The 1,086,530-nt window shown below is 44.9% G+C and overlaps 15 protein-coding genes, 5 long non-coding RNA genes and 1 pseudogene across 47 annotated transcripts in view; 13 read left to right on the forward strand and 8 right to left on the reverse strand.

Annotated features, from left to right (window-relative positions):
• The first annotated feature begins 111,271 nt into the window (after positions 1–111,271).
• Positions 111,272–132,869, forward strand: TTC34 (tetratricopeptide repeat domain 34). 2 transcript variants are annotated; one of them, XM_079986825.1, is made up of 9 exons: positions 111,272–111,303; positions 112,761–112,875; positions 113,033–114,658; positions 116,161–116,386; positions 118,519–118,711; positions 121,023–121,189; positions 123,604–123,874; positions 125,005–125,219; positions 132,268–132,869. In XM_079986825.1, exons 2-9 carry the CDS (start codon positions 112,859–112,861, stop codon positions 132,787–132,789), a joined length of 3,237 nt encoding a protein of 1,078 aa, XP_079842951.1. In that variant the 5' UTR covers positions 111,272–111,303; positions 112,761–112,858; the 3' UTR covers positions 132,790–132,869. The 2 variants fall into 2 exon arrangements, with proteins under 2 accessions (XP_079842951.1, XP_079842952.1); XM_079986826.1 differs by lacking the exon at positions 112,761–112,875 and having other exon boundaries at positions 111,282–111,303.
• A 15,556-nt stretch (positions 132,870–148,425) lies between these two features.
• On the forward strand, positions 148,426–187,135 carry MMEL1 (membrane metalloendopeptidase like 1). Of its 4 annotated transcripts, none has more exons than XM_079986914.1 (23): positions 148,426–148,619; positions 154,995–155,158; positions 161,354–161,413; positions 163,178–163,339; positions 164,552–164,632; positions 165,707–165,802; positions 167,288–167,406; positions 168,589–168,654; positions 169,407–169,541; positions 169,993–170,082; positions 171,479–171,615; positions 173,187–173,280; positions 175,059–175,187; positions 176,953–177,051; positions 178,092–178,175; positions 179,412–179,515; positions 180,650–180,708; positions 181,332–181,451; positions 182,941–183,074; positions 183,632–183,697; positions 184,667–184,762; positions 185,199–185,275; positions 186,604–187,135. In XM_079986914.1, the coding sequence occupies exons 2-23, from the start codon at positions 155,005–155,007 to the stop codon at positions 186,701–186,703; spliced, it is 2,262 nt and encodes a 753-aa protein (XP_079843040.1). In that variant the 5' UTR covers positions 148,426–148,619; positions 154,995–155,004; the 3' UTR covers positions 186,704–187,135. The 4 variants fall into 4 exon arrangements, with proteins under 4 accessions (XP_079843040.1, XP_079843041.1, XP_079843038.1 ...); XM_079986915.1 differs by lacking the exon at positions 148,426–148,619 and adding an exon at positions 153,821–153,951; XM_079986912.1 differs by lacking the exon at positions 148,426–148,619 and adding an exon at positions 154,317–154,827.
• Positions 187,136–189,964: 2,829 nt separating this feature from the next.
• On the reverse strand, positions 189,965–204,628 carry PRXL2B (peroxiredoxin like 2B). Its single transcript, XM_079987332.1, has 7 exons — positions 204,477–204,628; positions 200,299–200,503; positions 198,444–198,495; positions 196,223–196,286; positions 195,487–195,562; positions 192,867–192,985; positions 189,965–190,162 (listed from the first exon to the last, which is right to left on the reverse strand). The coding sequence occupies exons 1-7, from the start codon at positions 204,534–204,536 to the stop codon at positions 190,136–190,138; spliced, it is 603 nt and encodes a 200-aa protein (XP_079843458.1). The 5' UTR covers positions 204,537–204,628; the 3' UTR covers positions 189,965–190,135.
• A 2,521-nt stretch (positions 204,629–207,149) lies between these two features.
• Positions 207,150–211,609, forward strand: LOC307222284. The gene is made up of 2 exons (XR_013841719.1): positions 207,150–210,955; positions 210,988–211,609. It is a non-coding gene; the product is annotated as an uncharacterized lncRNA (long non-coding RNA).
• A 1,449-nt stretch (positions 211,610–213,058) lies between these two features.
• TNFRSF14 (TNF receptor superfamily member 14) lies at positions 213,059–232,966 on the reverse strand. Of its 2 annotated transcripts, XM_079987259.1 has the most exons (8): positions 232,819–232,966; positions 222,236–222,344; positions 221,412–221,537; positions 219,257–219,412; positions 218,154–218,244; positions 216,401–216,588; positions 215,390–215,406; positions 213,059–213,698 (listed from the first exon to the last, which is right to left on the reverse strand). In XM_079987259.1, the coding sequence occupies exons 1-8, from the start codon at positions 232,864–232,866 to the stop codon at positions 213,588–213,590; spliced, it is 846 nt and encodes a 281-aa protein (XP_079843385.1). In that variant the 5' UTR covers positions 232,867–232,966; the 3' UTR covers positions 213,059–213,587. The 2 variants fall into 2 exon arrangements, with proteins under 2 accessions (XP_079843385.1, XP_079843386.1); XM_079987260.1 differs by lacking the exon at positions 221,412–221,537.
• On the forward strand, positions 229,614–233,410 carry LOC307222235. The gene is made up of 2 exons (XR_013841658.1): positions 229,614–230,136; positions 232,944–233,410. It is a non-coding gene; the product is annotated as an uncharacterized lncRNA (long non-coding RNA).
• Positions 233,411–249,300: 15,890 nt separating this feature from the next.
• On the reverse strand, positions 249,301–252,045 carry LOC307223304 (transcription factor HES-5-like). The gene is made up of 3 exons (XM_079989248.1): positions 251,892–252,045; positions 250,985–251,162; positions 249,301–250,486 (listed from the first exon to the last, which is right to left on the reverse strand). Exons 1-3 carry the CDS (start codon positions 251,955–251,957, stop codon positions 250,254–250,256), a joined length of 477 nt encoding a protein of 158 aa, XP_079845374.1. The 5' UTR covers positions 251,958–252,045; the 3' UTR covers positions 249,301–250,253.
• Positions 252,046–275,053: 23,008 nt separating this feature from the next.
• On the forward strand, positions 275,054–277,590 carry LOC307221857 (transcription factor HES-5-like). The gene is made up of 3 exons (XM_079986575.1): positions 275,054–275,173; positions 276,316–276,499; positions 277,306–277,590. Exons 1-3 carry the CDS (start codon positions 275,111–275,113, stop codon positions 277,578–277,580), a joined length of 522 nt encoding a protein of 173 aa, XP_079842701.1. The 5' UTR covers positions 275,054–275,110; the 3' UTR covers positions 277,581–277,590.
• Positions 277,591–287,758: 10,168 nt separating this feature from the next.
• On the forward strand, positions 287,759–289,226 carry LOC307222998 (transcription factor HES-5-like). The gene is made up of 3 exons (XM_079988655.1): positions 287,759–287,850; positions 288,148–288,313; positions 288,650–289,226. Exons 1-3 carry the CDS (start codon positions 287,797–287,799, stop codon positions 288,904–288,906), a joined length of 477 nt encoding a protein of 158 aa, XP_079844781.1. The 5' UTR covers positions 287,759–287,796; the 3' UTR covers positions 288,907–289,226.
• Positions 289,227–293,601: 4,375 nt separating this feature from the next.
• Positions 293,602–322,149, forward strand: PANK4 (pantothenate kinase 4 (inactive)). 2 transcript variants are annotated; one of them, XM_079986907.1, is made up of 19 exons: positions 293,602–293,752; positions 299,594–299,676; positions 300,703–300,911; positions 302,439–302,622; positions 303,124–303,216; positions 303,497–303,650; positions 304,548–304,729; positions 305,627–305,708; positions 306,861–306,961; positions 307,251–307,406; positions 309,259–309,371; positions 311,170–311,257; positions 312,184–312,335; positions 314,707–314,762; positions 315,994–316,043; positions 317,913–318,017; positions 318,368–318,468; positions 318,982–319,050; positions 321,432–322,149. In XM_079986907.1, the coding sequence occupies exons 1-19, from the start codon at positions 293,617–293,619 to the stop codon at positions 321,643–321,645; spliced, it is 2,328 nt and encodes a 775-aa protein (XP_079843033.1). In that variant the 5' UTR covers positions 293,602–293,616; the 3' UTR covers positions 321,646–322,149. The 2 variants fall into 2 exon arrangements, with proteins under 2 accessions (XP_079843033.1, XP_079843032.1); XM_079986906.1 differs by lacking the exon at positions 293,602–293,752 and adding an exon at positions 296,344–296,539.
• A 542-nt stretch (positions 322,150–322,691) lies between these two features.
• LOC307222041 (putative glutamate receptor) lies at positions 322,692–346,562 on the reverse strand. Its single transcript, XM_079987060.1, has 11 exons — positions 346,492–346,562; positions 343,930–344,037; positions 338,453–338,484; positions 337,543–337,605; positions 336,410–336,589; positions 334,516–334,742; positions 332,569–332,660; positions 332,175–332,392; positions 329,668–329,893; positions 325,907–326,154; positions 322,692–324,119 (listed from the first exon to the last, which is right to left on the reverse strand). Exons 2-11 carry the CDS (start codon positions 344,000–344,002, stop codon positions 324,024–324,026), a joined length of 1,455 nt encoding a protein of 484 aa, XP_079843186.1. The 5' UTR covers positions 344,003–344,037; positions 346,492–346,562; the 3' UTR covers positions 322,692–324,023.
• An 11,792-nt stretch (positions 346,563–358,354) lies between these two features.
• Positions 358,355–668,936, reverse strand: PLCH2 (phospholipase C eta 2). Of its 6 annotated transcripts, none has more exons than XM_079986749.1 (23): positions 668,494–668,932; positions 653,508–654,170; positions 467,806–467,952; positions 465,580–465,833; positions 464,303–464,422; positions 453,555–453,725; positions 448,878–448,971; positions 438,944–439,147; positions 438,209–438,329; positions 430,630–430,801; positions 424,055–424,162; positions 417,159–417,317; positions 401,695–401,787; positions 399,251–399,351; positions 396,623–396,720; positions 396,038–396,220; positions 394,243–394,350; positions 392,199–392,323; positions 389,313–389,397; positions 388,034–388,180; positions 383,716–383,795; positions 368,341–368,683; positions 358,355–363,059 (listed from the first exon to the last, which is right to left on the reverse strand). In XM_079986749.1, exons 2-23 carry the CDS (start codon positions 653,593–653,595, stop codon positions 361,429–361,431), a joined length of 4,632 nt encoding a protein of 1,543 aa, XP_079842875.1. In that variant the 5' UTR covers positions 653,596–654,170; positions 668,494–668,932; the 3' UTR covers positions 358,355–361,428. The 6 variants fall into 6 exon arrangements, with proteins under 6 accessions (XP_079842875.1, XP_079842876.1, XP_079842879.1 ...); XM_079986750.1 differs by lacking the exon at positions 668,494–668,932 and adding an exon at positions 668,047–668,438; XM_079986753.1 differs by lacking the exon at positions 401,695–401,787 and having other exon boundaries at positions 668,494–668,936.
• On the forward strand, positions 661,196–661,711 carry LOC307223438 (small ribosomal subunit protein uS19 pseudogene; annotated as a pseudogene). The gene has a single exon. The product of its transcript is annotated as a small ribosomal subunit protein uS19 pseudogene (transcript).
• A 15,996-nt stretch (positions 668,937–684,932) lies between the features above and the next one.
• Positions 684,933–690,289, forward strand: LOC307222229. Its single transcript, XR_013841649.1, has 3 exons — positions 684,933–685,224; positions 686,845–686,956; positions 689,640–690,289. It is a non-coding gene; the product is annotated as an uncharacterized lncRNA (long non-coding RNA).
• Positions 690,290–691,556: 1,267 nt separating this feature from the next.
• On the forward strand, positions 691,557–703,558 carry PEX10 (peroxisomal biogenesis factor 10). 2 transcript variants are annotated; one of them, XR_013841608.1, is made up of 7 exons: positions 691,557–691,748; positions 693,107–693,187; positions 693,327–693,733; positions 694,520–694,695; positions 696,891–697,026; positions 697,807–697,946; positions 703,324–703,558. XR_013841608.1 is itself a non-coding variant. In XM_079987198.1 (6 exons), the coding sequence occupies exons 1-6, from the start codon at positions 691,631–691,633 to the stop codon at positions 697,873–697,875; spliced, it is 987 nt and encodes a 328-aa protein (XP_079843324.1). In that variant the 5' UTR covers positions 691,558–691,630; the 3' UTR covers positions 697,876–697,996. The 2 variants fall into 2 exon arrangements, 1 of the variants encoding a protein (XP_079843324.1); XM_079987198.1 differs by lacking the exon at positions 703,324–703,558 and having other exon boundaries at positions 691,558–691,748; positions 697,807–697,996.
• RER1 (retention in endoplasmic reticulum sorting receptor 1) lies at positions 700,865–715,140 on the reverse strand. The gene is made up of 7 exons (XM_079987334.1): positions 714,964–715,140; positions 706,811–706,896; positions 706,142–706,246; positions 704,561–704,660; positions 703,183–703,261; positions 702,129–702,264; positions 700,865–701,022 (listed from the first exon to the last, which is right to left on the reverse strand). Exons 2-7 carry the CDS (start codon positions 706,889–706,891, stop codon positions 700,933–700,935), a joined length of 591 nt encoding a protein of 196 aa, XP_079843460.1. The 5' UTR covers positions 706,892–706,896; positions 714,964–715,140; the 3' UTR covers positions 700,865–700,932.
• Positions 715,141–720,076: 4,936 nt separating this feature from the next.
• MORN1 (MORN repeat containing 1) lies at positions 720,077–845,297 on the forward strand. Of its 5 annotated transcripts, none has more exons than XM_079987020.1 (15): positions 720,082–720,202; positions 723,146–723,217; positions 723,955–724,053; positions 727,270–727,380; positions 730,483–730,573; positions 731,247–731,334; positions 750,467–750,563; positions 752,082–752,192; positions 754,549–754,672; positions 757,549–757,739; positions 782,152–782,270; positions 783,387–783,463; positions 815,507–815,583; positions 825,276–825,470; positions 845,169–845,297. In XM_079987020.1, exons 1-14 carry the CDS (start codon positions 720,145–720,147, stop codon positions 825,419–825,421), a joined length of 1,461 nt encoding a protein of 486 aa, XP_079843146.1. In that variant the 5' UTR covers positions 720,082–720,144; the 3' UTR covers positions 825,422–825,470; positions 845,169–845,297. The 5 variants fall into 5 exon arrangements, with proteins under 5 accessions (XP_079843147.1, XP_079843146.1, XP_079843144.1 ...); XM_079987018.1 differs by lacking the exon at positions 845,169–845,297 and adding an exon at positions 830,207–830,509; XM_079987019.1 differs by lacking the exon at positions 845,169–845,297 and adding an exon at positions 830,321–830,509.
• On the reverse strand, positions 788,853–798,196 carry LOC307222240. 4 transcript variants are annotated; one of them, XR_013841664.1, is made up of 5 exons: positions 797,395–798,196; positions 795,937–796,282; positions 793,385–793,525; positions 793,183–793,223; positions 788,898–788,956 (listed from the first exon to the last, which is right to left on the reverse strand). It is a non-coding gene; the product is annotated as an uncharacterized lncRNA (long non-coding RNA). The 4 variants fall into 4 exon arrangements; XR_013841663.1 differs by lacking the exon at positions 793,183–793,223 and having other exon boundaries at positions 788,853–788,956; XR_013841666.1 differs by lacking the exon at positions 788,898–788,956 and having other exon boundaries at positions 790,818–793,223.
• LOC307222184 (uncharacterized protein) lies at positions 825,448–974,851 on the forward strand. 5 transcript variants are annotated; one of them, XR_013841622.1, is made up of 7 exons: positions 825,448–826,127; positions 904,608–904,642; positions 937,932–938,106; positions 943,896–944,049; positions 948,158–948,208; positions 949,696–949,806; positions 974,675–974,851. XR_013841622.1 is itself a non-coding variant. In XM_079987358.1 (6 exons), the coding sequence occupies exons 2-6, from the start codon at positions 889,166–889,168 to the stop codon at positions 974,803–974,805; spliced, it is 510 nt and encodes a 169-aa protein (XP_079843484.1). In that variant the 5' UTR covers positions 888,436–888,497; positions 889,062–889,165; the 3' UTR covers positions 974,806–974,851. The 5 variants fall into 5 exon arrangements, 4 of the variants coding, with proteins under 4 accessions (XP_079843483.1, XP_079843486.1, XP_079843484.1 ...); XM_079987358.1 differs by lacking the exons at positions 825,448–826,127; positions 948,158–948,208; positions 949,696–949,806 and adding exons at positions 888,436–888,497; positions 889,062–889,180; XM_079987357.1 differs by lacking the exons at positions 948,158–948,208; positions 949,696–949,806.
• A 24,424-nt stretch (positions 974,852–999,275) lies between these two features.
• Positions 999,276–1,006,196, forward strand: LOC307222236. The gene is made up of 3 exons (XR_013841659.1): positions 999,276–999,416; positions 1,002,265–1,002,383; positions 1,005,031–1,006,196. It is a non-coding gene; the product is annotated as an uncharacterized lncRNA (long non-coding RNA).
• SKI (SKI proto-oncogene) overlaps positions 1,000,610–1,086,530 on the reverse strand; it is a 149,034-nt gene continuing 63,113 nt past the window's right edge. Inside the window, exons 2-7 of one of the 4 annotated variants that reach the window (XM_079986928.1) lie at positions 1,011,309–1,011,431; positions 1,009,111–1,009,226; positions 1,007,615–1,007,913; positions 1,006,911–1,007,218; positions 1,004,213–1,004,443; positions 1,000,610–1,001,312 (exon numbers count right to left, since the gene is read on the reverse strand). In XM_079986928.1, the coding sequence (XP_079843054.1) occupies positions 1,001,124–1,001,312; positions 1,004,213–1,004,443; positions 1,006,911–1,007,218; positions 1,007,615–1,007,913; positions 1,009,111–1,009,226; positions 1,011,309–1,011,431 (1,266 nt within the window). In that variant the 3' untranslated portion in view covers positions 1,000,610–1,001,123. Of the gene's footprint in view, positions 1,001,313–1,004,212; positions 1,004,444–1,006,910; positions 1,007,219–1,007,614; positions 1,007,914–1,009,110; positions 1,009,230–1,011,308; positions 1,011,432–1,086,530 lie in introns of all 4 variants that reach the window. The other 3 variants (XM_079986930.1, XM_079986927.1, XM_079986929.1) reach the window with 3 other exon arrangements.

Genomic DNA, 1,086,530 nt, shown 5'->3' on the forward strand with positions numbered 1-1,086,530 from the left:
GCCGACTCTGGGGTTGCGGCACTCATCTCACTTTATTGGCCAAGGGTGCTGGCATACAACTTCCGGGTCATGTGGCCAGCATGACTAAACCGCTTCTGGCGAACCAGAGCAGCACATGGAAATGCTGTTTACCTTCCCGCCGCAGTGGTACCTATTTATCTACTTGCACTTTGATGTGCTTTCGAACTGCTAGGTTGGCAGGAGCAGGGACCGAGCAACGGGAGCTTACCCCGTCATGGGGATTCGAACCGCCGACCTTCTGATTGGCAAGCCCTAGGCTCTGTGGTTTAACCCACAGCGCCACCCGCGTCCCTCAAGCATCTGGGTAGGCTTGTCTAAACAAAAAAAAATGTCTTCGACAGGTCCTGAAAAGAGTACAGTGAAGGCCTGATATCAATAGACAGGGAGTTCCAAAGTATAGATGCTAAAAGACTGATCTTTTGCAAATGTGGAAAAGGGTATTTTGTGGCATATGAACAGTGTCAGTTCTGCCGATTGAAGCACCATGACTACTAAATGACACGCACACTGTAGAGGGAAGGGAGGGCAGATGCTGCAATAGACAAATGGAGAGAGAAAAGTGGGCGGAGCATCCTTGCCTACCAGGCTAGTCTGCCCCTCCCATGAGTCCCAGGTGTTACCAGGTCCTGTTGCAGAGGAGGAGGCCACCATGAGTTTCTTTTCCCGGGGGGGGGGAGTTGGAGGCAAATTTGTCCCCCGGGCAAAAGCAGGAATGCAACTGCGGAAAGGAGTCAAAGCTCTGTTCCATCACCCTATTTGGCATGCTCTCTTTCTCTCTCTCTCACACACACATACTGTTACCTTTACGCTTTCCATTTCCAAGGTGTTGAGAGGCTTCAAGTTCAAATCGATAGTTATTTGAGAGTTAGGGCCCAAGTTGGCACCGGCATGCATTTGACTCCATGCCATCAGCCTGACGGTAGCCACTCTGCATATGACACATTAAATATTTAGAGGATTTCTATTGTGGAATTAACTATTTATTGATTTATAATTTAAAAGATTTATGCTCCGCCATTTAAAAAAAGAAAAACCCAAACGGACTTTCACTTATAAGAGATGTCAGGTGCCATTTGGAAGTTGCAAATGTCTAACGTACCCTTTTCACCTCCATGTGGAGAAGAAAGGGCAATTATTCAAGGCCATATGGTTCAATAAATTCATGCTCGCTGCGTAGCGAGGGGGCTGTGTTTATTTGCTTTCCCATCCCCTACATATTAGGTTGTGCTCTGCAACTCCTTTCCAACCCCATAGTCTCCACAAACTGCCTTGCTAGCATTTTCCCCCCTTCCACGTTGCGATCTCGTGCATTCCGGGAAAACTTTGGGAGATTTTTGCATCTCAAGTGGTTATCGAATGCTCATAGCAAGAAGTGGCGCTGTCATCTGGGTGGAATGATTTGCTGACACAGCAACATATTTTAGCAAGACTGAGAGCACTGGACAGTGGACTGCTATAGAAATGATAAGAATTCTATTGGCTATATACGAAATTGTGTGCATGCAATCGTGGGCTTTTTGGTTTTTTGTTTCGCATTGTGAAATCTCTTTTGCTTCCCAGGAAGCAATTCATAAACACATTTAATAATTTTAATAATGATAATCATCTGCAATATATTTTGGAAAGTTGCTTGTTTGCTATGCCCTTAGATTCATATTGAATTATTACAGGCAAATTTTGCACAATGGTTTCTGATATCAAGGGAAAGGGTTTTTGTCCATGTTTGGACACCATTTTGAATCAAGATGGTGGACTGACTCTTTTGAAACAGATCTGATTTTAACTGATTTCAAAACTACACTGAGTTTAACCAAACATATCATGATGGTTCCTGATATCAAGGAAGATTTTTTTGTCTATGTTTAGATACAATTAGCTGATATTTCAAATCAAGATGGCAGACTTAACCTTTCAAAAGTGCACTGAATTTAACAACTGATTTCAAAACAACAACAATGGTGTGGAGGGCTTCTTAGAATTCCTAAGCAGCATCTGTTACGAGGCTGCTATAAAATAGACATTCTTAATTGGAAATTGATGCTTACAAAACTTTAGCTTATTGCCAATTTCTTATTTACGACGACTTCACTGTCATGCTTGCAGGTGTTTCATAGATATTTATGTATTCTATTTTAACTTGCTTTTCAGACAATTAATGTCATCAAAGCAGCTCATATCATTTTTTTCAAAAAAGAGAGCAGTCCCTCCTATAAGACATTCAAAACCAAACCAAACAAAAAACCTCAAAAGGAAAGGAGAATGGAAGCAAAAAAAGTAGAGGAGGAATATAAATTCTCCAAGGCCAAGGCAAAGAGATAAGCTTCATGTGGACAATGATACCCAGTTCAGACCAGGTTGGTTTTCCCTTCCTGAGACCCTTTGACTGGTGGTGGCTTATATTCATTTGACTATTGGGTGAGGCCAGAGCATCCTTTCCCAAGGCAATTGGCAGGTGCAACTAAGTGTTACTTCTGACTCAGAAGGAGGGCATCAAGTTCCCTTCAGCTGCTCTTGCTCTGGCCAATAGATGAGGCCATGCTGTTCTTCTCCTTGTTCTGGTGCTCTTCCAGAGCCAGTGTGGTGTAGTGGTTAAGAGCAGTAGACTCGTAATCTGGTGAACCGGGTTCACTTCCCCGCTCCTCCACATGCAGCTGCTGGGTGACCTTGGGCTAGTCACACTTCTTTGAAGTCTCTCAGCCCCACTCACCTCACAGAGTGTTTGTTGTGGGGGAGGAAGGGAAAGGAGAATGTTGCCCGCTTTGAGATACCTTCGGGTAGTGATAAAGCGGGATATCAACTTCTTCTTCTTCTTCTTCTTCTTCTTCTTCTTCTTCTTCTTCTTCTTCTTCTTCTTCTGGCTTGTCCATTTGGGCAAATGGGGGCACTGCCCCACCATCCTCAGTCTACACAGCTAGAAAGTCTCCCATAGGCAGCTGACCTAGTTATTTATTTATTTCCTTTCACTTTATTAATTCATTTTATTTAAGATAGTTACATACTGCCAGCTTACTGACATCCCTAAGTTGGTACATGCAGTGTATAGAATCAATTAAAACCAACAATGAATGCAGAAAACTCCCTTAAAATGCCATTTGAAAAAGAAAAGTATTTAAAGGTCAGATTTGGGTGCACAATGCATGGCTTCTGCCTTCTGGCAGATATGATTTTTGTATCTGAACTATGAGGGGGGCTGCTAATACAGTTTGCCTCAAAGATCTCAGCGACCGAACTGTGATACAAGAGATTCACCCATCCTTAAACGATCAGGAACACAAGAAGATCTCTTGTACCAGTTGAGCCCTTTGGTCCACCTCGTTCAGTATTGCCTGCACTGACTGACAGTGGCCTTTCAGGGTTTTGAGCCAGGATCCTTCCCAACCCTACTAGGAGATGACACAGATTGAACCAGGGACCTTCTGCATGCAAAACAGATGCTGTATCATTGAGCCACAGGCCTCCCCCAAACTGTTGATCTTTCCTGGTCCGCTCAACTGTGGGATTCACTTCTATGAGATGTGGTGAGGAGAACCGCCACAACTTTAGACAACTTTCTGGTTGGGTCAAAATGACTACTGGTTGTGATGGTTATATGCTATCTCCAGGAACAGTCAGTATGCCTCTCAATACCATTCAATGGGGAACAGCAATGGGAGATGCTTATCATGTTTATGTTCATGTTATGGGCTTCCTGTAGAAACTTGGTTGACATTGTGGGAACCAGGATGCTAAATATGGATCTGATCTGGCAGAAGTGCTGCTGTGTTCTTTCATTGGAGATGAACAGAATCCTCAGTCCCACCAGCAAGGGGAAATGTTGCCAAATGCAAATCTTTTCTTTTCTTTTCTTTCTCTTGATATTGCACAGATGCTTCTTCCAGGCAGGAATCTCCAAGTTAGTTCTTGGGATTTTGCTGAAGGAGAAGTTTGGTGGCAACTCCCCTTGATTTATTTAATAATAAAAAATGACCCCCTGCTTAGATGTCTATCAAAACCACAGAGTATAATTAGCAGGGTCCTATCAGACGGAAATGTAGAAGAGCCTAATGGATTATACTTGAAAATCACTGATCCGGCTTCTTCCCTCCATGAATTATAAATAACAATGGCTTGGGGTTGAAAGGAGGAACCTACTATAAATAATGACTATTTGAAGACTCCCATGTAGTGTTCCTGCGTTGCAGAAGGATTAGCCTCGGGAAGATAATTATCAGAATATCAGATGCTAAATGGTAAAAAGTTGTATTAAAAACTGACATGAAAGAAAGAGTCAGGGGGATTCTGGAGTAAGGAAACCGGGGAGCTTGTTCCTGATATGATATTACCGCAGGAGAATACTTGCCTTCAATAAACTGTTATATATAAATATTGTGTTACAAGTGGCTCAACAGAAAGTTGCTCTTCAGAAAACAATCTGCAACCAAGCTTTGGTGAAGCTAATACATCTATCCACAGCAAACCAGAGGTCCAATAAGAACATAAGAAGAGCCCATGTAAGTCCAGCACTTCTTGTCAACGCAATGCCCTAGTGGGAAACCCACTAGGAGGAGACCTGAGTGGAGGCAGAGCATAGTCACCATGGCCAGCAGCCACTGGTAGCCTTCTCCTCCATGAATTTGTCTAGCCTTCTTTTGAAGCTACCCAGGTTGGTGGCCATAACTACATCTTGCGTGGTGAGTTCCCACCTCCCCCCAGTGGAAATAAAGACACATGACACAGATATTTAAGGTTAATGGGCTAAATGTGGCCACAACTGTATTGGTTACAGGTGATGAGCGGTATTGGCTTAGGCATTGGTCCTAACCAACTACAGTGGTACCTTGCAAGACGAATGCCTCATAAGATGAAAAACTCGCAAGACAAAAGAGTTTTTCGTTTTTTGAGTTGCTTTGCAAGATGGATTTCCCTATGGGCTTGCTTCACAAGACGGAAACGTCTTGCAAGTTTGTTTCCTTTTTCTTGAAACCGTGCATTCAGGGGGTGCAGTTGCGACTTGACTTCGAGGAGCAACTCATAGCACGCGGTGTGGTAGCCTTTCTTGAGGTTTTTGAAGACTTTGGTGATTTTTGAAGCTTTTCCAAAATCTGTGCTTCGCAAGACGAAAAAAATCGCAAGACGAAAAAACTCGTAGAATGAATTAATTTCGTCTTGCGAGGTACCACTGTATCCGGCTTCAGCCTGTTTGCTTGAAGTCCGGGAAGGGTTAACCACCAGTAGGGGGAGTCCTGCTGATGCACATCAACTAGGAACTCCCCCGGGGTCACTGCTTGGGGGCGTGCCTTAGGCCCTCACCTCCATAGGCTTCGGACACGGCCACACCCCCGGAATCCTTTATCGGACTACCCTTCAATATGCTGGGGAGGTGATGGCGCTTCCTCCCCTCCTTCCATCTACATAACAATACCAATACCAATTCCTAACCGCCACTCGGCAAAGAGGGAGATCCCATGCCGCCCCTGCGTTAAATGGAGCAGGCCACGCCCCCCAGGCCAGCCGATTGGCTGGTCAGGGAATGACGCAATCAGGGATTTCCCTCAATTGCACGGGGGCTGAGAGTCAGCCCCTGCACGCATGGTGGGAGGGTGAAGCCCGCAACCCCACCTCCTTTCTACGTCGGAAGTGGCTTTGTGGGAGCAAATTCAATAGTTCAGGTCTTCGCTGTGTAAAGAAGGATTTTCTTTCACCTGTCCTGAATCTTCCAACATTCGTCTTCATTCGTCTCGTACCATTTCATACCTCCTTTGGAGAAACTATTCCACAAGGCCGCATCTGTAGAAACATCTCACCACAGTGGGTCATGCATGTTATCCTAAGAAAAGAAAGAAGAGATTTCAAATGCACTTGAGGGAATTGCCACAATGGATTCCTTGCTTAAATTAGGGATAGGGTTCTCCATTAAGGAAGAGTAAACAGGAAACCTACAAAAAGGCTCTGGAAATAGCTTGTATCCTAAAGCAGTTCTTTCTCTGGGTGCCAACAGGTTGTGGATATGCATTTTTAAATGGGTGTTGTTGTCTAGCCTGGATGGTTTCTTTTTCACTCTGCGAGTGTGAGAAAGGGCTCTCAGAGACAGGCGGATGTTCACAATTGTCTCTTTGTTGATGCTCCTTCAGTTTCCAGTCGATTAAAGATGACATCTGTGGTAGGCAGCATGTCTGTCACAACTGTCCCATGGGATAAACATCTTCCTCTGATGGACTTTTGAATTTTATCTACTCAGTAGCTTCTCTACACTTTGAGAATGCAGCTGAATCCCATGTTTCAATTTTAATGGCAGATCCCAGTCCTAAGCTCACGGAACGTATAGTCAATTCTGCACCGTAGTCACCAAAACCAGGTCACTATGATTAGAGGGAAGAGTCAAAATTGCCTATATTTTTGAACATGCCTGACTGTTCATGGAATTGCTTATGCTCTCATTTTAAAAGGCACAAGATGGGAGGAAATTTGATTCAGTTTGCATTTAAAGGCAAACCCACTCAATCTGCACTTCCTATAATAGTAGGAGAAATAAAACACAGCCGTCGTTCAAAATTTGCACTTCTCCGAATTTTGCAATTCAGTTCTCTAGCCAAGTAATGTGTGCAGAAATGCATATAGTGGAGAAAGTGCCCATAGAAATGGAGTAGGGAGAGGTCTTTGACCAGCAAGAATGAGGTGCTAAACAAGAGGTGGTGGAGGAGGAGCTGGAGGCACAGGGCAGACACAGTCTTCTCTCCAAAACCAGCTTCCACCTTCGTAGATGGGGACAGATGCACCTGCCTAGCTACAGCATGCAGCAGACCTGAAGCCAGCTCCCTAAGGAGCACGTTCTTGGGGAATTCTGCCATCTTCCATTCTGTAGACATGACCAAGCCAGTACAGGCGTCACTGAGACAGGAGTGTGAACTTCTGGTAGTTAGTAAAAGCGAAGGAGTCCATGAGGAAAGAATAGGATGTCTTTCTGAGTATCACACACACACCCCAACTCTGGAAACTTATTGCGAGCCTTTGCACTGTACTCCCTGCTGGTCCCCTGATCAGAGCCCCAAAACAGCATGATGGCAAAGACCAGTGGTAACTAGTGCCTACTGGGACTGGTAGAAAGGAAAACAGGGAGACCAACAGTAGGTGGAGCCAGAGCCAATGACAGGCAGCTTTCTCCCCAACCTCTTCTCCGCTGTGTTCTACAAGGGCAACTCTAGAACTGATGGTAAGAAGGCAGGTGGGGGGGCTGGCAGAGGGGCAGAGTGAGATTGGTAAGGCCGTGTCCCTTTCACCCCAACTGACCAGCCTTCACTGGGGAAGTCTCAGTATAACCTAATGTTAGAAAGCATGGGATGGAGGTTTGGTAGTTCTCCCTGGCATGCTGCCTTCTGACACATCAGAAGGTGGCCCATTATAAATCTCAACTCTGCACTCATTCCTCCGCCAAGCTGAGTTTAATACCAGAGGATTTTGTTTTATGGTGTATATTTTAAGTCAACTAATTTCATACCAAATTAAGGGTGATGTGGGCCTTGAGCATTTTGCCAAAATTAGAATTGCACCACCCAGGCAGAGAAGGTAAGACTGGTGAGAAAGCAACTTCAATTCAGCTGAAAGTCGTTTGAGGAGTGTGGAATGGTGAGGCCAGTGCAGTATTTTGCAGCAGCGGGAGGACTAAAGGCATTCACACACGTCTCTTGCTACGTAAGAGGTGGGGAAACTTTTTCAGCCCAAGGGCTACATTGACAACCTTTCAGGGGCCACACAGCAGTGGTGGGTGGAGTCAGAGAGACAAATGTGAATGTTACCTTTGCTGGGCTAGTTTCTACACACACACACACACACACTTCTAACCTCTTGAACACTGGGCTTTTTACACATATATATACATTTGAATCCCCGCGACGGAGTGAGCTCCTATTGCTCTGTCCCAGCTCCTGCCAACCTAGCAGTTTGAAAGCACGCCAGTGCAAGTGGATAAATAGATACCACTGCGGCGGGAAGGTAAACAGTGTTTCTGTGTGCTCTGGTTTCTGTCACGGTGTTAAATTGCGCCAGAAGCGGTTTAGTCATGCTGGCCACATGACCTGGAAAGCTGTCTGTGGACAAACGCAGGCTCCCTTGGCCTTAAAGTGAGATGAGTTCTGCAATCCCATAGTCACCTTTGACCAGACTTAACTGTCCAGGGGTCCTTTACCTTTACCTTTTTACCTTACATTTATCAGATTAAGAAGCTCCCCATATCTGATTGGCCCTCATGATATTCTGGAAAAATATATAAATGCATACATTAAAAAAAAAAAAGGCAGCACACCAAGGAAGAAGTGTTTGCTTGTTTATTTAAATTATCCTCACATACTGTCACATGGTTGCCTCGCTGACCTAATCACACAGTCTGATCTTAGTGGCATCATTAACTCGTTCCCTTATGTCTGTACCAATTCAGGTGGGGGAGAGGAGGCTTGGAGAAAGAATAAGAACATAAGGAAAGCTCTACTGTGCCTGACCGATAGCCCATTTAGTCCAGCATCCCGTTATCACACAGGCCGACCAGGTGCATGGGGGAAACCAGCAGGGAGGGCCTGATCACAGCAGCTGTCCCTGCCTGTAGTTCCTAGCAACTGGTTTTAATTTTTTTTAAATATAGAATTTTATTAGAGGTTTTTAACATGTTAAGCAATAAAACCCAAACTCTTTTATAGAAAGATAATAAAAGGCAACATATCACAAGAAAAGAATAATATAGAAAAAGAAAATATAAAATACAATATTCACAATCCTTATAAAATACAATTACTTATATCTATATTGCCCTCTATCATCGTTTTATCTCAGTTTCCCATCTGCACACTGGGAGTTAAATCCCACCTACCCACCCCCAATTTTCAGAGGCATTCAGTGGAGGTAGAACATAGCCATTGTGGCTGGTAGCTATTGGTCACCTTTCCTGCAATGCAAAATATGACCAAAGTTTGTGTCTGTGGATACTATCAGCACAGTCTTTTGTAGAGAAATTCCTGCCACATGCAAAACATTCATTTTGTTTTAAAAGGGGACAGCATGGAATTATACAGATTGCCGTCCAACTCTCAGTTGAGTTGGCAAAATAAATAAATGAACAGCTAGACTAATGCAGCAGAGACTTCTCATGTAATGCATGAGCAGCAATGGCTTTTCTTTCACCTCTCTAAGGAACCTCAGATGTCCCCGGGACTTGCACGAGCAAAGGCATATGGATCTGACATACAATCCCTCTGTCATTACAAATGTTTGTCTGCCTAATGTCATAAAAGGTTGAGTCGTCTGTGCTACCAGACATGCTCTCTGTTTCTCCAGAGGGCAGGGTGAGAAGCAACGAATGGAAACTTCAGGGGAGCGAATTTTGTCTTAAGCACCCTCATGGTGAGAACTGTGCCAGAAGGGAACTGACAACCTCAGGGTTCACCTTTGCTGAAGGCATTCGATAGCCGCCTGCACTGCAAGGATCACTGGCCTATTTGGGCCAGTGGGCATGCATGGAGTTTTGAAAGTGTGGGAGGGAGTATCATGGGTGCCAGTTCCAAAATGGCTGCTGCAGAGGGTGCAACAGAACCCAAAACGGATGCCTTGTGGCATGGCATAAATCAAAATGGTTGCAGTGGGGTTGCAGCATAACATAAAATGGCTGTCACAATGGAAAGAGCAGAGAAAAAGAGACAGGGCCACAAAGGTGTTGCCTCCATAATCCATCCCATAAATGCGGGGGGGGGGGCATTTACATCAATTCTATGAAGACTTACAACACCTTCTAGAAATGACACCAAAGAAGGATGTTCTTCTCATTATAGGGGATTGGAAGGCTACAGTAGGGAGTCAAGAGATAAAAGGAACAACTGGCAAGTTTGGCCTTGGAGTTCAAAACAAAGCAGGGCAAAGGCTAATAGAGTTCTGTCAAGAGAACAAGCTGGTCACCACAAACACTCTTTTCCAAAACACAAGAGATGACTCTACGCATAGACATCACCAGATGGGCAGCATCAAAATCAAATTAATTATATTCTCTGCAGCCAAAGATGGAGAAGCTCTATACAGTCAGCAAAAACAAGACCTGGAGCTGACTATGGCTCAGATCATCAGCTTCTTATAGCAAAATTCCAGCTTAAACTGAAGAAAGTAGGAAAAACCACTGGGCCAGTAAGACACAATCTAAATCAAATCCCTTATGAATACACAGTGGAAGTGAGGAACAGGTTTAAGGATTTAGATTTGGTGGACAGAGTGCCTGAAGAACTATGGGTGGAGGCTCATAACATTATGCAGGAAGCAGCAACAAAAACCATCCCAATGAAAAGGAAATGCAAGAAAGCAAAGTGGCTGTCCAGTGAGGCCTTACAAATAGCAGGGAAGAGAAGACAAGCAAAATGCGAGGGAGATAGTGAAAGATACAGGAAACTGAATGCAGATTTCCAAAAAATAGCAAGGAGAGACAAGAGGGCCTTCTTAAACGAGGAATGCAAAGCAATAGAGGGAAACAACAGAATGGGAAAAACCAGAGATCTGTTCAAGAAAATTGGAGATATGAAAGGAACATTTCGTACAAAGATTACCATAATAAAGGACAAAAGTGGAAAGGACCTAAGAGAAGCAGAAAACATCAAGAAGAGGTGGCAAGAATACACAGAGGAATTATACCAGAAAGAAATGGATGTCTCATATACCCCAGGTAGTGTGGTTGCTGACCTTGAGCCAGACATCCTGGAGAGTGAAGTCAAATGGGCTTTAGAAAGCACTGCTAATAACAAGGCCAGTGGAAGTAATGATATTCCAGCTGAACTGTTTAAAATATTAAAAGATGATGCTGTTAAGGTGCTACACTCAGTATGCCAGCAAGTTTGGAAAACTCAGCAGTGGCCAGAGGATTGGAGAAGATCAGTCTACATCCCAATCCCAAAGAAGGGCAGTGCCAAAGAATGCTCCAACTACCGCACAATTGCACTCATTTCACATGCTAACAAGGTTATGCTTAAAATTCTACAAGGAAGGCTCAAGCAGTATATGGACCGAGAACTCCCAGAAGTGCAAGCTGGATTCAGAAGAGGCAGAGGAACCAGAGACCAAATTGCAAACATGCGCTGGATTATGGATAATGCTAGAGAGTTCCAGAAAAACATCTACTTCTGCTTCATTGACTACGCAAAAGGATTTGACTGTGTCGACCACAGCAAACTATGGCAAGTTCTTAAAGAAATGGGAGTGCCTGAACACCTCATCTGTCTCCTGAGAAATCTCTATGTGGGACAAGAAGCTACAGTTAGAACTGGATATGGAACAACTGATTGGTTCAAAATTGGGAAAGGAGTACGGCAAGGCTGTATATTGTCTCCCTGCTTATTTAACTTATATGCAGAATTCATCATGCAAAAGGCTGGACTGGATGAATCGCAAGCCAGAATTAAGATTGCCAGAAGAAATATCAACAACCTCAGATATGCTGATGACACAACCTTGATGGCAGAAAGTGAGGAGGAATTAAAGAGCCTTTTAATGAGGGTGAAAGAGGAGAGTGCAAAATATGTCCTGAAGCTCAACATCAAAAAATTAAGATCATGGCCACTCGTCCCATCACCTCCTGGCAAATAGAAGGGAAAGAAATGGAGGCAGTGAGAGATTTTACTTTCTTGGGCTCCATGATCACTGCAGATGGTGACAGCAGGCACGAAATTAAAAGACGCCTGCTCCTTGGGAGAAAAGTGATGACAAACCTAGACAGCATCTTAAAAAGAAAAGACATCACCTTGCCAACAAAGGTCTGTATAGTTAAAGCTATGGTTTTTCCCAGTAGTGATGTATGGAAGTGAGAGCTGGACCATAAAGAAGGCTGATCGCCAAAGAATTGATGCTTTTGAATTATGGTGCTGGAGTTGACTCTTGAGAGTCCCATGGACTGCAAGAAGATCAAACCTATTCATTCTTAAGGAAATCAACCCTGAGTGCTCACTGGAAGGACAGATCCTGAAGCTGAGGCTCCAATACTTTGGCCAACTCATGATAAGAGAGGACTCCCTGGAAAAGACCCTGATGTTGGGAAAGATGGAGGGCACAAGGAGAAGGGGACGACAGAGGATGAGATGGTTGGACAGTGTTAACGAAGCTACCAACATGAGTCTGACCAAACTGCAGGAGGCAGTGGAAGACAGGAGTGTGCTCTGGTCCACGGGGTCACGAAGAGTCGGACACGACTAAATGACTAAACAACAACAACCGCTGCACTAGCTCACAGTTATCCAAGGCTATTGACTGCTAAGATGGAATCAATAGATTGGTCCAGGCTAATTTAGTTAGTCAGACCGTTGATCCATCTCACTCAGTATTCTATGGCAGCACCTCTCCAGAGTTTGAGATGGGGGTCTCTTCCAGCCCCACCTGGAGGTGCCAGGGATTTCAATATACAAAACCGATGTTCTAATACTCAGCTACAGCCCTTTTCCAATGGATGCACTTAGTTGCATTTAATTTCTCTTTAAATAAATGGAACTGAACCTAAGTCAAGATGAACTTGTGCCGTTGCTTTCAATGGCAGCTACATTCAGCTAACTTAGTCTGCATCTAACCCCCAGCCTCCATCTTGGCCCATCTCTGAAGGTTACTGTGCTGTCTTTATTTCCTGAAAAGCAAGCTCATTTTTTTCATCCATTGGATACGTGAAGCTCGCACAGAGAGAAATATGGTAGCAATTAGCTTAAGAGCTGTCTTTGGGGGAAATTCCCATAGAGACGGCGGACCCTGTATTTATGAAGCCAGTTGTATTGGGCCCTAATGAAACAATTAAGCAAAGGTCCTCTGCCTTTGATCTAAATGTGGTAATTTTTACAAAAACATCGCCGAGTGATAGATACCCATAACTCAGAGTCCTTAATTGTACTTAATTTGTTTGGAATACGAATGTGCATTTAATTAAGGCTGGGCTTCGGCCCGTATGTTTTAAGAACAGCTGTCAAGGAAAATTAAGACCCACTTTACTTTCAAAGTTACTGGATTTTATCAGACTGGGACAACCATCTTCGAACAGAAGGTTACCGATAATTAGGGAGACTTCTAGTGGGGGGCGGGGAAGGCTGTAATAAAGACACTATACAGCTGAGAGAGAAGGAAGGGAGTCAAGGAGAAAGGGCCAGGGAGGACCCAAGAATTTGCTGTTCACTTAGTTTAGGGCATGCACAGTTACAATACAGTATTTTTTGCAAGAAGCAGACTTATTTTCTGCAACCTCAACCATCTGCCCAGGCGGTTGTGCATTTGTTAACAACTTTATTCTCATGTCAATGATTACTACCTCTTTCCCTTGGTATACATAATTACTAACTGAAGGCTATCATCTGTTGCATTCATTCTGCAAAAGGCTACCCTTTGCTGGTATAAAAATGAAGAGGGCATTTGGCTTTGGGGTTCAAGATAAACTAGGGAGGAAAAATGTCAGGGATGTTGGGAGTTGATGTCCCCAATGGGGATATAAGAAACTACCCTTTTTGTTGTTGTTTTCTCTCAGTTTCTCCAGTCTTGAGTTCAGTGCCCCACATCTCCACATCAGCTGGTAAATAAAAATAAATGAATAATCACCCTTGTGAAAATTCACCAGCATTTTAGTGCTCATTTCTTCTTGCACGTGCAATTTGTATGCAATTTTCCCTAACGTAACACTTTTGCAAAACCAATTTCCCTAATGTACCACATTCTTATGTTTTCACAGGTTTATGCTTTCGTATGCACAATCTACCCTAGCACATGTTTTGTTGTACACCTTGCCTACCTGGGAAATGGTACTTCAAAATTCAAAGGATGAGTTGGTTTCAATGCACATGTTGTTTCAGGAAGAGTGAGTTAGGTAGGTTCACCTTTAAATGTGCACTGAAATATCAGTACCCTGTTCTGCTAATCTCATGTTTTTGGCCATAAAGATACACCTGGCATAACTTTAATCATTTTGGTCGGTTTTAGCTTCACTACCTGAAATTGCTTGGGAATTCTAAGAACCCTCTGCCCACCCCCAATAGTGCAGTGTTGAAATCATTGATTAAAATTAGTAAAGGTAAAGGTACCCCTGCCCGTATGGGCCAGTCGTGTCTGACTCTAGGGTTGCGTGCTCATCTCGCTCTAGAGGCCGTGAGCCGGCGCCGTCTGAAAACACTTCCGGGTCACGTGGCCAGCGTGATGAAGCTGCAGCTGGCGAGCCAGCACCAGCACAGCACACGGAAATGCCGTTTACCTTCCCGCTATAAAGCGGTCCCTATTTATCTACTTTCACTTAAGAGTGCTTTTGAACTGCTAGGTGGGCAGGAGCTGGGACCGAAAGACGGGAGCTCACCCCACCGCGGGGATTCGAACCACCGACCATACGATCAGCAAGTCCTAAGCACTGAGGTTTTACCCACAGAGCCACCCGTGTCCCTGCTGATTAAAATTGGTGCAGCCTTGAAAGTTTCAGTCCTCCATCTTGATTCAAAATGGTGCCCATTTCAATCCAAGCATACACAAAAACCTGTTCTTACATCTTGAGGACCGTAATGCACAATTTGGTGCATAATTGTATCTCCAAACAGGCAAATCTCCTGCTCCTTGATCTCATAAACCACCAAGCAAAATTTCTTAAGAAATGTCCAAATGCATAGCAAACAAACAACTTTCCAAAATATGTTACAGATTAGTGTGAGAGAGAAAGCGGTGGGGGGGGGGGAGGAAGAGCAATTTTTCTGCAGCAGCATTCCCTGTCCATTCTGCAGGTGGTACATTATTTCTTGATTGCTCAATTTCTCTCAAACATCCCACCACCACACACACACATCAATGTAACAAGTGGAAAGCATGAAAGGTAAGGAAACATGGACCTCTGTTTCCAAACTGTCCAGTTTCTGACAACAGAACCCATTTCCAAACTGACCCTTCGCTTTCCACTCTGGCCTTCATTAATGCCACCATCTCGCACATCTAGAAGGATGTCAGTCACCTATCAATCATTTCCCTCCTCTCCCTCCTGCCCAGCCCCACTCAATCCTATCTTAATGCCAGATCACTAGGTGAGGAAGCCAGGGTTTGAAACTTTTAATCTCCAGACCCTCAGGAGATGCAGAGGAAAACGTTTGACAGGGGTCTTAGGCTGGAAAATGTCATGCACACAGAGAGAGACATATTAGTGAAGCCAATGAAGTTTTTGAGCTGGAAAAAGAGTCTTCAGAACTCAAAACAAACACCGCTCTTTGGCGGTGGTGGTTGGTGACCAACTGAACAGGTGAGCTGAAAGGAGAGTAGGCCCAGAGTAGCATATGCTCCAACATTTATCCAATGAAAATAGGGACGTCCTATTTCATCATCATCATAATTTTATTATCTATACCCCACGCATTTGACTGGGTTGCTCTGACATATATAAAAACATATTAAAACTGCCTTCAGGTGTCTTCTAAAGGTTGTAAAGTTACTTATCTCCTTGGCTCGGGGGGGGGGGGGTGTCACATAATTCCATACCCTCCAACATTTCTCTGATGAAAATAGGGACATCCTAAGGAAAAGCAGGACATTCTGGGATCAAATCAGAAACTGGGACGGCTTCTGTAAATCCGGGACTGTCCCTGGAAAATAAGGACATTTTGAGGGTCTGCAGTAGGTGGATCCAGAGCCAATGGCAGGCTGAGAAGCTGATTCTACATTGCCTCCATCCTCCTCCTTCTCCCTGGTGAGTTCTAAAAGGATAAGGTAAAGGTAAAGGGACCCCTGTCCATTAGGTCCAGTTGTGGCCGACTCTGGGGTTGCGGTTCTCATCTCGCTTTATTGGCCGAGGGAGCCAGCGTACAGCTTCCAGGTCATGTGGCCAGCATGACTAAGCCACTTCTGGCGAACGAGAGCAGCGCACGGAAATGCTGTTTACCTTCCCACCAGAGCAGTACCTATTTATCTACTTGCACTTGACGTGCTTTCGAACTGCTAGGTTGGCAGGAGCAGAGACCGAGCAACGGGAGCTCACCCCATCACGGGGATTCGAACCGCCAACCTTCTGATCAGCAAGTCCTAGGCTCTGTGGTTTAACCCACAGTGCCACCCGCGTCCCTCTTCTTCAAGGGTAACACTAAGGAAGAGGAAGCTAATGGCTTGGGCTGGTTGTAAGTCATGCAGGTAGAGGTTGGCTGAGGACAGGCTGAGGTTGGTGGAGCAGTGTTCTATATGCCCTCATGGACCAGACTTCAGAGCTGCCTCTATTCAAATCCCAATGCATAGAATCAAAGTTTATTATAAGTTCTAAATCCACCAGTGAGTGTGAACTGCTCTTCTTTGGTGGAAAGGCAGTGTCTCAGTGGCAGAGCATCTGCCTTGCATGCAGAAGGTCCAAGCTTCAATCTCTGACATCTCCAGACAGAACTGGGAGAGACCCCTGCCTGATACCCTGGAGAGCCACTGCTTGTCAGTGTAGACCAGTGATGGCCAAACTTGGCCCTCCAGCTGTTTTGGGACTACAGTTCCCATAATCCCTGACCACTGGTCCTGTTAGCTAGGGATGATGGGCATTGTAGTCCAAAAACAGCTGGAGGGCCAAGTCTGGCCATCACTGGTGTAGACCATCCAAGCTAGATGACTCACCCAGTGGTCTGACTTGGGATAAGGCAACTTCTCACAACAGTTCCTCCTCACAACTCCCATGGGGGTTTGGAGGGCAGCCACATCAGCCTCACAGCTGTTTCCCTCTGTGAGAAGATATTACTGTGTGCATCTCTTAAGCTAGCCTACTGCCCTCAAGAGTGGTGTAGGATGCTATCCCATTGCCAGGGTGGAAGTAATATCCAGCTGCTTCTGTACATGGAATGGGGGAGCACCCTCTTGCACCTTGCCCCAGGCAGCGAAATGTCTTCGGCCAGCCCTAACTACAACATGCCATTCCCACTATCACCATCCTGGATGCTGCAGATGGGCAGTAATGGTCCTCAATGGGATGGGCAGGGCAGAAAGTAGAGGAAGGTCAACAGTAGGTGGAGCCAGAGCCAATGACAGGCAGAGTGAACTCATTCTACTTCTTGCCCACCAGTCCTCTTCCTCAATGAGTACTGCAAAAGCAGCACTGAGGATAAAGAGAAGGGAGCTGGCAACCACACACTGGAGTGTTTGTAAGAAAGGAGGCAAATTGAGGCTGGCTGACTGAGGTTGATGGGACAATGGCCCATTCCCCCACACAGACCAGCCTCCACTGCTGATGGGAGCTGTACCCTGGCAACCAATGAAGGGCTTCAGCAGAGGCAGTCAACACAATGCCCTCCAGATGCTGTTGGACAACTCCCTACTTTGCCTGCCCCATATTCTGCTCCCTTGGCCTTATGCAAGGGCCCATGAAAATTATTAGACCAACTTGCAGGGAAGTGACAGGAAGGGAGAGCACCACTGCGTTCGAATCCTGCTTGCAGACTTCCCATTGGGTTAGCTGGTTGGCCACTGTGAGAACCGGATGCTGGACTAGATGGGCCATGAGCTCAAGCCAGCAGGTTCTTCTTATGTTCTTAAACTGGAAACCTACTGGGCTGAATCATAGAACTGAAAAGTTGGGAGGGACCCAACTCATCTACCCGAACCCCCTGCAATGCAAGAATCACAGCTGAAGAATCCCAGACGAATGGAATCTCTGATCTCTGCTTAAAAACCTCCAATGAAGGAGAGTCCACCACCTTCTGAAGTAGCTACTACTGAGTTATTACTTTACGGTGTGAGCATAAAACAGAGAGCAGGGAGGAGAGGAAGAGTGAGCGCTCTCTCTGGAAGTGCCCATGTTGCAATTTCCTCCTAAATCAAGTGCGAGTTGTATTTCTTATTCATGCGGCAGGCCTGAACCGTTAGCTGCTTTCTAACCATGTCAACCATGTCTTTGTCTCCCCACCGTCGCTGCCGACACCACGCACACACGCACCCCCGCTACGAAGCCCTCGTATCTAAGAGAATCAAGAGAGACATCTCCTTTATCAAATCAGGCATGAAGCCATTAGATTGCCCCTGTAAACATTCTGCAATCTGGGGCGTTTTAAGGACCGCACAGACCGAGGACACGTATAAACGGGCGCTGGTGAAATGTGAAGATGACGAATAGCGCAGCGACGCTGGCGCCCCCTCGCTGCAATCATTACCTCCTGAGTGCTTTGTGTGGAGTGCACCTCTTATCTCACACTGACAACACTAATAGAATATGCATAGCCCTATTAGCATACCAGATAATAGCCCCCTGGAGGGGACACAGCCATAAAACTTTAAGTAGAAATCAAAACAGGGGGAGGTGGGAGGGGAGGGGGCGGGAAGGGAGAAAAAGGAACGTTGTCACAAGTAAAAAGAGCGCCCGAGGGCAAATTTTGCTGCAACGGGCAAACATAGTCATAATTCTTATGCTAGTCGCCATGCAAATGGTAATAGGCTGGAGTCCCATGAATACGATCAGGGCCGTGTTTGCCGTGAAACATTAATTGAGATAATGTGCCCCTTTCAGAGGCGGCGCGGAGCCGTATGTCAAAGTGTACCATAACAAAACCACGGCAACATCTTCTGGAAATATATGGCGGCTGTCGAGGATGCTGCATGGCGGTGCCAGAGACATGACAGGGAGCCTTCAATTGCAGCTGTGAAAATCTGGAGATGTGGAAGCACAGCCCGCTTTCGTCTATAGGCCCATTTGATGGATATTGAGACCCAACTGCATGTTCTCAGGACTCATCCTCCATGAACCCAAGTCAATGTCGTCGTGGAGGGCTGGGGAACTGCAAGCCCCATGGGGCAAATGGGGCTGCCTAGGCCTCTCCATCAGGTCCTTCAGATTCTCCTCACACCACAACCTTCACCCTGCTCCACACTCCAGGTGTGTGGTGCTTGTTTTGTTTTGTTTTGTTTTGTTTTAGTTTTAGGGTTGTTTTTTTTAGGCTGTGAGGCATCCATCCTTGATCTCTGATAGAACACCAGGCCTGAGCTTCCCCAGCACTGAGTTATGTGAGAGAGGAGTGGGAAACCACTAATAGAGGATGGCAGGGCCAGATTTAGAAGTTTCATGAGGCCCTAAGCTACTGAAGGTAATGGGGCCCTTTATATGACCAGCTGTCCTTTGTCAACAACAAATTGTTGCTGTTTTGTGTGTGTTGAAAATATGATATATGGTAATTTATAGGCCTAATAGGTGTCTAAAGCCATTTGTGCATAACAAAATATGTATTTTATCAAAGTAATTGTTGAACTGAAATACCACTAAAAAGAAGTATCCAGTTTTTTCCCCTTTATTTTTTGGGGGGCCCCCAAGAGAGTGGGGCTCTAAGCTACAGCTTGTTATACATAAATCTGGCACTGGAGGATGGTGAGACTAATGGCAGCAATAACCAAAAAAACCTTATTATTGAATAGTTATGCTATTATTATTATTATTATTATTATTATTATTATTATTATTATTATTATTATTAGGGATTCCATGCCTCTCCTTCTATAGAATTTTGGAAGTTTATTGGAACCCTTTTGAGTCCCCCTCACAAACATCTCCAAAATTTTGCCAGGGGGCCAAAATGTCATTTCAGCTGAAATTCTGCTTCCACTTCCCTCCCCCCCCTCTCCTCCTCTGTCAAATTAGCACCTTCGTCTCATTCAGGAACAAATTTATGGAGGGAAATCTGCGCCTGCCACTTCAGGACTGCGGAGCGAGCGAGATCGCGCAGGCAGGATGTTTAGATATTTATTAAGTTTGTTCAGGGTCCCATTTAATAGCCGCTCTGCCGTTTATCACCCAACTCTTGAATGCCAAAGAGGAGAGGTAAAGAAAATAGCGATATAAAAAATTTATCTTGGGATGGAAGGGGGGTGGGGAGAGGCAAAAAACGGCAGTGTGGAAGGCAAACCTTCCTTCAGCGCTAATGCCTCCCGTCCTTTTTGGCAATTGGCTCTGTGTGTGTGTGTGTGTGTGTGTGTGTGTGTGTGTGTACACAAATATGCCACGGATGAAGGAAGGAAAGGAGCCTTTGCTGATGTTTGTTGTTTGGAAAGCACATTCTGGCTGCTGGCTTAGGTCAGCGGGTGGCCAGTCTGAGGAAAATGAGTCCCCGGGGCTGTAATAATTGTAACTGTCAGGGAAAAAAGTCAAGGTCTTTTGATAGCACCGGGCTGACCTGACTTCTGACCACTGAGAAATATATATGAAAACTATTGCCTGAGGCCCTAGCTGGAGAATCCAAAGAGGATTTTTTATTTATTTTTTAAAGAGAAAAATCTCATAGTGGTGGATTATGCTTGCGAAGCTGAAAGCTCATTGGGGCACAATCCACTAAGCTCTGTTTGTGCTTGTTGAGCCAAACAAATGGGCCTCTCTCTTTCTGCTGAAGTAGCTCCTGGTGCATTGCATCGGTAATACTTTCGATGCTTATTCTTCTTTCTTTTATGCACAGGGGCACTTCTGAAATCTCTCCCTGAATATTGGGAGCCCAGGCTACCTGTCATCTTTGCAAAACTGGTGCATTAGAAATCTCTGCATCCATCTTCAGTTGTGTTTTTTTTAAGAACAAACAAAAATACAAGCATTATACAGGGTGTACTCTGTATCCATGGGGTCTCTTTTAAAGGACTCACCCTGTATTATGGTATATGAGTAGCATCCAATGTCAGATCTACTCTGAGTAGACCCATTGGAATTATTAGACAGGACTAAGGCCACATTCAGGGACACGGGTGGCGCTGTGGGTTAAACCACAGAGCCTAGGACTTGCCGATCAGAAGGTTGGTGATTCAAATCCTGAGACAGGGTGAGCTCCTGTTGCTCGGTCCCTGCTCCTGCCAATCTAGCAGTTCGAAAGCACGTTAAAAGTGCAAGTAGATAAATAGGTGCCACTCCAGCGGGATGGTAAACGGTGTTTCTGTGCACTGCTCTGGTTCGCCAGAAGCAGCTTAGTCATGCTGGCCACATGACCCAGAAGCTGTATGCTGGCTCCCTCAGCCAATAAAGCGAGAAGAGCGCTGCAACCCCAGAGTTGGTCACGACTGGACCTAATGGTCAGGGGTCCCTTTACCTTTAAGGCCACATTCACACTATAACATGATGCCACATCAAACAATCATGGCTTCCCCCAAAGAACCCTGGGAAGTGTAGCATCTTCAGGGTGCTGAGAGTTTTTAAGAGGCCCTTATTCCCTTCCCAGAGCTACAGTTCCCTCAGAGTGATTTAACTTCCAATCCCTTTTCACAAAGAACTCTGATTGTAGCTCAGCAACTTTAATAAATTACACCTCCCGGGATTCTTTGTCATTTTCACTAGCCCTCCTAGAAAATGGATCACTAGATATATTTCATGCGCTCTTTAATTAAATTTCATATTTTGTCTTAAAACAGAGTCGGGAGAAAAGTTGGCATTGTCCCATTTTGCCAAGACACATCTGAGACTGAGAAAAGAGTGGCTGCTTTGAACTGGCTTGGTAACTTCATGGATGGTCCGCGATACAATCACATTTCCTACTTTCAAATCCAGCACTCGCCCCCTGGAATAAGCTGTCCAATCACAATGAATGCAAGGGCCTTTTTAAAAAATCACAACAGCAGCCCACTCCCTGCAGCAAAATTTTGAGCACTGACCAACTCAAACTTTCTTGGACCATGTTACGTAGCACATGCGGGACATAGAAGGGATGTCACAAATGGTAAATAATTATTATACTTCCTTTCCTCCCACAACAAGCAAGGATGAATGAATTTGTCAATTTCCGTTTCTCCTTGGTTTTTAAGTGCAGTTCTTCACATTCCCCCCCCCACCACCACCATTTGTAGAGTACCGGTATTTATTTTAGAAAAGGTCCTCATGGTTAATCACTTTGAGGGAGCGTGTAGACATATTAGTTGAATTGTTTACCGTTCTAGCACTTCTGTCCCAGTTTCCAATGTTCCTTTCACACTGCAGTACCAGTGGTGTTATGGAAGGGCGTTTTTTTGACCAATCTGCCAGCATGTTGCACTAAATTTCATTCCTGCCTGTGGATGCGGTGCGACACATCCCCTGATGGAGGATTGGGGGGCAGGGGAGCACGCTGCCCCTGGCACCATCAGGGAGGGGGTACCATTGCGGTCACCCCCCGGCCACGTGCTGCACACCCCCCACCGTGCCGGGTGCCATGCCCCCGCAGGCGGTGCGCCATGCCCCCGGGACATGCACCACGCACCCCTGGATGTGTGCCAGCCACGCCCCCGCCTGCTCTTCGTCCCGGGTGCCATGCCCATTCTTCACATGCGTGCTTCTGTTTTCCCATGACTCTCCTGTGAAAGCAGCAGGAAAGACTGTACAGCGGCAGACCTTAGTGCAGAGGTTAGCAAACTTTTTCAGCAGGGGGCCGGTCCACTGTCCCTCAGACCTTGTGGGGGGCCGGACTATATTTTGAAGAGAGAGAAAATGAACGAATTCCTATGCCCCATAAATAACCGAGAGATGCATTTTAAATAAAAGCACACATTCTACTCATGTATAAACACCAGGCAGGCCCTACAAATAACCCAGAGATGCATTTTAAATAAAAGCACACATTCTACTCATGTAAAAACATGCTGATTCCTGGACCGTCCACGGGCAGGATTTAGAAGGCGATTGGGCCAGATCCGGCCCCTGGGCCTTAGTTTGCCTAACCATGCCTTAGTGTCTGAAATTTAAGTGGTGCCCTGTGTGACATGAAAATCTGCCTCCACAGCTCTCACCTTTCATTGGATGCCATAGTTATGGTGCCCACCATGGTGCCTCAGAAGCTCTGCACTGTAGCTCCACATTTGAACTTTAAGGGGGCTGCAAACAGATCCCCGCCCCCAGAATCAAATAACACAGAAATGACGGCTATATTCCATTAAGTTTCCAGAAGTGGCGTTTACACTGTGGAAAGCTCAAACACAACACAGAACATAACAGTTAGGGAAACATTGGCAAAATGGAATAAACTATCGTATGAATGCGGCCTGAGTGTACATTTCCCTCTATAAGCACCTTTGTGTATGTAATTTTTGCTGTCTCACACACATTTTTTTCCAGGTAATTTCCCTCCATATAATGAAATGCTTGTGTGTTGTTTTCACAAATATATGCACTTCCACGCACATTTTTAAGGTATGCATTTTCTTTTTTACCTGCTTTATTTGGCCATAGGCCTGCACCGCCAATTTCCTAGGAGTGCGGATTTTGGAGGATGGCTGCATTTTGGTTCACACATTTCCCCCCACCCCAGAAAGTGTTCATTACATAGGAGCAACTTCAGGGGCTGTGGGGTCTTTGTCACCCCAAATAAAATATTTGAGGGGGACGGACCTGCCCCCCCTGTTGATGGGCATTGCCATTGAAATGGTGTGCGTGCACCATGTCATGTGGTTATGTGGGGCAGGGCTCCCCCCCCCACACACAATATTTTGTTCAAGTTGCCATCCATGGGTTTTGAAGATGCTCAAACTCAGGACCAAAGGGAGAGGAAGGCACACTTGGCAAACCTTGACCATGATCATCTCCTGCCTGGAAACCTATGTCCCCACTGTGGAAGGACGTGTGGATCCAGAATTGGCCTCCACAGCCACTTACGGACTCACTGTTAAGACCCTGTTCATGGAAGGCAATCTTACTCAGCTACAAGTGATCCTCAAAGAAGAATAAGATTAGGTAGGTTCACATGAAAATGAAAACTGAACCGGATTTCTCTGGCATCCCTAACAACAACAACACCGCCACCTTCAAAAACAACCCAACAAAAATAGCACCCAGAATCTTATGAGAAACAAATTCCATAGACTACTAGGAAGGAGATGGTGAGATTCCTGGCTGTGTTCACAGACAGGGGGAGCATGTCTTGGAGTGTCCACTGTGAAATCACCCACCCACCACCCCCTTTCCCACACTGCAGACTGGCTGGGAGGTGGGGAAGTTGTGCTTCCTACCTGTGGCTTGCTAATGCAGCCTTGCGCTTTTGATTGTCCTAGCCAGCGGTTTTGCTATTTTAAGGCAAAGGTAGGTGCATGTGGAGAATCTCAATGTCACGGCATGGCAGGGGAGGAAAGAGAGAGCATGGGGCTGGGGGGGGGAGCGTTAGGGGGGGCGCAGGCCCAAACCCTTCACAAATAATGTCAATTTTCTGCATCAAATATTTTGATAATTAAACAAAGCTGATCAAGAGAGGAAAACAGCGTGTCTCCAGAGCTCAGGAAGCAGGCGCCCATTAAATAGAAGAGTCAGAAACTGCCAGAGGCTGCAGGCTCAGATTAATGACAGTCCTGTAATGGATTTTTCCCAAGCACGGTCACACAGGAGACAACTACCGCGTAGCATTCTGGTGATGCGGCTGTTAAAGGAACAGTAACATTAAATCACCGTGCTCCATAGGGGTGTGGGGATGGAAGGAGGGAAGCCAGGAGTCTGGTAAGGCAGAGAGCATAAAATAAAATAAAAATATCCCTGCAATGCGCCCATAAGCCACTGTCACTAAGGGGAAAGAAGCTGCCCAGAGTTACAGTGTAGGTATATAGATATAGATATATTAAAAAGGTAAATGATAGCACATAAGCCTTTGGAAAACATAGGTGTTTGGGGAACATCATTGCTAGCGCTGACCTATTGCTACTAAAATGGGATATAGCTTTTTCCTCTTGCTGCTCCCCCCCCCCTTCCCTAAGCAATCGTTGCCGTTCCCCCCAACCCCAAGGGAAGCATGATAGTACTGGAGGGAAGTTTTTAGTCTTTTCTTTGACAAAATAATCCATCCATTCCTCCCTCCTCTTTCTCTGGTTGGCCACTGTGAGAACAGGATGCTAGACTAGACTAGGCCATTGGCGTGATCCATCAGGCTTGTCTTATGTTCTTAATCTACGGATGGGGGAAGAAATCTTTTGACAAAATGCTTCTGGGGGATGGAGAGGCTTTTTCAGCCCAGGCGCCACATTGTCTCATAGGTCCAGGTCTCGGCACCCAGTGCAGGTGAACCAGTTATTCTCTCCTAAATCCTCCTCTGCCTGCCTGAAACCCCGAAGAGCCTCTGCCAGTCAGTGAGGACAGCAAGCGGGGAAAGGCTAATAATAGGCACCACCTTCAGCTCTTTGGAGAGAAAGGTGGGCTATAAATGCAATAGAACAGAAATGAATACAGTGGTACCTCGGGTTAAGTACTTAATTTGTTCCGGAGCTCCGTTCTTAACCTGAAACTGTTCTTAACCTGAAGCACCACTTTAGCTAATGGGGCCTCCTGCTGCCGCCGCACCGCCGGAGCACGATTTCTGTTCTCATCCTGAAGCAAAGCTCTTAACCCGAGGTAATATTTCTGGGTTAGTGGAGTCTGTAACCTGAAGCGTATGTAACCTAAAGCGTATGTAACCCCGAGGTACCACTGTAAAACCATGGGACAGGCCAATAACCAATATTGATTTGCACCTAACTAAGTTTCACCCAGCATGGATCCATTGAAATGAATGAATCTCACCTGGCAAATCCCAGACGTTTTCAGGCTACCGTTCCCTTGGTTCCATAAACTCATCCTTACTCATTAAGAAGCATAATGCAGAATAGCATTTTGCACTGCCCGCAAAGGAAGATAGCAACACAGTAAAATTCAAAACGGTCACAATCAATGGCAGATTTATTCAAAATCTAGTTAAAACTATTTAGTTTAATGAATTCAGCAGCTTGATCCAGCAATGCCAGCTTTTCATTTTTCAGATATATTTTATTACATTTCCAGAAATTCCACATATACATTCCAATACATAATATATTTTTGTTTTGTTTTGTCGACTTCCCATCCTATTTTCCATGGTGTGTTTTTTAAAAAAAATTCTCCCTCTTTCTGCACTCTATCTTCTCTCTCTTATATCATAACAATAATATAATATTCTCTAATACCATCTGCTGCTCATAGTTCAAATCCTGCTCGTGAATTCGTCATGCTATAATATTTATTTAAAGAGTCCAAAAAGGGCTTGCCTTCTTCCATAAAGCAATTATCATTAAGTTCTCTTATTTTAATTACTAGCTTTGCCAATTCTTCACAGTCCATCACTTTACTTATCCACTCTTCTTTGGTAAGAACTTCTTCCTTCCATTTTTGTGAATAAAGAATCCTAACTTCTTTAGGTACATACATAAACAGCTTCATCATCCTTATTGGAACTTCTGCCCCTATAATCCCTAAAAGAAAAGCTTCAGGGCTGTTGTTATTGTTGTATAATCACTTTAAACATTTTTTTTATCTCATCATATATCATTTCCCAAAATCCCCTCGCTTTATTACAAGTCCACACAGTGCCAGCTTTTCAAAGTCCGATAGTGATTGACACCTCCCCCTGCCAATCCCTTGCCTCTTACTGCCACCTCTAGGTAGCCCCACCACCTGTTACTGCTGGTCTAACCTAATGGCCTTTAATTTCAATAGGCCTCCTCTGAGTAGGAGTAACACGGGAGAAAATCCATTATCTCTGAATATAGATACATTTTCCCTCCCCTTCCTTAGAAAAGAGAGTTTTGTAACTTTTAATAAGTTCTTATCCATAGCATAATTTCTTCACCATCGATGGGGTTGAACCCGGAGTGAATTTGATTCAAAGGTAACCAAACTCTGTTCTCCTGTGTTCAATCTTCATGGTTATCTCCCTCCTCCCTGCCCTGCCTCTGCCGCCCGCCTTTCAGAAATGGCCACCTTGTCCGAATAACTCCTATCCGTTTCCCTAATACAGTAATTCAACAATAACAGCCACAGAGAGCGGCTCCTGCACGAGGCTGGCCCGGATTATAAAGGCCTTCCCGAATGCTCTCTGCGGACAGCTGGGGGCTGTATGGAAACCAGATGAATGCTCTGAAAATCGGAAACAACTTTTTAGATGTACTTGCGCTCTGATACGATCGCATCACCAGGATGGGTTGAATTTGCAATCTTTATCCAGGAGTTTCGCTCGTAATCAGCACCAGGTTGTCTGGCTGCTCCTCCGATGCCGCGCGAGATTTCTTTGTGCTATCTAGAAAAGGTTAGGGGACCAAGAAATAGGAAGCAACGGGATAAAAACTGACTTCGTTGTGGTGCACAAAGGTTCCCTTTTTAAAAAACCATCTCATTTCTTACATTCCCAGCCAATCGCTGCAGTCTGTAGGAGAGGGCATGCTGGAGGTACCATTCTGCACAATGATGGAATCAGGCCTTCACTGCCCTTTGGAGCTTTCTCCCACTATATATCAGACAGGAACCTTCCCTTCTATTCCTTTAGTACCCGCTAAATGCATTCCCCTTTCAATAAGCTTTCCAAATGGCGATCTTTATTCCAGCAGATAACCGTATTGGATCTCAATTGATTTTATATGTGAGCTGCTGCTGTTTTCATTTACATAACAAATTTAGTTATTATGCCTGCAAACAAAGAGGTGTGTGTGTGTGTGTGTGTGTGTGTGTGTGTGTGTATGTCAGGGAACTGCCATCAGAGCCAAGGGTGGAGGTAAGGCTCCCCAATGATGCTGGAGAGGGAACCAGCAAGGAGAGAGGGGGAGCTTCCGCTGGGGAAGGAGCTAGGCGTGACGCTAGGAAGAAAGGGGAGGCGGAGGGAGCTTCGGAGGGAGGGCTCCGAGACTGTTCCAGCGAGACCAGCGGGGAGAGCACAGAACCTCCGATTGGGACGCCCACTCTGCGCAGAAAGCTTCCGCGCAGGAAGGCTAGGCAGAGACTTGGTGTCAAAGAACTTTTATGCTGGAAAAAGTTCAGAAAACGCCCACTGACGGATTCTGCCAGTGATTGAGACAGCCACGGAGTAGAGGCTGTCCAGCTGGGGGAAAAGTTTTGACCAAACAACTCAGCTTGCAGCAGTTTGCAGGTTACACACAAGCAACCCCAACCCCCATTACAATATATATATATATATATATATATATATATATATATATATATGATTATTCTGTGTTTGTTATATTGTAAATCACTTTAAAGTGCCTCGTGGGAAGGGATTGATAAATGAAATAAGTAATGATAATTTACTATATATATTAAGGATAGCTGTTTGCCCATTTGGACATCTCTAAAGCATCTTAAAAAGCAGAGACATCACCTTGCTGACAAAGGTCCGTATATTTAAAGCTATGGTTTTCCCAGTAGTGATGTATGGAAGTGAGAGCTGGACCATAAAGAAGGCTGATCACCGAAGAATTGATGCTTTTGAATTATGGTGCTGGAGGAGACTCTTGAGAGTCCCATGGATTGCAAGAAGATCAAACCTATCCATTCTTAAGGAAATCAGCCCTCAGTGCTCACTGGAAGGACAGATCCTGAAGCTGAGGCTCCAGTACTTTGGCCACCTCATGAGAAGAGAAGACTCCCTGGAAAAGACCCTGATGTTGGGAAAGATGGAGGGCACAAGGAGAAGGGTACGACAGAGGACGAGATGGTTGGACAGTGTTCTCGAAGCTACCAACATGAGATTGACCAAACTGCAGGAGGCAGTGGAAGACAGGAGTGCCTGGCGTGCTCTGGTCCATGGGGTCACGAAGAGTCGGACACGACTAAACAACAACAACAACAAACGATGTTACAACCAAATGGTGCAGGGTGGTTCCTGTAATCAAGAAACGAGTTTTCATTTATGCTAGGATACAGTTAGATGCCAATTTGAATTAATGTGGCAGACGGAACCTTTCAAAACTGCACTGATTTTAATCACTGATTTCAAAACTACACTGATTTTGTTTGAAAGGGAGGTGCAGATATCTGTGGAATGGCTTAAATCTCCATCTGCACAATGTGCATCCATGCTTTTAAAAAGGCAGTGGCTTGAATGTGCAAGAAAATCCATTGGTTTAAGATTAGGCATAGCACGTAATTAAACTATGGAACTCACTGCCACAAGACATAGCCACAGTCCCCAAGTTGGACTCCTTTTTTAAAAAGGATTCATAGATGATGAGGCTATCAATGGCTACTAGCTATGTTGGCCATGTTTTACCTCCACTCTGAGAGGCTGTATGCCTTTGAATACCAGTTGCTGAGGAACATAGAATAACAGAATTGTAGATCATCTAGTCCAACCAACTGCAATGCAGGAATCTCAGCAAGATCATACATGGCAAGATCATACACCCAACCTGTAGCTCTAGGTTCCCTGGGTAGAACAGAGGTTGAACTTAAAGGGCTCAGGATCGCAATACTTCAAGGACTGCCTGTTTCTATATGAATCAACCAGGACCCTGAAATCATCTTCTATTTTAAGTGAGGACATTAATAGACAGAACATTAAACTGTTTTTATACACAACAACAGCGGCAAGAGTATTGTTGGCCCAGAAATGGAAGCAAGAAGAAATAGGGAAGAAAGAAGAATGGCAGACAAAATTAATGGACTACGCAGAACTGGACAAAATGACAGGAAGGATTCGAAACCTGCGGGATCAGAGATTCACAGAAAATTGGAAGAAATATACGAATTATTTGAAGAGCAACTGTAATCAACAAATCACGCTAGTAGGACTACAAGAGGAGGAATATATGAAATATTGCAAAGAAGAGAAAGAAGAGAGATATTAGTTATGATATATAAATGTAATAGTGAAAGTAAGAAATGGAAATTAAGTGGAAAAGATTGGAAAAAAATTCAGATGTGATTGAGGGAAGTAAAAAAATTGAATAAGATATAAAAGTATGTTTAATAATTGTTGAATATATATATATATATATATATATCTATATGATCATCTTCTGAGATCCTCCTTCATGTGCCTCCTCCTTGAGAGGTCTGGAGGGTGGCAACACGAGAACAGGCCTTCTCTGCAGTGGCTCCTCACCTGTGGAATGCTCTCCCCAGGGAAGTTCTCCTAAAGGTGTATAATGAAGGCACCAGGCAAAAAAGTTCCTTTTTAACCAGGCCTTTGGTTGAGCTGATTGACATCCTATAACCTTTTTAAATGTGGCTCTTTTTAGGGGGGGGTGTTATTGGGTTATTGCTCTTATTTTGATTTTATATATTGTCATCTTTTCTGTGAACCACCCTGAGACCTTCAGGTATAGGATGGTATATAAAATAAATTAATTAATTGAACTATGCCACCCTCAGGCTCAAGACGGTTTACCCACCTGAACCCTGAACATCCAATGAAACTTGACAAGCAAGTGAAGGGACTTCTTCACATAAAACATTGTTAGCCTATGGAATTCACCCCCCACAAGATGTGAGGATAAGACAAGCAAAGGTTACCAGCCACAATGACTATATTCCACCTCGACTGCTGGAGGCAGACTGACGCTGAATACCAGTTGTTGGGAATCACAAATGGGGAGCGTGGCTGTTGCACGCAGGCCCTGCTTATGGGCTTTTCTGTGAGAACAGAATTCTGGACCACATGGGCCATTGGGCTGACCCAGCAGGCTCTTCTTAAGTTCTTAGTGTTGCCTTCTGGCTTGCATCAGTCTCAACTATACCCATGTAATGAATCAGCAGGCTCACCGACTCGGGAAAGCTTTTTGCGGGGTGGGGGTGTTACAATAGTCCACCTTAACAGATATGTGGAATTGTTGTATGTCACATGCCTGTTTACATTCCAGCACAGCTTGCTGGAAACGTCCGTTGTATGTATATCTTTTGCTTATGCTGCTTGCTTGGACACGAAGGGGAGAAGGCATGTTTTTCCTTTGTCCTGATGCTGAATAAAATGCCTGTAAATACGCTTTACACAGCCTCTACCTGCCCTTCTGTTGCGAAGAGTTCTTATCTCTGCTTAAGGTTTCTGAAGCTCGAGTCGCAGTAACATGCTGATCCAAGGACCGGAAATCACCCGGCTGCCAGCCAGTGGGCTGAAGTTAGCTGGGGGCCTGCCAATTCCCCCCATTTCCTTGGACACATCCCAACAGGGGGTAGGGGTGCTGATGTCACGTGAGATGTCATGCCGGCATGTCTGGGCGTCATGAGTGACATCACAAGGTTGTGCATGATGCCTGGACACTGGACGCAACTCCCAGATTGTCAGGGACTGGACAGAGGAGGAATGGTGGAGACTGCCTCCCCAGCCTGACCCTTCCAGAGAAGAGGAAGACTGTATAGGTTTACAACAGTGGTTTGCGGGAGGTCACAGCTCAGAGGCAGAGGAAGGGGAATAGTTGGGAAATGATGGGAGAAGAGGAGGACAAGGAGGCAGAGCTGGCTGACAGGTTATCACTAGAAAGCATTCCACACACCCCTTCTCCCAGAACCCAGCAAGCATTGAAAGTAGGAGAGCAAAGGGCTCGGAGGTAGATGACTGTCATAGAACTGAACTCTCTGACAGGCAGAGACGAGACAGAGATAGTGGAAAAGTGGGGAGAAGCAGTCAGCCACATTGCTGGTTTGCTCTACAGCGTTGCATACAGGCATCATGTATGATGTCATGATGTCACATGTGACACCCAGATAAACATTGAGGGGGGCCACATTCACCCACTAACATATATTGCCCACAGGGGTTCAGCCCCTAGAAGTCGGTGCCCCTGCCCATCAGAGAAAGGAAGTGTTGCAACAATATCAAAAGCTTTGGGGTATTGCTTCATGATATGTGTTAAATATGAAGCAGGTCTTCACTGGGAGATACAAACCGAAACTTTTGTCAGAAACAGGTGTATGGTGAGCCTAAAAGATTTCACATACTGATAAAGTTTTAGAGGACAAATGGCTTTGGGTAGTAGCTATGCAATATTAAGTACAGAAACAAAAATCACATTGTTTATTATCAGTGGGTTGCAGCCAATTACATTTTACTCACAGTAGATCCACTGACATTAAAAGAGCTACATTTGTCATGTCGATTCATTTCAAAATGTCTTCTCTTGAATAGGCCTAGCATTGGATACAACTGAAGATCATGAGTGTTAAAGTTCAACACACACAACTTCCTAAGCACTTGAAGTGAAAGATATTTTGAAAAGGTTTCAAAAACACTGGGCAACAATTTTTTACTTTTTGAATTTTGTCTAGATTTCTACAACTGATTTAGGGTATTTTTGCACTGCTGAATCAGGAAATGGCATCCTTTTCTCTCCATCAGGTCAGGTTTACTGTAAACTGAATGGTGGGCATTGATAAAGGTAAGTACACATAAATTGCATGTTGCTTCACCATTTTTCAAACTTCAGGGCTTGAACTTCCGTTTCTTGGAACTCCTGGAATGCTCAGCGGCAGGGAGGTCTCTCTTCAGAGTCCAACAGTAGTCAGCCATCATGACTGCGTCCCAGCGACCCTGATACCTGGTCTCCATCTCTTTCATGTCCTGATGGAATCTCTCCCCCTGCTCGTCACTCATTGAACCCAGTTTCTCAGGAAACTGGTCCATATGTGAAAATAGGTAGTGCATCTTGACGCTCATGTTGCAGCCCAGGTTTCTGAAAGCAGTCAGCATGTTGTTGACAAGTTTCTGGCCTTATTGTTGCCAAGAAAGTTCTTCACTACCAGAACAAATGCCTTCCACACTTCCAGTTCCACTTCGTTCATTGAGTTTCCGAACTCTGGATCTCTGATGAGCTGACGGATCTGAGGACCGTCAAAGGTGCCAGCTTTCAACTTCTCCATGGTCAATCCTGGAAAAGCCTGGCACAAGTAAAGTGAAGCAGTCACCATCCTTGTCCAGAGCCTTGGTGAACTGCTTGATTAAGCCGAGCTTGATGTGCAGCGGTGGGAAGAGTATTCTGTCTCTGTCCACCAGAGGGTCGTTGATGATGTTCCTTTTTTTTTTTTTTGCAAGGCACCAATTCCTCCCACACAGGCTAGTCCTTCTTCGTGTAATGCTGAGCACGGTCCCTACTATCCCACATGCACAGAAAACATGGGTACTTGGTGAAGCCAGACTGTTGTCCCAACAAAAAGTTCACCATCTTCAGGTCAACACAAATAAACCACTTATACTGATCATAATCAATTTTCTCCAGCACATACTTCACCGCTTCATAGTTCTCCTTCAGTGTAGTCGAGTGAGCCAGGGGTATGGAGGCAAACTGGTTGCTGTTGTGTATCAGAACACATTTCAGTGATCGCTTGCTGCTGTCAATGAACAGCCTCCAATCTTTGGGTTCGTACTGTGACACTCCAAGCTTGAGCAGAAGCTGTGCAATATCTGCACAGTACACCAAGTCCTTCTCTTCCGAGAAAAAACGGAGGTACTCTTGATGCCTGTTGCGGAAGAAGCTGATGTGAGCACTGTCAGAGAGGAGGTTTTTTTCCTTCAATCTGGATGCCAATAGTTCAGCAGAGTCCTTTGACAAGCTGAGGCCGAGAACTAGATCATTCAACTCCTTTTGGGAAAATGGATGTGGAGCATCATCTTCAAGAACCACTTCTTCTTCATGTCCTTCAATACTGGAGGCATCTTCATCACTAATGTCAGGAAGTTCTCCGAAGATAGGCACTGGAATTTCATCACAATGAGCTACAGGATGACGTGCTGATTGAAGATCAGGATACTTGAGGCTGCTCCGGTTCTTTCTGTTGATCCCAGCCACACCAGTTTATGGAAGATTTCGAGGTTTTATGACTTCAAACTGATCCCTTTTCGACATAATCACCCAGAACTATCGGACCTGAATACTTCTGGTCATTAAAATAATCATTTCCAATCAAAACAATTATTCGACATGGCATTTTACCCCCCACCAACTTCTAAAATGCTCCACACAAGCATACATGTGAACAAAAACGTAAAAAAACCGACATGTGGCCATAACTCAAAAACTTGACCTAATTGAACAAAACCAATGTGATTTTTGGATTCAGCACATCAGATTCGTCCTAAATCAACTGAAAAAATGCAGACAACAAATCTGTTGTTGACCAGTGAAATTGAAAACCCTGTGTTAAAATTGGAGCTGTGTGCAAACGGCCTATCACAATTCTCTGCCCTTTTCATGACCTGAGAAATTGGGGGCATTTCACTGAACTTCACTAGGGGGAGGATATATTTTACAATAGTTTTGAGTGTGCGCAGGGTGTGTGTGTACGCTCATCATTATTGGCTGTATCATTGCTGGTCACACATTCACCCTGGGCAAACTTTGGGGAACATTTTTCAGCCTGAATATCTAACTAATCTTCCAGGAGACCACAGGATTCTATGAACTTTCTTTCAAAAGCTGGAGGACCAAAGCTTGGAGGTTGGCTGAAGCAGAAAAGTTAATGGGGTAGGAGAGATGTCTGAGGGACAGGCCTGGCCCATCTGTGCAACAAGGTGAGGCAACTGCCTCAGGTGGCAGAATTCACAGGGGCAGAAGATCTGGAATGCATCACTGGCTGCTACTGCTACGGTGGCAGAGACAGCTGCAGCGGGCTCCTTGGAGGCCAGATCTGTCTCCTCCTCAGCAGCCCTGCCTTTCAGCAAGATTTGGAGCACACACTCCAAGTGGTATTTGATTCCCACTTCAACAATCACTTTGATTCCCTCACCCCTTGTTTCCAATGTACGGTAGATTTTTACTCACTCGCTTGATCTGGATGGATATATTAATCCTTCCTTGTTTCTGATATAGATCTCAGATCCTCCAAGTGTCCCTGTTTTCCAGGGACATCCCTGATTTAGAGAAGCCATCCCAGTTTCTGATTTGATCCTGGAATGTCTCACTTTTCCTTAGGATGTCCCTATTTTCACTGGAAAAATGTTGGAGGATATATTCCGAATAGGATTCCTTGCAAGAAAAGGGAAAAGTTGACAGCTATGCATCTGAAGGCAATCCTGTATAGGGAAGGGTTTTGGTTTTTTTAATGTTGACTTATGTTTTTATAGTCAAACATCGGTTGTCGAACGTAATCCTTTCTGGAAGCCTGTTCAGCTTCCAAAACGTTTGACAACTGAGGTGCAGCTTCTGATTAGCTGCAAGAGCTTCTTGCACTCTAACGGAAACTGTGTCTGACGTTTGGCTTCCGAAAAAAGTTCAAAAACCAGAACACTTACTTCTGGATTTTTGGAGCCTAAACATATGATAACGGATGCATTTGGGAACTGAGGTTTGACTGTATATATATTGAAAGCTTCCCAGAGTGGCTGTAACCCAGTAAGATGTATGGGGTATGAATACTAAAATTGTCATTATGTAATGGGACTTCCCTATATTCATCAGAGAAATGTTGGAGGGTATGATATCTTCACTCACCCCTTCTACCCTGGCAGGGTGGGGGCACCGTTTTGTGGTTTGCCTCGGGTGCCACAATGTCTTGGGCTAGCCCTCTCCGGAGGAGTCAAATTGAAAAGTCTTTGCTACCTTCTCCCAATTTATGTAATCCAACAAGAGGCCCAGATTCCTCCACCTGCATATCAAAATTTTATGTGGCTGAATACAATTCCCATGCAGTATTGGTTGCTGGATTGAAACTACAGATGCTAAGACAAAAACAGCATATGAGGTTTATAAAGCCCTTTCCATTTTTATTGTGAATATGCAAAAATGATTCCCAACTCTCTTGCTTTCATTGTAATGATAGGGTTTGTGAATAAACACTCAGCTTATTTTTCCTTTTGGTGAGTCCCCTGTGTTGTTTGTATACTTTGCAAAAACACACTCAAACCCTTCTATAAATATGGGAGCGGGATCCTTCATTGGTGATCATTGCTGAGATGGGAGGTAGAGAAATATGCTTTGGATTTTATTCCTGATGAATACCCAAGCTCTGCTTTGCCTCCTCCACAATGAGTTCTACTTAAATTCTGGCAAGGTCAAATGCCGACCTTTTTAAAACTGGTCAGCCAAGTTGCCTGGCAATGAGCATTAGTACCACATCATTATGTTCTGATAAAACTCAGTTACTCTTCAGCAAAACCCCATAAATCATACGACTTCAGCCTATCAGGGTTCTGTCACTGTAACTAAACAATGACTCAAGAAACACCAGGTTTCTATTGGCTGTGACAGGGTGATATAAATTTCCCCCCGGCCAATCCACTGCAGGCAGCAGGGCATGTCAAGAAGAGTTGACAGCCGATCAAGGATTGTGTACCTCGGAGATCAGCAAACTCCCCCTTCTCCTGACTTGATGAAAGCGAAGCTCACGATGGTTTCAGTTTGTAGCGCCTGTCGTGCCACTAATTTTACAATATGGCGAAATGTTATTTCACTTATCACTATTGGGAAAGGTCAGAGTGGTTTGTACCAGAGAAAGGGGCTGAGCTTTTGTGTAGCAGGAGGAGACAAGGATAAGGCAAAGTGTTGCCTCTGTTTGAGAAGCTGAGCTGTTTAGCTTGTTTGTTTTGCGTAGGATTTGCGAAATACAAGTTAGTGAGCTGTTTGGAAGGCTGGATGGCTGTTTCAGTGAGGGAGTGATAGTTCTATCTTCCTGCTTATCTAAGCTGTGGCTTTCCAACACTACACTTGGCCATCTCCATCCTGAGTGTCTTGTTTATGGACTGATACCTCTTCTTTACCTGGTCAGTAGATAGGGCCTTTTCAGTCAGGGCCCCTAAACCAAAGAACTCTTTTTGGGGAAAACCAACAGCTCATCAGTTTGGCTTTCCTTCCTTCCTTCCTTCCTTCCTTCCTTCCTTCCTTCCTTCCTTCTTCTAAACTTTGGGAGGCAATGACTGAAGTCATTGTGTGCAGCAGCCATGAAAAAGGCAAATTCTGTGCTAGGGATCAATGGGAAAGGAATTGAAAATCAAAGTCCCAAATCATAGGCGCCAACTACTAGAGGCCAAGCGGTCTTTGTCCTGCCTCCACCCTCCAATGAAATACCAGTTGCTGGAAGCCACAGGTGAGGAGCGAGCTCTTGTGCTTGAATCCTGCTTTATGGTTTCCAGCAGGCATCTGGTTGGCCACGATGAGAACTTGATGATGGACCCAGAACCTGCAATTAATCCAGAATGCGGCAGCTAGACTGGTGACTGGGAGTGGCTGCTGGGACCACATAACACTGGTCCTGAGGGATCTGCATTGGCTCCCAGTATGTTTCCAAGCACAATTCAAAGTGTTGGTGCTGATCTTTAAAGCCCTAAAGAGCCTCAGTCCTGTATACCTGAAGGAGCATCTCCACCCCCATCGTTCAGCCCAGACACTGAGATCCAGCGCCGAGGGCCTTCTGGCGGTTTCCTCATTGCGAGAAGTGAGCTTACAGGGAACCAGACAGAAGGCCTTCTCGGTAGTGGAGTGCGCCCTGGGGACACCCTCCCATCAGATGTCAAGGAAATAAGCAGCTATCTTATCTTTAAAAGACATCTGAAGGCAGTCCTGTTTAGGGAAGTTTTTAATATTTAATGCTGTATTGTTTCTAACACTCAACTGGGAGCCACCCAGAGTGGCTGAGGAAACTCAGCCAGATGGGCGGGGTATTATTATTATTATTATTATTATTATTATTATTATTATTATTATTATTTAATGGGTCATTGACATGATCCAGTAGTGCTCTTCTTATATTCTTATTATTTGATAAATGGGTCAACCTCATGCCCTCCAGATGTATGAGACTATAACTCCCATCAGCATGACCAATGGCCAAGGATGATGGGAGTTGTAGTCCAAAACATCTGGAGGACACCAGCTGGGATGCTCCTGACCTTAAAAGTGTCCTGCTGCAACTAATATATATATTAAACTGTTTTATTTGTGACATTATGCACTGTTTGTTTAAGATCCTTTAGGATACTGGTGTTAGCCATTTCTGGATTATTTTTCTGCTTTATATATATATAACAACACTGTGTAATAACAATATCGGGAACAATTGATTATCGACCAGCCTAAGGGCACAAATTGGACATACCAATTTTTCACAGATTTAAAACAAGATATTAGCCCTAGCTTATATGAAATCCCTGTTCTGAGGCTTCTGGAAGGTACAGTTACATCAAGAGCCGTATGGCATCTCAGCTTTATTAAGAGCGGTGCAATTTAATCAGACTGGAGTAATATGAACTTGGAAATGCAACATCAGGGCAAAAATGCATGTCAAATTGGGTTGCTCCTCCAACCCTACCGCCCGCAGCCCGCTGCCTTTCTTGACCATAATTCACACAGTGCCTGTGATCAGAGTTGCTTGTTTACTTTCTCTGAAAGATCAAGAAAGGAGAGTCTTGCAATTCAGGTAGCATACCTCCTGGAAAACATGTCAGAAATCCAGCCGGCCCAATGGACACTGCTCTGTTAGAGAAAGTAGGTTTCTGCCCCACCAGCCTCAGTCTGCCCTCAGCCAGACCCTACTTGCCTGCCTGTAGTAGCAAATTCAGAAGTGCAGGGTCCCTCTATGATAGTCGTAGCCACACTCCCTTAATGACACACTCCTTGTGTAATCAGAATTCTATAATTTTAGAATAATTATGATGCACTGCAGTGATCAATGCAGAGCTCCGTGTGTTACCTTTCAGCTAGATGTTACTAGATGCACATACAGGAGGAAATGATTTTGAGAGCTCCAATACCTTCTTTCAAAGGAACTTAAGTTATGTTTTCTTTAAAGGTCCATTGTACGTAACAGAACTTGCAAGCCATTCTCTTGAAAGCTTGAAAGCTTGTGGTTTTTTCAGTGTTCCTAAACACTTAGCTTTAGAGCATGTAGAACAACTCCTTCATCTTCTCCCCTTGTTCTCCCCTTGCTCCTTCTCCAGAGTGACCCTAGGAGCCAATCCTCAGGGCCAGACTCACTTCCTTTCACTCTGATTGGCTCCAATCAATGCAAAGTGTGATAAGTCTTCTTCTTAGCTAGAAAAACCCTCCTTTCCTAGAGGAAATTGCATGTGCAAACTGAAAATTCCATCTGTTGGGGTGGGACCTTCACAGATGTTGCTGGACTACAACTCCCATCATCCCTGACCACTGGCCATGCTGCCTGGGGTTGATGGGAGTTGGAGTTGAACAACACCTCAAGAGGACCAGGTTGTGGTGGGCTTCTTCTTACTCAGAGGCAGGGAACCTGTGGTCCTCCAGATATTGCTGGACCTCAGCTCCCATCCTCTCCATCCATTGGCCATATTAGCTTGGACCAATGGAAGTTGGAGCCCAACATCTGGTGGCTCACAAGGTCCCCACCCTTGTCATAGGGCTTGGTCTCCAGGTCCTTCAACATCTTTGTTGCTTTCTCCGGACACAACCTGGTTTGTTGATATCTTTCTAGTTTGCCAAAGCACATTGATAAGCACTTGTGAAAAAAGAAAGAAAAGTCTCCTGTGATGTATCTGTACACATGGTTACATCAGCATCACATTTATGTATGGTGTTTTACCAGAGTGCAACAGGGATGGACAAATTTGTCATTGTCAGTTTCTCTTGGTTTTCCATTTTTTCCAACTCGAAGTTCAGGTCTTCACATTTGCACACCAGGTTGCAGTTTTGCTGCACCCGAAGTTTGTCAGTATTTCAGGGAAACTTTCTCCTAATATAAACATGCATTTTTGCCTTAAAATGTAGTTTTTGCAAGCAGTTTCCCTTAATATAATGCATTTTTGTTTGATTCAATTTATGAATGACTTCACGGTAAAAACATCAAGGTTAAAAGCAATTCCACAAGTACAACCATTTTCAAATGTGCTACAGATACAGAGTGGGGAAAAGTTCTCCACTTAAAGGGCTTGATGAAAAAAAGGAAGGTCTCCAGTAGTTAACAGAGACAGTACCTGCTTGATGTGGAAAAGGAAAGAGTTCCAAACACTGGGTGCCACCACACTAAAGGCCCAGTTATTGTATCATACAGAACTGACCTCCTTATAAGATGGTATTTGCAGGAGGCCTGCAGAGCACACTGATCAATTCGGTGTGTATTTTTGCACACAGTTTCCATGAATATATGCCTTTCTAGGCACACTTCCCCTTTAGGTATGCATTTTATGTACACTTTATTTGGCTGGAGAAGCTCCATCGTAAAATTTGAAAAAGTGCAAATTTCTGAGAAATCCAGTCCACATATTATTTCAAGAAGGGAATCTTACCATCTCACCTGTGAGTCCTGCAAGCCCTGTTGCTTAGTCTAACCTCACCTAGAGGCCTGTGTCTAGGCAGCACCATTTAAGAAGGATATTGACAAGCTGGAACATGTATAGAGAGATAATGACCAAGATAATCAAAGGTCTGGAAAGGGTCTGGAAAAGAAGCCTGATGAGGAATGGTTGAGGGAATTGGGTATGTTTAGTATAAATAAGAGGAAATGTGATGTGATAACTGTCTTCAAATATCTGAAGAGCTGTTCCGTGGAAGATGGAGCAAGCTTGTTTTCTGCTGCTCCAGAAGATAGCACCTGAACCAATGTTATTAATAAAAGGGTAAGATCTGAACCAATTGATTCAAAGGGCATGAAAGGTCATTGCGACTAAACATTAGGAAGAACTTTCTGACAGTAGGAACTGTTCAGTGGTGAAAAGGACTACTGTAGAAGGTGGCAGACTCTTCTTCCTTAAAGGTTTTAAAGCAGAGGTTGAGTGGCCATCTGTCAGGGATTCTTTAGCTGTGATTGCTGCATTGCAGGGAGTTGGACTGGATCACAATTCTATGATCCTGTGTCTCACTTGTCAAGGTGAAGCATAAGCAGTCAGGCAGTTTGGGCATTAACACATGACCTTTGAACCCAACCAGAGCATCTCTTTTAAGAAAGGAATGGTGTGTTGCCAGTAGCTGTCAACTACTGTCCTCAGAGGTTGGCTCCCAGGAGTTGTTGTTGTTGTTGTTGTTGTTGTTGTTGTTGTTAGACCCTTTCCATAGTATTCACCAGTGCAGACGTTATTGCTAGTACAGCACTGTCCAACAAACCAAAATCAAGCACAGGGAAATCAGTCTAGGTCAAAATGTATTTCAGAATCAAGGTCAACAAACAGTCCAAGGTCACTGTCACAGGGAGTTCATCAAGGGACAATACAGCAAGGAGGAGGGAACATTTATATCTTACCTTTCTTCCATGGCTGAACTCAAGACAATGTGCTTAGGGCATTCATAGATAAGCTGCTTCCTGACATCTGGATCTACTTTGGTAGGACTACATAGCATTGGACCTATGGTCTAAGGTGGCTGCACTGATGGACCCTTAGACCATAGGTCCATTGTTAGTCCTAGCCAGAGTACACACATTGCAACTAACTTGGGTCCATTAATTTTATTGGGACTAGTCTGAATCAGACTTCATTAGATGCAAACCCATACTTTCTTTTTAAAGGGAACTTTGATACTAATAAGATGCTCTGGTAAGGGAGGAAAGTCTTACTGAAATCTTTTTGTTAGCTCCCAGAAATCCTCATATAATTTGCTTGAGGAGGAACCCTCTGAATTCGTTTCTAGTTTTTATCTGGATTGAATTTTAGTGGCAAAATGAAAAGACATGGCTTCACCTTCTAAAAATGACTAGTAGTTTTGTTTATTGACTTGTAAATGATCTCCCACTTCTGAAACATGGCGGGAAAGAAATTTATATTCTGTTTTTTTGTACAATCCCAATTTACCCAGTTAAAGGATTGATTAACTACTTAAAAAGACATGTGATTAATAAACTGAAATCATTTTATCTGTTGACTGCCCTAGTTTTTGGTTTGCACTGTGTTCACAAATAAATTTCAAGAGAGTGGTAGAATTCTTTTTTCTGTCTCCAGCTCTGAAAGTAAAGGGGGAAAAGCATGCTGTTTGACCCAGACAGTAGACAGATAAGTGTCAATTTCAATATTGATTATGATCCTGGGATCTTTCTAACTCTCTCCATACATCCTTGATAGATAATGGTTTAATAAAGCACTCTGGTTTTTATTTAAAGGGTCGGTAGTAAAACCCAGATCACATTTCTCACTTGGTGGGTTAAAAAACCGCTTACGCTCATTTCTGCAATGTAAAACGACACTATATCAAATCAAACATTTCCAGATGTGGCCAGCTTGGGCATATTAGTGAGAGATGGGGAATCGGGAGCAAGAAACATGTAGGCGAGAAAAGGGGATTCCCAGGGTGTTTGGGTAAAATAGGACTGGAACCCCACCTACTGGCCAAGATGGTAATAGAACAAAATCAATGGGAAGACTGGAGGGACCTTCGTTTCATGGCACCTTTGAACTAGCAGACAAACATAGCTTGGAGATGAATGATGGCCGCAGCCCCTACCAGGCAGAGATAGCCTAGCCACAGTTGTTCCCCACAATTTGGTAACTGTGAGAGGCAGTGTGGTGTAGTGGTTAGAGTCCTGGACTGGGACAAGTGTTCCGATCCCCACTCAGCCCTGAGTATCATTGTGTGACCTTGTTCCAGTCACCACCTCTCTTCCTAACCTCCCTCACAGGGCTGTGGAGAAAACAGAGAAGGGAAAGATCCATCTATACCACTCGAGCTCCTTGGAGGGGAAAATGGGACAGAAATGGAATGGTGACAATAACTGAAATTAGAGGAATGCTGAATATTTCTTTTTCAATTATTGGAGGGAGCGAAATGAAAGGAAGAAGGGACGGAGATATTTTGCAGACGGTTTTCCCTTACCCTACTTAACCTTTTGAACATGGGTAGGCAAACTAAAGCCCAGGGGCTGGATCTGGCCCAATCACCTTCTAAATCCAGCCTGTGGATGGTCCGGGAATCAGTGTGTTTTTATATGAGTAGAATGTGTGCTTTGATTTAAAATGCATCTCTGGGTTATTTGTGGGGCATAGGAATTCGTTCATTTTTTTTTTTTCAAAATATAGTCCTGCCCCCCACAAGGTCTGAGGGACAGTGGCCCCCTGCTGAAAAAGTTTGCTGATTCCTGCTTTTGAGTCAGCCACTTTTTAAAATGAAAGCTCCACACAATTTACTGAGGTGTGGGGCTCTGTATATAACTGCCCATGAATTTTGGATTGCCGTAGCATTACGGATGGATCTGCCAATTTCGGTTCTCTCAGCTTCTCATACTTCCCAGTCCTGAATGCAATCTCCAATTTTTGCAGCAATTTGCATTTTTGTTTTTTGAAGTCCTCATGAAAATTTATCGGCATTTTAATGTGAATTTATCCCAATAAACACAACTTTATATGGAGTTTTGACTAATGTATGCATTTTTGCAAGCAACTCCCCCTAATATATTGCATTTTTGTATGTTTGTTTTCAAAAAGATCTTCATTTTAATTCATTTTTTGAGAAATGCGAATTTCAAAGGATAGTGGTGTTTAGGTTTGGATATAGTTTTGGAAACTGCAGATTTGATCGATTCGGCTTTAAATGCATCCCGGATCAAATTTATCATCCACCGCTGCCTGGGAGTGATGCTCCCAACACATTCTAAGAAGTATGTGTGGCAGACAGGAAGCATTCCCTGGAGAGACTCATTTTCTTTTTTATGGAGTGGGGAGAATATGCTAGGGAATTTAGGAAAGTGTATGTGAAATTTCAGCATAGCCTTATTAGTCTGGATATTGAGGGTGTGCTTGAAGCTGTCTTTGAAGGAGAACACTTTCTCAGGGCCACATTCCTGTCTGGGCAACCTTCCGGGGGCCGGTAGTAGGTGGAGCAGCAGCTAAAGTGGGAGGAGCAATGGGTGTGAATTATACCTTTGTACAGTAGGTGTCAGGGACTGGCTAGATCAGAAGGAATGGTGGGAAGCTACAGCCGGGGGAAATATAAGAAGGGGAAGGCTCCAAGCCAGGAGAAAGGTGGTGAGATTCAAAAGAGAGGTCAAGAGGAGGAATATGGGGCAGATGGGTTGGAGGCTGAGCAAGCAATAGGTTTAAGTGAGAGTGAGTTAGCTGAGGAGAAGGGGCCAGAGGCTGTGACAGATCTCCAGACGCCTGCCAATTCCACTGTCTCCTTCTCCCTTCCTCCTCTGTCCCCAAGAATGAGGAGTCTCCCCTCCATCTTCTGAGTGCTCCTCTCTCCCCAGAGCACTCTCTCCAAGGAATGCAAGTCTGTGCATAGGCTCATTTCTTCTCTGTTATCACCTCGCTGATGGCTGAACATTTGCTTGTGTGCGCAACTGCTGGCTTCCTGCGCCACTGTGCATTGGCACCTAGTCGCACACAATTTGCTGATGATTTACAGGTGCCTTTTGTTATGGAAACTGGTTCGCGATTCCCCCTGCTACTTCCTTCCACATGTTACAATTGAAATCATATGGGTGATTTCACACAACAACAGCCCCATCTGTTCAGATGTGGCTGTCAATAGGTACTAGCCACGATGGGCTATGGATCAGGCATGGGGGAACCTCTTTCAGCCCAAGGGCTGAATTTTTATCTGAGCAATCTCTTGAGGCACACATGCCTTTGGTGGACAGGACACAGTGAGCCGAACAGCAAATGTGAATTTTAGCTTTGTACAGTCAGCTAGCTTCTTCATCCTCACACATGCCTCTCTATCTGCCACCCAGACAAGCAAGAGGCACCATCAGAGTTCAGAGAATCAGTGGACTGGAAGCCATTTTGGAAAGTAAGTCATATATAGATGTGATGGTGATGGGTTACATCCAATGCCAGTGGCATATCATGGGTTGCTGGTGCCCAGGGTGGGGCAAAGGTTGAGCCCCTCCCCCCATAGACTGGGCAGCTGGGGTAGAGACATATACCCCAGCCCCGAAGGCCCAGCCTAGGCCCAACTTTCCTCCCCATGGCTCCAGAAGGCCGCAGGAGCTCAGACACGTGGCCCTGATGAGGGAGCCTGTCATGGGGGTGCCTGGTTGCACCCCTCTAAGGTGCCCGGGGCCACCTCTTCTCTGCCCTTCTCATGCTATGCCACTGTCCAATGGTAGTCCTACTCAGAGTAGAGTCATTAAAGTTAATGAACATGACTAACTTAAGTCCATGAATTTCATTGGGAGGATTTCAGTGTAGCACTATGGAAATGGTTGCGACAGTACAAGCACTTCAGTTTGGCAGACAGAATGACACCCCTCACCACCACCATGATAATGATGATGATATATACCCAACCCATCTGGCTGGGCCTCCCCAGCCACTCTGGGCAGCTCCCAACAGAATATTAAAAACACGATAAACATGAAATATTAAAAACTTCCCTAAGCAGGGCTGCCTTCAGATGTCTTCTAAAAGTCAGATAGTTGTTTATTTCCTTGACATCTGGTGGGAAGGCATTCTACAGGGCGGGCACCACAACCGAGAAGGCCCTCTGTCTGGTTCCCTGTAACCTCACTTCTCACAGTGAGGGAACCACCAGAAGGCCCTCAAAACTGGAGTTCAATGTGCGGGCCGGACAATGGGGGTAGAAACGTTCCTTCAGGTATACTGGGCCGAGGCCTTTTAGGGCTTTAAAGATCAGCACCAACAATTTGAATTGTGCTCAGAAATGTACTGGGAGCCAATGTAGGTCTTTTGGGACCATGTGCTGTTCTGGGGGTTCTCTGGACTGCCTGGGATCACACAAGGGGCATGAGGGCAGAGGTGAAGAAGAATAGCCCTGTCGGGTGAGCAGAAGTCCTTGCATAGGTTTCTGCTAGCAAAACGTCTTAGCTGAATCTGGACCAATAGGTCTGCTCTGAGTAGGACTTGGTAGGCTACAACCTAATGATTGATAACACATTCCAGCCAAGCAAAAATACAGGAGCTGTAAGAGGTGTGGCCTTGGGCAGAAGGGATGGAGAGTGTCCCAGAAAGTGTCCAGAAAAAGAAGACTGGTTGATTTTCTAGAGCAGAAGCCGGCAACTTGCAGCCAGTCAGGAGTCAAAAACCAGCCCTTGTCCCACCCAGAATTGCTTCCCCTATGCCTGCTTCAAAAATGACTTATTCTAGTTAATGAAATCAATGAAACAATTGTGTTTTTTATTTATTTTGAAAGGAAGAATAGAAATCTCTCTTTCTGTCCCGGCTGGTGGAACGCAAGCACCAAGGGGGCGTGTGCTGGGTTCTTGAGAGTTGTCAGCAAGCAGTGAGCAAATTGGCAGAAAAATAAATAAATGCAAAGAAAGAATTTGGCTCCATATCCCGGCACCAGCCAATAACCATATTTTTCCTGAGTGACCCTCTGGCAGTGTTGCTGGTTTCTATAACAACTCTGCATCACAGTAGGCAAATAAAACATAACACACTACTTATGCTATCTCTTGAAATCCCCGTAAAGTTGTAGGTTCAAGCCCCCAAAGGAAACTCTGAGCTCTCCACCTGTTAATTATATATTCAAACGGCAGTGTCTTAAAATTGCCTATTAAAAGCCATAAATATTGGAGGAGGGAGGGTGGGTGCAACATGTTCTGTTTCAAGCATGCTTTAACACACTCCCAATTTCGCCTTTTAACTACAGCCCGGCTCCTGAGGGACTGCAAAGCAGCTGAAAAAGTGAATGCTTAAAAATGAATCTCACGGAAGAAAATAAACTCCAGCTTGACTTTCTTAAGCCTTGCAGTGTTTTCATCCTGTGGATTTAGGGCAGCAGGAGGTGGGGGGGGTGGACAAGCAGGTTTTAGGAAAAGCCCTTTTGACAAGTGAGATCACCGTGGCCCTGATCCACAGGACTGTGCAGCCAGTTCTCCAGGCTCAGAGAAGGTCTTTGGGTGCATTCAGACGCAGGGAAGTCTCCACTGGTTTTCCTTGATTATAATGCCAGCTCTTATTTCCCATTTTCCAACATTTCTTTTCATGCTGCAGTACCTGTTACACTGTGGTTCTGTGGCTTTTTGAATGCTATACAGTGGTACCTCGGGTTAAGAACTTAATTCGTTCTGGAGGTCTGTTCTTAACCTGAAACTGCTCTTAACCTGAGGTACCACTTTAGCTAATGGGGCCTCCTGCTGCTGCCGCGCTGCCAGAGCACGATTTCTGTTCTCATCCTGAAGCAAAGTTCTTAACCCGAGGTACTATTTCTGGGTTAGCGAAAGGGCTTCTGGAACAGATTACGTTTGACAACCGAGGTTTGACTGTATAATAAAGGAATGAACAGTTAGGAAAGCATCAGGGAAATGGAATAAACTGCCATGTGAATGAAGCCTTGGTCTTTCAAGTCTTCAAGAGCCCATGCAGCATGGGAAATCGTTTTGGAAAACAAAGAGGTTTTCAAATAAAGATGGACAAATCTGTCAGTTTTAGGTGTACAAGCAAAGCATTTTATACCATTTTAAAAGGCATGGCTTCCCCCAAAGAACCCTGGGAACCGTAGTTTGTTCATAGTGGAAAACATGACTGTTAAAGCTTTAAATGTATGGCGTATGGATGTGGCCTCAGCTTCTCACTTTTTCTCCATTCTGACCTTTAGTTCACCATATTTACACAACACTTTGCAATTTTTTAAAAGTCCTTGTGAAAAATTAATAAGAATTCATTTTTGTGTTTTTGGCTTTTTTGGTTTTACTTTTTGTTTGACACTAGCGTAAATCGGCAAAAGCCTCTAAGCGGTTTTACGCAAGACCCTGTCCAATTTTCATTTTAAAAATAGTGATAAAATCAAATATTAAAAGCAGATTGACATAACATTCATCAAAATATCAATAAAATCAGTGGTCTTAAAACAAACAGACATAATAAAGTCCTATGCCAAAACTGCTTGCTAAAATTCCACATCTGGGTAAAAGGTAAAGGTAAAGGTACCCCTGCCCATACGGGCCAGTCTTGACAGACTCTGGGGTTGTGCGCCCATCTCACTTAAGAGGCCAGGGGCCAGCGCTGTCTGGAGACACTTCCGGGTCACGTGGCCAGCGTGACATCGCTGCTCTGGCGAGCCAGAGCCGCACATGGAAACGCCATTTACCTTCCCGCTGGTAAGCGGTCCCTATTTATCTACTTGCACCCGGAGGTGCTTTCGAACTGCTAGGTTGGCAGGCGCTGGGACCGAGCAGCGGGAGCGCACCCCGCCGCAGGGATTCGAACCGCCGACCTTTCGATCGGCAAGTCCTAGGCGCTGAGGCTTTAACCCACATCTGGGTAGGCATGCCTAAACAAAAATGTTTTAGTGGCAATAGATATCTTCAGGATGCAATGATATGTGGCCTACAAAGCCAGCTATCCCCTTTGCTTATTTTCCAGAAACAAAAGATCATTTTGGACCCACCACGCAGGTACCTGTTGACCTTTCCTCAATGGTCCTGATCAAAAGTTAGGGCATCACAAATGTTTAAACTGCAGAGACCATTCAAGACTGTTCATTATCCTTGACCCAATGTTCTACTCTCTCAGTTTGCCATCTAGATGCCTCCAGGAAGCCCACAATAGCACTTCTATGCTCACGAAGATCCCCATCAATTAGCATTCTCCTGCCTTTGATGCTGGAGGTACCATATTCTTCTGTGCATAAGACGATGTTTTTTTGCTGGAGGGGAGATAGCCAAAAATTGGGGGTTGTCTTATACATGGATGGTGAATGCACAAGGGTTCGGGCTCTGGCTTTGGCACAGGCATCAGGCCTCGGGCTCTTAAAATATGGGAACCCTAACTTTGGCAGACCTCAAAAAAAAAAAAGCTCAAACTTGTTCTGCTAGATGTTTAAAATATTGATTTCTTAATTTGGGGTTCAAAAATATAGGGGTCGTCTTATACTGGGGGCATCTTATACATGTTAAATACGGTAATCTCCAACAGGGTTGTGAGGAACAGCACCCCCTCCGTAGCACATCAGTAGGTACTTTGGGGTGGGTTACATCTACTCGCCATGATGGTTATGTTCAGGCGCACCCAGTGGCGTAGCGTGGGGGTGCAGGGGGGCCGGCCGCACCAGGCGCAACATCTGGGGGGGCGTGCTCGCTGCCTCTAGAGTCGCCGAAGAGCCTCGGGAGCAGGCTGTAGCAGAGCCCCATGTCTCGCGGAACCGACGAGCTGTGCACGCGTCCGGGCTGAAGGCGTCCGGCAGGCAGCGGCTCTCAGCGCTCGCTGCGGTCCCCACGCGTCAGGGCCGCGGAGGGCCCGCCAGGCAGCCCCTCCTCACAGCCCCGCCACCGCTGCCGCCGCCGTTGCAGCTGCTGGGCCATGTTGCATTTTCCTCGCCTCTCTGCCCTCCTCCTCCGGGCAAGCGGCGTCGTTTGGGCAGCAGCGCCAGCAGCAACTCGCCTCAGATCACCTGACACGGACCCACTGCCACCACCATGGCTACCTTACCGTAAATACCCCAGCCCAGGCAGCAGCAAGAAGAAGCTGGCAGCGGCGGCAGGTTAGGGGTTAGGGGTGCAAATTACTTGCCTTGCCCCAGGTTAGGGGGCGCAAATTACATGCCTCGCCCCGGGTTAGGGGGCACAAATTACTTGCCTTGCCCCGGGTGCTGACAACCCACGCTACGTCGCTGGGCGCACCAACTCCTAAGGACGGAGGAGTCTTCAGATCCCTCAATATTTGCCGGCAGGGAGCTGGGCCCCCTTGATATTGAGGGGGAAGAGGGGGCCAAGCATGGCATTGTTCAATGGCTGACTCCTTCTGAGCATGACTGAGGAAAACTGCACCATGCTGGGCTCCCTGCTTGGCCTTCTCTTGATGATGCGTGTTGCACAAACACCACATGCATGACATCATATTGTCAGAAGGAGGCTGAGCGGGGAGGCCAGTGCGGCGTGGCTTCTTCTCTCATGCACAGGAGGAGCCAGCCATTGAACTGTGCCACGCTGGGCTCTCTGCTTGGACACCTCCCATCAATGCAACATTGCGCATGCATCACACATACGATGTTGCACATGCATCGTGCATATGATGTCATGTGTGTGCAACACCCACTGCCCCCCGCAGCCCGGGGTGCAAGACGACTCCTCTGGCTCTGTTTCACCTCCACTGTCAGAGGAATCATGGCTCTGGATACAAGTTGCTGGAAATCGGAGGTAGGCTGAGTGCTTTTGCACTCACATCCAGCAAAAAGGCTTCCCACAGGTATCACTTCAACCTCTGTTAGAGCAGGATGCTGGGGTAGATGGCCATTGGCCTGATCCAGTCAACCAGGGTTTCCCAAACTTGGTTTTCCAGCTGTTTTTCGTCTACAATTCCCATCACCCCTGACCACTGGTGCTACTAGCTATGGATGATGGGAGTTGTAGTCCAAAACAGCTGGAGACCCACGTTTGGGAAACCCTGCAGTAGACTCGCCATACATTCTTATGTTTGAAATGTCTGATGTTCCTCGCTCAACAGCAAGGCTGGGGAACCTTTGGCCCTTCAGATACTGTTGGAGTCCAGTTCCCATGAGACAAACACCTAAGGAGGATGGGAGTTGTAGTCCAGCAACATCTACAGAGCCAAAGGCTCCTCAACCCTCTTCTTTAGGCTCATCGCTCCTTTCCAATAATTGGCTCTCTGACTGTTATTTGGTTTTTGTTTTGGAAGTTGGGTGCCCTTCTAAAGCCCCTGCCCCCACGCCACCCTCATCATGAAGAATCCACTTCCAAGCTCAGGGGTTTTTTTTACAGCTGTACCTTTAAATTGCTTCCATCTCTTTGTTGGCAATCCGCACGCCCGAGAGGCTGGCATCGCCTGTCAAAGCGTTTTTAGCATTTGTTTTGCATTTGGCGGGGGAAGGAGGGGCGGTGGGAGCACAACCAAAAACCCTGCGGTATGAGGGTGCACTAATCTTTAAAAAGGTTAATTTATTCATAGAGATTTTGACAGAGATGTATGGGTAGGCTGCAGTCCCTGGCATCTCTTCCCGAGGGGAAGAAGCAAGCGCAGGCTGCTTTTCCTCAGATGCAAAGAGGGAGACCTTAGAAAGAGGCCCAGACTGAATTAACTCTGGGTGGGTGGGTGGGATGAGAGGAGGTGTGTGTGTGTGTGTGTGTGTGTGTGTGGTTGGTGCACCAGGACCAGAAGTTTCATTAGCTACACTCGTCTTTAAAAGGGAAGGTCCATAGCTCAGTGGTAAAACAGCTACTTTGCATGCAGAAGGTCCCAAACTTAATCCCTGGCATTTCCACGTAGGACCTGGAGAAACCCCTGGACAGCCACTCAGCCATAGACAATAGTTGTGATTCCCACATTGCAGGGGGAAATGAGCCTTTGGGTCCCTTCTGACTCTACAGTCCTATGATTCTCTACTGAGAAAGATGGACCAAATACATGGTCATAGGGGAAGGGTTGTGTGACATGAGCACACCAGGTGACCCCAGCTGTTCTCTTCTGACCCTGCTTTCTGGTTAGGGTTGCCAGGTTAGGAGCATCCCAGAACCTGATATTTCAGGATCCAAACCTTGGGGCAGCCCCTGGTGATGTCACAGGGGGTTCTGGAGACGGAGGTTAATTGGGAGAGGGGAGCAGAGGAGGGCAATCCCCACCATGGGAACAGGTGAGATAATAACACAAGAAGAGCCTGCTGCGCTAGGCCAATGGTCCATCTAGCCTAGCATTTTGTTCTCATAGTGGCCAACCAGATGCCCATTGGAAGGCTGTGAGCAGAAACCAAGCACAAGATAACCCAGTTGCAATTCCCAGAAACTGGTATTCAGATGCTTTGCTGTCTTTGAGAGTGGATGGAGGGAGAGCATAGCCATTGTGCCTGCTAGCCATTGTTCTTGGTTTTGACCTTAAATAAATAAAAACTGTGCACATCTTTTAAAAAGCACAGCAGGGCTTTTCAGAACTTTTGATCCCTCTTTTTAACCTTCCTCGAGGAAAAGCTTTTTAGTCCCAAAGACATACCTCTGTGGAAAATGCAGGAAGTCTCTCAATCATTTCGTAATTGGCATTTCCATTGAATTACACCTCTCCACTTGGGGCTCCCCCTTTTCTCGGCTTTCTTTGTAGAAGTTCCTGTTTCCCTAGGATAGATCAAGGAAAGGTCAGCCTTCCTTCTGTGTCTGCAAGAAGTGGAGGCACTCCACTGATCTTTTCCAGGCGGTCCAACCAAGGGATGGCAAGGGTAGGTGGGTGTTTTAATTCCTCCCCCTCCACTGTTCCTTTCCGCAGACGAGCTGGAGAGCGGAAGCTGTCTGCTATTGGAGGAATTAGCCAAATTCCTTGTCAGATGAGCAATCCCATTAAAAATGCACTATCTGTTTTCAGAGCTTAAAGGCTGGTGTCGATGGAGAGTCTTTCAAATATTATTGTAAACTTTCACTGAGAAAAAGTATCCCCTGAGTCTTTCATGAAGGCTAATCCAACTTCAGCTACCTAAAACCACTCCACCTCTCGGGTGGCCTTTCCAAGCAATGTTGGATAGAAGTTGAAATCCTGGTTCAGGAAATGTTTCGGAGTTCGTTGTTGGGTACATACTGTATTGTATTGGATTCATTTATTATTACATTTTTATCACCTTTCCTCATGAAGGTGTACATGATTCTTTTCTTTTTTTAAATTTATTTAATCTTTTTTTTTGATACAAACAACAACCATAAAAGACACTACAACAAAAACCATAATAACAATAATAACACAATTTGACAATTCAGATTTAAATACACTGATATACCTATGACTGCATCCTTTTAACAATATTTCCCCACCTCTCTCTCCTCCCCCCACTTCCCACCACTATCCGCCTTATCGCTTAAATATTCATTCCAGATTTCTTCATATTTATCCATTCTTAATTTGCATCTACATGCAATCTGTCCATATCATCAATCTATGTGCTCAATGGAATCTTTTTGCGGCTCTTCCAATTCATCAAAACAAGTTTTTTTGCTTCTAATATAGCACGGTACATCCATTTTTTTTGACCCCTTGAAATCTCCCACATTCCCGGAATATAATTTAGAATTGAATTCAATTCCCCTAAATAACATTTTTTTTTTAATTACTCTTACTATAAATAGCCTCACCTCACACCAAAATGATTTTATCATCGGGCAGTTAATCATCATATGTACTAAGTTTGCATTTTTACTCCCACATCTCCAGCAGCTGGTGTACATGATTCTTTCCCCCTTTCCATTTTGCCCTCACAACAACCCTGTGAGGTAGGTTCGGCTGCAAGGTGTTGACTGGCCTAAAGTCACCTAGTGAGCTTCATGGCTGAGCAGGGATTTGAACTCTGGTCTCCAAGACCCCACCTCAACAATCTTAACTATTATGCCACCATGGCACTGGGTGCATTGATGACCATGCTAGAATTCACTGAGGGGTGACACAAGAACAATGGCTTCTTTGATTTCTACATATAGAAATTGTATATATGAATGTTCTCCCATCTGAAACCCAGGACAGCCACTGTCAGTCAGTATGGACAGTACTGAGCTATGAGCCAATGGGTCTGACTCAGTCAAAGGCAGGTTCCTATGTTCCTACAGTGCAGCACCAATACCACTGAATGATAGCTGGGAGGGAGATGCCACAGAACGTCCTTTAGGCAGAAGGTTAACGGTTCGAATCCCCGCGATGGGGTGAGCTCCCGTTGCTCGATCCCTGCTCCTGCCAACCTAGCAGTTTGAAAGCACATCAGTGAAGTAGATAAATAGGCACTGCTCTGGTGGGAAGGTAAACGGCGTTTCCGTGCACTGCTCTGGTTCGCCAGAAGCGGCTTAGTCATGCTGGCCACATGACCTGGAAGCTGTGCGCCGGCTCCCTCGCCAATAAAGCGAGATGAGCGCCACAACCCCAGAGTCAGCCACGACTGGACCTAATGGTCAGGGGTCCCTTTACCTTTACCCTAAGAGGGACCCCACTCGGTGCCTACACTCAGGGCCGGATTTAGGTTTGATGAGGCCCTAAGCTACTGAAGGTAATGGGGCCCTTTATATGTCCAGCTGTCCTTTGTCAACAACAAATTGTCACTTTTTTGTGTTGGATATATGCTATATGGTAATTTATGGGCCTAATAGGTATCTAAAGCCATAATGGGATCAAAATAAATAAATTATGTATTACATGAAATCAGTCAGTGGGCATAAGACTCATACCCCTAGTCTATGCTGCCTGATCATCAGTCTACAAGCACTCTTTAATATTAGATAACAGGTACAACAGCTTGACCTACATTCCACTGTGCTGTGCTGCAGTCTGCAGTTACACGCTACATGTTGCCATGAACCAGTCCATGCAGAATGTAGGCACCCTATATATAGAAATGAGCAAACCAGTGATATTTTAGGGAGCAAGCTACCAGGTGGGGCCCATTACTTACATCATAGGAGCCTACACAACACAAAACACTGTTACTGTATGTAGGTTTTATTTTATTTGTTTTTATCTTATATTTTGGAAATGTACATCCAGGTTTTTTTCCTTTAAATTTTTTGGGGGCTCCCAAGAGAGTAGAGCCCTAAGTTATAGCTCAGGCAGGCCCAATCGCCTTCTAAATCCAGCCCACAGACAGTCTGGGAATCAGTGTGTTTTTACATGAGTAGAATGTGTCCTTTTATTTAAAATGCATCTCTGGGTTATTTGTGGGGTCTGCCTGGTGTTTTTACATGAGCAGAATGTGTGCTTTTATTTAAAATGCATCTTTGGGTTATTTGTGGGGCATAGGCATTCGTTCATTCCCCCCCACACACACACACAAAAATATAGTCTGGCCCGCCATAAGGTCTGAGGGACAGTGGAGCGGCCCCCTGCTAAAAAAGTTTGCTGACCCCTGCTATAGCTTGTTTAGCTTATATGTAAATCCGGCACTGCCTACACTAGACACCTCTTTATTCCCTCCCTGCTTGACAGTCTGATCAGCACTGGACTGCTGGGTCTGTGAGCCACCATTTTATTTCCCCACAGTGTATAGGAGTGACATCCCATCAAGGGCATTGTGCGAAATTAGAACATCAACTCACAGCCACCAGCCAATGATTGGAGTGCTCCAGCTGCTAAAATCAGCTAAGTCCATCAAGACTCACCCATGCGGCGACATTTCAGTTGGAGTCAGCTCCAAATCTGAGCTGTTGAATCCCAAACCGATGGGTTGTATCCTATGTTCAGCCTACTCAGGGCTGAAATCAATGGACATGGCTAATTTAAGTCTATTGTTGTTATTGTTGCTTTACTGAGATCCAGCGCCGAGGGCCTTCTGGCTGTTCCCTCATTGTGAGAAGTGAGGTTACAGGGAACCACAGAGAGGGCCTTCTCGATAGTGGCGCCTGCCCTGTGGAACGCCCTCCCTTCAGAAGCAGCTATCCTATTTTGAAAAGACATCTGAAGGCAGCCCTATTTAGGGAAGTTTTTAATATTTAATGCTGTATTGTTTTTAACACTCGATTGGGCGCCGCCCAGAGTAGCTGGGGATACTCAGCCAGATGGGCGGGGTATAGATTAAAAATTATTATTATTATTATTATTATTATTATTATTATTATTATTACTGCATTTATATCCCATCCTTTCCTCCAAGGAGCTTGAGGTGGTTTACACCGTTCTCCTTCTCGTCATTTAACCCCCACAAAAAACCTGTGAGGTGGGTTAGGCTAAGAGGCTGTGACCGACCCAAGATTGTCCAGTGAGCTTCATGGCCAAGTGAGGTCTTGAACCCTACTCTCTCCCAGAACCTAATCCAACACACTAACCACTACACCACACTGGACTGCATTTGCTCCCTTAGACTGGTGTGGAAATCCACACAACTGACAAGAGTTGCTCTCGTCCATTAAACACACACATTTCACAAAGCAAGTAGAATGCTGCTGATGTGAGGGGCGGGGACAGAGGGAGGCTGACCCCCTTGTACCTAGAAGGGGCTCAGGGGCTCTGCAATGTCAGGTGGCTGTGGGGATGCCAGCATGGCTGCTCCATTGTGATTTGTTCCAGGTCCATGCAGTTAAAATCCAAAGGCAAAAAGTGAGGCAAGGAGCTCTCAGCTTGCATCCTGAATGGCCTTGAATATGCTACAGCAATTGCTCAATGTCACAAACACCTGCTTTGGCCAACTCCAGGATGCAGGACCATGAAGTATTGGAGCCACAACTATTTGGGGTCCCATTTTTTCCCCCTTCTTGCCTTCTCCAGGTATAGCCATCCAGTTCTGAAGGCTTTGGCTACCCAAGAGAGAAGAGTCTAAGTCACCAACCCCTTAATTTTTTCTCTTTTGGTGACACTTCCTGCCCAGGTTGGTCACTGGCAGAGGCGACGGAGACCTGTGCTGGGGTCCCTGCCCCTTTGTACGGGGGTCTTCTTCCTGCCCGGCCAGGGGCCCCAACTCTCTGTGTCCTGGGGGCTCCCAGGGGGCTGGTAGCGGGGGAACTCCTCATTGGTCCCATAGCAGGAGAAGTAGCCCGTGGAGGCGCCTGAGCCACTCAGGGGCGTTTCCTCATCATCATCACCCAGGTAATCCTTGTGATCTGCTGTGGCATTTTCCGGGTGCTCTGGCTTAGTAGTGTCAGAAGGGAGGGCCTTTAATTTTTCAGAAAAAGAAAGAAAACAGGGCATATGGAGAAATGAAAGAAACCTAGGAAGCTACATTATACCAGTTCAGACCATCGATCTATCTAGGTCAGTATTGTCTACACTGTCTGGCAGCAGCTGCCTGGGGTTTCAGGCAGGACTCCTTCCCAGCCCTACCTGGAGATGCTGAGGATTCAACCTGGTAGACCTTCTGCAGGCAAATTGGATGCTCTACCACTGATCTACAGCCCTTCCCCAAGGAAAGATCTACCACCTGATCCTACCAAAAGCATGTTTGGATTTAAAATTTCCTTTTATTTTAAAATAAATAAATGAATGAATGAAAATGACAATGACAATGATCAAACACAACAGCCAAACAAACAAACACCAACAAATATTGCACATGACAGGTCAAACTATTTTATTTTTTAATATCCACCTTCCAAAATGTATAGTAGCTATAATGTACTAAATAATATATATCCCAGCACCTCCATATGGGGGCTGTACATTATGTAAGTATGGGTGAAAACCAGGCTGGCATATGTCTCTGGGTGCTGTTCATTTAAACACACACACACACACACACACACACACACTTTTGGGGAGCTACAAGGGGCAGATGTTGTCACCAAGGCCGCCCGTGTAAACAAGACGTGGAGATGGTCTGGATTGGGTTACCTCCATAAAATATTTTAAAATAAATAAACTGGGGTGTTGGTCTCTTTCAGGTGAATTAACTTGATTGGAGCTGTCAGGTTTTCTCTCCCTCCCTCCTTTCTTCGTAGCCTAAATAAACAAAGTTTGTCATCCACCCGGAATGGAGTTAAGTGGCTAGGACTGCAATCCTATACTCACTTATCAGGGAGCCAGAGCTGTTGAAATCAATGGGACTTATTCCTGTGTAGACAAGATCTAAGGCCTTTTTTGGCTCTTGACCTACTGTTAAAATGCTGCAGGAAGGTTCATCTTCCACATCTCCTGAAATTTTCAGTGAACTTGAGACTGGTTTGAAGTTGTTGGGTTCCCCCCTACCCTCACATTTTCAACTTCCTCTACTAACAAAGCTACAATGGCTGCATGAAGTTCACCTGCAAACTTCTGAAGACAAAGATCATGTGCAAGACCACAGAAATGCTTTAGGATTATGGGAATATACATGACTACAATTGTGTTATCATGGAAGTAAATTATGTATAGGGACACTTTCAAAATTCCCTTCACCTGAATAATCCTTTGGGCTGCAGAGTTCTGACTTATTATCATCGGGGGGAATGGTGCATTAAGAACCTTCTGCTATTGTTTCCCCCCTCCAATTTTTTGTTTGATGGATTGTTATGCTGGGAGGTTTATTTTGTTGGTGCTTTCAGTGCTCTTCTGCTAAAAAAACAGCTTCTGCTTTCATATTAATGAGAAACTACCCAATTTACACCAATGTGCAAACCAAGATGCAGCTGTCCTCCAAAATTCGCACTACTCTGAATTTCACACTGCACTTCTCCACCCTAACAGAAACAATAAAGTAACATCCAAGAATGCATTAAGAGGACATTGCTTGCAAAAACATTTGGAGCGTTGCAGGTTCCCCACCGCTGCTCTAAATGTGTTGCCAGGCAGAAAGACAGGAAAACCACCAAGGAAGGGGGCAGGTTTCGAATGCATGAAGTGCTTACAGCGTTTGTTTTACAACACAGTAGCTCGCAATGCAATGCAGTGCAAAGAATTGCAATGCGAAGCTTCCAATGTGTGAGGCAAGAGAAGGCAGAGGTAGATAATGGGTAACCTAGGTCAGAAACAAGGCAAGATCTAAATGCATGGACATTAGCCTTCCTTCTATCGCACCCACAAGCCACACGTACCACCCGGAAGCTGATCTATACCATGCTGTGAAGTTTAACAGTGGATATACATAAAGACATAGGCAAACATCCTGATAGCTGGTACCCGCTGGGACCAATAGGGTGGAAGGCAGGAAGCCAAGACTCTCTTTTGGTCCCCACCTTCCCCCCTGCTGCATCATGGAATCATGGAACAGTAGAGTTGAGAGGGATTCAAAGGGTCATCCAATCTGAGCCCCTGAAGCTGGTTCTACAAAAGCTGAGACGGAGAGGGAAGGTGACAGCCAGGACCACCTTCAGGTCTTCCAGGAAGCAGGTGCAGATGGAGGTTGGGTGGGCGATGCCCCACTCACCCTTCCTGACCAGCCTCCCTCTGATCCTGAATCCTTGCAGACCATCACGGAGGAGAGAAGGATTACAGCCAATGCAGCAAAGACCAGAGAGTCCCTGGAATAACTGACGAGTCGAGTGGTTTACTTATGGTGGTAAGGCTTCTTAAAAAAAAAAAAAAAACCAAGGTAGTTGTCCAAACACCAAAATGGAGAGGTTTGCCAAGGAAAACACGGAGCAGGCTGAGTGTTGGGGGGGTGCCCTTACCAAGTACAGCCCAGACCTGCCTGTAAATTACATGGAGCCGGCATGAAGTGAGTCTTTGTTCCATTTGTGTGCTTAAAATCTGAGGAGGGCTTCAGCGTATCAATCACGCCTGTCAGATAGCACAAGGGCAGATCTGTTACACTTAAAGGGGCGTCAAATGAGAAATGATTTAATTTGTCATCTCTCTCTCTCCCTCTCTCTCTCATGCACGTGCTCTTCATTACTCTTCCATTGCTGGGAAAATGAGTATGGGTTTTGTAAATTTGACTCTTTCCCCTTTATTTCACAGGGTTAGTTTGTTTACCAGTTACCTAGCTCTTGTTAGGAGATGGCTACCAGCTGTTGCTCACATACCCATCTTGGCTGAGGCCCGGAACTGAATACTTGGGAGGATATACTGGCAGTGCTGAAAAACACATAGGCTGCATTCTTGAAAAGAGACAACAAATCCAAACGTTGTGTTGAAAATGTCAATGGATACAGATGGTATTTAGCAGGACAACGCCAAAACAATTCACTGTTGTTCATGGACATTTTCCACAGCGTAAAAAAAAAAAAAAACCCAACCCCCCACACAATAGGTTTCTATGTTTGTGTGTTTGTGGTTTGCTTCAGGTTTTACAAAAATGTCTTCGCATGTCAGCAGCAAGCCAGCAGTAAATCACATGAAGGAAGTGGAGTTAACTCTTTATTAGAAAAAGCAGGATCTGCACAGGAGTGAGCACAGCGACTCTTCTTCAGTAGGTCTTAGCCCTATAAAGCAGTTGCAAAGACTGAAGGCTCCTGCCCTCCCATAACTGCCTAAGTCCCCTCCTCTCCAGGGTTCTGAGACTGTGCTTGTGTGATGCTCATTTCTCCTCCACTCTCTTCATACCTCTCCTGGTTCTGGGAGACCAGCTGTGAGGGGAGCTTGTCACAGCAGAAGGGGGAGACACCTGTGACTCTTCACCAGCTGGACTCACCTCTTGGCCTTCCTTCTCTCCTGCTTCTGGACTTCTGTCTGCCACAGACTCTCTCAGCTCACAAAGTCCTGTTACCTCTTCAGCTTCTGACATCTCCTCCCAGTCTTCTCCCTCTTCTCCTTCTGACCACTCATCGTCATCCCACCACCACTCCCCAGGCTCTGAGCCTTCTTCTCTTGGGTGGTTCCCTATTGGTTCCTCTCACCATCCCTCTGTGTCTAATTAGTCCCTGACATTGCATTGTCATCCCTTGCTTTTGCTTTCTATTGCTTTCAGGGACACCATCGTGCAGCGATTTTTGATTGGTTGTGATTTTATTGGCAGGCATTTGATGGCATCATTGTGTCTAATTTCGTTCTGGGCCATTATCCAGGACTCAGCGATACAGCTGCAAATAAAGTGTGTTGTAAGGTGCCATATACAAATGTGACACTAGATGGTGATGGTGAGATATGGCAAATTCAATATATTTTTCAAAACATTTTGAAAGCATTTTTTAATAGGTATGTAGATTCCACCCCAGTTCACTGTGATCTTTGATAATGAAATCAGATTCCTCTTGTTGCAAGCTTGAGAGGAAACATGAGAAAACCCAGTCTCCTTTAACGTTCTAGCAGCTATTCCTGCAAAACAGAGTTGAACAGTCATTAGATGCGAAGACCCAACTGAAGACAATTCACTTGTCTTATCAAAAGGCCTGTTGCTTCACTCAAACAGGGGACTTTGAAATATTTTCAAACAGGGAACTGCCAGGCCCCATCTAGCAACATACACCTTTAAACAGTTATGACTTCCCAACCACCCAACAAATAATGGGAACTGTAGTTTCTTAAGGGCACTGAGACCTCCATTCCCCCTCCCACTGGAGAGCCAGTGTGGTGTAGTGGTTAAGAGCGGTAGACTTGTAATCTGGGGAACCGGGTTCGCTTCCCCGCTCCTCCACATGCAGCTGCTGGGTGACCTTGGGCTAGTCACACTTCTCTGAAGTCTCTCAGCCTCACTCACCTCACAGAGTGTTTGTTGTGGGGGAGGAAGGGAAAGGAGATTGTTAGCCGCTTTGAGACTCCTTAGGGTAGTGATAAAGCGGGATATCAAATCCAAACTCTTCTTCTTCTTGTTGTTCCTCACAGAACTACAGTTCCCTGGGAAGATTGATTGAATGTTAAATCACTTAACAGTAGCTCTTTAAGGGTCTCATAACAACTCTTGGCCCACTTCAAAAACTGCAGTTCCCAGGGTTCCTTGAGGGGAAACCACGGCTGTCAAAGTCCTGCCGTAGTGCTTTAAATGTATGGGGCACATGTGGCCTCAGAGTAGGGTTACCTGAACAAATAGGCATCTTCCTCTGTTCCCCTTTCTTTTAATACTTTGCATCTGTCAAGCTGTTTTCTCTACAAATCAGAGCTAAGTCAACTCAAGAAGTGCATGTCCTCTGGAGCATATCCCCAACATTCAAGAAGGGCTGTCCAGTTTTTCCTAAAAGCCAGTCTCAGGTTAACATTCAGCTTATATCTAGCATTTCCTATGGAAAGATTTTGTTTTTTTAACATGTCCCCAATGGGAATGATCTTGAATGAAGTACAGTGTGAACCTGCATGTTCCACCAGGATAAATTAGCTAAGCTCTGTGCTCTCTCGCTCTCTCTCTTCCCCTCCAACACGCCGCTTTTTAATTTAATGCCTTTAGCTTATGAGCCTAATGATACATCATTTTTGAAATTTGCAAAGTGGTAACTGTCAGCACATTTTCCCCGCATTTCGGTTGGCAACCCGGGTGGCTGGGAGCTCCGTGAAGAGGAGGTTGCCACCCCTAATTTAAACATGGAAGGGAGAGGATTTTGCACACACATGCCCATGTGGGTTCTATAAGGCCTGTTTGTTTGTCGATGTCCCTTGAACTTGTCTGGAAGCTCTTAGAGGAAGTTTTAATTCAGTTAAACTAAATAGCCAGCTATTGGAATAATTGGACTAAAGATTTAACAGGAAAAGTAGAGAGGGGCCAAAATTAATGGGAAATCCATGAAGAGGAATGTACCAAGGCAGACCCTTGATCCATCTAGCTCAGTATTGTTCACACTGACTGGCAGCAGCTCTCCAGGGTTTCGGATAGGGATCTTTCAGAGTCTGATCTGGACCTGCCGGGTTTTGACTTCCAAATGCAAAGCAGATGTTTTCTTGCTGAGCTACAGCCCTTCCCCTCCTGCAAGATCCAAGCTGGGTGTCACAGATTATACAAGATATTCTGGTAGATCCACTATATACAGTGGTACCTTGGGTTACATACGCTTCAGGTTACATATGCTTCAGGTTACAGACTCTGCTAACACAGAAATAGTACCTCGGGTTAAGAACTTTGCTTCAGGATGAGAACAGAAATCATGCTCCGGCGGCGCGGTGGCAGCAGGAGGCCCCATTAGCCAAAGTGGTACCTCAGGTGAAGAACAGTTTCAGGTTAAGAATGGACCTCCGGAACAAATTAAGTACTTAACCTGAGCTACCACTGTACTTTCTTTCTTTTCTTTTCTTTTTTGTCAAACATTTTTATTGATTTTTACATTGCAAATTTAAATTCAAACAGTAAACATCAACATCATCATTTAGGATTCGCTGAATCCTTCGACTCCCGTCCTCCCTTCCTTGGTTACCATTTTCAATCTTTTTTTTCAGCTGCTTCCCTTATTTTCTCCATAATCGATTTTTACCATCGTACATTACAAGCATTACTCAAATCCTGCCAAAGTTTTTAGTTGTTTGTAGTGTTCTCTTAAGTGCATTGTGAATTTTTCCCATTCCTTCTTAAAGTTCTTCTCTTCCTGGTTTCTGATTTCCCCAGTCAGTTTCATCATTTTGGCGTAGTCCATCATCTTTCTCAACCATTCATCTCTGGTTGGGACTTTGTCTTCTTTCCATCTCTGGGCCAGTAGTATCTGTGCTGCTGTTGTTGCATACATAAATAATCGTTTCTGCTCCTTCTGTATCTCTGCACCTAAAATACCTAATAAAAAAGCCTCTGGTTTTCCCCCACAAAGCGGGTTCTCCATAGCAGAGAACACGTGTTGCGGTTGGGAAAGAACAGGCCACCCTGTAGTGACTAGGCAAATTTGGATGAGGTACCCAAGCCTCTAAATGGTTAATTGGGTTGCTGGGGGAACTTTATTGTAACCAATTTGGAGGAGGGGTCAGAGGGTTTAAATACTAGGGACAGACGTGAGACGTTCTCTTGGCCATTTTGCACCGGATCAAGGAGCAGCTGTGCCTGGAGACAGTTGTATTGCTTGCTATATTCTCAATTCCTATGATTTAACCATCTTTTCCTACCCCCTTTTATTACCTAGCTTCTGTTACCCCCCTTTCTTTCCTTTTCTTCGGTTCCACCCCCTCCCCTTTTCTTTTCCCTATTCCCAAACTGTTTCATTTATCTTCGGTAATTTAATCAGGCAGTAGTTAAGGGGCTGTTGGCGCCCCCCCAGCCCGGGGGAGGCCTGGGAGCAACCTTGCGACATCGCGCCGCGTGGGCGCGGGCCCCCCCATCTTCCCTCTTGCACGGTTTTAAATCGCGGCTCCGCAGCTGCGGAGCTGCCGGGTCTCCTCCCCTACCCTACCTGCTCCCTTGGGCCGGGTCCGGCAGCAGAGTGGGCCCTGGTTTCCTGCGGGGCGCGAGCGGCGGCGGTTTGCTTGGGCCAGGAGCGGGCCAATCCTCTTTCTTGCTGCGCCGCGGCCTGTGGGCGCATGGCGCGCCGGGGCCCTTTCGCCTTCTGGCTCCGCTGGGCGCGTTCGCGGCCCAGCATCTGAGGATCGTTGCCGCTCCTCCCACCCCGTGGAGCGCCGCGGCCTATAGGCGCGCGGCGCGCCGGGGCCCTTTCGCCTTCCGGCTCTGCTGGGCGTGTTCGCGGCCCAGCATCGGAGGATCGTTGCCGCTCCTCCTGCCCCGTGGAGCGCCGCGGCCTGCAGGCGCGGGGCACACCGGGGCCCCTTTGGCTTTTTGGCTCCGCTGGGCGCGTTCGCGGCCCAGCATCTGGGGGTCGTTGCAGTTCCTCCCGCCCCATGGAGCACCTGGTGGGTGGGGAGGGGAGCGCGGGGGAGCGCAGGGGGCGCATTCGTTTCGCCCGGCTCCTAGGATCGTTGGCGGGGCAACGGCGTTTCCCGCCAACCTCGCCAACGTAATCGAGGCCTCAGTAGGCCTTTGAGGCCTTGTTGCGGCCTGTGTTAGTCAGCATAGAAGGTCTGATTCATTGGCCGCCATTTTGGATCAGCAATTTTGCTTTTGGTTCTAGCTGGCCCTCTTGTGTTCACTAATGGTTACTGTGGCTCGCTGGTGAGTGCTGCCCAGGGCCTTATTTAGTGGGGTGGTGATCTAGTGGTGCACGCGTTATTAATTCATAGTTTAATTTTCTTTCTAGCCTTAATCTGTTTACTGGTGGGTACTATCTGAGCCCTTGGACTTGCATTGTCTGCATCCACCGCCCCCGGCCTGAGGCTGGGAGGGCTTTGATTCTACAACAGGAAGGGAATCATTTAATTGAATTTGATTTGTTCCTTGATCCCAACCGAAGTGGTTTTGTTTTTTAGTTTGTTTTGTTTGACGCATTCTGATTTAATTTGGTTCTGCGGCAATCTGCTAGTTGGAATATTAGTGGCGCTTTGGAAAGGGTGTGTGCCAGACATTGTTATCCCTTTGGTGTTTTATATTTCTGGTTTGATTGGTGGAATTTATTGACTTTTCATTTGTTTTGAACTAGCAGGTATGGCTCCAAAGAAAGTCGCAGCTCGTCCTGCCTCTTCAACCACTGCAAAGTGGCCTATTAGAGGTCCATCACAGGCGTTGCGTTCACCAACCCCAAGCCAGCCGCTGGGGCGGGTTCAATCCTTGGTGGCAAGCATGGCCGGTGATCCAGCAGCCTTGTCTCGTTTCGCTGAGGATCTGGACAGCTTTCTTCCGCAACGCGCCAGTCAGCCTTCCACGTCTGCAAGCCATTTTCATCCAGTGGGGGCATCTTCCCCAGTGTCATCCGCATCTAGCGAAAATGAGAGAGAAGGGTTATTGGCTGGGGGTGTGGGAGTTGAGTCACAGGCAGCCCAGCCCCATTACTTACCTGTCGCTCGTGGCCGCTCGCAGAGGTCAAGCCTTGTGTCGAGAAGGACCTTGGCGAGGGGGAACCCCTCGATATCTTCCATCCGCCGGGGCAGGATTGCCCAACCTCCTGATGAGGTTGTGTCGGTTCCTGGCCCCTCATGTGTCGTTTCTTCTCCATCAGCTCCAGCTGCGGTTCTGCCGGATCCTGACTCTGAGTCTTCTATTGAGGACAGCTTACCTGTTCCTGCCAAGAGGTCCTAAGGCGGGAAGCGTCGCCGCAGGAGGTCTTCCCGAAAGCGCGCAAAGTGAAGGAGGGACGATACTTCTTCTTCATATACCGGTACGTCGTCTTCGGATTCTGACGATGAGTCAGGTAATTCGAATGAACTTTACTGGGGCTTTGGAGAAACAGCCTCTGGGCTCCCACGTTGGGCTTGGGAACGAAGGGCCAACACACACAGGGCTAGGTATGGTGCGGTACAGGAGTGCAGGGATGGTGTCTTGGTACCTGATGTCAAGGTATCTAATAATTCGGCTAGAGACATCATTCCAGGTACGCACTTGGCATCTAAACTACGGTCCAGGATACTGAACGGTTGTTACGTTGACATGTTTAAACTTGTCCCACCTTCTGAGGATCAGGAGAAAGGGAACTCTTCCAAGAAGCGTTCTGCCTCTTTCTCCATAGACAGGACATTCGAAAACTGGCTTGATGGTTTCCAAGTATTTGCTGGCGTAGTCACGGCAGCTTATCCTCGGAGATCTCTCCACTTGATCGTTTATCTATCTATTGTTCGCTCTGCCTTCACCAAAGCTGGTGAGAAGGCCGCGATCAAATACGATGAGAACTTCAGGTGCTGCGCGGCCAAGATCCCCTCAGCCCGTTGGGATCGTAAAGATCTTGATGTGTGGACCACTTACGTGGCCCCACTCATCGACAAAAAGACGCAGGAGCAGGCAAAGCCGAGTTCAGGAGGTTTTAAAACTGGGCGTCGCCTGTTTTGCTGGGATTTCAATAAAGGGTCCTGTCAGTGTCAAGGGTGCAAGTACGCGCACCGGTGTGAGAGGTGCAACGGTGTGCATGCTGCCTCCTCTTGTTTTAGCGGTCGGTGGCCCTTTCGAGGTGGAAGGGGGGTTCCCAGCAACCCCCCAAGTCAGCTCCTCCCATGCCTGCTCCAGGTGCAGGAAAATAGTGTACTCACTTCAATGGCACATACTCCTGTTAAGTTACAGGCCCTTCAATGGTGGTTGCAGTCTTACCCTGATAGGGTGGCTGCGGGTTATTTGAGTGATGGTTTTTCTTTTGGTTTTCGGATTCCGGTGGCCACGCCACCCGTGGCACGGAATCCGGCTAACCAAAAATCAGTTCGGGAGCTACCTTTGGTTGCTCGAAAGAAGATAGCGAAGGAAGTGGCTTTGCAGCGCATGGCTGGTCCGTTTGCTACTCCCCCATTTCCCAATTTGCATGTTTCCCCTTTGGGTATCGTGCCAAAGAAGGCCCCAGGTGAATTTCATTTGATTCATAATTTGTCCCATCCCAAGGGTACATCGGTCAATGATGTTATTCCTCCGGAGCTGTGCTCGGTACGATACGCCTCTCTTGATCAGGCGATCAAGATGATTCGGCACTTCGGCCGTGCGGCTTTATTGGCAAAATGTGATGTTGAATCGGCATTTCGCCTTTTGCCAATTCATCCCGATGATTTTTGGCTCTTAGGTTTTCAGTTTGAGGGCAAATACTATTTTGACAAAGCCATGCCTATGGGCTGTTCAATTGCGTGTGCCGCTTTCGAATCCTTTAGCACTTTTTTGGAATGGGCCCTCAAGTCCAAGACTGGACTGGGCAGAGTTACGCATTATTTGGATGATTTTTTATTGGCCTCGGCTTTTGACACTGGCAACTGCTCGGTGCTGTTGCAGGCCTTTGCTGACCTTACACAGGAGCTAGGAGTTCCGCTTGCCGCAGATAAGACGGAAGGGCCGTCTACCCAGCTCACATATCTGGGTATCCTTTTGGATACGGTTTCTCAAACTTCAAGCCTGCCAAGTGACAAGCTGGCGGCCCTCAAAGGGATAATAGAGGAAATTCTTCCTCTGAAAAAGGTGTCTCTTAGGCAGCTACAATCGCTTCTGGGACACCTGAACTTTGCGTGCAGGGTGGTGGCTCCTGGGCGCCCCTTTTGTTCGCGCTTGGCACGGCTCACGGCAGGGTTGAAGGCCCCTCATCATCGGGTGCGCCTCTCTAATGGGGTGAAGGGTGATCTCGGTGTCTGGCTGGAATTCCTGGAGGAATTCAACGGGGTGTCTTTGTGGCAAGATGCGTTGAACTTGCACAACGACTTCCAGGTGCAGTCAGATGCTGCAGGCTCCCTTGGCTTCGGCCTTTATTGGAAGGGCCGTTGGTGTGCACAGCGTTGGCCGAGGGAGTGGCAGGGAGCTGAGATTACGCGGGACCTAACTTTTCTCGAGTTTTTTCCCATTGCAGTGGCAGTGCATTTGTGGGTCGAGGAGTTCAGGAACTGTCGTGTCTGCTTCTGGACCGATAACCAGGCAGTGGTGACCGTGCTGGCCAAATTGTCGTCACGCTCCGCTAGGGTATCGGCCCTCTTGCGGTCCTTCGTATTGCATTGTTTACGTTATAATATAGTATTTTCGGCACGTTTTATTCCTGGGGTGTCTAACGAGATTGCTGATGCTCTGTCCCGTTTTCAGATGGAGCGGTTCAGACTTCTGGTTCCAGAGGCGCGGATACGTCCGGAATATTTCCCGGATCATCTCTGGAACCTTGGCAGCAATTAGTTTTTCAGGGAGTAGCGGCTTCAGTTTCCCCTTCTACCATGAGATCGTATTTGAAAGCCTGGGATGATTTTTTGGCTTTTATGCGGCAATCTGTTGAGGTGCTGAAGGGGGTCCCACCTTCTTCTTCACAGGTTTTAAGATACCTGGCGCACTTATTTCAGTTGGGACGGGCAGCTAAGACAATTAGGGTACAGGCAGCTGCTATAGCATTTTTCTGTAAAACATTTTACGATAAAGATCCTTGTGCAAAGTTTGTTGTTCACAAAGCCATAGAAGGATGGAGTAGGATTTGTCCCACCCAGCCAAAAAATAGGCATCCCATTTCATTTGATTTATTGAGCAAGATGCGCAACAAGTTGCGGGTGGTGTGTTGGTCGCGATATGAGGCTCGCCTTTTTACGGCGGCCTTTTCTATTGCATTTTTTGGAGCATTAAGGGTGGGTGAATTGATCGTGGAGGTCCACAGAGATGGCAATTTTAGAGGCCTCCTCATTCAGGATGTACAGCTATCCCCTATGGAATTGCGTATCACGATTCGACATTCTAAGACGGATCAGAGGGGTAAGGGGGCCCTCATTCGTCTCCCGGCCACGGGGGAAGCAGGCCCCTGCCCCGTGAAGGATCTTACTAAATACCTGGCGGTACGCACCCCAGGGGAGGGGCCGTTGCTAAGGCATGAGAATGGTTTGCCCATGTCAAGACATCAGTTTGCAAAGGTGATGCGTAAGGCGATTATGGCTTGTGGCGGCACAGCCCGAGATTTTGCCCCCCATTCTTTTAGGATAGGGACGGCCACGACAGCTGCCCATTGGGGCTTGTCAGCCGCCAGGATAAAGGATTTGGGTCGCTGGAAATCAAATGCGTTCAGAGGTTATGTTCGCTGAATTTGGTGCCTTACGCTCCTTTTGTTTTACATTTTCATTAGGTTTAGTGGTGGTCCGCATTTGGATGGTGGGGCACAGTATTGTCCATTGGGCCAGTGTCGCAGCACGGCAATCCGGATGGGGTCCAGATCTCGGCCTTCCTCCACATGTGCGACTGTCTTGGCTTTCCAGACGAGGAATGCGTTGGTCAGAGTTCTTGCCTAGTATCCGTAGGCAGTTGCTCCTGGAGGGGCCGCCAGCTGCTATTGTGGTACAGCTGGGCGAGAATGATGTGGTGACTATGGGCTGTTTGTCATTACGTGCTGCAATTTTGGGTGACCTGGAGACGCTGCGGGCAATGGTGCCCACAGCGAAGATCTTTTGGTCAAGCCTTTTGCCACGCTGCATCTGGAGGGGCAGTCGCTGCCCGGCCGCTACCGAAAGGGCCAAAAGACGCATTAATGCTGCTGTGGGCAAGAAGGTTTTGGAGCTTGGAGGTGAAGTGATTTCCCACCCTGAGATTCTTGTTCAGAGGCCATCCTTTTTTAGGGACGATGGCGTGCACCTTTCCGCCTCAGGGAATGAGGCTTGGATTGGTGCGGTGGTAACCAAGCTGAGGTCTTGGTTGGGTTTGTGAGTGGTTTGGCGGTGAGCTGAGGGCTCCATTGGTGGTTAGGCATTGGTTAAATTGGTGCTTGGAGGGGTAAGTGCCTATCCCTCCAAATGATGCGAAGGGAATTCCGTTAAAGGAATCCAGGGGCTTGCCATTCATTTCGTCCTTGTCCCCGGAGTCGGACTTGGGCCGTGCAAGCCCCACCGGAACATGAGGGTGAGAGGTGACGGACTGTTCCCCGGCCTCATTTTCTCACCCAATACTTGTTTCCCACGCTGGCTTCCGTTGGTGTCCGGAAGGGCCAGCTCTGTCCTTGAGGGCAAGGACATATAGTCATAACCAATGCCTAAGCAACCACTCACATTTTTTGTATTTGAATAAAGTTGTGGCCAAAATTATGCCAAAAACCTTAAACAAAAATTCATGTGTGATGTGTGATTTTGTGGGTGGCGCTGTGGGACTCAACACGCAAACGTTATTTTAAGCATTTTCTTCAACTCATTATAAATCATTTCCCAGAATGCTTTTGTTATCTTGCACATCTACCACATGTGGTAGAATGTGCGATCCACTATATACTTTCAATCTGTCTGTTCACTACAGGTTTGGACACCTCTCAAAATATCACCACCAGATTTGTCACAACGGATCCCAAGCTGCAGGAGGCAGATTTTTCTAGGGGTTGGAATGGCAGGCGCCATTTTGAATCAAGATGGCAGATTGAAACAGGAACTTGGCATGACTTCACCAGATTTTTGCCACGATAGCTCCAGACTAAAAAAAAGACACAATCCTTCTAAAAATCATCATATTTTGGGGCTTCTAAAAAATTCCCCAGGGCAGAATATTCACAGCCTGAAGTCATTGCAATTTTGGCTTTATTCACTGGTGGTAGGTATCATTGGATTGTTTTTTGCCACAGTACTGGAAATAAAAGAAAGGGTAATTTTACTGCCCCTTCCCTTCCCTTCCCTTCCCTTCCCTTCCCTTTCCCTGCCCTGAACAAATAGTCACCAATAAGAGTGTGTTTTATGGAGCCTCCCTATTGTTCCAGACAAGGTCCAGGGACTGCATTGATCTATATGCACAGGTTTTGTTTGCCTCCAGGTTTCCTTGAGGGGAGATGATCGATACCATTGAGTAAATCTCAAGCAGAGAATGTCAGATTGGCAATATCAATATGTGTTATATAATAAACTGAAATTGAAGCTGCCTTTCCTTCATCTCGGCATAGCTTTAAGGCACAAAACCGGGCTCGTTTCACACCTGGAAGAATGAGTGGAGAAGAGATGATTAAGAGGCAATATCACTGGAGGCCCTACCAGCTTTGGTCTGTCTTCAGCCAGCCCTCACCTGTCCAAGAGGTGGCACTGGCAGGCTGGTTCTTCCTTCTTAGTCTCAGTTCTGCCCTTGTGCCACTCAGCCAAGTGCACAAAAGTCAAATTGATCAGCTCTGCCTGTCATTGGCTCTGGCGCCACCTACTGTTGAGCTCCTTACCTTCCACCCTAGGTAAGGTAAAGGTACCCCTGCCCGTACGGGCCAGTCTTGACAGACTGTAGGGTTGTGCGCTCATCTCACTCTAGAGGCCGGGATCCGGTGCCGTCCGCAGACATTTCTGGGTCACATGGCCAGTGTGACATGACTGCTCTGGCGAGCCTGCACCAACACAGCACATGGAACGCCGTTTACCTTCCCGCTATAAAGCGGTACCTATTTATCTACTTGCACTTTAAGGGTGCTTTCGAACTGCTAGGTGGGCAGGAGCTGGGACCGAACGACGGGAGCTCACCCAGCCGTGGGGATTCGAACCGCCGACCATACGACTGACAAGTCCTAGGCACTGTGGTTTTACCCACAGCGCCACCCGCCTTCCACCCTACCACTTACCAATGGGCACTGGAGACCATTGGATGATATCATCACCATGTTCAGTTTGAAGGGGTCACTACAGAGTCAGACCCTCCAAGTGCCCCTGTCTTCCAGGGACAGCCCTGGATTTACAGAAACCACCCAACTTTCTGAATTGATCCTAGAATGTCTCGCTTTTCCTTGGGTTGTCCCTATGTTCATTGGAGAAATGTTGGAGGATGTGGAGTTATGCGACCCCTGAGCCAAGGAGATTAGTAACTATGTAACCTTTAGAAGACATCTGTATATGGAAGTTTTTAAAAAATGTTTTGTGTTTTATTATGTTTCTATATATGTTGGAAAGGGACGTGGGTGGCACTGTGGATTAAACCACAGAGCCTAGGACTTGCCAATCAGAAGGTTGGTGGTTCAAATCCCCGCGACGGGGTGAGCTCCCGTTGCTCAGTCCCTGCTCCTGCCAACCTAGCTGTTCCAAAGCACGTCAAAGTGCAAGTAGATAAATAGGTACCACTTCGGCGGGAAGGTAAACGGCATTTCTGTGCCCTGCTCTGGTTCACCAGAAATCATGCTGGCCACATGACCCAGAAGCTGTATGCTGGCTCCCTCAGCCAATAAAGCGAGATGAGTGCTGCAACCCCAGAGTCGGCCATGACTGGACCTAATGGTCAGGGGTCCCTTTACCTTTTCCTTTATATATGTTGGAAGCCACCCAAAGTGGCTGGGGCAACCCAGTCAGGTGGATGGAGTATAAATAATAAAACTATTATTATTATTATTATTATTATTATTATTATTATTATTATTATTATGATTAGACACCCCTATTTTCATCAGACAAATGTTGGAGGGTATGCATAGTTAAACTATGAAACTCACTGTCACAGGGAGCAGTTATGGTCCCCAACTCGGATGGCTTTAAAAGAAGACTTGACAAATTCATAGAGAAGGCTAACAATGTCTACTAGCTATGATGACTATGCTTTGCCTCCATGATCGAAGGCAGCAATGCTGCTGAATACCAGTTGCTGGAGACCACCAGATAGGAGAGTGCTTTTCTCTTTTCTACTTGTGGGCTTCCCATTAATGCGTCTGAATGACCAATCTGAGAACAGGATGCTGGACTAGATGGGCCATTGGCCTTATCCAGCAACAGAGCTCTTCTTACGTTCTTCAGTTCAGTAAGGCTGTTCCCTTCTGGTTCATTCCCAAGAGCGTGAAAGATGTGGCCTTGTAGTTAGCTTGATGGCCCGATCATTTTTCGCACCGCTCACGCCCCCTCCTGCTGGTGATGGATATTAGCTTAAATGCAAATGTTTGGGTCCACCGTAATCTATACAAGAGAACAGATTTTCTTCCCCACTGCAATGAGGAAATGAATTATTTTATCACATTTTCACAGCTCATGCTTCTGCCTGTTCGCTAAATACTTTACTGATGTTCCTCAGGAAAGAACATTCTCATAAAAGGGGGCGGGCAGGAGGGAGAAGGGGAGGGAGAAATCTGCTTGGGAATTCCTGTTGATGTGGTGGTTTTGATTAGTACTAATGTTTCTTTGGCCCTGCTGTGAAAACGCATTTAAGCGTAATTGACTCAGCATTGTTAATTCCTGTGCTTTTGCAATCTTCCGATGAAATCTGTAAAGGAAAGAAGGCAAATACAGAAGATTGATCTAATATGGATCAATTGGATGTATGTTTCCCGGCCATATTTCAGAGTTTTGACAGGGGAGGCAGGGAGCCCTGTGCAATGCAGCTCTGATCTGATTCGGGCCAGTGAGCCAACATTTCCCCCTGTCCATTGACCTCTCAGATAGTGACCTTCAGCCAAGATCATCTGGTGGATGGGGAGCAGGGATGGGGAGAGAGGACTCCCAGCCCCCAATCCCCAGACTAAGACCTGGAGAGACACAAGGGAAACACTCTCCTCCTGAACTTCTATCTGCCCTGAAAATATAGCCTCCAGGGGATACGTAGCAGTTTCAAAGCAATTTTGGGAGGGAAAATGGCACAAGTGGGAGAATACAACCCTGACTACGCACTCTGGGCCAAGTGTGGATGGAAGAGGCTCCTACCTGCAGCAGGTATATCTTCCTTCGAAAATCCAACAAGCCAAAGATAGATGATCAGATGGGAACAGTGCTGGATTTACGTACAGTGGTACCTCGGGTTAAGTACTTAATTCGTTCCGGAGGTCCGTTCTTAACCTGAAACTGTTCTTAACCTGAAGCACCACTTTAGCTAATGGGGCCTCCTGCTGCTGCTGCACCGCTGCTGCACAAGTTCTGTTCTCATCCTGAAGCAAAGTTCTTAACTCGAGGTACTATTTCTGGGTTAGCAGAGTCTGTAACCTGAAGCGTATGTACCACTGGATAAGCTAAACAAGCTATAGCTTAGGGCTCCACTCTCTTGGGGACCCCCCAAAAATTTCACTATTAATATACTTCTTAATTGTATTTCAGTTCAATAATTACTTTGATAAAATACATATTTTGTTATGTGCAAATGGCTTTAGATACCTGTTAGGTTCATAAATAGCATATATTCATATAGCATATATTCAACACACAAAAAACAGCGACAATTTGTTGTTGACAAAGGACAGCTGGACGTATAAAGTGCCCCATTACCTTCAGTAGCTTAGGGTCTCATCAAACCTAAATCCAGCCCTCGATGGGAAAACTATTATCTATTCTGAGGTTTTTTTCTAGAATGCAAAAGCAAATGAAAAGGTCCTCACTGCCCTTCCATCACTTACAACAGCTCAGACAAGTCCTCCCCCCCTCAAAAAAAATTCAACCCAACACTCCAAATTTCCCCTCAAAATGGGGTGGGGGTCCCATTAACTTCTTACTGTCCACTTCCTTAAACAGTTCCCCTTTTGAAGGTTAAGGGTGGTGAGAGTTGTTAAGAGACCCCCTTTCCTGTCATGGATGTATAATTCCCAGAATCCCCTGGGAAGAGGGGATTGGTTGTTAAAACTCATCTGAGAATTGTAACTCAGGGAGAACTGGAGCCTCCGAACAATTTTCAGCACCCTTAACAAACTACAGCTGTGAGTGAAGCTGTGACTGTTTAAAGTGGCATGATTCTGCTTTAAATGTATAGTGCAGATGGAAGAGTTTGGGGAGTTTTTGAGGCATAAAAGTCTCTGTGACTGATTGTAAGCCAAGTGCAATAGCACTGTGGCCAGCAGGTGGCAGTAACAAGGCCTTTCCTCTGGCTATGCAAAGCCACTGAAATCCACAAAGACTCTGTCGTGTCACTTATGAGATGGTGGATCACATTGTGTTGCGACAGCAGGGCATTGCCATTGCATCACCATTGTCCTTCCTGGAAGGAAAGAGCTAAGCTAAGCAGAAGCTCATGGCCGGATTGTAGGGAAAGTGAGAAAAAGGTCTCACAGGTAGGAAGTATTTTCTACTTGTCCATTTCTTGAAGGTTTTCAGATTTTTAATCAATGGGGATGGATGAAACACGTAGTTGAGGTGTAGGGTTTTGATAGGACAGTGTATACTCTGTGGGGTAATTTGTTTAAAGTTGGAAGGACTGCCACTCACCTTTGTGAAGTTTCTGGCATGGAGGAAACAGTGGACCGTGCAATATGGAGTTGTCTGAGATGCGGGCAGCGACTGTTTTAGACGTGTCTGATATGTGCAGTACCATGTGGGTGTGCACCACACTGAACCCATGTGGCCAAAAAGGTCACAGAAACGTCACAAAAAGGGACAGAACAGGGCAGGGTGTACATGGGCCCTACCAATGTGTGAGGGGGGTCTAAAATGTAACTCCCGTGCAAATTGGTTGCTGCCTGTACAGGGATCAAAAAGGAGCCTTTCCTCATGAGCTTGATGACTTGGGCATTATATACTTGTCTTCAGGGCCTGACTTTCAGAACAAAAAACTTTGCTGGTCAGTACTTTCGATTTTATATGAGTTCTGGTGGGATGCAAAATTTTATGAGCCTCTGCAATTGAGAAGTAATGGCATTGCAGATAGTAGGTGGTTTCGCTAGGGCCTCCTTATAGTTTTGCAACGCCATCGCAATCTGAGGAACAGACTCTGTTGAAGTAGTTGTCCTGGAGGTATCAATGGTTTGCTCTTCTAGCCTGACTCAACCGACCTGACTGAGACTCTCCTGAGAGGCCATTGTGCCATATAGAGTCTTGAGTGTGGTCATTATGCCAGGTGGTGATCAGAGAGAGTGGTGTCTTGGGTCTGTTGTCTTTTGAGCACCAGGTAAAGACATCATTTACTCCGGCCTTTGATTATGTCAGGAATTTTGTTTCCTGATATTGTTAAGTCACCTTGGGGAGGAAAATAAATGTAAAGGTAAAGATAAAGATAAAGGACGCCTGACAGTTAAGTCCAGTTGCAGACAAATCCAGGGTTGCGGCGCTCATCTCGCTTTACAAGCCGAAGGAGCCAGCGTTGGTCAGCAGACAGTTTTTCCGGGTCATGTGACCAGCATGATTAAGCCGCTTCTGGCGAAACCAGAGCAGCGCACGGAAACACCATTTACCTTCCCACCAGAGCAGTACCTATTTATCTACTTGCACTTTGGGGGCGTTCTTGGACAGCACTAATCATATCAATCACGTTTTTATTACGAATATTGCATTGTAATATTCACTTTGCTAGTGACTCTTTATCTGATGAGTGGTGCACACAGACATTTTGAAAATGAATGGATATCTTATGGGATACAGATTTTTCTGAACATGTATGCTGTGATCATAGTCGCACTGCATCATGGGCTTTGTAGTCAAAATTCAGGAGGATATTTGACAATGTCCTTACCACCATGATCATTATATATCATTCCTGCTTTTAAGTGTTAAAACTATCTGTTGAGAGATTGAAAAAAAATGTTTTGTCAATTTTTTATGCATATCCTGTTCCCAAGGGGCATGGCCGAGTCTAGTGATGGTTCACCTGAAAATATTTCTCCCCAAATTGGATATCTGCTACTTCCACACACCCCGTCAAAAGAAAAAACGAATCAAAAAACCCTGCCTAACCCTTCAATATGTTGGAAAGTCAATTTTTATATCACTGCTCATCCCTCCTGGACTGCTTGGGCAGATTTGTGTTTATGGGGAGAGTACAGCAATGGTATGTTTATAAGTGTTATAACAGCTGGAAGGAAAAGCTCCCATACTGTAGTTTTGTAAAGACCACAGTGGAACCAAATCCTAACTTAAGATCTCCTCGAAGGAAAACCAACCCGCTGGGACAGCTGCCCTCATAACATGTGAACAGGGGAGTTTAACTGTATGGTAGTAACAGTGACAGCATTGATTTAGTTCAGGATACTTGATGCAAAGCTGAAAGGTGACCATAAAAACTATGAGTTGTCCAGTCAACAATTGGATAGAACATAGAGAATTACCTTGTACTTATTCGGCCTGTTGGTCCATCTCACTCCGGATTGTCTGTGCCAGGAATAGTTTGGGTGTTGCCCTCCAGATGTTGTTGGACTACAACTCCCATCACCCTTAACCATTGGCCATGTTGGTTGGGGCCGATAAGAGTTGTAGTCCCACAGCATCTGGGGACACCACACCTGGTCTTTGCTGTCTGGCAGCAGCTATCCAGGATTTCCGGCAGATCTTGATAAGACTTCTATCTGCTGGGAATTGAACTTGGAACCTTTTTCAGGAAAATCAGGTTCAGCCCCTGTGCAGCAGCCCTACAGAAGCTATGCTAGCAGTCAGTTGGCCACCTTGCTGATTTGCATGATGGGTCCAATCCACCATCTGCAACTATTTCAAAGCAGCAAACTGCCTTTGGTAAGTAGCACATCTTGTGTGCAATATCCTGCGAATATTCCAGGCACCATATTTCCAATTTCCAAAAGGAGAGGGTTTATAAAATGCCAGGGGCACATATGGTTGGGGGAAGCTAAGTAACAAAATTGCAAAGTGGGTTAGGGGAGCAAAAAAAGGCAGTATCAAATCAATTAATGTGACTTCTTCCTAGCTTTTTGCCTTCAATTATCCGAATCTCAATGAACCCTCCTTTGCAGGCCCCAAGCGAAAGCTATGCAAACTTTCTCCCTCCTTGTTTTAATCTTTCACCAAGTCCTGACTTTCGCCTCCAGCCCATCTAATTGAAACTAATCTTCCCGGGCGAGGCCTGTCTCTTTCCTCTAATCCTTCTCTAAGGAGACTCACATGGTCCCAATTAGAACCACACCGGCCCTTTTTATTCCCTTCCCCATCTCCTTCTGCCAGTTTCATTTTTTTCAAAAGTTTGCGTTATTAACTCCATCCTTGCAAGTTCCTGCCTGTCACGGGGGCCTGGAGATCTTATCGCTGTCCGCTGATGTCTTGGGTTACCATGAAAGCATTTTATGGATTACATTTTGCAAAAAGGCGATAGAGGGCATGATAGCAAGCATAGTGGTGAGCTTTATGGGCGTTTAGATCAGCAATAAATGAGGGGGCTGAGGAAGTGTTTATCTTGGACTTAAGCATATACCTGAAGGCAGGAGACAATATAAGCTAAGAAGGCACAGCTACCATACCACAGAAGAGCTTCACAAAGAGGCCTCAGCAAGAGGAAGGATCTGGAGAAGTTGGAACATAAGCATCGCCTTTTGGATCAGACCCAGAGGAGAGCAATCTTCCCCCATTCCATTCCTTCAATTTTCTGTGGTCTCCCATTTGGGATGGTGGGATGAATTCATTTATTTCATTTAGCTTACTTCTCAAATTTTCACTTCCTGAAACAATATGTGAACCAAAACACCATTCTTGAAATTCTCCATTCTCCTGAATATTGCATTGTTATTGTCCAACCAAAGAATGCAAACCCATCCATTAGAAATTCAGTATTTCATAGACACGGGACATGCATAGGGTCTATGGGGAAGGGCCATAGCTCATTGGTAGAGAATCTTCCTTGCATGCATAAGGCCCCTGCTCCGATCCCCAACATCTCCAGGTAAGGCTGGAAAAGACCCTTGCCTGAAACCCTGGAGAGCTACTGCCAGTCAGAATAGGCAATACTGAACTAGATGAACTAATGGTCAGATATGGTATCAGGCAGCTTCCTACATCCAAAAGATTTATTCCATCTTCTGTAAAACAGCCCACCGAATATCTGAAAATGATGATCCCATCATCTCTTAATTTTCTCTTCTCCAGACTAAACATACCCAGACTCCTTCAACTTTTCATAATCATACCTTGGCTCCAGGTTTTTCACCATCTTTGCTGATATGTTCTAGCACCTCAATATCCATCTTAGACTGCATTGCACAGAACTGGACACAGGACTCCACAGGAGGTCAGCCCGAAACAGAACAGAGCACTACCATTATTTCTTGAACTCTGGACACAATGTTTCCACAGATGCAGCCAAGATCCCCTTAGAAATTCACAAGAAGGATGAGGGATCCTTAACCAACAACCCCATCTTAATGTTTCTGTTGAATTGTGGCTTCTGAATCATCTTATCAAGCATCCACAGTTGCATCAATGTGTCAGCATTTTGCCATTTTTTCTGTTTTGTTTTAATTTCTGGACTTTCTTCAGACCGCTGCACATGCACTATTGTCTGGAAAAAAAATGAACACCAGCTGCCCTGCAGCAGAAGTAGGAGGAAGTTACTGCATGCATCTCCTTCTTTGGAGCTTTCCAGAGGCATCTGCTATGACACTCTGTGGAACAAGATCAGAGGAAGGGAACCTTTTTCATGCCATTCTGGGCAATTTTCTGGGGGCCACATGTCAGTGCTGGAGAGGGCCAGATGCAAAAGTGAGGAGAGCAATGTATTTGAATGTTGCATTTGTACAGGAGGCCGAGGGGTGAGGGTTATTATGTGGTCCACCAAGACCCTCAGAAATTTTCAAGCAGTTTATGCGTGGAAAAGTTTGGGAGACACTGGCCTTGTTTCAGACACTGTGATATTCATCTTTATGATAATTTCCTGGACTTCTATCTTTTGGTGCTTTATGCATTTTAATTGTGCTTTTACAAAATATTTAATATACACATAGCACAAGCTTCTTTGGACAAAAAGGAGGAGCAGAAGCTCCTACACTAATCTGTCAAACCCTAAAATGAAGCGCAAAATGGAAACTCCATCTTAAGCACACATATTTGGGAATAATACTCATTGAATTAAGCAGTGATATATTAAGCAGTTTATAAATGTTTTAAATAAATATTAATGTGCAGGGTGTACTCTAAAGTCCTTTCAAGTAGCTGGCGATGCTACTTACCGTACTTTTCCATATATAAGACTAGGTCCCTGCCTTAAAAATCATTCTAAAAAGTGGGGGTTGTTTTATGCATGGGCAATTGGGCAGGCGATTGGCAGCTTCTGCTGGCGAGGGTACAGACGGGAGGTGAATTTTGCGACGTGTTCGGGTGATTTTCGGTATTCCCCCCCCCCTAAAAAAAGCTTGACAACTTTTTGCCATCTCCCCCCATTATCTGAAATTTCAGTCCCCCAAAATAGGGGGTGTCTTATACACGGAAAAGTACGGTATTTGTTTATTTAAATTTATATCCCGGTCTCAAAGGATACTGTTGGATGCTTGGAGAAGCATTCCAAGTTGTTAACTGATCCAGAAACTAGCAAACAGATTAATGCTCAGACATCCAGTGGGAAACGTCTGCAGCCTGCTTCTCACCGAGGTGGCAGACTTGAACAGTAGCACTTCAGAGAGAAAGTGAAGGTGCTCAGTGCTGAATCTTCTGCACAAGGAAAACTTGGTTGTATAGGAAGAAGGGTTCAAGCCTCTTCCTCTAACATGCTAGATGTCTATGTGTGGGGATTCTTAACTTTCTTCTTGGTGTATGCATAGGAGCATGCCACTGATAGCGGTCCTCATTTAAAGTACTGCAGCCCAGATACAGTTTTAGTCTAAACAAGGGCTGAATTAATCATTCCCCCCCCCCCACATCCCACGCCACCGATCAATTATGAATCAGAGAAATAGGTATGGTGGGGAGGGTTGCCCATTTCTAGTTAATTCAAAATAGACACTTTCCGCCTCTCTCTCTTTCTAAGTTTTTTTTCTTTCTTTTTTAAAAAAAAATCCTTTGAGTGCTTTGCTTAAACAAGTCTCGGGCAATCGTTTTGCCTTCTGCAAAGCCCGTGATTTATTGCTTGCTTATATCGTTTCTGCTCGAGAGCTGGGCGCATAAATCAATCAAGACGTCTGTTGCTCGGAATACATTCGGCTCTTCAACCTCACTCTTGCATGGCCCTGAGAAAAGCCACAAAACATTGCCACCCTCCCACCAACCCCTCCTGCCGAAAAACCCAGTCGAAATGAGTTCACGATGGATCTGACAATGCCCATCCCTCGTCTGAATATTTGCAAGATGGCAAAACCTAAAAATTAGGGAAGGCTTTTAAGGATCCCTTAAGGAATGTCCTTTAAGAACATGATGCCCCTGTCAGAGACGGAGATCCATCAGCTCTCTAGAAATACCCACTGCAAAACTCAGTAATGAGCTACCTAGAGTTGTGAGAACTGTTGCAGAGAGAAAACCCCCCACCCTGCATAGTGAAATTAAAATGGTCATGATAAGAGCAAAGCAAGCCCGGGGCAGGGGGTTGAATTGGTCTGGTTAGAAGAACCTTACACCCTGATTTTTATGGGTCAGCTTAAGCTGCGATGATCCAAGTGGTGACAGGACTCACTGCAGCTGAAGTGTGATTGTGTGCCTGGGAATTGGAACCCCTTTGGTCACAGGGGTGTGATAAATCTGCACAGCTGCTCTGCTCCCTACCTGCTCTGACTAGGAACACACACACCAGCAATTATATCAATCCATCAAACACAATGTTGTCATTGGCTTGCATTTTGTTGGGAACACCAGAAACATGGTGCTTGCTTGTGTGTGTGAATGTACACATTTATTTATTTCATGAAATTAACTTCCCACTTTATTGTTTTTTAAAAAAATGGGGGGAAACCATCTGAAATGCTTTACAAAAAGAATGTGCTGGACCATATTAGTTGTGTACAGAATCAGAGAACTGTACTGTTGGGAGGTACCCAAGCATCATCTAGTCCAACCCCTTACAATGAAGATATCACAGCTAAAGAATCCCAGGTAATCAGAGGCATGCCGGCTCTCATCCTGGAGATAGTTCGCCATTGACTATTAGCCATTGAAACCCCCATATTCCATGATTCTGCCTAAGACCCTTTTAAAGCAATCCACGGTGGTGCCCAACAACTCATCTTGTGACAGTCAATGCCACAGAACCAGAAGGCTGTACTCTTGGATTGGCCATCTGTTGGAATGCTCTCTCCTCCAACAAGACCATCCACTGCTCTGGGCCAGTGGGTCAGAAGCTTAACGTTCATTCCCAGACCATGGGTTGAAGAAGGATATTGACAAGTTGGAACACGGGCAGAGGAAGGTGACCAAGATGATCAAGGTTCTGGAAACCAAGCCTTATGAGGAATGGTTGAGGGAGTTGAGTGTGTTTAACCTGAAGAAGAGGAGACTAAGAGGAGATATGATAACCATCTTCAAGTATCTATAAAGGGCTGTCACAAGGAAAATGGAGCAAGCTGCTTTTCTCCGGCTCCGTAGGGAAGGGCCCGAACCAATGGATTTAAAATACAAGGAGATTCCAATGAAACATCAGGAAGAACTTTCTGACACTGAGCTGTTCGACAGTGGAATGGACTCCCTCGGAAGGTGGCAAACTCTCTTCCCTTGGAGGTTTCTAAGCAGAGGTTGGATGGCCATCTGTCATGGATGCTTTAGTTGTGATTCCTGCATTTCAGGGGGCTGGACTAGATGGGCCTCGGGATCCCTTCCAATTCTATGATTTTATTAGTCTAAGACAACTGTCCGAAACATGCTCTCTCCTTCAGCAAAGCCACCCAGCGCTTTGGTCCAGTGGTTCATAAGCTCTGTGTTACAACTTGTACAGAGGATCAGGACCTGGGCCCCTTTCCAGGTCATAGAAATGATAGTCATAGAAATGCTCTCTGCTTCAACACTGAAAGTTTCTGAAAGAGCTCCAAAGTGTGCCCCAGGAGAGGTGTGAGAACGATGAGATCAGAGATCCACAGAAGCCACAATAACACAGGCCTGAGATTGTATCAGGGAGGTATAATTACCCATGAGTTTCCCAAGCAGAAGTTTGAAATAGTCTTAGTTTTCATATCAGAGTCATAACTGAAACATAGCCCAAATAGACACAGGGTTTCTCTCCCCCCCCCAATCTTTCTGGGTGGAATGAATGCTTTGCTGCTTAAGAGAGACAATGCGCATGACGCCCGCCAGACCACTGGCACTCTGTGAAAATCCACACCAAGCCTTCAGGGAAATGAAGAATGATGCAGCCAAAACTCTAACCCCAGGTACTGGCTTCTAAAAAAGCTGCCCCATATTTTGACTTGAAGTGGACTTTCCCATAACAAACCTAATTGACGAAGCCTTGAAGCGGGAGGAAGACGATCATGGTAGCCCAAACTCCAGGTCTGTTGTGGTTCACTCTTAAATTCTGCATTAGATGTTGGCGAAGCAAACTGAAAACGAGATCAGCTTGGCTTGCCAAGAGAGACAAAGCATCAAGAGGAAGTTTTTCTCCTTCTCTCATAATACCAGAACTCAAGAACAGCCAATGAAGTTGAATATTGGAAGACTCAGGGACGGACAAAAGAAAATACTACTTCACACAGTACTTAGTGAAAACAGTGGAAGTTGCACCCACAAGAGATAGTGACGGCCACCAGCTTGGATGGCTTTAAAAGAGGATTACAAAAATGCATAGAGGATCAGGTCATCAATGGCTATGAGCCACAATGGCTATGTTCTGTCTCCACTGTCAAAGGCGGTATTACTTTGAATGCTGGTTGCTGGGAATCACAAGTGGGGAGCAGGTTGTTCCAATCAGGTCCTGCAGGTAGGTTCCCCAGAGGCACCTAGCTGACCACTTGTGAGAACAGGATGGTGGACTAGATGGGCACTTGGCTTCATCCAACAGGGTGCTTATTAAGTTCTAAGGGCCACAAGTGTCCTGTCAGCACCCATAACTGATTCTGCACTTGGAGTGTGTCTTCTTCGGTGATTACTCATAGCCAAGTAAGATTGTCTTCCATAAACAAGGTTTTAACAGTGAGTCCGTAAGTGACTGTGGAGGCCAATTCTGGATCCACACATCCTTCCACAGTGGGGACATTGGTTTCCGGGCAGGAGTTGATCACGGTGTAGATTTGCCAAGTGTGCCTTCCTCTTAGCATGTTTCTCCCTTGCATCCTGAGTTTGAGTGTCATCAAAGCCCATGACACCTTTGGTAAAGGCTGTTCTCCAACTCCAGTGTTTCCCATTTGTCAGTGTGTATACTACATTTTTTTAGATTTGCCTTGAGACAGAGTATGTATTCACCCACCCAAGGTCCATTTGATATTTATTGGACTGATACCTCACCTTTCACCATAAGGCCAGAGGGCACCTGAGTGATGCAAATACTTCTTAATTAGAAAATGAAGATCAGAACCTATTTTGTATGCTTCATATTTTAACTGGAATAGTATTTGCTGCATTCATTTAGGCTGCTGTCCTTCAGTCATTTAGGCTGCTTCATTCATTTAGGTTGCATGGCTCATCCAAGTGTTGGCAAACAACCAACTCCCATCAACTCCTGAAAACGTGGACTATGGGAGTTGTAGTTCACCAACATCTGGAGGACCACAGGCCCCCCTACCCCTGCTAAATGTACACTTACTTGGGAGTGAGACCCACTGAACTAAACAAGAGTGTCTTCTGAATAGACATGTTTAAGACTGAGGCAAGAGATTGAGTCCAGCAACATCTGGAGGGCCGTAGATCCCCCATCTCTGCTGTAGGGCATAAGGGCATTTTTCAGTCTCTTCTACTTTTCTCCTCCTGGATGCAAATACCTCAGATAAGCAGATCACCTTGACTGCCTCTGTAGGTAGCTGGGAAGAGGTCTGAATCTCCTAGCATGGCGTTACTTCCCCGGGCAAGCTGAGCTGAGGCCTTCCCTTGATTTATGTGAACTTGGTGAATGATTAACTGACAGGGATAAGGGAAATGAATCTGTCCGGCGTATGAGAGGTTGGATTCTCCAAACCAAACAAATGGCCCTCATTTCAGATTTATGCTCTTCATGAATTTCCACAATGGTGAGCGATGACCTATCTTTGGGTTATTACGACAACTTATCACCAAAGTAACATAACAAGACCAAGGGTGTGTGGGAGGAGATCTGGAATGAAAAGTGGAGAAACTATCTTTTATTTCTTCAGGAACTTTCCCCAAATCCATTTTTTTAAAAAAGTATCTGTATCTTCCGGTTCTCAAGTGGTGGCATTGAGGTACCTATAGCCAAAGGAAATTGATATGTGAGAGAATGAGGAATTGTAAATCCGGGGAAGGGATAATTCAGTGGCAGAGCATCTGCTTTGCATGCGGAAGGTCCCAAGTTCAATCCCGGGCATCTTCAGGTAGGGCTAGGCTGGGAGACACTCCTGTCTTCAGAAACCTGGACAGCCACTGCCACCCATTGCAGACAATACTGAGCTAGATGAACTAATGGTCCGACTCAGTATAATGATCTAAACAAAGCAAATCAAGAATGGAGCAATTTGTGCGTGCCTATGTTTGAGTACTTCTGCCCATGGAGAGGGAACAGGTTGGCACATTCTGACCCAGTGTAAGTCCACCTGTGCCAGAGCAGGGGGAACATCAACAACAAAACTGTCTTGAGTAGGGATGGAGGTCTGAAACAATACATGAACTTAAACGAGACCATCCTCTGAAATTCACATGTCTCCAAACTTTTGGATGCAGTTATCCAGCTAAACAGAAGTGCATATAATAGGGGAAAGTGTGCATTTATAAAGTACATAGATTAGTGCAGGTAACATGCAAGAATGCATTATCTTAAGGAAAATCACTTGCAAAAAAATGTGTACATTAGGAAAAATTGTTTCCAAGGAGTACACTAAAAGGCAGACCTTTTTGTGTGTGAGAGGTCTTCACAGGCAAGAGAGGCGTGGGGCCATCAGTGGGGCAGCAGTGAGTGAGGGTGGCACAGTCCCATTTTGCTTCCCATTTTGCCTCCAGTGGACAAATGAGACGTGCTACCCCTGTTCAATAGCACTCTTCCTTTCAAGACGGCTTGCCACCCTTTGAGCTGATTAGGTCTTACGCTAACTCATAATCATAGAACTGCCGAAGAATTGATGCTTTTGAATTATGGTGCTAGAGGAGACTCTTGAGAGTCCCATGGACTGCAAAAAGATCAGACCTCTCCATTCTTAAGGAAATCAGCCCTGAGTGCTCACTGGAAGGACACATCCTGAAGCTAAGGCTCCAAAACTTTGGCCACCTCATGAGAAGAGAAGACTCCCTGGAAAAGACCCTGATGTTGGGAAAGATGGAGGGTGCAAGGAGAAGGGTACAGCAAAGGATGAGATGGTTGGACAGTGTTCTTGAAGCTACCAACATGAGTCTGACCAAACTGTGGGAGGCAGTGGAAGACAGGAGTGCCTGGCATGCTCTGGTCCATGGGGTCACGAAGAGTCAGACACGACTAAACAACAACAATCACTGCACTAGCTCACAGTTATCCAAGGCTATTGACTGCTAAGATGGAATCAATGGATTGGTCCAGGCTAAATTAGTTAGTCAGACCATTGATCCATCTCACTCAGTATTCTATGGCAGCACCTCTCCAGAGTTTGAGATGGGAGTCTCTCCCAACCCCACCTGGAGGTGCCAGGGATTTCAACGTACAAAACCGATGTTCTTATATTCAGCTATAGCCCTTTCCCAACGGATGCACTTAGTTGAAGAGCTGAACATGACTAAATGACTAAACAACAACAACAAAGAGTTGGAAGGAACCCCAAAGTAATCTAGTGCAACCCCTTGCATTGCAGAAATCACAGCTTGAAAATCCCTGACAGATAGCCATCCAACCTTTGCTTATAAACCTCCAAGGAAGGGGAATCCACCACCTTCCAAGGGAGTCCATTCCACTGTCAAACAGATCTTACCATCAGAAAGTTTTTCCTAATGATTAGTTGGAATCTCATTTCTTGTAATTTGAATCCCTTGGTTCTATCCTCCATTCATGCAAGCAAGTAGCATTACCGGGGTCCAAGATAGAGAGACCCACATGATGACATTCAGCCTCCCAAGCATGAGTTTCCCTACCGGTAATATAGGAATGGAGCATGATTGAATGGCATTAGCAGATTGCGGCTCTCCCAATGCTGTTGGACTACATTTCCCATAATCCCTCACCATTGGCCCATGCTGACTGGGGCTGATGGGTGTTGTGTCCTCTCCAACTTCTGGAGGGTCACAGGTTCCCCATCCCTCTCTTGGTTCAACACATCAGGATTTTGGAGCACTGTCAGCACTGATCACAACTCCAGGGTGTTGCTTGATGTTTTCAACATAGTACTTTAGACAGTCACTTTTCTCAGAACAAGATGTAATTCCCCCCCCTAATAAACGTATCTAAGAAAAGTAGCACTTCTGGACAATTTTTTTCTTCTTTCCAGCATTCAAAAAGGTTTTGGCTACAGGGGTTAAATTATGGACTCCAAAATTCCCTGCTCTCCTGTTGCTCTTGCTCAGGGGTCAGCAAACTTTTTCAGCGGTGGGCTGGTCCACTGTCCCTTAGACCTTCTGGGGGGGTGGACTATATTTTGGAGGGGGGGAATGAACAAATTCCTATGCCCCATAAATAACCCAGAGATGCATTTTAAATAAAAGGTCACATCCTACCCATGTAAAAACACGCTGATTCCCGGACCGTACGCAGGCTGGATTTAGAAGGCAATTGGGCCTTAGTTTGCCTACCCATGCTCTAGCTCCATGCTTTCAAGAGTTTCCCTCCCTTGCTAAACCAAGGACAGTACTGTATTCAAATGCGAGCCCCAGCTTTTGTTCACTGCTCAAAGAGCAGGCAGGAAAAAGAAGTCGTGTGACTGTAACTTCTTCAGCTTGCTGCTGGAACCTCTGCATCTTGCTGAGAGCAGCTGCACTTAGGAGCTGGGCTGGCTCTGGCATTGACTAATGAGAAGGCATCTTAAAAGGAATTTGAAAAGGGTCAGGGGTATATCAGAAAGTGCACATCCCTTGAGGGCTCTGCATAGCCCATGGGGGCGGATGGAGTTTCCCAAAAGTTGGACTCTGCAACCTGCATAACGTATGCAAACTAGTGAGCTGAATTTGCATCATTATGTTTGCATTTGTAAAGGAAAACGGTTAAGAATTAAAGCCACCTCTTTTCCCAATCCTTCTGTTGCTCCACTATGCAGTGTCCAAGTGTCCACAGATTTTTAAGTAAGAAGAGCCCTGCTGGATCAAGTCAGAGGCCCATCTAGTCCAGCACCTAGTTCTCATAGTGGCCAAGCAAATGTAGGAAGCTGCCTGACATGACATCCATCTAGCTCAGTATTAGGAACAGGCAGTGGTTCTCCTGGCTCTCCCTACCTGGAGATGTTTGAGACTGAACCTAGGACCTTCTGCATACAAAGGAGAAGCTCTACCACTGCACTTTCCATACCTGCTATTCCCAGTATTATTGCCTCCAGCTGTCAGGGTACAGCATAGCTGCGGTGGCTAGCAGCCATCGATGGACTTCTCCTCCATGAGCTTGCCCAGTCCTCTTTTAAAGCCACCCAAGTCAGTGGCCATCACTACATGGAGCGAACTTGACAGAAAGTTACTCTGCAGACAATGCTCTGCAACAAAGCTTCTTGGAGTTTTTACATCAAGAGACCAATTAAGAAAGTAAGATGGGCTTGGGTGCTGGATCAGGCCAGTGGCCCACCGGGTCCAGCACACCCTCTTTTCATAGTGGCCAAGCCACATGCCCCTGAGAAGCCCACCAGCCAGACCTCAGTGCAATAGCCCTCTTCTCTCTTCTTCTTTTATATAATTTTTATTAAATTTTCTCTTTCACAATTTAGAATATTCATTTAAACAACCTTAAAATATCAATGACTTCCCTTCTTCTCTTTCCACGGTTCATTTTGCACAGCATAAATCCCTGCATATTTTATATAAACTAAACCATTCCATACTTCCTTCACAACTTATTTACGCTGTTGAATTTATCTTAATGCTGCCAACGTTTTCAAGTGTACACAATCCCCCCCCCATATATTCAATAAACATTTTCCAATCTTCTTTAAACGAATGTTCTTCTTGTTCTCATATTCTATAAATTAGATCCACAAGCTGCACATATTCTATCAGTTTAAGTTGCCATTCTTCTTTGGTTGGGACCTCGCTCGTTTTCCATTTTTGGGCTAAAAAAACACAGGCCACCGTCGTGGCATACATAAATAACCTTTTTTTGACACCTGGGAATTTCCATCTGAATTATTCCCAACAAAAAGGACTCTGTTTTGGGGTTGTTGTTTTTTTAAGAAAAGTGCTTTTAAACATTTTTTTTTCAATTCATTATAAATTATTTTCCAATACTCTTTTACCCTTTTACAGATCCACCACATATGAAAGAATGTACCCTGGACCTCATTGCATCTCCGGCACTTATCTGATTCAGTCTTACACATCTTCGCAAGCCTACTCCAACAGCCCTCTTCTCTCTTGCAGTTTCCAGCAAGTGGTATCGGTCTTTGGCTTGCTCCAGCAGGGCTCTTCTTACATTCAGAGGCATTCTTGAGAAATTGAGGTGGCAAAGACTGCAGCTACCTCGCCCTGTGTTTTCAGAGGTCTGGGCTGCTTGCTGCTGCTTGACCCCACTGGTGCTGAATCAGTCTGGTGCCAGCCACTGCCCACCCAGCTGTCCTGCCCTCTAGCAAGCACAGCCCTAACCCTTCCAATCAAACACCAGCTCTGCTCTCCCCGAACAAGCCCTTTCTGCTGCAAAGGAAGCTACTCTACCCCTGAGCTGCAGACCCCCCCCCTTGAGGATAAAGTAAGTTTCCAGACCTCATGGTTCTAAATGAACAGCTGTTTAAATGGGCTCCATTCATGAGACACAAACACAGCCATAAGAGCATAAGAAGGGTCCTCCTTGATCAGGCTTATAGGTCCAGTGTTCCCCAAACTTAGGTCTCCAGCTATCTTTGGACTACAATTCCCATTATCTCTGACCACTGGCTTTGAAGTCTAAAAACAACTGGGGACCCAAGTTTGGGAAACACTGATCTGGTCCAATCGAAGTTGGCGGCCATGCTTACCTCTTGTTAGAGCAAATCCTATAGTTTTATCTATGCACTATGTAAAGACTCCCTGGAAAAGACCCTGATGTTGGGAAAGATTGAGGGCACAAGGAGAAGGGGACGACAGAGGACGAGATGGTTGGACAGTGTTCTCGAAGCTACCAGCATGAGTTTGACCAAACTGCGGGAGGCAGTGGAAGACAGGAGTGCCTGGCGTTCTCTGGTCCATGGGGTCATGAAGAGTCGGACACAACTAAACAACTAAACAATGTAAAGATGTTCTTCCCGTGGTCTCTTCTGAATCTTCCAACATGCAACCATATCTGCCTCCATAAGGGCTAGAAACTTGTGAAGAAAACCAACAGCTGAATGCTGAGATTCTCAAGAGATTATATTGGGTTCTGTGCCTGAATTACTTTTGATAATGGGACTTGACCATTGCATCTATCAGCTGATAACAGGAAATGACAGTTGTTATCTATGTATTCAAGGGCATGGCATGAAACTTTAGGGAGTCATAGGAGATGAGCAATACTGGAGATGGAAAATGGGGATTTTGCAGATGCCCAGATGCCCTCCCTCAATCCTGGGCTGGGCATCCTTTATGAAAACATTTTGGCAATGAAGCATCAACAATGCATCTCATTGTCCTTTTTTTAAAAAAAACACTCCTCCTGCCCTGCCCAGACAATAGGTTTGTTGTAGTGCTGATAAGCCTGAGCATATCTCCTCCATGTTGCGCAGGGGATGAATGAGGTTAGGCTAAGGGTAAAAATAATTTGGCCTTCCCTGGTGCTGAAAGCCCTTTCACTGGGGCCTAATTTAAGGACGGGTGTGTGTGTGTGTGTGTGTGTGTGTGTGTGTGTGTGTGTGATCCATCACCTGGTTGGCAGTGGAGATATAGTTACACCATTGTGGTGTGTGTGCATTTGTGTCATTGCACCCACACCTCTGCAGGGGAGCTTGACGCATGCTGCTGACTGCAGGAGGAGTTAAAGGAAGCCTTTCCAAAGAGAGGTGAGATTATCCTTGATCTGCAGCTACAATCAGCAGCACAGAGGGGGCCCAAGACAGCCATCCATGGTGGCCCCATGCCAGGCAGCCTGCTCTTCCGCACGCACAGAGAGCACCTCAGGTGGAGAGCACCGTAGCGGCTTGGCAGTGACCCTCCATTCACCTTGGCCACTGGGACAGGAACACAGGGTTGGTTTTGTTCTGGCCTAAGAGTGGAGACGGGCTCTGACAGCCAACGTTTGCTGAGGGCAGAAAGAGCCTTTGAAGCAAATTCTTGGGGAAAGAACTGGAAATTTGCTTAACTTACCATGTCTCCTGCTCCCCCCCCCCCAGTCCTCCTATAAACTTCTTCCTTCTCTCTCTCTCTCCTCTGCCAAAATTGGGCTTTCTCTCCTTTCTGTCTCTCCTGCTCGAAATGCGATCCCTCCACGTTCTATGAGGTGATTCATGGCGAACAGTCTTCTTCAACCTGGTGCCCTCCAGCTGTCTTGGGCTACAGCTCCCATTAGTCCCTTCTGATGGGTGCCCCAGAATCCTCTATGTTGGTGGGGGTGTAAACATGCCCATGTTGAAAAGTCTTTCCTAAAGATAGGGAGCTTGCAGACTGTGGATTGGATGGTAGGCATGATGCCTTCCAGAGGTTTTAAACAATAAGCAGACAAGACTGATCTAGATTGGCTCAAACCTGTCACTCTGTAGATGGTAGTTCCCTATGTTCCCAGAGCAGCAGACCCTCCAAGTGTCCCTATTTTTCATGGACAGTCCCAGACACACAGACTCCATCTCAATTTCTGATTTGATCCCAGAATGTCCCACTTTTCCTTAGGCCATCCCTATTTTCAACGGAGAAATGTTGGAGGGTATGGTAGGACATCTCTATTTTCATTGGACAGAATGGAGTTATGTGACCCGCCCCCCAAAGCCAAGGAGATAAGTAACTATAAAGTGGTACCTCAGGTTAAGAACTTAATTCGTTCCAGAGGTCCGTTCTTAACCTGAAATGGTTCTTAGCTTTCGCTAATGGGGCCTCCTGCTACCACTGCGCCGCTGGCGCGCAATTTCTGTTCTTATCCTGGGGCAAAGTTCTTAACCTGGAGCGACCACTTCCTGGTTAATGGAGTTTGTAACCCGAAGTGTCTGTAACCCGAGGTACCACTGTACAACCTTTGGAAGACAATTTAAAGCAGCCTTGCATAGGGAAGTTTTGTTTTAATATATAATCCTTTTTTAAAATACAGTGGTACCTCAGGTTAAGAACTTAATTTGTTCTGGAGGTCCGTTCTTAACGTGAAACTGTTCTTAACCTGAGGTACCACTTTAGCTAATGGAGCCTCCCGCTGCTGCCGCCATGCCGCTGCCACATGATTTCTGTTCTCATCCTGAAGTAAAGTTCTTAACCCGAGGTACTACTTACGGGTTAGCGGAGTCTGTAACCTGAAACATCTGTAACCTGAAGTGTCTGTAACCCGAGGCACCACTGTATGTTAGAAGTCACCCAGAGTGGCTGCAGCAATACAGTCCGATGTGCAGGGTATGAATAGTAAAATTATTATTATTATTATTATTATTATTATTATTATTATTATTTGAATAAGATGTCCCTATTTTCATTGGAGAAATGTTGCAGCAGGAATGGGGAACCTTCAGCCCATCAATTTCCATCTATCTGCGGATGACAACTTCTATGAGCCCCATCTGGAGGGCACAAACAGCATCTGGATCAACAATTCTCAACCTGTGGGTTCCCAGATGTTGTTGAACTAAAACTCCCATCACCCCTAGCTAGCAAGGACAGAGCTCAGGTATGATGGGAGTTGTAGTCCAACAACATCTGGGGACCCACAGGTTGAGAACCGCTGATCTAGATGAACTAGTTAACACTTGCTGCCCCTTCCAACTCTACAATTCTGTGATTCAATCAGAGGCGGAGGAAGTGGGGTGTGGTGGGGGCGGACCGCCCAGGATGTCTTCACTGAAGGGAGTGACATTTGGCACGCCACCTGCCCGCGACTCCCAAGCCTACCCCGAGCTGTCAGGGAAAGGGGGCAGCCATGCTGCTCTGCTGGTGGTATATCCTTCTTCCGCCTTCGTTTTGACAGCTTGGAGGAGGCTTGGGAGTTGCAGGCGGGCGGTGTGCCAAATGTCTGCCATCAGCGGCCCATTCCACCCCTGTGGGTGGGTTGCTCTGCCCAGGCACCCTCTACATCCTGTGCTCCCCCCCCCCCAGAGCACACACACACACCCCCCGCCTGGGAAGCATGGGCATATACTCAGCCGCTGGATTCAATGATACTTTAAATCTCTGGAAAACATTGTTTGTCAGTACAGTTAGCAGGCTTCCTCTGATGGCCACCATTTTGCAGCCACCGTTCCCAGAATCCCCAGGAGCAGCATTGCAGTTAAAGTCCCATCACACTGCAAAGTGTTTGCTCCCCATTAACTCTCTCTGGGGTGTGCCCCCATTGTAGGGGAGTCCCTTTTCACCTAGCACCCCAAGATTGCAGCTGAAAGTATTCTGCAGAGAACGCTGAGCTCTACCTTAGACAAAGCATAAAGGTAAAGGGAACCCTGACCATTAGGTCCAGTCATGGCCAACTCTGGGGTTGCGGTGCTCATCTCACTTTATTGGCCGAGGGAGCCAGCGTGCAGCTTCCGGGTCATGTGGCCAGCATGACTAAGCCACTTCTGGTGAACCAGAGCAGCACACGGAAACGCCGTTTACCTTCCCGCCGGAGTGGTACCTATTGATCTACTTGCACTTTGACGTGCTTTCAAACTGCTAGGTTGGCAGGAGCAGGGACCGAACAACAGGAGCTCACCCCGCCACGGGGATTCGAACCACTGACCTTCTGATCAGCAAGTCCTAGGCTCTGTGGTTTAACCCACAGCGCCACCTGCGTCCCTAGACAAAGCATACCTGCATCCTAATACTGCTTGCCTCTGTACACTATTTTCAGATTTCTATTTATTGATGTTTGGTTCAACTTTGACTCCAAAGCTCACTCTGGGCAAAATCTAGTGGCAGCTAGAGATGGACAGATCCATTTATTCCAAATGTGTACATGTTTGTCCATAAATCCATTTCAACATTGACCTGAATTTTTTTTAAAGAGAAATCTGCACACAAAAACTGTATACTTCATCATGTATTGATTTTATCACAAAATATTTGCCTTGATTTTTCATAGCATCTTTTTTCCCTAATGTATGGAGGCTCCAACCCATTTTGATCCTTCTTTTTGAGCTGCAGACCATATCTAACATTTTGGAGACATGCGAAATCTGAACAACCATTACCTTCCAATCTGTTCATTGGCCTGGGAAGCTCAGATTGTGTCTGTGTGCTTTAGAATTTGCAGATATTAAATTCCTCAGACATCCCTAGTAACATGTCAGTGATTTGCAGATTATTCCCCTAGAAATGTCACCGGTCATTTAGTGGAGGGTAGAGTGATTCAGACCACATTTAAAGACAAATCTACCTTTTTTTTGCGCTTCCTGAAATTGTACGTGAACTGAAAGCACAGCTATCCTTCAAAATCTGCACTTCTCCAAATATTGTGATGTGGTTCTCAAACCAAATAATGTGTAAAGAAATGTACACATCAGGCTAAAGTATTATTGAAAATAACATACAAAAGATGCAATGTGAAATTTGTATATTAGGCAAAATTGCATACAGAAATGTGTGTATTAGAAGAACTATGCACTAAATTTCTGACAAATATTCATAAGGACTTAAATAAATAAAACTGAAGCTGATGTAAAAATGTGGAGACCTGAACTCAAGATCTGGGGGGGATGGGGACTGAAATTGACAGGTTCTTCCATCTCTTCTGCTTGTAATATAATCTTGATTTTGTTTCTTACACAAGAATTGCTTTGGGTTGCAGCCAATGCATGTTCTACTCAGAATAGACACACTGGACTTGGGTTAATGAACTTGGGTTTATAGATTCCAATGTGTCTATTCTGAGTAAGGATAGAGGAGAATTTCAGTATGCATTTAAAACTGAATCTATTATTATCTTCAATTTCTGAAACAATCTATGAACCAAAAAAGAGCTACCATTAAAATTATGCACTTATCAAAAATTCTCAGTGCAGTTCTTCTACCTATGTTTACAAAGACATGCACACATGAAGATATTAGTGAAAATAACATATAAAATGCATTATACTAAGGGAAATTGATTGCATAGATGGGTACAATTGTCAAAACAGTGCTAAAAAATGAGTTTGTTAGGAAGAAATCACACCAAAATGCTAATGAATCTTCATGCGGAATTTAAAAAATAATCAAAATATTGCAAATGGCTGCGAATTCTGGAGAACAGAATTTAAGATTGGAGAAATGAGAAACTGAGAGAACAGAAATTGGCAGATCCTTCCATCCCTTGCTCTGAGAAAGGACTTAGCCACATGCAGCCCTGTCCAGGCCACAGCCATGCCACACATTTGAAGCAGGATCATGCCACTTCAAACAATCATGGCTCCCTTGGGAAATTGTAGCCCTGGGAGCAGCGGGGACAGGGATCTTCTAACATCGTTTGACACCCTTAACTACATTTTGCAAAATTATTTGTGGGGCAGTCATGACCGCTTAAAGCAGCACCCTAGCACTTTAAAGACATGGTATGCATGTGGCCCTGTTCTCCTCCGGTTTCGCTACTGGCAAAATACTGGCTTGAATCCTGGGAAGAGAGGGGAGGTGAGGTTGGGGTTGGCCAAGGGAGGTCGGGTCCTCTGCCCCCCCCCCCCCCCGAATCTGGCGTTTTAACGACATCTTGTTAAAGTGAAAAGGGAATGTGCATCGCCTCCTGCCTTGCTCCACCTGTGCCTGCCTGTCATTATGTCAAACTTTTCTGGAGCTGTGCCGTGTTTCTTTTTATTATTATTATTTAATTTTCCAGCCAGCACGCTCTTTTATCATCCGGAACCGTGAAAGTAAATTAAGAAGAAATGGTTTTCTTTCAATTAGGCCCGCAGTTGCTTTGAGTAACTGCCTATAATTCTATTTAATGAAAAAATAAAATCATTATTTCAGTCTCGCTTCCCTCGACTCCTTTCCACCCAATGCAACACCCGCGCAACCCCCCCCCTCACCCGGTTGCAGGCTCACAAGCCTGGCTGCTGCTAATGTGGGTACCATACATTTATTTAATTAGAAAAATATTTTGTGCTCTCCTCTCTCTCTCTCTTTAAGAGTTAGTGGTGGGGCAGGGAGAGAAAGCAGGGTGTGCGTGTGAAGCAGGTGAAGAGAAAAACCTCCAGGCGTGAAATTGATCAGTCTGTTACCTGGTGATGAATAACTTATCAGCTGCCAACATACATCACTCCAATGGTGTGGTTTCCCCTTGAACTATATACATGTCAGCGTTGTGATTCTGTCAACGGACTCTTGTCTTTAACATTCTAATTTTCCTCCACGGTTCTAACCGGTGGCTTTTCTGGTGGTGGGAGAAGCAGTAGTGGCTGAAGTTCTCTCTCCTGGCTCCTGCAGGAGGAGGAACTCAAGACCAGGTTGCAATTTCTACAGATATCTTTAACGTTCGAATCAGCTCAGCCGGCTGTCAATGTTGTAACAACAACAACCCAGGGTTTCCTGCATTAATTAACTGACATGGACCTGAGTGAAAACTATACAGCGGTACATCGGGTTAAGAACTTAATTCATTCTGGAGGACCGTTCTTAACCTGAAACTGTTCTTAACCTGAGGTACCACTTTAGCTAATGGGGCCTCCCACTGCCGCCACGCGATTTCTGTTCTCATCCTGAAGCAAAGTTCTTACGTTCTGGTTGGCCACTGTGAGAACAGGATGGACTTGATAGGCCTTTTCCCTTCTCCAGCAGGACTTCTTATGTTCTTAAACTTGAGGGAATTGTAGGGCAGACTGGGCTTGCGAGGGGGTTGAGAGAGGCCCTTAAACTCCTTTTGTTGTGCCTCCAACCGTGCAGGAAAACAAAAACCTAGTTTCATTTTTTTTGCGTGAGAAAATGGTTCCGTTTTCTTTCATCACTTCTGAATCAGGTTGTGGGGAGTTTCCCCCTCACCAATTCACAGACCCCCCTGCTGCATCACTAACTTTTAATGGGGACTATAGCTTATGACAGGCATTCCCCCGCTTGCGCACGACCGCGTATATACATGGTGCTGGGAAATAATTCAATAATTTGATTCATAACAAGAAATGGAGGGGAGAGCTGGAGAGTTCTCATGGCTCACGATGAGACCTTCCCTGGTGCCTGAAGAGGACAGGGGAAGCCCCAAAGAGAACAGAAGTGCAACAGTGCTTTGTTTAGGCTGCTCAGCCTCCTGTCCTAACATCTGATGGGCATGGTAGCACAGAGGCAGATGCTGGGTTTCTGCACATCCTCCAGCATTCAGATGGCCCCAGAAAATCAGCTCCAGTTTTGGATAACTTTGGTACCATATTTTTGATTTGGATTGGAGAGCGCCTGGCAGAGAGGGCACTTGTGCAATTTTCACTCGTGCACACAGGACACAGGAATGTTAACTCCCATGTAAGTGGGGAGCTGCCTGTCTTTATTTTTTATTTTATTGTATTTCTATCCCACTTTTGCCCCAAGGAGCTCACGGTGGTATACTTGAGTTCTCCCCTCTCATTTATTGCCCACAACAACCCTGTGAGGTAGTTGAAACAGAATAAAAAAAAATTCCTTCCAGTAGCACCTTAGAGACCAGCTAAGTTTGTTATCGGTATGAGCTTTCGTGTGTATGAACACTTCTTCAGATACACTGGAAGTCACCAGACCTTTATATATAGTGAGAGGGTGGGGAGGGGTATTACTCAGAAGGGTGGTGGGAATCCATAGCTGTCAACTTTTCCCTTTTCTTGTGAGGAATCCTATTTGGAATAAGGGAATTTCCCTTAAGAAAATGGGAAAGTTGACAGCTATGTGGGAATGGGTGATTGGCTGATAGGTGTGGTAAACCTGTTAACGACTGTTAACAACTACCATTGGTCTTACAGAAAAAAGCAAGGGGTGAGATGGCTAAAAATAGCTTTATCATGTATAATGAGATAAGAATCCAATGTCTCTATTCGGACCAGGTCTCTTCATGGTTTTAAGTTTAATAATAAGTTGCAATTCAGCAACTTCTCTTTCCAATCTATTTCTGAAATGCTTTTGTAATAAGACAGCTACTTTGAGATCTTGTATAGAATGTCCTGGGAGACTGAAGTGTTCTATTACTGGTTTGTCTTGTGATTCCTGATGTCAGATTTATGTCCATTTATCCTTTGGCATAGGGTTTGGCCTGTTTGTCCAATATAGAGCACTGTTGGCATTTGATAGCATACACAATGTTAGAAGATGAGCAGTTCCTGGCCTATGGCAATTTTATAGAGGTTTAACTTTCGCCATCAGCCACAAGAGTCTTGCAAACTGTTGCCTGATGAGAGGGTTGAAAGTGCAGTTTAGCATTTCTTACACTCTGCATATGCTCGCATTAGGATTCTTTAGCTGGGATTTCTACAATTCCAGGGGTTGGACTAGATGATCCTTTCAAGTCTACAGTTCTATGATTCTATTTTTTAAAAAGCCCCACAAGAATAATCTGGGGAGAAAGAAGGACTTCTTAGAGCAGAATCCTATTGTGTGTTTACTCTGAAGCAAGCATCGCTTTGCTCCATGGGGTTTACTCCCAGGCAATTGTGCAGAGGACCCGTACCCTTAAGATGGCTGAGATCTGTAGTGAAAATACTAATGCCCTCTGTTAACGCTTCAAGGTCTTCCATCCTTTTTCCTTCTTCATACAGACAAGGGGTTTCTTGAAATGATGCACTGAATGGTCTCCCTCTTCTCTCCCTTCCCCATCACAATCCACCCGTTCCTCCCCTCCCCTCCCCTTTCTTTCTGCTTCTGGTTTCTGTTCAGCCCGAAAGAAGAGGAAGTTTAAATTAGGATGCTGAAATCCTGGGCTGTAATTTCTACGGCTTTACATTAACATATAGCAACTTGCTCCAGGTACTGTAACAAAGTCAATGTTCAGCAAGTCTGTCTCAGATTACCCAGGCTGATAAGAGATCTACTGACTATAGAGCAAAGGAAGTCTGCTTTCTCCTGTTCTCCCAATTTAAAATTGGATGCTGGACTAGAGGGTAGGCTGAGACTGTGAGAAAGCGTTTGGAGCCACTGAAATGGGAAGTGATGGATGTATTTTTGTTTAAAACGAAAACTGGTCGTATTGCATTGAACAAGTGCACCGTTAATTTTACAGGCTAAGGCAAGAATAACCAACACAATGCCCTCCAGTTGTTTCTGGACTGCAGCTCCCATCAGTCCTAGCAGCATGGACAATGGTCAGAGGATGATGGGAGTTGTAGTACAGTAACATGTGGAAGCCACTGCATGGGTTAGCCTTGGGCTAAGAGCCATGGGAGCAGGTTCAAGCCATGGAAGATTTGTAGCAGTTTCAAAGCTTCCAGTGGGTTGTGGCCAGAGTTAGCCCTACTCAGAGTAGACCCGTTGGAATTGATGGTCATGGCTAACTCAGAGCCAATCATTTCAATGGGCCTCCTCTGTGTAGAGCTTAGCTGCAGACAAGCTGCCACTTCTAGAGCCCTGCTTGCCGGCTTAGCCAAACAAGTGCAAAAGTGTTCCTCATAGACCTGAAGCTGGTTCACGCACTCCTTCATCACATGATAGCTTCAATGTCAAGTGATGGCTTTGATTTAATTCTATGTGTTGGAATATATACACCCCAACAAAAATCAGTATTTAGAAAACACAGTGCAAATTTCACAGTTGATACCGTTGCAGCTGATGATGGTAATCATTGCCACAACAATAGATTCTGCATTTTTAAGTAACACAACTAAGCAACAATCTATATTTCCAGACAATATGCCTAGGTACACAAATAAGTAAAATAGATAATAATAATAAAATTATAGACAGAACATCAACATGTAAAATAATTACAGCATATATCTAGAAAATCTAATAAATATTACCCAACAATTGCTACTACTACAAATAAAAATAATACTTGAATTTTTATCCTTCCCTTCCTTCCCAAGGAGCCCAGGGCAGCAACCAGATACATAATTTAAAAATGAATGCTGAGAAAAAACAATCTGAAAGAGTTAAAGCATTCTAAAAACTGTTACAGTTAAAAAAAAAAAAAAAAAACCCTTTGTCCATCCAGGATCTCAGGATTGTCAGAAACGGTATTCTCCAGTCATCAAGTGCCTGGGTAAACAGGAATGTTTTCAAATCCCTCCTGAAAGTTATGAATGATGGAGACAGGCACGCCTCATGGGCAGGGCATCCCACAACTGGGGAACCACCACAGAAAAGGCCCTTACGTGTAATACAATCATTAAATTTTATCAGTGTGGTGTCAAAATTCTTTTCTGATATGTGTTTGATTCAGCTCTGTGGTGAAGGAGCCAAATGTAAGACCACAAATGCAATATTCATCTCCCCTTAAATGCATACTGTTCAGTCAGCAATTCACACATTGGCTTGTTTTCATGTACTTTCATGTGGGCCTCTGGGTGTTGCTGAATTACACCCACCACCATCCCCAGCCATTGTTTGTGCTGACTAGGGTTGGTGGGAGCAGGATTTCAAGAACATCTAAGGGGCCATGGGTTCCCTATCTTCAGTTTAGTGGGATGTGAATTCAACACTCCCTTCTGCCTTTGCCTGGCAGACCCACAATGAAAGCTTCCACTTCCTAGTTTAAACTAACCACAGTTTGTTGTTATTTCCAAATCAGAAACCATGGCTAGTTTAAGCTCTTTTTGACACATTGGAAAGCACAGCTTCCATCTTGGCTTGTTTTAATAAACCATACTTTAATCAGTTTTCAGTTTGAATGTAACAACAAAGTGTGGTTAGGATTACAGTAGGAAGAGCATGCTAGAAAGCTCCTCTACATAGTTTTGTGGAGGGAGGAAGAGGAGAAGAGAGAAGGAGGTATTTAAACTTGAGGCCTGTTGATTCTCGTTCCCATTATGCTAAACTACAGGCCGCTGAGTTGCTAGTCTTCAAGGTCATTGTGAAATAGTAGATTAAGTAAACAAATTAACCCCTGGAGAAGGCATTTGGGATGACATTGCTAGCTCAACCCTTGACCTTTGCAGCTAGTCAATAGCTTTTTTCCAGCGCAAAGGGTCCAGAGTTAGTTTCTTGGGGAGAAGCCACACTACTGCCTCTCTCAAGGTAGCAGGCAGCATTAACCACATGTTAGACCCAACCAATCAAACCCCACTCTACTAGATTTAATAAGACAGGGGGGACAAGGGTCAAGAGGGCATATAGTCACTGTATAGCAGCAAGCACCTTGTCCACATCAGCTGACTACATCAGCTGAAATTGATCCCACAACACACCACCAACTCTGGCATTGGATACATCACCTGGAACTACAATAACTGAAGAGTCAAGGTCACTCCAAAGTCAAGTGACTTTATCCTCAAAATGTGTGGGTGGGTGGTTGCAGCAAGTTCCTCCCCTTCAGTTGGAGTCAGTAACTTCCGAACTGTCTGAAATAACACAGCTGGCCAGCTACTAGAGGAGGCAATGCAAGCTGTGGAATGGGCCTTCTTTGTAGCCTGCACTGCCACATGGAAGGCATGATTAGGTGCACTAACCAGACGTCTGAGCAGAACTTGCACCACTTTTGGTCTAGTCTTCATCTGGCTTGCTATGTAGACCAAAGCTTCCCAGAATACCAAGGACCCACTTGGGCCAAAGAGGACATTTGGGAGCAATTGTTTCAACAACCCCTTTCATATTGTCATTCCATAGCGAAACCAGGACTTTGACAGGATTCTCCACTGGAAAATCCCACCTACCATTCAGGAACCCTATCACCCTCTGGTGTGGTCCTTCCATATGGGCCCACCAGCCTTACAGGAGCAAATTGTCCATTCCTCATATTGCTTGGTTTAAGGCTACATCAAGGGTGTACCCTTTCCCGATGCATTGGACTGATGACTGTCTGAGACAGCCCCATGGTTGTCATGGTGGCCATGAAAAATGCGAAGAAGGAAGGAAGGAAGGAAGGAAGGAAGGAAGGAAGGAAGGAAAGTTCCAGTGCCAGCACAGAGGCAGCCTCCATGTGGATACTGAAGTCTTCTAACACAACACCAGAGACCCAAGTTTGGTCAGAGATGATACTGGGCTACAGGGTCCCCTGCATTCCCCTCAGCCCATCAAAACCCAGTATTTTGTGCCCCACTGATCTCTTTAAGCTATTCCCATCCTAGCTTTTTTCTAAAGTTGTTTAACACTTAAGCAAACCTTAGAGTCCTCACGATCCCACCACCAAGCATACAGGAGACAAGTTCTCAGCCTATGTAAATAGGAGTCTTTATGTTGGTTTAATTTTTTGAACACTTTAGATTATTGTTCTTAATTGTTTTTGCCAATCATTTTATTGTTTTACCTTTTTTTGTAAATTGCTTTGAGGGCTTTCCCCCCCACAATCAAGCAGTGTATACATTTTATGAAATAATAATAATAAGGGAGAAATGATCAGAACCATAAATACGAATGAATATTTCAATAACAAGGTTGATGAATTTGATTGCTGTTGTAGTTCTTAAACTATTTTTTGTTTTCTTCCCTATAAACTAGCCTAAAACAGGTGAATAGGTGCAAAGGTGAGTGGAGACCCTGAGGCTGAAGTGACATTTTAGAAAAGGATGGATATGCTTTGCTTCAAACAGTTCTTTTTGAGACCGGTCCAAGGAGCCCCTTAGATTTTTTCTTCTTGCTCTAAGCCACCCATTCAATGCAGATTTCTGGTTGCAGAAAAAGTAGCCAAGATCCCCTCCATCACACTTTCCTCTCATTAATTCTGCTTTTTCCAGCTCAAACAGGCTTCCTATGTTTGTTTGGAACTTTTAAGAACTACATACAGAATGCTGGCACCCTCTAATGGCTTTTCTTGAAATGACATGGGGGGGGGTGATTTTGCATCTAGAGTTTGCCCAGCTAAAAAAGCAGTGTTTCTCCCAAAGGCCAATGGTCAGAAGTAAGCATGGTGGAGAAACTTGATTCAGTTCACTTTCTGAAACAACGTGCAAAGCGAAACACAGCCACCCTTTGAAATTTGAAGACAAATGCATATATTATTGAAAATAACATACAAACATAGAATCATGGAATCATGGAACTGTGGAGCTGGAATGAACTTCCAAAGGTCACCTAGTGCAGGAACCTCAGCTAGAGTCCCTGACAGATGGCCACCCAACCTCTGTTTGAAAACTTCCAATGCATTCTGTTAGGCAAGATTACATATAAATTTCACTAAATTTTCACTAAATTGATAGTGAATTTTCATGACGACTTAAAAGAAACAACAACCATGAACTGATGTGTAAAGTGGAAAGCTGAACTTCAGATTGGGAAAATCAGGTTGCATTCTATCCAGCTAAACCCTACTTAGCATAGATCCATTGGAATCAATGAACCCAAGTTAGTGATGTCCATTAATTTCAATGGATCTACTCTGAGTCAGACTAGCATTGTATGCAAGTCATTATCTTTGTTTTTAAATATATATGTATTATGGGTGGGTGGATTCTCAATCAGATCAGATCCACAGTGAACAGAGAAGGGGAGGTTAACCCTTCCAAAACCACCCTTGCCATAGTCTCAATAAAAATCCCCTCTGAACCAGATGTGTGCCCTAGAAGAGTCTCCCTTCTGCAGAAAATCACTGAATCATGGAGACATAGACTTGCAGAGTTAGAAAGGATCCCGAGGGTCATCTAGTCCAACCCCCGGCAATGCAGGAATCGCAACTCCATGGATTTTCAGCAAGTGAGCCACTTGTGATGCAAGAGATCTGATTGCAGAACTCCTGGGTGCAAGGGGATCCAATATCCACTGCAAAAAGAAGGTAAGGGAAAGGAGTGTGTGAGCCATTTCTCCCTGTGTTGTTTTCTGGATATAAATCTCACCTACCGCAGCTTGCTATCAGCTCTTCAGGAGAGGGGCTTATAAGCACCTGCCTCAAATGCTGCCACCACAGCCACTAGCCCAGCCAGGTAAAAAAGGAGTGAAAGGAAAGCAGGAGGGTGTAATGGGGTGGGTGAACGTGAAATCAGGGGGTGATGCCCTTTGGGGTTGGTAGGGCAGAAGGCAGGGAACCCAACAGCAGGTGGAGCCAGAGCCAATGACAAAGTTGTTCCAACTAAGTTTTGTCCCCCTCTTCTTCCTTGCTGAGCTCTACAAGGGCAGCACAAAAATGAAGGAGGAGGAATCTTCACAGCCAATTCTGCTCCCCTTTAGAGTGGGGGTAAGGAAGAAGGCAGGCAGATGAGGTTCAGCAGAGGTTGGGTGGATTTCTGTCATGGATGCTTTAGCTGAGATTCCTGCACTGCATGAGGTTGGACTGGAGGACCCTCTATGATTCTATGAGTACTGAGAGAGGGAAAGTGGAAGCTGACATGCTCATTACCCATTTACCTGCATGGACCAGCTTCCACAGGGCTTGAGGGATGAAAGGACTACCAAATTTGGCTGGGTTCTATAATAAACCAGACTATTTTCTGATTCTGGGTGGGTGGGTGGGTGGGTGAGGGAGGGAGATAACTTGGCTTGCAGTCATACACTGGGATAGTGATGCCACCAAGTGTCTGGGATTGTTTCCTTAAAGCAAGGCTGAGGGACCTGTTGCTGGACTACAGCTTCCATCCTCCCTGACTATTGACCATGCTGACTAGGGCTGACAGGCATTGAAGAACAGCAACACCTTTTCCAGCATAGAAGAACAAGATGTTCTTAAGGAGTACATGATGAAGGAGACTATGATCTCCTGGTTCTTTGTCTCCAGCATCTGGTTCCCCACCTCTGAACGTGGATGCTCAATTCTTATTACAGTAGATAACATATTTATGTATTTAACACAATTTATATGCCTCTTGATTATAGCAAAACCTCTAAGCATCCTACAAAAAAATATAAAACTATCAAGTTAATGTGGATTTTCTTTGTGGGAAGGGGAGAATAAAACAAGCTCAGCTGTTACAGATATGAATTTGGTGGGGTTCTGGCTTTCCAAACATTTCATAGTATTGGGGCAGTTTATAAGATGTCTATGATAATAGTTCACAGATGGGGTTGGACCCAACTTGGATGGCTTTAAAAGAGGATTGGTCAAACCATACACGATAAAGCTAAGAATAACTATGAGCTCCAATGGCTATGTTCATCCCCCTCTGTTGGAGACAGTAGGTTGTCTCCAGCTCAATCCTACTCAGAGAAGACACATTTTAATCAATGGATCAAAATGAGTTATGTCCACCAGTGTCTGAGTAGGAGTAGCAATGGATACAGCCCAATGTTCTGAGCCTCCACATTCAGAAACAATACACCTCTTATTACTGAGCATTGTGGAATAACTGTCTGGATTTATCATGCTTCTAGAGGTATTGGCGTCATCAATTCCATGCCTGTGAGTGTAGTGGTGCCCTTGGGGTCTTTTCCTGGTGGCAATAAAGTCTCTGAAACCCACCCACACTGGTCACAAGGTGGAAAGTGAGAGCTGAGCTAGAGGAGGAACTTGGAAGAGTAATACTCTTCCGCACTTCATCCTCCAGCTCCATGACCTTCTCAAGGTTCAGATTACTGGACATGACCAGAGCAGGGGTGGCTGGCACCCATGGCATTCACTCAAAGATCCATATGTGGTGATGGGCCCAGAAAGGTTGGTGACTTAGCCAATGTTGCAGACTGAATGCTGGAATGGATTAATCATTTGTCTCAATCAGCCAGGTGGTTCTTATATGCACCAGAGGTGCTGGATTGAACTTCTACCCCTTTCTGTGATGGCCTGGGATTCAGACTCGGAGGCTGAACCTGAGGAATCCCAGCCTGCACAGGATTCCCTGCCTCCAGAACCAGCTGAGCCGGGGCTGGGGCTTGAGCCTGAAGGGTCCTCACCTGTGCTGGATCCTCAGATGCAGGCACCAGCTGAGTCTGCTCTGGTTCCTGAGGTAACGGAGGACCCATTGCCTGCAGGTGCTCCACTCTCAGCCCCGTCAGGGGAGGCTGAGGTTACCTCTGGGTCTGATAACCCTCCAGCCTCTCCTGAGCTGCAGAGGCTCAGGGCAGAGAGGCAGAGGGAACCAAGTTCCCGCAGGAGGAGTGCTTGCCTCCAGGCCAGGAGAGGCGAGTCACCTGAGGATCGGGGCCGGCCTGTGCCTTGGGGCAGATGAAAGCCAGCCAGCCCCAGTCCCAAGTTGTAGGAGCAACATTGCTGGTAGCCAGTTCCTGCCTGCACCCTGCCCTGCCGGATCTCCTGAACCCACCTGACTCCCTGCCTTGGATCCAGCTTCAGCTTTGACAGACGGCTTCAATACAGCACCCTCGACCTCGGACTGGACTCTGACCTCGCCTCTCGGTTAGCCCCCGGGACCAGCACACTTTCTCTTTAACAATGAACTCATGTGGTGTGTGCCAAAAGTATTGGAGCAAAATGAGGGCCTTGAGGAAGGAGAGAGTGACATCAGCATGCCTGAAGAAATTCTGCCAATTTTCAGAAACACCTATATATATATATTTAATAACCTATACCTCACAAAGCCTAATGATGGCTGGCTAAGCATGCATAGTAGCCATAGAATACTGGGTGCCATGGTTTTTTTGGGGGGTGGGGTGGAAAATGGAGATTGTAGAATGGAGTGTCCTGGATGAGGACATGGAGAGCAGGAACCATGAAATGGAGCATTCCTGGTATGAGGAAGGATAGATTGCAGCATTTTGTTTCAGGTCTCACCTGCTTGTTACTGCAATTGGGCTGCCAATTTTCTCTGCAAGTTCCTCTCCTCCCTACTTTTAAATCAAGAACAGAGAAAGCAGCATATTATTGTTAAACGGTAAGTTATTTGGTTACACTAGCGTACCCAACTTATATTGGTTTTTGAACTAAGTTTATCAGCCAAGCATAAAGACATTAATCACCTGGGGTTGGGGTTGGGGTGGGGGGGGGAAGAGAAACACAGAGCGAAAATGACTTTTCAAAATGTCGCTGGCATAATTATCAGCTTGCCCAGTACATTAAATGCCACCATTTATAACTGTAATGTTTAAGTATGCAAACAGTAATTAACTTCGTAATGAACTGAGGACCCCTGCGCCTCTCTTCCCTCAGCTAATTTGCATGTTAATTATCATTAGCAACCAGGGAAACAAGTTATAAACAGCTTAATTAGCAGCTTAATCATTTTTACAAGGAAATGCGCTACACTTTGATATATGAGCAAGAATTAGATTAATGAAGTCAGAAGGGAATGGAGGGTGTTTTTCCCTCCTAAGCACTCCTAAGTATTAAGAAATGGAAAACTTGTTTTTTCACACTCATGTTTGTGCCCCCTATTTCACAAAAAAAGACATTTTCTCCAACGGTTTTCTTCCAAATTCAGACGAGCTGACATTTAGCTTTAAGTAAAATGAAGTGAAAAACTTAAGTCAGTGGTGGCCATATTCAGCCCTGTAGCTGTTTTGGGACTACATTTCCCAGCATCCCTGACCACTGGTCCTGTTAGCTAGGGATGATGAGAGTTGTAGTCCCAAAACAGCTGGAGGGCCATGTTTGGCCACCACTGACTTAAGCCAGTCTTTCTAAACTTGGTTCCTTCTAGCTGCTTTGGACTACAACCTCCATGAGCCCCAACCAGCATGGCTATCCAGGCAGGGGCTGATGGGAATTGTAGTCCAAAACAGCTGGATGAACCCAGGTTGTGGAAAGGCTGACTTAAGTGCCAGCACTGTTTGATTAGAAAGTTTTCCCTCTTTCCAGAATATTGCTTCTAATGACAGTCAAGCATATACCTTTGGGAGCTTGGTATCAATAGATGTTGATGATTGCCCATCCCTGTTCATTCCCCTTAGTGTCTCATATTTAGAGCTATACTGCTGCAGTACATGCAGGTTCTATTTAGTTCAAAAGTAATAGTAGTTAATAAATCTGTCCTCCATACATTTCCCCCCGATATCTTTTGTTAAGAGCTATAAAGGCTACAGGATGGAGGACAGTTTCATCCAGGAAGCATTTTTAAGTGAATTGGCCTGATTTTCAGCTCTCAGAATAATGCATGGGTTGGAACCCAATGACCATTTAGACTCTGTACCTCCCCAATATTTTTGATGCAGTTTTGTTTTTAAAATGCATACAAAAAGTGAGTATTTTTTATGGGGGAGATGTGCACAATTTTGCCTATTTTAGCAGGGTGAAAGCATACAAAAATGTGTGTATTTGAGGGTGCAGGAGGGATGCCATAATTGCTCCAGACCAAGAATCCTTGAAGGTAGAGTCCTCTGACAATGGCAGTCCCGAAGTAGAGATGAACCCACTTCCTGGTTCATCCCATATGGAGTCATGGTCACTGGAACTGCATCTCCTTCCTTGAACCCTGAAGAAGCATCTCTGCTACCAGACTCCAATGACTGGTCCACAGATTCCCTTGGAGGCTCAAGAGAGCCCAGAAGAAACAGCCATATGAAAGGGGCTGAAAGAAGTCACTGGCTGCAGAAGAATTGGTCAGATGTGGTATTCAGAGGGGTGGGGGCTAGTTCAGTTGATATCTACCATAGCCTGCAAAGATTTGCCAGTTTCACCAAGTCACTGCTGAAACAACTTACATGTTCTGGCTCAGCATCAGGAACACAAAAAGAGGTCCTGAAACCTGCATCCAAGTCCCTCTCCAAGGTGCTGATCATACGTGACTTGCCTTCTTGAACCTACTGACCTTCCCTTTGCTTGGACTGTCATCTACCTGCAGTGGTGGGCATCTCTATATAGTAGGTAAAGGGACCATTAGGTCCAGTCGTGACCAACTCTAGGGTTGCGGCGCTCATCTCGCTTTATTGGCTGAGGGAGCCGGTGTACAGCTTCCGGGTCATGTGGCTAGCATGACTAAGCCGCTTCTGGCGAACCAGAGCAGCGCACAGAAACGCTGTTTACCTTCCCGCCGGAGTGGTACCTATTTGTCTACTTGCACTTTGACGAGCTTTCAAACTGCTAGGTTGGCAGGAGCTGGGACCGAGCAACGGGAGCTTATCCCGTTGCGGGGATTCGAACCGCCGACCTTCTGATATGCAAGTCCTAGGCTCTGTGGTTTAACCCACAGCGCCACCAGCACCCCTTCTCTATATAGTAAGACACATACAAAAATATGCCATTGTAGAGAAAAATGCACAAGACCATATACAAAGAGGCAAAGTCACACCAAATTCTAAGGTCCAGGTAGGTAGCCGTGTTGGTCTGAGGCAGTCAAAATAATAATAATAATAATAATAATAATAATAATAATAATAATAATAATAAATGTTCAGTAGTGTGCATGCACATGAAAGATTATACCCAGAACAAACTTAGTTGGTCTCTAAGGTGCTACTGGACAATTTATTATTATTATTATTTATTTCAAATTCTATGGGGAAATGCATACAAAGATCTGTATTTTATGTGAAAATGCACTTGGTTTTATTGTAAATAAAATATATATTTAAATCCACAGAGAATGTGTTGAAACAAATTCATGTTAGAACACATGCAAAGCTGGCCTTGGGGCAGCTGGTTGACCACTTTGAGCACAGGATGCTAGACTAGATGAGTAGTGGTCTGATTCAGCAGGGATGTTCTTATGTTCTTTATGTATTTAATGGGAAGAAGAAGAAGAAGAAGAAGAAGAAGAAGAAGAAGAAGAAGAAGGAGGAGGAGGAGGAGGAGGAGGAGGAGGAGGAGGAGGAGAAGAGTAGTTTGGATTTGATATCCCACTTTATCACTACCCTAAGGAGTCTCAAAGCAGCTAACAATCTCCTTTCCCTTCCTCTCCCACAACAAACACTCTGTGAGGTGAGTGAGGCTGAGAGACTTCAGAGAAGTGTGACTGGCCCAAGGTCACCCAGCAGCTGCATGTGGAGGAGCAGGGAAGCGAACCCAGTTCCCTAGATTATGTGTCTACTGCTCTTAACCACTACACCATGCTGGGTAGGGAAAGATTAGGAAAGTTCCATTTCTACTTTCTGACTGCTCAGTGTCCCGAGAGGAAGGCTTGGTGTGGTGAAATCCAAAGATGTCCTTAAAAAAATCCTGAGGTGGTTTGAGTGGTCAGGTGCCAGATACTGCTATGATGAAAGAGGACGGTGTCACAGTCATGTGCAGAAATAGATTGGAATAGCTTATTTGGTCCTTGATCTCTGATTGTGTTTCTTTCTTGCCCAGATGGAGGACAGAGAGGGATGAGCACACATGAATTGCTGTACATGTAAAATTCACATGCCTAGCCCTGTCCACTTTTGCTTCTGGCCATGCCTACCACTTGCAGGTAGCCCTGGCAGATAACCCAGAAGTCCACCCCTAGGATACACCACTTCTGCTTCCATCGAAGGGCGATAGCTCTCTTTCCTCTGTGTGACAATGGTCATACCACCTGGGTGCCTCCTCCTTTTAAAAAATTCATGGTCTGCGCAGTGACAAAAGAAATACCTTGTAGCATGCTTTAATATTTAACCAGGGTTCTGGAGAGCTGTATTCTCTTCCTCTCCCTCTCCCTCTCTCATTCTGTTTCTGATACAGTTTTGGAGATATTGTGAATACAAGAATCTCAAGCCATGTGGGAGAAGCACCTCATCACAATTACCTGACCATGGCAGATCATGTAGGAAATTCTGGTAAGTTGCATGCCTAATGTTGCTGTCGTTCCTCTGAGTTGTCTCCATACAGTAGACCCACTGAAAGTAACCTACATCATTTATTTGAATGGGTCTGCTCATTTCCACACTGTCTGCTTCCAGATCCATTTGCTAAGAATACAGAAATGATTGCCAAAACTTGAACTATATTCTGCTATAGTTCAGAACCAGCTGCTGCATCGCGTGAAAGTGCAAATATAACGTGGAACTTAACAGTTGGGGAGATGTTAGGAAAATGGAATAAACTGCCACACGAATGCAGCGTTAGCTGTAGACAACCTTTCACTTTCTGTAGTTAATAATAATAATAATAATAATAATAATAATAATAATAATAATATAATTTTATTATTTATCCCAGCCACTCTGGGTGGCTTACAGCATGATTTAATCCTCTTTCAGGCCACAGCGCTCTCATCAGGCTCAGGTCAATGGGAATGTTTTCAAGATGGGAAGAAGTCAGCAACTTGACCCTTCAGCCACCCACCATTTTTTCCCGACCTAGAAAATGAACCCCTCTTAAGTCATTTGAAATTAACTCTCCCCCTACCCCGCCACTCCCAGTCAAGTGTGAAAACCAGACACAAACTCAGCTAAGTGGAAACAGTGGTTTGGGACAGGAATTATAAGAAAATTGTCAAGTTGGCTCTGCCACTAAGCGCTCCCCATCCTGCATTCACATTCAAGGCAAACACAGTTTTTGGAAATTGCAAAATTCAGGGTAGTGCAAATTTCAAAGAATAATTTTGGAACATACCATTTGCCAAGAAAACATGTTGGTAATTTGTTTGAATTGTACACTGAGCTCACATATATGAATGGGCATAACTGTTGGGCATGGTTTTTCTGTTTGCTTGCTTTTTATCTGAAGCATAGGTGCCAACTCCCTGAGGCCCTGGGTACCCGAGCATCCACAAAATTCAACACCAGGGCCATGCATGCTGCATGGCACCCATGGCATCCATGGCCCTGGGCACCTATGGTCACAGGGCTAAGCTGGCACTCCTGATCTGAAGTGCAATTTTCTGCATTTATTCCACAATTTGGGGTTTTTTTTATTTAAATGCTCATTAAAATTTATCAGATTTTTCCTAATATACACCTTTTTGTATGCAATCTTGATTAATTTGAGGCATTTTCTGTGTGCTGCTTTAACTAAACTTCACACTTTCCTCTGATGTATTTTTGCTTGAAGAATGAAATTGGAAAATTCAGGGTAGTGCAAATTTCAAAGAATAATTGTGTCCTGGTTTGTATATTGATTCATCAGAATTAATGGACCACAGGTAGCATGTCCATTAGTGTTGAAGGGTCTGTTCTGAGTAGCACCCTCATTAGATACCACCCATTATCTGTGTACGTGGATCTGCATAGGAAGGCTATCTTCTACCAAATCAGACTATTGAATCCATGTAGCTCAGTATTGTCTACACTGACTGGGCTTTCAGACAGGGGACATTTCCAGCCCTACTTGGAGATGCTGGGGATTGAACCAGGTACCTCCTGCATGCAAAACATGTTCTCTGCCACTCAGCTACCGCCCACAGACACAAATTGCTTCTTTGGCTGAAGTCCCGGGGCCTTTCATGTGCGCTCTCTCTCTCTCTTTCTCGCTCTCTCTCTCCCTGCTGGGACCAAGCAGTCTGAGGCAGTGTTTACTGTCTCCTGGGAAACAGCTGAGCATGTGGTTGTCTGAGCTGCTCCTGCTTCTCTCCCCCCCCCCATGCCTTCCTGCTTATGGGAGACAAGTTCTACGGTGGTGGAAACATAGCCTGAAACAGGTATCCATTCTCTCCAGTGAAAGCAGGATGGGGGCCGCCAAGAATTAACGCAACCGCTTTTCTTACATGTGAGTCCCCACCCCTTTGACAGACTCTTGCTTTCTCTGTTCTGATTTTTTTCCACTGTCATCAGCAGATGGGGAAGGTGCCAGATAAATGGGAAGAGGATTCCCCCTCCCACTATAAAAACCCACACTTGCCCATTAGGGCTCAGAGGATATGCGAGTCCCTGCTTACAACCCCCACCCCCACCCGAAGATAGAAAATTGGGGGGGGTGCATAGGTGCATTATTCTAGCATAATTTCATGGAACTGGGTCCTCTTCCTCATAAACAAAAACAGGAGAGAGAGTTGTGCGTCCCTCTACCAATATTATCTTTAGATCTGTTGGCAACTGGGCTGTCAAAACTCTCTCATTTGCGGTAGAGGAATTGCATTTCTCCAAGGGAGGGACAAATTATCCAAAGATTCCTCAGAGCTGAAGCTCCAGCAAGAGCACAGCTTGTGTCTTCTTTTTTTCATGTGGTGCAATGGGTTGGAGTGCCTGGCTGCTAACCAGAAGGTTGGTGGTTTGAGCCCACCCAGGGATGACTGTGGGCAGGATCCTGCATTGCAGGGGTTGGACTAGATGGCTCTTGGGGTCCTTTCCAACTTTACAATTCTATGCTTCTAGACAGTGCTTTTTTCTTTTTTCTGGGGGGATGCTGTTAGTTTCTGTTTGCCACTGTGAAGTGTTTTGGAGTCACAAGACTCTGTTTTGCATTCCACACATTCCAGACTGTTGGAAGTCTCACAGGAGATGGGAGACGGATGTGACGTTACTGGTTTCCTGTTCCTTTGTTATTCAGTTGCTCTCTGCTCTCACAGAGAGAGGATGTATTTCTTTTCTACCTGCGTAGCTTAGTAATAAAACTTAGCAATGTAGCCCAAACTTCTCGTCTCTTCCCTGTGCTGGAAACTCTGCTGAATGGGGGATGTGCCTGGAGCCTTAACAGAGGCTCAGGTCGTTAATTATCATCGGAGGGCGATTCCAGAAGAGTCGCTCGGTTGAATGCAGATTCCGACAGATGCAGGGGTACGCATAACCCTAAACATTTTGTGAATCTAACGGAAGAAGAAACTTTTTTTAAAAATCATATTTTTTTGTTTCTTCTCTAGCATGGTGACCCATCAGTTCCGTTGCTACCCCCGATGGTGGCCTCATTTCCTGTCACGGTGTTTTCTGAGTCTCAGACAGAAGCGAGTGTTTAAGGTGTGGGGTAGGAGTTGGAATCTAGCTCGGTGATTGGTCAGTTTCATTGTTACCACCTCCGATGGCAGCTTCTAAACATTTTTTTAAAGAAAAAAAACACACTTCTTCTAGGAACCTCCAGCCTGTGGGTCAAATGTGACTCTCCAGACCTAGCTATGAACTGCCCTGAGACTTTTCTGTGAACTGCCCTGAGACCTCCAGGTATAGGGCGGTATATAAATCCAAGAAATAAAATAATAATAATATCTGTCTGCCCCTTGGAATTCTCCTCAGGCCACACCCTTCACCAACCTTGCTTCACACCCTCTTTGAGCATTTTTGCCTGGCTGGGATGTGTTCCTGGACTCTGATAATGCCTTTTGCTGGCTGGGATGGAGGATAGAAACAGGTGAGAGAGAGTGTTGTTGAAAACAGCCAGCAGTGCTCTTCTTATGACCCCTTATGACCCCTTCAGAAGTATTTTGATGGATTGCAGCCATGTAAACAAGCTAAGTCTTGACATTTTTCTATCTGTTTTTCTAAAAACATATATATTTAAAAACCAGGCCTGGAAGCGGAGTAAACATGGTTGCTGATAACAGAGAGGGCACCATGTCCTCTAAGGACCAGGCGATGCAGCTCTGTGATGTGGCGGAGCAACAACTGGCTGCAGATGACCCTTCACTTGCCACTGCCTTCTACACAGCTGCATTCAGCTGCAGCATCGCAACAGCTGTCGAAAAAGTGGCTTCCATGGGAGAAGAGTCACGTGCCAAAGTGACGGTCACTTTATCAAAGTGGTGTCGGGATGGCGGCCCCATACCAAAGATTCAGTATGGTGGCCTGAACTACACATCACTCAGCGTCGAAATGGCAGCCATTTTTCTCTCAACCCTCAACCCCAACAACACGGCCGCCTCTCTCTGCAAGATGGAGGCCCTGATCAAACTGGGCTGCTATGAGGAAGTGCTGCGGCGATGCAACTCTCTGCTGGACACCCAGCCTTGTGTGGAGCTGGTCCTCACCAGGGCGTTGGCCCAGGTGCTGTCACGGACCCACTTCCAAAATGGCGTCACAGGTTATCTGCGTGCTTTTGCGGAACGCCGGGGTGAGACGGTGAAGTTTGTGCGCAATCAGCAAAAGGAGCACCTTCAGCGGATAATCCAGGCATTTTTTGACTTCATCTCACTTCAGGAGAAGACTCACTGCGGCAAAGGGGGCTTGGAAAACTGGCAGAGCGACTGCTACGACTTCCTGGTTGCCATTTCCCCAGAAGACATCCACCCCTGCCAGGCCCAGCCAGCCCACCTCTTGGAGAAGCACAAATGCAAGGAAGGCATCTCTGCCTACAACGAGGCAGCCAGTGGTGCATTCTGGGATGAAAGAGCATCTGGACTCCTCATGGACAGGGCTGCTGTGTACTTCTCTCAGGGCGGGAGGGTGGCAGAGATGATACAGGACATGACAGCTGCCTTTGAGGCAAACCCCAGCCTGGCAGCAAGGCGCTTTGAGGCCCTTTTCACCACCGGGGATGCTGAGAGGATAGAAAAACATGCCAGAGCAGCTCTGGATCTGGAGTTTGCTGCTTACAGAGAAGCTGTGCGTGCCAGACCTGAGGTCCGGAGTGATAGTGGCAAGGAGCTTCTTTCCCCAGTGATCCGAACCCTTCGCTTCCTCATTCAGATTTCTCCAGGTGCCGGGCGCGAACTAAATGTCCGCCTGGCAGACTGTTCCCTCTTGGAGGGCAATGTCCAGAGTGCCTTGGAAATCTGCAACCACCTTCTGGATTCTGAGCAGGAGACTTATTACAACACCCTTCTTGCCCTCCGGGGGTTCTGCCACCTCCATGACAAACGCTGTGCAGAAGCCCTTCAGGATTTCCAGAAGATCATAGAGTACAGCTCTCCACACCCCAGCAGTTGCATCAAGGCTCTCTGTGGCCGTGGCTTAATCCGAGCTTGGGGCAGTAGTCCTTACCTGACCGCCCTGGATTATATCACTGCCTGTAGGTTTAGATTTGAGGAGGCCAGCTTTGTCATCAAGTCCTACATACCGTGGAACCAGAGGGGCTTCCTGTTAATCGTTCTACAAGAGGAAGCAAGGAAGATACTGGAAAAGAACCGAGACCCCAGGGGCACAGCTGCCCTTCAGAACGAACCAAGAGGGCTGGATGGATTCCAGGTGAAAGAAGGGTAAGCAAATCTCCCTGGACCAATGCTTTAAAAGACAAATGAGTTAATATTGTAGTGCAGGGGTGGGGAATCTCTGCCCTGTGGGCCAAATTAGACTCAGCAGGCCTCCCCAATTGGAAATGAACGCCATTTCTGCTCTGCCACACTCACCCAGACATCCATCTGGCATCATTATACCTATAGGGCAGGTTAAGATGCAGCTAGGCCTGGAAAAGTGTTTCAGGCACCTTTCAGCAGATTGGTGGCACCTGCAAAGTCCTGTGTTCGAATGGGGAAGCTTTTTGGCCCAGCAGGTCAAATCTTTATCTCCCCATCTGCCCACAGGCCAACTTCGACAGGTGGATGGGGCCAACCACCTCTCATGAGCACTTCTCCATTGCAAGCTCCCCTTGACTTTTTTTATTAAAAAAATATTTTATTTTGACAAAGTAATAACCAAAAATAAATAAGGATAAAAATGTGCACCCCACCACCAAGACCATTCCATTGTAACTATCCAACCTCCCAAAATTTCAACACCTCTTGAGATGGTTTGACCCCTTTCTGTTTATTATTATTATTATTTCTACCCCACCCAACAGTACAAATTCTACAAACACCTTCCATATCTCCTCAAAATCAACTCTCCTGCATATCCCCCGTTTTACCGTAATGGCACATGTTAATTCATCATTAATAGCTATATCCCACATCTGTTTATACCATTCTTCCATTTTACATTCTGCTGGCCCCTTCCACTTTCATGCATCTATCAGTAAATTTGTGAGCAAGTCCTTCATAGCCTGCGAACCTTTCACCCCATCGTAAATTGATAATAATGCTGCCTCTGGAGTTTCGGTCAGCTTTAACTCAATGATTTCTGTTATCTTTTTTTTATAATTATTTATTAAGATTTTCCAATTTTTTACACAAAGAAAAACAGTTAACAAAACAAAAAGCAAAAATACACATTTAAAGACAAAACAAAACAAATATAATTCCCAATTCTTATTTCCATTACCTTATATCCCGGACCTCCTCTCACCTCCCCCTTTTGTATTCCAGTTCAAATTCTTAATTCAGCAAAATCCTTGTTGCAGCATTGATGTAACTTATTTTAACTTATTATTCCACCTTTACATTACAGCTGGTAACCATTTAATTTCTGTCCAACATCATTCTAACTTTCATCTCAATGATTTCTGTTATCTCCTTAAACACCCTTTGCCGGAAAAATAGTACATATTTACACCCCCACCACATGTGAATATAATTCCCTGTTTCCTGGCATCCCCTCCAACATAACACTGAATATTCCTTGTTCTCCTTGCCTTTTAAGCCTCTCCTTGTGCTTTGCACAACCTGCAGAGACCTAAATAACACTGTCCATCTTTCTTGGGCTCCCTTCAGGGCTACTGTAGACATGTTGTTTGGATACTGGAAAGACCTAATATACAAGTGTTAGAGAACAAGAGAGAGATAATCTGTGGGAACACCCCTACTCCCCCCCCTCTTTTTTTCAGCGATGCATCTGGAGCTCACCAGCTGGCTTCTCTCCTGTTGGACCTGGATGCTTCAGATGAGACATCTCAGCTCCTCAGTGCTGATGCTCTGTACCAAATGGATCGATTAGATGAAGCTCACAAGGTCCTGTTGGTGGCTCTCTCCAAAACCTCCCAGAGATCTGCCTTCTTGGCCAGGCTGGCTCTGCTTCAGTTGAAGAAAGGCTTTCTATATGATTGCAACCAGGTAAGAGCAGTGGGATGGGGAAGGCATGCCAAAAGAAGGGGAAATCATCACTAAGGAAGCAACAAGGTAAAATGATAAAGGGTAACAAAGTGAAATGAATTTTTCAATATATAGACAGAAAACCAAATGACTTTGATACCCATAGATATGTTAACAACATTTATTACATGAAAATGGGGTTGAATCTTAAACAAAAACAAAAACACACACATGAAGAGACAAACGTACAGAAAACAAAAGGCAGTGGACAATCTTTCATTGGCGGTTTGTAAACAGAGTCAGGATGGCTGCAAGTCAGGGATTCTTTAGCTGTGATTATCAGGGGTTATATTAGATGACACTTGGGATTCCTTCCAATTCTATGATTCTATGAGACTACCAAATATAAAAGCTCTATAATACAACAACTGAAACAGATAAACATGCAAACTGAACGTATGCCAAAATAATATATCCACAGTGTGTGAACAACCATGGAATAATCTAAGTGAAAAAGAAACCCTCTAAGCTGTGTATGATATGTTCTTCTAGTTCCTCAGTCATATTGTTTAGATATGCTGAAATGCCACCAGAATATGTTCTTGGTCAGGTTTTCCAGTCCAGCCCACAACTGCTTCTTACCCTAGAAAGAGAGACACGTTCACTGTTTGAGTGACTGTACTCCAAACAATGCTGCACTATAATAACTAGCTTTTAACACACAACCATTGCATGGTAGCTGAAATAATCCACAATGGTAGTTCTTCTCTGCATAGGCCCATTGAAGTAAATGAGTGTGACCAACTTAGCTCCATTCACTTCAATGGGTCTACTCTGTGCAGGACTCAGTTGAATACAACCCAGTGCCTTTACGCTATCAGTTAAGACCTAAATTATGTGAACAGCTCATCACATGGGAAAGGGGAGCAGAGTATCTGCATTGCATTCAGCGGGTCACTGTTCAGTCGCTGACTTTGCCACTTAAAAGGGTCAAGTAGCAGACAAGGAAAAGGTCTTCATCCTGAGACCTTGGAGAGGGGCTGCCAGTCAGAGCAGACCAGAAGTAGCCAGTGTGGTACCCTACAGATGCTATGAACTCCAATTCCCTATTCCTGCTGTGTCCTAAATCCCCATTCTGAAATCCAGGTGTGCGGTGAACCATTGGCAGGGCAGGAATTTTTGCAAGGGTCATCCACAAAGTGCTTGTAGGCATAGTAAGCATTTTTATTTTTAAAAGAAATCAAAAATCAAACACACATCCTTTGGCCATGAATTAAGATTGTTGACTTTTGGAAAGCTAGTTCAGAACAACCTATAACTTAACAGCAGAGGGCACTCTTATCTTTGCTTAGGACTCGCAGAAACTCAGAGTGTCCGCATAGGAACCTATTTTAGCTGCTTTTTGTAGAGATGCTCCAAGACATATAGCCCTGGCTTACATGCAAGGGCATGGCTGTCTAGGCTTTGGAGAGCTAACAAAAACATCTTAATCCTGTGCTATTTTAAGACATCACAACTCTGAAAAAAGATCTTGTAATCTGTAAGGAATCTGCTTGATTGGATCTGCTTTTTCCAGGCATATTGGAAAGGGAAAGGAGTTAGAAGGGGCAATGAAATCTCTGCTCCCAGCTGCTGGAAATTTTACTCTATCTACCCCGCTTCCCAGAAACTACCTCTATGCACCCGATTTGATCTTTCCCAAACAATACCTGAACTGAAACACAGCTATCCTTCGAAATTTGCACTTCTCCACATTTTGCAATGCCTTTCTCCAATCCAAAAATGTGTATATTGGGGGAAAGTGTGAATAATAAATGTAGTGCATCTAAATATGTGATGTTGGGGAAAATTGCTTGCAAAAGTTGTATGTCAGGAGAAATTTGCACTAAAATGCTGACACATTTCAACAGAATTTTTTTTTTTAATTGCAAACTGACATGCAAATGTGGAGAACCGAACCTAAGACAGGAGGCGAGGGAATGAGAAATGTCCGAAACCCAGAATGGACAGATCCACCCATCTGCCCGGATTTCTTTAGTTGTGATTCCTGCACTATAGATGGCCCTTGGGGTTCCCTTCCGACTCGACAGTTCTGTGATTCATCCCTAAATCTTGGTCTGATCCCTCTTTTCTCTGTGTTTCCTTTACTGAAGCTGCTCAAGAAAATGACCCAAACTGGGGAGACCTCCTGCCTCCTGACGGTCGTGAAGATTTTAAAAGAGGAGGATCGAGCATTGATGCAAAGCCACTGTCACTCCAGGGCCATGACGATCCTAAAGAACAAGCAAGGGGGAGGTTACATCAAAGAAGCCATCCTCTACCTCTCCTTTGCCATCACCGCAGCAGGTGAGACACCCCACGGTAGCCGACTTTGCACAAAACCAGGCACGCAGGTCAATACTAATGGGCAAAACCTATCCCTCCTCCTTTATTTCTACAGGTTTTTTTAATTCCCCACACTCTTGAATATATATGGGGACTGGACTACTGTATTTTTCGCTCTATAAGACACACCAGACCACAAGACCCACCTAGTTTTTGGAGGAGGAAAACAAGAAAAAATATATTCTGAATCTCAGAAGCCAGAACAGCAAGAGGGATCGCTACGCAGTGAAAGCAGCAATCCCTCTTGCTGTTCTGGCTTCTGGGATAGCTGTGCAGCCTGCATTCGCTCCATAAGACGCACACACATTTCCCCTTACTTTTTAGGAGGGAAAAAGTGAGTCTTATAGAGCAAAAAATATGGTACTTCAATGCACTCTTTGTGGGGCTGCCCTTGAAGATAATAATATTAATAAAATAATAAAATTTTATTTATATCCTGCCCTCCCCAGCCGAAACCGGGCTCAGAGCGGCTAACAACAGTAAAATAATACAGCATACTAAAATCAATTCAAGATGGCAAGAGAACTTCAATGGCTTCCAGATCATAGCAGCCACATTACTGCCTGGGGTTGCATTCAGATCTCATATATGTCAGTTTGCATTTCTTAGTACAGAAAGCATTGATCTGATAGCGTAGCGATCTTTCCTATTCTATTTAATTCAAGAGGGTTCTGGAAGCTTCTCTACGTGAAAGAAAGAAGCAGAAGGTTCATGATGTTTGGGTTATTCGTTCAGAGAAGCTGAGTTCAGCTGGTTTAAACTGGTTCTGTTATCTCTTTCTGTCAAGGTCATGCTGACTATAATAGTGAGGCCAGAAGGAGCCTAGGTTTCATTCTTTCTCTTTCTCTCTCTTTTCCTTTTGGTGTGGTGTTCCATTTATAGTATTAAGGTTTAGTCTTCTTATAAGTAGAGTATTGTGAGTTTAAAGATAAGTCTGCTGCAACTGGATTTTTTACGGACAGTGCCAATCCTGAATGTATTGGATTTGTGACTATTATGCTCATTTGCCTTCAGTAGCAATAAAGCTCTACTGGATGAAATGCCTCTGGTCTATTTTGGGGGGGATCCTGCAACGTGTTTAAGTTGTTACTCTGCTAACTATACATTGGAACTATACAATACTGAGTAGAATTTAAATGTCAATGTAACCCCCCACCCCTACCCCCATTTTAAAACAGTTGCATTTGTTGGTTCTTTCTGGGCCCAGTTCAAGATACTCACATTAGTGCTTAAAGCCCTAAATGACTTGGGCCCCAAATATCTGAAAGATCTGCCTGCTATCTTTGCATATTTGAAAAGTCTGCCTGTTATTTCTCCAGATGCCAGGTTCAGAATTGGTTGTTTTCTGGGCCCTGGGCATATGGCACGAGTTCCTGCAAAAGAATAAAGCTCCATTTTGTTCAGGGAGATAAAAGGCACCCCTGTCTACCCAAATTGCTTGCAGCTAGAGCATATCACGGAAGAGACTTGTTGTACCTCGCAGGGAGGATTGCTGAGGCAACAAGTCTTTTCAAACTGGGTCGTGTGATAGTCAGTTGACAGTCATTGAGAAGCAGTCAAGAGCCCAGCGGAGGAACCAATGGGTGTTAGGTCTAGTTTCTACCAAAGTGGTGAACCTGTGTCTGGGCTACATCACTTCAAGATTAAGTTGGGGCTTAGCAGAGCCAGGGCACCTCTAATAATAATAATAATAATAATAATAATAATAATAATAATAATAATAATAATAATAATCCTGTCCATGCAGCAGTTAAAGCCTCGGGACTAGGACCTAGGAGACCAGGGTTACAAATCCTCCCTCACAAGGTTGTTGTGAAGATATAATGGAGAAAGGGAGAGAAGCCATGCACACCACCTTGAGCTGCTTGGAGGAACAGTGGGATCAAAATACAAAATTAATAACAATAACAGAAAAAAGCAGCTATTAAATACTAATCTTAGATAGATCCTAACAAGTACTAATCAGAATTAATTAGGATGATGGAAAAGGTTCTATCTCAGATTAGGCATGTAAGGATCTGTCAAATTCACTTCTCCAATCACTAATTTCCCCAGTCTTAAATTCACTTCTACACTTTTAGCAGCAACTTGCAAAAAAAAACCCCAAAAAACACACACCACCCTCTGATCCTCATGAAAATTCATAAGGATTTTAGTGCAAATTTCTCCTAATATGCAGCATTTTGACTGATGTAACATTTGTGCAAGCAATTTTCATTAATGTTTCACTGATAATGTTTCATTTTCATGCACGCTTTCTGTTTTGCTCCAGGGGGTTATGCTGTCGATTCGCTTCTTAGCCGGGCCCGCTGTTACGGGCATCTTGGGCTGAAGAAAACTGCCATATTTGATTTCAATGCCATCCTAAAAGAAGACCCTACAAATGCCCAGGCACTGAGTGGGAAAGGATTTGTTCATCTAGCTCTGAACCAGAAAAAGGCAAGAATGGAGTGGTTTTATTTTTCTATTTACTTAAAGGTAAAGGTACCCCTGACCATCAGGTCCAGTTGTGACCGACTCTGGGGTTGCGCGCTCATCTCACTCTATAGGCCAGGAGCCGGCGCTTGTCCGCAGACAGCTTCCGGGTCACGTGGCCAGCGTGACTAAGCCCCTTCTGGCGAGCCAGAGCAGCACACGGAAACGCTGTTTACCTTCCCACTGGGGAGCGGTCCCTATTTATCTACTTGCACTTTGCAGTGCTTTCGAACTGCTAGGTTGACAGAAGCTGGGACCGAACAATGGGTGCTCACCCCGTTGCGGGGATTCAAACAGCCGACCTTCCGATCGGCAAGTCCTAGGCTCCGTGGATTAACCCACAGCTCCACCCACGTCCCGTCTATTTACTTACTTACTTACTAAACAAGAATTTGAGCCAGAGGAAGAATCATAGCTCAGTTGGTTAGAGAATGGTGCTGATATTGCAAGGTTGCAAGTTGGACCTTCGTATATTCCTGCAGAGGGTTGGATTAGATATCTTCACCTGAAGTTAGGGAGAAGTGGGTAGACCAAGAAGTGTAAATCAGCATTTGATGACATAATCCAGCCAGGCAAAAACATTCGAGGAGGGTGCAGAACAAGGCTAGTGAGGGACATGGCTCAGAGGGGTGTGTGGCCTAGGGAAAGTATGAAGGACAAAACAGAGAGGCAAAAAGGGCTGCGTTTGGTCCATGGGCCTGAGGTTTTCCCCATCCTGGCCTAGTGGATACAAGGACAGTCCAAGACAAACCATAGGATCATAGAACTGTAGAGTTGGAAGGGACCCCAAGGGTTATCAAGCCCAACCGTGCTATTGCTGGCTGAGGCAAAGGACAAGACAGAGTCTGGGAGTCAGTCAGAGTCTGGGGGTCAGCTGGGCTGGTGGGGCTGACAGATCTCTGCCCTCCAACAGGACCCCAACCTCCGTTGCCCAATTATCCCAATTGGCGGTGCCAACTCTGATTTTTTTGGGGGGAAGGGGAAGTTGTGCAGGGCTGCTCTAACCACTGCACCACTCGTTGGCTCTCAGGTCATGCCAGGATAATGATGTGAAGAAAGAGGAGGGGAAGAATGAGAGGCCCCAGGGACAGCAAGAGAGAGAAGATCTGACTGAGCTATAAAGGCTTTCCTTTCTTTCTCTGCTAAATCCCGTAAAGGCCTGGAAGGGGACAAAAAGGGATATTTTGATAAAGGTTAAACAGGATTAACATTTTGAAAACCCTCCCCCCCCACTTCCCCCCTCCTTTTCAACCATTAAATGCAAACTGTGTCTGTATCTGCAGCCCCCAAGTGGCCCGTCTTAATAGGGAAGGTTGTGATGGCTAGCTTATCTGCCTTCCGAGATAGCAGGCGCATGACAGTGAAGAGGCTTTAATGTTCCCTGTCGCATGCATCTTGCATGCATCTTTAATACCTCGGGATTGAAAAGAAAGCCCTTTGTTTACCAAACTAATAGAAAAGGCAGATAATTAAATGTCATTTTGGCTTTGAGCAGGGCAGGCGGGCAGGGGAAGCATAGAAATTAGCTCACAATACTTTTGCTCCGGCTAATTAAACTCTTTTAGCGCCTCCTTTGGTTTTGAAGGGCATACAGGAGTGTCTTATAACACCTGGTAAGTGGCAGAAGCCAATCTAGGGGAGAGTGGCTGGTCTGTGCGCACTGTGCGCTGAGCCAAGAGGGTGTCGCAACAATGACTTAGAACGGAAGGCAAGAGGTGACCTTGAGTGAGTCGCTGCCTCTCAGCCGGACGTACCTCACAGAGTTGTTGTATGCCCTTGAGCTCCTTGAAGAAAATGGTGGAATATAAATGCAAATAATGCTGTTGTTGATAATGATGATCAGGGCTTTTTTTTCCCCCAGCCAGAGTGTGCTGGAGCACAGTTCCAGCACCTTTTTCTGGAGCCTCCAAACAGCAACTCATGGTTGTATGAACCAACTCCCGAACCAATGGCTCTTCTCTTCCTCCTTCCCCCTCACACACACAACCAACGCTGACATGACTGTGCTATTGCTCCTCCCCACAGGCAGAGGCTGCTGTGAGGCCGACCCGCAGGCTGCCGAGCTGTCCCTTCTCCCTCCTCATTCTGGCTGCTCTAGCAGGAGGCAGCGGGGAAGCCCATGGCGCTGGAGGAAGCAAGCGAGGAGAGAGGGGGGAGGGGAGGGGAAGCCAGGCTGTGGTGTGAGCAGATCACTTCAAGGAAGAGGAGGAAGAAGAAGAGGCAGCCTCCCCATTGTCCTGACCCAGGTGCCCAGGGATGACCACAAGCCTGTGGATGGGAGACAACTGATAATTATGACAACAGATGATATAAACCAACCAGAGCTGTGCAAACAAATAGCAGGTTTTTCAAAAACTACTCTTGTTTTATCCACATAGGAGGCTGTGCACGATCTGACCTCAGCCCTAAGAGCCAACCCAGCTGTAGCAGTTCAAGAAATTCTTTCATTAAAGGAGGAGGCGCAGATGTTGATCCATCAGTGGCTGTATGACCACTGCAGGGCTAGGCTGTCAGAGTTCATTGCTACCAAAGAGCCACCCGTTGGAGATACACTGAAGGACCTTGCTGTAGCTGGGGCATTGCTTGTGAAAATAAAGAGCAAGGACACAGAGAGTCACATGCTTTATGTGGACCTTTTAGCCGCCGATGGTAAGAGAACTTTCAAATATCCTGGAGTACCAGCTCATTATTTGGCATTACTGTCACCCACTGTTTCTTAGCAACAAATGGAACCTGGTTAGTCTTGCCAAGGTGTGATGATTATCAGCTCATGATAGGGCAGGAGCCCCAGTGTTGCAGGATGCGCTCCCTGCTGAAACATGGAAGAGGCACCATCAGCATTGGCATTCTGCCGGCTTTCAATAATGCAGCTGTTTACCCAGGTGTTCCCTTGATCTCTTCACCTGAGTCTCCTGTTTGAACTGCTGTGTCATTATTGTGCATTTTAATTGTGGGTGTTTAGATTGTAATGTTTCTGTAGCTTGTTTTTATACTTCGTAAATAGCTTCGAAGTCTATTCTGATATTAAGCAGAATGATGATGATGATCTAGGGGTGCTGTGTTTCAAAAAGTAAAAAGCAGAGCACCCCAAACGTTTTAACAAAAACGCCAAAAAAAAATGTGATTTTTCGATTGACTTGCCTAAAATCCAGGACAAAGCGCCACATGGAACACCATCAAATAAGCTCCAGGTGAGCTTCCCTGATGGGCAGAGAGAGACTGAGGAAATAATTTTCCCATTTTGCTTCTTCTTGTTGTTCTGATCACGAAGGGGTTCCAAAAGCTTCCTTATTTCATCAACAGCAGTTATGAACTGGTTTTCTAATGGAAAAATCCCTTCTGTCAGTGCACGGAATATTAAAATCACAGTTTGAAATGTGGGCGCACATTTCAATTTACTATGTTCAGAGTATGTTGCATGTGCATGTCTCATGTCAGTCAGCTTTACAACAGTTTTGTAAGGTAGGCTGATACCAATATTCCCATGGAGCCCTTCAGAGATCCATTGGGCAGGCAGCTGCCATTTACTGCACCAACAGAAGTATAGTGACCGGATCAAGAAAAGTAATAACACCACTCTATTCTGCTTTGGTTGTACAAAAATGTCCATGTTAGGAGAAAGTCATGCTAAGATTCTGATGAATTTTCGTGAGAATGTCATCTTCTTCCTTTTAAGTTCAAATTGATATGGAAATTTAAGAAGAGAAAATGAGAAACTGAGAGAAGAAAGAACTATATTAGCCTATCCCGGTAACCAGTTTATTGATGTTCATTGGCAGGGAGAGACAATGAGGCTCTGGCGCACCTCCAGGGAGAGTTTGGTCACTCTGCACCCAGTGATTCCATCAATGCTCGCTTTGGAATGCTCCAGACCAAAAAGAGCCACATGAATGTCGCAGCCCATATTTTGGCCAGTTTGGCCTCAAATGACTACAAAGACATAGGATACCTGATGAGCTTCCTGAACACCAAGCAACGGCAATGCCTTGCTCAGGTAAAGCTGCCTGCTTGATGCAAATGATGTCTGTTTTTCAGCTGAAGTTATCCCTGCTTCTCCATCAGTGAACATACCAACTCGTCTAATTGAACACTATCATATTAGGAGATACGCTGGAGAAACAAGAGAGCAGTTGAACAGATAGATCTGGGATGGAGAGCCTGTGGTCTTCCAGATGTTGTTGGGCTGCAGCTCCCATCATCCTTGACCATTGTCCAAGCTGGCTGGGGCTGATGGGACTTGGAGTTCCTATCATGCATGGAAGACCACAAGTTCCTTATCTCAAGATGTTGTTGGACACCACTTGCTCTTGTGTCTGATTCTGTTCCTACATTCTGTGTTCCTCAGTAGGATTGATGGGAGTTGGAGCCCAGAAACACCTGGAGGGTCACAGGTTCACAATCTCTTCTACAATGCAAGCTGGAGAACCTGTGGACCTCAATATAGTGCTGAACTGCAAATCCCATCATCCTTGACCATGGCTTCCCAGCTGTTTTGGACTACAACTCCCATCATCCCTAGCTAGCAGAATCAGTGATCAGGGATGATGGGCATTGTAGTCCAAAAACAGATGGAGACCCAAGTTTGGAAAACTCTGTCCTTGACCATGGCCCAGAGCAGCTGGGGCCAATGGAAAAGTCCCAACAATGTATAGAGTAGCCACAGGTTCCTCATCACCATATTTTTGGACTACAACTCCTATCATGTCTGTTCCTACATTCTGTATTCACCATGCTGTTCACCATGTTGGCTGGTAGAAGGGAGATGGGACCTCATCTGCATTCATTCTCTCTCTCTCTCTCTCTCTCTCTCTCTCTCTCTCTCTCTCTCACACACACACACACACACACACTCTGCTCAGGATTACACCAATATCAGTTTGGAGGTGAAAAAGAGATCCTGCATCCTGGTTTTCCCAGATGATACCTGTTCAGGTTACCCAGAATGTTGGCTTTGTTCCCCAGATCCTGTTTTCTCCAGTTGCAAGTGACACCCATCCCTTTTCAAAAACAAACAAACTGTTTGTGGATTCTGTGAATCAGGCTGGCCTGAACAAACACAAAACAGCTCCTCCCTATAAAAAAAACAAACAAACCACAAAAAACACCACCCTGTGTTGTGTGCTGATATGCTTAATAAATAAAGGGCCTGGAGAGGACTGTTTTGTATGCACCCCTCGCAAGCCAGCAGGAGGGTGTTAAGTAAGCAAGTATTAATTTATCAATCCCCGAGGCAAAGAACCTCTCTTCTCTAAATCAGGCAGGCAGTCGGAGGGGGCATATCTCTTCTGGGAGAAAGAAGCTGGGAGATTTTAAGAACTAATTGCCAATCACCGACTTAATGTGGGAGTTAAAAGGACGACCAAGAACATTACTCCAGGGGGGCAAAGTGACTCCTTACTTAGAAGTGAAATGTTTCTTAGCTACATGCATTTAGCTGCCTTTTCCCTAAGAGGTTTGCATTTCTAGCAAACTAGATTTGCAAGCCTTCCCCCTCCCAAGGTGTTAGGGAGCAACCCTAGCCTATTCCAAATAAGCCAAATTTTTTTGCCTATTCCAAATAAACAAAGGCACCGGGGGGGGGCGCACAAATGAGGGACACTTCCAAATTGACATGCATAAGTGGACTTGTATATATTCATAGAATCATAGAATTGTAGAGATGGAAGGGACCCTAAGGATATTCTAGTCCAACTCCCTGCAATGCAGAAATATGCAGTTGTCCCATACATTCCTTCCATGTTGAGATACATCAGCAGCTTCAGCATCAGTTACACTCAGGGCAATGTTCCCTTCTTGGGGACTACATGCCGGTGGTGGGTGAGGCCAGAGAAAAACATGGGAGGAGCAAGGAATGCAATATTATTATTATTTATTTTTTGGGACGGTAGGCGAGTTTCTAAACACCCCCACCCACCCTTCTCTGTCCTCCTCCAAGGCAGGTAAGAAGCATTCTCAGAATTCAAGGACACATTCCACACTCAAGGAGGATTCAAAACAGGGTTGGAGAGGCGAGTGGCTCAGAGACATGTGTGGCTTTGGGAGAGTCCCAGACAGTAAATTCAGGGACACCCAAGACATTTTCTTGCCTGGTGTCAGGGATTGGCTGGACGAAGTGGAGTGGTGGCAGGCACCATCCGGAAACCCAAGGGAAACTCCAGAGGAGGAAGGCTCAAAGCCTGGGGATTGGTGGTAGGACACCGAGGAAAGGTCAAAAGGAGAAGATTGGAAGGAGAGGCTGGGTGCTGAAGGGGCAACAGGGGTTAGTGAGCAGGAGGAAACTGTGACAGGGAGCAGTTCAGACTCTGAGGCTGCAGCAGAGGAGGGGGTCAAGAGATGGCTGAAGAATCCCTCTCCTGCTGTGACAAGCTCCCCCCCCCCCCCGGTCTGCAAGAACGCAGAGAATAATGAGGAGATTAGAACAGACCTGCATCTGACTCCAGCCCTGACACCTGTGCAGAAGTCCATTTTACTGGCAAGCCCTGCACACCTCTGTCCACCAACAGCTGCCCTGTTTTGTCTAGTGGTACTCCCAGGTCACACAGGACTGTTCTAAGCACTGTCTCTCTCAATGACTCTCAGGTCATGCCAGGAGGCACGAGCCAGGCTCAAAGACACATTCCAGCCAGGGAAAAACTATTGGGGAAGGGGTGAAGGGCAGCGAGTGAGGAGGTGTGCCCTAAGGAGCAGATAGAGAGGGCTGGAGGGCCGCCTTCAGTTTTCACCCCTGGTCTGGAACATTATGGGAAATTTGAACAGTGGGTCTGTTTCCCAGTCCCAGCCATTGCTCCATGGAAAAATGTGTGAGACCTTCAACCCCAGAGCCCCCTGCCTTGATCTCCTACAGTCATCAATCAGCAACCAACCAAAAAATCAGTATAACTATACAAGTTATTTTGGCATCCCTCCAGTTGCCCTGATATTTTGGGAGCTAAATTAGGCTGCCGTGTGCATTAGCAGTAATTTTAACAGAAGCAATTTTCTTTCCAGCTCGCGTTGCCAGCTGTAAGATGTGAGATGCAATAAAGGAACTTACTGGCAGCTGGTTTAAACATGAAGCATTTCCCTGGCCTTGGTCAAAGTCTTCAGCGATAGCTCTTTTCAAAATTCAGAGTTCCTGTTCCAGTGTGGAATGAAAAGAATGAGGCAGGTGGGTATGTTTAGTCTGGAAAAGAGAAAACTGAGAGGTGAGATAATAGCTGTCTTCAAATATCTGAAGGGCTGCCAAATGGAAGATGGAGCAAGCTTGTTTTCTCCTGCAGGACCTGAACCAGTGGATTCAAAGGACAAGAAAGGAGATTCCTTCTAAACATTAGGAAGAACTTTCTGACGGTAAGAGCTGTTCGACAGTTTAATAGAACCCCTCTGAAGGTGGTGGACTCCTTCATTTGAGGGGGTTTTTTAACAGATGTTGGATGGCCACCTGTAAGGGACTCCTTAGCTGTGATTCCTGCATCGCAGGCGGTTGGGCTACATGACCCTGAGGGTCCTTTCCAACTCTGCAGTTCTATGATTCTATTAATATAGCCAGTGATATAGTCACTTTAACCACAATGCCACACTCCTTCAAGAACACAAGGCATGGATGAGCTCCTTTTAGTAAAGAGTAGAATAAGGCAAGAAGATCAAACCGATCCATTCTTAAGGAAATCAGCCTTTAGTGCTCACTGGAAGGACAGATCCTGAAGCTGAGGCTCCAATACTTTGACCACCTCATGAGAAGAAAAGGGGACGACAGAGGATGAGATGGTTGGACAGTGTTCTCGAAGCTACCAGCATGAGTTTGACCAAACAGCGGGAGGCAGTGGAAGACAGGAGTGCCTGGCGTGCTCTGGTCCATGGGGTCACAAAGAGTCGGACACGACTAAACAACAACAAAACAAGGATTTTCAGCTAAGCCCCCCCTTTTTTTTTACTCAGAGGAGACCCACTGAAATTAATAGATCTAATCTAAGTCATGTCCATTAATTTCAATGGGTTCGTTATTTACTTCAGGATGGATGCATTCAGAGTAGACCCATTGGAGTTAATGGTCTTAAGCTAGAGGCAGAGCCAAACCATTCTAGTTGCATCCCCGTCCTTCTCCCTGCTGAGTTCTACTGGGACAAAGAAGGAAGAGGATGGGCAATGCCACCCTCTAGACTGGTTGTAAGTAAAAATGACCAGTTGAGAGAAGATTCAGAGTGGTGGGGCAATGCCCTATTTGCCCTGATAAAGCAGCCCTCTGCACTGCTTGCCAATGGCATTGCTTATTGCTTAAACATTTGCTCTGCAGCAGTGTGATGAAAAAGTTGTTTTCGTTTCTGAGTGCTATAAGAGCAGTAATGAGAAATCCATTAGAGCCACAGTGTCCTAATGAAGGTCTCCTGATTGTCCTTCATGAATTGAAATGGAAGGAAAGAGCTAACTCCTAGGGGCTGTGGGGGCTTCGGCCCCCATAATAAAATATTTAAGATATTTTTTCTCCATGTGATGTTATCTGAGTTATCAATATTCTTCCTTGTTCATCTTTAAATAGTTTCTTGGGGGTCCAACTCTGGCTTTATATACATTACAACTCCTCTCTTTTTTGTTAAATCAGAGGTTGCAAAGTCCTTTCCCAGACTTCAATTTTTCAAAATTCTTCTATGTTTCTTTGCAATGTGTGTTTCCTGGAGGCATATCACATCCAAATTTAGCTTCTTTACAACATGTTCAATTTTATTCCTCTTAGTCTTATTATTCAGTCCGTTTACATTCCAAGTTAGAATTTTCAAATCCATCTTGTTCCATATTTATTTCTCTTTCGCCTCCATTTCTGTTGAATCTTCCTTTTCCTGTCCAGCTTCCAGTCCCCTGTCTGGAATCCTAGAGATGTCCAACACTCAGTGGTAGAGCATCTGCCTTGCATGCAGAAGGTCTGTGTTCAGTTCCCAGCATCTACAAATAGAGCTGAAAAAGTCCATCTGAAACCCCGGAGAGCCAGTCTAGACCAGTGTTTCCCAAGCTTGGGTCTCCAGGTGTATTTGGACTACAACTCACATCATCCCTAGCTAGCAGGACCAGTGGTCAGGGAATTGTAGTCCAAAATAACTGGAGACCCAAGTTTGGGAAACACTGGTCTAGACATTACAGAGTTAGATGGACCAATGTTCTCACATGATAGAAGACAACGTCTTGTGTTTCTATGGCACTACAATGAGTCTTAAGGATGATGAGAGTTGTTAGGAGACTCTCTACTCCCCCCCCCAAGAGCTACAATTCCCAGAGCTCCCTGAGAAGAGGGATTGTCTCTCAAACCACTCTGGGAATTGTAGCTGCGTGTGAAGAATAGGGGTCTTTTACCAACTCTCAACATGTGTTGAGTGTTAAAGTGGTATGATACTGCTTTTAAATGTATAGTGCAGTTGGGGTCTTAGTATGGTGCAACTGGATTTTCTGTATCCGTTGCATGTTGTGATTGATCAGCTACAATGTGAGCCTTCCTCCATTTCCTCAGAATATTACTTGGAGCTTCTAGTTTGCACTGTGAGAGCAGGATGTTAGATCAGATGCTCCTTTGGCCAGATTCAGTAGGCGCTTATTATTTTAGCTTCACCCACTTCACAGAGAGCTTAATTCATCAGCCCCAGGATTCCTAAAAAGACATCCAAAACTGGTGAGAAGGAGAAAAAGCAACCAAATTACTGCCTTAATTTGCACTGGTACATGCTGACCTCCCCACCCACCACCCCTGGCAGAAATGTCGCTACGGCTACTTAAACCTCTTCTTGCATCGCTCACAAGTGTTTGGCGTGGAAAATCCAGATTGGTTTCAGATTGTCACTTCAGGCTGAATTCTGTGTTCCCTTTAGTAGATGACATAGAGTATACTATCCGAGAGCAACAGTGGTGTCATGCAAGCAACTTTAAAAGCACACGGTCCTCATTTATGTATTTTTCTTCAAATGAAAGCATCATGAGTTACTGGATCCTAAGCATGTGCGCTTGGGAAGTAAAGTCATGGTGAATTTACAGAAACATAGGATGCTATCTTAGGTCAAGTCAAACCATTGGTTCATCTAGCTCAGTATTGTCAACACCCACTGGCAGTGCCTCTCCAAGGTTTCAGATAGGGGGTATTCCCAGTCCCACTTGAAAATGTCAGGGATTGATCCTGGGGCAACATCCATGCAAAACAGACAGGGGGAATTCCCAGTGTTATCCAGAAAATCAAGAGTTTAAAATTATGGAATCATAGAATTGTAGAATAGGAATGGATGTCCAAGTTCCTCTAGTCCAGGGGTGGCCAACTCCCAAGATACTGCAATCTACTCAGAGGTAAAACTGGCAGTGACCTACCCCCCTTTTGGGGGTTCAGGTAAAAATTGTTGAGCTTTTCTTAGGGAGGAGGAAAGCCCCAGTTTTTTGGGGTTCAGGTGAAAGTTGTTAGCTGTTTTTAAGGAGAAGGAAAGCCCCATTTTTCTGGGGTTCAGATCAAACATGTTGATCTTTTTTTAGGGGAGCTGAAGTTGTTGAGCTTCTTTGGGGGGAGCCAGTGACCTACCAGTGATCTACCACAGATGTGCAGTGATCTACCAGTAGGTCACGATCTACCTGTTGGACATGCCTGATCTAGTCCAGTGCAGCAATCACAGCTAAAGAATCCCTGACAGATGGCCATCCAACCTCTGGTTACAAACTTCCAATGAAGAAAAGTCCACCATCTTCCAAGTGAGTCCATTCCACTATCGAACAGCTCCTACTGTGAGAAAGTTCTTCCTAATGGTTAGTCACAGTCTCCTTCCTTGTCATTTGAATCAATGGGTTTGGGTCCTACCCTCTGGAGCAGCAGAGGACAAACTTGCTCCATCCTCCATGTGACAGCCCTTCATATATTTGAAGATGGTTCTCATATCACAGTCTCCAGGCTAAACATACCCAAACCATTCATAGCCAACTTCTTGGGACTTTCAGCATACAAAGCAAATACTCCACCACTGAGCTACAGCTCTTTAGTCAGACTTACTTCTGAGAAAAGAACCTAATTTAGGACTGGGGGTAACCAATATTCTTCCTGTCTCTAGGTTGCTTCCAAAGAAGGAAATGTACTGGTGAAGGAGCAATTCTACACAAAGGCTGTTGGCTACTACTCACTGGCCGTCTTGGCAAGTAATGGCAATCCACGATATCTCCGCCAACGTGCTGCTTGCCTAGCCCACCTGAAGGACTACAATAAGGCTTTGACAGACATGGACAAGGTGATCTCCAACCACGGGAAAAACAGCCTGAAGACTCAGATTGAGGACTACTGCTTGCAGGGACATCTGCTCTTGTCCACCTCCAAGGAGGAACTGGCGGTCAAGCGGTACATCCAAGCTCTTCAGCTGGAACAGTCTTTGGCTCTGACCGTCATTGCTGCTGATCACGATGGGGATGCACTGTCCAAAGCATTCCTGCAAACTGCTCAGTCCTCCTTTGCAGCAAAACGTTATGAAGAATCCTGGAAGACTGCAGAGTATGGGCTAATGATCAACCAAAACAACGCTGAGCTTAAGAGACTTAAAATAAGACTTAAACGGGAGGCATCTGGATGCAGAGTACAATAATTTATTCAGTCTGGGTCACAGGAGGTTTTCTCATGACCTGCATTTTTAAATCAACCATCTCGATTTGCATTTCCCAAAGTAACATACAGTAGTACCTCGGGTTACAGACGCTTCAGATTACAGACTCCACTCACCCAGAAATGGTACCTCGGGTTAAGAACTTTGCTTCAGGATGAGAACAGAAATTGTGTGGCGGCGTGTTTCAGGTTAAGAACAGTTTCAGGTTAAGAACGGACCTCCAGAACAAATTTAAGTTCTTAACCCGAGGTACCACTGTATTTACTAGAACGTAGTTACTCACCAGTTTTCGCACATCGCCCAATGTTGTGATAATATAGCTCCCCAAAAATGTACCAGAGCACATATTTTAGAGACAAGACATACAAGTGTGTATTTTATGAAACAGTGTGTTGAAAATTAATGTGATTTTTGGTGCATTTTTTTAAATTGCAGAGTAGTGCAGAAATGGACTTAGGAATGAGCACATTCAAAGCAGACACAGACAGACAAATGAATGGATCCATCCTTCCTTATTATTCAGTGCTTTAATTCATCAAACCTCCACAAGCACACACTTTCTTCTTTCTTTTCTCTCTCTTTTGCTTGTAAAAACCAGAGAACATATATGGAGGTGCCTCTTATTCTGTAGAACCCTGTTTCTTGAATGCCCTCCATATAACAAAATCATACTGTCCAAGTTGTGAATTTTTTTTAATCAAACAAATATTTGAAAGGCAGGAAGAAGGTAAGTTTTTTCAGCCAACTAGTGAACACAGTATTTTTCAGAATCATTTACTGCTGCTGTTAGTGTACATATTTATTGGGGAGTAAAACTGATCTAACTCAATGGGGTTTACTTTTGAGCAATAGGATCAGTTGACATCATTATTTATCACCCTTGCTTTCCTCAGCCAAGGATTTTTGCTGGTCCCAGTTCATAGAAGATCTTCTCATAGAAAAAGCTGCTCCATACTACTTCACAGATGGCAGGAGGGTGGGCATTTAGCAAAATGGAGAATCTCAGTGAAATGGTCTCTCCAATTTCTCTGCCTGCACATGGAGTGAAGGATTTCAAGAGGCCATGTCCTAGTACAAGGCAGCTTTCATGTTAGCATGTATCAGCGATAGAGAACCTCAGGTCCAGAGGTCAAAATGTGGCCTGTGGCTTCTCTATATGGTCTCTGGAACTCTCCCCGGAACACCCCTCAGTGGTCTGCTTCATATCCTCCTTGAGTGTTTTTGCCTGGCTCGATTGTGTCGTTGAATTCTGGTAATGCCTCTTGATTGCTCAAATGGAAGAGGTGTGCTTGTAAACTATGTGAAAGATGAAGTTAATATTCGTTGCTCTGACCACCTTTGCCCCGTCCTCATCTGCTACTTGCATGTGGCACCTGGAAGGTTGTCCAGGTGGGAATGTGGCCTTCATATTGAAAAAGGTCCCCTTATAGAATCACAGGGTTGTAGAGTTGGAAGACACCCAAAGGGTCCTCTAGCCCATGGGTAGGCAAACTAAGACCCGGTGTGCAGATCCGGCCCAATTGCCTTCTAAATCTGGCCCGTGGATGGTCCTGGAATCAGTGTGTTTTTACATGAATAGAATGTGTCCTTTTATTTAAAATGCATCTCTGGGTTATTTGTGGGGCCTGCCTGGTGTTTTTACATGAGTAGAATGTGTGCCTTTATTTAAAATGCATCTCTGGGTTATTTATGGGGCATAGGAAGTCATTCATCTTTTTTCCCCAAAATATAGTCTGGCCCCCCCACAAGGTCTGAGGGACAGTGGACCGGCCCCCTGCTGAAAAAGTTTGCTGACCCCTGTCTAGCCCAACCTCCTGCAATGCAATGATCACAACCCTCATCCCTTTTGTGTATCATGCAACTGTCTTGCACTGTCTGTAGGAGTAAGCCATACTCAGCCTGGTAGGGAATGCCTCTGTGTAGGAATGAGCTGTGTAGCTTGAGTATCACTTCACCACCTCCCCACACCACCCCAGTTGCACCAGGTTCCCTGGCTGGTTGTACCAATTTCTCCTTCCAAAGCCAAGCAACTTTTCTGCAAAGACCTCATGGCAGGGGGGTCACTGGTGCATAATTGTTTCTCCTGATCAAAAAGAGGGGAGGGGGAAATCCGCAAAACACTTTCTTCCCAGGCACATGTTCTGACTTCCATTCCACCACGCCCACACACTTCAAGTGGCAGACATTCAATGAAAGAGTTTTACTGTTGAAGTTTTGGGGAAGGAAATGTGATTGACTCGTGTAATGAGACCCATCATATCCCCCCTCCCTGAAAAATGTCAGTGATTCCGCCATATCATCGCCTCCCTTTTAATTGCTTCTTCTGTTCCGAACAATTGGTGTCAAAAGGAACAGCTGACAGCCTTTTCTCCTTAGCAAACGTGCCTCCCTTTTCATCCATCGGAAGATGGATATGATACCCTCATTCCCACTTTGCCGGCGCTTTTGTTGTCGTACGGAGCCACTTCTGCGCTCTGACAGACAAATTGGAAGGCGTCTGGTTGCAATCAAGTCTTCCCAGGTATTTTGCAAGCAGAGTCTCCAGCTTACTGTGGCCTGGGGTTGCTGCAATTGACAGGCCTCTAATTTGGGAAACAGAAGCCCCCAGAGTTCTGCAGCTGAAGCAAATGATCGTAATTAGTTTACTTTCCAAATTTCTGCAAGAACCCATGTTTGTAATCGCTAATGTGATTTTCAGCCGTGTTAAAAGAGCTGTTGTTGCCAAGCAATGGGACATAATGGTTCTGCTTCATTCAGCGCTGGTTTAACGTCTTGTAGAGGACCGTGTCTAGTTCTGGGATGTCATGCTTTAAGGAGGGATAGAGAGAAACTGGGACAAGACTCAGTGTAGTGTTGTGGCAAGAGTTCAAGACTGAGACCTGGCAGGCCAGGGTTCAAATCCCCACTCAGCCAGGAAGCTTGCTGTATGACCTTGGGCCCAGGCACCATCTCTCAGCTTAACCTGCCTCTCACAGAGCAGTGGCATAGCATGGGGGGGGGGTGCCCTTGGCACAAAATTGTTAGGGGACACAAAATTTCAAAACCCAGAGCTGCATCAATACAGCTGAATGCTTCCGTCACTGGGCTCTGTTGAAAGTGGCTTCTCCCTGCAAACCAGGAAATGACCTCTCTAGAAAACGGAAAAACCCTTCTTTTCTTTCTTCTTTCTTTTTTAAAATAAAGTTTATTCTATAAAATATATGCACAATCAATATACCATCCTTTACAAAAACATAAAATAAAAATTCCACCACTATGACTTCCCTCCACCACAACTTGACATCTTTTGATAGTCTATGTTCTTATTTACTTTGTGTTTTTTATATTATTCAATATTCAACTATTATTAATTTTGTCATGATCCAGTTCAGCTTTATATACTTAATCCATGCATATCAACAGATTTTCTTTGAAACAGTGTTTTTTCATATAATCCTCAAAACACTTCCATTCCTTCCTTAATTTCTGGTTTGACTGGTGCCTTATGGCTGCTGTTAATTTAGCCAGTTCTATAAATTCACATAGTTTACCTAACCAATCTTCTTTGGTGGGGATGATGTCCACTTTCCAGTTTTTAGCAAGTAATAATCTGGCTGTGGCATATAAAAATAGCTTTTTCTTATTCTGTGGAATGTCCTTTCCTAAAATGCCCAGTAAGTATGTGTCAGGGAACTGCCATCAGTGCCAGAGGGAGAGAGCAAAATCCAGAGAGATTCCAGAGAGTGTCCCGGGATTGGGAGAGGCAGCCCATCTTCGGGGGGAAGAGAATCAGCGTAGCACCAGTGGAGAAGGGGGGCAGATGGGGGAAGCAGCGAGGCGGTCCCATGACTCCTTGCCGGGGACCAGCGGAGAGAGTAGGGGTCCTCCGCTGCCTACGCCCTCCTTGCGCAGAAGGCTTTCACGCAGAGAGAGTAGGAGGAGACTAGGCGTCAAAGAGCTTCTTTGCTGGAAGAAGTTTAAGAAACGCCCACTGACGGATTCTGCCAGCAATTGAGGCAGCCACGGTTGAGTGGCTCTCCGGACAGAAAAGGTTCACTCAGGCAACCCAGCCAGGTGTTTGCACCGGCTTACGCACGAGCAACCCCTAGAACCATTACAGTATGCCTCTGGATTTTTTTCTAAAGAGGCTTTGAGCAACGCTTCTTTTCTTATCTCTGTGGCTGTGACCTCTTGGGTGACACAGACTCCATTAGGCAGTTTAATGTACATGTGTACTGTGTCCGTGTTCTTTCCCTCCCACCCCTGCTCTGTGCAGCCCTGGGCACTAGTAATCCCCGCTACGCCACTGTCACAGAGTCATTGTAAAGACAACATGGGGAGGGAGAGGATGCCACCTCAACTTCTCAGAAGAGAAAGGTGGGATATAAATGTAATTTATACAATAAAACAGGTTCAGAGGAGGCATTCCACAGGAGGAAAGAAAGTAATCTGTGGGAAAGGTTGAAGGAACTGGGTATGTGTAGCCTAGAGAAGAAGAGAACTGAGTAAGAACATGAGAGCACTCTTCAAAAGTTGTGAAGAGTCGTCATATAAATGAAGACAAATCGTAAAATTGCAGAGTTGGAAGGGATCCCAAGGGTCATCTAGTCCAACCCCCGCAGTACAGGAATCACAGCTAATCACAGGAATGATTGTCATCCTTTCTGTGCATGCTGCCTTTTCAGAGTTAAAGCTGCTTGTGGCATCAAAGATTTACATAATTAAATGCAAACTAACAAAATCCAATTAGTCATAAAGAGTAAATGAAAACATCCCAGTAAATACACAGCAAAATTAAGCAATCCTCACATAATTCATAATAAGATCTAACAATAAAGATGCAAAACCATAATACGAAGAGCAGCAAAGTTAAACATTGACATCCCCCACCAACAGTAACTCCTACACAACACCCCATCCCTAGAGTCTCTAGGCATCCTGAGCAGCAGGTCCTGCAGGACTCACAGGTAGGATGATCATGGATCCCTGCAGAAGTAGCAGCAGACCATCTCCAGGCTAAATTAACAAAATTTGGGTCCCACGGACCCACTAAGCATGGTTAACTTAAGCTCCATTCATTTCAATGGGAACTAAGTGCAAGTAAGTGGTAAGTAAGAGGAGGGAGATCACAGTCCCTCCAAGTGTCCCTATTTTCCAGGGACGTCCCTGGTTTAGAGAAGCTTTCCCAGTTTCTGATTTGACCCCAGAATGCCCCACTTTTCCTCAGGATGTCCCTATTTTCATTGAAGAAATGTTGGTCTGTATGGAGTTATCTGACCCCTGAGCTATCTGAATGCAATCCTGTAGAGGGAAGGTAAAAAATAAAATTTATTATGTTTTTTATATATGTTGGAAGCTGCCCAGAGTGGCTGGGGCAATCCAGTAAAATGTGTGGGTTATAAATAGTAAAATGATCATTATGGAATGGGACGTCCCTATTTTCATCAGAGAAATGTTGGAGAGTATGAGCTCAAGAGGCAGAGATGAGTCCGGCTGGTGAAGAGTCATGGGTGTCGCCACCTCCTGCTGTGACAAGCTGCCCTCCCCCTTGTCTCCCAGAACCAGTGGAGGCATGAAATGGGCAGAGAAGAGATTGACTGCATGTAGGTGCAGTCTCCAGTTGCATGGGGGGAAGCCCTGGAAAGGAGGACACAAGCAACTATGGGAAGACAGGAACCTTTAGTCTTGGCAACTGGTTTCATGGAGTAAGACCCACAGGGAATGAGCTGCTGTGCTCAACAGGCCTGACACTCAGCCAAGTCTGTGGAGATCGTATTTTTGCTAATAAAGAGTTAACTCCAGCTTGAACTGTATACAGTGGTACCTCGGGTAAAGTATTTAATTCATTCCGGAGGTCTGTTCTTAACCTGAAACTCTTCTTAACCTGAAGCACCACTTTAGCTAATGGGGCCTCCTGCTGCCGCGCCACCGGAGCACGATTTCTGTTCTCATCCTGAAGCAAAGTTCTTAACCCAAGGTATTATTTCTGGGTTAGCGGAGTCTGTAACCTGAAGCGTCTGTAACCCAAGGTACCACTGTACTCTGTGACACTCTGCTTGTCATTGACTCTGGTACCACTTCCCATTGGCTTTCTGTCTTCTGTCCCACTAGTCCCAAAGGGTGCCAGCCACCACCGTGTCTATTTTGCCTTGCCAGACTTAGCTCTAAGCATGACTTCCAAACTCAGCCTTTTCCTCGCAGGGCAAAGATGTCCAGGGCTCTTGCCTTGCCCCACAGCCACCTATACCTTCCTTTTGATTTCTATTTCCCTGGGAGTATATAAGGACACCGTTCTGAAGCCGGGAGGCAGATGTTTCTGTTTTAATGACAGCTCATCTAAAAACCATTTTGTTTTACTACCATCGCCCCAGGCAAGATTGGAAGCTGCGTTATCGTTTGCATTGTCTGAGCCTTGAGCAATTTCCAATTTGCTGAGGTTCTGGGGAGCCGGCATCCTCATTAATTTAATGTGCTATGCAAAATTAGCGTTGGCATCCCAGCCCTGCCTTTGGAGACATGGTTCCTTAATCACATTTTGACTCAACCGGTCTGCATCAGAACCTGCCGGCCTGCAAAGCCATTTGTCAATGCCATCTCAAATAAAGGAACTTGTTGTTTTCGGGAGGCTCAACTCCCAGGGGTCCAAAGAAACCTCATCAGCCCACGAGCACCATAAAGAGAGAAGAGACCCTCGTTGCATCCTAAGCTTACAGAAAAGCTTCTGCATGCAAAGAGAACCACCCTCTAAAATGCCAGCAACTGAGGAGATTTCTGAGACATTTCTTTTTTCTCATTGCACTAGAAGAAGAAGAAATTTGCACAATTTTCTCGGAACGTTCGCCACCATTTCTTTGCTTTGTCTCTCATTAGCTGTGATTCCAGCAATGCAGAAGGTTGAACTCGAATGAACCTTTGGGCCCCTTCCAACTCTAAAGTTCTACGATTACCAAACAAATGTGCATGCACACTCACACAAAGAAACAAGCAGAGCCCCAGGAGTGGGAAATTATAGAGTTGAAAGGGACCGTGAAAACCGTCTAGTCCAGCCCCCTGCAACGCAGGACTATGCAGGTGTCTCATATGGGGATTGAACCTGCAACCAGTGTCGGATTTACGTATAAGCTGAACAAGCTATAGCTTAGGGCCCCACTCTCCTGGGGGCCCCCCAAAAAAAATTAAAGGAAAAAAACTGTATGCACATTTCCAAAATATAAGATAAAAAACAAATAAAATAAAACCTACATACAACAACAGTGTTTTGTGTTGTATAAGCTCCTATGATGTAAGTAATGCTTGCTTGCTCCCTAAAATATCACTGGTTTGCTCATTTCTATATATAGGGTGCCTACATTCTGCATGGACTAGGTGCATTGCAACATGTGCAAATGGCTTTAGATACCTATTAGGTCCATAAATTACCATACAGTGGTACCTAGGGTTATATACGCTTCAGGTTACATATGCTTCAGGTTACAGACTCCGCTAACCCAGAAATAGTATCTTGGGTTAAGAACTTTGCTTCAGGATGAGAACAGAAATCGTGCTCCTGCGACGCGGCAGCAGCAGGAGGCCCCATTAGCTAAAGTGGTGCTTCAGGTTAAGAACAGACCTCCGGAACGAATTAAGTACTTAACCTGAGGTACCACTGTATAGCATATATTCAACACAAAAAACAGTGACAATTTTTTGTTGACAAAGGACAGCTGAACATATAAAGGGCCCCATTACCTTCAGTAGCTTAGGGCCCCATCAAAGATAAATCTGGCCCTCCCTGTGACCTTGGTGTTATCAGCACCATACTTTAACCAGCTGAGCTATCCAGGCTGAACCAGGACCTCACTAATCTGGCCCTTGGGATTCTCCCAAGCTTCATTGGTTCCCCACACCCCTCACTGGCCCTGCTTCACACCCTCCTTGAGTGTTTTTTGTGCCTAGCTGGGAATGCACCATTGAACTCTGATCATGCCCCTTAGTTGCCTGGATGGAGTTTAGAGATCAGGGGACGGGTGAGCATAGAAACAAGCCTACAGTAAACTTTGTACCTCTCATAATACTTGAACTTATGGACAGACAAATGAAGCTGAATGTTGCAAAATTCAAGACAGATTAAAGAAAATATTTCCTCACACAGCATATAGTTGAACTATGGACCTCTCTCCCATGGGTGGCAGTGATGGCACACCAGCCTAGAATGGCTTTAAAAGAGTATTAGACAAATACATGGAGGAAAGGGGCTATTAGCCCTGATGGCTATTCTTTGTCCACACAGTCAGAGGCAGATCACTTCTGAATGCCAGTTGCTGGAAGCTGGAGGGGAAAGCCCTCTTGTACTCAAGTCTACAAAGTTCCCAGAATAACAATAAAACACAGAGACATGAAGTATTTGGGTTTATGGGTTCAAATGGGCCACAACTTTATTGGTTACAGATATGACTGGTTTTGAGGCATCTAATCATAAGCCTGCATTTTTATCAAAGCTTATATTTTTGATTAAGGCCTGTATCTTAAAAAGAGCTTAAAGATTTTCAAATGTTCATGCCAGGCAGAAGACCAGCTGCCTAAGAACCTTGGCAAGATGTTTATTCTCCTGGACAAGGGGCCCCCTGATTTATAGCAGAAAACAATTCTCAAAGTCGTAAAAAGGGAATTACAGGCTGAGAGCCAAGGTTACACTGACCCTACATATTACAGAAGATAAAAAAAAGAGATAAACATAATTAAGAGTGGGTAAATAGTAAAATAAAACCATGTGCCTTCCATTAAACTTGAGCCATATTTTCCTAAGGTTGAAAGGTCAAGAGCAGTGAAAAAGGCAACTGGCTTGGCTGGAGAAGATAGGTTTCTTCCTATCTTATTTTGAGGCTGGAAACTGTTCCTTCCTTTTTTACTTTGAAAAGGTTTATTCTTCTAAAAAGCTATCTATGTTATGTATTAAATATATTGGCTTAAATGTAATTATGCAAAGGAATTAGAAGCTAAGAAATGTTAAATCCTTATGCTAGATTCTTATTTCATATAGTTGGAAGAGATCACAGGGGCCATCAGCCATCAGCCCAGCCCCCCCTGCCAAGCAGGAAACATCATTAGAGCATACATATGGTTGTCAGGCCTTTGTTTAAAGACCTCCAAGAGAAGGAGATCTTTCAATGATGATGTGAACTCAAGATCCTTGACATCTGTTTAAGATAAAAATTTAAGATTAACCATTTGTTTTGGAGGGCAATAGGGCAAGGAGGGCAAGAGGTGAGCTGGTAATTAAGGTTCCTTGTTGAGACACATGAAAGATATATTACTACTTATTTGTCATTTATAGATAGAAGAATATATAGCTTTTTGTTTCCCATAAAAGGGCAAAAGGAAATGGGTGTATCTTTTGTGATTGGTTCTAGCAAACAGCCAATAGGAATTTCAACCAGGCTGATTGGACAGAGGCAGCCACAGGAGGAGCAAGGGGGCTGGATTAAGGAAATATAAGTGCTGGCCAGAATGGCAGGAGGGCAGGCCAGAGCTTGGTAACCATATACCACTGTGTCTCTCATTTATTTGTCTGACAAATAAATTATTATTTTAATTTCTCTATTGCTGCGTTGAATATTTCATTCCAGCTAAGCGTTAACCACAAGCAGGGTGCTACAGTTTGGCGTGGGCATTGGGGTGAAGCTGGCTATATCTTGACTCCTGCCTGTCTGCAAGGAGACCACTTAAGAGTAAACCCCCTGATAGAGGGTGTCCTATAACTTACATCAAATAAGGGCACCCCAAGCAGACCCTGTAGGAGTTGTGACATGGCCCTGGCCCACATCCAGGCTTTGGACAGAATTCACACCCCGGATCCCTTTAACAGGATACCTGTACTGAGGAGGGGCAGGTGAAGGCAACAACCTCCCCTCCAACCAAACAAAGGCTTAAAGGTAAAGGTAAAGGGACCACTGACCATTAGGTCCAGTCGTGACCGACTCTGGGGTTGCGGCGCTCATCTCGCTATATTGGCCGAGGGAGTTGGCGTACAGCTTCTGGGTCACGTGGCCAGCATGACTAAGCCGTTTCTGGCAAACCAGAGCAGCGCATGGAAATGCCGTTTACCTTCCTGCTAGAGTGGTACCTATTTATCTATTTGCACTTTGACGGGCTTTCGAACAGCTAGGTTGTCAGGAGCTGGGACTGAGCAACGGGAGCTCACCCCGTCACAGGGATTCGAACCACTGACCTTCTGATGGGCAAGTCCTAGGCTCTGTGGTTTAACCCACAGCGCCACCCACACCCCAAAAACAAAGGCTTACCCAATGCCTAACCTCACAAAAGTTGTGACGATTGTTACTAGGTAGGCAAAAACCCAATGGCCAGTGCCAATTTGCCAAGTACCCGGCCCCAACAAAATGGTGACCGACAATTGTCCATAGCAAGGTCATATCTGAGCAAAGCATGAAAAGAGGGTGGGTGGGGCGATCTGGTGATCTGGTTCTTAAGTTATTATCAGAGTCTGCCCCACCTCATTGAAATGAGTTGGGCTGTTTTAACCGAAGAGACATCTGCCACGTAAGGCAAAGCTTGCAGTTGAGACCAGAATGGCTGCTCCTATATGAGGCTCAGTTGCTGAAGCAACATTAGAGTTTTGCCCTCTATACAGGCAACCTGACCACTTGCCTTGCATGAGGTCAGTGATTGCATCATAAAAGGATGCTCCTTAAATCCTGACCCAGCCAAAAGGTGAGTTGGCAGTGTTTTGTGCCAGTGCGAGCTTCTGTGCTGTGTTATAAAAGGAAACCCCAGCCAGAATACATTCAATAACCAAGGGCTGCTTGAGGGGGTATTTAGCAAAGCACATCCTGATGCATGCCCTCGTTTGTCAGTGGGTTTTGATATGCTTCCTTGTAATAATTCTCCATGGTGCCCCAGGGTGGTGTCAATTTAGGACATTGTGGGAAATATAAATGGATGAGCACCTAGAGCTCATTGGAGGAAAGGCCAGGTATAAGCGTTTAATTCAGTAAGCAAGGGCCACTATCAGAGTTCAAAGACACATTCCAACCAGGCAAAAGTACTCAGGATACAAAGCAGAACCCAAGAGGTGTGTGGCCTGGGTAGAACTCCAAAGACCAGATGGAGAAGCTTGGAGGGCCACATTTGGTCCCCTAGGCCTGTGGTTCACCACCCTTGATCTTAGAAAAAGGCCATAGCTCAGTGGTAAGTGTTATTAAAATCATGGGGTTGTATCCAGTGGTAGAGGAACCCTCTCCGGCACCAGGGGCAGTGCAGCCCGTATGGACTGTGCATGTGCGGCATCCCACGTGTGCGCACTCCATACGGACTGCCACACTTGCGCAGTCTGTACGGGCTGCCACTTTCATGGCATCCATATGGGCTGCCGCTTGCATCGCAGCCTTACAGACTGCCATGCGAGCGGCATCCCATAAGGACAGCGTTTGAGTGGCTCCCATACGGACTGCACGCGCCCTTGACTGCTCTACAGCTGGGGGGAGGCAGGGACCATCTTGTCACCCCTCCCAGAGTGGCACCTGGGGTGGCCTGCCCCCTCCGCCCCCCTTCCTACACCCCTGGTTGTATCCAATGAAGTTCTAATCAAAATAGACCCATTGAAATGAATGGACTCAAGTTAGTCATGTCCATTAACATGGCTAACATGTTACTGCTTTGAGTAGAATTAGCATTAGATGTAACTCTTGATGTCCACCAACAGGAGCTATGTAAAAAGTTGTGGCAGTAAGGCAAAATGGTGGCTGTGGAATTTGGAGATAGAGTGCACACTTGTGCTCATGCGCTGGTTTGTGGGCTCCCAATTGGGGCATCTGGTTGTCCACAGTGGAGATAAGAAGTTGGGCTAGATGGGCCATGGACCTGATCCAGCAGGCTCTTCTTGTGCCCTTTCTGGTGCTAGCATTGGTTCAGTCAAAAAACATAGCTATGGGGTAGACCCTGCAAGTGAGGAGGCACAGGGCAGGCTGCAGTAGCAAAGCCAACCTGAGAGAAGTTCACTGGAGGGTTCCAGACCACTCCTTGAGAAATGCTCTTCTGCAGCCTTCACAGGTGCTAAATGCTTGCACTGAAATGTGATTGATTTTTTTTTCCCTGGGCAATTTCAGCACAAGGACGGAATGGGTAATTAGCATTTTGCAAATGTTGCACACAGCCTGGGCCCTTAATGGACTTGGAGTATGATTATTATTGTTATCTTAATTGACCACCTCCTCAACTGCCTGAGACTGACCTAAATGCCTGCTAATGCAATCCATTTTAGTTCCTCTTAATCAACCTTTTCTGGCAAACTGCAGTATAAAGCAACAGTTACTAAGGAGGCATGCAGCTGGTGTGCTGCCCCCCAGCGGCGAAAGAGGGGCAATGCTGTGATTCTCTAAGCTAAAATGCCCAGCTATGGGTTTGTGCAGTGCTCATTGGGAATCTCTCTGATAGTCTGTAAACTGAGACTTACCTGCTCACAAACAGACCTAGTGGAATCCCATCCAAAATGTATATAGCAAGGAGGGAGTTGAATAAGGATTTAACTCCAGTTCCCACCAGCCCAAGCCAGCATAGTCAATTATGGAAGTTGAAGCCCAATATCTGGAGGGCTAGAGGATTAGATGCCCCAGATGTGAACTCTCAGTTGCTGCTTGCAAGATCCCTGTCTAGTTACCTTATGGACAGCTCCCCTCCTGCTGGACAGCTCCCTTGCTTGGAAGGCTGAAATGGTGTGGCCAGCATGAGGTTTAGTGTCACCTTCCAGCTCCCATCAGTCAAGGGACCAGGGCTTGGGTCATGTACCCAAACCATGGGTTGTATTCAATGTTACTTCTTCTCAGAGTAGACTCGTTGATATGAATGGATATAACTAAGTTAAATGCATTTAATTTCAATGGGCTTACTCTGGTAGAACTTAGTTGGAGACAACTATCTGTTTTTTGCTCCATGGTTAACCAGCATACCAAATCAGTGGGACTGATTGGAGAATTGGAGGTTTTTTTCTCCTTCTTTGGAGGTTTGTAGACAGAGGTTGAATGGCCATCTGTCAGAGATTATTCAGCTGTGATTCCTGCATTGCAAGCAGTGGACAAGAGGACACTTGTGCTTCCTTCTGACTCTATAGTTCTATGGTTCTGTGACTGATACCTTGTGTTTTTGCTATTTTATTTTGTTGTGGTTCACTTATTGAGCTTTGAAGCTACATTACTTTTGAATCAGGAAGTGTTTTTATTTGTTAATGATGTGCCATGGTTGCAAACTACTTTGAACTCAGTTGGTGGGGGAAGCAGCATACAAAAATAAAATAAAATCTTCCAGAATGGTGTTTGACGGGACTGCAAGCATAGTTAGTGAGGTTCAGGCAGTGGCTGACCCTAGGCCACCAATGAGCTTTGCAGTTTATCAGGCAATATTTGTGGATATAGAAAAGTTCTTCTCCCTCTCTCATAACATGAGAACTCATGGACACCTAAAGGCTCTAAATATCAGAAGACTCAGTAAAGACAAAAGAATGTACTTCTTCACAAAGCGAATTGTTAAACTATGGAATTTGCTCGCACAAGAGCCAGTGATGGCCACCAATTTGGGTAGCTGTAAAGGGGGATCAGAACACTGATGGAGGATAAAGCTATCAGTAACTACCAACCCTGAAGGCTTTGTTCTACCTCCATTGCTGAAGAGAGTATGTCCCTAAATACCACATTCTGGAAGTGGATGGAGGAGAAATGGAAGCTGGACTAGATGGGTCACTGGCCAGATCCAGCCAATCTCTTTATATGTCCAACCCACAGCTGCCTACACTTGTATTTTAATTTCTGCACTGCCTTTTTGCCAAATGATCCTCCTGTTTCTCACAAAGGTTAACAAATAAACAAGTTTCAATCAATAAAATACAGTAAGGCAAAATAATCCCAACAACAGAACCTAATACCCAAATTGGGGACAGGCAAATCAATCGATTTCAGTTTCTCCTTTTCCCCTGTCTGAAGTTTGGATCTCCACATTTCTGAATCACTTTTATTAGGTTTAGTCCTCTTAAAAACCCATCAGCATTTTTGCTAAATGTTAACATTATTGCAAAGCAATTTCCCCTTAGATGGTGCATTTTTTTAATGTTACTTTCACCAATGTGTGAGTTTATATGGACACTTCTGACCCCATTGCATGCATTTCTATGCACATAACTTAATAATAATAGTAATAATAACTTGACAGGAGAACCACACTACAAAATCCAGAGAAGTGTGGCTTTCAAAAGATAGCAGTGTTGTAGTTCATATATTGTTTCAGTAAGTGCAGATTAGGGAGGTTCGCCTTTCAATGCAATCTGAATCAAATTTCTCCCCCTTCCCTAAAACACATACAGTCAGCCACTCACCTACCTAAATGCTAGAACCACAACTCCAAAAAAATACCTGGGAAAAACCACCTCCCATGCAGTAGCTCTTCCTTATGAAAAAGACCCGTGGCTAGGGGTGGGTGGGGCAGAACAGATAGGAAAGCTTGATCTTTGGTGGTCCATCATGGTCTCCCCATTGCAGCCATTTTTTGATTCTCATTAGGGGTGTAGCTCTGGGCATTGTGGGCATTGCAGGAGGTTGGGTAAGATGACCCTTTGGGTCCTTCCATTTCTATGATTCTATGTTTCTATGAGCCCTTGCACTTCAAAATTAAGCCTTGATTCACTTTCTGGATACAAGTCTCCATGAGAGCCAGTGTGATGTGGTGGTTAGGAGCAGTAGACTCGTAATCTGGGGAACCGGGTTCGCGTCTCCGCTCCTCCACATGCAGCTCCTGGGTGACCTTGGGCTAGTCACACTTCTCTGAAGTCTCTCAGCCTCACTCACCTCACTGGGCGTCTGTTGTGGGGGAGGAAGGGAAAAGGAGATTGTTAGCCGCCTTGAGACTCCTTAGGGTAGTGATAAAGCGGGATATCAAATCCAAACTCTTCTTCTTCTTCTACATCTGAAGTCCTACATGCCAGGGATTCTAATGGGTGATGGAATAGCCATTTTGTTGTAAACCCTGCTGATCTTCATAATCAGAAGCTGCCTTATACCAAGTCAGACAAATGGCCTATCAAACTCACTGACCAGCAGTGGTGCTATCTGGAATGATGGGGATTGAACTTGGGCCTTCCCACATGAAAACCAGCTGCGCTATAGTTCTTCCCTGAAGACATAGGAAGCTGTCTTATGTTGATCCAGATCATTGGTCCATGTAGCTCAGTATTTTCTACTGACAGCAGCTCCCCAGAGTTTCAGACAAGGAGTCTCTCCCAGACCAACCTGCAGATGCTGGGGATTGAACCTGGAACTCTTTGCATGCAAAGAAGATTCTCTGACACTGAGCTATTCTATGGGGGGGGGGATCTTCATATGGAAACATTTGAGGCGTAGATGGTCAGTTTAGTGTTTAGGTTGGCCAGGAAACATCCATGTACCGCTTTCCTGTAAGAAAGGCAAGAGAAGTCAAGAGAGTGCCAGGGAAATGTTACCTAATTTAAATAACACTTTGGTTCTTTTTGTACTGAATAAATAAACAAACCTGCTGAGGAATTGTGCTAGCAATGCAAATGGCCACACCCACTGCATCTGATTGGGTGGCCTGTGGTGGGAAGCAGTCAGCTTTTTATTCCATCTCTTTGCAGTGGACTTTCATTCTCTGGACATCCCAGGGCACCTGTGATCAGACGTGGAAGAACACCACAAGCCCAATGTAGCCTGCATGCATGCTTTCGACACCCAATGGGCAAATCTACAAAATAAATACACTTCCTACCAGAGGACATTAGGAGCAAACCAATATCCCAGTTATGTTGCTCGTTCTCGTTCCTGAAAAGAAAAGGAAAGCAGGTAAGAATGCTCCACATTTTAAATATGTTTGTGCTTGCATGAATCCTGGCGCATGGACAGCTGGCCACCTAGAATTTGTTAAGCTAAGAAGAGAGCTTTGAAAAATCATGCAGTCTGCTCCTGAATGTCAGTTGCTGGGAATCACAAGTGGGGATTGTGATTGCGGTTTCGCCCATGTTCTGCTTCAGAACTTCCAACAGGGGCATCTGATTAGCCACTGTGAAGACGTGATGCTCAAGTAGATGCAGGGTTTTTTTCCCAATGGGCTGCATCCAGTTAAGTCCTACTGAGAGTAAAGGTAAAGGTAAAGGTACCCCTGCCCGTACGGGCCAGTCTTGACAGACTCTGGGGTTGTGCGCCCATCTCACTTAAGAGGCCAGGGGCCAGCGCTGTCCGGAGACACTTCCGGGTCACGTGGCCAGCGTGACATCGCTGCTCTGGCGAGCCAGAGCCGCACACGGAAACGCCGTTTACCTTCCCGCTGGTAAGCGGTCCCTATTTATCTACTTGCACCCGGAGGTGCTTTCGAACTGCTCGGTTGGCAGGCGCTGGGACCGAGCAGCGGGAGCGCACCCCGCCGCAGGGATTCGAACCGCCGACCTTTCGATCGGCAAGCCCTAGGTGCTGAGGCTTTAACCCACAGCGCCACCTGCGTCCCCTGAGAGTAACCCCACTGAAATAAGTGGACATAAATTAGTCATGCCCATTAATTTCACTGGGTGTACTCTGAGAAGGACTAGGACTGTATGCAACACGTTTGGCAGGATTCCACTAGGTTTTTGCCTGTGTAGAAGGAGGGCTGCTTCTGAAACTAAACTCTCCACCCTTCCCCTCTTCCTGCAGCCCTCTAAATCCGTTCTGGAGTGTTGGAGCAAAATCCAGAACAGTCTTAGGAGGCCATGGAGAGGAAGGAGAGTGGGAGTAAGTCCCATTGCACAAGTGGTCCTCAATTCCCTGCACATCTATCCACTTAGTGCCATGTTAAATTCTGCACTGTGTTCTTAAAAACCTTTTGAGCTTTCTTTCTTTCTTTCTTTCTTTCTTTCTTTCTTTCTTTCTTTCTTTCTGCTTCATTGGAAAATTTTACCTTTGAGGATTGCATATCCCTATCTGATATACAGGCTGGGAGCCTTGAGTGTGACTCCTTATGCATCACACACAAGAGGGAGATATCTACAGGCTTAGAGAAAAACTGAAGTCTGCAGAAGTAAATATACAGATCTATCTATCCGAGGGCGGGGACCTAAAAAGGCAAGGTCCCCGAAAATCAATCAATTGAAGCTGAACACACTATTAAGGTGCTGTGGGTTAAACCACAGAGCCTAGGACTTGCCAATCAGAAGGTCGGCAGTTCGAATTCCCGTGATGGGGTGAGCTCCCATTGTTCGGTCCCTGCTCCTGCCAACCTAGCAGTTTGAAAGCACGTCAAAGTGCAAGTAGATAAATAGGTACCGCTCTGGCAGGAAGGTAAATGGCGTTTCCATGCGCTGCTCTGCTCTGCTGCTGGCCACATGACCCGGAAGCTGTATGCCAGCTCCCTCGGCCAATAAAGCGAGATGAGCGCTGCAACCCCAGAGTCAGCCACGACTGGACCTAATGAACAGGGGTCCCTTTACCTTTACCTATTTAGACACAGAAGGCTGGCTGACTGATTTTGTGGGTGAAGAGGACAGAAAACAAGAGTGACAGGGTACAGAATGGGGTGACCTAGGGAAAGGCCATGGCTGACTGGAAGCCTGAACTGGAGCACTCCAGGCCCCACTTACAAGGAAGAACGAATTTGTCAATGTGTCATGAACTGGCAGGGCAATGGAGAGGAGGAAGAGGATCCCAGTGAGGGGTGCAGCTGGGACTGGGACACAGCAGGGCAAGCTGGGAAAGGGGAAGGAGAGGTTGGTGTGGGAAGTACTCATGGGGTGATGGAGGATGACAAGAGGATGGGGGTCAGTGCATAGGAACCAGAGCAGCAGGACCCATCACCGGAGTCAGAGGGGCACCTGTCTCCATGAATACAGCAGTCTCTGAGGAGTAGGGAGCAGTGGGAGGGGTGCTCCAGTAGGCTGAGGCAGGCAAGGGCCCACAGCCCAGCTCTCTAGCTGGCCAGGTGGGGCTCGCTAGCTCTGGGAGGTAGTATGTGGTGCCTCAGATGGTGTGTGCTGGGGACAGGTGAGGGTCGCATGCCTCATCAAGCCCAGATGCTGCAATAAGCATACAAAATATAAAAGGGCAGCAGAGCTGAGGTGCTGTTTTCTCAACTGACCATGTTGATGGTGCCTCAACTTGGATGTGAAGCTTTGCTTCACTTTGGACACGTGGATTGACCCTGGACTGGGGACTTGACAAATGGACTTGCCGCCAGGTAGGCCAGGGGTTCAGGGAACAATGTTGGCTTGTCCCTCGGCTTCTGACAAAGTTGAAGGACACATTCTAACCAGGCAAAATGACTCAAGGAGGGTATGCAGTAGTAAGGCTAGTGAGGGATGTGAGCCTGTGGAGAGTTCAAAGAGCTGAATAGCGAGGCCTAGCAAACTGCATTTTGCCCTCAGGCTTCAGGCTCCTCATGCCTGCCAGTTGAGGAGCCCATTCCATTTGTTCACAAAGGTGTTTATCCATTCCTCTGCATTTCTAGGGAACCCATTTCCAACCAACAGCAAATTTGCTCCCCTGAAACCCTTGAGTCTTCATCTGCAAACCATTTTTCCATTTCCAAGTGTTCCTCTGAATGAAATATCTGTGGCAGTAAACTGCATTTGCTCCCAAGTCATGTGGACTCCCCATTAATCTGAGGCAGAGAAGTTCCCACCAGAAAATTGGTGAGAATGTGACGTCCTGGACATCTTCTGAGTCTGAGGGCATCACATGAAGCCTGGAGAGGGACGGAACTGCCTTTATAGCTGACGCTTATCTTGGTCCGTTTGAAAGGCAGACTGGCCTTAGGCCCCTGTTCCTGAAGGCTGTAGTGAAAACCGTCACATTGATCCGGGGACATTTGGTGCTGTGGTTAGCATTTGTCTGATGATCAGGGTGGAGAGAAGAAAATGTCTTTAAGAGAACCTGAGGCAGTTTTCCTCTTTCATGTTGGCCAGATGTCAAGAAGACCATGTGCAGGAGTGGGGAAGGACGGTGAGCATCTCAACACCACAGACTTGAACTGGCTTGAAGGAACTGTTCCTTCTCCTCAGAGCTCTCTGAAGACTGTAGGTCTGGGGGGACATAAGGCGCTTCCGGCCAGAGGCCCATCTACTCCAGCAACATATTCTCATCATAACCAATGAGGTACCAATTATTGGAAACCCTCAACCAGTTGCCTATTATGCTTCTCTCACATGATTCCCAGCAACTGAGATTCAAAGCCATACCATATGACAGTGGAGGGAGACATAGGTGTTGTGGTTAGTAACCACTGATAGCCTTCATGAGGGCAGATGCAGGATACTAGGGAATACTTGTGGAAGACAGAGAGGCCTAGTCTCAGCTGGCACCGCTGCCCTGAGGTCCCTTTTCTGCTGCTTCCCTAGGTGCCCTTATCATCACCCTGAGTATTTGTGAGCAAATACTCTGGGAGCCTCCTGACACCTATAAGAGCAGGAGTCACCAGTGTGCTTGCCAATAATAATAATTGCCAATAGTAATAATAATTTATTATTTATACCCTGCCCATCTGTCTGGGCTTCCCCAGCCACTCTGGGCAGCTTCCAATGATGTATTGAAATACACTAATGCATTAAAAATTAAAAGCTTCCCTAAACAGGGCTGCCTTCAGATGTCTTCTAAAAGTCTGGTAGTTGTTCTCTTTGACATCTGGTGGGAGGGCGTTCAACAGCGTGGGTGCCACTACCGAGAAGGCCCTCTGCCTGGTTCCCTGTAACTTAGCTTCTCACAGTGAGGGAATTGCCAAAAGGCCTTCGGTGCTGGACCTCAGTGTCCAGGTAGAACGATGGGGGTAGAGACACTCCTTCAGATGTACTAGACCAAGGCCGTTTACTTCCTACGAAACCCACAAAAGGTAAATATCCCCTCAGAAATTCACTCTAATTCAGGAACCCCCAAGGGCCACATATTACCTAAGAGAAGGAGGAGTTTGGACTTGATATCCCTCCTTTCACTCCCCTTAAGGAGTCTCACCTCACTCTGTGAGGTGAGTGAAGCTGAGAGATTTCAGAGAAGTGTGACTAGCCCAAGGTCACCCAGCAGCTGCATGTGGAGGAGCGGAGACGCGAACCCGGTTCACCAGATTATGAGTCCACTGCTCTTAACCACCACACCATGCTAGCTAGAGAAAACTTAGAGAAAACTTCCTGCAGCCACATACCAGTTGTGGGTGGTGCAAAGGTGGGGAAATCAAGGAATGTAAATATTACCTCTCGTATAGTACGCTAGAGGGACACGGGTGGTGCTGTGGTCTAAACCACTGAGCCTAAGGCTTGCCAATCAGAAGATCTGCAGTTTGAATCCCCACGATGGGGTGAGCCCCCATTGCTCGGTCCCAGCTCCTGCCAGTTCAACCTAGCAGTTCAAAAGCACATCAAAGTGCAAGTAGATAAATAGGTACTGCTCCGGCGGGAAGGGAAATGGCTTTTCCACGCACTGCTCTGGTTTTGCCAGAAGTGGCTTAGTCATGCTGGCCACATGACCTGGAAAAACTGTCTGCAGACAAACGGCGACTCCCTCAGCCAGTAAAGTGAGATGAGCACTGCAACCCCAGAGTCGTTCGTGGCTGGACTTAACTGTCAGGGGTCCTTTACCTTTACCTTTTACAGTACGCTAATACACACACTCCCACACCCATCTCTATCCTTCATGAAGATCAGAGTTCAGGGACACATCCCAGCCAGCCAAGGAGGGTGTGAATCAAGGCCAGTGAGGGGCATGGCCTGCAGAGAATCCCAAGGGCTAGACAGAAAGGCCTAGTGCAGGGGCAGAGGAAGGGTTGTGGTGGGTGTGGGTCACCCCACGTGTCAACACTGAGGTGGGTGACAAAATGCTGGGCAGCACTCACCACAGGGACTGCAGCCACACGTCTCTCCTGGGAGAGACGCGGTAGCTTGGGCGCACGCAGGCTCTGCGCTGCCCAAACTGTCTGCCCGTTGCCTCCACCCAGCTCTAGGGCAGCTGAGTGGGAGGAGGCAGACAGACTCAGGAGGCCCCGCAGTGCACCCCACCCCTATTGGCGGCTCGCCCTGCCCCTGGGCACCAGGTGTGAGGTTCCCCCATCCCTGCTCTTATCCTCCATTCCAAATGCCATTGCAGCCAGTTCCTCACTGCTGCCCACACAAGTCCTGAGCATCCCTCCTAGAATGGTGTTCCAAGGGAGGAGGAATAAACATGGCTGGTAATTTCAGCACTTGAAAGGGAAGGGAAGATAGAGGAATTTTTTTGTGGTGGTGGTGTTTTTCAATCCAAGGAGCATTTGCTGCTGCTCTCTCCTTTTGCAGCTGACAAGACCAAGGGAAATGATGTTCCTCCGCTTGCTAGCTTGCTCCCCAGCCCCCAGGTCTCTGTAGCATTGTAGCACACTCCTGCCATCAGCTGTCTGATTGACAGAACAGTCTGATCACCTGGAGAGGAGCAAAAGTGCATCCATTAGCTAGCGAGAGAGGGCTAGGTAAAATCTTATCTTCTACTGCTGGCTGTTTATGAGCTGTGTGGTTGCAAAAAGGCAAGCCTCCTCCTCTCTTCTCTTCTCGCTCTCCTCCTCCTCCTCCGGCTTATTTGCTGGAAGAAAGCAGCAGCAGCAGCAGGGCTGAGCTGAGAAGTTTTTGGCATGGACTTGAGAAGGCAGAGGGACTTAAGCTCACCAGCTCCAGCACCCCAGCAGCCAGACTGCTCATCCATAGCCTGGACAGGTTTCCAAGCTGCTCTGCTTTCTGCTAGGGAGAAACCAAGCACAGGCGTGTTTCTGGGACTTGGTTTGGAATCACAGCATTTTAGCCAAAGTTGATGGGACTATCTGAGGTTGTGGTTTTTTCCTCCCTCCTCCTTGTGGTGAGAAGATCCCAAGAAGTGTCAGCGGAGAAGTGGGGGTGTCTTTGAGTCCACCCCTTTTGGTGGGGTCCAGGAGGTTCTCCTTCCAAAGTACCAAAGAGGTCTCTGTTTGGATGTAAGCAAGATCACCAAGACATCCCTGCTGATCAAAGCTCGTTCTGCAGAAACTGGAGATGGAGAATGAGGTTGGGAAATCTGTGGATAAGCAAATGGATAAATACATGTAATTATTCTGGTCTTTTTTTAAAAGCTCACTTTCTTTCTCTGTTTTCTGCTTTTGCACCATTGCCCTCTCCATTCCCCCATCTTCTGTTCTTCTGGTGTGTGTGCATATCCCTTTAGAAAGTCAGAGGGACATGTGGTTAATCATTTTGTGCCCTTCTTCCACAGAGTGACCATAATGGGGAAATCAGAAAGCCAAATGGATATTGTGGAGAAAACGACCAGATCTGGACAGAGGTCCTGGAGCTTGGTTGCTCTCAGCTTGTCTGTCCTCCTAGTCCTCATGAGCTGTGCTGTGGTTTCCTTAGTAATCCTCTACTCAAAAAGCAGAGGTAAGAGAACAACTGTTACTTATGTGATTTCCTTCTCTCCTTAACTGCATATTTGGGTAAATTGTATACAGTGCTAAAAAAAAACTATATAGGAAAGAATTTGCTACCGTTGCTTGGGGGGGATTGGGGGGATAATTTGTGGGATCTCTTCTCCTAATGTGGTGTGTGTGTGTTTGTTTGTTTGTTTGTTTGTGTGTGTGTGTGAATATGAATAAACTCACCACAATCCCATCTGCAGTTTTCAAGGTAAATCTCAACTTGACAAGAATGAAAATCAAGAAAGGAGTCCCTGTATAATCACGGGCATTCTCCACCATACCTTACAAGGGGTGAATAGTAATCCCAGATCCCAGGCAAAAAAGATAGCTGCCATTACCCAGCATAATATAGCAGATTAAGTGTTGAGTTTCAACACAGAACACCAATATTTAAATACTCGCTGCTCCACAGAGTCTACTAACTAGGAAGCTCTGGAATTTGAGCAAATGAGAATATACAGAGTTTGTGTGTGTGTTTGTGTGTACACACACACACACAGAGAGAGAGAGAGAGAGAGAGAGAGAGAGAGAGAGAATTTAAGTGGAGAGAGAAAATTTAAGAGAGAGAAAAGCTGTATAAGTGAAATAGAGTGAAATAGAGGGGGGAAATTGAAATACTATCCTCAGTTAACAATATTGAAAAGCTTGGTTGAGTTAACAAGAGCCCAGATTCTCAACATTCAGCTGGTAGACATAAGAATGTATGTTTGCATCTGTCTCCTTGAGACAGTGTGCAGTGGAGAAAACGACTCCTTGTGCAGTGTGGATTTTAGGCAGAATGAGGAGAGGGACTTATTTAGATGTAGACAATTTGGGATCTGCTACGCTTATCATACTAGAGCAGGCGATGCAGTAAGCTTGTAAGAACTGAATAATTTTGTACCTTCTGCAGAAGCCCAAATGCAGTCTGTTGCTAGAAGAGTGAGTTTTAAAAGAACTCCCACACAGAACTGGGAAGGAGGGGGAGAGCGACATGCTGTATTTATTCTGCCTTTAAAAGCCTTTTTTCCCCCCCTTTTTTTAAGATTCTGATGGCAGCACTGATTTCCTCCTCACTGGCTTTCTCGCCACTGAAGTGTTGCCTGAATATTTTGTCCCCAGGTTCATAAAAATATACATGTTGTTGTGGAGGATAGAGTGGATACAGAGAAGCTTTCCCACCTCCATTCGTAGAACTAGAAATCAATCGTTCAGCAGAACCAGCTCCCAGTAGATTTAGGGAAGAGGAAAGGATTGTATTTCATTGATATCTCATTTTTAGCCTAAGAATCTTTAGAAGTAGTCCCTAAGAAGCCCACAGAGGACACATTCTCTTCTGGGCAGCATTCAGGGGAGGTACATGCCAATGGTAGGCAGGGCAAGAGGCAAAAGTAAACAGAGAAATGAATGCCTTTGTATGGTAGGTGAGTTTCTGAACACACACAAACAGCCTTATCCCCCAACCAGGCAAACAAGGGGCATTATCAGAGGGGTTTTTAAAAAAACTGTTTTTATTAAAAGATTTTCATGGGTAATTAATAATAATAATAAATAATTTAATATTAATACCCCACCCATCTGTCTGGGTTTCCCCAGCCACGCTGGGCAGCTTCCAACAAAAAATTAAAAATACATTAAAACAGCAGTCATTAAAAACTTCCCTAAACAGGGCTGCCTTCAGATGTCTTCTAAACATCAGATAGTTGTGTATTTCTTTGACATCGGATGGGAGGGCGTTCCACAAGGCGGGTGCCACTACCAGGAAGGTACATAAACGTCTCTGTTTTCAGTTCATAGATTCTTTTCTGCATGTCAGTTACGTTCAATGTGAGACATTGCTGTCATGTGCATTCTGAGGTTGGGGGGAGAAAGAAGTAGGTCCAAGGAAATATTCCAGCCAGATTGAAACACTCGGGAAGGGTGCAAAGAAGAGCTGGTCATGGGGTGTAAGAAAAGCCCTGCTGGAATCAGGCAAAAGGCCCATTTGCTCCAGCATCCTGTTCTCACAGAGGCCAACCAGACAGTGATGTAGCATGGGTTGCCAGTGCCCAGGGCAGAGTCAGTGTTGCACCCCCACAGACACAGTGGGCTGGGCAGCTGGGGTGGAGGTGCGCACCACAGCCCCGAAGGTTCAGCTTGGGTGCGCCTTGCAGGAGCTCACCCATATGGCCTTGGTGAGGGAACCTGTTGTGCAAGTGCCTGGTTGTGCCCCTCTCAGAATTTTGGGGCCCAGGGCCACTGTCAAAATTCCTGCTCCATGATTGCAGTCATGGGATTGTTGTCTATCACATGACGGTGTATGTTTTGACTCCACAGAGTGGGAAGTGACGGAGACAAGATGTTTGTGTTACTGTGTTCCATGAAGTGGAACTATTGTCCTTTGTTCTTTCTCTTTGCTGTCTGATGATAGAGAGAGAGAGAGGGAGCCATGTTGCAGTGCTCCATATGTGTTTATATGTAAATAAAGTAGATTAGCCAAAATGCTGAGTTGCTGAGGTCTGTTACGCAAGCTGCAAAGACTCTGTGGATCCCTAAGTGTGCCGGTGTCTGTTGGCATCAGTCACTGTGATGTTCGGGCTGAAGAAAGCTTTTGAAGCTCCCAAACGATCAACCAGGAGGGAGAGAACATTCCAGTCAGGCATGTGTCTTTGCCAGGGTCCTACTCGAGTGTAGGGCAAGCTCCTGACAGCCACTACCCCTCTGCCCCCCATGCTATGCCACTGCAACCAGATGCCTGCAAGTAGGACCTGAGTACAATTACCCTCTGTCCAGTGATTCCCAGCAATGGTTATTCAGAGACATATGGCCTATGATAGTGAAGGCAGAGCACAGCCACCATGGGCTTTCCTTCCAGGAATTTGTCCAATCCTCTTTTATAGCCACTGGAGCCAACTTCAGGGGGCTATGGGCAGTGTCAGAGGAAGCCAGTCGGGCGCCTGGGGCAGGGCGCCCAGGGGCAGGACGAGCCACCCATAGGGGCTCGGCGCACTATGGGGCCTCTGGAGTTTGCCTGCCTCCTCCCACTCAGCCGCCCTACAGCTGGGAGGGAGGCAGCGGGCAGACCGTTTGGGCAGCGTGGAGCCTGCCCATGCCCAAGCCATCACATCTCTCCCAGGAGGCCCCGCAGTGAGTGCCTCCTGGCATTTTGTCACCCCCCTCAATGGTGACACCTGGAGCGGCCCGCACCACCACACACCCCTTCCTCCACTCCAGCTATTGGTGCTTCAGCACCCACAATAATGTATTTGTGGATTGGGCCCCCAGAAATTCGACGGGCAAAGCTGAAGCCCTTCACTGCAGGCGCCCACAATCTTTGATAGCACCAATTTACAGCCTTCAAAGTAGGTGGCCATTGCCGCCTCTTATGTCAAATAAATCTTGGCTTTGGCCCTGTCTTAGAAAGGTATTCGGGGTGACAGGAGGATTAGGTCAGGATAAATCACTGTGAAATAGGCTCTGAGAAGGGGTGCTCTTTTGACAGATTCAGTAAAAATAGTAGCCCCCCCCCCACACACACACATAGACACACTCACAGAAGAAGAGCCCTGTTGGGTCAGGCAAATGACCTATCTAGCCCAGCATCCTGTTCTCACTGTGCCCAGTCACATGCCCATGGGAAACCTGCAAGCAGGATTTAAGCACAGAAGCCCTCTCCTCTTCTGTGGCTCCAGAAACTGGTACAGTGGTACCTCGGGTTAAGTACTTAATTTGTTCTGGAGGTCCGTTCTTAACCAGAAACTGTTCTTAACCTGAAGCACCACTTTAGCTAATGGGGCATCCTTCTGCCACCACACCGCCAGAGCACGATTTCTGTTCTCATCCTGAAGCAAAGATCTTAACCCGAGGTATTATTTCTGGGTTAGCAGAGTTTGTAACCTGAAGCGTATGTAACCTGAAGCGTATGTAACCTGAGGTACCACTGTATTTGGAAGCATTGCCCTTCAAGTGTGAAGACAGAGCATAACCATCCTGGCTAGTAGCTATTGATAGCCCTCTCCTCCACGAATTTGTCTAATCTTCTTGTAAAGCCATCCAAGCTGACCATCCCTGCCTCCTGGGGGAGTGAGTTCCATACTTTAACTGTGTGAAGAAGTGCTTTCTTTTCACCTGTCCAGAATCCTCAAACATTCAGATTCCTTGGATGCCCATGCGTTCTAGTGTCATGAGGGAGGAAGGAAACTGTTCCTCTACCCGCTTTCTCCATGCCAGGCATAATTTTATAAACTTCTATCATGTCACTTTTTACTCTTTTCTCTAAGCCGGTGTTTCCCAAACTTGGCTCTCCAGCTGTTTTTTGGACTACAACTCCCATCGCCCCCAGTAGTCAGGAATGATGGGAACTGTAGTCTGAAAACAGCTGGAGAGCCACGTTTGGGAAACACTGTTCTAAACCAAATGCTGCAGCCTTTTCTCATAGGGGAGTCCCTCCATCCCTTCGATAGTTTTGGTGGTCCTTTTCTGAGCCTTCTCCAAGTCAACTCTCTCTCTCTCTCTCTCTCTCTCTCTATATATATATATATTCTAACTATAAGAAAAAAACAAACTTCACACATTGGCATTTGTGTTATCGGTGTCGCCCAAATCCTCCAAGTTCAGGAACACTCTGCAGAAAGTTTGCACATTTATATCCATTCCCCATGGTGATGCAAATAAAAATATCCTGCTGGTTCTGGGTCTCGGTGATTTTCACACCTACATAAAAAACAAGGGCTACTGAAACCAAAGATGCCCATCAAGCTGGATTGGATTTCAGGAGTTCTTGGTGAGGAGAGCAGGAGGTTGGGAATCCTAAGGAGTTGTGTTATGTTTGCTGGGGAAAGAACGTGGTTGAGCTGGCTTGACAGGAGGCATTGCAAGATGGCCAAGCGTGTCACATATTTCTCAAGGTCTGAAGATACAAAGATGCCCACAAACTTGGCTCTAAAGGAGGGGAACCTCAGACCTGTGGCCCAAATGCTGCCCTCCAACTCATCTATTTGAACTGCAGGGCATTTCCTCAGGCTTCATTCCCTCTCAGAGGCAACATCATCCTTGAGTGCTTTTTCATGGTTGGAATGTGCCCTGAATCTGTGACGATGCCTCCTGGTTACCTGCAAGGAAGATGGAGAGATTGGGGGTAGGGGTGGGTGTCTTACTCCACATAGGTAAGAGTCACATCCATTGCCCATAGGCGCCAACTCCTAGGAACTGAGGTCCCTTTGCCCCCCCCCCTAAAATATTTGAGGAGACTGCTACCCCCAAAGTTGATGGGCATTGCCATTCAAATGGTGTGTGTGTGCATCTCGTGATAGATTATGCAGTGCTTACCTGCCCCTCCCCAATGTTTTATTCAAGTTGGCACCCTGATCTGGCCTAACCCAGCAGCTATATGTGGCACCTGGAATGGCACCCACAAAAGAAGAAAGAGTAGAGATGAATGGGATTCTGAACATCTTGGTCCATTGGCAATATCATGAGCACACTGCCTCTGAACCTAAAGGCTGGATATCTATTCATCCTTACTAGGTTAAGAGGTCCTGCTGACAATGTCCTGTCCAAACCCTGGAGCCGTCAGTGATGAAGCTCCTGGAATACACCATTGACACAATGCCAGAATAATCTATGGAGATGTCAATAAGCTTTTGGTGGAATTCTGAAGAGCAGATGCTGGGAATCACAAGTGGGGAGAGTGCTGTTGTGCTCAAGTCCTGCTTGTGGGTTTTCCATCATGGGCAACTGGTTGGACACTGTGAGAGCAGGGTAGTGTGCCTGATCCAGAAGGGCTCTTCTCATGTAGAACAGGAGACATGATAGCGGTGTATATAATTATGTATGGTGTTGAGCAGGTGGACAGAGGATAGTTTTTCCTCCCTCATAACACTAGAACTCAGGGCCATGCAATGAAGCTGAATGTTCAAAGATTCAGGACGAAAGAAAATACTTCTTCATGCAGCACATATTCGATCCCATGGGATGTAGTGATGACCACTAACCTGGAGAACTAGCCTCTTCCTCCAGGAATTTCTGTCAATGGTAGCTAGCCACAATGGCTATGTCCTGCCTCCACTGTCAGAGGCAGTATGTCTCTGAATACGAGTTGCTGGATATTTCAGGTAGGGAGAGGTTTGTTGGCATGTGGGTTTTTTTGTACAATCCTTGTGAATGGTCTGTGTTTTATTTGCTTTTCTTATATCCACAGATTTACAGAATGGTGCCAGTCCACAGAATGTATGTACCACCCGTGGGTGTGTAACAGCAGGTAAAAATGATATCATTTCCTGAACCATTCTTTTTTTTTCCTGCTGGGGTCCACTACAGGAAATGTGCTGGCACAGCAGACCAATGAAGTCAGCAGGATTGAACCCTCCACTCATCAGCTATGGGTAGTGCTCCACTATTGTGTTCTCTGCAGGGAATGTACTGAAAAAGCAGGTGTCTCCCAACTCCACCCACCAACCAACTTTGACAGTACCTCCCACCTTTGAGCCACTAGCTGCCAAAATGTCAAATGATTGTTGGCCCCACTTGGAATCCCTAAGACAGTTGGATGGTGCCTTGTACGCCTCCTTCCAGCAACTCCTGCAGCCAAGCTGGTGCCAAAAGTATTGCTTTGCTTTGCTTTGGACCACACTGACAAGACCAAGAGGGATGGGGTCTTGTCATCTGGGCAGCCCAAGACCTTGTTACACACTGCCAAGGTTTGTGCCCTGGGGAGGTTACATTGGTACTGCTAACGCAGCCGTCTGATTTTACCCCCAGAGGTGCACTTTGTATCTCAAAACAGACAGATGCCAACAAGGCTGACTCCACCCACTTATCAAAGTTGTGCCATGGTGGTGGGAGAGATAATGATCTGTCCCCCTGGGCCAAAAATGTTCCCCATAACCCTAGCTTAGGGGTAGCCCAGAAAAGGCAAATGATCAGGTAACTTAATCAGAATATTCTTCTGAATAAATTTTGGTTCTGTCCTCATTTTGATGTTTATTAGATGCAATAGGAGTGGTGGACTTTTTCAGTCTGAGGGCCACATGACCTTCTGGGCAACCTTCAGGGGGCCACATGCTAATGGTGGGTAGGGCCAGAGGCAAAACTGGGAAGAACCACTAATGTAAAGCAACTAATGTTATGTTTATACAGTAGGCTGGGTTCTAGACACACCCCTCTGTTTCCCATGTTCTAAAACAAACTGGTTGTCATTTTGTTTGCAGTCCCAGTTCAAGGGGCTTGCATTAGCATGGGGGGGGAGCTATTTAATTACAAGCATTATTGGGGGGGGGGTTGCAAACAGTTACCAAGCGTGTAGTGTTGTCTGCCAGAACAATTCCAGCTCTAGGTGAATTCTTTCTTCTTCTTCTTTCTTTTTTGCCAATTAATTTTATTGCTTTTCATTTTTTAATGAATTAACATCAAATTAATTCCTATTTAATACAAATTTAAAAGTTGACTTCTCATCCCGCTTCCTTGATGTTTCACTTCTCACCCTTAATTGCTGTTCAATATTACACACATTTCCAAATTTCATTTCAAAATATTTTGGCCTTTTAGCTTTAATTTTTTTCTATTTTCTTCTTTACTTCCCATCAGCTGCTCTTCTTCGATCCCTGCCAGACTTTTACTTAGCTATAACATATTCACAAATGTCGAGAAGAATTGCTCCTCACTTTGTCAGCCCACATGCATCCTTAATTTTAAAATCAACAAACCACAAATACAAAAAAAAGCTCTGGGGAAAATTCAAGCTCTAGGGCAGTGATGGCCAAACTTGGCCCTCCAGCTGTTTTGGGACTACAATTCCCATCATCCCTGACCACTGGTCCTGTTAGCTAGGGATGATGGGAGTTGTAGTCCCAAAACAGCTGGAGGGTCAAGTTTGGCCATCACTGCTCTAGGGGGATGTGCTGCCTCTAGGTACAAACAGGCACACAACCGCTGGGAATGGGCTCAATTATTGGACACCACAAGGGTACTTGCACGCATTCTGCTTCCCCAATAAGGGACACTTTTATGTTTTCATGACATGCAGCCGCCAGAATAATTCAGAACATGGACCCCACGGCAGAACCTTGCCAGAATTTTTACCAGTATGCCTGTGGAGGCTGGCTCAGTCGTCATGTCATCCCAGAGACCAGTTCCAGATACAACATCTTTGACACACTGAGGGATGAACTGGAGATTATTCTCAAAGGTGAGGATCTCTTTTCTGTACTTTCCCATTACCTGTCTACTTCCCCACTCAGTGCTAGATCTGTGCACAAGCTAAGTATGCTGCAGTTCATGGACTCAGATTATGACGTTCATATACATATATACATGTGTGTGTGTATGACGTTCATATACATATATACATGTGTGTGTGTGTAAGTTTTTTTAACATATCATTTTCAACACTTATTAAACATACTTTTATATCTTATACAATTTTTTTTGACTTCCATCAATCACATCTGAAAAATTTCCAATCTTTTTCACTTAATTTAGATGGTCCCACAGGTTTCGAATCCTTCTTGTCATCTTGTCCAATTCTGCGTAGTCCACAGATTATGACGTTCTAAATACCTCCCCCCAAAAGAAAATACCAGTTAGATTGTTAGCCACCTCCATCCAAGGTCTGGATATGTCAATGTAAAGTCTGTGTTCATTGGCATTATGCATGGTTAATTCAACAATACTGTCAAAGAGGTGGTGTCCTCTGCAAGTTGCACAAAGATGCAAAACCTTGGAGAGCGTCACAACAGAAAATGCTCCGGCAGATGGCAGTAGAGAACTTGAGTGCCTTGCTCACTATTAAGTTGTATTTCAACCAACAGTTGGCTGTAAACAGCTTCCAGTATAGCTTGTTTTGGTCCCTGCAACTTCAGCCCATAGAAAGCATAAGCAAGAACCCAGCAACTGGTGATTACAGCCAGGAAGAATAGGCCCAATTGTCAGTGATTTCAGCCAACAGATTAGCAAATCCCTGTTTCCAGCATTAAGAGCATAAGAAGAACTTGCTGGATCAGACCAAAAGTCCTTCTAATCCAGTGGTTCCCAAACTTTTTTTGGCCATGCCCCACCTAAGCATCTCTAAAATCCTGATCCCGCCCCCCATTACATATAATTATTATTATTCAAAAAGTCAACTCCTATTCACGTGGAGGAAGCCTAAAAAGTCATACATTGTTAATAACTCATTCTCAAATTGCCCCCCTTAAAAATCAAATTGCCCCACGCTGGGAACCATGGTTCTAATCCAACATTCTCTTCTCACAGCGGCCCAACCAGCAATTGCTATTCAGAGACAGTGGAGGCTGAAACCACAAGTGCTTTATCAGCTACTGCAGCCATGACCTCACCTGCACCCAAACAGAAAGAACAGATTGCAAGTCATTATGCTATCATGACCCTTTTCTTCCTCCAGGTGTGCTAGAGACACCAGAGCAGGAAGATCGGGAAGCCTTCCAGAAGGCGAAAATGCTTTATAGATCCTGTATGAATGAAAGTGAGTCTCCTCCTCCTCTTTATTCACCCATTTGCCCTATTTATCAAGCTGTTTTCCCTAGCGGCCACTTCTAGTGAATGGAGTAGGGTGGTGCTATAGTCTAAACCACAGAGCCCAGGGCTTGCAGATCAGAAGGTTGGCGGTTTGAATCCCCGCTATGGGGTGAGCTCCTGTTGCTCGGTCCCTGCTCCTACCAATCTAGCAGTTCAAAAGCACGTCAAAGTACAAGTAGATAAATAGATACTGCTCTGGCGGGAAGGTAAACAGTGTTTCTGTGCACTGCTCTGGTTCGCCAGAAGTGGCTTAGTCATGCTGGCCACATGACCCGGAAGCTGTACGCTCGGCCAGTAAAGCGAGATGAGCGCTGCAACCCCAGAGTCGTCCGTGACCCGACCTAATGGTCAAGGGCCCCTTTACCTATATATGGTTTACAATGTAGCTAAAGAAATTATGCATTGCATATTTTATTGGTTAGGGGAAGGGAAGCTCTTCATGTAGAAGGACCCAGGTTTGGACCAAATAGTCGGACAGTGTATGGTAGCTACCTATAGTCATTTCTTCTTTCAGATACCTGTTTTAGATGCACTTATTTTTATTGTCTCCAGTGTTGATTGGTGACATGCTACATGTTGCAAGTGTTGGGATGCAGCTTGTGCTGGAGGCTGATGTGCCTGCATGGGAAAGAGGAGAGAGAGGAACCTCCAGGCATATTCAGCCAGGTTTGGGAGGGAGCTGTCTGAGGTCCTGGACAGCAACTGCAAACCTAAGGAGATAATACTGAGCTCTGAGTCAGTATGACATCACTTCCTTTATCTTCACGGATCTGCCATAGCTCAGTGGCTGGAGCACTGGCTCTGCATATAGATTTTCCCAGGTTCAAACCACAGCATTTCCAGCTGCAGCTGCGAATCTCCCTTGTCCGAAACCCTTTAGTGCCTCTGCTAATCACTGTAGGTGACACTGAGCTTGATATTCCAATTCTTTGGTATAAGGCAGGATCCTACACCAGTGTGCCAGGATCCCTATTCTCATGCACTTTTTTTCTTTCCTGCTGCTTTCCTTTCCCATTTGTAGGCATCATAGAGCAACGCGACTCATTGCCTCTGCTCGAGGTCTTGCGCATGGTTGGTGGCTGGCCAGTGGCTTCTGCAGACTGGAATATTATAAATGGTAACAAGGAGGCCAGGGGAACTTTGATGTTGTTGTTGTTGTTGGCAACCAAGCAGTGTATACATTTTATGAAATAAATAAATAATAGTAAATAAAGGAGGGTGCCCATCTTTGAGCAGGGATGAGGCAAATCTAATGTGTGTGTGTGTGTGTGTGTGTGTGTGTGTGTGTGTAGTATAAACACTGACAGCTGGGAAACACTGGCCTGTGAACGCTCCAGTAGGAGAACAGCCTTTACCAAAGGTGTCATGGGCTTTGAAGACACTAGAACTCAGTACGCAAGAAAGAAACATGCTAAGAGGAAGGCACACTTGGCAAACCCTCACCATGATCAACTCCCACCTGGAAACCTAAGTCCCCACTGAGGAAGGACGTGTGGGTCCAGAATTGCCCTCCACAGTCACTTACGGACTCATTGTTAAAACCATGTTTATGGAAGACAATCTTACTCGGCTACTAGTGATCGCCAAAGAAGAAGAAGCTATAACACTTCAAATCCCAAACTCTGGCACTTGGGTGAGGACTGAGGATGATGCCCTATGGGGTGAAGCCCTGCCCTTCCAACTCTTATCATTCTATGTGGATTATATGGGTGGCCAGTTGGGGACAGCAGATTCAACCTGCAGGGGCAGCGTGCCCCATTTCTCCACTTGAGACAAAATGGGGAAGTGCTGCCCCACACTGCTGTGCCACCCACTGCAACACCACCTGCACCACTGCCACATCACCTACCTCCATTGGCACCACACCACCTCTGCTGCTGGAAGGGAAGCAGCACCGCCAGCAGTATACAGCGAGATCTTGCCAAGATCTCACAAGATCTTCCATGCTCCCTCAGATCTCATGAGTTTTCCACAAGATCTCACCGGGCATTGACGCAAGTGCCAGCTGGCTTTCAGTGGCACAGCGGTGGACCCTAATTCCCAATGTATCTGTTGACTGGTATAGGTCTACGGAGCCTATGCAGCTGAAGCTACCGTCCAACATTGGGCCTAGGGTGTTGAAGCTTCCATGCCATGTTAGTAGGGCCGGCCCACCCATGAGGCAGGGTGAAGCAGCCACCTCAGGTGGTGGAAGCCTCCAAGGCAGCACCCCACCCACCCTGCTGCCTCCAACCCTGGCATTGGCTTGGATTAACACCTGAGAAGAATTCAGGGGCCCAAATCAACATATCCATCTTCCTTATTTGGTGGAAGAACTCAAAGTATTATACAAATGTACACCGCAAATATATGTTACTCATTTATTTCCCACCTATTCCTGTGACTTGGAAAGGCTATAGGAATTTACGCTGGTGGCAACTTGTACATTTGATTTCAATTGGGTTTGGTCATAAGTTATGGCTTAGAGATAATTGTAATACATAAGTAGTTGAAATAAGAACATTATTATTATTATTATTATTATTATTATTATTATTATTATTATTTATCATTAAACTTTTTTAAAAATCTCATTTTCATTTCTTTAATCCTTTTGCCACAGAGCCAAACTGGAAAATAGAAGACAAGCTTGCCTTATTGAATTTCCAATATAACGCACGGGTCCTCATTGACATGTTTGTGTGGCACGATGACCGGGATTCCAGCAGAAATATAATTTATGTAAGAAAGCATCAAATCAGGGAATTGTGGTACTTTAGGTTGGTGGGCTGCTCTTCTTTTCCCATTACATGCATTTATACATTTCACTCTCCCATACCCAACATTTTATGGATATTGTCTTCTGCTAGTCCTCTTCCATCTGTTTAAGATTTCATCATCATCATCTTCACCACTTTTAATTTGTATACCGTCTTTCTTTCTTACAATACCCAAGGCAGTTTACAAGCTGAGGAAACAAAGAATGTACACCTTATAACAATCTAATGCAATACAAAAATGTGATGATAAAACATAACTTTAAAATAAAGTAACATTCAACAATCATTAGAATAGTACAGAATAATATTAAATATCAGCATATAAAAATTAAACAGAAATCTACTCATAACAATGACAATAAATAATTTCTAAACTATTTCACTTTCATTGAAACACAGATATATAGCATGTGGCACAGTCCTACGCTGGTGGAAATTTCATGTAGTCCTTGAAATAAACAGCAACTCCAAATAAAGAACTAGAACAGTAAGAAGGAAGCTGCTATGCTGTGCTTCGTGTGCTGTTTCCCCAAACAGAAAGGACTGGGATATAACCAATGCTTCCCAAGTATACGCATTGAAATTAATGAACCTGGCTAACTTAGATATAACCCACTGTATTGCAAGCTGTTTCTGCTCAGTATTGAAGGACAAGTCAACCAACAGCTGTAGCAAAAGACAATATTTTTGTGCAGGTGGAAGCCAGGTCATGGTGCCTTCCTGATGTTGCTGAACTATAGCTCCCATCATCTGAGACAATTGACCATGCTGTCTGGGGCTGATGGGAGTTGTAGTCCAACAATATCTGGAGGGTGCCTATCCCTGCTATATGTGGTGTGCCATTTGAGATCCTAAGGATGCTGTGGATTGAACCTTCACTTGGTTCCCTAAAGCTATTGTATGCTGAGTCACACGATTAGTCCATTAGCTCGGTATTGTATCTTCAAATTGGTTACAGCTCCTCTGCATCTTAATAAGAAATGTCCCAGAGCTAGACATTCTTTGAATTAGAAATGTCAGCAACTGAATCTGGGGCCTTCCATATGCAAACCATTTGGTCGTCTTCTAAGCAATGGGTTTTTGATAGTGACATCTTCTGTTGAATCCTTTCCTACACAATAAGAGAGATTCTTTTTTTTCCCAGATTGACCAGCCTGGGTTGGGAATGCCTTCAAGAGATTACTACTTTAGTGATGGCAACTACCAAAGAGTAAGTATTTTAACAGTTTCCAAACTTCACTTTCACCTTTTAAACATCACAATATTGAAAGATTCCAAGGAATCCCACACATCCTGTCAACAATCTACTAAAATAGCTGCTATTCTAGTTTCTGCTCCATTCATGGTTTATGTGCTGGTCTGAGGGAGATCTCCTAAAACATTGATGGGGATTATGACAATTTCTACACACCCCAGAATTTTTACTACTCTTGGCAAATACTTTCAGCTCTTATTTGAATCTGAGACAGAGAAGAGTTTGGGTGCTCATAGGAGGTCATCTCTTCTTCTTAGTTACAAGACCCCAAAGTTCATTTTCTGGCTTGAGCCTACTAAGCTTTTCTTGCATCTCTGCTGATTAAAATATCAACAGCCAAGCTCAACCCTAAGGTGGTCCTTCAGAGACACCAGTCCCAGATAATTTAGAACATGTTTGGGGGGGGGCGATGTTCTTTCAGATGTTGTTGGCCATCAACTCCCATCAGTTGCACCCCACACTGTTGATGGTCAAGCATGGTGGGAGTTGTAGTCCAACATCAACTGAAGGACCAGGCTCCCCATCTCTCGTTAAGAGATTTATACTTCAGATGTAGGACTATCAAACGAATTGGAAGCCACTGAACTATCCAGTGGTAGTCTCTCCCTTCAGTGTTTCTGACTGTTAACAACTTTGCCTGGTGAATTTATTGCCTCTGGACTGTGCTTAAATGCAAATTTCTAACATCTTCTCTTTGTTCTATTTAGGTGAGGGAAGCTTACTTCCAGTACATGGTCCTCATTACCAAGATGATTAGAGAAGATATGAATATGTCCAAAGATGACAACTTTGTCCAGGAAGAAATGAGAAAGGTTATGGAATTTGAAACAGATGTAGCAAACGTGGGTACAGCATATATATATATTTTTGGAAAGCTGAAGAGTAAATCCAAAGGGGAATGAGGACAGCAGTATATATAGTGTTATAGCCAATGTTAGTAAACTCAGATGTAGACCCATTGGGTTGTATCAAATGTAGCACTAATTTAAACTCACATAGTGGTGTACTTGTTCCAGTGGTGAAATGCTTTGTGCCAGTGGAACATTGTGGTGCATAAGAATGCATAAGCACATTGCTGGTGACTTTGTTGTGCAATAGCCGGAGCAATGAGTTTCTGTCAGCATAACTGTCCCATTGGATTCCTCCACTGCGCAATGTGACAACTCACAAAGAGCCCTTGAGCCAATGGACAGAGAACTTCCTGGGTGTCTCATTCAAGGAGTAACTTCCGAATTATCCTTGAAATTTCCATTTTGGCACAACATGAGGGCAACTCTGATCTTTGCTTTCTAGGCTACAGTGCCCACAGAGGAAAGGCATGATGTGACTTTGCTATACAACAAAATGACTGTTGCTGAACTGCAGGAAAAGTTTGAACTAAACGTAAGTGTTTGAAGACCTACTCCCTAATGTGTTCTTGGAATGACAATCTCAGATTCCAAAACATAAAATATTGTTTAGTAATAGCAGTTGGGTTGGGTGAATCTGACAATGTTGGTTTCTGTCCGTTTTGGGGTTTCACGCTCTTAAGTTCAGTTCTCCACATTTCTACAACAGTTTGCAATTTTTGTGTGCCTGGAGATCTGCTCTGCAAAATTCAGAGATGTGCAAATTTCAAAGGGTGATTGTGCTTCTGTCTGCAATTTGTTTGGGAAAGTACTAATTAGGTCTGTTCATCTTTACATGTGAAATGAATTGAAACCTCCCCCGCCCCTAGTTAGCTGTAGAGGAGGCCATGACTATGTTCGGAAGGAAGCCTCAGAACCTAGTCCTGCTCTGTCCAATCGAGGCACAGGCAAAATGAAGTGTACCAGTAGTAGCTGGTGGGGCAAATGGGGCTGTGTTGCCCTCCTGGCTTTCTAATGCCACGTAGCATTACCACTTGCTGAGAAGTGGAGGAGGGGCAAGGCAGTGGGGATCATGCTGTGGCTGCAATGGTGGAGCTAATCTGATCCTCCCAGGTGTGTCTGCACCTTGCTGAGCTCCCTGCTGCCTTGCTCCCCTTCCTCCGGTAAGCAACAATGATGTGCAGCATTAGGAAGTCAGGAGAGCAACACAGCCCCACTGGTCCCACCAACTACTACTGGTAAGCTTCATTTGGCCTGTGCCTTGATTGGACCCAGAGAGCAGGCCTAGCACCGATGGGTGGACATTACAGGGAAGCAGATTTCAGCTATACATTAAGTGACTTCAGAATGGTTAGAGCTGATCAGCGATGGAACAGACTGCCTCAGAAAATGGCATGGGGATGCTCAGGCAGGGGCTGAGTGGCCACCTGTCAGGGATGCTTCAATTGCATCCTACATTACAGGTTGTGCGTGGAGCGTGGAGGGCTCAGGGAAGATGTGAGCTGTGCTCCAACAGCATCTGGGCAAGGTTGAAGAGCACTGGACCAGGGTTCCTTAGAGCACTATGAATCCTTTTCTGCATGATGATAAATACCTTTGATTGGGACATGTTGAGGAATGCATTATCTAGGGATGCTTAAGGAATCCAGTCTTTGTGATTTGATATAAACTGAACTGGATCTCCTGAACTAGTGTATCCACCAGCTTTTGCACTTCCTGATCAAGTCCCCCCCCCCCGCTTTTTTTTAATACTGTCCATATATCGAGAATTAAATTCATTGAGCAAATCAATTTCGAGGAAAAACAATTTCAACAGGCCACGGAGGGATGAAAATGGAATTTCCCAATATCTTTTTTAAGGACTTGTTTTCATTTCCCCCTTCCCCCACTCACTCACTCTCTCTCTCTCTCTCTCTCTCTCTCTCATCTAGGGGTTCAATTGGACACTCTTCATCCAAAATGTAATGTCTTCGGTTAACATTGAGATCAGTCCCAATGAGGAGGTGGTCGTGCACGGAATGCCATATCTCCGGGAGCTAAAAGCTGTCACCGCCAGTTATTCAGCCAGGTAGGGATGCCAGATTTCTTGGACTGAGGCAGGAGATGGGAGGGAGAAGAAGGGAGCAAACATAAAAACATAAAGAGAGAGAAAATGAAACAGTAAAAGAGAAGCAGAAAGTAAAACAGAGAAACAAACAGGGAGAAGAGGAGTTGGGGAGAAATACAATTCAGTCCACATTTAGAGGTGAATTTACTTAATCTGCATTTCCCCAAGCAACACACAGATCAAAACACAGACATCTTTCAAAAATTCACACTTTTCTGAATTTTTCATTCCAGTTTTCCAGCCAGGTAATATGAACAAAAATGCATATGTTAGAGTGTGCCTATAAATGCACATATTAGTGAAACTAACGTACAAAAGTGCATTATTTTAGAGAAATCATCTTGCAAAAAACCCCAACACGGTTATTATTGGTGAAACAAACAAGCTAATATGCATTGTATTTATTTAGTTACATGGCTTTGCAAAAAATGTGTATATTAGGCAAAACATTATCATCATCATTATTATTATTTATTTGCAAACTGATGTTGAAATGTGAAGACATGAACTTAAAGCTGAAAAAAGAGAAACTGAGTTAAACTAAAACCTACAGAGCATGACTGAGTAAAAGAGAAACACAGAAAGAGGGAGAGAAAATGAATAGAAAGAGACACTGTGAGTGAGTGAGTGAGTGAGTGAGTGAGTGATTGAGTGAGTATGAGAGAGAGCGAGCGACCCATCTGCACTATACATTTAAAGCAGTATCATGGTGCTTCACAGTCATGGCTTCCCCCAAAGAATTCTGGGAGCTATAGTTCAAGTGCGATGAGAGTTGTTGGGAGACCCGTATTCTTTGAGGGAAGCCATGACTGCTTAAATTGGCATCATAGTGCTTTCAGTGTATGGGTTGAAAGTGATCTCAGTGTCACTCTTTAAATGATGACATTGGACTTATTATGGCTGCAGCGCTATGTGCACAGCTCCATTAAACATTGTTGTTGTTGTTGTTTAGTTGTTTAGTCATGTCCAACTGTTCATGACCCCATGGACCAGAGCACGCCAGGCACTCTTGTCTTCCACTGCCTCCCGCAGTTTGGTCAAACTCATGCTGGTAGCTTCGAGAACACTGTCCAACCATCTCGCCCTCTGTCATCCCCTTCTCCTTGTGCCCTCCATCTTTCCCAACATCAGGGTCTTTTCCAGGGAGTCTTCTCTTCTCATGAGGTGGCCAAAATATTGGAGCCTCAGCTTCAGGATCTGTCCTTCCAGTGAGCACTCATTAAACATAGCATTAAACATAGCAGGACTTAATGACTGAGTAAATAGGCTGAGGACTGCATTGCAAGTTATAGCAGAGCTTATGTATTCCATATGCTTCAGAGTGTCTTTTATTGAATGATGCAGTAATGGGGGCAGTGGGGAGGAAAGAGACAATCTAACCCCTTCCTTCCTAGATGTTTATCAGTTCAAAATCACCCTGAGGGGTTTTAAATTTCAAGAGGGTTTTAGTAATTGTAGCGAGCAACCCATTTAACAATTCCTCACTTCTGCTCTTCCTGTGCCCCCCCCCCCATGTATGCATACACCCCCAGCACAATCCAGAACTATCTGGTGTGGCGCCTGGTACTCGACAGAGTCAGCGGTTTGAGCCGGCGTTTCAAGGAGGCCAGGGCAAACTACCGAAAGGTAACACTCTCCCACTTTTTACTCACAGGTTTTACTGATATTATTTTGGGTGGAGCCATTTACTAGTTTTATAGGTACTTTTCACATTCTTTGGGAGAGGGGAATTTCTAGATGTATGTTGCAATTGGATTATCAAGATGGCCGCCGACCTCTGAGGCAAGGCGAGGCAGCTGCTCTCACCATTTTATTGTTTCATTGCCCTATTTTATTGTTTTCTTGTTTACTTCCTTGTTATTTCACTGGTAAGACTCTGATGGGATTTCTGCTGAGATACTAAAAAAATATACAGATTGGTGAGCATCACCACTTGCTAACCTTTTCACTCTTATAGACCAAAATGGAATTTTAACAAAATTATGGTTAACCTTTGTAATTATCCCAATTTATATATATATAAAAGGCTATCCTGAGTAGCCATGTAACTATTGCCTTATTAGTCTCCTGTTCACTATAAGCAGTGGTTTTTTTCTAAAAAAAATGTTTAGGGGTACAGTGGTACCTCGGGTTACATACGCTTCAGGTTACAGACTCCGCTAACGCAGAAATAGTACCTGAACTTAGCTTCAGGATGAGAACAGAAATCGTGCTCCGGCAGCGCAGCAGCAGTGGGAGGCCCCATTAGCTAAAGTGGTGCTTCAGGTTAAGAACAGTTTCAGGTTAAGAACGGACCTCCAGAACGAATTAAGTACTTAACCCGAGGTATCACTGTATTCTCATTTTGACTCAAGAAAATCACCATTTTTATAGCTCAAATCAGGAAAAATAAATACAGGAAATGGACAAAAGTACAAAGATTCACAAAATGTTTAGGGGTATGTGTACCCCCGCGTCTCCCCCCACCCCCAAAAAGCGCTGGCTATAAGTAAACTCTACTCTAAACATTTAGAGCACTATCTATTGGATTGGATTAAAATGAATAGAATCATTGGCCCTGAACAGATCACATTTACAAAACAGAAATCAAATGCCAGATATTGAACTGGGAACCATCTGCTTGCAAGGCACATGCTCTGCTACTGAGCTACAGCCTCTTAGTTCTGTATCTTGATGTTTTACATATTTCCTTTTGTGGCTTGTATTTATTTCACTTGTGTACATTTATTTACCTAATAGCATTGTTTTGAGATATGCCGAGAGCATAGCGCTTCACAGTACTCAGCAATCAGCTGATAGTCAGGTATTACGCAGCCCCAATCCAAGCACTCCGCAAGTTCCAAGGATATGCTGATGAAGGCTGCATCTTTGCCAGGATGGTTTGCTTTCAAACTATGCAGGCAAAAAAAAAAAAAAAAGGTTCATCTGACATCACTGCAATGGCAGGTGGTTGATGGGTGGATGACCTGTCAAACTTGGCCCATAGCAGGTGGAAGTGATAAACATTCTGGCTCCCCAGCCAGATCTAATTCTCCCCATCACCACCACCCTGCAGGAGGGCATTAAGATAATCTAGACCAGGGGTTGTCAACCTGGTTCCTATCACCCACTAGTGGGCATTTCAGGATTCTAGGTGGGCAGTAGTGGGTTCTATGGCACAAGCTGAATCCTCCTTCCATTGAGCACTGGTGGACAGTAAGGAAATTTTACCATCAAGAAAGATGCATTAGTGGGTGGTAGGTATAACGAAGTTGACTACCCCTGGGTCTAGACTGTGGTCAACCTTAGAGCAAAGAACAAGGAGCTTGTGCTGGGCAGATAAGGAAGCCAGCTGAAGGAATGTTGGGAGCAGGCCTTATGTGGTCTGGATAATGAGAGAAGTGTTGGGACTTCTTTTCTCCAAGGCACTTTATGGCATGATGCTAGAAGAAGCTCGATGGCGGGAATGCGTGAGCTACGTCAACACCAACATGGAGAATGCAGTAGGAGCTCTGTATGTTAGAGAGACTTTTGCTGGCAAGAGCAAAAGTATGGTATGTTGTTGTCTCTTGATATTCTAATTTTTCCATGTTCCTACCCCCCTCACCGTCCCAGCCACTGTGAATCATGCCTCCACCTAGGTACGCAGTCCTATCCATAAAGCTGGTTCCGGTGTAATGTTAACTCTAGTTTAGCATTACAATAATGAGAGAAGATGAGTCCTGGACCCTCACATAGGCCTCAAGCTTGGAAGGTTTCACTGCAATTTCTCATGGCATCAAACCCAAAAACCTAAAGCTTGATCCTGACTTGTTTGGTGAAGGAAGCCCACTTCAAACCACAGTTTATAAAGTTGTTGTTTTCCCCAAGAAACTATTGCTAGCTTTAACCTCAGTTTAGAGTTTGGGGGCAATGCTAAACTGTGGTTAATGTGAAACTGGAAGTGAAAATGACTGACCTCGTCATAGTCATATGAAAGTGCGAATTTCAGTGATGTCCAAACAAGCCCATGGTTCTGTCTTTTGATTATGCCGTGATATAGGATAGGAACTGACACAGATACATTTCTGCTAACAAAGAAACAACCTTAATGTGCCCAGCTTAGCCCACACCAACGGCACTGACTTGGGCCCCACACTGTAGGTGCCCGGCGTGCCCCAACCACACCGTAATATCATGACACAACACGCCGTGACATCATGACGCACGCTGTAGTGTCATGATGTCATAGGGCAGCGGTTCTCAACCTGTGGGTCCCCAGATGTTGTTGGACTACATCAGGGATGATGCGAGTTGTAGTCCAACAACATTGGGGACCCACAGGTTGAGAACCTCTGGCACAAGCCCCAGTGGCACAGCAGCAATTGCACCCTTCCCGTCTGTGCTGGTCCCGGGGGGAAGGTACCGTGATCGTAGTCAGAGTTCACAAGATGAGAGGCAAGGTCCGAAACTGGGAGCCGGGCAGGAACAGGAACGCTGGAAAGTCAGAAGCAGGAGGCCGGGCAGGGAACAGGAATGCTGGAAGGTCAGGAGCAGGAGGCCGGGCAGGGAACAGGAACATTGGAAGGTCAGGAGCAGGAGGCCAGGCAGGGAACAGGAACACTGGAAGATCTGAAGCCAACAACGACGTTGCTCCCGCAACCTGGGACCGGGCTGACTGACCTTTATCTTCTTCTAAGGCCAGGGGCGGTCCCGGCCCCCAGGAGCCCCGCCTCCTCTGGCCTTAAGGTGAGCACTCCTCCTGGGAGCAACCAGTTCCCTTCGCCTCTCTGCCCTAAGCCTCTGCAGTTCAGGAGAGGCCGAAGGGTTACTGGGCCCCGGAGGAGGATCACCTGTAGACACTGAGTCCTCAAGCACCTCTGGGGCCAGAATGGTTTCACCTGGTGCCTGCTCCTGAGGATCTGACACAGGTGCAGGCTCCTCAGAATCTAGGCCTTGCCCCAGTTCAGCCGGCCCTGGAGGCGGGGACTCCTGTGCAGGCCGGGATTCCTCTGGTTCAGCCTCTGAATCGGAATCCCAGGCCATCACACCGTCCAAATGTCACACTTTCTCTCTCCCCAACTCTGTGTTCTCTTCCACCTCCCCAAATCCATGCTCTCTCTTCCCCTCCTGCCAGATATCTGTACTCTTTGCACACCTGCCCCCACATTTTGCAGATGCACATCCCCTATATGGATAATTTTGTGGGGGCTCAGGCACCCAGAGCCCCGGGGAGATGGGGCCTATGGCCCACGCCTGATTGATCTGCACTCGGAGCTCTACATTCTGTTATTGGAAACGGCATGAGAATTATACCTCCCCCATCTATTTTTGCCTCAGGTCCGAGACCTCATTGAGAAAATTCGTGAAGTGTTTATCGAGACACTGGATGAATTGCAGTGGATGGATGAAGCATCGAAAGGGAAAGCTCGGGAGAAGGTCAGAAGAAATGTGTGTCTAAGAATAGTTTTCATTAATGAAATTTCATGATTTTTTTTTAATATTTAAAAAGATAAATATATCAGGCGTTCATATATCTTATGAAGACCATTTCTCTTTTCCTCTCAGATATGAAGCAATGGAGAATTTCCATACAAGATGCAGAATAGGGGTGAGCAAGCCCAGGTCAGGGGGGTGAATGTGGCCCTCCATACACCTCTGTCTGGCCCCCCCAAACTCTCCACAGATAGCATGCCCTCCCCAACCACACACACCCTCCTCAACCACACACCCCTCACCATCGCTTATTGCACCCTCCTTGAGTGCTGTTGCCTTGCTGGGATACATCCTTGAACTCTGATGATGCTTTTACAGAGAATAGAGTGGTGCGAGTCCACTTAGAAACTAGCCTACAGCACAAAGGGGGGAAATTGTACGTGTTGCTCCGCTCACTTTGCCTCTGGCCCTGCCCACCACTGACATGTTGTCTCCAAAGGGTTCCCCACAAGGCCATGTGCCCCTCTGGTTGAAAAAGAGGGGAAAACGGGTATACAGTAAGTTGCATTTCAGCTAGGCAAAAAATCAGAGGTTTCTGTACATGTTTGTTCCAGAGGATTACCTCAGTTCAAAGACGGGCAAAAGCACTTGAGAAGGATGGGGAACAGAACCAGTGCGAAGCCTGTCCTGAACAGGAGGAATGGCCTAGGGTGATGTCCAAGGGCCAGATGGAGAGGCCTGGAGGGCCAGATTTGAACCCCCAATCCTGAGGTTATCCCCCACCCCTAGTTTGCACCTTCATTGAAAAATAAATATTGGTGCACTTTGGATCTTCTGAAGTAGAAACCTGCCTCGCCCATGGCAAACAGTAGTGTAAAATAAATATTGTGGTGTTTTTAAAAAATAAATGAATGAGCAAGGTTGGAAAAATTGTATACAGACACTGTAAAATAAAATAAGCAAACCCAGTAGATGGGTATGATACTGCCTGGACCTGGACAAAGGCAGGAAGTAAGGGTTTGGTTTCTGCTGTCTTCTTCTAGGTGACTGCAATTAGAGAGCAGATAGGTTACCCGGACTACATTCTTGAAGGTCAGAATGAAAAGCTAGATCGGGAATACACAAATGTAAGTGTGAAGGCTGTACCTGGACATTTCCATTAAGGACAGTTTTGGGATTGTAGCCAATTGCTACTCCTACTCACAGTAGACCCAATGACTTTAAGGGATATGATTAACTTGGGTTTATCCATTTCGTTAGGTCTTCCCTGAGTAGAACTTAGGTAAAGGTAAAGGTACCCCTGCCCGTACGGGCCAGTCTTGACAGACTCTGGGGTTGTGCGCCCATCTCACTTAAGAGGCCAGGGGCCAGCGCTGTCCGGAGACACTTCCGGGTCACGTGGCCAGCGTGACATCGCTGCTCTGGCCAGAGCCAGAGCCAGAGCCAGAGCCGCACACGGAAACGCCGTTTACCTTCCCGCTGGTAAGCGGTCCCTATTTATCTACTTGCACCCGGAGGTGCTTTCGAACTGCTAGGTTGGCAGGCGCTGGGACCGAGCAGCGGGAGCGCACCCCGCCGCAGGGATTCGAACCGCCAACCTTTCGATTGGCAAGCCCTAGGCGCTGAGGCTTTAACCCACAGCGCCACCTGCGTCCCTTGAGTAGAACTTAGAGTCATTGAATTGTAGCGTTGGAATTGACCACAAGTCATCTAGTCCAACCCCATGCAATGCAGCAACCTTTTGCCCAACATGGGATTTGAACCCACAACACTGAGATTAAAAGTCTCATGCTCTACTGACTGAGCTATCCCTTCTGCATTGGATGCAACCTTTTGTCTATAATTACTGGTAAAGGTAAAGGTAAAGGGACCCCTGAACATTAGGTCCAGTCATGGCCGACTCTGGGGTTGCGGCACTCATCTCGCTTTATTGGCTGAGGGAGCCGGCATACAGCTTCTGGGTCATGTGTCCAGCATGACTAAGCCGCTTCTGGCGAACCAGAGCAGCACACGGAAACGCCGTTTACCTTCCCGCCAAAGCGGTACCTATTTATCTACTTGCACTTAATGCTTTTGAACTGCTAGGTTGGCAAGAGCAGGGACCGAGCAACAGGAGCTCAGCCCATCACGGGAATTCGAACCGCCGACCATCTGATCGGCAAGTCCTAGGCTCTGTGGTTTAACCCACAGTGCTACCCACAATAATTACTGGTAGACATGCTTTATAAGACAATTATTTTTACACAATCATGCTCCCTTTGGTTTTTCTATGTAACTGGGCATTGATGTCTACTTGGTAATAGGGGCAACAACTCAGCAAAAGGACCTTCAAGACAAATGCTTGTATTATTATTATTTTACAGCTGAACTTCAGTGAGCATGAGTACTTTCAAAACATCCTGCAAAACCTCCAACATGGAGCTCAGAAAAGCCTGAGGAAGCTCCGGGAGAAGGTTGACCAAGACCTGTGTGTATCTCTATGGAATGCAAAATGTCTTGCAACAGGACAGGGGAAGCACTTTCAGCCTGGGGGCCACAAGCCTTTCTGGGCAACAATCCAGGGGCCGCATGCTAGCGGGTGAATGGGAAGAGAAGCAAAAGTGGGCAAAACAACAAATGTAAATTCTACCTTTGTAGAATAGGCTGGGTTCTGCACATTCTCTCTGTCCTGCCTTCAGCCAGGCAAGAAGCATTTTCAGAGACCCAGGTCACATTCCAGCCAGACAAAAACATTCAAAAGAGGGTGAAGATCAGGGAGAGTAAAGGGGAGAGCCCCAGGGGTCAGACAGAAAGGCCTTGAGGGCCACATTTATTCATTTTGCCAAGATAATATGAGTATTCAGGGAGCAGAAGGCATCTATAGGGGAGACTCAGCAGCTCAGCAGCTCTTAAACCTCCAGTGCTGGCTGATTTTCCCCTATAAACCAGACTTTGGGGCAGAGATCCAGGGCCTCACTCAGCAGAATGAAGAGAGAAACCCAAAATGAGTGAAGCAATTCACATTTCCATCAAACGAGAGGGTGTGTGTAAGATCATGAAGTCCAAAATCTGAAACTAGGCCATGGAGCATCAGCTTTGTGATCAGAAGGTCCCAGGTAGGGATGGGAAAGACTCCCTGTCTAAAACTCTGGAGAGCTGCTGCCAGTCAGTGTAGACAATACTGAGTTAGATAGACCAATGGTCTAACTCTGTATGAGTTTCCTATGAACCTAACTGCACCACTGCTATGGGGTGGGACATGATTTGCTTAACATGGAGGGGAATCAGAGTGTGGTAGGCCCCCTCAAACTTTTTGCCCCAAATCCAAACATTGTTTCAGAATCTTGATGAAAATGAAATGATGGGGGAAGCTTGCAAATAAGAAATATTAAAGAATTCCCTGCCCTCTAATGCTTCTATGACATTTACCTAATGAGGGTCAGCACAGAGTTCAGAAGCTCAACCTTCCAATAATAGGATATTTGTACTGCTTTATGTTAGCAACTGTCCCATTGTTGTGCTGGGCCCCCTCCTCTATTTGTGTGGGTGTTTTCCTCCTTGCATCATGCTACACGAGTTAGCACTGATCCTGACAACGGCTTTCATCGCTGATCTCTTTCAGATGGTTAATTGGTGCTGCTGTGGTCAATGCCTTCTACTCCCCTAACCGGAACCAAATTGGTAAGTCCCAAAATATTCCAACAGATTTAGGTGGCAACCCTGAACATGCCTACTCAAAGTAAACCAGTGGGACTTACTCCGAGGTAAGTTAGCAGTGAAAAATGCATGTTTTAGTGACGAATCAAAAGAAAAAAATGCATTTCAATAGCTTTGCAGGAAAGTTGATATTAGGCAAAATGGCATGCAAAGAAGAAATTCAGACTGAAATGGTGCTGGATTTTCCTGAGAACTTTTTTTGGGTGGTGGTGGGGAACCCCACAAACGTGCGTGGAAATGTGGAGAACTGAACTTTCAAGTGGGACAATAAGAAACTGAAAGTGAGATTCACCCCTCCCTGGTGCACGCCTGTAGACCATGTGATACTCTTGGCAATGGAACACACTTGCTGGGCAGGGATATGTGGGACTAGGAAGACCCATAGGGAGCCAAGTTGCTCAGGGCTTTAAATGCTGAAAGAATAACCTTGAACTGCACCCAGTAGCATGCCAGCAGCCAATGTAGCTTCCACAGCAGAGGCTTAGCATCCAGGAAATCCATGCAGTTCCTCAGTCACCCTCAAAATCTATTACACTGAATTATTTTCCATTGCCATCATAATTTCCTTTGTCATCTAATTTCTGTAGTATTCCCAGCCGGGATCCTGCAGCCTCCCTTTTTCAGCAAGCACCAGCCGCAAGCCCTCAACTTTGGAGGTATTGGGATGGTAATCGGACATGAAATCACTCATGGGTTTGATGACAATGGTAAGGCAAGTCAGCAGAGCAGCTTGATCTGCCCCTTCCCTGGTAGCTCGCTGGGTTGGGAAGAAAAAGCAGGGAGAAAGGGGGTTCAGAAACAGAGAGAGAAGTGGGTGTCAACAAAAGAGAGGGGAGAAAGTCATAGGGATGTTTGGAGAAAGAGAGAGAAGGGGTGTTAGCAGTGCTATTTTTCTAGAAAAAGAGGTGCCAGAGCTCACAACGAACCCTTGTTGCGTGGCGAGTTTTCCCCCCAGTGGAAATAATGACACATGACACAATTATTAAGGTTAATGGGCTAAATAAGGCACAACTTTATTGGTTACAGGTGATGAGCGGTATTGGCTTAGGCATTGGTCCTAACCAACTACATCCAACTTCAGCCCATCCGCTTGAAGGCCAGGAAAGGTTAACCACCAGTAGGGGGAGTCCTGCTGATGCACATCAACTAGGAACTCCCCCAGGGTCACCAATTTGGGGTGTGCCTTAGGCCCTCACCTCCATAGGCTTCGGACAGGGCCATGCCCCCCGGAATCCTTTATCAGACTACCCTTCAATATACGGGGCAGGTGATGGCGTTATCTCTCCTCTTCCATCTACAGAGCAATACCAATGCCTAACCGCCAATACCAAGTAAATTGTGGCAATTTGTAGACGAAAACCAAGTGGCTGGTGCCAATTTGCTAAGTGGAAAAATTCCTACCAGGCCGCTCAACAGCAACCAACCAAGGTCCATAGCAAGGTCAAAGAACGAAAACCTTATAGGACGGGAGGGTGGGAAAAGCAGGAACAGCTGACAGGCGGCAAAGAGGGAACTCCCCGGCCGCGTCCTGGTTTAAATAGGGTAGGCCACACCCCCAGAGCCAGCCGATTGGCTGGCCAGGAGGTGACATGGCCGGGAATCCTCCCAATCACGTGATGGGGCCGTGAAGCCCACAACTCCACCTCCTCCGAAGGGCAGAAGTGGCTTTCTCTTAGAACGGCAATGGCGCCCACCTGAGAGGTGCCGGAACTGAGCTCTGGCTGCAAAAAAAAAAAGCCCTGGGAGTTAGAAAGAGTGAGGGAGAAACATGGGAGTGTAGGAGAAAGAAAGAGAGAAAGAGAAAGAGAGAGAGAGAGAGAGAGAGAGAGAGAGAGAGAAGAATAACATGGTGGATTGGAGAAAGAGAGAGAGAAATAAAACCCTAGGGGTGTCAGAGAGAGGCGTGTCATAGCAAGCCTATCCAGTCAAATAGCTTAGTTCTCTTTCTCAAATTTGGCAGATTTTGATATGTGTTTTTTTGGAGATATATATATATTTATATATCTGCTGTGGATTTTAGCTGTGTTTCATATATAATTTTAGAACTTAGAACTCTTTGTAAATGGTCTACAAATACTGTATTTCCACATAAATAAAAAGGATGTGGCCCTGCCTACCATCTCTGGCCTAGGGCCCCTGTGTTGTGATGTGGGTCCCTACCAAGTTGCTCATTTCTTTCTCCTCCTCCCCAAACAGGCAGGAATTTCGACAAAGAGGGCAACATGTTTGACTGGTGGAGCAACTTCTCTGCCACCCACTTCAAGGAGCAGTCGCGCTGCATGATCTACCAGTATGGCAACTACACCTGGGAGCTGGCAGGGGGACAAAATGTGAGTTGGGGCCATGGAGGCACTACCCCACCAACCTCAGTATGCTCTCAAGCAGCCCCCAACTTCATGCCTTCTTACTTACAATGAGTCTAGGGGGTGCCCGTGCCTGTTGCCTTCCTTCTTCTCAGTCTCCGTGTTGCCCCTGCAGAACTCAGCAGAGGAGGAGGATGGGGGCAAAACTAGAATTAGCTGGCTCTGACTCTGGCGCCACCTGCTGGTGGGCTCCCTGCTTTCTGCCCTACCAGTTCCAGTGGCCAGCCACCAAAGGCTCCACTTCCTAGCCCATCGTTCATTAAGACCAGATTGATGAGTATCTGGGAGAGGTCCTTTTTTGTGGGTGGTGCCACGTATTGTGGAATTCTCTCCACAGGGAAATCCACTAAGCTAAGAGTTGCCCGGGGGGGGGGGGGGAAGTGAGCACATCTGAAATTCTGAGGAAGTGCCACGATCACCCATCACAAAATGGCTGCTCTGTAGTGCAATGATTTCAAAAGTTCAAAATTATTTTGAGCTATAATACAACCATATGTGGAACTGAGGAGCATTTGTTGTCATAGGTCAGTGGAATCAACACACTGGGAGAAAACATTGCTGATAATGGAGGCGTCCGTCAGGCCTACAAGGTGATTTGAAACTGTTGTGTGTTTTCACTGAGACGTTCTGCAAGATTACTTATTCACGGCTGGAAACTGGGGGTTGAATTTTCTGCTTCTGGGTTGTATATTATTATAGATTTTGATGATGAGAATAGTGGGTGAGATTCTCCTAAGACGTCCCATCAGCACAATGATTTCTGCATGTGCAATGGGACTTTTGCTCCCTCTCTTCCCCCTTCACACACCCCACACCTCCCAAAATTCACTTGGGGGGCAGGAGAACACCCAGAACAGCACACAGGGAGGAAGAGAGCAGGTTGTTCTGCCTGACAAGCTGAAATGTTTGACCAGATGAAACTTTGTCAGGGTGTGGCATTGGCTTCCACCCAATGTACTGTAGCCAACTGAGTTTGCTCAGAGTAGAACCCTAGTAGTAGTATTTGTTGTTTAGTTGTGCCCGACTCTTCGTGACCCCATGGACCAGAGCACGTCAGGCACTCTTGTCTTCCACTGCCTCCCGCAGTTTGGTCAAACTCATGCTGGTAGCTTCGAGAACACTGTCCAACCATCTCGTCCTCTGTCGTCCCCTTCTCCTTGTGTCCTCCATCTTTCCCAATATCAGGGTCTTTTCCAGGGAGTCTTCTCTTCTCATGAGGAGGCCAAAGTATTGGAGCCTCAGCTTCACAATCTGTCCCTCCAGTGAGCACTCAGGGCTGATTTCCTTCAGAATGGATAGGTTTGATCTTCTTGCAGTCCATGGGATTCTCAAGAGTCTCCTCCAGCACCATAATTCAAAAGCATCAATTCTTTGGCGATCAGCCTTTTTTATGGTCCAGCTCTCACTTCCATACATCACTACTGGGAAAACCATAGCTTTAACCCTTGGAGTAATAGCGGGATATAAATGTAACACGTGGAATGGTGGAGGATATTGTGTTTTTCAAGCTACTCTTTCGGGTGTTGTTGTTGTTGTTGTTGTTGTTGTTGTTGTTACAGGCCTATTTAAAATGGGTGGCAAAAGAAGGACAGGAACCAAGATTGCCTGGGCTTGATCTAACCCACAACCAGCTCTTCTTCCTCAACTTTGCACAGGTGTTTTTGGTCGCGGGAAAAGAGGATATTTATTTGGGAGCAGGGAAGAGGGCTTATTTAATGTGGGAGAGGTATCGGTCAGAAGCTCAAAAAGTGAATGAGATTTAATACCCTGAGGTTGGTGTGCCTGGCCCCTTCTTCCTGCGAGGAATCCCTCTAAATATGCTGCGAGGGGTGGGAGCGAAATCCGCAGCAAATATGCCTTCCAAAAAAAATGTGGCATTTGAAGCCACTGTGCTCACCTCGTGTCTATTTGCATCAATTATCCTGCTGCTTTGCAGTCCCAGAGCTGTAGTTGCACCTAAATCCCAGATTTTAATATCCAGTGTTCAGCTGTCTTGGGCTTTGGGGTCAATGCTGATTTTGAATAGTTTTATCTGGGTATTCCGAGGCTTTCTAGACTCAGTTACAATCAAATTCATTGTCCATCTCCCAGGTATGGTGTGGTTCCTACAGGCCAGAATACGCCAGCCAGTCTATTAAGACTGATGTCCACAGTCCACTGAAATACAGGTAAAGTCCCCATGAAACCTTCTCCCACCTTCTGCTCATTCAAACACCACCGCTGATCCAGTGGACCAGTTCACTACCTTTGCAATACTGCCAAGCTCTCTCTTTCCCTGCTTCGCCATGATTCTCAGCGGGGGAAATGAACAATTGGAATGTTCATAAGCATTCCGTAGCAGCTCAGCAGCTACTCCAGTGTCATCCCTCTGGAGCTGAGCACACTCAGCCAAAAAAGCAAGAATGGTTGCCAAAACCCTGGTTTGCTTTCTATTGTGAGGTGTCATTTTGCCAGGTTTATTACATCCATTGATTGTCAGATTGCAGCCACAGAGTTACAATACCCAGAGTAGTTTAGCAATTGATCCCTCTTCCCGGGGAATTCTGGGTGGGGAATAGGGATCTCCAAGCAACTCAGCACCCTTAGCAAACTGTAGCCCACAGGATTATTTGTGGGAAGCCATGACTGTAGGAAGTGAGAAAAGAGTGCCTTCAATGTCTGATGTGGCTGACCAGACACATTGTGAGGGGTGTTTGTGCTCAGGCACACATTGTATGGAGAGGGGGAGTTTAAGGCTTCCTTCCCTAGAAGCAGTTTTAGTAAAAATCCTCCCTCCCTGGGCAGCAATTAGCATCCTGATAATGTTTGCCAAAGGGGACATGGGTGGCGCTGTGGGTTAAACCACAGAGCCTAGGGCTTGCTGATCAGAAAGTTGGCAGTTCGAATCCCCGTGACAGGGTGAGCTCCCATTGCCTGGTCCCTGCTCCTGCCAACCTAGCAGTTTGAAAGCACATCAATGTGCAAGTAGATAAATATGTACCGCTCTGGCGGGAAGGTAAACGGTGTTTCCGTGCACTGCTCTGGTTTGCCAGATGTGGCTTAGTCATGCTGGCCACATGACCCAGAAGCTGTACGCTGCCTCCCTCGGCCAATAAAGCGAGATGAGCACCACAACCCCAGAGTCGGCCATGACTGGACCTAACGGTCAGGGGTCGCTTTACCTTTAATGTTTGCCAAGGGGAGCATTATTACCTTCACAAAGGGGGCAGGGGGCTGAATTCTCTCACTACTGCGATCCTTCACATGTGTGCTCTGGCGTACATGACAACCACTCTTTAATTTTAGAAAAACTCACCACGTAATTAATGTCATGTGCAATTAAAGCCATAAGTGGCAGGTCAATTAGTGGTGAAGCTGCCATAAGGAAAGATCACTTTCAGCCATTCAAAGTTCTATGCATTTTGTAAAAGAAAAGGCCCTCTTGTGGTTCTCACCTAATCCCACACATTCCTTTCCAATCCTCAGCTTCTTTCCCTCTTCTATTCTTCCCTCCTAGGGTGATGGGCTCCTTGCAAAACTTTGAAGCCTTTTCTGAAGTGTTTCACTGCAAAAAGGGCACCACCATGCACCCCGCTGAGAAATGCCGGATCTGGTAGCCCAAGGACTTGGCCTCTACAGTCAGACCTCCGTTGTCCGAATTTGTTCGGGTTTCGCCAATGACGTGCCTGGTGGTCTATTTTGTCTCTTCCCCTTGCCTGCTCCAGTTCAATCACAGCCACGGTTTACGGTGCAACTATCACAGCAACGGTGGGTCAAACTACAGTTGTGAGTGCGGTGACTCAAAGTGGACTAAGCACTAGTGTTTTGACATGCCACCTGTGTTGCTTCAGGAAAGAAAAAAAGAAAAGACTCTCTCAAGACATTGACTGTTATTAAGATACATCAGGGTTCAAAAGATTAGCTACTTCAGAACAAAAGACAGTTCTATTTTTCAGCAAGGAGTATTACTTTTAATATGTCTTATGCCTTTTGGAAGTTTGGCAAAGTATCATTGAGGCTCCCTCACCCCATGCTGCTACTGTGTTAATCTTTGTGCAGCTAGGAGGGGCTGGTGGATCGATCCCATCCTCAGACAATCTCATTTCATTCCCAATTAATGCTGCTTTTTTGCACACAGCCTTGCTCTCAATCAGACAAGTATACATATAAGTCATAGAATAATGGGGATGTATCCTTGAGACCATCAAGTCCAACCTCCTTACTCAACACAGAATCTGCTGTGCAGGATGCGATTCCAGCATCCCTGACAGATTCCCTGCTTCAGTACCTCCAGTAAAAAATGATCGTAGCATTGTAGGGGTTTGGACTGGATGACCCTCAGGGCCCACTCCAACTCTACGACCCTGTGATTTTCTACAGCAGTCACTTCCACTGTTGATAGCCTGTTAAACCTAAGACCATCTGCCTATAAGCAGATGCTCTACCACTGCGCTGCAGCTTATTAACTTCATGGTGCTAGCCAGCCATGTCCTCTTCCAGGTACTCCATTCCGTCCCCCTTATCGGTTTCTTTTCCTTTCTTCCTATTTTCCTCTCTCTCTCTCTCTCTCTATGATCCCCAAACCTGCTCAGCCCTCATTGGGCTGGGGTTTTTGTTTTTTTTTGCAGCGTGTGTGAGGAGGGTTGCATCCATTAGGTTCCCACACACACACACACACACACACACACACACACACACACACACATATACACACTCTATTTCTGCAAACCATGAGTTTCAAGAATGCCAAGACCTCCTTCTCAGTGGCCCCATTTTTAATTTTATATACATTTATTAATTTTTTAACATCTCAGTTCCAACAGTCATACAACATATCTTCACATCTTATACAATATTTTTGACTTCCGTCAACACCTCTGATGATTTTCTGTTCTCAGTGACCCCATTTTGAGCTGCAATCCTGCTGGCACTCAGCCAAGGAGTTTGCCGATAGGGGGACTGGGATATCCCAGAGGTGCTTGCACAACAAGCCTGCCTGGCAAGTCTACATGCCTTTTTTTTTTCAGCCAGGAGGGGGTGTGGGGGTTAGGGTGTGCTACCCATGCAAGTCCAACCAAAACAGCTGGAGAGACTGCACAGCAGCAGGGGAGGTGCTGGGGAACGTCCATACCCTCTACCCAACAGTAGATTGAATGGCTCAGTACGCTGCCATGAAATTCCCCGCAGCTTGCATTGTGATGACCTCTTGTGAAAGGTAGCAACGTGTCTTGGCTTTCATATGGTGAACTGTCTCTTCAGCCTGTCAGCTTTTGCTGTAAAGTGATGCTAAAATCCATTGGTTCCCTGGCACATCTTTTCTTTTAAATGCTTTCCACTGGCTTATTGGAATACAGAAACTCCACGTCGTCCAGAGGACTGGGTAAGATTGAAGGCCCAGCAGCACAAATGCAACACGCCATATCTTTCTAGAGCATGGTCTGCACCAATTTGCAGCAGCCCTCGGAGGTTACAGATGAGGGGACAGGGTGGTCTTTCCTAGCCCTACCTAGAGAAGCTAGGGATTGAACCTGGGACTTTTTACAGGCAGAGTAGGTCCTCTACCACTTGCTGCATGCAGCCCCCAACCCAAACAAATGCCTAAGGAATGAACACCCCATTTTCACAAAGCCAGTTGTAACTATTATAGAACCATAGAATTCTTGAGTTGGAAGGGCCCCTAGTCCAAAGCCCTGTAATGTAGGTGGACATCTAACTTAGATTTTAAAACCTCCAATGAAGGTGAGTCATCCACCACCTTCCAAGGCAGTCCATTCCACTGTCAAAGAGCTCTTACCACCAGAAAGTTCTTCCTAATGTTTAGTTTCTCCTTCCTTGTCACTTGGATCCATTGTTTTGTATTCCATCCTCTGGAGCAGGAGAAAACAAGCTTGCTCCATCTTCCACATGGCAACCCTTCAGATACTTGTAGATGGTGATTATATCACATTTCCTCTTCTCCAGGCGAAACATAGCCATCTGAAGCATACACAGCCTTAGTGAGCACAAGGAGGCATATTTCCCAACACTCACTGTATTCCTCTTCCCCCGTAGCTTGTACTAACAGAGAAAGCTGCCTTATCCTGTGTCAGACCATTGGGTCCATCAAGCTCAGCACTATCCCCACTGAGGGCCAGCAGCTCTCCAGGGTTTGGGACATTCCCAGCCCTACCTCGAGATGGTGCGTTTTGAACCTAAGACCTTTCTGCACACAAAGCAGATCCTCTACCACTGAGCTGTGGCCCTCTCCCATAGAAGCACTCCACACATTCTAATTTGCAGTCTGCAGAGAAGATTGCAATGTCTGACGAGACTGGCCAACTTCTTCTTCAAACCTCCTCAGGCAGAAGTTGGAGGGGAAACCCCTTGCAAGATCGCTGGCCCATTTGTAGTATACAAGCAAGAGATCAAAGCAGGGGTGGGGCAGCTGTAGACCCTCCGCATGTTGCTAGACTACAACATCCATCATCCCTGCCCATCCTCTGGCTGGGGCTGATGGGAATGCGAGTCCAACAACATACAGTAGAAACAACCAAAGACTCCATATCCCAGTGTTATGGGGACTCAGATTATTATTTTTAACAACAAAAGGGCTGCTCTTGTTTCTTTTCTAAATTCGGATGCACAGAAAATGGGGGGGGGCAGGTGTGGGAAAAGAGAGAGAGAACCAGGAATGGATTTGCATGTGTGTTCCCTTAGAGAAGCAAGATCTCTCAGGAGCAGTGGTGGGGTGCCATTTCGCACAAGTATACCAATTGTCCCCAAAAATGACAGAGTCAAATTGGAAGCTCCACATCAAGTGCACACCATGTGTTGTTGAGATGGACACCACAGGACATCGTGCTTCCCTGCACCCGAAAGCAGTTGATTAACACCAGTAGCATGGTAACCAATTGGCAACAAGTTTATTCATTCTTCGTCAGGCAGATTTACAAAACGGGACAGAACATCATCACTCTACTATGACGAACAGCTTGGTCTTCATTTGAAATGTGAAAAGGGGAGACGGGGAGGAGAACAAGAGGCTCTTAGCAGTTTGGTCGCTTTCTTCTTCATCTGCTACAGGCCTCGCTGGTGCACTGCAGAACAGAGAAAGGGACTTGGTCCAATTGTTTACTGCAAAAGAAATACTCAGCCCCTTCCTCCCCCTCATCCCTGCACAATGCCTGGTATATTTAGCATCTTCAGATTTAAAACGCCATCTGTTTTTCTGTCTCAACTTCGCTAAAAATTGCTCTGTGACCTGCATTAAGTCAACACAAGGTTTCACCACCTAATTTTGAAGAGCCTAGTTTCCAATTGCACATTTGCTAGAGTCATCATCAGATTCAAGAAGCCCTCCTTTTACAAGGGAGTATAGGAAGTTGCCTTAGGGACGCGGGTGGTACTGTGGGTTAAACCACAGAGCCTAGGACTTGCCGATCAGAAGGTCGGCAGTTCGAATCCCTGCGACGGGGTGAGCTCCCGTTGCTCGGTCCCTGCTCCTGCCAACCTAGCAGTTTGAAAGCACTTCAAAGTGCAAGTAGATAAATAGGTACCGCTCCGGCGGGAAGGTAAACGGCGTTCCCATGCGCTGCTCTGGTTCACCAGAAGCGGTTAGTCATGCTGGCCACATGACCCGGAAGCTGTACGCCGGCTCCCTCGGCCAATAAAGCGACATGAGCGCCGCAACCCCAGAGTCGGTCACGACTGGACCTAATGATCACGGGTCCCTTTACCTTTACTATAGGAAGTTGCCTTAGGCTTAAACCAAGTTGGGACCATGGGGCCTACATAGCTCAGGACTGTCTGCAGCAGGGATGGGGTACGAATGTAAGAACCTTGCAGCTGGATCAGGCCAATGGCTCATCCAGTCCAGCATCCAATAGGAAGGGAAGCCTGCTGGCAGAACCCAAGGATAACAGCACTCTCCCCTTCTGTGCTTCATAGCAAGTGGTATTAAGAACTTTACTGCCTCTGACAGAGGAGACAGAATGTAGTCATTGCGGCTAGTGGCCTCATTCTCCAACTATTTATCCCCTTATCTTCTTAAAGCTGTCCAAGTTGGCAATCATCACTACACCTTGTAGGAGTGAGTTCCATAGTTTAACCAGGCACTGTGTGAAGAAGTATTTTCTTTTGTCTGAACCTTCCAACTTCATTGAATGTTTAAGTTCTAGTGTTAAGGGAGAGGGGGGGCTGTTTTGTACTTACTCTACACAATGCATCATTTTATTTATTATTTTTTCCATTAAGGTTTTATTAAAGCTTTTACATGATATAATAATATTTATTATTTCTACCCTGCCCATCTGGCTGGATTTCCCCAGCCAATCTGGGTGGTTTTCAACAGAACCTTAAAAACAGAATAAAACTTCCCTAAACAGGGCTGCCTTCAGATGTTTTCTAGAAGTCGGATAGTTATTTCCTTGACATCTGATGGGCGGGCCATACAATAAAATAAACTCATTTAAATAAAAACAAAACCAGAGAAAGAAAAAGCAAATGCAGAGCCCTCTCTCAAAGGTAGCTCTTAACCCTTGTCTCTGACAGAAAATGGTGGACCCTCCCAGCTCTCACCTGGGAGCTTTCCTTTCTTCTCACAGTCTCTCACACTGCGAAGTCTTCCCTGCCTACACCTTGCATCATTTTAAACACCTTTAAAACACACCTGGGCAGCTCAAGTCAGCAGAGCATAGGACTCTTAATCTTAGGGTTGTGGGTCCGAGTCCCGTGTTGGACAAAATATTCCTGCCTTGCAGGGGGTTGGACTAGATGACTCTTCTGGTCCCTTCCAACTCTACAGTAGTATGATTTCATGATCACATTGCCTCAGATTTGCCTTTTCCCTAACCTAAGAAGCCTATACTGTTCTACATTTTCCTCACGGGGGATTTACCCCATCCCTTTGAACAACTTGGTGGCCCTTTTTTGAACATTTCTCAGCTCTACAGCAGGCTTCCTCAAACTCGGCCCTCCAGATGTTTTTGGCCTACAACTCCCATGATCCCTAGCTAGCAGGCCAGTAGTCAGGGATGGTGGGAATTGTAGTCTCAAAACATCTGGAGGGCCAAGTTTGAGGAAGCCTGATCTACAGTATCCTTTCTGAGGTAAGGCAACCAGAACTGTACACAGTACTCCAAATGCATCCGTCCTGTAAATTTGTATGATGAAGTGCCAGTTCAGGACAAATGGATGTACTTCTTTCACACAGCACGTCGTTAAACTATGGAACTCCCTGCCACAAGATACATAGGGTTACCTTTTCCCAGTCCAAGGGGCACAATCCTGTGTGGGCAACCTTTCCAGGTCAACAAGCTCATGGTGGATGGAACCAGAGGCATGAGCATAGTTTGAGAAACCTTTCTGCCAGGCATATACAGTGGTACCTCGGGTTACATACGCTTCAGGTTACATAAGCTTCAGGTTACAGACTCCGCTAACCCAGAAATGGTACCTCAGGTTAAGAACTTTGCTTCAGGATGAGAACAGAAATTGTGCAGCAGTGGTGTGGCAGAAGTGGGAGGCCCCATTAGCTAAAGTGGTGCTTCAGGTTAAGAACAGTTTCAGGTTAAGAACGGACCTCCAGAATGAATTAAGTTCTTAACCCAAGGTACCACTGTACACTCTCGAGGAGAGTGTGTGGCAAGGCTGGTAATGGGTGGGGCCCAAGGGCCAAGGAATAGGTGCAAAGGGCCTCACATCTGGCTCCACCCCTGGACTACTGGTTTCATATGCTGTCCCCAAAGTCCTTGGAGGAAGGGTAGGAGTCAAGGGTGATCTCCAAGACAGAGAGCTGCTCACCTGAGGCTTTGCTCCCTCTTCTACATTTGCAGAGATGCCAAGGGCAGTGACGATAGACTCCAAGGGAAGGTAGTCACCAGGGGACTCCTGAGCAGAATACAAAAGCAGATTCTCCCCTCCTGGAATGAGAAGGGAAAGAGAGAGAAGAGGTAAACAGGTACTAGCTGTGGAACGCTGTGTTTCAGCCCCTGCTTTGCATGTAGAAGGTCGCAGGTTCAACGCCTGGCATCTCCAAGTAGGGCTGGGAGAACATCCCGTTTCTGAAGAGCCAGTCAGTGTGGGCCAGGCTTCCTCAACCTCAGCCCTCCAGATGTCTTGAGACTACAGTTCCCATCATTCCTGACCACTGGTCCTGCTAGCAAGGGACCATGGGAGTTGTAGGCCAAAAACATCTGAAGGGCCGAGTTTGAGGAAGCCTGGCTGTAGGCAATGCAAGGCTGGATGGATCATCAGGTCTCACCTCCCTTTAAATGTCATCTGGAGGCACCAGGCTTCCTCAGCAGGAGAGATAGGAAGCAAAAGGCTTGTTGCATTTGAACCACCTCCATCAGGCACCTCCTGCCCCTGAACTATGCCAACTGTTCAATAGAGGAACAACTGTCTAGAAACTGGTGTGTTTTGAGTTTTGTTTTCCTCTTCCCTCCTTGTCCCTTTTCCCTTGTGTGTCGTTTGTTTGTTTGTTTGTTTGAGGAAGTGTCTTGTTTTGATTTCGTGTATGCCACCCTGGGAGCCTTTTTGGCAGAAGAGCGGGGTACAAACGCTCTAAATAAATACACAAAAATAAGGCAGATTCCTGTGTTCCTGTGAAATGTTTTCTGCCCTCATCTTGCTCCTGGAAGAGAGAAATGGACATCTATTAAGAACCCTGCTGGGTCTGTCTGTGGTAGCATCTTCTATTACACAGCAGCCAGCCAGTAGCCCTCCCATCAGATGTCAAGGAAATAAACAACTATCTGACTTTTAGAAGACATCTGAAGGCAGCCCTGTTTAGGGAAATTTTTAATATTTGATGGATTATTGTATTTTAATATTTTGTTGTAAGCTGCCCAGAGTGGCTGGGGAAACCCAGCCAGATGGGCGGGGTATAAGTAATAATTATTGTATTATTATTTTATTAAAGAAGCTAAGAATTGTCTAGTATGGGTAGCAGTAGCTTTCCCATAAATTTTTATCGATTTTCATACAATTAAAAAAATTCTATTCAGTTTCAATACAATATTCCCTTCACATTTTGACCTCCCATCCTTATTTCCATGATGTTTCTGTTCAAATCCTTTATCTACTGCCTCAAATGTAATACTTATTTCTATAAGTATTACATCACATTCCTTTATCATTCTCATTCCTTTGCTTATATTTCCAGTCCTGCCTACAATTTTGTTTGACTATATTTTCTCAGATCGTCCGAAAAGGGTCTTAGCTCTTCCACAAATATTTCGTCTTTTTTGGTCTCTTATTTTTGCCATCCATTTTACCATCTCCATATAGTCCAATAGTTTTAGAGTCCCACTCTTTCATTGGAACTTCTTTCATTTCTGTGCATATGAAATTCTGGCTGCAGCAGCAGCATACATAAACAACTTTTGACCAACTTTTTTGAGGCCTACCCCATTATTCCCAAAAGAAATGCTTCAGGCTTTTTTTTGGGGGGGGTGACTATTTTAACCATCTTTTTCAATTCATTATGTATCACTTCCCAAAAGCCTGTTGCTTTTTTTACAAGTCCACCACATATGAAAAAAACGGCCCTTCAGACTTCTGCATTTCCAACATTTACTTTGATAGTGTCTTGTACATCTTGGCCAGTTTATTAGTTGTTAAATACCATCTGTATATCATTTTCCAATAGTTTTCCTTTAACATGTAACAGGCTAGACTGGTGACTGGGAGCAGCTGCCGAGACCACATAACTCCGGTCTTGAAAGACTTACATTGGCTCCCAATATGTTTCTGAGCACTATTCAAAGTGTTGGTGCTGACCTTTAAAGCCCTAAACGGCCTCAGTCCAGTATACCTGAAGAAGCGTCTCCACCCCCATCGTTCTGCCCGGATGCTGAGGTCCAGCATCGAGGGCCTTCTGGTGGTTCCCTCACTGCGAGAAGTGAAGCTACAGGGAACCAGGCCAAGGGCCTTCTCAGTAGTGGATTCCACCCTGTGGAATCCCTCCCATCGGATGTCAAAGGAATAAACAACTATCTGACGTTTAGAAGATATCTGAAGTTTTTTAATGACTGATGTTTTAATGCATTTTTAATCTCCTGTTGGAAGCTGCCCACAGTGGCTGGGGAAACCCAGCCAGATGGGCGGGGTATAAGTTGTTGTTGTTGTTGTTGTTTTGTTGTTGTTATATTTCATATCTACTCTCCACAACTTTTCCCTAGCAGCAGCTCTCCAGAGTTTCACGCAAAATTATTCTCCCAGCCCTACCTGCAGGCACTGAAGATTGAACCTGAAAACTTTTGCATGCAAATCAGATGCTCTACCACTGAGCTACATCCTTTCCCCAAAACAAGCTAATGTTATATATTTTCTAAGCCATTTATGTTGTCTTTGCAATGTGCAAAAAACCAATCCCCATTAACAGAAATTGGGCCAGGGCAGTGGAAGGTTGCCCCCTTACCTCGGCCAACTATCAGCGTCCCACCGCTCTGCAGAAGATCTCCAGAAAAGTTGCCTTGAATACCGGCAGCATTTGCCTGCAGGGGGGGGGGGGTGAGGAGGAAAATAAGATCAAAGCCCAGGCCCCAATCCCCATCCATTAAAGAGGCTCTTTCAGAAGTTACCCTGCATCTTCCAAGTCCCACTGGAGGCCAAGTCTAAGGACAAACCTTCAGATTTCTGGAGGGTCCCTAGCTCAACGGTGAGGCCAAATGCTGGGGAAGTATCAGCTGGAACATTTTCCAGTGCTTTTGGAGACCATTTAAATGCAATGTTTGAGGGGGCTCACAATGGAAATAGAAGCTGCTTGTTCCCCACCCCGAAATCTTTAAACATACTTTTTGCCAGCACAGCAAATCAGAAAAGTGACAAGCACACTTGGACTTCGTAGTTTGGGAATTGCCAATAAGGCTTTGAACAGGGATGCCAAGCCTCAAGCCCAGGAGTCCAATCTGGCCCTCCTGGCCTTTCCATCAGGCCCCTGGAGCTCTCCCAAGCTACACCCTTCACCCATCCTGCTTTGTATCCTCCTTGAGAGCTGTCTGGAGGGGATCACAAATTCACGGCAGCTAGTGCAAACAGTGCAGGCTAGGTGGACCATGGTCCTTCAATTTCATGTAGGGCATCATCCAATGTAACTAACAACACCCAAGGATGTCAAACTGTTCCTCTGCTGGCAACAGTCTTCACCAACTGACCTTTGTGATGACCTGTCGGACAGGCTTCCCCAGAGCTGCAGGGACTATACTTAAGGCATTGTACCTAAAAGGAGGAAGGCAAGTTAGAGTCAAAACATTAGGGGCACAGGTGGAACATTATTTTCAAGAGTGGTGGCAGAAGGTCCCAGGTTCGATCCTAAGAATCTCTAGATAGGGCTGGGAATGTCCTACACTGGGAATGTCCTAAACTGCCAGTCTGTGTAGATCAGTGTTTCTCAAGCTTGGGTCTCCAGCTGTTGTTGGACTACAACACCCATCATCCCTAGCTAGCAGGACCAGCGGTCAGGGATGATGGGAGTTGTAGTCCGGCAACAGCTAGAGACCCAAGTTTGAGAAACACTAGCATAGACCAGCAGTTCTCAACCTGTGGGTCCCCAGATGTTGTTGGACTACAACTCCCATCATCCCTAACCTCTGGCCTTGCTAGCTAGGGGTGATGGGAGTTGTAGTTCAACAACATCTGGGGACCCACAGGTTGAGAAAGGCTGGCATAGACAGTTTTGAGCTAGATGGACCGATGGCCTGACTCTGTCTAAGGTCACTTCCTATGTTCTTAAGACTGGTATGGAGGTTTGTGCAAATGGCATCCTGAAATTCTCTACCTGATTCAGCGGCTAGAGAAATTGAGAAGGGGTGGCATTTTGCCAAATGTCTCCAGGAGGAGGAGATGGTATCTAGGTTTCTAGGGGTGGGGCTCACCATTAGCAGTAGCAATAACAGTTTTATTTTCTGGTGCTGTTGCAAATGCAGAAACCGTGTTGAGAGCATGGCTATTATTTTGCAACCTCCACAATGCTCTGGACCTAGCATCATTCCAATATTCTTTGAGGAGGAGAACTAGCCCCGCTGTACATCGGGAAGGGCTGTGTGGAGAAAGTCTCTTCCTTTAAATTCCTAGGAGTTTATCTCAGTGAATACCTTACTTGGAAAATAAATACAACCCAGGTGGTTAAGAAAGCCCAACAGAGACTCCATCTCCTCAGAATATTGCAGAAGAATGATGTCAATCAACATTTGATGATCTCCTTCTACCAGTCAACAATAGAAAGTGTCCTTTCATACTGCATCACGGTATGGTACACTGGTTTGACATCAACTGATAGAAAGAGCCTACAGAGGGTGGTGAATACAGCACAAGATATTATGGGCTGTCCCTTGAATCTGCTGGATGAAATAGCAGAAGAAAGGTGCCTCAGAAGAGTGAGGAAAATTCTCAGGGATGATTCATACCCTGGCCGGCACTTTCTTGATCTCCTGCCCTCAGGCAGAAGATATAGAAGCATGATTAGTCGCACCAACAGGGTAAAGAACAGCTTCTGTCTGTGGGCTGTTAGGCTGCTGAATGAAAAGATAACAACAGGGCAACTGACTTTCGGGTTTGGTGGGTGTACGTCAGTAAACGAGGGGAATTAAGACTAAGAGAGCTGAGTGGGGGGTGCTCGTGTAATCTCACTGTATACAAGTTGTACAAGTGACAATAAAATATTTCAATTTCAATATGTTTATGGGGAGAGGGGAAGTAGCCGCCACATAAAAAAATATATATATTTTTGCGTGGGTGCAGGACGAAGTATGCAGTGTAAGTCTGCATAGAGACTAGCCTACTGTGCAAAGGCAAGCTTTGTATTAGTAGCTCCACCCACTTTGGCCTCTGGCCCCTCCCACCACTGCTGCACGGTCCCTTGAATGTTGCCCAGAAGGAATTGTGGCCCTCATTCTGAAAAAAGCTGCCTTACGTCATTAAGAAGAAAAGAGCCAGAGACATTTTTAAAACTCCAAAGCTCGTATTTCAGAAATATGGCCTGAGTTATCTGAGGGGCAAGGGGAAGAGCCACAGACCTTTGCCTAGGTTAAACTGTGCAGAATCTCTCGCCAAGGTCACAGCTTCGATCCCCGTGTGGGACAGCTGCATATTCCTGCATTACAGGCGGTTGGCCTAGATGATCCTCAGGTTCCCTTCGAAATCTACAATTCTATGGCACTGTGGCCATGATGCAAAGCATACTTAATAGGGAGACAAATGATCGATTCTTATGACCCACCTTATTTTAGTGGTTGTAAGATGTTCCAAACCATTTTCAATGTTGTGTTTTAATGTTGTAACCTGCCCTGGAACCTTACGGTGGGTAACTAATAAGAACAATAATGCTCAATGGGACTTTCCAAGTCCACAAACACACATGCTAAAAATGCAACAAACCTTTTGAATCCAAGATCTTGGTAGCACTGTTTGGTTTCATCCAGATAGAGTTCTGAAAGAAAACCAGAAGTTACTCAATGCAAAGACTAACATTTCCTGCCATCTAAAAGCCTGGAGGAGCATCCGTTGTTACTCCTACTCAGAGTAGACCCATGGGAATTAATGATGACTAACTGCTGCCAGGCTGCCTCAGTGGGAAAGAGATAATAAACAGGTCCATTCTATCTGCTTTCTTGAAAGTCCAGTTCCATCAGTCATCTCCTATCCCCTGAACTGTTTCTGTGTCAGCCGCTCATGACAAGAGCTGCTATTTAAGAACTGGTACCTGGGTTTGTTTGGTTTCCTCTTCCCTCCCTGTCCCTTTTTCCTTTTCTGTCATTTTTTTTCAGATTCCAAGCCTGTGGGCAAGGGCTATTTTGTTTTACTGGCAGTACGTAAGCCCCCCTGGCAGTCTTTTTCAGCTGAAGAATGAGGCATAAACGCTCTAAATAAAAATAAACAACTTAGGTCTATTAATTTCAAGGGGCCTACTCAAAGTTGAACTTAGCTGGATGCAAACCACTGCATTTGTTGGGCTCAATTTATACCCTATGCTTCTTTGCCTCAAAAGACAGGAGAGAGTCACGAAGGCATCCACCTTTCAAGAAATACAAAGCCAACACAATTTCACACAAGATGGGAAACCTGTGACCTTCCCAGATATTGTTAGACTCCCACTCCCACCATCCCCAGTTCGCAGAGGCTGATGGGAGCTGGAGTTCCAACAAGATCCGAAGGGCACCATTCTTACACATAAGTTAAGATTAAAAACAAACAAAACTGTTCCATACAATTTTAATGTGGGGTGGAGGTTTCCAGCAACCTTGCACAGGTCTAGCAAGGCAGATACTGCTCACATGCCAGGCACAGAGGATGATTGGCTGGACAGTCAATCTTCTGCATTCTTGCTTTGAGCCGAGGTGGGCAGGGGCGGCCAGCAGTTAGCTTGGTGGGTTGTAAGCCGAGCCTTCCCTATACGAGTAGCATGTCAGTAGAGGCATATGTAATCGAGCTGGAAAGGATATCTGCTGCCACAGCATCCCTGACTGGCTAGCCCACCAACCTCTGTTGACAACATCCCCAATTGGCTAGCCAGCCAACCTTTGCTTGCGACATTCCTGATTGGTTGTACTTCCAACGTCTGCTTCAACACATCTCAAAACAAAGGAGAGACCATGTGCTCAGCTGTCAAACAGCAGGTTCCCTTAAGTCTGGCATGGCCAAACTTGGCCCTCCAGCTGTTTTTTTTCTTTTGTTCAGTTTTATTTATTTTATTTAAATAAGTAGTTCAGAAAAACAACAACCAAAAAGAAAGAAAGACACTCCAAAAATATTGAAAGCAAATATTACATACTTATCATGTAATATTCCCCACCCACCCGCAGCTTCCCTCCACCACAATTCTACTTCTTTGAATCTCTATTTCCACTTTTATCTTTGCATCCTCCAAATGTATCATTCTTTGTGTTTCTTTTATCTTTTATCTTTTCCAAATCATAGATATACTTTACATTTTCATTCTAGGCATATTAGAACAATATTTTAACATATAATCTTCAAAACATTTCCATTCCTTTTTTAATTTTTGATTTGACTGATATCTTATGATTGATATCAATCGTAGGATATCGGCCCGCCAGCTGTTTTGGGACTACAACTCCCATCATCCCTAGCTAACAGGACCAGTGGTCAGGGATGATGGGAACTGTAGTCGCAAAACAGCTGGAGGGCCAAGTTTGGCCATGCCTGCCTTAAGCACCCCACAAAAGGTCTCTTTCCCGCTTCCTTCATGGGGCTCCTACAATCCAAGACCTACCTCCCGCAAAGTAATTTCCCTCCAGAAACTCCTGCAGGCCTAGGCTTTCTGGCGCAACACCTATTAAGCGGACACCGTTACTTTCCAGCACCTCTCTCAGCTTGCTGGTTTCCTTGGCAATCCAGCGGCACACCTGGCACCCGAGGCGGCGCAAGAACAGCACCACGCAAGGACAATCCCTCCAAATGCTCCTCAGCTCCACCACCTGGAAAAACCAGACAAGATCATAAAAATGGCTGTCCGCATTTGTGGAACATGATGAGGCTTGAATACCCAAGCGAGAGAGCTCTTGGATAATAAAGTGGGCATAACAGGGGCTTGATCCTTATTTTTTGCAGAGCCAGATTTCTCAGACACCTGAGAAATGTAGGAAGATGTCTTCCACCAAGTCCATCTAACACAGAATTGTTGGTTCTGGCTCCCTCCAGAAGTTTCTGGACTACAAATCCCATCACACTGGCTCTCTAGTTGTTTCTGGACTACAACTTCCATCATCCTGGCCATTGGCCATTCTTGCTGAGGATGATGAAAGTTGGACCCCAGTAACATCTGAAGAGCATCATGATTGCCCTACATTGACTAGTTGTGGCTCTTCAGAGCTTCAGTCTATCCCAGCCCTACCTGGAGCTGCCCGGCACTGAACCATACATGCAAAGCAGATATTCTTTCCCTTGAACCCTTGGCCTGAAGGTGCATAGGAAGCTGCCTTGTGCAGGGACGGACTTTGCCTCTCTTGCTCCATGCTGTCTACTCACTGACAAGACAGCAGATCAGCATGGACGGGAGTATTTCCCTGGAGATTTCAGGGACTGAACCTGGTACCTTCTGCATCCAAAGCATATACTAAGCTGTTGAGCCTCAGCCTCACAATTAAGGAGGAAAAACCCAAAGGCTTCATGTGGAAGGTGCCGCTTAAACCAAGGTTTATATGCAGAAGCTTTGGCTCTCCAAATATTGTTGGACTACAACTCCCATCAGCCCCAGCAAGCATGGCCAATGGTCAGGGATGATGGTAAATGTAGGCCGACATTTGGAAGGGAAAGGGTTCCCCACTTTGACATCACCTGTGACATAGGTAGTGTTACAGCATGGAAACAAGGACTTTGACAGGTGGGCAGGACAAACCACCTGTCCATCATCGGCTGGGGTCCTCACAACATCAGGTGGGTGACGTGTGGGTTCTCCCTGCCGCCTGCCAACGTTGGCCCACAGTGGTCAGGACAGAGAAGAATCAGGCTTGCAGAGCCAAAGAGATTCCCCAGTCCTGCTCTGCAGTATCCTTGTTTTGAAAGGGAGCCCAAGCTTTAGACTGAAAGAGTGGGAAGGTAATTGCTGGGATGCAGTGTTGACGAACTGTGAAATCCTGACAACGGCAGCTCAAGCAACAGCCTGGCAGATGGTCAAAGCACGACTCACAAGACTAGACCTACAAAACTCTGACGTAACAGGCAGGAGTGTCCCCAGATGGATTTCACATGCAATGTTTTATTTAGTGGTGACCAAGGAAGGCCAGGCTGAGGAATGCACAGGTCTTGGCACATGCAGGGCTTTACCCAGGCGCCAATCAGCTGATAGATGGTGCCTGCACGTCCCTTTCAGTCGATCCCCATCATCAGCTCCGCAGCTGGCATGTCAGGTATAAAGGTAAAGGGACCCCTGGCCATTAGGTCCAGTCATGACTGACTCTCGCTTTATTGGCCAAGGGAGCTGGCGTACAGCTTCCATGTCATGTGGCCAGCATGACTAAGCCGCTTCTGGTGAACTAGAGCAGCGCAAGGAAACACCGTTTACCCTCCTGCCGGAGCGGTACCTATTTATCTACTTGCACTTTGACATGCTTTCGAACTGCTAGGTTGGCAGCAGCAGGGACCGAGCAACAGGAGCTCACCCCGTTGCGGGGATTCGAACTGCCGACCTTCTGATCGGCAAGTTCTAGGCTCTGTGGTTTAACCCACAGTGACACCTGTGTCCCAGGTATTTCACGTATAGGGCAGGGATAATGGCTTGGCAAAACAACAACAACCAGCCAGGTGGACCAACTCAAGAGGCCTAGTGGGTCTAATTAAGCCAACAAGCCAGATGTTCTGCACCACTGGTTTATTGCATGATTGTGCCCTACAGATCTTGTTTTTCCAAATAGTATGTACCAAACAAGGTAAATACCATGTGTTTTATGTAAGTTGAAACTAGGAGCGGTGCTAATTAAGGCAGCTGCTTTCTCCCTATTGGGAAAGGGCATCTTTGCAAATCATGATTTAAGAAATCCGACCTTGGTAGTTTTACACCACCTGGGACTGTATTTGGCCTCTGTGCACCCAAGCAGGGTGTGAAAAGTATAGCCCACTTCCAATATCCATCTCCAAGACCAGCGGCTCAAGAGGACTGGGCATCATTAAGACAAGTGTTGAAAATAAAACTGCCAGGATCATAGATAGCTCTCTAGGAAGACCAGGGATAGCTCAGTCAGTAAAGCATGAGACTCTGGATCTCAGGGTTGTGGGTTCGAGTCCCACCTTGGGCAAAAGATTCCTGCATTGCAGGGGGTTGGGCTAGATGTCCCTTGGGGGTCTATTCCAACTTCACAATACTATGATTCATAATGCCTTTGTACAGATCTAGGGTACAACTGCACTTGGAATGCTGCATGCATATGTTTTAAGAGTCAGAAAAAAGTTTGGAAAGGACAGTAAAAGTGATCGAGGTAACTCTCATTTCAGATATTCCTCAAATGCATCCTTGGATAAATAAGCAATACTCTTAAGAAAATTGCATTTATAATTGTGGCAGCATCTACATCGCACTTGAGAAAACAAGTCTCTGTCTCCAAGGGGATACAATCTAGAAACAGACACAAAGGGAAACCACAGAAGAAAGGGTAAACCAGGGAATAATGGGCATTAATTTTACAGATTTTATAAATAATTTTAATTTTAATTAAATTATAATTATAATATTTAGACCCCTCTATTTGGTATACATAAAAATTGGACAGAACACAGCCAAAATTGGCAGAGCTATTTAAAAACCACACACAAATATAATAATTAAAATACAGATAAAATCTGTAAAACTTTCACAACAAATATAGGCAGCTAAATCATATGTTTGGGTAGTCTTGCTGAAATAATGAAGTTTCCAGCAGGAGTCAAACTCAGTATAGCATAAGCTTATACCAGCACGATATTGTGAATTAAGTGATAAAGTTATCTCAGTCTCTATTCCTTCTCTATGGCCCCTAGAGCAGGCAAGATGCTGCAATCCTACACACACTCATCTAGAGGTAAACCCCACTTAACTAGCAGGGCATAATCCTGAATCAAGACAGATATGGCTGCATTATTAACCAAGCACAACATGTCGTTTTGGAACTATCATTCACAAAGCCCAGAGTTCAGATCTCACCCATAACAAGGCAAGCTTCTCTCAGCCCTACAACCACTCACCAGAGAAGTTTCTGAAATATGGGAATAAAACTAATTGGCCCTTAGGACTGTTGGTGAGTCAGACCACACAGAGTGGTTTTCAACCCGCCATAGTGCAGAATAATGAGGATAGCAGGATGCTAGGTTTGCTAAAAATAAAATAAAACATGTCACGTCGTTCCAGTACAGCTAGCTAACCAGCAGATACAACGCACAGCTCCTTTCCTCTTCTGGAGGAAAGATCAGAAAGCAACCAAATTAAGCCACCCCTGCAGAGTGGACCAGCTTCAAACCCTCTCCCCGATCCGCTTCCATCACTGCTCCCCGCCCCTTAAAGCAAAGAGCATGTCAGTTCTGCGCTGAAGACGCCCAAAGACAACGCACAACAACCTCTTAGAAATGGGAGACGAATACCTCAGTTGGTTAGCTGGTTAAACCAGAGTTCAGCAGCAGAGCTCATGCCTTTTGCATGCAAAGGTTCTGGGTTCAGCCCCCAGGACCTCTCGTTAAAAAGGATCAAGCAGCAGCAGGAGTGGACGACGACAGCGTTTCTCCCAGGACTCTTGAGGGGCGAACAGGCTGGCTGAGCACAAGGCAAGAGCTCGGAATATCTAGGCAGTTACAAAACCACAACGCTTTTCCATGCAGGTAGCTGAGAATTTCAAGCGACTTGCCGGATCGCACCGTTTGCTATGCAGATGAGGAATTACAAAATCGCAACACACGCGCCCCGCCGTCTTATGTAAAGGGTCTCACCTCCCCACTGACTGCATGCTTCAGCGTGTTGGCTCCCACTTTGGCTAAATCCACCGCCATCTCTGCTCTTCTGAAACTGCACCCTTCTCCCTGGGTCTCGCGCTCCCTTTCCCTTTATGGGCTCTGCGTCAGCTGATAGAAAAGCCACGCCCCCTGGCTTCTGCAAGTCTCCCTCCTCCGGGACTCCTTATGCATATGCATAACCTGGGCGGAGCTAGCCAGCAGCTCCAGACAGGGAGGAGATATCTCCCCCCCCCCCGAAGAGGAACATAGATATTAAGAAGCATCAGCTCAACAAGAGCTGTTAGCTGCATGTTGAGAGCTGAGCAGGGGCAGAAGCGGGTTAGCAGGGCAAAGGACAGGCGGAGTGGCGGAGCTTCATGATCCGACACCTGGGGGCGGAGAGCAGGCGGGGGCGGGGCTGGCACGTATCCCAGGGGCGTGGCATGCCACCTGCGGGGTGTGGCTCCAGCGCAGGCTGGGGGGCAGCTAGGATGGCACCCCACCGGGATCGCGCTGCCGGGGGCGGTGCACTCCCCCTGCACCCCTCTTCCTCCACCAGTGCTCCCTTGCAGAACTACAATTCCCAGCACCCTTATCAAACTACAGTTCCCAGCGTTTTCTGGGGAAAGTACTGTAGAAGCATAGAACCGTAGACTTGGAAGGAATCCTGAGGGTCATCTAGTTCAGTGTTTCCCAACCTTTGGTCTCTAGCTGTTTTTGGACTACCCTTCCCATCATCCCTAACCACTGGTCTTGCTCGCTAAGTATGATGGGAGTTGTAGTCCCAAAACAGCTGGAGACCCAAGGTTGGGAAACACTGAATTCTAGTTCAACTCCCTGCAATGCAGGAATCTCATTCACACACGACAGCAAACTTTGCTTTAAAACTACCCAGGAAGGCGAGTCTTTAATGCTTTAATGGCATGGGGTGGATGTGACCAACAACAGTGGCAGTGGTGGCGACTTCTGGGTAGAAGCCCAGAAGCTGGGGCGTGCAGTCATAGAGGAGGTGCAATCCTCTAGATACAGCCCAATATATTTCAACCATCAAATGGCTGGGTAAAGGGGAATGTTATTAGGGTCACAGTTTAGTGCTGTATAGGGGACGCGGGTGGCGCTGTGGATTAAACCACAGAGCCTAGGACTTGCTGATCAGAAGGTCGGCGGTTTGAATCCCCGTGATGGGGTGAGCTCCCGTTGCTCGGTCCCTGCTCCTGCCAACCTAGCAGTTTGAAAGCACGTCAAAGTGCAAGTAGATAAATAGGTACTCCTCCAGCGGGAAGGTAAACGGCTCTGGTTCGCCAGAAGTGGCTTAGTCATGCTCCCCACATGACCTGGAAGCTGTACGCCGGCTCCCTCGGCCAATAAAGCGAGATTAGCGCCGCAGCCCCAGAGTCGGCCACGACTGGACCTAATGGTCAGGAGTCCCTTTACCTTTACCTTTTAGTGCTGTATGTTGAGTCAGACCATTGGCACCGCCTGGCAGCAGAGTTTCAGACAGGGTTCTCTGCCAGCCCAGTTTGTAGAAGCTGAAGATGGAGCTTCTAGGCTACTTCTCTTTTCTCTGGGATTGTGTGTTTGTGCGACAGGCCTGAAAGTTAATAATGTGGGTGACAGATGCACCTTAGCAGGGAGGGTATTCCACAAATGGGGAGCCACTACCAGGAAGGCCCTGTTGTGGGTCAATGCTAACCAGCTAGTCCTCACCAGCAGCACCAATAATGGGACACTGTCAATTCCCATGGTGTCTTGGCAGGAACTTTGTGTGTGAACAGTGCTGTAATATGCTCGAGGGGCGTTATTTAAAAGGTGCTTTTTTCTGGTCTATTTTAGTTTATGGGGAGCAATAAAGCACATTGATCTGCCAGATGCTCAGTACGAAACTCTGTTGCCTAGCAACAGCTTCGACTTTAGCAGGTACCTATGTATGACAGCCCCCGGGAGGGAGGAGGTCAGCTACTCTGTTACTTAGCCAGGGTTCTCCCATTTCTCCAATCTTAAATTCAGTTCTCCATATTTCTGCAGCAATTTGTGGTTGATTGGTTTTTAAATCCTCCTGAAAATTCATCAGCATTTCAGTGCAAATTTATTCTACTCTATTCTGCCTGAGTCAGACTCTGTCTGGACTAGATCACCTTTGAGGACTTTTCTGACTCTACAATTACGGTATATGATTCTCTTAATAAATGCATTTTTGTACATACTTTTGACTAAGGCAGATATTTTTGCCAGCAATTGCGCCTAATGTAATGCATTTTAGTATGTTACTTTCACTGATAGGTTATTTTTTCCCGCACTTTCCTCTGATGTACACATTCTTGTAAACATTGCAAGGCTGGAGAACTGCTTTGCAAAATTCAGATATGTGGAAATTTCAAAGGTTCTCATGATGTTTTGGAATGTGCAAATTTGATAGAATTTGCTTTACATGCAAATGAGTTGAATTTCTCCCCCAACCCTGTCTCCAACTCAGTCTCTTCATTACTGCTAATGGCTCTACTCTGAGTAAGTCTAACTTTGGATACAACCCAAGTGTTCTCATCCTGGTAGCTAAATAGGAATCTGGGCGATCAGAATGTTCAAGATTACCATTAAAAGAACATGAAGCTGTCTTTCCTGGGAGTATCGTAGCCACACAGAAAATATGAATCAAGTTGTTGTAGTTTTTTTTTTCGTTTTTTTAAAAAAGACTAGTTTACTTCAAATTACAAAATATTATTTACAAAATAAGAAGAAATGGTGTAAAAGCAAAAAACAGGCAAAAAAAGACACAATACAGTATTGGTAATTCCAATAAGTAAAGACACAGACTGTGCACCAACATACATTTAAACCATATTTAAAACACATCTGCCCCCCCGCAATCCTAGGAACTATAGTTTATCCTCACAGATCTACAATTTCCAGCACCCTTAACCACAGTAGACTCACAACTTACACTGTGATTACGTTCCGAGAATAGCTCGTAAAGCCATAATCGTGTATAGTCAAATTGCATTGGGTGCAATGACAGGGAGGATTGCCAAAGTTATTTTCCCGGGTGCTCACCCCCTTTCCAACCCTATTATATTATATTATATTAAAGGTAAAGGTACCCTGCCCGTACGGGCCAGTCGTGTCCGACTCTGGGGTTGCGCACCCATCTCACTTAAGAGGCCGGGGGCCAGCGCTGTCCGAAGAAACTTCCAGGTCACTTGGCCAGCGTGACAAGCTGCATCTGGCAAGCCAGCGCAGCACACGGAAACGCCGTTTACCTTCCCGCTAGTAAGCGGTCCCTATTTATCTACTTGCACCCGGGGGTGCTTTCGAACTGCTAGGTTGGCAGGTGCTGGGACCGAGCAACGGGAGCGCACCCCGCTGCGGGGATTTGAACCGCCGACCTGATGACCGGCAAGTCCTAGACGCTGAGGTTTTACCCACAGCGCCACCTGCGTCTATATTATATTATATTATATTATATTATATTATATTATATTATATTGCCAAGTGCATAAAACTCAATATGCACAAGTTAAACATGCGCAAGTTGCAGGTCTACTGTACAGTGTCCCAGGAATCTTTGTGCAGGGAGAAAAGTGCTTTAAACGCATGGCATGTTTGCAGCGATCATCACATTTCGAAAACATTCTTAGACTTCAAAGGAGCATGCTTTCCCTTACAAAATCTTGCCGACATGATTATTATTATTTTTAAGCTGTCCTCTTGGAGAAGAGGTGCCACCATTCTCAAGGAGCTTTCCTGGCACCCAGTGAGGGAGGTGCTAATGGAAGGAACCAAACGCTGTACAATTTATGTCATAGAACTTATACCCCCAGGCTCATATGTATCAGCAATAATTCACATTTCAAAAAGTCTTGACATCATTTCAACTCATCGTGGTTGATCATTAACAAGTGGCAATTGAAGCATTATGGATGGATAGATGGGAAGGACCCTTTAGAAGGCACTTTGATCTGTTGTCAGGATCTTTGCAGCCACTGTGCTTCCAGGAAAGGGCATAGTCCACCCTGAAGTGCTTTGCCTTAGGCCCATCCCAAAGGCTGGAGACTTCTTCGAACATAAGAAGAACCCGGCTGGATCAGACCAAAGGCCATCTAGATTCTGTCCTCAAAGTGGTCAACCATACGTTTATGGGCTACACCCCATACCTTCAAGATCAGATACAGTAGGCCTCTGAATATCAGTTCCTTGTTAGCAATAGGTAAGCAATAGGCATCCCGTCCTGAGTTTGTGCAGTGCTTACACATCTTCCCATGAATCAGTTGTTCATCCCACACTTTTCAATGCATTTCCTCATGGTTTCCTAACCACAAAAATCTCTCTCCATATTTTTCAAAAAAGTGGATTTGTTGCACCCGGGCAACTGAATGCTTGAATCCACTTTAACTGAGCAAGCCTAAATTTCAGGTTTACACCTGAACTCTTTCTGCAAAATAGTGATCATATGACAGCACCATGGGGAAAAGTGCCGAGATCTTGTGACCCCCTTAAAGCATTAGCTTCTGATCTGTAACTGAGGGCAATTCAAGGTGATGAGTATCTATTCTATAGTTTAGAAATTGTTGGTTTGCTCTGCATTTGGACATGCCTTAAGATATTGTCACCAAATTTTGCACAAAGGTTCCTGAGTTCCAACAGTAGGTTTTCCTCTACATCTGGATACAACTGGGCGCCGTTTGGATCAAGAAGGTGCTCTCAACCTTGCAGAACTGAACTGATTTTTTGTGCTTTCTTAGAATTTCCCAAGGAAAGCCCAAGGCACGAGGCTGCTATTTCACTATACAGTGGTACCTCTGGTTGTGAACGGGATCCGTTCCGGAGCCCCATTCGCAACCTGAAAGGAACGCAACCCGTATCTGTGCATGTGCAGGTCACGATTTGCCGCTTTTGCACATGTGCGTGACATCATTTTGCGCATCTGCACATGTGCGAGTGGCGAAACCCAGAAGTAACCCTTTCCGGTACTTCCGGGTCACTGAGCGATGCAACTGAAAAAATGTACCATGAAGCAAACGTAAAAAGAGGTATGACTGTAGTGTCCTAAACGCCTTGGGACCAAATTCCTTGAAGGACCGTCTTCCTCTCTTATGTGAATCTGCTCAGCTTTTCGGAATGGCACTTGTGTCCTTCTTGCATGTGCCATTGGCATGGCAAGACAGGAGAGGCCATCCCATGCAGTGGTGCCTCATATGGGGAAGGTCCATGGCTCAGTGGTAGAGCACCTGCTTTGCATGCCGAAGGTCCCAGGTTCAATCCCCAGCATCTCCAGGTAAGGCTAGGAGAGACCCATACCAGAAATCAATGCAGGCAACACTGAGTGAGCTAGATGGACCAATGGTCTGACTCAGTCCAAGGCATCTTTCTGCCTCAGGAACTTGAGTTCCCTTATTCCTTATTTGTGCTCTACAGTTAGTTGAAAACATGCCTTCTTAAACTTAATTGGGAAGGCCATTCTTTCATTTGATGTTTCATTTGCTTTGGCTGCTGTTTTCATAAAATCATATAATTGCAGAGTTGGAAGGGACCCCCGAAGCTCATCTACTCCAACCCCTTGCAATGCAGGAATCTCCACTAAATCCTACAAGATAGACGGCTATCCAACCTCTTCTTAAAGACCTCAAAGGGAGGAGAATCTACCAACTCTTGCAAGAGTCTGTTCCACTGTTGAACAGCTCTTTGTTTTTAGTTGGATCATTTCTGTTTTAATAGTTGGGTCACTGTTTTGGCTTTAAATATTTGATTTTTCTATTTACAAGCCACTATGAGCAACTCACTTGTGGAGGACGAAAGTAAGGTATAATTTTATACACACACACACACACACACACACACAAATAAATAAATAAATAAATAGAAAATTATTTACACACACTCACACCACCATTTAATTTATGTTAATATTAATTCTTATGCAAAGGATCTAAGCAACAATAGGCTAAGATAAGCAAGAACAGAACACCGGGTCAGTTATGCATAGGGTTGTGATGACATGTTTCAGCTGTACACTTTTATTTATGATTGCATTTATAATCCACTTTCCTCCAAGGAGCTCAAGGTGGCCTACATGGTTCTCCCTCTTTCCATATTATCCTTACAACAATGAAAAAGGTGTGGGATTTGAACTGTGGTTTCCCAGGTTCTAGTCCAGAACTCTAACCACTACACAACACAGCCTACAAAACACATGCAGATATAAATACAGAATCACTATGAAATTTTGTTAACTGCAGGTGGGGGCTGCAAGTCTGAGAGTTCTCATCCCATCCCTTGGCACATTTACCATATTTTTCGCCCCATAGGGCGCACGGGCCCATATGGCGCACCTAGTTTTTTGGGGGAGAAATAGAGAAAAAAACATTATTCCCCCCCCCCCAGGCGTGGGGCTGGGGCGGGGGAAGCCTGAGCTTCCCCCGACCCCAGCCCCCAGAACAGGCTGCTATCCGCAAGCCTTGGGAGCCCGGCGGGAACTCCCACCGGTCTCCCCAGGCTTGCGGATATCTGCCCAAAGCCCGGGGCGCGCTGCTCAGTGCGCCCCAGGCTTTGGGATGCAGGCTGCTATCCGCAAGCCTAGGGAGCCCGGCGGGAACTCCCGCGGGCTCCCAAGGCTTGCGGATAGCTTCCTGAAGCCTGGAGAGTGAAAGGGGTTGGTGCGCACCGACGCCTCTCGCTCTCCAGGCTTCAGCAAAAGCCTGCATTCGCCCCATAGGACACACACACATTTCCCCTTCATTTTTGGAGGGGAAAAGTGCATCCTATAGGGCGAAAAATATGGTAGTTGTTCTTTTTAATGCAAATCTCTCCCATAATATATATGTAGCTAGTCAACGGAAATTACTCTCTGCTTTTCCAGAGATCACCTTGTTCTTAGGAACTGAAGGTTTCACGTTATTCTGGACCAAACACCTACAAGGCATTCGGGTCTTCAGCTGGGGACTTTGCCAAAGATATGCACACCATTCACCCTCTGTGATAGTTTACCAAAGGAAGGAACTGCTGCCTTGCTGTTTCCTGTTCCACACTGCTATTGCTCCGCAGCACCACCACTGCAGCAGCTGGCCAGAGAGTAGAACTGCAGCTTCTAATTCAGCAGGTGCTCAAATTACTTACAAAGCCAGTTGGGTTCCAACCAATCAAATAACGCAGGAGTAAGAACCTTAGGCCCAGGGAACAAATGCCGGCCTCACCTGAGTTACCTGAAGTGGCAACTGCTTGTTTCCAGACAACCAGACTCACCTTTCCTCCAAATGATGTTGAAACGTTGAATGAAATCAGTCCCTTCTGGTCTCCATGGTCCAATTCATCCTAAGAAGGCCAATGTTGGAATGTCCAGCTGCTGTAGTATTCTAAGCCTCTCTGTCTAGACCTCTAAGCTCTGAAATTCAGATAATGGGTCTTGCCGGCTTGCATGAAGATAGAGACGGGTCATGCATAGAAACTAGCCTGCTGAATGAAGGCAAATGTGATTTTTGTTGCCCACCCTTCCACTGCTGCCTCTGGCCCCGTCCACAACTGGTATGTGGCCCCCAGAAGGTTGCCTGGAAGGGAATGTGGCCCTTGGGCTGTAAAAAGTTCCCCACCTCCCACTTAAGAGGCATGTGACTCTTGGGCTGAAAAGGTTTCCCAATTCCTGGTCTGTGGTTATCTTGATATCTACCTGCACTATGAATCCTGCAATGCTCTCAGATGCCTCTTGGCCTTGCTGTCTGTGACCTAACCTGGACTCCAGCCAAGCCTCGCCAGTAGCCCAGGATGTTGCAGTGCTCTCCCTTTCCCAATGTTGATCCAGCTTCAGATCCCATCTGGTAGGCCACACATGTCTCTGTCACACCCTAAGGCACCACAGACTTGGAAAGGCAAAGCTCCTATACTGCTGGCCTGGAGAACCTAAGGAGATGCCCTGTTAGATCAGGTCAAAGGCCTGTCTGGTCCAGCATCCTCTTCTCAGTGGCCTACCAGATGCCTCAATGAGAAGCCCACAAGCAGGACCTGAATGCAGCAGGGCTCTTCTCACTTGTGATTCCCAGCAGCTGGTATTCAGTATCATACTGCCTCTGATTATGGGTGCAGCCTGCTCTTTCCTGCTGCCTGGTTACTTGGACATTGGCTAGTCACTCAGTGCTTTGATGGTTGCTCTCCATTTTGTCCATGATCTGTTAGGGTTTAGCCCAAGTCTGTGAGCTGGGATTGGACCCTGGATACTGCCTCTGACAACACTCTTGCAAAGCAGAACTCATTGCATTCAGTATGGAGTAATGTTACACACAGACACACACACACACACACACACACACAGGTTTTTCATGCTCCTAGAGTATGATTTCATCCCCATCTAAAGAGCAGGTGGAAGTAAATTTGGGTTTCCCTGCCTCCACCATCTGAGAAATATTGAGTGAAGCTTATATCATTTCCTGGGAGAGTTTCCAGGCACAAGGCATCGCCCAACCATTCCCTGCACCATCTGATATTAGTGTCAGAACTCCCTATAAAGAAAGCACCAATCTCTGTGAAGGCCTGACTGGTGGAGGAGCAAAGGGACAGAGCAAAATCCACCCCTAATTCCAGCTTGGTTTCAGACCCTGGGAAATGCATTGTTTTTATTGATGTAGTGAACCTCCTGTGTCAGAAACACTCTACCTTCTTTCAGAATACCAAAAGAGCCCTGCTGGGGATCAGACCAAAGGCCAATATGCCCTGCCTACTGTTCTCACAATGGCCAACCAGATAGCTACAAGCAGGACCTGAATAGTGTCCATACAAATCCATTTCCTTCATGAATTTGTCTTTTAAAGTCATCCAAGTTGGTGGCCATCACTATATCTTCTGGTATGAATTTCGTAGTTTGATGGTCTTTTCCTTTTCCCCTAGATATGTTCTCTCTTCAGCCTTGATCTGCCCTTCAGTGAAAATTTCCACATCTCCCACTTTCATCACTGAAACTTGCTTCTTCAAGATGGAAGATGAGAAGCGCAGAGGGGAAAATAGCCACCTCCTGTTTTATATTGCATTTACTAATGTGTTTCCCCTCTCTAAAAGTTCATCCAGTGCATATGTCCACGGCCGTTGCTTGCAAGGGGCACCAAGGCTTTTCGAACCAAAAACTCTGGTCACTCATGCCATTGTGAATGCTGGTTCTCCAGGGTGTTGACCCGTTTCCTGCATAGGTGCCACCATATAGTCATTCTCTTGAACAGGGTGATAATTTCCATTTTGTTGTTCCTCCTAGAACAAGGCAGATTTGTTTTCAAATCAATACAATATATTGATGGATTCAGGCAATGCTGGATAAGTAGAAATGTGACTTTCCTCCAGCCCCCACTCTGATTCCACTTCTGATCACAACAGCACCACCAAGGGGTAAGGTAAAAAGGTAAAGGTAAAGGGACCCCTGACCATTAGGTCCAGTCATGGCCGACACTGGAGTTGTGGCGCTCATCTCGCTTTATTGGCCGAGGGAGCTGGTGTACAGCTTCCGGGTCATGTGGCCAGCATGACTAAGCCGCTTCTGGCGAACCAGAGCAGCACACGGAAACGCCGTTTACCTTCCCACCGGAGCGGTACCTATTTATCTACTTGCACTTTGATGTGCTTTCAAACTGCTAGGTTGGTAGGAGCAGGGACCGAGCAACGGGAGCTCACCCCCTCGCAGGGATTCGAACCACCAACCTTCTGATCGGCAAGTCCTAGGCTCTGTGGTTTAACCCACAGCGCCACCCGCGTCCCTGGGGTAAGGTGCTTTACTGAATAAACAATGGATATTTTTTACGCTATGTTGAAATCAATTTTATACCAATGTAACTGTCCTAGTTTTCCCACAAAGGATCTGGGCAGTTTGTTGGGAGGTGCAGAGAACTGCCCATTAAAGATCTCCAGTGTCTCTCACAAATGTACAGGGTTGTATGCAATGTTAGTCCTCTCATCTGTGGGGATCCATTGAAATTAATGGTCATGACTAACTTGGGGTCCTTAACTTTGGTGTGTCTACCCTGAGTAGAACTTGGTTCGATATTACCCACAGTTCCCAAGTTTTCCTGCATGGATGTAGACCCAGGTGGGGAGAGAATCTGGTGCCCCCCTAGATGTTGCATGACTACACTTCCCATAACTCCTGATCATTGACCATGCTAGTTGGGACTGACTGGGAGCTGGATTCAGCAACATCTGGAGAGCAGCAGCTTCATCATCCCTGGTGTAGACACCAACATTCCTGGTTTCTGGAGACTATTCTTCCCCCGCTATTGAAAAGAGGAGAAAACGAAAACAGGGATGGTTTTCCTGCTACTTCCTTGGGGAGGCGTGGAATTTCTCTGACACTTTCAGGAGAGGTTGCCCCACAACTTACTGATTCTCATCAGTACTTTATCCATTTGTTACATGTATCAGTCACTTTATGCAAAAGAAAACACCAGAAGGCAATTTAACAAGATAAAATACAACAAATTAAAGCCTGAGTTTCCCCATCCCTGTGGCAGATAATCCAGGAAGAAGTTGCAGGAAAAGTGGGCAGTGGGTAGCAGAGATGCCACACATGTAACTTTGCATCTTCATCAGCATCTATAGCCAGGGGCTCCTTCTCTCGTGCGCTCAGAAGGAGCCAGCAACTGAAGCTGTTCCACTCTTGGTTTCACACGCGGCCTCCCCTGCCCTCTCAACGTTGAGGGGGCCCAGCCCTCCACCAACAGTATTGAGGGGGGAGCAAAGGCAGCTCAGCTCCATAGAGTCGGCACCCCTGGTGGGTGGGGGTTAGTGGAAGTCTTTAAGAGAGCAGGACAGGAAGCTTAGAGGGGCAACACTGCAAGACGGAGAAAGAGATAGTGCAATAGCAACCCTTGATATATGCTGAAATTGCATTTTGAAAGGAATATGGGCAGAAGAAAAGGAGTTGTAAAAGGCTTATGTAAAAGAATACTCACCTGTACTCTGGCAGCACCTGTGAAGAAGAAGAGAAGAGCTTTTTTTTATTCAAAAACCCAGTAGAAGACATTTCTAGATGAGATTTTCTAAAATGCCTCCATCTGAGAATAGAAGGAGCAGCACTGACTAGGCAAACAGGCCCTCAATGTTTAGCTAAATAAAGGCAAAACCAAAAACCCCTTTCTCCTCATTTGAACCTGTTGGCTTGAGGTTGCAGCCAACTAAGTTCTACTCAGAGAAGACCCATAGAAATTAATGGATACGACAAACTTAGGTCCACTAACTTCAGTGGGTTTACTCTAATTTAGTTAGATACAACCCATACTAATCCACTGAGGTTAATAAGAGCCTCAGTGGTTCCTTATCCTCTGCACATCACAGGTGTGCCATAAAAGAACCAACTTGCATGCGTTAAGGAGACATCACTGATCAAGCAAGCTAGAGAGAAGTTGAATGACATCTGTCCATCAAAAGTACAGTATTTCACTTTGGACAGGGCTTGGTAAACCCTTTTTTCAGATCAAGGGCCGAATTCCCTTCCAGACAATTTTCCGAGAGTCACATGGCAGTAGTGGATGGAACCAGATAGATAAATGGGCTGAGGAATGAATGTAAAATTTACCTCTGTACACCTGGCAGTTTCTGCACTCCCTCCCCCTGTATCCTCCATCCAGGCATACAAAAAGCATCTTCAGATGTCATGGACATGTTCCAGAAAATGCAGAGCAGTGCCAATGATGGGTGTGGCCTGGAGAGAGCTCTGAGGGCCACTTAGAGAGGCTTGGAGGGCCACATTGGACTCCCCCAGGCCTGATGTCCCTCGTCTCTAGCTTAAAAGCCAAGTATAATTTCTTTGTCCTCTCCAATCAAGCAAAAGGCAAGCAGACCAAATGAACTGGGGTTGGGGGAGATTTTTGACTGCTCAAAGTAGAGCTCCACTTGCAAGACACAGGAATGCAGGTTCTGAATTTGTTTTTGCTTAACTACACATGCACTTGTTGCACACTTACGTTTTTTGATGCGCTTCCTCCATTGCCATATTATGAAGCCACATATTAAGGCAAGAACCAGCAGAACAAGACTGCCAGTAGTAGCTACAAATACTGGCACAGGCACCTGTTTCTGGCCGACACATGCGCAAACTGCATTGGAAACTGCTGTGCCTGCTCGTTCTTCTATCATGCCTGCCTTACTGCAACTGAAAATTGAACAGAAAGGGTTAAATCAGGGGTGAATGTTCAGAAGAAGGCTTGATATTTGTGGAGACTAACAGAAGGGCAGTAAAAATGGACCCTGCAACTGCTTGTGGCTGAAACGAGCTGAATGGACAATCTACTACTCGGTGATAGATTTCTCTGGCCTTTCTGTGTTTGTGCAGATTATAATTGTCAATTTCACTTAGATACTTATTTGGGAATACCCAGGCTGTCTTTATTAACTTACACATTTAAATAAGGTTCAGTAAGATATAGTTATTGTTAATGTTAGCTGACAATCTTGCTTGTTTGCTTCCTCCCTCCCCCTTCTAATTTGCAAGGAATTAGCGAATCAGTCAATTTCAGTTTCCCTCAGTTTCTCATTTTTCTTATCTTAAATCATGTGTGTGTGTATATGGGGGGGGGGGGGTTGCATCAAACTGCAATTTTAAAAAAAAAATCCTCATGAAAATTACATAGTCCGAGAAAGGAGGCTTATGAAAATGAGGTTAAGAACTTATATTTGTGTGTTTGTTTGTATTTGTCGATGTTTTTATGTTGTTGTGGTTGTTTTGTTTTAAAATTGGAAAACTAATAAAAATTATTATATAAAAAAAAGAAAATTACATAGTCATTTTAGTGCAAATTTCTCCTGATATACACATTTTTCTATGCTGTTTTGACTAATGCACAGATTGTTGAAAAGCATGCTCCCTAATGTAATGCATTTGTGTACATTATTTTCACCAATGTGTGCATTTTTATGCAAAGTTACCCGTAATATATACATTTTTTTTTTGTAGTAAACATTGGTTGTAGAATTTCATTGCAACATTCGTGGTACTGGGAATTTTGAAGGATAATTGTTTTCTGAATTAAGTATTGATTTGAGAAGCAGAAAATTGGTAGCTTTGTTTCAAAAAGCAAACAAAATTGAATTTCTTCCCCCATTCTCAATGTACTTTTATCTTTAAATATGTCTTTTAAGAGAAAACAATTGATACGTTATTTCAGCCGACAGCTGTATTGCAACATTCAGGAATTATGAAAAATGGCAAATAAACAAGAGTCAGTGTGGTGTAGTGGTTAAGAGTGGTAGACTCGTAATCTGGTGAACCGGGTTCGCGTCTCCGCTCCTCCACATGAAGGGTGACCTTGGGCCAGTCACACTTCTCTGAAGTCTCTCAGCCCCACTCACCTCACAAAGTGTTTGTTGTGGGGGAGGAAGGGAAAGGAGAATGTTAGCCGCTTTGAGACTCCTTCAGGTAGTGATAAAGCGGGATAGCAAATCCAAATCCAAACTCTTACACATTCGTCTGCCAAATGTGGACCTATTTGTCTTGCAGTTTTTCTGGACCTGTATATAATCTAACCTCTAAGCTTTGTACAAACCAAGATAACAGCTCACTAAGTATGTCATCTTCATGCTTACTTCTTTAACTTCCTAGCAGTAATGGGAAGGAAACAGCACTGAATGGAAAGAGGTGTATGTAGAATTAAGACTATGTGGCACCACACAGCCACAAACTGGAAATGCAGCTGTGAGAGAGTCTTTAGTGGCACCTACTTAGTCCAAGGTTCACAGGAGGTGGACATCTCGGTCTCTGAATAGGTCCCAGGAGGACAGGGTACGAACTGGGTGTCATTGGTTTCTGTGCCTGAAAAAGAACGAAATGAGCAGAATATTTTATATGCTGCTACAAAAGATAGAGCCCTTTGCACCTTCCATGCTTATGCCCTGCTTGTGTGTTGGGGCATCTGTTTAGTTGCTGTGAGATCAGGATGCTGAACCAGAAGAGGCCTTTGGCCTGGTCCAACAGGCCTCATCTTGTATCCTTATGTCTTATTGTACAATGGTACCTCAGGTTAAGTACTGAATTCATTCCGGAGGTCCATTCTTAACCTGAAACTGTTCTTAATCTGAAGCACCACTTTAGCTAATGGGGCTTCTTGCTGCCACGCCGCCGGAGCACGATTTCTGTTCTCATCCTAAAGCAATGTTCTTAACCCAAGGTAATATTTCTGGGTAAGTGGAGTCTGTAACCTGAAATGTATGTAACCCGAGGTACCACTGTAGTCCCTTGTTGCTTTTAGAGTCAATAATCTATTCACATAAGAACCATAAGAAGAGCCAAATGCCCATCTCATTCAACATCCTATTATACCAGTGATGATCCAACTGTGTTGATGTATTAAGCCGAGGGTGGGAAGCCTTTTGCAGCCTGAAGACAACATTCCCTTCTGGGCAGCCTTCCAAGGGACACATGTCAGTGGCTGGTGAAGCCAGAAGCAAAGGTGGGTGGGAAAATGGATGCAAATTTATACAGCAGACTAGTTTCTACACATAGACCATCCTCCATTCAGAGTGGCAAGAGGCCTGGTCAGAGTCCAAGGACATATTCTAGCCAGGCAAAACGGTCATGTGCAAAGGGGTGCAGCCTGGGGATAGTCCCAAGGTCCAATTAGAGTGGCTTAGAGGGCCGCGCATTTGGCTTCTGGCTCTCAGGTTCCCTACCCCCCTGTATGAAGCACATCTTAAGTCGGATGGTTTTACGGTTGAGTTTATGCTCACTGTGATAATTATTTTTCTTCTGAACATGGGATCTATAAATAAATTATTTTTTAAATTTGGCAGAAGAGTGATTGCACCAAATCTCTACTGAGACTTACCTGGCTGTGTCACCTTAAAACCAGGTGGAGAAATGGTGTGCTTTGAGCACTGTTCGCAATCTTGGTTGATGAACTGAGTGCAATAATAGCCAGGCTTGCAAGAGCAGACTGTGTTCTTCGTATACGTGCATTCTTCTTTAACTCTTAGATGGGCTCCTGCCAGGAACAATCACAGATATGAGGGTTTGTGGGGGCCACTGCTATGACTGTTATTATTTTTACATGCCACCCCAATCTCCAAGTGGTGGCAGAATCCATGAGTTCTAGATGCTTTCTCTGCTTCTGTTTCCTTGGCAGGAAGGTCAGTGGAGACTGTGGTGTCTTTAGGATATATGGTTTTATCTACACATATACACAACCTGAGCATGAGATGGATCACAGCATTAACCCCTACAGATATTGCTTCTCCATTAGCCACAGCTTTGGATTCAGCACAGATCAGGAATGTCTCTGTGTCCCCACCCTCCATTCTGCTTGCAGCTCAGTACACAAACACCTGGCTATTCTTCTCCTACCTAGCAGCTAGACATTAGCCTGGAGGGCGCCATCAGCTAGCTCTTAAACCTAGCTCATTCTTTTGTGATGCTGACAAGGACAGTTAAGTAGCCAGCTAAGGCCAGACACTAGTCTTACAATAAATCAATAAATGTCTGACCAGTTCAGCAACACTGACCAATTATATATGCATAATTTAAATAACCAGTAAGACAAGACATTGAAATATGAACACACTTAATTAAAGGATCCTAGTCTTTTTGATCAGCACCTTGGACAGGTCCCTAGATTCAAGAGCTCTCCTCGAGTACCTTCTAGTGATGACACATGTCCCCAGGGGCCCTGCCTGGTGGTGGCAGCCAGCCATTTTAATATATCACTATAACCCTGACATAGCCTTGAACAAGGGCATTGTGGGAAATGAAAACAGTCTCAGGCCACTTCTGCCACTCACATAACCTTGTGGCCAAAGACCCTAAACCATGGAGGTGGGGAGCAGCAAAGACATTCTGCGAAAAGATTCATCTTACATCCACTAAGAGCAAGGCCTTGACCCAAGTGTACAAATCTAGATCAAACATCTGTTGGAGATGCAGGAAGGCGGAAGGCACCATGATCCAAGTGTGGTGGAATTGCAAAAGAATCAGGGAATTTGGGGAAACAATATAATGAACTTTAAAAAAATGTTTACATGTTCCTTTCCAAAAAAAGCCTGAAGTCTTCCTGCTAGGCATAATGAGCAAATGAATTTCCAAAAAGGGTAAGGAAAATATTTATGTATGCAGTAACAGCAGCAAGAATTTTAATTGCTAAGGTATGGAAAGGAGATTCTACACTCTCAAAATTAGATTGGCAAAATAAAATGTTAGAATATGCAAGAGCTAGCAAGATTAACAGTGAGACTCTGAGACCATACAGTTCAAATATTTAACAAAGAGTGGAATATTTACAGAGGATACTTAAAAGAACATTGTAATAACATAAATTCTTTGGCAGGCCTGGATTGATTTCTGCATGAATTAAGAGATCACTACAGAATTAACATAACAGAATAATTTAGGGGAGATAAAATTAAGTGCACAGCTGTAATGACACTAAGGAATCACAATGGGGGTATCGGAAGTCATGTTAGAAATAGTGATGGATGAACTCAATCTTTTCTTTTTTGTGTACACAGGAGTGTTAATTTTGAATCACTTTTCACTGATCATTGTGTATTGCTTTGTTTTTGTTTTGTTTTTAAAACTAATAAAGCATTTTTTAAAAAGAGCAAGGCTTTGAGGGTTGCAACCAGTGCCAATCCCACTCAGAGTAGAGTCATTGCAGGTAATGGACATAACTGAGGTTCATTAAATTTTATACATATACTCTGAGGAGGGCTTAGCTGGTGGCTCAAAGGGTGGTGACAAGGGAGAGGGACTTTTCAGTTGTGGCTCCCCGCCTGCAGAATGCCCTTCTTAGTGAAGTCTGCCGAGAGCCTTTGCTGGCATTTTTTCAGCGCCAGCTAAAAACCTAACCTTTTCTTTCCCCCAGGTCTTTAGACAGACTGATATGGTGTTGTTTTCTTACCAGTGTGCTGCCTGTGTATAATGCATTCATATTCATGTTTTGAAATGTATTCTAAGTCATTTGGGTAACAAACAACAAGAAGAATTTTTACCTGATTCACATTCTTGACATGTAAAGCACTTTTTCAGCCCGTTTGACTGGTTCGTGTAGGTCCTCCAACCACAAGGAACACATGTTGTACTGGAATCAGATGTGCAGTCTCTCTCGACTCTGTATCCTGTGGACAAATGGGAAAATGGTGCCCCTCCTCTGAATCCTAATTTGTTAAACAGGCTCCTCAACGAGGTCTAGGTGGGGACAATGCCGGGAACTAGTGTGGCCAAGCCGGTGAATGAAGGGGGCAGTGGGGCAGTGGTTAGGACCCGTGTGCCCCACCCCCACCCCCTTCTCCACTGCTGCCTGAGGTGACGGGGCAGCCTGGGGAAGCCCCAGCATGCTGGAGACTACTGGGGAGAAGAAAGGGGACCAGAAGAAGAGTTTGGATTTGATATCCCACTTTATCACTACCCAAAGAAGTCTCAAAGCAGCTAACAATCTCCTTTCCCTTCCTCCCCCACAACAAGCACTCTGTGAGGTGAGTGAAGCTGAGAGACTTCAGAGAAGTGTGACTAGCCCAAGGTCACCCAGCAGCTGCATGTGGAGGAGCGGAGACACAAACCCGGTTCACCAGATTACGAGTCTACCGCTCTTAACCACTACACCACTCTAGCTCTCAGAGAAGAGTAGGTGGTCGCAGTTCCTATCTGTAGCTGAAGGAGAAACAGCAAAGTTGTGTGAAGATGCCCCTCTTCTTTCTTGATCTGACACCCTGCCCGGTTGTCCCCAGCCTGCCGCCTGAGGCAACTGCCTCTACAAGGCCAATGGCTGGCCAGCCCTGTTTACAGGGAGAAGAACAAGGGTGCCATGCCTTCTTACCTGGATTACACCTGGGGCAGCATTCGCCACGGTTATTGTACTCTGAATCAGTACAGGAGGAGACTTCCTGGTAGAGAAGCAGCTGTGTTGCGAGGAAGATGCAGAAGCTCTTTCAGGGAGAGAGAAAGGAGACTTTAGTCTCACTGTGCCCAGCTCAATGCATTCTTGGATTAATCCTATCGTTTTCCCCAGCCCACCCCAGGAAAAGCAAAGAAGGATATGAAACAGCAGCCTGAAATGTTTGGGCAGGAAACAGGGATGCTCTTGAACTTACGACTTTCTCCCCCAGATTTTTGGAGTTGTGAAGCAAGAAGATATGAACCTCCTGTCAGGTTGCTGCTTCATTGAGCCTGAGAGCTACATTCTAGGTAGCCTTCCATGCTAGTGGCAAGTTTGATCAGTGTGAATTTTACCTTTGTACAACATGCTTGTTTCTACGGGGTGAACCTTGGTAATATGCCATCTTGCGTGGAGGCATTTGGCGCTCACTCCCCAGCCTTTGCAGTACTGGCTTAAGCCAGGCTTTCGAAAGCAAGTTTCCTAGAGCCCTCCTACCTCATTCCCAAAGCCCGTTAAGTGCTTGCCCAGCTTGGGAAGGAGAAGGGTTGGCTCTAGGGCCCTGTCAGAGCCCTCATGCCTCCTTGCCGAAGCCAGACAAGTGCTTACATTTGCTCCAATTCAGGTTTAAAGATCAAGTAGGGTGGGGGTGGGCAGTGGCGAGACAAACAGAAGTCTGGATGAGAGCTTACTGTGGAGTAGCCTCAGCTGAACTGGGAAAGCCCAGCATCCACTGCATCCAAACTCTCTAATCCCAATAGATCTTAGGTTTGGATTGGTTGTTAAATATGTACAGTCATACCTCGGGTTACAGACACTTTGGGCTGCGTGATTTCGGGTTGCGCACTGCGCCAAACCCAGAATTACAGGAACTGGGTACTTCCGGGTTTTGGCGCTTGTGCATGCATAGAAGCGCCAATAGCAACCTGCATGTGTGCACACGCGGCGCTGCGGGTTGGGTGGTGAGTTCCCACCTCCCCCCGAGGAAATAAAGACACAGGACACAAGAATTCAGGTTAATGGGTCAAATTAGGCCACTATTGATTACAGGAATTGAGCGGTATTGGCTTAGGCATTGGTCCTAACTACTAACCGGCTAGAGGCCGGAAGGGTTAATCACCAGTGGGAGGAGTCCTTCTGAGGCACATCAACTAGGACCTTCCCCCGGTGTCACCGCGTGGGGGTGTGCCGTGGGCCCACACCTCCTTAGGCTTAGGACAAGGCCACGCCCCCCCGGAATCCTTTACCGGACTACCCTTGCTTGGGGGAAGGTGATGGCGCTCCTTCCCCCTTCATTTGCATAACAATAGGACTGTACCCCCACCAATGCCTAACCGCCAATACCGAAGAGTTGTGACGGTTTGCTACGAGGTAGGCGAAAACCAAATGGCTGGTGCCAATCTGCCATTTCAGAAAATTCCTACCAGGCCCCTTGACGGCGACCAACCGGAGTTCATAGCAACGTCAGAGAACCTAGCCTAAATAGGGTGGGATGGGCGGGAAAACCGGGTCAGCTGCAGCGAGGGAAAGAGGAGGAGCCTCGGCTGCAGCTGGTCTAAATAGCCGAGGCCCCGGCCCGGGGGTATGATGCGGCCGGGGATTCCCTTAGGTATGGGAAGGGGCGTGAAGCCCGCAACCCCACCTCCTCGTTATCGCGGAAGTGGCTTTGCGAACGCTGAGGGTTGCGAACATGCTTCCTATACGGATCACATTCACAACCCGAGTGTCCACTGTATTTGAATAGTTACAGAAATACGAATTTTCATGCTCATGTATTTCTTTTTAAATCAGTCCTTAATGCAGAAACGGTACTGAACAGACTTACGAATTAAGACATGCAAAACAAACACTGACCAGAAACTGACTAGCGTAGTAGCCAGGGACTTTCCTGAGGAGAATGTCAGCCTCTGGAACAGGAAGTGCCATAAAGCATTTCCTTTTGCACTCACAACCTAAGCAAGAACAACTTCCTCCTGGTTCTGATGTGCTTCAGTGTGCCTCTCTGAAGCCTGACTTGGATTCTCACCTCTTTCCCTCCAACACACACACACACACACACACACACACACATCAGCCACAGAGCCTTGCTGTCCTTTGACAGTTGCTCAGACCTGCCTGGCTGGGTAGGCCTGATCATGGCAGTGGCAGACTTTGGGCTCTCAAATTTCGGTGGCCTTCTGTGTGACACTAAAATTCAGGGGGAAGGCTGCCTCTCCTGTTGTGTTGTACAGTGTGGTTGCATCAGCCATGCTATTCTAAGACTGCCTCTGCTGATGGTGCCCTCAAAGCCTAGTTGATGACAAAAATGCTCTGTACACAAGTGGCTGGAATTAAATGCACACTGAATGTGGGACAAATTTAGTAGACCTATGTTAGTCATTAATTTCAATGGGTCTACTCTTAGGACTGGCCATGGATGCAACTCAGTGGATCTACTCTGAGCAGGACTTAAGATATCACCCAATGCATTTTTGCATCTTATTTACATAAACATGTGCCTTTCTATGCATCCATCCATATTGGAGAGCTGCACTGCAAAATTTGGAGCAGTGTACATTTCAAAGGAGGCTCATATTGTGTCGGAACAAGTGAATTAAGGCAATTTGCTTTTAAAACTGCACTGAGTTGACTTTTTCTCCCATCTGTACATCAAATGCATTCCTGTGCACATTTGTTTGGGAGAAAGCTCAATGAATACAGTGCCATTTACTTCTGAGTAAACATGCTGAGAATTGTGCTGCTAGAGAATGTTTTTAAAATGTTCGGGGGGGGGGGGCAAGGCAAGGAACAGGTCAAAAACATACTGTACTTCTTTTATTTATCCACAAGGTGGCAATCTGTGCCTGTCTATCAAAGTGGGTGGGGCGGAGGAAGTAAACAAAGAATCGACCTATGTACAGGGAAATTCCCAGAGCAAACAAACCTGGAGTTGTTTCGTGACCTGTAAAGGCGTTTTTCGGAATGCTCATTAGAAGTCACGGTGTTCAAACCTATATTGTTGTCAGCTGCGTGAAGATTTCTCATGCAAATAAATTCAATGGTAGGTATGAAGCAGGAGAGAACTTGAGCACTGTTGGACTCAAACTCTAATCAGCTCTGGCATGCATGCCCAATGACCCAGGATGATGGGAGTTGTAGTCCGACATCTGGGGGCTCATAGGGTCGCCATGCTTGACATAAAATTGGAGGGCTGTAATCCCAAACCTACTTAATAGGGAGTGATATGATAGGAAGAGTTTTTGTTGTTGTTGTTGTTAGTCACTTTTCTCACAGAATGGCCCAAAGTAACGTACAGTGGTACCTCGGGTTACAGACGCTTCAGGTTACAGACGCTTCAGGTTACAGACTCCGCTAACCCAGAAATAGTACCTCGGGTTAAGAACTTTGCTTCAGGATGAGAACAGAAATCGTGCTCCGGCAGTGCAGTGGCAGCGGGAGGCCCCATTAGCTAAAGTGGTGCTTCAGGTTAAGAACAGTTTCAGGTTAAGAACGGACCTCCGGAACGAATTAAGTACTTAACCTGAGGTACATTAAAACCAATTAAGAACATGCAATAAAAACACAGCTATCCAGACAAGAGGCAGGACTTACAGATCACACCCTGCTAAAAAGAAGAAAAGAAAAGAAAAAGAAGGCTGCAATCCCATCCATCATATCAAGGCCAGAAGCCCGGTTAATGAGAGAAGCCTTTCTAGGCATGGCTCCCTGGGAGAGCATTTCACCAGCAGGGAGCCATCACTAAAAATGCCCACCCAAAGAAGGGCTTCATATTGATCACAGGGTCTGGGTTCAGTCATGTGGGGTTACCAGCATTGTTGAGCAGATTTGTATTGAATTCTGCTGCAGACTGTATTATTATTATTATTATTATTATTATTATTATTATTATTATTATTTACTTATATCCTGCCCATCTGACTAGGCTGTGCGAGCCAGCCTGAGTGGCTTCCAGCAGAATATAAATAAAATAACGAAACAGTCTATGATCAAACATTAAAAACTTCCCAATACAGGGCTGTCTTCAGATGTCTTCTGAAAGTTGTATACTTGTTGATCTCTTTGACTTCTGATGGGAGGGAGTTCCACAGGGCGGGTGCCACTACCAAGAAAGCCCTCTGTGTGGTTCTCTGTAACGTCACTTGGCATAGAAGCCAACTCCTAGGGGGTGAGGTCCCTTCCCCTCCCCCCATAAAATATTTGAGGGAGTGCTCCTGCCCCAAATTGATGAGCATTCCCCTTCAAATGGTGTTCATGTGCCATGTCTTGTGATCAGTTATGTGGGACAGGGCTTACCTGCCCCCCAATACTTTATTCAAGTTTCACTGCTTCTCACAGTGAGGGAACCGCCAGAAGGCCCTCAGAGCTGGACCTCAGCGTTCAGGCTGAATGATAGAAGTGGAGGTGCTCCTTCAGGTATACTGGGCCAAGGCCATTTAGGGCATTAAAGGTCAGCACCAACACTTTGAATTGTGCTCGGAAATGTACTGGGAGCCAATGTAGATCTTTTAGGACCAGTGTTTATGGTCCAGGCAGCCGCTCCGAGTCGTCAGTCCAGCAGCCGCATTCTGGATTAGTTGCAGTTTCTGAGTCACCTTCAAAGGTAGCCCCACGTAGAGCGCGTTGCAGTAGTCCAAGCGAGAGATAACCAGACCCAGGGATGCAGAACCTACCACTCCCACCATCCCAAGCCAGCACAGATAATCAGTAAATATGGGTCTTGTAGTCCAACAACATCTGTAAGATTACACAGGTTCTCCTGGTCTGGCACTGAGGGAGAAATGCAAGCACGGGAGCGGGGGGGAAACTACAAAAATGTAGCCAAGTATATATTCTTATAAGAAGAAGGGCAGAGAAATCGCTGTGATGTGCTAACCAAATGTGGGTGGGGGGGGGAACCATGGTTACAAGTGAAGCCTGGAACTAATGGAATCACATTAGCTGGGAAATTCTGGTTTCACAACATTGCAGCCTCATGATGGAATCTTTTGAAATCTTTCTGCTGAAATCTGGTGACCAGGGGTCAGCAGCACTGCATTCACAGAAGGGGACGGATGCTTTCTTCTGCTGCTGCTGACTTTGTCAGAGACCAGCTCCAACAGGAAACCCTCAGCTATCTTGGATCCCACAGCTATTTTAGTCTACCCAGTGTGGTGTAGTGGTTAGAGTTCTGGACTAGGACCTAGGAGTCAAGGGTTCAAATCCTCACTCGGTCACGATGATGAATCGCTGAGAGACCTGGGGCAGTCGTTGCCTCTCATCCTGACCTACTCTCAAAGGGTTGTTGCAAGGATGAAATGGGGAGAGGGAGAACCAGTGTATGGTACCTCAAGCTCCTTGAAGGAAAAAAGGTGGGATATAAATACAATGGTACCTCAGGTTAAGTACTTAATTCGTTCCAGAGGTCCGTTCTTAACCTGAAACTGTTCTTAACCCAAAGCACCACTTTAGCTAATGGGGCCTCCTGCTGCCGCCGCGCCACCGAAGCACAATTTCTGTTCGCATCCCAAAGCAAAGTTCTTAACCCAAGGTACTATTTCAGGGTTAGTGGAGTCTGTAACCTGAAGCATCTGTAACCTGAAGCGTATGTAACCTGAGGTACCACTGTACAATAAATTAGCAGAATGGTGGAGGATGTTGCATTTTTCAAGCTATCAAGGATATTTGGGGGTTTTGTATCTTAAAGCTGATCTTGGTTATAACTTTAGTCCCTACTTTGGAAGTGCTTAAGAGATTTATTTTCACACCTCTACACATGTGGGCAGTGCTGGATTTACATATCAGCTAAACAAGCTATGGCTTAGGGCCCGACTCTCTTGGGGGCCTCCAAAAAATTCAAAGAAAAAAAACCCCTGGATGTACATTTCCAAAATATAAGATAAAAAACAAATTAAAAAACCCCTACATACAGCAACAGTGTTTGTGTTTGTGTAGGTTCCTATGATGTAAATAATGGGCCCCGCCAGCTAGCCTACTCCCTAAAATATCACTGGTTTGCTCATTTCTATATACAGATACCTACTGGGTCCATAAATTACCATATAGCATATAAAGGTAAAGGGAGCCCTGACCATTAGGTCTAGTCGTGGCTGACTCTGGGGTTGCAGCGCTCATCTTGCTTTATTGGCCAAGGGAGCCAGCGTACAGCTTCCATGTCATGTGGCCAGCATGACTAACTGCTTCTGGTGCACCAGAGCAGCGCATGGAAACGGCGTTTACCTTCCCGCCGGAGCAATACCTATTTATCTACTTGCACTTTGACATGCTTTCGAACTGCTAGGTTGGCAGGAGCTGGGACCGAGCAATGGGAGCTCACCCCATCGCGGGGACTCGAACCGCCGACCTTCTAATCGGCAAGTCCATTCAACAACAAAAACAGCGACAATTTGTTATTGACAAAGGCCAGCTGGACATATGAAGGGCCCCATTACCTTCAGTAGCTTAGGGTCTCATCAAACTGAAATCCGGCTCTGCATGTGAGTGTTCTATTATGTTTGTGTACACAAAGAGACATACATGGTGATATTATTTTATGTAGTTTGGTATTTGCATTTGATTTGTATTGTGCATCATCTGGAGTAGAAGAGGGGAAACATTCTTGGCTTGAGGGCCACATTTTATCTCCCATCCAGATAAGAAAGATGCAGGGTGTGAAGATATACTCCATCCAAGTTATTAAGCTGGGCCAGTGAGCAGTGTGGCCTGGGGACAGCCCCCAAGGCCTAATACAGAGGCCTGGACCTGATGTCCCCTACCCCTCAGGTAGAGAGCTCGGTTCATATTTGGCCTATGTGTGCCAGCAAACAAATGAATTCCAAATGGAATCCAGGGAATACTCAGCAAATTCCAAATAGAATCCAGTTTCATAGTTTCTGGTGAAGATGTGGTGGAGCAGTATTTCAATTATTTTGACCAACAAGATGGCATGATGGGAAACAGCTCCGTGGGGGGCTATAAGCAGGGCTCTTTTTCAGCAGGAACTCACTGGAACTCAGTTCCAGCACCTCTCAGGTAGGCGCCATTGCCATTGTAAGAGAACAAGGGAGGTGTTTGTGGCTACTTCTGGCACCTCTTTTTCTAGAAAAATAGAACTGGCTGTAAGGGACTCTGTCATCCAAGAAGTCATGCCAACAGACCCTGCGGAAGTGAAACACCACAAACCCACATTGTGACCCAACATGACTCAGGAACATTTCTTCCCCTTCGTGTGTAACATTCTCCAAAACATTAATCGTGCTACACAACGGGATGCAGAAGTGAACGATGCCTTGCCAGACAGGAAATAACCTTTGTAGTTAAGAGAACTTGTTGTTATGTTCAGGGCCACTTCTTCCTATCAGTTTTTTTTTTCTGTTTCTTCTGCTGTCAAAAACTGGGAAACTTGACAGTGTGTGGGGTCTTTTACTTAAGAGTAGAGGGAAGTGGGGTCATGAGCAGGGAGTTTGTGGGTTGTATAGTAGATTCTCTGACTGCCCATCTACAACAAAGCCAGGTTCATAGTCCTTGGGTTAATTTACAAAGCCCTGAATGACTTCGGTCCGAGGTACCCTAATATCCGAGCTCGATCACTGAGATAATCAGCAGGACCATTGTTGGTTGCACCCTGAGTTGGTGATGCTCACCTGCCCGCAGCAAGAAACCAAGCCTTTCATGTCATTGGCTCAGTCCTGTGGAATGCCCTACCAATAGAGATTCAGCCTCGACTTTAAAAGCTTGGTGGGATGGGCATGACAACTGTCAGGACATTTTCACGGGTTGAACCTTGGAATCCTGACTTCTGGGCTTTGTGCTTGCTGCTGAGCCTGTGCCACAATCAGTCTGAAAACAGATCTCCCCCTTGCTCTCAAGTAAGACTTTCTATCATGGTGTTTTGGGATGGGAGGCTGAAGGCGGGGCAGTGCCCCATTTGTTCTCATGCATCAGCCAAGGTGGAGATTCTGAGAAATTCCTGGAGGTTTGGAAGGCATTTGTTGCCATTAACATAGGGTTGCCAGACATCCCTGGTTCCTGGGGACAGTCCCCAGATTTGCATATCTGTCCCCGGGAAACGTGGCAGCGGCAGCCTCAGCAGCCCGGAGCCAGCCTGGTAGCACAGTCAGCTCTGGCTGGCTTCAGGAGCTGCTCACTGCCATGGCGCCCACCATTTTTCCTGCGCCACGGCAGCAAGCAGCGAGCAGCTCCTGAAGCCAGCCAGAGCCAACTGTACTACCAGGCTGGCCCCTCCAGGGCAACGCCCGCCTGCCCGTGACTCCCGAGCCTCCCCTGATCTGTCAAAACAAAGGGGGAAGGAGATTGGGGAAGGCTCAAGAGTCACAGGCGGGTGGCGCACTGTTGCCCAGTTTTTTTAAAAAAACCTCTGTGCATTTATGTTTCACAGGGTGCAAAAGAAGGGCTTTGCACCTTTATACAATATGCATGTGTGCTTGGGCCCAGGATCTTTTGCCTCACCACCCAGCACTACTGACTCCCTGTTGCTACTCAGCTTCAAAAAGAAAAAAGTATCCCCGGATTCATTGAAAAAAATCTGGTAACCATACATTAACGTCCTTCTCTCTTTATGTTTGATGCCCTTGCAATGAACAGAATGACTTAGTGAACATTCCTCAAGGCGGACACCTTTCAGAGTTCCCCTTGAAGACAGGTAGCTCACTGGGTACAGTTCAGGTAGCCACCATATTGCCATTGAACCTACCTCAAATGGTTATTGAGGAGATAAAGTGGGATAACACACCCACCCCACTATGTCATCCTCAGCCTCTCAAAGGAAGTTCAGGGTACCCTGCGATAGGTAGCTTGATGAGCACTCCTGTAACATACAGACTGGCCTGACAGGTGAGTGTTCACCTTTTGAGGTTTTATTTTTAAAAATAGTAATCATGCGGCTTTCTGAGTACAGAGAGCGACTCACCAGAAAGGTGAAGATTTGTCACTCATCGCACCAGACATCACAGGCACTAGCCAATAGGTGCCTGTGACACTTCTGCACCCACGCAACTGCTTGCAGCCGACACACACACCCTCCATCGTCCCACATTTATTTCCACCACAAAAAAGAAGGTCGCTGAGAGAGGATGTCTAGATCGTACTCAGTGCCTGAGTAATGACGGTGTTGTGGTTGTACTAAAAGTAGAAGTCAAAAAACCAAGAGGCCTGTCATATAATTATGTGCACTTGTGGGTTTCTTAAAAAATAGCATCAGTTCCCATGCCATTGGCAAACGCCAGTTTTGAAATGAAAGGTGACTTCAAAGGTAGCCCAGGCTTCGATCAGATGGGCCAGGAGGCTGGAGGACTCAGGACAGAAGTGGAACATGCAAGGTTTGGGATACACACAGATCTTGCCATGATCTAGGAAAGCCGAACAATAATTCCTCTCTTTGCGCAACCTTAAAGAAAAGGTTTCCTAGGGCAGTAAACAAAGGCTGTTAGGCTCAGATCCTGCAACCATCTACCTGGGAGAAAGTGCTACAGAGTGGGCCTTACTTAAATATGCACAGCCTTCATGGGAGATTTGTGACCCTTGAGTTGTTATTGGATACCATCTCCCATCAGCCCTACCCAGCACTGCTAGTTATCAGGGGTGATGGGATTTGAAGTCCAGGGATTTGCCTGCCCTAGTTGTTCAGGATCATTGCTGTTACGAAGGATGGGGGAGAAATCAGATTTTGTTTGCATTGAGAGGCAAACCTACCTAAAATTCACTTTCTGAAATGATACGCAAACTGAATCACAGCTGCCCTTCAAAATTCGCACTTTTCCATGCAGTTCTCCAGGCAAGTAATGTGTGCAAAAATAAATCTGTTAAAATGCAACCCATGGAGAATATAGCATACAAATATGCATTATATAAGAGGGAATGGTTTTGCAAAAAAAGGTATACATTGGGCAAAATTGCCTATGGAGATGTGTTCTGTCAAGAGAAATGTGCATTGAAATGCTCATGAAATCACAAACCAATGTGAAAATGTGGAGAACAGAACTTATGAGCGCAAAGATGAGAAACTGAAATGGACAAATTTCCCCGTCCCTCCTTTTGACCCAATAATCTTATGATCCCCAAATAAATTTGCAAATTACCAACAATTCCATTGTTTAAAATCCTAAGCCAAGTGTACCTTTTGACTTAGTGGAATAAGCACCAGCTAGCAGTTACTGCTCATAGGAAAAACCACCTTTCACTTTCAGTTACTGGAATACTGAAGTCTTAGAAACAAACAAGTGGGACCTGAATTCCCAGTCCGACCCATCACAATGGCTCCCAGCCAGGTAAACCAGCAAAAGCTTTAATTTCTAAAAGGCGATGTTTGCCATCTGCCAGGTGTATTCTCCCTGCTACCGTTCCTAGTGGAGACTGAGCCACACACTGGTCAGCTGAGAACAAGTGAGTTGGCAATATCCTCCGGCCCAACACCCACTCTCCTTGAAGCCCTCATTTTGTCAGGAGGAAGGAGGCAGATCTCTTTATTACACCCTTATAGCATGAAAGGATGACCCAGGGACAGGGTGCACAAAGTTTCAAAGTTTGCTTACCAGATGCATGGTGCTGAAAAAGGGGTTCCTGGAGGTTTCCAATTTCATCCAGTCACGAGGCAGACGAAGGTCATTACCCTGTAGTTAACTGCAGTCTTGTGTTTACCTCCCTTCGGTTCCTATAGATCCAGGATTTCTGGACTCCATATTCCCAGCACCGAGCACATTGCATTCTGAAGTTCCCACTGCTCCCACTGCCTTTGCCCTCTGGGCCTTCAGCCAAGCGAGACCAAACTTGCCAGGCTTGTCCCTGAATCTCCGAGTCCCGTCAAACGAAGCAGTCACAGCTCGACGATCGCTAGCTCCAAAAGTGAAAGTAAAATAAAAAAATAAAAATCTCTCTGGCTGTGGTTTCTTTCTTTTCCCCAGAGGCGGTTAAATAATCGCACTCAGTTCCAGATAAGTTCTCCCCAGCCACTTCATTTCTCGGCACTGAAGCTCGTCTGCCTTTCCTCCTTTTATGCAAACTCTGCTCTGGATCCTGTCTTCCCAGAACTGTTTACAGACGGGAAATAGCAGGCAGGAAGCAGGAGGTGGGTTCCACTCACAACAGAGGAGGGAATGGCCCAGTCCTTCTGATCATGTGTTTTTTTTTTAAAGTACCTGGCAGCAGGACGGTGAAAGGAAACGACTCCAAGTGAATCGGTCCACCGGAGCAGTGAAGAGTTGAGTGAACTTGAAGCTAGGCAAAAACACCACCTGGCTCTTGAACTCTGACCACCAGACAACTGCTGACATTGGCAAACCTTTCCATTTCAGTAACTTTCATTTCCCCCAATCTTAGATTCAGGTCTCCACACTTCCACAACAATTTGTGGGGTGTTCTTTTTTCTTTAAAAGCACTATTCCTGTCGTGAAAGTTCACTCGTGCAAATTTCTCCTGGCAGTTTCATACACAGTTTCAATTAACGTACTCATTTCTGCAAGCCATTTCCCATAATATAATGCACTTTTGTTTATTATATTGCATATTGTTTGCACCAAAGTGTGTCATTCTATGGTGCATTCCCACCACCGTCACCACCATAATGCATTTCTGTACACATTGGCTGGAGAACTGCAACTTTCGCAGAACTGCAAATTTCGAAGGGTATTTGTGGTTTCTGATTTACATGCCAGTTTGTGAAGTGTGAATTAGCTAGTTCCTCGTGTCAACAAAATGGAATCTCTCTCCTCACCCCCCCACCCCACCCCACAATCCCTACCTGTCCACCCTTGTATGATAATGGATCAGCCACAGGAGAAATAAATATTTCTGCTAGCCTCGGATGCAATTTGATCCTAAGAATACTAGGCTGTTCAAACAACCCTTTCCTTGCCCTTGCGGTTCAATGAGCATGTGAGGAAGAGAAAGAAGGAATGTGTTTAATAGTCTTCATTTGATTCATTTGAAGCATTTTCACTCTGGTCTTCCTTCCCTCCTCCCACCAAAAAACAAAAGGATTCCCAAGGGTCAGTGGCAGATGGTCCCAGTTGCACCTGGTGTGATGTAGGTCACATCAGTGAATGGTAGCTGTAGTCAAGAGTCACAGTGGGTGGAGCCAATGTTAGGCATAGCAGCTCCTCCCCCTGCCCATTTTTCCTCCCTTTTCTCACTCCAATATCTTTAATAGCAACCCGACATGCCAAAATCAAACATAATAAGAGCCTCTCTGGATCAGGGCAAAGGTCCATCTGCTCCAACATCCTGTTCTCACTTGGTGGACAACCAGATGCCTCAATGGGAAGCCTGGACGCAGAACTTGAGTGCAGCAGCAACTATTCCCACCTGGTTTTCAGAGGCATCCAGTCTCTACTGTGGAAGGTAGCTCATTCATTGCCATGATGGCTCATAGCTGCTGATAGCCTTGTTCTCCTGCAGGAATCTTTCTAACCTTCTTTCCAAGCTATCCAAGAAGGTGAGTGTCGCTGCCATTTTGGGGATAGAATTCCAAAGCTGAAAAAGTGCTGTGCAAAGAAGGACTTTCCTTTGTCTGTCCTGAACTTTCCAACTATGCATCATGGCAAGATGGCTTTATGAAAAGCTTCCAGCCTGAGGTTCTGCTTATAGATTCAAAAGCACAAATCTGGGGCAACTGATGTGACATGAAACATCTTTCTTTTAGACGGTCAAAGCTATGAAGACATAGGGTTGTAGCCAACTATGCTTTACTCCAAATAGACCCATAGAAACCAATGGACCTGTTCGTCATGGCTGTTCATACCAATGGACCTACTCTGAAGAAGACTAGCATTGGATACAACCCAACTAAGTCCTACTCAAAGTTAACCCATTGAAAGAAATGGAAATAAGTTAGTTATGGGCATTAATTTCAGTGGGTCTACTCTAACTACCATCTGCTAATTACCAGTACTGTCAACTATTGACAGGGTCTCTTTAGGGTTACAAGAGATTGGACTAGATGACCCTTGGGGTACCTACCCCCTCTACAATTATTGGATTCTATACTACCCATCTGATCACATGCTATCATTTCATACAGCCCATTTACTCCCAACACAAGAACAAGAGAAGCAACCATTTAGATTGGGGTGGGGAACCCCAATGCATCTGATGACACCAGGTGACCAGGTGATCTGTGGGGTGAGGGGAAGGGATTTGCTTTGCCGGCACATTCCTTGCCCAGAACACCCTGACAAAGCAGCACAAAGCAGGATTGAACCCTGTGTTAATAGAGATAACCCCAACCCCACTGAAATGGATACTGGATTTTGAGATGTGTAGGGCTGGAAGCTACATGTAAAAAAAAAACCCACCTCATTTTGTAATCTACCTATCTATTAGTATTATTTTGTAGATGTGCAGTTTCAATATGATCTATCGCTGGCAGGAAACTGACTCAGTCAATGACTTCTTTTCAAGAATGAGTGTGAAGAAAAAATCCCATAACTGAAATGAATACCTATGTGCTTCCAACATTTATTTACTTATTTGCACTTTGTGAACTGATACACAAGTGGAAACTTGCTAGTTGTTGTTTTTTCAAAGCTTGCACTGCTTCAGATTTTGCAGTGCAAAAAAAAAGTGCATGCTAGGCAAACAGGTGTGTAAAAAAGGTATATATTTGTGAAAATAATGCACCATATTAGGGGACATTGTTTCCCAAAAATGTGTATATTAGACAAAAGTCCACGGGGGACAGGAAGCATATTTTAGGAGACTTAACTTTTTTAAAAAATGCAAGCAGATGAATTCTATTTCAACATGCAATGGTGCCGTGTCACTCAAGGATTCTTGATTTTGAAACAGTCTTTCCTGGCAGCAGGTAGGCTTGGAACAGCTAACTTCCAATCTCTGATTTCAGAGTCACTCTCTCTTGGAGCTTGGTTGCCAAGGACGCCATCAATGTGGCAGGCTGGTATTCTTGTGTTCTTTAGGGGATTTCTTTCCACTGTGCGTGTGTATACAGTGGTACCTCGGGTTAAGAACTTAATTCGTTCTGTTCTTAACCTGAAACTGTTCTTAACCCGAGATACCACTTTAGCTAAAGGGGCCTCCTGTTGTCGCTGCTGCGCAATTTCTGTTCTCATCCTGAAGCAAAGTTCTTAACCCGAGGTACTATTTCTGGGTTAGCGGAGTCTGTAACCTGAAGTGTCTGTAACCCGAGGTACCACTGTATATCAAGGCCTCTCTATCTGGCTCTTGGAACTACAGTGGTACCTCAGGTTAAGTATTTAATTCGTTCCGGAGGTCCGTTCTTAACCTGAAACTGTTCTTAACCTGAAGCACCACTTTAGCTAATGGGGCCTCCTGCTGCTGCTGCTGCGCCGCCGGAGCATGATTTCTGTTCTCATCCTAAAGCAAAGTTCTTAACCCGAGGTACTATTTCTGGGTTAGAGGAGTCTGTAACCTGAAGCATATGTAACCTGAAGCATATGTAACCCGAGGTACCACTGTACTAGTTGCTAGAAACCACAGGAGGGGGTTCGCACTCATTTCCAGCATTCCTCCCTGGTTGGATAATGCCCTTACTCTCCAACAGGATCTCTTGCTAGCCGGGATGGAGGATAGAGCTTGTGAGCATGTGCAGAAACTCTGCAAGGGTAACATTCACACGTGTTGCTCCTCCTACTTTTACTTGTGACCCCACCCACACCTGGCATGTGACCCTTAGAGAGTTGCCCTTAGATGTGGCCCTCTGGCTGAAAAAGCTTTCCCACCCTGGTGTAAAAGGAGTCTTCTATGTACTTTGTAAACCACAGAAGCCTATTTTGGCATTAAGTGGCATTTACATTAATAAATAAACTGTGAATCTTAACAAAACGGTGTGTGCCTGACTCTTCTTGAACCTTACAGGCTGTATCATAGAACCATAGAGATGGAAGGGACCACAAGGGCCATCTCATCCAATCCCCTGCAATGCAGGAATCTTCTGCCCGATGTGGGGCTTGAACCCACGACCTTAAGATTAAGAGCCTCATGCTCTACCAACTGAGCTACCAAGGCAGCTGAGAACATAATATGAGCCTACTGGGTCAGGTCAGGCCATTCTACTCTGGCATCCTGTCCTCCCATGGCTTCCAGCAACTGGTGTGTTCCCTTGCAGGGAAGGAGCTAGGGAAGTCGCCCCCATCAGGAATGAACCAGGCCACCACCTGGTTCAATCCTGATCTCTGCAGTGTGGTTAGGAGGCGGAAGAGTCACAGGGCCTCCTTCTCCCATTGCTCCCTCCCAACTGCATGTTTAAATGGGGCTTTTAAACCCTTACGTAAACTAGCTCTGCCCCTGAATCCAATGGCTCTCCTCATTGTAGGTTTTTAAAGAGGTTGGATGGCCACCTGTCGGAGACTCTTTACCTGCGATTCAGGGGGTTGGACTAGATGATCCTTGGGGGGTCCATTCCAACTCTACAATTCTAAAATTCTGTGAGTACACTTCTGCAGCCAGATCACACCACCAGCTGCAGGCGCATTCATTCATTTATTTTAATTAACAAAATTTGTATACCACTGGTTTGTAAGAAAACCTCTAAGCAGTTAACAAAGCTATAAAATACAAAACATGGAAAGATTCAGTTTAAAAGTACAAGATAGCATGCACCATTTCATTGCCAGCATATCACACCTTGCAGTTGTTTCAAAACCTCGCTGACAGGAATTGGTCTTATCTGCCAAGGAAGGATTTGCTTAGTCTATTTTTCTACCAAGTTTGGCAGGGGTAGCGATGAGCAGAAGAGTTAAAAGGTGCTGACTCAGACTTAGATGATCCGCAAAATAAAAAAATGATTAAATCAGCTTTTGGCAGGAATGCTATTTCTATACGTGACCGAAGCTCATGTGTTTTGGGGTATTTCCCACCAAATTGCTGAGTGTGCAGGAGTCAGGTTGTACAACTCCGGCTGCACCCGAGATAAGCTCATGAGCTCAAGTCATCCTTTGCTCCATTGCATGGTTTTTGACGCATCGTATTCTAGTTTTATTATTATTCATTTCATTTCTGCCCTACTTTATTTTAAGCAGGGGGATCTCAAGTCCGTTTGCAACACGTGCAAACATCAAATGACACAATCTGGAACAAAACATTACTGACGAAAGCCAAATATAAAGCATGCATTTGATGCACCATAAGGAACAGGAAACTAAAATGTTATCTTAAAGATATCAAACTAAAACATTGCAAAGGAGGTCAACTACAGAATGCACATGCAACGCAGGACGAACGACCACAGCAACTCTTCCCAGTAGGTGTTGCTCCAATGAGGCAGTTGCGAGGACTGAAGGTCCCTGCCTTCCCACCGCTCTCTAAGGCTCCTCCCCCAGTTCCTTCCCCAGCAGTCTAAGGATAGTTTGCCTTGTCTCTCTTTGCTCCACCCTCTTCATCGCTCCACATGTTCTGGGAGACCAGACAGGAAGGGAGTTGGATACATCAGGAAAGGGAGACTCCCTGGCTTCTTCAGCAGCCTGCATCCACTCTGTCTCTTGAGCCCGCTCTGCTTCTGCCTCTGATGCTGGACTGCTCTCTGCCCCAGCCTCTCCCCTCTCACTAAATCCTGTTATGCCTTCAGCTTCTGACACCTGTTCCTCCCAGTTTGCTGCCTCTTCTTCCTCTGACCACTCATCATCGTCCCAACACCAATCCCCTCGTTTCGAAGCCTTCTTCCTCTGAGGGTTCCCTTCAGGGTTTCCCAGCTGGTGCCTCCCACAAGTCCTCTGCATCCAGCCCATCCATGACAACTGCATGCCTAGGACTTGCCAATCAGAAGGTCGGCGGTTCGAATCCCCATGACAGGGTGAGCTCCCGTTGCTCAGTCCCTGCTCCTGCCAACCTAGCAGTTCGAAAGCACATCAAAGTGCAAGTAGATAAATAGGTACCGCTCCGGCTGGAAGGTAAACGGCATTTCTGTGCACTGCTCTGGTTCGCCAGAAGCGGCTTAGTCATGCTGTCCACATGTACGCTGGCTCCCTCGGCCAATAAAGCAAGATGAGCGCCGCAACCCCAGAGTCGGCCACGACTGAACCTAATGGTCAGGGGTCCCTTTACCTTTTTAAGTGCCTATATTGCAGGAAAAGTGTTCACAAAGATGCATATACTGGCGTAAATGATATGCAAAACTGCATGACATTAGGGGCTATGACTTGCAAAAATGTGTATACTTGCAGAATTGCTGGCAAGAATGCTGACTAAAAACAATAAAACAATAAATCATGAACTGATGCGGAAATATGTCAAACTGAAAGGGATAGATTTCCCCAAATCTTCTGAGGATAGAGGAAGTTAAAAAGAAAACACTTCTTCATGTAGCACATGGTTAAACTATGGAACTCACTCACACAGGAGGTGTGATGGCCACAAACTTGGGTGGTTTCAAAAGATTAGACAAATTCATGGAGGAGAAGGCTATCCATGGCTGCTAGCCATGATGACTATGCGCTGCCTCCACTGTCAGAGACAGCAATACTTCTGAAACCACAGGAGGCGAGAAGGCTCTTGTGCTTAGGTCCTGCTTGCAGGTTTCCCACAGACATCTGGTTGGCCACAGTGTGAACAGGATACTGGACTAAATGGGCCACTGGCCTGACCCAGAAGACTCTTCTGATGTTCCTCTTCACTCACTTGTAACTTCCCCATATTTTGTGAAATGTGCTCCATCTGCTGGCCAAACTGACAAAGACACAATAGTGAGTTTCAGGTCGCAAGACCATGGGTAGGCAAACTAAGGCCCGGGGGCCGGATCCGGCCCAATCACCTCCTAAATCCGGCTCGTGGACGGTCCAGGAATCAGCGTGTTTTTACACGCTTGGTGAAGATTTGACATTTTCATCCCCCAAAAGTTTTTGATTTGAGTTTCCACTGAAATGAGGCTGCATCTTAATGTTGTGTTTTAATCTTGTTTTTAAGTTGTATTTTAATCAATTGTTTTTATATCTGGTGTTAGCCACCCTGAGCCCAGTCTTGGCTGGGGAGGGCGTGGTATAAATAAATATTATTATTATTATTATTATTATTATTATTATTATTATTATTATTATGACATGAATGGAATGTGTGCTTTTATTTAAAATGCATCTCTGGGTTATTTGTGGGGCATAGGAATTCATTTATTTCCCCCCCCCCCAAAAAAAAAATATAGTCCGACCCCTCACAAGGTCTGAGGGACACTGGACCGGCCCCCTGCTGAAAAAGTTTGCTGACCCCTGTTGTAGATCATTTAATCTAAATTGTAACTTTACCCAGTAGGCTAGTTCCTACATTCACTCACATGCCCTTTTCTATCCACCAGGTAAAAAGGAGGCAAGCTCAGAGCTCAAGCCCACATTCCAGCCAGGTGAAATCACTCCCGGAGGGTGCAAATTTGTGCTGATGAGGCGGTCCTGGTGCAGCCCAGGTTGTGCTGCTAAGAGGGCAATTGGTGTGTGGCTGTTGTTTTTTGACCTTTTGATTTTTTAAAAAATGGCTCCCCACTGGAGCTGAACCTACTGGGTGAGTTTTCAGGTTTGCTCATAGTTCTTAAAAGTGGCACAAAAAGTATTTTAGGGAAGGATGCATTCAGGGAGCGAGGCAGATGAAAGGTGACTGGGGAGCCAAGTCCAGTGTAGTGGTTAACATGCACTAGGTCAGGGGTCAGCAAACTTTTTCAGCAGGGGGGGCGGTCCACTGTCCCTCAGACCTTGTGGGGGGCTGGACTATATTTTGAAGCTGCTTACCTGTGTCTTGCGAGCAGCAGGGGCTGGTGGCGGTGGCGGCAGAGGAACGATAAGTGGCGCATGAAAGGGCTCTGGAGAGGGGCTGCTTAAAATGGCGGCCGCTCGAGCGCTGCTGCTGCTGCTGCTGCTGCTGCTGCTGCTGACACCAACAAAGCCCAGCTCCCTTCCTCCTCTGGGCAGGGCAGGGAGAAGCCAGGAGGAGGGAGGGAGGAGGTGCCAATGCCACCATGTGAGAGAGGGAGGGAGAGAAAGGGAAAGAACACACGCAATGGTGATCCACACGTTAATTCCTGGACTGTCTGTGGGCCCGATCCAGAAGGCAATTGGGTCTGATCTGGCCTGCAGACCTTAGTTTGACGACCCATACGCTAGGTGCTGGGAAATGTGATCTCAAATCCAAGAAGCTATGTATATAATCCACACTAAGCTACTGCACTGGGTTGAGTTATGAGAACCTTATCAGCTTCCCTGAACTGGGATAAATACACAGCGAATAAGGACCGGCGTCTGTTGGTGAGTCCCACACCGGGTTTGGAAAGTGAAGATGGGGAGGGGGAATCCCAGCATATGCCACAAGAGGGCAGCATTGGCTCTTCCTTACAGGAAGGGAGATCTTGCAACTTCCTTTGGGTCAGCTGTGAAGAAGGCAGGAAGTGTTGAACTATACAGGAGCAGGAGTGCAATGACCTTGCAGAGATCCCAATGTGACAGACTCATGGTTTACTACAATTGCAGCACTGACATTGTGGGATGAAAAGCTGAGAATAGAAGGAAAGCGGGTTGAGGGGTCACAACTCCTCCATCCCTACAGTACTGTCTGTTCTGACCGATATAAACCTTTGAAGGATCCAGGCAGACGTTTGCAGCCTAGCTCTCTAGATGGGGGTGGCAGGGGTGTGTGTCTATGGTGCTCTAAACAGCTGGCCCAAAGGAACGTCTCAGACCAGTGGCATAGCAGGGTCAGATGGTACCCGGTGCAGAATATTTCTTGTCACCCCCACTTGAAATTCTTAAAAGAAGGAGAAATAAAATACTTACAGTTGAAAGTGTTGCTTTCTGGTTTATTTACTTAACATTGTGAGCATAAGCACTTAAAACCTCCCCCCCCCCTAACTTTGTTCTCTGCAAATTTTGAAATCACATCATCAAAATCAATTCCTTTTGCTACTTTGTTTTCAATTGACAAGATGGCTAAGCTGGAGAGCTTTGCTGATCCCAACCTGGTGCCCTTTTTGATTCTGTTGCCAGTCTTTGTCTCCCTGCCTCCGCTCCCCGAAAACGTTTGCTAAGCATCTATGCCTGTGATATAGCGAAGGCCAAAGAAAGAGAGAAAGGGCTGGCCTTCCTGTTAGGCAGGGAGACGAGGCTGCTTCAGGTGCTAAAGTAGGGGGGCAACAGGAAAGGACTGGAGGACAGAGCCGTGTGGGGGCCATGCAGGCTGCACTGTAGCCCCCTAAGCTAGTCTCCAGCCCCCAGAGTTGGTGGAGCTAGAATAAAACCCAGCCACCCCTCCAGCTGGACTCCATACATGGAACCAGTGTATGTGTGTGCTGCCTTCTTCCATTTCAGGGGTATATGTGGGCTAGATGACCCTTGGGGTCCCTTCAAAGCCCTACAAATCTAGGATTCTCTGTCGCCACAGGCAGAAAAATGTCTCAGGCTCAACAAAATGTGTGGGCACCAAGCACATTGGCTTCATAAGAAGACAAGACACATTCATGGTTACCAATGGCTACCAGCCAGGATGTCTCTGCTCTGCCTCCACGGTCAGAAAAGATTTGCTTTCTTGCTTTTTTCATAAATCAGCAACGGAGGCTGCATTTCCTTATTTACAGGTGGGCTGTTGCTAAAGCACATAACATGCCCTTCACGCTTAGTTATGTGTTAGGAATACAGGCACAAATTATTGTGTGTGTATGTGTTTCTATTTGCAAACTACCCCGGTCTCTGAGCAGTGAGACTCCAGGGGTCTTTGATTTCCTTGGAATGAAAGTCAGCAGAGACTGTGGTGTCGTTATGCTATATGGTTTTAGGATGGAGAGTTTCACAGCATTGACAATCCCAGCAGATCTTGCTTCTCCGTTAGTCGCAGCTTTGACTTCAGCACAGAGCAACCCAGTCTCTGTGTCTCCCACAACTCTCTCTGGCTCTTGCTCTCCTACCTAGCAGCCTGGTGAGATTGGGGGGGGAGAGGACAGCCCCACTCCCTTTAGCCTGGGTTGCCCCATCCCTTTGGTGCAGCTTTTGCAGCCCAGCTCATTCTTTGGGGATGCTGAAGAGGACACTCAAGTGGCCAGCGAAGGCCCTTGTCTTGCCAAGAAACTTGTCTGTGGGAATCATGCATCCATAATGGTATGGAATGAGTTGATGTCATCTAGAATTCTCTGATGTCATCAGAAGAGTAGGCAGTTTTTCCCCGTTAGGTCTGTTATCAACTGCAAAGGATAAGTAGCTTTGGGAGCCTCTTGGGGAGATGGAAGGATTCAAAGGATTGAATCCATGAAGGAGAGCTACTTACTCTGAGATGGGGGGACCTTCGAGACCAGTGAAGAGATGCTGCTGGCCACCAGGTTTTTTTGGCTCCCCACTTTCCTCTAGGGCATAACATCGAAGGTCCTGCGGGAGGAAAGAGCATCTCAGGGTCAGGGGCCAGTCTGGGCCAAAGCGGCCCTCCATTGCCCCTACCACGGAGTCCCTGGCATCCCTTTATCATCTCCGATGCCATCAAGACACTTACGTTAAGCAGGAGGAGGAGGTGTGAAGCATTGGAGGTCTCTGTCAGAAGCCCCAGAGCAGATGATGGAAGTGCCACTTCAGTTCCTGTGTGTGATGCCCATGTTCAAGCCAGTAGGTCCACAAAGGGCAAGGAGGGAAAAGAGACAAGAGATTTTGAGTCCTGTGTGCAATTGTGGAAGTGTGTGAGGAGGAAGAAGAAGGAGCCATGTCAAGACCAACGACATGTCCTCCTCCTTTTCTTCCTCCAGGAGTGCCTCAATGTCCTGTGGACTATTGCACTGTAGAGGTCGGAGGAGAGGTTTGGCCTTGGTAGAGGTCGGAAGAGAAGTTTGGAGATGGTGGGGAGAGGCTTAGACGCTGCCTCCTCCGAGTCCCCTTGCCCCCTCCTCCCTACCCTGAACTTCTCCCCACCACAACCACGTCCATTCAAAAGACACAACTCACCTCCATTGGAAAAGGGCCTCCAGGGCCAAGTCAAGAATTAGGGGGTGCTCATCAAAGTCCCCCAGAATGTCCTGGAAGAAAGCAGAGGAGAAAAGTCAGGAAGACGGCCCCAACCCCAAACTCCAAGTTTGGCTTGCCCATCCCTGACCCTCCCACTCACCCAGCTCCCTGCGGGGGTCCCTCACACAACCGATCACTCACCAGAATGGCCTCTGCAGCCAGATGCTCGGATGTCCGAATGGTCCTGAAGCCTTTCAGCACAACTTCCTGGCAGCTCCCAATGACCTGGGAAAAGAAAAGTCAAGAGAAGTCAAGACTAAGTTCATACCTCCCTCTCCCCCTCATTCTTTTCTTCTAGGTGGCCTGGAAAGTTGTGTGGACGATTGCGCTGCCCATGTCCAAAGTGGAGACCCCTCAGCAGGCGCTGGAAGTGCCGCTTCAGTTCTTGCGGGAAAAGAGAGGTTAAGTCCTGGTTGGAATTCTGCAAGAGCCTCACAAAGACAAGTCCAGACAAAGGACAGACCTCTGTCTTCTGCCTGGAGGCACCTGCTGTTCCGCCTGCAGCTGGGCTGTATCTTAATTTCACATCCTTCTTCCTGAAGCCCCATTCCCAAAGGGAGACCATCCCCACTTCCTTCCAGGCAGGCTAGGGGTCTCCATAGCGCAGGATTGGACCATCTGCTTCGCATGCAGGTCTTCCGTGCTGGGTGGCATCTCCAGGGGGGGCTGGCAATGTTTTCCCCCCGTCCGAAACCCTGGAGAGTTGCTGCCGGTCAGTGCAGGCACTGTTGATGTAGGTGGGTCACAGGACTGACTGTGTCCACGGCAGCTTCCTAGGAATATTCCTCTTAAGTTCTTTAGCTGAAGAGGAGCAAGCTAATGTCTACACAAGACCGACCATCCTTTCATTTCTTTAAGAGACAATCTGCAAAAGTCCCTGTTTAATATACAACAATGCAAGGGCAGAAATCCTGAATGTGAGAGGGTGAGAGGAAGCAGAATTCTTCCCTCCCTCTGCAAGAAAGCCATAGGCCAAGAGACACCCCCCCGGTGGACTAGATGACCCCCAGGGTCCCTTTCCAGCTCTACCATTCTATGGTGTCAACTGCAGCAGACCCTTCAGATTTCAAAGGGGGCTGTTGGAGCGTCTGAAGGCAGTGGCACCTTCTTCTGAGTCCTTGCCCAAGCCTTGGCACACCCATTCAGGCTGCAGCCCCTCTCCTGTTGTCCATCCCCGTCCCCCCAAGATATTCAGAGGTACACACTCCCTGAATATGGAAGCTCTCCATTTTATTTTTATTTTTATTATATTTATATAAAAGGTGCTATACAAATTCTAAGCTCCCAAATCTATAAAATACATGTTCATACATGTACAAGGCAAACACATACATAAGTTCATATAAACCACGGGTCTGAAATAGTACAAGAGAACAATCCTGAAGCCATTCTGATTCTCCCAATTGAGGCATCTAATCATAAGCTTGCATTTTTATTAAAGCTTATATGTTTAATCAGGGCTTGTATTTTAAGAATGAGCTTAAAAATGTTCTGTTTCATGCCAGGCAGAAGACCAGTTGCCTAAAAACCTTGGCAAGATGTTTTACTCCTAGACAAGGGGCCCCCCTGATTTATAGCAGAAAACAATTCTCAAAGTCGTAAAAAGGGAATTACAGGCTGACAGCCAAGGTTACACTGACCCTACAAATTAAGGGTGGATAAATAGTAAAATGAGCCATATCTTCTTCCTAAGGTTAAGAAGGTCAAGAGCAGTGAAAAAGCATCTAGCTGGCAGAAAGAGAACATTTTTGGGAAGACTTTTCTAAAGCTGTTTCTTTCTTAAACTAAGATCCTTTTAAGATTTCTTTTCCTTTTAAAAGGTTGTTTATGTATTAAATATATTAGTTTAAATATAATTATGCAAAGGATTTAAGAAATGCTAGATTCTTATTTCATATAGTTGTAAGAGTTGTAACTATCCTGAAATTAAGTCAGCCACCAGCCCCCCTTGCCAGACAGAAGATGCCAATCGAGCACTCCTGATATATGGTTGTCAGGCCTTTTGTTTAGAAACCTTCAAATGAAGGAGATCTCTCAATGTTGATGTGAACTCAATCCTTGACATATGCATAAGATAAAAATTCAAGATTAATTATCTGTTTTGGAAGGCAATAGGGCAAGGAGGGCAAGAGGTGAGCTGGTAATTAAGATTCCTTGTTGAGACACATGTAAGATATATTACTACTTATTTGTCATTTATAGATAGAAGAATATATAGCTTTTTGATTTCCATAAAAGGCAAGAGGAAATGGGTGTATCTTTTGTGATTGGTTCTAGCAAACAGCCAATAGGAATTTTAACCAGGCTGATTGGACAGAGGCAGCCACAGGAGGAGCAAGGGGGCTGGATTAAGGAAATATAAGTGCTGGCCAGAATGGCAAGAGGCCAGGCCAGAGCTTGGTAACCATATACCACTGTGCCTCATATTTATTTGTCTGACAAATAAATTACTATTTTAATTTCTCTATTGCTGCGTTGAAAATTTCATTCCAGCTAAGCGTTAACCACAAGCAGGGTGCTACACAATGACCTCAGATATTCTTCTGCAGGAAGGGAGGCGAATGGGGAAAGCCTACCCATTGTCTTTGTGCTTGCAAATCCTGTCTGAAGGGCGTATTTGTGTATGAATAGGGTGAGCCTGTGACCTGGACTCAGGAACTGAAGTATTTACCATCACTAAAGAATGGCCAGGCTGCCCAGGTAATGCAGTCTGTGACCATGATCAGGTATCCTGGCAGGCAGGATTTCTGCTGTAGACTGCCTCCTTCTGTGATGTATGTATGATGTTTTTTGGGGGGTGGTCTTGAGCTACAGGCTGGGCAATTTCAAAAGTCTACATAAGGGCTTGCGCACTATTGTTCGGGGTTCCTTCTCCCTCCTGCGTGTGGTGAGTGGGGAACCTGCTGCAACACTTTAATAAAGATCAGGCTTACTAGCCGCTTTGTTTCTCAATATCCTCTGGTTGGCCTCTGTTATTTTCTCCTACCAACAGGGAACCTACTTAAGGACTCTATATGGACTCTTGGATACCCCATAAGGGAAAAAGGAGCAGTTTTTTTCTTGTAACAAAGGTAAAGAACCCCTGGACGGTTATGTCCAGTCAAAGGCGACTATGGGGTTGCAGTGCTCATCTTGCTTTCAGGCCGAGGGAGCCAGCATTTATCCACAGACAGCTTTCTGGGTCATGTGGCCAGCAGGACTGAACCGCTTCTGGAGCAACGGGACACTGTGATGGAAGCCAGAGTACACAGAAATGCTGTTTACCTTCCCGCCACAGAGATGCCTATTTATCTAATTGTGCTAGCCTGCTTTTGAACTGCTAGGTGGGCAGGAGCTGGGACAGAGCAACAGGAGCTCACCCCGTCGTGGGGATTTGAACCGCCGACCTTCTGATCAGCAAGCCCAAGAGGCTCAGTGGTTTAGACTACAGTGCCAACCGGCGTCACCTTACCTTATATTTATATACCACCTGGATCTTCCAATGATCTCACGGTGGTTACATGGTTTTCCTCCTCCCCATGTCCTCCTCACAACGACCCTGTGAGGTAGGTGAGGTTGACTCCAAAGGCACCCAGTGAGCTTCATGGCTGAGTGGGAGTGTGCCAGTGTGGTGTAGTGGTTAAGAGTGATAGTCTCGTAATCTGGGGAACCAGGTTTGCGTCTCCACTCCTCCACATGCAGCTGCTGGGTGACGTTGGGCTAGTCACACTTATCTGAAGTCTCTCAGCCCCACTTACCTCACAGAGTGTTTGTTGTGGGGAGGAAGGGAAAGGAGAATGTTAGCCGTTTTGAGACTCCTTCGGGTAGTGATAAAGTGGGATATCAAATCCAAACTCTCTTTCTTCTTCTTCTTTGAACCCAGAGGGCATCAGAGGGAAGAAAAGAGAGACAGAGGCCAGTGTTGCCCATGGCATCCCTGAGCATCATTCAAGGTACCCCAGGGTGCCATAGCACCCTGGGTGAAAACCACTGGCTTAGATAATTCTTGAACTAGAATCGGAAGGGACCTCAGGGTCATCTAGCCCAACCTCCTGCTACTGCACCTCCAACTTTGCTCCTATATTCTTTGCAGGGGGTTGGACTAGATGGCCCCGGGATCCCTTCTGACTCTACAATTCTATGAGTCTATGATCTTCCTTTGAGCCCTCCTCCTCTTTCTTTCTTTCTTTAGCACAGGGTTTCCCAAAACATGGGTCTCTGGCTTCTGTTGGACTACAACTCCCATCATCCTTAGCTAGCAGAACCAGTGCTCAGGGATCATGGGAGTTGTTGTTCAAAAAACAGCTGAGGACCCAAGTTTGGGAAACTCTGCTTGTTCCCATATCCCACTCTTGCTTAGTTTGCGTAAATGGCAACACTCGCATATCCATCCCTGCTATCCCATGCCTCCTCTACCTTTATTGCCTCCCCAGATTGTAGGTGCATCAGGGCAGGGGCCTATCCGCTTTGTACTCTGTGAAGTACCCTGCACATAAATGGGAAAGGGGTGCAGCTGAATGGTAGAACATCTGCTTTGTATGCGGAAGGGCCCAGGTCCAGCACTGAGCTTGATGGACCAGTGGTCTGATTTGGTATAAGGCAGCTTCCTGTGTTCCTGTGTCTTAAGGGGAGGGCTATAGCTCAGTGGGTAGAGCATCAGCTTTGCATGCAGAGAAGGTCCCAGGTTAAATTCTTGGCGTCTCCAGGTAGGTCTGTGCCTGAAATCCTGGAGAGCCTCTGCCAGTCAGACCAGGTGTGGGGAATGGTTGGTCCTTCAGACATTCCCAGACATTCCAGAACTACAACTATCATCAACCACAGCATGCATGTCATATGGCATGGGATGATAGGAGTTGTAGTTCAGCAACATCTGGTTCCTCATACTAGTCATACTCAGAGTAGGGTCACGGAAGTGAATAGACATCACTGCCATAGGATCATCAGTTTCACTGGGTGTACTCTGAACAGAACTTTATTGGATACTAAAGAAGAAGAAGAAGAAGAAGAAGAAGAAGAAGAAGAAGAAGAAGAAGAAGAAGAAGAAACAGCACTGAGTTGTTTTCAATGTGGCCATCGATTCCTCCCCACTTCCAAACAAAACAAGGCCCAGAAAATCACACGGTTTATTTTAATTTTTATTCTTTTGCTTTTGAATGGCGTATACAAAAGGCATACACAGTATGCACTCAATATATTGATCCTGGCATCAGGATAAAAAAACCAAAAAAACCATACACCACCCATGACACGGGTGGCAACATTCCCCATCCAAGAGGAAACACCATTATTTCAATGAAACAAAAACAACAACAACAACAACAACCACAATCGAGAACGAATCGTTCTTACTCTCAGAATGTATGACATTGAAAAATCAGAACCTCTCACTAGACTTTTTTCTTATTTAATAGAAAGGGAGAGAGTACCATTTCTCTAAGAAACAATCAGCGAAACATCACAGCATTCTTTTTGTCCAAAACAGAAGACCTGAAGTTTCTATCAACCAGACAAAAATTAATAATAATAATAATCCCACTAGGAAACCAGAAATCTGGTTTCTCAGAGCAGGAAGAGAGCAAAAGCCAGAAGCTTTTTACAGGCAAAGGGAGAATGATCTCCTACTGCAGGGATGGGGGACCTGTGAGCCCCCAGTTGCCAAAATGCTTAACCATTGGCTAGGCTGGCTGGGGTTTGACACCATGGAGAGGCTCTTTCAAGTCCCCATCCCTGTCCTGCTGCCACCTTTGGCAGCTTCAAGATTCTGAAAAATCTTTCTACACTTCGACAACATACAATTTGCTGTTCAAGACATAACACCCTCCCACGGAGCCTTCATTATGAAGATACATGTCCCCACCCTCTTCTCCAGAGTGTGTGGGATTTTGCCCATCGAAGATCGGCATTCAACAGACTACACAAGTCCAAATCATTCCGTTTCTCATTCCGAGAATAAATAATTTTAAAGGGGGGGGGGATAACATTCCCTACGAAGAAGAAGACCAGGGCTGGATGATTGGATGGAGTCCAGCCCTCCCTCTAGAAACAAAGTCCGCTGGCAGCTTTTGAGCAGCCTACCAGGGCCTCCAAAGAGCATGGATGTTCTTGGAGGAAGAGTGCTTCAGCCCGGATGTTGAGTGGACGGCTTCAGGCAGAGATAGCTGGTTCCTTTGGAAGTGGTTCACGAGCTTAGCCTGAGTTTCTGCGTGGACTTTGTGGCGAGACATGAACTGGAAGGCTTCCTGTATGCATCTGGAATACCCTTCGGTGAAGTCCACCTGTGTGTCTTTATGAACAGGCCCCAACGCTAGGGAAGGAAAAGGGAGAAGAAGAGAGAGATTTAATATTCATGCGCTGGCTTGGGGAAACACTTTTAAATCACATTCTCTAATGCCACTCCCTCTGGTGTCAAACTCAGGTGGTGAGTGCTGATGGGAATGCAGCCCAAATGGGGCCAATTGGGAAGGGAGAGTTTGGATGCTTGGGAAAATGCCAAGATTTGCAGAAGTGCAAACGAATCTTCACCAAAACATGTGAAATGCCCTTTACTGGAAGAGGGCATTTGAGGGAAAGGCTATATAGCTCAGTGGTAGAGCATCTGCTTTGCATGCAGAAGGTGGCAGGTTCATTCACCAGGCAGTGTAAGTTAGATGGGCCAATGGCTTAGCTCAGTAGAAGGCAGCTCCCTATGCTCATAAATGACGTTGCTCCAACGAGTGCAAGGCAGGGATATATTGCAACGTTTTGTTGCCACACCCCCCACTTGTCTCAAGTCTCTTTGAACAGGCCCTGTCGGTCTACTCACTTTTGGTTTGCTGGCTCTGCTGCCTCAAGTAGTCCACGGTCATCTCGAGGATGTCGGCTTTCTCCAGCTTGGAGTTGGGCTGGTGCCTCTGAAACTCCTTCTCCAGCAGAAGCTTCAACTGCTCGATGCTGCTGTTGATTCGGTCGCGGCGCATTTTCTCCACCACCGGCTTTCTAAGCTGCAAAGGAGGAGGGGGAAAAAACACAGATACACTTAGTGGAGACGTTCAAACGGAGCCCCATTCTTACTCCACACACTTGCTAGATTCCCCAGCAGGTGGCATGCAAAAAAATAAAATAAATACATTTTGCCATTCACAAACAGTGGCTTATTCTCCCTAACAACTCTGAAATCAACAGTTCGTGACTAGGAGCTTACTTTTGGGAGATTTTAAATTTGTTAGCAGGTTGCTTTAAACTGTGTTTTAGAAGTAATAACTGAATTGCTTTGGTATTGGCATGCGCTTTGGAGGAAGCTTAAGGATATCAATTTGACGTTAAATAAAAACGATCTCTTCCGGGGAAGAACACGTCGAGTTTCTACTCAGGGCTAGCCTTACTCAGAGCCGTAGCTGTCAACTTTTCCCTTTTCTTGCGAGGAATCCTATTCGGAATAAGGGAATTTCCCTTTAAAAAAGGGAAACGTTGACAGCTATGCTCAGAGCAGACTCATCAAAGCTAATAACTATGGCTAACTTCATTAATTTCAGCGGGTCTATGAGTTACCCCAAAGAATCAGACAGGTTTTAGTTTAAGTGCTGAGAATTCTCCATTAGGGACAGTTACTGTTCTTTGCCCAGAACTATGATTCCCAGTGTTCTCTGGGTCGAATGACTGTTAAACCCCGCTTTTACCCTTAAAGCAGTTGCACCCCGCTAGAGCACCCCCACACCCATCCATTTACTTACTTTATTTTTCTCTTTCGGGGTGAGCAGGCCATTTTGATCCATGAAGACAAGACTGGAAGGTGCCATCCTTTATTCTCTCTCTCTCTCTTTGCCAAGCTACGGAGGCAGGTGTTGCTTAGGAGGAGATCCTTGGGCGAATACGCTATGAGAGATGGCTTGCTCCTGCCTTCTATTTATACCAGCTGGGCTCCCTGAGATGCTGTGGGTCTGTGCTTCCCTTGAGTTTCCCACACTCGGGAGCCAATCAGACGGAGCCGGCGGAGACAATAGAGGAAGCAGCTCGCCTTGCATGCTCCGTTGGCAGTGAATAGCCTCAGGATAATGACCTTTTCCCAGATGAGCAGGTGGGAAGTCTGCGCTACGTGAAAGACTGGGATCAGGGATTACACACACGGGGAGCTGGGAACAGGCTGCCCCTCCACTCGCAAAGGCCACGGGACAGATTAATCACATTCCAGACCATCACAAGGTGCATCTCGCAGCCATTAGTGGGCACGGGGGTGCTGTCGGTGCATGTATGGCAAGCGATGGCAGGAGAGAGTCTTCGCTTGCCTAAAGAGGGGAAAAACACACACACACGTCCAAACGAGTGCCGCGCATAGGCTTCAGAATTGGCAAATCTGCCCATCTCAGTTTCTCTCTGCTCCAGGCTTGTTCATTCTTCCACTTTTTCAGCATCAGATTATTACAGTGGTACCTCGGGTTACATACGCTTCAGGTTACATACGCTTCAGGTTACAGACTCCGCTAACCCAAATAGTGCTTCAGGTTAAGAACTTTGTTTCAGGATGAGAACAGAAATCATGTTCCGGCAGCACAGCAGCAGCAGGAGGCCCCATTAGCTAAAGTGGTGCTTCGGGTTAAGAACAGTTTCAAGTTAAGAACGGACCTCCAGAACGAATTAAGTACTTAACCCGAGGTACCACTGTATTACTATTACTATTTATTGAAGGGCTGCTCAGCCTCAGGTCCCAGGGCAGGTGACAACAACTGAAGCACATTGCTATGCAATATTAACAACGGTTTGAATCAACTTTGAAATGCAGAAATAAGGTGGATGATAGGCCTCTGAAGTGTCGTCTCAAGAGCGATTGCATCATAAATCGCCTCACTTGCACGTCAGTTTGAGGTTCCTCATAGGCATCTGGTTGGCAACTATGAGAACAGGACATTGGACAGGATGGACGAGTGAGGCTATTCTTATTATATTCTTTTCTCTCTCTTTTTATTCCTCACGAAATTTGTCAGCACTTTAGTGCAGATTTCTCCTAACAGACACATTTTTACATGCAATTTTGGCTCACGTGCAAATTTTTAAACATGCGTTTTCCCTGCTGTAATGCATTTTTTTGTTTTTGTTTTTTTTGCTTTCACTAATTCATATTTATATGTAACTGCGCATGCTTCCCGCCGGTAAATTTGCATTTTCAGAGAAATCATTTGGTTGGAGAACTCATCGCAAAATTCAAAGCATGTTTCGGTTTTCCCAGGAAGTGGAAACGAGGTGGATTCACCTTTAAATGCAAACATAATCAAAATTCTCCATATCCCAGTCTCACACAAGTGATAAACTGGATGTACCTGCAATCAAAATAATAATAATAATAATAAAAATTCTGCACATAGAAAGCTTGCCCATCAGGGAGAAGATGCTACTTTCTGCATGCGGTGTGTGGAAGAAAGTTTTCCAAATGGAAGGTCACATGGTTGTGAAGCTCAGTTTTTGCGCCAGTCACTGACTCACAGCCTAATCTGCCTCATAGGGCTGTTGTGAGAATAAATTTAGATAGTGGGGGAGGATGGCTGATGTAGGCCATTTTGAGTCCTGCAATGAGATACAAAGGAAAAATGAATACAGTGCTCCCTCGGGTTACATATGCTTCAGGTTACATACGCTGCAGGTTACAGACTCCGCTAACCCAGAAATAGTGCTTCAGGTTAAGAACTTTGCTTCAGGATGAGAACAGAAATTGTGCTCTGTCGGTGCGGAGGCAGCAGGAGGCCCCATTAGCTAAAGTGGTGCTTCAGGTTAAGAACAGTTTCAGGTTAAGTATGGACCTCCGGAACGAATTAAGTACTTAACCCGAGGTACCACTGTAATCATCAGGGAATTGTGAGCTGTAACTTAATGATGTCTGGGTTGTGTTAGTTAGTTAGTTAGTTAGTTAGTTAGTTAGTTAGTTATGATCCCTGGATACCCAATAAATTTAATGGCTCTTGGTAGGGTTGAAATTACTTATCCTTATCCAAAACCAGCATGATCAAGTATTCCAAAACGACTGGAGTAAATTTATACGATATCTGAAAGATTACTGTAAGCAATGAACATCACTAGCAGGGTTGTCTGAAGATTTGTAACGAGAAATTTTCTACCTTTCTATATTTATTTAAATTTTGAGTTATTTTTCAAAGACTGTCATTAGAATTGGGAAACGTACAAAATGCAATGATATAAAGGTTAATTTTGAAAGCAATGAGGCGAGAGGGAAGGAAGTTGATAGGCTTTAAAGAGCCAAGGAGGTAAAGTGGATAATAATGATGTGAATGTATATTATTAAATGGAAAATAAATAAAAATTATATATTAACAAAAAGAAATTACTTATCCTTACCTCCAACACAAAAACACCCTGCCTGTGAGAGAACACTGAGACTGTCATTTTATATATATATATATAATAGCTTTTGCATATAATAATGAATAGCGGTAATAGCAGTTATATAAACAGGGCATTTAGAATGGTTTAGTAGCCTGGTATCAGAGTGACTATTTGAACATCGCAAATAACAGCCACAACATTTATCTATAGGTGTGAATTAATGCTTGCGCTGGGCTGGACCGAAGACCAAGAGAGTGAAACTTTGTTCCCATTGAAATCAATGGAATCCAGTATCTTGCCCTCGTGCTGCCTGTTTCATTTAGTGGACAGAGCCTAATTGCTAACAGTGCAATCCTGTGCATGTTTACTCAGCGTTAGGCCCCTTTATTTCAAGGGAGGGGGGGGGGCTTACTGTGAGATTAAGCATGCAGATCTCTGCAACAGCCCTTTCCCAACCTGGTGCATTCTAGATGTTTTGGCCTACAACTCCCATCAGCCCCAGCCAGCCTGGTCAATGGCCGAAACATCTGCAAGGCACCAGGTTAGAGAAGACTTCACAGATTGCTCTGAATTCAAGGGTACTTAATGCTGAACTAAGTCCTGCTGAAAGTCTGAGTAGGCATGCATATAATTTTACCACGCAATCACAACAGTATTTATATACCACTTAATTGCTGTAAGATTTATATATGGATAAGGGACGCAGGTGACGCTGTGGGTTAAACCACAGAGCCTAGGACTTGCAGATCAGAAGGTCGGCGGTTCGGATCCCCGCAACAGGGTGAGCTCCTGTTGCTCGGTCCCTGCTCCTGCCAACCTAGCAGTTCGAAAGGACGTCAAAGTGCAAGTAGATAAATAGGTACCGCTCCAGCGGGAAGGTAAACGGCGTTTCCGTGCGCTGCTCTGGTTCGCCAGAAGTGGCTTAGTCATGCTGGCCACATGACCCAGAAGCTGTACGCCGGCTCCCTCGGCCAATAAAGCGAGATGAGCGCCGTGACCCCAGAATCGGTCACGACTGAACCTAATGGTCAGGGGTCCCTTTACCTTTACCTTATATATGAATTGATTGCAAGCCTACCCAGATATTTAGAAAGCTGGTGCACGTTTTAATCTTTTTGTAATAGGCCTTTATTATTATTACTATTACTATTATTATTATTATTATTATTGAATATTTTAAATTGCTGTAGTTAATTCTCTTTATCAATAATGTCACTGTTTTGCTTTACAGTGGTACCTCGGGTTAAGAACTTAATTCGTTCCTGAGGTCCATTCTTAACCTGAAACTGCACTTTAGCTAATGGGGTCTCCTGCTGCTGCCGTGCCGCCGGAGCACGATTTCTGTTCTCATCCTGAAGCAAAGTTCTTAACCCAAGGTACTATTTCTGGGATAGCGGAGTCTGTAACCTGAAGCGTCTGTAACCTGAAGCATATGTAACCCGAGGTACCACTGTATTTACATATTTTGTAAACCACTTTGAGGTTTTCCCCAATAATGCGGTGTGTAAATTTTAGGAGCCAACTAAACAAGGCAAAACCTCAAAGCGGTTTACAGAGCAATTCTTCTCCCCCCCCCCCCCAACACTGCAAGTTCTTGTATGTTATTACCAGTAACATACACACACTTCTGTATACGATTGTTTGGACAGATTACCTGACATTGCAAAATTTAGAGAAGCGTGAATTCTGAAGGACCACTGACGCTTGGTTCAGATCTCGTTCGGGAAGGTGCAGATTGAGTAGGTTCGCCTTTACTGTAAATGCAAATAGGATGGAATTTCTCGCACTAAGCACATGTGCACAAGCCTTTCCCTCCTCCCTCAAGATCAGGTAAGGGGGGATGGTGACCTGTTTCTCTAGCACACGCTTCTTCTTCCTCCTTCTTCTCACCCCCCCCCCCACCCTACACACACCCAATTGTTCCAGCCTTGAAAAGCCTTGCCACCTTTTGTTTGGAATGGCAGCTGTTGAGCTCAAAACCTTTTATGTCAAGTGGTGGGAAAGTTTATATGACCTCATCTCCCATGTACTCCTCCAAAACCACACCGATAATCTCTCGGCACATGTGCTCTGTTTTGGAAGGGTATAATTTTTTGGGGGGAGGGGGGTGTTTGTTAGTTTAGAGGACACTTCAATCTACTTATTCCTTGATCTCCCCTGCCCCAGATACTAGGTTTACATTGTAAAAAAATAAAAAATAAAAAGGAAAAACCATCCTTTTCATTAGGGTGGGGTGTGAGTTAAAAAAAAAAGTTTGTTTGCTTGTTTGTTTGTTTGCATACCTTTCCTCCAAGGAGCTTGAGGTGGTGTATACTGCCGCCCCCCTGATTATTCTCACAGCAACCCTGCAAGGGGGTGTTCCTGGGTTGTTGTTGTTTTGGTTTTGATTATATATTTTGTGGTTTTGTGTTTTGGTTTTGTTCTGTGAACCACCCTGAGACCTCTGGGTATGGGGTGGTATATTATTATAAATAATAATAATAATAATAATAATAATAATACCAAGAAGAAGAAGAAGAAGAAGAAGAAGAAGAAGAAGAAGAAGAAGGTAGGCTGAGAATGACTGACTCGCCCAACATCACCCAAGGAACTTCATGAATGAGTGGGGATTTGAACCCAGGTCTCCTTGGTCCTAGTCAGGCACTCTAACCTGTACTACACACTGGCTCTGATGATGATAAGTGGAAGAAAAGGAGGAGGGAAGTGTGGCTGTTGCTTATTTGTACAACTGCCTTTAAGGTAGGCCGGTATTATTAACCTGTTGTTCCGGCTGGGAGGCCAGAGATGGACGTCAAACTAGGAGCCATCACTGCTGTTGGTTATAGAGCAGCCTCAGTGAGTGCAGGACTTGACTCACTGCCAGGCCCGTCCCGCCCATGAGGCAAGGTGAGGCAACCACCTCAGACAGCAGGATCCACAGAGACAGCAGATCCGGCCTACAAGGAATGCACCGCCTGCTGCCGCTGGCATGGTGGCATCCTGGCTTTCACTCACTCCTTCCATGGCAGGGCGGGGACGCCATCTTGTACTTCACCTCAGGTGCCCAAATGTCTTGCTCACTGCCCTGAGGAGCTCACAATCAAATCCAGAGGGGCAACAAGAAGAATATGGAGAGAAGTGTAACCAGTAAGCATAGACGTTCATTTCAGTTATCCATACTTAACGTTTAAAACTTCGGATGGTGGAGGCTAGTTTGTGGTTTCTGTCACTTTCGTTTTTTCTCAATGTTCATCCGGTATTTTTTGAAAATAAGCCACACTAAATTTTGTGCTTTTAAATGCACCTTTTAAAATATGTCTTCTCTCAGATTCTGCGTTTCGGTGTGTATAGGGATAGTAGAGGCCCTGGGTGGTAGTTTGGTGACCACCCCTCGTACATAGGACAGCCTGACTAGATAGTGACTGGAATGCAGTAATTCTGCGGCTTGCAGAAGTGGCTGCATTTCACTAAGACCTACTCAGAGCAGACCCACTGAAATGAAGGAACCTTTGTAAGCTTCCCACTGCACTATGCATTTAAAGCTATTTTGAACAAGCAAGGCTTCCCTCAAGGTATCTTGGGAAATGTAGTTTAGGGTGCAGGGAGTTGTTAGGGAACCCCTCACAGAGCTGCAATTCCCCCAGTAGTTTAATCATCAGCAATGCACAATGTCCAAACCAAGAAAGAAAGCCACCTTTCAAAATTCTCGCTTCTCTGAATTTTGAAGTCCAGTTCCCCAGCCATGGAATGTGTGCCATAATGCATATAGTAGGCTCAAGCATGCAGGAAAATCCCTCTATTCATGAAAATGATAGGCAAATCTGCATTGTATTAGGGGGAAACGGCTTGTGCAAAAAAAAAAAAAAAAAAAGTGTACATCAGGCAAAACTGCCTACCAAATGCATATATTAGTGCTAAATTGCTGATGAATTTTCATGACTTTAAAAAACAACGTATTATGGTGTGGGAAGCTGAATTTAAGATTGGAGGAAGGAGGATCGCGGAGGACAGATCTGCCCATCTTGAGCGTTGGCGTGTGGCTGCTGGCGCCTTGATTGCGAAACCCCGGCGATGGTGATAACAAGCCTTGAGAAAGCGCCGCTACAAAGTGCCCGTCCCTTCTGCAATCCCTGCCAGATGTTCCCCTCCTTTTTAAAAAGGAGATTTACCGCATAGTCAAACCTCCCCCAAACCCCCCGCAAAAAGAGAGAGAGAGAGAGTGAGTTGCTGTCTTGTTGGGAGCTACTTCCCAGATGGTCTTCTGGGACTCTGCTCTTTCCCACTGAACACAATGGCGAGTCAAGGACCATGGCTAATGTGCTTGTTGTGGACAGGCACACGTCCATGGTGGAGAGGATGAATGTCATTAAGAAAATGCGTGGGAAATGCAGGAGGTTTTGAACTTCCTCTGCCCAGAGAGGAATAAGCTCCTTAGCCAGGAGGCTAGGAAGCTTGAGAGCTAGGAAGCCAGGTTTTGAGAGAGGGAGCAGCAGAGGACGCTGCTTTATACTGAGTCGAACCATTCGCCTCTCAGTTGTTTTTGCCCTCTCTGGTGGCAGCTGTCCAGGGTTCCAGGCAAGGGTCCTTCTCAGTCCTACCTGGAGCTGTGAAGGGGTGATCCTGAAGCTTTCTATGTGTGCTCCAGAGCTAATCTATGGTCCTTCCTTGCCATCAGGGTGGCGAATTCCTTTTTTTTTTTCTTCAAATTTTTTTATTCATTTTATAACACAAATAATAAACACAAACAGAAAAGACAAACAATACGAACAAATTCTTCTCATATCCTTATTTTTCTAAACATTGTTAAGTGGGCTTCCCCAAGTCCCACCTATCTGATTTTCATTTTACTTCATCTTTAGCAGTTTACATGTATCATAATTTCTAACCATTTTTTTTATCACACTTAAAAAAACTTCACATTTTACCACTTACAAATAATACTATTTTAAAATACCCTATCTTCTACTTGTAACCCTACAGCCTATATCCACTTCCAAAGCTATTCTAAGGTTTAAATATTAACATATTTTTTCAAATATTCCTTAAACTTCTTCCAGTCTTCTTCCACCGTCTCTTCTCTCTGGTCTTGGAGTCTCAGTGGCGAATTCCAAGTCTGATCCCAGGTGACTTTAGGGAAGGCACTTGGCTTATTCCCAGAGGCCCTCTTTTTCTGTCAGCTGACCTACAAGAACAAAATGGCGTGCTCACAGCAAAGACCTCCACAAGAACATAGGAAGAGCCTTCTGGATCAGGCCAGCCAATGGCCCATCTAGTCCAGTATTCTGTTCTCACAGTAGCCAATCAGGCGCTCTTTGGCGAGCAGGATCAGAGCACGCAAGCACTTTCCCTGCTTGTGATTCATGGCGACTGATATTCAGAGACCTGCCACCTTCAATAGTGAGGGTATCACAGAATTCTGGAGTTGGAAGGAACCCTGATCATCATCTAGTCCTGTGTTTCCCAACCTTGCGTCTCCATCTGTTTTTGAACTACGGTTCCCACCATCCCTGACCACTGGTCTTGCTAGCTAGGGATGATGGGAACTGATGAGATACAGGAAAATTTCACTCAGAGTGGGGCTCAAACCCACAACCCTGAGATTACTAGCTGAGCTAATGGCTGCTGTTGACCTCCACCAAGTTGTCTACTCCTCTTTTAAAGCCTAATGTGATTGGGAAGAGGTAATAGAAGCCTAAAATTGTAGAGTTGAAAGGGACCCTCAGGATCATCTCGTCCAATCCCCCTGCAGTGTAGGAATATGCAGCTGTCCAGTATCCTTTTTGAGGTAAGGTGTCCAGAACTGATACCTCGGGTTAAGAACTTAATTCTTTCTGGAGGTCTGTTCTTAACCTGAAACTGTTCTTAACCTGAGGTACCACTTTAGCTAATGGGGCCTCCCGCTGCCGCTGCACCACCGCCGCACGATGTCTGTTCTCATCCTGAAGCAAAGTTTTTAACCTGAGGTACTACTTCCGGGTTAGCAGAGTCTGTAAGCTGAAGTGTCTGTAACCTGAGGTACCACTGTACTATTCCAAGTGTGGCCACACCATGGATTTGTATAATGGCATTAAGATATGGGCAGATTTAGTTGTGGCTCCTTTCCTAATGATTCCCAGCATGGAATTCGCCTTTTACACGGGCACGGGTAAATTCAACGGTAGTGCTCAGTAGAGACTATTACCAGTTCAGTCTGCCCTCTGCTTACTTCTCCCCCTCCCAGTCAGTGTTAATTGCCCTTGTACTACTCAGCAGGGGACAAAACTGGAATTTGTTGGCTCTGTCTGTCATTGACTCTGGAGCCCCCTACTGTTGGTCTCCCTGCTTTCTGCCCAAACAGTCCTCAATGAGAACCAGCCAGCACTGGCAGTGGCTAAAACCAGGGCTTTTTCTCTCTTTTTTGAGCCGGAACTCAGTTCCGGCATCTCTCAGGTGGGCGCCATTGCCATTATAAGAGAACAAGGGAGGCGTTCATAGTAAATTCCCGGATCTCTTTTTCTAGAGAAATAGCCCTGTCTAAAACCACTTGTGACCCCAACACCTAAAACATTGTCTTCCCCAGTGTCAATCATCTTGGGCCTTACACTTGTCAGCAGAGGTCTTGTTGAAGGGTGCAGGTTTGATATATTTGACATCGAAATGTGGTCTGAATTGCACTTCTTCCCCATCCCAGGCTCACAATTCTTAAAGGGAAGATGAGCTCTGAGTCAAAATCGCCTGCATTTTGAAACTATTTTTGATCGCTGGCTTTCTATTTCAAGAGGTACCTCCTCCGACCATGTACATTGTGGCGGCTGCTTTTCTCTCTGCAGCAGCTGCCATGAAAACCATCGATTCTATCCAGTTCTAATTCTTATCCAAGGAGAACCACTGGAATCAATGGGCTGGGCTAGGGTAGCCCCATTAGGCCTGCCCTGGGTGGTAGTAGGATTTAGCTGGAAACAGCCCCCATGCTGTATTTGGTGTTTATAACTTATGCCAAACCAAGTCCTACTCAGAGTAGACCCACAGGACACTAACGGGACTCAATGAACCATGCCCATTGGTTTCAATGGGCCTACTCTGAGTAGGACCAGCTTAAGAGACAAGCCACTGTATCTGATATTTGTGGCCTGTAGACCAAGCAAACAAAACTGGCGTTTAATAATAAAGATTAACAATAATTGTCCTTGTGAAATTCCTCCTGCGGTTTCGCCTCACTGTTATTACCCTTCCAGCCCCCTCCTCTTCCCCTCCTCAGCCAGTTTAATCTGATTCCCCATTCTCCCCACCCTCCTCATGCCTGACGGCCGCAGGCAGATGTGTAACTGGGGCCCTGGACTGTGAGTGTGGAGTGGATTTGAGTTTCCCACACTGCGTCCCTATTCAAGGCATTGAAGGCCTCCGTAAAAAGGAAGTGTGCCAAGCTACAAGCTGAATTAGAAATGCTGTTTGACTTTCCTTTGTGCTGGGGCGAAGGGAGCCTTGCTTTGGGTAGGCCATCTGCATAGCATTTACTATGTGGGGCTAGGGCCATTGATCAAGAGCTGTCAAGCCGGGCTGAGACATTTTGGGAAATCCCTGCCTTTATCTCTGGAGGGCTTAACATCTGGCAGGGGATGGGAACGGCGGCATAGGAGGAGGAGGAGAAGGAAGAGAAGGAGAGCATCTGACGGTTTAACACAGGACCTTCTACAGCCCAAGGGCCACATTGCCATCTAGGGAGCTTCTTGAGGGCCACACACACCAGCGATTGGAGTGGAGGGAACAGGGGTGGAGACGGGCAGAGCAATGGATGCAAATTTTGTCTTTGTGCAGTAGGCTCGTTCCCGCACACGCATGGACACCCATCTCTGTCTGCCCATCTAGACATGCAAGAGGAATGATCAGAGTTGACAGCCACATTCCACCCAGGCAGGATGCAGAGCAGGGCCAGCAAGAGGCGTGGCTTGAGAAAAGGGGTGTGGCCTGTGGAGAGTGACAAGGACCAAGTACATAACCCTCCAACATTTCTCTGATGAAAATAGGGAGACATCCTATATAATAATAATAATAATAATAATAATAATAATAATAATGATGTTATTACAGTGGTACCTCGGATTACATACGCTTCAGGTTACATACTGTCAGAGCTGCCCCTAGGTCCTAGCTCACAGAGGACCAACGCGAGGCTGTCGTTATATACAAAAGTCTTTATTGAGGTTCAGTTTCCATTTCAAAGCCGTAGCGCGCAGCTCTACATCTTAAACCTTAGACCGGCAAAGTCCTGTCTGAGTCTCCTCCCCTATGACACCAGTTTAAGATCCTAGCCCTGCTCCACCTTTTCCGCTGCTCTCTTCTCCTCTGGGTCCTCCTGCCCGCTGGGGCATTCCCCTTTCTGGACTCCTCAGACGCTGAGTCGCTTAGCTCCTCCCCCTGCCTCCGGCGGGCTTTAGGACCCGGTTCCCAATCCTCATTCTCTGCTGTTCCACGCTCCTGTACATTTGAACTTGCCTCTCGCGCCAACCCAGTGACCTTCCTCCTGACCGTTACACTACTTCTGTCACTGCTTCCCTCTTCCGGGATACTGGCCGGATCTGACCTCCCCTCCGTTGCCTGACTCTCCGATGGAGGCGTGGTCAGCCCTGACTCCTCTCCTCTCCCTGCTGGGGGAGACGCTACTCCCGATACCTGTGACTCTTCCCCCCCACTATGCTCCGGTGGGGAAGCTGGTCCTGATTTCCAACTGCTGCTCTGGGAGTCCCCGCTGGCCCCTTGCTTCTGGGGTGTCCCCCTTGGGACCCCCCTTGCCCTGGCCACCGGCGCCCCCTTCTGTGAATCTTCCAATTCGCTTGAGAGGCTCATGGAATCTCTCGGGCCACTGTCATCTTCTCCTACGCTGCCCTCAGATTCTTCCCCTTCGCTCTCCATCTCCCCTCTTCCCTGTGCTTCTGCTCCTGAACCCCTGACACATACGCTTCAGGTTACAGACTCCGCTAACCCAGAAATATTACCTCAGGTTAAGAACTTTGCTTCAAGATGTGAACAGAAATCCTGCAGCGGCGGTGCAGTGGCAGCAGGAAGCCCCATTAGCTAAAGTGGTGCTTCAGATTAAAAACAGTTTCAGTTTAAGAACAGACCTCCAGAACGAATTAAGTTCTTAACCCGAGGTACCACTGTATTTATACCCCACACATCTGACTGGGTTGCTTCCAATATATATAAAAACATAATGAAACAATAAACATTAAAAAAAGCCTTCCCTATGCAAGGCTGCCTTCAGGTGTCTTATATATCTCCTTTGCTCAGGGGTGGCATAACTCAATACCGTCCAACATTTCTGCAGTGAAAATAGGAATGTTCTAAAGAAAAGCGGGACATTTTGGGATCAGATCAGAAATTGGGGGGGGGGCGGAATCTAGACACATATAAAAAGTGCTGTGAAAATGCTTTTTTAAAAAAAAGTTTCGAAAAATAAATTGGATTTGCCATAGCTCACCATCGCCATCTAGTGTCACATTTGTATAATGCACTTTACAACACGTTTTATTTGCAGTTGTATTAGCTGAGTCCTTGGGGCATTTTTGGTAAATCCGGGACTGTCCCTGGAAAATAGCAACACTTGGAGGGTCTGCGGGTGGAGATGGCTACATTTGGCCCTCCATGTCTGAGGTCTTCCCCCCGCCCCTGGTTTTACAGATCCCTTTATATTTTTATTTTACATATTTCATTTCATTGCAATTACATATATTGCAGCCTTCTCCCAAGGAGTTCAAGGTGATGTGTGTGGTTCTCTGCCTCCTCATTTAATCTCCACAACATTGAGAGGCAGAGATGAGCCAAGGTTTCCCAACAAGGCTGCGCAAGATTTTGAATCCTTGTCTAGCCCTAGTGCCACATGCTAAGAACTGCAACACTGGCTTTCAGACTTCCGGTGTGATCAAAGAAACTCATCTCATGCTTGAATTCTTGGAAGAAGGTGAGGTTGTGGACTCTCCTTCCTTGGAGCTTTTAAAGCAGAGGTTTGATGGTTTAGCTGAGATTCCCGCAGGGCAGGGGGTTGGATTAGATGACCTTGAGGTCCCTTCCGACTCTACAATTCTATGATCTGCTGGTTTAGCAGCTCTATTTCGGTTACAAGAAACATAAACTCCAGGCCTGAGCACTGTTGGTTCCTGTGCAAAGGAATACAGGGGATGTGCAGATGTGTTTGAATGCACGTCCTCATTTGTAAACTCTTGACCATGCAGTGCTGTCCAAGAAAAGTGGGGTTCTCTTGAACCCCATGATGTGAAAGAACTTTCAACACCTGCCCCTCCTCCTTCACCACCATACAGGCTGGGTCATAGACCTCCTGCTTTCAAATATCAACACACACGCAGGTCTTGTGCATATAGCCCACTTAAAAACCGGGTTTTCTGGCTTCCCTCTCTTCTTCTCTCCTTACTGGAAGCTACCATCTGCCTTTCGTGGGAATCGCCCTGCCTTACTGCTCGCTGAGCACGTCCACAAATTCTTTGACATCCCTCCAAGACCCACCTGTCCAGCTACGCTGAAACCATCACTCCCCCCCCCCCCCACGACAGTTTCCCAAGACACACGTCCTTTGTTCTGGCTGCTGCATTGACTGACAGGCACACAGGCTGAGAAAGTGGAGGTAAAAAGGACCGCACTCTCTCTCTCTCTCTCTCTCTCTCTCTCTCTCTCTCGCACACACACACACACACAGGGAGGGAGGGAGGGAGGAAGGGATGCCAGCAAGTCCAAGGATGCCAGAGAGTAGCATAATGGGGAAAATCAGACAAATCAGATTTATTTATTTATTTTAAATACTTCTTATTAAATTTTACAATTTTATCAGTCACAATTGGCATTATTTCTAAAACAAAATACAATATCAACCCCAACCCCTTGGGACTTCCCTCAACTTCCTTTTCTGGTTCTTAAGTCTAGACAAATCAGATTTAGATTATTAATACACACATACACAGCTATCATTCTTTCCAATGGCAAAATTAGGAGGTGAGTGACACCAGGATTTGCAGCCAGATGGGGTTAAGCAATGCTTCTGAATATCAGTTGCTGGAAAGGTTTTTTTAAAAACGAGTAAAGGACCCCTGGACAGTTAAGTCCAGTCAAAGGCGACTATGGGGTTGCAGCACTCATCTCGCTTTCAGGCCGAGGTAGCCGTCGTTTGTCCACAGACAGCTTTCCAGGTCATGTGACCAGCATGACTAAACCACTTCGTGGTACCTATTTATCTACTTGCACTGGCATGCTTTCAAACTGCTAGGTTGGCAGGAGCTGGGGCAGAGCAACAGGAGCTCACCCCGTCATGGGGATTCGAACCGCTGACCTTCTGATCGGCAAGCCCAAGAGGCTCAGTGGTTTAGACCACAGCGCCACCCACATCCCCCTTACATAGTTGCTGGAAACCACAGGACGAGAGAGGGCTCTTGTGCTCAGATCCCGCTTGCAGGTTTCCCAGAGGCACCTGGCTGGCCAGTGTGAGAACAGGATGCTGGACTAGAAAGGCCATTGGCCATTCTTATCATCTTAATTCATCCCCTGCACTATCCCATAGATTTCTAGCAGGAGCTAAAGGAATAAGGAAGGTGGGAAAGTTGCAGGCAGTTCCCATTGGTCAGCTAACACAAATATATCCATATTGTCGATGATCTTAGAATCATAGAATCGTAGTGTTGGAAGAGACCATGAGGATCATCTGGTCCGACCTCCTGCAATGCAGGAATATGCTTCTGTCCCCTATGGGGATTGAACCTGCAACCTTGGCATCATCAGCACCACGCTCTAACCCACTGGAAGAAAAAGTTGGAGGAAAGTATTCTCCTATCTCCAAATGCAAACTGACCTTGTGCTTCAGAAGTGTTGCGGTTGCAGAAACCTCCCATGTGGCTTTGCCTTGTTTGGGAATTACCGGTAGTACCAACTTTGCTATGGGACGTGGGTGGCACTGTGGGTTAAACCACAGAGCCGGGCACTTGCCGATCAGAAAGTCGGCAGTTCGAATCCCCATGACGGGGTGAGCTCCCGGTGCTCGGTCCCAGCTCCTGCCAACCTAGCAGTTTGAAAGCACGTCAAAGTGCAAGTAGATAAATAGGTACCACTCTGGTGGGAAGGTAAACGGCGTTTCCGTGTGCTGCTCTGGTTCGCCAGAAGTGGCTTAGTCATGCTGGCCCTATGACCCAGAAGCTGTACGCCGGCTGCCTCGGCCAATAAAGCGAGATGAGCACCGCAACACCAGAGTCAGCCACGACTGGACCTAATGGCCAGGGGTCCCTTTAACTTTACCTTTACCAACTTTGCTAAATCTGAATTGTGTATAGCTCAGAGCTCTGGTTGTGCAAGCATGAAGAACATGTGAACATGAGAAGAGGCTACTGGATCAAGTCAATGGCCCATCTAAGTCCAGCATCCTGTTCTCACAGTGGCCAACCAGATGCCTGTGGGAACACTACAAGCAGGATCCAAGCATGAGAGCCCTCTCCCGTCCTGTGGTTTCCAGCAGAAACATCGCTGCCTCCAAGTGCTTTCCAGCTTCAGAAGCATCGCTGCCTCCAAGTGTTGAGGCAGGGCATAGCCATCATGACTAGTAGCTCTCGGTATCCCTCTCCTCCATGAATTTGTCCAATCCTCTTTTGAAGCCACCTAGGTTGGTGGCCCCCACTGCCTCCTGAGGGAGTTTAATAGTTGTAGGGGGCTGGGACCACAATTTTGCAACAGGGGGCATTTTATCTGCCCTTCAGGATACAGAGAGAGCTGTGCACCTTATATATCAGAGAGGGAGAGATTTAGCTTCAAAAGAAATTTCAAAGACAGCGGAGAGAGATCCGGAAACGTAATTTATATGTGCATGTAAATGCTTTCTTTTTTTGTCGTTACTGGGAGGGGAGGGGGTGGAAGGGGCTTGCAGGGATGGGGAGGGCTCCCTCTAATGTTGGCTCTCCCCCTGCTTATACCCCCAGAGCAATGTGTTCCTTTGAAACATAATTGATTCCTACCATCAGGCACCAGCCTGCTATCTCGGAGGGTCAGCTCTTTCCCACATCCAAATACATTATCCCACAGCCCCGGCCTTTTGTACAACACACTCCGGCGATTCATGTGCAAAGCAGCCGTAATCCCTGGGGCCTTTCAGAGTCAATAAACCAGGAAATAATAAATCCCTCTTGTACACCCAATAGACAGGGCTTGTGGGAATTTCTGCGAGTTAGAGGAAAGAGGGGGGTGGGCAGAGACGCATGCAGGGTGGGGGGGGGGGAGAGAATGAATGGCCCCGAGAGGTGCATTTAAACAGAAGCTTCCCACCCTCTTTTTCCTTGTTCAGGGCTTTGCTGCTAAGCCAGAAGTGTGGGAGACACACACCTTCAAAGCCTCATCAGCCCTCCGGAAAGGGCTGTGGGTTGCACCCAACGCTTGACCCTACGCTGAGCAGAAGCTCCATTGAATCTCCTTCCTTGGAGGTTCTTTTAAGCAGAGGTTGGATGGCCTTCTGTCATGGAAGCTTGAGCTGAGATTCCTGCATTGCAGGGGGCTGGACTAGATGACCCTTGGGGTTCCCTTTCAATTCTATGATTCTGTGCAATAGACATGGGTAACTTAGCTCCACTGATTTACATGGATTTTCTTTGCATACGGTAGAATCCAGTGTGTCACACAGTAAGTGCTGAACTAGTGAATGGAGCATTAATTAGGGACGTAGTCCATTTTATTTATAATGATAGATAGGTGATAGATAGATAGATAGATAGATAGATAGATAGATAGATAGATGATAGATAGATAATAGCTAGATTAAGAGAGAGAGAGAGATGATGGATTTGATATGGTTGTAGCCAATTAAATTCTACTCAGAGCAGATCCGTTGAAATTAACAAACCTAAGTTAGCCATGCCCATTAGCAACAATAGTGTAGGATTCATTTCAGCTGTAACACATAGTTTTTTTGGATCACTGAGGGGGCCTTGCAAGGCAGCCAGTTCAAGCTCAAGGAAAGAAATCAAATTTGTCACTTTTGATTCTTCTCGGTTTCTCGTTTTTCTACCCTTACTCAATTCCCCACATTTCTACATTAAGATTGCATTTTTTAAAAAGTCTTCATGAAAATGTCATACGCTCATAGAAGTGTGGAGTTGGAAGGAATTCCAGGAGTCATCTAGTCCGTCCCCCTGCAATGAAGGAACCACGGCTAAAGAATCCCTGATAGGTGACCATCCAACCTTCCTCCACTGAAGGGGAGCCCACCACCTTCTGAAGGAGTCCACTGTTGAACAGTCTTACCCTCCGAAAGCTCTTCTGAATTTTTGGTCAGAATCACCATTCTTGTAATACAAATCCACTGGTTCAGGTCATACCCTCTGGAGCGGCAGAATACAATTCTTGCTGCTGCATCTTCCAAGGGAAAGCCCTTCAAGACCTCATGGAGGAAATGAGGAACCACCACCCCTGACAAGGCCTTGCTGTCCCATGTTGCCACCTTCCAAACGTCACTCAGAGGCTGAACCTGGAGAAGGGCCTCCAAGGAAAACATCTAAGGGTCCTGGCAAGTTTACCCCGGGAGATACATTTTAGGAGATATTGGGGTCCTCCTGAGACACAAAGAGCTTGATGGGTCAAGATTTAAGAAGAATCTTCTGGAGAAGACGCATCTAGACCAGCTTCCTGTTCTCACAGTGGCCAACCAGATGCCCTGCACCAGCCCTCAAACCCCCTGCAACCATCACCATGAGGTCGGCTAAGGCAGCCATCTCAGGCAGAGGAACACCAAGAGTTAGCACCCCTGTGGGGATCCCGCCCACCCCACTGCCTCCACCAGCTTCCACCAGGAGGAGGAGGAGTTTGGATTTGATATCCCGCTTTATGACTACCTGAAGCAGTCTCAAAGCAGCTAACATTCTCCTTTCCCTTCCTCCCCCACAACAAACACTCTGTGAGGTGAGTGGGACTGAGAGACTTCAGAGAAGTGTGACTAGCCCAAGGTCACCCAGCAGCTGCATGTGGAGGAGCGGGGAAGCAAACCCGGTTCACCAGATTACGAGTCTACCGCTCTTAACCACTACACCACACCGGCCCTCCAGCAACTGGTATTCAGAAGCATAAAGGTAAAGGGACCCCTGACCATTAGGTCCAGTTGTGACCAACTCTGGGGTTACGACGCTCATCTCGCTTTATTGGCCAAGGGAGCTGGCGTACAGCTTCCGGGTCATGTGGCCAGCATGACTAAGCCGCTTCTGGCGAACCAGAGCAGCGCACAGAAACGCCGTTTACCTTCCTGCCGGAGCGGTACCTATTTCTCTACTTGCACTTTGACGTGCTTTCGAACTGCTAGGTTGGCATGAGCAGGGACCGAGCAATGGGAGCTCACCCCGTCGCAGGAATTCGAACCGCCGACCTTCTGATCGGCAAGTCCTAGGCTCTGCGGTTTAACCCACAGCGCCACCCGCATCCCCATTCAGAAGCATAGCTAGTCTCCATCTCCTCCATGGATTTGTCAAATCCTCTTTTCAGGCCATCCGATGTCGGCTGTCGCCGGCTCCTGTGGAAGCGAGTTCCGCAGTTCAACTTAATGCGCTTCAGTTTTGCAAATGCTTGCCATCGCGTGCCTCCCCTCCTTTAACTCCCCGGATCCCTCCTTGACAAATGAGAACCCTTGAGAAAAACTTATCCGAGTCCCTTGCCTTCCACCACCTTCCCCCCCCCCACCTCGCCCCCAGCCCTGGCTGAAAGAACCACGTGAGTTCATGGCACATTCATGCCCCACAAAGGAGTTATTAGCACCAGGCTGTGTGGGTTTGAGTTCCGCTGAGTTTCCCACACTTTCCCCCTCCTCGCTCAGACAATAGACGTGTGCCTCACCACTACGGGTGACATTAGTGATGGTGCTTGGGCCTGAATGCATTAGAGGAGGGGGGGGGACACCCAACTCCCAAAAGACCATCTGGTTAGTAGTTACAATCCGGCAATGAGGGTCAGGGGCTGTCACTTCCAAGGTGGGAGGGAAACACTCTTTGACACTGCCGCTGGCGCTTTAACCAGCTTTGTGAATGAGCTAGCTGTCAATCTTCGCCTTCCCTCTCAGAAAAGGGTCGGAGCCTGCTCAACACGGTTTGGCAGCGGCAGCCAATGTGGCCTGGTAGACTAGGCCCGGGAAAAGACCCGAGTTCAAATTCCTTCTCAGCCATCAGGCTCCATAAGGAAGCTCTGGCAAGTCGCCAGCTTTTTAGGCCTAACCTGCCTACTTCACAGGGTTGTTGTGAACACAAAATGAGACAGGCATTGGGTGTGCAGCCCCTTTGGATGAAGAGCAGGTTACAGTGGTACCTTGGTTCTCAAACGCCTTGGTACTCAAACAACTTGGAAACCAAACACTGCAAACCCGGAAGTAAGTGTTCCGGTTTGCGAACGTTTTTCAGAAGCCGAACCTGCTCCGTTTTGAGTGTTATGCTTCCGATTTGAGTGCCACACTTCCGTTTTGAGTGTTACGCTGAGGTCTGTCTGTTTTTGTGGCTCTTTGTCTGTCTCTCTGTGTGTGTGTGTGTGTGTGTGTGTGTGTGTGTGACTGTGTAGAACCCAGTTCAGATACTAATTGATTGTGTGACTGCAGTACATTGTTTATTGCTTTCATTTTATGGATCAATGGTCTCATTAGATAGTGAAATTCATGTTAAATTGCTGTTTTAGGGGTTGTTTTTAAAAGTCTGGAACAGATTAATCCATTTTGCACTACTTTCTATGGGAAAGCATGCCTTGGTTTTGGAACGCTTTGGTTTTGGAACAGACCTGGAACGGATTAAGTTTGATAACCAAGGTACCACTTTATAAATATGTGGGTGGGTGTATCATTGTCTTTGCATGATTGTGTTATATGATTGTATGATTATATTATTGTAGGAATTCAGGCAGGCAGGCAGATGGATAGATGACACACACAATGCTCAGATTAAAATTAGATAAAGCTGTTGCAAACTCCCATCTCCCACCCATTCAGAAGCCACCCTGTAAATTTCTGGGTAGGGTTTTCAAATTTGGAGTTTGGGGAAGGGTGAACCTCACCCATCCAGTGCTTCTCCCTTACATTCCCTCCCTTCATGAAATAACATCCTTCCAGAAGAATTATAGGTATTGGGGAGGAGACGGGAGTAACTGCTAGTCCACCCCACCACGGATCAGGCCCCTGCAAACCCAGGCGGAATGCCCGATGTAAAGAAAAGGAGGCATAGGTTTGTTTGTTTATTTCATAACATTTCTATGCAGCTTAATTGCTTTTAAAAATAAGTCAAAATGGTTTTGTGTATGTGTGTTCCCTTCTGGGCCACATTCCGGGGGCCACTTCCCAGGGGTGGTCAGGGCCAGAGGCAAAAGTACCAGGCTGAGCGATGGATGTAAGTTTTACCTTTGTTATGGTGCAATAGTTTCTACAACCTCCGTCTGGGCAAGCAAGAAAAAGCATTATTCAATGGCATATTCCAGCCAGGCAAAAACACTTAAGGAGAGGGTTGAAGCATGGCTGGTAAGAGTTTTGGCCTGGGGGATGTGACTAAGGAAGCGATGTAACCTGGGGAGAGACCCAAGGGGCAGATAGCAAGACTTGGAGGGTCACAATCATAATCCTAATAATTTATTATTTATACCCCGCCCATCTGGCTGAGATTCCTTGGACTGGATGGCTTGTTTTGTTTTATTTTGCCATAATCTGTCCCAGATCCTTGTGACAGGGTGGGCTATCCATCAAAACAATCATTTTATTTATTTATTTATTTATTTTTAATAAAAAGAAAAGAAAAGAAACCTCTTAAAATACCCATAACCCTCAGATACAGGTAGCGAATTCCCATGGTTTTTGCTCTGAAGATCTGACACACAATGTCACAGAGAGAGAGAGAGAGAGAGAGAGAGAGAGAGAGAGAGAGAGATGGGGCAGAGAGATGGTCAATGGTAGCGAACGTCTGCTGCCTGCCTCCACCTCGTATCATTTTGTTGTTATTGCATTTTCTTTTATATATATATATAAAAAATCCCCCTTGAAAGGCTCCAAGTGGTCTTGAGATGACTCAGCTCTCAGCTTTCCCACAAAATGTAGGGGATAGCAACACAGGCCTCTACTCAACATCTGTCTTGGACAAAGAGGTAAGCTCATTCAGACTCTGACAATGATTACGATGGAGCCGGCTCTTTCCCTCACTCTCTTTGCCTCTTTGACAATGACCTGTTATAAAACAGAGATCATTTTAGTCTTCCTCCCTGCTCTCTTCTTTTAAATTAGGAAGTGGTCCTGGGGCGTCTTTGAGTCTAACTTCAGAGTTCCTTCAGCTCTCAGCTCTTTTGTTGTTTTTTTTACCTCACAGAAACCTTGAATACATCTCAACGCTACAGTAAAAAAATGGTAGCTTATTATTGTTCTTTATTAATATTTAGTCACTTTTTTCCAGAAAGGAGAACTCAAAGCAACTTACAAGACAACATTAAAACAAAAACAATCATATATGCCAGGCACTGTTTTGAAACATAGCTTTTGTGTGGCTCCACCTGATTTCTTGGCGTTGCAGATCCAAACTCACAAATGACACTATCGATTTTTCAAACCACAGTATTCATGGGTTTCTAAAAAGTTCCAAGGTGGTGCCTAGCATTCCCTGCTAATATATGTATCTTATACTCGGTTTTATTTATCGATGATTTGCATTTACATCCCATCCTTTTCTCCAACAAACTCAAGGTGGTGTGTGTACATGGTTCTCCCCTTCCTCAATTAATCACTGCAACAGCCCTGTGAGGTAGGTTAGGCTGAGAAGCAGTGACTGGCCAAAGGTCAAAGGCCAAAGTCCTGGATTTACAGAAGCTGTCCTGGTTTCTGATTTGATCCCAGAATGTCCTGATTTTCCTTAGGTAAAGGTACCCCTGCCCGTACGGGCCAGTCGTGTCTGACTCTAGGGTTGTGCGCCCATCTCACTTAAGAGGCCGGGGGCCAGCGCTGTCCGGAGACACTTACGCCAGCGTGACGAAGCTGCTCTGGCGAGCCAGCACCAGCGCAGCACACAGAAACGCCGTTTACCTTCCCGCTATAAAGCAGTACCTATTTATCTACTTGCACTTAGGAGTGCTTTCGAACTGCTAGGTGGGCAGGAGCTGGGACCGAAAGACGGGAGCTCACCCTGCCATGGGGATTCGAACCGCTGACCATACGATCGGCAAGTCCTAGGCGCTGAGGTTTTACCCACAGCGCAACCCACGTCCCCTGATTTTCCCTAAGATGTCCCTATTTTCACCAGAGAAATGTTGAAGGGTATGGAATTATGCAACCCCTGAGCCAAGGAGGTAAGTAACTATACAAACATTAGAAGACATCTGAAGGAGATGTTGAGAATTGAATCTGGGACCTTCAGCACACAAAAGTCAATAGCCTGACTCAGTATAAAGTAGCTTTCTTATGTTTTGAATATATATATGCACCTTGACCAGGGACAGGAGACAGACAGCGGCATTTCATAGAATCATAAGATCATGGAATTGTACAGTTGGAAGACCACCTGAGGGCCATCTTAGTCCGACCCCCTGCAAGGCAGGAAAATGCAGCTGTCCCAAACATTGATCAAACCTGCAACCTTGGCATTATCAGCCCCACTCCCACAGCTCAGTCACTAAAGTCTGTGCACGCATCATAGATATCAAGCCCCTGGCTTCCGCCAAAGAATCATGGGAACCGTAGTTCACCGCCTTTCAGAGCTACAGTTCCCAGCACTCGTAGCAAGCTACCATTCCCAGGATTCATGTGGGAGAAGTCATGCGTATGCAGTCCAAGTGTCCTGATTCATACTACCTTGGATGGTGGCACACTCTCCTCCACTGGTGGTTTTTAAACAGAGGTTGGGCAGCCATTGGCCAGGAATTCTTTAGCCGTGATTCCTGGGGTTGGACTAGATGACCCTAGGGATCCCTTCCAACTGTACAATTATGTGATCACTGCTTTTGTTCCAACTCCGTTTATTGCTTTACTTCTGTAAATGCAAGGAATAAATATTTGCCTTTTTTATATTGCAATTTTAAGTTATGAACTACCCTGAGATCTACAAATGAAGGGCAGTATACAAATTCAATCAACCAGTTAATAAAATAATAATAATAATAATAATAATAATAATAATAATAATATCAACAACTAAGCCCACTTTAACTCTCCTTTTCCCACCTTCCTGATCTATATGCTTCTTCTTCTTTTTCCCTTCAGACTTTTACACTCAACAGCAAACTGTTTCCCCACCTATGGATGTGCATGGCATGGGACTGAAACTCTGGAATGCAATTGATCCTGGGTAAGGCAGCTGGGGGGTGGGGTGGGGCGGCGAGGTTTTCCCAGATCCTCTGGCAGCCCTGCCGCGCGGCTTTGCGTACCCTACCAGTTGGTACAGGCAGAAGGCTATTCTCTTCGGGGCTCATTGACGGTCAATGTAGCGTGCACTAAGGGGATGCCTCCTCTATTATCTGACCGCGTGCCGGGATTGGCTGCGTGACTGTGGGAAACGCCAAGGAGCCCAAAACTCACATCGCTGCTGAGCTGCTGGCAGATATAAATAGAGGCCCGCGGAGAGCTTTGGAGCAGAAGGGTTGCGTTTGGGTCAGACAGCTAATACCCAGAGCTGCCTGACTTCGGCTGACAGGGTCACGGATGGCTCCTAGCTGCATGGTCCACGTGGAGGAAGAGAGGGTGCTGGCGAAAGAGAAGAACAAGGTAGGCAAGGGTTTCAGCAGAGGTGTCATTACTCTAGAGCTGGTCCCCACATGCTGCCATCCCTCAGTGTCTTGTGTGTGCAGATGGAACGCCACAAGTTAGAACGTTTAGGATGTTCTCGCACTGCTTCAATGTTCTGCTTCTGCTTCTTCCGCAACACACCCCCAATGAAAAGGGAGCCAGTTCACACATTCAGCTGTCCATCATCAAGTGCAGATCAATCAAAGGACTGGCTTGTATGTGGGAACGGATGTTGGTGTGTGTGTGTCAGGCAGAAGGTAACACTGGCAGGAAGGAAGGCTGTAGGGAGGCTAGAGGGAAAGCTCGGGTTGAGCACATACAGTTATTTTAGAAAAGGGTAGGTAGAATATTAGACTGAAGGATGAATGGATAGATTATCTGGCTGGATCAACGAATGATTATTAAATGGGATGGATGGGGTATTAAATTGAGCTGTTCAGTGGGTGGGTGGTTAAACAGAATATTAAACGGATGGGTCAGTGGTTGCCAAACTTTTTTGTCTTCCTGGACCACTTGCAAGTTGCTGAGGGTCTCGACAGGCCACTTACTAAGTTTTCTGCCTGTAGTGGCAGCTGTAATGCACTGTGCTAAATTAAAAATGAATTTTAATACTTCTTTTATTTTCCTATGTTGCATTGGATGACAATTTGCATTCCATGGAATTCAAACTGTACTTCTATTTAATACAATATAAGAAACAAAAGAAGCAACGAAATTCAAAATCACTAGGAATATTTAATGTGGGCATGCAGTGAATTACCTAAATGATGCATGGAGACCATTAGTGGTCCATTCACCAGTTTGGTCCATTAGTGGTCCATTCACCAGTTTGGGAACCCCTAGTTTAGATAGATTAGATAAATCTAGCCTATAAAGCTAGGTATCTATTACCATCAAATGTGAGTTAAGATGTGCTAGATTAGAGGGGGGGGGAGAGAGACAGAATGGAGCTAGGAGATCAATTACCCCCTAATGCAAAGGTGGAAATTCTGCTATTCTGAAATCAAATGACAGGCACTGGAAAATTCTGCATGGCCAGCAGCCCCTGAATGCTGTTGCATAGGTTTTATTCATTGACTTCGTGAAGCTTAAAGGCCTTTTTCCTTCTTTCTCCTTTGCAGCTGAGGAAGCCAGTGGTTGAGAAAATGCGCCGCGATCGAATTAACAGCAGCATTGAGCAGCTGAAGGTCCTTCTTGAGAAAGAATTCCAGAGGCATCAGCCCAACTCCAAGCTGGAGAAAGCAGATATCTTGGAAGTGGCTGTCAGTTACCTGAAGCAACAGCAGCATCAAATTCAGGCTCCTGGTGAGTGTGGGATTTCCATCCTTAGGTACCCAAGCCTTGTCAGGCAAATGTTCCACAAGTCCCTGAGGCTACCCGTCTCAGGGGGTTTGAATGGCACCTGTGGCATCTTATTCATTTGACAAAATTTGCTTTCAAAAATAAAATAAAATTGTATACAAGGAGTAAGTGAGAATTGTGGAAAGCCAGAGCCTGCCGTGGGTTGTGGGGTCTTTTGTTTCCTAGCTAGTTTTCCCAGATCAAGGTCCCAGAAGCCAGTTTGCACAACACATTTTTAAGTGTAAAAATGTGGCACAGGGAAAATGTAGATATATTCTTCAGGGAGGGACAATTGGTTGACCTGTGGCAGATGCATGCTTCTCCTGCATTATATGTCCGAAGGTCCCTCTGTATGGTGTGGTAGTGCCGAGTGTTGGATTTAGACTAGGGCTGCAGAACCTGTGGTCTTCCAGAAGTTGTTGGACTACAACTCCCATCATCCTTGACCATTGTCCATGCTAACTGGATCTTAAGTAGTTGAACGACACCTAGGAAGCCACGGGTACCCCCACCCCCGGCCTAAATCCAACTCTCTTAACTACCGCACTATACTGAGAGCTTGCCCCGGCGAATCCTGGGAACCACAGCTTGTTAAGGGTGCTGGGAATTATAGCTTGGTGAGGGGCAAACTGCAGCTAGCATGATTTTCTTTTGGAGGGGGAACAATGCACATTAAATGTATAAATAGTCAAAGAAGCAGCCATAAGTTGTGCTCGCATCTGTGCATCTGATATAATAATTAAAAAAAAAAAATTATTTCATCTCTCTAGCACTGAGCCAGAAGAATCCAGAGCTTGATTTCAACACCGGCTACCTGCGTTGCTTGAAGGAAGCGCTGCATTTCCTCTCCTTCTGCGAGCCCAAGAGAGAAACGCAAGCCCGGCTGATTAAGCACTTCTGCAAAGTCCACGTGATCGCAGACAGGGTGCAGACAGGCACTCCTGCCATGGGCTGCCTGCCACCATCTCCTCATGCCCCACCCAGGAAACAAGCTGCCAACAAGAAGCCCCCAGCACCTGCCACGGTGCTCTGGAGACCTTGGTAGGAGGAGCTGGATGGACTTCCAGTAGAATAACCACCTACAAAGTAAAAGAAAGAAAAAGCTCAGATAAAACCTAAAGGAATCTTTACGATTCCTCTTTAAGAAGTAGGAAGCATTTGGTTTCCAAGGAGGGGAGAGTTGGGTTGTTTGTTGCCGCAAGAAATGTTCTTGCAAAGTCATTTCCCTTCACAATGAAGGAGCGTGAAGTTGTCTGCTCTTATGGGCTGCTGTGGCAGAGAGGAGGCGTCTTTTCCTTGGCAGTCTAGAAAAGGAAAGAAAGTGGCTTTAGCTTTCTGACAATAGAGATGCCTTGCCGAGGACTTCCAACAGCATCTGTTGGGAGACTGAAAGACTTCCTGACTCTCTGTTCATATTGTCCTTCAGAAGAAGGGGTGCTTTTGTTTCGACGCTGTAATTTGTATCAAAGTGCTTTAGTCTTTTCTTTCTTTTTCTACTTTCTGAGTGAACCTTCCAGGAACCTAGCTCCACTGACTGAGAATCCCCTGCTGTTCTGATAGTGTGTACCACACTCCAATCTTTGAGCGGGGAGAGATTTCAGAGGTTTCCCATACCATCGGCTATGCTGTCCGGGGCTGATGGGAGTTGGCATTCCAACAGCATCTAAAGGGCCTTGTGTTAGGTTTCACTCTCTGTGCCTTATGCGTCTCCCATTTGGGAGAGTTTTCTGCCTTTTGTGAAGGAAACACATGTTTATGTATCTTTAATAAGGAGAAAGTAATGTGCGTATGTACGTTTGTTGAACACGAACAAATTGGAATGCTTTTATAAAGCGATGTTGCATTCATCACCATGTGGTGTTGAATATAATTTGAATTTCTTTGATGGAAATGTTAATAAAGAAATCATTTTTTCTTCCACAATGAATGAATCCTTCCTTTCAGCTCTGGAGTAGTATACTTAATAACCTGCACAATAACAACAACAGCAACAAGAAAACAACACACACCTGTTCAAATCTTAAACGAGCCCATTAGGTATAAGCCACTATAAAATCATAGGGTTGTAATCCAACTACCGTAAGTTCTACTTGAGACAGACCAATTGAAATTAGTGAAATTACTGAAATTGACTATCTTGGATCCATTATTCTCAGTTCTATTCTGAGCAAAACTTAATTAGATATAATACATTGGCTGTGTTCACAAGGCAGTTTTCCATTTTCCTACAATCCACAATCTACTCAGAGTAGACCCACTGGCCTTCATCTGCATGACTAACCTAGCCCATTCATTTCAATGGGTCTACTCTGAGTAGGTCACAATCTGATACCTTCCTCCACTAGTCATTTGCTATTAAGCACCACGGCTATTCACTTGCTAGCCCTGCCTCCATACATATTTGCTTTATTTTTTCATGGCATTTATACTCACACACACATAATTTTATTTGCATGCTGCCTTTCCACAGTTCAAACCATGCTCAAGGCGGCTCACGGCATGACAAAGAATTCACAACCTAACAAAAGTAATCATAAACAATATCTAAAACATTAAAAGATATGCAACAGAATTGAACAATTTCCACATTAATAACAATATCTGAAATAAAGGTACAAAAAACCAACAGCAACAACAACTGCAAGAATGTCCCCCCAACAACAACAAAAACCCAGCAACACCCCAGCCCAGGAATCGCAGCTTTTGTAGCTGGAGTCCATCCATCCCTCCCAGGCCAGGTGGGGGAAAGCCTGCAAGGCAAGGGAGCAGATCTTGCAAGGCTCAGAGCCAAGATGACAGAGTGGAGTTACTTAGCTAAAGTATTAGAATAGTTCAATATGGGTGCAGAATTCAGCAGCTGGATTGCTATTAAGCACACTTGTGTCCAAAGGATCTGTCCAACATCAAACTGTCTAGAGAGGCTGGTTGTGCCATGCGGTCCTAACCATCCTTGCAGTGTACCAAAACTGAACTCTGTCTGCTACCTGAATAGCACCTGTCAAAACATGCTAGATAAGTTTGAGGGTTTGTTGCAATCAAAGCTTGCTCTATCTCACGGGGTGACTCTAGACTCGATAGCCAGTGGGATTTTTCTACATGAGGTGTCCTTCAGCTTTTTCAAGGATTTGTGCGTGGCATGAATATTATGAATATCTAGGGAAATCAGTTCAGCATTGGGAAAATCAGTTCGTCATCACTTTCATACCCTCCTCCAGTTGCCTGATTAGCTGCAGCATTAACACTGCGTCTTGTATCACATATAGTTCTGGATGGAGCCCATTACAATACTGGAATTCTGCATCGGGATCTGAAAGCAGAAACCTCCTTGTGATCATCATCTGTGGCAATGTATGGCACCACCAAGAGAGATGGATAAATGTCACACAGTGCATAATGTTCATTGACAAATAGTCTCCTCCATTGTTTGTTAGGCAGACCTTGTCTTCTGTATTCAGCCATGGGAATTAAAGACAGCCAGCCATTTTCAGAAAACTTATCTTCATTTGCGAATTCAAAAAAAAAATGAGTTATATGACCCTGGAAAAAGCACCTTTGGTCAGGACCTCAAATCCATCTCTTCTGCTGTGGCCATCTTGTTTCAATGCAAAGCGTAAATTTCTCCTGTCCTTACAAATAATGTCTAATCCATAGGAATTCTGTCCTTTGCTTGAAGCGCCTCCTATTTTCTCAGTCCTTTAAACTACAACCAAAGGAACATCTAATACCAATGGCCCCAAGTTATTGCTTCTCAAGTATGGTCTGTAGTAGTTTCTTCCTCCTTTAACAAGGCCATTAAATGGGCACATCCTTTATAAATTACTTCCTCGTCTGTGCCTTCGTTTTTCCCTGCTAGATGATGTATTTCTTCATTGCTTTCCCAGTTCATTCCATCTTTCACAGACTTTTTAACTGAGGAGCTTTCTAATGAATTTGAGTTACATCCCAGCATTGATTCGCAGGCGGTGGTTGTGGAAGAGGGGATAAGGGTGTCTATTGGGTGAAGGCACTTCCAGCTGAAGGCAGTGGCAGGAAAACCCTCCCTCCTCCTGTGACTCCAGTTCCTGCTATCCCATCAGCCACTTGGTTACAGGACACCCCCTGTCACTCATCCCCTGGGTCCCTCGTTAGCCCTACAAAAAGGCTCAATAATCAACCTTACAAGATATGGCACATGAGGAAAATTGAAGCTCAGGCACAACTTCTGAAAATTAACTTTCTTGTAACACACCTCAGCCATGCAGATTCTGGGTGTCTCGAAGAGCAACAACTCCTTACCAATGACAGTGGCTGTTCGCGCTGCCTTGCCCTCTCTGAAAGCACTGTCTCCTCCCAACCCCCACCGGAAAAAACCCCACATCAGATCCAGTAACAGTGTCCATCTAGAAGGCCACAGGTTTCCAACCCCAGTCTATCCTATTTGAGCACAGTAAGGAATTAATGTGCATAAAATTTGTGCCTGCTATTATTTATAAGAATACATATGACACGGTAATAGTAGTAGTAGTAGTAGTAGTAGTAGTAGTAGTAATTCCACCCTGCACTTTCCCCCCAAAGAGTCCCAGGCAGCAAACATATTGATACTTGATGCACAATTAGAAATAGCTGCTAAAATTGAAGCAGGCATGCAATCCATTTCATCAGAATGGGGGACATCAAGGTCAGTCGTCTTTAGCAGGTGGGTCGGTCCCACTGCTGGGTCTCGGCCTAACCTAAGTTGGGTCACAACAGCAGCATTACCAACATACATATACATGTCGGAAAATTAAGAAGTGGGTCCCCAAATGCATGTTTGGGCTAAAGGTGAGCCCTTGGTCTGAAAAGGTTGAATACAACTGGTCAAGGTGACCAGTCTAGTGTGCTGTCCAAGGTGCTTAACTACTGAAGGCTAGCTCTCCTGCTCTCCATTCTTAGGTTTCTTATATTTTAAGATGCATTTAGACCTGACAGCCCTTCTCCCATCGAGGGCAAGAATTTAATTCCCATCAGCCCTGACCACGCTGGGCAACAATAACCCGATAAGTTGCCAAACCTATGCCAAAAAAACCAGCAAAAAACCAGACACAGTCACACCAAAGTTACATTTCAGCCCACCATCTTCATTCAAAATGGTGCCCAGCTCCCAAATGTCAACATAGACCACCACCACCTCAGGAACACTCGAAAGGCAGCTGTACCGATGCCAAAAAGAGGAAGAAGCCATACCAAAGTCACACCAAGTTCCAGTCTGCCATCTTGTTTCAAAATGGCAGCTGGTGGCCCAGCATCGATGAAAACCCACCCACACACACACACCGGGAATCCTTATGTCAAGTTTGGCAATGGTCTATCGAGAGGCTTCTGAACGCAAGGAAAACAAAACTAGCAAACGGACGGACAAATCATTTTGCGAAATATAGAGTTGGCTGTTGCTGTTATTGCTGTTGTTGTTGTTGTTCCCTTTAACTTTGAATGGCTTTCTCCAATGCTGGCAGCTTTTCTCCTGGGAGACCCGGGTGGGGGTGATATTTATTATGTTGATCCTGCGGCTCAGGGGGACTCTTCCGACAATGCCCCTATTAACCTCCAGAGTGTGGGGCTGGGTTTCTCGGTGTTTCCCACACTTTCGAGCCCATTGATGACATTCATGGGGAGGACAAATGAAGTGTGCCTGGGCCACAGCGCCCATTAGTGCCGCTGTGCAGCTCACTATTGTGCTGGCCGGCAATTTCTGTCCTGATAGGCCATCTGGAGAGCTTCGCTTTCCCAGGGACCACATTGAGCGATCGGCATTATCCCCCAGACTCTCTCTATATATATCAACAACAACAACGCTGGGAACTTTATGCTCTCTGACACCAAATCGCTGGCATTGGGGAGGCTTTCCCAAACTCATTTCAAACCCTCTTTAAAAGGTCTAGAAATTGAGGGGGGGTTAGAAAGGGGGCTCAGAGAAGGGGAATAATAATGCTATTTTGTTTTATTACAGTTCAGCTTGCCCCATATTGGTACATTTGACAGAATCTATGGGAGGCATTTGGGACGCGGGTGGCGCTGTGGGTTAAACCACAGAGCCTAGGACTTACCGATCAGAAGGTCGGTGGTTCGAATCCTGCGATGGGGTGAGCTCCCGTTGCTTGGTCCCTGCTCCTGCCAACCTGGCAGTTCGAAAGCAAGTCAAAGTGCAAGTAGATAAATAGGTACCACTCCTGCGGGAAGGTAAATGGCGTTTCTGTGTGCTGCTCTGGTTCGCCAGAAGTGGCTTAGTCATGCTGGCCACATGACCTGGAAGCTGTACACCAGCTCCCTCAGCCAATAAAGCGAGATGAGCGCCGCAACCCCAGAGTCAGCCATGACTGGACCTAATGATCAGGGGTTCTTTATGGGAAGCATTGGGAAAACAAAATCCAGAGTGTGGTGTTGTAGTCAATGATAACCCTTCTCAGAGTAGACCCATTGAAATGAATGTCCATCATTAGCTTAGGTTTGATAAAGTCAGCGGGCCTACTCTGAGTTTGATGTAGCTCAGGGAAATTCTGGTTCAGACCAGGCTTAAAATACTTGGGGAAATATTGGGATTGAGGAATTGGATCAGGTTGAAGCCAGCTGAGCTGATTCCCCACTGAAATCAATGGGCCGGGAATGACTTTCCCCATTGACTTCAACAGGACTCAGTTAGACTGGATGAAGTCCTGTATGTTCTTACCTGGGAGCCAGTCCCACTGATGTCACTGCTTCTATCTGAGCAGACCTCTGCAACATCGCTCCATAAAGGACATGACAATTTGGGCAGGGGGGGGGGGATGGAGGTAAGCGGAGTTCTGTGTGCTTGAGTCAGAGCTCTCTCCCACCCCACAAATATCCAAACGATTAAAAATCGGCATCAGGTGACGTGGGAGGCCAGGGTTCAAAAGGAGGGAGTAGAGCCATGTGCAGCACTTTGAGTTCCTTGGGGAGGCAAATATGTACGTAAATTACTGTTTTCATGTAGAGCAGCTCAGGCATGTGGCTCTACAGACTACGACTGGTAGTAGTGTGGTGTAGTGGTTAGAGTGTTGGACTGTGGGAGGCCAGGATTCAAAGCCACCACTCAGTCACGAAGCTCACCGGGTGTCCTTGGAGCCACTTGCTGCCTCTCAGCCTAATCTACCTCACCGGGTTGTTGTGAAGATAAAATGGGGAGAGGATACCGTGAGCTGCTTGGAGGAAAAGGCAGCATTATTAAGAATAATTTTGTTTGTTTGCTTGCTTGCTTGCTTGCTTGTTTGTTACCCATCCTTCACTTCCTCTGTCCCCTAAGCATTACATATTGTATTTCTAAAAAGAAAAAGAAAAAAACCCAATACAGTGGTACCTCAGGTTACAGATGCTTCAGGTTACAGGCACTTCAGGTTACAGACTCTGCTAACCCAGAAATCGTACTTCAGGTTAAGAACTTTGCTTCAGGGTGAGAACAGAAATTGTGCGGCGCGGCGGCAGTGGGGGGCCCCATTAGCCAAAGTGTTACCTCAGGTTAAGAACAGTTTCAGGTTAAGAATGGACCTCCAGAACGAATTAAGTTCTTAACCCGAGGTACCCCTGTAAAGTCATCAAATAAATTATCTAACAAAATGAACAGTTGTGTTTGAAAATCTTCAAACTTAAAATGTTTATGTGTTTATTATGTAAATAAATAATTGGATATTTAATTATTTAAATAAATAGGATGCAGAGCAGGACTCATTCTACCAGTACTGCTGAAAGACCAGCTCCATCAGGTGCCTCCTACTCCTGAATTGCTGTTTTTAAGCCTTGGCACCTGAATTTGTGGGGGGTTTTTCTTCTTCCTCTTCCCTCCTTGTCCTTTTCCCCTTGGATATCGTGTCTTTCAGGTGCTAAGCCTGCAGGCAGCGACTCTCTTGTTTTAAAATGATTGTATGTAAAAGCCACCCAGGGTGCCTTTTTGGCTGAAGAGCAGGGTGTAAAAGCTCTAAATAAACAAATATAAATAAATAAAACCTTTACCCAACAAATTTATCTAAACTTCCACCAATGAGCTTAGTGGCTGAGGTGGGAATTCGAACCCACACTGTGTGTTTTTTGGCACGCCTACTAATAACTTAGGGAAGTTTACCCAGATATACAATGGGAACATCTATTTTAACATACCATTTTATTTTATAATGAATATTTTTAAACTACTGACCTTTTTTATGTCCTGCAAAATTGAGGTTAATTTGTTATTAACTCTTTTATCCATAATTTTTAATGTTTTTTATATTAGGTAAAAGCCCTTGGAGTTGTTGTTTTTTGCTTATTTTTACAAAAGGGTTGTATCCAACACCAGGCCTACTCTGAGTAGACCCATTGAACTGGGCATGTTACTTTCGAGGGGGTCCACTCTGAGAAGGGCTTCGTTGGATACAACCCAAATCCAGTCACACAAATTTAAAAGAAGGGTTGAGTTGATAATGACAGTGCCTCAGAGCATGGGAAGAGTGCAATCCCTCCAAGGGGAAAAGCAAAACAAAAAAAGATGGAAACGATGCACCACTCTTTTTTTACCCTGGGAATTAACCGCCAGCAGATGGAAGAGGAGAAAAGCTCATTGGTTTAATGGGCCTATAAAGTGAGTGTGGAAAGGAAGAGATTTTTGCAGTGGTGGGAGAATTGGGGGGGGGGTAGGTGGGAGTGTGTGCAGCCAACCCACCCACCCCCACCCGAAAAAGGGGGATGCTGTTTGGGGCATGACTGCCTGGTTCACCTCAGATGGTGTGAGCCCGCAAATCCCTGTTTCCCACACATTGATCCATTCATGCTGTTAAACTGCAGACAAAAGACGTGTGCCTCATGAGTCCTTTCATGCCATCTGGCCTGTACTCTGGAGGGGTGATTTGGAGAGGAGAAGGAGTTGGGGGGGGGAGAGATGATGGAGAGAAGGAAGGAGAGTTATTTCATGAAGAGGGGCGAACCCACCCACCCACCGCACCCTGCTCGGGAGTCCCTAGGGGTCTTTGTGACGCGGGTGGCAGTCGTTGCTGAAATCCACTCATTTCATATCCCCCCCCCCCAAAAAAAAAACTGTACATCCGATTTCTTATCCAAACCTCCCGCATCGCCACCAGACTTTGTGCAGCTGGTGTGCCCTCAGCGCCATGCCAAAGGCAGCGGTTTGTGTCCGAAGGTTGCAATCCTCACCCCACTTACGAGGGGAGTAAGGCACCTGCCTGGATTCGATAGGACTGGCTTCCGAATGGATAGAATTGCACTGGCAGAAGCAGTAAAACAATGTTATTGCAATGGCTTCTGCCGGTGCTGGCATATGCAAACTTTTGCATCACACAGGATTCTTCGTCAGGTGGCCTGGCGTTCAAATTGCATGTGTTAAGCTAGGGAAGTGTAGCCTTCTGTGTTGCACAGAACTCCGCCACCCTGCTTTGGTCAGATTTTGCTCCGTTTGGCAGGAGGGACGCACATTCTTTAAAACCAGCCAAGTCCCAGAGGTATACAGGTTTCCTAAACTCACAGGTTTGAAATAAAACTGGCGGCTTTAAGAGTTCACCGACTCTTGGGGTCGGCGGAAGCTGTGCGAGAATATACATCACCACTGCCTTCTCTTTAGAACCTGTCAGCTATAACTGGGGCTTTAGAAAGGTAAGGCAGGTGTGGTCTCTTTGCTCTTCAGAAGCAGAGAATCACAGAGCTGTTGAATTAGAAGGGATCCCGAGGGTCATCTAGTCCAACCCCAAGCAAAGGAGGGATGCAGTTCAGTGGCTGAGCACACAGAAGGCTGTAGGTTCAATTCCTGGCATCTCCAGGAATCTGAAAGCCTGGAGATCTGCTGCTAGTCATGGTAGACCTTTTATTTGCCAAAGTACTAGAGATAGTGAAGAAACATTGAAGGGTTTTAACATTGAAGGCTTTAACCAAGTGGAAACCAAGGGAGGAGAATTAACTGCCTCACTAACGACTACCTGCTTGAAGGGACATGGTACTTGCTAAGTGCTACTTGCTTAAAATATCATGATACAAATTATTTCACCTTTTTATCACTGGCAATGATCGCATTATACTCCCCCCCCCCGCCCCACCCCCGTCTCTCCCTCCCACTGCTTTTGTGAGTATTTTCCTCTCTTTTCTTTGATTTGGGAACTGAAAAAATATATGTATGTAACCTTTGTGGGCTTTTCTTTTTGTTTTGTTTTTAAGGTCAGGTGACTTTGCTTGCTTTGTGTTTAATTACACAGCAAGGCTACCTAAGCATGCAGTATGGCTGGGGATTCTTTTTGTGCTACAAAAATAAAAATGAAATTGTTGAATAATTCCGCAGAGGAAGGGTGGGGATTTAACACTATGTAAGTACCCATTGCATTGAGGCCTGGGGATGAAGGGAGGCACAGCTAAATACAAGAACTGGTATGTGTGATTTTGAGAGGGGGGCTGGGAGAGATGTATCCAACCAAGTCCTACTCACTCAGCCTAAACCCATCAGTGGACCTAAATTAGTCAAGTTCATTCATTGCAATGGTTCTACTCTGAGGAGGCCTATAATCCAGGCTGGACGCCAGCCAGATGCAAACAGAAAAAGAAAAAGTCACAGTCCTTGTGCACCTTTAATAGGAGATAATTTTTGCTGACCAACTTATGCTCCAGTACTCCCTGCACCCTCCCCAGAACATATGTTTTTCCTTTTACATTTTGGTTGCTATTCTCTGAAAATCGACCTCACTGTATTCATTCAAACACACTTTAATGTCAATGGAAAAGGTCTGGGTCTCCCAAATCCTGCTAGCCCCCCACTACAACCCCTTTCAAGGGAAGCTTTTGGAAACGGGAAAGTTGAAGGGGTGGGGGGGAAGGTGTGCATACACACAGAGTCTTCCTGAGCATCGCTCCCTGGCGCTTAATTTCGCTGCATCCTGGGGAAAAGGCAGCATATTGAGATGTTGACGTCTCTCCGGCTCCCAAGGCCGAAGATAATGGCCGTTCCCACATTCCCATCCTCCTCGAAGCTGGTCTCTGTTGTTACGCGCCCCCCACCCCAAGCTCCCCAGTCCACCTGCTCCTTGGGGAACAGTGGTATTATCCCAAAGTGATTCACAGTCAATTTACCATGCTGTAATAGATGCCTCCCCTATTGTCCCGGAGAAACTCCCCCATTGGCCAGGGAGTGTGGGAAACTCCAAGACACTCTGGACCCAGGCATTTGGAGGAGGCTGGTGGATATAAATAGAGGCCCCCACTCCCTTTCGCTTCCACACAGCAGACCTGAAGCCAAACAGTTTCCTCGCTTTCCTGGGTTAATCATGGCAACAGCCGGCACTTCGCTGGAAATCCAGGCAGCCAAAGCGAAAAACAGAGTAAGTGTTTTCTTCTGTTGTCCTGCTTGGAAATGGTCAGATCCTGCCCCGTCAAGAGAGAGGGGTTTGTGTGGAAGGCTAGCAAAGTGGACTTACTGTACTCAGCTTCCTTATACTGAGTCAGACCAATGGGCGCAAGAGTCTCCCCCAGACTTACCTGGCAATGTTTGGTGGGGTGGGGATGTTTAAACCTGGGTTAAATTTTGCACGCAAGCAGACGCTCTTATCGCTGAGCCATGGCCTTTCCCCACGTGCGATTTGCTAACTCTCTTTTCTCCTTTCCTTGTCCCCTCACAGTTGCAGAAGCCGCTGGTGGAGAAGTTGCGCCGCGACCGCATCAACGGCAGCATCGAGCAACTGAAACTGCTTCTGGAGAAGGAATTCCAGAGACACCAGCCCAGCTCCAAGCTGGAGAAGGCTGACGTTCTGGAGATGACCGTCAGCTACCTAAAATATAGCCAAAGTGAGTGCTGGTCTTGTTTATTTATGCTAGAAACCTGTATCGGTTTAATGCCACGTTCAGTGCATGGATATCTACCGCTACTGAATTCTGGGAGGGGTAGTTTGGTCAGGATTGCAGCGAAGATCCCATGTGCCACTCAGAGAATGACATTTCCTATGGCTGCCTAGGTACCTTGGCACAAAGACAAGTCCCCTAGGTTTCCTAGGGAGAAGCGGTGGCTGTTAAGCTAGGTTTAATGTGTTGGGTAGCTATGCCCTTTACATAGCTAGTGTGTGTTAGGTCAAAACACCACTGTGGGCACCCTCACCTCTAAATCCCATCTCTCTTTCTTCACAGCATTGGCGACATCGTCTGTAAGCAGAACCCAGGATTACAGCAAAGGCTATTCCTCCTGCCTGAAGGAAACTCTGCAATTCCTGGCCATCCACTCAACGAACTCCGAAACCCAGAGCAAGCTCTTAAGTCACTTCCAGAAGCCTTGGGAGGTGGCTAGCAATGACACCTCTCCACTTTCTACCCCCGCTCTGCTTCAGAAGGGGTCACCCCAAGGCGCCATCTCAAAACCAGCCTACAAATTGTGGAGGCCTTGGTAGGAGAGAGCTCTGATTCTCAACATGTGTTTAAGACATCCAGGAGGAGATGGCAATTTGCCATGCAAATCCTGCACCGCTCCTCGGGAGAATATGTGTGGTTTAATATGTATTGGTATCTGACTGACAAAAGCCTTCCGCATTCAAAAAGGCAAAGTGATCAGAAAGGAAAAACCGTTCTGAAAGAATGAACCAATGTCATCCTTTTATTGGGAGAATTCCGGGCAGCTGTCCCAAAGGGAACAACAAATCATTATAATCGTGCTGTGTTTGGATCTTGATGCTTATTATTAATTGATAGAAAGTGTGTGTGTGTGTGTGTGTGTGTGTGTGTGTGTGTGCGCGCGCATTTGAGGTTTGTTTTGTTTGCAAAAAAAAGAGTAACTTCTAAGAAGTTTTTGGGCCATTTTCTTTTTTCAAGAGTCTGTGCTTTGTGTGGCTTCCTTGCAGCCACAGCAACAGGCTGGCCAGATTTTGGTGGTCAGGGTGAATACCCATGAAGGCTAGGGAACTGAACAAATCCCTCAGCTTGCTTACTTCACTTACAATTCTCAGGGCCACCTTCCCTTTGTGGGAAGCCCTTGGGGGCCACAATTCAGTGAGAGGTGGGGCCAGAAGTGGGCAGAGTAATGAGGTGTGAATGTTGCCTTTGCATGGCAGGCTACATTCCAGCCCTGCAAATACTAGGTTTCGAAACACATACATAGCCCCACGCTTCATCCAAGAAGGGCTATTACAAGTTCATGGATATATTTCAGACAGACGAAAGAACTCAAGGAAAGTGTGATGCAGGGCTGCAATGAAGTTCTGTAACATTTGTAGATTTCCAACACACATGTAGTCTGTGAAACACCTGCTATTTAGATGCCCACAAATGCAAGAGGCTATTTTGAAAAAAGGAAAAAAGGCCTTTGAATGTTGCTACTGTGATGAAGTTCTATAACATTTGTAGACTGTACAGAGTGTGGCGAGAGAAAAGCGTTACCCTGTGACGATAACGTGTAGAGGATGTTCTTCAAATTGGTTGACTCTCCAAGGCAGAGTGTTTGTGTTCGAGAAGCTGAACGAATGCTTTTTATAAAGGCAGAAACATAGTTTTCTATCCTCATAGGAAGGAATGTAACAGCCCAGAGTGCTGAAATATGTATAACATGAATTGTTTAATGATGTCTTTTATGAAAGGCTAATTGTACAAATTGTATTTACTTCTCTTTCGGTACCATAACTGTTTTTATGGTAGGTTAATTTTTGCTGGCTACCGTCCTTGGAGGATGATGTAATGTTGTTGGGTGTGACGCACCGAATCTGTAATCCGTTGGAAACCACTTTTGCACAGTGAATGAGAAACAAATAAAACTAGCTTGCCTTACATGCATTTCAGTGTATCCAGTGAGTTATTCTGATTGAAGATGGGACACTCTGAGCAATCGGCCTCTAACATCAAGGGAGTGTGGAGTTTTCACTTTGCTTTACAGCCAGATTGTTACTCATGAGTTAAGGCTGCACTTACCTAATTGCACTTACCTGAGAGAAAGCCCAACCGAGTTCAATAGGATTTACTTCCCAGGAGACATGGTCACTAGGACCGAACTGTTAATCCAATTGTGTTCACTGGGGCAGACTCCCCAAATCTGCTTAGGAGAGCAGTTTTAGTGAACTGTACGCACACATAACAGAACATTTGTTAGTGGTGTTGAGAATTGTTTGGAAAGGCCCCTATCCCCCTCAGAGAGCTACAATATCCAGGGTTCCCTGCGAGAAGAGATTGACTGTTAAACCACTCGAAGAACTGTAGTGGGGGGAATAGGGGTCTCCTAACAACACTCAAGACTACAGCTCCCAGGAATCTTTGGGGGAAGCCATGACTGCTTAAAGGGTTAGGACACTGCTTTAAATGTACAGAGCAGATGTAGAGGAGCCCTTGTCTCCTAATCCCAAATGTGTGGAGGTGTTTGTGGTTCCCCAGGGGTGCAAAAACGACATTCTGCACATGCACGAAAGCTCTCCCTTCTTTCTTATTGCATTGCTTGTCTAGGCTAGGGCAAAGCCTGCTTATGACTCCAGGAAAGCCTGGCTCCAATTGCAACCTGAAAGAAGAAACCCGAAAGAAATAATCAATTAACCAAAAACCTCTCTTTCACTTATTATTTATTCAGTTTCTTACACATCCTTCACTAAAAGGTCCCAGGGCAGAATACAATATTTAAAATTCATTACTGAAAACTCTTTAAAACAAATTAAGAGTCACAGGACAGATGCATCTCTGCAAGGAGGGAATTCAATAACCTTGGAACTGCCACAAAGAATGCTCTCTCCTGGGCCACCCCCCCCCTCCAAAGACCACCCATCAGGTAGAGCGTGTTGCAATAATCCAATCTGGAAATCCAAACTTGTTAAAGGCCTTCCATGTTCACTCAAGGCATTCTCTGTGGCAGCCTTTATGTTGTGTAATTCCCTTCCCAAACACGTATGTCGAGCATCTTCATTGTGCTGAAGATTTACCCTGTCCTTTGAAACCTCAGGTGTGTATTTTTAGGACCCACCTTATTCCCGTGACTGTAATCTGTTTCAATTATCTATCTAGTCATTCATTCATTTATTGAATTCCTATACTACCTTCCATCTGAGGATCACAGGGAAGCTAATAATATAAAAACATAAAAATACATAACATAAAAAAACAAAACAATAAAATAAGAAACAAAACAATAACACCCCCTGCCCAACACCACTATGTTTTTATATGTGCTGTTAGCTGCCCAGAGTGGATAATAATGGTAGCCGCCCGCCCTGTAAGATTAAGAACATAAGAAAAGCTCCCACCAGCCACCCCCAGAAAGGAGGAACAGCAACACTGTCAAGCTACATTGCGCCATCTTGTGGGCATTTCCCCTTTAAAATAAAAACAACCCTGACAAGTGGGAGCTGCAATGAAATGTAAGGTCATTTGCTAGCAAGGTTGTCCAGCCAGTCATGACCTCCACCAGGATATTTATTCTACCCTCCCACCACTCATCTCTTCTCCTTTGTCAACAATTTGCGGCTATAGAGCATGCTTGACTCCAATTGTTGCTGTGGGTTTAATTGTGAACATCCAACTGTATATTTTAATGCATTTTACTCTGTATTGTTCACAGCCCAGGGAACATTACTTGCTGGACAAGCATTGTTAATAAATACATTCTACCTGGGGGGGGGGGGGGTTGCCCTTTATTATTATACTTCTGCAAACCTCAAACGCCTCATTTTTCAGAGGCCTGCTCAGCTAGTCCTTAGGGGAAGGGCCACATTGAGGTGGTTAAGACAGAACCGGCCCACCCGTGAGGCAGGGTGAAGCAGCTGCCTCAGGCGTTGCAAAAACAAGACACAGCACCCCACCTGCCACACTGCTTCAGGAGTGACAAAGCTCTCCGGAACATCTCCCTATCGCCAAGTCGTCATGAGATGTTCCAGACATCCTTGCAGTGTTTACCCCCTTCTCCACCCACTGGCAAGGATTTGCAAGGGGTTTTCCTTGAGGGAAAATACTTGCAGCGCCTCATGCCTGCCCCCCATATCACATGCATGGCCGTGAGACAGGTGCAGAAACGTTTCAGGCCGCCCCTGTGGCTAGAGCATCTGTTTTGCATGCAGAAGGTCCCAGGTTCAATCCCTGGCATCTCCAGGCAGGGCTGGGAATGTCCTGTCTGAAACCCTGAAGAAATGCTGCCACTCAGCAAGTACAATCATAAACCAGACGGATCTGTGGTTTAATTCAGTGTAAGGAAGCTTCCTACATTATTATTTTTTTTAATGCACTCTCCTCTGGATTTTGTAATGCATTTCTCCAGCCAAGAAATGTGGGCTAAAGTGCATATGCCATCATAAAGTCTCCATAAAAATTCAGAAGGGCTTTTTTTTCCAAATCCAAACTCTCCTCTGCAATGCATTTCTCCAACCACGTAGCGTCCACAGAACTGCATATGGTACTCTAAATTCTCCATTAAAATGCATGTCTGTGAAAACATACAAAACTGCCTTATGCTTTGCAAAATAAAAACAATAAGAAACGTGTATGCTAGGAATAACTGCATAGAAATATGTGCAGAACAGGACAAATTCACACTAAAATAGTGATGAATATTCAGGAGGCCCCCCCCTTTTTTCTTGTGAAAACTCCTCTCTGAATTTTGCAATGCAATTCTCCAGCCAAGTAACGTGCAGGGAAATGCAAATACTAGCGTGAAATCTCCATTAAAAACGCATACATCATACAAAAAATGCAACATGCTGCAGGAAAGTGCTTTGCAATATATATATAAAAATGTGTGCGTATGGAGAAAAAACTCGCTAAAAAGTTGAGTAGTATAATTTTCGGGAATGCTTTACAAATAGTAATGATGATAGTAGTGGATTTGCAAATCTAATGTAGAAACGTGGAGAACCGAACTGAAGGAATCTGGCAGATCCATCTGTCCCTACTCCCGAGTAAGCGCATTTCCAGTGGAGGCAGCCTAAATCGTTTTCATTCCCTGGGCACGAACGGCGAAAGGGAACAAGAGGCGTGGGCGGAGCTTCTGGAAAGCGCCGCCCACTCCCCCCCCCTTTAGATGTATGCGGAGCCTCTTTCTCCTCCTCCTCCTCCTCCCTGGCATTTAGCACGCAAAACATATGCGCATAAATTTGCATGCCTAAAGAGGCCGGGCACGCAGAGAGCGGGTCGATGCGTCCAAAATGGCGGAGCGGGGCGGGCGAGGCGGTGGTAGGAACAGCGGCGGCGTCAGCGGCAGCCTAGACAAGAGCATCACCCTCCCGCCGGACGAGATCTTCCGCAACCTGGAGAACGCCAAGCGCTTCGCCATCGACATCGGTGAGCCGGGGCTGGCGGGGAGGGACGCCGCTGAGGGCGGAGAGGCGGCGGCAGCCAGCACCGCTCCTCACGGCCACTTCACCATCTTCATTTGAGAGAGAAAAAGGGAGGCGAACGCGCGGAGGAGCTGAGGCGCCGCCGCCGTCGCCGCGCGAGGGACGCCGGGAACGGTAGTCCCGCTTCCCATAGCGGCCCGTGGCGGCTGAGGGAGAAGCGGACGGCAAGTCCCGGCGTGCCCCGGGGCCGAGCGGGCGGCGCGGCGCACGGCGGGAGGTGTAGTCCCCGCTCTCACCGCGGCCGGCGTTGGCTCGCGGCGAGGAAACTACGGAGCCCAGAGTGCCTTGCTCAGGGGCCGGGAGGGGGCGGGGGAGAGGTAGAGAAGAGAACGTATAAACAAGGTTGCCCGCTTTGGCTGTACCTTCCCTGCCATTAGGGGTGGGAAACACCGCCAGGGTTTGGGGCTGGGGGCTGCCTGGGTATCGCCCCCATACTTGGGGTGGGGGAATTGGAAAGGAGTTTGACCTTGTTTTCTCCCCAAGTGAGGGCTGGGAAATGTGCTACCCTTGGAGGAAAGGGAAATAGGATTGGGCAGGTTTTCAGAGGTGGCCCCCAGGGCCTTTCTCCCCGGCCCTCATGGCTCTCCTCAGGCTACACCAGCCCAGCATTGCACACATAGGAGCAGAGAGTTGGAATGGACCACGAGGGTCATTTAGTCCAACCCCCTGTGATGCAGGAATCTTGCCCAAGGTGGGGTTTCGAACCCACAACCCTGAGATGAAGAGGCTCGTGTGCTCTACTGACAGAGCTATCCTGAGTTCTGTTTTTTGCTTGGCTGGAAACGTGCCCTTGAAATGGACCTCTCGTTCATCTTGGATGGGTGTTTTGTGCGGCTAGTGTAGAAACTGACTTCTCGTGTCAAGTTAAAATTTGCATTTGCTTCTCTTCCACTTTCGCTCCCTGGGCCCGCACATTGCTTGCATGTGGCCCCCAGAAGGTTTCCTGGGAGGGAATGTGGCCCTCGACCTGGGGGGGGGGGGGAGTTCCCGACTGCTGATATGCAGGTGTATTATTACATGGTCATTTTATGTAACATGCTTTAAACACGTTCAAAGCCAGTGCACTGTGGTTGTGGTGTGTTGGAATAGTACCTAAAGGACCAAGGTTCAAATTCTCCCTCACCCATGAAGCTCGCTGGGTGACCTTGAGCCAGGTGCTAAATATCAGCCTAACCTAGCTCACAGGATTGTTGTGTGGATAAAACAGAGATTTTGCTATTTTAAGCTCCTTGGAGGAAAGATGGGATACAAATGAAATAAACAAAAAATAAACAAAAACTGAAAGTACTGTTTATTTGGTATAACATTATATCCTATCTATTTATTTTTAAATTTATATCCCACCCTTTCTCCCCATTAGACTTTGGTGTTTAAAGTGCTTTGCATATATTCATATATACTACAGTGTGGGATTAGGAATTTGTGGCTGAAATTGACAGATGATTCTTCCCTGGTTGAGGCAGGCCAGGAAATGGACAGTGGGCCTAGGTTTGGGAGAGTTAAGTAGTACTGACCTGCCTTTATCACTTGTCTTGCATTTGTCCCTGGTTTTTCATCCCTGAACGTTTGCGTGTGTGAGGAGAATAGGACAGATTGGAGATTTTGCTGCATCCCTGTCAATGAGGGACATCCAGCTAAATCACACTTAAAGCTGAGATTAATAGATTTAAACGTTGCTTGAGTCAATGGTTTCAGTGGTTCTGCTTTGAGATGCACTACTACTGGCTATCACTTGAACCTTTTACCTGTCTAAAAGAGAAAATTTTCATATTATGTGTGGGTGGGGATAAGCCATAAACCTCATTTCAAGAAGAGGTCCTTTGTCACATAATTATGCTGATTTATAAAGAACTAGACATCTCATGCCATTGCATGTTGTTCCTGGAACTGCTGCTTAGCAAGCATTGGTGCCTGTGCCTTACTTTTGCTCTTTTGTTCGGAGAATTATCTGAGTTGTGTTTCCTCAAAAGTCATTTAAAACCTGAGTCCTGCTGGAACAAGATGGTGTTTTCTGTTCTCATTTTTGTCTTACATTTTGAATCATCTGTAATCCAAGCCCCACAGTAGATAAAATTATACCATGCAATTAAAATCAAAGGATTGGGTTTGCATTAAGAGCTTGAGCTGGTATCCCCTGCCCCCTTGTGGAGTGTAACTTCTCCAAAAAAAGAGATGATGCTAGCTTTGTTTTTCACATTTAACCAAAAATGTGGGTTAAATGCTAGAGCTTGATTTCTTCCCACTAGGTCAGAGTGGAATTAAAGCAAGGAGATTAGCTGTAACCTCAGACACAAGAGCATCCCACAGTGGGTGTCCGAAACAGTGTTTGGACACCCGCTTAGCTCTGCCAATTAGACATAAATCAGGTATCACGTGTTGTTACACTCTAGAAAGCCCCCCCCCCCCCAGTTGCAGAACAGTGTCACAACGGACATCAATATAGTTCTTTGTTTTTAATAGAATCATATTCAGTGCTGCTTGTTGTGCATTTGTCACTTCAAACACAAAGACAAAATAAAAAACCACAAAAGCAAACTCCCTACAAAAAGTATGTATGTTAATTCAGCAGATGTCGTAAAACTGGGTTCAGATGCCCAGGCTGTCTTTCCTGGTGACATACTTGCAGAATTTTCTGTGGAATCTGGTATAAATAGGATGTTGGGAGATCTTCTGCCTTGCACAGCTTTCAGAATCAAGTGGTACAACTTTTTTCACCGACTCCAGGTTGCAGGTGGGAGTTTGTGGGAATGTTTCCCTGGTTGTTATTAAAAACAAACCTCTGTGTTTGGTGCAAGTCCTTGCATTCTCCCTCTCGTGTGACATTTCTACATGTAAGCCTTTTGCCTCCTTGGGGAACATTTAAAATGTACTTAACAACAACAACAACAACAACAACCTGAGAGCACATGCAGCTTGAACAGACTTAAGATGCATCCCTGTTCACCCCAACTCAAATTCTGGAGTGCATGCTGTTTCTTTTATTTTTAAATCTTTTAGGAAGGAACTATGTGCCAGCTTTAAAAGTGTAATGGAGCAGCATATTTCATAAAAATAGGGGAGAACCTAAGAAGAGACCTGCTGGAACCAAAGGCACATGTAATCCATCCAGTGGCAAGCCTGGCGATGCCCCTTATGGGAATCCACAAGCAAGACCTGAGTGTAGGATCACTCCTTCCCTTCTGTGGTTTCTAGCAACTGGCATGCAGAGGTACAATGCCTCTGACAGCAGAAGCTGAACACAGCCATCCTGCTGTGTTGGTCTAATCCTTTTCTAAAACCATCCAAGTTTGTGGCCACCGCTGGACCTGTGGGAGCGGATGCCACAGCCTTAACTATGTGCTGTGTGCAATATTAATTTCCTTTGTGTGTCGTGTTTCCTGCGGAAGGCTGCAACTCCCTTATCTCAATGGGGAAGAGGAAACACTTCAGTTCAGCATTTTCTGCAGCTTTCTAGAGATTAGTCCTGACAAAAGGAAATAACTACACGTTGGGCAATCTTGAATATTGTGGGTGGGAACTACCAAATAACCTGTGGCGAGGGTGGGCTTGGAACGCTCAGAGCGGATTAAGCACATCCTTTGATTGTAAAATAATTGTCGCTTTCCTGGTTCCTTTGCTGATTAGCTTAAATGTCAAGTTCAGCCTTTTGGGAACCTCTTCTGGTGCACACAGGAGAGAGAGAGGAGGGTGCAGCCGTAAAGTATTACTATTTAAAATTATTGCCTCTTGGTGTTTGTATTGGGTTTTTTTAAAAAAATCTGTTGCTACTTCCAGTGCATGTTTTATATTCATGTTTAGTTTTTCTGTATTGATACTTTATAATGTGAGCTGTTCGTAAATTAATGTCGGTCCAGCTCAGAGGAGACCTGCTGAAATTAATGCGACTAGTCTTTTTGGATTTAATTTTAGTAGGCCTACTCTGAGTAAAACGTTGTTGGATACACCCCAACATATTTTAGACGGAAAAGAACTCTCCAGTTACAGTGGTACCTCGGGTTACATATGCTTCAGGTTACATACACTTCAGGTTACAGACTCCGCTAACCCAGAAATAGTGCTTCAGGTTAAGCACTTTGCTTCAGGATGAGAACAGAAATCGTGCTCTAACAGCAGCAGGAGGCCTCATTAGCTAGTGGTGCTTCAGGTTAAGAACAGTTTCAGGTTAAGTACGGACCTCCGGAACGAATTAAGTACTTAACCTGAGGTACTACTGTATAACACATGGAATAGGCTTGCAACTTTTCACCATCTAGCTATAGTGTCTGAGTGAATATGGTCCTATAGCAGCAGTACCTCACTCTATGGTCAAGTTCAAAATTAGGTTGAACATGTTGGACTAACACATGGGAGGCCGGGGTCAGACCCCCCCACTTAATGCTGACCTGCCACTTGTGGGGGCATAGTAAAATTTATCATATGCACAGTGTCACTTTTGAAGGCAATGATTTGTGGGTGCTTTGCAGTGAATTGCCATGTTATGCTGGTGACATGTCATTTGCAAGAAAACCTTCCCCCCCCCCCAAGTTTCCAAAAAAACACATTACTGTAAATTTCAAACTTGCCCATGAACTATTAGCTCTGTGCATATTGCTGCAGATGGATTTCCCCACCGCCCTACTTCTAGAGAACACCATTATCGCAAGTTACGGGAAAATAATTGAGGTTGCCCAACAGTTACATTGCTCACAGCTCAATTAAAAGAAAGCACTTAAACTACTTGTGGCATGCTTCTTGATTGTTGTTGTAGGGAGGATCAAGCTGGTCAACAATCAGTTTACTGTTAATTGGAGTTCAAATGATATTAGCTAAAGCACAAAATATTACGTAAAGAAGCTTACAAATGTTACGTTGGTCACTAAGGCATTACCTCACAACTTAAAGGCTGTATAAAACCAAGCTGGCGTAACGTAGATTAAAAACAGGTCATATTGTAAGCAGTTGGTTCGCACCTTATGCAGGGGTTCCGTTCGTGTAAAGCCAGAATTGAGCATAGTCAATGCAAACCTTTAAAAAACTCTCCCAAAGCAACTGAAGACACTCTGATCACCTCTACAGTGGTACCTTGGTTTACGAACTTAACCCATTCCGGAAGTCCATTCTTAAACCGAAACTGTTCTTAAACTGAGGTGCGCTTTCCCTAATGAGGCCTCCTGCCGCTGGTGCCCTTCCACCGTTCGGCTTCCGTTCTTAGACCGATGTAAGGACACCACTTCCGGTTTTGTGGAGTTCGTAAACTGAATAGTTCGTAAACAGGGCTGCTCTTAAACCGAGGTACCACTGTACAGTCTCTCCCAAGGCTGATACAGTCTCTCTGATGAACCTCCAAATGCTCTCACAGGGTGAGTGGGGTGGGGGTGGGATAGCCAATATTTTTTTCCCATTCTGCCACCCCCTTGTGACGTTCCCCCCTTTCACTCCCCTCCCCCTTTTTTTGGCCAAGCATGTAAAACTGATTACACAAGTAAATAAGCTGCAAATCCATTGTATCTTCAAGCAATATAACTCTGTTTTCCTTATCACCTTAATTTTAAGGTGGGTCACCACCTAGGACGCATGCCACCTGAGGCTAGCTTGGTCTAACTTAACAGGTCTCTGCTATCCCTGCCCTGATCTTGTAGACCAGAGGTAGTCACTGCAGTCCTCTCCTGTTGTTGCTGGACTGCAGCTCCCATCATCCTTAGCTAGCTGAGGCTGATGGGATTTGTAGACAAAAAACTTCCGGAGAGGCCCCATTTCAGCTGCTCCAAATACTTATCTCGCTGCTATAATTTTATTTTGTCGGCAGGTGGATCGCTGGCCAAATTGGCTTATTATTCAACAGTACAGCATAAAGTGGCAAGAGTGCGATCTTTTGATCAATCAGGAAAGGTAAGGTTACTATTATTTTTATTACTGTGCAGCCAAAATCCTTACTGTTTTTGTTAATGTTCATTTGAAGATAGTGACAATAAAAACATACTCAAAATACTGTATATGAATGTGTGGATATTGCAATAGTTTTAAATCATGCTATAGTGGCATTTTGCGGCAGATTAAAGGGTAAAGGGACCCCTGATCGTTAGGTCCAGTCGTGGCCGACTCTGGGGTTGCGGCACTCATCTCACTTTATTGGCTGAGGGAGCCGGCGTACAGCTTCCGGGTCATGTGGCCAGCATAACTAAACCACTTCTGGTGAACCAGAGCAGCACACGGAAACACCGTTTACCTTCCCGCCAGAGCGGTACCTATTTATCTACTTGCACTTTGCCGTGCTTTCGAACTGCTAGGTTGGCAGGAGCTGGGACTGAGCAACAGGAGCTCACCCCATTGCAGGGATTCAAACCGCCGACCTTCTGATCAGCAAGTCCTAGGCTCTGTGGACCGCTAAATTTAGACTTTCTCAGTGGGAGAGATAGGAAGCGGAGCTTACTCCCTTCAGTTCTGCCGTGACAGGCCAGCTCCATCAAATCTCCTCTCCCCTTGACTGTCACTTGGGGGCAGCCATTGCGTCAGGCTTCCTCAGAGGGAGAGATAGGAGGTAGGGCTCATTTCATTAGCTTTGCTGGAGACCCCGCTGCATCAAGCACCTCCTGCCCCTGAACTGTGCCAGTGTTTCTTATAGGAACAACTATTTAGAAATTAGTGTCTGAGTTTTTGCTTTTCCTCTTCCCTCCGTATCCCTGTTTCCTTGTGTGTGACATTTTTTTTTAATTGCAAACCTGCAGGTAGGGACTGTCTTGTTTTACTTGATTATATGCAAGCAGCTCTGGGAGCCTTTTTGGCTGAAGTGTGGGGTACAAATGCTCCAAACAAGTAATAATAAAAAATAAAAAAGGAAAGCAACCTCTGAATTTGCTTTTCTTTTTAGAGTTGGGGCTGTTGTTTACTTTTTATTTTTGTTGCCGTTCCCCAAAGGACGTAGAACATGAATCGCCCTACGAAATCACGGTGCAGGAGGAGATAACGGCTCGGCTGCATTTCATTAAGTTTGAGAACGCCTATATTGAAACCTGTCTGGACTTCATCAAAGACCATCTTGTCAACACGGAAACGAAAGTGATCAAAGCCACAGGAGGTGGTGCGTACAAATTCAAAGACCTTATTGAGAAGAAGCTGGGACTAAAGTAAGTGGAAATGCAGAGGCTTCCTTTGTGTTGGAAATTATTATTATTGGCTTTGATGGGCTGCTGTATGCTTTGATCACTTGGCATTGGCGCAGGCCTTGCCATGAAGAAGAAGTAAACCACTTGCTTTGGGAGGCAGATTCTCTTGACTTGTTTTTACCCTGTTCTTCAGCCCCCAAACAAGCTTCTGTAGCAACATACAGATATATACATATACACATATACAGTGGTACCTTGGGTTAAGAACCTAATTCGTTCTGGAGGTCTGTTCTTAACCTGAAACTGTTCTTAACCCGAGGTACTATTTCTGGGTTAGCAGAGTCTGTAACCTGAAGCGTCTGTAACCTGAAGCATCTGTAACCTGAAGTACCACTGTATCTGATTATACAATTGTACCTTGGAAGTCGAACGGAATCTGTTCCGGAAGTCTGTTTGACTTCCAAAACGTTTGGAAACCAAGGTGCGGCTTCTGATTGGCTGCAATAAGCCCTGCAGAAGCTGCATTGGATGTTCAGGTTCCAAAGAACGTTCGCAAACCGGAACACTCACTTCCGGGTTTGCGGTGTTCAGGATCCAAGGTACGACTGTATTTCTAAATAAATCTGTTACAGTAAGCCTGCAACTCACATGCATTTAACTTGTGCACATCCAGCCTTACATGCTTGGCAAATAAATAAAAAGGGTGTCAGGAGGATAAAGGAACTCTGGCAATCCCACCTGCCATAGAACCCCAATTTGTTTTGACTATAAGCGATTTTTGCTTTAGGTGCAATCCCCGGAACGTAACCCCTGTGAAAGTTGTGGGCTAACTGTAGTTTACTTGCACATAAACTTGGGAACTGGCTGGCTCTGGGCTGCAGAATCGGACACTGCGTAGACTTCTCAATTTTTTTATTCTAACTTGATGGGCTGGGTGGAGGGAAGGCTGGTAGGTTTCACAGGGCGTGTAGAGGTGGTCTGTGAGCAAACAGAGACCAGCATAGCTGCAGAACGAGTAATGCCTCACCTAGACTTGAACACAGCCATTTCCTTGTTCACCTGTGGTGAGAGGAAGCAACAGAGCAACCTGCAATACAATTGTGTTGAATGTGTGTGAGGTCCCTTGAAAAGAATGAGATCTCGCTGAAAGTGGGGTGACCTACTCCCTGCTCTCAGAATGGCCAAACAAAATTAATGCTATCAGTGGAGCCCAAGGTAAGAGTCAGTTCTTTTTCACCAGCCGAAGAGAATTCTCTCTAAGTGATCAGACAGGGAGACTTCACAGCAGGAACTTTTTTTAGGATTATGGGTACTTCTGGAGTTTTGAGCAAGTTGCTGGCACCACCCGCTTCTGGTCACTTCCTTCCCCAAATTAATTCCCCACCAACACACATACAGACACAGAAATAGACAACACTTGCACACTTCAGTTTTCAAAGTCATTGGGGTAAAATTGACAATTAAACTGAACAGCAGAATTAATCTGAGTCTTGTAAAGCACATAGAGCTGAAAGTAACGGAACTTTACTTTTTTTATTCATGTTTTAGGTTAGATAAAGAAGATGTCATGACCTGCCTAATTAAAGGGTGCAACTTTGTGCTAAAGAACATCCCCCACGAGGCATTTACATACATGAAGGATGCAGACCCAGAGTTCCGGTTTCAGATGAACCACCCACATATTTTCCCTTATTTGCTAGTCAATATCGGCTCAGGAGTTTCCATAGTGAAGGTATGTAAAATCAGCTTAACAATTCAATTGATAATTTGTATGCAGATATTGAAAGTGTAGTTCAGATTGAGGAAAGAATGGCTGGTGGCTGGTGGCTGTCCATCCCAATGACACTTGTCACCTTTGCCTGTGGCCCTGCCCACCACTGACATGCTGCCCCCAGAAGGTTGTGCAAAAGGGAATGTGGTCCTCTGTCTGAAAAAGGTTCCTCACTCCTGATCTAAAAGGTACATCTAAAATATGGTTCCTTTTGTCTCCTTTTTGCCTTGCAATTGAAGATCTTCCTGCTGCTGCTCCACCTGGTTAAACCATTCATGGTTTGCATAGGTCACCTGTCTAGGCTGTTCATCCCGTACTGATCCCCACCTTTCTCTCTCTTCCTGGTTATTTGAAAGCTGGGTTTCCCAAGGGAAAAACATGTCCAGACAGGCATACACTGAGATATGTGTTCATGTTGATATTACAGCTGTAATCTCTGTGTGCTGTTGTTGCTCCTGATAGGTGGAAACGGAAGATAAATTTGAGTGGATTGGAGGGAGCTCGATCGGAGGGGGCACTTTCTGGGGTCTCGGAGCATTGCTTACACAAACAAAGGTAATACAAGAAGCTACAATTTTGTCATGACTTGGGTGTGTTGCTAATAAGGGAAGATCTCTTGGCCACCTTGGTTGCCCCTCTTGTCCTGCGTGAGAAGCACAAATTGGTGTTGGTGCTTCCTAGACCAAGGCCTCGTTCTTACTGCAGGTAGTCAATCTGTGTCTGCAGTGAACAGCTTCAGGTGGGGAGTCCACGGGACCTAAGAATTATCCATCATGTCAAGAGGTGCTCAAGTGACGTTTGCAGGGTGTTGTTTGTTTGGTTGTTGTTTTTTTAGAAATTTGATGAGTTGCTGCAGCTCGCTTCGAAGGGACGGCACACAAACGTCGATATGCTTGTGAAGGATGTTTATGGTGGGGCCTACCAGACGCTGGGGCTAAGTGGAAACCTGATTGCCAGTAGTTTTGGGAAATCTGCCACAGCAGACAAAGGTACCACTTGAAAATTCACTTCGTCGTGCTGGTGCGGTGATCAAACCTGTGAAAGAACCCATGGGTTTGTCTGCTGAGTTGCTGCCTTGCTCTGTCAGTCTTTTAAAACAAAGTGTATGTAGGGCTCTAGCCAACTAGGTTTTACTCAGAGTAGGCCCATGGACAGAGCTAACCATGTAACTTGATTCTGATGAGGCTACAGGTCTAGTGTTGAATTGACCAAACAAGCCCCAGAGTTGCTGCTGGCTTCATCCCTGATTCATTCCAGAAAACCACCTGAGTTCCCTCCAGAGTGAATTCTGACCCGTTCTTACTCATCTACAACTGGGATAGCCAATGGGGTGATCCTCTATCAGCTTTTCTCAACCTGTGAGTCCCCAGATGTTGTTGAACTACAACTCCCATCACCCCTAGCTAGCAAGGCCAGAGCTCAGGGATGATGGGAGTTGTAGTCCAACAACATCTGGGGACCCACAGGTTGAGAACCACTAGATCCTGTTGACCCACAACCCCCATCAGTCTCTGCCAGCATGCCCAAAAGATGGGGATGAAGGGAGTTGTAGTCCAACAACATCTAGAGACCACCGCGTTGGCTACTCCTGGACTCTAAGAGAGTCCTCTTGGGTATGTTTGCCTATCCCTGGATTAAAGGGACAGTCTTTTCTTTTCTTCTGGGTGCCATATGCTAGAGGTAGGGGCAGGGCCAGAGCCAAATTTTTAGGGGGCACACTTTTTTCTCTCTGTATCTTTCTTTCTCCTCACCCAGCAGGTTGTCTTCTCTTCCCAGAGACCTGAACTGATTGCTTGCAAATGACTTTTACAATTGTGCTGTGGGCCATGAGTTGTTTACCCATACTCTTATCTCTCCCCCCCCCCCCCCGTCCCCCTCCTTTTTAGAATTTTCCAAAGAAGACATGGCAAAAAGCTTGCTTCATATGATCAGCAACGATATTGGGCAGCTGGCTTGCCTCTACGCCAAACTCCACAACCTGAACAAAATTTATTTTGGAGGCTTTTTTATTCGAGGCCATCCAGTCACCATGCGCACAATTACTTACAGTATTAATTTCTTCTCCAAGGTAATGAATTATTATTATTTATTGGTTTTAGTTTTCAGGGAATGACTAAAGGTGTTTGTTTGGTTTGCAGCTGTGTGATTAAGTCAGGGGTGGGTAATCTGGTGCCCACTATATGTTGTTCAACTCCATCTCCCATCTCCCCTGGGCTTTGGTTATGCTTGCTGGGCTGATCGGAGTTTTGACTCCAGTAATATCTGCAGGGCCACAACCTCCCCATTCCTGGATTATGTACAGCACTGTGTGTGTGTGTCCAACCTTTTCCCTAGAACCGGGACTCAAGGCAGCTCACAAAAATTAAAACAAACACAGATAGCTGAGAACATAAAGGTTAAAAAGTAATTAAACTATAACAGAATTAATAGCTGCAGTCCACCCTTTCAGCTTTGTCACGCTTGATAATGCCTGTAAAGAAACAGGTAGTCACTGATCTAAGCCGTGCTAGTCTAGAGACATGGCTTTCTTTTTAATGTGTCATTTATTGGAAGCCCTAAATAATGTCCCTTAATTTCTGTGCATTTGAGTAGTACTAGCATGTGATACAATGCAGAAACGAGCGAGTCAGGCAAAATTAGTGACAGGGAAATTCGAGCCCTCTTCACTCCTCAGTGGCTGCCTGGTTTGTTCGTTTTTGCAAAATATCCACTGCAATATTTGCCCCCATTGTCTTTGTTTACCCCAGATGTGACTGGAGGCAGCAAAAAGCCCAATTCAAGCGCCATGTTTACGCTTGCAGAATTTCTGCGTTGAAATAGGTCTTGGAATTCCTGTGCAAAGTCAGGGTTGCAGCTTATGATCTGTGCTTGCTCTTTTGTTAAGAGCTGTAAACACAGTAATGCAAAAAGAGCTTTTCAAGCTATTGGAGGCCGTCCAAACACAAACATTTTCATGTTGTGGCAGGGAGAGGTTCAGGCCTTGTTCCTGAGGCACGAAGGATACCTGGGAGCCATCGGGGCATTTCTGAAGGGAGCCGAGCAAGACAGTAAGTACAGAACACCAATACAGCGCTCTGAAAAAAGTTCACAACTCTGAACCCCCTGCCGGGGGATATGAAGTCTCCTGCTCCAGCCATTCTTGGACTTCTGGGCATGGAGCTCCCAATTTCTCACTCCATTTACTGTGGTGGGTTTTAAAAGAAATTTGGCCTCCTCCTCAGCCCGCCTGTTTGTGCCAGAACATGGCACCGCCCCACCACCTCCTGCCTAGAAAAAGGGGGAAAGTTAAGCCTCCAACTGTGACTTCTCCCCTAACAAGACCCAGTTGTGACAAGGATAATCTGCCAACAGAACATAGGATTGTCAACTTGGTCGTCTGCCCATGAGAAGTCTCTCCCTTCTTCTCCCCCACCCCCCTTGCCGGGGTATTAAGAATGTTTACTCATGTTCCCACTGTTTTATTATTGGAGAGGGTAAAAGTCTTTCTTCTTTTCCCAAATTCTGCTTAATTGTTCTTGTGGTTTTCTAGCCAGATAAAACCACATAGGCATCGCTTGAAAGCTTCCAGGCACTCACCAGTAGGAATTCAGGTTTTCACACAGCTTAAAGCTTTACTGCTGGCAAAGAGTCAGGGGCATTTCATTTGGGCTGCATCCTTCTCAGAGTAGACCCAGTGAAATTAATTAACCTTGGTTGGTTCTATTCCCTGCATTGGGTTTACTCTGAGTAAGCCTAGCATCAGATGCAGCCCTTCGTGACCGTGACTATGGTCATTCACCATCAGAACATTGTAATAAGTAAATATGATTAACTTTCATTCGTTTCTTCCCTAACCTTTTTATTTTTTAAACCAGGGTTTCCCAGACTTGGGTCTCCAGCTGTTGTTGGACTACAACTCTTGCCATCCCTAGCTAGTAGGACCAGTGGTCAGGGAAGATGGGAATTATAGTAAAAAAAAACAGCTGGAGACCCAAGTTTGGGAAACCCTGTTTTAAACCCAATTATATGACCCAACAAAGTTCTATCGCATTCCCCAAACACCTGGCTTTATTTGCTGTTTGCTTTTATTCTTTGTACAAAAGATTGTAAATCTGTGGCATGTGTGGCAGAATCTCACTTTCTGCGTCTTCTTGTATGTTCTCGCCTTCAGCTAATCGTTCTGTTTCTCTCCTCCCCACCCCCACCCCACCATCTCCTAGATCCTAATCAGTACAGCTGGGGGGAAAACTACGCTGGCAGTTCTGGGCTCATGAGCACGTCGCCGGACATCTGCCCCATGCAGCGAGAAAGGAGCGGAACGGTGAGTCTCCTTAGGATGCAGCTGCGCAGGTGAGAAGAGGCTGGCTGCTAGACCAGGCCAAAGGCCCACCTGATCTCACAGTGGCCAACCGAATGCCCATTATGGGAAGCCTGGAAGCAGGACCTAGGACTTGAAAGATGTGTAGTTATGCTAGAGTGCCGCTAATGCACAGGTTCCCATTGCTTTTCTTTCCCCAAGTTTCTCCAGGCGTAAACCACGTAGGTTAGTGCAGGTCTCCTGTCTAATCTCATTCTATACTGATCACAACCTTTTCTCTCCTCTTCCCAAGTTTGACATGTTGGAAATGGATCGTTTGGAACGACCGCTTGTCAATCTTCCCTTGCTGAAGGATCCATCCACCTACATCCCGGACACAGTTGACCTCACCGATGATGCCATGGCTAGGAAGTACTGGCTCTCATGCTTCGAGGAGGCCTTGGACGGGGTGAGGGCCTTCTATTAAATGTGTTGCCACATATATTGCATGGTTTTGGAGGGTGGGTCACAGATTTCTTAATAGGAAAGTGAAGCCCATGGAAGTCCACCGATTCTACGGAGCGTCTGCGGAAACCCAGTGGGCTTAAATGGAGATCTTGTGCTTAAGCCCCCTTTTGTATTATTATAAAGAAGAAGAAGAAGAGTTTGGATTTGATATCCCGCTTTATCACTACCCGAAGGAGTCTCAAAGCAGCTAACATTCTCCTTTCCCTTCCTCCCCCACAACAAACACTCTGTCAGGTGAGTGGGGCTGAGAGACTTCAGAGAAGTGTGACTGGCCCAAGGTCACCCTTCATGTGGAGGAGCGGAGACGCGAACCCGGTTCCCCAGATTACGAGACTACCGCTCTTAACCACTACACCACACTTTTCTATGTACTGGCTTGAAGTTTGCATTTTGTGCCCTACACACTTCTGAAAGAGATCTCAAAAGGTAGCAGGGCAGTGAGAGAGCTCTTGCAGATTTGCTGTGATGGCACAAATCCACTTAGTCTTCTGGGACACCCAACAGCGCAGAGAGAGAGAGAGAGAGAGAGAGAGAGAGAGAGAGAGACGCACTCTTCTAAGATCCCCCTTGTTCTGCAGTTTGGAGAAGGATTTTTGAAAGGTCTGGCTGGCCCCTGTAGGGAAACAGGATGCTGAAGGAGGCCCCACATGAGCCTTATATTTAAAGCAGTATCATACTACTTTAAAGAGTCATGACTTCCCCCAAAGGCTCCTGGGAAGTGCTGTATGTTGGGGTGCTAAGAGTTGTTAGAAGACCCCTTCAATTCCTAGAGCAAGTTAACTGTCAGTCCCTCTTCTTGGGGAAACTCCATCTGGTGCTGATGGAACCCTAGTTAGACATTTGCTCCAATCCAGAAGGGCTCTTCGTATGAAGCTGCCATGTTCCAAATCGGACCACTGTTCAGAATTCCCTATATGAATTGGCAGCTGGTTTTCTCCTGCCCGGAGATGTGGGGGATTTGAATCTGGGACCTTTTGTAAGCAAAGCAGGTTCTCTGCCGCTGAGTGACAGGTCTCCTCTGCTTTTTTTCTACTCTAGACATTGGTGAAAGTGGGAGAGCACTCAAACGCTCTTTCAAACCATCTTTACACATCAGAGGGATTTGGTGGGTTGCAGAGATAGAGTTTAATTCAGGGAAGGGAGACATTTTTCAGCCAGGCAAGCAGGGTCAGAGCCAAAAACAGGTAGAACAGCTAACGTAATTTTTACCTTTTGTACATTAGTCTAGTTTCTACAGTCACACACTCACTCACCCCTCTGTATCCTCCCACCCAGGCATGATCACAGTCCAAGGACATATTCCACATTCCAGCCAAGCAAAACTACTCAAGGAGTCGATGAATCAGGGCTGGTGAGGGTGTGACCAGAAAGGGTCCAAGGGGCCAGAGAGACCTGAAGGGCCACATCCAACCCCAGGGCCTCATTTTCCCCATCTCTGGGTTAGCTGGTAAGCTAAGCCAGTGTTTGTGGACCCTTGGAGAAACTTGAGATTTCTTTAAATAAATAAATAAAAATATGTCAGGGGATTTTTTTTGCCCTCTTGCATCTTTGATGTGTGTTGCTGTTTTGTTTTGTTTTTTGGTCAGCTGCTTCCTTCAAACTAGAGCAACTATTTAGCCTAATCTAGAGGGTTTGCCGTTGCCAGGGCCCGGTTCTGACATTTATCTCTGCCTCCTGCTTCATCTGCTTTCGTTTTCTGTTGAACAGCAACAGAAGCCGCAAAGTCTTGGAGGTGCAAGTAATAATGCCCTTGGCACTGTCTCTCCCTCCGCTTTCCTTCCTTCCTTTGCCAGGTCGCGAAGCGAGCTGCAGCCAGCCAGCCAGAGTCTGTTGATGCAGCTGAGCGAGCCGAGAAGTTCCGGCAGAAGTACTGGGACAAACTTCAGACGCTCCGGCAGCAGCCTTTGTAAGTCGGTGCGTGCGGGACGGCAGTGGGTTGACTTAGCTGGAACCTAGTGCACATTTTAAACACTGCTGGGCGTCTTGATGAGCTGCTTGCTACTTTTGCATCCTGAGTAATTCCCACCAGTTTTGTAAATGGCTCTAAAAGACGGCTAGTCTTTATCCTCCGTAAATTTTGCCTGTTGATGGCCACTAGCCACGATGGGCATGTTCCAGCTCCAGAGGCAGAACACCTCTGAATGCCTGCTGCTGGGAATTGCAAGTTGGGAGAATTGTGTCTGTGGTTGTGTCCTGCATGCCAGAGGCCTCTGGTTGGCCACTGTGGCAACAGGATGCTGGACTGGATAGGCCTCATTTGGCCTGATCCAGCAGGGCTTTGAGGCTTTCTGCTGTGTCCAGCTAGATCAGAGAAAGGGAAGCTTTTTCAACCTTCTGGGGGCCACACTGGGCAAAAAGTCAGCAACGCCTTTGTGCAGTAAGCACACCTCTGTCCTCCAAACAAGCAGGAGGAATTATTGGAGTTCAAGGACACATTCAAGCCAGTGCGACTGGGGAAGGGGTGTGGCCTGGAGCAAGTCCCAAGGGCCAGATTCGGCCCCCAGGTCTGAGTTTCCACACTCCTGAACTGGATGTATTCAGGAAACCCACAAGCAGGGCACGAGGGCCATAGCATTCTCTCTCCTGTGATTTTCCAGCAACTATTAATTCAAAGGCTTTCTGAAGGGAAGCACACGGGGAACAGAACTTGTAGCCATTGATAAATTACCCTCCATGACTGTTGAATCAGTTAGTGGCTGTCAGTGCATTGCATGGTAATTACTTCCATAGTTGGGATATGCGCTGGAAATCTTCCCTTTTGAATGTCTGTCTGTCTGTCTTTTTTTCTTTTTTCTTTTTTTGTCTCCGTTCAGCTCCTATCCACTCCTTCGGTTTATTTCACTATATGTGTGTTTGAAACTCTCTATCCCTTGCTGTTTGAATAACTTCCTCCCCAAAGCAGCTGATGATCTCTTTAAAAAACAACCACCAGCAGCTCCGCCGTGGTGACATGTAAAAATAAGATACAACCGAACAGCAAGCTAGCGTAAAAAGTGAAGAATGGAATATAAAGCAGGATGCCAATCGTAAAACGCAGTATGAAGCTCTTAAAAACCCAGCAAGAAGTAAAAAGTGCAGAAGCAAACAGACTAATTTGGAAAGATTGGGGAGGGAGGAATGCTTTCAACCCGTGTTGAAAACATCAGTGCTGACTGCGTGCTTCACTCCTAAGGGAATTCCAGAGAACCATGGAATACCTTTTGAGAGCAAGCCACTTAATTATCTTGAGATGCATGAGAGATGCATATAACTAGCAGAGCAAAAGTTGCCCTTAATTACCCTGCACAGCTAGAAACGGGAAGGGCAAGAGCTTAGTGGCACACAGAAGATTCCAGGTTCAATCCCAGGCATCTCGCAAGTAGGACTGGGAACATCCCCTGTCTGAATTCCTGAAGAGCCTCTGCCAGTCAGTGTAGACCAGGGGTGGTCAACCTTTTTATATCTACCGCCCACTAATGCATCTTCCTTGATGGTCAAATTTCCTTACCGCCCACCAGTGCTCGATGGAAGGAGGATTCAGCTTGTGCCGTAGAACCCCCTACCGCCCACCTAGAATCCTGAAATGCCCACTAGTGGGCGGTAGGGACCAGGTTGACAACCCCTGATGTATACAGTACTGGGCTAGATAGATAGATTCAGTATAAGGTTTCTGTGTTCTCAGCTGACCTATGTCCTCCCTGTCCTTTCCTTTTCATCTTCCCCAGTGCCTATGGCACCTTAACTGTTAGAAGTCTGCTGGATACAAGGGAGCACTGTTTGAATGAGTTCAACTTCCCAGATCCCTACTCCAAGGTAAGTGTTTCCTCCTTAACCTTCTGGCTGTGCTCAGGTAAGCCTTAGCTTGCATCCAGCTAAGTCCTACTCAGAGTAGACCCATTGAAACTAATGAACCTCAGTCAGATGTATTAACATCACTGGGTTTACTCCGAGTACAACTAGCGTTGTATACAACCCATAGATTATCAAATCTTTTCTTTTCCATGAGCAGTGATAGACAAACTGCAGATTCGGGTCCCTGCCCTGAGGATTTTCCCTTCAGAGCAGTTGATAAAGAAGAGTCCAGAGTAATGGGGTAAATGTACATTTGTAAATGTACAAATGGATGCCCTGCATGTATGTAAGACTCTGGGAGTGAGAAAGTGCTGTGAGATACCTAAAAGAGGTGAGATGTTGCTAAAAGATGGAATTGTTTTGTTGAAAATTGGAACACAAGATGCAGGGATGTAAGACTAGAAAGGTACCTGTTTTTGTAAATAACATTTTTTTTAAAAAAAAAACCAGACAAAATAGGCAACCCTCCAAAAAACAGTCAGTCCAAAAAAAAAAGCATTTCCATTTGAAAGCCTGTACAGCAGGGGCCCAGGTATAATGCTTTTCATGATTTCTATAATTAGGGAGCCAACACCAAAAAGATCCCGTCTCTGAGTTCTGTCAAACTTATTGTTTTTCCCAGCACCAAACTCACATTGCTGCTTTGTAACGAAGAAGTTACTGCTGGGTTCTAGAAACATCCACTTCTGAGCATTTTTATCAATTTCTGTGAGAAATGGCTCTTTTTATATGCTCTTGTCAGCTGTGGTTATTCAACGATCCCATTAGAGGCTACAAAGCAGAGAACTTGGGGTGGAGGGAGGGAGGGAGGGATAAGGCTCTGCTAAAGGAATTGAGCCTTATCCTTCCTCCTTGTACATATCGCCTTGTGCCTTACTTTCTTGCAGGTAAAACAGAAAGAAAACGGCATCGCACTAAAGTGTTACCAGAGCGTTATCGACTCTTTGGATTCACTAGGCTGGGAGGAGCGGCAGTTCGCTCTGGTGAAAGGACTTCTTGCGGGGAATGTCTTTGACTGGGGAGCAAAAGCAGTCTCAGAGTAGGTGTTCTAACCGTCTTTGTACAGCTCTGCATTCCCCCCCCCCCGGATTTTGAATGCCCCTTGTATTTTATTTCTTCTTTTTCCAGCAAGTGCGCTAATGATTTCTACTTTGCCATCTGCAAATCGTTTTACGTTCCATTAATGGTATTTGGGTGTGGCTAATTCTCCCCATAGGGACGCAGGTGGCGCTGTGGGTTAAAGCCTCAGCGCCTAGGACTTGCCGATTGAAAGGTCGGCGGTTCAAATCCCTGCGGCGGGGTGCGCTCCCGCTGCTCGGTCCCAGCGCCTGCCAACCTAGCAGTTCGAAAGCACCTCCGGGTGCAAGTAGATAAATAGGGACCGCTTACCAGCGGGAAGGTAAACGGCGTTTCCGTGTGCGGCTCTGGCTCGCCAGATGCAGCTTTGTCACGCTGGCCACGTGACCCGGAAGTGTCTCCAGACAGCGCTGGCCCCTGGCCTCTTAAGTGAGATGGGCGCACAACCCCAGAGTCTGTCAAGACTGGCCCGTACGGGCAGGGGTACCTTTACCTTTACCTTTTAATTCTCCCCATGTGACTGAAGTGGGTAGATTAATTCCCTTAAAAAAACAACAACACACCTCATTGCATGAGAGATCACTTCATTAGCACTTAACCTGGTTGGTAACTTGCTGACATGATAAATACAGAACCTAGCTTAGGGCTGTCATACTGGGATTTCACTGGGGAGGGGGGTTTCCAAAAGGTGGCGCTTTGTGCTGGATCTTAGGCGAGTCAGTCAGAAAAATTTTTGGCTCAACAACTTTGGGCTTTCCAAAACAAAAACAAAAAACTCAAGAACTTTTGGGGTGTCCTGGTTTTTACTTGTTGAAATATGGCAATATGGCAACCCTGGTGTAGCTGTAAGACTAATCAAGCATTTGTTTCCCTAGCGTGATGATGATGATAGGGGCATGCTAGGAAGCCTCACCCGCTCCAACACATATGAGTCCCTGTTTTCTAAAGTCCTTGATGAACTGAAGGCATATTTCTGAAGTGGGGAGTTTCCTCCTCTTAGAGGTGGACTTCCTCTCCGATTTTTGAAATGTGTGTGTGCACATACACTGATACTTGATGAAATTAAGAATTGCAGTCCAGCCCTACTTCCTCTCAAACTGGTAACTATAAATAGGGCTGGATGGATTATATATTAGTGGAAATAACTCTGGTAGGGCGGGAAGCAGGAAGCCCAAACAGGAAGTGGAGCCAGTGCTGCCATCTGAACTGGATGTAAGCAAGAAGGCATGCTGGTGAAGGGCAGGCAGAGGTTGGCAGGGCACAGCCCTTTTCACAAGCTGGAAGGGACCTAAAGGTAAAGGGACCCCTGACCATTAGGTCCAGTCGTGACCGACTCTGGGGTTGTGGCGCTTATCTCACTTTGTTGGCCGAGGGAGCCAGCGTACAGCTTCCGGGTCATGTGGCCAGCATGACTAAGCCGCTTCTGGCGAACCAGAGCAGCACACGGAAACACTGTTTACCTTCTCGCCGGAGCGGTACCTATTTATCTACTTGCACTTTGACTTGCTTTCGAACTGCTAGGTTGGCAGGAGCAGGGACCGAGCAACGGGAGCTCACCGTGTTGCAGGGATTCAAACCACTGACCTTCTAATCGGCAAGCCCTAGGCTCTGTGGTTTAACCCACAACACCACCTGTGCTATTACCCACATTTAGGAATGGAGTGTATCTCAGTGGCTGGAGCCCCTGCTTCATATGCAGAAGGTCCCAGGTTCACTCCCTGGCATCTGCAGGTAGGGCTGGGAGGGACTCTTGACTGTAACCCTGGAGAGCCACTGTCACTCAGTGTAGACATTACTGAGCCAGGTGGACCCAATGCTCTGACTTGGTATAAGGGAGCCTCCTGTGTTCCTGTTTTGTGTCTGTTGTGTGGTCCAGTGGCAGAGGAAATAATCCTCTGCATGCAGTTTCAATTCCCATCAACTACAAAGAGCAAGTCATGGGAAAGAGCCCGAAACTGTGGAAAGCTGCTGCCAGTTGAGATTTAGGCCAAACTGGGCTAGGTGGTCTGATGGTCTGCTGCTGCTGCTGCAGGCGACTCTTTCATGTGCCTCCCTGCCAGTCTTCTTGCAGTGGGGCTCTCTTCTTCCTTCTCGAAATGTGACCTATTGTTCATTGTCTCTCTACACTTTTTTTTTTTTTTTAATTTGGACACAGTGCATCTGCTGTCCTCCAGGCTCACTACTGAGAGATGTTTATTTCTTAATAAGTAAATCCTGGAGGGGTAGCACATGCCTTGTTCAGCTGCAGAACTGTTTGGACCAAGCATCTCTGCAGAATCTCACCACCCCCAATGTTCACATTCTTCCTTCTCTTTCTCTTCCCTGATACCCAGCGTTCTTGAAACGGAGCCGCAGTTTGGATTCGAGGAAGCCAAGGAAAAACTGCAAGGTATTGGGCAGGAACTCTCCCTTTTGGTATCTTTCTGTGATACCTGCATGTATCAGGTAGGGGACATCCCTGTCATTGGGCAGGGGGAGGGCTCTACGGCTAGTTGCAAATTCGGAGCATCCTTAAGAGCAGATAGCTGTGTAAAAGCCTCTAGGCTAGAGATGGGGATGCTGCGGAACCCTATGAAACCAAGAAGTACTACTGCCAGACAGTGTTGGGACATTATTATTATTATTTCAATTTATATACTACCCTTTATCCAAAGATCCCAGGGCAGTGTACATTAAAATTTACATAGTGTAATAAAATATCAATAAAACAACCACTAAAAAAATCATAACAGCCCCTCCCTTTTTTAAAAAAAACAGGCCACAGATTGTTTAATGGCCGAAAGCCTGGGTAAAGAGGAACCCATTGAAATGAATGGATATAACTCACTCGGATTAGAGTAGAACCTTATTGAACAACAAACCATCGTCCGGAGTTTGCCTGAGCCAATGAAATCAGGCTCGTCTTGGGAAAGGTTAAACTGCACACCCAAGGAAGCTTTTTCCAATCATAGTTCTGCCATCAGAAGTGTTGTTTTGAGCAAGTGGCCTTTTCCCAGCTTGCAGGAGCTTCAGCATTCTCTGAATGTGCAGGTGTGGGCCTGAAGCATACACTATTATTTTATTTTCTATGAATATTAATACCCCTGTCTTTGGACTGATTGCTTCTCAAGGTGACTTGCAACAGGCTAAATTCCCCACCCTCCACCCCAGGCCAATCAAAATATGTTGTACACACCAGCAGCCCTTCAGATGAGCAATCTCTGTGCTGTTAACAGCTGCTGCTCTTAAACCCTTGTACATACATCCTTTTAGCTGCTCCTCTGGTTAAAAGATAAGGACAGGTTGGTCTCCCTCTTGCCCTGGCAAGTGCCGAGCACCTGCTTTGCATTCAAAAGTTCCCAGTTTCAGTCCCCAGCATCTCCAGGTGTGACTGGAGATGTCACCTGTCCGTAATCCTAGAGAGCTGCTGCCAGTTGCTGTAGTAGACAGCATTGAGCTAGATGGAGCAACATAGTTTTGGGCTGCTTCCTTTGTTCCTCAAGGACAGGGGTTGTAGCCTCCAGTGCTCCTTAGACCTCTGTCCAATAGAGGAGCCCAGAATGCTTCCCTTCAGATTTTCTTGAGCGATTGACCTGTCCATAACATTTTGATAACGTGTTGGTTTTTGTGCCATTGTACAGAACGCCCCTGGCTCGAAGATTCCTACAATGAATGGCTGGCACGACTCAAGGTATATTATTATTATTATTATTATTATTATTATTATTATTATTATTATTATTATTATTACTGCTGCTACCTACCAAGGTGCCAAGGCAGGTTACAACAAGCTACAAGCAGTCACTCTTAACTACTAAATATAATGCAGCTGGACAAAAGAAAGGGGGGTGTCCCCTTTTCAGCTGCCGATCATTGAAACTGATAGACTCTCTCTCCCTTTTAATATTCCTTATTTTAAGACAAGTTAATTTCATAAAAGAAGGATGCAGAAGAATACAGCATTCCGCAATAAACAAGAAGGCTGTTTTGCATGCAATCAGTAACTCAAGTACTAAAGTGAAACAAAATGGAGCAAAAGGGGTTTGGATGATAATACTTTGATGCGTGATTACCTCTAAATATAGAAGCAAAATGGTTTTGAACATGCATTTTATGAAGTAAGACCAAGTGTAAACCCAAACAATGTGATATGAGAAGAGGACGATAGACAAGATTCTCCCTAGATTTCTGATTTCCTCTCTGGAACAGCTGCTTTGTACAAGAAAGGAAGCCACTTTTTTTAAAAAGCCATTTGTACTTTACCTATGGCAGAATCTCTGGGTTTTGCTCTACATTAACAAAATCCAAAATCTTCTCAGTCATTGTCCCTTCTTAGCATCCGCTTTTTGTGAGATTCCTGTGTTGACATTTCAGCCACTTGGCCACCAGCCACAGAACTACGGAATCCCATAAAATAGCCTATTTAGAAAAGCCCAATGGAGACAGGACTTGGCCCAGACCATTACAAAGACTATCAAAACACTGTTTTGAAATGTGACTCCACAGAAAGAACTCTGGATTTTGCAATGTGCTGGTGTCCAAGGGGGCTCTGGCCCAAGTAGCTTGAGGGAAAAGTGGCCTACACCCTTAACCCCCCCCCAAAAAAAACCTAATTATTGTGACCTCTGCCCCACCCCCACAGATTTGGACTGGAGATCCTTCCATATAGAGCCGAAAGGAATGTGATGTGGGTGCCAACTGCCTTTCAGACTGTGCCATATCTTTGAGCTTGTTGAATTCGAGGAACAACACCACAACAACAAACCTATGGTTACATGAAACATACTCAATAAACACGCAAGACGTAACCGGCTGTACTTTTGAATAAATAAGGTATACTATTCATTGTACCCAATTGTAGATTTCAACGGACTGCAACCACTACCATGCTATAAGATCCACTATCCTGTAATATTACATATGAGCCTGTTCTACTGATGAAGCCTAGGATGGTGAAACAAGGCTAATATTCTGGAAATCCTTGTCTTAGACTCTGTGAAAGGATTCTGTGGAACTGTAACAACCCTTCATGTGTATTAATCGACTCTTTGAACAGACAGGTGGAATAGATACTTTTACATGTATGGACCTTATGCATGAACTGACTAGAGAATGAACTGATCCACTGGGTCTTCTTCTTTTTTCATTGAACTTTATGAGACTTTTGTTGAAATCTACAGTTTGATACAATGAATAGTATACCTTATTTATTCAAAAGTACAGCCGGTTATGTCTTGCGAATTTGAGGAACAGGCAAACTCAGAGCAGCCCAGGGACCTCTTCTGCTCTAGGGCAGACATACCGCATCTTCCTACAGAGGTCATTTTCTCAGGCAGAATCTGTTGAGCTAAAGAGTAGCCTATAGACTTTCCAGCAAAAGTGTTTGTTTGTTTTTGCTTACAGTCCTAACTCCACTTACCTGAGAGTAAGATCCATTGAATTCAAAGGAACTCACTTCTGAATAGACATGGTTTGGGTCACACTGTTAACTCCATGTACATATTTTAACCTGCAGCTTGTCTGTGCTTCTCTGAATGATACTTTTCTTTTTCTTTTACAGGCCTCCCCTCATAAATGTGCCTTAATTTTTGCAGATAACAGTGGAATAGACATCATATTAGGCGTCTTCCCCTTTGTCAGGGAGCTGCTCTCTAGGGGCACAGAGGTCAGTTGAATTACGGTGACAGCCTAAGGTAAACTGCCTCAAGCTAGCTCATCACTGTTGGTGTTCTTATTTGAGAAGATAATGGGATAAGTAACTGGGGGGAAAGATTATTTCAGCGAACTTGTCTTAGCTCCTCATGGATCGGATAGAAGAAACTATCCTATACTGAACCACTTTGTGACTGGAAAGCTCTAGTGGAGGATATATTATTGGGCTAGGAGGTTAATCCCACCTCCTGGTGCTCTCCTACTGTTTATTTCTTCACTTCAACTCACATACAGACGTGTACATTGAACTTTTCACACTTGGCCAATGTGACACTTGCCTTTCCTCTCTGTGTGTGTTCACAGGTTATATTGGCTTGCAATTCTGGGCCTGCGCTAAATGATGTCACTTACAGTGAGTCTCTGCTTGTTACAGAGAGGATAGCAGCTACAGATCCTGTCATACGGTGAGGACCAGTATGCTGCTGCTTCTCTTTGGGCCAGCACACTCTTAAAAGCGAAGGTTTGAGACTGTGCTAAGTTTGGATTGCTGGTGGTTTGTTGAGTGATCAGAAGCAAAGAGTTTAACGATACTCTGCTAAATAAAAGCTTAAGGTTTTGTGCTGTGATATTTGAGACCAGGGGCCCTCCAGATGTTGCTGAACTTCAGTTCCTATCATCCCCAGCTATGCTTCCTGGGACTGATGGGAGTTGTAGTTCAGCAACATCTTGCTGGGCCAAAGGTTCTCCACACCTGGTTAAGATCAAGGGTTGCTCCAAATCCTGGTTTTGTTCAGAGTAGACCCATTGAAATGGATGAAAGTGACTAACTTAGGTTCATAATTTCATCGGGTCTGCTCTATGTAGGGCTTCGTTGAGTACAACCCATAATTTTGCATAATATAAGCCCAAGACCTGGCATATTTGTAGCACATGAACATTGAAGCTGATCTTAAAATTATGCATCTGCCTCCTTTTAGAGATGCCTTGAAGGAAGAGAAATTGCTCTTGGTACAGACAGGCTCAAGTTCACCCTGCTTGGACCTCAGGTAAGAGGTCTCCCTCCTGTATATTGCGAGCACAGAAAGTTCAGATGGTGTTAACAGTCTGGGGGGCGGAGTCCTCCTCCTCACCACAAGGGGGCAGCAAGTGTTTGCTTTTTAGGGTCTGTAGAGCATTGTTGTTCTCAGTTTCCAGAAGCACATCAAAAGCAAAGCCTTTAGGTGATGCGTGTCAGTTTCCTGCCGCTTGCAAAGAAACCCTGAAGCAGAATGGGGCAGCCGTGAAACTGACATGCATTGCCCCAATCTGAAGTGTCACTGACATAAGAGCTGTGTGAATGGGACCATAATGCTGGGCATGCCCCTTAACCTAGGCAAACTGTGGGCGGCCTGTATAAAGTGCTGTTGTCTAGGACAGGGGCAGGGCCACAAACTTCACCGGCCTTCCTTTGTGTTGTTGTTTAGTCGTGTCTGGCTCTTTGTGACCCCATGGACACCAGGCACTCCTGTCTTCCACTGCCTCCTGCAAAAACTCCCTGCTTCGTAGCCTCCTTGCTTGTTTTTGCCTGGCTGGAATAGGCCCTTGAATTCTGATGATGCTGATGAACTAACCGACAGTAGAAAGGGTGACATTTGCATTTATTGCTCCGCCCAGTTTTGCCTCTGGCTCCACCCACCACTGACCTGCGGCCCCTCGGAAGGTTGCCAGGCACCATGGACTAGATGGATAGAGGGTGTCGGGAGGCACCAGCTGGGGAACCCCCAAGGGAAAAAGGCTCAGAGCCCAGGGATTGGTGGGGATTGGATAATGATGAGTAGCCAGAGGGAGAAGACTGGGAGGAGGAGGAGGTGTTGGAAGCTGAAGAGGCAACAGGGCTTAGTGAGCTGGGAGAGTCCATGGTATCAGTGGCGTAGCGTGGGTTGTCAGCACCCGGGGCAAGGCAAGTAATTTGCGCCCCCTAACCCGTGGATTTGCGCCCCGTAACCCTAACCCCCAGATGTTGCGCCCGGTGCGGCTGGCCCCCCCTGCACCCCCCACGCTACGCCACTGCGTGGTATAGAGCAGTCCAGAATTAGAGGCAGAAGCTGAAGCAGGCAAATGGGAAGCGAGAGGCGCAAATGAGTCGGGTTGGTGCACAGTCTCCTATTGCTTGGAAAAAGCCCTTGAGCAGAGGAGACTTGGGCAGCTGTGGGGACCTTCAGTCTCGGCAACTTCTTCATGGGAGCAATACAGTGGTTCCTCGCAAGACGAAATTAATTCGTTCCGTGAGTTTTTTCGTCTTGCGATTTTTTCGTCTTGCGAAGCACGGACTTTGGAAAAGCTTCAAAAATCACCAAAGTCTTCAAAAACCTCAAAAAAGGCTACCACACCCGTGCTATGAGTTGCTCCTCGAAGTGAATGCACGGTTTTAAGAAAAAGGAAACAAACTTGCAAGACAAAGGAAACAAACTTGCAAGACGGTTTCGTCTTGCGAAGCAAGCCCATAGGGAACTCAACTCAAAAAAACAAAAAACTCTTTCGTTTTGCGAGTTTTTCGTCTTACGAGGCATTCGTCTTGCGAGGTACCACTGTACTTAATGGGGATGAGCTGCTGTGCCCATTTGGCCTGGCACTCCTATGCAGATTGTGGTGGGGGTTTTTTTGCTAACAACTATTAGCTCCAACTGGCACAGTGTGATTTACTGCTGGCTCGCTGCTGACACCAGATGGGAATGGGGAAATAAGGTTCCCCATCCCTGGTATATAATCCGGTATTAGCTGTTCACCGTGGTGTACAGCACCTGTCTCCCCCTCAACCTGTCTTGGGAGTCATGTGATACAGTGAGTGGGGGAAAGTATTTGATCCCCCTGATAAATTTGCCCGTTTGCCCTCTGACAAAGAAATGACCAGTTCATAATTTTAATGGTAGGTTTATTCTAGCTGTGGGACACGGGTGGCGCTGTGGGTTAAACCACAGAGCTTAGGACTTGCTGATCAGAAGGTCGGCGGTTCAAATCCCTGTGATGGGGTGAGCTCATGTTACTCGGTCCCTGCTCCTGCCAACCTAGCAGTTTGAAAGCCCGTCAAAGTGCAAGTAGATAAATAGGTACCGCTCTGGCAGGAAGGTAAACGGCGTTTCCGTGCGCTGCTCTGGTTCACCAGAAGCGGCTTAGTCATGCTGGCCACATGATCCGGAAGCTGTCTGCGGACAAACGCCAGCTCCCTCAGCCTATAGAGCGAGATGAGCGCTGCAACCCCAGAGTCGGCCATGACTGAACCTAATGGTCAGGGGTCCCCTTACCTTTACCTTATTGTAGCTGTGAGAGACAGAATAACAACAGGTAAAACCCCAGAAACCCAGTTAGGTGTGAGAAGGCCTACCCAGGTTTTGTGGAATTCAGTGCTTTCCCGTCCCCCACTCACCAAGCTCTCTCCATCTTATTTCAGCCGTCTAGACAAAGGTTTGGCCAACCTGGTCCGGGAGCGGAAGACCGACCTGGTCATCATCGAAGGAATGGGCCGCGCCATCCACACCAACTACTATGCAGCCCTCAAATGCGAGAGCCTCAAGCTTGCCGTCATCAAGAACTCTTGGCTGGCCGATCGCCTCGGCGGGAAGATCTTCAGCGTCATTTTCAAGTATGAGGTGCCCCTCAAATGATCCGGGCGAGGAGAGACTCCAGGGGGTGAGCGACGGCTGGAAACAGGACTTGCACTAGTTTTACTTTAATTGTAAAGAATGTATTTTTATTACCACAGGGAAAATGAGTTCACACAATTCCGTATTTATATTGTGCTTTTATGATTTAAGGAAAGCGACAATATGATTCATTATTTATATATATATATATATAAACACACAAACACACACAATTGTTCATATATATATATATATCTTTATATAGATATATATGTGTTTGTGTGTGTAATGGATTATGTATCTCACTCATATTGTTCTGGGTTTTCTCTTCTTTTTTTTTTTTTTGTAAGTGCTTATCTTAATGCTGTGGTGTTTGCGATGGGAAAAGACTTGATTTTTTTCTTCTGTGAGACATTCATATTGAAATATTTAAATGCCAGTGAAGAATCTCTTTTTATATTTTGGCCTAAATATACACCAGCCATTTACTTGGCAGATACCAAATAGAGTTTTTAAAGAGCTGGAGGAGAAGTCTGTTTTTGCTTTTGATCCAAATCCTTTGCTCCCATTCCCCACCCTCACTCAGTAGTATTTTCTCAGAGGCTGCAGGCCTGGAAGAGTTGCTTTAGAAATGTGAAGCAGGAAGACTAGCTCCAAGGGACTGTGGCTCTCAAGCTTCCCCTACCGCTACCTCACTCTTTAAATCTGAAGCCCCACAGGTTAAAATAATCCACAAGGTCTGCAAAGCCAGCCTGAACCGGCAGACAAAATTGGCAGCTGCTCGTGAACCGATTGCGTATCACAACTAAAAATGAAACTTTGAAAGCTTCTAAGGAAGCTGACTTGAGTTGAAAGTATCTTGTCCCTTTTCCCTGTTCCCCAAAAAATCAATTTGCTTTCTCGTTTAATGCATTTATATCCCACTTTTTTCTCCTAGCAGCTCCCAGATTTGAATTTGGTCTCCCAGGTCCTAGTCAAACACACTTAACCACTGCCGGACATTGGCACTCTCTCACACTTGGCAAACTACAGACTTTGACGTGTAGATATACATACAAGGAGGCAGCTTGGTCATAACTTGCTTTTATTTAGATGACTTTTGTGATACATAAAAATGTTGCTAATTCTTTTGTTCCGTTTGTAAGGCAAGGTGGTTGGCTTGCAGAGAGGGTTTTAGAAGAGACTTCTACCAGGGAGAGAGAGAGAGACAGCTCTGTGTAGCGGTAGCTTGTATCCTAACTTAATCTGCCCTTTCGTTTTAAATCCCCAGCACATATTAAAAGATGTAACTTGTGGCAGACCTTTGTGCCCTCTGCTGTTACAACCTGGGCCAATGCTGCTGTCTCCCAGATGCTCATATGCTACTGCGGTTTGTGAGCAAGCTTGAACGCACACACAAAAAAGGAAAAGCTGTCAGAACTCTAGATCACACAACGCAACACAGACAGGGACACTGATCTCAGTGAGCTTAAGCGCATGCAAATCTGTGCTGCATTGAGGCATTTGGGAAAGTTGGTACTAGTCCTTAACTACAGCTGGGGGCACCTGCCAGCTCTTTTGCGATGGAAGCACTTCCTAGCTTCATCTGCAAAACCTAGGCTTCCGTTAAGCATTTGATTAAAAACACCACCTCCTTCTGAGCAACTTGTCAATAACACAGCTGAACAGGTCCACAGGAGTGCCATTTAAGGCTGCTTATACTCAGCACTAAATGCAAATAATGCTCTGGGCCAAGGAAAGGTCAAGAAACACTTTCTACCTGCCTCTGTTCTGCATGTTGAGCACACTTCCACGATTCATGTTTCTTGTAAGGGAGGAGATCTGCAGACACCTGAAACAACACATGCAACCCTTCCCCCCCAGTCTACAGCATTTCCTTCTTTCATTAGACTAGCAACTTGCTCTCAAAAAAAGCTTGCTATGGAGCTCAGAACTGCACTTTACTTGCCACTGTTTCTGCCCACCCACACAACTCCCTAGAAGCCCAATGGTGCTGCTGCTTCCCCTTAGACTTCCAAATGAATTATTTGCATAGCTTTCACTAAGGTTCTTCCAACAACTGCTATCAGCATTGGTCATCCTGCCAAGGCTGTGGTTTACAGACACCGGTAACATATACTCTGGAAGAGTGAAAATATTAAAACACCCAGGACCCAGGCGCTAGCAAGCCCCCGAACAAACTGGTTCAGTCGCCTGCGGTTTGCAACGTTACATATGGGGAGAGGGTTTAGGGTTTGTGTTATTACAGAGAACCTACGCTAGATTTTAGCCAGACACCCCCTCTATTGTTAGGAAGAGCTCTCAAGCGAGCACCACTAAGTAATGCATAGTAGAGTTGCTTTTAAAAAAGGGGAGAAGAAGTTCATTAAGGTTTGGCCTTTTGCTTTTCCTACGTCGACTCATGGCTTCGATTTCCCTGCGCTCTCTTGCGGCGTCCCTTCTCTCGGCCGGAAGCGTTGGCTCAGCTCCTTGGTGAACACGGCGCAGCAAGATTTCTAAACACAAGGAAAGGCAGAGAGAATGATAGTGCTGTGTTTATTTCCCCCTTCCCCTTAAGGATGGGGAAATACGTGCCCCTCCAGATATTGCTAGTCTCCCATCTTGCATCATCTCTGACCATTAGGCCTGGAAATCCAATGAGACCTTGGAGAGCCACAGACTCTCCACGCCAACCTTCAATGAAGCACCACCTCAAAGAGTTTAAATGTAAATCAGAAATTCCACACGTGCATTACTTTTTCTTTTCTTTTGGTAAGCCATTAAGTTTCTAGTACAAGAAAAGTGGGCTATGATATATTGCTGTGTCGCGATCAGCTAACTGAACATCTGTAAAGTTAGAGGGAAGGGCAGTGTGACAACAGGAGGCTGGGAGGCCTGTCAATTAGAAACTGCTGATTTCCTTTACAAACTCTCATTAAGGTTTGCTGAGCAGTTGGAGGTGATTGATGGTGGTACAAAAACGGTTCGTAATAAACATTTCGCAAGGGAACCCCCCAATTGGCAAAAGAGCGTCCTGCAGGAAATTTCTTTTTTTAAAAAAAAAGTAGAAGAAAAGTCGCAATGTTCCCTAATGAGCACCTTCATTGGAAATAAAAACGCAGCGGCAGGTCAGTTCACATGACCCTTAGCGTGTGATGGAATGTTGTTTTTCTGGGTATGTGGCAAGCACTGAAAGCCTCGCAGGAAACAGTGTGAGAGCAACAGATCAATGCACATCTTTGTGCATTGTGTGACTTAGCTGAAACACTGCGGGAATTCGGTAGCGTGGGGGGATGAGGAGGGGCAGTTAGCTCAGGGGTAAGATGACATGTTTTGCATGAGCAAGCCACCAGGTGCAGTCCCTGCCATCTTGTCAAAAGCAATATCAGGTAGGAAGGCTGGGAAATGCCCATGGGAGATCAGAGGGGTCACTCCTGAGCTGGAAGGTAGTCTTTCCCCCACATGTTGCTTGTGGCACAAAGCATCCTACTATGGATGTGAACCAAGCACCAGGAGCACTGGGAAATTCTGCTTTCCTAGTGGTAGGGAGTTATGGGGAAATCAGATTTACCAGTGCTCCCGGCACTTGTCTCATTGAGTCAGGTGATCTGCTCACAACAGCAGCAGTACTGCCATGCAAATATATGTTCTTAAAAAACAAAACCAAGTTGCATTTGGGAGTTAGAGGTGGAGCTTGTGTCTGAAAAAGTTGAAGATTTCCTGCCCTAAAACCTGCCCCCAAATGCTCGATGACACACAAGGACTTCTCACTTGTCCAGTTGAGGGGTTTCCTGAAGTTAAAATGAAATTTCTGGAAAATGTACTGGGAAGGACATTAGTAAAGGATCCAGTTTAAAAGCATCCTTTAAACCTTGTTTAAAGTAGAGGAAAACTACAGAAGACCCCCGGGGTCAATTCCAGCCCTCTGAGGCAGGTGTGCGGAACCTTTGGCCCTCCAGGCATTGCTGAACTGCAACTCCCATCATCCCTGCCCATGCTTGATGGGAGTTGTTGTTCAGGAACATCTCCTGCTCTGAGGGGTGCTATCAGCCCTCCCCATTGGCAAGAGGAAAGTGCAGAGAAATTGTTCCTACGCACAACAGAATATGCTGGAAGCCCCCCAGGGCTTTAAATTATTCAGTTTCTTTCAAGGCAAGGGGAAAACCTATTGGCCACCCACATTGCACAAGTAAAACACTTTCTCCCAGGTAACCCTGCAAATATACAGAGCCCCTGGCCACATCCTAATGGATGATAAGCATTGCACTGATATTCCGTGCAAGAAATCCAGCGTGCAACTCACCTTCTCCTGATCTGCAGTGTGCCGGCTTTTTTTGGATAGCTCAACCACAGCGATGACCATTCCCAAGGCAAGGCCCAGGGCAAGGAAGAGGAAGATCCCTCCCAGCGCTTGAGGCTTCAGCGGGCTCCACTTGTCGTGATCTTCATCGGAGCAGCTGCTCTCCCACCACTTGCTCTTGAGGTAGTCGAGATCGCCAGATTCTCCGAGCTTCAAGATGGCCACCGACAGTTCGTTAGTCCAGGGGGATCCTAGGAGTGGACACGGATTAGTAGAAGGGTCATCACTTCTTGGCTTAACCCAGGGGTAGGTCACCTGGTGCCCCCTCCAGACGCTTAATTCCCATCACCTCTGACCTGAATCTCATAGAATCCAGCAATGTCTGTAGGCACCATTTAGGCCAGCCCAGCCTTTAACAATTTACAGGCAAAGCTTGGAAGATGGCTACATGCACCCAAACATCAGGCTAGAAACTAGATAAGGTATACGTCCTATCGATCTGCTCTCCCACTCACACAAGGATTTTAGATGTAGCATCAACAACCACCGTTTCAAGAAAATCTCAAGCGCTTTGCTCGGCAAGCATAAAAAGATAACTGCTCCTTCTCAGAGTTTAAGGTACGGTTCTAGTCTAGCCATATGCAACCCTTGGTCCCAATTCTTGAACACAAGGTGGCTTTGCCACAGGATGTCTAGCTCTAAGGTGCTTCAAAACTGGCTCTGTTGAGCAGCTTTGCTTCCTTAACCATGCCTTGGCAGGCTGCTAGTCCTGAGCACTGTGGACATCTGCTTGAAAATGCCAACTGTGATGGCCATCACAAGCGCCATCACAAGGCTGAGCAACGTGGTCTGGGATTTTGCCTTCAGGTCATCTCCTAACGCTCCCATAGCTATTGCCCCGCAGCCGTTATAGCCCTATTACTCTCAGCTTCCACACTTTATGTTCCTTCCAGATCACATTTGATTTTCATGATACAAATTCCCCACTCTTTGAGATAGGGGGTGGGTGGGGCGGAAGAGAGCTTTTGGAAACAGAGTAGGCAATGCAAAGTCAATAATAAAATGCAACACTTGTTTAGTTTGCATTCATTACCCCAAACCCATTATTTCCCACCTACCCCTTAAGTTTCTGTTTATTTACCGCTCCAGCAAAAGACATCTTCAATGTTCAACTACTAGCCATAGACCTTTTGGCTGGTTTCCCCAGGTATAGCCCACAAACTTTTTCCAAATTATCCTCGCACTACTTTTATAAAAAGTGAAAGCAGAACCGGGATGAAGAACTCAGTGTCATTTTCTACGCAGTACTGGAAGTGCAAGACCCAAGTCCAGTGCCACAAAACAGAGAACAAGCCTTGGGTTTTATGTCAATTATTCATTTACGCTGGGTGATAAGCCAAAGGGTGGGGGCAAGAAGGGGAGAGAGAAAGATGGCAAAAAAGCCCAATTCTGTACTTAAGTGATTAGAAGGTGTCAAGCAGGCAACAAGCTAACTCTCCACACCCAATTCATCACTTTTGCCAAGCCTGCTTTGACATCCAGATGGTTGACTATAGCTCAGCAAAAAAAGAGGCCAGCCACCCTTAGAATATCTCCTGGTGTTCCATTAAGATTCCCATGTGTTCCAATTAGAGCTTGAAGCAGATACAAATAAGTGCTGGTGTTGACGTTTTTAGCATTTGATGGGCTTTGTCATCGATGGGCAAAGCAAAATTGCAGTTCTCCAGAGGGCAGGACCTGAACCAACAAATTCCAGTTACATGGAAGGGGTTTTTAGCTAAGCACCAAGAAGAACTTCCTGGCGGTACAAAAAGCGTTTGACTGTGGAACAGACTGCCATAAGAACATAAGAAAAGCCATGCTAGATCAAGCCAGTGGCCCAACTAGTCCAGCATCCTGTTCTCACAGATGCCAATGAGATGCCTGCAAACAGGACCTGAGTGCAATAGCAACTCTTCCCCACTTGAGATTCCCAGCATTCAGAGGGCTGTTGCCTCCAACAGTAGAAGCAGAGCATAGTCTTCAGGGTTAGCAGTCCAATCCTCCATGAATTTGCTTAACCCTCTTTTAAAGCCATCCAGGTTGGTGGCCACCAATCCTTGGAAGATGGAAGTGCCCTCTAGATATTGGTTGGGCTCCAGTTCCCATCAGTCCAGCCAGCAGGGTCAACAGTCAGGAATGGTAGAGGGTTGTAGTCCAACAACATCTAGAGGGCAGCCTGTGGTGGACACTCCTTCGCTACATATTTCCAAGTAAGGACTGGAAGGTCACCCATTGGGGATGCTGAAGCAGTAGGTTACCTGCATCAGCAAGGACTAGATGTCCTATGTCATTTGAACTATGAGGCTAAAGAAACAGCAGCCCCTGTGCTTCATAGGCCCTTAGAACAGTGTTTCCCAAACTTGGGTCTCCAGCTGTTTTTGGACTACAGTTCCCATCATCCCTGACCACTGGTCCTGCTAGCTAGGGATGATGGGAGTTGTGGTCCAAAAACAGCTGTAGACACAAGTTTGGGAAACACCACCTTAGAGCTTTTGGTGGAAACTGCATACAGATTTAAGGCTCCTATCTGCAATGGACATTTAAAACAGTATCCTACCACTGCAAGCAAACATGGTTCCCCCAAAGCATCCTGGGAAATGTAGTTTGTTAAAGGTTCTGAGAGTTGTAAGCAGAACCATATTCACAGAGTTGCCTGGGAAGAGCAATTGCTCTTTTAAACTACTCTGCAAATTGTAGCTCTGAGAGGGACTACTAATAACTCCCTGCACCCTTAATGAACTACATTTCCCAGGATTCTTTGGGAGAAGCCAGTAGTGGCATGATGCTGCTCTACATGTATCATGTATAATGCAGGTGGGGCCTAAGTCTGCATGATACCTCATCCTCTGTTCCATCTTAAGCTACTGACTTTTCCATCACAAATAAGTTTAATCCACCCTCCCCGCTCTCCTTTATTTTCCTTTTTTAGCTTCACATCCAGATTGAAGAAGATTCCAAGTGAATTCAAAGGGGTTGGAGCCAATGCCAGCCCTGCTCAGAGCAGACCTAATGAAGTTGATGGACATCACTAATTAGGGTCCGTTAATTTAAACTGATCTAACTCTGATGAGAACTTAGTTGGGTGCGCCCCCAAAAACCAACTTGCTACCTTTCAGTTGGCCCTAATACAAACCAACACAGCATTAAAAAATAAAATAATAATAATAATAATAATAATAATAATAATAATAATAATAATAAATAAAGAATCACCAAATTCTACCCAAAGACTGGGTAGGCAAGTGCCAAAGAAATGGAACACACTGCAAGAACAAAAGTCAGAATCGCTGCTGAAGATGGTTGAGGAACCCCTAGCACACAGGGCAAATGTGGCCCTCCAAGCCTTGCTATCAGGCCCTTGGATTCCCCCCCCCCAAGCTATACCTCCTTTTTAGCAATATCCTTTAACAGCCCTGACTCACACCCTTCTTGAGTGTTTTGGCCTGGCTGGAATGTGTCCTTGAACTCTGTGCCTCTTGCTTGCCTGGAAAGGGAACAGAAATGTGTGTGTGTGGGTAAAACTAGCCTACTCTAGAAAGGGAACATTTTGCTTTGCCCACTAAGGCCTCCGGCACCACTTGCCATTAATATGCGGCCCCTGGAAGGCTGCTCAGGAGTGTATGTGGCCCTCTGTCTGAAAAAGATTCCCTAGCCCTGGCTTAAGACAATCAGGTTGCGATCTGAAACATCTCAGGTCCAATTCTTGGTTCTTGTTGGCTTACCTTTTGGTGTGGCGATGCCAAACCCCCTTGCCCCTATGACCTCTGGAGAGCGGATCAGGTTGCAGTGCTGAGCAACAGCAAGGTCTTGAGAGATGGACTCTCCGATGAAAGCATAATTCGAATCTAGCACGCGCTGAACTGCCTCCTGGTAGCTCTTTGCGAAAGCGGTGTCCTTCTTCTTGTTCATGGACTCGTAGACCAGCTGCTGGATCGGGTTCTTGGAGTTCTACAGCCACAAGTGGATCACATTAGGAAGGGCTTCCTGGATAGCTCAGTTGGTAAGAGCATGGTGGTGATAACATCAAGGTCGCAGGTTTGATCCCCATATGGGACAGCTGCATATTCATTCCTGCATTGGAGGGGGTTGTACCAGACGTTCCCCAGGGCATCTTCCAAATCTACAATTCTATGTGTGATGGCCTGGGATTCGGAGTCGGAGGCTGAACCTGAGGGATCCCAGCCTGCACAGGATTCCCCGCCCCCAGAATCAGCTGAGCCGGGGCTGGGGCATGAGCCTGAAGGGTCCTCACCTGTCCTGGATCCTCAGGTGCAGGCACCAGCTGAGTCTGCTCTGGCTCCTGAGGTATTGGAGGACCCATTGCCTGCAGGTGCTCCACTCTCAGCCCCGTCAGAGGAAGCTGAGGTTGCCTCTGGGTCCAGTAACCCTCCAGCCTCTCCTGAGCTGCAGAGGCTCAGGGCAGAGAGGCGGAGGGAACGAAGTTCCGGCAGGAGGAATGCTCGCCTCCAGGTCAGGAGAGGCAAGTCACCTGTGGACCGGGGCCGCCCTATGCCTCGGGGCAGATAAAAGCCAGCCCCAGCCCCAAGTTACAGAAGCAACGTTGTTGGTCACCAGTTCCTCCTGAACCCTGCCCTGCACCCAGCCTCAGCTTTTACGGTCTGCCTCCATATTGCTCCTTCGACCTCGGACTGGACTTGGACCTCGCTTCTCAATCTACCCATGGGACCAGCACACTATGATTCTATGAAAAAGAGCTGCCATTTACACAAGTACGTGCTGAGCAGTTCGCACAAGCATGTGCAAACAAGCCTTTGTAATTCGAAGAAGCCACAGGGTATTCAATAATGTCAGGGGTCGCCAAGGCACACCCATGCATACAATGGTACCATTTAGGTGTTCCCCTGGCACCCACAGACCCCAATTCCTGCCCCACTTGATCACGAGGTGACGCAGAAAGTTACCTTCTTTTCTCTTGAAAACTACACAGAGCCAAAGGAGGACTTTGGAAGAGTATTTCCTACTTCCCCTTTCAGCTCTACATGCTTTTCAAGGCTACAATTATTTATACTTTTACCCAGATTCCCAGGGGAAAGCGAGCAGGTGCAAATTGGCACCCCAGTGCTATGAAGAGCATGCATGTGACTCACAACGACATGGAGCCTACCAGATGTCTGAGATTTTAATTCTGATGAATTGACCTGGATGGGCCAGTCCACTACAAGTGGTTTGCTGAGTCTAGGAGCGCCAACATGAATAAAATATATGGGGGAGGAGCAGGTGAGGCCCACCCTGCATAACCAATCACATGACACAGTGCATGCACACCATTTGAATGGCAATGCCAGTCAACTTTGGGGGGGGGAGGCCCAGCCCCCTCAAATATTTTATGGGGGGGGGCAGAAGGAGCTGAGCCTCTAGGAGTTGGCTCCTATGGCTGAGACCAACCATATGCCCTCCTCCTTCAAAATGACATTCAATCTTTCATTGTTCATTTGCTTAGTCCGTTTATATAGTGCTATAAATGAGCACGACTCTCCACAGAGTAAAATAAGGAGCCACAAAAGGTAAAGAAGAAAACAAGTAACAGCAACATGTTACCATGATAAATTGTTTCGGCGGATGCATAGACGGGTGGAAGGAGCCCTTCAAAGGAGCAGTGTGCATGGAGGGGGCAAAAAAGCAGCCCTCTAGATTCCCAAGTTTATTCCCATTTAGAATCTGTGAAGAGCATTGCTGGATGAGGCCAAAGGCCCATCTAGTCCAGCATACAGTTCTCATTTTGGCCAACCAGTTGCCCCACTGGGAAGCCTGTCACCAGGACCTGAGTCCTCTCAGAGGACCTGAGGACTCTCAGCACTCATGTTTTCCAGAAACTTGTATTCTATACCAAAGTTTCCTAAACTTGGGCCTCCAACTGTTTTTGGACTACAACTCCCATCATCCCTAGCTGGCAGGACCAGTAGTCAGGGATGATGCTGGAGACCCAAAAAGAGCTGGAGACCCAAGTTTGGGAAATCTTGTTCTATACCAGGCATAGGCAACCTCGGTCCTCCAGATGTTTTGGAACTACCATTCCTATCATCCCTGACCTGTTAGCTAGGGATGATGGGAGTTGTAGTCCTGAAACAACTGGAGGGCTGAGGTCGCCTATGCCTGTTCTGTACCAACCGCATTTGGTATAGAGTCCGCCAAGGTCTCCATACAACTGGTTTTTTGCTGTCTTACCCCAGGGTTGAAATCCCAGGCAGCCAAACATAGCCAAGCCCACCTTGAAATACTGGAGTGTCGAAGAGCTTTCCATGGTCCCAAACTCCAGATGGCCCTGCTTCACCAGGTCTTCAAAGGTCTGGATGGAGACCTGCTCAGAGCCCGACTCCAAAACAAAGCTGAAGCCAGCAATGTACGCGGTCAGTAGCACAATGCTGAACAGCCACCAGATGGCAGAAATTATCCGTACGGAGAGAGACTTGGGTTGGGGCACGGTACCTGCAGGGAGGAAGCAAGAGCATGGGAGCATCGGAAAGCACATCAGAAGTGCTTAAAAGTCCAATGGAAGTGAATGCTGGAAGATTTGGGACAGCCAAAAGAAAGGACTTCTTCATGCACAGTTGGAACTATGGGACTTTGGAGAATCTCCCAGTGCCTCTCTTGATATGGCCTACCTTGCAAGGTGAACGCCCCCACTCCAAACCACAGGCTGTTCATGAGCGTGAAGCTGGTCTCTTCATTTCCATCCCATTCGCAAGGGCTCATTCTGGAGTGGGGAGGCAGAAAGGTAAGGCAGTCATTCACCTGCCCCTGGTGGACACATGGCCTTCTGGCGGTTCCCTCATTGCAAGAAGTGAGGTTACAGGGAACCAGACAGAGGGCCTTCTCGGTAGTGGCGCCCACCCTGTAGAACGCCCTCCCTTCAGATGTGAAGGAAATAAGCAGCTATCTTATCTTTAAAAGACATCTGAAGGCAGCCCTGTTTAGGGAAGTTTTTAATATTTAATGCTGTATTGTTTTTAACACTCAATTGGGAGCTGCCCAGAGTGGCTGGGGAAACTCAGCCAGATGGGTGGGGTATAAATATTATATTATATTATATATTATTATATAATATAAATATAATATAATATAATATAATATAATATAATATAATATAATATAATAATAATAATAATAATATATTATTGTATTATATTATATTATATTATATTATATTATATTATATTATATTATATTATATTATATTATATTATATTATATTATATTATAATACAGGAGCACAGAAGCTGTGTGCAACTTGCAAAAGAGAACAGGTGGTTCCTTTTCTTTCCAGATGAAAAGTGGCTGTTCCTAGACTACAGTTTTATGCAGCATTCAGGAGCAAGAAAAGGGGAGGGGCTTCACCCCCCAACTCCACTCGAGCCCAGCAGTGACTGGCACCCACTGGATGTGATAGGGCAGAAGGCCCAGCAGTGGGTGGAGTCAGAATCAAGGACAGGTACAGCCGCAGCCAAAGGAACTAAACTATGGAACTCACCCCACAGTCACCAATTTGGGTGGCTTTATAAGAGGTGGGTGGAATGATCCAGCAGGCTTGATTTATTTCCTATATCTTTTGCCTCCATCCTACTCCTCCCTGTTAGGCAAAATTGAGACTAAGGAGGAAGCCAGGAAGCCTCTTTGGACTGGCTGTGAGTAAGAAGGGTCAGCTGGTGAGGGGCAGGCTGCAGTTGGTGGAGCAGGACCCCATGAGCCTGAATGGGCCATCTTCCTCTGTGCCAGCCATTTTTTCCATTGAAAATTGCCCTCTCTGTGGGCAACTGCAGGTGGTAAAGCACCCTTGGGGAGGGCAGTTGTTACCAGAGAAGGGAAAAACTTACCCACCCCAATAAAATGTATAACCTTCTGTGTCTGTATTTAATGAAACATGAAACATGCAACTCTTCACTAGAATACCGAAAGGTGGACCAAACAATAAATAAAACAAAGCTGTGAAGTCATTTCTGGCTCATCTTTTGGGATATAGACAATATATCCCAAAACTGGTTAGAAAAATACATAACCAGGTGGAGATGTGTGGTAAAAATCTGCCAATATGTTTGGGCTATGGTGTGCTTTAATACACATACTGTGGTAAAACATCCCAGCTGTTGTTACTTTTATTTAAGTTATATGCCTCTTCTGTCAACCTGAGAGGAGAATTTTACCACACATTCCTCAGATGAAGGAGTGTGGTAAAAAAATAAATCACTAATAATATTATTTTATGAATCCACTGATGTGTCTGGTCTTTGTGATGTGTTTACAGGCACATGAAGTAAATTATCAAGGCTGTAGGGTTGGGGAGGTCACCTGCTTCTATCAACCTGAGAAGAGAATTTTGCCACATTCCCCTCAGCTGAAGATGTGTGATAAAAAAACTGGTAATATTTTGTGTCTCTGCCCATATGTCTGGCTATCATGTCTTTACATATATGTACTGTGCTTAATAATAAGTCCCTTTACTCATAAAAATGTCTCAAAGCAACTTACAAGCACAACTATACCATTCTTTTTAAAAAAGGGGGGGCACCTGCTTCTTCCTTTCTATCATCTGGAAGAGAGAAGAGACATTTCACCTGGCAGCGAGGAACAAGCAAAGGCTAGAGAACAGGTAAGCCACCAGGATGCCACACCAGGTCTCCTTGCTGAAGGGGGTCAAGAAATGGAAGAGGGAAGCCTCCTCAAGGGACGTGTCCTTCTCAAGCAAGATCCCGATTCCTGTGTACAGGAAAGGTTGGGTGAAGTCAACGACATCCTCTCTCACCGATGTGATGGTCAACGGAGCAACCGCCAGGTCAGCTTCCTACCAAAAGGGTAGATAGAGGTGGCAGAGGACTGTTTCTCATACAATGTCATTAGATTCCACACACATGCACAGATCTCTGTTCCCCATCTTGGTTCCCAGTCAATAGCCGTGCATTTCACAGTTTCCCAAAGTAGAATCATGACACTGAGAACGGGGATCCAACAGATTGGGATTTTCAGCCCTCAGGGTTGGGGGGGATCTACTTCAGAAATCCAGGATCCACCCATGCATGTGTCATTCGATCCTAAATATTTGGGATACTTAAAAAATAATAATAGAACGGCATTCAATGCATTCCTTCCATCAGTGCAAAGTATTTTGCCTGCACAACAGAGCCTCCCCTCTGTTGAATGGTCTCTTTAAATTTGAAGGTTCATTATTGTTCCACAAGATGTGTATGTCTTGAAGGGCCAGAGCAAATAACGTGACCTAGTTTTACAGCTGTGAAGCAGTATAGCAGGTGCTGTTAAGGTGTGGTAATTAAGCTGTTGGATATAGTATATAAAGAGCAGCACCCAGCTCTCTCAGTACCTTGGGGGATGGGTTGGTGGTTGGGTCATGCTTATTGATATATTATAATTAATGTAAAAGGGGGTTTTGTTATTAAAAGCTAGCTAAAGTTATTTTTGCATTCCTTGTAATGTGTGGTCTCCCCAGCACGCCTTCTGCAGCGCAACTAATCTACAAATAGCCAACGCCCTCTCCATGCCTTTCCCTCCTCTCCTAAATTTGTTCAGGGTCCTCCCCCCCCCCAAACCTCCAGAGCAGATTTGGGGAGGGTGCGGGGAACACACAGGGAGAGGAGAGGGAGAGTAAGTTATGCAAATGGAAATCCTTGCACTAACCAAACGAGTGTATTAGAGACAGCCTGTATATTCCCAGAAGAAGATCTAGAACTTTTAACAAATCTGTTAATAGCAGCAAAAGTTTGCATTGCAAAGAAATTGTGGGGAGGGGGAATCAAGTAATACCCCGACAATATTAAGACCGGATTAACAAATTCTAGTTTATCATAACAGAAATGCAGAATTGCCATCCAAATAGCTTTATGGGAATACGGTCTCTGTTCGTTACATACTGGAATGACAAACTTCAAGAAAATATCCACTCGTGGAATGTTCTTAGCATTGCGGCAGTTATGTAAGCATAGTCTGCGTCTGTGGCAAAACTACAAATCTGTTTCTTTTAGTAAATGTTTTCTAATAAGAGAGACAGCAGATTGGCAGGGGGACAGAGCCAGTTGCAAGATTGCATGGCTCCCCAAGAGTTATACATGTAGAAGACACACATGTTCAAGTCCAAATCTGCAACTGTGGCGCTAGAGGTCAGAGAATCTAATGCAAAACGAATAGCTGGCAGAAGTAAACAACAGCCTTGTCAAAAACGACCCGTTCCTGGAGAAACGCTGCCCACCAGTATAGGCCATAGTTCTTCAACCAGTGGGTCAGGACCCATGGGCAGGTGGTGAGGCCATCCCAGGTGCTGGGAATATGCTGCTGCCATATTGGACTCCAGTTAAGACTGATCAAACCCAAGATGTCTGGGCTAGAACATGTTCTTCTGATTAGGTTTTCCTTTTATCAATTTCCACGAGTGCTGCAAAGTGGCAGTAGTCTTTTTCAACAGGAAAGATGCACAACACACATGCTCAGCAGAAAGCTTACCTTCCTCACAATCTCTCCGATCATCCCGGACCAGTTTCCTCCGGCACTCAGTGCTCCATACCTCCCGTCCTTAACGATGCCCACCTTGTATTTGAAGTGAAGCATTTTGGAGAGCTTCTCCAGCAGGTCGATACAGTAGCCCTCGAGCTCTGCGCCTTTGGCCATCACATAAGGCTTTTCCTATGGATGAGACAAGGGGAACCTAGCTAACAAGGCATGTCCGCACATGGTTGCGTTGACCAGGGCCCCAACATGTGAAAGAAAGAACCACCAAAGACCACAGGCAGAACTTCATGGGTCAACCTAACCTCAGCTGCCTGCGAGGTGCTGCCAAGTTTTCATCAGCTATAAGACAAGCTTGCTGGATCAAGCCAATGGCCCAACTTAGTCCAGCACCTTGTTCTTACAATGGCCAACCAGATGCCTGCAGGAAGCTCAAAAACCAGACATGTGAGAATCCTCCGGAAAAACAATCTCTCAAAGGACCTGTTGATGGCATTTTACCATTGCACTGTGGAGAGCGCACTAACTTATGGTCTGTGTGTGTGGTTTGGGAGCTGCACGGCCAGGGAAAAAACAATGCTATCCAGGGTTGTAAAGACTGCAGAGAGAATAATTGGGTGCACTCTTCCCACCTTAGATCAAATCTATGCTGCCAGGTGCCATAAGAAAGCGGCAGAGATAGCACAGGATAGTACGCACCCCGGAAATGATCTCTTTCAGTTTCTGCCTTCTGGAAGAAGGTATAGGGTTATAAAGGCCAGGACTATCCGCCTGAGAAACCGTTTCTATGCAAATGCAATTCTCGTTCTAAATGCAGCATAAGGGGTCTCTATAGTACAGTGTATTTTAAAATGGGGTTTTAGAGTTTTTAGGGGTTTTTGAATGTTTTATGTAGTTTTTATGTAGTTTTATGTAGTTTTTCAATTTCATTGTTCTGCATGGGACAATGACAATAAAGATATCGTGTGCAACAGCACTCTGCCAACCTGGGATTTCCAGCAACGGGTATTTGGGGGCAATCGAACTCAGCTACATTAGTAAAGAGAAGAAAAAAAAAACTTTTGATATGCTTTATAACACCACAACACTGTGGAGTCCCATCTTTTGCAAAAGTTGCCAAGCCGCCTTACCAGGATGGTTGTGACATAGAACATTGGGTAGTCCTTCCCGCCTTCCCCAGCAGAGGCGGAGTCCTGCAAACGAAATCATTTGTTTACTACTACTACTACTAATAATAATAAAATAATTTTTATTTATACCCCACACTTTCCGGTTCAAAAACTGGGCTCAGGGCGGCTAACAACAAATTTAAAACAATGGTAAAAGCAGTATAAAATACAGTATAAGAACATGAATAACAATAAAATTCAAAATTGAGAAATCAATTTAGAGGAAATCCATCTAATAAGCATTAGATAATCACCAGGGCTAGCTGGCTGAATTAGTCCTACTTGGGCCAGCGAGGAGGCCAGGGGAGAATTAGCTGTGGGGTCTCAGAGCGTGTAATCTTCATTAAAGGAGAGGGGGAAGGAAGAGAAGGGAAATAAAAGATCAGGCTGAATTCAAATTAAAGGCCAGGCAGAATAGCTCTGCCTTACAGGCCCGACGGAAGGAGGTTAAATCCTGAAGGGCCCTAGTCTCATGGGACAGAGCATTCCACCAGGTCGGAGCCATCACTGAAAAGGCCCTGGCCCTGGTGGAGGAGAGCCTGACTTCCTTAGAGCCCGGGACCTCTAAACTATGGTTATTCATGGACTATAAGGTCCTCTGCGGGGCAGACCAGGAGACGCGGTCCCTTAAATACGAGGATTTTAATAGGAATAGGCCATTGGAACAGTGCTGCACACACACATGCACGCACACAGCACTGTTCGAAACTCCAAGATCAGAAAGGTCAATTGGTTCTTCTCACATTAGACTTGGACAAGACTTGCATCTCTTTCTGTTAATACATGGGACCATCCCTCCTACCCCATAACCTGGCTAAGCATCTAACACTGGTGTTCAAATCCATTCCTGCCCCAGACAATCCACACGTACCCTGCTGACGGAATCCCCATCCTCTGCAGCGCCTGTGAATTAAAACAAAACAACAAAGGAACAGTGAACTTATCGCATTCTTGCAACCATCACTGGAGGTCCACAATCCTTCAAGCGGAAGGTCACTGAACTCTGATAATGCCCCTCGCTTGCCTGGACGGAGGACAGAAAGTGTGCATAAAAACTTCCCCATGGCACCAAGGTGAATGTTGCATTTGCTGCCCCACACATTTTCCCACCTGCGTGCCACTGGCATGTGGCCTCCAGAAGGCTGTCCACAGGGCAGGGCAGCCCCTGAGCTGGAAAAGCTTCCCCCAACTCTGGCCTGAGGAAATCAAAATACCAGCTTGCCTGGCAGAGAGCTGAGGACATTCCAGAATCCTGGGGACCAAATCTCCCTCTCTCTCTCTCTCTTTAAAGTGTTTATAGAAAAGGTTCATCAATTTTGCCTCCTCCGTCTTGGACTGAACTCTAAATTACGCCTCCTCAAAAGGGGCTTTTACTCACACCACGACAGCTCTCCATGGAGCTACAGAAAGGCTCAAAGGAACCCCCTTGTTCCCATTCAGCGCCCGCTCGTTTGAGCCAGCAGGAGTTCCTTCGGGCTCCTTTTTGGAGACCTGCGCAGGGGCCTTGGACGGGAACAAGTGGCCTCATTGAAGCCTTCAGTACCCCCCACTGTGGGAAGGGGGGGCGCTCAAAGCACCATTGTAAAGAAGAAGAAGAAGAATGCCTCCAAGCTTTTTATTATTTAGTTGTTGTTTTTTTAAAAAGAAAAAGGCAACGTCCTGAAAGAAGCCATAAATAATTGCATGGCAGCCATGGCCAAAGTTCGTGACAGGGACATTTGTACAGCGCCCAAATCCAAACGCTGATCTTTTCTGCTGGGATCCCAGAACAAGCACCGTGGAGAAAGGAGGCGCAAGGTGGCATGTGTGAGCGGAAACCTCACAAAGCAGGAGAAGCCGCAGAGCATAATGCCGTGTGGCTTTCTGGTGGGGGGCGGCGGGCTGATATGAAATTATGAGACTGTGCTGCAGGCCGTCCTGTGTGTCATATGTCCTGGCCAATTAGGGAGCTGTGTCTGAGAGATCGTAGCCTATCAGGGAGCTTTGCACGAGCAGGGAACGAAGGTGTGATTAATTCAGGGTTGGCCCCCTCCCATGTGTCCTGTTTTGCCGAGGACCGTCCTGGAAAAGGGAAGGGCTGCAGAACATCTGTGTCGTGTGACAAGTTCAAACCCTGGCATCTCCAGATCAGACTGAGAGATATGTTGGTCTGAAACCCCAGAGAGCCAGTTAGTGTGGATGATGCTGAGGTAGATGGACCAATGGTATAAGACCGTTTAAGGCGACTTCCTCATTATAAGCTTCCCGTGTCCTTATGCATTTGAGGGATCAAGGCTGATTTAAGGTAAATACGTAACTCTAAGGAGAGATCACAAGGCCCATCAACAGCAAGACTCAGCTGGTGCATAGGGTAACTTGCTCCCAGCCTAACCCACCAGGGTGAGATGTATTTAAATTATAGTCTGCTTCTAAATTTGCCAACTATACATAAGCGGTGAACATATGCAAATGCTATGCAAATCTGCGTTCTCCTTTCTTCTGATTTTTGGCAACGCCTAAATGGTCACCCTGTGTTCCTTCCCAGTTGAGAGCTACCTCCCTTGGCCGGGTGCCAAATACGAATCTTCCATATTATTCCAGGTCATACCATAGTAGACCCATCAATCTACATGGCTGGTAGCGTTTTTCCAGGGTTTGGGAATGGGAGATTCAAGATTTGAACCTGGGTCCTTTTGCATGCACAATGTGCGTTCCACCACTGAGCTAGTTATTGCCTACGGAATCTCAGGGAGGTTCGTTTATCCATCGGTACGGTTACAACTTATTAAAGAAGATGCAGGAGCAGAAAGTGCCCAGGCCAATATACTGCAACCAGCCTGGTCCAAGGAACATAGGAAGCAGACTTGTACTGAATCACACCATTTGTCCACATAGCTCAGCACTGTCTACACTGACTGGCAGCAGCTCTCCAGCATTTCAGGCAGAGGTCTCTCTCGCAGCCCTACCTGGAGATGCTGGGAATTGAACCCAGGACCATGCGAAGGCAAAGCAGGTGCCATAACAATGAGCTATGGCCCTCTCCCCATCTCCCAGTCTCCCTAGCCCCTTCCTGGCAGATCTCCCACCTCTGTTCAAATGTTTTTGGCAAATGCCATCCATCAAACAGCAAGAGGAGCTCCTCTGGGAAGTAAACTCTCGAGCCAAGCATCAAAAACGTATTTTGGCACACAGAGAAAAACAACAGAGCAGCCTTCTAATTCTGGGAGAATAGCAAACTAAGCTGGACTTTTACCTCTAGAATGGCAGCGTTGTAAATTCTTCAAAGTTCAAACTTCCCAGAGATCTGTGGAGCTGCCAATTATGAAAATTTCCCGCAGAACAACTAGATCAAAGTAAAACACTTTGTACCATTTTCACTGCAGCTGCGTGGAAATGAGCTTCGCAAAACCTGCCTCAATAAATCAAAACCTTCTCTCTTGGGGGTGGCAGGGAAGTTAATAAAGATAATTTTGTTAAGCCGATCTGCTCAAAACAGTTATTGAAATCAGATTTTCACTCCCCACCCCACCCCCAAGAAAAAAAACTTTGCTTTTGGCAAGATAAACAACACTTTATATTTGAATTTGCAAACAGAATATCTGAGTCAGTCTTCAAGGTAATTGCTGGGACTTTAAAGCACAGCATATTTTTGTTATTATTCATGTTGGTCATGCATAGGAGCAGGTGGCACTGTGGTCTAAACCACTGAGCCTCTTAGGCTTGCTTATTGGAAGGTTGGTGGTTCGAATCCCCTCGATGGGGTGAGCTCCTGTTGTTCGGTCCCAGCTCCTACCCACCTAGCAGTTTGAAAGCACATCAAAGTGCAAGTAGATAAATAGGTACCGCTCTGGCGGGAAGGTAAACGGCGTTTCCATGCGCTGCTCTGGTTCGCCAGAAGCGGCTTAGTCATGCTGGCCACATGTACTCCAGCTCCCTCGGCCAGTAAAGCAAGATGAGCTCCACAACCGCAGAGTTGGTCATGAGTGGACCTAATGGTCAGGGGTACCTTAACCATCCGGGAGTCCTTTACCTTTTACCTTTATGGTGAATAGGATCTGAATGATCCACATTTTAAAGCTTCCCTGATTGTGGAAGGTTTCTAACGCACCCTTCACCCTGAGGTGCTAATATTCTGCATGCAGGGAGGTACATTTTTTTCCTTCCTTTGTGCCACAGGGATGAGTATGCAGCCCTCCACCTGCCGTCTGAAATGGTATGGCCTCAGGTGTGCTGAGGATTTCCCAAAGACAGCTGGAAGTTCTAAGGAACCCCTTCCTGAATCAAACCATATGGTCCAACATTCTGCTTACAAGGTCAGATATAGAGGCTTCAGGAGCTCAGAAACATAGAAAGCTGCCTTATAGCGAGTCAGACCTTTAGTCTATCTAGTTCAGTGTTGTCTACATTGACGGGCAGCAGCTCTCTCCAAAATTTCAGATGGGACTTTGTCTCTCTCTCAGCCCTGCCTGGCAGGTTGAATCTAGGACCTTCTGCATGCAAAGCAGATGTGCTAACCACTGACTTACAGCCCATCTCTTAAGACGTAGGATGCTGAGTCAAGACAAGGATCTGTTGATGCATCTTGTGGCAGGGAGTTCCATATGTTTAGAGTGCATTGGAAGGTGGTGGGCTCTCCTTCATTGGGCATTTTTGGATGACCATTTGTCTGGGATTCTTTAGCTGCAATTGCCGCATTAAAGGTAAAGGGACCCATGACCATTAGGTCCAGTCGTGACCTACTCTGGGGTTGCGGCGTACATCTCGCTTTACTGGCTGAGGGAGCCGGCGTACAGCTTCTGGGTCATGTGGCCAGCATGACTAAGCCGCTTCTGGCAAACCAGAGCAGCACATGGAAACGCCGTTTACCTTCCCGCCAGAGTGGTACCTATTTATCTACTTGCACTTCATGCTTTCAAACTGCTAGGTTGGCAGGAGAATTGCCGCATTACTGGGGCTTAATAATAATAATAATAATAATAATAATAATAATAATAATTTATTTATATCCCGCCCTCCCCAGCCGAAGCCAGGCTCAGAGCGGCTAACAACAGTAAAATGATACAACATTCTAAAATCATTTCATTATAAAATCAGTTCAAATCAGATTAATGGCAACCATTGGGCTAGAGTTCTGTGAAGATTGCCAAAGGAGGGGGTCAGGCTGTGCCCTGGCCAAAGGCCTGGTGGAACAGCTCTGTCTTGCAGGCCCTGCAGAAAGATGTCAAGTCCCACAGGGCCCTAGTCTCTTGTGACAGAGTGTTTCACCAGATTGGAGCCACAGCCGAAAAGGCCCTGGCTCTGGTTGAGGCCAGCCTAACCTCTCTGTGGCCTGGGACCTTCAAGATGTTTTTGTTTGAAGACCGTAAGTTCCTCTGTGGGACATACCAGGAGAGGCGGTCCTGTAGGTACGAGGGTCCTCGGCCGTATAGGGCTTTAAAGGTTAAAACCAGCACCTTAAACCTGATCCTGTACTCCACCGGGAGCTAGTGCAGCTGGTATAGCACTAGGTGAATGTGATCCCGCTGCGAGGACCCTGTAAGGAGTCTCGCCGCAGCATTCTGCACCCGCTGGAGTTTCGGGGTTAGTCTCAAGGGCAGCCCCATGTAGAAGAAGAAGAAGAAGAAGAAGAAGAAGAAGAAGAAGAAGAAGAGTAGTTTTGATTTGATATCCCGCCTTTCACTCCCTTTAAGGAGTCTCAAAGCGGCTAACATTCTCCTTTCCCTTCCTCCCCCACAACAAACACTCTGTGAGGTGAGTGGGGCTGAGAGACTTCAGAGAAGTGTGACTGGCCCAAGGTCACCCAGCAGCTGCATGTCGAGGAGCGGAGACGCGAACCCTTTTCCCCAGATTACGAGACTACCGCTCTTAACCACTACACCACACTGTAGAATGAGTTACAATAATTAAGTCTGGAGGTGACCGTCAGGTGGATCACAGTGGCTAGGTCAGGGCGAGAGAGGTAAGGAGCCAACTGCTTAGATGGCAGAGATGAAAAAATGCCACCTTTGTTATAGCTGCAATCTGCACCTCCATGGAAAGGGAGGTGTCGAAGTTTACACACAAACTCTTAATCGACGGTGCTGGCACGAATTGCGCCCCCGCAAGAGATGGGAGTTGCCCCCCCAATCCCATATTGTCCTGACCCGTCCCGGCTTGGACTAGATGACCCTTAGGATCCCTTCCAACGCTACAATTCTATTATCCATCATGCCTGGCCCCTTCCTCTCCTGCACCTCCATTTCAGCTTCTGGCCTTAGCGTGCAACACACAGAGGAGAGGCTTCCGACTAAACCTGAGGCCTTCAGCATCACAAAGGAAGAGCTTTTGTAAACTGGGTCACAGAATTCAAGACGAGTTTTCTTTTCTCACCTATCCAGTTCGGTTTTCCCAGCAAAAGCAGAGTGGTGCACACGCCAAAGGCGACTCGGAGGGTTTTGTCCATCAGCTCAACTTCACCGCTACTGATCGGGGGAGCCTCTGTTGGCAGCAAAATGCAAATCAGGCTGTTGCAATTTATTGCACAGGTCTAGGGCATATCTGTTGCTGCAGGGAAAGATAAGCATTGGGGCGGAAGGGAATTAAATCTAGGATGCCTCTCCCCCCAAAATAATCCCCATGGAAATCAAGCACCAAGGATGATGGTTCTGGCCTTAGCATTCTCTCTCTCACTCACTCGTTTCCAAATGCGGGAAAGTTTTGCGTCTCTATGTTTTGTTAATATTCAGGGAGGGTATTCAGTCGTGAGTCTGAAAAGATCTCCAAAGCGATAAAGTCTCAGCAGCACTGTACTACAAGATTCTCCTGCACCCCCAGAATTATGCGAGTCCCTCTTGGGAAATGTCACAGTGGCACGAGGGGATCTGCTGGAAGAAGATTACTTTTGGGAGTTACACATCAGTCCTCTTCCAAAGGAGGGCATGCATTTCAAATGATTTGCACTTGTGTACATGGAGAGAGAGAGAGAGAGAGAGAGAGAGAGAGAGAGAGGGAGAGACTCGGGGAAGCAGGAGAGTTAGAGAAAGAGGCAAAGGTACGGATGGCCGAACCTGTCAATTTCTCTACAGTGGTACATTGGTTTAAGAACAGCCCAGTTTACAAACTATTCAGTTTACAAACTTCGCAAAACCAGAAGTAGAGTCCTGGGTTGCAAACTTTACATTGGTCTAAGAATAGAAGCCGAATGGTGGAAGGGCCCCGGCAGCAGGAGGCCTGATTAGGGAAAGCGCGCCTCGGTTTAAGAACGGTTTCGATTTAAGAACGGAATTCCGGAATGGATTAAGTTCGTAAACCAAGGTACCACTGTATTTCCCAGGGTTGTGTCCCATGCTAGTCCAACTTAGAGTTGACCCACTGACGTGTCAGAGGCAAAGTGATTTTGAATTACCAGTTTCTGGAAACTGCAAGGAGGGAGTTCTTGTGCTCAGTTCCCATTTGCAGGATTCTCACAGACACCCAGCTGGCCACTGTGAAAACAGGATACTGGCCTAGATGGGCCATGTTATTATAACATGGATCTGTTAATTTCAATGGGTCTACTCTGGAATTTAGTTGAACGCAGCCCTTTGTTTCTCATTTTCCAATCTTAAGGTTAGTTCTGCACATGTACACAGCAGTTTGCTATTTTTTAAATACATATAAAAAAGTCCTCTTGAAGATTCAAAAGCATTTTAGTGTGAATTTCTTCCGATGCACACATTTTTGTATGCAGTTTGCCTAAGACACAGATTTTTGCAAAGCAATTTTCTCCAGTACAGTGCATTTTTTGTACGCTACCATCACAAATAGATGTGTTTTTATGCAAAACTTTACTCAGTAACTTGCATTTGTGTACATGTTACATGGCTGGAAAACTATATCGCAGAATCTGGAGAAATTTTATTTTATTTTATTTTTAAAGAAAAGTATCTGTTTCACTTTTGCATTTCATTTTCCGTTAGGGAGGGTCACCTTAAAATGCAAACTCGATCAAATTTGCCCCTCCAGCCCTACTGTGTACAGGTGGAGGAAAAATGATATTCTACATGTGAAATCTCACAGAGCTTTAAATAATAAGATTGAGGCAATCGGACATGCGTAAAGTCCAGAAAAATGATCGTTCCCTGGGACACCCTGGAAAATGGGGAGGATCCAGGCTCTGCAAGAGATTCCATGAGCTTCAAACCGAACTCAACCCCTCTTTTGCAGATTTCAGCTTGACATTTTGCATTGGGTCACACTGGACGGCCACTTTGCTACCCTCAACTGATAACCTGGAGGCCAAATTAATTAGGCTTCCACAGTTCTGTCACACATCCGCCAACCCAATGTAGATTAAAGCACTTATAGGACAACCTGTGCAATGAAGGCACTTCAAGACAACTCCACTCCCCCCTTCATCCTGATCTGCTTGCGGCAAGATTAGGCACTGTTGGCTATATAGGAGGCACCCATTCTGAGCTGCTTCCAGGGAGGCTACCTTGCAATTTTCCACCCCTCTTTTTTTACCCAAAGTCCTCTCTGTCTTTTTTGAGCATAGCAGGTAAGTTGCACACTGAGAATTGTGCAACCTGCATTTACTAGCATGTGATCGAATCCTACCCGAATATTGTCACAGCCTCTAACTGAAAGTTTCCTGAGTGAGCATTGAGGCACATCCAAACTCCCTTCCAAGTTTGCATTGAAGATGGACATTTTTAAAATGGAAAATTAGCTGGAACGTGAAAGAGTGAAGACAAAACTCTAGCCCCCTACCAAGAGAAAAGAGATTGCATGGAATAGATACCGGCGGCGGGGGGGGGTGGGTTACCAGGCAGAAGAGATTATGTTATTGCTAAGTCCACAGCATCTGGTGCTGATTGTTTGCAAAAGGAAAAAAAAAATTGTGTCCAGGCAGGAAAGAAAAATGAAGGGGGGAATAGAAAAGGCAAGCTGACTTTGTTTCATCTCACTTACAGTTGGCGGCTCCTTTCGGCCTGGGACGGACAGCTCTTCAGCAACAGCAGCCCAGCAAGAAGGAACTGAGGAATGATTGCATAAATCAGCCACACCACAGACCCTCCTGCCCATTTCGGAGGAGGAGGAGCCCCAGTGGGGAGTGAAAAAGTCCCAAAGGAGGGAATGCTGTTTCAGTTCGCAGCTGGGAGAACACTTTGCACAGCGTTTAATTCCCCCATCACTCACACTCAGTTGAGGTCACCTCACTGCATGGTTTAGAAAGAGAGGAACCCCCTGCCCTAGCGACAGCTGTTCACCCCATAAAGAGGGAATCATAACACAGTCCTGTAAATCCCATCTATACCTGGGGATGGGGGTTTACCTGGGTTCAGTTTCTTAATTGCACCGCTTGTTTTCAGTTAATGCTTCTGTCCGACTCCTCCTGCTGCTCTTCAGTCAGTGTTAGAGATTCCAGGCTTTGTTAAGGTCAAATTTACAAGGAAGAAACAGCTAAAAGCGATGTCACTGCCTGCTGTTGTTGCTGAAAACATGATGTATTATCTTGGTGTAGATTGATCACTGGCATGTTAAGTTACTACATGCAAGGAGCATTTTTTTTTTTTAAGTGAGGCACGCATCCTTCTGTACCCATATGATTCTCCCACCTCCCCAACACTGATGTTTGGCTTTAATCAGTGATGGGAAAAGAGGGGCTTCCTTGTGCTTACACATTGCCTCATTACCCTAAAAATGCTGCCAAAACCCCTAACGGTTAGTTCAGAAAAGATACATGTGCAATATACAGTACAGGCACCTCTGTTGCTTCAAAGAGTGTGTTCATCCACACCAGCCTGGCCTCTGTGTCTCAGATAACCATGCTATGTTGAGGGCAATGTATTTTTCATTCACTGTGTTCAGGTGTTAATGGAGGTAGACTTTTGTACATGGTGTGTATTAGCTATGTGGGTAGCACTGAAACACCATGTTCCCCTTACAATTGTATCGTAATTTCTCCGGCCTCAACCACTGAAGCAATTAACTCCCAATTCTGTGAAAGGTTGCTTTCTAGAGTGCAAATGCCATGATCCCTGTTTTCTGCAAGTGCATTCAATGGTTGAACTAGAAAACTAGACCCAAAGTGATTATGTACTTGGAAAGGTATGTAGTTAACCACACTGGTCACGATTGCTCTAAGCCTCCTAGCCTGCAGCACAACTTGGTCCTGCTTTTAAACCAAACTAAACTTTGCACCAAAAATGGAGAACAATAAAGAAAAGGTGTTTTAAACAATGAAGGCCAGGCATAGGCAAACTCGGCCCACCAGATGTTTTTGGGACTACAATTCCCATCATCCCTGACCACTGGTCCTGTTAGCTAGGTATGATGGGAGTTGTAGTCCCAAAACATCTGGAGGGCCGAGTTTGCCTATGCCTGATGAAGGCAATACTTTTGTACTGGAAATGTTTGTGAGGATAGGACTTCCATCTTTAGACTGGCTGTCTTAAAGACATTTCATTTTATACAGCAAGACCAGCTGTTCAATGCTTTGGCTTTGGGGCTTATTGCAATACAAAGAATTCCCCCCCACCCAAACAAGGATATCCTCAATTTTGACTTATACCCACACTATTTCCAAGCAGTTCAACGATTTTTCTTTTAAAACATAACAGACTTCAGAAGAATCCTCCAACTATTGCTGCAATTCTACCAGCTATGTCTTGGTTTGCGACCAGTTTGTTATGATGATCTTCTAATAATTTTACATGACTCTCAAAGGTCAGTTGCTGAACTGCATGGGCTGGTTCAATACTTGGCAGTTATATATTTTTCAGGAATATGTGTGTGCAAAAACTGACATAATAATGCAAAGCATCAGCTGCTCACAGATGGGTGGCCAGTATGCATGTCTGCAATGATTTTTCATGAAATGAAAAGCTGAAAGGGGAAAGAAGGCAAATTTCTCAGCAAAAAAATGGGCCTGTAACGTTTTGTCTCATATTTCAGATTCTGCAAATGGACTATGCAACACCCACAAAATATAGTTCCTCTTGTTTATGTAATTGGATTATAAAACTGAATGGCCAAAGCTTTCTCTGATGAAGAGTGGTAATATCTATGTTTACACACGGTAGCTAATGACCTTAATATTCTTACTTTTAATGTCAAGAGGCTGAGGGACACAGTTAAGAGCTCTGATTTCTTATGAGCTCAGAGACAGTCATTTTTTTTTACATTATGGCTGGCCATAATGACAAACCTTTTAAGCATTCCTAGTTTGGTAATGAACAGTGCTGGATTTACGTATAAGCTAAACAAGCTATAGCTTAGGGCCCCACTTTCTTGGGGGGGCCCCAAAAAAATTAAAGGGAAAAAACTGGATGTACATTTCCAAAATATGATAAAAACAAATAAAATAAAACCTACATACAGCAACAGTGTTTTGTGTTGTGTAGGCTCCTATGATGTAAGTAATGGGCCCCGCCAGCTAGCCTGCTCCCTAAAATATCCCTGGTTTGCTCATTTCTACATATAAGGTGCTGAAATTAGGTCTATAAATTACCATATAGCATATATTCAACACAAAAAACAGCGACAATTTGTTGTTGACAAGGACAGCTGGACATATAAAGGGCCCCATTACCTTCAGTAGCTTAGGGCCTCATCAAACTTTAATCCGGCCCTGGTAATGAATATATTGCTGTGGGTTCAAGCCACACAAGAGCAGTAACCATAAATCTAAACTGTATAGTGGAACCTCCAAATTCATCAAGTGTAAACAAGACTCAGAACCTATGGATTACGATTTCTCCAAGCAGTGGGTCAGGACCTTGCCATGGCTGAGAGACAATCAATGACTGAAGCAGCCTATACTCCAATGATCTTCTGAACAAGAATTTCCTGAACCCTTAAAGCACATCCTCCAGCATGTTTTGGATCTTTGATTACAGTGGTACCTCGGGTTAAGAACTTAATTCGTTCTGGAGGTCCATTCTTAACCTGGAACTGTTCTTAACCTGAGGTACCACCTTAGCTAATGGGGCCTCCTGCTGCAGCCACTGCTGCTGCTGCCGCGCGATTTCTGTTCTCATCCTGAAGCAAAGTTCATAACCTGAGGTACTATTTCTGGGTTAGCGGAGTCTGTAACCTGAAGCGTATGTAACCTGAAGCATCTGTAACCCAAGGTACCACTGTACTGGCTGAGAGCAAAGCAAGCAGAAAGTTCTGAGATTAAGGATGGATTTATTCAAACAAGCTGTTGAGTTTCCAGGTACTAGTTCTGGTTTTTTTAAACATGTTTTAACTTTTCTTCTTTGCCTGCTCCATCTTCTGCTTGCTGCGATTGTTTCTGAACTACTGCTACGTATGTGAACCCTTTTGCCAGGCTGAGCAGCTCGTGAATTTTAATGCAACATCATTTTAAGTGCCCTACAAACAATACTTCCAGTACCATTGCTACATAATAAAAGATATCAAGGTCAATGATTTTACTGAATAGCATGTATCAACAAACTGAAAAAGGCAGCCGAGAAATGTCACATTATACACCAAAGTGAAACTTTTTAAACATTTGAAAATATCCAGAGGCAGAATGCCGTGTTTGAGATGTAATTAATGTGAACCTGGCATGATCCCCTCTACCTTCCATGCACATCTGGATAGGGGCAGTGGGGGGCGGCAATGGTGGTATTATATTTACTCAAACCAGACTCCTGTCACATCTGAACCTGGATCACAGCATCTTCAAAACATGATTAGCCTAAGGACATAATATTATTCCATAGCAACTTCAATCAGAGGCTCTCTTAGGACAAAATTGGCTCAAATCCTTGCCCAAGAATATGCCAGGAGGCCTAAAATATTAAATCGGGATGGGGACCATATGCTCAGTGTGGAAAATCTGGGAGAAGGTTAATGGAGATTAGGCAACACTAAAGCCATTTAAAAAGAAACTGGAGATAATTATCATCTCATCTTGTTTGTTTACATCTGTGGAATTTTTTTTAATGGCTAAAATATCAGCAATGGGTATTTCATCCAACTCAAATCTCCTTTTTAATTTTCTGTTACTACTAGCCAGAATATGAGGGTATGAGAGAAATCCCAGATGGTCTAATAAGGAACACTCAGAGGTAAATAGCTACTCCATTACTTGTTGCACACAAGTTGTATACTGGGATGTCCTGCATTTTTCAGTACAAATCTACGTATTAGAGGATTTTAATAGCCTAAGTTTAGGTTTGTTGTTGTTTAGTCGTTTAGTCGTGTCCGACTCTTCATGGCCCCATGGACCAGAGCACGCCAGGCACTCCTGTCTTCCACTGCCTCCCGCAGTTTGGTCAGACTCATGTTTGTAGCTTCGAGAACACTGTCCAACCATCTCGTCCTCTGTCGTCACCTTCTCCTTGTGCCCTCCATCTTTCCCAATATCAGGGTCTTTTCCAGGGAGTCTTCTCTTCTCATGAGGTGGCCAAAGTATTGGAGCCTCAGCTTCACAATCTGTCCTTCCAGTGAGCACTCAGGGCTGATTTCCTTAAGAATGGATACGTTTGATCTTCTTGCAGTCCATGGGACTCTCAAGAGTCTCCTCCAGCACCATAATTCAAAAGCATCAATTCTTCGGAGATCAGCCTTCTTTATGGTCCAGCTCTCACTTCCATACATCACTACTGGGAAAACCATAGCTTTTACTATACGGACCTTTGTTGGCAAGGTGATGTCTCTACTTTTTAAGATGCTGTCTAGGTTTGCCATCGCCTTTCTCCCAAGGAGCAGGCGTCTTTTAATTTCGTGACTGCTGTCACCATCTGAAGTGATCATGGAGCCCAAGAAAGTAAAGTCTCTCTTGGGCTCCATTTCTTCCCCTTCTATTTGCCAGGAGGTGATGGGTCCAGTGGCCATTATCTTCGTTTTTTGGATGTTGAGCTTCAGACCATATTTTGCGCTCTCCTCTTTCACCCTCATTAAAAGGTTCTTTAATTCCTCCTCACTTTCTGCCATCAAGGTTGTATCATCTGCATATCTGAGGTTGTTGATATTTCTTCCGGTGATCTTAATTCCAGCTTGGGATTCATCCAGCCCAGCCTTTCGCATGATGAATTCTGCATATAAGTTAAATAAGCAGGGAGACAATATACAGCCTTGCCGTACTCCTTTCCCAATTTCGAACCAATCAGTTGTTCCATATCCAGTTCTAACTGTAGCTTCTTGTCCCACATAGAGATTTCTCAGGAGACATATGAGATGATCAGGCACTCCCATTTCTTTAAGAACTTGCCATAGTTTGCTGTGGTCGACACAGTCAAAGGCTTTTGCATAGTCAATGAAGCAGAAGTAGATGTCTTTCTGGAACTCTCTAGCTTTCTCCATAATCCAGCGCATGTTTGCAATTTGGTCTCTGGTTCCTCTGCCTCTTCTAAATCCAGCTTGCACTTCTGGGAGTTCTCGGTCCACATACTGCTTAAGCCTGCCTTGTAGAATTTTAAGTATAACCTTGCTAGCATGTGAAATGAGTGCAATTGTGCGGTAGTTGGAGCATTCTTTGGCACTTCCCTTCTTTGGGATTGGGATGTAGACTGATCTTCTCCAATCCTCTGGCCACTGCTGAGTTTTCCAAACTTGCTGGCATATTGAGTGTAGCACCTTGACAGCATCATCTTTTAAAATTTTAAATTGTTCAGCTGGAATATCATCACTTCCACTGGCCTTGTTATTAGCAATGCTTTCTAAGGCCCATTTGACTTCACTCTCCAGGATGTCTGGCTCAAGGTCAGGAACCACACTACCTGGGGTATATGAGACATCCGTTTCTTTCTGGTATAATTCCTCTGTGTATTCTTGCCACCTCTTCTTGATGTCTTCTGCTTCTGTTAGGTCCTTTCTACTTTTGTCTTTTATTATGGAAATCTTTGTACGAAATGTTCCTTTCATATCTCCAATTTTCTTGAACAGATCTCTGGTTCTTCCCATTCTATTGTTTTCCTCTATTTCCTTGTGTTCCTCGTTTAAGAAGGCCTTCTTGTCTCTCCTTGCTATTTTTTGGAAATCTGCATTCAATTTTCTGTATCTTTCACTATCTCCCTTGCATTTTACTTGCCTTCTCTCCCCCGCTATTTGTAAGGCCTCGTTGGACAGCCACTTTGCTTTCTTGCATTTCCTTTTCATTGGGGTGGTTTTCGTTGCTGCCTCCTGTATAATGTTACGAGCCTCCATCCATAGTTCTTCAGGCACTCTGTCCACCAAATCTAAATCCTTAAACCTGTTTCTCACTTCCACTGTGTATTCATATGGGATTTGACTTAGATTGTATCTTACCGTCCCAATGGTTTTTCCTACTTTCTTCAGTTTAAGCTTGAATTTTGCTATAAGAAGCTGATAATCTGAGCCACAGTCAGCTCCAGGTCTTGTTTTTGCTGACTGTATAGAGCTTCTCCATCTTTGGCTGCAGAGAATATAATCAATCTGATTTCGATGCTGCCCATCTGGTGATGTCCATGTGTAGAGTCGTCTCTTGTGTTGTTTAAAAAGAGTGTTTGCAATGACCAGCTTGTTCTCTTGGCAGAACTCTATTAGCCTTTGCCCTGCTTCGTTTTGAACTCCAAGGCCAAACTTGCCAGTTGTTCCTTTTTATCTCTTGACTCCCTACTTTAGCATTCCAATCCCCTATAATGAGAAGAACATCCTTCTTTGGTGTCGTTTCTATAAGGTGTTGTAAGTCTTCATAGAATTGGTCAATTTCAGTTTCTTCAGCACCAGTGGTTGGTGCATAAACTTGAATTACTGTGATGTTTTGAGATTGCATCCCAGTACAGCTTTTGCCACTCTTTTGTTGACTATGAGGGCCACTCCATTTCTTTTACGGGATTCTTGCCCACAGTAGTAGATGTGATGGTCATCCAAACTGAATTCGCCCATTCCCGTCCATTTTAGTTCACTGATGCCCAGGATGTCAATATTTATTCTTGCCATCTCATTTTTGACCACATCCAACTTACCAAGGTTCATGGTTCTTACATTCCAGGTTCCTATGCAATATTTTTCTTTACAGCATTGGACTTTCCTTTCGCTTCCAGGCATATCCACAACTGAGCATCCCTTTGGCTTTGGCCCAGCCGCTTCATCAGCTCTGAATCTACTTGTCCTCCGCTCTTCCTCAGTAGCATGTTGGACTCCTTCTGACCAGAGGGGCTCATCTTCCAGCGTCATAACTTTTATACACCTGTTGTCTTTGTCCATGGAGTTTTCTTGGCAGGGCTACTGGAGTGGCTTGCCGGTTCCTGCTCCAGGTGGATCACGTTTGGTCAAAACTCTCCATTATGACCTGTCCATCTTGGGTGGCCCTGCACGGCATAGCTCATAGCTTCTCTGAGTTATTCAAACCCCTTCATCACGGCAAGGCAGTGATCCATGAAGGGTATCCATGAAGTTTAGGTAGCGGCAGGCTTTCTTCATTGTCACTATTGTTGAATTATAGGGAAGGATCCTGAAACACACACATGCCTACTGTGACCCACCAATCACCCAAAGATATGCCAGCAGACACCACTTGAATTTCTGCCCACCTCTGCTAATCTGTCACCAATGCTATGAAAATGCAAACAAAATTGAATTTCTCCCTCATCTCTAGTCCCACCAAGCATGGGTGATGGGAGCTGGTCCAACAACATATCCAGCTGCTGAAACAGTTTTGAGGAATCCCCAGGAGATTGACAGAAGAATAGGAGATATTTAAGAGTATCTATGTACACTGGTAGAAGATCACTAACGCTCCTGTGCTAATAACATCTGTGTCTTATTACAACAACCTCCCGCACCAGCCATCACCATCCAAAGCTAATTTAGCATTCAGGCTAATGCTAAATTGCAGTAGACTCTGAGCTGGTGCCTCGCGAATATTAATTAGAGCTGCTTTATTCCACTGACAATACAGGACAAGTTCCGGCACATCATACATTCAGTTTTGCCCATAGCAAGAGTATTCCAAGACTCGAGGGACATTTAGGGTCAGAGCAAAAGTTACCACAAATCCCCAAGTCCAGAAAATGAAACCCTTTCTTCTTCTTCTTCTTCTTCTTCTTCTTCTTCTTCTTCTTCTTCTTCTTCTTTTTTTTAAAGAGTACTGGGAAATATTTCTGGAAAACAACTGAACTGAAGAAATATTCTAATTCCGAGGCAATATTCGAGCTGATGCCCACTAGTGAGGGAGAAGTTCTGCATCTCCACTAGCTCCCCAAAACTCAGATGGCAAAGAGCTGGAGGCCTTAAGAATGTGGCAGCTAGCTAGACTGGTGACTGGAAGTGGCCGCCGAGACCATATAACACCAGTCCTGAAAGACCTACATTGGCTCCAGTATGTTTCCAGGCACAATTCAAAGTGTTGGTGCTGACCTTTAAAGCCCTAAATGGCCTTGGTCCAGTATACCCAAAAGAGCGTCTCCACCCCCATTGTTCTGCCCAGACACTGAGGTCCAGTACTGAGGGCCTTCTGGCGGTTTCCTCCCTGTGAGAAGTGAGGTTTCAGGGAACCAGGCAGAGGGCCTTCTCGGTAGTGGCACCCGCCCTGTGAAACATCCACCAGATGTCAAGGAAATAAACTACCTGACTTTTAGAAGACATCTGAAGGCAGCCCTGTTTAGGGATGTTTTTAATGTTTGATTGTATTTTTAATATTCCTTTGTGAGCCGTCCAGAGTGGCTGGGGAAACCCAGCCAGATGGACGGTGTATAAATAATAAATTATTATTAAGTTTGGTATTTTGAAAACCTCTCCTCAAAGATGGAACCACCCAGAGAAAAGGTGGCCCAGACAACCAGCTTGTTGTCAGCAATGCCTTGTTTCATAGAATCATAGAGTTGGACCCTGGGGGTCACCTGCTCCAAAGCCCTGCAATGTAGAAATCTCAACTAAAGCATCCATGACAGCTGGCCATCCAACCCCTGCTTGAAAACCTAGAATCATAGATTTGGAAGGGATCCCAAGGCTCATCTAGGCCCCCACCCCCCGCAATGCAGGCATCTCAGCTAGTATTTATTATTATTATTATTATTATTATTATTATTATTATTATTATTTCGGGATTTTTACATACATTATATTATCTCCTTCCAATTTTTTAATTTCCCATACAATTTTTCCTTCCCCTCTGTCCCCCCCACTCTCTATCCATTGGAAGGGTTCAAACAATTATCCTCAGCATAGCATCTTTAGTTTCCACCTAACGTCTTTTGTTTCAGTAGTTTCTATCCATTAAAGATAGGAGTTCCATCTGTTCCTTATCATGGTGGACTTGACCTTCCACGTTGTTTCCTGTGACGTTACTGCGACAATGTCCAACTGAATAAGTTCAAACAAATAACTATTCCATGCCTCTAATGTCCATTTTTCTCTATCTTTCCAACCTAAAGCTATTGTTGCCTTTCCCGCTAATATCATAGCTTTGAAAGTAAACTGGGGAAAAGGCATCTCAGCTAGTAAAAGAGAGTCCACCACCTCTCTTGGGATTCCATTCCACTGTCAGTTGTAGTATTTCTGCTCCTCTTCCCATGACTGTTATGGGGCAAGAGAAAGTTTAGTCCACTGAGTCGACTTTCAGCTAGCCATGGATGGTGCCTATTGGTGACTGGTAGGGTGAAAGGCAGGGAGACCAACAGTAGGTGGCGCCAGAGCCAATGAAAGGCAGGTGGTAATTGTCCCTATCCCCTTCCCAGCTGTGTTCTGCTAAGGCAACATGGAAGCTGCCAGAGCAGGTGCCACCCTCTGGGCTGGTTGTGAGAAGGCAGGCAGGCAGAGGCTGTTTGAGGCCAGACTGGGGGTCGGTGGGGCAGTGTCCCATTTGCCCAAACGGACCAGTTTCTATTGGTTTCAGCAAACAGCTACCCAGTGGGCCCTGATCATCACCTTTGTTTCCCTACAATGCAGTGCCCTGGAACTCCCGCCATTCTGTGGTGTTTAGCAGCCATTTTTGCTTACCCCCAATGACATGAAAATGTTATCTTGGGAGAAATTTGCATTAAAACGCCGACAAATTTTGTTGAGGATAAAAATAAATAAATCAGACATTTCTGCAGAAAGCACTGGATTTTAGATCTGAACAATGAACAATGGAGAGAAAGTGAATTAACAGATTCATCTATCCCTAATGATGGGACATGCCCACCACATGTGGAAGTAAGAACCATAATCCACACATCCCACATGGGAACCTGCAGTATACACCATAATTCCAGAGTTGTGATTTGCCAACTGTTCAGAGCATTTTCTCTCACATTAGCCATGATTTTTTAAGCCCATATTCCATCCCAATTTCACACCCCAGTGAAATTCACCACACTTCTGTGTGTGCCCTTCACCATCTTTTTTAATCCGTATCTTATACAAAGACTAACCCTTTAATGGGTATCCATAGGATTTTTTAATGTTGGGGGGGGGAGAGAGAGCAGGAAAATTTAAACACTAAAACAGGGACCACACTAGAATCCCACAAACACAGCATGAAAAGAATAGAGCCTGTAAAGTTGGCCATATAGTCTGACCCTCTGCCATATATCTCAGGTTCTACAAATGCTAGAAACTTAGTAGTACAAATGCTACTCTCTTTTTTAAAAAGGAAGAAACTAGGAAAGGTGGGGAACTTGCAACTGTGATTCACTCAGGAGGACAATTGCCTCCATCACCCACCTACCCATTAATCTTTTAATGGTCTGGCAGGAAATATTTACTAAATGATCAAAAGGTGTTAAGATCCCTTGGCAGTGGAAAGTAAAGGTAACCACCGACCACCTGATCGGCAAGTCCTAGGCTCTGTGGTTTAACCCACAGCGCCATCCACGTCCCAGTGGAAAGTAAGCCAAGATTTAATTTGAACCAAGACCTTCCCAGATTAAGCAGCTCATCTTGGGGTTTCTCACCTGTCATGGGACATCTCTCTTCCTCCCCGCCCCCAGGGAAATCCCGGAGTCTGTACATTTCTGCCACCTCTCCTTCCTTCAAGCCGAAGCCTGTCCTGGCAATCTGAAATCCCCGGCACATCGTAATCAGAATTATAGGTGACAAAAGCTGGGGAGAGCGTTCTGTACCGATGGCTTCAGAAAACAAGTTGTTCAATGTTGTTAAGGTTTCTAGGCTTCAGAAGTAAAACGGGACTGCCTGCTGAACACAATTGTATACGTTTCGCCCATTCCATAATTGCCAGAAATAGCAATCAAACTGGGGACGTGTCAAAAGTTTAGCTTTGAGCCACCCACCACCACTGTGGGCTCCTTCCGCATTAAGAACAGATTGCTGAAACACCAATTCACATAGTTAGTGATTCAGTACAGGGCACCATTGGTTGAACACCAGTAATATGGACACCTTAGGTTGTCTCCAGCTAAATCCTGCTTAGAGCAGACCAGATGTAACTCGTGTGCAAATTAACATTGACTTCAATGGGTTTATTCTGAGTAGGACTAAAAGTGGGGCTAACAGGGGTCCCATTCAGCTCAGCATCCTTATTCAACAAGTTGGTTTATAGGACCCTAATAGCTTTGTCTTTTCCTGGTTTGGGGATAACCACTATCCTGGATCTGTGCCAAGGGACAGGCACTGCTCCCCACCCCACTGAATGCTACCTTTGCTCAGGAAGGTAGTGAGGATTGGGTCCAGTGGGAGAGGCACAGAGTAGTATCAATAGCTGTGAGCAGGAGGTGGATACTTTGAAAGCACATTCTGCACCAAGAGATCTCCAGAACCTGGATCTGCCATTGGCGATGAGGAGAGAATAGGGAATCCTACACCTTCCACCAAACCTTGCTCGCTGCCCATCCTAGGACCCAGGAGACCTGGGTTCAAATCCCCGTTCAGCCTCGAAACTTCTTTAGTGGCGGATGAACCCCTCAGAAACAAATAGGTTAAATAATCTTTATTTTGAGTTGTGTCAGTTGGTTTTACAAATAGATTTTAAATTATTTGCAATATATATATTTATATATATATATTTATGTATATATAAGAAATATTACAAACAAACCGACAACAACAAAAAAACAACAACAACCCTTGACAAAAAAAAACCTCTCCCCCCCCCCCTTTTAGCCCTGTATAATAAGGGCTGGAAATTAAAATATGTTCTCTTTTTTATAAAATAAAAAAGGTGTCTTGATAAATTCTTCCCTTGTTTTCTTTCTCGATAAAATGTACATCCATTGTAATAAATGATAGTGTGTGTGTGTGTGTGTGTGTGTGTGTGTGTGTGTGTGTGTTTAAAGCAAGAATTTTAAAAGGGTGGGCTTTTTCTGTTTAACTCTGAACAGAGTTTATGTTCTCTAATTTTGTTTAAAACATATTTTTTAAAAAGTATTTTGCATGGCAGTGCAAAAACATACAGGCAAACAAACAAACAAAGGGGGTGGAAAGCAATAGGAAGCGGTCATTCCACAGGTGCTATGTACAGCTGACATTTGAAGCATCATAAAATTATTATTTTTAGCTGACATTTCTGGGGGAAATGACAACTCTCCCCCTGCCCCCCCCCCCGAGTTATTATGGAGCTATGCAAAGGCAATGAAAAACATTTTCCTGCCTGTTCTACGATTAGCTGCCTGAACCCCTTTTCCTAAATGAGTAGTTAAAACGGGAAAGAAAGAGAATTACTTGGACTTCCCTGAGGGTTCACGCTTCCGCTTGTCCTGTTCTGAAAAAGCACGAGCTTGAGCCATTTCTCGCTTGTACCGTTGCTTTCAGGGGTAAGGGGCAGCTTTTCCAAAGGGGTTGTGAAGTCCTCACCACTGAGAACAGCATCGGAAGTCGCTTTATACTGAGCCAGACCACTGGCACACTTCGCTCAGTGGTCCATGCTGACCGGCCAGGGTCTCAGGCAGCGTGTTCTCTCTCCAGACTTCATTGGAGATGCTTGGGATTGAACCCGGGACTTCTGCATGCCAGGCAGATGCTCTGCCACTGAGCTATGGCCCTTCCCTGAAGACGCAGGGTCATAATAAGCTGCTTTATACTGAGTCAAACCACCGGTCCACCCATTGCCTACTGCTGATTGGCAGTGGTCCTCCAGCGTTTCAGAAGGTCTCTGGTCTTGCCCCAGCCCTAACCACAGATGCTGGGGATTGACCCTGGAGCCTTCCTGCATGCAAAGCCACTGAGCTACAGCTCCTATAGCATCAAAAGTTCCACGACAGGGATGCTGGAGCCATCAGGTCTTCACAACTTCCAACACAGAAAGGAGACCTTACCTGCACCTACTGGACTAATGTGCAGATAGGAGTTCACTGAACTACTGGCTTTTGAACTTCACAGATGCTTCAAGAGGCTCAAAAAAACTTATCTCTTAAAAAAAAATGCATGCTGCAAATTGAATGCAAACTTTCCATGCTGATTTAAAAAATGTGTGTATATTATCAGAGGTTAACGTGAGACAGGCTTGTGAGTGGACACATGCAAAAGCGAGAGAGGCTGGAAGTTAGGTGGAGTCGCCCATCTCTACTCCAGTGGAGGCTGACACGTTCGGGCAATTGGGCACTGAACCACTAACCTCTGTCTGCACTCAGGCAGAACCTGTCTTTCTGCCTTCCTACTTACAGACAGCCCTGGGGATTTGAACCACCCGCCAGGCCAATGGGAGGTAGGGTCAGAGCCAACTCATACTATTTTTGCTCCCCTCCTCCTTCTTCCTGCTGAGATCTACCATGGGCATCACTGAAGAGGAGGAAGCTGACAGCTGGACCAGGTGGAAGTAAGAAGGCAATGCAGGCGAGAGCTGGCTGAGAGGCAGACTGAGGTTGACAGGGCAGTGCCCCGTTTGCCCCGATGGGCAGCCTCCACTGGAGAAGAGGCAGAAGATTCCCACAGGCAAGCAGTGCAGGGAACAGGAAGTGAGGAAGGCCAAAATGGCTGGGGAATATGTCCCAAAGGCTGGAGACAGGCCATTGCAGTCACATACAATGAAAAAGTGTTAAAGGTAACATGCTAAAGACATGGCTGCCCAGGGCGAGTGCATTTCCCCCAGCTCTGCCCCAGAAAAACAATCAATCAATCAATCAATCAATCAATTAAGCAGGTCTTTCACACCACTCTCAGCTATACAGAAAAACAAGGGCAGAACAAGCGCCGGAGCTTTTGCATGTTCCAAATGCTGCTTTGGCTTCCGCAACTGAAGTCAGGCTGTAGCACAATGGTGGGAAATCTCAGGCATTTCTATCTGGACCTCAGGATTTGCCCCAGGCCACACAGCCTTTACTCAGACCACATCCCTCACTTTGCTCTGCTTTGCGAACCAAATATTTTTGCCTGGCTGGAATGTGCCCTTTAACTTATGCTTCTTGCTTGGATGGAGAGACTGAGGTTAGTGTGTGTGTGTGTGTGTGTGTGTGTGTGTGTGTGTGTGTGTAGAAACTAGCTTCACCCACTTTTGCCTTTTGCTCCACCCACCACAAGAACGTGGCCCTCAAAAGGTTGCCCAGAAGGGAATGTGGCCCTTGGGTTGAATAGAGTTTCCCCAACCCTGTTGTAGTAGCTTCAGTGGGAAGATTAAGGCAGCAACTGGCATCAGCTTTAAGTCCAACGCATACTGAAGACTCGCCTTACCAAGAAAAGAAAAAAGGGGAACTCAGACAGGAAGAGAGAATGGTCATGCAGATCCACAGACATGTTTCCCAGGGGAAATGGGGGGGGGGCATCTTTGCAGGATCTATTCCCTTCCCCCAGGAACATTCTGGTTGCCCATTGCCCATATTGCATGCTACAAATTTGCATTATTAGTATTAGTATTAGTATAATTTTCCACACACATAAATTGTCCTTTGGAGGCTGGGAGCAGGAGGGGGAGAAGTGCTATCCTCGGACGAGGGCTCTTTGCGTCCTGTGCGTTTTATTAAAAATATATATATGTGTGTATGGTTTGTTTGTTTGTTTTGTTGGTTTTGCTCTTACAGGAATGTAAACATCAAGCTTGTTCAGCCCTTCCCAGCGTTAGAGTTTGAAAATAAAGACGACTTCGGTGTCACGGTTCAAGTCAGCTTGGTTCTTGAGTGGGGATGTAAACAGGCCGGCGGAGGCCGTGTCCATACAGGCCCCTTTGGTGAAGCAGCAGGCCCCTTCGGGGTTCCCTCGCTCCTCAATGGGGCTCCCCTTGTTCAGTGCCAGGCTCTTCAGCCTCTGCCTCTCCTGTGCCTGCTTGGCCCGGTTGGCGATGTACCTCACTCTGCTCTGGCTCCTGGATGAAGACCTTCGGAGGAGGCCCACCCCTTCCTCTTCCTCCTCGGACTCAATTGGCTCGAGGCTGGTAGGGGAAGTGATGTCGTTCTCCTGCTGGAAGGTGGTTAGCTTCTTCAGGCGCTCCGTGAGAGGGTCCAGGGGCTTTGCCGAGGACCTGGCTGCCGCACAGTGCCGCTGCTCCCTCATCGACCGGGTGATGAAGCTCCGGCTGATGCTGCGGTACTTGCCCTCAAAGACGGACGTGATGTCATCCGAGGTCAGGTCACCAAGGCTTTTCGACTTGGCCTGGTCGCTCTCCTGGCCTTTCGGCTTCAGGCAGGACTGCTTGAGGCTCTCCATATACAACCGGCTCCAGGTGTGCCTTCTGGGTAGGGACGGCAACCCTAGCTCAAGACCCTTGGCTAGTGGTCTAGGGCGCAGCTCATCCTCTGTGGGTTGGCCTGACCTCAAGTTGGGATTGGATTTGCTCTTGGTCACCATGGGCATTTCACGCCCGGAAGCGGCACTGGCAGACCACGGGCGTGCACCTCTCCTCTCGGGGATGACTTTGAAGTTCTCGTGCTGGATTCCAAGGTCTGGGAGGCTTTTGCGGGTGAGGTTGGGCATGGAGAGGTCTATGACCGTATCGTTGGAGGACATGCTAGAAGAGGAAGACATGCTGTCCCTGTGACTGCTGGAGTCCAGCTTGCTCCAGATACGGTCATTCACTGTGGCATCAGAGTACACTGCAGCTGTTGGTGAGAAGTCACCAGGAGACCTCATTGGAACTGAGCAGTCACAAAGGTTCTGCCCTTCGCTTTTCGACCTCCTCACTATCACACGAGACATGTAGGGGACTGCGGCACCTTGAGTTACCTGGGGAGAATCTCGAGGTGAAGCTAGCGTGGTGCTCTCCACGTTGCATTGTTGCGGTTGCCTAGCTGCATTGCTGGCCTTCTTGTCCACTCTCTCAACATCCATCAGTTCTTCAGCCATGTCATCTCTCTTATTCTGGCAACTATGGGTAGAATGAGGCCCAAGGTTGGCCAACGCTACATCATCCTGAGTTTGTGAACCAGCTTGACCTCCATCACCTTCTTGTTTCTCGTTTCTCCTAACATTTTTTGGTCCCAGAATACTTGTGATGGTTGGGCTGGGAGCAAGGAACCTTCTGTCCTCTGAAACCACCACCGTATGCTGTGGAAGAGGAACTCTCTGAAGCTGATCTGACGGGTCATGGGAATTATCAGGCACAGACCCTTCCTTGGGATCACTAGCAGGAGCAGTGGGCAGAGAAAGGCAAAAAGGAGCAGGCTGGTCCTCATTGGCAACAAAGGGCTCTTCACTGATGGTCTCCAGGCTACATAATGAAGTGACTGACCTCTGCATTGAGAATTGGCGGACATCTGTAGGAAGAAGGAAAGCAGTGAATGAGACTGATCAGTTACTGAATGAATTCTTTTGCAGCTACAACTCTAATACATCAGACACAATACGTATAAGGTTGTATCCAACTAAATTATACTTCAAGTAGACCCATGGAAATTAAGGAACCTAAGTTAGTCGTGTCCATTAACTTCAATAGGTCGGGCTAGCATTGGATTCAACCCATAATCCACAGAGAATAGATTCAAAACAGCTTGTCCATTGGAAGAATATCAGGTCGTTCTGGGCGATACTTGCCTCTCCCTCATCCCAAACTGTCTTAGAAAATGGAGGGTAGTAAAAGCTGTGACTCCTCCCTACTCTGCCTGGGGCACATACCTTTTAGGGATGGGGGATAATTTCTGTTCATTTTGCATTTAAAGGCAAACTTACATAATTCACACTTTCTGACAAAATACACAAACTGAACCCAGCCCTCCATTCCAAATGCTGCGGTGCAATTTTCCAGGTAAGTAATGTGCACGGAAATGAAAATAGGTGAAGTGTGCAGCTTGATGCATACACAGATGAAGATAACACACAAAAATGTGTTAAGGGAAATTGCTTTGCAAAATTGAGTGCATTAGAGAAAAAGGAAGGTGTCTCCCTTCATTCCCAGCTCCTCCTGCAGCGTAGTGCCCTACCAGAGGAGATAGGCGGTACATCTCTGTTTGCACATTGCATATAGAGACAGAACACTCCTACCACCTCTTGCTTGACCTGGCTTCTCTGGTAAACGTGCATGCTATAGGAAAGCACAAGAGGATAGGATTTCCCCTATCCCATTCCTTTATTGTCCTGTGTGGGTTTGGTCTGCTCTGATTTCCAATGCTCCAGAATTTTGAACAAGGATGACTTCTAAAATTAGTGCAGGAATTTGAGCATGCACAGCTTGCCATAGCTTGCAACTCCTTTAGTTCTCGATGCACTTGTGTGTACCAAATTAAAAACAACAACACTACAGGAAGGTAATTTTTGATGCATGATTGTATCAAGATTCTTTCTGTGCTGTGTTTTACCGACACGTGCATGCACTCCGACACATTGGCAAAACTCCCCACAAAAAAATAATATTTACTGATGCAATTGAGTACACGATCACTACAAATTGTCTTCTTGCAGTGTTTTACCAATGCACATATTGGGGGATACTGGGGAGAAGGCGGGTGGGGAGAGGGTAAGGGAGACCATGAATGAACTGAAGGTTGTGGCAAACTTTTCATCTGCAGTGTTCTGTACTATAAATCTGAAAAATTAATAAATAATAATAATAAAGTGGAACTGAGGGTTCCTAATGAACTCTGGAAGCTTGTAGGCTTGCCAGAGGCATCTGGTTGGCCACTCTGAGAAGAGGATGCTGAACTAGATGGGCCATTGGCCTGATGCAGCCGGGATCTTCTGATGTTCTTAAGCAAAGGCATGGAATTCAGAATTCCAAAATCCAGGTTTATAACATTAGGATGAAGAGAATGCTGGAGGGATCACTTCCCAAGTGCAAGACACGTGTGACCAAGTTTCCTTCCGTATGCCTAATTCCTTACAGGTCAAGGTGGTGATTCCGGAACTCTGGTTGCCAAAAAGCCACTCCCGACATAAGGAAGGGGGGGCATTGGGGGCTCACGCCCCATCTACATCCTTGCAGGGCTGGCTGCAGCCCCGCGGGACTTGGGGAATCCCGGGATTCATTAGTATTCATCATTCACTGCGCCAGCCAATCGGCTGGTGGCGGGGGCGGGCTTAGTGGGGGCATTTAAGGTTGGGGCAGCCCATGCTCGCCCCTTTCTTTTCTTTCAGCCAGCTGTGGTTTTCCACCCACCCACCCTCTAGGTTTTCATTTGGACTTTGCTATGGGCTTCAGTGGGACGCAGGTGGCGCTGTGGGTTAAAGCCTCAGCGCCTAGGACTTGCCGATCGAAAGGTCGGCGGTTCGAATCCCTGCGGCGGGGTGCGCTCCCGCTGCTCGGTCCCAGCGCCTGCCAACCTAGCAGTTCGAAAGCACCTCCGGGTGCAAGTAGATAAATAGGGACCGCTTACCAGCGGGAAGGTAAACGGCATTTCCGTGTGCGGCTCTGGCTCGCCAGAGCAGCGATGTCACGCTGGCCACGTGACCCGGAAGTGTCTCCGGACAGCGCTGGCCCCTGGCCTCTTAAGTGAGATGGGCACACAACCCCAGAGTCTGTCAAGACTGGCCCGTACGGGCAGGGGTACCTTTACCTTTACCTTTATGGGCTTCAGTTGGTCGCTGCAAGGGGCCTGGTAGGAGTTTTTCATTTGGCCAATTGGCAGTATTTTGGAAGCCACTTGGTTTTTTCGCCTACCTCGTAGCAAAATGTCACAACACCTTTGGTTTTGGTGGTTAGGCATTGGCAGGGGTATTATTATGCAAATGAGTTGGGGGGAGGAACGCCATCACCTCCCCCAAATGTTGAAGGGTAGTTCGTTAAAGGACTTCGGGGGGCGTCGCCTCGTCTGAAACCTATGGAGGCTAGGGCCTAAAGCGCGCTCCCGAGCGGTAACCCCTCGGGGAGCGCCTAGGGATGTGCATCTCGGGGGCTCCCCCTGTTGGTGCTTAACCCTTCCCGGTTTTATGCCGGTTAGTCTGATAGGGCCAATGCCTAAAGCCAATACCGCTCTTACCTGTAATCAATAAAGTTGTGGCCATTTTTCGCCCATTAACCTAAATTCTTGTGTCTGGTGTCTTTATTTATTCCATCTGTGGGAGGGGGCGGGAATCGCCACGCAACTCCACATTGGCTATCAAAGGTTGCTTCCCCCACCCTCCAAGAAATCTCACATCAGCTGAAGACACACACACACTCGCACATGCTTTGGGGAAACAGTGATAAGGGTGGCATCCAACCAACACATCTCGGCAGTGCAAGGAATTAAGTTTGCCCAATGGAACTTTCTCTCTTCTCCTGCCCTGCACACCCACTAAATGTGGAGTAGTGTTCTTTTGCGGGGGAGGGGGTACTGGGTGCACGTGAGCAGAGGAGAAAGGTGAAGTTCCTTTGTGCAAGGGTAACATTCCTTGTGTTGACAGGATATGTCAGTTGGATACCGCCCAGTGCCAGTAATATATTTCTTATGTAATCAGCATAACATAGGATTAAAAAAGGGGAGGTGAGTAAGGGCGAGGGGCTGAATCAAATCCATGCATGACATTTTTTCAAGAAATCATGCAGAAGTTGGAAAAGGGAAGCACAGAAAGATAAAGGAAGGAGGGGGAAATCAAGCAATACTGCACTTAAACCAGCGATGCTCAACAGTTACCTGTAATTTGCTCATCCTTTCAGTTCTTAACTACAGAGACAAGAGATTGCATGTGGAATAATAGGACAGAACACAGGAGAGAAAAAAACCACAGTTAGTTCAGGAAAGGGTGAACACAGGAGAAGGAATAAATTAGTAGGGATAAGTAAGGGGGAATAAAATCCATTTGGATAAGCTTCTGGTAGGATCCTGAGAATTCTTTTTTTTGACCAACCAGAGGTTTCCAGGCCAAATCGTTAATCAAGGACAGTAAATCATTTGCCCACCGTTCTAAAAACAAGAATAAGAAAGGTGGATGGTTTTAAGTTGTAAGAAAGAGAGATCCCTCACGTTTTAATGCTATGTTTCTCATTTGGATTTTGTACAGAAGGATGAGTCTGGGAATGTTGGGTGTCAAATCCATAACAGAAATAACTCAATTGCCTGGCCACTTGGGGCTACAAAAGGTGGCCCATTTTTTTTGTGGGCCACCTGGCTCCCAAAATCCACTGCTGTGTCAGGCCAACAGACTAGGTCATAGGAATCCACAAGCTGATGATCCCCAATTTACGGTGCAATGTTGTGCCTTCTCTACTCAGAAGCAGGACCCATTGAGTTCAATGAAACTTAGTCCCAGCTAACTGCAGCCAAAGGCTATAATCCTATACACACTGGCACTGGAGCAGCTGGTCCCACTGAACTTAATGGGGCTTACTTCTCTACATAGACACACATAGGATTACTCTGCATGCCGATTTGTGCTGCGACACCTGCAAAAGTATCACATTGAAACAAATAAAAAAAATTAATCAAATGAAACCTAAGATAAATTAGACTCCCAACCAAAGGGGATCTTTGTACCCATATTCAACATTTATACCAGGATCCTAGCATGTAATTGCTGTCAATACTGATAGAGAATTAGTTCCCTTGTTCCTTATTTCTGCATGATCCTCTGGTTGGACTGGAAAACAAATCTCAGAATCATACTTATGCATTACATGATTAAAACAAAGAGACAGAGATGCGCAGACAAACCACAAAAATATATAGAAGGATTTGCTACACCGGCAATGATTTTGTACGTCACAGAAACCAATGCACATCTAAAACTGAGCACATCTAGAAAGAACTGATGGCTGTGTGTGTGTGTGTTTTTACTCCCCTTGCCCACACTAAACGGAGAGCTACCACAGCAAAATTAAAACAAAGCGCGGGGACTTCTAAGGGGAAACTGAAATGACGACACGATCTAAAGCGGATGGGTGGGGTGAAGAAGATCTGGTCTTACCAGTAAAGAATATAGGGGATTTACTTCGAATTTCCTCCAGTTTCTCAGCAAACAAGGCATTCATTTCCCTCTGAAGGGTGCCCGCCTGTTTTCTGGAGGTCTCGGACAAACGTTTGGGGAAGTCGGGGCTTCCGAGGCTCTCTAAGCTGCTGGAGCTGGAGGACATGGAGCCATTGCTGGTGGTGACCAGGTTGACCGTGCTTCCATATTTGCCACCGGGCTGGGCCTGCCACCTCTGCCGGGAATGGCCTTTCGCCCCGTGACATTTGGAGTCCCCGTTTTTCTTCCCTGAGGTCGCAAAGGGCTGGCAGGTCCTGGGCAGGTTATCGGCGCCAGCCCTGCACAGGCGCAGGTCTGGCTGCTGCGGCCTGGGCTGCTGCTCCTGGACCCCCCAGCTTTTAAGCTCTAACCTCTCCTCGCCTCCAGCCAGGCTGCCGTACTCATTACAGTGCGAAGCGTCGTTGGGGGTGGGCCGAGCGTCGCTGTGGTCGCCCCACTTGCACTCTAAATCGGGGCTCTCGTTCAGGCCTATCATGCACTTCATGCAGTTGGTGGCCACGCCGATCCTACCCGATCCATTGATGGCGCAGCGGGCAAAGACGCCCTGCTTCTCGCTAGGAGGCTCCTGCAGGCGGACCCGGTTGGACCTCCGGACCGGCTCGCTGAAGGTCGCGTCCCTTTGCGCGCGGCTTTCGCCCTTGCCGAAACTCTGAGCCTTACCTTTCAACCCTTTGCCTTGAGCCTCCCTGGGGACACCGTCTCCGAGAGAGGGTGCCGGGGACCCGCATTCGGGCTCTTGGTCGAAACGAGGGAGGGAGGAGTCGTCCTCCAGTTCGCGGTCCTCGCCGTCCCCTTGGGAGCCGTGGTCTTTGGTGTCGATTGCAATCTCAGGGAAGCCCTTTTTGGTTTTCTTCTGGGTCTTGGTGGGCGCGCTGGCAGTCCGCCGTAAAATGTGGCTGCTAAAGGAGTGTTTGCGGTTGAGTTGGCCAGCAGCATGACTGTCTAGAGAGGCCTGCTTTGGATTTCTGAGAAACAGGCCTTTTAAGCCCAGAGCTTGCTTGGCCTGGAAAAGAGAATAAGAGGGAGAGAAGAAAAAAACACCCGTAACAGAAGATGTGCATTTCTCTCCCCCAGTGCACAAAGAAACAAAAGGTTAGTGATGTGCAACGTGGTGTTATTAACCTCATGGGTAGCATCACCTATCCAGGTTGGGCTGGAAGACAGAATGAGGAGGAAGGTATGAGTTGCAAGTTTGGGGTTTCACACTTCTGTCGTCCTGCTAATCCCCCTCCCCAATCGACCCACCAGCCACTTCATTCTGGTTCACTAATGACACTTGCGTGTTTACACATACAGCTTATATGCATGCTCACTGAGAAATGAAGCCCTGTTGGCGTCAGTGTTGCTTAATTCCAAGTACCTTTGGACTGGGCAACTTATTGAGGGGGGACAGGGAGTGGTGGCCCACCCATCGTTTTCCAAAGGGATCTTCTGCCTTAGCCGTAGCTATCACTCTCACAAACCACGTCTTTTGCCTCCTGGAGTGGAGGACCTGACCCTTGGGCTTCTCACAGTCAGTCTTGTCCATGGGCTTATGCTTACATCTTTTGATTACCAGGGTTTGACTTCTCCAAAAATGGTTTCCTTGAAATGGCACTGCAAGCTGCCATTTTGTTCAGAGGTAGTTGAAAAGGGCTAAGCCTGCCATTCCATGCAATCTTACCTGGGAGTAAGCCCCCTCTGAACTCAATGAGGATTACTTCTGAGCAGACATGCATAGGATCGCACGGGGGAGGGGGTACCCTCTCCAGTGGATTGGTAAGGAAGAGAACGAAGCATGTAATTAACTCTCATGTGATGAAAGTCTTTTTAGACACACCACACAACCTTTAGGCACTGGTGATGCATGGCTATTGCTGGGCATGTTCATAAGTTAGTGTATACACAGTAAACAAGCAAAGTCTTCATTTACACAGTCTAGTGCCCTTTACCCCTGAATGGCAAGGAATTTGTGGAGGTGAGCTCCCCATCTGTTCCACCCCGTTCAAGATTTAGAATTTGGTAACAATGAAGGTGGGCACGTCATAACTTTTCAGACACTTGATGCTGATTTGAGAAAGCCAAGGTCACCGCATGGTTCAGGTATTAATTTTCCACCTCTTCTCCACTCGTCCTACGGTGGTCTCCGGTCAATTGGTACGTTGCTGAATATTTGCGTCGCTTCAGAAATCTACAGCACCTTCCTGACCAGGAGTCAAAGTGAAGCAGGAGGCAAAACATTATAATACGTGCAACGTGAGCAACTGTGGCAATACCCAACTGCCTCCAAGTGTCTTAAAAGAAACACCTCCTACCTTCTGAACACAGTGTTCAACACCTCTACAGTCATTCCATGGACACTTGCCAATTTGCTGGTTAATGGCAGTTTCACTTGAAGCTTTCCACACACACCAAAAAAAGGAGTCTGCTTCAAGTGTAGGACGTTGAGCGACTGCTTGGAACAGAACGGAGCTGTTCCGTTGGACGAATTTTGAAGGATGGCAGTATTTTGGTTCTGATATTATTTAAGAAAGTGCAGATTAGGAAGGTTTGACTTTAAATGAGAACTTAGTCAAATTTCTCCCCCATTGCTGCTGTTGGAAGATGGGTATTTTTTGAGGAAGGTGGGAATAATTAATTCCTTGAGATTGTGCATTGATTAGTTATCTATGCGACTGTAGTTGGGCTTGAAAGGAAATGGCAAATAGCACTAAAGGGTTGATCTAACTAAGCTCTACTTAAAGTAGACCCAATGAAATCCATGGACCTATGATAGTCATGTGCATTCATTTTGATGGGGATACTCTGAGTAGGGCTAACATTGAATGCAACCTATAGAACTCAAAAGACAGGTCTGTTATTCCAACATGTTCTCACTGGGGCTTTTTGCTACCTATCCTTTATTCTCCTGCTCTGTAGGGATTCAACAGAATGGAAGCTACCAAATTTCAGACCGAACAGCTAGCTGCTAACGGAGCAGCCCAAAGAACCAAAAATTCAAAATACTGAGTCAAATTGGCAAGTGCATAGAATGACCATCCAAACAGTAATCATACTTTGCAAATAATTTTAAACCCCTTGGGGCACAAACTTCAAGGGAAGGCGGGGAAATCTCTGTACACATATACATAAATAATGTGAAGTCTCCCACCCACCCCACAAAGAAAGAAAAGTATCCCATTGATGTAATGAGGTGAAGTGTGCAGTGACGGCTCCCCCGGTTCAATCCATCTAGACCATTTGATGCATCCCAGTGAGGCTAGCTAGTGACGCTTGAATCAAAACAAGCGATTCAAGGCCCCAAATCCAGTGCAAATTTGGTTGGAAGAAAAGAAAAGTCATTTAAGAAGAAGATCCAGCATATTTGAAAAAAAGTAACAGTGGGGGAACTGGGTTCTCCAAACATAGCGGGGAAAGAAACAGCAACAGATTCCTGCTTCTGTCTGAAGGAGGATTTCCTCAAAAGATAGGAGGTATCTGGGTGGGGGAGGTAGAATTGGCTCAACCAGAACTTCATTTCCCCCTTTGAAATTAGTAGATGGTGTCTAGTCCACGAATGAGGGTAAGTGATGGATGAGGGTAAGTGATGGATAGGGAGAGGGCAATGGAGGGGTTTTTTCCCCTATAAAGGATATATTTTATCCTGGATCTGCTTCATAAATGTAGAGCACTCTGGCTGTTCAATGGCCCGGCAAACGTTCCAGGAAATGTTGCAATCCATGTAATGAGTGGAAGATTTAATTTATTTATTTTCAGGAAGTGGAAGAAATAATAAAAAAAGAGAGCTAAATAAGGGGGGAAGGGATAAGAAAACCACTGAATGTTAATGATGTTATCAGTTAGAGAAGCATGCAGAACGTGTCGCTAGGAGCGCACTACACCTTCCTGTGTTGGGAGGAGGAGGGGGGTACCTTCAAGGCGTCTAAATTTGCTCTGCTTCTAAAAGGAGACTTTTTTTGACACAGAGAAGTCCACTGAAATCACAAACAGACAGAAGTAAAAGGCAGAAAGTGAGACACCGAATAAGCTGAGGAGGCTACGCAAAGAGATAAAGGCAACATCAGGAGGGCGGTGGCAGTGGAAGGGGGCTGGAGAGAAGCCACACATGAGAAATTTGACGAGCAACACAGATAAGCTACGAGAGAGAGAGAGAGAGAGAGAGAGAGAGAGAGAGAGAGAGAGAGAGAAGCAACAGGAGGTAGTCATTTGGAGGTAAACATATGAAAAGCTTAAAAAGCAGAGTAGGAGGGCCCTGTGATTCCCTTGGAGTACAGAAAGTTATAATAATGGACCAAGAAGCAGTCAGCTTTCTGAGGACCACAGGGTTGTCTCCCACCGAGTTCTACTCAGAGCAAACCCACCGGAATTAATGTACACAAGTAAGCCATGCTCATTAATTTGAATGGGCCTACTCTGAGTAAGACAGACTTTGGATGCAACCCATAGCTTTCCTTTTATTTTTTTTAAGCACATTTTTAGAAAAGTGAATTACAACTAGGGATGGATGGAGCCATCAAAGTTCGGCTACTCGCAGTTATGCACAGGGGCAGGACCGAGTCCGTCCTGTTTCTGTGTGGATTTTCAAGAGGAAGGCCTTAAAAGTCTGCACAGAAACAGCAAGGTAAATAAAAAAATAATAATAGAAGTACTTACGAGATGGGCTGGGGGCTGCTGTACTGCCTCTGTTCTTCTAAAAGAGATTTCTGGCCTTTAAACTCTCAGGGAGAACTGTTCACACACACAAAATACCCTGGGCTGCTTACACATCAAGTTCTGCTCCCCTCACCAGGGATTTGCACTCTTGCATTTGAAACATGTGCCCAGAAGCAGCTCCGACTATGGCCTGTGTGTGCCTGGATTAACCATCTTTATTACGTTAAAGGGCAGAAATCTCTTTGGACCGCCCCGCAAAGGAGTCTGCAAGACTATGGGTTCTGAAGTGGACCCACAATTCAGCTGTGTGCAATATATATTAAGTGAATATATTCATGCACCATGAACTGGTTAGATTTAGTATGTGCTATTTTGTATATTCTTATTTTTTCCATAAAGTATAACTGCATTAGGCTGGGGGAACAGCCTCGCAACTGGCGAGGATCACACAAATTCGAAGAGGATCTGGACCTGCTGCTACGTCACATGGAGGATTCTGGGAGCAGGCTCACTAGCTGTAGGAACGGCAAATGCCCTCTGGCACAATCAAGCCAGACAGCCCAGGTTGTGCCCTGGAGCTACTTCACAAAGAGGGCAGGGCCTTATGCAACACTGGACCCAGCTAGCTCAAACCTTACATATTCTGCTTCTCATGACCCAGCCAAACCTAGTGGCAAAAATGAGATTGCACCCCAGAGATTGCCCGAGATGGCTACAGAGTTGGGAAGCAGGCCATGCAAACCCCAGCTGGGTTAAGAGAGCCCACGGCAAAGTTCCCATCTATGGTGTGTCTCCCCTATTAGCAGGCTCCTCTTCCACTGGAGAGCCATTAAAAAATAAAAATAAAATGAGAGAGAGATGGTAACCACCATGGCTTTTGGTGGTAGCCATCTTCCCCTTTGTGTGTCCCCCTCTCTCAAATATACACAATGCTCCAGAATGATTCAACTTACAGGGCCATTCAGGAACCAGTCCAAAATGGCACCTGAGAATCACTGAGTGCCAGAGGAAAACAGGTAATGCTTTTTTGTCTTCTTCTTCTTCCCCCCCAAAAAAAAAAATGGAGTTGAGGGTTAAGTGTCAGAGGCAGGCTATCCCAGGGCGCTCGGGCTCCAGCAGCTGCCTGAATATGCTTCATGGCTGATTTCTGCACATTGTACGGCTGCTAAAAATGAAGGAGCCGACTTGGCTGTTGTTGTTTTAGGTCAACTGGCAAGTCTAGCCTCCGAAGTTAGCAATGGGGAAAGAGGCAATTCAGCAGATAAAGCATACACAGTGAAACAGCTGCCCCTTAAAGCCCCCTCCCCTCTTCTATACCTTCAAAAGCTGCTTATCAGAAATCCAGTAGCTGTATACCCCAGACGTAACTCCGCAAACCTCTCCTCCCTGCCTCCTTTCACACTTAACTTCTAACCTCAGCCTACCTGAACTGTAAACTCTTCAAGACCGAGGCCTAATCTGTGAGAATCTTGCATAGCAACAAGCTTCTATATTTTCAGACTCCTAAAATCGGGTAGAAACCATTACCTAGCAACAGCAGAATAAGGAAATCCATTGACTAACATTGGCCAGAGAAGTGCCTTTTTAAGGAAAGCTACACACCTGTTACACAACTCTTGGGTAAAAGCACATATATTTTCTCCCCCAAATTCGGCATGGACTGCCTTCAGACTTGCCTCTCCTACACTGCCCACCTTTGCACCAGTCTGTTGAGCAATTTTCAAACTCTAGAAGCCAGGGCAGGGAACCAGCTGGGCCAGATCTTTATCTCCCCACAGCCAATGGGCCAACTTTGACAGATGAATGGGGCCCCCATCTGTCAATAATCTGATATCATAATTAAATCAGGCAATTGACAGAAGGGTGGTTCCGCCTGTGAGAATTTTTGCAGTCAAACATAATAATGCATATCTATGCTAGTTAGTGAATGAAAGGGTTAAGGGCCACAGAGCTGTAAATTTCTAGAGGTGACTCATCTTCGAGGAGGGATAGTTTCCTGTTCCTCTCTTTTCTTTTTTGAACCATGCAAGCTGACCACACACATGAGGCTGGAGCTCAGTAGCCCAGTCTCCACGTTTGAAGATACTTCCAGTATTCTGCTACCAAGAATACCTTGCCTGTGTTGTTTCTGCTGTAGCACTGAACAATGCATGAGAGAGAACAGTGACTACTGTAAGTAAAGCATTTAAACTTACTAAAGTTTGTGGTCTATTCAGTCTGAGAGGGGTAGAGACAGGGGAGCTCAATTGCAAGTGCTTAATAGTGGGACAATTAAAGGTCTAACAATGTATATTTCCTATGCTTTGCAAACACTACATAGATCTGTGTTTTAAACTCTGCTGTGGGCTGTTTTGGCTAAAGAGTGGGTCAAACCCCACACAGTTTTTTCAATTTAGGAAGTCAGCTGTTTTTTCTTTGTAGTTCCCCACACATGTGAGACTTAAGGATTAACTGGTATTCCCCAATTATTTCCCAACACTGCCAACAGGTCAACATTGGGCCTCAGGGTGTGTGTAAGGGAGAAGGTGGTGTCCAAGAAGGAATTAATTCCTCAGTTGATGGGCATGGAGTTCAATCACACTTTCTGCTGGGTTTGGAAGGTCAAAGCAATTTTCCATGGGGAACTGAATCAGTTTATGACATGAGCCACAGAACCTTCTGCCTCCTCACAATTTCTACTTTTTTAAAAATCACCCTAATAAAACATTATCCCTGCCGTGGGTTGGTCTCCAGTTGTCCCAGGGTGGGGTGGCCTGATAGAGGTCACAGGGTGGGATCAGTAGGCTGTACAGAGCCCTACTTCATATTTATATCCAGCAAAAGGGATGACACTTCCCCTTCTTTAACTTTGATGGAACACAGCAGGGAGGAAGATGGGGACAAAAACCAGAATTAGTTGGCTCTGCCTGTCATGGGTCCACTTCCTGTGAGCCTCTCCGCCTTCCACCCAACTAGTCCCAATAGGCATCAGCCATCAATCACTGCTTGAACATCAAGTTTGGTTTAAAATTCAGTGGGATGGATTTATGGTCTCATTAAGCCCCCCTCCCAAAAAAAGGTTTGTTCCATAGCAAGATTAGAGCTATGAATTAACATATTGACTTCGCTTCAATAAAAACTGAAGCAGACAGAAATAGTAATGAGAAGCAACAAGGGGCAGGTAATAGATTTGAGAACACTGAGACGAGAAATAAAGCAATCAGCTTTGGAAATTGGAAGAAATTGGAAAGATGGGGAGAGGCGCCAGGATGAGTCTGCAAGATACAATGGGGGTCTTTTGATGCTCTTAAAAGAGAGCGACACTCGGTGGATGGGGTTCGGATGGGAATCCAGCAAGGCCTCAAATTGCTGCCAGGGCTTAAAAAAAGAAGTGTCAGTCAGCTGTAAATTAAAACCATCCGTCAAGAAGCCACCCGGGCAGAAAGTGAGAAATCAAAGAGGGTCAGAATTATGTGGCACTGATCAAAGGAGGTTAAACAGGCTGAAAATTGCCTTCAGTCAAGAGGTGGGGAAGCCTAAGGTAAAATGGTGTGTGCGCCCACAAACATGCAAAGCTTGAAGGGTGTCCAAGTTGCTCAAGCTTCAAAGAAATTAAGTATGGACTGTGCCATTATGAAATGTCCTAGCTATCTTTTTCTCTTCTTCTTTGGCGATCACTCGTAGCCGAGTAACATCGTCTTTCATAAACACCGTTTTAACAGTGAGTCCGTAAGTGGCTGTGGAGGCCAATTCTGGATCCACACGCCCTTCCACCGTGGGGACATAGGTTTCCAGGCCAAGCGTGCCTTCCTCTTAGAAGAAGAAGAAGAAGTGTTTGGATTTGATATCCCGCTTTATCACTACCCGAAGGAGTCTCAAAGCGGCTAACATTCTCCTTTCCCTTCCTCCCCCCACAACAAACTGTGAGGTGAGTGGGGCTGAGAGACTTCAGTGTGACTAGCCCAAGGTCACCCAGCAGCTGTATGTGGAGAAGCGGAGACGCGAACCCGGTTCCCCAGATTACGAGTCTACCGCTCTTAACCACTACACCACACTGGCTCTTAGCACGTTTCTCCCTTTCGTCCTGAAGTCGAGCATCTTCAAAGCCCGTTACTTCCAGGTTGCCGCGGAGCACAACTCGAATGTGCTCATCCCAAAGCACATTCAACCCGAGGTATGACTGTACATAGTTTGCCAGGTGGAAAAATCAAAATTGGAAACAGAATTGTTAGATCCCAAAACTAAGAATTTGTCAAGAATGTATAATTTGCTGTTGAAATGGAACACTCAGGATGAAACGGTGAAATCTGCTATGATTAAATGGGCATAAGATGTTGGACATAACATTATGATGGCTGACTGGGAACAGTTATGGACCACAGGTATGAAATTTACGGCATGTAATGCCCTAAGAGAGAATTTAATGAAAATGATTTACAGGTGGTACATGACACCAGTCAAGCTTGCAAAAATTTACCATTTGCCTGAAAATAAATGTTGGAAATGTAAGGAGACTGAAGGTACATTCTATCACCTTTGGTGGACATGCCCAAGGATTAAGACATTCTGGGAGATGATTTACAATGAAATGAAAAAGGTATTTAAATATACCTTTCTGAAGAAACCAGAGGCCTTTCTCCTGGGCATGGTCAGCCAATTGGTGCCAAAGAAGGACCGAACTTTCTTTATGTATACAACAACAGCAGCAAGAATACTCATCGTGAAGTATTGGAAGACACAAGATTTACCCACCCGGGAAGAATGGCAAATGAAGTTGATGGACTATATGGAATTGGCGGAAATGACTGGCAGAATCCGAGACCAGGGAGAAGAGTCGATGGAAGAAGATTGGAAAAAATTTAAAGATTATTTACAGAAATATTGTAAAATTAATGAGCTATAGAAAAATGGTGGAAGGAAGTTATATGGCTTTGGCAGAAATGTTATAAGGAACTAGGTACAGATAGATTGTTAATGTATTAAAGGGGGAAAAACAAGGTTAGAATATGTTAAGATTAATTACAGGACAGAAAATAGATGAAGATGGAAAGGAATTGCTGAAACAGTTAATTGAAGTGGAATACAAAAAGGGAGGCGTGAGGAAGTCAATGAAACAAGTGAATGAAAGTTAAGATTGAAAATATTGGAAGTGTTTTTAATTGTTTTTGTTTTGTTTTGTTAATTCAATGTTTCATGTAGTGTTTTTGTTTTTGTTTTTGTATTTTATTATATTGATTTGTTTAATTCTTTTTCTTTCTTTTTGTAATCTTTAAACACTAATAAATATTATTATTATTATTTTAAAAAGACTGTACATGGTTTGAAACCTGCGTATCTGAAGATCAGCTGTTCCTGCATCAACTTGTCCAACTTTCCTCCATGAAAACCTCCCCTACAGCTACCACAGAAGTGTGAATTGTTCCGTAATTTGTTTTCTGTATAAGGAAGCTGCCTTGTTGCATCAGGACATTGCTTAGCATCATCTTCACCGTCTGTAACTGGGGTTTCTTGAAGTTGGGACCTAATTTGCACCTTAGCTATAGCCTTTCTCAATTATTACCTTTCCTGGTGTGCCACAAACACCCAAGCTGTGGAACAGCCATCCCAATATACTTATGCGGCGTCAATATTATTATGGACTTTTAGGTGGCCAGGTTAAGACACCATTCTATTATGCTTTCAGTGAATGAGGTCTTTTCTGTTACTGCTTATAAGAGACACATCAGACATGCCACATACACGCCAAAGACTTCTGGGGACAGAGGCAGAGTATGGGTGTTTATATGGATTTGAGAGCCAGTGTGGTGTAGTGGTTAAGAGCGGTGGACTCGTAATCTGGTGAACCGGGTTCGCATCCCTGGTCCTCCACAAGCAGCTGCTGGGTGACCTTGGGCTAGTCACACTTCTTTGAAGTCTCTCAGCCCCACTCACCTCACAGAGTGTTTGTTGTGGGGGAGGAAGGGAAGGGAGAATGTTAGCCGCTTTGAGACTCCTTCGGGTAGTGATAAAGCGGAATATCAAATCCAAACTACTACTACTCTTTCTCTTCTTCTTTTTCTTCTTCTTCTTCTTCAGACAAGTGACATTCCCAGCCCATTATGGAGATGCCAGGACTGGGCCTGTAACCTCCTTCTGAACAGCACATAGCTCATTGAGCACAGCCTGCCCTGGTGTAAGTTGTTGTTGAGCTAAGTGGGAGCCAAAGTGGTCACCAGGCTATCAAAACCAAACTCTATGTAAGTGGACAATTCTTAGGGAAGTCCAACACAGTCACATTTGATTTCAAAAGACGGAACTTCCCAAAAATAAAAAGATGAAGCGAATGGTAAAAAAGGAAGTCGAAAGGAAAATGCAAGAGGGTCAATTTATTCCAGAACGCTTATGGATTGTTTGACGCCCCACTAACAGAAGCTCATCTGCAATGAACGCACACCACCGATCAGTGAAGGCGGCGATGGGGCCAAGAAGATGCCAGCGTGGTCTAACAAGCAGAGTCAAGGAAGCTATTAAAGGCAGGAAGGCTCCCTTCAGAAAACAGAGGCCTTGTCCAAATGAAGAGAACAAAGAGGAACACGGATTTTGGCAACAGGAACGCAACGAGACAATAAAGGAAGCAAATAAAGAATTTGAGGATCACTCTGAGTGCTCCCCCTGGTTCTTTCGTTGCAGCTTTTGCAAAGCCAGTTTGAGTTCAGGTCATTTCTCCCAAGGAAAAATGTTCCTTTGCAGCACAGCTTGAGCTTCATCTGGGCTGCAAACGAAGATCTTAGTTGAAAGTGGGGCTTGGGTTCAGTCGGCCGATCAGCACCTACTGCAAGCCTTGCTTTCAGCAGGGTTCAGCTGTGCTCGGGAGCTCCTGATCAGACAACTCCCAAGTACTGTTGGTTCCACCAGGAACCAGCACCGGTCAACTCTGCTTTTGGAAGGGACCAGCTGCACTTAGGGTTAGGCAAACCTGCCAATTCTAGTTTCTCTCCATTTCCCATTTTCCCATTTAGATTTAGCTCTCTATGTTTCCGTATCAGTTTGCAATTTTTTTTAATATAGAAAAGGCTTCATAATTTCTCCTAATATACACATGCTTGTGGGCAATTTTGTCTGAGACCACACATATTTTTCATATATATATATATTTATGTGCACTTTGCCCATTATATACATTTTTGTACACATTGCTTGGCCAGAGAACTATGTTGCAAATTTTGAAAAAAGAGAGAGGTGAATTTTGAAGGATTGCTGTGTTTTGTGTATCGTTTCAGAAAGTGTGAATGTGTACAAAAATGCATGTACAAGGCTAAAAATGCATACAGTGCATACTTTAGCATGAAAGCAACATACAAAATTGTGTTATATTAGGGGAAATTGTGGACGATAGAGGTACATAGAAAACGGTGACGGTTAGAAGATCCCAATTAAATGCTAATGAATTCCCATGAGGACTTTAAAAATAAATAAATCACAAACTGATGTAGAAATGTGCAGAAATCAATGTAACATTGGGGAAACGAAAAACTAGATTCATCCATCCCCAGCCTTGACACAAACAGATAAAAGTCCCCTGCCTGCTGCACAGCTTGTAGGTAGCAGAAACCAGCTGAATGTTGTTTTTAACTTTGGAACTGGATGAAAGACCCACAGAGCTCTATAAGGAGAGAGAGAGAGACTCAAGTTGCTTTCAAGTCTTAACTTTTATCCTCCTGGCTTCCCTTCTTTTAAGATTGGTAGAGGTGAACCCTCCCCCCCCCCCGCCACTCTCTGTCTCTCTCTCTGCCTGACCGTCCTTTGCACACGTTGCCAAGCAACACTCGGACTCTTCCTTCTTCCCCTCAGGTTCCGGAGAATCTGGAATTGGATTCTCTTTGGCTCCTCCTGAGCTCCTTGAACCCAGACAGAGGCTTGCTTGTTCTTTTCAGTACATTTTCCTTGCCCTAATTACAGTCTCCTGTCACATTTTCCCTGCCTTTAATTAGGGCTATGCAACAACAGCAGCACGGTTGAGAAGCTGCATTTTGGAGAGGAGGTATATTTTTCTCTCCCCCCTCCCACCATCTCATTCCTGTCCCCTCTATCTACCTCCCAGTCTTTTATTAATTAGTTTCGAAGTCTGAGATGCTTTTTCAAGCGAGGCCGAATGTGTCAAAGAGATGGGCAGAGGGACAGCTAAGACGGGGCCGAACTACACATTACATTAAGTACACAGTGCAAGGTTTTTCTTTCAAAAATATCCAGGGCAAGCAGGGGTGGCAATGAGTTGAATCAGGATCTTGGTGCAGATAAGACCCCTGTTTCAATAAGATGTAGAACCCCAGCCCCACAACACAACATACTGATGTAGAAACATATGAAGAGGCTTGTCGAGGTAGACAAAAAAGACCTATCTTCTCAAGTATCCTGCTTTCAAAAGTGGCCAGCAGGATGGCTCTGGGAAGCTCACAAGTGGAACATGGAAGGCATTCCCCTGTTGTTTCTCCCTTTCCAACATCTGGTATCTTGCCCACACACATGGAAGTTCCATTTAATTCCTGCTTCTGCTGTTTGGATTTTGTAGGGTTTACATTTGCTGTTGCAGTGATGGTGGGGCATTGGCTGGCATTCTTTTCATAGCATGCTGCCTTGAGAGATTTTAATGAAGAGGGATGTAGGGGGGGAAATCCAAAATTTAAAGGGAATTGGGAGTCCAACAACATCTGGAGGCTCACTGGTTGTCCACTATCACCATATCTTATGGAAGAATATTCCATATATTAGTTATGGTCCAAGTGAATTCTAGTGTTGTATGTGGGAGAGGAGAGGAGAGGAGAAAGATCTAGCTACCATGCAAGGACAGACAGAACTGCAACTAGTCTTCTAGATGCAGGTCATATAGCCCAACCCTCTGCAATGCAGGAATCATAGCTAAAGATTCCCTGACAGGTGAGCACCTAACCTCTGTTTAAATAAATACCTCCAAGAAAGCAGAGTTTGCCTCCTTCTGAGGGAGCCTGTTCCATTTTGAACAGCTTTTACTGTCCAAAAGTTCTTCCTAACCTTTAGTCAGAATCTGCTTTCATGCAATTGGAATCCATTGGCTACCCTCTGCAGCAGCAGCAAACAAGCTTGTTCCATATCTTCCATGTGACAGCCCTTCAGATAATGGTCACATGCACAGAGGAGCAGTAAAACTTTACTGGGACACCCCTTTGTTTTGTTTTCTGGTGATGAATCTGGTGCCCCTCACCTGCTCTGGCTATAGGAATCCAATGCTTGTGAGGAAGCTTGGACTGAATCCCCAGCCTTGTTTGCAGCCCTGGGACCTTCTCCTCAAAGGGAATCATCATCTGCTCGTTTACATACCGCTCGCTTGCCAAAATGGCTTCTAAGAGATTGACAAGGATGAAATCAATTTTGGGAGTCTCCACGCAAAATTAAAAGTGTAAAATAAAACATGAAGCAGAAGGAGCATGAAGGAAAACAGGGGGTGATGTGCCCTTTTCTTGCTGAGGATGCTGGGATGAGCACTCCCAATCAAGATGTTCTACTAAGATATGGTGACAGGAGCGGGTCAGCAATAAATCACACAGAGCAAGTTAAGTTATCTCCATAGTGGAAGAAACAAGGAGTGACAGGCCTAATGAGCACAGGAACTCTTCTCAGTAGGTCTTGCCCCCTATGAGGCAGCTATGGAGACTAAAGGTCATTGTCTTCTCACAGCTGCCTAAGTCTCCTCCTTCCCTGGATTGTTTTCAAGCAATCTGAGACTGTGCCTGCATGCATATCTCTGTTCCTCCTTCTTCATGCCTCTCCTGGTCCTGGGACACCAGCGGTGAGGGAAGCTTGTTGCAGTAGGAGGGGGGCAGACAACCTGGCTTCCTCTCCAGCCTGACTCATCTCTGCATCTTGGCCTCCCTCCTCTCCTGCTTCTGGACTCCTATCTGCCACAGACTCTCCCAGCTCACTAAGCCCTGTTACCTCTTCAGCTTCCAGCACCTCCTCCTCCCAGTCTTCTTCCTCTGACCACTCATCGTCATCCCACCACCAATCCCCAGGCTCTGAGCCTTCTTCCCTTGGGGGAGGGAGAGGAAGGTTCCTCCAGCTCATAAGATGACATGTGAAAAACTCTGCTTATAAATACTACTCAATCACTCATGTCTCTGGTTTTCTATCTGCTATACCAGCGGTACATAGTGGCTGAAAAGGCTTAATTATTGAAAGCATCAGGCACAGGGCAAAGGGGAAGGCTCAAGAGTGAGATTCTGCCTTGCTTGCTGCCTTTACCTAGAAAACTAGTTACCTCTTCTTTTCATCTACCCCCTTGAAAATCTAGGGTTGTCTCCAACATTAGTCCTACTCAGAGCAGACCCATCAAAATTAACAAACATTATTATTTATTCTTATCAGTAGTATATCCTGCCTTTCTTTCGCCGAGTGGGACCCAAGGCGGCATTTGCAAATGAAAACAATGCAGATAAAATAAAAACTAAAAGGTAATTGTTAAAAAGTAATCAAACTCTAATAGAATTAAAGCAATTTTTAAAAATCTCTTAAAACACAGACAACAAAAACAGCATAGTACTATTAAAAGCTGCTTCCTTAAAAAACCAAACCAGCCAGTTCCCAAAGGCCTGTTGGAATAAAAGAGTCTTCATCTGCCGGCAAAAGAAAAAAAAAGGAGGGAGCTAGTCTGGCTTCTCTAGGAAGGAAGTTCCAGAGTCTGAGAGCAGCCACCGAGAAGGCCCTGTCACACCTCCCCACCAAGCATGCCTGTGAGGAGAGCAGGACTGAGAGAAGGGCATCTCCTGAGATATGATCTTCCCCACTGCATAGCCTGGGTCCAAGCTGTATGGGGCTTTACAGGCCATAACCAACACTTTGAACTGTGCCCGGAAACAGACCGGTAGCAAGTGGAGCTGTTGTAATAAGGGGTTCATACGGTAAACTTGGTTCCCTTAGGTCCCTTAGTTTCCATGGGTCTGATCTGAATAAAACTTAGTTGGATACAACCCATGACTTAATTACTCCGGACTGCAAATAAGACATTGCAGTCTTAACAATAACTATTGACCTATTGTGTGGTTTTTAAAAGCAAATTCTGCACGCTTGTATCTGGTTTGATCTGTGGGTAGGTGGCCCTACGACCACAGGAGTGAGCATGTTCAAGAGCACACGCGTGTGGACAGGCGAGAGACCTCTCACCCCAATTCAGTGGAGGGATTCCTAGCAGAGAGCATTCCCCATGAGGTTTAAGATGCAACCTCAATTTAGAGAAGTCTGATTTTAGCAAAATAGGTGAAATTTTCCTTTTTGCCGTTGCTCTGCCCGTCCCACAAAAAAGCAGTAAAGCAATGTGGTTTTAAAGAGTTCTCAAGTCACCAAATTAGAATCTTACCAAATGTTCCTCAATGGAAAGGGGCAAATTTCCCTGTCTCAAGGCCTGTGATTACTCACCTTACCACATATCTCATTGATAGCTACGTGAACAAAGATGGACGCCTCCTCCATGCCTTCCAGGTAGACATGCCGATAGCCTGAAAAGCAAGGGAAGTAGGTAAACCATACATCCAGCTAGTTTCTCCAGGGCCTGGATAGTGCAGTTAGTTAGAGCGTGGTGCTGGTAATGCCAAGTTTGCAGATTCAATTCCCACATGGGAATTCCTGCATTGTAGGGGGTTGGTTCAGATGACCATCAGGGTCTCTTCCAACTCTATGATTTTATGAAGTCTCAGAAGTCCAGAGAACTGTGAGTTGAGATCAGAATCTCCTCCCCTCATACACAACCCAGAAAAACAGGGGAAACCGTTGGAGAAATATGAAGGAAAATAGTCAATGGAAGCAATGAAGGTAGGAAGAGGATTCTGTGGAAAAGATCTCTCGAACTCACCGTGGATTTACCTGGAAATTACTATAGGTGAGCCAAAATTTTTCAGAAGATATTTTTTTCCCCCAAGAAAGTTTCTGGGATCTCTCTCTTTCTCACCCTCACCTCACACCTAGAGAAAGGCTGCTTTGAAGAATCTTCTCTGAATCTTTCCCACCTTTTGGGGTGGGGTGGTGGCTGCTGTCATTGGTCAAAATGCCCCAGAACAATGCCATGTCTGGGGTCATTGTGGAGGATGCAAAATGTAACGTCAATATGCAGTTTGCTGGTGTTGGTACTTGCAGCGGGAGCAAAAAAATAAAAATACTTTGCGAGTGAGCTCCCAACCCAAGAAACAGTTGGAGAATTTATTCTGCCCTAGAAAAAAATCAGTGAAATGGGACCTGCCCGTCCCCTGCCTGCATTTCTCTGCCCATAAATATTTATTAATTCACTTTAAAGCCTTTATAAACCATGTAATATTAAAAATAGCCTCTTAATACAATGAAGTGGTAGGTGCAAGATAGAGAAAATCTGTAATAATGGGGTCAGGGAAATCCTGGGTGGAGCATGTTAAGAGGCTACTGAGAGGCAGCAACAGAAATTATGAAAACTCCCCCCCCCCTCAATATTTTTTTCTCCTAAGAGGCTCAGCAAAATTACTGCTGCCCATCCTCACTCTCCCTCCTCTTCCCTAAAAGCCATTCTCATCAGCCCCCAACCTCCCAACAATATAATCCTCCTTTCCTTTTTCCTGCCTTCAAGCTGCAGCAGCTGTGGGAGCAACAGCAGGGATGGGCTGGCAGGATGTAGTGGATAACAGCATGCTAAAAGAAGTTTAGCCCCCCTCCACCTCCTATGGTCTCCCCAGGTGTGCTGTTTCCCAGAGTGAATGCAGAAAAGGAGAAATAAAACTCTCTTCTCTGCTTCTCTCTCCGCAACCTAAAGAAAGAGGAAACATGCTGGGAGCTCTAATGGTGATGGCTTTTGGGGACAGGGAAGAACGAAATGATCAAGGGAGCGGACTTGGAATTCTTCTCTGGTCCAGATCTGGATCTGAGCCAGAGAAGAATATAAAGGCATTAAAAGCTTGTGTCCTACCTGAAGCAAGGTTGTTTTTTTAAAAGCCCTTGCTTGGGTTCAAGCCTTGGCTCAGAACACCACCCCTGCTATTTCTAACTGGGGGTTCGGTGAGGAATATGAAGAGGCGAACAAAGGAAGACCAAGAAGGGCCCATAAGCTTACACACACACACACACACCCCTCACAGGGTCAGGTGCCAACAGGGAGCGAGGAGGAAGGAAATAAGTTGGCAAAGCAGTTTGGGTCTGCCAGAGGAGGGGTTGCTTCATGGGTAGCCTTGCACCCAGAAGGTGCAAGTCTCCACACCATTCTCCAACATTACTCCTGGCCATCCTACAATCAGGAACATAGAATGCAGAGACCTACTAGGGACAGTGGGGGACTGCAAATTGCTCCAAGACAGATCCCAGTGTAACCAGTCACTGAAACAAGCAGAGAGCGTTTTCTGAGAAAACTGTTGGGAGAATTTCACTTCTGGTCTCAGGTATTTTCAGCAAAATCTTTCCATGCCACCCCCCCATAAATTTCATGGAGTATTTAGAGGGGCTGTTTTTGCTGCACCCTACTTCCACTCACCCAAATGTTTATTTCGGCTCTTTAAAAAAACTCGCTACCACCTACAGCTTGCCTGGGAAGAGGCCCATTTGAGGAGTTCAGAGCCATACCCCAACCCCGGTCATCAAATAACACTATTCCTCTTTTATTATTGCAGCTGTCAATCCTGGAATTCCTAATTGATTTCCTGCTCCGCTGGGAACAATTATTAATGTCATAATCAGAAATGTCTCTCATTCATTCTCTCTTTTATTTTTCTCCTTTTTAAAAGCCAGATGGATTCCTTCCTCCTCCTCTCTCTCTCAAAAAAAAACCTTTTCCCTTGCCAAGTTTCCTCTGCTTTGAAGAAGATGGAGAACAAGAAGGGGGGGATCAGAACAACAACACAGGGTGCTTTTATCTGAATTGGGAAGGCAGAAAAAAGGAGACGAGGAGGGGGGAGAAATGGGTGAGGGTTTGAAGGAAGGGGGGAATGTGTTAAAAGCCTCTGAATTTTGCAGATACTCAGCCATCAGGCTGCTTTAACATTATAGTCGGTAATTGCAGCTACTGGTGCTCGGCCAACAAAAATGAGAGCAGAGAAAGAGACCCTGGTTTCTTTCAAGAAAGGCTTTGAAGTTTACCCCATTGACTAAGAAATCCCTCCTATCAAGCTGGAGTTGTACAAATTAGGAGCTGGCAGATATAACCACCAAGTCACAAACACATAATTGGGGTGGGGGGCTCAAAAGAAGCCAGTCCCCTCCCAGTATCTTCCAGTACCATGCTTTAATTCCTCCTCTCTCAAAGAAATGGCTGGGAGCTATTCAGGTATACGGTAGCTGAAGGTGTGTACTGGAGCTAACTCTGTCCCAGACTATTCCAGTTTATCAAAAGGAGCTGATTTTTTTTCTTTCTTTCTTTTCTCTTTACCCTAGCCCAAGGGCCACATTCCCTTGTGGATAGTCTTCTGAAGGCCGCATATGTCAGGGCTGGGTGTGGCCAAGGGGAAAAGTGGGAGAGACAACAGATCTAACTTTCTATCTTTATACAGTAGGCTATATTCTAAGAATGCACAAAAATCAGTAGTGCCTACACATGTGCAAAGGCGCGCACACACATGCACACACCCCAGCAAGCATAAGGCACTATTACCATTCAAGGCCAGTGAGGAATGTGCTCAGGACAGTGGGCATGGTCTTGGAGATAGTCCCGAGGAACAGACAGAGAGCCCTGGATGATGGCATTTGGCTCCCCAAACCTGAGGTTCCCTACCCCTGCTTGACCCAGCAAACTTGCCCAATGTCCTACAGACCTGAATGGGAGCTGCTGTGGACCAAGAATGTTCTTATTTCTATCACTTGTCACCTGTGCGACCACACAGTAGCCAAATTCTCAGGCTTGTGTCTCAAGTCCAGAATAAACCCCACAGAAATGAGTGGACCCAAGTTAGTCATGTCCATTTAACTTCAGCAGGTTGACGACTAGGGCTAACAATTGCATACAACCCCTGGGATCTGGATTTCACATGGAGGCATTGAAGATGCCAACCCTCTTCAGATGGGTTACTCTCTGTAGCAGAGGAATGGATTGGGCAACACACATAAGCACCACTGGGATAAAGAGGAGCCTCAGCTATTGATGGCTCTGGTGATGGCTGGTGCTAATTGAGACTGATGGGGTAGAAGGCAGGGATGTCAACAGTAGGTGGAGCCAGAGCCAACCATTTCTGCTTTGGTCCCCTTCCTTTTCCTCCCAGCTGAGTACTACAAGACTGAGGCACCTGACAGCCAGGACCACACTCTGGAATTATTGCAAAAAGGCAGACAGGTGGGGGCAGGCTGAAGTTAGCAAGGCAATGCACTGCTTGCCCTAATATAGTGTTTCCCAACCTTGGGCCTCCAGCTGTTTTTGAACTACAATTCCCATCATCCCTGACCACTGGTCTTGCTAGCTAGGGATGATGGGAGTTGTAGTCCAAAAACAGCTGGAGGCCCAAGGTTGGGAAACACTGATTTATAGACCAGCATCTACTAAATGGCTCATCAGTTCTCTTAAAGAAAAGAGCTGCCACCTTCTATGGAGAGCCAGTGTGGCTTAGGGGTTAGGGTATTGGACTAGCACCTGGGAGGCCAGGGTTCAAATCCCCACTCAGCCATGAAGTGACCTAGGGCCAGACACAATCTCTCAGCCTAATCTGCCTCAGAGGGTTGTTGAGAGGACCAAATGTAGACCACCTTGAGTTCCTTGGAAGAAAAGATGGTATATAGACGAAATAAATAAACAAGTAACCTGGCATCATGCTTGTAAACGATATTGTCCTCTGTCCGATGAAATCCCTCCCAATAGGGTCATGATCCCACACCAAGAACCGAATCAGGGCGATTTCTGGCATGCAAATAGGGAACACCAGAGTTTCTTCCCACATTGGATTGAAACCTGCAAAGGGAAATAAAGAGGTGGGGGACAGCAAGAGAGTTTCATTATGGCTGAATCCTGGATGAGAGCTGGTTCACAGTGGCCTATGGATGAAATAGTTTCCCTGTGCATGCTGCGAGTTCACCCATGATTTATGGCCCTTTGTGGACCAATCTAAGAGCCTTCCATTTACTAAGGTCTCTCTCAACTCTAAAAGGATGTTTGTCTAAAAGTATAACAGTCTGGTCCCTGCTGCAAGGAGCTTACAATCTCACTTTTGACAATAAGGAGAAGATAACAGAAAGTGGTTGTTGGAAGGAAGTTGCCTTTACTGGGGGATTTTTTCCCCTAGGCTTTGGCTTAAAGCTACAGGGCTGAACTGACGCTTCAGATAAATGTGGTATGTGAAATATGGTGGGAGATTAGCAGCCAAACCTAGTAATTGCATATTCTTGCTAGTTAGCACAAGAAGGGTCTATGTGTCCACAGAGCTGTACTGCTGACAGGCAGATACTCGGGCCATAGAAATACAATTGGTAGAGAGGGTTCTGTGTGATGTCATTTCCCCTCCCCTGAGCATATAGTGCTTCCAATTCCTCTCCCTTCTTCTGTTTGGCCAGCCATGAGGGCAGATGAGCCCTGTGCTTTCTCCAGTCCCAGACACATGCCTCTAAGACTGGTTATACGGAAAATATAAATATTCTGCCTCCATAGTTTTTGCGTCTACCATTGCTGTGAACCAATGCATGATTATAAACTAAATCAATCTTATTTTTAAACTTACTGTGCAAGCTGTTGCCTGGTTCTTTATTAAATGGGGTAAGAAGGGGGAAGCCAGTTTACTTCATAGCTGGGCTTGCTCAAAAGAAGGCTTGCAGCCTAATTCCTATGTTTTTAATTTTTTTGTGGCCAAGGGTGGGATTTTAAAACCATTCAACCACAAGTGGGTGCTTGAGAGATAAACTGCAATCAACATATCCTCTCCTACCTATTAAAACTCATCCCACAATGGTGACTTCACACCACACACACAAATAATTCTTGTTTCCAGTCACCCTTGTGGGTGCAAGCAACTTCAGCATAACTTTGCTCTCATGCGCTGAATATATCAGAGACCGTGGATCATGCAGGAGTGAGGAGAAGGCAGCCGTACCATTGTCATCCACGACTCTTGTCTGCTCTTTACAGCAGTCCACAGGCAATCCGATGACTTCCACTTCCACAAATGGATCTATTATCTGGGAAAAGGGGGAGAAGAGTAGGCAATTACCATCATCATGCTGGGATAAAACAGAAAAAGCCACCCTGAAAAGCTTGACTGCAATGTTCTACTCTGGAATCCTTGTTTCAATCTAGACATTGGAGATCCAGTGTTCTGTGCCACTGCGCTATGGTCCTTCCCTCAATTCAGGGGGACTTACTTCAGAGTAGACATAGTCACGATTGCAGCCTATGGTCCCAGCTGCACCATATATTTAAAGGAGCGCCATACTACTTTAAACCGCCATGGTTTCCTCCCACAGAATTCTGGAAATTGCCATTCGTTAAGGGTGCTAAACATTATAAGGAGGACCTCCCTTATTTTGTTGTGATTAAAAACAACATCGCAGAAAGTACAAACAGTTTTCAATGCTGAATTTTTATTGGTTGCGATCCAAACTCAGACCTACACCCTCAGGGTGAAGGGTGAATAAATAACAATAATGTCCCCACAGAGATACAATTCTTAAAAGTTCCCTGGGTAGAGGAATTGATTGCTAAAACACTCTGGGAACTATAGCTCTGTGAGGGGGTCTCCTAACAACTCCCAGCACCCTTAACAAACTACAGTTCCCAAGATTTTGGGGGGGCATGACAGTTTATGATACTGCTTTAGATGTATGTATGCAGATGGGGCCTTAGTTCCGATTTCAGCCAAAATTCAGATAAAGGCTTCCCTGTGAAACCTGTTCTACAGCTGTGGCGGTGCCCTGGGAACGGGGAAAGGCCGACCTTGAGCGCAAAACACAAGCATGCCTCATTCCAGATCTAAATAAATGTGAAGTATGTGCAGCTGAACTATCAAATACAAGGAAGTGGACACCATGAAGGAGTCAAAATTCAGAAAATACAGCATTGAGCCTGTATCTTGTACTCAAGCATCCTGCACCCAATGTCATGTCAAAGGCACCCAACCCTCTCAGAATGGATACTTGAAGTTGCTTTTTGACTGAGAAACCAACTAACAACCGGAGAGAGGGGGAAGAGGAGAGGACCCACGCAGTAGACTCCCCCCTCCCCCCTTTGCACCCAGTGAAAAAGTGTAAAGGCCAATACTGCCTCCCCGCCCCCCCCCCAAAACCCCTATACTGGGGGTTTGACACTATGCAAACAGATACCAAGAGGTGCACTAATAAAGCCCCATCCATCTTGGCTGACAAACCCAGCAGCTTTATAAATATTTACAGTGAGTTTCTGGGTTTAAACTTGGCTCTCCTTTGGAGGTGTTTCCCAACCCGTCCCCCCCCCAACCCCTTTTATTCCCTGTGAAGTGGCATGAATAGGGCTCCTGCCACATTGATTGAGCATCTTGGCAGCGCTCAGCCATCTCCCCAAAGGCACTCTGTGGACAAGAAAGCAAAGTCGGTCCCTCTTTGCACAAAGAGAAAAGGCTGAGCACCTGCTAGTCTCAGGGGGGAAGAAACGTGTTGCATAATTTGTCCCAAAAAAGTAAAGGAGGCCGCAGGAAGTATCCACCCCCCCACTCCGCCCCAGTCCAAACCCGTAATCAGAAAGGACTGCAAAGATAAAAGCCTGGGCCCATTTTAAGAACTCTGCAAGCAATTCATTACACACATGTGTATGCATAGAGAGTATACATACATACATACATACATACATACATACATACATACATGTTCTCGCAAAAAAAACAACCCATCAGTGTTTTAGTGTGAATTTCTCATAATACACACATTCTTTTCAAAGCGATTTCCCCTAATATAAGGCATTTTTTGTTTATCATTTCCACTAATGCATGCATTTATATGCACACTCTACTCTTGTGTGGGTTTGCACATTTTACTTGGCTGGAGAACTGCGTTGCAAAATTAGCAGAAGGGCAAACTCTGAAGGATGGTTGTGTTTCAGTCTGCGCATTGTTTCATAGAATCATAGAACTGTAGAGTTGGAAGGGACCCCCAGGGTCATCTGGTCTGATACTCTGCAACTAAAATATTTCTGACAAGTGGCCACCCCACCTCTGTTTAGAAACCTCCAATGAAGGAGAGCCCGCCCCTTTCGGAAGCAGTCCATACCACTGTCAAACAGCTCTTACCACCAGAAAGTTCTCCCCAGTGTTTCAAAACATGCCATTTATGTAAGTTTGCCTTTAAGTCTCAACTAGGGCCAGGGCCTTTTCAGTACTGGCCCCAACTTGGTGGAATGCTCTGTCACAAGAGACTAGAGCCCTATGGGACTTAACATCTTTCTGCAGGGCCTGCAAGACAGAGCTGTTCCACCAGGCCTTTGGTTTGGACTCAGTCTGACCCTTATGTTTTTCCTCCCCTTACGGTTTCGATCCATGGGCTACTTTTAAAATGAGGCTGCATTTTAAATTGCATTTTAACCTGTATTTTAAATTGTTTTGTTGTTGTTGTTTTTCCCCTCCCTATTATGTTTTTATTTTAATTTTACTGGTGTTAGAGCCCAGCTCTGGCCAGGGAGGGCGGGGTATAAATAAAATTTATTATTATTATTATTATTATTATTATTATTATTATTATTATTGGAATTGAAATTCTTGCCCATGGCCACCTGTGATTGTCTTTTCCCACTTAACAATTCCACTTAACTTAGCAGTACTGGAGGCTAGGCTTAAGTAAAGGTAAGTTGTAAAAGCGAGTGGAGCCGCGGCAGTCACTAGCACCAAGATTCTGCCTACAGCAATTGGTTCTGACAACTGCTGCCAGAGGGCTCTCAGCACACAGTGGCTGCGTTGCAAGCAGATGTCGCTGTGCTCTCCCCAGATCTCTCTGCACCTCTCTCTCCAGGTCCATACCTCTCCTCTGTCTCCCAGCATGGAGTCCTTGGGCTTGGGAAGCTGCTGCCCGCTGATGATTCGTAACACGAGCTGCTTCTTCATCTGGCCAAGCAGTGGGTCTTCGGAATTTGGGTTGAAGATCCCTGAGAAAGGTTTGCAGAACATACGCAGAGGTTTAAGGCAGAGCTAAGTTGTTTGCAAAATGCGCAATACGTGCATCAACTTCCAGACATGCCGTTCCATTGGCACAGGAAGCTCCCTTAATACTGAGCCAGACCGTTGTCTACTCTGCAAACAGAAGCTCTCCCAGCTGCGCTCATTTTGAAACGGCATTGATCTGTTTGGGTTTTGCTGGAATTCCCAAGCAGTGCTGCTGCAAATGAGGCTGTTAGTCTAGAATGTAAAAATCAAACAGATACGATTCCTTTTTCTGGGGAGTGGGCAGCGGAGAGAAAGAAAAAGTCAATCAATCAGTCTTTATTATTGCAATCACAGATTGGCTACTAAATTACAGTCAGACAAACACAAAATGCCGAGAAAGGCGAGAAAGACGCTGCCTTGTTAGGCAGTAAATTCGAAGTTAATGACACAGACTAATTCTTCCAAGCCTGTGATGAGATACTGGGATAACAAGAAGTGCACATCTCTCATTTTGTAGAAACACAGGCAGCAGCAGAGAGGACAAGAGGCTTGTCAGCAGAGCCAAGACAGCAAGATTTCATTAATTTAATCAGAGCCCAGTGGCTTGCAGACAACCAAGACAATGAAGCACAGTGTGAAGGCAATGCCAATGGCTCAGCCCTGTTCAAAATGCCTGCTTTGGCTGCCATGTGCAGGAGAGCAGATAACGGGTCTTAAGTAGGTAAAGAAAGACACAGATCCATCACAGGTGAGCCACAAAGCAAGGGAAGGCTCAGTGTGAACAAGGAACAGAGCACAATCCGAATTGAAGGGGTTTTGAAAGCCTGCAGGGTAGCGCATCTGCTCTGCATGCAGAAGCCCCCGGGTTCAATTCCTAGCATACCCAGCTAGACTGGGGAATGTCCCATGCCCAAAACCTTGGAGATCTGTTGCTGGCCAGGGGAAACTGCACAGGTATATATGAGCCAATGGTCTGACTCCATTAGTTAGCTTTAGGAACATGGGCATCTGCTCACATTTATCCTTCCTTATCTTTGTGGAAGGCCTGCAGCTCAGTGTTGGAGCTTCTGCATTGCATGCAGGAGGTCTCAGGTTCAGAACCTGGAATCTCCAGCTAGAGCTGGGAATTGGGTCTGAGACCTGGAAAAGCCTCTGCCAGTCAGTGCAGACAGTACTAAGGTAGATGGATCAATGGTCTGACTCTGTAGAAGGCAGATTCCTATCTTCCTATCTTATTAGGATGTGCCATTTCAGACAGTGAAACTTTATGTTTGCAAATTTCTTTTTGGAATCAATTTTTTTATAAAATTAAACTTTGAAATCTTTACATATATATTCCAGATTCCAAATTTGTTATACATTTTTCTTTAAACATTGACTTCTTGCCTTTGCCTCCATATTTTTTTTGCAAATTTCTTCAGTGAAGGGTCTTTAAAATGTGTTCCTTGGTGTGAGGAATCAAATCTGGACAACATTGAAGCTTGGTAAGCCTACGTTTGATGAAGAAGCATGTAAACTGCTTTTGGAAAACTAATGAATTTTAATTTTACCTTCTGAAAAGAATAATAACAAATAAGCAATATTAATATATAATGTAACAGGGGTCGGCAAACTACGGTCTGCGGGCCGGATCTGGCTCAATTGCCCTCAGGATCCGGCCCGTGGACGGTCTGTGGATCGGCGTGGGGATTCTGTTCTTTAAATTTTTTTGGCCACAGAATGCTAAATGTCAGTTGAGAAACTGAGGGTAGGGAAGGAAATGGGGGGGGGGTCCTTGCAGACAGCGTGGTTAACTAGCTACAACCCTGAGCAGGCACACTCCTGTTTAAAAGATGAAAATGCACTACAACATTTTGTTGCAGCGCACGCTTGTAATAACAGTACCACCATTAGTTAAATCTGAAATCTACATTCCCCTTACCTTGACACATACACTTGGGTTTGAGGACGTAGCCACAGTTTCCATTGGCACTGAACTTGGCGCGGTTCAACTGAAGCATTCTCCCCTCTGACTGGTAGTTTAGAGCAACTGCAATATTTGGAAGGGTGGAGAGAGAGAGATATATAGGTGATAAATTGCATTTCTAAAAGCAAAGCTGTCAGAGCAAAATGAGATAGAGCTACGTTTGAAGGCGAAAGTGACTGGACAGACTTCTTGATGCCACGGATCCAGGCAGAAGAAAGAAAACTGAGAGCGAGTAAATATATCTAGATATACATATATATTATTTTGTGCAATATCCCTGATGTGAAGAGCTGTGGCATTCAGCTACTTTTCTCACTTTTGAGAGATGGAGCTGAATCAGCACACTGCACAGAAAAGGGCAGAAGAAAGCATAGGAGACAGAATATGCTAAAGCATGCAAATTTGCAAAGGAGTGATAGGCCACCCAATTAATAAAGTTTGGGATTTGGCTGCAATGGTAAAATTAACATCTTATCTGAGAGCAAGAATTGCAAGCGAATATAGAAATAAACTCAGGGAGTACTTAATTCAATATTGCCAAGGAAATAATTACATCCCATGAAAGCAAGTTCAAGTAGGTTTTAACGGGTTCCTATTTTTAGCGGAAATGTTGTAATTTTATGCTAAGACCTATTTTCCTGCAGAAGGCTATGATTTGGGGGAATTCTGCACCAGACCCAAGGGCTGCCCCCGCATGCAGAGCAGTACAGTAATCCAGGCTTGAGGTTACAAATACATGGACTGCATGCTGTTTCTATTCAGGAATGACTGCAGTTGGTGAACTAGACAAAGCTGGCAAAAGGTACACACTACCCCACTTGGGCCTCTAGCGACAAAGATGTATCCAGGAGGACCCACAAGCTACACACTTGCTCCTTCAGAGGAGTGCAACTCCATCCAGAGCAGGTAACTTTTTTTGGTCAAAGGTAACTTGCCAGTTTCTCGACTTTTCCCTGATCATTTGTCTATGAAAAGCCAGTAGGGTGTTTTACTACCCCAATCTGCTAACATGGGGCTGCGGTAGCAAATGCAACCCAAAGGAAGAATTAAATGCATTCCAGGGTCAAACCGCAGAGCCTAGGGCTTGCCAATCAGAAGGTCGGCGGTTCGAATCCCCGCGACAGGGTGAGCTCCCGTTGCTCGGTCCCTGCTCCTGCCAACCTAGTAGTTCCAAAGCACATCAAAGTGCAAGTAGATAAATAGGTACCGCTCCGGCGGGAAGGTAAACGGCGTTTCCGTATGCTGCTCTGGTTCGCCAGAAGCGGCTTAGTCATGCTGGCCACATGACCCGGAAGCTGTACACCGGCTCCCTCGGCCAATAAAGCGAGATGAGCACCACAACCCCAGAGTCGGCCATGACTGGACCTAATGGTCAGGGGTCCCTTTACCTTTACCTAGGGTCATTTTATGCCACAGGCAATTTTGTCTTTGTTTCCAGAAGAAAAACTGTGCATGGCAACTGGCTGAAATTTGGGGACATAGTACAGGTGACCATTTGTGACCATGTCCTAGAAAGGCTACCATGCAGGTCCGTTTATGTGTTACTCGCACAATGAAAAGTGCACCGGGAGAAGTTTTGGCCCCACAAATTGGATGAAGGTTCCGTGGAAATAGAAGCTTCTTCAAAGCAAGTTTCCACTTTGTTTTAAACACAGCAGGCTTTGTAGGCAAAACGGCATCCAATTGACAGCGAAGTTTTTCTGCTTTCCCATCTACCTTCCTCAAAGCCTTGCCTCTGGCTCCTCCTTACCCAATTGGCACCCAGCATTCCAGAAGGGCTGAGGGTTGTAATTACTGGAGTCCACGCGATAGGAAGAAGGGTAGATTCGCGACAGCTGGTGTTGGTTGAAGCGCAGATACTGGGCCGGCTTTTGCTGGAGGATCTGGTGAGCTTTCGTTTCGCTGAAAGAGGAGACTTGCCAACTGGAAGAGACTGGAATGAAGGCAGGGAGAGTGCATTGCCTCTTTTAGTTATTTAACAAATACGACCGGCATTCACTGATTTTTCTGCTTTCAGATCATAAGGGACTACGTATTTGCATTGCATTTCCTTTACACTAAAATGAATGTGGTGGAGTAACATAACAACAATGTAAATTATACTTGTTACATAATTCTGCCACAGCAGACAGAGAAGAATAACATAATTTTGGGTAGAAGATGAGCTGCAGCAGAACAGAAACAGGGCTGCATGTGATGAATACAGAGTGGAACAGAAACTGAGGCCTTCTTCCCCGTCCCTGCTTCTAGACAAAGGTGCATGGGACTGCAGCGTATACCTGCAAAGTTACCCACAGTTTCCCTTCTTATTTTGTCCTTATAGCAGGCCACCTACCTTCAGATTCTACGTCATGGATCCCAACAGATTTAGTGTATTTCACCAGGTCGGAGAGCGCTCGGGATAATTTCATGGTTTTCTTCTGTCGGTTTGTTCTATGGGAACAAAGCACATTGTGCTCGTCAGTTCTGATCCAAGGGGTTTGGGGAATTAAGAGAACAGAAATACTCAGCAGCAACAAGAAACAAGCAAACAAAGGACTGGAGGAGAAGGCAACGTGTGTGGGAGTTGGTGAAACAATAGGTACCCATGGAAATAGAACACAAAATGCTGTCATTGTCAAATCAACTCTGAGCTGTTCTGATTAAACTTTAGCACCAAACAGCACCTGAGACTTTCTGCACACAAAATCATGTGCTCTATTGCTCAGCTACAGGCACTCATAATGGGTGTTTGATGAGCTACTATGCACCAATTCAGTTCATCTGGCTCAGTACGGTCTACTTTGACTGGGAATGACCACAAGCAGGTATACTCTGTGTCTGGAGTTTTGCAGATGAGGCAGTCTGTGTGCATTTGCACAAACCAGTCCACTTCAATCATGTCCTTAGGGATAGGATAGGGATGTTGGAGAAACAGGAATGGAAATTGCCAATATTTGTTCCTTCGCCCTAGGTCCAGAATGGAAATCAATCCCACAAATACAATCAGTATTTGCTGCTGCTGTTGCTTTCAATCTGCAAATGATATGTAATTGATTATGTCCCCCTGCCCTCCATTTGCGTTGTGTTTCCTTTGCACTGAAATTAATGGACTGGAACAAAATAATGGCGACGGGAGGAAATTTAACATCATGAAGCAATTGTTCTGTCATGGCTAGCATTTGCAGCTTGCTCGATGGATCGATTCCCCCCTCTTCCTGTTCCAGGAGTTCTCCCATTTGACACCCCAAGCCAATTTTCGGGTGCACATGGCTTCCACAAGTTGAATCCCAGTCAATGTAACTTGCATAACCACTCATATAATTCCACCACAGCAGACAGCAAGAGAAATGATGTGGTTTTGGGTGGGAGATGAAGTGCAGTGGAAGGGAAACTGTGCTCCGTGTGAGAAATGCAGGGCAGAAGGAGAAATAATACCTTCTCACATCTCTAGCCATGAAGCACATGCAGGGCCGGCCCTTACATGAGGTATTTTTCACTCTATAACACGCACCCGACCATAACACGCATGTAGTTTTTAGAGGAGGAAAATCCGTAGGCATGCCACCTGTAGGCATTCCCTCCATAATACGCACAGATATTTCCCCTTACTTTCTAGGAGGAAAAAAGTGAGTGTTATGATGCAAAAAATACGGTAGTTGGCAGATTCTGGGGGAAGGGAATGGTGGCGAGGTGACGCAGGATAGAGCTGTGTATGCCTAAATTAGCCTGGTGCTCTCCGGGATGGTGGAAGTCCATGTCCCACCACCAAGGCTGAAGTAAGAGTCAACTATCAATCTGGTCAGCTTCTGAATGAGGAACAGGGTGAGGTGGCCCCATGTTGTCTTTCACCAGAGGCAGCAAAACATCTTGGATCAGCCCTGAGTGAGTAGGTAGGTGGATGATCTGGACTCCGGAGATTTAATCACAGATTGGAATAAAGAAAAGCATGGTGGAACTCCATCTTGCCCAGATACTTTGTCTGGTTGCAGCTCAAGCGACAAAAACACCAACTTTGCATACAGAAAGTCCCAGGTTCAAACCCCCCCCCCCCAGCATCTTCAGGTAAGGCTAGGAGTGGGAAAGACCTCTGCCTGAACACTGGGAAGCCACTGACAGTTGGTGTAAACCAGGGCTTCCCGGACATGGGTCTCCAGCTGTTTCTGGACTACAACTCCCATCATCCCTAGCTAGCAAGACCAATGGTCAGGGGTGATGGGAATTGTAGTCCAAAAACAACTGGAGACCCAAGTTTGGGTAAACCTGGTGTAAGCAATAGAGAGCTAGATGGACCAATGGTCTGACTGGGGATAAGGCAGCATTCTGGAGCTCTGTGGTGGAACATTGGTTGTGTATGCAGAAGGTTCCAGGTCCAGGTCCAGCATCTCCAGGTGGAGCTGGGAAGCACCCTTTTCTTCAACCCTGCCAGTCAGTGTGGACAATGCTGAGTTAGATGAACCAATGGTCTTACTCAGTTTAAGGCAGCTTCAGATTTTCCTCCAGACCAGGCATAGGCAAACTTGGCCCTCCAGATGTTTTGGGACTATAATTCCCATCATCCCTGACCACTGGTCCTATCAGCTAGGGATGATGGGAGTTGTAGTCCCAAAACATCTGGAGAGCCGAGTTTGCCTATGCCTGCTCCAGACCATCTTCCACCCTTCAGGTATGGCAGGAGGATGTGGTTAGCTGGTAGTGAGTTAAATGCTTTTTGCTCATGTGGAAAGTCATGTTTTACTCTTGATGCTCCAGACTTGAGCTTTGGCTCAGAAAATCCTGAACTTCCCCCCCCCTAGGTCTGTATGTTTTAAAAATTATCTGCAATCACAAGGCCTACAAACATCACACACACACACACACGCCCTAAACCCATTCCATTTCACTGTCTCTGTCCCATCCGGTTAGACTTGATCAAGAAACCAGTCCATTTAGGCAAAGTTGTTCTGCACATGTATCTGTTCAAAGAAAGGGCATTGTCACTTACTTGCTGTAATGTACCGAGCCTCTGGCTAAGTTCCCTTGACAGTCAAGGTCATCCTCACCCTCTTCCAGACTTGATGCCCTTTTCAGTTTGCTTCCTTTTTTCTGCACCAATTGGGGAGACACATCCAGAGTTAAAGAAAGCCACAGGTGACATTTGCATATATCCTTGCAGGCCCAGGTGTGGATACAGAGGCCCATCTTATCAAATGGAAACATATCACAAGGCATAGGTAACTTCTCAGAGAGACTGTGCTTTGAGGAGAGAATCCTTCCAGTGTGAGTGTCATTTGCCTACACAGCCATATGGCAGCAACCATATATAAGAGAGAGGCACTGGAAAGCTTGAAGGAGCCCCAAAGTTTGCAGAGAGGAAGATCTCCACCCCACCCTCAAAGCCACCCAATGAGGACTGAGCGTCCTCAGTGGGCCTGGAATGCCAGCTGGCTGTTGTAGGGAGGGGGTTGGAATGGAGTATCCTGGAAATGGGCATGTCCCAAACCCTGTACAGCAGCACTCCCTCACTGCAACATTTTGTGGTAGGTTCCACTTGTTATTTGTAAGAGAGTTGGAAGGTAGCATGATGAAGGCACAATTTCCTCCTAGTGTACACCAGGGGAAGAAGCAGACTTCATGCCTGCGGTATCTACTTTCTGTTTTACTAGGCCAACATGAGTCACCAACTGGAGCAAGGTATAAAAGGCATTCGATTAGAATGAAAGAACAGGGTCCTTGCATTCTGATAGCAAGTTCAAACTAGTACTGGCAACATTGTGGTTCAACTTGAACTTGCAAAGAATTGATCTTTTGGTGTGTTGGAACTCTTTTCCCATTGATATAAGGAACTGTATTGTTTTCGGAGCCTGTTAAAAACCATTTTTTTCTTCCAGCGAGCCTATTCAGGCATATAATTTTAGTGTGGATTTTTGACATCTGATTTTAGTGCATCTATTATTATTATTATTATTATTATTATTATTATTATTATTATTATTTTCAAAAAGTAATAATAATAATTAGTTTATAATATAAATGTTGTCATGTAATTTGCTTTATTGGTATTTTAACTGAATGGCTTAGTGCAAACTATTTGGAGCTATTTTGTTCTGGTATATAAAATTGTGTTGAAGAAAAGAAAAAGAAAAAGGCTAGGGCAGAGATGTGTATTTTCTTCTTATGAAACACTCCAAAACACAGCGCACACTGAAACTGCTGTAACAACGAACAACAGATAACATTAACAATAACAGTATTTGTGGAGACAATTAACCTAACATTAGCCCTATTTGCATTTCACAGTATCATAGATCAGTCTTGAATCATAGAGTTGGAAGAGCCCTGAGGATCATCAAGTGCAGCCCCCCTTGTGATGCAGGAATATGCAGCTGTCCCTTACGGGAAGTGAATCTGCAAACTTGGTGTTATTGGCAGCACACTCTAACCAACTGCTTCCAAAGATTCCTGGCAACTGTGGTTTGATAATGTTGCTGAGAGTTGTTAGGAGCACCCTATTCTTCTCCAAGAGTGGTTTAACCCTCCCAGGAAACTGTCGGAATCAGAGCCAGCCCAAGACATTTCGGCACCTGAAGCGGATTCCCAAAATGCCCCCCCCCACCCACCAGGGAAGAAGAGCTGAGGTAATATCTACATCAGGAACAGGGTGGGAAGAAAGCTCAGCATTAGGCTGTGGTGTCTTGTAGATCTTGCTGTCTGAGGCAGTTGCCTCACCTTGCCCCATGAGTGGGCCAGCCCTACTAGTAACTGTAGCTCTCTAAGGGGGGGGGTAGGTGTCTCAACTCTCAGCGCCTTCAACAAACTACGGTTCCCAGGATTATTTGGGGGAAGATATGGCTGCTTAAAGTGATAGGGTACTACACTGCCGGTAGGGTCATAGTTTGTACAACCACTTTGGATGTTTTCATGCAGCTGCCCCCCAAGTTTCCCTGCTTTCATGTGGGGCAAATTTCAACAGGGAGCCCATCATGTTCCTTATGTGATCTCTGATTGCCTGGGGGCACTCTGGGAAGGAAAAAAAATGGCACCACAGCAGCACCGAAAAAAATGGCAACATTTGCGCCTCAAAACCTTTCCCATAAAAATGTAAGCGATTCTCAGGACTTTATCTCCCTTATGGGCAAAAATAAACATGGAGGGGGAAAACACTCAGCTCTGCTCTTAAATGTAGCTTTTGAGGTCCACATTGGTGTTACTTTAGAATGTGCATCAGTCTCATGTCAGTTTCAATCTAAATAAAAGGTGCTTAAGAGAAAATGAAGGGTGCAGCCTTGACAACCATGACTGGCTGTATAGCACTGTGACATCATATTTGCTACGTGATCCCTTACTGGTTGCCCCTTTCTGTTCTAAATTTTTTAATGGCTTGGATGTTTGAGCTTTTGCAGGGAAAGCAGAGCAATTTGTGTCTATTCCTATGAATAAATGAATAACCTTGCGCTTGGAAAAACTCCCCATCAGCGATCGGTTGTGGCGTTTGTTGATGACAGCATCCTCCCCGGATTCCACATCCTCCTCATGTTTGTTCTACAATAGCAAAGAAGGACAACATGCAAGACTGTCAATGACAAGACGGACTGACAGGAAGGCAGGTGGACAGCCTGACAGATGTACACAGAATACACTGTTTTAAACATCCTTGCACAGCATTTCGGACTTTCCGATGCTTCCTGGTACCAGAGTACGAAAGTGCCATTTCATTAGGTAGTATGTATCCTACATATGGGATGCGGGTGGTGCTGTGGGTTAAACCACAGAGCCTAGGACTTGCAGATCAGAAGGTCAGCGGTTCAAATCCCCGTGACGGGGTGAGCTCCCGTTGCTCGGTCCCTGCTCCTGCCAACCTAGCAGTTTGAAAGCACATCCAAGTGCAAGTAGATCAATAGATACCGCTCTGGCGGGAAGGTAAACGGCATTTCCGTGTGCTGCTCTGGTTCACTAGAAGTGGCTTAGTCATGCTGGCTACATGACCCAGAAGCTGTACGCCTGCTCCCTCGGCCAATAAAGTGAGATGAGCGCCGCAACCCCAGAGTTGGCCACGACTGGACCTAATGGTCAGGGGTCCCTTTACCTTTATCCTGCAGAAAGAATACCTCCCTAGTCATCTTTTTATATATATATATATATATATATATATATATATATATATATATATTGGGGGGGGAAGTAGAATGCTTTTTTATTCTGCCTTTCCTTTAGGAAGCTCAGGGCCGTTTATACCAGCTTTTTACCCTCACAACAACCCTGTATGGCAGCAAATGCCCAAAAGCTACAGCGCCTAGCAAGCACCAGAAATTGGTACAAGCACAAATCAGTAGCAAATCTGGATGCTTGCTAGGACAAGCACAAAAGAAGCAGAGACAAAAGCTAATAACATCACTAATAATATATATATCACTAATAATGATCAGTACAAACCGAGATTAACAACAATGTCTAAATACTGTTGTCTTTGCTGACATCTGTATAAAACTGTGGTGGGTTTTTTCGAGTTGCTAATGCAAAGATGGCATCCTTGCTTGTAACAGTTTTGTTGTGATCTGCCAAGAAATAGGAACTCACGAGGAACCCATGACGTTCCAGAAATTACTACAATTCCTTCAGTACCCAACTATTAGGCTATGTTTGCTGGTGGTGGTGATGGGAGTTGAAGTCCAGCAAAAGTTTCCAGAGGGCCACAGGTTCCCATAAGTCCTGTTTTAAATGTATGTCAGCAAAACCTCTGCAATGTATTTTGCATACAACAGCTTTCCTGAAGCCCTCGGCGGCTGGTTAAAAGCTCTGGGAAAGAGACCAGGAGCACTTATGAGTTGAGCTGTTCCGAGTGTGACAGGCTTAGTACATCTTTAGAAACAACACATTATGAAATTTACATATACGCGAGTCCAGGGGACAGGGGGTGTGGAATTAAAAAAGGAGAGATATTTTCATATGAAACCTCCTGGTTATTAAAAAGTGCTTCATTTTATTATGGAAAACAAGATCGCTGGCACTGTGTAAGGGAGGCAGAAATCACCTGTGTGCCTTTTATGCTCTAGTTGCCTCATGCAAGCAACCAATGGAAGCTCCGTGCCTCTCAGAAATCTCACTCACCTGGCCTCCTCATTAACTGTGCGCATTCGGCTATGGAAGCCAGAGTCATTAATAAACAATTTGGAAAGAAAGCTAATAAAAATCCAACAAAGTCAGCTACTAAAGACTGCGTTCTCAGCCCTCCCCATTTCCATTTCTAAAGCTTGCCACGTTGCATTATTCATTTTGGGTGACAGATTATCCCCTGGATGGAATGGGTGCCATTAAATGGGGGAGGGAGATAAACAACCTGGTGCTAATCAAAACATCGTTATTGAAGATACAGAGAGGAAAAGAGCTCTATCCTAAATGGACATCAGTGGGAAGAAATGTGTTCCTGCATCTTCACAAACAATGAAAAGAGCTAAGAGGAAATCAGTACGAGATGAGGCATTACTCAGCTGTTCTGCCTTGTTAACAATTGCCACCAAGAATCAGGTCAGGGAATAATACTAGCAAGCCTGCTTCAGATTGACCCAGGGAGCAGGCAGGGTCCATTCCTAGGAGGCCTAGCTGAAGGAAAGCCTACATGCAAGGACTACACAGCAAAAGGAGCTGTATTACGTAAAATGAAAAGAAGAAATCTGCTATGCAAGTAGCCACCCTCTTAAGGATGGTAGCCCAAATGCTTTAGCCTTCAGGGCCAGAATAGCTACTCATCCCTCCCTGTCTCTCAGAGTGGAAATTAACTGGAGGCCAGTTATTTATTTATGACATTTATTTCTCACCTTTCCCTCCAAGAAGTCCAGGGCAGCATACATAGTCTCTCTCCTCCCCTATTCTTATCCTAGTCAGGCAGAGAAACAGTGACTGTCCTAAGTACAGTGGTGCCTCGCAAGACGAAAAGAATCCGTTCCGTGAGTCTCTTCGTCTAGCGGTTTTTTCGTCTTGCGAAGCAAGCCCATTGACGGCTTAGTGGATTAGCACTATTAGCGGTTTAGCGGCTTTTAGCGGCTTAGCGGATAAGCGGCTTAGCGGCTTAGAAAAAGAGGGAGGGGGGGGGAAACCGCAGGAACTCGCAAGACATTTTCATCTTGTGAAGCAAGCCCATAGGAAATTCGTTTTGCGAAGCACCTCCAAAACGGAAAACTCTTTCGTCTAGCGGGTTTTCCATCTTGTGAGGCATTCGTCTTGCGGGGCACCACTGTATCATGTCTGAGTGGAGATTGGGACCTGGGTCCCCCCAATCCTAGCCAGACACTCTAACAACTATGCTTTCCAAGGCAAGGAGAAGGTATCCTCTTCTCTTGAATGTGGCCCATGACCCTAAGAGATTCAACCTCTCTCTTTCTGCTGGGGGCCTGGGGAGGCAGCTTAAACACTAATGCTTTGGATCCAACTCATGAGATGTGTCAGCTTTATTGGTCTCTGATCTAGTTACTACATACCGGTCCCCAACCTGCAACCTTACACCCAATTGCTTGGGAGCCCAGGCCATTTAAAAACAGCACTCAGTATCCCTAGGAAATGTTTCAGAAGATTTGCATCAATTAAGTTCATGTGATTGGGCAGAGGGGACACTCTAAAACAGGAATAGGGAACCAGTGACCTTCCAGATGTTTGCTGGACTGCAATGGCCACCATCATCCTTGAGCATCAGCCCCGCTGGCTGGAACTGATGGGAGCAAAAGCATCACCTGGAGGACTAGTTTTCGTAGCCCTGCTTTAAAAGGACAGCAAGTTTCCATCGTTATAACTGATAGACTAAGCAACCAGAGCTTTAGTTGATTCATAGGAAGGGGACAATTTTCATCACGGAGTGGAAATTTCTCATGTAAATTAAAGGCAGCAAATTAAGGGCATGTTTTGGGAGGGGGTTGGAATACTGAGTGCCAGTGCGGTGCTGTGCATAAGTCGGTAGAACAGCCTTTGGCAACCTGACAAGCCTTTTTGCACTACAACCAAATTAGTTTTCTGCTAAACATTTGTCTCCCGGCATTCCTTGGATGCAAAAGGTGAATATGACCTGGCTCCCTTTCACCAAGTCTGTGTGGAACTCTGCTGGCCAGTTGTAGTGTTAAGAGATGCAGTTCTTTTGCAACGCTAATGTAGATTTGTTTTTTGCATATGCAGGTCACCCCAGTGTGTGGCTCCTGGTATGCGGTAGGCAACTGCTACTGCACATGACACAATGGTAGGTTTCTTAACACTTCAGATGGAAGACTTCAGCTTCCATCCCCAGCATCTTCTGGTAAGGCTGGGAGTGTTCCCAAACTGAAACCGTGGAGGAGAGCAGCTGTCTACCAGGGTAGACAATCCTTAGCTGGATGGACCAATGGCCTGACCTGGTAAATGGCATTCTTTGTTCTACTTTAGCCATCAATTTGCACCTGAGCCATTATTTCAACCTAGAATCTTGGGGTTGTTTTCAAAAAGTTGCTCATATAAGCCTCGCAATCCCTGGTGTCATGAGCAGACTAGGGCTGGGAAGGCTAAGGTGCTGACCTTTAAAGCCCTAAACTGCCTCGGTCCAGTATATCTGAAGGAGTGTCTCCACCCCCATTGTTCTGCCCAGACACTGAGGTCCAGCGTCGAGGGCCTTCTGGTGGTTCCCTCGCTGCGAGAAGCCAAGTTACAGGGAACCAGGTAGAGGGCCTTCTCAGTAATGGCACCCACCCTGTGGATCGCCCTCCCATCAAAGAGAAAAACAACTACCAGATTTTTCGAAGACATCTGAAGGCAGCCCTGTTTAGGGAAGCTTTTAATGTTTAATAGGTTATTGTATTTTAATATTCCGTTGGAAGCTGCCCAGAGTGGCTGGAGAAACCAAGCCAGATGGGCGGGGTATAAATCATTTATTATTATTATTATTATTATTATTATTATTATTATTATTATTATTAGTGTTCATGCCCCCACAATGCTCACCAGATGACCCCTGGCATTTTGTTTATTTTTATTTATTGCATTTTGTACCCCACCTTTTTTTCCAAGGTTCTCCTCTTCCCCAGATTATCCTCACAACAACCCTGTGAGATAGGTTAGGTTGAGAGGCAATGACTGGCCCCAAGGCCACCCAGTGAGCTTCATGGCCAAGTTGGGATTTGAACCCTGGTCCTAGTCTGGCACTCCACCCACCGCACCACACCAGTTCTGCAGCAAGTGAGCCTAACCTACATCACAGGGATGTTGTGAGGATAAAAGGCAATTTATCTCACAATGAGCTCTGAAGAGAAAGCCTTATCTTGTTCTCCTGGGGCTCAGAGGGAAAGCAGACGCAGGTCAGGCGCAAGGGTCAGGTCAGGTCACGTAGAGCCAAGCAAAGCAAGACCCTGAGAGCTGAGAAAGGGAAGTTGTTGTCCCAGAACAGCTTAAGAAGGTTGACAGGGCCTTCCCCCCAGTGGCTCCAGCCCTGTTCCCCAGGGATGCTGTCTGACAAGGGCCTACAGCCAACTCTGCAGCCACATGGCCTTGCGTGGCTGTGTAGCTACAGGGAATCTGAGGATAATGGGAGGCTGCGGTGGTGGAAGAAGAGGTCTGAGAGCTATCTTCCCCCAATTGGATTTACAGAAGGGAACAAGGCAAGGATGTCCATTATCTCTGCTATTTTTCATTCTGGTCCTAGAAGTGTTGCTTAGAGATATTTGGCAAGATGAGAGGATTGTGGCAATAAAGATTAAAAAAGAAACTAAGAGCATATGCTGATGACAATGTTAACTCTGGAAAGGCCATTGCAGGGAGCAGGAACTCTTACGGACAAACTAAATGACTTCGGTACATTAGCAGGTTTTAAGACGAACCACCAGATATTGAAAATTTTAACAAAGAATATGACAACAGAAAACCAGAAGGTTTTGCTGGAGAAAACAGGGCTTCAAATTGGGGAAAAAAAAGTTAAATACTTGGGTATCACTATGGCAAATATGAATTGTACATTGTTTCAAAATAAATATGTAAAAACATGAACTAAAGGCAATTATAATAGGTAATCGAATAGATTATTCTCTCTCTCTTTCTCTCTCTCTCTCACACACACACAGACACACACACACACACACACACACACACACACACACACACACACCCTGAACAGGACTTGTTCACAATAACATGTTCCTGTGACATGTCACTGAATGTCATGGGTCCCATGGTGGCAACCTGGCTGGGAACTGGGACACAGAAGGCGTAGACTCATGTTGACTTCAATACATTTTTTTAAAAAAATAAAAAAATGAACAAATGCTGTGAATCAGCTCTACTGATGAAAAAAAACCCCACGCAGAATTAAATGAATGAGTGTCTTTAGGGCCCGTGAATCATAACTCCTCTAGAGGGCAGCACTCCATCACAGAGACAGCTGAGCCCCAGTGACAAAGGCAGCCAATCCTTCACCCTTTCTCTCTCCCTCGCTCTCTGTGAAATAAATCCATCAAGACTGCTGGGCTCTCCCAGAGCGGTTTGTTCACACAAGCACAAACTGCATTTGATTTGTCGTCACTCGATTACTTAGAACATGACGCCCTGCAGATGAATTGAGTGAAGTGAATCCACTGAAAAGCATGGCGTTTGTCTGTGCCGTTCAATTTGCAATGCTTCATACATGAAATTTAGAGCTGAGAGTGAAAACTCAAGTGTGGGAGGGGTAGAGAGAACAGATTATGTTTGCCAGTTTCAGGGACTGGAGCTTCTTCCGAGTCCATTCCAGGTGTCTGGTTGAAATGACTGGACAACTGGAAATGGCCCAAAATCAATATGGGGCTATGGCTGAGGTTTCCTTGAACCTGTCACTTACCTAAAAAAGTAGATTGGAGATACATTTCTTTCTTTCTTTCTTTCTTTCTTTCTTTCTTTCTTTCTTTCTTTCTTTCTTTCCCTCCCTCCCTCCCTCCCTCCCTCCCTCCCTCCCTTCCTTCCTTCCTTCCTTCCTTCCTTCCTTCCTTCCTTAAATGACTTATAATCATAGCACTGTGAAGTTGGAAGGAACCCCAAGGGACATCTAGTCCAACCCCTTTGCAATGCAGAAATCAACACTGAAGCATCCCTGACAGATGCCCATCCAGATGCTTTAAAACCTCTACTGAAGGAGAGTCCACCACCTTCTAAAGGAGCCGGTTCCACTGTCAAACAGCTTTTACCATCATGAAGTTCTTCCTAACGCTTAACCAGAATCTCCTTTCTTGTCATTTGAATCCATTGGTTCGGGTCTTACTCTCTCGAGTAGCAGAAAACAAGCTGGAGCCATCTTCCCTTTGACAGCCCTTCCGATATTTGAAGATGGCTATCATATCACCTCTCTGTACTCCAGGCCTAATCCACACCATGGGTGATAAAAGTCATGTCTTCCGCCTGCTAGAGGAGGCCTAGTGGGGCTTCTCGAAAACAGTAGTATCCTAATGTGGGCAGGGCATCTGGAAGCTGCCATTTTAATTTCCCACAATTCCCCAGGTACTGCACTGCTCCAAGGCATTGTGGGAAATGCAAATAGCAGCTCCCTCTAGAACTACCTGTCTGCCACTGACTGGAGTACAGAAAACTGATTAAAGGGGAGGCATAAGTTGGGGTCCAGACCAGTAATGCTGGAGCCCCCCAGTAACTGCCTGGGGGGAGGAATGGATGAGTCTGCCCATTTTTTGTTTCCCCCAGTTTCTCACTTCTCTGATCTTCAGTTCTCTGCATTACCACCTCAGTGTGCAATTTTTAAAAGTCCTCAGGGAAATTTATCGGGATTTTAGTGCAAATTTCTCCTAATATGCATTTTTCTGTGTGCAATTTTGCCCAGTATATATACATTTCTGCAAGATCTTTCCCTTAACGCAATGCATTTCCCTTAATGCAATGCATACAAATCACATTTGTATGGACACTTTACCCCAGTATATGCATTTCTGAACATATTGCAGGGCCAGATAACTGTACTGAAAAACTCTGAGCATTGCAATTTTTTTAGGGGTGGCTGTGTTTTTGTTTTTGTATTGTTTCAGAAAGCACAGATCATAGAGGCTCACCTTTAAATGTGAAATCAATCTAATCTATCCCCCTTCCCTACCTGAGTGTCTGAACGTAGACAAGCCTTTCAAGATCTCTCGAGGCAACAGCTGTTGGTAAACTCATATCTTAACAAGCCTATAAGGATTTTGATTGTGGGATTAGAAGCAATCTCCTCCAGCCCCCACCTTTCATCCAGAATTAGCTTCTTAACAGACTCAGGAAGGCTCCAGACCTCATCTCAACAGCTTATTAACTAACATCCAAGCAAATGGCAGGTGATCTTTATGCTTTGCCGCTCAGGTGCAGAGATTAAAAGCAAGGACTTGGATATGCCTGGATGTTTCTCTCCCTCCTGTGCAGGCCTCCGAGACGTCAGAGAGTTATACAACTCAACTCAAGAGGCATATGGAATGTAGGCTGGCCATCAAGGGAACAGCAGCAGAGAATATTCAGAAGCTGTAATCCACTGTGACATTCCGGGGCTTAAATTTGAGCACCAAAGCGAAAGTAATGAATGAACAAAGCCTGATTCTCACTCACACACACACACACACACACACACACACACACACACACACTTTTGTTTCTCGAGTGGTAGAATGACAGCAAGATGTAAGCATGTGCAAGACTGGGCTGATGTTCTACCAGTGGAACATCACAACAGGGAGAACTGCATCCAGGAATGTGAGTGAAGTGGTTCTGTTGGCAAAGGGGAACGCACTGTCCCTTCTTCAAGTGCTAAGAAATTCAGGGCTGTCTGTCAACATCCAGTTTGCTTGGGGGGGAGGAAGGATGGTGTCTTTGTTGTTGTTGCTGCTGCTGGCACCTGCCTATCTCGAGAGACAACAGAGTTTGCATCCAGGGTGAAGTCAAACCGCTGGAGAATCACAGCACCTGCTGTGGTTGCAGAGACAGGTAACTCATAACTGCTGCCTCCCACATTCTTTCTGCAGGGTTAGCTGCACCAAAGTGAGCTCTCTGGGATGCAAGCCTGGGCAGTGGCGTGTATGGAGGTCCTGGGCTGCCCAGACGACAAGACCCGCCTTGCAGCCTCAGTGGTCAAAAGGAAAAGGAAAGCAGAGCAATCTGTTTGGCACCAGCTTGGCTGCAGGAGTCGCTGGAAGGAGACCCGTCTAGTCCAGCATCCTGTTTTCACAGTAGCCAACCAGATGCCCATGGGAAGCCAGCAAGCAAGCAGGATTTGAGTGCAACCTCACTCTCTCCCCCCTGTACCATTTCCAGCAACGGGCATTCATGGGCACACTGCCTCTTGACAGTGAAAGTGGAACATAGCCTTCTCTTCTATGAATTTTTCTAATCCTCTAAGCCATCCAAATGATCTCATGCATAGATTCAGCATCCGTTCTGGCTGTGTAGAAACAAACACAATGAAAAAATGTACAGTCCCCCTCAGGGCAAGGGTAGCCAACATGCTACCTTGCAGATGTTGTTTGACTCCAGCTCCCATAAACCTCAGCCAGTATTGCTAATGGTCATGGATAATGGGAACTGTAGTGTGGCATACCTGGGTGGTTGCATAGCCTAAGGTTACCAGGTTTTTTCCAATGAATACAGGGACACTTTAATTAATTAACCGCCTTTCGGAGCAGCCCCATCCCAACTCCTACTTGTGTGCAAGCAGGAGGGGGCAAGGATCTCTCAAGCAGAGCAATGCCTCCCTTCCCATCGGAGCAGCCCCAATCCCATTCCTACTTGCGTGCAAGCAGGAGAGGGTGGGGATCCCTCAGCTGGGAAGGGAGGCTCCCCGTTGCCTAACTGAGAGATCCCTACCCCCTCCTGCTTGCACGCAAGCTCTGATAGGCAGCGTGAAGCCTCCCTTCACAGCTTAGTTGCTGGGGTCAGGGAAGGTGGAGGCAGCCTGGAAGCTGCATCTTAGAGCCCCTGCACCACCATCATATGGGGACTTCCTGAAGCCAGCCAGATCCAACTGCTCCGGGCTGCTGAGAGACTGCCGCTGCTGCATTTCCTGGGGACATTAGATGAAATCCGGGGACATTCTGGGGATGGAATTTGTCTGGGGACTTATTCACAAACCTGGGGACTGTCCCAGGAAATGGGGACATCTGGTAACCCTAGCCTAGACTACCTTTTGGATTTGGGAGGATCACTGCACTTTTCTGCTGCTGGGGATTGCTTTGCAGAGAAAGAAATATTGGGTCTGGCTCACCTTGTGTTCAAAAAGCCCTCTCAAAATTATCCACCTTGTTTGTGGGCATGGACATGGGGAGGGGAGCATTTCACTGGATTTCTCAGGGTGGGGGGAAAATTCTCCAACTATTTCTGAGGGGCGAAGCACAGGCTCCTCCTATTTCTTCTCTCTCTCTCTCTCTCTCTCTCTCTCTCCCTCCCTCCCTCCCTCCCTCCCTCTCCCTCTCTCTCTCTCTTATTTGCTGCTACTGCGGCAAACTGGCTTGGTAGCCAGGTCACTGCTTTGCATTCTCCACAATATCCTTTCTGGGTATTTGAGGGAGGGCAGTCACTATAAAAAAAAAATAGCATTTGAGAACATACAAAGATAATTCTGCAAAGTGGTTTTCATTTCCTATAGAGTGAGAAAAAGAAAAATGTCAGAAATTCTCGGAGGGGTCTTTATAGAAATTGTGGTTCACCTCTTGAACACGATGACAAAGACAGGGAGTCCCTGATTCAAATCCTCACCTCAGCTACAAGCTCATAATGACTAAAGCTCAGAGAGAGAGAGAGAGCATCCACTTTGCATGCAGAAGGTTCAATGTCCAGTATCTCTGGTTGGGTCTGAGAAGGACCCTTGAGTGAAATCCTGGAGAGCAGCTGCCAGCCAGTGTAGACAATACTGAGCTACATGGACCAAGAGTCTGGCTCAGTATAAGACAGTTTCCAATGTTCCTGTGTTGCCTTAGATAAAGCTGTCCTACTTATGTGATATATCAGTTGCAAATGCAGATACCTTAACAAAAATACAGTGGCAGCCTATAATAAAAAGCAACGAGCTCCATTCGCACTGCATGCCAATTTCACTGTTGTTTGTTTTTTAAGCCCTTCTGATAATTAAAGGGCAGATTATCAGAAGGTCAGCCCAGAGTTAAGCGTTAACCAAAACAGAGAACAGCGGTGGTGTGTATGAAAAATCGCTCTTCATTTCCCCTGCAGGAGCTACGGACCAAGAAAACAACATCATCTGAGATCAGATTAAACATGTTGTTTTCACAGGCAGATCCCGATTGAGACATGGGAGGCAGCAATTCATCCCCCTTCTCCTTTCATTCATGAGCAGAGAGCCAGAAATGCCCTCTGAATGAAAGGTGAGTTTAGAAGCAAAAGGAAGAGGAGATAGCCAGCACAAAAGGCAGAAGGGACTTGGCCCAATTAGCCAGAGCATCTGCTCACACCATGCTCTTCCTGTGCAAGTATCCAACCTGGCCCCACAGCCAGTCCTTGCTGGATAAACTATGGTGGACATTTGACCTCAATAGAACCAGAGGAAGGATTAGCACCAAGCCCCCCCCCCCCAAAAAAAAAAAATCAGGGCCTACGTGTTGTATCTGTTGGGGACTGCTCTCCTCCCAAGGAAGAATCATAGAATTGTAGACTTGGAAGGAACCACCGGGGTCTTCTAGTTCAACCGGCTGCAAGACATGAATGTTTTGCCCAACGCTGAGGCTTGAACCTGTGACCCTGAGATTAAAGGTCTCATGCTCTACTGATTTAGCTACCCCAGCATTAATGCCAGCTGCTTTCTCACGATGCTTCCTCAGGTTTGATTCAGAAGGCACAAAAGCCTTGCCAGTGAACTCTCTCGCACACATAGGAAGTTGCCTTCCCCAGAATCAGACCGCTGGTACATCTTGCTCAGTATTGCTTAAGTTGATGGGCGACAGCTCTCCTGAGTTTAAGACAAGGGAGCACCTGGAGATGCTACAGACTGAACCTGGCGTCTTTTGTATGCAAAGCAGATCCTCTTCCACCCAGCTATGGCCCTCCTCCCTGAACTTGGCTTCTTGGAACCCAGTTGCATCTGCTTTTCATTTTAGAAAAAATCCCAAGGCGTAGATGGCAGCCATAAATTGCTAATAATGGTGGCCTCTTCGAAATGCTCTCCCCATTTCCCTCTCCTACCCCCAGGCAAACACACTCAACAGCTTCTGATCAAGCCAGCAGCAGTTGCTGTCTCGGAAACAAACAGATATTAAATAGTTTAGCACAGTGGGGATAAATAAAAGAAGAGTAACAACAACAGAACACCAGTTCTCTTTGCATCAGTGTCCTTCGCACATCTGGTGGTACGAGAGCAGGCACATGCACACATACACAAAGGGATGGGCAATCTGGGCAGACAATAAATATTTGTCATGATTAACAGAGAAGCCAATGACTGCCCCATTAGTGCTCAAGCTCAATTGTCCTGGCGGAGGAAAAAGCCGGAGCGGTGATCAGTCAGGATTAACTGTGTTGTTAGGGATCAGCCACTAGGCAGCTTGCTTCCACATGATTCTGTATTTGCACTTGATGCGGCACACGGCAGTCCCGCTGGTGACATATTGGGGGAGATGGGGACAGCCGGTGTCTCGCCTCCTGAGGCACTTGTGGGGCAGGTCTCCAAGTTGCAATCCAGCAACCCTACCTCAGAGCGTACAATCTCAGTCCAAAGGATTAAGCCCAGACACTTCCAGCTGAAGGTCCCTAAAGAACTTTGAACAGCCAGCATGTAATGTGAATGATCAATTGACTTCTTTTTTCAGACACCACTTCCTTTGGATGAAAGTATCATCTCCTTTGTCTATTTTTTTTTGCAGGAGGGAGATAGACTTACAGGAGGCTGAAGCAAGAAGTTCAACTCGGTTTGCATTTGAATGAGAAACCACCCAATTCACACTTTTTGGATCGGCATGCAAACGGAAACACAGCCATCCTTCAAAATTCTCAGTTCTCCTAATTTTGTAGATGCAGTTCCCCAAGCACACAATGTGTACACAGATCACAGAATCATAAAATTGTTGGAAGGGACCCTAAGGGCCATCTAGTCCAACCCCCCTGCGATGCAGGAATCGCAGCTAATGCATGTATGCATAAAATGCATGCCTGAGTGAATGTCCAAACATGCATTATATTGGAGAAAAATGCTTGTACAAATGTTTATATGAATCAAAACTGCATACAAACATGTTTACTCTGGGATAAATTCTCACTAAAATGACGGGTTTTATTTCTCTGGTTTTTTTTCCATTTTTTTATATTGTGATGTGTTGTTTTGCTTTTGTTTAATGTGGCATTTTTTACTTTTTCTTTCTGTAATTTTTGAAACTTTAATAAATATTATTTTTTAAAAAAATTCTCACTAAAATGCTGACAATTTTTCCCTGAGGATTTTTAAAACAACAACAAATTGCTGTAGAAATGTGAAGAACGGAATTTAAGATTGCAAAACATGAGAAACTGAAGTTGACAGATTCATCCATCCCTAAGCCTCCCCCCCCCCGCCCAAAAAAACCCCTCCTGTTCCTTCCCCATGGCAGATCCTGTTCTCCACAGGCAGAATCCTTAATACCTGTTGGCCCCGTAGTAGGAAATTATCCGGCAAGAATTGCCAAAGAACAAAGAGAACATTTAAGCATGCCAAAGCTGAGAAGGAAAGAAAGAAAGAAAGAAAGAAAGAAAGAAAGAAAGAAAGAAAACTACTCAGGAATAGAAATACCAAATAATGACACAAAAAAGAGACCTATCCCAAAATAGATGGATTTCTCAGACTTCAGCTGCTATTTAAAAGGCGACGGAGAATTGTGTGGGTGTTTGTGTTTACAAACAAAAGGACGCTGCTACTCTAAAAATACAGTCAGATTTATCCAAGCACAACTAACACTGCTAATAGAACAACTCACGCTAATGGGAAGAGTCAGCCCTGCTGAGGCAACACAACGGCGTTTATGTTGACATTAGTGGAGCGGTGCAGAAAAATGGCCCAGACTACCTTGGCAGAGAGGCAGCAAAAGGGCTAATAAGAGGAGTAATAATTCCCTTGCTCTCTGAAAGCAGAGCACTACTGAATGCAGGTTTGTTTTGTTTAAAGAAAAAGCAGATGATACAGTCCTCCCAGGAGAGTACTGATTGCAGGTAGCTTTGTCAAGGGGAAAGGCAGGGTAGCAAGACCACCACCCTATCCATCAGCCCAACGAGGACCACAAGTGATTTGGTGCCTCCCCTCAAATAACTGTTTACAACCTCAGCTATTCCACCTACATTCATCAGAAGCAGAGGTCAGACAGCAAGGCCTGGCTGGGTCCGACTCCAGGATAATAATAATAATAATAATAATAATAATAATAATAATAATTTATTATTTGTACCCCGCCCATCTGGCTGGGTTTCCCCAGCCACTCTGGGCGGCTTCCATAAAAACCAAAAATACACTAAAATATCACAGATTAAAAACTTCCCTGAACAGGGCTGCCTTAAGATGTCTTCTGAATGTCAGGTAGTTATTTATCGCTTTGACATCTGATGGGAGGGCATTCCACAGGCAAGACGCCACTACCGAGAAGGCCCTCTGTCTGGTTCCCTGTAGCTTTGCTTCTCGCAATGAGGGATAAAATCACTTCCCACATTCTCTAATTTCCCAGGGTTCCTAGGAGATCAGGGCACGTATGCGGTAGTGTCTAGGGTCATGGCTGTCCCCTACCCCCTCACATTGTTGATGTGAGACGGAAGGTTGGAAAGAGAAGTGGGAGCAGGAGCAGTGGTGGAACAAGCCAATCGGGTGCCTGGGGCAGTGGGTGTGCCCTGCACCCAGGGGCGGGGCCATCCATCTATGGGGTGGGGTGAGCCAGAGCAGGATGCTCCGCAGGGCTTCTGAGGAGTCTGCCTGCCTCCTCCCACTCAGCCGCCCTACAGCTGACGGGGAGGTGGCGGGCAGACCATTTGGGGCAGCGTGGAGCCTGCGGGCACCCAAGCCACTGCGTCACTCCCAGGAGAGATGCATGACTCAGGCGTGCTGCAGGCGCCGCAGTGAGTGCCACCCGGCATTTTGTCACTCCACTCAGTGGTGACACCCAGGGCAGCCCGCCCCCACTGCACCCCCTTCCTCCGCCCCTGAGCAGGAGGAAAGACTTGTGGCAAATTGCATCTCCTTTACGTATTGTTCCTTAACTCTGAAGGGTTTTGATCTGTATTGGGCTCAAGGGACTAAGGCTGCCTAGCACCATACATTTAAAGCACACCTCTCTCTCTCTCTCTCTCTCTCTCTCTCTCTCTCAGCTATAGTTTAACACACACACACACACACACACACACACACACACACACACACACTGCTACAATTCCCAGCACCTTTAAACTACAATTCCCATAATTCTTTAGGGATGTCTTATGCTTAAAACACATATGGTGTCTATACAGCCTCAGAAAAAATTATTTCCAAATGCATGCCATTCCTAAAAATTTTCAGCCTTGCCTAAGGAAGCTTCTGTTGACCTTTGTTTCGGTTTCTCTGGATATTATTATATTTATTTTTGAGATGGAGAGACCAGATTTGCACACAGTATTATAAACATGGGTCCACAATGGAGCTACAACATGACAGATGCAACATTAGAGATTGATCTTTTGAGAGCTTTAAGGGTAGTGGAATTATGCCCCATACTTATTGCATTTTCTTCAGGAAGATGGAATATACTTGGTAGATAAGGAGATGGAGACCTCGGCCTAACAGGGCCTTTGAATCTGCAAACAAGGGGGATTAAATGTGTCTGTTCATGTGTTTGTTTGTTTGTTTTTTGTTCCTCAGGGAAACAGCCATTGCAAATGTGTTTGCATTGTGAAACAACTGAAATAGTCCTGAACCCGACTGTCTTTTGTGGCAAAGCAGATGAGGCAACAAACAAACCCAAGAGCACAATTTTTTTTACCTTCTTGAAATCATGCTTGTTGCCAAGTTTCCCAGAGGGTGTCATGGTGGTCACTGTGAAATTATTTGGGTCTTCGCAGTCACGGATTTTGGATTCCTTGATCAGAGAGTCCAGCTTCTTCTTTGCTATGTTCTCCACTCGCTTCCGATTGGTCGAGGCCTGCAGGTAAGAAAGGGGAGGCTGGGGGTTAAGACACACAGGAGAGCTGGACACTTGGATTCTAGCCCAAAGCTGACTAAAATGTTACAGAAACGTTAAATGAAAAGGAAACAGACTACGGCAAGCTCTACATTTGCTCAAAATAAACTACATGCCAAGACTGCATTGGTAGTCTCATGGGACATATCCGCACTACAAACAGATGCTGGTTTTACACAATCATTGCTTCCCCCAAAGAATCCTGGGAAATATTGTTTGGTCGAAGGTGCTGAGCACCCTCTGTTTGAGATCCCCAGCCCTCCTTCCCAGGGAATGACTGGTAACTCAGTTTGATTCTGCAGCATGGATATAGCCCCATGATTTCTACACTGGGCAGCAAAGTTATCATTCTATTCCTCTTTGCTAGAATGATAGAATTCTTCTTGATACCCAGGAGAGGTATTCTGAAGTGCCCTCAACAAGACAAATTCCTTTGGTGGAAAAGTGCCTCGAATGTGTTGTCTGTGATCAAACAGAGTGATGTTGTTGAAAGGAAAAGCGAAAAGCACATATTTTTAAGAATACTTTGCAAAACTGAAAAGGAACAAAAAAAGAAAAAAGAAAAAAGGGGGGTGGAGGGAAGAAACTACTGTTAGCAACAAGAACAACTTTGACGAGACATGCTTTGTTACCAAGCCACTAGCGTTCTTCCCGGAACAGAAGGAAACCTTAGCAGACTCATCGTTGTGCAGTTTTTCCAAGGCTTAAATCACTTGCAAGGGAGCCAAATACTAGCCATTAAAGGTAGCTGGACCCATAGAGAGAAAAATTGTGATTGAGATAGAGGTGGCCAAGGATACTCGATGTGGAATCTATCATAAGTCAATGGTAGGTAGGTCATAATTCAGTGTAAAAGAGCAATATGCTGAACATATACACAGTGAAAGGCTTAGGGTTCCCCACCCCTTTAAAATGCAATCCCATGTATGCTTACCCAGAAATAAGTCCTACTTCAATGGGGCTTCCTCATTAAAAAGCATATTTGCAGACTCTATTTTTTAAACCATTTTAATATACAGTTAGGTGTGAGGCAAACCAGAAATTCAGCACCAAGTCCCTGTCAATCATCTCAGAATCTTTGCATTCATTGACCAGCACAGGGTATCCTTAGTCCTCCATTGGTATTATGGAGCTGGCAATTCAGATCCAACTCAGAGCACCACGGCTATTCTTATTACAGTGGTACCTCAGGTTACAGACGCTTCAGGTTACAGACTCCGCTAACCCAGAAATAGTACCTCGGGTTAAGATCTTTGCTTCAGGATGGGAACAGAAATTGTGCGGCGGTTGCGTGGCGGCAGCGGGAGGACCCATTAGCTAAAGTGGTACCTCAGGTTAAGAACCGTTTCAGGTTAAGAACAGACTTCCAGAACAAATTAAGTTCTTAACCTGAGGTACCACTGTATTTAGATAGCATCTCCAGAGCGATCAAAACACTCCATATGCACAATATTTGTTTTAGACAGGAAAGTGGCCCAAGTATGTCTCATCCAATATATTAACCACCACCTTGAGGATCCTTACGCAAAGACAACAGCTCTATCCATTTATGAGGCGGAGGTATTAGAAGGCTTGTGGGAACCCTTGAGGTTTGAAGTAGTACCAAAAATCTTTAGAAAAATAATCTAAGAGAACACACATGTACATAAGCACCCTTCCCCCACTATAAAACAAACGCAGTCCAACGAGGAATGAGGTTGTTCAATTGTCAGGTGATGTTGAGAAATGGGGCGGTGAAAATGGGGAAGGGGAATGGAATGGGATCTTCAAAATGACATGGCTAGCTCAATGAACAGCAGCACTCCAACATTTGAGTTTTCTCTTAATACATGTAAGTGGGATTTGAAACAAACAGACTCCACTTAGATGTATTAAGAGCAAACTCAAATTATGAGATATGCTTGGCTGTGTAGCCCAAACAGGGTTATTGAGAAACAAAAGGGATGCTCAGAATCCTTGAAGGAGCCCCAAACTTTCCAAAAGTACAAAAACTCTTTTTTTTTGGGGGGGGGGTGGAACAGCCAATAAAAACTGTGAATGCTCTGTGGTCACAGAATGATGAATGTCTGCTGGGATGGAGAATGGGATACCAGGCAGGGGAACAGAATGGAGTGTCCTGGATATGGGCTGAGCCAGCTGGCTACAATATCAAACAGGAACACTCCACACAGCAACTTTCTTGCAGCAGGTCCCACATGTAATAAATAGAAACTTGAATTTTTGTCCACAAAAGAGAGAGTGAGAGACAGAATCATATGGGGAATGCTTTGAGCTCTAAGAAAAAAAGTATCTTCTAAAAGCATAGTTCTGTTATATATTCTGGTCTATTTCTGGAGCTTCTTTGTAGATTATGCATTAAAACTTTCCCCACGAAAACAGGGCTGGAAGCCACCCTGGGATCACTTTTCACTGCAAATTCATTCAGAAATAGACCTACAATGTCATTCTCCTACTTTACTGATATCTGCCCAGCAGTGAGCCAGGCCCCCAAATTTCAGGCACAGTTTTCACTCTGCAAATAATAATAATAAAAAAAACCACACACACAAAAATGCCAAGAAAACCAAGTGAATCTTCCAAATGGAGTATATGCTTAAAAAGAAACAACGAAGAAAAACAGGCAATGTTAACTTACTGGGGTAAAATATAGAGTCTGATGTGGTGTTTTGAGCCCAAATCAACCCAGGGAAGGAATTTGAGTGCCCTTCTCCTGATACTACACACATGGCTTTGTTTTCAGACATTTTACAATCCTGAAACATGTGTGGCTAGAAAAAAGATACCATAAACTGTATCATTCATTTTACCCAATGTTGATTTTCTACTACACTGGAAGTTGTGCAGGATAGAAAACGACCTCATAAAACTGCCTGGTTTTCGGCTTCTTTGGAAGAGGGTTAAATTGCATATGATGCACAACAGGAATGTGTGTGCATCTTTCCTACCTGTTGGCTCTAACTTCCAAGCAACTTGTACCTTCAGAAGAATGCAGCCTATGCTTTCTCAATTAGCCACCGAATGGGGATTAATGGTATCAAAATACCAGCTGTCAGTTTCCGTGCTTTCAAAGTGCCGTTCAAGAGCAGGGCCTGTCAAACGCATCTGGAAACCCAGATGTTGCTTGCAGAAAGTTTTGGTTTGTTTGTTTTTTTCTCCTTTTAAAGCAGATGAAACAAATTGAAAGCTAATGAAGACAAAGATGCAACACAAAGTGAAGGTCCCTGCTCCAGCTTTTTTTAAAAAAATATAATTTAAACAAAATCAAAAGGAAACATTAATACAATACAGATGGGCCCCTTCAGAAGGAATGAAGATTTCTCCTAGTTTCGTCTTCCCAACTTTCCTCCAAGACTTTTTCTTTTCTTTTTCTGTGGAGGGTGGGAAGGGGAGAAAGGAAAATGAAATTTCATCTCCTCTCCTCGCTAAAGGTTGGTGCTTGAGTGAAGCCCAGGAAGATTTGCAGCAGGCAAATGGCAACAGATTCAATTGGGTTAAGTATTGATTTTCTATAGTGTTTGCGCAAGCTATTGAGAAAACAGACAAAATTACTTTCTACTCCCGTTGCTTCTAGGGCTTGAACCTCATGCTGGCATTTTTAGCCTAGTGAGCAACCTGGGAGGGGGTTCCTCACACAGTTGCAGCCTTGCAAGCCAGGCAAAGGGAGCTGTCCAGAAGGAGGAGGTCCTGATGCTAAGCAGTGGGGAAGCTTTCCAGAAGGCTTCTAGGCTAGGAGCAGGTCTGCCTTGGAGGCTCTTGCGTCACCAGTTTCCAGTCCGCAACTGGAAGTTTAAGCCAAGGATGGAGAAGCTGTGGTCCTCCAGATGTTGCTCAACTACAGATCTTATGAGCCCAGCATGGCCAATAGTCAAGAATCATGGGGATTCTAGCCCAACAACATTTAGGTGGCCACAGGTCCCTTGCCCTGGTGCTGAAGTACTTGGCCTGGCTATGCCCACCCTTCCACATGCACCATAAGAACATAGGAATACCCTGCTGGATCACAGGTTGCAGCCTCTGATAGCTCTACCCTCCAGTCCTCTTTTAAAGCCATCCAAAAGTTGGTGGCTATTGCTGCTTCCTGGTCTGTGTGACTTCCACCATTTAACTGTGCACTGCATGAAGAAGGACTTCCTTTCATCCATCTTGAACCTTCCAGTGTTCATGGTCCTGATCATGCTTATGGCCAGGCTTCTTTCTTCCAGATTTGTATGACTTGGAACACCTCCTGCAATCACTTGTACTGCCAAGAACAGTTATCAGTTCGCACAGGATGTAAGCCCGTTGCTCAGATGTGTGGCTCGTATCCACCAGCAGCCATTTGTCCAAGTTTGTGGCCCCAGTTTTATGGAACTTCCTTCCACTATAGGTCAGACAGCAACCCCCTCCCTGGCAAACATCTGGCATCTATTGAAAATGTTTCTTTTGATCCCACCAGGCATTTTAAACTGAATTCTGATATTATAGTTTAAACTGATTTTTATTATCATTGTTATAAAGCCACTTGTACGCCACTTAGCAACCATTGTTATTAAGCAGTATATTAATGGTTGGAATAAATAATATTTAAACAAAGTGCACCTGTGTGAGACAGAATGATGGCCTGAGTTTTAACCGGTCTCTGATCATGAACAGGTGCGTGTTTTGTTTGGATTTAGCACAATTTGAGTTTCATAGTTTTGCTGAGCATTTTGATTGGCATTTAATGTTCCAGTGCGATAGGATCACAACACCACCACCCAGTATCTCTCTCACCCACCCCACCCCACCCCCGTTTCAGCACAACTGTGGTTTGGTAACGCAGCAATTTTCTACACTGCTTCAAAGCTAAAGCAGGCTGTAACTCTATGACCGACAATCTGCTTTTACCATACCTTCCACTTTGAAAGGGTGCAATGGGTCAGGAAAGAAAAGGAGACAAAAAGTCATCAGAGGGAATGTCAGACATCACAAAAGAACTGATAGCTGGGTTGACAAGGTCTAAGAGAATTTTTAAAGCCCCCACTTCCAGTACAGCACAGATCTAAAAAGTTTGTCCTCCAAGGAAACACTCAGGAGAACCAAGAGGCAAAACTTTTCCTGGACTGTTATCACTGCACCTTTGAATAGCCCCCCCCCCAACAAAAAAACAAAGAAATCCACCACATAGGAAAAACAGCATGTCAAGGAACCTTTTTTAAAATATCTGTGGCGAAGTATTGTTTTTCTTCTGAAAAATGCAAACATTCAAACAGGCAGTTGTTAACCTGCAACCTTTAGCAGTCCAGGAAATGCTTTTCTTTGTTATTCTGCTGAATAGATAAAGGTAAAAACAAGAGGAATGTAGAAATAAGAAGGTGAGGGTAAGAGATAGCAAATCTGGAAGAAAAAAACCAAGAGTAAAAGTACTACCAAAATCCCATCATTTTCTCCAATGCTGCCTGCTTCAAAAATGGTATTTGATGATTTTTTTTTAAAAAACCCACATACCTGCCTGTTTAAGATCAGAATTAAAGTTATCTCCTATTAGCTCAAGCTCCACAAAGCAGGGAAATTGGAAGTTTAACAGGCCTGCCCAGTTACCAGCAATGGAAGCTGGGGAACACCACCAATTCTGCTGGCTCACAACTTAACCTCCATGCTCCTGCCCACACTTTTCTCCTTGGTCTTTCAGGCCCAAATCTATATAGCAAGCATAGGCAAACTCCAAATGTTTTGGGACTACAACTCCCATCATCCCTGACCACTGGTCCTGTTAGCTAGGGATGATGGGTGTTGTAGTCCCAAAACACCCGGAGGGCCAAGTTTGCCTATGCCTGCTATATGGGGAAGATGGGGAGCCTGGGACCGTCAAAGATTCCCCACAATTGTCCTGGTTCTGTACTGCTTTTTGAAGCATCAGAGGCTTACCGTATTGCTAGATCCTCCTGCTAAGATCATAACGCCTAAACACATGCAGGCTCTTTTCTGCCTGCCACAGTGTATTCCCGTCAAGCACATGCCATATGTTTTACCAGGCCCATGATCAAACCACTACACCACATTGCCTCTTTACTTTGGATAGGAGCACAGCGGTGGCACAGTGCAAAGTGGGCAGGTAGTATGGGCTAGTGGCTTGAGTGTTTGACTGGCTATGTGGTTCACAGGGATATATTGCCACAGTAAATCTCTTTCACCGTGATCTACAGCAGTAGATCAACATGAGAAAAAACTCTGGAAGAGAACACCACTTTCCTCCTAGCAAATCTTCTGGAGGGGGAGGCTCTGTGTGTGTGTGTGTGTGTGTGTGTGTGTGTGGTGTGTTAAGTCTGGGGTGGTGTGTCTGCGAAGAGGGTTCTTGTGGGGTACGATGTGTGGTGTGTTTCAGTAAGGCATGCAATTTATCCCTGTGGATAGCTCAGTCAGTAGAGAATGAGACTCTTGATCCCAGGGTCATGGGTTTGAGCAATAGTTTCCCTACATTGCAGGGGTTGGACTAGATGACCCTCATGGTCCCTTCCAACTCTACAGTGCTATCATTTTAGGGGGTGAAGAACACCCCACCATAAAAGGGTGGGGTGTTCTTCACAGCTAACAAAGCACCCAACCCACCCCAATTCCTGCAGAAACACCTTTACTCAGCTCGGTTTTAACACTGGTAAATGTTATTCACTAGATCAGTCCCAACTCCACTCTGCACCAACTTTTGCATTAAGGGCCCCCTTCTGCATTGCAATACTTACGTCTCCATTCATCAGTTTACAGTCATCTTCCATCTCATCGGCGCTGTCCTCATCAGACACTTCTCCTTCCTCTACATCTTCGCTAATGTTAGCTGGAAGTTTCTTCCCCTGGGAGGCAAAAGCATAATTAAGCTGCACAAACTAGAAATAAGAATCAATACAAAGTACTGTATTGATGGCATCTTAGCCAAGTGAGCATTAAAAAAAAAAAATCACAGAAAGATACATGCACAGATTCATTTCTTGCATTTTTATTCCATTTAAGGAGCTCAGGGTAGTACATTCACGGTAGTCCATCTCCCTTATTTCATCTTCACAACAACCCTGTCAAGTAGGCATAACCACTGTTTGGGCAGAACATACCGTATTTTTCATCCCATAGAGTGCACCGGCCCATAGGATGCACCTAGTTTTTTGGGGGGGGGAATAAAGGGGGGGAAATTTCCTTTATTTCCCCCCCAAAACCAGGTTGGGGAATCCAAACCAGGTCAGGGAACAGCGGAACAGCGGGAAGGAGCGCTGCGGGAGTTCCCGCGGGCTCGCAAGGCTTGCGGACACCTGCGCGAAGCACGGGGCGCCCTCCAGAGGGCGCCCCGTGCTTTGGGCTGCAGGCTGCTGCCTGCAAGCCTTGTGAGCCCGCGGGAACTCCCGCCGGGCTTGCAAGGCTTGTGGATAGCTTCCTGAAGCCTGCATTTGCCCCATAGGACGCACACACATTTCCCCTTCATTTTTGGAGGGGAAAAGGTGCATCCTATAGGGCGAAAAATACGGTAATTTATAGCTGCCCCATTTGGGCACCAAAAGAACAACATCTTCTAATGATGTTTGTGTCATTTTGAAGAGCCAAAACTTCGACCGAGTCCCAGGTTGCTCTGATACCAATGCCTCAAAATGGAGGAGTCCAAAGCAGGCAGGTAATATATATTTATTGACTGAATCTTCACAGCCACCAAATCCTTTAAAAAAGGGCTGAATGACCTAAGGTGCTGGGTTATCCATTATGAGTGAAGAATCATCCCAGGTACTTATCAGAAGCTCCATCTAAATGAATCGCTTCAAAGATGGGAGAATTTCTTCAAGAGAGTTGCCATTGATCTCTTGCACTTGAAAATTCAATCGTCTATAAATGGCCACCGCCAGGAGCAGACTGGATGAAAATGCTTGGTGAAAGTTAACTGAACAATGTCAAGCTCTGTGTGGTACACACAGGGAAGGTAGAGAGCACAGGTGCAAAATCTTGATGACCTTGAGGCTCCACCTCCCAACCAGCCCCAAGCAGCATGGTCAGTGGACTGAGATGACACACACGTTTCAGTCCAGCAATATCTGGTGGGCCACATGTCCCACAGTCCTGTCCCTATCAGCCAAAGTGGCTGTGTTCTGCCTCCACTGCCATAGGCAGCAAGCCTCTGAGTATATCCGTGCCTGGGAATCACAGGAAGGGAGAGTGCTGATGCACTCAGCTGCTACTTGCTGGCTTTCCATAGGCACCTGACTGGCCACTATAGGGACAGATGCTGCACTAGATGGGCCATTGGCCTGATCCAGCAGCATATTCTTATGTCCTTATGATGAAAAGCCATTCCCAGTAAGGTAAAGGTAAAGGACCCCTGGATGGTTAAGTCCTGTTGAAGGTGACTATGGGGTTGCGGCACTCATCTCACTTTCAGGCCAAGGGGGCCAGCATTTATCCACAGACAGCTTTCCGGGTCATGGGGCCAGCATGACTAAACCACTTCTGGAGCAATGGAACACCATGATGGAAGCCAGAGTGCACAGAAATGCCATTTACCTTCCTGCTGAAGCGGTACCTGTTTATCTACTTGCACTGGCATGCTTTCGAACTGCTTGGTTGGCAGGAGCTGGGACAGAGCAACAGGAACTCACCCCGTCGCAGGGATTTGAACTGCCGACCTTCCGATCGGCAAGCCCAAGAGGTTCAGTGGTTTAAACCACAGCGCCACCCACGTCCTCACAGTAAGAGTATGCACTGACCACAAGATTCATTTTAGACCTCAATTCAGCACTAAGGGAAACAGTCTGATTCTGTCTTGGGAGGCTGACCAATTTGATCCAGGTCCAAATCTCAGTTAAAAGAAACTAAGTTGTGTGCCTCCCCGTTCACCATGGGGTGATGGTGTTATTACGGAGGGTTATATTATTATTGTTATTGTTATTGTTATTGTTATTGTTATTGTTATTGTTATTGTTATTGTTATTGTTATTACTACTGCTGCTTAAAAAAAAAAAGCTCCAAGTTTTCTTATAACAGCTATAAGTTTGAAGCAAGCTTGTTTTCTCCTGCTCTGGAGCGTAGCACTCAAACCAGTGGCTTCGAGTTACAAGAAAGGAGATTCTGACTAAACATCAGAAAAAACTTTCTGATAGTAAGAGCTGCTCAACAGTGGAAAATTCTTCCTTGGGAGGTTGTGGACTCTCCTCCTTTCTTGGAGGCTTTTAAGCAGAGGGTGGGTGGCCATCGGTCACGGATACTTTACCTGAGATTCCTGCATTGCAGAGGGTTTAGCTGGATGACCCTTGAGGTCCCTTTCCAACACTACAATTCTATTATTCCTTTTGGCACAGTTGGATAACATCTTAAGTCATAATAGCCTCTCACAGTGGATAAAGGTAAAGGGACCCCTGACTATTAGGTCCAGTCGTGGCTGACTCTGGGGTTGCGATGCTCATCTCGCTTTATTGGCTGAGGGAGCTGGTGTACAGCTTCTGGGTCATGTGGCGAGCATGACTAAGCCACTTCTGGCACGGAAATGCCGTTTACCTTCCCACCGGAGCGGTACCTATTTATCTACTTGCACTTTGACGTGCTTTCGAACTGCTAGGTTGGCAGGAGCAGGGACCGAGCAACGGGAGCTCACTCCGTCGCAGGGATTCGAAATGCCAACCTTCTGATTGGCAAGTTCTAGGCTCTGTGGTTTAACCCACAGCGCCACCTGTGGATAAAGCCCAACAAATGGCAGACAAACAGCTCCATCAGGTTTGGGGCCAATGCTTTTTTTTTTAAGACTCCAGGGCTGTAACCAGCAATGCTGACCCTCTGTTGCTGGCCGAATTTTTTTATATGGGGGTGGGAATGTTCAATGGGAGGAGCTTCTATAATGTCTGTCAGCAGCTGATTTTATGGTTGAGTGCCTGTTAAAAAAAGGTTTTGCCTGAAATTTAACCTGTGCTGTGAAAGATTCAGGTTGATTCGAATGCTCCATTTATTTTTTTTACTTTGGAAAAAAATAGATAACCATGACTAACAGGGCACAGTTAAGGCTATATAAAAAAGAGAAATTCTCCTCTGTTAGCATGACAGTGTCACTATGTGCTCAGAATGTCAGAGGGCTTATTAGCCTCTTATGCATGTATCTTGGGGCAACAATATGAATTCCATGTGCATACCCACACTCTCCAAACCAAGGCTCTGCTAAGGCACAGTTCTCAAGATTTTATTTTGCAGGGAGGAGTCACGACAGCTAGAACTTGCGTAAAACTGATGTTGGCAGCAGAGTAGATGTGAAAAAGACCTACGTCTGTACAGTGGTGCCCCGCAAGACGAATGCCTCGCAAGACGAAAAACCCGCTAGACGAAAGGGTTTTCCGTTTTTCGAGGCGCTTCGCAAGACGAATTTCCCTATGGGCTTGCTTCGCAAGATGAAAACGTCTTGCCAGTTTTTTCCCTTTCCCCCCCTTTTTCTAAGCCGCTAAGCCGCTAATAGCGCTAATCCGCTAAGCCGCTAATAGGGATACTTCGCAAGACGAAAAAACCGCTAGACAAAGAGACTCGCGGAACGGATTATTTTCGTCTTGCGAGGCACCACTGTACTTTGAGTCTTTGTTTCATACCTACCTTAAAGGCCACAGCCTTCTATTTCAGGGCTAGCTTCTTCCAGGTAACATCACAGCTCATATCCATCTCAAACAGCCCTCCCACAGTGATGCAAAGCATATAGTGTTTGATAGTTTAGAGATCTTTTGTTTTGCTTCTGCTCTGCATCTAAAAATGTCTTTGGCATTTGTGATGGGTTATTTGTTTTACAAATTTATAAACGGCTTCACAGCCAACGTGGTGTACAAGGAGATGAAATAGAAATATTACAACCTCCCCCAAAGGAATGAAAAAACAATCCTACAAACTAAAAACAATTCCTAGGAATGCACAGTTAATATTTCACAAATGACTGGGTCACAAAATGTGAGGGGGGGGGAATCAATGATTGCCCAAACATCAGGATGCTGAGCACCAAATTTCAGCTTGTAATTGATTCCAGAGGGCTGGAGTTACGAGACTTAAAAGCCCACTTTCAAGTATAGGCTAAGTGCACCTCTGGGGCATGTGGTATGCTCAGGAAAACAATTGCTAGACACACAGATATGGGGTGAGGTGATCCCATAGGTAACCTCGACTTAAGTTGCTTAGGGCTTTAAATGCTAAAAGCAAAACCCTTGAACTGCACCCAACAGGATAGTGTTAGCTAGAGCAGCTCTCTCAATGGAGGTGCTATGTGATATCAATGGGACGTCCTTGTCAGCAACCTGGCTGCTACATTCTGCAGCCCTAAGTAAAATTTTAAACAACCTCTTTCTTATTAGTATGTCATACACCCCCCCCAAAAAAAGCCCCAGTACCTTTGGATAACACTGAATGCCATCTTCATTTGCAAGCTCTTGCCCAGATACTATAATTTAATTTAGCTTGTAAACTTACTATAGTAAGCCTGAAGAGACTATGAGACTTATCATTATATCGAAGAGCTTTGGTGCAGAGTGGGTGGGGAATCAGCTGAGATTTATGGGATTCATGGGATGGCCAAATTGGTGCTACTGTTGAGAAGATTCCAGTTGAGTCCTAGTTACAGTAGACTAGTGTTCCCCAAGCGGGATGCGGGTGGCGCTGTGGGTAAAACCTCAGCGCCTAGGACTTGCCGATCGCATGGTCTGCGGTTCGAATCCCCGCAGCGGGGTGCGCTCCCATTGCTCGGTCCCAGCGCCTGCCAACCTAGCAGTTCGAAAGCACCCCCGGGTGCAAGTAGATAAATAGGGACCGCTTGCTAGCGGGAAGGTAAACAGCGTTTCCGTGTGCTGCTCTGCTGCTGGTTCGCCGGAGCAGCTTCGTCACACTGGCCACGTGACCCGGAAGTGTCTGCGAACAGCGCTGGCTCCCGGCCTCTAGAGTGAGATGAGCACACAACCCTAGAGTCTGTCAAGACTGGCCCGTACGGGCAGGGGTACCTTTACCTTTACCTTTAGTGTTCCCCAAACCAGGAATGTTTTGGACTACAATTCCCATCACCCCAACTATTGGTGATGCTGGCTGGCTCTGGTGGGAGATCTGGGGGGCACCGGGTTTGGGACAGCAGCCGGAGACACCCTTCTGCCCAAAATAGTAAGGAGCTGCAGGAGTGCCTAGACTATCTCAAGCTTCACAAAACACACAACTGAATTCACCTCTGCAATGAGGCTGCATTTTAATGTTGTATTTTAATCTTGTTTTTAAGTTGTATTTTAATCAATTGTTTTTATACCTGGTGTTAGCCGCCCTGAGCCCAGTCTTGGCTGGGGAGGGCGGGGTATAAATAAAAACTATTATTATTATTATTATTATTATTATTATTATTATTATTATTATCATTACTATTATTACTACTATTATTATCAATGGACCAAGTCAACATAGCTGCAAAACCAAATTGGCCCCCATTCTCAGGCACTGGGAACATTTGAGCCAACATTTAGGCTGGCCAATAGGGGAAGCTTTTTCCATTTGATATATTAACAGACTGCCTCCTAAACCCCACCACCACCACCCCCCAAAAATGCAGAGGGTACTTCACTTGCTGCCCTCAAATGTCTATCAAAATGTCAGGCAGCTTGCAAAGAGATTTAAACAATAACACCAACAACCTTTGCCACCACTCCAGGGGATATTCCATTCAACAACTTCACCAGCTAGCCGTAACAAAAGGATGGAGGCAATGAGGACTGCTTGGCCGGCACGTAGGAGAGTAACGAGAGGGGAAGCTACAACGGCAGCACTTCGACTGGCTCTCCTGAGGCTAACTTCACAAGCTTCATGCTACATGCCATTAGAGTTTGATTGATGTTAGGAGGATTCCGGAGAGACACTGGCAGTTCAGGCACAGTCATCCATGGTTATTCATTTAGACATGCACAAACCTTCGCTGGGTCTACGCTGGCTGCGGCCACAGCAAGGAGGAGTGGCTGAGGCACACACTGTGAATCTTAAAATTCGGAATAGTCTCGGGCTGGAAGATGGATTTCACACACAGACAATGGAACAAATCTAAGCGAAAAGTGTGTCTCTGTGTATATACATATAGTAATAGTCCCATAGCCAGTGTTGCTTAAGAATTCTAAGAAACCAAAAAAATCAGTGCAGTTTTGAAAGGTTCAACCCACCACCTTGATTCAAAACGGTTTGTAGTTGTATCCAAACCTGCTCCTAGGTCCCAGGAACCATCATGCAAAATATGGTTATTTTATCTTAATATAGTGTATAGCTGACAGACAAACCAACAGCTTCCCAAAATGTATAGCAGACATCTTACCTTGACCAATATTTTCCCTTTCAGACTTTCTGGAGATGGCAGCTTTGTGGGATCTTCATTGCTCACGGAAGACAGGTCCAGTTTGTCCCCCAGGATTTCAATAAGATACTGGGCCATCTTCTTCTGCTGCCCCACGCTGCAGTGGTTCTCAATTGACAAAATGACAGGGTACCTTTGGAGGAGGAGAGCAAACCCACACAAGGAGAAAATGGTTCAGTTGCGTAGCCAAAGTTGTTTTTTTCTGTAATCACTTGCTATTCTGCAGATGCACAGCCACATTTCTGGTTCCAGCCCCAAAATGCCAAACACAAGAGAGTTCTTGGTTTGCACCCATGAGGATACCAACAATGGTGGTCACTAAGTCTAGGGAAAGCCAATGCGCTAGCTTCTGGATGTTGTTGGGTTACAACTCCCATCCATCCCACACAGCTATAGCCAGTGGTCAGGGATGATGCGAGTTGGAAGTCAAACAGCACCCAGAGAGCACAGTGTTGACTATCCCTGGCTTAGTAGGTCAGAATGTCATGTTTTCTTTTATATAAAAGCCACTTCCAAGCTTCTGTTCAATGACAAGGTTTCAAATACCTATTGGTTGGCCACTGTGGGAACGGGATGCTGGACCAGATGGTGCCATTGGTAAGATTTAACAGGAATTTTCTTGTGTTGTTTGGTCATTTCCTGCTTTTGAGGGAGGAGACATGGATGTAGAGTAAAATCCAGTATGATTGAGAGAAGGCAGTGTGCCTGGGCACAGAACAGAGACACACATACTGCCTCTACCCAAAACTGGGTCCCAACCAGTGGAGGCTGGTACGTTAGGAAGAATGGGGCATTGCTCCACCAAACTGTCTGCCTCCATACCTATAAGCAGTCCAGGGGGTGGCACTGCCTGTTAGCTTCCTCCTCTACAGTCTCGGTGTTGCTTCTTATGGAACTCAGCAGGGAGGAGGAATTGACTGTGGCGCCACCTACTGCTGGGCTCCTTGCCTTCCAACCTACCAGTGCGAATGGCCAAGCTGGATAAAAGGCAGTGGCCAAGCTGGATAAAAGGCAAACGGAAGCCTCCTCTGTGCAGTGTACCCTAGCAGTCATCTCGCTGGGTACCCATCTTACCTCCTATGAGTTAAAAGAGTCAGTACTACTGGATAATGGATCATATAAACAAAGCAAGCAACAGGTTCCTTTTACTTCCAGTGCCCATCATTATCTCAAAACCTGAGCCAGTTTATTATATGCAGCTTGTTGGCAGGCTCTGAGACCACCCTGAATATCCCTTAATTATCACGTTTATGATAGCGGCAAGCCTTGTGGCTTGTCCTCCTCCACTCTCCTGTTTTGCTTAAATGTAAAAAAAAAAAGTCAAAAAATGCTCTTGCAAATAAAGGACTCTCAGAGTATTCAGAGGCGATAAAAACCTGAGATAGCATCTCATAAATAAGACTGTGGCTGGGGAAAGAGCTGAAAATACTGCCCAATTTATTCCCTGCACAGGCATCCAGGCTGCTTATGATCAGCCACCAGGCTACTTAAACAGAAAAGGAACAGAAGGACCTGCTTGAATTTAGCACACTCTGTGACTGTTTTCTGCTCACCACTTTCTTCATAAATGTGCACTTGGGTTGTTTTGCTCACTTGAGCTGAATGCATGCATTGTTATTTGCACTACTGTCCTAAGAATTGTCTATTAGGGCTGAAGGCAGTGGTAAGGGCCAAGTGAAAATGTCCTGTTCCCCACCCCTTGCTATTTCACTGTCCCATTCACATACCCTCCCAGCAACATTTTCCCAATGGAAATAGGGACGTCCCATTCCATAATGATAATTTCACTATTTATGCCTCACACATCTTATTGGGTGGCCCCAGCCACTCTGGGCAGCTTCCAACATATATAAAAAACACCATTAAACATTAAACATTTAAAAAAAAACACAAAAAACTTCCCTATACAGCGGTACCTCAGGTTAAGTACTTAATTCGTTCCAGAGGTCCATACTTAACCTGAAACTGTTCTTAACCTGAAGCACCACTTTAGCTAATGGGGCCTCCTGCTGCTGCTGTGCCATCGGAGCACAATTTCTATTCTCATCCTGAAGCAAAGTTCTTAACCTGAAGCACTATTTCTGAGTTAGCGGAGTTTGTAACCTGAAGCGTATGTAACCTGAAGCGTATGTAACCCGAGGTACCACTGTACAGGATTGCCTTGAGACAGCTCAGGGGTCAGATAACTCCATACCCTCCAACATTTCTCCTGTGAAAATAGGGACATTCTAAGGAAAAGCAGGACATTCCGGGATCAAATCAGAAACTTGGACGGCTTCTCTAAATCAGGAATGTCCCTGGAAAATAGGGACGCTTTGAGGGTTTGCATTCAAAGGTGACAAAATGAGATTCTAGCCGCATGGCCAGTAGAAAGGGCAGCTCTATCCCTGCTGCTGGCAAAGTTTCTCACATTCCCTGTGAGAAGCAGCTAGCAGATGCCATTTTGTTTTCCCAGACTGCCCACAGACATAGGGTTGTATCCAACCAAGTCTCAATGGGCCAGATAACTAGTCTAGTTCATTAAATTCAATGTTCATTAGTCATGTTCATTAACTTTGATTAGAACTAGTGCTGGATACAACTCATTGTGAGGACAAAATGGCCGCTCCCAGTGCAGGCAGCTCCCCAGAGTGCCCTGGAAAAACACTGACCTCAGCATTCGGGGGGGGGGGCAGATAGCAGTGGTTAGCCTCTGACTACCACTGTTGCTAAACAGGCAGCAGCAACCAAAAAGAGGGGAGGGCAAAAAATTATCTCCACCACCAGCATTCTGAACTTTTAAGATAATTTCTTTCACCTCCTGTAGATTTCAGCCAGAAGTAAAAAACCTTCAGACTTTCAGCTTGACCCTAGTGGGTACTGTGTATGTGCTAAACATTTTCGCATTTCCAAGCCAAGAAATACCCTGAACTTCACATTAGGTATAAATTATGCAAAGTGAGAGAAATTTCGGAAGTGCTTTTCTTTTGCATAATTGAGTCTGGTTTCACCAGTTATGGAGAGAAGCCCTGCTCCCTGAACTCAGCAAATTGTACTTGGGTCTTAGATTCCACCAGTTTACACCACCACACAGTGTGCCAAGGGCATTTTCAGAAAAGAAAATTGACAGATTTGCCTGTCCCTAGCCCACAGATAATAGTTTGAGAACCTCCAAGAAAGAATGGGATGTAAACAACTAAGTTCTACTCGGAATAGATCCACGGACATTAATGGACCTGAGTTAGTCATCTCCATTAATTCCAAAGGGTCTGCTCTGAGTAGGACTAAGCAATGGCTACAACCCAGGGTTGGGGGGGCAAGGGGGTTGACTGTTCAACCTGAGAATTCTGCTCGTGTTTATATTTAGAAATATAAGCCACAAACACACAGAGAGAAAGCCACAGTCTCCCGCCAGGGAAGATTCATTAACCGGGTCTAACAGCGCTGGCACCACACTGTAAAGGACAGACTTTACAAGCCAATCAATCAATCTCCTGGCTCTCTTTGGGGTTTCAGTATCTATTTTTGGATTCTCTGAGCTTAGGCACTGAAAGCGCTCCATATGGCTTGGAGCTCATCATACGGCTTTGAGAGGAAAAGTGGATTCAAGGTGAGACGATGGAATGATGTAAAGGCAATTCCACACCAGTTGCCCAGCGCAGCCCATTACTGGTTATCATCTCCACTAAATCGGCCGTGCCTGACTAAGCCTGCTACGTCCACACTGCGTGCTATGCACAAGGTAACAAAAATAAATAGAGGTAGGGTTTTTTGGCCAAAAGCCATGGGGCTCGGTACCTGCCCCAGCTCAGTTTACCCTCTTTGCTGAATCTTAGGCCACAATCACATCATGATGCATGTAAAGCACTAAGAAGATGCCACTTTAAACAGTCATGGCTTCTCCCCTCCCCCCCCAAAAAAGAAAATAAAGAATTCTGGGCGCTGTTGTTTGTTAAGGGTGCTGAGTGATGTCAGGAGACCTCCTATATCCTTCATGGAGCTACAATTCTCAGAGTGGTTTAACTGTCAACACCTCTTCACAGGGAACGTACCCTGGGGCTGTGCACATTAGTAACTTGGAACACAGCTAGGTCATTCATTTTTCTCAATTTCGATTGAAGCTGGTTTGGGGGTGGGGGAATTCAACAAAATACAGCATTTCATAAGAAAACAATAGGATAGATATGGGTTGCAGCTAAGCCATATGTCCATCACTTTCAAAACCAGAGATGGGTGGGCACTGGGTGCAGAATTAACAGGAGTGTGTACACAGGGTAAGTGAGACAGATGCCTGTTCGGACATCCACTGAGAAGGTACAGTGGGAGGAACCGAGCTGTGTATGCTATCTTTGCAATCTTCCACTGATATCTGGCACCCTCAGCAAGAAATTGTGCACTTAGTGTGGCGGCAACGGTACCAGAGTTATTGAACTCTCTCCCTAGTGAAATCAAGTTGGTATAATCCACAGAGCTTCAGGCATCAACCAAAGACTTGTCATTTCACCAAGCCTTCTTCAGAAAATGATTTATAGTTTCTATAGCCTTCTTGGCAGATCAACCGTTTTTAACGTTTCTGTTTGTTTAATGTATTCTGCTTGAATTTTCTTGCTTCCAGACTGTCGCTACGGTTGAGTTGGGATACCAATCGCATGCAAGTATATTTGGGGGCCCACTATTATTAGACGATTGGGACAGCGCAACAAAGCCACTTCCCCCAAAAGATCAGACTTTTTGCATGGGGGAAAGTGAGGGGAAATGCTCTGGAAAGCATGAGAAAGCACATGTGTTGATGCAACATCAAATAACCTCCGCATAAACAAATCAGGGCAAATGCTCACTAAATAGCCAATGTTATGTAGTCTCCCTGCAAATAGATCACAATGGATGCTCAACAAACAGCTGTCTGCAACCACTCTTTTTATGCTCTTTTGTTTTAAACTGAAATTCTGTGCAATGCATAGGTATGTTTTATACATGTTTGTGCTATGGAAATTAGTAATAGTGTTAATAATTTTGCATTACCCTACACTCCTCTTCCTTGCTCCTTCCAGCTACAGCCTCAAACTTTTCACTGAACGCAACCACGACTTACTTCTGAGTCATATGCATTCAGGATTGCACTGACAGTATGCCTTCACTATGAAATTTAGACTTGTTTTGTAACAGTTCTGACTGCCACAGCCTCCCGTCTCCCAAAGAATTCGCACAGCACATTGTTAAAAACAGTATATACTTTAGATAGTTTGAAACAGCAAATTCATGGGGGATAAGGTTCTCAGTTGCAACTAGTCACAACACAGAATCTCCAGGTTCAGATGCAGTCTACCTCTGAATACCAGTTGATTTGGAGCGGGACAGCAGGAAGGTTCAGAAGTTCTGAACAGTCTGCTTGCAGGCTCCTTACTGGGTTAACCACTGTGGGGAACAGGACACTTAACTAGATAGGCAGTAGCATCTGGCCCAGCAGGGCAGCTGGGGCACTGCCCCATCAACCTTAGTGTCCTCACCCAGCCCCAGAGCGTGGCACTGCTTGTCTGCTTCCTCCTCCTCAGCCTCAGCGTTTTAAAACTCAGCAAGGAGGAAGATGGTGGCAAAACTAGAATGCCTGTCATTGGAAGAGGCTCCACCTACAGTTGGCCTCCTGCATTACATCCTAGGAGTCTCAACTGTAGATAAGGTTACAGACATATTTTCTTGTGTTCATAATTCTCAGGGCTTTTTTTTTTCCAGCTGGAACTCACCAGAGCTCAGTTCCAGCACCTCTCAGGTGGGCGCCATTGCCATTCTAAAAGAACGAGGGAGGCATTCATGGTGAGTTCTGGATCCTCTTTTTCTAGAAAAATAGCACTTCTAATTCTGTGCATTGTAGTCCGGTGAGGGTACTACAAATATTGCTAAGATATCCTGAGCCCTTCTGGCTTGCACAGTGAGAGGAGATGGAACTGCTGTCACAGCTTTAAGTTTGCAGAATCAAAGCACAGAAAGGGGGGGGGGGAGCACAGAAAGAGGAAAGTCACATAAAAGAGTTTCTCCACACACTCTTGGAAGCCACTGCAAAAGCACTGGCTGCAGGAACTTACCTTGACACAGAGACCCATTATTCTCAGACAAACAGGACATGTTAAAATAAAATAAAAAAATCTGGAAGGCATCCCTGCCCCACTTTCTCTCTCTGATTATCTGAGTGACTCTAGATTCAGAGGCAGCAAATCTCATCCCATCTGAGCAGGATGCATTTCTGCCATCTGGATAATGGCACTTTCGGACTTTCTGTCTCCTGCCTGACAAAATACCCTGTAGTTTGGAGGCCAAGCAGCTGGGTTGTCAGCTACCTGCTAATAAGCAGTCATGTTTTCAGTGGAGCTTGCCTGTCTCTGGTCCATTATGTCAAACAAGACACTGCTCCACCAATATCCCCCTGGCCTGCCTTCTTGCTTACAAACAGAGGGAGCTGAACTAAAACTCCCATCAACCCTGACCATTAGCCTTGCTGGCTAAGACTGATGGGAATTGTACCCCAGCAGAATTTGGGGTGCTGCATGTCCCCCATCCCCATGATCACATTAGGCCAAGCTTTCCTGAGACTTTGAAAAAAGAGCAAGGGGAACAGCGATAGGCTGATCTTGAAATTGGCTCCCCCTGTGCTTCTTGGAGTCCTTCCAAGAGTTAGCTAAGAAAGCTCGGGAAGACCAAGCCTAGGACTCAGCTACACAGCTGTAAATAAAACGTTTCAAATGTGTTGTAAAGTGCAATATACAAATGTGACAATAGATGGCGACAGTGAGCTATGCAAAATCCAATGTATTTTTCAAAACATATTAAAATAAAGCATCTTCACAGTGTTTTTTTTAAAATATGTGTGTAGATTCCACCCTAGAAGGCCCCTTCCCCTTTTGCATGCAAATTTAAGCTTGGGAAGATGAAGCCTGGGGAGATGCCAATAGCCCGTACAACATCCTCTTTTGTATGCCAATTTGCCCTTCAGGGGAGGGCTGGCTGATGACAACAAAGGCTTTTAGGCCTCACCTTTATGGCTCAGATCCACTGCTGCTGGTATTCACGGGAACAGTAATTTCTGGTGTCTCCCAACTTGATTTATTTAACTCAGAAGCTTTGGTAACTACAATTGCCATGCATTCCATGGGCTTTAAGGATAATGGCTATGCATTCAGGCTGTAAAGATAATGCCTACAGGAATCTAGTGTTGCCCAGCTAACCCTCTTCCAGCACTGGTTCCTTAAATCACAGGGATAATTCTACTAGAGAAAGTGGGCGGATGAGCAAGGAAAGTTAGATGAGGGGGGAGACTTTAATATGAAGACCTGGGGTGGTTGGGTAGACAGTGGGCTTGGCTCTTAATAAAACACAGAAACTCCAAACCAAATTTCCATACACCTGCATCTCCCAACACGGTAATCTGTCCTCTCCCAGAACCACCCCCCCTCATCACAACAAGATACAAATACAAAATAGATGAATCATTCCAGTGTACAATGATAATGGTTGATCTTCCCCTTGGTACACCCAATTCTTAAAATATAGCACCCACACGGATACCTACTCGCTCTTGACGAAGGCATATTTGTTTATGGTCTCAATCACGTCTTTAAAAAGGATCTTGGAGGTGAGGGTGTAGCCATGGTGGACGATAGGCTCACCGTCTGGTCCATCCCAGCAGTCAACTGCAAAGGGAAAGAACAAATACAGAAGGTTTAGATTTAAGGAGGGGGATTGTAATAAATCCATTAGCACGGTGAATGTTGTAATATCTGAATGTTGTAATATCTCTTAGACCAGCTATGATGGTAAGCTCCTAACTCAGGCATAGGCAAACTCCAGCCCTCCAGATGTTTGGGACTACAATTCCCATCATCCCTGACCACTGGTCCTGTTAGCTAGGGATCATGGGAATTGCAGTCCCAAACATCTGGAGGGCCAGAGTTTGCCTATGCCTGTCCTAACTGGTCATCTTTGTTCTTCTGAGGCTGCGATTTTCCATTTTTTAATATTTTGTACTTTCTTTAATGGTTGCTTGGCCATATTAAATATTTGACAGATTTCTCTCTGAAACTCTGGAGAGTTGCTGCCATCAGTGAAGGTAATACTGAGCTACACAGGCCAATAACATATTTAAAACAAAACAAAAAACCTGCTATGGTGGACGAACATCTCCTCTTGTAAGGATGATGATGGGTAGAAACAAGAATCTATGGAATACATAAATGATTCTGCAGTTGAGTTGTTGTTTTTTTAACAAAAGGGGGTGGGCAATGGGGTGTGGGCTTTTGGTCCTTACCTTCAACGCAACGACATCCAGACTGCAGAACCCAAGAGTACATGTCAACTCTGGACTGAGACATCAGCTGGTCCCCCATGAGGTAGGTGTTATGAGAGGAGGTGATGAAGTAGTGACTCAAAGGGCAAGTCATGTCCTGGTTGACTTGGTAGTGCTCTGGATTGAAGATATCCCCAGCCGGGCTGCGCATGTAGTTGGTGAACCCTATGGAAGGAAGGTCACATGGGCTGGATTAATGACGCAATTAACCTGCCAGTGGGGGATAATTGTTAGAGGGTTGGGTAAGGCCTAGGGAGGCCTGGGTCTAAATCCCCACTCACTATGCCAGTAGTGTTCCATGCAGGAAAATAAGTCAGCATTCCTAACCCTTTCTCTGGCTCACCCACAGTCATGCTGAAGAAATGTATTTTAATAATCAGTTGCATTTTAGGGGCAGCAGCACTGCAAGTAAGTCCCATCTTCAATAACACCACCATGGGGTAGGGAGCTATCCTTCCTTTCCAAGCAGAGTCTGGGTGAACCACCTGCTAGGGTTGTTGTAGCAGCAGATTCCCTGCACTGAACTATTTACTTCTGGGACTTCTAAACTGACCTTGGGACGCGGGTGGCACTGTGGGTTAAACCACAGAGCCTAGGACTTGCTGATCAGAAGGTCGGTGGTTCGAATCCCCATGACGGGGTGAGCACGTCAAAGTGCAAGTAGATAAATAGGTACTGCTCCAGTGGGAAGGTAAACGGCGTTTCTGGTTCACCAGAAGCGGTTTAGTCATGGTGGCCACATGACCCGGAAGCTGTACGCCGGCTCCCTCGGCCAATAAAGCGAGATGAGCACTGTAACCCCAGAGTCAGCCACGACTGGACTTAATGGTCAGGGGTCCCTTTACATTTACCTTTAAACTGACCTTTGTCAAAATAGATCCCAGGATGGTTTACAAACCTCAATCAATAAAACACAATTAAAATTATAGCCTAGATGATTCTTATTATTCTATGATTAGATGATACTCTTTTTAAAAAATCATGGAAGGTAAAATAATTTTTTCTCTGAGCAGCTCTGTCTGAAAATTAGCCGGCAATCTCAGAGATAATTTCTCTAGAAAACTGCTTGCTTTAGGTGGGGGGCGGGGGGGGGGATCAGACATTTAGGATCAACGCATTCCTTACAAGGTACTTTAAACTAATTTTGCACAAATGCACCACGCTCTGATTCTTATTATTATTTGAAGGGGGAACAGCCCAAATTAATTAAGGTGACATCCACAGGGCATCCATAAATTAATCTGAGAAGTGCTACCTTGGCCCCACAACCATGGATTGAAATTTGTGGGTGCCCAGCTCCTTCATGGACAATTTTGTGGGTGCTTGGGCACCCAGGGAGTTGGCACCTATGCTGAGCAGATTAATTTGGAGATACATTGGGAGGGGGGGTTTTCCCTCCCAAAGAGTTGAACAGTGCTAGGTTGAGAGATAACCCATATATTGGATATGCATGCATTCTGCTAGTAACTTAGCTAAAGCACACTTTGTTGGTACTGTTTCCCCAAACCTGAAAACCCTGTTTGATGAGAGCTAATGGCACAACAAGCAAATGTGCATATACACCATGGGAAGCAATGCCTCTCTCAATTTCCTTCTAACTCTTTGAGAAATGGTTGTGTCCCGTCCCCTCCAATCTAAGAATTAGTCTGCATGCTTTCCTGTAGGGACTGAATCTCCCCCATATTCCCCAAGGGAATTCATCCCAGATAGTACCTTATTCTAGACTGCAAAGGATGAAGCTCGTAAACAGTCCAAGAAATGGAGAAGCAGCACCATGGTCAGCTCACTGTGGAGCCAGTGAAAGCGATGATGGATGCCAAACACACAACAGGAGCAAGCTAGGATGTTGCTTCAGCAGTGGTCTAGAGCAGGCATCCCCAACCTTTGGCCCTCCAGATGTTTTGGTCTACCATTCCCATCATCCCTGACCACTGGTCCTGTTAGCTAGGGATCATGGGAGTTGTACACCAAAATATCTGGAGGACTGCAGGTCAGGGATGCCTGGTCTAGAGGCCCATGAGGGCTGAAGTAGGTTGGTGTTTCTGGCTCCACCCCCCTCTGAGGAAGACTCTTGGGACTTTTAAAGGGCCCATGCCATATTCCTCAAGTCCTGGCTATGGTGGGGCTGGAGAGTCTCTTGCTCGGTCTAGATGTGAAGGGATAGGAAAGTGGTGCCCCTTGAGCTGTCAAAAGTTCCAAGGAGGCATCTTCAGTATTGCAAGTTGCGAGGGCTAGTGCCACAGGTCATGCAGGTGAATGCATTGTTGGCCCACAAGGCTTCCCCACCCATAGAAGTGGTTCCCCTTCCTTTATCTTCAGATACCTCCTCTGACAGCATGAGCCTGTTTCCTAGGGTGATAACACCCCCCAAAATCCATTGCACTAACCACTGCATATTCATTTTCCTGTTTCGCTGCAGTTTTAAGACCTTGCAAGTTCCTTTCTTCAATCAGCAGGGAACTGGGGGTGGGGAATCAATCCTTTGTCCAAAGGGCTCCCACATTTTCCCACAGGAGTTTAGACCTGGCTCTGTCCCACACATGGAGGTTATTCTGCTAGGGCCAGGTGCGTCACAGGCAAAGTAACCAAAATGCTCTATATTAAGGGAAGATCAAGCATTCTGTTTAGAAAAATAATCTGTATGATCAAACACACCTTCTGCACATTCCCTGACATTTGAGCTAGCCAGGTCCATGGAGAATTAATTAAGCCGTGAAAGCCTGCCTCGAGAACTGAGCTGGGATAAGAAAGGCTACTTATGAGATGGAGGAAAGTAACTCAGGTCTGCTTTTAGCAACTGAAACTTTCCCTCGGCTCATTCAGCAACCTTTCAAACAAACAGTCCCACCTGGGGCGACAGATGCAGATTTCGGTCGAGCAAATCCCCTCCAGACCAGTTACACACGTTGAAAGCTCCCCACCCCCAGCCCCCAATGTGGTTTCTCAGACCCATGGGAAAACCAGGCTTAAGATTTTAAAAACCTTTCATTGGGTCCTCCTAACGATTTGCTGTTGGCTTTTCTCTTTCAGCTGGGTGATCTGCACCTTCTGTGTCTTACCCATTCTACTTGGTTTATATATTTTCTAATCTCCCCCAACAGCATTTTGCTGTTTTGACTTTGTGTCTGCTCTTGGGCTATGTGACAGCTTTGTCAATTTTTGTTGCTACAGACTTCCTAGCAACCGAGCTTGAAGAGCAAAGCTATTCAACTTGGATGTCTGAAGTTTGTGTGTGTGTGTACACGTGCCTGTCTTCAGGCATGTCACCAATACCAGTACATTGAGCTTATTTAGCAGCTGAGCTTTAGGTTTCATGGTTTCTGTTATCATTAAGGATATATGAGTCTCACTTAATCTCATCCTGAAATTTAAGAAGTTTTGTTTTTTAGCAGTCAAATCAAATGCTCAAAACAGGCACCGAATACTAAAACACTAGGAAAATCAAATTTATTGGTGTTCCTCTCTTCTCCCGGACAGTCTTTTCCTTGGGGAAGAAGGAAGGGGGCAACAAGCAGCAAACAGCTCCTCATGCAGATGAACCCTCCCATGTGTTTCCTTGACTCAAATGATTCCTTGACACATACAGAGTGTCTTTCCCTAGCCAGGGACCATACGGTTTATAGATCAAGATTCCTGGCAGGAATTGATGCTGTGTGCATCATATGCAGGCAAGACAATGCCTTGCAGGATGTCTCCTGTGTCAAAAAGAGCCTTCTGCTTTCTGTCACCCATTCCTCAAGGCAAGGCTTTCCCTTCTCTTGCTCCACCCTTAGCTAGGGATGTTGGAGGTATCCAATAAAAATGGAAAAAGGAAGCCGAAATCGCCACGGTTCACATGTTCATCTCTGATCACGAATAGAAATCAGTCAAGTACACACAATCGACATTTGTTCACACCATGGTTGCTGTTTCAGTCTGAAAACGATAGCTAATAAATGACCTTTAGTTTTTACATTGTTTTGATGTTTCCTTTACATTGAAAAGAATGTAGGTTATGTTCAGTTCGTAAACACAGGTCAGAATGGAAACCAGTGCCTTGTTATACACCCTTGCCCCTTGCCATAATCAGAATGGCCAACAATGATTAAGATAGCCACTTACACATCAACACCCAAAACAGCAAAAGAAAATGCCACTTTATATGAAATGTGCACCTGGTAATTTTTATAGAGAGGTTCAAATTTATAGAGAGGTTCAAATCACTGTAATTTAAATATAAATGCAATGCATCTCACCATGGTGCAGGAGACTACAACCAGCTGACATGGGTGCCTGATCAGTTGCTGTCCAAGGTGCTTAACTGTGGATGGGTCACTTAACACCCTCTCCTGCTCTTCCTTCTTAGGGTTCAAGGACTGGCCAGCCCTGGCCACCTTGCAACCCCTCTCAAAAAATATTTACTGTATAACATTAAACTAAATAATCAACAATATGTACTGCCTCATATACAGGTAGATCTGGCTCTGGGCAGATTAACACAACCTTGCTAAGCTTATAAAAGTTGTAACTTCACTTGCTCAATTATTAAACTCAGGTCAAGGTAGGGATACCAGAAAGGGGTATTGTGACGCTAGGAGAGAAACCATGAGGATTGTAGATGTACAAAAAATATATTGAAACGAAAACCTGTAAAAGGGCGCACACACACCAGGAAAATAAATAACAGCAACCTAATAAGCACTCTTGTGCATGCTCAGTAGCTATGGAATGTTCAGCGTTGGGAGGGGAAAGTGTTTATTTTACATATTTTGAGCATTTGTAATCCACTCTTCAGCTTAAAATGCTCCCAGAGCAAGCTTACATACAATCAGAACAAACCTGCAGGCTTACAGTCTTTTTTAAAACACACACACGCACACAGCACAAAAGGAACAAGGAGGGAAGAAGAAAACCAAAACTTTGGCACCAAGATGATAGAATGAACCTTCCTATCTCTCCCACTGAGGCAGCCCAATGGAGTGGCTGCCCCCCCCCCCCCCAGATGACAGTAGAAGGAGAAGACGTACGATGGGTCTGGCCAATGGAGGGAGCTCTGCTTCTCAGCTTTCCCACTGTAAATAAATTGAAAACTAGAGTGGGGTGCAGGGTTGGGAAGAGGGATACAGTGGTACCTCGGGTTACATATGCTTCAGGTTACATACGCTTCAGGTTACAGACTCCGCTAACCCAGAAATAGTTCCCCTGATCCTTTGGGCAAAGTCATGTGATTTTTAAACTCATTTTAAACGGTTGGTGGGCACACGCCCTGTATATCTATCGGTGTGGCAATATTATCAGACACCCCCAGAAGGAAGAAGGGGGGAATTTTTGGGCCAATTCAAGTTCCCTTGGCTTCCAGGCTGGGTGTGAAGGAGCAGGAAGGGATTGGCCAGCTTTGGACCCACAGCTTTCATTTATCATCCCCTTCTCTGACTTCTTCTCTGTATAAACAAGGCACGATCATTTTTCAAGTCTGACTCTGACTTAATCCAGTTGCATGAAATCAATACTTTAAAGAATGTGGCAGTTCCTGAGAAAAAGCTGGATGTTTGCAGGAGTTGGTGACAATGTGGGGAGATATTGCTCACATGTCAGAACACATATCATAAAATAAAAGGTCGAGGAACACACATCTGATGGCGCTGCAGTAATATTTGCTCCCCCACCCCATCAATATTTTATGTCTGCTTGTTAAAGTGACAGCTTTACTTTGATTATTTACGACAATCGGCATTTTCCATGCATAAGCCTTAAACCTGCATTGGTCAGACTGCTCATTTACAGTAGAAGTGTTCTTCCTCCTCCATTTCCTCTTCCACATGAACAATAACCATGCTACTATGTAACTTTAAAAACCGGTGCCTGGTTTTGTTTTTCCTCCTCCCTCTCCATTCCTTTTTCCTTTTGTGCCATGCCTTTGCAACTGTAAGTCTTGCTACTACTTATCATATGTCAGCCTGCCCTGGAAGCCCCTTTGGGCTGAAGAGTGGGATAAAATGCTTTAGATAAGCAAGTGGAATAAAATAAAGTAACAAAATAGATAATTAATCAGAGGTTTCCATATCTAAACCTCAGCATTTTACAGAATGGGGATGGAGGCCGCACACAATTCTTTATCCTTTCCTGTAAAGTGAAGGGGGAAATTTGCTTATTTCAACCTCACAGCACACATCTAAACATAACACATACAGGCACCACTTCTAGATACTTCTTGTCATCTAGTGCTCCCTGCCCCCTGCAAAAATGACCTCTTAACATTCAACTTCTTGGCTGTTGTCAATCATAAATTTAGTTGACAGACTGACACAGCCTCTCCAATTCCTAGTTTCTTTCATTGGACTACAACTCCCATCATCTCTGACCATTGGTCAGGATGCCTGGGGCTGATGGGAACTGGAGTCCAGCACCATCTGGATCCACGCCCTTTTCTTTCTTTTAAATTTGCCAATTTATCTAGTATCACATATTTCACATATTTGGAAAACTATGCAAAAAGTTCCACTTCATTGTTAAGTAGTCCCACTTCAATTCCAAACTGATGGAAGAAACTTCAGTGGTTAAACACCTAACAGAGCAAACAAATGAGAACGGCAACAAAACACACAGTTGTAGCCTCACCTCCTAGCACAGAGATGGGGTCACACACCTTTTGGACAAGCTTCCTGGGGGTCACTTGCCAGTGGTGGACAAGGACAGAGACAGAAGTGGCTGGAACAATGCATGCGGCTAATTTACACCAGGCGGATTACGACACAAACTCATGAACACCCCTCCTCTCCCCTCCATCCAAGCAAGCAATGGGCATGATTAGAGTTCAAGGACACATACCAATCAGGCAAAACCACTCTAGGAAAGTGCAAAGCAAAACTGGTGAGGAGTGTGACTCAAGGAGAAGGGTTGTGGCCTAGGGAGAGTCCCAAGGGTCGGGGGGGGGCACAACTGGCCCCTGGACCTGAGGTTCTCCTTCCCCATCCTAGCAGGAGTGCTCCTGTTCAGGGATCCATTCAGACAACTGCCACTTTACTTCAGGCTAATCATTTCCATCTGGCTTCCCTTCATCTTTTGTGTCTCTTTCAGGGCCTTGCAGAGCCAGGCAGAGGCCCAGGCCAGGTAGATAATGTGCCCCCCCCCCTTTTTTTTTAACCATGCAGATAACTGAAGTCTTATAAATAAGTAAGTATATAAATAATTTGTGAATATTGTGAATATGCCGACCGAGGCCCCCTTTGGAATCGGAGGCCTGGGCCAAGTGGTCCATATGCCCCCCCCCCCACCTGGGCCTGGTCTCTTTCCCAAATGATGCTCAGCATACTCAATAGTCATTTAGCTGTTTTCTCCCACCCTTACTCCTCACTAGTGTTATTTTTCTAGAAAAAGGGATGCTGGAACTCAACATGAGTGCCTCCCGTGTTCTCTTAGAATGGCAATGGCACCCACACGAGAAGTGCCGGAACTGAGTTCCAGCTGGGGGGGGACCCTGCCCCTTACCCTTTCTTTAAAAATATATTTTTCTTCTTCAGAAAACCTTAGTATGGGTTCCGATACTTTCCTCTCTTGGTTTCTCAAGGAAGCCAGCTGGGCCCCCAAGTCTGTCGGCGCTCACCACCCGAGCTGGCTATCCGGCAGAATTATTTGCTTTGAGCTTGACAAGATGTTCAAATAAATCCATTAATGACCATTATTCCCAAAGCTAATAATATCGACACTACAGCACTGAGACAGCAGGCAAAGGAATTGGCTCACAAATGACAAATACATCTTGCAGCAAACAGAAAGTCCCGTTTGAGCAAATACAGGTTAGCCGAACAAGATCAGTTTTGATCTTGCTACAACAGTGGTTTTCAACCAGCGTGCCAGGGCACCCAGGGGCGCCCTGAATGATGGTCAGGGGTGCAGCAGGCAACACTGGCCTCTCTCCCTCTTTCCTTCCTTTCTTCTGATGCCCTCTCATGTCTCTGCCTCCCAAAGGCTTGCACAGCTGTTTGTTGCAGAGGCCCTGCAGCTACAAGTGAATGGTGCCTCTGAGGCTGGCCAGGGGGTGCTTCCCAGGCCCCTGTGGGGCAGTGTGAGGAGGCAACTTTATTTGGGGCAGGAGGGGGCAGCTCGGAGACCAGGGGAGGCAGCAGTGACTGCCCAGAGGACTCCCAAGGAGAGGGGGAAAGAGAGAAGGCTGAGGGAACACTCCACAAGGGAGGGCATTTGAAAAGGGGTAAGGGGCTATCCACTCTGCAGGCAAGGGGTGACATAACTGGGCTCCTGAGCCCTACAGGGGTGCCGCAGAAAGAATGTAGCTGGTCAAGGGAGCCACGGACTCAAAAAGGTTGAAAACCTCTGTGAAACAGTAACAGAGAACTAGGGAGGGCAGAATCAACCCATTCCTCATTCTGGGAGGGAAGATCTGTGTTCTATTAATGGGACATTCCAGGAACAAATTATCCTGTGCCATTCAGAGGTGTGTGTGTTTTTGTGCCATAGAAATATGTTGTTAGAAATATTACTAGTCAAAAAGTGACCCAATTCGCAAGTATTGACGACTCCCCACCAGCTCAGAAATAACTTTGATGGGTTTTACTAGCCTAAGGAAGCTAGAGTTTGCAACCTTGCTTTGAGAGAAGCTAAGTGATAGCATCTTAGAGTACTTCCTAAGAAGAAAAACTTCCCACACACATGCTGCGTGGACTGAGCTGGAGGCAGAGAGAGCAGGCAGAGTGGTTGAGTTCAAAGGCAAACACACAGGAAGATTTGTGCTGAGGCTTCCCATTCAGATAACTGTCTGATGCCGCAGTGGGGTGGAGTCTGAATTTGAGGACTTTGGACTGGGTGCCCATTCCCGCCCCCTTTCCTGATCAGCTTGAAATAGGATTCAGATACCTTCTGCTCTTCCTGCCAACTCATAGTCAACTCATCATTAATGTATTTTGTTTTAGCTTTTTAAAGATCTGTTTTTGATTAGGACCAGAATCCAGAATACTGGGAATAAGCCTATTCTTTGGGGCTACACAATTTCCCATATTTCCATATTACGGGGAAATTCAGTGTCCCCAAACTGGGATATTATTCTAATCTAACAGAATTGCTATTAATATGTTAACATTTTGGGGGTGGAGGACACCCCAACTCTGCAGGGAGAACAATGGGGGTAGGAATTGGGGCCAGAGCTAGCACATTCATCCCTATGCACATGCTCTACCTGCTTATGTGTATAACAGCTGAATCCCTTTGTTCATCTAGTCAAGTGCGGTTTAGCAAGGAGTGTGTGTTGGGAAAAGACCTGGGAGACCAGGGTGCAGAGCCCACTCAGTCATGAAGCTCACTGTTAGTGTCTGTCACTATCTCTCAGCCTAACCTACCTTGCAGGGCTCTTGTGAGGATAATATAGTGAGCAGAAGATAGGATATAAATGCAAAACAGAAATAAAACAGCAGACCTTTGTCAAAAACCACCAATGCTTTTACAGCTGCCATCAAGTGTCCCCACCTTCAGAGATTAGTCTGTTGCTACAAATATCAGACCCCTTTTCCTGTAGAAGCCCCTCAAGAGCTTCATTCAGCTCACTTTAATTTTTGTGACCTTCCAAAAGAAGATGAAAACTTTCGTGTTTGGCAGGGGAAGCGTTTCAGGTGCCCCGATGTTTTCAAACCACGCAGTGCTTTTTGTTTACAAGATTTCTTCTTTAGTTAGCTAATTATTCTTAACATTGCTAGGATCTTGGTCCCACTTTGGGTTTGTACATTACGGAAAGGGCAGAATGGAAATGAATGACAACAGCATCACCCTGAAAATACTAACAGAAAGGGAATACACAGCAGGTACAAGGGTCCATTCTTTGTGGGAAATGACCCCAGCCAGGATCCAGTTAAGGCATTTATTCAGTAACATCGCTCAGTTCTCCCTATAAAAGCAACTGAAATCTTACCGTCAATTCCAAGAGCTCCTTGTTCCTTGTTCTCTGGACATGGTTCAAATTGATTGATAATCTCCAGGCAATGATCCTTGGTCACATTAATCATCTAAGAACAAAAAGGAAGGTGGTTGTTTTTTGCTGCTGCTGTTGTGCACAAAATAAGAGATTGCCAACAAATCCTTCCATTTAACAAATCTCCCTTTCTCTGAGTAGTTCTGCAACTGGATGGTTTTCTAGCTGTGTGCGACATCTCCCTCCCCCCCATTGCCTCTTTTCCAACCAGCCAGTGAGATTCCCATTTCTGCCAATCAATGTCAGCTTTGATAGGGTGAAAGCTACGATCCCGTCAATGATTGCCAGGCTGTCCTCCACAGAACACAAAGCATGGTTTTCTAGGCCACTTCCATCCCAAGTGGCGCCTTAGTGCCCAGGGGCAGAAAGTAACACAATGCTGATTGCCCTGTCCTGGTGACAGACAGCTCCTATGGCAAGATGACATGGACCAGTTTTGGCTTGTCAATAAATTTAGTCCATGTGGCAGATGTTCCTGGACACAAAGCAAGAGGAAGAGTTGGGAGTCTCTGGAAAAATAACCCAGACGGAGTGTATTAGGTGGTAGGGTAAGAGACGACGTCCTTAGGAAACTGCGTACTGAAAGTGCTTTTAAAAATATTATGGGGGGGGGGAATGGATTGTGTAGGAGCAAGCACCCCCTGCATCAAGGATAGACAATTTGCAATTCTGTATGCCTGGCTCCTCTGGTACTGATTCAAACCAAGGAACAGGCACCCACCTGTATTTTGGCAGATTGGAAGAATACTCAGTAATGTACAACACCAACTGCAGTCTGATGTGGTATAGCCTAGGGACACATTTACCCTGTGAAGACACAGGTCCATTAGGAGAGGTGTGTCTCTGCTCCACCAAACTCACTCGGTTCTCAGCCAGCCTCTATCTGCCTTTCTCCTTACTTACAGCCAGTCCAGGTGATGGCACTAGATGCCAACCTCCTCCTCACTGACCCACCAGTGTTGCCTTTGCAGAACTTAGCAGGAAGGAGGATGGGCACAGAGCAAGAGTTAGTTGATTCCACCAGCCATTGGCTCTGGCTCCGCCTACTGTTGGCCTTCTTGCCTCCTGCCCTACTAGTCACAATGGACACCAGCCATTGTTGTTGATGTATTCTTCACTTATCCCTTCTTCCCTGATGGGGAAGGGGGTTACCATTTTGTGGTTCACCTCAGCGGCCAAAATGCATTAAGCCAGCCCTACCATTTATATTTATATAGGGACGCAGATGGCACTGTGGGTTAAACCACAGAGCCTAAGACTTGCCGATCAGAAGGTCGGCGGTTCGAATCCCCATGATGGGGTGAGCTCCCGTTGCTCGGTCTCTGCTCCTGCCAACCTAGCAGTTTGAAAGCATGTCAAAGCGCAAGTAGATAAATAGGTACCGCTCCGGTGGGAAGGTAAACGGCGTTTCCGTGCGGCATTTCTGGTTCGCCAGAAGCGGCTTAGTCATGCTGGCCACATGACCCGGAAGCTGTACGCCGGCTCCCTCAGCCAATAAAGCGAGATGATCACCGCAACCCCAGAGTCGGTCACGACTGGACCTAATGGTCAGGGGTCCCTTTACTTTTACCTTTACCATTTATATATTTGCCCATGCATTTCTGTAGCCTTTAGATGTGAAAATATGTGGTGTGGGGGAAGATGCACAGTGGAGAGGCTGAGAAGGGGGAGCAAGAAAGAGAAGAGGGGGTGAGGAAGAGTGGGGTGAGCAGAACAAAGTCAATAACTCATTGGACCCAAATGGGGGGTTAAAGGAAGGAAAGAGGGCTTGGGAACATTTTGTACTAGTTCACACATGACTGCAGAAACTCGGTGGGCCCGTCCCTCAGAAAGGTGGAAAGCAGGAAGTAAAAGCACCTGGTGTATCTCCTGATGATTATCTACACAGACCCAAACATGCAGCGAGATTCGATTCCCCCTCCCTTCTCAGCATTAGGGGGATCAATAGCCCAGTGACACGGAAACCAATGCTAACTTGTTTAGAAGGGCAGCAGTCACAAATACAAGATTATCATCTGAGCAAAGGACACATTTAGAATCTCCAACAGACCATGAAAAAACAGATGGAGAGTTCTTTAGGAAGAGAGTGGAGAAGAAAACTCACAGCAAGGTGTCCTCACTGCCCAACGCAGGGCACTTATGCACCACAGAGGAATGGCAGAAAACCTGGATTATTGGGGGGGGGGGGAGAGATTCCACTGCTCGACTTTTGAAGCCCGGTTCAGCTCTGTATATTCAGTGGTGGGAGAAAGGATTTCTAGACATGCTCAGAGGCACTGCTATCACACAGTTGCATCCAACTCCAATCCTATTCAGAGAAGACCCTTTGAAGTTAATTGATATGCATGAATAAGGTTCATTCATTTCAACGGACCTACTCTGCACAGAACTTAGCTGGAGAAAGCCTAGAATTGCTTCACAGTTTCCAGGCATTTAAATGTAAATCTTGGGGTTAAGCAAGTTGCTCAGATTAATTACAGCAGGTAGGGCAGAAGAAGTATTTTCCGGCACCACTATTAAATTCAGATGGATAATTTGCTGGAATTGTTCTGGGCATGTTTAGAGAGGGGAAACCCCCTGGCTTTTAGACCAATGCAAAGTTAATGAATTTGCAGCCTCCAATCTAAATGTTACAATAAAGCAGCAAAAGACCCAATATTCTTCCTATTGAAATCATATTTATGCACTTACCTGGCACAAGAAGCCTAGGGAAGGTTTTGTGTAGGGGAATATGCCACTTAATTTTTGCCAGAGGCAAAAACAGCAGCAGGTTTATTTGCTTTTTATGAGAGCTTTGCACAAACATTAGAAAACAAGATCTGGCACCTTTCATCAGTATCCAACCATGCCTAGATATAAATGTGGCAATGCAGAAAAGTGTAAGACCTTGCATATTTTTTTTAGTTTTTTAGTTCTTGTAATGCAGAAAACAAAATCGTAAATTTGATAGTGCGGTGCAAACGCTACAACAGAGAGCTGTGATGTTAGTTGACTGCCATTTAATTGGCAATGCATAAATAACTGCAAGCCAGATCTGCTAGGTGGTACTCAAGAGTTTTATTCTCAAAAAGTGCCTTTAAATGCCAGGATTAAAAGCTGGCAAATGTATTTGGGTTTTTATGAGAGCATTAAGAAGAAGCATACTTGCCATTAGGTTCCAGTCCAGAATGAAAGCTCTTCTGGAGAAGACTGCTGAGTTGGTGACGTCTGCCCAAAACTTCCTCTGACTTCACCGTTTACAATCCATGTCATATGGTTTTGTGGCATGTGTATAAATCTACACCTGTAACTAACTAATGAAGTGGACTGCAGCCCACAAAAAGTAAGCTATGATGATTGTATTTAGTTATTAAATTTCTATCCTGCCTTCTTCTCAAAGGAGCACAGGGCAGCAAACACACAAGCCATTAAAAAAAACCAAACCAACCATAGAACATCTTTAAAACAATTCCAATGCTGATGCGGTAAGACCTCTACTTAGAAGACTTGTTGGGAAAGGAAGGTCTTCAGCAAGTGCTAAAAAGACAAATAAAGATGGAACCTGACTAATATTAAATGGGAGCAATTACAAAGAGTAGGTACCACAGCAGTAAAATTCTGAATTCTATATTCTCCTATATTCCCTGGTGAGAAGGCATCTGCAGAAGGCCCTCATCTGCAGAGCGTACTGATAGATTTGGTTATATAGGGGACAAGATGATCTTTCAGGTATCCTGGTCCCTAGTTGTATAAAGCTTTATATTCCAAAGTCAGCACTGAGGTTGTGGGTCGGTCCTCCATTTGCCCCAGTGTTAGCCTGCCCACACCAAGCTGAACAGAAGGCCATCCAAAGACAAGTATTTCATCGTCAGGAATTTGTGAGCATGGATTCATGGTGAGAGTAGGACAGTGGTATTTGTATTATTTGCAAGAGAAGAGGACTACAGTTTGTATGCTTTATTCTTGTTTCAATGAACAAGCTACATGGTCCTGAAGAAACCAAGTTATTCCTTATTCCTTCCTCAAACATCCATGCCGTTATTGGGGACTATCATTATTTGGAAGGATTTCTTTGTGGAGGGGTTTTTCCCTCCCAAAGAAACCCCTCAAGATGATTTATATGTTTGTCTGCAAATGCTTGGACAAGTTCCCAGATCTTCAGGGGTGACCTTCTCTTCATAGGTGACTTTGGTGTTCAATATGTATTTTAATGGAGGCAAAAAATTGCCTGAGAAGGATGGAGCAGACATTGCAAAGCTCACTTTGTAGCAGAAAATGTGAAATCTCTTTCGAAAGGGTGGTGACCAGCCTGTCCCTTTTCTTAAGGTTAAAGGAAGCCATGATGCTACTTGCTTCCATTGCACAAGCTTCCCACCCAAATCCCAGCCTTCCTGCCAAGGGAGAAGTTGGGATGTGACAACACATAAGTTTGGGCAGGGTCATGCCTAAGCATCGACAAACCTGTTGATTTCAGTTTCTTATTTTCCCATGCTTAAATTCAGTTCACCCTGTTTCTGCATTGGTTGGCATTCCAACTGCAGCGGAATGGAATCAGGTCTGTCATGAAGTGAATGTGAGGCAGAACAATGCCTTCTCACACCCTTAGAAAGGATTGAGGAGTGAACCCCCAATGCTTACCTTTTGCTCAGTGTCAAGGAAGCGTTTGAGGTCATCCACATCCAAATAGTCCTTGTGGTTGCTGTAGGTGAGCATGAGAAGATACAGGTCCCGGCGGGTTGACATCATCTTATAGAAGGCGCAGAACTCTTCGAAGTCCAAAGTTCCTTGGTTGTCATCTGTGTCTGCCTCCTGGTGGCACAGAGGGACATTTGCAATTAGCAGGCTTCCATCTTGTCCCTTGAGAAGCAACACGGTGAGCAGGCCAACAACTACAGCTGAAGTTTAGAATGCTAAGTAAAACAAACTCAGTTCCTATATAGCCCAAGACTAAATTCCAGTATTTAACTTTCAAAATGGGTTGTGCTGGGAGGAGAGTGGGACTGAAAATGACTCCAAAAATTACCCACCCACTCCCCGCAGTTTGCAGGTAGTGAATCTGGGGCAGATTTTTGCACCCCACCAAGGTGAGGGAGGAACAGATTGGTTTCCCTCCCAGGAGTGCTGACCATATTCAGTGGGCCTCCTAATGGCTGTTGTTCCCATCTTTTAGAATGTGGTGTGTTCCCAGGGCATTTTTGGTAAAAACTGGCAGCGGACAGCGAAGGATGCCATTTCTTTCTCCAGAACTGTGGGCATCTACTGTGGACCTTCCACAGACTCCCCCACCCCCAAAAAACTGTTGAAATAGCAGTCTGGTCCTTCTCTCCTCACATGTATTCAGTGGTTTGGCCCCAACAGGGATAAACCCAGGCTAGAAACTGCATCCATTGATCTTGAAATCTCCACCCCAATCTTACATACGGTATATTTGGGGTTGTTGTGGTTATTAAGTAGTGAGGGAATATAATTCTGTACCTGCTCAGAGTGATCCTCTTCTTTATTATGACAACGGGCCTCAATCATAGCCTTGCACATGGGTTCTGAAGTTCCTCCTGGTGAACCCATATTCTGATGAGCCCACCCTAGACCAGCTTCCCCCAGATGGTACTCTCCAGATGTTGGTGCCCTCCAGATGTTGGACAACTCACTTTATAGGAGTAGTCGCCTAACAACAACTGGAGGGCACCAGGTTGGGAAAGACGTTCCTGGATTATAATGTGAGTACACAAACTTAAAAAATGCTTTTATCCTAGTTCTGTTTTGTCACCGCACTAATTATAATAAGATGCTTGTATATTGAGTGGAGATCTAAGTTAGTCCTCTTCATCAACGAGGGAACTTCTCCCCAATTACAGCATTTCCTAATCACCCCTTTTGATGTCTCAACTGGGATGGTGTTATTGTGGGGGGAAACAGATCTCTGGCAGATCTGCAGGGCTGCCAAGATGGTCACTTCTTAATCAAGTTCTGCTGCCCTCTCCAACCAGGCTGGAATTCACTTTTGTCTGTGCAATTCACAAATGTAAATCAATGGGCATTAACGGATTTCTCATTGCAGCTTTTAACTGCGTTTGTTGCTTCTGCTAGGCATTTCCCCCTCGTCCTACTGATCATTGATTCACCTTCTTTGACTGCAAAACATCTGATTCTGTTTTCAGTGCTGTCATTATGCAAAGCTTCACACTCCATTAGCATCTGCTGGCATTTAATAGCAAGCAACTCCAATACACTGAAGCTTCTGATGTGCCCCAGAATATACAAGAGCTCTCTCTCACTTATGTAACAAATAAGCATCATTAAACACAAAAGGTTCCTAATGCCCCTTCTCTTTCTTGTACAATAAATTAAAGCAACTTGAAGCTTTGTTGATTAGTATAGAATCAAAGAGTTGAAAAGAACCTTTTTAGGCCATCTAGCCTAAGATGTCCTCCTTAAAATGTGGTGGCCCAGTAATAAAAGCAACCAGCCCATGGGAAACCAGAAGCAGATATCAAATCCTGAAGCAGATATCAGCCTGGCTGATGTACCTCCACCCACTGAAGTGGCCCAGGAAGCTGCAAGGAAGCCCACCCTCCAGTCTCACACCAGTGTGACCAGCAGGCTCTGATTTATAGCTCAGTGGCAGAGCATCTGCTTTGCATGCAGAATGTGCCAGGTTCAATCCCTGGCATCTCCAGGTAGGAGAACGCCCTTTCTGAAACCCCATAGAGCTGCTGCTGCTGCCAGTCACTGCCAATGACCAATGCAAGATGGACCAATGGTTTGACTCAATATAAGGCAGCTTCTTATGCTCCCATGTTCTCAACACCAGCACATAGTCTCCCCAGGCACTTGCCAAGACCCAAGCAAGATCCACAAGTGCTCACACTTGCCCTGTAGTCCCCAAGACAGCCAGCTGGGTCACTTGCCCTGGTGCTTGCTATATCAGGCACTCAAGGGCTCTGTGGGAAATTAAAAGGGTGTCACCAAGCCAGCCTTGGAGTGTTGGTATTGTTCACTGCTACTCCCTGACACAGGAGGGGGTCTCATCTGATGGCACTTTGACCAGATTACACACACACACACACACACACACACACACACACACATTGTTATTGGTTAGTCAGTTGGCTAATGATCTGACTCAAGATTAAGAAAGTGCTGTTGCACTGTTCAAGGAGATACTCCATCTACCAAGGAAGATATCTCATACTATAGACAGTGAGAGCTCAGTGACATGCATAGATTAAGATGTCCAGGAGTAAGGTTACTGAGGAGGATCATTGGAGAACTGGGCACACGGTGGTGGTGGAGGGCTCTGTGCAGGCCAGGGATGGGCAAATTCGTCAAAACTGTTTTCTCCTTTTTCCAATGCCACGCTCAGTTCTCCACACTTCCACATCAGTATGCACATCAGCCCTAATATACACATTTCTCCAAATATACAATTTTTTACAAAGTGATTTCCTCTAATGTAAAGCATTTTGTATGCTATTTTCACTAATATAATAATAATAATAATAATAATAATAATAATAATAATAATACCCCTCCCATCTGGCTGGGTTTCCCCAGCCACTCTGGGCAGCTTCCAACAAAATATTAAAAATACATTAAAACATCAGTCATTAAAAACTTCCCTAAACAGGGCTGCCTTCAGATGTCTTCTAAACGTCAGATAGTTGTTTATTTCTTTGACCTCTGATGGGAGAGTGTTCCACAGGGCAGGTGCCACTACCGAGAAGGCTCTCTGCCTGGTTCCCTGTAACTTGGCTTCTCACAGTGAGGGAACCACCAGAAGGCCCTCAGCGTCCAGGTTGAACTATAGGGGTGGAGACGCTCCTTATAGTTTAATAGACACTTATCATTAGCATATGCATTTTTGTACACATTACTTGGCTGGACTGCAAATTTTGGAGAAGTTTGAACTTTGAAGGTGGGTGTATTTCTACTCATGCATTGCTTTGGAAAAGTGTGAATTTGATAGGTTCACCTGTAAATGCTAATGTGATCTAATCTCTCTCCCATTTCTACCCACCAGGGACAACAGAACCTGCTCCTTTCTGAGGACTTGGAAGGAAGGTTGAGGACAGGATGCTATGAAAATGGAATAATGGACTAGATGGACCACTGGTCTGATCCAGCAGGCTCGTCTTATGTTCCTGTGTTGAGGGGCAGTGGGCAATGCATCAATCCTGCCCTCATCCCAGCAGCCACTCACAGCTCTTATGCCATGATGCACTAGTTTTCCAAATACAGCAAGTTTTAACACTCTCTCTCTCTCTCTCTCTCTCTCTCTCTCTCTCTCTCTCTCTCTTCTTTTTCACAGCACAATCACTATACATAAGGGATAACTCACATAACACCCACACCATCCTTACATCCCAAAAAGCCTCCACCAACTCAACAATAAATAAGTAACTACATTAAGAAGCTCAGAGGGATATGTTCAACCTTGCATATTGCAAAAATATTATCAAGGATGCTGCAGAAAAGGGGGAGGGGAAAAACACCATCAAAAGAGGCCAACTTTTTTAAATGTCAAAACCGATCCATTTCCTCCCATCTAAAGAAGCCCTCGGTACATGAAAAAAGAAATAAAAAGAACAAAGCCAGATATACGCAAAGCTCGCTCCACTAAGAGAGCAAATCTACATCATGTTCCACCAGAGAAGACCAAACAGAGTCAATAAACGTGGAACAAGGGGGCTCGAGGGCATAATGGGGGGGGGGGAGAAATAAGCCATTCATCCAGAACAGACAGAGCATCGTCAGCTCCCAGACAGAGGGTGCAGTTCTGATCATGGCTGCAGCGCGTCAGTCTGCAGCTTTGCCTTGCTGAAGTTTCAATTAAAACCAAGCAGCTGCCAAGAGAAAGAGTAAAGGGAAGGGTCATGTGGCAAAGCACAGAAAATTAAGTGCACGCCTTCAGGACTTGCCACTTCAGACACTTAATTGGGTGAAACATGGTCAAGTTGTCTTTGGGCAATGTAATGAGGTATTGGGGAGCTGACGGCTCAGTTGAAGGGTCACTTGTGCAGTTGATGCCATGTAGGAAGACTGGGAGTTGGACATACTGGTGGTACAACAGCCCTATCACCCATTCATCCTGTCACCCTCTGCAACCTTCGCATGTCAGTGGTAATTATCCTTTTCCCCATTTGACAGGTATTCCGAAAGAGATGAGGCCTTCCCCACCCCCTTTAGATGAAGCTGGATCTTCTCCCATTATAATCCAACAGTTGGAGAGCCAGTGTGGTGGTTGCCGGAGAGCTGAGCTTGTTCCCAGGAGACACAAGTTCAAATCCTGTACTCAGCCATGAGGATCACTAGCTGAAATTCAGTCATTTGCTGTCGCTGAGTCTAACCTTGTGGGGTTGTTAGGGGGAAAGAAAATGTAAGCTATGGCTGCAGCTCCTCCTCATTCACTCACACCTCGGGCATCTACAATGCCAAATATTGCTCCCGTTCCCCCATTTCAGCCTGCTGTCATAAAAGCTGTCATTTTAAAAAAAATGATTTCTGTTGACTTCTCTTGGGTGAAGATATGGAATCAGCACCATGGACAGCAGCTCTCAACAGATGCAGACTTCATTCTACAGTAGAGATCACCAACCCAGCACCCTCAAAGGCTTTCAATGGAGCGCCTAAAAAAATTTGGAGCAAAATTCCACCTCAGGAGGAAACTGCTTTCAGATACTGGAAGTGCTGTGAAAAGGAGTCATTAAATACTCTACCTGAGCCATTGCATGTGTGGTGGACCTTTCACACAAGCAAGTCATCGCTGCAGACATTAAGTAATGAATTTGCATGCACGATCAAGGCCTCCGTATGATGCACCAAAAGCAGTGTTCTCAGGCAGAGGCCCTTCCCATCCCCCAGTAGCAGATGGTGGGGTAAGGGCACATACCTGGCTTCCCAGCAGCCACGTTGCTGCTGCTTACCAGGAAAAGGAGCAGCAGGGAGGGTTGCTGGGTTAGCTCACCTGGGTGAATTTGCAACCCCTCCCTCCCAGTAAGCAGCAGTGAATCACCTGCCAGGAGGTCAGATAGGCACCTCTGCCCACCATACCATCTGCGACTGCCATCACCTGAGATACGTTTCGCTGGAGGTATAAGGGACTCAATCTGGTAGCTTCTGCATGCAAAATGTCTGTGATGTTCAGGCCACATCTGGAACAGTGCCCAGGTTTGGGTGCCAACAGGAGCATGCCCAGAGGAGAGTGAGGGGTCTGGAAGCCAAGTCCTATGAACAATGGTTGAAAGAGCCAAGCATGTTTAACACTGAGATGAGACAATAGCAGGAGACTTTAGAGTAGCCTTCACATATCTGAATGGCTGCCACATACAAGATGGAACTAATTTTGCCTCAGCGGGTAGGAATAGAATGTGGTTGGTTGGCATCCATCTGTCTTGGGAGACAATGGAGAAATGCACTTTGGGGGGCGAAGTCAAACTGCTGGAAATTGAAGGGTTTTTTCCCCAAACCTTTAGGAGCAACATCCTAATGGGAAGAGTTGCTGGGCAGTGGGAAAGAAAGACTGCATCAGAAGGTGATGGGCACTCCTTTACTGGAGGTATCTAAGCAGATGCTAGATAGCCATCTGTCAGGGATGCTCTGGTTGCACCCTGGATTGCTCAGCCTGTGTTGAGAAAGGAGGATTGGACTAGATGGCTTCTAAGATCCCTTCCAACTGGACACGGATGGCGCTGTGGTCTAAACCACTGAGCCTCTTGGGCTTGCCAATCGGAAGGTCGGCAGTTCAAATCCCCGTGACGGGGTGAGCTCCCATTGTTCGGTCCCAGCTCCTGCCAACCTAGCAGTTCAAAAGCACATCAAAGTGCAAGTAGATAAATAGGTACCACTCTGGCGGGAAGGTAAATGGTGTTTCCGTGCACTACTCTGGTTTCACCAGAAGCGGCTTAGTCATTCTGGCCACATGACCCAGAAAAACCATCTGCGGACAAGTGTTAGATCCTTCAGCCAGTAAAGTGAGATGAGCACCGCAACACCAGAGTCGTCCACAACTGGACTTAACTGTCAGGGGTCCTTTACCTTAAGATCCCTTCCAACTGAAGTGTCACCGAGCTATGGCACTTTCCCCAGCTAACAGATATCTAGCCACTTCAATACCCTTTTCGCTTTCCATGGACCTCCACTGCACAATGGTGCCTTGTCTCATTTTCACCCACTGTGGTTTTAGTTCCAATGAGGTTAATAGCTAAAGGAAACCAGGCAAGCTGCAGAAAGGGGAGGGGAAGAACCCAAACCACCCTATTATCATCTGCAGAAAGTTTTCTAATAATGAACTAAAAAGTGAACTGTCTCTCATGTTCATCAAGCCAGACAGAGAATTAATGAAAGAAAATAAAGAACCACGCAGAGCGTTCAACGCCCCATCCCCAATCCAGGTAGAGCCAGGGCTGAAAGCCAGACACTGAGCTGACTTCAATTAATAGCAACCATTCAGCTGAATGAAAGGATCTACGTTTCTAAGGGTGCCTGGCTCTAAAACTGAACCCTCATTCATTTCATCCTTTCATGTGGTTTCTTAGGATTGATGTAAGAATGGCACCACAAAAAAAGATAGTTAGGCCAGTGTCTATACAAGCAGAGATGCCTGTGGAATTTGGTCTTCATGAATTCTGGGATGAACTGTTCTGATCTTCCCCTCCCAGACGAATGTGCAGATTTGTATATAACTATCCTCTCAATTATGTGATTCTCAGAACGTTGAGACCTGGTCTTGGGCTCACAGAACAATTAAAAAAAAAAAGTTAAATTTGGAGAGGAAATACATTTAGAAGAAAAGTGTTAAGAGAAAATATGTTTTATGTACTGATTTAAATGTGGATTATTATTTTTTTAAAAAAAGCAGATTAATGCAGAAATGGGAAAGCACAGATACCAATTATCTTGATCCATTTTTGGCTTCAGGTCTGGTTTTGGGATCAAACCGACCTTGGTTGTCCTGCTGGACTACCTGGTAGAGGGCTGGTAGAGTGTGACCATCTGAATCAGGTGAGGCCATGAAAGTGCTGGACCAGTGTTTGGGGTTGGTGATGGACTGAATGAGAACCAATAAACTGAAGCTGGATCCCACTAAGTGGGAGAGAGATAAATTGGAAAAACCATTCTTCCCCACAATCATTACCTGACTTTGCCTTCCTAAATAGCAAAACACCAGTTTATATTCTGCTCTAATATAAACTGTCATGGATTTTTCACAAGTGCATTTTTATAGGGAAAACATACATTCTGTTTTCCCATGAATCTAAAAAGTCACTTTTGGAGAACCGATGGAGCTAATTTGAAAGGCTCTAATGGGCACTTAGTGATAATCCATATATCCATTCCTCTAGTTTCTCCGTTTTAATTCTTGTTACCCTCCACCCTCGCTATTTCTTTTTACAGATGTGAGCATTTTCATTTCTTAATCCTCAGATTGTAATGGGTTTTATATTTAGTTTTACATGCTGCTACCTCTGCAGGGTTGGTATTTGCTAGAACAGCATAAACGGAGTGTGTGTGAAAAAAGACAGTTTATTAAACATGATCTGCTCACAGCAGAGATGCAGTTTGAGTTAGGAGGACTTGTAGCTCAGCAGTAGAGCATTTGCTTTGCATGCAGAAGGTCTCAGGTTCAAAATCTGGCATCTCCAGGTTAGGCAAGGAAAGAACCATGTCTGTAATTCTGGAGAACCATTGTCAGTCAGCATATAACTAGATGGACGGATAAGGTAACTTCCTATGTTCCAAGTTCCCCCTTTGGATTCTAGTGGCTTCAATACTGTTCAGGCCCTATGATTAAACGAACAGGGTATGCTGGAAGGAAACTTAATGGTGTGGGGAGGCTAATAAAGTCCATATGTAACGGGAGCCTCTGAAGCTCTGTACAATTTAATAGACAACACTGTCGTGTTACACATCAGCGGTTTTTAATGTTTAATGCTGTATTGTGTTCTTTAATATTCAGTTGGGAGCTGTCCAGAGTGGCTGGGGAAACCCAGCCAGATGGGCGAGGTATAAACAATTTATTATTATTATTATTATTATTATTATTATTATTATTATTAGTTGTTGTTGTTGTTGTTGTTGTTGTTGTTGTTGTTGTTGTTGTTGTTGTTGTTATATTACTAGTCTCAATCCTTTGCAGGTCTACTCAGTAGTATGTCTCATTTTGCAAATAAGTATGCTGGGGATTAAAAAGAAATGCAATAGAACCAACACAGCTGCTGTCTTGGAAAGCAGTTAAAAATAATTTCTTACTTTGGTGTACTAAATACACACAAACAGGATCCAGAGAGGCAAGAAACTGAAGCAAGGGAGAAATGAATGAGCCACTTTGGAAGGTGTCAGGGGCCACATAAAATGAGGTTGGGGCCACAGGTTTCTCATACTGAACAGGGAACCTTCTTCAGCTTGAGGGCCACATTGCTTCTGGAGTTGCAAACCAATGGTGGGTGTGGCCAAAGACACACCAATCACCACCCTCAAGCAAGCAAGCATCACCATTCAACAACACATTACAGCAAGGCAAAATCACTGGAAGAGGGTGCAGAGTCTTGGGTATGAGGTAGAGAGGACTGGAGGTATGTGGTGGGAGGTTGCGTTCAGCCTGAGGTTCTTCACCCCTGGGCTAGAGGATCAAATCCAGCAAGGCCGTCTTTACAGACTTAAAGAACTTCCATCTGCAATAAGCTCTAGCAATGAGACCAAAGGAAAACAGATATGTCGGGCAGAGCTGCTGAAGCTCCGCTTTATATATAAGAAAATCAATTGAAAAGGATCAACAAAAGCAGCTTTGCGGGGGAAGTGAAAACTGCTGTTTAAGAGAAATCTTTCTCCTTTAAGTCTCAGCACACGCATACACATTCTCCTTCCAGAGCGCAGCATCTTTACCTGGACAAACAATGGCAGATTTGGGCATTTGAGGAGGGAAAAATTATTCCTTGCCTCCCCCCCCCCAAACCCTCAGCATCTCTGTTGGTGCCAGCAACATTTTTAGATTCTGCTGACGCCAGGGAATTGGCTTGTTTTGAGGCAATCTGCACACTTCAGAAGCCACACACACATTCACCTACCACAAAAGTCCGAATTCCCAGCAGCGTTGTGAAGTACGCAACAAGATGTTTGAATAGCGCTGCACGTTGCCAGCGTTGCTTTAATCTTCCCCCATTCAATTATAAAATAGGTCAGGGCCAAACTGCAGAGACAGGCTTCAGAGGCAGCCCTTGTATGCCTGGTGGCAGATTTCCTACCCACCCACCCCCCGCACCCCACCAGATGCAGAGCCTATCATCATAAGAGCACAAATTGGTACAGGCTAAGCACAGTGGCTACACTTCAGAGGAACAGATGGTCCTTGTGTTCGGGACGCCCTCATAACAAATAGGAAATATGCAGCAGCTCTGATGATGGATGCAAGGCCACCATAGCAAGTGTTGGGCTTCTAGAGACAGATGTGCATCAAAAGGCCAGGTCTCCAGGTCCCCAAGCCCTTTTTACCCTGAGCACAAATAGCCACAACCACTGGATCGTTCAGCCGGCAGGGTGTTGTGTTGCACACGATTCCCCCACTAAATGCAACCTGGCAATTCCTTTTGGGTGCCTCAATTGGGAACAGACTGAGGCCTCACTGTTCACCTTGTGGCCAGCCAGATCTTTGAGCACCTTCCCAGCACCTTTGTCCCGCTGGGCTTTGGCTCAGGTGGAACGCCAGTCAGGCCTTCTCTGCACCACATTTTCCCTTCCTGCTCTGAATTCTGAAGCCTCGCTGACAGCTTCTGTCTCTCCATGTCATGGGACCTCCCTGAAGATCTTGCATGACTTTGCAGCCCTAGATGCCAGAGCAGGAGAAAGGAGGACAAGGAGCAGAAGCAGGCTGGAAGGCAGGCACCCAGGAGTGGAGGAGATCCTTCCCCTTGTGATTCTGGATGTTACAAGCATCCCAGTTGCTGGAGCCCACAGGAGGGGAGAGAGCTCCTGCTTTTCAGAGGTGGAAAGCCCAATCATTGTTAGTGCAATTCATTCCCCCAACAGTTCTCCAAGTTCTGACAAATCACGAACCTGCAAACCTCATCTTGACACTTGGTGCTATGCAAAAAATTGATGGTAATTCTAGAAACTAACCACCTCCCAGGGGGGCACTGTTAAGCTTGGAGAATGAAGGTCGTACCTTCTGTGGCCACTTTGTGACTCGCATGCCAGTAACATACAATAAACATGAAAGTGAGGACATCTGGTGGTAGAAAGGATGAAGAAAAACAAGTCTGCCGGGGCTGCAGCCATAAAAAGAGCCCAACAGGAAAAGGAGCTATCTGTTCAGTATTTATATTGCAGTTTATCGCCCCCGAGTGCCTGCAGTCTGCCTTGTAGAGATGCGGCTGTGAATGGAGTGCCCTTACCTTGAACATCTGCTTGACTTTCTGCCGGGGTAGGTTGACGTTCAGCTTATGCATCAGCTGGAGCACCTCGTTGATGCTCAGGCTGCCATCACCATTTTTGTCCGCTTCGTCGAAGGTTTGCTTCAACCACATTTAGCAGGAGTCAAGGAAAAGAGAAGAGACAACTCTGCCATGGTAAGCAAAGAGGAGAAGATGCTGAAGGGAATGAAGGCTGCTTCCCTGGGACTATAGAAATAAAGGGATTCAAAAGCCACAGAGCACTTAAATCAGGAAGAAACAAAATCGTGGAAGGCCATCTGATCAAGCTTTCTGCCACAAGATGGGACCATCCATTCAGTGGGCATGACAAACAAACTGCTGCTGTTTGACCACTGCTCCGTTTTGCCTAGTGCTGCTTGGGGAGGCTCCCCAAGACCTTGGACAGAGGGAGGTCCTTCCTAGCTTAGCTACCTGAGAAAAGATTTACCTGATAGTGTTAGGATTTGGGACTTTCTAAAGTAGGTGTCCTGCCATGAAGTAATGGTCCTTCTTCACTAACGCAACATATTGTGGGCTTTGGTGGATATAAAATATAAAAACTTTTTTTTGAGGGGAGGGGTTCAAAGGAAGAACATGCTTGACTGCTCATGTTACACACCCCACAAGGTTGGTGTCAGGGTCTGGCATTGCTGGACGTCTGCCTAGGCCCAGGCCCCAACCAGGGGCCCACTGCAAAAAGCCACAACCCTACATCCTTCTGCTCTTGTCTGTGCCCTGAGGTTGCTGCTGCTGCTGCTGCTGCTGCTGCTGTTTACAATGATGATGATGATGATGATGACATTCCTTAATCACATTATAAAATACAGGCAGATAAAACCAAAGAAGCAGTGTGTGCAATACAGAATTCCTAAAATGCTCCTTCAACAATACAATGAGCTGTGAGCAATGTTAGTCCCACTCAGAGTAGACTCTTTGAAATTAACAGAAATGGCTAACTTAGGTCCATTTGTGTCAATGGGTCTACTGTGATCAGGACTTAGTTGGCAGTGACCTAATGTCACTCTCTGCTCACCTGCGCTGTTGGCGGTGACAGGAATGTGGAAAGGAAGCAACATCTTTCCCTTGCTTTGCCCTTTTCTCCTCTGGGTGATGGTGTGGGTTGAGCCCAAAGAGAAAAAGCAAATGGGTAGGGGAAACAGAAGTGGGGATGAAAGGAGGGGGGCTGCTGAAGAACTCGTGTTCAAGGTGCCCATCAAAACTGCATGGCCAACAGTGCATCCCCCCCCCCTGCCCTCCACTGAAGGATACTGGTCTCTAGTCCTCTGACGCTTTGACAGGCTGTCTTCATCGCTAATCCCAGCCATCAAGTACTTCAGGCCAGTGATCCACGTCCGAGCTTCCCCTGCGCTGGATGACACCAAGTCAAGAGACTCCATGTGGTCTCCGTAGTAGATACTGAAGCAGCAGTTGGGGTCAAAGCTGCCATCTGCATAGCGCTGGAAGATCTCTGACTGTTTTCCTTCACAGACCTCCTGGATCGAATCGATAGAGACTGGGGGGGGGGAATAAAATCAGGCGAGGAGGTGAGGAGGTGGGCTGGGCAATCATGCAAAAGGTTGGAATAAAGACTCACTCTTGAATAAAGAAACTATTTCCATCCCACATTTGACACCTGGTCTGAGTTTGATTTTTATCCCACCCACCCACCTCTGAATTGGGGCCATTTGCCAGACTGTGGTACATGACTGCTAGGCTGCTGAGCATTCAATTATCATTTGGAAACCCAAGGATTGTGTTACTCAGGGCCCCTGCCCCAGATTACATGTTGTATGGGCAACCTATCCAGAAGAGAAATTGTAGATTGAGGAGTTAGTGATCAGACACAGTTGCCCTCTTCCTGCCTCTGTTCCTTCTCCCTCTCCTTGTCTCTTAAGTTCTTTGATGGCATGAGAACAGCCTATAATGTCCTAATCAGTTAGGAGGAAGAGATAGTGATGAGTACCCTCTTTGAAGTTGGACATTGTTTTGAGAAAGTGAGGCATTGGGAGGGGGTGGCTAATGAATGATATGCATGTAGCCAGTAATGAATGATTTGCATGTAGCCAGTCAGCCAAGCCACACAGGCTAGCTAGCTATAAATCAGTTGGTTGTGGACAGAATTTTTGAAAGAAACTCATGCACGGGCTGATTGGCCGCGGGGTCGTGCAAACTAAAGTCTACCTGGGGGAGTCACTTCACCACTTCTTGGGGGCTTCCAAGTGGTAGATCAAAGTGCTTGCTTGGTATGTATATATTGCTTGCTGTTTAGAATAAAAATCTTTAATCTTCTCACTCACTTGTGTTTTGTATTACTTCTGAATCTCATTTTAAAAGAACCACCTTGCATTTGGCAAGACCCATGTTTAGTTGTTTTATGTGCACAGCTGAACGTGTGGCTGCGCCCCCCTCCTGCAGCAGGGAATCCAGACTGGACCTTGAAACAGTCCTTGTATAATTAAAATTGTTGTAAGAAAAAAGTGCTCCCTTTTCCCTTATGGGGTATTCAAGAGCCCATATAGTCCTTATGTAGGTTCTTTATCGGTAGGAGAAAATAACAGAGGCCAGAGAATATTGAGAAGCAAAGCAGCTAGTAAGCCTGATCTTCATTAAACTGTTGCAACAGGGTCCCTCACTCACCCCACGCAGGGAGGGAGGAGAGGAACCCAGAACACTGGTGTGCAAGCTCTTATATAGACACTTGAAATTGCATACCCTGTAGCTCAAGACCACCCCCCAAAATATCATCCATACATCACAGAAAGAGGTGGTCCCCAGCAGAAATTTGAGTGTGTTGCTTCTCTCCTGTCTGCCAGGATACCTGATAATGCCTTATCTGATTGCGTTTTCTGGGTAGCCTGGCCATTCCTTTGAGATGGTAAATACTTCCTGAATCTCTGTGTGCTCAGCTTAACAGATACTTGCCAGACTGTATTTACAGGGAGGTGTAAGCCCCTACACTTACAGTCCAAACACAACTGAAAAGCTTTCCCCGTTTCCTTCCTCCTTGCAGAGAAATATTTGAGGTCAATTTGGGAGAGTCAAAATGGCTTCAGGATTGTTCTCCTGTACTATTTCAGGTACAGTGGTACCTCAGGTTACATACGCTTCAGGTTATATACGCTTCAGGTTACAGACTCCGGTAACCCAGAAATATTACCTCAGGTTAAGAACTTTGCTTCAGGATAAGAACAGAAATTATGCTCTGGTGGCACGGCGGCAGCGGGAGGCCCCATTAGCTAAAGTGATGCTTCAGGATAAGAACAGTTTCAGGTTAAGAACGGACCTCCGGAACGAATTAAGTACTTAACCCGAGGTACCACTGTACTTGGTTTATATACTTATGTATGTTTTTGCCTTGTACACTTATGAACATTCATATTTATATGTATATATATGACCGTAGAATTCCTATAACAAAATGCTTTCACAGAAATGAGTCATGTGAGTGGAGTGGCAGCCCCCTCCATAGTGCACCGCACACTTACTTTTGGCTTTCTCGTTCTTTCGCGAGGGCCTCCAGCGGATGCATGACTTGTGCTCGTCCAGGTAGTAGAAGCGAACAAGACCTTTGGAACTGCCTCGGAGTTTGATCATCTGAGTACCGGCTTGCATGGAACTCATACATTTTTCCACTATACAAAGAGAGAAAATGAGAGAGAAAGAAATAATGACAATTAATTGATTGAATTTATATTCCTAGAATCACAGGACGGTTTACAGTATAAAAACCACACCAAAAATGCATAAGATAACACTTACACTTCAACAAAGAACGCATTGCCAAAATGCATTGAAGGCAATACAATGTTTATGTGTGATCATGGTTAAGAGAAGAAGGAGGAGATAGCTACAAAAAAAAAGTGTAGAAGTCTAGTCCTATGAATCACCCCGTGGGCCACATGAATTATTGTAAGCATTCTGGTAACCGTATAGAAATTGAGAAAGACACACCGGGGCAAATTGCTTTAGAACTTTTCTTTTTTAGTACAGAAGGGAGAGCATTAAAAATTAACAGCAACATGGTTCCATAGCACACTGGATCCTGACTGCATCTCAGTGTGAGACAGCCAGCTGCTGAAAAGAATTCCAGACTAGGAAGATGGAAGACTTATGCAGATTCTGGGCAAGAACTGCATATTAAGCGCTGGAACAAGAAACACTCAAAACTAGTTCTGCCTATGGCTTTAAATGTGGTAGGACAGAGACTGGCAAATGCGCAAAAGATAAACACTAGAAGCATCAACCACCCAAAGGTGGTTTTATCCATGTTTGGGGGAAATGTATCCTACTCTTGGGAAGAAAAGCAATTTGGTGATTTACCAGTGCATTAGTCTATAGCTTGTCTTATGATCCATTAAGAATGCAATTGAGCAGCCTATTCAAATACAGCAAATAAAATTGTGAGAGGGCTGCACAGCGTCCCTAGACTGCACAGTGCCCCCAACAAGGAGTGCCCCACCACTAATTTGTTCAACTTTCAACATACCTCGCTTTCATTGTACTTATAGCCTTTTCATACCTTTGATGCACCATCTGCATGCATTATTTTTTCTTGTCCAATAAGATGATAACAATTTGCATGCTTGGATTTGCATGACATTCACATTCACTTACTGGAAGATAGATAGGAAACTGCCTTATAACCATTCAGAGCACTGGTCCATCTTGCTCTGTACTGCTTATACTGATTGGTGGCAGCTCTCCAGGGTTTTAGACCAGGGTTTCCAAAAATGGGGTCTCCAGCTGTTTTGGACTACAAGTCCCATCATCCCTAGCTAGCAGGACCAGTGGTCAGGGATTATGGGAATTGTAGTCCAAAACATCTGGAGACCTAAGTTTGGGAAACACCAATTTAGATCATGAGACCTTCTGCATACAAGCTCTATGGCTGAGCTATAGCTCCTCCTCCATTGCATACATCATTTGTCAAATGTGAATTAATGTAGTACGTAGGTAGTAATTTTCTTTTTTTCACTATAAGCCGCACTAATGCAGAAAGAACCTTCAGAGCCAAGACACAAATTTAGCTTATAATTCTTCGGCCACCAGCACAAATAAAGAAACAGGCAAGGGGCAGAGTTTTCTACTTAAGTCCTCCACTCAAGGTCAACACTGAGACTACGAAGAAGGGAGCTGACAGGCCAGGCTGAGATCGATGGGGCAGTGTGCCATTTCCACTTCCTCCAACACATAGAGGGTAGTGGGACCACAATCATGCTCTTCCCACATCACACAAGTGTTTTAGTGCCCAAGTAAGGCTTCTGTTCCTTGGGGGCATTACCAGTTACTATGGAATTAGCTGCAAAAGCATCAACTGCAAAGAACGGGTCCAGCTCTAATCCTCCAGATTTGAGATTTGGGGCTTGGCATTCATGGCTAAACTGCCTGAATACATGACTGACAGTACGATAGAAAACTATGCAATTGAGGTTTCCCTCCTCCCCAAAGGTTTGAACTCCGCTTCTCACTGTCAGGAGTCATTGTTATAAGGTGGGTATTGATTCAGATAACACTTTCCCACTGTTATTAATGCTTTGCGCACAGAATAAAAAGCAGAAAAAGGTGGCAGGACAAGTGGATCAAGAGGGCAAAGATACCTTAACAACCCTTTCCAAATTGCTTTGTTCAGCATGATTGAGCAATGCCACTAGTCACTCATTCCAAAGTAGCCATTACTGCTTTTTGGTAATTTGCTCGCACTGTAAGCCCCCCCATTAGAAGTTCCTCCACTTTCCTTTCTTATTATTGGCATCATCACACAACAGCCAAGATTCCCAGATGTCAGGGTTGAGATGCAGGCTGCTGTCAGAGGTAAGGTGGGAGTTAATCCAGGGAGTCCAAAGAACACAGGAAGCAGCCCTGTACAGAGTCAGAACACTGATTCATCCTGCTCAGTAATATCTGCACCAACATGCAACAGCTCTGCAGGGTTTCAGGCAGTGGGTCTTCTCAACCCTACCTAGGGCTGGGAATAGAACCTAGGGCTTTCTGCATGCAAAGCAGATGACCTACCATTGAGCTGCAGACTTGCCATGGACTGGTTGGATGCAGAGGGATGGTAGGAGGAACCAGTTGGGGAACCCCCACAGAAAGAAGGCTGAGCCCGGGGAGTGGTGGTGGGATGGCGATGAGTGGTCAGAGAGAAGAAGAGGGAGAAGACTGGGAATAGTTGCCAGAAGTTGAAGAGGTAACAGGGCTTAGTGAGCTGGGAGAGTCAGTGGCCAGGATAAGTCCAGACTCAGAGACAGAAACTGAAGCAGAGGAGAAGGGAGGTCAATAGGCAGAGATTAGTCAGGTTGGTGAAGAGTCACAGGTGTCTTCCTATCCTGCTGCGGCAAGCTCCCCTCCCTGCTTGTCTCCCAGAACCAGAAGAGAGCTGAAAGGGTGGAGCAACAGCAGGCTGCATGCAGGCACAGTCTCCGATTGCTTGGAAAAAGCCCTGGGGAGGCAGGGACTTTCAGTACTGTGGGGGCCCTACCAGGGATGAGATGCTGTGCTCATTAGCCTTGACACTCAGCCAAGTCTGTGAAGATCATGTTTTGTCTAATAAAGAGTTAAATCCAACTTTGAACGGTGTGATTTACTGCCGGCCCACTCTTTGACAAGACCTTTCCCAAACAGGTTAGAAATACACTTGAGCCAAAGAGATCTTCTGGATGAGCCAGGTCCTTACCTGAACAGGTTGTATTTTATAGGCCTTCCTCTCCAGGAGGGCCCAATGGCTTTGGGTTTGTGTATCAACCCTGCCTCTTTATGGAAGGGCTGTGGCTCACTAGTTCCTGGTTCACCTTGGAAAGCTGCCCACAGCCCAGTGCTACCTGGCCCCAGATCATATTACGCTTTTTAGTCAATTCCACATTTTAAAATGAAAGTGAATTGGCCCATTAAAAAGGACATGGTATGCTTCTAACATGCCAGTGCTCCAGATGAGGCTTGGCAAAGATAAAAGCCACCTGTGGTCAATAAAGAACTCTTTTGCTATTGATCCTTAGCTTGGCCTCCTTGCATCTCCATCAGCCTCATGGTGTAAGAACAGAAGAATGAAAGCAAAGAAAGGCCAGAAGAATAGCAAAGCGCAGCCATGCTGGTGGTATTCACAGAAGGCATTACAGGAGCATTCATCCAAGGTGTACATGACACTGATTTCTTAGAGGCTTATTAGCTACTTGTGTCCCGGAACAAAAAACGACGCACTGTTAAAGCAACAGTCTTCAGAAACATCTTATTGATAGAACTTGCTAACCCACTGGACCAACAGCTCACCCCAGCATCCATCAAAGAGCAAATCAGAGATGCTACAAAGATCCACAGTTTTGGCTCCTGAAGCAAGAGCTATGTATCAGCTGCTCTGATGAGGTTATCAGAACATAGAGCTATGACATGCTTGTTATTGTGAAGGTACTAATTCATTTCACTCCCTTGTCCATTCGCTGAAATCAGCTCAACTGGAGGCTAAATCATATTTTTCTAGGGAAAATTGTTTACAGTGTGGGGGGGTTTACCCCCACTCTTCAAAAAGAAGGAGGAGGAGGAGGAGGAGGAGGTGAAGGAGAGAGAGAGAGAGAGAGAGAGAGAGAGAGAGAGTTCTAAAAATGTTACAATCAACAGTAATAGGATGATATTGTTTGCTGGATCAAAGCAACAGCAAATACTGGCTGCATTTGCAGGACTGATTTCCATTCTGAACATGAGATGGGTAAGTGAACACCAGCAATTTCTGCTCCCATTTCTGTTTCTGTTTCTCCAACATCCCTGCCTGTGACTCTATTGTAAATTAAATAATAAAAACACCATAGGGTACTGATTTATCTTTACACCAAATCTGATCTTTGTTTTGTTAGCATTATTTTAGCTATTACAAGAGAACATTGAAATACTGTATTTCATTTATTAGCCACTAAAATGTCACATTGTTTCTAATTTACATTGTTAAATTTAATAAAACAGTTAATGGAAGGGGAAAGATATTCACAGATATTAAGCTGACCAGCTTGGGTCAAACTCTCTCCTGCCCCTGCCCCTGTTGGTCACTAGAACGCAGCTGACTTGGCTTTATTTCTGAATACTGGGAGCTTAAGCAGCACTGAGCAACTGGTTGCTTCTCACTGGAAGAATAAGGCACACATTGCAGAAGGGACTGTCTGTCAGTGCCTGGTACTGTCCACCCAACATCCATCCTTGGCGAAGACGAGACACAAAACACACACATGGTGTCATCACTGCTGCAGGCTGTTTACAAAAACTGCATTTTCCCCTTTGAGCAACTCCTATACCAGAAGGAAGGAGGCAGACTCTGCATAGCCCCCAAAGCTGCATATCACACTTTCTCCTCTCTGTGCTACAGTGAACTAGTTTACGCATGCAGGATCGCCATGCAACAGTGACGCCTTTTCCCCACCCACCGGGGCAGAAGGCAAGGGAGACCAACAACAGGTGGCGCCAGAGCCAATGGCAGGCAGAGCCAACATTCTAGTTTTGCCCCATCTGCCTCCTCCCTGCTGAGTTCTACAATGGCCAAGACTGAGACTAAGAGGGAGGAAGCTAATAGGCAATGCTGCCGCCTGAAGTGGTTGCAATAAGGTAGGCAGGTGGGGGCTGGCTGAGATGAGTGGGGCACTGTCCCACCTGCAAATGACTGCAGCATCATATGAGCTGGACCAGAACCAAGCCCTGTTTCCACTGTGGCTAACCCAGCACCCCCAAAAAGCCCACAAGACACTGCAGACTTCTCTTGGCATTCTCCTGCAACTGGTATTCAGTGGGCAGGTTCCATAAAGCCACTGAGAGGTGACTTCTTCTCCATTAACAGGTCTTGGAAAGCCACCTAAACCTGTGGCAGCGATTCCCAAGCACACTTCTTTTTAATAAAGGGAAACTGACATATTCAGCATCGAATGGAGGAACAGAGCCATTGGAAGCTTAAGCATAATGTGAACTGGTCCCTACGAAGGAAAGGTTTCCTTGCACTTACAGAAATCACCGCTTTCGTGCAATGATTTATTTAGCACTTACGAGCCGTGTATTATATTCCCAATGTTCCTCCACGGAGCTCGCAGTGAAAATTTGAGCCAGGATCTGAAGCCTCTGCACCTGGCAAGACTGTAAGCCTCTCAAAAGCGCTGCACAGTATGAGCAGCACAATATGCCCAGATGAGCCAGGTTGCATCAAGTCTGGGCTGGGATGTGAAACCGTGATTCCCAAGACCCAGTTCAACACAAAACATTAAACTACTGCAAGGACTTTTGACAATTAAAAAAGCATAAGAACCCTGTCCTTACATGGTCACTTTGCTTGTAGATTGCAGCTGCAGGAGATCCACAGTCCAGTAACACAGACTCCCTTATCCAGTGATAACAAAATTTTGGAATGCTCTCCACAGCAAGGATAGAAATGTTGCAAGTTCCCTTCTACCAAGTCAGACATTGGTCCCTCGAGCTCATCTTGGCTGTGAGTCCTGGACAGACCTGCTTCCTGACATGCAGGCCTTTTTCCACCTGGTCTCTGAGGGCGGGGCCCTGGCTGACTCCAGCTACAAGGCTTGGGCTGATGAAGAGGCCAGAGAGCATCCTAGCTAAAGACCCATCCTGCAGGAAATTCTGAGCTGCATCCTTTGCAGCTGGAGATGAAGGAGAGGACAGAGGGTGAAAAAAGAGCTGAGTGGAGGGAGACCCTTTTCCCATCCTCTGGACCCACCCCCCTGGGAAACTCAGCAAACCTGCTGCACCTGGAATTGGGTGGGGAGAGTGCAAAATGGGACACAGCTGTGGGCAGCCTGAGGAAGTACCACCCACCTTGGACCTGCCCATAAAAAGCAAGACCAGAGCAGGAAACTACTGTTTCCAGGAACTTTTCTTGTTGTGGAACTTTTGTGGGTGAGCTGACAGTTTGTGTGGGTCCTGGGTGAGAACCCAGAGGCTGAGAGGGAGGGTTTGTTGGGAGGAAAACGAAATGATAGTGATTCATATACAGTCGTACCTTGGATCCCGAACGCCTTGCAAGTCGAAAGTTTTTGGCTTCCGAATGCTGCAAACCTGGAAGTGATTGTTCCAGTTTGTGAACATGCTTTGGAACCTGAATGTCCGACGCTGCTTCCGCAGGTTCTGATTGGCTGTGGGAGCTTCCTGCAGCCAATCGGAAGCAGCGCCTTGGTTTCTGAATGTTTTGGAAGTTGAACGGACTTCCAGACGGATTCCATTCGACTTCCGAGGTACCACTGTACAGGGCCCCCCCTGATTTGCAGGGGGGTTGCATTCTGGGTAATCGGGTGTGATGCCCTACCCCATTCTGCCCCCTTTTCGGGCCACTTCCAGGTTGCTGGGATGCACACCTGAGTGGCTGCACACATATCAGACACATGTAAATTGGTCGTGGTCTGTTTATCAGTAGCTTTGTATTAATGTAATGATATCTTTGTAACATTTTAAGTTGCCTGTTGCTGCTTCTGTTTTCTGTATGCCACTTAGAGATATTTTTGTTAAGAGGTATAGAAATTAAATTAATATTATCTAATGTGTCTAAACAACTAAACAACAAACAAATCTAATGTGTGCAGCTCTTCAAGAGGTACAGGTAGGAGTCTCTCCCGGACCCACCTGGGAAATGTAGAGCTGGAAAAATGGGTGGGGAGGTTTCATTGTTAAAAAAAACTCCAATGTTAATTTTCCTGCATAGAATAGGACTTGGCATTTTTATTTAAGTAGTATGATTCCTCCCTGCCCACCCCCCACTCCGCTGTATGTGTGGTGACACTGCTATGGCCAACCCAACTTCATTCATGGCCAAAGTAGACATTTCCACAGGGATGGGGAATATGTGATCCACCAACTTTTGCTGGACTATGGCTCTCTTCACCCTGACTACTAGTCATGCTAGCTGGGGCTGATGGAAGCTGGAACTGAACAACATCTGGAGGGCCACAGATTCTCCACCCCAGCATTACTCTAAATGGGTGATTAGCAACCACACCTGGTTTATTTTAATCTAAACACTAAGCATGGCAGGAGAGGACATTTTCTTTGGGACCACAGTAGATGGGAAGAGGAGGTCTTGCTCTTTCCTCCATAGCTGTGATCCCAACAAAAATCTCCCTCCCCTCTTCACCATGATGCAATTGGTCATGGGGGGGGGGACCTCCTGTTCACATCCATCCCTAAATCATGTATTTAAAAAATCACATTGCAGTGAAGCTTGTAGGGTCCTTTAGTCCAGTCTGGGGACTGTATAACAAAAAGCAAAATAGCTTTTGTACCAGAGGCGCAATTAACATTCTGCAAACTAAGGCTGGGGAGTGAGCACTTGTGGAAATGCGCACCGGAAATTAACCAGGAAAGCTGGACAATGTTTGGCAAGTTCTGTATCTATGGTATAGATGCCAAACTAGCTGAACTGTAGGTAAAATTTTCTAAGCCCAAATGTTCTTGAAACATCTTCTGTAACAACCAACAATTTTATTTTATTTTTTATTTTACTGCACATATACCAACTTTTTCTCCAAGGAGCTCAAGATGGCAAGCATGAGTCTCTTCCCTCCTCATTTAAACCATACAACACTCCTGTGATGTAGGTTAGGCTGAGAGGCAGTGACTGGCCCAAAGTCACCCAGTGAGCTTCATGGCTGAGTGGGGATTTGAATCCTGTCCTCCCAAGTCTTGGTCCAACACTCTAACCACTACACCACACTGGATACATCACTGAAGAAGCAGAACGACTATAGCTTATGATTGCCTGAGGATACATCTCACTTTGTACAACCCCCTCCCACAACTACAAATAGACAAAGCTGTCATTAAATACCACTTAAGCCCCAAAGCCTTTAAGACGTTATTGTCTTGAGCAGAACAGGGATGTGTGCAGGTTCGGTGTCTTACCCATCTGGCCCATTTTCCATTTGGGAGTGGCTACTATGCTTCCTCCGATCCAGAAAAACTCCTCTGCCAGGCGGGCAACCGAAAACTTGTTCTGGAACAAAGGACTTCTGGAGAGTTCCATTTTGGAGGACAAGGCCGCTTCTGTGTTCAGCGCAAGGGTTGTTGTTTTTTCTGCCTCACATCCAGGAGGCTCAGATCAGGCAACTACAAGGTCCCGGTGTAAGGGCATGTACAAAAATATAAAGCATAAAAAAAAAGAAAACCCAACCCACAGACTGCTAAATTCTACTTGTGAATTAAAAGTCAGACGTCGTTCTAGGCTATTTTCAGTCACAGCCAATTTCTCAGCTTCAGTCTTCGGCCTCTGTCCGTCCTTCTGCAAGGCTGGAAGACAAACTCCCAGATTGTTTTCTTGCTAATCTAAGTCATTAGCACTTTGAGGCGCTCAAAAAAAAAAATTAAAAAATTAAGATCTCACTTAAGACGTTGTTGGGGTGGAAGGTGAGATGCCTCCATTATTATTTGTCCCCTGAGAGGCAACGTGGCAGTTGGGGTGATGGAAAAGGAAGGCCTCTGATTCATGGTGCTAGATCTCCTCCCATCGTCACTGGTTGACGGCGAGCTCTGGGTGCTGTTACTTCAAGCCACAGCTGCCTCTTCTACATCCTGCTTCCCCTTTTGACCACTCAGAGTCCAACCCTGCAGGCATCCTGCACTGAGAGAGCACTTGAAATCCTAATGAATTTCCTATGCCTGCTTTTGCACTTCCGACGAGAGGTTCTTTCTGCTCCATGCCAGGGCCATAGAGGGCTCTGAATGCCACTTCGAATCCATCTAGGCAGCTGAGAGTCTCGTCCTCTTATCGCTATACTGTTGTATACTTTAAAAAGACGATGACGACGATGGCTATACGTACCAAATCAAAAGGTATCCTTTTTAAACCATCTTCTTGCCTTCTTGCTCGAGTCTGAACTGCTTAATCAGCATCTTTAGAGGAACATTTTCAATCCAGCAAAGGGAGGAAGAGAAAAAGCAATCCGCAATCCAGCTCGAGCAACACATGTTTGCTTGAAATGCTAAATCCTGCATATACACTAATCCCAAAGCCGTAGCTTCTGCCCTATCCATTCAAGGGATTTAAAGTGTGTGCGTGCATGCGCAGGCAGTGTGGCCACAGGAAAATGAGACCAGAGAGAAGAAAAGAGGCTCTGTTTTTGATTTCTCTGCCAGTCTCTCTCAGACTGCATGTGCCCAACTGACCTGGATGGATATCCCAGGCATAATAGGATGGCATCTCGTGTTTTGCCATAGCCTATTTTGCTGAAATTGAAATTTGGAGGCAACTGTAGATGCTGTCGCTTGGACAAAACATGTGAGAATTTTCAAGGGACATGAAGAGAGTTTGGCTAAAACTCACCAAATTCTGCCAGGGGAGAGGGGAGGGAAAGTTTGGCATGTAATGTGTGGTACTGTCCAGAGCATGGGTAGGCAAACTAAGGCCTGGGGGCCGGATCCGGCCCAATCGCCTTCTCAGTCTGGCCCAGGGATGGTCCGGGAATCAGTGTGTTTTTACATGAGTAGAATGTATCCTTTTATTTAAAATGCACCTCTGGGTTATTTGTGGGGCATAGGAATTCATTCATTTTTATTTATTTTTTCAAAATATAGTCTGGCCCCCCCACAAGGTCTGAGGGACAGTGGACCCGCCCCCTGCTGAAAAAGTTTGCTGACCCCTGGGTCCAGAGGAACGCTTGTAGAAGGTGGTCCAGGAAAAAAGACCCATGGTTGCACAAATGAAGGGCACTTCGGTATGTGGAACTTGTATAACACTTTGCTCTGTCTCCTTAAGGCTCCCCACACTCTGCAATTCACACATATATATCCTTAAGAGGGATTAATAAAATAACCTCAGTGTTCAAGGTACATTCCGCAAAAGAGCTGAAATGAGCTCAGACTACTTGTAAAACATTCACTTATTCATTCTTTGTTGCCTTCAGAGACATCGACATTATGAGCCAAGCCTAACTCATGGTGATGAAGTGACATAAACATGCCAGCATTTTAGTGTGATCCCTGATTGAGGTGGGAGGGCAGGATTCATGACAAATTCAGGAGGAGAGGAAGCAACAAGCATGTATCCATGTATGAATGGTGTCAAGGGATAAAAAGCAAGGCAAAATATTCCTGTTGAATAGTATAAGAATAGGTGGGTTTTTGAACTAGCGTATTTTTCACTCTATAAGACGCACCAGACCACAAGACGCACCTAGTTTTTGGAGGAGGAAAACAAGAAGAAAAAAATCTGAATCTCAGAAGCCAGAACAGCAAGAGGGATCACTGTGCAGTGAAAGCAGCAATCCCTCTTGCTGTTCTGGCTTCTGGGATAGCTGTGCAGCCTGCATTCGCTCCATAAGACGCACACACATTTCCCCTTACTTTTTAGGAGGGAAAAGGTGAGTCTTATAGAGCAAAAAAATACGGTAATTTTGCATCTAATTTAGGGGGGACGGAGGGGAGCAGAACTCTGCCAGAATTCTGAGTTTCTACTCCAAAATCAAAAGTAGCATATGTTCAGTAAGCCCTATGAAAACAGTGTTGCACCAGACAATACTCTGCAAGTGATTGGCTTTTATGCATAGTGAGGAACGAAACACTTAAGATTACTTTGGCATGTTACCAGCGCCTGCAAATACATCTTAACATTTGGTTCATCCTAAAGGGGCTGAAGCCAGGGCAGTAGGCAATTGTGCCAGGAAGAAAAATGGGGTGAGCTGAGCAATGGTAAGACGTGGCGTAATTCGTCTTTGATCTCTTCCCTGGAGAAGAGCTGAAGTACTTAGTGGGACCCAAGCTTATTACAAGTGGTTACTATTCTTGCCTCTTTTGACAGCATCCTCAGGCAAGCACAACAGCCACACACACATAGACAGGGCTGGCCCAGCCATTAGGCAGGATAAGGCCACTGCCTCAGGTGGCAGAAGCCCTTGAGCTGGCAAACAACCCCCGCCCGATGGGTACACACCAGTGGCAGAGAAGCAGTGCCAGCATCAGAATCAATATGGGGCAAGATCTCACCCAAAATTGGAGAGATCTCACCTGAAATCAACACCCAATGGTGGCAGCGCTTCTCTGGCAGTGGCAGATGTGGCAGGGCACAAGGTGAGCACAGCAGCAGAGTGGGCGGTATAGACAGCAGCAGCAGGTACAGTATGGTGATGGTGGCAGCATGGCAGGACAGAACTTCCCAGTTTGCCTAAAGAGGTGAAACACGATGAATTGCCCCTGCATGTAGATATTCCATTGGGAGCCTCCTAATTTGAGAAGCAATGGTGTGTGAAGCAAAGATGCTTTGAACAATTTGATCTCTGCATGCTCCTACTACCAGTGACCAGACCTGCACCTCTTGGACTAATTTAACGAGCAACCAAACACTGCACTTCTCCACATTCTGAGAGACACTGTGCCATTGCTCGGCAGGTTAAATATATCAAAATATGCATCTAAACAGCAATAACGCATACTTTTAAATGTGTATTTTGGGAGGACATTTAAAAACCCACAGGTTTAATGTGGAACTAGTACAGACATGCAAAAGTGCCATTCATCTTCAGTCTGGAGGCATGCAACACAATGCCACAGCGGATGCAATTCTGCTGCATCCTTTATCTGGGGCTGGTACAAACCTATGGTACATCTCCCTCCTTGTCATAGAACTGTAGAGTTGGAAGGGACTCCTAGGTTCATCTAGTTCAACCCCCTGCAATGCAGTCCAGCATTTTTTTTTGGGGGGGGGGGATGGAGGCTTGATTGAGACCTTTGCTTATGCTCCTTGAGTTTCTGGCCAACATGCAGAAACAGTATGCATCTATATGGCTTCTTAACTTTACAAATACACAAAACATCACTTTAAAAAAACAAAACTGCTTTTAGGAGTTTTTAACTGTATTGACATGTTTACCACCTGGGCTCCTTTGAAAGAGTAGCAGGATATAAATTTAATAATAAATAATAGTTTCTCCAAAACACTTTCTTCTTCCTCTTCTTCCTCTTCTTCTTCTTCTTCTGGAATGCCCAGGTTTTGTGTGGAAAGCCCTGAGTTCACTTCAAACTGAGATGTCTGCAGATGAAGCCTTGCCTGATGAAATACCGTATTTTTCCGTGTATAACATCCCCCGTGTATAAGACGCACCCTATTTGGAGGGACACCAAACAAAAAAAAATGGGGGATTGCCCATAGTTGTTGAGCCTGACCTACACTGCCACTCGCATGCATTGGAAAAGCCACCTATCGTCTGTCCCCACGCCGCCAATCGCATGCCCTATTGCCGCAGCGACAGCAAATCAACGCAAGCCCTTGCCGCAGCCACCAATAACGCGCCTAATAGCCGCTGACAATCTCTGGCTCGCGGCAGCAACCAATCCCATGTCCCCCCTATGCACTATCCCTGTATAAGACGACCCCCAATTTTTAGCATTTTTAAATGGGAAAAAAACTTGTCTTATAGACAGAAAAGTACGGTACCTTGGGGTTGTACCCAATGCTATTCCTACGAAGAGTAGGCCCACTGAATTCAATGGCCATCACTACCAAAGGCCCATTAATCTCAGTGGACCTACTCTGAGTAGGTCTTCTAGTTAGACACACTCACAATATCCAAAAAACAAATTCAAAGGTCAAGGAGAAAGGCTAGAGTGAAGCCATAATACTTGGTTTGCTAGCTTTCGGTCTGCTGCAATTTGAAACAAAAAAGAGAGAGGGATCAAGCACGTAAACCAACTGAATCTTACTTTTTCTAGCTGATATTTCTTTAATGCTGTCCCCATTTTGACCTGCTAGTCCAAGAAACTGTCATTGTCATCAGCGTTGTTGTTGTTGTGTTTTTAAAAAAAGTTGAGTTCACCGCTGTTGCTGTTAGTAAAGGTGGGCATAATAACTTGCTTTTAAATATTGTAAAATACCCTTTGTTTTGTTCATTGCATTTAATTCCTTTCTGGGTGAAACTGGGAGAGGGGGTTTATTAAAGTTCTTGCTGCAGTCTGAAGCACTGCATCCTCAGAAAGAATTAGAACCTTGCTTCAGGACGATCCAGCAGTAGCTGTCCCCATCACTTCTCAAAGTGACCCTCTCTATGAGGCTGATTTGAAATTCATGCCATCCAACTAAATGCCAAATGCAGCTGTATCCATGAAGAGATGATGCAAGAGACACGCGCTTGCTATATTGACTTCCCGAAGCCTTAATGAGTAGGGCTACATGGCTGCCCATGGCTATAAAATATGATAGGCCCACTGTTCTCTAATTGACCTCTCAAGGGATCAGTCTTCTAGCACCTCATCAGTGTGCTGCATTAATCTTTGGTGTGCATGACCACACTGTTGCCATATGTACTAGGCGATACACATTGGGTAGTTAATAGGAAAGGGGGGAGACACTGGGTTCTGTTTATAATGCTTGCTTCTCGAAACAGGACAGTGATCCTTCAAAATTCGCACTTCTCAGGATTGCACGATGCAGTTCTCCAACGAAACAATGTGTAGGAAAATGTATCCGTTACGGAAAAGTGCATTTTTAAAAAGGTGCATGTTAGTGAAAATGACTTATAAAAAAGCCTTGTATCAAGAGGACTTGTTGTAAGCACATATTACAGCAGGCAAAATGTGTATTATCTGGAGAAAATTGCACTTTTCATAAGTGAATTTTCATGAGGGCTTTAAAAGAAATGTGGGCAACGGAACTTAGCAGTGATAAAATGAAAAATCGAGAATCACAGCACCTGCTGTGGCTGCAGAGACCAGGAACTCATAACTGCTGCCTCCCATGTTGTTTTCTCTGTGTTAGCAGCACCAAAGTGACCTCTCCATGGCAGAAGAGCCAGATGTCAATACCCCCTTCTTGATGTCTTCAAAAATCCTTACAGCTAACTACCAGATCTCACATGATTTTTTTTTATGTGATGAATTATTGTTTTAAAAAGATGAACCAGTCATTTTGTGATTATTGTGCATGGTATTGGTATTGTATGTTTTATTGTAGTTGTATATTATTGTTGTCTATTGCCTTGATATTTCATACGAGTGGATGGTATATGTTAGCAAAGTCACTGAAATAGTGCAGATGGAGTCCAGAGAGCAAATAAATTCTGATGAAATTGAAGAAAAACAGTGCATATTTTGGGTAGAAAGGAACAACAAAGTGTGTGTTTTTTTTCACTTACTTCCTTCCGGTCATTTGAGACATTTGACTAAATACACCATGGAAAAACTCCCTCAGATCTACACAGCCATGTTCTAGCTCACTAAAGATCAGGCCACACAGACTGGTTGCTAAGCAACACCTTCACCCTATCTTGGGTAGCTGACTTAACAGTGAGAACAGAATTAACCCCTGAGTTAAAAAATGAATGAGCCCTGCTGCTGCACTTCCAACTGTATGTATATATATTTAATGAAATAAATAAAAAGTTTTCCCCTCAGACTCTTTTAATGGAGATGACAGGGACCAACTTGGGGGACCTTTGTTTGCAACATATATCCTCTAACAACAATGTTTCCCAAACCTGGGTGTCCAGCTGATTTTGGACTACAATTCCCATCACCCCTGACCACTGGTGTTGCTAGCTAGGGTTGATGGGAGTTGTAGTCCAAAAACAGCTGGAGACCCAAGTTTGGGAAGCATTGTTCTACAACCATGCTGCAGCTCTCTCCCCTCAATATAACTGGCCTTTTCTTCAACTTCATTGGTCAGTCAGAGGAGGCACTCTACATGTGGCATAAACTATGTCAATTGGACACAGTTAGAAGTCATCAGCCTCTGGTACAAGGGTGAATGCAGGCAAACACAGGGAAGGGGAGTAAACAAGGCACCCCCACCCCCACCTGTCACTGGGAAGATGAGCAACTTAAACCTTGAGCATGGATTTATTAGGGAGCTTAGTGCACCATCCATATGGCACAGCTGTTCAGAAGATTCTGCTTCTTCCACAACCTCAGAGTTGGAGGACCTTGCATTCAAGCAAAGCTTGTACAGTTTCCAAAGTATATGTGAACCCAGCAACACTAAAGCAGAGCTGAACAGAAATGGCTCTTTAAGTACTTTTTTTTTTTCATGAACTGTTGACTTCACCAAGTTCCAAAGTATATCTGAGCGCTGCAGAGAAAACCCTGAGCAAGATTTATGCAAGAGACCAAGGAATCTGAAGATAAGCTAAAATGCATCCTTAGACAGAGTTACCCTGGGAATATTGTCTAAAGTAAAGGTAAAGAGACACCTGACCTTAGGTCCAGTCGTGAATGACTCTGGGGTTACGGCGTTCATCTCGCTTTATTGGCTGAGGGAGCCAGAGTACAGCTTCCAGGTCATGTGGGGAGCATGACTAAGCCGCTTCTGGTGAACCAGAGCAGTGCACGGAAATGCCGTTTACCTTCCCGCCAGAGCAGTACCTATTTATCTACTTGCACTTTGACGTGCTTTTGAACTGCTAGGTTGGCAGGAGCAGGGACCGAGCAACGGGAGCTCACCCCGTAGCGGGGATTCGAACTGGCAACCTTCCGATTGGCAAGCCCTGGGCTCTGTGGTTTAGACCACAGTGCCACCTGTGTCCCTTTACTTTGGGAAAGTAGTGTTTCCCAAAGTAGGTGATATTGCCCCCTGGGGGGCGTTGGAATGATCCAGGAGGGTGGTAGTAGCCTCAGCTGCAAGTGAGGGGGTGTTGAATCAAAATAGTGGGCACTGGAAGCATAAAGAAAGAAGAGAAGTTTGAAAAACTGTTTGTACAAGTTTCATCTGTTGGACAGCAACAGATCTGGTGGTCGTGCTGGAGGTGAGGGGTTTTCCTGGGCTTGTAGTACATCTGGGAGACATACAGTACACATACACCCTATTTTACTGGGGTTTAGTGTTCCTACTACAATGTTATAGAGGCAACATCAGCCCTCTTAAAACCCTGTGTCTTTGCCTTCATTAACATGGCAAAGACTCCTCTTGCCCCTCTTGTGTGGCACCATTGCAAGATCTCAGGAAACAGGAAAGTGCTCTCCTTCCCATTTCCAGAGGAATAAAATCTTCCCACAACAGCACTGCACCAGAAAGAGAAACAGGCAAGAAGGACTTCGGATAGCTTTCTTCTTCCTCCCTGTTACCATGCTGGAGAAGGAGAAGGGCCTCCGTCTCCTGAACTGTAATGGAGATCAAAAATACTAGGCCTGCCTCCTCTGGCAGTCAGCCTGCCTACTAGTTAGTGTGTCTGGTCTCCCTAGCCCCCAGCACTGCTATGTGTTTGTTTGTTTGTTTGTTTGTTTGTTTGTTTGTTTGTTTGTGCATGGCTGCTTGCCTGTGTTTATTTATGTGGTCTCTATATGTGTGCTGTAAGTATTGTGTGAGTGCAGGCAAGTGTACACACAGTGGCAACACCCACCTCTGGCATGTTGCCATCACAGTTTGGCCTGAAAATATGTTAGCCATCCCTGCTCTAATCACTGGGCGTCACAGGCTTTCATGTAAGGAAGCTAACAGAGATCTGATAGAACAGTGAAGTTCCCTATAGGGAAGCCTTTCAGTTCCGAAGACACATTGATTCTTTTTGCCTTACCAACCTCTCCTTGCACGCTACCCAAGCATTCCTGCTGCCCACTTAATTTCTCAGGATTAGAGAGAATTAGCCTACATTGCTGGCAACCAAGTAGGTCAGGTAACGAAGCCGCCGTCCTTTACTGGGGCAGAGGAAGCCCATTGTTGAACAAGAGAAGACCTATAGAGTTACCAGGCTGAGGTCACAGGAATAATTCAAAACAACCTGCTAGGTTGGGTTTTCTAATGGAAAAGCAAAACAAAACCCCAGGTCTGCAGCAGTTCCTGTGTTACATCACATTGGTGTTAAACTGTGTGTGTGTGTGTGTGTGTGTGTGAGAGAGAGAGAGAGAGAGAGAGAGAGAGAGAGAGAGATCCAGACACGTTTTACTCAAAGTAGACCCACTGAAATTGACAGACCCAAGGTAGACGTGTCCATTAATGTCAATGAATCTGCTCTGGGTGGGACTAGCATTAGATACATCCCTGGGTTTCTCTAAATATTCATAAATACGTATCTCTTTTGCTGTTCTCATATGCATTTTATGGGGCTCAGGACACCAATACCTCAAGGACCCCCTCTCCCCATATGAACTGGCCCAGTCCTTGTGATCATCATCTGAGGCCCTTTGGGGAGGTGGCATCACAAAAAGGGCCTTTTCAGTGGTGGCTGAAAACCATGGTTTGATACAACGTTGGAACACAGCCAACATGCTCATACTTTCTGAGAAGTGCCCAGCCAACTAAATTCACATCTAGCCACTTGGGGTCTGCACTCTGAGGATTGATAAAAAGCATTACTTCCCATTTTATATTCCCAGGTGGCTTTCTTTCCAAGAGACTCCTAAAATAGTTCATCTGTAGATTGTACATTCACTTAACCAATTAAGAAAACATTTAGTCCATCCCCAATATGCACACACTTCTAAAAAACCCTTCCTTTGTTCTGGGCCTCCGGGATGGTTGCTTTTAAAATACAAACATATGCTAATAATCTTCAGCAATTAAGCACCAGCCTCTTTATTCAATATGTCCTCAAGCTATTAAAATAAAGAAACTGGGGGTGGGGGAACATTCTGAGTATTTTGCATTCACTTCAGCTCCTGGTTGTTGTTGTTGTTTTAAGCTGTTTCCCTTTTTAAAAATAATATATATATATATATATATAAGCCATTCTACCTCCAAGCATCTCAAAATATATGCATGAACCAAACTAAGAATTCCAAAGATGTCTGGTTAAGAAAAGCTCTCTTTTTTTCAAATTCTATTTAGTGAAAAGAGGAGGTGTGTGTGTTTTAATAGAAGGAGCAATAATAGATAATGCATACAACATCGCAAGTTATTTTCTAAAGAGAAGTCTATGTTTTGTCAAAACTACAGCAGGGCAGACCACACTGTACCACACTGGAGCACTGAATCAGTTTCTGGGCACCGTATTTTAAATGAGTTTTGGGTTTTTTTAAGAATCTTTTTTCAGGCTGAAGAAGAAAAGATTAAGGAGAGACATGATAGTGGTCTTCAAATTATCTGAAAAGCTCTCAAGAGGAAGATGGAGAAGGGTTGTTCTCCATTTCTCAAAAGAGCGGGTCTAGAATCAATGCGTGGAAATAGCAGGGAAGTAGATTTTGGCTAAACATTAAGAGGAATTTTCTGATCTGAAGATCTTCTTGACAGTGGAACAGACTGACTCAGGAGGTGGCAGGTTCTCTATCATTAGAGAAGGTAATTGAATGTATATGCAGAGGTGAGAAGAACACTTGTCAGTAGGGTTCTCATTCGAAGGCAAACTTGCCTAATTCACACTTTCTGAAACATTATAGGAACTGAAACACAGCCATGCCTCAAAACTCGTGCTCTGAATTTTGCAGTGCAGTACAGAATGCTAAGGGACACAGGTGGCGCTGTGGGTTAAACCACAGAGCCTAGGACTTGCCAATCAGAAGGTCGGTGGTTCGAATCCCCACGACGGGGTGAGCTTCCGTTGCTCGGTCCCTGCTCCTGCCAACCTAGCAGTTCGAAAGCACGTCAAAGTGCAAGTAGATAAATAGGTACCGCTCCGGCGGGAAGGTAAACGGCATTTCCGTGCGCTGCTCTGGTTCGCCAGAAGTGGCTTAGTCATGCTGGCCACATGACCTGGAAGCTGTACACCGGCTCCCTCGGCCAATAAAGCGAGATGAGCGCTGCAACCCCAGAGTCGGCCATGACTGGACCTAATGGTCAGGGGTCCCTTTACCTTTACTTTACAGAATGCATAAATTTGTGAAAATAATATACAAATATGGGCTTTCACCTTGACCTGTTGTCAGGCCCTCCCTTCAGCAATACAGGAAGGCCGTTATAGGAAGATACCATACGAGGAGAGGAAATGCCCTTGTGTCTCTGGGCAGCAGGAAACAACAGAGCATGCCCTTCTTCACTGCCAGTATTACATAGACATTCGAGCTAGGTTTATCCAGCCCATCCTATATAAGTTCAGAACAAGACTACATCTCCCTATTACTACAGGACGGATGCCCAGAAGTCACATATTTAGTCGCCAGATTTTGCGCTGCCATGATAGATATTCGTTGAAGGATGGTCTATGCTACAAATTAGTCTTAAATAGAAGGCCCATACTGTTAGATCCGCACTTCTGAAGCCCCGCCCCATACAGCTGTTCTCTTTTAACTGATCTCCTTTAAATTTTTCTTATCGGTTTTTATTCATCCATTGTCTATGTTTAATCAAGTATTCTATGTACATGTTTTAATCTACGTTTGGTTCTTGATCTCAGTTAATTTAATAGTTATCTGCTTGGAGATACTGTTCTGCTATTTATTTAGAAGTTTTGCTTATGCTGGTCTGTGGCTGTAATAAAGGAAATTCATTCATATACAAATATGCATTATATTGGGGGATGTTTTGAAGGGGAAAAAACGTGCATATTAGGCAAAGCTGCACATACAAAATGTATCTGTTAGGAAAAATGTTGAATAAATTTTCATGAGAAATTAGGAAAACTTAGGAGTGGGGAAAAATGAGGAAAAACCAAAATTGACAGATTGCCCCATCACTAACTGCCAAGGATGATAGAGATACAAGATTACCAGAACTCAGCAAGTCTGAACTGAATGACCTTCAAGGTACCATCCAGCTCCATTTCTATGACTCTGTGATGGTAGCTCGCTTAAGGATAGCAACTGAGGTCAGCCCATACACCAAGGTTTTTAAATGGGGGCTTCCTGATTCATAGTTTAAGCTCCTAGTTATTATGCTAAGCATACAATATTTAAATAAACAGGGGGGAAACTCAATCCCAATATATATAATATGCATAATTGCAACAGTATTCTAAGTGTTCAAGATGTTGCTCATGCACACATGCTCCCCATTTTGTTTGTGTGGTGGCAAAAAACCAAAAGCAATGAGAAAAGAACATCATATACATTCATATCATGATTTCTCTCTCTCTTTGGTGTTTTATCAATATGGATAAATACACATGTAACAGATTAATATGACAGCATATGTGAGATTGCATCAAAATTCTGTTTGTGTGGTCCCACACATTGGTGCAGCACTGCACGAAAATAATCTTGATGCACTTATATGCATATTCATGTTGAATCTCCCCACCCCCTCAAATGCACTCATAATAAATGAAGATGCTAAAGGCTGATCTGATCTGTGGGTGCACGCTATTCTGCACACCTATGGCTGCAGGCCTGATTTAAAAAGCCCTCAGCAAGCAATTAGTTCAAGACTGATATGTCCCCCTCTATCTTGGAGGGGAAAGGAAGAGGGAGAAGAGGGTGTCAGAAAGAAAGAGGTGGCACACAGTGAAAAAGAGATGGCCCTGCCCACATTTGGCCCTATCACCACCCACCAATCATTTTCAGCCTTGCTTGCAGCAGATTGCCCCTGAGGGATGTGGCTTTCGGTGGGAGGCTGGGAGCCATGCCCACTCCCACCCCTGCTCTATGCACTACGGAAATTATTTTGAAAAACTTGGAACCATTGAGGATTCCTACCGCATGTCCTGCTTTGTACACAAGACTAAGTTATTAGAACCCTGAAGCCATGGCGAAATTCGGATCGGGAGAAGAATGCTTTTTCAGTGGACCAGTAATATAGGAGACGGGACACAGGTGGCGCTGTGGGTAAAATCTCAGTGCCTAGGACTTGCCGATCGCATGGTCGGCGGTTCGAATCCCCGCGGCGGGGTGCGCTCCCGTTGCTCGGTCCGAGCGCCTGCCAACCTAGCAGTTCGAAAGCACCCCCGGGTGCAAGTGGATAAATAGGGACCGCTTACTAGCGGGAAGGTAAACGGTGTTTCCGTGTGCGGCTCTGGCTCGCCAGAGTAGCTTCGTCACGCTGGCCATGTGACCCGGAAGTGTCTGCAGACAGCGCTGGCTCCCGGCCTCTAGAGTGAGATGAGCGCACAACCCTAGAGTCTGTCAAGACTGGCCCGTACGGGCAGGGGTACCTTTACCTAATATAGGAGACACGGTTGTGGACCTTCGACTTGCCTCCATCCACTTCACTGTGCTCTGTCCATGGTCCTGATTGCTTCCTTTCTTGACTGGTCTCATGGGCTCACCGCTTTTTCCTCTCTACTAGTTCTCATCACCGTTCCTCTCCTATTCTCCTTGCTGGGTCATGTAGGCTCTTCTGTGGGCCTCATCCATTAATGGGAGCATTTCCTTAGAGTAACAAACTTCCTCCACCGCATTCTCTAATAATACATGCATCCTCTGATAAAACGCTGGACTTACAGTGAAGCAGGGAGTGGGCAGAGAGAAGAACCCCAGCTCATATGTATGTTAACTATGCTTCAATGCTAGTTAAAGTACTAGCAGTAATGATGGCAAAGGTGCTGAGACTAGTCCAATGCCAGGCTTCACTTTTCTCCTTTCAAGCTATAATAGGCTGCTGTTCCTGACACTGAATATAATAGGATGAAGCAGTAATCGGATAATCTCTATGTGCAGGATTGTGTGTGTGTGTGTTTGGTGGGGGTGGGGTGGAATTAATGCCCTGCCAAGGATTCTGACAAAGAGAAGAACAAGACAGGCTCAGAATTGCAAAGGAGCGCAATCCCAGAAGCTTGCGACCAGCAAATGTGGGTGAGTCCTCTGAAGTTCGCCTTGGGTTAAGGCAGAAGTTGCTGGAGTTCTGGCAACTTTTCTGAAAGAGCACGTTTCCAACTTACCCACCCATTGAAGCCCCTTCCCACCTGCCCCTTTCAAAAACAAATGGAGTGAAATTGCTGAATTAGTTGGTATGGTAGAAAGAGGATGCAGGGACAAGATCCAAGAGCAAGAGTAGTGACCAACCCTCCCCAGGGGTTCCACATGGGAATGGACACTGGACACTCCTATATTTCCCCCTTCCAGCATCTGTGTTTCCATCCCCATGCAATCTAATGGAACAGATTTACCGCCCTGTAAACCTGCATAATTCATGTCCACTGAATGTGATGGAGTCACAACATTCCATAGAGGGAAATTAAGGTGGGGAGCCCACCATCCCTCAAGTCATCTGTGGGGAATGGGTTCCCCAACTCCCCCTGCCCCGCATTTCAATTCTCCTATATTGATTGCAGTGGTGTGACTTTGAGTCATTTTATTTAACAAGATAAAACTGAGAGAGGAGGAAAGCCATCATTCTCCAGATTGCATATTGATACAATCCAAAGAAAAATTCAGAGCTTGCAATGCTCACCTTTCCTCTGAGATGTTATCAATAATTATTATTATTACAGTTATGAATCATTTCCTATTAAGTGCCTTAGAGTGATTTTGCAATACAAGTCTAAGAATATACAAAGCAATTAATTGCACATATAAAAAAATGATCCTTTTCTGAAAAGTTCTTTTCCTAGAATGGCTTGGGGGACTGTTACTGCCTCCTGTAGTTCTAGGAGGGCTCATGATAAGGATATATGTCTATTTCCACATCCATGTCATTTTCACATGTGTTCAGCCCTAAGCCAGCTCTGTCCTGTTTCCATACCAAACAGACAGATGACAGATATAGATAGATTATTGACAAAGAGAGAGAGATGATACAGATGATGATGATGATGATAGATAGATAGATAGATAGATAGATAGATAGATGATAGATAGATAGAGATAGATAGATGATAGATGATAGATGATAGATAGATGATAGATATATATATACTGTAGTTAGATAGAAATGCAAAAGTGTAATTAAACATGTATTCAACTACATATTTCATCTCATTGTACACATTTTCTCTTAAAACACACAATTTCTTGTAAATGTTTGTACTTTTTTTGAGTCAAGAACCAAGTTGCAAAATTTGGAGCTCTGAAGGATAATTATGTAACAATCCATGTTTTAGTCTGGGATGAACAAATTGGGTCAGTTCACTTGGAAAAAAGTTGACTAAGCAAAATTTTCCTCCCTAGCTCATCATGTCTTGAAATAAAGGTAGCACCTTGGGGGTGGAAGATCCTTCCTAAGGATACATCTTTAGAACCAGTCTTACTGACACTTAGGTTTCAAGTTAAGATTATTCCTCCTTTTAAATAATGGCTGATGCTTCTCCTTTTTTCTGCTGCCACTCACGTTATAATAATCCGGTTTTCTTCTCTAAAGCTGCATTCCCCCAGACACACACTTCATTTTCGAGCAAGCCCTCTTGTATTTAATGAGATTTACTTGTACTTAATGAGAAAACATGTCTAGGGCTGCATGTTTTACTAATATCAGATAGAGGGAAATAATATGAGGTGTTGTGAAGGCTACATTTGAGTACCTGGGGCTTCTTAAAATAAACCTGTGGTTCTTTCCAGGTACTGAGTTGATGGACGTTCAATCTGCTGAACTACAAGCCCCAGAAAGCATGGCCAGTGATCAGGGATGATTGAAATTGCAATTCAGCAACATGTGGAGGGCCAAAGGTTTCTCATGCCTCGTGTTATTTCACTGCTATCCCGCCTGATTTGATCCTGGAATGCCCTGCTTTTCCTTCCTTATTTTCAATCTCTGAATATCCATTCAGATGTCAGGCACTGAGTAACCAATGACAAAGGGGCTTTAAATATATCTGCATGTTCCATGTAACAACAACATCACTGGACAGACAGGAAAAGGAGGAGTTCCACTGGTGATCCAGTTTCTATACTATTGTCCACTGATGGTCTGTTAATGCCATAGATAGATAGATAGATAGATAGATAGATAGATAGATAGATAGATAGATATAGATGATAGATAGATAATTTATTACGGTCAGAGACCAGCTTATAAAACACACTTGGGGGTACAATCCCAGGAGGAAAGCAAACATTTAAAACAATGTACAACAATAATGGGACGCGGGTGGCGCTGCGGGTTAAACTACAGAGCCTAGGACTTGCCAATCAGAAGGTCAGCAGTTCGAATCCCCGCGACGGGGTGAGCTCCTGTTGCTCGGTCCCTGCTCCTGCCAACCTAGCAGTTCAAAAGCATGTCAAAGTGCAAGTAGATAAATAGGTACCGCTACGGCGGGAAGGTAAACAGCGTTTCCGTGCGCTGCTCTGGTTTGCCAGAAGCGGCTTAGTCATGCTGGCCACATGATCCAGAATCTGTACGCCAGCTCCCTCGGCCAGTAAAGCGAGATGAGCACGCAACCCCAGAGTCATCCGCGACTGGACCTAATGGTCAGGGGTCCCTTTACCTTTACAACAACAATGCCATAGATATATTCTGCCTAATTAGTGAAATCTTTCAGAATTATTTTGTTCTGCTAGTGCAGGGGTCAGCAAACTTTTTCAGCAGGGGCCCAGTCCACTGCCCCTCAGACCTTGTGGGGGGCCAGACTATATTTTGGAGGGGGGGGAAATGAACGAATTCCTATGCCCCACAAATAACCCAGAGATGCATTTTAGATAGAAGGACACATTCTACTCACGTAAAAACACGCTGATTCCTGGACTGCCCGCGGGCTGGATTTAGAAGGCTATTGGGCTGGATCTGGCCCCTGGACCTTAGTTTGCCTACCCATGTGCTAGTGCCTTCAAATGCCCACAAATGCTAACATAAATGTTGAAGGTTATCTCCAACAAAGTTTTACTCAGAACAGATCCAACTGAAGTCAACATGTTGATTAATTGCAACGAGTTTACTTTGAGTAGGATTTGCACTGGGTGTAACTTTAGGTGTTGTCATCACTGAAGTGCAAAATACAATTCTTGAATGCTTGGAATCTTTCTGGGAAGCTTCAAAATAGGGGAGAAAACCAGAGATTTTCTAGCGTGAAATCCACATCCTTTCCAACAGGCTGGCTACAAAGTAGCTCTGATAATTGGTTCAAAAGTCAAATAACTCTTTGCAGAATCAAAGAATCAAAAAGATATTGATCTGGCGCACTGCAACCTTATGATTTAGTATGGACAATTAGTGTTTTCCAATTGCCGTTTATGCAAGGCCACTAAGAAACAATTCCCCCTCATTTTGCAGTTCATTTTGCAGCAGTAATTGTTTAATTAGCAGAAAACTTTCCACAGCCAAGAGTAAATTAGCACCGTTACCGCCTTCCCCTTTCTTTTTGCCAGCCATCTCTCTGAATCTCACTCCAATAAAAAAAAAATTGCCATAATCCAGGCTACATTCCATGGTGGTTTATATTCCAACCCACTAGGGCTAAACTGTGATTATCATGTACGGCAACCACCAAACTTTCCAGGTTTCTGTAAAGCTGTTCTGCTAAGAATAAGCTGATCTGCTAAGAGTAGGGAAGAGTAAATCAATTTCTGTTTCTCTCTCTTTCTCGGTTTCTCATTTTTACAATCTTAAATTCGGTTCACCACATTTCAACATCGGTTTAAAGTCCACGTGAAAATTCATCAACAAATTTCTCTTAGCATGCATAGTTTTGTATTATTTTGCCTAATGTACATATATTTGCAGATACATTTCCCCAATATAATGGGAATTTTGTCTCTTATTTTCAATAGCAGATGCATTTTTATGTGCCCCTTACCCTACTCTGTGCATCTTTAGTACACATTATTTGGCTGGAGAGAATTCATACATGGGCAAATTTTGAAGGATGTGTTTCAGTTTGTGATTCAGAAAGTGCAAATTGGATATGTTTGACTAAGAGAAAGACCTGATCATTCATGCTTCCTGAAATGAGATATGCTGAAAAAGACATTAAAAGAATTCAGGCTTTGCCTAAAATGGATCCTTCCACTCTGCTCTAGCACAGCACCCATTTCCTATAGTTCTGGTCCATGTTTCAGCCATAAAGGCCAACTAAAACAATTCCCACTATGATTTACAGTGCAAGACTACAGCACAGCATTTCTCCAGTCCAGGTTGCACCAAGGAGCTACCAGTAGAAAATGTCTGGGGAGCAAACAGCTCCAGGGGGTGCTTAGGAAGGAAAAAGCACTAACTATTTGCACACTTTATTACAGGGGCTTCGAAGGCATTGTTATCCTGAGTGTTCCTAAGCCAAGAACACAGCTGCTTGAAGCCAACTCTCTCTCTCCCATCCCTGAGAGAAACAAAGAATAACAGCCAGCAGTTATTTACATCAGCTGCATCCCCCATTCAGCAGGGATGTTGCAGCTTGAGGAGGCATCCCAATGTGGACCTGCCAGCCCCACCAGCAGTTCAGATCTCTCCCATCAAAGATCCAACCACATACTCATTGCAGAATCTGCAGTGCAGTATATTGGCAGCTGCAGCTTCTCTGACAGATGGGTGCCCAGCCTTAGGAGATCTCCTGAGCCTGTGGCCATATCTTGTGACACTACAACACGCTACCAGCTGTCTCAGGAGCAGCTACAGAGGCAAATAGCTTCCATCGGAGAACAGTTTGATCTTCGATGGCAACCAACAATCCCCCAAAAGGATTGAAAATCTAGTCTACCCCGGAGAGTCGGTCAATTGTCAAAAAAGCAGGGAGGGCTCACTTTAGGCTCGGAAGGGACATAATAGGTTGCACCCACACCATACTCATATAGCACACTGCTTCCCCCAAAGAACCCTGGGAACTGTAGTCTACTGCCTCACAGAGTTACAATTCCCAGCACCCTTAACAAACTATAGTTCCCAGATTCTTTTGTGGAGAGGCATGTGCTTTAAATGTATGTGACCAAAGACACAGAGGTCTTTTCATATATTTTTTTATGAGCACCCAAGATTTCTTTGATATGTGACAGGGCACAGAGGCCTTGATACATCCTGCAGCACTTCCCATGCCTGGCTGTGTCTTCCCTGACACCACTTTGCAGTTCAAACCTAAAGCAGAGGTCCTAAATTAATCTGAAAAATTCATGGATTAATTTGTGGGTTTCTTAAATACCATATTTTTCGCTCTATAAGACGCACCAGACCATAAGGTGCACCTAGTTTTTGGAGGAGGAAAACAAGGGGGGGAAATATTCTGAATCCCAGAAGCCAGAACAGCAAGAGGGATCTGGCTTCTGGGATAGCCTCTTGCTGTTCTGGCTTCTGGGATAGCCGCGCGAAGCCTCTTCAGGGCAGCGGGATGAAGGCTCCCCCTGCCCTCAAGAGGTTTTGCGTGGCTAAGCCAGAAGCCAGGACAGCAAGAGGGATTGCTGCACAGCCCCTTCAGCGCCCCTTCAGCGAAGCGGGAGGAGGAACAGAAGGAGCCCCTTCTGTTCCTCCTCCCGCTTCGCAGGAGAGGTGCTTCGCTGAAGTGGCGCTGCACAGCTCTCCCTCTCTGCGTAGCACCATTCTCTCCATAAGACGCACTCACATTTCCCCTTACTTTTTAGGAGGAAAAAAGTGTGTCTTATGGAGCGAAAAATACGGTAATCCATTTTGGACTAATTAAGAGTGCGCAGGGGGAGGGGCCTGGGTGATGACATTGTTGTTGTTGTTGTTTGCCAAGTGAGAGATCCAGAAGACATCCCAAAATATGATACCATCCAAGGGAAGAGGAACATGTGGCTGATTCTGGTTCTTTGTTAACGCCAAAAGCCGCAGTAACTAAACTGGTGCATAAATAATTTTTAAAACAAGCCAAGATCTGCATGGGAAAGAGCCGGTTCTTCACGTCCTTGCGAACAATTGTTACACACTGTCATTCCTGCCCCTGTCCCTATGGGCAGACAATGGTAGTTTCCTTTACAAGATCATTTGCGCCTTTGCCTTCAGCTCAGAAAAGCTGAAAAGCGTGGAGGCCTTACACGGTCTAATGGGGTCTCAAATCCTATGGGGCTTTGTAAGAATCCTTTTTAATGCAAAGAGCTGCCCAGTTGCATTAATCCAATTAATTAAGTGACAATTTTAAAGAACCTGCGAGAGAATTTAAGCTCCCTGAAGGACAGCTGAGCATTTACTGCTCCAGCTAAGACCTCTCTCAGCCTTTCCTAGAGATAATGAGTGCTTTTGAATTACACCAAATGCCATCAAATTCCTCCACCAAGGAAGCCCAATTTATAACATTCAAGCTAGGCAAATGTCCCCACCATACAATATCTATGCAAGTGTTTTACTTATCCTCCCCACTCCATACCCTGGCCAAGGGCTAAAAGTTTCTAATTAATTGGGGAAACAGCAAAAGACTGGCAGGCTCAGATTACTTGTATGCCCAAGCCTCAAGATTTACCTCATGTCTGTATATTTTTTAAAAAATTCCAGTCTCCTTCCAGGCCACTCTGTGCTCTCCCTCCTCTTCAATCTGAGCTCCAGGTTACAAACAACTACATATCAACTGAAGCTTTCTGTTTGCCCATTCACTATAATGGGGGATCTAAAAATGACTATAATTTCCCCCTTTTGGCCAAACATGTATTAAGCCTGCCCAATTACAAATAGGTCAAAGGGAGTTTGTTGGGAGAAGTAAAGGGGATTAATGTCCCTCTGCAATCCCTTGTGTGAGGGTGGTTTTCTCTCTCTTTGTTTCTTAAAAAGGTAAAGGTAAAGGGACCCCTGACCATTCGGTCCAGTTGTGGCCGACTCTGGGGTTGCGGTGCTCATCTCACTTTATTGGCTGAGGGAGCGGGCATACAGCTTCTGGGTCATGTGGCCAGCATGACTAAGCCGCTTCTGGCGAACCAGAGCAGCGCACAGAAATGCCATTTACCATTCCACCGGAACGGTACCTATTTATCTACTTGCACTTTGACATGCTTTCAAACTGCTAGGTTGGCAGGAGCAGAGACTGAGCAACGGGAGCTCACCCCATCGGGGGGATTCGAACTGCCAACCTTCTAATCTGCAAGCCCTAGGCTCTGTGGTTTAACCCACAGCACCACCTGTGGTATGTTGATGTTTTTAGCATTTATTTTGTTTTAGTTTTATATTGGTTTATTTAGTTTTAGACTGGGGTTGGCAGGGGAAGGACTAGACCATGTGAAAAATGAACAGAATATTTTAGCTGCAGTTCATCCGTTTTCAGCTTTGTGTTCTCGTTATAGAAAAGCGCGCCTTGACATTCCCTTGTTGCACCCATAACTTATGTTTAAGGTGCCATTTAGCTCCTAGCTTTCATATCTCAGTTTCTAGCACTGGTTGGAGGGTTTGCTATAACAATATCTATACATACAAACTGTGGCCTCTGACAGAGCAATGTTATTGCCTACTTGGGAACAAATGTTTTACAGATCAGGGCTTAGTTACCTATTATTAGTGGGTGGGTTCAGTGGAGAAGAGCTGCGGCAGAATGTGGCAGAGCTGAGATGGATTTAGCAAAAGGAAAGGCAAAAGGAAAACCAAGAACCAGGGAGTTTCCAGCCAGCCAACACTGGCCATTATCAGAAGAATGCTGTCTTTTACTGTCAGACCGCCAGTATTAGCTGGCTGGGAAGCCTACATCGGGGCTCATAAAAACTCATTTCAAAACTTAAAATCCTTGCAAAATCAGGTGGGAATGCAACTGAAAATGGCCTGCTTCCCAACATCTGGATGCCTTCCTGTGCGAATGAAGTCCAAAGCCTGCAATTTGCGAGAGGCGATTTCCTAAGTCTGTGAAATTTGCAGTCCTGAAGGGGTCTAGTTCCATATCCAAAAGCATCAGCTCCCCTATTCACTCCCAACTCTCCAGCTTGGAACACGTTATCTATGCAGTTACTGCCCTGATGAAGCCAACTCTGCTAATTTAATAATGCATCAGCCAAAGCAAATAGTTTGCCAGGGAATGTCAGGGAACGCATCGGTGATGGGAAAGTGCAGTTTGGAGACTGCGAAGTCTGTGGGAGGACTTAATGGAAGAAATGGGTTGGTGGACATTGGGAACGGGAATACTGGAAAACAAGGATTTATCTTCTGCCCCATTTGTATCCTGCCTTTCTTTAAAGGCACAAGAGGGTATGCATTGGGGAAGCAAATGTTTTGCATGCAGAAGGTGCCAGGATCAATCCCTGGCATCTTCGGGTTAATCTGGGAATGCTCCCCCCACCTTTAAACCCTGGAAAGCTGCTACAAGTCATGGTGGACAAGACTTAGCTAGAGGGACCAAAAGTCTAACTCAGTATAAGGCAGCTTCATATGCTCCTATGTCTTAAGGGAAGGGCGATAGCTCAGTGTTAAACAGAGCACATGTTTAGCATGCAGACGCCCCAGCTTCAATCCCCAGCCTGGCCAAGAGACTCCTTTCTGGAACCTTGGCTGCTGCGAGTCAGTGTAAGCAATACTGATCTGGTGGGTGAATGGTCTGACTTTGTATACAGTAAAACAGCTTCCTGACCTGCCTGAGTTTCTATCCCAATGATGGATTTTTTTCTAACTGATGGAACCAAGCACTACCTGTTGGGAGAGTTCCAGGGAAATCCTAACAAAATATACTGGAGTGTGTAAAGGTAAAAAGGTAAAGGACCCCTGGACAGTTAAGTCCAGTCAAAGGCGACTATGGGGTTGTGGCGCTCATCTCACTTTCAGGCCGAGGGAGCCGGCATTTGTCCACAGACATCTTTCCAGGTCATGTGGCTGTCAGGAGGTCCTACACACGAGTAGGAGTCCGGAAGAGACAACTGGCATGTTCTCTCCCTCCTGGTTGGTCGTTTGGGAGATTCAAAAGCTTTCTCCAGCCCGAACATCACAGCGACTGATACCAAGAGGCATCAGCACACTTCAGGATCAGCAGAGTATAGGCAGTCAGCTCACAGACTCAGTAGTGCAGCTTTTGGCTATACTACGTTGATTTACATATGCACACTTGGAGCATCGTAACTCAGCTCCTTCCTCTTCAGCATCAGACAACAAATAGAAAGAACAAAGGACAATAATCCTACATCACAGAAACACAGTAATATAAACATCCTGTCTCCGTCACTTCCCATAATGTTGAATGAAAACATACACGGTCATGTGATAAAACCAATCCCATGACTGCAACACGGGAATGAATCCTAACAGTGGCCAGCAGGACTAAACTGCTTCTGGTACACAGAGGACTGTGACAAGTGCCAGAGCACACAGAAACACCACCTATCTTCCCGTCACAGTGGTACCTATTTATCTACTTGCACTGGCGTGCTTTCAAACTGCTAGATTGGCAGGAGCCGGGACAGATGAACAGGAGCTCACCCCGTCATGGGAATTCAAACTGCCAACCTTCTGATCAGCAAGCCCAAGAGGCTCAGTGGTTTAGACCACAGCACCACCCGCGTCCCTAGGCACAACTCCACCATCCCATGTAATTTCGGGGACAAATATTTAAGCACATTTTGGAATCCAGGGAACCAGCCTTCCCAAGCATGATGCCTTAGACTACAGCTACCACCATCCCTGATCATTGGCCACACTGGCTAAGGTTGATGGGAGTTGTAGTCCAAAGGCTACAATAGAATTTCAAGGAGACCAGCACCATTCCCCATTGATGTGTTCATTCCTACACACTGTTAAGTTTCTCAAATGTGCATACACGCACTTAGGATGTGCAGATCTAGCATGACGCCCCTTGAATGTTGCTTGGAATTGATGCACCTTCCCAAGGCAAACACTGCACTTGGAGGACTGAGCAATTAATAAGCAACGCACAAGAACCCCAATTACGGTAGAACCACATTTTTGAAGCAGCCACTTTGCTACTTCTCAGTCAAGATGGATTGATCAGGGAGGACAACTGGCCCCACAAAACAGGTAGGTTTCCTGCCTGACACCAGCAGAACTGACAGCCAGGACTAAATGTGGCAAGATGAATGACAGGGAATGCAGCAGAATGGTTAACTAATGGGAACAGCTCAGATGCTGTGGATGACACGCTCCGCTCACATTTGATAAATATCTCCTGCCCTCATTACTCCATGCATGAATAATCTGGGAGAAGAAAGCATCGTGCAGAGTGTGTGAGTCCTAAAATGAAAGGTTCCAGGGATCAGGATTGCCCCGCACCACACTCTCAGAGACCAGGGACAAAGGAGTCTGCCTTATACTGTGTCACACTAACTGCCCATCTAATTCAGTATTGACTATTCTGACCAGCAGGAGCTTTTCAGGGACTTGGGTCCTTCCTTAAACCAAAGGTATCCCACAAAGCAGACTCAATGAAATGAATGAACATGACTAACTTGGGTCCATTAATTTCAGTGGGATTAAAAGGCCTTAGTTGGGTACAACCACAGGAAGTGCTAGGGAATGAACCTGCGGGCTTCTCCGTGCAAATCAGGTGCTCTTCCACTGAGCCATCATTCCCTCTGAATGAAAAACAAACAAACACACACAAGGGCATCTGATGTATATGCAGTTCTTGTGGCTTTAGCAGCAATTCAATGTGGCGACATAAGGAACATGGGGAGGCTATCCCATGTCATGTCAAATTATTTGTCCTGCTATAAACAGATGGTGGTTCAGGTGGCTCTCTCAGAAGAAGAAGAGGAGTTTGGATTTGATATCCCACCTTTCACTCCCCTTCAGGAGTCTCAAAGCAGCTAACATTCTCCTTTCCCTTCCTCCCCCACAACAAACACTCTGTGAGGTGAGTGGGGCTGAGAGACTTCAAAGAAGTGTGACTAGCCCAAGGTCACCCAGCAGCTGCATGTGGAGGAGCGGAGACGCGAACCCGGTTCCCTAGATTACGAGACTACCACTCTTTAAACCAAATATTCCAAAGATTTAACCTGGGACCTTCTGCATCCAAAGCATGTGGTCCACCCTTGAGATGGACTTGCATATTTGTGAACAATGAAGCCAAAACACAAAACATTCTATACCAAGTGAAGTAAACGTTTCTACCAAGAAAAGCTGGATGCTACAGAAATCACATCAAAGTTATGCAACTCTGTGCAATTTGATGGTATTTTGCTGGAGCTTGAGGAGGGAAGGTATAAGAACGTACTGCTCAAAAGAAGCAAAACAAAAGTCCCAACATTATCATAACCATTTCTGGGGCTCAGAGCACCTCCCACAGGTGCAATCCATGGAAAGTTGGAACATTTCATTTTTGGCCTCTGCACATACTTTTTTCCTCTCTCTCTCTCTCTCTCTCTCTCTCTCTCTCTCTCTCTCTCCCCATACACACGTATTTGATGTTGGGGTTACTGCTCAGTCAAAAGGCAGATATTGCAGTATGAAAGGTCCAAGGAAGAAGCTTTCCCATTATTTCACATTGTCATTACATATCCCCTTCCTGTCTCCCCCCCTTCCTTTTCCCAACATCCCTACCTATCCATATGGTCCATCCCCAGGGAATTATGGAATATGATGGATTTCTGAATCCTCAAGTTGCAGTGGAGTAACTAGAGCTGGTGACCATGGCAAGGCCTTGCTCTCACTGTAGAACAGTAATGCAAGGGGCCGTTAACACCATCACTCATGCTTGCCCTCTCCACTGTTGCAGAGCTTGGGCAGCCCTGTGGTGTTCTGAGCAAAGCTTTTTTCAAGTGGTGAGGGGTTTGTAAATGACTGGTCCAGTGGACAGTACGTTAGAACCCTTGAAAGCCCACTGCCACAATTTTTCTAGGCACTTTTGAGTGTAAAATCGCTCACCTCCATAGCAACCTGAATGTCATTGTTAAGACAGATCCAAGCAAGGGATGCAAGTATGCCATCATGTGTAGTTTCAATTGCTGAAGACTGCAAATGTGGACAAGACACTTGCACTGGTTCGACCAACCACATGCTCTCTTGATCTTTTCCATCATGGCCTTTTCAGGTTAGCCAGGTGGCCCCACAAGTACCTTCTTTGGGGGGTAAGGTAAACCTGAAGGTGGTGGCAACCCAGCTTTGGGACTCTTGTGAGATCCTGATTATCTAGATACATTCCAGTCTCTGTTCAGATGCTGTTTTGGGAAGTAACTAGCCTTGGTCATCCAGATGGGTGACCTTCATCAGGAAAAAGAAAGGAACAGGACTATTTAGCATCTATGTGAAGCTGTTGGGAGTAGTCATTTGGAGATTTGGAGCAAAGTGTTATCCTTATGCAGATGGCTCTTGTCTCTATTTCTTTGTTACATCTGAGTCAGGGATAACAGTGCATGACTAGACTGGTGTTTGCATGCAGTGATGAGCTGGATGAGTACCAATAAACTGAAAAGGAATCCCGATAAGACAGAGCTTTTATGGGCAAGCAACTCACAGGTCTGGGAATAGGAGAATTTACTAGTTGCAGTCCCTTTTAAGGAACAGACACATCCTCTGTTACCAGCGTCAGATGGGATGTCGGCTATGACCATTCCGAGGCAGCTTGGCTACTTTGAGCCACACATTGGTGACTTCATGAATGGATTGCTGTCATCTGCTTTATTGTAGGGCTGCCATTCAGACTGGTTTGTATGCTGCAGCTTGTGCAGAATGGGGAAGCTAGGTGCCAAGTGGGGCTTCCTGCTGTGTCTATAACACAACTAGGCTGAAAGAGCTGTCCTAGATCCCAGTTTACTAAGTCAAGTTTACAGTTTTAGACTTGGCTTACCAGGCCTGAAACTGCTTTCTCCCTTATAGTGTTGCAGTGATCTACAGAGCAATCCCTGTTGAATGTACCACAGTATGCAGATGTCTATCACCCAAAGGTGCAGACAAGGGCTTCATTTGTGGTGGTGCAGAATGATCTCCCCTTGGAGATCAGCTTAGTACCAGCTCTGGGGCTGCTCCTGCCAGTAGTTAAAGATATACATCTGGGTGTTTACATTAATACCAGCTCCTGATGTTCCTGGTTACTATAAATGATGCTGATGTCTTAATACTGTTTTTGCTCCGTCTTATATTGTTTTGTGAACCACCTTGGTATTTCTCTAATTTCTCTTGCTTCCCAAAAACCTACTCTTTGGATTAGATGGGAGCCCTACAGAAACCTTTCCTGGGCCAGAGTGAAAAACTCATCACACAGTGCTCCAGATAAATGAACTCTGCTTTTCTTTTAAGCTTTTCTTTAAAGGAGTTGTTGGTTTCCCCCTTTATTCAGCTATCTTAAAGAAGGTCATTCAGAATTTCCCACTGTGGTGGTTGCAAACCATTTACCAAGACATGGTGCAGAATGGAAAAGAACCACATCAATTTGTGCATGTGTATTTTTGGGTGCAATACAGTTTGTGTTTATCCTTCTGCACTGTCTCATACAGTTGCCCATTTACACTGGGCCCTGGTATATGGAGCTTTTTTAACACAACAACAACTTCTGAGCAGTTGAAATGTTCATAAACATTCCCTAACACCACATCAACAAAGCCAATAGCCAGGAAGGGCTGGTTTCCAAAGCTTTTTCAGCCAATAGCCCCAGCTTGTGTTTACCTCTGGGTGTCCAACTTCCCTTTATATGCTGAGTAGAGGAAGAAATGTACAAAACCACTCTTTGGCAAATTCTGGGTTTCGGTTTGCTACCCCACCGATTAACAAAGCCGGTTCTCACTTCACAGATAGATGTATAGATAGCTGTGTTAGACACAGCATGCACACATTGGGCATGGGAGGTGGAGAACTATCAGGAAGGTGCTAAAAATGTGAAGACAGATCGCTGCCACACTCCCCACCGCCGCCCTGCCTGCTCCCTCCCCACAGGAGTCAGCTCCAAGTCACACCTCTTTTACTTCCTGTAAAAAAGTATCATAACACCACATGGCTAAGAGGCATGAAAATACAGTGCCATGAATTATTTAAAGCCATTTGACTGCTGTTCTTAATGTTGCAGCAGCAAAGGGTCACTGCTGCAGGATTTGGGCCAAGGGTGAAACAGCAAGAGTTTCCACTTCTATACAACACACACACACACCAGTGCCTTAAGCCATACAAGTTCATTTTAAATTACACACACTTCCCAAGGTGTCTACCAAGAAGGCAGCACCTTTCCTCTCCCGTAAGTTCCTGCTGTTGGCAAAATCAATTAAGGCAAATGCAAACTATCCAAAGTGGGTGGGTGTTAAACACAACTTAAATGCATTTCTGACATTGTGCCCTGGAAGGTTTGGGGACATCTCTGTTATCAAAACCAAAAAACTTCAAAAAGAAGCTGTATCTATTTTGGGGAGGAGGGGGGTAAGGGAAAGCAAATCACACGCATATTCTTTGCAAAAACAGACTTGTGGCTCAAGGGCTGGGAGGGAATATTATTTACTTCTTTGCTGTCTTCCCTTCAGCTGTCGGGTTAGGAAAGGTCTGTGTTTTGTTCTTGTTTTGTTCTTGTTTCCTATCCATCCTCCCCCCCCCAAAAAAAAATTTCCTTCTTGTCAAAGAGCTGCAGGAAAGAAAGAAAAAGCACCAGGTTGCCGGTGCAACTTTCCCTATGCCTTGCTGCTGCTCATCAGAGGGCAAGAGGCTGCTTTTGCTTTTCCGGGGAGAGTGCACTTGTTTGGGGAAGCAATTGAGTTAGAAATGTCAGGTAGAAAGCCAAGTTTCCCCAGCTGGGAAACAGCTGCCTCTGCTCCAATAAGGTGTCTGAGCCACCTTAAATAATAGATACCTGTCTCCTTGGAATGCTGGCTGGGGCTAAGGTTTCCCTGCAAGGTGCAACTGGATCTCAACACAAACCCCAGGAAAATGTGATTTTAAAAAGTGGGGTGGGAGATAAACAAACATTTCTCCCTTACCTTGATCTGGGCTGAGGCATCTAATGGTGTTCAGATCATCCATATTCCAGCAAGGGAGTCAAGGAGGCAGAAGAGAGGAAGTAAGAGAGCCCCGAAGCAAGACGCATCATTGAGCCTCCGTGAGCATTTTGGGGGGAAATACGGGCGACTGCCAAGCATGCAAAGACATGCACCTCAACGCAAAAGCAGAAAGTTCTCTTAAGACGCTGCCTCCCCTCCCCGGGTTCATGCTGGTCCACGTACAGTATGACAGGTAGGCAGAGAGAGAGAGAAAGAATGGGGGAGAGAGGGAGAGAACGAACACACACGCAACCAGCACAGAAGCTTCAATGAATTTTGCCAGCTTCTTTTGTGATCAGCCACCTGGGATAATTTGTTATTAACTCTTCAGTGCCTGCTCTCCCCGAAAGATCGCAGGGTAATTTATTTGCAGCGGAGCGGGGGGGGGGGTCAAAAGAAGTGACAACCGAGTGATGCATGCCCCTCCTTCCCCCACCCTAAGGGACACATTCCCTCGGCTAGAAACATTTGTTACCAATTTTTGCTTCGCCACACATGGCGCATCAGCTCAAAAACAACTCTGCTGTGTTCTTTCACACCTATATATATTTTCTCCCCAACAGCTACTGCGGTGGAGGAAGAAAGGGAATACTGGATTTGGAAGCAGGAGATGTGATCTTCAGTCATGAATTTGCTGGGTGGCTTCTCTCAGCCTCAGCTTTCTGACCTGTAAAATGGGAGGAATTGTGCCCTGTAAGGTCAGTGGTTGGGACAAGCACCAGTGGGGTCAAATATTAGGTCCCTACTCCAAGCATCAAGGGGGCTGCTGGTTGGAGGGGGGTCTGCAGACAGTTCACAGCTGGACAGCAAAACACTAGAGAACAGAATCCTCCTCTCGATTCCCCAGGGAACCAGGTGACCTGAGACAGCCAATCCTGTGGCACTGGCTGCTATATCTCCTAGCTCTACTGTGACCCTCAGTCCGGACAAAACTCACTGCATAATTTATCCCACACACACATACACAAAGGTGCACCTAGCACTGTCATTGCATAGCTTCAATGGGAGGCTGAAGATGCACCCCTTTATTCTTGGCCTCTGGTGTCAGAGGTCAATATATTTCAGGGGGCACTCTAAGTAATTTCTTTTACACTGATTTTAAGATGGTATTTCGTTGTGACCTCATGAAGAATCTAAGGAATAGCTAAATACTAGCAGATTTAAAAGGTCACCAGGCAACCCTTCCATGCTTCCAGGTATACAACATTAGTCCTACCCAGAGAACACCCATTTAAATAAATAGGCACAGCTAACTTAGGCCCATTAGTGTCAGTGGGTCTATTCCACATGCAACTCTCTAATTTGTCCCTTCTCTTCTGCACCTGCCAAGGATACAATCTCAACTACACTTGCCCCCGGGCACTTGACGGGGTGGGCAATGAGCCACTCAAGGGCTGTAGGTAGGTAGCCTTTGGTCTGATTTTATGCAAGTCATGAGGAGGGGAAAACAGAGAGTCTCACACCCCACATTACCCTAAGGGAATGCAAGCCATGGAAGAAAAAAAGTCTGCCTCCCCCCTTGCAAAAAAGTCTTATCATGGGGAGGGGGAAGAGTTCTCAGTCCATAAATCCTGCCCTCCTACCTCAGCTTTTCAAAAGCAAGCCATCAGTAGACAAATGCAAGCTGTTCTCTTCAGACTATTGACTCAATAACATGGTTTTCGAAGAGTGGAGTGGAAATATCTATCTGGCAAGCCGGCTCGGGGTTTTTTTTTTTCCCCCATATGCGAGCTTGCCAGGATGTAGTAACTGGAAGAAGAATGGGAAAGGGGCCAGAAAATGTTAGAAATGGTTGTTGGCACTGGCAAAAGCATCTGCTGGCTCCCTTCAGAGATGCTTTCCCAAAGGCACAGGTGGAAGTCTTATTTTTTTCCAGGTTTGTGTGGATTCAGAGGGCTGCATTTAACGGCAGTCCTACTCAGGGCAGGGATGGACAAACAACCTGGTTGAGTTACCTAGTGTTCTCATTTTCCCTATCTTAAATTCTACACATTTCCACAATTTGCAAAAGAAGTATGATTGGTTTGCAAAAAGTGCAAAATTGGTAAGTTTGCAGCCATCCCTGTCTCAGAACACAGTGGTATCTCGGGTTAAGTACTTAATTCGTTCCGGAGGTCCATTATTAACCTGAAACTGTTCTTAACCTGAAGCACCACTTTAGCTAATGGGGCGTCCTGCTGCCGCCAGAGCCCGATTTCTGTTCTTATCCTGAAGCAAAGTTCTTAACCTGAAGCACTATTTCTGGGTTAGCGGAGTCTGTAACCTGAAGCGTATGTAACCTGAAGCGTATGTAACCCAAGGTACCACTGTAGACTCAACTGAAATTAATGGACCTAAGTTAGCCAATGATTTCAACAGTTCTATCCAAAGTAGGACTAACATTGGATAATCCCCAGATCCCCAGTATGTTAATTGCTTTCTAGGTCCTGAATTGCAGTAAGAACATGAAGAAGGGCCTACTGGATCAAGCCAAAAGCCCAGTTAGTCCAGCATGTGACCAGCCAGAGACCTGTGGAAAACCCACAAGCAGGATTCAAGCACAAGAGCACTCTCCCCTCCTGCGGTTTCCAGCTGGTGGTATCCAGAAGCATTACTGCCTCTGACAGTGGAGACTGGGCATAGTCATAGTGGCTAACAGCCATTGGTAGCTCTATCCTCCATGAAGTTCTCTGACCCCCTTTTAAGGACTTCCAAGTTGGTGGGTGGCTTCCAAGCCCAGCCTTAGGGCCCCTCTGTGGTAAAATTTGAGGGAAGGGAAGGCTCCAAATATGAAGAGTGTACTTAGCACTGTTCCCCGTCTATTACATATTTATTAAGATTATGTACATAGCATCATCTGTGTATGCAAGCTTTACAAAGAGAAGCTTTACGAAGAAGAGGTATGACAGATTGTTGCCCAAAGGGGCTGGCAGTCAAAAATAGATGGGAGGGGAGGAGGGACAACAGAAGCAGGGGGAAATGAAAAGCAGAGGAAGGCAGGAAAAGACTTTGTATTATTTATTTAGGTATTTAAATCTTGTCTTTCAAGACAACAACAAACCCTTCACAAAGTGCCCTGCAATAACATAACAAAGCTAGTTTAATACAATTTTGAAATAATAATAAAAAACAAGCAGGCAAAACAATTCCCAGTCCTGTGATTAAAAATTCTAGTGCACAAAAAGGTAAAAGGTAAAGGACCCCTGGACAGTTAAGTGCAGTCAAAAGTGACTATGGGGGTTGCGCTGCTCATCTCGCTTTCAGGCCGAGGGAGCCGGCGTTTGTCCACAGACAGCTTTCCAGGTCATGTGGCCAGCATGACTAAACCACTTCTGGCACAACGGAACACTGTGATGGAAACCAGAGCGTATGGAAATGCCATTTACCTTCCTCCCACAGTGGTACCTATTTATCTGCTCACACTGGCATGCTTTCAAACTGCTAGGTTGGCAGGAGCAAGGACAGAGCAACAGGAGCTCACCCCATCATGGGGATTTGAACCGCTGACCTTCTGATCAGCAAGCCCAAGAGGCTCAGTGGTTTAGACCACAGCACCACCGGTGCACAAACAAACATGCATAGCTGTCAAGTGTCCCTTACTTGAAGGGACAGTCCCTTATTCCAACGCCATGTCCCGCTGCTGTCCCTTATTGATGGATGTCCCTTAAATGTCCCTTAAATGATGTCCCTTAAATTTCAAAGGAAGCAGCTCCTCTCTCTACCTCCCACCCTGCTGGCCAGGGAGGAGGGAGGCTCCAACTGTGTTGCTTGGCTGTGTTGCTCACGCAATAAGAAGTCTAAGAACGACTGGGGGGTGGAGCTTGCATGCCTTGTGTGTGGCTAGTTAATGCAAGCTGAGGGGTTTTTTGAATGCTGGACGCCATTTTGTTGCACATGCTGCTGCAAACTTTGCAGTGCAAAGCCAGGCCAGGGAGCCATCTTAGGTTGAGGCTGCATAGGCCTTGTGGTGCATGTGATTCAGATTCTATTCAGTTGAACCTCTGGTTACCAAGTTGGTTGGACAGTGTTCTCGAAGTTACCAGCATGAGTTTGACCAGCCTGCAGGAGGACAGGAAGACTGGAGTGCCTGGAACAGGTGAGGCTGCAGGTCCCTTATTTTAGCTGCTGGTCCCTTATTTTCAAGGCTGCTGGTCCCTTATTTTCAAATCTGTAAGTTGACAGCTATGAACATGTTAGATATATTCAGGAGGTTTTTGTTTTGAGGTGGCAGGTGGGGATGGAATACGGATTGGATGCAAATACGCTAAATGTATCATCTCTTAGATTGTGTCTAAAGGCGAGGTCTGGTCCTGGCAAATTGGAAATATGGTCTCAGTTGCTACACTACAGGTGTTGCCTTTCATAGCCGTCACTGCCTCCATATGAGAACCAGGAGCAATCCATTGCAAGCTTTGTAAGTTTGCACTATGCATTTAAAACAGTGCTGTACAGCTTTAAACAATTGTGGCTTCCCCCAAAGAAATCTGGGAAGTGGAGTTGGTTAAGGGAGCTCAGAATGGTTAGGAGGACACTCCCCCCCCCCCCCCCCCGTTCACAATTCCCAGAGCTCCTGAGGAAGTGGAATTTATTGTTAAACCCAAATGCCAAATTTCTCTCCCATCCCACCATCTCTGACACCATGTTCAGTTCATCCCCACTACCCCACCCCACAAATGGTGGGGGGAAATGGCCAAAGTGCTTTTTTTCAGGGGGTACTCGATTGCTACATGCAAAGAAAGCCTTGTAATTAGATCAAACAAAAGCATTGCATAATGGACAGACCATCCTTTCCTCTGGGAAATTCAAGTATGAAAAGGCTTTTCCAGCTTCTTTCACAAGCTATGTGAAAAAGTATAAGGAAGTAGTGAAGACACCCAAGTAAATTCTATTCAGAGAAGACCCACTGGAGTTAATGGGCCTGAGTTGGTCACTCGTTCATGCCCATTAATTTCAATGGGTCTGCTCTACATGCGACTTCCACTTGATACAATCCAATATTTTTCTAGATAAAATACAAAAAGTGAAGAACCTGACATTTGTGCTGCGGGTGATTGAGGGGACATAACGTTTTCAGAAATGGAAATGAAGGGTTTTATCCAAGTCATAATCTAAGTAGACCCATTGAAATCAATGAACTTAAGTCAACCAGTCCCATTGATATTAAAGGTTTTGCTGAGAGTATGACTTTGGTTGGATACAACCCTTATTGAGTATCAAAAAGCAGTTTACGTTAATACAGCTCACATGCCAGGAGCAGTGAACATGGCTGTGGTATATCCACCATCAGAACCTGTTACAAAAGAAGCAGAATAAGTGGTTTTAACATTTTGTGTGTGGATCATTTCAGCTTTTCCACTGGTGACAGCAGTACGTTCACACAAGCAGGACCTGACAATTTCAGAGACGTGTATGGATATTTAAAGAAGTGGCAAATTCATGCAGAATGGTTGGAGATCATTAAGGAATATTAACATAAATTTCTGTAGAGAAATTGTAGAAGTTAATTGTTTTAAACCAGAGTCGGGGTGGGGGGGCAGAATGCAAATAAAGAAAAGATTGTCTAGGTGTATAAAAGAACTGAGTCACCCAGTAGAATATTTTAAAGATAATAGAATTGCACACAGATTGTGGGGCATCCAATGGAAATTTTATCATCAAGTATATAATATTCAAGGGGGGAAAACCATGGTTACCAGAGGTGAGGCGAGCTTGCATAAGACTGAAGGGCCAAAGAATTGTGTGACAAACTAGAATAATGCAAAAAAAGAAATAACCAAACATTTGATTCAGGCCTGTTCAGCAGCAAAATAAATTTGGGCATATTTGGCATGAGCTTTGGGCTGCCAAAGCTGATGCCCAAAGGACTGGGGGACCCCAGTTTCCAGTAGGAAACCAAAAACTAGACTTAAAAGGACCCCATGGCAGCAAACACATCAATATCATTGAATTATAACAGCTAATGATTTCAGGGTTGCCAGGGACAGCATCTTTTAGCCATCAAATGCCTGGGTTAAACAGGAATGGTTTTTTTTTTTTTTTTTTTAATTCCTCCTGAAATTAGGGAGACAGGCACACCTTACCAAAGAGGGCATTCCACATATGAGGAGCCACGACTGAGAAGGTCCTGTCGTGGGTCAACACCAACTGTGCAGCCCCAGTGGGGGCACCACCAACAAGGCCTCACCTGCCAGTCATTGTGTCTGAGATGGTTGAAAGTGGGGAAGGTACTCTGTTAGCTACTTGGGTCCCAAGCCATTTAGGTATAATAGTACAGTGGTACCTCCGGTTACATATGCTTCAGGTTACATACGTTTCAAGTTACAGACTCTGCTAACCCAGAAATATTACCTTAGGTTAAGAACTTTGCTTCAGGATGAGAACAGAAATTGTGCAGCGGCTGTGCGGCAGCAGCAGCAGGAGGCCCCATTAGCTAAAGTGATGCTTCAGGTTAAGAACAGTTTCAGGTTAAGAACAGACCTCCAGAATGAATTAAGTTCTTAACCTGAGGTACCACTGTACTACTACCTTGAATTTGGAGATCCCTGTTACTTTCACAGAGCTACAGTTCTCAAAACAATTTAACTACCAATCCGTCTTCCCAAGGAACTCTGGGAATTTTAGCTCTGGGGAATGTGGGTCTCCTAACAACTCTCAGAACCCTAAGCAAACTACAGTTCTTAGAATTATTTGGAAGAAACCATGACCGTTTAAAGTGGTATGGCATTGCTTTAAATGTACAGTGTGATGTGTCTTAAGAGTAGTGACACTGCAACACATTTTCTCTGTGTTACCGATAATGTTAGCATGAACATTTTTAAATAAAATGAAAATCTAACCATCCTTTAGAAACGTGTGTGTGTGATAGCACATATATGCTCAGCTTGCTTCTTAAATGGAACCCACCCAATTGAGTAGAGTGGAATAGACAGGTGAAAATGCAAACCAATGCAATGGTCCACTCTCATCCTTTTTCTCGGGATGCTAAATTCTACAGCCAGTACCAATTCCTGTATCTGTATGGTGTAACTGTGAAATCCCACACTGCTCAGAGCAGACCCATTAGATACAACCTGCACAGACCACAACCATGGGTATACCTACACCATAAACAAATGCTGCCTTTATACCAATGAGACTGCTTTGGCTTCCTCTGAAGAATCCTGGTTTGGCGAGGATTCTAAAAATGCCCGCCTTCTCCAGGGTTCTAATTCCTTAGGAAGAGGAAATGACTTCTAAACCTGTTTAAAGCTACAGTACAGATATGCTCATACGGGTCCCTTCTTTGCAAGTGCACCTGTGGCCAGGCAAGCTGTTGGGACTAGATATTCAGTGCAGATCATTCCTTAGAACCTGCAGGAGAACATTGGGGCTTAAATGTTTGCGTGGAAAGCAGAGCTACCATTATGGCTGCTTACTCTTGTCCTATCAACCACAGTCCCCCTCGTGGCATCATTAACGCAATCTCCACAGCAACCCGTCACTGGGAGGAATGCTCATTCCCCAGATCCCTTTGGGACTTTTCTGCAGCCGTACACTTACAGTGCCTTTGCTTGGTTGCCTACTGTGCCTTTGGTGAGCCTTTTCTGCAGCGTTCTCTTGAGGGTAGGGATTTGCCAGTGGCCCAATGCACCTTGCCTGCTATGCCAGGCTCTGCAACATAAACCATGAATAACAGTTGTGGAAAGACTGGAGGAGGGGCAGAACAAGAACACGGATCCAGCACTCTCGTTGGCGCAAAGGTGCTCAGTGGTGCTGCCCCAACCAGGAAAACAACAAGTGATGCCATTGATATGAGGGTGGCTTTGCTACGCAACGTGTGCTGCTACCTCAGGACACCCAGAAAGTTTGAGTTTACCATTTCTTCATTTTCTCATCCAGCTTCCATTCCAATACAGATAACTACAGAACTACCTGAAGGAGTGTCTCCACCCCCATCGTTTAGCCCGGACACTGAGGTCCAGCGCCAAGGGCCTTCTGACGGTTCCCTCCCTGCAAGAAGTGAGGTTACTGGGAACCAGGCAGAGGGCCTTCTCGGTAGTGGTGCCCGCCCTGTGGAATGCCCTCTCATCAGATGTCAAGGAAATAAACAACTATCTGGCTTTTAGAAGATATCTGAAGGCAGCCCTGTTTAGGGAAGTTTTTAAAGTTTGATATTTTATCGTGTTTTTAATATTCTGTTGGGAGCTGCCCAGAGTGGCTGGGGAAACCCAGCCAGATGGACGGGATATAAATAATAAATGATGATGATGATGATGATGACTGTGAATTAAATTCTGGCCTTCCTTCCTTCCTTCCTTCCTTCCTTCTTCTTTCCCTTCTCTCTTCCTTCCCCAGACATTGGCCAAGACATATTAATTAGCCGAAGGCACTAGCAAGAGCAAAAACGAGTCATTAACTTACCTTCTCCATTTATGCTCACAAAAGTAACCTGGGGTCGTCGTTTCTCCCACCCCACCTCCACCCCCCACCTAGCCCAATTGCTTTTGCAAAGTAGGAAATGCATGTGAAATTAAATCGGGGATGTACAAGAAGCCAAAACAACCACCTTGGGAGACAGCTAAGCAAAAAGAGATTGAAAAAGCAATCAGAAACAAGGCAGCCTGACACGAATAAATGATCTACACCACAATAAAGAAACTGCTGGGGCAAGACCCCCAAAGATCCTTCAGAAGCCTACTAAGTGATTGTCCCGCCGAAAAATAATTAGATCATTTTCCTCGTCCTTATTTTAACGCATCTTAATGGCACTACATGCACATCATGCAAACCACGGCTGAGCTTCCAGTAATATGTGATGTCTACAGAATATATCAGTCCGACCTTGATTGCGTCCATAGATTCCTCTCCCAAATGGATCCAAAGGGGCTTATCCCACAGCCTGTAACATCTGGTGCTGGAAAACACCATGCATTTCCAACCACTCAGAAAAGAATTCATTTAAACACTAGTTTTTATCCAACTAAGTCCTACTCAGAGTAGGCCTACTGAAATTTATGGGTGTAAATTAGCAAGTTAATACTCTATTGATTTCAGTGAGTCTGCTCTTGAGTAGGAGTATCCAATCCTCTTGTACTAGTCTCCCAGAAAATGCAAACTGCTTTCAGTGGCTAATGGTTGCAGTGATTCTCTTTGAAGAATAAGGCAAGAGTTCTTTCTGGGGCTCATTGCCTGCAAATAAATGCTGGTCACCCTCCCATTGGCTCCTAGGCTTCACAAATCCTAGAGTGAGGCACAATCTCTTTGCATGCCGTAACAACACATTATGAAGTCAGAAGGCGTTTTACCAAGTGACACATGCAATTCACATGTGAAGGTACATTCGGTTTTCTGTAGGGTGGCCCATGACTTCTGCTTCACAAAGGATAGCCCGGGGCTGTCTGGTCTAAACCTGGTTTAAATTAAAAAGAACCTCAAGAAGGGACAGGCTTTGAAGTTGCCCATCCGTAGTTAGCATCTGGGCAGCAGACTTGAGCAGACAAGTAAGAGCACAGGTCACTTGCTAACAGTCATCCCTTCCCTAATGAGGCACATTGTATTTCTCTTTCAAATTATAGTAATTTCTAAAGTTGCGCCTTAGCGTATGCAAATCTATGTCATCTTTTCTTCTCCCCTGCCTCTCCTCCCCCCCCCCAATTTATTTCCTCCTTTTGGCAATGCTTAAGTGACCTAGTTTTCTGCAAGGATGGGAAATATGAATCGGAGGCAGTCTGCACCGTGAACTCTGGACGTTCCTCATATTACAAAACACAACGTGATGTGCCAGGCTCAGTGCCTGAAGCTGCACTCCTATACCTGGTTACCTGGGAGTGAGCCCCACCTGGATCACAGGGCATTCTGGTAAGAGAGCCCTAGCACTTCCCTCCCAATAGCTGGCCTTTCATTGCTTATTTTCTGAAGGTAATGGTGGGGAGGGACAGATGGATAGACTCCAGATATGTTCAGCCCTTAGATGAGGCCAAGCCCTTTCAGCTCCCCAAATCATATTCTGCTCCTGTTTTTTTGTTTTGTTTTTTCTCACCCCAAATGCAAAGCACAGTAAATAAATAAAGCAGCATCTGCAGAGCTGGACTAAATAATTCCTCATTTGCTGGCTTGCCAAGCAGATGTTGAACTGAAATAACAGAGGGGAAAGAGATGGAGAGTGAGAAAGAGAGATTAGACCTTTTGTGCCAGTCCTTGTGATTATGGCATGTCATCTGCGGATCGCATGCCACATTATATTATTAATTCATTTTTTAAAAAATTATCATCCCGTAAATGTTCTTCCAGGGTTATTTTAAAAAACAAAACAGAAGCACAGCTCTGTCTTTGGACACTGAAATGCCATCAATTAATCATCATTTGGCTTGCCTGATGACTGAGCAGTTTACAAAATGGATGGGGAAATAAACCATGTCAGCTGGAATGATAACCCACCGGGCCCTTGAGGATTTTTAATTTCCATTGCCCCGTCATTCTATTTTGTGGTGCTCCCGAGACCATGATAAATGACCTGGAGAGTCTTCAAGAGGAAGGAGAGACCCTGCTGCAGGCACTGGGCTCAGGAACCCAAGACATCTACGTGCATCAGTGGCTCTTCCGTATCCATTTGAACTGCTTTCCCAGTTCAGAGCAAAGATCCACCAAGTCCATCACTCTTCCTTTCTCTCCCCACCCCCCAGCAAGAGGCCTCCAGGATGTTCAAATTGGATGGGGGACTGCATGTTGAGATTCCAAGGGGGTTGGTCCCTTCCAGCTTTATGATTCTATGAGTCTATGTTCATGGGGTCTGAATTGGCAGCAACTGACCAGAAATGAGACTTAGGGCTTGTAGTAGGTATCTCAATGAAGATGTTGACCCAGTTTGTAGCAGCTGTGAGCATGGCAAAATCCATTAGATCCATTAGAAAGGAACTGAAAAGGAACTGCTGCTATCACAACACTGTTCTATAAATCTATTACAGTATATTACCATATTCAGTATAGTGTTTACAGTCCTGGTCATCTCACCTTTAAATAGAGTTGAGAAAAGGACAACCAAACTGATGAAGGGGATGGAGAAACTCTCTTATGAAGAAAACTTGCAGCATTTGGGGATTTTTAGCTTAGAGAAATTGTAAGGGAAAGCATGATAGATGTGTGTGAAATTATGTATGGCAGGGAGAAGGTGATTACCCCCCCCCCCGCCGCCGCCCTCATAATTTGTGGACATCCAATAAAGTTGGTATGTTGGAAGATTCAGGACAGGAAAAAAGCAAGTACTTATTCACACAAACGCATAGTTGGAATTCACTCCCACAAGAGACAACGATGGCTTTTAGAAAGGATTAGACATATTTATGGATGCTAAGGTTATCAAGGGTTACGAACCATGATGACCATCCTCTACAGGTACATCCCATGTTGGAGGCAGTATGCTTGTGAACATCAGCTCCTACTTGCAGGCTTCCCATGGGTATCTTGTTGGCCACTGTGAGAACAGGACACTGGACTAGATGGGTCTTTGGCTTGATCCAGCAGGATTATTCTCAAATTCCCACACACCATGAATCTATCTAACCTCTCTTTTTAAAGGCAATCTCGGCCCGTGACCTGTCTCTTCCCATACCAAATGGTTCTTACCATTAAGGTGGGAGATGGGGAGGTTGCTTGTTTAATTACTTTCCCAAAGTGTGTGTATAGGAGAGGTGGGGTGCACCTGAAGGGCAAGTAGATAGCACATCAGGGAGGCTTTGAACGGACGTGCTAGATTTCAACACGCAGTGAGGTTTCTTAAGAACATAGTGAAGCTGCCTTATGTGGTGTGGTGCAATGGCTTGGAGCCCTCCTCCCTAGCCTTAGTCAATCCATCTTGGAGTTTGTTTTGGTTGGCACAGCAGTTGGAAAGCCATTCTTTCTCCACTCCCCGCCCCCACAAAAAATGAGACACTTTCACCTATTCCTATTAGTACCTCTCCGTTTCTATTTAAAACTATAGACAACTGTGGTGTATGACTGAGGACCTGGGTGGCGCTGTGGTCTAAACCACTGGGCCTCTTGGACTTGCTGATTGGAAGGTCAGCGGTTTGAATCCCCACAAAAGAGTGAGCTCCTGTTGCTCTGTCCCAGCTCCTGCCAACCTAGCATTTCGAAAGCATGCCAGTGCAAGTAGATAAATAGCTAGTGCTGTGACGGGAAGGTAAACAGCGTTTCCGTGTGCTCTGGATTCCATCACGGTGTTCCGTTGTGCCAGAAGTGGTTTAGTCATGCTGGCCACATGACCTGGAAAGCTGTCTATAGACAAACGCTGGCTCCCTCGGCCTGAAAGCGAGATGAGCACTGCAACCCCATAGTCGCCTTTGACTGGACTTCCAGGTGTCCTTTACCTTTTACCTTTTACCTATGACCTATGACACAGGAGGCCTGCCATGGTTTTTTATGTTTTATTTTTTACTGCACTCTCTCTCTCTCTGTATGTGTGTGTGTGTGTGTGTGTGAGAGAGAGAGAGAGAGAGAGAGAGAGAGAGAGAGAGAGAGAGATCTGTTCATCTGACCTAGCCACTGTGATCCACGCGACGGTCACCTCCAGACTGGATTATTGTAACTCGCTCTACGTGGGGCTGCCCTTGAGACTGATCCAGAAACTCCAGCGGGTGCAGAATGCTGCAGCGAGACTCCTTACGGGGTCCTCGCTGCGAGATCACATTCACCCGGTGCTATACCAGCTGCACTGGCTCCCGGTGGAGTGCAGGATCAGGTTTAAGGTGCTTGTTTTAACCTTTAAAGCCCTATACGGCCTATATGGCCCTATATCGTACCTACGGGACCGCCTCTCCTGGTATGTCCCACAGAGAAACTTACGGTCTTCAAATAAAAACATCTTGAAGGTCCCAGGCCATAGAGAGGTTAGGCTGGCCTCAACTTGAGCCAGGGCTTTTTCGGCTGTGGCTCCGATCTGGTGGAACACTCTGTCACAATAGACTAGGGCCCTGTGGGACTTGACATCTTTCCACAGGGCCTGCAAGACAGCTGTTCCACCAGGCCTTTGGCCAGGGCACAGCCTGACTCCCTCCTTCGGCAATCTTCGCGGAGCTCTGGCCCAATGGTTGCCAGTGGTTTGTTTTGAATTAATTTTATAATGAATGATTTTAGAGTGTTGTGTTGTACTGTTGTACTGTTTTATTGTTGTTAGCCGCCCTGAGCCCGGCTTCGGCTGGGGAGGGCGGGATATAAATAAAATTTATTATTATTATTATTATTATTATTATTATTATTGCCAGAAGCGAAATATTTGTCTTTTTTGCAAGAAGTGACCTGAAGAATATGGAGAGAGGAGGCATGAATGCAAATCTGAAGCCCTTACTGCCAAGCAACAGATGGCTATTAGAGGACCATAATAATATGATGAACTTTCTCTCTCCCCCTCCCTTGGATTCAGTTCACCTGCCTCACCTGCTTTCACAAGGCACTTCTCCTCCCCCCCCCCTTCCCCCCTGCAACAGCAGGTATATAGATCTGTCGCATTTTAGTTCTGCAGTGTGCGTTTCATGGTTTGTCCTGCCTCCCCTGGTGTTTTCTCCATTACTCTCCTGCCTGTCGCATGGTTGATATTAAATATATATTATTATTATTATCATTTTCACCAGGAGAGGGTTTCTCACATTTTAACTGTTATTTACAGGGAGGCATTCAGGCTTCTATGTTATCCATTGTCATCTTAAGTGAAGCACAATATAAAAAGAAGGGTAGTATTTACCCCCCTTGCAGAAACTATAGCTCAGCAGGAGGGGAATCCAAACAAACCCTGAATATATACATTATTATTTTCCACATGGACAGAATATTCTAAACTTTGCAATTCCAGGACTGTTTCCTGGTGAGAATTTCATTATTGCCGGAATTTGTTTGCAAAAGAAACCTGACCCAGGGTCTCTTCTTCACATGAACTCAGGGGTGGCAAAACAGGTCTGTTAGCAGGAAGAGCACCTGCTTTTCCATATCCAATGTCTGCAGGTAGGACTGGGAGTGTCTCCTGCATGAAACTCCGGAGAGCTGCTGCCAGTCTGTGTAGACAGCACTGAGCTAGATGGACCACTGGTCTATACTAAAGCAGATTTCTAGGTTCCTATTACTCTTCCCTCCTATTTTGCTAGAAACATGCAATGGTGTGGATATGGTCACTGACACCCACTCCAGTACTGTTTCACAGACACAATATGAATCTTGTGGGCATTGTGTGTGCACACCCAGATAGATGATAGATAGATAGATAGATAGATAGATAGACAGATAGACAGACAGACAGACAGACAGATAGATGATAGATAGATAGATGATAGAGATAGATAGATAGATAGATAGATAGATAGATAGATAGATAGATAGATAGATAGATGATAGATAGATAGATAGATGATAGATGATAGATATAGATAGATAGATAGATAGATAGATAGATAGATAGATAGATGATAGATAGATAAATAGATAGAGATAGACAGATAGATAGATAGATAGATAGATAGATAGATGATAGATAGATAGATAGATAGATAGATAGATAGATAGATAGATAGATAGATAGATGATAGATAGATGATAGATGATAGATAGATAGATAGATAGATAGATAGATAGATAGATAGATAGATAGATGATAGATAGATGATAGATGATAGATAGATAGATAGATAGATAGATAGATAGATGATAGGTAGATAGATAGATAGATAGATAGATAGATAGATAGATAGATAGATGATAGATAGATAGATAGATAGATAGATAGATAGATGATAGAGATAGAGATAGAGATGATAGATAGATAGATAGATAGATGATAGATAGATAGATAGATAGATAGATAGATATAGATGATAGATGATAGATGATAGATGATAGATGATAGATAGATGCACGCAGAGATAGTATTTTGGGTATTTATTTCAACAATTTATATGCTGCTTAATTACTATTACCTCTAAGCAGCGTACAACAGCTTTCAGTTGGCTGTTGGAAGGGAAACCAGGATAAAATTTACTTACTTACTTAATTTGTTTATTTAGAGTTTTAATTGAAGGGGGGGGGATAAAACCAACAGCAACACCATTAAGTAAACAAAATCACAGGCCAAAGAAAGGGCTCAGTAGCTATTGTTGAATGACAGCTGAGCTAACATAATATTCTCCCTTGTTATGGATCTAATGCAGAAGGTAATCACCATTATCATATTTGTCAAACATCAAGGATTGGAGGCACCGTTGACAACATTAATTGATAATAACTCCACTGAGACGTGCATTTTAATTTCTCCAAACTGTTGAATATTGGGCTGTCAGTCTAAAAGAGTGTTTTAATTGCCCCTTGGTTTCTGCCAGTTTTTTGTTTTTCCAATCCCAAATTCAGCTCACCCCTATTTTCATATCAGTTTTTAATAAGAAAATAGATAGAGATGGCATAAAAAAACTAACGTGCGTTTTCCCCAATGTATACATTAGAGTTCCACGTGAAGTTCCACCGCCCCAAAATTTTTGGGAGTCCAGTTTTGCTCAGCACAATGTCAATTCTGCCTTCAACCGATCCATATCCCTGTTCCCCTGTCCTAAGAAATCTAAGGGAACCATGCAAAAGCAGGCACAAGTTCATGGCAGGACTATAGCTAAGGCCCTTTCCACACCAAGGAAGTTCTCCTGCACATGTTGGTTTTGCTAAATAAATAAATAAATAAATAAATAAATAAATAAAGCAAGCAAGCAAGCAAGCAAGCAAGCAAGCAAGCAAGCAAGCAAGCATCTTTTCTCTGGCACTCCACCCCCTCATACCAACAATGTACAGTTTTAAGCCCATCTATAAATTCTCTCCTTTTGCTGTCTGTGGGTGTCACACTCACAACTGTCCCCCCCCCACCCCAATGGGGCTTTTCGTTCCCATAGTTACTAGCGCAACTTGCTTTGATGTGAAATAAAAGGATAATTATTTATATTTATGCCTGCACACACACACACACACACACACACACACACGAACTTGGTTGGTTTTATAGCGAAAGAGGTTCCAGAGATTAAACACAAAAGATAGGCTGGAGGGGAAGACACCTAGCCAAATTTGATTTGCCAAATATTTGGAACACAGGGAGCTGCTTTGCACCAAGTCATACCATTTCTCTATCAACTTCTACACTGATTGGCAGCAGCTCTGCAGCGCTGCAAGAAGTCTTTCCCAGCACTACCAAGAGATGCCAGCAATTGCCTCTGGGATGTTCCGCATGCAAAGAGATGCTCTACCAGTTCCATATGTACGCTAGATATGTTGCATCAGGGTATGTGAAATTCCCCACTGGTATACCTGCAGTTACAACCTTTACATCTGTTTGATACCTGTTCAAGTGTCACGGCTTCCTACCCACCCACCCAAAGGCTTCTGGGAATTGTAGTTCAGTAAGGATGCTCAAAATTCAAATTAGTGAGCCCTAGGTCTCTCTCCCAGGACAACAGTTCCCAGGATTCCAGGGCAGAAGAAAGAGCAGGACCAGTGTGTGGGCAGACTATCCTACCAAAGGGAATGGGGGAGAAATTTGATTCACTTTGCCTTTAAAGGCAAACTTACAGAATTTGCACTTCCCTAAACAATATGCAAGGGACGCGGGTGGTGCTGTGGGTTAAACCACAGAGCCTAGGACTTGCCGATCAGAAGGTCAGTGGTTTGAATCCCCGCAACGGGATGCACTCCCGTTGCTCGGTCCCTGTTCCTGCCAACCTAGCAGTTCGAAAACACGTCAAAGCACAAGTAGATAAATAGGTACCGCTCCGGCAGGAAGGTAAACGGCGTTTCCGTGCGCTGCTCTGGTTCGCCAGAAGCTGCTTAGTCATGCTGGCCACATGACCCAGAAGCTGTATGCTGGCTCCCTCGGCCAATAAAGCGAGATGAGCGTCGCAACCCCAGAGTCGGTCATGACTGGACCTAATGGTCAGGGGTCCCTTTACCTTTACCTTTAAACAATATGCAAAGCAAAACACAGCCAACCTTCAAAATTTGCACTTCTTTTAATTATACAATGCAGTTCTCCAGCCAAGTAATGTGTACAAAAATAAATCAACTAGGCATTCTATTAGGTAACAAAAATGTTTTTGAATGTGAACTAATGTGGAAAAATGAAGAACTGGGGGGTGGGGGGAGGAATTGTCCATGCCTGGCCCTACCTGGTACATTGATTCATCACAACAAAGAAACAGTTGTGTTTGTGATATGACAGCTTGTATCCAAAGAATGTAGGCTAATTAGTGGTGTCAAGGTGTCCCCTCCTCCAAGCATTACTACCACCCCACTCTTAACCCACACAGATTTGCCCACCCAAAAATTCCCCTGGCTCAGAGCAAGGAGTAATTGGTTTTATCTGATTACATTTAGAGCCCACCATTCCTCCAAGGAGTTCAAGGCAGAATGCAAGGTCCCCTCCCCCCTTACAGCCTAACAAGAACAACGGTCCATTCAAGGAGCCTACAGGACAAGGCCACATTCACACACAGCAACCTGCTCCAACTAAGGCTGTTGGTGGAGTAAGGCCTTTTGAGTCTCTGCCTACAGCCCACCTCTTCTGAGACTCAGCCCCTTTGCAAAGATTGCAGTTGGTGCCCACTGAGACTGGCAGAGAGATGAACAGTATTTGGAGCCACAGCCAATGATGGGCTGAGCTGGAGCCAACGGCCGGCAGAGTCGAGGAATTCTAATTTTGCCTCCTTCCTCCTTTCTTCTGAGATATTCAAGGGGCAAAGGCAAAGGCTGATAACCAGTGCCACTCCCTGAACTGCTTATAAGGAATATGGCAGGGAGATGGGGGCTTGCTGGGGGTGAAGGGGCCATGCAATCCGGTCCTTTTGCATGGTTTTGTATGCTTTGTGGTATTTTACACATGTGGCTTGCCATTATTTTTATCAACTGTAGTTTAGTAATTCTTTATTGTAATTGATAAGTGTAAACCAGGCATAGGCAAACTCGGACCTGCAGAAGTTTTGGGACTACAACTCCCATCATCCCTAGCTAACAGGGCCAGTGGTCAGGGATGATGGGAATTGTAGTCTCAAAACATCTGGTGGGCCGAGTTTGCCTATGCCTGGTGTAAACTAATTATCTTTGCTGATATTTAATTTTACTGTTCACTATTCTAATGGACTACTGAATATTGCTTTATTTGACATAAGTTGTTTATTTTAAAGTTATTGTGACTTTTTGTATGGGATCAGACTGTTATTATGCATGACAATTTTGCCTATTTTGTTGTTGCTCTTCAGCTTGTAAACCACCTTGTGCATAGTAATATAGAAAGGCGGTATGCAAATTTAAAGTGAAATGAAAATGAAATGAAATGCTCCATCTGCCTTTATGGGAGCAGCCTCCACTGCTGAATAATGCATGGACGGTTTCTCTGGAAAGACAGAACAGGTATTAAACCAGGTAAAGTCTGTACCCTAGAGATAGTCCGTATTCAAAAATACTGAAGAGATAATTTTTTGTTACATGTGTGATTTCAGTGAAACATTCTGGGCTGGGAACTTTTCCTACAAATTCTCTGACCTGCATTAAGTCACCGGAGAAAGCTATCCCCAATGATCCACTAAGGTTAAAAATAGGATTGGGCTGCCTCAACCAAAAATTATGATTTGGGAAGCTTCGCACTTAGCTGCCCTTGCCACTCAGAAAGCAAAAGGGGACTGATGTGTGCAAATAAACAAAATTGAGGTTCTCAGAGGGCAAAAAATAGGTGGAGAGCAGAAGGTAATACAACTCCCCGCACTGCCAAAAAAGAAGTACCGTATTTTTCTGTGTATTAGACAAGGTTTTTCGACTAAAAAATCATGTCAAAAAACTGGCATCATCCAATACACGGATAGTGGCATGGGGGCAGGGGGAGAAGCGGTGCACCGGCCAGCCAGCCAGTTGGTGGGAGCACAACTTCCCCTGATGCCGCAGCAAGCGGGAAACACTCCCTAAATCGTTTCCTGCATGCAGCGGCATCGGGGGAAGCTGCGCTCCTGGCTGGTGGGAGCACAACTTCCCCCAATGCCTGCGGGAAACAATCTAGGGAGTGTTTCCTGCCCGCAGCTGCATGGGGGGGGGAGCTCAACAACTTTGGGCCATCCCCCCTCATTTTCTTAAAATTTAGTCCCCAAAAATAGGGGAGTCTATTACATGGGGGCCTTTATAGACAGAAAAATACGGTATATCCAAAACACTTTTAACATGCAAAAAGTGCTGAAGGAGGAACAATGAAATAGCAAGCAAATCCTGAAGCACATTAAAGGGAGAAGATGGGCCAGGGTGGAGCAGAGCAGGAAAGAGAAGCATGTAAGGAGGGAAGAATCCACTGATTTGTGCTGGTGTTTGGACCAACAGTCAGGAAAACTGAAAACCTTGTCTGGAGAGATCATCACAGCAGCAAGCAGACGAAACAATAGGCAGGGCACTATGAAGAACTGCATTCGCAGGAAAACATGGTCTCTGACACGGCAATTGACAGCACCCAGACTCTGCCTGTCTTGGAAGAGCTGGGTGCCCCTCCCTCCCCTGACAAGCTACAGAATGCCACCAATTCTCAGGCCAGTGGTAAAGCCTCAGGACAGGACAGAATCCCAACAGAAGTGCTGAAAGCCAGCTTGCAATTTCCTCCCTCATGATGCACTTCCACCGTCTTCTCTTGCAACGTCGAGGGGAAAGGATCCGTGCCACAAGACATGCACGACCCCAGCATTGTGACCCTCTATAAGAACAAAAGTGACCACCATGACTGTAACGACGACTGTGGAATTTCCCTGTGAATCTTACTGTGGGGAAAACCTTTGCCCATGTACCGTAGTTCTCAACAGATTAAAGCTACTCACTGGCAGGGTCTATCCTGTTCAGCTTTAGAGCTCAGAGGTCAACATGATTTTCTCACTGCGCCAGCTGCGGGAGAAATGCCGAGAGCAGAGGAAATGCCCCTTGCTCATTGCCTTCATAGACCTAGCAAAGGCCTTTGATCTCATCAGCTGAAAAGGACTCTTCACACGTCTCAGTAAAATAGGATGCCCACCTAGGTGTCACAAGACGATCTTGTCCTTCCATGAGAACATTGTGTAGCGCCATCTAGTACGGCAGTTCATCCATCTGCCGACACCTTCCCTATAAAGAGTCATGTGAAACAAGGCTGTGTTCTTGCTCCAACTCTGCTTGGCATATTCTTCTCCTTGTTGCTCTCCTATGCCTTCGGTTCGACAGTGTGTGCTTGCAGTCAATAAGTGACAGAGGTCTGTTCAACATGGCATGCCTCCACGCCCAAGAAAAAAGCGTGGCAGGTTCTTATCAGACAGATATTGTTTGCAGATGGTGCAGCCTTGACCGCACACTCCAAGAAAACTCTAGAGAGACTTGTCAACGGTTTTGCTCAAGCCTGCATGGGGTTCATCCTTACCTTCAGCCTGACAAAGACCAACATCCTGGGTCAGGACATCGCCAGCGCTCCATGTATCAGCATTGCTGACCACACAGCTTGAGGTGTTAAATGATTTTGTCTAGCTGGGCTCCACCATAACCAGCAATCTTTCCACTGATGCTGAGCTGGATAAGCAAGGCAGCTATGGCAATGACATACTACTCCAAAAAGGTATTATGCTAATGACCAATACCAAGAGCAAGGTCTATCAGGCTTCCGTGCTGAGCATGCTGCTTTATGGGAGTTAGTAAAGGTAAAGGGACCCTTGACCGTTAGGTCCAGTCGTGGACAACTCTGGGGTTGTGGTGCTCATCTTGCTCTATAGGCTGAGGAGCCGGCGTTTGTCCACAGACAGCTTCCGGGTCATGTGGCCAGCATGACTAAGCCACTTCTGGTGAACAAGAGCAGCGCATGGAAATGACGTTTACCTTTCTACCGGAGCAGTTCCTATTTATCTACTTGCATTCGACGTGCTTTTGAACTGCTAGGTTGGCAGGAGCTGGGACCGAGCAATGGGAGCTCACCCTGTCACAGGGATTGGAACCGCCGATCTTCTGATTGACAAGCCCTAGGCTCTGTGGTTTAGACCACAGCGCCACCCGTATGGGAGTTAGTCGCGGGCAATTTACACCTGCCAGGAGCAATGCCTCAATGCCTCCCATATGCACTACATCAGGAATATTTCGGGCATTACATGGTAGGGCAGAGTCTCAAACAAAAGTGATAATGCTAATTAATAGCAACAAACATTATTGCCATCATCATCAACAACAACTAAACAATTACTGGTTTCTGTACTTGAAGATGCTGAAAATGGAGTTCTAAAAGTACATTTTCAGAAATGATCACTCTGTTTACTTCCTTAAATGAAGACTAATGAAGATATTTATCTTGCCAGGAAAGATAACTCAATTCATTACATGGCAAGTGAACATGTTTGCCTTTAATTGCTCATGGTTGCTAACTTGGAGAGTCAATGATGTGTCCAATGGACCAAAACTTCTATGATCACGAAGAGAACCAGATGCTGATTCCTTGTAATTGCAAGTGAGGCACCTGCTCTCCTGGGAATTCTAATCTCTTGATAGACGTCTGCCATGAGGCCCATGGAGCTTCCTTTGGGGCCATTGAGATGTGTGAGCTTCACAACAAGGAAGGGCAATACAAAGGGGATAACTTCAATTAAAGAACAATCCTTCTCTTGATCAATATAAAGAAGTAACGCCAGCAAACATGAAAAAATGGAAAATGCAGAAACTGTAAAAACTGAACCGTACTCTAATAATGAATGAGAATGTGTGTGTGTGTACACACACATACACATACACATAAATACATATCTCCATCAGATGTGTTACTGGGGTCTTTGGGTTAGTTTGACTGTTCCTTGTTCCATTTGAAACAGCAACCAGCAGCACCACTGAGGTAATGTTAGGCTCTAAACTTAATGGTCTTAGTGGCAGCAGGTGTCCCTCCTTTGGACTTAATGTTCATTGTGAGGAATCACTTTAAATGGCTGTGAAAGAACATCTTCAGCTCTATCAACCTTCCTGAGGGTTGAAATCAGCAAATAACTCTCTCCTGGTAGTTCTGCAACCTTCAGATGTGGGGGGAAATGGCAGCCTGGCGGAGGGATTTCTCTGTGGCAGCTCCTGAATTGTAGAAGTCCCTCCCCTCCCAGCACCCTCCTTGTATAACTCTCTTGTACAGAAATATTATGATGTTGTATAAAAAAGGGGGAGACCCCCCTAAACCCAAGAAATTAATGAATGTCAGAATCTAGTTAGTATTTGGAGTATTGAAAAGAAGACTCTAGGTGGGGTGGGGGTGGGGACACATTCTTGATAGGAAAGAATTCTATAGAGCTAGCTAACATTTGGCTGGAGAAACAAAGAAGCCATGTTTGCCCCTTTGTTCTCAGAAAACATATTCATGATGACCTCTCACCTAGAGGACTAGAGAAAGTGCATGAGGAGAAGTAAGGAATTGTAAGCAGGATGCAATCTAAGACTTATCAGTCTTAACTTCAGAGATAGAGAGAAGTCAGCATGGAAAGAAAGTTAGAGGGATATTCTGGGAATCTGGAGGTCCCCAACTCTAACTGTCTACACACACACCGCAAGCTGAGTTGCATCAAAACATCCAACAATAAATATGTGAATAAATGTGTACTACTTCACTGCAAGAAGATCAAACCTCTCCATTCTTAAGGAAATCAGCCCTGAGTGCTCACTGGAAGGACAGATCCTGAAGCTGAGGCTCCAATACTTTGGCCACCTCATGAGAAGAGAAGACTCCCTGGAAAAGACCCTGATGTTGGGAAAGATGGAGGGCACAAGGAGAAGGGGACGACAGAGGATGAGATGGTTGGATAGTGTTCTTGAAGCTGCTAGCCTGAGCTTGACCGAACTGCAGGAGGCAGTGGAAGACAGGAGTGCCTGGCGTGCTCTGGTCCATGGGGTCACGAAGAGTCGGACACGACTAAATGACTAAACAACAACAACAACTTCACTTACTTCAAGACCTGCTGCACCCTGCTCATTCTGCTGAGTGTGGTTCTGGGAGCCTTGCCCTACAGCCTTACCCTGAACTCTAATGGTAACTTTATTGAATGCTGAGTTATTTGGATAAAATGTGGTTTTATGTCCTTTGGTCTAGCAAGGCATTATTGAGCTGGCATCGGAGGGTTGGGGCAACAGGGTGGGAGGTGTAGTTCTGCCTTCCCTCTAAGGCACAAAAGATGTGAGACAAAAAAACCCACAACTACACTAGCTAAAAATTACCAGTCCCTTGAAAGTGCCTTCCGCAGCAGTTCACAAGCCCCCATGTGCCTTTGCTCTTTTCAGCCAAGGAGGAGGTAAAAATGTAGTGACATCTTATGCTGAAAGGAGACACGCTCCCACAGGCAATGCAATGTCAGGAGCTGATGTGCATTGTTCCCTCCTTTGTTCCTGTAAAGAAAATTAATGTGATGTCAAGCTTTTTCTTTCTCCCTCTGTGTGTGCGCGCCCTCCTTCCCTCCTCCAGGGTTCTGCATAGGATATGAATGTGGGGTCTAGAAGATGGGTGTTGCTTTTATAACGTTTTCTCAAGGGTTCCTCTTCTGTTTTATATCTGGGCACATTACTTAGAATAGGAACGTTCCACAGGAGCTGCATCAGCTGCTTAAGCTAGAAATGCACAGCTTCCCTGCCATTTGGCATGACTTTATTGCATATGCAAACAATTCCATTGTTGAATGTCAGCCGCATCATTGGTAGCTTTGCAGATATGGGGGTTGTAGCTGAATAGACCCACTGAGGTTAATAAACTAACAAAGGTCTGTTCGTTCCAATGGGTCTGCTCTGACTACGACTTTTCTATTTTTCTCGTGTTGTTCTTTTCTTTTCGTTTATACAATTGTCTGCATGCAACCCATGGTCCTCATAATTTATTTAAATACATTAAGATTTATACAGTGCTTGGTTGTTGTTGTTTTTTAAATCCTCTCAATGGTTTGCAAAAGCAGCAAACAAATACAATTGTAGGTTAAAAAATCAGCTATTTAAAACTAAAAAAATTAAGATCGGCAATAAACAAAAAAACATTCACCAATGTTCTACATATCTGTATAGGGTTGCCTAAACAAAAAATGTTTTTAGCAGGTGCTAAAAAGAGTACTGTGAAGGTGCCTGCCTGGTGTATACCTGAAGGAGCGTCTTCACCCCCATCGTTCTGCCCGGACACTGAGGTCCAGTGCCGAGGGCCTTCTGGCGGTTCCCTCACTGAGAGAAGCCAAGTTACAGGGAACCAGACAGAGGGCCTTCTCAGTAGTGGCACCCGCCCTGTGGAACGCCCTCCCACCAGATGTCAAAGAGAAAAACAACTACCAGACTTTTAGAAGACATCTGAAGGCAGCCCTGTTTAGGGAAGCTTTTAATGTTTAATAGACTATTGTATTTTAATATTCTGTTGAAAGCTGCACAGAGTGGCTGGGGAAACCCAGCCAGATGGGCGGGGTATAAATAATAAATTGTTGTTGTTGTTGTTGTTATGTCAATAGGCAGGGAGTTCCAAAGTGCGGGTGCTGCCACACTAAAAGATTGATTTCTTGTGAATGTGAAAGAAACATTATGTGCTTTAAATGTATAGTGCAGATGAGGCCTCAGACAGCTTTCTGTGTTCCTATGTACAAGCTGAGTGTCATGTAAATTGTCAGTTTGTGCATTTTCACAGTGTCCTCTCTCTCTCTCTCTATCCATTCCTCCTTCACTCCATCTAGTCCTCCTTTATTCTCCCTCTCAAATCCACACTTCTCACATACACAGTGGCGGTGCCAGAAACATTTATGGAGGAGTGGACCAAGAGCAGCTGTTGGGGGCAGGAGACAGGGTAGAGATTTGCTCCACCTGTAAGGTTACTGAAAGACAACCAGCAGTATATTTCACCTCTAATGCTCCCATCCTAAACATATTCTCTCTGAAGGAAATCCTGAAGGAAATTCTGTTGTGTAATTAACTTCACCAAAATTAAGACGCATGTACTTGAGGGAGGGAACAAATATCCTCGAGAAACACTTTGGAAATGTGTGAAAAGTGCCTTGGGGCTTGTGCAGAGTGCTCTCCCCATACAACTAGGTGAGAGCTGCCTGTCTGTACGCATTAGTGGTCTGGCTTCTGAGATAGATGAAGCCACCTTTCGATATAGTCTCATCCCCGGCCCTACGCTCCTTTCTTCTTATTGTTTGAGATGCCAACTGTTATTTAATGTCCTTCTCTCTCTCCTCTCTGTTGTCAGTTTAATAGAAAACAAACACCTGCTGCCAAATTGGACCTTCGCTGCAGAGATTATCTATCTGAAGAAAACAAACCCTTGTTTTGAAAGCTCTCCCCTGAGCACTTTTCTCAGCAGAGAGGGGTGCGTGTGTCTGTTCCGGGATCAGCTTCCACTGCCCACTTCCAGTGTTTCCAGTGCGCTATTATCCACAGCGCCTATGGATGCTGCTGACCTCAGACGCATCCAAGCACCGAGCCTCCTGTGCCTTCCTGTCTCCGGCATATGCTTCAGTCTGCCTTTGCAGAAGTAGGTCACATTCATCCTTCTCTCTCCTACCTTGTAGGCAATGCAACTTACTCGCCTCCTCGGGACAAGCCCCTCCCACAACAGACCTGCTGTGAGCTTTTGGGTTTGTTTTTTTCCAACCTTCTCGGTTTCAAGGGAGTGTTGCCCTCTTCTCTGCTGCAACACAGCAAGGTCCAGAGAACAGGCGCAAATGAACAAGTACGTGCAGCTTGCCATCCAACATCCCCATTTCTGCCTGGAAAGGCAAGTTTGTTTGTTTGTTTTCCCCCCAGAGCCTTGTCCCAGTGAAAAAGCCACTCTCCCCTCCCAACTTGCAGAAAGCAGCCACATTTGTTTTCGCCTCTCCTCTGAATTTGAAAAAGCACAGTGCGTGAGGAAGAGGGGTGTTTAGTGCTGGTGGAGAAAGCATTCTGCACATGCTCACTTGGCTTTTGTTATTTGTTAACTGGGCTATTGGCTCGATTGTTTTCAAGAAACAGTAAGTGCTTGTCATTGGCAAAAACGGCACACCGTTGCGGGCATTTTGAATTAAAATTTTAAAATGTGGCTCTTTTCTGGTGGGGGATGTTATTGGGTTGTTGTTTTTATTCTGATTATATATGCTGTGATCTTTTCTGTGAACCACCCTGAGACCTCCGGGTATAGGGTGGTATATAAACTCAAATATATATAAACTAAAATATATATAAACAACAACAACAATAAGAACAACAACCTGCAAGTTTTTGTTTCCAACAGGCAACTGAAATCTTGCAGAGTACTGCACCATTGTTTACTTAAGCACAAACAAAGCATAGACTAGAAAGCAGGAGTTTGTGGCAGCTTTCTAACCCACGTATATCCCCAGCAAAACAACTTTGGCTATCCTGAAGCCGATAACCATTTTTGTCTTGATTTAAATGTGGAAAACAGCGTCTGAGTGTATTCACCCATAGTAAGTCCCCTGTTGTGCCTGTGTGAGAAGGGCCATAGCTCAGTGGAAGGCACATGTTCTGCATGCAAAAGGTCCTCAGTTCAATCTCTCAATCTCCAGCATCTCCAGGTAGGGCTGAGTAACACCTGCGCCCTTTTCTTTTTTTAATTACTTTTCAAAAATTGCCAACCCAAATGTAATAAATCAACTGGACGAAAGCAACCACCACCACCAACAACAAAGAATATACAGTAATTCCTCGCGGAACTAAACCACATTACATAAATTTGTAAGTATTATATTTTCCACATGCCATACTATATATAGAAAAGGGATAACATAGCAAGACCCTTCTAAAGCTATAATTTTTTTGAAATGAGCTCTGAGTTATTGGGGATCTTGGCTTCCCCTGGATGACAGTTAACAAACGAAAGACAAGCCAGAAAACCTGGAGAGCTGCTGTGAAATGAGTGCTGAGATAGATGGACCAATAGTCAGGATAGAGGTAGCTCTTAATTGAGATGTGATAGTGCACAAGGGTATTATTTTTCCTGCATGGGTGTTATTTCTGTCCAAGCGGGGTGCAAAGGGGGACTTCTTATTCTGGGTGAATGCTCAAACACTAAATTGCACTCAAAGCTTTCGAATTGCCCTTTTAGATCAAGGGAAACAGTTCTCACCTGTTAGGATCTCAAGGGCATAAATCATCCCTATTAACATCCTGTAGGCGGAAATAAAAGGCTGGCAGCAGAGACACCTCCTCAATGCATGTCTCGTCCAGCTGTTTGTAGCTTTTCTCTCCCCTGGGACGAGGGCTAGTTTGTAAGAGACAAAGCAGTTTTCTGATACTTGCATTGATTCAGCTCTTCTAAATGCCAACAATGTTTGCGGAGCGTGGCTTTTAAGGAAACAATGGAGACACTGAGAAGGGAATGGATGGCTTTGCCTGGTTTCCTTGTTGTATAGTCAAGACAAAAGGGCCTGGTATATAATCAGGTGCAGCTCTGCTAAGGAGCCTGGGCACGGCAGTGATTTAATAGTGTTGGAAACCCTGCATGTGGAACTTCATATTCACATATACTAGGGGCAGGGACTTTTCAGGGACTGCATGCCGGTGGTTGATGGGGCCCAATGCACACATGTGGGCAGAGCAACAGCTTACCTTTGTACAACAGGTTATATTCCAGCCATGCAAAAGTCAGAGGTCTCCACACACCCCTCTCTCCCAGGCAATATCACAGTTAAAGGACACCTTCCAGCAGGACTCTGCAGCAACTTCAAGAATTGATGGGCCAGCAAGTCTTTGGATGCCAGAAGGTGAGCCCTTCCTTCAATAATAAAATGACTTCATTGATTGACTGCAAGGAGCCAGGGATGATTTGCCCTTAAAAGCCTTATTATGATAAGACTGCCCACACTTGCTGATATTAAGTTGTTCTTTTGCATGTTGCAGAGCCTAAGTTATAATGAAGTGAAACTTTATCCCATTTCCTGAATTGTGTCTTCATTGGGGGGAGGGGGTTGGCATATAAAATGAATCATTCTTATTAGTGAACACATGTGAAAGCGACAGAACTGAAATATACTGAAATATACTGATTTGTCCATCGCTCACTCCTAATCATTCCTAGCTAGCCTCTCCCGTCTTCCCAGCTGAGAGGTTTTCAGCCAGTTAAGACATGACAGAATTAAACTTACAGGACCACGGACAGTTCCATCAGCTAAAGAATCTCATTTATAAACCTCCACTCAATCCACTTGAAAAGGAAATTTAAAGCACCGGAATGTGCTAAGAGGTTTTTGGCTAAGACATTGCAGCATTTATTAGGTTTAATTTATTATAGTGGTGTTATTTAAGAGTGGGTTAAGAGTATTTGAGACTACTACTGGAGTGCAGGAATCCCAGTAATTCAACAAACAGGACTGGAGGTCTTTTAGAAAGGATCCTGCCACAACTCCATGCATCACTTTAAGAGGAAATAATAATTTAAAAATCTATTATTGTTATATTAATCCTGAACAAATGAAGCAAAACCTTATAAGAATACCAAAGGTAGGTTCTGGGGTGTGTGGTTATCATAAAGCTGATTTGGCTCATATATGGTGGCACTGTCAAAAATAAAGCTCTTCTGGAAGCTGTGCTAAGAGATTAACTTATTCTTCCTATTCATATTCCTAACAATCCTATTTGTGTTTCATTAGGGCATTCAAGTAACATGTCAAATCAAGCACTATTGGAATTGAGCTGGGATCTCTTAGCAGCTGTGGTGACTTTGGAAGCCAGGAAGTGGAACAGGTCTAATGAAGCTCCATTTAATAGAAGGGCATAATCTTGGGTTGTGAAGAGAGAGAAAAGAATCATAAAAAGGGCAACGCTTGCTAACAATATAGGGAAGGGAGACAAAATAGAGAACACTTTGAAACGGTATAGTCTCCTTTTTTTTAATTACTGGCATTCTTTGCAGGATAATTCAGTGGCAGAGCACATGCTTCACGTGCAGAAGGTAAGTCTGCATGGGGAATGCCAGTGAAATGTCCCCATTTCAAAGCAAACTCACCTGGACGGCAGCTTTCTGAATTAGATTGGAACATGGCAAGCTCCAGAATCTGCACTCCTGCCAAACATAGCACTGATATTTTTCTCCGTGCAATGTCAATGTGAGTGACAGTGTGTCATCACATTCCATCCGCCAGAAGGGGCTTTATCTAGACACATTCCAACCCATGCAGTACCACCTTCTACCTGCTCCAGAAGGTTAGCTTTTGCTTTTTTTAAAAGAAAGTAAGTAAAGAAATAATTTAGAACACAGCCTTAAGACCATCTCAAAAGTATTCACTCTCTTTTTTTTGCAAGTATTTTGCAAGTGAAAATGAGACAGAATGGTCTTTGTATCAGGCATGTGTGAAACCTAATTTTGACAGATCCATTCTCGGCAAGAGGTCTCTGGTTCCATCCCTGGTATCTCCAGTTAAAAGGATCAGGGAGCAGATATTTTAAAAGACGTCTGCCTGAAATTCTCCAGAGCCAGTGCCAGTCAATGAATACTCTTGACTGGGCTAGATCTGACTGGTATACGACACTTCCGTGCCTCCTATGATTTACCACCGCCTCCATTTTCTCTGTTTCCCCAGTGTCCAATTTTAGATTGTAAGCTCTTCAAGACAGGGACCTGCCCTCTTGCAATAGGGTCAGGCACACCGATTCCACCACATACACAAATAACTACTACATAGGAAGCAACCTCTGTCTATGTCAGGCTATCTGCCTGGACCAGTATTATCTATTCAGACTGGCAGCAGTTCCCTAGGATTTGAAGCAAGCATCATAGCTTCCAAAGTGGAGGTGATTGGAACTGAACCAGAGGTGCGGGGTCTGCATGCAGATCATTTGCTCTGCTGCTGAGCAACGGCTTTTCCCAAGGGACCTAGAGAAATAGTCTTGCCAGGAGTGTTTTACGCCAGTTGGGGAGGCTCACACCACTGTTTCCTTGACTCAGGGGAGGCACATTCTGACAAGTGTGAGATTTCTGGGCTATGTGAATGTTGGTGGGGGCAATGATCCAAGTCGTTCATTCATTCATTTAAAAGCACACACAATTCCACATCAGCTGGCAGGCTGGATAAACGAAAACAACTGAAGGGAGAAGGGATGCCTGTCAAAACGTTGGCCTCCCGATGGAAGAGCAAGAGAAACAGATGGGATGCCAAAAGACAGATGCACATCTTGCACCCGCTGCTACTGCCACTGTGAGTTGATTGATCCCTGCTACATATCTTTCTCTCTGATTTGCTGTCTTGCTCTGGTCCTTGTTTCAAAACAAACACCGTGCTTCTCACCCCAAGGAAGCTGGGGGGGTTGTGTCAGAGAGAGAAAGACAGCTGACCCCATCAGCCTTCACAGACATTTTCTTTATTAGATCATTCGGCAACAGCCAAGAGGGTGGGCAGAGGTGGAGCAACAGGCTTGTGAAGAGTTACAGCACAAAGGCTGTATCCCACAAGATTGACCTGAGGGGCAGCTGGAAATTGCACATAGCCATGGTCACAGATTGTACTCCCTTCCTGGAAGAAGAAGAAGAAGAAGAAGAAGAAGAAGAAGAAGAAGAATAGTAGTAGTTTGGATTTGATATCCCGCTTTATCACTACCTGAAGGAGTCTCAAAGCGGCTAACATTCTCCTTTCCCTTCCTCCCCCACAACAAACACTCTGTGAGGTGAATGAGGCTGAGTGACTTCAGAGAGAAGTTTGACTAGCCCAAGGTCACCCAGCAGCATGTATGTGGAGGAGCGGGGAAGTGAACCCGGTTCACCAGATTACGAGTCTACTGCTCTTAACCACTACACCACACTGGCTCTCGGAGAAGATACTGTGGTTTGCTCCCAGACTGTCAGTATTTTGAGGGAGCGTAGGAAGCTACTTTACACAGAGTCAGACCACTGGTCAACACTGGCGAACAGCAGCTCTTCAGGGGGCTGAGTCAGAGTTCATTCCCAGACCCACCTGAAGATGCCAGGGATTGAAGCCAGGGACTTCTGCATGCAAAGAGGGATGCTCTGCCACTGAGCAAGGGCCCTACCCCCTATGGGAAAAGCCCAGGCATTGGGACCTTTTAGCTTAAGGATAGGAGGAGAGGATTGCAAAGGGAGGATGTGAAAGGGACTTTATAAAATAACGCATAGAGAGGAGAAAGAGGGGAAGGGATTTTTTTCCCTCCTCTCATAATACAGAGGACCCCTCAGTCAAGGTGATTGGTGGTAAGAAGTACTTCACACAGCACATAATTATCTTAGAATTCATTGCCCCACACGGCAGTGACAGCTGTTAGCTTAGCTGGCATTCTAAAAAAAAGAGAAAACCATAGATGATACATCTGCCAATGGCAATTAGCTGTGACAGGTAAGTAGAGCCTCCATGTAAAACCACACCCCACTTCTTGTGATCAATCGGCAGCATCTGGGTAGCTGGTGACACAGAATTTTGGACGAAATATAGACCTAGAGGGGCTCTCAGAGCAGGACTTTAGGGCAAATGTCTAGGACCCCACTCAGCAGAATGAGAATGAGGGTCCCCAAACACAGGAGGGTTGGCTTAACACATTTTCAAAAGAATGTACTAATGCATATGACTACCTAAAGAGAGTGGGGATGAACTGGATTGCTGTACCATGGTGTAACAATATTGCTTTGCACTTAAGGCTGCCCTTGAAGACCAGCCAGAAGCTTCAATTGGTGCAGAATGTGGCTGTCAGAATTTTAACTGGTCCAGCCAAATGGAATCATATTACACTGATTCTGAAAGATCTAGAGGATCTGCCAATTTACTTCTGAGCCCAGATTGAGGTGTTGGTTTTTACCAGGTACATGTACAAAAATATCAAACACTGGGGTAAAATGTACATAAAAATGCCTACATTTGTGAAAATAACTTACAAAAATTCATTATGTTCAGGGAAACTGCTTTGCAATATATTAAGGAAACTATATTAAGGAAAATTGCACAAAAACGTTGCAGAATTTTCAGAAGATACTGTGGATATTTAAAAAAAAATAATCACAAACTGACATGGAAATGTGGAGACCTGAACTTAAGATTCAAAAAAAGAGAGAGAGAAACTGGGAAGAACCAGATGGATAGACCTGGGTCTGATCCAAGTAAGCCAGGGGTAGTTAACATGGTGCTCTCCAGGTGTTTTGGACTACAATTCCAATCAGTCTCAACCAGCATGGAAAATGCTCAGGGATGGCAGGCATGTTCCAAAAACATCTGGCAGGCCACACAAACCATACCCCTGCTGTAGGTTTTGGCACAGTGACATCTGGAGGAACTCATGTTGTCCACCCCTGATGTAAGCTGGCCATCATGGTCTTATTTTCTTAGCCACCCATCAGCCAAGCCAATTACAAAATGGCACAAGAGCCACTCGGGGCTTTGCAAAAAATATATTGTGTTCTGTTCAAAGCAGTGCTAAGTCCGGGTTCTGTTAGCACGAGGATCACCACTAGTGCTGTGGGATGTTTCCCCCTTTCCTCCTCATGTTACGCCCTCTAACACCTCCCAACACCTCTGGAGCAAATCTGGGGGTGGTGCACATGAGAGAATAGGGAAAGTCTTGTTGTACTAGTACTGACAAGATAATAATAATAATAATAATAATAATAATAATAATAATAATAATTTATACCAATCTGGGTGGTTCCCAACAACAGAATAAAACATCAAACATTAAAAACTTCCCTAAACAGGGCTGCCTTCAGGTGTCTTCTAAAAGTCAGATAGTTGTTTATTTCCTTCACATCTGATGGGAGGGTGGGTGCCGTCACCAAGAAGGCCCTCTGCCTGGTTCCCTATAACCTCGCTTCTTGCAATGAGGGAGCTGCCAGAAGGCCCTCGGAGCTGGACCTCAGTGTCCAGGCCGGATGACGGGGGTGGAGATGCTCCTTCACTGGGCCAAGGCCGTTTAGGGCTTTAAAGGTCAGCACCAACACTTGAATTGTGCTCAGAAACGTACTAAGAGCCAATGTAGGTCTTTGAGGGCCGGTCTTATATGGTCTCGGTGTCCGCCCCCAGTCACTAGTTTGATACCGCCCACTGCATTTACTTCATTTTTAATGGTGGAAACAAAACTAAAAGCAAGATTTAGAAACCTATTCCTACTGCCAAGACATGAAGCTAAAGAACGCCACGATTGCAATCACTCCTACAGCTTCCTCTGCCACTCTGGCTCACTGGCTGGCTGCCATTTGTGCAAAGTGCTAATAGAAGCGGCCCAAGCAATCCGATTCCTTTTAACTCAGGCGTAATAGGGTTGCCATGCTTGTGGTAAATGCTAAGTGAAAGCTTCCCTTCTTCTGCCATTCACAATTTAGACTGAAGCAAACGGGTGGCCTCAACAGGGCTGACAAATGCACCCAGAAGTAATTTGCTGTTTGTTGATTACATGAAGACAGGTTGTCTTCGTGCTGTCAGCAACGTGAGCGGGGGTAGCAAGAAGAGGGGGAAATGTTTAGTTTGGAAGAGATAAGCAGGGAGATGCACACCTCCCAAGACTCAAAGGCTTCCAATCCTCCAGGTTGTCAGGTTCAGAGATGGCTCAACGCTACACTTGAGGCTCCAGAGAAATCTACCTGTAGTAAGAATGTGATCTCCTGCAATTGGCACATTCTCACACCCAGGGATGGGGGAGAAATTAGATTCGGTTCACAATGAAAGGCCAACGTACCTAATTCACACCTTCTGAAACAATATGTGAACGGAAACAACCCTTCCAGATTTGCACCTCTTCAAATTTTGCAGTGCAGTTCTCCAGCCAAATAATGTGTACAAAAATGCATATATTGGTGAAAACAACATGCAAAAATGAGTACGAGAGGGAAGATTTCATACAAACAGGCGTACATTAAGCTGGATCTGGCAGCTGCCATTTTTATGTTCCCACAATGCCCCAAGGCAGGATTCTAGGAGGTTAAAATGGAAATCACCCAGCACAAATTCAGAATGGCACAACCTACCTGCAGCTGCTCTCATCAAGAGTTTAGCTGTCGAAAGGCACAACTCAGTCACATACTTCCCCAAATGTCCCATTTTAAGTGGGGTGTCTGGAATCACAGAAGCCAATCCCCGCTTCTGTTTGCATCCCAGAATGTCCCATTTTTTGGTCTAGCACTCTAGCACATTCACACTACAGTGCCAGTCCAGAAGGCATGCCCCTCCTGGTGTCCCGATTTGGGGGGTGAAAATATTGGAGTGTATGCAATCATCTCCCAGCTGTATTTATATGTGCTGATTCATTCTGTAATATCTTGTATATCCAGTGTGCAATTGAATGGCACACAAATCACACTGTCAGTAATCTATAGCCTTACAGGGTTCCTTTGAACTGGGTGCAACTGATGCAATAATAGTGTATGAGTGCTAGGTTTATACAAAACCATCCAAATGACATTTTGCTTTATTAGTTCTTCTTCAACGCTTCCCCAAAGTTAGCACATTATTGCCTTCTGGAGGGGCACTCTTGTGCTACAGTGCAATTAAAGCAAGACAGAGAAACCTAAACCCAGAACAACTGTGGTATAAAAGTTGCAATAGTTTTGTAGGAAGTTACAGGACATGCACTGACTGGAGATGAAACACGATGCCTATCTCAAACTTTTGCAGGTGCAAAGAGTATTGAAAGCTAGATCATGCATAACCGCCCCTACACCACAATAAGCACCCATTGTCATGAATGCACATTAAAAAGGATGTCTGAGGGGCCCACGGTTAAACAAATCCTAACAGATCTGTGGGCCTGATGATTTTAAAGGCAATTAAACAAACTTTCATGGGGAGGGTGGGAAATCTAAATTCTCGTCTAGAAGTTAGAAGAAGAGAAACTCGCTGTGAACTCACAGTGTCATCCTAAGTGCATTTACTCAAAAGCAAGTCCCAGAGAGAGTTCAGTTAAGACTTACTCCATAGACGTATTATTAGAATCGCAGCCCCAGAAAACTAGAAAAGCGAAATGCAACTTGCTAATGCAAAAAGATAGTGGCTTCCCCTGATGTGAACTTTATTTCTAATTTATTTATTTGTGCGTTTTTAAAAAATGTCCATCCTGCCGTTCCACACCACTGGGCCTTAGAGGCAGCTGACAACTCAATTTATAAACAATTTCTAAAATGCCACAGCAAACAAGCTGAAAATAATACTGCTTAAGCACTAAAGGATGTCAGGAAGCAGAGGTGAGTAGACCTGTATTATTTGCCACCAGAGATCTGGGAGACTGGAGATTTCACCTGGCCCCTGAAAGGTAGTGGCAATGTAGTCGGATGATGGTGTCTGGGGAGTGGACTCTGCAATCAGGATGCCACCATGATGAAGGCCTTGCCTGCTGCCCACTGTTTGAAGGGAAAGGGGGACACAAAACAGGACCCCTTGTCAGATGTTTGTAGGGGAGAAATTGGTTATTCTACCTCCAGCACAGCTTATAGAAGCATGAGTTTTGTTAAATCTGTTTTACATCGAGCCAGGCCATTGGCCCCTCGAGCTCTCTACCGACTGGCAATGGCTCTCCAAGGATTCAGGCAGGAATCTCTTCCAACCCTACCTGGGACCTTCTGCACACAAAGCAGATTCTCTACCATGGAACTATGTTCCTTTATCTCAACTTGAAGGTCATATCATCCAATCCCCTGCCCAATGGCAGGATGGAACAACACCAGTCCCTGACAGATCAACCCTCCAACCTCTGATTAAATTTCTCTCTCCAAGAAAGGGCAGCCTACCACTTCACAAGGCTATGGTAACTCTATGGTTAAACAGCTCTTACTTTTAGGAAGAAGGTTGGCTCTCAGACCAAAAGAAGGTTATAGCCATCCCTGCTTAGACAGTAAATCACAATCACACACCTGCTAGGGAATAAAGGATGCTTAAGAAGTGTTGATGATTCCTAGTAAGGAGGTTGACCGATCTCAGACTGATGTGCCACCTCTCTTTCACTGTGAGAATCAGCCTGAGAGTGATTGATGTGATATGGCACACTTCTAAAATGGGTCATTATCTTCTTTGGGAGTCATACACCATTTAACTCCAACTGTGAATTCCCTACCCATGGGCATTTTATAGTATCTCAGTGCTAGTGGTCTAATCTCAGAGACCAACATATATTATTAGAGATATCAATTCATTCATGCATGCAAATATACCAATACAGTGGTACCTCGGGTTACATACGCTTCAGGTTACAGACTCTGCTAACCCAGAAATAGTATCTCGGGTTAAGAACTTTGCTTCAGGATGAGAACAGAAATCTTGCAGTGGCGGCGCAGCGGCAGCAGGAGGCCCCATTAGCTAAAGTGGTGCTTCAGGTTAAGAAGAGTTTCAGGTTAAGAACGGACCTCTGGAACGAATTAAGTACTTAACCCAAGGTACCACTGTACTGCCGCAGCCCCCACCCCACCAAAAAAGAGAGATTTCTATGCATGTGATTGAAAACAAATGAAATGGACAACGTGACCAGTACCATTAAGTTTGCACCACTTGTAGCATCACTGGAAGGAACTTCAAAGATCATCTGCTGATAGGTGACCATACACCCTCTGCCTAAAAAACTATATTGAAGGAGAGTCTCCGAGCATCCTGAAGAAGTCTATTCCACTGTCAAAAGCTCATACTATCAGGAACATAAAAACATAAAATGAGCCCTGCTGGATCAGGCCAATGGCCCATGTAATCCAGCGTGCTGTTCTCACAATGGCCAACCAGAGGCAAGTGGGAAACATGCAAGCAGGAAGTTCTTCTTAATGTGTAGTCTAAATCCCCCTTTTTCCTTTCAATTAGTTTGGATGCTAGCTTGAAGAATTGCACTACAGTATAGGCCCCTTACTTTTGTACGATGACTGATGATAACACCACAGATTATAGAGCTGCATCTGCACTACACATTCAAAGAAGTATTGTACCACTTTAAACCATATTGGCCTCCCCCAACGAATCATGGTAAAGCATAGTTTGCTAAAGGCGATGACAGCTGTTAGAAGATCTATGTGCCCCTCAGCAGAGCTACAATTCCCTGAGTGCTTTAACAGTCAATTTCTCTTCCTGGGGAGCTCTGGGAAATGTAGCTCCATAAGACAAGTAGGGGGTCTCCTAACGACTCCCAGCACTCTTAACATGTTACAGCTCCCAGGATACTTTGGGAGAAGCCGTGGCTGTTTAAACTGATATGATACTGCTTTACCATACTTTTCGCTCCATAAGACGCACCTGACCATAAGACGCACCTAGTTTTTAGAGGGAGAATGCAAGGGGGGAAAATTCTTTAAAGGGAGTGCTGAGCAGAGCCTGCATGCATCCCAGGCTCTGCTCAGCTCTCCCTTTCACGACCCGCGAAGAGCATGTGTGCGGCGCTTGCAGGCTTTTCCCGAAGGAGGGAGAAGAGCAGCCCATCACTGACGAGCTGCCTTTCTCTCTCCTCGGGAAAAAGCCCCCAAGAGCCACACACACGCTCCACGCGGTTCTTTAAAGGCAGTGAGGCTCTTGGGGGCTTTTCTGGGAGGTGGGGGAAGGGACAGAGCTGTGCGCTCTGTCCCTTCCCCCACCTCCCGCAAAAGCCAGGGATAGCCCGCAAAGCCTTTGCAGGGCAGGGGGATGAAGGCTCCCCGTGCCCTGCGGAGGCTTCACGCGAAGCTAGAACAGCTAGAGGGAGCATTGTGCAACACTCCCTCTAGCTGTTCTGGCTTCTGGGATAGCCGTGCAGCCTGCATTCACTCCATAAGATGCACACACAGTTCCCCTTACTTTTTAGGAGGGAAAAAGTGCCGTCTTATAGAGCGAAAAATACGGTAAATGTATAGCGCATATGAAGCTAAGTCTACATTTACTGTTGCCACTGGAGTTCTTCATTTATTTTATTATTTTGCCGGTATTTAGAATGTGTTCATTCAATCAATCAACCAACCACAGAATGCCACTAGGATAAAAACCATGTGTCAGCAACATCTAAAATGCCTGGGCAAATCATATTATGCCATTGTGGTTGCCGGGATTTTTTCCTGGTCCAAAGTTTCATTTGCTTAGCAGTGTCTGTGTTTGATGTATGTAAATAATTGTAGTTCTGCTTTCTTGAAACAACAACAAACATAATTAAAGCTCAATCTCTCATCAAAATGGCAGGATGCTTTTGCTGGCTGCTGTGGACTCCTAGGCAGCTGGTAACATCTTAGCTCATCAACCACTTTCAACAAGGGAGAAGGCGCCTTTATGGTAAATAAGCGGTGAGCTGTCAGCCGGCTGGCAGTTTCCACCACTGAGCTGGCAAAGGAAAAGGCGAGCTGCATTTCACAGAGGAATCTTGTATGTTCAAGCGGGGGGTGGGGGGGTAGAAGAGGGTCCAGGTGCAAGCCAGAGCGATGAGAAGAGCAGGCCAGGAGGCAGAGCAAGATTCACAGAGGTGATGCCGTTGGAAAACGGATGCAGCGCCCATCTGTCCAGTTCTTGTTTTGGATGAAAAGAGAGTTCCTTGAAACCATCCCAACATTTCATTCAAAGATCAATCATCTTGAAATGCAGCCTCAATGGGGAATTATTATTATTATTATTATTATTTTTAAAAAAGTCTAAGCAATACTGCAAGCAGTTTGGTGGTTTAGTTGGAAGAGACGGCAGAGAGTGGTAAGGAAAGAGAAGCAAAAACAACAGGTTGGGGGGGGGAATACTGAGGGTCCACTTCCATAGGTGCTATTAATTCACTGGGTTTTCAGATGCTGAGAGTACTAGAATACCTTCATAGCGACCTAAGTGTAGAGCGCTGCACAAGTTTGCTATTTGTCTTGGTGGGTGCCTACGTTCTGCCACATTTCATGTATAGCAAGCAGGAAGGCTATTATTCCATTTATTACCTGCCCTTCATTACAATGCCCCATTCATCCTGATATCAGGGACAGACTTGACGATGAAGAATGGTGGGAGGCTCCAGCCAGAGAACCCACCTTAGGAAGTCTCAGAAGAGGAAGGCTTGGAGCCAGGGGAGTGGTGGTGGGACACAGAAGACAGGTCAGAGAATGAAGTGGGGAGGCAGAATGGTTGGATGCTGAGCAAGCAACAGACTTGAGTGAGAGAGAGGAAGAAGAGGCAGAAAGCACTGCAGACACAGGACAGGGAGCTGAGAAAGAGGTGGGGGCTGAGGTTCCAACAGATTCACAGGAGCCTGCTGGTCCTACTGTATTCAGCTCCCCTCCTCCCTAGTCTCCGTTTGTACTCTGTTTCATTGAATAAAGAATCAACTTTACTGCTCACCTCTGAGTTTCCATGCTGACCTGCAGCTGAACCAGCCCTGACAACCAACAGGTCCCAGGGCAGGTTACAACAATTTTAAATTCAGTATATAAAAAGTTAAAACAAATCTCAGTCACAGAAATAAGGTGTGTCATGAAAATAAACAAAGCCCTCAACAATTTGGGCCCTGGATACCTTAAGGGCTGTCTGAGTCATTATATCTCTACTCAACCCCATGGAGGCGCAAGTTACAGCAACAGCCAAGGCAACATTTTTCCACCTTCGCCGCATCAAGCAGTTGGTCCCTTACCTTTCCAGCCCCGGCCTGGCCACAGTGATCCATGCGACGGTCATCTCCAGGCTTGACTACTGTAATTCGCTCTAAGCGGGGCTGCCCTTGAAGCTGTCCCAGAAACTCCAGCGGGTGCAGAATGCTGCAGCGAGACTCCTCACGGGGTCTCTGCCATGGGAGCATATTCACCCAGTGCTTTTCAAGCTGCACTGGCTCCCGGTGGAGTACAGGATCAGATTTAAGGTGCTGCTTTTGACCTTTAAAACCCTTCACGGCCTAGGACCCTCGTATCTACGGGACTGCCTCTCCCAGTATGCCCCGCAGAGAGCCTCAAGGTCCATAAATAGCAACACCCTTGTGGTCCCGGGCCCTAAGGAAGTTAGATTGGCTTCAACCAGAGCCAGGGCCTTTTCAACTCTGGCTCCGGTCTGGTGGAACGCTCTGCCTCACGAGACCAGGGCCCTGCAGGATCTGATTTCTTTCCGCAGGGCCTGTAAGACAGAGTTGTTCCGCCTGGCCTTTGGCTTGGAGCCAATTTGATTCCCTCCATCTCTTTCTTTTTTCTTTTCCTTCTCCTTCTGCGATGAGGCTACATTTTAATATTTTAATGTTTCATTATTTTAATGTTGTATTTTTTAATTTTGTTTTTAAGTTGTAATCATTTAACTTGTTTTTATTATTGCTTGTAAGCCACTCTGAGCCCGGCCTTGGCTGGGGAGGGTGGGGTATAAACAAAAAAATATTATTATTATTATTATTATTAGATCACCCAGTGCAGTGCTGTTAGCTGCACCCTGCATTTTAAAAGTCCAGCTAGCTTCAACTAGAAGCTGGGCACGTTTAGTGTCATCGGTTCCATGCTGTGAAATACTCTTCTAGCAGAGATTCAGGCAGCATGCTTTCTGCTATAACCTTCAGACGTCTCTTAAATAACTTTTCATGCCAACTGGCCTATTCATTTTGAATTTTTTCTTGAAGGTGAGCCGGTCCTTTTTGTGATCATTTATGGTAGCGTATATTTAATCGTATCCACCGCCATGCACGGACTTGACATTTTATATAAGTGGGTGGTGTGCAATATTTTTAGTAAATAAACACCATTGGAAAAGGCACTTAACGCTGGAATGCAAAGCAGGCTGCAAGCATCAAAGGTTAGAACTGCAGGCAACTTTGCTGTCCCCCACATGAGTCCCCTTGTCCCCTCCCCCTCCTTGCAGTTGCTACCAGTTCACTGGCCCTCTTCAAAATGCAAGGACTGGCATGAGCAAGGAGAAGGAGCAGAGGTCCTCACCTTCTGGGAAAGGCTGTGGATTAAGGCCTGGAAGGATACTGGTAAATCACAAGCAAATGTCTGGTAGTAACAGAAGTGAAGAGACAAGCCCATTGCAGGAGGGGCATTGATGACATTGTGCCCAAAGCAAGGGCCAAAACCTGGAGGCAGCACAGGTGCAAAGTAAACATGAGAATAAACCAATTGGGAACTCTAAGCCTATCCTCAATGTCACAGCTAAAGGAAAAGTTCGACTTTTTTCAGATAAATGTCCTGAATAAATACAGATCCATTTACGAAGATAGGTGTCCCAAATACATGGTGCCCTTTGTCAGAACTTTGTAGAGAAAATAATGCTGAAAGCTTTTAAACATCCCTGAGCTGTGGATTCCTTGGCAGCAGGAAGCCTGGGAAGGATCAAACAGCAGAAGGATCTTTTTTTGGAAAAGACAGCAAAATTATACAGATTACAAAACATTCTGAGCATTTAAAATTTTAGTAACTTCTTTCCATGCCATACAGAAACTAATTGCAAAGAAACCCTGGAGATTAAACAAAAGAAAGATGTCGAGGCATTCACGCTGTTTACGGAACTCTGCCAAGACAGGACTGAGCTGAACTGTGAATGCTTTCGTGATGGATATCAAACTACAGTTAAATGCTACTTTGCCATATTAAAGTCATTAGACATGGAAGGAAGGCACCCTCTACAAAGCCTATTAAGGTGCTGGGCTTGCAAAAGGAAGCTTCTTGTTTGTAGGATTCTCGCTGCTGGATTCACAAAAACCTTGGACAGAAAACATGGAAAGGCACTTTCCTGATGAGCTCATAAAATATTGGTAGGAGTATATGCTCCAAATCTGTGGGGTGTGGGAGAGAGAGAGAATGCTTCATCCCACCCAAAAGATTAATGACAGCCTATCAATGGCCAGGAAACCTAAATAGAACCTCCATTTTCAGAAAAAGTCAATGTGGTTTTCCTATGCTTCCACTCATACTTGTGTTCTGTTCCCACATTTAATCTTCATTTTTTATTTTTAAAAAATCTTTCTCCCATATACTGTAAGTATGGGTGGGCGTATTCTGATACACTTAAATTTGCAGAGAACATTGCAAGTACACCTCTGAATACTTTGGGAATGCGGAGTATTCATTTAAATTGCCTGTAGGGTTCTTGGGAGTAGCTGCCTCAGACCGGAAGGTCTGGCCTAGCTGTTGTTGTCTTCGTAGAATTGGAGATTAGCAGTCTCAAAAGATTCCCCCAACCAACATTCTCAGTTTTGAGTACTGTTGGTGGGAGCCCAATTCTTGCTCTAATGCACACTGTGTACGTATTTCCTACAGCATCACCATCTATGAAGATGCACTAGAGAACCAGGAGTTGTATGTTAGCCTTGCCATACCAGAAGAGCAGAGGCAGCCTACTAGATCGAACCGCAGACCCCCAAAGCAGCTGCCAGTTTCTAAGAAGGAAAGTATCAGAGGGTCAGCCTGCCTAAACATTATTTCCTGCAGTGTGAAAACTTTAAAGCCACACAAGACCTTTGTTACAGGGCAGTCTATAAATACAGATATGTATGCAACCAAGAATCATTGATGCAAAGGGGATTTAGTCTACCACACCTGCTCAATGGAAAGTGACATGGAGCTCGAACAACCCCAACATGTCTCCTGTTTCTATGGCTGTCTCTGGCTCCATTGGCACTATACATGCAAAACAGTATCATACCACTTTAAGAAGTCGTGTCTTTCACCCAAAGAATCCTGGGAAATGTAGTTTGTTAAGGATGCTGAGAGCTGCTAGAAGACTTCTAATCCCTTCAAGGAGCTACAATTCTCAGAGTTACAATTCTCAGCACCCAAAACAAACTACAGCTTCCAGAATTCTCTGAGGAGGGAACCATGACTGTTTAAAGTGTTATGATACTGCTTTCAATACATAATGCAGGTGGGGCCTCTGCTTCACATCCAGGAAGTTGGATTGCATCAACACCTGGAGGGCCATCCCCACAGCAAAGTCAGTAATTCCAAAGTTAACTAGATTAGAAGCAGCCTCGTCATTCCTGCTCTATTATTTATTCTCTATTCCAGAACAGAATCCAGAAACAGTCACAAAATAAACCCAGGAAGAAAACTACAGAAGGAAATTAAGATGGCAAACACACAGGCCAATGAAGGTTTTTTTTAAAAAAAATAAAGTAATCAAATGCACATTTCTTTGAAATTATCTTCCTTCTAAATTGCCTACTGTGATCGCAATAGGCATCATATCTAACAGGATTATATTTAAGCCTTTGGCGGTGTGCTTTTTTAATTTCAAAGTTGGCTTTTCTTTCTTTCTTAAGTAAAGCTTTGCAACGAGAGAGTTTGCAGGCCGGGATAAGCAGGCTTTCTTATTTTCTTGTGTGGTTGTGATGATGACATACAATTTTGGGTGAGTGTGATACAAGGTGAGCCCTCCTCCCAAGTGAGGTAGGTAGGGATCATCCCAGAAGGTACACAGCCATCCCTGCCCCTCTCAAGCTCCAAAGTTGAGAGGAAGCCCTGGGGTTGTTTTCCTGACTTGTTGCACAGGGTGCATCAGCCATGAAGCAGCCAAACCAGAAATCAACATGACACCACTTCCTGCAGGCAGAAGCCCTGGAAGTGTGTTAAAGAGGGGCAGGCAGACTCGGTGGGGTACAATAGCAGATTAAAAATTAAATGCAAAAGGGATCTCAACTGCACTGAAAAATGCCACAGCTTATTATGATTATTGAATGATAGAAAGACTAGCTGTTCACCACTCGGTGCTGAGCCTCTCCACTCTTAACCTCAACTTGTCTATCTACCTCCCTTTCCCCCAAAACATTATCTTCCAGCTCATCTTAGCCCCTCCCTCCTCAGCAAGAATAGGGTGGAGTCGATTTCTAGCTCCTGGGAAATGGGCTACACCTCTTTCATTTTCTCTGTTAGCCTTGTCTGCAAAAGCGCTCCTCTCTCTTTTTTGTCTGATTATCCCTTGGTGTCTTAGCCAATCTTGGGGTCCTACATGTTGTTTAAAATATATCTTCATTTCAGTTTATTGGTATTGTTTTATCACTTTATCCAATCACCTCCATCATTGATACTGCATCTATACTAGGAAGGGAGGAGAGGTTCAGTTCAGTTCAATAAAATAAAATAAAGATGAACCTATTTTGTTAAGTTGTGGGTGAACATATCAGACGACACAGCGATTCTTCAAACACTCTTCTTTATTCAGAGGCAGAACAGAACTAACTGAGGAGCTCAGTCAGCCTGCTTATATAGAGCTCCAGAACAATGTAACTGTTGCCATTTTCTAAAACTATCCAATCACTGAATGTCACTTTCGATCCTTCATTTGCATACAAACTATCCAATCACTGAACGTCACTTTCGATCCTTCATTTGCATAACTATCTACAGTATCCCCCTGCTGGCCCAGTACATAACATATTTAATTTGCACTTCCTGAAACAATGTGGGAATTGGGTCACCGCCATCCTTCAAAATTCACACTTTTGTAGTGTAATGCTCTAGCCAAGTAAACCATAGGAAAAATGCATTTACTAGGGGGAAATTGTGGCGAACGTTGGTGGAAGTAACATACAAAAAATGTCAAAACAAAATAAAAAAATTCCTTCCAGTAGCACCTTAAAGACCAACTAAGTTAGTTCTTGGTATGAGCTTTCGTGTGCATGTATCTGAAGAAGTGTGCATGCACACGAAAGCTCATACCAAGAACTAACTTAGTTGGTCTTTAAGGTGCTACTGGAAGGAATTTTTTTATTTTGTTTTGACTATGGCAGACCAACACGGCTACCTATCTGTATACAAAAAATGTGTTATATTGGGATGGGTTTACTAAAATGTATATATATGGCAAAATTGCATACTAAATGGTTGCATTAAGATAAACTCGCTTTTGAATTTATTTTATTTAATACTTTTGTAAACTGATGCAGGAATGTGGAGAGCTGAAAAGACTGGGAAAAGGAGAAACCACTCATCCCTAATGCATACCGGTTCTCATTTACTGCCACAAATCCATCTCTTCTCTGCAAAGTCCTGCTGAGCCTTTCAAGCTACTTTACACACTTTCTCCCTTTCCTTCCATGGCCTGAGGGAGGCCTCGCACAACCACTAATATCCAATCCGATTGCATTTTTCTTACTCCTAACCAAGTTTCTGCCTGCAATGGGCTGCTGAGGCAGCAACAGCCTCTTCCCCAGCTATTAGTTTCGACTGCAGGATGTCCCCAGCCACTGCCAACTGGAGCACATTAAGCAGCAGAGGTAACACGGAGGAGTACACTGCGTGCATCACCGCTGGCCATTTAAGCAAAAAAATAAATAATCTCAGGTCCTAGGTCAGCAGATCCCCAGAGATGTACTGCAGTTCTCAAAGTGTTCAAATGCTGTGCCGGTAGATTTTGTCTTCTTTTTATACACACACACAACAATTAACATTTTTGCATTTTTGGAGTTTCTGTGTACAGTGGTACCTCAGGTTACAGACGCTTCAGGTTACAGACTCCACTAACCCATAAATAGTACCTCGGGTTAAGAACTTTGCTACAGGATGAGAACAAAAATCGCACAGTGGCGGCATGGCGGCAGTGGGAGGCCCCATTAGCTAAAGTGGTACCTCAGGTTAAGAACAGTTTTAGGTTAAGAACAGACCTCCAGAATGAATTAAGTTCTTAACCCGAGGTACCACTGTACCAGGATGGGGAACTTTTGGCCTTCTGCATGTTACTGAACCACAACAACTCTCAATCATCCTTGGCCATGGGCCATGCTTGCTGGAGCTGAAGAGAAGCAGAGAGGGTTTGCCAGTGCCATTTCAGATTGCACAAATGTGGGTGGGGGAGCCTGCTAGTATCTAAGCATCTCCCTGCAAAACCAAGGGGGGCAGGTTGCATTCATGTTCTTCCTACCAGGTGAAAAGTACAGACCAGGGTGTTTTCTAGCACTTCCATTTCTAGAATAAAATGTGTCTCACTAGTGGACTCCTTGCTTCCCTGGGGGTTTTTAAGCAGAGGCTGGATGGTCCTCTATCATTGGATGCCTTAGTTGAGATTCCTGAGTTGCAGGGGTTGAACTAGATCACTCTCAGGGTCCCTTCCAATTCAACAGTTCAATGATTCCATGAATTCAAGCATGGTAAATCATGCTGATTAGTTGGCTCATTCCAGGGCTGAAAGTTGGGGTGTGGGGGAACCAAAGTTTCCAGAAACTAACACATCTAAGTGCATAAGAATCTGCTTTATACCAGGTCACACCCTTGGTCCATCTATCTCTACAATGACCGGCACCACCTCTCTGGGGTATCAGGCAGGGGTCTTTCCCTGGAGATGTTGGGAAATGAAGCTGGGGACTGCAGAAAGAAAATCCTGGGTCCTCTTCACACTTTCTCCAACAACAGAGCTGAGAAAGACCCACAGAGATGTCAGCAAAAAGAGACAGTGCTAAGCTGATGAAGGAAACTACCTTATATTGAATCAGACCATTGGTCCAGGTAGCTCAGTATTCTCTGGCTGGAAGTGGCTCTCTTCCAGCCCTACCAGGTAACGTGTTGGGTGGATTCTATAGGCAGGATGGGATATATTTTACAGTTTATCCTCCCTGTTACTCACATGTGTGAGCAGAACATTTAAAAGTAAAACAATTAGTTGGCAGAGTTTAAAACACCAACCCTTGAAGCATTGAAGTGGAAGCTCTGGGACTAGACTGTGTAGACTTATTGCAATTTATCCAGTCTGTTAGCCCTTTCCTTTCTTAATTAAGAGAATCACGCAACAGACTGTAGATTAAGAATAAAAATAGTCTTTACTTACATAAAGTCTTGCACTTGATTCCAGCAGTATCAGTAATGAAAACAAGACAGGCAAGTTCTACTTCTAGATTGCAAATTACATAGCTGGGTTCAAAATGAAGTCTCTGCTTAAAGCAGAGACCAGGCAGACATCTGTCTGCCTCAGAAGCAAAAGAGGCTGATATCTGAGGCAAGGGCAAATAGAAAGGGTTAAATCCTTTTGTCTTTTTCCTGCCAGAGAACTCAAGGGAAGTGACATCACACACTGCCCTCTCTAGCAATCAGAAACTCTGTGAGTCTTAACCCCTTCATCTCCTTATTTAGCAAACATGCATTTGTTATTTTGACTGCAAATTCCCACATGATGAACCTGGGAATTTCTGCATGCAAAGCAGATGCGCTGCCGCTGAGCTACAACACTTCCCAATGTAGCTAAATGGACCAATGGTTTATGCAGTAACTCCCAAGTATCTCAACAATGCCCAACTGGAGCTTTCCTTTAAAAATAAAACCCTGTTCTTTAATGCATATTTGGAACAAACAGCAATCTATCGACCCCCCCCCCAAAAAAAAACCCCACCCCTACTCAGATACAAAGCTTTTAAGCACAAACCTGTGCCTGGAAAGAGCCGGGCAAAATGTAAGTTTGGATAAGTCCTAAGGCTTGGGGGGGTCCCGATTCAAATCCCAACCCAGTCATGAAGCACATGGACCAGTCACTCTCTGTCTTTCAGCTAACCTATGTCACAGGTCTCTTGTGATTATAAAAGGCAGTGGAGGAGAGCTGTTTGATTTGTTTGCCACCCCATGGGCCTTTGTGCTGAAGGGTGGAATAAAATTTGCTTAAAGATATATTTGTTTGCTTACATAATTTATATCCTGTATTTTCATCGTAAGTGAATGTCCCCAAGGGGCAGTTATCAAAATGAGGGAGGGGGTAGGGTGTAAAAAGAACAGTACAAAGAGGACTCACGATTAGAAGTAGCTTGATCAGGTTTGTGCAAAAAAAAATTTATTGCAGTTCTCTAGGAAACAGTTTTTTTATCAAAGACATGAGCATCTCACAGATGGCAGCTAGCCTATAATGAGGGGTTTCTTCTGGCAGAGTTCTGTTTCTTAAAGACAGCTTTTATATAACAATTCCTGCCAGAGAGGAGATGAAACCTTCTCAAATGCCACACAGTCAAAGACAAACCTGTCTGGTTTTTTGCTTTGTTTTGTTTTTAATCCAGTTATGTCATGATCATGTATAAAAGTCATTGGCGGGGGCAGGGGGGGTGTCATTCATTTTATTTTAAGGCATAAACAATGAGGGGAGCTCCTGGGCATCCAACCATTTGCCTCCCTGTAGCATCCCACAACTTTTCTCCTACCTTGTCTGAGGGAGACGGTACCGGGGAAATTTGGCCTGTTTCATATTCTCTCCTGCATTGCAAAGAATTAAATTCAAGAGCCAGCTTATGCCAGCATGAATCTGTAACTAGCCTAGAAGTCACACTTTTGTACCTGAGAGCTGACCTTGGTGCCGACGGTCCCGTGGCAAGTCCCTGGTGTTCAGCAAAATACAGAGCCTGATTCTCTACATATCCAACAGGCAGGGATGAACAGGGGTTTCTGGGGGCAAGTGCCTTGCGCCCTTCATGTGCTCCCTGCCATTCATCTCCCAGAGTATTTAGCTAAGAAATATCACTAGAATTATTATGGAGAGGGGTAGAGAAATATCCCTGTCTCCTAGTCTCACCTCCGCTGCTGACTCCTGTTTAACTAAGGATGTTTAGGGACATAATAAGCTGCCTTAAGCCATCAATCCATCTACCTCAGATCTGTCTACACCAGTGTTTCCCAAACTTGGATCTCCAGCTGTTTTTGGACTACAGCTCCCATCATCCCAAGCTAGCAAGACCAGTGGTCAGGGATGATGGGAATTGCAATCCAAAAACAGCTGGTGAATTAATATCCCTTATTAGTGCAAGATCTGTGAAGCTAAATATGTTTCTGGATCTCACTACTCAAAAGCACAGAGGCAGTGGCAGTGGAAATCAAAGAAGTCAGCTGCAGATTCAACAGTAGTTAGGGGACAGGGTTCTCTACAAGTCTAGCATTCCTCCTGGCCAGCACCATAAGTTATACAAAGGACAAAATACAGCCTAAGTAGGCATCTGTGCACACATTATTAAAATCAGAGAATGGTAGGTTTTCAGAGAAGAATGAGAGAATAGAATTGTGTTTGTAACTTGGTTTTTTAATCATCAACATGGCTACTTGGGCACAGGATTCTATTTTTTTGGTCTTCAGGAGACGGAGCGTAAACAAATGTACCGCTCTCCGTTTGCAAGCTCTTGCATCCTTCCCCCCCCCCCCCAATTCCATTTGTCTGGCTACACACAGCAGCACATGGGGCAGGCATGGGGGGGGGAACTGTCACAAACCCTCAGCCACGTGATTCTAAAATTAGCATCCTCAGCTACTGCAAAGCCTTGTGGAGTCTGCAAAGGCCACCGGAAAAAAAAATTCTGGAGCTTTGTCTTGAATTGAATAATGGCAGAGTAGAGTCTCCAGACTGTATCCCTTCGGGCACCAAAAACTGAACTCTTTCCAAAAAAAGGGCTTTATGATGTGAATCTCTGGTCGGTTGCTAACCTCTTCCCAAATGGTGTTTGCCACTTTCTTCTGCAAAGGATTTGACAGCTCCCAGAGCTGGAATTGGATGAAACTTTGTTGTTAGAAGAGAAGTCCATCTTGAGCCCAACATGAATCAGGAGCAGAAGGAGACAGGCCACATGGAAGGTACTCTTGGAATCATACCCCAAAATTGGAAGACTCATTATGTCCCAGCTGGACTCTCTCTCCAACTCTGGAATCATTTGAAGGCATGGTGTCTCCAAATGGATCCTTGGTGTTTGGCAGGGATCGGGAAGAAATTTAATTCATTCCACTTTTAAAGGCAATCCTACCTAATCCACAGTTTCAAAAAACAATATGTGAACCAAAACACAGCCATCCTTCCAATTTTGCAATGCAGTTTTCCAGTCAGGTAATGCCTACAAATACATGCACAGTAGGGTAAAATATGCATTAAAATGAATATATTAGTAAAAATAACATACAAGTTGCATTAAGGAAAATTGGTTCTCAGAAATGCATGTAATAGGCAAAATTGCATAGAAAATGCATATATTGGAAGAAATACTAATGAAGTCTCATAAGCACTTTTTCTTTTTAAAAAATTGCAAAGTTATGTGGGAATGTGTAGAAGTGGATTTAAGGATGGAAAAATGAGGAAAGTGAGGGAAACCGAAACTGACAGTTTCCTCCATTCCTAGTGTGTGGCAATTATATTTTTATACACGGCCCTACTCTTCTGCGATGGAAAACCGAAAGCAAATGAGGCATCCCATTTATTGGGCCAACTAATGTTTAAAATGCTGGGGGCTACCTTGTGAGTCCCACAGAGAGAAGAGAAAGCAAGGATATGGCAAAGAGATAGTTAGTAGGGGGATAAAATGAGCTGGTTCAGAGAACAGAGATAAATCTTGCCCCAAGCAGCAGCTCAGCAAAGAATAAGGGAAAGAAAGCTTAAATTGCAAAGTATCAAACGGTAAAAATTAACAAGTGTGCCCAATGACCCCATGCAAGACCAATCATTTGGGGTGACGGACTTCCGATTACAGCTGCACAGCGTGGTCTGAGACGTGCAGGCTTCTGTGATCCGACACCCAGGTGTTATGCTGGGAAGAACAGCTCTTACGTAACCACCCCTGGAACACAAACCTGCAGTCAGCTGAAAAGGCAGCAGCTGCCACAGCCTCCTGGGGGGGGATGCTTTGCCAGAAGCAAAGGAACACCGTGCAAAGCTACACCTGACACACACCACAACAATGTGACTAAAAACTGTGGTTTGCAAGTACTGATCTGCTGGCCGATATCTGTCTGCAGGGCTGTCTCATCCTGCCAAGCAGTTCCGTGCTAGTTTTCGGCAAGGGCTGTAGCTCAGGGGCAGAGCAACTGTCCTGCATACAGACGTTCTCTGGTTCAATCCCCAGCATCTTCAGGTAATAATAATAATAATAATAATAATAATAATAATAATAATAATAATTTTTTATTTATACCCCGCCCTCCCCAGCCAAGGCCAGGCTCAGGGCGGCTAACAAGCAATAATAAAAACAAGTTGAATGAATACAACTTAAAAACAAGATTAAAATACAACAATTAAAATACTGAAACATTAAAATATTAAAATGCAGCCTCATCACAGGAGGAGAAAGGAAAAAGGAAAAAGAGAGAGGGGGAGGGAATCAAATTGGCTCCAAGCCAAAGGCCAGGTGGAACAACTCTGTCTTACAGGCCCTGCAGAAAGAAATCAGATCCTGCAGGGCCCTGGTCTCGTGAGGCAGAGCGTTCCACCAGGCCGGAGCCAGTGTTGAGAAGGCCATGGCTCTGGTTGAGGCTAATCTAACTTCCTTAGGGCCCGGGACCACTAGGGTGTTGCTATTTATGGACCTTGAGGCTCTCCGTGGGGCATACTGGGAGAGGCGGTTCCGTAGGTACGAGGGTCCTAGGCCGTGATACCTAGGTCCTAGGTAGGGCTGGGAAAGACTCCCTGTCTGAGTCACTGCCAGTCAATACTTATCTAAATGCACCAATGGTCTGGCTCACTTCAGGGCAGCTTCCTTTGTTCCCATCATGCTGTTCTTCATTTAGAATGATGAGGACTAGGATCTTACTTTTTTGGGGGGGTGGAGATGAGTGGTAGAGCATCTGCCTTGAAAGCAGATTGTCCCAGGTTCAATCCCTAGTATCTCCAGATGGAGCTGGGAATTGTCCCCTGTCGGAAGCCCTGGAAACGTTCTGCCAGTGAGTGTAGACAATACAGAGGAAGATGGACCAATGTTGTGATAAGGTAGCTTCCTATGTTCATTGGGGACTGGGGAAAGGGTATTGGGCCTGATCCTGATCCTCCCTCCATGCATTCAGTCTAAACAGTTTGGCCTGGACTTTTTCAGCAGCTTCAGGTGGAAGAGTGAAAAGGCCCAGAGAACTGGATTACTCTTCCAGCGGCTGAGAGCAAATTTGAAAATTTCCAGGTGGTGGTAGGGATGATTTGCCTTCAATATCTGTCCCACTGTTGCTGTTGTTGTTACTGCAACAACAACTACATTGTCCCTGACTAGGAAATGTGATTCATTTCACATTTAATGGTAAATCTATCTGAGTCACATTTTTCAAAACAATATGAGAACTGGAGAGCAGCCACCCCTGTGAAATTCACACTTCTCTGAATTTTGCAATGCAGTTCTCCAGCCAAGTGATGTATACAAAAATGCATAGGGTAAAATGTGCATATAAATGCCTTTATTGGTGAGAAGAACATACAAGATGCATTCTATCAGGGAAAAACTTGCCTTAATGTGGATTTTAGGCATACAAATTGCATACAAATATGTGTGCATATGAGGAGAATCATAGAATCACCAAGAATCATAGAATTATAGAGTTGTAAGGGGCCACATGGATCATTTAGTCCAAGCCCCTGCAATACAGGAATATTTCACCCATGCTGATAATTTTTCATGGGGAGGGGTTGACCCAAAAAAAGAGCAAACTGTGGCAGGTGATGTGGAGAACTGAACTTGATTTGGAAAATGGGAAACTGAGAGGAACTGAAAAATTGACAGATTCACCCATCCGTACCACTGCTTAAAGCCACGGCTTGGCTGTACACAGAAGCTCCGCAGGGTTCCTCTGAAATTTGGAATAGAAAGCTCCGTTGGGACCATGATGGAACTCAGGAGCTTCTGACAGGTGGCAAAGCTGTTTTCATGTGCAAAAACAAAAAGGAGAAGGCCTCAGCCACCTTGTCTTTGAAGAGGAAGCCCACTGGCAAAATTATCTTTTTGAATCAATTAGCCTCCCCTAACTTTTTGAGGAGACAAATGGACCTATGGAACGGGGACGGAGGAGAGTATATTCAGCCCAGCTTAAGGAGCAACTCAGCCCCCACTTCCTATAGGAGAACATCATAACTGGAGTGGGAAGAAAAAGCTATCAGGGAGATCAAACCACTTACAGATGGATTAGCAACTACAGGACAGCTCTCTTTATTGACCCAGAACAGAATGACCCAGAGGTTCATCATCATGGAACATAAGAATCTGCCTTATACTGAGTCAGAACATTTATCAACCCCCACAGTACTATGCACTCTGACTCTTATGTTGCTCTCTAGGGTTTCAGGTGGAGAGAGGTGTTTCCTATCACCTGACCCTTATAGCTGGAGATACCAGGAACCAGATACCAGGAACCTGGGACTTTCTGCTTGCTAAGCAAGTGCTGTACCACTGAGCTGTGATCCTGGAGAGGGATAGACAGTGAGGATCACATTGCTTGAGTGTAGGAAGCCACCTTAAAGAACATCAGTTTGTAAATCTAGCCCTGGTCAAGACAACGCTTTACAGTCAGATAAAGGACTTTCCTGCCAGCTGCTACTTGACACTTTCTTAACTGGCAATGTTGAGGAATGAACCTTGGGCCTTCTGTATTCAAAGCAGGTGTCCTCCCTCTGCTGAAGCCAAATGGGACTGGCCCTACTAGCTGCCTGGATGGGAGACGAAGTGGGAGCCATTTCCACCTACACAAGTTAAAAAGCTCTTCTTGTCACTCACTCCAATGAAAGGGACACGGTCTTGTCCGCAGCCCAAGCAGTAAAGGTTTGTCTGCAAGGTGTCGGGGCTGGTTCAGTCGAAGGTCAGCACGGAGACTCAGAGAGGAGCGGTAAAGCTGATTCTTTATTCAAGAAAACAGAATACAAGCAGAGAAACCTATTGGCAAGACTGGCTCCTGATAAAGCAGTTACCAAAATGGACTATCTGTGCCTCCCACTCCCCCCCTAAGTCTCCTTTCCAGCTGCTTGTCTTCTCAACCATCTTAAACTCCAATAGTGAGGGCTCCCACAGCACTCTCTGTGCAAAGCTCTCTGTACTCTTGGAGACAAGGGAGGAGGGGAGCTGAATACAATAGGACCGGCAGGCTCCTATGAATCTGTAGCAGCCTCAATCCTCACCTCCTCCTCAGCTGCCCATCCTGCATCTGCCATGCTTTCTGCCTTTTTTTCCTCTCTCTCACTCAAGCCTGTTGCTTGCTCAGCATCCAACTATTCTGTGCCCCCCCTTCATCCTCTGACCTGTCTTCTGTGTCCCACCACCACTCCCCTGACTCCAAGTCTTCCTTTTCTGAGGCTTCCCTAGGGGGTTCTGACTGAAGCCTCCCACCATTCCTCATCATCAAGCCAGTCCCTGATATCAGGATTAATGGGCATCAGTCCACCTTCAGACAGCCCCCATCTTCCTGCCTTCTTACTTAAAATCAGTCTGCTTCCTCCTCCTCTTTAGTCTCAATCTTCCACTTATAGCATTCAGCAGGGAGGAGGATGACAACAATGTTGTTGTTGTTGTTGTTGTTGTTGTTGTTGTTGTTGTTGTTGTTGTTGTCGTCATCATCACATTTTTGCACACATGTGCCTCGAAGTGATTTACATAGTAAACTAAAAGATCACATTCCCAGATAAAAACAGCAATACCCCAAAACTGAAAGGCTCACTCAACAATATTTTTGAAAGGAGCAAGTCCTACTCATGCCACTTAAAAGATGGGGGGGTCAGTTGGCTCTGCCAATCCTCTGGCTCTGGCTTCACCTACTGTTCCACCCCACCAATCCCGGTAGGCACCAGTCACCAATGACACCAGCCAACAGATATTGGCTGGTGTCATTGGTGACTGGTGCCCACCGGGATATGTCAGAGCTTCATTGGGGAAGGTGGTAGGAATACAGTGGTTTGATGCACTATACATCACCATCTCCCAAAGCTGGTGCTTGGGAGAAGTCAGTGAGGAGAAGTCAGTAGATGTCAGCCCTGGGACAAAGTTAGTGAGTAGAAAAGAGAAATGACAATGTACAACAAGGATCAATCATATGCATCAGAAACAGTAATCTATTACCTGCAGTGTTCACCAAGTCAGATGAAACTGGAAAACTGACGGAGATGAGGGAGAGAGAAATGGCAAATATATATATTTTTTGCTTAGTCCATAATTGGTCATTAAGCATCCTCTGCTGCACATTAATCTCCCAGACAGCCACAGATGCAACTTCTATGCCACTGACTAATTTTCCATTCACTGGATAGAGGTTCCTTTCTCCCATGTTAAAGGCCCCCAGCAATGCCATTTCCCTGGTGGGCCTTGGAATTACTCAGCATAGGAACTGAAGACCTGAAATTTCTGGGTCTTCATTTCACACACAAATTAGAACTCCACACACACACACACACACACACACACGAAGTGTCATTACAAGGCACTATGAAATTCATCTTGATAAAATTTGGCCGCACTGGATCTCTGCTTCGGGGCATAATTAGAATGTTTCAATAAAACTTCTGCATCTGACGCTTATTAACGCTCTTGCATCCCACTGCTTCAATCTGATTCAGAATAACAGCTTTTCAGCAAGAGCTAGCTTGATTTATCACCTAGGTACTGGAACTCTCTCATGAATTGGGGGAAAAAAACCAGATAATAATTCTCAATTCCTCTGTGTCCAAACTAGCATTCATAATCTCCCAGCTATTGACGGGCTGCAACTTTTTTTTTTTTAAGATTTAGAAAAAGTTTTAAAATAAAATACACTTAATAAAACCAAAATTTGAAGCAACATCAAAGGGGGAGAGGAGGAAGAGTGGTAAATAAAACAGCAATGGACATAATGCACACTCGGAAAGGCACAAGATAAAGCAAAGGCAAGTATTCAAGAGAGAACAAGGTAATCCAACTATCATCAACTGAAGGCAAGGTCGGTTTGGTGAGAGGAATGACTCCTCCCCACTGAAGAGGTGGCAAAAGGCTTCAGCAGACCCTTCCTGTTCTTCCAATAGGAGGTTAGCGATTATGATAAATAAGTTGTTTGTAGTTTGTAGCTCATAAACGACCTTGCATTTGGCGTTTAGTACTTAGCTCAACCCCACTTCATGCAGCTCCCAATTTTAAGGGAGGGTAACAACATACAAGGACATAAAACAATAAATTAAAACAATAAACTGAAGCACTAAGAGAATTTAATTTAACACAGTAAAACAAAAAAATTAAAACAGACACTAAAAACTGGTTATAAGTAACTTGCCTCACGTGCAACCTTAGAGCTCTAGCCCTGCGCCAACCTCTCAGGAGCCATCTTCCTAGGTATCATCCATCATTCTCAATACTTGATCAGAAATGCTGTTTGCCCATGAAAAGTTGAGTTCTTGCTCTCATATGGAGGGGACAATTGGTGGGTTTTCACTCTGGACTCTATTTTTGCATTGACTGTACCATATCTTTACAAGGGAAAACTGCACTTGTTGCAACTCACTGGTTTTAAAACTTGTTCTCCGCAGGGGACATGGTTTGCACCGGAAATGAGGGAGTCCCTGGCTGACATCAAGGGGTAACTCCCCCACTGGATTGCACCTGGGGGAGTGCTGTTGCCCCCTCGCCCTCGCACGGGCACCTCTGGATCTCTTTAACAAGATACCCCACTTTGGAGGGGCCAGGGAGAGGCTGTTATCTCCCCTCCGACCAAGACTATGCCTAAGCTGCCAAAGTTGTGATGACTGCTGTGAGAATGGCGAAAACCAGAGAGCTAAAGCCAATTTGCCAACTGGGAAAATTCCAACCTGGCCTTGAATATGGCAATGGACTATGGCATAGAAAGACTGAGCAGAGCAACATGCGACAGCAATGTATAAGTGGAGGGAGATCCAACTTTGGAAAGTGGCTGAAGTGCAAGACATGACCCTTTGATACATACAGGAGGGGGTAAGCTCAGCCCGCCCCCTAGTGGCCCATGCCCAGTCACGATTTGCCGCTTAGGCAAGTTAAACTTTGCACTGTATGTTATGAATGTCATCAAATAGCTGCCCTTGAGCTCTGATGCTACTATTAGGGTCATATATCAGACTTTTGTATATATAAAAGCACCAAACAAGGCTGTATTCTCTCCCCCCGGCCCCAGTTCTCTTTGCAATACCAATAGAGGCATCAGTGGTCAAAATCAGAGCAGACTCAGAAATTCAAGGTGCAACTGTAAATAGTAGGGTACAGCTTATTAATTTCTTTGTAGACAAGTGTGTCATGAATGCTTTGCAATCAGCTAGATAGTTTCTGTAAAGTGGCTGGTTTTGAAATTAATTACGGGAAGATGGAACTTTTGTGTCTCCGTATACCAGCTCCAATACAAAAAAGCAAGATATCTCAGATTTTCACATTCGCTTTCGTTTACTTTGGTGTCCCCATAACAAAGGACTTAAATGAAACTGAGACAGAGGAATGTCACTCTCCTGTTAAAAGCTTTAAAGAAAGAAATATACAGCTGGAGCACTATTAATATTGTCCTGGTTTTGTCAGAAATGCAGCAGTGATCATAATGATTCCCTGAAAATTATGTTTTTATTCCAAAACTTCCCTGTTTCTATCCCAGCCTAATTTTCTTTTAAAACAAAAAGAAACAACAGAAAATGATTGAAAGCTTAAGTGGAGGAGGGGAAAAGACTCTGTCTCAATAGGGCAAGCTTGTATCAGAACAGTAATAAGCGAAGCTTTCGTTTGCCAGAATTAAAGCTCTATGATGCCTGCCGAATAAAAAAATGAATGAGAAATTAGGAATGACAGTGAAATCCAATCTGCCTCAATGGAGCTGCTTCTGACCTACCCGTCAATCAGAACTCAATCCTTCTCACCGCTTCCAAACCCTTAGGGCTGAGAAAATGGGATAACTCCTTCTTCCTCCAGACAACACAGTGAAAGTATGCCAAAAATGGGTAAAATTGTTGGCAACCCGGCTATCTCCACTGCTCCCATGTTTAGATCATCCCAAATTCAGAGACTGCAACAAGTATAGACAGTTTGCAAATTAAGAAGAGAAGAGACTTTATAGGGTACCAGATCTTTCCAAGTGAGAGAAGCCCCAGTTGTTAAAAAGCTGGAGGCACTCCTTCAGAGCGTAAAGACAAATTAGTTTCCAAAAAAAATGCCAGAAGGATCTTTCGCTAAGACACTCAATTTCTGCCTGTTTTGGAAAACCTATGGAAAGTGAGCAATATCCATGTTGTATTGCTTGATGCTGACTCTTTGCTTGGGGCGGGGGAGGTCTGAAATTAACCTCAGAAACTGGCTTTGGACACACAGTTTGAGGCGAGTGAATGTGAAAGTGTTGAGGGCCAAATCTCACCTGAAAACCTCATCAGCAAAAAATCAGGAAGGCTATGCTGAAACTGACACACATCTCCAATGTGCTAGAGAATCAAGAAAATGGCACACTGATCCACCCAGCATGGAAATGTGCTTTGGTGTGGGACTTTGGGGCGGTGATTTTCACCCTAGTTGGAGGAATAGTGTGACAGTCTGTTCAACTGGACCCAGACTTTGCCCTGCTCTCCATTTCTGCAGGTTAGTGGAAGATTTATTTTTATTTTTATTTTGCATAACGATTTAAAGTTGTATCCAACTAAGCTCCATTATATTCATTAAGTCTACTCTGAGTAGACTTGCACTGGATGACATCCTTAACCCGTGAACTATTGTTGTGGCACATATAAAAACTGCACAGAATCGAAAGGGATTGACTGTTTCTTTGTTCAAAGGTTTTGCTCCAATATTTGGCAACAATTAGTCCTGGATGGAAAACTAACTCAATGGTTGTCAAGGGCCAAAGTTCGGGGGGGGGGGTGGCTTAATGGCTTACAATATCTCAAAAAAAGAGGGACAATACAACTCCTTGCTCTCTCAGCAATCATTTTGGCAATATACATTTGCACGCTTGTGGTTCCTCTACATCAAGGATGGGGAAACTTTTTGGCCCACAAGACCAGATCTTTGTCTTCCCACATGCCACAAAGGCCAACCTTGCTAGGTGGGCAGGGCCACCCACATGTCAGTAAACAGACATCATGATGATGTCAGATGATTGACAGGTGGGCAGTCCCGCCTACCTGTTAAAGCTGAACCACAGGAATGGGATGGAGGGTCTTCTTCAGCAGCTCATTCCCCACAGCAAACAGAATGATGCAACAGCAGAGGGTTCAATCCTGTCCTTTGCAAGGGTCTGCTTCCAGGGTTCACTCCACCCAGTGATAAGGTAAAAAGGTAAAGGACCCCTGGGCGGTTAAGTCCAGTCAAAGGCGACTATGGGGTTGCAGTGCTCATCTTTCAGGCCGAGGGAGCCGGCATTTGTCCACAGACAGCTTTCCAGGTCATGTGGCCAGCATGACTAACTGCTTCTGGCACAACGGGACACCATGACGGAAGCCAGAGCACATGGAAACACTGTTTACCTTCCCACCGCAGCGGTACTTATTAATCTACTTGCACTGGTGTGCTTTCGAACTGCTAGGTTGGCAGGAGCTAGGACAGAGCAACAGGAGCTCACCCCGTCACGGGGATTCGAACCGCCGACCTTCTGAATTAGCTAACTGGCAGATTAGAGTGTTGGGGGTGGGATATGGCCAGGGGGGCAAGATTTCCCTGTGGTTCAGGAACTCCCCACCCCTACAACATGCCCCGTTGTTTGTCTACTATGTAGAATTGACAGTATGCATATATTGCTCCCTGCATTCTGCATTAAAGGTCTCATTGTTATTTTACTCAGTACAAAATTTCAATAAAACTAATACAATCGAATCACAACATATGGGCATTTAACTTGTGCGAATTCAGCTTTGCAAGATTGGTCAATTAAAAAAAAATTAAAAGGGGGTGGGCATCCAGGAAAAAGGGGTTGGCAATCCCACTCATCATTGCACTCACTTTGGGAGAACATTCAGAGGTGTTTGCAAACCAGGGCTGCAATCCTGTGCACCACTTACTCATTGAGCTTGATGGGTTTGACTTCTGAGTAAACACGTTTGTGGTTGCACTGCAAAAAGGCAATCTTAATTCCACTTGGGAAAACAGCCTGAGGCTTTGTTTTAATCCTGTTTCTTTTCAAAATTGGTTTAATGAACACACAGCAGACTATAAAAGTTCCATTAAATATGCAAATTGTAATTATCTACAGAGTAGGTTCGGAGATTATATCCCAATTATGAAGAGAGAGAAAAGTAGTAGTAAATTCAGCAGATAAATGTCAGTGGACACTGCACTCATCCCGTCCACTCTGAGCTACTGCAGGATGAAGAAGAGGAAGAGGAACTTCATGAGATTTTCATTTGAAAATTGCTTCCTTCAAGAGGATTATTCAGTTCTGGTCCTGCCCACAAACTCTGCATAGAAGAGCGGAAATGCAAGTCAAGGGGTATCCACACTGGGAGGGTGTCCAGAAGAACCAAGCATGCAGAAAAACTTTTGCAAGCAGCAAGCCAAGTGGAGCTAGGCAGGTATTCCAGGTGGATCTGAGCATCTATGCAGAGTGCCTCATATGTTGCACTTACAAAGTTCTGGAGCTCGTTGAAGGTTTATAAAGATGGCTACACAGCCAGGAGTTTGCTCCATGGCACCTTTCCCCACCCCGCTGCTCAAGACAGTCTTCTGTGGTTTAAAGGAGCCACACCTGATTTTAAGATGTTGGCTCCAGCAGTGTTGGGAGTGTTAGAATTCCTGCTCCATGATTGCAGTCATGGGATTTTTGTCTACCACATGACGGTGTATGTTTTGACTCCACAGGGTAGGAAGTGATGGAGACAGATATTTGTGTTACTGTGTTCCGTGATGTGGGACTATTGTCCTTTGTTCTTTCTCTTTGCTGTCTGATGCTAGAGAGAGAGGGAGCCATGTTGCAGTGCTCCCTGTGTGCTTATATGTAAATAAATTAGATTAGCCAAAATGCTGAGTTGCTGAGGTCTCTGCGAAGACTCTGCGGATCCCCAAGTGTGCCGATGTCTGTTGGCATCAGTCACAGTGATGTTCAGGCTGAAGAAAGCTTTTGAAGCTCCCGAACGATTGGCCAGGAGGGAGAGAACATGCCAGTTGGGCATGTGTCTCTGCCAGGGTCCTACTCGAGTGTAGGACAAGCTCCTGACAGGGAGAACCTTGGTTCTTTTGAACATTCCAAAACAGAGCCCTCAGATGCCTTGCCAGAAGATTGAGTGACCTCTTCACTCTATAAAGGCAGTGGCACACTGACTGCAGGTGCTCTCCTGACACCGGATTTTCTGGTGAAGGGGGATGTTCATGCTGAGGGGAATGCCTTCCCATAATCTGCCTCCTCCTTAGAGTAACACACCTTGCCTTTGGATTGTGAAGTGCCTGGTGTCAGGGTCAGGACACTGACTGGCCTTTTGATTTGCACCTGCTTCGTCTTGCTTGCTTGTTATGCTCTGGTGACCTCCAGGTTAAACTACTGCAATATGGGGGGGGGTTGGGGGGACTGCATTTCAAGGCAGCTTGGGAAACTAGCTACTACAGAATGTGGCAGCTAGACATTTAGCTGGAACAGGAAAGTGTGGAGATGAGAGGAGCCCTGAAAAATAAGTGGCACTGGCATTCTGAACACACTTGAGATTTTATACACTTAGGATCCTCAGTGTAAGAGAAAGGAGGGGGTATGAGAAAAACTCCCCTTCAGTTCCAATATTGCAACTCCAACACACACACACACACACACACAAACACTTTCAAAAAAATTTCCTCAGTCCCACTGGATTACAGAAAGCCAAATTATGCAGTTCGTGACATGATAGCTAGCACAGCATAGTGATTACAGCGTTAGAGACCAGGAGCAGAGGAACCTAGGTTCAAACAACCATTCAGCAGTGAAGCTATCTTGGTGACCTTGGTCTGGTCACTATCTCTCAGGCTTAGCAACCTCATATGGTTGTTTTGAGGATAAAATGGGAAATGGGAGAATTTAGAGAAAGGGTGGGATGAAAAATTCAACAAATAAATGCACATTTCTAGATCTCTCTTTTGGTCAATGTGAGCTCCTTCTCTGAACTGTTGCAACCTGTCTAGCCCCAGGAGTGACTTGCTGGCATTTAGAAATAGGTGGCAATGAGTCTGTAGGTGTTTTTAACAGTGGGCAAGGGATGAGAATGACATGTCACACTTTCCATCACCTCCGCATCAGCTCCTTGGGCCGAAAGAAAATTAAGCGGCTGGAATGAACCACAATGTGACAGGCAATCAGTGTGGGATGGATGGAACAAACAGGCCCCATGTGCAGGAGAATGTCTGATGTGATCGACGCAGCTAACAAGGCATGTTCCTTCTCTCACTGAACACCAGCGTCACAGCATTCTCCTTTCACCAGCAGAGCTACCAGGAAAGAGCTAGCAGAATGCCATTTCAGTCTCCATCTCGTCTTCCGAATAAACTTGGCTGACTGTTTGGCTGACTGAAGCCATCAAGGCCACTGCAGCAAATGAGTCAACCAAATAGACCAGGGGTAAACTAGTACTCCTACGTATACTGCTCAGATCAAGGAGCAAGGCCAGAGTCCAAGGTTTTGTAGGGCCACAGGAGACCCCACTGGCCTCTCATGTCATCTGACTATTACGAAGCCAGTGTTACCCAGAGTAAAGATGGTATTCTAGCACAATAGATAGTGGTTCTACTGTGGAAGTTGATCCATTATAGTGCATGGGGGACTGTTCCACCAACCTCAATCTGCCTCCACTTGTCTGCCTTCTCACTTGCAACCAGTACAGGTAGATGCCCCTGACGGTCAGCTTCTTCTTCTTCTACCACAACCTCAGTGCTGCTCTAATAAAACTCATCAGGGAAGACAAAAACTAGGGCTGTGTTCACACGTCGATTTATTCCCTTTCCCCAACATCCCCCCAATTGTGAATTTCTGTATTATATCTGGGCTTACACTTGACACGAAAGCCACTTCCAGAAACATTGCAGAATGTAGCTTACGTCTAGCATTCACTTCTGGGTCTATTTGCAAACAGAGTTGTTGTTTTTTTTCTGGAAAAAGATAACATGGAAATAATGGCTAAATGTTAGCTACATTCCATTAGTTTCCTGGAAGTGGTTTTTACATCGAGTGAAAGCTCAACTATGCTGCAGAAGTTAACCGTTAGAGGTGCACTGGGGAAACAGGATAAACTGCTATGTGAATGCAGCCCAAAATGAGTTGCCTGTCATTGGCTCTGACTCCACCTACTGTTTGTCTCCCCGCCTTTCTGCCTACCAGGTCCGACAGTACTTCTTAGCATAAGCCCCTTAGCATAACGCTATGCATATCTTGCATGTAAGTAAGTAATTCTTTAGCTGTGATTCCAGCATTGCAAGGAGCTGGCCTTAGGTGAGAAGTTTTCTAAAAGGCAGGCAATGAACAAACAACAAATTGCATAATAATATTGCAGCCTCTCTCTCTCTCTCTCTCTCTCTCTATATATATATATATATATATTTCCAAGACAAACCCTAGATTTACTTATTTATTTTTGCAAGTCAGACCCTAGATAATAATTTTAAAAAACCATTATCAGTCAAATGTCTTATCCTACGTATCCTGATTCTCCTTCCTTCCCTCTTAGGGCAGCCCCACTCTGCCCCATTGGTCTCTCAAAATAATCTCTGCATAGCCTTCTCGTTGTTTGAGGAGAAGCGCTTGCAGTGAGGTAACCACAGTGAGTTTTGCCGGCAATCTTCCTCCTGCTCGCCCCCCCCCCCCAACTGCAGACACAAAAGCTGGAGACAGCACAGCTTGAATTTTCCAGATGACAGACCTGGTTGGAGCACACAAGAGCTTCATTTTTTTTTTTTTTTCAGAGCAGGTTTTGATATGGAAATCGTTAAAGCTAGAAAACAGAGGCTGACCAGAAAGAGATGTTGGGTTTGTGCAGCAGATAGCTCAATGAAAATGTTGGCCCAGTGCGGGGGGGGGGGGGGGGAGAGAGTTAATGCAATGTTAGGGATCGTTAGGAAAGGGAATGGAAATAATACTGCCCATATCATACTGGCATTATAGTATGTCTATGACGGGATCCCCCTTGGGATCTCCTGCACGATACTATTTGCCACATTTCAGAAAGAATATTGTAGAGCTGGAGAAACCTAAATGATCCCGGGGCCAGATCAACTCTCCTGTGACAAAAGTATAACAGTAGCTAGGGCTCTATAATGGGGTGAGGGGAAAGGGAGAGATGAGGAAAAGGTGGGAACATGACAGAGATAAGTGAAATCAGGCATGGTGTGGAGAAGACAGAGGGGGGGGGGGTTCTTCATCTCTCATAATACTAGAACCCGGTTTCATCTAACAAAGCTGGAAGCTGGAAGGACAGACGAAACAAAGCACTTCTTCGCACAACACACAGTGCAGCTATGGAATTTGCTGTCAGAAGGTGCAAAGGCGATCACCAACTCGAGTGCCTACAAAAGAGCTTAAGACAAATTCATTCATAATTTAATTTGTAAGCCGCTTTTCCAGATCTTTAGGCAAATTCTCGGAGGACCAGTGGCTACAAAACATCATGGCTATCTTCCATCTCCTGTGTCATAGGCTGTATGCTTCTGAATACCAGTTGCTGGACCATCATTAGGTCAGCAGCAAGGTTAGTAAAGGTAAAGGGACCCCTGACCATTAGGTCACGTCGCGGACGACTCTGGGGTTGCGGCACTCATCTCGCTTTCTGGGAGCTTCCAGGTCATGTGACCAGCATGTGGCCAGCATGACTAAGCAGTTTCTGGTGAATCAGAGCAGCGCACGGCAACGCCGTTTACCTTCCCACTGGAGCGGTACCTATTTATTTATTTGCACTTTGACGTGCTTTTGAACTGCTAGGTTGGCAGGAGTAGGGACCAAGCAACAGGAGCTCACCCCGTCACAGGGATTCAAACCGCCAACCTTCTGATCAGCAAGCCGTAGGCTCTGTGGTTTAACCCACAGTGCCACCCGCATCCCTAGTGAGGTTAGTACACCAGCCTAAATGATGTGCAGCATATTGCCTAGACTAGAGAAATTATTTTACGTGGTGAATGTGACTCCCCTATCAAAAAATTTGGGAAGCTGTGTGTTCCGTCATGCATCCAGACACCTCTTAAGATATTGTTGCCAAACTCTGCACAGTGGTTCCTGAGATCAATGAGCAGGTTCTTGTTTGAATGCAGCTAGGAGCTGGGCGATATCTGGTTTTCAGCACTGCAATACACCAGCTAAACATCATGATATATCACTATGTATCACTATGCCTGAAATACGGATGGAGCTATGTAGGGGTATTGGCTGGCTTGATGGTTTTTCCTGCATCGTGATGTTTGCTGGCGCCTGTTGTCGTGATTCACAGCCCCCTGCAGGAGCCAAAAGACAACTGAGCCAGGAGATGTTAACAAGGGTTGCAGGAATCAAGAGAAGCATTGTTTGGCTTCACAGTTTCCTCCACATCATGATTTCTGCATAGCACACATACACATCATAATTCACAATATACTGCCAGGTCACAAATTATGAAACCAATATCACGATATGGACTTCAAACCAATTTTGGATGATATATTGATAAATTGCCCAGCCCTAGATACAACTGGATGCCATTTTGAATCAACAAGGTGGACTGACCCTTTCAAAACAGCACTGATTTTAACCACTGATTTCTTAGAATTTCCAAGCTGCACCAGATACGAGACTGCTAGCAAAATAATAAACAAACTAATAAATAAAAGGTTCAATAGGAACATGGGAAGCCAGCTTTTACTGAGTCAAACCACTGGGTCCATCTAGGTCTGTATTGTCTACACTGACCGACGGCAGTTCTCCTGGGTTTGAGTCCAAGGTCTCTCCCAACCCTGCATGGAGGTGTCAGGGTTTGAACCTGGGACCTTCTGCATGCAAAGCAGATGCTCCAGTTACTGAGCCAAGGCCCCTCCCCAATCTCTCCCACTTGCCCAACACCAGGTACAAACTGTTTGTGGTACCCTCCTTTGTTCAAGCTGCACCCAAATGAAGGTCACAGTCCCTAAAGACTTATATAAATCACAGCACAGTCCTAACCATGTCTACTCAGAAGCAATTAAATTCAGAGGGGCTTACTCTCAGATAAGTGGGTTGGGATTGCAGCCGTAAGCATGAAATGCTTCTTGTATTATTAATGGAAGGTGCTTTTGCTTTTTCATCGTTTTAAGCATAGGCAGAATTGCCTCCATGCAAATATTCTAAGTGGGTAGGATTATTGCATTTATCTTACACTATTAATTTTTGTGCCATTTATTACTGCTTGGCTGTTGGCATTGCAATGGTCTGTGGTAAGGCAATTAATAAAACTCATTGACTTTGATTAAGCTGTTACCACTTTCACTGATGTTTGAGCACAGCCTGCATCTAATAAATTAAAGATAGTTGATTTATTCAGGAAAACAACCAAATTATGCTTCCATAATGTGCATAACATGAGTAATATATTTTGTTCGTCATAAATATGCACAGTTATTTTCACTTCCTTGCTGGTATAACCTTGGATTCTGACACGCAGTAAACTAACGCTCTCATGTGTGGATTTATCTAGAATTGGAGCAACTGCACCCAAAAGCTTTGAGAAGCTCACCTCCTGCCATCATTTCCCCCTTCCAGAATCTCTTTCCAAAAGTTGTTTTCTCACACACCAAATTGGCTATTCTGACACTAAAGAGAGATTCCAGAAGGCTAACTGTACGATACCACTGTAGCAGGAACAATGAATTTTATGACACCTTAAAGACTAACAAACTTATTATAGCATAAGCTTTTGTGGAGCAGAACCTATTTCTCAGACTTTCAATAAAGTGGGTTCTTCAAAAATTTATGCCACAATAAATCTAAGAGAGTAACAAAGCTGATTCAAGGACTGTTGTTGTTAAAAGGTACAAGGACACTTTGTGATGTGCAAAGGTGAGTCTTGGGACTGCACTTTTATTTTTGTTATTTATTGCACATACAGTGGTACCTCAGGTTAAGAACTTAATTCGTTCTGGAGGTCCATTCTTAACCTGAAACTGTTCTTAACCTGAGGTACCGCTTTAGCTAATGGGGCCTCCTGCTGCTGCCACTGCGCTGCCGCTGCACAATTTCTGTTCTCATCCTGAATCAAAGTTCTTAACCCAAGGTACTATTTCTGGGTTAGCGGAGTCTGTAACCTGAAGTGTCTGTAACCTGAAGCGTCTGTAACCCGAGGTACCACTGTATAGCACACCTTTCCATCCAAGGAGCTCGTGGTGCATAAGGTTTACCCGTTCCTCATTTAACCCTTTGCAACAACAACCCTGCGAGGTAGGTTATGCCGAGAAGCAGTGAGTGGTCCAAGGTCACCCAATAAGCTTCATGGCTGAATAGGGAGATCTGAACTGCAACAACATCCAAAGTAGAAATGACAAGACAGTTAAAGGTGAAAAGATGAAAAGCAGCCTGAATTTGATGGTCCAGAGAACCCTTTTCTACAGAGAACCCATTGATAAGTTAATGAAGAGAGACATGCGAGCTTTGATGCCACAGAGCTGGATTCAAAAGTCTGCAGAGCCATAACTGTTCTGAATGGCCTGTGGTAAATCAGTCTCAAACTTACACGCATATCTGTCAGACAGGAACAGCAGTAGCTTCTCGCAAGAAGTGGATCTTCAAAGGAAAGGAAACTTCTGTAAAGCACTTTGAAGGCTGAAAAGTGGGGCTCCAGGGGGGTCATTTGCTGCATGGTGCAGTCACAGCCAGAGCCAGAGAGAATCACCTTTGTCCTGCATGGGTTGAGGGAGGGGGTGACAGCTTGATGCCGCCTTCCCTTGGCCGTGCTGGACCCTCTGTTTGGGCAGGCCTTGACAGCAAGCCTATCTAGACATGGGCCTGGGCCTGACCAACCCTGGGTTATTTAGGAGGACAACTTGGAGCCGCCCGCCATCTTGGCTGATCAATGCAGGATTTACCTCCCTCCCACCCAGACTCTTAGGGGCCTCTTTAGTGGGGAAGTGGGCAAGTTAGCATGAGGACCTTGTCATGGTTAATCAGTTGCCGTATTCGGGGCCAGGAAGGAATTTTCTCCTGCAAGCAAATTGGTTTTCGATTACCTCATAGCAACGGACACAACTTTGGTGGATAAGTCATTGGGCCGGATCCTTAGTCATGTGGGTGCCCCGTTAAAGGGGTCTAGGAGGAGTAACTCTGTCCTACTCTGACCTGTAGTCAAGAAAGTTGTGGCCTGATTCAAGCCTGTGTCCATTTCCTCGGTCTACTCACTTCAGCTGCAGACATCATGCATCTATGGTGACAAATGCCAACAAAGAAACAAACCTCTGCTCTGCACCCAGACACCAAGGTTGCTGTTGTTTACCAGACAGTACTGTTCCATCACAAGCTGACTCCATCCTAAAACCAATTGCTAGGCTGCTCCAAAGCCAATTCCAAGGAAATTCCAATGAAAGAAAACTCAACAACCCTCACATTCCTTCTCTTTCTCTATGCACTGCAGAGTACAGTTTAAATACTATAATATGAACCTATAATTGTGTTGTCCCCTTTAATACAATCACTGGAGCTGTGTGGCTTTCTGCTGAGAAACATTCTAGGAACTGAGCTGCACATCCTGGTACCCACCTATTCACAAAAACAAGGCAGCATCGTTTCTTTTTTAATAATAAAACCTGATAGTGAAAATTACTATTTCAATTAAAGACTGAGGCATACCTCCAGGTATTAAAAGAGATTATGCATTGTTCAACGCAAAACAGCTCAGCTGAAATGCTTAGAAATTATACTAATCTGCTTTGAAGTGTGATAACCCAGGTGCTATTATCTGCCATTGTTTGGGGAAGATTTGTACTAATGCAATTGCACAGTCTCTTTGATTTTTAAAAATTTTAATTTAGCAAACGGCTCTCAGGCTGCAAATTGAACACTGAAGCACCCGATGAAGGCATTGAGTCCTCTTGGCGAGGAGATAAAGTCAAGAAAGCCAAAATTCTCTGGTGCGCTTCTCAGAACAGGGACAAGACAAGTTTCCCTTTTAACATACCAGTCAGAGGATGTTAGCAACGCAATGTGTACCCAGAATAGACAGAGTGCAAGATTGAAGAAATGAGCACACAGTCCTTAAAGTCATTGAATTACTTGGAGCCCAATGGCAAATCCAACTTTGGGCTGTGCCTGTGGTGCACATTTTTTGGCCAGCAGACACATTAGAAATTTTGAGAACGCGCCATGTGCAACCGTCACAAAAATGCAGTAGAGCAGCCTACCAATGGGAGCATGACATAACACAAAGGGTCACCACGTATAAAAAAAGAGCGGAAAAAGAAACAGAACCACAAAGTGGTGCAGACGTCACTCTCCATCAGCCATTGGGTCAACCAGCTCCATGCACACTTAGACAAAAGCTCTTTTGCACCTCTCTTCTGCTGAGAAGGGATGGGAGGGTGGGTATCCCATCCTGGCATCCAGTTAAATGTGGGCATGTGCAGACCCTCCAAGTGTCCCTATTTTTTCAGGGACAGCCCCAGATTTACAGAAGCCGTCCCAGTTTCTGACTTGATCCCGGAATGCCCCACTTTTCCTTTGTTGTTATCGTTTAGTCGTGTCTGACTCTTCGTGACCCCATGGACCAGAGCAGGCCAGGCACTCCTGTCTTCCACTGCCTTCCACTGCCTCATGCTGGTAGCTTTGAGAACACTGTCCAACCATCTCGTCCTCTGCCGTCCCCTTCTCCTTGTGCCCTCCATCTTTCCCAACATCAGGGTCTTTTCCAGGGAGTCTTCTCTTCTCATGAGGTGGCCAAAGTATTGGAGCCTCAGCTTCACGATCTGTCCTTCCAGTGAGCACTCAGGGCTGATTTCCTTCAGAATGGAGAGGTTTGATCTTCTTGCAGTCCATGGGACTCTCAAGAGTCTCCTCCAGCACCATAATTCAAAAGCATCAATTCTTCGGCGAACAGCCTTCTTTATGGTCCAGCTCTCATATTTTCATCCGAGAAACGTTGGAGGATGTGCAAGTTTTAAGGGGACATGTTCAATAATGTGAAGAGGCCAAGTCAGTGCAGACTGGCTGTCCCATCGACACCACACATTTAAAGCAGCCTTAAACAACTTCAGCAGCCATGGCCTCCCTCACAGAATCCTCACAACTATGGTTTGTTAAAGATGCTGGGAACTGTAACCCCTGTAAAGGGTCTCCTAGCATACTGGGAGCTTTCATAGGCACAGGAGGAGGTATTGGCAGGCACACAGATTCCTAGAATACCATACACAATTTGTAGGATACGCAATTATATGCAGTATGCAGTCTGGGCATCTTGGCTAGATGAATTCAGATTCAAGTGCCTCTTACCCAGCCTGACCTGGAAATACTGATAGCCCTTTCAGAAGCTGATTGGCTGCCTTGGTGGGTGGAATCCTTCCAATGCTTGGCAGCACAGCACAACAAGGGGACCTCTTGACATGCTCCCCTGGCTAGATGGCCCCATGGGGCACCAGAATGCAGAGGCAAAGGTTCCTGGTTCTAGTCCTCAGCAACCCTAGGCAACCTGCAACCTTTGCATTTCCTATCCCACCCCTCAAACTGTGCCTCCCTCTCTGTTGTTTGCAAATTTATTTTAGACATTTGTACCCTGCTTTTCCAGCTCATATGAGCTGCCCATAGAGGCTTAAAGTAGAATTTAAATAGAACCAATCAATCAAAAGCAAAGTAAGATGCAAAGCTTGTAATAATGATGATGATGATGAGAAGGAGGAGGAATTGATTTAAAATAAGGCAATTGTTTTGGTTGCCCCTTCCTGCCTCTTCTCCCGCTCCACAATGACAAAAGGATCCAGCTCATGCAAACTGCTTATAAACAATAAGAAAACACTAGTGAAATGTTGCATCCCTTTTTCAAGGGTTTGTGTTTACCTTTTCGGCTTTGGAGCGAAATTCGAGAAGCAGCTAATCTGCATTTCTTCTGGGAGACTTGCTTTGAAAACTTGTTGCGTAAAGCCTGACCTATCTGGGTGGATTTTTGTAACTTAGAAGCACAGGAAACGTCAAAAGCAATAAAGTGCAATAGCAACTGTTCCTTCCCAGTGGTACCAGGACATACACATAACGCTTTTCCACGCCAACAGAAAACATGTTTCTCACATACATACAGGCATATTAACACTCACCTGCCACCCACCAACGTTCATGCAAAATGGGACAGTGAGAGATTTAAAGCAACAGGACAAAATCAAGTATAATTTAACTTGAACCTGAAGAGGTTTGTGGCTACACCACTGCCAGCATATATATTTTTCCAGTTTCCGATATCGCCTGCATTAACCAAGCAGTATCAAACTTGTCAACTTAACATTTATAGAGTTATCAGTAATTACAGCTATGCTTTCATTTTAATTTAAACTTGGTGATTTGTGAAGATAAAAATAAGGCCGAGGCTAATTTCAGCAGCAGATGCTAGAGGAATAGCTTGGGACTTTCAGGCATCTCATGAATAGTTTTTATTCTGAGAGGTCTCTGCAGTTGTTTAGAATTTTCTAGAGTAGCAGTTTAATGATTGTTCTGTACTGCTTTTAATTCTAAATCTATATAGCTGTACACCCCACTAGCATTTTGTGGAAAGGTGGTATATGAATACTATATTAGTGTTTGTATTAAGGCATACCCTCCAACACTTCTCTGATGCAGATAGGGACATCTTATTCCATAGCAGTAGTAGTAGTAGTAGTAGTAGTAGTAGTAATACCCTACCCATCTGATTGGGTTGTCCTAGCCACTCTGGGTGACTTCCAACATATATAAAAACATAATAAAACTGGCTTCCCTATACAGGGCTATTTTCAGGTGTCTTTTAAAGGTTGCATAGTTATTTAGGGTTGCCATATGTTCAGAATTTCCCAGACATAGCCAGAATACAGCAGTCATATTCCGGGATCAAATCAGAAACTGGTACAGCTTCTGTAAATCTGAGACTGTCCCTGGAAAATAGGGACACTTGGAGGGGCTATGGGGGGGGGGGGTAAGTTGAGTGGTCAGTGTGCATAGCAAGTGGTCATTGTGCACATTCAGCAGGCCTCATGGAGAATGCGCACAAAATTATTTCATGAAGAGGGAAATGTGCACGTTTTCTGGTCAATACACATAATCTCCAACAGGGAATGTGCACAGCTTAACTGTGTTTTGTACACTCCCCAAGTACATATTCCAGCCTCCAGGTGTATGCATATCCTATTCATATTTCAATGTATGCACAAAGAATCAATCAATTAACATTCGCACAATCAATCAAGATTGATTAATAATCATGGGCTCTCCAAGTGGCCTCAGCTGCTTCCTACTGTAATATCAACATGATTTCCTGTCACCTGAGCTGCCACCACAGTTATCGCCTCACACTGAGTAGGTTTCAGGTTTTTTTCTGGCATTAATTAAATTAATTATTTTTCTGCAAATCATTATGTTAATATAATGCTCTTTTTTCTGGTCAAAAATGAGAACTCGTTTGCTGTCCCTCCTAGTTGAGGGCTGTCCCACAGCACTGCAGGGGAAAACATAAAATATTAGAAATCAGTGTGAATCCTACTTATTTCTAGGATAATCTTATAGCAGTGGTAGACTTGCATGTCTACCAATAAAGCTAGCCAATCTAAAATGGCTAAATCCAACATCCCAAGCCAATTCCGTCCTTCCTCACTGGTTACAGAACCCTGAGCTTCCTCCTCGGGAATGAATTATGAATGTTCCTCCCTCTCCCACCCTGTGCCTTCTACTCAAGTCTCAGCCTAAATAATATATGAATAAACAAAGGCTCCAGTATCTGCGAAGGGCTGAACTTTGTGCCGTTGCTACAGGGGCTGAGATCAAAGCTCTGCCACCAGGCCTGACCCCAGCTGGTTTCCTCTGGGGTGGGGCAGGACCGGGAAGGGGGGGGGGAATAAAACCACAATGAAAAGCTGGAGCTGGAGTTAACCTTTCGTGGGGCTTAATGGCAAGGCAGCAGGAGCTCAGTAGGATGGCAGCTGCCTCAGAAAACCTAACAAGAACAGACAGAGGGAGGTGAAAAAATGATACCTGAGGAAAGGAGAGAGCTGGAGAAGTCGCACAGTGATCAAAGGCCTCCGATATCCTGTGCTAAGGAGGAGGAGCAGCCACAGAAGGGATCCTATGGAGCCCATAATTTGTCCTGGGGCTCATGCTGCAAGGGGTTAATTTCAGCTATAGGCTCCCAATGACACCTATCGCGAGCTGAGCTGGTTACAGGGCCCAAGCCAAGGGAGCCATATGCAAAAGTCACAGTGGTTCAGGATTTCAGCGTAGCTCAGTGGCAGAGAACATGGTTTTCATGGGAAAGGTCTTAGCTTCAACCCTAGGTATTTCCAGGTATGTCTAGGAAAGACTCCTGTCTGAAAGCCTCACAGTACATGTAGTCAATACAATAGCAGATGGCCCAATGGCCTGGCTGGGTACAAGGTGTTCGGGGGGCTATCCAAACATGTCAACTGCTTGATGCACATTGCTGGTCACAATATGGATTTCTTCTTCTCAGCCAATGGTCTGGTTGTGGGGGCATTTTCCCTCTTCTCCCTTGTTCTGAGCAGAACATTTCCTATTGAGACTTAAGAAGACCAGTGACTACTCTAAGCTCTAGAACTGTCAACTACAGGAGGCTGATAAAGCCAATATTTTTACTGAATAGTTATACGCAGGTTTATTCAACAAGAAAACATATATCTGGAGTATATGTTCCCCTAAGAAGAGTCCCTGAGGACTGTGTACTGTGCAGAAGGTCCTACTTAGAAGAGAGTTTCGTGAGAATTTCACTCCACACTCCAAAGTATACCGTATATTCAGCAAAATGGCAATAAGTCACGTGGAGGATCTGCAGAGGCGATTTTAGCTCTGTCCTAAGTGGTACCTTCTGCATGCTAGACTTCTAGTCTGCAGGCAATGACCTTCATGGCTGGAGAACACTTCTGGTCTGGATTTGAGTATGGCTGCCATATTCAGTCACATTCCTTTATAAAGTACAATGTTCCTTGTGATTAGGGATTGCGGCGAAATTTGATTCCGTCCAGATTTAAAGGTGGAACCTACCCGATATGAGCTTTTCAAAATAATATACAAACAGAATCACAACCATCTTGCGAAATTCACACTTCTCCAAATTTTGCAATACTGCTCTCTGCTCCGGCAATGTGTAGGAAAAATATATATACTGGAATATAAAGTGTGCAATAGAATGCATATATTCATGAAAATGACAAATGAAAAAGGCATTCTATTACACAAAGATGAATTGCAAAATAAAATAAAATAAAAATAAAAATGCTTATACAGTGGTACCTCAGGTTAAGTACTTAATTCGTTCCGGAGGTCCGTACTTAACCTGAAACTGTTCTTAACCTGAAGCACCATTTTAGCTAATGGGACCTCCTGCTGCCGCTGTGCCGCCAGAGCACGATTTCTGTTCTCATCCTGAAGCAAAGTTCTTAACCTGAAGCACTATTTCTGGGTTAGCGGAGTCTGTAACCTGAAGCGCATGTAACCTGAAGCATATGTAACCTGAGGTACCTCTGTATATTTTGTGGGGGAGGAATTTGCACAAAAACGCTGATGTGTTTACAGGAGGACTTTTAAAAAATATATATTCTAGAGATGTGGAGAACTGAACATAAGGTTGGAAAAATGAGATACTGAGAGGAGCCAAACTGGACAGATGTGCTTGTCCCAACTTCTTACCCTCCTTGCAGAAGCAGAGCAGTGGCAGTCAAGGGACACGCAGTTTCTCCCTTCAACAAGCTGACCTCCCACAAAGCTCCATGAGCTCCCGCAAACCTGGCTCTGCAGGAGCATCTGACAAAGTAAATACATACCAGCAAGGTAAACATCACTCAGTACCTCTGATGGGGTAAATGGAGGCAGGGAAAGGAAGAAAACATTGCTGCAGTCTATTTGCCTGTCACTTACTGCTGCTTTAAGCGGCGGGTGGCTCTCTTGAACGATGGCACTAAGACGATAAACAGATCACTGGAAATGTTTCCAACACGGCAAGAGAGATGTTGAGCCAGAGTTTATGCTGCTTACAGTTAAGCTGGGGGTGCGCGAACACTGATTCACAGTGCTACGGGTTCCCACATGGCATGCCGATGATGCTCAGGCCTTTTGGAGTTTTCTCAGGGGGTGCCACTGTATCACACTGCAGCTTTGCATGTCAAGAGCAGTGTAACAGTCTTGTTGAACCAAAAACTGGTGCATGCCTTTGAGAAAACTGTCTCTATGTGTATCCTAACAACAAGGAGAAATCTGTGCACCAAGAACACTCAGCTTCAGTCATGTAGGGCCAAACTACCGGTGTCATTAAATGTGTCTTTGGGATTTACAGACAAGTTTGTTTTTTAATTCAAATAGCATTTGCTGGGGGACTCACAGTTATTTTTATTTATTTATTTGTAAACTTATTTCTATACCACCATTTGTCAGGATGGTGTACAGCTTTGACTTTTTTTATAAAAAAAAATGCATATGATTATTAAGAAGACTGGCTAATCGAAGATTTTTTTTATTTTTTTAAAAAAAAGAGCTGCAAAGATCTGCCAGCATAAAAAAGATATTTGAGAGACACTTGAAAGTCAAAAGTGAGAGTGACTGCCAAATCTCTACTGGAAGAGCATCCCAAAGTACAGGACCAGCAGCACTAAATGCCCAACTTCTAGTTGAAGCCTTCGCGTCTTTGTGACACAGGAGATGAAATGCTTGGGGTCTCAGCCAGTGCTAGAGGGAAGCATAATTCTTTCCTCTCCTGCTGCAATCCTCAGGAACATCCCTTTTCAGGAAAGTATTTGCATTGGGAGAAAATACCCCAATTAGTGTCAATGGAGGATTTTCTCCCAATGCACATGCTCAGCACCAATGCCTGGAGCTCATCCCAGAAGCTAGTGGTCATCACCATTTACTTTTGCAAAAGTCCGTGGTGGTGGTGGTGTGACATTATCACATCACTCCTGAGCACTTTTTGAAAAGGAAAATAGTGGGTGCCAGCCACCAGGATGAGCTCTAGGCAGTTGTGGCAATTTTACCCAATCCTGATTTCTGATGATATGGTATGAATGAGTCTTTATCAGCCATTGGCCATAGCAATAAAACAATACAATATACAAAAAAATAAAAATAAAGTCAATACATTTTAACTTTTGAATCAATAGTCAAATAGGGGATCTTATTCTAATTGCCCCAGTTAAAAACCTTTGCTGTCAACCTTTGCTGTCACCTGCTCATCTTGATCTGCCAAGAGAAAGGACACTGTGGCAGTGGCTGGGAATGGACAATAAAAGAGGGGTGACAATCTCATTCCTCAAGCCTTTATAAAGAATGCAAGTCAAAAGGGCATGAGCCACCAATTCGGTACTGCCATCTCCACAGAGACATAAGCGTTTTTCATGTGGAATCTGTTGGAATCGTCCCTCAAGTACAGCCAAGGGCAATACATTCAATCTTGCGAGAGTAAAAGTGTGTCTATATTTTAAAATTTCTAGGTTATGCAAATAGGGTGCCAGAGAGTCAAAACGGGTAGGTGGAAACTTCTGTTGATAGTGGGTTGCATCCAATTAAGTTTTAATCAGAGCAGACCCACTGAAGTTAATGGACCTGAGTTAGTGATATCCATGAACGCCAATGGGTCTGCTCTTGGGTAGGATACAACCCAATGTGTTTGGCTCAACTTACCCCCAAAGTTCTCATGCTATCCAAAAAGTTCTCATTGGGAGCATCAAAAGAACCTTGCAGTGTAAAACCAGGCATCAAATTGCATGCAGCACAAACCTTGCAGAGGCTTCTATTTCTCCTCGAAACATAGGAATAGATGCATTTTTGTCATGTCTGGAAACTATTATCTTGGGCTTAGGAGCAGAGTTTGGACAATTCCCGCCCTACAATTACTATGCACCAAGGATACGTTATGCTGCCACAGCATTAAAGCTATGCAGATCTCTGCCAGGTCTGTGCCTGAATGGGTGACTGACTCAAGGAGCTCTGAGCTGCCCTGAGTCCTGGATAAAAAAATATAATAACCAAATAGCGTGGCGGGGGAGAGAGAAGAGTAAGTTGACAGATAAGCCGCTGCTGTCACTAAGACATCTTCACAAGTGATCTGCTTTTCCCCCCTACGGCAAAGATGCACATCATAACTATAGTCGATTTGTGCAGATTGGGTGCGCTGCAGGTTTTGGCCCATCCTCTGGGGAAAACAAAGCACTCAGATAATCCACTGCCTTTGGATTTAGTGGTAGAGCCCGGCTGAAATCATTATTCAGCCTTAGATAGGGACAGCTGAGCAAGATATTCCACCTTCTGCTGCTCAAGATTTCTCAAGACTGACTACTGTGTTGAAAGTCACCACTATCTGCAGCAGAGGAATTCATTTCAAGGTTCCTTGGTTCTGACTGAAAAGATATCAGGAATGAAAGCTCTGTGCCTTAACCATGAGGGTTCAACAACGGAGCTGTGTTTGTGTGTGTAGGCTTTTACACGACTTATTTCACAATCATTTCAGTTATGTGCAACGGACAAAATAGTACCTATCAGCAAATAAATTAATTACCACTTTTGTATCAGCTCTGCTCTTTTTAAAACTTTACTTTATATCTATGTGTTACAATCCTAACAGAAAACGAAGATACAACAGGAATTAAACATGAAGGAAAAACCAGTAATACAGAGGTATCAGCAATTGCAAATACACAGAAGATAATAATAACTTCTTGTCACCTTCCTGACTGTTCCTGGAGTACACAGGCCTGAGAAATGCCATTCTATTCAGCTGGGACAAAATATCAGCAGTCCATAAAAGAGGAGGTATTAATTAAAAAAAAAAAATAGGGTGTGGAACCTTGGACAAATACCATACAGTGGTACCTTGGGTTACAAACACTTTGGGTTACAAACACTTTGGGTTACAGACTCCGCTAACCCAGAAGTAGTACCTCGGGTTAAGAACTTTACTTCAGGATGAGAACAGAAATTGTGTGGCGGTGGCACAGCAGCAGCGGGAGGCCCCATTAGCTAAAGTGGTACCTCAGGTTAAGAACAGTTTCAGGTTAAGAACGGACCTCTAGAACGAATTAAGTTCCTAACCAAAGGTACCACTGTATAGGGAAGTTTTTATTCCTTGATGTTGTATTGTGTTTTTAATATTCTTTTGGGTGATAACTTATAGGGTTGTAGCAAATGATAGTGCTACTTAGAGTAAACTCACTGAAGTAAATGAACATGACTAACACAGGGCTATTAGTTTCAGTGGGTCTACTAATGTTGGATGCAACCCATTGTCCCTTGTTGTGCACTATTCAGATGCTGAACACAGAAATAACCATGAATGTGCAATAAAAAAGGGTGTCTCGAGGGGGCCGTCTCTGTAATTGTTACTCTCCCCACTCCAAACATGAATCTTAACAACGCCCTTGGCAACAGTGGGCGATAGCTAACGTTAGTCATACTCAGATTACATCCATTGAGATCAATGGACCCAAATAATCCTAAATCCACTGATTGTAACAGGTCTACGCTGCTTCTGAGGCTCTGTACCTATACCCTAGCAACATGATGAAAGGCAAGGGAAATGGAGACACCAAGTAATTGTGATGTGAAGGGAATTGCAGCTGTTGGGTTGTAATAACAGCTTGTGATGGATAGTACAATTTAGTTAAAACTGGATAAAATAATGAGCTAAACAGATAATTTCCCAACTTTTGTAATTAAAAAAAAAAAAAACTATTCCAGGCAGCTAGCGTCCTGAAGGCATGACAAAGAAACCTAGTGACTGGTTCGTATCTTGACTGCTTTTGATTACACTTAACAGGTGATGGATGGCACCTAATACGTACCTATTCCACCTAGTCCAAATCAATAGAAATTAAGGAGTTTAATCTACAGGCCAGGACCAACACAAAGAGCCTACGGTCTTTGTTAAGTAATGACACAGGCTGGTACAAAGCAACTTCTTCGAAGATTTCTCCAGGCTTTAGTCTAATAGTGATATGGGACCATAATCATATTTCAGGTGTGTCCTCACTTTTTAATGTATTTTATTAAACAGAATTGTTAGATATGGGCTAAATAATGACCGAAGAGACTTATAAGAGACTCAAAACTCTGAGGGATAGCTCTATAAGAGAAAACTCTGAGGGATAGCTCTATAAGAGAAAACTCTGAGGGATAGCTCAATTAGTAGAGGATAAGAATCTTAATTTCAGAGTCGTGGGTTCAAGCCCCACGTTGGGTAAAAGATTCCTACATTGCAGGCTGTTGGACTAGATCATCCTCATGGCCACTTCCAACAATTCTATGATTATCTCAAAAAGTCATTGAGTGGGTGACTTTTAATTGATAAATTCCCGGTTGGAGCTCTTCAAATGTATTCTTACTGGGGGTTTTCTTTCAAAAAAAAACACCCCATGAATTTCTGGAAAAGAAATTCTAGGAGATTTGGACTAAATATGCAGTCTTCACCTGGGTTTGTTACTGTTATGTAATTTAGCATAATACTGTGGGAAAAGGTCTCACCAATTTTTTGCTTGTCATACATAAACATTCTAATGTCACCTGGAGTTCTAGAGTGAAATAATTTTGCTACTCTTCCATTTATTTATTTTTAATTGAAGAAAATTAAAACTTTAAAAATTGGCCATCGAGTGTTTAAAAATCAAAGTTCAGTGTCATCTTGGTGCCATTAAAGAAGAACAAACCAAGGTGTGCAGGTACACAAGACTTTTTCCACCTATATACAGGTGGTTGCAGTTAGTGAGTTGGCCACTATTAACAATTTTTTAAAAAGCAAGGTTATTTTACTTTTATATTTTGTAAATGGAGGCGAGTATGTGGCTTGGGATTCCTACCATGGAGGGGCGAGGGAGGTATGGCGGGGGCAGATGTCATAGGCAAAGGGGATCGAGATACGGATATGCTCGTACCCCTTCCAATCTGCGCCCCATCCCGAGAGACGAAGGTAGGGTGAGCAAGGATTACTCACCTCCGTCACTGGTGTTGTGCAATGCCAGGTCTATAGGCAACAAAACTGTCACCCTGCAAGATTTCTTCACCTCGCAGGGGGTCGACCTGGCTTGTGTGACGGAGACCTGGGTGCGCGAAGGGGAAACTGTTACCTTACGAGAGATGGCGCCCCCGGGTTTCTCCGTCCTCCACCAGTCGCGGACTGTGGGCCGGGGGGGAGGGGTGGCATTATTAATCCGGGAAGATTGTTCTTTCAGGGCTCTACCATCGCCATCGATCCCCGGCATTGAATGTGTTGGCCTAGTGTGGGGCTCCGAGGTGAGCTTAGCTGTCTGGCTGGTGTACCGGCCACCTAGCGCACCAGCAGCCACCCTGTCAGGCCTGCTGGAGGCGGTGGCCGGCTGGGCCTTGGAGTTCCCTAACCTATTGGTATTGGGGGACTTCAACATCCATGCCGATGCCACTCACTCCTCACAGGCTCTGGACCTGGTGTCTTCCATGGCAACACTAGGGCTCTCCCAGTTTGTTTCGGGCCCCACACATCAAGCAGGCCACACGCTGGATTTGATCTTTGGTGTTGGTATAGATGTGATCATGTTTCCTTCGATGAAGGTGCCATGGTCTGATCACTACGCTCTGAAAGCCAGGATTGACGTTCCACCCCCACCCTGCTTAGGTGGTGAGCCAATTTGGGCTCGCCCGCAGAGGCTGATGGACCCTGATAGATTCCGTCAAGCCTTGTGGGACCTTTCTCCCCCTGGCGACTCATTGACTGAGCTTGTTGAGGGCTGGAATACCCAGCTCCGGGCAGCCATCAATGAGATCGCACCTAAGTGCCCTCTGCGACCCTGCGGAAACTGGGCTCCCTGGTTTACCGAGGAGCTCCGGAAAATGAAGCGGGACCTCAGACGGCTAGAGCGAGTATGGCGGCGTGCCCGTGACGGAGCTTCAAGAACATCTTATAGGGTTTTTATGAAAACCTACGAGATGGCAGTGAAGGCCGCTAAGAAGTCCTACTTCTCGGCCTCCATTGCATCCGCTAGCTCTCGCCCGGCACAATTATTTAGTATAATTTGGTCTTTAACGTCCCTCGAAGGACAGCCAAATTTAAATAACAATTTGACACACAGCTGTGAGGCATTTGCGAGCTTTTTTGCGGAGAAGGCCCTGTTGCTCCGCCATGACCTCCCTGCCAATTTGGATACAATAAAGGAACTGGAGGCCCCTCGACTGTCCTCGGGTCCAGTATTGGACCACTTTGACCGGATATCCCCAGCCGATGTGAACAGACTCCTCCGAGCTGGAAAGCCCACCACTTGTCCTCTTGACCCGTGCCCATCTTGGCTGATTAGAGCGTGTCCAGACAAGGTGCGGGCCCCCCTGGGGGATATCATCAATTTGTCCCTTGGCACTGGGACATTCCCGGGGAACTGAAGGAGGCAGTGGTGCGCCCGCTCTTAAAGAAAACATCATTAGATCCCTTAGATCTATCCAATTACCGCCCGGTTTCGAATCTTCCATTCCTGGGTAAGGTGATTGAGAGAGCGGTTGCTGAACAGCTTGGTAGGTTTCTGGATGAAACATCGGCTCTGGATCCATTCCAGTCCGGCTTCCGCGCTGGTCATGGGACCAAGACGGCTCTGGTCGCCCTAACAGATTATCTCCACAGGCAGCTGGATCGAGGCGGGTCGGGGCTGCTGATTCTTCTAGACCTGTCAGCAGCCTTTGACATGGTCGATCACGAACTCCTGGACCACCGCCTTGCCGATGTGGGGATCCAGGGCACAGTCCTTCAATGGCTGTGCTCGTTTCTCTCTGGTCGGGGACAGAGGGTGGCGCTTGGGGGGGAATTGTCATCGCGCCACTCCTTGGTGTATGGAGTGCCCCAGAGTGCGATACTCTCCCCGATGCTTTTTAACATCTTTATGCGCCCCCCCTCCGCCCAGCTTGTCCGGAGTTTTGGGCTGGGCTGCCATCAGTATGCTGATGACACCCAACTCTGTCTGTTGATGGATGGCCATCCTGACTCGGCCCCACACACACTGATCAGATGCTTGGAAGCTGTGGCTGGATGGTTACGTGGGAGCCGGTTGAAGTTAAATCCTTTGAAGACAGAGGTCCTCTGGCTGGGACGGAACGATATGGGATTGAGGGGGCAACTCCCATCTCTTACGGGGGTGCAATTATTGCCAGCACCGTCCGTTAAGAGTTTGGGTGTAATCTTCAATACCTCCCTCTCCATGGAGGCGCAGATTGCAGCTATAACAAAGGTGGCATTTTTCCATCTCTGCCAAGCTAAGCAGTTGGCTCCTTACCTCTCTCGCCCTGACCTAGCCACTGTGATCCACACGACGGTCACCTGCAGACTGGATTATTGTAACTCGCTCTACGTGGGGCTGCCCTTGAGACTGACCCAGAAACTCCAGTGGGTGCAGAATGCCGCGGCGAGACTCCTTACGGGGTCTTCACTGCGAGATCACATTCATCCGGTGCTATACCAGCTGCACTGGCTCCCGGTGGAGTACAGGATCAGGTTTAAGGTGCTGGTTTTAACCTTCAAAGCCCTATACGGCCTAGGACCCTCGTACCTACGGGACCACCTCTCCTGGTATGCCCCACAGAGGAACTTACGGTCTTCAAATAAAAACATCTTGAAGGTCCCAGGCTACAGAGAGGTTAGGCTGGCCTCAACTAGAGCCAGGGCTTTTTCGGCTGCGGCTCCAACCTGGTGGAACGCTCTGTCACAAGAGACAAGGGCCCTGCAGGACTTGACATCTTTCCGCAGGGCCTGCAAGACAGAGCTGTTCCACCAGGCCTTTGGTCAGGGCGCAGCCTAACTCCCTCCTTTGGCAATCTTTACAGAACTTTAATTTATGGTTGCCATCAATTTTTATTTTTATTAATTTTTATTATGTTTTTAGAATGTTGCACTACTTTAGGTTGTTAGCCGCCCTGAGCCCGGCTTCGGCTGGGGAGGGCGGGATATAAATAAAATTTATTATTATTATTATTATTATTATTATTAAGCAGTCGGAAACTGAAATCCTGACTTTAGAGGCAGAAAAACATAAGGCTACTGACTTGCCTACAGTATACAAAACATCAAAGGTTTACAAAGAAGTGCATAAAATATAATTTGAGGATGTGGCATTTAAAATAATAAAAAAAGCTGTTTACAGATGCTTCTCAATGAAGTAAAGAAATGAAATCAGTGTTATAACCTAAAGCAAAACTACTGTGAACACAGAAGCAAAAATTATTTACCTTCCTAAATGTTAATCACTATCCACTATCAACCTAGGAATGACAAATCCCTTCTGAAGCTTAGATGCATTTCCAAATGATTCTCAATTACCTTCATCTTCCAAAATCAATTTCTGATTATACTTCTTTGGAATCCAGTGGGAGTTTCAGCTACACACTTCAATGGAAACTCACTAAGAGCAAGTTTTTCTGTAAGCTTTGCAACCTTCTGAATGAAGAATGCATTTACTATACTGTTGTCTATCTTAAGGATCCTAAGAACTGAAGTCACATAAATAAAAGCCTTTCATTAGCAACCTGTATATCTTTTAATGAAGGCGTTTTGTATTTTTTAATGATATAATCCATGGGTAGGCAAACTAAGGCCCAATCGCCTTCTCAATCTGGCCCGCAAATGGTCCAGGAATCAGCCTGTTTTTACATGAGTAGAATGTTTCCTTTTATTTAAAAGGCATCTCTGGGTTATTTGTGGAGTCTGCCTGGTGTTTTTACAGGAGCAGAATGTGTGCTTTTATTTTAAAGGCACCTCTGGGTTATTTGTGGGGCATAGGAATTCATTCATTTTTTCCCCCAAAATATAATCTGGCCCCCCACAAGGTCTGAGGGACAGTGGACCGGCCCCCTGCTGACCCCTGAATAATCCATGTACATTTATGTTTTTAAATGTGTTGTAAGTCACTTGGAGACCTTTGGGCGGTAATAAGCAACTAAGAAGTCCAACAAACAAACAGTTCGTGAGAGGAGGCATCAAGTTTTCAGTACTGAGTGCATCAGAAAGCAGGTTTTTCCCTTGGTAAATGCCTTTGCTCATATCATCAAATCACACCATGATCTATCTGGGTGATAACTAGCAATTGTGATTTTACAGAGTAGCAAACCCTTTACTAAATGATACCAAGCCTGCTGGCTCCTTCTTAGAAGGTGCGCTAGGATCTTTTGCAAACTCCCCCCCATGTTGTCTCTTGGCCCCTTATAGACAGAATCCACCCGCACTTCTTATTTGGACCAGCCCTGCCAGCAACCATTTCTAACCACAAATTACAGCATTTGTTCCTGTTAACAAATATTTTATGTGTTCATTCCTCTTAACCAACTTGGCACAATCCCACCACTGTTTGCCAATGCAATTTTCTGTGCACATTAAAGAATTCTCCAGTTCAAAACATCCTGCACTCTGTTTTTCCCCTCAGAGTTTACTACAATCTGTCATGTGTTTTCTTAATGGTGGGGAGAAGACTTCCTATTAGGCTCCTGCATCGGGGTGGGGACAGAAAGCATAAGTCATTGTTTATAGGGGAAATGTGCAAAATGACACAGGAGAGGCGCTCAGAGGAAGCAGCTAAACACAGCTGGCTCAGGAGGGTGACACAGTCCTGCCAGCGCAATTATGTATTCACATATTTAGGAGGCAGTGTAAATTATGTATAGAAAAAGAGTGTGAAATACCTCATCCTTCTCCCTACCCAGGTGATAGAACTGCATATAAAATACATGCCATCCCCCATAAACTGCAGACTTCCCTGAATTATTCAAGGCAAATAACTACTTCTCACCAATTCTGTGCCCAGTACTTCCGTCAGTTTTCACACACCCGAAACAGAAGCCACATCTGATTAACGCCAGCACAGCCCCCAGCAGCCTGCAGATATTAAGCTCTTTGTTCCCCCTGCCATTTGTGGGGTGGTTTGGGGGAACTTGAAGCCCTTCTGAAGCTGGGGCAAGAGAGAATTTTCTCCCCCCCAAAAAAAATTCATGGGACTCAGAACTATATTTAACTGCATGAGGGGGCTGAGAAGTTTGCTTGGGAGGGCCGGTTTGTTTTTTGCTCTCTTTTACTTGAAAACAAAGGCCCCTATACCACTCACAGATGTGCAAGGCCCTTTGTAGGGGTTTCCAGCTGCTTTTGTTACCTATAATGTTTTTAGAGCAATGCGTTGCGAGACCACATTGCTCCCAAGCCATTCCAGTTAAGTGCAGTCAACGAGGATTCAACTGAGAACAACATAGCGTCGCTTTCACTTGTGGGGTGCCTCAGGGTTCCGTCCTCTCCCCCATGCTTTTTAACATCTATATGAAGCCGCTGGGAGAGATCATCAGGTGGTTTGGACTGGATGTCCATCAATATGCAGATGATACCCCGCTCTACCTCTCTTTCAAATCAGAACCAGTGAAGGCGGTGAAGGTCCTGTGTGAGTGCCTGGAGGCGGTTGGAGGATGGATGGCGGCTAATGGATTGAAGTTGAATCCTGACAAGACAGAAGTACTGTTTTTGGGGGACAGGGGGCAGGCTGGTGTGGAGGACTCCCTGGTCCTGAATGGGGTAACTGTGCCCCTGAAGGACCAGGTGCGCAGCCTGGGAGCCATTTTGGACTCACAGCTGTCCATGGAGGCGCAGGTCAATTCTGTATCCAGGGCAGCTGTCTACCAACTCCACCTGGTACGCAGGCTGAGACCCTACCTGCCAGCAGACTGTCTCGCCAGAGTGGTGCATGCTCTAGTTATCTCCCGCTTGGACTACTGCAATGCACTCTACGTGGGGCTACCTTTGAAGGTGACTCGGAAACTACAACTAATCCAGAATGCGGCAGCTAGACTGGTGACTGGGGGCAGCCGCTGAGACCACATAACACCGGTCTTGAAAGACCTAAATTGGCTCCCAGTACGTTTCCAAACACAATTCAAAGTGCTGGTGTTGACCTTTAAAGCCCTAAACGGCCTCGGTCCAGTATACCTGAAGGAGCGTCTCCACCCCCATCGTTCTGCCCAGACGCTGAGGTCCAGTGCCGAGGGCCTTCTGGCAGTTCCCTCATTGCGAGAAGCAAAGCTACAGGGAACCAGGCAGAGGGCCGTCTCAGTAGTGGCGCCTGACCTGTGGAACGCCCTCCCATCAGATGTCAAAGCGATAAATAACTACCTGACATTTAGAAGACATCTTAAGGCAGCCCTGTTCAGGGAAGTTTTTAATCTGTGATATTTTACTGTATTTTTTGTTTCTATGGAAGCCGCCCAGAGTGGCTGGGGAAACCCAGCCAGATGGGCGGGGTACAAATAAATTATTATTATTATTATTATTATTATTATTATTATTATTATTATTATTTCAGGTAGGTTCTGAGAAAAGAAATTAGTGGCCACCAGCAAGTGGCTTCGGGGAACAGGTCAGTTTTCCTCTGTCAATAAGTGTGCCTCTAATTTCATCTCCGCACCCTACCCCAGGGTTACCAGTTTTGTCACTTGTAAATGGAAAAGAAGATGAGGAAGCAATTTTGGCTCAAAACACCCTCTGTACTTTTGGAAGACCAGAAGCACCAAGGAATTTCAAGGAGCCTCTCAGAGGTATCACTGTAGTGGTCCCCTGCCAGAGCTACAACACAAGAGCCTGGTCACATGTTGCAGAATTATACATCTGTCATCATTTGCCATGTAAGGCAGTGACAACAGATGCTTTACTACAAAAAACAACAACAACACCTTGATGAGGAATTAACAAATTAGCTTCTTCCTTTTAAAGGAATACTCACATCTGAGCTGAACCGAATGCAATAACACATTGTCTCTGCTAGCAAGGTCCTCGGGGAGTCGTCGTGGCTGTGCAAGAGAACCCATGTTCTTCAATAATACTGAGCAGTGACATGGCATTTCTTAATTAACAAAATGTTTCTTTTATGTTCTTATGAAAGCAAAATAACGCAAAACGTGCCCCAGAGGATGTCTAAGAGCCACAGTCAAATGCAGTCACATAGTTCCTAATTCCTGACAAAATTGTACTAATGATAGAAAAGGCAAAGCATACTTCTAGATGCAACGGCAAAAAAGCATAAATAAAGAGAAGATTAGTGTCAGTACGGAATGAACATAATGCAGCAAAATAATGTGGTTCAGTCCTTCTAGGATGGTCCTTCAAAAGCAGGTGATGAAGGAGTGGGAAAACATGCTTTTCTGGTGGGGGGGGACCCAAGTTCAATCTCCAACCACGCCGTGTAGGACAGGGAAAGACCCCTGTCTGAACCTCTGATGGTTGCACAATCTCTGAAGGAGCAGGTACACAGTCTGGGGGTGCTCCTAGATCCAGCTTTGTCATTGCAGACGACCTCAGGGGCTAGGAATGCCTTCTGCCAGCTTCAGTTAGTATGGCAGCTGTGGCAATTTCTGAATCAAGATAGCTTGACCACAATAGTCCAGGCATTGGTAACATCAAGACAGGATCACTGCAATGCATTTTATCTGGGTCCTCCCTTGTAGCCGGTCCAGAAACTGCAGTTAATGTACAGTCCTGTCAACATACTCTGCTAAAGGCCTGTACCATACACTCCAACATTTCTCCAATAAAAATAGGGACGTTTTAAGGAAAAGCGGGACATTCCAGGATCAAATCAGAAACCGGGACGGCTTCTCTAAATCAGGGACATCCCTGGAAAATAGGGACACTTGGAGGATCTGCTGTATTGGCTAACAATTTGTTAACGAGTCCAGTTCAGGGTTTTACGTTTAGCATATAAAGGCCTTTAACATTTTGGGACTGGTTTGCTTGAAGGATTGCTTCACCCCATACTTGCTGACTTGACCAGTTTGATGGGCCAAACTTGCATTTTTACAGTGTAATGTCTGTGACACATCTCTGAGGTGTGGATCTTAAACTGTGACAACACTTTGGAACTCACTGCTATAAACGTTAGACAGGCACCCTCACTATAAAGTTTTAGATGCCTGCGAAATACTTCTTTATTTCAGCAACCCTACCCAGATGTATAATTTAATTATGTATAATTGCTGTTATTTTTCATCGTTTTATGTGTTTATTATTGAGAATTATTTTCTGCACACTGCTTGCATATTTCTCTGATTAAGCAGTTTATAATTTTTCCCTAAAGAAATAAATCACATTTTAAAATGTGAATCATCTTGTGTACTTTTTTAAATAAAAAACCCCAAGATGGTATGGATTTATTTATAAACACATGCAACAGTGAAATGAAGCACTCTATTAAACCTATATTAGGGATGGAGAATAATTTCATTCTGTCTGCATTTTTAAGGGAACTGACCTAATTCATGCCTTCCGGACATACACACATTTTGGAACATAATTGTCTTCTGGATTATGCACGTACACAAATGTTGCATTGTAGCACTCAGCTCAAAGAGCACACCAAAAATACGTACTTTAAGGTGTTAGGTTTCCATACAACGCCCCCCCCCCATAGATTAATGTGGAAATGGGACATTATAAATAAGCCTGTAAAAAACTGACATGGACTTATCCGTTCATCCCCCGTTTATATTGAAAAAAGGCAAAAAGAAAGTAAATGAACTATTGTTGGAAATTTAAAGAAATTGTTCTTCATGCCATCTCCTGTTCTATAGCGCTTTTAAACAACTTCTGATCTGATCAGAATGAAGGGTGTGGTGTGTTTTTTGCCCAGTATAAAGTTGAAGAGTTGGGGCTTTGAGGAGCTTCACTTGTTAAAATTAAAAAGGAACACAAAATGTTTTCTTATACCAAGTCAGACTCACTGGTCCATGCAGCAGTCGACACTGACTGCTCCTAATGTTCAACTGAAACATATCCTCCCATATTGTATTGTATTGTATTGTAATATCTAGTTCTGCTCTTTTTGTCAACAGAAAACACATCTTTGCACCCCTTTAATTCCTGGGGTTCAGGCAGAAGGAGTTCCGCGATAAGCACTCTCATACAAAGATGCTTGCATCTTCCTGCCAGGTGATAATACAAGGTGTAGACATGGAATAGAATGTGAGGTATAATATGTCATCAGTTAGCCTCCCCACCCCCACCAAAAACACAACAGCAATATTTGGAAGGAAAGTAGCCTTCCTAAAGTCAAGAGAAGGTTGCACCAACCTCACAACACAGACAGAATTCCATTCAAAGTGAAGAAGAGAGAAGCAGCACAGAAAATTGTGTTGATATACACTGCAGTGGGCTTCAATCACTAAGGTTCAACAGACAGACAAAAAGAGATTTCTTTCGATCAATATATATTTTTCACCCCACAAATTCGCATCAACTCCCTAATGCACAAACCCGAAGGAGAAAAATCTCAAAGAAGTGAGATTCAATCTACTCCAAATTGTTTCAGTTTTCATCCAAGCAGATTCATTTTCTTTCTCCTATTTTTTTTTTAATATAAAAAAGCTTGAAAGTCTGGGTAAGGGGAAAAAACACACCATCTCCTTACAATATGGTACAGAAAGATTGCAGACTGAATTGCCAAAGTGAGACTGGATTTTCAAAATGAGTTACCATTATACCAGCACACATGCATACCGTGTAAATGTTATGGCGGATTTTGGAAGTTGCTTGTGCTGTTAAGTCTGAAAGGGTCTTTGGGGAGGCTTGAGCAGCTGGGAATCCCACCCACCAACAAGCCCGCAAAACAGGTCTAAGGCACCGAAATTCACATTCTTCACATCCAGAATATTATGAAACAAGCACAGAATCACATTCCTGGTGCAGCCTTTCGCTATAAAGGGAGGAACACAAGGAATGGATTGTGTTCTGAATCATTGGAGGGCAGACTTCAGGCTTGCATGATCCTTCATCTCCATAAGCAGGTTTTGACAACATTTCCATGTTATTTGAAGGGGATGGGGGTGGAAATATACATGCATAGAGGTAAATCTTTACAGAGCACTGAACTTTCCCCTATAGCTTGCTGGAAAACTCCCCACAAAACCATTGCTCCTTTCCAGATTTTTCAGAAGATACAGCTCTTCCATTTCAAAATCTACTCCACCAGAAGGACTGCAAACTTAGGCCCAGGGGGTATTAAATTAAAACCAATATATTCATGCTGTTTCTTTTTTCCACTGCACCCATTGTTGTGCACACAAAATGATACTATGAACACACAAAACAGCTAACCATCGGTAGAAATACTTGAAGTATTCAGTATTGGACTACAACTCCCATCATTGCTGACCACTGGTCATGTTGGCTGGGGCTGATGGGAGCTGGAGTCCAAGGACATCTGGAAGGCACCATGTGGGCTATGTCTGCAGTTGTGTGTAGTGCCAGCCAACAACATTTTCTGCCTGAAGCAGAGACAATATGACCTGATCCACCATTACCCTTTGGCTGAAGCCAGCACATTCCAAAAGTGTTGCTGCTGCACCATTCAGGTACCAGTTGCGGTCTTCATCTACTCACCCAACCCTTTCCTCAACACACAGACACACACACAGCATGTAGTCAGGTTGTTTCATCATTCTGTATGGAAAAAACCAGCCCAGGTCAATAGAATGGGGCCAGGTAAGAAACTTAGATGATGCCCCCAAGAGATCTAAATGGCCAATCCACTTGCTCTATGGATCATCGGCTTATTAAGTCTGTTCATCTTCTTAATACAATCACACCGCATGGGTTGAATACATCTTTTGACTTGGGCTGTTTTCTTGTAGTACCTCTTTTAAGAAACCCTCAGTGTTTCACAGTCCCTACTCATAAATGTCCACTAGTGGGCTTCCTCTGTGCTCTGCTAGTCAGCACGCAGCAGTCGCCTCTACTGGTACCCCATGTGGTGCCCTGACTTCACAGGGTGAGTCAGCCTGCTCATGGTCCAGAAAAGTTTACACTATATTGTTTGGCTCGGGTTGCTACCATTTTCTTTTATATTGTCAGCTGAAGGAGTAGGATCTATTCGAAACTGGGATCACCGGGCTACAGTCCTGTTTGCTACAGCCACCCCACTGCTCCCAAGAATTCCCTTGCATCAGAGATAATGAAAATATATCATTAATTATGATACTGTACTTATTTTGATGGTTCCTGAGCACCGCTTGCATGTACTGTATGCCTTGTAATAGCGGGTACATTGTGATGAATACATTTGTTGTACTTTGCTTGCCATATATTGTGTCTTTGCATGCTGGCCTGAACCCCTGTTTTTTTCTATCTGTGAATCATTAGGGCACAAAGATGGAGGGGGGAAAGAGAGGAGCCCACTTAGGTTTCAAGAGACAGGCAAGAGCACTAAATCGCGATAAGCCAAAGCCAGGAGTTCTACCCACTGCCATTTGTACTCAAGAGTACATCCACTAAGGGTGGCACTGTGGGTTAAACCACAGAGCCTAGGACTTGCTGATCAGAAGGTCGGTGGTTCGAATCCCCGCCATGGGGTGAGCTCCCGTTGCTCAATCCCCGCTCCTGCCAACCTAGCAGTTCGAAAGCACCTCAAAGTGCAAGTAGATAAATAGGTACCGCTCTGGCGGGAAGGTAAATGGCGTTTCCGTGCGCTGCTCTGGTTTGCCAGAAGCAGCTTAGTCATGCTGGCCACATGACCCGGAAGCTGTACGCTGGCTCCCTCGGCCAATAAAGCGAAATGAGTGCCGCAACCCCAGAGTCTGTCACAACTGGACCTAATGGTCAGGGGTCCCTTTACCTTTTTAACTTGAGCCCAATGATTTCAATGCATCTACTCTGAGCAGGACTTAGTTGGATACAACCCCAAGTTTTGCACCTCAGATTTTGAACCTTGCACGCTGCTCCACTCCCTAGTGATCAATGCCACATTGTATTTCATTGCCAGCCGTGTGTGGTGTATTTTTTTTTTTAAAAAAAAAGAAACAACAGCAAAAACAATGCAATTCATTGTCACAGAGACTTTAATTTGCTAAGCACAGATGGATATTGATTTTCCATCATAAGCTATTTAGAAGCAAATTGTTGCAAGCTTCAACAGCAACCCCTCCATCTTTCAAGTTGGTTACAGATAAATTACACACGCACATATATTTTGAAAAGCAGCAATAACCATAAGGCGTGTGATTAAAAAGGCAGCCTGTGAACTAACCCTCAGTAGCATTCTGATACTCTCGGCTTCATTTAACATACGGCGATTAAAAAGCCCCACTTCCCAGAGAGAAAACACATCAGCAGTACATTAGAGAGCCTGATTTGCACAAGCAGCAGGTCACATGGCACTATAGCTATTTCTGGACCGTACCACATTAAGAGTAGAGCTCAGCTGAAATTTCTCAGAAGTTTTTTTCTGTAATTTTTCTTTCTCTCCCCCACCTCCGCCCATTACCCTTGGAAAAAAAGTCATTTTCCAGAATTTATCTGCATGTTCAACCTCTAGCATCTCTACATAGGGCTGGGAGAGAAACTCCTGTCTGGAGAGTCACTGTCAGTCAATGTGGAGTGTCCTGAGCTAGATGGAGCAATGGTCCAACTTGACATAAGACTGTTTGCACACAACTCTAATAAGACCAGAGCTAAGGGAATTATAGGATTGGAACACTTCCCCATAAACAAAACTAAAGGTAAAGAGACGCCTGACCATTAGGTCCAGTCGTGGCCGACTCTGGGGTTGCGGTGCTCATCTCGCTTTATTGGCCGAGGGAGCTGGCGTACAGCTTCTGGGTCATGTGGCCAGCATGACTAAGCCGCTTCTGGCGGACCAGAGCAGCGCACAGAAAAGCCGTTTACCTTCCTGCCGGAAGCACTTTGACGTGCTTTCGAACTGCTAGGTTGGCAGGAGCAGGGACCGAGCAATGGGAGCTCAACCCGTCGCAGGGATTTGAACCACCGACCTTCTGATCAGCAAGCCCAAGGCTCTGTGGTTTAACCCACAGCACCACCTGTGTCCCTATAAACAAACCTAAAAAGGTAAAGGTAAAGGTACCCCTGCCCGTACGGGCCAGTCTTGACAGACTCTGGGGTTGTGCGCCCATCTCACTTAAGAGGCCAGGGGCCAGCGCTGTCCGGAGACACTTCCGGGTCACGTGGCCAGCGTGACATCGCTGCTCTGGCGAGCCAGAGCCGCACACGGAAACGCCGTTTACCTTCCCGCTGGTAAGCGGTCCCTATTTATCTACTTGCACCCGGAGGTGCTTTCGAACTGCTAGGTTGGCAGGCGCTGGGACCGAGCAGCGGGAGCGCACCCCGCCGCAGGGATTCGAACCGCCGACCTTTCGATCGGCAAGCCCTAGGCGCTGAGGCTTTAACCCACAGCGCCACCTGCGTCCCATAAACAAACCTAGCTGCCACCTAGCTGCCATAAACAAACCTAGCTGCCACCTATTTCAGGTCCTAGCAATAACTAAAATGCCTAAACAACTTAAAGTTTGGCAGAGATTATTGGGTAAATTCATTCATAGGGGAAAGAAAGCTTGGGTATGCAGCATAATACTATATAATAATGGCAACAAGGGAGGTGTGGGAGTGCCCCATTTGCTTACACATTCTAAAGGCATTCCAAGTCAGGAACTTGGTGTCTTTGTTTGTTGTTGTTTTTTAAATGATATTTATTAAGATTTCACAAAATATAACAAACAACAACAAACAACAGACATCAGAAATACAAACAATATCAAAAAAACACAAAAACAAAACATACAAAAGATTCAACATAATAATAAAAGAAACATTAAAAAACAACTCTGGTTCATTCTAATAGTCTTCAAAACCTTATTTTCCTTGCTTCCTCCCGCCTTCCCTTCTTATATTCCACTTTAAAAAAATTTTTTTTTTCAGCAAGCTCATTCAAATTCGTTTTATCCTTTATCTTTCCCTTTATACTCTTCCTTATCCTAATCACTGGATCCCCATCATTTCATTTACACTGCCTTTAGCACTCATAAATTTTGCAATGATTTTGTAGATAAACTTTGAACTTCTTCCAGTCTTCTTCCACCAACTCTTCTCCTTGATCTCGGATTCTGCCGGTCATTTCTGCCAGTTCCATATAATCTATTACTTGTATCTGCCATTCTTCCAAGGTGGGTAGATCCTGTGTCTTCCAGTGCTTTGCGATGAGTATTCTTGCTGCTGCAGTAGCATACATAAAAAAAGTTCTATCCTTCTTTGACACCAATTGGCCGACCATGCCCAGGAGAAAGGCCTCTGGTTTCTTTAGGAAAGTATATTTAAATATCTTTTTCATTTCATTATAAATCATCTCCCAGAAAGCCTTAATCCTTGGGCACGTCCACCAAAGGTGAAAGAATGTACCTTCAACCTCTTTACACTTCCAACATTTATTATCGGGCAAATGATAGATTTTTGCAAGCTTGACTGGGGTCATGTACCACCTATACATCATTTTCATAATATTCTCTCTTAAGGCATTACATGCCGTAAATTTCAAACCGGTGGTCCACAACCGTTCCCAGTCAGCGAACATAATGTTATGACCAATGTCTTGTGCCCATTTTATCATAGCAGATTTGACCGTTTCATCCTCAGTATTCCATTTCAGCAGCAGGTTATACATTCTCGACAGTACCTTAACACTGGGTTCTAGTAATTCTGTTTCCAGCTTCGATTTTTCCACCTGGAAGCCAATTTTCCTGTCCACATTATAGGCCTCTCTTATTTGAAAATAATGTAACCAGTCACGCACCTTATCTTTAAGTTTCTCATAACTCTGCAGTTTCCATTTATCTCCCTCCTGTTCCAAAATTTCACAATATTTTGGCCATTTAGATTCCATGTTAAGTTTTTTTAAGGCCTTAGCCTCCATTGGAGAAAGCCACCTTGGGGTTTTATTCTCCAAAAGATCTTTGTATCTGATCCAAACATTAAACAACGCTTTCCTGACAATATGGTTTTTGAACGACCTTTGTACTTTATCCTTGCCATACCACAAATATGCATGCCATCCAAAAGCATTATCATACCCTTCCAAATCAAGAATGTCTGTGTTCTCAAGAAGTAGCCATTCCTTCAGCCAGCAAAAAGCTGCCGCCTCATAATATAGTTTAAAGTCCGGCAGGGCAAACCCCCCTCTCTCCTTCACATCAGTAAGAATTTTATATTTAATTCTGGGCTTTTTGCCCTGCCAGACAAATATAGAAATTTCTTTTTGCCACTTCTTGAAACAATCCATCTTGTCAATTATCTGTAACGATTGGAACAAAAACAATAGTCTTGGCAATACATTCATTTTAATTACTGCTATTCTACCCAGTAAGGATAATTTTAAGTTTGTCCATATTTCAAGATCTTTTTTCACTTCAGACCAACATTTTTCATAATAATCCTTAAATAAATTAACATTCTTTGAAGTCATGTTCACCCCTAGGTACTTTGTTTTTTTCACCACTGTTAAACCTGTTTCTCTCTGAAACCTGTCCTTCTCCATTTGTGTTAGGTTCTTCTCTAAAACCATAGTTTTTGATTTGTTGAGTTTAAACCCTGCCACTTGACCAAACTCTTGTATTAATTCCAAGGCTCTTCTAGTACTAGGGATTGGCTCCTGTAATGTCAAAACTAGGTCATCTGCATAGGCTTTTAATTTGTAATGTTTCACTCCGACCTGTATACCCTGAATTTGTTGGTCCCTTCTAATCATGTTCAGCAATATCTCCAGGACTGAAATAAAAAGTAGAGGGGAGATTGGGCAGCCTTGTCGTGTCCCTTTCTCTATCTTAACTTCTTCTGTAACCGCATTATTCACAATTAACTTTGCCTTTTGTTCAGAATAAATCGCCCCTATACCATTCCCAAACCTTTCTCCCACCCCCATCCCTTGCAAATTTTTCTTCATAAAACTCCAAGAATTTGGTGTCTTTGATCCAGAAGGAAAACTGTGAATTGATATAAAATTGGAAGATCAGAAGTTCAGGGTGTGGCCCTTTCTTGCTGTTGCCCCAAAATTAATTCGCAAGGTGACAAAAACCCATTTTCACTCAGTACGTTGTTTGGCGAACAATATACAAGAAAGCCACTTCTCCGATCTTCCTAATGATTCCACTTAGATATAGCCCAATGTTGGATGCAGCTGGAGATATGATGGACCAGGGTGGGTGGGAATAAGCAGGTCTTTATAGACGCAGTGATTTTTATGTCAATGGCCCTCACAAGTCTAGACCAGGGTTGATTCCACCAGGATCAGCTGTGTGATTTGCTGGGGGGAGGCAATAAAGGAATGGGTGGCTTGAAAGCAGCAACTCACAGATCCTAGTTTTTGCTCTTTCCACCCTTTCAGCTATGGGATAGCAATTATGAGGTAAGGTGGCACCTTTCAGAGGGGCAGTGTGACAGGCCAGCACAGAACTAGGCCTAGTTCTTACCAGGAGGAAGAGCATATTTGGGAGCTAGCTGGCTGGCTGGTGCAAAGCGATTTTATGTAATTGAAGAAGCAGACGTGGTTTTATGTCCACCCTAAAAGAAGCAGCTGTAGAAGAGAACAGCCTATGCTAATAAAAAAAGAATTGGTCCTATAAAAAGGAATTAGTTCCATGGGTGGCTAGTGGAGTCACCCGATGGAGCTGAATGTTGGAAGGAGAGGCAAAACAAAGGACTTTTTCATGTAGCACCATAGCTGAACTACAGAATTTGCCCTCACAAGATGGCCAGCGACCTGAATGGGCTTGAAAAGGGGATTAGACAAAGTCATGGAGGAGAAGCCTATCAATGGCTCCTAGCTCAGGTGGCTGCCTTGTACCTGGAGGCGGTATCCAGTTGATGGAACTGCAAATGGAAAGGGTTGCTGTTGTACTGAAGCCCTGGTTTTTGGGTTTCCCAGCAACATCTAGCTGACAACTGTGAGAAAAGGATGTTGAACTAGGTGGGTCTTTCGCCTCAAGCAGAAGGTCTCGTCTTATGTTCTTAAGGGATAGCCAGACAACAGCAAGGGAGAGACAAACGGTGAGGATGTATTCTCTTGCCAGGAAGGTTGAAGGATTTGTTTCTGCTTGATTGCTATTGCTATTGCTCCTGTCAAAAAGTTCCCCCGCCCCCAGCTCCTATTGTGTTGAAGAGAGGAAGCGCAATAAACCAGGCTGTTTGACTTTGTAATTTCTGGCTGGTTTTGAGTCCAGCATAACTGCAGGTCGGGTCGCCGGATTTGAATACAGAAGATAGCTTTAACAATATAATTCTGGACATGACAATGTCTAATTGGAAGTTCAGTATAGTGGGGCTCACACCCAGGTGAGTAGGGACAGGATTGCAGCTTAAATCTCCCAATATTATAAGGAAAGACATGCAGTTAGTTCTCTACCCAAGTGCCTAATGGGAAATTAATCTTCTGGCCAAATAGTCCAGAGGCATTGGAATAAGTGCCAACCACCCCAGCACCCCAAAATTAGTCTTATTAAATATAATTAGGAAGGAGGCCACATTGAACAGATGGGACTTTTTCTCAAAGAGACATGCGTAGGATTGCATTACTAAATATTTTAAACTATCATGTCCTACTTGCAGGTTTACCAAAGACATCTGCTTGGCCACTGTGACAACCGAAGGGGTGGCTTGGATAGGTCCTTGGCCTGATCCAGTAGCAGGCTCTCCTTACGTTCTTAATACGTAATTAATACTTAACTATATTAGGCTTTCCGTCTGGTTCGCCAGAAGCGGCTTAGTCATGCTGGCCACATGACCCGGAAGCTGTACACCGGCTCCCTCAGCCAGTAAAGCGAGATGAGCGCTGCAACCCCAGAGTCATCCACGACTGAACCTAATGGTCAGGGGTCCTTTACCATTACATTAGGCTACATTTATTTAGTTCCTGTTGTTTTTCATTAGCATAGGTAAAGTTTACCTTCCCACCGGAGCGATACCTATTTATCTACTTGCACTTTGACGTGCTTTCGAACTGCTAGGTTGGCAGGAGCAGGGACCGAGCAACGGGAGCTCACCCCGTTGCGGGGATTCAAACCGCCGACCTTCTGATCGGCAAGTCCTAGGCTCTGTGGTTTAACCCACAGCGCCACCCACGTCCCTTCTTGCATTAGCATACTTGCACTCAAACTTTTTCCCACAGGTCCCTCACCACGATCTCTCTGGACTGTCTGCCATGGCGGCCTCTCCTCTAGGGGGTGATGCTGACATCTTTTACTTTGGATCCCAGGAGTTGAAAACTTGCATGCTCACACATACAGACTACAGACCCACCCACTCCCCCCAAAAAACCTTGCATGCACAAACAAACAAACAAACAGACACACACACACTGCACAGATATCAGCAATTATTTCAAACTTGAAAAACACAACTCTACAAAGTAAGGCAACGCACTGCCCCAAATCACTTCACTGGTCTACTTGGAAAAAAAGCCGCCAGTGCTTGCTTGCTGTCAAGGGGCCAATTAAATTTGCACGATCTCCTCCAATCTTGCTTCCCCTCAAAAACGCTCCCTTTATACACAGTGAGCAACTTTGCTCCCAGTAGTGAGAAATAAGTTCAAAGATCTTGCAGCAACAGTCCTTATTTGATGTAATTAGGGTTCTCATTTTCTTTATATTCCACCCACCCCCTTCGTCTCTAGAGAAGAAGCATACATTTGTTTTTGTTGTTGTTTTTATAATAATAATAAAAAAGACACTCCAGGGTATGTTTACCATCTCCGGAATAAACCCCCCAGCATTGCAGCATGACACTAAAAGAGATACTGCATGAACAGATTGCAATTCTTATTAAAGATGAATGACCCTCCTTAAGAGAAGTCGCTGCTGAAGACACATAACACAGTTCAGGGATTGTAAACACTGCATAGATTTTCATCTTCATTATAGCTGGCTTTCCAATTTGGGCATGTCTTTGCATCCACAGCCAAACGAGCAGTAAGTATATGGAAGCTTTTGTCAGAGTTTGCCTCCAGAATCGAAGGTTGGTGGCTTGCAGCGGTGAAGAGATTGAGCAATGAACCTGCAGGTCCCCAGTTTGAATCTAGCCTCTGCTGTGTGACCTCTGGTGAAGGGCCGGCCACAAACAACTTGCTGCCTGAGGCGAACGATCTGGCACACAATAGGGGTGGAGAAGAAACGCCGTCCAGTTCACATTTAAAAGAGAATCGACCCAATCCACACTTTCTGAAACAGTATGAGAACCAAAACACAGCCTTCCTTCGAAACTCGTACTTCTCCGAAATTTGCAATGCTGTTCTCTCAAACCAAGCAACATGTACAAAAAAAGCCCAGACATATACTTTGTTAAAGTGTGCATAAAAAACACATGGGTTGGTGATAAAAATAACATACAAAAGATGCATTATATTGGGGGCAATGGCTTGTGAAACTCTGCGTACTGGATATGAATGCATATATTAGGAGGAATTTGTGTGAAAATGCTGGCAAATTTTCATGAGGCCTTTTTTAAAAAAAAGAATTTGCAGCATTAAGAAGCACACAAACTGATGTGTAGTTGTGGAAAACTGAACTTTGAAAAAATGTGAAGCTGAGAACTTTGCCAGGTTCACCCATACTTACACAAGGGAAAGGGAAAGAGAGATTCCCTGTTCCATGGTCAGAAAATGACCGGACTTAGCAGCTGACTCTTCCTTCAACACCAAGGGATCAGACAGCATCCTCTACAGTACCTGGGGACAGGTGACTAAATTTTGGGACACAGGGTAAGTCATGTGGAAGACACAGCTACGTCCCCTGAACACCTTCTTGCTTACTCACTGCTCTGCCTGGCGCCTGATCGCTGACCTCTCTAGCAAATGCTGCAATGCAGCAGTGGCAGCTCATGTGTCATGTGAGCAGAGCAACGCATAAGCACACATAATGCCTGCTGGGTCGCTTGTCTCTCTGTCTGCTCGCTCACTCAAGGGCCTTCCCCCTCGGTACTGTCGACGACATGTTGGGAGAAGGCAATTAGGCAAACACAGCCAGCCAAGCCAGGCGAGCAACGATCAAGCACTGCTGCCTGTGGACAGGAGAATGGGGATGGCAGAGGGATGGCAGGGGCTGCACCGCCGCTTCCCCAGCCTTCCAGCACCCATCGCAAGAGGCAGCTGCCTCGTTCCGCCTAGAGGCTGGGCTAGCCTGCTCAGACAATCCATTCTCTCTTGGCCTTGGTGGCTCTCCATAGCCATCTGTAATATGGGGGCAATAATGCTGTCCAACTTTCCACGGCAGTTGCAAGGATTAAAATATAATGCTTATAGGACCTTGAGCTTGTTTGGAGGTTCTAGCAGGGGAGCGCAGCTATCGTATACCCTTGACCAAAGAACGGTACACTCCTTCTACCTGGGATGGTCGTCCTCTTCCACCGAGCGTGCAGCTTCGGGAGGGACGCACATGGAGCGGTGAGGGAGGAAGGGGACACCCGCCTAGCCAGCCAGATCAGCCGAATCAACCCTGGCAATCAATGGGGTGACAGATGTTACAGCCAGATCGCCTTCACATTTAAAGTTTATTTACAGAAACATTGTAAAATTAAGGAATGTTAGAAGGATGTTGGAATGAAGTTATGTGGTTTTAGCAGAAATGATATAAAGGATTAACTAAAAATGGATAGTTAATTGGTGAAAGAAGAGAGTGTAAAATTACAGTATGTTAAGATAAATCATTGGGATAAAAACAAAGATGGAAAGGATTTGCTGAAATATCTAATTGAACTAGAATACAAAAAAGGGAGGTGTGAGGAGGTCAAGGAAATAAGCAAATGGAAAATAAGTTATGGGAAGGTTTGATTTGTTTCCCCCCCCCTTTTTTTCTTTTTTTTTCTTAATTGTTTGTATTTTTCTGGTTTTGTTTTTTTTGCTTGTCTGTATACATGGTCTTGTTTTTTTCTTGCTTAATCTAGTGTTTTCTTTTGTAATTTTTAAAACTGGAATAAATATTATTTTTAAAAAATAATAATAAAATATAATGCTTATAGGTTAAGAAGTGTGAATGGAGTATGTACACCCTAGGTGAGCGTTAGCAGAAGGGACGGGGGAGAAAATTGATCCAGTTTGTAGTTAAAGGAGAAATTTGCACTTTCTCCTAAAACTGGTCAGAACCTGAGAGAGCTTCACTACAAAGCTTCCATCTTCAGACCAGAGACTCATCACACAGGGCAGCTGCCCACAGATCCCGGGAGCTGCCAAACCAAACTCCTTGCAAAGTGGAGGGAGCCCAAGAGCCACATCTGTTCCTTGCCTAGATCATGCAGAGGCACCTGCTTAGCAGCTTGAGCAATGGCAGCCAGGTTTGTTGTTGTTTTCCAGGACAATCCCAGGGATCCTGCTCTGCGAGTTTCTGCTGGAACCTTAACTTAATGTTTCATATAGTAGAGAGCTCGGCTCAGTTCCTGCTGGACCCCAGCCAAAGCTTTCATCACCACCTAATGGCCTCCAAAATAGGAGATGGAAAGGCTCGGGAGTTCATGCAGATTAGGGAAGAAAAACAAATTGAAGAATTCAACGGATCACTGGCCCAAAAAGAGAAATTTTCTGCAGCGTACAGCTTGCTCCAAAGGATTAGATTCAAGCAGACTCCAGTTCATCCTAGCTAATCATTTTAGCATCCCTCTCCACACATCTATCCCCTGCTAATCTGCCAAAATGCAAATCTCTCTCATTCTGTGCCTCTTCACTACCACTTGACTTTGGTATTTTCTGCTTGGTAACCCCGACACCAGTTTAAGTGTTTTGCTACCATTTCCTGTAGACTTGGGTTTATTACATATAATTTAGTGCACACACATATATATATATATATAGTGGTAAAGCATATGGGCCCGTTTCCTACAAGGAGAAAGAAGCTAATAAATCCAGGGCTCTCCTAAAAGAAGTTTTGAAAAATCAGGCATGCTGCCGCCTAGATACAAACCTTACAGAGCGACCCACAGGACCGGCAGACCTTCACTGTCAAAATTATTGTTATTCATTGCATTTGTTGGTCAACAGTACACAATGAAAAATGGCACAAAGCAGCTTAACAACAGGACAGAATACAAAGAGCTAAAATCCATTCAAAGCCATTTTTAAAAATTAAGCTGGCAATAATGGTGCCAAGTGCCAAAAAGTGCAGTAAGGGTATACCTGTGCTCCAACCATCCCTATCGGTCAGTAATAGGTGCAATTCTTTGGTCCCAATATCTTGGTTACCTGCTATTAGTAAAACTGGAAGGAAAGCACAGCAGAGCTACAGCCATGGCAGGTACAGCTTTGTCACTACAGGGCTGTAGGTGCACGTGGTCTGTGGCTAGGTCACAGGCAGTGGGGCGCACCTGTGAACCAACCACAGAGCAAGGTATGACTCTAGGTATGGCTGCCTTCCAGGTATGACTCTAGGTATGGCTGCCTTCCAGCCAGATATTCTCTTTCGTATCACAGTCACACAAAGGGGAAGGAGAGTTGCATAGAGGAGACTGAGTAGAGTACCAACGAGGGCAAAATATTGGGCATGGAACAAAGTGAAGAACTGGGAACGGGGGGGCTGTCAGCAGATAAAGTGTGTGCCTGCATCCATTTCTCGAGCTCCTAACACACTTTCACAGGAGCTCAGAGCCATAAGGAAGCTGTTGCTTTTGCAGTGAAATGGCTCAGACTGGGAGCTTATGTAGGAGGCAGGGGCCCCTCTTCTTCCTGATAGTCAGCTAGACTTTGATCTGAGCAGGTGCTGGCAGGTGCTTCCCTCCACCCCTCCTGAAAGGCCATCCCATCCATAAAGGTACCAGTTGATCCCAACTTATACAGAGCCTTGTAGGAACACAGGAAGCCTTCTCATCCCACAGTGGTCCCCTGGCTCAGTATTGTCTACAAAATGATGGACAGCAGCTCTCCAGCATCTCAGGCTGAGGACTTTGGCAGCCCTGCCTGGAGATGCCAGGGGTTAAACTCGTGATCTTATACATGCAAATTATGAGCTATACAACTGAGCTACAGCTCTGCCCCCAGCAACTGCTCTTCCCGATGATGTTCAAGTAACAATGGGCAAATATGTCCATTTTGCCTTCTCACAGTTGGGTTCTAATGCTTCCAATCTTAAGTTCCATTTTTGACATTTCCACATGACTTTGCAAGCCTTATCCTGCATTTTAGCAGGATGGTGGTACAGAGACTTTAAACACCACCAGCAGGCCATGGTAAAAATAATAAAAAAAGGGTCTGAAAAAGCCAGCAGTGAAATTTCAGAATGAGAGGTGTGCAAAGCCACAAATGCACGCAAAGCTGGCTAATGATCACCACAGGCTCCCACTTTGTAATAGCCAGCCATTCAGCAGCAGCACTGGCTTGTCTGTGATTAAAAAGGAGCCAGAGTGTAACTCTGACATAACTAGGAAAAGGGAGGAAAGATGAAAAAGAGGATTATTCTCTCCCCTAAAGATGAAGCTTCTGCAAGCGATGACCTCTTCTTATTATAGAGGTAACCCCTATCAGGCATCGAAAACAGCTGCCTGGCTTCCTGCCCCCCTCTTCCCCATTGTGAACCAATTTTTATAGGGGTGGGGCAGCTGCAAATGCATGTGCCAGAGAATTAGGACAGGACTGATTGCTTTCAGTCTGATTCAGGCTGCTCACATTAGGAATGCAAAACGCAGGTTCGAAATTTGCTTGTGTGTGTATTTTTTCCAAAAAAAGATAAGCTGGCTTCCTCTGCGCAACGGCAAAGGCATATAAGAATCCCCTTGGCTCCCCTTGTTCTCCAGGGGATTGCAAGCTGCCTCTGTGGGTAACTGCAAAGATACCGTACGAGTGAAAAAAACACAAAGCATAATGTACAAGGGGATAAAAAGCCGTGCCTGTAGTTGTGTGAATGTTTGTGAGTGTGTGTGTGTGTGTGTGTTCAGAAGCGATGGAATCTGCAGATTATATTTAGCCTCATTGTGTATTATGTAATTTGAGGCAGCGAAAGGGGGAGAGATAGCTCCCTCTTGCTTTATTCTAAAATAAAGTAGTGAAATTTCCTTGAATCCTGTGCTAGGACAGTCAGAAGAGCATGAAACTCTTAATCTCAGGGTTGTGGGTTCAAGCCCCATGTCCAGCAAATGATTACTGCATTACAGGGGGTTGGACTGGGTGACCCTCATGGTCCCTTCCAACTCTACAATTTTATGGGGTGTACATTTCCCAGCCTGCCCCATGCATATGAAGGTCCTGCCTGGGAAGTAGCATAATGAGGGAGAGGCGTTGGGGGCAGCCATCCTAGGACAACCTGGAGAAGGGAGCTAAGGGGGGGAAAAACTTATATCAAAAGGTCACACTCTACGGTTATTAAAATAATGCTCAGTTATGTCATGCTTTCTTTCCAGCGCGGAATAAATTGAGCGTGTTTCCGAGAAAGAAAATGAAAAGCCCAAATGACAGCAACACAAAGCCTCTCTCTCCGCCGCAGCTTCTTATTGCCTCTGTGCTTGAAGCCTGTGACAGTAAAGCACAGAATTGAATTGCTGGATGCTGCTGGCGGAGAAAGAGAATCCCAGAGACATACAACTCAGTCCTCAGATTGCAGGCGCCAAATAGGTGCACATGGAAACAAGTTTGGTTGTTGTTGTTTTTGCTTGAACCAGGGGTGGGGGGAACCTCTGGGCTCTTGAGGTGCTGCTAGATTCCAACTCACATTAGCCCCAGCCAGAAACAGTCAGGAATGATGGGAGCTGCGAGTCCAGCAACATTTCCCCACCCTCCTCCCCCGTGGTTTAGGCAGCATGTGAGAAAGAGCAGCCTATGTACCCTGCAACTGCCCTGTTTTAAGTGGGACATCCCAGAATCACAGAAGCCAAACCAAGCTTCTGTTTGCAGCCTAAAGGTAAAGGTAAAGAGACCCCTGACCATTAGGTCCAGTCATAACTGACTCTGGGGTTGCGGCGCTCATCTCACTTTACAGGCCGAGGGAGCCAGCATACAACTTCCAGGTCATGTGGCCAGCATGACTAAGATGCTTCTGGCGAACCAGAGCAGTGCACGAAAACACTGTTTACCTTCCCGCCGGAGTGGTACCTATTTATCTACTTGCACTTTGACGTGCTTTTGAACTGCTTGGTTGGCAGGAGTTGCAGCCTAGAATGCCCCAAATCTTTGGTCCGAAAGGTTATAGCTCAGCGCTCGTCAGCAAGGACATCAGCTGGTGGGCGTGGTTTGGAGAAATTGGGTCTCGTGGGCCATATTGGCCACACCAACCCCCAGCACTTGGCCAGGAAGTTCCCCACCTCTGCCCTATACTGGAGTTTGCTCCAATTCTTAACATAAGTGGGACAGTTATTGCTCATTATTGTGAAGGAAAGCCTAAAAGAGGGGTGGGGACCTCAGCCTGGTGGTTGAATGCAGCCCTCCAGGCCTCTCTATCTAGTCCTTGCCTAAACTATGCCCCCCCCCCAGGCCACACTTCTCACTAGCTCTGTTCTGTGTCCACCTCTAGTGACTCTGCCTTGCTGCAATGTGCCTTTGGGCTGTAATAATACCATAACATTGCCTGGGTGGAGGCTGGAGAGTGGTGTATGTCTGGACACATCCACTCTTACCAGAGCATACTAGCAGGTCGCCCACAAGAGATAATGGCCCTCAGGCTAGAAGAAAAAGATTCCCTTCCTCTCCCCACCACCCTCTGACCTAAAGCCGCACATACTTCTTCTGAGCAACACACTGCTAACAGAAGCAGTGGGTTTTTCATTCAGACCTAGCTCCTAGTGGCTCTAGTCTCTGCACTCGCCTCGCTATACTAATTGCTGGCCATCACAGAAATGTGAACATTTAAGAAGACATGCTGCCTTCTGAGGATATATCTATATAATAGGAGTGGTTATTAGGAATGTATGAGCAGTCCTACTGGATTCGAGCAAAGTTCTGTCTTCCCAGGGTTGCCAGCTAAGTGTTTCCAGAAAGGAAAGAGAAAAAGGAAAGACAGCATGAACAGGCCAAGCCCAAGCTTCAGAACCAAGACAGAAAACATCCAGGGAACGGAGCCCAGGGTCAAATTAAGTTCCCACATATATGGGTTTGCTTTGACACCGGCTCATGGCTTGGGAACTGAATCCTACCAGGATGCCCCTGAAAAACTGGAGGTGTCAATGGTTATTTTGAATCTTGAAATGTTTGGACTATATGGGGGGGGGGCAGACAGCCAAGTAGAAATGTCAGAGAATTCCAACAAAAACACGAGAGGAAATTGTCGATGTTTGCCCCATATCCAAAATAGAAATCAATCCAGCGAACACAATCAATAGTCACTGTTGTTGTTATTGTCAGACTTCAAATGATACATGATCAATCACATTCTCCTCCCATTTGTATGGTGTCTCCTTTTTCAAAAAAAGTATATTTTATTTTAAATTTTTTTTTGCTTACATTTTAGATTCCTATCAACACAACAAAACATTATATTTTGGAGGTTCTCAACCCCTGGACTTCCCCCCACCCTCCTCCCCGGTTTCCCATCATTGCCTCTTATCTTTTCTGCATCTTTATATCTTTATCTAATTTATTCATCTCCCTTATTACAAATTTTACCCTAATTATATCACCAGTGCTGTTCTAGGTCTGCTAATGTTTTCAAATGTTTACAACGCTCCTTCGTATATTCTACAAAGTTGGTCCATTCTTTTTTAAATCTTCTGACTATGCCAAAACGACAAAAATGACTGGGAAGATCAGACACCAAGAATGTATGGTATCTCCTTTCCAGTGAAATGAATGGAACGAAATAAAGTAATTTACGTAATTCACTACGCAAGTTACGTCATATCTTCACAGCTGATGGCAAGATGTGTAATGTAGTTTCTGACAGGTGAACTGCACCGAAACAGAAACAGTGCTGCATGTGAAAAATGCAGGGTGAATGGGGAAACTGTGCCTTCTCTCATCCTTACTCCCAAGTGCTACAGGGAGGCAGCAGTGCTGAAGAAACCCCACTGTATCCCCACCTTGCAGGAAGTCCATCCATGAAGATGGACAAACCTTCTGCCTCAAAATGGAGGATAAGCCATATTTTCAAGGGCACCCCCAGCCAAATCCCCGCTCCCTCTGAAGCACAGCAAAACTTCCCTTTGACTTCTCCTCATCAATGTTGTATGCAAGCCATGTATTTTTTTATTTTAAAAAGGCACACCGGTATGGCTTATTTTCATCATCACAAAATTACATGCAATCATATTTTCCCATGTGCTCTTTAGGCTGATTGTGGCATCCGCTTTTTCCAGCACTCCCTTATTATTAGAAAGACATTCTGCACACACACACACACAGAGAGAGAGAGATTTGGCAAAGTGACTGCATTCTAGCATCAACTGCTGAATGCTTTGTATACAACACACCTTTTCACCTGCATTTATTTAAACTGAATCAGGAGTGTGTACATTTCTGGCTATCCCAAAAGAACTGGGTTGCTAAAAATGATGCCCACAACTGCATGCAAGTTTCAAAGCCAGTGGCAGCCAATTGGCAAAAGAGGGAAACAGGAGGTGAGAGGAAAAGCAGATTTAACAGCAATGTATTTTCTGCTACCCAGCAAAATATTTTATTATTTTTTGCTAGTCATGTTTCTGAAAATCTCTACATCCAAATTTTTCCCCAGGTCCAGCATCCAGGCTCTGTGTGCTGTTGCTTATGCAGTTTGAAAAACAGCTCCACAAACAAGAGGGAGGCATCAGCATACTTGTTTTTCAGGCATGCAAAAAACAAAATAGTAAACACTAAAAGGTGGAGGGGGAGGTACAATCAAAAAGGGTCCAATGAAGTCACAAAAGAATTGTATTGTTTTCGTTCTCTCTTTCCTTCGGTCCAAGCTACGGATAGAGGGAGAAATTCAATTCAATGCACATTTAAGGGTGAATTACCTAATCTGCACCTTCCAGAAAGATTCAGTGAACTGAAACCCACAAATCCTTTAAAATCAGCAAAGTTCCAAATTTTGCAATCCAGTTTTCTCCAGCCAAAAATGCACGTCCTGGGATAAAGTGTGGATAAAAATGTGTCTACAAATAAAAAATAGCGTACGAAAATGCATTACGTTATGGAAAATAGCTTTGTGGAACTATGTAGGTTAGGCAAAATTGCATAGAGATAGGTGTATATTGGGAGAAATTTGCGCTAAAATATGAATAGATTTTCTTGAGAACTTTTATTTTTAGAAAATTCACAAACCTGATGCGGAAATCTGGAGAACTTAAGTTTAAGGTTGCAAAAATGAGAAACCAAAAATGACATACTTGCACATCCCTAATCCATGCACCCATGAACACTGGCGATGTAGTACTTAAACAGAATGTTTAACACTGCTTTCAATCTTCAAAGCACTTGGTGAGCATTGCCAGGGGCAATCCTTTAACAACCCCCATATTACAAATGGGTGACCAAGGTCAAGAAAGAGTGACTTGACTATCTTGCCTTAGTGCGTCTGTGGCACAAAAGGTAAGATATGGACCAGGGCCTTCCTCATTCATAGCTCAGCCTCTTAGCCACTATGCTACACCAGTTCCCAGTGCAAAGGAAGGAAGGAAAATACCGATGAAGTGAAAACTCTGGCACTCTGCGTCCATATGGCTGATTATTGTGACTCGGTGATACTCAGGCATGCAAGTTTTTTGCACAGTACCATCCTCATCAATATGCTAACCCATAATTTTCTCCCTGGTTAATCTGGATTTAATTTCCACATTTTGTTTCTTTACACTTAGTGGATTTTTCCATGTGAGTGGCAAATCTGGATAATATGGCAAGGGACTATGGCCCTGCACTCTGGTGGATGTGAGCAGCACCGAGTCTGCAAATACAACTGCAGTGTGGAAGCATCCGCAGTCTGTGCACGCAGGCTTCCGTTCTGGAATTAATTTCGGAAATTCTCCCAGTTCAAGACTTCTTGCCCTCACACAGTGAAGGGAAAGTGGGGGCATCCCCTTTGCTCACTCCTGCTCTCCTCCAGGACCTGGAGATCAAATGGCAGCAGGAAGGAAGAGGATGCAGAGCAAAGCAAAGCCACAGAACCCAAACAAAGCAGAACAGGGCCCACTCATTCCTAGATCTTGCACCTAAATTGACCTACACTAGAAAACACTGTATCTGCACCTGGAAGAATTAACACTGGATGTAACATAGGGTGGGGTTTGGAGGTGATTCTATGAGAGCTCAAATAAATCCTGATATACCAGCTGAGCCCTTTTCTCTTCACCAGAAAGCCACTCTTTTCTGAATGGGATTCAGTTGCACAGCAGCAAACTCAAGCTGCACGGTTATAGTTGGTTGAGAGGTTTCATGCAGATATCCTGCTTCCCCAAAAGAACAGACTTTTTGTGCTTAGGAAAGTGTCAGGGAAATGCACTGAGAAGTGTGGGGTAAATCTTGCTTTGGCACAACACCGTCTAACCTCCCTGCAAGCAAATGTATGCGTATTACATAGACAATGTTCCCTAATCTAGTGCTACTCAAAGTAGACAAGCCAGGCCACGAGCCATCAGCTGCTGGTTCCCAAAGCCCAGGTTGAGTGGGATAGTTCAGGGACCAAAAATGCTACTGGTGGTGGTGGGATTCCCAGTCTACCACATCAGCTTGAGAAGCACTGCTCTGATCTCCATGGAAACAAATCAAGATGAAAGCTCAACGAACAGGTCATCTAGATCAGCGGTTCTCAACCTGTGGGTCCCCAGATGTTGTTGGACTACAACTCCCTTCATCCCTAGCTAGGAAGGCCAGAGCTCAGGAATGATGGGAGTTGTAGTCCAACAACATCTGGGGGCCCACAGGTTAGGAACTGCTGATCTAGAGGAACACCTTGACACCTGCTTTCCTCCACCACCACACTAAACGCAGCCGCTGCCCTACAGAGCTGGTCAAAAAGCAGCAAGAAGGGACTGGATGAACATTCAACAGATTCGACCAGCAAACCACATGCTTTTTTTATTTATATTATTTATATTTATATTTATATTTATATTTATATTTATATTTATATTTATATTTATATTTATATTTATATTTATATAACTTGCTGCCCAGTTATTGCCTTATGATGCTCCAAATGCTGCTGTGAGTAGCGAGAAAAGGAAACAAAGAAAAGGGCTTAGCATCTCACATCTCCTACACAGCTGCCCCTTAAGTCCATGTGGCACTGCTACAGATATTGCAACACAGGGCAGATAAACGCAAGTCAGTCTTTGCTGATTTGGAATGTTTGGCTTGCCCTGTCCGTGCAGGTTCAAAGAAGTAAACAACCAAGACTTCAGTTGAACGAGTCTTTGCAGAGTAAAAACCACCAGCTGGTCCCAGAGATGTAAAACCAATGGAAGCCTCCATGGTGCTGGTTGCAGAAGAGCATAGAACAGCATGGCCTGCTCATTTCTAGCATGGCAGGGTGGTTATTACTCCTTCTAATATCAAATCCATGTGGCAAGTGCCCACAGAGTGTTCGGGGACCAGGACATTCGCAGGGAAACCAAAATGCTTGTTTGCAAAGCTATTGTACTACCTATCTTACAGTATGCTTGTGAAACATGGACTACGTATAAATACCATCTCCAACTCCTTGAAAGATTCCATCAACGGTGTTTCTGAAAAATTCTACATATCATTCTGAAGATGCTCGAACTCAGGACGAAAGGGAGAAACGTGCTAAGAGGAAGGCACGTGTGGCAAACCCTCGCTGTGATCAACTCCCACCAGGAAACTTATGTCCCCAATGTGGAAGGATGTGTGGATCCAGAACTGGCCTCCCCAGTTACTTAAGTACTCACTGTTAAGGCCGTGTTCATGGAAGACAATCTTACTCGGCTACAAGTGATTGCCAAAGAAGAAGAAGAAGAAGAAGAAGAAGAAGAAGAAGAAGAAGAAGAAGAAGAAGAAGAAGAAGAAGAATTTGAAGTTGGAAGAACATGGCTTCTTTCTCCCCTCTCCATAACCCAAATTCACATTTTTTTCATTCCTGAATATGTCCATTTCTCCTCACCTCTCCAAATATGACAGAGTATTGCACAAGTGACACAATTTTATTATTTAATTTATTGCATCAATCAATCATGTATCTTCCAAAGGTGCTCGAGACATTGGGTGCCACTTCAGTTTATCATGCTCCTAAAACCCTTAAAGGTAGGTTTATGTTGGCAAAGTGTGTCTGGCCCCCAGGTCAGCTGTCCTCTTAAAATGTTGCCCTTTCTCCCTTGCTGCCCCTTAAGTCTAGAACTGCCCCCAGAATACCTGCATGATTGAATCCAGTGGAGGCAGCTCTATTTGGGCAAATGCCCCACCAGCCTCAGTTTGCCCCCAGCTAGCTCCCACCTCTCTCACCTCTTTCAGTCTAGGGGGTGGGCCCTGGCTGTCAGCTTTCTCCTTCTTGGTCTCTGTGTTTCCATTATAGAACTCTGCCGGCAGAAGGATGGGGACAAAACCAGAATTACCTAATTATTGGCTCTGTTGCCACCAACTGTTGGGCTCCTTGCCTTCTGCCCCACTGCTCTCAGAGGGCATTTGCTACCACTGGGCTGGGGACTCAGGAAGAAGGGCTGTGGGTGGCCACTGCTAGGCATCATTTGCCGCCTGTAGCGCCTGACTTACTCCTGTCCAGAGAATTCTGCCAGCTCTGGACGTGTCCACAAAGTCATTTAAAGTCGAGTGAAAGCAGCCTGAAATATCCACAGTAGCATGCAATTTTCAAGTGTTAGTTAAACCTGAGGGCATCCAGGTGGATGGCGCCCTGCTCTCAACCATCAAGAGATATTTTATTCCTGCTTTATTGTCGGAGAGTCCCGCTTGTTTATTTTCCTGGCTCCTGACGCTCTTTTGCCGTTGGCATTTACTGCCAGGCGAGGACGGTGCAGATAAAGACATTTGGAGCCATTTCTCTGCCAAGCCGATCCATGAACCTACAAGAAAACTTTGCCTCATTGGAAACTTAAGCACCAGAAAATAGACTGCATCTCAGCAGGGGAGGGTGCTGGGGAGGAGGAGGAGGAGGCAAGAGGCAAAGTGGCGCTTGCAGGCTTACGCTTGCGGCTCTGTCTCCTTCCTAATTTTGATGAATCCCCTCGCTAACCCATTTGTTCTGTCTATGTGGGAATGTCAGGTCCCTTACGGGAGATACAAGGAAAGCCTCTGAACACTTAACTAGTGGTGGGGCAAGGGGGGCGGCAGAGCTGCAGCTAACACCAGCCTGGGAACCTGGTTTTAATTTGGACTGGATGTGGGTCCTGAAACCCACTTCAATGCCAAGGCTCAGCTGTGGGAAAGGACCATGGCTCAGCAGAAGAGAATCTGTTTTGGATGCAGAAGGTCTCAAATTCAATCCCCAGCATCTCCAGGTAGAGCTGGGAAAGAGTCCCTGTTTGTAACCCTGGAGAGCCACTGTCAGTCACCATTGGCAACTAGATGGGACTATTAGCTTGACTCGGTATAAGGCAGCTCCCCAAGTTCCTAAAATATCTTGAGCTTATTTTTACCCCCAAAACAAGAGCACTCTAAGCAGCTTACAACATATATCAAACTGTTCTTAGAATAAAAGGCTACGAATAAAACACACCACTAGATCCCAAAAATGAAGGGAAATTTCTAAAGGTTGGGATCCGTTTACTGAATGTGTTAAAGGAATATGACTGGAAGAGTTGCCCTCTCCCCATGGATTCCTTTGCGGGGGGGGGGGGGGCGGACATTCCTGGATAAAATGACCATGAAGGACAATTGTCTGGTATTTGAATGCTGTATTTGGAATACTACTGCTCCCCCACCTCTTTCCTTTCTCTTCCTTTCTAGCACTGATGTCTTCTCTCTCTTCTATATCATGGCTATTATTGCTTTTTGTGCATCAGAAAATTAAAATTAAAAAATTACCAAACAAAAAAACCACACCCATACAACTAGATAAAATCACATCGCTTTAAAACAAGAGAAGAGAGGAATCACAGAGTTGTGAGGAACTTCAAGAGTTATCTAGCCCAATCCCCATACAATCTGGGAACGTCGTTGCTCCAGCCTTCACTTGAAAACCCATAGCAAGGCAGCCTGTCCCACCTGTAGTGTCTCAGGGTGAGAAAGACCTGGAAGAGCTAAGGGCCATTCGATGTGGACCGTACTGAGCTAGAGGAACCGGCAGTCTGATTCAGAATAAAACAGCTTCCTTCACTCCTCTGTTCTAGAGTGTCCAGGCAGCAGAATTCTAGCTTATCTTTTTTCCCTGACCTGCAGGTGTTTCATGCACATGAAATACCATTTCAAAAACAAAAACAAAGGAGCATTCACTTAACACGAGTCTAACAGGGAGAAGTTTACTTGCTTGGTGACAAGTAACCCTGAGCTAGCTAAAGCGAGAGAGGATTGAAGCAGGGGTGTGAAACAATACAGGTTGTGCATCCACAGCAGTGACCAGAGGGAGGAATGATGGCTGGGGAGAGTGCAGAAAGAAGAAACGCTATGGTGCACCTGCAGCAGCACGACGCCTTCAACTGCCCCAGCTGCAACAAAGCATGTCTCTCCCGTGTTGGTCTCTAAAGCCTCTGCAGGTGCTGTAACTCTCCAATGGTTTGACTTCACCCACAAAAGCCAACAAGTTCAAATGTGATACAATTCAACCATCTCCTGCATCCAAAGAAGGATTCGTCTTATCAAAAACCCTTTTGACTTTTGTCAAACTCCCTTAAATGTCGCCTCCCGAAAAAACCCAAACAAATCCAGAGGAACTTACTTGAATTTTATTATGAGTGAAATTCCAATGACAAGTGTGGACAGAATTATAGGGTTGTATCCAGCATTAGCCCTATGCAGAGTACACCCTTTGAAGTTCAGGGGAATGACTAAATTAGGGTCATTAAGTTCAATGGGTCTACTCAGAGTAGGGCTTAGTTTGATTCAACCCATACTTCTTTTCAGAAAGAGTACTGGGGTTGTTATTTTACGAGTCTCTCCACATGCACACTGCAGAAGCGCAAAGACACTTCTGCACTCCTTCGAAGCCTAGCTGTAGATGTGCCCTTAGGGGGTCGATAAACTTGCGTTTTCTTACAAGCCACCCTAAGCCTGCCTGCCATCAGCACCTCTTCTTCTCCCACACCAGATATGTTCCGTCTGTGTGGCAGCTGCAATTTACCTGTCATTCATTCTGGCTGCTAATTATGACTACCCAAGATGGCTTAAGACACTGTATCATGCTGCCTGGTGCTTTTTACAAGCTGCCTACGAAAGATTTATCCTAGACAAAATTGGCAGGCGTGAAGATGGTGCCACCTCCACCTGGCATGTGCATGTCGCATAACACACACTTCTCCTCTCGCACACACACTCTCTCGTCCACATGCATGCCCAGAAAAAAATTAATAGATAGATAAAGCCCGTCAGACATTCTAGGCATCCATTATTGCATAAGTGGGCTGTGTACAGTAATTTACTGTAGGAAAAGCACAACTCGGTGGTCACAAAACATCACCATCATCTGTACCAGAAAACCTCAGGAGATAACGTCATCTCATCTGAGTGACTCTCCCAAATGCAAAATCATATATCCCCAGCAGCAGAAGCCACACAGAAGTTGTTATAAAAGCAAGCACACATCCTTTCAACATTATCCCTTGGCACAATACTTGTTCGGAACCCAAGCACTGCATCTCCTGTGGGGAAAGTTTGCACGACATGCTTGAGAGATGCTACATTGACAGCACCTAGGAACAACTCCACCACTGCCCCAGATCTGAGAATGAGTTCTACTTCCCTACATACTCCAAAGCCCCAGTATTTGAACTCTGCTTTCATTATTTTCTGGCTATGAATGGGATGTGATTTACCAGAGATACATGTTCCGTAAAGCAATCAGCAAAACAAATCAAAAACAAAACACCTCTCCCCAAACCACAAGTCTTGTTCTGAGGAACCTGCTTCGGAAATGACATATTCATCTCTGATCAAGAGGAAAAGCTTCATATTTTTCCAGGCAAAGAGGTTCACATCTTGATAACATGAGTCACTGAACAGAGCAGAGAAACCAATGCACACATACTTTTTACCCAAGATACATATATATAAATAACCACAGCTATCAACCTTGGCAAAAGCAAGGGAGAATAAGTCTGCCCTAGTTTACTTGCAGCCTTCTCACTTTAAAAGAAATTGCAGAAATCTACCATGAGAGAGATTAAATCCACCTACTGTGTTTCTGCGGTAGGGTTCCTAAATCCATTGTCTTCTTAAAGCGATAAGACTTTTTTGTTGTTGTTGTTGTTCAATTGCCTAGATTAGAATATAAATACTCCAGGCATTATCTCTCTTTTCTTCCTCGCTCGCTTGCTCACTTTCCCTTGCTGGAGCTCAGGAGTCAGCACTGTATGAGAAGGTAGTTTAAATTTCATCCCATTTATTAGCTCAGCCACTGAGGAGTCGCTGTCAGCTCCCCTTCTCTCACTCGCTCTTGATGTTGCGATGCACAGCACTGGAGGAGCAGAGGGAGTGGGGGCTCAGCAAAAACATTTCGGCTTCTTCTATATTTATTTTGTTGTGTTGATTAACACTTTCCAAGCAGAGAAATGCTTCCTTTGCCCCAGCAAGTTGTTATCAGAATCTGCCACTCGGGGAATGTAAGCCCTAGGAGAATAGGAGGCTGCTTTGAACTGAATTAGACCAATGGTCACAGAATCATGTAAATGTAGGGTTGCAAGAGATTCCAAGGGCCATCTAGTCCAACCCCCTGAAATGCAAGAATCACAGCTAAACAACCTCTGAAAAATGGACATCCGATCTCTGTTTAAAAACCTCCAATCGTTGACATAGCATGGGGGCGGTTGCCCTAGGTGCAAAATTGTTAAAGGTAAAGGTAAAGGGACCCCTGACCATTAGGTCCAGTCGTGGCCGACTCTGGGGTTGCGGTGCTCATCTCGCTTTATTGGCCAAGGGAGCCGGCGTACAGATTCCGGGTCATGTAGCCAGCCTGACTAAGCCACTTCTGGCAAACCAGAGCAGCGCATGGAAACACCATTTACCTTCCCACCAGAGTGGTACCTATTTATCTACTTGCACTTTGACGTGCTTTTGAACTGCTAGGTTGGCAGGAGCAGGGACCGAGCAACAGGAACTCACCCCGTCGCGGGGATTCAAACTGCCGACCTTCTGATCAGCAAGCCCTAGGCTCTGTGGTTTAACCCACAGCGCCACCCGCGTCCCTGCAAAATTGCTACAGGGCGCAAAATTTCAACACCCAGTGCTGCCTATCTCCAGGAAGGCCTGTGGCTGGTGACCCTGACAGCCTGTCCAGAGTTAGACTTGCCATACCTCTGTCCATAACACAGGAACTTGAGGGGCTTCTTTTTAAATCACATAATTAACACACATGTGTCATCAAGCAGAGCAAATGCTTAACCCCCTAAGAACTTAAGAAGAGCCCCATTGCATCAGGATAAAGGCCAATTTCACCCTGAGCCCCTGGAGTGGGGGTTTGGAAGAACTCTGGAAGCCTGGATAGCTCAGTTGGTTAGAGTGTGGTGCTGATAATGCCAAGGTTGTAGGTTCAATCCCCATATGGGTCAACTGCATATTCCTGCATTGCAAAGGGTTGGACTAGATGATTCCCAGGATTCCTTCCAACTCTACGATTCTGAGTTTCCATGATTCTATGCATCTCTGCCCACAGCTCCCACTGGGGATACTGGGAACTGGTGTGCCAATTGTCAAGTGCACATCTCCACATCTGCATTTTAGGAATGACATCCCAGCAGAGAAGACTTCTGTTGTCTCCTTAAGTGAACAAATTAGAAAACAATTATTGCTGGAATGAAACCAAGCAGTTTAAACTGAATCGACAAACAAACGTTCACTGATCTAATATTAGGTGGGTTGTCGTCTTCTTTACTTTTTTGTCTCATAAGCATCTGCTTGTAAAAATATTTTTTCCTTCAGAATAGAAACAAGGCAGAGCTTGGAACCAAAACACTCCCCCTTAGTCTTTGTGATCTTCCTGGCTTCTAGAGGAATGATGCTGCCTGAAATCTAAAATGCACATAATAAAAGGTTCTTGCAGCAATTCAGCCAGGCTACCTGCCCCATTGATCATTGTCCATCTTGGATCATGAAAGCTAGCTAAGGTGGCAGGACTAAGTGGGTCCACAGTGTGATTAATGCATCACTGCATGATGAGGAGGTTCCTGATGCTCTGAAGGAGGCAATAGTGAGGTCCTTCCTGAAGACTCTTTGATTTATAATGATTGCAAAGGCATTGAAGAGGGGGAGGCATTGGCTACTGACAACATACCACACTTGTGTTGAGGGAGCTGCATTTTCTGCCTGTACACTACTGAATTATCCTCACGGTCTTACTGCTAGTCTTATAAACCCCTGAACAGCCTGGGGCCAAGGTTCTTAAGAGATCCTTTTACAGTAGAACCTCGGCTTACGGTACCCTTGGGTAACATAAACTTTGGGTTGCAAAAGCGGCAAACCTGGTAGTGTTTTTCCGGGTTTTGCCACTCGCACATGCGCAGAAGCTCGCTATGCACCGCGCGCATGTGCAGAATGGGCATCTCCGGATGTGGAAACCTCATGATCCTACCAGAGCTCCAGAATGGATCCCGTCCGCAACTGGAGGTACCACTGTATATGCTCCCTCCTGCCTAGCAGTGTCAAACTGTCCTCAGCTAGAGATTGTGCATTTAGTGTGGTGGCAACAGGGCTATGGAACTCCCTGCCTCATGAAATCAAGCTAGTGTCATCTGTAAGGTGTTTTAGGCACCAACTTAAGGGCTTAGTTATTTCATCAAGCCTACTTCTGAAAACAATTTACTGTTTTTTTATAACCTCCTTGGTCGGATGACCCATTCTGTGCTTGTGTTTCTTTTGATGTGTTTTGCTTTGATTTTACTTGTTACATTGCTTTGGTTTTAAATGAGGGCTTGAACACTGCATATTTAAATGAGCCTGCAGAAAATAAATGAATAAATAATAACAGATAGTTATGAAAGCTAGTCATGGAAGCTTCCTCTGGGTTCCCTTTTAGGACTTAGTTGATCACTAAAACAGAGGGTTTTAAAAAAAAATATTATGTGGGCAAAACGTTTTGGTGCCTGCCTTTGTCAGTTGCTTTGATAAAAATGAACTGATGTTGTTTCCAAGGTGGAAGCTGTAGAGCTTTAGGGATAAAATGTTGAGAAGGGCTGAAGCTAAGTGAGGCTGGTTGAGGCCATGCACTGTAAATGAGCCCAGTGTGTACATCCAGAAATTCTCTCTCTTTGCTAACGTTGTTGGACCTGTTGGCATCTTTGCAGCAATAATCGATAAGTCCGTCAGACTGTGGTTCTCAGAACTGAAGTGTTTAGCAACTCCAGGTTTTTTTGGTCGGAATTGCACATCTGTGGTCTCTGAAACGTGTGCGTAGGTCTGTTGCAGTTTTACCTATGCACTCTGGAGGTGGGCTTTGCGCTCAGTGATACAGATTACACTGCAGGATCTGAAGGGGGAGTTCTGTTTGATGTAGTATGTTCCACCTGGCCAGTTGGTTTTGAAAGTTGCCGTCTCTATGTGATACACACAGGTGACACAACATTTGCAGTTACAAGGATGAGATCCTGGATGGCTAAGAGATGGCTTAATTACAGCTCTCATTGATAGTTTGCATAGATCTGGAGGCTGGTGAACTGCTGTAACAGGAGGTTTGTTGATAACTTTAGCAATATGTCCAGAGCTGGCTAACAATGGGGAGCTTTCCTTGGATTGGCAGGTGACAGGAGATGTTGTGTTGTCTACACAGACTGGCAGTGGCTCTCCAGGGGTTCAGGCAGCGGTCGCTCCCAGCGCTGCCTGGAGATGTCAGGAACCGAATTTGGGACCTTCTGCATGCAAAGCACTGAGCAGCAGCCCTTTTTCGAGATGCATTTGCATGTAAAAGGTCACAGGCTCCATCTCCAGCTTCTCAAGGTAGGAAAGATCCCCCTCTGAGACCCTGGAGAAGCCCTCTCTGTTGGTCAGTACTGAGCTAGGTAGAACAGTGGTCTGACTCAGGATAAGGCAAGTTCCTTATGTGGTCCATAAGGATCAGAGATTTGTTAACATGGGAAACAATCCTGTTCTGGGTGCACAAAGATGTGGTAGTTCCAGCCTGTCCCTGCTCCACATGAATCTTAAAGGTAAAGGGACCCCTGACCATTTGGTCCAGTCGTGACCAACTCTGGGCTTGCGGCGCTCATCTCGCTTTATTGGCCGAGGGAGCCAGCATACAGCTTCCGGGTCATGTGGCCAGCATGACTAAGCCGCTTCTGGCGAACCAGAGCAGCGCACAGAAACGCCGTTTACCTTCCCGCCAGAGCGGTACCTATTTATCTACTTGCACTATGACGTGCTTTCGAACTGCTAGGTTGGCAGGAGCAGGGACCGAGCAACGGGAGCTCACCCCGTCGCGGGGATTCGAACCACCGACCTTCTGATCGGCAGGTCCTAGGCTCTGTGGTTTAACCCACAGCACCACCCGCATCCCTCCACATGAATCTTAGGTCCTGAAATAAAGGTTGCATCTCATGCTTTGCATGCAGAAGGTCTCCAGGTAGGAATGGTCTCCAGGTAGGGATGGAGACCTTCTGGGGAAGACTCCTGCCAGCATCTTAGGGAGCCAGTGCCAATCTGTGTACATAGACAATACCGAGCTCAATGGACCAGTGGTCTGATTCACTACAAAGCAACTTCCTATGCAGCAGCTTCTGTTTCTCTTTGATGCTTTCAATAGGCATTTCTCTGCTAAAATAAATGATTGGGGTTTTTTACTCATAGGTTGGTTGGTTAGTTGTTGTTTTTTGAAAGAGAGGGACCTTCCTCTTTTCTCCAATGGTTTGTGCTTAATCCAATGCTCTCTCGCTCTCTTGCTCTCTGTGCTGCTTCTCCCCTGAGCGAAATGGCTGGGCAGGACAATCTGTTTCTCTTCTTGACCCATTTTCCCCCCTCCTGCAATTCTCCATAAAACCGCACAGCAGAAAAAGTGTTACCAAAGGATAGAAAGTGGTTTGTTTGTTTTCAAGAGCATCCTTGAACACTCAGGAGGTAGAGGGGAGATATACAGATAGAAAGAATAAGAGTGAGATGCTGCTGGGTTTTCATGAGGACTTTTCTTTCTTTAATTCCAAACTGATGTAGAAATGGGGAGAACTTAAGACTGGGATAATGAAGAACAAGGAGAATGCAAAACTGAAAGGTTCGCCTACGCCCGCTAGAGCCCATAGCTCAAAAACTATACTAAAGTTATGCAGGGAGCATACCTGTCCGCTCTCTCTGTCCCTCCACCCACCAGCTATCAGGATTCAACAATATGATGTAGTTGCATCAACAGAAGTACAGTGTCCAGATCAAAGGACCTAATTCTGCCTTGGACAGACCCCACTTGGAGTACTGTGTCCACTTCCAGCCACCACAATTTAAGAATAGCATTGACAAGCTGGAACGTGTGCAGAGGAGGGTGACCAAGATGATCAAGGGCCTGGAAACCAAGCCTTATGAGGAACGGTTGAGAGAGCTGGGTATGTTTAGGCTGGAGAAGAGGGGACTGAGTAGTGATCGGACAGCCATCTTCAAATATCTGAAGGGCTGTCATGTGGAAGATACAGCAAACTTGTTTGCTGCTGCTCAGAGGGTAGGGCCTGAACCAATGGATTCAAATGACAGGAAGAGGATTGTGACTAAACATGAGGAAGAACTTCCTGGTGGCAAGAGCTGTTTGGTAGTGCAACAGACTACCTCAGAAGGTGGTGGACTCTTCTTCATTGGATGTTTTTAAACAGAGGCTGGATGGCCATCTGTCAGGGATTCTTTAGCTGTGATTCCTGCATTGCAGGGGCTGGAGCTGTTGACCCTTCCAACTCTACAGATCCACGATTCTATGAAATGCATTTGTAAAATAAAATCATGGCTTTCCAGGCTTGCTTCTTGCACCTCTCCTTACACCAAGGGAAGAGCTCTTAACTCTGTGGTTAAGGATCTACCTTCCATATAAAGCTCCTTGGCTTGATCCCAAAAACCTTCCCCTGCCTGATATCCTGGAAAGCTGCTACCAATCAGTGTAGGAAATACTGAGCTAAAATGACCAGTGGTCTGGCTCTAACCCTAAACAAGCCCTTAATTTTTACTGTGGCCTCAATTAGCATGATGTTGCAAGAGGCAGCCGGGCGGGGAGAAAGCATGTGATGATTCTCAGATCCATTACATGGGTTATCCTGTAACATGACTGAATGAGGGAAGGTTGTTATTCCCTGACAAATTTCTGCTCAGCTAGCATTATCTCTAAGGAGTTGTGAAGATCTTGGTCATTAAATGTGAATAAGTCTGTCAATCAAGTCTACTGGCAAAACAATACAATATTTAGAAACATTAAACAGAGAGAGCCACCCTTTAGCTTTTCCTCTTTCATACAGTGCCACGCGCATGAATTATTCGTGTCTACTGATAGTTCTGGTGAATTTAGCCCCATAAAGTCGCCGAATGCAGCTTTAACCAAGCTATTCTTAGCAAATCTGCCTTGTGACATAGACTGGTCCCTGATTTACATTTAAACTCTGGTAAATAGTGTTTTTGATCTCTCTCAGCCCTCCTCTCTTTTTCCCCAACAAAATATGTGCTGTATTGAACAAAAGCCAAGGTTTCAAAGGATCACTCATTCACCAGGCTTGTGCCAGTCGTCATTCATCACAAAGGTAGATGAAACAAGGAGCTGCCTTATTTATTTATTTATTTATTTATTCACTTACTTACTTGTTTATTTTTAAATTTATATGCTGCTTAATACAGTAAAACATCCCTGTTTACATAAAAACACAAGCAACATTTAACGAAGTTTCCCAAAACAAAATAAAAACAAAACACAACTCTATGACACAACTAAAAAGAATTGTTAGGCAGTTCCTCTTTGGGTTGAAAAGAGTCTGAAAGATACAAGACTTTACCGCGCAATCCGTACCCAAGATCTTCTAGGATTTGCAAGTTTGCAAGAGGTGTAACTCCAGCTGAGCAAGATAGCTCAGTTGGTAGAGTACGAGACTCTTAATCTCAGAGTCATGGGTTCAAGCCCTATGTTGGGCAAAAAGATTCCTGCTTTGCAGGGGGCTGGACTAGATGATCCTTGGGGTGCCTTCTGTGATTTCGGCTTTGCTGAAGGCCCCCATTCCAGATTAGCTGAGGCAAGTCCTGGAAAAGGGGATGGGGAAGGGCAGAGGGAGAGGTATGTCACTCTCAAACCCCTTTCAGCTTAGCCTCATGACCTAACAACCCAGCGAAACCTACACTGGTAAGAAAATTGGTACAATTCTGTTTTAGAGGATTGTTTTCTCTCTGTCAGGCTCCTGAACATAGTTTGGAATAGGGGTAACTGCCAGCTGCCTGTAGTTAGGGTTGCTTTGCTCAGTAGCAAATTAAAATCAAAGCAGAACACTATCTTGGAAACTATAGAATACACTCAGATCAGAAGCAATTTCTTGACTACTATTGGACAAAAACAGCCTTGCCTCTATGAATATTCAGCAATGGATTTGCTACACATCCAATAGCTTTTCCCAGTGTTCAAAATTCCACTTCATACCTTTCTCCTTCCTCGCCACCACATCCGTTTGTGGGAACTGATTAATAGAGAGAATTCCTAAATGTACTTGACTAAATTTCAAAGTGTACCAAATAAATTACAGCCTATACACAGACACTAATCAATTGCTCAATTACATTAACCAAAGCACAGCAAATGCGGAGAGAATTTAATCTCCTGTTGCGGGAGACCCATTACTGCTCCACTGACATTAATTTATACATATATATATACACATATTGCAGCTTGTCAGCTACACGCATGCATGCAGACTTACACGCACACACGTCAGGCATCCCAATGCCTTAAGAGCTTCCTAATGGTTTGTGGTGCTTTAATGGCACCCCATGCAACCAGTTAGTGTCACTCTTGCTCAACAAACCCTTCAAGCTGCTAATAACCATAGAAACTGCCAATAAGAAAGAAAGAGGACCTTTTGTATAAGTGTGTTTTAGTGCAAGACTGTTTGGATGTGAGAGAGTCTAATATCCCCCATTCTGCCATGAGAAGTATGGTCTAGTGCAGGAACGTCCAACAGGTAGCTCATGATCTACTGGTAGAGCACTGGACGTTTGTGGTAGATCACTGGCAGATCACCAGCTCCCCTAAAAAAAGCTCAGCAACTTTGACCTGAAGCCCCCTGAACTGCCAGTTTTTAACTCTGTGAGTAGATCACAGTCTCTTGGGAGTTGGCCACCCTTGGTCTAGTGATGAAGAGTGCTGGACTCTGACCTAGGAGACCAGGGTTCAAATCCCCACTCAGCCCTGAAGCTCACTGGGTGGCCTTTCTTACACTGCTGAAAATCTCACCATCCTGCTAAGCTGATGGTTTGCTTATAATACTTATCCATATACTCAGTAAACAGTATTCTTATATCCTTCGTCATTTTGATTTCTTATTCTAGTTGTCATCCCTGCTATTAGACCATCTCTGCATGGACTAATAATTCAATGTGCCATTCCGCTTTTGTCAGTACCTAATCTGTTTTCCCATTTTGTGCTAATAACATACGGGCAGCTGTTGTTGCATATAGGAACAGATTTCTCTCTTTTTTGGTGACTTCTGCTGTTATTAACCCCAACAACAAGGCTTCTGGGTTTTTAGGAAAGGACTTCTTAAACATTATGGATCATTCCATCATCAAAGTTCATTATGGATCATTTCCCAATAATTTTTAATTATGCTACACGACCACCACATGTGGTAGAAGGGTACCCTCTACTGTCTTGCATTTCCAACAATTACCTTTTATTGATTTTTACATTTTTGCTAACCTATTAGGTGTCAAATACCACCTATGCTGCATCTTCATAAAGTTTTCTCTTAACATGTAGCATGCTGTAAACTTTATAGTTACTTTCCACAGTTGTTCCCATACTGGAAAATCAGTATTGTATCCAACGTCCCTGACCCAACTTATCATTGATGATTTTACCATTTCCTCCATTGTGTCCCACTCAAGTAATAAATTATACATTTTAGATAATATTTTAATCCTGAATCCTAATAACACCATTTCAAACTGTGAATTTTGTTCCACATATCCATGTTTTTTATCTAGCTTAAATATTGCACTCAACTGAAGATAACTTAACCAATCTGTCACTTGATCTTTTATCTCTCCATACTCTTTCAGTCTGTAAACCTCCCCAGTGACTTTTAGCGAGTCTCTATAAGTACTCCTTGTCTAACATTTGTCTGTATGTTAATTTTTTTTCTTGCCAATGCTTCTGTTGGTGACAGCCACATCTTTCCTTTCTAATATGTTTTTATATTTTTCCCATACCCTATAAAGATTTTTCCTGATTATGTGGTTTGAAAAGCTTTATATATCCTAGCCTTCCCGTACCACAGGCACACATGCCATACAAATCTTAGATCGTGCCCTTCAAGATGTAACAAGTGGCTGTTCTCTTTAGGGAAGTTTTTAATGACTGATGTTTTAATGTCTTTTTAATCTTTGTTGGAAGCTGCCCAGAGTGGCTGGGGAAACCCAGCCAGATGGGTGGGGTGTTAATTATAAATTATTATTATTATTAAAATCCATTCTTTCAACTAACATAAACACGTTGCGTCGAAATATAATTGTAATTCAGGGAAAGCAAAACTCCCTCTCTCTTTGGTATTGTTGATAATGTTATGTTTTATCCTGGGTTTTCTCCCCTGCCAAATAAACCTAGATAGATGTTTCTTGCATTCCTTGAAGTTTCAGATGTCATTAACTATAGGTACTGCGTGGAATAGGAATAGTATTTTGGTGAGTATGTTCATTTTTATAGCTGAAATTTCACCCAACAGAGACAGTTGCATTCTGCTCCATATTTGCAGATCTTTTTTTATCTTCTCCGATACAGGAGAAACATGTTTTGCTGCAGCTGGGACAAATGAAGGTATTGGTGCTACAGGAGCACAATGGCGTTTCTTCTCTCTGCGCTCCTCCCAGCCGTTGCGCCTCCTCTGGTCACTGCTGTGGATGCATGACCTGACTGTCTGTCACCAGTATCACATGTTTCTATACTAACAGTGGACGAATCTCCCTGATTGACATCCCTTCAATGAAATTGGTCTTCTTCTTCTTTTGCAGAAGCTCTGATTTATATGAACCTTAATACCAACAGTCTCACACTTTTCAATTAACATCTCTATAATTACTACTAGTAACTATCAGCAACACTGCCACAGAAGTTCTAATTATGAACTCCGGTCACCGTGCAGTGTAACATCACTAATTCTTATCACTAATTACTATATCTTAATTAAATATGTGACTGGATGATGGAAAGTTACTGAGTGACAAAGAGCACCAGAAAGAGAGACCTTCACACTATTCAGAACTCTGACCAACAACAAGTTAATTACTAGAGGAATTTCAGCTTTTGCTTTATCTATACTAATTACTGTCCTCTTCTCTGTTATTACATAAACTGACTAATTATAATAATGTTGATGCTGGCTTTAATTTTAGGTGTTTGGGGCAGTTTAATTCTTACTAATTGGATGGATTATGGACTGAGATGACCTCTCTTTCAATGTGGATTGCTGTTAAAATTTACTAATTGTGTGAAATCACACAATTTACTAATTGTGTGAAAGCAAGGAGCCCAGCAGCAGGTGGAGCCAGAGCCAATGGCAGGCATCTAAATTCTCATTTTGTCCCCATCCTCCTCCCTACTGAATTCCACACAGCCAGTACTGAGACTAAGGAGGAGGTTGACAGCCAGGGCTACCCCCTGTTAAGTCAGAGAGTAGGCAGGTGGGGGCTGTCTGAAGACACAATGAGATTGGTAGAGCAGTCCCCCAATCACCAAAGGGCTAACCTCCACAGGAGGTATTCTAGTCAAGCAAACATGGCTTGCACCTATTTTAGATTTCCATTAAAAGGAATTATTATGATTGTTTAAGTCCATTTCTAAGATGTTGCATAATTAAAAAAAAACCAACCAAGCAAACAGCCACACAGTCCTTGCCAACAGGCTAACAATGTAATCGACATAATACAGAAGCGGAAATGAGAGGGCGAGGGAACAGTAAAAACTGGTAGGAGTCGGCCACTAATTACAGCCTTACAAACCTAATGGTATGGTGGGGCATGTTGAATTTTTCAGCTTTCAAATTCCAAAAATGAGGGGTGCTGAAAAGTTGTGATGTGACTTGGGAAGTCAAAAGATATTTTGGTTAAATTAATATAATTTAGTTTTGCTCAGTAAGAAGAAGAAGAAAGTGCGTAAAATTGCACAAGAATCATTAAAAATTATTACCAAGAACTTGTAGTTATATTATTTATGAATGTTGTTGTTGTTTATTTTCATCATTATTTAGCATTACCTGACATTTTCAGAAGGTAAGATCAAAATTCTTTGGTTTTCCAAAAGCAGTTTATGTGCTTCTTCATCAAACGTTGACTTACCAAGCTAAATGTTGTCCGGTCACAAAATTCAATTCCTCACACCCAAAAACATATTTTTAAGACTCTTCACTGGGGGGAGGATACACTCCCTAAAAAGACATGCCCCACTGGTATGGGATAGTATCCAGCTAAGGCCTGAGTCCATTAACTTTGATGCGATTACTGTGAGTCAGACCTGCATTGGATGCAACTCATGACCTCTAGAGTGGTCTCCATCCTCAGTTCATGAGAAACAAACACAGGTGCATGTGTGTGTTCATACACACATACACACCACTTTCCTCTTTCCCTGAGGTTTCACAGTCTCAGTGAAGGATTTTTGCCTTGCCAACACCACCACCTCACACAATGCCTCAAGTGTGTGGGAGGGTTGCAAAAATACCCACTATTAAGTGTACCAAATGATGGAAATCCACACTCAAGGGCTCAGAAAGTAGATTTGTTTATTTTTCAGGCAGTCCTACGACATGGCGCAAGCCTATTCTTCTGCTTTGAAAGTTGCGATACGATTGTCTACAAGAGTCAACCTTCTGGGGAAGGAAAGGGCAGGCCCCTTGGCTGAGCAAAGCATTGAATTTACAGCTAAACGCAGCACTCTCCTTTCCAAGCCTTTCTCTAATGAGGTCGAAACAGCACCAAGCAGGACAATAGGGGCTCGTTCGACGGTCTCTGGAGTCAGAGCCATGCGATGGCAGCATCCTTCACTCACTGAAGAATGTAGCACTTCTGTTCCCTGTTCATTCGGGGTTCCTTTGCTGCAATTATCCTCAAGGGTGGGAGGTTGAAGCAAATGAGTGGATGAAACTCCTTCCTTCCTTTTGCATTCCAGAGGTGAGGGTGTGTATTTTAAGGCTAGGAGGGCACAATACTCATAAGTGCTCCCTCCCCTCAGACTGGCCATTGCCTGCTTGAAATGGTGTCACCCTTCTAGGGATAAGCACATTTTTCAATTTCAGTTGCTCCCCATTTCTCTCCCCCAACTTCCCCCAGTTCTTCACATTTCCACATCAGTTTGCGACCCCCCCCAAAAAAAAAACCCTCCTGAAAATTCATCAGGGTTTCAGTGCAAATTTATCCCAATATACCCCATTTCGTTTGCCACTTTCCCCAATGTACACAAAAGTATAATGCATTTCAATATGTTGTTTTATCACTAATGTATTCATGTATATGAGCACTTTCCCCCCACCCCACCCCGCCAGTACATGAATTTTTGCACACATTTACTTGGCTGGAAAACCGCATTGCAAAATTCAAAGAAGTGCAAACGTCAAAGGGTGGCTGCGTTCCAGCTCGCATGCTGTTTCAGAAAGTATGGATTAGGTACGTTTCGCCTTTCAGTGTGACCCCAATCAAATTTCTTCCCCATCTCTACCACCTGACAGGGCTTCTACCACCTGACAGGAGTGAGGACGTTGTGATTCTTAAGGTGTTCTTGAACTCCCTCCCTCCTTGACCAGTGGCCACATTACCATTTATTATTATTATTATTATTATTATTATTATTATTATTATTATTATTAGCATCTGGCTGGAATGACACACTTTGCCCCCACTTCCAAAAACCCTCCCGCAAAGGGATCTGGTTGCCATGGTGCTGTGATGCTGTGCCATTTCTGCAGTCCACAAGCCATAGTTTTCCACAATGCAGCAGCCTTTGGAAGCCTGGTATTAAGAACATAGGTTTTTTTATTATAATAAAAAAAACCTATGTGCTGACATACATTTATTTATTTATTTATTTATTTATTTATTTATTTATTTATAAACTCCTAGGATTCTAAGCAGAGCTAATTAAAATTAATCGTGGGGGGGGGTGCCTAATGAAAGTCCTTGTCCTCTAAGTCTCCTGGAATTAGAATCGAGAGAGAAAATAGATGGATGGGGGTGAAGGAAGAGCATTTTAAACAGGAAAAGCTCATGCACTTTACTACTGTACAGAATGATGGTTAATGGAAAGTTAGTCTCAGGTTAGGTGGCTTATTTTTAAATTTCTAGTACCTGTTAAGCTAGAAAGCTGTCATTTTAGCGGGGGGGGGGGCAGGGAGTCACAAAAGTGTTCTTTCTCTGAAGGATAAACAAATAACTTATCATGATCTCTGCAAACCCTCCAGGGTTCAGGAATGTGGACAAGGGGCTTGGAGGAGGGATAGGCAACCATCTGTGTTCCTGACCCTCATGGCTGAGGGTCCTCTGGCAGAAAAAGGGACTACATGCAGGGACAGGAATGTAATTAAGGCCTCTCTGAGAGAGGGAGTGGCCACAGGTCACCGGAAAGACACTGCAGTGAGACTGCTCCATAAAAAGCCCTCCTTGGCCAAAGAAGGCCTGAATAAATATAGACTGGGTTCTTGTGGAGGTGGTCACCAAACCAACTCCAGGTAGAGTGGTACCTCTAGTTATGAACTTAATTCGTTCTGGAGGTCCATTCTTAACCTGAAACTGTTCTTAACTAGAGGCGTGCTTTTGCTAATGGGGCCTCTTGCTGCCGCTGCGCCACCAGCACATGATTTCCGTTCTCATCCTGGGGCAAAGTTCTTAACTCGAGGTAACTCTTCCAGGTTAGCAGAGTTTGTAACCTGAAGCATTTGTAACCTGAGGAGTTTGTAACTCGAGGTACCACTGTACAGTGGTACCTCTGGTTAAGTACTTAATTCGTTCCGGAGGTCTGTTCTTAACCTGAAACTGTTCTTAACCTGAAACACCACTTTAGCTAATGGGGCCTCCTGCTGCCCCCGTGCCACCAGAGCACGATTTCTGTTCTCATCCTGAAGCAAAATTCTTAACCTGAAACACTATTTCTGGGTTAGCGGAGTCTGTAACCTGAAGTGTATGTAACCTGAAGCGTATGCAACCTGAGGTACCACTGTACTCTCAAAGAAGCTGGTTTTATTGATCTATTTCAACCAGAGATCAAAGCTCGCTTGGACGCTAAGACTACCATGTATCAAAGGTGCCAACCTCTGGAAACAATTGCAGCGTCCTGATGTCATGCACGCAAGGTCCTGACATCATGAGGGCCAGGGGGCAGAGTCAAACATGGCAGCAGCCAAGGGCTCCTGTCCTCCCCCTCCTCTTGCCTCACAAGGGAAAGACAGGGAAAGCCACCTAAGACCAGTATGGAAGGAGCAGAAGGGAGAGCCGCCAGCCACCAAAGCTGCGCTACAGTGGCCTCCATAAAGAGAGAGATAAGGTGGAAGATTGCCTCAGCTGGGATTATGGCTCCTAGCTCTTATGGTTCTGGAGAGATGGTTGGAAGGCTGTGGGGAAATGACCAGCGTGCCTCAAAAGCAAGTGAGGTGGGTTTGAATGTTTTCCAGTGGCAGGCAGGCTTGTGCAGTTCGTTACCTTCCTCACAATAAACAGAAGCAGGATGAATTATGCTAAGCCGGAAATATTGCAGAATTCATGCTGAAATCATGCTGAAAAGCATATGTGCAGGTTGGCACAACATTTTCTGAGTGCAGAGTACTAGTAGCCCCGATTGTGCTTGTTTCCTTGCTTCCATGTTATGTGGGTGGAACTGCACACTCATATATAGCAGAGTAGTTTTAAGTGTGTGTGTTGTGAGGTGCCTCCTTATTGTTGTCATTTTACAGATGTAGACTGAGTCTAAGGGCTACTTGCCAGAGGCAAAATAACAGCACCCAAAAACTCTGTGCGTATAGAGCTCTAGTATATTAGAATTCAGGCTGAATCTTTTCCCTGATGTGCTACTTTTGTACATGCAAGGAGATCTATCCATAGATGACCACCACAATCACAGTTTAAAATGTTGCAAAATGTTTGATTAGTTTCCTGACTATTACTTTTCTATGCATTTGCTTCCCTTGGTAAGTGATTGGCTGGTGGATCTCTGTAAGATGGGTTGTTTTGGGGGGGGCTTGCATGGGGAGGGAGGTCAGGAGAGGGCACTTGCTTATGTTGTATCTTTAAAAATTGGGAGCATTTCAATGCAACTATAAAGAATAAAAGCCTACCCTATTGTGCACTAGATTACATGATACAGAAGGTGAAATATAAAGCAGAATTGCAGCATGGTTTCCAAACTGCACAAATCCATCCAAAGTTTAGGTTCTTAGCAGATTCACCGAGATGTGGGAACTCAGGGCAAAAGAGTCTCCAATTCAGGAGCCTTGAATTGAATTCAACAGCCTCCAACCAATGCAGAACACCACTGCCCTCTAGTGTCAACTTCAAGCCACAAACCTCTCATGCAACATTCCAACATCTCTCTGCAAATTGTGACAGTGCTTGAAGGTACATGAAAACCAGAGGCTAGAGGATATACCTGCCACACATCTCTGCAGGTCCAGAACAGGGTTAGGGTTAGTCCATCTAGCTCACTATCGTCTATAATAATAATAATAATAATAATAATAATTTATTATTTATACCCCGCCCATCTGGCTGGGCCTCCCCAGCCACTCTGGGCGGCTTCCATAGAAAGCAAAAATACAATAAAATATCACACGTTAAAAACTTCCCTGAACAGGGCTGCCTTAAGATGTCTTCTGAATGTCAGGTAGTTGTTAATCGCTTTGACATCTGCTGGAAGGGCGTTCCACAGGGCGGGCGCCACTACCGAGAAGGCCCTCTGCCTGGATCCCTGTAGCTTTACTTCTCGCAGTGAGGGAACCGCCAGAAGGCCCTCGGCGCTAGACCTCAGCGTCCGGGCAGAATGATGGGGGTGGAGACGCTCCTTCAGGTATACTGGACCGAGGCCGTTTAGGGCTTTAAAGGTCAGCACCAACACTTTGAATTGTGCTCGGAAACGTACTGGGAGCCAATGTAGGTCTTTCAAGACCGGTGTTATATGGTCTCGGCGGCCGCTCCCAGTCACCAGTCTAGCTGCCGCATTCTGGATTAGTTGTAGTTTCCGAGTCACCTTCAAAGGTAGCCCCACGTAGAGTGCATTGCAGTAGTCCAAGCGGGAGATAACCAGAGCATGCACCACTCTGGCGAGACAACTGGACTTCTCTGCGACCCATCCCCTCTGCAGTGCAACTGGACTTCTCTGCGACCCATCCCCTCTGCAGGGAGGTGGGACCAATTCGGATGGTCCGCCCCCGCCACTTAATGGATCCAAATGGTTTCCAGAGAGTGGTAGGGGATGCTTTATCCCATGTTGATGGCCTTTCAGCCGATTCCCTGGTGGCCCGCTGGAATGTGGAGTTAACCAGGGCTATTGACTGTTTGGCTCCGAAGCGCCCTCTCCGATTGCATGGAGCCCGGAGAGCCCCGTGGTTTTCCACGGATCTGAGGGCAATGAAACAATCGTTGAGACGGCTAGAGCGCCGGTGGCGGATAACTCATTCCGAATCTGACCGGACACAGGTTAGAGCTCAACGTCGAGCCTACCAAGTGGCGATAGCGACGGCGAAGAAGAATTTCTTCACCGCCTCTATTGCATCTGCAGAAAACAGCAGCAGGAGACTTTTTCAGGTGGTTCACAATTTAGTGGAACCACCTGCAACATCGGGGCCCAGTACGGGCCACATGTTCTCCTGCAATGCTTTTGCAAAGTTTTTTGCAGATAAAATCGCTCAGATTCGGGAAGAAGTAGACTCCACCGTGGGAGCAGGGCCGGGGCGGGAGAGTGCTAGAGTTCTGTCTAGTCAAGTTGAGTGGGATCAATTCCAATCTGTTACCTCCGAGGATGTGGACAGGCTGCTTGGACGAGTGAAGCCAACCACCTGTCTCCTGGATCCTTGCCCATCCTGGCTTATAAAAGCTAGCCGGGAAGGACTGGGCGATGGGCTTCGTGGGGTGGTGAATGCTTCCCTCCGTGAGGGAGCCTTCCCAGACCCGCTGAAAGAGGCGGTTATTAAACCGCTTCTTAAAAAACCATCTTTAGATGCGGCCACGATGGCCAACTATCGCCCAGTTTCAAATCTTCCATTCTTGGGCAAGGTGATTGAGCGAGCGGTGGCCGAACAACTCCAGGCACGCCTGGAAGAAGCGGACCATTTGGATCCCTTCCATTCGGGATTCAGGCCTCATCATGGGACTGAAACTGCCTTGGTCGCACTGGTTGATGATCTTCGGCGGGCTAGGGACAAAGGTGAGAGCTGTTTCCTAGTTCTGCTGGATCTCTCAGCGGCGTTTGATACCATCGACCATAACATCCTTCTGGACCGTCTTGAGGGGCTGGGAGCTAGGGGCACTGTCATACAGTGGTTCCGCTCCTTCCTCCTGGGCCGTGTTCAGAAAGTGGTGGTGGGGGATGAGTGTTCAGACCCCTGGGCTCTCACTTGTGGGGTGCCTCAGGGTTCTGTCCTCTCCCCCATGCTTTTCAACATTTACATGCAGCCGCTGGGAGAGATCATCAGGAAGTTTGGGCTGGGTGTTCATCAGTATGCGGATGATACCCAGCTCTACCTCTCCTTTAAATCAGAACCAGTGAAGGCGGTGGTTGGGAGTGACACCCTAGGGTTTTGGGAAGGGTTTCCACCCTGCCCCCACTCTTTCGAAGCCAGGAGATGTTAAGGTTTGAACCTGAGACGGTCTTCATGCAAAGCCAATGGTCCACATCTGAGCTATGCCCCACCCCTCCCCTGAATACTTAAGACTACCATACGGTTAGAAACATAGGATATTGCCTTCGTTTATCCTTGGTAAGATCACATCATCTGACTCTGTATTGCTTACACAGACTGACAGAGCCTCTTTGTGATTTCAGGCAGGGGTCTTTTCCAGTCCAACCTGGAAATGCCAAGGATTGGAGCCTGGGACCTTCTGCACACAAATTGTGCGCTCAACCAATGAGCCGTGGCACTTAGGTTGAAGGTACCTTATCCCAGGTGAGGCCATTGGCCCATTCAGATAAGTATTGTCTACACTGGCAGTGACTCTCCAGCAGTCTAACAGGTCTGTTTCCTGGTCCTACCTGGAGCTGGCAACTCTGCTAGAGTCTAAGTGTCTCCCATACACCTGCTTTGAAAAGGCAGGAGAAATCCACTCTCTTAAGTATTCCTGTGTGGAGGGGATCTCCTGTGAATGTTCAGTAGTAGCTAAAACACATTAAGTTGACCTCTAGTTAGACCAAACAAAAAGGTTCCCCAAACTATGAATTTTGTAATTTTAACTTAAGAAGGGTTGGTGTGGAGGAAGAATTTGATTCACATTTCCCAAAACAATACACTAACCAAAACACAGCCATCCTTAGAAATGCACACTTCTTTCAGTTTTGCAATGCGGTTCAGCAGCCAAGTAATACATACACAAACACATAAGAAATGTGCAAAAGAATGCACATAGTATTCAAAATAACACAGAAATGTTTTATATTAGGGGAAATTGTTTTGCAAAATTTTGTATATTGGGCAGAATTTTGTACAGGCAAAATTGCATATTAGAAGAAAGTTTCACTAAACGGATGCTGAAGAATGTGGAGAACTGAACCTAAAAAAATGGGGGAGGGGGGAATGAGAAACTAAAAGAAAGTGAAACTGACAGATTCGGCCATCGCTACTGTACATGTTCATTAAGTCGGTTTGGGAGTTGCAGATTTTTAAAACTGCAAGACTGTTCAGAAGTAGAGCCTCTAATACCACAAGCAGAGATAATGTAATACATTATCTCAATAATGCTTATAAACAATCCTGTAAGGTCATCCTTATCGTCCCTCATATGGCAGAAGTGGAAATTTTGAATGCTAAGAGAACATGGTTCCTGCTATTTCCGGTGTCCGGTCTGTGGGTGATGTTGCTTATGTAGACAAAATAGAATTGCCCATGTACAAGAGCGATCTAATGGCAAGCTTGAAAAAATGTCAAGGTCTGCAGAAGTACACAAAACAAAATCTGTTGGAGGAAAACTGGAAGAAGCTGAAACACACACACACCCCAAACAAAATAGCAGAAGGAGGACAAAGTTCATGAAATGCTGACTGACTGGGGCTTTTTGTGAGGGGGGGGCAGAATGTGACTACTTGGATCCCTGAAGTGAAGCACCCCACACTGCAACGTTTTGTTACAGCTCCCACTTGTAAATGAATTTATGGCAGTGTGAAGACTTGAACATTTACTCTTCACACTCTCAGGCAACGTATCCTACCTGCTGTGTTTCCATACCATCACAACCATCCTTCACATTCAATTTCTTAGCTGTTCTTAACGTTATTTCCATCCTGCCAGCCTCATGTGTAAAGTGGAAGGAGATTCAAGCTCACTCATAACACTCACACCACTGGTCCGTGCACGCCTGAGCTTTTTATCCTTCGAGCTTACCTAACTTATAATTCTCATATCCTTTTCATTCTCCGGATGTGAATCTGGTTTTGATGCTCTGCTCCGATTATTATTTATCTAATTTCACTACTTGGTTCTGGTCCCTAACCTTGTAATCCCCATCTGTGATCCCTCTGCATAAGGCCTTATTTATTTCTCAATCATGGCCTCTCTGATGGCTAAAACTGCAAACTCTTTTTCAGGGAATAGCTCCTGGGCAACAGCAGCTCAGTGAAGAAGGGGCGAACCTTATCATATCTCATTTTGATCTCTGCTACAGAAATCCCTAATCTGATTCTGCTACAGTCTTTAACCTGAACAAGTTTTACCTAAACAAGGGGTAGAAATTCAATCCAGTTAACATTTAAAAGGCAAATCTACCTGATTCACACTTTGCAAAAGCAATATGGAAATTGAGACACAGCCATCCTGCAAAGTTCACACTTATCTGAATTTTGCTATGCAATTCTGAATCCATATTACAAAAATAGATACAGCAGGGTACAGTGCACAAATACATGCATACAATAATGGATTGTATTTGGGGAAATTGCATACAAAAATGTGCATATTAGGATAAATTCACAATAGAATGCTGAAGAATTTTTATGAGGAAGCTGATGTGGAAATGAGAACTGAGTCTATGAATGGGAAAATGGGAAACCAAAATCATCATATTCACCCATTCCTAGTGATACCATTGAGACCGTTCCCAGAGTCCTCATCCTGCAAAAACCCTCATCATTCACCTCCCAGCCCCCAAGCAAGTCAGTGGGGAAAGAGGAATTAGAGTCTGAATTATTTCTGTCTCCCGGGCTCAAATGGAGTTCATCAAATTTCACGCCATCTCTCGCAGTTGTTAGCGCAGCTGACAAAAAGAGCGAGTCTGTCGCCCTGTCAGATTCTTTACTTTAAAATTATTCCTAAATCTTGACAGAAATTAACAGCTTCTTCTTTGCATTCCTAGCACAGCTCCTTCCTTCTGAGAGTCAAACTCCATAGTTCTATGCTACACAGCCTGTTTCCTAGGATACGTGGCCGTGCGGGTTAAACCCAATCTCTGCTCTCCAAAAAGAGCTATTTGATTGTGAAACCAAGGTCAGGGGGCTGTGTTTGCAGAGACACCCCTGTGTTGGGTTGGAACCGCAGGGCTATCCAATTGAGGAGGGTGAAAGTGCTTTAATTATTTTATCTATCATCAAGATTTATATACAGCTTTTGCAGAAAATAGCCAAGATGGCTTAGAATCAGGCTCTATTACTTACACACAACAATAATAACTAAAACAAACAACATTGGGCCCCATCCGTGAAAACAGTTTAAAAGCTAGAAGTCTCAAAGGCAACAGGAGCAAAGATAAGATGTGTACAGTGGTACCTCAGGTTACATACGCTTCAGGTTACAGACTCCGCTAACCCAGAAACAGTACCTCGGGTTAATAACTTTACCTCAGGATGAGAACAGAGATCGTGCGGCGGCAGCACAGTAGCAGGAGGAGGCCCCATAAGCTAAAGTGGTACCTCAGGTTAAGAACAGTTTCAGGTTAGGAACGGACCTCCAGAACGAATTAAGTTCTTAACCCGAGGTACCACTGTATTAAGAACTGCAGCCAATTAAGTTCCACTCAAAGCGGACTCACTGAAATCAGTGGACCTAAGTTAATTGTGTCCATAGATTCATGAAGTTGGAAAGGACCCCAAGGGTAATCTAGTCCAACCCCTTGCAATGCAGGAATCACACCTAAGGAGTCCCTGACAGATGGCCATCCAACCTCTGTTTAAAAACCTCCAGTGAAGGAGAGTCCATCACCTTTTGAGGTGGCTCATTCCACTGCCAAACAGCTCTTACCTTCAGAAATTTCTTCCTAATGTTTCGTCAGAATCTGCTTTCTTGTCATTTGAATTCATTGGTTTGGATCCTACTCTCTGGAGCAGCAGAAAACAAGCTTGCTCCATTATCTATGTGACGTCCTTTCAGATATTTGAAGATGACTATCACATCGCCTCTCAGGCTAAACATACCCAACTCCTTCAACTGTTCCTCACAAGGCTTGGCTTCCAGAAACTTTACCATATTGGTCACCCTGCTCTGCACATGTTCCAGCTTGCCAATATCCCTCTTAAACTGTCAGTATCCTTCTTAAATTATTCAAATGTGTCTGCTCTAAATAGGACTAATGTTGGACATAACCCACAGTCTTCAATGTACTTCCAAACCAATGCAGAATTGTGTGACCCTGCAGGAAGCCATCTTCATTGCAAAAAGAGTTTCCAGCACAGGGACTGGAATCCTAGCCAGAGTTAGCCCCTCATGCTCCCACAGCCTCCTTTTGCGATAAACGCCTGAAGATACCTAATATGGGCAGGCTTCCCACTAGAAGTAGTAACGGCAATGACAAACTCTACATAACCCCACCCATTTTCATTCAACAATCATGCTCAAGTTTCATAACATGGTGGCAACAGCTGGAGTATGACATTATCTTTATTAGGGCCAGGCAAAACCACAAAGTTATCAGCACCTTCAGGAAACCTTCCCCAAGTTCAGACTGATAGGTCCCAAGAGCTATTGTGCTAAGAGGTTTTACTTTCATTATTAAAAAACAGAAATGCTGAAAAGGCCACAGTTCGTTCTTGACCTCTTTCTCCCTGGAAACATCATCCATGAAAAACAGAGGTCACTTCCTGCTGGAAGGAGCTGACTGGGAAAGACTTGTGTGCTCATCAGTTCCCTTCCCTTCTTGGAATGACCCACTGTGAAGATAAAAATCCTTCTGAGGCCCAACTTTTGTGTTTGCTGGTGATTCACACTATCTGAGAAGTGCCCTCCAACAGATAGCAAAGCTGGCAGGTGCATTATTTGCAAGGCAGTCCTTCCCAGAATTCACCTTCAGACCATGGATAAGAGTTTGACACAGTCAAACATCTGCCAGGCTTCTCTTATGCAACCCTCCTGTTCCCCTTCAAAACAAACTTGCTCTTCTTACAATGTAAAAAAATCCTACAAAATGTCATGAAAATAATGTATAGATGGTATATTACACCAGTGAAGTTAGCAAAAATGTATAAAGTCAGTAATAAATGTTGGAAATGTAAGGAAAAAGAGGGAACATTTTATCACATGTGGTGGGAATGTAAAAAGGTGAAAGGCTTCTGGGAGATGATATATAATGAGTTGAAAAAAATGTTGAAATATACATTTATAAAGAAACCAGAAGCATTTATCTTGGGTATTGTTGGAAATGATATAAATAGAAAGGAATGTAAGTTTTTTCTATATGCAGTAACAGCAGCAAGAATACTATTGGCCCAAAAATGGAAGCAAGAAGAATTACCAACGATGGAAGAATGGAGGATGAAATTAATAAACTATGCGGAACTTGACAAACTAACGGGAAGGATCCGAAACTGGCGGGACCAGAAGTTTACCGAGGACTGGAGTAAATTTACGGATTATTTGAAAAGTATTTGTGATGATCAGACGACGTTTGTAGGTTTGCAAGAAGCTCTGTGAGGAATAATATTAGAAATATGGCAAAAATGGAGAAGGAGACGTGATATGTTAAGAATGCAAAGGCAATATTAAGTTAGGAAATGCGTAAGAAGTGATTAAGACAGAGGATTATCAGAGGTGCTGATGGAAGTCCAATAAGAATGTATTTGTGATAAATTGTGTGGTATGTTTTATAATTTTGTATGTTAAAAACCAAAAATAAAAAAATTTACAAAAAAAAACTTGCTCTTCTTACAATGTAAAAAATCCTACAAGGATTTTGAGACACAGCCACTTACTCTGCCTAGAAGCCAACTAATACTTCCCTGCTGTTAATCACACTGCATTGAAGAACAACATAGGAACCTAGAAAATTGCCTTATAGAAAGTCAGATCCACTGGTCCTTCTTGCTCAGCTCTGTGTCTAAACTGATCGGCAGTGGCTCTCCCAGATTTCAGACAGGGAGTCTCTCCCAACCCTACCTGGAGATCTGGGATCTTCTGCATGCAAAGTAGATGCCTTGCCCCCTTTTCTTTAAAATAATAAAAAAGTGCAAGCAGGAGTTTCCTAGCCTACAGAGCTAGCAGATGTCATTAATTCATTTTCTTTTGTTAATTAATACAGCAGGGTTTTCAAAAGAAGTCACCCAAGACAGTTTACATCAATGAAAATTGTTAGAAACAGAACCATTTAAAAAACAACCTCCTTGCAATTTAGGCACCTCTCGAGGGCAGAAGATTAGCAAATCCTCTTGAGGGAAGGCTATGCTGAACTGGCTGCTACTAATTTAATTTGCAACGTTGTTTTACAGCTTTCATCTTCTGTAAGGTGGGCCATTTGATATGTCCCTTTTGCAAAGGGGGGGGGGACCACATCCAAAGACAGCTGCTTTCATCCACTGCAGATGCAGCCTGGACACAAAGCTGCTCACACAGCCACATCCCCTCCTTTGGGTGGGAGTGAATGTACATAAGGCCAGCTCCCAATCCGCTCCTGCCATTACAGGGCTGATTTTCTCCCTTCACCATCATCACAATGACTGTTGTGTCCTTAGGGAGGCAGAGGCTCCTGTTCCCTCCACAATGAATCACATCTGATAAAACCTGAACTTCTCATTTGTCAGGTATTAGGTGCCTCATTTCCCCTCCTAGCTTTGCCTCTCTCATCTCTTGCATGCCAGAATTTGCCAAGTCTAAAAAGAAACAAGAGCGATGATGACAAATTAAAATGAACCCATTTCTCCAATGTGTCCTGACATGTTAGGCATCCCCTTCCTTGGCACCGCAGAGGCTACGGAAGCCTGCACCGCGAGTGGACCTGCAAATCTCCTGCTTCCTCAAGAACCTTGGAGTGCACTATTAGGAAAAAAGAGAGGTTCTTCCAAGATAGCTCTGGGCTGCTGTGCAGGCACAATTCTGTTAGTGGAAGGGGCTGAAGCTTAGTGGCAGGAGCCATTCTTTGCACCCATAAGGTCCTAGAACCACCCCCAAGACTGGGAAATACTCCTGACTGAAACCCTGGGGATTCGCTGCTGCTGCCGCCACTCAATATAAACAACACTAACTAGCTAGATAAGTGGTCTGACAGCCTCCTATGTTTTCAGGAATTACCATTCATGTACAGTGGTACCTCTAGTTACAAACTTAATTCATTGCAGAGGTCCATTCTTAACCTGAAACTGTTCTTAACTAGAGGCGTGCTTTTGCTAATGGGGCCTCTTGCTGCCGCCGAGCTGGCGGCACACGATTTCTGTTCTCATCCTGGGGCAAAGTTCTCAACTTGAGGTAACTCTTCCAGGTTAGCGAAGTTTGTAACCTGAGGCATTTGTAACTTGAGGTACTACTGCATTATATTAGGCCTGGCTGGATGGCATACTTCAGTATTAAAATAGGGATGGGCCAGATTTCATCTCTTGGCACAGTGGGTCCATGCATCTGGCTATTAACCAGAAAGTTGGTGGTTCAGAATAAAATGTTCCTGCATTGCAGTGGGTTGGGCTAGATGACCCTCAGGGTCCCTTCCAACTCTATGATTCACATTTGGGATAAAAAATATTTCTGCTGGACACATATGCTGAAATCAAAAATTCCTTGCTATTTTTCATCTGTGTGCAGGAGCCAAGGAACACTGACTTTATTCCTTATGAAAATATGGGAACTGTTTCCACACTGAAAAGCATGCTTGCATGAATTCCCTGAGGAATACAAGAGGCTGTCTTATACGGAACAGGATTGTTGGTTCATCTAGCTGAGTTTTGCCTTCATTCATGGGCAGAGACTTCCTAGGATATCAAACAGGGGTCTTTGTGAACTATTTCTCCAGATCCCATGGATCGAGCCCGAGGTCTTTGGTTTGCAAAGTAGGAGATTTTCCACTGAGCTTCAAGCCTTCTCCTGGTAGATTGCTTTAAATCAGAAGACACTGCTCGTGGGAGGACGTCCGAAGAGCCAAACTCTTGTGGGTGCTCATAGCGTCGCAGAGCAATGTGACCAACAGATCCTGCTGAAAGAGGCTGGCTGTTCCTTGCCTGCCCCATGGCCCACGTTTCATGGAATGTGCAGAGAGACTGCAACAACAAAAAAGTCTTTTATGTATTCCCATTCATGGGGGCCTAGTTTATAATCCAATTCCTACACACTCTGCCTGCACCCCACTGGTTTCAAACAGACCATTGAAAAATATTTCCATATATCTGAAAAGGTGCTCATCCTTCCAAAATGACACATCTCTCACACACTGTGCAAATTTAAAACTTGGAGACAATCGGAATTAATGCGGGAACCAGTGGAATTGCTTTTCTTAAACCTCATACTCAGTAGGGAAGCAGAATGTGGGAGAAGTTAGGCTGTGTGTGAATATATATATATGAGCTCTAAAATGTATATGATCTTATTATCTCTTTCAAATCCCTTCCAAACCCAATTTACAACAGAGAGAGAGAGAGAGAGAGAGAGAGAGAGAGAGAGAGAGAGAGATGATGAGGGTAAGCTTTGCAAGATCACAAAAAACCTTAATTGGAAGAGAACATTTAAAAGAAACTGCTAGAAACGACAGATAATATAATCATCTAGCTTTGACTGCATAACTCTGATCTAAGGCTTGCTTCCTTTCAGAAGCAAAAAACCTGAGATTTCTCAAGGAAAATTTGGCCTCTTTCCTTTGGAGGAAAAGAAACCTGAAGCTGATGTCCCTGAAGCGCAAGGAACGAACACTAGAATGGGATAGGGTAGGGAACGTGCTTTGATTTATCTATTATTGCATTTATATTGTTCCATTATTATTATCATTATTATTATTATTATTATTAAAATTTGAATACTGCCCTTCATCCAAAGATCACAGGGCGGTTCACAACACAAAAATACAAAATGAGAACACAAAATGCATACTACATAATAAAGCAAACACCAAAACAAATCAATAATCCCCACTCTCACAAACATGTTTTAAAAGTCATGGAATCAGTTGGTAGCCGTGTTGGTCTGACGCAGTCAAAATATATTTTAAAAATTTTAAAAATTGCCCAGTAGCACCTTAGAGACCAACTAAGTTTGTTCTTGGTATAAGCTTTCATGTGCATGCACACTTCTTCAGATACACTGAAACAGAAGTCAACAGACCCTTATATATATAGTAGGAAGGAGGGTTGGGGTTTTTCGCAGGAGGGTAGTAGGAGATGGGCGATTGACTCAATGGGTATGGTAAACCTGCTGACGACTGTTAACGACTGCAATTAGTCCTACAGGAAAAAGCAAGGGATAGTATGCGGATGATTAGCATAGCCATAGAATGTCAGTCAGCCCAAAGCCTGGTTGAAGAGATATGTATTCAACCAGCACCTAAAAATATGTCCAATCTTTCCTCCAAGGAGCTCAAGCTGGTGTACACAATTTCCCCTCTTCCCACATTATCCTCATAAGAACCTGGTGAGGTAGGTTGGGCAGAGAGACCAAGGGTGATAAGTGAGCTTTCATGGCCGAGTGAGGATTTGAACCCGGGATCCCAGCCCAAAACTCAATCCACTACACGACACAAGCTATCTTAAGCCTGCTCCAGCCTTCCCAACCAGGTGCCCTCCAGGTGTTCCTGGACTACCAATTCCCATCTTTCTGACCACCACCCATCATGGATGGGACTGCTGGCAAGTCAATCAGGTTGAGGAGTTGTGGTCTACTCTCAACAGCAGCAGGAATTCTCAATAGCCCAGACGTCTAATTACCTACTTTTCAACAGTTTTCAAACTTTCAAATCAAATACTGCAACTGGGCTTGAATCCATGCATTATATACCAGAAGTGGTCCGTATAATTAAAGCCATGGTTTTCCCAGTAGTGATGTATGGAAGTGAGAGCTGGACCATAAAGAAGGCTGATCGCCAAAAAATTGATGCTTTTGAATTATGGTGCTGGAGGAGACTCTTGAGAGTCCCATGGACTGCAAGAAGAACAAATGTATCCATTCTTAAGGAAATCAGCCCTGAGTGCTCACTGGAAGAACAGATCGTGAAGCTGAGGCTCCAATACTTTGGCCACCTCATGAGAAGAGAAGACTCCCTGGAAAAGACCCTGGTGTTGAGAAAGATTGAGGGCACAAAAGAAGGGGACAACAGAGGACGAGATGGTTAGACAGTGTTCTCGAAGCTACAAACATGAGTCTGACCAAACTGCGGGAGGCAGTGGGAGACAGGAGTGCCTGGTGTGCTCTGGTCCATGGGGTCACGAAGAGTCGGACACGACTAAACGACTAAACGACTAAACAACAACAACAACAATCTGCACCAGCAGCTTAATCCTACGGTTGGGCTAGCAAAGAATGCCAGGTTTAATCCCCAACATCTCTACAGTCGTACCTTGGTTCTCGAACGCCTTGGTACTCATATGTTTTGGCTCCCAAACACTGCGAACCCAGAAGTAAGCGTTCTGGTTTGCGAACGTTTTTTGGAAGCCGAACGTCTGACGCAGCTTCTGCTTGAATGCAGGAAGCTCCTGTAGCCAATCAGAAGCAGCGCCTTGGTTTTCGGGAGTCGAACAGACTCCTGGAATGGATTAAGTTTGAGAACCAAGGTACCACTGTAGTTACAAGGGTCAGGTACCAGGTGATGGTGCTTGGAGTGTCTCTGCCACTCAGAGTAAACAAGACTAGCCTAGACAGGCAAACAGACTAAGACCCTGGTATGAGGCAGCTTCCTACAAACATAATGTACAGTTCGTCACAGTATTCTGCAACAAATCATCTATGAAAAATGCTACTAAATATACAGTATTCCCCAGGGAACTATTTCTTAGCATTTTAAGTAATCTGCCAATCAATTTAGATCTGAGCATAAATTTAAAAGACAGAGAGGATCATTATTACAAAGGCTCTGCTAATGGGGAAAATTGGGTGAAATTCTTCTGAAAGGGAAGGCTCTGTTTAGTCCTCAGCAAACAGATTTAGCACACTGGCTGAATCAGCAAAGCAGGGCGCTCTTCCTAAGAATTGGCCCAGTTGTTTTTGTCAATACTCAGTGCCACATATCTTGTTTCCGTGCCTCTTGTTCCCGTGTCAATAATACAAAGTTTTGTTGGCTTTCTGACCCTTCTTCTAATCCTCCTTCTAGAAAGGGATTATTAGTACACTTACTGTCAGACTCCGAGTTCGCTTTTGTAAAAATAAATAAGCAGTGTGAACTTGTAGGATCACAGCCATTCAGCAAAAGAAGAGACCGATTTCCATTGTGGAACATTTAAAGCAAAAGTGGGTTACACTGCTGTTGATGGCAGCCACAATGCACAGAGAGCAGAAACAAAAACCCTGCTAAAATTATGGCTGCAACAATGACAGGGTAAGATAATGAGGGCAAAATAGCTTGCGGAAGGGAACATGAGTAGCAGTTGTATTAGCAATGGGGCATTTCTACAACACACACTTAAAACGGATTGAAGAGTCATCACTTGTCTCCCTGGGAACCCTGGGAACTATAGTTTCATAAAGGAAGCTTAGGCTCTCACCAGACTGTTAGTCCCAGGAAACGTGTCCCGTGCTGGGGGGGGAGCTTCTGTCAGTTCAACTGGTATAAAACTGATACAAAATGTGCAGAGCTGCCCTCTTTGTGTCTTAAGAAGCCTACAAACCTTGCACCCTCTAAAAACAGCAGTTTCTGGACCCTGACCAAGACGTTTCATTCTACTTTAGAAGTTCTGGCATATGCCTGATTCCCTCCTGCAAAAATACTCTGGAGGTACCCTGTGAGCCTTCTGAGTTCTGCATTCCTAGCAATGCGATGGTGTCTGTGTGTGCCTTTATGCGCATGCTCACATACCCTCCAACATTTCTCCGACGAAAACAGGGATGGCCTAAGGAAAAGCAGGATCAAATCAGAAACTGGAATGGCTTCAGTAAATCCGGGACTGTCTCTGGAAAATAGGGGCACTTGGAGGGCTTATGCTCAGAGGTTCTCATATTCCACAAATAAAGTACAGCACTTAGCATAGGTGGCTGAGGCAAGCCTAGAAGCAGACCAGATTTGAAATAGAGGGGAAATGTCCTTTCTTTTTCGCTGAGTTAACTTGCATGAAATGATAACCCCAGAATTGAACCAGCATGAGTTGCAATATTACATCTGACAACCCAGCGCCATTCTCTGCAACAAAATCATGGCTTGCCACCCTCCCTCTCCCCTTCCAAGCATGGCGAACTTTCATAAACGGCTCCGCAACACACATTCAATTTCTTCCCATTCCACAGAACACCAAGATTAAGCCCAAGGCCAGAAACCTGATGCTGCGCTCCCAGCACCAAAGGCTGCACTTACTTGCTTTTCCCCCCTCCTTTCTTTTTTAAAGGCAATGCTTAGCTGCATCCTTTAGTAATCTGTTTCCATGGTGACCGTTAGCTTCAAAGGGAAGTATTGTCATTGTTTAAAGAAATGGAGAAGGGCAGTCTAAAGCAAGGAAAGGGGCAGTATGTTAATAGGGCTTGCTTACCCACTTGCTCTCAGACACACACACACAGACACACACACACACGCACACACACAAACTGGTCTATTGGTTTTCCTGCTTGGGAGCAAGGCAGAGCTCACCACAAACTCTAAATTCCCATTTCCTCCTCCTCTTCTTTTTACAAAAAAAATATAAACGGCTTTTCAGCAGAACTTCAATATCTCTTGGGTTAGGTGTTCAGGAGCCAATGGCCTATGAATTTGTTCATATAGAGAGAGTGGCCATTTGCCATGAATCACTGCCAATTAGAGAAACATCTTTGACATGTGCCTCATCAGGGTTGCCTGAACTAACCAAAGTACAGCCTTGGTCCTCAAGTTGCAGCTCCATATTTTTCATTACTTAGAAATGTATATCCCCCATTCCTCTTCATGAAAAAAGCAAACTGAAAGGCAGCTTACAAGATAAAAATTCATATTATTGTTTTTTATTCATGAATCTTTTCCCACGAAGCATCCAGAATTGATTTGCAGTGTAGTAAAAACATACACAGAACAATTGTGTATGTAACAAAAAAAGCTTAAACATTTGCATTAATAAAAACAGAATGTGTATATGTCTCTCTGTGTGCGTACAATTTAACCCAATTGTGTGTGTCTGTGTGTAATAAATTCACACCCAATGCAGATATCAAGTGGCCTAAACATCTCCACTTAGAGGGTTTGCTGAAAGAGGAATATATTCTGCCCCACCTGGGCTCCAGCTCCATAGACCATTAGCTCTGACCCCCAACTGACTTTTCTGTGGATCTTTATGAGAATAAAGGTTCCCTATTCCAAACTAAGCAGACGTGGTGAAAATCCATCTCATACTCCTGGCCACAGGAATCCACAGCTGCCTGCTACACTTTGCAAGGAAGGAAGGTAACGGATAAATCTCTCAACAAGAACAAGTTTCATTATTTGCTAACTGACTTACTTTTTCAAGGCCAGGCGGATCTGAACTGGGGGGAAAGCAAAATCCCATGCCACCACCTGAAGGCTTTCAGCAACTAAAAATCTTGTTTTAAAGAAAGAAAATATCCTGAAGTTTCTTTATTGTTGATGTTTTCCCAGGATTCCACCTCCCCACCGCAGCAAGATAAATTTGCCAGCCTCCAAAAATGAAGCCAAAACAAAACACACCACCGCTTCTCTGTTACCCAAAGTGTTGGTGGTAGAAGCATCCCTTTTAGCATGGAACATATTCACACACAGCCAAAATGAGAAAACCTGGGGATAAAACTAACTGATCAAGTTGGACATGTCACACTACAGTTGACTTAACTGCTCAAACTACTCCATCAACACCTCCAATAGACAGACAGACAGACAGACAGACAGAGTACAGTCGCACGTACCTTGGTTTTGGAACAGCTTAGTTCCCAAACATTTTGGCTCCCAAATGTCACAAAACCAGAAGTGACTGTTCTGGTTTGCGAACTATTTTTGGAAGCCAAATGTCCGACGGGGCTTCTGCAGCTTCTGATTGGCTGCAGAAGCAACGCTTTGGTTTCTGAATGTTTTGGAAGTCGAACGGACTTCCGGAATAGATTCCGTTTGATTTCCGAGGTACGACTGTGTATATATATATAGAGAGAGAGAGAGAACATTTGCACAGAATATGAACTCAGAACCAAGCTATATGTTCAGAAATGCAATTTCAAATAGCATTACATTGGAGTGCTGGAAGGCTGCATGGTTGAACATGGATAAAAATCTGCCCACAGAAAGGTAGCATGCCAGGAAGCTGGGTTATGGATCAGAGGTGCTGAGATTGCTAGAATTGCTGGTGAAAAAACATACAACTTTAAGTGTACAATTTCCCTTTTCCAAAAAAAAGTACTTATGCAGCATGTTCTGCATTTTTTAGAACCATGGTGTCCAGATCAACATATTCACCATTTCATCTTAACATAGTTAAGAGGGAGAGAAACAGCATTTTAAATCAGATCCTCTACATTTCTCAGACTTGCAGGCGTTGACAAGGCTAATGAACGCTGCTGTTTCTGGCTAAATTTCTCTATCCAAAGGATATCAGGTAGAGGACTCCATGGGGATAGGACCCCAACAAACCAAGGTGTAGTCTTGGTACAGATCTACAGGACAGAAGAACACATCCAGCTTCTAATCTGAAAAGGCAATTAGATCCAGCCATCGAGTCTGAACACCAGAAATGAACTGGGCACAAATCTTATCATGAAACTAAGAATAAGATTACAATCCTGTACCCTCTTATGTGGGAGGAAGCTCACCTGAACACCATGTGGTTTACTTCAGAGCAGATATAGTTAGGACTGCACTAAATGGTTATTAAATTCTAAGGCAAGTGGCTTAAAATTCACATTTTTGTGTCAGCCTATTGCAAACATCTGGAGAAGTGTGTGTGTGTGTGTGTGTGTATCTACATACAGAGTCAAGCAAAAACAGATTTCTTGGGTAGCAATAGGAGCACAGTACAGCACTGTGGACATAAATATTGTATCCGCTCTAATAAAAGATGCCTCAGTCAGTCGCTATGAAAGGTGGAGTCGGGCAGAATGTAGCTCAGGAGGAAAGGGTGGGTGCATGAATACCCTATAGTGTTGGTAGCAAGCTTGAGGTCCACTCACATATAGGCCAAAGCAGTTTATATAGTCAACCCCCTGAAAAGATATGCTCCCATTCTTATGCACTCTGTAAGAAAAAGTCTCTAAACTACTACCTACTAGTCTGGAAACACAAGACAAATCATAGCCTCCATGCATTAATCAGGCAAGCAAAAGAACAAAAAAACAGACAAACACCTGTGGGTTGTATCCAACTCAGTCCTACACAGAGTGAATGTAATGAGTCTCATTTAGCCACAGCCATTAATGGGTTTGCCAAGAGCTGGATGAGCACTGGATACAACCCTTCATAAGAACACGCTCTATAGAGAGAGATCATTCCTTCTGTTTCCAGCATGAGTTGCACAATCCAAAACTGCCCCAACCATGTACAAGAGGGAGATACCAGCAAGGTTGGGGGAACCTTAGAGATGTAGAAGCACCCAAAAAAACAAAACAAACCCCCAAAGCAGCCCACACAGGACTAAGTACACTCAGACAGAAAACCAACAGGGAGGGAGAATGGAATGGGACATCATGGAAGAGCATTCCATGTAGCAGCGTTTTCTTGCAGTTCCCACCTGTTTCTTTTTACACTCTGCTTTTCAGGCCCTAAATTGCCATCCCAAAGGCAGCTTAAAATAATAAATACATGTCTGATAAGAAATATAGTCCAAAAATAAGTAAAATTGCAATCAAAACTAAGTGCAAGATGGAATCAGTGAAAACACTCCTAATCAGCTAAAGGGGGGCGGGGTTAAAATTATTCTGTGCCCACAGTCAGAACAAGCAGAAAGAAGTCATAGCAGCTCATCTAAAACTCAAAAGGGACCATCCACACATCATTCCACTTCACTGGTTGTTCTGTGATCATTCTCCAATGTTACCAATATTACTGCTGTTCAGAGGACCACTTTTGCACTACAGCACAACAAAAGAACAAGGAAAAAAACTTGGAATGCTTACAAGATTTCTGAAGCAAGTTGCAGGACATGCACAAACAGGGAACAAAGCAGCATGTCCACCTTGAAACTTTTGCAAACAGGTGCAAACAGTATTGAAAGCAAGATCACATATGACCACTCCAATACCATCAATGAGCACAAATCACCTAAAAAAGGATGTCTGGAGAGGTCTTTCCACAATCTGGGCATCTAATCTGAGAAGGCCCAATCTCACATCAGTCATCTGCAGCTTGTAAGGCAAAAGGACATGGAGTTAAGGCCTCGGTTCTCTAGCTGTTATTGGACTACAACTACCCATCATCCCTAGCTAGCAGGACCAGTGGTCAGTGATGGTGGGAACTGTAGTCCAAAAACAGACAAAGTTCCACATGTGGAAAAATGAATCTTCTGTGCTATTTCATACCTTGTGCTATAGAGCACCAAGAAAGAAAATTAAAGCCAAATGCAACATTGTGCTTCCACAATGCTTATGGAATCTCTTCTGGAAACAGAAAGCGCCATGGAACCTCCTGTGCAACAGCAGAACAAAATGTTTCTCTTCCAGCTCCAAAATCAAGAACTAAACAAAACCACAGTGTATAATGCAACAGCTTTACAATTATGTCCACAGAAGTCGATAGCCCAGATGTAGTTAAAATTATTACTAGCATCACCCCTCCATCAGCCCTCAGAACACTAACACAAGTCATTTGTGGCACTTCGACAACCTGAACATGGCGGGAGGCCACCCAATCTACACATAAGTAAGTCCTGGAGGCAGTCTTTGCTTCTCCACAGACAAATGGTAGTTTATAGGCATACAACAGAAAGTTCTGTTTGACTTACCTACTGTGATGACATTTGTGGAAAGGAAATGCTGGCAGTTTATGCTTCCTGACAAGGAATCTTCCGGTTGCCCCAAATCAGCCAGCATGGCTTCCAGAGTTGCCAGAAGCAAAGAAGATCTGGTCTTTCTCAACCCGTTCAAGATATGAGTGTATGCAGTTGTCAGGAGACACCACCAGGAAACTTCAGGTATATGAAAATCAGTTCTAGCAGTAACATAATCCACTGGAATTGATTTTAGAAAGCTATTTCATGCCCATTGGTCCAATTAAGCCCAGTATTGTCTGTTCTGGTATTTCCTGACCCTGTATCAGAAAGACTTCTAATTGAAGATATCAGAGAGGGAACCAGGGATTTTCTGCACACTGAGCAATTGGTTCTCCTGAAGCTAAGTGAAAGGCAATCTCCCAACAGCTGGATAAAAGCTTCCTTCAAAATATCAGCAGCCCAGGATTCAACAAGCCTAGTGTCTTTCGTCAGTGCTATTCTCTGCCACGATCTTCCTCTTAGGAGGGCGAAAACTCATGAGTGGGCAGTAACAAAAGGTCACATTGTCATTGTCTTCCAAACCAGAGGCCTTTGAGTACTGTGTGTGTTCACTGGGTATTTAAATGCAAAGCTTTCTTCTTCTTTTCCCCCTTTCCCCTGGGTCAAGTTGCACACCTGTGAACAAAACAAAAATGCATCAGCATTGCTCATTCGGGCATTTCATAAATATGTTCTTTATCTTTTTAAAAATGGCTACCTTTTTATTATCTACACTACACTTCTTTTGCCTGTTATGTCTCTGTGGGAGAGACTATTATGTGGTGAAAAGGATAGCAGCTTCTTAAATAGAACTCTCAAAAGTCACAGAGTTCTTCGGAAGAATCAGGGCTACAGAACTGATGTTGTAACAAAAAGGTGGACTCCTGAGGGGTGACCTATTTCGGTTTATCTTAGGGACCTTTCCTTTAATTCTTAACTCTTCTTACAATCTCTAGTCCCTTTCAGTTGTGGAGAGACCGGAGAGAAAGTATTCAGGCAAGAGTCTTCCCAGTTACCCATCAAGAAGCAAAACTCCTCTCCCTTTCCAAAGTTCTAGCCCGGGATTCACTCCAGGTGTAAACTGCCACCTTAATCTCTCACAATCCCCCCTGCCCCAATATAGTATTAATTTGTTTAAATACAGTGGTACCTCGGGTTAAGAACTTAATTCGTTCTGGAGGTCCGTTCTTAACCTGAAACTGTTCTTAACCTGAAGCACCACTTTAGCTAATGGGGCCTCCCGCTGCTGCCATTTCTGTTCTCATCCTGAAGCAAAGTTCTTAACCTGAGGTACTATTTCTGGGTTAGCAGAGTCTGTAACCTGAAGTGTCTGTAACCTGAAGCATCTGTAACCTGAGGTACCACTGTATTAGTATTCTGCCCTGCTAACTCATTCACATTGCCGCTGCCAAGCGATTTCTGTTCTCACCCTGAAGCAAAGTTCTTAACCCGAGGTACTATTTCTGGGTTAGCAGAGTCTGTAACCTGAGGTAGCACTGTATTAGTATCCTGCCCTGCTAACTCATTCACATTGCTGTGAGCGCAATTTCAAAGGATAGCTGTTTTTCTGTTCGCAAATTGTTTCAGGACGTGTACATGGGTGGGTTTGCCGTTAAAATGCGGGCTAGATTGAATTTATTTCCTTCCCCCCAGTCCCTATTCTGCACCCACACATCTTGCCTGTATCTCCAGGTGTGCATCTGCCTACCTAGGATGCCACAGAAGGAGGCAGGGACGGGGAAGGGCAAATCCCAAGGGATTTGTCAGCACAGTCAACTGTTTGCTTAAGGGTTTGTTCTCAAGCAGGAGATTCCATCGGAATGAAGTATTGCAGTTCAAGCGCCCATCCCAAACAGGAGTGTTTTCCAAATGGGGGGTTGGAGCCAAGTTGTAACAATAGCAGTTCTCTGAGCACCAGGGGTGGGTGGAGAGAGATCGTTATACCAACTCCCAATTCTTGCCATCCCCGGGGGGGCGGGGGGGAGCTTCTTATTTGGTCTCCAAATGCTGCATTTTCAAACATCACACAGGGCCCAGGGATGGGGAGGAGTCGTAGGGGGCTGCTGAAAGGGAGATAAGGGGGCTTATAACAACAATAAGGGGGCTTATTATTTGTACCCTGCTCATCTGGGTGGCTTGCCCCAGCCACTCTGGGCAGCTTCCAACAAATAAGTCAAGGGGTCAGCTAAGATTCAGAACTGGGACAGGTTGGGAGGAGAGAGAGAGATAAAAAGAGTGTGTTGACTTGAACTCACCACTTGGGAATCCCCCACCCCCCAAAATGCAAAATGTTTATGAACAAGCGACAATAGAATTGCAAAGTCAAGTGAAAGGAGTAGCAGAAGGATTTGACAAGAGAATGCAGGATACGTGGTTCTGTCAAGATGGGAGCTCTCTTCCTCCTCAGCTCCGCTTTCAAACACCCAGCTGAGCACTAGGAGAAGCCTCTCTAGCCCAGCTGCCTCCAGACCTTAAGTAAATAATTAAAAATTTAGTTAGTTAGTTAGTTAGTTAGTTAGTTAGTTAGTTAGTTTATCCCGCCCTTCCTCCCTCTTGGCTGAGGCTTGCTTCCTGCTTCCTTCCCAAATCCTTCATAGCTGCTATATCCCACAAGAAGGGGAGCACATCTCCATCACCTCCTAAGATGGTTGGAGCTCCTCCTGCCTTAGTATCTGTTACCTTGTTGATGAGGTGATGAGCTCCTGCTCGCATCACCTAGGAACAGGGGAAGCTGAACATTTGTCTATCTAGCACTGACTGGCAGCAGCTCCCCAGGATTTCTGAAAGGGAGTCTCTCCCAGCCCTACTTGAAGATAACAGGAACTGAACCTGGGGCCTTTTGTATGAAAAGCTCTATATACTTCCCTACCTCTCCTTAATGCCATTGTTTTTCACCCCCTAAAAATGGCACAACTTACCAACCATGTTCAAAACACAGCTTCCCATCTTGACTCCAGGCAACAGTGCCTGGGGGAAGAGGAATGAGGCCTTTGTGTCCCAACCAACAAAGATGTAGAGGCATATCTAATTACCCAGCAGCAGCCCAACAGACAATTGCTCTTTCATCAGTGGAAAGAAAATGTTAGGAGACTTGTGTGTAAAGATGCCCATTTTGTGTTTCAACATTTGCCGTATAGAGGCTAGTAGGGGCTTAGAGCGGCTCCGGCTTATCTTCTCATAGTAAATTAGCAATGCATAGCATGTACAGAAGCAGCGGGGGAAGGAAGAGAAACCACATAACATATGCAAGTTATGAGATGAAGAAGCACATCAGAAGTCAGGAGATCAAAACCAAACAACATACTTTGAAAGCCAATCAGAAGCCGCGAAAGCCGCACCGGACATTCGGCTTCCAAAAATAGTTTGCAAACCAGGACACTCACTTCCGGGTTTGGAGCATTCGGAAGCCAAAACATTTGAGAACTAAGGTGTTCGAAAACCAAGATATGACTGTACAGTGGTACCTCGGGTTAAGATCTTAATTTGTTTTGGAGGTCTGTTCTTAACCTGAAACTGTTCTTAACATCAAGTACCACTTTAGCTAATGGGGCCTCCCACTGCCACCGCGCTGCCACCGTGTGATTTCTGTTCTCATCCTGAAGCAAAATTCTTAACCTGAGTTACTATTTCTGGGTTAGCAGAATCTGTAACCTGAAGCGTATGTAACCCGAGGTACAACTGTACTACAAAAAATGATGTGATGACCACCAACTTTTAGGCACCTTTGAAAGGGTGTTTAGACCAATTCATGGAAGAAGAAGAAGAAGAAAAGGTTATCATCGGCAACATTGCACCAGGCCAGGTGCGTAATCAGTTCAGATTTTTAAAAGCTGAACCTTAACTAGTTTGTTAAGATACTTCCCAAACCACTGCTCTAAGGGTCAGATCAATAGAGCTATTTTTAAGAAGAGAAGCCCCTTTAGATGCCTTTATGTTTCTGGATTTGTTTGTGAGATTTATCAACCAAGGTTGCTTGAGGACATGGAAACATCCGTAGCACTGACTCAGTGACACCTGCAAGCCAGATGCTAACCCATCCCATAGAGCAAGTTCGGCACATATAAACTGTTAAAATAAACACACTTGTCCTGCACATTTTTTTAAAAAAGCGCTCCTTTAATGTAAAGCATGTGTGCTCCGTAACAACGCATTATCTTTTCTCGTAGCCACAGCCTGCTAACCACAGAGCTGAACCACTTGGCGTCCACATGTGTAAATACAGGGCCAGCTACAGTTGGGGGGGGGAGGGAAACTAACCAACCAGCCAATCATTCTCTCAAACCAGAATACAAATTAACAGCACGAGAACACAGAAGCAGATGTTCACCTCTCCAGCCACTTTGACACAATGCACCTCGAGAAATTTACAGTAGCAAAACGTGGCAAATGTAACCAAGGCAGAGGCCCATAGGTAAGGGTGGCCATCTGTTGATGTTCACAGGCATTACTCGTTCTGAAATCAATAACCAACTCACCCACCCCCACTGTAGGTGTGGTGTCACATTTTTCCAGTTACTCAAACACACACAAGTTGCTCTCATTTGGGAAAGCTTGGACTAAGGGAAAGGCCATTTTACAAGAGGCATTCTTACTTTACACCCACAGTGGAATATCTGTTGGGTATGTCTAGTTTCCTGCATGCACTACAGTTCCTAGACTTTCTTCTGTTGATATGTCTACCTTCTGGGGCTCCTTTGTGAGGAAGGGTTGGATACAAGTGTAATATAGACTAGACTAGACTAGACTTCCTGTATACTACTTCACATGGGCCCCTTCAGCCATAAAAATCCAAGTTACCAAAAACAAACTACCGTACTTTGTTCTCTTTCCCCACCCTGCAGCAATCTATTGAAGGCAGCTGCTCTTAATTCTGATCTCCTCTCCACGTTCAGTTATGCCAGGGTGATGCAGTAGGTTTTCTCCTTTAAGAAAACAAACCCATTACGGTCCTACGAGCTTTGAGAAACATTTACATACAGATTGTGCCAGCCGTTCCAAAACAAAACAAAAACTTAAGGAAAGAATATATAATCAAGTCTGTATGCTCAAGTCTTATGATAACACAGAAGCCTTTTCAGGTCCAAATTATAATGCTTGACGATAACAACATCAGGGAAGATTGTGTTTACTCAACTTCGCCTAAACTTAGCCAGCTGCAGGAATTTCGAATTTAACTCTCAGATGCTCAAGTGAGGAGAGCGTGGTTGTGCTTAGGTGTTTGTGGGCTTCCCATAGTCATCTGGTTGGCCATTGTGAGAACATGATGCTGGGCTAGCTGGGCCATCAGCCTGATCCAGCAGCTTCTTCCTTTGAAGCTTGGTTATTCACTGACAAAACTGGGGCTAGCAGCACTGAGGCTTCTTATACTGAAGGGGGAAGCTGTAGGGTCATTTCAGGTTCTAGGTACATCCGCTTGGTGTCTGATTGGTGGAGAAGATGTAGCTGGGCCTGTTGGCCAGCTGGTACTTGTGGGAAATCATAAGGAAGCCAAAAGGGACTGCAGACAACCCCACCATTAGGGCTACCAACTTGATATGGATTGAAGAGAGCATAGCAGAGAGAGCATTTGAAGAGTGCTTAGAGGGTGTTCCCTACTTTACACAATTTCATTTAAGTGCACAGGAACCCGGATCATAACCCCCGTGTTAAGGGGGTGAGGAATGCCTGTACTCAGACACTAGGAGACAGGAATGAGGGTGGATTTCGGATGGGAAACTGGTGTGTGGCTTCTCTCCAGATTGGGAACACATTCCAGATTAAGGCTCTGCACAGCTGCATCTCCTTTAAAAAAAAAAAAAAAAAAACAAGTCTGATGCCAGAAACTGTGTGGCAGAGGGGCTCAAAAGTTGCAGGACCACGGATAGCACCAAGGGTGCAATTTGCTCCCACAAAGGTTGAGAACAGACCAAGGGCTTATCCACACTCATCTTTTGCGCTGCTCTTTTAGGCACAGGTCCGCGCTTAAAAGTTCTGTGTCCGAGCATGTGGTGCTTTGTGCCCCCAAAGTTTTCCCCACGAAAACCTGCTCTTTAGCACTCAATTGGAACAAGCATCAATTTGGGTTTTCCTTTGACTGCTGTTTGCTCTTAGCTTTAAGGAGTGGGTTTTTGCAGGGAAAGCCGGGGGGGGGGGAGGTCACCCAGACACAGAGCTTTAAAGCACAGACCATGCATGAAAAGAGCAGAAGAGTGTGCAGAAGCCCCAAGCCTTTTTGAGCCTCCATCCCCATGTTGATAGCGGTGGATTCTTAAAGTTTCATCTCTCTGGCCTGAAGATGGTCACTCATCCTCTCTCTAATGGGTTCCCTCCTAGTTTTCTCCCTGTGCCATTGGACCAGTGAGGTCTTGTGGGAGGTGCCCGACTCCTCAGGCTCCAGGGAAGCTGAGCACGAGGACAGAGCTCTGGCCCTATGGGCACAAAAGGACATTTTGAGAGTTCATGTCCATCAGCCTCATTGTTCTGAACCCCAGCAGCAGATCTGGTTCCTTAACTCAAGACTCTGTATCCTCTAACTCTTGACTGCCGCTAAACAGTGGCCAGTTGGTGTCATATCACACCAGTTCTTAAAGACTTGCACTGCTTGCCAATATAGTTACCCTCTGAATTTTCAAGGCCTTGGACAACTCGAGATTTACATACTTGAAGGAGTGTCTGTCCAAATAAACCTGTCCGGGTGTTAAGCTGGGACATGGATGCCTTCCTCAATGTCTTCCCATAACCAGGAGACATTCATTGTGCAGTGATGCCAGAGAAGAGCACCTTCACAGTGGCACCCAGGCTGTGGATCTCCCCCTGCCCTCTGAAATTCATCAGACGCCAGCTTACAACTTGTTGTTTTTAAGGGAATTTTATTGTGACCTTCCCAGAGCACTTTGGCTATTGAAGAGGCTGTAGATATGTTAAGTCAACAAACGAAGCAGGCCTTTAAAAAAAACAACACGAAAACCGAAAACACCATAATGTGTAATTTCATCCCTTAGTAATTTATGCAAAAGTCTCGGTAACTTAATATACATGTATCACCAGTGTCGATTATGAACTCTTTTTAATTGCTTTGTTGGTTAATAGCTTCCACTGTTATGGAACATGAGCATTAATTCATTTAGGTTTCTTTGGTATCAACAGACAGGAGGGGGGTGTTTTATCCCTCCCTGCTGTTCAAAACCAACTCCATCATATCATACGCTGCACAAGCTGTGTTTATAGCAAAGCAGTTGCAGTAGTTATCCATTTGTAAGGTTTCATTATCTGTCACAGCAAAGCCTTTGTCATAAAGCAAAGGAGGAAGAAAATGATAGCAGCTTGTAAAAATGGGAGCTCAAGGTGCCCTGTGTTTTGTAGTAGACACGTGAAGTTTACAGGCACATACACAGAGGCAAGTATTATTTACCATTCTATGATGCTGCCCGTCAGCAACAGGGAGAGTTAAAAGTTTGCTGCAGGCTACTAGGAGGAAATTCCTACAGAGCAAAAAAGATAATGAATGATAGCAATGTTCTGCAATTATTCAGGAAGTCTTTTGTGGCAGTTAGAAGAAACGAAAGAGTCAGGTGAGTTATTTGCAATAATTCTCTTTAAAGTTCAGGGCAATACATTGCAGACTTTGTAAAAGAAGGAGAAACATTATCTGTGGAGTTGTTGTTGGCATCTGCCTGTCTCAAAAAACAATGGAATGCACAGAGGAGACTGCGGCCAAGATGGCGGAAGTGGAGCAGAAGAAGAAGCATACTTTCTGGAAGGTCACCTATCGGGGTGTTGACCTTGGCCAGCTCCTCGACATGTCCTACGAGCAGCTGATGCAGCTGTACAGTGCCTGCCAGTGCCAGCAGCTCAACCGCGGCCTGCGCTGCAAGCAGCACTCCCTCCCTGAGTGGCTGTGCAAGGCCAAGAAAGAGGCCCTGCCCATGGAGAAGCCAGAAGTGGTCAAGACCCACCTGCGAGACATGATTATCCTTCCAGAAATGGTGGGCAGCATGGCTGGCGTGTACAATGGGAAGACCTTCAACCAGGTGGAAATCAAGCCTGAAATGATTGGCCACTATTTGGGAGACTTCTCCATCACTTACAAGCCCATTAAGCATGGCCGACCTGGAATCGGGGCCACCCACTCCTCTCACTTCATTCCTCTGAAGTAAGGGGATTTGGGAAGCGTTGTCTCTCTCATGTAAATAAAAGGGTTTCCCAACAACAACAACAACAAAACAATGGAGTGCACCTCCAGATTCTCCGGATTTAGCATTGTTATTCTTTAACATACTATAGTTCTACTTTTATTTCTTTTTATTAATGGCTTGGAGAATGCACAGTATAACTAAAGTAAATCAGAGACATCCAGGAAGCCTATAACCCTAGGAGATGGCTCTTTTGTGAACTCACAGGCGCTCTTGGGTCAAAGGCTATCAATTATGCAATCCAGTCAACCTTCCGGTTTGACAGGCTCAGTACTTCTGTTCAGCACTCTAAGTTGCGCCCTGTAAATGCACATGAATTTTTAAACTGTAATTTGCAATTAGTTTCATTGTAAGTCTGCTCCACAAAATAAGGCTCTAACAAGCTGCCAACAGGGGTAGTCATCACTTCTGTGACTTCAAGCTACTCTTGTGTATTTTAGACCCCAGGTGAACTAACTTTCTCCTGCTTGTGCCTGGAAGCAACTTAGCAACAGCATCAGCTTCGAATGGCATTAATTCTCCTCATGCTGTATTTAAACTGTGAAGTGCTGTGCTAATTCTTCTTTAATTTGAAGAGTGTGTGAATACCATCATCAAGGCAACATTAATTCTCTCTCTCCTTAGGCTCAAGGGGAATGAATTCTCCTCAGTCTCACAAAGCAAAGATTCAGCCAGGGCTATACAAAGGAATGTAAATACTGTACAGCTTCTCAAGCATTTTGGGGAAGCAAGATGGCAGCCTAAAAAAGCTGGGAGGATGACCTTGTTCTGCACATTTACTAGACTTTCACCACTTGGTATTCCATGGTCATAAAAGAGGCCCTTTGAAAAGCATTTCAGCTATTCTGAAACTGCACCCTGCAATATGTAGGGGTTGAAACCTAGAGAAACACTGCTTCCATTCAGAATTGGCATATACAAATGAATAGATACGGTGGCTAAACAGGCTTGAATGTTTTGAATGATTAAGCAGGAAACTCAAGGAGAATGTAAACCAATAAAATGCACTCAACCAAAGAAGCCTAGAATGGCCTCAAGGAGATTCAAACAGTCTGGCTTATCTGCCCCCTTTTGAAAACATAATGTTGGATTTCCTCACCATGATGTCCCAGAGAAGGCTAGAGAAATTTAAATGTACAATATTAAAATCAGCTTTAAACAAATTACAGCCAAGAGATATGCGTAGGTCCTAACACACGCATGCACATACACACACACAAATATATATATATATGTATCAGGTGTAAAGAGGTCTGTCTTTGAGCACATCAGGAGAAGAGTTAAATCGCAGTGTCAGTTCCCATGAGGCTGGTCCCTCTCTAAGTCATTCAAATGTCCCCACAGCCATACAGGAGCTTGCTGATATATAAGCAGTTCCTATATACCCATGAGAAAAATCTAAAGCAGCCTCACCTCTGCCTTGACATGTGTGACAAGCATGGTTGTTTTCTGGTGCATTGTTGGCCTTACTTGCCTTTTGGGGGGAAATCGGGAGATGCTCTTAAAAAGCATCTTTAGCACTGATATACCCATGATACTTCCAGGTTTGAACACATGTCTGCAAGAGGTCCTTCTTAGTGACAATAGTGGTTCCCAAACATTTTTCCAATTGAAAATGGTTGATGATCTTGGAGGGACCACTTCATGATTTTTCTACAATTGCAATGCACTGTGCTGGATGCCGCATGCTTTTTAACTGTATTTTTATTGTTTCTTTCATTTTCTTACTTTGCAATTGTTATGTACCAAGCTTGGATCCTAGAACAATAGGCAAGTGGGATTCTAGAATGCAACAACTGACTGGCTTACAGGAAAAGACCAGTCAGGCTCCAGGAGGGAAGCAGAATCAGCCAATCAGATGGAACTCATTGTGTAAATAATGTATATAAAAGCCTGAGGTTTGGGGGGCAATCCAATCACTGTTTTACAAGCTGCAATAAAGAGCATGAAATCACTACAGGACTCTAAGTATATTTCAGCAATTTTAAAGGTAAAGGTAAAGGACCCCTGACAGTTAAGTCCAGTCACGGACAACTCTGGGATTGCCGTGCTCATCTCGCTTTCAGGCCGAGGGAGCCGGTGTTTGTCCACAGACAGTTTTTCCAGGTCATGTGGCTAGCATGACTAAGTCACTTCTGGCAAAACCAGAGCAGCGGACGGAAACACCGTTTACGTTCCCACCAGAGCAGTACCTATTTATCTACTTGCACTTTGACGTGCTTTTGAACTACTAGGTTGGCAGGAGATGGAACCAAACAACAGGAGCTCACCCTGTCGCGGGGATTCGAACTGCCGACTTTCCGATCGGCAAGCCCAAGAGGCTCAGTGGTTTAGACCACAGCACCACCCACATCCCAATTACTTTGCATTTTACTATATTACACTTTGTGCTCCATAGATTTCAAACTGCAGTACAATAAAATGCAATAAAAGAAATAAAAGAAGCAGTACAAATACAGTTTAAATAAATATGAATATTTAATGTGTACACACCATGGACCACTTGACTGACACTCACAGACCACTTGTGGTCCATGGACCACAGTTTAGGAACCCCTAGGTTACAAGCTGGGTTCCCATTTGTGCAATGCTTTCCTCTCACACAGAATCTACATTGGGGCCTTTCAAGCAAAGACCATTTTCATTTCCCCCAGCTTGACTTTCCTGAGCTTAATGTGGTATTTCAAGCCGATGTTCTTTATTCAGCTCTTTCATTGATTACTCTTTTATATAACGTATCTCTCTTTTTATGTGAACCATCCTAGAAATGCTCATTCATTCATTCCGTGAATATCTTTCCTATTAATACATTAATTAATGAATCGAGTTTCAGGGCCATCTCCTGGGACTCTGGAAGTCACATCTGCTCACTGGTTGTGAATACAAATTGTTCCTAACATCCATCCAATTAAGGGCATGTGAATAAGCATTACATCTGAAATCCTGTCCATGCTTCTTAAGAGCATTGATCCACAGCATGATGCACAGTTGGGTCCCCAGCTAGCCCTCCAACACTATTATTATTATTATTATTATTATTATTATTATTATTATTAGCAGCAGCAGCAGCAGCAGCAGCAGCAGCAGTAGAGGAAGCCATTTCATTAGAGTAAACAGGGCACTGCTCTACCCTGTTTTACATATCACTTGGAAAGACAGGCAAACTAATGCCAGTGTAGTGGAAGAAGCAAAGATCACCAGTGTTGAAGCAATGATTCTTCAACATCAACTTCGTTGGACTGGTCATGTTGTGCGGATGCCTGATTATCATCTTCCAAAGCAACTACTCTATTCCAAACTTTAAAATGGAAAGCGTACTGCTGGTGGTCAACAAAAGAGGTTTAAAGACTCTCTCAAGGCAAATCTTTAAAAAGTAGCATAAACACTGACAACTGGGAAACACTGGCCTGCAAGCTCTCCAATTGGAGAACAGCCTTTACCAAAGGTGTCATGGGCTTTGAAGATGCTCGAACTCAGGATGAAAGGGAGAAACGTGCTAAGAGGAAGGCATGCTTGGCAAACCCTCACAGTGATCAACTCCCACCCAGAAACCAATGTCCCCACTGTGGAAGGACATGTGGATCCAGAATTGGCCTCCACAGTCACTTACGGACTCACTGTTAAAACCGTGTTTATGGAAGGCAATCTTACTCGGCTACAAGTGATGGCCAAAGAAGAAGCAGCTCTACCAACCTCAGTCTGCCCTCAGCTAGCTCCCACCTGCCCTGCCTTTCTCACATATAATCAAGGGGTGGTTCTGCCTGTTATTGGCTCTGCCTTCACCTCCTGTTGCTCTCCCTGCCTTCTGCCCTTCCCATCCCATAGGGCACCAGCCACCACTGATCATAGGCTATTATAAAATAGGCTTCTATATAGCTTATGTACCAGCAGTGGCCAGATCTGGGGAGCCACTAATAATAATAATAATAATAATAATAATAATAATAATAATTTATACCCCGCCCATCTGTCTGGGCTTCCCAGCCACTCTGGGCGGCTTCCAAAAAAATATTAAAATACTGTAATACATCAAACATTAAAAGCTTCCCTAAACAGGGCTGCCTTCAGATGTCTTCTAAAAGTCTGGTACAGTAGTTGTTGTTCTCTTTGACATCTGGTGGGAGGGTGTTCCACAGGGAAGGCGCCACTACCGAGAAGGCCCTCTGCCTGGTTCCCTGTAACTTGGCTTCTTGCAGTTCGGGAACCGCAAGAAGGCCCTCGATGCTGGACCTCAGTGTCCGGGTAGAACGATGGGGGGTGGAGACGCTCCTTCAGACACCCACTAAAGTGTGTCACTTGATGTAGCCTTTCCTTGCAAGGGAGATTCTCCAGCTTCCCCCTTGGTCTAATTATGATTCCTGCTCATGCTAAGGGCCACGTTTTATGTGATCTGGTTTGCCAAAATCTGGGGCAATCCACACACACGCACACAGCTCAGAAGGTGCTCAGTAGAGACTAGGACTCCTGAGTTTCTGGTCCTTGTGCTTAATGAATGTTCTGAATAAAGGGAGCTTCACCGCTGTTCTTCAAGCAACACGCCTTCGGTTCAGTCAAGCCACTTCCCCCATGCCCAGCTCCACAAATACAGTCAAAGCTGGATCAGAAAACATAAGATAGGCATCCGGCAGGCTGTTTATTCAGTAAACAGCTGCAGAGTGGTTTGCTCTCCATTCTTTCCAGTGACACGTTTTGGCAAGAAGCCGGGCCAGCCGTAAGCACCATGCTATTAAAACAGGAGAGCAAGGTAAATAAGGTGCCCCGAGGCAAAAAGGCCTCGAGTTCAGACGTGGAACAACGGAGACACAGATCTATGCTTTATAGAGACAAAACCATTTCAAGGGATGGATGAATCAGTTTGTTTCCTGTCAGTGTCACTCATGTGCTTATTCATAGGTCTGTTTCACCCTGCTCCACATTAATCTGTTGTTTTCCTCTCTCTCTCTCTCTCTAAAAGATCATGAAAATTCACATTTAAATACACATCTTTAAATTTACAAAATGCGCCTTTATCTAAAAAAAACAAAAACTTTCATAAACATATTTTGCTACAGTTTATGAACTACGGAATATGAACCAGAGACCTTCTATATACAAATCATCTGCTCTGCTGCTGTGCTCTGCAGATCTCCCATCTTCTCTTTTCCCCACCCTAGCTTGGCCAGGCACATATCTGGCAAACACAAACACAAAAATCAAGATGGAAACGTTTAATAGGTCACAGCAAATATGCCACCATTTTGCTATTCCCCCCACTCCCCTTTAATTATCATCAGCACTAAATTAAAAAAATAAATGGCACGACACCAGACTCCCAGAATGAAAAAATCCTAATCTACAAATCATTCCAGGAGGAAGTTAACTTAATGGGAAAAACTAGTGGGTGGCAGTGGGTGGATAAGGGGAACTTAGCTGAGTTGGTTACAGTGTGATGCTGATAACGCCAAGGTTGCAGGTTTGACTCCCATAAGGGACAGCTGCATATTCCTGCATTGCAGGAAGTTGGATTAGATCAGGCGAACTCCGGCCCTCCAGATGTTTTGAGACTACAATTCCCATCATTCCTGACCACTGGTCCTGTTAGCTAGGGATGATGGGAATTGTAGTTTCAGAACATCTGGAGCGCCGGAGTTTGCCTATGTCTGGATTAGATGGTCCTCAAGGTCCCTTCCAACTCTATGTTTCTATGCTATTAGGGGCAGAACATGAGAAAGTGTCCTAGGAACCTAACCTGCATTCTGGGCTACGTGAACACAACACACTAAAAAACAACCACATTACTTCCCCAAAAAGAATCCTGGGAACCATAGTTTTTTCAAAGGTACTGGGAACTGTAGCTCGGGGGGGGGAGACTACAGTTTACAGGGGGGAAGCGGTCTGCCAAAGCAATATGTAAACAGTATTTATATCCTGCCCTTCCTCCAAGGAGCTTTGGGTGGCACACATGGCTCCTCTCTCCATTTCATCTGCACAACAGCCCTGCAAGATTGAAAGAGAGCTGGTGCCAAAGTTGCCCAGCAAGTTCTGTGGCCAAATAGACACGAGGCCAGATGTCCCTGATCCATGCCGAATGATCAGCAACCACACCATATTGGCGCCCATGTGCCATTTGATTTCCCTTTTGGCTGCATTCAGGGCCTCACCCTGCAAAATCACACCAGCTCGCCTGACCCTGCAGAACCACACCAGCATCGATTCTCCTGTTACCAGTTTTAAACAGGTTCCCGTCCCCTTAGCAAGTGCTGTCCAGACTTTCCTTCCTTTGGGCACCTTGAAGGCCAGCAACTTAGGACTCAAACAAGCAAGTCATCAGAAGATCTACTGATAAAAAGGTTGTGTCTTACCTAATCTCTCTCTCTAGCTTTTGGTTTAAAGGGTTGCCATGAACCCCAATGCTTCAGAGGACTCCCCAGGAAGCAACAGCACATCAGAGATCCTCTTTGAGGAGAAGGAAGCAAGCGCGTTTAAGAAGGGAAGGATCCACCCAAGTGGAACTCCTCGGTCTTCTCCAAGTTAAGTTAGAGAACCCAAAGCGACGGTGTTTTCAGCTCCTTGTCGTACTGCTTTCCGCGTTTCATTACGTTTCCAGATAAAGAGCAAAGGCCAGAGACAGAAGGTTCTGTTGCAACCATAAACGCTACCGAGCTGTTCCTGTAGGAGCTTGTTAGAGGTTGCCAAACTCGCTTTCGCTTCAAAGAGGGGAAGAAGTGCTAGCAGTACAAAAACCAAAAGACATCTAGGGAGAAATTGGTGGCGGGGTGGGGAGAGAGAGAAATGTACAGAGCACATACCTCAGTTTTCACTCTTTTTCATTGGGCAGAGAGTGCAGCTTCAATGTTTCTGTCTCCTGTGCATACACGGTGTCTCCCATGTAGAAATCTCAAAAGAGAGAGAGAAAGCAAAAGCTCCTCCCATGTATATTTTGCATAAGGAGGGCCCGGAGATTACAAAGCAACTTTTTATCATCCTTGTTCCAACAGCTCCAAGGTAACAAGTTCTGACGGAGGAGGAGGAGGAGGAGGAGGAGGCCAAAGGCAACCAGAGGGAGTTTACCGGCCTTAGGTGGACTTCATTCTGCCTCTCACTCTCTCTTGTTTTCAAACAAACGGGAACTTGTTCTTCAGGTTGGGAGCTGAAAGAAAACTGTTTGTGGCTATATTCGAGCGCGGTGCTGCCTTGTGCACCGGCGGGCTGGGGATGATAAAAGGCATGTTCTGTTAACTCGCAGGCTCCCACGTGGGCGGTCAGGTTAACCATTAGCACACAGACTGGATGGGCTTGGAGTTTTGAACTTCCTCATCCCGCTGCCAGGGGTAGTCGCTCCTTCGCCAGGTCTGTTGTAGCAACAGCGAAGAGAAGGAAAGAAACAAAACAGGTTTTCATATCTGCAGTAGTTCAACACAAACATCTGGCATCGAAAGCTTATTCTGCATCCTTATTATACATTTATTATTTTAAGGGGTGTGTGCGGTGCTCTGCATGTCGAAAAGCCCGGGTTAAATCTCCCAGTGTCTCTGGTTAAAAGGATCTCAGGTTCTGCCAAGACTTTGGAGATACTTTGCCAGTAGTAGTAGACGAGATTGAGCAAGACATAGGCAGTACTGCATGCAAATCATGTATTTAGCTGTATACAAAGTGAATACGTGCAGCTTTATTATATCTGTATAAAAACCATGTGTTCAGTTCATGGGGTAGAGCCAAAGTTTAGTGGTAGAGCATCTGCTTTGCATGCAGAAGGTCCCACATTCGGTCCCCTGTATTTCCAGGTAGGGATGGGAATGTTCCCTGCCTGAAACACTGGAGACCTACTGCCAGTCAGTGTAAAGGTAAAGGTAAAGGTACCCCTGACCATTAGGTCCAGTCGTGACCGACTCTTGGGTTGCAGCACTCATCTCGCTTTTTTGGCCGAGAGAGCCAGTGTACAGCTTCTGGGTCATGGGTCCAGCATGACTAAGCTGCTTCTGGTGAACCAGAGCAGTGCACGGAAACGCCGTTTACCTTCCCGCTGGAGTGGTACCTATTTATCTACTTGCACTTTGACGTGCTTTTGAACTGCTAGGTTGGCAGGAGCAGGGACCGAGCAACGGGAGCTCATCCCGTTGCGGGGATTCAAACCACCGACCTTCTGATCGGCAAGTCCTAGGCTCTGTGGTTTAACCCACAGCACCACCTGCATCCCTTGCCAGTCAGTGTAGACAGTACTAAACTAGATGGCCCAATGGGTCTAAGGCAGGTTCTAACATTCCTACAGGGCCACCAGTTGTCTCAGAGCTTCATTCAGATGGTCTCTGTGGTTGTGGTTCAGGCAGGGAACATATTCATATTGATTTTCAATTACCTCTTTTAAATTTTATATTCTGTTTCACTGTGTTACCATTTTAATTTCACAGCATTCAAACTGTAATATGACAAAGCACATAAGAAATAAAAGGATATATTTAAAATAGATGAATAAATGAGTAAATTAAGTTAATTTGGAATATGCAGAAAATATAAAAAAAAACAAAGTTAAGGAACCGCAGAAAGAGGGGGAAGGAAGTCGAGTTTTGAAATGTTAAAATGATTGTAGAATTATTGAAATGTATAAAACTGAAAGCCATAAATAAAATTATTAATAATAATAGTAATAGTAATAGAAAGGATTTTGAAGGTTGGCTGTGTTTCAGTTTGTGTACCGTTTTGCAACGTGCAGATTTGGCAAGTTCATCATGTGCACTAAATTGAATTTTCCTAGTTCTTACAGACACACTGCTCTCAAATAAAACTAAGGCCCAGTTTCCGCTTGGGCAGGTGGATACATGACTCGCATTCCAGGTACATTCTTTTGCCCATGAGTGCCCATTGTCAATAGCCAGGTAACACAAACAGCTAGGCTGCATACATACCATACATTTAAAGCACGTGACTTCCCCCAAAGAATCCTGGGAACCATAATTTACCATTCACTGAAGTATCATTCCCAGCACCCTTAAACTACAGTTCCCAAAAATATTTGTATGGAATGTACACTATTCTAGAAAGAGTGAATCCACTGGCAGAACAGTAAAGCATAGCTTCCAACATTGGCTATCTCCATGGTAGGGCATTATCTCACGACATATAACTCTGGTCTGATGTTTATTTGTGGGTGGCCTGGAATACGGACTCCCATTCTCCCCATCCCCGGTCATCATATTCGTTGTTATTCCACTGCTTGCCATCCACACCAGCTGGTGGAGTATTGACAGAAAATATTATTGGTGTGTTGTTTTGCCCTGGCCCTCCTCAGTCACTCCTCCCTCAGTTAGTTTTGGGGATTAAACCGCAGTTTGCTTGTCTGCAAGATCTGGGGTTACACAGTGCTCTGAGTGGGGTGGGGAGGGGCTTCCCAGTCTTTCAATACATTAAAACAATTCCCAGCCTTCATCTTCCAACTGATACAGCACTTCAGCTCAAAGCATCCAGGGATCAGATTGCATTGCTGAAGGCAGGGGAGTCCTGAACCCCTTCTCGCTTTTCACCAAAAACAAACCCATCCAAGAGTCCCTGCAATATCAAAGAAGGTTTTGTTTTTATTTTTTTGATAGCAGGAAGCAACATGGAGACCCTTGTTTCTTCTTTATCCACAGTACAACCAGGAGCGCTGGGCACCCTGAGTTCTGATCACCACATCTGCAGATCACTTGAATGCAATGCTTGTTCAAGACAGAGCTATAATTTGCAGTGAGGTTTGCAGGGGGATCTGTAGCATAGCAAAAGGAGATCTAATTTACTTATTGCAACGCCTGGACTTGGGGCCATCTCATATTCCTTCCTGCCTGCTGCAGCAAACTCTTGGAGAAGTTTTAATTTAAAAAAAAAAACCAGTGAAAAGAGGCTGAGGAATCATTTGGCATGCACACACCAGCAGCACAACAGGAATTATGGGTGCTTTAAGTTGAGAAAGCAGAGGGTAAGAAATTATAGAAGGACTGAAGGGGAAAGGACAATAAACAGAACCCTGACCCAGACATTTATTTTATTATTACAGGTCTCGTGCAAATCTCATATGAGCGGCAAACAGAAGCCGGAGTGTGGTAATAGAGGACTTGCTTATCGGAAGGTTGGCGGTTCGAATCCCCGTGACGGGGTGAGCTCCCGTTGCTCGGTCCCTGCTCCTGCCAACCTAGCAGTTCGAAAGCACGTCAAAGTGCAAGTAGATAAATAGGTACCACTCCAGCAGGAAGGTAAACGGCGTTTTCGTGCGCTCTCTGGTTCGCCAGAAGTGGCTTAGTCATGCTGGCCACATGACCCAGAAGCTCCCTCAGCCAATAAAGCGAGATGAGTGCTGCAACCCCAGAGTCGGTCACGACTGGACCTAATGGTCAGGGGTCCTGTTACCTTTACCTTACTGAAACATGACCACTATGTCCATTTCAGTTTCTCTGTCTTTCATTTTCCACCCCAATGTTAAGTTCAGTTCTTCACATTTCCACAACAGTTTGCGTTACACACACACACGATAATTCAACGGCAAACTAGTGTGAATTTTTCCAAACGTACACAGTTCTGTATGCAACTCTCTCTAACATACGCGTTTTTGCAAAACGGTTTCCCAGACATTATATAATATTTTATATGGTTTTTTTTTCCCCACCAGATAGATACATTTTCATGTACGCCTTACCCTACTGTGTACATTTTTGTCCGCAGTAGTTGGCTGGAGAAACTGCAATGCAAAATTCAAAGAAGTGTAAATTTCAAAGGATGGCTGTGTTTTGGCTCGCTTATTGTTTCAGAAAGTGCCAATTTTGAATGCAAACTGGATTGGATTTCTCTCCCCCACCCTGCCATTCCTAGTCACTCATGGCACATGACAAACTGGCCACCCAAAAAATAATGTGCTACAGACTGTCCACAGTGGCAGGGACTGCCAAGGTACAGCAGGTTGTTTTTTACTTTTGGGATTTTCTGCGGAAAGGTGAAATTTGGACAAAATGTAGAAAAAGCACAAGATGCCATTTTGATGATGGCAACATCCTGTGGCCAGTACAAAAAGAACAAAACATTAGAGCTTAATCAGCACCAAGTCCATAATAAGCTGCTGTGTGCAAGCGCGTTCCCCACTCCACAAATGTCTTAATTCATTGCCTGGTAAGGAGGACTACAAGAAAGCCCCAGTTCCTGGTGTTGCAACAAGCAAATTGCTCATCAATCAGGTTCCCTCTCGCTGCTACAGAGCCCAGAAACCTCTTTGCAAATTATAGCTCTGCCCTCACCTAGCATCAGGCTGAGCATCCCATAGACAGAGCTGTAAATCATCCCGCCTCCAAGTCGGAGCACTGAAGTTGCTTAACAGCTTGGAAGTGGCAGCCTGGGAAAGTATACGCAGAAGGTGTCCAATTTAAAAGAGAAATTGCTTGCAACCAAATATATTGCAAGAACACCAGAGAGTTATGGCCCTGCTTCCCCTGCCAAGTAAAAGAAGGAATTTCCTAAAATCGGAATCCATTTTCAAACGAACCTCTAAGAAGTCATAATTGTGTTACATAGGAGGCTGTCTTCTGCTGATGAGGCCCATTGGTCCATCTAGCTCAGTATTGTCTGCACTGACTGGCAGCAGCTCTCTGCAGCTTCAGGCAGGGTCCTCTCCCAACCCTATCAGGAAATGCTGGGGATTGAACCCAGGGCCTTCTGCATGCAAGGCAAATGCTCTGCCACTGAGCTACCACCCTTGCCTTTCCCCCCGGTTTTTCTTGGAGCGCTCACTCTTTCCCTCTGCCCTACTTCCCCTGCTGCTCACATTATAACTAAAATATCAATAGGCAAGAATCAAAAGGGAGAAATGCAAAATACTTGGGGAGGGGATCTAAAGGATGCAGGATTTGCATCAGCACTCAGCATCCTTTGGAGGCTGCCTTGGCCCGAAAGCCCAGCAGGACTGATGTCTGCCTTTCTTCTCTTTTTAAAACAGTAAATCTCATTGGCCCCTGCTATCTTAAGTTTCGACAGCGCCCTGAAAGACAGCTCAACTTAGATCCCATCTGCACCTTGCATGTGAAACAGCATCATGCCACTTTAAGCACTCATGGCTTCCCACCCCCCCCCCAAGGAATCCTGGGAACTGTAGTTTGTTATGGGTGCTGAGAGTTCTTAGGAGACCCTTATTCCCCTCAGTGAGAGGGAATTCCTATAGTGGTTTTAAAAAATCCATCCATCTTCCCACGATACTTTGAAAACTTGTAGCTCTGTGAAGAGAATATGAGTTTCCTGACAAGTCGCAGCACTCCTTAAGGAACTACTACAGTTTGCACGAGTCTTTGAGGGAAGCCATGGCTGTTTAAAGTGGTGGGGCACTGATTTAAATCCATATTGTGGATGGGGCCTTACAGGACACAGTCAGGGGGAGGGTCTGCTGCCTGGAGGTCTTGACATCAGTATAAACTAGGGTTACCAGACATCCCCAGATTTGCAAATCTGTCTCCGGACAAATTCTGTCCCTGGAATGTCCCCAGATTTGCAAATCTGTTCCCAGGAAACGTGGCAGCAGCAGCCTCAGCAGCCCGGAGCCAGGCTGGTAGTGCAGTTGGCTCTGGCTGGCTTCAGGAGCTGCTCGCTGCTCGCTGCTGCCGCCACTGCCAAAGGGGAACCATGAACCTTCCCCCTTCCCCCTTTGTTTTGTCTGATCGGGGGAGGCTCTGGGGTCACAGGTAGGTGGTCGTTGCCCAGGAAGGGCACAAGGCACACGGTTTCTGTGCCAGGCACGGTGCAAAGCCCTTCTTTCGCACCCTGTGAAATATAAATGTGCAGAGTTTTTTTTAAAAAACTGGGCAACGGCCACCCACCCACAACTCCCGAGCCTCCCCCGATCAGTCAAAACAAAGGTGGAAAGGGGCAGGAGATCGGGGGCAGCTTGGGAGTCACGGGCACACAGCACACTGTTGCCCAGTTTTTTAAAAACTCTGCACATTTATTTTTCACAGGGTGTGAAAGAAGGGCTTTGCACCTTTATACAATATGCATGTGTGCTTGGGCCCAGGGTCTTTTGCCTCACCATCCCCACTACTGACTCCCTGTTGCTACTCAGCTTCAAAAAAAAAAAAAGAAGTGTCCCCAGATTCATTGGGAAAAAACTGGTAACCATAGTATAAACACCCATCAACCCAGTGTCCCCAAACGTGGAGGCAGTCCTGCTTAAAGCATGCACCAGATCTCTCCCACCCACCCGCCAACCCTCAGTCTTGAAAGGAACGCAGATGCCTCAGCCTCATTCAAGAGACGTGTCAACAACGCTGATTATAAAATCCCCTGAGAACAGTGAGGTGTGAGAGTCATTGACTGATACAGAACTTTTGCCCTGGAAGCGGGTGGTGAATGCTTTAGCTCCAGATACTTAAGGGATGTCCCTTCGTTCCTGGGGAGTTTTAAACCCCAGAGCTGCAGAGATTCACCAAAACTGTGCCATGTCCCCAGGGTGTCTGTGTTTTTTAGGAACTACAATGCTACCTTGGGTTAAGAACTTAATTCATTCTGGAGGTCCGTTCTTAACCTGAAACTGTTCTTAACTTGAGGTACCACTTTAGCCTCCTGCTACTGCCGCATAATTTCTGTTCTCATCCTGAAGCAAAGGTACTATTTCTGGGTTAGCGGAGTCTGTAACCTGAAGTGTCTGTAACCCGAGGTACCACTGTGCTGGCATAAAACAGGTGTGCTGGCATTAAGACGAGCCAGCTGGATTAAACCAATGCCCCATCTAGTTCAGCATCCTTTTCTCGCAGTGGCCGGCCAGGTGCATGTCAGAAGTCTGCAAGGAGGACTTCTGACAGCACTTTCCCCCTCTGTGGTTTCCAGCAACTGGGATTCAGAAGCCTGCAAGCGGGGCATGAGTGCAAGAGCCCTCTGCCCACCTGCAATTCCCTGTTAACTAGGATTCAGAGGCATAACGCCTCTAACAGTGGAGGTAAAGCATAGAGGTGATGTCCACTGCCTTCAAGGCTTCTACATTTGGACATAAGCCTTACTTGTGCAGGAATTTACACGTTCAGCCACCAATTCCACCCGCCACGGTTGACATTGATGTGCTTTCAAACTGCTAGGTTGGCAGGAGCAGGGACCGAGCAATGGGAGCTCACCCCGTCGCAGGGATTTGAACCGCCAACCTTCTGATCGGCAAGTCCACAGCACCACCCGCGTCCCAAAAATAGAGTAGGGATGTCCTAAGAAAAAGCAGGACATTCCGGGATCAAAACAGAAAACAGGACAGCTTCTGTAAATCTGGAAAACAGGGACACTTGGAGGGGCTGAATGCAGAGGAGATGTTCTAAAAATAAGATACTAGTCCCCCATTATTCTAAATGAAGAGATTTTTTTAACAGGAACAAAAGAAGCTGCCTTATAATGAGTCAAGACCATTTAACTCAATACTGTCTACATTGACTGGCTGTGGATTTCAACAGATTTTGAGAGGATACACATTGCTTGCTGCTATCTTCTCCTTAATCCATTTGCTGAATAGCAAAGTTTAAACCTAAAGGAATCAGCATTCCAAAGTCACAGGCCCAAAGGAGGGAAAGGATAAGGGAAACATCCTTCTTGGAGCATAAAGCTACAATCTCAGCTGACACCACAGCTTGAAAGAAGCAGCTTAGCTTCTCCGGTTCATTCAGTAACTGTAAAATGGGGCCATCATGGTATTACTCACTTGCTGTTGCGAGAATCACCGAGCCTGCAGCTGATTAACACCCTCAGTCCTATATCTGTTAATCCAGAAGTAAGGCCGAGATCGCCGCTTACTGAAAACAAAATAAGTATGCATTGATAAAGAACATTTCAGAGGTGAAGAGTCAGACAGCTAAAAGATTCTGAACAGGACTGTGCTTCAAACTGATGAGCATAATCATGCTCCAGAACAGCAAAAGGCAAAAACCTTAATCCTGGCAGCTGTTCTTTCCTGTGAGAGGTTGGGAGTCTTCCTCCAAGGTCTCAGTTTGAACACCATTCTAGGCAACTGTTGTCAATTCTATTATGATTAGGCAGGTGTTTATTGGCTAACAAGCTACACCTGTTTGGTGTTCCTTCTGCTTCACAGAGTCCTACTTTTTATTATAGAGGAATTTATTTCTCAGCTCTCAAGGGTAAGAGCCATAGCTCGGTGATAGAGCTATCTTGCAAGCAGAAAGTCCCAGGCTCAGTTCCAGCCGGTGGCGTCGCAACAGGGGAGCAGTTTGCCCCGGGTGCCATGTCTGGGGGGGTGACAAGAAGGCACCCCACGGGGGCTCACCCCGCCACAGCCGCATGTGGAGGATCCTCTGTCTGTGGCTGCAGCAGTGAGCAGAGGATCACAGCGCCGGCGGCAAACCACTATGTAAAGCTCATGTGCAGCAGCACCAACAATCCCGGCACCGTCTGTATGGCGCTGGAGCGGTGGCGCCGGCAAACCGCTATGTACAGCACATGTGCGGCGGCGCTACGTACAGCACATGCACTATACGTAGTGACACCGCACATGCGCCCTACGTAGCGACACCCCGCCCCGGGTGTCACGACGCCTTCGTTCGCCCCTGTTCCCAGCATCTCCAGGTAGGTTTAAGGAGATACTCCTGCCTGAAATACTGGAGAGCCACTGCCAGTCAGTGTAGACAGTACTGAGCCAGATGGACCAACGTAGTCTGACTCAACATAAGGCAGCTTCCTATGTTCCAATGTATATGCAGCTTACAGTTTAAATCATAATTACTGTTATTATACAACTCAAGCAAAGTACAGTGAAAATATGCCAAACAGAACAACACAAAGTTCAGATAAAACATTCATCTGCCCAGAAAGACAACAGCCTTCCAGAATTAATACTTAAACATATTCCTCTCTCTCTCTCTCTCTCTCTCTCTCTCTCTCTCTCTCTCTCTGTGTGTGTGTGTGTGTGTGTGTGTGTGTAGTCCCTCCTGACTTTTTTGTTGGCTTTTTTGTGTGTGTGTTCCGGAACATGTTTTATTGGCACAATAAAAGTGTGTCAGTGGTGTATTTATACTGGACGGTCCAAACTTTATGGAGATCACAGAATTGTAAAGTTGGAAGGGACCCCAGGGGTCGCCTAATCCAACCCTTTGCAATGCAGGAATCTCAACACGCAGTCCCCCATCCAATCTGAAACCATACCAGACCCTGCTCAGCTTTGCAAATCATAGAATTGTAGAATTTGAAGGGACCACGAGCGTCAGCTAGTCCAACTCCCTGCAATGCAAGAATCCTTTGCCCAACGTGGGGATCAAACCCACACCCTTGGGATTAAGAGTCTCGTGCTCTATTAGCCATCCAGGAGTGTTCAAGCACTTTTAATATTTGCCCCATTATTCTTACCCGGTGTTATTACATTGGGAGGGGCACTCTTTCGTCAAATGGAGGTGCGCTCCTGCAGGATAGCAGGACAGAAAAACCTTGCAATGTTTGTGTTATGAAAAGCTACAGGATTTCAGCAGGGAGCTATAGGACATGCATTGATGGAAACAAAGCAGTATGTGTGCCCTAAAACATTAGCAGGTGCAAACAGGATTGAAAGTGGGGTGCCCTTACACCATCAAGAGCACAAAATGACTGTGGGTTGTACCCAATCCTAGTCCAACTTAGAGTAGACTAACTGAAGTTAAGACCTAGCTTTAAGAAGAGGTGAGCTAGGATCAAATTTGTGAAAAGAAGACAAACAATAATTTTTGAAAATCTATTTATAATCCAGTGTTTATAATCACTATTTGCATGAGCTAAAGCAGCTACCAGGATGATTAGCATAACAACCCAGACAGCTGTAGAAATAAAAGCACATCACATGTTTTTTGTCATTGGGTCACAGGCTAACCATCAGAACAACCTTGGGGGAAGAGGAATGAAAATCCAGTTGGTTAAGGCTGCAACCATAAGCAAACTTCCTTAGTCATTGAGATTATCGGGATTTACTTCAGAGTAAATATGCTTAGGGCTTGTACTGGAAGTCTCACATCAAAGGACTAGATTATAAACATTTCTTTGCAACTCAAAGTGTTATGGGGTTAGAAGAGAAGATGACAGACAACTAATTATTGTGAGAGATCGTCTAAAAGGTAATTAGTTCATTGTACAATATTGGACAAAGCTCACACAAATATGCCTGCTACACATTTTCACAAAAGGCTGATACCCACGGTGCATGTCATCCATAATATGCAATGCTAGGGGTCCTCATTAGAATTATCTGCTCTCCTCAGTGAGTACAAACTTTAAAATAATAGCTTACTACAAGATAGAAAGGATTCTGTCTTACTCTTGGAGAAAGAAATGGTTCACAAACGCAAGGGCTTACATGGTGCAAGTCTGCCACCTAGTGGTGTTCTTTTTCTTTGGAGAAGACACTTAAAAAATAATAATAATAATCTCAATGGCAGTGAGAAGAACCAAATAACTTATCCCCACAGATACAGAACTTCAACTGAGCTACAGAATGTAAGGTGTCTCAGGGGGAATCCAGCTGCTTGCAGAATCCAAAATAAGGGCCAAGCTTAAAGACTGTTTCCTCTTTATTCTGGTGGCGTGATAGAGAAAAGCAACCTGGTAAGATGAGCATGCTGGATAAAGCCAATGGCCCCGTTAGTCTGGCATTCTGTTCACACAGAGGCCACACAGACGCCTCTGGGAAGCCTGTAAGCAGGCCCAAGTACAAGAGCAATCACTCCTCCTGCAATTCCCACAACTGGTACAGTGGTACCTCGGGTTACAAACACCTCAGGTTACAAACACTTCAGGTTACAGACTCCGCTAACCTGGACGTAGTACCTCAGGTTAAGAACTTTACCTCAGGATGAGAACAGAAATCTCACGGGAGGCCGCATTAGCTAAAGTGGTACCTCAGGTTAAGAATGGTTTCGGGTTAAGAATAGGCCTCCGGAACAAATTAAGTTCGTAACTCGAGGTACCACTGTATTCAGAAAGATAGTGCCTCTGACCATGCAACCAAAGTACAGCCCTTGTGTGATTAGTAGCCATTGATAGCCTTATCTGCCCTGAATATGTCAAATCATATTTTATAATCGTCCAAGTTGGTAGCCATCACGGCCTTTTCTAAGAGCAAATTCCATAGTTTAACCTGCTTCCCGAAAAGATTGAACTGATGCAGAGGGACAGGGAAAGTGTGGGATGTTTGCACTGATGCATCTCCGTCTAGCCTCCCAACAAACAAATCAGCTTAAATGTGTTTTAAATAGCCAGTGTTGTCTAATCGCCTTGCAAACAAATCAGGATGACTGCTCAATAAGCAGGCTGTCTGGAAGCACCCGCAAAGTGGTCATCAGGGTTTGGAAAAAGATTACCTAAAGAACGAGGAGATAAATGTCCTGATTGGCATCAGTGTATAAAATGGACTTAAACATGATGTCCGAGCTCTTAAGAAGCTTCAAGATTGTACCTTTATCTTCCTGCACCCCATTCACAAAAGTGGTGGGGGAAACCAGGTTTAAAAAACCCTCAAAATATACCTTTTTCTGTGCCCTTTTTTGGTTAAAATTCCTAGCCTCTAACCTTCTACAGCATACCATTAACACACATTTGAAGCACATCCCAGCCCCACAAAGAATTCTGGGCACTGTGATTTGTTGTGGGTTGATGGGAACTGTAACTCAGTGAGCGGGAAACTACAGTACCTAGAATTTTTTGAGGGGAATGTGCTTCAAATGTACTTTAAAGGTATGGTGTGTACACAGTAGCATTATAAACTCTGGCCACTGCCTTTTGTCTCACCTTTTTTCCACAGGTGCCCCTTTTTATCATCACAAAGTGCAATGTGGGCTGATGGAGATAAATAATAAAAACAGTATATGCACAAAGTGCTTCATAAGCATTAGATAGATAGATAGATAGATAGATTCTTTATTGTCATTACACAAGTGCAACATTGCACAGTGCAACGAAATTGGATGTCATCCCTTAAAAAAACAACAAAAGCAAAACAGCAACAACAACCAAACAAACCACATTCCAGCCACACCCACACCCACACCCATCAAACTCCCAGGTCACACTATCGAGTTACAGCATTCAAAAAGGCCACAGCTCTTGGATAGAAACTATTTTTCAGTCTATTTGTCCTTGACTTGATGTTTCTATATCTCCTGCCAGAAGGCAGTAGTGCAAACAGACTGTATCCCGGGTGAGATGCATCCTGCAGGATGTTGTTTGCTTTCCTAAGACAACGGGAACCGTACAGTTCTTCCAAAGATGGGAGAGGATGACCAATAATCCTTTGGGCTGTGGTTATGACCTTCTGGAGCACCTTCTTCTCCCTAGCTGTACAACTGGAGAACCAAGCACAAATACAGTATGTGAGAATGCTCTCTATGGAGCCTCGGTAGAAGGACACCAGCAGTTTCTCACTCAGATTGTTCTTCTTTAAAAGTCTGAGGAAATAAATTCTCTGCTGAGCCTTCTTCACCAGAGCAGTGGTATTTGCGCTCCAAGTCATGCCCTGATCGATAGTCACTCCCAAAAACCTGAATTCCGCCACCCTCTCCACCCGTTCCCCGTTGATATACAAGGGCTGAATGACCGCCTTTTTTGTCTTGTAATCCATCACCAATTCCTTGGTCTTAGCTGTATTAAGAGCCAGATTGTTCTCTCCACACCAAACACAGAGCCGCTCCACCTCGTCCCGATAGGCGGACTCATCCCCTCCTGAAATGAGCCCCACCACCGTAGTGTCATCAGCAACTTGATGATTTTGTTGCTGGAATAGATGGCTGTACAGTCATACGTATAGAGAGTAAAGAGCAGGGGACTCAACACACAACCCTGTGGTGAGCCGGTGTTAAGGCTAAGGGCTTTGGACATATGTGACCCTACTCTAACCCTCTGAGAACGTTCTGACAAAAAATCCAAAACCCAGAGACAGGTGGAGTTGGAGAGTCCAATCGCCTCTAGCTTGGACACCAGTCTATGGGGGAGGATAGTGTTAAAAGCAGAGCTAAAATCCACAAACAGCAGCCTCACATAACTCCCCGGCTGCTCCAGATGGGACAGAGCAGCATGGAGAGTGGTGGTGATAGCGTCTTCTGTGGATCTATTTGCCCTGTATGCAAACTGGTAGTTGTCAAAAATTGGTGGAAGACAGGAAATAATGTGACGGCGCACCAGTTTCTCAAAGCACTTCATGATGATTGGAGTCAGTGCAACTGGTCTGTAGTCATTCAAACTACTGATTGTGGGTTTTTTAGGCAGAGGAACAATAGTTGACGACTTCAGGCAGGGTGGGACAATAGACTGGTGTAAGGACTTGTTGAAGATCTTAGTAAAGACCCTCGCCAGCTGATCCGCACAGCCCTTCAACACCTTTCCAGTGATGCCATCAGGTCCAGCAGCCCTCCTCGGATTCACCATCCTCAATACCTGTCTCACCTCGTGCTCCTCTACAGTGAATGAGGGGCCCCTATGGGCTGGTGGCTGTAATACCGACGTCTCAGGTGGCTCCCTCTCGAAGCGAGCAAAGAAGAGGTTAAGCTCCTCCGCCAGCAAAGGGTCACCGTCGACAGCACCAAGGTTAGGTTTATAGTTGGTAATATGCTGAATCCCCTGCCACATCTGTCTTGTGTTGTTGCTCCTTAAATTATCCTCAATCCTCTGTCTATAATCCAGTTTCGCCCGTCGAATACCCCTCTTCAAGTTTGCTCTTGCCACACTGTAAAGCTGCACCTCGCCCGACCTGAAAGCCCTGTTTCTTTCCCGCAACAGGCATTGGACCTCTCTATTCATCCAGGGTTTCTGATTGGGGTAAAACCGGATGGATTTATTTACTGTGACAGTGTCTGTGCAGTGATTGATATAGCACAGAACTGCCGCCGTGTGCTCCTCCAGGTCTGAACGATCGAAAATATCCCAATTGGTTCTCTCAAAACAGTCCTGCAGCTGGTGAATAGCACCTTCAGGCCAGATTTTAACAGTCCTTGATATTGTGGGAGCCCGTTTCCTGAGTGGGATATATGCTGGTACCAGGAACAGAGACATATGGTCGGACTGGCCCAAATGTGGCAACTGTAAAGCCCTATAGCCGTGATTTACATTCGAATAAACTTTATCCAGTGTCTTGTCCCCTCTTGTGGGACATTTCACATGCTGATAGAGCGTTGGGAGCACTGTTTTAAGTTCAACATGGTTGAAGTCTCCCGCAATGATGTGCACAGCTTCAGGATACTTGTCTTGCTGGCTGCTGATAAGGCTCTGCAGGCATCCCAAAGCCAAGTTGGCATTAGCATCTGGTGGCACGTACACACCAGTTAGCATAACAGCTGTGAACTCCCTAGGGAGATAGGCTGGTCTACATTTAACAGCTACAAATTCCAAATCTGGTGAACAGTGACTGCCCACAGTCTTAGAATTTTTAGACCAGCACTTGTTCACATATACACACAGCCCCCCTCCTTTGGTTTTTCCGAAGTCCATGCTTCGGTCATGACGATGTACCGCACAGCCTTCCAACTGAATAGCTATGTCTGGTATGGACGGTTGAAGCCATGTTTTATTATCTCAGTCACCCAAAAAATAATCCTGTGAGGTAGGTCTACATTATCCTATACTGTAGGAAAGTGCTGCTGTTTCTGAGAGATAGCGATCTGCCTAGTAAGTTTATAATTGGTTTTTGTTTTGTTTGTAACACACACACACACACACACACAATCTGCCCAACTGAGACAAAAAGATTATTGTCCCCATAAAATACACAGAATATTGTATTTATATTTAATATAGGAGAGATTCTAGACACCCTAGTTTAGTCTTCTTCGTAGTTTGTAAGGCCCAACTGAGGCCTTCTGAGCTGTTGCTCCACAGCTGCAGTTGCTATGACAACTGATCCATCACTTGAGCCTGTTGATTTCCCTGGCACTGTCTGCTGTCTGTGGGACCCAGCTAAGTCCCTCCAGGGGAATTGGGGGTGGGGGAGCTTAAGACCCACACCACCCTTAATTCTACACCTGTACTGTGGGAGTCTGCCCCACAAAGAGCTTCAAAACAAGGAGCTAATGGGAAGCACCTCAGAAATTTACCTGACTCTCGGAACATTCTTTTCATTGAATTGTGCCACCTCTATGAGAGCCTGCATAGGAAGCGATCATTCATTAATAAGAATAAGAATAACAAAAACAACATTGTGCTCGTCTAGGACAGGCATAGGCACACTCGGACCTCCAGATGTTGTGGGACTACACTTCCCTTCATCCCTGACCACTGGTCCTGTTAGCTAGGGATCATGGGAGTTGTAGTCCTGAAACATCTGGAGGGCCGAGTTTGCTTACGCCTAGTCTAGGAGATCGATCTGGTCTCACCTTTTGCCAGGGAAGGAGCTGCTGCAAGGAGCTTGCTTCTCTCCATCCCCTCCAAGACAGAAAGGGGCTCCAGTCAGCGCTTGCTCTGGGACTGCAGGGCTGAAGCAAAGCATGTTCAGTCCCCCTCCGTTGGCCAGGGATGAAAGCTGTTGGGTCAGTTGCTGCAGCGCTGTCTAAAGACAGCTATGGGCGAGAGATCAGCTTGGCCCCAGCAAGACATGGACATCTCAAACCTTCCTTTGGGCATTGTTAAAAGTTGTTCTTCCCCCACATCCCTTCTGCCTTTTGAACTTCTTACTCCAAAAATCCCTTCAAACTGGGTGCCTTGACCTTTTCTTTTTGGCTTTCAAACCTGAGGACAGGACTTGTCTCACCTTTTCTGTCTGGAAAGCAGGATTTAAAAAAGGGAACAGAAATATCAAACTGTACATTTCAAAGAATATATACCGTCCTTGTAGTGTGTGGAATTAAATTGGCTCCTTGCTGTTCTGCTACGGCTCAAAGGAACACTATGTTTTCCTATGGGAAAATGAGCAGGTGGCCGTGCCAAATCTATTTCCTGAGGAGCAAGACCCGAGTATTGATCAACAGGAAATAATCCTAGATACAGGAGAGCAGGGTAGGCTCTGTTGAAACAAGTCTGCTTCCTTAGGAAGCTACAGTAGTCTGTTCACATGCAAAACAGTGTTTAAGTTAAAACAGAAGCTTTCGATCTCGCAACTGTGTTCCAATTCAGGCAAATGGGAAGTGATATTCTCAATCTGGTTGTACAACCAAGAACAGATAAACATCGAGTACAAAATTACTGTGGAAGGAGTACTGTGTGGCTGTTACGTTTATTGATCTGCTTATGACATTTACATCCTATTATTCCTCCAAGGAGTTCAAGGTGACATACCTATTTCTTCTCCCCATTTTATCCTCACAACAAGGCAGGTTAGGCTGAGAGTGAATGACCGACTCAAGGTTGAGGCCCCGGGGATTTGAACCCAGGTCTCCCAGGTCCTAGTCCAACACTCTGACCAGTATGCCACGCTGACTCTCCTAGAACCTTGGCATGGTGGCCATGTATTCGATGTCACCAATGGCCATTGCCTAGCAACTGAATGTGCGTCTGTTTAAGCTGAGGTTCTTGAGGTTCTTGCATCCTCAACGAGTAGAGATGTGAAGAGATCTACTGTGGTGGTCTTTGCTGATTTTGTTGACAATATGGCATCTGAAAAACTCCTGACCGTAAGTGAATGTTGACAATTCTAGTGGTCCTAGCTCTAGGATGTAGAATACTGGTATCACAAAGTTTGGCAAACAGCTATCCAAGGTCAATAAAAGGCAAGTTTTTGGCAGAGAAAAGTGAAGGTTCTCTAGGATGTTAGCATTATATATAGTAGTGGACAATAGGAACCAGCTGCTAGGGGTCAAGGTCCCTTTGCCCCCCCAATAAATATTTGATTGGGGGTCACTCCCCCCCAAAAAAAGTTGATGGGCATTGCCATTCAAATGCTGTGTGCATCTTGTGATTTATTGTGTGGGGCGGGGCTTACCTCCCCCCCCCCCATTTTTTTTTATTCAACTTGACACCCCTGTAGTAGGTTGGATATTATGTTAAACAGGTAAAATTATATGCTATGTGCATACCATACTGTGTTTAAAGAAACATTGTGTGTGAATCCTATAGTACTGTTCAGGGGAGAGTTAAATTATATTTATACATGATTAACGTTAATTTTGTAATATAGTTTGACATGGAAGGGGGGGGAACAAGATACGTATATATATTTTCAGCCACTACTGGCACAGTTTAGGGGTAGGAGATGCTTTATGGAGCTGGTCTTTCAGCAGAGCTGATGGAGGAGCCCTGCTTTCCCCCTCTCCCACTGAATGAGTCTAATGGAATGGCTGCTCCCAGGTGGCAGTTGAAGGAGAGGAGACCTAATGGAACTCTATGCATGTAGTTAGGAGAAAATATGCCGCCAAACTGGCAGGTGGATTCTTGGTGCCAGTCATAAAGATCCTAACTGTGGATTAGAGGTTTGGGTGAATGGATGCTGGGATTGACAGTAGATTCATTTTCTGGCAAAGACTGTGTGAGAAACCATTCTCAGATGATATGGAGGGCAGAGAAATCCATATTATTTTCATTTTAATGTATACCTACCCCCAACTGCCCTTCTCAGATCAACACACAAACAGAATGTTGCTTTGAGAGTTACCTTTCCCCCATTTTGCTAAGAGGTTCCCCGCCCCCAAATGCACATATTAGCAAAAAAGCATGCATATAAAATGCATAAACTGGTGAAATTAAAATTCAGAAATGCACCAGAGAAGGCTGCTTTCAAAAAAGATGACATTTAGACAAACTTGAACACAAAATTTCTATATTAGGAGAAATGCACACTAAAAATGTGGGAGGATTTTCATTAGCACTTAAAAAGAGAAATTCCCAAATTAGTACAGCCAAAGGGGACACTAAATTTTCTTCAAAAGAAGCACAGTGTGTTCATATGGGGGGGGGGGGAATGTGCAGGTGGCATTGCAAGTTATTTCCAAAGGAGCAAGACTCAGGTATTGATCATTATTTGATCAAGACAAATAATCCTAGATTATAGATGCTTCACATGCACAGTGCAGAAGGGAGCTGTGATGCCTTCAGGGATTTCTCTAGTTCCAAGGAGCTCTAGCTAAGGGGATCAGCATTTTGGGTATCAAAAGCCAGCCAGCCCAGGCCCACCCAGAGGACGGTCTACCAGCATCGGCTTGACTGCACGATTCAGATCCTTGTCAGGGTAGAGGCCAGTGAGGAGTAGCTACCCAGGGCATCCTGACCCTATCTAATCCTTAACCTTTCCATTGCAGGGATGCTGAAATGGATTATGAGGGGCCGAATGCTGATTATAATGGCTCAGTGCATACTGAATCCAACCAGTGGACCAACTCCACCCCTATTCATCAATACATATTTGCAAGGGTAAGTTAGTACTGTATATCAATAGGTTTCAGGGTGCCATGCAGCCAGTGATAACTCCACCAGAGCTATATCACTGGAAAGCAAACTATCCAAATAAATGTGAAATAGGATTTTTTTCAGTTCCACTTGTGGATCTGTCTGTAGATACAATTAGACTCTGTTTATGGCACTCCCTTCCCCAAGAGTTCTGCTTGGCTCCCTCCTTGATTTCTTTTAGATCAGGTGTGGGAGATCAGCTCCAACTCCCATCATCCCTGGCCCCTGGACATGCTTGCTTAGGGTTGTGAAAGCTGTAGTTCAGCAATATCTGGAGGGCCAAAGATCCCCCCCCCTCACCTGTTTTCAATGAATAGTAAAACCTTTCTGCTTCCAAGCAGTTTAGTCATGCTGGCCACATGACCCGGAAATCTGTATGCGGACAATCGCCAGCTCCGTCGGCCTGAAAGCGGAGATGAGCTCCATACCCCAAAGTCGAATTAAACTAGACTTAACCATCCAGGGATCCTTTACCTGTGCTGGGAGTGAGGGAAATAGCTGTGGTGGGTTGGGAATCTGTGGGGCTTGCTCAGAAAGTCTCTCCATGAGTGGGGAGGCCAGGAAGAAGAAGAAGAAGAAGAAGAAGAAGAAGAAGAAGAAGAAGAAGAAGAGGAGGAGGAGGAGGAGGAGGAGGAGGAGGAGGAGGAGGAGGAGGAGTTGATTGGATCTGATATCCCGCTTTATCACTACCCAAAGGAGTCTCAAAGCAGCTAACATTCTCCTTTCCCTTCCTCCCACACAGCAAACACTCTGTAAGGTGAGTGGGGCTGAGATACTTCAAAGAAGTGTGACTAGCCCAAGGTCACTGCATGTGAAGGAGCGGAGACGCAAACCTGGTTCACCAGATTATGAGTCTACCGCTCTTAACCACTACATCACACTGGCTCTCCCCCACCCCACCCCCGTGTCAGGAGTTTCCCAATCTCAGCTTCCTTCTGGATCCCAGATCATTTTCTGCCTCGTGGCAACTGGCAAAGGTTTTGGAGCGTTCCCACATTAGTACACTAGCCATTATTAAGTTCATTTTAAAAACGCAACAGAGCAGAAGCTGAGAAGGCAGGGACAGCCCTCTTTCCTCTTGGCTCGGCAGCAAGGGATGAAATTGGTGCTCATTTTCTCCAGCTGCAAATACACAGGTGCGCAGAGAGTCAAGAGTATTCACCATTCACATTCACCTCTCTGTAACTTGGCAGCAAATGGAAAAGTTCATGATGAAGCCAGGCAGGTGAAAGGGTGGCTGAAGCAAAACCCTTCTGGCCCAGAGAATAAAATGGCTCTTTCAGTGCAATAACTGACCATCCCTGAACCCATGGATCCAACAGCTGCTCTTGTTTTTCCATTCACTGCAACTACGAGGAAATCTGGCAGAAGGTCTTGAGATCAGTGGACCACCAAAAGCTCCTGCATCTGCTGGCTGAAGAAATGCAAAACAGCTTCTTGACAAAAGTCTGCCAGCCACAGTTGTAAGGATGAATAACCTGCTTTCTAGCTTCCTTCTCCCCTAAATGTTGGGGATGGGTTACTTACATTGGGACCTTTGCATGTGGGGGGGCAGAGAGGGTTAAATATTTCTTCTTCCCGATTCTTGGGACACAGAAAGTTGCCTCCTACCAAGTCAGAGGCAGTGTTGTCTGCATTAACTAGCAGGGGCTCTCCAGGGTTTCAGGCAGGGCTCTCGCCCAACCCTACGCTGAACTGTCAAGGATTGAACCTGGGACCATGACATACATGGCAGGTGCTCTACCACTGAGCCATGGCCCCCTCCCCTCTGCAATGGGAGATTAAGAGAAGTGAATGCTACTAGTTTCATATTTTGTTTATAGTGACATCTGAGATGCTACCTAAAAAGACGTGCTTTGTACACCAGCTTTTTAGCCCAGACACCTTCATGAAGGGATTATCTGCCATGTTGAGGTAAGAGGAAGAACAAGGTGATGGAATGGCAAACAGAGCTCAGCACATGAAATGGGAATGTGCCTATTTAACTAGATCCATTTCAGGGCTCTTGGAATTGGACACTGGGTGTGGATCCCTCCCATGGTAGCATGCATCAATGCTGCCTTTGACCAACGAAGAGTTTGCTGGGGTACCAGAAATAGCTGCAGCTATCTACATTGTGGTGAGGGGTCCCGACTCTAGAGGAAATGGGTAGAGCAAGGAGCCCCATGTTTCGTTTCTGCTGTCTTCCCATTAACAGCTGAGAGTCCCCCCGGGCTAAATTATTGGCCCCAGCTGCCACATCTATACCATCATTGGCTTCGCTCAAGAGACTATGAAGCAAAGTAAGATCTCTGCCCCAAAAAACATATTTTGGTTGCTGTTACAAGATAGCAGATGATGATGTATTTATTAAATCTCTGAGGGTGGAGGGGCTATTGAGATTTTCTACCTAAGGCCATCCAGTAATGGTGTTTTGTGGGTGGCTCAAGGGAATATTTTCCCCAAACTCTCCCCATTTAAAAACATCCTCCAGAAACAGACACCCACACACCCCAATTTAGATGACAACCCCAATGGGGGACACCACCCTCCCGGATGGTGGTTTTGAACACCCGGTTCTTAGTCATGCTGTGAGTCCTGAACAAAGAAATCTGGTGGGCTGCTTGGATTTTACGTTACTGAAGTAGCCCCTTTCGCCTCATTGCAGATCATCTGCATTATCTGCAAACCAGCAAGGTCAATGCCAAAGGATCGGGAACGACAACCATCCTCTGTGGAGGACGGCAACTCCCTCAAACCACAAAATTGCCCCTTGACAACTATCAACACCTCCAGCCATTGTCTGGCTCCCATCAATGGACTATGTACTTAAGGGTCTCTAGTGCACAGGCAGGGACCACTTCACCTGGGGTTCCATTCCCAGCCCTGCTTTTGTCAGCAGCAAGATGCATGAGTGCACCCTGCCCCATTACATCACATGTCACCCCTTTTCAGCCCTGCCCCATTCACATTTCACCTCCGTTATGCCCTCTTCCTGGTCCAGAAGGACCCCCATGTCAGCAGTCGCACATCAACTGGACTCTTTGGGCACTGCCTCTTTGTAAGAGTTTTCCAGGACACTGATTATATTCATTCATTCATTCATTCATTCATTCTCTTGCTGACCATTTTCATCATTATTTCAGGGTTCTAGCTTTTTGCCAAATCTTTTTTTAAAAAAAAAATAAAATATTTTTATTAAGTACAAATTAGAAAACATACATATTTACAACAAAAGAAAATACAAAAGAAAAAGAAAATACATATAACCAAGGAGAAAAAATTAGAGAATATTTTGTCTCTTTTCATATTTACAGTTATTTAAAAGGTAAAGGTAAAGGTACCCCTGCCCGTACGGGCCAGTCTTGACAGACTCTGGGGTTGTGCGCCCATCTCACTTAAGAGGCCAGGGGCCAGCGCTGTCCGGAGACACTTCCGGGTCACGTGGCCAGTGTGACAAAGCTGCATCTGGCGAGCCAGAGCCGCACACGGAAACGCCGTTTACCTTCCCGCTGGTAAGCGGTCCCTATTTATCTACTTGCACCCGGAGGTGCTTTCGAACTGCTAGGTTGGCAGGCGCTGGGACCGAGCAGCGGGAGCGCACCCCACCGCAGGGATTCGAACCGCCGACCTTTCGATCGGCAAGTCCTAGGCACTGAGGCTTTAACCCACAGCGCCACCTGCGTCCCTACAGTTATTTATACCTCTATAAAATGCTATTCACAATAAAGGAGTGAAATGAAAGATATCAGAAAAAAGAAAAAAAAGAACAAAGAAAAAAGTAAAAGATCATAGGTGAAAATTTTTAAAAGTAGATAAGTACTCACAATACATAGCCGTTTGCCAAATCTTTTTTTTATTGATTTTCAATTTTTTACAAATTGCTCACGAATTAAAACCCATTTTACATTTTCCCAAAGTAAAACCCTCACTTGCACTCTTAAATTTCCATAGTCACGGGGGGAGGGGAGATTCTGAACCCCTACTTAATACAGTAAACATATGTTTAAATCCTTGCAATCATAGACGTTAACAAAAATGATAACAAAGAAGAGAGATCTACCCCCCCCCCCAATATTTTCCAATCATGCCTTTGCTCTGGTGTGATTTCCCTTCATCACATATACAGCACAACAGGACGATGACTAATCCCCCTCATCAGTATGATTGGCCTGACTCAACAACCTACCCCACACATCAGTCATAGATGTTAACGAAAATAATAGCAAAAGAGAGAGAGAAAGAGATCTACGCCCCCTCCCCTCATATTTTCCAATTTCATCCATGCAGAAATGGCTATTCAAGCCTTGTTTTATTGTTTCATTATACTGTTCGCCTGGTGTTTTTGGTGTGGTGTTGGTTTTCTCAATCAAGTGGTTTGTATAAATTTTACGAAATAAACAACTGAAACGCTTTTACTTTTTGAGCTATATGCTCTAAAAGGCGCACGTTTTCCGAAATTACGGCGGAATGTTCCCTTTATCCCGGAAGATCCTCTAGTGAGCATCACTCTACACTTTCCTATCTCTCTATGCGCAACTCCAACACTCTTTCTCGTTCGTGGAGCGGCTTGATGACGTATAAATGCGTGCGCCGCGCGAAGCATCTGTTTGCGGAAGCAGCTCGGGCAGAACAGGCACCCTTCTCGCCTTTGCAACGATGTCGCCGGCAGCGGTAGAAGCCGGGCCCGCACGACTCGTTCGGTCCGCCCAGAAGGACGAGCTCTATCGAGGGGCGCTGAGGAGCGGGGCTGGGGCTGCCTTGGGGGGCCTGGCAGGTGAGGAGCCGTCATCACCCCGGGCAGAATTGCATCCTCTGAACCGCTTTGCAAGACAAGAAGCCCATATACCGGAACTTTTTTATTCTTTCTCTTTCTTTCATTGCGCTTTATATCCCACTTTTTCCACCAAGGAGCATGGTTCTCCTTCTCTCCATTTTGTCCTCACAACAACCCTGTGAGGTAGGTTAGGCTAAGAGGCAGTGTCCGACCCCAAGGTCGCCCAGTGAGCTTCATTGGCTAAGGGCCGGGATTCGAACCCTGGTCTCCCACGTCCTAGTCCGAACCCCAAGCCACACTGGATACAATATCTGAGTCATTTGTGTGTGTGTGTGTGTGAGAGAGAGAGAGAGAGAGAGAGAGAGAGAGAGAGAAGAGGGGTGGGGTGGGGGATGAACTTGGAAATGTAAAAAGCAGCTTTATATCAGGTCAGGGTATTGGCCCATCTAGCCCAGCATTATTAGTCGTGGCTTCCCATAGCTCTCCTGGGCTGAGATCACCGCAGGTAAGAACTGACGCTCCTTTCACCAATGGCAGGAGAAGACACCTTTGGTGAAGGCGCCAGAGGATTCATTGGCAGAGTGCCTCAGTTTGCGTAACACAATGCCTAGTTTAACTGTCGAACTCGCTGCTGCAGGAGGCAGTGATGGCCACCACCCTGGATGGCTTTAAAAAGGAATAGGCAAATTCATGGAGGAGAAAGCCATATGAAGGCTACTGGTCATAATGGCTGCCTCTACAGTCTGAGGCAGTAATGCCTCTGAATACCAGCTGCTGGCAATTACAGGAAGGAATTGTGCCCAGGTCCCGCTTCCGGGTTTGCCACTGAGGTATCTGGTGGCCACTCTGAGAATGGGATCCTGGACTAGATGAGTCATTGACCTGATTTAGCAGGCTCTTCTGTTCTTTTATTGATGGATAAAGGTGATTGAGACTTGAGAGAGGACCGTATCAATAGTCTGTAATCTGAAAATTGCAAACATCTTTGCTTATCCTGCAACCATTGAGTTGCAGTGCATATCTTGCATACAATCTAGCTTGAAGTGTAAATTATCTTTGCTTCTTGCATTGCTAGTGTGGGTATACAGTATGTGCCTGTGGATTACACTTCATGCATCTGTTTACTCCACAAAAGCTTAGGCCATAACGTTCTACCTCTCTAGAAGTTGTATCTGCACAAAAGACACTGGTTACTTAGTAAATCTCAGTTCTTAATTTTTTAACTTTCGTAATGTTTTATTATTTGACCTATGAAAATGGTGTAATTTCTTTTTCAACTCATATTGAAGTCAAATTATTTGGCGGGGCATCTCTGTTCACTTTGTTCTCTAACACTGTCATTTGCTCTGGCTCTCTAGGTGCTAGAATTTGGTTGGAGTGGCAGAAGGAAATTGAGCTGTTTGCTGATATAGCATATTTCACACTCACAACCCTTTCAGGTATTTCACCCCCTAAATTGTTCTGTGCTTGGTGCTCTGACTAAATGTGCTGCCATTTTACGCTTAACATTAAACTGATCAGATTTTCAGGATTGCCTTCTCTATTTTTGTTTGCTTGTTTGTTTAAAATATTCTTTAGGTTACCAAACTCTTGGTGAAGAATATGTCAATATTATCCAAGTAGACCCATCACAGAAGAGAGTTCCTTCAGTACTTCGACGGGCTGTCCTGATTTCTTTGCACACTGTCTTCCCTTACTTGTTAGACAAAGGATTAATACACCTGGAACATGAACTTCAGACAGAGCCCGATGAGATGAGGACTTTGCAAAGCAGACATTTGCGTGGGTTGTGGGGAAGGACTTTCTTGTGGCGTTGGTTACAGAAATGGCTTAGCAGATTAACAGAGCAGCAGAGGAAGATGCTCTGTCAGGTTGTCCATTTTCTCAGGCAAGGCATTCCACTCCTTCGTAGGCTGCACCTGGCCATCTTCTATATGAATGGCATTTTCTACCACCTATCTAAAAGGATGGCAGGGATCACATATGTAAGTAGAAGGTATTTGATAGCCCTTTGATGTTCTGTGTGTAGTACACTAAAATCCCATATTTTGGCACTGTTTACTGTGGGCAGCTCTCATTTCCATCCCTGGCATTGGGACAGGAGTGGGGAATAGCAAACGGAACCAAGGGGTATATCCAATGCTGGTCATTCCCAAAGTATACGTACTGAGATTAAGGGACCCAAGTTAGTTAGTAATTTCGGATGGGTCTCTCCTGCATAGGACTTGGTCTGATAGAACCTTAAGTTTGGGCTGCCATCCAGTTTCTGTCTCTCAGCACCCTGATTTTCTGTTACTTGTTAACACTGTCACATGTACAACAGGAATATAATGAAGACTAGGAATCCACTCTATCCCTAAATATCTATGGTGCCATATTACTTCTTTGTATGGATCCCCTCCTTGTGATCAATTTGGAATTGTATGTATTGCCATAGCTCAGGGATGTGGAGCCTGTGACCCACCACAACTCCCTGTCATCCCTGACCACTGGCCATGCTTGCTGGGGCTGATGAGAGATGGGAGTTCAACATCTGGAGAGCCATAGGTTCCCACTGCTGTTCTAGAGGAGGGCTACTGTCACCAATACCAGCATGGTATTCTGTTCTGTATGCAGTTCAAGATTCAAAAGTCAAGTGGGCTGGTTTCCATTCTTTCTAAACAAAATCTGTACTTCAAATAGCCATCACACTGCAGTTCTCTAGGTTCCTTCACAGATCACATAAAATGCATCAATATCAAGTAGTGGTTTTGTGTCTCCCCCCCTCCCAGCTGCGCTATGCGGGATTAGATGGAGACAACCAGCATGTTCGGTCAAGTTACAGGCTTCTTGGGATCCTTTCAGTGCTGCACCTGGCACTAACAGTTGGTATCCATGCATACAGCTTCCAACAGAGGCAGAGGGCAAGACAAGAATGGAAGGTGCACCGTAACCTCTCCTACCCAAGGTACGCTAGTGGCATTTTGCTTACCAGATGCTTACAGGGGGTGGCGTAGATGCCTGGGAGCCTCAGGCCTGGGGATCAAATATTCAGGCCCCTCTCTGGCTGTCAAAATTGTGCCCAGGCTACAGCCTTCACTGCTGCTGCTTTGCACCCAGTGTTAATGTATGTATTTGTTCATACACCTTTGCCTGTGTCCCTGTGCACCACTGGCCCACAGCCCTTGGAAAGTAGCCTTGAAGGGAACGCGGCCTGCAGCATGAAAAAGGTTCCTGCCAATGTTCTTGAACTATGTAGTATTATTAGCTGGAATGAAGAGCGGGGGCGCATGCAGTGGCATCTGAGCTGTGTTCAAAAACCTAGATTGACTTAATATGGTGCTTGACAATCAACAGGTGTTAAGAATGGCTAAAACTATGTCCTGGCATCAGAACTGCATAACCAACTCAGTGTGTAATTGGTCTGGTTAAAATGAATTGTGTAATTTGAATGGGTTGGTTATATTGTGCTTGCAAACATTGGGCTTTCAGTACATGGAATTCTCGGTACTTAAATGGCAGAGGGTGATATATTGGGAAAAGAAGGAAAAAAATGAACCAAAGGGGGCCACCAGGTGGCACGTTGGAAAATGGCCGACAATAACATCTCTCTTACCCATACGAGGTAATTAAGGGGCTGCTATGGGAAGTATGCAGCCTTCCCACCCCCCCAGGAGGTGGGGGGGCCCTGTCTTGCCAGCGGTGTTCACAATGCACCCCCTGATCCGAGAGATGGGGGTGCCGAACACTTGGCACGAGCCCTCGGTGAAGTCAGATCTTCCTGACGCCGATTCCAATTAGCGTGTGCTGGTTGCTTCAGCTCGGAATTATAATTGGAAACATACGATTGGAAATGAAGCTGAAGCACATACATCAAGTAAAGCTCGACAGATAAGACTGCTGATTAATGGATCTCTGTGACTGGGAGTGACGGATGGATAAGTAAATCTTCTGATGAATCACCACTAGGAGACTGTATGTTTGGAACGAGGGGGGGTAGAGGAAAAACCTCTTTTTTTTTTTTTTTTTGCACGATGCGATATTAATAACCCTTCACCCCAGAAAGAAATAAGATCATCGTGTTTTTACTAATCATAAGCAGGATTTTAAGAACTGTGTGGGATGGATTACAACAGGAGAGAAGACTAGTGAACGGTGAGAAAGAGGAAAATTTTTATGGCGCAGTTAAACAATGGCGTCTCGCCAAGACAGGCTTGCCGGAGAAAGGAGGACAGGGGGAGGACGATCAGGATCGTTCGAAAGAGAAGGAGTGTTGGAATGCAAGTTTGACCTGACAGAGCTCCCCGATTTATTTATTTGGCTAGCCTGAGAAAAAATAAAGGACAGACCGAAGATTAACTTTGTTTATGGAAGCGTTGAACAGAGGCTGTCCCTGAGCGATATGGTCTTTGAAGAGTACAAAACCCACACAGAGATGCCAGTTTTCAATCTGCTTGTGAGAATCATCAGAGATCGCAAAGAAAGGAATATATGATAACAACAAGATGAGAAAGAAAGTAATAAAGGACTATCCGGATTGAACTGGATAGAACTGTCTAATTAAAGCAGTAAAATAAGTGATGCCTGGAGTTATCCAGAATTTTGGACTCGTGCGGAACTTGATGTATGGGTACCCTCAACAAAATTTAAAATCTGGCAGTATAATTTGGAACTAATGTGATTTGAATAATGTGATGTGATTGGCCTGTTAATAAAAATTATTTAAAAAAGAAAAAAGAGAACCAAAAAACCAAGAACAGTATGCCTACCCCTACCTTGGAAAAATAACTCTTGTTGGGTGGCTTTGCGTCTTGTTGGAACTTGCTAAGTAACTTTGAAGATCATTTCCCCACACCTTTATTTTTAGGCAGAAAGCAGTACTACCCAGGAACAGCAGTCAAAAGTATGAGGGCTAGGGGCGTAATCTTTTTTAAAAATGGGTGCAAACGTTTACTCAAGAGTAGATGACCTGAAATAGACCCATGTTAGTAACGTCACTTTCTTTCATGTCTACTCTGAGTAGGACTAGCATTGGCTATAACCCTGTTACAAAGCTAAGTTTTTCCTGATGGCGTCATATGCTAGAACCTTGGCAGCAGAAGCATCATCTCCCTTGGGACATTAATCTGAAGAGCACTTGTGCCTGACTTTGTCCTCCCTCAGAATCCAGCCTGAGGAGAAGTTCCTTGGCCGAAGCTCTCGCTGCATTCTGTGCTTAGAAGAACGCCGCCATGCTACAGCCACTCCGTGTGGACACCTCTTCTGCTGGGAATGCATCACTGAGTGGTGCAACACCAAGGTAAACACAGACCCCCTCCTAGGCTGCTGAACTCTTAAAACAAAAGCCAAGTCCTGTCAGGTTTCCTTTTCGCAGTGGAAATGAGAGCTGTAGGAAAAGACAAGCCAAAGAAGTGGGTTCCCTGAAATAGCTTCTTGGTTTAATTCTTACCAATGTCTTACCAAAGGAGGAAACTGCATGTGATTTGAGTTATCAACTTTCAATTCTAGCAGGTGCCAATATGCACTTGCATTATCTGAGTCTAGTTGATAATCTGTTAAGACAATTCCTTAATTCGGGGACGAGGAGCCTGATGTCTTCCAGATGTTGTTGGGAGTCCAGCAGCCCCAGCCAACATGGCCAATAGTCAGGGATAATGGGAGCTGCAGTTCAACAGATGGACTCAAAATGACTAGACTGAGGGTTAGTTCCTATTAGTTTTTAAGAACTGGTTTACTGTTGTAGAATTGACTCTAGCACCTCAAACTCTTCATTGATATCACATTGCAATGAAGGGCAGGTTAGAAATGTTTTAAATAGCAGCTCTAGATACCACAGCATGTAGCTCTTCTGCACTTCCACAGCATCTACACAATCCTGTCTATAAATATAGCTCTATGCCTGTAAGAGTTCTACATAACATCAAAAGCCCCTGGTACTGAGGGAAGGCCCGTGGTTCCATTTGTAGAGAACTTAGGGTGTGCAAACAGGTAACTGTCAGAAAAAGCTAGCTGGAAAAAGACTTACAAACTGGGTACTGGGAGATGTTTAGTTAAGATATTTATTTTTCCCCTCCTGCAGGCTGAGTGCCCACTGTGCAGAGAGAAATTCCATCCGCAGAAGCTGATTTATCTGCAACACTATCGATAACAGCCACCTGTGCGGCTGTTAGATTGCAAAGTGTTAGGCACCAACAAAAATACTACAGCTTTTGACCAAGTGTAAGACTTTATTTTGATATTATGATATTAAATTGCTGTGATAAAACTGAGCAGCTTAACACTTGAGTTGCACTGCCTGTACAAGGAGATACGAACTTGTCATCTTACAAAACAAACTTCTGGTATTGACCTCTTTCTTTGTAGAACAAAGCACACAAATCTACCTAAATTCTGGTATAACCCTTTTAAGCGTTGGCAGGCATCTGCTAGACCTACCAGTAGTGTTCTCATGACACTGTAACTCGTTGACATTGATGAAGCTGAATGGGGGGGGGGTCGGGATAAAAGAAAATACTTCTTCACACAGCAGAAAGTTAATACTTTGGAATTTGCTCCCAAAAGAGGCAGTGATGGCCAGCAATTTGGGCCGCTTTAAAAAAGAATTAAGACAAATCCATGGGGAATAAGGCTATCAATGGCTACTAGCCACAATGCTTATATTCTGCCTCTGTGAGTGGAGGCAGTATGTTTCTCAATACAAGTCACTGGAAAATGGAGGGGAGCGTGCACTTGCCTTCAGGTCCTGCTTACAGGCCTCCCAGAGGCATCTGGTTGGCCCCTGGGAGCAGAATGCTGGACTTGATGGGTCTATGACCTGATTCAGCCGGGCTATTCTTATGGGAAACTACATTCTCTGAGAGGTAGTAACTTAATAAGAACATTTTACCATTCCAAAAGATACTAGGGCATGCATATGGAAATTAATTTTGAGTTTGTGTGCTGCTAAAATCCCCTATGCCTAATAAACTAGAGCTGTTGGTTAGTTTTTTTAAAATATAAAGCTGAAGTTCTAAGTTGGAAAGAGCGCCCAACAGTGCAGCGACTGTCAGAAATTCAGTTTGGCAGAGATTGGGGAAATCTTGTACGGTGGGTATATAAGGCAAAAGTAGCCAATAGAGTGCCTCTACCGGCTGTTGCTGGACCATCTCCCATCAGGCCTGGCATGCATGGCTAATAGTCGGAGAGCAAGGGAGTTGTGGACCAACAACACCTGTAGGACTACTGGTTTGCCACCCTTGGCAGAAGGAATATACAGTAGAAGCTGCACCACACAGCTAGAGCTGGTGTGAACACGTTTCCACATAGGGGAGGATATGTGTCTGCCCTTCTACACTGTGACGTTTTAGTCCTAGAGTAATGCAGCTGAGGTCTGATACAGAGGAGAGCATGAATTAACCTCTGACAAATTTACTTAGTCTACTTTTCTAGCTACTGCCCCAGCTCCATACCATTTTATTAACACATATACTAACAGATATTAAAGCCCAATTGATATCACTGGAACTTGCTTCTATGCACAGTGGTAAGGATCAGGATTATTCATTGCAATTTTCTTCTGTAATACCTCTGGTCCCTTGTACAATATTTTTCATAGTATTGTTTAGAAATGTAAACAGATCCCCCTATGACTGACTTCTAAGAACATTGGGGTGTGAGGGCAACACAGATTTTTTTCCATACTGCTGAAAGTGGAGCGATCCAATTCACATGGCACAGGATATTTTACACTTATCACAAGTCCGCCCAATACAGAGTGAAAATTTCCTTTTCGACTGCATCATGAGCAGCTATGGTTTGCACAGTAATGCAAAGGACTGTTTTCGAACAGCTAGAGTTCAGATACATTATTCCAAAATATTTAAATAGAATGGGTTGCATCCAATGTTAATGCTACTCTGAGTAGACCCACTGAAATTAGTAACTTAAGTAGTACTCACACCCATTATTTTCAAGGTTCTGTTCTACATAGTACTTTGGATACAACATAACGTTTAGAGAAAAAGGAAAAAATGTTAACACTTAGTACCTTACATTGGTTGTTATAAAGACTACTGAACCCAAGAAAGGGACACTGTCTTTTAATAAAGTTTGGAATTTTAAAAAGTCACTTAATAAAATTGTTTATAGCTGTATCACATTGAAAAAGTTTTACATGCAGATCATTTATTTCTATATTTTTCTCCATAGAAAATTAAAAGCTGTGTTAAAACCCACAAAGTCTCGGTCTGCCATGGCCGGTGTATATGTACCTTGGAGAGGGCTACATGAAGCAAACTTAAAAAGTTTTTTTAAGTATCAAATAAAACGTGTCAAAATACTCTCCACATAATATTTTTTTATAAATTTAATTCCAGACCTCCAGCAAACCCTGGCCCCCAAAAACATGATTAAGAATAATAGTGAGCCATTATGAAAGAGCCAAAAAGAAATCAGCCTTTCCACCGTAAATGCTAAATCAATTAATTCCTTTTCCACTTTGAAAATAAAAAACTCAGGGTAGGCTTATTTCAACGTTCACAAGTTTCCCTCTTAAGTAATATCACCAGAGGTCCTGTAAACAGCCTGTTAGTCAAAACCTGGGACATTACAAAGCAGAAAACATTATCACTGTGTCTCATCTTCCTCTGTGGATGCACAAAGCATTTCAACAATGTACCAGGATGCATTCTGGACTAGATCAACACAAAGGACCCAAAAATAAATAAATACAGTTGTGGGAACTCCCCTGTTCCACACTAGGCTATACTTTTGTGAGGAGGGGGCTTGAAATGAATGTTCTACCTTCTCTTATTACTCTGTCTTGCTAAATGTGCACCAGAAACTTGTGAAATTGCCACTCAAATCCTGCACTTCCAAGGAGCTGGAACCAGTAGCGTGTACTTCCTATGAGATGTTTTGAGAACATGGGATGACTCCTGTTGTGCAACAACAGAAAGGGGGGGGGGGCAGAAGCAGCCCTTGGACATAACTTATATCCAAAGAATAACAAGATGATATGGCTGATATTCTCTTGCTAGGGGGGGAGGGGGCGGGGAGCCTGACGCTCAATGAACTGCAGGGGGCGGGGGGAGAAATACAACTTCTTAGTCCCCACCCTCGTTATTACTGATGACTTGGTATGAAGGAAAGAGGCATCATTACAATGGCTCAAAACTGGACTTTTAATTGTAATGAAGGGAGTTGGTCAGCAGGCTCAGTATAATTTCTAGCTAGCAAAGGTCTTCCCCACATCTTCCTTCCCTTTGTATTTCCTCTTGCCATGTGTGAAGGGTATATATCGATATTTTATCATATGCTGCAACAGAAGGGAAAGAAAAACACAGGTTTTTAGAACACACCCATGGCACTCCCCTCCCTCTGCCCACTCCGCCTCAAACACCTGAATGTGCTCATGTGTTTGAACAGCAGCGGCTATCCTTTTTGGAGGGACTTAGGGCTGTGGACAACGCTTTGTGGGCCACATATCAAAAGTGGGTGTGACCAAGAACAATGGGTTGTACCAATACCCGTCTTACCTAAAGTAGATCCATTGAAGCTAATGGACATGACTAACTTAGATTCATTAATTTCAATGGCTCTACTCTTAAAGGTAAAGGGTAAAGGGACCCCTGACCGTTAGGTCCAGTCGCAGACGACTCTGGGTTTGCAGCACTTATCTCACTTTACTAGCCGAGGGAGTCGGCATACAGCTTCCGGGTCACGTGGCCAGCATGACTAAGCCACTTCTGGCAAACCAGAGCAGCACACGGAAACGCCATTTACCTTCCCGCCGGAGCGGTACCTATTTATCTACTTGCACTTTGATGTCCTTTTGAACTGCTAGGTTGGTAGGAGCAGAGACCGAGCAACGGGAGCTCACCCCATTGCGGGGATTCGAACCGCCGACCTTCCGATCGGCAAGCCCTAGGCTCTGTGGTTTAGACCACAGCGCCACCCATGCCCCATTGGCTCTACTCTTAGTAATACTTAATTGGATACAACCCACTTATTTTTTTAAAAACATTAAGGCCTTGCGGGGGGGGGGGGACATCACTATTAAGAGGGGGAGCCTATGGGAGCAATTAGCATTTTCTTTTAAAGCTGGATGTCCACTAAAATGTTTTTTGCGTTCAAGTATCACAGCAGGGGATCCAAAGAAGTCATTTTTTTCCTTTTAAAAAAATGATGCTTTTGGAAGGAGGTCACATTGGGAACAGCCCCCAGACTACCCTCATCAGTGTTAGACAAACCCTCAAACTCTACTCCAACTATGGGGGTCTTTCAAAAAAACCACCACCACTAGCAATTTTTGAGCTACAACATAGCCAGTGATATTGCCATTATGTTGGGGCAATCCCTCCCTCTCTCATGTTTAGGAGAATCCACAACCTGGAAAAAAGAACGACTTGGTTAGATTCTTACCTTGATTTGCCTTTTCATTGTGATGCAGAAAAGCATAATGAAGTACATCACAAGAATTGGCCAAAAAACTGGAACATTGAAAGCCTCAAAGAATGTACATGTCATTGCGACAAGGATGCCTTTAGTAGCAGAGTGCCTTGGAAGGAAAAGATAGTTGCAGTTAGGTTGACTGTGTACTAAAATTCTTTTAAGGACATTAATGCCCAATTCACATACCATTCCTGATCTCCAGCATTCTCCCCACCACTTCCTGGTTTTCCCTGACCAGTTTGCTGTGACACCTGAATCTGCAATTCATGGTTAGTGCTAACATCTGCATCACAGTCTGCAAAAAGAGGCTTCTGATCATCCTTGGAAATCAAGGCTCTTGTGATACTTTGCTGTTCCACAGCAAATAATGGTTATAGAAAACCATGAAGCCAAGGGAGAAACTTGCCTAGGAGAAGAGTGGGAAGGAGGACCAAGCCCACAGCAACATTCCTGACATCTAAGCCATAAAAGACTATTTCCACCTCTTCCTCAGCATTGCTATCCTGCACCTCACAGCAGAAGGTTCTCTTATGATGCCTTAAGAGGCAGAAAAGATGATTCTATCACTTCCGCAGAGGGACCAGCTGTCTTTGGACCCTTCTTGTAGCTGTCACCAGGCTAGCTGAACTGTTTCCATTTCAGCTGGTCTAACCTAGGTTTAATACCAGAGTTTGCAGCTTTTCCTCCCTGCCCCCTTTCCTCCATCCCTCCCTCCTGTGATTTATGTTATGGTTAAGACTAAGGCTCAATGCAATACTGATGGATATTTGGACTTGTGACGCCTGAGTTGAGCCTTCAAATCAAGCATACCTATCATGTGGAAGAGGTGGCTAATACTGAAAAGGCACTAGAAGGCCAGAGATTTGGGGGAGGTGGCAACTGGGCAACTGTTAAGTACACAGTGTAAGGAAGGAGGCACAAGCTTGAGGCCAAAGAGAAGGCATACCTATGAGAGGCAGGAGAACAGGAAAGACGAAGGATCAGGGACTTGAATCCTTCTGCATTGCTATTAAAACGTACTCACCAGAATTTGAACTCTGGCAGCCTTCGAATGAAGGGCCGAAACTCCTCATTTTGTTTTGTAGGTAATGAAGGACCCTCATCTGAGAAGAGGAGGAAATGCAAAGTCTTAGGAACTGCTTTCTTCTGCATTTAACTCTTATAGGTTCAACCCTTGGCATGCCCAATTAACAAAGGTCAGTAGCAGATGTTTGGAGAGGCCTCTGCCGGAGAACTTGGACCGGCGCTGCCAATCAGGTTAGACAATACTGCGCTCAATGGACAGCCTTATCTGATGTAAGGAGGCTCCCTCTGTTACTACTACCATACTTAGAGCAGGTATGAATGACTGTGCTAGAGACAAATCACCCATTATAAGTGTACAAGGAAACAAAAAATTACTAACAGGTGATCAAAGGGCTGTTACGTGCAAGAGAAATTGCAGCACAGATCTCCACAAAGTATGAAACGTGAAAGCAATGTCATTCCAGTCTCATTTGGAGGGGAGGTCTTTTAATCCACAGGAAAGTGAAGGAAGTAATACAAAATCAGGGATTCTAACTCTGGCTCTGTCAAAACTCTGTCAGCATTTCTAATACATCATTTATATGTTTATCCTAGGATCTAAAAACGAAATCACTAAACTCCTAGAATGTGTCATATTCAGTTATGTGCCATGCAATCCACAGGATGTGACTGGCACTGGTTGAACTCTTACATTCAAACCTTACAGGAGTCAGTTGCTCTTGCTATGAAAATCCACACAGGGCCACAAGCAAACATACAGTGTTATAACACTACAAAAGACAGTTTTCTGTGGGATAATTGGGAGTCTGTCCACTCAATAAAGTTGAGAAGTGGTTGGCACTCCACACTAAAGTCCAGCACTCTTCATACCCATAGATAGCAGGTGCAGCTTAAAACATACTAAGCTGTGCCTAAATCCCCAATATGTTCTAGGTGTGTGTGTGCGTGCGTGTGTGTACACATATCAGGTTTAGCATCCTTTTCTCATAGTGGATAAGCAGAAACCTCCAAGCCTCTCCATCTGATTCTCAGGACTCTCCCCAAGCTACATTGCTCACCAGCCCTGCTTTGCACACACACCCTGCCCGCCTTGTGTGTTTTTCCCAGACTGGAATGTGTCCTTGAAGCCTTCTGATGCTTCGTTCTTGCCTGGATGAAGCATAACTAATGTAATGTGAGTGCGTACAGAAACTAGCCTGTTATGGAAAAGGTGAAATAGACATTTGTTGCTCTCCCAACTTTTGCCTATAGCCCTGCCAAGCACTGGCATGTGGTCCTCAGGCTAAAAAGGCTTCCCCACATCTGATATGTAATAAGTTCATGCGACAACCAACACCCGCGCAAGAGAAAAGCAGGACTAGTGACGTTCTTTATACCTGAGTCCTCCATTAGAGAGGGATCTACCTTTGGCGACAAGAAAGCTATGAAAAGGTTTAGGTGGTAGATGCCCAAGGCATATGTCACGATGTACCAACCCTAGGAAGGGGAAGGAAGAAGAAAATGTCAAATGAGGACATGGCTCTAAGTACAGAAACACCTACCTACCTACACAAAACTGCTTGCGCACAATCTGCAATACTTGACTATATGAGGGGGTTGTTGGGGGTAGCCAACATAGTGCTCCCCAAATATTGTCAACTATAACCCGTATCAGCCCCAGCCAGCATGATGGGGGCTGTAGTCCAAAAAAAATCTGGGGGGCACCGTGTTGGCTAGTCTGAAATGGTAGGGCTCAGCAGTATATAGTAAATGAATAATGTAAAGCATATCCAGAGCAAATGATTGGGCACCTGTCTGTCCATCCCCTGATGCTGTTCCTACCACACCCAGTAAACATAACCAATGATCAAAGGTGTTTGAAGCTGCCTAAATCAACTAGAAGCAAGGAATAAAGCATACTAAGAAGAAAACAGCATGAGAGCAAAAGGGAAATGAGAGATAAAAGAGTAGCAGGATGTTTAGGGGGGTGGCAGAGATCTTAATAAAGTAGGAGCAAATAAAGATGCAAGTGTGTGGGGAACGAATGTAATGAACAAGCACACCCTGAGCCTGAAGATTTCCCAATGTAGATGCATCTTAAGGCTAAATTGGAGGGGCTCAAAAGCAATCCAAACAGAAATCTGCTATTCTCTTATGGTGCTTGTTCCTCCACTTTGTTACAGTCGGATGAATTTATTTTTCCCTGCAGCTTAGAGGTTTTAATCTAAACAAGGGCAAGCAGACAAACAGGGACACTGCTAAAATAAATAATCAGAAGGTGGGGTGGGAGGGTGGCAGGAGGCCAGCTTCTCAAAATAATCTGAAATGATTCCAATGTTCCAGCTCATAAGGTGATTTTTCAATTGGCATAAATACAGATAACAATGGAACAATCTACTGGTGTAAATTTACCTACTGAGTTTGATGGCACTTGCTCCCAGGTGCATATACTGTTGCAGTAATCTGGTCCTCCAGATGTTGTTGAACTCCACCTCCCATCAACCCTCGTTAAAGTGGTCAATGCTAAGAGATGATGGGAACTGTAATCCAGCAACATCTGGAAAGCCACAGGTTCTCCAGCCCTGAAGAAAACCCTTAACACTGGTTATACCCAAACAGACACAAAAACAGAATCACAGAAGTGCTTTCAGATTACCATTTTTTCCTTACAAAAAACTAACAGGAGGTTTATTATGTTCATTATTTATCATGATAAGATACTGCTTCAATAATCAGATCAGTACTATTATCTTCTGAATCAAATATTTTTCAATGCTACTCATATTAGTTCTGTGACATTTCATTTGTGCAGACAATTATCTTGCACATCACATGTAATTCAGTATCTCTCGTTAAAGGTATGTAAAGGAAGTAAAAACTGTTGCTTCCATCAAACATAAATATCTTTGAACCAACAATAAACAGAGTGACTCCACACACATGCGGAAGGATCAGCAAATGGTGCTCAGTCCTCTTACCTGCAGTAGATAAACTCTTATCATGTAGATAAAACTTAAACCCAGCGTTGCAACCCATCGCACTGCAGTATAAGGAGTAGATTTGTCTAACCAGGACTGATAAATCTAGAAAAAATGCAGTATTAGGATATTCATCAAGTTGCTAATAATAACAGCATATCACCTTTCAAATGACTGCAAGCTATTACAAAAGCATTGTATAGCTAACAATTACAGCAGCGATCCTGTATACTGTTTAGGAAAGTTTTTAATGTTTGATGTTTTATCGTGTTTTTAATATTCTGTTGGGAGCCAGTTTTGGGGCTCCAGCTCCCATCGGCATTGTCAATGGTCAGGGATGATGGGAGCTGTAGCCCAACAATGTTGGAGCAGGGCAAACGTTTCACACATGGTCGTCTCATTGAGTTCAACAGGACTCAAAAATACAGAACTATCTGCAGGACTGACTGCATGGAGAGTGCAATCTTGAATGTGCACACAGTGCAATTTGAGTGCTCCCAGTCAAGAGTTCCCCAGATACCTGATGCCTCTACCACCGCTCCTATGGGCAAGTAGAAGGTGAGAGATCTGGCTGCAGTTCCTTTCTGTAAGTTGCAGCTTTAAACTACCCTGAGTGATAACTCCTTTGATTTTATTTATGCATCTCTCAGCCCCTGATGTGAAACTAACCTGTCCAAGTCTTGTGAAAAATCTAAAGACCACTGAAGGTTTGCCATGAATGGACTCGCCAGTACTGTCCCCTTCTGACATTGTTGCTGTGGAAACAAAAGCAAGAACATTAACGTAACTGAGCTTTGGCATAATACTCTTGTGCCAAGATTCAGGACAGATAAAAGGAAGGACTTCTTCATGCAGCGTACAGTTATTAAACTATGGAGTTTGCTCCCAGAAAGGGCAGTGATGGTAACCTACTTGGTTGACTTTAAAAGAGGATTGGAAAAATTCATGGAGGTAAAGGCAGTAGCTACAAGTCACAACGGCTAAGCTCTGCCTCTATGGTTGGAGGCAGTAATATTTCTGAATACCAGCTGCTGGAAGCCACAGGAGGGGAGAGTGCTATTAGGTCCTGCTTGCCAGTTTCTGACAGGCACTGTGAGAACAGGCTGCTGGACTAGGTGGGCTAGTGCCATCTAGGATTTTCTTACATTCCTCCACATTTTCATCCTCCCAACAACCCTGTGCAGTAGATTAGACTGAGATAGACTGTGACTGGTCCAAGGTCACCCACTGAGTTTGATGGCTAAGTGAGGATTTGAACCCTGGTCTCCCAAGGTCCTCATCTCCTACTATACTACACCTGAATTTGTTTAATCCCCTTCTATTATTATTATCTATTACATTTGTGTACCACCCTTTATCTGACGATCTCAGGGCAGTTCACAGCATAAAAATACAAAATAAAAACAAAACACGGTGGCTCTGCGGTCTGATGTACCATGTTCTGCCTGCCATTTCAAATGCAGAGTTCCACTTTCATTGAAAAGGGGAGGAAAGATACCCAAATCTGAAATCTTTGCCTGGCTTCCATCTCCTGTTCACAACTCAGCACAATTCTGTGACACAGAGTAAGCATGTGAGCAAAATGCAGACCCATTGGTTCTCTTGATTTATGACGGAAGGGGGAACAGCACTTTGTGCAATTCTAAGTATCTCCACAGTAGCTGCTGTGCCACATCATCAAAAGGATCACTTGGTACAACTTCCTGGTTGGCCATTTCTACAGGAGGCGGGGCTATGCTCTAAGCAAGAGTGCAATTCTACTCTCAGAGCTACAGAGCAGGAGCATACAGCCACAGCATTAAGTGCTTACAGGAGGAGGAAACTGGATCAGAAAAAGCAAGAGGAAGAGATGCCATGAAAAAAAGTATCTCTCACAATTGGGAGAGGTTGGCCTAAAGATAAACAAGTAGTTAATCATTTCACCATATTAACAAGGAAATTCACAAACACTTCCAAGTTGCACAGTTCTACTGAAGATACAAGGATCATAATATACTCTTAGAGCTAATGAGAGACTGTTTCCCAAGCTTAAGTGCTATGGAGGGGGGGTTACTTAAGAGGTTGCAACTATGACTCCCAAGCCTCTCTACCCCAATTAGGCGTTTAAAAAACCTGAATGATAGAGACAAGCTTTTCTTTTTAAAAAATCCAATTGCTATGGGGTGTGTGGAGAGGTTGGGTGCCTCTAAGGCACATCTGGCTTGCAGGCTGGGGCTTCCCTACCCGTGTGGCAGAGCAGGGGCTGACCAACATGACCAAAAATAAATCCACCCCAGCTGCTCAACATGTCATGCATATTACGTAATTTTAATAGAATTTAGACACTACCATTCAACACAAATATTTTCAGGGTGGTTTAAAACAATAATAGGCAGAATAATAAAATACGCAGTAAAACAACAAATGAAATAAAGCAGGGAGGAAAGAAGGGTATAGCACAGGTTAAACTGAGGGCTTAAAAGCCCAGGAAGATATTACAAAGGTCTTTGTCTGCTGCCAAAAAGGACACTTAAGGAGGTGCCAAGGAAACTTCCCTGGGGGAGAAAATTCCACAAGCGCACAGACATCATCTCAGAACACTGGTTTTCAACTGATGGGTTCCGGAACCAACTACTGGGTTGCAGCCTAACCTAAGGTGGGTCTCAACAACAGTATTGCCGCCATAAAAATACATGGTAAAAAAATTATGAAGTGGGTCCGCAAATTCATGTTTGAGTTAAAAGTGGGTCCCAGATCTGAAAAGATTTATGACTACAGAACTGTTATTATTGGGGTTATTAATTAAATGTTTATACCACCCTTCAACCAAAGATCACAGGGTGGTTTACAATATAAAAACACAAAAATACATATAATAACAAACCAAAACTATACCCCTCCCTGCCCCATTTAAAAGGCCATGGATTATTTAAGTAGCCAAAGGCCTGGGAAAAGAATATTTTTTGCCTAGCAACTAAAGATATGTAACAAAGACACAAGGCGAGCAGCATTCCACAAACATTCCACCTAGAAGGCACCTTCCCAGTAACCACCTTGGTTTCAATGGCAGGAGCTCCAGGGTGTCATGAGGGGAAGCAGCTGGCTAATACCTTGTTGGGTGGTCAAATACATTTTCCATCCTAGATGAAGTTGGTGGAAGGCAAAAGTTAGCTCATATCACTAGTACTATGGCATGCTGAATGAAGCAATCAGGAAACGACTCCGTAGGGATGCAAGGATTGCCCTGCTGGATTAGAGCAAAGGTCCATCTAGTCCTCCAGCACTTTGTTTCCAACAGCACACAGCCATGTGCCTCTCTGGATACTCAGAAGTTGGACACTGTCCTGAAGGCCTAATATTCAGGGCCGTATTTCCTCTGTACATAGCGGTATTGCAAAGACAAGATGGCTGAGTGGCCGATACCTTAAACAGGAGCACTTTTGCTAGGAGGTGAGGATACACTGACATTTTGTTGTAGCACCTATTTGCAATACCGCTATGTACAGAGGAAATACGGCCCTGAATATTAGGCCTTCAGGACAGTGTCCAACTTCTGAGTATCCAGAGAGGCACATGGCTGTGTGCTGTTGGAAACAAGACCCCTGATAAATACAAAGTTGGGTGTGGGGAAAGCAGAATGCCCCAAAGGACTCCCATGGGGCATTCTGCTTTCCCCACACCCAACTTTGTATTTATCAGGGGTCTCCCTTATTTCTCATTGGCCCCCATTTTAGCTCAAATCCTATCAATACTTACCACCTGACTTCACTATTACAGGATGTGACCTAGGGCCAAACCAAGACATTTTGGCACCTCAGGCGGATCCCAAAATGGGTCCTCCTTTGCCACCAGGGAAGAATGGGTGAGGGAAGATCTACATCAGGAGCAAGGCAGGAAGAAAGACTGAGATCTGGATCTGCTGGTCCAGTGAATCCCGCCGCCTGAGGCAGTCGCCTCACCTTGTCTTATGGGTGGGCTAGCCCTGGCGTGACCACTAACAGCCACGAAAATACCTATCTCTGATTTCGCTGTGAAGTCAGCTATAATAAGCTTTCAACACACAGTGCAGCTGGACTGTTTTCGTCCAGCAGGTAGGCCCTAAGTGGTCTGTAAATCACTCCGACTGATCTCCATAATGGAAAAAGGAGCTCACCTATTAAAGGTAAAGGTAAAGGTACCCCTGCCCGTATGGGCCAGTCTTGACAGACTCTGGGGTTGTGCGCCCATCTCACTTAAGAGGCCAGGGGCCAGCGCTGTCCGGAGACACTTCCGGGTCACGTGGCCAGCGTGACATCGCTGCTCTGGCCAGAGCCAGAGCCAGAGCCGCACACGGAAACGCCGTTTACCTTCCCGCTGGTAAGCGGTCCCTATTTATCTACTTGCACCCGGAGGTGCTTTCGAACTGCTAGGTTGGCAGGCGCTGGGACCGAGCAGCGGGAGCGCACCCCGCTGTAGGGATTCGAACCGCCGACCTTTCGATCGGCAGCCCTAGGCGCTGAGGCTTTAACCCACAGCGCCACCTGCGTACCTATTAGCAGACCATTACTCAATGGTAAAGCGCATGATATGTATGCAAATGATCCCCATGAACCCCACTTCACTCCTTGGCATATCCGCTTTAAAAATTCTCAGGAAAACAGGGATAAGGGGGACTTCTGCCTGAGACCTTTGAACTGCTTTCAGGGTAGATCAATAATGATCTGACTCAGTAATAAGGTAGTTTCACATGTCTGTGTATCATCTCTGGAGGAAACACTAATTATAATAAGGGTCCCATTCATACTATCAATAAAGCACTCTTACACCAATTTAACAGTCATGGCTTCCTGCAAAGAATCCTGAGAACTGTAGCTTTCGGGGTTTCCTAACAACTCTCAGCACACTAAACAAACAACAGTTTCTACAACTCTTTGGGGGAAGTCAGGACTGTTAAAGTGGTATAGGAGTGCTTTAAATGTATGGCGCGGATGCAACCAAGGTCTTATCTGATATTAGACTTCTGGATGGCCTGGGAAACAAAGTATCAAGAATCCCAAGTCCCATAAAAGAAAAAAAGTACTGAGAAAAACCATTAAGGGGTAAACTCTATGCCGACAGTTCTAGGATTAAGCCACATTTAACTCAACAGGATTTACTTCTGAGCAGATGGGCATGGGACCAAGGTGCCTAAAGACCAGTATTTCCCAGTAATAACTTTGTCCCTGAGTTTTAAAAAATGAATGAATCCAAAAGTGTTACAAAGGCTACAGTGCTGAAAGCACAAGAGGCCTGTTTCTCTTTCCAGGCGGGCGTCAAGGATCAGATGCCAGTACCTTTCACACAGCAGTTACAAAACCAAAGTATTGGGGAGCAGGGAGAACAGGAAGACCGCAATAGAGTCCACTCCCAAAGTAACTCTCAGAGGGTTTAGCTTTATTACGTTTGAATATGCTCTGTGTGGCAGCCACCAAACAGTGGAATTCCTTCCCCACAGAGGTGTGTCTAGCATCCACATGCTGACATCACACCTCTTTACTCTAGCCTTTGACACTGTATAGATTTGGTATGTATACCATTGTATTCTTCTGACTGCAAACTGCTGTAACTGATTTTACTATTGCATTTCTATATTGCTGTACTCTGCCCTGGGGCAATTATTGTTCAAGGCTTGGAAGAAATCCAATAAATAAATAATTAAATGATATAATATTGCTTCCCACTTTTTAAAAAACACAAAACTATTCACAAGCAAGCAAAAAAAAAAATGTACATACAATTTGTTAAAATCCAAAAACATTAAAAACCGAATTCCAAAGGCCTTACTTTTGATACAAAACTTAATTCCAAAGGACTTACTTTGGTATACAATTTTGTTTTGCTCTGTTTTGTTTTCTACACGGGTCCTATTTCTTTTATTTTCTTTTTTGTGTCTTATCTTACCCTGTGCACTTGTAATTATGTAGGTTTTGGGGTTTTTTTGTATTTCATAGAATCATAGAATCATAGAGTTGGAAGAGACCACAAGGGCCATCGAATCCAACCCCCTGCCAAGCAAGAAACACCATATAGAATCAATAAAGAATATAAAATAAAACAAGTATGGGAACGAGATCTCCTGAACATGGGCCAACTAACAGTCACATGCCTTTGCAGCTTGGTTGTCAGATGGTGCCCTGCTATTGGATGTGGGAAGTTTCAGGTGGAAAAAGTACCATGCCACTTCTCTGGTTGGCTGTACTGCCCCTTAAGCAGGCAGGTTAAGGAGAAACAGTGTGTAAGACCATTACAGAACTGCAGTACTTTTTCCAGCCAAGAGCATTTACTGCTAAGCTATGAGTTCAGGTATTATAATTTCTGTTTGCTTGAGGGCCATCAGGGGATAAACAAACTGCATGGCAGTTACACTTTCCCTTAACTATCTCTCTTCTGGCCACATAAAACAAGCCCATACAACCATTATGGCACCAGCAAATCTGCTCATTTCTAGCCTGGGTCCCCCATGGCAAACCAGTTGTGGAAAATGCTCACCCCACCAAAACACAAGAGATTCACTTTGCTGCCAATCATTTTCTCATAGTGAACTCTGCTCACAGTTCCCTGCTTACACTTTATGAGCCTGGACTAAGCACAAGCAATCTTGCCACAGACACAAAGTCACATAAACAGTGTTTGAAGGAGGCTGCAGTGGCAACAGTGATTGTGGGCCAAGGTGTAGAGCAGTGTTTCCCAACCTTTGGTCTCCAGCTGTTTTTGGACTACAATTCCCATCATCCCTGACCACTGGTCTTGTAGCTAGGGATGATGGGAGTTGTAGTCCAAAAACAGCTGGAGACCAAAGGTTGGGAAACACTGGTGTAGAGGACCCTACGAAGGCAACATTCTGTCCACGCTTTGAATGATATTGAGCTGGGTTGAGAGAGAGAAGGAGCAGAAACTATATATGGGATTGCGAGGAGAATTCCCACTAGGGTGAGAGGTCTTTTTCTTGGAAAAGGAAAATTAATGGGGGCTGCTACTCTTGCCCATAATTCATTTTGGTCCAGATAGACAAGTTTTTGCTCCATGAGGGTTATTTTGAGTACAATTGCATAAAGAATAATCCACTGAGAATGCCAGGCTAGCTTTTTAAAGGCAAGGGAGGTCCACAAAATACAACCAGGTGTGTCCTGAATTGCTCAATGACAGTATGTCATTCGCTGTCCACACCCGGTAGTCTCATTAACCTGTTCCAGGGGAGGAGGAAAAGATTACAACTGAGCCTCAGTTCCAGGTTGATAGGTTGGCCTTAATCATCTTCATCAAACCAAGGAAGTCTCAACCTACTTGAAAAATAACACCACCTTAAAAATCCAGCTACCCAAAATGGGAGGCTTCAGTACCCCTTGTTTAAATTGTCCACACTTAACATGCAACGGTGTCGCCACTCCTCTATCCCACATACAAGATGGAAACAGATTGTCTTAATCCCACTGTACATAGTGCAATTGGAAATACAGTGGTACCTCGGGTTACATACGCTTCAGGTTACAGACTCCGCTAACACAGAAATAGTACCTCGGGTTAAGAACTTTGCTTCAGGATGAGAACAGAAATCGTGCTCCGGTGGCACGGCAGCAGGAGGCCCCATTAGCTAAAGTGGTGCTTCAGGTTAAGAACAATTTCAAGTTAAGAACGGACCTCCGGAACGAATTAAGTACTTAACCCGAGGTACCACTGTAATCACCCTTAGCCCAATGACTGAGAGTAGACTAGCATTTGAAGCACACATGCCCCAGTTGCTATTATATGGACAGAGGAATAAACCACCCCCAAATAATTATCACCATTTGAGTGGCAGTAAGTAGTCATATCCCACACCATACATTTAAAGCACATGACTTTGAATATTTACCCTTACAATTCCCAGCACCCTTACTTATTTATTTTTGGAGGTTTGGGAAATCATGTACTCTAAATACACAGAGTAGATTTGACAAGTAAAACCAGAGGCTGTAGATTAAGGTGGAAAGGTGATCCTATGGCAAAGTGGGGGAGAAGGAGGAGGAATAAGAGAGGCTAGCATTTGAAAGAAAAAGAAATAAGTGTCAATGTACAGTACCAAATAAAGAACCCCTCATCACAAGTTGGTTTTGTAGCAGAACAGTGATGTGGGTAAGGGTCCCTCTTAATAACAACAATAGTTTGACAAGTATCCTCCACCTGCCCCCCCCCCCCCCCCCGCTGTCCCCAACTTGGCATGACGAGACCTGAAAAATCCCTCCTTAATAATAACTTTGTGATTACCCCTCCAAGCAGCTCCCCAACTTACTAGGGAATTTATTATATGATAATAACGATTTCACAAGGGCCCCCCTCCCAAGCCACGCCCCAGCTCCCCATAAAGCAAAACCACCCTTTGTAGTAATTTTGCAAGGATTTTCCTCAACCTCTTGGTATGGACAGGACCCCAAGGCTGAAAATCCTTACATTACATTACAATTCCCCACCACCACCAAACCACTACCCGGTTTGTCAGACAGGGGGGAAAAGCCCTTTATGCGTCATTATTTTTATTATTAATTCTTATTATTTCTCAAGGACCTCCCCCGTGCAGCCCCTAGCTTATCGAGACCAGCCTGATAAGCCCCGCTTTTAAGATTTGATTTCTCAAGAAGGGCCGCCTCTCCCAGCTCGCCATGGCGGGGAGCCCCAAGGCTGAAATTTCGTTATTTTGGAAATGGGGGGTAGGAAGGGGGGGGGGGGAACCCGTTTTTCCTCCCGCGTCAGCCTTGGACCTAGAGAGCCCTCCTCCCACCCTCTCCCGGAGGGCCCGGCCTCATCGCCGGGGCAACGGCGAGGCCTCGGGCCTCGCGGGGGTAACTTACAGGCCGCGCCGGGTGTCCCTCCTTCCGCTTCCCGCCCCGCCTGACCAGGCAGAGCCGCTGCCCGCGCCAACCCCTCCTCCTCCGCCGCCGCCTCCTCCTCCTCCTCCTCCTGCTGCCGAGATGGCGGCAGCGCGAAGCCGACAGAAGAGCTTCCGCTACCGGGGCGAAGAGGAGGAGGAGGAGGAGGAGATGGCGGGGGCGGAGGGTGGAAGGTCGGCCGCGTCGGCCGCAGGGATGCTCGCGCCTGCTCACCTGGCGGCCGCGGAGTTCAGTGGGATTTACTCCTCAGGGTAAAGGCACAGGGGACGCAGCAGCCTCCCGGAGCCCGTTAACGATGAAAGCATGAAAACGCGCATCGCTTCGCTTCATTATTTCCTTTCCTCCCAGGAGCTCAAGGTGGCGCACGGAGTTCCTCTCCTCCTCCTCCTTATTTTAGTCACACAACAACCCCGTGAGGGAGGCTAGGCTGAGCGTGAGTGAGTGACCAGGCCCCCAAGGTCACAGCTTCGTGGCTGAGTTGGGGATTTGAACTCTGGCCTCCCACCCGCAAAGGATGTAGGGCAGTGCTTTGGCGCTCCCCACCCCGCACAGGAGTCCGAGGGGTGGGGGGCACAAAATAAAAAAGAAGAAGAAAATACAGTGCATTTTTTTGAATTAGAATAAGATCTTTTATTTGATTGTTGATGTAAACCCCCAAAATGTATTTTCTATAAATGGAAGTTTTTACCAATTCAATACATTTTATTTATATGCCAGATGCAAATAAAGATTCTTCTCCTGGGATTGCTCTGGTTTCACACATGGGAAACGTCCGTGTGATTCTGGAAAACCTGATGTTCTTTCAAGGTGAAATAGGAATTTCTGGTATTCCAGTGCTTTTTTTAGGTGGGGGGAGGTTGCTGGTACTCGCCCTAAAGTTATTACAGTAAGTGCCACACTTTTAACATGAGGGAGGTGGGAGGTGCCGGTACTGTATACCCTTGGGTACCCCTATAAAACCCACTGAAAACCTATATTTAGACAGGTACCTAGTGGGAGGGGGGACACCAAAAGGAATTATTGTGAAAGCAAGAAATTATTTTTTGGGGGTGGGGGGATTTTATTCTCGCTCAATGCGCCATATAACTCGAATCCACTCCTGCTCCTCTAGGTCTTATCCACTATGCACGTTGCAACCATTTTGTATGGCAGTTCCACTCCTGGCCCCTGCGTGCAACAGTGAAGCGCACATAAGCCCACACCACCACGTTTTGTCCTGTTCTGCCCCATTTTGCCCCCACTGTTCCACCCCCTTTTCCAGCCATTTCCAGGTTGACATGATGTGGGCATGAGCAGAGACATGTCAATTAGATGTGCATAAATCAGTTGTTGCCTATACTAAGAGGAAGTGCCCAGAAATTCATAGGGGGGAAAGACAGCAATATTTTAAGAGCTATTTGTGAGCTTCAGTCTGTTGAAGTCACACCAAAGTCATGTTTTGGTCTGCCATTTTGATTCAGTGTGGCAGCTGGCATCCAAACATAGATGAAGGCTGCTGCCCCCACCTTAGGAACCCTCATGCTGAGTTTGGCAATGATATCACGAGGCATGCAAACCTATCTCCCAAACCATGCAAAATTATGCCGAAGTCCTGTTTCAGTCCACCTCCTTGATTCAAAATGGTGACTGGCATCAAAAAGGCAATGAAGTCTGCCACCCCCACTATATGCCTAAAAGCCTATGGTTTGACTCTGTCCTCACACTCAACAGTCCTACAACACAAGATACAGTGGTACCTTGGGTTACATACGCTTCAGGTTACATACGCTTCAGGTTACAGACTCCACTAACCAAGAAGTAGTACCTCGGGTTAAGAACTTTGCTTCAGGATGAGAACAGAAATCGTGGCACAGCGGCGGCAGGAGGCCCCATTAGCTAAAGTGGTGCTTCAGGTTAAGAACAGACCTCCGGAACGAATTAAGTACGTAACCAGAGGCACAAGAAGTACTGTTTTTGGGGGACAGGAGGCGGGCAGGTGTGGAGGATTCCCTGGTCCTGAATGGGGTAACTGTGCCCCTGAAGGACCAGGTGCGCAGCCTGGGAGTCATTTTGGACTCACAGCTGTCCATGGAGGCGCAGGTTAACTCTGTGTCCAGGGCAGCTGTCTACCAGCTCCACCTGGTACGCAGGCTAAGACCCTACCTCCCCGCGGACTGTCTCGCCAGAGTGGTGCATGCTCTGGTTATCTCACGCTTGGACTACTGCAACGCGCTCTACGTGGGGCTACCTTTGAAGGTGACCCGGAAACTGCAATTAATCCAGAATGCGGCAGCTAGACTGGTGACTGGGAGTGGCCGCCGGGACCACATAACACCGGTTCTGAGAGATCTGCACTGGCTCCCAGTACGTTTCCGAGCACGATTCAAAGTGTTGGTGCTGACCTTTAAAGCCCTAAACGGCCTCGGTCCTGTATACCTGAAGGAGCATCTCCACCCCCATCGTTCAGCCCGGACACTGAGATCCAGCGCCGAGGGCCTTCTGGCGGTTCCCTCATTGCGAGAAGTGAGGCTACAGGGAACCAGGCAGAGGGCCTTCTCGGTAGTGGCGCCCGACCTGTGGAACGCCCTCCCATCAGATGTCAAAGAGATAAAGAATTACCTGACATTCAGAAGACATCTTAAGGCAGCCCTGTTCAGGGAAGTTTTTAATATGTAATGCTGTACTGTTTTTAACACTGATTGGGAGCCGCCCAGAGTGGCTGGGGAAACTCAGCCAGATGGGCGGGGTATAAATAAATTATTATTATTATTATTATTATTATTATTATCACAACTGTAAGATCACTGCCAAGCAAACACAGATGAGAGACTCTCCCCATTTCTTGAAACAAATTTAAAAAACTTCCAGCAGCACTTTAGAGACCAACTAAGTTATTGGTATGAGCTTTTGTATGCATGCACACTTCTTTAGATAGTTTCTGGTATCTGAAGAAGTGTGCATGCACATTAAAGCTCATACCAATAACAAACTTAGTTGATCTCTAAGGTGCTACTGGAAGGATTTTTTAAATTTTGTTTTGACTACAGCAGACCAATATGGCTACCTTTGTTGTTGTTTAGTCGTTTAGTCATGTCTAATTCTTCATGACCCCATGGACCAGAGCACGCCAGGCACTTCTGTCTTCCATTAAGGTAAAGGGACCCCTGACCATTAGATCCAGTCACGGACGACTCGGGTTGCGGCGCTCATCTCGCTTTATTGGCCGCTTCTGGCGAACCATAGCGGTGCACGGAAACGCCGTTTACCTTTCCGCCAGAGCGGTACCTATTTATCTACTTGCTCTTTGATGTGCTTTCGAACTGTTAGGTTGGCAGGAGCAGGGACCCAGCAACGGGAGCTCACCCAGTCGCGAGGATTCGAACCGCCAACCTTCTGATCGGCAAGTCCTAGGCTCTGTGGTTTAACCCACAGCACCACTGTAACTCTCCCCATTTCTGAAACACTAATGGCTTTATGTCCTCATACCCATCAGGCCACCCAGTTGCTCCTTTCCTCTCTCTCACCTGGGAGGGGTCCAGCTCTGCACCAGAGCAAGCTGTCACCCTGTGGGGAGGGATGATATAAAAAAACTATATACTACTAATTCTCAGCTATATAATTGTACCATGCATGGTGCTACACAACCCCGACTCGACAAATAACCAATCTGTTACTAGTGCTAACAGGCACAAACCTCAACTCCGTACTCAATGTAGCCCTGAAGGTCAGTGTAAACAAAGTTGTTGCAGTGAACCAGCGGCTCTGCTCTTCTTCTTCACTTCATATATTTGGTATGGCTTGAAAAACTGCTCACGGGGTTGTTGTGACGACAAGCCTGATCACCATCATAATTCCCTCGGGGTAGAGACTTCTCATAACTCCTTGTTTGTAAAACACGGCGTTAGCCGTGCAACCTGTCAGTGTGGTAATGATTACACGTTGATCAACCCCAAAATACCTTGCAACACCAACCTTCTATAGCTGGGTCGAGACCTACAAGGGGGTCATGTCCTGACTGAGATTGATTTATTTTTGTTCTTATAAGGTAATAATCATTAGATGTTGATCCACACTGCAACATCACACTCTGACCTGAGGGTGGTGGTGGTGTTATTTAGATGTCACAAATTATTAAGTGACTAAGTTGCAACCAACACCAAGTGCGTCACCTCCCTACCCTGTTAAAGATGTGATCCAAAACATGTTTACTAATAAGCCTCATTAAATTCAACAAGACTTGATATCCGAAAACGTGCATACGATTGCAGGCCTTAGGAACCCGAGTTAACTAAGTTTCCACCATAATAAACCTGCTAGTCATCAAGTCTGGAACTCCTTTAAGATTTTGCCAGGGTTAGAATTGCAGCATAAAGAAGGCTGAAGGCTGATCGCCAAAGAATTGATGCTTTTGAATTATGGTGCTGGAGGAGACTCTTGAGAGTCCCATGGACTGCAAGAAGATCAAACATGTCCATTCTGAAGGAAATCAGCCCTGAGTGCTCACTGGAAGAACAGATCGTGAAGCTGAGGCTCCAATACTTTGGCCACCTCATGAGAAGAGAAGACTCCCTGGAAAAGACCCTGATGTTGGGAAAGATGGAGGGCGCAAGGAGAAGGGGATGACAGAGGACGAGATGGTTGGACAGTGTTCTCGAAGCTACAAACATGAGTTTCACCAAACTGCGGAAGGCAGCGGAAGACAGGAGCGTTTGGCGTGCTCTGGTCCATGGGGTCACGAAGAGTCGGACACGACTAACGACTAAACAACAACAACAACAACAGAATTGCAGCATAATTGTTTGCAGCGTTGCAGGTTAAAACCGGAATGGCTATAAAGATGGACGGGTCTATTTTGCGCAGGAAATGCTTTTTACAGGCCTATCCGGTGCTCGGAAACAAGCCCCCACGATTGCATCCAATGGGACTTTCCCTCAGGTAAGCACGTGCGGCACTCAAAGCCTCGCACTGAGTTCAAGCAGGAGATTCAGGTTGAGCAGGGAACATGAACTCCACCCCACGTTACACTTTTGCGCGCGCGCATTGAACAAACGCGCACTCCCCGCCCGGCCAGGAAGAGGAATCCCCCTCCCCCTAACAACCGGACAGCCAATCAGAGATAGGGATCTGTTACTAAGGTGTAGCGTCCTCCAGGGAGATGGAAACATGGCGGCCCCCAGGCCTGGATCTTACTGTGGGGAGGTGAAAGAGCTGCGGCGGGACGGTGAGCGGCGGCGGCGGCGGGAATAGATAGCTTGCCCCAGGAGGACTGGATGGATTTATATGAGAAGAAATTGGGGGGGGGGGGGGAGGGATTTCCTGTTTTTTTTTGGAACAGTCATGCGCTGTGACTACTAAATCGAACCGCCATGGACAGAAGCAGTCTATCAGGTGACAAGAGCCTCATAGGGAAAGTTATCACCCACATTTAGGGAAGTTTTAAATATTTAATGCTGTTGTTTTTAACACTTGACTGGAAGCCGCCCAGAGTGGCTGGGGAAACTCAGCCAGATGGGCAGGGTATAAATAATAAATTATTATAATATTATTATTATTAGCTACTTTTGCACACAAACACACACACGCACGCACACACACACAGATTAGGACATGGGAGAGCAAGGTTCCAATCCCTACTCAGCTGCTAGGAAGCTCGCTGGGTAGCCTTGAGTGAGTCAGTCAGTCCCTCAGCCTAAGCCTACCTCACAGGGTTGTTGTGGAGAGAGAGGTTGATATATGCCACCTTGAGCCCCTTGGTAATGTACAGTGGTACCTCGGGTTAAGTACTTAATTCGTTCCGGAGGTCCGTTCTTAACCTGAAACTGTTCTTAACCTGAAGCACCACTTTAGCTAGTGGGGCCTCCTGCTGCCGCTGCGCTGCCGGAGCACGATTTCTGTTCTCATCCTGAAGCAAAGTTCTTAACCCGAGGTACTATTTCTGCGTTAGCGGAGTCTGTAACCTGAAGCGTATGTAACCTGAGGTACCACTGTAAATGTAATAATTACATTTTCTCATAAAGTTGTTGTTTATTTTTTTGTTTATAAGGCCAGATAAAGAGAAACTATAGGGAGCTTGTTTCTGTTCCTCCCTGCCCCAAAGATCACTCTGCTCCAGCTGATGCCCTTGGCCTTGAACTAGGGGGTCAGCATGCTCTGGCCTTGGCAGTCAGCTTGGAAACTATGGGCCTCATAGTTAGAGGGAGAACAACCTGGCCAATTTTATTTATTTACTTAAGTTTTTATACTGCTTCATATTTCAACAGGAAACCCTAAGGGATTTACAAATGGCATCGAAAAAAGAATCAATTAATGAAATGCAGTACAGATTACACATTCAAAACCAAACTATACTACTGCCTATGAGAATAACAGTTATACATTTTAAGTTGTGTAACTGAAATAAACATCTCAAAACTATACATCAGTAAAACGACTAAGAGCCCCAGCTTCCATGGAGCTGTGGACAGTGATGTGCAGTGGGCAGTGACTAGAGTGTAAATGATGGAAATCTTGCCCCAAAGTCAGTCAAACACAGCTTAGACTAGGTTCTCTGCTGTGAAACGTTGATGCCAAAAGATTTTTTGTGGCCCTTTAAGCTGCCCCTACATTTCCCCATTTAAAATAATATACTTTACTGAATTAAATAATAATGAAGGTGATTTCAATGTACTTGAGAGTTACATTCAGGGGATAAATAAAAAAAATTGTTCATTGGCGCCTTAGTAAAGGTAAAGGTACCCCTGCCCGTATGGGCCAGTCGTGTCCGACTCTAGGGTTGTGCGCCCATCTCACTTAAGAGGCCGGGGGCCAGCGCTGTCCGAAGACACTTCCAGGTCACGTGGCCAGCATGACAAGCTACATCTGGCGAGCCAGCGCAGCACATGGAATGCCGTTTACCTTCCCGCTAGTAAGCGGTCCCTATTTATCTACTTGCACCCGGGGGTGCTTTCGATCTGCTAGTTTGGCAGGCGCTGGGACCGAGCAACGGGAGCGCACACCGCCGTGGGGATTTGAACCACCGACCTAGCGATCGGCAAGTCCTAGGCGCTGAGGTTTTACCCACAGCGCCACCCGCGTCCCCATTGGTGCCTTAGAGACCAGCTAAGTATGTTCTGGTTATAAGTTTTTGTGTGCATGCACACTTTTTCAGATACCATGTACACAAAAGCTTATACCCAGAACATACTTAGTTGGTCTCTAAGGTGCTACTGAACATTTTATTTATTTATTTCGACTACGTCAGACCAACACGATTACCTACCTGAATCTAGATTCAGGGGATAGTGTGTGAAGCCAAAATTGCGTATAGTCAAAACACATTGGGTTCAATGGTGGGTGGGATTGCCAAAGTCTTTTTTCCTGGATGCCCACCCACTTTTTAATATATATATATTCAAACGTGTAAAGCTGACTGCATACATTAAATGTGTGTAAGTTGCAAGTTGCAAAAGTTTTAAAATACTGTAGAACAGCTGCTGGGAACGTATTTTGGAAAGCAGCCTTGAGAATTGCAGTTCTTGCCATGCAGCCCCCAGAGGGGTGACCAAGTGACCTTCAGCCTGAAATAATCACCTTGATCTAGCTCAATACGATCTACTCTTACTGGCAGCCGCTCTCCAGCATCTCAGGCAGAGAAAGGGCTTTCTCATTACCTGTCTCCTGAAATTCTGTTAGCTGGAGATGCTGGGGATTGAACCAGAGACATTCTGTATACAAACCCTTATTTATTTTCCTCTAAGACAAAGAGCCTTTTAAAAAACTAGATCCATTGAGCAGGTTCAGGATTGGCAAAAATAATTTTCTTATCCACTCCTGTACCTAACTTACATCCTTTGCTGTCACAAATGGTCACTTAGTTACTTTAAAAAAAGAATTAGAGGAAATCATGTCTATGATTATTAGCTGTGGCAGCTTAACTAGACTCTCCATGCGTAGGATCAGTGTCTGAATGCCAGTTGCTAAGGGCAAAGAACAGCAAATAATCTTTAAATGAGTCTCAAAACCGTATGAATTTTTCTTCAATGCATAGAGGAAACTTATGACAATTTTTATTATTGTATATATTGAAAGTGGGTTGCTTTGTTTTTATTTTAAGTATTTAAGATCCTCATTTCAATTGCTACTGCTGTTTTTGGATATCTTATACTTCTGCATTTCTTCCTTTCAGGTTATGGAGTTTACGTTTACCCTAATTCTTTCTTCCAGTATGAAGGAGAGTGGAAGAAAGGGAGAAAACACGGTAAGGGAAACAAACTTTGTCCACTGCCATTGTGAGGTTAGTATCATTCTAGCTTGCAAGAGGTGTTAATAGTAGCACAAAGTGGGACCTGCAACAAAATGTTGTGGTTTGGAGTGCTCCCGTTCAGTGTGTCCTGGCTAGGACACTTGATGAGGCATGTGACTGTCACCTACTCCTCCCCGAGCTAGCAAGCCCCACCTGGGCTGTGGGTCTTTGCCTGCCTTTCCTCAAAACTGACAGCTGTAAATTCTGGGATCCTGAGATCGGGAGTGGTATGACCCATTTTGCCACTTGAGGCAAAACAGGAAGTGCCCCCTGCTCTGTCACACCACCACCAGTGGGGCAGTCACCACCACTGCGCTACCTGCTGGTGGCACTGCAGCTGTTGCACCGAGCTGCAGCCCAGCAGCAAGGGTTCAATAGTTGAGAGAGAGTTAAAGCTTAAGAATTACTTCTTCTGTCATAGGGTATCAGGAGATTGCTAGTAAAGTTGTTCAAAGTTGCTGCTTTTAAAAGTTGCTGCTCTGGCTGGCTCTCCCTTGCTTGCTCTCCAAATAATCAGCTCCATCCCCATCCATTTTTTAAAAAATGATTAGATATGTGCAGTATTGTACTGCCCGTCTCCTTGTCTATTTTGATTATCTTACCTATTTCCCCCTGTCTCCAATCCACTGGATTCCTCAAAACAGGCAGTTTCTGGTTGTTGCTGAGACCTTTCAGGTTGTTGTTTTTTCCAGGTCACGGGAAATTGCTGTTTAAAGATGGAAGTTATTATGAAGGCGAGTTTGTAGATGGCGAAATTAAGGGCAACGGACTCAGATACTGGGCATCTACAGGTGGGTTTTTTGTGGTACGTTCTCTGTACATTGTAGTACAGTCAGGGATTGGCGAAGCAGTTCTGTTCTTAAATGTTGATGCTTTGTCATTGACTGAGATGCTTTCATCCTAATGGCCTCTGGCTAAACTCGCCAGGTCCTAGAGAGCAAAGGACAAGGTAAGCAGAAGAAGGCCTTAGGTAAACGGGGAGTGGCTTAAGTGAGGGCTTAGAAAACTAACAACCCAGGAGGCTAGGAAAAGAGGATTGCCATCATGTCCAAAAGAATGAGGGGGCAAGAGTATGGGACAATTATGCTTTCCCTAGGAAAACACGCTTGATGCTAACATTGTCAGCTTTTAGGTGCCAGTCTAAGACATTCCTCTTTGCTCAGGCTTTGGGTTTTTAATCTACATTGCACCATGGTATCGGTGTTAGAAACTCAGGTATATAAGCTAATTGCCAAATGTCACCTTAAACATGGGTTATGGTCGCCACAACATACAGTCGTACCTCGTTTTGTGGCCGGGAGCCGTTCTAGAGCCCTGGCTGCTAGCCAAAAAGGACACAGGGCAAAGTGCTGCATCTGCGCACGTGTGCAGAGCGGTTTGCACTTCTGTGCATGCACGAAGCACGATTTAGCGCTCCTGCAAGTGGCAAACTCGGAAGTAACCCGTTCTGTTCCTTCCAGGTTTGCCGCAGATGTTTGCCGGAATAGACGCTAGACAAGGCGGACATTCGCGGAGGTATTACTGTAATGTCTAGGCATTCATTTTTAATCAATGAACTTTGTTTTTGTTCATTTTATTTCTATACCACTTTATATTTTAAAGCAAAAATCTCAAAGCAGTTTACAAAACATCAAATAAAACAATCCAGAATAAAACAAATTCAAGCTTCAAGGAAAATATTTCAGATTCTTTTCTAAGCGACATTTTTCTTTCCCCAGTTTTTATTTACCTACTTAATTTATATAGCTGCCCCATTGCAGAAGTACAGTGGTACCTCGGGTTAAGTACTTAATTTGTTCCGGAGGTCCGTTCTTAACCTGAAACTGTTCTTAACCTGAAGCACCACTTTAGCCAATAGGGCCTCCCGCTGCCGTCGCGCCGCCGGAGCACGATTTCTGTTCTCATCCTGAAGCAAAGTTCTTAACCTGAAGCACTATTTCTGGGTTAGCGGAGTCTGTAACCTGAAGTGTATGTAACCTGAAGCGTATGTAACCCGAGGTACCACTGTACTCCAGGAATCCAGTGTGGTGTACTGGTTAGAGTGTCGGACTAGGACTTGGAAGATCATGGTTCCAATCCCCACTCGGTCATGAATGTCACTGGGTGACCATGGACCAGTCACAGCCTCTTTACCTACCTCACAGGGTCGTTATAGGGGTTAACTGAGGGGTGAACCATGTACTCCTTGGAGAAAAGGCTGGGATATAAATGTAATAAATAAGCTCTTCTGCTTACCTGCTTAAGATAGCTAGACGGGTCACTTCTGTGATTTATGGCCTGTTTTTGTTGCTCATCATCTGTTTGTTTGCTTGTTTGTTTATTATTTCCATTTGTAGTCTTTTTACTATCTGAAGCAGTTTACAGTAGATAGGAATATATAAATATTTATGTATACACAAATAAGTGCAATAAAAACCATGTCAAATGATTTATATAAAAAACAAAACAAAAAAAATGCATAAACAATCTCCATATGCCTAAACATAATAGCAACATAAATAAAGTCAGAGAGCATTGCAAGGCAGAGTATATTATACATTATATCTATCAAGCAACTGCTCATACTCTTCACTATTGTAACTCACATACAAAAGGTTACTGCCAAGCATACAAATGTGCCCTACTCTTCCCATCTCTGAAGCACTAATGGACTCATGATGCAACACCCACTAGACCATCTAATATTCCTCTCCCATCTCTCTCCTGAGAGGGGCCCTATTTTAAACCAGAGCAGGCAAGTGTCCTGCTGGGTATAAAACTACTTCCATCCACTCACTCCCAGCTACATAATTGTAACATCCACCTTCCAGGGCGGCTGGATAACATTCATCTTTTTATTATCATTCATCTTGTTGGATGGCTTCTTTCAGAAATTTTTGTTCTGTTGTTTTTTTATTCTACGTATTTTGTCTTTCACATCTCCTTCTCTCTGAAGTCCTATTAACTTGAGGTGCCAGGGATTGAACCTGGGACCTTCTCCATGGAAGGGAGATGCTCTACCCTTGAGCTACAGCCCTTTTCTAAGATTTTGTTTTCATATGGTCCCATAAGAATCTCTTGCCAATGGACTCTTTTATTGAATTAGGCTTCAGGTTACTTCATTCCTCCTTGTCACCAAAGCTTATTGCCTGCAATCTAAACATCCTCTTATGCCTGTGTATAGGTATAAATACGGGGGGGGGGGTCGTTCTTTCTTCATTGCAGCCTGCTTATTTCACATGCTTCACATATTGCAAAATTCATGGAGGCAGGTGCTTCTGTGTAGAGATTAATGTGCTGCCTGTGTGTAAACATGTAACTGCATTCACATTTCTTGCAAAATTGCAGGTGGCTGCTTCTTCTTCCGCCATCCATAGTTTCAAAGATGCAATGCAAATCCTGCTTATTCAACCACCCTTTATCCATTTCAGTTTTAGTTTCAAATTTCATTTATTCTTGTTTTGAAATGCTTTTGTTTATAGAAAGCTGGTAAGGTATGCAATGGCTCAAGCATGCAAGGCCTGAGCAGGTTTACTCTGAAGTAAGTCTCACTTAGTCCAAGGGGACTTAGGACCATGGCACTAATTGTATTCATAGTGCTACTTCATTCCTGCTCTCTTTAATGAATGGTTTGAATGACTGTCTGCCATCAAAAAGCTGTTAAGTTGACTATGAAATTAAAGTACTTCTTACCCATCCCTTAACCATAAAGAACATACTACGAATCTTTTATTTTCTTTTTTTTTAATATGGCACTAATGTCATTTTAAGATACCTTGGTGTTAAAGACCTAAAGGAATACGGATTACGATTCCATTAGTTTGTAAGATAAAGACCCAATGAACACTTCCTTTGTTCTTGATTAAGCTGCCCTGGTAATAAAAAGCGGTTGGTAATTATTCACTTGTAATGTCTTGTATCAAGAACAGAACGGTCAAAATCTTTATTGGAACACCAAGGATTATTAAGTCGCATTTGCCGGAGCAATTTCCTCCCTGTGTTTTACTTTATCATATATTTGATTCAAGGGAATACTTATTCTGGCCAGTTCCTCTTTGGAGAGCTGCACGGGCATGGAGTCATTCGCTATGCAGATGGTGGAAAATATGAAGGGGAGTTCTCCTATGGAATGCGAGAAGGTAAGCTGAAAGACAGGGTTGAGGCCATGGAACTAGGAAAGTTCCCCTCTTAGACACACCAGGTTGCATATTTGGAACATCATTAAAAATAGCAAAGATAAGCAGATTTCTTTATCTCCACCCAAGTGTTCTTTTTATTTGTATGCAAGTACATAGAGAGCTGCCTTATACAGAATCATACCACTGACCCATCTTAAATCAGTACAGTGGTGCCTCGCAAGACGAAATTAATCCGTTCCGTTAGGCTCTTCGTATAGCGGTTTTTTTGTCTTGCAAAGCAAGCCCATTGACAGCTTAGCGGATTAGCGCTATTAGCGGTTTAGCGGCTTTTAGCGATCAGCTGTTAAGCGGCTTATCAGCGGAACAGCTGATAAGCGGCTTAGCGGCTTAGGAAAAGGGGGGGAAACCCGCAGGAACTCGCAAGACATTTTGTCTTGCGAAGCAAGCCCATAGGGAAATTCGTTTTGCGAAGCGCCTCCAAAACGGAAAACCCTTTCGTCTAGCGGGTTTTTCGTCTTGCGAGGCGTTCGTCTTGCGGGGCACCACTGTACTGTGTATACTAGGTGTGGGGAACATTTGGCCCTCCAGATATTGTTGACCTACAGCTCCCATTAACCCCAACTAGCATGATTAGTGGCCAGGTATGATGGACATCGGGTGGCGACGTGGGTGGCGAGGGACGCGGGTGGCGCTGTGGGTAAAACCTCAGCGCCTAGGACTTGCCGATCGCATGGTCGGCGGTTCGAATCCCCTCGGCAGGGTGAGCTCCCGTTGTTCGGTCCGTCCACCTAGCAGTTCGAAAGCACCCTTAAGTGCAAGTAGATAAATAGGTACCACTTTATAGCGGGAAAGTAAACAGCGTTTCCGTGTGCTGCTCTGGTGCCGGTTCGCCAGAGCAGCTTCGTCACGCTGGCCACGTGACCCGGAAGTGTCTGCGGACAGCGCTGGCTCCCAGCCTCTAGAGTGAGATGAGCGCACAACCCTAGAGTCTGTCAAGACTGGCCCGTATGGGCAGGGGTACCTTTACCTTTACCTATGATGGACATTGTAGTTCAGCAACATCTGGAGACCCAAAGTCTCCCCACACATGGTCTACATTGGCTGGTGGTGGCTCTCCACAGGAGTCTCTCTCAGCCCTACCTGGAGACACCAATAACTGAACCTGGGACCTTCCCCATGCAAAACAAACGTTCTAATATTCAGCCAGCACCCTTCCCTTAAGACAGGAAGCTGCTGCTGTCTGACTAGTTCAGTATTGTCCACACTGGTAGCAGCTCTCTGGACATGGTTGTTTCCCAGCCTTACCTGGAGATGCAGGGATTCAACCTAGAACCTTCTGCATGCAAAGCAGGTGCTGAACCACTGAGCTACGATCTTTCCTGCACAGTAACTATAGTGTACTGACATTCCATTTTAGGGTGGATCTAAACACAGGGAGGGGACGACGACGACGGAACTCTATAAATAAGTCAGAAATCAGATCATTATAACAAAAGAAAAAAATCCCTATGGAAAATGGCATTTTAAAAATTCCTGGCACCATCTGGTGTTGCATGTTTATAGCGCATTCAAATTGCTGCTTCTTTACTAATGTAGCTGAGTCCTTACTGTTTCTAAAATGATACCACCATCACTTATAAGGAATAGGTAAGATATATATCCTAAGTGAAGGAGAGCAGTGGTACTTCCAGATCCCACCTGCTCCAGCTCATCGATATTACGGCCCTCTGCAAATTTGAGGGCAGAGGTCTGAAAGGTTGTGAATTGTGTGGGGAGCCTCAGTAAAAAGAGGAGACTCCCTGCTTCACACGTTTGCCCTTACACTTGTAAAAGGTCTGCAGAGTGACATGCCAGAGAGGGCAAGGCTTAGCAGCACACACACACCCAACTCCATATTGTGAGTTTATTTACATGCGATTTTAAAAAGTTGATACAGGACCAAGGATTGGTAACCTATGGCCTTCCAGGTGTTGCTGGACTGCAGCTCCTATCATCCCAGACTATGGACCATGCTGGGTGGGGCCAGCAGGAGGTGGAGCCCAAAAGCATCTGGAGGGTCAAAGGTCCCCCATCCCTGTGTTAGATCAAATGCACCAGTACATTTTCTGTTATAATTCCCGCTGAAAGGATAAGAGCTGCTCTTGCACATATACATTTCCTAGTGAATTTTTGCCCCGTGTGAATTCATGTTAACTGGTGGGCTGTAAGGGGTGGCATTTGAATTCCCTGCTTCAGGCCCGAAAATATATTGTAACAGTCTAGAGTCTTAGGATTTAGATTAAGGCTCCAGTTTAATCAGAAGCACTGGTTTATATTAGTTTAAAGTACTTCCACTTATGCAAGCACCACCACCACCACCCTCAGATTTTTGGCTATACCCCTCATGTCACATCCCGTACTGTTCTGGAGGGTTCTGCAGCTATCAGTAGCACCCTTTGAAGGACTGCAGTGCTTTGGATGGCATTGGTGAAAATCTGGACAGGGTGGGTTTGCATGAGTGGAAGTGCTTTCTGTTTGCACAGAAACACCTTTAAGTCAAGGGACTGATTGGAAGTGCATTTGAGTGAAGTTAGGAGTCACTTTGGACATTGTGCAATGCCTTGTGGGGGACAGGATGCCCCAGGGACTTGTGTTTCCTATCCTCCACACTTACTTGCACAATCAGGTGTGGAACTTGAAAATATCCCTCCACTCGCCATGTTCAGATATGCAATAGGAACATAAGAAGACCTCTTCTGGACCAGACCAGTAGCCCATCTAGTTCAGCACCCTTTTCTTACAGTGGCCAACCTGGTGCCCCAAAGTAAAGCCTAGAAACCAGAGCTGAGTACGACAGTTTTCTCCACCTGTGATTCCCAGCAACTGGTATTCAGAGGCATATTATCCCAATAGTGGAGGGAGAAACATTATTATGGCTAGAAGCTCTATCCCCGAGTCAGGAGCTTATGTATTTGGTCTTGGGGTGGAATGGGAAGAGTTGAGGGCTCTGCTTTGGACATGACAAATAAACATTGAAATTAGGAAGCACATTTCTGGTTTGCTCTTGGTTGGTAGATGGAAGTCTTCTTCCATTTTTTGCTACCATTTTCCTCCTCTTTTCAGGCCACGGGTTACTGACTGACAAGGATGGACAAATATATCAAGGAAGCTTCCATAGCAACAAAAAACATGGAGGAGGGAAAATGATCTTCAAGTAAGCCCCCCCCCCCCATTCTGTTCTTCTTAACTGGATGTTGTTTTCAGGTTTAGCTTGAAACTACCGAGTGTCAATTCAAAAAGCAGCACCAACAAATCATATCATGGACTGTGTCAGGGATTCATTCATACCTGAAGCAAAGTCAAGCAGAGTAGGCAACAATAGTACCAATTGGCAGACAGCCCAAGGAGGATGCAGAAGCATAAACAAAACCATTTGTGATGTCAGTTTTGCGTAAGTGGTTATGGTGCACCATTAAGAAAAATAGCAGTGGGAGTGCCCAATCAAAATTTTATTTTATATACCATTTAATGCCAGAAATAGGCTTCTTAGCAGTTTACAACTATAAAAAAACAGTGAAACAAACATTAAGTTATAAGCACCTGTAATTAAAATAGCGTGGAGGTACTCTGGATTCATTATTGTCGCCTGAGGCTCAAGTTGCCTCAGTGGCGTAGAGTGCCTTCCATCATTATTATGTTGCATGCTGCTATGGATACTTTTAGTAGATGTGAAGGATATAGATAAATAAATTACCCGTTAAATTTCAAACTTAACCAGCAGCATTTCTGAGCCAGCTACTATTTCTCTCTTGGTCATCTTGGAGTAAGTATTTATTTCTTGAATTCTCAAGCAACCTGAGAATTTTCACCTTCTTATTTGTTTTTAGAAATGGGGATGAGTTTGAAGGAGACTGGATCCTGGACCAGAGACAAGGTCACGGAATGCTTCACTGCGCCAATGGAACTGTATACGAGGTAAGAGCGCCATGAGAATCCATACAATAATGAGATCTTTCCTGCCTTCTGGTTTCAATAGACGGCCTACGGGGCCCTTTGTATGGCTTATAGGGGCATCTGTACTGTGAGATTTCTTACAAGAAAGTAGCACTGAGCTTCCTTACCTATTGCTCCCTGTTCCAAAGCTTCCCTACATTCTTGAACTTCATCCCTGCCCTCAGCCTGTTCTTGTGCAGGTTTTTACCACCACCCAGACTTCTAGCTTTTTCTTCCCTCACAGAAGTTGGACTGCAGCTCTCTTAAATTCCCTCAGCATCTGAGCATTCTACCATATCTTCTCATCCAGTCAGTGCTGCTGGCTTCAGACTGCATACTTTTTTAATCAGTGGATGTCTTTTTTAAATAGCTGAATAACCTAACTGAGTTTGTTCTCTAAAAGTTTCAGCCCGGATAATTTATTTTAAAATTTGAATTGTATTTTCATAGTTTTCTAGATCTAAATATTGCCTGTTTGGAACACCAGTGTGATCTTGCTGCCCTTTGGCAGGCTTACATATTGTATAAATCTCTTTATTGCATATTTTGGTGGGATTGCTGCCCTTAGCAGTTTCTTAGGTCTTTTTCCTCTTTCTTTTTAAGATACCTCCCCCCCTCCCCCACTCTACCTCACCTCACTTTTCTGAATATTCTGGTATGGCTTGTCCTGTTGCATTGCTCAGAGCATGCAGAAAGGCCATTCATGCATAATAATGTCGGAAATTAAAAAATGGGCACCTGCTGATTATCTGTCTGTTAAGATGTCAGATGTGTTCAGAGATTGTCTCACATGAATCTAGCCTAGTGTATTTGTAGCTAAGCAGATAGAATCTTAATGGTAGTTGGTGCAGTTTAAAATCTTCTGAAATCCATATTTTTCTTGCTCAGCTGGTTTGCAGAACAGGCAGCCTGCCACATACTAAGAACACTCCACAACCTATATTACTGGCTACAATAGAATGGTTCTTTCAAGCCTAATTTGAGCAGAAGCAAGGGAACTCTGTGGGCTCTATGGAAGGCATTTGAGGGCGTTCATGCTTCATGGGCGCCATGTTGGTGACCCCTTTCTCTGACTACTGCAACAGATTGCAAATACCCTAACCATTCCAATACTTTTCTAAAAAGAAAGGTAACATTTGTCCTATTTTATGGAGGACAGTCCTCTATTTCAAAGAGTCATAAATTTGTTTTTTGTTCTCTTTAAATCTTGTTTGTTTGCTTGTTTGTTTTAGTTAACAACAAGCTTCAATCTTAATATGTTAATTTTGTCATCAAAGCACAATCCCATAATTTATCAGGCCAGTCCTTTATCAAAGGTAGTATTTGTGACTTCTGTTTACTTATTTTTGCATATACAATTCTGGCTGCATTATCATATAAGCAGCCAACCCTCTATATTCACCTCTAACAAAACCATCTAAATAATATCATAAATAAGAACACTGAAAAGAGTAACATATCCCATTATCTTCTTCATAATTTTACTGATCATTTTCCAATAGGTTAGGGGTGGGGGTTTTTTGGCTTTTGGATATTGCCTACAAATATGAGGGAAGCTGCCTTCTTTTCTTTCACATTGGCAACTGAACTCTGGCTAATTATTTTTTATTTTATTTATCATAACTGGAAAAATGTAGCCTGGTGAGATAAGCTTAGAACAGTTTTGATACCTGTTATCACTGCTCTAATGTGAAAGTGTTCTTTTCAAAGGAGGGGACGCATTACTATTACTTTTCCTCATGACAACAAATGTTAAAATATTGCCCTGCACAACATCTTTATATATAAACATATTATTATCTTTCCAGATCCTAATTTTTGAGCTAGCATGGTGATAGTGGTGTACTTTTAATGCTCAATGTCAATCCCATTGACTTAATTAGATTAGAAAAAGATCTTCTTCCCCTCATAATGCAGTGTGTAATGTTTCTTAATCAAGACTTAATCCATGGATGCCATTTTGAATCAAGAATGGCAAACAGAACCTTTCAAAACTACACAGATTTTAGCCACTGATTTTAAAAAAGAATGGTGTGTTGTTGTTGTTTTTTGGGGGGGTGGAGGGGTTCTTAGAATTCCCAAGCCACGCCAGGTACGAGGCCGCTAGTAATAACATAGTTTTAAGTTAGGAGCTGCCAAACCCTCCCTCAGCTTTACATAATACAACACAAATGCCTTTTGGAAACAAATGGTATTTGAAGGGGTGTCCTGTCCAAGTCCAATTTGAAGAGAAAGAACCATCAGAAGAGGGAGCAGCAATCTGCACAGAAGGAAAGGCAATTGCTAGGGTGGCCGTGTGTCCTACTTTATAGAGGACAGTCCTTGCATCTGAAAGGTTATCAGAGGGCAGTCCTCTTTGAAGGGTCTTGAACTTTACCATCAACAATTCATAGCACTTGGACAGCAGACAGCACAGGCACACAGACCACCTGGTCATAGTCTTCCCCACTATGGTGAGATGCATTGTGTTTCTGTTTAATTTACGGTAATTATTTCTAAAGTTGTAAGTGTACACATAAATATGTCCTCTTTTTTTGGTGATGAACAAGTGGCCCACTCTACACTTCTTGTTTATAGATGAAACTTTATTCTGCTTCTGTGATTCTAAATTTTGTCATTTGTAATCCAGATATTTTGATCAAACTTGAAATTGTTATCCACCTTGAATTCACAAAGAAAAGCAGAATAGAAAAAAATGTTAAATATATGTTGCCTTAAGAATATTGTGTGTATACTACTCTTTGTGTATTAGAGGTTTGATAGTTGTGAAATATCGTTAACCAAAATACTGTCTTTGAAATCGTGTTAATTGGTGATAAAGCAGGAAGGTCTTTAGTGTTTCATTGCTTTGCAAAATTACATGCAGCTGGTTCTGTACTTGTTTTCTACCACTTGATGGCTCTCTAACATTTGCTTTTTTAAAATGCAACTTATTCCCTCTAAGGTTTTCCCTGGCCACGCTACAAAGTTGTGGCTCTAGGCTTAGCTAGCCCAGGAGTTGCTGGAAGAGAGAGGGGAAAGGGAATCAAGGTCCAGCCAGAATTGAGGCCATTGCGGGGACCAAATAACCAGCACTTCTGGGTGGAACAAAGAAACGGCCAGCTTTGTGGAAGCCTGTGAGACTCAGAACTTGGTCTTGGCTGGCTGTGTGCAAATCTTTGCTTCCCTGCATAGCAGGCAGGATCAGAAAAGGCTCGGATAACATTCCACTTTAGGGGAGGAGAAGACTTTTGGGACTTTTTAGTTTTTAAAAAAGTAGATTGCTGTCAAGAGAGGACACACTGGAGGCTTGGGGTTCTATCCAGCAGTTGACCCATGGGAATTAGTGGGCCCAAGTCATGCCTATTAATTTCAATTGATCTACTGGCTAACGTTGGGAATCGCTCTCCCTTTCTCTCTCTCTCTGTCTCTCTCCTTTTCTCAGAATTTGCCTCACCTGCTTAGCTGAAACTACCCCATAGTTAACCAGTGCTTGAATTATATTATTTTTAAAGCAAAATTTATATACTGCTTAATAATATCTCTAAGAGGTTTTTATGAATTCACATGAAAATATTAATTAAACAGACTTTAAAAACAGCATACATTATAAAATATCAAAATACAGATAAAACCAACAGTTTAAAAAACCCAGATATACATAATAAAATTATATGCCTGGGTAGGCTTTCCTCTAAGGTGTTAAAAAAGTGCAGTATTCCAAGGAATAGTTGCTGCCAGCCAGAATAGACAATATGGACCTAGAGTAGGAGTGGGGACCCTCCATCCCATCAGCCAATTTTGGTCTGGCAGGGGTCCTAGTTTGGCTCGGGATGCTCCCCACCCAAACGATACCAACCTGTCCTGCCCCTATGTGACATGTGATATGTGACATGTGTGGAGCTTGTAGAGATGTAGCAGACATGAAGTCCCTGCCCATCAGTCACACTTCAAAGCACCATCCCTTTGCAAGTCATGCAAGATGCTTTGAAGGCCCAGTCGCATCAGGTGATTGACAGGCGGGTGGCCCCACCCACCTGTGAAGTTTTCCTACAAGAGGTAGGGGAAGATGGTTCCTTGATGGATAAGGAATCTGACCTGTAAGCATCTTCCTACACAGGCTGAATTTAGATATTTCCAAGCATGATGCGTGAAAGGGCTACCAAAAACTGATATTTGGTATTCCCTCCAGGAGAGATTGTGGGTAGTCGGGGGCCTGCCACATACTAGAAATCTAGTTTCTTCTATTTCTTCCTTTGCAGGCCAGACCCACCAGGAAGTCTGGGGTTCTGGCAGTCTCTGGTAGAATGCCATGCATAACATGCATATAGGCAGTGCTTTTTTCCAGGGGGTACTCAAGGTTATGCAGTACCGGCACCTCTTTTGTTGTTGTTAAAAAGTGTGGCACTTATTGCAACAACTTCATGGTGAGTACGGGGGGGCGGGCGGGCGGGGAGCACTGGCTATAGGTAATGAGTAATACAGGGCTATCTTCTTCATTCCAGCCCTGTAGAAATGAACACTTTATATACATTAGAAAGTGTGATGGCTTCTTTTATAGTTGTATTTGGAAAAAAATAATAGCTATGACACATTTTCCAGTTTTGTTTGAAGCGGCAGGACATTACTCAGTTAAAATTAGCTCTTGTTTGCATTTATTTATGTTATTAAAGATTCAGGGGATTGAATGTTCCTAGATCTGTTAGTCATCCTATTTACGTATTCTACAACTGTGTATATATGTGATCTAAAGCTTCCTAAGTCTGCCAACAGCAATAATCGTTCAGGATAATTGAGAGAAGCTGATGCATAAAATGCTTCTCATTTGGACATTATCAGTTTGCTGGAATAACTGAAGAACAAAGTGCGTGAGGCTGATCTTGCTGTTGGATCATTGATCTAGCATCTTTCTGTGCTTAACAGCTTGGAATCTGGTGGAGAAAATAGGCTTCCTGAGAAACTTTTATTTTAAAATAACCCCTGCATGCTTCTGGTCCTCATGGTTACAGAGTGCGAAGAGCTTAGCAACAACTGTTGACTTTTTTTGTTTTTCCTCTGTTGGAGAAGCTATGGACAGGTAATATGTTAGTAGATTAAAATAGATTTCCAAAACACTGAAGTGCTGTATATAGCCGATACTTCTTTGTTTATAAGTAGGCAACCCATAAGAAAAACATAATGGCAGCTTACAATGAAATAGTTAAAACACCATAGGTTTATAAAATCATTAAGTACAGAACAAATGACTGACCAATGATGAAACAATTTCACTAAATATGCTTGATGAAACAAACACTTTCAGCAGGCAGCGATATCTTCTAGCCAGGAATAGCAAGGAGCCAGGGAAGTGCCAGTGAGCCCCCGCCGCTGAAAATTTGTTCCACCTCAAAAAAACACAAAAGTAGGGGTGGTGGCCTTGTTCTCCCTTTCCCTGCCACCTCCAAATTTGAGGCAGACTTTTGATGTGCTGAAAGTTCTGCCTAATACAAATCCTAGCTTCAGTCCCCAGAAAAATGGTATTTGATAGCAGCTTCAGGAAAGACTTTGTTCTGTCAGCATAGATAGCTGTGGGCTAAATGGGTGAGCAGTCTGGCTTGTTGGAAGAAGGCTGCTTTCAAAGTTTTAAATAGTTTTAAATAGCTCTACAACTTGTTTTCATTGGGAACCACTATTTTGGGAGTTGGGGAGAAAGGGCAGAATAAGCTCTTATGGTGCAGTTGTTTTCCTGCAGAAAGTTCTATTTTCAACCTTCTTTGAAAAGATTTCAGGAAGCAGTGCTTTTTTCCTAGGACCCTGAGGGCCACTGCCTGTCAGAGTCAGCAGTGCTGAGCTACCCAACCTGGTGCAATGCAAAGCAGCTTCCAGTGTGCCGCTAGCATAATTCAAAAGGTGCTAATGCTTCCTTCTCAAATCAGCTATTGATCGATTCATCTTCAGCCCTCTCCTGTTTGTTGTGGCTGTTTCTTCAGCAGAGCAGATAGCAAGACTTTTTCTCCTTAATCTTTATGAAAAGCTCCTTCCTTGCAGGTGGGAGAAGCCCATAAGGTTAGCCACCTGTTCCGTGTCGTTTAACAGGTGTATCAAGCAGCAGGCCTTCCTCCGGGAAAGAAGACAAACTAAATGCAGCCAAAACACACAAAGAGGCAGCAACAGGGAAAGGCTGCAGCAAAGCATCTGCTAACTGGAAACTCTGCTGAAGCCAGAGATTTGCATGGTGGCAACAGTGTGTGTGTGTGTGTGTGTGTGTGTGTGTATGTGTGTATTAGGATGTCATTAGAACAATTATTAGGGGAAGGGCCATAGCTCCATGGAAGAGCATGTTATTTTCATGTAGGAAATCTCACATTCATTCCCTGGCAGTCCTAGTCTTAAAGGGCCTCAGAGAGCAAATTTGGAAAAGATGCTGGGGATGCATTGCCAATTAGATTAGGCAGTGAAGAGCCAGGTCAACCTGTGGTCTGATAAGACAGTGTTGTATGTTTGTTTTCATACCCGGCTGTTGAATACCTTTATATAAAACACTCTTCTTTTCAAAATCGTTTTTGGGATAGGCAGTTAATACATTATAATTCCCTCTGATGGCAAACTCAGGTGGTCGAGTGCCTATCAGTTTGGAAGTAGAACTGGGGCACCACAAAATAAGGTAGTGATTTCTATACACTTGGGTGACTTACTATGCAGACATTTATAAGTCTGGAAATTAAAATGGAAAGCAAAGGAAAAACCAGCCCAACCAGAACCGTGGCCTCCAAAAGCCCGGCGGGGTGTCAGCTGGGGAAGAAAAACAGGCATGGTGTGAATTGGCCTTCTTGAATTGCTTCCATATCCAGATATTATTTATTTTCTGACCACAAATAAAATAAATACGTTGCAGAACATAAAAATATATGAGCTCAGATAAAAAGCGATGATGAGTTAAGTGAAATCACTACATTTAGGAATCTTGGAGTTTGTCATATGATTTTAAAAGTTAGAGCCCTCCAATGAAATGATTGACCAAGACTGTGAAGATTGACTAGTGAAAGATTGCACAATGTGATATATCAGAGTTCTGTAGTTTTGTGCTTCAGTCTACATTGAAAAAGAACATGAAAAACTGACTCCACCTCTTTGTTATTCAAAGGACAATATCTGCTACTTACAGAAGCTTTATTATATCCATCTAAAAAGTTTTGAGGGTAAGGCATTAAAGCATGCCAAATAAAAGGAAAAAAAGCTTCCTTAAACCAGATAACTGGTTTAAGCAAGGGTTAGAATTAAGACAGAGTGAATGGGGAAGGGAAGGACAAAGTCCTTGTAGATCAACATCTATTAGTCTGCATTTAACAATATGTTCAGCTTGCTCACAGTTCCTAGATAAAGGATGAGAAGGAAATAGTCCTGCTGAAACAATGTTTTTCCAGCAATTTCTTTATTCAATTCGTCATCATCTGTAGTACAGCTTAATCTAGAATAAGCAAAAAGAGTGAAAAATAAACTTGAACTAGTAACAAATTGGTTTAACTTCCATGACTTTTCACTCTAGAAGCTTGGAAAGTGTAGTTGGGATTGGGCACAAGTGCATTCTTCAAACATGCTTCACCCCCCCCCCCCCAAATACCCCAAATGGAGGGGAAAGCCTTGAAACAGCCCAGTAAGCATGTCCATGGCATGATGACTTGTGGGGTGGGGGGAGTAGGTAGGAAGAAAACTGATGGGGAGAAATATTCCACACTGTCCCAGTTTTGCTGCAGGGTCTGTATTTGTCTGTATATTAGCTCATTCCCAGCCTTCTTTTTTCTTTGTCATTCTTTGTAAAGCTCAAGATTCCATCATTCTAAGAAATACGTGAGGGCTGTTTCAGTTCTTCCCATTGAGCCCTGTGAGGCAGAGTTAAAGGGATGGATTCTGAAACGAGGCACACCCTGCCTCTTCTTGCCACAGGACTCTGCCGCCTGTGTTGTCCCCCATTTCTCCCACTTGCAAGCCTGGTCTGGTGTTTTCAAGGAAGGGAAACAGTGGCTGATCTGGTGTGATGGCCTCTGCCTTCTGCAATTCTAAGGACCTTGAAGGTTGTGGTGATACATCAGAATGAGGGCACCTGGGCAACATGTAAAACATACTCTTTAATCATCTGTATGGGGAGGGGTCATTGTTCAGCGGTGCAGCACCTGCTTTGCATATTATTATTATTAATAATAATAACAATAATTTTATTATTTATACCCTGCCCATCTGGCTGGGTTTCCCCAACCACTCTGCATGGCTTACAGCACAAATAAAAAAAATTGTAGCACATCAGACATCAAAAATTTCCCGATACAGGGCTGATTGAAGATTCCTGAGACTTTTCTGGAGGAGAGGGCTATCAAAGGCTACTGGTTATTATGGCTATGATCTGCCTTCACAGTTGGAGGCAGTAATGCTTTTGAACTCCAGTTGCTGGAAACCACAGGAGGGGAGAAGACCCTTGGGCTTAAACCCTGCTTGTAGGCTTCTCACAGGCATCTTAGTTGACCACTATGAGAACAAGATGCTGGACTAGATTGACCTGATCCAGCAGGCTCTTATTATGCTCTTAACCTCTGGGATGAGGTGAGATAAACCACCAGATTCATTTCCCGAGGTAGAATAATAGTGTGAGGTCTTTCACATTTGGTTGTAGAGGAGGCTGGACTTCCAAATGTGGTGAGAGAGGTGGCATTGTAAGATATACAATTGACAATTACAAAAGGTTGATAGCCATAAAGCAAGTGTAAAAGCAGATTAAAAACAGCTCCTTTACTGGTTAAAATGTATAAAAGAGGATCCAACTTAGGCTGGAAATGTTTAGACGAGGAGGGCTCGTTAATTCATTTGTGGCGGCAGTGCGAACTCACAAAAAAATTATGGGGAATGATTTATGAAGAACTAAAGAAAATGATTAAATGTTCCTTTTCCAAGGAGCCAGAAGCATTCCTGTTACCTATAATAGGATAGGAAATTCCAGATAAAGTAAAAAACCTCTTCCTTTACGCAACAGCAGCAACAAGGGTACTCTATGATAAAATGTGGAAGGAGAATTAGTCATCATGATGGCCAAAACAAGAAATACAAATAGAAAAACAGTGATAAGCGAGTGGGAACAACTAGAAGAGTACTGTATATAAAAAGAAGTGGTAAAAATATAAACTTACGTATGAACAGCAGCAAACAACAAAGACTGAAAGAAAGAGGAGGGAAAGAGTGGAAAGCTTAAGGAGTTGCAGCAAACCAAAGTTTTTTGGGTTAGGATGTCAAGGAAAGATAGGTTGGGAAGTCCATGCAAGGTGGGATAGGAAAAAATGTAAGTAACAGGAATAAATATAACTGATTGTAACTGAAAAATGCATAAACAAATAAAAAAAATGAAAGCGGCTCCTTTATAAAAAACAATTTCATACATTTGAAAACAATGCAAACATGTTAAAAATGATTCCACGTATAAAAATATTTTTTTTTAAGTTCCAATACAAATGCAGATATCCTCCACATATTGTGATGGGGTTATAAGAGAATTTGCCACTTTTAATCACATGATCAGTTACATAAAGTGACATCATGATGGAATAGTAAATATGCTTCACCACCCTGCTCTTGAACTATTTGGAGGCTGTGCAAATAATCCAGAATCTGCTGGCAGATCAAAGTCTATCTCTTGTCTGCGTCATCACACAATTACTCTCCCATTTAGGTACTTTCCAGTTCAACTTCCAAGATGGATCTCTCGTATGTGTTTTAGACTGTTGTGTGAGACCACTAGAAAAATATTTTAAAAATAAAGGCAGAGCAATGAGTTGACGCCAGATACTGTGGTTGTTTGGGCTCTGGATCAATCAAACAGAAGCTTAGGGAAATGATATGCTGTCAGAGGCATGCACAATGAGACTGAAGTAACCAAAATTAATTGCAATAAGAGGCATAATAGCTGCTCAGTTAGAAACAGAAATACTATCAATTAAGTGAAAATTGCTTCCTTAAAGTTAAATACATGTTTTTCTTGCCACTAATTTCAAAACACCTTTTCCTTATTTATAAACTCAAGAAGCCCTACACTGCCTGCCCCTACCTTCTCTCCCAACGCTCTTCTGAAAGAGAGCAATACCCAACATATACATTTTAAAACATTAATGAAGCCAAACTTAAGTTGTACTCCAGAAGAGAGCAATCTGTATAATCACCCAAAAAGTTACAAGAGGGGATACTATTTGCCATTTTTTAGCAGCAACAAAAATGTGCTCCGGGACTTTTAGAATTTACTGTGGATGGATATTGTCCTTAAGGGAAGATGTTTTCTAAACTAGCAAGAGTGGATGATGATGATGAAATCTCAACTTGTATGCCCCTTTTTCAAAATCAAAGCCCCAAGTGGCTCACAATCCATAGATTCTAAACAAACAAACAAAATCAAATAAAACAACATAATTAAAATCAAACATAAATTTGAGATTTAAAGAATCTAAAATTAAGAAAGCAGCATTAAGAAAAGCAAACTTAACAGCCAACATAACATAATCAAATCCCAGAAGTGGCCCTTTTCCCCTACTCTCTCCAATATCTCAGATCCTGATCAACCTCCAAGTCTTCTGCTAATGTAATAGAGTATTACTGTAGATTTACACTGCAGAGACCTAAGTGCAGAGACCTAAGTGCATTCCTTGATTGGCCTAGCCAAGGATTGTTGTGAGGACAAAGGTGGCAGGGGAAGGCGCCATAGTCAACTTCACAGCTGCTGATGAGCACTTAGGCTTCCCAATTTCAAAGAGGCGGGCCATTCTTCTGACAAGCCACTAGGTCCCTTCCTCAGAATCCAGCTTTCTACTTCCCCATCCACTGGGACCTCCTCTGTGTCACATTGCCCTAGCGGTCCCAAGTTCTCATTCCCCAACCCACTAGGACCTTCCTATAGGTTAGACTCTCCCAATTCGAGCTTCTACCATTCCTCATCATCCAACCCCCCTCTGCACAACAGCATGACACTGACCAGCCCTTCTGCAACTGACGCCTGCTAATACCTTGCTCTTGGGGAAAACACCTTGCCTACCTTTGCATTCTCTGCTGTGCTTCATCACAGTTTTGCTTCCTGAAGCCTACCTTTGGACTACCTCACTGGGCTTCAGCTCAGATTCTCTTTAGGACCCTTCATTTCATTTCATTTATTAAATTTCTATACTGCCCTTCATTCAAGGATCACATACAAAAATATAAATATAAACAAATATAAGTATAAAAACTCAAAAATATAGGATTGCCCTTGCTGCTCTCTTATTCCTCCAGGGTTTTGGCAGCTTCCTGTCTGAGCTTTTAGTTTCCCCCCACCTGTGGCTCTGGGACCAGACCAAGGCAGGGTCTTTTTCATTGCCTCCTACCTGTTTCGTTTGCTGGGATTGAATTTGGGATTGCAATAATTCAACAACCAGGCTATCCAACGGGGCTGAGAATATTAGAAAGCCAATTGTAGGCTTCTCTTGAACTGAACTACCAACTGCAGGCAATGGAAAATAAAGTGAAACTGGACTAAAGTAATTAGGGAACATTCCCAAATGCCAACAATAAATGTTTATCGGGATATAACATGAACCTTCTACATGCAAAATAGGTGCTCTGCTATGGAATTGCAGCCATTCCATCTCTGGAATCTACCTTTTATAGCCCAAGTTCAGGGCATGCTGTGGGTTGCAATCCTGACACATGCTTCTTTGATACTTCTGAAATCTTACATTGCAGTCTTCCAGCAATTGCTTTGAATATTGCATATCTATATAAAATATGTGTATATCCTATCTTTCTGGTCCCAACAGCAGAACCACCCAAGGCAGCTTACAAAATAGAAATCTAAAACCTGAAAGAAAAATAAATTAAAAGAGGGAGAATGGCAGATCAAAAGCACTCCAGGAGAGGGGGAGTGTTCAGAAATAGGGGCAAAGAGTAAAAACAACAACAACCATACAACAACCTGGTCAAATGCCTGCTGAACTCAGAACACCTTTACACAGTGACAGAATACCATCAGAAAGGAGACCAGGCACATCTCCTGGGGCAGGGAATTCAGGCCTCCGCAGTCAAAAAAGCCCTTTCATGTGTTCTCACCAAATGTATCTCAGGTGGGGTTGGGCATGCAAGAGGACCTTACCTGCTGACCTTAATGGACAGAATGAATCATAAGGAGATGGTTCTTTGGCTATGCTGGACCCAAGCCCCTTGCACACTCCCTGCTGCCTCTTTCTCAGCAAAGGAGCCAGGGATTGATATCACTGGGCACCTGCCGAGGCCCATTCCTCAGGAGGGACCTCACTTCCAGTCCCCAGAACCTCTTGACCATCATGGTGCTGCCCCTGGGAGAGCAAACAATGAGAAGAACAGTACAAATTTATGAGTGATGGTGTGGACTAGGTCCAAAGGGAGACACAAACAAATGAGTCACTGTAGCAGTGGCAAGGGCACAATTTGGAGTAGGAGCCCACTGAGATTATTTTGTTCATCCCCCCACCCTTGAACTGAGTAGACAGCTACTACTTGGAGTAGATAGCTTCTCTCTTTTCCACTTCCAACCCACAGAGCTACTGAAATCTTTCCTTCTGGATGAAGGGCCACTGTAAGACTTAGTTATTCACTCAGGGAATCAGTGACCAGGGATTTAGACAAACCAATAACTGTGCATCAAGATTCAGGTGTTTTTCTTTGAGAAGGACACAGCTGACATTCGCACATGCGTTTAGTCCAAATGTATTCCCCTGCGTTCATAACTGGCCATCTGGATTGGCTTCACAAAGTTGAAATATGCTCTGGAGAAGTAGTCCCTTTGCTTTTGGAGACTATTCTGGAGCAAATGTGTTGCGTACTTTGGCGTTAGTGATCTGTTAACACCTCTCTTGAGTTGCTCCAGGCTCTCTGATGGTTAGATTCTCTGTCCCACCCCCGGCTTAATCTCTAGCAGAGTGAAGTGAGTTTTCCACTGCAGCTCACAACTTGATTCATGTCAAATTGAAAAGCATTGCTTCAATTGCAAACCAGTTATTTACAATACACGCCTTTTATTTTGTGTCTTTTCATCTCCATGAGCAATGGGAAATAGCCTTACACTGGAATGGAAGTGTCTTTTTATCTGTAACTCAGTTGCCTGCCATATTCAGTAATGACGGGGTAATAAACAATGGTATTTAATGGGGAGAAGCTATGAACATTGGTATCTGCCTTATACAGTGTCAGAAGACACCATGGATTGAATCCGGGACCTTCCGCATGCAGATGCTCTGCCACTGAGCTCCGGCATTTAGACAGGGGTGCCTCTTGAGTCAACTTTGTCACTAGAGGCTCAACTCAGCCAGACCGTGTGACCTGAGGAACCAGTGCAAGCCTGACTGGCTCTGTAAAGCTGATGTTGTCCCAGGCTTGAGTCTTCAGTCTGAGCAACTTCTGCCTTCTAGCCACATAGACACAAACACACATCCCCAATCCAGAACCTGCCCACCTTTGATCACATCTCCAACCTCTGGTCCTTTTGTTCCTGATCTACTTTCTCCAGAAACAGACCCCCCTCCCCGCCATCTGCAACATGTGTTGGAGCACTGGTAAGGGCTGACAGTGGTATAGATGTGGCCTTTGATCTACGTTTAACTGGTGTCGGAAAGGACCAGATGGAAACAAAGGAAGGGTTGGTTCTAATTGGAAACCCGCAGCATGAGATAGCCAGCTAGCAAAAGGTTGTGGCTGCTCCCCCTCCATTTGGTGATGGTAAGTGGCTTCCTCCCACCCCCTTCCTCCCACCCCCAGCCCAAGAGCCCCTCTGTTGCTCCGGCTGTTCATGCGCTTGGCACTCTTTTGCCACACGCGACTAGCACGGAGGATGCTTTCAAGAATGTCAGCATTTGCAAACCTCTCTCTGTGTTACATCGCTAAGCAACTTTTAGAAACACTTGCCCCCACTCTTCTTGCCATCTGGGAGAAGAGGCTGGTCTAGGAAGCCATGCCAGGGGGAGATGGAGGAGGAGGAGACCACATTGTATTGGGGGGGTGGAGTAGAGAGGGTGATGCAAACAGTGAATAAATGTGAGAATTGGCAGGATATGGACAGTCTTTTTTTAAAATTTAACAAAAATTATGCATGATGACCATGACGATGCATTCTGGAGCAGTCCCCAGGTGGTCGTTTTTGTTTTTTTGCAGATTTGAATCACTCTTGTCTCAAGTGTGGCATAAAGCCGGTTTCCTACGGTTGTTCATGCCAAAGTAATCCAAGCAGCCCCTTAGGTTCTTCACTCTTGTGTCAGGAGTTAGGCAGGCACAGATTCTCTGCTTCCAATGCTACCATTGCTGCTGGTTGGATACTAACAGCTTAAGCTTGAGGTTCCTTGCTTGTGACCTAGGCAGAGAGAAGCCACCGGGTTATTCCTGTAAGCTTCCAGATTGACTGGCATGTGTCTGCCTCTGCTCTGGTTGCTTGTCGCCTTCCTAGCTGTGGGGGCTGGATGCTGTAGTGGGAGTGAGGGGAGATCCTAACCTTCATGTCTGATTTTTAAACGTTCTTCAGGGCAGGTACTTAAGTTAATTTTATTTGTACTGAAGTAGAACTGTACACATTGATCCTCCATTGCAATTTATCATAGGCAGCTGCCGTATGCGGAGTTGGCGCTTTGGTCCATCTAGTTCAGTTTTGTCTACACTGACTGGCAGTGGCTCTACAGGGTTTCAGACAGGAATCTTTCCCAGTCTTACCTGAAGGCGCCAGGGATTGCACTGGGGTCCTTTTTTTGCATGCCATTGTTCACTTACAGGGGCCAGCGCCTCCTTCATTCATACCAGTTGCTCTTGTTCACAAATGCACATGAATGGTATCATAAGAAAACTGGAGCCCGTAGTGAACATAAACAGCAATGAGAATGGGAACAGAAGTGGCTAAAGTGCAGCGTGTGATGTGGCTACCACTTGATATGGTGTGATGTTTTAACCCTTCATTTAAAAACAAAAATATCCCAGGGCATCTGTCCAGTTAAAACAGTGAACTTTAAACTAAAAATTACAGTAAATACAAATTCCTGCTATTAAACAATCTGGACCATGAAACAAAACCACAGCAGAAATCCTAACAGAAAACCAAGCTGCATCACTCTGGCTTAGAGATCTGTGTTTTTCACACCATGCCCGGAACTCATTAAGGAGGAAAACAACAGCAGCCCTCGGAGGAGACAGTTCCACAATTGGGGTGCCACAACTGAAAAGGACCTTCCATGCTTTGCCAACGCATGAGCTTTGCTTATGCTCATTGGTAGGATAATGTGGATGGTCTCTTCTGCAGATCTTGAAGCCCGGGCTAGCAGAAAATGGGAGAAGAATTGCTGCAAGTATGCTCTTTGTGTTCAAAGCACAGCCACTGGCTTTGTTGTTGTTGTGACAAGAAGGAGGGACATGAGCATTGGGCTTGTGTGCTTCTCAGGTCCTTTGTGTGTGTGTGACATGGGGAAGTTTAAAGCATTTGTTTACCACTTAGAACAAACCAGCTTCCTGCTTCTTCATAACACTGAGAAACTAGGCACTGCCATCAGGATTCACGAGTGACGTTCTGTGCTCCAGAAGGCAGCCTGGGACCTAAAAGTTAATTTTACACATTTATTTTTCACTCTCCTCCTTCCACCCCATCCCCCATGCCCAAGGAGTGCAGAGCAACATCCTGGGCTCATTAGTTCTACATATAGACCAACTGATGCTATAGGGACAAGAATATAGGAAGATACCCTGCTCCAGGTCCATCAACTTATCCACCCAGCCCATTATGGTTTGTCTCTAACTGGCAGCAGCTCTCCAGGGTCTCAGGCAGAGGAGGGTCTTTCCTGTCACCAGCTTTTGTTGTTTAGTCGTATCTGACTCTTCGTGACCCCATGGATCAGAGCACGCCAGGCACGCCTGTCTTCCACTGCCTCCCGCAGTTTGGTCAAACTCATGGTGGTAGCTTCGAGAACACTGTCCAACCATCTCGTCCTCTGTCGTCCCCTTCTCCTTGTGCCCTCAATCTTTCCCAACATCAAGGTCTTTTTCCAGGGAATCTTCTCTTCTCATGAGGTGGCCAAAGTACTGGAGCCTCAGCTTCACGATCTGTCCTTCCAGTGAGCACTCAGGGCTGATTTCCTTCAGAATGGATAGGTTTGTTCTTCTTGCAGTCCATGGGACTCTCAAGAGTCTCCTCCAGCACCATAATTCAAAAGCATCAATTCTTCAGCGACCAGCCTTCTTTATGGTCTAGCTCTCACTTCCATACATCACTACTGGGAAAACCATAGCTTTAACTATTCAGACCTTTGTTGGCAAGGTGATGCCTCTGCTTTTTAAGATGCTGTCTAGGTTTGTCATTGCTCATCACCAGCTACCAGACCCTTTTAACCGAGCATGGGACACCTTCTGCATGCAACAAACCTGCCTTATAACGGAGCTTTGCTCCCTTGCATGTTGAATGGCCTTTCTGTGTGTGCCAGAGCCATAAGCCCCTTCATGTTTTGCTTTGTTTCAAATGGGTGCTTCTTTGTCATGTGACCTTTTATACTCCTCATGGGGCATGGAAAAGAAAAGAAACCTTAGCAATATGCTTAAAACACACTAATCTCCTGCAGTTTTTGATTTTGTGTATATCCACAAATGGGGACTGAGTGACTCCGAGTCATACTTTTGTGCGCATCTATTCCACACTGCTCTTTTCAGCCTTACTATATCTCTTGCTGTCTGCCCCCACCCCAGCCCCCAAATCTGCAGTGGTGTCCCAGGGCAGGGCTGTTACCAATCGGGACACTTCCTTAAGCCCAGAGGCAAATTAATAAGCATCCCTTGTTGCTGAAATAAGCTGGCATCTCCTCCTGAGCTTCCAATACCCGCAGAGAAGTCATGGCTCTTTTTAAAGCACATACACCGCAGAATGCTTGCCTCTTAACAGTGATATTCTCAGTAGAAGTATTTCCGTGGAACGCTTTAGAAGAGTGATGGAAAGAACAGAATAAACCCAGTTGCTGCAGCAACATGTTTTCCAATGCCTGTTTTTGGGCTGCCCGTGCAGTCATTCTCTCTCTCTCTCTCTCTCTCTCTCTCTCTCTCTCTCTCTCTTTCTCTTCCTCCCCCTCTATTATGGATACTAGTTGCTAAGGGTGTAAAAAAGAGAGAGTGGCAGAATTTGAGTCTCTGGATCCATCTGGGATTTGAGGTTGGCTCAGATAAATTTAGAGCTATAGTAGCACTTTGTTCCGCGCAAGCCACCGCTTGTCAGCTGGCAGCACCGGGAACTCAACCGACTGCCACACAAAACACACACATAAATGTACGGATTTTCATTTGCAGCCAAGGCAGTTGAGTGAAGGAGAGCTGGCTTCAAACCTTTGGGAATGGAGAAGGGAAGGCTCGCTAGCCCTCAGTATCCTGTGGCACTTGCACCCACTAGACAAAAATCCACACCACCTTGTATCTCCTCACTTCCTTCCAGTGTTTTTGCAAAAATTATACATCCACAATTATGTCTTTTGACAGTGCTTGTTCTGGGAGTCTTGCCTTGCCCTGATGGCTGTCACAGATTGGTAGATGCCTTGTTACCTCCCTTGTTACTACCATTGTAAGCCAACCTCCCATTTCAGTTTGGCCCTGGTTGTTTTTTCTTTCTTTTTGTATGCCAGCGTTATGTCGCCTGACATTCTCACACTGGCACACCTGTCTCCCACTTGCAAGGACTTTGCACAGTTTGCCATTGTTGACTCTTTTGCCACTGGCCCACCAATTGTGAGATCTTGGTCTGCAACTAATTGTTAACGCGGGCTGCATTTGTATGGTCTGGCACCAAAGAAGCCTTCCAAGGCTGCTTCCGAATGTCTTAACCTTCCTGCTTTTACTGATAAAATAATATCAATAAATAAAATGGATCAAAAAGCAGTGTGGTGGACAGTCTACTAGAGCATAATAGCATTCAGCTATTACACAATCTGGAATTCATTTAAAAAAAGTTTTTGCCAACTATCTATAAGCCGCACAATAAGTTTTGTTTCTTGGGCATCTGTAGGCAGAAGTAGCCTACTCTGATGACACTATCACCATAAAAGCCATGCTTTTTTGTTGCATTTTTTTCTGGTCTCCCCTTTTTTATTTATAGCATTTATATCTTGCCCTTTAGCTGAAAAGGCTTTCAAGATGACTTACAAACATTGGTACCCAGATGGCCCCTGTTCTCAGGCTCACAATCTAGAAAGACATGTTGCATGAGGAAAAAGGAAGGGGAGAGAGGAGGAAAGAGCACAGGCTCAAGTACTCGAAATTGCAGCCAAAGTCAGTGGTGTCTTGCTTCTCCCTCCAGTTCTAACTCATCTTCTTTCAGAGGCTGCCAGCCAAAGGAACCATGGCATTTACAGAATTTCAGCAGGAAGTTACAGAACATGCACTGATTGGAATGAAAGCAATATGCCCACCCCAGAACTTTTGCAGGTGCAGGTGGTATTGAATGTGGGAATCACAAATAACCATCCCAATCCCAGCATAAGCACAAATCATCATGAATGCATTTTAAAAAAGGATTTTTTTTGGGGGGGGGAGTTTATGCTATCAGAGGTGTCTATAACTCTCAACTCGCCCCAAACTATTCTATTTACAGGCCATTTTTGTTTATTTAAAAGCATTTATAAACCAATTATTTAAAAATTTCTAAGCAGTGTACAGCACATGAAAACAAAACAGAAATTCAAACACATAAATCAGGGTTCAGTCCTGTGGGTCATGGAGAGGCTGGGTAAATGGATACATGTGATGCTACTGGTGGTTGCTGCTTCACATGTGGCAGAAGGAAGGGCATTCCATAGTACAGGGGCAATAGCAAAAAATGCCCATTTTCAGGTCACTGGTATGATGACGTAATCCTGGGCTGCTGTTCTGACTCCCCTTTGCCCTCCCCCAGTCCTCGCTGCCTTGTCTCTCCCGCTCCACACATTCACAACAGTTTTGGAATAGTGTTTCTAAAGACGCCCACAAGGGCCACCCGCTCTGCTATTGCGCCTGGCTTAATCCCTTCTTTCTGTAGTCACCCATGTTGCAGTCTAAAATTGAAACCAATGCATATCTTCTCTCTCTCTCTCTCTCTCTCTCTCTCTCTCTCTCTCTTTTCTTTTTCTCCTTCTATTTAAAGGGACAGTGGAGAAATGACACATTCAACGGACAGGGCTCTATAATCCATTGTTCAGGTGTCATCTATGATGGACTGTGGCTCAATGGCTACCCTGTTGGTATGTACTTTGATTATGCAACCAGGTTCGTAATGAGACTTCTGCATAATGCCCTTCCTTTCAGCCTATTGATGCATACAGTTGGGCCGCAGTGCTGGCATCGTTTTTATCCCTGGGACGTGTCACTCATAAAGAGCAAAAACACTAGTGAGCCCTTTGCATGGAGGGATCTGGCAGAGGGGTAGAAATCCATTAGTGGAACGGAATGAGAAGCCACAACATGAAAATGCTGTGCAGGGTGTGTGTATTTCTTTTTAATTATGTTTCTGATGAAATCTTCCTTTTTTCGTGCTGCATAATTTGTGTGCTGAGCATGGGAAAAGCTTTTGTAACTTTGACAACAATTGTAGCTATATTGGTGTTGGGCCCAGTGGTGGCTTGTCCGTTATGGCAAATGGGGCATTGCCTCACCAACCTCAGCCTACCTTCAGTTGGCTCCCACCTGCCTGCCTTCTTCCTTACAACCAATCCAAGAGGCGACACTGCCTCTGTCATTGGCTCTGGCTCCACCTACTGTTGGGTCTCCCTGTCCAGCACGTGTGGAAAAAGTGCTGGCTTCCAAGTGGGTGTGAATAATGTGGGCACATATTTAAATTCAAGAGAGAGTTGAATGAATGTATTGGTTCCAGTATTATATGAATGTCAGGGATTCTGGAGCTTGGATTGGGAACTACAGGGTTTCAGATTGGAGCTGCCATGGCTTCTTAGGATCAGGTCTTCTTCAGGTGCAGAAGGCCAGTGTCAGCTCTTATAGTGTGAAGTCTCCAGAATGGTCTGGCATGATACACATTGCCTGGCATTCTCCCTTTGCAGAGCAGCACATTCCCATTGCCTTGGAGGCCTTGAGCCAGAGAACACAACCTGGATTCTGGCACAGCTGATGGGGAGGCTAAGCGGGGGGTTCAGGTAACCATCTCTCCAGATGGTGCTGGTCTGTTGAATGAACTTGTACTCAGGTTTGAAGGGCTCACTGAACCTAGGTCTGAATCCTAAGTGATCCTGAAATCATCCCCACCACTCAGGGAGAGGTGGTAGCTCACTGGTAGATCTCATTCTTTGTATGCAGAAGGTTCCCAGTTCAATCCTTGGCATTTCCAGGTAGAGTGGCAATAGACCTCTGTCTGAGACCCTCTAGAGCTGCCACCGATCAGAAGAGCCAATACTGACCTCGATGTACCAAGGGTCTAGGGGTTGGATCAAATTATGTTATACTCATTGACCCAGTGAAATGAATGAACCTAAGTTAGTTGCATCTGCTAACTTTGAGGGATCTACTCTGAGCAGGACTAGAACTGGATACAACACACTGATCTGATTTCATCTTCCTATGCATATGTATGTTGCAGGGTAGTAGTTAACTAAATTCTACTCAGAATAGACTCATTGAAATTAATAAATATGACTAGGTTAGGTCCATTAATTTCAGTAAGTCTACTTTGAATAAAAGGTAAGTTGAACACCACTCCCAGTTTGGTTTTTCAGCAAACTGACTAACCAAGATATGTTAAATGTTTGCAGGACAAGCAAAGAAGATTGTGATTATGGGACCAGAGGTTATTGAGATAGTGCAAGGGTCTTCCCATACATTTCAAGTCCAGCTGGAAAACGAGAAAGGAGAGGTTTGTGAAAGTAAGAACTTTTTTATTTAACTAAGTTCTACTCAGAGTAGACCTGTTGAAATTAATGGACCTAGCTTAGTCATTAACTTCAGTGGATCTGCTCTGAGTACACCTAGCATGGGATACAACCTAATGTTGTGCTGTGTAAAAGACTTCTCACAGTCTTGAACAGAAAAAAAAAAACCAAGGACCCAGCATTCTTTACTAAAAAAAAAGAAAAAAAGAATTATGGGGATATTTAATCATTTATGTACAGCTTAATGCCAAAATAGGCTTCTAAGCGATTTATAAAGTATAGTACATGTACTGAAATACATACTAGTTTCATAACAATTGTTTTAAATTTTGTTATCAGGATTTTAAAGGGTCTTGGATCGAAAGGCAGTTTGCGTACTGTTTCTTTTGCATCAACTGTAGTCATGCACACACAAACATACCAGAAAGCAGGTTGAGACTGGGTAGATATCTAAAAATACAAATGTGTAAGCTGAAAAACTTTGGAAGTGTAGATTCTGTCAAAATTTGTCTTGGGGCATATCTACACTACAAATGTGGACAAATATCAACTGGTTTAATTGCCATGACTTTCAACCCAAGAACCCTGAAAATTGTAGCTTTGCGCTGGTCCTCATGAGCCCCAATCCCTCCCAGGGAACTACAGTTCCTGGGGTTACTTCGCTGGGATTTATGACCACAGCAGATGGTGGAGATGATCTAACCCTTCTGCTCAGTGGATAAATTCAGTATGGGTTGTAATGTCCATACACAGACACACTTGTTAAGGGTTAGGTGGTTCAGGGCCAAGATAACCCTTATGAGACTGTGTACACATTACAGGTAGGTAGCCGTGTTGGTCTGCTGTAGTCGAAACAAAATAAAAAAAATCCTTCCAGTAGCACCTTAGAGACCAACTAAGTTTGTTACTGGTATGAGCTTTCATGTGCATGCACACTTCTTCAGATAAACATTGTACATTTAAAGCTCATGACTTCTCAAAAAGAATCCTAGGAACTGTAGTTTCTTAAGTTTGCTGGAAACTGTAGCCCTGCAAGGGGTAAGCCACAGTTCCCAGGATTCTTTGGTGGAAGCAATGTACTTTAAATGTATGGTGTGTGTGCAGGCCTTTTATGAATACTGGTTCCCATTTCTCGCTTTTCTTAAAGGCTTATGGTGATGATGATGTCTACTGTCCGCAGCTAAAATACACCTCCCTTTATTAAAAACTCCTCTCCCCCCCTTTTTGTTCCAGTTGCTTTGGCCTCTCCAGCCAAGCTTCATGTTATCATTTGCCTCTTAGTCCCAGAAAACCATGTTTAGTTCTGATTCACATAGTTCTCTTTCGTTTTTATTGGCATCTTAGCTCTTTGTATGTTCTCATTTATTGCTTGAGACTATTACAAAGGCAAAACTTTTCAATACGAACCTCTGACCGAAAGGAAGGGGGGGGGAGAAGGAGGGAGGCTTTCTGTTAACAACAGAAAAATCATTTGTGCTTTGTATCCTTCCGATTCGGATTACTCTGAAGAAGTAAAGGCCACCTGCAGAACATTGTAATTAAATGAATATGACTAAGTACATTTTCCAGAAACGATGACAATTCTGTTGACTGTGGGCTTGTGTGTGTGTGTGTGTTTTTAGAGCTGGAAGGATGCTAAGTTACAATGCATTGTCTGGAATGTATGCCCACCTTCGTGCCTGGCATCACAGTTTGAATTAAAACACCTACTTCTTTCTTCTTAATGGGCAATTTGAAGTAACAGGACAATTATTACAATAGCGCAGCCTTCGCCTGCCTGATTCCCAGCAGTGCTGAATGGGGTTGATGAAAGTGCTAGTCCAAAGCCATCTGGAGGGCATGAGGCTGGCAAAGGCTTCAGCAGCGGAACATCTACAAATAGAATTGGAGTGTTGGAAGGGATCCAGAAGGTCACCTAACCCACCCACCCCCTGAAATGCAGGAATCTCAAAACATGGTCCTCCATTCAGTTTGAAACAATACTGGACCTTGCTACCATCCTCTGCCATGTGAACCTGCCCAAACTTTGGGGTCACATTCAGACTCTCTGTATTCCTCATGCCATCTGAAATTGGGTGAAAAGTGACTGGGTTTAAATACAAATGTTCATGCAGATTAAAAATAATGATTCCTAGGTAAATGCGGAAAGAGGACAGAACCACCTAATGAAACACATGCAAAATTGACATGGACCCATATCTAGCCTCTTTGTTGAAATCTGGATATCACCTCAGGTCTCACCCCTGTCTCACTGTTCTGTGTGCAGATCAACAGTTAACACTGCAGCTGCCTGCAGAGAAAATAACTAAATAATGGTTTTATTTGCCCTCTTCTCTTTTTTGCTTGATAGGTGAGAGTGGTCGACTGCTGGAGATCAGTGCTGGTATCCAAGCAGGCCAGCTTTCTGAAAGTTTAAAAACCAATTCCTATGAGTTCCTTGAGCAAACTGGGAGGCAGCCAATCAAAAGCTCTTTGTAAGTAACATGGGGAAGAATTCATTCCGTTCATTCTTGTGACCCTAGACTCATGTTATGGAGAAGCAACACGCTGAACAGCTCAAAGTGCTTCCTCGACGTGCTTTGGCTTCTCTTGAGCACATTCCAGGTCCCAAGTAATCCTCAACAACTAGCTGGATCTGGTTAAAATTCATGGGATAAGGCATGTGGAACACTGATAGGAATGGATGAATTTGTCAGTTTCGTTTCTCACAGGTTCTCATTTTTCCAATCTTAAGTTTGGTATGCCACATTTCTGCGTCAGTTTGTGGTGTTTTGTTTTGTTTGTTTTTGTTTAAACTCATTAAAATTTGTCAGCAGTTCAGTATGCATTTCTCATATTTCCCCCCCAAAAAAACATGCATTCTTTATGTTAATTTCATTAATGTATGCACATTTATCTGCATATACACTTATATACACATTCTAGGATGCTTTTTTTTTTTGTTGTTGGAGAACTGCATTTCAGAATTCGGAGAAGTGTAAATTTTGAAAGATGACTATGTTTTAGTTCCCATGTTGTTTTGGGAAATGTGAATAAGGAAGGATAGCGTAAAAATGAATGTCTCCCCCATCCTTAGTGAGCTGCCGAGGAGGCCTCTGAGGCCTGGGCTGTGAGCAGCTGTTTGGAGCCAGGCACCAGGAGTTGGAACTGAAGAGGGCAAATCAGCCAGGAATTAGGAGTGGGGAAAAGACTGGGAACACAGGGCATGTCAGGACTACTTGACATCTGGTGCTCTTTTGGTGTTTTGATTTCCTTTGATGGACCACTTGGCATCTCAGCCATGTCATGGTAGGCTGGGCAAAGTTGGACCCTCCATTGCCAGAGGCCTCTAAGCAGAGACTGGACTGCCATTGGGGATGCTCTAACTCTAGATTGCCTACATCAGGGGTTCCCAAACTATGGTCCCTGGACCACCAGTGGTCCAAAACCTTCAGGTGGTATTATTGTACTACAGTTTGAAATCCATATAAATTGTAATGCAGTGCAGGGACGCAGGTGGCACTGTGGTCTAAACCACCAAGCCTCTTGGGTTTGCCTATCGTAAGGTCGGCCGTTTGAATCTGCATGGCAGGGTGAGCTCCCATTGCTTTGTTCCAGCTCCTGCCAACCTAGCACTTTGAGAGCATACTGCCACGAGTAGATAAATAGGTACCACTGCAGTGGGAATCTAAATGGCGTTTCTCTGTGCTCTGGCCTCCGTCACAGTCTTTTCATACACCAGAAGTGGTTTAGTCATGCTGGCCATATGACCTGGAAACCTGTCTGTGGACAAACGCCAGCTCTCTGCCTGAAAGCATAGATGAGCACTGTACCCCATAGTTGAATTCAACTGGACTTAACTGTCCAGGGATCCTTTACCTTCACCTTTACTGGCAATGGATGTACAATATGCATTGTAATACCATAAAAAACAGTATAAGGTATAAAGAAAGCAATAAAAATACAATTAAAGTTCATACAGCATATAGCACAGTGCATTACAGCAGGGGTCGGCAAAGTTTTTGTGACTTGGGCCAGTTCACGGTCCTGCAGATGCCGCAGTGGGCCGGAGTGTGCACACATGTGCTCATGCATGCGCAAACACTATTTCTGGAGCAGAGGTGGTGTGCACAGCTTCCCATTGGCTGCAGGAGCTTCCTGCAGCCAATGGGAAGCTGACGAATGTCACAGAAGGTGGTCCCTGCTCTGCTCCTCACTGGTTTAGCATGGCGCACGGGAGCCGACTGAGCGGGTGGCGGGGGTCCATGGGCCAGTTAAACGACCCCCATGGGCCGCTTGTGGCCCTTGGGCCTTAGGTTGCCAACCCCTGCACTACAACAGGCAGAAAAATCATTGAGTGGCCCACCAACATTCTCATCAGTTTTCATGTGGTCCATGAGGGAAAAGGTTTAGGAACAACTGGCTTGCATCAAGCAGGGAAGTTGGACTAGAGGGCCTTCAAGATACCCTACAACTTTATGGTTCTCTGGTTCTAATGTGTACTTGTCCACCAGACAACACCTGAATATCCTTTATAAATTAGGATCACCTTAGATTGGTATGTTCTTTCCCTCTGATGAGTGTGTGTAACACTTTTCTGCCACTATACAGATTCTGTGAGTTGTAGCACTCTTTAATATTGGGGCACTCAAACAGAGTTGGGTTGCTAACCTGTGAAAGCCTGGCACATAGTTTAGATTGGAGAAAGGTATTTTCCACTCTTTCCCACCCTGTAAGAATAACAACAGGCCATCAGCTTGGAATGCACTTTAAAAACACTGGCTAAAAAGGCTGTACTCCAGCCGATTTAAGTAGAATCCACCATCAAAATGAAAGGAAGAATTTGTGCAACTGCTGGGGGGGGGGGGATTTAACAAGGCTGTTGCAGTTGTTGGCTTATACTGCAGGTCACCAAGACCTAAGAAGCAAGAAACAGGTCATCCCAACAACCTTGATGTACAGAGCTAGGGCCAAATGCCATCTTTTCCAAATCTGACGGACAAACTGCAGAGAGAGAGAAAGAGGGAGTGTTAGACCTGTAACTTTCGTTTATTTTAACCCAAAAGAACCACAGATGAGTCATAAAGCCCTTCTGCTTGGCATGCAGAAGGCCTTGAGTTCAGTTCCTGGCATCTTTCATATGAAAAGGATCTCAAAATGACAGTGTGCCCAGAAAGACTTTTGCCTGAGTCTTTGTGGAGAGCCACTGCCTGTCAGAATGGTTGGCCGGCATGGGCCAGCGATCTGATTCTGTACGAACTTCACATGTTCAGCCCTCATAGTGTATCCCACATCAATTCTGGATCGCTTACTTTTAAGGTTTATGAAGCTTATCAGTGCAAAATAATGCCAATCCTGTTTCCTTTGGCAGCGGATTTGAGTATATTCCGTATCCTTTGATGACTGTCACGTCTGGAAGCCAGAAGCCGCAAGCTGCCCTGCCTGCTGTTGGTGAAAATCAACTTGCCCTGCTTGAACTGCTAATACCCCCAAGTGCCTTAGAACCAGAATCTGGATCAAAACCCCTGGGTGGTGCAGGAGATGCCCTTAGCAACCACTATGGTAAGTAGAGATCATAGATTTAGCTTGAGTGCTTGGCTTTTGCAGTTAAGAGAGAAACAAAAGGTATCTTCTACCCCCTCAGTGAAACAACTTGAGACGGCTTTTGTCATGCTAATGGGCAGCTTTAAAAGCATTTTGCAGGCTGTAGGAGATTTGTCATTGACATTCCTCATAATAATTTGAATAGATTTATTTTTAAAAATATGTTTCCCCCCCTGCATTAGACAGAATAGCCTTTGCTTGTTATGCAGCTTCTTTGGGTGGGTTTTTCCTTCTCTGATCAGTCAAAACATGCTGTTAAAAATGAATTAGGCAGGAAGTGTTCAGCGGTAACACCATATCGGCATTCTCATGTTGCTTTTGCTTGGGAAGTATGCCAGTGTTGCAGGGAGGAGGAGGAGGAGGCATGTAGTGAAAGCACCAGTTTGCCTTTTGGAGTGGAGGCATGTATTGCTTTGTTTCTGAGGCCATGGTGGAGATTCTGCTTAAAGCCCTGTTACATGCACACATTAGCGAATAGAGCAGTTTTCCTTTGGGTTATAGCTAAGTCCTGCTCAGTATAGGCCCATTAAAATGAATGGTCCTAAGTGGACCCATCACTTTCGCTGGGTCTGCTGTTGAGTAGGACTAGGAGACAGCCCTTTGATTCTCCTGCTCCTATGCATGTAATCCATACATCTTTGCAAGCTTTAAGGAAAGAACAGCTTCCCCACTTCTATTTTGTCACCTGTTCCATGAAAGAAAAGAGGGGGATAGAACAAACATTTAAAACAGTCTTTCTCAAATACTTTGAATTCATTCAGCCCCCCTCCCCTTTCCCACTTCAAAACTTATTCCACTTTCTAGGCCTTGCTGCCCAGGTAAACCTCAGTTCTGCAAGTGAGCATCTGGGAAAGAGCACATGTTCTGCAAGGATAAAAGTCACCTGTTTAATCCCTGCCCTCTCCAGATTAATAGGTGATGGGAAAAGGCCTCTGCACTGGGTGGACTAGCAGTCTGACTCAGATGAGTCAGTGTTAGAGCACCTGCTTTGCCTGTAGAAGGCCCCAGGACTACCTAGCATATCCAATTTTGAAAACCTCAGGTAGCAGATGATGGGAAAGATCCCTGCCTGAGATTCCAGATTGCTGCTGCCAGTCAGAGCAGCCAGTACTAGATTAAGAGTTTGACTTGGTATAAGGAAGTTTCCTACAGTCCTCCCTGTTCTGGTGTTCAGCTGAGTGTCTACAGCCTGCTATGGCTGCATACAAAGATCTGTGGATTCGGGGCACTAATCCCAACACTTGTATCAGAAGAGAAATAAAAACAGGAGAAATCTGCTGCACACATAGGGAAACAACATCAAGTACGAAACAGAAGCTCTTTCTGAACACCAGTATCAGTATAGTCACGCTGAGATGATGTGGCAGTATAGGATCCAGTATGGATCAGTGCAGATCTTTCAGGCACTCATCATTATCCATTTTAAGTTTTAATTTATTTCTTTATTTTCTGCTTTGAGTAAGGAGCTCAGGATAGAATGCTTGGCTTTTCCATTCCTCCCTCCCATGCACTGTACCATGTGCAAATCAAATTTATTTAAGAAAATGTGTAAGACCCCTCCTCCACACACCCCCTCTGTGCTTGTGTCACTAAGGGTAGCATACAAATAAAATAATAAATGAATAAATTACAGAATACATTAGAAACTCATGAGTTTCACTGCCTGAAATTCAGTGGGAAGTTCTGTAGCAACCTCAGAGATAGCCAGTCACAATGGCTACCTCCATTGTCAATATGCCTCTGATTACCAGTTGCTGTGAATCACAAGTGGGGAGGGTGCTGTTGTGCTCAAGTCCCGCTTTCAGGATTCACATTGGGGTACCTGGTTGGTCAGTGGGAGAACAGGATGATGGGCCTTTGGCCTGATCCATCAGGGCTATTCTAATGTTATTTCTGGGAATCCAGAACAGCTGTTGTAAATAAGGATGTCAAGTGCTTCCATGGTTGAGCACCCACCATTGCCACAAACTGTCTCAGCTAAAGTTTCCAGAGACTCATCCATATTTGCCCCACAGTGAGCACAGTGCAATAATTTGGTTTGTATGTTACTAAGGCACGTGTAGCCATTGCAAGACCTGGCTTCATTAGGAATGGATGTGGTTTGCCTACCAGGCTAGACTGGGAGAAGTAGCCTTGTCACAGCCACTCCTGCAGTTGCTGGAGGAGCAAAACCTGGTCTATCTATGACCCCCTCCAGATGTCCTTTATAGTGTGCATTTGTGATGATCCGTGTTCATGATGGTATCAGTCCAGTTATATATGATCCAACTTTCAGCACTGTTTGTACCTCCAAAAGTTTGTGGGTTGACATACCGCTCTCTTTCCAATCAGTGCATGCCCATTAATTGACTCCTGAAATCCTGTAACTTCTTATACCACAAATGTCTCGGTTTATTTTTTGTCCCGCTTTTGTTGTGCTGTAGTGCAAGAGTTGCCTTTCTGGGTAGCTGTAATGCAGTAACATTGGGGCAGCCTCACAGAACAGCTAACAAAGCAGATTGATGTGTGAATGGTCCATTATAAATTCATCACTAATCCACTTTTATTGCATTTGCAGAATACACCCTGCAAAAAAAAACAACCCACCAGTCTGGAGGGTCCCTGTTACATTTGTATCTTATCCTTCCTCTAAGATGCTTAGGGTAGTGTGCATAGGAAGTATCTCATGTTATTCTCACAACAGCCCTGCGAAGTAGGTTAAACTGAGAGAGGGTGACCAGCTTAGAGAGCTTAGTGACTGACCAGGGATTTTAACCCAGGTTTCTCAACGATCCTAGCCAGACCTTCACGCATCCTGCATCTCACTCTGCCCATGTGATGCATAATTTCATCTGAATTGCACCTCCACTTTTGCCTCCATATACATTAAAGTGAATTGGTGTGAAATACCCAAATAATTTCAAGGGGGCCCCCAAATAGCTTTGCTAACTTTCTCTGGGCAAGGTGGGGAGGGGGTCTGCAAATCCGTGGTCTATCTATTTACCACCCCACGAGGGCCCCTTTTTCTTTCTACCTAAAATCCACCTACTCAGAGCTGTGTCTCAGGGTTTATTATAGTCCCAGTGAGTCAAACCTGCCTACTCATCTTATACATATATACATTCACAGCCTATATTGTTGTTTTGGTTTCCTAGAGGACATGAAGTAACAGATGAGCTAACACTTTTCTTTATAAATATGCCAGTATTATTTTACAGGCCAGTTATTCCTGGAATTATTCATGGGAGCCTGAATGCTGAGATCTTGGGAGTTGAATCAAAGTTTAATCACTTTGGTTTATTGTGAACTGTAATATTAAATCCACCCCATATAACTTGATACATTGTAAATACACGATTTGCATCTTAATACACTCAACTTGCTAACAAAGTGGAGAGAAACTGAGTGGTAGTTAAAATTGCATCTATCTTTGGACTCTGGAGAGTTTATTTTGATAGCCCCAACATGTGCGATATGCTCCGCTGGCCCCTCTTGCCAGCTTTGTTTTCGTCATACTGAATTCAGTTGGCTTTTGCTTCCCCCCGCTACCAAAATAAATGTTTATAAGAGCCCTTATTTAACACCTGACCCCCACTATTAAATTTCCAGAAGATTTGGGTTATTAAATAAACGTGCCCTCTCTTGGTTTGATTCTCCCCTCCAGCGTGTTTTGTTAGGAACGTTTCAGATCAGGGATTAAAATGTATTTTCTTTGTGGGGAGAAGTACTGAAGCAGAGAGATTTGGGGTCTGCAGGACAGTGGGGGGATACTCTGCTCTGATACATGTAAATGTCACTTTGTGGGGGAACCATGGGATTGCATTCTAGATTCAGAGGTGGTTTAAAAGGGACTTGGCACCTTGGGTTTAACAGATCCAGGTGCAGCTCCCTGAGCTCCCCAAAATCACTCTTTGAGTGGACTCTTAGAAGCTGTTTTTTATGGGCTCTTCTACAGAATGAAATGTGCCTCCTGTCCAGGTAGGAGAAGGGTAGGAGTCAGGGGTGTCTGCAGGTTTTTTTTCCGTGGGGTTGGTTTTAGGTAAGGGTAAAGGGACCCCTGACCATTAGGTCCAGTCGTGGCCAACTCTGGGGTTGCGGCGCTCATCTCGCTTTATTGGCCGAGGGAGCCGGCATATAGCTTCCGGGTCATGACTAAGCCACTTCTGGCAAACCAGTGCAGCACACGGAAATGCCGTTTACCTTCCCGCCGGAGCGGTACCTATTTATCTGTTACAATACTACAAATAAGCATACATACGTACATAACTGAAATGTGGGAGCAAGGAAGTTTCTTACAAAACAAATGAGGAGAACAGCGCCAGCACACTTTGCCTCTTATATCTATAAATTATAGAAACTTTTTTAAATGGAAGCTGGGAACTGGGGTTATGGTTCATGCAGTGGGGGAAGGGAAACTGAGCACCTCCTTGTCTTCTGCCCCACGGATGCCCATGGTAAGAGCAATGAAGGGCTGTTTCTCCAGGGCTTTTAAACAGTGATTATCAACTTTGGATCCCACATATGTTATTGGACTACAACTCCCATCATCCCTGACCATTGGCTAAATTAGCTGGGGAGGACCTTAAACTTGGTGCCCTTGGGTAAGATGTTCTCAGTGGACATATGAAGCCTGTTGGTCCATCCAGCTGGATATTATATACATTTATTTATTAATTAAAATGTTTATATACTGTTATATCATAAAATATATAAAAAGTAAAAAAAAACACATACAATATTTTTTTTAATAATATTTATTAGAGTTTCAAATAATACAAAAAGCAAGAATAATAGAAAGAAAAAAGAAAAGAAAGAAAAAAAGATTCAACCTTTACAGTCCATATTTTCAATAATTTTTTTCCAGAACTTCCCCTCGCCTCCCCTTCTTGTATTCCATGTCCAAATATTTGTTCAAGAAGTTCTTATCCCTAAATTTTTAACCTTGATTTGTTGTTATATTTAATTCAATTTATATATCAACTTTTAACTTATAGACATCAATCATATATGCTTACACACATTTTCTAAGGTCGACCCAGTTTCCCTTCCACAAATTCCCCATTTTTATAGTAATGACATCACAAGAATAGGAAAGAAAAAAAAAATAGTAGAAAGAATCAGACACCCTTCGGATTTCCAAACTCCCACCCTCCCTTCCCCGGTTTCGATCCCCGGGCCGTTGTCCATTTAGTCCATCTGCTATCAGCCCGGCAACCTCATGTCTGAGGCCCTCAAATCTCTCTCAGTCTCTCTCTGCCGGTTTCTTTGGAAGTCCTTTATATTTAACACCAAGTCTCGGAGAGGCACTATCCCTATAGTGTCCATGTTCCTTCCAGCCAGACCTCTATGGTTAAAGGTGGAGCTCAAATCTTGTTTCTTACTTCTTTTAAGTCCAAGTAACCCAAAGGCTCCAACTCCCACCTTGATCAAATTTATAGTCCATAGATCTTCAGATCCCCACAAAAGGAGATCTTTCCATTCCTCATTTTTAAATTCAAACCAAATTTCCCTCGTCCAGTCCTTATTTTCTTTTATATCCATCTTGGCAGGCCTCCGGCTCTCCTTTGCCTTCTGCAGCATTGCAGCCCCTCCTTCCTGCTCCTTCTGTTCAGCGTATATCCCTTTCTCCACTTCCTCAGTTTTCTCAAATTTCTTTTCTTGTTCAGCTGCCTGGGTTTTGTACAACAAGTTCTTTTCCGACTCAGTAGATTCATTTGCTGTTGGCTTCGAAGTTATGGCACTTGTAGACAAAACATGACCTTGCTCTTGCAACTTACACAACTTTCCCAAGAGAAAAGCAACCTCGTCCAGGTCAGCTAGTATTTTCCGACCTATTTCCATTCTTGTAATGTCCCTGAACCCCCTCTAGAGGGATTCTGGTTGTTCAATATTCCTTTCACTTCCAACCCAAAAGTCAAGTTAATTTGTTTCAGTTCTTCTTTATTTTCAACCACTTGTAACTATATTGTATCTAATGTAACCGGCAAGAACATCAGGAACAAAGTTCTCTGTTTTTTCCGACTTTGACAGCTAATTTGACAGCTGTCAAAATCTTCTATGTCTCCTCCGCAGGCTCCTCTCACGGATCACTCCCGGTCCCGGGATGGGTGGCACTTTAACTCAAAAAATTAGCTCTTATCCTCCAGCACAATTACTTATGCTATCAATCCGTGCAATTAATACCTTTTATCCAGTAAAGAAAAGGCTCTTCTCTCGACCTTAGTTGTCAAATCCTTGCTCTAAATTGTATACAATGGGGGGGAGACGGACTTCCTTTTTGCACCTCCCCCGCTCGTGCCGAATCTAAGAAAGTTTTTAGTTCAATATCCAAATTTCCAAATTACTCATGGGTTGTTTAGATTTTAGTCCAAATTTTCAGAAGAAGAAGTCAGCGCTCTCCGTCGAATGGCATGCGGCTTCGCTCGGCAGGGGAAGCAGAAAACTCACAGCACCGCGCCGCTCCCCGTCCCCCGCTCCGCAGCCTTTAAAAAGGCTCCTTCGCGGGTCGGGGGCGCAAACGGTGCCCGCCGAGTCACCAGGTCCACGGGCTTCCGCGCCCGTGGTTTTTGAGGGTCCCCGCGTCGCCGGCGCGGCAGGACCCGACCCCTGTCGAGCAAATTCCCTCCGGAGCTCGGAGGGAATCCGCCATTCGGCTATGGCGCCAACCCGGAAGTCTCAAAAACCCATACAATATAAGCACAAAAAGTTAAACACAAAGATCGGTAAACCATTGTGAGTGATGTACTCTTAATTTCCTGCATAGGCTTAGTGGAATAGAGAAGTTTTCAGCAGGCATTTACAAGTTGGCCTAGAAGGCACCTGTTGAATCTTCATTCTCTTCTCTTGCACTCTGCCACCACTCCTTCCCTATACTGCCTTGGTTTGCCTTGACTTGTTGCTAATATCACCTCCTGTAGAACCCCAGGAAAAGGGAGATGGAAGGCTGGAAGCAGCTGGCCCTTATCAGACTGCTTGGCCTATATCATTACAAAAGATACATCTCCAAGGCCCCTTTAGGGAGCAACAAGGGCATGGGTGCTGTTCTCTGAGATTTTGGAGAGATTGGGTCACTCTTGAGAGAGTTCATCTGTAACCAGGGCGTGTATGTGTGTTCCAACTCAGCCTTCACTTCAGGGTCCATGTGGGATAGGCTGGATATGGGAAGGATGGAACTGATGGTCAGACCACTATATCGTAAAATTGGGGCTTACGCCACCAGCCTCCCCCCTCCCTGCTCCATAGGGATGCTGTGGATGCTTGAATGCAAACGAAACCTACCATTCATCTATTTGGATTTCAATTTCTTCCTCTATTAGCTTGTAAGCTCTGGCAGTAGTAGATTATTTCTTTCAACCGACTTGATTTGCACTTCAGTTCTTTTTCCAGCAAAGGCTTCATGGCTCGCTTTTGAGCAAAATGTTGGCACAATCTCAAAACACCTCAGGAATAACTTCTGCTGATGGGTAAATTATGAGGTCCTTGAGGCTTTCGTTCTCCCTGTTCTTTTAGTATGGTGGTAATAACATAGTAATGGAAAGGCATCCAGCCCCATGCACTATTGATGAACTGTCAGCAAAATGGAATTCTGAAAGGTTCTGAGAAACGGCACGGAGCTTTTGCTTTCAGAAATGGATGTGCTCGCCTGTTAGACGTTTCTAGTTTGGTAATGAAATCCAAGGCTGAATTAAAAGCCGCTCTGCTGCCGGACGGGCCTCCTTGGTAACATTTACCAGTTACCTTGACTAAACTGGTTTTGTCCTGTGTGGTGGATGATCAGTTGTGTCCATCAGGAAGGGCAGTGCAGAAGGCAGAGAAGCCAACAGTAGATGGAGCCAGAGCTAATGACAGGCAACATAGACAGGCAGAGCCAACCAATTCTAGTTTTGCCCCATCTTCCTCCCTGCTGAGTTCCAGAAGGGCAATACTGAGGTGAAGGAAGCTGACAGGCAGGGCCACAACCTAGGAAGGCAGGCGGGTGGTGGGCTGTCTGAGGGCAGACTGAAGTTAGTGCAGCAATGCCCTGTTTGCCCTAATAGATCAGCCTTCCATGATAGTGATATAGGAAACTGCCTGGTACTAAGTTAGAGCTCAAGTCCATATAGCCCAATATTGTCTGCTCTGACTGGCACCTGCTCTCCAAGGTCTCAGGCAGAGGTTTCTCACATCACCGTCTCCCTGATTCTTTTAACAGGAGACTCCAGGGCTTTGAACCTGAGACATTATGTCAGGCATGTCCAAAGTAAAATTGTAAAAAAAAACCTCAACCACTTTGATCAGCCCTCACGCATGTTCACTTCATCAAATCCGGCCATCTTTGAAAAAAGTTTGGGCACCCCTGCCTTTTGTATACAAAGCATGTGCTCTCTTCATATTGGACACTCGGCATGCAGAATCTCTTCTTCTGTCTTGATATAAAATCCTAACTGTGCCAGATTTTCTGCACGTTCAGCTGTGGATATACAATCCTTTCATCTGTAAAATGTTTTGGAACATTGTTTGTCTGGTCACCTCTTAAGAAATCATAACCAAATTTTGTGTGGTGGTTCCAAGGAACAGGATTTTGTCTACCTCTGGATACAATTGGACACCATTTTGAATCAAGGTGGCATACAAAACCTTTTTAAACTGCCCTGATTTTAACCACAGATTTCAAAATTGCAGTGGTTTTTTTGTTTTTTCTTAGAATTCCTGAGCACTGCTGGGTATGAGGCTGTTAATTCTGAGTAAACTTTAAGCCAGCCATTCCTTGTTTTTTTTTTTTTTTTACTTTCATGACCCTGCAACATATTAGTTGGGTTTTTCTACTGTCATCTGAATATTTTGTTCCCTTCAGCTTTTAAATGATAATAAATTTTTGTTTAAAGTGACTCCACCCCATTAACAAATGCACTCCAAGCAACGGCGGTGATCTGTTTGTTTTAGTCTTACATAGTACTAGTGGAATGATACACGCATACTGAGGGAGAATATTCCCCTTGCGGTCTTTGTGTTTTATAAAACAAAGTGCAACAGTACAGCCCGTTTCCAGGCACTGACAATAGCAACATGATTTTGCTGGCTGTCCAGTTCCTCTTAATCCATCTGTTTTAAAGTTTGGTTTATATCATTGTGTTTTCTGCTGCATCAGCTAAAATACTTCTCATACTTCTGGACCGAAGATGGCTATTTTGTTACATGTCTTAAATTGTGTGGAATTTACGAGACTGAGAAATGAACGGTCAGTGGAAACCAGGGCTCCTAAACATGCTCCCCCCCCCCAAGTTCATGCCAACTTTGGGGTACATTTGGTGGGTGGTTTCAAAGGCAGCAGTTCTTAGAAATACTAAGTCAACAAGGCTATAAGAAATGCCAGAGAGGATCAGACCTGTGAGTCTTAGCTTCTTGTTCTGCTTTCTTTGCAGCCTGCAAAGAAGTGCTGTAAGGCAGCTTTCAAAAAAGGGGGCAGGGAATGGCTACATTCAAATTCAGGCTTAATAAACCAGAATACTCAGGAGAACTGTAGCCCTTTTCCTCCTGTATCAGTCCTCCCTATATGTGCAAACAAGAAGACAAGCCAGGAAACCACTATAAACCATAGCTTTCCATTACATCTGAACCAGAAAACTAACCTAGTGGCTCCTAAACAAGTTATAATATGAAACCATGGTTTAAAGTTGGCTTACAAATCCTGGCTTGTTTGAAAGCCATGAACTATAGTAATGGAAAACCACAGTTAAGGCTGGGTGAATTTGTAAATTTCATTTTTTTTCCCCAATTTTAAATTCAGTTCTCCACATTTCCACGTCAGTTTGGATTTATTTGTTTTCTTAATGTGAAAATTCATCCTCATTTTAGTGGGAATTTCACCTAATAAATATATTTCTGCATAGCAGTTCCCCTGAACATAATGCCTTTTTTGGCGTGTTATTTTCACTAATGTCTGCATATTTGTACACGTTCTTTGGCTGGGGAACTGCATTGCCAAATTCGGGAAAAGTGCATATTTCCAAGGATGGCTGTATTACATTTCGCATATTTTTTCAGAAAGATGTGAATTAGGTTAAGTCCACCTTTAAATGGGAGCCGAATCAAATGTCTCCCTCATCTCTATGTAGTTAACTATGGCTTCCTGGTTCTCCGCGCCTCCCTCCACCCCATTTGTGTAAAGCAGGGGTGAAAGAGGTGCCATGCCACGGCACCCAGTTTGTGTACATGGTGCCCCATCCATTTCTTTACTCTTTATAACATGAGGTAGGTTTGGTTGCAAGGCAGTGCGTGGCATAAAGTTCCCGCTGTAAGTTTTGTATCTCAGGAAGGATTTTGAACCTGGGCCTTCCTGGTGCTAGTTTGACACACTGACTTAGGGACTGCCAACCTTTTTTGGGCCAATGAGCATTTTTGCAGAAGGGGGGCGGGGCGAGAAATGTCATGGGCATCACACACCCACAAATGCACCCACCCACCAACTGCCCTATCACACATGACAACAGTAGGATGTTTCTTCCAAGCTCAAGGGAGGGCCTCTGTGGGTGCCTGCCTATCTGTGGGCACTATGTTGGCGATCTCTCCTCTCCTGCTCTAACCACTGCACTACATCTTGGCCTGCAGAGTTTCAGTTAATAGGATCTGTGGCATTGAATGTTGCTGTCCAGTAACTCTTGATTTGGCAAGTCTGAGTGAATTCAGGAGTTCTAGTACACAGAGAGTTGCACGGAGGATAAAGCTAACAGGAAACTAATAAATGCAGTGAATAAATGTTCAAAAAAAAATATGAATGGCTCTTCCAGGTGTTCATGTCATTTGGAGGTGACAATAGCTTGCCCCCTGTGCCACTCAGTGAATGTGTCAAGTTCCCTTCCTCCTCCTCTTCCTCTCCCCCCCCCCATCCTACTTGACCTCCAGGTTTGAAGTAAAGGGGGGAATCCTATAATGCTGAAACTCTCACAGAGCTTTGGTTCCAAGTGTATTTTATTAAGCAGGGGAAATAGCTGGGGCTTCTCACATTTTGTTTTTTCTCTTTAAGGTTCTAGCTTTGAATCTCCTACTTTTATAGCAAATGGGTTCTCATAGATGGTACAAAAAGAAAGTTCAAGTGCTATAAATCATAAGTATCTAAATATTAACCTGCGGCTCTGGGGTCATCTTTCTGGGCCGCCCAACCATGTTCATTTTTAAGTCAGTTTTAATTCCTCTGTGTTCCCCCCCCCCCCAGCACACACAGACACAGACTTATTTTCTGCCAATACCCTCTGGCCAACATCAAAGCCCAGTGCACTCTCATTTCCCAGAGTTTTACTGGAAGTCCCCAGCGTTAAAATTATAAAATTGCCAATGTACGCTGCCTGAGGATAATCAGAGATTTCTCTGAAGGCTAAGCCTTCAGTTTTGACTACAGGCAAATGTAGAATGTTTGTGGCACCTCACCCTTTCCTTTTTGTCTTTGGGAATCATGAAAAGCAAATTCCATACAAATCGGCTTATTTCCTGTCATTGCTCATCTTCTCCTGTGAAGATGCGCCAAACGTAGCTCATGACACTTCACCAACAAGACTCCTTCCATCTCTCTCCTAGCAATGGGAAATGTTTCTGATTTGGAGCACCTCCAGATGACCTATTTATTGAGCATCCATTGTGATTTGCTTGTGCAAAGCTTACACCGGGGTTAGACTATATCTGGTATTCACTGAGTACTCCTGATTTTTGTGCAGAGCAGATGTATGACAATGAGCATTCAGCCTATATTCAGTTTGATTTGTTTGTGAGGTATTTATATGTCTTCCTGTTAATCATCTCGTTTATCCCACACTTTTCAATGCATGTCCCCATCACTTCCAACTGCAAAAATTCAATTTCTTTTTCAAAGTGGATTTGTTGCACCAGGGCTCCAGAGCTCTTTAACCCACTTTAATTGTGCCAGCCTAAATTTACATTGTGCACTTGAATTCCTCGCTCAAAATAGTGGCAGTCCGAATGCACCATTGAACTTTACAAAAAAAATCACTACTTATTCTTCACTACCCACACAAAAGGACTGCTTCCAGCTCCACTGCAGAAATGTTGTGTGAGCAAAGTGGGGCAGGAAACTGGCGGATGGTGTTCAGGGCCATAGCTCATTGGTAGAGCATCTGATTTTGCATGCAGAAGGTCCCAGGTTTAATCCCCAGCACCTCCAGATAAGGCTGGGAATTGTCCCCTGTCTGAAACCCTGGACAGCTGCTGCCTGTCCATGTAGACCAGGGGTAGGCAACCTAAGGCCCATAGGCCACAAGCGGCCCACGGGGGTCGTTTAACCGGTCCACAAGCCACTCCCGAAACGAGCTGCCTACTCGGTGAGTCCCAGCACGCTGCGCTAAACTGGCAACAGCACAGCGAGGGGACTCGCTTCCGCAGCGCCGGAAATCGCGTATGCGCAGATGCCGGAAATCATGTCTGCGCAGACACAGACATTGGAATTCATGGGCACACGCGCTCACGTGCATGTGCAATCTGGCCCACTGAGGGATCTCCTCTGGAGTGAACCGGCCCAGGCGAGGTAAACCTTGCTGACCCCTGATAGACTGAGCTAAGTGGACCAATGATCTGACTCCATCTCAGATAGTTTCCTTTTGTTGTTTAGTCATTTAGTCGTGTCCGACTCTTTGTGACCCCCTGGACCAGAGCATGCCAGGCACTTCTGTCTTCCACTGTCTCCCGCAGTTTGGTCAAACTCATGCTGGTAGCTTCGAGAACACTGTCCAACCATCTCGTCCTCTGTCGTCCCCTTCTCCTTGTGCCCTTCATCTTTCCCAACATCAGGGTCTTTTCCAGGTAGTCCTCTCTTCTCATGAGGTGGCCAAAGTATTGGAGCCTCAGCTTCATGATTTGTCCTTCCAGTGAGCACTCAGGGCTGATTTCCTTAAGAATGGATAGGTTTGATTTTCTTGCAGCCCATGGGACTCTCAAGAGTCTCCTCCAGCACCAGCATTAAGTAATCCTAAATCCAGAGAATCTCCTCTTATTTGTGCACCTCCTTGTGTAAGGCTATGAAGAAGCTCCCACAAGAGCTTTTTTAAATTTATCACCCACAGAAGTTTATATGTGACAGCCTGGGGGTTTCCTTTCCTTATTAACTGTTACTCTCCAGGGTTTCTTGAGATGCCAGGGATTGAATTTGGGACCTTCAACATGCAAAGCATGGACTGTACAACTGAGCTGTGGTTCCTCCTCAGACAGAACAAGAGGCGGGTCTGAATGTTAGCTTCCCCAAAGGCATCTGGCTAACCACTCTTGGAAATCAAGACTGAACTCCATGGATCCTTTGATCCCATAGGGATTTTCTTAATCTGGTGTCCTTCTGGCAATATAACCAAAGATTGAACTGACCCTTGGGGACGGCCAGTTGAATAAACCCACTCCTGAAGATTCTCGCTCCATCTCCTTGCAAAATGTCTAAAGATGGGGAAGGGTTGCAATATTGAGAAAATCTTTTGTGCTCAGGCTTTGCTTCTTTTTTCCCGTGGGTTCTAAAACCAGGAGGGGTCCTGTATGAATCACATGAGTGCTCTGTCCTCCTACAACAGATTAATCTATCAGAAAGTAAAGTTGTGCCATATGCTTTTCTCTGTACAATTGGCACGTGGAACCGTCCACTTACCCATCATCAGTCCAGCTGCTGCATGTTGGTTTACTCCTTGTGCTTTAGGAGGTTTCCCGTCCCTCGTTCTCTCTCTTTTCATATATATATTTTTTTTAAAAATTAAATATTTGTGTAATCCATCCTGGGAATAGGATGGGCTATAAATCTCTAAGAAACTCCATGCCTAGTACAAATTATCTTCAGGAATGTCTAGAAATACATTTAGCCTACTGGAAAGGATTGTAGGCTTGGAGAACACAGGGTGATTACACAGTGCTTGCACTGAAGGAAACAAAACAAAGCAAAATGTGAGCGCTTTGAGACTGTTGCTGTTTTGTGGAAGGAATTCAAACACACCACAGAACTTTAGGTTTTGTGCAATTAAAGTTGATTAAAGTCTTTTGTCACCCTAGCACAACAAATCTCCTTTTTGTAATTTACAAAAAATGCTAATGTTTGGAGGGTCCCGAAGCAGAGGTGGGCAGAGCGATTAATGTAAACGTTGCCGTTGTAATGTAGGCCAGTTTCTGCAGAAACACAGCCCTCTCTACCCTCCATCCAGGCAAGCAGGAAGCATTATCAGAGTTCAAGGACACATTCCAGTCAGGCAAAAACACTCAAGGGAGGTACAAAGTAGGGCCTATGAGAGGCAAGGCCTGACAAGAGTGTCGTGGGAAGACAGATGCCTGGAGGTTGCATTTGGCTCCCAGGCCTGAGGGTCCCTATCACCAAGTTAAACATAGCAGCCCATCAAATAAACCTCCCTAATATGTTGCCAGTCTGGGACTGCAAAAACAGATGTTGTCGAACAGCCAGCAGGCTGAGCTACATAGCTAGTAGTCTGCAATCAGCTTGGCAGTTCAAAAGTTGTGCAGACCTGCCATAGAGCTCTGACTACATGGCAGCTGTTTATGCTCCTGCTTGAGTACTCTGGGCCTGATTCAAGCATGTAGATTCATCACTCAGTCGCTCAGGCATGTAGATTCATAGCCGAACCATGATCTCACATGCCTCAAACAGTCATTACTAGCACAAATCTCCCACATCATCTTCTGTCGCCGCTTTTTCTTGCAAGCTGTTTGAAAATTGTCATCTCCTTGTGAATCACCCACTATGGATACTGGGTTATATATCCAGTGTTAGCCCTACTCGAAATAGGCCCATTGAAATGAATGGACATAACTAACCTGGGTTGATTAATTTCAGTGGGTCTACTCTGAGTAGGACTTAGTTGGAGACAGCCCATTGGAAATATCCTGGAATGGGTAGAGGACCATGGAAGAGTAATAGAGCATGATACAAAAGAGAGAGAGAGAGAGAGAGTTAAGGGCATGAATGCAGGAATAAATCAAAGAGAAAAGGTGCCCCAAGCACCCAAAATCTTTTATTACTGCCCAATGCATTTTGGAAAGAAAAACTTCTTTAGGGAATTTTATTAACAACCTGCAAAAATATATTACTGCAGCTTCCTCCTTTTGCCAAATGGAACTGCCCCATAGACTTGGTCTATGAAACATGTTGTCTTGTATTTGTAGGTAGATAACACATTTACACTTAAAGAAGCTTTTAAAACAAAATTGCCCACTCCCAGCCCCCCCCTGCAAATGTGCAATGTGTGTGCGCATGCCAAATTGGGTCGTTGACCCAGGTGAAATGAAGCCGAATTTCGCCCCTGCCGTGTGACACTCCCTCCTATGAATCCCATCACATTTTGGGATATTAGGCTGATGCGTCCTTCATTTGTACCTTTGAAGGGTTAACACTTATAAAATTCTTTCTCAATCTCTATTCCCCGCCCCCGCTTCTGTTTCCTTTCCCTAAGATTTTTCAAGGGTTAAGGAGTTCACCTTCCATCTGTGGTTTACTTGGTCATAATATTTGTTTGAATAAGTACAGGGCAATGCTGGGGAATCTTTGTAGCAGGCAGAGAGGAAGGGAGAAGTCCAGTGTGCAAGTTTCTATCTGGAAAGCCCAGAAATCTCCATGATCTGGCCCTGCTGCTGCACAGATCTGTCTGAAAGGATTAAGCATGTCGAGGCCTGGAGTGCCTTTTACAATAACGTGGTTGCGCCTACATTTATTTCTCCTTTGTTTGACTATATGTCCAAACAAGCTTGCGAGAGTTCCCCTGTCTGCGACCTTTTTGTACACTTTGGTAATCTCCTTTTCTCCACTGAAACAAAGCTAAAAAGTGATGATTAATCTGTTTGCTGATTTTTGCAATTGGAGGAACAACAACTCAGGAGTAATTCTTTGCTTCACTCTGTTAACAGAGGAATGGGGAATGGCAGAAAGCATGCTGATGATGGTGATAAAAAAGTGTGGGATGTGTCTGAAGCAAACCCCCCGCCCCCCAATTACTTCTATTTAATGAAGCATTGTTTTTGGAGACAGACCATTCAAATCACTGCTTTACATGTTTGAATGGTGCTTTTAAAAATATTCATAGTGTAGAGAAAGCGGATAGGGTAAAATTAATCTCCCTGTGATACTAGAACTCATGTCAGTCCAGTGAAGCAAAATGTTGGACAGACAGAAGAAAGTACCGTATTTTTTGCTCTATAAGGCTCACTTTTTCCCTCCTAAAAAGTAAGGGGAAATGTGTGTGCATTTTATGGAGCGAATGCAGGCTGCACAGCTATCCCAGAAGCCAGAACAGCAAGAGGGATCGCTGCTTTCGCTGCGCAGCGATCCCTCTTGCTGTTCTGGCTTCTGGGATTCAGAATATTTTTTTTCTTGTTTTCCTCCTCCAAAAACTAGGTGCGTCTTGTGGTGTGGTGCGTCTTATAGAGCGAAAAATACTAGTTGCATGTTGTGGTCTGGTGTGTCTTATAGAGCGAAAAATACTAGGTGCGTGTTGTGGTTTGGTGTGTCTTATAGAGCGAAAAATACGGTACTTTTTCACATAGCACAGAGTTAAACTATGGAATTTGCTCCCGCGGTATATATTGATGGCCAACAACCTGTGTGGCTTTAAAACAGGTAGGAGGAACATTTAGTCCTCCAGTTGTTGCATCCATCACCCCTTGCCATTGGACATGCTTCCCGTGGCTGATGTGGGTTCAGCAACATCTGGAGGGCTACAGGCTCCCCACACCTGCTTTAAAAGATGATTGGATGAAGTCAAGGAGGATTAGGCTATCAGTGCCAACTAGCCACATTGGCTATGTTTTACCTTCACTGCTTGAAGGTAACCTCTGAATACCAGTTGATGGGAATCACAAGTGGGGAGAGCAGTGTTGCGTTCAGGTCCTGCTTGCAGGTTTCTATTTGTCATCTGTCTGGCTACTTAGAGAACAGGATGCTGAGTTAGCTGTGCCTTTCACCTGATCTATCCAGGTTATATTCTTATATCTTAAGACATCTACTTCCCCTCCCCACTTGAATACTTCTGCAACATATGGTCAATGGAGGATGGATTTAACTCTGGAAGCTTTCAGCTGCTTTTTCTGGAGCTGGTTTATACTTTGTCGCAAAGCGTGACTCCCCACTGCATAGGCATTAAACTTTTTATCCTCTGTTCACCAAGAGAGACTGGCACGCTTTTTGCTCCATAGTGATATCTCCCAAAAGAGATACATAAACAAAGCCTATTCTGATAGGGGATGCCTCTCAGCCTACTATTTAGAACTTCTGATGGAAATAAATTTAATCTAGTTTTGGTAAATAAATGCTGATAGGTGGGTATGGACAGATTCCTAAGATATGAGGCTAACTGAAAGTCGTGCTTGTATTGGATTCCAGCTGCATTCAGGCAACAGGTTACATTGGATCTGGATCGGTCTACTCTGAGTTGGACTTCGTTGGCTACAATTCAGAGTCTGAAAGGACCCCCAATGCTCATTTAGACTAATCCACTTCTACAGCATCCCTAATGGCCATCCAACCTTTGCCTAAAAACCTGTAATAAAGGAAAGTCTACCATCTTCCAAGGCAGTCTGTTCCATTGCTGACTAGCTCATACTGCCAGGGAGTTCTTTTTCATGTTTCATCTAAATCCTCCCTGCCCCCTCTTATAATTTGAATCTTTGGTTCAGGTCCTACCTTCTGGATATGTTGAATAATATTGGATGTATGATGTGTACAGCATTGGAAGAATCTCAGCTCAATAGTTCTGAGTAGACAGGACTTAACTGTTTTGTGGGGTTTTGTTTTTTTAAATAGCTTTCCCTGCTCCTTTTTCTTTTCCCCCTTCCCTCCCAACCTCCTGCCTGGCAGAAACTCTCCAATTGGTTGCTCTGCATTTCCTTTCAAATGGGAAAGAAGAAGAAAAACATCTCTCTTGCATCTGGAACCGCGCCAGATACTCTAAACCCTATTTTGGTTAAATTACAGTACCCAGATTTTTAGTAACAAAACGCATTGATTTTATATTCAAAAAGATTTTTATATTTAGTCTGTTAACCTTTTGTAATTCCCACCCACTGCTTTTAAACTGCAGAATGTGTTTTTTTTTTAATGCTAATTGTTGTCAGTAGGGTATCAGCCACAGCCCCTTAGCAATTTAAACTCATTGAATTGTAATGCAGGTGCTGATAATTGGAGGACTGCTATTGTTTTCCTGGCAATGGGGAATATGTTTCAAACAATTCCTTGCAAATTGGATTTGAGACCATGAAAAAAAAAACATAGTTTAAAGATAACTTTAGCTTCCAATTTAGAAAGTGCAGGGGGGTAGGGACAGGGAGCAGCTGCACAAGCTAGTGTAGTCCTCTGAGGCTTTGTCTCTCTTGTTCAGGCTGAGCACACCAAATGGGGTAGCCAATATGGTACCCTCCAGATGACTCGTCAGGCTGGCTGGGGCTGATGAGAGTCGGAGTCCAATAACATCTGGAGGGCACTGTGTTGGCTGTCTCTTTGTTAAGCCCATTAATGTGTGTGGGAGACAAAAGAAGTCTTTTGAAAGAGGATTGTCCCCACTTTACAGGGGCTATACTTAGGAAGATTTGTTACACTGAGCAAAATCAGCTAGCTCAGTCACGTCTACACATAATGGCAGTGGCTCTCCTGGATTGCAGGCAAGGGGGTTCTCTTCCAGCCTTTACTGGGAGATGCCAAGCATTTAAGCTGGGACCTCTTGCATGCATATCAGATGGTCTAACTGTCAACTGTTGTGCTTCTGTTAGGACACTGGGTTATCTCCAGCTATGTCCCACTCGAAGCAGAGCCATTAACATTAATGAACCTAAGTTAGTCATGCCCATTCATTTCAGTGGGTCTACACTTAGTAGAACTAACATTGGGTACCACCCACAGGGGCACAGAAAGCTGCCTTATATTGCACCAGATCTCTCTGATATTGTAGATCCATCTTGCTGAGTATTGTCTGCACCATTCATGTCCAACCAGTCGATCACGATCTACCGGTCGATCGCGGGGCGGCCCTGGTCAATCACATGATCCTGATCAATCACACACACACACACACACACACACCCCAAGTCTTGCAGTCTCTTGGGAGTTGGACATGCCTGGTCTACACTGAGTGGCAGTGGCTGCCCAAGATTTCAGGAAGGGAATATTCCTAGCCCTCCTAGACCTTCTGCATGCAAAAGCAGATGCTGTCCCACTAAGCTGTAAGAAGAGCCAAATCTCTGTGCTTAACCTCCACACTGACATGCTCGCTTTCTGTGGGCAGGGAGCTTTTTTTGTGTGTGTGGCTGAACAGTGAGTAATTTTTCCGACAAGCAGACCTGCAATCTGAAGTAGTGAAGTCCAGGCAAAGCTTCACCACTCAGTTCTACTGGTTGTATAAACTTGCACTGGCACCTGTAGCAGTTTCCCCCTTCTTTTACTGTTCTTGGTTTTCATATGTTAGATAAGATCCACACAAACCAAACATTATGAGGATGGAATGGTAACTTTGGCCCCCTTCATTTCCTTGCTTTCATCAAATAAAGTTACACCCTTGCTTTGACGTACCATTGAGGTTTCTTTTGTGTGTTAATTGACGTTGGCTTTGTAAGACTCGGTGGAATGTAATTTTATAGGGAGATGTTTGATTGAAATCTCAGCCTTCGTTGTTTTGTGCTTTTTCAGCCAATGCTCAAAAGCCAACTATTTGTTAAATCTTTTGCCTGTGTTTTACATTAAGGGAAAGCTGGGGTTTCCTATTGGAAACATGAAGTGTACTTTCTTTATGGAAAACCTAACAATTTGACTTCGGTTCATTTGTAATATAGCTGTAGCTCAGTGGCAAAACATCTGCCTGGCATGCAGAAAGCCCCAGGTTCATTCCCCAGCATCTCTTGGCAGGACTGGGATTGTCCCTTGCCTGAAATCCCAGAGAGCTGCTGCCAGTCAGTGCAGACAGTACTGAGCTAGGTGGCTCAGTGGTCTGACTCAGTATAAGGCAGTTTCCTATGACAGAATATTGTACTGCACCCTGACATTCAAAAATGAGAGCTTCCTTCATGGTTTCCAGCTAGCCATAACCTCCTCCAGGCAGGTTAACCAATTCTATCTACCACTACCTTCAGTTTATATTTGTATTTTTTCCAACCAACCTGAAACATTTTGTGCTTGTGAAGCATGTTCATGCTGCATGGAGCTGTGAGGGGAGGGGGCTGCCTGCTTCAATATTTTTTTTAGGAAGATTTTTGTATGTCTGTAAACTTCAGGGTTTCCCTGACCATACTGATACTAGTAGTAGCAGCAGCAGCAGCAGCATTAACAAACCACCTTTCATTTTAAGATGAATATTTTTCTAGTTTCTCTGGAGAAAAACGTTAGGTCCTCTAAGAAACTGGGGAACAAATTTTGACACAGCACTAGAAATTTTGAGTGGGCTCATTTCGTTTCCCAACTGGTAGGCACAGGGCCTCTCAAGTTTTGTTTTAGAGGGGGGAAGTAGGGCCTGCAACAAAAGGTTGCAGTTGGCGTGTTCTGGCTCTGGGTTCCAGGCAGCCATGCTGTATTCTAGGATACTCTTTTCCATTCCCTTTCTCCTCTAGTTTTCTGTCCCTCCCACCTCACATTTCTTAGTGGTTCTGTTATGGCTCCTCCACTGCCAGCTCTCAGCAGCTCAGCTCACTACAGTGGTACCTCAGTTGTCAAACGTAATCAGTTCCGGAAGACCGTTCAACTTCCAAAACGTTCGACGACCAAGGTGCAAAGGGCAGTTGGCAAAGTCAATTGAGAAAAGGGGGGGGGGCGCAATGGAAGCTGTTTGACTTCCGAGACCCATTTGAAAACGGAAGCAATTACTTCTGGGTTTTCGGAGTTTGGATTCTGAAATGTTTGGCTTCCAAGACGCTCAACAACCGAGGCACCACTGTATTAGAAGGAGTGGTTATGGTGATGATTTAATACCAAGGATATCATAACTGAAAAGACCTGGCATGAACTTCACTGACATGCAAAACACTTCAATGAACCATGAGTTGCACCCATGGTTCTTTTGTAATATGGGCCCCGTGGATGGGTTATGCCTTGCAGGAAATACTATTCTCCTAAGGCAACCTTCCCCAACATGGTGCCACCAAAGGAGGTTGCTGACGGCTGCTCCGTAGCTTTTGGTTGTGTGTTAAGTCCATGCTTCTCACTCCTTTCCCCACCTTCCTCATTAGTTAACTGACATTTATTGGTAATTGAATCAAGCATTAAAGGCTAATGCACTGTGTCTGGTCACCTTTAAATAAGACACAACTGCCGCTCCCAAGGACCAGTCACCCTATCTCACCCCCTCGCACCCGTTTTAAGGAAGAAAGTATTACTACTTTCAGACCAGCCCATCAACAGCCAATAATTCTTTATGCTCCATTATTAGACGGTGTGCCTACCGTTTAACAATAATGACTCTAACGCCCTAAGTTATAGATGTTTATAGCTATTTCTCCTTTCGCGCCATCCCTTTTTCCTCTCTTCCTCCTCCTAGTTTTATGCCTACACAGGTGATTAGCATGTTGTAATTGAGTTGGTCATAAAAAAAAAGATAATTAATTGACATTTCACTCCCAGAGAGGTCAAACTGCCCCGTCTTCTGCAGTCATTATGAGACTAGTCATTCTGCTCCTGCTTCCTCCACTCCATTCCATCCCCCACAAGGTGATGGAATGACCTTTATCTTGCTGATCAAGACATAATTGTTGTAATAAAAATAGACACAGAGGGTGGATTTCAGGAGTGGCACTCCTGAGATGGGAGTCTCCAATTAAACTGGGTTTTATCGTGAGCTGTGGGCAGCTGTCAGATGGGAGGCAGGAGCTGGGAAGAGAGAGTTACGTGAAGGATGCAGATCTGACACATTGCAACCAGGGAGGCATTGTTTCTCAGGCAGAGTCCCAGTCCAGCCTTTGATACCCTTCCTGTCTGAGAGGATCCAGTGTCTAGCCTGCACAGCTGAGCCTAGTTCAGATCCTGAGAGTACGTCACTGCCCAGGGAAAGGCTCCAATCTACAGTTCTGGTTGCAACCCTGGTGGTTCTTTGCACACAGCACATGAAAACAGATCCAACAGTGGACAATCACTACAGGGCAGAATTAGGGAGGCAAGAAAGCAGTGGTTTCTGTTCTGACCTGACTTCCTCACAATCAGTGCTGTTTCTGTTCTGCTGAAGTTCAGTTTCCATCAAATACTATGCTATTCTTCTCCTTGTCTGCTATTTAACATTATTTACGTAACTTACAAATTCAGTGTAATTAATGATGCAATTCTTTCCACACCATTCATTTCAATGCTAGGGAAGCACAATTTAGGGGGGGGGTCATCAACTACATATTGTTTGCAGACTAAAAACGACAACAATTGATCAGTATTCACTGGATTTATTTCCATTCCAAACATGAGACCGAATGAGCAAACCCCAGCAATTTCCAGTTTCATTTCTATGTTCATCAGAATTCTGTGACAATCCTGGGCAGGATGAAGTTGAGGGTGTTGGTAGCAACCCAGAGAGCAACTGAACATGTTGCTCAGACTAATAGGGAAGACAGCAGGATCTGAGAGTTTATATTGGACAGTAGCATATGATCGGCCTTTGGGGGCATGTAGCAGATTCTGGGATATTAATGCAAAATGTCCCAGCTTTCGTTCCGAGTGGCAGAAGGAATCTGATTCAAAAGGCCACTGGTTTGAGCCTGCATAACACTTGCCACCTGTGCCAGCATACAGCCATCCACTTAAGCCAGCTCATGTACTAGTGGTGGACCTTGGGGTCTCAAATTTCAGCGGTGCCCTGTGCAACACCAAAATCCAGCACCCTCACCTCCCATGTTCCAATCAAAATCATAGTTGTGCCACCCCCAAGGCTTGGCACCCAGTGTGACCAAACTGGTTGCGCTGCCCTAAATCCGCCTCTGCGTTTACACAAATCAGTTCCCTGGGTGATGTCTTGTTGATGCTGGCAGAACATTACTCTTTGTCCTGTCCATTCTCTCACTTCATTGGCCAAAAGAAAGGTTACTTTTCCTGCACTAAGCACCCAGCACAGTGAAATTTCACATTGTTAAGTGCTGCACAACTTTCCATGGTGTCTCCTCCTGATCATTTAAAAAGTTCGCCTTTCCACTTTTGCAAGGACGTTCTTTTAACACCTCTCTCTTCATTAGCTTTCGCTGTACTAGCAGTATTTATGTTCTGAGCAATGAATGGGAACCATATTGCTTACAGCATAATTTCCAATTTCTTAATGCACTAATAGTTTTCAATAAAGATTTCGCAGCTGCTAACTCCTGATTTGCCTTGTCTAATGGTGGTGCGATATGCTTTTAAAGAAAGTATCAAACTAATACTGTGAAGTTGAGGGGGTAGGAAATCAAGGTTACCCAGGTGTGGCATGGTGTCAGGGTTCAGACCTGTCCAACCCCAAAGGGCCAAGAAATTAGAGCTGTTAAGGGCCACAACCTTCACAGACGCATTATTTAGGCAGTATTGATAATGATATAACAAGCATGGGAAGCTGTGGTCCTTCCAGGTGTTGCCGAACTACAACCCCCAGCAGCTCCAACAAGCACAGCCAATGTCCAAGGATTATGGGAGCTGCAGCTCAGCAACACCTGGAGAGCCACAGTTTCTTCACACATGTAATAAAGTATCCTATGTTGCTGGAAGTTCCAGCTTCTCTCTCTCTTGGAGTTGGGTGACTGTTTAGTGGCACTGTGGTGAACCTAGGTCCCGTATATGTTTGTTCACTAGAATGGGTTCATGGAGTCTGTACAATTGAAGCTATCATGCAGCAACTGAAGTTACCATTCCACATTACAAATACCCAACTGGCAACCTATACGACCCAAATAGAACATGACTTCCATGTCAGCCTGAACCCAATTGTGAACGTTTCTGGGTTGCGTGGAAGGACCATGCAAAAGTTTCATTGCTACAGATGGTCACTCTTTATGCAGAGGCTGGAGTGCATCACCATGCCCGTGAGAAACATATGAGTGTTGGCACATACATAGGGCTTCAGTCCATACCTTGCAAGATAGTTGCTAAGAAAACTCTTGGTGGTGGGGAGAAGAGAACCAGGCATGGTGCCTTTTGCACTTTGGGGGAAGTGAGAGATGTCAACGTACTGAATTTTATAAATACTGTTGGAGATATTGCTAGAGTAAATCGCAGCTGCTGAGAGCTTAGGTACAACATCCTAATTTTCCATTCCACTGTTATAGTCAAGGTGACTTTTATAAAAGGACCCAAAGCTTGCAATAGAGAGCCACAAGCATTTCTTGTGTCTTGTTTCATTTACCTTCCCCTGCAACAGACTTAATATTATTTATTTAAATTTTGATCACTTATTAAACACAACAGGAAAATAGATAGATGCTTCCCTTGACTATACATTGTTCTTTGTTTATATAGAAAATGAAAGTGGCTGTTTCCGAAGAGTTGAGCGTGGCTGTGCCATTTTCAGTAGCATCACCCTTGCACCTCTTCCAGGAGATCCTCGACCTGCTGTGCAGTCAGATGAGCCAAATGAAGTAAGGAAAGCCAGCTACACTTGTGGACACAACAGTTCACATCCACATTTCATTCCCATTTCATTATCTGCCAGTAGTCCAGATTGGAAGCTCCTCCTCCCTAACACCCAGAAGGAAGAATGTCTTACCTAGAAGTGGCTTGCTGAGCAGGGCAAAAAAACCTGCTACCCTAACTTCCTGGCAGGAAGGTCACCGTTGCTTATCAGGAGGGGTGAAGCAGTTATTGAGCCAGATTGGTTTGCACTGCAGTGACCTCCCCACCAGCTCCCCCACCTCCAGGTAAGCTACAGCGACTCACCTCCCAGGAAGCTAGAGTATTGGCTCCACGAAACCTGCCTCAAAGAGTGCACAGCAGGTTCCAGTGATGGCACCTGCAGCCCCACCCCCTTCAAAACATTCTGGTATGGTGCTTCATACAGTGCAGAGTTCTCGCTGTTCCCACTGATACTCTAGGCAACTGTGTGAAATTAAATGTCTACTAGACCCAGTGTCCTGGTGTTTGTCCAAATGTTTCTCAGATCACTGCTTGTTGCCGCTGCCCCCCAAATAAGTCAAAAGAGGAGGGGACCCACAAAAGAGCTCTTACCCCATGGCCTCTCAAAATTGAAACCAACCTCACCAGATGCATATATACATACATAGCAACTTTATTTGCATTAGCCATTAGCCATAGCAATAAAATAAAATACAGTGTACTGAGGATAGAGCTAAATGCTTAGCTATACAAAAGACATTCTAGAGCAGCGGTTCTCAACCTGTGGTTCCCCAGATGTTGTTGGACTACAACTCCCATCATCCCTGAGCTCTGGCCTTGCTAGCTAGGGGTGATGGGAGTTGTAGTTCAACAACATCTAGGGACCCACAGGTTGAGAAAGGCTGTTCTAGAGGTTTACATCAGTACAAATGGGGTTCAGTATCTTATAGCATGTGCAATCCCTTATGCTTGCCCTAAGAAGACATGTTCTGTGGAGCCAGCATAGTGCATGGGTAGATGGCGGAACTTGGGAACATGAGTTCGGAACCCTGGTTAGTCATAAAGCTCACTGGGAGACCTTGAACCAGATCTTGATCTCTCCCATATTTAGAATTTATTATCTAAACCTCTTACTCATGCAGAAAGGGGGCAAAAAGGCAAGTGTCAAGACCATTGCAGAGAAAATGACTGCTTCCCAGGAGACGGTTGGAGATAGCAGGTATGTTCCATCTCCCACTTCTCATATGGATGCTTTTTCATTCATCTCTGTGATCCTGTGATCCCTCTGTGATCAATTCCCTGCCCCTGCCCCTGCCCCTGCCCCTACACCTACCCCATCCCCACAACATAAGTATTCATTTATTTCTAAACCTCCTTAGATGCCTTTCCAGTTATATGGTTCTCTATGCAACTTTCAGGGTAATGTGTTAATTGCCTTATAGACTGAAGGGTCCCATGGTGATTGCAAAATAAAAACATGAATCAGTTGTGTGATGCGGCTGTAGAAAAATCTAATGCAGTTTTAGGTTGCATTAATAGAGCCATAATTTCCAAGTGGCAGGCAGTAAGAATTCCACTTTATTGTTGAAGGAGGTTGAAGGAAATCATGAACATCCACAGAGGTACGAAAGCAGCTGCATGAGGCATAATCTCTAGATTCCCAGTTTTCGGTTCCTGCCTTCCTATCTATCTAATCTATCTCTATCTATCTATCTATCTATCTATCTATCTATCTATCTATCTATCATCTATCTAAAAAAAGCAAATTTCTACCCTTTGTAGAACCTGAGATATGAGGCAATCCATACAGGTCATGGTCTCCTCATTTGTTTTATGAGAAATTAGCCTACACTTACCTTTCAGTGTTCTTAGCAGGGAGGCTGGTCAGCTTCTTCAACCCATGAATTTCAGAACCCCCACAACAACATCCCCCATAGCTATCCTAACCCCATATGCATATGCATTGATTTTCACTTAATCAGACTGCCTCTGGAGTGGCTAACCAGTCCCTCTTCTGCTAACCATTCTGCTGTTCACAACAGAGCCAATCATCACCCATCACTATGTGTGGCCAGCAGGTCCCACACATGTCTCCAGGGGGGGAAATGAACTTTAAGGGGGGCAATGACATACAAACACTCTTCCATAGAAAAGGCTAAGGTAGGGTGTCAGGACTTTACACTCCTCCTTCTTTCCTCCCCCCCCCCCCTTTCTGATTGGTAACATGTAGCCAGAAAGGAGTCCTGGAGTCAAAGGACATTATGAATGGCCCCAACCTGCAAGCTGTAGGTGATTGAGATATTTACATCTTTCCCTGGAAGTCATCACACAGATGGAGTTACTGCAGTCAGTGAAAGAGCAGATGAGGGAGAGAAACTCAACTGACACCAGGCGGGACTTGTTCTGGCTATTGTGTTTCAGTCCAGTTTATTTCAGCAATTCATGGAGGCTTGGGATGCAGTGGAGGTGGGATGAAAAGAGGAAGAATGTCAATGGCAACCGCAGAGTAGAGTGGGGTGGCATTCTATCCTTCCTCCCCTTAGTTACATTTAAGAGGTAGCTGCCCAGAGCGGCTGGGGCAACTCAGTCAGGTGGGCAGAGTAAAAATAATAAATTTATTTAATTATTATAGTTGAGGGGTTTTTATTCTTATTCTGGCATACTAGAAAAAGAGACATAGCTCTCTTGAGCTTTGTCAGCTTGGTGAGTTGTTGTTGTTTCCCCCCTCCCTTGGGTTGAATTGTGGCTTCAAAGCATTGCTGGTGTGTTTGTGTTCTTATTAAAAATGAGCCTTGCGATTCTCCGTAGCATTTCCTGGAGTGGAGGTTTCCATGGAGACTCTACTCCAGGAAATGCCTTGGTTTGCATTTTCAAAGAACCCTTGTTGCTCCCCAGCCTTGCCCGACAGATGTTTGTGTTCTTAAGAAAGAGTTTTGGTGTTGTGATTTTCCGTACTGGGTTTCCCTGGAGTCTAAACTAGTGTGCAAAACTAGCAACTACAGTCAAAGCCCACCTGCATAACTCTACAATATCCTGTATCTGTCTGTCTTTGAAACAGATACATTCTGATGCTAGTTAAACATTGAAGAGCTGGCTTTCCTCCTTGCCACGGGCATGTGAAGAGGTGTGTGTGCGTTGCAACCATGTAGAACACAAAGACCCCAATTGTTTATTTCAGGAAGCATTCTAACAGAACATAGATAGAAGCTGCCTTATATTGAGTCAGACCATTGTCCACCTGGGTCCCCATTTTCCACACTGACTGGCCATGGCTTGCCAGGATTTCAGTCAGGGTACAATTCTTAGCCCTATGTGGATATGCCAGGAACCTTTTGCATACAAAGCAGATGTTCTACTGAACTATGGTTCCATTTACTTTGCTGTAAATGATGCTGGGGAAGAGATTCATATGTGTGGTACAAAACTACATGGAAATGACATCAAATATTGTCAGGCACAGCCCCTGGTACCCTAGATTTCTCCATTTATTAAGAAAATTATGAATCAGTTTATCTAGCAAGATATACTGTTACCCACAGAGAACTGTATTATTTTTCCAGAAATGTTGGTATCATTCTATTTTTTTTTTTAATAAATATTTATTGAGATTTTTTAAATACAGAAATGCAAAAATAATAAACAATATAACATGTATCATAACATCTTTTCATAACTTCTTTGGACTCCCTCACGTCTCTCGCTCCCACTTGCATCATTGTAAAACTTTTTCCAGCAATTTATCAACTTGTTTACATTCTTAAGTCTCATTATTTAATTTAGTCTAATAATTCTCCCAAAAAAAATTTATACTTTCCTCAATCTCCTTTATCATCCAGATTACATCTAATTTAATGGTGCTCAATTATTTATGATCTAGCATCCTCCTTAACATTCAACCAAATTACAGTATTTTTGTAAATAAATCTTAAATTTCTTCCAATCTTCTTCAGCTCTCTCCTCTCCCAGGTCTCGGATTCTGCCGGTCATCTCAGCCAATTCCATATAGTCTATCAGTTGCATCTGCCATTCTTCCAGTGTGGGTAGATCTTGGGTTTTCCAATGCTTAGCGATGAGTATCCTTGCTGCCGTTGTTGCATACAGGAAAAAAGTTCTGTCCTTCTTTATCACCCTCTGGCCGACAATACCCAGGAGGAAGGCCTCTGGTTTCTTGGGGAAAGTATACTTAAATACCTTTTTCAACTCATTATATATCATTTCCCAGAAGGCCTTCACTCTAGGGCACGTCCACCAGAGGTGAAAGAATGTTCCTTCATTTCCTTTACATTTCCAACATTTGTTATCAGACAAATGGTATATTTTGGCAAGTTTAACTGGGGTCATGTACCATCTATATATCATTTTCATTACATTTTCCTTCAAAGCATTACATGCAGTGAAGTTCAACCCAGTGGTCCACAACCTTTCCCAGTCCTCAAACATAATGTTATACCCAATATCCTGTGCCCACTTTATCATAGCCGATTTAACCATTTCATCTTGTGTGTTCCATTTTAACAGCAAGTTATACATTCTTGAAAGTACCTTGGTCTTAGGTTCTAACAGTTCTGTTTCCAATTTCGATTTCTCCACCTGGAACCCTAACTTTTTGTCATTTTTAAAGACTTCTTTAATCTGAGCGTAGTGTAGCCAGTCTCGCACTTTATCCTTCATTTTCTCCAAACTCTGCAATTTCCATTTGTCTCCATCTTTTTCTAGTATTTCCCCATATTTTGGCCATTTGGCCTCCATATTGGGTCTTTTTCGGGCCTTAGCTTCCAGAGGTGATAGCCACCTTGGAGTTTTATTTTCCAATAAGTCTTTATATTTTGTCCAGACATTAAACACTGCTTTTCTGACAATATGGTTCTTAAAGGCCTTATTGATCTTAACCTTGTCATACCATAAGTATGCATGCCAACCAAAAGCATTGTTGAAACCTTCCAGATCCAGTACGTCAGTGTCTTCTAGAAGTAGCCAGTCTTTTAGCCAGCAGAAAGCTGCGGCCTCATAGTACAACTTTAAGTCCGGCAGGGCAAAGCCCCCTCTTTCTTTCGCATCAGTTAGTATCTTAAACTTAATTCTGGGCTTTTTGCCCTGCCAGACAAACTTAGATATATCTCTCTGCCACTTCCGGAAGCACTCTGTCTTGTCCACAATCTGTAATGTTTGGAACAAAAACAACATTTTTGGCAATACATTCATCTTGATAGCAGCAATTCGGCCTAACAAAGAAAGTTTCAATTTTGTCCAACTGTCTAAGTCTCTCTTAATTTCTGACCAACATTTTTCATAATTATCCTTAAATAGACTCAGATTTTTTGCTGTTATATTTACCCCTAGGTACTTTACTTTTTTAACCACATTTAATTCTGTCTCTCTCTGAAACCGTTCTGACTCTGTATCTGACAGATTTTTTCCCAATACCTTGGTTTTCTGTTTATTTAATTTAAATCCTGCCACCCAACCAAAGTCTTGGATCAATTGTAGTACTCTTTTCGTACTAGATTCTGGCTCCTGCAGGGTCAAAACTAGGTCATCTGCAAAAGCTTTGAGTTTATATTGTTTCGCTCCGACCTGAATTCCTTCCACCAGCCGGTCCCCTCTAATCATATTCAGGAACACTTCCAGAACCGAAATAAATAACAAAGGGGAAATAGGACAGCCTTGTCGTGTTCCCTTTTCAATTTTAAACTCTTCTGTGACCACATTGTTAACTATCAATTTAGCCTTTTGTTCTGAATATATTGCATCAATCCCATTCTCAAAACCCCGTCCCACTCCCATTTCTTTTAAATTTCCCTTCATAAATTTCCAGGAGATATTGTCAAAGGCCTTCTCCGCGTCTATAAAGATTAACACTGCTTTTGTATTTATGTCTGTTTGCGAAAATTTTGGAAATTTTGGTATCATTCTAATGTGTAAGAAAGGAGATGTTTGAGTGCTCAAATCAGGAGAAATGCCCCTTCTCAAATGACAAACTGTTTCCAATAAACCTATGCCAATTCCTTCAAGTTCTCAAGCATACTTTTGATTTTCACAGAGTTACTATTGGGTGGTTTGGAGCACCCCAAAATCCTGTGCCTGATAAATGAAGATTCTGTGTATGTGTATGTGTGTGAAGTCCAACCATATCTGGAGGGCACCACATCGATTAGTGCTGCCTTAGCCATGCATTAAGATCTGTAGAGGAGGCCCTACTAATAGTTCCATCCTTTACCTGAGTCACAATAGGGTCTTCTCAGTCATGGCTCCTTGATTTGTGGGATTCCCTCCTGCTAGAAATGCTCTCACTCGCCTCATTGAGGTAATGTTCTGTTCAGCATATGAGGGTTGACGAGTTGATTGTGGTGTTTCTTACGTATTGTGGTGGTGCTGATTTTCCCTATGACATGCATTCAGTTTGCGGTTTTATTTCTGATGTTTTATTTTTATTATTTTATTGTCAATTGTTCACTGCTCCAAGAACTTTTGTGGAAGGGCGGTCTGCAAATACAGTAAATAATAATTTCTCTTTCTCATATCTTCTTGCTTTCCAGCTCCTGCTTTCTCTTTTCTTTGATTGCAGGTTTGGTTGGGACTTTCTGTTTCTTTTTGTGTCTCTCAAAACAGAAGCAACTACAGCAACATGAAAATGGATTGTTTAAAGCATCTTTATTGTCCTCTTCCTCTTTTAACTTCAGGATGTGGTGTCCCTTTTATCCTTAAAATAACCCTGCAAAATAGTTAGGCAGAGAGTGAGAGAGCGCACCAAAGCATCACCTACTAAGCTTTGTGGCTTGAACCCAGGCATCTGCACTCTAAATCTAACCACTGGACCACACTCAACCCTTTGTTTTACTACTTCTTTCTGATACTGCTGCAGTAGCATTCCCTTCCGTTTTGGCTGCAGAAAATACGGTATATCAGTGCAGTTAATTACTGTCAGAAGCACAAGCAACTTCCTAAGATTATGAGACACGTATTGCTGATAAGAACAGGTCAACAGTGGCACCAATTACTTTGCTGGGGGCTGAGGTCTTCAAGCAAAGTCTGGGCTGCTATCTCTTCAGGGTGCTCTTGCTCTGAATTTCCTGCATCAACCAAGGAGCCAGACTTTATTAGTCTTCCTCAACTTGGTGCCCTATAGATATTTTGAACTAGAATGACCATCATCCTTGACCATTGGCCATGCTGGCTGGGATTGATGGGAGCTTGGGTTCAAAATATGGAGGATATGGGGTTGGGGAATGTTTGACTAGATGTCCTAAAAGATTCCCCCCAACTCTTTGGTTACCATCTAGTCCAGCATTCCCCAAACCCATATCCTCCATGACTCTCTGCAAGGGCCTAATGAGCTGCTTGCCATGTATGTTTGTGAAAATTTTCTATATTTTTACTACCTGGCCATCTCTCTGCAACAGTCCTTCACCACCCAATTTAAGATCCTTTGTTTGGATGTTAAATAGAAAGCTCAGCTTTCAGATGCGAGGTGTAGCACATAGCTTTTTACACAGCCCTAGCCACATTTGGACGCAGGTGGCGCTGTGGGTTAAAGCCTCAGCGCCTAGGACTTGCCGATCGAAAGGTCGGCGGTTCGAATCCCTGCGGCGGGGTGCGCTCCCGCTGCTCGGTCCCAGCGCCTGCCAACCTAGCAGTTCGAAAGCACCTCCGGGTGCAAGTAGATAAATAGGGACCGCTTACCAGCGGGAAGGTAAACGGCGTTTCCGTGTGCGACTCTGGCTCGCCAGAGCAGCGATGTCACGCTGGCCACGTGACCCGGAAGTGTCTCCGGACAGCGCTGGCCCCTGGCCTCTTAAGTGAGATGGGCGCACAACCCCAGAGTCTGTCAAGACTGGCCCGTATGGGCAGGGGTACCTTTACCTTTACCTTTTAGCCGCATTTGCTGAAATTTGCTGCACTGTGTGGCTGGAACATGGATCAAGTGTGTGGGAGGGGTTGAAAAATGTAGAGATGAAAAAATTGATCAAGCTTAAAGTGTGGCTTTTAACAAACAAGGGACACTTCAGATCACAGTGATTGGCAGTAGAGAAATTAATTCCTGGAGTGGGGACACACAAACATCACGTTTATGCCGACTGTGGTAAATACCTCTATGCACCTACTGAAATTCCAAGAATCTTAAAGAAGTGATCGCAGCTTAAGAACACCATCTCCCCCCCCCCCCCCCCCGCCCCTAAAATACCCAAATATTAGCTTGGTTGTGGCTTAAAAGGAAGTCAGTGCCACGAAAAAAATGGAAACTAAGATTTAGCAGTTTGAATTACATCTTATAGAAGCCGGCCAGCAGCATTATTTCGGACATCCCAGAGGTTTCTAATTCCCACTAACAGAGAGAGTCCTCTGCAGTATTTGAGGACCCACTGTGACCAGCTGGCTACACACTCTGATGATAAAGTTTCTCAACTTTGGAGTGACCTTGACTCCACAGTTCTTGTAGTTTCAGATTTACCCAGTGCCAGAGTTGGTGGTGTGTTATGGGATCAGTTTCAACTTTTGCAGTCAGCTGATGTGTACAAGGTGCTGCAGGTATGCATTCTGGGGTTCCCCCCCCCCCAAGATTTAGATTTGTAGACACTCTGGCAAGAAGCACCTTTTACCAACTGCACCTGCTACAACAGCTATGGCCGTTCCTGGGCGGAGAGAGCTTGACCACAGTAGTTCATGCTTCGGTGCCTCAAATATTAGATCACAGCAATGTGCTTTACGTGAAGCTTCCCTTCCATTTGATCCAGAAGCTGCAGTTAGTGTATAATGCTGCAGCACGACTACTGACAGGAGTGAGACCTTGTCAGCATATAGCACCTCTACTCAGAGATCTGCACTGGGCCAAGTTTAAGTTGTTAATATTAGTATATAAAGGCATCAATTGCTTGGAGTCAGTTTACTTGTGGGATTGCCTTTCTTTGTATGTGCCCACTCAACGGCTTTGATCTGTGGAACTTACACTGTTACAAGTGCCACACAATATTCATTATGCACCTGTAAGAAATGTATATTTTAGTGTGGCAGCCCCTATACTTCAGGAACTACCTGCATATTGACATCAGGCAAATGCCTCACTGTAGTCTTTCTGGCAACTGTTTATAACATTTTTGTTTAGGCAAGCCTAGCCAGGCACATAGAAATTGATGTGCTTTCATATTTTTTAGTTTACAGCTGATTTTAATTGCTTTAAAAATATTACATGTTTTTAATTGATCATTTTAAAACTTATTGTTAGCCACTTATTGTTTCAGTCAAGTGGCATATAATTTTTGTTACATAAATAAGATTTTCTAGCCACGGCATTATCTGTCACAGTCAGGTTCTCGTGTAGGGATGCTCTAGAAATTTGTTCTTTGCAGATTTTTATAATTGCCTTGAACTGATACACACATCCCAATCTAATCTCTGAATCAGAATGCAGTTCTCCAGATTTCACCTATGACTTTTGCAATGCTGTTCTCATATTTTTTTAAAAAAATGAACCCAAAATGCATATAAAAATGTGCACTTTAGGATAAATTACATTTGAAAATGCATTCTTTGACAGTAAATTTAAAAATGGGTACTTTGTAATAATGATAATAATAATAAAGTTCAATAATACTTAAAATACCAAATTTTGTGTGGCACTCAGCAGGGAGAACAATGGGGACAAAACTAGTACTAGCTGTTATCATTTCTGCCTTTGTCTGTCATTGGTTGTGGCTTCACCTACTGTTTGCCTCCTTGTACAGTGGTACCTCAGGTTAAGTACTTAATTTGTACCGGAGGTCCATTCTTAACCTGAAACTGTTCTTAACCTGAAACACCACTTTAGCTAATGGGGCCTCCTGCTGCTGCCGCGCCGCTGGAGCACGATTTCTGTTCTCATCCTGAAGCAAAGTTCTTAACCTGAGGTACTATTTCTGGGTTAGCAGAGACTGTAACATGAAGCATATGTAACCTGAAGCGTATGTAACCCGAGGTACCACTGTATTCTGTATACCAGTCTCAATGGGCATCAGCCCCCAGTGGACTACTTCAGTTCTATAGCCACATCAAGTCCACCAGTCCTCTCTAAACAGCTTGCCAAGTCTTGTCAAGTTGTTGCTGAAGGGATCAACATATTTTTTTTCTAATATCCTGCTTCAGATCGCAAACAGGGACTCACATGACTGAATGCTCTGACATAAACAAGCAAAAAGCTTAGGCTTGAACCTTTCACTCTGATATACTTCATATCTAGGTGGAGGGAAGTTTTCTATGAAGAAGCATTCTGTCGTGCATTGCATGGGGTTTGGACTAGATGATCCTTGTGATCCCTTCCAACTCTACAATTCTATGATTCTATTCGTTTCCCTGTATGCAGTTTGGCAGACACTGGTACAGTAGGCGTTAACTTTGAGGCAGCTAGGCTGGAGCTGACTCCTCTAAACTTTCAAGTAACACTGTTGTACACTGCTCCTAAGCCTTTGACAGGGTTAAGAACTTAGGAAGCTGCCTTACAATGAGTCTGACCAATGGCTCTTCTAGTTTTATATATGTTAAAGGTAATGTAAGTTGAGTGGTGAACGTGCACAACAACCAGAATAGGGAATTGGGCACACTTTCCAGCCAATATGCATACTCTCCAACAGGCCTTGGGGAATGTGCACATCTCAATGGCACTTTGGAGAAAAGTGCATGACTCCCTTTTCATGAACAGATTATCTGCATATTCTCCATGAAACCTGGTAAATGTGCACAGGGGGGAGCTGCTATGCATATTAACTGTTCAATTTACATTGCGCCTAAGATATACAGTGACAAGCAGCAGCTCTGCAGGTTTTCAGATGGATGCCAGGATTGAATGTGGGACTTCGTTCATGCAAAACTAGATCCTTTACAACTGATCTATGGTCCTGTCCTTCCGAAAGGGTTAAAACTGTGCCATTTTCTTGTGCTGAAAGAAATCCCTTCCCCCATACACCTTACCTCCAGAATAAACCCAAAATATGAAGAATCAGCTCACAGTTCTACAGAAACATAAGCAAATATTAGGAGTAATTGCAATTTTTTGATTCAGAGCAGGACAACAGCAGAACGATTAGTCATTACAGTTCACGTCACAAGAATGAATGGCTGATGCAGCTACAATTATATTCCCTGCTCAGTGTGCGCACAAAAGGAAACTCACCAGGAAGATCTAATTAGTATCTCTTTAGCAGACACTACTTCTGTAGTAGCAGAAGTGAATGAAGAAGCCTCATTTTGGAGCAGGTGTCCAACTGGTTTTCCCTCTGTAAGGTGTACACAGGTACTTGGAGCTCTTGGTTTGCTTAATTAGGGAGACAAAGTAGTAATTTCCCTGATTTGTTTTACAGCAGTCTTACATCTGAAGGATCTCTGCTATTTATCACATCTAGCACTTTTTCTCTCTGTAAGGTTACCTGCATTCATCATCTCAACAGCCCCATTAAGAAGATAATCATCATTTCCATTTGAGGAAAGATGGGCCATTATGCTGCACAGCATCCATGGGCACCCACCTCAGTGAGAATTGCACTGGTTTCTTTAGCTTTCAGACAGTTGGAGGAGTACTATAGGCTGCATTTTCACAGATTGATGCTATGTATTGATTTCACTTGCAGCAGGGGATGGGGAACCTTCTACAGCTACTGGTGGGCAGGACCCTAATGGAAAAGTGGGTGGAGCAGCGAATGCAAATTTTACCATCATACAGAAGGCTAGTTTCTATACACAATCACACACCCCTTTCTATCCTCCACCCAGGCAAACAAGAAGCAGTATCAGATTTCAAGGACACTTTTCAGCCAGACTAAAATAGGGAGGGTGCAAAGCAGAGTCAATGAGGGGTGTAGCCTGGGAACATTCTAAGGACCAGATAGAGAGGCCTGGAGGGCCGCATATGCTCCCCCCTCCAGGCATTCCCTCAGAGCACCCACTAGAACTCTAGATTAACCCTATACTTGCCAAATACGCTGACAGTTAAAATGAAAATAAAGAGTATTCCTATTTTATATACAATCAGTCCAGGACAGTAAAATCCAATTCCTTTGGGACTGACATAGGGGTACCTCTTTGACGTGCTGTACCCTAAGAATGTCTTGGACTGAACATGGCTGAATGCCATCTTGTAGTAGACCATACTATTCTGGATGTATTAGTGTATGATTTGTGGGATCCCAAAGCTTATTTTGGGGTGCATATTCCTAGGTCTTTATTTGCTATCATCAGATGTCTTCACACATTCCTGAGTATTGCACAAAAACAAAAAAAAATCGACTGGAGAAAAGAATTGCATACCTTGAAAGGTATGGTAATATGATACAGGGTATTCAGAAGCTTACTTTGGAGTTTGGGGACATATAAACCTTAGTTCTTTAAAAATGTTTTGATTGAGCTGAATTTTGAACTTTTGTGCAAATAAGGAACTATTAATCAACTTCAGTATTGCGTGAAATTTACACTTCTAGACCCCCACAAAAGGAACAGCAACATTTTATGTGTAGTACTCTCCTGAGTTCTTTACAGTATGGCTGTGGAATGTCTTCTAGAGAGGTGTTTGGAAACAGAAAAAGAAAAAAAAGGGGTGGAGACACCACCAGTATCCTAAGAAGCAGAGCTGCCAAAATATTTCAGTTTTGCATAAACTGTTGTCCTTCTTCCCAATATTATAAATGAACCATGAGGTTTCAGGCAAAATGTAGGGCTGCAAATGTGCTTAGTTGAGATAATACTCAACAGACGGAGGAGGCACAGAGAAGGAACATAGTGGAGAGAGTGAAAGAATCCATCAGCCCTAGACAGTAATAGAGGGGAAGGAATCAGGTTGCAATGGAATGTGGTTGGGAAGATAAAAATCATTGGAAGAGCTGTCACCTACTTAAAAAACCTACATGTAGATTAGCTAGGCAATGCAATGTGGCAATGGAAGCATCTGTCACCATAGAAAATGGATCAGGAATACAAAATACTTTTTTTAAAAGCACACCCACATTTGGAGAGATAAATGAGGAGTCAATAAATAAATGAGAAGGGGAGAAATGTAAATAATAGCATAAGTGCTATCTAAAAATCAAAAGAAGGAATGTAGAATATCAGGAAGTTTAGACAGGCTCCAGCCAACCTTCTTTCTATCAATCTTTTCTATCAATCTTTTCTATCAACCTTTCTTTTTCTTCCCTCTGACGTGCTTCAGGGCACATCAAGATTGCATAGGCTTGCGTGCTTCCAGTCTTCAGGTCAAAGAGCATTCTTAAGCATCCACCCTTACAGACTACCATTTAGAAACATCATTTTCTCTTGCTTGAAATCCCTGATCATTCAGATGTATGTCAGCTGACTACCTTTGATTTCCAAAACCTGCCAACTCATCAGCATCTCCTTTCTAACAATTGTAAAATGAAAAGTTAGGCTACTGTAGACTGCTGGCTTTGGGGCCACCTGCAGCCATAGCTGAATCCCGATCTGGAGGCTGCATTCCTTGGAAATAAAATTCTATTGATTAGACAGTGGGTGAAGATCAGGCTCCACACCTGGCCAACACAGAGGCTTCATTGTGCCTGCCAGTCACAGCAGCTGATGCTGCGTAAGAACATAAGAAGAACCATGCTGGATCAGGCCAAAGGCCCATCTAGTTCAGCATCCTAATCTATCAGTGGTCAACCAGGAGACCCAGTGGGAATACCAACAAGCCAGACATGAATGCAGCAGCACTCTCCTTACTTGTGATTCTCTACCCAGCGGTATTCAGAGGCCTCCAACAATGCAGGAAGAACATAGCCATTGTTGCCAGCAGCCATTAATGGCCTCACCTTCCATGAATTTGCACAGTCCTCTTAAAGCTGTCCAAGTTGGTAGCCATCACTACTTAGCCAATTCCACTGCTTAACCATGTGCTTTGTGAAGAAGTAATTTGGTGTGTCCTGAATCTTTCCACATTCATTGTTGTTGGATGCTCCTGGGTTTTTCGTATGAGCAGGAGAAAAACATTTCCCCGTCCACTTTCTCCACACCATGTATGATGTTTTACATTTCTGTCATGTCCCCTCTTACTTGCCTTTTCTCTGAACTAAAAAAGAAGAAGCCCCAGTTGAGTCTATCTTCATCTAAAAGGCTGTGGGCCTAGGAGGTGCGGGGACTGGGAGTTGCTATCCCTCTCCATTACATTTGTGTCTGAAAGACTACACCCTCAGTATGTTCATTTGGTTCTCATTACTTTCCAGCTAAGGATGGAGTAAGCAGCCTAATCCTGTCACATTTCAGTTTTGCTGGAGTTCAGTCACAGGTCTGCCTTGTCCCGTTTTCTGCAGACCTTTTTTGTTTGTTTGTAAGAAAGCACAAAAAAAATGTGTTTAGATTTTACACATTTTGTACCTTCTCCATAAAATACACATTTAGGGGGGTGTTCAACTAAGTTCTACTCAGAGTAGACCTATTGAAATAATAGACTTAAGCTAGTCATGCCCATTAATATTAATGGGTCTACTTTGAGTAGGATTAACATTGAATACAGCCCTTTGGGTGTATTTTTTTATGGGAAAGGTTTTTAAAATAATAATAATTATTATTTATGTGATAAAGTACAAGGCTTCCAAGAAGAACAAAGAGAACCAAACCAGAGACAGTTACAACTTAATTCATATAAACATTCAATATGTGTACAATTACTACTCCCAGCTCAATATATATTGAGGTATATATATATATAAAGCTATATTTATACATTTTTCATCAAAACTTTGTCCAACTTTTTTTTTATTTGCCATAAACAGCATCCAAAACTCCAGTGAAGTTGGGGTTTGCCTTCCAATCCACAAGGAAGTTATTCTGACTGGTTCAGTCCCATGTGAAAAGCAAACTAAACCCATTCTTCCAGCCCTAATTCCAGCCCTGCGCCTCAAAAGAGAAGGGAGAGCAGCTTGCTCACAAGAGGAGAGAATGAGGGCTGCCATTTCTCTTCAGGGTACCTGCTCTGGCTCTGTGAAGGCAAAAACACAGGCAAGAGCAACATCACAGGGCTGAGATTTAAAAAAAAAAAAAGGCGGGAAAACTGACACCTCATGGAACCATTTTAGGGTTTGACTAACAATTCCTTCGCTGCTCTCTTGGTATCCATGGATTCTAGTTGCTGCAGGGTCATTGTTCTTGTTAATTAGGTAATTAATTACCTAATTTACATACCACTTATTTGCCAGTTAGTGGCTGCTGGAAAAGCAATGGACTAGTGGCTGTGAAACTGTGGTCGAAGAAGGCCACAGCCCCTCATGGCATTCAAAATGGCGTCTGCTTGTGGTGAAGGGTTGCAGAGTGCCATGAACTGTGGCCTAACCATGCCAAGGATGGGCTTCTGCAGCTGAGAAGCTGCTATGTCCTTCTCTGGGGGCAAGGAAAAGGAGGTGAGGAGAGATGTGGAGCTGTTTGATCTCCCACTCCAAGCATGGGAAAGGGGGAAAGCTATGCACAGGATACTATGCCAGAAGAGAGGAAAGACTTGACTCCTCAGGGATGCTGTTTTTGCTTGGGATTCAGCTCACCGCCAAACCATGGCCCCAAGTCCCTGACTAAAATGGCACCCCTCTCTCCACAAACAAACAAGCACCTGAAGCAAAATTTGAATTCTTTCGCAGTAGTTCTGGATGCCAGAACCCAGCCGACTGTTAAATCATTGGGGGCCGGTCTGGGAGCTGAGGGGAATTGTTGCCACTAGCTGTTGTTCTTGCAACATGATGCATTTCCCAGAAGTAAAGACTGTCATAGGAACGCGGGAAGCTGCCTGATATTGAATCAGACGGTTGGTCCATCTTGCTCAGTCCTGCCTACACTGGCTGGCAGCATCTCTCCAGGATTTCAGACAGGGAATCTTTCCAAGCCCTGCCTGGAGGTGCCAGGAACTTAACCCAGCGTCTCCTGCAAGCAAAGTACTTGCTCTGCCATGGAGCATGTGTGAGAACATCCCACTCCAGAACCCCTAAGAAGCAAAATTTATGGTAAGTTCACATTTTCCTGTTCCCTTGTGCGTCTGAAGATGGCACTGTGACCTTTGCACACACTGGGTTCAAGCCTGAGAGCAGCTGTGGGGAACCTTTTTGGCCCTCTAAATGTTGCTGAACTACAGCTCCCATCAGCCCCAGCAAGCATGGCCAATTTATATTATTATTTATTAAATTGGTATGCCGCTCTTCATCCAAAGATCAGTGGGCAGATTACAACATAAAAACCCTATCTATCTATCTATCTATCTATCTATCTATCTAAACATAACAGCAAAGTGATGACAGTCATTCTGTGTTGTTTGTTTCCAGCACTCAGTATTCTGACATTTCCACTGAGCTATCGCAGTTGATAGATCTGTATCCCACAATGTTTGCCAAATCCCGAGCTCAGCCTTCTAAGTGCCCATCGTAACTGTGGAGTTAACGCCAGAGTCTAAATTTGATTGTGAGTTTAATTCATTTTGAACTGGCAGCTTGAATGAGAAACCTCTATAATCAATGCTAGTTCAATGTCTGGACCAAAGTTTAAGGCACGGAGGTCGCCTTGTGCACTTGTAGCTGTCTCTTGCATTGATCTTTTTCCTTTATAACCTACAGTAAGCATGCCGTTTGGCTCATTTATTAACCTCACCTACATATCAATCTTCGCCTGCGATGGCAGTTCTTCCGTTATCATCTGGTAGATTTCAGACAATGGAAGTGATTGAAACAGGAACTCCCACATTCCTAGGAAGATTAAGAGTGACACATCACCCTGTAATTTTGGGAGTTGTGCAATGGTTGTTCATTTGCATCAGAAGGGTAGGTGTGGATTGTGTTGCATTGTTCCATGTTATATATATATATTTAAAAAGAGAAGAAAAATAACTTCTGAAATATCTTCTTTGACTCATAGATATTACATATTCCTAATAAGTTATGGTGGCATAATTTTAGAAGCAGTAAGTTCTTTTCTCCAAACTAAAATGGAATGTCATTGCTATCTGCAAGGTTAAAGTTATGATGCCTTGTTGACTGTAGCTGCTGTACAGTAAGGGCCATAGAGCATCTGCTTTGCATTCAGAAAGTGCCAGGTTCAGTTCTGGACATCTCCAGATAGAACTGAGAGAATCCACTACTTGAAACTGGAGAGTTGCTGCCAGTCAGTGTCAGCAATATTGGGCTAGGTGGATGCAGATTAAGGCAGCTTGCTATGTTCTGAAAAGTTACTAGCCCCTGTGTTAATCTATTTTGTATTAGCAAAACTGATTTTCTTTTTAAAGTCTGTGGCTGTTGTCCAGAAGCTCTCATGTGCCAGATCCATGTGAATGTGTTTTATTCTCCCTTTTAGTCTCTTTTTTCCAGCCTCCAAGTGAAATCCCTCCCCTCCCCATACATATTGACATAAGCCACTCTATATACCAGGGGTAGCCAACATGGTACATTCCAGATGTTGTGAACTACAACTCCCATCATCTCTGACCCTAGGCCATGCTGGCTGGGGCTAATGGCAGTTGGAGTTCAGCAATGTCAGGAGAGTCCACATTGTCCTATAAGATGGTATTATGGTATGAATTCACATTTTGGGATTTTCCGTGCTTTTCAGATCTGAGCTTCCAATTAAAATATTGTAAAGTAAGTTCAACACGTCCACAAACCATAACTCTGGTATCTACAGTCAGAATCAATAAGAGTGTTGGCAGCTGGCTTTCTGTCAGGGTAGGCAATCATGACCCCAAGCCTCTTAGGGTTTTCCATGTTCAGGAAATCAAATGTACAGAGAGAGAGAAGCAGAGAGCCTGCAAGCATAGCTGCATGCTCTAGCAGGAACAAGGTTTTATTGACAGAGTGACATTCCCAGTGAATTGAGATGTAAAATGCAGTTCCAAATGGACCATATTTATATCCTGGCACAAAGCCATTGCTCGATTGGTGTTACAATTTTGTTCTATGCAGCATGAGATACGGCCTCATGGAAGTCTGTTTCTGGTTGAACAGATGCACATGCCTTCTCCTTAAGACAGCCTTCTGAGCCTGATGCCCTCCAGATGTTGCTGGAATCCAGGTCTCATCAGACCCCGACAGCAGGACCAATGGTCAGGGATAACAGGAATTGTAGTTCTGGTGGGCACCAGGTTGAGGATGATAACAGTATTTCCTGCAGGGAATAACCCACCCATGGGCCCCATGCTGCAAGGAATCGTGGTTAAATGAAGGTGGGTTGTAGTTGTTTGCATGTTCAGTGTGGCAGTACATTACCTGGAAAGTTCCATTTCTGAAAAGCACTCAACTGTTTTGGTAACAGGCCAATGAGGTCCATTTTGGTGATGCTTATGCCAAACCTTTTACAATTATACAGTTTAAAACTTTTTGAGTCCACGGCTCAAAATGCGCATGGGACATGACTTAGCTGATGATCTAGATAAGCCCTGCGATGTCCCAATGGGATATATGGAAGAAAGCAGCCTCTCAAGAATGCAGGGGCCAATCCATGTAGTCATGACTAAGTTTCTTTTGGCATGGCAACGGCATTTTCCTAGGCTGCACACACCATTTGAAAAGCATGCATGTTTGAGACACGAGTCACAGCCGAATGGAAAATTGGCACGTGCAGTCCCCAAGACATACCTTTTTTTGCCCCCTCCTTTGAAGTATTTTTTAGAAAAGAAAAAAGATTGCCATCCTTATTTTCATATATTGTTTTAAGTAAATTGAACTCAGCTGTGGCAGCTGAGGGCATTTGTTGTTTTTCCATAGCAAAGATTGCTAGGCATCAGAGCAAAATGTGGAGCCAATAAAAGAAAAAGTCATCTCAGTGAGTTTCATGCTGCCATCTTACTTTACTTTTAAAAATGTGATCGCCCCCTGCCCCACTCTTTCACACACACAGAGAGCTAAGCCATCTGATTCAGGCGGAGAAATGCTTTGTGCCTATGGAATTTCTGTAATGTGGTCAAAAACATAGCAAGTTCCCAAATGATTTTATTCTGGCAGCTGCTGCCTCTGATGAAAGTTGATTTAGTGAGCATAGGGTGGGAAGGGGAAAGCCTTGCAGGGCCAGTGTGGTGTAGTGCAGACTTTTCCAACCTTGGACCCTATGGCTTTTTTGGACTCCAACTCTCATCAGCCCCAGCCAGCACACTCTGAAACAACCCCAGGGCCCTAGGTTGGGAAAGGCTGGTGTTGCAGATAAATTGTCAGGCAAAAACAGTGAGGCCTGTGCTCCTCTATTCACCACTCAGCCACAAAGCTGTGTTATGTTGGGCCAGTTGCTGTCTCTTAGCCTAACCTACCTCACTGGGTTGTTGTGAGGATAAAATGCAATAATCTCTTTTGCCCTGAGCTTCTTGAAGGAAGGGGAGGATACAGTTGTGATAAATATCTCTGTGAGTTTTGGAAATGGAAGTGGGATGAAAGGAGGCAGGTGTTGGAGTCTTGGGCTTGAACAGCTGCAGCTTAGCATAGCTGAGACTATGTGTGCTCGGGCTTCAGCACAGCCCGACTTCCAGCACAGAAGGGAAAGGCTGTAGCTCATTGGCTGGCAGAGCATCCATTTTGCATACAAGTTCCCATATTCACTCTCCGGCATCTCCAGGTAGGCATGGAAGACGCTCTTGCCTGAAGCCCTGGAGAGTTGCTGCCAGTCAGTGTGTACAAAAGTGTGATAAAAGGACCATCGTTCTGACTCCATATAAGGCAGCTTCCTGTGTTCCTAAAGGATTGCACAATCAGTATTTGTGTGGACCCGCAACACAAGTAGCATTTTGCATCACTTGCTGAGGCCCACATCACAGCAGGGCCCCCAGTGTTGACCTCAGAGCATCCCTGATCCTGCCTCTGCTTGCCTGGAGAGCCACTGCCAGTCAGTGTAGGCAACACTGAGCTAGATGGATCAATAGCCTGACTTCATATTAGGCAGGCTCCTGTGTTCCTTGGTCTGGCCCCAGCCCCAAGGATTTCGGGTACAGCTGTCCACAATCCCAGCCCATCTCTTAACAGTGACAGAGGAAATATTGTCTCTTCAACATGCTTATTCTCAGCAGCCTTTAATTACCTGTTTTGTCTTGGGGAAAATGCTGCCACTTGCAGAACCCAGTCGAGCACCAAAGCCTAATCCAATCAGCTTGATGATGTATGCAAAAAAGAAAAAAAAATCCCTGGAAAATGACCTTGTGCATAATTACTCATTTGACGACTGTTAGCGAATGACACAAACGGAATCCGACACACATTGTAAGGCATTAATGAGTGCTTTCCTCCTCTTTCTCCCCCTCTCCCATGCTCTTCTTGCACGGAAAAAAAATGTTTTAATTAAGACTTCCTTGATTAGTCATTTAATCAGTCATTAGGCCAATACAGATGGAGTCAATTATTTTTTTTAACACTTGAATAGATACTTGATGCTACTGCAAAACGATGCACACATTTATTTATTTTATTTTATGTTGGATCCTCAGCAATTGCGTTGCAGTAGATGGGACAGTAACAATATCTGTTCCGGCTTCACTTCCAAACCCAGGAGTGGTGGTGGTGTTGTTGTTGTTGTTGTTGGTAGTAGTAGTAGTAGAATAAGGGCTGGAGTCAGGCATAGGTCAGCAACAAAAACAATAAATCACTAGAGGCTAGTGCAGTTAAATCTTTATTCATGGAAACACACCAAAGCTCAGGCCTAGTGGTCTCAGCAACTCTTTCTAGGAGTTGCCCCACTGAAGCAGTTGCGGGGAGAGCATTCTACAAAGAGGGAACTGCCACTGTGAAGGCCCTGTCATGGGTCAACACCAACCAGGCAGACCACAGTGGTGGCGCCACCAAGACTCACCTGCTGATAGTAAGGTCCAATAAAGGGCTCTTTTCAATACTTGGGTCCCAAGCCATTTAGGTATGTTAGTACTTATACATTGAATTAGGCCTGGTAGCTCACTGGCAGCAGCGTAGCACTTTCAGGACCAATGACTCACAGTCCTATCAAGCTGCCCTGCTAACCAGCCTAGCAGCCACTTTAGATACACCAGGTTCAGACGCCAGGCCATCTCCAAGGGCAGCTCCACATACAGTGCATTACAGTAGTCCAGAAAAATGACTCATTGCCAATCATCCTCTATCATAGAATGTTTGGATTGGAAATAACCTTAGAGATAATCTAGCCCAATCACTTACTCAGTATGGGATGCAAATACAGCGTCCCTGATTGATGGCCATCCAGCTGCTGCTTAAATACCTCCAGCGAAGGAGAGCTCACCACTCCTCAAGGCAATCTGTTCCACTGTCATGCAACTCTAGCTGAAATATGCTTCCCTGCAGTTTCCATCCATTTTTTCCACCTAGTTCTGCCCTCTGGAGCAACAAACAACAAGTCTTCCCCATCATTCTGCATGGCAACCCTTCAGATACTGTTAATCTGCAAGATATAGAGACTAAGAGGACCACTCTACTTAAACATTGGTTCACTTCAGCCGTAGTATTTTGTTCAGAACTGTGGAGTGTCTTCTGGCATATGTAAAGACTAAAAGGTTCATGGCTGATGCTATCATGAGTCTTTCTGAGGCAGCCATCTCAAACGGCACTCTGGGAGGGGTGGCAGATTTGCATCTGGGTTCCCCACCTGCCTCCCTGCCTCCTCCCTGCTTACTTGCAGTGGTGACAGTCCCTCTGGGTGCAGGGGCCAGTTTCTTCATCCCTTTTTATCCTCCATTCAGCAAGCACTCACCTTATCCCCAAAGCCCTTGGAGTGCCTTCCAACCCTACAGTTCTATGATTCTATGATTATATGCCTCTTCCATTCTGCCAGCCTCACCCTCTCTCCTTTGCACCACGGCTTACTAGCTGGAGACTGAAACCGCTCACTTACAAAGCTGAGAGCAGCGCGGGACTTGAGCAGGACTCTAAGTTAGTGGTTTGATGGAGGTACGGAAAGGAAGGGAAAGGAAGGTACCATGAAATGAGGAAGAGAAATGCTGTTGTGTGCAGTGTGCAAGGTTTCTGCTTCTAATCTATCTTAACAGGGTGCCAGAAGAGCAAATTGCAAAGTACTTTGTACACACAGGGGAAAAAGCTACTAAGAGAAATGTTAGTGGACAGTACCAGATGCCACAGAGGAACTGTACAAAAAAGTAGCCAATAATTCATCTCCCCATTTGCTCACCCATGAGCGGCACTTGTTGTTTGCAGATGCCCATCTGCTGTGTTCTTGTTTCTGAACAAAAATACAAAAAAAAGTTGCATTTTTAGTTGTCTGTTGATTCTGGATTCTTATCCCTCCCCTCTTTTTTCCATCTTTCTGGGCATATGTGGCATTTAAAAAAGAATTCAGAAACAAAATTGTAGATCGATCCCCACATCTTTTTCATACACACATCTCCTCACCAGTGGTTTTTCCAGCAGTTTTAAATTCTTTTAAATGGAGATTCTGTTGCCTGAATCTGGTCCTTCTGCATACAAAGCATTACCACACTAAACTATTTTACCTTATTTTGTTATTTAAGGTATTTTTATACTGCCCTTCCAACAAATATTCCCATAGTGGTTTATTTAATTCTACCCAGAGAACATTCTTCCCAAAATTTGTGCCCTCTAAATGTTTTGAACTACATCTTCTACATGCTCCAGCCAGTCTGACTGGTGGTCAGGATTGTTAGGACCAACGCACCTGAAGGGTGCCTGGGTGAGAAAGACCACCACATATTATGTACCCTTCCACTTTTTCCTAGGTTATATACTGTAAGTGGATGTATGAGGTACAGGTGGTCTTGCGTTTTGGCAGGGAGCTAGCCAAAATGGCATTTTCATCTCTTCCAAACACATGATTAAGGTACTGCAGGTACCCCCCCCCCTTAAACTTGTGCACAATCGACTCGTGTGTGACCTCGTATATTGTGCAGTGCCTGGAAATAAATAAATAATATAATTCATACCAGGAATGCAGGGAGAGAGCTGGAGAATCGTGGCTCACGAGGAGACCCTGCCCAGATCCTGAAGTGTGAGGGCGGAGAAGAGACTGGAGGCACAACGGGGTTTGTTTAGGCTGCTCAGCCTCCCCGCCTAACAGCTGATGCGTGCGGTAGTGCACAGGAGAAGCCGCTTTGCTGCACATCTTCCAGCCTCCAGCCAGCCACAGAGCTTCAATTCCCGTTGTGGATATTTTTAGTATAATATTTTTGAGATGGATTGGAGAGAAAGTAGGAGAGAGGTTATTTAAAGGGTGTTTAGAGGGTGCTCCCCACTTACACAATTTTCACTTATGTGTGCAGGGCAGGGCACACATAAGTGGGTATTTTTTACTAGGGCTGCACACAGCACCCCTCCCCTCCTTCACTGGACCTTCATCCCCCACTACAAGGTGTAGGAATAATTTCTGTGACTTTCATGGGCTCCCTCTTTCAGGTGGGTGTGATACTTACAATTTGAGAAGGTGGCCGGATGGTCTTCCCACCTTCCCAACTTTTTTTCTTACAACATTGAGCAAAATAATGCCACTATGTGATGAGCCCCTGGTGGAACTTATCTTTTTTCTCTGTGCATTGCTGCTGGGAAGCACATTACACTATCCCGTAATGACATTCCCAGGGTCAATGTGGCGCTTGCCACAGTCATTCTTAAGAGATGCCTAACCCAACCAACAGTTGGCTTACCTTTGTTTAACCAAGTTAATGACTGCTGTGGACCTTGAAATGCTAAGTATTACTATCACCAAAGTTGTCATTGCTGTTTTTTCCATAGGTGAAAAGTAGCTTTGATTATTAGGAAACATTTATAAGATCAGCATCTTTATGCACCCGTTCTATATAGGGACATTCTGAATGAGAGCCATTGCACTGGGCTTAGAGCAGAGCTTTCCAAATTTTTCATGTTGGTGACACACTTTTAAACATGCATCATTTTGCGACACAGTAATTCAGTTTTGGGGATGCGCGTGGCGCTGTGGGTTAAACCACAGAACCTAGGACTTGCCAATCAGAAGGTCAGCAGTTCGCATCCCCCCGATGGAGTGAGCTCCCGTTGCTCAGTCCCTGCTCCTGCCAACCTAGCAGCTCGAAAGCACATCTAAATGCAAGTAGATAAATAGGTACCACTCCAGCGGGAAGGTAAACGGCGTTTCTGTGTGCTGCTCTGGTTCGCCAGAAGCGGCTTAGTCATGCTGGCTACATGACCCAGAAGCTGTAGGCCGGCTCCCTTGGCCAATAAAGTGAGATGAGCGCCGCAACCCCAGAGTCGGTCACGACTGGACCTAATGGTCAGGGGTCCCTTTACTTTTACCTAATTCAGTTTTAATAGCAAACTGGAGGTTAAACTAACCCTTTTCCAGCCCCAGTAGGAGCACGGGGAGTGTTTGTACAACACACCTATGCACTGCAGCCAACACACTAACGTGTCGTGACACACAGGTTGGAAAGTTCTGGTTTAGAGTGTTGGACTAAGACATGGGAGACTATGTTTCAAATCCCTGCTTATCCATTAAGTTCACTTGGTGGACTTTGGGCCAGACACAGTCTCTCAGCCTTGTCTACTTGCTGTGTATGCCACCTTGAACTGCTTGCAGGAAAGGTGCAATATAAATGTCATAAATACATAAATGAACATTCTCAAGTCTTGGATCTCCATGAATTCAAAAAGCCTGATGGAAAGAGAATGCAAGACTGGCCTTCATTCAGACAGGGCTTCCTTGGGCTAGGAGTGAGCAGAGAGCTGTTTTGTGGCTGGATGTTGAAAAAGAAAAGCATTTAACTGTGCAGTGCTACACATGTCTTCTCAAAAGTAATTGCGTGTAGAAATCAGCCTAACAATGATGTCCTACGTGTGTTTTCTCAGAAGTAAGCCACATTAAATTCATGGTGGCTTACTCCCAGTATAGGATTTCAGCCTAAAGTTTGCAAACACACCCACACATAACCCTGCAAATACTCATCCAAAATAATCTGCCTTTAGCAATGGAAGCTTAATGGAAGCAACTTCTGCTTTATTGCAGTGACTTTGCCCACTCTGAAGAAGTACTTTAAGGAGCTGTCCAACTTTTAAGATTTCCCTGGACTACCACGACATCCAAGACCCTGCCATGTCATAATTTTTTTTCCGCTTGGGCGTGTCATTTTCATAGGAGTTTGAAGGAAGGAGGAATAATAGAATGTGTGTGTGTGTATATCTCCTGCCTTTATATACTTTTCTTAAGGAAAAAAAGGGTTTTAAGATTTGAAAAATGAGCCCTGTCTTGTCTGAGCAAGGAATAATAAATAAAAGCAGGTGTGAAGGGTTGGAATCGAAAACAGATGGATATGAAGGATGTGATCCGACTTCCCTACGGCTTCAGTCTTTAATCCCTGTGGCTTAGTGTGAATACTTCCCCCCTGATGCAATGCAGAAATAATAAATGGAGCAGAGCATATGGAGTGTGTGGGGGGGTCTCTTAATGGCTGAACAAGGGGGCAGGGATTGGGAGGGGTGGTGAACGAAGTTAACCCTTTCAGAGGCAGCTGCTCTGATTCCCTCCTCTATGCAGCCCCCTTCCTGGTGTGCCCCTGGCCATAATTATATAACACAAAAGCTGTAGAGTGAGAAAAGAGGAAGAACCTTCATGAGGAAAACAGGCATTGGAAGCAACAGAAGCACTGTAATACTTCACTTCCTTATTGTTTATATTACATGGACTGAACACTAGTGCACAAGCATGAAGGTTCTCCTACCTTGATCTTGAGAGCCAGTGTGGTGTAGTTGTTAGACTAGAATCAGTGAAACCCAGATTCAAATCCCCTACTCAGTCACAAAGCTCAAGTGGGAGACTTTAGGCTAGTCGCCATCTTTCAGACTAGCCATCTTTATAGCACTGTCGGGAGGATAAAATGTATTGGTCTCTACAGCCACAGCAGGTGCTGTGGTTTGACTTCATCGCTGAAGGTACACTCTTCCATTATGTCCTTTATGTCCCAAGAAAGACAGATGCCACCCAGCCTTGCATCTTCCTTTTGAAGGAAGTGGCTGGAGTCCTGGGACAGGGCAGAGAAACAGGCACTTCTGATAATGGGGTGGGCCTGTGAAGTTTGCTTGTCCTATCTTCTCCATCTCCATAGAGACTGAGATAGAGTAGGCACCAGCTCAGCATCTGACTTATTCTCAATCGCCTCCCCAGAAAGAGAAAACTCTTTACTGTCAGGAGTAGGTGCCAGAAGCATCTCCAGAGTAAGAGGTGTCTGACTAGAGGGATCCACGGGGGCAGAACATCTGTCAACCCATTTGATTCCTCCCCTGGATTTCCTTACTCTATAGGTCACCAGCCCTTGCCTCATGGATTAAATGAGGAGGGGGAGAACATACACACCACTGTGAACTCCTTGGAGAAAAAGGTGGGATATAAATGCAATAAAATAAGAAAGAAAGAAAGAAAATAAAAAATTGAACCCACAACTTCCAACATTCTCACCCTAGAGTCGGACACGACTGGCCCGTACGGGCAGGGGTACCTTTACCTTTTTAATCACTACATTCTTATCTAACACCCTTGGGTCCACAATGATTTCACTAATGGGAAAAGGAATATATATATGGTAAGGTGTTGGCCAAATGTATGAAATGAAAGCAGTTTCATTTCTTGAAAGCTCCCCCTCCCCCCAGCAGTTTAAGTGAGAGAGAGAGAGGTGTAATGTCATAAAGTCCTACATTAATCCAGAGTTTAAATATGATTTAGGCAACTAATATTCTTGCTTCCATCTTCCGTGCCTTGAAGGGACCACTCCTTTGCAAATGCAATCTATGCTAATGGATGGTTAAGCTCTTCTAGAGGAAAATTAATCTGGAGGAACTAAAAATGCAGCATTACACTGAAGAAGGCAGAATATATTCAGCATCTAGGAATGTACTCAGCCCTAGTAGTAAACTGAGTTGATTTCTGGGTGGCTTAGCTATAAGGAGGTACAAAAGTCAGTGGTGGCTGGTAGGGTGGAAGGCAGTGATACCAACAGTATGCCAGTGATAGCTCGGGAATGGTCTAGGGCAGACTGATGTTGGTGGGGCAAAGTTCACTGAATTATAATTCTGGAAGGAACAACCAAGAGCACTGATAGTCAACTCAGTGTTTTGTGGTAGACTTCACTAAATCTAAGCCATATTGAATGGATATCTGTGCAACACCCTCAGGAATAAAAGTCTCCAATTACTTAGTTAGTTAGTTACCTACCTACCTACCTACCTACTCATATTTTTAGCCTTTTCCACTACCTCAGGCATCAGGCAAGTACGGTAACTGCCCTTCAGAAACCTAAAAATCTTTTTGCATTGTCAGTGCCAGTTTTGGATAATCTGTTAGGGCACTCACAGCCATCATAGAGAGCTGAATGAGGGATCAAATCAAAGTACCAAACACATAGATTTGTGGAACAGGTGTAGTTTGGGCAAATTGCACCTCAAATCTGGCACCCTTAATAAATCCTAAGGTAAACACAGGCCTGCAGTCTAGGGAACAATCATAAATTTTGAAGTGAGACCTCCCCAGCAGTTCCTAAACTTAGAGATAGTGAATTTGTGGCCCTCTAGATGTTATTTGGCTACGACTTACACTAGTCCCAGCCAGCATGGTCTGTGGGTATGGATGATGGGAGTTGTAGTCTAATAACACCTGGAGGACCATGACTTTCTCATATCTGTCTTAAAGTATTATGAAATGGATATGAACATATTGGTTTGGTTCACACATCTTGGAAAGCCAAACTATGTTAACCAGGACCATGCAAACTTCTGGAATCCTGAGAGGGGCTTGCAGCTGCTTTGCTGCTCACCAGTCTTTTTTTCTCCCTCACTGTGCTGAACTAAGCCAGTGTTTGACATAAGAAGTCCAGAGTTGAATAAGAGTTTGGAGAAAAATACATTTTGCCTTGGCTATTTGAAAATGCGGCAAATGTAAATACGTTGAGAACTTACAAATGAGTATTCACTTTCACTTACAAACTTCACTGACAAAGAAAGGACTTGATGAGTCATTGCCTTATCCTGTAACAGCAGCAATAAATAAAAATATATACTTCCCTAAATTTTGTTCATCCTGTTGGCTTTTTCTGTTGTTTTCTCTTGTTTTCAATGACTTTTCTTGCGGAACTTAGTGACTCATGGAATTGCAATTGCTTTGCATGCTGCTGTGGATTAATGGTTTGAGAGTGTGAAGCAGAAAGTTGCGGCTTCAAATTTCACTTCTGCCATGAACCTAAGTAGGCAGACTTAAGCAAGCCACCATTTTCTTAGCCTTAGCTTTCCTACCTGTAACATTGAGATGGTGATCTGTCTTACTATGCATTCTGCATCAAGGATGGAGAACCAGTGGCCCTCTAGATGTTGCTGGATTACAATTCCCATCATTTCTGACCTTTGTCCATGCCAGCTGAGACTGATGGGAATTGGAGTCTAGGGCCACTGGTTCTCCATCCTATTCTCCATAAACATTGGCTACTCATGACTACTCTGGGGTATCTTGGCTCCTTTAACATGTGAATAGATAATATGAAGCTGCCTTTATATTTAGTCCATCTAGCCCAGGATTGTCTGCTCTGCTAACAGAGCAGGAACTGTCTCCATTACTTCTTATCCAATCTATTGTAACTGGGAGATTCCATTTATGATGGACTCAAAATGAACATAGATTATGTTTGAAATTAACTCTGTACCAAAAATGAAGGATTCAGTATAGACAGAATGAATGGCAAAACAAACAGACTTTTGGATCAACATGGAACAAGATATTTTTTCATTGGAAACCAGCATGCCTTTTCCAGGCAGTTCGTGACACTGGAGAGATTCCTTCCTGGAGAGGTTCCAGCTGGTTAGAAAAAGTGTTTTTTCACTATGGTGTGTGAGAGGCATGAGTAGGATTATCACCTTTGGATGTGTTGGTTTAATTTGTTCTATGTACATAAGCCTTCCCCATCCTGGTGCCCTCCAAATGTTGAGAACAACAGTTGCTTAAGTTGTAGCCTAGAACAGAAACTGTATGTATTTTCCCATGAGTGTAGAATCAGTCTTCTCCTATCTCTGTAAAATTATACATCAACAGGACTTCCAGCGGTTCTATCTGGTGCAGAACTAGTATAACATAGGTTTAAAGACTGGCCAGTCTCTGGTTAAAATCTCTTCTCTGTATGAATTCACCACATAGCCTTAGGCAACTTACTGTCTCTAGCTCTCTTTTAACCTCCCAAATCGTGGACAGTTCAACCATTTGCTGGAGCAAATTGAGTAGGACCATCAAGGACTTTATTGAGACAATAATGAAATCCCATCCTGTTGTGTTCACAGTCACTAACACCTGCACAACTGTATGAATGAAGTCCCTCCACAATAACTTTGCCTCCCAAATTACTAATAATGTAGAACTAAGCCACAACTTGGAGGGGAGTAGGAGGCAGGAGATTTTTGAAAAACTTCACATCCCATGAAACCCCACCTGCCTGGGCCAGACTTGGATGTCTTTTTGTGGGTTGTCAAGACATTTTCATTCCACCAAGTTTTTATTTTACTGTGGTACCTCGGGTTAAGAACTTAATTCATTCTGGAGGTCCATTCTTAACCTGAAACTGTTCTTAACCTGAAGTACCAATTTAGCTAATGGGGCCTCCCACTGCTGCCACGCTGCCGCCGGCGGAGCACAATTTCTGTTCTCATCTTGAAGCAAAGTTCTTAACCCAAGGTACTATTTCTGTGTTAGCGGAGTGTGTAACCTGAAGCATCTGTAACCTGAAGTGTCTGTAACCCAAGGTACCACTGTACTTACTTTTATTAATCCTGTTTCTGGATTTGTTTTATTTGTTTAATCTTGTTTTAATGCTCTGATTTTAATAGTGAAGATATAGTAATTGTTCTAAGCCACTTTTTGGGCGGGGGTGTGTGGGCCAAAAGGTGGTATATAGTTTGTGTGTATGTACCTATATAGTGTTGAACTTGGGAGCAAAGACACCAAGGTTTGCATCCAGTTAATCCTTCTCAGAGTGGACCCCACTGAAGTTAACAAGCAAGTCCATGACTAAATTAGGGTGATGGAGTTCTATGGGGTGGTGCCCCCACGATGCCCTGCTTTCCTGTCCCTGTCGCTGCCACCAGGGTTCAGTAAGCAAAGCTTTGGCCGGGGGTGGAGGCAGTGATGGGACAGGCCACCGGCCACCCCTGCCAGCCACTATGTCTCCATCAGCCAAACCTCATATAGCTGCTTTGAGGGGTTTTTTTTGTTTTGTTTTTTTTTTGCTTTGCTTTGCTTTTTAAACAGAACATCCCATCTAGTCCACCCTGAGTACTTTGGAGAAAAGTTAGGATACCAGTATGATAGACAGATATAAATAATATTGAAGAATGCAGGGCAGCTTGATTTTTAGCTCAGGGAATTCATGCATGCTATTGTTTTCACATTTTAATCCTTCCCTTCAAAATCTACTTATGCACATTACTTTTGAACTCTTTTCTTGTTCTCTATTTATTTGTTCAGCCCTCCAGAGGCTCTATAAAAAAAATAAAAAATTGTCAGATTCTTGTAAACTCTTTTATTTCTTCTAATGCTGGCAAACTATCAGGCTTCAGTTATTCTTAGTGCTAAATTATTTATCTTCTTTCCCCTCCAAGCTGTGATTTCTGAATCTTTTACTTGTCCTCTGGGAGATAAGCAAAGCCTATTTCTGCCCCTTTACCTTCACCCCCTTTTTAAAAATCAAGCAGGAGTGTCTCTCTCTTTATGTAAGGAAAAGCAGAATAAATTATTCCTACTAAGTAGGCTACCAACTGTCAGAGCTGCAGAGGACCAACGCTAGGCTGTAGTAATGTACAAAAGTCTTTATTGAAGTTCAGTTTCCATTTCAAAGCCACAGCGTGCAGCCCTACGTCTTAAACCCTAGATCGGCGAAGTCCCGTCTGAGTCTCCTCCCCTATGACACCAGTTTAAGATCCTAGCCCTGCTCCACCTTTTACGCTGCTCTCTCCTCCTCTGGGTCCTCCTGCCCGCTGGGGCATTGCCCTTTCTAGACTCTTCCGACGCTGAGTCGCTTAGCTCCTCCCCCTCCCTCCGGCGGGCTTTAGGACCCGGTTCCCAATCCTCATTCTCTGCTGTCCCGCGCTCCTGTACATTTGAACTTGCCTCTCGCGCCAGCCCAGTGACCTTTCTCCTAACCGTTACAGTACTTCGGTCACTGCTTCCCTCTTCCGGGACACTGGCCGGATCTGACCTCTCCTCCGTTTTCCGACTTTCTGATGGAGGCGTGGTCAGCCCTGCCTTATCTTCTCTCCCTGGTGGGGAATGCACTGGCCCCGATCCTTGGGACTCTTCCCCCCCACTCTGCTCTGGTGGGGAAGCTGGTCCTGATTTCCAGCTACTGCTCTGGGAGTCCCTGCTGCCCCCTTGCTCCTGGGGCATTCCCCTTGGGTACCCCCTACCCCTGGCCACTGGCGCCCCCTTCTGTGAATCTTCCGATTCGCTGGAGAGGCTCATGGAATCCCTCGGTCCACTGTCCTCTTCTCCTACGCTCCCCTCGGATTCTTCCCCTTCGCTCTCCATCTCCTCTCTTCCCTGTGCCTCTGCTCCTGAGCCCCTGACACCAACGTTTATAGTACAGTTTATTCAGATGTAAGCCCCATTGGGTTGAACGGGACTTACTCCCTGGTAAGTGATTGTAGGATTGCAGCCTAAGTCTGTTATTCTGTAAACACTAGCCTGGGAGTAAGCCCCATGGAGAAAATGGATCGAGAAAGGTTTTTCTCCCTTTCTCATAGCACTGGAAATCTGGGACATCCAATGAGGTTGAATTTCAGAAGATTTGCGACAGACAAAATATCTTCTTTACACTGCACATAGTTAAACCTGGGTGGCTTCAAAAGAGGAGTACACAAATTCATGGAGGATAAGATTATCAGACTGACTACAAACCATAACAGCTATGTTCTACCTGTGCCATCGGAGACAGTATGCTTCTGAACACCAGTTGCTAGCAACCACAAGATGAGAGAGTGCTGTTGCGCTCAGGTCCTGCTTGTGGGCTTCCCATAAAGGCATCTGACTGCAAATGTGAGAATGGGATGCTGGACTAGATGGCGTCCCTTTGGCCTGATCCAACAGGCTGTTTTTATGTTCTTGCATGTATACCAGTTAATCAGTCAGGTGAACCATTCTGTCTCTTCCACTCTTCCTTCACATTATGAGATTAATTACTTAAAACTCATAAAAGGGTTTGCAGGGCACTGCCAATCAGCTGATTGACAACACCTGCAAACCCTTCTGCATAGCACTCTCTGAGCTGTGCAATCCCAACAATCAGCTGATCATCAGGCTGACTGCCACGCTGTCTCGTTCCTGACCCCGGCCTGTGTGCAAGCAGAGAGAAAGAATGCGTGGGTGCACTGGCAGAGGAAGAGGCGTGCAGGGGGAGCGCACCGCCCCCGGCAGCTCAGTTCCGACGGGGGGCCATCGTGGCTGGCCCCCCCCGCCCACACTGGGTGCCACGCCCCTACGGGCAGCACACCACGCCCCCAGGATGCGTGCCATGCCCCCAGGGCATGTGCCACGCCCCTATGGGCGGCGTGCCATGCCCCCAGGACGCGCGCCAGCCCTGCCGCTGTCTGCTCTCTGCCCCCCGGTGCCAGTGCATGAAGCTCTGCCACTGCGTGGGTGGGATGTCCGGTAGCCACCGCCGGCTACAGGCCAGGGACAGCTGGGCGGCCACTCACCTGTTACTGCTCATGATCCTACACCGCAGGTTCTGCTGCTGGACAGGCCTCAAATGGCAGCTGCCGAGCTGTATGGCAGCCGAGTCCTAGCTAGCGCTATTACTTGAAATGCTGGGACTGGACAGGTGGGATTGTGAGGGAGGCACAAGCGCTTCATGCTTTCGCTGTTCACCGCCTGCTCCCCACTGACCTGCGCTCCAGACACATGCAGCGGACATGCAGTGGACCTGGGGACCCACAGACAAGCAGAGGCCTCTGCATACTTGGAGATGGAAGCATGATGGGCGGCATATATTGTGAAATAGTTAAATAATATGCTGCACCAGCCCAAAAGAAAGTGGTGCCCAGTGCAGACCGCCCTGCCCACCTCCAGCTAACTCCACCACTGCACTGCCACCTGGGTGCAGAAAAACAGAAAGAAAAAAAAGAAAACGGGTTGCCATATGTCCTGAAAATTCCTGACATCTCTTAAAATTCAACCCCCCCCTCCCGATGCTGTTTTAGGCGTCCAATTTCCTGGCATGTCCGGAATTTTCCGGACGTATGGCAAGCCTATGTGCCACAGTATACAGCGTAGTTGATAAGCAGCTGGCTATTGGCAGCACAGCTGAGACACCATCACCTCACTTTTTCTCCATCATCATCTGCAGGTCTGAAGGGGAAGCTGAAGGATGGAAGGGTTCTAGAGCAAGCCATGATCATCAGAAAATCACTGCAGCACCACCAGGTATAATTTCTCATTCTCACGTTTTCTCGTCTCTTCCATATTTTGTGCAAATCATTGCTCCCCCCTCAAAAAAAAGTTGTTAATTTCAGGAGCAAAGTCACAGAGGTCAGGATGATGCAAGGGTGAAAAACTTGTTTTCATCAGTTCTGCACTTGAATGGTCCTGAGGGGTTTTTGTTTCAAAGCATCTTTATTCCGGTGTCTTCGCAAGGTGATTCATTCATCATTCCATGACAATTTAGGCTCCTCTGTTAAGAATCGTGATTCCCTCCATTCCTGAATTGCTGTTTGTTTGGTGGGTGCTAGCTGTAACATTATTTTTCCTGTTCGATCCAATTGTAAGGAAGGTTATGGGAGCCTTTTAACTTCCCAGTCCCTGCAACACCAGTAAGTAAGCCAAGCAGTATGGGAAAGAGTTCAAAGAAACTGCAAGGTGGACTTTGATTTGGAAATTCCTAGGGCTTTCATATCCAAGGTTTATATGCCAAGACTGGGTTCTCATAAGCAAGCATAAACAGCATTGGGTACCTCTGAAAAGGCTTTGAGCTTCCTATTCTACTGTGTAGGCTTACTCCCAGATCAGTGGATTTAGGATTGCAGCCACATATCTTGTAAACAAGAGAGTGCCTTTGCCTACTGCCTCTGACTTGCAGTATTTATTTAAAAGCATTTATAAGGAAGGGCATTGCACTATACAGGGGCAATAGCAGAAAATGCCTGTTTTGGGGTCATTGCCCTAGGTATTCTATAGGGTGCAGTGCCACAGGTAGAATTTCCACATATTATCTAAAGTCATGTTCTGAGTGCAAAATAGTAACCAAAGTTAAGGCCGTTAACTTTTAACTAATTAAGCACATTTTGAAGATGGTAGATGAGAAGCCAGGTAGCAGCCTGTTCAGAGGATTAGTAAGGGCAGCAGGCTAGCCAGAAGAGTGTCCTTGCTCTGTGCCTGTAAAGTAAAGGGCACTTGGCCACCAAATATTTCTGGTGGTAGCTGTAGAGAGAAAACCAGGCAAGCAACATTAGCCAGAAACAACCAGCAGGATTTTTGTATAACAATTTTGGATGAGAATAGTCTTCCTGAGCAGTAAAAGAGAATGTTAGAATAGCCTTCAGCCATTCTTTTCTCTCCCCCAGGGTGCCCAGAAAAATCATGTTAGCTGCCCTGCCAGCAATACTACTGTGGTAACAAGTGGCTGAGTAAGGCAAGAATGGCACTGGGGCTGGCTGATGATATTCTGCTTGCAAGGGGAGGGGGAACACCACATCAGAAAAACAGAGTCAATCCTGCACAGATTCTGCCCAAACTTGTTCATGCATTTGGAGCCTTGTTCTTCTAGCATGTTATATGCGACATACAATGCTTTGCTTTTTGTCCCTTGCACTGATCTTGGCAAGTCTTTTAAAAAAGTCATATTGTCCTGCTTTTGCGAGTGCTGGTTCCTATATAGACGCTGAGCCCAGATTCCATATTGATAGCTGCAACATGACGTTCTTTTCTCCCTGTTTTTTAAATGTCAGCCTGTTTTTGGAACAGATGGGAGGGGAAGCGAGAGAGAGGAAGGCTCGTGTACACAAAATCCTAACTGCAACCTTCTCAAAGTGTGGGGCGGAACAGCTCACACATACGCACATGATAAGTGAGCTGGTGGGGAGGGTTTTTTTCCTATTATTATCTTTCTGTCCCGGCTCTTGTTCCTGGAGCAGGTTTGGCCATATAAGAGAAAAAGACCATTCATGGGAGACTGGTAGAAATGTATTTTAATCATGAGAGCTTAATGGAACCATCCCATGTTCTGAGGCAGTAAACCACTAAATAGCACCTGTTGCCTTCGCTCCCTGCTTTTAGACTTCCCAGAAGCCATATGGCCAGCCATTGCTGCAAACAGGAAGCCAGAGTAGATGGAGCCTCAGTCTGATCCAGCAAACTGTTACTATAATTTCAAAAAAAGGTTGTTAGGTAAATGTATGGAAGGTGGAGGTATCAACCACTATTTTCCATGGCAGCTAAATAGAACCTCCATATACAGAGGCAGTCTGGCTTTGAATTGAAGCTGCTGGGGGGTCAAGCAGTGTTTGGCAAGTGGGGGGCCCGAAAACCTCAGTTGTCACCCCGCCCGAAAACCTCAGTTGTCACTGAAAAAGAAAGAGGAGGGGAGTATCATAATCAACAACAACAATAACTTTCTAGCCTTTTACACCTGCAAATATGGGTAGGCTATGCCTGGTGAAATATCAGAAGCCGAAAAGAGGGATGAGCTGGTTCTTCATCAGTCAAGAGGCATAGGTTCAATTCACATACAATTCCTTGCGAGCAAGCCTGCAAACCCTGTGGTTAGCAGAAGCTAAATAAACTATGCAAATTGTATGCAAACATACACACGCCACATCGCATAATTTTTCAGGTCACAGAATTCACCTCTTTTGTTTCTTGGCACAAAATGTAGATTTCCCCCCCTTTCTCTTAGCAAATAGTATGTGCAACATTTTAGAATAATGAATGAAGGGGCTATCTGCCCAGATGCCAGTTCACGATTTCTTAAGCTCTTTTATGGAATGATCATGAGTTTTTTTCACTTATGCCTGACTGTTCCCCACAAATGTTTCAGAGGGGCTTGCATATGGCTGCTTCCACTACCGCATCTTCGAGATAAGGTTTTGGTGGTGGTTGAGACCAAGCCAAGGGCTTAATGAATATGCAGCTTTATTTACTGCATTTGTATCCCACTCCCCCCCCCCAAGGAGCTAGGAGGTGGGAAACATGGTTCCCCTCTCCTCATTTAATCCCCACAACAACCTTATGAGATGCTGAGAAGCAGTGACTGGCTTAAGGTCACCCAGTGAGCCTCACAGTCAAGTGAGGATGTGAACCTTGGTCTCCCAGATATTAGTCTGATACTCTAACCATTACACCACACTGAGTTATATGGTTTTCATGGGCTACGTCTATTGCCTGCCAGCTCCACACAAGTTTAGATTGTAGGGAATGAAACCATCTGGCCTGGTTCTCTCTCTCTCTCTCTCTCTCTCTCTCTCTCTCTCTCTCTCTCTCTCTCTCGTTCTCTCTCTCTCTCTCTCTCAGCTCTGAGGAATGTCTTCCATATAAGCTGAATGCCCAGACTTGCTTCTCAAATGTTATACTCTTTGTGATCGACATCTTCTATTTGGCAGAATCTTAGGTGGTTCCCTTAAGGTACTGTGTGCTCGCTGGGGATTGAACAGCATGAGCAAATGGATTTCCTTCCCCCACAAGGCCAACAAAAGATTGAGGGGGCAGGGGAACCACTGAGGACATGTCTGCAAAGTTAAAGCTACCCACACATACTTCTCAATACCTTTCTATAAGTACTGTTCCTTAGCAGAAGCACTGACAATTAAACCACTTTGAAACCGGTTTGTTATATTGTAGAGGTTTGATGTGGGGTGCCTCTTGCTCACAGCAAGGAATTCTGGAGGGATAAGACCTGAGAAACCTCTGAGGCCCCCTCAGTTTACATATTGTTAGTTCTGAGTAGGCATTTTTTGAGACTATTTATGGGCATCAGGAAGGTAGCCAACGAAAGAAAATATCAGAGTAGATCTGTGCATGTAAGTAATTAAGGGCGAAATAATGGATTGTTCAAATGGATATGTGGAAGCAATCTCTTAATACAATCAGGAATGATCTCATAGCTCCTTTAACACAGGAATTGGAGGGGGGGAGATGCATTCCTGAGCTCACTTCTCTGTTTTTTCCAATTCATACCATGGCAAAAGAAAGAATCTCTGATGGAAAAACAATGTTGTTGTTGATTGACCCTGTGGCAGCAACATACAATTTCTCTCTCTAGGGATGGGAGAGAAATTCAGTTCAGATTCTTAATGCAAACCTATCTAATCTGCATTCCCCCCCAAAAAATATACGTGAACAAAATCCCTTATTAAGGAACATCATTGAGATATGGGCGAAAGATAAAGGAAACATATACCAGTAAATTCCCCACCAGCTCTGTTGGTGATGCTAGAAGATTTCCCAGTAAATTTTAAAAAGGAAATTGAAAAAAGAAGCGAAAGAAGAAAATACTTAAAATAAAGGAATGAGTGGAGAAAATGAGAAGCAAATAACAAATAAGAGAAGCTCTAACATGAGGTAAAATAACTTGGTTTAACAGTCTACAACTGATGCAATGGACAAATAAGTGGTTATGGGAAAATAAATGCAAAGAATATACAAAATTTGAAAAAAAAAATGATAATAAAAAGGGGAGATAAAGAAGAAAATACAGTTATAAAAGGGGAAACCAGTGAAATTTATAAAATATTAGTAGAAATGGAGGATCAACAAGATCACTTAAAAGAGGTGGGGAGGAAGGAGACAATAGGGCAGATAGATAGTCAAAGATAGGGGAAAATGTGGGAGAATACGTGCAAACTTTTTGGCAAAGGGTGTTTAAGGAGATAACAGAAATCACAGGGTTAAAGTTGACTGAAAGTCCAGAGGTAGCATTGTTATCAGTTTATGATGGAGTGGAAAGTTTGCAGGCTACGAAGGACTTGCTCACAAAATTATTGACAGCTGCACTAGCTATTGTAGCTAAAGAGTGGAAGGGGCAAGGTGAATATAAAATGGAAGAATGGTAAAGAGGTGTGGGATATAGCTATTAATGATAAATTAACTTGTGCTATTAAGGTAAATCAGGGAATATACAGGAGAAATTATTTTGAGGAGATATGGAAGGTATTTGTAGAATTTGTACTGTTAACGGAAAGGGGTCAAACCATCACAAGAGATGTTAAAATTTTGGGAGGTTGGATAGTTATAATGGAATGGTCTCGGGGTGGGGTACATATTTTTATTTTTGTTTATTATAAATAAATACATAAATACATAAAAATATTTGAACCGAAAACACAGGTTTCATTGGAAATTTGTGCTTCTCTAAATTTTGTGATGCAGTTCTCAAACCGCATAATGTGCACAAATATGTATATAGTATGAGAAAGCAGACATAAAAGTATCTACTTTAGCAAAAATACATAGTATTAGGGAAACCTTTTTGGAAAAATGTGCATATTAAGATGAAATGGCAAACAAAGCTGTATATAAGAAAAAATTGCACTAGAATGCTGGTGAATTTTCAGGATGACTTAAAAATAGTCATCAAATTGATGCAGAAATGTGAAGAGCTGAACTTAAAACTGAAAAAAATGACAAAATTAGACAAATTGAAATTGACAGATTCATCTGTCCCTTCTAGTCTTACTACACAAGAGATGGAGAGACAGGAAGGCTTTGACACTCTTACATTTACATGGAATTCAGGGTTGCGCTATTCTTTTTCATGATGTTCTTGTTAGGCCTGTTAGCTTCACTTCTAAAAGCTTGAACATTTATAGTAATTAGACAATCGGAAATGTTTACTAAATTAATAATTGCATTGCAGTTAGGAATTAAACAGAGAGAAGAAGTGGCAAAAACCTCCCATACACCTGACTGTGTTTCTGTGGATAGATTCTCATCAATGTGGCCCAGTTCCAGTAAAACTCAGTGGAAGTGTATTGACTTCAATAGGCAGCAGACTGCAGCATCCAATTAAGTCCTACTTAGAGTAGACCCATTGAAATGAATTGGTTTACGTTTGCTTAAACAATTTATATACTGCTTAACTACAATAGTCTCTTAAGTGGTGTGCATAAAAATACAACACAGAAAAGGCAAAGGTTAAGAAAACTGTAACAATAATCTATTAAAATGCTGCAGTAGGCGCTGGAAGTTGAACAGGGAGGGGGCTTCTGACTTTAACTGGAAGGGAGTGCCATAAAATGGAGCCCACAATACTGAACACAGGAAGGCCCCTGGTGGATCCAGGCCATGGAGGACCACTAAGAGTCATGTCCATGAATTGTATGACTAACATTGGATACAATCCAAAGCACTCACTCTGTAATAAACCCTCTTTAGATGGGGCAGTGCTAATTTTACTCCACCCCCTCAGTATGGAGATGCAAACTGTGTAACAGTCCAAAATGCCTCTATAACAGGCAGTATAAAACATAATATAATATGCACATATTTATTAATATTCATGTATTCATTTATTATTTATTTCTATACCAGTCTTCATCCAAGGATCACAGGGTGGTTTATAATATAAAAACACAAAAATACATAGCATAGCAACAAACAAACAAAATTAACACAAACAAACCCAGTTCGAAAGGCCATAGATGCTTTAATTAGTCAAAGGCCTGGCTATAGATGAATATTTTTGCTTGGTATCTTAAGATGTATAGTGATGGCACCAGGTAATCCTCTATGGGGCGAGCATTTCACAAACAGGGAGCCACCACAGAAAAGGCCCCTTCTTGTGTTGCTGCTCTCCAGACCTCTTGCGGATGAGGCACACGAAGAAAGGCTTCAGATGATGATTGCAGGGTTCAGGCCAGTACATATGGGGAGAGGCAATTCTTGAGGTATTGAACCATTCAAGGCTTTATAGTACAAAACCAACACTTTGAATTGGGTCCAGAAACTGATTGGCAGCCAGTGCAGTTGGGCTGGGATTGATGCTATATGCTCAAACCATGGAGAGCAATCTGGCAGCTGAATTTTGCACCAGCTGTAGTTTCTGAACCATCTTCAGAAGCAGCCCCACATGCAACGTATTGCAGTAATCTAGCCAAGAGGTTACCAGAGCATTGAGCATAAGGTTGTTGTTGTTTTTAAGTACGATGGGGGGAGACAGAGGAGGAATGAGGGGCAGCAGAGGGAGGGGGAGAAGGAGGACAGCAGTGCTACCACCATCACGAAGCAAATGAGGGACTGCAACAGAGCCACCGTCCTGTCTTGGACAGCACAGTCCCTTGCCCCGTTCCTGCATTTCTGACTGTTGCTACAGTTGCAGAGGTGTTAACTCTCATCTAAAATAAGACAAAATCTCATTGCATATTTCCGCTCCGAGTTAGGGGGCTCCTAGCCCAGGTGTCCTGGCCCCCGTCCAGCTCTTGGAATAACATATTCCTTCCTTTTAATCCCCATGTAATATGGATTGCGTGCAGTATTCTTTACTGCCAGGCTGGAGAACCTTCTGTAATGTTGCATTTCACACCAGAGGAAGCCCTATTTGAGCTCTGCTTCGCCCCGTACTTTAAGCCATTTGAAAAATGCTTTGACAGCCCTCAACAGAACAGCCATTGATATCGCCAGGGTTATCGTTCCTCCTCCTCCTCCCCCCCTCCAGCTGCTGGCAGCACTTTCTAAGACCTGTAAGCTTTATTTGACAAAGCACCTGGCAGTTTTCATCCTAGTGTGACTTCAACAGAATGGCCTATATAGGCTGCTGGAGACCAAATGAACAATGCTGTCATGTGAATAACATAGCATTAACAGGGTGGTATATTAACATTATGTAATCTCTTAACATTTAAAAAAAGCTGTTCTAAGAGCTGGCGTAGCTTAGAGCAGTAGTCTTAAACCTTTTCAGACCAGGGACCTACCTTTAACCCAAACATGCATTCGGCAACACAGTTCTTAATTTTTTAAAACCCATATATTTATATGGTGTTGGTTCTGCTGTTGTGGTCCATATTGGATCAGGCTACAACCCAGTAGTGCAGGGCGGGATGTCAAAGCAGGAGTCGGGAGGAGGGCAGAAAAAACTCACAAGGTGTCAGTGAAGTTAACAATTTATTCAAAGGAACAAAACAGCTCAGGCTTAGCAAACACAGCAACTCATCCCAGTAGGTCTTGCCCCAATGAGGCAGTTGCGAGGACTGAAGGACCTTGCCTTCCCACAGCTCTCTAAGTCTCCTCCTGCCCAGGGTCCTTCTCAAGCAACCTGAGACTTCTTCATTTTGTTTGTCTTTGCTCTTCCCTCTTCATACCACTTGGGGTTCTGGGGGACCAGGGCATGGGGGGGGGGAAGCTGGTTGCAGCAGGAGGGGAGGACACCCTGGCTTCTTCAGCACCCTGTCTGATATCTAGGCAGCTGTCTGCAACAGCCTCCTGCTGCTCACTAAGCCTTGTTACCTCTTCAGCTTCCGACACCTCCTCCTCCCAATCTCCCCCCTCTTCTTCCTCTGACCACTCAGTCATCCCAACACCAATCCACTGCCTCTGGCCTGTCTTCCCTTGGGAGTTGCCCAGCTGGTGCCTCCCACCATTCCTTTGCATCCAGCCAGTCCATGACTAGGCATGAGGAACAGCTGACCTGAGAACCAAAAGCTGCCCTCCAGACTTCTCTGTGTCATAGAATCATAGAGTTGGAAGTGGGTAGAGGAACTAATTTAATTTTCCCCTTACAGTAGGCTACTATTGAGACACACTCTCTCTCACACACACACCCATCTCTCCTCCATCTGAACAAGCAAGATGCGTTATCAGAGTTCAAGGACACATTGCAGCCAGGCGAAAACACCCACTGAGGATTTGATGCACAGCCAGTGAGGGGTGTGGTCCATGGAGAAGTGATGTGACTTAGTGGAGAGTTCTGAGGGCCAAATAGAGAGGCCTGGAGTGTCGTATTTGGCCCGTGTGCCTAATGATCCCCACCCCTGTCCTTCAAGCTTAAAGTATCCAGGAGAAGGGCCAGATTGGCTGGTTGGAACACTGAACAGCAACAACTTCTGCTAAAGGATGGGAGTACACTGTGGCAGTTTGTTGCAGACTCCACCTGCATTAAACATATTTTGGAAAGCACATTGGAAATCAGGCAACAGGACTGCAGTGGGGAGGCTAGAGATCTCTTTTTTAAAGAAGGGCTCCCAAGTCGTAGCCCTCAGGAGACCTGGCAACATCAGTGGCCTCTGTCAGTTATCGGCCAGGGAGGTAACCCTTTCCAATTGAAAGGATTTTCCACATGCTGTGAAATTCCAGGTTTGTAGGAGCTTTCTTACATATTCTGGCACCAAAATATGTAGAAGATTAATGGGTCACAAAGGAGCGGTAACAGGAACTGAGCTGTTTCTAGGGCAACAAAACATTCCCCCCCCCCACCACCACTTTTTATTCCTTATTCACTTTTATATTGTAATGATACCTGTCGCTTTGAAATTCTCCAGCCATTTTGCAGCCAATAAATGGGGGCAAACAACTTTATTTCCTGAAGGTCCTTTGTTCGTAAGCCTTCATATTTAAACCAAGAAGGCAGCACTCCTTTCAACTAGACCTTGAATCAAATTTTGCTGCAGAGTGTTAGTGGCTCTAACCTGTCTCTCAGAGCATGTGCAAAGGGGAGCTGAATGGAAGCAGTTTTCAGGCACTGCTGGAAAACTGGTTAGGTTGTCAGGAGAGCTATGGTTTTGCTTCGAGACTAGTTCTGCCTCCTGAGTGCTTGTTTCTCAGCCTGTACATTTGAAAATGAACAGATTGTTGCAAAGACAACAGAAGCGTTGTGTGTCCTATCCTCAATGTAACATTTCTTAAATTAAAATGTATTGCTTTTTAATAACCAGTTAGAGCGTATGGTAGCTTGTGCATGATAGCTTGCAAGTTCAGATATAGAAACTTGTTACAATAGTCATTGGCCACAGAAAGACAGGTGACACTTGCTGCTTATGTGTGAGATGACTAATTCATTCATAGTTTAAAAGCATGATCGTCTCCATGTAGTTTTCCAGGTAATTGCACTCCAGGGTGCTACTCTACAGCAAACATAGTGTAACAGTTAATCCATCCCTGCACATTAATTCCCAGCTTTTCTTTATATATTTCAGGAGAGTATGTAATTATGGTCCATGAAGTGACTTCACCTCCATTCCTAGGCCAGCATCTCCCACCTGCGTTCAAGCTCTTGAGGGTTATGCCAAAGAGAGGCAAAAGTGCAGGTTCTGAAAAGGAAACAAAAAAAGATGTCAATTGAAGAAAAGAAATTGAAAGATATGACCACGACTATGCCCAGCTAGACACAGGTGAACTATTTCCCCTTAAGAGGTGTGACAATTGATTATTAATATAATATTCCCACCCTCAACACCAATAGTTAAAATTTGATCCCCATAAAACTGGCTATAAAATGAGAAATTTGAAGCAAAGAAACAAAAAACTTCTGGTTCTATTGGATATTCTTTCAGATGAATTGTAGTTAATTCATACTGTGTTACTATAGGCCAGTGATTCTTATTCTTGCAAGCCAAATGCTACTTTTTACCATTATGTAAGCGGTGCATTTGAAAAACAAAAACAAAAAAACTTGATACATGTGTGCAACAGTTTGGTCAGATAACCATGGACCATAAAGCCCAGCAAAGCAGATGGTCAACCAACAGCCAAAAACATACATCGCAGATTACATTTATGACTGCTGCACTTGCACCCTAATTGCATGTTTGCAGCGAGATAGCTTTGCTCTTTAAAAAAGAACTCTTGATCACCCAGTACATTTTTCTTTTAAAAAAAAAAAATAATCGCCCACTACAAGATGGCAAGCAGAAAACTGCCAACAATCTTGAAAAGTGTCTCCTGTCATCATCGAAAGAGGATCTGAAACTGGTTTAATTATTCAAAAAATAAAGCCCCAGCTGAACAGGCCAGAAATGTATCTGAGCAATTATGGTGGAGGAGGAATAGTGAGTAGATCTGTTTGGAACATATTTGTGTCTGGCAGCAGCCGGTGTTGGAGACGCAACGTGCTCTGCCGTGTTGGATGAGCAGTTCAAGACTCAATAGTGCGTCATGGCAAAGATAGCCAAGTGAGAGTTGAGCTGCATGCAACAGTGAAGTCCTTTGGGGCTGTATCAGTTCAGTGTGTGTGTTAGCCCATGTTTAAAAGGTTCTTGCATTGTAGGGTTGAGAAAGATCCTTGCCAGGGACCCTGGAGCGTTGCTATCAGATGGAATGGGCTATACTGGGCCCATGGGCTGACTCATAATAAGACAGCCTCATATGATGAAAGGAGGCATGGCTTAGTGGTAAGAGTGTTTGCCTTAAATGCAAAAAATATCCCTGATTCAATTTCCAAGCATCTCCAGTGAAAAAGTGACAGGGTATCCTTTTTGAGGTGAGGCGCCCAGGACTGTACACAGTATTCTAGATCTGCATGACTTGGAATACTGTGTACAGTTCTACTCAGTACTATTTTTCTAGAAAAAAAGAGGTGCTGAAACTCACCATGAGTGCCTCCCTCATTATCTTAGAGTGGCACCTACCTGAGAGGTGCTGGAACTGAGTTCCGTTGAGTTCCGACTGGGGAAAAAAGCCCTGGTTCTACTTGTTTCACTGCAAAAAAGGATATCTTACAGCTGGAAAAGGTTCAGAAAAGGGAAACGGAAAAGATCAAGGGGGTTGGAGCAGGTCGCCCATGAAGAAATGTTACAACATTGGGGGCTTTTTAGAAAAATGGTGAGTAAGGGAGGATGTGATAGAGATGTGTAAGATTATGCATGGTGTGTGGGGGGGAAATGAGTAGGGAGACTTTCCCCCTCCTTTATTAATACTAGAACTTGGGGCCATTCAGTGAATCTGAATGTTGGAAGTTTCAGGACAGACTTCAGACAGTGCATAGTTAAACTATGAAATTTGCTTCTACAAAATGTAACGATGGCTACCACCTTGGGTGACTCTAGCAAAGGATTAGACAAATTCACGGCGGATAAGGCTTCCAATGGTTACTTGCCATTTTAGCTATGTTCTGTCTCCAGTGGAGGAAGTCTCTGAATGCCAGTTGATGGGAATCACAAATAGGGGGAGTTGCTATTATGCTCAGGTCCTGCTTGTGGGCTTCCCATATGCATTTGGTTGGCCACTGTGAGAAAAGGAACGCTGAATTAATGGTGCATTTTGGTCTGGGCCCTTCTTGTGTTGTATCATGTTTGAAGGTACCACTGTCTCCCCGCTCCCCCCCCCCCAGAAGACAGTCTTTTACTAATCCACAACCTCTAAGTACGTATTTCCATTTGTGTTTGAGAGATTTTGATTTTTAGCAATGAAAGACATGCCAATTTTACAGGGCTTCTGTAGGATTAAAGAATGCAGAAACGAAGCCCGATGAGTCCACAGCAATGAGCATACACAAAAGAATAACTGGTAAAGCAGCAAACCACACTTGGCAAGGGAAGAGTTTATTCCACCACCCCGAAGTGCTTGTGGCAGCCCACAAGTTGTGAGCAATAACATCTGTGTTTGTCATTATCATTGTCCCCCTGCTGCCAGTGTTTTGTGAGGAAGGGAGTGCAGTTAAGAGAGATGAATGGTGATATATATTAACTTGATGGATAGCAATACAGATTTACTCAAATCTTCCTGGCAGCTAATATTGTGTGGCTCCTGTTAATTTAACATAAGAAGAGCTGTGTTGGATCAGGCCAAAGGCCCATCTAATCCAGCATCCTATTCTCACAGTGGCCTGCCAGATGCCCCAGTCAGAAGCCCGCAAGCAGGACCTGAGTGCAACAACAACTCCCCACTCGTCATTCCCATCAGGTGGTATTCAGAGGCATACTGTCCCTTACAGTGGAGGAATAACGTAGCCATTGTGCCTAGTGGCCCCAATGCCTTATAAACACCAGTTATGCCTACGGAGAAGAAAGTATAGTTAAAAAGCAAATACACAACTACAAGATAGAGGCTGGGTGACAACGTGGTGCTGCAAAAGAATTTGGGGGCAGGCAAAAGGTCCAGAGAAGAGGCAGCTGCCAAAACTTATTGCTTATGACAAGGCAAGGTCATATAATCTGTGATATTCTGGTCATTTATTTGTTCATTGTAACTGGGGCCATGGTCATCTCACAAAACAGAAAACTCTGGATTTTTCTTCCACATACACAAATGTCCATGGCACAAATTACATATTGCTTTAAGTACAGTAAAAATTATAGTGTACTTAAATAAGACAAACATGGGATTATTAACACATAAAATTTCTATATACCGTAGATTCCGGCATATTAGGTGAGTGGGCGTATTAGACGACCCCCCAAATTGGCAGCTGCAATTTGGGGGTTCGTCTTAGAAGCCCAGTTGCCTAATACGCTGAGCAGCTCTGCACCGGGAGAAAGCCACCTGGCGCAGAGCAGAGCCCACCGCCCCTGCTGCTGCTTCTGAAGCAGCGGGGGGGGGGGCTCCGCGCCGCCCATACCCGGCGTATAAGTCAACCCCTGACTTTTTAACCTCTTTTCCAGGGTTAAATAGTCGTCTTATATGCCGGAATCTATGGTAGGTACATGTGGGATTTGCAACACAATGTTGCAGTGTGGAGTGGTTCTGTCCAGGGTTCCAGCCATCTGTATCATCTGTCAAGTGTATTCCATTTCCCCTTCTGCATTCCACAGTGCTATGTTTCTCTCCCTCCCCTCCAACAAGCAGTCAGCTTTCCATACCACGGATCGTGTTCAATCCTCACTGAACTGTTTTGTGTGGGTTGGCCCCCTTTTAAACTTCTTTTAAAAAGAATTTTTCTGCAAACATGGGGGCTGCCCTAAACCAGCTAATATCCTCCATTTGTGGTGCCATTTTGCCTACATAAGAATTGTCCCTTCAAAAATGAGTTCAATGTGCTATATAAGATGCTGCTCATCAGGGACATGTGATTGTCTAACTCCCTATTCAGTGTACCAAGATTTGCCTGCATAGTGTGTGAAGCGGTGTGTTGTGCTCCCTCATTTTGACATTTTTCAGGACAGCCTTTGACATCCCAGTTCAAAAGACTTCATATAGTATACTAGCATCCTCCTAGCCAGGAATTCTAAGAAACAAAACAAAAAGTTTTTTAACTGGTGGTTAAAATCAGTGCAGTTTTGAAAGGTTCAGCCTGCCACTATAATTCCAAATGGCATCCAGTTCTACCCAAACATAGAGGAGGACCTGATCCATAATCTCAGGAACCATCATCCAAAATTTTGTTACAGTATTTTAAGATGTTTACAAATGCATAGCAGAAAAGAAAAATGACTGTCCAAAATACAAATATAGATCACACATGAGAAAGATGAGGAAGAGAGTAGGAAGGGTCAACGTTTAGCATACAGGTTTTTCCTAATGGGGAAAATAGCAGCCTCAGGGAGGGTGATTGTCATCAAGAGTTCTCCATGTGCTGCATTCTTAAGTCTGGATCTCCCCTCCCTGGGGCTGATGTTTTCAGAGGCTTATTCACAGATCTTCATCAGTATGTCTAGTCTGGGTTTCCCATGAATACACACAAACTAATGTGATGCTAATTAACATTAGGTACATTCAGAATCTAGAGCATAAATCTAATAAATAAATGATGATGATTAATCAGTGAAACAGGCATATGTGCTAGGGATGTATAGCCAACCTTCTGCTTTTAAATATCTGCTTTTGCAGTTTTTTGCAATTTAATCTAACCTTAAATAATATATCCGACATTGTACTGGAAAATACTAAGACATAGCATTGCAGGGTTGTGTGGTTGGTCGGACGCTCTGTGTGTATCTTAGTTTCTCTTACCTTACTTAGTACACAGAGAGAGACTGACAGGCCAAATGATGTGCAATGCCATCTCTTAGCATTTTCCAGTACATACAGAACCTTCAAAAAGTATGCAATAGATTCTGCAAGACTAAGCAGTCAATATATTATCCAAAGAGGAGATTAATTTGGGAAGGACACTGGTTAGAAGGTTGACAGAAGCTAGGTTTAGCACTCCTGGTTTTATCTGTCTGTAATATGACGGTGCTTTCTCTCACAGGCATGCACACGCACACAAGCGCATATATCCCAGAATGCTCTGTACACTTTCTGGAGACTAGAAACAGCTGCTCTTCATTGCAGACCCCTTGCTCCTTTTTTCCTGATTGTTTAGAAGACCAAATCTGAGAAGTGTGATGGAAACCTGACATACATTACTGGCATTTACTGCAGGATGGACTTAGTAGTGATCTGTTGCTTTTTTGCCAAAAGCTGTTAAAATACGTTCTTCAAGAGGAGACCGATTAAGTTAAAAACACATTATTAGTAAATGTTAAAAGTAAATAAAGTAAGCAATAGTTTACACTAGTCTTTGGTCTGAATAACTGTCCCTGTCCTCTGTCAGCTCCTATCAGCTTTCTGACTCCCCACCCCTCACCCCCACAGCTGAGCAGCTGTCTCTGATAAAGATGCATTCTGGGCCTTGCTTGACCACACTCAGAGGCCACAAGGCAAGATGGACTCAAGACCAGCAAACAAATGCTTTAAAAAAACCCCAAACCTTTCCGGATTATGATTACAGATGGCTGTATAGTTCACAGTTCCATCAGAGCACACATCCGCACGTGCGAACACACACAAACAGAACTCCAATATGTGGCATAAGGTACAGAATCCAAGTCAGGAAGGTATCATAGCTCTGGGGTAGAGTAGTGCAATTTGCATTTGTCTGGAACATGCACAACCCTGCTTTAGACATGAACAGGTCAAGTGAAATAACCAGGATTTCAGGGTGTGCTGGAAGAGCACTTTTTGATTTCATGTGAAAATCAAGTCTGTCTCAAATTTAGCCAATCACCATGTAGAACAAAAAGTGCTCTAGGCAAAGGCTGGTGAAAACTAAGTGGTTTTAGCCTACAGATTTTGTTCAAATATTCTATGCAGACTTGTCCTAAAACTTTTTGGGGGACGTTTAACCAGGCATGGGAAAATATCATTTTTTGTAGCATAAAACAGAGGAAATGGAGATCAAAAGTACCACAAAGAAAGAAAACACACTCATGAAAATGTTTTCAAGTTACTCTTTCTATGCCCAGTCTTCCTTAACATTATTATCCTTCTCACTTTTCTTTCTCATTAGATCCCCTCCTTTATCTCTCCATTTCTCCCCTCAAAAAAATAATAGTATTGCAAATCTTGGCTTAAATCTGCATTCTCAGCACAATGAGGGCTCTGTCAGCCCATGATGAGGTCTGGCATCACCCTGGATGCTATCCAGACTAATCCATCCCAGATCCCAGGGAACTGCTCCTTTCCAGCATAGTTAGACCCATGGCAATAATAGGACTCTGCTGTGAGAGATAACAGCAGTTCTCTTCTCATTGGGGTTAGAACGTGGATCTGTTGGCAGCATTTAACTGGTACAACACAGCTGGGATCTGTCTGATATTTTGAAGCATAGCAGCCTTCATTAAAAATGCAATTACATTTTCCCTGCACCCCACATCCTTGCTAGGGGCAGGGCATAGCTGCCTCCATACTTTCCAAAAGAAGTGGAGGCAAGTTGATGCAAGCCTTCTATTCTTCACTTCAGCACACACACAGTCCCTACTAATGTGGTCCTGCCAAGCGTTGTTGTTGTTGTTGTTAAAATATCTATACTGCCCTTCATCTGAGATTCACAGGATGTCTTACAATATAAAAACACAGAAATACATACCATAGTAACAAACAAAAATAATACCACCACCACCCTGACCACAGTTTAAAAGGCCATAAATTGTTTTTTTAGCCAATGGAACTGGAGAAACCAGTGGGTGGGTATGCTCATCAGGGGCAGCCAATCCTGCAAGCCAGGTCTGAGCAGAAGGTAAATTGGTATCTACAGGTAGGGATGTCAAAGAATCTGAATGAAAATGGAAACGGGAGCAGAAATTGTCCAAGTTTGCTTATTTGTCCCATGTCTGGAATGGAAATCAATGCAGTAAATACAATCAGAATTTGCTGTTGTTGTTGCTGCTTTCAGTCTGCAAACAGTGTGTAACTAACAGAATTTTGTTCCCGCTAGCATAGTGTTTTGTTCGAACTTAAATGAATGGGCTGGAATAACGTAATGACAATATAATTGCATAATTCACGTGATTAATTACATAAATTATGCAAGTTACATAATTTAGTACAGTGGCCAGTGAAACAAACAACGTAGTTTTTGACGGAAGGTGGGAGGGGCCACTAGGGGCGCATCGGAAGATGGCTGACAATAACATCTCTCCGACCCACACGAGGTAATTAAGAGGCTGTGATGGGAGTAAACAGCCTCCCGCCCCGCCCCCCAAGCGAGTGGGGGGACTGCCCTTGCCTGCTGTGCCCTATACCACCCCCGAATTTGAGGGGGTGGGGGCACTAGGCAGAAAGCCCTTGTGCGGACTTCGGCACTCCTGGACGCTGTCTCTGATCCGCGCCTCTAGCTGCAGGAACTTCAAAATAAACAATTAGGAGGAAGCAAATGCACATATTTCAAGGAAGAATGGGGAGTAAAGACTGCTAACCGAAGAGATCTCTGAGAAACAAGACGGGTCGGAGGAACAGGAATAAATCATGAGAAGACAACCAAGGCTCGGTATGCTTGGCAACGAGACTGGATGGGGGAGGGGAAAAACTTTCCTTTCTTTTCTCTATGTGATTAACCAAGAATCCTCCCCCCCACAAGTCACAAGTCAGAAATGCCGTTTAAATGACTTAAGCTGAGGATTTAAGACTGTGTGGAGATAATTTTCTAACCAAAGTATGTTTTAAGGAGAACGTAGAAAGTATAAGAGCTTTGGAATGACGCAGCAAATAATAGCGTCGCCATTTTGGCAAGTTCTGTCGAAAGACTTATGTCTGGGAGGAGGAATAGTCTTGTTTTCATACCGTGGGTGAGCCTCCTCAGAGGGACTTAAGAAGGCGACAGAATAGCGAGACTGATGATGGAAAGAGTGCTTTTATTTATAAAAGTGATGATCTATGGATACCATCTCGACATGATGATTGGACAAACGGAAAATTCACACAGGATTATAACTGGTGTTTACCTGCTTAAAGAGATTATCAGAAGAGGTCATAAAGAAAAAAAGAAAAATATACGAATAAGATGAGACGTGAGAACAGCAAGATAGGACTGGATAGATTTTTTTAAAATAAATATTTTTTATTAGATTTTCCATTAAAAAAAACATTTTTACAAAATTATACATCCATTTTTAACTTAAACCCTTTTTTCCAGAACTTCCCTCAGCTTGTCTGATAATTTTCCATTTATTTTTTATCCTCGTCTCGCATTTCCCAATATTATATTGCACTCAAATACTCTTAATCACATCATATTTTTTAAACAATATTTCTAACAGTAATTTCACAGAGCTTCTTGAAAGCCAACAAACGTTATTTGCTCATCACAGAAATTTTTGATATACTCTGTGAATTTCTTCCAGTCCTCGGAGAATCTCTGGTCACATTGGTTCCTAATTCTCCCCGTCAATCTGTCCATTTCTGCGTATTCCATCAGTTTCATCCTCCATTCTTCTTTCGTGGGCATCTCTTCCTGTTTCCATTTCTGTGCTAGCAAAATTCTGGCTGCTGTTACTGCATACAAAAGGACTTCCGACGGATCGTGAAGTGGAAGCAAGCAAGATCTCTCACTCTGGAGAGTATCTGGCTATTGAGGAAAAACGGGGGTGCTGCAAGGACTGGATAGAAATATGAACATAATTTTGACAGATTTGTGGATATTAATGCAGCAGCAAGAAGATGATTGGAATCCCCTTCAACAAAAAATATAAAATTCGGCTTTGTAATTTGGAACTTATGTTATGTGATCTGATTTGATTTGATTGGTCGGTTAATAAAAAATATTTTTAAAAAAAGGTTTTGACGGAAGGTGAACTGCAGCAAAACGGAAACAGTACTGCATGTGATCAATGCAGGGCAGAAGGGAAATGATGCCTTCCTATATTGTTAAAGCAATTCACTTTATAATCTGCTGGAAATTAGTAAAGGTTTCTAGTTCCCACTTGTTTATCAATAGCAAGAATGAAATGCCTTTTCTTCTGTCTAAATTTGGCTTTTAGAATCCCCAATTTCCTGCAACATGAATGTGATTTGTACACATTTTAGTGGATGACATGTGAGGTGCAGTCAGAAACTGGCTCCTTCCCCCGTGCCACCATTTTGCAGCTGGCTTTCACTGGTGGGTTTTGGGGTTCTATTGACCCCACCAGCCTAAAGCTGGGCCCCACACCCAATGCACACAAACTATCAAAGCACTGAACATCAAAAGGCAACATCTAAACCCAGCTGGAAGTTCCAGAAGATCCTCCAAATTGGGCTTTAGTAAGTTGGGGGAAGGTGTTCCACAGGTCTACTGCTCTGCACAAAATCTGGCATACACATGTTGCCTTGGGGAACCTTTGTGTCCCGTCCCCCCCCCCCCCAACTTCATCGTGATTTGTAGTGATGCCCATAATTTCCTTTTGGTTATGCTTAAGTGGATGTAAAATGCTACCAACACACATTCAACAGAGCTGTTTTTGCTCCCACCCTATTTTTCAAAAGTCCTGTGTTTTTTTAAAAAAATGAAACCCCTATTGATGTCAGAAATGGTACATCAGACTGGGTTGATTTGTGTCCCAAGTGTACGCCTGCTTCCCCGCTGCATTTTCAAGATCTTGTAGACACACACTAAAAAGGGGGAAATAAAGGTTTATTGCAGAGAGAACAGATAAATAGTGTGCCATGATTGAGCAAAAGTGGAGGGGGAGCGCACGCAGGGTGCTTGGAAACTAGAAAACAAATTGTTCCAAAAGCTGGAGTTGACATCACTTGTGTTGTGTGTGTTTTGTTCCTACAAGGCAAAGCTTTTTGTCTCTTAGGTAGCGCATGGACACTGTGGTTGCCATGGTAAGGTACATGGCTTGGTTTTTTAAAAAATTATAAACACTATAAATAGTCATCTTGTTTGTTGGCCAAGACCGTAAGTGAGAGATACTCTAGTCAGACAGGTGCTCCAGTCAAAGCCATGAAAGGAAAGGTTACATGGATGTTTACCAAAAGCAAGTGATGTTGGATGATGCTTTGCTGGGTGATATTTCAATGGTTGTTTCTGTGTGTGGCTGTTCACAGAGGAACACCATCTACTTATCTACTTGTTACTCTGGAAGACTTCTAATTCCACATATATATATGCGAACAAGTTCCCCGTTTGTTGTTTGTGCTATATTACATTCGTAGAGTAACGGGGCCAAATGAAGACATTTTGCTGCCTGACAGAAAGGGCAGGACCCCATTGCATCTACATAAATCAACCAGACTAGCAGTTGAATCTCCAGTACTGGCAATGCGACAGCATCTTCCACCACAGCTAAGGGCTCATCCAGACTTCCTGTTGCACTGTGCTTTCCAGGCACAGGTTTGTGCTTTAAATCTCTGTGTCCGAATGGTGTGTGTGTCCCTGTGTCCCTGTACTTTCCTTGAGAAAACCCATGTTTTACCACTGAATCAGAGCAAATGGCAATCTGACTTGAACCCCTTGGTTTGCCAAGTCCTTGGTGAATCACTTTGGATCCCACTCCCTGCCCCCATTTGGCTGCATCTTTACCCCTAGCCCATGACTTTATTAACATTCAGATCCCTCATTCTTGGACTTATATCCTGGTCTTGGGGGTGAGCTAGGGGAGCCTGATGTTGCTACAGAGCACTGGCCTTAGCCCAGCGAATGAAATCTGATGTGGTTGCGTTCTGGAGATCATCATCAGCTAATTGAGATCTCAGCACGATGGACAAGGGGCTGTGAAGTCCAAGTGTGAATTTAATCCCCAGAGACAGAATCTTGGATTAGAACAGCATTGCATCAATAAATTAAAAGAAAAGAAAAGTCTACTACCCGCAATCCTGGCATCCATTCCAGTACCTAAGCAGAGATTTTGGAATGTTAACCTCCCAGTGTCACTCTAAGACTGTTTCAGACTTGTCTCTCTGTAAATCACATCCGAGCTGCAGCAACATCTGTAGGAAATTTAACAAAACTATTTGCTGAGAAACATTGGCCTTAATCATTCTCTCCCCCACCCTTCCCTCTCTCTCTCAGAAGTTTGTGAAAACTGCTTGCTGCTTCTTTCATACATGACACTGCAGGACAGGCAAGAGGATATAGAAAATGCACAGTCTTTGAGATGGGAACATATGCTCAAATCATCTTGTCCCAGTGAGCAACCTGGTTGCTGAATTCTGTACCAGCTGAAGTTTCCAAACCATCCTCAGAGGCAGCCCTACATATAACGTGTTGCAGCAATCAAACCTAGAGGTTACCAGAGCATAGACAACAGAAGTTAGGCTATCCCTGTTCAGATTTGGGAGGGGTGCTGGGCCACCAGCCAAAGGTGATAAAAGGCACTCTGTGCCACTGAGGCCACCTGAGCATCAAGTGACATCAGTGGATCCAGAACTAATGGATCCCCAAGCTATGTACCAGCTACTTCAGAGGGAGTGCAACCCCATCAAGAGCAGGCAACCTCCCATCGATCCAGTCGAGGGAACCACCCACTAACCGTGTCTGTCTTATCTGAATTGAGCTTTAGTTTGTTGACTTTCATCTAGTCCATTACCAAGGCAAGACAACAGTCCAGAACATCCACTGCAGCATCTGCAGATGTAAAAGAGAAGTAGAACTGTGTGTCATTAGCATATTGCTGAAAATGCACTCCAAAGCTCCGGATGACCCCACTTGGCAGTTTCATGTAGATATTAAACACTGCCTCCAAGACCAGCTCTATCAGCTCTGGAACACCAGGAACACACACACTAGATTCCCCCCAACCCCAGCTGGACAGAGAGCCTGGAGAGAGAAATGAAAGCTCTATAGACTATAGCAGCTCCCCCTACCTGACCCTCAAGTCTGCCCTGATGCTGCCCTGAGTACCAACTCCACCCCACTCACCAACCCAGGTCTTACTCAGCCTTCTCATCCATAATCAGATCATGTATGAGAGAGGTCTTACTCAGAGCTGATCTGGCATTCAGCAATAGTAGCTGCAAACCCAAGGACCGGCTGATAAGACAACTGCAATTCCTCAGGTTTGAGGATCGGCTGGCACATGGTTGTTGGGATATTATGGAGAGTGGGAGAATTAGGTCTGCCCTCTTGAATTCACTGGAGGAAATGTGGGATTTAAATGCAATAATATGGAAATAAGTTAGGAGAAAAACATGCCTCCTCTGAGCAAAGCAGCAGTTTTTCTGACCCTCTTTTATTCTGGCTCTGAACTAATTGCATCAACTGCACCATTGGGTCATAGTTTTCCTCTCCCAGTGTGTTCTTGGAAATGCTGGCAACAAGCATTTCCTTTCTTCTTACTTGTTGATAACTGTTCTGGCTCTGATCACCAAGAATTGCTAATACAGAGAGGTGGGTTTTTTTCATTATTATTATTATTATTAGCATCATTATTAATTTTTAGCACACACGCGCGCGCACACACACACACACTGGAGAACACCTGCAGAAGATGACGGCTTGAGAAAAGCTTTGGAACCTATTTCCACTTTGGAACAAATACTTTGAAAAATATGAGAGGGGAAAAAACCCATAGCTGTGGTTTCCTAGGAGCCATAAATTTGATTTCACAAGCCATTCCTTTCCTTGTCTACCCTCCAGCTTTTGTCTGTGCTAAGCTTTTCAAGGCGGGAAAAAACTGCTGCTTTCATTCTGGCTTCATGTGCACTTGCTTCGTTTTTAACAATGGAATTTTGCAGTCACCAATGAAGCTTGCCAAAGTCAACCTTCTGATGTGCGCAATTTAATTTGGAGAGGATGAAGGGGGTGGGGTGGGGGGTTCTGACATCCATTCCCATGGTTGGAGGGCTCCCTTCCCATGAATGCACTGGACAAAAAGAGAGAGAGAGAGACCTGATGGAACAGAAACAACATCTTTACCAGAGAGCTGAAAGGTGTGACTTTTATTGCGATGCAAGAAGGAAAGAAAAGTCAAGGGTTAGTTGCAGAAAATATGGGGACTGGGGGAGGAAAGCCTATGAAGTCATCCTACCAGTTGTCTTGCCAGTTCTTACTTGATCCTGCAGAGTATTCTCTATTTGCTGGTCTAAGCTTTAGTAATGATGCTCTTATAACGATGTTCTTATAAGAGAACTGGACAAATTCATGAAGGATAAGGCTATCAATAGCTGCTAGCCATGATGGTTATGCTCTGCCTCCACTGTCAGAGGCAGCATTGCTTCTGAATACCAGTTGTTGGAAAAACATGGTTGGAGAGAAGGGTCTTGCTCCTGTGTCCTGCTTGCGAGTTTCATACAGGCATGCAGATGGCCACTATGAGAAAAGGATGTTGGGCTAGATAGATAGAACACTGACCTGATCCAGCAGCCTCTTCTTAGGTTCTTGTTTTTAACTAGATGTTGGAGAAATTCATGGAGAACAAGACTGTTTCCAGTTGCAGTGCCAAGTTGACTTTTATAGAGGCTGATCAATGCAGTTTCCCAGTAAAGCATCAAGCCTAGCATCTAGCAGGCTAACATCTAGTGATGTCTATGTTCTGTCTCCACAGTTGGCAGCAGTATGCCTCTGAATACCAGTTGCTGGGAATCACAAGTGAGGAGAATTTCAGGCTTTCCATAGGCATCTGGTTGGCCACTATGAGAACAAGACACTGAACTAAATGGACTATACTGACTGGCAGTAGCTCTCTAAGGTGCTTGGCATTCTTTTCTTAGCCCTCTAACCTGGAGATGCCAGGTATTGAGTGTTAGACCCTCGGCAGCCAAAGGAGATGCTCTACTGCTGAGCTAAGGTCCTTCTCAAAGGAACTTACTTCTTGGAGTCAGAATTCCCCCTCAGTCAGTCCATGAGAACATTTTTACCTGCTCTAAGGACCTCACTATTTAGCCTTGTCACCATGGAAACCTGGCACAACCCACTGTGTTCTGCTTACTGACTTCTGCTCCAGACCAGACCTCTCCTGTTCCCATGTGCTTGCTCTACATAGCTGGGCTTATAGTATTCAGCAACAGCACCTTGAACACACTGAGCACAAGTGATTTGAATGGGTTAACATTGGGAATCTGTCATTGGCAGCCCTGTGGGACTAGAGATGAAGGGGAGGTGTGTGTGGTTGTGGGAGAGCTTCTGAGAAGATGGCAGGCTTCCAGCTCCAAGAGGCTGCAAGGTTCAGCCTGAGGCAGATGAAGCCACCTCCAAAGCCCTCCCTTCTCCGTTCCCCACAAGTTGCTTCCAGCACCACATAGCTAAACATCTGGAGCTGAGAGTGATCAGCACTGTTTCCTTAGCAAAAGAAAAAAATAGAAAATTAACCCAGAACATTTCTGATGGCAGGGAAATTCCTGCAGTTCAGCGTCAGCCAAGAAAACAGCCGAAGGAACTTTAGATTCGGCATTGCTCCCTCTCTGCTTTTTTCAAGAAGAGGAGACAAGAGTCTAGCATCCTGGTCTCTCCTCCACCACTGGAGGCATGTCTACCCATGCAAGAGAATGAGTTGGGGGAACAGATTTTACCATTTCCAGATGGGTTGAAGGGTTCCAGTTCTAAAGGGTTCTCCACATTTCTTAAATGGCTCCCACAAAGAAAAACCAGCAAAACAGGGAGAAAATTGCTATCCTAGGCCATTACTAGTGTGATCGTCTGCAGGGTTTTTAAAAAAAACAACAGGGAAATATACAACTGTAATCCCTCAGCTGTAGCCTGAAGCAGTATAGCCTATCATTACCTCTCTTGGTACTCTACTCTGTGTACTCAGGCCAGTGCTGAAAGGTGAAGGGCCTAATGTCACATTTCATTAGACAGGGGTCAGCAAACTTTTTCAGCAGGGGACCAGTCCACTGTCCCTCAGACCTTGTGGGGCCCAGACTGTATTTTTTGGGGGGCGGGGGGGCGAATTCCTATGCCTCACAAATAACCCAGAGATGCATTTTAAATAAAAGCACACATTCTACTCATGTAAAAACACGCTGATTCCTGGACCATCCGTGGGCCGGATTTAGAAGGCGATCGGGCCGGATCTGGCCCCTGGGCCTTGGTTTGCCTACCCATGCATATATTAGAACATAAGAATGTATGAAGAGCATGCTGGATCAAGCCAATGGCACATCTAGTCCAGCCTCCTGTTCTGAAATTCTGAAGCAAAAACAAAAACAAGCAAAGGGCCTTTGGTTAGAAATAGATGTTACTCTGATTGTCACCTAAATCCAGGAGTAAGGGAGCTGCCTTAGGTGGCAGATGGTGCTGAAGGATCGAAGCTGTGTGTGCCACTTGGCCTGCCATGCATCTCCTAAGTTGCCCTCAGGTACATTGGTGGACACGGTCACTTCACCAACGTTGAAATAAGATTTAGCTGCCAGTTCAGTTGGCTTCTCTGCATGGTGTGTGTGTGTGTGTGTGTGTGTGTGTGTGGAGATTAAGCAGCCATCTTGTCCTTTGCTTCAAGGAGGAAAATTGTTTGGGGACAGTTCTAGTACCAGCAGCATCACTTTCTTGGAGGTACCATTGGAAGTGCTGCAATAGATATATTTTCACAGGATGTTGGTGTAATATTTATTTACTTATTTACTTACTTACCACCCATCTGATTGTGTTCCAACAAATTAAAACACAATACTGTACTGTATTGACCTAGTACCATGCTTGTCCTTTTTGAGCAGGCACAGATCTGTTAAGTGTCGAGCTCAGTAGCAACTACCGTAATGAAGGGCTATAGCTCAGTGGTAGAGCACCTGCTTTGCATACAAGAGGTCCCAGGTTCAATCCCTGGCATCTCCATATAGGGCTGGAAGGAAACCCTGTCTGAAACCTTGGAAATCTGTTGTCAGAGTAGACAATACTGAACTAAGGCCGTATACTAAGGCAGCTTCCTGTGTTCAGAGGATAGGTGACCACACCTAGGCCCTATGTTTAAACCCTGTCTGAAACTTCAGAGAGCCACTGCCTGTCAGTCTAGACAATACAGAGCTAGATGGACCAATGATCTGACACAGTATAAGGCAGCTTCCTATGAACCCAACTCTGTGTCAAGCTTTCCATCTTCAGTGGGGGAGGGGGGAGATCACTGAAATTTAGGCACAAAACTATGGAGTCCAGCTGTCTACATGGATCCCAGTTGCACTCAAATCAAGCCCATTTGGCGAGCCACTTCGCATTATGCTTGTTGGGTTTGGACCATTGCTTGCAATCCTAGTTAGAAAGATCACTGAGACTTAACACTTTGCCACAAGGCAGGAACTTCGACACCAACATATGCAATGTACTGCACCTGGGGAAGAGACAGACTACATTGGGTAATGGTTTTAGCAGAGCAACAAGCTGTAGATGACTCAGACAAGCTAAGCCACTCACTATAAGATGGTCTTATAGGAGAACAATATTTTATTTGGATGCAGGCAGAGATGAATTTTTTTGGCCCTGATGATTTTCCGATGCTTGCAGAGCCAGCATTCAGTGTTTCCATCTTACTGCAAGAAAGCTGAGTTGTTAACAGCTTCCAGGTCAAATAGCAGCAGCAGAAGTGGGCAGTTTTTATCCAGAAAATGCCTGTCAGGGAAAGAGTTAACTTTCCCACCCACCTTGCACCACAGCCCCAGTGGAGGAGAGGAGGGGAAAGGATGTGGGACAAATGCTTTAAAGCAGGGGTGGGAAAATGCCTGCAGGCTTTGGGCCTTATTTCCTTATGGGCAACCTCTCAAGGGCCACGTGTCAATGGTGGGTGGGGCCACATGCAAAATATGAGTGGAGCAATAGATGTAAGACTTAACTTTTCAACAGTAGGCAAAGCCAGATGTTTCTCACACTTCTCCATCCAACAAAGCAAGAGGCATTGTCACAGTTCAAGGAGACATTCTGGCCAGTAACAGATTCAAGGAGGGCATAGAGTAGGTCTGGTGTAGGAGGTGCCTGGAGGAAAGGAATTTGGCCAGGGGAGAGGGTTGAGTGCTGGATAGAGAGGGTTGGAGGGCTGCATATGGCCACTGGGCCTGATCTTTGCAAACCCTGTTTTAAAATTGAGTGGGGTGGGGGTTTACCCTGAGAGGGCAGGTATCAAGTGGCTTAAAACCAAATACCTATGCAGTTCTTTCTTTTTCTTTTTTCCTTCACAGCAGGTTTTTTGCATTCAAGAAGTATCTGTTGGGAGGAGACATGTGATTGCAGCAATGTTATTTGCTAGTCGCATTGAAATGGAAAAGCAGTATTTCTCACTTGAGAAAAGTCATTTGCCATTTCTTCTCTCATATTTTTATTTTGGGGGGTAGTGCATGTATTACTCCAACAATTGGGGGATTTTGAGTGACTGCCAAGCATTTTAAAACACACTGCGTAGGACTGGAGATAACTTAGGCTAGAGGAGCACATCTGTTAGTTAGAGTGTGTAAGATTCTATCTGCATCAACCCATTTTTGCTGTTTCACATTACAGTGGTGGATTGGTGGCGGGGAGGTCAAGAAGTTTCCATTCTGTGAACAAGAGCTAGTACAGTAGTAGAAAGAGCTAATGCTGCAGAGTGGCTAAGATCCTGAGCTAGGAGTAAAAATACCCCCAACTGCCTGACACGGCTGTTACAAGGATTACAGAGTTCATGAATGTGAAATGCATTGAACCCTATAGCAAAGCACGACATCAGGGTTTGGGAAGCTTTTTTTTTTTAGCCCCAAGAGCCACATTCCCTTGTAGGCAACCTTCCAGGGTTTGTATACTAGTAGTGGATAGAGCCAGAGGCAAAAAAAAAAAAAAGGGATGGAAAAATTTATGTGCCTCTTACCATTCCACAGTAGGCTACATTTCAACCACACACACACACACAGAGGGGGGGGGGCAAATGAGAGATACTAACACAGCTCAAGGGCAAATTCCAGCCAAGAAAAAGCATTTGAGGAGGGTTCAAGAAACCAAACTGATGAAGGTTGTAGCCTGGGAAGAACCCTAAGGATGTGTAACATTAAGATGGGAGAATTTGTTATCACTTCCAGAATTTGTAGTCACTTCCAGATAAATGCCTTTATTAAACAAGAATAGGGTTTGGACTTTATTAGGAAGGTAGGCAATTATCTGGTATCACTGAAGAAGAAAAAGCGGTGTTGCTATTATCTTACAAAATAAATACTTGGTTGTCCAAGAAGAAATATTAAATCATGAGGAATGGTATATTATTGTTAAAATAGCAAGGCAAGGCAGGAAATGACGTTGGCTGATTTATGTGCCCCAAATTCTGATCAAGTAGTAGTTTAACATCCCTTTATCAAGAAACTTGAAGAAATTTCTTAAGGAAAAATGATTGTGTGTCAAGACCCCGAAACCACCCCCTCGTTGAAGAATAACACACACAAGGACACAGATATTGCGTTAATGTTATTGGGCAAAATTTGGCCACAACTTTATAGATTGGTTACAGAATGTGAGCGATATTGGCTTAGGCACTGAATGGACCCGACTATATCTGACTCCTGCCCATTGTGCACAGAGTCTGGTAAGGGTAAATCATCAGTAGGGGGAGCCCTGTTGATGCATACCAATGCAAGCTCCCCCGGGTGTTCCCGTCAGGGTTGTGTCATGGCCCTAGCCCCACCCCGGACTTCAGACAAGATCCATGCCCCCGGATTCCTTTAACAGAATACCCTTAAGCTTGGAGGGGCAGGTGATGGCCACACCTCCCCTCCCCCCTCATAAGGTCATACAATGCCGAACCACCACCCTAACAAAGTTGTGATGATTGCTACAAGGTAGGCGAAAACCAAATGGCCTGTGCCAATTTGCCAAGTGGAAAAATTCCTACCAGGCCCCTCAGCGGCGACCAACCAAGGTCCATAGCAAGGCAATGACTAAAACCAGCAAAATAAGGAGGGAGGGCAGGAAATTGAGGAAGCGAGCCAATAGGAAGCCCCTGGCTCGCACCTCAGCTTAAATGTTCCCGGCCACACCCCCACCAGCCAGTGGATTGGCTGGCTGGTCGCTGATGCAGCCGGGATCCCCCAGACAACGCGGGACTTCGTCCCCTCCCCCGGAGGAGAGTGGGTGGCCATGCGGTCCACCTCCCCACAGATTTACTTTAATGGAATCCAGTATAAAAGTTAGGAAAGAACTTCAACAACCATCTAATTGTTGCATGAATATTCTTTAATGCTAATGTTAAACTTTGACTTTTTATTATTGACCAAGTAACTCTTACAAGGATAATGTGTTATTTTTGTTGTTGTTATTCCACCCATTTTAGTTTTAAAGAATGAAATTTACCTAATGACTTTTTTGGTCACATCCCAATCTCACTGACGTTTTCTCAGAAAATACTACTTAAACAGCGGAGGCATAAAGCAATTATTGTAGAGTTCTCTACAATATATTTTTTTTCAAATGAATGTCACCCCTGATGTAAACTGTTCAAATATATGGGATGTAAATAAAGCAGTTATCAGAGTTGTTCTAAAAGGACACCTTAAATTTTAAAACAACTGAGGGTTGTGCTTGAAGAACAATTAATTTCATAAATAAATAAGAAAGCAGTACACATAGTAACAATGAATTCAGGATTACAGGGGCAATTAATGGGACTTCGGCAGTAATTATACATTAGAAGAATGTGTGAAATAGCTTTTGTTGTAATTTTTAAGTAGAAAAATCTACTTAAAGTTTTAAAAAGGCAATAAACCAGGAAAACGCTTAGCAAGAGTATCTGGCTTGCAACAGGGAAAATAAATTCCATTTATGAAATATGGTGGTAAAATTTAAAATACCCCAGAAAGTTAAGTAGTTTCATTTTATTACTGGAATTTGAATTTATCACTTCACAGTGATAAAAAAAATTGAGGATTGTATTCAGCCAAGGTTTGCTCAAGGGTAGACCCATTAGAATTAATGGATCTAAGTTAGCCAGTGACCACTAATTTAAATGTGTCTACTCTGAGTAGAACTAACACTGGATTTAATGCTAATCAATCTTATTTTTTTCTCTATCACTTTCTATTCTTAAATTTTCTAGTGATGATTTTCAGTTTCTAGAATCCCGTTTCTTCAGATGAAGTTAAACAGACTGCCAAGAAAACTAGAATTAACAAATCACCAAGCCCAGATGGATTTCCTCCTCAATATTATAAAATATTTGAAGATGCAGTGTCTGAACCTTACTTTACTTAATAATCTAAATAAGTGTAGGTCAGCCAAAATCTTGGGATGAGACAAGGGCAGTATTAATCCCAGGTCAGAATCCAAATAGACCTAGTTCATACATACCAACTGCAATATTAAATCAGATACTTCAAATTTGGGCAATTATATTTGGTAGGAGATGGGTACATTTAATAATAAAATAGATAAGATTACAGCCTAGCTGCTACTACCAATAAAGCCCTGCCATGTGCCATTGCCAGCCACAGTTCTGATTTTATGGAAGGACACATAAAACAAATGTTGGACATCTCCACAAGTGGTCAGGTTTGTAGGGGGTATCCTAGTGTATATGATTTTGTTGTATACTCAAAACCGTCATCAGCTCTTCTAGGATATCCACCAGAGAAAGGTTCTCCCATCATCTGCTGCCTGATCCTTTTAACTGAAGATGCCGAGAATTTAACCTGGGACATCTTCTGCATGCAGTTTAGGTGCTCTACCATTGAGCTACTGATTCTTCCCTGCCATGTGCCATTGCTTCTAGGGAGCCTGCTCAGTTCATGTGGGGCAATGGCAAGGCTCAGCAAGATTGACCAGCAGGTCCTACAAACCAGGCGACGTGCAAGCAGTGCAGCAGCAGGCTTTAGGGCAGACATCCAAGAGTCTAGAGAGTAAGCAACAGAATTGGGGTGGGAGGAGCCACTCTAGGCAACTTCCTTGGAGCCATGTGTGAGTGGTCAGCATGACTAGAGGCAAAAGTAGGCGGAGCATTGGTTGTAATTTTTTTTGCCTTTGTTCTAGTCCTTCCCCTTCTGGGCCAGTTAAGAACCCAAAATAAAAAATAAAAAATGATAGGTGGATAGATGGAACCATGGCTGCAGCTTAACCCTTGTTTTAAGGCTTGGTAGAGATTCAGATTCCCTAATCTTACTAATTTGCTTATTTCAAATATTTCTATACCACTGTTCATCAGAAAAGATTGCAAAAAAAATTTAAAGTAAAATAATAAAAAAATTAATTGCAGTACGTTGTGTCCAATGCCAGTCCTACTCAGAGTAGACCAACTGAAGTTAGTGGACATGACTACCTTATAGGCCCATGGATTTCAGTGAGCCTACTGTGGGTAGGATTTAGCTGGACACAACACAGCATCAAAAACAAAATTCATAAATAATGCAATACATCCATTTTCAAAATCTATAAAATAGGATTCTACTTTTAGAAGATCCATACAATTTCACCTCTGCTAACACACCCATGCTTAAATCAACCTACACCTGTGCACATCTTCCTGACACCCTTTCACTCTCAGCGATTACCTTTTTAAAAAATAATATTTTTATTCATTTTCACACTTAAACCTTTTAAATTTGAAGCAGTAAATAAACCACCAAAAATAAAATGGAAACGAAAATAGAAAATAAAATATTCACTCTCAACGACTACCGATCCAAACAATCCCAATGGTACCTAGGCACAAGAGAATCACACTACAACACAGCCCAACACTACCAGGCTAAAATAAAAATCTAATCTAGGACTCCACAAACCCCAAGAAAAACCTCATGCCATTCTCGCAAACACTCATTCGCTTGCACAAAAGGGTATTGCCTGTGGCCAAGGAACCCATCTCCTGCTGTGTATTCAGCCACCAATCCTGAGCTCCCATGTGTTTCCAACACCTCCTTCAGCTATCCCACGCACACACCCTAGGACAGCCCATGTGCTCTTGTAACTCATCATCCCCAGCCTGAAGCAGAGAGAAAAGTCTTCCCTCCCTTTTATTTCATTATCGGTGCTTTTATTATTGCTACCAAACAGCATTTTAAGTGCATTTGCTCTTGACTGCAGGATTCTTAAAACAAGGTTTAAGCACAAAGTAGCAAATAATCTGTGCTTTGTGGTTGATTAAAAGGGGGGGGGGTGTCTCCCGTTGCTTAAGTAACTGGATTCCTCCAAAACAATTCACAAAACAACCATTTTGACTTAAGCCAGTATTTATTTTCTTAGATACACGGGAGGGGGAGGGAGTCTGTTTAGGGACTATAATTGGTGGCTGACCATCAACATTTTGACTCCTATTTGTAAACTAAAAGGAACATTGCTTGATTTTTAAGTTTATACAATTCTTCCTAATTTAAAAATAAAATTGCCAGTGTGTCCCCAGAAGGCACAGTAGGGACAAAGTAAGATTTCCCAGTGACAGATATCAGGAAACCGGGGATAAACCCAGACAAGTGGAGTGTATGCTATGGTAGAGTTTTCCTTGACAAAATGCAGTATCAAGTATAACTGTGTTCCAAACACAGTGTACTGGTTTTCTTCTCCTTGGAAAGCTGCTTCGTTCTTCTTCTTACCAATCTAAACCCTGAAAGCCTCCTCTACATTCCTTGAGTTGCCATGGATATTAATGGGTTTCTTGCATGTGGGTACATCTTTAAAAATGAAACTCAGCGGTAGCAAAAGAAAAAAGAAAAAGAAAACCCCAATTGCCACTGTTCTTTCTCCTCATACAACCTTGTCTTGGCTGGGTATTTATTTTTCCTCTTTTTCTGCTTTCTACTGGCAGGAGTGTGTGTGTGTGTGTGTGTGTGTGTGTGTGTGTGTGTGTAGAACGTTTGGAGGTTGTTGAGAAAATATCTCCTTCACATCCGGCCTAGCTTTTTCCTTCCGCCAGTTGGTCCCACCGTTATATAAGCTCAGACATGGAAAAGCAACTCTCTTGCCATCACTAGCTGACATCCTTTAACCTTTCATTCTCTGAGAGGGGAGGCGCAGAGACATGTTCCATCATGTTTCAAATATCTTCGGATTCTTCCCATGTACCACTCTGACGAAGCTTGTCCTGGTTTTCATTAGAAACAGATTTGCTTACGAATCATTGTTTTGGAGGGTTGTGTCTCTCTCTCGCTGTGTTGTGTTTTAGTCCTCTAGGTTGCTGTTTATGCTTTTCAAAGTTTGCTCCTTCTCGTTTTCTTGTTCCTTTTGTGGTGGTGTGCACTGAAGCCAGAGGGGACCCTTCCAAAAAAGGAATAAGTCACCTTTCTCTTAATCAGCAGGTGATGTCTCAATGGGTGGCTGAAATTCCATGAAACCGACAAAAAAACATGGTTCTGCCCACCCCACCCCCTTTCCCTGGAACATTTCTCCCCTTTTTAATTGAAACCATTCTCTTCTTAAAGTCTTTGTAGGTTGGGAAAGGGGAGGGGGAGGGGGGAAGACAGAGAGATATCTTATTCTCTAGAAATAAATGGAAAGCCCATGCTCTGCAAACAATGAAGAAATTTGGCTGCAAATGACTCTTTTCGGTCTTTTTCTGTTCAAAACGTACATGGGAGAAATTACCAGAGCAGGCAGAGGCTTGCTGCTTGCCTGCAGTCAACTTCCCACCATGGAAATGTTGCCAATGCTGGTCCTACTCAGAGTAAAGGTAAAGGTAAAGGTACCCCTGCCCGTACGGGCCAGTCTTGACAGACTCTGGGGTTGTGCGCCCATCTCACTTAAGAGGCCAGGGGCCAGCGCTGTCCAGAGACACTTCCGGGTCACGTGGCCAGCGTGACAAAGCTGCTCTGGCGAGCCAGAGCCGCACACGGAAACGCCGTTTACCTTCCCGCTGGTAAGCGGTCCCTATTTATCTACTTGCACCCGGAGGTGCTTTCGAACTGCTAGGTTGGCAGGCGCTGGGACCGAGCAGCGGGAGCGCACCCCGCCGCAGGGATTCGAACCGCTGACCTTTCGATCGGCAAGCCCTAGGCGCTGAGGCTTTAACCCACAGCGCCACCTGCGTCCCCCTACTCAGAGTAGACCCACTAAATTTAACACTTAACCTATTTAGGTCTTTTAATTTCAATGGGTCTGTGCTGAGTCAAACTTAGTTTGATACAACCCTTGGAACTAGTTTACACGAATGCATTTTCAGCCACAGTGCCTTAAGCGTCAGCGTCAGGGCAAGCACCAGGGACCCAGTGTCCCAGCAGGACTCTTCCCTGATGCCAGCCCTGAGTAGCATGTCCATGTTACTCTTTTACCAAGGACAGTCCTCTGTTTGAAGAGCTCTCCAGTCCAAGTCTAGTTTAAAGAGAATGAACCTAAGAAGGGAGAAGGGCAAGAGGGTAGCTTTGAAGTTACCCACCAAATAGTTATCAGCAACAAACAGCAGACCAAGCAGGTGTACAGGCCACCTGGTCACTGTTGTCGCACTATGGTGAGATACTGGGTGGCCTCCAACCCTAGTTCTACTCAGAGCAGGCCCATTGAAGCTAATGAACATGACTAACTTGGGTCCATTAATTTCAATGGTTAGTACGTAACTAAATCCTATGCTTTAAGTTAGTCACGTCCATGCAGATCTGTATCCTCTTTTGTGAGTGATATGTTTCCTCTTCCGAGTCCCAATCTGTTGTTTTTTTTTAAGATTTTTATTAAAATTTTAAAGGTTACATAAGTAATAAAAAAATAACAACAGAAAAACACCCAATTAAACCAAAAAAGAAAGCAAAACATAAAAACAAGTCACATCAAAGAAAAAAGATAAAAAATGGAAAACAGACAAGAAACAACAAAAAAAGATGCATAGAATCAAGAAAAAAAAAGAACAAATCAAACCTTTACATGACTTTCTTTAACTTATTTCCTTGACCTCCTCACACCTCCCCTCTTTGTATTCTGGTTCAGTTAGATATTTCAGCAAATCCTTCATCTTTGTTTTTATCCTAATAATTTATCTTAATATACTGTAATTTAACATTCTCTTCTTTCACCAATTAATCATCCATTTTTACTTTATTTAATCTTATTTCTCATTGAAACTAATATATTGAACTTAATCTCTTAAGACATTTCCCCTAGGGTCATAAAAATTTCATTCCACGATTTTTCCATTTCTCATTAATTTTTTTTTAAAAAATCTCCATATATACACTTTAAATTCCCAATTTCTTTCCACCATCTTCCCTCCCCGGTCCTGGCCCCTGCCGTCAGTTCCATCAACCTCCCAGCGTCCATCAACCTGGAGATCTGATATCCGAGGCTCTTAACTCTTCTTCATTTCCCTTCTGCCAATCTTCTTGATAATCTTTGGTGCTAAAAAGCAGATCTCGGGGGGGCTCCAACCCAACGATGCTTATATTCCTTCTTGACAAGTCTGCCAGGTTTCCATAATTAAAGCTAGGGCCCATAAAGTATTCCAAACCTTGTTTCACAATTCTTCCAAGTCCAAAGGCCCCCGAAGCTCCAATCTCCTCCTGGCTCAAATTCATATTCCAAAAGTCATTTGATCCCTGCATAAAGGGATCTCTCCACTTTTCCTTTTCCAGATCAGGCCAGGCACCCATCTTCAAAAACTGGCTTCTCCTAATTACAGTCATATAAGGCCTCAAGTTGTAATCCTCCATTTGCCTCTTTAGGGTTAAGGCTCTCCCATGTTTTGCTTTATATTCAACAACAGCAACTTTCTCCTTCCCTAATTCATCAATTTGTTCAGTTAAGAAAGATTCTAGTGCCGGGTTCTTGTCGACTTCTATGCTGATGCCCACTTTTATTCCCAAGATATCAATATTAGTAGCCATGACATCTATCTGTTTATGCAGCTTTCCCAGCAGATAGATTGTCCTATTCAGAACAGACGCTACTTCTTCCTTTGCCGACATTCTTAAGATGTTCAAGGTCAGAACTAGTTTCTCACAGGCTTTATCTTAAGACCAATTTCCCAGCTGCACTCTTGTAACAATGTCCCAAAACTCCCTCTAGAGGAAAACAGTCTCAATTTGTATCAATCCTTTCCAGCACAATTCCAAAAGAAATTTGTAACAGTTTCCAGCTACTTTTCTTCTTTTTTCTTTTTAAGTGCAGAAGCTTCACTTGGTCAAAATTAATGGTTTCAATCAGTGGAGTTTTAATCCTTTACGTAAGACTTTCCAAAACCTTAGTTAATAACTACTTTGCTTCAGTCTATTTACAGAAAGGGAAGGTGGACTTCCTGTTTAAACCTTCCCCGTTCGGTGCCAGCCGAATCCCAGGTTCACAGACTTCTTCCGTCTGTGATTTCTAAGGGTCTCCGTCGCCGTGGCAGTCAGACCCTGTTTTTCACGGAGCCAGTTCCTCCCGATCGGAGGAGCTCCGCCATTGCCGGAGGCGCTAACCCGGAAGTCCCGAGTCCCAATCTGACCTGGGACTCAAGAGAAAAAGAAAGCACCCTGGCCTCTCCCACTGACTAAGAGAGGAGTGGGAATCCTGCTTTGGGACAGCATTTTGGAAGCTGCATTCCAGTGGTGGGCAGGGCCAGCAGTAAAAGTGGGCAGAGCAATTAAAGTAAAATTTACCTCTGGGTGTTCAGCCCAGGTTGGGCACCCCCTGGGTCCTATATCTCACCCTCTTATTTATTTGGGTTTTCCCCCTTCTGAAACATGTCCTACATTTGCACCTATACGTATAAACTAGCACATGAAAATGAATGCCCTGAGCCTTTTAACATCACTCCTGCCTCAGGATATTCCACAGTGAACTTGGAAATGTGGATGGTTTTTTTGTTTTTTGTTTTTTTAAAGCATCAATTCTAACCCACCCTTCAAGCCGACAATTAAAGCAATGAATTAAAACAACAGTCATCAATATTAAAATATAAAACAATAAAATGTTAAAAATAGAAGTAGTTCGTGAAGAACATGAACTCGAAGCCAGGAGGGTAAAAACAAATAATAACTTCAACTTGCTTCAGTGCTGGAATGTGAGCTTTAACCTGGGACACCAAAGCAGAATGTGGAGTAAAGGCATGCCATGCCTTGCCTCTGCTTAGCTCTGAATACAGTTGGCTGCTTTGCAGGCTGTAGCAACAGTAACACTCAAGTTGAAACTGGTTTTTAAAACAACATACACAGAGAAAATGCATATATATCTAAAGGTGTATGAGATGGATGTGACTCTAGACAGAGAAGTTCTAGCCATCAGAAAAACATGTTTCCAATTGACAAGCTGTTAAACATTCACATTGGTGTCACTGTGCTTTTTCAAAGAGAGCTGCGGGGGGCTCAGTCTGTACCAAGGGTACAGCATTAAGTGAGGTTTATCCCTTTCCTCCCATACAGGCTCCCCACAAAATTAATCTCCCCTGAAGGTGTTGTTGGAAATGGAACCAGCATGGAAGTCTGAAGCTGCTCATCTGATGCAAAAAAAGAATAAATAATAACCAGCATTTTAGTGTATTCCTAATAAAATGCATTTGTGTACACATTCTACCATAGGAAATAATTTTTAGTACACATAATGTGGGTGGAGAACTGCATTGTAAAATTCAGAGAAGTGAGAATTTCAAAGGAGAGCTGTGTTTTGGTTTGCATATTGTTTCAGGAAATGGGAATGAGGTAAATTTGCCTTTAAAAGCGAACTGAGATTAATGTTTTCCCCATCCCTCCTGATGCACTTGGAAGGAGGAGGTAGTGTCAGTTCTGCAAGGCTAAACCAGCTGGAGTGTCAGATGGACTCTGCCAGTGCATCCATATACAGCCCTGACCTCACCGCTGCTTTGCCCTTCTTCTTCCAAGTGTGCCACAGCAATATGATGGACAGGAAGCTATTGTTGCTGTTTTGCCCCACTAGGCAAGCTGCTCCTGGTGGGAACCATTCATCCCATGGTAGCCACTCAGCCATTGCCCCCCCCCCAAGTGGAAATGCATCACACACAAAAGATGGACAAAAGATTTGGGTAACATTTGCATATGCTCAGATATCTGAAGCCCTTGAAGGAGCTGGATATGTTTAGCCTGGAAAAGAGGAGACTGAGAGGAGATATTATAGTCATTTGCAAATATCTTAAGGGCTGCCACATGGAAGAGGAAACAAGCTTGTTTTCTCCTGCTGTGGAGGGTAAGACTGGAACACAAGTTACAAGAAAGGAGATTCTGACTGAATGTCAGGAAAAACTTTCTGACAATAAGAGCTGTTCGGCAGTGGAACAGACTCCCACGAGAGGTGGTGGACTCTCCTTCCTTGGAGGTTTTTAAGCAGAGGTTGGAAGGCCATCTGTCATGGATGCTTTAGCTGAGATTCCTTCACTGCAGGGGGTTGGACTAGATGACCCTTGGGTTCCTTCCAACTCTACAATTCTATGATCTGTATCTATTATACAAAAAGATGCAAGTTCAGAAATAATTACTACAATTTAAATAGAAATACAATAGATCATCTGAGCATAGTGAGGGAAACTGACTAGGTAACCTATGTCCCTGCTCAGACTACTACCCAGGTGCTGGTTATTAGTGCATACAGTGGTGAACCATTGGGTCTCACATTTCAGCGGCACTCTGTGCGATGCCAGAATTCAGCTTCCTGCTCGCCCCTCACTTTCCATTCTTCATCATAGTTGTGGCACCCACAAGGGTCTGCACCCAGTGCAAACCAGTCACATTCTCCTAAATCTGCCTCCGATGTACAACATCAAGGTTAACCCTGCTTTCCCTTCTTGGGGTTCTTTGTCTTTAAACCAAACCTGAACAGCAAAGCATAGACGATGCCTTCAAATACCCGCAAATAACTCTTCAGGGGGTGGGAGGGATGCGAGAGCACCCTTCATTTGTCTTATCCTGTTGTAATAGTTTTATTGCTTTTACATGTTGCAAATCATCAACGAACAGTAAAACAAAAACAAACCCTTGCCCTCTCCAGGAGATTACAGATTACAGATTACAGTGAGGCCAGCAACCCTTAGAACAATACAATTTAAGACATTTGTTCAAACGCATAAACAGATTATAGTTTAAAATTACACTACTACCCTTCATTCTTCTAGCTGAGCTTTTTAAAAAATAAAATAAAAATTCAATGTTCAGGCCCCTAACTCATGTGTACAGTTAGTGAGAGCACCTTTAAAACCTACAAGTTTGAGAGGACATTGGTCTTCTATGTTGTGATCTTTTGTTATTTTATATTGTTTTATTTCCTGATTTCTTCATGGCATTTTATTGTAGATTTTGTTTTAATAAGCCGCTCACCACTTCTGGAGCCTTTGAGCGGCATATTTTAACAAGTTGGTACGGGTGATGATAATGATGATAATGGTGGTGCTGATACTATCCTCTGACAGCTCCTCATATGGAAGAACATTCAGGACAGATAAAATAAAATCCTTTGCACAGCGCATAGCTGAACTATGGAACTCGCTCCCACAGGAGGCTGTGACGGCCACCAACCTAGATGGTTTTAAAAGGAGAGGGTCATCAGTGGCTACTAGCCACTACGGCTCTGCTCTTCCTCCACTGTCAGAGGCAGTACTTATCATGCAACTTCCTGCTAAATACCTTAACTCTTTATACCACAAATGATCTGGTTTATTTTTTCTCTCCCACTTTTGGTTGTGCTGTGGCAATTATAATGTGGTAGCATTGGGGAAGCATCGCAGAACAAAACTTAAACCAGGATAAATTCACTGGCAATGCACTGTTACTGTGTCAAGAACATGTCGCAGAAGGCACTGCTGTTGTTCTTCAGAACTACCTCCCTAGACAATTGTTCATCAAAAGACTTTTGGTTTCTACTATCATTAAACACCCACCATAGCAGTCTCAGGATTTGCCTTGCAGATTGAATGGGAGGCATTGAATGCCCATGCAATAGGAATGCAGCTTGGAGTCAAGTCATCTTGGGGGTGCCCTTATAAACTAATGGATTTGGACTTTTCATTGCAGAAATCATTACCATGAAAATAAAATTTGACATTACTGGCTTGTGAATCAATAGGGTGTTGTTTTGCAATATTTCTGCAATTAACTGGTGCATGCACGTGTTTAGGGGGACACTTGATTGAGATTTGTCTTTTATTTGAGCCATCACGGTTCTGGGGTGTCCTTTCATTTTTGGAACTTTGAGCTGGCTAGCAACCCTACACTGCAAGTTCCCATTAGCGTCAGCAATCTGCATCTCCAGGCTTCTTGGGTTTCAGCTCCATGCTTCATCCTCCATTTGTCCTGATTAGTGAAATAATGCTCATGTGGTGAGCTCCAGAGCCATAAAGCACCACAGAACTGCTAACTGCTGGTCTTATTATTGTTATCAATGGGGCGTCTCACACTCTATAACAGCTCATAAGAAAGAAACTGCTCATAGGCAGAGGACAATGAAGGCTGAATTCAGTCTCCTGAGTGACTCAAGTAGTTGTGCTTTGCTCGATGCAGTGCTGGGGAGGGAATTAGCTAGAAGGGATCTGAAGATTTGCCTTTACCTAGTTGACTTATTATTAATTATTAAATTTATTGGTCATAATTTTACCAAAGTAACTGAAAGTGAGTTATAATATATAACAAGTAAACATATACATGAAAACTGACATAAAAGCAAAGAAAATCAAAAAGACAATTCTGTTTCTAAAATATGGCTTAAAACATCCCACCCACTCAGGGAGGCCATAAAAGTCAAAGGTCTGGTGGGGGAGTGGGGAAAGGTTTCCCTGGCTCCTACAGGTGTATCTATATTAATGGCACCAGGCAAGCTTCCCTGGGGAGAGCATTCTGCAAACAGGGATCCATCACAGAAAAGGCCTATCTTATTTCATATACCAGTTCAGGCCCTTGATCCATCTACGGTAAGTCAGTACAGTGGTACCTCAGGTTAAGTACTTAATTTGTTCCGGAGGTCCGTTCTTAACCTGAAACTGTTCTTAACCTGAAGCACCACTTTAGCTAATGGGGCCTCCTGCTGCCACTGCGCCGCCAGAGCACGATTTCTGTTCTCATCCTGAAGCAAAGTTCTTAACCTGAGGTAATATTTCTGGGTTAGCGGAGTCTGTAACCTGAAGCGTATGTAACCTGAAGCGTATGTAACCCCAGGTACCACTGTATTGTCTACACTGATTTGAAGCCGCTCTCTTAGACTGGGAACATTCCCAGCCCTAACTGGAGATGTTGGGGCTTGAACTTTGTACTTTCTGTCTACAAAGCTTGCAACCTACTGCTGAGTTTCAGCCAGGCCCATGTAGAGTTTGTCTGAGGCCTGGAGTGGGAATCTTGTTAGAATAAAGTTATAAACTTAAACAAAAAAGCATTCAGTGGCTTGTGCCTCCCCCTGGCCAGCTTAGCCCTCCAAAGCCCTGGGCAAGTGTACCTGGCTGCCCACCGGCTTGGCTGCAACTCTCCTTCTGCCACCATCCAATTGTATTTATTGTCTGGGCCTAATGAAATGTAATTCTGGGTATACTGGATCCCACAGTTTCTGCTTCCTTGAAGGGCTGTAGTGGTAGAGCATCAGCTTTGTATGCAGAAGTTCTCCAGGTAGGGCCAGGTGAGAACCCTCTCTAAAATACTGGAGGGCTGCTGCCAGTATAAGGCATCTTCCTATGTTTCTCACTCCTAGGAACTATCTAAGTACCAAGTTGTCCAATGCACTGCTCTACCAGAGTTATGATTCAGGTTCACAGCCCATTGTGATGCTGAGTCCTGAGATCTAGGATTCCTCAATAATAGCTGGAATGTGTTAAGGGGCTTCAGGCATATTCATGTGAACCAAAGAAATGGTGAGCAAGACTTAAGAGTGTTATTCAGAATCAACCATAGGAGTCTCAGGGGGGCATTTGGCTCTTGGCATTTCTTTAGGGAAAGGACCGTGGCTTAGTGAAGAGCAACTGCTTTGCATGTAGAAGGTCCAGTTCTCGCCATCTTCAGGAAGGACTGGAAGAGACTCCTGCCTGAAACTCTGGAGACCCACTGGCAGTCAAAACTGGCAGTACTGTATGATGTGTTATACTGCAGCCTCCTTTGTTTATTAGGAGCAATTGCTTTATATGCATAAAGACACAGGGTTTGATATCTATAATCTCCAGGTATGGCTGGGAAAATTCCTTGCCAAAGCCCTGGACAGCTGCTTCTGCCAGTCAGTGTAGACAATACTGAAGTGCTCTGACTTAGCATAAGACAGCTTCTTTACAATTTTGGGGAAGACGGTAGCTACATGTAGTCATAGCAAATGGTCCCAGGTTCTGATATCTTCAGGTAGGGCTGGGAAAGACTGTTCATGCCTGAAACTTGGAGAGCTGCTGCCAGTTGGTGTAGACATTACTGGGTGAGATTGGCCAAGGGTCTGACTTGGTATAAGGCAGCTTCCTTACGTCATAAGGGAAGGCCTGCAGCTCAGTGGCACAGCATCTTCCTTTCATGCCTAAGGTCCCTTGCTCAATACACACACCTCCAGGTGGACTGGAAAAGGCTCCCTGAAGAGCTGCTTCCAATCAGAGTGAGCTAGATAGTCCCAAGTGTTTGGTTCAGTATAAGGCACCTTCCTTTGTCCTGAATGCACCATGCCCAGCGATACTGCTAAGGGAAGGGGGGGAAATGTCTTCATTTCCTCTCTTCCTTCTATTTACCAATTAAAAATAGTTCCACCAAGAGAGGCTTCCCAAGAATTTTTTTTTTTAAACCCAACCAACATCTGGCTGGCAGAAGCACTGTGTCAGCAGACAGCACCAATTATGCTCAGGCTGAACAACAACTTAATTACTGATGAGGCGGCTCCTCTGACAAAAGGGAGCCACTCTCAGCCGTATAAATTCTCTGACTGAACTCATCCCTTTGTGTGTGTGTTGGAGGGGGGGGGCGGAGAGCGGATTTTAAAACCATTTCCGAAATAAAGCAACAACCAGCCTTCTCGCTTCAAGACCATAGGAAGCTGAGCCAAAATAAAGACAAAGCTCCTAACACTCTCAAGTGGGCCTCCCTGCCTGACTCTTGGCTTTGGGACAGTTGGAAGAGCAAGGACACAGGAAGCAGACCTTAGAAATACACAGAGTAACCTTGGGCCAGTTAACTATCACTCACCCCGACCTACTTTTTCAGGATTGTTCAAAGAATAAAATGGAAGCAAGCATTCCATCAGGATGCAGCAGAAGGAGAGATGGGGAGCAGGGCCACCCAGTCGGCCCTGTTTTATCAGGCACCTCCCTCCCTGGAACTGCCATGAAGTTAGAGCAGAGGGAAATGGGCTGTTCTGTTATCTCTGCTAAAAGTCTGCCTGCCTTTAGCTTTTCTTCTGCCTCAGCTGTAACATGGCAGTTACAGCTTCAACCCCTGTCCTCCTGCGAGGGCTCTGCATGTTCAGCAACCAACACACCTCACATTTAAGCAAAGATACAAAGACCTGCTGCAAGTAAACAGGCCTGGAGACCAACAGGTTAAAAACGAATACCCTAATACGGAGCTGAACCATAATAAAGTGACGGTGCAGGAAATTGCGGAAGCAGGGATGAGAGAGACAGCGGTCTCAAGGGACATAGAGAGGGAACGGTGATTTCCAAGAGATGAGTTGTGGGGGTCATTGTTGTTTGTTGGGAGGGAGAACCCTGCCACCAGGAGTAGTGTTAATTAGCGTTGTGTTAATTTAAGAGAACAGGGAAGGATTGATACGTATCTGCTCTTTAGCCTATCTAGAAAAAGAAAAATAATAAACCTGGAAAGACTCTGAATGAGGGAACATTGGAGAATGTGGAAAACGTTGCCTTACCCCCAGCTTTAAACAGTTCTCAGCTGTCACAGCTGGGTTAGCATTACAAAACATCTGGTGACAGCAAATAAAAAGGCCAGCCACTGTGCAGTGTTGCTTCTGCCACTCCATGAATGCTGCATTGAGATGGAGCACTCTTCCCACTTTGGATGCAAGACAAATGTATCATCTCTAGGTAACATGAGCAACCATTGCAGAAAATGGGTTTTTGACATAGCTTTGGAGTGTCTTTCTAACATGGAGAGACCCCCAGAGGCAATTAACAATAAACACAACATCCATTTCCAAGTTTTGTTCCACGTTACCAGTAGGAAGAGTGGAGGCATGGCAAGTAATGTATTAGTTTGTTTTCTTACATGTCATGGAACCCGGCATGGCATGCATGTGGCTCCCAGGTGGTCACCCACCCAGGTACCGACCAGATGCACAACTGCTTAGTTTCAGCAAAGTGGTGAACTTTTCGTTCTTCAGACAATACTCTAGCAGATATGGATAAGGCAAAATAACAATGCAAATTCAACCTCATGTTCAGTGAGGTGGTAAAATTGTGCCTGGGGTGTACCATTTCCCAATATGAGAAGAAACAGAGAAATTCCTGCACAAAAGTGATGACACAAATATGTTTGTGTGTATTTATAGGCAAACTCACCTAACTGCACTTTCTGAAATAATATGCGAACCAGAATGCATCCATCCTTCGAAATTTGCTCTTCTATTACTGTATTTTTTGCCCCATAGGGCGCACCGGCCCATAGGGCGCACCTAGTTTTTTTGGGGGGGATAAAGAAAAAAAATTATTCCCCCCCCCCCCGGCACGGGGCTGGGGCGGGGGAAGCCCGAGCTTCCCCTGACCCCAGCCCCCAGAACAGGCTGCTATCTGCAAGCCTTGGGAGCCCGGCGGGAAGTCGCGCCGGGCTCCCAAGGCTTGCGGAGAGCTGCCCGAAGCCCGGGGCGCGCTCCGCTGCGCTCCCCAGGCTTTGGCATGCAGGCTGCTATCCACAAACCTGGGGAGACCGGCGGGAAGTCGCGCCGGGCTCCCAAGGCTTGCGGAAAGCTGCCCGAAGCCCGGGGCGCACTCCGCTGCACTCCCCAGGTTTCGGGCTGCAGGCTGCTGTCCGCAAGCCTTGGGAGCCCAGCGGGAACTGCCGTGGGCTCCCAAGGCTTGCGGATAGCTTCCTGAAGCCTGGAGAGCGAGAGGGGTCGGTGCGCACCAACCCCTCTCGCTCTCCAGGCTTCAGCGAAAGCCTGCATTCGCCCGATAGGATGCACACACATTTCCCCTTCATTTTTGGAGGGGGAAAAGTGCGTCCTATAGGGCAAAAAAATACGGTAATTTTGTAATGCGGTCCTCCAGCCAACACAAGTCTCTGAAAAACATACCTGTACCTTTAATAGTTATGTAGTGGGTGTTTCAGTAGATATGCCTTGCATGGCTAACAACTATGATGGACATATTAGATTGTTTTTGGTTCATGTCAGTTTCATGTGCATTCATCCCTAATTCCTTCCCTTTCCTCCTTTATCTGCAAAATAAATAAATAAATAAATAAATAAAAATCTGTACAGAGATTTGTCTTGAAATATGCAGTTCAGTGATAAAATGTATAATTAAATACACATTTCAATCCATTCAATTTATTACAGTCAACCGACCATGAAATGCATATTTAAATACTTGTTTTATCTTAATGTACATATTTCTAAATGTATATCATCCTAAAAATCATGTTTTAATGCATTTTTCTACCTTCTTTGAGCCAATAGCTCTGAAGAAATTTAAAATCTGCAGTGTAATTACTTTGTGATCCACACATTAGTCCAGGAGGTGTGGATCAGGGTCAAGAGTGACTCCTTCAGCACCTTCAGAATCTGATCCAGGATGGAAGACTCTGGTGGAAGATGACGAAGAATAGGAGGATGAGTCAGAAACAGATGGAAGCCCTTCCCTCCCCCTGAACACATCTGGCCCCAATGCCGAGTCCCACTTGCTCCCTCCCCTATGTGGGGGAGAGCACTGTCAAAGTCTGGGGAGAGCTCTGAGCCGCAGCCTCATGTCACTAAGCAGGATACAGATGGGGAAGCAGGTCTCACACTCTCTCAGGACAAGGAAGGAGATGCCCCCACCCAGACGTAGCACCCACTTGTAGGCCATATATTTCCACAGGGATAGAGACTCAAGGAAATAAGCAGTGTTCCCCACCTCAGCTTTAAAGCTTGGTGGGAGGGGCATGGAAAACGTCTTGTAACAACTTCTCACCTCCCATGCACTGTTCTTGCACTCATGAACCTTGTCCGCTGCTCCTAGGCCAGGAGCATCCCCACCAACCCTTCACCCTGCGAGGGCTCTGGGAATGGATTAGCTCCTGCTGCTGAGCCTGTACCATTACTCTGCTTTAATGAAGATCGCTTCTTTGCTTACAAGTAAGAGTACCTGCTGCTTCATTTGGGGGCAGTAGCCAGGACAGTTCACTTCCGAATTCATGGAAATCAAATTCCTCAAGCATCTCTATCAGCCGCACCTTCTGAAATTCCCAGAGCCCTGACCCCTTTTGCATCTGGCCACCTTGGTAGCTTGTTGTCTTTCCTCTTCTTCTTCTTTGCGGAAAGCCAAGCAACCTCAGCGCATGCCAAGCTGTGGTTTGCAGATTTTGGAGCAGGAAGGGAACAGTCACAGCCCAGTGGCTCAAGGACTCCCAGAATCAAGGCCTATTCTTCCCTGCAAAGAAGCTAATTGTCCACAAACGCCGCTGCTGCTACCAGGGCCACACAGGCCAATTATCTCATAAGTAGCAGCAATAAAGACGACTCAAACAGCTGGCAAGCAGCCTGGTTTCCGGATTCCGGCATCTGAGCCATTAACGTTACGGATGAAGCACTATGATGGGGGGCGGGGAGAGGCAGGGCAGCCATTAGCCATTCTGAGAAGCCCATCCAGCTGGGAGAGGAGAGAAAAGGGAGGGGAAGCATCATGAAACACAGAAGGAGGAGGGAAAGAGACTTGGCAAGTCCCAGGTCACTGTTTCATTTGCTTTCCCCAACCCAAGAGGTCAGCTTCCCTCCACAATGAACCAGCAAAGAGATTCTGTGCCTTTTGATGTTTCCAAGTAAGGAGTCGGAGAAGGAGGGGTTTGATTTCCAAATGTGGAAACGGCTGCAGAGGAAAGTTTCAGCCCTGCTCAAAAATTGAGGGAGGAGGCAGGCAATCAGCCGCATGCTGACTTCTGTAAATGACAAGAGAATCTTGTCAGAGGCTGTCACTGTCAGAAGCAGAATGCCTCTAAATGCCATTCGCTGGGAATTGCAAGTGGGGAGATTATATACTGTTGCACCCAGGTCCTGCTTTCAGGCTTCCCAGAAGCATCTGTTTGGTCCCTATAAGAACAGGATGTTGGACTAGATGGGCCTTTGGCCTGATGCAGCAGAACTTCTGTTAAAATCAGTGCCCTGGAAAAGATACACGATTCGGGGAGATGGATCACAGCCCAGTGGCAGAGCACTTGCTTTGCATACAGAAGGTCTCCACTTAAAGAAAGAACCAGGCAGCAGGACTGGGAAATACCTCTGCCCAAAGCCCTGGAGGGTTGAAAAATCCTTACACACAGCAAGAGAATGCTGCATACTTCATTCAGTAAGCGAAGATAGGATGGGCTACTTGGCAATGCAAGCCCTTTTTTAAAAAGAAAAAGAAAAAGCTTGAGAAACATTGGTTTGAGTTAAATCATACAGCCAGCAGGGTGAGAAGCTTCCTTTGGCTGTAGCTCATTGGTAGACCACACGTCTGGCATGCAGAATGTCCCAAGTTCAGTCCCTGGCATCTCCACTTAAGGGAAAGGATCAGAGATCAGGTGATGGGAAAGACCTCTGCTTGCAAACTTGGAGATCTATGGCCAGTCAGACTAGACAGTACGGGACCATTAAGCAAAACAGTCTGACCTAGCATAATGCAACATCCTATGTTCTCATTGGGACACGGGTGGCACTGTGGGTTAAACCACAGAGCCTAGGACTTGCCGATCAGAAGGCCGGTGGTTCGAATCCCCGTGATGGGGTGAGCTCCCGTTGCTTGGTCCCTGTTCCTGCCAACCTAGCAGTTCGAAAGCAAATCAAAGTGCAAGTAGATAAATAGGTACTGCTCCGGTGGGAAGGTAAACGGCGTTTCCGTGTGCTGCTCTGGTTCTCCAGAAGCGGCTTAGTCATGCTGGCCACATGACCGAGAAGCTGTATGCCGACTCCCTTGGCCAATAAAGCGAGATGAGCGACGCAACCCCAGAGTCAGCCATGACTGGACCTAATGGTCAGGGGTCCCTTTACCTTTATGTTCTCATTACATGACTGTCCTGAGCGTTTCGTCTAACTGCACATGCTTGATGTGATGCCCTCATGCTGTTCACAGAACTATGCTGTTGGGATGGATGAATTGTCTATTTAGGTTTCTCTCAGTTTCTTATTTTTCCAGTCTTAAGGTTCGGTTCACCAAATTTGCATATTAGTTTGCTTTAAAAAAAAACCTCACAAAAATTTGCCAGCTTTTTAATGAACATTTCTTCTAATAACCACAGTTTGGTATACTGTTTTGAATTTTTGGAAGCCTTTTTTTGCAACATAATGCATTTTTGAATGCCATTTCCACTAATACGTGCATTTTAATATCAACGTTTATGCTGACATTTTTGGTTTGGTGAACTACACTGCAAAATTAAAAATTGAATCATCATGAAAATCCATCAGCATTTTTGTGTGCATTTCTGCTAATACACACATTTTTGAAGCATTTCCCCTCTATTGGAGAACTGGAGTGCAAGAATCATAGAAGGGCAGATGGTTTCTATTCACATAATGTTTTGGGAAGTGCAAATTAAGTGGGGTCTGCATGCAAATGCAAGCTAAATCAGCCCCTTCCTTCCTTAGCTGTTAGAATTTACAATAAGATATAAGGAAACATAATAAAGTATTGACACTATCATGGAAAATGATAATGGCACAGGGAAACTGGTTTCACTGGGTTGGTTTCTACTCAGAGTAGACCCATAGAAACAAATGCATTTAATTGGCTTGTGTCCATTAACTTCAGGGCTTGATCGATACATTTTGGCACCTGAGATGGACCCCAAAATGGTGCCCCCTCTCCCTGACAGGGAAGAAGGGGTGAGAGAAGATCTACATCAGGAAAAATGGGGGAAGATCAACATTGGGATCTGCTGTCCCTGTGGATCCTGCCACCTCAGGCTGTTGCCTCACCTGGCCTCACGGGTGGGCCAGCTCTGATTAATTTCATTGAGTCTACTCTGAGTAGCCCTAGCATTGGCTGGAGCCCATTGTAATTTATGTTAGTCTGTTAGAAATCTATTTTTAGATTCAAACCATGCAGGTTCCCCTTCTGTTCTTCCATTCCTACCTTGCCTCCTCTTTCCCTCTACCGCATGTGGAAGACCCAAACTATGATTGCTCCACTTTGAAAATGCCTAGTGAGATGTTGGGATAAACACTTGCTGAGCATACCTGCTCAAACTTGATGTGGAGAAATGGCAACGAACGGGCTTAAGCAAGGCCTTGGTTGTTCCTGCTGTTGTTGCCTGGTTATTCATTGTTTTTCTTTCATTCCCCTCTCCCATCCCTTTTAAACAATGCAAACCACACTGGCTTTGTACACAACACACATGTGTGTGTCTGTTTTCGTTCCAAGTGTCACGGGGTGCGGGCCACAAGGCAAACCCAAAGCAGATGCCATTGTGGAACAAACCAAATGCCAAGTATGAATTATTGTTAACATATGTACCTACACTGTAATCGTAAATGGTAGAAATGGGGAATGCTAAGAGCCTCCTCTATCCATCAAACATAACACTATGGGAAAGAAAGCCCACCAGTTGCATTTGTATTCCAAAGCAGGCCACAAGCAAAAAATTCATAATTTGGACATTCTGTGAGGGGGTTGTATCGGGGTGGGGTGGGGCGGACGGGACAGGACAGGACCAAATTTTATTTCCTTCCCTCGTATTCTTGGCTTGCTTTCAGAATAGCAATGCATAAAATTGCATGTTAGGACCAGAATGCATCTCTGTTTATAAAGCTTTGCCAGTGGGAACTCCCAACAAAATGTTGTGCTGGGGAGGGCTCAGTGTTATGGATTCCAGACACTCTGTTCCATTTTGCTGTACTTACAACATCATTCGAAGTCGTTGGCCATACCGGCTGGGACTTTTGGAAGTTGGGAGTCCAGCAACATCCAGTGGGCAGAAGAGGCACCTCGCAATACATGAAACAAATTTATTTATGAAATTTGTTTGTCATAAGTGATCTAATGTTGTTGTTTTTTAGATATGTAATACCAAATGAAAAGAGTGCAAAACATTATTAACTAATAGTGTTTATTCTGTAATATCATAAAAATGACACCGCTCTGGATTATCCAATAGGCAGATTAAGTGCATGCTTAGGGCACCAACAAAGCAGGGGCACAAAAAATAAGGGTTTTTTTTTTTAAAAAAAAAGAATTAGACACGATATTTCAAAGAAAAGCACATCATAGAAAAAATCAGAACTTTGCTAGATTTCCTTACTCTTTTGTGGTTTAGCATTGTTTTTGTTTTGAATACTACACAAGGAGCACCATAATCTTTTCAGTGCTTAGCAGCCCTAAAGGTCTTGCTCTAGTCTTGATGCAACTTTCCCCATCCAACTTAAAGATGAACACCAATTAAGAGTGAAATGCCTAGGTAAGAAGAAGAAGAAGAAGAAGAAGAAGAAGAAGAAGAAGAAGAAGAAGCGCTGATAAAGCCCAACCTTATGTTCCTGCCTTCCACATTTCCAGTGGGGGTGGGGCACACAAAGAAGGGTCTCAGGTGATGGACCTACTAAGTTCACGTGGGGACAGGCAGTCCTGAAGCTATTGGGGTACAAATCCGCATAGAGCATTACTGTTTAAAGCCAATGCTTGCATAGATCCTGGAGACTTAACACTTCACACTTCTTTGAATTTTACAACGCAGTTCTCCAACATAAGAAGAGCCTGCTGGATCAGGCCAATGGTCCATCTAGTCCAGCCTCCTGTTCTCACAGTAGCCAACCAGATACCTTTGGGAAACTCACAAGCAGGATCTGAGCACATGAGCACTCTCTCCTCCTTCGGTCTTTAGCAAATGGTATTCGGAAGTATTACTTCCTCTGACTGTGGAAACAGAGCTTAGCTATCATGGCTTGTAGCCATTGATAGCGTTCTCCTCCATGATTTTTCCCACTCTTCTTTTAAAACCATTCAAGGGGGTGGGCCCTCATTGCCTCCTGTGGAAGCAAGTTCCATAGTTTTGTCTATGCACTGTATGCAGCGGTGGAGGAAGCCGCTTGGGCGCCTTGGGACGGTGCGCCCGGGGCAAGCTGCCCATAGGGGTGGGGCCTCCAGAGTCTGCCTGCCTCCTCCCACTCAGCTGCCCTACAGTTGGGCGGGGGGAGGCAGTTGGCGGAATCTGCGTGCACCCAAGTCACTGCGTCTCTCCCAGGAGAGATGTGGCTCAGGTGTGCTGCAGGCCCCGTGGTGAGTGCTGCCTGGCATTTTGTCACCCCCCTCAGTGGTAACACCCAGGTCGGACCGTACCCCCCTTTCTCTGCCCCTGACTGTGTGAAGAAGTGCTTTCTTTTGTCTCTCCTGAATCTTCAATGTTCAGCTTCACTAGATATGGACTCATGGATGTTCTAGTGTTATGCAAAAGTGGGGTTCACTATCCACTTTCTCAATGCCATGCATAGTTTTATAAACTTACATCATGTGGCCTCCGACTCGCTTTTTTTCTAAACTAAAGAGTCCCAAACGCTGCAACCTTTGCTCATGCGGGAATTGTTCCATCTCCTCGATCATCTGGGTTGCCCTTTAAAGAACCTTTTCCAACACTACAACAAAAAACATACATACAGAATGTATGTTAGGGGGAAGTGTGCAGGAAAAAGATGTGTATATTAGAGTGAAACCAATGAACAAAAGATGCATGATATCTGGGGAATTCACTTGCAACAATATGTATCTCTGGAAAAGTTACAAGCAAAAATGCATAGGAGAGATGTGCACAAAAATTCACAACCTCATGCAGAAATGGAGCAAACTGAACTTAAGTTTGGGGGAAATGGGATTTGAATTGACTGCCCATCCCTAGTTGTGAGATGTGTAAGCGTCATCTAAAAACAAAGAAATTAATGCATTCCAATGCAACCGTGTGCAGATTAGTTTTTCAATTGGTTAAACCTCGTAGGTTTACTCAAGTTAAGATTTCTTTCAGTTGGGTGACAAAAACACTCAAAGCATAATAAAGATGAGTGCCCATCTGAGCATGTGTTGCATTGCCCTCGTCACCGAGATGCATCAAGTACTTGGCATGAGGCGTGAAGGTTTCTTGGTTTCATGTCGGAGGATGTGGCTTTCACCTCCCTTTTGCCTGCCCTTCCCTTTTCTGGTTTTAGAAATAAATCACTGCATTAGAGCTATAATCTGGGGCCTGATGGCATTCCCATGAATCATGCGGTGAGATTTGCTGAGCATCACAAGGAATTTCAGACACGGGATATACAACAGTTGTTTTCCTTATGTGACACTTCTAAACATCTTGGCTTTGTTTGTAGGGCCACCAGTTGATACGTTCAGCCTGTTCAGAATAGTTTTCCTCTTGCCTGTAACTAGTAGGTCATATTTCAAAGTGGAATCCAATATAATGACAACTCTGAACTGCTCTTTATTTGTTCTGGTTTCCTCTCTTTTACCACATCAACTCCATGTAAAAAACAACAACATAAAAAACATAAGAGCCGCACCAGATCTGGCTGAACGCCCACCCTAGTCCAGCATCCTGTTCCCAACATCTAGCTCCTGACTCTGCTGATCACCCGCCCCCTTTTCCAGCTCAGGCATTTCTTGGGTCCCTGATTTTGCCTGCCTCACCCTGCTTGGGTCATCAAGCTCCAAATCCCTGATCTCTAATTCCCCTCCTCAGGATCCCCCCATCACCTCCATGACATCTTGGTGGGGCTCATTGACACAGGCATAAGAACAAGGTTAAGAACATTATTAGAACCAAGGCTAGGTTTCTTTTGGGGTCTGCCTGGACCCAACTATCAAATACTGCAAACACAGAAAGAAATGATAAAATGAAAGCAACTGAGCTTTGTAGTTAGGGAACATACCCAAATACCAGCAAGACATATAGCACAATATAACAATATGGGTCAGGTTAAGAAAGATGTAGCATACATTTTTTCCCCCAGGAAGATTTTGGATCAGGAAATGAGCAACGTGTGGTGAAATTGTGAGAAAATGAAAGATTTGTTTTTAATGGGGGGGGGGGAGAAAGTGACTGCAGTCATAAATATCAGTACTGTATCCATCCCAGGAAATCCACTTGCATTCTCATTAGGATGCAAAAAGAATATGGTGCTAATAACCTGTTCTGGAAAAGTTGTAATTTACCAATTGCTGACAGAATGAAATTACTATCAAATGGGAAAATGCTGATGGTTGGTAAATATCAAACTGGTTAAACAGGTAGAGAATAATCTTTATTTGGTTATGCTAACACTCATTAGGCCCCATCCTCACTATACACTTAAAGCTCTATTATACCTCTTTAAAAACAGTCCTGTCTTCCCGCAAGGAATCCTGGGAATGGTAGAGTTGTTAAGAGTGCTGAGAGTTCTTAAGAGACCCCTATTCCCCTCACAGAACCAATCCCTGTTCCCAGGGAACTCTGGGAATTGCAGCCATGACCGTTAAGAGTGGTATCACAGTGCTTCAAATGTGTTGAGTGGATGTGGCCTTAACAAAAAGCCAGGGGAAGGAATAATAGAAACATAGGGGCCATGAGGGTCATCTGTAGTCCAACCCCCCTGCAGTGTAGGGATCTTTTGCTCAACGTGGGACTCGAACCCACAACCCTGAGATTAAAAGTCTCGTGCCCTACCGATTGAGCTATCCCAGGTCTACGTTTGCTTAATCGTTTAGATCGGGATCTTGTTGTTAAAACTTGCAATGAAGATTACCATAAAAATATTCCTTTGATGATTCTGGATCAAGAATGATGCAACATGAGATCATATCTTGGTACATGATGAGTGATAGTTTTCAGCTATTTGTTTATTTATTGCATTTATATATTGCCTTCCTGCCAAGGCACCCAGGATAGGTTTTTTTACAATTTAAATTCTAAAACAAGTACATAATATAAAACAAAAGCTGGCAGAGTCCTATCATTCCAACTGGGAGCTGGTGATACAGTGGCACCTCGGGTTAAGTACTTAATTCGTTCTAGAGGTCTGTACTTAACCTGAAACTGTTCTTAACCTGAAGCACCACTTTAGCTAATGGGGCCTCCTGTTGCTGCCGCGCCGCCGGAGCACGATTTCTGTTCTCAACCTGAAGCAAATTTCTTAACCTGAAGCACTATTTCTGGGTTAGCGGAGTTTGTAACCTGAAGTGTATGTAACCTGAAGCGTATGTAACCCGAGGTACCACTGTATTTGTGCTCCTTGGTCTGGGCTCTCTTGTGCTATGTCGTATAACAAAGGGTTTTTTTATTTTATTTTATTTTTAAGAAGTTACTAGAAAGCTGAGACTTCCCCTGGAACATATGCTATCTTTCAATCTGCACATTCACTTCCCCAATCTCCTTCCTTCCTATTCCTGTCTCTCTCTCCTAGGCAGAGCCCTGTTCTAGTGCTGTTGTCCAAGGGGGAGGGGGGAGGAGAGAGAAACTGATCAGTGGCTGTCTCCCTGTGACCCTTTAAATCTGAGCCTTGTGGGACAAGGAAGAGTGGGGGGGGCAGCTTCCTGTAACCAACAGCTGCTAGGATTTCAGGGTTGAGGATCTGATTTCTCCCCCCATGAAAAGTTCCATTGTCTCCAGCATGGCCTGTGAAATATTTCCTTGCTGAGTGACAGTGAGCGGACAGGCAGGTGGATGAATGGAGATGGGGGTCTCACATGGAATCATACACACCAGTGGTGAGTTTGGAAGGGTAAGTGTGAGTATTGGAGAAGGCTCTTCTGTATCTGGAAGGAAGGTTTCTCCATTGAGAAGGGAGGCTGTGCATTTCACAAGATCCCCTCTAACAGGAGCACTAGGTTTGACTGCATTGCAGTCCTCTGTTCGAACAGCTATTAGAGGACCATTCCCTATATGCATAGCGTAAAGATCACAAACGCAGGCCAGATTTGCATCGGAAGATAGGAGTGTTTTCCATGGCAAAAACAGGTGCGTGCGCAAGCATTCATATGAAAGTGTGTTCACATGTAGACTTGTACTGCTCAGCTATTATGTACATAGGCTGTGCACTTGTTGAACATTATACAGTGGTACCTCGGGTTACATACGCTTCAAGTTACATACGCTTCAGGTTACACACTCCGCTAACCCAGAAATAGTGCTTCAGGTTAAGAACTTTGCTTCAGGATGAGAACAGAAATCGTGCTCCGGTTGCGCGGAAGCAGGAGGAGGCCCCATTAGCTAAAGTGGTGCTTCAGGTTAAGAACAGTTTCAGGTTAAGAACAGACCTCCGGAACGAATTAAGTACTTAACCCAAGGTACCACTGATGTGAATAACTGTACAAGTGTGCATCTCAACGATTTGTGTGTGCAGATACACAGCTTGTACACTTGTTGAACGTAAAATGTGTGAATTCCTCCTGGGTGACTGCTTTTCCTTGCAAAGTGTGTTACATGGCCGATTGCTCATTCACAATTTCACATTGGCAGATAACATAAGAGCCCATAGTGTTGCAGCAGTGTAGTTTCCGTAAATTTAAAAGAAAAGTTTAGAGTGCCAAGCTAGGACCTGGGAGCACAGGATTCAAATACTTGCTCATCCATAAAACTCCCTGGGTGTGACCTTGGGGCCAGTCCCTGCCTCTCAGCCTAACCTACCTCGCAGGGTTGTTGTGAGGCTAAAATGAAGAGGTGGGGAGAACCACTTATGCCACATTAAGCTCCTTGGAGGAAGTGAAATAAAATGAACCCAACAACAGGAGAGCTCCCAAATCCATGGCACCTCTGTTGCCACTTCCGGTTGCAATAAAAACCAGTACAAGGGGAGAGCAATAAGAGTAACAAAAAAAGTGAATCATGAAACAAATAATACCTTTAACGATGAAAACAAATTGACTACACACACACAAAATACCTGCTTGCTCACCCAAGTTCCCTCCCTACACTGGAAATTTCAGCCCCTTAATGTTGGAACCCAGAGACCATATTTTGCTTTGTTTTTGTCCTGGAAAGCTGCAGTAGAGATCAAGTTATTTGCAAGTTCCAGCAGGTAGGCAAGAGAGAAAGTGGGAAGGGAACAAAACTGCTGAGTGAGGAAATTTCCCTCTCTCTCTCCTTCTCTCTGTCCCCCCCCCCCTTCTTTCTATTTCAGGGTACTTCAAAGGTTTCCTCTCAATTGTCCTGGGTTATGATGAGCTCAGGGCAAACTTAATTAACATAATGAGTGGCAATGAAGCTGCTTAATTGATTGGCACGCTGGTGCCCCTGTATTCCTTTGCGGAAATAGGCATGGAGCAGCAATTATAAAAGGAAGGCACTGTGCCACGGTATCTAACCCATCCAGGAGCCAAACAACCAAAGCACTCATTATCTTACACACCCTGCTTTGGCATGCCCACACAGACACACACAAGCACAGCTCGCTGCCCTCCACAATATTTTTTTTTAAAAAAAACAACACAATTTCCCATTGTCAAATTATATCTCCTTTGGCTTCAAGATGCAAATAATCACCGCGTCCATCACCACCTCAATAATATACATAAATGAACACGAATATCCTCCAGAAATACTGATATCCTTCAGAAATGCGACAAACAATAAAGACATCATTAATAAATGGAGTAACCGAAGAACTATTTAGCACAGGGATAGCCAACATATCCTCTAGATGTTCTTGGACTACGGCTCCAATCAGCCAGCACAACCAGTCACCAGAAATGATGGGATTTGTAGTCCAAGAACAAATACACGGCACCACATTGTCTATGCCTGGATTTTAGCAAATGCAATAGGTTAAGAAGAGTTTCTGTTTATATGTACAAGGACTGCTAGGCTAGACTGGGAGCTATTCAGGGCCTAAGCTCCTCTCAGCCCGGGTACAGCATTCTTTCTCTGTTTTGTTTAGCTAATTTATGCACCACTTCTTATTTATATTGGACTTGAAATACTCTGTGTGTTTTTGTACAATGTTGATGTGACTGTGCTGGATGCGGCTGATGGGGGTTGTGATCTAAACTATCTGGAGGGCACCAGGTTGGGGAAGGCTGGCCAGGGAATTTCAGCCCTGTGCTAGGTGGCCCACTAGGGCCTGTCCAGAGAGGTCTGTAGTGAACCGTAGTTCACCTGCTTCCCATCCCAATACAACACATCCCAGCACTGAGTCTGGGGGGTGCAAAACATTGAGCACTTTGCAGAAAGACTCCCCCTTTTTCATTTCCCTGTCTCAGTGTGCACATTTTAAGATAAAGGTTCTCAAGATAAAGGTTGGGGGTGGGGGGGCATGAGAAACTCAACCCATCTTCATGAGGCGTCTGTCTCTGCCTTTTCATGTGGCTAATTGCTTTATTAAGCCAGCCTTCCAAAGAGAAGACAGAGGACGAAAGAAGCGGGATTAGCTTTTATTCAAACTCCCCATAGGTAAGTCTGCCGGGATATATGGTGGCACAAAACGAGGAACTGCCTCTCACTCTGGATTTGTTTGAAGCCATAATCCATTAATCTTTATCATGCTTCACTTCTTCAGCCTCCTGCTAAGCTCTCTCCCTCCCAGGTGGGTCTGGGAATACATAGGCTTGCCAACTACACCTCTTTGTGTGGCAGGACCACTCATATATGGCAGCTCTTTCCTCCCACCGTTCCTATGCCTTATCTATGCCCCACCCCACAAGTTTGGGTTTGTGTAGGTATAGTTAATCTAAAGCACTACCGTAGGGCTTTCAACACTGATGTTGCGCAACAGAATTCCCTGGATGTACAGTTCTGATTTGTTATCTGTTTTTAAGGGACCAGGTAACAAGCACTGCAACACATAGGAACATACTGAATCAGATCCTTGGTCCATCTAGTTCAGTATTGTCTCCACTGACTGGCAGCAGCTCTCCAGGGTTTCAGGTGAGGGCCATTCCCAGACCTACCTGGAGATGTGAGGATTGGACCTAGGACCTTCTGCATGAGAATCAGGTGCTCTGCCACTGAGCTGTTGCCCTTCAGTCTTTTTTTCTTGTTTGATATTTATGTATATTGGGTAGTAGCCAACAGAGCAACTCAGCTGCACTCATCTCTCACCTGTGGCTCCCAGAATCTGTCGACATGCAACAGGGGCACACCCTGGGAACGGCTTCGATCGGCTGGTTAAACCAGGCTAGGGTAGCTGATGGGTCTCAAACCCTCGGTGAGTCAGGGACTTCTGCATGCAAAGACAGGCTCCAGTGGATTGAGTGGATGAGACCAATAGTAGACACAACGGTCAAGAAGGCGGTTTCTGCACATGCTGTAAGAGGAAAATTAGGGGCAGATTAGGCTCATCAACCTGGGAAGGTAGGAGAAGAAAGGTCCAGGAGAAGAAAAACTCTGATCCCTAAACCAATACCTAAAAGCAATCAATTCACTTAGATGATGGAATGAAAAAAGAGAAAGGGCTCATAACTCTGTGTCAGACCATGTGCTTTGCATGTAGAAAGTCCCAAGTGCAATCTTGGATGTCAAGTGGAATGGTGACGGGAAAGACCTTTCCCTGCCTGAGACCCTGGGGAGCCACTGCCAGTTAGAGATAATTCTGGATCAGATGGACAAATAGAATAATTGACACATAGAATCATAGAGTTGGAATAATAGTGCAAGAGTTAGCCAGCGGCAGAATGGATGAACATGTGGTGGTTGGGTTTGATGGGTATTTGCGTCCAAAACGGCCATGCTGGCTGAGGCCAATACAAGTTGGAGTCCAAAAACATTTGGAGCATACAGGGGTAGTGAAGGCTGCCCTATTTCAACAGAAGGGAGGGGGTGGAGTTGAGCTACACTTTAAATTAATTTAGTGTGTTAGTTTATAAGCTGCTTAATACAGTGGTGCCCCGCAAGACGAACGCCTCGCAAGATGGAAAACCCGCTAGACGAAAGGGTTTTCCGTTTTGGAGGCGCTTCGCAAAACGAATTTCCCTATGGGCTTGCTTCGCAAGACGAAAATGTCTTGCAAGTTCCTGCGGGTTTTTTCCCCTTCCCCCCCCCTTTTCCTAAGGCGCTAAGCTGCTTATCAGCTGATCTGCTGATAAGCCGCTTAACAGCTGATCGCTAAAAGCCGCTAAACCGCTAATAGCGCTAATCCGCTAAGCTGTCAATGGGCTTGCTTCGCAAGACGAAAAAACCGCTATACGAAGAGCCTCACGGAATGGATTAATTGCGTCTTGCGAGGCACCACTGTAGCCAGATAGCTTCTAAGGGGTTTGGTAAAACATAAAAACCCATTGCACAACATTGTTGAAATGCAGGTGTGTGTGTTTTTAACAAAGCCATGATCAAAATACACAAGAGGAGAGTGCACTGTTAATTCACCAAGCATGAGTGCAACGTGCCAGGCAGATAAGACAAGCAGGATATTATGGAACAAATGAAGCAGAGACAAAAGATGGTTAATGCAACTTTTCTTGTTTTTAGGGCAAGCCTATGGCTCTCCAGATGCTGTTAGATCCCAACTTCATTCAGCCCCAGCCAGCATGGCCAAGGGTGATTGAGGTCAGAGTTCAGCTACATCTGGAGAAGAGCCACAGGTTCGTCTTCCCTGTTGTGGGATAATTTGGCAGAAACCTCCTGATTAGGCTACAGAAGTTTCAGACCTTTGCAAGAACCCTGGCTTATGTATGCCTTGCAGACACAGAGGCTGTATCCAGTGCTAGTTGTACTCAGAGTAGACTCATTGAAGTTAATGGACACCACTAACTTATTAACTTCATTGGTTCTTCTCTGGGTAGAACCTAGTTGGCTACAAACCATACTCCCCCCCCCCCTGATACACTCAAGTGTTCCAACAGTATCTTCACTGGCTCATGTTTATTACATCATACCGTTTGCACACTACAGTAATCTCTTTGCAGTGACATCACACGCACACAGATTCTCCCACCCAAAGCCTTTGTTGGCTAGGCTCCATCTACGAGCCTGTTCCCACTGAGAGAGCATGCATAAGGTGACCATAAAGAAAGGGGTCTTTCTTCAATGTTTGGTTTTGTGGTGGGAAAAAGAGCATAGTTTTGTTCGAATGGGACCTAATAACTCCTAAAGTGCCCCATAAAAGAGCAGCAACTTGAGTCTCAGCTTGGCAATAATTTTGGCAAGCAGAGGGGAATGAGGAAACCTTTATAAAAAATGGCAACTGCTCAAGGCGGTATATCCCCAACCAGCAGTGACAAGCTGAAACAATACCAAGGAATTTCGATAATGAAGAGCACATGCTTGAACATTTGAAAGGGGAGGGGGAGAGAGAGAGAAAGTAGTTGCTTTCTGCTACGCTTGGCATTTAGAGTAAGAAACGAGTTTGCAAATATCCCAAGGAGCGGCTAAGGAATGACCAAACTGGTCAATTTCAGTTTCTCTTCATTTCCCAATCTTAAATTTAGCTTCTCTGCATTTTGGGAGTAATTTGTGATTTAAAAAAAAATCCTTAAGAAAATTCATCAACATTGCTTACTTCCTTTTTTATTCCTAAATTGCTTAATATTTTAAAACATCTCTAAGCAGTGTACACTATGAACCATGTAAAAAACATCCATTAAAACAAAAATATACAGCCTAAAATCAATTAAAAAAAAGCAGCATATAAAAGCAAACATAACAGATTCAAGGAGTGCAAACACATATTACAGGGTCCAGTCTTATGTGTAAAAAGATACACCAGGGCAAAAAGATACGTCTTTATAAGATGTCTGAAGCACCTGATGGTTGCTGCTTCATGTATGTCAGAGAGAACGGCATCCTACACTACAGGGCAGTAGCAGAAATTGCCCATTTTCAGGTCATTACCAGCCTATGACGTTATGTGGTGCCATGAGTAGAGTTTCCCCAGATGATCTAAGCCAGAAGTTCCGAAACTGTTGTTTGTGAACTGAACTTCATTCAGGTGGTACACAACATAGCTGTGGTTGAAGACAGGAGATGGGACATCCATCGCATCGAATATATTCTATTTTCTTGTTTTACGATTTGAATCCTATTGAATGCAGATGGTCATACAATGCATGAGACATTAAAAAAGCACAGAAATACAGTGCAATCAAACATCATATAGCACCTAGCACAATTGCTACAACAGACAGAAAAGCCATTAAGTGGTCCACCAAGACCCTCAGCAATTTTCCAGTGGTCTGTGGGAAAAGCAGCTTAGAAACCACTTAAAGGTTTAACAGGTCTATGCAGCGGGGGCAGAAGTTTCTCTTGTTGAACTGGGGCCTGTGTTATACTACTTCTGGAAATGAGGTAGAGGAGGAAGGACTTGCATAAAGGAATAATACTCTACATCATGGGTAGGCAAACTAAGGCCCAATCGCCTTTTGAATCCAGCCCGCGGACGGTCCGGGAATCAGTGTGTTTTTACATGACTAGAATGTGCCCTTTTACTTAAAATGCTTCTCTGGGTTATTTGTGGGGCCTGCCTGGTGTTTTTACATGAATAGAATGTGTGCTTTTATTTAAAATGCATCTCTGGGTTATTTGTGGGGCATAGGAATTGGTTCATTTTTTTTTTCAAAATATAGACCGGCCCCCACAAGGTCTGAGGGACAGTGGACCAGCCCCCTGATGAAAAAGTTTGCTGACCCCTGCTCTACATGTACATAGAAAATGAGCATGTCAGGGAGAAAAGCTTAGCCATTCATGAACAGAAATGTTTTCATCAGGGGGTGGTTTCTCAGTTTCTTGTTTTTTCCAATCTTAAATTCAGTTCTCCATATTTATGCAGCGGTTTGCAATTTTTTTAAAAAAAATAAGCATCCTCATGAAAATTGAACAGCATTTTAATGTCGATTTTCCTGAAATATTTTTATACACAGTTGATACACACACTTTTGTAAGACGTTTTCCCCAATATAATACAATTCTGAATGTTATTTTCACAAAGGCATGCATTTTTGTGCACGCTTCCCCTAATATAAATAGTTCTGAACACATTGGGTGGAGAACTTCATCACAAAATCCAGATACCGTAGGTATAAATTTCGAAGGATAACTGTATGTAGAAATGCCATGGTGCACCTGTAGCAGCAAAATTGGACATCTTCATTTGCCCCAGCTGCAACAAAACATGTCTCTCCTGAATCAGTCTTTACAGCCACAGCAGGCGATGTAACTCTCCAATGGTTTGACTTCACCCCCAAAGGCACACTCCTTCATTGTCTCCCGAGACAAGCAGATGCCAACAACAACAAAACTGTTTGGTGTGAATGTAGCCATGAGGGAAGAGGGAATTTTATCCAGGGCAACTGCCACCTGTTGAGATTCCCTCTTCTGCATATCTATTAAAAGGTGCAGCAGCCTTGTCCTGTTTTTCACCTGGTCACTCTACTTGTGTCCTACTGGAGTTTTAAAGTAGGGATAGGGAAACTATTTCAGCTCAAGGGCCATGTTCCCTTCTGGGCAACATTCCCGGGTTCACATTCCAATGGTGGGCGGAGCCAGAAGCCAAAAGTGGGCAGAGCCACAAATGTAAAGAATACCTTTGTACTGTAAGCTAATTTATGCACACCCTTCTCTGTCTTTCATCCAGGCAAGCAAAAAGCATTATTAGAGTTCAAGGACACATACTAGCCAGGCAAAAAACCCCAAGCCAGCCTCTGTTGTGTTTCTGCATGGACTTTTTTTTTTTTTTTTTTTTTGCTTAACTTAGAGGAAAAACAAAAAACACAGTTTGTCCACATGCAAAGGGAGATGCGGCTGAAAAGGTTATTCTTGTAGCTTTCCCCACCCATTCAGAACAAGCTACACTGGCAGAAATTCTTCAGTTATTAAATACACAGGTGGGTTTACCTCCTTGCCTTATGATTCCCCTACCAAATGCCAGACACCAGGATTCCAGAGGCAATACAAATCTGTGTCAGAACATTCATGTGGCTTGTTTTCACATGAGCCCTTTTGAATTGAAGGAGCTCCATAGACTAACCAGTGAAGCAGCCTGACTTCCAGGAGAGACCATACAAGGTCTTGAGGGGAGGTGATGCCTGGGATGTGATCCACAGGGTTGGCTGATAGGCATAGGGTTTGGAGTGGCAGGGAAGCCTCTTAATTGCTAAAGCCAAACTTTGAGAATGTTTCTGGACATTTTGACTTGGATAGCGGAGGGGTGAACACACACACTGTCTCCACAACTGGTAGCTAATGTTTCCCAGGCCCTTAGAGTATGCCTACACCAGAAGCGTAAGTCCTGTTTTACATTAATATAACTGTTATAACATCCCTCAAAGAATTCTGGGGGTTGCTGTTTGGTGAAGATGCTGAAATGCTTCTTGGTTTCGGGATAGGGAACCTACCAACCTCCAGAAGTTGTTGGACTGCAGCCCCCATCATGCCTGACTACTGGCCATGCTGGCTGTGGCTGGTGGGAGTTCAAGTCCAACAGCATAGTTTCTCCATCCTTGGTTACAGTTTGTAGTAAGACAGATCGGGAATGGAAAGCCTTTATGCTCACAAGATCTACTTTGCAATTACTGGAACCCCAAGGTCCACCTGGTGCAAAATAGTAGCTGGAACATGGCTTGGTACAACATTTAAGGGTGTGGGGAAATGTATCCTGGCCAGCGAAGTGGATCCTGACTTCTACATGCCCCCTGCAGCATACTTTACAGGTGGGAAAGGCCACCCAACTATCAATCAAGATAGTCAGGTGAAGCAATTCCCTTTGCAGACCATCTCTGCTCCTCTGATGACTGGGATCTTACCATTGGAGCTGATGTCAGCAGGTTCTGAATTTAAAAGGCACCAAATGCAAGCCCCGCTTGCAGAAGAACCATCAGGAGCTCCTGATAGTTCCTTCGCAGGCACCCGACAGCTGGCAACATATGATGTGAGCGAGGGATGGCTGGGGAAAAACAGCAGGGCAAATTAACTTCCATCCAGGCAACAAAGAGGCAGTGTCAGATTTCAAGGATGCACACCAACCGGACTAAAACACGGGGTGTGGAGCAGGGTCAGTGAGGGTTGTGTGGTGCCAGGGGTCAGAGAGAAGAGAGCGGCTTGAAGGGCCACATTTGGCCCCCAGATCTTTGCTTCCGCCGGCCCAGTGTACAGAGCTGCTGCAACCTAAGGCAATAATAATGAATTATCCAGGAAGCTGATTTTGAAATCCCCTTAAATATAAGCACTGGGGGTGGTGGGGAGAGAAGAGGAAACAGATTGGGGAAAAGTCACCCTGCTTGTTATTATGTCCAGTAGCCATCCTGCAGCAATCTCTCTGTGTCCCTCTGTCTCTCTTTATCTTCTCCCTCTCAAGTTAGCAGAGTAAAAAAACAAAACAAAAAACCAACAGGCTTTAAATGTTGGCCTCCTCAGTAGGGCGAGGGCAACCACATGCTCCCTGCTCATTAAAAAGGGATTCGCAGAGTGTGCGGCTTTGCAGGGGGCGGGCGTATTAGGCTAATCGTTATTGCAGCGAGCCAAGTAGATGGCAGGGTTTGTTCCTTTTTAGGATTGCCTGATTATGCTCCCGCAGAGCTTATTATATCCAGGGCTATAAAAGCTTGAGCCGGGCTTCCTTAGGGTGGGCACAGATGGTTGCCAAGGTTGGCACAAGTCAATATAAGTAGGACTGTGTGTGTTCTGCCCCAGATATGGAATTCCACATCTTAAAATGGCTGAATTCCACCACCCCCTTCTGCATATATTAGGCAAATGGTGCACCACACGCAGTCGGGTGTGTTGCTCGGGAGCATTGGATGCAGGGAGATTAATGTGAGTTGGCCACAACTTTGTTGGTTACACCTTATCAGAGGTTGGCACAGCAATCTCCTGGCAAGTGTCACTCCCAAGACTGCTTGCTGCAGCAACCTTCAGAGAGTTATCTGCGGCATGGGCCACTCTTGGGTGCATGGTGGTGGCAAAACTGCCTTCCCAGCTTGGATTGAAACCTTGGTGCAGCACCCAAAGCCTTCACTGATGCTTGCCTTCAGTGGACTTCACAGTGCCTTCCACACATGCCGTGAAGATGTTGCAGTGTAGTGTTGCACTGTGGTGTAGTGGTTAAGAGAGTTGGACTGGAACCCAAGAAACCAAGGTTCAAATCTCCAGTTCAGCCATGAAGCTCACTGGGTGACCTTGGGCCAATCACTGCCTCTCAGCCCAGCCTAACTCACAGGGTGTTGTGGGGATGGAATGAGGCGGTGAAGAACCATGTACAACACCTTCAGCTCCTTGGAGAAAAAGGTGGGATATGAAAAAGAACATAAGAAGAGACTGATTGATCAGGCCAATGGCCCATTTAGACCAGCATCCTGTTCTCACAGGGGCCAGCCAGAAGCCTCTGGGAAACCACAAGCAGGCTTCAAGCTCAAGAACACTCTTCCCTCCTGTGGTTTCTAGCAACTGGTATTCAGAAGCATTGCTGCTTCGCAACTGTGGAGGGAGAACATAGCCATCATAGCCAGTAACCTTCAGCAACCCTTTTCTCCATGAAATGCAATAAATAAGATAGTGGCTAGAGTGTTGGACTAATTCAATATTTCCCAACCTGTTGGACTCCCAACTCCCATCATCACTGGGTATTGGTCATGCTGGCTGGGGCTGGTGTAGTCCAAAACATCTGGAAGGTGCCAGGCAAAGGCTAAGCCTGGGAGACTAGGGTTCAAATCCAGACACAGCCATGAACCTTGGGGCAGTCACCTTCTCTTAGCCTAAGCTACCTTGCTGGCTTGTTTTGAAGATAAAATGGGGAAGGAAAAAACCAAGTATTTGAGCTCCTTGGGGGAAAGGTGGGGTGTAAATTTGGCAATAAATAAATGTGGCAAGTTACAACTCAGTTGCAGCGTTATTCGGGGGATGCCCTAATTCACTTCTAAGTAAGGGAACAGAAAAGAGGCCCACAAACAGTGCACATTACACATTACATTTTTCTCTTTTTCTTTCGCAAGGGAACAGGCCGTCCAGGGAACATACACAGGAAACTGCCTCATGCTGAGTCAGACCATTGGTCCATCTAACTTAGTATTGTCTACACTGACTGGCAGCAGCTCTCTAGGGGTTTAGGCAGGTGTCTCTCCCAGCCCTACCTGGAGATGCCAGGGACTGAGCCTGGGACCTTCTGCTTGCAGAGCAGATGCATTGCAATTGAGCTATGGCATCTTGGCTTACAGCAGGGACAGGATTCCCTATTGAGTCAAGGCAACTGTGCTTCACCTTGAAGCCTTCCTCCTCTCCACTCTTCAGACAACAGCCTCCAGAAGAGCTGTCTCAGCTGCTCTGCTGTGCTCTGCTCTGAGCGCCTCTCCTCTCTCCCTCTCCCTCTCTCCCCGATAGCTTCACACTTAGTGCTCTTGGCAGCCACGCTGTTTAGGAAATTATACCAAACTAGAGACATAACATAGACATTGCAAATAGCGCTGTTTACATTCCTGCAGAGAGAGCTGCAGCAAAAACTGCCAGAGCCCGTACGCTCCAATGAATGAGGCGCTTGAGGTTCACAAGTTTTTAAATATATTGCACTTTGGGGGGGTGGGGGTTTGTGTGTATGCTTGTGTGTTTGCTGTCGTTTACTATTCATAGGATGCTTTTTTGAGTGCTAACGTCTGCGCCCCTGTTTTCAGCTCCGTGGGATGTGATGCAAAAGGTAGGCCCCCAACACACACACAGACACACACTTGAATGTGAACAGCATCACTTTAGGTGAACGAGGTATTCATAGTAGGGATGCTCAAGCATTTCATTTAGTCGTCATTTTTCAATAAACTGACCTGATTCACACTTCTCAGTCTTAAATGCAGATTGGAACGTAGTTAATCTTCATCACTTGTCATTGTCAACTGCTGGTATTCAGAGGCATGCTACCTTCTGACACCAGAGGTAGACCATAGGCATCATGGCTAGTAACCAATGATAGCTTTTTCCTCCATACATTTATTTAAAACCCTTTCCCAGTCATTCAGACTGGTGGCCATCAAGATCCCAATAACTCTTTGCTGCATAGTCACTGCCAGTTCGGAACCCATTAGCGTACATGTATTGTACGCCGCGCTCAGAAGGCTTGCCTCCCGCCGGGCTTGCAAGGCTTGCGGATCGCTGCCTGAAGCCTTGAGAGCGAGAGGGGTCGGTGCGCACTGACTCCTCTCGCTCTTCAGGCTTCAGCGAAAGCCTGCATTCACTCCATAGGACGCACACACATTTCCCCTTCATTTTTGGAGGGGAAAAAGTGCGTCCTATAGAGCGAAAAATACGGTAAATTTATTATTATTATTATTATTATTATTATTATTATTATTATTAGGATAAGGGGGTCTGTCAGGTAACCTGGACCTGAGCAGTATAGAGACCTTAGATTGCCTGTTAGTACCAACACCCTGAATTTGGCCTGGGAGCAGACCGGAAGGAAGCTCAAATCCCGCAAGCAAGGTGATAAGTTTGCCCCCGCAAGCAACCTAGCCGCCAAGTTCTGCACCAACTGCAACCTCTGAACCACCCCCAAGGGCAGCCCCAAATAGAGAACATGGCAATAACCTATCGTTGTTCCAAGGATAAAACAGAAAGCTTGCTGGCTCTTAGATATTTTCAACTTACCAACTGAAACCAAGTCTGTAACCTTGTTCTAATTTCAGTTTGATTGCCTATTGAGAGTGTCTGATTATTCTTTAAGAGTCACTTTGGAATGAAGCCTGAAGGTACAATATAAAATAATTGAACCGAGTGTAAAGCCCCAGCTGGTAACCTTGTCAGTCATGTGAGCAGAGATCTTGTATCCATAATTTAGGGAGCCACAGATGTGGAGGGGATTCGACTAATATTGGATAAAAAAAAAAAGCCTGTTCAAGACTCTCGTCTTACCAAACAAGGTAGTCTTTAATCAAATTAATGTACCAATGGGCTGCCACCCACTGGAGCAGCAACTTTGGAGTAGGGGCTCAATTTATTCCTCACTTTATCACAGTATGAACTTGAGGAATTACTTCCAAGAGACTAATTAACATGTTATACTGAAATGCGCCCATAATTACTGCAAATGGGGAGAATTGATTCTCTTCTTTTGTCCTCCCCACCCCCAGCCTTCTTTTCGCCTTCAATTGTTTCTAAATGGCTTGCAGAAATGGTTTTCAGCCCAATGAGGAAACTTTAAACCAAGAAAAGGGGTAGTGTTGAAGGCCCTTTTTAGAATTAGTAGTAAATATTGCTTATTAGAGATAAAATTAGGGGCTTAAATGCTTTGAGCAAGGTTTGTGGGTGGCTTCATGGATTGAGATGTTTAGCTAGAGCTTTGTTCTCACTGCGATGAGGGAGAAATTCAGGTTGGTTTGCATCCCGTCTCCCTTCTCAAAAACAAAGTTCTGAACCAAAACACAGCCATCCTTCAAAAGTTACACTTCTCCAAATCTTGCCATGTTGCTCTCCGATAACGAAAAGGGGGACAAAAATGTGTATATTACAGGGAAATGTGCATAAACATGCACAGATTAGTGAAAATAACATTAAAATGCTTCATATTACGGCAGATTACTTGCAAAAAATGTGTGTATTTGGCAAAATTGCATACAAAACCTGATTTGCCTATTAGGAGACATGAGCACTAAAATGCTGGTGAATTTTCACGAGGGCTTAAACAAAAATCACAAACTGATGCGGGAAATGTGAATTTAAAATGGGGACAAATGAGAAAACTGACAGAAACTGAAACTGACAAATGTGTCCATTCTTAATTCTGACAAACCATTCTTATTTCTAAAATTGCAACATGGAGGGCATTTATAACACATTGGGCCCAATTCACTTCAGGTTGTCCTATGCCAGCAGCACATTAGAGCAAGAGCATAGTGTGGCTTCTTCAGGGGACAGTCTCAGTGGGTTATGCTCTTTATAATTTAGCTAGTGTCAATCCTTGTGGCAGTGGCATTTGCCATTCTTCTGGGTGTTATTGTGTGCTGCTCATTGGTCCATGAACTGCCATGTAGAATAATAGATTTACAGAATTGTGGAGTTGGAAGGGATCCCAAGGGTCATCTAGTAACGCTGGAATCACAGCTAAAGAATCCCTGACAGATGGCCATCCAACCTCTGCTTAAAAACCTCCAGTGAAGGAGAGTCCACCACCTTCCGGAGTCCGTTCCACTGTTAGACGGCTCTTACTGCCAGAAAGTTCTTCCTAATGCACCTAGTGCTGCAGCAATAAAACTGCTAGCACATTTGCAAAGCTAAGCAGGGTCAGGTACGGTTTCAAATTGGATGGGAGATTGCATGTTGAGATTCCTGCATGGCAAGGGCTTGGACTAGATGATCCAACTCTACAATTCTATGATAAATTTAGGTTTGCATAATTAACATGAATTAAAGAGCTTTGATGCTCTGGTGCAACAAACCCACTATCTATGATAATGCTCAGTTGCAGTCTCCTTTCTTGTCATTTGAATTCATTGGTCTGGGTCCTGCCCTCTGGAATAGCAGAAAACAAGCTTGCTCCGTGCTACCTTTTGAAGCCCTGGCCTCTGAGCTCCTCCAGGCAACCTGTTTACTGAACATTCGTTTTGAATTGCTTGCACAGAGTTTACATGAAGGTTAGACAATGTCTTTATTGAGCATTCATTCAGGTTTGCTTGCAGAGAGGTTATATGACAAGGAACATTCATTCTGATTTGCTTGCAGGGTGCATTCATTCATTCATTTAACAAAATTCTTATACTTTCTAACTGTAAATAAAACCTCTAGGTGGTTTACAAAGAATATATGTCTTACCATTAATCATTTGTTCACCCCACACTATTCAGGGCAATTTCCCCATCAGCTTCCTAACAACAAGAAAGTTTCTTTGGGGTTATTTCATAGAATCATAGAATCATAGAGTTGGAAGAGACCACAAGGGCCATCGAGTCCAACCCCCTGCCAAGCAGGAAACACCATCAGAGCACTCCTGACATATGGTTGTCAAGCCTCTGCTTAAAGACCTCCAAAGAAGGAGACTCCACCACACTCCTTGGCAGCAAATTCCACTGTCAAACAGCTCTTACTGTCAGGAAGTTCTTCCTAATGTTTAGGTGGAATCTTCTTTCTTGTAGTTTGGAACCATTGCTCCGTGTCCGCTTCTCTGGAGCAGCAGAAAACAACCTTTCTCCCTCCTCTATGTGACATCCTTTTATATATTTGAACATATCATATCACCCCTTAACCTCCTCTTCTCCAGGCTAAACATGCCCAGCTCCCTTAGCCGTTCCTCATAAGGCATCGTTTCCAGGCCTTTGACCATTTTGGTTGCCCTCCTCTGGACACGTTCCAGTTTGTCAGTGTCCTTCTTGAACTGTGGTGCCCAGAACTGGACACAGTACTCCAGGTGAGGTCTGACCAGAGCAGAATACAGTGGCACTATTACTTCCCTTGATCTAGATGCTATACTCCTATTGATGCAGCCCAGAATTGCATTGGCTTTTTTAGCTGCTGCGTTAAGTGAATTTGTTACCATAGGACAACACAGCACTTTAATTGGCATTAACTGCACACATCAAATTTCTGGTATGCACTTGAATCCCTCCCCCCAAATATTCACAGTCTGGAAGGGGCCTCTTTTTCTGGATGTCATCATACCAACCCAGTGCCATTGTTCGTAAAAATAAATGTCAATGCCTCCTAAAATTTACTGCAGTTAACGTATTTGAAGAGTGGGGAATCCTCTGTTCTGTATACAAAATGGATCAAGACTTTTCAAGCAAGCGACAGGATATTTGAAAAGGTTTTTTTAAAAAAAATCGGTTCAATTAATCAACCTTTATAAAGCTGATCCCAAATCAGGCACTAAGTTACAGTCAAACAAATACAGTTTGTAGTTTACAGGCCAGCAAAAGACTCTTAGGAATAACATCACATCAAAAAACTAAGATGTGTGTGTGCACTGTCACACATTCACAATATTGCTGACTGCCAACCTGGTTGGGAAATTGATTTTAACCATCCGGTTCATAGTAGTACATGCTGATGCACAGAATTTTGCCACTCTGAAAGCAATTCATTAGTGGAGTTTGAAAAAGGGAGGGAGGTGTAGAAGTGATCAGATCTGCTTGGGAATTTAGTTGAAATAGGTGTGATATATAAGCAGTTGATGTCCTTATAATATAAGCAGATACTTTCCAGATACCCTCACATAGAAATGGTAGGAAAGTGGCAATTGGAAAAAAAAACCCCTTTGCTGTGATTATCCCTGCGTATGGAATTTATGCCCAAGGTAGACATGACCAGGGGCAGAGGAAGGGGGGTGCAGTGGGTATGGGTCGCCCCAGGTGTCACCACTGGGGGGGGGGTTTGACAAAATGCTGAGCGGCACTCGCCGTGGGGCCTGCATTGCGCCCGAGCCACGCATCTCTCCACTCTGCCCAAACGGTCCACCCGCTGCCTCCCCCCCGTAGGGCGGCTGAGTGGGAGGAGGCAGGCAGACTCTGGAGGCCCCACAGTGCGCCCCGCCTCTATGGGCAGCTCACACCGCCCTGCGCACCGCCCCAAGCACCCGGGCAGCTTCCTCCGCTGCTGGACATGCCTAGCGCCACCTTTTAACTAACTTTTATGACCTACACAAAGTCTTTCCTGTTTGGAGGGCACCAAGTTAGTCAAGGCTTCACTACATGGACCTATGCTCTTATCTAACTGGGCTGTTGTTGTGTTCTTAAACACAACAAAAAGCAAAAGCAGAAAATCGCAGAGTAGCCAGTACTTTAAAGAAATGAGTTGAGTTCTGCATTGGAAGCTGGGATGGGGCCCATCTGGCTTGGGCTGTCATAACTTTCAAGGACTTCCAGTCCCAAAGCAGGTTGATGCTCCTTATTTACAGCAGAGCTGTAGGAAAAGAGGAAACTGAGTCAAACCTATAGGCCTATCCAGCTCAGTATTGTCTACACTGATCAGGGTTTCAGACAGGGAGTCTTTCCCAGCCCTACCTGGAGATAATAGGGACTGAACCTGGGACCTTCTATGTGCAAAGCAGGTGCTCTACCCCTGAAATGCAGTGAATAGTGCATCTTCACCACCATCTGTGTCTCTGCGGTTGTGCCACCAAAATGGTATCTTTCAAGTGAGAGTAGAAAGAGAGGGCTGTGTGCCACTCCATTCCTCCCTTTGCTCTGGTGGCTTGTACTATTCAGGAATCTAGATCAAGCCTCCGCAAGTGTCTTGGCAGACAGACAGATATGGGAATGGCCACAGCTCTCCTATGCTAGCTTTCCAACCCCGCAGGCAAGTACCAGCTCCTTTCAAACTCTGGTCTCACTTGCCATACAATTGGATCAAGTAGATGGGAGGGAATTCTCTCCCACTGCTCTGTGGAGCAGACCCCACACAGAGAGCGTATTAGCTTGCTTGACAACACACTGCAAAAAAAAAAAAAAAAAAGGCTGCTGCCCAGATCTCCTCTCTCCTCTTGGGCAAAGTTTAGCAGTAATGCCACACAGCTTAAAATCCGAGCATAGAATTTGCTTGCTTCAGGGTTTGTTTTGACTGCCAAAAGATAAACTCGATTGTCTTTGCCTTCTGTTCCAGAAAACTATGTAGGCTCATAGGCTATGTTTAGAATCACCTTGTTGCAAAAAAGAAAAAAAAGCCCCAAACCCAAAAGCAGGTCAGTAAAGAATCACATGGTTTAGTCCTCTTTTAGTGCATGTACATTAAGAAAAAGAGATATGTTTAATTTATTCTTTGGAAATCTGCCCTCAGTAAGGTGAGGGGATGTTTTATTTGCTTTAATACTTTGAGACTGAAGGCAGTTTCCAGAAGGAAAGAAGAAGGAGGAAAGAAAAGGGGTGGGTGAAATTAATTCAAACATGTAAATAAGTTTTCTGCAGGCATTTGGTCAAATGGTATGTTACTATGGCATCTTGGAAACCTCCTTATTTAGCAGAGTGGTGTGTATGCGTGTGTTGCTAAGATGCAAAGCTGAATCACAAAAACAATTGGCCCAACTCGACTGGCAGAAATAAGGTCACTGTTCAAACAAAATGGGAAGTACAATTTATGCATCTCTCTCTCTCTCTGTCTCTCCCCGTAAAATGAAGGGGCAACGTTGAGTATCTAATTCCTTTTTGTTGTTGCCCCTTTTTCTACCCTCTCAAAAAAGCAATACCATGTACCAACAACAAAAACAACAACATTCTGGTCCTCCCCACCAAGAGCTGTGTATTCATCTAAAATGCCCTATTTCATGGTCACCATAAGCTTAGTGACAAAGCATCTGCTTTGCATGCGGAAGGTGTACATTCAGTCATTGGCATCTCCACATAAGGGTGGAGCATGTCCCTTGTCTGAAGCCCTGGAGAGCTGCTTCCAGTCCGTGTAGACACTACTGAGTTAGATGGGCTAATGGTCTCACTCAGTATAAGGCAGCTTCCTCTGATCAACCTTTTCCAACCTCGGGTGCACCTTCAGCCCCATCTGGATCTGCCTGACTTTCCTGCCCTCTCTTCTTCATTTTATCCCTCTTCTCTTTCAGTCCCCCCCCCCCCGCATATGCCATTGATGCAACGCCGAGGCCCACACCACCAGTTCTTGGTCCCAAGCCATACCAGGTGAAGTTTTCTTTCTGCTTCTCCTTTTAACAAACCCATTGGCTGGCTAGCCTCCAGGGAGATATTCAAAAGCAAGAGAGAATATAGCTCCCCTTGCCAATGCATTTCTGTTTTGTAAAAATCCTTGGCATGGTGCCATCAGCTAGAGCTGGTGGCAGTGCCGACACCTTGAATCCCACACCCCGCCCTGAAAAAATGTATTGTCTCCCAGCATCCCCATCTTGTTTTCTGAACCGCTTTAAGGAAACGGTTGCCAGCCATCCCATTGATGCTGTTAAAACCACCCTCCCCCGTTGATAGCTCCCTGTTCATGCCCCAGCTGGTATTCCTTGGAACTCTGCCTTGGGATCTTGCCATGTATTCTTTGTGCCACGTCATTCGCTATTCCTTCCACAACCCGCTCGCATTAGCTTCTATTGTTACTCTGCACCATTGTTAATTCCAGCTTGTTGGCTGCTTTTATTTTCAACATCCCCCCCACCCCGCCGCTCCCTTGAACTATCTTCTGTTAAGATTCATTTCCTCCAAGTGTGACAAAAACAGCTCTCGCCTTGATTTTCACAGGGCTCTCCTCAAATGCATCCCGACGGAAGAATCGGAACAAATCCTATGTTTCTCCTTGCTCTCTAGAAAGCACCTCCAAATTATACTCTGTGGGTCTGCGTTCGATGATAGGCACATGTGTAAGCTTCTTTATGCACAGAGAGAGGAGTGGGGGGGCTGTTTGGATTAGGGACGGTCAGATCTGTGAGTTTCTGCTTCTCCCGGTTCCTTATTTTTTCAGCTTTATGTTCAGTTTTATACATTTCCATGTCAGTTAGAATTTTTTTTAAGTCCTCGTGAGAATTTGTCAGCATTTAAGTGTGCATTTCTACTAATATGCACATTTTTGTATGCAGTTTTGCCTAATGTATCCTGTTATGTACTGAGTCAAATAGGATCCAAACTGCAGCAGTCTGATTGGTCCTAGAACAATAGGATCCAAAAGGCAGCAGTCTGATTGGTCCTAGAACAATAGGATTCAGAATGCAGCAGTCTGATTGGTCCTAGAACAATGCAGCAGTATGATTGGTTGGCAGGAACCACCCAGTCATGCTCCAGATTGAAGTGAATCCACAACCTGATTGGCTTACAGTAGAATTCCGGAATTAGCCAATCATGTGCAGCCCATTGTGTAAATAATGTATATAAAGCAGATACTTTGAGGGGACATTCATTCCTCCTCACCACTATGAGCTGAATAAAGAGCATGAAATCACTTTGCGACTCTGAGTATATTTCACTGGCGACGAAGGTGGGATCCCGCTGAGCTGACTGCCACACACAGCACCGCAGCACCGCCACCTGCCGCACCGCTGCCTCGCACCGTGTATCCAGGCTTCAGCTCCGGGACACAAGGAACTCAGAATGGCAACCGACAGCAGCTTCTCGCCGTTCAACCCAGCATCCGGAGACTGGGAAGCGTACGCCTCCCGTTTCACCTTCCTCCTAGAAGCCAAAGGGGTCACCGATGAAGAAGACGCCAAGAAGAGGGCAATATTCTTCAGCGTTTGCGGAGAGGAGACATTTGAAATCGCCCGGGCTCTCCTTGCGCCTGAAGACGTTGCTACTGTTCCATACAAAACAATAATGGAACAGCTGAAGGGGCACTTTTCGCCACAGCCCTCAGTGGTAGCTCGTCGAAATGCCTTCTATGCAAAGCGGCAAGCCCCTGGGGAAACCATAACTGGGTTTGTGACCTCTCTCCGCCAAGCCGCCCGGTTCTGCAACTTCTCAGAGCTGGAGAACATGCTTCGTGACCGCCTCGTCGGTGGCCTGAGGGATGAGAAGCTGCAACGACGCCTCTACGCGAAGAAGAACCTAACGTTCCAGGTCGCTCTGGAGGAGGCCCTGGCAACGGAAGCTGCCGAGAGGTCGACGCAAGAGGCACGGCCGAGCCAGCCATCCCAACCGAGGGTCCACCACGAAGACCTCACCGACGACTCAGGATCTGACAGGGAGGAGGTGCACCGAGTACAGCAGCGCACTCAAGCAGCCCACATACCACAGCTGCCTCGACGAGAAGGAGGGAACTGCGCAAGCTGTGGAGAAAGTCACGAGAGGAGGACCTGCCGTTTCCGCAACGCAGAGTGCAGGCAGTGCAGAAAAGTGGGACACATCGCCCGGGTGTGTCGGGCTCGGCCCACCCGATGCCAGGCATCAGATGACCAATCCAAGAACCCCAGGTCCCGGGGCCCAACGCACCAAGGCAACTCGACGGAGCTCACGGACTTCCAGGTATACCAGTTGCCCCACCCCAACGTAGAAAAAATTTATGTAGAGGTACAGATAGAGGGGGCCCCATGCCGCATGGAGCTTGACACGGGTTCAACTCTATCCATAATCTCGGCAAGGACCTTAAGGAAACTGTGTCCTACTGGGGGTCCCAAACTCAGGCCGGCCCCATTCACCCTCCGGGACTTCCAGAAACGTAAGGTCCCCACAATGGGGGTGGGGACCTTCAGGGTGCAATACCGAGGGCGGACGCGGCAACTGGACTTACTTGTGGTCAAGGGCCCCTACATTAGCCTACTGGGATTGTCATGGTTTGGACCACTGGGGCTAGCTGTCACCGGGGTGAACCACACTAGCTTACAAGTGGACGTGGACGCCATATGCAAGGAATTTCCGGGGGTTTTCGATGGGAAATTGGGACAGTATACGGGCCCCCCCATTGCTCTACAGCTTGACCCCGCAGTACGACCGGTCAGGCTCAAGGCCCGCCGGGTCCCGTTCGCCCTGAAACCCCGTATAGATGAGGAATTGGACCGGCTCATGGAGCAAGGAGTGCTGGAACCGGTGCCTAATGCCCCCTGGGAAACCCCAATCGTCACACCTGTCAAGCCTAATGGTTCAGTCCGCATCTGCGCAGACTACAAATGTACTATAAACAAGGCCCTCACGGCCCATGCATACCCAGTGCCAGTGGTCAGCCATGTCCTTGCCACCCTGGCTGGGTCGAAAATTTTTGGCAAGCTGGACTTGGCCCAAGCATATCAACAGCTGCCAGTAGATGAGGCCACAGCAGAGGCACAGACGATTGTGACGCACAGAGGAGCATTCAGGGTAAAGCGGCTGCAATTCGGTGTCAGCGTGGCACCAGGCATATTCCAGAATCTAATGGACTCTCTCCTTAAAGGGATTCCTGGCGTCACCCCCTTCTTCGATGATGTGTTGATTGCCGGGCCCACACCAGAGGAGTTTGAGGACCGCCTCCGCACCGTTCTGCACCGTTTCCAGACAGCAGGTCTCAAGGTGAAGCGGGAAAAATGTCTACTAGGAGTGCCCCAGGTGGACTTTCTGGGATTTATGGTGGACGCAGAAGGGGTCCACCCGACTGGGGACAAGGTACGGGCCATTTGTGATGCCCCAGCGCCCAAGAACAAGACTGAACTTCAGGCCTTCTTGGGACTATTGAACTTTTACCATTCCTTCCTTCCCCACAAGGCGGCGGTAGCGGAGCCCCTACACAGACTCCTGGACAAGCGGGCCCCTTGGGTGTGGGGCCAGCGCCAGGAGGCCGCATTCCAGGCAGTCAAGGACTTGCTTGTCTCAAACTCGGTCTTGGCACACTTCGACGAGAGGCTGCCGGTGGTGCTAGCATGCGACGCCTCACCCTATGGCATTGGCGCTGTCCTGGGACACCAACTCCCAGATGGAAGAGAGGTACCGGTGGCATACTTTTCCCAGACACTCAATGCAACTGAGCGGAACTACTCACAAATTGACAAGGAGGGTCTGGCAATCGTGAAGGGAGTTAAAAAATTCCATGATTTCTTGTACGGGCGGCCCTTCACCGTGGTGACTGACCACAAACCGTTGCTTGGCTTGTTTGCCCCCGAAAAGCAGACCCCCCAAGTGCTGTCTCCTCGCGTCCTCAGGTGGTCAATTTTCCTTACCAGCTACCAGTATGCACTGATTCACCGCCCTGGGAAGGCGATGGGCCATGCGGACGCCCTCAGCAGGCTGCCACTACCGGAAACAGGCCCTGACCCAGCACCTGCACAAGAGGTTATGAGCCTGGAGCTGCTTCCTGACCGCCCCATTCAGGCACAAGAAGTTGCACACCATTCCAAGAAAGATAGGGTCATCTCCCGGGTCCTGGACTGGGTGTGGAGGGGATGGCCCAGCAGCAGCCCCGGGCCAGAATTCGCCGGCTACACAACACGCAAACATGAACTGTCGGCCCACAAGGGGTGCCTGTTATGGGGAAGCAGGGTCGTTGTTCCCCAGCCCCTCCGAAAAAGGGTCCTCACAGCCCTACACGAGACACACCCTGGGGTAGTAAGAATGAAGGCCCTTGCCAGGAGTTATGTGTGGTGGCCGGGGATTGACGGAGAGATAGAGGCCTGGGTCAAACACTGCCAGGCCTGCCAAGAATCCCGCCCAGATCCCCCAAGGGCCCCAGTCCAGTCCTGGGAGTCCGCCCGAGCACCATGGTCACGACTGCATGTGGACTTCGCTGGCCCCTTTCAGGGGAAAACATTCTTCATAGTGGTGGACTCCTACACCAAATGGCTGGAAGTCGCACTGGTACCGTCCACTTCTACGTCCGCAGCCATCCGGGTACTACGCAGGCTGTTTGCTACCCACGGGCTCCCTGACACTCTCGTCTCAGACAACGGGACTGCATTTACGTCAGGAGAATTCCAAACCTTCACAGCGCAGAACGCCATCCGCCACATCCGTTCGGCGCCATTCCACCCTGCCACCAATGGCCAAGCAGAACGCATGGTGCGGACCACCAAGGAAACCCTTCGCCGCATGACGCAAGGGGATTGGGAGTACCGCCTTGCCACATTCCTTCTAGCACAGCACAGCACCCCCAGCTCAACAACTGGCAGGAGCCCCGCTGAACTACTAATGGGTCGGCGCCTTGCAATCAGATTGGACCGCCTTCACCCCGATAGAGCTCAGGATGAGGTAGTGGTGGGGGCAGGCAGGAACCCCCGGACCTTCGAGGCCCAGGACCCAGTGTACGCAAAGAATTTTGGGGCAGGCCCTGCATGGGTACCCGCCACAGTCACCAGGGTCACTGGCCCCGTGTCGTACGAGGTGCTAACAGATGGGGGGCAATGCTGGCGCCGCCACTGCGACCAGATACGCCGACGATTCCCGGGAGAAAACCAGGAGGAGGAGGACAGGTCAGAGGAGTCCCAAGGGAACAGTGGGGCAGTGAGGCCCATAGAACAGCAGGGGCCAGCAGGAGAGGCAGAATCAGTAAATACAGAGAGGACCCGTGAGGCTGAAAGGACACCGGAACCAGAACCACGACTGAGCGAGCCGGTTGCCAGCATCCGGTTGCCAGCCCCATCACAGCCAGCATCCTTGGAACACGAGCCAGAACCTGAACCCCGGACCAGGGAACACCCCAGGCCGCAACGCACACGTAGGCCGCCAGCGTACCTTGAGGACTATGAATGCGACCTCCCGGGCAGGACTGGAACTTAGAGGGGAGGGGTGTTATGTACTGAGTCAAATAGGATCCAAACTGCAGCAGTCTGATTGGTCCTAGAACAATAGGATCCAAAAGGCAGCAGTCTGATTGGTCCTAGAACAATAGGATTCAGAATGCAGCAGTCTGATTGGTCCTAGAACAATGCAGCAGTATGATTGGTTGGCAGGAACCACCCAGTCATGCTCCAGATTGAAGTGAATCCACAACCTGATTGGCTTACAGTAGAATTCCGGAATTAGCCAATCATGTGCAGCCCATTGTGTAAATAATGTATATAAAGCAGATACTTTGAGGGGACATTCATTCCTCCTCACCACTATGAGCTGAATAAAGAGCATGAAATCACTTTGCGACTCTGAGTATATTTCATATCCAAAGAAACTACAATGTAAAAACCAAGGCTTGTTCTTGGCTTCCCAATCATGATTTGCTTCAAGGAAAAACAAACCACAAGTCCTGGTTCAGACGTTCTACTAAGTCAGGACTTGTGGTTTGTTGCTCCTGGCAAGACAAAGGGCGGAGTGCCCAGCAAGCAATCTATGCTTTTAACAAACTAAACAACGGCTTAGCGTTTTCTGCAAATTTGGCCAACGTCTTCTGTCTACATGCTCTGGTTCTTCATTCCATTATTGCATATACACATGTGTTGTATGTAGTTTATGCTGTGAACTGCCCTGTGATCTTTGGATAAAGGGATCGATATATAAACATGGCAAAATTCAGAGTAGTGCCGCTCTCAAAGGATAGTTACATTTTGGTTCATGTGACATTTTGGAAAGTGCAAATCAGGTGGGTTTGTATTAAAATGTGCTGTATTTCTCCCCCATTCCCAACCGGAAGTGTGGGGGCCACTTTGTTCCATTGTTGTTGCCATACATTTAGGGTTGAAGGGCTGGAGGCATAGCCAAGGATAAAACTGGCATGCAAAAGTTTCGGCAGACAAAGGGCCAGTCTTCACACAATAGGGGAAGGGGAAGTAAGGCAGTCACTGGCCAGAACAACAAGCAAGCTGGCAAGCAACTTGGTCATTGCACTAAAAGCAAGCTTTTCAGGCTGAAGAACCAGGCCAGAGGAATCTTGACCTTAATAAGGGCATGTGAAGCTCCCTTATAACACCTGACAACAGTCGAGTCAGTAGATGCAGTGCCTCCTTCTGGCCAGCTCCACTGGTGGAGTCCAAGAACAGGAAGACTTGAGCCCCAGGTAGCTCACAAAGATGTGCCTCAACTTCTGAACCCACTTTTAACAGGACATTATCTAATTTGCACTTTATGAAAGTGTTTGAACCGAAACACAATTACCCTTCAAAATCTGCCCTTCTCTGAATTTGTGGTGCAGTTCTCCAAGTCAAACAATGTGCACGGAAAGAGCATATATTTGGGGAAAGTGTGCCTTAAAAATGCATTCATTGGTGAAAACAAAATACCAAAATAGATCGTATATGGGGAAATTCATTGCAAAATTTGTGTGTTATTCAACACTGCATTCAAAAACATTTCTGTTGGGAGAGGTTCGTACTACGATGCTGACATTTTCATGATAATTTCTTTAAAATTGCAAATTACTGCAGAAACATGGATGACTGGTTTTAAGATGGGAGAAAAAGTCAATCTGAAACCAACAGATTTGTCAACCCCTTCTAGGAACAGATAAGAGTTAATTTTGGTTAAAAGACTTCATTTGAAAAGGCTTTTTACTGGGCAATGGCATCTGGAGAGAGGGAGGGAGGGAGCATACACTATGCCAGAGCTTTGGGAGGGGTAGCATAGAGAAGGGAGAGAAAACAATTGCTCACAGTGAGTCACTTATAATAAGGTGCAAATTATATTAAAGGAAGAAAGCTGCTGCCTGGGTTTAAGAAAATAATGTGTCGGGGCGGGGGGGGTGTTAACAGCCACAGCCCTTGAAATTTTTTTTAACAGCTTTCTAAAATTTGCTATCTGCTACAATGTCAGGTTTGCAACAGGATTTTCCCAGGATCAGGTCCTTCCTTTTACTTTCTGAATTTTGAGAAGTATAAAAACATGGAATTTGAAGAGTGGAGAAGTTTGCTTGAGAGTCACCTAGTCCAGCCCCTTCAGCCCAACCTCAGTTCAGGAATCTTGCAGCTCTAGCACCCCTGACAGATGGCCACCTGCTTGCCAAGTATGAGAACAAAGTGCTGGATTAGATGGGTCTTTGGCTTGATCCTCCAGAGCCCTCTTTACGTTCTTTTGAGTAACAATGTAGGAGGGCTGTTGCCTTCATGCCTTGCCTATGAGCCTCCTGGAACCATATGACTGGCCACTGTGGGAAGCAGTGTGGATCAGCTTGGGGCTTTGACAAAGGTGCCTATCTATCTGTCTATCTATCATCTATCTATCTATGTATCTATCTATCCAGTACTTTTTCCCCCGAAAAAAAATGTTTAGGGGTACTCTCATTTTGACTCAAGAAAATAACCATTTTATTGTTCAAATCGGGGGAAATAAATACAGTATAAGGACAAAAGTACAAAGATTCACAAAATGTTTAGGAGTATGCGTACCCCTCCGCCCCCCCACAAAGCACTGTATCTGTCTGTCTGTCTATCTACAGTATCTATATTTATATCTAATATTGCCAATACAGTCATACCTCAGGTTACAGGCGCTTCGGTTTGTGCGATTTCGGGCTGCGCGCCGTGCCGAACCCAGAAGTACCAGAACAGGTTACTTCCGGGTTTCGGCACTTGCGCATGCGAAGAAGTGCTAAATCGCGCTTTGCGCATGCGCAGGAGCACCAAATCGTGACCTGCGTGCGCGCAGACGTGGCACTGCGGGTTGCGAACGCTGCTGGCTGCGAACGTTCTTCCCGAACGGATCACGTTCGCAACCCGAGCGTCAACTGTACTTGATAGGGACAGACTAAAACCAGCACTTAACTCCAGGGCTCAAAAGTCTGCTGTGGTTGCCCATACACTACTGAGCCAGGTTCAAGGTTCTTGTACAACTATGCACTTTTTGATGAAAGACTTTCTTCAGTCTTGGGCTGGACAGACATTCAAATTTCAGGCAAATCGAGGACTTTTCTCCATAAAGCAGGACACATGGCCTCCCATCTAAATTTCTAGCACAGATGTGGGTAGGGCTGCCATACGCACAGACATTAATGTGATTTCAAAGGCACTTTGTCCTGGAACTTGCCAATCAAAAAATCATGGGTTTTTGGTGTTTTTGTAAAAAAAAAAAAAAAACAACTTCACAACTTTGGGGTTTATCTAAAAAAAAGCTCAACAACTTTTGGGGTGTCCTGGGTTTCTTTGAAAATATGTGGGTAACCTGTAACCCTCCAGATACTGCTGAACTACAACTCCCAGCATCCCTGCAACTGCAAATCCCAGCATCCCTGCAACTAGCCATACTTGTTGGGGCTGATGGGAGTCATAGTTCAGCAGCATCTGGAGGGACAAGGATCCCCCGCACCTGTTCTAGCATCAGGTAGAAGCCTGGCAGCAGCGTTTTGAACTCACTGAAGTTTCTGGACTGTTTTTAATGGCAGTTGGTGGCATAGAAACAATGAAGAAGAAGGAAGAGGGGAGAGAGAGAGAGAGAGAGAGAGAGAGAGAGAGAGAGAGAGAGAGAATGAATATATATATATATATATATATATATATATATATATATATAACATTTCAAATAAAAATTCATGACAGCTTTATGATTAACTGATTATAAAGGGAATTAAGCTTGCTGCTTCCCTTTGAGCACTTTTGAGGTGCCGTTCATGCTCAAATTAGAGCTGGCAGACAGGCTGGAGAGAGAGAGAGAGCGCGCACACACAAACAGTGCTCCTGGCTCTTGTGGCTGACACCGTTTCTGACAGCTCCAGTACATCCCTGACACCAATTTACGAAGATTGCAGCCGAAACAAAAACATTATCAGATCTGTAATTGTTCAAGACAAGGCCAAGGCCTTTCCCCTTGACGCCTTCTTGATGCCAGAACAGAACAGGGTGCGTCATGTTTCCCTAGTGCCCTGGCAGGAGGTCTCTTACGATATCAACATTTGATTTGCTGCTGCTTTTTTTTTGTGAGCAGGACTTACCCATAATATTAGCAGCGGAAGCACTGCTGACTTCTCAGCCTGCCTTAGGGAAGGGCCCTAACTCAGTCGTAGAGCGCCTGCTTTGCATGCAGAAGGTTCCAGGTTCAATCCCTGGCATTTCCAGGTAGGGCTGCGAATAGCCATCATCTGAAACCCTGTAGAGGAGCTGCCAAGTCAGTGTAAGCAATACTGAGCCGAATGGACCGCAATGGTCTGACTTCTGCTCAGTGTACCGTATTTTCCGCCCTATAGGGCGCACCGGCCCATAGGACGCACCTCGTTTTTTGGGGGGGAAATGAATAAAAAAAATTATTCCCTCCCCCAGCCGTGGGGCTGGGGCGGGGGAAGCCCGAGCTTCCCCCTCCCCCAGCCCCCAGAACAGGCTGCTATCTGCAAGCCTTGCAAGCCCAGAGGCAACTCCCGCTGGGCTCGCAAGGCTTGCCGACACCTGCGCGAAGCATGGGGCACCCTCCAGAGGGCGCCCCGTGCTTCGGGCTGCAGGCTGCTGCCCGCAAGCCTTGTGAGCCCGCGGGAACTCCCGCCGGGCTCGCAAGGCTTGCGGATAGCTTCCTGAAGCCTGGAGAGCGAGAGGGGTCGGTGCGCACCGACCCCTCTCGCTCTCCAGGCTTCAGCGAAAGCCTGCATTCACCCCATAGGACACACACACATTTCCCCTTCATTTTTGGAGGGGGAAAAGTGCGTCCTATAGGGCGAAAAATACGGTAAATTAGCTTCCTATATTCTTGCATTGTCCTCTGTTTCCTGGCTATTTCAGCTCCCCTTTCTGGAGAAAGATTCAGAGGTGCAAAGGAGGTAACTAGATAACATTCATTGAGGGGTGGGAATCTTGCCTTGAGTACCTGGTCATGACCTGCCCAGGTGTGCAATTAAGGCATGCTTCCAGGTAAGGGGAGATCTTGATTGGCCTTTCCCAGCTAAGAGGGCCTATTTGGGATGTATGTCATATAAGTCAGTCCGGAAAAGCATCTGCGCGGGGCTCCATAACACTAGTATAAACGCACATGCACGTCACTCACCAGTCCTTTTAAAAATATGGTTCTGGCCCCCACCACAATGCAACCTGTCCCTCTGGCATCCCTTGCGAACTCCGGAATGTAGCGTCTTTCCCTTCTCCTCTCCCTCCCTCCAACCACCGTGATATTATTGAATTGGCAGACCAAAAAATGCCAACAGATGCCACTGGGTATAAAGAGACAGGTGGTGCCGGTGCGTCAGAGAAGGGACTTCCTCCAGAAACATGGCACTTACTGAGGCATGTGGGCTGCCCGCTGCCTTGTGACATCTCTCTCCCTTTCCTTGTGAGACAGTCCTCCTGTCCATCAGAGTAGGCATTCTGCCACTCCCACCAGGTGGCTATTGCAGAGGCAGAAAACAGATTTTATTTTATTTTTTGCCTGGAGTTCTGTGTCCTGCTCTAAGCCAGCAGATCTGGACTCTTGCGTTTTGTTTTGTTTTTGTCCCCCCCCCCCCTTTTTCAACTTAGGCTATTTTATTCGGTTCCATTTCCTTTTATGTTGCTGGTTATGTCACGGGAAGATTTCTAGTTTCAGTAGGAGCTTGCTCAAGCAGTGACATCTTGTGCTGCCAATCTGTTGGTGTACTGCACATTCCCAAGCAAGAGGCAGACGTCAAACACACACACACCCCCTAGTGAAATTCACACAGGTGTGACTTCTATACATATTCCCAGAAATATTATTATTATTATTATTATTATTATTATTATTATTATTAGAATTTATTGGTAACTTTACCTTGCCCAGGAAAACCCATATTTAAAACCAACCAGATAACCCCCTCAGATTGATAGAACCAGGGGGGGACACATCCCCCCCCACTTCTAAAAGGCCACAGTTTGGGCTTATCCACACATCGTCTGATTCTGCTTCTTTCCTCTGGGGAAAACTGCTCTTCAGGGCTCAGTCAGACAAGTGGCAGTTTGGGTTTCCCCAGATTGCCATTTGTTCCAATCTATCATTAAAAAGCAGGTTTTCCCTTGGAAAGAAGTGGGACAAGGGAAAAACCACTCTGACCCATGTGCGTCAAGCAGAAAAATGCTTGGACCCATGCTTTCTAGACAACGTACAAGTGGGAGTGTGGATAAGCCTTTAGTTAAAGGCCAAAGGCAGGCATCCCCAAACTTGGCCTCCAGATGTTTTGGGACTACAATTCCCATCATCCCTGACCACTGGCCCTGTTAGCTAGGGATGATGGGAGTTGTAGGCCTAAAACAGCTGGAGGGCCGAGTTTGGGGATACCTGTTATAGAGGAAAGTTTTTGCCTGGCGCTTAAAGAGAGGTTGCATACCTTTTAATTTAGGCATGTCCAAATGTCACACTGAACAAAGTTTCAAGATGTCCCTGCGCATGTACAAGTGTCTGTGGGCAGAGGTGTACACTTGTTGACTTGTACAGGTCAACTATTTGTGTACACAGACTGCACACTCACTGAATGTTGCCTGTGAATATCTGTACAAGTGTGGAGCTCAGCTAATGTACACCTGCTGAGTGCAACTTGTGAACACACCTTACATCTCTGTCACACAAGAGCAGAACAGGCACAGGAAAATGTTGACTCCACCCATATACAACAATGGCCAATGCCACCTAGTGACTAAAGTATATAATGATGCCATGCACCTATTAGGAACCTTTTGTGGAAATGCACCATTTAGAAACATGTACATGTGTCTGAGGGTATTCTAAGCAGCATATACCCAGTGTCTTGGCTCCCAACCTCAGATACAGTAGTCTCTACTCAAGGAAACCCAAATGTTTTACTGAAGAGGTCAGCACACTGTTTAAGCTCAGAGTACAGGCTGCAAGAGGGGAAGGGCTGTGCTACAGTGGTAGAGCATCTGCTTTGCAAGCAGACGGCCCCAGGTTCAATGCTGACATATCCAGGTGGTCTGAGAGATTCCCTTGCCTGAAACACTGAAGAGCCACTGCCAGTCAGTGTAGGCAGTACTGAGCTGGACAGACCAATGCTCTGATTCAGTACGAGGAAGCTTCCTAAAGTAACCATGAGGGAGTTTTTTTCTCCATTTTTGAAAGGCTGTTTTTTAAAAAAAGTTTCATCTTGAAAGCACTTTCTCGTGATGAAATCAGAAGGTGTTTCATGCAGTCATTTAAAAAAATATATTATTCTCATCCATTAATCTGCTCCAGGGCTTTTTTCTAGCTGGAGCTCACAAGAACTCTGTTCTGGCACCTCTCAGGTGGGCACCATTGCCATTCTAAGAGAACAAGGGTGAGTTCCAGCTCCTCTGCATAGTTTGGGAGCTTGTGTTGGGAAAGTGGTAGTGTGCCACATCAAAGCCAGGAACTTTTGCCTCATTGTGGCCCCTTTTCACCTACACCACCAACCCCCCGGGGACAACTCCACACAGACAGGCCCCTTTGAGACGTCCCCCACTCCCTGCTGCTTCTTCTTTTTTGTCACGCAGTTCTCAACTTCCTCAATCTAACAATCCTTGGTTTTGCTTGCTTGCTCCCCCCTCCGGCTCACCCACACCCAACTTGTTTTTCCTCCACTGCCGTCTCCACACGGGGCTGCTTCTGTGGCCTGCTATTACGAGCTCCACTTTGCAAACCCACCAACTCTTGCAGCCTTGAAGGGTTCCAGGAAATGTAATTAAAGGCAGAATGTAGCCCCTGGAGATTTCTGAGGCGGTAAAGGGCACTCCCTCTCACCCTGAAACTCTCCATTCTTCTTCCCGCACACGCTTTAATCGGTTGCTAAGGCAGTGGCTGCGCTGAAAAACAGTTTGTTCCCTTTCTCCCTTTCTCTCTCTTTATTATTGTGTTTATGAGCAGGTGGAACATAAATTGCTTGTTTTTCCACACAAATAGCTAATAGGAAAGAGAGGAGGAAAGCGGGGAGATGGGGAGGGGTGAATGAAAGTGCCCCAGCACCACAACACGGCAAAGGTGGTGGGTTTAAAAGGAAAACTTACTTGGGAGAACATTCCACAACTTGAGCATGAATAGACACACGGGGGATGACTGAGGTAAACAAAAGGCGGCCATGGAAGTAGGAAGGCCAAGACCAGGTATTCAGAGGGTTGGTTGGGAGGGGAAGGGAAGAAGAATGAGGCACGTTGGTTGGGTCCTTTTCAGCCTGCAAGGCCAGCCAAGCTGAATGTGAGAGGCCTTCTTGAGCTCTCCTGCCTCGCTGTCGACGTCATTACCTTGACATTCGTGTGTGTTCCCAACAGCTCACAGAGCTGACGTTTGGCACGGCGCGTTTTACCATGTATTAGACACATTGCGCTGCTGAGGAAAACAAAAGCAGCTGAAGTGAAGAGTGTGTGGGAGTAAATGAATCACTTAAAAGTGTGTGTGTGTGTGTTTGTGTGGAGGGGTTGTTCTAGAAGAGAGCAGATCATTGCCATTCAGAGAGTTTGTTCTCGCCAGTGGGCAGCATTTCAAAAGATAGGCTTATCAGGGCCCTTGGCGGAAGATCATTTTGTCCTGTGATGTGGCGATATGTAGTCTTTGGTACATCTGGCAAATGCAAGCTTTTTGTGAGGAATCGTTTTTCCTCATGACTGATGCTATGGCTCGGAAAATAGAACATCCACGCCATATTTCCTTAACACCTACTCAGTTGGCAGAAGTGCAAAAAGGAAAGGGGGGTGGGATAAATTGGTCTCATAAGATGTCTGTCGATCTTTCTGCGATTATTTTTATTCTATCATAGATAAATGGGTCTGTGTCATTTACGACCCACTTATGGTGGCTAGGATCTCCTGTGACTCAAAAGACTGAGAAGCAGGGGGTTTGGTGATGTCACAAATTCGCCGTTCGTGATGTCAGAAGATGGTGATAGCACAGACTTGCCATATCTTGTTGGAGGGGAGGTTTGATACACTAGCAGTCTCATGCCCGCTTAATAATTCTTAAAAAACCTAAATAGAACCAGTACAGTTTTGAAATCAGTACAGGTTTGAAAGGGCCAGGCTGCCATCTTGATTCAAAATGACATTCAGTTGTATCCAAATATAGATGGAAATCTTCTCTTTGATCGTGGGAGCCATCATGAAAAATTCAGTTATGATATCTTAAGATGTGTCCAAATGCAGAATGAGCAGACAAACCACTTTCTATAATATATAGTAGATAGGTTAAGAACATGTGAAAAGCTTTGATGGATTAGGCTGAGGGCCCATCTAGGCCAGAATTCTGTTCTGACAGTGGCCAACCAGATGCTATGGGAAGACTGCAAGCGGGACCTGAGCACAACAGGTTGTGATTCCCAATAACTGGTGTTCAGTATCGTACTGCCCTCCAACAGCAGAAGCAATATACAACCATCATGACTAGTGGCCTTTGCCACCCATCTCCTCTATAAATTTGTCTGACCACTTTTTAAAGCTATGCAACAAGGGTACAGTGAATAAGAATATACGGAGAGCCCTGCTGGGTTAGGCCACTGGCCCATCTAGACCAACATCATGTTCTCACAATGGCCAACCAGATGCCCATTATGAGAAGCCTGAAAGCAGGACCTAACAGCTCCATTTCCCACTTGTGGATTCCCATCAACTGGTATTCAAAAACACATTGCTTCCAACAGTGGAACTGGAATGCAGCCATTGTGACTGCAAGCAATGGCCAGCAACATTTTCTTGCAGGACACACTTGTATTTTATCATTATCTCTTCCTCCCTGCCTGCGGGGTTTGAGAGCTACAATTTTTCTTGTCTGTATTGAAAGTTGCTGACATTCTTGTGATGCTACTTCAAATCATGAGATTTGAAATGACTGGGGTGGGGGGTATTTATTGAGGAATCCATTAATCTCAAGTATACCATATTTGTATAGCAACCAACCATCTTTGTATAGCAACCATCTCTGGCAGCTTTACATACAAGTTCACAACAGTGCAAACCTCAAATAGAATTTTCCAAGTCCCATCCGCTGGCTTTAGCTGACTTATGCTCTCAAACCCATTTAGCAAGAAGATTAGAAACATTTGAGGCTATTAACTACCTTCCATCTATGTTGCAATTCCATTGGCTAGTAGCACATCATCTGGCAACCAGCTCCCAAGATCAGCTGTTCTTTGTTCAAAGAAAGAAATCCATTTTTACATCTTGATGAGTACTGTATTAGTTCCCCATGCCATAAGGTTGTTTCTTTTTTATCTCTGATTCTCAGAAGGAATTATTCAGCACTATTCCAAGCACGGCTAAAAGCAGTTTGGGGGGTTTTCAGCTACAACACTGAGGACTGGCAACTTGAATTACAATGGGGGACAGTGGGAGGGCAGAGCAGGGAGGGCCTCCTTATTGTTTTTAAAAAATCTACAAGGGGAATTATTTCCCTAAAACTGGAGGGAGTTGGAGGTGGGGCTTGTGAATTATGTTAAGGAAGGACACACATACACCTTCCCCCTGCTAATTTGAGCACCACACTAGTAAGTTGTTTCCAGGGCTGATAAAAATTTTAAAGTGCAGGGATTGTGGGCTGAGCTACTAAAAACCTTTCAGAAATATTTTTTCTTTTATTGTTTTAAATTTTCAGATGCAGACAGGATGGGTGTTCTCTGTATATCACAGGTAAGGTCTCTATTACATTTTATGTTTGTAAATTATTAAAATTGTCTATAAGTGCACTCTGGAGATCAAAAAATATACGCTTCAAAGAAACCCACAGATACTGCCAAATAAAAAAGGGAAATTCTAGTCTCAACCCCCACCCATCCCTTAGAGAACAAGTGTTTCTGAAGAAAACGTTTCTTCCCCTTTTTCTTGTTGCTGTTGCTTTTTAGCATGGCAAATATGCAACCTTGGCATAGAATCTGCTGGGCTTGGTATGTTTTTATCTTGTTCGCTTCAGTGGGCTGGATCAAGCCAAAAGTTGCAGTACTAACCCCACTTACCTGGGAGTGAGCCCCACTGAATTCTCTAGCGCTTACCTCTGATTTGACATGGTCAGGATTGCACTATAAGGGACGTAACCAACAAGTTTGTCTATTTATTTATAAAAACAGTATTTCTGTACTTTCATAGGCTAAAACGTACCAAAGAGGGGTATAGTCTCAAACATACAACATCACTTAAAATAAATGCAGATAATCATTCAAGTGACTAATCAAAAATTTAAGCAGTTGCAAAGGCCTGCCAGCACAAAAAAATGTATTCAAGAGATGCCTGAAAGTCAAGCGTGAGGGTGCCTGCCGCATCTCTGCTGGAAGAGTGTTCCACAGCATGGGATGGGCAATGCTAAATGCCTTACTTCTGGCTGAGGCAAATCTGGCCCCAATCTGTGAAATGGAGGGGGGCAGCTAAGAGCACTCCTCTGGATGATCTCAGTGAGTAGGACTAATGCTAGTATGTATTATTTTTGTTGGTGGATACACAGTTTTCATATTCTTATGTTTTACTTTCTGTTTACTCTATGGCATTTTGGATTTTAAATGTGCATGGTGCTCTGTGTTTTGGGGACATTTTGTAAAAAGCAACAAATGAATATATAATAATGTATATACCACTAGTAAAAGTAGACCCGCTGAAATTAATGGACACAACTAACTTCAGTCCATTAATTTCAATGGCTCAGTGTGTCTGGCTCTTTCATTATACAGCTTCTGGAGGCTGCTAAAGACACACCTCTTTTCCCTGGCTTGAGGTGTATATTTTAGGAGCACATATTTTTTGGGGTTGTAAGTTGTTTTAAACTGCTTTTAATGTTGTGTTGCTGCAACCCGCCCTGGGAGCTTAAGGTGAAAGGCATGAAATAAATTTAAAACAAATATTACTTTGAGTAGAACTTAGAGACAATCCTAAGCTAGTTGAACTTGGGACCTGTTGAAATCAATGGTAGAAATGAGCCATGATTTAAGCCTAATTGATTTCAGCTAAATCTAAGTGAGCTAACTTAGGGTTGTATTTAATGTTAGTCCTCTTCAAAGGTTTATGAGTTCATTGCAATTAATGAACATGACTAAATTTGGTCCATTAATTTCAGTGGGTCTACTCAGAGTAAAAATTAGTTGGCTACAACCCTTAGTCTGGCTCTAACCCATCGGGAATTACTTAAGCGTGTGCTAAAGCTCTTAGCTCTTTTCTAACGAGAGCAGCGAAAGAGCAAATGAAAGCAACAAAAAAGCAAAGAGCTTAGTGTTCTTTGGATTGTGCCTACTATTTCATGTAGACTCTTAGTAAATGACTTTTATTTACTTTTAGAAAACAGAACAATATAGACCATAGCTGTCAACGTTTCCCTTTTTTAAAGGGAAATTCCCTTATTCCAAATAGGATTCCTCGCAAAAAAAGGGAAAAGTTGACAGCTATGATAATGACAAAGTACATTAGAGTAATGTTTGCAACAGCATTTGGAGTCACATTACAAAAGTTCATATAAGAGAATATCTGAAGAACTGTGCAGTAAGTCAGAATAAAATTTGTATGTCCAATAGAAGTTCTTAGGCACAGAATTATAGAGTTGAAAAGGATCCCTCCCAAGGGTCATCTAACCCAACCTCTTGCAATGCAGGAATCACAGCTAAGCAGAATGTAGGCTGTTGAGATATGCCCTCCACAATGTAACCTGATTCATTGGAGGTTGTAGCAAATGTCCATCCTAGTTCACATAAATACAAGGCCACCATCTTAACAACTGAAGAAAGTGTATGTGGTGCTGTTTTATCAGTGGCAGACCTAAAGCAGTGCTAAGTGACTGAGCGGCCGGTCACCTGACCTACAGTCACCCCACATGACCCAGCCTACTACTGACCTACAGAGAGATATCAAGTGGATAGAATTTTAAGGGTGATGAGGGCTAGCTGGATATAAAGGAGGCTGTGAGGATCCCTCTGTATGAAGGCTATATCATGACTCAGGGAGAAGACTGAATCTTGGTTGCAGGACAGGCAAGGAAAGATAAGCCTTTGCTGTATTTGGTGTCCCATTCTGAATCTCTTTATTATTTATTAGTATGTATTTTACTATATCTCTGCCCACATTAAAGTGCTAGTGTTACTATTTAAAATCCTAAATGGTTTGTGGGTGTTCAGGTTATTTGAAGAACCACTTTTACCCATATACACCTGCCCAGGCCTTATGATTGGCCTCATAGACTGTCTTCCTGCACTGGCATTTAAAATCAATCTGCTAGGTAGGCCCCAGAAACAGGGCCTTTTGGGTGTTGGTCCCATACTGGTGGAACTCAAACACTTACTTCTAAATAGGCTCTGAAAACACCCTTCTTCCAGTATGATTTTAGTTAAGAAGCTATGCTGGTTTTTATTTTAGGTTTTTTAGATGTATTTTATGGCTGCTCTTTCTAAAATGTTGGCTTTATATTGCTTCTTTTAAGCTATTTAGCGAATTTTATAAGAGTGTGGTGTTGGCATTTGGAATTACCGGTATGTTTACTGCTGTTTCAGTAGGATTGCATTTCCTTGGAATTATGTTGTTTGTATTTTTATGTGAGCAGCCTTGGGAGTCTTCAGCCCTAAAACACTGCCTACACCTTTGGGGGTGGGCAGGCTTGCAAGCAAGGAAGGTAACCACTGTGTCAGGTTCTACAGTGTCCTGGCCTTGAAGCCTGAGTTCTCCTCTTTTGGCGACCCATAGGAAGAATCTGAGTGAGAGAGGGAGTGCTGTGATCTGGGGAGGTGAGGGGATTGTGGAAAACCCCAAGGGCCAAATGGAGAGGGCCTCCAATTCTAAGGTTCCCACATCTGTTCTAACTGTGTGAGTTGCATCCAGTGTTAGCCCTCCTCAGAGAGCCAGTGTGGTGTAGTGGTTAAGAGCAGTAGTCTCGTAATCTGGGGAACCGGGTTCGCGTCTCTGCTCCTCCACATGCAGCTGCTGGGTGACCTTGGGCCAGTCACACTTCTTTGAAGTCTTGCAGCCCCACTTACCTCACAGAGTGTTTGTTGTGGGGGAGGAAGGGAAAGGAGATTGTTAGCAACTTTGAAACTCCTGAAGGGGAGTGAAAGGCAGGATATCAAATCCAAACTCTTCTTCTTCTTCTTCTTCAGAGTAAAGGTAAAGGTAAAGAGACCCCTGACCATTAGGTCCAGTCATGACTGACCGGCGTACAGCTTCCAGGTCATGTGGCCAGCATGACTAAGCCGCTTCTGGCAAACCAGAGCAGTGCACGGAAACGCCATTTACCTTCCCACCGGAGCGGTACCTATTTATCTACTTGCACTTTGACGTGCTTTCAAATTGCTAGGTTGGCAGGAGCTGGGACCGAGCAACGGGAGCTCACCCCGTCGCAGGGATTCGAACTGCCAACCTTCTGATCGGCAAGTCCTAGGCTCTGTGGTTTAACCCACAGCGCCACCTGCGTCCCTCCTCAGAGTACATTCACTGAAATTAATGGACAGGACCATTAATTCAAGTGGGTCTAGTAAAATTTAGTTGAATACAACCCTTTGCCTTCTTTGCACTTGACTCTGGTTGGTAGAACTCGGGGTTACAGTAGAAGACAAAGTAGATCAAACAAGCCTGAAGTCGGCCCAACCCCGACTTGCTGCACTGCGGAAGCAAATTGAGGGGTGGAGGTGGGGGAAAAATCTCACTTTTGTATGCATGAAAACTGCCAAGATGACAATTTTTAACACTTACACGAGGCAAACTGTTGGGTTTCAAATTGGCAAACAACTTGTTATGACAGCACGTTGATGGATCGCTTCATAAAGACAGAATGAATAAAAGGAGTCTCAGCTTGGGAAAGAAGAAGATTGTTAGTGATGGGGGCTGATCCTTCCACCGCTCAGCTGGTGCAAGGTCTGGATGGGAATACGTAGAAGATGGTGAGCATTCTGAGGTTCAGGGATAAAGGTGGCAATGCCTGTCCAAGGGAATTGGGGATACTTTTGGAGAAAGTGGACTAGCTAATTGGGAAAAGCTAATTGGGCGTCATGAGATCAGCTTCAAAGGTGTGAATTATGGGAGAGAGAGATGGCGTAAAACATTGACTGAGCTCAAAAAGAGGTTGGTCATCAGTGGCCACAGGCTGAAAAGGTACATAGAAGAGCAGTAGCTCAATGGCAAAGTACAGGCTTCCATTGTGAAAGGTCATGGGTTCAGTCCCCAAGGGCATCTGTAGGTATGCCTGAAACCATGGAAAGTCACTGCCAGTCACTGTAGACCGTACTAAGCTAGATGTACCATTAGCCTCATTTTGTATAACACAGCTTCCTAAGTCCTCATCCCACGACATTAGGTCCTCAAAGGCCAAAGCCAGTAGACTGAATTGGGATTTTAACCACCTCATGAACTAGTTGCATTTGTTTTTTCTGTTACCACCTCCAGTACTGGAAGTGAGTCAGGAACAACAACAAGAAGAATGACAGAAGATAGGGGAGAGGTAGGGAACTTTTTTCAGCCTGAGGGCCACATTTCCTTCTGGACAGCCTTCTGGGAGCCACATGGCAGTGGTGGGTGGGACTAGAGGCAAAGTTGGGCGGAGCAGCAAATCTGAATTTTACCCCTGTGCACTAGACTCGTTTCAACACACACTTGCACACACACCCCTCTCTAGCTGCCATCCTGGGAAGCAAGAGGCATTATCAGGAGTTCAAGGGCATATTCCAGCCCGGCAAAAACACTTGTGGTGCAAAGCAGTGTCAGTGAGGGTTGTGCCCTGTGGTGAGTTCTGAGGGCCAGATAGAGTGGCTTGGAGGGCCACATTTGGCTCCTGGACCTGGGGTCCTCTACTGAAATAGGACATGAGAGATGAATGCAGGGAAGGGCCCCGAATGCTCCCTTTCTTTTACTGAAGGACCCCTACCCTGCTTTATAATTTTATTCATTTAAAATATTTATAGGCCACCTTTCAGGGGAAAGCCCTGCCAAAAGCAGTTCTTGTACATAAAATGAAAACATCTCATCCCAATAAAACTGATCCAATAAAATAGCGGTCCAAAAACATTTCACAGCTCAGCCCTTGTGTAATAAAAAAAGCCAATGAGTGAGCTAAACATATACCGGTAAAATAATTCCATGCCTACCACAGTCGGGTCTAGTTTGGCTGTAACTCATTTGGCTTTGAGGTGTGAATGTGCCATTGGATGATGAACCTAGAACACAGAATGATGCACCTAGAACTTGAGTCTAGTACCCATGTGGCAATATGACACATTTATGTAGTGACTTACTTCCCATGCTAGGTTATCAGACTGTAAAACAAACATTTCAGTTTTCCTACATTTAGCATTCCACATAGCATTCCACAACAAAGGGCAAGATAAAGAAAGATGAAATGCTACCCATAACAAGTGTATAGAATTCTTGAAAGTGAAGGTATGGGGCTTAAATTGCCCCTTCCTATTCCTGGATTTGTGGGAGCTGGCAAAATATGTTCCACATGTCCTCAGAGAGGTATTTTCATCTTCATGTGTTACCTGGTTGAGCTCTGATGAGTTGCAAGGTAGGACCACTGGCCAGTGATGGCTGCTGCCCATCGGGACTGCGGGAGCAGAAGCAGCTTAGGTGGCATTAAAAAAAAATCCCCATAGTAAATGTGTAATTAATCTGCCCAAGTGCAGGCAGAAACAGAGCCAATGACAGGCAGAGCCAACTAATTCTAGTTTTGTCCCCACCCTCTTCCCTCCTGAGTTCTACAAGGGGCAAGATGGAGACGGCAAGATGGAGGAGAAAGCTACCAGCCAATGGCGTCCTTTGGGCTGGCTTCATAAGAAGGGAGGCTGGTGGAGGCTGGCTGAGGGAAGACTGAGGTTGGCAGGGCAGAGCCCCACTTGCCCTAATAGGCCAGCTTCCATTGATACTTGTCCAGATTAATGCCTGCTGATACCGCAGGCACACAATCAGAAAAGGTATTCAGATTCCAGCTGTTCTGCTGATGATCTCTATCAGAACTTTCCCCCCTCTCTTTTTCTTTTTTCAATAATACTAAAATCTGTTTTCTCAGCCTTGCTTTGACCTTTAAACTTCTTCTCCTGCACAAGCCTTGGGGCGGCTGCTCCAGCTTTTAAATCATGTAAATGGCAGCATTACACCTACTTGCTGAATGATTAATTTGGCTTTGAATTGCTGCCTGACTTTGATAGGAAGGGGGAGGCAGGTCTCAAGGGTCTGATTATGTGAATCTTAGCTCAGTTGGGGGTGGGGAGAGAGGTGGGAAGGCTAATTAATTACACATTTACTATGGGGAATTTTTTTTTAATGCCACCTAAGCTGCTATTTTTCTGTTGGGTGCAGCTACAAAGCCTAATTCCAAGTAAAACAGCTGCCAGGAAGCCTTTAACCCTTGAATTTTGCTTTGCAATACAGGATTTATTTATTTCTCTTTCTCTCACATACCTCAACCTCGCCTCCTCATCCAGTTCACCTGCATAGTTACTAAACACTAGACCAGAGACAATATTTCTCCCTCATTTCTGATAATGTTCTGTTGTATTTTTGCGCCAGTAAAATGGCGGCCACCACAAGGGAAAAAATTGTAGAAAATATTCAACAAGACGGCCATTTTGTTTAATATTTTCTACAATTTTTTCGCTTGTGGTGGCCACCATTTACTCCCTCAGTGCTCCAGAAGGTTTAAATCCTGATCTTTTGCAGTAGCCATTTGGGATGTTAATCCACCAGATGGAGCGGATGTAGTTCTAGCCTGCCCCAAGTTGGGTCACAAGAGCACCACGTCTACCTTTCAAACATAAAGGATGATGATGATGCACTATGGCAGGGATGGGGAACCTCAGGTCCAGGGGCCAAGTTGTTCTATAGGCCTCTCTGTCTGGCCCTTAGAACTCTTCCCCAGGCCACACCAACCACTGGCCCTGTTTTGCACCAAAATCTTTTTTTACTTAGTTGGAATGTGTCCTAGTTGAGATGTGTGTAGAAACTAGTCCCCTGAACAAAAGTAAATTTGGTTGCTTCACCTGCTCCACTGGCATGTGGCCCTCAGAAGGTTGTCCAGAAGGAGATGTGCCCCTCAGGTTGAACAAGGTTTCCCTACCCCTGCAGTCTCCCAAAACAATTCCAGCTGGTGTGTAATGGTGGTGTGTAATGGTCAGGGGCCCCTAGAAAAAGGGGTATTTGGCATCATATCTGAAAACAAAAGCCCAGATATTTGATCCCTCACAACCTCTGGGTATGGTGTCACTTTGCATGGAATGGGATGTGGATTTATTGCATATACAGTGGTACCTCAGGTTACATACGCTTCAGGTTACAGACTCCGCTTACCCAGAAATATAACCTCGGGTTAAGTACTTTGCTTCAGGATGAGAACAGAAATCATGCTCCAGCGGTGCGGCGGCAGCGGGAGGCCCCATTAGCTAAAGTGGTGCTTCAGGTTAAGAACAGTTTCAGGTTAAGTACGGACCTCTGGACTTAAGTACTTGACCTGAGGTACCACTGTAGATCTAATTAAGTACTTGACCTGAGGTACCACTGTAGATCTAATTAAAAAGCTGCTGCAAAGATGGAAGTAGCAGGATTTTGGACAGATGCAGTGAAGGGGGGAAGTATTTGAACCCCTGCTAAATTTGCCCATTTGCCATCTGATGAAGAAATGACCAGTCCATAATTTTAATGGTAGGTTTATTGTAGCTGTGAGAGACAGAATAACAACAGGAAAACCCCAGGAAACCCAGAAGACAAAAGTCAGAGATTGATGTGCATTATAATGAGTGAAATAAGTATTTGATCCCCTATCAACCAGCCAGATGTCAGGCTACCTGGTATCTTCACTGTATGTAACGAGCTGAGATTAGAAGCACCTGTTGTAAGGGAGAAGTCTTACCAGTAATCCCAGCTCGTTACAGTATCTGTACAAAAGACACCTGTCGACAGAAGCAATCACTCCAGCAGATTCCAAAGTAGCCACCATGACCAAGACCAAAAAGCTGTCTAAGGATGTCTGGGACAAGACTGTTGACCTGTACAAGGCTGGATTGGGCTACAAGACTGTTGCCAAGCAGCTTGGTGAGAAGGTGACAACAGTTAATAATAATTCGCAAATGGAAGAAACACAAAATAACTGTCAACCTCCCTTGGTCTGGGGCTCCATGCAAGATCTCATCTCGTGGAGTTGCAATGATCATGAGAACGGTGATGAAGCAGCCCAGAACTTGTCAATGATCTCAGGGCAGCTGGGACCATAGTCACCATGAAAACAGTTGGTAACACACTACGCCATGAAGGACTGAGGTCTTGCAAAGCCCGCAAGGTCCCCTTGCTCAAGGCAGCACATGTACAGGCCCGTCTGCAGTTTGCCAATGCACATCTGAATGACCCAGAGGAGAACTGGGTGAAAGTGTTGTGGTCAGATGAGGCCAAACCTGAGCTTTTTGGCATCAACTCAACTCACTATGCTTGGAGGAGGAGGAATGCTGCCTATGACCCCAAGAACACCATCCCCATCGTCAAACATGGAGGGGGACATATTATGCTTTGGGGGTGTTTTTCTGCTAAGGGGACAGGAAACCTTCACTGCATTGAAGGGACGATGAATGGGACCATGTATTGTCAAATATTGGGTGAGCACCTCCTTCCCTCAGCCAGGGCATTGAAAATGGGTCGAGGGTGGGTATTCCAGCATGACATTGACCCAAAACACACAGCCAAGGCAACAAAGGAGTGGCTCAGGAAGAAGCACATTAAGGTCCTGGAGTGGCATAGCCAGTCTCCAGACCTTAATCCCATCAAAAATCTGTGGAGGGAGCTGAAGGTTTGAGTAGCTACACATCAGCCTCGAAATCTTACTGACTTGGAGAGGATTTGCAAAGAGGAGTGGGACAAAATACCTCCTGAGATGTGTGCAAACCTGGTGGCCATCTACAAGAAACATCTGACCTCTGTAATTGCCAACAAGGGTTTTGCCACCAAGTACTAAGTCATCTTTTGCAAAGGGATCAAATACTTATTTCACTCATTATAATGCACATCAATCTCTGACTTTTGTCTTCTGGGTTTCTGGGGGTTTTCTTGTTGTTATTCTGTCTCTCACAGCTACAATAAACCCACCATTAAAATTATGGACTGGTCATTTCTTCGTCAGAGGGCAAATGGGCAAATTTAGCAGGGGATCAAATACTTTCCCCCCTCACTGTACAAAGGGGTTGTTCATTTAAAAAATGGATGGAAAGGGTGTGGTAAAAAAATCCTGGTGGAAAAGTTTAACATTTAAAAAATGGATTATTGAAATGGCAAATTGAAACTAATGTGCTTTCAGCAACATGGCACCTTTCCATCATGTATGCAAATAAGAACACTTCGCCATATGTGCCACTAGCAGATCAGGCTAAACTTTGAGTTAATATCGTCTAGTAGAATTGGGTTAATATCGACAAGTAGAATTGATGTGTGTGCTGTTGTGGCACTCAGAAGTTCTGGAGAAACACAGATTGCAGACTGGCACCTAAACGGACTTCGCATATAACAGCGGGGAAAAACAAGGCCCTTTCAGGCTTTCACTATCTCCGAATGGGATTCAGTCACATACTGGCAAATTCAGGTTTCGTCTTTACAGGTGACTGGGAGGTCTTGAGCAATAGACCTACTTCCCCAAAAGATTGGAAATTCTGCAGTAAGGAAAGTGATGGGGAAATGCACTGGCAAGTGTGGGGTGGCACTTGCTTTGACGCAACTTCATCTAACCATAATGACAATCAGATCATTCTGTCTGTCCCTCCAGAGTCCATTTTCAGTCACTGTCTCTGCTGCTTAATCAACTTCAATCCCCACCCTCCCACCACATGCATCTATGGAGTTAACAGTTACAGACAACTCTTAGTTCATGTCGGAGTCACAGTCTGGGAATAGCACGTAAAGCCTAAAGACAAAATTGTGTACAATCAAAACACATAGACTACTTTAGCAATTTCCACTGAAAGTAGTGTGGCTGGGCATCCAGACCCATTGACCCTCCATTCAGCCACCTCTCCTTGTGATTGGCAAGACCTATCCAATCAGGAGTCCTTGGGACACAGCCAGTTGTACAAGAGGGGCATTCCTGGCCGATGCCCATAACCAATCATGTGCTTGCTGTGAAGTTGCAGCTTCTCCCAGTGCAAGATGCACTCTTGACTGGTGCATCCCTCCCTCTCCTTAAGATGGGGGTACCATGTGCAATAAAGGAGGAGCAACGAAGCAGGAGGAGCAGCAGACACCAGAGACCGGGGGAAGCAGGCAGCACCAGGTACCTCAGCAAAGGTGAAATTCTTTCTCCTTTCTTACTTTTACAGTCCCCTTTTGCAAGGGAGACATTACAGGATGTCAGAAAGAGGCTCACTGCAGCTAAAGCTCTTTCTTTCCCAAAGTGTAGCCAAGGAAGGGACAGTTCCACTTCTTTCTTGCTATTCTTAAATGTCCCCTTTGGAAGCAAAGGATTGGAGGAGGGACTTCCCTGCAAGTAGTAGTCTTCTTTACCCACTCTGCATTCTTCTTTCTTACACCTTTGATGGCATATTTTCCTTCCCTTTGTTCCCATTTCCCCCTTATACTGAGTCAGCTCAGTATTGTCTACATGGAACTGGCAGCAATGCGCCAGGATTTCAGACAGCGGCTTCTCCCAGCCCTACCTGGAGATGCCAGAGATGATGAGGATGTTGAAGAAAAAGGGCTTGTTATATTATGTTTCTATCCTGCCCTTCCTCCCGATGCAGTCCAGGATAGCAAACACACAAGTAGTAAAAAATAAAACATTTATAAAACAATTCCAATATAGATGCAGGCTGGGAAAGATCTCTACTTAATATGCTTCCTGGAAAAGGAAGGTATTTAGTAGGTTCCAAAAAGACAACAGAAACGGTGCCTGTCTAATATTTAACAGGAGTGAATTCCGAAGGGTAGGTGCCACAACAGTAAAGACCCAATTCCTTTACAGTGGTACCTCAGGTTAAGAACTTAATTCGTTCTGGAGGTCCGTTCTTAACCTGAAACTGTTCTTAACCTGAGGTACCACTTTAGCTAATGGGGCCTCATGCCACCGGAGCACGATTTCTGTTCTCATCCTGAAACAAAGTTCTTAACCCAAGGTACTATTTTTGGGTTAGCGGAGTCTGTAACCTGAAGCGTCTGTAACCTGAAGCATCTGTAACCGGAGGTACCACTGTATTTTGCAGAACGGACCTCCTGATAAGATGCTATTGCAGGATGCCCTCTCCTGCAGAATGCAGCCATTGATTGAGTATATAAGGGGATCTTCCAAGTATTGAACCCGAGTGCTTCTGCCCTCCCCTTCCCCTTCCACCCTCCCCACCCTGCCCTCCAAAGGGAGAGAATATTGCCTTAATTCCCTCTTTTTTCTTGATTTTATGTTGCCCACCCCTGTTGCTCGTATTTGAAGATGTGGAATTTCCCTCAGCTAGAATTAATATTGCCCAATGTTTCTTGAGTGGGGCAGGGGCTCCTGTGGAAACTTATCTAGATCTAATGATTAAAAGACAAGACCCCCAGGGTTGGAGGGTACACAGAGGAGGGGGAGGGAATAGGCTGAAATAATTATAACATGCCCTTCAGAAGGGGAAGGGATTAACAGCAGAATATAGGAGTGGTCTCTTTGATCTTCTGATATGTCTCCTATCTCTGGGAGCTGTGTCTGTGTCCCAGTTTCCTGTGCAAAGCATTCTCTCCACCCAGGCCCTTTACTATTCTTGAGTTTTAGAGATGGGGAACAAATGGTTAAACGGTCCACAGTAACTTAATTTAGCCAAAAGAAAACGGGAAGAGACGGGAGGGGGGGGGCAATAAACTGCCTTGGTGAGGACTACATGCTTGAAGACACATGCTACTCACTGAGGCCTGCCTTCTTTTTAAAAAAAATAATATGGCACTAATAAACTAAACTCCTTTCCAGACTTTGTATTGCTGGCTTATAAAGGGTAACAATCAGATTATTATATGTCTTTCTCTGCCTCTCCTTGTGTGTCACCTTCTGATTTTATGGGTATTTTCTTCTCTCCTTGCTCTTTCTCTTGAGGTTTGCTTTGGTGACTGAACAATAGATGCTTGAACATATTTTGACTCTTGTGATCTTTTGTTGTCTTCTCATAAGCAGTTTTTGGTTTTTTAAAGCAGATGCCTTGTAAGGTGACTTTGCTTGCTTGCGAATGTCCTCCTTTTACCGTATTTTTCGCTCTATAGGACACACCGGACGATAAGGCGCACCTAGTTTGGGGGGGAGGAAACAAGAAGAAAAAAATTCTGAACCCCAGAAGCCAGAACAGCAAGAGGGATCTGGCTTCTGGGATAGCCTCTTGCTGTTCTGGCTTCGGGGACAGCCTGTGAAGCCTCCACAGGGCAGCGGGGTGAAGGCTCCCTGCTGCCCAGCGGAGCCATCCCCAAGCTAGAACAGTAAGACGGAGCACTGCGCAGTGCTCCGTCTCGTTGTTCTGGCTTCAGGGACAGCCTTTGAAGCCTCCGCAGGTCAGCGGGGTGCCTTCACCCCGCTGCTCTGCGGAGGCTTTGCCCAGCTAACCCCAAGCTAGAACAGCGCAGCACTCCTTCTCCCTGTTCTGGCTTTGGGCTTAGCCGCGCAGCCTGCATTTGCTCCATCCATAAGACGCACACACATTTTCCCTTACTTTTTAGAAGGGAAAAAGTGCGTCCTATAGAGCGAAAAATGCGTTAATTACGCAGCAAGGAACATAGGAAGGTGCCTTGTACTGAGTCAGACCAATGCTTTGTCCAGCTCAGCAGTGTCTACACTGACTGGAAGCAGCTTGCCAGGGTTACAGATAGGGCTGGGAATGTCCCCTGTCGTGAGATGCTGGGGACTGAACCTGCCATCTTTTGCATGCAAGGGACACGCCACTGAGCCATAGCAGCAGATCACTCATAGATCCTAAACATCCAAGAACTTAAGGCCTGCAGCTTCCCGCCAAGAATGTGAGCAGCTGGTGTGTCCTGGCTGGAAGCAATGTGTGGGCAGGTCTAACTCAAGTTTGTCAAATCGGTTTCATTTTGCCCTGGTCCTATTTTGTCCTAATTTCCTAGGAGAGTTTGCTTCTAAGCACTAAACAGGGAGCTGTCTGATTCCCCCTGGAATGCTAGAACTGCTTGCCGTGATGAAGATATAATGCTGTTGACACCCACAACACAAATTTTGTGTGTGTATGTGTGCACACACGTGCACTTTGGTGCCACAAAGAAGCCCTTCGTGCAGAATCAGCTTTTTCTAAAAATGACTGTCCACTATTTTAGTAGCTGGGAATTACTGTCCTTGCTGCTGAATTATCTCAAACTATTTTAATGCCCCAGGGAGACACTGGCCAGTCTCTCTTTCCACTGTACATGTATGGTCATTTTTGAGAAGGTGTCAAAGTTCCCTTTTATAGTCAGCAACCATTTTGCACAGTGAACGCAGCTTAGTGAGCACACACACTCTCCTTCACATCTAGCGTTTTCTATATACTTGTAAGAGATTTATTTAGTGGGGCAAACTAAACATCCCATTGCAACTGCATGAAGGGGCAGGCCCCTAATTGCACTGGGCAGTAGAACAGCTTGATCCTTTTCCTGTTAGTAGCTTTGCCTCTGAAACACCACCTTCCAGTTTCCCAGGCCCTTGCAAACACAGCTCTGGAACTCTACGCAGGGTAATAGTAGGGGAGGGGGAATTTGACAGGGGTCACAGTCACATGATACATTTAAAGCTCTACAATACCACTTCAAGCAGTCGTGACTTGCCCCAAAGAACCTTGGGATTTTTTTAGAGGTGCTGAGAGTTGTTAGGAGACCGGCTATTCCCATCTCAGGCCTACAATTCCTAGACTTCCCTGTGAAGAGGGATTGATCATTAAACCACTCTGTCTCAGTGGGGGATCTTGGGCCTGGGAACTAAATGTGGCCCTCAAGGCCCCTCTATAACTGGCCCTCTAAACTCTCTGCCCCCCCAACTCAGATTTAAGGTTAGAGTGCAGCAAAGGGTGGTAGGGAGCAGAGTGAACACAGTTGGATGAATGGTTTGTTGTGCCTGTAAAGGTAAAGGTAAAGGGACCCATGACCATTAGGTTCAGTCGTGACCGACTCTGGGGTTGCGGCGCTCATCTCGCTTTATTGGCCAGGTCATGTGGCCAGCATGACTAAGCCGCTTCTGGCGAACCAGAGCAGTGCACGGAAACGCCGTTTACCTTCCCGCCGGAGCGGTACCTATTTATCTACTTGCAGTCTGACGTGCTTTTGAACTGCTAGGTTGGCAGGAGCAGGGACCGAGCAACGGGAGCTCACCCTGTCGCGGGGATTCAAACAGCCGACCTTCTGATCAGCAAGTCCTAGGCTTTGTGGTTTAACCCACAGCGCCACCCGCCTCCCTTGTTGTGCCTGTAGCTTCCCCAAAGCATTTGGCTGGCCACCATAAGAAGCAGGAGTCTGGTAGATAGCTTTCAGGTATGGCCCAGGAGGGCTCTTCTTGTGTTGTCCACATTATTACATTTGACCTTCTTATTTCTTTCCACATAGCTCAGGGTTGGTGTGCATCAAGTGAGGCGGCTGCTGGTTGTTCCATTTTTAACTTCACAACAACCCTGTGAAGCAGTTTAGGCTAAGCATGGTTGGCACAAGGAGGGAGGGTGCTGTTGCAGAAATAGGAGGAGGAGTGTCTGTGGACTAAAGTATGATTAATTCAGTCCAATGTCGGCCACAGAGCTTCATGCTTTCGCATGGATTTGAACCAAGATTCCCCCACCCATCTCCACAAAACAGGGATGGGCGAATCTGTCGCTTTCGTATCTCTCAAGTTTCTCATTTTTCCCAATCTCAAATTTAGCTCTTTGCATTTCTACATCGGTGTGCAAATTATTATTATTTTAAAATCCTCATGAAAATTCATCAGCATTTTAGTGTGCATTTCTCCTAATAAACACTTTTTTTCTTTTTTTCTTTTGCAAAGCAGTTATCTCAAATATAATGCATTTTTGGTATGTTATTTTCATGGATCACTTTACTCCGGTGCATGCATTTTTGTACACATTACTTGGCTGGAGAATCCGGTGAAGTGCGAATTTTGAAGGATGGCTCTGCTTTCGTTCACATACTGTTTCGGCAATTGTGAATTAGTTAAGCTTGCCTAACTGGGTCAAATTTCTCCCCACCTCAACCCTCCACACTCTGTCTGCTCTGTTGCCTCTTTCAGCCTATACCCTTTGTACTCTTCCTTGGTGCTGATCAGTGTTCCCTCTTGTGCTGAGCTCACCTGAAGCCTTCATTCTTTGTCTTCATTTCTAATTCACAGACCTCTTTTCTTTTGCTGTCTGCTCCACCTCCAACCTTTTCTAAGCGCATTGAGCGGTTTGCTTCCTAGGAAATGCTGGGCCCAGAGCATCTGCAGAGCTGTGTCTCTGCCAAAGGCTTTGAAGCAGGCTCTTTTTTGGATTCCTCTGCACTTGGCTGGCTTTCCTGCCATCCTCCCTCTCCTCAATCCTGATCTCCTGAGATTGAGCCCTGATTGGCAAATGCTTTGTCTGTGGAGTAGAAAATTTTGTCTAGGAGGCGAAATGGGCAAAGCTCTCTGCTTCCTATCAAGACAAATGTGGCATTCTAACAAGGCCCCCTGGAACAACAACAACAACAACAACTTCTTCTTCTTCTTCTTCTTCTTCTTCTTCTTCTTCTTCTTCTTCTTCTTAACTTCCCAAAACAACATGCAAACCAAAGTACGGACTTTCTTCAAAATTGCAGTTCTTTGAATTTTGCAATGTGGTTCTCCAACCAAAAGTATGCGTATATTAGGAAAACATGTGCATGAACGTTATTATTATATATTTATCAGATTTATAGGCTTTCCTTTCTCCTAAATGAACCCAGAGAGGCAAACAACAAGAGAGAAAACATCTTGAAAATAATTTCAGTACAGATGCAGACTGAGAAAGTTCTCAACAAAAGGGGATGACCTTCAGTAGGTGCTGAAAAGACAACAGAGATGATGCCTGTATAATATGTACAGGTGGGGCTACCTTTGAAGGTGACTCTTAATTAGAAGACACAAAGCCTGCTCAAAGGTGCCAGGTCTAAGGAGCACAGCAACTCTTCTCAGTAGGTCCCCCCCCCCCATGAGGCAGTTGTGGAGGCTGATGGTGGCACAGTGCTTTCCCATTTCACCCAGCTTGCTTTGCATGCTATGTGTTTTGCCTGGTGCTAATGAGCTTTGCTGTTTAGCCTCTGTGTTGTTTTTTTCTGTAAATTAAATTAACACTGAGAGCATGTCTCAGTGGGTGTGCATTTGAGTGCCGATCATAACACAGTAGGGAGGTTGGGAGGAAGGCCTTCAGGACCCACCAAGCATATTCTGCCAAGAGGGCAGAGCTTACCCTTTGCATCCAAAATAGGCCCTCTGTTTCCTTTTTACCTGCCCCGGAGCATCTTGAGCGGCTGTTGCTTGCCTCTTCTTGTGTGTGTAAACAGATTGAATGCTACTAGGCACAGCTGAGGCTCAGGAGGGGAATATAGATGCTCATGTGTGTACATGCACAGACACGGACACACACAAATTTGATTCAGCTCGCATTTAAAGGCAAACCAACCTAATTTATAAGGAAGTATGCAAACAGAACCGCAGCTACCCTTCAGAATTCTCACCTCTCCGAATTTTGCAATGCACTTCTCCGGCCAAAACAAAGTACATACTGAGGTAAAGTCTGCACAGCAATGCATATAATACTGAAAATAGCATACAAGAATGCATTACATTAGGGAAAATTGCATACAGAAAAATATGTGTTATAGGGATAAAGGTAAAGGTACGCATGACCGTTAGGTCCCATCACGGAGGACTCTGGGGTTGCACGCTCATCTCGCTCTATAGATAAATGCACAAAAACGCTGGTGAATTTTCATGAGACTGCAAACTGATGTGGAAATGTGAAGAACTGGCCTGAATACTAGGGAGTGGGGAAACTGAGAGAAACTGAAATGGACAGATTTGCTCATCTCTACACATGGTTCTAATGAGAGAAAAGAATGCTAATTGAAGGGAAATGAAATTGATCACAAGGCATTGGAGTGGAAATACACCTTCCACTCTCTCCTTCTGACAAAAGATGCTTTCTGCAGCTGTAAGAGAAGCAGAAAGTCAACAGGTGCAGGGGCAAAAAGGCTATATCTCTGTGTTGCATCTGTTGAATTTCTTCCCTGCCATGCACCGTTGATAGGACCTCTGCTGAGTGTGGTAGTAGGAAGATGATGAGTGACCCAAGCTTGAGATGTTGGTGTGTCAGACTCACTGGCCTCCCTTACATTGTGCAGGGTACAACTGTTAGTTGTCTTCCGTGTTACTGAGGTCCGGTTGGCCTCAACCAGAAATTGGGCATTTAGCGTCACCACAAATTCTGTACTATGCAACGCTCTTTCTCCAGAGATTCAGCAGGTATCATTCCTTTTGATTTTGGAGACAGTTCGTTTTCTATTCCAATAGGCTTAGGCAGTTGTTAACGATTTTCCTGAGAAGCCAGTCATTTTAACGATTGCTCTGTATAGCTTTTATTTTATTTTTTAAATAATGCCCTGATGTTTTGTGAGAGGGCGGTATATAAATACAGTGGTACCTCGGGTTACATACGCTTCAGGTTACAGACTTCGCTAACCCAGAAATAGTACCTCAGGTTAAGAACTTTGCTTCAGGATGAGAACAGAAATCGTGCTCTGGCGGCGCAGTGGCAGCAGGAGGCCCCATTAGTCAAAGTGGTACTTTAGGTTAAGAACAGTTTCAGGTTAAGAACAGACCTCCAGAACGAATTAAGTACTTAACCCGAGGTACCACTGTACATTTATAAGCAAACAGACATCTGGAGGACCACAGGTTCTAGGGCTGCCATATGTCCAGATTTTCCCAGACATTACTGGGATTTCAAAGGCGGATTGAATTGACCAGGTGCCCTGGTTTTTACTTTTTGAAATATGGCAACCCTACAGGTTCCCTGTTCCTGACATAGCGCAAACATGCTAGGCCCCAGGAAGGAGATTCCAGCCCCTTTGCTCCTCTCCTGCTCCTCTTAGCTCAGCACAATAGCTAAGACAAGGGTTATCTTAGTCCAACTTACATGCCTGGTGCTCCTCTTGCTTGCTCATTTCAAATCCCAACCCCCGGCCACCATTCATGCTTGCCCTGCCACCACAAACCCCAACTTGTTCACCTACCACCCCCCTCACTTGCCCCTCCTCCTGCCTGTTTCAGATTCTAGCATGTACAGGCCATCACCAGTGCGACAAAGGTAAAGGGACCCCTGACCATTAGGTCCAGTCGTGGCCAACTCTGGGGTTGCGGCACTCATCTCGCTTTATTGGCCGAAGGAGCCGGTGTACAGCTTCCGGGTCATATGGCCAGCATGACTAAGCCGCTTCTGGCGAACCAGAGCAGCGCACGGAAACGCCGTTTACCTTCTGCCGGAGCGGTACCTATTTATCTACTTGCACTTTGACGTGCTTTTGAACTGCTAGGTTGGCAGGAGCAGGGACCGAGCAACGGGAGCTCACCCCGTCGCGGGGATTCAAACCGCCGACCTTCTGATCGGCAAGTCCTAGGCTCTGTGGTTTAACCCACAGTGCCACCCACCTCAGTGTGACAATGGACTAATGCAAATAGATATCACACATACACACACTTCTATATGTACATAGGAAGCTGCTGCCCTTATTGAGTCAGATCATCGCTCCATGTAACTCAGTATTTATTATCAGCACTGATTGACCGAAGCTCTCCAGCGTTTCAGACAGGGGACAATTCCCAGCTTTATATGTAGGTGCTGAGGACTGAACCTCAAACCTTGAGCCACTGAGGTGCTGTACCCCTAACCTATGGTCTTTTCCCATGCACATTTATAAGGCATATCTAGAATTAATTTTGAATGCATACTTAACATGCACACTTAGAAACAATTACAGTGGTACCTCGGTTAAGTACTTAATTCGTTCTGGAGGTCCGTTCTTAACCTGAAACTGTTCTTAACCTGAAGCACCACTTTAGCTAATGGGGGGCCTCCTGCTGCTGCCGCGCCGCCGGAGCACAATTTCTGTTCTCATCCTGAAGCAAAGTTCTTAACCTGAGGTACTATTTCTGGGTTAGCGGAGTCTGTAACCTGAAGCGTATGTAACCTGAAGTGTATCTAACCCAAGGTACCACTGTACTGTAACATAAATTTAAACAGAAACACAGTACATCTCAACGTGTACCCATTTTTGAGATGGGGCATGTAACCCCAAAACCTGAGAGATGAGAACACGCACAGCCTTGCTCCCTTTGCTCCTGTGCAGAGAGAGAGCTCATGCAAGCAGCCATAACAAAACACTTTCTCTCTGAATAGCAAATGCCACATGTAAAATGCAAAGCCGCGCCATTCTGCCTTTATTCTCTGCAATGAAATGTATGGCTTTTGCCATTTAAAACGCACACGCATACAAACCGACAACTCCGTTCTTTGCCAAGGAAAAAGAGAAGGCAGCTGTCCCCATGATAAACTGTGGTACTCCTGCAAGTACAGTACATCTGCAGCAAAACAAAACAAGCAATATTTGCTTTGCCAATTTATTTCCAGAGTTAGGAAGTTTTGCTGCTTAACTGTTTCTTTCCCACCACGGACCCCAAGAAGCCACTTGCTTTTGCTTCTAAATGCACAGTGCAGGAGGTGGGCCAATGCCTTGAGTACCAGCAGATGAAACCCAAAGCCCCTTTTGCCCCGCCTCTGCTTTCCCTGCACCCCCAGGGGATATTCCAGGCAGCCAGGAAGGAAGGGAGTGTATGTTCCAAAGAGGCAGCAGAGTGCAAAGTGGTTTGCAACTGACTGCCGAAGAGAGACTGTGCCAGAGCCTTTCGCCGGCTGGGCTTCTCCTTGGCTGCGGCCCAGTTGGGAACATGGAGCCAAGAGAGCTCCAAGGCCAGGGGACAAGTTCATCTTCCCACAGTCCCTGTCGCTTTCAAAGGTCAAGGCTCTGTGCATTGAAATAGGCATTAGTGGCTGATTGTTTCCCTCCCACTTCCTTTGCAATTTTGTTTGCCTGTTCCTCTGAGGGTCTGTTTCCTCCTCAGGGCAGAAGAACATTAGCACAGTGTGGCGGTCAGAGAGTTGGAATCCAGGGTTCTAATCTCCACTCAGCCATAAAGTCCAGTCACCAGCTCTCATTTTATCCTACCTCACAGTGTTGTTCTGATATTAATATGCAGGTGTCTGTTTATATCAGACAGAACTAATGACAGGCACAACCAACTACTTCTAATTTTGTCTCCATCCTCCTGTCTACTGTACTCTACAGAGACAACACTGGGACTAAGAAGAAGGAAACTGTCAGCCAGTTCCACCACCCCAGTACAGGTTGCAAGTAAATATGTAGGTTGGTGGGGACTGGCTAGGAGCACACTGAGCTTTGTGAGGCAGTGCCCCATTGGCTCCAATGGCCCAGCCTCCACTGAAGGGCCATGGTTCAGTAGTCTGCTTTGCTATGGAAAACTGCTGCCAGTCAGTGCATATAGTACTGAACTAGATGGACCAATGGTCCTATTCAGTGTAAGGCAGCTTCCTTTGACACCACATTGAGTGTGGAGAAAAGGGGTGATATAAAGGGTTCTTGTTGTTTTTTAATGTCATGCTCACCACATGGCTGATGCTGCAAATGGCACCCATACATCCAGTCCTGGTAAAAAACCCCACACACTGCATGTGGAGAGCCAGTGTGGTGTAGTGGTTAAGAGCGGTGGACTCTGGCGATCCGGGTTTGATTCCCCGCTCCTCCACATGCAGCTGCTGGGTGACTTTGGGCTAGTCACACTTCTCTGAAGTCTCTCAGCCTCACGTAACTCACAGAGTGTTTGTTGTGGGGAGGAAGGGAAAAGGAGATTGTTGGCTGCTTTGAGGCTCCTAAGGGGAGTGAAAGGTGGGGTATCAAGTCCAAACTCCTCTTCTTCTTATGTGTAACAGGAAGGAGCCCAAACCAGTTCCAAGTTGGAGGGGGGGCAGGCCAAGCATTTCTCTGTGCCTCCTCCTCCATTGGTGGGAAACACAACTCAGAGCAACACTAAGCATGTGAGTCCAGCTGCCATTTTTATTTCCCATAATGCCTGCAGTGCGCTGTTGCTCAGGAGCATTGTGGGAAATAAAAATGGCATCTGAACCATTTCACTGTGTAGTGTCATTGCTAGGGACATTCAGGCCACATTTCTTCTGAAGGGAGCAGCAGCTGGGCTGCTGAACAAAGTCAAGCTACCACTTAGCTTCTTTTCTTTACTTTTTAAAGAAAAAACCTCAATTGCTCTGTTGAAATGTAAGTACACTCCCACCTAAAAGTGCTATGACACACACATACTCCATCTATCTATATCATCTATCTATCTATCTATCTTTAGGTGGAGTTTTTACACACATACTGCTCTCCCCAAAGTGTCAAGAAAAGCTGAATTTAATAATTTGATCCAACACTTATTGAATGTGCTTGGGTGTTATCACAGTCCCAGTAAGGCAGGTGTGGGGAGTCTCTAGCCCAGGGGCCAGATATGGCCCTAGAAACCTCTTCCAATAAAAACACCTCCTCTTCAAACATCCCCTCCCTCACCAGCCCTGCCTCAAGTGCTTTTACCTGGACAGAATGTATCCTTCCACTGTGATGATAACTCTTGCTTGCTTTAACTAAAACTAAAATTGAACTGAATGAAAAATCACCCAAATTCTCACTACAGAAGGAACTTAATTCACATTTAGTTCACCTGGAAATTACAGGAGGTACTTTCAGGTATAACCCAGATATTTTTGAATTAATCCAGTGCATTAGTTAAAATCTTAATTAGTTCATTCCGAGCACTGAGAGAAAGGAATAATGGATGCTCACTTGATTTGTGAAGGAAGCTTAGGCCTGAGAGGCTCAGAAGAGAGGAATCTGTATTCCAAAAGGAGTCTTTGCCTGGGAAGGAATGGGGTGATAGTTGTAGGTGATCCATGAAAAGACCTACTCTGCTCAAGGCCGTAGAAAAAGTCTGTCTCCATCACACCAGTGTACCTCCTTTCCCCACTACCATTAGTTGAAGAGCAGGCTGTTGAATTGGTGCGAGTCGTGCGATGATGCAGGAATGTTGGTGCATGACTGTGAGTCCATGACACTGGCTAACTTGAGAGATAAGTTGAGCAAGCAAGCTATTTATTTTTTTTAGCTAGGGGTTTCCTTTGCACTCCAAATATCTCTCCTTCCGATTTTATCCCACCACCTGTTCTGGTGACACTTGCATTTTGTCATCTGCACGGACCTAGGAAGGCTCAGAATCCGAGCCAGATGGCTTGGGATCAAATATGCATGGAAACTCTTCCTGGTCTTGCTTTATGCCTGGAAGCAGAGCGTTTATCTGTGTCCGCTTCATGATACTAATTAAATACACAGATATCCTACACAGACCCTCCCTCTCACTTCCTAAAATATTGGAGGAAGGGAGAACCAAATATAGGACCCTATATTTTTTCTCTGCATCTAAATAAGTCAATGGATGTCCCCATTGTTCAATTACCCTTCCCTTTCCTTAGACATTCAGCAATCTTTCAGGTGGAAAGTGGTCCTGGCAATGGCTGCGTGGATTGTGTGCAGTGGCGCTGAGCACTTGCAAGCCAAGCAGCAATTCTGCCGTCCCCCAAGCCAAGGGCCAAGAGGGCAAATGAGAGATTAGCAAGTGCTAGCATGCAAATTCATTTCCTATTTTTGGGAAGGTTGGTTCTCATTTGTACAATCTTAAATTCAGTTCTCCACATTTCCACAACATTTTGTGATTTGTTTATTTTAAAATAGTCCACGTCCATCAGCATTTTAGTTGAACTTCTCCTAAAATATGCATCTTTTGTGTGTGAGATTTTGCCATATATAAACATTTTTGCACATTTTTTTCAGAAATACGTGCGGTTTTATGAACACTATACCCAGTTTGTGCAGTTTTGTATGCATTTCTTGGCTGTAGAATTGCGCTCCAAAATTGTGAGAAGTGCAAATTTTGAAGGATAGCTGTGTTGCAGGTCACATATTGTTTTGGAAACTGTGAATTATGTTGGTTCACCTTTAAATGTGAACTGAATGAACACCCCCACCCCCACATGCAAACACATCCCTACATATATGTATAGGCCACCCTATAACAAAAGTTATCACTACTGGCTACAGAATAAAAAGGAGCAAGTTAAAAACACCCACAATGGAAAAGTTAATACTAATAAGTACATTGATAGGGGGTTTGGCTAGATGATATTTGATGTCATTCACAATTCTCCATGGTTCCACTATTCTAACATGTCCAAGAATATGTGCATCTGGGACTTTAAATTTCTTCTGCCCCGATGGGCATAAAAGCATTCAGGATAACACATAACGCCTGTGTTTGCAGAAGTACAACATTAGGACTCAAAATCAACCCTACTGGGTTTTCCCAAATGCTTAAATTTCTTTTATATATAATGGTGACTAGTGATTTTGATTCCCTAATTAATAAGCTTTTTAAAAAATCTGCTACATCATCTTTTTCTTAAACTCTTATGCCCACCCACACTTATGTGTTCTGGGTGCCATCCTTTTTTATTGATGGAACAGACAGTTTGGATTTTTACGAGACCACGAGGCATCAGATGGCTTGAGGACTAAAGTGTGGCAAGTGTGGTGGTTAGAGCTGGGAGGGGGGGCTTTTTCAGCCCAAGGGCCACATGCCCTTCTGTGCCACCTTCTGTGGGCCACATGCCAGTGGTGGGCGTGGCCAGAGGCAAAGAGAAAGCAAAACAAGGAAAGCAAATGTTACCTTTCTTCAGTAGGCTAATTTCTACACACATTCACACTCCCCATCTGTATCCTCCATCCAGGCAAGCAAGAACCATTATCAGAGTTCAAGGGCTCATTCCAGCCAGGCAAAAATGCTTAAGGAGGATGCAAACCAGAGTCAATGAGGAGTATGACCTGGAGAGAAGGTGTGGGCTTGAGGGCCAGCCTGACGGGAGCTATTTGGTGATGGGCCCAAGGTTCTCTAGCCCTGTGCTAGTGGTTAAGAGCGGTAGATTCGTAATCTGGGGAACCAGGTTCGTGTCTCCACTCCTCCACATGCAGCTGCTGGGTGACCTTGGGCTAGTCACACTTCTTTGAAGTCTCTCAGCCTCACTCACCTCACAGTGTTTGTTGTGGGGGAGGAAGGGAAAGGAGAATGTTAGCCGCTTTGAGACTCCTTCAGGTAGTGATAAAGCGGGATATCAAATCCAAACAAATAGGAGCCTGCTGGGTCAAACCAATGGCCCATCTAGCCCAGGAAAGTGTTTCTGAAGTGATAGCAAGAGCAAACACCATTTCTGAACGCTTGTTGTTCCTTCTTGCAATTTTAACTGTGAGTCACGTGAAGGTGCAAGTCATGGGATATTAGGAAAATCCTTGCTTGATCTCCCATAGTGGGTTTTAGGTAAGCTCCCAAGGAGATATCATTTGGAGATAGCAAGGTTTGTGAGGGTAGCATGTGGCTCTGGAAGACAGATGTCAAAGACTTTCCATCCCAACAGCCAGAGTTGCTTCTGAGGCTTTGTGACTGAAGTCACTTCCCCTTCCCCTACACCAGTTCTGCCTCTCATTTTATAACTTTGGTCTGCAAGTGGTTAGGGCTGCTTTGAACCACCCATAGCCTTTCATATTCATTGTGGGGCCCATACAGACATCCTTTTTTATTGTGCGTTCATGAAGATTTGTGCTCATGATGGTATTGGGGCAGCTCTGTGTACTCCTGCTTTCAGAGGTGCATTTAGGGCAGGGCAGCCTGTTCCCCTGAGAAGTGTAGTTTGTTAAGGGAGCTTGGAATTACCACTCCGTGAGAGGTAAACTGTGGTTCCCAGGATTCTTCAGCAGGGTGGAAGGAACGTGCTTTAAATGTGTGTTGTGTACGCAACCTTTGACAGTTGGTGTCACCCAGGACTTGATTCCCCATTGTATAGCAATTTTTAAATCACTTTAGTTCCTGCTCACATTACAGTGTCCTCTGTGCTCACCGCTGTCAGGGATTGAACTTGGGACCTTTCTGCCAGTTTCCACATGGGCTGTACCAGTGAGCAATGTCTCCTCTCCATACCACATGAACCCTGTCAAATCAGTGGTCCATTCCATCCAGAACTGTCTATTATGACTGGTAGAGGCTCTCCAATATGTCTGAGGCAGGGGTGCTCTCTACTGTAGTCTCTTTAGCTGGAGATTGGTTCTGGGACCTTTTGGGTGCAGAATACGTGCTCTCCTACCAAGCTATGGAAATAGAAATGAGGTTACACTATAAAATCAGAATTCAGTTCAAAATGCTTGCTGGATTATTATTGTTGTTGTTTTTAATTTCAGTAGGCAATGGAAGTTCAAAAGACCTCAATCTAAGCTGTTAAGGGCCTTGCAAATTAATACAAGAACCATGAACCTGGTGTAATAGGATATGGGTTTCACCATCCTTTTCACAAACTTTCCAGGAGCTTCTTATTGAAATTATATAAAATTAACTCCTGTTTCTCCAGCTCTCTGTCGGCACCCAGCAAGGAAATGGCAGTAACAAATCAGATACATCGGCAGCACATTCCGAGCTGCCTCCCCTGCAAAACTCATGTCTGCCTCCTTTTTAAATCCTAAAAGCAAAATGCACCAATCTTTAGAGGGACAGCAGAAGGGAGAGGGAGGAGTTGGTCGGTTGAAAGGAGAAATACATTTAATCCCTTTAATATTTTAAAATTTAATTATTTCCAAATTAGGTTAGCGAGTCTGACAAGAATCCTGCATCTAAAGTACGGAGCCCAGGGGCAGCTTTGGAAAATGAGACGAGAAATTAATATAAAAAAAGGAACCCTTTCGCTTCAAGGCAGCAGACTGGAACACTGGCATTCCATTACTCTGTCTGTCTGCTGAATTCATTTAGCATCTGTGGCTTAAATAGAATAGCTCTAAAGAGGCATGCTGCAGGCTGCGCTTGGCTTGCTGAGGCATTTCCCTCTGGAGGAATCAAACCGCATCAGAAAGAGGGTTGCAATTAAAATAATTCGGTTTCCTGATAAGATAGCAAGCGGGTCAGACCAAAGGCCTGTCTAGTCCAGCGTTCCTCTGTCCCAAGCAGTAGACATCCAGATGTCCCTGAGAAATCCACCACCAGGATATAGCAATCAGTTTATTTGTTGCCCTTTTTTTGTGTGCCCTTCTAAGGAGCTCAGGATAGTGTACAACATGCTCTTCCTCCTCCCCATTTTATCCTCAGAACAGCAACCCTGTGAGGTAGGTTAATCCGAGAGACCATGGTTGGCCCAACATCATGCCGTGAGTTTCATGATTGTGGATGGATTTGAACTCAGGTCTCCTCTGTCCACCTCCAACACTCCCACCAATACTCCAGTGGGAAACAGCCATCTGTTCCTGTTTGCTCAGAAAGGCATCCCACACAAAATCTGGCCATTGATGGATATTACCTCCATTATTTATTGGGAGGGCTGCAACAAAATGTCCATCTCTAAGTTGGGGAGAAAGTATTTAACGGTCAAAAGCAGCACTTTAAAATTCAGTGCAGAAACTGATTGGAAGTCAGAGATAGAACAGCATAGCTATAATGTGACCATAATGCCCAGTCCCAGTTAGTACTGTATTTTTCGCTCTATAAGATGCACATTTTCCCCTCCAAAACTTAAGGGGAAATGTGTGTGTGTCGTATGGAGCGAATGCAGGCTCCTTGGCTTCAGCGATAGCAACGCGAAGCCTCCGAAGCGCAGTGGAAGTGCTCCCGCCGCGCTCTGGAGGCTTCGCGTTGCTTTCGCTGAAGCCTGGAGAGCGAGAGGGGTCGGTGCACACCGACCCCTCTCGCTCGCCAGGCTTCAAAGATAGCCACCCAAAGCCTCTGGAGCGCAGCAGGAGCTCCCGCTGCGCTCCGGAGGCTTCGGGTTCCTTTCGCTGAAGGGTAAGTGCCCCTTCAGCTAAGGCGCAGCACCCCTTCAGCTAAGCAGGAGGAGAAATGGAAGGGGCTCTGTTTCTCCTGCCACTTCGCTGAAGGGGCGCTGAGCAGAGAGGGGGAGAATTTTTTTTCTTGTTCTCCCCCTCTAAAACAAGGTGCGTCCTATGGTCCGGTGTGTCCTATAGAGTGAAAAATACGGTTTAGTATTGGCATTCTGCACTAAATGCAGTTTCCAAACAGTCTTCAAAGGAAGCCCCGCCTACAGTGAATTACAGTAGTCTAACTTGGAGTTTGCCATGGCATAGATATTTTAGCCCAGCCTATTTCTTGTCCAGATAGGGTTGCAGCTGGCAGACCAAGCAAAGCTTGGAAACAGCCACTGTGCTGTGGAACTGTGTCATTGTTATATAATCCAGTTAAAAGCAAGCGTTCCAACACAGAAGAAGGCCGGGAGTGTGTGTGCAACTGTAGGAAGGTTAAAGCAGAGGCAGCATTAATTTTGCAACAACAAGCAAAATTGCCTTGATTGCAGCACCCCACTGCTTTTTAGTCTGTGTTGGAGATTATCTTAAAATGTTGCTCCTCTCCAGCCCAGCCTGGCATAGATTTTTGGGTGATTCTGGGCCATCAAAGCTTTACAGCAGTTTCGGTTGTGATTATTACATAGACTCTTATTCCTGCTACTTGATGCTAGACAGCCAGCTGGAAGGAAAGGCAGGGGGCGGGGAGGAGAAAGATTCATATTTAATTACAAATGTTTCACTTCTGGGCATTTTCAGCAACATCTGGAGAGCAGGAGGATGAAAGATAACCAGCAGCACCTCCCACCAAGATCAGTTGTGTCAAGCTTCCTGTTCTTTTTTTTTTTAAATCAATTTTTATTAAGATTTTTAAACATAAATGCAAATATAATAAACAATGTAACATATATCATAACATAATTTCTTAACTTCTTTGGACTCCCTCACATCTTCCGCTCCCACTTGCATCTTTGTCAATTCTTGCCCGCAATTTATCATCCTGTTTACATTCTTATGTCCCATTCATTTAGAATATAATCTAATAGTTCTCCCAAAGGTTTAAAGTTTTCCCTCAATCTCACTTATCATCCTAATTGCATCTAATTTAGTGGTGGTCAATTATTTATGATCTAGCCTCCATCTTAACATTCAACCAAATTACAATGCTTTTTTAAGTAAATCTTAAATTTCTTCCAATCTTCTTCAACCTTCTCTTCTCCCAGGTCTCGGATTCTGCCGGTCATCTCGGCTAGTTCCATATAGTCTATCAGTTGCATCTGCCACTCTTCCAGTGTGGGTAGATCTTGAGTTTTCCAGTGCTTAGCGATGAGTATCCTTGCTGCCGTTGTTGCGTACATAAAAAATGTTCGGTCCTTCTTTAACACCTTCTGGTCGACAATACCCAAAAGGAAGGCCTCTGGTTTCTTAGTAAAGGTATACTTAAATACCTTTTTCAACTCATTATATATCATTTCCCAGAAGGCCTTCACTCTCGGGCAAGTCCACCAGAGGTGAAAGAATGTTCCATCATTTTCTTTACATTTCCAACATTTGTTATCAGACAAATGGTATATTTTGGCAAGTTTAACTGGGGTCATGTACCATCTATATATCATTTTCATTACATTTTCCTTCAAAGCATTACATGCAGTGAAGTTCAGCCCGTTGGTCCACAACCTTTCCCAGTCCTCAAACATGATATTATGCCCTATATCCTGTGCCCACTTTATCATGGCCGATTTAACCATTTCATCTTGTGTATTCCATTTTAACAGCAAGTTGTACATTCTTGAAAGTATCTTAGTCTTAGGTTCTAACAGTTCTGTTTCCAATTTCGATTTCTCCACCTGGAACCCTAACTTTTTGTCATTTTTAAAAACTTCATTAATCTGAGCGTAATGTAACCAGTCTCGCACTTTGTCCTTAATTTTCTCCAAACTCTGCAATTTCCAATTGTCTCCATCTTTTTCTAATATTTCCCAATATTTTGGCCATTTGGCCTCCATATTGGGTCTTTTTCGGGCCTTAGCTTCCAGCGGTGAAAGCCACCTTGGAGTTTTATTTTCCAGTAAGTCTTTATATTTTGTCCAGACATTAAACACTGCTTTTCTGACAATATGGTTCTTAAAGGCCTTATTGATCTTAACCTTATCATACCATAAATATGCATGCCAACCAAAAGCAATGTTAAAACCTTCCAGATCCAATACACCAGTGTCTTCGAGAAGTAGCCAGTCTTTTAGCCAGCAGAAAGCTGCGGCCTCATAGTACAACTTTAGGTCTGGCAGGGCAAAGCCCCCTCTTTCTTTCGCATCAGTTAATATCTTAAACTTAATTCTGGGCTTTTTGCCCTGCCAGACAAACTTAGAAATATCTCTCTGCCACTTCCGGAAGCACTCCGTCTTGTCCACAATCTGTAATGTTTGGAACAGAAACAACATTTTTGGCAATACATTCATCTTGATAGCAGCAATTCGGCCTAACAAAGAAAGTTTCAATTTTGTCCAACTATCTAAGTCTCTCTTAATTTCTGACCAACATTTTTCATAATTATCCTTAAAAAGACTCAGATTTTTTGCTGTTATGTTTACCCCTAGGTACTTTACTTTTTTAACCACATTTAGTTCTGTCTCTTTCTGAAACCGTTCTGACTCTGTATCTGTCCAGTTTTTTCCCAATACCTTAGTTTTCTGTTTGTTTAATTTAAATCCCGCCACCCGACCAAAATCTTGAATCAATTGTAATACTCTTTTCGTACTAGATTCTGGCTCCTGCAGGGTCAAAACTAGGTCATCTGCAAAAGCTTTAAGTTTATATTGTTTCTCTCCGACCTGAATTCCTTCCACCAACCGGTCCCCTCTAATCATATTCAAGAGCACCTCCAGAACCGAAATAAATAGCAAAGGGGAAATAGGGCAGCCTTGTCGTGTTCCTTTTTCAATTTTAAACTCTTCTGTAACCACATTGTTGACTATCAATTTAGCCTTTTGCTCTGAATATATTGCATCAATCCCATTCTCAAAACCCCGTCCCACTCCCATTTCTTTTAAATTTCCCTTCATAAATTTCCAGGAAATATTGTCAAAGGCCTTCTCCGCATCTATAAAAATTAACACTGCTTTTGTATTTATATCTGTTTGCAAAAGTTCCAAAATGTCAATAATGTTCCTTGTATTGGCAAACAAGTGTCTACCTGGGAGAAAGCCTGCCTGGTCCTTGTGAATTACTTCATTTAAAACTTTTTTAAGTCTACTTGCCAAAATGTCTGCAAATATTTTGTAATCCACATTTAAAAGAGAGATGGGACGATAGTTCTTAAGTTGTGTCTTTTCAGCTTCCGATTTTGGTATCAATGTGATAAAGGCTTCCTTCCACGATTCCGGCGCCCTCTTCCCCTCCATAATTTCATTGCTAACCTCCATCAGTGGTTGTATCAAATAGTCTTTTAATGTCTTATAATACTTGGAGGTCAGCCCATCTGGCCCTGGAGATTTGCCCATTTGCATATTCTGAATGGCTTGTTCAATCTCTTGTCGTGTTATTTTGCAGTTCAGGATTGATCTATTTTCTTGTGACAATTTTGGTAGCCCATTTTTTTCCAGAAATTGTTTAATCTCGACCTCATCTTGCGGCCCTTGAGTGTATAATTTTTTGAAGTATCTCTGGAAGCACTTTCTAATGTCCACAGGGTTCTGAATATTTCTTCCTTCAATCTCTAAGTTTGTAACTGTATTTAGTTTTTGTCTCCTCTTCAGCTGCCAAGCTAGCAGTTTTCCACATTTATTCGCCAATTCAAAAGTTTTTTGTTTCATTAATTTAATCTTCCACTCTATTTCCTGATTTATCAATTTAGAATATTGGGCTTGATGAAGTTTAATTTCTTTCAGAATCGGCTGTGACTTCGGATTTGATCTTAACTTCTTCTCTAATTCTTTAATTTTCTCCAAGATTTTGTCTTTCCTCTCATTTTGTATCCTTTTCTTTACAGCATTCTGTTGAATCAGGAACCCCCTCATCACAGCCTTACTTGCATCCCAGATGATTCTTTTTTCCACCGTAGTGTTCAAATTTATCTCAAAATAATCTTTCAAAACTTTTTGGGCCTTCTTAATAATCTCCTGATCTCTAAACAAATTGTCATTCATCTTCCATCTAAAGGAGCCGGTTGGTAGTAGTGTCATGTCCATCTTTAGTGCATTATGGTCGGAGCAGGTCTTTGGGCAGATTTCCACCTTTCTAACCTTAGGTGCCAGACCTCTAGATATCCATATTTGGTCGATTCTTGTCCAAGTCAGCTGGGCTTCAGAGAAGAATGTTCCCTCTCTTCCCAAGGGGTTCTTCGTTCTCCAAATGTCAATCAAGTCCATATTGTCAGTCATTTCAAAAAAAGTCTTTGGTAGTCTGCCATCTTTTGTAACATTTTGGCTTTGTGACTTATCCATGTTAGTTGATACGACCCCATTCATATCTCCCATCATAATGATGTTATCATAGTCCAGATAATCCAGCATAGTCTCATGCAGCTTCTTGTAAAATTCCGATTTCCCCTCGTTTGGTGCATAAATTCCTAATATCAAGATCTTCTCTCCTTGATGTTGTATCTCAATTGCTAAAATTCTTCCATATTCATCTTTGAATAAAAGTTTAGGTGACAGGCTCTCTTTTGCATATATCACCACCCCTCTCTTCTTTACTCTATCCGAAGATATAAATTCCTGGCCAAGTCTTTTATTTATTAACACTTTTCTGTGGAGCCTAATCACGTGAGTTTCTTGTAGGCAAATAATATCCAATTGTTCCTTTTTTAATATGTGGAAAATTTTCCTCCTTTTTTCCGGAATATAACAGCCATTTATATTCCAACTCAAAAGTTGCAGAGACATCCTGAATAAATCTCGTTATTTTCCTGGGGGTGGTGTTTTATTCGCTGGATCTTCCGGTTCCAAGGGTGCAGGTACCGCTGGTGCTCCAGGCCAAGCTTCCTGTTCTAATCTGGCTGCTATCCCAAGATTTATCAACAGATACTAGAAAAATACTGTGCGAGTGTAAGGTAGCATAGGGAGCAGAGTCGTGGTTTACAATGGAGAATGGTGTTGATATGAACATACCATTTTGCCTGTATTTTGAAATTAAGCAAATTCTCCACATTTGAAATCCACGATTCAAAATTTCTAAACAGAAATCATGTATATCTATAAGTTTGCAGCATTAATTGATTTAAATCTATTATCTATCTATATATCCATATCCCAGCCATAAAGTCCAATGTTTCAATTTGATCATCAATGTAAATACAACTTGGTGAGAGCGCTGGATTTCCCTACCAAGAAAGCAAAATCCACCACTGAGGGCGCATCAAAACGTGGAAGCACACTTGCTGCATCATGTATAGATGTACCTACTCATCTCTAGGGTTTAGCTCAATAAAAATGTCTCTATCGCTTTGTAGCAGAAGCTGGATGCCCACAACACTGATTGGCTAGTGTCTGTTATGTCACTTGTCCTTTCTTGTTGAGCCTAGCATGGGTGGGTAAGCAAGGGCATTTGGGCAGCACCAGTGATAATAAATTTGTCCTCTGTGTTTCTAATACGTTTACAGTATGTATTTTTATTACTGTATTTTCTTCCTTGGCATAAATCTTAGTCTAGAGTAAGTCCTATTGAACAATGATGTGACTTACTACTGAGTCAATTGTAATTGTTAGTCAATTAATCACAAATCTGCCTATTCATTAGTCAATTAAGTTTGCATGTAAGAAAAAAGTGAGAGTTTTAAAAATAAAATAAAGCATACTTGGTTTTTGAGCTATGATGCACACATATGTCACCCTAAGCATCACCTTAGAAGTAGAGATTTCGTTTTCTCTCACTTTCTCATGAAAATTCATCAGTAGTTTAGTGGGCATTTTTCCTAATATGTATATTTTTGCTAGCAATTTCCCCTAAAATAATGCATTTCTGGTATTTTCATTTGTAAGTACAGTCTTACTTCATGTTACGTTTGCTTCATGTTACGTTTTTTCAGGTTGCATCCCCTGGCGACCCAGAAGTACCGGAAAGGGTTACTTCTGGGTTTCGCCGCTCTTGCATGGCCACAAGTGCCAAATTGCACCGTGCACCTGCGCAGATACAGCGCTTCAGGTTGCGGGCTTTTCATGTGGCGAACGGGCCTCTGGAATGGATCCCGTTCACAACCAGAGGTACCACTGTACACTTTCCCTTAATAAGCACATTCTGTACTCTTTTTCTCTCTCTTTTGCTTGAGGAACTGCATTGCAAAAATTCAGAGAAGTGCAACTTTTGAAAGGTAGCTGTGTTTCATTTCTGCAGATTATTCTGAAAGAAGTGTGAAATAGATAGGATTGCACTAAAATGAGAACCGAATCAAATTTCTCCTCTTAACTCCAGGAAGCTTTTTTTTTTTTTTTTTTAGAAAAAAGCAAAAAGAGATGTCTGAACCTCTGGATACCACTTATTGGAAACCGCAGGTGCGGGAGTTGTGCTTGTGGACTTCCCATAATGGGCATATGATTAGCAACTGTTTGCTTATTTATTATATTTGTTTGGCACCATTTTGCAAGATGTGTCAAAGTGACTTGCAAAATATTAAAATATAGAACTTACCCAGCATTCATTTAAAAGGCATAACCCAGAGTAAAACAGAGGAATAATAAAAGTGTTCATCCAGTAACTATATCATTGTTTGCTAGCCACAAAAGGCTATCAATGGCTACTAGCCATGATTGCTATCCTCTACCTCCAGTTGCTGGAAGCTACAAGAGGGAAGGGTGCTCTTGTGCCTGGTTCCTGCTTGCGAGTTTCCCCTAGGCATCTGATTGGACACTGTGAGGACAGAAGGCTGGACTAGATGGGCCGCTGGCCTGATCCAACAGCCAAGCTTTACTTTCATTTACTTCCCTGAAATGCTGTCTTCACCATTAATGAACCTCTTCTTATAAAGCACCTCAAAACAATTTCACATTGCAACATATATAAAACAATTGCAGGTATAAAAACAATTAAAACAACTGCCGGTACAAAAGCAGTTTCCATTCCGGCTGGGGATAGTAAATCTCTTAGAACGGTTACCGAAAGAGGAAAGTCCTTTCTAGCCGTGTTTACCTCATTGAACATCTGCTAGTGAGCCTGTCTGGTTCTGTGTACAGGGCCTCACCACTGTAGGCACTTAATAAATGTGCAATATAGTTTATATTACGGTTACTAGTTGCTGGGCATGATTTTTCCCTCTGGACAGACACCTTTTGTCCCCCGTGCTTGGTGGGCAGCTAAGCTGGAATTGATCAAATGCCTGTCCTGTCACACTCTTCTCCCCCCCCCCCACCTCAGACCCTGTTTTATTTCAAGATTCTCCACTCTTTACAAGAGGTTAGCTTACCTGTTCCGTGGCAGTCACAGCTTCAGCAAGCAAGCGTGGGTGTGCCTATGAGGAAAATTAATGGGAACCAGTTAGGTTTAGTAGGGAACCAGAACAATTAGGAGGTGACCTCCAGGAGCAGAAAATTGTTTTCCTATCAGGTAAACAAGCTCAGTCTCTGTTGTAAGGAAAATAAAACCATTGAAAGGGTGGGAGACTAGGCAAGCCTCCTGAGGCAATGGCAGCAATACCACAGATGATTTTTTTCCTCTTAGAATCATAGCACGAAAGGCCCCTTTCCTACCTCTAGCACCCTGGTTATGCTGGAGAACAGGTTGGTTTACAATTTTACCTGAAGAACTATTTTATTGTAGGTATTATAAGTGCGGGGAAGAAGGTGTTAACAAAAAATGGTGCCAGTATTCCTATATTAGTGAAAGTGCTGTGGGTACCAGCTCAAAATGTCTGCCATGGGCAGCAGAAACAGAGGTTCCAATTACTCAGTACCAGGAAATATTGTCCCCCCCCAAATCTCTGGATACTGTATACCTTTTACTAGAAAGGGAAAAAATAGATTAACCATATTTTTCTGTCTATAAGACTCCCCCATGTATAAGACGCCCCCTATTTGGGGGGACTCTGATTTAAGAAAATGGGGAAAGATCTATCCATGTATAAGATGCCCCCAAATTTTGGAAATTATTTTTAAGGGGGGAAACCTAGTCTTATACACGGAAAAATAGGGTATATTAATCCAAGTCATAGCGTCTATTGGTCCTACTTTACACAGGACGGTGCTCTTTTTGATGGGCTAATATTCCTCTTTTTGGTGGACAAACAATTCACTATTTGAAGCTGTTGTCTAATTGACACCGCCAGGAAGTTGTATTCACAGGTTGACTGGCTCTGATACTGGAGAGAGAACAACACCATTGTGCCTGGCAACCTCTGATAGCCTTACCTCCCACCTGCCCTACCCCATGTTTTTTTTCTAATCCTCTTTTAATGCCACCCAAGTTGGTGGCAATCGCTAACTCTTTGCAGTGTGAACTCCATAGTTTAACTATGTGCTGTGTAAAGAATGACTTTATGTTTGGGGGGGGAAAGGGGGGGGGAGTTGCAGGGGTCTTGAAATTTGCCCATCAACAGTTAGCACCTGGGTAGCAGATTGAAAAGACGCACAGTTAGTCTCGTTTCAGTAAACCATAGTTTAGATTAACCACATATTGGTAAACTCTGGTTAGTCAAAAAATAGAAATGAAAGCTTCCAATCTTATGGCCATGGTGGAGGAGAGGGTTGGGTGGAAGCACACAGTCCCATGGCTCATTCATGCAATGTTATTCTATAGATTTAGTTTTATGTTTGAACAAGACCTTATTAAGATATAACCATAAGAAAGCTGGGGAGGACTTGGCATAAAATTCTTAGGCTTCACCTTTGAAAGAAGCATTTGAAATTAGGTCAACCTAAAACCTGCCCTAGCAACTTTTTACCTTGTTATAACTGTCAGAGGAGTGGAGGACTTGTCTACTGATCTGATTCAGTCTAGCAAACCATGTTTTGCAAGAACAATTTTAATCAGCTTGAGATTTCTTGCAAAGCGTTTTGCCTTTGAGCTCAGTTCTCAGACCACTGCCTTAACTTCTAGTCGTGTGCAAGAATAAAGGGGAGCACAGGGGAAGAAGAAGAAGAAGAAGAAGAAGAAGAAGAAGAAGAAGAAGAAGAAGAAGAAAGGGGAGACGAAACCGGGAGGTCAGATTTCAGAGAGAGTAGGGAGGAGTAAATTAAAATTGTGTGTCTCCATGTTCAAAGTTGAGGAGCTGGCATGACTTGTGAAGTGCCACTCTGAGGCACACTTGTTGTGCATGCAAAACTATGCATAGACATGCTGCGAAGCACCACATGTAAGCCGACACAGTTTTGGAAGGATCAGAAAGCTTTTCTTTCGCAGCTGTACATTTCATGGATCCAAGTGTTTCCCTATCTTGTTGTCATCTAACGAACCACAGGTGGTGGCAGACACTGGAAAAAACCCAAAATTGTTGCGCAGATGGTGGGAAAGGAAAGGAGGGAAACTGCAGACATTGTTTCCAGACTCTGAAAGGCAGGGGTGGAGACTCTGGCAGCTGCAGCCCATAACGTCAGAGGCTGTGCTGGGTAGCTCAGGAAATGCTTAATTCTGCCTGAAGCCCAGAAACGTCTTTAGCTGGGGACAGCTTTAAAATGAAGCAGAGGCACGTCAGGAAGCAGGCCTAAGGCTGAGAGACAGCCAGCAGTTAAAATGCCTGCCAGCAAGCAGTGGAGTGCAAGTGGGGCACTGCCCTGCTGATCTCAGTCTAGGGATGGTGGGAGAAATTTTATTCATTTTGTATTTAAAGGCAAGCCTACCTATTTTGCACTTTCCAGAACCAATATGAAATTTATTTACAAAATAAATAAACCTTTTGAAATTAATACCTCTCCAAATTTTGCAATGCAGTTCTTAGAAACACATGCAAAAGTGAATACAGTGGTGCCCCGCAAGACGAACGCCTCGCAAGACGGAAAACCCGCTAGACGAAAGGGTTTTCCATTTTGGAGGTGCTTCGCAAAACGAATTTCCCTATGGGGTTGCTTCGCAAGACGAAAATGTCTTGCGAGTTCCCGCGGTTTTTTTCTGCTTTTTTCGCCCTTTTCCTAAGTCGCTAAGCCGCTTATCAGCTGATCCGCTGATAAGCCGCTTCTCAGCTGATCGCTAAAAGCCGCTAGACCGCTAATAGCGCTAATCCGCTAAGCTGTCAATGGGCTTGCTTCGCAAGACGAAAAAAACGCTATACGAAGAGAATCGCGGAACGGATTAATTTCGTCTTGCGAGGCACCACTGTACACTGGGGCAGAGTGTGCATATAAATGCATTCATTAGTGAAGGTGACATACAGGAATGCTTTATATTGGGTGAAATTGTTTTGCAAAAATGTGTCTATAGGGCAAAAATAGCATGCAAAAAAAGTCTACATTGAGATAAATTTGCCCCAAAATGCCAACGAATTTTTCTGACTTTTAAGGCGAGGAGCTGGTGTCAAAACAGAGAACTGGACTTAAGACCAGGGAAAATTAGAAGCAGAAATAAACAAAAATCAACAGATTTGCCTATCCTATCTTACAGCCAATCTTATGAGGTAGCCCTGGCTGCCAGCCTCCACATCCATAGTCTCGGTGTTGCCCTTGTAGAACTCAGCAAGGAGGTAGTAGAGGAAACTAGAATTAATTGGCTTTGTCTGTCGTTGGGCCTGGTGCCACCTACTGTTGATCTTCCTGCCCCCTCCTGTCCCACAAGTTCTGGTGGGCACAGGGCACTAATGCTAGCAAGTCTTCCTTCCTTCCTCCCAACTGCCCAGAAGGGAATGTTCCCCACCCCTTGATTTTGCCTATATACCATATTTTTCGCTCTATAGGACGCACTTTTTCCCCTTCAAAAATGAAGGGGAAATGTGTGTGCGTCCTATGGAGCAAAGACGCCATAGCCCCGCGACCCTCTCCCGGCTGGAGAGGTGACGCGCGGCTATGGCAGGAGCCTCTATAGCCGCACGTCACCTCTCCAGCCGGGAGAGCGCGCACAGGGCTAAAGCAGCCCCCCGCAACCCTCTCCCAGCTGGAGAAGTGACGCGCGACTATGGCAGCAGCCTCTCCGCTGCGCCTTTCCGCTGCTCCCTGACCTGCTCTTTGGGGCTGGTGGTGGGCTTCCCCCCGCCAGCCCCAAAGAGAAGGTCGAAAGGAACCTGAAGCCTGGAGAGCGAGAGGGGTCGGTGCACACCGACCCCTCTCACTCTCCAGGCTTCCAAGGTAGCCGCCTGAACGCACCTTAAACGGCACCTTGTTTTAGAGCGGGAAAACAAGAGGGGGAAAATTCTCCCCCTCTCTGCGCAGCGCCTCCTGCCGCTTCGCTGAATGGGTGCTGGGCAGGGAGGGGGGAAATTTTTTTTTCTTGTTCTCCCTGCTCTAAAACAAGGTGCGTCCTATTGTCCAGTGCGTCCTATGGTGCGAAAAATACGGTACTTATAAATTAGCACTTGCACATTTTATGCAAACTTGCATCCTCTTCTGTCCTGGGGGGGGGGGCGTTCTTCCTTGATTTTCTTCTTTTTCAATGCTTAATCCGGAGCGGAGTCCTGAAGATGTTTGGATGGCATCTTGTACACCTCGGCCCAGCAACCAAGCTGGTCCCAAATGTATAGCTCTGCTTTTCCTTTTTGGACCACATCGGTGATGCCAAGTTCCGAGTCTTGTCTCTGGGCAGCACAGGACCTCCACACACACTGCCCAGGCTTGTGCCCCAGAGAGGTCACTCCAGTGCTTCTAATGTGCTAAAAACAATGCAGGAGGCAGCAGTTCTGAGTTACCAGTCTCTGCAGCCACAGCCATTTGACTTCATCCGTAGAGGCACACTCCATTGTCTCTCAAGGCAGATGAATGCCAACAACAATGTTTCTCCTTTTTGTTGGGTTTTTTTATATTTGTGCAAATCGCCTTGAACTTTTCTTCTAATGCAAAGGTAGTTAAGAATATATATATATATCTGTGATGTAAATAAGTGCCACCACTGCAAACTGTATGGGTTTCTGTTTGCAACCTAGGAGACCTCTGAATTCCACCCGCTTCCAGACTGCAATCCCAGATGCGCTACAAGACCCCCAGCGGGCATCTCTGCTTCTGAAATATGGCACTCGGGAGACTCCGTAGCCCACAGTTCCTTCTCCTCAGCTTCACTCCAGTCATGCTATAACCTGAGTAAGTAGCTCTGCAGATGCTTACCAGATGCTAACGTCTCACTACACTTCAGCAGGTTCCCCGATAACAATACTAGGGTGTTACTATGGTGATAACAGATTCACTAGAGGGCTGAATTAATCGAGCAGCTTTGCCTATTAGGATCTGTATAGTTACCATAGTGTTCATTCAAACAAACGTTCCATCACACTCAGGTTGTCGTGTGTTTTTTTATGACCAAACTGATCGTTTTACCACCGGGTTCCCCATCTCTTTGCGGACGGTTATTTTGCTGTCTAAGCAGGTCCTAATCAAATTAACCGATCTCTTCCTTTTCATTCTCCTGGGGTGGGGGGTATAGCAGGGGAGGACTTTTCTGCTTTCCCCAGCCCCCAGTAATGATAGAAACTGTGATGGCTTTGCCATTGCAATGTTAAAATGGAAATGGGGGAAAAACAGCTCATTCCATAATCCCCACCCCCAGTCTCCATCTGCTTTTTAGCTGAGTTGATTCAGTGGTTGGTTGTGACCCGCTGAAATTGGTAAAGGACGTTGGGAGTTTCATGGGATTTGGAACTGTATGGGCTGAGGCTGGAACCTAGCCTAGCCAGCTAGGATTGTTTTGTTCCTAGGGATGGGCCATAACTAAGTGACAGAGTGCTTGCTTTGCATGCAGAAGGTCTCAGGCACTAGCAGAGGGTGTGGGAGGGCAGAGCCATGGTAAGTGGAGGTTGGTTCATCAGGGCAGAAGGGGCACTCCAGTCTGCCTTCAGCCAGATGCCAGCTCCATTGCCTTCTAACTTATAACCAATCTAGGAGGGTGGCAATTCCTGCCAGCTTCCTCCTCTTCAGAGCCAGTGTTACTGAGCAAAGAAGAGGATGAGGACAAAACTAAAGTATCTGAAGAAGTGTGCATGCACACGAAAGCTCATACCAAGAACTAACTTAGTTGGTCTTTAAGGTGCTACTGGAAGGAATTTTTTTATTTTGTTTTGACTATGGCAGACCAACACGGCTACCTATCTGTAACTAAAACTAACATTTGACACTCTCTCTGTCATTGCCTCTGATGCCAATGACAGTAGAGCTCCCTGGATCCCACCCTACCAATCTGAATGGGCACAAGCCACGGAAATGCCCTACCAACACCAACATCCCTGCAATGAGGCAGCAGGGTAGTGGTGGGACCACTTGCCACACAGACACACGGTAGAGGTTTGAACAAAGCAGAGATGTAGAGAAATTGAGAGGGAGGAAGTGGTTATTTTAAACAGTGGCAGAAGTTTGAGTAGACCTAGCAGGGGATAACACTGAGGGGGGAAATGGCAGCTTGAAACATGGTTTGAGCACAGTGAGAAGGATGTTTCGAAAGGCTCTGTTTCGTTAGCTTCTGTGTTGTGCCCATCTCTGCTATTTCTTGTTGTTAAAACTATTTTTTCTTAAAAGATGACCCCTCAGTGTACCTGCTTTAATCAAAGCTCTGCTGTTGTTTAATAACACTATTTTCCTATCAGTGTTCCTCCACCCCCTCTTGACTCAAAGTTCTGCCATTGTTTAAAACAGCCACTTTTTTCTTTTCAGTGCATCTCCTTTCTCACTGTTCTCAAACTTCTCTCTCTTCCATTTCCTCAGCTGCTTCATGTGAAAAAGATAAAGAATGTGGGGTTCTCAAACATTCCATAGTACACTTCACACAATGCATTTCACTCCTGGTACCATGTGCTGTCTTCAACATGAAGTTCCAGATTCAGTAATTTAGTGTAGGTACTTTACTATGGTAACTTCGCTTCTCGCAATGAGGGAACCGCCAGAATGCCTTCGGCGCTGGACCTCAGTGTCCGGGCAGAACGATGCAGGTGGAGATGCTCCTTCAGGTATACTGGGCCGATGCCATTTAGGGCTTTAAAGGTCAGCACCAACACTTTGAATTGTGCAAAGGTCAACAACTTTGGTCGGCCCTCACGGCCCTTCATTTAATCAAATCTGGCCCTCTTTGTAAAAAAGTTTGGACACCATGGGGTTAATGTGGGATGAGAGTGACTGGTGAGTGGAGGGAGAAGGGGTACAGCCCCTATTTATTCATGCATATGAGATGTTTCCGCTTTGCCAATTGTTTATATGTTTTGTAATTAAATAACCCCTTGGAAGTATGGTTTATAGTACCATGGGAAAGCAGCATACAAATAAATGGTGATGATGAAGAAAGCACCTTTAGCCATTATTCTTGTGAGGGCTTTGAGAGAAGGTCATCTTGCATAACCAAAAAAAAAAAGCAACGTGTGCAGCAATATCTCATTTCCTTGCCAGTGCTTTCAGGAATGCTCACTGGTATGGTTGTCCATGAGGTTGCTGCATCAGCAAGCAACTGCTTGGGATCAGCGGTGAAACTATTTCTAAGCCCATCCACTTCACCAGAAAGCAGCAGGTGATGGCCTATCAGCATTGGGGCTGTCATGGGCTTGCTAGGGCCCCCTGGGGCTGATGCCAGTCAGCACATCATCTTCTAATTTCTTCTTTTTTTATATAATGGGGTTGACTGTGTTTTACTCAGAGTAGGCTTGCTGAAATTAATGGGCCTAACTTAGTCATGTCCATTAATTTCAATGGGCTTACTCTGAGTAGGATTAACACTGGAAACAACCCATTAAAATTAATGGTTAGCTTAAGCCCATCAATTTCACTGGGTTTACTCTCAGTAGAACTTCTTTGGAGCTAACCCTTGTTATTCTTTTCTACAACACAACAGTAGCCATTCCCAGGTAAATGGGTTTACCATCAGAAGCAGAAACAGGTCCCGTTTGTATTCCTGCAGTGATGGTTGTGGTTTTATTTAAGTGAGTAAAATGCAGAACCGCACATGGTCAAAAGTATTCTTCATTTTTTTAATCAGGGCAAACTATTTCTTGCTCTGATGCTTCAGGAATGTGGAAGCAGTTGTAAAGCTAGGAACTGGCGTGCGTGAGTATGATGAGAAAATATTAATTGTGTGCTTCGCAACCGAAGTAATACACACAGCGTCTAAAGGGGGCTCCTGTAAGATCATGAAGCCCAGGGTGCAAAATTAACTGCTTCGGAAGGAGGCTCCATTATTGCTGTACAAATCCAGTGCTGCATGCTGTGAAGATGGCCTAACTTTTTATTTTTTAGGCAGGCACAGGAGTGTGAAATACTGAGGATCAGGGTGCCAATTTAACTGAATTACATGCCTTGCATGTAGACAAGACCTCTTGAATCTTGCAGTGTGGGAGCCTATTGAATCTGATGGTGATGAGCTGTCGCTAGAACCTTAGGCTTCAGGTTTTATGATTCCGCACACCCCCTGCTCTCCCTCCCTCCCCCCACCTCCCCAAACCCTCCCACCCCCTTCTGCAATAACCATAATCGTCCCCTAGCCGGATGTGTGTGATTCATTTCACCATACCCAGTCAGTGCTCGCTGGCAGACGCTTCATTGGTATTCAGAGCAGCGGCCCGTCTGTCGCTCCTCCATGTGCTCCAGGTCTGGGATCCTCAGGGAGCCATGCAGCTGTCAAATTGACTTCCATCATTCCCTCCCTGAGCCGAGAGACAAATTATCCAGCCAGCTGTCAGACGAGACTCTGTGATCGAACCTGCAATTTCTAAGTGATAAAAAAAAACCAAAAAACCCACCCGAACACTCCACGTCCCCAAAACTAAGCCAGCAAGCACTTTGCGGGAGGGTGGTGGCACAAGGAGGAGGGAGGGTTCGGCAGGTGGCAGGAAGGAGGAGGGTGTTTTTATCCCAGTTTCTTATTCTTCAGAGGTTATTAGCTGGGGCTGTGTGATGTCTTTGCAAAAGAGGTGAACATAATGGTTTGGCAGGAGCCCCAGTTGACTCACAATTGCACGCTGGCAAGGAACTGCGGCTTCCTCAAGAGACACAGTGGCATTTCAACACTGCCCAACTGAGGCAGGAGTTTTAACAGTGCTCAACTGTGCTCGCAGGAAGGGAACCTTTTGGCCCCTCTAGATGGGTGGAGTTTTCGTTTTTGCGAGTCGTGGAGGCAATAATAGCGCATTGGCGACATATTGATACTGGGCTGCCCACCCACTATTCTGCTGTATTAACTGTCCTGCGACACTTTGCTCATGTTATTGCACTATTGCAGCGCGGAGGGCACTAGGAAAACAGGACAGTAACAAGCATACGGAAACCTCAGGTATGGGATTTCAGGAGGAGATTACATTATGTTCACGGACTGGAGACTAATAGCAGTGTGGCTAACCTCCAAACTTTTGGTAATTGCTAACAGCATTGAAAACGGGATTGTGTATAACTGCCCCAATACCATAATGAGCACAAATCATGAATGAAAAAGAAGAAGGATTTCTGGTGGAGGGGCCCTTATGCCTTTATACCACTGATCCAAGTGTGTCCTCTACATGATATGCATATTGGCGACACCTCAGCCCCACATGCACACTGTGCTTGAAAGAGCTCAATTATGAGCCTTACAGAGCCATCGTGGCACGTGTCAGTGTGTCCATTTTAAAATACCAGCTGAAGCGAGGAGGCTGAGGAAGTGGGGAGGTTGGAGATTAGTCACAGGCTATTACACTCCAAGAGGCGATAAGGGCAGAGGAGGAATTACTGGACAGTCGTTCTCCACTTGAGGCGGCCTCCTAATGCACGTATCATTCCTCAGATCGTGTCCGCCTCTCTCTCTCTCTCTCTCTCTCTCTCTCTCTCTCTCTCCCCCCCCCCCCCGCCTGCTTCTGTCCGGCCTTGTGTTTTGAGGCATTTGCTGTTATCTTAGCCATACAAAGTGATTGTTAGGGAAGCAGACATGAGTGGGATGTGTCCCAAACGCAGCAACAGCATTTCAACAGCCTTTTAAAGGCCAAGGAGCCATTTCTGTCTGGCACCTTCTGCGTACAAAGTTCTCATCCTACCTTGCAACTGCCATTGAGACTGAGGGAACCGAGGCTGGCTGATGAAGAGCTGCTCAAGGCCATGGAAATGAGGAAATATTTGAACCCACACCTTCGGGTTCAGATCCAACTAGATCACATCCACACCATCCATATAAAACGCATGGCTTCCACACGAGAACTCCGGGAACTGTAGTTTACTGCTCACAGAGCTACAGTTCCCTGCACCCCTAAAATTATAGTTCCCAGGTTTCTTTTGAGGAAAGCCATGCACTCCAAATTTGTGGTAGGGATTAGTTCTATGTCTCATAGAAATCTCTATGAAGTGAATTTGGTGGCAAGAGGGAGGGAGGGGGAGAGATCATTCTAAAGTCAAGTCAGTGAGTTCAAATCCCTACTCAGTTGTTGAAGTTCATTGAGCAACCTTGGGCCAGTCAGTATGACCTACCCTACAGGGTTGTTGTGAGAGCAAAAGTATGGGAAGAAAGAAGCCAAGTATGCTGTCTTGAGCTCCATGGAGGAAAGGCAGGATATAGACATCTTAAATAAACAAATTGCAGGTGGCTTTTTCTGCCTGTGCAAAACTTTTCTGAATGGCAGGAAGTAATTTCTGTACTTGGGAGGCAGGCTTGGAGTGTGGCAGAGAAGCTCTTTGCAGAGAAAAGGGCAAAGGAGATGTTGCAGGCAACCATATAGGCTGTTTCCCTAGAGACTGAACAAAAGGATGTGAAAGGCTGGATTATGTTTGAACCCCCGGCGTTCCCTTCTCACTCAGGTTTCCAAGGTCATTGGTAATGTTTCCAGGGTGCAGACTCCCACGTCTCCCATGAGAAGGAGAAAAGGGATCATCAGCTGGAGCACTGGCGGCTGGTAACATTTCGATTTGGTAAGGTTGTAATTTTTAACCTTGCTGTTTTCACCACAATAGGACATGGGCAGCACCTATTTAAGAAAGCGTGACATTGCACATGTTCATTTTTTTTTTAAATAATTTTTATTGTTTTTCCAACACAAATAAAAACAAACAACACACTCATATACACAAACAGAAACATATAAACATGTATAATTTCATAATCCTGTTTTCATACCCCTTGTTTCTCCGACTTCCCCATACCTCCCTTTTGCTGCATCCTTATTTTTAACATTTTTTTTTTTAGCAATTCTCCAATAATTAATTATTTAATTCACTTTCATTACGTTCCTTTTTCTTTAGCTTATTAGTTACAGCTGCAATTCTCTGTTTCTTATTCCCTGACATCTAACACTCCTCAATTTTGCAATAATTTTTAAGATATATCTTGAATTTCTTCCAATCTTCTTCCACTGTCTCTTTCCCTTGGTCACGAATTCTGCCAGTCATCTCTGCCAGTCCCATATATTCAATAACCTTCGTCTGCCATTCTTCCAGAGTAGGTAGTTCTTGTGTCTTCCAATACTTTGCGAGGAGAATTCTTGCTGCTGTAGTAGCAGAGTGCTGTTGCCTCATCACTAAAAATATATATACAGTTGTATCTCATTTTATTGTGCATCGTTTTATTGCGGTTCACAGGTATTGCTCCGTAGGAGGACGTGGGTGCAGCTGCAAGCATCCCAGCTTTTTCCAGGAAAAGGAAACCTGCCATGCCTCTGCTAGCCACGGGAGGGGAGCTAGCTAGAGCTGGACCTGGGTTTTTCCACTCCTGCCCCTGCAGGTCTGGCTTAATAGAGTACAGTATAGTGTAAACATAACTTTTACATGCACTGGGAAACCAAAAGCTTTGTGTGACTCAGTTTATTGCAATATTTGCGATGGTCTGGAACCGAACCCACATTATCTACAAGGTATGCCTGTGTGTATGTATGTATGAAGTGTGTGTGTGTGTGTGTGTGTGTGTGTGTTTATTATTCCCTACACACCTATGGACGAGGGAAGAGTTTCCATGTAAAAGGGCCGAAGTGCAATTTTCAGACAAGATTAACTCCATACCTCTTATTTAGAAATTAAGCCGTACCACAGGATGTCAGTTCTTGGATTCATGTAGTGTTTACACCTGCGTGCTTAGAACCAAAGTATGATTGCAATGTAGTTTAATGCTACTACATGGAGCTGTTCTTAATGCCTGAATCCTTCCATATTGGCTATAATGGCTTGACAAGATAGGCCTCGTAACAACAGATGGAGCAAGAGTCTTCCTACTTCAGGCTGACTTTCAGGCAGTCCGATCAGTCACATGGTTTTCCTGCTAAGAGATACATGGGCAGTACCTCCTTACAATTGCTATTCTTTTGGATTAGGATTGGCTGAGTGGTGCATAGAGGAGATTAACAGAAACGCCTCTATAAATTCAAGGTAGTATAAAATGTGTGTGTTGCAGGAAAGAGTGTGTGGCTCTAATGTTTTGAGGATGTTGTTGTTGTTGTTTAATTGCTTTACAATTCCATTGTAAGGGTTGTGCCCCAGTAGCTCCAATGAACCAGCCTCCCTTGAGCTGGAGCCTTCATATGCGCAAACCCACCCAACCAACTATGCTTGAAGGCTTAAATAGGGTTAGGTAAAGGTAAAGGTACCCCTGACCATTAGGTCCAGTCGTGGCCGACTCTGGGGTTGCAGCGCTCATCTCGCTTTACTGGCCGAGGGAGCCGGCGTACAGCTTCCGGGTCATGTGGCCAGCATGACTAAGCCGCTTCTGGCGAACCAGAGCAGCACACGGAAACGCTGTTTACCTTCCCGCTGCAGCGGTACCTATTTATCTACTTGCACTTTGATGTGCTTTCTAACTGCTAGGTTGGCAGGAGCAGTACTGACCTTGGCTGTGCAATCAGACCTAATCCATTCACTCTGCTTGAAGTGCCTCCAAACGGGCCTGAAAAGATTGCTAAGATTTTCCTGTGATTTACACACACAGCCCTTGCACTTGGCAACCGGATGGAAATCGAGATATCACACCCTACATCCTTCCGTTTTCAAGATCGGGCATGAACTAGGTCATTGTTGCAGCTTTGAATTCTGCAGCCTACGAGCACAAGCGACTTCCCAGAAATGACCCACGACTGGGAGCAGTAGGCTGGAGTAGCAACAATTTCCTCTCAGCATGAACCTGCCAGACCTAGCCTCCTCCCCCACTGCCACCACTGCCACCAAGCTTTCTCTAGCTCTTTTTATGAAAACTAGGTCAGGGCTTTGAACTGCAAAAGTCTCAGGGCTCCCTGTTTGTTTTATCACTGTCACCACCCAGCATAGCGGAACAACCTACCCGCCAGCCGCTTCCTCGTGGCTAGACAGAGCACACATGCCTTCTCTGCACACCTTAGAGATATAAATTAGAAACAGCTTTGCACAGAAAACAGCTCTCCTGTTTGGAGATTGTGTGAAGCAAGGGAGAATCTAATGACCCAGTGATGCTACAGCAAAGCTTTTCTGCCCATGGAGAGTTTCTTGAAAGCAATGAGGGGATAACAGGCTATGTGAGATATAGCTATATCTATACAGGGGCGTCAGCTCCTGGGGGCCGGGCTCTTTTGGGCCCCCTGAATATTTTGGGGTGGGAGCTAGCCCCCCCTGTCCAAAAAGTGTGGAGGCGAAGCACAGAACTGAGTGTGGTGAGAGACTCTTCTTTTCCTTTTCCTGCCATGGAGGGGAAGGAGGGTTGAAGCAGCCTCCCACCACTGAAGCCACACTGTTGTGTTCAGCCCCATCCCCAGCTCCTCCTGACAGCATGCATGCACTGGTTGGCCACCCTCGCAAATGGGCACGTCTGTATCTTATCTATCTATCTATCTATCTATCTATCCAATCAGATCCACATTAGCAGAGAATGTGATCCTTAAAAAAAGTGGCTGCATACTCATCATACATTTAAAGCACATGACTTCCACAAAGAAGAATCCTGGGAACTGTAATAATAATAATAATAATAATAATAATAATAATAATAATAATAATAATAATTTATTATTTATACCCCGCCCATCTGGCTGAGTTTCCCCAGCCACTCTGGGCAGCTCCCAATCAAGTGTTAAAAACAGTACAGCATTAAATATTAAAAACTTCCCTAAACAGGGCTGCCTTCAGATGTCTTTTAAAGTTAGGATGTCCTTCAAAGAGCTACAATTCCCAGCACCCTTATCAAACTACAGTTCCTGGGATTCTCGGGGTGTGTGTGTGCTTTTTAAATGTGTATGCAGCCAGAGTTGGCACTTTACATTTTAAACAGTACTATACAACTTTAAACAGCCATGATTTCCACCAAATAATCCTGGGAATGATAGTTTGTTAAGCATGCTGAGAGTTGCTTATTGCATTTATATCCCACCCTTTTCTCTAAGGAGCTCAAGATGGCATTCATGGTTCTTCCTCTCCTCATTTAACCTCCATAACAACCCTGTGATAGGTTAGGCTGAGATGCAGCGACTGGCCGAAGGTCATTCAGTGAGCTTCACATCCAGATGGGGATTTGAACCCCAGTCCTCAAGGTCCCAGTCCAACAATCTAACCACTACACCACACCGGCTCTTAGCAATGGTGGTTATGATTATTATGGTTGTGGTGATTTGGTGGCAATTTTATGCTAGGTAGGGCTCCAAGCGGTGCAGGGATAGAACTGCTAGCACATTTGCAAAGCTAAGCAGGGTCCAGTACAGTTTCAAATTGGATGGGGGACTGTGTGTTGAGTTCCCTGCATTGCAGGTGGTTGGATTTGATGACCCTCAGGGCCCTTCCAACTCCACAATTCTACGATTCTAAGGGCTGGACTTTTGGTGTGGTGCTTTGCCTTTCCATTCTTTACTCTGCTGGACTATAGATTTATATGTGTTTTATGCTTTTAACACTTGATGCTTTTTAGTAAACTTGGGATGGAGGGGTCCCTGTTGGACCAAAAGAGGGAGATATTAGAGGTTGCAAACAATATAAAGGTACATGCAGCAGGGCTGGGGAATCTCTTCATGGAGGATAGGGCTGTCAGTGGCTACTAGCCGTGTTGATTATGTCCTACCTTCACTGTCAGAGGCCATATGCTTCTGAATGACCAGTTGTTGGAAACCACAGGAGGGGAGAGTGCTCTTGTGCTCAGGCCCTGCTTCCCATTGGGACATCACTGTGAGAACAGGATGTTGGACTAGATGGGCCGTTGACTTTATCCAGCAGGGTGTTCTTATGTTCTTATACCTATTTACTTGACCTATTTAGCGGGACGCAGGTGGCGCTGTGGGTTAAAGCCTCAGCGCCTAGGGCTTGCTGATCGAAAGGTCGGCGGTTCGAATCCCCGCGGCGGGGTGCGCTCCCGCTGCTCGGTCCCAGCGCCTGCCAATCTAGCAGTTCGAAAGCACCTCCGGGTGCAAGTAGATAAATAGGGACCGCTTACCAGCGGGAAGGTAAACGGCGTTTCCGTGTGCGGCTCTGGCTCTGGCCAGAGCAGCGATGTCACGCTGGCCACGTGACCCGGAAGTGTCTCCGGACAGCGCTGGCCCCTGGCCTCTTAAGTGAGATGGGCGCACAACCCCAGAGTCTGTCAAGACTGGCCCGTACGGGCAGGGGTACCTTTACCTTGACTTGGGAGGAGTTGTTGTTGGCATTTGTCTGTCTTGGGGAGCAATGGAGGAGTGTGACTTTCAAGGGTGAAATCAAACCACTGAAGAGTTACAGCGCCTGTTGCGGCTGTAGGGACCGATACGGGAGAGACATGTTTTGCTGCAGTTGGGGCAAATGAAGGTGTCCAATTTTGCTGCTACCGGTGAACTATGGTGTTTCTTCTCTCTGTGCGCTTCCCAGCAGTCATTCCTCCTCTGGTCATTGCTATGGATACACAACCTGACAGTCTCCAGGCACTGCGGCCATCTGCAAGAGATTGATGTCGCCAGCCTTCATGTCTCGTTTGCAGACATCTTTGTAATGCAGAGTTGGGCTGCCAATGGGCCTGGAGCTTGAAGCCAGCTCCCCATAGAGTACGTCTTTGGGGATCCTGCCATATTCTGTGGACATGACCAAGCCAGGGTAGACGTCGCTGAGACAGGAGTACGAACATGCTAGGAATGTGGACTTGGAAGAGCACATTTTGTTCGAGACTCTGCCCCGCGATGTACAAGGGGCACCTCTGCTCTCAGCATTCCTCCTGCAGCTGACACAGTGCAAAAATTATGTCGACTGTTGACCTCTCAGCTCTAAAGCCACATTGTGTCAGCAGGTGAATGTAATCTGTTGAGAACCACACGGCCAGTTGTCACCAATGGAAGCTAAGGCTCTGAAAAAACTCAATATGGAGGCAAACTGGCCGAAATATTGGGAAATTTTGGAACAAGAAGGAGACAGATTAAAACTGCAGAGTTTTGACAAATTAAAAAACAAAGTACGAGACTGGCTTCATTATTATCAAATAAGGGAGGTTTTTAATCTGGATAAGAAAATTGGTTTTCAGGTGGAAAAATCAAAATTGGAAACAGAATTGTTAGATCCTAAAACTAAGAATTTGTCAAGAATGTATAACTTGCTGTTGAAATGGAATACTCAGGATGAAACGGTTAAATCTGTTATGATTAAATGGGCACAAGATGTTGGACATAACATTATGATGGCTGACTGGGAACAGTTATGGACCACAGGTATGAAGTTTATGGCATGTAATGCCTTAAGAGAGAATATAATGAAAATGATTTACAGGTGGTACATGACACCAGTCAAGTTTGCAAAAATTTATCACCTGCCCGATAATAAATGTTGGAAATGTAAAGAGATTGAAGGTACATTCTTTCACCTTTGGTGGACGTGCCCAAAGATTAAGACCTTTTGGGAGATGATCTATAATGAAATGAAAAAGGTATTTAAATATACCTTCTTGAAGAAACCAGAGGCCTTTCTCTTGGGCATGGTCGGCCAATTGGTGCTAAAGGAGGATAGAACTTTCTTTATGTACGCCACAACAGCAGCAAGAATACTTATCGCAAAGTATTGGAAAACACAAGATCTACCCACCCGGGAAGAATGGCAGACGAAGGTGATGGACTACATGGAACTGGCTGAGATGACTGGCAGAATCCGAGACCAAGGAGAAGAGTCGGTGGAAGAAGATTGGAAAAAATTTAAAGTTTATCTTCAGAAATATTGTAAAATTAAGGAATGTTAGAAAGATGTTGGAATAGAATTATGTGGTTTTAGCAGAAAAGATATAAAGGATTAAGTAAAAATGAATTGGTGAAAGAAGAGAATGCAAAATCACAATATATTAAGATAAATTATTAAGATAAAAACAAAGCTGGAAAGGATTTGCTGAAATATCTAACTGAATTAGAATACAAAAATGGGAGGTGTGAGGAGGTCAAGGAAGTAAGTGAATGAAAGCAAGTGATGTAAAGGTTTGATCTGGGGTTTTTTTTCAATTGTATTTTTTCTGTCTTTTTTATTTTTTTTATTTTTATTTTTTCTCTTTGTAATCTTTAAAATCTGAATAAATATTATTTTTTTAAAAAAGAGAGAACTACACGGCCAAAGGCTTTCCACAGAATACCGAGCAGGGAAATTCCATGGTAGCTGTTACAATCATGATAGTCACCTTTGTTCTCATAGAGGGTCACAGTGTTGGGGTCTTACGTGTCTTGTGGTGTTGATCCTTTTTCCAACACTGCAAGAGAAGGCGCATCTTGAGAGAGGAATTGAAGCCAGCTTTCAGCACTCCTGTTGGAATTCTGTCCTGTCCTGGGTCTTTTCCACATGCCTGATAGTAGATGGCGTTTTTCAGCCCGTCAAGGGAGGGAGGGACGTTCAGCTCTTCCAAGACAGGCAGAGTCTGGATGCCGTCAATCGCTGTGCCAGAGACCATGTTCTCCCACGAGTACAGTGGTTCGCCCATCATCTGCTGGCTGCAGTCTGTGATGATCTCTCCTGACAAGGTTTTCAACAGTGTCGTTTTCCTGACTGTTGGTCCAAAGGCTTCCTTCATGCCTTTGTACATTTTCTGAATGTTGCCGCTGTCGGCAGCGAGTTGAATGCTCCAACACAGATTTAGCCAGTAGTCATTGGCATATCACCTGCTGGGCATCACCCCTTGCCTTTGTCAGTGCAGCAAGCGTCTTTTCACAGAGCACGCGCTTGTAGTTCACAAGAGCCTCGCACTTTGCAGCGATAACAAGCTCCACATCCTTTAGGCCAGTGTCAAACTAGTCGGGGATCTGTTGCTCTCTTTTGCCATAGGAGGACATAACTGTGATATGGTTTCAGCTTGATTCAACGCTCAGCAAACTCAGTAGAGTTTGTTTGACGGAATCAGAGAACTGTTCACAAAGTTGAGGTATGACTGTTGTGGCAGTGTTAATTTCAAGCCACACATTCTCTTTTGTGCTATGAGCCCTCTGTGGATGGAGATGGATCTTGCTCACCTTCAGGGAATGCTCCATGTTGAAGTTGGCACTGTGCCGGTCGCCTGCTGACAGTCAAGGCCAGTTGGTACCAGTGGCCTGACCTTGTGAGTAAACCACTGAACTCAGTGGACTTCTGTTCTGAATCATCCTGGCCTGTGATTTATCTTTTATTGTTCTCCAATTGAAAACTCATTCACGCAATTGCAAACTGTTTGAATAGCATCACATTTAGTTTTGACCTGAGGTTAAGATCTTATGAAACAGCAACAGATAAACCTGCACGGTATCTTCTAGGGCCAATTCATAGTCCCAGAACACTTTGTCAGACTTAAATGTTTTTAAAACAATGCCTGTGATGCAGCAAATTGTAGAGTCTGCTCTGCAGAGCTGCTATGGACATGAGTAAATTAAGACTTCCGTAAGCTTGAGTCAATAGCCATTCAATACCTACCTATCAAGTTATAAACTGGTTTATTACTCATTGATTTTCCTCCCCCACCCCTCTCCCAAGTGTTAATTATACCACTTTTAGGCCAAGAATTAATTAAGGGAGCCCGTTTTTTCTTAGAACGATGTTACTGAAGCAAATGTATTGGAAGAGGCAGAGAGGATGTGTGATAAACACATTGCAAAGGTCTACATTTTATGAGCTGCTTTGCCTAAAATAGATGTAGATTTTTAGAAATAACTATTTCTAGATAGATAGATTGATAGATAGCACTCACTTTTTAAGAGGGGCAAAAGCTATTACTTAGCTTGAATCACGGCATGATTAGATTTCACCAAGGGTCATGACCTTTGGTGGGATCATGAACAGGATTCAGTGGGTCACAGCCCATTTTGCTAAAAGAGAGAGGGGAGTTAAAAATTAACTGAGAAACATTTTGAAGAGGATGTATTGCATCCAGAATTTGGGGGGGCTGTAAGATGGAAACACTTAGCGATTTCCACACAGATAGGTTCCCCCCCTCTATCTGTAGATACCACAGGTGTGCCATGGATCACACAAATATTTTTTCTAGAAAAAGAAGTGCAGGAACTCACCATGAGAGCCTCCCTTGTTCTCTTATAATGGTGATGGCGCCCACCTGAGAGGTGCTGAAACTGAGTTCCAGTGGGGGGGTGGAGCCCTGGTTCTCACCCTCCCAGTTTTAACCCCCACAACAACCCTGTGAAGTAGGTTAGGCTGAGAGGCATTTACTGACTCAAGGTCACTCAGTCACCTTAATGGCCATGGGGATTTGAACCCTGGTCTTCCAGGTCCTAGTCCAGGCATAGGCAAACTCAGCCCTCCAGATGTTTTGGGACTACAACCCCCATCATCCCTAGCTAACAGGACCAGTGGTCAGGGATGATGGGAGTTGTAGTCCCAAAACATCTGGAGGGCCGAGTTTGCCTATGCCTGTCCTAGTCCAACACTCTAACCACTACACCACAATGACTCTCAATGACAGTGGTTGTAATGATTACTGTTGCGGTGATTTGATGGCGGTATAATGCTTGGTAAGAGCTGTAGCTGTACTTTTGGTGTGGTGCTCTGTCTTTCCATTCTTTATGCTGCTGGATTGTAGATATGTATGCATGTGTTTTTTATGCTATTAAGCATGTTTAGTAAGCTAGTGTGGGGGTCCCTGTTGGATCAAAAGTAGGAGATATTGAAAGTTGCAAACCAAATAAAGGTATTTGCATCAGGGTTGGGGAATCTTTTTCATGGAGAATAAGGCTACTGATCCTGATGGCTGTGTCCTACCTCCACTGTCGGAGGCAGTTTGCTTCTGAGTATCAGTTTCTAGAAACCACAAGAGGGGAGAATGACTGTTGCACTCAGGACTAGCTTGTGAGTTTTCTAGAGGCACCTGGGATGCTGAGATGGATGGGCCCTTGGCCTGTCCAGCAGGACTCCTCTCATGATATCTGTGGCCTTCCTGATGTTGTTGGATTCCAAGTTCCATCAGCCTCAACCAGTGTGATTAGTGGTCAGGGATACTGGGAACTGCAGTCCAGCACTATCTGGGTTAACACCCCCCTGTGTTCTGCTCTCTTGGTATCTCTCTTAAACCACCACCCCCTTTTAATGGTGTGTTTAGCATTTAGAAGGATCAAAATGCCTCTCTTTACATAACGCTGCAGCTGCATTACGTAAAACAATTTGATGTCATTGCTTCCATAGCCAAACAGAATAATCATCTTCCTAAGAAAATGCCAGAGAACATTGGTCTCTCTCCCTTTCCTTTCTGTTTCCTTGATCCTCCATGGCTTGGCTAGCATTGAATATTATCCCTTCTCTTCCCACACTCTCTTAACTTGCTACCATACAGCTCTTTGCACAGACCCCTTTTGGAGCTGCACCTTATGCCTGGAATCTATTCATTCTTTCCTGGCAACAACTGCTTGGCAGAGAGTCCCATTCATTACAACTTGGGTTTGTCTGCGGTTGAGCTTTTTTTCCAAACTTGTTAGAAAAAGCAGACTTGTTTGGTGGCCTTTGGTCCTTCTGAGTGACAGGGAAGGAAGTGAGGTGGCGGGATCAAAATGACCCTAAGTCAGGTCTGAATATGCACATGGGGGAAAACTGTAACCCAGTGGTAGAGCATCTGTCTTGCATGCACAAGGTCTTAGGTTAACACAGGGCAGGGAATGTCCTTTGCCTGATACCCCGTGTCTGGGACCCTGGAAAGTCACTGCCAATCAGAGTAGTTCGGTTGTATTCAGCCTTTTCAAACCCAGGGCCCACCTTTAACCCAAACATGCATTTGGGGACCCACTTCGTGGTTTTCTACCATGTATTTGTACTATGGTAATGGTGCTGTCAGGGACATGGGTGGCGCTGTGGGTTAAACCACAGAGCCTAGGACTTGCCAATCAGAAGGTCGGCGGTTCGAATCCCCGCGACGGGGTGAGCTCCCGTTCCTCGGTCCCTGCTCCTGCCAAGCTAGCAGTTCAAAAGCATGTCAAAGTGCCAGTAGATAAATAGGTACCGCTCCGGCGGGAAGGTAAACGACGTTTCCGTGCGCTGCTCTGGTTTGCCAGAAGTGGCTTAGTCATGCTGGCCACATGACCCAGAAGCTGTACGCCGGCTCCCTCGGCCAATAAAGTGAGATGAGTGCCGCAACCCCAGAGTCGGCCATGATTGGACCTAATGATCAGGGGTCCCTTTACCTTAATGGTGCTGTCATGACCCACCTTAGGTTAGGCTAAGACACAGTAGTGGGTCCTGACCCACTTATTGAAGAACAGTGAAGAATATATTATATTATGCTTACTCCCAGCACCTAAGGTGGTCACCTCACTTTGCCTAATGGTAGGTCCCAGCCATGGAGGATTGATGGAAAGATGCCAAGTATTATCTGACTATCACAGTGTGCAGATAAGCCAGGTGTAATCAGTGTGCTTGGCAGCTGTGTAGAGATGACTGAGGCAAAGCAGAAACTGCATTGCTAAAAGAGTGACTGCTGATCCTGAAGTCATAGCTGTCTGCATGCTGCTGGCTGATCAGCTGCTGGGCTGGAGGAGAACCTGAAGGCATTCACACAGACCTGACCAGCTTTGCCATGGCAGCTGAATGCGTTGTGACTTTTAGGAGACAGGCTATGACCCACTTGGGGGAGTGCAGAGTGGAGCGGAAACAGCGAGAAGCAAAACAGTACCACCAGAGCGAAGAAAGCGAAAGCTCCCTTGATTTGCTCTGTGGCTTGAGGTCTCAGTCCAGCTGTTGGAGGGTCTGACTTGCAGTTGTTAGTGGAAATCATGTCACTGCTGCCTGGTAACTTTGTCCTGTTACGAAGCTGCTAATTTCCTTCTTCCAGAACACCAAGAGGAGGCAAATCTTGGGGTGTGCTTCCAACCTGGAGCTGTATCTGTGACTGTGTTGTTGTTGTTGTGAAACTATTGTATAAAGGGTTTAATGGTTTGTTCTTGCGGATTTGACTGTCGTAGCCATATTAAACACAGAATACACACACACACACACACACACACACACACACACACACATGTATATATAGTTTTACTTCTAACAATGTTGAATTGTTTTTTAATGAATGATTTTTCTGTGTTTTCAGCAATTCTCATTTTTATATGTAAGCCGCCTTGAATCTCATCAGGGGGAAAATAAAATAAAATATAATAATATAATATAATATAATATAATATAATATAATATAATATAGTAATGTAATGTAATGTAATGTAATGTAATGTAATGTAATATATATTTATATTCCATTGCATTATTGATTATTATAAAATAATAACAATCCCCAACCACTGGCCATTCTGGCTGCGACTGCTGGAAGTTGAAAGCCATCAACACCTGGAGTTCCAGGGGCTCGTCATCCCTCTGGTAGCCCTTCCCCACTGACGAATCTCCAGCAACCCGTATTCAGAAACATACTTCCTGTGGATACTGTGTGACTCAAGCTCCAGTCATCGTTCCCCATGCTCAGTTATCATAAAAACTAAAGAACATAAGAAGAGCCCTGCTGGATCGAGCCAAACGCCTGTCTAGTCTAACATCTGTTCTCACAGTGGCCAAGCAGAGGCCTCTGGGAAGCCCACAAGCACAACTTGAGTGCAACAGCAGCTCTCCTCACCTGGAACTGGTGTTCACTGGCATACTGCCTCTGACAGTGGAGATAGAACACAGCCATTGTGGCTAGTAGCCATTGGTGGCCTTCTCACCCATGAATATGTCTAATCCCCTTTTAAAGCTCTCCAAGTTGGAGCTCTCTTGTTGGAGCACGTTCCATTGTTTAACTATGTGAAAGAAGTAATTTGTTTTGTCTGTCCACAATCTTTCAACATTCAGCTTTACTTTTCTCCATCCACTTTCCCCAATAATTTTATACGCCACTGTTATATCGCTCCTTATTCACCTTTATTGTGAATTCAAAGCAACAAAATGCAACCATAGGAATCAACCATACAGTCATACCTCAAGTTGAATGTGCTTCAGGATGAGCGCGTTCGAGTTGCACTCCGCGGCAACCCAGAAGTAACGGAGTGCGTTACTTCCGGGTTTCACCACTTGCGCATGCGCAGATGCTAAAAATGACGCCACGCGCATGCGCAGAAGTGCCGAAATGTGACCCGTGCACGTGCAGACGCGGATTACATTTGCTTCTAGATGCAAAAGGGGCTCTGGAACGGATCCCGTTCGCATCTAGAGGTACCACTGTATTGTTTAAGCCAGAATCCACCCAGCACTCATGGGGAAATGTGGTGCGATCGCTTAGATTAACCAAATGAAACTTTTAACACATGGCATGATAAAAGTCTATAATTTTATCAGGGCAAGTGACTTGTTGTTTAACTGTTGTAGCAGTTGTTTATCTTCTGCACCATGAAAATAAATAAAAACAATATTTTTTTATTTTTAAAAAACAGCTTGGGGGGCAATGGAAGATGGGAGCAAGCTTGCTTTCCGTTGCACTGGACGGTTTCAAATTGCAAGGAAGGAGTTCCAACTAAGCATAAGGAAGAAATCTCTGATGGGAAGAGCTGTTTAACAGTGGAATGGACTAGGTCAAAAGCTGGTGGACTCTCCTTCCTTAGAGGTTTTTAAGCAGAGGTTAGATGGCCATATGTTAGGGTTTCCTTAGCTGTGGTTCCTGCATTGCAGGGGTTTGGACTAAATGGCTCTTTGGAGTCCCTTCCAACTGTACAATTCTATGATAAAATCTGTAGGACAGCATTTAGAATGAGCTAAAACTATTTGAATAACAGTAAAAATCAATAGGAGCACAACACTTTTTAAAAAGAGAGAAAGAGAGAGACCTTAAATAAGCAAGTCTTTTCTACCTACTGTAAGGCCCCAAAAGTTGGGGACACATCTGCACATCTCCCTGCCCCAGGAGAGAATTGCCTTTATTTGAATTGGCTTTAAAAGGCAGGCAGGCAGCAACTCTGTGTACAAGACAGAAGTTGAAAGAGACGGGGAAGGAGACAGAGAGGGAACAAGAATGCTGAATTAATGACAGGGCTTACAGCTGGTTCAGTTTCCCCCTTTCTCAACTGGAGTTTCTTCAGGCAAACACGAGGCCTCTCGCTGAGGAATATTTGGCAGAAATCAAGCTATACTCATGCCAGCTCCCCCCCCCCTTTTTATTTTCAAGGAAACTTCCTTCTCTTGCTCTCCTTTAATTCTCCACCACCACCCATCCACAGGACTTTGCAAGTGGCAGTGCTTAAAACAGAAAGATTTGCAAGGAGCTATCAATCATGGTGCTCTCAGGATATATCTCCTGGCGAAATTTTGCTGGGGCTTTCATAAATCAACATAGCTGGAATATTTGTGGCTGTCCCTGTGAGATTTATGCAGGTGGGAGATTAGAACCAGTCTGTCGTGTGTGTGTGTGTGTGTGTGTGTGTGTGTGTGTGTGTGTTGTTGGTTGCTGAGGAAGTGGGGTGAGCATGAAGTCTAGCGATATAGGTGGGTGCAATGCTGGTGTGCAGAAAGGGAAAGGATTTATAATAATATCAAAGGGTATTTAGAGATTTCAGAGAAGAGTCATTAGAGGGGAAAGTGTGTGCTTGTTCGCCTCTTTAATTTGGAGTCAGAGACTCTCATTTAGATGTGTCATTTGCAAATGAGTTTGCTGAGAAAGAAGCCTTGAAAGCATTTATCAAAGCTGTTGCTTATGCTGGGTTTCCCCTCCACTAATGAGTCCCTCTTTTCAAATTACCTCTACAGGTACAATGAAATTTATACAGGGTGTATTAAAACTCACGTTGGCTGTAACTTCGACTGTATCCAACTAAGCCCATTGAAATTAATGGCCCTAACTTTGCTGTGGGCATTATCCAGTACGGGCTTATCCACTCTTCCTCTTGTCCCACTTCTCCCTCCCCCTCCCCCTGGGGAAACTGCTCTTCAGCTCTCAGTCAGGCAATTTGGGTTTTCTCTTGGTTGACATTTGCTCCGATTTAGAGCTAAAGAGGGGCAACAGCCACTCTCCCCACTTGTGATTCCCAGCAGCTAATATTCAGAGTTATACCATCTCCAACAATGGAGATAGAACACAGTCGTCGTGTTTCATGGATTGAATTTCCATGACTGGTGCATGCAGAAAAACTGGATCTGAATGAGCCGTTTGTAAAAAATAAAGCCCCCTAGAAGGGGCAATTCTGCTGCAAAGCACCTCATATATATGGGAAATGTTTATTCACAGAACCCTAATTAATAGTAGCCCTAAAGCGAGCAAGGGAGGCATTTGCTTTTCAGTATAGCGATCCCTGTAATACGATTGCAACTCGCTTCTCCTTGCACAGTTAACAGCCGAGGCAGACCTGTGAGCCTCTGTGCTGCTAAGTTTTTACAGCCCAAGGCAAAAGCCACGGCTAAGCCACATGGAGGTCACTGCAGCAGCTGCCCTCCTGCCTCCTTATTAATGAGATCAACGCTGCTCCTGAGCTCAACCAGGGGTTGGTAGGTATCTGGGGAGCCTGTAAATTTCTGGCAGCCAATAAAATGCAGTTTGGTATGCTCACAACTTTAGATGAGGGGAGGAGAAAGGGGAACCTCCAAACTCGCCCGGCAAAGCCATCCAAGCCACAGGTTGCGGCTCAGTTCCTCTTTTGTTTGCAAGTTCAGGGAGGAACTGAAATTATAAATTATTTGGGGAGGGGGTGTTTCTCCCAAGGTTCAGGTCAGACCTTCGCAACCCCACATTTGTTAAGGAAATGCAACTGCAGGGGCTGGTGGTGGGGCATCTGTAGAAACATAGATAGCTGCCTCACACCTAGTCAGACTTGCTTGTCCATCTAGCTCAGTATTGTCTACACTGACTGGCAGTGACCCTCCAGGGTTTTAGATGGGGATGTCTCCTACCTGGAGATGCTGGGAATTGAACTTGGGACCTTTTGCATGGAAAGCAAGTGTTCTGAGCTATGGTGTCTCCCCATAAAGGTAAAGGTAAAGGGACCCCGACCATTAGGTCCAGTTGCGGAAGACTCTGGGGTTGCAGCACTCATATCACTTTATTGGCTGAGGGAGCTGGCGTACACATAGCTGTCAACCTTCCCTTTTTTTGCGGGAAATTCCCTCATTCCAGTGCCATTTCCTGCTGCTTACTGCTGCTATCCCAGATTTTTAGATATCCCATAGACCGTCCCCAGGACAGGTGAGGCTGCTGATCCCTTATTTTCGAGGCTGCTGATGCCTTATTTTCAAATCTGAAAGTTGACAGCTATGGGCTTACAACTTCCAGGTCATATGGCCAGCATGACTAAGCCGTTTCTGGCGAACCAGAGCAGCGCACTGAAACGCCGTTTACCTTCCTGCCGGAGCGGTACCTATTTATCTACTTGCACTTTGATGTGCTTTCGAAGTGCTAGGTGGGCAGGGAGCTGGGATCAAGCAACGGGAGCTCACCCCATCACAGGGATTCGAATTGCCGACCTTCTGATCGGCAAGCCCTAGGCTCTGTAGTTTAACCCACAGCTCCACCCGCATCCCATGTCTCCCCATAAGGAAGCGTAAAGGTGCTTAACCTTTTTCATGCGACTACTTTCCTGGTTTTTGGCTGCCTCTTGAGATATTGTCACCAAACTTGGCATGAGGCTTCTCAATGCGCGGGCAGTGGCCCTTGTTTCCATTTAAACACTGGGCACCATTTTGATTCTTAAGTGGTAGACCAAAGTGTGACTTGGCCTGCTTTTTGGTGTGACAGAGCCAAACTTGCAAATTATACTACCCATTTAAAAATCACAATATTTCTAAAAATTCCTGGGCCCTCCCTCCCAATAAGCTTTAATTCATTGCTATGTAAAAGCAAGGCCAGTTTGGGTTGAGGCACCAAGATGTGGTCCTTTTTCGCATTAGAATCTGATCTGAATGGAGAAGGGGAACCTTTCAAGCCATCGAAGGAGAACATGAATCACAAGCTATACCCCTAATGATAAGGGATAGTTTGACAGTCCCTACAGAGAGCCAGAAACAGAGGGCGGAAATAAAGAAAGGAGAAAAACCGTACTTGATCTACACCAGCAAATATTGAATCCTTTGTTGTAATGATTCAGAGTAGGTTGTCACCTGTTATCAGAGCTGCTTCGTGAAAAGTATATCCACTGTAGTCCAAAGAGGCTAATGCAAAGTGGCAACGACACTCTTGCTTAGGTCAAGCTTTCATACACAATTACATTTTTGATTCCTCTTTGCCAGGTCCATAAAGTTGGTTTGGAGGGAGGCATTATTTGCTGAAAAGGAGAGTGGACACCCCACCCGTACTTCATTTTGTCTTTCAGTTCTTTTCTGTTCAGCAGCTATGACTCTGGAGCTCATAGATATTAGGGTTAGTTTAAGAAATGGTATTGGAGGCCCTTGCACTTGAATCACACCTATGGCAAGAGCAGGTGTGGACATGGGGTCTTAGCAACAGAGCAGAGGGATGTGCCCATGAGTCTAGACAGCTCAGTAGTATCTACTGAGTGGCAGCAGCTCTCTAGGATCTCAAGAGAGTTTCCTAAATCTATCTGGAGATGCTCTGATACTGAAACACGGATCTTCTCAATAGGAATACAGGAAGCTGCCTTGTACCAAATCTCAGTCCATTTAGCTCAGTGCTGTCTACACTGACTGGCAGTGGCTTTCCAAGACAGGAATCATTCCAAGTTTTGTATGGAGTTGCCAATTGAACCTTCAGAATGCAAGACAGATGCTTTCCACTGAGCTGACGGAGCAAAATTAAGCTTTTCTTGCATTCCGATATCTTCACATACATTATCTCTGTAATCCTGACAACAAACTTATAGGGGATGCCATCTTTATCACCACCCCCATAATCGGTTTGTGTCAAGGGCTGGTGGCTTACCAGTGGCCAACACACTGTTTGAACAGAACTCTTTCTGGCTTACAGTTTATTATCAGAACTATCTCACAGTACTAGTCTCAATTACTACTATTACAGTGTTTGTGAGATTACAGTAGTATACTATAGTTTACCATAGTATAGCATAGCCTAGATTAGCATAGTTAATGGCCCAGAATGGTTGGTATTTCCATGGAAGCAAATGATTAGGAGATGGTCTCTTGATCACTGGGGATCTCTCAGGGTTTCAGAATGAGATGCCCAGCAGAGCTTTAAGATAGTAATACATGGAGGGGGCAGAGAGACAGGACAAGGAGCAGTTGGCATCTGGGACATTAACAAGACAAGAAACATAAAAAACAAATTGCTCTGAAAACACACAAGAAAAATTAAACACACATACAAATAACCACAAAAGCAATCATCTTCTTTCTGAAAATGAATTTTATTCTGTACATCTGTACTCAGAAGCATGCCCTATTAAGTTCTCCCAAGTAAATGTGGATAGGATTGCAGCCGAGTTAGAAATCGTTGTCGGATCCAATAGAGTTCTTTGTTAAAAATTGATCAATCATATTTTAACTGACCAATCAACCATATTTAAAAGTTTCCAGATTGCCCAGATCACTTTTTGCTCTTTTAACAAAAACATTGAACTTAAAAATTTAGCCAACAATTTGGCTGCAGGAAAAAAAATACTGAAGAAATGACTCAGAGATTTCTTCTTCCATTCCTGATTACAGTAACATACCAGATAGCCTTTGAAAAAGAAGAGCAAGCAAGCACTGCCCTCAGATTTCATCCTCAGTGATTAAAAATTGCCGCCACTAATTAAAATTGGCCCCGACTGTCAAGGAAAGCTTTAGTTGATTAATCTACCAGTTAAAACTTGCAGCTCTCTAAATCACACAATTAAAAAGAAAAGAAAAAAAGAAATTCTTTTTTATATATAAAAAAAGCAAGCCGGAACATCCAGGCAGACATCTTTATTACCATTTGCAATGCTTTTATTTCACCTTATTTTATTAGGAACTTCTGCCATTGCAATGGCTTCTCTCCCCTCATGGGCTTGCACCGAAGCTCAAGCAATTAACCAGCCTGATCACTCTCCATAAACCTGAAATAAACCGTGAAAGGGGGGAAGCAGCAAAACGTATTAACTCCTGACCCTTAACAAGAAGACTTGTCAATTGTATAGCAACATGGGGCTTGTCGCGGCCAGTCAGGGAGCACGGATAGGCTGTCTGATTAATTGGCTGGTCTCAGACGGGTGGATGTGTCCCCTGGCAATTAGCAGGTAGGCTGGATAAACTCCAGGAGAACAGTGTCCTGTGAAAAGTATTTTTTAAAAGAAAGAACCCCCCCCCCCAAAAAAAAATAAAAAAATAAAAATAAAGCATGAGGATCCAAACCCTCTGAAAACTGCCTCAGTTTTAACTTTTGTAGTTCTGGCCTCAATCATTGCAGCAAATCTGTGTCTGTACAAAACTTACTCAGAGAGTCTGAGCCAATCCGCACATTAAGAAAAAGCATATGGTACTGCCCTCTTGGGAGTGTACCACTTTTGAATGCTGATGGGGGGAGCTCACATTTAAACGCTGCCCGGCTTAAAGAAAACCTTCCTGGTACAATTGGGTGTGGAATGCGGGTGGCGCTGTGGGTTAAACCACAGAGCCTAGGACTTGAGGATCAGAAGGTCGCCGGTTCAAATCCCCGCAATGGGGTGAGCTCCCGTTGCTCGGTCCCTGCTCCTGCCAACCTAGCAGTTCGAAAGCACCCCAAAAAGTGCAAGTACATAAATAGGTACCGCTCTGGCAGGAAGGTAGATGGTGTTTCCATGCACTGCTCTGGTTCGCCGGAAGCGGCTTAGTCATGCTGGCTACATGACCTGGAAGCTGTACATTGGCTCCCTTGGCCAGTAAAGCGAGATGAGCTCCGCAACCCCAGAGTCGGCCACGTCTGGCCCTAATGGTCAGGGGTCCCTTTACCTTACAATGTGGGGTGGGGAGTTCAGTCTGGCAGAGAGAAAACTAGACTCCAGCCCTTTTGCCCAGTGAAGGAACAGGGTGTTGTCAAAGGAAGGATTTGTTCAATTATACAATGCACCACATTTGTTTTTCAAAATGCTACAGTCCCAAGAAGACTGCACCACATCCCCCCCCCTCCTCTGAATATGTAGGTCTGCTTTGAGATGCACTCCCTGAGCTTATCATGTTTCCACATGCCCAGGGGCTGTGGACATGCATTTTCAAGAGTTCTGAAACACCTCTGAATTCCTTGTCTGGGCAAATGGCTTTGGCTAAGGTAGCAAACCTGTGATTGTTTAAACAAATCCTTACTAGGTGTTATAGAGTATCACCAGTCCAAAGCGCATGCCATGAAACTCTTGCCGGTGTAGAAATAGTGCAACTGCAATCAGTTTGCCATTCTCACGGGAACTGATAATAAATAGTTCAGTGGTAGAGTATCTGCTTTTCCCAGTTCCATTCCCTGACATCTCCAGGAAGGGCTGAACTAGACCACTGTCTTAAGACCCTGGAGAATCACTACAAGTCATTGTAAACAGTATTGAACCACATGGATTAATCTTGTGTGTAAAGCATCTTCTTCTGTTCTGGCAAAAAAAATAAAAATAAAAATAGGCACATGAGCAGTTAATTCCATCCCTACTGCAGAGCACACCTGGACTTCAAAACAGATGATTGGATGCTTTTGTGTGCCCACCTTACCCTTTTGGGAGGAAGCAAAGAATGAAGGAATATTAGCAGAATACTTTGTTTTAAATATGCAAGACAATAACCTTTAATCGCCTCGCCATGGTGTGGGTTTGGGTTTTTGAATTTTGCGAACAGTACAGCACTTTTTTTTTAGATATTAAAAAACCCTACACCACCCCTAGTTATTACTTTCTGTTTGAAATGATATTTTGATTCTTACAAAATAGGCATTCCAAAATAACCTGCTGTCTTGAAGGAGAGGTGGAGAAATCACAAATGCTCCTGTGACATAATACCTTTATTAGTCACAGTTTCCTGAGCAAGCTTTGGAGTTCTTCAGAAGACTTCCTCAGGCAAAATTTGAACAAAGCAAAAGAGTGTAAGAGTGTAAGTATGTGTGTGTGTGTGTGTGTGTGAGAGAGAGAGAGAGAGAGAGAGAGAGAGAACGCTCATGCTAGAGGAAAGGGAATGGTGTTTGCAGTTCTTGAGGTAGAGTGTAGGAGGAGTCCTACAGACACTGAATTAAATTAGGTCACTTCTAGATCCAGAGATGGCGGGGGAATTGGATTCAGTTCACAGTTAAAGGCAAATCTACCTGAATCACACTTTCTGGAACAACAAAACAGCCGTATTTCAAAATGCCAATTTCCCCGAATTTTGCAATGCAGTTCTCTAGCTGAGTCATGTATACAAAAACGCATATACTAGGGTAAAGTGTGCATTTAAAAAATACGCATATTAATGAAAACAACATGCCAAGATGCATTATATTAGGGAACATTGCTCTGCAAAAATGTATATATGCAAAATTACATAAAAACGGGGCACTAAAAAGCTGGTGAATGTTTTAAGTAGGGCTGCCGTACACTCGGAATTTCACGGACATAGCTGGGATTCATCTGCCAAAAATAGTGTCCAGGTGGAATTTTTGAAAAGCAGCCAAAATGTCTGGGGAAATACAGGTGTATGGCAACCCATGTCAAAAGTGTAGTTCGGATTCTCTTGTGCCCAGATTTTCACTTTATGAAATATGGCAACCCTATGTGTAAGTGGACTTTTAAATAATAATAAAAATTGCAAGCTGATATAGAAATGTGAGTTTAAGATTGGGAGGAAATGAGAAACAGAAAGAAACAGAAATTGACTTATTTGCCCATTCCTAGCTGTATGTGACAGCAGCTACTGTAGGGTGTATTTGTGTTCCATTTTGCAGAGGACCATCCTCTATTTGCAGTCATCCTCACTTTGAAAGGCTGATCTGGGTGGAACTTAAAGGTGACTGGGGAGGAGTCAATGTTAATGGTCCGCCGTGACTTGAATGAGCGACTTATATCCACCAGGAGTTGTGTGTTCAGTATTTTATGAAACTCCCTTCCAGTTAAGGACAAACTAGCTCCCTACCTGTTGAACTTCCACCACCTACTAAATACTTTTTTTTTCTAATTCCAGCAGGGTTCAAAATTAAATTTTACGTGTATAGTTATAACTCATTTTTAATTTAATTGCACTGAGTCTCCTGCACACTGTTGAGGCTGCATTCAAACAGCACTTCATTCCATTTCCACTATGTTTCCCGAACTGTTAATGTCCACATTATATTTGAGCTTTCACTGGATGTAAAAAGCCACTTCCGGAAGTATAGTGGAATATAGAGCCCGAAGTTAGCACTTGTTTCCATATAATCTGCAAATTGATTTTTTCCCCCTGGAAGCCAATGACACAGAAATGATTGCTAAACTTGCTCTATAGTCCACTATAGAAGAGGCTTTTTACATCATGTGGAAGTTCAAATACAACGAGTTAGGAAAAAGTCATAAAAACAGAATAATACGGCCATGTGAATGCAGCATTAGAGACTAATTGCAACCAAGTGGTCTACAAATTCTCAAAATAAATGAATGAAACCATACTTTCCTGCTGGATCTTGTATTTTGTTCAGGTCAAGGAGGAGAGAACAAGCCTTCTGGCATCCAGGATGCAGCTTTGAAAACGTGTTAGTCAGGAGCCCCTGGATTCCAGCAAGGCATTACCACCAGGGCTTCTGCCTGTGGAGAAAGACAAGCCAAGGGCCCAGAGCAACTTCTTCAATTGCAGGAAGCTGATTGTGTGAGATACACCACCCTCCTCTGATCTGGATCATTTCAGTTGGTTCTTGTTTGGAGCTAGAGGAGCCAGCAGTGAAGCTGTTCAAGAGAGATGTGGAGAGCCCCCAAGGGAATACTTTTGAAAAGAACTGGGGAAATAGTTTCCCCAGCCACCAGACTGAATTTATTATTATTATTATTATTATTATTATTATTATTATTGACATACAGTGGTACCTTGGGTTACATACACTTCAGGTTACAGACTCCGCTAACCCAGAAATAGTACCTCAGGTTAAGAACTTTGCTTCAGGATGAGAACAGAAATTGTGCTCCGGCGGTGCGGCAGCAGCAGGAGGCCCCATTAGCTAAAGTGGTACCTCAGGTTAAGAACAGTTTCAGGTTAAATATGGACCTCTGGAACGAATTAAGTACTTAACCTGAGATACCACTGTATCTATAAATAGAGACTGTCACAAAACTGGGCAGATCCACACAATGCATTTAAAGCAGATTCAACACACTTTTAAAGCACATGACTCCCCCCCCCCCCCCAAGAATCCTAGGAGCTGTCGTTTGTTCAGGGTGCTGAGAATTGTAGCTCTGTGAGGGCTAAACTGCAGTTCCTCTGATTCTTTGAGGGCAGTAATGTGCTTTAAAAGTGTGTTGAATATGCTTTAAATGCATACTGTGGAAGTCCGCCAGTGAATTTAGGGAGATAACTTCCAGCGTCCTCATGGAACTACACATCCAAGCATTGGGAATATAGGGAGTTGTCTTATAGCAAGTCAGACTATTGGTCCATCCAGCTCAGTATTGTCTACACTGGTTGGCAGCAACTCTCCAGGATTTTGGATCACTCCCTGCCCTACTTGGAGATGCCAGGAACTGAACTGGTTCAAGAGCCTGATACTTTTACAGGGTAATCCTGAAAATCAGGTTATCCTGAATATATAAAATTTATGGCCTAGATATTAAAACTAGTGTTTATCTGCTTATGCAATCAAGTAGAAATTATATGTTCTTTTATTTGTATTATTTTTTAAAAAAGTGTTATTTTAAAGGCACTAGTTCACCAAAAATTGCCTTCAAAGCAGTGTATAAAACATAAATGAGATACAATCTGCATATTCCAGCCTGAGGTCCTCTATAGATGTTTTGAGCTACAACTCCCATGTGCTGGCTAGGGCTGATGAGAGCTGTAGTCTAAAACATATGGAGGGCACCAGGTTGGAATAGCCTGCAGTATAGAAATAAAAATGTGGCAGAGGGAAGGGAACCCAGAACATCTATCTATCCAAGGTAGAACCTCTATCTATCCAAGAACAACAGCAATAAATTTTTCAGGGAAGCATACTGAATATTCACATATATATTCAGCTGTCTTTGAAGGCAGGTCTATCAAACTGTGGGGAAAGTTTCCTTTACACTGTGTCCAGGGTCACACTCCCCCCCCCCCGTCCTCACTTGTTGCCAAATGCCACTTCAAAGAAGATAATCCACAACATGATATTCAATCATTTCAAAACAAAAAAAAAGATCTCAATCTCTCTCTCTCTCTTACACACACATACATACTTTAAAGAAACTCGTACGACTCTCAATTCTCTCCAAAGCCAATGACTGCAGGCACACCATACATTTAAAGTGTGTGCATGCACACAAAGCACCAAATCCTGGGAATTGCAGTTTACCACCTCACGTGGTTACATTTCCCTGCACCCTTAGCAAACTACAGTTCCCAGAGTTCTTCAGCAGGGAAGATGTGCTTTAAATGAGCTTTATGCGTATGGTGTGTGTGCAAGACAAAACCAGCTTTTCTCCTTAGGTGTTGGTGCTGATGCTGTTCTGAAAGACCCACCCTCCTTTCCCCTGCTCCCCCCTCAAAAACACACTTTTATCTCTGAAGCCCCATGTCCCTTTTCTCCACGGACAAATTGCTGCTTGTTGCCGCTCAGATAACCAGCATCCATTCCCTGACGCCCTTCTCCTGCGAGTCGTCCAAGTCGCTGATAATTGGCATGGAAGTCGGGGCAGGCGGTGTGGCCTCCGGACTTCAGCTCCCTTGACCTCAGTCAAGTGGCTGTTATTTAGTTCGGCAGCAGCAAACCTGTTTGGAAAGCGTGGCACTACAGAAAACCCAAGAGCGTACGAGAGAGCACTCATGGTCGTTGAGAGTTTGTCTGCTGAGTTAAGAGAGCTTGTGGCAAGCACCACTCAGGAAAAGCCGGTTGAGTATGATGTGTATATAGCTTTAAGAGGCCCAGCAAGTGTTACTTACTTACTTATTTATTCAGGTGATTTATATCCCACTTCAAGCTTCAAATAAGTCTCTAAGCTAGGAGCCGGGAACCTTCAGAAAATAAAACCCCAACCTGCCCAAGATGTTGCTGAGCTACATCTCCCATCAACCCCTCCAAGTATGGCCAATTTGCCAAGGATCATGGGAGTTGTAGTTTGGCAACATCCTGGAGGGCCAAAGGTTCTCCACACCTGCACAAAGTGGTTTACAACACCCTAAACACACACACACACACACAGAGAGAGAGAGAGAGAGAGAGAGAGAGAGAGAGAGAGAGAGAGTTATAATAAAAATTCCACATTTCAGAATGGCCAGACAAACAGCAAACAAACAGCAAACAAAACAAACAGCAAACAAACAGCAAACAAACAGCAAGCAAACCATCTGGCCCCAGGTGCAACCACTTCCCCTAATTCCCTCTCCACTGCCTCAAGCAATCAGCGAATGCAGCAGAAAAGAATGTTCTGGTTGACCCAGGTGAAATCACTCACCTCAAATTTCCTTTTGCTCGCAGGCTTGGACCAAGGCCTCTCCCTCTCTCTTTCGGCACAGGCCTTGGGACTGGTGGTACGGTGTCATACCGCTCCTCGGAAGCAAGTTTCTCTTCCGGGGATTCTGTTGCGCAGTGACCTGGATCTCCTCTGACTTGCCTGAAGAGCAGAGTGCTGGGATGGACTGCGAAGCTGAATAGGTAAGCTTAACCCACCTTGCTGAAGGGACACTTGTAGGAAGGGGATAGGACTGGTTCCATATTCCCCAACATCTCACAGGTGAAAATAGGGGCACTTGAGGAGTTGTTCTAACACCCCTCTGCCCAGAGCCCATGCACACTCCAAAGTTATACAGTGGTACCTGGAACGGACAGGATCCGTTCCAGAGCTCTGGTGGAGCCCAAGGTTTCCGCAACCGGAGGGACTGCTTCTGCGCATGCGCACATGGTGAAACCCGGAAAAATACTTCTGGGTTTGCCTCGTACGTATCCTGAACAATACGTAACCGGAGGTGAACATAAGTAGAGGTACCCTCGGGTTAAGTACTTAATTTGTTCCGGAGGTCTGTTCTTAACCTGAAACTGTTCTTAACCTGAAGCACCACTTTAGCTAATGGGGCCTTCTGCTGCCACCATGCTGCTGGAGCACAATTTCTGTTCTCATCCTGAAGCAAAGTTCTTAACCTGAAGCACTATTTCTGGGTTAGCAGAGTCTGTAACCTGAAGCGTATGTAACCTGAAGCGTATGTAACCTGAGGTACCACTGTATGTTGTTGAAGGACCTCCATTAGCTGTTGGTATTCATTTACCCTGGCTTTCACCATTACCACTCTATTTATTTATCCTTTGTGTCCACATGTTTTTATTTTAGATGAATTCCTTTCTCCTTCCCCTTTATAGGGGAAGATTTCAGACTTGCATAAGGGGAGCTCTGCTGGATTGGGCCAATGGCCCGTCCACTGCAGCATCCTGTTCTCATGGTCCACCAGAAGCCTCTGAGAAGCCCTGCAAGCAGGGCACGGGTGCAGCTGCACTCTCCCTGCTTGTGATGCTCAGCAGCTGGGCATACAGAGGCATACTGCCTCTGACAGTGGAGGGAGAACGTAGCCATTGTGGCTAGTAGCCACTTTACCTCCATGCATTTGTCTAATCCCCTTTTGCAGCCATCCGAGTTGGTAGCCCTCACTGGCTCTATATGTCCTGAACCTTCCAGCAATTTGCTTCTTTGGGTGCCCCTGGGGCCTGGTATTCTGAGCAGGGAAAAGCTTATCCCTATCCACTTTCTCCACACTGTGCATAAATTTATAAGCTTCTGCTGTGTCCCATCCAGACACAGTAAACTCCAAATGTTGTAACCTTTCCCCATTTGGGTGTTGCTCCAGCCCCCCGTTTGTTCTCCTTGCCCTTTTCTGAACCTTTTCCAGCTGCAGTTTCTTTGCTGATGTGCCCTGAGCAGAACTGTACAGTGAGCCTGCAACTTGCACACTTTTAAATTGTGTGCATTCCGCTTTATGTGCTGGGGGAGCAGGGGATTAAAAAGGGGGCTTTAAGGGGCAGGTTTCCAGGGGGAAAGACTTTAGCAATCCCACCTGCCATACGTGATTTTGGCTTTAGGCAAGATCCGCGGAACATAACACCCATGTAAGTTGCAGGCACAAAATATTCTGAACAATTATTAGCACCCCTAATAAGCTTGCAGTTCATAGGTTTCCTGGGGGAAGTTGTGTACTTTAACTGCACATTAGATGTACTTTAAATGTCCAATGTAGATCCACACACAGTGACCAGAATTGGAATGCTCTTAGGCCCCATGTTAGAGAGGTACCTGGTATAATATTGCAGTCCTAAGAGCAGCAAAACGTGTGTTGTTTGAGGGAGAGGGAGCTTGCCTTCTCCCCCAAATTTATTTGCCTAATGCCAGACAAGACCAAGTTAGCTAAGGAACGGAGGAAAAAAATATTACCAAACCGGCAACTCACAAACCAGCTTTCCTAGCCCCACATCAATCTTCCTTTCTTGCACCTCTCCCATTTATACAAGACATATCGTATTTTTCGCCCCATAGGACGCACCGGCCCATAGGACGCACCAAGTTTTTTTTTTGGGGGGGGAATAAAGAAAAAAAAAATCCCCCCCAGGCACTTGTGGGGCTGGCAGCGGAGAGAAGCGCTCTTCTCCCCACCGCCCGCCTGCAGACCAGGTCTGGGGACAGCAGGAAGACGCGCTGCGCCTCCCAGCTGTTCCCGGAGCTTGTGGGGCAGGCAGCGGGGAGAAGCGCTCTTCTCCCCACCGCCCACCTGCAGACCAGGTCTGGGGACAGCGGGAAGACACGCTGTGCCTCCCAGCTGTGCCCGGAGCTTGCGGGGCTGGCGGCGGGGAGAAGCACGCGTCTCCCCGCCGTCAGCCTCCAAACCACATCGGGAGACAGCGGGATGGCGGCGTTCCGCCTCCCTGCTGTCCCCCGACCTTGTGGGGCTGGCGCTGCGGCTCTCCTGAAGCCTGGAGAGCGAGAGGGGTCGGTGCGCACCGACCCCTCTTGCTCTCCAGGCTTCAGCGAAAGCCTGCATTCGCCCCATAGGACGCACACACATTTCTCCTTCATTTTTGGAGGGGGAAAAGTGCGTCCTATAGGGCAAAAAAAATACGGTAATTATGTTTCTCTTTGGCTTTGGGTCTTTAGAGGGCCTGGAGTTGACCCTTGTGCTCACTGCAGACATAACTGTGTCACGCTGCCAATTAACACCGAAGGAATCCTTTTAGCACAAACAGGAGGTCACCTCTTCCCTTTTCTGGCAGCCCCTCCTGATTGACGTGTGTCTAGCAGGGCCTCCTATAACAAGTCTTCCAACCTGCCTTCCCACCAAGGTGACAGATGTTTTGACCTCCCTGATTTAAGACAGAGATGCTGGGCGAAGCGAAAGAGTTTATAGTGGGCTTTCTCTCTTCTAACAACTAGTTGAAGGAGATGAAGGCTGCTGGATCAGGCTGAGCTTTGCTGCTAGGTCAGGCCAAAGGCCTATCTGGTCCAGCATTCTGCTCTCACAGTGGCCAACCAAATGCCCATGGCAAACCTGCAAGCAAGACGTCAGCACAACAGCACTTTCTCCACCTGCAATTCCGAACAACTACTATACAAAGGCCTACAGTGGTACCTCGAGTTACATACGCTTCAGGTTACAGTCTCCGCTAACCCAGAAATAGTACCTCAGGTTAAGAACTTTACCTCAGGATGAGAACAGAAATCGTGCTCCGGCAGCATGGCGGCAGCAGAAGGCCCCATTAGCTAAAGTGGTGCTTCAGGTTAAGAACAGTTTCAGGTTAAGAACGGACCTCCGGAACAAATTAAGTTCTTAACCCGAGGTACCACTGTACTGCCTCCCAACAGTGGAAGTGGAACGTGGCCAGAGTAGCTTGTAGCCACAGATAGCTTTATCTTCCATCATCTAAATCTTCTTTTAAAGCCATCCATGTTGTTGGCCAGCACTACATCATGTAGGAGCAAATTCTATAGTTTATGCGCTGTGTGAAGAACTTTCACTTGCCTGTCTGACATTCAGCTTCGCTGAGGGCACCGAGTTCAAGTCTTACGAGATGGGGTGGAAAAACTTTTCGCTCTCTGCTTTCTCCACATCACGCATAATTTCGTACACCTCCATCACCCCTCCCCCTTACTTGCCTCCCCCCCACCCAATCTAAAAAGCCCCAAATATTGTAACTTCTTCTCATAGGGGAGTTGCTCCATCCCCCCCCAACCATGACCCCACCCATACTATTAGAAGTAATCTTATGGGCTGGGACAATGCCACAGAAAAACTGGGAGGCCAGATAAGGAGTCCACCAGAGGCCCTTGACACTATAAAAATTTGTTATCCTTTTGGTAATGATAGAGAAGAAAACAGCGAAGCAAGTGGGTCTATTTTTGGAAGACACTGCTTGTCTCCTTGGCAAGGTTTCTTTGTTTGGCTCGTTAATAATATCTCAAGGTTGCCTTTTTGAAACAGAAACGTTCACGAGGTATTTTGCAAAATAAAAACACAAACCAACCCCTAAATATGTTATCAGTTCAATGAAAACACTACAAAATTAGAGCTGAGGATTAGAGGCAGTGGTTTGCATAAGGCTGTCGTCATCAACCTGGTGCCCTCCAGACGTTTTGGACTACAGTTCCCATCAGCCCCAGACAGCACAAAACAGCACCTTCTCTCCCAAGTCTGCATTAGCTTGTCCTTGGCCCATTACAACATCTGCACAATTCCCAAATAGGGAGCCAAGCCAAATGTCTACAGCAGCACCAGTGGCGTTGAGGGGCCCAAGTGGTGTTGGGAAGGGCTGTCTGCACTGGAGGAGGCGGGGACTGAGGGCCGTCTTCTTGGGGGTCTGTCTGCATTGTCTAGGATGTTGGGCAAGGGTCTTTTCCAGCACTACCTGAAGCTGTTGGAGGTCGAACCTCAGACTTACTGCCTACAAAGCGTGTGCTATATCCCTGAGCAGTGTCTGTTCACAAAGCTAGGTTGTGTTTGGTGATGAAATGCAGCACTTTGTACATGCTCAGGGAGCAGCCTTCTGCGTTACCCAAATAATACTTCTGTACTAAAGGGGTGTGTCTAAATTAGGATGGCTGGCACTATCTGTGAGAAAGATAGGCCTTTTCTTTTTTTTTGCATTCCCGCAACTCACCTGAATTTTCATCCACTTCTGAGACAAGGGCAAAGCTGAAAGCCTTGCAGGGACTGTGTAAAGGGGGGAGGGACGCAAAATTCACTGCCGAGTACTGTTCATTTCTACAGAGGCACTTTCCCGCAAGCTAGTGTGTACCTAAGTGGTGACTCATACCGGCAAAGTTGGAAGAAATGTGGATTTCAGTGGGAAGAGCATCTCTGGTAAGCTGCCATTGAAGCATGCAGAGCCTGTGCCCACTTGGTGGGGGTCACTGTATCCCAAGCCGTTGCTTTGTTTTGAAGATCCGGAGAGCTGGACTCTCTCTCCTTTCCTCCCAGCAACACGCATGACAAATTGCAAGTCTCCTTTGCGCAGAGGAGAAAAGCTCTTTCCGACTGATTCACCTCTCCCACTGTGCAGAGTCCAAGGCAAAGGATTCTGTTGGTTTTATTAAAAATGGCGGGGGAGGAAGAGTCAATTTGGCATCTGGGATCTGTGCTATCAAACCTTGTGCTGAGCTTGTTAAGCATGGGGGAGAGAGAGAAGACGGAGAAGGGATAGGAGAGCCATATTTTCAAATAAATGAAGGGCTGCCACATGGAAGATGGAGCAAGCTTGTTTTCTGCTCCTCCAGAGGGTAGGACCCAAGCCAAGGAATTCATATTGCAAGGAAGGAGATTCTGAATAAACATTAGGAAGAACTTTTCGACGGGAGGAACCATTTGACAGTGGAACAGAATATCTTGGAATGTGGTGGACTCTCCTCCACTGGAGGTTTTTAAACAGCTTTGGATGGCTGTCAGGGATTCTTTAGCTGTAATTCCTGCATCAAATGGTGTCTACTAGATGCCCCTTGGGGTCCCTTCCAACTATACAATTCTATGCTCCTGGGGCCCCAGTCTAGATATCCTTTAAGTTGTGCCTTCATGATGATTTGTGCTGATGGTGGTATTGGGTTGGTTGTACAGAACCCCCTCTTTCAAAGCTGTTTGCTCCTGCAAAAGGTTTGGGGTGGACGTACTGCTTCATTTTCAATCTGTGCATGGCATAGCTGTCAACTTTTCCCTTTTCTTGCGAGGAATCCTATTCGGAATAAGAGAATTTCCCTTTAAAAAAGGAAACGTTGACAGCTATGGCCCTGATGAAATCTTGTAACTGATTACGCCACAAATGTTCTGGTGGTGATTGTCCCATTTTTGCTGCGCTATAGGCAATCACTTAACATGCCTATTTTACAGGTGTGGAAGACTGAGGTCAAGAGATAAACAAGCAGCAGAAGCTAATTTATTTTACTTGCCATTGTTATACCTTTGGGAGTAGGAAACTCTCAACATTCTGTTGCAAATCACCTACCACGGACCTACCAGGAATTTAAGCGGGAGGTGTTTGGAAGAATACTGGGTGACTGGATCCTTTCATCTCAAGAGCTCAGGGGAGTCTTTTGCATAGTACCCAGCCTGCTGCAGTGAAACTGCTGGGATGATTTAAGTGCCGTTGCTTTTATTGGCCAGTTTACAATTTGATAAATTCCTGGATCATCGGCAGAGCTGGGGGAGCCGGTAGTTTAGTTTTCTTGGCAGGGTTCTGCCTCCCATGTGTTTTGGTTCGCACCTATGCAAGATTTACCATTATTTCTCTCTAAATCTTAGCATGTTTGCTGGAGGAGCCAGTGTGTCATAAAGGTGTCTGCTAAACAGATGTTAGGTTCTCTGGAACTGCTAGGGAAGCCATCTTTTATTCCAAGAAAATAGCTGAGATAAACAGGACTATCTGTAGGCAGCTTCAGCAAGTGCAGAAGTGGAGTCTAGGGTTGGAAGGCACAACCCCCCACTGCCCCACCACCACCACGACCACCCCAAACAACTGGCCGATCTAATATTGTAAATGAACCACAGTGGTGTGCAGCAGTTGGAGTGTTTGACTAGGACCTGGGAGACAAGGGTTCAAATCCCACCCTCAACAATCAAGCTTCCCAGGTGACTTTGGGTAGGTCGCTATCTCTTACACAAGTGATGGCTAAATGTGGCCCCCCAGCTGATTTGGGACTACAACTCCCATCATCCCTAGCTAACAGGACCAGTGGTCAGGGATGATGGGAATTGTAGTCCCAAAACAGCTGGTGGGCCGAGTTTGACCATCACTGTCTTACACTAACCTGCCTCACAGGCTTGTTGAAATGATAGAATTGGGGGGGATAGAATTTGCTCCAATTGGACGTTAAAGAGCAGGCCCCCCCCCAAGGGGTAGCAAAGGGACAAAAGGAAATGTGGACAAACCCATAGTATTTGTATCCCATGTTAACCAAATAGACCCACTGAAATTCATGGCTGTTGATGCCCTTGGGTCTTCTCTGAGTAGAACTCATTGGGCCGCAACCAACAATACTTGAACCATGTGAATATGTAAGATACTTACCATGTTGGAAGCACAGAGGCTGCATTACAGCATATGTAGGTGCCTCTGTTAAACATTTATGAAATTCCTTTCTTGCAGAGAATTTAGCCTCCAAACATAAATGTGATCATCATCAGCACAGTGGCAGTGACTTCTGGGGAGGTGGGCAGCGGTGGGCAGAGTTCAGTGCTTTCAATCCTTTGTCCTGCGGCAACCCATCTACCATCTACCCCATAGCACTGTGTTGAGGACATTGTAAATCTTTCCTGACCCCAAATAATGTCTCCTGATCTTTCACCTACAGTAGATTAAAAATAGCCCGAGAGTGACAGCTTTGGGTAATTTTATTTTATTTTTTAATCCATCAAATATTGCAGATAATCAACCATGCAGGGAAGGTGTGTGGAGGGGGGGAAGAGGAAAAGAGAGGAGAGGAGGGAAATGAAAAGGGAGGAAAGCATACAAGAGAAAGACCCAAAATTGAATGGTGTTTTGATGCTAATTTAGCTTTTCCCTGGGGTGTGCCCACTTTCTTGGGGAGAACATAAGAAAAGCCTTGCTCCATCAGGTTGAGGCAGGATCTGAGTGCAATGGCAATTCTCCCCAGTTGTGACTCTTAGCAGAGGCAGTTTTAGGGGACCACGACCCATTTGGTCGCCCTGGGTGCAGAGCCTTGGAGGTTCCGCAAGGGGATGCCACAACTAATATTTAGAATAGGGTGTGAGAGGTGGGGGCGCCAATTTTTGTCATCGCTACAGTTCAAGACCCCGAGGTCCACCACTGTTCCCAGCAACTGATGTTGAGAGGCATACATATGGTGGAAGTAGAATGAAGGCATCGTGGCTAGAAGCCATTAACAGCTTTATCCTCCGTTATTTTTGTCTAATCTCATTTTTAAAGCCATAGAAGTTGGTGGCTGCCATGACCTCTTCTGGGAAGCTAATTTCATAGTGTTGACAATGCACTATGTTGAAGAAAGAAATTCTGACTAAACTTCAAGAAGAACTTTCTGACAGTGAGAGCTGTTTGACAGTGGAACGGAACTCCCTCGGAAGATGGTCTGCTCTCCATCACTGGAGGTTTTTAAAGCAGAAGCTGGCTGGCCGTCTGTCATATAGGATCTAGTTGAGATTCTTGCTTTGCAGGGGGTTGGTCTAGATGGCCCTTAGGGTCCCCCCAGCTCTACAGTTCTGCGATTCAGCTTCATCCAATGTCCATGGGTTCTAATATTATGAGAAAGGGGCAAAAACTTCCACTTCTTCCACACCAAGCACCTTTTGAAACCCACCACTCAACCATGAAGCTCACTGGTTGACCTTGTGCCAGTCACTGTTCTTCAGCCTAACCTACCTCACAGAGTTGTTGTGAGGATAATATCGGGGGGGGGAGCAACGTTTGTCTCCTCCTACTTAAAAAGGTAAAGCGGACCCCTGACCGTTAGGTCCAGTCGTGGATGACTCTGGGGTTGCGGCGCTTGTCTTGCTTTATTGGCCGAGGGAGCCGGCGTACAGCTTCCGGGTCATGTAGCCAGCATGACTAAGCCACTTCTGGCAAACCAAAGCAGTGCATTGCAACACTGTTTACCTTTCCGCCAGAGCGGTACCTATTTATCTACTTGCACTTTGATGTGCTTTCTAACTGCTAGGTTGGCAGGAGCAGGGACCGAGCAACGGGAGCTCACCCCATCACAGGGATTCGAACCGCCGACCTTCTGATCGGGTAGTTCTAGGCTCTGTGGTTTAACCCACAGTGCCACCCGCGTCCCTTACATCCTACTTAAAGGTAAAGGTAAAGGGACCCCTGACCATTAGGTCCAGTCGTGACTGACTCGGGTTACCGTGATCATCTCGCTTTACTTGCTGAGGGAGCCGGCGTACAGCTTTCAGGTCATGTGGCCAGCATGACTAAGCCGCTTCTGGCGAACCAGAGCAGCGCACGGAAACGCCGTTTACCTTCCTGCCAAAGCGGTACCTATTTATCTACTTGCACTTTGACGTGCTTTCGAACTGCTAGGTTGGCAGGAGCAGGGACCGAGCAACGGGAGCTCACCCCATCGCGGTGATTCGAACCGCCGACCTTCTGATCGGCAAGTTCTGGGCTCTGTGGTTTAACCCATAGTGCCACCTGCGTCCCTTACCTCCTACTTAAAGGTAAAGGGACCCCTGACCATTAGGTCCAGTCGTGACTGACTCTGGGGTTGCAGTGCTCATCTCGCTTTACTGGCTGATGGAGCCGGCGTACAGCTTCCAGGTCTTGTGGCCAGCATGACTAAGCCGTTTCTGGCGAACCAGAGCAGTGCATGGAAACGCCGTTTACCTTCCTGCTGGAGCGGTACATGTTTATCTACTTGCACTTTGACATGCTTTCGAACTGCTAGGTAGCTCATGCTGCAACCGTAAGAGAATTGCTCCATCCCTTTCATCGTATGGTTTCCCTTCTCTGAACCTTTTCCCAGGTCTATAATATCTTTTTTTGAGGTGAGAATGAAAAGCAGCGTCCCACAAAATTTACTAGCCTGCCCCCTCCAAAAGGTGACTAGCCTGCCAAGAGGCACATTGCCTTGCTGACCTCAGAGGAAGTGCCAAACACTTGGATGGGGAATCCTCAGGTCCCCTTCCCAGGCCACACTCCTTACTGGCCCTATTTCGCATCCTGAGTCTTTTTGTCTGGCTAGAGCAATCCTTGAACTCTGACCATGCTTCTTGCTTGCCCTGGATGGACTAGGCAGAGCCTCAATGGAGCATAAAGAGCTGTGCGTGAAACTAGGAGGTTGCTCAGAAGGGAATGCAGCCCTCAGGATTCAAAAATGTTCCCCGCCCTGTCCCTAACATTCTGCTCTGACTTTTATCACATCATTATCACATTAACATTATCGTGTGTGTTTTTATTTTGTATTCTGAGCCAGCCTCAATGCTGTGAATCAGTTGATTGGGCTGCCGAGGGGGAGTGTGTTAAACAAACCAAGGCTGAGGTGGCGAAATCCAGCCGATAGGTCTTGGTGACTACGTGTATTTATGGCCCACTTAGGGGAATTGCTGTCTATAAAACAGGACGCTCCCTGGCTTGATCCCGGTGTCAACAGTACTAAAGGCCACAATCTTGTGTGCCAGTCACCTCCTTCCGGTAGTCGGGAACACCTCGGGAGAGAGAGGCGCACAGAGTCTCTGTAAACGGCAGGCAACTGGGCTGTAATTCAAGGAGCCAGCAAACAGGGAGGTGTCAGATGGTTTAAGGCACTGGCTTAATGGTGCCGTTTGTGCCCCACCTTGTCAACATAACCTCTTAACAGGTGTGGGGCAAAATCCCCAGCTCCTGAAAGACACCCTACAGGGCTTATCTAGCTAATGGGGGAACTCTGCAGCAACGTCCAATTAAAATCTACCTTTTTTTTTTTTTTTTTTGCTCATATGAAATCTCCTGAAAAGCCTGCCTCTTCCCAAGTGCAAGTCATTGAGAATTAGCATGACAGTCAGGTAATCTTATAGTATGCCTAAGCCAATCCCATAAAGATTCCACTGGGGTGTACGTCATCCAGATGGGCTTTATTATATCTGTCCTCCCCACCCCTTCACATTGACAGTGCCTTTAGAACTAGATTATTCACATTAACTATGACAGCCCTTGATTTTTATTTTATTTTTACTGGGGTGGGTGGGGGGCTGTTGGTACGCCTTCCTATCACCTTCAGCAAGTTTTATCTCTTTGCTGCAGATGTTCTCAGATGAATTTTGCTTAATATTCAGGGAAGTGGGGGTGGGGAGCAGATGGTTCGCTGGAGTTAGAAAGACGCATATGTACCACTGAGGTGGTGGTATCTGGGTTTAAGCAAATAAATAAATAAATAAAAATTAAAGAGTAGTGGTGGTGGTGGGATTTAAATGAACAAGTGCATTCGAAACAAAGAGGGTAATCTTCAAGCACAAATCATTTGTAGAAACGTAGAACGGCAGCGTTGGAAGGGGCCACGAGGGTCTTCTAGCCCAACCCCTTGCAATGCAGGAATCTTTTGCCCAACGTGAGACTCTAACCCACAACCCTAAGATTAAGATGTGTGTGTGTTTGAATCCAACCAAGACCTACTCACAGTAGACCCACTGAAATTAATGGACCTCATTTCGATTTGTCTATTCACTTCAGTAGGTCTACTTACTCTGAGTAGACCTACGCTGGACACAATCCTTTGATCCTTCTGAGCTTTGGCTGCGGCAGAGTCATGAACCAATTTGTTTCTCCAATGGACTTATGTTGCAAGTGTAGGTTTCCCTTCCATCTATCTTCACAAGAACAACCATGGACCAAGCTCATCCAATGAGCTGAGAAACAGAGCATCTAAAAAAGTATGAGGGCCTAAGGATAATGGCCTAATGGTTAATCCAGCCCTGTGTTTCTGCTCAGGTTGTACACTGATTTCCCAGTTACTTCTGTAAATATTTCCAACATATTGGGGACGGTTGCCCACATAATCAGGTGACGTATTCAAAAAATGGTGGAGTCATGCTATTTTACATCCTAACAGAGCTCTGCACTGCTCCATGTTTAAAGACTCAAATAATTTAGGGGTGAAAGGGGTCTCTGGGTCATCTAGTCCAATCGCTTGCTCAATGCAGACCTGGCCCAACTGTGTATTGAGGGGGAAAAAACATATCCGTCCTTATTGTGCATTGTTTCTTACTCAAAAGTGCAGACTTCTCTAGTACAGTCTTCTATTCAGAAACTATCCAATGTTAGTCCTACTCAAGGAATCCCCTTTGAAATGAATGGGCATGACCAACTTGGGTCCACTAATTTGAATGGATCTACTTTGCATATAGAGGGTGGCGCTGTGGGTTAAACCATGTCAAAGTGCTGTGGGTAAAATGCATGTCAAAGTGCAAGTAGATAAATAGGTACCGCTCCGGTGGGAAGGTAAACGACGTTTCCGTGCGCTGCTCTGGTTCGCCAGAAGCGGCTTAGTCATGCTGGCCACATGACCCGGAAGCCGTACCCTGGCTCCCTCAGCCAATAAAGCGAAATGAGCGCCGCAACCCCAGAGTCGGCCACAACTGGACCTAATGGTCAGGGGTCCCTTCACCCTTTATCTTTACTTTGCATATAACTTAGCTAGCTATAACTCCTTATGCTCTATGCAGGACAACTGGGGAATGTGTAACTTGCCCATTGGGAACTGAAAATTGTGCATACCCGCAGCTGGGTTAATTTTTGCAAGTCATATGCCGCACATCTGTGCCCCTTTAATATCCTGCCCCTGAGTCAAATCCAAAAGAGAGCAGTCTCCTACATTTCCAAAAGGGTGCTGAGCCACTTAGCTGCAAACATGATGAGCACCCAAGTTATTTGTAAATGTATTTCAAATATTTCCACATGGCCTTTTCACTAGAACATTGTCAGAGCTACTTGTGACCAAATTTTAGACCTAGGTTTAAAATATCAGATTAAGACGAAACCAACTAAGAATGTGCAGGGAAAAGACAGGTGAGAACGTAAGAATAGCCAAAGGCCCATCTAATCCAGCATCCCTTTCTCACCGTGGCCAGCCATGGAAAGCTCTCCAGCATCACCTGAGTGCAACATCAGTCTGCCCACCTGCGATTCCTAGCCACTGCCTTTTAGAGGCTTCATTCCTCTAGCAATGGAGGGCAAATGCAGCCATCATGGTTAGTAAAGGTAAAGGGACCACTGACCATTAGGTCCAGTCATGACCGACTCTGGAGTTGCGTGCTCATATCGCTCTATAGGCCGAGGGAACCGGCGTTTGTCCGCAGACAGTTTCCGGGTCATGTGGCCAGCATGACTAAACCGCTTCTGGTGAACCAGAGCAGCACACGGAAACACCGTTTACCTTCCCGCCGGAGCGGTACCTATTTATCTACTTGCACTTTGACATGCTTTTGAACTGCTAGGTTGGCAGGAGCAGGGACCGAGCAACGGGAGCTCACCCTGTCACAGGGATTCGAACCGCCGACCTTCTGATTGGCAAGTCCTAGGCTCTGTGGTTTAACCCACAGTGCCACCCGCATCCATTATCATGGTTAGTAAGCAATGATAATAGCCTTATCCTCCATGAATTTATGCTATGCTTTTTTAAAGACATCCAAGTTGGTGGCCATGTACTACAAACCTGTTTATACACTTTTTTTGGCTTGGGTATTGCTACTGAAAAGGGAAATGTTCCATATTCCCAGATTTGACAAAAGCAGCAGCCTTTCCTTCCAGCAATTCATGGTAGCTTGAAATGTAATAAACAAAAGCTGTCTTGTGCTCAGGAGAAACCGGCAACTTTCCTTCAAGAATCTGGGGGGTGGGGTGGCGCAGAAAAATGCACTGAAATTGACATGCAATCCTTAACATATGAGTGAATAATTGACAGGAAGTCAGGCAGTTGTTAACCAATTAAAGAATCTTAATTGATTGACAGGCCTAATATTTTCCCTTGTTGATGATGCAGAAGAGTGGAGCCTTTTCTGCTATTTTCACAACCACTGCTTTCATGAGTTAGGGTGTGAGAGTGGAGAGACGACGTTTATCCTCTTTGGAGCCCTAGAACCAGGCATGCAGTGGGGGGAACCTGTCCCCTTTCAAAATACTTTGACGAACACAAACTCCATCGCAAAATGGCGAATGCTGTGGGTTGTGCACCATGCCACAGAATGGCTGTCACATATCAAGGAACTTAAAAAGAGAAGGGGGTGCAAAATGGTACAAGCATGCCCCCCTCGCGCCCCACAATCAGTAGAAAAAATGCTTGATCATCTGACTTCTACCATGCTCACCCATAGAGAGAAGAGTTTTGGACCCCTCTTCTGTTCAGAATGGAAGGGAGTTGGGTGTCCATTTCTGGTATCCAACGAAATGCATGTCTATTTAAGGGGTAGGAGAGGCCAAGCCAGTGCAAATAGCAACTGAGCAGGAAGAGCAAGCAGTTATCTTGTGAATTGGGGTGGGATGGGGTTTGATGGGATATTTACAAAGTCCCTTAGTGGGCATCATAGGAGGTAATGGTAGGTGCACTGGCAGCTTTGGGTGCTGGGTTTGCAGCTCTATGGCGTACAGTGGTACCTCTGGTTAAGAACTTAATTCATTCCGGAGGTCCATTCTTAACCTGAGGTACCACTTTAGCTAATGGGGCCTCCCGCTGCCACCGCGTGATTTCTGTTCTCATCCTGGGGTAAAGTTCTTAACCCGAGCTACTATTTCTGGGTTAGCGGAGTGTGTAACCTGAAGTGTCTGTAACCCGAGATGTTTATAACCCAAGGTACCACTGTATATAGAATTAATGTGGATATAGCATTCCCGGCATCTTAAACATGCTTACAATATTGTGAGGTGGCAATTGTATTGTGCACACTGTCTCCCTGTCTCTTTCCCTCTTTCACAAGAATCGCTTTTATGCTTCACCACTATTCATGGTAGCAACAGTCACTGCTAAAGAAGTTCCATCTTAACTACGGAAGCAGGATTGCATTTTTAACTTACATTTTGTCCTGAGAACCTGTCTTTCTTTTAGGTTGCACTTATTTTTAGTGACCGTTTTGTCACCTTGTGGACTTTCGTGGACAGGTGGGATATAATCGTGATTATAGTCCTTTATTTCCTCCATAAGAATAAATGAAACCTATTCATTTCTGAGGGCGATGGTGAACCCAACATAACAAATTTTCAGGGGGGTCCTGGATTGCACCCCTGGATTTGCTGTGTTGGCCACATCACTTTGCCCCTGGTTTTGTTATAAGGAGCATATTCCGAGCTGCCTTATACCAGATCAGATAACTGCTCTCCGTGATGCAATTCTGTCCAAATCTGCTCAGAAGTTAGTCCCATTAAGTTCAATAGGGCTTACTCCCAGATCCGTGTGTGTACTAGAGGTTTGCTTACCTCATTCAGGACTTTACTATCTGGCCTGGCAGCACCTTCAGAGTTTCACGCAGGTCTGCTTTCGAGCCCTGCTGAGTTCTTTTACCTGGGATGCCAAGTACTGAGCTTCAAGGAAAACCTGGGCTCTGTGCCCCCCCACTTGTTGGATTTCATAGATCTATAGTTCTGTCTACAAGAAAGATCTAGACAGGTGCTAAAAATCCATTTCACAGATCTGTGGGTCAAGGCATTGCATCTTAGCTAACTTAAAATGGTGAGAGCTAAGCTTGGCTTCCACTTGGCTCCCACTTGGGTACCACTTCTTGCTCCTGAAAAGTATCTGGGGCTCCTGTGGGGAGGACATTGAAAGGTGGCGTAACTGGATTGGGCTGGTAAAGCCCCTCAAGACCCTCAGCTTGTGCCTGACTTTGCCAGATGCTGGTGCTGAGCCTGTTCACTGTACAGCATGAGATTGTGGTGGAATCTTTGACTTTTAAGATCTTAACAGGGAGACTGATGGGTATGTTTAGACAGTATAATCAGAAGCCCATCATTGGGCTAAAGGCAGCCAGGGTTTGATGAGAGAGGCAGCAGCTGAAGTTGGGGACTTCCAGTGCAGCCTCTCAGCTTTGTTTCTGCCCAATTAATAAGCGAGATACTATTGTATGCTCTTGTTTATTGATTTTTATTTTTATTTAAAGATGATTTTGCTGGGTTTTTGTCCGCTAACTGCTAGCAACAATGTGATTGGTGGGACCACTTTTGAATGGAGGCTAAGCTCAGCTCCCACCCATGAAGACTTCCAACTATTTTAAGCCAGCCAAAATGTAATGCTCCAGCCCATAGATCTATGAAATTTGTTGCTTTCATGGATCTATATTCTGGGCATGACTCTAGATCCAGGCGGTAGGACATTGTTCAGGTGTCTTTGGTGAAGAAATTAGGTGTGCTATAGTAGCATTTTGGACTGATGCTACAGAGCCCAGAAAGAGATATGGAAGAGAACTAGAGAGAAATGGCTCTACCCCAGGAAGATCATGAATAGTCCAGCATGAATATTGTCATACTGTACACCAGGGATGGGGAAGCTGTGGCCCTCCAGATGTTGTGGGACTCCAGCTCCCACCATCCCCAGCAAGCATGGCCACAGCTTCCTCAGCCATGCTTTGCTCTTTGGAAAGGGTGGCAGGCTGCAAACAGCGGCTTCATGAGTTTGCTGTGAATGTTTACTCAGAAGTACGTCCCATTGGAGCTGCGGACTGGTAATTGCGGCCAAATAAGCATGCATTGGCATGCAGCATGAGTTGCTGCTTTTACTCTCTTAAATAAAAGCAGGCACCTTCATGAAAGGATCATTCTGGTGCTAAGGATGAGAAACCTTTCTTCATCACTGGTAAGGGTGGTAGAGCATCTGCTTTGCATACAGAAGATCCCAGGCAGATATGGGAGAGACTCCCTGCCTGAAACCCACTCAGCTGCTTCCAGTCAGTGTGGACAATACTGAGCTTAGATGGACCCATGTAGATGGACTCAGTAAACGGCAGCTTCGTATGTTCTTCCTGTCTTGCAAGCAAGAAATTTAGATCTTGATGGCAGCTGGGTTGCTTCCAAGTTTCTAATTTCACCTTCATCTCAGCATAGAAAAGAAGGGGGGGAGAGTAAGAAAAGAAACAGGCTGAACTCAGTAAGCATCTGCCATTTAACATCAAGTTTCCACTTTGCTTTCAAAAGATATAACTTGATGGGTAGGGGGAAGCAAAAGAGAGACAGCATTTGTGGCATTGTACATGAGCGTGATTGTCAGCTGAATAAAAACTACAAAATAGTAAACAATGGCTGGATAGACCTGCCAGAGGAAGGGTTTGGTCCTTGGTCATGAAAGTTGAAGCATGCACTAATGTGGTTGTGTTGAGCAAGGTGCTGGAATCTGGGAGGGTAAGAATCAGTTCCAGTGAAAGCAAGAATCAGTTCCAGTGAAATGCTGGTTTCCCTTTCTGCAGGATATACTCCACGCAAAAAGCAGCAGGCCACCCAGGCAGACCACATCTGATTTTTTAAAATGTGTAAGCTATTGTGTATTGTGCAAAGTGGCTTCACTTGCATGGCTTGCTTAAATTATTTTATCGTAGTTGTTAAGGTTGGGCTCCACAATGGAGGAGAAGAGAGATTTTCATCTGTTGCTGTCCTACAATGTATAAAAGCAGCTGATGGCTAGTTTAGGTCCAACCTGCCCCAGCCCCCCTGTAATATTTATAGAAGAGATCTAGTGGTAGATCACACACTTTGTATGCAGAAGGTTTTGGAGTTAATCCCCAGCATCCCTAGGTTGGGCTGAGAATGACCCCATCTATCATAGGAGTGTATAGTTGGAAGGGACCATGAGGATAATGTTGTCCAACTCCCTGCAATGCAGGAATCTTTTGCCCATCATGGGGATTGAACCCACGACCCTCATAGTCTACCAACAGCTATCAAAACCTGAAAGAACCATTACCAGTTAATCAGTGTAGACATTCCTGAGCTAGATGGACTCAAGGGTCTGACTCTGTATAAGCAGCTTTTTGAGAGGTCTGTAACTCAAGGCAGAGCATGTGCTAAGAGATATTGGGACAGAAGTGATGGAGAACCTGAGGCAAAGAAAGTTGACTAATGTTCAGCTGCAGCCTTAATGGTTTAATTTTTTTTCTATAGAAAAACCTGTATTTTCCATGGTACTGATGGGTCATTAATTTTTTAATCTTCTGAGATATATTTGGCTCAGTCACTGTTACTGAAATGGGAACCATTCCATATTCCCAGTCTCGGTGGCACTCACAGCCTTTCCTTGCAACAGCTCATGGCAACTTAGAACGTAATAAACAAAAGCTGTCTCCTGCTTAGGAGAAACTGTCAGCTTTCCTTCAAAGATCCTTAAAAAAAACACACCATTGACACCATGCAAATCCATACTTGTGACTGAATATTTTACAAAGTCAGGTAGTTATCTTGGAGAATGTCTGCTAGTCAAATACTGGGCTAGATGGGTAAATAGTCAGTAATAGTGACACTCCTATGTACTTACTGAAATCTGTACATTAGAGTTGATGCCCTTAAAAGAGGACTAATTCATGGAGGATAAGACAGTCAATAGGGATGCGGGTGGCACTGTGGGTTAAACCACAGAGCATAGGGCTTGCTGATCAGACGGTTGGTGGTTCGAATCCCCGCAACAGGGTGAGCTCCCATTGCTTGGTCCCTGCTCCTGCCAACCTAGCAGTTCAAAAGCATGTCAAAGTGCAAGTAGATAAAAAGGTACCGCTCCGGTGGGAAGGTAAACGACGTTTCCGTGCGCTGCTCTGGTTCACCAGAAGCGGCTTAGTCATGCTGGCCACATGACCCGGAAGCTGTACGCCGGCTCCCTTGGCCAATATAGTGAGATGAGGGCCGCAACCCCAGAGTCGGCCACGACTGGACCTAATGGTCAGGGGTCCCTTTACCTTTAAGACAGTCAATGGCTACAATGGCTCTGTTCTGCCTCCACAATCAGAGGCAGTGCTACCAGTTGCTTGGAACCACAAGTGGGGAGAGAGGCTGTTGCATTTGGGTCCTGCTTTTGGGGCTTCCCAAGGCATCTGACTGGCCACTCTTGAGAACAGGGTGCTGGACTAGTTGGGTTTTGGCATTACTCAGCAGACTCTTAGGTTCTTCTGAGTGTTGTGGTAGCATGCTGAGGGACAAACCTGGGGGGACTGATCAAACCCATTGGTGGACCACCAGAGATGGTGGTGGTTTTTTGTTGCTGGGCATAGGTTTCACAGGTCTGTTAGCGGACTCCCCCCACCGTTCCTCAGCAACCCGTGAAGTTTGTCGCACCACCAAATGGCTGAAACATATGTTTCTATGCTCTCCCTTTCTAGCTGCATTTCCCTTTTTAATCTCTCAAATATTAGGAAAGGTGTGGGGTTGTTTTTAGCAGTAGCTATTTCTGGCAAACGGTACAGATTTTTTTTCAAGCATTTAATAACATAATCGGCCCACCTTCTTTAAAACTGTAAATTGGCATATAGTCGCTTCCAACATTCAGTTTCTTAAAAGGATGAAAGGATATGTCCTGCAGGAGGAGACGAGTGCTAACAGTTATTAGATTTATACCTTGCACCATCTTCCAAAGCAGCCCAGGGCACCAGAGGAGCCCAGGTCCCAGGAAGGCATGTCCATGGTTAGAGGATAGGGCTAGAATGTAAATTAGGAGATAGGACCATATCAGGGCTGGTAACATTAGTGGGCACCATTGTCAATTCCTCAGATCTCTTGGCCCAACTCATCATTACTGTCTTTTCACCTGCCCGAGTGAGCCAGCAGTGAAAGAAGCAAGGAACGGTGATAACAGCTGCTTAGGAACGCTAATGATTAAGTGGTATATAAATACCTTAAGCAAATAACCTCCATCCCTTGACAAAATGTGCATTTAAAAATGGCACCATGTTTAATCCCTGGCCTTTTTAGTTGAGTCTCAGGTAACAAGGCCAAGAAGTAAGCACAAGTATATGCCCTGGAGCAAACAGTTTCTCGAGGGATTCTCTTCCACTCGTGAAAAATGCTTAGGACTTTAGGACTGGGGATGGTTGGATTATCTCTTAGTGCAAGGCAACCTTTGGTCAACCTGGTACCCCCCCAAATGTTTTGAACTACAACTCCCACCAGCCTCATGCAGCCCAAGGAAGTGGGCCAAAATATCTGAAAGATGCTAGGGCGGGGAAGGCTGGAACACAGCCACCTCTGCAGTGTCAACTGCTATTTGGTGGAAATATATTGCATTCTGGGCCTTTTGCTATTAAAGATGCCTTCCGTGGACAACACTTGCATTCCCTGTCTCCTTACCCTCCCCACCCAAAGTCATAATGATGGGTGGGAGTGGATGCCCAAAATCTGGACGGCAGCCTGTTGAACCACCCTGCTTTACTTTACCAGAAAAATCACACAATGAATCCCATCTCCTGGAGGGTACCACTTAAGAAGACACACACATCTGTATACAGGGGTGAGTGGAAGGTGTGGGGACTCTTTTCTAAAAAGGAGGTGCAGGTGTGGGCCTGCAATACCCAGTCCAATTGGAGCAGTTGAGGTCAGGGGTGCTTATCTCATGAAGAGCTATTCATAGTCTCATAAAACAATTTTATAAAACAGTTTTAATTTTTTTCTGCAGTATTGCACCAATTAATTGGGGCATGTTTGTTCATGCTACTCAAGAGTAGTAAAATAACATATCTTTAGTGTGTGTGGACTTATTTTTTTCTGCACAAACAATTTTATTTTTGATAATGCGCCTATACACTGTACATTCAGTCACTGTGGTATATATAAGCATAGCTATTTTCATACATAATCTGATAAAGTCCTTTATTTTACAATATTATCTGTTTCCAGGTTGGAAAAGGGATGTGGGGGGAGGGGGATTTGAAAAGGACTATCAAGTTACACAGAGAAATAGATAAATACCCCACGCTTTTTTTTTCCTTTTTGTAAATCAGGCATTTATAAACAAGAAAGCATATTTAATTACATAAAATAGTTCTAGAATAGGAGAGTAAGTCATAAAATAGTTAGCAGCAGCAGCAGCAGCTGGGGGACAGGGAAGTAACAAAAAAATGCTGTAAAGATTTCGTCTATTAATAAACTTGCGCCATTATCCCCTCAATTAAAAACTTGCTCCTTAGTACTCTTCCTTGCTTTAAAAGACCTCTCTATAACACAGAGACTGCTTGGGGATGTAAGGGGAAGAAATGTCAATTTTCTTTGCTTTTACTAATAAAACAGTTCACAATGAATGACAAAAATATGCAAATAATGGGAAGGAAGTTGAACTGACACTGATTTTTTTTTAATAAGAAAAAAAAGTTTCTTTATGGTTGTTTTTTTCCCTAACAAATTTCCTTGGTTTTAAAAACACAACTCTTAAAACAAGACAACTAAGTAAGAAAAAGGTTTTGAAAAAGTAAACACCACCATATACACGTATTATACAACTGCAAAATGAAAAAAAAGTATTTACAAATTAATTTTATTTTTTTTTACATTGGCTAGTTCTGTTGGAAAAAAGCAAGATTATTATTCTGTTAGCCTGTTTCATAGCTATAAATGTCTTATTGCTGTTGGTATTCTTCACCTGCCCTCCCCCCCTTCGTTAAAGTCTTATTTGAATATCTTTTATAAAAAAGTGAATTAAACTGAATATACAATTACCTAGATTATATATATCTATATATCTATATATATTTGATGTATTTGGAGAACTGACAGCCGATGTAATAAAACACTTCTTCTCCCCTTTTTGGAGAAAACATCTTAAAGGAAACGGAATTACAGTTTGCAAATTCTGTTCCAGTAAAAGGATCATAGCTATAACTAGCTTAAGTTAGCAAAACAAGAACATTATATTCTACAGAATTGATAATGCAGTTTCTCTTTCCTGACCAGCCCCTCTGCACACTTTGGAGTAGGGGGTCTGCTTTGAACAAAAAAAATGTTGCATAGGCAGCTGTTTCCCCATTCACTTCAATGGGTTGTGCCCAACTTTCCATTTGGAAGAACCCATTAAAATTGATGGACCTCTGTTCTGATGTAACACTGGATATAAACCAATGTCAGAGACATGCATGTTGGGTCCAGGGTGGCGGGGAGCCCAGAACTCTCATGTGTTGATTGGGAGCCTCAAGTTTGGATTGCTTTTTGTTTTAATTACCTTAACTCTGTGTTTTCTACATCTAGCTCTCCTCAGACCTTGGCTACTGATCTGGAATACTAGTGACCATGCTGCAGTGTTCAGAATATATATTTATACACAGTGGGCTAGGAACTTCTCCAAGGTAAGCCCCATTTGTTGCAATGACGCTTGAGCAGAAATTATTCTTGGTAGGTTGTATTTGTTAACTGATGGCAAGAGCTTGAGGTGGGAAACGTCCCAAACAGCTGTGAAATGGCTGAATTTTCTGTTACCCTTTTATTGTCTGACTTGGAAATCCCTTAAACAGGACTTTAGACACATGGCTGAAAAGATTAAGAGCAAAGATGCTATCGAATCCACATGGATGCACATGCTTCCTTCAGATGTTGGATACAGACTTGAGCTATAATCCAACTAACCTAGGGTTAAGTCCTACTGAACTTAATAGGACTTACTTCTGAGTAGACATGCACAGGATTGCACCATATTTAGTGAACTAAGTCCCAATTGAAATCCAAATGACGTGTGTCATGGCTTAAATCTGGATCTGACAAAGGTGTCTTTAAAAAATGATTCTTCACTCACCTAATGAGATTTTGTTGTTTTGCCTCTATCCGCCTTATGTCACAAAGATTCTCTCCCCCCCCCCACCGTTTCAACACTTACTAGACAGCCTAATCTTAAAACACTAGCAGATAGATGTTTCAAGACTGATCGGTATGTGGGCACAGCTGTACAAATTGCAATTATTTCATCAAGGGTTTCAGGAAAAATCAGACCAGGATCAAGGTGTTAGAAACACAGCATTTGTTGGTATTAATACTTGACACCTTTATACTAACAGGCATACACTTAAGTAGTTTTATGTGCATACCTACATAAGATAAAGTGTGAATGCAAGAAACACAATTTTAAAGCTGCTTATAGTGTTATAAGCATACATTTCACAGGGAGTTATGAATGGTTGCAGCTTCTTGTGGAGTATATAATTCAGCAGCAAAGTTGAGCTTCCCTTTGCATAGTATGTGGAACGTCCCTTAAATCAGCAAGATTGCAGGCCCCATGCCCTGTTACAGAGAAGAATGCAAGAGTGAAATTCTGATGGACAGATGCAGTTTAAATCACGGGACCTTTCCTTCCTTCTGTTTTAAGCTATTGCAGAAGACTACACATAGTTCCGTGTGGTTGGTGCTGATTTTCTTTTTCCACTTTGATAAATTCAGCTCCTTTTCTCTTGGTGGGCTGGGAGTAAAAAGACAAGCTTGCACTGAAGTTGTATGCCCATATAAAAAAGATGAGACATGATGCAAACTTCAGCATTTTGCATTTGGTTTATTACTACGATTGGAAGTGGTAGCAGAGACTTCTGAAGAATGAGCATGTGCCCAGGCTGTGGGTTCCCAATGCCTTTCCTGTTTGTTTTGATGGGAATAGCTTTGTGCCAGCTGTTGTAGCCTAGCCTCAAGGTTTGGAACATTTACACTCATGAAGAGGGAAAGGGGGCAATGGCTGTGGTGTGGTGCAGTGGGCTTCTCTGAATCTGTGCGAATGTTTCAATGAATCTGGCAATGGTTTTTAGGGTTTGTACCTTTCACGCTGACCTGTTAGTCAACACACCAATTTCACTTCCTAGAGGATTATAGGGAATGTCCTAGAATGTGCACCTAAGTTTGCTAGCAAGACCAGCTGCACCTATGTCAGTCAGCGTGAACTAAGTGTGTGTCATAAAACATGGGTTGTGGCTGCCGTGGTTTAAGGCCCTTCTGTTTGTCATTGGGACTACAGCTCCCATCATCCCATGCAGGCTGGAGTCAATGGCAACTGATGTGCAACAACAGCTGGTGGACCTCATATTCCCCATCCCTGGCATAGAGGAAGATCAGTATTGGAAAGCAAACTGCTTTCACAGAAACTGGTTTGTCATTATCATCTTGTAGAATGACCCCTGTATTCCCAGAATTAGGGTTTGTAACACCTCTCCCTGCTGAAAGGAGGGGTGGCTGGCCGGATGGGGAGAGGGACAAGCAGTGAGCAGCAGCTTGTCCCAAGAGTGAAGCTGAATCGCCAAGCATAGGTTTGAGCCACTGAAGACAGCTGTGCATCAAAACTACGCAATTTTGTTGCCTCTTGAAGGAAATAACTGCAAACTTATAAAAAAGCATTATAGATCTTGGAAATTTATACGACTGAGAACAAAACGAAACAAAAAAAAAAGTTATGCACCTTTACGTTAAGACAGTGATAATGCCCGTTAATTAATATATATGTATGGCAAAGATTTTAATTCCATGCATATGGTTTTTTTTAATAACTGCAGAAAAAACATACAAAGCAAAAAAATTATTTTTAAATCCCCATATTAAAAAAATAACTGCATAAACACAATCAATATTCCGTTTGCATTGCACTTTAAGATGGGAGAGCAGATTCCACTCATTGGATACGAGCATGGGCAAGACCTCAAACGCAGACAACTTCGTATCATGCAAATTAGTCCGTATATATCTGTTGCCTTCTTGCTCCCCATTTTTCAATTCTAAGTCACCTGATTTTTCTAATATAGCTTCCTTTTAATTTTTTTTCCTGTAGCAACCCCTACCCCCACCCCCACTAAAATGTACTTTACTTCCTCCTTTTTCAATGTTCATGCTTACAATGGCTATTAGAATGGATAATAACAGCTTTATTTTTAATACAACTTTTATTCCCCCCCTAGTGTACTGTAAAGTCAATACTTTAATTTTAGGACAGACAGCCGCATTTTGGTTACAGGAAAAGGATTGAATTCCCTTCAGTGTTTCAGAACGCAAATTGGAGGAGAGAGAATCTGTGAATTTGGGATGGCTTTTTCCCCCAGTTAAGGATTTTAGTAAACTGTCGCCCTTAGTAAACGGTTTGCTCACCATTCCTGTGAAATGATTGTAAAAATAAAAACGAATACAAAAGACTTTGAATCAATACCTCTGTATTGACAGGGAAGAACGAATCAAAATATTGCTCACTCCTGCACTGGGACGGTTTAGCCTGGACCAGCCGCCATAGCCCTGTCGCTGATAGGATGGCATCCCTGAAGTCCATGTTGGAATGCTTGTGTGACACCGATCTCAAGCAACCATGAATCAAGAAACTCGTGACCTGCTTGATTGCCAGAGAGCAAAGGTAGGGAATCTGAGCCTATGCCGCTTATATTGACACCGAGCTCTAACAATTGCAGTTCCGTAACATTTCCTACCCGCCTTATTCTCAAAAGAGAGGGGGTAGGTCCTGGAGAAGTGTAGAGTTATAAACTGTTCCTTGCAGATTTGATTGCTAACACAGTGGACAGTTGGTTAAATCATAAGGGGAGCAATAAAGGTGGAGGAAATAATAACAAAAACTGTAGTTCTTAAAAAAATAATGCTTTTCAAGAGGAAAACAAAATCCAGTGGGTACTAAGTGTTGGCCCCAATCAGGTAGAAGAAGCAAAACTCCCACTGGGGATAGGATTTTTGCCCTGAGTGTGTTTACTTGCTGCATATTTTAATATTCAGTGGGAAGGGAAGGAATTGCGGCACAGATCCCAATATTAAAGTATTTGTCACATTAAAAACAAAAGACCAAAAAACCCCTAAAGAATAAGAAATGTAGGCTTATTCACAGCAGCAAAAGTCCTCTTTTTTGTCTCTTTAATACAATGTTGAGCACTCTCTGTGGGCCACACTGAAATCCTTACACGTGATCCTGGGCAAGTCAATAAAATACTGAAATTTCTGAGGTGATGATAACATGGGGACGAGTTCTCTGGGAAAACGGAAGGGTTTCCAAGCAGACATGCCACTCTCTGTTTTTTCCCACTTATCTTTCACAAGCAACTTCATGTTTCAGCCGACTTTTGTCTTGTGTTTTCTCTGTGTTTCTTGCTCTCTTTATATATTCTTCTATCCGTTTCTCATAATTGAAGTGCTCTGGCATTGAAGTGAGTCTTTAAAACACATCAGTTAATAACAGACATATATTTATATATAAAAAAAGTTATGGCGTGATTTACAAACACTGAATTTTAATAAGGCTGGGTTCGTTTAGGATATAATTCCACTCCTACACCCCACTGAAACATACAAACTACCCCCCTTCCCCTCCACTGACTTTCCTCTTCTTGGTTCAAGCATGGGGAAAACAAAGATTGTAAACTAGGAAAAAAACCTAAATTTGAAATTCACATAGAAATCCCCTGGATTGAAACGGTCATGGCTTATTATTGGGCTTTTTCTGACGAGCTTCTCTAAGAAAGAACCCAACATCTGTAACAATTTGTCATTACAAATCAGGCATTGAAAGTATTTTCTCCCCTCCCTGTTTTATATATATATATATATATATATATATATATATATATATATATATTGTTAATGGTTATAATACCATGTCTTCATGACTCAATTGTTTTGTGTTCTTAAATAGCTTATAACAAAAGGGTTTTGTTTTTTTCTTGATTCCAAAGTGTTCCCAGAAAGCAGCCCTTGTTGCTTGTCTTTGATTTCACATGGATGCTGCTCGCCAGACGGTATAAATTTTTTAGTAATTTTTTTTTTGCTGCGGACTCAAAAAGTAGTTTAGGTTATAAACACTCTTCATGTTATAGGCACAGGAAGATGTTGTGCTATATGGATTGAAAAAAGAGGTGGAATTCAGTGCTTCTGTTATAAAGAGTAACATTTGCCCTCCAATGAATAACAAAGTCCATGTTTACCAGCACACGCCAGGGCGCGGACCCTCGCCCCAGCGCCTCTCCCACACACTCTCTCCCTCACTGTGCATATTATTTTATTTTATTGTCAGTCTGGCCTACAAATTAGACCCCATGTCATTACGTTCTTCAGCGCTGGCCTAGTTGTCCATATCTTTCATTGTGTGTTCACTGCCGGGCAGATCACTCTGTTTAGGCCACAGTTGCTCCTGAAGTTCCTTGACAACCTTTTCCAAGTGTTCCCGTGCTTCCCTCTCACGCAACAGATCAGCACGCAGCTGTTCTCTGTCCGCCTCTGCATGCTGGAGCTTCACCTGCAGGTCTTCAATCTAAAATGAATGAATGGATAGTAAACTAGAGATACCTGGCTCAATTCAAGGCATTAGAACTGACATACAGTGGTACCTCGGGTTAAGAACTTAATTTGTTCTGGAGGTCCATTCTTAAACTGAAGCACCACTTTAGCTAATGGGGCCTCCTGCTGCCGCCACACGATTTCTGGGTTAGCGGAGTCTTCTAACCTGAAGCATCTGTAACCCGAGGTACCACTGTAGAACCTTGGGTGGCTCGGGACCAAAGTCCCTAAAACCAACTATCTTGGACCCTACAAGCGTCAACTTTCCAAAAGCCACGTGCCAGTAGGTGGGCAGGGTCAGCGGCAAGCATGGTGTAAAAGTAGGGCTGCTGAAGGGAAGGGGGTTCCAAGAGACCCGACTGGGACGTCTGCAATCAGTCCAAGCCTGGGAATCCCCACTCTTGAGTGACAGCTGATACTGCAACACAGTCCAAGAGCTGCAACCTTTCCGTTTTTAGATCAAATTCACAATGAACATAATCTATACAGGAAAGAAAAGGAGGTCACTGAATGCTTGTCCACCATATTTCTAGGTTTATACACAGCCTAGAACAAGGATAGCCAACACAGTGTCCTCCAGATGCTGCTAAGGCAGCTGCACTATGGCAAGAGACCTAAATCTTTCTCTCTGCTTTCCATCTCTGCATCTTCCCCCACCACTCAAAACAACACTTCTGCAGTCTTGGGCCTCTTCCAAGTCATTCAGCTCTGGCCACCTCCACTCTAATACTTCAAAGGATGAGCAAAAAAACGTGGCAATGTGATTACTTCAGAAATGAATATGCCAGACCTAAATCCTGACAAATGGGGGGGGGGGGGTTTGCAGGGAAATGGCAAGGATGTGCCTGTGCACTAATTCCTTTTGACTGCTTTGAAAAATCACAGGTCTTCATTCCTTCCTCCCACCTACCTCCAACCTAATCTAGACTTGAACATCCCTGATGCTATTTCTTAAGACTGAGACGATGAGCAGAATTAGAAGCCGGGGAGACAGAAGGCGAGCACGTCTAACACAGACGTCCCACGTCAACATGGCGAATGGGAGGTAAGACAGAAAAGGCTTCTGGCAAGATTATTAACAGGAAAAACCCAAAAATTCACCCACACAAACTTCAATCCTTTCCTCCCTTGAGAGAGAGAAAAAATCCAGATGTCAGAAGCAAAAGCAACCCTCTGGAGCAGAGCAAGTTGGAACAAACGGGTGAACCTTCAAAGCCTAATTAGATGAATGTGTGTTTTTTTTTAAAAAAAAAAGGCTTCAAACTTTGTGGAGCCCCACCCGCCCCCACAACACTTCAGCTAAAGTGGAAGTTGACACCCAGCACATGAAGCTCTGAATCAGATTGTGTTTAGTCTGGGCATCGCTTATCAGCGAGACGTCCCGTGATGCGAGGAGAAGGAAATTTGCATCATTTCCTGCTTCTCTGCCCTTGTAAATTTGGCAAGCCTCACAAAAGGGACTGTGGGACCGCTCCCCTTCCTGTTAATGAGAGGAGGAGGAAAAGTAACATTTAACATGGCTTTTGTTCAAAAGTTGGCTTCTTTTTTTCTTTAAAGGAGCTCTTTAACAATTTTTTTGGTGTACAGAATGACAACACTTTAAACTCTCTTCACAGAAAAGCCCACATGTTGCTATTACATATGAACTGATTTTGTAAAGCGTGTCCTGGTATTTGTACTTCCCAACCTTACCTGGAGATGCCAGGAATTGAGCCTGGGACCTTCTGCACACAAAACAGGTGATCCCCACTAAGCCTGGGCAATGTATCAATACATTGCCCAGGACCGGTATGAGAGCTAGAGTGCGATGGCTGCTTCACCCAGTGGTATATTGTGAGTCAAACCACTGTCACTCCTGAGTCACTCTGCTACCAGTGCCCAGTGTGAGAAACAAGCTGCAGCCGGGTGCTGGAGGCAGAGAGACTCAGGAGCAGCAGTTTCACTCGCAATATACTACTGGGTGAAACCACCATTGCATTATGGTCCTCATCCTGTTAAGGGAGGAACAGCTGATGTAGTTTGTCCCGTGGCTGCCCGCACTTCATTTAAATTTCTCCGCTGATAGGTGCACAGTGGCATGCCCCACTAATGGACTCTATAGAAATCTAATGGACTCCCCAGTTCGCCTGCTGCAGGGCACAAGCCAAAGACAGGGTGGGGGCTCTGTTAGGCTTATCCGTTGAGGAGCAGGCAGCCTGGCAGCCCCTCCTCCCACACACATGCAAAGGGACAGGCTTCTCAGCTGATCAAGCTCCCGACCCCTTTGGCTTGTACATGGCAGGTGGGTTATCTCCCAGAAGGAAGTGCTGAGGTTGCTTGATGCTGCCACCAGGCCCAATACTCAGCAAGGCACGGATGGGGTGGCTTGCACTCTGCACCCTGCAGAGCGATGCCAAGGTTGCAGAGGAAGTCCCTCCACTCCTGGCATTGGGTGGCAGCAGCAAGCAGCCCTGGCTCAAACAGGTTTAAACATTGCGATCTATTGCCAGTTTGCGATGTTTGCCTGGTTGATACATCTCAGTGTTGAAAAGCTGACATTGCCCAGCCCTATTACCTATAGCAGAGCTTTCCACACTGTGTGTCACGTGAATGCTCCCCAAGCTCCTCCAGGGGCTAGTTTAACCTCTGGTTTGCTAGTAAAACTGAAGTGCTATGTTGTGAAATGATGCATGTCTAAAAAGTGTCGCCAACATGAAAAGTTTGGAAAGCTCTGCCCTATGGTGAGAAACCAAAGACTGCTTTGAGGCCAAAATGGCATCCTTTAAAGTATCTTTCAAAGCCTTTCTGAATATTTAGCCACAAGAAAAGCTCTTGCAAAGTTTTGGCCAAGAGCCTAGAGCTCTGTGAGGAGACTCTCAAAGGACCTGTCCTCACCTGGGCGGAGTATTTGGCTCTCAGCCTGCCTGCTTCACACCCCTTGTCGCACACCCGGACTTGTCTGGCTTGCTCCAGTTCCCGCTTTAGCCGTATCCGTGATTCGTTGGCCTCCTTCATTTTCTTTTCGTTCTCAGCTCGGAGGCGCTCAATCTCCTTCCTTAAGTTGCGCTTGGCTTCTGTTGCCTCTCTTAGCTTTTCCTTCTTCGCCACACGTAGGAACTCAAGCTCCTGGAACAAGATGGAGGCATGGCTTACTTGATAAACACAGCCTTAAAAGTGGTTAGAGGTGGCATGGGGAGTAAGAAATATATAACTGGGCAAGAGCTTTAACATTTCAGAGGTGGTTGGAGGGCAAGTTAGAAAGGAACATTGGACTTTAAGCATGGTGTACCTACTATTGGCAAGAACCACATAGATGTGTTCACCAGTTCCTAGCCAATGGAAAATGAAGATATCTTATTCAGTAGCATGGAATGCCATAAGTGTTTATATGCAGTAAGGAAGAACGAATACATCACAGAATTCTGGAAGAATCTCGACTCTTTTCAGACAGTTCTAGAACATATTACAGGCAAGCACTTATGGACATTCTGATGTTAAGATTTGAGTTAGGTTGTCAGTATTGGATCTGTATATGATTTGTATATTTCCTCTTTTGGTTTGTTAAGCTAATGGTCTTGTCTATTGATTATTTTAAGTGCTGAGCCTCCAATGGGAGGGATGTTGTGTCCTGGTTGGTGGGGGGAGACATTTCTCTACAACAGGGCTTCTTGAACTATCTGATGTGACGGACTGACAATTATTTTTTTCTCCAGGGTGCCAAGGACCGGTACCATATCTGAAGCGTCCCACCCAACCTGGGCTGTGGTGGAGTCACCATGAATCAGCAGCTAATGGCTCACAGACCAGCACTGGTCCATGGAACACCACTTTGAGTAGCACTGCTCAACAAGACCTTGCCATTGAGACAGAAGAAGAACCCTGCTGCACCAGGCCAAAGGCCCATCTAGTCCAGAATCCTTTTACTCACAGTGGCCAAACCAGAAGCGGTTCCTAAGCACAACAGCATTCTCCCCTCCTGCAGAACCCAGCAAATGATATTCAGAGGGAGAACAGAGCCAGTGGAAAAACAGAGGTCAGAGTTAGGTGATTAGTCCAAATGGAGACATTTTTCATATTTATGTGGTCCAGCATCAGATATTTTAGGCACTTGGATAACCAGGTGCTTGGGGTCCTCTCAACTTCTTTATGGTTTACGCATTACACATTTATTTTAAAGTTTTCTCTCTTTTATTGGGACAGCGGAGGGGACAGCTTCCATTCATTCTTTGCTTATATTATGACTGATTAGTGTTAAAAGGGAGACCAGTGTTGCATATCTCTTCCCCTCCCCTCCCCTCCCCTTCCTATTTCCAGATGCTGTCCTTCCTTTGTTAAGTAACATAACTGCATCGGGGTCATGGGAAATCTCTCTCGTCTGACAACCTTATTTCCTAAGCCAGAACTTGTTATCCTAGCCTGTGCTGTTTCCCAGCCATTCTGCATGAAAAGCCTTTGCCCTCTCCACAACAGAATTAATGGAATTTGGGGACAAATACTAGGCTCTTAAGTTCACCATACTCTTCTGCTCAGTTTAGGCACTGTTAAAAGTTTTGCTTGGCTGAGCAGCTGCCACCTGCTCTGCATCCTCTGACTGCTCTCAAGGAACAGGCTCAAGGTCCTTCAGAGAGAACCAGAAAGCCCAGGAGAAGCAAGCAGACTACCACCCCACAGATCCTCCTTTACACCATGAATGGGTCCCATGAAACATAAGGCCCCTGAGCACAATCTAGGTTTTCTGTGGCTCTGTTCAGCTGTAATATGAAGCCATAAACCACACATGTGGAACCTCAAACTTTGCATGCACCTGCAAGCTGTCTGGGTGTTTCTGGTTTGCTGTTCTTTTTTAAAAAAATAAAGCAACCCGTTCTTGCTTCAGAAATATTGTTTTTACTTGGTTGGAAATGTATTTTTAACTGCAGCATTAATAAGGAATACTAGTAAGAAAAACATAACCATGTTGGCTATGTTCTACCTCCACTGCTAGGAATCACAGGTGAGGAGAGGAGTGCTGTTATGTTCAGGTCCTACCTTTGGGCTTCCTGTAATAGGTGTGAGAACAGAGAGCTGGACCAGATGGGACTTGAGCTTAAATCCATCAGGGCTGCTCTTACGTACTTACTTTCAGGACCAGAAGGATGTTTCAGATAGGGAGAGAGGGTTGTATCCACTGTTAGTCATACCCAGAACATATCACTTGAAATTAATGTGCATGACTAATTTGAATGAGGCCACATCCACACTATATTTTAAAAGCACTATTACATCACTTTATCAGTCATGGCTTAAAGCATCTCATGAGAACAACAGTTGTTAAGTGTGCTAAGAGTTGGTAGGAGACCCCTCCTCCCCTCACAGAGCTCAACATCTCAGAGGGGTTTGACAATCAATCCCTCTTCCCACGGAACTCTAATAATTGTAGCTCTGTGAGGGGAGTAGGGTGTCTTATAACAACCCACACCCTCTTAATAGACTACAGTTCCCAGCATCCTTTGGGGGCAAGCCATGACTTAGTACTTGCCTGTGTAGTGGGGATGGAGGTGGGTGGGGATGCAAGCCACTCATTTTGCCTTATGATGCTTCCATATGGCCTTACCTGGTGTAGGCTGCGTTTGGCCTGCAAGGCAGCATTCAGTTTTTCTTCCTGCTTCACTCTCATCTTTACAACTTCGTGGAGGAATTTCTCTTTGGCTTCTTTCGTGTCCAGGCCACTGTCCAGGGCCTGCCTGAGGTGCTCCAGCTCAGCCTCCAAACCGCTGGTGCCACTCTGGGGCTCGGCGTGACTGGCGACTTCAAAGACGTTGCTAGTAGTGGGCGGGGCTTGCATGCTGGGCGAGCTCATGTCCTTGGCTGAGCTCGAAGAAGCGAAGGATGGGGAGGAGAGTGAGGACAGAGAGGAGGTGACTGGGGAGGAGAAAAGAAACACAAAGGCGGCAGTCCCCCCGCCGACAAAAAGAACATTAGAAAGCTAAAAATCACCTGTGTATCAGACCATTGGTCTATCTAGTAAGGTAATAGCTACACTGACTGGCAATGGCTACCCAGGGTTTAAGTCAGGGGTCTCTAACCACTGAGCTGCTTTCCTTTTCTTAAAGCAAAACGGGGACAAGATAAACTTAGAATCATAAATTCATAGAATTGGAACGTACCCCATATGGGTCATCTAGTATAACCCCCAGCCATGCAGGAATCGCATCGGTTCCCCATCCTTCCATCCCTCCCCATGGCAATGTTCCCAAGGAAAACAACCAGGGAAGAATTAGAAGAAAATAAGAAATGAAGTAGCATGGGGTAACTCACACTTACATTCTTCTCGAGTCTCTACTTCGATTTCTGCTTCAGACTCCTTTTCTTCTTCTGCAGCAGGGACAGCGGCAGGAGCGATGGCGACAGCAGCGGTTGGCGTAGGTTCGGGAATGGTTGGGTTTTCGGCGACATGTTTCCTTTTCCTTGGTTGGGAGGGGCTGTTCAACGGCTCACTGCTCCGAGTTGCTGCTGGGGCACATGGGGGGTTGCTTACGATCTTTGGCTGAGGCGGGGGTGGTGCAAGGGCCACATTGGGGGCCACGGCATTCTCAAAACTTTTGTATGAATACAAACTGCAGAGGGGTTGTAGGGGGGTTGGAAGGGAGAAAAAGAAGTAACACCTTCAGTGATGGAACACACACTACTACATTTGCAGGCTCAGGAGACATCTGCATGCATGGGTTTTTATACAACTCATCATCAACGCAGTGAACCAGGTACAACAGGGACAGGAAAAATGCAGTTCTTTAGATGTTTGGGGGCTACAACTCCCATCAGCCTCACCCAGCACAGCCATGGGCCAGGGATGGTGGGAACTGAAGTACAGCAGCATCTGGAGGGCCACAGGTTGCCTATCACTGGTTTGTGCCATTAATATACCATACCTTTAACATAATCATATTCTAGGAGGCTAGCAGAAAAAAATAACGTTGTGTCCAACTAGGTCCTGCTCAGAATACACCCACTGAAATTAATTGTTCCACTTTAGTCATGACCATTAACTTCAGACAGTCTACTCTTGAGTAGGACTAATGCTAGATACAACTCATAGTTGCAATATGTAAACATTTACCGGGGCAAATCAGCAGCCTTTTCTGTGCTACAAAATGCAAATTAACAAGGGGCCTGAACCAGCGTATGATATAAATTGCTTGTGAGCAAATGATCCTATGAATGTTTACTCTGGCATTCAGTCCTACTTTCTTCAGCAGGATATGGATATATATATATATATATATATATATATATATATATATATATATAATTTAAATGTTTTCCTAAATATAAGATACACATTAAAAGTACCAATAAACATCAGTTGCTAAAGAACAAGTTAGCCTTAAAAAATTCTAAATAAAATATTCAGTTTTAAAATACACGTCAAACTTACATATTAGGGTAGACTTGCTTGAACAAAAGTATTTTAGCAAGTGCCAAAAAACTATACAGGGAAGGTGCCTGCCCAATATCAATGGGTAGGGAGCCGCAAATTGCCGCCACATCACCAAATCAATTACTTGGGTTGTATCCAATGTTACTCCTACTCTCGAGTAAACCCGCTGAAGTTAATGGACAGGACTAACTTGGGTCCATTAATTTCAAAGGGTGTAGAGTCTTGAGTAGAACATAGGTAGACACAACCACTTACAAATGTGGAATGGACATTATGTGTCACTTGTAAAAGGAAGCTCCGCAATGAGATTACAGCCTTAACTGGCTTAAGATGAGCTGAGACTCAGGTTATTGTGCCACTCGTTCTGCTTCCTCACCTGTCTCTGATCAAAGCAGGGATGTGGTTTGGGAGGTCTTTTTCGTTTGCTGAAACGGCGGGGGACCAGGGCCGGAAGGCAGAGAGGCGCTGTCGTGGATGCATGCAACCAATACTCTGCTGGAGCCAAAAAGGAAACAAAGAGGAAACAGTGAGATACACACAATTACATGTTTGTGAGCTGTAAATCTGGTATAAGCTGCTGGGGAGGGGGGGAGCGGAGGCTTGAAGATCCATAGGGAATAGGAGGCATTATAAGTCCATGTGAAAAAGAAAAGGCCTAGCCAACAAAGTCGTACCCACTGAAATTAATGGGCCTATGTTTGTTGTGTCCATTAACTTCAATGGGTCTACTCAAAGTAGGACTAGCAGTAGATGCAACTCAAGGAGTCTAGTACAGTCTTAAATTTCATTCTGTTGCTGGTTTTAATTCTCCACTCTTAAATTGCCCTTAAAACCGAAAACAATTCAAGTACAGTGGTACCTCAGGTTACAGTGCTTCAGGTTACAGACTTCGCTAACCCAGAAATAGTACCTTGGGTTAAGAACTTTGCTTCAGGATGAGAACAGAAATTATGCAGCGGTGGCGCAGCAGGCCCCACTTGGCTAAAGTGGAGCTTCAAGTTAAGAACTGTTTCATGTTAAGAACGGGCCTCCAGAATGAATTAAGTTCTTAACCCGAGGTACCACTGTATCAGTGTTTAGATGTACCAATGGTCTTACTTGACAGCTTCCTATATTCCTAGTTTATTAGATCATTCTACCATATTTTTCGCCCTATAGGACGCACTTTTTCCCCTCCAAAAATGAAGGGGAAATGTGTGTGTGTCCTATGGGACGAATGCAGGCTTTCGCTGAAGCCTGGAGAGCGAGAGGGGTCGGTGCGCACTGACCCCTCTCGCTCTCCAGGCTTCGCGGACCTCTCCGCAAGCAGCAGAAGCGCTCCCGCTGCTTGCGGAGAGTTGCCTGCATGCCGAAGCCTGCCCTCGCTGAGCTCAGCGCGTCCAGGCTTCGCGGACCACTCAGCAAGCAGCAGGAGCCAGCGCTGGGCTCCCACGGCTTGCAGAGAGCTGCCTGTTTGGGGTCTGGGGTCGGGGGAAGCTTGGACCTGGGGGGAAATAATTTTTTTCCCTTTATTTCCCCCCCAAAAAACTAGGTGCGCCTTATGGGATGGTGCGTCCTATAGGGCGAAAAATACGGTAATTTTTTAAAATGTGATGTATGTATATATTCTGCAGCCACCTTTTTGTGGCAAAAGATTCTTATTGCAACCTTATCCTAGTTGGAAGAGAAATATCTACAAAAGTAACTCCTCTACGGTTGTTCGTTTTAAATACCAGTAGATCTAAAACAAAAATAGAGGGTCCAAAAGAGAAAATGACCATGAATGAAGCAAAATAAAAAATGCAAAAGAGGAATTTGTCTTTAAACTCAATGGGTTTTACCCAACAAAGTCCTACTGCCTGAAATTAATGGTTAATCATGTCTTATTAATTTCAATAAGTCTATTCTGAGTAGGGCTAACAGGATGCAGCCCATTGTACAGGTGTTTTTCTTTGGAAACAGCACCTAATTAATGTATGGTGTCCTTGATGAAATCTTTTGGGGCCCCTTTCTCTTAACAGTCGTGTTGGAACTGCTCATATGTGGTTTCTTCACCATCACCCAAGGAGAGTAAAATAAATGAGATTTTTAAACCAAATTTCAGGACTATGGATGTAGGAAACGAAGGAAGCTGCCTGTAGTGTCTAGGCTGACTGACAGTGGCTTTTCATGGTCTCATGTGCAGAAAGGGCTTCCTAACCGCCTGCTAACTTTTTCTTTTAGCTGGAGATTGAATTTGAGGCATTCTACACACAAAACCCCCTTCATGGATCACTGCCTTGTTGTGGCGAAGGGACTTGAATAACTCCAGGAAGCTATGAGCTATGCCGTGCAGGGCCACCCAAGACGGACAGGTCATAGCCGAAAGTTTAGACTAAATGTGATCTACCTGGAGAAGGAACTAGCAATCCACTCCAGTATTTTGCCAAGAAAACTCCATGGACATAAAAAAGGAGAAGCTTTGAGTAGAAAGTGAGCGTTTCCGAGGCATGCTCTGGTTCATGGGCTCACAGAGAGTCGAACACAACGAAGATGACTAAACACAACAACACACAAAACAGCACACAAAACTATGACCAGTCCCCTAAAACTCACCTTGCTGGATGAATTGGACAAGGACCGTAACCAACTAGACTGCTTCTCTTTGTCACCAATTATTGGAGACTGCAAGGAGTCATCTATTTTGGGTTTCTTGGGAGCAGGAGGATCAGATGGTACCTGAAAAGAAGAAAGAAAAGATTTACTGGCTTGAATTTGTATTCCTGTCATTTTCCATTGCATTTTTAGATATTAAACATAGTTCAAACCACCACTAGTTGAACAGGAATACACCCACATGGGGACCATTATCTGAAGAGCAAGGAAGCGTCTGTTCTAATCTATCCTACGAGCTCACAACATTATCTCACAGGATGCATTGTTACAGGTACTGTGACTAGGACCGTTCTTTCCTTGTGGACTCCAGGTCACGGGTGAACTATAGGTAGCACACAAAAATTGTACATTGCTGTGTGAGTCCATTAGAAAACACCCTAAAGGCAAGCTACAGTTATATCTTTATCAGAACCAACAAAAATGTCACAGAACAACTGAGGGCATGTGTTCAAGCTCACAGAGGCGTATCTACATACATTAAACCATGGTTTAGTGTTATATAACGGAACACATACAGTCTTTCAACAGTTTTTTGTTTGTTTTTTAACCATCCTGGGTGTTTTCAACTTCTATAAATGATTCATGTCCACCCAGATTTGGGGAAACACTTTAAAATTCATTTCTAGCTATGTTTCCTGGGGAAGGGGTTCAGTACCACTGGACAGAAAATTGACTGGTTTCCCCAAAGCTCTGTGACTGACCTATGTAGTCCCCCAAACTTTAGAACTGCTTTTTAAAAAAGCTAGAGGTGATAAACAAAATTTCTCGTATATGTTAAAAGACAAACCATTTTAAAAACATATTAAACCATTTTAAAAACCAAGCCTATAAAATCAAAGCATTCAACACTACCTGTCTTTTCCCCACTCACCCCCAAATCAAATTTGCCTGCTACCTTGTTTTCTAATTGTATGCAGAAAGGTGAGTTTTTAAAGCTGTGGTTTTGAATTGGAAAGATTATTTTAGATGAGAACAGGGCAGACTTTGTTATTCTGTTTGCAGTGGTTGTTATGCTGATGACTTCACTGCGCCACAGCTGCAGGCAGATTCTAGTGGCCTGTTGCCAAGATCTGCTTTGCCTTTTCCACAAGTTGCTCTGCTCGGCCTATAAATCACCCACAAGCATAAGCAAGCCCTTTTGGCCGCCTGGAATCCTTTTCTCTCCAGGGACACCAGAAGATAAATTCCAAGGGCCCCAATGTGGCTTTGCCAAACAGATTGGTACCTACTGGTTGAACTGGGGCTCTGAAAAAAGCCAGAAAGCCAGCCAGTACAAACAAGATCACTGGGTAGGAGAGGGTGGGTTGAATGACCTCATCGTAATTGCTCTCTCCCCCTACCCTTCAAGGCAGGGAGGGAAGTGTCAATTCCATTTCAAGACCATGCAGTTTCTTCTCATGAAGGGATATGACTGAACATGGAGACAAAGAGACCTATGCTGATAATGATGAGCCACCCAGAGCCCCACAGGTGTGTGCCGGGATGCTATTCTTTTTTCTAAGTGTACTTTCCGGCTCCCAATATGAGCACACAAAGTGGTAGCCCTGTGTGCAGAGTTAACCCTAACCCTCCCCGCTACCGCCATGCCAATTGCCAAATGTGGGAGGATTTGCAAAGTCCATCCTTTTCAAAACTTTATTTCTTTTAAAAAAAACCACCTGATTTGTTTTTGGGCTACCTCAAGAGTGGCAAGGGAACTTTCTGAATCTGTGGATAAGTCAGCACGACTGGAGCAATAATAGTAATAATATTGGTGAAGGGGGAGAAAACTTCCTTCTACTTTTGCAGTTTCTGCCTGTGCAAGAAACAGTGACAGCATCTGAATGATATCTGGCAAGCACTGACAGATCCCAGCCCTGTCCACTGGGGCTGCAAAGTCAGGCTGGGAGGGGACCTGGAATGAGAGGCGGACACAGCAGGTGCTTCAACTCAGTACAGAGATGTGTTTCTTTCTTGCCCATTTCCCCCCCTCACTTTTCCCCTCCACCCTCTGCTCATCTGCAGAAAGAGTATTTTGTGCAGACTCGAGACAATCAATTGGGATGGTTAGTGTGTGTGTGTGTGTGTGTGTGTGTGTGTTGGGAGGTGGGGGTGGGGCAGGAGCCCTGGCACAACAAGCTGAGCGAAGTTTTAAAAGCACGCAGCTGTAAGAAATAGCTAGTACAAAGTGAGGCAACCTAAATAGATTTGCCGAAAGGGGGATGGAGTGGGGAGAATGATAAATATATTATCTTACAAAACACAAACTCAGTTCCTTGCTTTTCCACCATCCCTCTGATCAAGGCAGAAAAAAAGGGAAATAGACCTTTCTGTCAATACTATGTTATAAGAGCATCAGTCTGGGTGGAGGGGTCCCCCTCCCCCAGTTTGCAGCACTCATCTCTCATGGGAACTTAGGAAGCTGCCATTATCACATGGAGTCAAGCCATTGTTCCATCTAGCTCGCTCAACACTGTCTACTCTGATTGGTAGCAGCTCTCCAGAGCTTCAAGCAGGGGGCATTCCCAGCCTCCACCTCGAGATGCCAGAGATTGAACTTGAGACCTTCTGTGTGCAAGGCAGGTGCTCTGCTGCTAAGGTACACAGCTTTTCCTCCCAGCTTATGCCACACAGTGTTAGAAAATTACCAGGTGTCATGAGTGTTTTACAACTGGAGAGGGTCCAATTGCAATTACATCTCTGGTTGCCAGGCTGGCGACTGACATCTCCATTTGGCTGGCCCCCCCTAGCTTTCTTAAGCAGGTAAGCAGAAGAGCTTATTTACTGCATTTATATCCTATCTTTTTCTCTAAGGAGTACATGGTTCACCCCCCTCCCATCTCAGTTAATCCCTACAACAACCCAAGGTTGCCCAGTGAGCTTCATGACTGAGTGGGGATTTGAACCTGATCTCCCAGGTTCTAGTCAGACACTCTAACCACTACACCACACTGCCTTTCTAGAGTATTTCTGCTATGGGGCAGGTATATAAATTAAGCAGGTAAATAAATATGGGGAAAGCAAAATGTCGCTTAGAGAAGGATCTGGAATATTTTCTTAAAGTCTGAATTTGTATTCTAGATTATTTGATTTGATATTTTAATGTGTTGTAAACCACATATTTGTAATGTGTTGTAAACCACATATTTGTAATGTGTTGTAAACCATATTTTTCTTTAAAATATAAAGCAATATAGAAATAAAATTAATGATAATAATAATAAATTCATTGTTTTTAAAAAGTGCTTAGACATTCCATTGTGGCAACTGTAACCTAGGTTTGTATTACAAAAGCCAGCACCATGAGTCTAGTCTTGTGAGGCTGAAAGCTGTCCAGTAGTCACATGGACTGCATCAACAAATCTCCACTCAGACAGTTTTGGTTTGCAAAACCAAACTTTCTTGAGTGATGCATCTGCACTGCCTGCACACTCCTATGAATGGTGGTCTAGAAATACAGTGAATGAGTCGGCCTGGTCAATTATTTCTGTGCTGTCCTGGACAGCAACCAAGCATACCTATTCATATCAGAATTGGGGAGTAAAGGAGAAGATTGGAAGATAATAACAGCAACTTCTGTTCAGCTTTTCTTTCATGGCTGTGGAAGAATCTGACATCAAGAGATCGCAACCTTGACCTTGGTCATCAAAATAGTTTTGACTAATGCTTTACTCACTGCATCATAATGACTAGCAAATCTGTGATGGCACAAAGCTTTTGTGGACTAGAGCCCCTTTCACCAGATGCATTTTCCTGTCAATCACATTATCAAAGCCAATGGACAAGTGCATTCTCCATATTTCCAAAGGACAATGGCAGAGTTCAGCGTTGCTGCAAAGTTGCTGCAATGAAAGCCCTTTACGGTACTTCCTAAAGCACTGCAATGACCTGGGAAGAGTTTACTGCAGGGCCAGCTACACAGTCCCATCATGTGTTAAATGTGCTTGTCTGGGTTCCAAAGAAACATGCAGCACCGTATGCTCAAGGGGGTTTGTTTTGGACTTGCTTTTCAAGAATAGAAGCCCCATTTTGCCACATGCCAGACTTCTTCTGAAACCAAGAACACTATCAAAAGCAATCTGTAGAAATTGCGTGTTCAGGCAGTTCAGTGTGTGTGTGTGTGTGTGTGTGTGTGTGTGTGTGTAAAATCAACAACCCACTGAGCATGCCTAAGCCTTTGAGTGCACAGGGAAGTAGCTTTTTGGATCCCAGCCGATGTGTTTTGAGAAAGAAACAAGTTGGAAGCCAGATATTTCACCTATGATTCCAAAAGGTGCTTCTTGAAATTTTGGTCCCATCCATCTGAAGGTCATTCCCCATTAATCAGACTAATTTTGGCACTGGCCAAATAGGATCATGCTTGATGTGTCTGGCCAAATTTGCTAGCTCGGCACAGCACAACACTGCAGTAGCAAAGCCGAGCGAGGTTGGTGGGAATAGATTTCTCACCCTCTGCTTCTCAGAACAGCCCCTCCTCCTTCAGGCCAAGCAATAATAATAAAAGCAGCAGGCTAAGTGATAACAGAGCTGGCATGAGCACCTGCTAGTTTCTTTTCAGATGAATGCACCAGCAAAAATTTCAGCACCCAGCAGAAGTGACTTTTCAAGCTTAAGGCGTTCGGCAGTGTTATAGCTATCTCCCGAAATTCCCAAATGCCCAAGCATCAAACTATGACACGTTCACATTCCAAGAGGCTTCCATTTAACAAATCAGCCTAAACAATCTGTACAGAAATACAAATGCAGCCAAACTCTGGGTCTATTGCAAGCCAATTCTACCCCATCCCTGAACTAATTTTCACATCATCTTGTGGAATGGTATTTTCCTGCATCTTGTGGAATGGTATTTTCTTACTCCTGGTTTTCCACTCCTTTCATCTATAACCATGCTGAACTTTGGGAACCTATTTTATATACCACTGTGGGTTGTTTTCCTTGGGACTGAGTACAAATACTGCATGATTCGTAACAAAATGAATATACTAACAACACTGTGAAAGGGATGCTAGTTTGTATGAAGTTTTTGCCTGTGTGGCAGCTTCCTTGTGTGAAAGCATTCTGGCTGGCACTTGAACAAAGCAGCTCATCTTTAAACTAATTTAGAACAATTTCAGCTTGTTTTTGAGCTGGATGTCTATAGACACTCCAGAACTAGGAGCATTTCCTGTACTAGCTGAATCACACACACACACACACACGGAAAAGAAGCTCAATGAAAACACTACTGAGGCCAAGAAGATGGTTTCTGTTTGTGGTTTCCTTGAAGCCCCAAACCGCACAAGAAAACTGGGGAAAGTTTCCAGCTAATGTAGCCTGTTCTCAAGGGAATTATCCCATTATTTTCTGAAGCTGAAAATTTCTGTTGGGCATTTAATTAAAATTCCTGCACTTCCCAGCAAGCTGCAACAAACTTTGTGGCTGGCCGAAATGCTTTAAGGTCAACAGGTGTGCTGGATGACCTGCTGAATCATCCTCTAATGCTGAAATTCAGCTTTTTTGACCCAGAACTATTCCCATATCCAATATGGGGGGGGGTGCATCTTAATTTAAGTGAATATATTGTGATTCTATCATTTCTCAATGACCATAAATAATGCCCTTACGCATCAAACTGAAGTCTCTTATACACACCCTTGCCTCGTTGTCCTGCTTCCTTACTCCAACGATTTCCCAATGATTCAAAGAGTTGTGGGCACATGAATGCAATTGATCTACTGCTGCTAATGTCACAACAACATTCCTGCCTGCCTACAAAGAACAACCTTTCTGTGTTTTAAGTTACTGAAGTTCCTATGGGACATTAGAGGGGTTCTTTCCCAGGTGAGAAAGTTATAGCTGTTCAAAGATCTTCTGACTTTCCCTCTCTCTCAGCTTCCAGATAATACCTCTCCTTCCCATATTGGTGAAACAGCCCAAAAGGTGATGAATAAATATGCACAGACCTATGAGATGCTAGATAGGTAAGGCTCCATTTCTAACTGGCACCATTCCAAGGGTGATATATCCTCTTGTGGCTCCAGAGTGGTTTCCAATCCATGGAAGCATAAAGTAATTACTCTGCAAGCATTCACACTAATCACAGTTTCTGCAGTTGATGTCTGGCTGAGAATATAGACTCCCCAGTGTGAAAGTGACTCTTGCAAGCTGGCAGAAAAGTGTGCGGAGGGAGGGAGGGAGGGAGGCTACACTTGTGGCTTTGAAAACATCTGACGAACTGGGAGCAGGTGCAAGGGACCCATATGCATGAGGTCTCCTTGGCTCAATTTTTCCATAGCAACCAGGCTGTTAAAGAAAAGAGCAGAGCACACATACCCCATATACTTCCCACCCAATCTTTACAGAGATTGGACTTGAATCTGGGTGCTGGACAATGAAGGTGAATGGAGCTGCCCCACCAATCTTAGTGCACACACACACACACACACACACACACACACACCCTGCCACCCAGCTGCCACCTGTCTGTCTTTTAACTTACAACCAGTCTATGGGGATGCCACTGGCTGTCACCTTCCTCTTTCTTAGTCTCAATGTTGCCTTTTCAGGGGGAAGGATGGGGGGCACAACTAGAATTAGTTGGCTCTGCCTGTCATTGGTTCTGGCTCCACCTACTGTTGGCCTCTCTGCCTTCCAACCCTAGCAACCTTGATAGGCAGCAGCCACCATCAGCGCCAGGGATTCACAGCCTAGCTCAGCAACATCACAGTCATCTCAACCACAGTTGAGGAACAAAAATGCCCTAAATTCACAAAGTTATTGTGAAGATACTGCCCCCTCCAATGCATCCCATCCCATCACTACCAGGGAGCAACTTAAACGCTGTTGCTATAGATCAAATATGAGAGGTGCTTCCCCACCACTACTCCACCCCCTATACTACAAACTCTTGCAAATATTCAGTCCTTATAATTCCTGGAGATGTCATGAAAATAAATGAAAATATCACTTGATAACAAATGCATTGTGGGCGGTTTTTGAGCTTGATATGCAACACCACAGAATACAAAAGATGCAATGATGGTGCCCACAAGAAATAATGATGGCCACCAAGGTAATTAGGCAGATTCACGGTGGATAGGGCGATCAGTGGCTACTACCTATTACCCACAATGACTGTGTTGTTGTGCTGAGGTCCTGCTTGCAGGCTTCCCATAAGTGCCAGGTTGGTCACTGCAAGAACAGGATGCGGGAGAAGGTGGGCCTTTGGCCTGATCCAGCAACTAGGAACTGCTTACGTTCCACATCCTTATGTTAAAATGCTCCTAAATATAAATCAAAATAATTCCCAAATATTTTCAAAACACACTCAGGAGACCTGAATCATCATTTTTGGATTACTTGAAGATGAGAGCACTGCTGAACATGCACAAGAACGTGCACAAACAACTTACAAAAGTAATTAGACTCATGCAATTATAATGCCGTAGGTGGTAGTCCCCTTCCCCCTCCTTTTATCTTTTCATAGTTTGTGCAGAGAGACAAGATCCGTTCTAACCATGAGTAAGGGTGGAGCTTCCTGTCTTGGCAACTACTTGATAACTGGTTGTTAAACAAAATGAAGCAGATTTCTCAGAGAGAGAGAGAGAGAGAGAGAACCACAAGACCCAAAGCCGGTCTGATACTGGTTTCAAGAAACCTCAAAGCTAGATTTCTTGAGAGAGTCAAAGGAACCCCGGAGACGCTAACTGATTTTCTTCCTGAGTAAACAGGTATTGTGCAAGACAAGGCCTGAGACACAGCTTGATTGTGCAGTGCAGAAACGGTAATTGAGGGACACACAGAGACTTGGTGTATTTTTTTTGGGGGGGGGGGATACGAATGAACGTAACCAGTGATGGGTGAAGCCAGATGCAAAAGAGGACGAAACAACAAAGTTTTACCTCTTACACAGTAGGGCAGTTTCTACACACACCTCTACCCTCCATTCAGACAACCAAGAGGCATTACCGTCCCAGGACACCTCAGATAGACAGAAACACTCAGGAGCATATAAAATAGGGTGTGGCCTGGAGAGAGTCCTGAGGCCCAGAAAGAGCCTTTGGCCCCAGGGCTTGAGGTTCCCCACCCCTGGTTGAGGGGCATAGAAATTATACACTGGGAAGAGAGAGATATTATTTCTGCAGCCCCTGTAAATGTATTGAATTAATGCATCTCAGTCGGTCAGAACGCCCAGCTGCAAAGATTCAATTTTTCTTGTGTACCAATGGACATACATTTATTTATTTATTTATTTATTTATTTATTTATTTATTTATTTATTTATTTATTTATCATGGCACACGTGATTCTTTTCCCCATTTTATTCTCACAAGGGTCATGTAGGGTAGGGTAGGTGGAGAGTGTGCATGACTGGCAAACGCTCATTCAGCAGGAACTTCATGGCAGAGTGAGTATTTGAACCTGGATCTCCCTGGTCCTTGTCCGAGCACATGCACCATTTGCACCTCGCTGGCTATTAAAATGAAGAAAGGGCACCCCCAGAACAATGCTCCAATCAGTGGGACTACAGAACTTGTCAGCCCCAAATCATGTTTCGCTCTCCACAAGCTACCAAATTGCTGACAGACATGTACAAAATAAGGAACAATTTCCTTCATGTTTCTTCTCCTTCCAGGGAGTGATCGCTTTAGTTATTTAACCCCTCGCGTCTCCAGTTTTTTTTAAAAATAATAATAATCAGGTAGTAGGTGATGTGAAAGAGCAGCTGCTCTTAACCTCCATTGTATCCCAACTCCCATCAACCCCAGTCAGCAAGTAAGGGGTGGCTGCCCTGAAGAACTACTACCAGTCAGAGTAGACCATAATACTCTGGTTTAGACTGACATATACTCTGACCTGGTATAAGGCAACTTCCAATGTTCTTATCTGGAAGTACATACAAGACCAGTACTGGTGGTGGTTGGAGACCATTCTTAATTCTACTTCTTTCACTTGTGGACCTTTGCTGGTAGATATGGAGTCCAGGAGTTAGTTCTACTAATAACTTTTTTATGGGGTAACAAACTTTGACCCTGCTGATGACTACCTGAACCAAAACTCATTGTGTTAATGATACCTGGAAAGGGAAGACTGAAGACTAGAGAAAGGCATGCAAAGCCACATGCTTCCAGAACCTGCAGCTTCACACTGCTTTGTGGAATTGCTGGCCCTGTTGCCTGGCAGAGTAGATGAGGCAGAGGAGACACTTCCGACTCACACGCTGATTCACAGTGATCTAAGACGAGTTACTGAAACTCAGGTGGCGTGATAAAATGGCAACGACCAGGGTGCCGTCAAATGCAAACACAGATCATAAAATGAGAAGCTAAAAGGCAAAGAGGCGTCAAAGTGTGCCGGTGTTAGAGGGCTCTATGGGATATAAAAGCAGCAGAAGTCTTTCTTCTAAATTCAATGAATTATGTCGAGGGTGGGGAGACTGCAACCCTCCAGATATAGAGAGATGGATAGACAGATATTTGCATTAGTGACTAGCCTCTGCAATTTGGGTGTAAGGTACAAACACGTATGAACACAACTTACCAGACTCAAAACACCAGCCATTACAAAGTATAAACAGAAGAATGCAACAATGCACATAATAAAAAAATATCAGCAAACTCGTTTATAATTTATACAATTTAAAACTATCATCGCCTCTATTTTAAAGGCAGCTGCTAGAAGTTTTAATGTCTTTGTTGTCCTTGATCTTCATCTGTATAGTGGAAAATCTAATAATAATCAGCTGAACTTCCTGAAAATATATTATATTCTGGGAGTTGTTGGAATCCAACTTTGATCAGCTCCAGCAAGCATGGGCAATTGTCAGGGATGATGGGAGTTGTGGTCCAGCAACATCTGGAGGGCCAGATGTCAGGTGAGAACCTTTGGCCCTCCAGATGTTGCTTAACTCCCATCCTCTCTGACCATTGGTCATGCTGTTGTAGTTCGGTAACATCTTAAGGGCCAAAAGTTCCCTTCACCTGCATTATGTTGGTAACTGCATTGCACATCATGAATGCAAATCAGTGGCTGTGTGGGGAGTAGAACTTTAATGCAACCTTCCCCAACCTACTGCTGCTCTCTCATCACTGGCCATGCTAGCTGGGGCTGAAGGGAGATGGGAGTCCAACAACATAGGTAGGGAAATCCCTGTCCTAGGCACTATTACTGAAAATACCCTGTCCTAAGTCAAATGAACTTTGATGGCTGCCAGATACAAAGCAACAAAGATACAAGCAAAATTATATAAAATAATAAACCTACTTAAGTTCTATCTTCTTGGCTTGTCTGGAAGTAGCCAAAATTTAGGCATATAATGAAGTATCACTGTGTAAGAAACTGAGACTTACTCTAACAAATGTGTATGGGGATATATATTCTGTGGGCTGCTTTAAAAAAATATTTAGTCTGGTACAGACTGACAGGCATAAACAAGATGGCTCGGTTTAAGCCCAGAAGCATTGCAGAAGGAAGATTTAATTGCATTCTGACTGTATATATTTAAAGAAAGAAAAAGCTACCTCTGTCTAAACAATCCATTCTAGGTAATGCTTAACTTCAGTCTAGGAGTATTTTATTTTATTTTTTAAACTAGGTTTTGTGGTTCAGGTGGCAGGGATCCAGACTCCTAGAGCAAAGGCATCTCTGTCTTGTGTCTCCCAAGTGGAAATATTTCACTCTGTCATTTTGAGATGCCTATTTGCTTTCCAGGTCCTGCTCTCCCCAATGTTGTCTTCTGGCTGCCACTTTGTCGCTCCACAACGGACCCATGGGGAAATGTCATGCAAGCCGCAATCTGTGGGAACTTCAGGGGGGAAATGGGGTTTGAAACATGGCTTTGCAAAAAATAGCCAAATGTTCCTTGAAGAGAGCCAGTGGGCTAAGAATACTGCACACAGTTGTGGCCCATCTTTCCCCACATGAAATCTGGAGGGGGGAAAGGGAAAAGTTCGGGAAACAGCTTGGGGGAGACTGAAAAGACTAGGAAACTCCAGTATGGCCAAGTTCTAAGATCAAGAAGGAAGCAGAGAAGCGGTGCATAGAATTGTGTAATGATAAAAGTTTAAAGAGGTATCTGCCCTCAAATCTTTACTCCTACACCACTGCTTGAATTGCAGAACATATTACCAGCAGCGTTGCCATCAGTTAAAGGGATCAGATAGACGGTAAGCCAACAATGCTAAGCTACAAGAATCAACAGCCTGGCATTTGTAGGACAGACCAAAGCTCAGAGGTAGAGCTTCTGCTTTGCATTCAAAAGTTTCGATCTCAAGACATTACCAGGTAGGGCTGGGAGAGTTTACTATCTTGAAACCCTAGAGAGCTGCTGCCATTTAGTGTTGACAATATTGAGCTAGACAGGCCAATCATCTGACTTGGTTCCTATGTTCTATGCTGGTTCAATGCAACTTCCTGAGTTCCATCTCTGGCCAACTGTTCTCAACAGATGGCCAGTGTTTGGTGGTAGAAGGGAGAAAGAGGTCCTGAGCAGTGCTAGTTCCTGAAGAGGCTCTGTCTGACTCTCGCTCTCTCTCCCTTTCAGACCCCCTAATCTCGTTTCCCTTGTAGAATACCCTCTGTGAAGTGTGCACAATGAAGCAGAATTCAAATGCTTTCCTGTGGGAGGAAAAAATCACAGCTGTGGTTCCGAATTCCCAAACCTGGAGCTTTATAGTTGCACCCAAACATTTTGTTTCTTTTCCTTTGCAAAGATCTGGCTGGGTTTCAGTGTGGTAGAACTTAAACTGACAATAGAAGAATTGCACATATTATATATATAAATGACAAATGAGCCTATTGCTACCTAACAGTTTGTACCTCCTGCCATCTCTTCAGCAAAACAACAAGAACAACGAAACAGGTCCTACAAGCTTGGCTCAAAATAACAAAATGCCTTTTATTTTTTCTGGTTTTCCCTCTTCAGAATGTGCTATATGTGATTTGAGCTATTCTTAAAAAGGTTATGGCATTACCAATAATAAAGAGAACTTCACATTTTCTGGCACACTCCTGTGGTGCTATCTGTGTCACTATTGGCCAAAAAAAAAAAAAAAAAAAAAAATTCAACAGACACATTTGAGAAGCTATAGCAAGCAATGAGTTCAGCTTATGAATTTCTGCCCACTGCTCAGTAGTTTAAAGGCCCAAACCTTTCAGACAATGTCAACAAACCTAGTGGTGGGCAGTTCTGGGAGAAGAGAACCAGCTGTTCCTCTGCAGGGCTGCAGAATATGGTGCAATCACAACTAATGAAATGAGATTCCCAGCAACTGGTTTTAAGAGGCATACTGCCTCCCAACAGAGATTTCATTTAGGGCAAGACCAGATTTTTCAAAGGTTGTCTGAACCAGTCCTAGAAATGGGTGAATGTAGCAAGGAGCAACAATATAAGAAGCTGAGCCATGGCAAACTCAGATGAGAAAGCAAAACCCAGAAATAAACTAATAATAATATTTATTTCATTAATCGTGACTTCATTGTCATTTTTAAAGAACCATTAATAGCTTGCATGCTCCTCCATCTGCTGAATTTTATTTTAAGGCCTAAAAAAGTTGACCTGTGAAACAGATCACATGGCAGCAGCCTGCAGTATGCTGGGTGTTGACGCTTTCTTCAAGGCCATGGTTAATATATTGTATCTGCAAACGGGGGCTATTTTCCAGCCTGCTAAGACTGCTGTGTGTTAGGGCTGAGACCTTTGTTTCTGACAGAATTACCGTACCTTTAAACAATGCACAATAGGAAGAAACTCACAATGCACTGCTATTGCACCCTTCAAATTTCTGGCTGTCACTCCAAAGGACAACAATTCAATTTTTGATCTATATGCTGTATGTCTGTCTCTAATACAGTGGCTCCCAAACTCAACACCACCACCATGGACCACTTGAACATTGCTGACGGCTGCTCCCCCCTCAGCAATTCTTAAAATTGGAGTTTGGGTGGCTTACCACTTATCCCTGATTCCGCTATTCTGAATCAGTGCCTCCTTCCCCCCAAGTTCTTTTTCCTCACAGGTGTTCCAAACATAGATAAACACACCTTTCGGGAACCTTCTCAAAAAAGGGGGCAATTGAAGCACAGGCATGGAATGGGCTGCACACACACACACACACACGGACCCTGCATTACTATGTTCGAAATCTCTGCTCAAAAGAAGCTGATTTTCTGAAATGGCATCAGAGAACCAAACTGCTACCCATCTTTGTGCATAACAAGTAAGCTTACTGCGTACAAATAAATAAACATGATCTTCTCCATTTAAACAAAATTGTGCAAGGGTTATAATTTTAACTTTTGGTTTCTCTTATGCTTCAGACACATCTTCACAATGGGAAAACCACAACTTTGGAACTTTGGTGTGTTGCTCTATCTATATATTAAGCAGAAGTCAGATTCGGTTTACAGTTCCGAGAAGCTGCATGCCAGACATAAACAGCTTTTCTCCTTGATGTTACTCCCAGACACCCACAGGATTGACCAAGCTAAATAATTCCGGAGAGGATTTGCAGGAATTAAACCCACCCAGCCCACTCAGATCCGATAGCATCCTTGTTCACAACAGCATGATAAACACACAGCTCATTCCGGGATAGATGGGCAGCTGGGAGCCAGCATCAGCAAAACTTAACATAAATGAGAAATGAGTTTCTCCCAGTCCTCCCAGTCCCATAGCTGGGGTTTGAACCTGGGAACTTTTGCATGCAGAGTAGATGTTCCACCACTGAGCTACAATCCACCTGGCAGTGTAGAGTGCAACTGTACAGTCATGCTCTCTTCCAGTATATTCCACCCCCTGCCCTCTTTTCAAAATACTCTAGCCCCCTTCCCCTACAGTTCCTTTCCCTGTGGTCAGTCAAGGGTTTAGGGCTATTGAGGAGGCTCAGTTCTCATTGGGATGCTTGGGGTGTGTCTCCCCTTTATTTTGTTGAACTTCTGCATAACTTTGGGTTACCCCAAACCTTCTGCCACTTCCCCCTTGCATCTGGAAGGTGATGTTTTTGACTTCTTAAGGACCAGCACTTAAAAGACTTGAGGTCCCCATTATTAATTTTATGTATTTCTTAACTTCCAGAAATACAGAACCATCAACTTGCTGGTTAAGATTCAAGGAAGACCCAGGTTCAACCCCCAGCATCTCTCTTCCTCCCCTCTTTTTGTGATCCTGACCAGTGTCAAAATATGGACAGTGCAGCACAGTGGTTAGTGTGCCAGACTAGAGCCATGAAAACCTTGATTCAAATCCTCACTCAGTCATGATATGCACTGGGGGACCTTGGGCCAGTAACTCTTTATTCCATGTCAAAAGGTTGTTGAGCTATGTCTGTGGACGGTGATAAATAATAAATTGCACGTTCTTTGGGGCAAGGACTTATCTACCTTTGCACATGTGACTCTGCAAAATGCCATATGCAGGTATTGTGTTACAGAAAACAACAGTGTTACAATAACAACAGAAATCTGCTGTCTTGCTTGTCACTGAAGTTTGTCCCTTCTCATTTGGCAAAGTCTTTTGCTCTCCCTGCAGAAACTATAATCTATGCTGTTTGGGGAGGGGGAGGATGAATCTTTGTCTCTAATCGTTCCAGTTCCCCCTCTATCCTTACAAACAAACAAACAAACAAACAAACAAACAAACAAACAAACAAACAAACTTCTATCCAACACAGCTAAATGCTGGAGAACAGCCAGTCACTGCAACTACTTGGAAAGAGGTCAAAGGTACCAAGGCAAAAAAATGCCCCCATTTCCTCTGGCAATTTTCTTTGGCAAATGTTGTGTGGGAACTGCTTGAACGGGACAGATGATGGTGAAGTTTTTGTGGGGCAGGGGAACAAGGGGGAAAAGACGGAGACTGAGATATATGCAAGTATGTTCTTAGAGTAAAGAAGAATCTAGGCGAAATCCTCAAGCAAAAACCAAAACCAAACCTCTGAAACAAATCCTTTGCACAAATGCTTGCATCCCATGGATTCCACCCCAGCACAGACTTGTTTTCACATTCTGTTCAACTGCATCTCTATCTCCTGCCTTTCCTTAACTGTATAGGATGCTGTTCTCACCTTGTCCCAAAGAATTAGAACAGGACAGGCAAGGACACAGCCAGAGTGTTTGAAAAGGCTCTAGACCAAGTCATGGCATATGACCTGCATGCAGAAGATCCTGGGTTCAGTTTCCACCATCTAAAGGTAGGACACGGGGGGAGGGGGGGGTGCTCTGCTTGAAACCCTGGAGAATCATAGCCAGGCAATGCATACAATTTTGAGCTAGGCGGACCCAAGTTCCTCCACAAGTTGTCATTGCACTCTCTGCCAATGTGAGCACTGTTATCCTGAGCTCACCAGTAAAAAAAGTAATAATCCAAAAGGCCTCTTGCTCCTGTATGAGACCACCTGCGTATTGAAACCTCTGGAGGAGGTCTTGAGCTCCGCCCTCTCCTGTTGGAAATGAGGCTGGTAGGCAAAATACAACACAGCAGAAACCAAAAAGGGAGAGGGAGAAAGAAGAGGCAGGAATTAAGAGAGGAGCAATATGTGAGTGCTTCAGTTCCACTTAGGCATAGTTGCAGGCCAAGTCAGAGGCTCATGCCAAAGGCACACATCTTTTCCTATCCTCCTTCCAGGTGAGTAAGATGCATTTATCAAAGTTCAATGACACATTCAATGACACATTCCAGCTGGGCAAAAACATTCAGGAAGGGTGAGAAACAGGGAAAGTGAGGGGTGTGGCCTGGGGAGAGAGTGCCAAGGGCCAAATAGAAGCCTGGAGAGCCACATCAGGCTCCTGAGCCTGAGATTCCCCAACTCTGCTTGAATTATTTTTTGGGAGCCAGTAGAAAAACAGCACATTGCTTTTAACTGATTTCACTATTGCATTTTCTATATTGTTGTAACCCATCCTGGGACCTTAAGGTGAAAATGCAATACTGAAATCAGTTAAAAGCAATGTGCAAATCTTTATTTAACAACAGCAAAATGCAACACTATGTTTTTTCCTCATACAATCAGCAACACAGTTTCAATTCTGCATCATAATTTATTGAAAATAAATTAGAATACTCAGCGAAGTTACTAAACCTCAGTTAATTGTCTGCAAAAGACATACCATAGCCTTTTAAACCGCTGAACTTGGATCAGGATTGATCCATGAATAGCTAATTGAGTAAAATTTTAATTACCTCCTTCTGAGTTCTTGCACTCCAAACTCTGGATGGTTTCTGTAAGATGGTTATTCTCGGAAACCTAAAAAGCACACAGACCAAGGCACTTTGCTCTAATTTGGGGGTGGGAGTGAAAAAGCATACACACACACCCCAGGCTGAGAACTTCCTGTCTTGAATCCTTATCTCTGAAGCACCAGGTCCCTCCTGTCTTAAAAGCAAACTTAAAAATTGCTACACATCCAACTCCCACCAGCAGAGAATCTCATTTTAATTTCAAAACCAAGATAAAAAGGGGAAATATTCCCCTTTGTGGCTCTCAGCAACACCAGCTCAAGCAAGAGCTGGTCCTCTTTGTCCTCAGATAACCATGAACCTCCTAATAAATTTCAGTCTGAAAAACTTCAGAATGTCATCAGGGCACTTTGCCACCACCTTTCTCCTTTTATCACGTCATTTTGGTTGCTGCTTTCACAATTATCATTACATTTATGTCCCTCCCCCCCTTTCAACAAGCTTGTGGTGGCACACATGGTCTTCCCACCCACCGACCCCACCATTTTATCCTTCCAACAAACTTGTAAAGGTAGGATAGTCCAGGAGGTGGTAAAAGAATAAGGCCAGAAATATCCAAGAAAAGTTATTGAATGCTTTAGCACAGGGCTGAGGGATTTCAGGCCGATAGCCACATTTCCTTCAGGGCAATATTCCAAGCACCGGATGCTAGCAGTGGCTGAGGCCAGAGGCAAATGCAGGCTGAGCAGCTAATATAAAGGTTATCTTTGCACAGAAGGAAAGTTTCTACCTACACACACATCTCTAATCCTCCATTATGGTAAACAAGAAGCATTATCAGAGTTCAAGGACACATCCCAGCCAGGCAAAAATACTCCTGGAGTGTGTGCAGCAGAGCCAGTGAGGTGTGTGGCCTGGGGAAGACAGTGGGGTGGTGGCTTGGGAGAGACTTGAGGACTAGACAGAAAGCCCTGCAGGATCATATTTGGTCCCCCAGGCCTGAAGATCTCCTCTTCTGCTTTATCACTTTTCCTTTCCATCTGCTTACCCCACATTGCAATCACCAAGGGTGGGGAGGGTGGCGCAAAAAGGTCCTCTTGAATATATTCCTAATTAATCCCAAAGACTAAACAGGCCAGCAAGTTTATTGCAAACTTATCTTGTTGTTGCAAAAACAATGAGGTAAAAATACCAAAAGTAACCGTAAAGCACCAATGATTTTGCTGTTTGATTTGAACCTAGTGTGTCAGTTCAGTTTTAAACTGGCAAATAGAGAACTAAAATGCAGGAAAAGGATGATGACGATGGAGAGGTAAAGGGCTAGCTAAACCTAGTGCTACCAATGCTACAATACCAGGCTGGTTTTCTGTTTAAACCTAATTCCCCAAGACGAATGATTATGTAATATTCTTCCTTTGAAAAAGCAGCAACAAATTCAGAACATTTGTATTTCAGCAAAAATAAAGCAAAATTAAATCACTGAAAGTGACAGGCAGGCAGAGAGTCTGAAGATATGAACCAAATGTCTCAGAAACCAGAAGTGAAATGTAAAATTTGGGGAGATGGCCTGACTCCCAGGCATTTGATTCCTGGGATTGGCAGTGACACACACAACATTTGGTAAAGGGAGGGATCCAGTGAGGGACACAATGTTCCACAGGAAAACCCGAACTTGACAAAAGCAGCACACCCAAGGCAGGAACTATAGCCAAATCAGCTGGACCTCTTTTATTAGTTACAGAAATAGCAAGCTATTCCACAAATGCATGTCCAGTTCACACACATGCAAAGTAGTTCACATTCTATGGTCTGAAGACACAAAAAATATTGGGAGTTCCACAGCGGCTCACCATGAGGGGGGAAATGGTGAGGCAATCTGTTCTACTGGCAATGTTTTGTAGCCAAAACACCATGAGGAAGGCATCATGCCCCTAGGTTTGTAGAAGTGCAAAAAATGTTGGGGGTGGAACACTAAGGAGGCAAAAACAATTAACCCCAAATAACCAAATGAGGAGTCTCCTCATCTTTGGTTTCCAGCAACTGGTATTCATGGAGACAGAGAACAGATATTGTCGCTAGCAGCCACTGACAGTTGATGGATTAACAATATTCATTTCAAAGAATCTTTGCAGACAAGACCTTCCTAATGGACTGTAGTAATCATTACAGTTCAATCAGAATTATATAGGAGTGAAGTGGTACCTAGAAGGTTTGATGCACCAGTTCTGAATTCTATGCATCACACTGCTTTCACATAGAAGATTGTTTAAAGAGCCTTAAAGATAAGCAGAACAGGGAGAACCCTTTGCATTGTCAACTCAATTATGATAGATCAAGAGGCCTGATTCCCATTATGTCCTAATGGAAGAACTGCAAGTGGGGAATCTCCACACACAGAAGAGAAGGCTGTCTAATGCATCTTTCTAGAATTTGTCTTCCGAATAGTATCAACATCTCCCATGCTCGGGAAACCTGAGAGTGTGAGCTGAAGGAAATCAGAGTTGCTTAAATACCAGGACTCAGGTAGAGAAATGGATTTAAGGCAAATTTGAGGGACAGAGACCCTTCTGCCTGCTGTTTGGGGGAGGGGGAAAATCATGTTAGCATCCACTGAGAATTAAAAACATCTGCTTTCTCAACTACTCTGTGAGGCATCACCAAACAAATGCTTTTTTTGCTGCTAATATTGAGTGGGGAGGGAAGAGGGAGCTGCTCCAGAAAAGAAAGAGACAGACCCAAGTATGAGAGTCATTGTAGAAGATTATTTTTATTCTAAAGTATGGACTTCAGGGTTTGTCAAATCCACTTGTGCTTGTTCTGTGTGGTTTGTTTTTTTTACTAGAACCCAGGATTTATCATCTATCCTGGGATAGCTCACTTTGTAAAATGAGACTCTTAATCTCCAAGTTGTGGGTTTGACCCCCACATTGGGCAAAAGATTCATGTATTGCAAGAGCTTGGACTAGGTGGCAATCAGGGTCCCTTCCAACTCTACAATTCTATATGATTATATGACCAGCATCAGGTGCTAAATAATAAAATTATTCTAATTAAAGAACCAGGCACCAATGAAAACATTTTAAGTCTAAGAATTTATTGGCAGTGCTGAAACTGACCTTAGCTTACACTGAAGTCTGTTCCTGGTAAGCATTATTCATCTTAGCAGCTTATTTTAGGTGAGGAAAGCCATTTTAGCTGTTGCTACTGTTAAGCAATGGGGGAAGCGAGTGGCGCTGTGGTCTAAACCACAGAGCCCAGGGGTTGCCAATCAGAAGGTCGGCGGTTCGAATCCCCAGTTCAAAAGCACGCCAAAGTACAAGTAGATAAATAGGTACCACTCTAGCGGGAAGGTAAACGGTGTTTCTGTGCGCTGCTCTGGTTCACCAGAAGCAGCTTAGTCATGCTGGCCACATGACCTGGAAGCTGTACACCGGCTCCCTCGGCCAATAAAGCGAGATGAGCGCCGCAACCCCAGTCTCGTCCGTGACAGGACATATCGGTCAGGGGGTACCTTTACTTTTACTTTTTTACTGTTAAGCAACTGGGAGCCAGAAACCCATGAAGATCTACTCCAAATCATCCAGAGATCCACCAGTAAACAGATCCTGATCTACCTTCCACCCACAAATTCACAAGGCCCTCGTATCCTGTGAGTAATGATATTGTTTCCGAAGCTTCCTCAGAGCTCCAGGGATAAAGCCAGTCAGCCAATTACTGTCTTATATGTCCAAAGCCTCTTGCACTGCCTTTAGGAATAAGCATCATGTGCTCTATGCACAAGCCATCACGTTCAGGAGGGAGGGCTGTATGCTGCAGAGGGGAGGGAAAACAGTGTTTGTTCATCCACTACAAGGTTCAGCACATTTTATTCAAGAAACTTTTGCCAAAAATAAAATATCACAGTGGGTAGATTATAAATGATGACTTGCACTAAACATCACTTTACGAGGGAGATTTCTCAGCAAGGTGCAATGCTGTTGCTTCAGTATGCTGTTCCTGCCTTATACCAGGTGAAATTATTGGGAGTTGCTCATTAAATATGATTGCTTTCTGATCCGTCTTGCCAGACAACAGTGGTTCCCCACCCATACTACATGTAAAGCACATGCTCTTTCCCACTAGCTATAGCAAATCAGGCAGCAGCAGAGGGTAGATGGGAATTCAAGGCCGTTCCAGTTGCTCACCTTAGACTGTACCAAATTTGGCTCCTTCTCACCATGAATGCTTTTTCATTCCAACTGGTCATTATAAGAACTCTCTAATGAAGAACTAGTGCCTATGTTTGCTTTGGTCCTCCTCCTGACCAATTCCTTTTCCTCTTGTGTTGTGTTTTTTAGACAGTAAGCTTGAGGGTCATGATAACTGTAAGCCACTCTGGGATACTTTTTCCAACTGAAGATTGGGGTTAGAGTGCTTTAAATAAACAAGCCTGAGCTATGCTTTCATTATTTCTGAATCTACTAAACACTACTCTACAAAGTTTCTCTAAGGTGTTTTGGCCTCATATAAGCCAAATGGCAGAATCATGAAGTTGTTGGTATTCTGGGAGGCCTCTGAAAAACAGCACGGTTCCCTGCATCATTATCAATTGTTATAGTAAAGGTAAAGGTAAAGGTACCCCTGCCCGTACGGGCCAGTCTTGACAGACTCTGGGGTTGTGCGCCCATCTCACTTAAGAGGCCAGGGGCCAGCGCTGTCCGGAGACACTTCCGGGTCACGTGGCCAGCGTGACATCGCTGCTCTGGCGAGCCAGAGCTGCACACGGAAACGCCATTTACCTTCCCGCTGGTAAGCGGTCCCTATTTATCTACTTGCACCCGGAGGTGCTTTCGAACTGCTAGGTTGGCAGGCGCTGGGACCGAGCAGCGGGAGCACACCCCGCCGCAGGGATTCGAACTGCCGATCTTTCGATCGGCAAGTCCTAGGTGCTGAGGCTTTAACCCACAGCGCCACCTGTTATAATCAATTGTTATAATCAACTATTATTCTTAGTATAGATTTTTGCAATATAAAGCAAACAGATCCCCAACCACCATGCTTTGCATCAGTAACAGCTTGATATTGAAAATAAGAAGTAGTGGAAAACAATAAAGCTGCATGGTCCTACTCAATGAAATGTATACGTTTTCACTGAAAGGAGGTGTCATTTTAATAATAAATAATATAAATGCAAAAAAATGACATGTCTGATGAGATGGATGTGGTGGCAGCAGCAGCAGCAGGGGAGGCTAGAGGTAGAAACTGGGCCACAGCTTTCAGCTCTTGTGTAACATGATGGATATTAAGCCTAAAGGGGGAGAACTGGGTGAGTGCTATTTCAATGCAGCGTGACTGAGCAGCCACATGGATTCTGTCTGCTACAGATCTATTAATAGGATAAAACTTAGACCAGAGAGAGGGGAGGGCTGGCTGGCTGTACACACTGCTTGCCTCAAGAGGGAACAGCACTTTCAGAATGGACCCAGCTCTCATTTCCGGAACAAGCATTTGGGGATGCTCCACACCAGCACAGTCAAAACAAATTGTGACACAAATACACCCACATGTGTTCTCCTACAACAACATGGGATAGGGTATAGCGTAGGGCAGGAATGAACCTGTACTCACTAGACGGTGGGGGGGGGTGAGTATTACCTATACAGTATATATTTTGGAAATTTGTTTGTTCTCTTAAAATATTGTAACCAAAGTTTGCATGATGGTTCCCAAGATCAAAGGTTTTTATCTATGGCCACACCCTTGCCATACATTTAAAGGACTATTATGTCAACTTAACTGGTCATGGCTTCCCCCAAAGAATCCTGGGAATGGTAGTTTGCTAAGGGTGCTGAAAGTTGTTAGAAGACCCCTATTCCCCTCACAGCGCTACAATTCCCAAAGTTTCCTGGGAAGAGGGGTTGATTGCTAAACCAGTTTGCTTGGGGCGGGGAGCCATAACTGTTTAAGTAGTTTATGTGGTTTAAGGATATGGTGCAGATGTGGTTTGTGTTTGAATATACCGTAACTGAACGCCAGTTTGAATCAAGATACTGTACTGAACTAAACCTGTGGTGAGGAGGCCTGCTGTCTGTGTGTGTGGAGGGAGAAAGAGTGCACGCTACATTTGCATCTCTCTCTCTCTCTCTCTCTCTCTCTCTCTCTCTCTCTCTCTCACACACACACACACACACACACACACACACACACACACAATATTTCAGGATAAACTTGAGAGGTTGGAGCAGAGAAAGAAAATGGTCCCACCTAACCCAAAGATTGCTAAAGCTGCTGGTATTCTTTCAACCACATCCAAAACTCATTCTTTACAAGGAACCTGGCCTAATCTAGGGCTCAGCCCCGTGAAAGGCCATTTTTACTTCTCCCTGGGGCCTCCTCCTTTCGCCCCTTCCTCCATCCACCCCACCTCATGCCACAATCTCTCTCACACCTTACAATGGGTTTTTTTATTTTCTTATTTTAATCAGTTCATAGCTCCTTACTCCTATAAAGATGGTTGAGCAAATAAATAAAATTTCTCAGGCTCTGCTTTGTAGGAGTGAGAGACTCCCATTTGGTTCCCCCTCCCCAATTTGGTGGTCACCTTGTTGACATGAATAGACTGTCTATTCCTAGGCTTCCTCAGGGGGCTGAAGCTTTTTATGATGGAAACCAGATTCCACTTGACCTCGTAGAGCTGTATGAAGTTTCCACCATTACCCTTAATTATAAGCTTTATTTGGGCTCCAATGTAGGAGCGCGATTTAGGCTGGTTTGTTGGTTGGGGGATGGGTAGGCTCCCTCATGTTTCAGATCACACCCAATTGTTGCTTTGCAGCAATTTAATCCCCAGTGCAACCAAAAGCAAGACTTTGAAGTGTGCAGTGGCACTTCAAACCACAATCTGAAATGGGGTTTCCATGTCCTGCCCTAGCTTGTGCTGGGAATGGTTGCTTCTGGTTTACCGTGATTGCTAATCTTTCCCTGGCAATATTCTGCGTCCTCTACAGCAGGGATGGGAAACCTGTGGCCCTCTAGATCTCATTGGGTTCCAACTCCAGCCAGCATGGCCAATGGTCAGGAAAAATACCCGCCTCCACCTCCAGCTGCGACGTAGTTGTACACAGCAGAAGCACTCAGAGGCTCTGCCATTCCTTCCAGTTCCAACCTTGAGAAGGAAGTTGCAGCTTGTCCTTTTCACGCTGCACTTCTGAGGCACTTGGAATTGGGGATGAGATGTAGGGGTCCACCCCGATGTGCAAAACCTCTGTCCTTTGGAGTATGGTTTTGGCCACTGCAAGATTTACTGCTTTAATAGTATTAGTAGTTGTGCTGTTTTATGTGGCTTGTTTATTGCACATTTTAATTATGGGTGTTTATTTTAATGTTTTGATGGAATTACTTTATTGTGTACTTTTATTGCTTATTTTAATTATGGGTATTTTTGTAATTAGTTTTATACTTGTAAACTGCTTAGAAACCACCTGCTTAAAAGCTACCCAGGCAACCAAGTGGTATATATATAAAAGGAAGAAGAGGAGCAGAAAGGGGCTAACAAATTTTGTGTAACCCAATGGTAATCCATACCTGATTATAACCTCTCTCTCTTTCTTCTTTTAAAAGGTAGACTCTAACCTGGCTACTGCACCAGATCTGATTAATTTGTAAACTGTAAGCAGCACAGTATTTGTAAATGTTACAGCCTTGGGATTTAGTGTGCTGGGTGGTTTTTGCTTTTTTAAAAAAATTCCTGAACATCACAGGGATCTATAGACAGGGCTGTGGTGTAAAAATCTCAAAAATTAAATTGTGTATGTGTGTGCATGGGGTTTTTATATTCTCTCTGTTGCCTGAATTTGGGGGCTTATGTTGTTAATGATGCAGCAATTGAGGGAATATGGAACTTGTTCCAAACAGCTTTAGATGCTCTAGAAATCTTGGTAGTGACAATGTTTAAAAGTAGCACAGCCTTACCCCTATCATAACGAGGTTTCTCCTCTCAACCCTTCCAAACTATCTCATTCAATTCCTGCAAAGTTTACTCAAATCCAACTTTGATTGCATTGCATACTACAAACTGGTGTCCAGATCGTCTTAGAATCCACCTTTAAAAAAAACATTAAAAGTTTGGAGACCTAATTTGTGTGGAAGCAAACTTTCAAAACACATACGCATATAGAAGCAATGTGTTGTAGCCAACTAAGTCCTATTCAAAGTAAACCCGCTGAAGTTCATGGACCTAAATTAGTCATGTCTGTTGTTTTCAATGGGTCTGAGTAGGATTAGCAAACCAGACCAGGGTCTGCAAAAACATTAGCTTTCACTGACCAGCTAAACATTAGCTTTCACTGACCAGCTAAACATTAGCTTTCACTGACCAGGATGGGAAACTGAAAACCAGTTCCCTTCTATCAGCTTGATAGCTGCTTCCATCTGAAGTTCCAAAACCACTAGACCTCTCTCCACCAACTTGCTGCCTCCAAGTTTGAGAAGGCTTTGGGCAAAGTGCCCTCTGATGGCTTCCCTCCTCTGCTAGTAGCCCTCTTCCCCAAATGATAGGCCCTGGCATGCATACCTGGTGCTGCTGGCAGTGGCAGTAAGTGTTGAGCAGCTGGACATTTTAATTTTGGCAATGCGCTTGATGTAATGTTGCTCCAGAATATTGTGGAAAATTGAAATAGCAGATTGTCCTTGCAGTGCTAGGCTTGATCTTTAAACAAAATAATAATAAAAGACCCATTAAGGCAAACTGTGGTGTTGGGCCCTGTCAGAGTGCAGAGGCCCTAGTTAACTGCCCAGGGATGCCTGGTGCCACCACCAGACCAGCACCATCCAAAAACCCATTGTGACTAATAGATATTGGCATACCAAATCTAAGTTCTGCAAAGGTGCCTCACGAAAGGCAGCCCCTGCCCTCTGCAACACCAGATCTCTCTAAAACAGAAAACAGCATACAGAAAGTGGCCATATGACATCAAGAGAAGCAGCTCAGGCAGAAATGAGTTGAAAGCTAAGACTATAAAGAGCTGAGACGGCTGTGAATGAGGATATTTTGTAAAGGAAAGAAAATACCAACCACTATATTCATGCTTAATTTGTATTTTATAAACTATCCCTCACTTCTTCCTTTTACATTCCATTGTGGGAAGTGCTGTATCAAATGAATGTTTACTGCATTTGCTACAGCTGAGAAATAATGTGTGTCTCATAAATCACATAAGACTGAGGAATCCAATGACTCCAATAACTTTCACATAATCTGTAATTTGAACAATACATTTAGTTCTGAAGTAGGGAGTTTTTGTACAGAGCCTTCTAGGGCTGCAGCAGGTAGATCATGTTTAGGATCCTGCTGCACCACGTTGCAATGGACGTCATAGGTCATTTAGACTTTAACCCTATTTAGAAGTGGCCAACATGGTGCCTTCTAGATGTTTTGGACTACAACTCCCACCACCGTTGACCATTAGCCATTCTGATTAAGGCCAATGGGAATCGTAGTCCACAACATCTTGGGGGCACCATATTAGCTATCCCTGCTTTAATCCTAAGCACTCTTACCTGGGAGTAAGTACAAATGAGACCTGCTTCTGAGTAGACATGCATAGGGCAGTTATATTATTAAAACAGTAGAAGTCCAGAATTTAAGGGTACATCTAGTTGACAGATTTAGCATAGATAATGGCTGAATAGGGCATGTCCCCATGAAAATCAGCTAACTCGCTATCACGCCTTCCTAAACTCCTAATTTTATTGTACAATTAATTGAAGACAAAATGTCTGTGTGTTTTATTTAGGCATGCCTATATCACCCAAACAACTGTGCTCTCTGCGTAGCTTACAATTTAAAAGTCAATGAAATACAAATGCAATTCGACAGTACTAAAGGCTATCAATATATACAAGCAACACCAGCACAAAATTAATAAAAAGTAGCACTGAACCATATAACAGCATAAGATCAATAAGTAGCGCTGGGGGGGGGGGTGGAAATCACACAAACAAAAGGAAGACAAAACTGTTCCAAGACCTAAATGTATAGAATTAAAAAGCTTGGGAGAAGAGAAGCATCTTCTTCACCTGACACCAAAAAAGCTTCCAGCATGGACACCAAGTGAGCCACACTGGGGAAAGCATTCTGTAAGTGCAGCACCATCACCCTGAAGGCCCTCTAACTGGAGAGGCTGAGGATTGGATCTTTCTCCATGCAAAACATTTGCTCTACTTCCACTGAGCTAAAGAAGCGCTAATTAGAATGGAGCCTCATGGATTACACTGCCCAAATAGTTTCCTGCCAAGTCAATACAGACCAACCAGTGCTAGCCAGACCACTTTGGGCTGCAGGGATGGAAATGCCAAACCACAGGTCATATGCTGCAGTTAAAACTGTGTGGCAGAAGCATTCTTAAACAATATCTGACAAACTCTACTTTAAATCCTCCTGAGATGCAGATCCTGCATTTTGCTTAGACCAAAAAAAAAAAAAAAGGTCAGCAATTCTGCCCACAAGGAACCTTTATCTTTCTTCCTTGCTGAACTCATTTTCTTCTCATTTTCTCTTTAGAAAACTTTATTTTTCTCCCTCTTCTTTATGAAAGCATTTCTAAACGTACAGAATATCTGGGGGAAAATTCTTAGATATACAAAACTTTTTATCACAACCCCAAGCATTCACCATACACACACATTACTATTGCTTCCTTAAAATGGAGCCCTACCATTTATCGGTCCTATCTCATTAAATCTCCCCACCCTTGACAAGCCTCTCTAGTTTGTTTCCATTCCTTCTAAAACAAACTAACAAAAAAACCTAAACTATCAACCAAAACAGGACAGGCACTGTACCTGATATGCAACTTAGAGGTGCCCTCACCTTTGTACTGGTAACTATCATATTGCTATAGGAAATTTTATTTATCTATTTTCCATTTCTGCCTTGTTCCCATGGGGCTGGGAGATTTTTGCTTCTTGAAACTTTGCAAACATGGCTGGTCTGTGCCTCCTCCAAGTTCCGCTACGCATCTTTGAAATGAAAAAGTGTGCAGATGCAAAACACCAAGATGAAACAGATGTTGGAAAGCAAATTCACTGCATGTTATTTAAAAGCTTCGCACTAGTTGGTCCAAGTAAGGTTAGCTGCTCATTTACAGTATGATGTCCAGCATCTTCTAAGTCAGTGTTCTTCAACTTTGGGTCCCCAGATGAGGGTGGACTACAACTCCCATGGCCCTTGACAATTGAGGCTAAAATGTTTGTGGATGATGGGATTTGTAGTCCCACATCTGGGGACACAGGGTTAAAGAACACTGTTTATGCAGCACTTTTGATAACTCAAAAAGGGGGGGTGGTTTGAACTTCAAGCTCAGCATGCAACTCCAAGCAAAGGAGGCTGTCCTCAACTCACCCTCTAGCGACCAACTAATCAAGCACATTTGATAGGGAACACCAGGCACCAGGAAGAGTTTTCAGCACCGCAGGGTGAGATGAGGTGAGGGCAGCCTGTTCACTTGCCTGGCTTTTCTGCTCTTAACTCTGGATTTCCCTGCAATAGTTGCTGGCGGTACTGGACTACCAAGCATTCTACCCATTCTCTCTCTCTGCTGTTGTTGTCCCCCTTGTTTGTTTGGGGTTTCCTTTCAACTGTAAGAAAGGCATAAAAGAACCACTTATAAAGCTGGGGAGCATAAAAGCCATCATGGGGAGTCAGGAGGAGGAGGTGAGGGACAGGACAGACTCTCCAGGGTTATTTGCAAGTCGCCAGGCACTGAAAGGACTTGTTACTCCCCAAGCAGCAAACAAAAAAAAATGCAAAGCAGACTAGGTGAAAAACAGGGAAGCCAGGTTGATTCTTCCTCCTTGCATTGTACAAAGATAGAGTGATTGAGAATTGTTTAACCTGGTGGATAAGGCAATGGGGCTGAAACACAGCAGCATTAGCAGCATGGTGGGGATGAAGTTAAGCTCTTGAGTTAAGCTCTTTCCTTGCTTGCAGAGTCTCTTAGCTGTGCATAGCTGCTGACAAGGTCTTAGTATATTCAAGTAAGACTTCACCAAAGATGGGGATGGGGTTATCCCAGAACAGTCATGGCTCCAGACAGAATTAGAAATGACAGTCCACTGGACTGATGCAACAGTCCTAGGAAGCGTCTAGTGTTCTTCTTATTTTTTTTTTTTTGGGGGGGGGAGTTGACTTTTCCGTCTCAGAGTCCACTGCATTCAGTGGCTGACACAGAACCTGTGCAGGAATACCCCCTACCACTGTCAGAACCTTGTCCTTAGGGCATGGTGCGGGGAGATGTGGCCCTCCTGATGGGCAACTGTTTGGGAAGATGGGATTTGTAGTTCAGCAATATCGGTGAGGGCTGCAGCCCCACCCATTGTATTGAATATATTGGGGAACACTTAGCATCCTCACCAAAGTACACACCCTGCTACAGTCTTCTTTGTCGCAATGACAACTAAGCATAAGCATGATCACAGCTGGGACGTCCGGCCCCAAAGCGTGAGGCTCCAGCACAAGTGAGAGGAATAGAGAGGAGTAAAGAAAACCTAACTGACTCAGTGGGAAGCAGTAAATTTCAGCTGTCGAGTTGCAAGGATCTGAGCTACAGGGTCCTGGGTGACATTTTAGGAGTTGGGTTTTTGAAACAAGAGGGAGAAATCCTGCGCATTTGAAATGAGAAAAATGAGGAATATGGTATCTCACAAAGTGCCAGACGATAATGCTTTGGCTGCATTCTAAGCTTCTCTCTCTTTGGGCAAAGGGGACTCAGAATAAAGGGGGAGAGAGAGAGAGAGAGAGAGTGGTCACTATGTCCAGCCTTATGGGCATCAATAAAGCAAAGGGGTGGGAGAGAGTTCAAATGTAATGCTGATTTCCAATTCCCTTTGTTTGTCAGCAGGCATGACCGCCCCATGGGCTGCATACCAAATCAGGGTTAGGACAACGAAAGGAATGGAAGAACAGCCAAGATCAGAAAGGGTTGTATGCAGTTTTGTATTCATGTGACCTGTTTTGGATTTTTTAAAAAAATCATCTTATTAAGTGTGTCAAAAGGATTTGATGTCATGTTGGTTGTTTCTATGAGGCTTGCAATGTGACTGGATAATGCCCAGTGGTTCCACAGTCTGACAACATGATGGGAAAACAAACCACTGCAGTTAGAAATCAGTATAATCCTGCTTAGAGCAACAATAAAAAAGCTAGGTGTGCTTTTGTGGGTGCCTATAATAAACTAGAGTGGCATACTAGTTTGACATTAACAAATCCTGTTCTGTTGACATGATGTGTCAGCAACGTGCGGTCTCTTTGAGCCATATATTCCAACCTTTTGAGTTACCAGTGAAAAGCCAATAGGGGCACCTGGAGAGAGCAGCAGCCGAGGTAATGGGATTTACTGGCTAACCATTTTGGGAAGGTTCTTGGTCCATCACCTCTCCTAACTGTCCTCCCATCCCTGTCCACTAATTCTAGATGAATAGTTTGCAATGCCATTGTTAGTGGAGGTTTTAAAATCCTATTGGTTATACTCAAGGGTAGACAAACTGCACAGCTGATGAACTTAACTTTGTTGTCTTCATTACCTTCTCTGGGTCTACTGTGAGTAGGCGTAGCCTTGCATATAACTCATACTTTAAGGCCTTCAGTTTCCTAGCTCACTGAGTGACTCGAGACAGGGTTGTTGTTGCTTTTGTTGTTGTTGTTGTGAAGACAGGGAGATAGATACAACCCAATAAGTATAATAGTGATATACTCATGGCCAATAAGTTAAATGGGTCTACTCTGAGTAGGACTAGCACTTGATGAACCGATTGGTTTTCTTCTAATTCCATATGTATACTGTATTTTTTGCTCTATAAGACTCACTTTTTCCCTTCTAAAAAGTAAGGGGAAATGTGTGTGCGTCTTATGGAGCGAATGCAGGCTGCACAGTTATTCCAGAAGCCAGAACAGCAAGAGGGATTGCTGCTTTCACTACGCAGCGATCCCTCTTGCTGTTCTGGCTTCTGAGATTCAGAATATTTTTTTCCCTTGTTTTCCTCCTCCAAAAACTAGGTGTGTCTTGTGGTCTGGTGCGTCTTATAGAGCGAAAAATACGGTAATTAACACTTCTTTCTAATTGTTCAAAAAGTAGCAGTTTGAGGTATATCACTCCTCTCCCCACATATAAATTTAAAACTATCATTACTCTTTCATTCATTCTATTTCTGAAAAGTTTTTAAAAGGATATATACTAATTTATTTCCCATATGAATTGTCCCAACCTCTTGAGGCAATGGGCTATCCACTGAAATGCACACAGAGAGAAATGTACACTATTTATGAAAAAGCCCTAAAAGGTAATTTGACTGGAGAACAACACTTAATAGAATTTAGTTCATAAGGATCTCTGGTTAAAGGACTGTAATGAGAAGCTGCAGAAGGAGGCATTATGGAGAAATAGATTTTAGCTCCAGGGGAGGGGGGAAATGGGATCAGGTGGATAGAAACCAATTAAAGGATCAAAGGCCTCCTGACATGAGGAGGGTTGTGCACACAGGAAGTCATGAGCCAAGGCAAAATGAAGGGCGACTGTCCTTAAAAATATATTACCAGATACAAGAGCTAGAAAAGCACTGTAACATTAGGGAAGTTGTGATTATATCTGGTATAAAGAGTTGGGCCTTGGTTTAATGGGAATACAAAGAAGGGATGAAAAAAATCCTTTGACATACACACCCCTTCTAATTTCTGGTAATGGGGGACTCACAGAGTGAAGTCCCCTTTCCCATCTCAATGGACCACCAATATTATATTGACGTAAGTGGCCCAGTATCATTTGGAAGTAAGCTAGATCCAAACTATTTAAGCCTCAAAGGGTGACAGGCAGTGCTTCAGATGGGGTTCAGGAATTAAGTAATGTATTTTTTAATCTTTGTTGGAAGCCACCCAGAGTGGCAGGGGAAACCCAGCCAGATGGGCGGAGTACAAATAATAAATTATCATCCTCATCCTCATCCTCATCCTCATCACTATTATTATTGGTAGCTAGTGGTGATCAAGTATTATTGGCAAAATGTGCTCCAAAACTGGTTGGACAGCATGTGACAATAACTGCTGAAGTATTAGGAACCAGGACCTTCACACACACACCCCAAATATATGTAGGCAAGCTTAACAATAAGCACACCAAGACAAATACTGCAGCAAGAAAAATATGTATTCTGTGATGCTATCGAAATTATGCACATACACATTTGGAATAGGGTTTTTTCCCTGCTTTAGTCAGTGTTCAGAAGTTACAGAGTTGTACAAGAGACTGAAGACCTTATTCATCTAGTCTGGCTTCTAAGATTTCAGCAGCATTGTCAGGTTTAGAGTAAATTCATCAATAATACTTGATTTTTGAAGGTCCCAAGTTTGATCCCTGGCATTTCCAGGTGGGCTAGAATGCCCCTTGACTGAAACACTATAGAGTGCCACAACCAGTCTGTGTACTGATGAAACACAAGTCTCAGTCAGTATAAAGCAGCTTCCCATGTCTTGAAGGTCATGGCTTAGGGGTTAGTGCATCTGCTTTGCATGCAGAAGGCTCCATGTTCAATCCCTGACATCTCTAGATAAGACTAGGAAAGACCTCCTTGGACAGCTGCTGTCAGCCAGTGCTCAGAGCAATGCTGCGCTAAATAGACCAGTGGTTCTGACTCAGCATAAGGTAGCTTCCTATACACGGGTGCTGAAACGAAGCCGAAGCACAGTCCACTCTTGTGCACAGAACCCCACTGGTAATATTCCAGAGAGGTCCTGTGAATAAAAAGCCCCTGTCGCCTGACCCAATCTAGGTTGAAAGAAAAAGAGCAAATTCACCACTGTGGAACAAAAATATCTATTGTAGATCTCATTTTGGCATTGCAAAAGAATAAATACTGCTACCACTATTAATAATGATAATCCTGGCATATAGAGGCAAGGTTTTAATCTCTCCCCCTACCCTGGTCCTCCTTAACAGCGTAACCGGTTTCCAAGCAGATGGGAACCTTAACCAATAAAAAATGGGCACCATTAACTGGAATGGGGAGAAAGGGGGAGGGAAGGGGGGGAGAGGGCAGATTTGACAATGGGGAGGTTTGTTATCCTTTCTGCTACAAGGGAAGGGGGGGTGGGGAGTAGCAGCAAAACAGTGCTGGGAAGCCAGGCCCTTAATACTTTTTGCCTCAGCTGTTTGGTGTGGCAGGTGTCCTGAAGCCCTCATTCAGGAGAGCACACCAAGAGGTCAGGGGAGTCACGGTTATTCGACATGGAGCACGGAAACAATAGCTCGCCAAGGGGGCCCTTAGCCCCCTTTTCCATCCCCCTGCTCTTTTGTTAGCTGTCGCCATCCCAGAATGGCTGCTGCTACCCTGAGTCTGTGCTGGGAAGGCTTTCCTCCCACAACGGAGTAGTTTATAAAAAGATAGCCCCGCCCCCTTTTCCTCCCCTCTGGTTTCATTGTCAAATCCTGGTATGCATGTCACTGAGCGTTCTCTGGGTTGACAAGGGCGGCTGCTGGGAGCCTTGTGTTTTCTAGGCCAGAATAACTGACCTCGACCCCAGGACTGGCTTTTGGGACAGAGTTTTCTTTGCACTGCCCTTTGTCAGTTCCCCCTCGGGTGGATGGGGAGAGAGAGAAAGGGCTCCAGAACTCCCACTCTCCCCGCAGTTGCTTTGCACCCATGCACTGTGCAATAGCTTTTCACCCTTCAATTCGCAGTCTACCCCACCCCTCAGAAATTTCTGTGTATCTCAGAAAAACTTAGCAGTTCTTACGCCTATGAGATGAGGAAAAAACCACCCCACTTCCTAGGCTATTCATTTGTGTTTGTTCCTGTTTTTATTATGTTTTTTATCTTGTATTTTTATGTTACCAACTGCCCTGAGATCTATGGGTGAAGGGCTGTGCACAAATTTAATAAACAACAACAACAGGCTGGAAAAGGTTTCCCACCCTGCTTCATATTATTAGCAGAACCCAAATGAAGCATATGGCTCCAAAGTCTTGAGCATGTTAACTTTTGACGGTCAGGGAGACAAGAGAGGAAGGAGGGGGAAAGGAGAGGGCAAACACACACACTCTACACACCCTACTTTCTTCAACCAGCCCAAGGCTCCTACCAAAGTAACTTAAATAACTAAAGCACTACAGTAGCAGAGAAACGTCTTTGCCACTCAAAACATCTAGAGAGAATACCCAAATCACCATCAAAAAATTATTTAACCACAGCAGTTAAAAGCATTTTTTAAAAATGTAGAACCAAAGAAAGAGTAATGGCTGAAAAGCCTTCCTAAAAGGTCCAGTTGTGAGCATACGATGGAAGGGTCATTAGAGATTGAGAAGATATAGGGTTGTAGCCACTGCTAATCCAATCAGAGTAGACCCACTGAAATTAATAGACATGACTAACTTGGGTCCCTTGCATAGATTCTATGATTCTATACATGAAGTGGACCTTATCCATCAATCTAACTACAGATACAAGCAAACAGACATGTTGAGTGGCTCTCTGGATTTCTAAGTACTCTCCACAGCCACACAATGAGAATTAATTTTAAGTGGATGACTCTGGTGCAGTAGTTGTTAGCTGTTTGCCTAAGGCAAGACAGCTCCATGGTAGTTTGGGACATAACATGCACCCAAAGGCCTGAAGTAGCTGGTGCTCCTTGCAGAAGGTTTATGTATTACCTGTAGTGTCCCTTTCAAACATTATGATGTTCTCCTGTAAACTTCAATTCAGTACAAACAGGTTGTTCTAGCTGATACCATCTGCTTGCTCTCTCTCACTTTTTCCCTACCATAAAATATGGGGCATCTGGGGTGGAGGGGATGAAGAGGCTGGGATGCACGCCGTCAGAATCCACGTAACTGGATTGTGCTTTAATCGCTGTAAAGAGACCCACAACATCTTCAAAAGAAGATTGGAGAGTAATAAGAGGGCAGATGGATTGAAAATGGATTAAAACCTTCATTTGATCAACCTGCCAAACCAACCCTCTCCCTTCCTGCTCTCCAACTCCCACACTGGCTCACAGAAACTTGCTTCGTCAACACCAGGGTAAAAGAAAGAAACCAACAATGCCACACCTCAAACATACAACCCTTTTGTTTTTTTTTAAAAAAACACACTCTTATCTGCATGGAAGAAAACACGCAATCACCTTTCATGTTTCACCTACAGTAGCCTTCATAGTCCCTACCCTGCAGAACGTATAAGAACTATGCGAGGGTAGAGAAGGCATTTGTTAGAAATTGAGAGCAGCTTCTCTTGACAACATTGGAGATTCAAGAGGGACAAATCTGACATTTGGGTAACAAGGGTGACAATAGTCCAGTTGCTCAAAAAGCCAGGGCACAAAAGAAAGCCCTTACATTTGGCCAAAAGCACCAGCCTCCAACCTAAACCATACGCAACCTGGGTTGTGGACTCCAACCCACCAAATACCTTCTTTTAAGGAAGTAGTATCCTGCATGGGAATACAGTGGTACCTCGGGTTAAGTACTTAATTCGTTCCGGAGGTCCATTCTTAACCTGAAACTGTTCTTAACCTGAAGCACCACTTTAGCTAATGGGGCCTCCCACTGCTGCTACGCTGCTGGAGCACAATTTCTGTTCTCATCCTGAAGCAAAGTTCTTAACCCGAGGTACTATTTCTGGGTTAGCGGAGTCTGTAACCTGAAGCGTATGTAACCTGAGGTACCACTGTATAGGAAGCAGCTTTATCCCAAATCCACCAACCTCAGTATTGTCTACACTGACTAGCAGCAGCTCTCTGGGATTTCGGACAGGTTTCTCTCCCAGCCCTACCTGGAGATGCTGGGGACTGAACCTGGGGTCTTCTGCACACAAAGTATGTGCTCTAAGACCTAGCCACACCCCTTTTCCAAACCAGTAAGCCGCATATTCATTCTGGGTTGTATCCAACTGTAAGTTTTATTATTTATTTATTGCATTTATATCCCACCTTTTTTCAAAGGAGCTCAGGGTGGTGTATATGGTTTCTCCCTCCTAATTCAACCCCCACAACAACCCTATGAGGAGGGTTAGGCTGAGAGCCAGTGACCCAAGGTCATCCAGCAAGCTTCATGTCAGAGTGGGAATTTGGACCCTGCTGGTCTCCTAGTTCAACACTCCAACCACTACACCACACTGGATCTCAGAATACAGCCAATGTTCAATCAAGAGATTTGTTAGTAATAGCCGCTATTTTCAATTAGTGTATTCTGAGTACGGCTACCTATGTCACAAGTTTGTGTTTTCCTCACTCCCCTGCATGACATACTTGATCTCCTGCTTCTGAGTGTAACATGAGAGTCATAGTATGATCTTGGATCATACTTTACAGCTGGCCTGGGCCATCAAGATATGCCCATTTGGAAATGTGAGGTTAGGCATGCCCTTTCCACAATAGAAGGTAGTAAAAATGTTATTTACTGCATTCAGAAACCTCAAAGCCCCATGGGAGGCTGGGGGGAGGGGGAAGAGAGAGAGAGAGGGGGGGGGGGGGAGGGAGGGAGGGGAGAGGAGGAAAATGCTAACATGTGCAAACATAAGAGCAGTCCTGCAAGATCAGGTTGAAAGAACCATCTAGACCAGCATCCTCTTTTCATAATGACCAACCAGACACCTGAAGGAAGCCCCAAAGTAGGAACAGAGAGTTCAATAGCAACTCTCCTCCACTTTGATTTGATTCTCAGCAACTGGAATGCAGAGGCATATTGCCTCCAACAGTGGAGAGAGAACATAGCCACTGGGCCCAGTAGTCATTGAAAGATTTATCCTCCATGAATTGCCTAATCCTCTTTTAAAGATGTCCAAACTGGATACATCAAAATAGTCCAGCACCCTATTCTCACAGTGGTCATCTGGGTTGCCCTGAGAAGCCTGAAAGCAAGACATGATTGCAACAGCAACCGGTATTCAGAGACTTGTTGCCTCAGACACTACACTCATCATGGCTAGTAGCCACTGATAGCAATATCATCCATGAACAGCTTAATCTTCCACAAAGGATGATGGTGTGAAGCTGATACAAAAAAAGGGTGGAAGTTATGAAGGCTGAAGTGTGGCATGGAGGCAAGGGGGAAAATAACACAGTGGTCAATGCTGTCCTGTTAAAGTCCTCGAGACCTGTCTTCACATCTGGCTCTAGCTTCATAGGACCTGGTCCTTGGGGTGGCTTTCCAGTTCCATGACTGTGAGCTGTTTTTTCCTTTCCTTTCCTTCCTTCCTTTCTTTCATGCTTTAAAAAGCAAAACAAAATGCTGTTTTCAAGGTACCTCCGCCTTTAATGCAGAATATGTCAAGTTACACTGGCTGAGGGGAACAATGAACAAAGATGCCTCTCGTACAAACACTCTTTCATGACATGTTTTCCGCGAGGACAGACGTGAAGTATTTTCCAGTCTGAGAGAGAATTAGCAAACAATACAGGATTTCTTGCCCCGTATAAAGCACAGGCCCAGAGCTCTCGTCTCGTGGCTACTTCAGACGGGACATTTTCTCTTACCTTCCACAATAATGCCCTTACATACCTCTAAGCCTGTCTGCATACTTCTCCTAAACCACAACCAACAAGAGAGAGGAAAAGAAACAGACTCTTTAGAGAACCTAATGTGTCTTGGTGTGTGACATAAGCTGCAAACATAAGAGCATACCTATTTGCATAGCAAGCAACCAACAAACCACATACTAAGGAAAGCGAGAAATATTGCAGTGCTTAGTAGACCCGGACTAGGTCACACATGCTCCAGTTATGCCCAGATTGGACTCCTGATGCAATCTTTAAAGGCTGACTTTAAATATGTTCTGGAAATTGCAATTGGTCCAAAACACAGTCACCACATTATCATACACATTATTGCTTTGAGTAAAATGTTTTGTTGGGAAGTAAGCTGTAAATAAATAAACAAACAAACACACACAGTGGTCAGCAACAACCTGCACAAATACTCAGGACACATTCCTAACATTTGGTTGGTATTTTGCTGTTACGTAAGCAAGAGAAGCATCATGTGTGAAACAATAGCCAAAATGCTCACTTCAAAATATGATGCTTCACACAACTTCAACAAGCCTACGACAAGGTAACACCACACATGAAAGGGAATGATGCAAAGGAACAAATTGCAAGCACCCAGCATTGGAAGAGCCATCATTTTCTAAGGTATGAGGGGTTTCATAATATATGACAACCCCAATTTAAGGAGCTAGGTCTGTACCCCTTCCCACACTGCCAGGATTCAACCCTACCAACAACCCTACATTAAGGAGTCCAATTGGGCTCTGTTGCACATCATTACTTAGCCAAATGGTTGAACTTGCCCAGATACAGTTTGCTAGATAGCTTTCTTGTCAAGGAAAGGATTCTATAACCAGCCAGGGACGTTTCTGGATCACTTTGACAACTCATAGCTGTGGTCTTTCCCCATCCAGAGAAATTACTGATGGCCTTAACAAAGAATGGATATCATCTTCCAGCTGTTTGACTGCTCTGCCCTCTCCATCCTTTCCCTGTAGGTGCTGAGCAATGGGGGGGGGGGTGGCAGGGAGAGTGCCTGCAAGCTGTGTCTCCTGCACACAAAGATATCATTCATACACAAACCTTGGCCATATTTCCCTTGCCCTGGAAAGGATTCTAAAAAGTCTGTCTCCAGGAGAGAAACAGGGCACCAATAAATTCTGTAATGTCAAAGTGCTGCTAATGTAGCATTGAGGTTGTGGCTTTTCCTTGTCCTCTACTTCCACTTTCCCTGATGTCAAATCACATTAAACTAACAATCAATTTCTCTGTCTGGTTCTCTCTCCCTCCTCCCGCCCTTCTCCTCCCCTGCCCTCTCCCTGAATTACATTTGAGTCCAGGAAAGACTGGCCTACAGCCAGGGATTCATCAATAGTCCGGCTCCATCACAGCTGGCAGAGAATCTTGGTGACATAATGCTTCTTTCTCAGTCTCCTCCACCCACACCTCTTTCCTTTTCACTGGCAATTCTCACACCTGATTTTCATGTGCTGTGTCCAATGCTAGTCCTACTCAGTGCAGACCCACTGAAGTTAATGGACATGACTAACTTAGGATTCATGAATGAGATCTGCAATGAGAGAATCTTGCTTAGTGATGTGAGGTGAGAATATTCTCGAGAATATTCTCTGCTAGAAAATTCTCTGGAGAATATTCTCCACAAACTGTAAATTCTGTGTTGTCTACACAGCTGCTTTAAATGTACACACCTCATAACTAATCTTGCTGCACAGCTCTGGGGTAGAATGTTACATATATTTACTTATTGCATCTATGTCCTCTCCCTGCTTTTCCCCAAGGACATCATGGTAGCATACATGTTCTCCACATTACCCGTGCAACCACCATGTGAGGTAGGTTAGGTTGAGGGACAGCGGCTGGCTCAAGGTCTCCCAGCAAGTCAGCCCAACTACACTATGGGGAGCCACTTAGTTCTGATTATATATGAAAATACAGCACTGTTGGTTCCATAAGGAATAAATAAAAGTTATTTTTTTAATTAACAACAAAAAAGAGGCACTCCACAGCTTTTGACTATGAAGTCTAAGTCAAATAAACTTAAGAGTAACAGAGAGGGTGCATTGCTGAAAAGGGGGTGAAAAAAAGAAAAAATCCCCACTATGTCTCTGGGGAAGAGGATGGAAAGTTGTTGTGGTTCAGAAAGAATTTAAAAAAAACACACACACACACCCATAAAGGCATCATGATGACAGAAGAGGGTGACGAAGAGGTCACCTCCTTTCAACAATGCTCTTCCCCTCACCACCACCCTCCCTTCATTTGAAGGGGAACACTTGGCCATGTCCATCGATGGAGTTCAACGGAAGGTAACTGAGCTGACAGGGCCCATAAACAGTCTGCAGGGAAAGGGGGCAGGGGCAGACTTTTTATCTTTGCACCACCAGCAATGACCACGGATTATTTCTACAAAAGCAAGTCCTATATAGGAAGGGAACACTGGAATGTGTCAACACAAAGGGAACCCTTTTGGTTAGAGCTGGACTATCTTTCTCCCAAGCAAATACGGTCAAAGAGGTTGTTCCTCTCTCTCCTTACACTATTTAGCAAGGAACACACAAAGGTGTGGGAAAGGAAAGACGTGTTTTTCAGTAACGAACTGGGTGATTAATCCTGATCGGCACCCGGCCTTTAAAATTACTTTTCAGCAGCTAGTGGTAGGTGGCCAAATTATACCTTTCCATCACATTGGGTGCCTGCTGTACATCTCTTCTGCACATTTTCTCTTCGAATTCAGAAAAAGGACTCAGAACAATTATACCAAAGTACTGAGTAATTCCACCTACTTTTTTGGGTGGGGGGTGAGGGAAGAGAAAATGGCATGAAATCACTCCTTCCTAGCATGGCATTGAAATGATTCAGGGAGAAATAATGAGTTTCCAAAATGTACATTAAGTAAGAGTGCATATTTTTATTTTTTTAAAAAAGAGGGTTTTTAAGTGACGGATTATTTAGATTTGTCGTCCCCCCCCCCCAAATTACTACATGAGATTACCAATGTTCTTGTTCAACAGAGTTTTGTATGAGCCAGCTCATATCTTCATGAACTTCGGTCAGGGTGGACACAACCTGCAGCTTAATTTCATGTGGCCTTTGGCCTAATTTCTAAAGCCCCTCTGCAAAGTGATCAGTTCAGACATTTTGCAAGAGTGATTTGTCTTTCTCCCTCACTCATCCGCCACAAGCCTGGGGAGAGAAAAGAGGTGGGGGGGAGAGGTGGGTTCTGGGCCCCCCCATTGCTGACATGTGATCCCTGACAGATTATCCCACCACCACCATAGGGAGCACAGGCCTTGATAGAAAAAGAAAGCCCCCCCCCCCTCTTGCCACTAGCTTTCCATCCCTCTGAGCTCAATCTACACCAGTGGTCAGAAAAAGAGGACTAGGTGAGTGGAGGTCCCTGCTCCTTCCTCCTTGATATCATTATCATCACTGCTCACATGCTTGGAGAAGACAGGCAACTACAAAGTAAGGAGAAATAGAAGTCCAGATAGGGGTAGGTTGGAGTCAGCAGTGGATCACCAATGGGTGTGGGTATCCAATAAGGACATACAAAGAACATGCTGGATCACTTCAAAGGCCCATCTAGTCCAGCATGCTGCTCTCACAGCAGCCCACCAGATGCCTTTGGGAAGCCTGTAAACAGTTCCTTAGTGTAATAGCACTCGCCAAGCTGCCTTATACCGTCCAGACCATTGCTCCATCTAGTTGTCTATCCTGAGTAGTAGTCTAAGACAGGGGCGGGGATCCTTAAGGCCCTCCAGATGTAGTTGGACTCCAGATCCCATCAGCCCCAGCCAGCATGATCAATCATCAGGGATGATGGGAGCGGCATTCCAACAACATCTGGAAGACTATGAGTGCCTCACCCCTGTTCTAGGGTTTCAGGCTGTGATCTTTCCCAGTCCTAACTGGGCAATGTCAGCCCTTCCCCATATCAGGTTGAGTTATATATCATTATTGTATTTTCTCCTCACAATAATCCAGTGAGTCATGCCAAACCGGAACAGCGCTTAGCACGAACTTATCAAAAGCTGTTTCATGGCTGACTGGAATTTGAACCCATGTTCATACCCAACAAGGGGATCAGAATAACACATAACTACCAACACATTTCCCTCCGTCGCCCCGAGAGAGAGACTTAAATTAGCAGACTTGGCAATGGTTTAAAATCTAAAAGGCAGGTTGACCATTAAAAGAGGGGAGAATTGTTAAAGATTTGATTTATCATTATATTTTTACTTCCATGATGAGGGTGGGACAGAGTGGAGAAGGGGAGCCACCATTTGGGGTTTTCTGACTCAGGAACAAAACTATTTTGGGTCATCTCTGCTAAAAGGAATTTCTCCCTTTAAAAAAACACCACCACCACCTTCTAATTCTCCTGTATTTGCTCTCTGCAGAAATGCAGATGGGTGGTAGAGGAACTACAGTTGTTTCCTAAAGCCGGTAAATCTGTAGGAAACATTCCAAGAGCATGACTTGTCAGGTTTTGGGGGTGGAGTGTGCAATGAGTGAGTAATGGGTCTGTGGCTCTGTGCCTATCATCGCAACAGATCAATACATGAGAAAGTAAACTTCTCCATCCTGAATTAAGAGGAAATGTTGCAGGGCAGCAGGGGTGATGCTTCAACAATTACCTTCCCCCTCCCAAACATAAGAAACTGCAGGAAGTTGTGGTTGCTATACTTGGAACACATATTTTCTAGGAATCTGAGTTAATTAAATTAAAATAAATGCTTTGTTTATTGAAAAAAGAATTGGTGTGGGCGTGAGACTGTATTTGCAAACTCCTTCATTAGTACTGGTTTTTGCATTTCTGAAACTTCTGTGAATTTTCAAGAAGTCAACAAAATGGTGTCTTCCTTTAGAGCAGGTGTGGTGAACCTGTGCTCCTGACGTTATAACTTCCACATCTTAACAGCCCCAGGCAGCCCTGTCAAGGACATGGGTAGGCAAACTAAGGCCCGGGGGCCGGATCCGGCCCAATCGCCTTCTAAATCTGGCCCCCAGATTAAAACTGCAGAGTGGAAGGAAATGAAGGCCTTTTTCTGCCTCCCCACTTCCAGCTACACTCTGAAGACTGGAAAAGAGACCCTCTTAAGAATATTAGGGGGTGGGGAAGGGAAGGACTAGACCATGTGAAAAATGAACTTAATACTTTAGCAGCAGTCCATTCAGTTCATTCATAGCTTTGTCTTCTTGCTATTAAAAAAGCACACCTAGAAATTCTGTTGTTGCGCCCACAACCTAGGTTTAAGGTGCCATTTAGCTCCTAGCTTTCATATCTCAGTTTCTAAAGCTGCTTGGGTGTAAGGCAGCTTCCTATGTTTCTACCATATGCCCCTGGCAAACCCACAATTATAATGTATGCTTTGTGTGCTGGGTTAGGTGTGCTAAATCGTAAGTGGTGCATGGGGTGTTAGGGGATGGGTAGTATCTCTAGTGGGAGACACATGTTCCTTCTGCAGTAGTTTGTCCACCTTTGGTCCCCACCCTGCACTCAGCTCTCACCTGTGACTTCAACCCTGGTGGTGCACTCCATTGTCTCTGAAGACAGACAGATGCCAACAACCTGCATTAGAACGATGTCACTGCTCAGAAGAGCTATGCCATTTTACAATGGACATTGTTATTTTCAGTCACTAAGATTAAGCACAGAAAAGGAGGTTGCTTTTGGTGGGACACTGCAGTCCTAATGGCCACCCATTCCCATGCTTAATGACATGCTCTTCAGAAATGAAGGCTGGCATTAGTTGTGCCTGGGCAGGCCAAGTCTCCACACTAGAATTAAGCCTTTCATTTGCTCAACTTGTCTCCATCTCCCTTTCATACAATAGCTTCATGGTTCAACGCAGCTTGATGAATTATACATTACAGCTCAATCACAATGAAATATGCTGCATAAGAACCAGAGTAAAAGCAGTAGGAGGAAGAAGAAAAGTGGGTGGGGAAGAAGGAATAAAGTGAATATAAGGTGTGAAGGAGACAGCTCAGAAAGAGGAAAATAAAATAGGGAGAAACACAGAATGAAGTTCAGAGGAATTAGAGAGCACTACGAAATGAAACATAGCTTGGAATGAAAGTAAAAGTTTTAACAAAAGTCCAAGTTTTACACAAGGTTGTTTTAAAGGAGGATTAGACTAATACAAGGAGGACAAGACGGCAACACTATTTAATTTGCGAGTGAGCGCCATTTAATTCAGTTCTGTGTGGACATTCTTAGTATAGTGCAGCACATCTATCAAGAGACTGAGTTATGACAAATTCCCTTGTTTTAAATTTGATTTTGTCATGAAATCACTAGGGAAGCCCCCCCCCCCCGGTAAGTCATCATCCCTTGCCTGCCATCTGCAATATATAATACAGCTGTTTTGCCTTACAGCAGGGGTAGTCAATGTGGTGCCCTACAGATGTTGTGGTCTGCAACTCCACATCATTCCAGTGCATCAGCCATGCTGGGAGAGTTTCATAGTAGTCCACAGATCTGGTGGGTTCCATGTTGACTACCCCTCGTGCTAGTAGTTAAGAATATAGGAAGCTATCCTACACATCAGATCATTGGCCCATCTAGCTCAGTATTGGTTCCACTGATTGGCAGTGGCTCCTCAAGGTTTCAGACAGGGAGCATCTCCTTGCCCAACATGGAGATGCCATGGATTGAACCTGAGACGTTTTGCATGGAAAGTGGGTGCTGAAAGTTACAACTAGATCACCCATGTGATTTCTGGTAAGCTGCTGCCAAGCAACGTAGACAATATTGACGTAGATGTGGCAATGGTCTGACTACATCCAGCTAAAACATTTCCCTAGGCTTTAAAAAATATTTTGAGATCTTTGTTGAGAGTCCCCACCCCCAACTTTCAAAGCAGCTTTGAGGCTTCTAGAGGTTTGTTACTAGTTTAGCTAGTTTGATTATTTTGTACAGTATACTGCTTTTACCACATTTTTGCCAGCAGTCTGCAAATATGATCATGTTGAAGGTACAGAATATAAATGGTATAAATACTGGGGCGGGGGGAGAGGCTGTGGCCTTCCAGATGTTGCTGGCCTACAACTGCCATCATCCCTGGCTATGGCTGATAGGAAGTGAAGTCCAACAAGATCTCAAGGGCAGTCTATTTTCCATATTGCATGTTAAGTTCTTAAGGTGAACACGCAAGGGGTTTTGCATCTACAGCATGAACAGTCAGTCAAGAACATAAGAGTAATTAGTAAATAGTAATGAGAAGCATACCCCATTTCTAAAGGAATGTAAATTTTATAAACTATTCATTAAACAGGCAAAATGGAGAGTGCAACTATTTTTCCAAAGTAAGTAGCTTTGGACTGATATTTGCAAAAAAGACAAACATTTATTTTGTAAGCCACAAAGGGTTTGCACCTACAGAAGTATTTAAAAGCTGTATTTTCCATGTAGTTTATCCATTAATTCAGCTAAATATGCCAAATGTTATAATGGGTTTTTTTTTGGGAGGGGAGGACAATTCCCTAAGAACCACTTAAGTCTTATTTATAAATTCAGAATGCTGCACACATCTCCCATGCTAGTAATTGTGCAGAGAAGCAAACTTTGATTCAGTTCCTCTACTTTCAAAACACACATTCTTTACATGAGGGAAATGATTTTTTAAAATTTCTTTTAAGTTTTTGGAAAGCATCCAGTCTATAATCCCAAGGCCTTCCAAGGAATGTACTGTGATATGTATTAAGAAAGCCCACTAGACCCTTTGCCTCTCTAGGCAACAGTTTAAAACCTCCCTTGCTCTCCATATAATGGGTTAGCTTTTCTGCAAACTTGCTTGTGATTACTTAAACATTGCTCTTTAGTTTTGTCTATTGGCAAAGTACTGCTTCTTGACAGTAACAGCCCCCACATTTTGCCATAAAGCACTGCAAAACGTAAATGCAACAGAGAACCCACACCTTAGAATACTTGTCATTATTGCTATGACAAATGTAATGTTTTTGAAGTGGCAGAAGGGGAGAAATCTGCCTTTGCTGCTACTAGCAGTATGCTCCTCTCCAAAAAATATTTGAAGTCACTCCTTCCTTCAGACATTTCTGTTTCACCAATAGCCTTTTCAAGGTGAGGGCTTGAAAGCCCTTTGGAATTAAAGCAGTGAGCTAAAGATGAATCTGTTAGACAAAACAAAAATCATTATGGCTAAGAAGAATACATCAAAAGTACCTCCATGAAATCCGGTGTCAAAACAGGCAAAGCTGACACTTATAAAGCTGGCGGTCTCTCTTGTCCCTTTTGCACATGATATTCCAATAAATAAAAAAAGCAACCTATCAGAATGCTCTCCTACAACTGCAAGGATTTAACACATAAAATATTTGAGCAATGGTACTTAACTCTTTGTAACATCTGGAAACCAATACATCTTTCTATTAATCCTGTTTTACATACAAGGAAACAGAGGTTGATAGCAATGAGTCAGCTTGATCAAACATCACTGCTCAAGTTCACAGGGCTGGCTGGCGTCAGAGCCAAGGGAACAAGCTTCGAAAACAATATTTTATAAAGTACAAACATCACGGACTAGCCATTAGCCCGCTTTCTCTAGACTAACTGCTGCCTGCAGCAACATCTTAAGTCCTTGAAAAGAGGGACAAAATAAACTAAGCTTTGCAGCCCAAACATCCAGCATGATTTTAGACTAAATTGTTGATTGTTCCAAAAATGGTCGGAGGAGGGGGTACAGATCAGTGGAGAAACAGCCTTGAGACCAAAGCCAGATGATAAATCCAGCTTTCAGCATCAAGAAAAACAAAGGAGAATCGTTAAACACAGGGGCATTCACACAGATTGGTGCAAAATGTTGAGATTTTGACAGCACAGCAGAACTGATCCACACATTTCTGATTGGTATCAACAGCCTTGCAGAGCTCTGAAATACAACTGCAGCTTTTTCAAATTTACATTCTTTGAAGAGCATATAGAATGAGAGAACTATATAGTTGGACGGAACCATGAAGGTCATCTAGTTCAACCCCTTGCAATGTGGGAATCTTTTGCCCAACATGGGGCTCAAACCCACGACTTTGAGATTAGTAAGTCTCATGTTCTGCCAACTGAGCTATCCCGTCAAATCAGTTCACCCTCATTCATTTCCCTCAGTCCAGAAAGGCTAAATTTGGAAGCCTAAGGCTTGCAAATTACAAATTATTACCGTATTTTTTGCTCTATAAGACTCACTTTTTCCCTCCTAAAAAGTAAGGGGAAATGTGTGTGCGTCCTATGGAGTGAATGCAGGCTGCACAGCTATCCCAGAAGCCAGAACAGCTAGAGGGATCGCTGCTTTCGCTGCGCAGCGATACCTCTTCTTGTTCTGGCTTCTGAGATTCAGAAGATTTTTTTTCTTGTTTTCATCCTCCAAAAACTAGGTGAGTCTTATGGTCTGGTGCGTCTTATAGAGGGGAAAATACGGTACTTCAGCGGTTCAAGCGGCTCAAACTGAGAGCTTATATAGGAGAGCTGAACTCCAACCCTTCCTGGCCCTCAGCCAGACCCTGATCTAGGCAAGTTCTTACATGCACCTCCCAAGTAACCTCCCATATAGCTAGCTAGCTAGCTGGCTGGCTGGCTACTTCACTGACACCACTGAAGCTTCTGCTTGGCTCTGTTCCTGTAGCCCTGAGGGTGATTTGGGGGGTGGCAGACAGAGAGGTGACTGGATCTGATGGCTCCTCAGAACTACTGATACGGGTAAACTATTCTGAGGGTACAGCAGCTCTCTCCTTCTTCCTGCAGTTGCCCTGATGCAAAGCAATTAGCAATGCTTACACTTCTACCTGGTGATTGAACTGGCTGCAAATACATGACCAGTTGTATCCACAGTTCTCTAGTCTAACTTGAACCACAGTTTTTGTCCTTGAAGCCAAAAAGAGAATATATCGCTCTTTTTAACTGGTAAAAGGGGGTGACCTAGGGGCCTCTTTTCTCTCCCCTTTCTTCCTTTTGTTTAATTTTAATTTAATTACTGGGCATGGGCAAAGTGCCTTGGCTCCTGTCCTCCGACTTCCAGTTCTATAAAGCACACAGAGCAAAGCACCCTGAACTTACTCCATCCTCCTTTAAAACCTCACCCCATCCTCCTTAAATCATGCCTCTGAAGCAAAGACTGTATCATTAGGCACGAAACAGCTGATGTTATTTATTTCTAAATACAGCATATATTTAGTACCTTCAAGGTTGCACAACTATGACCTTTGTAACCGCGCCGACTTACTGTCTAACTCCTGCCCTCCCTCACCCTTTCCCTCCTTTTGTTTATCTCAGTTATTGAGTCATGTCTCAGAAGAGAATGTGCTCACTTGGTATTTTGGAATAGTGGCTCCCATGCTGTACTTAGAAGTCGTCCTTCCTTTATCTGCACAACAGCGTTTAAAATGGACCAGGGGACAGTTGCTTCTAAGAGCCTTGTTTCTTTTCTTCTTTGGAGCAAACCTGGCGGGTGCTGGTGGGAGCTGGAGTCCAATGGCATCTGGAGGGCCACATTCCCATTCCCCCCCATGCCCTTGGTTTAGGCGATCAAAGAGGCTACTATTTGCCACTTAATAAACAGATTTCTGGGAAGCCATTCTGGAGAGATGGTGAAACAGTTTTGCATAGCTGATAAAGTGGTTTCTGTGTGTTCTTCAAAGTGGGAGGAGTTTGTTTCTGAGATTAGTCCAGCTCGTACTAATTGGCTTTCATCGTGGTCGCGGAAAACCAGTTGTGTTTGCCCCTTTCTGAATCACTAGCAATGACAGTGCTTTCCCTGTACCCTCCCCAAAAAGCACAAGCTTTTCGCTAGTACATGCAACCACTTCACGGCACAAAAGTAAACAAACCAGGAAGTTTAAAAAACCCCACACCCATTTCTGGGGAAAAACATGGTTATCAGCTTAGGTGCAAGCCAAGATACAGTTAACCTATCTGATGGTGGTTTAAGTTATTTGAAGGTGGTCTCATGTTGGGCCAAAGATTCCTGCATTACAGGGGGTTGGATTAATGACCCTTCTGGTCCCTTCCAACTCTATGATTCTATGATCCTGGCTTGTGACAAAGCTGGTAACTATAGTTTCCCAGGCTGGATGAAGTGGAGAACTATAAGTTGCATCTAACTAAGTTTTACTCAAGACTAGACCCATTGACCTAAGTTAGTCACATCCATTAATTTCAATGGGTCTGCTCTGTACAGGACAAGAATTGGATACAACCCTATTAGAGGTTTCTAATCACGGTGCATATTTATCAAACTGAGATCTGATCATCCAAACTGGCTCACTATGTTCTTTCCTTGAAGCAACTTAATTTATTTGGAGGTTTATTCTAATTAAACTGCTGTATCTAGACTACAAGTACTATACCTGCCACTTGGCTTTGTGGCAAACACTTAGGACCACTGGCCACATGTGTGTATATAAATCACCCCAAAGTTTGCATCCACAGACTTTCATCCTAATTTTAGGTCTCTGGGTGATGTAAGTTCCTTGGAGGCTCAAAAAGCACATACAAAAACATCAAAGCTAGCATTATCCCAGGAAGCATGCATAATCAGGAGACCACACAGACATGTCCACATTAATATTGCTGTTTGATTTAAAAGAAAGAAAGAAAATCATGTGCATATTAACATTCACTTGGACAATGTACTAGCAAAGTAGTTATGCTATTTTTGGCCAAAAAGCACTAGATACCCACCACTTTTAACAACGTGATACCAAACATATAAAGATTTCATTGGAACCCTGCTTCTAAGAACTCAAGAGCCTGGCTTTGTGGATTCCATTTTAACACCAACCGGATTCCTCCTATTATATCCAGTGGGTTGGAGTGTAAGCCTTGAGTAATAGCAATTAAATAAAAATAAAGGAGAGAGTCCTTGCTTCATAAAGTTCCTAGAAAGGCAATATGTCCCCAAAGACAATAATAAGACCTTTCACTGTCAGACGCAGCACTTTCAACATGGGCATATTTTAGGTTAAGAAAAACCAGTAAGCTAACTCATTAGGCTTTACCATAACCTTTACAAGGGCAATGTAACAAATTATCCTTGCTTGCTTACATATGTGTGGATATTTTCAAATGACTTACAAAATGGAGCACAAGGTCTCTGTCTTAGAGGGGGAAAGTGCTGCTGTGTGTCAATAAACTGAATTTGCAGAGGTAGTAAACATGCACCCCCCCCCCCGTTTGTTTGTTTTTTGGCACTCCAACTCATACCAGCCTTAGCCAGCATGCCCTAATGATGAGAGGGGGAGATTTCCACCTCTACTCTCTCAGAAGTGCTATAATTTCATCACATTCCCCCCCCCCTTTGCTCAACAGGTACTGGGCAGCGAAAAGGCCCCCAAATCCAGTAGAAATCAGTCTCTAGGTTGCAGATTAGCCACCCCTTCTATATATTCTATTAAATGTCTCCATGAAAGACCACTGAGCAGAGCTTTTCAAGAAGAGGTTTAGGAAAGTAGTGACAGGGGATCACTATCTGACAAAGAAAAGGAGCTACCACAAAGGTGGAATCTATCACAAAAAGGTACAAACACACCCTTCACAAGGTGCATAATTTATTTAGAAACAGGTGGCTGGAACAGCAAGTATGTTCTGGAAGCATCTGAAACAAAACAAAAATCTACAACTCCTCTAATTCTCCAGCCTACTTTGTCCCCACGTTCACTTTCACTGTGGCTGAGAATGCTGATGTGTGTGTCTTTTGAAAGTTAACATTTAACAGCCATTTCAGGTCTACTGAATTCCAAGAAATAAAAATAAACTCTTGTACTGTTTAACTGCCAACTGAGGCCACTGTTTACTAAAGGGAGCTGAGAATAATTTTTAGGGTGGAAATGGTCCAGAAGATACATTGCCTTGCAACGCCCACCAGCCCAAAATTCCACCCCACTTTCCCCAACGTACCTATTGAAGGAGTCAGTCCATGGTTCCCACATCTGAAATTTTCTATTCCCGGGTAATTTATCACTATATAAAATGGTGTATCTACATTGGTCAAGCAGTCTTTCAAGCCCCCAGATATACATTATCTGTTAAAAGCTGGATGTGGAAAAACTCGCCAATCCATTCATATGACTCTATTCATGACCATCACAGGCCAGATAGTCACTTGTGGGTGGAAAACCCACTAGCAAAAAACTGCTACTTATCCTGACCATGTGGTTATCTTCTGAAGATGTCATACAATTTATAATCCCCAAGGGAAACTCCTCCATGAAATAGGTTAATTAGGATTGATAATTAAGTTTGATTCTATTCATCTGGACTTGAACTATGACAATAGTTTCTTGTCCCATAAGAGGTAATTACTGTGAATGACCATTGGGCTCATTTTGCATACATTCAAACTTTAATTGAATCCAGATTGCAACTCTTTTTTCTGCATTTTATTTCCACCTGACGTCACTGTTTACACTCCCACCTCTAAATCCATGTGTATGTTTACCTGTCTACCAAAGGTAACCCTTAATGCATCTAGTCCAAGAAACATTCTGCCATTCAACACACACACAATTAGTCTCTAATGTGCAATAAAAGTATTTGCTTTTATACGATTAACAGGTGAGGATTTCTTTAAAAGAAATTCTGAGCATACAGCCATTTTGTGGGGAAACAGAACATTTCACACAATGATTTGAAATTCATACACTTAATGTTAACCAAAACTTGCATCTGTGTTCAAATGTCATGATCAGAAATGGTTTTTAAATACGCGTTTATTTATTTATTTATCTGCACTGTGAAATCACTTTGAGATGCTTCACGGAAAGCAATTCATAAATGAAATAAAATTCACAACTCTTAATAATAATTCATTGCTCCTGCTGCTGCTGTTATTATTATTATTTCAGCTGCCTCTAAAGGGCATGTGTTAGCACTTCTACCACTCCAGCACTCATGGTCCTTGTCTTATATGTAGCAATGTATTTGAAACGGTGCAACTTTGCATGCTGCATCTGAAATGTACAGCAATAGGAAGATGAGGTCTCAAACAAACAAACACACTGAAGAAGCTTTGAGAGGGAAGAGATTTACTAAATGTTGCCATGAAACAGCATTTACAATAGCCTCAGCGCCTAGGGCTTGCCGATCGAAAGGTCGGCGGTTCGAATCCCTGCGGCGGGGTGCGCTCCCGCTGCTCGGTCCCAGCGCCTGCCAACCTAGCAGTTCGAAAGCACCTCCGGGTGCAAGTAGATAAATAGGGACCGCTTACCAGCGGGAAGGTAAACGGCGTTTCCGTGTGCGGCTCTGGCTCTGGCCAGAGCAGCGATGTCACGCTGGCCACGTGACCCGGAAGTGTCTCCGGACACCGCTGGCCCCTGGCCTCTTAAGTGAGATGGGCGCACAACCCCAGAGTCTGTCAAGACTGGCCCGTACGGGCAGGGGTACCTTTACCTTTTAAGATAGCACACTTAGACTGTGAAATTAGTCAAATAAGTATGAAACAGGCTAGATTTGATCGCTATGCAGAACAGAATCAGCCCCCAGGCCTTCTATCTGGCCCCTGAAATCCTGTTCAGGCCACAACCCTTGCCTGTCCCAGTCCGCATCCAACATGCAGTGCTTTGCCTAGTTGGGGTATATGCTCACATTTTTTAATGAGTTTTGTGCTGGGAATATACAATGGTACATTGGGTTACATACGCTTCAGGTTATATACGCTTCAGGTTACAGACTCTGCTAACCCAGAAATAATACCTTGGGCTAAGAACTTTGCTTCAGGATGAGAACAGAAATTGTGCTCCGGCGGCACGGCAGCAGCAGGTGGCCCCATTAGCTAAAGTGGTGCTTCAGGTTAAGAACAGTATCAGGTTAAGAACAGACCTCTAGAACAAATTAAGTACTTAACCCGAGGTACCACTGTAACCTAATATACAAAGGCAAAAGTCACATCTGGTGCTCTGGCCCCTTCGACTCTGGCTCCACCCACCACTGACATATTGCCCCCACCCCCAGGTTCCCCATCATAGAATGCAGCCCTTGGGCTGAATGGGGTTACTTGCCCCTGATGTACAAGATACATGAATTACTGGTTTTTCTCTGAAAACAAAGAAAGAGACTTTGAAGGACACTACATGCTAAATGCAAGCTGAAGAAGCAAATATATTTGGATTGCTTCAGGCAATGAGAAGAGATGCCTTCATTTTATGAGGCCCATGGGATTTTCTTTTCAAAGGATTTTTACATCTATGTTGTTGGTATTTTCTACTACGGGACAGAACAGTGCAGGTGAAAGTGAACAGCTCAGTGAGGAGCTGCCCTTGTGCCCTTACAGAAATTGGACATTTAACCTTCAAAAGACATATCAGCTCTGACTTTTGCCCTGTGTATAGAATTTGAATGTACCCACTGTGGTCTGACTTCAGGGGCAGCAGGTAAAAATATTCTTGCCAGAATAGAATGGCATTCCTTCATGCTGGACTTGGAGAACAATTAAAAGGAAATAATTTATTACAGACTTCTGGTGGCTTATTCTTTTTCTAATGAGCGTAATATTATTGAACGTTCCTTAGGTAGGATTTAGATCAGGGACTTTTTAAAAGTTGCCACAATAGTCATACTGCACCTGTGCTTTCTTTTGTACAACCAGAACATCTGGCTAGGGAAGAAAACTGTTCTTCAAACAGAGTCTACCACATCAATAGAGGACCACTGATCAGAAAAGAGAGGTGAAAACCATCAAGGGGAATGGAGCGATGTGGAAAAGTTACAACATTTGAAGCTTTTTAGTTCAGAGAAAAGGTGACTAAGAGGAAACATGATAGAGGTGTATAAAATTATGCATGGTTTGGAGGAAGTTGGCAAAGAGAAGTCCCTCCCTCCAATAACACTAGACTTCAGGGTCATCTAATGAAGCCGGATGTTGGAAGATTCAGGGCATACAAAAGGGAGGACGGCTTTACACAGCACATAGTTAAAACTGTGGAAGGTATAGCGATGGCCACCAACTTGCTTGGCTTTAAAAGTGCATTTGACAAATTAATGGAAAAGAAAGCTATCAATGACTAATAGCCACGGTGGATGTGGGGAGAGTGTTCATGTGTTCAGGTCCTGCTTTCTGACTTCTCATTAGGGCATCTGGTTGGCGACTATGAAAACAGGATTCTGGGCTAGATGGGCCTTCTTATGATCTTATGTTCTTACAAACATCTTAATCATGGCCTTGTTATCTTGGATGCCCAAGATTTTAAAGCCTCTCTGTCTGTTTTAAAGCCTCTCTGTCTGGCTCTCAGAACTTTCCCCAGGTCACACCCATCACAAGCCCTGCTCCTACACCAAGTGTTTTTTGCCTTGGTAGAATATATCCTTGAACTCTGATCATGCCTCTTGCTTGTCTGGGTGGAGGATAAAGAGGGATGTGTGAGTGTGAGTAGAAACTGGCCTACAATATAACGGATAAATTTTACATCCATTGCTCTGCCCACTTTTGTATACGGCTTCTTCCACTAATGGTATGTGGCCCTTAGAAGAGTGTCCCAGTAGGAATGTAGCCCTCAGACTAAAGAGGCATTAACAGAGTTCAGGGGCACATTCTGGCCATGTAAAAACTCTTAAAGTGGGTATGAAATAGGGCTAATGAATAGTGTGGCCTGGGGAGAGAACCAAGAGGCAGATGGGGAGACCTGAAAGGGCCACCTCCCACCCCCACCTCTACGTAGTGGCACATGGGTTAATGATTTTTCCATGGGAAGTGAATTTAAAAATGAGGGAAATCCCTCGTAAGAAGAAACAAGTGAAAAGACTGCATTGCAAATCTCACTACCTTCCTACAGAAAAGTTTTGCTCTTTTCTCTTCCTCTTTCTCTCTTTTTAATCCATTTCCAGTTTCACTAGAGCAAGGGAAAAACATAAAATGGCCTTAACCACAGAATTTTCCCTGGTTTCTGCCCAAGAAAGCCATAACAAGGTCACAAGCTGTAGGCTCAATTTAAAGGGGGGAGGGAGAACCAGAGGAAGTGAGCACTTCAGCCAACATTTTGGAATTATAATGAAGCCTAATATCTGGCAACATATCTGGTTTAGGGTTTAGTTCCAGTTCTGTTACACTCTTCTTTTTTACAAAGGTTCTGAAACGTTTCAGGAATAAAATCCTGGCTTTCACTGGAATAGCTTCAAGTTTGGAGTTGTGAGCAAAACAAGGGCGTGGAGAGCTGAACTCCTGTTGGATAGCTGCCCAAAGGCACAAGAGGGAGGGGGGATGGCAAATTCTACAAACCAACAGAACTTGCAAAGAACTGAATAGACACATTTTGAAGATAAGAAGTTTTAACAGCTGCAGCAAGATATCGTTTTTCAAGCTGAGATTGTCAATCCTAAAAGAGTGGGATGGAAGGAGAAAAGGGGAAAGTGTGTAATCTCAAGATTCTTGCAAGAAACCTTTCCCTTTTTCACCACAGCCAATCACAAACGAACAACCACACCCTAGGCCAATCCCAACCTCTCTCACCACCAAAGCGAGTCTGACACAATACCCCACACATACATTAAGCAAAATAGAAACATCGCCACCTGACCCCATCACCATCCCCCCCTTTCCCCCTTTTCTTCCTAATGTCTCAACAAATGAAACTCATCTGTAGAAAATGTAACTTGAAAAAAAAGACATTGCACATACTTTTGTAAACCAAGAAATCTTTAATAAAAATACACTTAAAAAGAAGAAAAGAAACCTTTCCCTTTTAGATTATGCATGTTGCTACCTCTCCAGGGTCTGCAAATATAGTTCACCAGCCGGACCCTGTCCAGGCTCCTCTGTTGTAAGAGAGACACAGAAAGAAAACTTACAGTTTCACCAGCTGTGTGTGTCCCTACCCACCATCACAGTGGTGCTATGGAGGAGGAAGCTACCTCTTGTGGAATTTCTCCTTTGAGTTTTGTTTTGTTTTTAAATGAACACACCTTCTAAATTACTTTCAGCATCTGGACTGGGCAACTCTATCTGCAAGGGTGTGGGAGAGAGAAAAGACAGGGAAATGCTTTTCCTTTCAATTGAAGAAGAAGGAATCCACATTTGGGCTGTAGAGTACAGTGGGATCATATTTCTCCACCCCCCCCCTTTTTCTGCCTTCATTAAAAAAAAAAATCTTCTAGGCCTGGCTGACTTATGTTTTCTCTGCTCCATAGAAACCGACAAAACAGCAAACCTTTGCCAGTCTCCAGCTCCACAAACAGTGAAGAGGGAAGGGGGAGAGAGGGAGAAAAAGTACAGAGAAGGATCTAGAATGTGGCAAAAAGCCTGGAGGTGCTGAGCCACTTGGTTTTCTCATCAAGAGACAATTAAGGTAGAGGCACAACCCCCCACCCACCTCCCCAAAGTGCTGGGGGATTGGGAGTGGGGACGAGATTTACAGAAAACCAAAAGAGCTACGATTAACACAGAAGCATTCCACCATGACTGACCAAAAACCATATGGGTTTATCCTTGCTTGGTCTCCCACTCCCTGTACCACCTTCCTTTCTGTGAAAGTTGTACCCCTTTGCTTCCAAAAGCCTTTCACAAAGAGAGCAAACTATCCAAAATACAAGGCACACAGAAACATGTGGAAACAGGCAGGGAGAGGGCAAGAGAAGCTGCAGCTGAGGTTAAGACTCATAGCCATGCCATGGCATCTGGGCAGAGATCACTTCCATAACCACCCAGATATTAGCACTACTCTCAAATGCCCAGCTATAGTGTTCAGTGTCATTCTGCAACGACCCCTGTGGTTTTGCACTATTTCTCTTTTATTTGTTACATTTATGATGCATTGCATTACATTCTTCCAAGGAGCTCTTCCCTGCTACCCTCTAATTTATCCTCACAATTGTGCTGCAAAATAGGTTCGGCTTCAAGGCGGAGTGGGAGATCTGAACCCTGGTTTGGAGTCCAACTCTGAAACTATCAGAACACGAAAGACAGGTTAAGTTATTCTGGTCTTTCCGATTTTCCAACGCTCTAACTCAGTGTTGGGGGAAGAGAGAAAAGCACGCTAAGAAAAACAAGGTCAGGGCTGCCAAGATATTATTCCCTTCTTTGTTCACTGAAGTCTGAGAACCATTAGTGCTTTTCGGAGACAGCAGATGGGAAGGGAAGCAAAGGATAGGTCCCTCTGGGCAGATGGTACGTGCCACTGCTTGTCTGAGGCTTAGAATATTCTTCTTTCACTCTCATCAGGGTTCTAATGCCCAGATTCTGAGAAGTCGGGGTTGATGTGATCAAGAAAAGGTAGGGAAAAAGTAAAATCCCTGCCTGTGACTGTGTTACAAGGCTTTTCTTTTTTCCTTCCCTGAGCTACATGCTCAAAAAAATCCACAATCATCCAAGCATACAGTTAACTGACACAATTAGCACTCTGCATAGCTCAGCGAGAAGTGCCCCTGCTCTGCATCTCAGGTTCAATCCCTGGCACCTGCAGAAGCGTATAGAAAGATCCTTCTCTCACTGAGATCCCTGAGAGCTGCTACCTGTCAGAATAGACCATACTAGGCTAGATGGGCAGCTTTACACCAAATCAGAGGCTGTTCCACAATATGAGTATCTGGATCAGATACATTCTAAAGTTGGATGAGTCCTGGGGTGGTCCATCCCACAACAGGGCCAGACACAACTGCAAGCACAGAGGCAACTTTTGCTTTCTCCATACAGTGGTACCTCGGGTTACAGACGCTTCAGGTTACAGACTCCGCTAGCCCAGAAATAGTACTTCGGGTTAAGAACTTTGCTTCAGGATGATAACAGAAATCGTGCGGCAGCAGCGGGAGGCCCCATTAGCTAAAGTGGTATCTCAGGTTAAGAACAGTTTCAGGTTAAGAACAGACCTCCAGAACGAATTAAGTTCTTAACCCGAGGTACCACTGTATACTTTTCAGCAATGAAAAGCACCCGTAGTTAGCTAAAAACAGAAAAGGAAGGTCATGAACTGCCGTTTAAGGAATCTTCTTTCCCTTTATGCTGGATTTTTCTGAACTGGGTGGCACGGAAACTGGAGGAGGCAAGATTGTTTTCAGCAAAACAGAATAAAAAAACTCCCTACCATGAATTGAAAAGGGACAGCTTTTGCCACCAGAACTTTTCTAATGCCCCTTACTCTGTGAACTATACCACAGAGGTATGGCCCTTTGAGGAATACCTTTTTTGGAGTAACTATACCTTACTGACATGTCTCTGTGAGTTGAGAGTTGGAGGAACAATGCTATGGTGGTTCCCCTCTTACTTGCAGAGTTGCTTCCAGAAAAATAGGATCATGAGAGTCTCATGGAAGTTTGCTGTGAAGCGCTACAGTGTACCACTCTGTCCCCTAAGCTGTTTAACATCCATATATCTAACCTGGTATAAGGTCGATTCCCATGTTAGCTAGCTTGATCTATACATACACAACCCTCAGGTTCTGCCATCTTTCCATTTGAACTGAGCAAGGATTCTGAGAAACATGACTGTTTGCATGCTTCCTACTCCCAGTATTCATATTCATTATGTCACTTAAGGAGACTTGGTTCAATGTAACCTTTTGTAAGCGAGTACTCAGCAGGGCTTCTTTTAGATGCCCTCTCAAGGAAATGGTATTGTCAAAAAGGTAACAACTGTGGAAGATGATAGCTTGTTACTCAAAAAGAGATGCTGATGGCTGGCTGGCAAGACAGCCTGCTAGGTAGGTATACAGATTAGATGGCCTCCTATTTTTAAGGAAAACAAGGCACATTTTTTAATCAACTTTGATAATACTTGAAAACTTTCTAAAATAAAACTAGGCTCAGAAAAGAAATCTGCATATAATCATCAGGCCTCTCTGCTTCTTCCACTCCCTCTTCCCAAAACATTTTTTAAATGGCCCAAATTCAAGTAGATGATTCTTGGCTGTTCCTAGAGTGAATGATGTGCCATTTTTCATTTGAAACTGGTACCGTTTTCCACAGATCTAATAATTTATTCCCTTTACCATTTTCCTTCCTTCTGGTGGATATGTACATACAGGGAGTTGAAAAGCAAGCTGACAAGGTGGGAGACCTTCCCTTCTCCCGCCCCCACAAAGGCAAATATTTATGAATTAAATTGTAGTGAGGGAAGGAATCGTCTACTGTACACCCAAATTCCTCAGCATGCATAATAGAACATATTCTGAATGTGTAGATGACCATTATCATAGTAAATCATTACTGCAACTTGCCTAAATAAATCTTTCCAGGCTTTGTCATCACTGAGCGATTCCACCCAGACTTGGTTGTGCACCCTCCCCTCATTTATCAAGACAAAATTGCTTTTCAGATACCACTATTCACAGATATCGGTTCATAAATTCTCCAAGGTTAGTCTAAGAGTTCATTTGCACAGAGGTTTTGCAGGGGGTCAGATAACCCCTGCATTCCACACGTGCCATGATCTTTAACCTGTGTTGGTACTCTCTCTTGCCTCTTTCCACCCTGCCCTACACTAAATTCATGGGTGTGTGGGTTGAATAGAATAGATTATTGCACCCTGCTAGACCCATCCTAGCTTGGGCTGGTGTTAAAATCTCAAAAAGAACCTGTGGTGTTATAGACAGCACCACTAGGGACCTTAGGAAAGAAACACAGATTTCACTGAACTTGGTATAGCCACATTCAGAAGGTCGGCGGTTCAAATCTGTGTGACAGTCGTGAGCTCCCATTGCTCTGTCCCAGTTTCTGCCAACCTAGTAGTTCGAAAGCACACTAATGCAAGTAGATAAATAGGTACCGCTGTGGCAGGAAGGTAAACAGTGTTTCCATGTGCTCTGGCTTCTGTCATGGTGTTCTGTTGCGCCAGAAGCAGTTTAGTCATGCAGGCCACATGACCCGGAAAGCTGTCTGTGGGCAAATGCCGGCTCCCTCGGCCTGAAGCGAGATGAGCGCCGCACCCCATAGTCGCCTTTGACTGGAATTAACCATCCAGGGTTACTTTTTCCAAATATACATGTGGCATTCATTCTGACATGTGGCATTCCTTTTGCATTTCTATACCATTACAAAATTATCTGGATTACTAATATAGCTTAGTTTCAGTAATTAATAAGTGAGCAAGTTAAAGGTAAGAGGTTGTACATTGGGGGTGTAAAAGTCACACCTGAAAGTCATGCCTGTGGTCTTAGATTACCATTAAAGTAAAGCTCAGTTTCTCCTATGTAAAATGGGCACAAGAACCCACCTCACAAAGTAGCTGCAATGAGGGATATAGATAGGTGGTGTACTTTGACAGTGATCTTGAAGTGATAATTATGAAACTGTAAAAATGAGATACAAAGTTCCACAGACATTCCACCTTGTTGTGATTATCGGATTAGATAATGAAATAGTCTAGACGGAACTGACTAGGATATACTTCTAGCAGTTTTAAAGTCACTATGACCCATTGGGGTTAGAAGAAAAGACAAAAAATTCATTGTAAAAGTATTTTGGTAATGGGCATTTAAAGAGAAACAAAAAGAGGTAATCAAGAAGAGAATCTGTTGCACACACACAAAAAATTACAGGTCCTAAGCCCTCTCAAATTTCCCTGGTGAGGCTGAAACAACATTAGCCAGGTGGAAAAGAGCCATAGCTCAGCAATAGAGCATGCTTCACATGCAGAAGGTCCCAAGTTCAATCCCTGTCATCTCCAGGTAGGGCCAGGAGAGACCCCTTCATGGAACCTTGGCATGCAGACAATACTGAGCTAGACAGATTCAGTATAAGGCAGCTTCCTATGTCTTAAGGGAAGGGTCGTAGCTCAGTGGTTAGAGCACCCACTTTGCATGCAGAAGGTCCTAGGTTCAATCCCTGGCATCTCCGGGTGGTGCTGGGAATATCCTCTGAGTATGAAACCCTGGAGAGCTGCTCCTACTGTAGACAATATAGAGCTAGATAGACCAGTGGCATGACTCTACATAAGGCGGCTTCCTATATTGCTGGTTGGCATTTACCAAGCAGTCTGGAGAACCCAGAGAAAGAGCAGAAATGTTTGTCCCGAATGTTTTAGGTGATGACATTCCCAACTGTTATTTGCCTAGTATTTATTTACGGCTTTGCCCAAAACAAAATGAAACCTCAATTATCAACTCAAGGGTGTCATGAATTGCCCAAACCAACAAAATTTGGTTATGTTGTCACAGTCTGCACCTGAAAGCTAAAACTGAGCCGCCTTCCTTGAAAACTGGCACATTCCTCACTGAAACAACTCTAGTGTAGGTAGGAAATCCATAATTCAGTGGCAGAGTCTGCATGGAAATAGTGTCATGTTCATTCTCTAGAACCTCAGGTACAGCTGGAAGGACTCCTGGAGAGCCACTGTCCAGTCAGTGTAGACCTGGAGTGGCTAACATCTCACACTGTGGCCATCCTGGAAACAGTAATTTTTGTCACTATCAATTACAATTATTATTTTTAAATCCATCATAAGCAGTTGCCTTGAACAACTCGGCATGTGTTGCAAAAGCCTAGCCACTCTCAAGAGTCCCCTAGTAGCCAAGGGTAAATTCTTGCAAGATTGCATCTCATTAGCTTCCAACAACAAGATGTATGAACGCCACTCAATAACTCATAGAGTTGGGTTACTTCTTTTACCAATGTAATGTGGGAACAGTTCTAATTACCTAAACCACTATCCCCAAATTGGGACATTGTCCCAGTCTCCCCCAGAAGAATTGCACTTTGGGTAGAATATGCTTTGATGCCCAACTGAAACACATGCAGAAACAAGTGAGGGGATGCTGAATTAGGCAGCTACTAGATGGTAAATGCTCAAATTGATGCATCAACTATTTGGATCAGTGCTTGCTGTCATTCATTCCTTAAGTCACTTTAGAACTGTAGTAACCAATGTACTTCAGGAAACCTCAAGACAGAATGGCATGGGACTCCATTAGGAAGCCATTAAAAAGTTATAAGGATTGACAGTCAGGTGGAGGCACTGTGCTTTCTGCCTCCTGTCCTCTCCTTAACCCCTATTCTTGGCCATTGCTTCAGAGATAAATATCTTGCACAAACAAAATTACCTTTGATTGCACCAGCAGCTGAACTTCTCCAAGAAGTTCCCACTACAGGGAGTGGCGTTGCCTTGCCACACAGACATAAACAAAGGAGAGCAGACGTGAAAAACAAGTTTTAATTAAAGCCACTTCTGCATAATCAATTTTCCCTTTCTTACACATTACACATTTCTAATATACGTCTGAAGAAGCATCTGGCACAGTCACAGATTACACAATAAAGGGTAGTGAAAGAAAGCAGGTGGAACAACCTGCTTCTGTGAATCTGTCCTTTTAATATACTGGCTAAAGGTTAACTTCAGGATTCAGTAACAAGAAGCCAATTTGTTTGTAAAATCAGCAAGAAAGCAGGAGATGAACAGTCAATAACACCGACGTTTACTCCCTCCCCGTAGCTATTTGAGTCATCTGACAGAAGTGTGTTCAGGTGTTACGCCTGAAAAAGGAAATGTCAACCTATGTTGGGGCCAAGTTCAAGGTTTTGGTACTAACAAATAAAGCCCTATACAACTCAGGACCAGGTTATCTGAGAGACCACCTTATCCCTTATATACCCAGAAGGTCACTGTGTTATGCGGGAGTTTCTCTTTCAAGTCCAAAAGTATCAGAATCTCACTCCACAGTACCGTAATTTAGAGCACCCCTGTTTGGTGCAACAGCATGACAGGCACCTACTTATCTGCACTTCTGCAAACAACTGAAGACTTTTTTGTTTGTACAAGTTTTCCAGCTGGATGAAAGGGTCTTTGTCTTGGGTGTTCACTTTGTATTGTTTTTAAAAATATATATTCAGTTGTTTTTAAAGCTATTTTTGGCTGTTTATAATACCTTTGTAAATCATTTTGAGATGTATAAAAGGTGATCAAATAATAACATCATCATGTGTTGAGCAGGGAAGGTCTGTGTTCATTTGAATATGTGTAGAGGCCTCTGTGGTATGAAGAAACCTGTTTCATCAGGGTTACCAATTGCAGAGAGGCTTCTACTCGCATTCATAGAATCATAGAATCATAGAATCGTAGAGTTGGAAGAGACCACAAGGGCCATCGAGTCCAACCCCCTGCCAAGCAGGAAACACCATCAGAGCACTCCTGACATATGGTTGTCAAGCCTCTGCTTAAAGACCTCCAAAGAAGGAGACTCCACCACACTCCTTGGCAGCAAACTCCACTGTCGAACAGCTCTTACTGTCAGGAAGTTCTTCCTAATGTTTAGGTGAAATCTTCTTTCTTGTACTTTGGAACCATTGCTCCGTGTCCGCTTCTCTGGAGCAGCAGAAAACAACCTTTCTCCCTCCTCTATGTGACATCCTTTTATATATTTGAACATGGCTATCATATCACCCCTTAACCTCCTCTTCTCCAGGCTAAACATGCCCAGCTCCCTTAGCCGTTCTTCATAAGGCATCGTTTCCAGGCCTTTGACCATTTTGGTTGCCCTCCTCTGGACACGTTCCAGTTTGTCAGTGTCCTTCTTGAACTGTGGTGCCCAGAACTGGACACAGTACTCCAGGTGAGGTCTGACCAGAGCAGAATACAGTGGCACTATTACTTCCCTTGATCTAGATGCTATACTCCTATTGATGCAGCCCAGAATTGCATTGGCTTTTTTAGCTGCCGCGTCACACTGTTGGCTCATGTCAAGTTTGTGGTCAACCAAGACTCCTAGATCCTTTTCACATGTACTGCTCTCAAGCCAGGTGTCACCCATCTTGTATTTGTGCCTCTCATTTTTTTTGCCCAAGTGCAATACTTTACATTTCTCCCTATTAAAATTCATCTTGTTTGTTTTGCCCCAGTTCTCTAATCTGTCAAGGTCGTTTTGAAGTGTGATCCTGTCCTCTGGGGTGTTAGCCACCCCTCCCAGATTGGTGTCATCTGCAAATTTGATCAGGATGCCCTTGAGTCCATCATCCAAGTCGTTGATAAAGATGTTGAATAAGACCGGGCCCAAGACAGAACCCTGTGGCACCCCACTAGACACTCTTCTCCAGGATGAAGAGGAACCATTGATGAGCACCCTTTGGGTTCGGTCAGTCAGCCAGTTACAAATCCACTGAGTGAATGATGATAATCCCCTTTCAGTCTCCTTGCTGAGAATGAGAAGGTCAACATCAGAGAAGTCAGGGCTGGTAAATACGGCCACAATGCCCCAACACTAGATGATATTTCCTGTTTGGGCATAATGTCTGGACAGTGTTTATTGTGAAAAGGTTATTTTAAAGGGGTGAAAATATTTCAGAAATGGAACTCCAATGTAACCCTGAACTCAGAGTGAAGTACTCTTTAAAAATTAAATTAAATTAAATTAAAAAGTTAGGAAATCCTGTAATGCAATAGGTCAAATCATTATTTTTTAAAACTTGTCCAGGGAGGGGAAAATTTAAAATATTTTAAAGCAGAAAACGTAAAACCATATCTACTGTCCCCTATGCATATATTTTAAGACTAAAAATTTTGCTTAAGTGTTTATGTAAAAACACTTAAAAATCTCTAATTTCCTCATTTCACACTATGTACATTTTCAACCTGTCCACCTTTTAATATTCAATGTCTAAATTCTGCTTTATGTGAACACTTTACACACAAAGTGATCACTAATTTCCTTATGCCACATTGATACAGACACAGTTCAGAGTTACTGGATAATTTCTTCCTTGTTTATCCACATAGTTCACCCCCACTCCCAAAAGGGGCACCTTCCTAAAAAAAATATACCCATTTGCCTGCTACCTTGATGAAAATGTTTGGAGACTGCAACAGAAGCAATCAGATGAAGTGAAAGTGTGGGGGGGGACAGAATAAGCTCTCTCTGATTTATATTAAAACAGCACACCAAGACATGTTTTTCAGCACAGAACAAAAAACTGTGTTGCAACAGAATGAGATTCCTACTCTGATTTATTTATTTATATATTTATATAGTTATATATTTATATATTTATTTATTTATTTATTTATTTATTTATTCATTCATTCATTCATTCATGTGTACACTCATTTTCTGCCTGTACCAATACTCCCAAGTGTAAGACGCCCCTTCTGAATTCCTGTGTGCTATTTGCAGGCAAGGTCACTGTGCAGTGGAAGAGCATGACAAAAAAGCCAGCCAGGTTCCACCCCTCCCCTCCAGCCAAGCTTCAGGAAGGGGAGGGTGGAGAGCTGAGCTCAGGAGCTCCATTAGAAGTTTCTACAGTCTAGCCAGGAGGCTGAGAGCCCAGACTGTGGCTGTTCTGTCCTCTGAGCGCACTCCCTCCACCTCCTCCCTCGCCATCACCCTCCCCCACCCATCTCCCTCAGTCTGCCTGGCCTGTCTGACGCCTCCTGTAGCTGAGCTGACTCATTTTGCAGACATTCTTAAAGTCACAGGAAGACATTTATCTAGAAAAGGCGTGTGCACATGGCAAAAACCTGCACTCTGCTGCATTTTTTTTTAATTCGGCATGTGTGGTTTTCCTCAACTATCTACTGAGAAAGGCAAACACCACATATCAGACCTTCCCCACCCCCTTTTAATCCTATACGCTGTTTAAAAAAAACACTTATAAATCAGTAACTAGGGTTGTAAACAACTAAGTCCTACTCAAAGTAGATCAATTAAAAATAACGAGCCTAAGCTTGTCGTGTCCATTAATTTCAATGAGTACTACTCTGAATATGACTATGCAGCCCCTCTTCTCACACTCACTCACTACTATAGCCACTGGAAGTAGCCTGAGTGTTGCCACCTGTCATTAAATAATTTCCTAGCAGTGAACGCACATCCATCTGTGAAAAGGATAGTCATAGGAGCCTGTTGCAGCAACAAGAGAGCCTTGGGGCACCAACAAATTTCTTATGGCATAAGATTTCACAGACTAGAGTCCACTTCAGCAGATGCTAGAAAAGGACTCGTCTACAAAAAGTACTGCCCAAATAAATCTGTTAGGGTCCCTCTAGATTTTTTTTTGGGGGGGGGGCTTATTCTCCAAAATGTCACTGACACAATAATTATACATTAGCAATGGATTTATAATGGATTTTCATTATGCTTTATTAGTTGTTCAGCAATGCTTCCCCCCAGTGCCATAGCATTACTGCCACCCAGAAGGGCCCTTTTGCAGTACAGAGAGAGACCAGGGCAGAAACAAACAACAAAAACCCTGGAACATATGCAGTTTGAAAAGTTACAGGATTTCAGCAGGAAGTTACAGGACATGAAGTGATTGGGTACAAAGTACATCCGCCCTGAAACTTCTGCAGACGCAAAACAGTATTCAAAATGGGGATCATGTCTAATCAAACCAATACCATCATGATGAGAACAAGTCATTATGAATGCACAATAAAAAGGGATGTCTGTAGAGGCCCTTACTCTTCGAAGGTGCCCTTGTTATTCTGACAGATCAAATGGTTTCCCTACATTTGCCAGCCAACATCCCTGAATCATAAAAACTATCCTAAATTCAACCTTGCAGGACACCTGGCAGTTTAAACACAAGCACAGTTGCATTTCTAAAGGCAGCAAGGAGTTTGTTTTGACAGTGGCCTAATTCGCACGTCACTATAAACCAGGCATGTCCAAAGTCCATTTCGGGGGCCTAATCCGGCCTGCCGTTTGGTTTAATCCGGCCCCTATGGCAGTTTATTTCCTGGGGTAAAATCCTAAAAAGATCTCAACAACTTCAACCCCCCCCAAAAGCTCAACAACTTTGGTTGGCCCTTTGGTTGGCCCTTCACTTCATCCAATCTGGCCCTCTTTGAAAACAGTTTGGACACCACTGCTATAAACTGTAGTTAATGGTTTACTGTGAACAAACCAATCTGGGCTGTTTTGTTTCTCCCTGCTAACAAACAATGGGGGAAATCCAGCTAAACTGAATGGTGGGAGACGCAGGGTAGAAAAGAGGAAGTACTTCCACACACTGCATCATTAAAGCATGGAATTTGCTACGAGAAAACGTAGTGATGTCCACCGACTTGAATGGCTATTAGGCAATTTAACAGGGAATAAGGCTATCAATGGCTACTAGCCAAGACTGTGTGTGCTACCTCCACTGTCAGAGGCAGTATGCCTCTGAATGCCAGTTGCTATGAGTCACAAGTAGGGAGAGCGATGTCACACTCAGGTCCTGTTTGAAGGCTTCTATTGGGGAAGCTGATTGGCCACTGTGACAGCAGAATGCTGGATTACATGGGCTTTTGGCCTGATCCATGCTGGACTAGATGGTTCAAAAACAAAAACAGAGGCTAGGTACATTACACATCCTCCCAAATATTTATGTGACTAGAGAGATGATGTACAAATCAAATCCCCTAAACCTACGGGTGAAACTGCAACAGACACGGCATGTATAAAAATGCCAGCAGCTGCTTGAGAAGAGGACGTCAACTCCATAATTATCCACAACGGATCCTCGCCTTTGCATCTGCAGCCCAGATGTGAAAATTAATCTTAGAAGCACAAGGAGGCTGGAGCTGGTGTTTTGTGAAGGGGGGGTAGGGGGGTTGGGGAGAGACCAGCCAAGCAAAAGGTATCTGATTTTACACTGGTGTCACAAGGCCAGGATCTCACCCAAAAGTTAAGGTCATGTCTCATCACGTTTTAATTTTAGAGACCCAGCCCTACTCAGCTTGCAGGCAAAAAACAAAAACCCAGCAAATGCAGGAGCCAGTGCACAAAGTCAACCTAAAGATGATTGTTACATACCAACTGGAGGAAGTGATTAAAAATTAATGCAAGCTCAGAGAGATAGAGAAACCTGAAAGGGTGCTGCCCATCAGGCAACACTTCCAACCCATCTCTTATCATTCATATTTATTCTCCCTCCCTCTCCCCCTCCCCCTCCCCCCGCTTCCTCCTCTCCTGCTTCTTATACTGTAATACCATTCTCATGGGAAAGGGCAGAGGAATGATCACCAGGTTCTCTAAATTCACTTCTAAATTCTAAATTCACAATGAAACAGCTACAGGCAAAAAACAAAAACAAAACAGACACAGAGACAGAGATAGAGAAGAAGGAGAAGGTGTTATACATTTCTTTCCGGGGTCAGAGAGACTCAGCTGTGGGTGGCATTTGAAACCTCAATTTCTACCGATTCTCCTCTCCCCAACCATATGGGGGTGGGTGGCCCATCCTAAGTGCTGTTCATTCTCACTTTCCTCACCACCACCTTTTCACATTAGTATTTGAAATACATCATTAAGCAACCTTGAAAAGAACTCTACACAGTCTCCTTTCTCAAGGTTCCCTTCTATGACCAGGCAGCTGTGGTACGCACAGCAAAATGTACACTCAGCGGGTAAGCTGAAAAGGCCTTGTATGGCTTTGAACAAATTAAAAAGAGAGAAAGAGTGCAGTGCCTATTTAATTTTTTTAAAAGGTAGCTAATTCTATGGTAATAAAACACTCGCATGTGACTAGCTCTCTGTGGTCTAGGTATTTTAGCTGACTAGCAACAAGATTTCCAGCATTAGCGGCTAGAAAAAACGCACAACGCTCTTACACTTTTTTGCTATTCCTATCCAACATTCTTTCCCTGCAACTTAGGCTGTGGCAGACCAAAGATTCTGTGGAACCTATAATATGTGCATGTATTGTTCTTCATACTAGCTCAGAAAAGAGCAGGGTGAATTCAAGTCAACATTTATTGAGGTGATCAGCACAATATTTTGTTTATTCACAGAGAAAGTAAAAGTTTATTTTAAAAAGAAAGTGCAAAACTGTATTCATAACACAAAAGTTATTACACATTATTTAAAAGAAAAAGAAACACACACAAAACCTTCCCTCAAGCCTTTTTCCACCCTCACCCCAGGCTAGCAGTTTTATCACAAGGGGTCATTTCACAGGACTGTTTTAACATGTGAATACCGAAAGGAAAATGCTCCCTGCTTCTGCTTCAAAGATGATCATGTGAAATGGCCCTCAATTTGTTCTGGGGTTGACAGAGTGACTTGAGCCTATTTTTTTTCTGTAAAGCTGCCTTGGGGTCATTTTAAGCGGAAAAAATAATTATTTGTGGTTAATCATGAACACTACAAACCCTACACTCTGTCTGTCCACAACACCACATATGCATGTGAATCTTGGAACATCAGCATTATTTATGGAAAAAGAAAGGGGGAAAAGGGGGGGTTGTATCTTAAAATACTGGCACTTTGGGATTCTATGTTTCTTGCCTTCTCTACCCTCCCAAGAGACCTTGTTTTTTAAGCCCATCATCCATTACGGTCATTTCACTAACGAGTCAAAGCCGCTTCTGTTCATCCTGTAGAAAGGTCCTGACCTGTGACCCTTGCCCCCTCCTTGAATCCCTCCAACCAAGCCTACTGTGCCTTGGCCCCTGTTTCAGGGACTGCAATTTTTTATGGGTCTGCATACACTAGTGGGTGATAAAACTTCGATAGCTGTGCTTGCTCTATTGTCAATGAAGGAGATTCTGGGTGCCAGGCTCAGTTTGCTAATTGGATACACACACAGAGGGAGAGGCGTTCTTGGGTCTTCTTCTTGGAAAGGATGATGATTCCAGGGGTTTTTAACATGCTGCATAAGAGATTAACAATATTACTGGGGCGTTAAAATTAAAAGGGCTCTGTTTTGTTCTATTTTATTGGGGGGTGGCTTCTCAGTGGCATATTAATTGTTCTGCCACAGTGCCTGCTTGTATTGGTGATTCACAGACAGATATCATACCTCCATGAGTACTAAACAGGGAGTTGGAATGGTCCATTCAAGCTAAGCAGTGGTCCACAGAACTCTCTTCTATGACAAACTCCTCCCTTGACCTAAAGATGCATCATATCAGAGGTTCCACCACAGATTGTCATCTCTGTCCCCGAGGATTTGACAACGTGGAGCAGAAATCAGGTTCCATATCTATGTTATATGTAAGACCCTTTGTGGTGCTGAGGTCTTGGCACTTAGTGCAGTAATTTAGTCCTAAAAACCTCACCACGTTTTCAAAGATTTGCATGTTTTGCTAAATTAGAATCCCACTATCTGGAATTTACCAGTGGGCCCTGGACTATGGGAACATGTGTGCACTAGGGTCATCCAAACATATGGTGCTGCAACACTAGAAGGAGAAGTCGTCCCCTTCCGTGCAGCAGTAGTTTAACAATTTGGACTCCCTGTCCTTATTTGAGTTGGCATCATATTGATGCAAGTGTGGAAATAAAAGAACAGCTTTCCTTGGCATTTATACATCACTGTCACTGTCCAGACACCTTGAAGAAAAAGGGTTATACCAGAAGGGAGCTGCAAGATTGCAGGCTGTGGTGCTAAATTAAATAACTTGCAACAGAAAAGAAACTTTGGATCCATTTTAAACATTACTTCCTCCCACTTCTCCTTTGAGATTATCTTTGCAGAAATATCACGTGCACTCCTTAGTGTCTGAAGTGTGGCTCAAGAGGATGGGGGTGGGTGTTGGTGGTGGGTTCTTCATTACAAAATACATAAATTGGGAAGTAGAATTTGCACACTTACCTTCCCAACTTGTGTATTACATGCACACAAAACCTGCACTTCAAACACCTCATAAAATTCAGACCATTCATAAGCTATTCAAACATTTGAATGGGTCGAGGAATAAAACTAAGCACTCGCCTTTATTTTATTTTAATTTATTTTAATTGTGCCTGATATCCCTAGCAGAACTGCATTACCAACCAAAGTAAGATTAGCATTTAAAAAAACTGGTTACCATGACAACAGTGCATAACTATGTTTTAGGGGGTGCAACTTGTAAGCATGTGGCAGGTATATTTTGGAGGGCTGGTGGTACAAATAAGTGAGTGGTAAGTTCATGCAAGCTTCTCTCTGACATTTACAATTGCATGGCCCTTCCCCACAAAAAGTGTGTGGTCACTAAGAGAGAAATAAAAGGGTCCACAGAAGGTAAATGGATCTTTTCCACAAGCAGTATCTTAGGTGACTGCTTTAGAAGCATCGGAAACTTGAGAACGTCAGGCACCACTTACAATTCAATTCCTCTTACCTAGTTTCTTACCCTGGCCCTTGGTTTTGCTAATCAAACCCTGAACAACCTTTCAGAATACAGGCATGTATATGGGTGGAGGGGTAGGAAATCTGTTAGTGAATGTCCATCCAAGGAAGATGATGTTGACCTGCCCCCACAACCCAGCCTCTTCCTTCCCATACTTGTCAGATCGCACACTGTAGTTCAGGGGTCAGCAACCTAAGGCCCATGGGCCGGAAGCAGTCCACGGAGGTCGTTTGACCGGCCCACAAGCCGCCCCAGAATCGAGTTGCCCACTCATTTGCTGCTCTGTGCTAAACCGCTGCAGCACGGTGCAGGAACTCACTTCCATGGTGCCGGAAATCACGTCTGCGCACGCACAGATGCCAAAAACCGCGGGTGCACACACACACGCAATCCGGCCCACAGAGGGATCTGCACGGGACCGATCCAGCCCAGGCAAGATAAACCTTACTGACCCCTGTTGTAGCTGCAATGGGGATTTTGCCTCCCACTAAAGTGCCCACCCCACTGAGTGATTATCACTGTGCCAATTGGTGCACTGCTCTTTTCCACCACATTTCTGAGTCTCCAGTTCCCTGAAACTGTTCCCTGAGAATGTGGTGTCAGAATACACATACTTTATAACTAGCACTGATTTAGCTACATCAATGCAAAATGCTTTGCACAAAGAGCTTTCGCTATCTATCTACCATTCCGCTGGTGTAAATAAATGAAATACGTATTCAAAACAGTCACATTTGACTAAATTAGTCTGAACACACCTTCCAGTTAAAACATGAGCCAGGCTTAATTATTTATTATCCACTGTAGAACACCACTTAATTATTTTATTCCACTTCAGAAGCCTGTGTAATATTCATTTATTCTCAAGGATCTTAATAACCAAGCGATTTCCGCATACTTTTTTTTTTTTTAAAGAGCGCAAGTGTGTGGGAAATTTATTCTGCTCTTTCTGTTGTGGGACATTAATGCACAAACTGGATTGCAGCATAGTAAGGCAGTTCAGAGTTCATTCTTATCTTCAACATCACTTGCCTCTTTCACACATTCCAAAGGAGTCCTTATGCTTAAGAGGACTGTAAAGAGCACTCCAGCCTGTAACTTTAACCCTTGAACAAGCTTTCAAAGACCTCCTTCTGACTGATAAGCAGCTATTTCTTCATTAGCAAAAACAGACTTTGCTGGGAAGCAATCTCCTCGTCTCATTTAATCAGTTTATACACTTCTCCCATCCCTTTACCAAACTGACAAATAGCTAGTTCTTCTCAGCCACATCTGCAGCCACTGTGTAGACCTGCCAGATGTTGACAAACCACAATATCCAACTCTGGTCCAAAGATTTCCATAAGAAGCGGCCTTATAACAGGATTCATTCATTCATCTAGTCCAGAATTATCTGCTCTGACTGACAGTGAGATTGATGTTTCCCATCACTTGAATGTATCTTGATCCTTCTAAGATCATGGTTGAGGAACCTGTGGCCCTCCAGATGTTGCTGCACTACAATGTAGACCTGAATTAAAACTTCTGACAGGTCCGCAACACAAAAATAAGCATAATAAAACTGATGCCCATCATTCATATAATACTTGAAAACTGAATAATATAGTTTGAGCCCTTCTGATCTCCTCACAACAAGAACAATGGAATATTGAAAATAACACTTTTAAAAATAATAATGGCTGGGATCTGATGCAGGGCATCCCCAAAAGCAGCAAAGGGGTGACAGCACAGCCAACTAAAATGTCACAATGCTTACAGGGGGATCTAACTGCCCAAGTGACATTGAGAACGGGAAAGTCTGTCACTCTGAAAGCCTGAGGGACACAGTAATCTGTGTAAAGGGTGTGAGATTTTATGCAAAAGGTGCCAGATCTGATACTAGGAGACAGGTGTGAAAAACAGCTTCATGTGGGCTGGCTATTTAACCGCTCATTCATGCTATTTCTCTGGTGATGGTGAACACTGTTATTTTGTCCCTATGCTCCAGCACAGGCAACAGGGAGCCTGTGTTCCTCCAGTTGTTTCTGAGCTACAATACCCTTCATCCATGACCACTTACAATGATGGATAGTGCTGATAGGAGTTTGGAGTCCTCAATAATATCTAGAGGGCCAGAGGTTCCTCGTCATATCTGCTTCACAGAGCACAAATGGATACGCACCTCCCCCAAAAAGCAACACAAGGGAAACAGCACCAGTAGGGCTGCAGGTTCCCCATCCCTGACCGAACAAGTAATATTATGGAAAGGAGTATCTGGGCACCTAACATGGATTTCGGAGTACAGTATTTTGCATAACTATCTTGCTTATGAAAGGCCACTCTCTCACACAAACTTATCCTGGAAGCTACAATCTCTCTTAACTCTCTAATCTGAAATATTTATTGCCCAATTCCAGATGCGTAGTGCACCTCCCCAATTTTATTCTATTTACTTATTACGTTTGTATGTCACACCATAAGCACCATGAGTGGGTTAGATAGATAGATAAATTTATTGTCATTGTCCGTATATACACAGTATATACACAGTATACACAACAACGAAAATCAAACACCCAAGACCGGATTCACATACACATTTGCACGTATCTCCAACACTCTCATCCTATTCAGACATAATCTATTAAAACATACATAATCCAGAATATAACACAACCTATTAGAAGCATAACATAACCTAAATAAATAATTTTGTAGGTGCGGGTGGGTGTAAAATTTCAATTATCATTTTCAATGGGCAAAGGGAGCAGTAAAGAATGCTGAGTGTGTACCCTTGTTTCATAGATCTCCAAATGCTCGATTCAGTCTCGCCAGTCACAGTCACAGTCAGAGGCATAGCAGGGTGCTTGTGCTATCATTCCAATCTGACCACCAGCATTTTAAACATTCACACGATTGCAAACACTGAAAGTTTTCCCACAAGGGTCAGCTGGTTATAATCTTGGGGCAGCTTCACAAAAATAGGGTGTCATGTTGGTGTTGCCTCAGTGCAAATATTTAGAACTGGAGGCCAAACTAAATTATCTGTAGCAATATATATTTCGGCCAAAGAGTATATATATGCTATAATGTGCCATACCATTTAAAAAAATATTTGGTCAGAGTAAAGGTGGGGGGTGGAATTGTTTTGGAAACTGCATAACAAACTGCACCTCACCCCACTACAAACACACATGCACTCGAACAATATGCAACTGGCCTATCTGAAAGATACTTGACTGACTTTACTATTTAAAAAAGAAGAAGCAAGGCATATTGAAGATTTGCTCACAAGAAACCAGAACAAAGTGACAACAAGGGGCAAAATATATTATATTGCTGTGGCATTCAGATGCCTTAGTGAGTATTTGATTTTTAGCGCATATCCATAAGGAAGCAGCAGTACTGGCAAAGCTGCCAGTTAGTCCCTCTTGAGATGTCACACCATCCTCATCTACCACTTAGCAAAACTGCTCAAGCACATCCTCCAAAGGTCACTCAGAGGCTGAAATACATTATTCCAAGTCAAGAAGTGGGACACATTCATCAAAGAGGTAGCAGTGAAATTAACACAGCAGACGCTGAGTAAGGAGTACGGCATTACTTACCTGTACAACATTCAGTGCAGGAAGAGACAGGTGGCACCACGACCAGATGGAGATGAAGGGGGAGAGAAAAGAAAAGAGAGAGATGTTGAGTTATGCAAACTGTCCAGGACTTAACAACAAAAGCAGCACAAATGCCATAGGTATGTGGTTGTATACAATATCAGTTCTACTCAGAGCAAACCCACTGAAAAGCATCCATTAAAATGAATAGGCATTACTTAGGTCCATTAATTTTAGTGGGTCTACTCTAAGTAAGGCTAACATTGGACACAACCCACAGAATCCTACCTGTTTATTGGCACTCAGTTAAATGGAGTCAAAGATCAATACGCATGTGTGCATGGCATCTACTTGCACACTTGCACACAAGTTATTCTGTGAATTTTCCTTTCAGCAGTTCACCTGAAACGCACACTGTGTTTTTAAAAGATAAACTCTTTGAATTTAAAAAAGCAGTTTAGGGAATTAGCATAAGGCTGCTCAAACTTTTCCTTTCAGTAGTCTCTCGCATCAAACACACAAATTATGAACTCTGGATCATGGCTAGAACTTATATCATGAACACAAATAAATATGTATTTTATATACTGGTCAAACTTGTTTGGAATAAGCAACATTTTTATTTGCTAAAAAATGCATGGTCTGCTTTTTGAGGAATTTTTTCCACAAAGCAGCTTACAACCACCATTTAAGAAACCCCAACTCTGCCTAATAATAAAATACAAAATATACAAAGTACAGTGGTACCTCTGGTTAAGAACATAATTCGTTCTGGAGGTCTATTCTTAACCTGAAACTGTTCTTAATCTGAGATACCACTTTAGCTAATGGGGCCTCCCACTGCTGCCGCGTGATTTCTGTTCTCAACCTGAAGCAAAGTTCTTAACCTGAGGTACTATTTCTGGGTTAGCAGAGTCTGTAACCTGAAGCGTCTGTAACCTAAAGCGCCTGTAACCTGAAGCGTCTGTAACCCGAGATACCACTGTACAGTATAGTTTCAATACATAGTATAGAAAAACCATGGTTTTGCATCATACTGCCATTTTCTCTGTTTTTGTCAATCTCCTGACTTTTAATCATAACTGGCATGACTCCCTTTTCCTTTTTTCTCACACACGCATAAAATCTCAATCTCATTTAATTCCAGAAGTGCAGTCATTTCAGTTTGAAATGACAATAACAATGGAAGCTCCTGCAGCACCTGTAAAAACAACAAATTCGTTGCAGCACAAGGTACTACAGCCCACTGACAACGTGGGAGTTGACTCACAAAAGCCTAAGCAAAAGAAAGAGTGCACCAGTCATTATGGTGCCACAACCTCTTTCAGGGCACCCCCATGGATCATTGAAAATAAATTTTGGCTATTTGTTTTTCTTAGAATTCATAACCATTGTGGTTCCATTTTAATCGTGACTGCCCTTCTGCACAAAGCTGAGAGCTTCCCCACTGCACTTGTCGGCTCTGTTAGGACCCAGCAGGCTACTTATGATGTGAAGAAGGCCAAAAATATATTTAAATACTTAAACTTTATGCAGATTTAAAAATACGTAATAATAATATGTGCACACACATGCACACACCCCAAACTGAGTCGCTGCAGTTTGACCTACATTTTAAAATCAAATCTGCTTTAATGTTGCTTCTGTACTGTTCTTATTATATTTGAAACAGAAGCAGCTTATAGTGAAGGACCCAATTTTGGGGAGGTTTTGGCTGGATAGGAGACAAAATCTCTTCTTCCCTGGGTGCCCTCCTTCACTCCCCTTTGTTTTATTAGAGACAAGAGACTTTTTAAATCCCACAACAATAGGTTTCAGGAGATGTGCACCTCCCTCTTTCTTTTCTTTTCTTTTCAAGTGGGGGGGGGATCTTCTTAGTTGTCAAGCACTTAAGCAAACAAGCCACTCTCTCTTAAGTAACCAGCAAACGTGTTAAAGGTTGGGGAGTTATTTATACTCTCT

The sequence above is a fragment of the Podarcis cretensis genome (genome assembly GCF_951804945.1).
Source record: "Podarcis cretensis genome assembly, chromosome: 8".
NCBI classification, from domain to species: Eukaryota; Metazoa; Chordata; class Lepidosauria; order Squamata; family Lacertidae; genus Podarcis; species Podarcis cretensis.

Excerpts from the sequence above, each read along its gene's own strand:
- LOC307221857 (XM_079986575.1), top strand. The coding sequence starts at position 275,111 with ATGGCTCCTAGCTGCATGGTCCACGTGGAGGAAGAGAGGGTGCTGGCG. Across the intron at positions 275,174-276,315 it reads TGGCGAAAGAGAAGAACAAG|CTGAGGAAGCCAGTGGTTGA; the intron begins GTAGGCAAGGGT and ends TCTCCTTTGCAG. Across the intron at positions 276,500-277,305 it reads GCATCAAATTCAGGCTCCTG|CACTGAGCCAGAAGAATCCA; the intron begins GTGAGTGTGGGA and ends TCATCTCTCTAG.
- TTC34 (XM_079986825.1), top strand. Across the intron at positions 123,875-125,004 it reads GGACCTTTTAGCCGCCGATG|GGAGAGACAATGAGGCTCTG; the intron begins GTAAGAGAACTT and ends GTTCATTGGCAG. Across the intron at positions 125,220-132,267 it reads AACGGCAATGCCTTGCTCAG|GTTGCTTCCAAAGAAGGAAA; the intron begins GTAAAGCTGCCT and ends TCCTGTCTCTAG.
- LOC307222998 (XM_079988655.1), top strand. The coding sequence starts at position 287,797 with ATGGCAACAGCCGGCACTTCGCTGGAAATCCAGGCAGCCAAAGCGAAA. Across the intron at positions 287,851-288,147 it reads CAGCCAAAGCGAAAAACAGA|TTGCAGAAGCCGCTGGTGGA; the intron begins GTAAGTGTTTTC and ends GTCCCCTCACAG. Across the intron at positions 288,314-288,649 it reads CTACCTAAAATATAGCCAAA|CATTGGCGACATCGTCTGTA; the intron begins GTGAGTGCTGGT and ends CTTTCTTCACAG.
- PLCH2 (XM_079986754.1), bottom strand. The coding sequence starts at position 476,309 with ATGGAACTCTCCAGAAGTCCTTTGTTCCAGAACAAGTTTTCGGTTGCC. Across the intron at positions 467,953-476,188 it reads ATGGAAAATGGGCCAGATGG|TGGAAAAATGTATGAGTTCC; the intron begins GTAAGACACCGA and ends CTCTTTGTATAG. Across the intron at positions 401,788-417,158 it reads ACAAGCATGATTTCAAGAAG|AACAAACATGAGGAGGATGT; the intron begins GTAAAAAAAATT and ends TTGCTATTGTAG.
- RER1 (XM_079987334.1), bottom strand. The coding sequence starts at position 706,891 with ATGTCAGAAGGGGACAGTACTGGCGAGTCCATTCATGGCAAACCTTCA. Across the intron at positions 703,262-704,560 it reads CTCTCTAATGGAGGACTCAG|ATGAGGGTCCTTCATTACCT; the intron begins GTATAAAGAACG and ends TCCTCTTCTCAG. Across the intron at positions 701,023-702,128 it reads CAATGAAAAGGCAAATCAAG|CATATGATAAAATATCGATA; the intron begins GTAAGAATCTAA and ends CTTCTGTTGCAG.
- LOC307222184 (XM_079987357.1), top strand. The coding sequence starts at position 826,095 with ATGTATCTGAGCAATTATGGTGGAGGAGGAATA. Across the intron at positions 904,643-937,931 it reads GTGTTCTCTGTATATCACAG|GTTGCATCCCCTGGCGACCC; the intron begins GTAAGGTCTCTA and ends ACGTTTTTTCAG. Across the intron at positions 944,050-974,674 it reads CCAGTCATGCTATAACCTGA|GCTTGGACCAAGGCCTCTCC; the intron begins GTAAGTAGCTCT and ends TTTTGCTCGCAG.
- PRXL2B (XM_079987332.1), bottom strand. The coding sequence starts at position 204,536 with ATGGCGGTGGATTTAGCCAAAGTGGGAGCCAACACGCTGAAGCATGCA. Across the intron at positions 195,563-196,222 it reads TCCGACAGGTCATCACAAAG|GCAAATGCTGCCGGTATTCA; the intron begins GTCAGTTGGTGA and ends CCCCCCCTGCAG. Across the intron at positions 190,163-192,866 it reads AAGAGGGAGCAAAGCCTCAG|TGCACCAGCGAGGCCTGTAG; the intron begins GTGAGCAGCTCT and ends TCTGTTCTGCAG.
- MORN1 (XM_079987020.1), top strand. The coding sequence starts at position 720,145 with ATGGCGGCCCCCAGGCCTGGATCTTACTGTGGGGAGGTGAAAGAGCTG. Across the intron at positions 750,564-752,081 it reads GCTCAATGGCTACCCTGTTG|GACAAGCAAAGAAGATTGTG; the intron begins GTATGTACTTTG and ends AAATGTTTGCAG. Across the intron at positions 752,193-754,548 it reads GAAAGGAGAGGTTTGTGAAA|GTGAGAGTGGTCGACTGCTG; the intron begins GTAAGAACTTTT and ends TTTGCTTGATAG.
- LOC307222041 (XM_079987060.1), bottom strand. The coding sequence starts at position 344,002 with ATGGACAAAACCCTCCGAGTCGCCTTTGGCGTGTGCACCACTCTGCTT. Across the intron at positions 332,393-332,568 it reads GGGGGCGTTCACCTTGCAAG|GTACCGTGCCCCAACCCAAG; the intron begins GTAGGCCATATC and ends TCCTCCCTGCAG. Across the intron at positions 326,155-329,667 it reads TGGCATCGCCACACCAAAAG|GATCCCCCTGGACTAACGAA; the intron begins GTAAGCCAACAA and ends GTCCACTCCTAG.
- LOC307223304 (XM_079989248.1), bottom strand. The coding sequence starts at position 251,957 with ATGGCACCTTCCAGTCTTGTCTTCATGGATCAAAATGGCCTGCTCACC. Across the intron at positions 251,163-251,891 it reads CCCCGAAAGAGAAAAATAAA|CTTAGAAAGCCGGTGGTGGA; the intron begins GTAAGTAAATGG and ends CCTCCTTTGCAG. Across the intron at positions 250,487-250,984 it reads GCAGAGCCAGCAAACCAAAA|CGTTGGGGCCTGTTCATAAA; the intron begins GTGAGTAGACCG and ends TTCCTTCCCTAG.
- TNFRSF14 (XM_079987259.1), bottom strand. The coding sequence starts at position 232,866 with ATGAAATTGGAAACCTCCAGGAACCCCTTTTTCAGCACCATGCATCTG. Across the intron at positions 219,413-221,411 it reads ATGTCAAGAATGTGAATCAG|GAGCCCATCTAAGAGTTAAA; the intron begins GTAAAAATTCTT and ends TGTTCCTGGCAG. Across the intron at positions 218,245-219,256 it reads TTTTAAGGTGACACAGCCAG|GCACAGAAACCAATGACACC; the intron begins GTAAGTCTCAGT and ends GTTCTTTTTCAG.
- MMEL1 (XM_079986912.1), top strand. The coding sequence starts at position 154,778 with ATGGAGAATGAGGTTGGGAAATCTGTGGATAAGCAAATGGATAAATAC. Across the intron at positions 165,803-167,287 it reads AGACTGGAATATTATAAATG|AGCCAAACTGGAAAATAGAA; the intron begins GTAACAAGGAGG and ends CTTTTGCCACAG. Across the intron at positions 177,052-178,091 it reads AAGGGAAAGCTCGGGAGAAG|GTGACTGCAATTAGAGAGCA; the intron begins GTCAGAAGAAAT and ends GTCTTCTTCTAG.
- PANK4 (XM_079986906.1), top strand. The coding sequence starts at position 296,359 with ATGTATGTTAATTCAGCAGATGTCGTAAAACTGGGTTCAGATGCCCAG. Across the intron at positions 307,407-309,258 it reads TCGAGGAGGCCTTGGACGGG|GTCGCGAAGCGAGCTGCAGC; the intron begins GTGAGGGCCTTC and ends TTCCTTTGCCAG. Across the intron at positions 318,018-318,367 it reads TGCTCTCTAGGGGCACAGAG|GTTATATTGGCTTGCAATTC; the intron begins GTCAGTTGAATT and ends GTGTGTTCACAG.
- PEX10 (XM_079987198.1), top strand. The coding sequence starts at position 691,631 with ATGTCGCCGGCAGCGGTAGAAGCCGGGCCCGCACGACTCGTTCGGTCC. Across the intron at positions 693,188-693,326 it reads CACACTCACAACCCTTTCAG|GTTACCAAACTCTTGGTGAA; the intron begins GTATTTCACCCC and ends AATATTCTTTAG. Across the intron at positions 693,734-694,519 it reads GGATGGCAGGGATCACATAT|CTGCGCTATGCGGGATTAGA; the intron begins GTAAGTAGAAGG and ends CCCCCCTCCCAG.